At 42.3% G+C, this 1027477-nt stretch overlaps 19 protein-coding genes and 7 long non-coding RNA genes across 78 annotated transcripts in view; 13 read left to right on the forward strand and 13 right to left on the reverse strand.

The window, feature by feature from the left end:
• The window catches only part of AFF3 (ALF transcription elongation factor 3), a 246805-nt gene extending 42548 nt beyond the window's left edge, over positions 1–204257 (forward strand). For 3 of the 8 annotated variants that reach the window (XM_081199269.1, XM_081199267.1, XM_081199265.1), the window contains 20 exons: positions 8885–9005; positions 12259–13047; positions 83303–83347; positions 103490–103576; positions 117980–118019; positions 123148–123199; positions 145259–145310; positions 155503–155543; positions 176984–177152; positions 178751–179776; positions 182052–182176; positions 185572–185773; positions 186640–186767; positions 189758–189821; positions 191762–191898; positions 193249–193320; positions 199636–199729; positions 200142–200191; positions 201205–201419; positions 202669–204257. In XM_081199269.1, the coding sequence (XP_081055395.1) occupies positions 8907–9005; positions 12259–13047; positions 83303–83347; positions 103490–103576; positions 117980–118019; positions 123148–123199; positions 145259–145310; positions 155503–155543; positions 176984–177152; positions 178751–179776; positions 182052–182176; positions 185572–185773; positions 186640–186767; positions 189758–189821; positions 191762–191898; positions 193249–193320; positions 199636–199729; positions 200142–200191; positions 201205–201419; positions 202669–202790 (3609 nt within the window). In that variant the 5' untranslated portion in view covers positions 8885–8906 and the 3' untranslated portion in view covers positions 202791–204257. Of the gene's footprint in view, positions 1–6267; positions 6343–8884; positions 9006–11189; positions 11397–11443; positions 11791–12258; positions 13048–83302; positions 83348–103489; positions 103577–117979; positions 118020–123147; positions 123200–145258; positions 145311–155502; positions 155544–176983; positions 177153–178750; positions 179777–182051; positions 182177–185571; positions 185774–186639; positions 186768–189757; positions 189822–191761; positions 191899–193248; positions 193321–199635; positions 199730–200141; positions 200192–201204; positions 201420–202668 lie in introns of those variants that run through there. The other 5 variants (XM_081199270.1, XM_081199266.1, XM_081199272.1 and 2 more) reach the window with 5 other exon arrangements.
• Positions 12407–133069, reverse strand: LOC308589822. The gene is made up of 3 exons (XR_014009498.1): positions 132984–133069; positions 60185–60273; positions 12407–12531 (listed from the first exon to the last, which is right to left on the reverse strand). It is a non-coding gene; the product is annotated as an uncharacterized lncRNA (long non-coding RNA).
• On the reverse strand, positions 76617–98067 carry LOC308589824. Its single transcript, XR_014009500.1, has 3 exons — positions 97413–98067; positions 79278–79378; positions 76617–76815 (listed from the first exon to the last, which is right to left on the reverse strand). It is a non-coding gene; the product is annotated as an uncharacterized lncRNA (long non-coding RNA).
• LOC308589823 lies at positions 152840–154007 on the reverse strand. The gene is made up of 3 exons (XR_014009499.1): positions 153823–154007; positions 153278–153405; positions 152840–153009 (listed from the first exon to the last, which is right to left on the reverse strand). It is a non-coding gene; the product is annotated as an uncharacterized lncRNA (long non-coding RNA).
• Positions 204258–213822: 9565 nt separating the features above from the next.
• Positions 213823–267025, forward strand: REV1 (REV1 DNA directed polymerase). Of its 2 annotated transcripts, none has more exons than XM_081199262.1 (23): positions 213823–214053; positions 221711–221774; positions 222388–222520; positions 223165–223333; positions 225403–225552; positions 225841–226529; positions 234652–234759; positions 235708–235824; positions 249539–249662; positions 250714–250842; positions 251772–251926; positions 253063–253182; positions 253913–254133; positions 255042–255214; positions 256953–257055; positions 257639–257804; positions 258028–258218; positions 260187–260420; positions 260940–261051; positions 261169–261383; positions 261562–261712; positions 264385–264487; positions 266381–267025. In XM_081199262.1, exons 2-23 carry the CDS (start codon positions 221718–221720, stop codon positions 266490–266492), a joined length of 3732 nt encoding a protein of 1243 aa, XP_081055388.1. In that variant the 5' UTR covers positions 213823–214053; positions 221711–221717; the 3' UTR covers positions 266493–267025. The 2 variants fall into 2 exon arrangements, with proteins under 2 accessions (XP_081055388.1, XP_081055389.1); XM_081199263.1 differs by having other exon boundaries at positions 249542–249662.
• A 292-nt stretch (positions 267026–267317) lies between these two features.
• On the reverse strand, positions 267318–297683 carry EIF5B (eukaryotic translation initiation factor 5B). The gene is made up of 24 exons (XM_081199273.1): positions 297504–297683; positions 289622–289747; positions 288486–288570; positions 287356–288016; positions 286228–286454; positions 285908–286058; positions 284791–284886; positions 284186–284272; positions 282952–283038; positions 281863–282167; positions 280944–281051; positions 280604–280714; positions 279714–279781; positions 279341–279482; positions 278133–278264; positions 276935–277117; positions 276207–276368; positions 275472–275603; positions 274198–274329; positions 274009–274085; positions 273755–273919; positions 271428–271566; positions 269871–270032; positions 267318–268744 (listed from the first exon to the last, which is right to left on the reverse strand). Exons 1-24 carry the CDS (start codon positions 297536–297538, stop codon positions 268637–268639), a joined length of 3681 nt encoding a protein of 1226 aa, XP_081055399.1. The 5' UTR covers positions 297539–297683; the 3' UTR covers positions 267318–268636.
• Positions 297684–299003: 1320 nt separating this feature from the next.
• TXNDC9 (thioredoxin domain containing 9) lies at positions 299004–305265 on the forward strand. The gene is made up of 5 exons (XM_081199285.1): positions 299004–299396; positions 301116–301325; positions 302279–302397; positions 302836–303090; positions 303644–305265. Exons 2-5 carry the CDS (start codon positions 301149–301151, stop codon positions 303759–303761), a joined length of 669 nt encoding a protein of 222 aa, XP_081055411.1. The 5' UTR covers positions 299004–299396; positions 301116–301148; the 3' UTR covers positions 303762–305265.
• A 2642-nt stretch (positions 305266–307907) lies between these two features.
• Positions 307908–312645, reverse strand: MRPL30 (mitochondrial ribosomal protein L30). The gene is made up of 5 exons (XM_081198106.1): positions 312487–312645; positions 311547–311630; positions 309972–310118; positions 308186–308259; positions 307908–308087 (listed from the first exon to the last, which is right to left on the reverse strand). Exons 1-5 carry the CDS (start codon positions 312538–312540, stop codon positions 307952–307954), a joined length of 495 nt encoding a protein of 164 aa, XP_081054232.1. The 5' UTR covers positions 312541–312645; the 3' UTR covers positions 307908–307951.
• Positions 312646–312719: 74 nt separating this feature from the next.
• On the forward strand, positions 312720–319718 carry MITD1 (microtubule interacting and trafficking domain containing 1). Of its 2 annotated transcripts, XM_081198104.1 has the most exons (7): positions 312720–313041; positions 315002–315103; positions 315223–315359; positions 315440–315526; positions 316729–316844; positions 317716–317776; positions 317863–319718. In XM_081198104.1, the coding sequence occupies exons 1-7, from the start codon at positions 312921–312923 to the stop codon at positions 317956–317958; spliced, it is 720 nt and encodes a 239-aa protein (XP_081054230.1). In that variant the 5' UTR covers positions 312720–312920; the 3' UTR covers positions 317959–319718. The 2 variants fall into 2 exon arrangements, with proteins under 2 accessions (XP_081054230.1, XP_081054231.1); XM_081198105.1 differs by lacking the exon at positions 315440–315526.
• Positions 319664–322235, reverse strand: LIPT1 (lipoyltransferase 1). 2 transcript variants are annotated; one of them, XM_081198102.1, is made up of 2 exons: positions 321913–322235; positions 319664–321177 (listed from the first exon to the last, which is right to left on the reverse strand). In XM_081198102.1, the coding sequence occupies exon 2, from the start codon at positions 320938–320940 to the stop codon at positions 319825–319827; it is 1116 nt and encodes a 371-aa protein (XP_081054228.1). In that variant the 5' UTR covers positions 320941–321177; positions 321913–322235; the 3' UTR covers positions 319664–319824. The 2 variants fall into 2 exon arrangements, with proteins under 2 accessions (XP_081054228.1, XP_081054229.1); XM_081198103.1 differs by having other exon boundaries at positions 322113–322228.
• A 4826-nt stretch (positions 322236–327061) lies between these two features.
• Positions 327062–365390, forward strand: TSGA10 (testis specific 10). Of its 5 annotated transcripts, none has more exons than XM_081199283.1 (20): positions 327065–327537; positions 333365–333481; positions 335770–335985; positions 337551–337616; positions 338246–338413; positions 339585–339740; positions 341189–341362; positions 341512–341589; positions 343393–343544; positions 343947–344062; positions 345941–346095; positions 347077–347132; positions 347410–347578; positions 349678–349788; positions 351333–351518; positions 352783–352992; positions 357692–357894; positions 358611–358719; positions 360108–360238; positions 362419–365390. In XM_081199283.1, exons 1-20 carry the CDS (start codon positions 327478–327480, stop codon positions 362441–362443), a joined length of 2658 nt encoding a protein of 885 aa, XP_081055409.1. In that variant the 5' UTR covers positions 327065–327477; the 3' UTR covers positions 362444–365390. The 5 variants fall into 5 exon arrangements, 4 of the variants coding, with proteins under 4 accessions (XP_081055409.1, XP_081055407.1, XP_081055408.1 ...); XM_081199281.1 differs by lacking the exon at positions 362419–365390 and adding an exon at positions 360960–361109; XM_081199282.1 differs by lacking the exon at positions 362419–365390 and adding an exon at positions 360960–361109 and having other exon boundaries at positions 338273–338413.
• A 2689-nt stretch (positions 365391–368079) lies between these two features.
• Positions 368080–426015, forward strand: CRACDL (CRACD like). 5 transcript variants are annotated; one of them, XM_081199278.1, is made up of 11 exons: positions 368080–368488; positions 392412–392488; positions 393455–393623; positions 398022–398157; positions 398899–399060; positions 399746–399814; positions 403596–403823; positions 405745–407389; positions 414717–414916; positions 422568–422715; positions 425184–426015. In XM_081199278.1, exons 2-11 carry the CDS (start codon positions 392440–392442, stop codon positions 425324–425326), a joined length of 2949 nt encoding a protein of 982 aa, XP_081055404.1. In that variant the 5' UTR covers positions 368080–368488; positions 392412–392439; the 3' UTR covers positions 425327–426015. The 5 variants fall into 5 exon arrangements, with proteins under 5 accessions (XP_081055404.1, XP_081055403.1, XP_081055402.1 ...); XM_081199277.1 differs by having other exon boundaries at positions 368424–368488; positions 405745–407386; XM_081199276.1 differs by lacking the exon at positions 368080–368488 and adding an exon at positions 368505–368714.
• A 10516-nt stretch (positions 426016–436531) lies between these two features.
• MGAT4A (alpha-1,3-mannosyl-glycoprotein 4-beta-N-acetylglucosaminyltransferase A) lies at positions 436532–490056 on the forward strand. Of its 3 annotated transcripts, none has more exons than XM_081197580.1 (16): positions 436532–436837; positions 440149–440473; positions 460521–460688; positions 462289–462429; positions 464947–465080; positions 470432–470478; positions 471335–471448; positions 471983–472058; positions 474353–474467; positions 475985–476115; positions 477720–477827; positions 478620–478813; positions 482959–483037; positions 485176–485242; positions 486735–486847; positions 488090–490056. In XM_081197580.1, exons 2-16 carry the CDS (start codon positions 440380–440382, stop codon positions 488114–488116), a joined length of 1608 nt encoding a protein of 535 aa, XP_081053706.1. In that variant the 5' UTR covers positions 436532–436837; positions 440149–440379; the 3' UTR covers positions 488117–490056. The 3 variants fall into 3 exon arrangements, with proteins under 3 accessions (XP_081053706.1, XP_081053705.1, XP_081053704.1); XM_081197579.1 differs by lacking the exon at positions 488090–490056 and adding an exon at positions 439442–439533 and having other exon boundaries at positions 486735–487092; XM_081197578.1 differs by lacking the exon at positions 488090–490056 and having other exon boundaries at positions 486735–487092.
• Positions 490057–492379: 2323 nt separating this feature from the next.
• UNC50 (unc-50 inner nuclear membrane RNA binding protein) lies at positions 492380–500546 on the reverse strand. Of its 2 annotated transcripts, none has more exons than XM_081197593.1 (6): positions 500378–500546; positions 497565–497848; positions 496485–496605; positions 495303–495442; positions 494354–494455; positions 492380–492753 (listed from the first exon to the last, which is right to left on the reverse strand). In XM_081197593.1, the coding sequence occupies exons 2-6, from the start codon at positions 497842–497844 to the stop codon at positions 492617–492619; spliced, it is 780 nt and encodes a 259-aa protein (XP_081053719.1). In that variant the 5' UTR covers positions 497845–497848; positions 500378–500546; the 3' UTR covers positions 492380–492616. The 2 variants fall into 2 exon arrangements, with proteins under 2 accessions (XP_081053719.1, XP_081053718.1); XM_081197592.1 differs by lacking the exon at positions 500378–500546 and adding an exon at positions 500191–500371.
• A 102-nt stretch (positions 500547–500648) lies between these two features.
• On the forward strand, positions 500649–505501 carry COA5 (cytochrome c oxidase assembly factor 5). Its single transcript, XM_081197594.1, has 3 exons — positions 500649–500904; positions 501759–501842; positions 504452–505501. The coding sequence occupies exons 1-3, from the start codon at positions 500803–500805 to the stop codon at positions 504491–504493; spliced, it is 228 nt and encodes a 75-aa protein (XP_081053720.1). The 5' UTR covers positions 500649–500802; the 3' UTR covers positions 504494–505501.
• A 1597-nt stretch (positions 505502–507098) lies between these two features.
• Positions 507099–604137, forward strand: INPP4A (inositol polyphosphate-4-phosphatase type I A). Of its 15 annotated transcripts, none has more exons than XM_081197541.1 (28): positions 507100–507276; positions 548628–548798; positions 554464–554522; positions 556242–556452; positions 557626–557670; positions 557938–558056; positions 558168–558284; positions 559503–559582; positions 560865–560976; positions 561908–561998; positions 564456–564603; positions 568495–568625; positions 570061–570165; positions 572357–572465; positions 572566–572649; positions 577776–577959; positions 578174–578392; positions 579454–579703; positions 583964–583996; positions 585859–586031; positions 587258–587381; positions 588827–588953; positions 591032–591172; positions 592229–592326; positions 594261–594347; positions 595575–595687; positions 596680–596834; positions 599032–600375. In XM_081197541.1, exons 4-28 carry the CDS (start codon positions 556347–556349, stop codon positions 599210–599212), a joined length of 3132 nt encoding a protein of 1043 aa, XP_081053667.1. In that variant the 5' UTR covers positions 507100–507276; positions 548628–548798; positions 554464–554522; positions 556242–556346; the 3' UTR covers positions 599213–600375. The 15 variants fall into 15 exon arrangements, with proteins under 15 accessions (XP_081053678.1, XP_081053667.1, XP_081053675.1 ...); XM_081197549.1 differs by having other exon boundaries at positions 572566–572628; XM_081197548.1 differs by having other exon boundaries at positions 548628–548787.
• Positions 584849–615608, reverse strand: LOC308588901. Of its 5 annotated transcripts, none has more exons than XR_014008966.1 (4): positions 615473–615608; positions 614469–614556; positions 587428–587491; positions 584849–586029 (listed from the first exon to the last, which is right to left on the reverse strand). It is a non-coding gene; the product is annotated as an uncharacterized lncRNA (long non-coding RNA). The 5 variants fall into 5 exon arrangements; XR_014008967.1 differs by lacking the exon at positions 615473–615608 and adding an exon at positions 615384–615419; XR_014008968.1 differs by lacking the exon at positions 615473–615608 and adding an exon at positions 615076–615333.
• Positions 612458–623421, forward strand: LOC308588896 (inosine-uridine preferring nucleoside hydrolase-like). Of its 2 annotated transcripts, none has more exons than XM_081197590.1 (6): positions 612458–612553; positions 617061–617251; positions 619688–619867; positions 621459–621570; positions 622414–622550; positions 623050–623421. In XM_081197590.1, exons 2-6 carry the CDS (start codon positions 617072–617074, stop codon positions 623395–623397), a joined length of 957 nt encoding a protein of 318 aa, XP_081053716.1. In that variant the 5' UTR covers positions 612458–612553; positions 617061–617071; the 3' UTR covers positions 623398–623421. The 2 variants fall into 2 exon arrangements, with proteins under 2 accessions (XP_081053716.1, XP_081053715.1); XM_081197589.1 differs by lacking the exon at positions 612458–612553 and adding an exon at positions 615484–615590.
• On the reverse strand, positions 623417–626530 carry LOC308588907. The gene is made up of 2 exons (XR_014008979.1): positions 625496–626530; positions 623417–625459 (listed from the first exon to the last, which is right to left on the reverse strand). It is a non-coding gene; the product is annotated as an uncharacterized lncRNA (long non-coding RNA).
• Positions 626531–629481: 2951 nt separating this feature from the next.
• On the reverse strand, positions 629482–698659 carry TMEM131 (transmembrane protein 131). The gene is made up of 41 exons (XM_081196912.1): positions 698263–698659; positions 682326–682387; positions 679912–679952; positions 670008–670076; positions 667191–667314; positions 665202–665318; positions 663775–663897; positions 663261–663341; positions 661023–661173; positions 660877–660933; positions 659704–659765; positions 655851–655959; positions 654910–655018; positions 653771–653924; positions 653504–653674; positions 652421–652531; positions 652194–652328; positions 651491–651595; positions 650813–650899; positions 648289–648441; positions 648088–648163; positions 647885–648002; positions 647371–647509; positions 647147–647256; positions 646664–646730; positions 645710–645861; positions 644517–644659; positions 644125–644311; positions 642618–642803; positions 641501–641659; positions 640038–640630; positions 638082–638257; positions 636470–636594; positions 635874–635998; positions 635540–635698; positions 633983–634142; positions 632996–633117; positions 632810–632906; positions 632134–632231; positions 630547–630710; positions 629482–630412 (listed from the first exon to the last, which is right to left on the reverse strand). Exons 1-41 carry the CDS (start codon positions 698429–698431, stop codon positions 630116–630118), a joined length of 5643 nt encoding a protein of 1880 aa, XP_081053038.1. The 5' UTR covers positions 698432–698659; the 3' UTR covers positions 629482–630115.
• An 8869-nt stretch (positions 698660–707528) lies between these two features.
• LOC308588900 lies at positions 707529–721892 on the reverse strand. The gene is made up of 2 exons (XR_014008965.1): positions 721758–721892; positions 707529–707790 (listed from the first exon to the last, which is right to left on the reverse strand). It is a non-coding gene; the product is annotated as an uncharacterized lncRNA (long non-coding RNA).
• Positions 721893–722031: 139 nt separating this feature from the next.
• Positions 722032–795926, forward strand: VWA3B (von Willebrand factor A domain containing 3B). Of its 3 annotated transcripts, none has more exons than XM_081197538.1 (29): positions 722032–722158; positions 730142–730219; positions 730649–730876; positions 731983–732077; positions 733503–733753; positions 734744–734903; positions 735642–735811; positions 736823–736944; positions 745022–745138; positions 746183–746376; positions 754253–754407; positions 756693–756831; positions 758806–758937; positions 760313–760411; positions 761498–761680; positions 764447–764574; positions 765612–765796; positions 767577–767669; positions 768856–768898; positions 768996–769152; positions 772394–772512; positions 774588–774638; positions 778090–778309; positions 783835–783946; positions 786394–786518; positions 788547–788684; positions 789188–789285; positions 790878–791113; positions 795543–795926. In XM_081197538.1, exons 1-29 carry the CDS (start codon positions 722131–722133, stop codon positions 795809–795811), a joined length of 4125 nt encoding a protein of 1374 aa, XP_081053664.1. In that variant the 5' UTR covers positions 722032–722130; the 3' UTR covers positions 795812–795926. The 3 variants fall into 3 exon arrangements, with proteins under 3 accessions (XP_081053664.1, XP_081053665.1, XP_081053666.1); XM_081197539.1 differs by having other exon boundaries at positions 783850–783946; XM_081197540.1 differs by lacking the exon at positions 722032–722158 and adding an exon at positions 722174–722381.
• Positions 795927–812466: 16540 nt separating this feature from the next.
• CNGA3 (cyclic nucleotide gated channel subunit alpha 3) lies at positions 812467–849332 on the forward strand. 2 transcript variants are annotated; one of them, XM_081197574.1, is made up of 9 exons: positions 812467–813082; positions 833427–833561; positions 834475–834594; positions 836426–836596; positions 839169–839222; positions 841352–841486; positions 843791–843898; positions 844911–845017; positions 846335–849332. In XM_081197574.1, the coding sequence occupies exons 2-9, from the start codon at positions 833458–833460 to the stop codon at positions 847735–847737; spliced, it is 2202 nt and encodes a 733-aa protein (XP_081053700.1). In that variant the 5' UTR covers positions 812467–813082; positions 833427–833457; the 3' UTR covers positions 847738–849332. The 2 variants fall into 2 exon arrangements, with proteins under 2 accessions (XP_081053700.1, XP_081053701.1); XM_081197575.1 differs by lacking the exons at positions 839169–839222; positions 841352–841486.
• Positions 849333–861526: 12194 nt separating this feature from the next.
• UBE3A (ubiquitin protein ligase E3A) lies at positions 861527–898353 on the reverse strand. 5 transcript variants are annotated; one of them, XM_081197568.1, is made up of 15 exons: positions 897805–898353; positions 896246–896360; positions 889287–889354; positions 886162–886325; positions 884335–884449; positions 881259–881303; positions 876502–876812; positions 874486–875738; positions 866957–867101; positions 865677–865882; positions 864248–864412; positions 863602–863757; positions 863437–863510; positions 862142–862285; positions 861527–861683 (listed from the first exon to the last, which is right to left on the reverse strand). In XM_081197568.1, the coding sequence occupies exons 5-15, from the start codon at positions 884352–884354 to the stop codon at positions 861563–861565; spliced, it is 2640 nt and encodes an 879-aa protein (XP_081053694.1). In that variant the 5' UTR covers positions 884355–884449; positions 886162–886325; positions 889287–889354; positions 896246–896360; positions 897805–898353; the 3' UTR covers positions 861527–861562. The 5 variants fall into 5 exon arrangements, with proteins under 5 accessions (XP_081053694.1, XP_081053693.1, XP_081053696.1 ...); XM_081197567.1 differs by lacking the exon at positions 896246–896360; XM_081197570.1 differs by lacking the exon at positions 886162–886325.
• A 40336-nt stretch (positions 898354–938689) lies between these two features.
• On the forward strand, positions 938690–1013543 carry LOC308588902. Of its 4 annotated transcripts, XR_014008971.1 has the most exons (5): positions 938690–938954; positions 953021–953069; positions 954788–955059; positions 955594–955699; positions 956051–956361. It is a non-coding gene; the product is annotated as an uncharacterized lncRNA (long non-coding RNA). The 4 variants fall into 4 exon arrangements; XR_014008974.1 differs by lacking the exons at positions 938690–938954; positions 953021–953069 and adding an exon at positions 953233–953549; XR_014008972.1 differs by lacking the exons at positions 938690–938954; positions 953021–953069; positions 956051–956361 and adding an exon at positions 1012627–1013543 and having other exon boundaries at positions 953224–955059.
• The window catches only part of ATP10A (ATPase phospholipid transporting 10A (putative)), a 148088-nt gene continuing 105062 nt past the window's right edge, over positions 984452–1027477 (reverse strand). For all 3 annotated transcript variants that reach the window (XM_081197537.1, XM_081197536.1, XM_081197535.1), the window contains exons 8-22: positions 1026971–1027223; positions 1018579–1018796; positions 1014753–1014947; positions 1011822–1012383; positions 1009876–1009979; positions 1009481–1009607; positions 1008161–1008345; positions 1007097–1007421; positions 1001407–1001483; positions 998169–998294; positions 993900–994100; positions 992448–992528; positions 990839–990943; positions 987357–987544; positions 984452–985989 (exon numbers count right to left, since the gene is read on the reverse strand). In XM_081197537.1, the coding sequence (XP_081053663.1) occupies positions 985296–985989; positions 987357–987544; positions 990839–990943; positions 992448–992528; positions 993900–994100; positions 998169–998294; positions 1001407–1001483; positions 1007097–1007421; positions 1008161–1008345; positions 1009481–1009607; positions 1009876–1009979; positions 1011822–1012383; positions 1014753–1014947; positions 1018579–1018796; positions 1026971–1027223 (3441 nt within the window). In that variant the 3' untranslated portion in view covers positions 984452–985295. The remainder of the gene's footprint in view (positions 985990–987356; positions 987545–990838; positions 990944–992447; positions 992529–993899; positions 994101–998168; positions 998295–1001406; positions 1001484–1007096; positions 1007422–1008160; positions 1008346–1009480; positions 1009608–1009875; positions 1009980–1011821; positions 1012384–1014752; positions 1014948–1018578; positions 1018797–1026970; positions 1027224–1027477) is intronic.

The raw sequence follows: 1027477 nt of genomic DNA on the forward strand, positions 1-1027477 counted from the left end.
AAAGCACATCAAAGTGCAAGTAGATAAATAGGTACTGCTCCGGCGGGAAAGGTAAACGGCGTTTCTGTGCACTGCTCTGGTTCGCCAGAAGCGGCTTAGTCATTAGTTCGCCAGAAGCGGCTTAGCCACATGACCCGGAAGCTGTACGCTGGCTCCCTCGTCCAGTAAAGCGAGATGAGCGCCGCAACCCCAGAGTCGGTCACGACCGGACCTAATGGTCAGGGGTCCCTTTACCTTTACCTTTAAGGAAAAGCAGGACATTCCTGAATCAAATCAGAAACCAGAACGGCTTCTGTAAATCTGGGACTGTCGCTGGAAAATAGGGACACTCACAGTGGTTGTCAACCTGTGGGTCCCCAGATGTTGTTGGACTACAACTCGCATCATCCCTGAGCTCTGGCCTTGCTAGCTAGGGGTGATGGGAGTTGTAGTTTAACAACATCTGGAGACCTATAGGTTGAGAAAGGCTGAGAGGGTCTGCAATGTGACTCTGCCATGCATATCTAGAGCCAGTAAATGCCCACAGGTAATTAGATAAAAAAAATAAGAAATAAACATGAGTTGTGAAGAAGTTAGTAGTGGCCACAAACTTGGATGGCTTTACAAGAGGATTGGACAAATTCACGGAGGATAAAGGCAGTCAGTGTCTACTAGTCATGATGGCTTTGCTTTGCCTTCATGGTCAGAGGCAGTCATGTTTCTGAATACCAGTTGCTGGAAACCACAGGAGTGGGGAGTAGTCTTGTGTTCTGGTCCTGCTTACAGGTTCCCCACAGGCATCTGATTGGCAACTGTGAGAACAGGATGCTGGACTGGATAGGCCGCTGGCTGGATCCAGCAGCCGCCTCTTATATAGTCCTGTCCTACTGAAAGTCACAAAACAGTGCATACTGGAGCTAAATTTGTCGCTTACATGTAAATGCCATACAGTATACCATTGGTGTCTAAATGGTGTTTAGCGTGCTGTTGATTTTGAGTTTATAAGTGCTGTAGTCTGATCTCTTTCTTGTTGGTGTAAAATGTTTTACACCAATATTTTACAAACTATTGTTAAAAAGGTTAAAGTATCGCTTTGGGTGCAAGTAAATTTAAGCAAGAAGTGTGGAGGAGGCGGTATGGATTGTATCCAGTCAGCATACGCATTTATTAACGCCATGTGAGGAATTTTATGTAGCGAAGTGGCTCTGAAGTAACCCAGTGCCTTTTTTCGAAAGCAATGCACGTTTGATATTACATAAGATAAATGGGTTTTGCTAATTGAATCAAAGGATACACTTCCATACAAAAACAGATTATAAAACAAGGCTGGAAAATAAATATAATTTAAGTAAAGATGTCTTCTAATTAGTAATTGTTTTTGCTGTTAAACAAATTTTCAGTGGCAGAAAGTATCTTTTTCATTATAAACCTAATAATGGAGATTGTAATAATAGGTGTAAATTAATGTGGTGGGAAAACATTTACAGTGTAACATTCTAAATTAAATATGACATTAGCAAGTCTAATGTTTAAATGCTGTATAATTAACATTTGTTCAACTCCTGACAAATTAGAGCAATATAGACTTTAGATGACTTTATTTATGGCTCAGGATATTTTTCATGCCTGTTTCCTTTGATAAACACAGAGGCAAGTTTTATTTCTTTGAAGGATGCTGTAGCAAGACATGTGCTACACTGACAAAGGGGAAATCAAAATGCAGGAGAACTTAAATATTAACCAGAGGCATTTATTTTGCAAGTAGTATGTCATGATTGTTAAAAGATTTAGTAGCGTCATCGCTGTAGCTGTTCATTGCTGTATTAGAAATAAAATACTGAGAATGGTTTATGCATAGCAGGTACAGAGGTAATAATATCCACTGTGCAATAAAATATTTGAATCCCCCTGTGTGCCTCCTCAGTGCATACATTGCTCCACTAAGTGCTTTGCATTGATGTTTGCGTCTGCAAATAAATATTGCCAAAATGCTTTCTTTTTATAACAGCAGCTAATAGAAGATTGAAAGTCAGGCACAGAAGCAACGAAAAATTCCCAAACAAACAAAAAGCAGTTACAGATTTAATATGTGACAAAAGGATATCAAATTTTGCACATTAGAGTCCCATAAGGATCCATGCTAGACAGAAGGCTTAACAGAGATGGAATAAAATATGGTCATCTGTTTTATCTGGAGGCATTATTTTTAATCAGGATAATGCAGGTGTTAGCTTGAACCTCAGCTGACCTGATGGAGGGGTTCTTAGGGCCTAGCTTTAGGCTCTGATTTTCTCTGAATGGGCCTCTCAGTCTGCCTTCCATCTCCAGTACGCATCAAGAGATGTAATGGCAGCCCCAAATGACCTGCTGATTCTGAAGTGGGAATTTCAAGGGACTTAAGCATTGTGAACTACCTAGGACTGGGGATTGTACAGAGGCTTCAGAGAAGGAGGTGGTTTTTGTTAGTTCCCCCTCCCTCTCTGCTGCAGAGCCTAATGCCAACCCACCAAATATTCTCTAGAGCAGCGGTTCTCAACCTGTGGGTCCCCAGATGTTGTTGGACTACAACTCCCATCATCCCTGAGCTCTGGCCTTGCTAGCTAGGGGTGATGGAAGTTGTAGTTCAACAACATTTTGGGACCCACAGGTAGAGAAAGGCTGCTCTAGAGGGTTGGGGGACAATTAGGAACAACACAGGAGGTGGTACAGTGTGGGTTGCAAGCATGAGAAAGAATTGGGAGAAATTGCTTGGGTTTAGCCAACCCAACACTCATCATTCCAGCTCAGCCAGTTCAGCCAAAGCTGGCTGAGCCAAGGTCAAGGTAAGCCCCCCAAAAGTGGCATTCTGGGAGAGTGGCAGGGGTGGGACTGGGCAGGGGGAGATTCACCTCATTTCAAACTTCATTCACCTTGGTCATGCCACCTAGCAACCCAGCAGAAGTTACACAGGCAAAAAGGCTGGTGTCAGGGAACTGTCATCAGAGGCACGGGAGAAGGAGAGGGTCTCTGATTCTGCAGGGGAAGGTCCCAGCGCTAGAGGGAGACTCAGCTGGGAAGAAGGGGAAGAGAATGAGTGTAACACCAGGGATCCAGGAGAGCAACGGGACAGGGAGGTGCAGGGGCTCCAGGACTCTTCGTTGGAAGTTAGCGAGGAGAGCCCAAGCACCCCGCTGCCCACGCCCACCCTGCGCAGGAGACTCCCGCGCAGTGAGAGGCGGCGACGATTGGGCGTCAAACAACTCTTATGTTGGCAATGCTTTAAGAAACGCCCACAGACAGATTCTACGAGTGACTAAGGGCAGCCACGCTGAGATGGGCTGTGCAGTCCGGAGGGTTTAACCAGGCAATCTAATGCTCAAACGGAGCAGGATTACGCACGAGTAACTCCCAACCATTATAGCTGGTATAAGTTAAATTCCCATTTCCCCCTGCCAGGCTCAGGCCAGCTCAGCTGGCAGCAGCCATGTTGCTGAACAGAGTTTGAAAAAGGGGGAAATTACACTGGCATAATCTGCACCAGCATAAATTATTCTGGGTTCCTATTGTTTGAATTGCTCTGTCTATTCAGATCCTAACAGGCTAAGTCTCAAACCTTCTAATTACCAAACCATACAATCATCAATCACAACAGCAGCAGCAGCAAAGTTATTACCCCTCAAGATTAATATTGAAAAAAGAAATTCGGAAATAGGTTTTTCAATCTACATTCAAACCAAGGACTTGAAAGAAAAGATGTGGTAGGGGAAGAAAAGAAGTAAAAAAAGCAAATGGTTATAATTGGTTAGGTCTATGACTCTGTTCATGGTTTGTGTACGAGAGGGAGAGGCAGAGATTCATTAAGTAATAATAAAACATTTTAAAAGGAATGAAAATAAAATATTTTTTCTTCTTCAGGTCTTCATTTCTGTAGGCAAAGCCATCAATTAAAATATCAGTCTCTTAAGAACTCTGTGTACCTACACATTCACTAAGGATAGAACTCACGGTACAATTAAGTATCCCACTAAGGGCACATCAAACTTAAGAGCACTTAATTGTATACAGCATTGAGCCGTATGGGTATGTAACATTTCAAACCCACAATGTTTGCTTTGCTTTCAAAGCATTTGTATGCAGTCTATAATACAGTAAATCTGTCACACAGAGTCTGCCCCATACCAAGTGCTTTTTAAGTCAAGCGAAACACAACACAGCATAATATGGACATCATTTTCTTGATTAACTTTGATGAACCTCCAGTCATTATCCATTATAGTAACAGTAAATTGGAAATGCTGCTTTGTTAGTGGTACACGTATAGGCAGTTTTGATGAGTCATAGAATTTATGGCTACTGGCACTTGACATTGATAATGAAATGCCATATTTTGCCTTTCCTTGGAAATAAAATACGACATACAGCTGCAATTATGCATCCCTTGCTTTATGCAAGAGGATAGATAGTTCTGTGTCATCGTTGCCTTTATAATTTTTTTACTCCAGAAGTAAATGAACCAAGTCAAACCTTACAGGGCAGGACAAGCAGCCTCTATGCAAAAAAAGGGGGAAAGAAGAAAGACACCAGGAAAGGCAATATTCACAAGACAGTGGGGGTTATTTCAACTTCCCAGGACACATTACCAGCTTAAAACACAGAAGGTTGGGTGTTGTTGTTTTTTATCAGCTCAGATTGAAACTTGTTTGGAGAGAAAACACACCAAAATTCAGTATTTCCGAAAAACAACAACACAGGATAGATACAGGATAGATTACGGCTTACGTTGAATGTACACCACTTGCCAAACCAACATTGGGAGTCCATTGGATGAAGAGTAAATGTACACAGCTCTAGTGTGGCCATTCTAGAGCAAACCTCAAAGGGAGTCTGTAACATGAAACCACTGAATTACATCAAGAGGTTCAGCGCTATCACTTGTGGCCTGAACCAAGACTGGAGGATCATTAGCATGTGTTAATTGGCTTACTAGTGCCAGGGTGTCTGCATTACCAACTGTTTGTGAGTTGTCACTATTAATTAGGTACTTATCACCCTCTGTGCTATTCTGCATTCCCTCTGACCTCAGTATTTTACAACCTTCTCCCTCCCCACCCAAAACCCCCTCATGTATTTGTATACCCATAACTCGGGATGACACTTCATGCATTTTGATTTTAATTAGTTTTAAAATACCTGTTTTAGCTGAATTTATTAGATAGATAGATGATACATACATACATATATACCTAAATACACACAAAATCAAGTGGTATATAAATTTTGTTGCACAAAGAAAGAAAATGCACCTGATAGGCTGAACTGTAGTGCATGAAAGCTTATGACAAAATGAAGTGGTTAGTCTTTAAGGTACTGCAAAGTGTTTATTGCTTTTGAGCCAAACTGATAACCCTTGAGTGTGCACATATCTGTGATTATAGAACCAGTGTTGCAACCAGAGATGTGAAAGCTAGGAGCTAAATGGCACCTTAAATCTAGGTTGTGGGCACTGCAATGGAGTGTCTAGGTGCACTTTTTTATAACAAGAATGCAAGCTGAAAATGAATGAACTGCAGCTAAAATCTTATGTTCGTTTTTCACACGGTGTAGTCCTCATCTGAAGACATATTTCTCCTGCCCGTCCCCCTAATATTCTTATGAGGATACCTTCTCCAGTCTTCAGAGAGTGGCTGGAAGTGGGGAAGCAGAAAAGGTTTCTGCTTTCATTCCAGCAGTGGCAGTTTTAATCTGAAATCTTAGGTGCAGTACTGAACCCAGAGCTCAGAAACTGCTCGCATTAATGAAATTACCTGTCGCGCCTAGAACAATGGGAGTTTCCAAAGCTGTATAGAACTACTACCCCCACCCCACCCCGGGCAAATTAAAATTGTATGAAGCGAACAAAATTACAGTTTTGTCTCTCTCCTCACCAAATGGGGTTGTTCAAGACAGCCTGTGAATAGCCATTTTCTTTAAAGGAGAGCACACTAGAGACTCGAAATGCACCAATATACCTCTTTCTGTGCATATTGACAGGTTGAAAGGGAGTGACAGGGAGCAGGAGCAGGCATAAGCAACACAGGTCCCATGGTGGGCTCAGCACAAAATATACCCATTAATGAATCCTAGGAGACATTCCAGGGTAGCAGAATCTTTGACCTTCATGACTCTCAAAGAAGCTGCCGCAAGTTCATTAAAGGAGGGGGGGAGGTGAAGCTGAGAGGGATTGGGAGACTCACTAGGGTTCTTAGAAAATTGCAAAATGGCCTTATGACATGAATTTGAATTTATTTATTTTTTGTTTTGCATAGTTAAAACCTCTGAGGATTTATCCTCTTGTGATCTGTTGAGACAATTTAACCTCCTTCTTCTAATCGTGCCACTAAACAGGTTAGTTGTGTTGCTCAGAAACATTTCAAAAAAAGGTTGCATCTTGAAAGTGTAGCGTCTTCTTGAATTATAAAATATTTTTTTTTGGGGGGGGGGAATAAAGAAAATATATCTGCTTTCCCAAGATGAAGCTTGCAGGATTCATGCACCGAGTATTCAGATAGCTGGAACGTATTTATTACCATCCTAGAGTAATCGTGAACGCAATTAAAACCTTTCGTCCTCAATCTGGCTTCTGTCCGTGTGTAAGTGGCTGTTACCAGAAGACTCTGTGTGATTGTATTGATGTTTATATGGCCAGTTTTCATGGTTGGTACAAATCATAAAAGCTATGGAGGATGAAGCGTAAATGAATCCAGCTTCAGAATTGCTGGGAGCTAAAGTTTTAAAACTCATGCTGCAAAGTGAAAAATGAAATTTAACCAGGCATTTTGGTGAAGGAGAAGTAATTTATTGGATGTAAGATGAAAAGCTGTGAGAGTAAACATCAATCTCATCTTAGACACATGTCAGTGATTGATGTTTGCTCTGCACTGCAGCCTGGAGGTAAACTCTTTGAAACAGCATAGTAGGTACTTTATCTGTCTGAGGGAAAGAACACAGTTTGTTAAGTTGCTGCTTTTTTATTTTTTTTGAGACCCTGCTACATCTTCATGTTCAATCAAAGGCAAAACAGTAAATCAGAGTAATTGCTTTGCCCTGTGGCATTTCTGTTTGTAAATGGAGGAAAAAATACTGCAGAACCCTCAAATTAACTTCTGTTTAAACTAGGTGAAAAGTCCAAAAAGTCACTGGCAGCCCAAGTATAGCATTTTATTAATCATGTCACCAGTCCATCAAAAGCTAGTGCTTTGTTTTTCTTGCACGGCAGCTGATGCTTTTGTTTCAAAATGCTTTTTAGCACTGAGGAATGTAAAGTTGTCACTTCTGGGAAATCATAACAAGCCATTAGCAACACAGACTTTATAAATAGTCATCATTTATTTATTTTTGTTTAGCTGAAAATGACAATGGTATGAATAAACTGGCCAGAAAAGGTGTTGGATATGACTGATATAATGAGAAGCAAGCCTAATCTACAACTTACTAAGTGCTTGTGCTGTTCAATAATATAATTACCCAACATTATTGTATTGATTAAAATGATTATTCATATGAATATATGACGCTACCAAATACTGAAGATTATTGATCCACCGAGCCCAGTACTGTATTGTCTACTACTTTGTGAGGCAGTAGATCAAAGAGAGAGGTCTTTCTCAGCCTTGTTACCCGGGGCTAAACTAAATTCTACCACTAAAATAAAATAATTACTTCCCAAGCTGTTTCATTTGGCCAATATTGTGAAAGTATATTTCCGTTTCTGAGCACAATTCGAAGTGTTTAAACCTTTAAAGCTTTGCCCCTGCATACCTAAAGGAGCAGCTCCACCCCCATTGTTCAGCCTGGACACTGAGGTCCAGCTCTGAGGGCCTTCTGGCTGCTCCCTCACTGCAAGATGTGAGGTTACAGAGACTCATTTTCTGCACTGTGCAAAGCACTTCATAGGCCAGCTGTCAGAATAAGGCAGTTTCACACCTTCATCTTGGTCAATCCTTTTATGAAGGGGCTGAATTCAGTGTAGCAGAACAGCATTCATGCATTTGTATTCACAACTTGCAGCCATCACAGCACGTTCATGACTTACTGTACTATGAATGTAGCCACCGCCAGCTCTGTGATGTCTTAGTGCATAGCTACAAGTCATATCAGCCCATATGTGGGAGACTAACAACAAGAATGTCTTGGTTGGGATGGTTGTTTTCTTTCAATCCTCCAATTCTAGTTGGTTGGCAAAAAGGATAACAATTGTGGCTAGGCTAAAGTAGCTGATAGTTGCGTTTGTACTTTCATGACCACAGTTGATTAATGGAGATCAGAAGAAGGTGCATTACTGTGAAAATGTCTATGGTATATAGCTTTAACAGCCCTTTAGGGGCTCATTAATGAAAAGAGAACTATAGAATCCAACTGGAGTGATTTCATTTTTAAGCAGCATTCTTGTCTAACACCCTAAGGCACTGAAGCCCTTTAGATTTTGCTGGACAACTGCTCCCATCATCCTTGACTATGCAGATTGAGACTGATCGGAGTTGGAGTCCAACAGTAAAGGGGGAGGGAACACAAGAGTTCCAAGCCTGCTCTAAAGAGCTGTCATACAAGGAAATGTTTTCATCATTTCTATTTAACCATAGCTTTAATTATTGTGCACTTTAAAAAGGACCCTCCCTTTTTTTTCTTTGTCAGAGATGCTTTGACACTTACCCTGTTTCATTTCACCTGTTCGACATAGGTCCCCTAAATATCTCATCCCTCCAGAAACTGGGTGAGTGTGTGTGTTTGTGTGTATGTGGACTTTAATTTCCTTATTGGAATGGCACCCATCACATTCCTGTTCTTTTTTTCTTTGTCACCTGTTTGCTAATTCACCCTTCTGTATGTAGTTATGGCTACCCAGGGTTTGTTGCCTTAATTCTAGTTTTCTGCTTTTCTTTTGGTGCAGTGTCTATGACCCTGACAGAAATATGCTGCGCAGGAAAGAATGGGAAAGGAGAAATCAGGAGACCCAGCACGAAGATGGCATATTTAATAACAGCTACTCCCTCTTCAGTGAGCCATACAAGGTATATATATATTTCCCCAATTTTCCTCCCTGTTGTTTGATTGTTGCTCAAAGCAGGTAAGGCAGTTTAGGAGAACCCAATTCCCCAACTTAAAAGAGAATAATCTATATTTAAAGTGTCCCTTACAGATGCTTGTCTAACCTTTTTTTGAAAACTTCCAGAGAAAGCCAGATGACAGCTTATTCAATTGCTAACCCTGCCCTCAAAGTGGGATGCTTAGAAATTTTTAATTTTGTAGTCTCTTCCATCTTACCATCTATGGACTTGTAAAGGGGGCCACCTACTCCTTTATCCATGTCATTCATGACAATATTGAATGTCACCATATCCAACAACCAAAGACTGTTGTTTGTTCTTGGGCAGAGCTGCTGACTGTTAATGAACAAGCTAAGCCATGTTGTCTGGAAGTTGATGCCACTAGAACACAATGGCTGGTTGTGAGCCAAGTCAGAACCAGGAGATGTGGCTTGAGGTCCTTCATGCCAGAGTGAAAACAAGCCTGGTCCTGCTTGGACACCTCCCTTCACCTCACCTAACTGATGGGCCACCCGCCTGTGCTCCTCTCCCAGCTGAGCATGCAATACTGCCTTCTGGTCTAATAATGGACTGGGATAGCCAGTGTGGTGTGCCTTAATGCTCAGGCAGTGCTGGCTGAGGCTGATGGGAGTTGCATCTTGAGGGCACCGTGTTGGCTACTCACATACTAGACTCATTTCCTTTCTCCTCCCCGCACCAAATACATTAGCTGCTCTATAGCAGGTCGTTCTAATCCAATAGTGTGGAATCTCTGGCTGTGGGCCTAATTAGGCCCATCAGCTGCACACATACCCCAGCTTGACCCATGAGACTGTTTTGGCCAAGCCATTTCCACCACCTGCTCTCTAAACCTGATGTCATATATGTCAGGTGCAGGGCAGGTAAATGCATGGCCGGACCAAAGGGCGGGTGGCAGATACCACCAGCCAACTGCACCTGCAAAGACCTGTGTGCAGAACTTTGCATGTGTCAACAATCAGCTGATTGTCAAGGCAATCAGCACTATGTACAGCACTATGCAAAAATGGGTCACCTAATGTCATTGTGATGATGACAGGTGACTGACAAGAAACACCCGGCCCCCCAAATCTATCAAATCTATATCAATATCTTTCTTTTTAAGAAATCACATGAGGGATAGGTCATAAGTCTTGCTACAGTTCAAATTTATTAACAAGATTTCCCTTGCCCACTCAACAAGTTATTTTATCAAGAGAGAGTAGGTTCTTCTAGGGTTTTATGTGTGCCATAATAAAACTGTATTGTTTCCTAGTAACAACTGAGTTTTCTTCAAGTTGCTTGCCAATTAGTAATTTCAAATTACACAGCACTGTAATAATTTCGTTCAGTAAAAGCGACCACATAAATTATTTTGTATGTCCTACTTTAATTGGTCATTAGCTATAGGCTGCAGGATATACTTTTTTGTAGTCTGCCATAATGAACTGGTCTCACAAAGCATGCATTAATATTGATGTCTCATTGAGTTTTAGATGTTTATTTTTCAAAGTACGTGAAAGGTGGAGCAGCGTTACATTCAAATATGTTTCAAAAAAGTGTTTTAGACTTAGATCAGTACCTAGTTGTTGGCTCCCGTCTGTATCAAGAGACAACAGAGTGTGCTTCCTGGGATGAAGTGAAACCACTGTGTTAACAGCACCAAAGTAACATTACATGGTGCGCAAGCTTGGGCAGTGTGTATGGAGATCCTGGGCTGCCCAAACATCAAGACCCCTCTCTCAGCCTCGCTGCTGTCGTCCAAAGGAAACAGAGCAATACATTTGGCACCAGCTTGGCTACCAGAAGGAGGCGTACAAGGCACCATCCCAACCATCTTAGGGACTTCACTCCAGATTTGCATAGGGTTTGCTCCTTAGCTTTTTCTTCTCCCAAAGATGTCCTGCAAGGCGGCAGAGGTTTAGGATCAGAGTTTTCCTTTTCCTAGATGGGCTACATTCCCAGGTTGACAAGCCTCATTTGCCCCTCACTTCCCTCTGCAGCACATGCAGAAACCGCCTTCTTGACCGTTGGACTCACTATTGACCTTGCCCGCTCAAATCTGCTGGAGCTTGTCATAACCTTCAGCTCACCAGGGTTTTGAGACCCATCAGCTACCCTCACCTGGTTTAGCTGGCCAGTCAAAGGCGCTGCTGGGGTGTGGCTGCTGTCACATGCTGACAGCTTCTGGGAGCTTACAATGGTCAAACAGAAATATTCTAGCTCTAGTTACATTTCATGGAAATCACTCAGTATAGTTAACAATTGTCCATATGACATCACAATATTCTCAGAATTGTTGGAGAGGCTGTGGAAAAAGGAGTCACCCTTTTCCAATATTGGTGGGACTTCTCACAGGTATTTAGATTCTGGACAATGGTGGGCCTAATATTTGACAATACTCAAATATCCCATTCCAATTTCACTGCAGATTTGTTTACTAAATCTTTGGGATGATCAGCTGAAAGGGTTCAACTTTCAGGAACTCTTGACATCGATGCTGGTGGCTGCCAGAACTTCAGTTGTCCTAAAATGGAAAACCTTACAGGACTTGTGACTCACACTGTGATATAAAAATATGTGGAGTTTAGCGATAGCTGAAAAATAACTCATAAATTACATTTTTTCAAAGGCTCGTAGGATCCTGAAAAATATTATGCTGTTTGGTGGGATTTTGTCATATATATACCACAAATACAGACACACAGGACTTCCTCTCAATGGTATAACAAGAAATGTGGCTTTCCTAATGGTATTAAATACTCTACTTTTACCTGATTTATCTCTTCCAATTATACTTTGCTGCTGTTTGTTTGTTTTTTATTTGTACTTCTACTATTTTTATTGTATTGCTTTGACTTCAATTTAAAAAAATTTAAAAACTTTTTTCTGCTTCCAATATGATATGCTTGGAAAAAAATGTATTAAATACAAGTGATACATTTGTAATATGCATAATATATACTCTGAAGCTCATGTAGCTTTCCATGTTCAGAGTAAATTGGAAACCTTTTTGCGTCCTCACAAAACAAAACATTTTATGTGATTCTTCATTTAATGTGCTTCTGAACTGTTGCATATTCATGACGATTTCCTTTCTATTCTTTAAGGTGCCACAAGATTCTTTGTTATTCTTGATGCTACAGACCAACATGGTGGCTACTTTCGATTTTGTTACAGAATGATAATTTAAAATTATTCTCGCTTACTTGCTTTACAGACTAACAAAGGCGACGAGCTCTCCAGCCGTATCCAGAATACCCTGGGCAACTACGATGAGATGAAAGAACTGCTGACGGATCGATCCAATCAAAGCCACCTTGTTGGTGTTCCAAAGCCGTGTATCTCACAAACGTCTGTGACCAAAGCTGAGGAACACTTCATTGCTGACACAAAGCCCCACACTCACGCTTCTCCATCTTCCCTACCAGCGGCACTTTCTGGGCAGTTGGGCAAGAACCCTGCAATGGGTTGGCAGAAGTCTGGGCACACTCTGGAGAACCAGCAAAGGGGAAGCAAACATAGACATGGATTGCCGGATGCACACAATAACGACTTCAAAACGGTTAGCCAAAAGAACAGTTTAGAAAAGATTACACATTACGCATCCAATCCCTCATCACCATCTCCGTCAAGTGTTGCGCAAGGTCCTTTATCGTCTTCACTTGGGGACAACAGCAGAACACAACAGCAGCCGTCAAAGCTGAGTTTTGGTGGAGAAGGCGGAGCTCAGGCTCAGGAGAGGCCAGCTATGCATAGCAATGGACACTGTGTGCAGAACTTTCCTCCTTCACTTGCTTCGAAGCCCAGCATAGTTCAGCAGAAACCAACAGCATATGTAAGGCCAATGGATGGTCAAGATCAGGCTCCTGAGGAGTCTCCAAGATTGAAGGTGCCAGCTGAAACTAGCCTGCTCTGCACCTCATATAGAGGAATGCCTTCTGCCAAAGTTGACTCAGCTAGGACAAAGTCAAAATTGACAAAATTTAATATTCCCAAACAAGAAGAGGTAAGTGCAACAGAGCTTTCCATGTGCTGTTGATGTACTAGTTAATCACTTTCAAAACACTGACATCCTACATTGACTTTTTTTCTCTTAGAAAGTATACTTTGCACTGCATTTTCAGGGTATTCATTTTTACTCGGTGTGTAAGTGGCAAACTTACACAAGGACTTAGAGTGGGGTGGGGAGGGATTCCAGGCCATTCTTCAAATTTGCCATTGTCTCAACCGCTTACTTGGCTAGTAAGCTACAGTTTTGGTTCCCATTTGGCCCGCTCCCCTTTAGTGCTTAAATTTTATGATTTCCAGTGACTTGATTACTAATCCCAATTGAAAATGGATTTTAGTTGATTGACTATTTCTTCACACCTATGTAATGGTGGTCAGTGAATAGCATTTAAAGTCTGAAATGGGACAGGGGTTGGCTGGTAAGAAGTCAGTGCCCTGGTTCAAAGGATATAGATGTATTTCTTTCTAATAGCATCATTAGCATGTACAGATGAGAGCCAGAGACGAACAGGTTCTGTCAGCACTCAAACAGCAAATTGGCTCCAGCTACATGACTTAGAAATATTGGTACCGTCACAACAAATAGTGGGCTATTGTCCAAAGGTTGGAAGATTAATACTGTGATGTACAACGGGAGCTTCATTGGGTCTTGGAGAAAGAAAACAAAAATGTATATGTTTTTTTTTTGTGTGTGTGTGTGTGTGTGTGTGTGTGTACAGGTTTGATTGGATGGATTTAGGTGATGGTGTATGTATCACAATGTCATGGTGTGGTCCCTAAAGAAGCCACCCCTGGATCCATAGGTGTATGCCAGTCACCACCCAATGAACAATACACTTTATTTATTTCATAGACTCATAGAATTGTAGTGTTGTTGTAGTGTTGGAAGGGACCATGAGGGGCTCGGACCCACAACTCTGAGATTAAGCATCTCCTGCTCTCCCAACTGAGCTATCCCAGATTTTATTTTCTTCATCATCATCATTATTATTTTAATTATTATTTTGTATACTGCTCTTCATCTGAAGATCACAGGACAGTTCACAATATAAAAATACAAAACAAGAACATAAAATGCATAATAAAAACAAGAACGGGAACAAACCAATAACCTTCATCCCAATAGGATTATTGGAAATATATGTTGTTGTTTCCTCTTCCATTCCTCTTCAAGTTCCTCTTCCATTTTTCCTCTCAAGGTTTCCCTATCTACAGGCAATGAAATAGCACTTGAATGCAAATTATAGGCCATTATTTTTAAATATGCAGGAAAGGTTGATTTCCCATGCAGTTTAGTTCTTCATTTAATATTGTTAATCAGCTTTTGAAGGTTCTCAATATCAAGACATAAAGAGAATCTTAAAGTAATTTTTGCAGAAATTGTTTTAATGAGAATACCCTAGCTGTCCGTTATGTATAAAGGTATCAAGTGTTCGTTCAGGATTTAATTTTTAGGAGTCAGTTTCATCAGCATTAATCAGAATTCATATCCGACCTCCTTGGACCTTTCAGAAATCATCCTACTTCTCAGTGTAAATGATAGCCTCTCATCTCAAGTGCTGCTGTTTCACATTTAGAATTTTATTGTAAGCGGCTTATGAATTATATTACTAGAATGATGAAGGTCTGAAGTGCTGAACAGAAACATCTTGCAGTATAAAATAGGCCATAGAGAGACACTTGTTTCCAGTATAGCTCTTCTAAAATTATTTGCTAAAGATGCATCCATTCTCTTTTATCTTGAACTTATGATTCATGTTCTTGTTCTTGGTAGATTGAAAAAGCCAAGATCCAATGTCTGGACTCAAGACATGCACTAATTTCCCCCCTATGTCCTTGTATTTTTAGACATGTAAAGAATTGTACTAAACTTACCTACTAAGTAGCATTATGTTCAATGGGTCATGTTCCCTCATAAGTCTGTTTAGGACTGGAGAATTGAGGGGAAATTTATAAATGCACGTGTTAATTAGGTTGTACTCTTTATTTCGTTAGGTCAACTTCCAGTGTGACAAATGAGGCTTTCCTTAGTCAGAAAATCTATGTAATTGTTCTTTTTCCCAGTGAACTTCAGTCATTTTGTGGCAGTTGCTGGCTTGGGAAACATTTTACAACCTATTTTTATTGATGAATTCCTTTTATAGTCCACATCAATTCATAATATAGACATCAACTGTCCAGTCCTATATATTAAAACTGGGGTCATATTTATTGGATCTTTTAATTCTGTGTTAATGTCTTTAGAATTTTGACATTAAAATTAGAATATTACACATAGATAACTTAGTGATTAAATTGCATTAGTTTTTTTAAGAATGATTTTTTTCATTGGAGTTATTTTTGTCATGGTTTTCCTATATGCAGTTTACACAAGGGTTTATGAACAGTGCCAGTTTTAGGAACAGCAGCTATCACTTAAATGTATCCTATGCAACAAACTCAAAAGTTTGTATATCCAACCTTCCTATTTATTCTGTAGCCCTCTGTGCCCTCAGGTGACCATTCCTGAAGGTTAGGATATCCTTTGGAATGGCATGGGTAATGACACAGGAGCAAGGCTGTAACTGGAAAGTGGAATTGAAGTAAATGGGAAACACTTATCAAGTTCCAGCTGATCATGCTATCATCAAGTTTGATCCAAGCCCAAGAAAGCATATCCTGAGCCTGGATTAGATATATTACTGGTAGTTGTCAGGCTTGTTTGCTTTTCACAGAGGAAATATCCCAGAATATTCTATTACACTGGGGCAAGCCACATCTAGATACCTCATCTAGGTGAGTCTAAATAAGTCAGTAAGCAGGCAATAATTAAATCAGGCATGTCCAAAGTCCATTTTGGGGGCCTAATCCGGCCCTTTAAAAAGCTCAATAACTTTGGGGTAAAAATGTAAAAAAAGCTCAACAACTTTGGTCGGCCCTCACGCATGTTCACTTCATCAAATCCGGCCCTCTTTGAAAAAAGTTTGGGCAACCCTAAATTAAATCCCAGCCTAGTATGGTTGCTGTATTTTACCACTAACCATCAACAGTAGCCACAATAAGGGGATTTTCCCACAATATTTTTTTTATAGACAGAGCAAGGAACAAGACACAGAGACGAGCCAGTCAAAGGCACAGGCACCGGTTGGCAGAGGTGGCCCACCCCATTTAACTGCCTGAGGCAAATGGGAAAAGTGCCACCCCCCTCCCCTGAAGCCTTGCTTACCAGGGTTGCATGGCAACAGGTGGGCAGGGCACCAGCAGGAGCGCTGCCTTGTGGGATTCTGCCACCTGAGGTGGCTGCCTTAGTCCACTTCATGGGCGAGCTGGCCCTGCCAGTTGGTCGTATGAATATTTAATACCCACTGCCCTTTACAACCTTAGCAGGTCCTCCATTCCCTTGCCGACCTTTCGCTGTGAATGTGTACCTATGCTACGCTCCTGCCAACCAGTGTTGACAGTGCAATGAGCCAATGCTCTAACTTGGTATAATTTAGCTCCCTATGTTCCTATGTGCGCATGAACGTCATCAGTAGGAACAGCAGCAGCAGCAGAATCATGGGTCCATCCAGTGCTTTTTTTCTTTAGGGGTACTCTCATTTTCCTACTCATATTGAAATGCTGCCCCTCAATGAAGCCAAACTTAAATTCACAAAATGTTTAGGGGTATGCGTCTCTCCAGAAAAAAAGCACTGGGTCCATCTGGTTGAAGCACTCTACGCTTTTCCCTTCACCATTATGGGGTCATGTTCTTTTCCGTTGGAAATGGAAATGAATGGAAATATCCTGACAATTTCTGCTTAATCAATTTTTGGGGAGCATCCCTCAGATTTCTGGGGTGTAACATACGCCATTTACCAGTTGTAATGTTTCATCACTTGCCTGTGCCATCTCAAATCAGGTTCTAGGCTGCCAGAATATATAAGCTGGATAATATGACATCCTAAATATTATTCCGAGTGGACATTTGTGACTACTGTGATAATATCAGTCCATAAACTATTTGTCCTCCTTGCGCAAAGTTATCATTTGTAGTTTAGAGTGCACTTTAGAAAATGAACCTTTGCATTTAACTTCCAAAAGGAAACACAGACCAATTTCTAATACAGTTTTTAATTTTTGATAATTCCTTTTTTCACAAATGGTTCTTTGGAAAATACACTGTATATTTGCTCCTCTCTCCATGGTTTGCCACTCTATATTTTGAAGAACATAATTTGCAGTAGCAAAAATCGGAGAACATGCTGAGCCTAGACATTTATTTGAAATGCCATATTATGTGAACCTGTTAATGTCAAGACATATCTTAGGAGTATCACATAAAACTGCTGACCTTTCCTCAGCTCTTGATTACTTTTTGTCTTTCTCAATTAAGGAACTGTTCAGAACCCAGTTCACTGTGTGACCCTGAGTATATAAATCTACACTGATAATTTCATGGCACTTGTACATTAGAAATTATGGTGCATCTATGGACATAACTTACTGCTCTACCTCAGTACATTGGACAGACTGTAAAACAGATGGAGCAGGAATTTCTCAGATATACTGCAGGAAAAAACACCCAGCTATATAAAGGAGAGTATGGTGAAGCTGTGACTCTCTGAAATAAGGGGCAAGCTAGATGATATGACAGCACAACCCAGCTTGGATAACTCAGAATGGGAAATATTGATTTAAATATCAATTTATGGCAGTGGGAAGGGGTAGCTGCCAAAACTTCCCCTCAAAAGCTGGTCTTGGAGCCCAGTGAGAGCAATTCTGTCCCCCAATTCTGTGCTTTAAATGGTTCCTACCCTCTTGGTAGGGACGCGGGTGGCGCTGTGGGTTAAACCACAGAGCCTAGAGCTTGCCGATCAGAAGGTCAGCGGTTCAAATCCCCACGACAGGCTGAGCTCCCGTTGCTCAGTCCCTGCTCCTGCCAACCTAGCAGTTCAAAAGCATGTCAAAGTGCAAGTAGATAAACAGGTACTGCTCCAGTGGGAAGGTAAACGGTGTTTCCATGCGCTGCTCTGGTTCGCCAGAAGCGGCTTAGTCATGCTGGCCACATGACCCGGAAGTTGTACGCTGGCTCCCTCGGCCAATAAAGCGAGAGGAGCGGCACAACCCCAGGGTCGGCCACGACTGGACCTAATGGTCAGAGGTCCTTTTACCTTTACCTTTTACCCTCTTGGTGGTTATACAACATACTAATCTGCCACCATAATGTTTAGCATAGCTGTAGGCAGGGCCGGCCCAAGTCATTCTGCTTCCTGAGGATGAGGAGCGGTTGGTGCCTTGCCCCCATGCTAAGGTCACATCTGCACCATACGGTTAGAACACGTTTATAGCACTTTTATAATCCCCAAAGAATCCTGGGGCTTGTAGTTGCCCCACCATAGAGCTACAGTTCCTAGTACTCTTAATAAACTATGGTTCTCAGGATTCTTTGGGGGGGGGGGTTATGCTTTAAATGTATGGTGCGGCATGATCACTGTGCATATTATCCAAGGCTACCCGAATTATTTTGGCACTTGAGGCACAGGATCTCATAAGCACTTCTTTTCCTTCCTGGCAGTAAAAACACAACAATTTTTTGTAAGGTTCTTTACACCTAAAATGTGTTGCCTAAGGCAGCTGCCTCAGTCTACCTAATGTTAAGGCCAGCAGCTCTGGCCCCTAGACTGCTAGCTACAGATTTTGGAAAATTAATGAAGGAGAAAGTTCATCTACTCGCTTTCGATTTACAGGGGTTCTTTCCCCCCCTCAGTGCAAACTGAGTACTGGTGCAGGGGGACTTGGACCAGCTAACTTAGTTCATATAAACTTTCCTACTGGTTTCAAGATTTCTCAAGCCTAGGCAGTCCCACTGCCTTTAAAAAAAACCAAAAAACTGTGTCCCTCTCTCCTTACTATTATTTTTTTTTAAAAAACATATTTTTATTAAAGATTTCTTGGTTTACAAAAATATGTGTAATGTCTTTTTTTCCAAGTTACATTTTCTACAGATCAGTTTCATCTGTTGATAAAGGAAGAAAAGGGGGAAAGAGGTGGAGGAGGGGCATGGTGAGTGGGGGTGGGGTCAGATATCAAAGTTTCTATTCTACTTAATGTATGTGTGGGGTTTTGTGTCAGCATCGCTTGTGCGGGTTCTCTTTACTATTTGCTTGTGTTTCTTGCGACATTGGATATTGCGTCTGCACATGTCCACGGCGCCGGAAATCACTTCTGCGCATGCCCAGACGCTGAAAATTGTGCCTGCACAGAAGCGATTTTTGGCGTCTGGGCATGCACAGAAGCGATTTCTGGAGCCACGGAACAGAGTCCCCATGCTGCGCCGCGCCGGTTTAGCGGGCGGCTTGGTTCGGGGGCAACTCATGGGCCCCTTCTGGCCCATGGGCCTTAGGTTGCTGGCCTCTGACCTAGGGTGTGGTTGTTTGTGATTGTCTGTGGTGAACTTTGTTTTCATGTGTGAGTGGGGTGGGTGGGTGTTTTTGAATCAGGTTAGCCATATTGATTCATATGCTGCTGGTGGATTCTTGTTGTCTTGTTGGGCTGTGTATGTGAAAAAGGGGAGCCATACCGGGTTGAAGGCATCTTCTTCTATTTGTCACGGTGTCAGTTTCAGTTTGTTGGTTAGTTTTTCTAATAAGACTGTTTCCCATACTATTTGGTACCAGTGGTCCATGCTTACTCCTGACAGATCTCTCCAGTGTCTGGCTGTGATGTTTCTGGCTGCTGAGAGTAGGTGAGTTATGAGCTCTTTATGATGTGAGTGGGCATTATTATTTTGGAAGATGTTTAGTAGGGCCAGTTCTGGGGTGATTTCTAATACTTGCTTAGTTATTTTGCATATTTCTTGTAATGATAATAATAAAATATTATGAATATTCTAACAACAACAACAACAACAACAACAACAACAACAACAACAACAACAACAACAACAACAACATTTCTTGTATGATTGTTGTCCAGAATAGTTGAATTTTGGGGCATTCCCACCACATGTGGAGGTATGTGCCTGTGGAGGTGCATCCTCTCCAGCACTTTGGTGAGGTTCCTGGGCGTATTAGCGCTAGTTTCCTTGGTGTTAGGTACCATCTGTTAGTGAGCTCTCTCCTTCCTATTAGAGACACTATCTAGGACCTGTGGTAATCTGCCCAGAGCTGTGATTCCTAAACTTGGGTCTCCAGCTGTTGTTTGACTAAAACTCCCATCATCCCTAGCAAGCAGGACCAGTGGTAAGGGATGATGGGAATTGTTGTCCCAAAATAGCAGGAGACCCAAGTTTGGGAAACCCTCAAGAGTAGTAGCCTGTTGCACTATTCACGATCACCTCTGTATAGTCTGTCCAGCTACTGTAGCACTATGGTCTTGATAAATCAGCCATCAGAAAATTCTCACTGAGGGCTTAAGAAATGTTTGGTGACCTGTTTATGTCATTTTCCATTTGTTTGCCTTCCAGATTACGAACCACATTTACTATATCAATTGAGCTGCAGGTTTTTTCCTCTTGTCCTTGATCATTGTTAATCCTACATCAAATAAAAAAACATACGAATGCAGTTAGCGCAGCAGTTTTCTGCCACTTAATGCAAACAGTCTTAGGATTGTTGCTTAAACAAGAGTGATAGTTATTGGGATGCACATGTAATGAGTGGAGAATCACTTTGACTCCGTGGGCCAGATACTTATCAGACCAAATTTGACAGGCAGGGACAGTTGCCAGCCTGACAAGCACCTGATGTTACAGGTGGTTTGGTGCTTGGAAATCCCAAAGTCAGTACTTCATATATGCACTTCCTGACTTGGTTTGTTGTGGATGTTGCTTAGTTTGTGCTACCTTATTGGAAGTAGTCCATCCACACTGCATCTCTTAAATGCACCTCCAAATACACATTTCATTCTAAGTACAGTGGTGCCTCGCAAGACAAAAAGAATCTGTTCTGTGATTTTCTTCGTCTAGCGGTTTTTTCGTCTTGTGAAGCAAGCCCATTGATGGATTAGCGCTATTAGCGGCTTTTAGCGGCTTATCGGATCAGCTGATAAGCGGCTTAGCGGCTTAGAAAAAGGGGGGGAGGGGAAAAAACCAGCAGGAACTCGCAAGACATTTCCGTCTTGCGAAGCAAGCCCATAGGAGATTTGTTTTGCGAAGCACCTCCAAAACGGAAAACTCTTTCGTCTAGCGAGTTTTCCGTCTTGCGAGGCATTCGTCTTGCGGGGCACCACTGTAATGTGATGCATTATATTACTTTTAATAAATCACAAACTCAGGTGTATTGACTCAGAGAACATGAAAATAAATGTGTTTGTCCTCCAGTTCTCCTGCCACTCCCTGCCACAAGTCCTTTAAACTGCTAGAGTAGGATTGGGGAAACATTTTCAGCATGAGGGACAGATCCATGTCAGCGCCCTCCCCCATGGACCATTGTTGCAAAATTAAGGTAAATATTTAAACTATTTTCTTAAAAAAAGATATTTACACTAAGGAGGCTAAGCAATGTGGCAATCAAATTCCACCTCTCTTTTGTTATTCTGGTAACGAACTGTAAAAAGTCCACATTTAAATATTTTTAAAGGTCCATGATTTCTAAAGGCCCAGTTTCCCTTGCTATTGTAAGGTCATGATTGTGGTGTTGTTTGCACAACATGAACAAGTTAATTTGTAGTCAGAAACACAGTGCAATAAAAATTCGGGCAATAAATTTTAAAGCTCTTTCAAATGTCACTGTGCTTCTAGGTGACTCCTACTTTTAAATTTGAAGTCAACACGTAAGAACCTACTAAACCTTTTTCAATGAGTCAGTTGTGTGCATAGCTGAATGGTTAATATGGAATTGGGGGGAAATGACCATGTAAGATTATTTTAGTTTGTTCATCATTGTTGTTTGATAATTGTCCTAAAATTAATGGCAGCTACAGAGAATAAAAATTCGACTGAACCAAGTATAAATATAGTCAGCAATTTAGACTGTTCTGATTCAATATGAAAATGTATTTTGATAATAAGTGGATTCCTATCTAAATTCATGAGTTCCTTTCATGACACTTTGGGTTAAGCCTGAAATAGATTAATCTTTTTTTTCTGATAAACTTTTGTAAGCTGTGATTTCTCTGGTGACCACATTTAATTGGATATTAAATAAAGTGCTTATCTTTATACCAACACATTTTTACAGCTTTCGTTTTTCACCTGAGTCATATTTCTTCAGCCGAAGAACCAGAATATGTTTGATTCGAACCATTATCTGCTAAGACTAGAATTAAAACACGTTAAACATTGGTTTTAAGTATAGGTTTCAGGGTGTGTGTTTTTTTTTAAAAAAAAATGAAGACAAATAAATAAATTACTTACAATTTAGATAAGGTTTTTGAGCGTTCAGAGGGCTTCATTTACATGATATAAATGTAATAATAAAATAAAATATCAGGAAGGCTTAGAATAGCCATGTAAGGTAGAACAGCACTAACTAACCTCTTGTTGTGGGTGACTGCTCAGAAGAGAGACTTGCCTAAGATCATGTGGTGAGTTTGTAGCTGAGATTACCGGTATATTTTATGCTGTTTTATATGTGTTTAACCGGGACGCGTGTGGCGCTGTGGGTAAAAGCCTCAGTGCCTAGGGCTTGCCGATCGAAAGGTCGGCGGTTCGAATCCCCGCGGCGGGGTGCGCTCCTGTTGTTCGGTCCCAGCGCCTGCCAACCTAGCAGTTCGAAAGCACCCCCGAGTGCAAGTAGATAAATAGGGACCGCTTACTGGCGGGAAGGTAAACGGCGTTTCCGTGTGCTGCGCTGGCTCGCCAGATGCAGCTTTGTCACGCTGGCCACGTGACCCGGAAAGTGTCTCCGGATAGCGCTGGCCCCCGGCCTCTTAAGTGAGATGGGCGCACAGCCCTAGAGTCTGTCAAGACTGGCCCGTACGGGCAGGGGTACCTTTACCTTTTTTATATGTGTTTAAATGGTACTTTATTGCATCTTTGATATGTGGCTTATAATATGCTTTTGAGAGATTCCCCCCCCCCCTTGAAAAGCAGAATACAAATTTATTTTAAAAAATAAAACCAAGGCTTTACAACTCTTTTAGCACAGTTGCTATGCAATCCTACACCTACCTACTCAGAAGTAAGTCCTACAGGATCACATAAGGTTTATTCTCAGGTTAGGTGGGTGTAGGGTTGCAGCCTTATAGCCATTATACTTTTACCTCATACTAGATCTAGCTTCTCCGTGTTGAACAGAAAATGAAATTAACATTCTACTTTTCTAAATATGAGGGGTGTAAATTTGTTTCATGTGGGGTCTGAATAATGAGAGGAATTGGGATGATTTTGAGTTGCCCTCCCCTAGTCAAAGCATGGTGTCAGTAACCCCCTGCGTTGGATCGTGGCCCCCACAAAGACTTACTCTGTTCTGTTGCTCTAAATTTATTTACTGTATAGCTCTATGTTTTCCTATATGTCTTCTTTTCTTTATGGGCTTTGCAAAAATAAGCTTTCCTCCCTAAAAATCCTTTGGATCACTGAGGAGCTCTGGATTTAATCATTTATTTGCTAATGCACATCTGTGGGGGGTGGGAATCCTACAGTGCTCTGATTTAATAAAACCAAAACAAAACCGTTCAGAATTCTGTCAGTAGTGTTCTAGGAAATCTCACATTCTAAGGCCTAATGGAGGACACACAAAAGGCACCAGATAAGCTTGTGTAAACCTGCAAAGTTCAGTGGTGCCTCGCAAGATGAAATTAATTCGTTCCGCAAGTCTCTTCGTCTTGCGGTTTTTTCGTCTTGCGATGCACGGTTTCCCATAGGAATGCATTGAAAATCAATTAATGCGTTCCTAGGGAAACCGCCTTCAGACCAGGTCCGGGGACAGTCTGTCCCCGGACCTCTTCTGAAGGCTGGGGGGGGGGGGACAAGGGCTTTTCTTCCCACCCCCAGCATTTTAAAAAACCCTGGGACAGCGGAGGACTTCTCCGCTGTCCGGGGCGATCTTAAAATGCTGGCGGGCGGCATTTTAAAATCGCCCCGGACAGCGGAGGACTTCTCCGCTGTCCAGGGCGATTTAAAAGCCCCTGGGAAGGCAGGCAGGGGGGACAAAGACTTTCGCCCCCTGCCCGCCTTCAGAAGGTGTTCCCGCCCCCCGCCCCACTTCGGAACAGCTTTCCGAAGTGGGGCGGCTGGGGCAGGTGTCCCCGCCCCCCCGCCCCACTTCGGAACAGCTTTCCGAAGTGGGGCGGCTGGGCCAGGTGTCCCCGCCCCCCCTCCCCACTTCGGAACAGCTTTCCGAAGTGGGGCGGATGGGGCAGCTGTTCCCGCCCCCCCTCCCCCCTTCGGAACAGCGTTCCGAAGTGGGGCGGATGGGGCAGCTGTTCCCGCCCCCCCTCCCCCCTTCGGAACAGCGTTCCGAAGGGGGGCGGATGGGGCAGCTGTTCCCGCCCCCCCGCCCCCCCTTCGGAACAGCGTTCCGAAGTGGGGCGGATGGGGCAGCTGTTCCCGCCCCCCCGCCCCCCTTCGGAACAGCGTTCCGAAGTGGGGCGGATGGGGCAGCTGTTCCCGCCCCCCTCCCCCCTTCGGAACAGCGTTCCGAAGTGGGGCGGATGGGGCAGCTGTTCCCGCCCCCCTCCCCACTTCGGAACAGCGTTCCGAAGTGGGGCGGATGGGGCAGCTGTTCCCGCCCCCCCTCCCCACTTCGGAACAGCGTTCCGAAGTGGGGCGGATGGGGCAGCTGTTCCCGCCCCCCCTCCCCACTTCGGAACAGCGTTCCGAAGTGGGGCGGATGGGGCAGCTGTTCCCGCCCCCCTCCCCCCTTCGGAACAGCGTTCCGAAGTGGGGCGGATGGGGCAGCTGTTCCCGCCCCCCCTCCCCCCTTCGGAACAGCGTTCCGAAGTGGGGCGGCTGGGGCAGATGTTCCCGCCCCCCGCTTCGGAACAGCGTTTTAAAATGCTGGGGGTCGGCAGCGAACGCTCCCGACCCCCAGCATTTTAAGATCTCCCCGGGACACGGGGAGATTTTAAAATGCTGGGGGTCGGCAGCGCTTCGCTCCCGACCCCCAGCATTTTAAGATCTCCCCGGGACACGGGGAGATTTTAAAATGCTGGGGGTCGGCAGCGAACGCTTCGCTCCCGCCCGCCAGCATTTTAAGATCGCCGGGGCAGGCGGGGGGAAGGCAGGCGGGGGGGGGAGCAAAGACTTTTGCCCCCCGCCGGCCTTCAGAAGAGGTCCTCTTCTGAAGGCCGGCTGTGGGCGAAAGTCTTTGCTCCCGACCGCCAGCATTTCCCTATGGGCTTTCGTCTTGCGGTGCAAGCCCATAGGGAAATTCGTCTTGCGAAGCGCCTCCAAAACAGAAAACCCTTTCGTCTTGCGGGTTTTCCGTCTTGCGAGGCATTCGTCTTGCGGGGTACCACTGTTTTTTGTTTTTTGTTTTAAGTATAAGCATTGGCTACCTTTCTTTACAGCCGTGTGAGGCACATGTGAAAGCTATAGCAATCCCAGCCATTGCTCAAGGCCAAGTGAAAGCTGGGAAAGGGGAAAGGCGGAGAGTTTGGCATTGTATTCATGGGAGTGGTGATGGAGGTTCACTTTCATTCTCCTCTTACTAAAGAAAAGAAATGGTAAGATTGCTATGTAGTTGTAACCTTTAATTCCTTTCACCTTCTCTAACTGAAGACATTGTTTTCTGAAGCTGACAAAATTAAAGGTACCAGCGGCCATGCTCTGGCTAGCAGTGACTATATAGTTTTGTGATGTAAGTTGGTAGGAATCTTCCAGGCATGTAGCAGTGGACTTCAAAAACATTAGCTAAGTAAGTACATAAATCAAGGTTCGTTGTGGCATTATAAAAGCACCTGAAGACATCATCCGTAATTTGCTTGCCTAGTAGCAGGGTTTGTCATCTAAAGCTGTTCCAGTGTTTGCCTGGCCAGCAAGAGGACTTCTTAGAACATCTGATTTTTTCTGATTTGGGAACAAGGTGTAAAGGTTTTGTCCTATCAGTAGAGATGAATGGAATAGACTGCAGAGGCAATGTACAGTCTGAACATAGAGTTTATGCGATATATGTCTCTGAAAGGTCACAGTGCATCTAAAAAAGATGAAGATCAGCTCTACCAAAATAAGATGGAGCATCTTTCTAACAACAGCCTCTAAAACATACTTTCAACAACTTTTATTATGGATCTCCAAGTTTCCACACAAGCTTATCATTACTCATTTCTGTTCCACTATTCAGTGATGTGCACTTATCCTCTATAATACGCAAAATGTCTTACAATCTCACAAACCTACATTGTAAATGCCTTTCTCGGGTAACTCCAGGGACAGATGTATCCAACAATAATTGTATGCACAGACAGCGCAATTCTTTGCAAACTAGTTCTCATTAAAGTCTTGACATTAACCGTTTGCAGGTAATTATGCTTTACCACATTATTTAGTCTACAGGATGGCACTAATGATGCAGTAGCACTAATTACTTCCGTTGGTATTGTGCATGTACAGGGGTGAGATGGATAGCTATAGTGTCAGTTGGGGGCATGCGGATTTTCTCATGCAAACACCTGTCTGGGTTTTCTAATTGCCAGCACAGCTGCATAGACGATACAGTTTACACAAACACAGTTGTCTGTAGTGTGTATGTTGGACTTGATCATCTCTAAGTTTAGCCATCTCAGATCTACAGGCAACAAGATTATTATTTGACTATCGGGATCATATCCCTCTTTAGAGAAAGATGCTCTTTGATTATGTAATTGCATGTCATAATCTAGCATAGCTCGGGATTTCCCCAGGGGCGAAAGAAAAAGGAATATGGTTCTGCCTCATTGCATGACCACCTTGAGATGATAAATTTGAGTTGGGGATGAGGGCCCATGGGCAGCACTATACCAAGGTCTCCCTGAAAGTTGTGGGGGCCACATCTTGGCTTGGTGTTCTGAGCTGGGCAGGAAGTGGGCGTGGGGGATTTCTCTGTACATCCCTTTCACGGTCGCATCCCTTCCTGGTTAGGCTTAGGCTAATGTCTGGAACATTAAAGGTAAAGGGACCCCTGACCATTAGGTCCAGTCGTGATCGACTCTGGGGTTGCGGTGCTCATCTCGCTTTATTGGCCGAGGGAGCCGGCGTACAGCTTCTGGATCATGTGGCCAGCAGGACTAAGCCGCTTCTGGTGAACCAGAGCAGCGCACGGAAATGCTGTTTACCTTCCTACCGGAGCGGTATCTATTTATCTACTTGCACTTTGATGTGCTTTTGGACTGCTAGGTTGGCAGGAGAAGGGTCCAAGCAACGGGAGCTCACCCCGTCGCGGGGATTCGAACCGCCGACCTTCTGATCAGCAAGTCCTAGGCTCTGTGGTTTAACCCACAGCGCCACCCGCGTCCCATCTGGAACATTAGTGGATCTTTTATTCTAGTCCACCCTTGAAGGTGAATAGCACCTGAGAGATTCCTGAGAACCCCAGGACAGTTTCCTTTGGGCATGAATAACGCTAGATGAATAGATACAACGTCTTGCAGAAACCCTTTCCTGCTAAGAAGAACCTGATCCATTCCTTGGTTTACCCAGGGATTTTGGGTCGTATGAACTGAATACAAGCAATATAAATTGCCTAAGCCTTGGTATTACTGTTGGCAGCTGGCAGGGGTTTGTTGTTCCTCTATGTTGTTGTATGTATGCAAGGAGGTAAAGAAGGTGTAGTAAGCTGTCGTCCAGGAGGTATTTAAACCCCAGTTGCCAAGAAAAGAGGGTACCAGAAGGATAAAACAAATAAGAGGAGAGCAGTGGAAAAAACTGGACAGCAGAGATTATCTGATGGGGGTGGGGAAGAGATGGTTAAGGATATGGGGAAAGGAAAAAAAATGAATGGGAGGGAATGGCAGTACAGAACATAAGAAGAATCTCTCTCGTTATACTTTTAAAAAATTATTAAATTTCTATTAAATGTGAGTTAATGTGATGGTGAAGATATCTGGGCTAGATCACTGTACTGAATTTCTATTGGTATTGTCAGATGTGCTTTGAAATATGTAAGATTCCACAAATGTGTGAATTCAACTATGCTTGACGTACTTTAATATTTATTAAGCTGTTTAAGCACTTGCTTTTTTATTTTTTACAGTGTGATATTATATTTATGTTCTTGGTTTTAAAACAGTTATCCATCCTGAGCTTTTAGGAAAGGGCAAGAAATAAATAGGCTCTTCTTAACAACATCTGCATAATTAAAACAGCAATAAATTTTCCGAAGTTTGCAATTAAATTAAACGGCGATCAAATAAAATTGCATTCATGGGATGAAGAGTACATTCTGGTTAATGATTACCTTACGTAATTCAAGGTTCATTGCATATTATTGATTGTACTTTATATTTTATAATCTGATCTTAATGAGCAAAACTAGAGGAATCACATGCAAAGTGATAATGATGGTTTCACCCTTAAAGATCTTTAAGAGGAGAAAATGCAAATTTCTTATGGTTACGTGGTTCAAGTTTTTCTGTATGCAAATATAACACATCTGTGTATTTACTTTACTGCAGACATAACTAGCAAGTGTTTAGTGATGAAATCTGTTCTTAATTATGATAGCAGATGTCAGAGTAGGAGGTTTCCCCCTTTCTAATGCAAAGTCGCCTGATTTACTCATTTTCATATGCATTTGTTAGGGTTGCCAATGCAGAGAGAGAAGCCTTTATGAGAGACTTCAATTTGCTTTCTGTGTGAGAGCCTGTGCAAATGGACTAAATCTGCACAGCAGGGAAGTTTTATCTCCCTTCCTCATGCATTGCAAGCTGTTGTTTCTGCCCAGCCCAAGAAGAATATAAAGCTACTCAACAAACGAGTGAGCTGTTAAGTGCTCTAGTAAGTATTTTAGGCAGCGGTTCCTATAACATTGCTGTGCCTTACTAAAGAAGTACAAGCATGACGTCACCGTTCTGGGGTAAATGGCATTAGCAGGCTGGTCTTAAAAAGGTATTTGCAAATAGACATACTTTTTCTTGGATGCTTCATTTTTACTGGGTTTTTGCTAAAACTACCAACAGGATGGAAATGATTAGAGCCTTTTTATTGCTGTGAAGTAGTAAAGTTGCCTGACTCTTTCTTTGATTGGTTTGAATCATAAGGCTACTGAAGCTCTGCTTGTGTGCGCGCGCACATGCTTTCCTGTGTTCGTTTACAGAATCCTACATCCACTAACTGGAAATGAGCCCCATTGAGTTTAATGGGATGCAGCCCAGTAACTTTCCTTTCCTTGAAGACACTCACACAACAGTTACAAGATCTTCTTAGTTACAAGATCTTCATGGTCCATAAAGTAAAGGTAAAGGGACCCCTGACCATTAGGTCCAGTCGTGGCCGACTCCGGGGTTGCGGCGCTCATCTCGCTTTATGTGGCCAGCATGACTAAGCTGCTTCTGGCGAATCAGAGCAGTGCACGGAAACACCGTTTATCTTCCCGCCGGAGCGGTACCTATTTATCTACTTGCACTGTGCTTTTGAACTGCTAGGTTGGCAGGAGCAGGGACCGAGCAACAGGAGCTCACCCCGTCCATACATATATGCAAAAAAAGCATTGCAGCTTTGGAATCGTCAAGGCAGTATTTTCATTTAAAGTATGTTTATTTAATGGAGTTTACAGCAATATTTGCCTTTATTGTAAAAACAGTATTTTGTTACTTCAGTCCCTTGTGTACACTCACAACCAAAGTGAAAGTTTTAGTTGCAGGCATAAACTGTACAAACATAGAATCTCACTTTTATTTATTCATCAGAAGCTTAAATTCTCTGTGAGTGGAAGTACCCTGATCATGCATGCTGCCTTTTGTTTATTATTTTAGGCATTGTGACACCACTTAAATAATTACCATACATTTCAGCACATTTTTATATTTGTGAAATACACACTGTTCACATTGCTTTATATACAAAAGGTGTAGTAGCTGTTATCATCCTGTCCTCAGTGCCTAATGCCGTGCTTAATGTAATTAATCTGCAGAAGTGCTGCTCTGTTTTATTGTGTCACTAAATTTGCCGACAATATAAGGTGTAAATTGATTATGGTGAGTGATAGCTTGCTGCTTACAAAATGTGCTTCAACTATAGAGCAAGGTGAACATACATATATACTTCAGTAAAATGTATACAAAAAGCTCACCCTTCTCTGGTTGCTGTAATTTTGAGGCACATTGATTTATACATTGTTTGGAAGTTCAGCGCTTAAAGAAAAAGTACACAAGGACCAGGACATATTCAACTGATGACTTCCAAAATAGGTTCCAAAACACCCACCCATCTAGTTATTGAAAAGAAAAGTGTAGTTTGTTATTTGGGGTTGGACATTAGGCAGAACTAATTTTTGGTAGGCTTTACTCCTAGCATAGAGCTCTTAATCGTTCAATAATAAATTTAATTTAATATGTATTGGAAAGTGGTTTTTGTTTTGAAGTGCTTAATTAAAAAACTGTGCTGTGACTCCATGTGCATCTACATGCCCCCCCCCATGAACCTCAAGAAACTTAATGAATGTCCAAGTAAGCAAGAATACAGATGATCAAGCCGTTGAAGAATCAATCTTGTATCTAAGCAGTGGCGTAGCGTGGGGGGTGCCAAGGGTGCCGGCCGCACCGGGCGCAACATCTGGGGGGGCGCGAGTCCAGAGGGAAGGGACAAGTTCCTTCCTCCGCCGGGCTCCCCGCAGCCACCGCCAGCCTTGCGCCCTAGCGCGCGCGCGCCCCCCGCCGCCGCTGCGGCTGCGCTCCACTCACTGCTCGCAGGAGGAGCAGCCGCTGCAGCAGCGCCGACGCCGCCACCGACGCCTGGCCGGCACGGGCAGCCTCCGCACCCCGACGCGCCACCGGGCCTCGCCGCGCCCTGCGCTCCCCAAAAACCTCCGAGAGGAAGCCGGTGGGCGGGCGAGGCCCGGCTAAGCCTCTCGCCAGCGGGTTAAGAGGCTTTCGGTTTCGTCAGCAAGTTTGGCGGGCTTGCTCACGAGTAAATGAGTGGTGGATCATCCCCCTAAGGGTGTGTGTGTGTGTGCGCTAAAGAAAGGCTTCCGGTTTAAGTTCTTTGTTACGCTGAATGTTTATCTTTTAAAGATACATAGTAATAATAAAAATAAATGAGAAAAACGAAAGGCGTTGGATTTTGCTGTGCATGGTGCCCTTTGGGAACTGGCAAGGTGGGTTTTGAAGCTACTGCTGCAGAGTGGCGTAGCGTGGGGGGTGCAGGGGGGCCCGGCCGCACTGGCCGCAACATCTGGGGGTTAGGGTTAGGGGCGCAAATCCACTGGTTAGGGGGCGCAAATTACTTGCCTTGCCCCGGGTGCTGACAACCCACGCTACGCCACTGTATCTAAGTTATTGTGTCTTTAAGCGTACAGTGAATGTTTTGTTCATATTTCTGTGTTCACTTGTTTGTATTTGCAACCACACGTTGCCCGTATTTATTTTACTTAATGCTTTCTCTTTTCCCCATAGAATATTTTATTGGAAAAAATTGATTAATTAATAGCGAGTGTTCAAGAGTCATTCATCTTGTGAGTCTTTGGAATAGCAGCATTATGCTAAGAACAAAATTTATTTTGTAAACTTGTTACTCAGCTGTCTGCTGTGAACTATCCTGGTACGTTGCCGGGAATCTCATTTGCATTTGATGGATCGAGTCATAACTGAGCACTTTCCTTTAGCATAAGCTTATAACGGTTCTGGAATAAAGCTGGCGCATGTCCCATAAGTAGGCTGGGTCTTAAGTCACAGAGGGGACAGGATTGTCTGTACTGGTTCCTTTCCATACATTTATATGTAGATGTAGCTTTGTGGAGTGATGAAGGAGCTGGGAGACCAGGTTCAGACACTCCATGAAATTCAGTGGGTGACCTTGAGCCAGTCACCATCTCTCTGCCTAAACTGGTTGTTGTGTGGATAATACAGAGGGGGGAAAGCCATGCTTACCAACTGCATCTCTTTGGAAGAAGGGTAGGATATAAACTCAATAACAATCATATTCGTTAGGGATACAATCCTGTTGTTGCAGCCTGGTTGCACATAATGCTAAACAACATGGATAAGCATCCATGAACTCAAGCTGCTTGCTGTCTTTCAAACAATTACTCTGCTTCTGGGTTGTATTCAACTACATCCTACTCAGAGTAGACCAATTAAAATTTATGAACCTAAGTTAGTTGTGTCCATTAACATCAGTGGCTTTGTTGCAAGACATTCATTAAATACCATCTATGCAAAAGAGCATATATGCAATGTATTGTTTTTAAAATATTAATAGATTTTGGTTTTGTAAGGAAAATTTCACCAGTCCAAATGGCCAAGCAGGCCATGCGCGCACTGTGTGTGTGTGTGTGTGTGTGCGCGCGCACACACACACACACAGCATCACATGCTGGAGTGTGAGTTCCCATATAATCTTCATCTCCCTCAGGGCTAGCCATCCAGAGGCTGGGAAGAAACAGGGCAGAGGTTGGCTAGGTGGACTCATACTGTTAGCAGTTTTGCCACCAACTCAGCTTAATGTGGCCCATGTCTGGCGTAGCTCAGTTAGTAGAGCATAAAATTCTTAATCTCAGGGTTGGGAGCTCCACTTTGGGCAGGGGGGTTGGACTAAGATGACTCTTGTGGTCCCCTTCCAATGCAACAATTCTATGATTTCTATCTATTGTCTATGTATTTTGGTATGTTATACTTGTAGGAATAACGAGGACGACGGGAGGTTGAGTGCAGGTGAGCTGTGCAGAAGCAAGCTGGTAAGCATGCTCCAAACAAGCTGCTGACTGTCTCTGCAGAGGCTCCTTTTATTAGCAGAAGTCAATAATTGGAAACAGTAGCGAAACCACCCTGAACATGACGTATTTTCATCTAAGCACATTTCCAGCGTTAGCAAATACACGTGTCAGCAGGTGTTTCCCTAAAACTTTCCCCCCGATACTTGATTACGTCTGCGTCCCCGGTCATGCTGCAGCCAAGCATTATGTCTAGTAACCAAATCTGTGAGAGGACAAACGGTCAGGGGGGAAACCATGTTTGTTAGCCAAGAAGGCAAAAGGTCAGGGAGCGTGGGCGCAACTCTCCTTGGCACACTGTTGCATGCCTGGTGCGAGGTTTGCCTCAGCACAGGAGGAGAGTCACCTCCACAATACTTTTGAAAACAGCCTCTGTTATGAAGGGAGGACAGACAAGCTATGTTTGCCATATGGGATATATATCAGCAAAGAAATTCTAGGTTTGACAGGACTGTCCCTGGGCCTCCATGCCTGCATCCTTTTCCACTGTAGAGATTAACTTCCTTTGTCAAGAAAGGTTCATCTCACCTCCTTTTAATGTAGAAAACACACCAGCCAGGCTTCCCATATTTGAAGAGGATTTCCCCTGAAAATAATTTAGCATGTGGTTTTTATCTTCAACAAATCTTGGCAGAAAGACAGCATTTCCCATTGCTGCTATCATCTTGCTTTATTTGAAAGCTTCTGTAACCTAACATGATCCATTTGATCCTTTAAACCTTCAAAGCATCTCCGTAAGGAAAGGGTCTTGCTTTTGAACATTGCACTGTGAATGGCACTACAAATAATTTGTTCTCTGTATAAGCTCACCAAATTCCCTCCTAAAAACAATAGTGCGTTTTTCTAGCTACAGAACGGCATTCTGTTGTTCTTTATTTATAATTTATTTTCATATATATCTTTCATATACTGTATACCCAAGTTTTTCTTGTGGAGGCTATAAGGCATTTATAGCAATGGAGCAAAGAAAAATTCATTTAGTCTGAGATTCATCCATCAATGAGCAATTTATTAAACATAAGTAGAGTATTTCAGCTATGTCTTGATTGGCTAATTTTGTAGAGTCATGCAGTATGTACAGATGACAGGTAGTATGAGAATGTTTGTTTAACTTGATAATATACTGACAATTTACTTATGGCTAGATTGGTTTATATTTACAGTTCAAATGCATTGGTAATTGCTGGTCCTAGAGAATGGTGATTTTGAAAAAAAATATACAATTTTTTAATGTGAAGTCTGGTGGTTTTGGTTTTTCCTGTTATTCTTTGATCCAGCTTTTTGAAAAAGTATGCAGCTACATTGAAATATTAGAAGATTAAGAGAGCAGAGCTCATGGGAGGAGAAATGATGTAATTTGCTATTTAATTTGTAAGCAAGCAAAATGATGACATCATTGGCAACATAAGAAGAATACAGATAGCATCAAGGAAGGAATCATAATCATAGAAAATAACTGCGGTGGTTAGTGGTGCAGATAGCCAGCCTTGCCAGATGTTAGAAGAATTTACATTTGTGTAGCATTGCCCACTATCTCAGAATGGTTGCCTGCACCATTCTGCCAAGTGGGAAATAGAATTTTTCTGCATTAAGAAACAGAAGTGCTTGATTTTATGTAGCCACCCTCTCTATGGGCAAATGAACTTACCATGTTTGCATCTATATATCTCTCTCACTGGCCCCTGACAACTAGGTACAACTTCCACTATGCTGCTCTATTTAACTGATAAGATGGATTCCACACCATAGGATGGTTTCTTTGCACACTTGTTCACTTGTTTTTATTTTAAAGATGTATACACCTGCCTTTCGACCAAAGTTCCCTAGACATAATGTAATAGAAATATATGTAATATAGCCTAATGTCAGCTTCCATGTTTCAAGGTGCAATATTCTCACCTGCAGGGTAGCTTTAAAGTCCTGATGAGCAACCAGTTTTAGAAGGTGAGCCATTTTGAATGAGAGAGAAAAAGGAGCAGAAGTCCAAGCCTTTCCTCCTCTGGTAGCCTGGTAGTAAGCCTAGCCACCAGTTTGTTTTGCGAAACGGCTCAAAAAAGTGTCACCCCCCCCAATCCTCATCCCATTGGGCTAGTTTTGTACCTGTGTGGAGGTGGTTCACAAAGAAGTCCATCTTGGTTGGCCTACCACTCTCTTGGGATTCTATCATGTGCAAACACTTAGCCATGTCAGTCTCGCTCAGAGAATAGCTTCAGTGAGTTACCAGAAGCCCAAAACAAAAGTTTGCAGAACATTTGCAAACTATGGCCATTACACCAGTTTTACAAATAGATGACATTACTCTGTATGACCATATTGTAGTGGAAAGGGGACGTTCTGTAGTTCAGAGGTACTTTGTGTGCTTTGCATGCACAAGGTCTCATATTCAGTTCCTGATAAGTCCAGGATAGCTGCTGCAAGGAAGTGTAGAGAAGACTAACTGGCCCAATGGACTGACTCTACAGAAAGGCAACTGCTTGTTAAAATTAGCAAAGTGCTTTGAAGTCAACGTGTTTGTGCAGCTTTGCAGGTGGAGATCTAAGCCTGAATCCATTTCCAACCCCCAGAAGATGTATATATAAACAGGATGGCGTGTTCTGATTTGATCTACAGTGCTTTTAAATGCTCACATTTCTCTGTTACGTTCCTTTAATCTATCATTTGCAGTGTTTGTTTAGGGATATAATTGTGTATCCAATACTTCGTGATCATATCTATTTCATTCATACCTTTTTTTAAATAAAAGAAATCACATAAGCATTTTCAAATATTGTCAGTCAGTGTAATTGCTTCATATGTCTGCTTTACAGAATACTATACTTTACTGCCCTTAAGTTCATTTTTAATTGGGGTGCAGAGCTTTGAACAAGTCAATTATTATTTTTTATAGTAAACGGTAATTAATGTTTCATTTTATTTTATTAGGCTCATTTCATTCATCCTCACTGGAACTAATCCAGGCTTTTCTAAATATTGTACCTGTATTTGTATACATGTGTGAGAGAGAGGGAGAGAGAATATGAATGAATGGAGGCTTTGACTTAAAGCCAGAGAATTGTGTGACTATCTATGCGCACGTTCCATAGGTTTTTAGACTAAACCCAGCCAGGCTTATGTGTCTTTGCCTTTTTATGTTTTTACTTCTTGATTTTACATACACTGTATCACTGAGAAGAATTTCTAAAATTAACTAAACAGTATAAAGGTAAAGCGACCCCTGGCCATTAGGTCCAGTTGTGGCCAACTCTGGGGTTGCGGCGCTCATCTTGCTTTATTGGCCGAGGGAGCCGGCGTACAGCTTCCAGGTCATGTGGCCAGCATGACTAAGCCGCTTCCGGCTAACCAGAGCAGCACACGGAAACGCCATTTACCTTCCAATGTATTAATAATAATAATAATAATAATAATAATAATAATAATAGATGTAGAACCTCCTTGGTGATGATTTGAGAAACGCATGAAACCATATAAAACCTACTGGTGATATAATGGAGCCTGTAGTATTCTGGCCCACATGATGCAAGGTTGTGTCCAGTTTCTCAACTGAACTAAACACATGAACCAACTTTGTCTTTCAGCAGTGCATGAAGTAAAGGACATGTTTAGCTGAAATACTTAGAAAATACGAAGGTGACTTGATAGATACGGGGGCGGGGGGAGAGTAGAAGGCACAGATTCTTGACTGTGAGAGAAATGAAAGAAGACAACGTAAGATAAGCTTAAGTGAAGCAGAGACAGCAGGAAGGAGAAATAGAAAAGGAAAGAGAAGAGATTTGGTTGTGAGCAGGAAAAGCAAAGTCCTTCAGTATAAAGACTAGGGCTTTCCTTTCCTTTGCTGTTTTGTAGGAACATTTTGTACAAAGATTACCATAATAAAAGACAAAAGTGGAAAGGACCTAACAGAAGCAGAAGACATCAAGAAGAGGTGGCAAGAATACACAGAGGAATTATACCAGAAAGATATGGATGTCTCGTACACCCCAGATAGTGTGGTTGCTGACCTTGAGCCAGACATCCTGGAGAGTGAAGTCAAATGGGCCTTAGAAAGCACTGCTAATAACAAGGCCAGTGGAAGTGATGATATTCCAGCTTAGCTATTTAAAATTTTAAATGATGATGCTGTTAAGGTGCTACACTCAATATGCCAGCAAATTTGGAAAACTCAGCAGTGGCCAGAGGATTGGAGAAGATCAGTCTACATCCCAATCCCAAAGAAGGGCAGTGCCAAAGAATGCTCCAACTACCGCACAATTGCACTCATTTCACACGCTAGCAAGGTTATGCTTAAAATTCTACAAGGCAGGCTTAAGCAGTATGTGGACCGAGAACTCCCAGAAGTGCAAGCTGGATTTCGAAGGGGCAGAGGAACCAGAGACCAAATTGCAAACATGCGCTGGATTATGGAGAAAGCTAGAGAGTTCCAGAAAGACATCTACTTCTGCTTCATTGACTATGCAAAAGCCTTTGACTGTTTCAACCACAGCAAACTATGGCAAGTTCTTAAAGAAATGGGAGTGCCTGATCACCTCATCTGTATCCTGAGAAATCTCTATGTGGGACAAGAAGCTACAGTTAGAACTGGATATGGAACAACTGATTGGTTCAAAATTGGGAAAGAAGTACGGCAAGGCTGTATATTGTCTCCCGGCTTATTTAACTTATATGCAGAATTCATCATGCGAAAGGCTGGGCTGGATGAATCCCAAGCTGGAATTAAGATCGCCGGAAGAAATATCAACAACCTCAGATAGGCAGATGACACAACCTTGATGGCAGAAAGTGAGGAGGAATTAAAGAACCTTTTAATGAGGGTGAAAGAGGAGAGTGCAAAATATGGTCTGAAGCTCAACATCAAAAAAACGAAGATCATGGCCACTGGTCCCATCACCTCCTGGCAAATAGAAGGGGAAGAATTGGAGGCAGTGAGAGATTTTACTTTCTTGGGCTCCATGATCAATGCAGATAGTGACAGTCACGAAATTAAAAGACGCCTGCTCCTTGGGAGAAAGGCGTTGGCAAACCTAGGTAAAGGTAAAGGTACCTCTGCCCGTACGGGCCAGTCTTGACAGACTGTAGGGTTGTGCGCTCATCTCACTCTAGAGGCCGGGAGCCGGTGCCATCCGCAGACGCTTCCGGGTCACATGGCCAGTGTGACATTGCTGCTCTGGCGAGCCTGCACCAGCGCAGCACACGGAACGCCGTTTACCTTCCCGCTATAAAGCGGTACCTATTTATCTACTTGCACTTTGACATGCTTTCGAACTGCTAGGTGTGCAGGAGCTGGGACCGAACGACGGGAGCTCACCCCGCTGCGGGGATTCGAATCGCCGACCATACGATCGGCAAGTCCTAGGCACTGTGGTTTTACCCACAGCGCCACCCACGTCCCTTGGCAAACCTAGACAGCATATTAAAAAGCAGAGACGTCGCCTTGCCAACAAAAGTCCGTATAGTTAAAGCCATGGTTTTCCCAGTAGTAATGTATGGAAGTGAGAGCTGGACCATAAAGAAGGCTGATTGCCGAAGAATTGATGCTTTTGAATTATGGTGTTAGAGGAGACTCTTGAGAGTCCCATGGACTGCAAGAAGATCAAACCTCTCCATTCTTAAGGAAATTAGCCCTGGATGCTTGCTGGAAGGACAGATCGTGAAGCTGAGGCTCCAATACTTTGGCCACCTCATGAGAAGAGAAGACTCCCTGGAAAAGACCCTGATGTTGGGAAAGATGGAGGGCACAAGGAGAAGGGGACGACAGAGGACAAGATGGTTGGACAGTGTTCTTGAAGCGACAAACATGAGTCTGACCAAGCTGCGGGAGGCAGTGGAAGACAGGGGTGCCTGGCGTGCTCTGGTCCATGGGGTCATGAAGAGTCGGACACGACTAAACGACTAAATAACAACAACAACAGGATGGGGTAGGAGAAGGATGTGCTTTTTAAAAAAAATACTGCCCCATTTTCACGGGCATGCCTCTGATTATGTGCATCTACAGAGAATGACCGCTCCCCACATCAAATGGGGGGCGCCTTTTGTGTGGTTGCGCGCAGCCCCCCGGATCCCAGTGCGGCTCCTGGTAGTTCAGGTCATCTTCCCCAGGCTGGATACCTGGAGGTCTCTGCCTACCTCCGCCAATCGCCCAATCCTGCCTGGGGAGGCGTTGCCAGGGGATCGGCCAGGTAAGGGGAGGGACCGTCCTGCCCACACAACAGAAGGTGAATCCTACCTGCAAAGTGTCAGTTGGCTCCAGAGCTTCTCCCACCCTGTCCTCCCTCAGTTAAGTCTTCTTTTGCAGCTTAACCTCTTCTCCACAGGTACGCAGGCGCTGCTACGTCAGGGCCAGAAAGGAATTTTCCTGCACCGGCAGGTTTTGCCTTTTCTGTAGCAAAACGTCACAACTTTGGTGGTTTCAGGCCTTGGGCGGAATCCTTTAGTTTATCTTCCTAAATGGGGACGGGGTGAAGCGGTGACATCCCCCCCCCCTTGTGGTGGTGATCCCAGAGTTCCCCGTTAAAGGGGTATTGAGGGGAGGCATTGGCCATACGCCGAGAGGTTGTCATTGCTCTCACCTCTGGCAGCGAAATGGGGGGTGGGCTCTCTGCTTGAACATATGTTCTCCAGAGCCAGCCCAATCCACACACACTCTGGATAACCCTGATGTCTCCCAGATCCCCGGCTGAGGACTGGGAAGGATAAATGCCCAATGCCTGAGCCAAGGTCTCCATACATCTGAAATTTAATAAAATTGTGGCCAATTTTAATCCCATAGCATGCCCATAGCATGTTGTCTTGAGTCATTATTCCACTCGGGTGTCGCCTGGGGTTGGGGGGGGACTCTGCCTGTCCACGCAGCTAAATTTGGCAGTTGTATAGGAGGCACTTTTCACTAAAAACACGAGGTCTGGCTTAAAAAAAACCTAAAAAACTTTTGACTTTAAGAGTCTTCAGGGTACCAGACAATTATTATTTTTCTACTTTAAAATGTCTCAATTGCGTCCCATGATCGTTAAGACTTAATTTTTTGTATCTATAGCAAAAACTACTAATCATTCACTGATCTCCACTGAGCAGTAGTAGAAAAAGAAATGCTATTTTCGTATTCTGCACATCATGACTCTCATTAAAATCTCATAGAAATGATGCATTCTACTTGGGATACACCGATTATAAAATAAATATGTCTGAGTTTGTGTTTTTGGGCTTGTGCCCTGGCTCCCAGTGGTAAACTTAGTCTATTAATGTCTGATGCTTTAAAGAAACACAAAAGCCCTCAGGCTAGTTTTGTATTGCAATATCTCAGAATAGTGGCTGCATGTATTAATCAGAGCTTTCAAACGAAAGTAGTAAATTGTCCTTGATCTTCAGTAACTCGGGGCCAATGCATATAGCCACAAATGGGGCTTCTTATAAAAATCCATGCACACTTAAAAAACCCAATATGCCTGGATTAAATGTGCATGTAGAGGTAAAACCCGCTGTGTAAAGTGCGAGTATGGTATACTGTCTGTTTCACAATCATGTAATAACTAAGTGAAGTACCATTATGGAATACATCATTATAATGTTAATGCTCATGCCATAGTTGTGAGAACATCACAGTGAAAGACCTAAAAGAAAAAGAAATAGGACTGGTCTGCACAGCTTATTGTCTCACTGCCAGTGACAGACTGGGACTAAAAATCAGCCCCAGCATATGAAGCGCAGTGTGGCCCACATGGAAGAGGGAACGTGCTTGGTTTATTCTGCTCTGCAGGGTAGGACTTGAACCAGTGGCTTCAAGTTACAAGAAAGGAGATTCCGACTAAACACACGAAAAAACTTTCTGACAGTAAGAGCTGTTTGACAATGCGCTAGCTAGCATACCATCAGTTCTTTGAAAAGCTCATCTCTTCCCATTTAATCTAGTTCACCAGGGGGAATAAATATTTTACTGTTTGTAAAAAAAATTAGTCTGCTTTGCATCTTCTGTGTAAAATGATTTTTATTTATACACTGGGCATTTAAAAACAACAACAACCACCTGTAAGCTTGGATAAATATCTCTATTCTCTTTTGAAACTACTCATCTGTATCCTGATAAACATGTCATGTTGAAGCATGAACAGGATCTTGCTGGTACGATAGATCCTCGCCCGTCCCATCCCCACGGGCCATGTTAACAGGTGGGCGACTCTATGCACTTTGGTACTTTTCTTTCTTCTTTTGCAACCCAACTTGAAGGTAAGGCTTTAGGCAAGGGGTTGTCTGCACTATGGAGAACTCCTGTGGGAGGCCTTCCAGAGTTTAGGAACTCCCTAGTGAGGCTGAAGGGACGCGGGTGGCGCTATGGGTAAAACCTCAGTGCCTAGGACTTGCCGATCGTATGGTCGGCGGTTCGAATCCCCGCGGCGGGTTGAGCTCTCGTCTTTCGGTCCCAGCTCCTGCCCACCTAGCAGTTCGAAAGCACCCTTAAGTGCAAGTAGATAAATAGGTACCGCTTTATAGCGGGAAGGTAAATGGCGTTTCCGTGTGCTGTGCTGGTGCTGGCTCGCCAGAGCAGCTTCGTCACGCTGGCCACGTGACCCGGAAGTGTCTCCGGACAGCACTGGCTCCCGGCCTCTTAAGTGAGATGGGCGCACAACCCTAGAGTCGGACACGACTGGCCCGTACGGGCAGGGGTACCTTTACCTTTACCTTTTAGTGAGGCTGATCCTAGTGTAGGGTTGCCACCTGTCCCTTATAATAAGGGATTGCCCCTTATTTCAAGGAAAAATGCTGCAACCTTTAAGGGACGCAGTTTGTCCCTTATTTCTGCCTTGTTTTCTTCTCCTTCCCTCCTCTGCTGAGGTGAGTGCTGAGCTCAGCTTCTCCTTCCCTACATCTCTACCAGCGCTATTGCCTCCTTCCTGCCTGTCCGCATTCTCTGTCTCTGTCTGTCTGTCTGTCTCTCCTTTCCCTACCTTACCCCCCCCCCCATTATACTAAATCCAGTGAGTGACACAGTTGCGGCCCAATGGATGGCCGCAGAGGACGGTGAGCGTTTGGGGATGGGATGTAGGGGCAGGGCTGAGAAAGAATGGAGTGACTTTGGAGGAGTCAGGGGGAGGGATTGCTTTGAAGTCATTTCTGCACGTAAGTGTCCAACTGTATCAGACTAAAGTCCACTCTGGTCCAGTATGCTGAGTCCCACAGCAGCCAGCCACAGCCAAAATCTTCCAAGTACCCAGAAAATAGGATCTTGTTGCCAGGACACCATAGTCCCACCGTTTTAGATCTGCAGCTTGGCTCAAACTAGCCCTGCTCCAAATCCCACCCCCTAGTTTTCGTTTCCATGAAAGAGGTGTTGTTTCTGTCTCTTTAGTGGAGAGCAGAAGAACTTCGAAGAAATTTTGTGGATTGGGCTGTGTGTGTGGTTCTGCTGCTGAGGTGGCCAAGCTGTCTTTTTTAATGGAGGCACTTGTTTTTGTTTTAAATACTCTAAGGAGTATATTTAAATGCTCTAAGCCAGGGGTCGGCAAGGTTTACCTTGCCTGGGCCGGTTCACTCCAGCGGAGATCCTTCCGTGGGCCAGATTGCGCACCCGCCCGCGACTTCCGGTGTCTGTGCAGACACAATTTTCAGCGCCGCAGAAGCAAGTCCCTGCACTGTGCTGGTTTAGCACAGTGCGCGAGGACTCAAGCGGGTGGCTCGGTTTGGGGGCGGCTCGGAGGCCGGTTAAACAACCCCCATGGGCCCCTTGTGGCCCATGGGCTTTAGGTTGCCGACCCCTGCTCTAATGATTGTAAGCCTAAAAATACATGTCAATGCATAGAGTTGTGTGCGTGCCTCAGAATCTCTTACGTGCTGAGTTTGTAAATTGTGCCATCATTTCCTTTAAAAACTAGACACTCTGAAAATATCATTTCCTTTAAAAACTAGACACTCTGAAAATAATGCCCTGGGTTTAAAAAACCCCCAAAGTCTTCTGAAAATATATTTTTTTTGTATGCAACAAATGTGAGTGGAAGGCACTGTATGAGAGTGTATTAGGGCAATCCATAACAAATGTTAAATATAAAGGGAGAGGAATATAGCACTTGTGACAATTAATGTTAATACAGTTTTTCAGATTGCTTGAAAGGACATTATAGTGTTGCACATACTTATGCAGCACAGCTCTTTGAAACAAAGCCATTTTTCTGCTTTCTAATGAATGCTGTATTGTTGGTCTACCTGATCAACAGAAAACCACTGTAAATAGGATTCCTCAAAATTTTATCTGTTTTTACCCAGTGGAGAAAATCCTGTCTAATATAATTAGATACCTGCAGGCATGTCAGAAATAATTGAAACGTTTACGCTGAAGATCAATACATTCAAAATTTTGGCAGGAGAGTCTACCACCTATATGACCCGAACATATTTTATATTTAAGACATTCAATTATATTTAGAAAGGTGCTGGGTTTTTTTAATTGATTGTCATTTTTTAAAACAACAACAACACATCAGCATGTGTATCACCCCACTGTATGTTTTAAAAGGCTCGTGCAAGACACATAGATGTCTGACGAATAGTATTTAAATGGTGGAAGGGAAAATACGATTGAAAGTGTATGTGTCTTATTGTCTATCCAGGTAGGGCTGCTGACAGCATCTCAAATAGCTTTCCTGTCGCCATGTGGGAGGTGATGGTAGTAGAGGTGGTAATAATGATGATGATGTGAGAAAATGTGTGCGTAAACAGATTTAATGACAAGTGACAGGGCTGCTGCTTTCACTGAGACACAGATGTAAAAATGAACAGCACCTAACCATCAACACCCCCACCTTTCCACTGGTCAGAGATATCCTTTTGGGGAAAGATAGCCAGCGAGGTTAAAGCGATTTCATAGTGCCCTAAGTGTATTGAAAGCATCCATTATTTTGTCAATTGCAAAGTTAAAATTGGCCAGCTTAGTTACTTTACCTAACCTCACTCCAACATTGTAACCTCCTTTTTCCCCCCACATCGGAGTTCAAAAATATTTCAAGATGAAATGAAATCATTAATTTGCATTTAAACGGAAAAACTCAGGCAGAACTGGCTTCAACCAAGCAAAGAAAACAACAACATTGAGTTCCTTTCATATATATATATATATATATATATATATATATATATATATATATATATATATATGTTTTGGTGTCTTCGGGTGTCTTCCCGTGTAAGAGTTGGGGTGTCTAGGCGACGTTTCGACGAGGTCTCACTCGTCATCTTCAGGCTGGTGCTTTCGGCTTCTTGTTACTGGAACAGAGCAGGATCTCAGTGTTTGAGTTCCTATAAATACTGTTGAGGGGGTGTGGTGTATAGCCTCCAACGTTCTGGGCAGAGAGGAAGTTCCCAGGTTAGTGTGCCTTTTCTTCTTTTGTTCATTAATTACTTGAGGGATATCTTGAGTGATTTCTTGAGTGATATTCTGAGTACCACTTAGGAGGGTCATTAGGTAAACAATAAAGAAGCAAAACCTACATCCCGATGACCTACTTGTGAGCTTCGATGTTGTATCTCTCTTCACACAAGTGCCCATTAATGAAGCCTTGACAGCCATTCAAAACAAATACAATCCCCCCGAATACATCCTGGACCTGACCAACCACTGCCTAACCAACACGTACTTCATCCACAATGGACAAAGATACAAACAGATAGAAGGAGCACCTATGGGATCACCCCTCTCTCCGGTCATCGCAAATCTGTACATGGAACACTTTGAAACCAATGCTTTAGACAAGTCAGAACACAAACCCAAACTTTGGCTCAGATATGTTGACGACACCTTTGTAATTTGGCCACACGGGAAGGAAAAACTAGATAGCTTCCTCACACATCTCAACAGCCTACACCCCAAAATACAATTCACTATGGAAATAGAAGCCAACAACCAACTTCCCTTCCTTGACGTCCTAATCTACAAAAAACCTGATGGCTCCCTAGGACACACTATCTACCGGAAAAAAACACACACCAACCGCTACTTACATGCACAATCACACCACCACCCTGCACAAATAAACTCCGTAGCCAAGACTCTCATCTCCAGAACCAAACGCCTGGCTGACAAAGACCACTTGACAACTGAGTTACAGAATCTCTCAAATGTGCTAATCGCCAACGGATACCAGCAAAACAGGGTTACGAAGCTAATCCAAAAAGAAACACCCCCCAAAAACCAAGACACAGAAGAAAACAATGGCATGGCCCTCCTTCCTTATATCAAGGGTACTACAGATAAAATTAGCAAAATCCTCCATAAACACAATATCAAAACAGCCTTTTGCACCAACCAAAAAATAGCCAATATCCTCAGAAACCCCAAAGATAAAATCCAGTTAGAAAACCAAGGGGTCTATGAAATACCCTGCAAAGTCTGCCCAGCCACGTACATTGGACAAACAAACAGACGAATAAATGCACGTATCGCAGAACACAAGAATGCCGTCAAAAAAGAAGAAAAAACTTCCTCTCTTTACCAACACATGAAAGAAACAGGACACGAAATTAATTTTGCAGATTCCAAATTGCTCTTTAACATGGAACATCACCACAAGAGAATAATCATGGAAGCCATCGAGATAGAGAAACACCCTCACAACATGAACAAGCGTGACGACACGTCCCGCCTGCCAGACATCTGGAAATTAGCCCTCCCCACAAAAACCGACACCAGAACCAGAGGCACACAGAACGCCATCTCCAATCAACCACACCAGACTTCCGGGACGCCGCGGCCACGGGAAGGAGCGAGAGGTAACTCGTCTGAGGAGCCTCGAACAGCGAGGGGGTCTTAGAGGGGTCACGAAGGCTCCGTGAACCCCTAAACCACAGGTGGAATATCCTGTTGGTCAAAATACCCAGCAAGGCTGCGTGTGCTCGCCTGTGTTGCCGGCGTTTAACAAGGCTGGAGCCGCAGCGAGAAGGGGAAGCACCAGACACCATGCTGTGAAGCCTCAGGCTCCGAGTGAAAGCGGCGGACCTCCGACAACAGAGGAAAAGCTGGGAAATAGTTCTAAAGCTTTGAAGAAAGCCAAAGGAATTCTGAACGAAGTACTCAGCGGAGAAGTAATTAAAGACAAAAGAAGGAGGAATTCACTACTGGCGAAGTACCCAGCGGAGAAGTAATTAAAGACAAAAGAAGGAGGAATTCACTACTGGCGGTAAGATTGACAAAGGAGTAAAGCGAAAAGCTGACAGACGTGAATGAAAGAGCAAGAAGTAACTGCTAGCGAGGGGAAGGAATATCCTCGGTAACAAAGTACATTTTATAAAGTACAAAGTACAGAGAGTTGGAAGCAAGGTAATATTGAGGTTTTTCTTTGATAGAGAGACTCTTTACCGGGTTTGAGAGGAGGAAAGGAGGTTTCTGGGGCATTTGGTTGATGCTTTAACCGACAGGCTTTTTGAGGACGTTATCGTTAACATCAACCTTCTTGTTTGAAGTGGGTGGAAGAAAGCCTGGGTCCTCCCCAGACCTTAATGCTGGTTTTATGTTAGTGACTTCCCTATGGGTTTAAAAAAGGGAGAAGGAAGCCATTTCGGGACTTAACTTGGCTCTGTTATTCGCCATTTCAAGTTGTTCTTGATTTACTACGTCTCTGCAAGCATTTGAGATTTAAAGGGACATGCGCCAAAAGCCAAACAGGAAAATTTAAACCAGCATAAAGAACACTTCCCGAAGAACCTCCAAGTCTCCAGTAAAGGAAAATTTTTGGTGACGCCAGACTTCTATAATACCACCCTCTAAGAGGGTAAAGACTGTAAAAGGTAAAGACTGTAAAACTTTGTGTATAGTCTGACGCCTACTATCTGCTATTACACCCCAACGCCAGACCCGGTAACCTATTAACCCATTAGAGACTATCTGTGATCCTGTGCCTCATCCCTTTTTGAAAGACATTAGGACAGAGACCAGCTTCTGGGGGAGACTATTCCAGATCCAAGGACCTACCACAAAAAGGCCCTGCTACATGTCTCATGGTTATGAATCCTGGGAACTGTGAGCAAATTGCAGTTCAGCAACATTCGGAGGGCTGCAGGTTGACCATTCAGGACTATGTTTCTTCATAAACCTGTCTATAAATCTGCTGTATTTATATAACTCCCCAAAGACATTAGTGTGGTGGTCCCTAAGATCTTTCAAGCCTACAAAATGACAAACGGCGCAAAAAAGGGGGTGGCAACGCCAGCGGAAAGGAGGCCATCGAGACAAGAGGATGCTAAGGAAAGTAAAGAAATTAAAGACTATAGTAGTCTGATGGCAGAAATAAGGAAAGAATTCAAAAATAATGAACAATATATTGAGAGAAAATTACTTGAGGTACAAGACACTTTGGACAAGAAATTGGAGGGAGTGGTGGGGGAATTGACAGGAAAGGTTAAAGATTTATCAGTAAGAACCAAGGTTCTGGAAGATTCAATGAAAAAGGTGCAAAAAGATACGAAAACTAGTAAGAAGGAGGTGGATAGAATTAGAGTAGAAGTTAAAGAGATAGAAAGAGTGCAGGAAGAGTTGTTGGACAATATGGCTATGACGCAAATGAGGCAAAATCAAACCAACCTGAAACTGAGGGGTGTACCAGAGACCCCAAATGAGAATATTAGATCTAAAATGATAAAAGAGCTGGCAACTTGGTTAAATAAGAGTGAGGAGGAGGTAAACTGTCATTTAGTAAATATTTTTCGAATAAGACCAAAGTCAGACAGAGCCAGAAAGAAAAAGCTGCCAGGTGATGTAATTGTCATGTTCAACACTTTGGAAATAAGAAATGAAATACTGCAACAGAACCACATAAAAAGGTTATATATTGAAGGAAACCCAATTATTATCTTTAGAGAAATTCCTTCGAGATTTCTTCGAAGGAGAGAGACATATAAAAAATTAACAAACCAATTGAAGAAGAATGGGATATTGTATAGATGGGAGTTTCCTGAAGGCATTTCATTCTACTTTAAGGAAAAAAGGTTTAAATTAAGCACCAGTGTTGAACTCCAAAAATTTGTGAGGAGATACGAGAAGGACCTGGGAAAAGTTGAAGGGGAGGCGGAAAGGGAGGAACGACAGAGAGACGAGGAGGGTGAAGGGAGTGAAGAAGAAGAAAAAGAGGAGAGCTTAACAGGAGAAGGGGAAGAACAAGAGGAGGAAAGCAAGGAACAGTAGTTTCTATTTAATCTAGTTAAATTAGCTAGAATAGTTTAATAGATGGCTCTAAAAACAATAAGCTGGAATGTGAACGGTTTGAACAATAAAAATAAGAGGAATCAGATTGCGCATGTATTGCTGAAAAAGAATTGGGATCTAGTTTGTCTTCAAGAAACGCATGTAATAGGAAAACACAAGAGGGTATTAAGTAATAAGAGATTGGGATTGGACTTTGTGACCTCCGACAAGGTTAAGAAAAGAGGGGTAGTAATTTATATAAAGGAAAAATATGACCCGCAATTACTGTACAAAGATGAACATGGGAGAGTAGTGGTGGTGCAGATGGTGTTTCATGGAGAAAAAATAGTTGTGGTTGGAATATATGCCCCGAATGAGAAAAAATCAGCTTTCTTTTTGGAATTAGATAATATACTAACGGAATGGATGGATCAGAAAATGATATTGATGGGAGATTTTAATGGGGTGGTGACGCCGAATACGGATAGATTAACAAAAAGACAAGATGGGAAAGAAGGTAAACTACCACGATCTTTCTTTGACATGGTAAATAATTTGGGATTGACGGATGCTTGGAGATTTAAAAATCCTACTGCAAAACAATTCACTTTTTTTTCAAATCCGAATCAGAGCTGGGGGAGGATAGACAGTATTTGGGTCTCGAGGGAATTGGTACAGAACTTAATTAAGTCTGAAATTTGGCCTCGAACTTTATCTGATCATAGTGCGGTTTCCATGGAGTTAAAAGGTAGAGAGGTTAAAACAGCCAGATGGAGAATGAATGAATATTTATTTAATGATCAAAAGATAGTAAATAAGGCTATAGAAACAATTGAAGAATACTTTAGGTGGAACTTAAATGGAGAAACTTCCATAGAGACGGTGTGGGACGCAGGAAAAGCGGTCATGAGGGGTTTTTTGATTCAGAAAAATAGCCAATTAAGAAAAGAAAAGGAAAAAAAGAAAGAGCAGATTTTAACACAGATTATGGAAAATGAAAGAAAATTAACTGTTAACCCTAGTGAAGAGAGTTTAAAACAGAACTTAAAAATATTACAAGCTAAATTTGCTACAATAATTAACCAAGAGATAGAGTGGAAAATTAAGAGGATGAATCAAAAGAACTTTGAGTCCGCAAATAAGATAGGGAAATATCTAGCGTGGCAGTTGAGAGAAAGGAAGAAGTTGAGTACGATCAGTAAAATAAAAGAAGGAGATATGATTATGGAAGAACCAAAAGAAATAAAAAGAATATTCCAAAGATATTATAAGGATTTGTATAAAAGAGGAGAGGAAACAGAACAAGAAATAGATCAATTTTTGCAAAAACACCATCTGGAACAAATTGTAGAAGATGAAAGAGCAGCACTAGATGAGATAATAACACAGGAAGAGATAAAAAAGGCTATCAAAAAGATGAAAGTTGGGAAGGCGCCGGGACCGGACGGCCTTCCGGCCAAATATTACAAAATATTAATTAACCAAATATCACCAGTGCTGGGAGAGGTTATGAACAATATATTGAGAGAAGGAAAGATACCTAATACCTGGAAGGAAGCCTATGTTACATTGATTCCTAAAAAAGAGGTGGACACTATGGAAGTAAAGAACTATAGGCCAATCTCATTATTAAATAATGATTATAAGCTATTTGCAGACATAATGGCGGAAAGATTAAAGAAGGTCTTGATTAATAAAATTCATGGTGACCAAACAGGATTTCTCCCAGGGAGACAATTACGGGATAATGTAAGGAATTTGATTGACATTATTGAATACTTGGACATGAAAATAGACAGAAAAGCTGCACTGGTTTTCATAGACGCCGAAAAGGCATTTGACAATGTTTCCTGGAACTTCCTAAAGACGGTTTTGGAGAGGATGGGAATTGGCGAAAAATTTAGAAGAGGCATAGAAGCAATATACAAAGAACAGAAAGCAAAGCTGGTGATAAATAATAATACAACAGAATATTTTAACATTTATAAAGGGACCAGACAAGGTTGCCCCCTGTCCCCCTTATTATTTATTATAATTTTGGAAGTACTTAATAAGAGACTGAGGGAGGCAACAGAAGTGAAAGGAATTAGAGTAGGAAAGAAGGAATTCAAAATCAAAGCCTTCGCCGACGATATTGTTCTGACTTTGGAAGATCCACAAGATAGTGTAAAAGAAGCACTACAAAAAATTGAGGAATTTGGAGAGGTGGCAGGTTTTAAGGTAAATAAGAATAAAACTAAAATGCTGGTTAAAAATCTAACTAAGGAAGAAACGAAAGATCTAGAACAAAAAGTGGAAATCATGGTGGTGAAAAAAGTGAAATATTTGGGAGTGTGGATCACGGCAAAAAACATAAACCTATATAAAGATAATTATGAAGTTACATGGAAAAAAATAAAGAAAGATCTGGAAATATGGGGGAGGATGAAATTTTCCTTTTTAGGGAGGATAGCAGTGGTTAAAATGAATGTTTTGCCGAGGATGTTGTTTTTATTTCAAACTCTTCCAGTTATTAAAGGTTTAAAACAATGTAAAGAATGGCAGAGAACCCTGATGAAATTCATCTGGCAGGGGAAAAGACCAAGGATTAAAATGAAAATATTAACTGATAAAAAGGAAAGAGGAGGTTTTGCTCTCCCAGATTTGAGCCTATATTATGAAGCAGCGTGCCTACTTTGGCTAAAAGATTGGATAAAACTGGAGAACAGAGACCTATTGGATTTAGAAGGTTTCAATAATTGGTACGGGTGGCACGCATATCTCTGGTATGAGAAGGTGAAAGTCCACAGGGCTTTCTTAAATCATATTTTCAGGGGACCAATATATCAGGTCTGGGAAAGAAATAAGAACCTTCTTGAAAGAAAAACACCATGGTGGATCTCACCGGTAGAGGTCTTAACAATAAAAAAAACCAACATGGAAGGGAAGTTAGCCACTTACGAAGATTTGGTAAGAAAATCAGAACAAGGGCTTAAACTTAAACCGTATGAGGAAATAAAGGATCAATTCACCGGTTGGCTACAATATCATCAGGTGAATGATATGTTAAAGCAAGATAAAAGAAAAATGGGCTTTGAGGACAAGAAATCAAAATTCAATATAGAAATAATAGAAGGTAAAAACAAAACATTGTCTAAATTATATGACATATTACTGGAATGGCATACAAAAGACGAGGAAGTCAAAGAGGCAATGATTAAATGGGCAATTGACTTCGGCTATAACATCGAATTTGAAAAGTGGTTGAAATTGTGGAATAGAGATATTAAATTTACGGCCTGTACGAGTTTGAGAGAAAATGTTTGGAAAATGCTCTATAGATGGTATCTTACGCCGGCAAAATTGGCTAAAATCTATAGATCAGAAAATAAGACATGCTGGAAATGTGGTGAAGTGGAGGGAGACCTCTACCATATGTGGTGGCAATGCAACAAGGTGAAGGTTTTTTGGGAAGCAATTTATAATGAACTTAAAAAAGTTTTTAAATATACTTTCCCCAAAAGACCTGAGGCCTTTTTGCTGGGAATTATGGGTAAGGAAATAAAAAATGAAGATAAAAAAATATTTCTCTATGCCACCACAGCCGCAAGAATTATGTTGGCACAAAACTGGAAAACAGAAACTATACCTAACGTAAGTGACTGGCAGGTCAAAATGATTAACTATGCCGAGCTAGATAGATTAACAGGCAGAATACGAGACCAAGACGACCAGAAATTTCAAAAAAATTGGAGTAAATTTTGGAAATATATTGGAACGGATATATAGGAGGAACTGGCGGTATTAGAAAAACTTTATCAGCTAATAATTATAAACTTTAATAAACTAATTACGCAACCCGGGATTTATTTGATACTTACCAAAAGGGTGAAGGGAAGTCAAAGGCTAAGTAGAGCCTAATGTTTATATTATTTTTTTGTATGATTGTACACTTACTTTTTGTATAGCATGAAATTAGGATGAATAATTTATGTTAAAATGTTTATTTTTGTATTTGTTTGTCCTTTTTTCTTTTTTCTTTTACAAATTCTGAATAAAAATTTACTTCCAATCAACCACACCAGACCCAAACCCAGACCCTCTCCACAGATAAATTACAGACACCATCCAGTAGCCAAACCATAGTGGCACCTCCGGATGCTGCACCCCCCTGCAATCCCTACACAGATCTGGCTGGCACAGGGCACAAAACCACAGCTCGCCCCTATACACGAAGCCAAGCCAGAGCACAACTATTTGCAGTACAGCCATCTTCTCAGAAAAACTTTTCACAAGCTCAAGAGGTCAAGACACGAAAGCTTTAGCAACTAATCCACACCTAATGACCCTCCTAAGTGGTACTCAGAATATCACTCAAGAAATCACTCAAGATATCCCTCAAGTAATTAATGAACAAAAGAAGAAAAGGCACACTAACCTGGGAACTTCCTCTCTGCCCAGAACGTTGGAGGCTATACACCACACCCCCTCAACAGTATTTATAGGAACTCAAACACTGAGATCCTGCTCTGTTCCAGTAACAAGAAGCCGAAAGCACCAGCCTGAAGATGACGAGTGAGACCTCGTCGAAACGTCGCCTAGACACCCCAACTCTTACACGGGAAGACACCCGAAGACACCAAAACCTACATTCCTGTACCCGTGAAAATCTACGAAAGCAAATATATATATATATATATATATATATATATATATATATATATATATATATATATATATATATATATATGACAACTGAGTTACAGAATCTCTCAAATGTGTTAATCGCCAACGGATACCAGCAAAACAGGGTTACGAAGCTAATCCAAAAAGAAACACCCCCAAAAAACCAAGACACAGAAGAAAACAATGGCATGGCCCTCCTTCCTTATATCAAGGGCACTACAGATAAAATTAGCAAAATCCTCCATAAACACAATATCAAAACAGCCTTCTGCACCAACCAAAAAATAGCCAATATCCTCAGAAACCCAAAAGATAAAATCCAGTTAGAAAACCAAGGGGTCTATGAAATACCCTGCAAAGTCTGCCCAGCCACGTACATTGGACAAACAAACAGACGAATAAATGCACGTATCGCAGAACACAAGAATGCCGTCAAAAAAGAAGAAAAAACTTCCTCTCTTTACCAACACATGAAAGAAACAGGACACGAAATTAATTTTGCAGATTCCAAATTGCTCTTTAACATGGAACATCACCACAAGAGAATAATCATGGAAGCCATCGAGATAGAGAAACACCCTCACAACATGAACAAGCGTGACGACACGTCCCGCCTGCCAGACATCTGGAAATTAGCCCTCCCCACAAAAACCGACACCAGAACCAGAGGCACACAGAACGCCATCTCCAATCAACCACACCAGACCCAAACCCAGACCCTCTCCACAGATAAATTACAGACACCATCCAGTAGCCAAACCATAGTGGCACCTCCGGATGCTGCACCCCCCTGCAATCCCTACACAGATCTGGCTGGCACAGGGCACAAAACCACAGCTCGCCCCTATACACGAAGCCAAGCCAGAGCACAACTAAGTGCAGTACAGCCATCTTCTCAGAAAAAACTCTTCACAAGGTCAAGAGGTCAAGACACGAAAGCTTTAGCAACTAATCCACACCTAATGACCCTCCTAAGTGGTACTCAGAATATCACTCAAGTAATCACTCAAGATATCCCTCAAGTAATTAATGAACAAAAGAAGAAAAGGCACATTAACCTAGGAACTTCCTATCTGCCCAGAACGTTGGAGGCCATACACCACACCCCCTCAACAGTATTTATAGGAACTCAAACACTGAGATCCTGCTCTGTTCTAGTAACTAGAAGCCGAAAGCACCAGCCTGAAGATGACGAGTGAGACCTCGTCGAAACGTCGCCTAGACACCCCAACTCTTACACGGGAAGACACCCGAAGACACCAAAACCTACATATATATATATATATATATATATATGCGCCTTGCGTAAAGGCACCATTTTTGTTGAGAAATATGTGATATTGGAAACAAGTGGTGGGATTTCTCAGTTCATCATTAGTGTTTAAGTAGAAAGAGGCATGTGATTTTTCCACATAGGGGACACAATAGAAACAAAACAAAATCCATGCAATTAAATATAGTACACTGATCTCGATAGCCTAGCTTTCTCCAGAATACACCCATTGTTTATATGAGTCCTTCAGTATTTCCTAAATACATTGGGGGATTTTTCCATATGACTAATCAGATCTATTAATTCCAGTAGGTTTACTTGAGTACAACTTAGTTGAGCCAAACTTAGTACCTTGATTCTCAAACGCCTTGGTACTCAAACAACTTGGAACCCAAACACTGCAAACCTGGAAGTAAGTGTTCCGGTTTGCGAACTTTTTTCGGAAGCTGAATATTGTTATGTTTCCGATTTGAGTGCCACATTGAGGTCTGTCTATTTATTTTGTGCTTTTGTTTTCGCGGCTCTCTTTTTTTGTTTTTGTGACTGCGTGGAACCCAGTTCAGCTACTGATTGATTGTGTGACTGCAGCACATTGTTAATTGCTTTCGTTTTATGGATCAGTGGTCTCGTTAGATAGTAAAATTCATGTTAAATTGTTGTTTTAGGGGTTGTTTTTAAAAGTCTGGAACAAATTAATCCATTTTGCATTACTTTCTATGGGAAAGCGTGCCTTGGTTTTGGAACACTTTGGTTTCGGAATGGACTTCTGGAACGGATTAAGTTTGAGAACCAAGGTACCACTGTAAGTTCAGACAGTAGTGAGTTAAATGGACCCTTCACAGTATTTGCATTCCCTTCACAGTAAAGCAGGGGTTTGAACGTTTGAGACAGCCATTGCTCGTGCGCAGATGGCAGTGCATGCACAGATGACAGTACTATGAATTGGAGTTTGGGAGGGTTGAAAGGGCAGGTAAACCAAACAGATAATGGTGCATGGGGTGTTGGAAAGGGGTAGTACCTCTGGTAGGGGATGCATTGTGCGCCTTCTGGAGTGGTTTGTCTGCCATTGGTCCCCAGCCTGCACTCAGCGTTACCACCAAGTACGAGGAAACAGAAACATGGCAAATTTCAAAATCACTGTAGTTTCCGTGCTTCCAAAATCCGTACTTCCATCTCCGGGCATTTGTTGTTTTTTTGAAGTCAAGTAGGAAAGGGGTGTCATTTTGACTTTTTCCAGGTGTGAAAATGTTAGGCCATCTCTTGTCTTCAAATCCTTTGATTGAACAGATGGATCAGTCTTGAGCATTCTTTGAAAGTGTCCTCTTCATTGCAAGGCCTGAGGCAAAATTGCCTCTTTGTAGAGACTAAGGATGCAACTATGTGGTGACACTGTATATCAATATAAGATATTGTGGTGGATAACTTCTAGAAGAAGATGGTGCAAAGAAGTTATGAGAAATGGCTGAACAGCGTTCTTCCAAAGCATAGGGTTTTTCCAAAGCAAATATGCTTCCTTTTCTTCCGGCAAGAGGCAGTGTAGGATGTACAAGGGGGGAACAACAACAACTAGTGCTGTTTCTCCTTATTCCTCAGTGTCAGAGACATCCTCATATTAACATCTTCCCTTGTAAGTGGCTTGTAGCTAGATTCTTAGGAAGAGGATGGAATATTTCTGCAAGAGGCAATGATCAATAATTGACATTTATACTACTCAGAGCAAAACATAAGATGCACAAGGCACAAGCTAGAAGGTTAATACTGCCTAACTCATAAAAAATATTAACTTTATAGAGCCAAACATTCAGTAAGGAATATAGGACCTACCTAGATGAGACATGAGGCATCTGTGATCAGATCTCCCAGTGTTTCTGGGGTTTGTCTTTCTTTCTTAAAAGCAGCGATGTGCTCTCTGACATGGACCAGGAGTGTGGTGCTAGGAGAAAGTCCCTTTAACACTTTTCTCCAATACGTGTTCCTGTTGTAAATGTTGAGTCTGGCAGGGTTGATATGGCCCTGGGAACATAAGAGCTTCCAGGCTACTCTAAAGCTTTGATGGAGCAAATGCTCACAGTTCTCCTAGGTGCTGCCCTCTGGACTTCTATATCTTGCCACAGACAAAAATGAACTTTCTACATGCACTCATTCATGAATTTTTGCATATCCCCAGTCATGTGTCTTCTACACAATTCATGCAACAGAATGAGCATGTCTATCCACGTTTTGTCTCTGTATACATACAAACTTCAAGGGGCCCAATTTAACTAATGAATCACACTAATGGAAGCCAGTGCAAGGTCTTCCACTAATGCGTTGGGACCAGGGCCGTCTTTAGCATATGCGCCGCCAGGGTGCAAAGATCCGCCCAGCGCCCCAAAATTTAGTTTAGCCCCCAAATGAACTTTTATTATGCTCACGCCTGCGCGGCTCCAAAAGGAGTTTGTGTGTGTGTGTGTGTTTTGTTTAAAACCTGCTTTTCTGAAGAAGACAAAGAACACACTAGGAGTTGGTGTAAAGACTCCACACATGCGCTAGAGGAGCTGGGAGGGCCCTTGCGAGTGTGCATATATGAGTTCCTCTTGGGAAGGTTCCGGAGCCTGTGCGCAAGATCAGTTGTGTCAAAGGTGCTGCTGACCCCATTGCCACATAGCAGCTCAATACAATATGCTTAGGTGGCTTCAGCGGCGGGCGCCTGGCGCCCCCCCAGAATTCGGCACCCAGGTGTCCCGCACCCCTTGCACCCCTGGGTAAGACGGCCCTGGTTGGGACTTTTCATCCCCTCTCCTCCCCTCGTGGGCCCCTGCCCCCCAATTAGCTGTGTGGGGATTGGGGAACCCCCAAAACAGCATGGGCGAAGGAAAGGGGAGATCATTCTGTCTGACAAGCTGACATCCTTGCCCTGACAGAGCAATATCCTTAGCACTTCATCGAATTCCTCCCGCAATTCTCTGCACATTTTCTAAAAATGGGAATCTATGGCAGATCCTGAACTATCAGGCCCAGTGATATCACTGAATTGTACTGAGTTCCAACACTTTGAAGCAGTGTTCCACTCATTTGATGATGCGCTCTCCCAGTATGCCCACAAAATGTGCTCCAGATGGTCGCTCGGCCATTTGAAGCAGATTTTGAGGGTGCAGGGGAGGCTGCAGGGGAGAGGGGGAGAGGAGAAAAATTCCACGGTGTAAAGCAGAAGTATTTTGTGTGACTGGGATGGCAATGTTTGATGCACTGTATCTTCTCCCCCAGCTGTAATCAATTATACATCCCCAACATTTCTTTGCAAGGCAGATTTTCCAAATGCAAGTTGGTTGTATTATGCAACAAGGTGGAGCAAAGTCTGTAATGAAAAGCCAATGTAGAAACTGATCTGCAAATATGTAATTAGCAAGATATTTCATAAAATGAAGGCTGTATGTTGTTAGACCTCAAGGCCTGTCAGAGAAGACTGAGGGACATGAAGACTCACGCAATTGTCATTCCTCATGAAAGCCTTGAGTGAGTGAGTTTCAAGCTGGTACCAAATAAGATTTATGTCTGAAAAGTTGTAAAACACCACCTCACTTATGGCAAACAGGTCTCAGGGGGCCTGAAGAGCTTTAGTCTCACTTAAGTATTATATGATTGGAGCTTAATAGTGTCTAGGATCCAAAGAAGGAATGTGTTTGCACAGGAAAAAACTACATGCATGGCTGAAATATCACTTAAATGTTTTCTCCATAGTAATTCCCCCTGACAAAGAGGCAAGTTCCTGCAACAGTTTAAAAAGTGAGGGCTTGAGTATCTCTGAAAACCGTTGCAGAGAAAAATGGGGGGGGGGATTGCATTCATGATTTCCCCCCAGATTCTCTTATCCTTCCTTTGGATTCTTATTATTACATTAGAGTAATGTGCAATTCCATTGTGTTTAATAGAGTAGTGTAAATTAATTCCAGCATTTCTGGAATTTTAATAAGGAGACCACTGTCAGGTTTTATGCTACTTTAACATTCATTATTCAAAGTTTGAACCGTGGGTGGGATTTATCTGTTCTTTTGTTTTTAGTCTTCACTAGCTCAAAATGCTTTTTTTGTAAATATTTTCCTCCAAGCAAGCAAGCAAGCATTCTCGACTGCACACTCAGGGTGGTTATTTATTATGCTTAATGGCAGCTTATAGTAAGTCGTAAATTAAAGGAACAACTTATATGGTGTTTTTAGGTGTGCCAAGGGTATGCCATTTTGCTAATAATTTGTACTAATGTAAATTGTGAAGTGACATTTATGAACTGCGTTTGGCGTCATACATAAAACTCCGGCTAAATGTAGAAACATTGATCTGCTGTTTTATGAGCCAATACTTTTGTACAGGTCAGAGTAGTTTTTGCCCCGAGCCTTTACTAAGGCCAGAGTGTTAAGTTAATAAATGGAAGGTTTAAATTTTATAGACTAATCACTTGGAGTAATCAAAATTTGCTTTTCAGTAGCTGAGTGTGATGTTTACTATCTCCTCGCTTTGTAGAAAACGTTGCGTTACGGCCTTGTAGCAATTGTGCATTTTCTAAAGCCTTTGTGAATTTTTATCCCTACTTCAGCAAACGAAACACACAAGAGCCTAGGATAACCCTACTAGATCAAGCCAATAGCCCATCTAGTCCAAAATCCTGTTCTCACAGTGCTTATGGAAAGCCTACAAGTTGAGCAGGACAGCAACAGCACACATAAATTGGTGCTGTATCTCCCTGAAAAGTGAGAAAGTATGCATTATGCTATGCGTTTAATATGTTGGAGTTGCATGAAAGGCATATAAACTGCAGATACGTAATATAACTATGGGCAAATGTGAAAAGTATATGATATTTCTAAAGTTTCTCCTGGTTATAGAAGTGAAGTTGGAGAACAATTAGGTATCCCAAAAAGTTTTGAAAGCGGTGCTTTATTTTCTGGGGGTATGCAGGGGTACGCATACCACTAAAGATTTTGTGAATCTAAGTTTGGCCTCATTGAGAGGCAGTATTTCAATATGAGTAGGAAAATGAGAGTACCCCTAAACATTTTTAAAGGGGGGAAAAAGCACTGTTTGAAAGTATAAATCAGTTTTCTACATTTTCTCTCATATGTGTGTGTGTGTGATCACCTGACCTCATTTCTATTTAATGTACCTTAAACTTAAATAGGGTTGCCATATTTCAAAAAGTAAAAACCAGGACACCCTCCCGGCAGATGTCAAAGAGTTAATAAAACGGGGGTTTTTTCAGCCGGAACTCTCTGGAACTCAGTTCCAGCACCTCTCAGGTGGGCGCCATTGAGAACGAGGGAGGTGTTCATGGTAAGTTCTGGCACCTCTTTTTCTAGAAAAATAGAACTGTAAACAGCTATATAAATTTTTGTAGATAGCTGAAGCCTGTCCTGTTTTGGGAAGCTTTTAATGTGTGGTGGGTTTTTTTCTTCTTTCCCTCTGTATTTTTGTTGGAAACTGCCCAAAGTAGCTGGGGCAACCCAGTCGGATGAGCAGGGTATAATAAATTTGTTGTTGTGGTCAGGGATTTTTTTTCCAGTTCTAGCACCTGTCAGGTGGGCACCATTGCCATTGTAAGAGAACAAGAGAGGCGTTTATGGTTAGTTTGGCACCTCCTTTTCTAGCCAAATATCACTGAATTGATGATGATGATGCTGAAGAAGAATACATGTGGAGTTTGGCATGGCATTCCACCTCCGCTGTTCCATCTAGGCAGCAGATTAGTTGATCCCTGAGCAAAGTAGGATTCCTCCCCACTCCACAATCCATGTTGTTTGGGTGAAAGGAGACTTTACTTACTCTACACTGCAGTTTCTGTAGGGTTAACATTTGTGATTGGTTGTCCTAACAAGACCAGCCCTACCGCAACAGTGGTGGTGGTGGCGGCGGCGGGAGAGTCAGCACAGGCTAAATATCTGAAAAATAAATAAATATAAGGTCTTAACAATATATGGATGCATTGTAAGAGAAGGGGTTAATTGAGCCTCTCCAGGGAGGGAGTTTCAGAGTCTGGGTGCCACAACTAAAAAGGCCCAGTCTTTCTTGGTCCCTCCTTCAGTAGTGGTGGAACCCAGAGCAGCACTGATGGGAGGTTCATGTGAGAGCAAGAGGAGGCTCTTCATATATCCTGGTTCCAAACTGCTTAGGGCTTTGTGAAGAATACCCAGCCCTCATTAAATACAGATTGCACAAGCATGGAATAGTATGCTTGGTAAAACAGGCTCCTGAAATTGCTCTGGCTGCCACGTTTTGACTCAGCAAATCACGTTTTATATAAAGGTTTGTTAGCAGAGTCTACTCTTACCTGAAATGAAACATTTTCAAATTCCTGGTGGGGGGGGGGGTTTGTAGCTTTACATCTTTGGTTTTATTCCGATGCCAATTTGAACAATCCTGCAGAAGCCAAATATGTACAAGTGTTTATAAACATGCCGTTATAAAATATTAGTGTCTTTTGTCTGTGTAAAGATAGGGAAACAAACTGAACATTTATTGAGGGACCGACCGGTCTACAAATTATTCTTTGGCAATAGAAATATGTTTTGTGACAAACCTAAATCAACTTAAAAAAAAATCATAGAGGTAAAAATGGCAATGTATAGATGGAGCACATTCAGTATAAGGTGAAGCTTTTTTATGCTATGCATGAATGCCTTTGCTGAAAATGGGAAATCTAAACAGCTGCACTATTGTATTCAATTGCTGTCAAAAAATAATGATTTGCTGAGTCTAATAGATCACCATTTGGTCTTGGCAGCTGTTACTGGCAGGTTATACAGTACAGAATACATGCTGTGCATGCTATATTTCTGTCTTGCTGGGGTTTCTTACTATAAAGATAGTAAGATAGGCAGCCAAATCAAAAGTTAATAGCATCGGACCAGGAGTTCTTAACCTGTGGGCCAGGAATATGCATAAAGAGGGATCATACGGTCCTTGTTTTTCCTTCATTTCATAGCTTTTAATAAAACATAATATGTTTCCAGCTCTTACGCTAGATCGCGAAAATGACCTTGAAAATTGTGAGCTGAATATATCTATGTGTGTGTATTGCAGCCGTGCTTCGTGAGATCGGCAGATAGCTTGAAAAAAGCTTTAAGCGACACATGCTGCTCCATTAGTTCCAATCAAAGCACTCTGGGCTTTTTTATTCTCTAGCCAAAGATTTTCACATTTCTCCGAATGAGTTTGCAGACCTCTCATTGTGTGCCTCAAGAGGGGTGCAAACATGTGTCATTGTGCTTCTTCCAAATGGAAGAAAGAAGGCATTATTGAGGTTTTCTAATATTATTATTATTATTAATTTATAATGTTTGAAAACATGATGCGTTTTCAAGTATGGTAGGGGAGGGGACATCACACACAGTACAATATTTCTTTTGTTCCTTGACTGTAGTTTTCAAATGGCGCTTCAGGGAACTCTGTGATTCCTCGGAAGCTTATCAGGGATTCATTGGTGACAAGATCCAAAATGGAAGAAGAGCGTCCCTGAAAGACACTGCGTGATAGTGACAAGTGGTTCAGTCACTAGACGGCACTGGACTTAGTTGTATCTGGATGAATTCAGGAGTTTCCTGTTGCTGTTCTGTTTATGTTGAAGAGGTGCAGTGGGGTGTTCCTAACCTGGCCTTCCTAGTATGCAGGTTACTGCTGGTAGCCAAGTCAGGAGAGAGAGGGGGGAAGGGAGGCATAGCAGTAAGAACCTTGGATTGACTCAGCTGCTGCACCTGCACCCACCTCCTTCCTTGCCACCTTGCCTTTCTCCCTCTGTTACTGGTAGCAACCTCCACACTGGGAAGCTTGGTGAGCATGTTACCCCACCCCATGGCATCCTGCCAGCCATTACTGGTTCTGTTCTAGCTCCTTGACCAGGGTGCCCTCTTAAGCCCTCCACGATGCACAGCTTGCTTCTGTGCTAGGATGGGCAATAGCGTCTCTGCTAGGTGAAGCTGCAGAGGAGTACTGCTGGCTGGCTCCATTCTAGGCTGTTCTTCCCATCACACAGAAATCTGAGAGGCTTGGCTAGCACTTTGCAAGAGTATGCAATACAGTGGTACCTCAGGTTACATACGGTATGCTTCGGGTTACATATGCTTCAGGTTACAGACTCCGCTAACCCAGAAATAGTACCTCGGGTTAAGAACTTTGCTTCAGGATAAGAACAGAAATCATGCAGTGGCAGCAGCAGGAGGCCCCACTAGCTAAAGTGGTGCTTCAGGTTAAGAACAGTTTCAGGTTAAGAACAGACCTCCAGAACGAATTAAGTATGTAACCAGAGGTACCGCTGTAACTGACTTTCCCCAATAACCCTTTAAAAAAATAATTTAAAAAAATCACCGCGACATTCAGGGTTTGTGCCGGATATGAGAAATATTCCCCAGTGGCTCCCCATGGGGGGGGGAACCATTTGAAAACCACTCCTTTAAGGCACAAAAATTCATAATATTATTATGAATTTTTCAAGTCGAAATGTCCTTGTAAAAACCCCAGCCAAACTTCCTTCTCGGTTTGCCTTACTCTCAAAGCAGTATTGGATATTGCTGGCATCCGCCTGTCTCAAAAGATAACAGAGAGCACCTGGGGGGGTGAAGTCAAACCGCTGGAGAATCACAGCGCCCGCTGTAGCCGCAGAGAATGGGAACGCGTAACTGCTGCCTCCTGTGTTGTTTTTGCAGTGTTAGCAACACCAAAAGTGATCTCTCTGGGGGACAAACCTGGGCAGTGTGTATGGGGGATGCTGGGCTTGGCCTCAGTGATGTGCCCCAAAGGAAAGCAGAGCAATACGTTTGGCACCAGCTTGGCTGCAGGAGTTGCTAGTAGGAGGCATACAAGGCGCTATGCAACCGTCTTAGGGATTTGCGTATGTATTTGTGTATGTACATATGCTGTATGGAATCTTAATGTTTATATTATTTTTCTTTTATATTGTACACCCACCCACACACCAATGGAAGTTGATTGGAGATCTGTTTGGTGACAAGCAACTAGCAAGTTTAATTAGGAATAATAAGGCTAAAGCTATGGGATGCAAATCGACCCAGTTACTTACTTACTTAGCCCAGATCCTTCAGCACATGTATTGCTTTTTAAGGAGTGTGTAATTCTTTTTTTAAAAAAAACAAACACCCTCATCCTTTTGCATCATCGGTGAGGATATCCGCCCCACAATTGTTATTGTTAGTATTTTAATTTGGGAACTCATTGAAGAGTTGCTTATCTCCTGTCTTTCCAAACTTCAGAATTGTCCGTGTTCCTTTCATGGTAACATTCATCAAAAATTATGCTGCCTTCACCCCTTCTAAAATAACAGTGAAGATAAATGGATCGATTGACCCCAAGAGCAGTTTATTTATCCCTTTAGTCACACTTCAGTAGTAAAATCAATATTTCTCTGAAATATCTGATATTACAGTGGCTCCAGTAAATACTGACGCTCCTGAACTATGTGTGTGAGAGAACAGAAATTTATTATCAGGTTAGATATTTTAGTATCTATATTGATTTTTCTGCGAATGCTTGTGAAGTTTTTTATTTATCTGTATCTAAATGAGTGACATCTGCTGCTGTGTGGTGGTGGTGGGAGCCCCGCCCCCCCAGTAATCAAAGCCCTGTTGAAGGAAAAAGAAAACTCATATCTAACAATCTTAGTAAAATGTACCTTGTCAGGATTGTATGCTTATTTTGAAATTATGCACTGTCTAGTGGACTGTGTTTTCTCATAGTGCCCCTTTGTTGGACAAATGCGCAGTATGGTAGGGCCCCCCCTTTTTAATACAGATGTTGACACCACTTGATGTATAACTACTAAATTGTTTTGGAGTGCTGGGTGGCTAATGGATTGCTGTATGGATGGAGCAAAGGGAACAGAACTGATAGAGAAGGTGCTGGAAAAGGGGTCATGTTTGCCTCTATCTGTTTATGTACGTTTCTTAATTGAACATAATGACAACTGATAGAAAAACATTATCTCAAATCAAATCTTTCTACTGTAATCCACACATGCTTAAGCTTAAATGGAAATGGTGTGCATATATAGTGGGGGGAAATTGCAATGAAAGTTCTGCAACAGATTTGAGGTGGAATTGAGGCCCCTAGTGAACCACAGAGAAAAAAGATCTGGTGTAGTTGGTAGTGCTGGTGATGGTTCCTTCAGCTTGTTTACTTTCACTCCAGTGGTTGTCTCATGCATGTGGTTATGTGCAGTTGCCTTTGTAGCTTGAGACAACAATCCTCCAAACGTTTGCATCAGAATAGCTCTATTGAAGTGTTGGATACCAGGTAGGCAGCCCGGACTGTGCCTTGCTAGGATTGTAATCTGATAACAGTGTGGTTCATAGAACTACCCTCAAGGTTGTAGCTTGATGTTTGATTTTATCTAAAAGAATGGGAGCAGGTTACAAGTGATTTTAAAATACTCATACAGACAGACAGGCGGATAGATAGACCAGCTATTAAATATAGAATATATACAATGCTGGTGTGTCTCAAACCCTCGGTGAGTTAGGGACTTCCTCTGCATGCGAATACAAGGCTCCGGCAGATTGAGCGTACGAGACCAGTTTCAGCTCGGACTTTTCCAACCTACCTAACTGAATCAAATGCACACCCACAGCTGGAGAGGTCTGAATTGCAGCCTAGATGTCTGTTATTGGCAGTCTGTTGGTGGCAGTAATGACAAATTAGAGATGGTTTTGGCTCTTCCCTATTCTGCTGGAACTTGGTATCGCTTCATAGTGGCACAAGTGTTTCAAAATATTTTATTTTGTGCCCTCTTGCCACAGTTCCTTCCCCCTACAATTGAGCCCCAAGTGACCTTATCCTTGGTCATAAAAATCAGCCAAAATGTTATTTTTTAAAAAATATAGCTCTGGAAGAGGAAGCAGGGACCTGTTTGTGAAGAGCAGCCAGGTGGAAAGAGTAATCCTAACCTGTGCAGAGAGAAGGTCATGCTTCCTTGTTTTAGGATCTGCATAAGTGGCAGCAGTGCTATTGGAGCTGAGAGTTTCCTTTCAGCTGCAATGCTGTTAATTCCTTAGGAAGGAGAAAATCTGTGTAGAGAGGGCACTGCCGGCCGTTGCTGTTTCTTAAGAAACTCTTCCATCACCTATTCATACTGGTATCTCTTGTGTTCATTTCTTCCGCTGGAGATGGTGTATGGAAGCAGAGCATGACCAAACGATGGAGGTTAGGGAACTGACTTATTATACTACAAAATAACATACGCCAGGGGTGGCTAACCTTTGTCCCTCCAGATGTTGTTGGACTCCAACTTGGCAATAGAATTGAAATATTGCCCACATAATTGTGGAAATTGTTTGATCGTTTTTAAAGCCTGTAGCTTTTGTATTTTATCTCCAATCCAAATCTTCATTACTGTCATAGACCAGCATAAGGTAAAAGCACCTCCATACATAAATAAAACATGCTAGATAGGCAATAATGGAACTGCAGAAATAGAGGGTACACATAATCATTCTCTCAGTTACAGCAGACCAGCATAAGATAAAAACACATAAAACATGTAAATTAGACAGTCAGTTTTAGACCCACTGTGTGGCACATACCCTCCTCCGACGTATGTCAATCATAGCAGCACAACATCTGGCAACTGAATATGTTATATCAGGATTTATATCTTGGAGCAGTAAAGAGATATAGAATTGCCCTGTGTGTCCTGGAAATTTGTGTATTATTGGAAGGATAAACCTAGCACGTATGTTTGTGAAATACTAGCAGTGGAGAAAAAAAGTCCATTTTTTCCACTTTATCTTATTTTACATTGCTTGAATAAGTTTTGGCTCGTAAGTGGTTTATAGATTGGGTTGTTGTTGTTTTTTTTAAAAAAAATAGCAACAACACCAACAAGAACTCCCATCAGTCCTAACCAGCTTGGCCAGTGGGTGATGGGAATTGTAGTCCAATAGCATCTGGAAGGCCACCCTTACTATACGGCATGTGCTTCTTTTAGACAAAACAATCAGATGAGATATACTTTAACAATACATGATCATATTTGGCTCTGTTTGCTGAAAACGTATAAGCAATGAAGTGTGCTGCTGCTTCCCTCCTTTCTTCTTGAAAATTGTCGTTAACACAAGGAGTAATGTTTTTAAGAGGTCAAAAGACACAATGCAGTGCCATCATTTTTATGACCGTCAAATTAATTTATTTATCCATTGCCTGCACCTAATGGAGATTGACTCTCCTGGTTCCCTGCTGTAATGATGTTCACTGAGTTGAAAATGAAGATGTTGGAGGATAAAAGTAGTGCTCTGACTGCTATTGATTAACTGTCTTGTTTGCTTCATTGTTCAGGCTTCATTAGCCTCTTGGGCAGAGAGGCACCCCAGTATAGCATCCCTGACACCTTGCTGAAAAGACGCAGGCTTTTAAAATGACAGCTTTACTTAAAATACAGTTTGATGTACAATTGTTGATGGCATAGACAAAGACAACACCTGATAAGTTAGAACAGAAATACAAACAAACAAATAACAACTCACTGAACTATACTCATATCAGCCTCATATCAACAATAGTCTGGAAAAAATGTTATTAGGTTATAGATATATTAACTGCAATAGTATTTTACAAAACACACACACCCAAAACAGCAGAATAAATAGTAAAGGAAAATGTGGTATTTTAAGAGCTGGCCCAGTACAGTGGTACCTCGGGTTACAGACGCTTCAGGTTGCAGGCGCTTCAGGTTACAGACTCTGTTAACCCAGAAATAGTACCTCAGGTTAAGAACTTTGCTTCAGGATGAGAACAGAAATGCGGCGGCAGCGGGAGGCCCCATATCTAAAGTGGTGTTTCATGTTAAGAACAGTTTCAGGTTAAGAACGGACCTCCGGAACGAATTCAGTACGTAACCAGAGGTACCACTGTACTTTTGCTGTGCCTTCCCACCACGAGGGCCATCAGCTGAAAAAATATTGTGGCGCCATGCAGATACCAGTTCCTGCTCTCATCTATCCCATGCCCCCCCCCACATTTTGGGAGGGCAGTTCAGGGCACCCAACCTTCACCCTGCTGACCCCATCCCTCGCCCCGTCTCTGGCTCACCCACTTGCCCTCTCCTTTCTCCTCCCCCATCCCACCTACCTTTCTCCAGTTGTTCGCCTCTGCAGCACCCAGCCTGAGCCATGTCAGGAGAAGCAGTGTGTGCCAGGCCAACCTTCTGGCAGGCTATGCCTAGCCTGCGCAGCTTCCCATCTTTTGGTCCCTCACCCTGGCGTGACCAGCACGGGGCACCAACATCGGGACATTCGGGACTGGGGACAGAAGCCTGTCATAATTGTTTATGTTACAATGTTATGAAAGATGGAATCATCTTTTATCTTTAACTACCATGTCATCTGGCAGTTCCCCTCTATCACTGACAATTCACTGCAAACATCATGGTTTTGTGCTACACGTATTTGTAATCATGAGGTTCTCATGGTCTTCTTTTCATCATGGGCACAATTCAGAAGAAAGTAGGTATGCTTAAGAAACATTGAAATCAATATGAGGCCCAAGGAGTGTTCAGTGGTGTGTGTGTGTCCCATTGATTTTATTATGATGTGCCCAGTAGCCTTACCATCATCCAGATTATGTTTGAGAAAGGGCTTTGTACATGGAATGATACATGCACATAAAGATGGGGAGGGAGGTTCCTGCCCCAATCAGAGTTCACCCAAATGTGAAAAATATCTATGCACGTAAATTGCTTGTAGACACTATTCCACCATATTTGTTGGCAGATTTGGGGTGGGTAGCCTCCACAGCCACCTTCACACATTCCTTGAATGCATGGGTGGGTTCACTTCATCTCCCCAATGAGAGGTAAGCAGGCAAATAAAACATTAAGTCCCATGGATTTGAATGGAACTGAAAAACACAAAAACCTCCTTTAGATTATCATTTTTCTGTATTTTTTTCTTAAACATTTTGGAACAGCCATTGCATCTTTCTAACACATCCGATCAGAGGTGTACCAAAGCTCCCTTGTTCCATTTGCAAGGAACTGTATTGGTGCCCCGGGAGATGGGCGGGCGGGCAAGCAAGCTCCTAGTCACACCTAGCAAAAACAGAGAGGAGTGATTTTTGCAGTTCCTGGAACTTGGTGGGGGCCAATCTGGACAACCCCTAGGGTTCGCCCCCACATCAGATACGTGATAAATGCATTTAATTACCACCCACTCTTCCCAGTCTGCCTCCAGATAAGATATTGTACATGTGTTTGTGTATAAATTCATGCATGCACATTAATTAAAGTTAAAATATGGAACTTACTTCTGTCCTTGTGATTAGAATGTGTAAATTTCATGGCAGCAGATAGTAAGAAAGCTTGAACTGGATTAATTTTTAATCCTCTCCCTCCCCCTTTAATAGTGGTGTTTGTTTTGTGGATAATCTATGTAGCTAGGTAAAATGGAGAAGCCCGAAACATCTGCTAATCCTTTCACAATCAGAATGGTTTTGTTTTTTTGTTTTTACCAAAGCAATGCCAGTTAAATGCAAATATGTATTTCAGGTCAAGTACAAATTTCTGCGTATTATTATTTTCATTTTATAATTGCACCAAAAGCAACTGAGTAAGGCCTGGATTGTAAGCCTCCTTGGGAACAATATGTATGCTACCTTGAGTTCCATTATGAAAGAAAGGTGGGATATAAAAGTAAGCGCTATTGGCAAAACATTTGCATGGCCTGAACCGGGCCCATAAAATATACAAATGGTGAGGAGTTTGTTCAGCAGATGCAGAAATGGGGAAAAAATGCAGAAAAATGATTTAACACATACAAAGATGTTTTTGAATGAATCAGACTTTGCTATTTAATTTACATTTCGAGGGCTCATTAGGATGATGAATGACACTGGTGGAGAACAAAACATACTTCCGGAACAAAAGAAAATCTCTGTAGCCTAATAACATTTTATGCCAGCACTTACATTTGTCAGAAGTGGATGCTATTTATCCCTATGATTATTTAAAAATCATTTTTATTGTCCTTTGTTCTGTGTCCTCTTCTGGGAATTTTAATTCAGAGTTTTGACACCTGCTTATTAACTTGCCTGAAGTATGGAGTACAAAGGCTCGTGCTATATAAATAATTCTAACCAGCTATGTTTATATTACTGGCAGCTGTACACAAATTAGCTCAATTTGGATTTATTTCATCTCAAAATAAGAAAGCATTCCAGACAGTGTCACCTTTAACTCACTCATACACTACTGAGATGGCGACGCGCTAATAAATTGCTTAATACCTGGGCCACGGGCATGCCACTTTCTGGGGAGACCTGCAAGAGTGTCTGATTGTCTGATTCTGATTCTACTTCTCCCTCTCCCTCCCCCCCCCTCTCTCTCTCTCTCTCACCCACCCACCCCCCCACACACACCCTGCATACCCTCCAACATTCATCAGATGAAAATAGGGACATTTCTCACCCCCCACAACTGACCCTCTGCAAACCCCCCCCCCATTTTTTGTGACCGCAGACCTTTCCCCATCAGAAGAAGGGCGAGAAATAGGACACTGCGCACACACCCTCCACCATTCATTAGAAAACCCCTTAATCCTGATTTTAAAAAAAGCACGCACCAATATATTATTTTTTTTTTAGAAAGGGGCAAGTTTAGACGCGGATGCATAAAAGCATTTTTTAAAATAAAAAAGACTCCTTGCACTCCGCTTTACTCCGCTTGAAATATGGCAGCCCTAATTAAAACAAATACTGCTGCTCCCCATTGAGTGTGTTTGAGTGTGTAACATTATATACCACATGATTGTAAGAAAACCTCTCGGTTGTTTACAAAAATATAAAGTAACACATTAGCATTATTGATTAATTAAAAAAACAAACCCAAACCCCTGGTTTTTAAAAACGAAAAGCTAAAAAAGCTAAAAGCTAAAAAGACATTAAAACACTTCTACGTGCCTGGATAGGTTTGCCTAAACAAAAATGTCTTAAGCAGACAGCAAAAAGAATACAGCAAAAGGAACCTGCCTAAGGTCAATAGGCAAAGTTAGTGCTGCCACACTAAGAGATTGAATCCTTACACATGTGGTATGAGGATTATGTGGCAGCTGTAGCAGGGCCAGATCCGCAGATTGAAGCGGCTGAGTGGGTATGTATGGGGTAAGGTGATCCTGCAAATAAACTGGACCCAAACTGTTAGGGTTGTGATTACATCTTAGAAAGTCAAAGACACTGCAGAGAGAGTTGATAACCCTTAACCCGCTTAAAATTTATCCTACCTAATGTGAAAACTCTTCCCCATCTTGGCTATGTTGGAGAGAGAAGCTGGTTGTGATGAATTACTGGGGAAGAGAAAGACAATCTGGATAAGATTTGGAAACTTGAGTCCATTGTTGTGGATTTATTTTAGTAGTGTTATACCTTTTAAATTCCACATTCACCCAACGTTTACATATTCTGTCCAAAGAGGGTGTCAGGTATTTTACCATTCATGACCCACCATGTCCCCCCAAAAGCTTTGTGCACACTTAAACAAATACATATACACTTGTGCATTTGTTTATAAACGCAAAGAGCATTTCACAACGTCATGCGCATTCGAACTGCATCTGAAGATAAAATGTTAGTATGTTTGGGTGCATTACGCCTCATTATCTAATTGCTTCTTCAGTATTCTGCAAACGACCTGATGTTTCCATACAGTATAGCCACACAGTATAAATGTTGCATGTAGACACATTTGTTTCCTGAGTTTCCTGCTGCCCAAAAATAGTTCTGTAGTTCCATCAGTGCATGAGTCAGAGCTCTGGAGGATGAAAGAAATCAGAAATTGCATTTGCATGTGGTAAGGAAATACTTCAGTGTAAGCTTTCCATAGAAGTGTGGAACAGTAAGTGCCACACAGCTTTAGTTTATTCATTATGAAATGATGTGGAAGTGTTTGATCTTACACTTTTCCTTCCATAGTCAGTCCTGACTTTCTTTAACGAGTTTGGATGACAATACAAACAGCTACAGTGAAACAGCAAGACTGATTTTTCCCAAGAGCAATTGTACTGCTTATTCGTAATGCAAGTTTGTTTCAATCTCTTTCTGCAGTGGTTGCTCTGGCAGAGAGATCACTGGTTTAATTTTCTTTTTCAAATACATGAACAACCTCACACATGTCAGTGTATATTCCTATTCAATGTGTAAGATATCAATGAACAAATTCTGTGTTTTTCCAGACACACACACACACACACACACACACACACACACACACACATTATATCCCCTTTTCAACTTGGTGTAGCAATGTTTCTATGATTTATGCAGCTTGATGTGAAATATTTTCTATTAAGGTTAATCAATTAAGGGTCAAAGCCAGTGCATAAATGAATAAATGTTGCAGTTCTTTTCCAAAAAGGGTTCTGCTTTGCACACTTGTATGCACGTGGAACCAGATATCATTGCATAGGATATTAGCCTTCATGTCTGTTTTTGTGAATTTCTAAAGGCATTTACATTTTTTTTTATTTTAAAAAACAGCACTCCATATGAATATATTTGCTTTCATTTGTTGCTCATCTTCATCCCTTCTATTTTCCTTCTTTGCCCCCACGGCCATTTCATCTGGTTGTGGGCGAACCATGTGGATTTTATTCAAAGACATCAGGAGGCCACATTTGACATGGTGGCAACATAAACGCTCGTAAAGAAAAGCATACACAGCACCTCAGCCAATCAGATTAAAGAATGTGAGGGCAAAAAGTAAGGCTAGGGAAATGAGAGTGAAGGAGGAGGAAAATGGGGTCGAAATGAAGCTGCAGCTGAGGATGTTGAACACCATCAAAACGCATAAGATCATCAAGATTAGCTGAGGTTTCGTTCTTTGTTTTGTAGTAACTCTTGGGCTATGGAGACTGAGCCAATCTCAAAGTAGCTATTCAAATGTTTGGGGAAAGGGTCATAGCTCAGTGGTAGAAGATCTGCTTTGCAGGCAAAAGGTTCCAGGTTCGATCTTCCTGTTCTCCATGAAATCCTGGAGAGCTGCTGTCAGTCTTTGTAGATAGTACTGTGCTACATGGACCTATGGCAGGCATAGGCAAACTCCGGCCCTCCAGATGTTTGGGACTACAATTCCCATCATCCCTGACCACTGGTCCTGTTGGCTAGGGATGATGGGAATTGTAGTCCCAAACATCTGGAGGGCTGGAGTTTGCCTATGCCTGACCTATGGTCTTACTCTGTATAAGGCAGCAGCATCCTATGTCCCTAGCGTGAGAAAATATTAAGCAAATATTCACCCCTATAAGTTCTTCCAATTCTCTGAACATATTACAGTGGTGCCTCGCAAGACGAAATTAATTCGTTCCGCAAGTTTTTTCGTCTTGCGAATTTTTCGTCTTGCGAATCACGAATTCCCATAGGAATGCATTGAAAATCAATTAATGCATTCCTATGGTCAAAAAAAGTCCAAACAAAGCCAAATTTGGTACAACAAGAGTTTATTAAGTGCTCTTTAAAGTCACACATACTGTAAAGAGCATTTCAAAAATTGAAGGAACAATAATTTAAGTTTCTAAACATGACAGAAAAACATTTAAAAATCAACAAAGTGTACAGTACATTTTCTAAGACTCTGGGGGACAACTCGAAGAAGGTTCCTCTTCCACTCTTTGCTTCTTGCTGAAGAACCTGTCCATGGTCTGCTGCTTCATCCGCCTTTTCAGCACCTCCCTGAAAGGCGACATGACCCTCATATCAAAAGTGTTCACAAGGTCATGTGCCATGTGCTTGTCAGGGTGGTGCCCTGCACATCCTTCCACTTCAGGCAAATGTCCCTCAGTTCTTTGGAGGACAGCCGTTCCTCAGTTGCTTCCTCCTCTTCCAGCGAGGCCTACTCCTGCACAGCCTCTGCCTGCAGTTCGACCAGCTCCTGGGTGGTCAGCTCGTGGTCGTGCTCCTCCACCAACTCGCTGATGTCCTCCTCTGTGACTTCCAGGCCCATGGTCCTCCCCAAGGCAACAATGTCCTGCACCACTGTTGACTCTGATGCATCAGAGTCACTTGGTGCCACACAGTCCGGCCACAGGCTGCGCCAAGCGCAATTCAAATTTCTCTGGCTGATCCCGTTCCAGGCCGTGGTGATCATCTTCAAGCAGGTGACGATGTCGAAGTGGTCCTTCCAGAATTCCCGCAGGGTGATGGTGGTGCAATCAGCCACCTCGAAGCATCGCCTGAAAAGCTCCTTGGTGTAGAGTTTTTTGAAATTGGCGATGAGCTGCTGATCCATCGGCTGGAGCAGTGGCGTGGTGTTAGGCAGCAGGAACATGATGCTGATGAAGCTGAACTCCTCCAACAAGTCCTCCTCAAGGCCTTTAGGATGAGCAGGAGCATTGTCCATCAGAAGCAAAGCCTTCAGCGGCAGGTCGTTGTCCAGCAGGTACTGTTTGACAGCAGGGCCAAAAGCATGATTGACCCAGTCCACAAACAGGACACGTGTGACCCAAGCCTTACTGTTGGATCGCCACATGACACTCAGCTGCTCCTTGTCGACCTTGTGTTTCTTGAAGGCCCGTGGGTTCTCCGAGTGGTACACCAGCAGGGGCTTGATCTTCAGGTCGCCGCTTGCGCTGGCACAGAAGAGCAGGGTCAGACGGTCCTTCATGGGCTTGTGGCCAGGCAACTTGGCCTCCTCCTGTGTGATGAAAGTCCTTTTGGGCATCCTCTTCCAAAACAGCCCGGTTTCGTCACAGTTGAAGACCTGCTGAAGACCATCTTCACAACCTCCAGGAACTCCGCTGCAAAGTCTTCAGCCGCAGAAACATCAGAACTGGCAGCCTCTCCATGCCAGAAAAAAACACACAAGCTTCCAGATTCTTGCAAACCCCTCCCCAACTGTTCCCCCAGCCACCCAGCACACAGAAATTCAAATCCAGAATTTTTTTTAAAAAAACAGCAGAGTGGCCCAATGGTCACAGAAGATCATAAAAATGCAGAAAAAAACACACAAGCTTCCAGATTCTTGCAAACCCCTCCCCAACACCAAGTCCTTGAATTCCAAACACCCCAATCCAAAACCCCCCAAAAAAGTTTTAAAAGCTTAACTTACCAAATGGCTGCAAAAGAAGTTTTGGAAAAGCTTCAAAAAACACCAAAGTCTTTAAAAGCCTCAAAAAAGGCTACTATGTACACTGCCTTCTATGAGTTGCTCCTCGAAGTCAAGTCGCAACTGTATTAACAGTGTTAAGAAAAAGGAAACAAACTTGCAAGACGTTTTCGTCTTGCGAAGCAAGCCCATAGGGAAATTCGTCTTGCGAAGCAACTCAAAAACGGAAAACCCTTTCGTCTAGCGAGTTTTTTGTCTTGCGAGGCATTCGTCTTGCGGGGCACCACTGTACTTTTTTATTTATGCTTCTGCTTTGCTATTCCCCCACTGCACACAAAAGAAACTCAAAGCAGCTAACAACAATACAGTACGCGCAACAATTAAACCAAACAAAATGCATTAAATAGCCACACCAAGTTTTGATTCCATTCAACCTAGAATTTGTTTTTTTTTTCTTCATTCAGATCCAAGTAGGGTCAAGGCCATTAAGAGGATTTGTGGACTAGCAGACATCAAATTAACACTCCCCCTTGCCAGAATGTAGAGTGGACCAGATGGATGTATCCACTCCCATTTCCAAGTAATTGGGCACTCGCACTAAGCGTAATTAGTTTTCTTTCTTTAAGCCAAGGCGTTAAAAGTGAGTCACTACTTCCAGTGATGGCACATTAGTGGACACGCTATGGGCATTCTCTTGGCCTCCCAAAGTCACAAACTTCCCCATAAGCCCCCAATAAGACAGGCTCTGGCTAGGTGTCCAGATTCCTCTACTCAAAAGGGTGATTGACTACTTTAACCTGTTCCTGACCGGGCTCAGGAAAGACAACATTTGGTGCTCAGTTGAAGAGGTCTTCTAATTGATCAAACAACAAAATCCCCTACAGAGTAATGATAATTAGTACAGTGGTACCTCTGGTTGCGAACAGAATCCGTTCCGGAGGCCTGTTTTCAACATGAAAAGAGCGCAACCTGCAGCGGTGTGTCTGTGCACGCACGGGTTGCGATTCGCCGCTTCTGCACATTTGCATGACATCATTTTGCGCTTCTGCGCATATACGAGCGGTGAAACCCGGAAGTAACCCTTTCCGGTACTTCTGGGTTGCTGCGGGACATAAACTGAAAGAACGTAACATGAAGTGGACGTAACATGAGGTATGACTTATGGCCCTCTTTCTTTACCTTATGTCTGTACCATTCAGGCAGAACTGCAGGTCCCTGGATGCTTTGGTGAAAAGCTTTGGTCTCACTATTCACCATCCAGTGCTCAGCATGAGAGGGAAAGGCACTTCTAATTCCATTGTGCAGGCCAGCAGTGACAACTACAGAAACAGATCTTTGGGAGCAGGTATCAGAAGGCCTTATCTCCAGCCTCCTTTGTGCAATGCACTCAAGCACAGATCAGAGGGGTGTCTCTGTGAGAGTGCAAGAGAGAGAGAGAGAGAGAGAGAGAGAGAGTATTGACTTTTTGTTCAGGTGTAAAAGTATTTAAGTTCAGCACCCCAAATAAATCTTATGTAATAGTTTCTTTATTATGAATTTGTGGCCGTAGCCTAGGTCCATTCTTAATATTTCAAGATGGCTTTGGAAATATCTGTGGTCTTATCCGTGTTGCAGATTATGGATAATATTGATATGATTTCTCAAATGATTAGATTTTTCTTTATGTTCAGAGAACTCCATCTATTCAGTGATTTATGATTCATTTAATTAGAAAAGCTCTTAACGCTCAGGCAGAGTACAGGATTCTCCCCTCCCCCACCGCCATCCAAGCCCAAAGGTGCATTCATCGTAAAATAATAAAATTTCTTCTGTTCACTAAAACCTTTATAATTATTCAGTAATGATAGAACAAGAGCTGATTAATAGGTTATTAATTGTTATAACCTTTTAAACATATGAAGTGAACACTCTTAGGGGCTTTTTTTATAGCCACGGAGAAATGGGCTGAGGTCTTTTCCCCATCGTAGTAACTGATAAATGACTATGCTATAATTTCCAGATATCCTTAATAGTGCATGAGCCAGGGTGAAAATTACTCCGAAACAGGATAATACTACCTGTGGCTTTTGGGGTTCTCGTTAATGGCAAGTATTCCATCATCAGATAAATGTTCAGTGTTTTTCTAGCTTGGGGGAAAGGGCAACAACTTGTCTCCCCTTCCTGGCTTTTCCCGGATGCTCTCCTTCCATTATTCTATGTTCTTTCCCTCTCCTCGCATCCCAAGCCCATTCCTCAACCTCCATAGGGATGCCACCTCAACCTCCATAGGGATGCCTCCCCCACCCAGGCAGGTATGGTGGAAGCAGTTTCTATGGCCCATGGGAATTTCCCCATATTCAGACTGCAGTGATACCCACAGATTCTTGAAGTAGGTGATTATTCAGTCCTCCATCCTCCTTGCCAACTGAAGAGGAGACCTGCAGAGCTTTTCGGCCTTAGCCTTAACTCCCTTTTTTTCTGCTGCATTCGTTCGTATAATTTTCATCTCAGTAGGACTGAATACCAATGATCATTTATAAACAGTTTTTCTCATTATGTTCATAGTTATAGCATTATTTTTTATAGCTCGCTAATTACAAACACACGAAACAGCAATGTTTGGTGTTAAATAATGTAAACAGCAATGTAATTCATTTTCACATTACATAGCTTTTATTGATTTATTGCTAATTTACTTTTTAAAAAGGGGGGATGGGTTCCTGGAATAAACTATCTATTTCAATATGTTGCGCTGTGTAGTACTAGCTGGTGTTTAGATTCACATTACAGTGTTGCGGAAAGGTCAATTGTTCCATAATGTCCTCTTTTGTTGTAAGTGTCATTCTGTTACAGAAAAACAACAACTATGCAAATAGGTTCTTGGTCTTTTTCTGGAAGAAGAAAAAACAAGCTTGTTGAATATATGCAGTTGCTATCCTATTCAGGCTTACTTTGGAGTAAGTTTCATTAAACACTAAACATCAACCCCCCCCCAGTGCAGTTTTTGAGGGGGTGTGGGAGACTTCATATGGGAAGAGTGCAATATGAAGTCCTGTTGTACGAGTGGAAAGCTGTCCCACTTGTACACAGACACCCCTGGAGACAACCCTTTGGGACTTACTTCTGACTAAGCATTCATAGGACCGCTGTTTCAGTGGCTTAAGGCTGTTGGTTTACACCAGGGGTCAGCAACCTAAGACCCATGGGCCGGAAGTGGCCTACAGAGGTCATTGGACCGGCCCATGAGCCACCCTGAACTGAAGTGCCCGCTCATGCGCTGCACTAAACCAGCACAGCGTGGTGCAGGGACTTGCTTCCACGGTGCTGGAAATCGGGTCTGCGCATGCGCAGACGCTGGAAATTGCGCATGCGCACTCATGCACACACACAAATCCAGCCCACAGAGGGATCTACTCGGGACCAATCCGGCCCAGGCAAGATAAACCTTGCCAACCCTTGGTTTACACTCTGTCTTCCATTTGTATGGAATTTTTAGAAGGTTTTTATTGGTTGCGTTTGTTGTGATTGGTTTTAGTGTTTATATTGTCTTTGTAAATAGCTTTGGGAACCTTTTTATGAGGATAGCCACTAATCTGCATTTGCCCCACATTTGTAATAACACCATTGTTTAGTGTTGCAACCCCTACCTACACTTTGGAACTCCCTGCTTATTGAGATCAAGCAAGCCCATTCACTCTTGTTGGCGCCTTCTAAAATCATTCTCGTTTAGACAAGCCTATGTAGCTGCTTAGGAAATTGAGATCATTTTAATCTGTTTCAGTATTTTAAATTTCATATGGTTGCGATTTTTAAAATTGATGTTACTGTTTTATATTTTGAAAACCGCTTTGGCTTTTTTTTAACAATCAAGCAGTTTATAAATTTTATTAAATAAATAAGCAAGTCCCACGGAAATAACTAAGAATTGCACTGGAAATCTCATTGGCCCTTTACAATGAGATGTCTGCATCATACTCTGTTACACAAACATGTGCACAATGTGCTTCTGTTCTGAACAGCTGCATCTTTGCAGGTTTTCTAGGAAAAAGTAAAACTTACTGGAAATTGAATTTTCTTTTAAGGGAGCTGTTCTGGGTTAACAAGGTGCATATGGTTGTTCTTTTTTGACAGTTTGCATTCAGAGGCGAATCTATCAAATCCATGCTTTCTGAAACAACATGAGAACCAAAACACATTTATCATTCATAATTCACACTTACCTGAACTTTTAAGTGCAGTTTTTCAACCACTGTTTGCAAAAATGCATATATTTGGTAAAAGTGTGCATTAAAATGGATATATTTGAGAAAATACAAAAATGCACTGTATAACGAGAAATTGCCTGCAGAAATGTATACATTAGTCAACGCTGCATACAAGTATGTGTTGAGAAATGCGCACTAAAGTGCTGAAGAATTTTCATGAGGATTTTTTAAATTTCCGAGTAACCACAAGCACTGTATATGCTTAATGCTGACTTTTAAAATAAAGCATTAAAAACTGAAAGCTTCTGTTAAAAAGTGGGACATAAATATTTTAAATTAAATAAGAAAAAATAAAATTGGTGTGAAAATGCAAAGCACTAGTGGACCTTGGTTTTTATTAAGGCTGGGCACTAATATGCTGTGCAAATAGGTTTATCTGCTACAAGGAGAAAAAGATCCAATTTCCTCTATGGAAACTTTCCAGAAAAAATAGGTATCTATTTCAAACAATTATTCATGCATTAATGCACTAATAAACATGTTGCAGCAGATAATGTACTATGCAAAATACATTTTCAAAGAAGCCCAGCTGGCTCTTCTGGAAAGACAGTGTTTTTAGAGGCAAGTAACTAAGCCCTAGGTACTTTTGAGAATATCCTGTTTTTGCTGAGTGCAAGGAGTGCTGATAGGAATCCAACAGCATCTAGCAGGATGAGCTCTGCAATCTGCAGTAGCAGTTTTAATTATGACCATTTTCCAGCAGCGTGGCAAGAGAATATGTTCAGCTCAACATCCATTTTAATAAATAAGAAAAGCATTAATATACTGTGACAAAGTATTGATTTTCTGCAATCAATCTTTCACAATAACAATAAAAGCCTTATATTTTATTAATAGAACTATACAGTTCCAGTCCATTACATCTCCTCTTATTGTTTCTGGACTGCAGTGTGTGTTTTTTATACGAGCAAAATGTTAAAGAGTTATGAGGATGCCTGGCTAGAATGTCTAAAAAACATTTCACTGGAGGTGCCACAGCATCTTTTATAAAGTGAAATATTATCAGTGCAGCTGTTTATAATTGATTACTCCAATGTTGCTGGAAAACTAGAGAGGGTTGAAGAGGTTTCATTTCCCCCGCTCCTAACCTTAAGAGGTTTCAATCACAGTGTAAAAATCCCAGGCCTTAGTAACAAGAAACAGTCTGCGCTCCAGAATCATCTCAGCACTTGCATACTAACCCGTTTTCCTGTGGACATATTGAACACATGGACCATTGACAATTATTCTTCTACAATATCGTATTCAACTCTCTGAAGAGCTATTGTCTATATGTTAAATAAAACCTATGCACCTTTACCAGTGAGTAACAGTACAATCCTATGCAGTATAATGGATGTTGGGAGAAAAAATTCCCATACTTTCATATATTCTCTAATGGGGACTGAAGTGGCAGTGATTAACCAGGAATGAGACCTTGGGATCATAGTGGGTAGCTCAATGAAGATGTTCACACAATGCTCAGCAGCTGCAAAACAGGCAAATTTCATGTTAGGGATCATTAGAAAATGGACTGAGAATAACAACATCATGCCACTATACGAAACGATGCTGAGAGCACACTTGCAATAAATATTGTATACAGTTCTGGTCGCTGTTGTAGAGCTGGAAAGGTTTCACAAACGGGCAACCAAATGACCAACAGATTGGAGTCACTCCACCATGAATAAAGGTTACAACATTTAGAATTTTTAGTTTAATGAAACAGGCAAGTAGAGGATGACAAGATAGAGGTGTGCAAGATTATGCATGCAGTAGAACTTGAAACCATCCAATGAAACTGAATGTTGGAAGATTCAGGACAGACAGCAGAAAGTACTGCATCAAATAATTAAACTATAGAAGCGACACTCACAAGACATAGTGATGACCACCAACTTTGATGGCTTTAAAAGATGATTAGACAAGTTCATGGAATATAAGCCTCTGCATAGCTACTCGCCACAATGGCTATGTTCTCCTGCTGTTGCTGGTCACCAAACCATGGGTGAGGGCTATTGCATTCCATCTTGCTTGTGGGCACCCCATAAGCATCTGCTTGGCCATTGTGTAAACAGGAAGCTGGAAGATGGTTTTGGCTTCATTTAATAGGGCTCTTATGTTCTTAGATCTGCTCAGAAGTCTCTTTGGGTCTGGGTTGAAGTCCAATCCTATGCACACTTAGTTGTAAGTCCCATCAAACTAAGTAGGACTTACTTCTGACTAGACAGATGTCAGACCCACTGCTTTCAATATATCTTATTCTCTGGTAAATGCATAATTTCATTCTTAGTGGGATGTATCAGTGTGTAGTCACTGTGCATCTGTTATGTACTGAGTTGAATAGGATCCAAAATGCAGCAGTCTGATTGGTCCTAGAACAATAGGATCCAGAATGCAGCAGTCTGATTGGTCCAGAGGAGCCACCCAATCCAACTCTGGGTGGAAGTGAATCCACAACCTGATTGGCCTATAGGAGAATCCCAGAATTAGCCAATCACGTGGGGCCCATTGTGTAAATAATGTATATAAAGCAGACATTTCGGGGGAACTTCCATTCCTCACTACTCTGAGCTGAATAAAGAGCATGAAATCCACACTCAACTCCGAATATATTTCAGCATCCTTCAGCATTATATAACATTTTTAGTCATATTTGTGAACACACAAATATGGGGTGAATTTGTACCACCTGAAAGCACTTTCTTTCCACGCCAGCATGCTATAGCAGAAGCTTTTATTTTATTTTTCAAGAGGAAGAAATCACAGGAACGGAAAAAAATGTGCTTGCTGGCATTTTCCATCCACAAAGCAGTAAAAGCCATTTTCCTCTGAGATTTCAGACAGTTTAGTATCTCTGAACATTCTGAACCTAGCTGAGAGAGCAGAACCTCTGCACTGATAAGCTTTTGAATGAATCTTATCTTGAGGTTCAGAGCAAAACTGCTGGGCAATAAATGGTCAGGGCTTGTGGGACTTGAGAGCAGCCCCCTCCCCTCCAATAAAACCAGGAGCACTCTCCTGCAAGCTCTGTAAAAGGCTGGCCAGGTAAAGGTCAATTAGAGGGGAAGACAGGAGCTCTCAGAAAACTGGGTCATTTTAGAAGCCAGACTGTTTTGTGATGCAGGACTTTTTGAAGCAAGAAGCCTTTCTTTAAAAAGCGAATGTCTTCCCCAGATGAGGAGGGGGTGGGGAGAAGGAAGACTTACAGTACTGGTAGAACAAATGGAAGGCAAGTGAATTTTATTTTGAAGAAGGAAGATATTACTAGAAACATTAAGACAAACAACAACAATGTCTTTAAATACAGAAGAAGGAAGAAACCAGCCAAGAAGATGGTTGGACCATTAGCCAACAAATGTGTGAAAACATTACTGAAGACTGCAGAGTAACTGGATTTTTTTTGCAGCAGTCTTCGTTATGAAAGATATTTGACAGATATTCCTGCCTGAACTGCTTTTCCTGGATCTAATTGACAAATTAAAAATTAACAAGTTGCTGCTGGGTCTTGATGACATCCACCCCGGGGTTGTTTAAGAACTCAGATGTGAAGCTGTTGATCTAAAGTTATCAGCTGTTGTTGTTTCTCACATCTTTAGAGGAAAGTGTTCTGGGCACCCAAAGACTTTTGGCTTAGGGAATATCCCAATACAGCAGTTGGAAAGTCCATGTAAATATGCAGTACATCAGAAAAGTGACAATATACAGTTCAGCAGCAAAATTCAAATGACCTGGGGTCATTGTCCTTCTGACTCAGGCAACATCTGAAAAGCAGTGGCCCCAGCTCTAAAACACAATCCACCAAGATCCCGCCAGAGATGGATGAGCATTATGTTACGTATAGTAATTTAAATCACTGAAATTGTAAATGCTTGTATTCACTACTATGTGTTTAAATTTGATTGGCTGGTAACTGAATTCTAGAGTGTTCTCTGGTAGTTCTCATGTGATTGGCTAATGTTGGTCACATGAGAGCTATCTAGCGAAGGAGAGACTCCGTTTTATACGAAGCAAGATGACTGTGTTTTAGAATCCACTGTGAACACTGCTAAGTTGAATAGAGTGTTGGAGTGCTTCTTCTCTGCTCAAAAGAAAGTGAACAAAGCTGTAGGAGAAGGTAAAAGTGGAGATCTCATAGGAGCTGCATTGCACGGCCTAACTGAGATACAGAAGGCTGAGTGCTGAGCTTTGGAAAGAGAGGAAAATAGTTGTTTGGAAGTTAGAAGAAGAAACTGTAAGCCCATGCCTGGATAAGCACTTGACTATAAATATTATGTTATAATTCATCTATAGCTATAAGTTTCTGCAAGTAAAGTTTTTGAATGTTAAAGTCTGGACATTGGTTTAATTTCCAAAGAAGAGTGTCAGTCCTATATCTGATTTGAGCTTCTTAGCTGTGATTATGCTATCCTTACTTCAACAGAATACACCCTTAATACAGTGTAATTTCAAACTGTATCTTACTCAGCTGTGTTGTACAATGTGTTTCCTCTTGGTGCAAGGTGATGTTGATGAACATTTAGGAAGAGGAGTATAATAGGTAAAATTATGTTTACAATTTAACATTTTCTGTTTAGTAAAAGTTGTTCTGGCCTTTAATTCCACCTTCATTTTATTTTGTGATGAAAGGGACAATTTATTGAGAACTTCTGTGCAACTGAAGTAAAGCATACCAACAGTCACTTCATTTCAACAGGGCTTATACAGAAAAGGCTTCTGATGAATTGTCGCCTTAGAGCCAGTGTGGTGTAGTGGTTACGAGCAGTGGACTCGTAATCTGGTGAACCGGGTTTGATTCCCCGCTCCTCCACATGCAGCTGCTGGGTGACCTTGGGCCAGTCAAACTTCTCTGAAGTCTCTCAGCCTCACTCACCTCACAGAGTGGTTGTTAGGGGGAAGGAGATTGTTGGCCGCTTTGAGACTCCTTAGGGTAGTGATAAAGCGGGATATCAAATCCAAACTCTTAGAGTTAAACTGCAGTTTTGGTGTTTTTTAACTGCATCAAGTACATTAAGCAATGTTTCTAACTTACTGAAATGGGGACAAAATTAACATCTTTAAAAAAATTACTTAATTTACATTTTTGCAGACTCATCATTTCTCACCGTATATCTGTGTTACTCCTTGTTTACAGGACAATGGAGGAGGAGATGACAGCTGCATTGAAGAAATTTTACGGGTAGGACTCTATCCTTCTATTATTTATTAATGCTCGATCTGACTTGGTGCTTTCCAGGCATTCTATAACAAACACCAACAGTTTGAAATATAAAGACCAGAGAAAAGAGAAATCTACCGTATTTTTCGCACCATAGGGCGCACCGGACCATAGGGCGCACCCAGTTTTTAGGGGGGGAAATCAAGAAAAAAATCTTTTCCCCCCCCCCAGGCCCAGAGAGCAGCGGAGGGGTTGCTCGCAGCTATGGAGCAAGCCAAGTTTTGGCTTCCCCTTTAGCCCCATGCAGCCTCTCCTTGCCGGGAGACGCTGCGCAGGGCTAAAGAAGCCATAGCCCCGTGCAGCCTCTCCTTGCGGAGGGGTTGCGCGCAGCTATGGAAGAAGGCAAGGCAGCGAGCGGGATGGATCCCGCTCGCTGTTTTGCCTTCCCCTTTAGCCCCGCGCAGCATCTCCTTGCCGGGAGACGCTGCGCAGGGCTTTCCTGGCTATGGAAGAAGGCAAGGCAGCGAGCGGAGTGGATCCCGCTCGCTGTTTTGCCTTCCCCTTTAGCCCCGCGCAGCGTCTCCTTGCCGGGAGACGCTGCGCAGGGCTTTCCTGGCTAGGGAAGAAGGCAAGGCAGCGAGCGGGGTGGATCCCGCTCGCTGTTTTGCCTTCCCCTTTAGCCCCGCGCAGCATCTCCTTGCCGGGAGACGCTGCGCAGGGCTTTCCTGGCTATGGAAGAAGGCAAGGCAGCGAGCGGAGTGGATCCCGCTCGCTGTTTTGCCTTCCCCTTTAGCCCCGCGCAGCGTCTCCTTGCCGGGAGACGCTGCGCAGGGCTTTCCTGGCTAGGGAAGAAGGCAAGGCAGCGAGCGGGGTGGATCCCGCTCGCTGTTTTGCCTTCCCCTTTAGCCCCGCGCAGCGTCTCCTTGCCGGGAGACGCTGCGCAGGGCTTTCCTGGCTAGGGAAGAAGGCAAGGCAGCGAGCGGGGTGGATCCCGCTCGCTGTTTTGCCTTCCCCTTTAGCCCCGCGCAGCGTCTCCTTGCCGGGAGACGCTGCGCAGGGCTTTCCTGGCTAGGGAAGAAGGCAAGGCAGCGAGCGGGGTGGATCCCGCTCGCTGTTTTGCCTTCCCCTTTAGCCCCGCGCAGCGTCTCCTTGCCGGGAGACGCTGCGCAGGGCTTTCCTGGCTAGGGAAGAAGGCAAGGCAGCGAGCGGGGTGGATCCCGCTCGCTGTTTTGCCTTCCCCTTTAGCCCCGCGCAGCGTCTCCTTGCCGGGAGACGCTGCGCAGGGCTTTCCTGGCTTCTCTGGGAGGTGGGGGGATTCCCCCACCTCCCGCAAAACCAGCAGAAGCCGCGCGCACTTTAAAAGGGCTGCACGGCTTCTCCTGGCTTTCCTGGGAGGTGGGAGAAGGGACTGATGCGGCCAGTCAGTCCCTTCTCCCTCCTGTGGAAAAGCCCGCAAGAGCGCACGGAGCTTGTGTGCGGCTCTTGGGGGCTTTTCCCACCTGCCTCCCCCCCCCCTGCATTCGCTCCATAGGACGCACACACATTTTCCCTTGCTTTTTAGGAGGGAAAAAGTGCGTCCTATGGTGCGAAAAATACGGTATATGTTGCATGGGCAATATGATTAGTGTCATGATGTGGTTAGTCACTAGATGGCACTGGATTTAGTTGTATCTGCATGGTATCAGGAGTTTCCTGCTGCTGTTCTGTTGTCATTGGAGAGAGAATGATGTTCTCCTATAGCATCCTGGAGAGTCTTCCTTAACAATGATGTCACTGTAGGCTAGTCAAACGAAAGCAAGGCCCTAACATTGTTGTTTCATTTTCCTTTAAAGGAATGTGGGGAATGATTTATGTCTGTTGCTGCTCCAACCTCCTTCCACCAAATATCTTAAATCCAATTGTTACTGACAGGAATTGAAGACACACGAGGTTTCTATGAAAACCTTACACTTATAGGAGAATTATGGAAAGCTCACATTTTAATTATTATTTTCTTGTATAAGTTGCAAGCAAGATGCTTTCATTTCTCTCCAGTGCGTTATAATTGTTTGGCATTTATTGAATTCATATTGTTGTGGTACTCCCTTGCTTCCCCATCCCTCTTAGGTAATGAAGCAAAATATTAATAAATGGGAAAGTGAATACAGTGGTACCTTGGTTCCTAAACTTATTCCATTCTGGAAGTCTGTTCCAAAACCAAAGCGTTCTAAAACCAAGACGTGCTTTCCCATAGAAAGTAATGCAAAATGGATTAATCCATTCCAGACTTTTAAAAACAACCCCTAAAACAGCAATTTAACATGAATTTTACTACCTAACGAGACCATTGGTCCATAAAATGAAAGCAATAATCAATATACTGTAGTATAAAATAAATAAGACAGCATTGTAGATGATAATGTTTTTTTTTTTTAATTCCTTACGTGCACTGATGATAGTCATTGTTTGGAAGGGGGGCTTTTATCCATTTCTACAGTCACACAATCAATCAATCTATCAGTAGCTGAACTGGGTTCCACATATCACAAAAACAAGTCACAAAAACAAATTCACAAGCCACAGTCACAAGTCATAAAATGAAGAACAAGTCCCATAAAATGAAGAACAAGTCACAGTCAAAAACCCAAAAAAGCCACAAAACAAAAATGCAAAAAAATAGCAAAAACAAAAGCTCCAAATATCACCTCTGTGTTACATGGGTGCTTGGGATTCAACAGCCGACAGCTCAACAGGAAGCCTCTGATTAGCAGCTGGGGACTCAATTTACAAATGGAACATACTCAACAAGAAGCGGAACATGTTCAGCTTTCAAGTCAAAGCTCACAAACTGGAACACCTACTTCCGGGTTTGCAGGGTTCTATTTCCAAGTTGTTCATAAACTAAGCTGTTCTAAAACCAAGGTACCACTGTGAGAAGTTTGGGAGGATAAGTAAGGGAAGAACAAGTGAGTCCACGAAAATACAAGCATAAAGTCAAAATGCAAATAAGTAAGAAAATAAGCGAATTAGAATGAAAGACTTAATCAAGTACAAGGCACCATCATTTTGGGGCCAAATACAAAGTTGTAGTGTAGGCCCCCTGCCACAGCATTTGACAATCTTATGCCAGACATACAATTTCACTAGATTTGGGAAAAAGTTAATCTTAGTTCTGAAATTACATTGTGACATACACTGGAACTTTTCTACCATAGCCCATTGCGCCTCACCCATCTTGCTGTCTTTCTTGGAGAATAGTCCTACAAATCTTGCATATTACTTTCTAAGTTTTTGGTTGGTAAAGGCATTGGGTGCAGGGTTGGCCTGTCCATGAGGCAGATTGAGGCAGCTGCCTCAGGCAGCAGAATCCAAGGGGCACCTCTGCAGGGGGACACCACTGCCACCAATGGAGGAGAGGTGGTTTCTAGGTTCTGGTGAGATCTCACTTACTGGGGTCCTGGGAAGGTTGTGTGAGGCCTCCACACAATCCAGAACCCTGAAGCCACAGCTGTGTGACCCCAGTAAGTGATGCTTGGACAGGAGCAAAGCATGGGGAGTTACAAGGAAGGAGAGGAGGAATGGGAATTCTGCCATGTCCAGTGGCATGACATTATCATGATCCTGTTCATGTTTTGATTTTTTAAAAAATTCTAATTAACATAGCATTACCGCAAACATTTTATAAATGGAACCTTTTACGTTATTTTCCCTGACCTTTTCATTGCAAAATCATGAATTACGTCTTCAAATTCAAGTTCATACTCACCAGACTGAGGTAGATTAGCTATTCTTGCCCTATAGCCGAACTGGAGGACTGATTGATGCCCTTTAGCATTATTTAGTTCTCTTTGTTTAACCTCCTTATGTTTCTTGTCAGACGCAGTCATATGAGGGGTGTGTGTGTGTGTGTGTGTGTGTGTGTGTGAACTAAGACAGTATGTAAAAAGTCAGGACCATATTTTTTAAAACCCAGCATATTTTACCAACGTAATTACTGTATTGGCCTGAATATAAGCCTCACCTTTTCCCCAAATTCCGACCATGAAAAGCTAAAGTGCAGCTTATATTGGTGACCTTACGGCGCAGGGCAAACAGCACCGGGGCGCAGCAAAGCTGTGCCCACCCCACGCATAGTTCCCTGCCCTCTCCCTCAAGGCTGGGAACACAGTGGCCCCCCACCCCCAGTATGCAGCCATGAGCAGCGAGGGATGGAGTGGCTTATATTCAGGTATTTTTCCTTTTTTCTTCCCCTCCCCCTCAAATTTTAAAGGTGCGGAATATAGAAATAAAAAATAATATAGAAATAAAAAATAACAATAAGATAAAATCTCTTCTGAGCAGTATGGTGAAATATAATGCTGAAAGACATATGAATAAAGCCAGTAAATACAAATAAACAGAACTTTCAGCTTCTGAACAATAAGATTAAGCAACTTCTAGAAGCAATGGTAGAATACAATGTCTACTGAAAGACAGGAGAATCTGGCAAGTTGAGCAGTTTCTGACATCCAAATGACCTGTTTACAATATTAAGTCCCAATGTGGAAGCTCCTTTGGACACACATTCCATTTACACCTGCAATTCCTGGTCTAGCAAGTGATATGCACAAAGAATTTGGTTTCCACATGTGGATCTCCTTAGTTACATTAGGTTGCGTGTCTGGGAAAGCCTTGCAGCCAAATACAGCAATCCTACTTCATTATATTTTTGAATCAAAAATTAAAAGTGAGACAAGGTCAGACATCTGAGAGCAGATGTTGAGTTAGTCAAAAGAATTTACAAATATATTTCCTGAAACAGGAAGCAAGAGTGCAGTGTGGGCTAAACAAGATAGACTTCTAAAAATAGTTCTGAAATAATATAGCTAGAAGTTGCAAGAAAACACGATCTTTTCCATTTTTCTTCCTCTTTACAATACGGAAGATCTGTCAGGTCAGGATTCTTTCCATGTAGCTTGGTAAAAACTTGTTCTGCTTGAAAAGCACAAATATGTTATTCTGCCCCTCTGAGTTTGTTCTTCTTTATTCCCTTAAAATTCCATTAAAGAAGTATTAAAATCAAAAAAATGTGCTCCTTGGAGACTTCATTTTTATTCTAGAAAATTGGAATCCTACTGAGGTATAAATAAAGCCTGGGAGTGAATTCTGAGCATATTTTAAACTACCTAAGAGAAGATTAAGATGGCTGAAGTTCATTGACTCAGATTGTCAACAGTATGCTGCTAGCTGAAATGATTAATCGCTTTGATAGAAAACAGAAGTAAATTTATCAAAAGGGAAGAAAAATAAGCAGGAGGGACAGTGCTGACTATAGGGGCAAGTTGATTGGTTGTTTAATAATGCATAACAAAGTGTATGTCAGATTATAAGGAAATCACATGTAGCTGAAAGAAAATGAAATAGCATCATGGTAAGAAATATTTGTCTTATTTAAGCTAACCAGTGAAAACTTTGAATCTATTGAAATCAGTGAAATTTCCTGACAAGTAAGGCCTTTTAAAAAAAAGTCACATGGGGCATAAAATGTCCCAAGAAGAAATCTATCTATCTATCTAATCAGTAGGGGGCTTCTTTTCCTAGTATTGCAGTAAAATGTAGCCCCATGATAGTTGTTTTTGAATGAGACTCGCTTCCCTGGAGTTTTTAAGTGCTACACTTCTGACATCACACTCATGGGTTTGTTCTGGGACAGTTAACTATCACAACATGCAGTGGAATTTGGCTAGGGTAGTAAAATGTCCTACCACCACCACCACCAATGTTGGTTCAAGGCTTCCTTGTGTTGGATGAGAACTGAAGTGCCAGGAAGTTGAATATTGAAAATGCTGTCCATCAGTGTTAATTACCTAGATCAACTTCCCTAAGCTGGTTTTGAACAGCATATCCCTATATCCCAGGACAATCTTCTTTCAAAACTGAGTGATATGGTAGAGGGAAAAGGTCAAAAGACTCACAGGGCAAGGCTTTTTCCCAGCCCAAGCTCAGTTCCGGCACTTCTCAGGTGGGCGCCATTGCCATTATAAGAGAACAAGGGATGCGTTGATGCTCAGTTCTGCCACCTCTTTCCCCAGAAAAATAGCACTGCTCACTGGAAATACCAAAAGCAGGGTCTGAATCCCAACCAGGTATTTTGTTATGGAAGTTCCATAAGCAAAAATAGCAGTGGAATTCGGTAACTTTCTGCTGCAGTTCTAATGTTTTGTTGTTATGCCGTAAGGGCTGTTTTAAAATGTTAATTTATTGCTTTCTTAGTTAGCCACTTCCTTAAAATCAAAAGCTGAGTGCAAATGTTTGAAATATATAAACACATTACAAAGTATAGTACACACATGCTCTGTGGAATTATCCACTTTGTTCTATATTACAAGCCTTAGGTAGCGGTGTTTATGTACTACAGTTCTTTTTGACTTGAAAATGTGTATATTTTGGGAGGGGGAACTCATAGAATTCAGCACTTACTGTGTGTCAATTGGTCCTTTAATATTTTCTTAAATGATGTTTGACTTGCACTGTAATTTCCTAAGAAGATGGTATGTCTTGATGGAGTATTGAGCACTTAAGAAAACCTAGACCTTTTGTATCTGCCACTTATTTCCTGATTATCTTTCTGGAGGTCAGGCCCTTCATTTTGACACTTAATGAATAAAATGTCTACGTTGCAGGAAATGGGATAATGAATTGTGAAAAGACATAATCAGCAATGACTAAATAATTAAGGGAATTGAAATGTAGAGTCATCAGGGAATGCATTAATAATAACATGATTTTTCCATATGCTAAAAATGCTGCCTTTTTAAAAAAAAATCAGTCATCACACATGCTCTGTGGCAAGAAGAAAGAAATTTAATAGGAACTGTAATTAGATGTTCTGCTTTTAACTGACTGAATAAAAGATGAAATCATATAGAAAGTATATTTAGATACAAGCCAGAAAGTAAACTGATTATTATTCATAGTCCTGCTAATAGGAGCTCTAATTTATGCATCTAGTGGGAATCATGTTAAGCAATTAGGAAGCTGTGTCACACTTCACTTGCCTTTATGCATTTACATATTTATATATTTTTCAATAACATGGTAACATTTCCCATCATTTAGTCTGCAATCCTATAACCACTTACCTGGCAGCAAGCCCCATTGAACTCAATGGAACTTACGTCTGAGAATGGGCTTTTAGTTGCCTTTATTGCAAGTACCTGCCTAGAATATTACTCTGACATTCTGTCTAATAAATATAGCTGCTGCAGTTCCAAAGCTGTCTGATGTTCATGGGAAATAGCATCAAACATGCTTCTGGTTTGTTCTGTTTTTTCAAAGCCAACCTACCGCATTCCACTACACTTATGGAATGGGCACTGCACTCAACGCATGCTCAGCCTGGAACAGCAGGAGGGAAACACAACCAGAAAAGACACAAATGGTGGGCCCACCCTCAGTGCCCCTGGCAACACTTGTCAAAACCCACCAGTCAAGGACTGCTGGGAAACATGTCCACATGTCACCTTCATGTGGAGGGAGTCAGTGATCTTACAATGGGCAGAATGACTTAACATACACCCCAGCATTATGCAGCATGCAAAACAATGCCACACTGATCCCTGCCTACTAGCTCCAATAGCACAGCCAGCAATGATCCCACTACTGCCAGGCTGAAGCTATCCCTACGGGCAGGTCATACTCCTCACAGCCACCATTTTGAAGCACATAGAGCAAAGGGAAGAAAGGAGAGTCTATTCAACACATCACCCACATATCTCTCTGGGCAGAACCCCTGAAGAAGCCGCACATTAGCCTTCCTGGGACAACTGTTAAGGACTATTGACAAATAGCCAAAGGAAGGGACCAGAATGAGCAGTGAGAGCAGTCATAGACACAGATGGAGAGCAGCAACCTCCAGTGGCTCACCAAACAGGACATGAGGTTGGGGAGCAGCAGAAAGGAGTTCAAGCCTCACCAGAAGAAAAAAGGGGGCAGGATTTTTTATGCGCAGTGTTCCCTCTTTGTTTAGCATGAATTTTCTCCTTGTTTCTGACCCTTTAAGCTTTAAATATGAACGATATGAGGCCAAAGTGTTACAGCCCCATGCAGGGCATTCTTATAATTTGAGTTACGGTTTCCCAGTGTGGAGTTTATATACTGGTGTTTGTATGCTGAAAGTGGGTCCCGAATTCTATCATATGCTTATGCTCTGTCCTGGTGACGTGAGCAGAGTAGTCTCTAACCCATGATCAGCTTATATTTAATGTTTCCCCTTCCGCTGAAGACAATGGATGGGGAATTATTTGTGCCATGTCTGAGGTGTTGTGCTAGCAACACAGACATGATCATGGATTGAAGGAGTGTAAGATACGGTTAAGGGCCAAGTCCAAGTATTGAAGATCTCTCGGTATGGCATGTGTGTAACCTGCTTCTATTCCTGCAAAACAGAATAATTCCAGAAAGTTAAAAAGTTTACTTTAGGTCTTTCTCCTGCCTCGCAAGCCACAGAAATCAGGTTCATGATTTCTTGGCCCTCTCACTATCTCTTGGCTCCAGGCTTGACGTTTTGGCTGCAGAGCATCTTTTATAATTAGGCTGGCAAAAATTTCTATTACCTTTCTCTGCTCACTCCAAGGTCTAATTGACAGCTGTTCCAGTCCCGCTCCCAGATGGCCAAGCCAACACCTTGAAGTTGAGCTGCCTCTGATATAATTTACTTCCACCTGTCACGTTAGGGAGCTTTCAGGCTAAAACAGAATTTATTCCCAGGAGCAGCACTTCTGACTTCCTTATATTAGTTACTCTGTAGACCCACTTATTTTCCTCCCTCTCTCTATTCATGTTGTCCTATAACATGTTGACCATTATGTTAAGTTGTCTTTGCATATATATTTTTAACAACCGGATTTTGAGGGCAAATGTGAGAGAGAAATTATTGTTTCGAACTTTTACTTATCAAGTCTGGACACCTGATACTCATTACAGAATTTATTTTAGAAATGCTGGTGCTTCATTTATGGCTGTCTCTGTTGTCTCTGCACAACCCTTGTCTAGTCATTAAATAAAACCGGTGTATTACTATATTAGCAAAACAACAACACAACCCACATGATTGTTTAATAGGATATGTTGCAGAAAATGGAGTGTTAAATGGTCTCACTAGATTTTTATTTTGTAAGAGTGCATAAGGAAGCTGCTTTGGTAGGGTGCTGCTTTCATATGTGGAAGAAATCACTTGTACTGTACATCATTTTTATATCTTGTTGCTAAGCAACATATCATGGTGCGAGTATTGCAAAGGTGTCTGCTTTCTCATTAAAAATGTTCATGTTGCTCTTTAATCTTGCTAAATTAGTACTGTTATTTGTATTATGTTGCCTCCTTTTGTGTCTATTGATTGAGGTTTCCAGCCAATGGATTTTGAAGAAACCTATCAGGGTTTTATTAAGTTGCATTTGCATTTGTAACTTAGACCATATGTGTCCATGATACTCCCTTGTTTCTCAGTTCATCAGCACTTGTTTTCAGACAGGGAATTGAACATTTGTGCTCACAGTCATAAAGGTAATTGGAATCATGGTCTAGGCTGTCATCTGGATCTCATTACATGTCATGGCAAGACTCCTACTGGCTTGGATCCAAAACAACAACAACAATAGCCATGCAAAACCCTGAGTGGAAATAATATAGCCACTAGCTCTGGTCTGCAAAGCACTAACAGAAGAGTTTAACCAGTGTCACAGTGAGTCAAGAGTTACACAGCAGTGTGCAAAATATGGATGGCAAGCAAATATAGATGGGAAAAATGGAAACAGAGAAGTGTGGCTCAGCTGAAAAAAATAAAGGGCTTGAAAAAGATCCTTGGGTGACCCTCTGTGGAGTGGGGGGGGGAATAGGGTCTAGAGTTTATATGGTTTATATGGACCTGTGCAGAGACATTTAAGAACAGCCTGGTTGCATCATGAACATTCCAATAGGGATGCCACTTATATGTGTTTTTGTTAATGCTCCTGTTTCCCAAGAGCCAACCAAGTCTTTGCGCAATATGGTTTTAGTATAAATCGGCACCTTGTGACATTTTGCGAGAGCTTGTGCAGTAAACTGTGCAATGCCTTGCGGTAGTATGTATCTTGAGACATTGTGCTAACAGGAGCTTCTTGTGGTTGGCACCTGGCTGTCTTGAGACACAATGGAGTGTGCCGCTGGGGGTGAAGTCAAACCGCTGTGTTAGCAGCACCGACTGACCTCCCCAGGGTGCAAAAGCCTGGGCAGTGTGTATGGATGTCCTGGGCTGCCCAGACAACAAGATCCCACTCGTGGCCTCACTGATGTGGTCCAAAGGAAAGCAGAGCAATACATTTGGCACCAGCTTGGTTGCAGGAGTTGCTGGAAGGAGGTGTACAAGGTGACATCCATCCATCTTAGCAGGAGCACACAGCCAGATTTCAGCTCTTTTCCCATGCAAGGTTATTGTGCAAATTTGCAGGCAACCTTTCCATTTGCAGAAGGGTCTTTTGATTGGTAGAGGGGCACAGTTGGATTCAACCCACAGGTTTTCCCTGAGACATCTTTAGGAAGTAGCATTCTACTCTCTCCTAATTTGATATTGCTACAGTTCCTATTATTTTGCAAAGCATCCTAATCCATAGGACCAATTTTACTATGGATTATTCTAAGCACATATATATTATATGTCGTTTCTGCGAATTAAGCAGTTGAATTTACTTTATATTTATGGTCTTCCATATGCACACTGCAGCAGTATAACATCTTATATTGTGTGCAAATGATTAAAAGGATAAAATCTTTACAAGATGCGTAACTGCTTGAATTACTACTCTCTTTTATATATTTTCACATGAAAATGTAAAGGCCAAAGGCATTTCCCCACATTTAGTACCATTAAATCCATCATTAAACCTCTTGGTAAACACAGAATAAATTTAATAGAGCACCTCAAGTACAGATGCTGATGCCATGGTGTTAATATTGTTGCAGATAAAAACGTAATAAATATTGCATTGCCAAGATAGCATTAGTCATACTATTGATTATATAGACAAAACGAACAATATTATTGAGATTAATGACCACCGTATATTTATGTTTATGTGTTGATCTAGTCACTAGGATTGATACAAGGATGCTAAAACATTGCAATATTTTCAAACAGCAGAATGTTTATTCATTCTTTAAATAAATACATCATAAGGTTTTCTTATTTATTTATCTGTAAAAAACAGCACAAGGACATCGCCTTTCACTGCTGGTTGTTCTGAAAAAGGTTACATCGTGTAGTATTGGGTATTGGTACAAGTTTTTAAAAACGTACTGAAATAAAAATACAACTTGATTATGAAACTACCTGTTTTAGTCCATTTGATTTCATTTCTTTTTTAACTGCAATAATTAAATTCCTGTTTTCTTACCACCACACCTTAATTTAGCCACATTTGTCTACATTGCAGCAACCATGAATACTGATTGGATGATCATTGTTCTTGTATGCTTTTTGATTTACAAACAGAATTTCGGTATGTTAGCCACTTAATTGCATTTTCATTGCATTTGTAGGTCCATGCCATTTTACCTTACACATTATTTGAAAAATGCCAGCAAGAATTTTCTCATCCTCTGAAATGGTCATTGCGTTTGTAGATACACTCACTGCCTTTTCTTTCTGCCTGAGGAGTATCCAAGTGGCTCCGGTTGACAAGGAGATGTACTTCGATTAATGCTGTTGTCATCTGAATAGTTTCAATATCTATTTTATAGTCGCCCTAGTGGCACTTTACATAGATTAAATGTGAATTTCTTCTAGTGTCTGCCTAAGATAATCATGCACAGTAAGCATTATGAACCCTTCTTCAATCAGTAGAATGTTGTGGTTGCTATGCCAACAACTTGAGATCCAGCATGTACAACAGAGTGTAGAAAAAGTGGACGTCTGCCTAAGCCATAGCTTCCAGATCTTCTAATGTGGCCCTCCAGATGTTGCTTAACTCCCATACCCCCCAGCTGTTTGGTGTAATGGTAAGGGTTGAATGGAGCTATAGCCCAGCAACCTGTGAAATGCCACAGGTTAGCCAACTCTAACGTTCTAATGTTCACCCTACTGGGGATGATGCCATCTGGGTCCACATTCTCCAGTGCTTCCTGAGATTGTCAGAGCCAGCACTCGGGAGATGGTTCAGAACACAAGAAGAGCCCATCTAGTCCAGCATTCTGTTTTCACTGTGGCAAAACCAGAAGCCTCCCAAAAGCATGCAAGCATACCTATGATTCCTAGCAACGGGTATTCAGAAGCATACTGGTGGTATAACATAGCTGTCGGGGCTAGTTGTCTCTTCCTCTCACCTGTCAGCACTTAAGAGGATTCCGCAGATCATTTAGGAGAGAGATTGTCAGCCTAGTCCAGACAGTCCCTGTCAGAATGATGAGCTAGGCACCATGGTGGGGAGATAACTCTCGGCCAGTTAAATCATGCTGGCTAGGCTGTGATGGAGAGGAACGCAGTGATGGGGTGAGGGTGCAATTTCCCTGCCCATCACAGTACTGAGCTAGGCTGTATTGCAAAGGGAACTAGCTGGAGGGGAGCTTATAACAAGGCACTGCAAGGGGACTTAGCATGGGGAAGATCATAGGAAGGGGTGATTTCTGTGTGTGCACACTGTATGTGTAGTGCTCTGAGATAGGGTGCATTTACATGCTCGTGTGTGTTGACCATGCTCACTTTTTGGCTGCACCCATTGTGCCATGCAACCTCCAGATTAGGGTTTGCTGGCCCAATCTTCTTCTTTTTTTTATAAAACATTTTATTAAGTTTTCAAACATAAAACAGAAAAACACATATTGAACACACAAAATCCCTTCACCAAAAGAAATAACAAACAAAGAAGTAAATACAAATACAAATAGACCAACAAAATATATAAAAGAGAAAAAATGAAAAAAAACCACAACTGTTTGTAACATTTTTTGTATAACTAATTGGACCTCCTCGCATCTCCCTTACCCTGCATTCTCTATAATAAAAATGTCAGCAAATTGTTACCTTGTTTCTTCTTAATACAAGAAAGGTTAAGAACCATTGAGTCACCAGCCAGCCATTCTCTATGTGGCCAATGCTGAGATCAAGACTGAAATCCCATTTGGGACTAAGCCCTGATGAACTCATTGGGACTCACTTTTCAATAACATGCAAATAAGTGTTTATGTAGGAATTGTCCAGATATTCTCAGCAAAGTATAGGAAGCAGGATTAAGAAAGAAATTAAGATGAGGCTTTATAAAAGCCAAGCCATTTCCCCCCAAAATAAAATTCCCTGCTTTCTGGTATTTTATTATTACCAGCACATGTCTTGAAATATTTCTTCTAAGCATCCACTGCATGCATGGGATGGGATTTCAAAGTGAGGTTAATTATAGAAAATAGAACTGATTGGAAAGAATCTGTACATTCTTTTAGGGTCAGCTGAAGGTTATAGCAGGCAGTTCCAGAACCCTGAAGTGGATGTTCTCCAATCCATGGTCAATGTGCAGTGGAACCTCTGTTCTTGAACGTAATCCGTTCCAGAAGTCTGTTTGACTTCCAAAATGTTCAAAAACCGAAAATCAAAGGGCTGTCAACAAAGTGAATGGTGAAAATGGAAAAACGCACTGCGGAAACTGTTCGACTTCCATGGTGTGTTCAAAAACAGAAGTGTCCACTTCTTGGTTTTCGGCGTTCAGCTTCTGAAATGTTTGGCAGCCGAGATGTTTGAAAACCGAGGTTCCACTGTATAAGGAGTCTGCAAGACAGCAAGCAAATGATTTTCTTGGTTTATTGGGCAAGGTGGTCCGGTTTATTTGTGCAGGTCCATATCCTACAACATTCCTCTGGTGAAAATGGGGATGTCCTATATATTATATTATATTAATTATATTATATTGTATTGTATTGTATTGTATTATATTATATTATATTATATTATATTATATTATATTATATTATATTATATTATATTATATTATATTATATTATATTATATTATATTATATTATATTATATTATATTTACTGTTGTGGAGGTGGGGGGATGATTAACAAAATCAATCCTCCTGGCAAACTTGGAATATCCCCTCACTCACCCAAGTTTAGGATATTCCACCATTCTTCAGCAGAGTTTCTTTTTCTTTGAGAAAAATAAGTGGCTCACATAAATGTAAACAAAGTTTTAATAATAAAGAAAACTGTAAGAAAATAACATAATGTCTGAGAGAAAGTGAAACAACATCATGAGGCAAGCCTGAGGCAAGAAACAAGAAGAGGCAGTTGGTCCCTCTTAACTGAAGTTCTTAACTGAACACACACGGAAGGGAGGGGCTGATTCCGGAGCAAGACACACAAGCCCCGCCCACCAGATACCACGCACTCTACTATTCAAATTAGGCCCCAGTGTTTTTCTTACATATACCCCGCCCATCTAACTGGGTCGCCCCCGCCACTCTAGGAGGCTTCCAACATATATAAAAGCATAATAAAACATTAAAAAGCTTCCCTATACAGGGTTGCCTTCAGGTGTCTTCTAAAAGTTGTATAGTTACATGCCTCCTTGGCTTGGGGGTCGCATAACTCCATATGCTCCGATGAAAATAAGGATGTCCTACCATACCCTTTCCCATTTCTCTGATGAAAATAGTGACGTTCTAAGGAAAAGTGGGACAATCTGGGATCAAATCAGGAACTGGGATGGCTTCTGTAAATCTAGGACTATCTCTGGAACACAGGGACACTTGAAGGATCTGCAGGTCTGGACAAACATGGGACATGGGCATAGCCAGGATTTTTGTTGGGGGTGGCAGGACTTTGTTAGGGAGGGGCAGGACTTTTGTTAGGGGGGGGCAGAACCGATGGATTGCTTAGTTACGTATTTCTATTGCTCAGTTAAGTATTTCTATTCTATTGTTTTACTTGATCGTGGGAGGGCAGCTGCTCAATGCACCTAGTTGTATGTATGCTTTGAATAGTGTATATATGTAATTTAACTGAAGAATATTTCAAACTTTATTTCAAGTTAAACCACTTTGCCCAGGAGAGGTGGTATAGTGCTTAGAAACCTCAATAGTATGTTGAGGCTTTATTCATGATTGTAGAATGCTTTGAGATTGACAGATAAAAGACAACTCATGCTGTTAGTGCTAAGTATTATTGCTTTAAAGGATGAAACAAAAGAGAGAGGGGGCAATTACAGGTTTAATACTCGACTATGAACACAAGCACTGTAGCATAACAATTGCATAACATTTTAAAAATAAATATTTATCTTCAAACATAAGCATAATTTAAAATAACCTGGTACTCTGTCTAAAAATGTTCAGTTTCCTGCAAACATATAGCAGCATAGAAAAGAAGAAGCCATGTGACGAAGCATAGGGAATGCTGTGTTGCTGTCACTCTGGAGAGCAATTTGCTGATGTGTAGCTATACTTGGAAACACATGGAGTTGCTCCATTTCTAGCTCAGAAAACAGTTTCATTCCAAAGGAAGTTGTTTGTTGTGAGAGTAAATGAAGAGCAAGCCTTTTGTGTCATTGTAACGTGCCATCTGCTCCCCTTCGAGTCCCAAGTGGAAGGACCCAGTTTAAGAAGTTAGCAGCAACTCTACTTTCACGTCTTATCCAAGTCAAGACTACCTAGCCAGCCTAAATGATCAGTCAAGTATTTAAAAGCGCCTAGTTTGCAAGGGTTACTAAACAATTTCTAATTACAGGATCAGATACATAAATTGAAGGCTAGTTGATTGCACTAGTACCGCTTATTCTGTAGGCAGAAAGACAACACAGGCTTAATTCACACTCTGTTACTGTGTGCAAAACCTTTATGTATCAGCGAAGAAGAATGTGTGAGAAGGAAAGTGTTTTTCCACACATTAATAGACCAAGATGAGTTTACCATCTGGCACAGTGGATGTCAAGTCGCCGAGAAGTCTTAAACACGAACACTCATAAAGATACTTTTATTTTCTGGTGTGTACTTTAAGTTCCATCAGTTTGATTCTGATCTTTTCCTTTTGTGCCCTTGCCATCTCTCTGTAACACCCCCCCCCCCTTCTCACACTGGCCAAATTGATTGTTTTATTGTTACAGCAGGATAAAAATAATTTTAAGGAAGGAGTTTTCATACAGTGTTTTGAATTCTCTACAGATAACTAAACTGAAAAGGTCCTGGCGATACCTTAGTAGCAAATATAATCTGCTTTGTTCTATTATTTTAATGTAGGTATGTTAAATGCCTTGATAAAAAATTGTATGAAGCTTGTACGTAGCTGTACCAAATGTTACAGCCAAGCCTGTAACACATAGCATCAAGCTAAGAACAAATGGTGTAATAGAGAAGGAAAAACTATGTTTCACTTCTGTACATGACTATTGTGATGAACATGACCACTGTTTACTCCAAACTTCTGTTGTGGTGTTTTTTTTTTCCATTTAACTAAGAAGTTGCTATTAAGACTGAAAAACTTGTAGCCCATGGTTACAATTTTGGCAGTTCCAACATTTTTGGGTAATGATACTATCACATAACAGAATAATGGAAGCTAAATTTCGTGTGGCTATCCTATTTGTTATAATTAATATGCATTCTTCAAAAGTCTTCATCTAAACCACACGTAAAACCTCATTCCAAATTGTAAGAGGTGATGAAATGGGCACATTTAGATGTGACAGCAAACCATGGTTTCCTGTCTTGTGCACAAGCAGCCATGAACATTGGTTGTGTGCAGCCTTTCATTTCCTCTTCCTCCTCCACATGTAAAGGGAAGAGACAACCATCCATCTGTCACTGTGTTCAAATGCAGCAAACTGTGCTTTGCCCTTCAAACCAGAATCTGAACCATAGTTTGATCTTGATTCATAAATGGCATCTTGTGCTTTAGTTGATGTGGCAAATGCTAATAACCTATTCTTTCACCTTTTGTTGTTGTTGTTAACCCAACTCCTTCATATTTCATCTGGTGGAGACTAAATGTTGCAATTTTATTTTAACGCTAATAACCATATATTGAACTCTCCTCTTTACTTGTTATTTCAGCACTAAATGCATGCATGTGGCCCAGATCTAGAATGAAATTAATCCCAATATGACCTTGTTCAAATATTTTAGCACCAAAAATGTAAAGGCTACTGCAGACACCTTATTTGCTGGTACACATGTAATGGTTCAACTTATTTAAAATTGTTTTTGCTTTATGGGCAACAGGTTGTGCTTTCATTTTATTGTACCTTTCAACCTAAAAAAACTATACCAAAAGACATCTCTGTTGCAGATATAAACTATGTCATATAAAATTTCTTCATTGTTACTAGATTTCCCCATTAATGTATGCTTTTAACTGTCTGCCAACCTGGAAACATTTTCTTGGCAACTCTGGCTGATTTGGAAACACTGAACATTTTTTCCATTCCTCTTCTGTCCGCATATATTCTGCCATCTGTCATGTTCTGGAAAACAGACAGTCTCATATCATGTTCTTTACGGTTTTTCACATTCTCTTTTATATTTGTTACTTGAAATTGGTCCAAGGTAATCTTCAGTCTATAGCAACTGCTTAGTTAGCAAAGTTTAAAAATAGCGTTCATGTTAGTATGCACTACATGTACTATTGTAGCTGCTGCCATTATTATTATTATTATTATTATTATTATTATTATTATTATTATTATTATTAGATATACAGAGACCTAGACCTGAATTATCTTAACTCTTTTCTGCATAGTCTATTTCCTCGTTCCCAAGAGTCGTCCATTTATCTTCATTAGCCACTTGTTCCAGTCTGCTGCTAGTTTTAACCAGGAAACAAGCTGTATTAGCTTTGCATAGCAATTCAGGAATTAGAATCCACAGTTCTTGGAGGAATAAGGCCAATGCACCAATAAAGATTGTACCTTGATTAATCAAATAATCTCAGTTTGCCTGAGCTGGACCACTGTTCAGACAATTGTCTCATCACATAGCCCACTGCTTTTGTTTAAGCACTTAGTTTCTAAATAGATACTGAGATGCAACAGAGGAACACGATCAATTCTTTCCCTTCTAATCTGTTTTAGGGGCAGGAGGAGATGGATTTATTATAAAAGTACCCTGCATTCTAAACCGCCCTGTGATCTTCGGATGAAGAGTGGTATATAAATTAAATAAAATAAATATGTAATTATTCTAGAAGGTGGTTTAACCCAGTTACTGAGCTCTTGGAAAACAGCTGTTTGCATCAGGGGTGGGAAGAAGACAGATTGGCATCTACTAGTAGACCTCTGGGTGATTTGCAACTAAAAGACTATTTTCTTCCTTGAAATTAGGCTAAATTCTAATTAAGAAAGCTTAGGGGAGAAAACCAGCAGGGGGATTTCTTTTGTAAAAAACCAGCTGCAAACACATTCCTGGTACTTAAAGCAATTCCTGCACTGGTTAGGCTTGTGCTCAGAGGGACTATGCTCCTTAATTCACTTCAGTGTGACTTTGCCCCAAAGCAGCTGTATGGTACCTGCTGGCGTAAGTTGGTGGATATTGGGGTTCTAATAAAAAGCAAAGCAGATTTTGGATGTGCTGTTCTTCATGAAAGTACTGCATGACTGACCCAGGAAGGTTAAGTCCTCTTGGAAATGAATGGGTCACATCCAGATTTTGTTGGATTACATCCCCCAGCCAGCATGGTCAGTAATCAAGAACTGATGGCACGTGGTCCAGCAACTTATGGAGGTTTGCAAGTTCCCCAGCCCTACTCTAGAAAGATTTCCAAGGGCCAGGGGGATGTTGAGCGTAGCATGTCCTGATTTACTTCTTATTACAATTAGAGGGACGTGGGTGGTGCTGTGGTCTAAACCACTGAGCCTTGGGCTTGCCGATCAAAAGGTTGGCGGTTCGAATCCCCGCGATGGGGGGATCTCCTGTTGCTCGGTTCCAGCTCCTGCCAACCCAGCAGTTCAAAAGCATGCCAAAAAGTGCAAGTAGATTAATAGGTTCTGCTCCGGCGGGAAGGTAAACGGCGTTTCCGTGCGCTGCTCTGGTGTCGGTGTTCCGTTGCGCCAGAAGCGGCTTAGTCATGCTGCCCACATGACCCAGAAAAACTGTCTGCAGAGCAAACAAACGCCAGCCCCCTTGGTCTGTAAAGCGAGAGGAGCGCCACAACCCCAGAGTTGTTCACGACTGGACTTAACTGTCTGTGGTCCCTTTACCTTTTTACAATTAGAGGATTGCCGGTAAATTAATAAATCTTAGGTCGAATCTGATCTCTCCCTGGGCAAAATCCTGGGGAAAAACAGAATCTGAACAAGGCCTGTGTTGAAAGCCTTTTACTGTGTGATTTTAGAAATACCTGAAGATTACTTGCATCTTATTCTTTATCAGATGAGAGTTATAAGAATTAGAAGATGAAGAATTTTACTAGAGATAAGTGAATGAGAAAACAGTTTAGATTGCAAGCTAAATGATTTTCTGATTTAAAGGAAACCCACAGAGGTGACATGTGGCTAATAAACTGTTTAACATTTGTAGCCCCCAATAAAATAAAAGGCTGCGTCTTTTATTAGAAAATAAACTTTTTCTCAAAGAGGGATTAAAGGTAACCATCATAACTCACAAACAATCTTTAAATAGTTTTTCCTGTTTATTATTTCAAGATTGTGTATCAGGCTAATCAACTGACAAAATGCTGTTACATATTTTACTGGAAATAATAATAATAATAGTAGTAGTAGTAGTAAAATTTATATTCCCCCTATACCCACAGGTCTCAGGGCAGTTATCAGGATAAAATTACAATATAAAACCACAAAATACATAACTGAAATAAAACCAGAAATAGCCGAATAACACCCCCCCCCGAAAAAACACATTTTAGAAGGGCATTGGATGGCAGTCACCCAAAGGCCTGGTTAAAGAGGAACATTTTTGCCTGGTGCCTAAAGATGTATAATGAAGGCGCCAAGTGAACCTCCCTGGGGAGAGCATTCCACAAGTGGGGAGCCACTGCAGAAAAGGCCTGTTCTCATGTTGCCAAGCCTCCTCAAACTCCACAGGAGTGTGAGATTCCAGGGGTCAAGGCGTTTACCCAGGGTTTGTGTTTCCTTTGGAAATGAGGCACAGTGGAGACTGTGGTGTCTTTATTATATATGGTTTATTAAATTATATTAAATATAATTTTGAAATCTCTTCTTCTTTTTTTTAAGGAAATGACCCATTCATGGCCTCCGCCACTTTCTGGTATTCACACACCTGGCAAAGTGGAACAAAACAAGTTTCCTTTCACCAACAAGGTAAATAGCTTTATATTTAACCTTTACCACCCTCCATTCTAATGAGGAACCTGAACTACATGGGCCATATCCTGTTGGGGGAACCATGAGAACAGATTTGGGGGACATGTGAGGGGAGGAAAGAACGGAAGTCTTATTGTGCCATTGGTATTACACATGCAGAGCATTGGACACAACCCTGTGTCGTAACTGTTTATATACCATCCGTGTTTCATCTCCTTTGGAGTTGAAGATTGAAAATATAACTAGAGAGTTGACCTGAATGTGTGTTATGTATACACAGAGGGACTTAAGCGAGCACCGTACGAAGTTCAATATTGTAAAAGCCTGCTTTTTGTAATCATATCTCCTGAGATTGAAAAGAAAAAAAAAAAGTCCTGCACTGGTGAAAACGCTCCTCCCCTCTTTGGATATAATCATGTGTTAATTATTCTTTAAACGAGGTTGCTGTGTCAAAATTGGCAGATACTGACGCCCTTGACTTTTTAACTGTTGCTAACTTGACTAAAGGATGAGCAGATGCTAAAAGTTCCCTTGCTGACCTAGATTGTGGGGTGCACAAGCCCAAACCCCTAACACCCGCCTCTCTTTCTCCTGATCCCTTTGTAGTCCTCTCCCACCCTGCCTTCTCCACCCCCCCACCCTTTCCTTTTTGATCTGTGCTCCAGTGAAAGCAAGAGTTGCTCTGCTGACCATTTCCTCGTCTTTCTGCCATGCTCCCTCTCTGCCCAGGAGACTCATCCCATCCAGTCTTAAACTTCATCGCAAAGCTGCACTATGGCCAAAGCCCACAGCAACTGCAGCCACGTGGCAGGATTTTCACCCGGTGTCATCCTCTTCCTCTTCCTCCCCTCCAGCCCCTCTCTTCCCACCTCCGCCCCTCTCCTTAAAAGCTTCTCAAAACGTTTACATCTGTCGGGACACAACTGTGCCGCAAGGCTTTTTGTGTTTTCAAGGCGAATGTAGTATTTTGCATAGCTTTGCAACTTCAGATCTGCAGATAAAGCCTTTGGAACATTTCAAACCTAGTTGTCGTGTGCGCATTTTCCTCCCCTCCTAACTTTAACTTGCATAAGACAATCTGCTTTTTATCAACATTCATTTAAAAATTACCCTTATGGCTGGTTACCAAACCTACGCCATCAACTGCTGCCTCTACTCCACTCTTTATAAATCTTCTGTCAGACCTCTGCCCTTTTCCTTTACTTCTGCTTTCTGTGTTATTGACTACTGCTACAGGCCAATGATTGTATCAGCTCTTGTGATTTGTAAAATATCAGCAGCACACTGTTGATTATAAATAAATGTGTGTTGTTGTTTTTTTAAAAAAAAAGTTGTGTTGTGAAGTTGTTGCCATTCCAAAGTCATGTATCTGAAGTACAGGAAGAGAGGCAATGCCAGAAAAAAACCCCAGCAGCCTCATACACTGGGATAGCCAACCACATTGGTTCATAAAGGGGAATAGCAAGGTAGAGAGAGAAGTAGGATAAGCAGTTGTAACAATTAATTAGAAAGGAGATAGGAGCATTAAAGTGTTTCCTATATTTGTATTGATGTGGTAAATTAACCACACATCTCGAGAAAGCGGTAGTTTTTGCTCATTTGTGTTTAAAAATATAATCTTGATTATGTTAGCCCTCAGGCATTTTGAACTACTTTTAACCTGTACTTCAGCTAATTGCTAGTCTGACAGCTTGAAATTTACACTGTATTAAATAGGCAATTAAAATTCCACAGGCTGTCATGGCTGCAGCCAAGCTTATTTGATATCAGTCTAGAAATCAAAGCTAAATAACTGTCTGTAAAAATTTCATTTTATTCCTATGGAATATGCTGTATAACAATAAAGGAAATTTAATGTCAAGTAGACTTATTGGCTTCAATTCAGCTGGGGACTCAGTGGTATGCCAGACATACGATTTGCACAGCTGCTTTTGTCTTCCAGTTCGTTCTTCAGCCACCCCTATGCTGAATTGCTTTTTTAAACTTAGGGGTTGGTGGCAAATATATTCCAACCCAGTGATTCGGTAAAAGAGAATACAGAAATAGGAAGCAGCAGAAACAGCAGTCCACAAAGCCTTGAAGATCAAGGCAACTGAATACAGGAGTTTGCATCCTCTAATCCCAGTGCGATTGGCAAACTGAACATTTCCAGTATTACTCAATTGGGGGCATAAAGTTTCAATTTGTGGTCATTGTTATAATACTGGAAAAGAGAGCTCTGTTCCATGTTGCTTTGCTTTCTATGTTCAAAACTATACCATGGTACCTCGGTTCTCAAACTTAATCCATTTTGGAAGTCTGTTTCAAAACCAAAGCGTTCCAAAACCAAGGCACGCTTTCCCGTAGAAAGTGGTGCAAAATAGATTAATCCATTCCAGACTTTTAAAAACAACCCCTAAAACAGCAATTTAACATGAATTTTACTATCTAATGAGATCATTGATCCATAAAATGAAACCAATAATCAATGTACAATGTACTGTACTATAAAATAAATAAGACAGTATTGTAGATGGTTTTTTTTTTCTTACATGCACTGATACCTGTATACAGGATGTTTCCTTACACACACATTTTTTGTGTACAGTGGTACCTCGGGTTACAGACGCTTCAGGTTACAGACTCCGCTAACCCAGAAATAGTACCTCGGGTTAAAAACTTTGCTTCAGGATGAGAACAGAAATCACACGGTGGTGGCGCGGCGGCGGGGGGAGGCCCCATTAGCTAAAATGGTGCTTCAGGTTAAGAACAGTTTCAGGTTAACAACGGACCTCCAGAACTAATTAAGTTCTTAACCTGAGGTACCACTGTATATGTTTTATTTTTAATGGCTTTCTGTAGCTATGTGGTATTATTTCATAATAAACATAATGAGCACAACTTTGCACCATAGTTACATTATTTCATTTATTTATTTAGACTTAGGCTCCATCTTTCCTTTGCTATGGAACCTAAGGCTGGATCTACACTGACCTTTTTAACATTATTAGAACGATATTAGCTATATCATTCTAAAATGTCACAGGGCATACCACTAAAAAAAAAATGTTCATTACCTTAACGTTGTTCCTCCATAACAGCAGTTTCCTTTACTGCCTGGTTCTTGGTTGCTCTGCAGCGCCCTCTGGTGCCACATTTTAATAATGCATTATTAACGTTCTTAGCAAAACGTAATATGACCCTTACATTTTGAAAATCATTCTTTAACTCTTTCTTAATGTTATAAACCATGAGTGTAGATCCTCTTCAAGGCTTCTAAAACTCCAAACAAACATGTTTTTGTGTATGTGTGTGTGAAATACGAAAAAGAAATACTAATAATACCACTATAAGATTACATAAGTGATTCAGCAAACAACAGGACAGCAGATCAGCAAAACAGAAGAGTAAAAAAACAACAACCACCCTCTTCAGCCAAATGCCTGGTGGGGAAAAAGTATCCTTGTTTCCTCTAACTATCTCTTTGAGAGTTGACTCTATTTACAAAGGGAGATTGCTTTTTTAGGGTGCCACAAATTTAAGGAAATGTCCTCTGCACATAAACTTTGCCCTTCTATTTGAGGGACTTATTTTTGTTACTGCTTCAGTTGCTATTGCACAGCAAACACCACAAGGGGCAACCCTGCCATGTCCCTCTACATGTTATCAGTCATTATTATATCCAACCCATTTGCCCGATAACTGCTATAGATTGTGTAAATTTGTGTATTTCAGCTCACTAGCCTTTTGCCATGTTCTGACTACAGTAATACAGTTGTACCAGACATCCGCACGCCAATCTATCCAAGGCTTTAGAAACGTCTCAGGAGAGTAAAGCTGCCAGTTTTGCTAATTTTCCTCCCACGGCTAATGATGTTTATTGCTGTCCACACTGACTCCACTAGGTGGGGACATGGGGACATTACTGTAACTATCTTGACATTGACTTCTACATTTTAGTTGTCTACCTCTACGTTTCTGTTCTCCTTCTCTGATGTTTTCGTCTGAGTCTCCCTTTGACATCTGAATTTGTACATGGCAAAAGCGGCAAGCTCCTGTCTAGTTAACTTGGGAACCCAAATGTGTGTGGTTGGTATGAGTGGTACTGTTCTCTGGAAAGAGAACTGAAGTCTAGAGTGGCAGCCATTTTTAGTTTCGTTGTAGTAAGAAGTTTATCTGTGTCATTGCTTTGCAAAGTTTGCAGCAAAGATTACATGGTGTTAGAAGAGAAATTGAAAGTAAAGCAGCAAATGATAAAAAAGAAAAAATACCCAGCTAAACACTCCTGCAAAATGTTTGAAGAAAAGGCAGCAGAGAACTGGATAAGGTGGAGACTAGAGTTTGAATTGCACTCTCTTGTAAGTGGAGCAGATAAGGAAGATAAGAGAGACTTCAGTGAGTGCTTGTTCTTCATGTGGCAGGTAAAGAAGCAACAGCAGTATTTGATCCCTTTCAGTTTGATGATGACAATGCAGATAAGAGAAGCATTCAGGTTTTGATTAATAAATGTGAAACATACTGCACACAAAGAAGGAGGATTGCATATGAAAGGCACATATTTTTCACAGGACTGAAAGTGAATTATAGAGTGAAATCCACAAGTCCACTTAAACAGCGTTAAATTAGTCCAACTCAAACCAGATTTACTGCTTGTTAGCTACAGAGCCAGTGTGGTGTAGTGGTTAAGGGCAGTGGACTTGTAATCTGGTGAAATGGGTTCGCATCTCTGCTCCTCCACATGAAGCTGCTGGGTGACCTTGGGCTAGTCACACTTCTCTGAAGTCTCTCAGCCTCACTTACCTCACAGAGTGTTTGTTGTGGGGGAGGAAGGGAAAGGAGATTGTTAGCCGCTTTGAGACTCCTTAGGGTAGTGATAAAGCGGGATATCAAATCCAAACTCCTCCTACCGGAAATCAGGATATTTACATTGATATAGGAAAATAGGGGTGGTTGGCTTTTGCTACTCAACTCCCCAAGGGACTGAGTCCCCTAAGTCCTTGATCGGTCAGAGATGAATGGATGGAGACAGGATGCAGTGAAAGCAAGGCAGATCTTTATTTTTCTGTTGCAACAGAGATCCCTCCACTTCTAGCAAAGAGGCAAGAGAGACCCAGAACCAAGAAGAAACATCTCTTTTAAGGGTTTGCATTTTGGCATGGAGAAGAAGGACATCGCCTCTACAGACAGTCAGAAATTACATCACACATAAGGTGGGGTTACTGTGGCTCAGGCAGGCCAAGGTGTGATATTCCTGAGGATTTAGCAAGTTTTACAAAGTTCCAGACACAGTTTACACACAAAAATAGCATTTGTAAGACAATCAGGATGCCAGTCAGACATCCCTCAATGCAGAGCATCTGACCAAACAATGGCAATTAATACAAAGGAGGTTCATAGATATAGGAGAGGAATCCCTTCAGGAACTTCCCCTGATTGCTATCTGCCTACATGTTCTCAGGCAAGGCGGATTAAGGAGGCAGAGGAAATAAGTCTTCAGGAGAGCCAAGAGGGTTTTTGGATTGCTCTCTTGTACTGTTTTAGACGTGGTTTATATATTTATGTATATGTGTTTACCTTGTGCAATTATCAACATTTATTCTATATTTGAGACCTTAGAATTCCTATAACAATATACTCAATATATTGTCAATAAAAAAATAAAATAGATACATACAAAATATGTTATACTATACATTAATATAATTAAAATTATGCTACTGCAGAAACTCTTTGACATATACCAATATATATTATCTAAAACTGTAAACAAGTTCCATAAAGGCAATTTAACAAATCTGGCAGCTTTTGTACATCACATAATATGAATAGCCAATATGAATCTTATTTTACTTAAAGGAGAGTTATTTCTAATCCCAACAATAAGGGGCTTGAAATATTGGATGTTCAGATCTAAATACAAAGGGCGTTCCAGTAAAAAAGAAAAGAAAAGTGTATCATGTCTTCTACCTTCGAACATCTGGCTGGGCAATGTCTGGCTACCCCATGCTGAACACGACAGCATCCCTCAACCTCTGTCAACTGTCAGGCATTCAGTCTGCATTGAGTCAAAAGCCATGCCAACTCACATGAGCAACTAAAAGGCAAATATGGAGGCAATTTCCCAGGAAGGACTGCAAATGTTTGATAAATGTAATTGAAATTATGAGGGCGCTCAGTTGGAATTTCAGTTAGTAGGTTTTGATGTCAGGCCATATTGAATCTAAGAGCCACGATTAATTTAAATTTGCTACAAGGAGTTGATGTAATAGAAATAGGATCAGTGGGATGCTCATACATATTACAAAGTTGTGTCTCCGGGAGTTTCTTGCTTATAAAGAAAATATTCCATAAAAGGAAAACCCTACAGGTATCGCCCATGCTTCATTCTTCCATCTTGGAATGTCCCAGTGGCTTTTAGTGACAAAGTTCAAAAGCAACTGGATTGCATGGAAAAATGTAAGGTGATAGTCAAGATGAAAAGGAGCCTTGTGTCAGCAAGCTGTATCCTCTGCCAGTTGCTGTGGTCCCAACGTCACACCAGGATCCACACGGACACCTGTGAATGTAATACCCAAACCTAAGGTCTTTGGAATGTCAAATGGGAAAAAGAGTCTCGACAGAGAGAATGGAGGGAGATGGAGAGGGAAAGGTCAATTGTAAAAATGTTTGGAGGAGAATTGTAGGAGGAACTGGGAGTGAAGAAGAGCAGCTGAGAAGAAAGACAAAGGAAAGCACTGGAATGGAAAAACCAAGTGTTAAAAAAGGAAGAGGAATGGACAGAAAGAACAGCCTTCAGCTGGTGAGGAATAGCAAAACGCAACAGCCCAAGGAACTGTGAAAGTGACTTTCACCATCCTGACGACACTGTGCTTGTAACCAGCCGTGGGTTAGGGCTTATTTGTCTTTTTCCTGTATATTTGCTAGTTAGTTAATGCTATGACTCAGTTAAAATGGTAAAAATTAGTATATATACACCCACTCGCACCATTGACTCTAAAGCGATTGCCAAACTACCCATCCTCATCACAGAACTCTGAGGCATTACGCCATCCTTCATTGCTGCCCCTTGGGTTCTGGTGGTCAAAGAGTGAATAACCCACCCGCTCCAACTACCAATTTCACAGGACCATTCCCTGTGAAGGTGGAGGAGGGTATTAGAGACTTTTGGTAGACCATTCAGATTGTCATAAATTTCAGGTTGGGTGTGCTTACCACAAATTATTCCTTCCTTCAGAAAGCTTCACCACCTCTTCGAGTGGTGGTTAGGCTGCCCTCAGCAGCCCAGCAGTATTCCCTTCTAATTGGGGACAAAATTTCCAGTGGGAATGATGTTGCATCTTGGGGATAAAAGCTGGCTACCCAATCCCAATAATGCCCCAAGGAATGAAGCTACATCATGGATATAGTGTTATTGTCATAGGATATGCTGTCTCAGATTAGAAGGGACTACTACTGAGCTCCCAAGGACAGCATGGCTACAGCTTGAAGTGGCTGCAACGTTTTTTTCCCTTGTAAAAGAAGAAGAAATGGAAAACCCTAGGCCATCTCAGCATTAATAGTAAGTTCACCGCCGACGCCCATTCCCTGCTGCATGTTTGAAAATTCACCTACCTCCCAATATTAACCTACTCTTCAGCAAATGTTTCCACTAATATAATTTCTGGAAATCGCTGGGCCAATACTTTGGACCAGCACTTAAAAGAAGCAGTTCTACTGTAAAATAAATCACCATAAAGTTGCCAGTTGCCAGAACTATTTCATCTATGCCAGTAGTGAATTTGGGAAAATCCTTCCGGATGACATGAATGATAGGCGCTGTACATTCAACACACCTTTGACAGGTTCAGACTTTTAAAAAATCAGTATCGCTTCAGAGCTATACCACAAGGTGACTCGGCAGACATTTTAGGGAGGATATTTTCCCATGACGAAAGGTCAGGCAATAACATAACATTTGACTAGAAACGTTCCTAGAAGGAGTTCCTAGACAGAGGGAGGAACCTGAAAATGAATAGTGAAAAATGTACACCTGACATTTCAGAAATAAAATACCAAAATATTTCTTACCCAAAGAAGGTCAAAACCAAATTGACGAGGAGCATTTTCTAGCTATTTCATCCACTTCAGAAATCAACTGTTTTGTTTCTGCTATTTTTCAGTAGTGAAATTCTGGTAAAATTATTTTGGGTGGAAGAGAATCAGAGGAGCCAATGTCGCCACCTCCCTTGGAAGCTATGGTCTAAGGTGCTTTTTGAATTTTGGGAAATTCAGAATTGTTGCCACTATAAAGGGGGGGCTGTTTCATTTACTCTGAGGGCCACCCTTATAGGGGATAGCACCTGAATAGCTACAGAAAAAACACTTTTACAGGATAAATGGATTGTTCTTCCTGTAGCAAATTTTATTTAGTAGACAACTGTTAAATACCCTTCTGAGTTACTGAAGCCAGCTTGTTAAAAATACACTTTCACAATGTATATGCCAACCTTTTGTTAAACCTGAAATGGTAGGAAAATCTTGGCGATATGGATGTCATAAAAAAGAATGGCTTATGAAAACTCAGAGAGGCTTTATTTGATAGCAGACCCAAAGGATTTAACAGGTACCACATGCCATATTTTTGAGAGAGAATCTCAGGGATTAACAGTGCAGTCTTCATCACATCTATTCAGAAGTAAGGCCCACTGAGTTCAATGCTAATTATTGTCCAGTAAGGGCATTAAGATCAATAAATGGAACTTTCTTAGTGTTGGTGGCACTGCTGTTGTGCAGTGCAGTTCCTGCTGAAATATGAAAGACTCCAACTGTATTGGCATTCTCCCAGCTTCTGAAAATGCACTTGTTTACACAAGTGTTCCCTTGATATCTCGACCTGAGTCTCCTGTTTTAATAACTGCGTTCTCTTAATGGGATTGTTTTATTTCATATTTTAATAATGGACTTTTAATCAGATTGCTTTATGGTTCAATCTGTTGATGCTGTATGTTTAATTATTCTGTATTTCAACAATATGCAAGCCGTTTGTATGATTTAGAAGCCATATTGTCATTAAGCAGTATATAAGTTAATTACAGTGGTACCTCTGCTTACAAACTTAATTCATTCCGGAGGTCCGTTCTTAACCTGAAACAGTTCTTAACCTGAGGTACCACTTTAGCTAATGAGGCCTCCCACTGCTGCCATGCCACCGGCGCGCGATTTCTGTTCTCATCCTGAGGTAAAGTTCTTAACCCGAGGTACTACTTACGGGTTAGTGGAATCTGTAACCCGAAGTGTTTGTAACCCGAGGTGTTTGTAACTCGAGGTACCACTGTATTATTATTTACTTCCAAGTAAGCGTGCTAATGAATCATTGAAATAATTTGATGAAAAAAAGCTGTTTTGGTTCATGAAACCATTTTTCCTTGAATTACTAGGTCAATTCCATGTATGTTTGGCTGAAACACTGCAGCTTTAGACGCAACTAAAATAGAGAGCACAGCTCAAAGTCCTAGAAGAAAGATTTGATTTGTCTGATGGATTTGATTTATTATATTTTTATGCCGCTTTTCATTCAAATGAATCCCAAAGTGGCTTGCAAACAACAAATAATAATAACCTAATAGAACATAATAGAATATCACCAATATAGCAGAAAGCATATGGAATAATTAGCAATTCATCAGTGAAACAATTACAATATATAAAACACTGTTAACAAAGCAGCAACAATTCAGTGAATGCCAAATATATAGGATTAAATTGTTATAGAAAGGCTAGCTTGCTGTACGTACCATCAAACTACTGACAGCTGTCCAACAAAACTATATTCAAATAGCAAATAGATTTCAAATGCCATATATCTAGACGTACAATATGATATTGGGCAAATCACCATATCTCATCCTTAATTTCATATCTGTGAAATGTGAACCACAGTAAACAGAGATTTGCTTTTGCAAATTTAGTGACAGGGTTTGCCATAATTCTAACAAAAATATATTATATATATTCTGCTCTGAAGAGGAGGCAGAATTTAATATATCTTGCTTATTCTGTGACTCAGCCAACCAACAATGACAAGTTTACTTGAAATAGCTCATAATTCAGAATGCATGTCATTTAGAAAGTCGTTAATCCTTATTCTCTGTTAAAACCACACATATTTATGCTAATTAGCTTTATTGTTGCAGTTTATTTTGTTTGAAATATTCCAGAAGAACAGTAAAACTGCCTTTGAAAGTGGTACTTGCCATTGTTTATACTTAACTGAAATGCCATTTTCAGGTGCTGAAGGAGTACTCTGAAGATTAGGAGACCATAAATAATATACAGCAGTGCATTCTCAGAATCAGCAAGACACTTGCAAATATAAAACATTACACACTTTTATCACATATCTACTCTTTAAAAGTCTCATAATTGCTTTGAATTATTCAAAAGAAATTTGAGCTGACATACTTGGAAGACTTAGCACAATGTTTTGCCAAAATGATGAAGACGTTTCATAAAAACATCAAAACAGTTTCAAGTGTGACATAATTACACATCACTTTTGCTAAGTACATGTATTTGCTGGTCTGCTGGAGACTAATATGAAGTTCAACTGCACCGTTTAAGGCTGTATTTGAACTTGCATAACTTTTGGTTGATGTTTATGTTATCCTATCCTAGCTGCAGCAGCAGGAGAGGTGGGGCAACAAAACCTACTTTGTCCATTGGTTGGGACAAACCACCACTTGGCTTCTCCTCTTCCTGAACTGCCCCCGCCCTGTAACAATGATCGCTCCACGCTTAAAACGGGGGGCGCCCTTTGCGTGGACGCGCGCAGCCCCTAGATCTGGAGCGGCTCCAACAGCATAGGCTTGGTTTGCCTTCCCTCAGGTGGGATACCTGGAGGTCTCCGTCTACCTCAGTCAGTTGCCCAATCCCACCTGGGGGAAGCGTTGCCAAGGAGACCAGGCCAGGTAGGGGAGGGATTACCTGCCCACACAATAGAGGGAGGATCTTACCTGGGAATCCTCACTTGGCTCCAGAGCTTCTCCCACCCTACCCACCCTCAGTTAATGTCTTATTTGCAGGTTAACTTTTCTTCACAGGTTTTGCAGGTTAACTTTTCTTCACAGGTATGCGGGCGCTGCTACATTAAGGTCGCTGTTAAAGGGCCGGAAAGGAATTTCCCTGCATTGGCAGGTTTCGCCTTTCCCGTAGCAAAACGTCACAACTTTGGCGGTATCAGGCCTTGGGCAGAATCCTTTAGTCCATCTTCCTCTTTGCGGCGGCGATACCAGGGTTCCCCGTTAAAGGGGTTTCTGAAGGGACGCTTTGACCGTACGCCGAAAGGTCGTCATTGCTCTCCCCTGCGGCGGCGGCGTAACGGGGGCGGCCATCTCTGCTTGAACATATGTTCTCCAGAGCCGGCCCATCCCCCACACACACACTGAATAACCCTGATGCTCCCTAGGTCCCCGGCTGGGGACTGGGGAGGGAGAACGCCCAATGCCTGAGCCAAGGTCTACCCACATTTGAAATTTAATAAAGTTGTGGCCAATTTAATCCCATAGCACGTTGTCATGAGTCGTTATTTCACATGACGGGGGGGGACCGCGCGGGATCTGGGGACTCCGCCTGTCCACGCAATTGCATCTAAGAAATAACCATTTATGTAACTACAAAAAGAATTAGTTCCTGAATTTGCTTCTTTTTTCATTCCCCCATCCCCTCTTCCTTTTGTTTGTCTATTAGAATGTAAGCCTGCAGACAAAGATGGTTCTGTGTTCCAATCTTGGAACAGCACCTAGAGAACTTTAAGCTGTTTGTAAATGATGACAATTATTATGGCTTTCCTAGGCAGTTGTGGGCAGTTCTATTCACTGTAGGTATGTTATTATTTGGTGTATTCTTATATTATCTTTCCCCCTCTTGTGAATAAAAACTAAATATGATATATCTGTCAGAGGAAAAACAGCAGATATAAATTTAGAATACATGCCCTACTTGATGGCATCTGCAAAGAGATGTAGGGAAGAGCTGAGTTGCGATCATTGATTCACAACATTTTATTCCATTGACCATGACATCTGTCTACATCACCTAACAGAAATGGGTGTGTGTTGGGTGGTAGTGCTCATTTTTAGGTGGGTTCATTTGATTCTGGAGAGTAAATCCCAGGTAGCGCTGAGAGAACATTACACAAGTCCTTGGTCTTTGGCTTATGAGTCCCTGTAGGATTCTGTATTATCCTCAACATTTTCAACATAATAGATTGCTGGAGATGATGTTAGTCTCTAAACTTAGGGAGGGAGTGGAAACACTTGACCTATTGCTTGTCAGCTAAACAAGGTTGAATGAGTGAAAAAAACAACAACCTAAAGCTAATCCAGATAAGGATTGATGGCCTGTTCTGAAACTTTGCATACCCTGTGTGCAGGATTACACTTCCCCTGAAGGATCAGGCTCCTTGACCCAGCACTTATTTTGGAGGATCAGGTAGCAGGGAAGACAAGGATTGCTGTTTACCAGGTTCTGCAGCTAGGCTCTTTCCTCACTTGCTTAGACTTTTGTCGTTTTCATTCTAATTATCTCCAGACTTCATTATAGTAAAGTGTTCTAATTCGGGATGCCCTTGGCGTTTGGAAAGTTCAGCTGGTACAGAACAGTGCTACCCAAACTGATCACTCTAATGTTAATCAATCTGTGTGTGCTTTGTTTCTGGATTCAAGTTTTAAATAGTTAGGGATCAGGAGATCAAGTAACTGCTTTATCCCACTCTGCCTCTTGGCCACCCTCCACTTCAGCCTCAGAGTCTGAACTGCCCTCTGCCACAGTCTCTTCCTGCTCAGTAAAGAGTTACCTCTTATGCTTCCGACCCCATCTCCTCCAAGTCTGCTCCTTCTTCTCCCTCAGACCACTCATCGTCATCCCATCACCACTTCCCTGGCTCCGAGTCTTCTTCCCCTTGGGGGTTCCCCAGCTGGTGCCTCCCACCGCTCTTCTGCATCCAACCATGTCTATGCCCCATGTTCAGAAAATACTATTCTTAATAGAGGTGCTGCTTTGTATGCAATAGGAAATGGTCTTTTAGTGTTGTGGTGCCAGTCCGCTGGAATCAGTTACCAACTGAAATTAAACAAGTGCTTAATGTTTTGATGAAATGATCTGCGTGGTGCTACACTGAATACAAGCTTGTGTCGATGTATTGCATTGTATAACTGCTCTAACTAGGTGAACAGATACATTATTCAGCAAGGGATAATTCATTGTTTTTAGTGAGCATTGTGGATTAACTTAATAAATTTATTGGTTTTGATTATTGGTTTTTTTTTCCTGAGGGGTTATGTTGGTGATTAAAGATATCATTAATTGGATAGCCATGGGTTATAAAAAGATTAATTGTTTACAATTAATTTATAGTGATTTCATATTTTAAATTGTTTAAGATTAGATTGGAGATTAATTGTGCTGAGGGAATTAATGAGGAAGTTAATGGAAGATTATAAATTAAGCTATTAAAATTATAAACTGTTGATATATTATTTGAATTGTTTATAAAGATTCTCTGGCGGCCACTAAAGTGCTGTGAAGAACCTGCAGACACTGAGCAATGCCTGGGCAGTGACAATGGCCTTACCAGGCATGGTATAAGGCTTCCACAGTGGCACAGAGGTTTCTAGGCTATCACTGTGTGAAAATGTGCAGCAGCAACAGCCAGTGAAATCTGTTGACAGCATTGCCCATGCCAAGTACCACTGCCGAGTCAATGGTGGAATGTCTGCACAATATTGACTGGCTAAGCATCTCTACCATGTGATGCCCACCAGTAATGGCATTGAGCACTCCCTCACTTGCCACTCAGCTGACTCGCCATTGCACACATCTTACTGCCTCCACTGCTGCAAATATTGTCTGTATAAGCATGTGCTATGTTGTGTAACCTGGCTCTTCCTTTCACTGTCTGGAGAAGGGGAAAGGTAACAGGCAGGGATCTGTGGCTGCGTTTGAACTGTATTGGATCTTGGATGCTTCCATTTTTACGTCAGCTGCTCTCCTTTTGCCACACCCATCTCTTAGCAGCCTGACTGAATAGTTCTGAACAGCGGGTCAGAGGGAGGAGATTTCCTCCTGGTTGCCTCCTAGCCCACTTGGAAGAGGGTGCGGGTGGTAAAGGGCTCCAGAAGTAGCCAGAGGTTTACAAAGATGTGCCTTTCCTTTCCCCATCTTCCTGCCAGAGTGGCTGAAGCAGTGTCACAAGTCATCCGAACAAGATAAGTGCTTCTTTCCCAATACGTATACAGGAACCTGGGGGCTTCCATAAGTTGAGCTAAGCATTGAGATTTACAACAAACTGCGTTTGCTATTGTTAATACAAAGCATGTTCATTGCACTGCTTTATGTTTTTAATTTATCGATTGGTATAACCGATTCATCTCTTTGCTCTTTCAGGACTCCCAGCAGCATGTCTCTACGGGGCACAGCAATCAAAGTAAGAATAACTTTCACGTTGCAGCTGCATTTGATGGAAATTTTGCTCTTAAAGGAACATAATAAAATAAATGAGGAGGAAGCAGTGAAAAAACCTATCCACTGCATATTTAGAATTGCCAAAATTGTGTATAGCCAAAATTACCATAAATCACCCCCTTTCCAGTCTGGCTGCAAGGTACTGCCACTTTTTCACAACTCCTCCCTCAGTTCCTGCACCTTCCTTGAGTAGGATCTGGATTGGTGGAGGAGGGAGAGGGGACCTTCCCGACTTCTGTGTGCTGGTTGCTGGCTGTGGGGAGGGGAGGGGAGCCTCCTGGGGAGGCCTTTTCCGTGTCTCTGCCACCTTCCCCCACTTCTCCATATGCGTGCCAGCAACTAGCAACTGTGGAAGGAAGAGACGGAAGGAGTCAGGAGGCAACAAGAAAGGAAGGCTGAGAGATACAGAAAAGCCAAAATGAGTCCTTTCAGATGTGGGTGAGATTGTGGTAGCCTATTCTGCCGGAGCTGCAGCCAAGTGCCTATAAGTGAATTTGTGCAAATTAAATGTGCATAGGATGTGATTCCACTCACAAAGCGGCAATTTAGAAAGCATCCTGTGATTAACATATAGGCTTGGATCCTAGGGTAAGCTAACTTCAATAAGTTTTGGAAGAGAAGTCTGCAGCTACCTTTGACCCCTCCAGACGTTCAGGAGGCCCTTTTGAACAAAGTCGGTGGGGGTCGCTAGAGGTCGGTGGCTAGTTGGAGGGGATGGAGAACTTCCCTTCTGTGAACTAAACTTACCTTAGGATCTAAGTCTGGTTTTCAGACCCAGATTCTTCCCTCCCCCGGCAGTCTCTTCGAAGCCCATCCCCATCCCACATTGGTTAGGAGGATACCCAACTTTCTAGAGAAGCTTTGATGAGATAGAAAAGGCAAACCAGAGGGATGAAAAGCCAAACCAGAAGTGTTGTTGCAAAAGCAGGTTTCTATTGCTGAAGTAGGCCGCCAAAATTGGATCTCACTTGTCTTGAGATTATGCATGCCTAAATCCCAAGGAAGGACAACAAACACATTGGGTTCTTTATTTCATTCCTGACAACCTAATTCTTAGGTAGAAATGCAGCCTAGAAGTAGTGATTTAGTTACATTTTAATGTTGTTTAAAAATGTGGCCTGTGTACTGTAAGGGAAGAGAAAACTGCTATGTGAGACACTCTATTAGCTCTTTCCTCTGATATCCCTGATGGGTATTAAGGTTGCCCTGAACAGTGTTGCACACCACCCCAATCTCTGCATAAGATTCCAGGGGTTGCAGGCACTCACCCGGGGTTGTGTTTTCATTGGGAAATCAAGGTACAGCGGAGGCTAGTGCATCTAAGAAATACAGTGTGTTGTACACATATTTACACCTGGGTTCAACTTTGGAGAGAGTATGCAGCATTCCATCTCAAGAGGCGCTTGTTCCCCACAACAGTGTAGCATTGAAGTCAAAGGCATTCTGCACGCCACCTCCATGGCTCTGTCCCATCCTGCCAAGGTGGATCAATCAATCAATCAATCAATCAATCAATCAATCAATCTTTATTGAGGTCAAAGACCAGCCAAGATGGTTATACCCTGTATGGCCTTTGCCTGGAGTTCTGGCTCCACTCTCCTGCTTCCCAAAGGCCCTGGCCAGAAAAACCTAAACCTCATGTGAAATGACACTCTCCCCCCACCCCCCGTGGGCACAGCCTGCCTCCCTGTTTACCTATGTCATGGAAGCTGAAATCCTAAACCTTTCTGCACCCACCATAACATGGAACTTCCTGCTCTGTCCACCAGCAGAGAAACTCTTGCCCTAATGATGGCTTTGTTTCTTAATGGCTGCACTCAGCCAGCCTTGCCAGGCTGGTTTGACACCTTAGCATAGGCGAAGTCCAGGAATTTCTATGTCGGCCATAGCTCAAATAAGTCTTCATTAATTCCAACTTTTGCTAATTCTACCAAAATCTATAATGATATTAAAGATGCATGGCTCTATCCTGTTCCCAACCTGAAAGCATCCCGTTCATAAGCTATATTGTGTTAGCTTCATGATCTGTTATGCAGCAGATAGCACTATTACAGAAGCTGTGTTTGAAGATGAAAAATGCTCTGTGCCAACAGATGAGCTTTGAGAAGAAGGGTCACCTACTGAGCAAGGAGAAATCTATCCAGAGGTGAAGATGTTAGAAGGCTTTTGGTGTAATATAGGGCAGCACTTTTCTAAGGGAAAGGTCGAGGATTAAAAGCAGTGTGGCAAAATGTAGTAGAGTGTGGTGCTTGTTAATTACCAGCCAGTGTTTGGCACTGTTGGGAAGAACTAGCATTGAGGAAATAATGAAATGGTAAGGAGAGTGTGTTTCAGTAGCCATATAAGCAGTGACAGCAGGAAGTACTAAAGAGAAAACTGGAGATTAAGATGAGCCAACTGCTCTGAATACAACTTAAGGAAAGCATAACTTGAATAATTTGCTATATGAATAACTTGTTTGAGATCAGAATGTTTGCATAGTGCTGACAACCATCTCCTGCATCAGATTGTGAAACATACTAATAATGGAGAAAATTGCCATGAAGAGGAGAGGGTTGTTTCTGCACATAGTAATGTTCCCCCTGGCTGCTTACTGAATAACAGCACATTATTTTCTAACTCACACACACATCCTGCCACAATATGTGGAGACTGAAAATGTTTGCTTCTGTTTTCAACTAACCACAGTTGGCTTTATGTCCAATCTGGAAACTGCAGTTAGTTTAACAATAATTTATCTGAACAAGCTAGGATTATGAACTATTTTCTGAAGTTGGCTTGGCCAGGCTAACCATCATTAATATGAACCAGCTTGTCCCAGTTCAGACGTAATGACAAATGGTGGTTAATTTGAAGCAGGAAGTAAATGTTCTTGACTTGCTCCTTGTGGCCACACTGGAAGAAGAGTGGGGAGCACTCAAACCCAAGAACCAGCCATGCCAGTCTTTTAGCACTAAACTATGGTTTAGCACTGCATCCAAATGAGGCCACTGCAAGCAACAGCTAGTGTTTGAAGATGATGAATTAGAAATTTGATGAAGTCAATATAGTTCCCTAAAGTCCCATTATTCCTAGCCAGTGATCAGGGATGATGCGAGTTGTAGCCCAAGAGCATATCATTCTGCCCCCATCATTCTGCCCGGACGCTGAGGTCCAGCGCCGAGGGCCTTCTGGCGGTTCCCTCATTGCGAGAAGCAAAGCTACAGGGAACCAGGCAGAGGGCCTTCTCGGTAGTGGCGCCTGCCCTGTGGAACGCCCTCCCATCAGATGTCAAAGCGATAAACAACTACCTGACATTCAGAAGACATCTTAAGGCAGCCCTGTTCAGGGAAGTTTTTAATGTGTGATATTTTAGTGTATTTTTGGTTTCTATGGAAGCCGCCCAGAGTGGCTGGGGAAACCCAGCCAGATGGGCGGGGTACAAATAATAAATTATTATTATTATTAGGAAGGCAACACATTAGCTACCCCTGATATTGACTATCAAAATTATTTTACAAATTTGGAGAGATTCCTTACTTGAGCATTCTAAGAAGGCAATAGTGTCTATGTTATAGACATAGATACATGGCTCTGATGAGTGTATCCCATTTAGATTATTCTTTTTTTCCAGCAGTTAATGTATAATTGCCTCTCTCCTGAAATTACTTTTTTATCTGCAGTGCTTTCTGTACATTCTGCAATTATTAATGCAATAGGGCTCCTAGCAATAAGCATTCCTCCTTTAGGAAAAATATAGATAGATATTCTAAACAACAAAAGTTATACACAAAGTTATACGCAAAGACAACAAAGGTGTTGCTTTGCTATTTTATGCTGTTGAAGTTCATCAGAATATTTGATTAAAAAAAAATTACAAATGAAACAGAGATATGTGCATCTTTTCCTTCTCCACCCCAAGAAGTGATTCTCAGCCTGAATTTAAACATTTGATAATTCATCCAAAACAATATGCAGGCCAAAATACAGCCATCCTTTGAAATTACACTTCTCCAAATTTCCATATATGAGGACAGCATATTCCCTAGATTAGTGATTTCTGACATATACATACCTTTCTGTGAACTATCCATAGAGGTAGTCATATTCGTTTGCCGCAGCAGCAAAAGCAAAGCAGAGTCTTGTGTCACCAACAATTTTATTTTGTTGTAAGACTTTGTGATGGTTTCCAGTCTATGAAAGGTTAAGGTAAAGGTAAAGGGACCCCTGACCATTAGGTCCAGTCGTGACCGACTCTGGGGTTGCGGCGCTCATCTCGCTTTATTGGCCGAGGGAGCCGGCGTACAGCTTCCAGGTCATGTAGCCAGCATGACTAAGCTGCTTCTGGCGAACCAAAGCAGCGCACAGAAACACCGTTTACCTTCCTGCCACAGCGGTACCTATTTATCTACTTGCACTTTGACGTGCTTTCAAACTGCTAGGTTGGCAGGAGAAGGGACCAAGCAACAGGAGCTCACCCCGTTGCGGGGATTCGAACCGCCAACCTTCAGATCGGCAAGCCCTAGGCTCTGTGGTTTAGACCACAGCGCCACCCGCGTCCCTCTATGAAAGGTTGTGCTATAACAAATTGGTTAGACTTCAAGGGAACACAGTATCCTTCGTTGTCTTTATGGGAAAACTTTACCCCAAAAAAGGATTATTCCAAGGACAGAATCTCCCTTCTTGACCAATCAGAGCATTGTGGGTGACTCAGGCTTTGTATCACATGTTGATTTAAGAGCAGTCAATGGGGACATTAGATTTGAAGCTTTACTTCTAAGTGATATGTTAATTCTTAAAGGCACATAGGGCAAGAAAAGAATATCTAGCTAGGTAGAGGTGCCTCCTAACTATTGCCACTTAATGTGGCATTGGACTTTGTCATGTCCAACCTAAGTCCCATTAATTTCTGAGCATGGTCTGGATCAAACTCAAGAGATTCTAAAAGGCAAAGCTATCACTAATTGCATTAATAAATTTCAACTATGTTCCCTATAGCCACATGTAGCCTTAAAAAATGTGATTATATGCATTCTGAAAAGCTGTTAACATAATGTACTGACCTCTGCAATTATGGATGATTAATATTCATTTCTTTTTCTTTTTCCAAGGAAAAGGTGATGTTGAATCAAAGAATCCAGAAAACAGTACATCACATACATCGTAAGTCAGTTTTATATTTGTGGCCAGAAATAATGGGTATAGTTTCATTTTCCTTGACAAAAGAATTGTATCCATTTGAGATTCTCTCTACTTTTTAAGGACTGCTGTAAAATATGCTTTCAGCGATGAATTTTTCACTAATTGTCTAGTAAGCTTTAATATCCCTTGATTTCTAAAGAGCATACATAACAAAGAGAATGTATACTTTTTGAGTAAGGATGGTATATTTTCATAAAAAATTGAAAGGTTTCCTGAATGAAATCAGGAGCTTGGCTCACTAGTTAAAACATATATATCATGTTGCATTTCGCCTTAGATGCACTGATGCAATTTTTAAATGCTGCATTCTGCAGCTTCACCTTTGAATTAAAGAAATCCATTTATACTTTCTTATCTGTGGTCTCCCTCGATTAGTTGATGGTTTCGAATTAGCAAAAGTAGTGAAAAGAAAAGAAAATGTATATGTAATACATCAACATTCACCATTCTAAGGTGAGAGCAGCTCCTTTTATTCATTTTGTTTCAATATTAAAAAATACTCAACTGTTTCTACCACTGTAAAACACCAAATCAACTAATGGACAGACTGAGGTTTCAGGGTTGGGGGAAAATCAAAGAAATCCTGGCTACATAAGTAAACTCAATTTAGGTCAAATGGTCAGAGTTAACTCTCAACCTTTTTACTTGTTTGAATGGGCAATTTTTCATGTAACAGTACAGACCTGTGAGTTTTAGAGTGCATCATGTCAGTTATTGATACCTTTTGGTGTTGTGTCATGTAAAGGCACAATGAGGGTGATTGGGTGCAGAATGCTCTTAATAACAGTAAAGCATGTAAGTACCTCCTCGAAACAAATCCAAAAAAACAATTTGACAGAGCCTGGTAGCAAAATCTTTGTTACAGAATACGAGGGGTGAGTAATTCTTCCCACACATTCTATGACTAGTTCAAGGCAGAAGACCATGCAGGCTCAGAATCCCACAAGCTGAAATCTTGCCCAGATGTTTCTAATGAACTGCAGCTCTCTCTGATTCAGTTATATGGCAAGTTCTCACCTGAATCACTGGGCCTCCATTCATGGCAACATAGCCTATTACAGCATCATCTCTATGCCCCTGGTTGATATGGAGCATAACAGCTCCTCCTGAATTGCAAAAGTTAAGAAAAAGGAGGAGGCCAAAAAAGGAAAGAGAGATGGAGGCAGCTGGGTGGGCACCTCTTACTCCATGGTGCACACTCACCTTCTTCTTCTTTTTAATTCATGGCCCTTTTAGGAAAGGAGCTGAGGTTAGTGATCTAAAACACACTTAGAAAAAATGGTTTGAAATTTCACTATTAAGTCAAATTTTCAAGTAGCTTGTTATCGGTTTACTAATGTCAAATAGGAGCCAGTGGCATTTCCCAAAGTGAGTGATCTGTTCACAGTTCCTTTGGTCCCAACAATAACAACAAAAACACGAAGGATTCTTATCTGCAAAAAAAGTCTATAAAGCATATGTATATAAAGTAATTGCTTAGTGACCTTATAAACTCAAAAGGAACAAGTTGATTTTGTTTCTGCAAATCTGAAACTCCATATACAAACTGAACATTCATAGGTACAATGGCAGTTAATTCATCCTTTCACTGGATTTATTGCTTCCATCGAACATTACTCTCACAGACAGGTTTATTACCCTCCTGAATCAGGCAGAGAGCCATTCATGAGTGGAACATTTACATTTAAGTCTTTCTGAAGGGAGGAAATCAACTCCCTCCTATCTGGATTACTCCATTACCAAAAACTAAAAAAAAAGAAAAAAAGAAAACTAAATGTCATCGCTTCTGGTATCTATTTATCTCACAAAGTTCCAGGTAAGATAATAATAATAGAGTCTTAGGAGTGCCTACTAGTCCTACAATGTACACTGAGACAATTGGCTCTTTCGGCCACAGTTTTTCCAGACTTCTGTGCTGAAAAAACACATCCAGAGGCACTTAGGGATGAAGCAGGAAAGGAAATCACTGCAGTTTGTGTGTTCATCTGTGATCAGGAAAGGAAATCAGTCAATAAATACCATTGTCTGCCTTGGCTCTCAGACTCAGTACTTGGACTCTAGGCTCAATAATTCATGAAGACTTTATTCCACAATTGAAACATAGTTCAAGATACAGGTAACAGAATCAATTGTTCAGAAGTAGGGCTCTGAGATACATGGCTAGGAACAAGCTAACACTTGACATGCCCCCTTTGCTCCCATTTTGAAGGGTGCGGCAGGCACAACCTTTCTGCAGTTCTCAGCCCATACAATGAAACTGGGCAAGCCAACAGGCACCACTGGAAGTAGGGTGGGTCTGCTTCTGTCAGTGCATGTAATAGTGCATCCTTGGAGGCTAGGCCTGAATTTGCTCAGCCAGCTCACTATGCAACCCAGGTTCCCACCAGGTTGTTTCAGTCTTAAGGTAGGGTAATGACTGACTTGCTCAGCTCATCCTTCTCCACTGGGACGAATGGCAATATCTGGGTGGGGATGTCTCCTAACAGACTATCCGCAACCCCATTGCCAAGAGACTCAGTAATTTGCTTCCATTCTTCCTCTCCTTCTGACAAATCCTGCCAGGACTACCCCTCCTTGTCTGTCACTGTGGGGCTCATGACATTGTCATTAAAATAATAATAATTAAAAAATCTGCAAACAGTACATAATTCATGACTTTTGGCAATAGTTCAGTGTTTCCTTTACAATGAAATGAATGTAGGCTACATAATTAATGGTATATAACGGAAAATCTGGCAGAAACTGAACTGCAGCAGAACGGAAACATTGCAAATTTTGACAAAGTCAGAATGGGAACCACTGCCTTCTTACATCCCTAATAACACCAGTGGCAGACTTTGGGCTCTCAAATTTCAATGGCACCCTGTGCAATGGCAGAATTCAGCAGCACCCCTCTGCCCACCTCTCACACTCTTTTCTACAGCATTGTTGTGGTGCCCCCTCCAGTGCAGCCAAATCGGTTGCGCTACCCTAAAACCACCTCTGGTAGCACTGTAACTTTATGCCAGGTTTTGCTGCATTTCTTAAAGATGCTAAATAGATGTAAATTTTCAATCTACCTGGTGTATATAATGAAGTAGACTCTGTCCTATGAAAACTCATGCCTCAACAAGCCATTCCCTTGTTTTGAACTGCATCACCATCTTTTTTTAAAACTCAGGAGGGTGCCAGAAACAGTGTGGCACAGGTGTGTTGCGGTTTCAAGGAGAGAGAGACACCACACAATTTGAAAACTGAATATAAGGGAAACAGCTATTATTCTGAAGGTGCCACTATTGCACTAGATACAAGATGTTATGGCTGTCTTCAGGCATTGCAAACAGATGACAGCAGCAGACACAGGAATTGCTCTTGTTCTGCTTTCATATAATGACTGGAACAGGAATTAATGTATCTTCTGAGCCGTAACGTTTGAGAGTAACAGATGTAGGTGGATCAAATATATATCTCCGCAGGGTAGATGCATGGGTCCCTCCTTTGAGCATCACACAGGATGTGAAGGTCACTAGCGTGCCCTCTTATCAAGTAAACACTTTTTTCTCTCTTCTTTACATATAAAATTAGCTCTGTGATTGTATAGTGAACCTGCAAATGGATGTGTTTGATTTCTGCCTTGTTCACCTTAATTGTTGTGAGGAGCAGAGCCTATTTTATATGTATAATTAAAGAAAAACCCCAATGGCATACAACAAAGGAAATATATTTGTATGATTTTTTTCTTTAAAAAAATATTATAACCTCTGGGGCTTCTTTTTCTTAGCATTTTTATACTGCATCAGTGATTCCTTGTAATATCTGCCTGTGGGAATTTCTCCCCACCCCCACCTAGACAGCCTACCAAAAATGTACCAGTTTTATAATGAATGAAGTTAGTGTTTCTTAGAGTGATGGAGGTCTTGAAAATTGTGCTGGAAAAAGTCTGATATTTATTCTTAAACCAAATATCTGGCACAAAATGTACTAGCTTCATTGTACTGTTTCCACCTGTTTACTTTGAGCATGACTTGAGGAAAGCTAACCAACTACTGTCAAATATTATTGTGCTCACTTCAATGGCTAGAATTTTAAAGACAATGTCATGCATTTATTAATGCCCTTTTGGAAATCCACTCAAACATACACACATGCACAGCACATTAAACTACCTTTTACTTGGAAAATAAACACCTTTGGTAGCTTCTTCTACAGAGCATGCACACATCCTTAGATAAGTCTATTTTTTTAGATCTAAATAGTTAAATCTAACTATGTATAGCATATTGATGTTAGATATACTGTACATTCAAACGATAAAAAAATCACACAAAATAGGGCTGCCATACGTCCAGATTTTCATGAACATATATGGGATTTGCCTGTCGAAAATAGTGTCTGGGTGGAATTTCCTAAAATCACGAAATTGTCTGGGGAAACCCATGTTGGAAATTTCCTTTAAAATAGCTGGAAAACTTCATTTCTTTTGGAAACAACTTTGGCCAAAACCTCAACCCCCCGAAAAAACCTCAGCAACTTTGCCCAAAAACCTTTCCAGTTTTTCACTTTTAGAAATATGGCAACCCTACACAAATACTACCTGAGATATTTATCAGGGTGAATCAAAATATACTGTTTCCCACATCCCTATCTAGTACAGAATAGCTCCTAGGTGTATTTTCTCACAGACTTTTTCATGTTTGTGATATGACCAAAAAAATCAAAAAAAAAATCAATCGATGCTAAAAGTAGAAACTTTAAAAAAAAAAGTATTGGCGATTAACCCATTTGGAATATGTTTTGCTTAGGTCAGCTCTGCAGTATAGTAGTTTATTACAGTAAATGGTTTGTTGATTTGTACTTGGATGATACAGACACAGGAAGGCAATGTGAAATACTATAAATTAAATATTTAGAATGAGACAGGAAGATAAGATGATGTAAGTGTTGTGCAGAATTTTTAGAAGGCTAGAGAAAGATAAGGCAGTATAGTTTACTGTCTTTGCTTCTTTCTTTTGATGACTGTTTCTTTTCCAGAGGATGCAATCTTAATCAAAACCTTACTTAAAATATGTAAAGAAACAATAACCTATCTCTGAGATGAAAAAAAAAAGTCACAGGAAATAAATGGGTTTCTTTCTGAGGTTATAAATTGGTGCTGTGTACGTTGGAGTGCAAGGTGAAGGCAGAATCCATTTGGTTTTCTGGAACCAGCTCTTTTATCTCTGAACTGATATTGGGAACAGAGAAAATGTAAATTCTGTACTGAAATTTCAACAAAAGGCAGTGGATGTTTCATAGGCAGAGGGTATTTGGGTTCTTTTAATTTCCACTCCTTTCCTGTACCTTATCAATCATTTGTAATACGCTTTGATGCCCTTCTCTGTCTACTGAATGATAATCATAATAATGTTTAGTATTTCCAGAATGTTTCTCCCCTCCACCCCATAGAACGCAAAGGTGTTCTGCATACCTTATATCAATGGTCCCTTTGAAGGATGTTGATACTCTTTGTTATCGCTGTTGCTACATCCAAGTTACACATGGAAAAAGCTAAGGCTGAGAGGTGGCAACTTGTCAGATAAGACAATCCTAGTAGTTCTGGCAAGCTGACAGCTAGTTCATGCCGGTGGAATGTTAGCGCAGTTTAGTCAGGATCCTATTTGCTCTTTGCAGCAAAGTCAAGAGGAAAACAGTAGCAGCTCCCACCATCACCCCTCCAGCAACCATGGCAAAATAGTTGGCTTCCGCTGATCATAGAGTGGTATGGTGGCAATGCACATATGGAAGACACAAACCCACACATAGTAATGGGAACATACCTGCATGTCAAAACCAAGCCCTACACATAACACAACCTGGCAGATACAAGGACACCATGACGCCCTCACCAGTATCAAGCACAGTGGCACTTGCTGCAAGTGCCTAGCAATCCATAGATTCCAGAGATTCCTGGACGCAGGGTCTGGATCTCCCCTACTAGAAACCATCCTTTCGAGTGCAGAGTATGAAAGGAAAGACACTCCAGCAATTAGGCTCAGCTTCGTGTTTTGGGTGTGGACGTTCTGGCCTTGACTTCTGCTGGCATTTGCTCCCTACCAGTTGCCAACTGGCAGACTGCCTGCTCATCCATGGTGGTGGCTCCAAGCAGAACTCTTGGAGAGCCTACACAATGAACTGTCCTCATGAGTGCTTAGTGTATACACTGGGAGCAACATCATTATTGGTGGGAATAGGCCTGCCAGGCTGCTCCTCAGTAGCATGCCATGAGAGACACGGAGACAGCAATGAACATTTGTCAGCAACTGCGGCAAACTGCCTGAACCGAGTTGTTCAGTAGGGATTGGTGATAACATGACTGAGAGCGGGGTGGCTTGTTCTCATGGCTTTGACTGCAAAGTAGGGGGTGGGAGTTAAACAGTAAAATGAGAGCACATAGGGAACAAAACTTGCCATATCCTTAACCCACCCACCCACCTCTCTGTAATATGCTGTACTAAGTTGCTTTTCCCAGCCTGATTCTGATACTGATAGTGAACTGTGGAAGGCACAACATTCTTAAAGCTGATTTTGGTTTTAATATTCTAGGCACCAAGCATTTGAGGTGCAAATCAATGTAGAAGTACTCCCATTTTCGTACTACTGCGAATCTGTTTATGGGAAGACATACTTTAGTCTTACCACAATATTTTTGGGCTATTTAACACATGATTCCAATAAAACAGAAAATTGCTGAAAAGTTGCAGGTGTGATTTGTAATCCAAATTTACAAATTAAAATTGCTCCTTCCTTCTCGCATCTCCAAATATATTTAAAGTTACGTTACTTTAAACAATTTGTCTGTAACTGTAAACTTTTCAAAATCCTTTTTGGCTTACCTCTCCATTCTCAGCTAATGTTGGTTAAGAAATTCTATAATTTGAGTCAATAGAGAATTAATAGTTTTAAGAAGGATAGAAATGTGTTGGACAGAAGGCAAAATAACAAGAGAATGAATTCTGGCATTTGTCCAATTCAAATATCTAGCACTTTGCAGGGGCGGGCAAACTTAGGACTGAGGTCATAATATGGAAAAAGTCTGTTTCACAGACTTTTTACATTGAATATGATCCAGGGTTTTTGGTTGTGTGTGTGTTTAATGAAGATCCTATTAACATTTGAACACTGAAGCTCGTCCAGGCATGAGAGATTTTATAACATTATCATTTGCTTTTTTTGCTTTTTAATTGCAAGGTTTTTCAGTGAAAAGCTTCTCCAACTTTACTTTTAAGTTGGTTTTTGAGAGTCAGTCCATGGGATCTAAATAAACTTTATTGTACAGAATGTGTATTTTATATGCTCATCAATTTTTATATTAGTCTATTTCTTTAAATTTACAAAAGCAAGGAAATAGAAATTTTAACCACTATATAATCATGTTATTCCGTTATGATCAGCTAATAATTTTGAATTTTAAGTATTTTTCTCTTAAGTTAATACATTTTAACAAACTAATTTTTATATCGAACAAGGCAAACTACTACATTACATTGCATCAAGATCTGGACTTGGATTTGACTGAAGCTATTTATTTTTAATTGTGGTAAATATAACTACTTGCATCGGTTAGGATGTTGTTGCAAGCAAATATAGTAGCCTTTGATTTTATAAGCCACAACTGGAGTCTCCGTTCTTCAGGGTAAGAGTGTTTCCAAATTATCATTACAAATTGTAGATCCTGTATTAAACATGAGCCTTGGCTCTAAGTATTTATTTTGGTTTGGTATATTATGCATGCATGCAGTTCAGTTTATGATTTCTAAACTCTTGTTCAATTCTCCCATTGAAACTAGTGGGGCTTAATAGGAGTTAACTCTAGCCAGACCATGCCCACATTTTGAATGTGTTTCTTTTTCTGCAGAGTTTTGAAACTCAATTAGTGTCTCAAAGTGAACAAATTAATCAGACTAGAAATTGATTGAAGATTTCTTTTCTGCATATGTTTTTTTAAAGGTGTGTTACAAACTAAACACAAACTGCATAATATATTCCAGAGGTAAGAGCAAATATTTTCGTAAACGAATGGTGGATTCCCTTGGTATCCTTTTTAAAACGGTACTTAATAATTTTACTGTTTTAAAAAAGGATACCACTAGACTTTTCCAGATGTTATTATTGTTGTTCTTTTTTTATGCAGTTTCCAGACAGGAATTCTTTTCTTTATGATTCAGGTGCTATGAGTTATATTCAGTCGACGATAGCAAAGCAAGTGGGAAGCAAAATATTATAGGACTGAATCCAACTGCTGAGCAATCTCTTGCCAAGTGATTGATGAAACTTTTGTCATTGATTCTTTTTGTCAAGATTCATTGCATCATAAATTAAATTGTATATCCACTAAATATGGGTTCTGAGATAAATTAAGGGCTCAGAATAGCTTGGTGTTTTTTTCAGTTATGCAGGATCTGTATAATATGCAACTATGAACAAAATACCTTTGTTCTCTTTCTAGTCATATAAGCTTCATTGAAAAGAACGTCAGCTTTAGACACAGGAAACCTAGTTCTAAACATGGGCACACCTCAGTAAATAAATGTTGTTATTAATTAAATATTTCAACAAATAAAATTTAGGTTTAGTTTTAGTATTACTCCACCAGGTCATTTCTTAGGATAGAGAGGTGGTGCTCATCATAAGACACTACTACTACTACTACTACTACTACTACTACTACTTATTATTATTATTATTATTATTATTATTACTACTACTACTACTACTACTATTTTATTTATATGCTGTCCATCTGACTGGGTTGTGTCACTCTCAATAAAATATTAAAAACACAATAAAACATCTACCATTAAAAACTTCCCTGTACAGGGCTGCCTTTAGATGTCTTCTAAAAGTCAGATCGTTATTTATTTCCTTGACATCTGATGGGAGGGTGTTCCACAGGGAGGGCACCACTACCAAGAAGGCCCTCTGCCTGGTTCCCTGTAACTTCACTTCTTGCAGTGAGGGAACCGCCAGAAGGCCCTCGGACCTGGACCTCAGTGTCCAGTCTGGACAATGGAGGTGGAGATGCTCCTTCAGGTATACAGGGCCTAGGCCATTCAGGGCTTTAAAAGTTAGCACCAACACTTTAAACTGTGTTCATAATTGTGCTGGGAGCCAATGCAGATCCTTTAGGACCGGTGTTATATGGTCCTGGCTGCTGCTCACAGTCACCAGTCTAGCTGCCGCATTCTGGATTAGTTGTAGTTTCCAAGTCACCTTCAAAGGTAGCTTCACATAGAGTGCATTGCAATAGTTCAAGCAGAAGATAACCAGAGCATGTACCACTCTGGTGAAACAGAGCCATACACTCCACTCCCATGCAGAATGGAGCTTTCAGCTATGCATTACCCACATATATTAAACCTAGAAGTGATACTTGAGGAAATATACAGTTAAAAATCTTTGTGTATGCTCTAACTAGAGGAAGAGATGTTCATTCTTTCCCTCATTCTTCCAGCACATGCTTAATACCAGAATACCAAGGAGTTACCCCATTCACTGAAACGGCAGAGATACTTTCTCAAGCACATTGAGTATTGCATATCCAATTGCAAAGCAAAGTATCACATTTATCTCTGCTATAAAGTAGCTGGAGAAATGGTTGCTGTGGGAAAATATAACAATGAGAATCCACCTGGAGTCACTTCAGGCCAGGGCTAAGCCATATGTTTTCACAGTACAATTAAAAGCAGCAGTTTTAGGATGCTGATTCCATCCAGTCTTTTAATCTTACCTGTTCTGGAGCTGTTTGCCAGTCTTTTACAGTCACTGTTTCCTTCCTTATCCATTTACTTCCCCTTCCTTCCTCACAGATCTCAGCCTATCAGGCATCATATATAGAATGCTCTAATGTTATGAAACTGATCAGCTTTTGTGATGTCAGTAAAGGCAGGGAAACCCATTTTGAGTGAAGGACGTGCTTCCTATTTGGTCACATGGACAATTCTAGCCAATCAGGAATTGTTATACAAGCCTAAGTCTTTTGCAGCAAACCCATAAAATGCCCCAAAGGGGTTTCTTATGATGATGTTGATGGCTTTAACAAATCAGGGGCTCTCTTTCTACTTCAGACATTACATTTTCCAATTTGGATACCAGTCAGGTATACCTTATATTTCATAAAGTGAGAACTGAGTAGTATAGTAATTAGAAGTATGAGTACCAATGGACCCAATGGAATTTGTTTGCATGTAAACATGCATAGGATTTGTGCTATTAAATTCCTCTAGGAAGAATTTTAAAAACTAAAGTTATTGATTCAAGATGTGGGAAAGCGTGTTCTCCTTCATGGAGAGCACGTGTTGCGGTGGGGGCCGCCAGGACACTCCAAAGTTGGGGGCGGGCTAACTGATCGTTGGCCACTGATGCGATTGGGGCTTCCCTTGTTGTTGGGAAGAAATTAATGTTGCCATTTATTGATTGACAGCCAGAAATGCTAAAACTCCTTGCAAGAGGCTAGGGCTTCCTCTTTATTTCTGGTCAAGGCATTGCTTTTAGTTTCAGAAATGGTGTTTTGCAGAATACGTTACTACATGTGAAGTCTGTTGTATAGGACATGATGTTTGGTAAATTGTTTTTTCAACTATTCCAAGCTATTGGTGCATAACACCAAGGTTGCAGGTTTTGTCCCCATATGAAACAGGGTTCCTTTCAACTCTACATTTCTATGATGAAGTTGTGGGATGCCTTCTTTTTTAAAAGGTGCTTCAATGAATAATAAGCTATGAGTCTAGTAATATTTGATTTCCAACATTTTGCTATTGCTCTGTATGGCATGTCTACTGCTAATTGCTTAAAGCCTCACCTTCCATTCCATATTTTTTTATTATATGCTGCTTCTACATTGAATGCCCAGTGGTCTTTTCTATTTTTCTGTTTCATTTAAACAATGTATTTTATTTGAACACTTTATACCGTGGTTTGTAAGTGGTGTACAATGAGGTTGCAAATCGGGGGGGGGGGATGACTTAAAATGCATGCTGAAATTTTTTAAATGCTTCATCAGGTGCTGGAACTTTAACAGGGAGTGGCCTTGGCCTTGTCTACTCTCAGCCAGGAGAATTGAGTCCTCAATACCGAACACATGGCTCCTGCTGGAGATGAGCTGAGCCATGAGGGACTGCCAATAGTGATGCTCAGAAAGACCTTAGTGATCAGGCAGGGGTATAAGGAATCAGGAAGTTCTTGAGGTTTCCTGGACCAGATTTTGGACCGGGTTTAAGATAAGCACCACATAGAACACAATGCAATAAGTCTTGAGATTAGTAGTGCATGAATCACTGTGGTTAGGTTAGCCCTTTCCAAGAATGGCCATAGTTGATAATATACCAGCCAAAAGACACTCCAGCCACTAAGTCTACCTGAGCCTCCAGCGATAAAGATGAGTAGAGGAGCACCCCTGAGCTATGAACTTGCTCTTTCAGAGAGAGTTCAATGCCATCCAGAACAGGCAGCTTGGCTAGTCTTCCAGACACAGGAACTCCCAGCCTCCTCCACCTTCCCATTGTTCAAACTCTACTTATTAATCCTCATTTGACACACAGCTTTACATATTTTATTTTTGAAAGGGTGAGTTGCCTTCCAACCATCATTCAGTGTGTTGAACATTTGCTCACATTATTCTAGAAAAAAGGGAAGAAAAAGAATGAGTCAATTATTCAATTGCCCCAGTCTAGAAAATGAGCTTCCTCTGGATGCGTTGAGGGATAAGAGCTTACATTTGAACACATATCCACATTCTGATTTTGTTCTGTGAACCGCCCTGAGACTTGCAGGTGATATATAAATTCAATCAATCAATCAATCAATCAATCCAGGGCTGACAGACTGTGTGTAAATACTGCTGGGTCAAGATGTAAATAGAAGTAGTACACAGCTTACATAAATATCATTTCAAAAGAAGGAGGTGACAGACACTCAGAAGGCAAAGGTTTGACCAACAGACCACATACTCAATTCTCTGAAGTGCAAAGATACACGTACAGGTTTTATTTTACAGCACTGTGGCCAAGTAGAATTATAGAAAAGTGAATGACCTGGTAGGTGATCAGAACACATGACATCACTCAAAGCTGTGTCCCACATGAATGCAATGGAAACATTACAAGCAAGGAGAAAGAATTAATGTGCCAAATTGGAGCAGAATTCTAAGGAGGTGGATTCCTGAGGTAGAGAGCAGAATATCCATAATTCGCATGGTAGGCATTACAAAAAAGTGGTATTTTTAACATCTAAGGTCAATACATTTTACTGGAAAACTTTTAAGTTTGTGTCAGGAACTTAATTGTTTTGCTGTGTGTTGGGTGATGACGTCTATAGGTTTCTTTCTTCGCACTTACCTGAATTTTGTGGTGCAGTTATCCAACCAGTGTTCACAAAAACGTATGTACTGTATTAGGGGAAAGTGTGCATAAAAATAACAATAAAACAAGGTAGAAAAATGCATTGCATTAAGGGAAATTGCTTGCAAAAAAAATTTGTACACAAGTCAGTTGCATATAAATGTGTATAATTAGGAGAAAATCACACCAAAATGCTGAAGAATTTTCATAAGGATTATAAATAAGAAACAAAAGATTGCTGCAGAAATGTGGAAAACTGGCTTTAAGATTGGAAGCTGAGAGAACCACAACTGGCAGATTCTTCCACCCTTGTGGGTGACCAAGCCCAAAACACTTTCTCTGCTTCTTGAGTTTGTAGCCAAGTCCAGAGCCATGAGTAAAGACTCAGGTATGCGCTTGTGCAAACAGGTGGTCAGTTTCCAAAAGGTGGCAGTCCAGGACAGGCGAGGCAAAGCACAAGAGTCCCTTCACTTGAGTGATGAGTTGCTCAGGGGAAAGAACCAAGAGTTGTAGAAGGGCAAGGCAAGCCTCTGTTGGCTTCCCTAGACAGCAGGTTTCTCTGATCTGAAGTTAAAGATCCTGACATCATTACATGTGTTATTAACTATAAATCAGGTTCAAGACCATGGCACATAGGGAGGTAGGATGACCTTTTAATATGAACCTCAGTTCCAGGGGAAATCTCACTGACAGGCTGCTATTTGATGTATGAAATCACATAGTAAGAAATTGGTTTTCTTGTAACAAAGTTTTCTCTGTTTCGTCAACTAATAATGTAGAATAAAAGCATCATATGGATATTTTTCAGCTGTTAACTTTTACTGATTGCATAATGTATAATCACTCATGTTTTTCAAAGAACCACTTATTTACAGCAGAAAAAATAGCACATATAAAACTCAAAACTAGTGATTTTTTTACTTTCTTTTATAACTAATTAGGCTGAAGTACAGCACACAACCAATTAAACATAAGAATTTCACAGAATCAATATCTTGTTTTAAATGTCAGCTAATTAGCTTGTTTATTGCAGTCTCTTGATACAGCAACTATAACATTACCTCTGAAATGTATCCTACAGAATTAATTGGTTGTTTAGAAAACTCTCTAAATGAATTTGCTTGAATCAAGAATCTTTAACAGGATGTTCACAATGACCTCAGTGCTTAAACCCTTTCATAGGGGAGGGGTTCAATTAAGATCTGATTAAAGAGCCACAGTTTTAAATCTGACGAATTAATGAATCGATCCTACAAATTAATTAGTCTTTTTGGCCCTAACACAAACTGAATAAAACTTGAGCTTTAGGTCTTAATCTGAAATACTACTTTTAATGTACATAATATCCATAGTGTTTTCCAGAGAAAAAGCAAATCCCTTTCTTAAAGGTACCACAGAACCTGCTCTTTTTCATCATTCCAACAGCAAAGCCCCTGGTTTATGCTCAGATCATCTCCTGCCCAGACTTCTACATCTCTCTCTCTCATCCCCCATCCTCTTTTGTCTGATCTCTCTTCAAACACAGCTGCTAAAACCATTATATTTTGATTGCATCATGCTTCTTTAAAGATTATTCCACAGACTCTCCCCATCCCTTTCATTCAGCACAAACACCTTGTTCCTGGTCTCAAGAATCTCAACAGATATGCCTCACACTATTTTTCAGATGTTATCTTTTTCAATTCATCTTTGCCTGGGACCTTTGTTCTTCTGATTTGTTTGACAAGATTTATATACTGCTTAATTGACAAAAAGCCTCTGAGCAGTTTTCCTACGTTATAATCTCTAAGGATGTCCCACATTATTCAGCCAGCCACATCTAATATCAAAAGCTGTCCCCCTAAGCTGTGCCAAATTTCTCAAAGGCCTACAAAATTTCTCTTGACTTCTCTTTTGCCCTATTCATAAACTCTACAACTTATTCCAGCAAACATATTGTGCCTTTCCCCTCTCATTTCCTGTTTTAACTCCCTCCCCCAATAATTCTATACCAGCGTTCTCCAACCGGATGCCCACCAGATGTTTTCTATTACAGCTACCAGCATCCACAACCATTTGCCATTCTGGCAGAGGCTAATGGGAGCTGCAATGGAATAAAATATGAGCATCAGGTTGGGGAAAGTTGCCCTGCGCTATAGATGTTTTGGAATAGGGATGGTTCTGTCTCTTATTTTGCTATGAGATGCACCATGGGGTTGGCTCCAGACTAACTAAGTTGTTTTCAGTTCCCATTGAAATAAATCAGGTGTAAATCACCATTCTGACCTAACCTGTTGAATTCAGCGGGACCAAATTTCAACAGGAACTTAGTATGGATACAGCCCCATGGATATTCTACAAATGATATGTAGTACTCTATATAACTGTTCAGATCTCTTAATTTTGCTTTGCCATATCCAAGGTAAAAGTGTAAACCCGTGAAAATAGCTGAGGAAGCAAATTATTTTGAGGAAAGAAAGATAAAGGCTTTGCAATTAACTTGACAGGAAGGGAGATACTGCACTTTCAGCAAGCTGGTAGGCAGTTTGTAGAGTGTTAACACCACAGAAATAATATAATGTATCACCACATATTACACAAAACACGGTGTAGGTTATGGGTTCCCACTGCCCTTCATGTTTAAAAATTAAGTAATATTTTCAAAAGGCAGCAGCAGGCTGTTACCAGAAATTGAAGGAGTATAAACTTACCAAAATAGCTGTTAATCACTAGCAAACAGAATGGACTCAATGGAATCGTAGGAAGCAAGATGTGACTAGGTAAACTGAGTAGCTCCCTTGGACACTTTATTGCTTAAACCTGTTTCTTCCTGCTGTGGTAAGTGATTAGTCCTGAAACTTTGGCAGGCTCCTTGACTGATGGGAATGTTTAGGCCAGTGCAGAGAAATAATCTTCTGGTAAGTGACCATCGTTCTTTCATTTTCATACATGCTCTCATTTTTATGTGGCCTCTTTGATCCTAAAGTGGGATTATGTTGTAGATCTCTTTCAAGCTTTGAACTGTAAACCTGTCATATTTAAGAAATTATTTTGCACTATCTACCGCCAAGGATGTAGACAAGTGTTGTGGAACTGTATTATAATTATTTTGTCCTTTTTAGCAATGTTTTGAGAAAGATTGGGTTCTATTTTGTTTCTTTTTAGAAAGTTTCTGCACTGAGGCCTCACCTGGTTTTGGTTTAAGATCGCATGCTATGTGAGAGCGGTGCATAACCCCAGCACAGAAATGGAAGTGTTAATTTGCCAGGACATCTGAAGATCCAGAGTCCCTGGCAAGCTATTACTTCAAGGAATCTTTATGCAGGGAATTTCCTGGTGGTAAGGCTTTGGGGCCTAAGGAGAACACTGGACAACTGACAACAACTGTTGTTGTTGATGCAACAAAAAGTGGCTGCAGAGCAAACCATGGGCCCCCTCTATATGCTGGGCGAGCAGGTGGGATCCATTTCCCAGGCAGAAAGCCTAGGAAACCATCCCCCTGGCTTCCCCATCAGACCTTGGCAGGCAAGGTGAACACAGTCCCACAATAAGGCCCACCAGAGAAGGTGAACAGATTTTTGGAGCAGCTCAGAATGCAAGGGTTTCCCCCTCAAAACACACACACACACACACACACACACACACACACACAAAATTGGCAGTGTCCAGAAAGCCAGCCCGTTCACCGGCCATTTATCCTTCCCCTTCTCCCACCTCCTTACCTAAACTTACCGCGTTGTGAGGACAGAAGAAAGCAAAGACAAAGGGACGAGCTGGTGAAAACCAAGTGCTGTTGCTAAGCTGCTCCTCATTTTTCAGTGAAGATCTCAGAATCAACTTAGAGCCTGTGTTATTCCGGCCGAGAAGTCTGGGAAGTGTAGCTGGTAGGTGAGTTGGGATAAATTAAAAACTACACTTTCTAGAATCAGGAATGGGATCCTAAAAGTTGAGGAAGAGGAGAAATCCCCCCCCCCCAGTTTTGAAAACTCGGCATTTTGAGACAAGCCAATATTCAGAGAGGAGGAAGTCTAGCTCAACCCATTTCTGAAATCCCAGCTCCATTGCTAATTTCGTATTCTGATAATGTGTCTACTCTGTCAGAGTTTGACTACACATTCTACTCACCACATGAAAAGCAGTTCTATGCAGCCAACCTCTGCCTGTAAATAATTCTGAAGGCTCCTGGGGTTGGGGAGGGATAGGTAAATGCACATTAAGTGGAAACCACTGTTGGCCTCTTTTCCTGCTCCCCCCCCCCACCTCTGCTTCCGCTTAATGGTGGGTCATATTCCCAGTTTCTTTCCAACTCCCAGGGGACAATTAGTTCCAACAGCTTCTTCTTCCTGTGTGCTTGAGTGTGTGTGATTTCTGTCACCTCCAGCTTTCTCTGCCTGTTAGTGGAGTAGTCTCAGAATTCCCAACATGCACAAGCTCTCACACAGTAGGACTTTTCTGACACAGAGTGTAACATGTAGGCAGGCTCTTATTCAGTGTTGCATTTCAAAATGCAGTCAATACATTGGATATAATCAACATGACAGGAATGTAACAGTTCATTTACCAACCCTTAATGGCTTGGAAAGGAAAAGCAGAACTGTGAAGATGGATTCTACCCAGGTGGAAAATTGCAGCTATTTATTTCTCTTTACTGAGATTGCTAATTTTGTTACAGTGGATTGCAGCTTAGTTTTTCAACAATTTTGCTTTTATGTTTGGTAATTAAATCTTGCATTGCTATATTTACTTTACAGCAATGTCAATGTGGTGGGCTATACCATGTCTGTACTATTTTAATTAGCATTTGCAGTATTCATTTGTGGTTTTTAGTATTGGAATTTAGGAATACAAATATGTGTTTTAACTTACTATTCTGTACTATTTTATGTGCCATCATTTTATATACTAATAAGAAACTCAGTTCTCCAGTCCTTTTATAACCAAAGTGGAACCATCCAGAAACTCAAGTTGAGAGATATAAATAAGGGAGCAATCCTGAGCACAGGAAACTGTTGTAAAGCTAGCCAGGGTAAATTAAACCATCATAAAGTTACACCAGATTCACATTCCATTCAGCAGCAGGGCTACTGCTGCTTCTCTGCAGAGGGAAAACAAGCCTTTAAAATAATGTTCTATGCCAGGTAACACAAGACAGTTAAACTGGTTTAGGATCCATTCCAGCCTAAGTCCCACTGCATCCTAAGATGCTCATCCCACGGGATCTTGCCATAGAATTGCCCCCTAAGTCTTCCAAGGGTAAACAAACAAACTAGAGGTGTGGAATGGAGCCACTAACTGGATTCCTGAACACACGCCCTCACACTGCAACACTTTGTTGCAGGTCACCCATTAATGACAAACTCTTTCTTCGTGTGCCTTTCTTACGTATCCAAAACAGCAAGAGGAGAGGCATCAGCATACTTGAGGGACCCTCAGTGAAAGAGCAAAACAAGCAACCAACTCAGCTGCAATCCACACTGAAACCCTTTTCATTTGTGGCCCACCACTGTACTAGTATTATTTGCAAATGCTGTTGCCACTCATGAGGCATAATGTGGAATACAGAATTGTATCTCCCTTTTTAAATAATGCCATTCTATGGGAAACACTGGCCTGCAAGTGCTTCAATTGGAAAACAGCCTTTACTAAAGGTGCCGCGGACTGTGAAGAAGCACAAACTCAGGACAGAAAGGAGAAACGAGCTAAGAGGAAGGCACGTTTGGCACTCACCACTCACCATGATCAACTCCTGCCCGGATACTTATGTCCCCACTGTAGAAGGACGTGTGGATTCAGAATTGGCCTCCACAGTCACATACGGACTCACTGTTAAGACCGTGTTCATGGAAGACAATCTTACTTGGTTACGAGTGATCTCCAAAGAAAGAAGAAAGAAGAAAATTGCTTATAATGCCATGCCGCTGCAGAGTGTTATAAAAAAAAAGTGGGAGGGTCTTAATTCACATGGGAAGTAGGGGGATTTTAAAAAATACAGTGCTAACTTGGGTTAAGAACTTAATTCGTTCTGGAGGTCCATTCTTAACCTGAAACTGTTCTTAACCTGAGGTACCACTTTAGCTAATGGGGCCTCCTGCTGCTGCCGCCCCGCCGCACGATTTCTGTTCTCATCCTGAAGCAAAGATCTTAACCCGAGGTACTATTTCTGGGTTAGCGAAGTCTGTAACCTGAAGCGTCGGTAACCCGAAGTACCACTGTATAACAAAAAGTCATGAGCACCTGTATACAGTCAGTGAACCCAGGATGATGAGCTACTGATGCAGTTTGGTGGAATGGAATGGAGTATCCTGTAGGAAGGCATGGCTGGAACAACTGAATAGGAATACTCCATGTCAGCATTTGCTTCAGGCCCAACTTGTTCTCTAAAGCACAATAGAAGGTTTCTAGAGACATCCTAGTGGGCTCCACTGAAATATTTGCAAATTGCGTTTTTGTTTTTTTAATCGTTCACCTTCCTATGCAGGGGCGGAGGAAGGGGGTGGGTGGGTGTCATCACTGAGGGGGTGACATTTGGTGCACCACCCGCCCATGACTCCGAAGCTGTCGGGGGAAAGGGTGGAGCTGCACCAACTTTCCAGCGGCCTTCCCCCTTCATTTTGACAGCTCAGGGGAGGCTTGGGAGTCGCGGGTGGGCGGTGTGCCGTTGCCCCCGCTCCTGGGCTGCTTCCGGGGGGGGGGGACTCCTCCAAGCTGTCAAAAGGAAGAGGGAAGGGAGGAAGGCTGCTGGCAAATCAGCGCAGCTCCCCCCCCCACCCGCTTGCCCAGGAAACAGCCCGCCATGGGGGCTCGCTCCACCTCCCATGGGCAGCTCACTTTGCCCCCTGGGATGCTCACTGCGGGTGGCACCACCCCCCCGGACACTCGCCCTGCCCCCTGGGATGCTCGCCCCACCCCTGGGTGCACAGCATGGGTGCCAGAGCAGCTAGCCCCGCCTCTGTTCCTATGTTAGCAACAATCTTCTGGGTTTTTTCTGTTTCCTTCTAAACAAATAAGCGTTGTGTTTTTCAAAAACACAGCAGCAAAATTGTACATTAGATTTTTAGCATGTGGAATTGTTTCAGTGATAGAGTTGCCACAACAGCTTGTTTAAAATGGCAGCTTCGTTGATACTGTGTTAGCAGATTGTCCTAAATGAAATTCATGCTTTGGATGTAGATATGCATTAGGCAAGGTTAACCATCTGTTATGTGATGGGAAGAGGATAAGAGCAGTAAATTTCACTTCGTTAACACTGATTGAAACATGTGTCCACCCATTATTCATGAAGTATTTATGTTTTGATAGTTAGATATCTTTTATCTGTGTGTTTCAATAGATTAATCTTAGCACATATTTTTCAGAGGTATGCCTTTTCTTGGAGTTTGCAGTAGATGGTTCATTTTGCACAAATAAAAAAACCAGACTCTGCATGTTTTCCAGTCAATATTTATTGATGTTAGCTGATTTGACTGACAGTCAGAATGCATGCAAATTCTCTCAAAGAATAATGACATCCCAACTAATGAGATATACCTTTGAACTGATTTATTATTATTATTATTATTATTATTATTATTATTATTATTATTATTATTATTAAAGAAACACATGACCCAGTTTGCCACCTGTTTGTGATTCTAGGAGAATTACAAAATTATCACTTACCCTCTGTTTTCTATTTTCAATTCATGCCGAGCAGCTTCATAGGAATTCTGGTACTTGTCTGCTGCTTCAAGTTTAATAGATTTTATTTCACATTTCAAATAAAAATATACCAGATCAGGGTCAACTGTTCTCAAGAAGCCTGGGATAACAAAAAGGTCTTTGTCTGGCACTGAGAATATGACAGTGCAGATGCCAGGTACGCTTTCCTGAGGAGAACATTCCAGAAACATGATTCTGTCACTCAGAAGGCTCTCTACCCAGTCATCAAGCCAATACCTCAAGCAGTTAACTTTGGTTAAGCACCAAGAGGAGATACACTTCAAAATACTTGGGAGCACAGGAAGCACATGACTACTGTGTAGTTAGACACTTTGAGGACCCCTGATGCTGTGTGAAGTGTTAATTGCCTCCAAGTTGGATTGTGACAGAGTCACACTTCTGGACTTAAGAGATAAATGATAGCAGTGACCAAAAAAATTGACTGCATGCAGAGTTGTCAAGCATTGTACTTTTTTCTTGTCTGTTATGTGAATTTCTACTAAGTAGAAATTATATTTCCTAGCCACCACTTTGCATACCATTTGGGGTAAATCTGCAGTGTTGAAGTCTGATTGCTGTTCAAGTGTAACAGCATTTCCCTTCTCCTCAGTGGAAGCAAGTGTCATTGATTAATCTTTAGCACGCACCGAACTTTTTCTGGTTGCTTCTGGTGTCCACAGGATGGCACTCTGTCGTGATCCTAGAGGGGTTAGGGCCTGTGTAGAAAGCAGAGTGACACAGGCCTGGAAAGAAGGGAATAATATGTCCACCACAGTGTTAGAAACTGAAAACTTAGGAGCTAAATGGCACCTTAAACCTAGGTTATGGGCACCACAACGGAATGCCTAGGCGCGCTTTTTTTATAACAAGAATACAAAGCTGAAAATGAATGAACTGCAGCTAAAATCTTATGTTTGTTTTAATCTGAAATCTTAAGTGCAGTACTGCTCCCAGAGCTTCGAAAAATGTTCGCATTAATGAAATTACCTGTCGCAAAATGCACCTAGAACAATGGGACTTTCAAACGCTGGTCCATCAGCCTCAGAGGTGGGATCGCAGCTCTCCCAAATGACAACATAGTTTGTTGCCTTTCAATGATGCTCTGGGGGAGAAGTTTCACTTTTCATCCAGACAGTACAGCTGCTGAAATGGGAATGAGAGGAACTTCACACACAACCCTTTACACACCTGCCTCCAGTCTCAAAACAGGGATTGTAGGAGGAGCCACTAGAGCAGTTTGTGTGGGTTGAGTGGGATCTCTGCATATTGTGGAGGAGCGCTTAAGGTTTCTGTTTTGTTTTTGTTTCTATACTGGCTTTTGATGATGTTTCAGTAAGTCGCTTTGAGTCACTTTCGGGGGGGGGGGGGAGAGACCCTATGGATGATGGTTTATACATTAGAAAAGGTGAAAAACCCTTCCCTCACAGATTCCTGAGCCAGTCAGGAGAAGCACTGCATAAACCGATAGCCTGGCTCCTGCATGAGACAACCAGCTATTTCCTTGGGCAACTCATGCGATCAGTTCCCCCCACACCCCATGCTATTTTGCCTGATATGCTAGTCCTGCCAGGTAGCATCCTCACAGGCCTCATATTCCCGCCTCTTCCTCTGCTTCCCTCCATTATTGATCCTTCCCTCTAATATACTTGGCGGTGGAACCCAAGGCGTTTCTGTTCCCTGAAAGGCCTGCCTCCCTTTGTACAGGAAAGCTGAATGAACAGACAGTTGTTTGTTTGTTTGTTTGTTTGTTTGTTTGTTTGTTTGTTTGTTATTGACCAGGCCTTGGCCTGGTGAAACCAGGATCTGGGTGCCCTTCACCACCCACGCAGCATCATCCTTGAAGCCAGATCCATGTGTGCATTTGGTCCGATTCACCAACGTTCTTCTTACATCATAGTGCCACATAATTAAGAGGCTTTTATTATCTAAACTATATCTGAAACGTTTTATTGGACTTAAATGTAGGTCATTTGTTGTTTTCTCTTTCCAGGATGTTAGAAGATGACCTCAAGTTGAGCAGTGATGAAGAGGAGAACGACCAGGTAACAAAACTAAAGGTTTTTTAAATATAAAAAGTGCATGATCTAATGATAGAGGTATGCTGACGATGTCATAACTCATTTAAATATTTCATAAGAAGCATTTCATACAAAGCTGAGGATCCAGTTAATAATGTGTATAGAGTTATAGCTCTTGGGTGGTATCCAATGGTGGCGCAACTAGAACCCTTCTCCCCGCTCATAAGACTTTCTCCTGGGAGTCAGGGCAGTCCTCTGAGCAGTGATGGCTGTGTCATATAGGGCTGCAGGAAATGAGGGAATTGTCCTCAATCTAGTGAAGAGGTTTTGCTCCAGCCATGGCTGTACTGGCTGCAGTGGATGGGAGTTGTCATCCAAAACAAGTGGAGGGCAACAAGTTGTTAAAGTGCTAAAGAGGAAATGATATTTCCTCATAGCCTCTGCCTCTCTTTCTTCCTAGAAATTAAAGCACTGTAGGATGTCCCATGGGAACAAGCCCAGACAATAACATGGGATTTTCCAATGAAAGTGTATGGCTACAAGAGCAGAGAATGTGTGGTAGCATGAAAATGCTCTCAATGTGTTACGTTAAATAAATAAGCTTAAGAGTTAGAGAAGAAGCTATGAAGGAGGAGGAAGAGGAGAACAAAGTTGAGCTGATCATGTGTCAATAAGCTTGCTGTAATTAATTAGCCACACACATTAGATAGATCCTTAATTTTAATTACCTAAATGTATTTTCCTCCTTTGCTCCTCATCATTTATCCAGTTAAAATCATAGTTAAAATTTTATAGGCAGTGATCAGAAGAGCTAATGTGGGGATAGAATTTTTTCCTGCTTGCGTATTTAATTCCACCGATTTTGGAGAAGAACTTACCTTTTTGATCCCCAATAAATATCTGAAGAGCTCACACAATCAGCAGACCGCTTGGTAGTTAACATAAATCTGCAAGTTAAAATGACCCAGTTCCCTTTGATTTATAATACATAGAGCAATAATGCTGCCATCATCCTTTCAGAAAATGTCTGAAGCTTTGTGTCATGGAGATGTTAAAATCATACTTAAGATTGTTCAGTTGTCATGATTATTGCCTCTTGGTTCCCCTGAAGTGTGGAATGACACATGAAATATCCATATTTCGATTCTCTGTTCTTCAGTATAGTGGTCACTGGGCCGTTTAAATCAGCCTTGGGTGTATTATATTAAACAGTGATTGCTAACTATTATGCAAATATCCCTCCTTCCTTTCCTTTCTCCTTTCTACTTTGCTTCCTATTATTTTAGGATAGAACATTTTATAGAAGAAAGTAGAACTCTATAGGGAAGAAGTAAGCCACTGAAGCCAGTTGTGGAATTCATGTCAATCAGTGTTAAATGAATTTGACTGACTAGTTTACATATGTGGAAAAATAATCTAACTTATTTTTACAACCTCAGGCTTGTAGGCAGTTTCCCCACCCTTCTGCAGGATCAGGTTGGTTGCCACTGAGGTTTTGTGGCTGTGAAAATTTATTGCCCACAGAGCCAATCAATCTGCATTCAGCAGCTTAGTCTGAATAAATAGAGCCATTGTGCTTGTCTGGAATATGTAACCAAAGTTCATCCAGTCTGTTTGCCTCTCACATCTCCCGAGGTTCATAAACGGCAACACCCTGGTATGTACTTTGGCCTCTGCCAAAGAAATTGTGAAATTGTATAAATAGAAGCTACAGAAGCAACCAAAATCCATCTTTAGAGACATGGCTTCAAAATGGAACTCTGGCTTTGAGTGAAAGAAAAAGAACTTTGTTGTAGTACTTTTCAAGTAATAGCACTCTCTCTCTCTCTCACTCACACACACACACACACACACACACACACACACACACACACACTTAGTAAGTATGTGCTAAAATATTATGACGAATTCAGATTACTTGAACAATCATACCAGGTAGGACTATACCTAGCATTTTCACTCCAAGACTAAATAGCAGCTTCAGTGGGGCAGTGTTTTGTGGGAGCTGGGACTACAGTTACCGTATTTTGCGCCCCATAGGACGCTCTGGCCCATAGGACGCACCTAGTTTTTTGGGGGGGAAATAAAGGGGAAAAAATTATTTCCCCCCCCAGGTGCGGGGCTGGAAGAACCAGGTCGGGGAACAACGGGAAGGCGTGCTCTGCCTCCCCGCTGTCCCCCGAGCTTGTGGGGCTGGCTATGGGGAGAAGTGCGCTGATCCCGGGACTGTAGGCAGCTCTGCGCGGCCATCCTGAGCGGGGTGGGACTTCGCGCCCCGCTCCCGATGGCCGAGCAGAGCTGCGCTGATCCCGGGACTGCAGGCAGCTCTGCGCGGCCATCGGGAACGGGGCGGGACTTCGCGCCCGGCTCCCGGTGGCCCCGCAGAGCTGCGCTGATCCCGGGACTGCAGGCAGCTCTGTACGGCCATTGGGAACGGGGCGGGACTTCGCGCCCGGCTCCCGGTGGCCCCGCAGAGCTGTGCTGATCCCGGGACTGCAGGCAGCTCTATGCGGCCATCGGGAGGGGGGGCGGGACTCCGCGCCCCGCTCCTGGTGGCCACGCAGAGCTGCGCTGATCCTGGGACTGCAGGCAGCTTTGTGCGGCCATCGGGAGCGGGGCGGGACTTCGCGCCCGGCTCCCGGTGGCCGCGCAGAGCTGCGCTGAGCCGGGGACTGCAGGCAGCTCTGCGCAACCCTCGGAGCCGGTCTCCCGAGGGTTGCGCAGAGCTTCCTGAAGCCTGGAGAGCGAGAGGGGTCGGTGAGCACCGACCCCTCTCGCTCTCCAGGCTTCAGCGAAAGTCTGCATTCGCCCCATAGGATGCACACACATTTCCCCTTCATTTTTGGAGGGGGAAAAGTGCGTCCTATAGGGGGAACAATACGGTAACCCCTACTTCCCCATATGTCAGCCCCTCTTCCAATCCTGTTCATGCACACACATGACTGCTACTTAAAAGTTTTTAAACTTGTGTATCATCAAATGGCATGTTTAACATAAGCAATACCATTAACTTGTTTTAATAAAATATAGTCGAAACCTTTCAGGGGACGTTAAAGTTACTCTGCCACCTAAACCTTAGCCTTCCCTAAGGGCACGCTGATATAACTCCCAAGCTAAAATATTTTAAATCTCAGCATTCCAAACCCAGATTAGCTATGACAGTTTTCATTAATAGTGTCTTAGTAGTAATGCATCTAAAATTGGCTAACAAGATTTTAATAGAAGATGGTTTAATGATTACGTTTAATGATTTCAGCAGCCACTGCCCTTTACAGCAGATGCTCATTATTTTTAAAAAGCCGCCTTCTATGTATTGCTGTATGTCTGTGCCTGAAAGAAATGGTGCAGAGACCAGCTCTGTAGTACTGTGTGTACAACACAAAGAGACTTGATTTGAACGTGCTTAATAGAGATAAGGTCAAGTGTATATTCCACAGCGATGCACTGAAAGTTCTATGCTTGTCATAAATTATGCAAAGTAAGCAGTTGGATGGCGTTAGAAAGGGAAGGGAATGTGGGCAGGAGCAGAGAGGGTTCGCCAGGAAGGGCTGCTGTTGCACAAGCTCATTCATCTCTGTGAACTCAGTGAATTTAGCATTGCTTGTGCAATTACACTGTTTGGTAGGTGACACCCAGAGGCAAGGTGGAAGCACAGAAATGGTTATGCAGAACATAAGGTGACCTGCTTCCCTGATGATTCTATAGTCTGCACTGAACCACCTCCTTTCAGCATGTCCTCCTCTCCATTAGCAGGTACCACCTGAGGACACGGGTGGCGCTGTGGGTTAAACCACAGAGCCTAGGACTTGCCGATTAAACGGCATTTCTGTGCGCTGCTCTGGTTTGCCAGAAGCAGCTTGGTCATGCTGGCCACATGACCTGGAAGCTATCTGCGGACAAACGCCGGCTCCCTCGGCCAGTAAAGCGAGATGAGCGCCGCAACCCCAGAGTCGGTCACGACTGGACCTAATGGTCTGGGGTCCCTTTATCTATGTCTGTCTGTCTATCTATCTGTTTGTCTATCATCTACCTATTTTTTTCCTCTTGCTATCCACTGCCTTGCAAAACCCTATATAAATATGGTGTGCAGTCCCTAAGGTGGTTGGATGGCGTCTTGTACACCTCCTTCTGGCAACTCCTGCAGCCAAGCTGGTGCCAAATGTATTGTTTCACTTTCCTTTGGACCACATCAGTGAGGCTGAGCAGGGGGCCTTGTTGTCTTGGCAGCCCAGGACATCCATACACTCTGCCCAGGCTTGTGCCCCGGGGAGGTCACTTTGGTGCTGCTAACACAGCAAAAACAATGCAGGAGGCAGCAGTTACAAATTACTGGTGTCTGCAGCCACAGCAGGCCCTGTGATTCCCCAGTGGTTTGACTTCACATCCCCCCGAGGTGCACTCCATTTTCTCTCGAGACACACCACCACCACAACAACAAACATCATCAACAACAACAACATATATTATTGAAGAATAAAATATATGCAATAATAAAAAGGAATAGCATCATTTTTATAATGAACTAAGTTGATCATACATACACTTCAAACACCAATGACACCTTCTCCTCCCATTTGTCATTTTTCCATTCAGGGCCATCTTTTCTTAAACTTACTCTCCCCCCCTTTTTTTAATGCCTAGCTTTTGAAACACTTGTCTTCCACATTCGCTGACTAAGCAGAGGCTGTTTCATTCTGCCCTTGCTTTTATTGTGTGTCAATCGTTTATATCATAAGCCAGATTCTGTAATATAGAACGTACTGGAGAGATGCTCATTGTGTCCATTACCATAGTTGTGGCCAAGTTACAGCAGTAGTCTAGCCTGTTCACTACCCAGCAAGTACAAGAAATAAGTTGCATTGATTGTTCTTCCCGACTATGAATTATCCCAGCCTATAATTAGGGTCCAGTCCATTTTCTCCTCTACATCAATAACTGGTGGACACCTCTCCCATCATATAGTTCTTCTTTATTGTTAAAAAGGAGTTAGTAAAGTTGTTAAATTGTAACATAGGTTTAAATGCCTGCAGATTCAAAGCTTAATGCAGCATATAGTATCTGGCCTCAGTATTAGCATTTTTCAAATTTCTCTGAGCATTGTAAGGCACAGGTCATCTCTTCCTCAGCTTCCTTTCATCTTGTTCCATGCATTGCTGTACTCTAATTACATTGAAGTTGCTCACTTTTCACTCCCAATTACAATGGAGGCATTCAGTTTCCCCTTTGATTTCCTTTCACCAACAGATTGCAACTCATGGCAGTTTGGGGGTAGTTTATTTTACTGACACGGAAACCTAAATATTTGCTGATTATTTCCCCAACCTCTGACTTGTTGCAATAAAAGCTGGAGATAGAAGATGCAATCTGAAGAGAATGAGAACCACAAAATTATTACTGCTGTTAGAATACTTGTGTTGTCTCATGGACTTGAAGTACAGCTGGAACTTTTCCAGAGTGATTAATAGGCTGAGGGAAAATCAATCGACCTAGTGCTGAATGAATCTATATCCACTAATGGAGGGCTGGGGGAAGAGATGGACAAAATCCTGTATCTTACAATTTATGGCAACTGAGGTATCGAAGCTGAGCAATTCACCTGAAATACTTTGCTCTGTATTCCGGACCATCAATGGTCCCCCCCTTGCTTCTATCACAGCAGTATTGTTAAAATCCACTTGAGCAGAATCTCAACCCTTCTTTGTGTACAGTAGCAAGTTTCCTGAAATAACTGTATTGATTTCAAATAAAGATAAGGAGCTATAAACACAGCTTCAGGGAAACAGTTTTAGGTCAAATACCTGGGCTCAACATTCCTTATTTGCAACACACACACACACACACACACACACACACACACACGGTGTTCCCTGAATTTCTGGTTCTCATCTGTGAGCATTGTTGCTTATGTAGCTAAAAAAGCATCACCTGCCCACAACAGGGGAGACAGGAGAAGACCCCAAGGTTTGCAAGAGTGCAAAAAGCCCGGGGGCGGGTGGATAGGAACTAAGCCAGAATGATAAACCAATGGGGACTTAATCTGCTTAGTGGCCCTGGAATGCTGTGCTGACTGACTCTGCGGGTGGTGGAAACAGAAAATCAGGTGCAAAGGGAAATGGAATGGAATATAATGAAGGAGCAAATGGCAGACTAAATGAAACAGTCAAACAGGAGTACACCATGTTGTTGCAGATCCCGCTTGCTAGAATATACAGTGGTACCTTGGGTTAAGTACTTAATTCGTTCCGGAGGTCTGTTCTTAACCTGAAACTGTTCTTAACCTGAAGCACCACTTTACCTAATGGGGCCGCCGTGCCACCAAAGCATGATTTCTGTTCTCATCCTGAAGCAAAGTTCTTAACCCAAGGTACTATTTCTGGGTTAGCGGAGTCTGTAACCTGAAGCGTATGTAACCCAAGGTACCACTGTGATGTGTGCAAGGGTGCCATTGCCGTTCTGGTTTTTGGACAACGCAGTGTTGCCCTTTGTTTTTAAAAGCCACGAAGGAGATATAGATTGTGCTGTGGTAGCTACAGCAGCAACCAATACTTAGCAAATTGGAACTTGGGAAGTGACCTTATACATCCAGCTCAGTAGTGTCTGTATGCTGACTAGCGGCAGCTTTCTGGGGTTCCAGCCCTACCTGGAAATGCTGGTACCTTCTCCATGCAAACCTGGTGCTCTACCACTGAGCTATGGCCCTTCCACAAACCCAGTCTGACTCTGTCTCCAGAGAGATAGGAGAGCATCCCCACCCTCCTGTTTTTTAATAGAAATGCCACCATGGTATTTTGTAGCCTATAGAAAAAATATATTTCCCAGCTTGTTTTCACATACTTTTCCTGCAGATATTGGGGAACCTAAAGATTGGGGGTCAAATGCAGCCCACCTGGTACCTCTATCTGTCCCTGAAGAACACTGAGCAGACCATTTTTTCTCTGCAAGCCACACTCCTCATTAAGCCTTCTCTGTGGACCCCTCTAGTGGTTTTATCTGTCTGGAGTGTATCATTGAAGTGGATGGAGGATGGAGAGTGGTGTGTGTCTCATCACACCCACCAGAAGTATTCAGGTCCTGGAAGGATGTTCATGAGGGAATGTGGCTTTCAGGCTGAAAAATGTTTGCTGTAGGTCTTTGATTTTTTTTAAAAAAATTGTTGTCCACAGACAAATTGTCAAAACAGAAATAGTCAATATGAAATTTCTAGAAGTGGCATTAACACCGTTTAAATAAATAAAACATCAGCACACAGCAAGAAGTTGACAAATAAACTAATATTGTCTGACAAGGGTGATTATGGTAAAACAGATGTTTATGTAACATTTAGAGGGGCCAAAATATTTTCAAAAGCTGCTAATTACCTGGCACAGAGGAGGGAAGTGCATCAGTTATACTTTAATAAGCAATCAGCTTGTAACTTAAAAATGAATCTACACTGAGCATAATTTTCAGGGATTAGGTGACTCACTTGTCACATCTGAGCCCCACAGCCGACAGAGCAGCTCAGGCAACGAAGGGGGAAGAGTTGTGCACCACAACACACTTTCTGCAGGGATGTTTTCTTACACTTCTGTTTTTCGGTTTAAAATGTATTTTCAGTGCATGCAGCAATTACATATTACAAATGATAGGAACTCATAGTACACACACTACCAAAGTGAAAAACTCAAGTCGACTTGAGTTCTGGAGTGTATGTTTTTCAGTGTTGCATCTTTGTACCAAAAACCTGTGCAAGTTAAAAAGAATTAGTATAGCAACATGGAAGAAAATGAGTTGGCAGGAGATTACTTTTCTACGCAGCCTAATTTTTATTTGATAATTGTCTTTGATAATTTTCTGTCAAATTAGTTGCGCTGCCATAGGCTGTGTGCATGGGATCTTTAAAATAGTCTTACTCAGTGACACTGGACTTTGTTGTATTTGGGCGGAGTCAGGAGTTATCTGTGGCTGTTCTGCTCTTGTTTGGGAGAGGTAATATATTATTGTCTACCTACCTTCCTGAATGGTATGTCATCTGAGCTTTCCATGATCATGACATAGTCTGAAGCAGTTTTTCCAAGTTCTTCACTTCTGGCATCTTGCCCATGTGAGAGATTCATCTGCTTTCTTCCTTGCGTGAGCTCTGGTTTTTTAAAAGGAGCACACAAGGCAGAGTTAAGGGCACGCTATTTTTACACCTTTCAACATATAGTTATATCACCTGTTGGTTATCATCATACATACGTATGTGATAATCTTCCAGTTAATTTCAAAGATTACTCCAGGATAATGGAATTTGAACCAGAACAAAAAACTTGTAGCTGACACAAGCTTTCAGAGATTCAAACAGACATTCTGAGAGTACATAATTTCTTAATTTCACTATCAGATCTCGGGGGGGGGGCATCTTTACTAGGGTCATAGAGTTAATTGTTACTTATGAGCAAATAAATACAAAGAAGAAGAGGAGATGTGGCAGGTCTGCTTATCAAATTTGGGAAACCTGTTCTATTTGGACCCATTTCAGGTCTCATAGTTAAATGGTTCTGAAAAGACCTACCAATATCAGCTTGTTGTTGATGCTGATGCTGATGAAAGAGGCAAATGCACCTCTCCAGGAAGGGCATTCCACAATCTGGGAACCACCACTGAGAAGACCCTGTTATGTCCCAACAGCTGGCAGTGGCATCAGTTTGAAAAATCCTGAAATAAAGTGTTAGAATTAATGAAATAATTGCAGGGTGGGTCATGCAGCACGTCACTCGTGGCAAGCAGGAAAGATGAAGAAGTCCCACTGAAAAACAAAGAACCATTACTTTCGATTGTAACCAGGATTTCTCTCTACAAAAATAAGGTTTCTGACTTGCTAAAGTCCTCTCACATGGAGATAGTGGGACATGCAAGGTACAATTATGAATTAACAATATGCAGAACCATCGTTTCGTGCTGTGAATGAAATTGTACCTAAGTAGACCATCAACAAAGTCTTGCACCAGAGAGACCCATATTCAAACTTCTTCTCAGCCTTAAAACTCAGCTTGGTCAGGATAAAATGGGAGGGGGATAACCATATGTGCCACCTCGTGCTTCTTGAATGTAATAAAATATAGTCCAGTAAGCACACAAGTTATGTGGGGGCTACATTCCATGGATCGCACCTAAAACAAAAAACGTGTATAGTCAAAACACTTTGGGTGCAATGGCAGGTGGGATTGCCAAAGTCTTTTTTTCCTGGATGCCCGCCCCCTTGCCATTCCCCCCACCCACAAATAAAAAACTAAATTGCCAAGCATGTAAAACTGAATGCACACAAGCTTACTGTACATAAATATAGCAAGGGGATACTCTATTTATAAAGATGTTACACAACTTTGGGTGTAAAGTAATAACCATTGATTTAATGGTACTGTTGTTTGTACGAACTCTTTATTCCAAAGAGTGTTGGCAGAAATCCAGAATGTATGAGATTAAAGCCAAGGCCAAGATTGTAGCCAAGACGATCGTAATATTAGGTATATTCAGTTAGTCACTGAAAACGAAGCCATCCATGTCAGTACTTTCCATGAGACTTATGTCAGCAAATGGACAATAACGGAATTGGAAGCTAGTTTGCTGATAAAAACGGAGCGTCCTGTTAAATTCGTAAGGCTGTGATTTTTTTCCTCCGCAATTTAACGTACTAGCAAGATCTGGATTTCACCACCACCACCTTCAACAGGCAATGACTGAGAGGTAAATCATCAATGGAACATTCATCTGCTTTTGCAGCACAGTCAGAACTTGCCAACAGTGTATCACAATGATGTCTTAGAAAGCCTGAAACAGTTCTTGCATAGTTTGCTAAACGTACAATTCTGTAACTAACAACAGATGATTCCAGAGACCCAAATATGTGCTGTCTGTTTTGCAGAAGAATGGAAGGGGACTAATGGTAAATGAGATGGTGGGAAAGGATGGAATTATTTCCTGCAAGGTTTTTGGTTTTTTTAAAGTCATTTGAATAGAATCGTATGGATGGAAAGATCTGTGCTTTAACCATTTTGGGGGCTTTATAGCGTACTTAACAAAGTGTTATTACATCTTGTAGATCAGAAATATCCATATTACAGCTACTTGTTAATACTTTAAAATTTGGACACGTGATAGGAATGTGTGTGACGTGTGTTTTTTTTGAAGTGTTGATTGAGCTCCTGTTTTAAAAGTCAGAATATAAAATAAACATCTCTGCCCTTCCTTCCAGCAGGCAGCACAGAGATCTGCTCTCCGGGTTCTATCCGACAGGTACATTTTGTCATTTTTATGAACTATAAATTGCTTTATGAAACGCTGAGCCCTATTTATTGTGGCATATAACTCATAATCGGATTTTGTCCCCAAAGTATCTCTGAACTGGGATGCTAAACATTTTTGCATGCTTGGATTTGTCATGCATGCGTGGAGCTTATTGCTGCTGGGGGGAAAAATCATAGTCTTACTGTATTTCATATGGAGTATGCAGAATCCCTTGTTATGGCATGAAATGAGAGATATGAAACTGCATGAATGATGCAGTAAATTCTGAGCTTTAACATTTTTTAAGACGTATCTAGGCTCATTTCTCAGCGATAAGTACACCATTTATTTCAAGATGTTCTCCTTTTCCCTTTTCCTTTTTCCCCCTTTTCCTGGGGATTTTTTTCTAGATTTGATGCCCTTATAAAACAATGTCTATTATTCACATTGGTCTGAGGTTTTTCTTCTCTCTCTCTCTCTTTAATTTATTGGCAGTTCTTCACACTTGCTTAGCCAATAATACTTACGTTAACTAATTACTCAGACTTTACTTGTGCAAAACATCTACTGAAATATATGAAATGTTCTGTCATTTTCCTGAGAAAGGAAGGTATATAGGAATGAGGTTATAAGCCACGCAGTGTAGCTTTACCTTAAAGAACTTTTAATGAAAATAGATTGCTTAGAAGTGCAAAGGCTGCCTTTTAACACAGTCTTGGTTTTATGTAAGTTTTAGGGAAGAAGGAATGTTGTTTTTGGAAGGTACATTTTACAGCACCTCTTTTTAAAAACAAAACAAAAACAGCCTACTAGATTTATATTTACCCACAAATGAGATACTGTGTCATGCAGGCTGACACAAAGCAAATTCTTCCATGCCTTCTTGGCAGGCATCTCAGCCCTTCTGGCCTAGACTCCCCCGCCTCCCTGAGAATAAGCAGTAATTGACTTTGTAAGGCAGCTCAGTCAACTGCTTCTCCAGAGCAGAACCTGCCACTTAGGATGAATTATACGTTGTGCATGGGTGAATAACATTTCTTTGTGGTCTGAGGCTGAGACCATCAAAACTATCCCACCTCCACTGACAAGCCCTGTTCTGTTTAAAGTGTGTGTGTGTGTATATGTGTGTGTGTGTGTGTGTGTGTGTGTGTGAGAGAGAGAGAGAGAGAGAGAGAGAGAGAGAGAGAGAGAGAGTTGAAACAGCAGGAAAAATAACTTGTCTTTGCAAACTTATCAAAAGATTGAATGCTTCAAGCTGTGTTAGCCAATCTTGCAAAGGGAAAAGGGTGCTGGGAGACAAAGGAACACAAACATTTGTGATAAATATATGTGATGTAGAACAGGAAGAAAAGACACCATCATACCTCAGACCTGAATGTATGGAAGGCAAGTTCCATTTGCTCTCCGGTTCTGTATATTCTCCAATAGAATCAGAAGCACAAAATTATCTAAAAGTTCTTCATTCATCACCATCTAGAAAAACCAAACATCTGCTGCTGGGTGGGGACACCAGAAGGATCTGTAGTATGGTGCCACCAGTAAACACAATCCAGATAAGAGGTTTTTCATGGGAGTAGCCCAATTAATCTAGGAGCAAGTGGGCTGCCTGTTCTTAACACACTCTAAAGCAGAGTTGAGGGACCTCAGATCTGGAGGCTAAAGGCAGCCCTCTTGGTATCTCTGCCTGAGCCTTGACACTTTCTCCAGGCCATGCCCTGTCCTTAGCCACATCCTTTCTTCCCAAGCCACACCCCTCAAACACCCTTATTTTGCATCTCTTTGAGTAGCTCCTCCTGGAATGCGTCCTTAGATTCAGATTATGCCGCTTGCTGGATGGATGGTTGTGTGAACATAGAAACCAGGAAACATTTACATTGGTTCCACCACCCATGTTTGCCTCTGGTCACACCCAACAGTGGGTCAGTGCCCAGAAGGAAACGAGGCCCCTGGGTTGAAAATTTTCCCCACTACTGCTCCATGAAGTTGCCAAGACTAAAGGTCCCTACCTCGTATGTCTATGTCTCCTCCTCTCCAGGGCTTTCCCCAAGCAATTGGAGACTGCGCCTGCATGCAGCCAATCTCTCCTCTGCCCTCTTCATGCCTTTCCTGGTTCTGGGAGACAAGGGGGAGGGGATCTTGCAGCAACAGGGGAGGAGACACCTGTTATTCTTTACTAGCCTCTTGACCTCCCTCCTCCCACTCAGCAGCTTCAGCTTCTCGATTTCTCTCTGCCACAGACTGTCCCGGCTCACTAAGCCCTTTTGCCCCTTCAGCTTCTGGCAGCTCCTCATCCACACATTAGGCATAGCATGGAAAGCCTGCATGTCTAGATCCCCAGGGCCTGGAACCCTGTACAATCTGCATGTGTTGGCTTTCTCCCTGAATAGTTCCTTGTGTGGATGGTGGGGCTGGGGGAAGCTGTGTTTTGTCAGTGGTGGGGCTAGCAGCACGGCCCTGCTGCCCCTTCAATTGTGTGGACCCCCTTTGCATGTTTCATGTATGAAGAAGGCTTGCATTTCTAAAGATTCAACAGGAGCTCAGAACACCAGTACTTTGAATTGTTTACTACTGTGGGCTCTTACAAGTTTGCTGTCATATGAAGATTTAATTATTATGCACTCTCATCTTCTGCCTGTTTATTTCCCTTGGATCAGGGAAACCCATGTAGGCAGTCCAGAACTCATATATGTGAACCAGAGGAGGCTGTTGGCATCCAGGAATGACCTCTCAGTATTTTAGTGAGATGACAGACATAGCATCTCCTGGTGTGTAAAATATGCAAAGTACCATGAGGAGGAAGAGGGTAGATGTGTGTGGAATATGAATTGCCTCAGCATATGATTAACCTCACTGGCTATGTAGTAAATAGAAGATAACTGTGATCAAAAATGAATTTGTGCAATTTATCAAGCTGAGGAACTGTGCATTTTGCAGTGAGGCAGGAAGTCAATTCCAAAATCTAGGGCAAATAGAGCAATAGGAAATTGCAGGGACTAAGAAGTTAATCATACCTTTTGACTGCTTTCATCGTTTTTGAAAGACAGAGTCAGTAGAGTCTTCACAGGAATGCTTCGCAGCAACTGATCAGAAAATAATTCTTTCAGCGAGTCCTTAAATACCATTTGTGATCACTCAGAACTCAATAGACTTTCTCACTTTAATGCCCTTTGATAAGTATGCTTTTTTAAAAAAATGTGTATGAATTATAAATGAGTACACCTCAAAAATATTTACAAGAAAACCAAACATTTGGTGTGTAGAATCTAGAAGCCCTAAATTATTATTTGATGAAATAAATTGTATATAGAACAATATTAGAAACCACTGTGTGCCTTTGACCCTTTGAAATTTGTTGAAGTTACTCATACTCTATAAATAACAAAAGGATATAAAAAGTAATACCCTGATACTATACATTTAAGCTAATGTGCATTCATGTTAGGTCAGAGCAGTAACATGTTCTGTAGTGGTTGTTGTTGGTACCTTAAGTGTAAAGCTTTAACCTAGCACAGCAAGTATTGGAAACAAGCTATAAACGCATTGTCAAACAGTTGCTGTGAATGCCTGACTCATGTGCAGGGGAAACCATCTGCTTTGTTAATGAAGAAAAATATTTCTGTTTTATTGTTTGTTTTTGACACTTGAATATTGCATTGCCTTTGGGGGTGAGAAAGCAATAAGACACAAATTATTTTCAACTTTTGTAATGGCTCCAAGTAGCTGTAACTCCATCTGTTGATGAGGGCAGCTCTTCCATTAGATTGGAGGAACCATCACCACAAGGAACAAAGAACAAAGATGGAAGAGGAGGGATGTATTACAAATTGTGCATCGCATGCTGTTGCCGTTCAGATCTGAACCAGCTTGTGTCCTGCAGAAAGTGGCGTCATATGCAGATGTCTCTGATGTTGCCAATGTCATGTGAATTCTGACAGCCTTTGATAGAGTTCTTCATCAAGTGATTGCATTAGTTCCTCACACATTCATGTCTCCAGCATCATGTCAGCTGGATCTGAGTCCCTGGATAAGCTCCATTTCACTTCAGAACTGAGAAAATTTGAAACTATTCCAGTGTTAAAATTAACATGTGGAAAGTGGGTCCTACAGATTTGTAGCCCTGCATCTTTTTGGAATGGCACCACTAAAATTAGAACTTCGTGAATGAGGCATACAAATAATTGCTTGTGATGGGGTAACTAATATGATTTTAAAAATAAAATAAAATAAGGAAGTGCCTTTAAGGCTGCAAGAAGCAGATTCCTTTCAGTATAAAGGAACCAGGGTTTTTTTAAAGCCAGAACTCTTCAGAACTCAGGTGGGCGCCATTACCATTATAAGACAACGAAGGAGGTGATCATGGTGAATTCCGGCACCTCTTTTTCTAGAAAAATAGCACTGAGAGGGGCTGTACTTTGAGATGGATAACTATATTTTCAGTTGGTGTCTGTTTTGTGTATAATTATTTGAAAGTCTGTCCCATCTTTTTTGTCATTAGTCTGCACGTTTTAAAAAAACATAAACACAAATCTTCATATTATTTTTTTAAACTTGCATTTTACCCAAAAATACAAATTTCATACACATTTTGATACTTCTTTTGAGCCAATAACTGTATTACAAAATCATGTACATTTTGTCCCAAAATGCACAGGTTACGGTACATGAATTTTAATATTTGCACATTGTTTTTGAGCCAAGAAATTGTGAAACCTGGGGGATAACAATTCCCGTCTGTCTGGGAAGTGTGAATGAGGCTGGTTTGCTTCAAAATGTGGACTGACTGAATCCTTGAACATCCTTAACTACAATCGGATATTAAACTAGGTTTCAGTTGGGGACAGAGCTAGTCCTGCCATGCAGCAAGTCATCATTTATTTACTGCTCTTAGAGCCCACCCTTCCTCCAACTGAATCCCAGAGCTGATAGCAACGGTCTTAAAACACGATACAAATATCATAAAGCAGTAATTGAGATTATCATCAAAACAGGAACAGCCTTTAAAACTCCAATGCAGTGAACAAAAGCCTGGCAAAATAAGTTCCTTTTAAGTTTATGCCTGAGCATCAGCAGTGTGTGAGACAACCAGATTCAGAAAGGAGTTCCATGGCTGGAGAGCCACCACCATAAAGTCTCTGCCTTATGCTGCCACTCTATGGGTTCACCCATTGATGGCACCACAAGCAGGGCACCTCCTTGCAAGTCTTAAATCATGGGCCAGATGATATCGGGGAGGTGTTCCTTCAAGTGCTCATGTCCCAGGCCATATAGGACCTTGTACATCAGTTCCAACACCTTTGAAGTAGGCAGTACTATACAATCCCAACTTGCTGCCCCGTGTAACCAGTCAGCAGTGCTCTGCACCAGGGCTGTCCCTTGTAGAAAGGCAATCCATCTTAATGGGACTACACCCTTTCAGGAGAAGTTAGATGCAGCACATCCAAACTTCACAGGGAGTGATCCATCCATGTTAATGGGGTAATAATACCCACCACCACCAGTTCACAACCCATCCACTTTGTTCTAACTTCAGAAGAAAGCATTTGCTCATGTTTGTGTCGGTAGACATTTTAAAAGTATTATTTTGAAATGTCCTGCAGCGGCATGCAATAAATGTTTATCTTATTGAATTGTGCCCAGAAAACAATAGGAAGTCATGTGCTGGAGCATTGTTGCAATGTGCCCCCCCCCAATAACTTATTCTGCCTCTTCAACTCAGCTATACCAATTGCTATATTATTTTATATGAAGGAAAAATCTCTATAGGCTCTAGAGCCTTCAGATATTGGGATTTTTCTTGTTGAGAAGCATTTCCCCTGTTCCATTGGGAAGTCCTTTTAGGGACATCTTGGCAGGGGGTTGGACTCGATGGCCCTTGTGGTCTCTTCCAACTCTATGATTCTATGATTCTATATGTTGGTTTAAGTACGGGTCTGTCAATAGCCTTTACTAGATCACAATTCCTGAAAGTTACAGCTAACCCGTTTGTTTTAAATGTGGCAATGCAAAATTACTCACATCAGATAGGATGTTTTGTAGTTGTATTTCTGGTGTTATTTAAACATTACCCATGCATTATTCAGCATGGTTTTCATTTTTCATGCTTTTGTGGAAAGAAACAATTGAACTTTGAAGAGGTTGGGTTTTACTGTGCGAATTACTTTGTTTCCTACACCAGAATGCTTTTCATCTCTGTGGAAGTATTTAATTTTCCTATTCATGCAAACATATGTGCACCAACGTGGGATTCATAAATTATACTTCCTCCTCGTTGACTGGTACAATAAGCCTTAATTTTTTTTTAAATAAATGAACAGATAGTCTGTCAAAATATTTATTGTAAACAATCCTGGAGGATTGTTATCAGGAGATGCATCAAGAGATGCAAATTGAATCAGACACTTCCTGGTTGTCATTAACAAATATTTCCTTTTGCCAGGACAGGGGGTGATATGCAGTTGGGGGAGGAAGAATTAGTTCCCCCTCAAGAAGTGGGATGGCTCTTCTATATAGCTGCATAAAGGGTTATTTCTTGAATTGCCATGTAATCCTGCCCTTTATTTATTCTGCTGCCTACTCTTTTAAACGCACAATAGGGGGAGTAGGAGGAACTGTGATGTTTATTACAGCTGCCTTAATGGTGCTGCCTTTTACAATCCCCATGGTGAATCTTATTTCCAAGGCTTCCTTTTCCACTTTCCTTCATTTCCAAATGTTTTGCTCCTTTGGCTGTTTTTCAGATTTTCTTAAGGTAAGTGCTTTCCTCTTCTTCTTCCACCACCACCTCCTCCTCCTCCACTCCTACCCTGATTTTCTCTCCAACATAATGCACTCGTAATCTGTTCCGCAGAATGCTTCTCATGCAACCTTGAAACCCCACGAACTCTTAGGTCTTACAGACACAAAAAGTCCAGCTTTAAACAAATAAACTAGCCTATTTCATGCTGTTTAGCTCTCTGGAACAAGTCAGCCTTCTATTGAAAGGTTAATGTGCCCTGCATGGCTAGCGCACTCTGACCTATTCTTCCCCACACATATCTTTATAAGTGGCTCTGTGAATACAGAGCACAATGTAGCCAAAGATGAGCACTATTTATTTTCATTTATTTCATTAAGCACATCAAGGGCAGACTTTGGTCATTCAAATTGCAGTGGCACCCTGTGGGAAGCCAAAATTCGGCACCCCACCTCTCACCTTCTGTTCTGCTCAATTCACTACGTCATAGTTGCAATGCCCTGTTGCACCCCCTAGGCTCAGCGCCCAGTGTGGCAAAACCAGTCACGTTGCCCTAAATCTGCCTCTGAGAACAGGTTTAATGGTGCAATCCTATGCATGTATAAAGTAAGTCTCATTAGCATTGCAGACTAAATCAATGGAACTTAATACAGTCGCACCTTGGTTTTCAAACAGCTTAGTTCCCAAACGTTTTGGCTCCCGAACGTCACAAACCTGGAAGTGACTGTTCAGGTTTGTGAACTGTTTTTGGAAGCCGGACATCCGATGGGGCTTCCGCAGCTTCTGATTGGCTGCAGGAGCTTCCTGCAGCCAAACAGAAGCCACAGTTTGGTTTTCAAATGTTTTGGAAGTCGAACGGACTTCTGGAACGGATTCTGTTCGATTTCCAAGGTACGACTGTAGTGCTCAGTTTTCCTTGAATCATGCCTTGGTATATATCTTACTACTTGCTTGAGCCAGCCATAGCATTATCTGGTTTTCCTCTACAGAGCTGAAAATTTATTCTGTTTCTTGATCTGCAAAATATTCTCCACCGGGTGGTTAATGTATGTCCAGATTCTAAAATAGCTATACTGCTCAGTTTGCAGTGCAGTGTCTGTGTAGTCTAGATAAGAGTAGGCAATTAGCCTTGCGAATCATTTCAGATTACGGTATTATTACAGATTTTCAGAGGCAGCTTCATATTCAAAGTAAAAATGTGCCACCATCACCTATAGATTGAAGAGACCTTTACTTGTAATGAGGAATAGGCAGATCAGTCTATTTCTGGCCATTATCAGTTTTGTATGTGTTCACTTCTATCTTGTGTCCACATTAATCTGTTTAAAAAACAAACAAACAAAAACTCCCTACAAAAAAAATTGTATTTAGGTGCATTTTAATTTATATTTATATGCACATTTTAGCTCAATATGCATATGCCTAAATGCATTTTGTTCTAAAATACGTATTTTGTCATGGATTCTGGTATGTTTTTTGAGCCAAGAACTATACCACAAATCCGAGGGATAATTACATTCTAATCCGTACTTTAGTTTGGAAGGCTTGGATCAAGTCAGTTCACATTGGAATTCACAGGAGCCAAATTTCTCAAGCATCCCTACTTGTAACCAGTCATCATGCATATACAGTGGTACCTCGGGTTAAGTACTTAATTTGTTCCGGAGGTCCGTTCTTAACCTGAAACCGTTCTTAACCTGAAGCACCACTTTAGCTAATGGGGCCTCCAGCTGCCGCCGCACCTCCAGAGCACGATTTCTGTTCTCATCCTGAAGCAAAGTTCTTAACCCGAGGTACTATTTCTGGGTTAGCGGAGTCTGTAACCTGAAGCGTCTGTAACCTGAAGCATCTGTATCCTGAAGCGTCTGTAACCCAAGGTACCACTGTAATTCATATAGCTAATCAGAAAGCCATCTAAGCCATAAAATTTAATGCACGTTGAAAGCCATAGTATCCAGCCATACTATCAACCCCAACTCCTTCTACTTCATTAAATAAGGGGTGGAAGTGTCTGTGAATTTCAATGCCCCGTTTCTCATTTTTCCAATCTTAGTTCCCCACGTTTGGCAGCAATTATTAGGAGAAATTCTCCTAATAAGCACTTTTTTAATATGCAGTGTTTACTAATGCACTCAAATAAAGTTTGCTCTGTTTAGATAAATTGGGCTGCAGATCTGTTGAACTTGGCTTTCTGACTCACCTGCTTCAACATCCAAGCAGCCCAACTGATTTGTGGGCCATCCAAGCGGGCACTCGCCTATTTCTTTTTCTGACACCACCCCAATGGTTCCCAATCGGCTGTCAGACACCACTGTGGCAAGCCCCATTTCCTCCTGGCTCATCTACATGGCAAAGATAACAAGCTGCAGCATATCCATAGCTGTCTAGCGTCCCTTATTTGGTGGGACAGTCCCTTATTCCAGCACCATGTCCCGCTGCTGTCCCTTATTGATGATGTCCCTTAAATAAGCTACTGAAGGTAATGGGGCCCTTTCTATGTCCAGCTGTGCTTTGTCAACAACAAATTGTTGCTGTTTTTTGTGTTGAATATATGCTATATGGTAATTTATGGACCTAACAGGTATCTAAAGCCATTTGCATGCAACAAAATATGAATTTATCAAAGTAATTGCTGATCCCTTATTTTGGCTGCTGATCCCTTATTTTCGAGGCTGCTGGTCCCTTATTTTCAAATCTGTAAGTTGACAGCTATGAGCATATCATTCCTGAACATGGGAATGTGCAGGCCTTGCCCAAATACCAGATTCTCTCTCTCTTTCTTTCTTTCTTTCTTTCTTTCTTTCTTTCTTTCTTTCATTGGCAAGCCTAGCAACAAAATGCTATGACTCTTAGGAGGAAAAAGAAGTAAATCTCCTTAGGAAAACGTAGCAGTCCTATCCAGAACTTTCTGTGTTATGAACTGACACGTTGTGATTTATGCCCTTGGAGGTTTCATGCTAAGGAAACGATATATTTCAATAATGTGAAACCTTCTCTTACCTGCTAGTGATGAGAATTCCTGCTCTGCTTCCTGTGCCTCATTTGACAAGGCCAAAGAGAGCTTTAAAAAAAAGGGGGGGGACTTTTATAGCTGCCAGTGATCAATGGCATGGCAACATCCAGCATTAACAAATGCCAGTTGAAATTCTGCTCATCTCTAAATCATGGATTTACCGGTTCAATAAATATGCCATTTAAAGTCCCCCTTTTATAGTAATGATATTTCATTGTATTAATAATTCACAACAATTAATAGGATGGGTTGTGTAGTGACTTTTATGATGCAATTGCAATTAGAGGAATGCCCACCATAGTTCAGAATTATTTTAATTATTATGGATAATTAGTCAGCTTTAATTTTTGCATTTGTGGGCCTCTTATGGCTTCTCAAATTGCTCCTTTGCTATCACCTCTTGGTAATTGTTCCTAACAGAGGGAGAATTAGACTAAGCAGGAGTAAGTAATGCATGTTCCTGTGTGAGAACGGCTCATCTTTAATTATCTGCAGTTGGAAGGCTTAGGTTCTAATTCATGAGCAGCATTGCTAAGAAAGGCTGCACGGGGTCATTAGTTTGTTATGAAATTTCATACCTGATTTCAGGGGGGTAAATTTTTGGTTCAATGTAGAAGTGAAGGTGGCGGATCTTGGGGTCTCAAAATTCAGCTGCACCCTCTGTGACGCCAAAATTTGGCCTCCCCTCCATTCTAAATACAGTGGTACCTCAGTTTTCAAATGTACAGTGGTACCTCAGGTTAAGTACTTAATTTGTTCCGGAGGTCCATACTTAACCTGACACTGTTCTTAACCTGAAGCACCACTTTCGCTAATGGGGCCTCCTCCTGCCGCCGCGCTGCCGGAACACAATTTCTGTTCTCATCCTGAAGCAAAGTTCTTAACCCGAGGTAATATTTCTGGGTTAGTGGAGTCTGTAACCTGAAGCGTATGTAACCTGAAGCGTATGTAACCTGAGGTACGACTGTACACACACACACACATAGAGTGGTACCTCGGGTTACATACGCGTCCCCCTGCGCCCCCCCGAAAAAAGCACTGTCTGTGTGTGTTTGTGTGTACGTGTAAAACCATTCCCACATAAAAATACATTGAAGGATGGGGATAAATTCACACTTGAGAGTACAGAGGGAAGTTAAAATGTGTTGGTGGTTAGCCTAGCTCCATTAAATTATCCTGAGTGTGTGCCCTGAGTTTTTATGCAGTACGCATATAATGATCTTCCCAAAATAGCAATTGTAACTCTCATATTACATCTGGAGATGCAGATATAATTTATGGGAATGCACCTGTGTCTTTAAAGCGGAAAGTGAGAAGTAGCCTTAGGCATGCTGTCTTCAGCGGCTTCTGAGTAATTAGAAGATAATTATTGGATATGACATCTTTTACTTTGTTATTTTTGTCCAGGTTTTCTTTTAAAAGAAATTGGCACATTTATATTTTAAGTAGCTTCGAACCAATGCTGTCACAACATCAAACCATATTAGAACATGTGAATTGTCAAAGCAATCTTTTCAGAACTTCATCAGCAAACACCATGGTTTATTAGCATGCTTTCCCTGCATGTCCCCCCCCCCCCCGTATTACTAGCTATGCAAGATGCAAATGAAGTATCACACATGGCTTATTCTGAACATCACACTGTAATTAAGTTTGCAGATGGCCGAAAAATAAACAGTGCTTATTCATATAAGACCAATATTGGAAGAGACTTCAAGAGACTGCAAATAATTTCAAATGGATTGGAAGTTTATCCAGAGTTTCTCTAGTGCTAGTATTACTTAACATATGGGCCCTAGATTTCCCTCACAAGGAACCTCCCAAGAGCCCATGTTGCCAGGATTGATACAGGTAGTTATGTCAGCTTCTTACAAGTTAATCACCCATACACAGCCCCTACCTAGGGCTTCATTTGTCCCCCATATCAAATGTGTCCTGGTTTTCGTGTGCCAGTTCATTAGTCACAAATGGGAAATGTGATGGATGCAGTGTTTGTTTGTTTGTTTGCTTGCTTGCTTGCTTCCTTGCTTTTTAAAAGGTGCTGAGTCTCAAGCGTGTCTGAAAATCATATTGCCTTCTTTCAAAGGCTATACCGTAATAACAAGAGGTGTGTGGAGTAATGCAAAACAGGACTAAGAGCTCCTTTATCTTAAACATTTGTGAAGAAGAGAGAACTTCAACAAGTCGCGTTTTCCCCCGCCCCCAGCCCTAGCATGGCAAACTTTGTCTGTCAAAATTCTCTTTTCTATACAACTCCTAAAGGTACATGAGCTATATTCTCATTTGCATCTGGCTAGGCTAGTGAGGAAGGGGCAGGTAGTGGCTGGTGACAGTAGTGACTGGAGAGCAGAGTGGTGCTGCTTTACCTGCCTTTCCAATGCTAACATCACTGCCGATAACCCAAGACGGCGAGGGGCAATGTTATGTACTGAAGTTCTCACCCTGGGCCAGCAGGGGGATACTGTAGATAGTTTTCACTCAGGTCCACACATGCAAATAAGGGATTGAAAGTGACGTTCGGTGATTGGATAGTTACAGAAAATGGTTACTGTTGCGTTCTAGTGGAGCTCTATATAAGCAGGCTGGCTGAACCCTTCAGTTCAGTTCTGTTCTGGCCTGTGAATAAACAAGAGCTGTTTGAAGAATCGCTGTGTCGTCTGATATGTTCACCCACAACTTAACAGGCAAGGCAGCAGAAAGGTCAGTGCGATGTGTCTGCAGTGGCAGGAGTGTCAGATTAACTCCACTGCTGCACATGCACCATAGCCACGTTCCCCACTACCTTGCTCTTCCCCCCTTTCAGTTACCAACAGCAAGCTCCACATTGGTAAGCCAAGTAAGTAATACCACCCCAGCCCATTCTGCCCTGCTGACCACTACTGGCTAGGAATCTATGATTATTTCAAATCTTCCTGAGGTGAGCATGATGCAGTTTTTGCCCCAAGAAACTACTGATTGTGGTGTTTTTTAAAGAGCACTATTATATTGCTGTTTGCCATTTGTCATACTGAACCTAGGATGAGAACAACAAATGTGTCAACATAATGTGTCAGCGTAAGTGCATTTAAAGCATGCTTTCCCCCCAAAAATCCTGAGAATTGTAGTTGACTCCCCACAGAGCTACAGTTGCTAGCATGCTCAGCAAACTACAGTTCCCAGGACTCATTGGGAGGGGAGTCATGTGGTTCAAATGTGCTTTATATGCATAGTGTGTACACAACCTTACAACACTGAACACAGTTTGACTTATTTGAGGAATATGCTGTGGGCTGGGCTGTTAAATTTGCAAGGCCTTCAGTCTTGCACACACACACACCCCTTGGAAGAAATGTCCAGTTCACCACTATTAAGATGTTTCTTTTCCTATTTGAAATCCACTTCCTGTGGAGGCTAGGAAAGAAATTTACTTTTCCAGGCCGATCCAATAAAGAGTTAACTTGCACAGAGCGGGCAGTCTAGCTGCTCAAACTCAGCTGATGCAAGGTCAACGGCAAACACAACCAAGAAAGTCAGAGTTGCTTTATTTTTCTTGTGAGCAGGTCAAATAAAACACTGCTGATGTTCCATTTATCTGGTGTGACAAGCAAACACTTGGCAGCCATTGCAAGCGCACACTGGAATCTGGCACCAGTCTCCTGGCCCAGCTGTCAGCCTGCTGACTAATCACTTCATCCTGAAGTTAATGCAGCTCTAGGTTTTTAACACTCTTTCATCTCACATACCCAGGCGCTCAGTCCTTGGAGAGAGCTATTTACTCTGGTAATGCAGTTATTAATTATAATTCCCCCCCCCCTTCGTTTTTGGCAGTAGGCTACTTGCATTAATTCTTTTCTTCAGCGTTTCTCTAATGTTTACAATCGTCGTTGCAGGTGGGGAGTTATTTTGACACTGCTTCTTCAACTTATCAGCAAGCTGTAATGGAAAGCTCCAAAAAAATATTAGATTGGATTTCCTTGGCTTTGTGTGTGTGTGTGTGTGTGTGAGAGAGAGAGAGAGAGAGAGAGAGAGAGAGAGAGAGAGAGAGAGAGAGAGAGCTTGTTAAGGTTTTATTTTTAGCATTCTGCTCAGGGATTTAATTAATTAATTAATTATTTTAGCTAGCATAATATTGTAGCAATTAGACTCTTAAGCACCGTGCAGCATGCACCTGGTTTTTGTTTAGAGGGCTAATTTGCCTTAGGTTTGCATTATCGGGTGGTTCTTGCAGTTCTGTCAGCATAAATAGCATCTCTTTCCCAAGGACAGAGTTTAAGATGTAGGTGTAGCCTGCAAACTCTCTTCTTTTTTTGGCAGCAGTCGCTTCAATTGTTGTGCTCGTAAAGGTGGCACTGTAAATATACTATTATTGGGGGAAATGTTATAGCAGAACGATGCCATGTAGCCCAGTCTTAAATATTTTCTGGTGTCAGACCCTTTTCCCACCCACCACCCACTTCTACTGAGATCGACCGCGTAGGAATTGGAGAATAAACATTTTCTGTTGGGACATCCCAGTTGTGAAATGTCCTCTCTCTGCCTCTGTATACCCAATGCCTACAATCCTTGTTTTTATTATTAATTCAATTTTTACCCTGCCCTTCCTCCCAAAGGAGCCCAGGGTGGTCATACTACCTACAGAAGTAACACAGCATAATTTAAACATTTACAAAAAATTAAAGCAACTAAAAGTACATTGTTGGTATATATAGAGCAGTTTCCAAGCTCATGGCTTTCTGGTGCCAAACATTCCAGTTTCTTGTATTTTTATCCATCCCATGCTTTTGGCGATGTATGGCTGCTGTTTATGGACACTTCTGCTAGTATTTTATCCAGATTCTTTGCTTTCCATGGCTCTGGTTTGAAATGTGGTTTATTTGATTATGTATTTTACATTTTTATTTAAAAAGATTGCAAGGCACCACGGACATTTTATGGAGAGGCAGGGTATAAATGAAATTTCCAGAGCTCTCACTCATCAGGGCTCCCATTTTTAGTATAATTGCCAATTCCAGTAAGGTTGAAAAATATTCTTGTTTCCTCAAGACTTCAGAAGGTGCCCAAGAAAATTGGCAGGAAACAAAAGTAATATTTAATTACCTGGTTCACTCTAGGACATTCGTTTTCGGGATAGTACCTCTAAATTCCACAAGAACCAGGGCTCTTTCACCCCTTTAATAGGAATTTTGACACATGGTGCTTCTCACAGTGCTGTGTGAGAGAAAAGTTTGCATGCTGAAATCCTGTTTTCTTCTTTTGCTCACCCCTGACTATTAAAGTTCAAGTGCATTTGTTCAAAGGAGCCTGGCAGGCCATAGAATGCATAATGTTTCAAAATCTAAATGACACTTTTAGTCGTCTGACTTTCAGTGAAAGCAATTGGGAAGTAAAGTAAGAGTTTTAAAATCTGATCATCACCACCGCCATAAGATTCAGGTTTATCTGCCACACGGGCACAATCCTTTCTTGTCTTGGCACTAGGGATGGAGGAGAAATTTTAATTTTGTTCATGTTTCAGTGAAAAAACTCCCTAATTCATGCAGTTCAGTCCAATGTGCAAAATGAAACATGATCACCGTTCAAATCTTGCACTCGTCCAACTTTTGTGAAGCAGTTCTCTGACTGAACATTGTGAACCAAACCTGTATTATGTTAGGGGAAATTCCATGGAAGAATATTTATATTAGTCAAAACTGCATACAAACATGTGCATATTGGGAGAAATTCACACTAAAAACGCTGGTGTGTTTTTGTTAAGGATTTATTTATTTATTTAAAACTCCCAAAATTGCTGCATAAATGTGGAGTGCTGGATTTAGGACTGGAACAATGAGAAACTGAGGGAAACCAAAATCATCCCTCCTTTGAACTTATGATCAAGCGAGGGCCAGAAAATGGAACTGCAAAGAATTGTGAGGATGCATGGAGAGAAATTAAAACCATGCTGTTGGGTCCTTTGGGGCAGTTATTCCTCCCATCGGATACATTATGCCATAAGTAAACTATAAGGTCAGTGAAGCACTCCTTTCTGATTTGGGTAATGACTTTGTTTTTGTCCAGTCTGCAGAGGGATGTTATTTAAGTTCTTAGTTCTGAGTGGGGTGAAAGGGACTTGTCACCTTCTGTGACAGGTATGGGAGATAATGTGGGAATTATGGTTTGGTGAACAGGGGTCAGCAAACGTTTTCAGCAGGGGGCCGGTCCACTGTTCCTCAGACCTTGTGGGGGGCCGGACTATATGGCCGGACTATATTTTGAAAAAGAAGAAGAATGAATTCCTATGCCCCACAAATAACCCAGAGATGCATTTTATATAAAAGCACACATTCTACTCATGTAAAAACACCAGGCAGGCCCCACAAATAACACAAAGATGCATTTTAAATAAAAGGACACATTCTACTCATGTAAAAACATGCTGATTCCCGGACCATTCGTGGGCCGGATTTAGAAGGCGATCCGGCCCCCGGGCCTTAGTTTGCCTACCCATGAACATGCATGTCTTCAGGGCTGTGGGACTCAGTGGCACAGTTCAGGAGCATCTTTGGGGCCTACATCTGACTGGAGTTGTTGAGCTCCAGAAAGGGATGGAGCATGAATGCCTCCCCAGTCACCTGAGAGGGTGGGGCATCATCATCATATTTTATTATTTATACCCCGCCATCTGGCTGGGTTTCCCCAGCCACTCTGGGAAGCTCCCAACAGAATATTAATAAAAATAATAAAGCGCTAAAACATCAAACATTAAAAACGCCCCTAAACAGGGCTGCGTTCAGATGTCTTCTAAAAGTCAGATAGTTGTTTATTTCCTTGACATCTGATGGGAGGGCGTTCCACAGGGCAGGTTCCACTACTGAGAAGGTCCTCTGCCTGGTTGCCTGTAACCTCACTTCATGCAGTGAGGGAACCAGCAGAAGACCCTCGGGCAGAACGGTAGCGGGTAGAGGATGGGCTACTCCTGGTCAATGGCAGCGTTAGCTCACCCACAGTTTTTGTTATTAATTAGATCTCACACCTTGTTCCCCTATACAGATTGGAATGTTTAAATAAATGTGGCCCAGTTCACCCAACCTTCTGCATCTTCCCATATTTCCCTGTGTGGCAAGGGCACTGGTTTCCAGGGCTTAAGACACTATGTTTTCCCCCACCCCACCCCACCCCAGCCGGTCTTTTTTTTTTGGAAGGGGCCAGTCCCCCTCCATGTTCAGAGCCCCCCTCCTCAGCAACATCAGGACATCATGCAGCTATGCGCCAGGCCCCTCAATGCTCTGGAGAAAGTGGCGCCTCCTCTGTGTGGTCACAAGGTGCAAATGAACTAGAAAATAAGCAACAACAAAAAAAGTGTAACACAGTTTGTGATGGAAAATAAAGCTCCTTTATCCACTGGGAAATTAGATGAAATGCATGAATAGTCTGTGTTAGTTTTCTTAAATTGGATGTAGGGATGCTAAAAGATGGATCTCATTGGGCAAGAGGAATTTGGCTGTCAAAAGGTCAGTGCCGTTTTGTGTAACTGACACTGAGGCAGAATATGACAGCATCGCTTAATAAGCCCTCTGTATCTGATTCCAGTTTTGAGGGGGTCCTCCTATCAGAAAAATATGAGCCAATTGTATGTTTAGAAAAGGGCAATAAATATTAACCACAGCCAAAAGATATTGACTTTGGAGAAAAGACATGAAGATCTGGACATGTATAGTTAGGCTTGAGCGATAACAAGAAAGGCAACGATCGAAAGTACATTTTCTCCCAAGCTCTTTGAAATAAATGAGACAGGTAAATGTGTTTAGGATTGGTGTGTTAAGAGTCATAGCACTTTTCAGATTTGAAAGGTTTCAGTGCTAGCCAGGCAAAGATTTAGGATTGTGGGATAACTGTGTATGGAAATAGACTAAAGATAATAAATTATGTGAAGGTACTGGTGCTAAGCATGAGGGGCATCGCCTGCCAATGATATGTTTTAAACTATTGAGCATTTTCCCCTGGATAAGGTAGGGAGAATGTATTTTTGTCTGAGTAATTTGAAAGCAGTACAGATTATGTGCTAGACTGTGTAAAAGACTCTTCAGCTGCGCAGGAAATCAATCGAAAAACTTAAGTGGTCACTTCCTTTCAGACACTCAGGACGATAGCAGTGCACTGAAATATTAAGTCATTGATCATATACACTTTCAAAACATAAAGTTCAAGTAATTTGACTGAGGAAGAATTAATCATGAACTGTAATTAAATGTACAGTATACAGTATCCAAGCACTTACAGAGCTATAATGTTGTCATTGGCGGATTATAACTAAATACTTGTGACTAATGAAATCACATTGATTTAATGAATTTGAAAGGGAGGGAATCTAAATCTGCAATCCTAGATGCTTGGAAGGTGAGCGACTTTTCATTCTGTTTGTGAAAGAGCTCTGCTATGCAGCTTGGGGCAATACCCTCAGGGCCACCCCCACTGTGCCCTGCCCCCACCTGCTTTTCCTTACTACCACCAGGTGCTTGCTGCCTCCTCCTGCTTTCCCACCACTGCAACCTCGCATCCCTCCACAGCCATGCTTCCCCGCTGCTGCGGCCCACCCACAGCCTCATTGCCATGCCAATACCACAGCCAACCTGCTGTTGCTCCACATCTGAATCCTGAGAAGTTGGAGTTGCTGTGGGTTGGTGGTTCCTTGGTCCTGGAATTAGCTGAGTGACCTGTTCTGGAGAGGGTTGCACTTCCCCGAAGGAGCATAGCCTGGGTGCTCTCATTGATTCCACCTTATTGGAGGCATGAGTGGCTGCAGTGTGGCATTCCTCTTCTGCCAGGCGTTCTGAATCTTCCTCTTCTGCCAGGCGTTCTGAATCTTCAGTACAGTGGTACCTCAGGTTACAGACGGATCAGGTTACAGACGCTTCAGGTTAGAAGAAGAAGAAGAGTTTGGATTTGATATCCCGCTTTATCACTACCCTAAGGAGTCTCAAAGCGGCTAACATTGTCCTTTCCCTTCCTCCCCCACAACAAACACTCTGTGAGGTGAGTGGGGCTGAGAGACTTCAAAGAAGTGTGACTAGCCCAAAGTCACCCAGCAGCTGCATGTGGAGGAGCGGGGAAGCGAACCCGGTTCACCAGATTACAAGAATACCGCTCTTAAACACTATACCACACTGACAGACTCCGCTAACCCAGAAATAGTACCTCAGGTTAAGAACTTTGCTTCAGAATGAGAACAGAAATAGCACCGCCACGGCGCAGCGGAAGCGGGAGACCCCATTAGCTAAAGTGGTACCTCAGGTTAAGAACAGTTTCAGGTTAAGAACGGACCTCCAGAACGAATTAAGTTTGTAACCCGAGGTACCACTGTTCTGGCTTATTTACTGAGAGGGACCAAAGGAGGGATGTTGTATACAGAATTGAACCGTGAATTTCAGGTGCTTTGTTTTTGTGTCGTTTTGTATGTTGCGACCTGCCCTGTGATCATTTTGTGATGAAGTTCAGAAACCTTAGCTGGCGCAGTATTCAACAGCCAGGTAGCTTTGAGCATCTAACACCAATCTTGGTCCAACTGCCTTAGCTGCCAGTTAGTTTCTGGGCCCAATTCAAAGTGCTGGTTTTGACCTATAAAGCCTTAAATGGCTCAGGACTGCAATTCCTCAGAGACTACCTATCCTCATATGAACCAGCCTGGACCCGGTGATCTTCATCTGAGGCCCTTATTCATGTGTAACCTCCAGAGGGTGGCAACATGAGAAGTGGCCTTTTCTGCAGTGGCTCCCTGTTTGTGGAATGTTCTCCCCCGGGAAGTTCTCCTGGCCCCCTGTTGCATATCTGTAGGTTCCAGGCAAAAACATTCCTCTTCTCCCAGGTCTTTGACTAATTAAACAATCTATGGCCTTTTAAACACTTTGTGTGCATGGTGTGTGTGTTATTGTTTTGTTTGTTACTATGTCACATATTTTTGTCTTTTTATGCTGCAAACGGCTCTGTGATCCTTGGTTGTAGAGCGGTATAAAAATTTAATAAATAGATGTCTGTGCTTGCTGGGCAGCTGCATAAGCATTTTCTAATTCATGGTGGAGCATGTATTTTGCAGGTTCAATCCCTGGTATCTCTGGTTAGGGCTGTGAAAGACTCCAGCCTCAAACTCTGGGAAACTGCCACCAATAGGTGTCAACAATACTAGATGGACCCTTTGACTTGACTCGCTTGTTGTGTCACGAATTGCAGTCTTACCTGGCAGGTGGCAGGTAGCTGCCACCATTGAGCATAGTAGAAATGGGGCATTGCTGAGGTGGGTAGCTGGTTGTGGACTGGGAAGCCATGAACTTGCCCACCAGCAACAGACTGGGTTAAAATGCAACTGTTGGCAAGGAAGGACAACTCCTCATCAAAGTGGGAAAGAGGTTAAAGTAATCAAGCGTGCCCCAGCAGCAGCAGCTGGACTCACCAGACTAGTCTGATGAACACCAGTAGCACAGGTGCAGAAGCAGGTTGTTGTCTCATTATCAATACGAACAGAGCAAGTGATTTGAGGGTGATTGTGCCCAATAGAGCTGGGCAATATATAGATATATCACCCAAAACCGATTTGAAGTCCTTATCATGATAGCGGTTTCATAATTTTTGACCTGACAATATATTGCGAATCATAGTGTGTGTGTGTGTGTGTGTGTGTGTGTACGTGCGCGATGCAAAAATGACAATGTAGGAAAAACCATGAAGCCAGCCAATGCCTCTACATAGCTCCATCTTTATTTCAGACATTGTGATATATCAGTACATCACGATGTTTAGCTGGTGGTATATTGTGAAGTTAAAAACCAGATATCACCCAGCAGTGGCGTAGCGTGGGTTGTCAGCACCCGGGGCAAGGCAAGTAATTTGCGCCCCCTAACCCGTGGATGTTAGCACTTGAGTGCGAGCGCGCCCCCCCCAGATGTTGCGCCCGGTGCGGCCGGCCCCCCCCTGCACCCCCCACGCTACGCCACTGTCACCCAGCCCTGCTCACCTCTACATAAAAAGGTAAAGGGACCCATTAGGTCCAGTTGTGACCGACTCTGGGGTTGTGGCACTCATCTCACTTTATTGGCCGAGGGAGCCGGCGTACAGCTTCCGGGTCATGTGGCCAGTATGACTAAGCCACTTCTGGCGAATCAGAGCAGCGCACGGAAACGCCGTTTACCTTCCCGCCGGAGCGGTACCTATTTATCTACTTGCACTTTGATGTGCTTTCAAACTGCTAGGTTGACAGGAGCAGGGACCGAGCAACGGGAGCTCACCCTTCACCTCTACATAGTTCCGTCCTTATTTCAGACGTCATGATATATCAGTATATTGCGATGTTTAGCTGGTGATATATCACGATGTTGAAAACCAGATATCGCCCTGCCCTTGTGCCCAACATCGGAGTATTCAGAGCCTTGTTATTTGTGGAAGTTGTCAGTATCGCTAATGAACACACACATTGTTTCCCTCCTTTCCCTCTTTTTTGCAAGCCCTACGTTTTCCTCTGTCCTGCTGACATGATGTGGAAAGTTGCATGGTAGATGCTGCACCTTAATTTAAATGCGACCACCATTGCTAAACTCTGTTTGCCAACATCTGCATTAGTGTGAATCCTGCAAAAACAGAAGTTCTTTTTATAGGGTATAATAGACATGTGCCTTGATTTACGTTCTCTCTCTCCCTCCCTCTCTCTCTCTCTCTCTCTCTCCCCATTCCCTCCCACCCTTGATTTGGGTCTGGCAGCACCACTGTGCAGCAGTCCAGCTGCAGGATCGCGGGGATCACCAGCAAGTGCTCCAGCAGCAGCAGCAGCTCCAGTGAATCTGAGAGCAGTTCAGAATCCGACTCAGAGAGTGAAAGCAGTTCTACCGAGAGCGACAGCAAGAAGCCCTCTCATTACTCCAGCCCAGAGGTAAGGAGTTCTGCATCTTTCACTCCCGTTGAAACATAATGAGCAAGAAGTTAAGTTTCCGAATCAGTGGAACCTTTGTCCCAAGTAATGTGTTTAGTTAGGATCAAGGAGGTTTTATGCAGTCCTTTTTTAAAAAAAAAAAAAAAAAAGGTGCCAGATCTCACCATGAAGTTGTTACTGTAAGTGCCACACCTTTAACACACTTTTTACATGGGGGAGTGGCAGTGGGGAAGGTGCCAGTACTGCAGAAAAAAGCACTGGTTTTATGTGGCATCTTGGTGGGTGACTTCCCCATGCCTTAAGTGTGGCATTTTGTGCAGTTGAGAAATTGTGAAAAAAACACTATTAAAAAATCCTTTTCAGCCCTGTTGCCTGTTGGAAACACAAGGCAGCCTTGAGCCACTAAGCCTATGAGACTAAAATAAAAGAGTGCATACGCTTTTATTCAAATTTCAGGGCATGGCTGAGCACTGTGCATGTTTAGCAGTATGTCCTATATGAAGTATGAATGCAATATATCCTATATTGCAAGCATGCCCACAAGCTTACTACATTGGCAAACATCACTCCTGTAGCGTTTCACTCCTGTGACAAAAAGACCACTCCCCCATGTTCCTGCTCCACTACACCACTATTCCTAGTATACTTGCAGCTTCTAAACCTCAGTTTTATTCATTCATCTAAAACATTTATATACTGCCTTGTATGAATGACCTTAAGGCCATTTAGAGGAAAAAATGAGAAGCAAGTATCAATACCAGCAAAGCAAACATCAGATAATAGCTGGGATAAAATAATATATGGTGCACTCCAGACACCACTGAACTATATCTCCCAACATCCCTGTTTCAGTTTTTGTCCAGAAAACCTGGACAACGCACCTTGCTCTGAACACTTTCCGGGGAAGCAAGTCCCGTTGAACTCAGTGGGGGCCATTTCTGAATAGGCACTGTGGGATTGTGCTGTTAAAAGAGATAAAAAATAGTTATTAAATATTCACAGTAAACACAGGAATACTTCCTTTGGATGGGGCTTTGTGTTCTTGTTTCTGAATAAGATTGAAGAGTAACATCTGTTCAACCTTGCAACTCCGCCTGAATTCAGTGGTTCATGCTTGTTTCTAAGGTCATTTGTTTCTGTTGGTAGCGGGGAAACACCATTAATCAATGCCTACGCTATACTAATAAAAGTCATTAACTGTACATGTTGTCTTTCATATGGTTTCCTCCCTTTTCTATTCTGAGAGGAGCCCGAGTGAGTCTGGACAAACTTATGAAGGGTAGTTCTCTTTATGGAATCTCCATGTACAAAGGGGGTGCACTTGTGAATATTAGATGCTGGTATTCAAGCCAGGAGACCATCCCCATCATGTTTTGCTTGTGAGTGATTGAGAAATCTGGCTGCCACTGTGGGAAATGAAGTGATGGATAGTCTATTATGATAATAGAATAGCCGTACTTTTTAGTTAAATAACATTTTTATTTGCTGGCCATGAGAAGATTAACCAGTTCCTTAAGAGTATAAAAGCACTGTAAAGTCTCTACTGTATAAGCTGGAGTGTTATGAAATGTTTGGAGTTTCAAACTTTATTTTCCTAGCCTGAACAGCCATCGTCAAACAAGTGGCAGCTGGATAAATGGTTAAATAAGGTTACTTCACACAAAGCACCTATTCTGAACCAAAACGGACTGGAGCTCTTTCAGTGTTACAGCAAAGGGAAAGATGAAGGGCAAGACTGTGAACATTTACCTCCCATTTGCCAAACTGGTCTCAGAGATAAAGAGGTTAAGAATCCCAGCAAGGAGGACCTGAGGCCTAGGACAGCTAACAAAGCCCCGGGGCATAAAGGAGGGAAGCAGAAATCGCCTCCTTCAGCTGCTGCCATTTCTGGAGATAGTGGTCCTCTGAGGAGGACAGCCTGCAAAAAACAGCCAAGAAGGACAGAGAGGACCTCTGGTGGTGATATCTTAAATGGCCATGCAGCTGATGATTTTGACTTGAACCAAGTACATTTGGAAAATAATAGCACATGTGAACAACCTAAAACCAGGCCTTGCAACAACAAAGTAGAGCACAGGAAGGAAACACGTGCTGCCTGCGAAAAGAGGCGTACAAGGGGGTCAGGTAAAACAGCACCCAAATCCAAGGAATTTATTGAGACAGATTCTTCGTCTTCAACGTCCTCAGATACAGATTCTCAGTCGGAACAAGAGGATTACCCTTTACATAAGCCTCAGACTGTGACCTCAGCATCAGCTGGAAGTGACCAGAAGCTGAAGGACCCTGGGAGTACTAATACCAACAAAGCAAACAGCAGTTGCAGTGCCTTTGGTTCAGTTAACACCAGGACTAGTAACGATATAGCAAAGGAACTGGAAGAGCAGTTTTACACCCTGGTTCCATTCGGTCGGAACGAGCTTCTATCTCCCCTGAAAGACACAGACGAAGTGAAAGCACTTTGGGTCAAAATTGATTTGACTCTCTTGACCAGAATTCCACAGCACTTACCTGAGGAGCCACGGCAAATTAATGCTGGAGTTAAAGAAGCAATCAGTATGCAGCACAACATTGTTACTGATCTGCCGGCAGAAAAGGTCATCCCCAAATCTAGAAGGAAACGAAAGGTAGGCTCCTTATATTTGTTTTTAATTTTTAAAGGGCTAAAAGGAAGTGCTTGGTTGCATCTAAAGTGTATGCCTGTACAGTGGTACCTCAGGTTAAGTACTTAATTCGTTCCGGAGGTCCGTACTTAACCTGAAACTGTTCTTAACCTGAAGCACCACTTTAGCTAATGGGGCCTCCTGCTGCTGCCGCACTGCCAGAGCACAATTTCTGTTCTCATCCTGAAGCAAAGTTCTTAACCTATTTCTGGGTTAGTGGAGTCTGTAACCTGAAGCGTATGTAACCTGAGGTACCACTGTATAAGTTTCCTAGGTTATATCCAGTGCTATGTGAGCAGAGTTCTACCTGCACAACAGGACATTCATTTCCTCCTCTTCCCCTCACCCCCTCATTCTCACAGTTGGCTCCAGAGGGTCCCCCAACCCCCTGGAGCTGATTTTGATGGTGTGAGGGGGATAGAGGGGACAAGAGAGGACATTCCATTGCATTCATGGAAGTCTGTTGTGCCAACACAGCTGTAGCACTGGGTCTACAGCCCTTATCCTTCAGTCACTATAGTGGCTCACAGCATATCCAGGGGTGGTGGAGGTGAAATTTTGTCAGTCCACATTTTGCAAACCTACCATATTTCAAAACCAAAATGTGAACTGAAGCACAGCTGTCCTTTGAAATTTGTCCTCCTCCAAATTCTGCAATGCAGTTCTTAAGCAAAAAAAAAAAGTTTTTTTTAAAAGTACATATCATGAGTAACTGTGCACAGAAAAGAAAATTGAAAAAAATAGTGAAAAAATTGTACAAAAATTGCTTGCAAAAAAAGTACACATTAGAAGAAAAATGCCTCAAAATGTGTAGAACCTTTGTGGGACCTTTTTTTTTAAAAAAAAGCAGCAAACTGAAGCAGGCATGGGGTAAACTGAAGTTAAGGTTGGAAAAACGAGAAAGTAAGAGAAACCAAAATTGACACATTCATCCATTCCTGTCTCTCTCTGCAAATGCAAATAAGATTCCATGTACCGTATTTTTCGCTCTATAACACACACCCGACCATAACACGCCCGTAGTTTTTAGAGGAGGAAAATCCGTAGGCATGCCACCCGTAGGCATTCCCTCCATAACACGCACAGACATTTCCCCTTACTTTTTAGGAGGAAAAAAGTGAGTGTTATAGTGCAAAAAATACGGTATTTTAGGAGAAACTCCTAAATGATCCCCTAAGAACTTTGAAAGTTATAAAGAGATTAGAATTATTATTTTTTTAAAAAAAAAGTAATGCAGATGAGGCCTACATTTCTGTTTAAAGGTAAAGGTAAAGGGACCCCTGACCATTAGATCCAGTCGTGGCCAACTCTGGGGTTGCGGCGCTCATCTCGCTTTATTGGCCGAGGGAGCCGGCGTACAGCTTCTGGGTCATGTGGCCAGCATGACTAAGCCGCTTCTGGCAAACCAGAGCAGCGCACTGAAATGCCATTTACCTTCCCGCCATTTACCTATTTATCTACTTGCACTTTGACGTGCTTTCGAACTGCTAGGTTGGCAGGAGCAGGGACCGAGCAACGGGAGCTCACCCCGTCACGGGGATTCGAACTGCTGACCTTCTGATCGGCAAGCCCTAGGCTCTGGTTTAACCCACAGCGCCACCCGAGTCCCTTACACATTTCTGTTTAGCATACAGTTTCTAACTTGACCCTAAAGTTAGAGTACCCATCTGATCAGGATCATCCAGCTTATCGGGGTAGCGCCATGTACCCACCTTCTCTAGGACAGTGTTGCTCCTGCTTGCTAAGATGGTAAGGGGAGGCTGGCAGCAGTGTTGTGCTTTGTCAGGTCCCCCTGCCAACAGGACCCCAACATTTATCACATACATACCTGATTTTCCCCAAAAGTCCTATATTCACTGGTGATTTGTTATGTGTTGGGGAGCAGTGATGCCACACTTATTGGGGCAGGGATGAGGCAGAGTGAAATGGCACTAAGGGCAGAGAAGCTCCAGGTTGGCAGGAGTCAATGTCAAGGAGCACTATAGAAAGTAAACAATGTGCCCTTTAACTAATATAAATAAACAAATGTTGACGCAGAAGGAGTTGTTATGTTCCTAATTGTGAATAACTGACATGGCTTAATACTTAATATATGTACTCACACACACAAACATGCATGCATGCATCCTTCCAAAATATAAAATTTATAAGCACTACAGTGTTCAATAAATAGTAATATTCAATGTCTATACTATTACCTGCACAATTCGATATATGATGGACCCTTTTCTTCCCTTAGTATGAAAATGAGGAAGAAAACAGGGAGAGCAAGAAGATTCACACTGAGCAAGAGTGCTCTTCACATTTACTTGCTTCAGCCCAAGTTGCTTCTGCACCAAATAATTGCAGTATGATTAAAAACAGGTATGTGTTTCTTGTGTTAGATGAGATTTGGTCTTTTAAAATTCAGTGTAAATGATACTTGGTATCTAAAGGGAAATGATTTTGCATATTGCTGCAATTTACTGTCAAAATGTGTTAACTTCTACTTACAATTACTGGATTTCGTTCAAAATATTTATTTGTTGTTATGGCGTATGAAAAAATCTTAGCATTGTAAATATCTGCAGCAAAAAAGGGGGCATGTTAAACTGATTATTAAAAACTGCCACTTGGCTTGAACCTTCAGGGTAGGACAGGATGCAATAATTTAAAACATTTTCTAGAGGTGTGGCATGCTGATACCTTCATCTTGATTGTCAGTGGCTGCGGTATAGTGATGCCAGCCTAGCCCGCACAACCAAGCAGAGCATGACCACACTGAACCGCCTGCCTACCTGTTCAGGGGGAGCTCAACCAGCTGTCTCTTGGCAGGCAAAGAGGAGCACAAGGTTGGGCTCCTCTGAGGTTGCCTGTGTGGGGGTGCCTGGTTTGTGCCCTCTCAGAAATTGTGTACCCAGGGCCACAACCCCCCTGGCACTCCCACACACATACTACGCCTCTGTCAGTGGCACTCATCACCTGAGACTGCTATTCGAATGTAGCTGGATTCCTGTAGATGTCAATTTAAATGATCTATTGTGAACCTTTTTTAGTATGGTTGAAGTTGCAGTTCATACTGGTGCTACAAGAGAACCAGAATTATTCAGTGGCAAATTTATGTGGGAAGTGGCCATCGCTCAACAGTCGAGCACATTATATGCATGCAGATAGTCCCAACTTCTCCAGCTAAAAATAGCAGGTGATGGGAAACATTTCTGCCTGACACCTTGGACAGTCACTTTGAAACAGGTAGTACTGGACTGAGTGATCCAGTGGCCTGACTCTGTTTAAGGCAGATTCATATGTTGATATACTTCTATTAGGGATTGGGCTTCGTGGGGTTTATTTATGGGAATTCATTGCAGGGCCTGTTGGTTCCTCTGTGGCTTGTTCCTCCCTAAGGCAGACAGGCATTTGCAGAGGCTGCTTGTGTTGATGTCATCAGCATATGCCAGTGTCTTGGTGCCTCTGTCCATATTGTGTGTAAATTAAGAGAAGGTGACAAAATGATGCTGGCATGGCGCTAGAGAATTGTGTTTGCTGTCACAAGTGGTGTTATGGCCATTAGGGAACAGTTAACTCAGCTGCGATACTGCATGACTTGTACAATTAGGACTGCGCTTATCTCAAATGATGTGCAAGGAAGGGGGAAGATTTGCATTTCTCAATGAAAAATATTTCTTCTGTGATGGGGAAAGGGATTTTTCCCATAACAGAGATAGTTCCTTGAGGGATTTGGGGGGAAAACACTACTTAATAGACATTTTGCTTGTACAGATGATGTAATTTGAAGTTCACTATCTCGAAAATTAAAGCCTTTTTTTAAAAAAAAAAATTAATCCAGAATGTTACAGAAATGGAAAACCATATTATAAACTCAGAGCTAGCAGACTGTTCAGTCCACAGTCTTACCCTGCCATGTTGTCTTCCAGCTAGACTATTATGTTTTATGGGTATTTCTTACCTCTTTATAGATGCAATAGAGCACAATATGTGCTTAATCTAGTCAGGAAAAAATATGGGGCAAAATATACTTCGTTTTATAGCACTGTTTTAGTGTTCTAAGTTAATTTAGCAGGTCCTCTCTCTGTTCATTAATTTATCTTATTAGTCTTTAAAATCTGGAAGCACCATGCTTCATAATTTAGAAGCCTTTTTTATAGGTTATCACCCAGCATTTAGCCTACTCCAACGTGGACATGTGTAAAAGGTAAAACCGTGTTTCCGAAACAGTGCTCTGCTGCTAGTTTTTAAAATGCAAACATTTTAATATGCGTTTTCCTTCCTCTTGTAAATGTGCACTTTTTGTGAGGAGTGCAAAGAGTTTCACAGCATGGCTGCCTCACCTGCAGCAGTGCTATCATCCCATTGAGTTACTGAAGGATGAGCCTTCCAAGTCTACAGTTCTATGATTCTATGAAATGCTCCTCACTCTCAACTTTTTAAAAACCAGTACTTAATTTATGCCCTTTTATGTTACACCTTCTTCACTGAGCTCAGGGTGGTCACCTAGTCCCTCCTGACCCTCATTTTATCCTCACGATTACCCTGTGGGATAGGTTAGGCTGAAAGAGAGCAACTGGCCTAAGGCCATCACGACTTAGCAGGGATTCTATCCCAGTCCTAGTCTAACACTCTAATTCAGGTGTAGCTCACATGGTGCCCTCCACTATTGTCCATGCAGACTGGGACTGATAGGAGCTGTAGTTCAACAAGGTTTGTAGGACACGGCATCACTACTCCTGCCTTAACCATTATACAGCAGTAGCTCTTACAGCGCAATGAATCTTCACTTCAAAGTAGGTCTCACCGAGTTCAGTGGGGGTTACTCCTAGGTAAATGGGTCCAGGATTTCAGTCTTAACCATTTTCTTATAAATAAAATGATAGAATGCCCTCAGCTTTTAAAAATACATATTTAAATAAGCATTTATGTGTGAAATGTTGTGCCAATTTTTTATTTTTAATGGCACAGACAGGAAATAAACTAATTTCTCTATTCCTAACCCAATATTAATGTCGAACACTTGTGTTCTGGTCTTTTGGTTCTGCCACTAAATAATGTTACTCCAGGTCAGAATGTCTAGGCTGTGAAACAGAAACAAATTATAAAAATTATTGTCTGTTGAACTTTGCTCTAGGAGCAATAAGTAACAGCATACTGCAGAATGCCGGAATGGTTTGATTTTGTGGAGAAAGCTGCACTTAGAGCATTGTAGTGCATATTTATCAATTTCCTTCTTTGTGCTCTTTTGGCTTTTTGCTCTTTACCAGCTCCATGAGCCTATATTTCGCTCTCCTCAAACCCTGAATCAAATTAAGTTAACAGCACTATCAGAACCTGGTCAGCAAGTTCAGAGAAATTCCAGCCACTTAGAAGCACATTTCTCCGTTTCAGCCAAGATGAGGTTTATCAGCCTGACTTATGAAGTGTCACCTGTGATTGCAAAATTGTACTCCATAACCTAAACCTACTCTTAAAAGCTTCATCTTATTTTCCAACCATCTTTTAGAACAATATCTAGCAACTCTTCATTTCTGTTATAAGTACTTGGATAGATACTAACCACTGAATTGTAGTTTGCTTCTAGAATAAAAGAGAACAACTATCTAGAGCTTTGTCTCCTCATGCTGCAAAAGTTGTTTCCAAATGAAACATTGGTCAGCAGAGTTCATCCTTCCAGTAAACTGAAACTGATAGTGTTCATAATATATAAAATGTTTATTTCCTCCCAAGTGGCATTTGTGACCATCCATTACTGTAATTTCCATTTCCAGCTTGGCAACACCAATAAATAAAAATGAGAAAATGCTTCGATCGCCTGTTTCACCCATCTCTGATGCATCAAAGCACAAATTCTCTGGTGATGATCTAACTTCTTCTAGCAAGCCTCAGGGTGGCAACCTATTATCTTCCATATCCTCAATAAAAAAACACAAGAATGAGATTCGATCCCACCTGCACCAAGGAGATTTCAATGTAAGTTTTGATAACAACGTATTTAGCATAATAAGAGCATCTGTTGCTTTAGAAACCTGCCCATCTACTTTTGGTCCGCGAGTCTCATTTCTGTCTGAGGTATAGGTCATATTTGGGACGGTGTGAGAGAGCCTTCTCAGTGGCAGTGCAGAGTGTGCATGCAAAATGCAGCTGGCCACCCTCCAAGTCTTCTGATGCCGTGCAGCCTAAAAACTTGTTGCAGCAGCAAGCCTTTGGTCTTATGATTTGCTTAACTTAGTGCTTCCGTCACATTCATTTTTGTTAATTTCTATCCACTAGTTATCTGTGTATTTTATAGTTGTTCTTTAGAATGTGATTCTGCGTAATCCTTCTTGTTGTTTAGCCATTTGGGGTGTTTTGACTTGAAATGAAAAGACGATGTATAAATCTGTAAAATAAGCACACATTTGAATAGCAAGATTAGCAGCAATGTTGTGTGCATAATTATGCATGTGCAGCCCAAACCTATGCACAAGAGGATGCAGGCATACAAGTTTGCTCTCCATTTTCCAGTTCAGCAGCTTCCCCTTGAATCATCCAAGCCACTTCTTAATCAAGGAGCAGTTAAAAATCGCTCTTCTTCATTCAGTGAAACAAACATTCCTATGTGTTTTCATATTAGACTGCAGTGTTTAGTTTATTAACCTATGGGGGAAAACTTGCTATCTATTAAAAAGTTGCCCCAACTAATCAGGCAGCAGATTTTGTTTAAGGTTTCATAAAAATAATTAACCTTAAACAAATCTGCTGCATGCTTAATTTATAGTTAAGAATACTTTAAAGGGGGGGGGGAAATGAGTGAATTTATAACTGATTTCTGATTGCTTCCTTTACTATTTCTTCAGAAAGCAATGTACATCAATTCAGAAAATTCTGTACTCTGTAGCAAGGCACAGTGCCAAAAGGAGCCCTGGTCACCTGTATCTATTATGCACAAAGACTGTAGAAGAACAAAGCTTATCTTTAATGATGGGTGAGTAGGGGGGTTTCCTCTAGAGATTCATGTTTCATTCCCTCTATTTCTGATGTTCAGGCTGTGAGTGTTGCTGCTTTTGTGAAGGGAAGGTGGTAATTACATACTTTCTCTATAATAAGAAAACTCAGTTCTCCTCCAGTTGTTCGTCTACAGCAGTTCCACTGCCACCATTCTGAACCCTAAGCTCACCAGTAACCCAGTAACACTGGGGTACTGGCGTGGTTCACAGCACAGCCATATACAGATACTCTGCTTAATATAAGTATCTACATTTATCTATTACAAGTTTGCTTTTGCCTGTCATTCCTTGCTCTCTAATTTCGTATTTTTTTTTTTGTTCATTTAATAAATGTATTGCCAATTTGATGGTTTGTAACTGAATATGTGAACTAGCGCCATTGAAAAGCATTGTTTTTGATTCAACATTGGATAATACAACAGTCCTGCCTATGGTGATGAGACACCATACTTTCTTTCGTCAGCAGGTGGTAAACACATCTGTGTGAACTCATCCTAAGACTTCCATACTCAGGGCATGACCTGAATCAGCTGAAAACCAGTTTTATTGTGTTTTAATATATGCACTATAGAATGCTGTGATGGGGGTTTGTTTTAATGAGTCTCTCTAAATAACGTCAGGATGTGCATTTCTCCATATTTATTGAAAATAAGTTTGTTTATGCTGTTTATTGAGATTTTATTAGTGTTTTTAATGAACCCTTGTAAAATTCTATTCTGCAGTGAAATATAAGATATGGCCCGTGTAAATTGACAAGAAAACACAACAGCTTTGTGAAATTAAATATGTCGGGAGAAAAGCGAGTATTTGAATGAAGCTAACAATTAAATTTTTATATTAGAATTTAAGCTGCAGTGCGCTCAGTAAATACATAGCATTGACTTCAGGATATATTTGTTTCTCTGCATACTTGTATTTTTATTTAAATAAATACTTTTGTATATCCCAAAAAAACCTCCCTGCTGCATGAATTTAATTCCCCTACCCATATATCTGCATAATTTATAACAAATTGCATTTGGTACACAAGACAGTCTAAAACCAGTTATTTTAGAATAATTCAAAGCGAATACTGCTGCCATACCAACGTATATGTGTCTGACTGTCTGTAGAAGATAGCAAGTAGTAGAAATGCTTTATTCCTTGCTGTCTTGGAGCAATGTTTTAGAGGAATTGGTAGCAATACAGCTAAAAGTACTTCTTTATGGATAGGCAGTAAATTGTTTGATAATTTCAGCCTCGATTAACCTCGGATATTGTGTGGAGATTGCCCTTGTTAAAGTGAGTACAAAGTTTTAGAGCTTTTTGTGGAGAGATCATTCAACATGTGTAGTCTGACCTGTCATTGTCCATAATACCAATTATAAATACTAATTAGAAACATTTTGAGCCAATACATTTTTGTCCCCGGGAAGTTTTTAATTATACTACACCAGAATGAAGGGCCTCTTCTGTTTGTTTGATTTAAAACGTATTTTGCAAAGTTATGATTATTGCTGTGATTAGCTCTTTTAAGGGTTCACACTAGAAATTATTCTTAAAGCAAATAACCTATTAACAGTTATTCCTTAAAGAGGCAATGTCTGCAGTCGTTTCTGGGGACTCAAAACCTCATTCTGAGGCCTGCTGATCTCGTATAATAGTTCACAGAATTTGGCTTGATTTGCATATTAATAGCTACTATCTTCCTACTAAGGGATATTGCAAGAAATCAAATGGGGTGCTTGCTTCCTGTTCAGTTTCTTATGAGTAAGTCCAAATCAAACAGGACTCTACTCAGAGGGTTCTGTGAGCAGACCCTCCTTGAAATAAACCACAAAGCACCCTTCACCACCATCTCCCTCTTTCATAATTCCAGGGACCCAGTTACTTCCCTTGAAACCCTTGGGGCAGAAAAAGGAGACAGCTGGTGGTGAAGGCACTCTGCAGCTGGTAGCCAGGTCCCTGGTGGAGTATTTTCCACCAGAGATGGTATTGGGACTACAGATTCCAGCAGTCCTGGTGGAAAAGGATAACACTGCTGTCAATTTCTGCCAGCCAGAAGACCATCTGAGCCTTTTCTTAGACCAACGTCTTGGATTTCTGGCTCTGTAGATAGGACAAGCAGCCAACTTTTCTTCACTTGCATCCACCATAATTTCCAGCAGCCATTTCCAACACTCAAATGGACTGTAAGATAGTGGCTGGGAGAGATGGGGAAGCCGTGCTTGCTTGACCTCCTGGCAGGTGAGTCATTGGGAGAGCAGGAGGGGAAGGCGGCGGGGAGGTTGGCTCTGTGCAGACACACTGGTGGAGCTGTTACAATGTTCCTGCCAGTGCATTTGCACAGTGCTGACCTCCCTGCACCTTGCCCCTCCCACTCTCCCTCCCAGTAAGCAGAACTGACCCATCTGCGGGGAGGTCAGGTAAGCACCTCTACCTCAACCCACCATCCTCTGCTGGTAAGATTGCTTGCCAGTTGGCGGTCTAGAGATCTGCACTGTTCCTTTCTCCTTACCATAAACAACATAACAGTGGCTTCCTCTCCTGGTTTTTCCTGTTGTCCCCCCCTAACATTCATCTTCTTTGTGCCATATTTTGAAGCCCAGGTTGTTACAGCGGGGGAGGGGGGTACTCCCCTTGTACTGTATATTTAACTATGGATCTCTTAGTTACAATCTAGAAATTCTATGGTGTCAGGAAACCACGGGTACATTTTTTACATCTTACATTGAGGAATAAGAATTGAATACTTTTTAAAAAAACACCTTAGATTTACTTACAGGTTGTTTTTAGGGCTTATTCCATAGTGTCGTGTTTGAAACTCCAATCGAAATTTGAGAATGCATGAAATGCATTTTTTATCAGCATGTATTTGTTTCTTTTGAAATAAACCATTAAGGACTTTTCTTTTAAACAGATATAGCTGAAAAAAAGAATATTCAACGAATCTAGTAACTCAAATCACTTATGCTGTGTTGCATTCTAGGCCACACAATGTGGAACACTTTATGCAAGAAGCTAAAAGGAAGAAGCATAAAGCGGATGCGATGGTAAGAACAAGTCAGTTTTTGACACGTTATTTCAGAATATCTGTGTAATGCAACTTCTTCATCAAGGAAAGTTAAGTAGTGGTGATTTAAAGAAAAAGAAAAAGATGATAACTAGCTTTATTAGTAAGGAATGTTATGTGTGTAGTTCAGCATGCCTTGAAGAAATCTGAGATTAATTAGTTGATACATTCTTGGATAAATTAATATTTGAGTTTTCAATTTTCGTTTAGAAAGTGTTTTATTGGCGTATCCCTGCATTTTCAAAAAACTTTTTAAAATTATTTTTTATAATTTTTGCAAAGTAGGCAAGCCTGTCTAGACATGTAGAATGTTGGCATGTGTTTAATCTGGTTTTTAATGCATGGTTAGTTTTTTTAAGTCGTCGTTTTCAACCATTGTGATAACCTTATTGTTCTTTTTGTAAACCAGTTTGGGGCTCCATTACAATCAAGTGGTGTGTGTGTGTGTGTGTGTGTGTGTGTGTGTGTGTATTGTGCAAAATAAAATAATGAATAGTTAGTTTTTAGTATTATATTTATAGGATTATAGGCATTACTGTCCTTCCATTCACAAAAAGCTCTTTGATCCAGTGGAGGCTTCTGTGAACAGACGGAAGAGGGCCTTGGTTAGTTGGTTTGCATCCAAATTTCATTTTCTCTACAGCCCTCTCCAATCTGTTCTTGAAGACTGGGGAACCCTCTGCAGCAGCATAGGAGGTAGCATGGGGTGGGAGGGTCTGTGGTCGAAAGGGAGAATTTATGAAAATCACATCCCTTCCTATTCACAGAAGCCTCTGATGGATCAAATAACCTCCTGTGATTGGAAGGACAGCACTGGATACAACCCATTGAATATATGCACCTGTATTATGCTTCATCCTCATCTGTTGATCTCAGTGGACCTTGGTTCCAACAATGGTCAGCAAGAGTAGGCAGGGCAGACTCGTGCTCCTGGCTTCATGACATCAAGTTTCACTGCTGCTTGCCAGGAGCGGAAGGGAGCTTGCTGATAATGGCTTCAGAACCCAAACACACAGCATTGCCTTTTGTTAGACGGTTTCCACAAAAATTATAGGTTTTAATTTAACTAGTCTGATGTTTTTATATAACGTTAAATGAAACCATTTTGTTCATAATTATCCATTAGAATAAACCAGAGGCTTCAATTTGGTTTTTTTATTTGTTTTTATTTGTGGGTTTTGTTTTGTTTTGCTATATACTGCCAATTTTACAAACACATAAATGCACACAAGTGAGATATATGTGTGTGTGTGCGCTTGTGCATATATTAGCCCTGCTTAAATTCTGTCCATTAAATTTCCTTTTTCTTCTCAGTCTTTTGCTTAGTTCTGTTTCTGTTTTAACTTTTATTTATTTACCTTGAAATTACGCTGCTATCTGTAACATTTTCATAGTGAAGTACATGCTTGAAAACAACAAAAGAAAACTAATTAACTAACAGCTAAACATATGGCAGTAAAAGAGCAGCAATATCTAAAAACGGCAAGAGTAGACAGCACCATGATTAGGAGCAAACAGTTCACAGAAGTTCTCTGAAAGAGGAAGGCCTTAAGCCACTCCAAGAAGGAGTGGAGCCATGTGAAGTCCTTTTGGAAGAAAATTCCAGAGCATCAGGGTGGCAACTGAAAATGTCCTCCTCTTTGTGGAAGCTAATCTAGCTGAAATCTGGAATCTGGTGCAGGACCTTCTTAAAAGGTGTTAAGGCAGAGGGGAGAATCACTTCGGAAGAGACATTCCTTGAGATAATCATGAGCCAACCGATTCAGGACAATTGCTCTCCCACACTTAATATTTTATTTTAAAAGCAGAACTAACCCTGGTTTTGATTTCATGTGCAATTAAACCCTCAACTTGTATCAGCTCTAGGATGTGTATATAATGCTCTCCATTTGTTGTGATTGCTGGCATTCTTGTCTTCAGGTGGAGAAATTTGGCAAGGCATTAAATTATGCTGAAGCTGCACTATCCTTTATTGAATGTGGGAATGCTATGGAACAAGGACCCATGGAATCCAAATCCCCCTACACAATGTATTCAGAAACAGTTGAACTTATTAGGTAAGATTGAGTAGGATATTCTGACCGTTGATTAGATCCTTTGTCATGGATATATCTGAATACTTCTAAATATGGGCAGCAATTGTAAGTAGTGAAATAGTAATAAGGTGGCAATTCATTATAAGATCACTCAAGATTTCAATCCTGTGCACACTTACCTAGCAGTAAACCCCACTGAATTCAATGGGGCTTCCTCTAAGTAGATACGTATAGGATAGCACTGTCAGAAAGCTTTTTAATTACTAGCTCTAATCCTGCCTAAGTTACATTGTCACTGGAAAGTATCACTGTACATAGCAGTTATGAAGTTTGTTCAGACACCTTTTGATTTTTAGAGAGATTTCTTCACTCAATGTGATTTTGTACCCTGCCAGAAAGAAGTTGCACCAAAGATGCATTAAACTGGTGCTGTAAATTTAGACTTTACTAATAGGAGACATGATGTCCTTACACTCGTGTTTTTCTGCCTACTTGGTGAGGGAGACAATTCAGAGAGAATTTTGCAAAGGGGGGGGGAGTGCAAAGCCACCCTTAGTCTCTTCAGAAATTGCACAGGTGCCCAAATTTAACTGCAATATTGTGTGTGCACACCCCAGTTTGTGGAATTCATCATTTTGTTGAGATTCTTCCAGTACAGGTGCAATGATCAGTTTAAAGGAGGGGCTGATAATGTGCATTCCACACACTCAAAAGCTTGTGACTTGGTGCTAAGAGTTTTTAGAAGACCCATATATATCTTACAGATCTAGACTTCTCAGAGTTTTCTGGGAAGAGGGATTAATCATTAATCTAGTCTGAGAATTCCAGCTCTGGGAGAGGAATAGTGGTCTTCTAACACCTCTCAGAACCCTTAACAAACTTGGTTTCCCAGGATTCTTTGCAAGAAGCCACGGCTGTTTAAAGTGGTATGATACTGATTTAAATGCAGAGTGCAGATGAATAGCTATTTAAAGGCATTATTGTGCTGGACTAAAACTAGGCAGGCACACGGCCCCAGTGGCACTGAAAGGAATTGCTACTTAAAAGAGGAGGGTAGAACATATTGATGGTGGAAGAAGAAGCAGAAGCAGAAGAAGAAAAAGAAGAAGAAGGAGAAGAAGAAAATGTGACATGCTGAGGCTGTAATCTGGTATAGAGGTAGCCAGCAGTAAGTCCCATTGAATTTAATGGGCCTTGCTTCTGAGAAGAATTCATAGAATTTCCTGCAATATGATACACAGAATTGTGCTGTAAATCATCAAGTGCCATAAATCAGCCCAGCTCCATTATTATTGGACACTTATTATAAACATGCTTTGCCATTAATGCATGTTGACCTTATTTACTGTCCTTGTTTTTGCTCTTTTGAAGGTACGCTGTGAGGCTAAAACCCCACTCGGGCCCTAATGCTATTCCAGAAGAAAAACAGTTAACGACATTATGGTTAGTAAATTGCTATTTATTTGCAAGACTTGCTTTATCCTGTGACTCAGTTCCTGCTTCTTCCGTTTACAATCTCATAAGTTATATTCAATGGTCAGGGAATTAAAAAACAAAACAAAAAACTTTCCCTCGCTTTGAAGGCTTGACTGTGCCGTCTCTCGATTTAGCAATGTTAAGTGTAGTGTCATACCATCCAACTTCAACACCCCATTTTCCCCACTCCCCATATTCATGTATTGAAATTCTAAGCTTGAACAAATTAGCTCCTGTGTATGTCTACCCAAAAGTAAGTCCCACTGAATTCAGTGAGACTTGCTCCCAGGTACGTGTGTACAGAATTGCAGCCTAAATTTTCTTTTGACTGCAATATTATATTCTGATAGTCCTAACACTTCTTAAACTAGCATGTGAACTGAAGGGAAAGCTAGACTAAAATAAGATACAGCCTACAGGGACACAGGTGGCGCTGTGGTCTAAACCACTGAGTGTCTCGGGCTTGCCGATCAGAAGGTTGGCGGTTCAAATCCCCATGATGGGGTGACCTCCAGTTGCTCTGCCCCAGCTCCTGCCAACCTAGCAGTTCGAAAGCATGGTAGTGCAAGTAGATAATTAGGTACCACTGTGACAGGAAGGTAAACGGTGTTTCTGTGCACTCTGTTTTCTGTCATGGTGTTGCGTTGCGCCAGAAGTGGTTTAGTCATGTTGACCACATGACCCAGAAAGCTGTCTGTGGACAAATGCTGGCTCCCTCAGCCTGAAAGCAAGATGAGTGCCACAACCCCATAGTTGCCTTTTACTGGACTTAACCATCAGGGGTCCTTTACCTTTTACCTTACAGCTAATACTATGCATAAAAATAAATAAAAACCAAGCCCAAACCAATGCATACCTAGTTGGTAGAGGGGGGGAAAATCAAAACCTTAAGAATTTCTCATGAGCATACCCAAGTCCTGCTCCACATACCAGCCTCTCCCATGAAGAAGTTGTTTACTGGGAAGCAAGGTTCCCTTCCCCCCAAGCCTACCTAGGCCTCTAAGGAAAGGGGCAGATGGACCCTGACACCCTCACCACAAGTGGCCATTCACCAGTGGGAAGGATGCATACAAGAGTTTCTCCAGAGGATGGATAGAAGAGTCCCACTACATGGCAGTCCCAACGGAAGCCTCTCAGTATGAAAACAGTCCCAACTGTATGTGATCTTTCTGATCCACTAAATAGAGAGGTGTGTCGGGTTGCACATTTGTTTCTGAATAGCAGTGCTTGTTGTTGTTTAATCGTTTAGTCGTGTCCGACTTTTTGTGACCCCATGGACCAGAGCACATCAGGCACTCCTGTCTTCCACTGCCTCCCGCAGTTTGGTCAAACTCATGTTAATAGCTTCAAGAACACTGTCCAACCATCTCATTCTCTGTCGTCCCCTTCTCCTTGTGCCCTCCATCTTTCCCAACATCAGGGTCTTTTCCAGGGAGTCTTCTCTTCTCATGAGGTGGCCAAAGTATTGGAGCCTCAGCTTCAGGATCTGTCCTTCCAGCGAGCACTCAGGGCTGATTTCCTTAAGAATGGAGAGGTTTGATCTTCTTGCAGTCCAGGGGACTCTCAAGAGTCTCCTCCAGCACCATAATTCAAAAGCATCAATTCTTCAGCAATCAGCCTTCTTTATGGTCCAGCTCTCACTTCCATACATCACTACTGGGGAAACCATAGCTTATACAGTGCTTATACAACCCTTACTGCATTTTCTGGATGCTTCCGTTTATATGGGTAGGAATGTGCAGCTCCATCCAAGGCTGCTAGTTCTTACATGTGCAGGTACCAGAGCTGGATCAGGGCCTATCCAACAACAGAGACCTGCATGTGTAAGCAGTTTTGCACCCTTTGCCCAGTATGGAAGCGCCTTTCGATGCACACCTGCAGCATAATGTTCCATCTGAGCCCTGTTGAACTGGATAGGACTTCATTTTTCATCTTAATAGGAATGCTCACCCACTGCTGATATACATGACGGATTGCTCTGAACTGCAGTTGGCACAGGGAGACTGTTCTTAAAGTTCTGGTGGCTTCTCAGCCTGTGATTTTACTATAATTTCAAAATGCATTTTATCATGGTTTAGTTCATAGTTGATGTAAATTCTATTTAACATTTATACTGAAAATCAAGATCCGGACAGACATTCCGCCCTTCTGCTCTGCAGGAGGTTGTTTTGTTTTGTTTTGTTTTTTTGCTTCCCTTAGTTTATTTTAAAATAAACTTCCAGATAAAATTACGTTGAGTAATGTAGCTTTAAAGATAATATAATTTTCCTTTGCTAGCAAGCACCTTTGGTGGAGAAAATTAATTGGTAGGAATTTTGTTTTAGTGACCTTGTGGGGGTTTTTTGCGGGGGGGGGGGGGAGAGAGAGAGAGAGACTGGAGATTGTAAACAGTTCCATAGAGCTAGCAGCAGCACACCAGCAAGTGGGACTTAATCCAAATGCAAAAAAGGTACTGCATCTCATTAAAAAGAAAGGTCAAACAGAGGGAAAGTGGAGGGAGGGTTCGTTCTCAGCAGCACTGAATAACAACTCCTAACTCACGGCTTGCCACATAGTGGATGAGTTGCTTTCATTTGCATATTCACTGTACCTGGGAAGGTTACAGGGTGAGAGTAATGACTTCAGGACTATAATTTTATTGTGCTGCCTGGATTCATACAAAGCAAGCTGGGCAGAATGCCATGGAACTACAGTTATACACATAACCAGGGCTACCTATTTCATCTCCTAAGCAGAGGCTACCCTCTAGTGGAGATGAAAGTCACACAGCAGTTCTTACAAGAAAAATAAAATGTGAAATGCATCTCCAGTATTTCATTGGGTGGGGGAGTTGTTCAAAAGCCTACCTGAACGTTAGATTTAGTGCAGCTAAAATAGATGAGAGGGTTCTGCAAAGTCTTTTTTTTAAAAAAGACACCGATTTTCAGGGTTTAGAAGATGGCTGGGAAATGCCTTGGAAAGTGGGAGTTGAGAATCAATACCCAATAAGGACCAGATATAATCCACCCCACACGTAATCTTTGTGCAAAGCGTATCTGTGGTATTGGACTCCTCATCAGAGGAGGACCAAGCCCTGAATCAGGCTCCCTCTGGGTGCAGGGATCCCAGATCCAGTGAGGAGGCTGAGGAAGGCCTTCTACACCCAGGGTGAGTCCAGCCGCTGACATCAAGACCAGTCAGGTCTCCAGCCTGAGGAAAAGGCAGTGTCTTAAACACCAGATGCAAACCTGGCTCACCTGGAGAAGTGGTTGGCTATAGGTAAAGGTTTTTCAGGAGGGAGTTAGGCCCTCCTCTTAAGGAGATGCATGGAGAGAAATGTGTTGGCTGGCATCAGCTGAGGTTGGGGTGTGGTTCCACTAAGGTAAAGGTAAAGGGACCCCTGATCATTAGGTCCAGTCGTGACCGACTCTGGGGTTGCGGCGCGTACAGCTTCCTGGTCATGTGGCCAGCATGACTAAGCCGCTTCTAGCGAACCAGAGCAGCGCACGGAAACGCCGTTTACCTTCCCCTTCGGAGCGGTACCTATTTCTCTACTTGCACTTTGACGTGCTTTCAAACTGCTAGGTGGGCAGGAGCAGGGACCGAGCAACGGGAGCTCACCCCGTCGCGGGGATTTGAACCGCCGACCTTCTGATCAGTCCTAGGCTTTGTGGTTTAACCCACAGCGCCACCCGCGTCCCACTAGCTCCAGCTTAAATACCCTAGGAGAAGCCACAGCTAGTGCATCAGTGTAAGCTGATGTTAGGTGTTCCATGGCACTGAAACCAGTTAGGCCTGTTGAGATAGATCTAATAAATATTCCAGTCTCTGAATCTGATCCTTGAGGAGGAGTGTGAACAGGCCAAAACAGTCCAATACCAGCAAATGGTAAAATTTGCTAGAGCCGATCAGAAGGATTGTCTAAATAGAGCAAGTACTGAGCAAATAACTTAAATGAATCATGAGCTACTGGCTTTTAGAGTTAATGTGAGCAGAATTTACAGACCTAGACTTCTAGATCTAGACCTCTCCACCACAAGCAAAGGTTCCAAAGCTTCACTGCAAGTTGTCTTTAAACGCATTACAAAAATGTTGTAAATGTAAATCAACACACCGCTCTTCAGCAACTAGCAATGCAGTCCAGTTTTCTTACTTCTCAGTATATTATTGACCGCGTGGTTGTCACATTTTTAATGCACATTGTTCTGTCCAAAAATGCGGGGTGCAATGACTATGCGGTGAATTACGGGGCTGCCCATCTGCCTCCCCGCACAGTGGACGTCAATCTTCGCACCTTGGCAGACACTCCGCTCCAAGCAGCGCCGGCCTTGCACAGCCAGGTGCTGCCTGAGTCGATTGTAGCAAGAAGTGAGAGTGGGGGCGAGAGTGAGCTAACGGAGATCAGGTGCCCAGCGATGCCATGCCTGTGGCACCAGCAAGAGGGGCGGAGGGTGGAGCAGGGGGCAGTTGATGGTGAATAAAAATAAAAATAATATATTATTATTTATACCCTGCCCATCTGGCTGAGTTTCCCCAGCCACTCTAGGCGGCTTCCAATCGAGTGTTAAAAACAATACAGTATTAAATATTAAAAACTTCCCTAAACAGGGCTGCCTTCAGATGTCTTTTAAAGATAAGATAGATGCTTATTTCCTTCACATCTGAAGGATGTTCCACAGGGTGGGCGGCACCACTGAGAAGGCCCTCTGTCTGGTTCCCTGTAACCTTACTTCTCGCAATGAGGGAACCACCAGAAGGCCCTCAGCGCTGGACCTCAGTGTCCGGGCAGAACGATGGGGGTGGAGACGCTCCTTCAGGTATACAGGACCGAGGCCGTTTAGGGCTTTAAAGGTCAGCACCAACACTTTGAATTGTGCTTGGAAAGGAAGGCCCCACTAAGCATTTAGCACCTTGGCTGCTTAGCAGGCAAGTTTCCTGGCCAGGTTTTGAAGGAGGCGTTTACTGTATTTCTCCTGCGAGGATTATGCGTTGAAAGCTTTGGGACCGATTTTAGGGCTGGAAGAAAGGGATGCAGTGGCGATCATTATGCGGTGAATTACAGTAGCTCAGTCTCTGGGACCAGAGGGAGATTCAGATAGTCAAGTTTCTCCTTCAGTATGCTGGCAGCTTCCAGAGAGAGCCCAAGACACCCAAGGATGACTCATCAACTACTAACATAAACACCAAAAGAAATACTCCATCCCCCTTGTTGCAGCTTTGGCTGCAAACGCACCTTTTTGCACTTGTTGCATTTCTCTGCAAAACAGGCATTCTACAAATACAAACCTCCACATCACATTTTATATGCAATGCGCACAAACATAGCATTTCATGCACATTAAGCACATCTTTTACACTTATTCCAACTCCCTCCTAGAGAGACAGACAGTGCTTGTTCAGGGTATTCTAAGATTAATAACCTGAGAGACATATGCTACCATCTCTTGATATCCTCATTCATGTCCAGTAGCTCCTTGGTTCCTCCAAGATGTGGCAGCTGACTGGCAGCAGGAGGGAGGGACAAGTGCCAAAATAACCTGGGACGTTAAGATCCCACAGATGGCAAGAGCCAGTGCCGCTAATAGGATTTACAAGCCTCAGGAACATATGTGAGTAAATCAGTTAGGACTCTGGTTTACACAGTCATGGTGTGGCACATAAGACCAGGAATGACATCTAAGGGACATTTACATAAACATACTTGCAGTATTGCCTTATCTGGCTATAAACACGAATCACGCACCCAGAAACATAAGGCATTTGAACAAAGGCAACTGAAAGAAGCTAAACCGGGTCTCCATTTTTTTGTAAAACAGGCAACGCCTTCCATGGTGGTAGAGGGAGTAATAGGAGCTTGTGCCAGGCTCAGAGAAGCTGTGCTTGAACACAGCCCGGCCTGTAGTGTTTGTAGAGAATGGTTCTGAAGAGAGCTGAAGGAATTTAATGAATAGATGAAATGTGTTAGGAGGTGATAGTTTTAGCAGAGACCTGAAGATGATAGGATGGTGCAATCACTGCTTGTGAAGTGCACCCTTATTTTTTTTTCTGTCCAAACGTGTTTTGCAGACTTGTTTCCTATAGGGCTTCAACAACTTTCAGCTCCTGATTGCCCAGAGAGCAGAACAAAAGAAATAAGCACACACAGCACAAGCATTGATGGCTCTGTTGTGTTATCTCCATCTCCTTTCCGAACTATTGTTGTCAGCGTTAATAAGTAATCCTTATCCTAGAATGTTTTCTAGCTTGGTGATTAAAACTGAAGTGATATCTTTGAAACGTTCTCTCTCTCTCCTTTCCTTATAGTTACCGCTGCCTGGCAATTCTATATTGGAGAATGTTTCGACTCAAAAGAGACCATGCCGTAAAATATTCAAAAGCACTTATTGAGTATTTCAAGGTACCTTCTTGTCTTGGGAAAACCTGAATATATTTGGGGGGAGGGTGGCATTATTGCTCCTGAATACCGGAAACAATACTGGCCACTTTTCTGAACACTTCAATTTGTAAATAAAATTTGAGGTGCATATCATACGGAGATGTGTGGTTGCCATTGACATGGCAGCTGCCCCCCCCAATTAAGTAAATCAATAAAAATACTTAGCTAACTGAGGTTCTGCCCCTTCCCAACATGAAGTGTCGTCCGTCCCCCCCGCAATTCTACGATTCTATATGATTCTGTGATTGGACTTAGTTCTGAGTAACGTATAGGATTGTGCTGTAAAATGTTCTCGCTTTTCTTCTGCGCTGTGTCCTGTTGGCACTCATTACAAACCTTTTAGTTACTTGTAACATATTTTCCCTCTCTGCAGAATTCATCTAAAGTTGCTCAAGTACCGTCTCCCTGGGGTGCCAGTGGAAAGTAAGTTCACTGCTCCACTATCCTATGCTAAGATTTCATTCAGCCATCCACGCACAGCTAAAAGTTTTGAATACTAGCAACTTAGGGGTGCTGTTTATAAAGAAACTGTAGCAATTGCAGTGGGCTTTGATCAGATGAGCAGGCTTTATTTAAAATAAAATAAAAAGTAACCTGAAAGCGCTTTGAGACTGCTTCGCTCATTGCATGGCAACAAGCCTGAATTTGCTACAAAGGGTACGTACATTCCTATTTTGATTCTCCCAAAGGGTGTACCTGGGATGCATGCGTTTTTGAAAACCTGTTTGTCACATTCGTGCTTTATATTTGTTTGCATGCAGTTTTAAGAATCTTTAACTGTGCACCCAAATAGCAATTGCGTGAAATAGCCTTGCTTTGCTTCTGCATCACTGAACCCTCCAGCCAGCATCTTTATTGCTTTCTTTCTGGGCCCTCTATAAATTGTAGGGGAAGAGCTGCAAGAGCTGTTTTCTCTGCCTTGCTGGGGGTTTGCTGTATTCTGAAACAACATACCCACAAATACCAGGAAAAACTTGCAACCCTTAAAAAAAGTATTGGGAAAGAATCATGAAGCTTGTTGTAAATAAAGGACAGGATGTGGAAGTCGATAGGTCAGGGGAACACTAGCCTGGGTGAACTTGAAACCATTTATGTTTACTGGTATCCTGTGGTGGCTGGTGTCCATTGGAACTGGTAGGGCAAGAAGACAGGGAGTCCAAACAGTAGTCTTACCAACAACAGGCAAAGCTTGTTTGTTTTAACTCCATCCTCTTGCCTGTTGAGTTCTGCAAGTACAACATGGAGACCAAGGAGAAGGAGGAGGATGTCAGCCATTGCCACCCGTTTTCAAGTCAGAATAAGGCAGGCTGGTGGGGGCTGGCTGAGGGCACACTGAGACTGGTGGGGCCATACCATAATGGACCAGCTTCCGCCGCTGGTATCTTGAGTATATGTACACAGTTTTTAATATCCTTCCATAAACTTTGGCTTTGCAGGTATACGGGAACACCCTCTCCAGTTTCACCCAGCCCATCTCCTGTGAGTTCTGTAGGGTCCCAGGGAAGCACCAGAGACCCCTCCCCCTCCTCCATCATCAGCATCCCACAACGGATTCACCAGATGGCAGCCAATCACGTCAGCATCACCAACAGCATCTTGCACAGTTATGACTACTGGGAGATGGCTGACAATCTTGCCAAGGAAAACCAAGGTAGGTGTTTGAAAATCACTAAAATTGGCCAGGATTGTTGACAAGCCGTTTTGACCCACGCTTGAGTCTAGGTGTTTTGGGTCTCGGATCTAGACCCATGAACCTGCTGGTGAAGCAGGATTGGGCACCAGCTCATTCTGCCACTTATCCTGATGCTCCTTCCCATCTCTCTGACTTGCCACTGGCATCACAGAATGAGGAAGAAAGCGCCTGTTTTTCTTTCAACAAACAGTGACCAGAGTCCCAAACTCCAAGAACGACTTGGAGTTGACTGGTCACCACTCTCTCAATCACCTTTGTCTAGAAAGGCTATGTTAACCACTGATCTACAGCGGATAACATTACAGTGGTACCTCTGATTACGTACTTAATTCGTTCCAGAGGTCCGTTCTTAACCTGAAACTGTTCTTAACCTGAAGCACCACTTTAGCTAATGGGGCCTCCCGCTGCTGCCATGCCGCTGCTGCGTGATTTCTGTTCTCATCCTGAAGCAAAGTTCTTAACCCGAGGTATTATTTCTGGGTTAGCGGAGTCTGTAACCTGAAGCGTATGTAACCGGAGGTACCACTGTATATGGGTCCAAGCTTGGTTTCTTCAGGAGCGGCTGAATTATAACTTCTTTTTCAAAAGCTGGAACTGCTCATTCAAGAGGCATTTACAACCTTATGGACCCAGAGAAGACATCCCCTTCTTGCTAGAGCAAGGGTGGAGCATTCAGGTGTCCAGACTCTACCAGTCATCTTGCCCACACCCTTTGGCTCCGATAACTGAAAATCATTCAGCAAAATTAGACCATTAGTGGACACCTGCACTAATGACACTATGCTAACTGGAGCCCACGTGATGATGGATGTGGGTGAATTGTATCTCAGAATGGTATGCTACAGCCTGTTACGAACTCCTGTTTCAGCACTTTTAATGGGGCTTAGTCACTCACAACTAACTTTAGCTGAATCAGGGCTGTTTTGTAAACCAGGAAACAAGTAACCATTCTTCTTTCGCACAAAAATCAATGAACCGTTAAGAAAGAAAAGGCTGGGGAACCAACCTTATTGTTTCTATATAAAATCGTTCAGTGATGGAAAGCTTGCAGTAAAGGCATTAGAAGCCTCAAACAAACCCTTTAACCATGAATTAAATTGTGCCTACGTTACCAATATATTATGTGCATTAATTAGAAATTTTAAAAAATGCCTATCATGCAACCAGGAGTAATCAGTATTGGTTTTTCTAATGTTTTATTCCCTAGATTTCTTTAATGATTTGGATGCACTGATGGGACCTGTCACCTTGCACAGCAGTATGGAACACCTGGTACAATACACCCAACAAGGACTCCACTGGATAAAGAGCAGTACTCAGTTGTCATAATAACTGTGGCATTCATCTGGACACTAGACTCTCCCACAGACAATTCAGTTATTCTAGACACTGTGCTACAGAAATACGCAACCACAGCATTGCTTCAAACAAATGTGAACCTTTCTTTAACATGGAACAATTTTTTTTCCAGAGTACAGAAATAGGTGTGTATGTATATTATGCAATGTTTGTCTCTTCTGATGCATTATACTTTAATAGTCTCCAAATATCACTTCTTTACAGAAGAAAACTAAACATAGGTGTGTTAGAACAAACCCTCTCACATATATACAAACACACACGTACACACACACACACACACATAAACACTCCTCCAATAGAAAACTATGGGTTGATTATCCAGGTATAATAAACATTACATCTTATTCAGAAAAGTCTTTTCTATGTTATATTAAGTGTGTTCATAAATCTCTGCTTAGCTTTTCTGAAAAGATGTGGTTTCGTAAACTAGGCCAAGTGCAGTTTCATAGGCAGATTTGCTCTGTCATAAACTATGTTTGTTCTGTGATTTACATTTTAACAGAGATGACCAGTTTCTGTTCCTTGGGAGCACTTCTGTTTGTCAGACAATAGTCTAGATACCAGTTTGCATGGAAACGGACATTCATCCCTCCCCGCCAGGGCCAGCCCCTTATGAGGCAGGGTCCACCTGGCGCAGCAGATCCTGATGTTGATCTTTCTTCTCCTCCCCCACCTTTGTTCCTCATGTAGATCTACCCTGACCCCCTTCTTCCCTTGTGTGGGGGGCACTGGGAACACCATTTGGGGATCTGCCTCAAGTGCCAAAATGTCTTGGACCTGCCCTGCTCCCATGAGCCTTATGAATGGTTAGGTTCCATATGCGTTAGCATTTAGCAGTAAGGGTTTCCTAGTTACAGAACATCTGCACTCAGACACAACAGCATATACGGTAAACATACGTAATCACAATAATGCCATATTAAAGTGTGAAACATGTTTATTACTTAGCAATCTGAAAATGGCTTCCTTCTTTTTTGAATGAAACGGAAGATAAACTTTTTATCATACCTTGATTCGAATATTGTGGGGTCATTGTTGGCCAGATCATGTCCACAAGCTTCTAATTGACTACCCTTGTGATTTACATAGAACAATATTCAATTCATAAGGCCTGCTATGTTTTGTGGCTAAACAAACAAACAAACAAAAAAACTAGATTACATGTAGAATGTAATATTTGATTTTTAAATTATATTTTTTTCAGAAAGCCATTTACATATATGCATATACTATACTAGGGAACAGTCTTTAAAACCGGTTATAGGGGGGTGAAATAATGACATAGAATGTAAAGGTACTGGGGAAAGTATTATTTCTTTACCAACGGCGACATTTCAAAACAAATTGTAGCTGATTCCCCCATAATGCTGCAGAACCAGTGCATAAACGTACACACACATATTCTGATAAACATTCTAGCAATGTAGCATATTAGCAATTTTTTTCTAGTTCAAATTTAATTACATTCAATTCTGTTTATGTGCAAAGCTTGGTTTGCTGCCTTCTGTACTAAAAATAATCCATTATTTTCTTCTATACCTGTGCTTTTTATTGTTCCATATTTATAAATTCTCTTCAGTGCCTGCTGACCAAGAAAACAAATCTAGCAATAATCAGATTCGATTTCAGTCAGAGAAAGCCGCATCAACTGTCTTGTCCTTTTGATAGATTATTCTTTTTTAAAAAATGAAAACAAGAAAGTGTCTTGTGGAGCCTTTAAATATTAACAAATGTATTGTGGCACAAACTTTCATGGGCCAGAGTCCATTTTGTCAGATGCATGGAATACTCACCTGAATACAGTAGACAAAATATACACACATAAAATATATACACATACACACAATGGGTACAGAAAAAGGAAGAATTCCCTCTCACCCACCCAATGACCAGGAAGTGATACAGTATAAGAATCTCACTATGATTCTGAGGACCAATGAATACAGAACCTTATTTAATAATTTCATTTTTGTTTTTGATCAATCTTAATTGTTCAGCATTTATATCCTGGAATGTTCAATACTTATTTTGCATCCCATTCTGAATCACATAATACGTTTAGTCATTCCATTAACATTAGTTAGATTTCTCAGTACTGACTTCAGAAAAATGAATTTATAATTCAGTTGATACTGAATGTGATACTTGAGCAGGGCCTCAGTTTTTTAAAAAAATAACATACATACAACATACATACAAATGAAGCCAGAGCTTTGTTTACTGATTTTGGCATTGCAGTTTTCAGTACTAAAGATGCAAGACAATTTTCAAACTAAACAACTCATCTCTTCAGAAGTGAACATTGCCAACAAATTAAGGGTGCAATCCTAAACACACTTTCTAGGGAGTAAGCACAATTGAACACTGTGTAGTTTGTTTCCAGGTAAACACGCACATGACTGCTCTGTAAGTTCCTGTAACATTCACGAGTATCGCCTGTGTGTGCATACCATAGTTTTTCAGACTGATAAAATTACTGTTTTCAGAACCATTTAAGGGAGTGTTGACCCTGAAGATGCCGCAAATAAATATTTTGGCATTATACTATATATGAAGATAGGAAATACAACAGAGGTAATGCTAACTGTTGAATACTGGGGCAGGCAGATGGGTGGTGGAAATAAAAGAAATGGAACGAATAGGTTACAAACACAGTTAATGTCCCTATAATCTGTGTGAGGCAGCTATCACAGAATAAGTTCCTGAGTTTCTACCTGTAGCCCCAAAACACTGATAAGAAGGGTTTAAAACGATGGGTGCTTACAGCAAGTCAATTATTGCATATTTATTTTTGTTTGCATGTTCTTTGCTTATGAAATACATGGGAGTGCTATGAACATATACCCATGCATCAAAAATTCCTACTCAGGATGCCGGCATTTTCCCTCCCTCAAGCATCCTAGAGTCCATCTGTACATAAGTACAGAACATAAGAACATAAGTACAATATGTTCCTAGAAATTCTACAGGATTTTTAGGGAGTTTTATTTGCTCATTAGCATGCAGCTGTGTGCAACTACTGTATAGGAACTTACTAAGGCACCACATCTGCCTTGCATGGGATCAAAGTAAGAACACAAATAGGTGTAGATAATTTATAAAAGTGATCAGTTTAAAGTAGAAGAATTGCCTTACATACTAAGAGACCAGTATTCTAGGTTCATATAATTTCTGAGCAGAGTCTTTGATTACTTATACTGGCGCAATCCCAGTAATGCCCATGGACTTCTTCATTATATGGATTTATGAGCAATGAGATGACACCAATTTAAATTAGCAATGAATTTCTAGTGGGTAAAGCTTGAAATAGTTTGCCTTTGGAACTATACATTAGCATTCAGATGTAAATTTCCACCAATTATACAGGATTTTTATATAGCCAGATTTTTATTTTTTTTAATGAGGGCAAATATTCAGCCCTTAAAGGTAAAGGGATCCCTGACCATTAGGTGCAGTCGTGACCGACTCTGGGGTTGTGGCGCTCATCTCGCTTTATTGGCCGAGGGAGCCAGCGTACAGCTTCTGGGTCATGTGGCCAGCATGACTAAGCCGCTTCTGGCGAACCAGAGCAGCGCACTGAAATGCCATTTACCTTCCCGCCGGAGCGGTACCTATTTATCTACTTGTACTTTGATGTGCTTTCGAACTGCTAGGTTGGCAGGAGCTGGGACCAAGCAACGGGAGCTCACCCCGTCACGGGGATTCAAACCGCCGACCTTCTGATCGGCAAGCCCTAGGCTCTGGTTTAACCCACAGCACCACTCGCCTTAGTTTGTACTTAATGCATCTATCCACGACTGCAATTGACCATTTCCCTCCACTTTTTGGCTGCAATTTTTAAACAAAACCAGGGTTCACAAACCTACTTGGATTAAACATGTCTCTCTCTGCTAATGGAAAGGAACTTTGTGATCACTAGAACGCCAGTTCAGCCAGGAGAACTGAGCAACACCTCTGCTCAGTCCAACCTGTTCTGTGTGTTTAGGATTGTGGTCTAAATGATCAATAGTAGCAAACAATCACAACTGGATTTCACAAAATCATTTTCTCTTCTTTTTGCGCAACCAAAAATCATTTTAACAAAATCTTGTTAAATAATAATTCTATTTCAACCCACAATTTCCTGAGAAGCCATTGCTCTAGTCCATATCATAATCTAAGACAAGGTGACTTTTTATTTCTGCACATCTTTTTAACATAGAAGATAAAACTATTGGAAAAAGATTATCTTTACAAGTGGAACACCCCCAGACTATTTTGTGTGGTGAGGTAACCATTTGCTCTATGGTCAATCTCAGTGTTGCCATGTGAGATCATGGCCACCTGTTGCATCATGTGATGAGGAAAAATGAGGGCAAGATAGATGCCTAGCCATTTGGTTTCCCATAAGCCAAATCCTGTGTGGTGATAGGTTTCTATGAACAGTACATCTTGGGCAGCCTGCTGGTAGGTGTTGTTGTTGTTTTTTATTGCCTTTTTTATTTCTGCATTCCCATATTTACTTATTTTGTGCCTTTGCAAATCACTTTTATATTAACTTGAACAAGTAACATTACTACATGCAAGCTTTCCAAGTTGTATTTCAAGTATCCATCACATGACTAGCAGTTGTATGAAGCGGCCACAAATATAGGTGCATATCTGATGCAGGTTCACTCAAGATGCTCATGTAGGCCCACCAATCCTTTGGCAAGTGCTTGCCATGGGTAAATATCACTTGAACCTGGTGGTCACAGATATGGCTGGCCAGAATTCACATTTTTCCAGAGGCCACAATTGCAGGCATTGTGGCCAATTATGTATCGGACAGCCCACCTGGTATTATGTTAGCATTAGCCATCAGTTGCAAATGTGCCCCAGATTATACTCATTCATTTTTGTGTATGTCAGTAATTCTGCTGTATGCCAGTGCAGGGGGGGCAGTTTCCACTATACAGTGGTACCTCGGGTTAAGTACTTAATTCGTTCCGAAGGTCTGTTCTCAACCTGAAACTGTTATTAACCTGAAGCACCACTTTAGCTAATGGGGCCTCCCGCTGCCGCCGTGCCGCCAGAGCACAATTTCTGTTCTTATCCTGAAGCAAAGTTCTTAACCTGAAGCACTATTTCTGGGTTAGCAGAGTGTGTAACCTGAAGCGTATGTAACCTGAGGTACCACTGTACAGTATCAGCAACCTTTAGGAAATTCCTGCTAGGACTTAATGTTGTCATGTTATAATGATCTGTTTCCATTCCTCTCACACTCCTTAACTTAGAACTCAATTAGTCCATAGTTACAGGGTTTTTTTCCTCTTGGTGCCAGCATTGTTTTGAAAAAACAGGAAAGGCGATAGAGTGCTATCTATAAGTCTGGCAACTTTCTGCTAGCATTTACATGGTCTCAGTACAGTTCTTCTGTGTATGTCATTACAATGGCATGTTTTTATTGTTTACACTCACTGAGCAACTTAAGAAAGGGAAGTATTCTGTACAGTAATTTATGCTCTAAAGTGTGTGTGTGTATGTATATATGTATGTATATGTATATGTATATATATTGAAAGGTTTGAAGTTATTAATTTATTGAATCAGTTGGCATTTCCTCCCCAGTCTCCAAGGGTGCGCCAGAAAGGAACAGCAATATCAAGGAGCCCAGGGAACTGCCTTTTGGTCTGTCTAGCTCACTCTTATTTTCACAGGCCGCAGCTCTCAAAGGTTTTAGACAAAGGGGGTCTCTCCTAGTCCTACTTGGAAATATCAGGAACTGAAATTTGGACCTACTGCATCCTGAGTTATGACTCTCTCCCCAGCTCTACGTCATGGGCAACTTTCTTCGACCTAATTTTCCAAAACACCCTTGTAGTTGCAGATAACTTTCTTCTTAGACAATACTAATCTGAGGCTATGGCTGCTGCGTTTTGATCACTTTGCGGTGAATTATTTATGCCAAACCTATTATCCATTTAATTAGAAGTAGCAATGTCAGAGTGTCGATCCAAGCAATACGTAGTGAATTAGGAAGGGAAGGGAGTCATATTCTTTTTAACAGCATAACTACAAAACATACATGATACATGACAAGAACGAACTGCAAAGTGCTTTTCCATTTTGCCTCTTTGAGACCAAAAACAGGAAGCCAATCAAAATACTAAGCCGATCTGCAGCAAGTCTGTCTCAATTCCTTCCTCAAGCAGTATAGCTGGAGCTGAAATGATGCATCCATTGGTGTGTCCATTTGTTGATGATAATGAATACAGGTGTGTTCTTAATCTTGAGGGGTTAATTCACATGCTGTTTGTACCAGTGTATATTCACGTCATTAGAACTGCATCAATGTGAGTGGTTTGTCATTTCCTGAGAGTTTCGTCTCAGCCAAGCATGTGACTGATGGAGTGAATAGCGTGCTTATGTACTATTTGAACTTGATGGTCTCCCAAATTTTGTAATAGGAATCGCAGGATGTGCAAGCAACGTCTGTATTATTCTGCCTCCTAGAGTATCAAACTACTTGACGTAGCTCAGCAGATAACATTTATTCAATGCCATGTTTGCAAATAAAATATTAAATCCGTTGGCCCCACTTCATGATAAAGAAAATAATGTGAGAGGTTTGTTTGTTTGTTTATAGCTCTTTTACATAGTTAAAGTTCATGTGTATAAAGTGATGAAATATTATTGACAAATTGTTTTGCTGTTTGGAGATTTTGCTGTTTCTACCATTCATACAAAACTCATGTAGCACAGTTCCTGGAATGGTGAAAAACCCTACTGTAATGTTACAGAATGAGCCTTAAGGGTTTGTTTTTGGTTTGTTTTTTAAAAAAGCACTTTTATATTATAAATATTAATTCATCGATAAGATTACTTTTTTAATGTGAAAATAAACCATGAACTCGACACCTTTAACATCTCAATTTTGTCTCATCTGAGTCATTTTGGGAAACGTATAAAGCTGCCATTATTGTAGCACTACATGTTTCTAAACCATAGGGCCAATCCTCACTCCAGATGAGGATGAAGTGATCTCAAATTATTTTGCATGAAAGAGAAACTGTCCTGTTCTGGGGGAGCTCAGAGCTCACAGGAGAAGCCCTTGCAATGTCCCATCAAGGAAGGAATTCCAGGCAAGGGTGGAGATCAAGGCAAGAGTTTAAGGCAACCAGCATACCTGAAGGACCTTGACCAGCTCTGCAGAGGCAGATATGCAAGCTGTTGCCTCTGCATGCACTTAGATCAAGGAAAAGGAAAAGGAAATTGCATCTCTGTACTACCCAAGGGCTGGTGCAATATGAGAGAATGCAGAGACACGTCCATGTAGCTATACTTCAAAAACAAAATAAAATTGCTGCACCAGTGTGAAACTGTTCCTAAAAATAAGATTTAAAAACATACAGGAAGTGATCTGTTCCTGCCCTTGCATTTTAATAGCAGATATTTTCCCTTGATGTCATGATTACATTCTGCCATATGGACAGGCAGACAATATTTTAACAGGGCAAATAATGCTATTTTAATCGTTGTGTGGAGCCACAATTTTAATCTGACCTCCAGCTGATTGTAGTACAGTTCATGCCACAGCAGAGTTAAATAGTTTTAGAATGCAAGCAGCTGTCTTATATTATTACACTTAAGTTTCATCCTTCTGAAGGGACAGTGGCAGCGGTAGGCACCAGCCATAACGTGGCAAGGAAGCTGTTTGTTGTAGGGATGTTGTGGTCAAGGGATGATGGCAATGTGGAGCTTTAAAGCTGTGCTCAAGTATAAGGGTCATCAAGAACTGAGCAAAGTGTCCTTCAGCGGGGCAACTTCTGTGAGTGGACCCTGGCAAGCATCCTGGTTGTAGTGTCAATACTATGAGCTACATTTAAAGAGGTATTTATTCCATAAAGTATATATATATATTGATCGTAGAAAACCTCGAGGTGGTTTTACAAAGAGGATAAAACAATAAAATCAGTAAGAACAAACTTGGGGGTGGGGGGAAATCTAAATTTGCCCTAGATTTTTTTTTTACTTATGCAAAACTCGGTGGCATCTGTAAATAATCTTGACACTTTCTCTAGTAAATCACTGTACTGGGGCACATGCTCGCCTGTTTTCATATTACACAATGAAAGAGATTAGGGATAACTTTATTTGATTATTTAATTTCTATTTAATATATTAAAAACATCACTATAAGCCCTCTACAAAAAACTGAAGCAGCAACAGATAAAATATTACAAATATAGAAAGTTACATACAAAAATGTTACTTTAATACAAAGTTACATATCTCTCTCTCTCCATTCATTTCCTTTCTGACACACCCTCCCTTTCAACCTCTGGGTTCTCGTGGTTTTGAAACCATTTCATACTTTAAAAATCAGAGTGTTGGTTTTGTTTTGCTTTTGCTTCCTGGTTTTCTATGTACTTGCTCCCTGCAGCTCCTCCTTTTGCCCACTAGATGTCAGTCAAAGGCAGCTGCATTTCAGAGGAGGCCTCTTCATCCTTTATTTTCCACCCCTGACAGCAACAGCGTGTTAAACATAGATTATCCTTGCACTTTAATCCCCAAATGTATCCCCGTCTCGGCTAAGCCTCTGTAGCAGACAGCAGCTAGGAATGTCCTGTAATGAATGATACTGATAAAAGCAGGTACAGTGCGGCAGTGCGGGAGACGTCTGGCGTTGCATGCAAACTCTGCGGGCTGTGCCTGCAATGCAGCCCTGTCTTGTATGAGAGATGCGATCAGGCTGATTTCAACATTATACACACAGCCAGAGTTAATGTGATCTTGTCTATAACGTTCGGCTGCCTATGCAAAACCATTTGGTTACAAGGTAATCGATCTTCCACTTACATGCAGAGCAGTCTCCTCGGTGCAAGCTCTCTTGAGGCTATTGTTACAATGGGGGAGGCGGGGAGAGGAATCCAGATATTTACATAGACATAGTCGCTAAATGTGCGTTGGCTTATTTTACTAAGATTTTGTTGTTCTGTCTCTGTGTGTGCTAGCATTTGTAGAAAGCAGTATTTTGTGTGTGCTGACACACAAGATCCTGAGCAGATGTCGTTTTCTGTGTACACACACAAATATGTAGAAACAGCTGTGCATTGCTTCACACACGTTTTCATCCATCTGTTGCAATCGCCCTGGAGCAATGAGTTATGTAGTTTTTTGTGGGCTTTGTGTGGTCCAATAATAAACCAAAGACATTAAAATGAAATTGGCAAAGCTGGAATTTGATTCTATGGAGGCACTCAAATAAAAGCAATTAAGTTACCCATGAGTCAAGGGCAGAAGAAAAACTCTTAAAGGGCTACACTGAATATCAGAAAAATAAATGCACATAGAAAATAAACCGTTTTAAAATAATAGTGTTATATCCCCCCCCCCCCATTTCCACAAGTGGTGCAAGATTTCAGCGGTTGCAGGTGCTTTGTCCAGGGTGTGAGTTTCCTTTAGGACAATGAGACACAGTGGAGACTGTGGTGTCTTTATGATACATGGTTTATTTACACATACTGTATATACAGCCTGAATCCAACAGAGGAATGTCCAGCAATACAGTCCAATAGGTTCTGGCCTCTCCCATAGACACAACATTGGATTCAAAAGAAATAGCATCCTGCTTTTCTTGGCTCTCTCTCTCCAACTTACTTAGTAACTGCTCCTTAACTCCGGGAACAGGGCAGTATATCAATTCAATAAACAACTCCACTTTAGGTTCCATGATGGAGGACAGCCAAGGTGGGATATAAATACAGTACAAATTACTGAACAAAAGAAAAGATGCTAGTGTGGATGCAGACATTTACTTTGCTGGATGAGCAATCAACAAGTTGCCAGTTGCACAGTTTGCATTTATTTATTTGTGCAAGGGGTTTATGGATTGTTTTCTGGTGGACACCAATAATAATAATAATAATAATAATAATAATAATAATAATAATAATAATGTATTATTTATACAAATAAATACTAAGTGTTTTTACCACAGATTATGACAAGCTTTGGCGGGGGGTATTTGTTTTTAAAAAGTTAAGATAAAACAAGGGCAACAGTTTTCTTAGAAGAGATCTCCAGAAGCCCCTGTGGTGCAGGTCAGGGGCGCGCGGGTGGGGGGCGGCAGGTCTCTTTTATTTTCTGATCCAGGCGGTCCTTCAGAAGCTTAATGTCGGATATATAGCGATACATAAAAAAAGGAAAACCCGGTGTCTGTGTGCATCTGCATGTACGCTTGGAAAACGCCATGCAAGTCAGCCCCGTGCGTGCCTGTCTTTGCGTGCAAAGTGGCTTCGCTGCACTTTAGGAGCGCTTATAGACGAGTTGCAAGACTTGCCGCCGAATACGTGCTTAAGCACGAAAAAAACTGCCTAATTTAAAACACGCCGCGCCGGGGACTTTTGCGCGCGCCTTTAAGAAGTGTCGGCACAACGCCTGCATCGGCGGCGACGCCACATGCCGAGCTTCTGTTCGCAGCAGCAGCAGCAGCAGCTCCAGGTCTGGCTGCGCGCGTGGATCTATATCTATCTTTATATATAGCTTTACTCCGCGCGGCGTCAGGGCTGTCCTGTCAGCTCATTCCCGCCGCCGCCTCCTTGTTTGTTGTGTATGAACGAGGAGCCGCGCTTCTCTCCTCTCGCCGCCTCTCCTGTAGGGGGCGCTAGAGCCTCGTCTGCTTCCCCTTCCCTCAGAGGACACTCAGGCAGCCCACAGCGCCAGGCGTAAGGTAAAAAGAGCGAGTAAGAAGCCGAGGGAAAGAGAGGGGGGGTGGCGCGCGCGCTCTCACTCTCTTCCCCAGACGTCACGTGATAATGGAAAGCCTTCTCCCCCTCCCCTCCCTTTTCCATTTATTTATTTCTCTCTCTCTCTCTCCCCGTTGGCCACGCGACTGCTTAAGGCCACCAGGGGGCGCCGCCTCAGGGCAGGACTGTCTGATTGGTTGGCTGCGGCGAACGAGCGCTGTTGATCAAGCAAGGAGGGAGGGAGGGGGGCGAAAGAGAGAGAGAGAGAGGGAAAAGGCCCAACGGCTGCGGCGGTTGGCGGCGCGAGACTCTTGAGCGCGCCGTGCGTGACGCGGCGTTCTGAGAGGGAAGGTCGGAGGAGGAGGAGCGACGGCGAGGTGAAGGCGCAGGCGAGGCGAAGTGTGTGAGGAGCTGCTGCTGCTCTCGCTGCGGCGGCGGCGGGCGGCGTGAGCCGGGGACGCGATGTGAGGTTTCCACACGGCCCGGCAGGGCAGGCGGCGACGCCCGGCGGGCGGGCAAAGGTGAGAGAAGCTGTGGACGAGGTTGGCCCGCCGCCTTCGCGCACAACTGCCTGCCTATCCCGGTGCGGAAGCGGCGCTTGTTGTGTCTGAAGCGGCAGCGGGGGAGGCCCCCATGTGGCGCGTACACACGGCGCAGGCAGACACGAGGGTTGCCTGACCCTGCAAGTCTCACGGAGGAGGCGGGCGAGGGACCAAAGCTTTGGCAGGCCCGGAGCCGCTGCGGGAGAACGGGCGGGCCTCCCTCCTGGCTGGCAAGCGGGGCTTGGGTTGCTCGCTTCTCCTGAGGCGAGAGAGCGGTCGGCTGTTTTAAGGCAGCGAAGCCTCGGCCTCCTCGAAGGCGCCAACCCGGTTGACGCAGCCGCCACTGCCCTTAGTTCCGGATCAGCGTCGTTGGCAAGCCGAGCACGTCCTGGGAACCATGGCGGTGCCTGGCAGCTTTTTCCCATCCCTGCAGCTGCCTTGCTGGCGGCTGCACAGCTCGCACTCGGCGTGAGGAAGTGGGGATGCCCGGGGTTTATCTACTGACACGGAAGGAGATGCTGTTTATTCCGTGCTCCTTCCTCTGCGTCTTCAGGCGCCCGTGCCCGTTGCAAAACTAAGACGCCGGCTACTTAGGCTCGGGGTTTAAAAGAAAAAGGGGAAAGCAGGGAGAAAGGAAAGAGCGGTGCCGCATGAAGGCTGGCGCGAGTTAGATGCAACAGGATTTCACAGCTGGGTTACGATAAGAAACATGTTGTGGGAGGGGGGACGAATACAGTTGCTCAGATGGGATCATTTCTGATTTCTTTGAGGGTATATATTGTTCAAGCACCCGTCATTCATCGTTATGTGTATTCGACAGCTACCCAGTTTGCACGTTTCAGTCCCATAATTATTGCAAGGGGGGATGGAATTGCTTGCCCTAATAATACTGCCCTAGAGGTTCAGAACAAAAGGTCAAATAGAAGTCTTCGTACGTATCTTTATATGCTTAATCACTAGTGAACACTAGAGGCTGTAGTTAGATAAGATCCGTTAAACTAAAGATAATTAAACACACCTAGTCTCTGAAGACCTTTCATTTGCTATCTTGTCTCTTGTGTGACATTAACTTTTTTCCTGACATTGGCCTTTTATTCTGTGTCTGTAAGGCTAGTTTTACCCGCTGATTGATTGAACATTGCAGATCATTACCAGTGGGGGTAGCATTAGAAAGACCACATAATAAAAAGATCTTTTTACTTATAAAACCAAAAAATTAAAACTCTTTTTTTCTTAATGGCTGTTCTGAAGCTTCTCGTTCACAGGGCAAAACCATTCTGCCTTTTGGTAGTATGTATGCTTTGGATTTAAAGGGACGTGGGTGGTGCTGTGGGTAAAACCTCAGTGCCTAGGACTTGCTGATTGTAAGGTCGGCGGTTCGAATCCCTGCGGCGGGGTGAGCTCCCGTCGTTCGGTCCCAGCTCCTGCCCACCTAGCAGTTCGAAAGCACCCTTAAGTGCAAGTAGATAAATAGGTACCGCTTTATAGCGGGAAGGTAAACGGCGTTTCTGTGTGTGGCGCTGGTGCTGGCTCGCCAGCTGCAGCTTCGTCACGCTGGCCACGTGACCCGGAAGTGTCTTCGGACAGCCCTGGCTCCCGGCCTCTTAAGCGAGATGAGCGCACAACCCTAGAGTCGGACACGACTGGCCTGTAAGGGCAGGGGTACCTTTATGCTTTGGATTATGTGTTGAGTCAGAAGAAAGACACTAACTCCCACTGAATAAAGTGGGCCTGAGATCTGAGCCTTGGTCATAACTTGACCTTCCGCTAACCCAGTGAAACCTGGAAAGAATTGCCCCAGCATTGGGTATTGGTATACCTAGCTGAAAATCTACCTGAAGTACATCTTTAGGCCTATATGTTATAATTAAATCATGTGGTTAGCTTTTTATGGAAAATTGAGGCAACTTGATGATCAAGTTTGGCTGGACCCATACCCTTAACATTCAAATTTCCTTCCAAGACACGTGTTATTTATTTATTTTTGTTTATGGTTTTTTTTACATGCATCTCAAGGTGATGCACAGACATACAGTAAAAACAGCTAAAATATTTTTAAAAACAGAGATTTCTCCAGGGTCACAATTGGGCCCATGCCAGTCCCAAAACCTATCCCCGCCCCTGTGAGTCCACTCTCACAGGCTGACTTGACTTGCAAGTATCTGTTTTATGCTTATTGAAATATCTGCTAGTCATGATGGCTGTGTGCCAGCTCAAAAATTGGAATAGTAGTTCCCAGGAAGCACAAGTGGGGACAGTACTGTTGTATTCAAGTCTTGTTTGCAGGTTTTCTGTAGGCATCTTATTTGACCACTGTGAAAACAGGATGCTGGACCAGGTCAGTCTTGGTCTGATTTAACAGGGTTCTTAGATTCTAATGCTCTGTATGTTTATTATTACTTTCTTTCTAGAAAGCTTGTTGGTGTCGCTTGTATCTTTCTCTTACATCAAGTATGTCAGCTTATATTATGGATGGATATTTTGTATTATTATTATTACAGTTGTATCTTGGTTCTCGAACAGAATGCATTCCGGGAGTCCGTTCGACTTCTGAAACCATTTGAAAACAAAAGCACAGCTTCCGATTGGCTGCAGGAGTGTCCTACAGCCAATTGGAAGCTGCGCCGGATGTTCGGCTTCTGAAAATCGTTCAAAAACCGGAACACACCCTCCTGGTTTTCGATCGTTCGGGAGCCGAAATGTACAAGTTCCAAGGTGTTCAGCAGCCAAGGTACAACTGTATTGTACTATTAGTACAAGTCTGTCATGCCCTTTGGCTAGAATAAGAAACTTAAGAACTGCACTGAACTTTATTTCTAACTAGGGAACTTTGATAGTCTGGATTGGGCTGATCATTGGAGGCAGAGGTTACAATTTTATATGTACAGTATTGCTTAGTAGCAGAGAACATCTAAGCATGTATTGTTCATAATTTACTGTGGGTGGGAGTATACCCCACTTCAATACAAGCCATCGTGACTTACTAGAACAAAATAAAATCATAAGCACATCAAAAAAATTGCACAATCAAGAACAGCACCATAATTTTTTTTTTAAGTGAATAAAGCATTCTCAATGCAACTGCTATAGCAGACAAATTGTGTTTTGGACAGCTTTGCCTTTGACCTTCAGGGCTTCACTGATGGAAGTGGATTGAAGGGTTGAACTGACTTGAAGCAATTCCACATTTTTGTAGTCACCAGCTACCACTGGATCTTCACCATGCATAAGATGAACTTAAAGTAAACAGTCATAGTTGGTGCTAAGTCATAATTAAGCATTATGTCTACATAATGCTTCGTTGGTTTTAAAGCAAGCCAACTTCACACCATGAATTATGAAGCTAATTTGTTAAACTAATCAGAGTTCATTGTAAACCATGATCTCTGATCTTGAGACACAACAAGCTGAGCTTTAGGGAAAGCAAGACTTAACATAGTTGTTGCAGCTAAGAGAGGGATAGTGGAATGTGTGAGACTGAGGTTCAGTTGGATTCATTCCAGGTTGTACATACCAAACCATGTTTAAACCATGGTGTGAAATCAGTCACAGTATTTTAAAGATGTTAACTGAACACTTTGTTAGCTTTCTGTCTAGAAGAACTCAACACAGATCTGAGTTCTCCTTGTTAATTAATAAGCTGTCAGTATACATAATTATTCACTAAAGTTGACACATCCATATACTGTAGTATAGAATGTTTGTAAAAGTTTCACTTGGAATCTCTGCAAGTTGACATAATTAGTCCTTTAATTTTTAGGGAAGGAAAATTGTTTATAATGGACACTTCTGTTAACAAATGCTCATGTCTCTGGAAATCATGTTTTCACATTTTGCTTCCATATCCAAAAGCAAACTCTGACTCAGCAACTTTTCAAGCACAGAATCTGTGCTGTATCTTGGGTGTCATCCCAGCCCTTATGTGGATACCCTATGTGTGATTGCTATGCCTTGTTTTCATGGCCAGATCATCTGTGCTTTGCATGGTTACTTGTCTCAGGCTTTTCACACCATGCATTTCTAGTGCAGTTTTGTATTTAACAACTTGTGGGTTGCCATGGGTGACAAGGAATTCTGTACAGGTGAATGAGTGGGCTGGAGGAGAAGTAATAGTTCACTCCATCCATTCTGGCTGTAGAGGAAAGGAAGCCAACACCAAGGCATAGCAGGCTTGTGGAAGAAAGACCTGGGTTGGATTGCATTCTGTTAAATATATTTAGTCAGTGTTTGAAACTCCCATTGTTCTAGGTGCATTTTGCGACAGGGAGACTGGAGAAGATACTTTCTTAAGAATATTAGGGGAGTTGGCAGGGGAAAGACTAGACCCTGTGAAAAATAAACATAATATTTTCACTGCAGTTCATTCATTTTCAGCTTTGTATTCTTGTTATAAAAAAGCACGCTTAGACATTCTGTTGTTGTGCCCATAACCTAGGCCTAAGGTGCAATTTAGCTCTTAGCTTTCATATCCCGGTTTCTAACACTGCATTTAGTTCCTATAGAAATAAAGAGGACCTACATTGGCAAAGACTTACATTGATTTCATTGATTAGTACAGCTAAGTTAGCCTGGGTATAATCCAATATATGGTATGAAATTAAAGCACAGAATTTGAATTTGCTTTTTATAAATAGCCCCACACTACAGTTTAAATTTCTGTTTAAGAAACAGTGCAGAAGAGTTAATGGTGGCAGTTTCCACCTGTTCTTTTAAAGAGTGCAAACACTCAATGGATACTGTTTCTACTCCTCCTTTTAAAGAGCATTAATTTAACCTATGTGACTTCAAAGATTGAAATAACATTATACTGATACACATGGGGATTTTTTTAACCCCTTGATTATCTTTGTGGTAGTCCCAAACAACATATGTCTTGTGTATCTGTTAGGTTAATCTTCACAGAATTGTGTGGGAGTGGCTACACAAGTGGAACTAATTGACATAAGATTCTCCCTAATAGGAGGTCCTAGAGAAGGTGCTCTCCATTTCCACACAAAGCAGATGGTTGCAGAATGCATTGCAAAATGTAGGATAGCTTATAACCATTCTACTGAATGGCACTTTCAAAACACCAAAAGAATGCTATACCAATAATATGAAGATGAAAACACTAACCCAAAAATGCATCTGCAGAAGACTGTGACTATTACCTTATAGTTTGTGTGTACACACTCTGAATATGGGGTAGCAGTGCCAAAATAGATTTTGAAGATAAATGTGTGGCTTCCTACTTGAGAAAATGGGATAGGAATATGACCAATCAATGTAGAAAGTAAAATAAGTTTGTATTTGTGCTGCTTGTACTTGGGTAGTAAAATATCAAAAATAAGGCAGCAGATTCAGAGGTGTTTCCCAATGTGTAATTGTTCAGAGCCCATCTGCTTCTGCAACTGCTTTCTAAAAATGAACTGTCTGTAAGAATAGAGACACAAAAGCATGCCTGTTTGGCTGAAGAACTGTTGACACTTCCAAATCTCAACATTGAAGATGAGTATTCTGTGCTTTGTATTTTGTTTTAAGATTTTAGAAGCTCTTTTCCCCCAAGAGAGCTAGGAAGGGACAAAGGTAGTTAGGCTAGGATGAAGGAGATCTAGTTTCAAATCCCTTTGGTCTCACCTGCACCTCAGGCAGGTTTATTCAAAGGAGTTGAATAAATAAGAATTGTGCATACTTTGAATTGTGCTTCAAATTATTGATGGCATCCAGCAGTAAAGAATTCAACCTAAGAATAACAAAACACTATACTTGTTATCTAGAATGCAGAATAGCAAAATGATGGTCCTGGGATGGAACAGGGGTCTCCAATGCATCCTGTATTGTGGTAGTAAAGTAACAAAGAATGCCATTGTGTTCTTAATTTATGTCTGTGCTACTCAAATTACCTTTCAGGGTTGGGGGTGTAATATCAGGCAGGTTGTGGCAGGACTAATGCAGTTACTTCCTTGTTTGGATCCCCTGGAGGAAATAATAATTGACCATTTTCCAACTTGTTATCAGAAGGCAGGATGTTTGATTTACAGTGAAGTGTTCAGGAGATGAGGTACCGTAACTTTCACCCACTAGAGTACTGCTGGGTAATGTATCTGGAATCCTGAGGCAGGGTAATTACCAGACGTACTTACCCCCGCCGCCCCCCCAAAAAAAGTTTAACTTGCCTTAGTGAGTATTCTACTGCCCTCTGGCAATGCAGTGGCCCCTGGGCATGCTTCAACCTTGGAGCTTGAGGAGGGGAGCAGATATTGTCTCTACACCTGAGCTGAGCTTCAGATGTGCTCAATGCAACTCTAGGCACAATCCCCTTCCTAAACCCATGTTGGAAAGAAACGTGAGATCCATTTTGGTTCAGTCTTTCTGAAGTGGTTGGAGCACTTCAGAAGTGCAAAGCCAATGCAAACACAAGCCTCCCTGACTGGCTTCAAGTTGGAGAGGGTGCCTGAGGCTTGTTTCCACACAGTGCAGTTTGAAGAACAATGTGTCAACCCACCCCTTTCTTTCCAAACTTAGTGTTGTGGGGAGGAGCAATGGGTTGTTTTTGAATTTCCAAGATGCAGTGTGTGAGGTCAGGAGGGCGGGAGCAGCAGTGTCCTGGCAACCATACATTCTGAGTTGGCTGCCCAAAATGTATAGATTCCTACCTTTTGTTGTGCTTTCTGACTGTTGGGGTGTGTGCTAATGCTCTTCTCTCGAAAGTTCTCCATCACTGAGTTCCCACTTTTGTGCTCTGTGTTCTAAAGATATGGAGCTAAAGCTGGCACGGCTAACTTCTTTTGGCCCAAGATCCACATTGACGGTCATCCTTCTGAAGGCAACATGCCAGTGGTGGTGTGGCCAATATGCACACACAATGCAACAAGTGCATACACTCACTAGACATGCAGTCGTGCAGCACTCTCCCTCTCTTGTGTCACACACCACACACACATGCAGTCAAACACTATACATAAGCTGTTACAGATGCCAAAGCAGACATACAAATAACACACATGCATGCCCCCAGACTTCCATTCAACATTTGCAGCTCTCTGGAAATGCTGCTTTTTTTCTTTGACACTCAGCATTCTGTGCAAAGTAAATGGCAGCGTTTTAACCTACTTCAGTGCTAGACTGAAGGAAAACCCGCCTTTTACTCTGAAACAGCAGACAGAGAGCTTATCTCTGATATCCGCACTGTGGTTCTTAGCACTACAATGAGGCTACATCATTTTAGCCCAGTAATAGGCCCTGATTCAGCAAGCCAAGCCACAGGAAGTTGTCTGCCCAGCATCCAAGCACCATCTCCTAATCTCAAAAGGGGAAAAAATCCCTCTGACATTGCATCTAGTTTGTCCTAAATGTCACAATGTCAACTGCTATTTTGGTTTGTACAGCTAGGTGAGAGGTTTTTTGAAAGATTGGGCCAGAATATAGGCAAATAACACCTAGGGTTCAAGATAGACTTAAGTTGTGCAATATTAGGTTAAAGATTTCTAAAGTGTTTGCATACATGTGAATTTATATTTTGTGGTAAGAGAATGGATACATCAGGTGTGCTGTTTAAAGTCTTCCCAATGTAAATATTTGTAGCTCCTACACCTCAATTTGAAATTATATAATAGTAATTCTGACAATATTTGTATGTTTTTTTCTCCTTAAATAGCTACACTATGAAGGAAGGTGGATGGAGAAAAAGAGCCAGTGACAGAGATGGCTGGGGAGGATGGGTATGTTCAAATCTAAAATTATAAACATAACTATTTTATTTCTATAATAATAGCCATACCGTTTTCATCTCTGACTTATGCAAAGAGTAATGGACGTTTAGATAATACTATGCAGTTCGTATGGGACATTGGCTAGAAAAATTGCCTATGATATATATTTTTTTCTTGTGCTTATGCAGAACATTCAGGTTTTTGTAGGTGCTTAGTAGTGAGTTGGCTGTGATTTGAACCCTGCTAAGGATTAAATTAGCTGTATTATATTTGTATTATTATGTAATACAATATATTATAATACATAGTATATTATTATAGTATATTGTAATACATATATTGTAATATATCCATTACATACATGTATTAAATAGTATATTTAATTTAACACTCCCTTGAGATCCAGTGTTGAAAAGTGGTGTTAAAATATTCTAATGATAAAATAAATAAATGTTTATGTGGTTATTCCATTAAAAAGTTTTCCACAACTGTATATTCAAGCCAAAACCAAACCGATATTAAATAGTTTTAAAGGCTAGCAAACCTTTTGACCCATTTCCATAGTTAGACACAAAAAAGTTGAATGTATCTCTATCTAAAGTCTGTTTTATTTATATTCCAGGGAGGATATATGCCTGCCAAAGTCCAGAAACTGGAGGATCAGTTCCGTTCAGAGGCAGCTATGCAACACCAAAAAGATGGAACTTCATCTGGTATCTTTAATGGAGTTGCCATCTATGTCAATGGCTTTACAGGTAATAGCTTTCATTCTTTCAAAATATTCATTCAAATGCCTTTTAAGAAAAATTAGGATGAAGCAAAGTTGATGAAGGAGCTATACTGTGTGGAAGTCACAAAGCAATTTATGTATCATTCTCCTTCTGGCCATTACTTCCTGTAGTCTTGTTTTTGAGGGGAGCCGTCTAGACTGCTTTTGGCCTGGTGAAGCTCCCCTAGCAAACTAAAAATGCTTCAAAATACACAAGGTACACAAAATTCACAAGAAGCATTTCTACTGCAAGATTTAAATGAGTAATTGAAGTGTATAATTTTCCTAAAATTAGTTTTACACAGCCACTCCCCCCCCCCCCCAGTATTCTGTATGTAGGCTGCTTTGTCTTCCACTAGGGCTGGAAACCTTAGGCTGCAATCCTATTCTAACTTTCCTGGGAGTAAGAAGTGGAACTTACTTCCGAGTAGATGTGTGATTAGGATTGCTGCTGTTGTTGGCTGTACTGGTTTTAGATCTTAATTTTACGTTACCGTGTTAAGATGCTAAAGAACATTGTGATCCTCTCTGAGACTGTTTTTGCAATGAAGGGCAGAATATAAATTCTGAAATTATTTAATTTATTTAACATTAAGTACTTACCCATGTATTTTCATAAATCTGTTACAGATCCATCAGCTGATGAACTGAGGCGGCTAATGATGTTGCATGGAGGACAGTATCATGTATACTATTCTAGATCCAAAACAACACACATTATTGCAACAAATCTTCCAAATGCCAAAATAAAAGAACTCAAAAGGGAAAAAGTAGTTCGACCAGAATGGATAATAGATAGGTAAATATTATTGGAGAATTATATCCAGGCTTGATAACATTGTTTAAGTTAAGGATAGGAAACTAGGAGCCCTACAGGTGCCATTGGAGTCCAGCTTAAATCAGCCCTGACCGTTGGCTTTGCTGGCTGAGGTTTATGAGAGTTGGAATCTACCAACATATGGAGGACTACAGGTTTAAGTGTTCCAAATGTGAACAAATTTGAAAAGACAAAACAAAACTGCATTCTGAAATATTATTTAATGTGTGTTAAATGTTTTTAAAAATATGTGATTATCCTATAAATCTATGATGGATGGATCAAATTTTGTGGGAATTGAGTGCAAAATATTGAAGAGGCAGACTGTTGAGTGCTTAGCAAATAAATCTCTGACTAAAATAAGCCTACAGTAATGGTTTTGATTAATAAAATTACGATCAACAGGATTGTTGATTAAAATGAATGTTATAAATTTAAAGAAAAATTTCTTTCTGATAAGCACTCAGTGTGCAACTAACTATTTTCTGATTTAACGATGTATTGTTAATTCAGGGCTGGAGATAAAAAGCAAAATCAAACACTTTTATCTTACTGAGCATATAGTTATGTATTTCTATACAAAAGGTTTAAAAGAATGGACATATAAATAATAGCTTTAATGAAAACTTAGAATCTCTCATAATACAGTCATACCTCGGGTTACAGAAGCTTCAGGTTGCGCGTTTTCGGGTTGCGCACCATGCCGAACCTGGAAGTACTGGAACGGGTTACTTCCAGGTTTTGGCGCATGCACAGAAGTGCCCAATTGCGACCCGCGCATGCGCAAACATGGCACTGCACGTTCACAACCCGAGCGTCCACTGTATTAGGATTTATAAATAATGAAGTAAAATATTCCTTATTTATACCTTGTTATACCTTACATGTGTTCAACTTTATTGCATTATTTTGTATTCTTTAGATAGTAGCAATTATTTTACTGACATGTCATTTGAACTTTACTGAACATATTGGGAAAACAAATGATCTGCACTTGAGACTATCCCCATTGTAACAGCTAAGATTACGCTACTCCCTTAGAAACCTGGTCACATAAGTGCTAACAAGTTATGTTCTTTTAATTGGGTAATGTGATCTTACTGTAGTTTTCTTAATTGCAGCATATATTGGCTTTTGAACCATTGCCAAACTTCTTGTTAGTGTACAGATTGAAGCTGGGTGGGAAATACACCATCAAGAATTAAGTTTCAGTATTGCTATGATTTGACAGTGCATTTCCCTAGACCATGCATGATTATATTCCTTTTCTGCATAACAGGGACTTGGCTGCATTTATCACATCATAAACCCTCAGAGAATACTCTAGCATTGCAGGTGGGAATTGTGGAAGAAGCTGCATTCAACTCCACAACCCCAAATATAAGTGTTGATCAAACAGTAATATTTCACTTAAATAATTATATACAATTATAAGAACTGAAGTAACTGACAGAGTAGCAGAGGTGCATGCCAATGGTGGCAGAGTGAGAGGGGGAAATCACATGGGACTAGATTGAAGTGCATGAAGCAACAGATGTGAGCTTTAACTTTGTACAATAGGCTATATTTCAATTGTGCAGTGGCTGCAGGCTTATGTCCTGCTTCCAAGCGATCAAAGAGGCGTTATAACAGCTCAGGGACCTATTCCAGCCAGGCAAAAAGTATTTGAGGGCACAAAGCAGAGCCAGTGAAGAACAAGACCTGAAAAAATCTTGCGGGCTGGATATGGAGACTAGAAGGCCACATTTGGCTCCCAGGCTTGAGGGTTCCCAACATTACCTTAAATTTGTAAAACCTTTCCAGTTTAATAAGTTTTGTTTTCTGTATAAAATAATGGGACAATGAAGTGTCTAGAAATAAGACAATCAAGCTAGTAAAGTAGAAATATATAAGTGCAATCAACAGCTCTCCCCAACATTAAATACATTAATGAAAGTAAGTGCTGTTCAACTGGGGGTATACCCCCCTACTTTAAGAACAAGATAAAAACTACATAGAGTCAGAATTTGTTATGACTTCTCTGATTAATTAAACTCTCATCTTCTTTACAGCATAAAGGCTGGACGGCTCCTTTCATACATTCCATATCAGCTTTATACAAAACAGTCAAATTTTCAAAAAGGCCTCTGTTTTAATACCATATGCAAACCTGAAGAACCTATTGCAGGTCCTAGCAATATCTCTGTGGAGTTCAACAGGGTGTAAGTAATTATCTTGAATTACAAATTCAGATTATGTTAGATGATCATCTCAGATCATTCATGTTAATGCTGTTTATGCAGCTCTTAGAAGATCTCTAGGCATATTTCAAACTACTCTTTAAAACTTAGTGGACTAAGTTTATGAAACAATTCTGTCAACTTGTTATTAAAACCAGTGTGTGTATCGGGGGGGGGGAGTTCAAAGTACAATAGAGGGGGAGAGTTTAGTGGTAAATGTTTTTAATTGATATTTTTTCCTAATTTCTGTATTATACCATCTTTTTTTAGAAATTGTCTAGTAAAGAAGTATGACGTAGAGAATGAAATCAAAGCCAATGGAACGTGTAAATTGAACATGGAAGATGAGACTGACGATGCCGGAGTCTTGGATTTGGATCAAGCCTTTTCTGCTAGCAAGCAGAACGGAATTCATCATAGAGACAGCATTTCCATTTTCAATGGACACACTCATAGTTCCAACAGTGCCTTAAAGACACAGGATAGCTTGGTTCACTCTGGCAACAATGTTGCAAGCAGACTGTCTCCAGCTCCTGTGCAGGAGGAGGAAAGGAGAGACTTTAGAGACTGCTCTATGCAGCATTTTCAACAAAGCAACAAAAATACTGAACTTTTACGAATTTCGCATAGGACTATGAGTAATTCACCTTGTTCATCTTTGCACAGTAATATTAAAAGAAACGGTGCTCATCACTCTACAGTTCAGGGGCCTTCAAGCACAAAAAGCACCACAGTACCTTCTCCTAGTAAGGTAGATTCACCTCTGTCCAAACCTCCTAACTGCAGTTTCATTTCCGACTTTTACTCTCGTTCAAGATTGCATCATATAGCTACTTGGAAGAGTGAATTTACAGATTTTGTCAATACACTGCAGAAACAGAACCATGCTATCTTCCCAGGAAGAGAAAAGTTAAAAAAACTGAAAGCAGGGCAATCTATAATTAACAAAACTGACTCGGGTAGGTACTTTTTAAGGTTATGCTAAAAAAAGCCACTCACTCTTGTTATAAACTTAAACAGGTTATATTTTGACATTGAAATTTCTATGTAAGCTAGTAATGGGCAGTATGGACCTCCAAGATAATTTGATGAGACTATAAAGTGCAGCATTCCAATCATGCTACAGTTAAGGTTGGTTGCTTATGAGCAGTCTCAGGATTGTGTGAACTGGAGTGCATGCCATGCCAAAAGGTATTAGCTTCTCTTTTTCCGACTTAGTCACTAATTATTTGAGCAAATTTTGTTGCCTGCATTTCACTGTTAATGCACAGTGTTATGTATCAAATTCACTTGTCAGGGGGGAAATGGCTAAGGTCTCATCTAGACTTCCTTTGTGTTGTGCTTTCAAGGCAGAGGTCCACACTTTAAAAGTCTTATGTCTGAGTAGTTTTGTTTGTTTTGATCCCATTGCTTTCACCTGGAAAGCCTGTGTTTTATATCTGAATCAGAGCAAGCGGCAATTCACGTCATTTCCTCCGATTCAGTGGTAAAATGCAGATTTTACTGGGGGAAATGCCAGGACAAAAAATCCAAAAACACTTGGATGTGGAGCTTTAAAGCCCGGAGCTGTAGCTAGAAACACAGGACAAAAGGAAATCTGAATGAGCCCTTAGTAGCTTCATTATAAATCTGTTGTTTGGAATGTTAGGCTTTGTAGGGAATACCATGTTATACTGTCGTGTTGGAGGAGAAAATATATATCATTAGGATTATACAGTGGTACCTCGGGTTAAGAACTTAATTTGTTCTGGAGGTCTGTTCTTAACCTGAAACTGTGCTTAACCTGAAGCACCACTTTAGCTAATGGGGCCTCCCGCTGCCACTGCACCGCTGCTGCATGATTTCTGTTATCCTGAAGCAAAGTTCTTAACCCAAGGTACTATTTCTGGGTTAGCAGAGTCTGTAACCTGAAGCGTCTGTAACCTGAAGCCTCTGTAACCCGAGGTACCACTGTAATTTGAAAATGACATCTCACTGTATTCACACTTCTGTTGCAATACAAATGATTAAGGATGTGTATAAACTGTCTACTATTATTGCTACTGTCAGGGGTTTAGGTGCAGAGGCACGGGCAAGGGAGGAAACAGAGAGCGAAGGGGAGGAGACAGAGGAAAGGATGAGTGATGACGACGACCCGAGATCTCCCAGTCTTTCCAGTGAATCAGAGGATTCACAGAAAGGAGCACCAGTGGCCAGGGCAAGGGGGGAGTCTAGGGAGGCACCCCAGGAAGATAGAGCCAGAGGAGACTCAGGGGGGAGCAGCTGGAGATCGGGACCAGCGTCACCGCAAGGAAGCAGGGAAGAGGAAAGGAGCCAGGAGGGAAGCGCTGGCAGCTCACCACAGGAGGGAGGGCAGGAGTCAGGAGTGGCCACACCTCCATCGGGGAGCGAGGAAACGGTTAAGAGGAAAGTGGAAGGTTGGGCGCGCGCGCCAAGTTCAAATGCAGAGGAAGGCGGCGCAGTGAGCAGCCCCGAAAGGGAACCGGGTCCTAAAGCCCGGCGCAAGGAGGCAGAAGGGTCCGGGTCAGCGTCAGAAGAATCCCGGAAGGAAGAAGCCCCGGGGGGTAGAGGGACCCAGAGGAGGACAGTCAGGAGGAAAAGGTGGAGCAAGGCTAGGATATTAAGTTGGTGCGCACGGGGCGGAGACTCAGACGGAGCCTCGCCGATCTAGCTAGTAGACGTAGAGTTGCAGACAGCAGCGTGAGAATGGAAACTGTAATTCAATAAAGACTTTTACTTAATGACCGCTGGCTAGCGTGATCCTCTGTGAGCTAGGATCTTGAAGCAGCTCTGACAGTAGGCTCCGTCTCGACATTGTGGGCATCTGCAGCCTCGAGGAGAGGAGAGAAACAGGCGCCCACTAGCGAGCTCACGAACGGCAGGAGACATGACGGCTGAGCAGCAGATAGAGGACCTCAGAAAAGCAGTGGCACAACTGAACGCCGAGGTTCTCGCATCCAGGAAGAGAGAGGACGAGGCAGCTGCCGCCTGCAGGGATCTCCAGGTCAGGTTAGACGTACTGGCAAAGCAACCACCCCGGCAGGAGGGAATTGGGTTGGCGAGACGGACAGGCGGGCTGCTCTCTCACTTCGATGGGAACCTGCAACAGTATCCCAACTTTAGAGCCGACGTACTGTGCGCACTGCAACTGTTGCATAAAGACTTTAGAGATGAACAGGAGAGAGTGGGGTTCATCATGTCCCATCTGCATGGGGAGGCGAAAGCATGGTTGCGCAATTTATGGAGAGATAACGATCCGGCGCTCCAGAATGCGGATGCCTTTATTAAAGCGATGGATGGGTGTTTCTTATCAAGTATTGACATTGATCTTGCACGGAAGGAGGTGCATGGGCTGAGACAAGGGAGGGCCAGCGTCAGACAGTATCATGCACGCTTTTTCGCCTTGGTCAGCGCCCTGGAATGGGACAGGGATTCGGCTCCTGTAAGAGACCTCTTTTGGGAGGGACTGCACAACTCGATTAAAGATGAGATAGCGAGGGGGGAGAGACCCCGAACCACCCAGGAGGTCGTTCAGAGGGCACTGGCCGTGGGGGTGAGGCTGGAAGGACGTCCGTGGAGCAAGGACGAAGGACGTGGAGGGCGCGAACCAGCCGGGGGCCCCTCCTTCTTTCCCAGAGAAGCAGCGCGAACGCAATCCACGCCTCCGCCAGGAGGAGGAGCCGAACCTATGGAGGTGGGAGGTGCAAGGGCTCAGTCAGCAACCAGAGCCCTAGCACCGGCAGCAGTGAAGGCGAAGCCTCCTAGAGGGACCAGGAAGTGTTACGTCTGTGAGCAGCCAGGGCATATGGCGAAAGAGTGTCCCCAGAGGCCCTACAAGCTTACTGCAGCCTCAGCAATGGTGACTGCAGCAACGCAGCAGGGAGGACCACAGCAGGGAAACGACAATGTCTGGCTGGAGGAAGAGGCACTGGGGCCCAGCCAGACGTGTTAGTGACGCAGTCCCCAGAACTTTTACAGCCAGTGAACCCCCTCCCGCCCAAACCAGTAGTGAGGCTCACAGCATCTCTCCAGCTGCCCAATGGAATCACCATGGACGTGCCAATCACCATCGACTCCGGCAGCAACGCGGACTTTATAGGGCAGGAATTTGTCGACAGGCACGCTGTGCAGTTACTACCGGCCACACTGCCCCTGCAGGTCGTCACGGTGGATGGCAGGGAGCTGCTAGGGGGGCAAGTGGTGAAGCAGACGCCACCAATGGTGATGCGACTTGGGAATCACAGGGAAGTCATCAGCTTCAACGTCACTCAACTGTCTGACACGCCCATTGTATTGGGTATGAGTTGGCTGGACAAGCACAGCCCAACGATGGCTTGGTTCCAGAGGCAGCTGGTCTTCGGCTCTTCCTTTTGTGCTGAACACTGCATCGTACCCAGGCAGGAAGGAGAGGAAGAGGAGTCACAGCTGCTGCTAGGCACACTGCAAGCGATTCCCCACAAGTACGCAGAATTTCTGGAAGTTTTCTGCGAGAAGGAGGCGGACAGGCTACCCCCTCACAGACCATATGACTGCAAAATTGACCTGCTGCCGGGGGCGGCGCTGCCTAAAGGGAAGCTGTATTCCATGTCTGAGGACGAACTGCAGGAACTCAAAGACTTCATCGATCATAATTTGGAGCGCGGTTTCATCCGGGAGTCTAAGGCAGTGGGGGGCAGTCCTGTATTCTTTGTTAAGAAGCGAGACACGCCCCAAAAAAGACTCGTAGTGGATTACAGGAGTTTGAACAGTGTGACCAAGCCGTCGGACTTCCCCATGCCCCGCATCGACGACCTCCTGGCGAAGGTACGGAAGGGAAAGGTGTTCACCAAGTTGGACCTGCGGGGGGCGTACAACCTCATTCGCATGCGGGAAGGTGATGAGTGGAAGACAGCCATGTTCACGCCACTGGGTACCTACGAATACAGAGTTATGCCTTTTGGACTGCAAAATGGCGCTCACGTTTTTCAAGCATTTATGCATCACGTGTTGGCGGGACTTCTCTACAAGACGTGCGTCTGTTTCTTGGATGACATCCTGATCTTTTCGGAGTCGCAGCAAGAACATGACAAGCACGTCAAGGAAGTGCTGGGCAGGCTAAAGCAACACAGGCTCTACGCCAAGCTGGAGAAGTGCCAATTTGACGTGCCGGAGGTGGATTTTCTGGGCTACAAGCTGTCTGCCAAGGGGCTCGCCATGGACAGCGCCAAGGTTCGAGCGGTGTTGGATTGGAAGAGCCCACGCAACCGGAAGGAGGTCCAACGGTTTGTCGGCTTTGCGAACTTCTATCGCAAGTTTATCAAGGGCTTCGCGATGCAGACGGCGGCCATCACTGACACCCTTAGCTCCAAGAAGAAGAAGTTCATCTGGACAGAGCAGGCGGAGCAGTCCTTTCAGGCCCTCAAGCGTCTCTTCGCGTCGGAAGAGCAGCTGCTTCATGTCAACCCCAGCATGCCGATGAGGGTGGAGACAGACGCTTCGGACAGAGCAGTGGGGGCGGTCCTGCTGCAGAAGGACCCGCAGGGCGTGTGGCGGCCGGGAGCGTTTTACTCCAGGAAGCTCAGCAAGTCCGAGCAGAACTACACCATATGGGACAGGGAGTTGCTGGCCATTCACGCAGCGTTCAAGGCGTGGAGGCACTTTCTGATCGGCGCCAAGCACACGGTGCAGGTTTGCACGGACCACAAGAATCTGGAACACTGGCGCACGGCACAGTTCCTGAACCAGAGGCAGATACGTTGGGCTGAGTTCTTTGCGGACTTCGACTTCCGAATAGAGTATGTCCCGGGGGACACCAACATCATGGCAGACGCTCTCTCCCGCAAGCCACAGTATCTGGAGGACGCAACACCAGCGGCCGCCATGCACATCTTTGCACCGACAGTGTGGGCGTGCGCCGCGGCGACCGTGGACCTAGAGGCGGTGCGGCGAGCGTTGCAGGGGGACTCCTTCGCACGAACGAAGATGGCAGAGGTGCGAGGGGGCAAGGCAGCGGCCGACGGTTTCCAGCTACGAGATGGCTTGCTCATCCGTAAAGGGGCCATCTACGTGCCGGGTGACGAACTTCGAGCCAAGGTGCTACAGCAGCTGCACGACGCACCCACGGCCGGGCACTTTGGCAAGGAGAAGACGGTGGAATTAGTAGCCAGGGATTTCTGGTGGCCTGGAATGAGAGGGGAGGTCGCAGACTACGTAGCGAGGTGTGACACCTGCCAGAGGGCAAAGCCGGTGCACAAACCGCCGGCTGGACTGTTGGAGCCGCTGCAAACTCCGGTCGAACCTTGGGAGAGAGTGGCCCTGGACTTTGTCACCGATCTGCCCAGCTCAAGGGGCAAGACGGCAGTGTTGGTGGTGGTGGACCTGTTCTCCAAGATGGCGCATTTCATTCCGTGTGCTAAGGTGGCCACGGCGGAGCAAACCGCCAAACTGTTCATAGACCACGTGTTCAAGGTTCACGGTCTGCCACGGTCTATTCTGTCCGACCGCGGGCGGCAGTTCATCTCGAACTTCTGGCAGAAACTGATGGGCTTCCTAAACGTCAAGATCAATCTGGCGTCGGCGAGACACCCGCAGACCAACGGGCAAGCGGAGCGAGCCAATGCCATCATGCAGCAGTACCTGAGATGTTATGCAAATCAACAGCCTGCGACGTGGGTGGATTACCTGCCGCTTGCAGAGTTTGCCTACAACAACACGAAGCACGTATCCACGGGCGTCACGCCGTTCTTCGCCAACAACGGGCGGCACCCTAGAACCTTTCCGGGACTGGAATGCAGGGGAGAAGGGGAGCCGCAGTCAGCAGATGCGTTCGCGTCGGAGCTGCAGGAAGTCCACGATCAGCTGCGGCGCCACCTGGAGCTGGCTAAACACGCATACAAGGTACAAGCGGACAAACACAGAAGGGTTGGCGAAGAGATCCACGTGGGAGACTGGGTCTGGTTAGCAGCCCACGCAGTGCCGGCCAGGTCGTTGGCCAAGAAGAAACTAGGGCATAAACAACTGGGGCCCTACCAAGTCGAAGAGCAGGTCAACCCGGTGGCTTTCAGGCTGGTGCTTCCGGAGGGTTCCAGAATGCATCCGGTGTTCCACAGATCGGTGCTCACTCCCTACAAGGCACCGCACAGGTTCCAGGAACCCGGAACGGCGCCGAGTCCGCTCAGAGAAGGAACGGGGCACGCGGGAGTGGCACAGGAGGAGCGCATCAACGAAGTCACGGAGATTTTGGACTCCAGATGGGGGGAAGAGGGAGTAGAATACTTTCTCGCCAGGGAGGGCACCCCGGCCAGTGCGAACAGCTGGGTGCCGGGCTACGCTTTAGACGAACCTCTGCTCAAAGACGAGTTTCATGCCCTCTTCCCACATAGACCTATGCCAGCAGACTTTTTCGACGACTGGCTTTTCACGCCCACGCTTTCGGACAGCACGTTCAGGGGGTTCGACTCGGACGAGGAACCAACACGAGACGTCCGTTTCCCGGAGGGGTCACCCTCGGGATCGGTCTCAGAACCCTCGTATTGGTGGGACGATAGGCCGGAGGAGCAGTTCCGCAGGAAGTGGCTGGACTGTTCCGGCAGAGCAACGCCGCCTGGAGGAAGTGCGGGAGAGACGGACATGGACATTTTCGGGGACGACCCTGGTTTCGAGCATGGCGGCACAGAGATGGAAGAGGAGGTGACTGTCGTCAACGAGAGCAGAGAGGAAGACCTGGAAGAGTTCCGCTGGAGGCCTGCCACGGGAAGCGACCGATATCCGACGTTCGTCCCTTTGCAACAGCAGCCCCCAGCTCCAGCACCGGAAGGAGGGGAGGGGGGACTGGGGGGCTTCGAGGGGGGGATGGATGTCAGGGGTTTAGGTGCAGAGGCACGGGCAAGGGAGGAAACAGAGAGCGAAGGGGAGGAGACAGAGGAAAGGATGAGTGATGACGACGACCCGAGATCTCCCAGTCTTTCCAGTGAATCAGAGGATTCACAGAAAGGAGCACCAGTGGCCAGGGCAAGGGGGGAGTCTAGGGAGGCACCCCAGGAAGATAGAGCCAGAGGAGACTCAGGGGGGAGCAGCTGGAGATCGGGACCAGCGTCACCGCAAGGAAGCAGGGAAGAGGAAAGGAGCCAGGAGGGAAGCGCTGGCAGCTCACCACAGGAGGGAGGGCAGGAGTCAGGAGTGGCCACACCTCCATCGGGGAGCGAGGAAACGGTTAAGAGGAAAGTGGAAGGTTGGGCGCGCGCGCCAAGTTCAAATGCAGAGGAAGGCGGCGCAGTGAGCAGCCCCGAAAGGGAACCGGGTCCTAAAGCCCGGCGCAAGGAGGCAGAAGGGTCCGGGTCAGCGTCAGAAGAATCCCGGAAGGAAGAAGCCCCGGGGGGTAGAGGGACCCAGAGGAGGACAGTCAGGAGGAAAAGGTGGAGCAAGGCTAGGATATTAAGTTGGTGCGCACGGGGCGGAGACTCAGACGGAGCCTCGCCGATCTAGCTAGTAGACGTAGAGTTGCAGACAGCAGCGTGAGAATGGAAACTGTAATTCAATAAAGACTTTTACTTAATGACCGCTGGCTAGCGTGATCCTCTGTGAGCTAGGATCTTGAAGCAGCTCTGACAGCTACTGTTTTGGCCAGTATTGGAAACGTGCACTGTCCTTGGTAAGAGTTAGGGAAATGGAGAAGTAGGCAGGTGCTGGTAGCTTTTAGCCCACGGTTGCTGGCTTGAGCTGTGGTGGCATATTCAATTACATTGAGAAAGAAGAGCCATAATGTTAATTAGCTCTTCCAGATTTGGTCTGAAAATGTCAAGAGCTAGGAAAAGCCGGTAGTATAGAGCAGTAGTTACAAAGTTATTGTGGCCAAGTATCTGAGTAGATGTGTACAACAAACTCTTAAAACTCTATTGATTGCAGTGAAGAACAATATATGCAACAATGAAATGGTACCTTTGGAAACTTTTTAATCTGGGGGACTACATAGCATTCTACATGTTTTAAGGACATTTTAAATGGTTGCAAACAAAGAGCCGGGTGGTAAATTCTAGGAGCATAATAGGAATAAAAAATTGTTCAGTATGGTTTAAACTTTCCATTTGCCTACCATTATAATAGATTATACAGCCACCTTGAGCTCAGCCAAACATCAAAGCTGTATAATGCATGTGGATATGGACTGCTTCTTTGTATCAGTGGGTATTCGAGATAGACCTGATCTAAAAGGTTAGTATTCATTCCTCTTTGCACTTTGCAGCTTTTTATATACCAGGTGGAAATGTACTATTAAATGCACACCTGTTGGCATGAGTAAACTTTTAAACAGAAAACCTACATGTTGGTGGTACTGTACTTGCAAATATCTCTAGATTTGCCATTCATTTATCTGCATCCGTGGAACACAGTGAAGAGTTCTCTTTTCCTCCTAGCAGTTAAAGAAGAGATCACATGTCTGTAGTGCTGGGGTTGCCAATGCAGTGCCTGTGGTAGCAGTGGTTGCCCTGATTCCAGCAAAACCTTTAAGCCTCCCATCCCCTCTTCTGTCTCCATCATGAGGCAGTGAGAGTGTGTGCCTTTGTGTCCCTATAAAAGTACATAGAACTGGAGGAGGAAGTTGTAAGAGTGATATTCTTTCCCACTTCATCTTTCAGCTATGTATGCTTTTCAGGATTGGTACCTGAGCAGTTGAATAAAAAGTTGAGTGACTGAAAAGATAAGGAGGAAAAGCTATCAGAGAGTTTGAGGGAAAGAAAAAGGAGCAGCCAGGAGGAGACAGGGAGGGAGAAAGTGGTGTGCTGCTTTTGAGAGAGAATGGAAAGGAAATTAAGGAAGAGAAGGCACATACATTTAAGTGCATGCATGCACACACACACATGCAAAATTGGATCCAGTAAAAAGCATCCTCCTGAAATTGAATAATAATTTCACAGGTTTCCCTCCCCCAACTACTGTCAAATCAGATTACATCTGTCTTTATTGACTGAACCAAAAAGTTGTGGATTCAGCTCTGTTCAGCACTGCCATAGCACAAAAATGTGTGTCCTAACTTTTATACTCTCAAAATCACTATCCTGCGTGTAGAACTTGTTTTACTAAGTAATTTGCAGTAGTGCTCATAGATCTTTTACAAAAAGTGCAGTGCAATTTGACTTACAACTGTATTATGTTTCACAGGCAAACCGGTTGCTGTTACGAGTAACAGAGGATCAGGAAAATCATTGCTTCGTCCTGGTGCAAATCCCCAGCTGGAATGGCAATACTATCAGAATAAATTATTGAATGGCAAAGCAGGTACAAAACTGCAATTTGTTGAAATTGCAAAATAAATAAATATCATAGGATCGTCACTTGTAACAATTCAAAGTTAGTTCTGTAGTGCTGTGGTGGTATCTTGCTAGTTAAAATAACTTTATATAAATTTAGCTGAAAATACCTGGCATTGCCTGGAAATTCCGAGAAACCAAAAACAGAGGTGTATAAATGGATAGTGTAATTTGTTGATTTTAGGGCTCTACACAGCCCCAACCTAACCCAGGGCACAACTGACCCTGATCTGGTCCTGATACTTAATTAGGGCTTTAATAAACCCTATACAATCAAGAGAGGGATGAGGGAAAGAGACTCTGACTGCGCTGCAGAGAGCAGGAGGGTTCAGGCCTACTGGGTGCTGCTTCACCAATGCGTTCCCTGAGTGAAATGTGCTAATGAAGCAGACCCCTGCAACCAGTAGGACTGCTTCTTTGGTATTCCTGCAGTGTGGCTGCATGTGCAAGGCCTGTTTTGCCTCCCCATTCTGCCATTCCCCCCTCCACACATTCTGGCCCACTGTCAGTGTTGGCTCTGTGTGGCTTGGGTCCTAGCTCATCCCCCCTGCTGCCGCCACCACCTACAATGTCACCGCCTCCTAGTGACCTGCCAGTGGTTGCTGCAGTGTGGGAAGCAGCTTCCTAAGCTTGACTCACCTTGCCCAGATTTATTCTTGCACCAGCCGTTGCCATCTCCATTGGGGCCATAACCAGTGATGAGAGACTGGCTGACCCCCACCACTGGCCCAACATTCAGGGAGGTAGCCACTTATTCTGTCCTCCTGCTCCCAGTTCCTGGAGCTGTCTCTTCTTCCTGCCTTCCAAACCTTTGTAGCCTCAGCCACTCCCTTTTCAATCCTGTTGGGGTTTGCTTCCCCAGCATGCTCCCTGCACGTAACATGCTGGCAAAGCAGACCACTGTAGCTAGCAAGTTTGTACCCCCCATCATCTTGTTTCAAATAATGTCCAGCATCCAAACATAGACCAAAAATAGCTCCTCCACTTTGGGAACCGTCATGCCAAATTTGGGTGGCAATATTTCAAGAGGCATCTGAATGCATAGAGAACAGACAGGTAGACAAACCACTTTCCAAAATATATAACAGATGGGGCAAAAATTTTTGGAATACTATGTACAGTTTGGATTGCCCCATCTAAACAAAGAATGTATTACAACTGGTGAAGGAGCAGCAAAGATGAACAAAGGAATGTGACCAATGCAAATGGAACTTTTTAGTTTTAAGACTGCAGTGGGGAAATGGGAAGAAAAACTGTAATGGTGTGAAGGGATAGAAATGTTTTTCTCCCTCGTTATATTAGGACTCAGGTCACTCAGTGAAGTAGACTGGCAGTAGATCTAGCACAGGCAAGTACTTAACTTTATAAATTTATTTATGGACATTGTTGGCCAAAGATATTGTGGTAGTTAACAGAGGATTAGATGAATTCCTGCATGATGGGTTTGTCATTGGCTTTGAACTAGGACAGATAAATGTTTCTAGGCAGAATACCAGGTTTTAGGGGCAAATAGTTGGGGATAGTTGCAGTCTTCCGTGCCCTGCTTTGTGGGCTTCCTGGAAGAATGGGGCTGACTGTTGAAAACAGGATGCTGGATTAGATGGAACCTTGATCTGATCTAGCATGGCTGCTATTATTTTTCCAAGCCACGTTGTCCGAATACTGTTTTTCCTCCTCTTCTTTTGTTGGATCATACATCTGTGATCCCAAGGAAGCCACAATTTTTCCTAAACTTTTAGAAAGGCTTGAGCAGTTTGCTTTTTTAACTTGGGGCCCCCTTGCCCCTCCTGACTGAATTTTTAAAAAGAGCTGTAGCAGGGCTGAGTAGGAAGCAAAATATGGAGTTGCAGGTGCTGCTTCCTTGTCTCTTTCCCTCTCTTTTCAGATTGGTCTCCTTATGAACCTAGAGACATTGTGCATAGAGAAAGGAGGAGGGTGGGGTAGCTGTAGCCCTGGGGCTTTGCTTACCTCTGAAACTCCTTAGAAAATATAAATAAGAAGGACTTGACTGCTGCCTAGTAAGGTCAAGGAACAAAAAAGTTACATTGAGTTTTGTTTTTAATGGGTGTTTGTGCATATGCGTTAGGCATTTTCGTTTGGAGAGTGTTTTGCCTACTTCTTGATGTCTGCTTCTTGTTTTAGTGTGTATATGTGATTACTATTCTTTTTCTTTGTTTGGAAGGGATATACGTAGCTGGGGTGTACGTTGTGCCTGTGGATATTTGTTTGTGTTATGCAGTGTTGCTCTGAACACCACTAGCTTTCCTGCTGTGAAGTTGATATTTTTCTTCTTTTTTTGTAAATAAATTTTATTGGTTTTACAATTTCAACTTCAACAATTATTTTCCATCAAGTAAAATTAAAGATACAAAATATCCAACATAAAAAAGTGAAATAAAAGTAAAGAGAAGCAAAGAAAGAGAAAGAAGAGAAGAAAAAAAGAAAAGATCTTTTTGGAGGTTCTCTTTAACCTCCTGACTTCCCTCCCTTTCCTTTCCTGGTACATTGAATATATACCTTTTCTGCATAATTTACGTAAACCTCTTTTTCTTATCCTTAAATTGTTTTATCCTAAATGCATGCCATCAAATTTTGCTATTTCAATTCAAATATCCTTCCATAAATTTTATCTCAACTTAACGACTTGCAAATGTTTAGTCAAAGCCTGCTAGTGTTTCTACTTGCTCACAATATTTTTATACATATACAATAAATGCTTCCCATTCTTTTTTAAATTTCTCATTGTCATTGTCTCTGAGCTTTTCCGTAAGTTTTGCCATTTCTGCATAGTCCATCATTTTCATTTGCCATTCTTCTATTGTTGGCATCTTGTCTTCCTTCCGCCCTTGAGCTAGTAGGTTCTGGGTTGCTGCTGTTGCATACATAAACAGTTTCTGAAGTTGATATTTTTTCTGGTGATCATGCCAGTTTCTCAGATTTCCAAATTTAGCCCCAGCAGAAAATGGTTGGGGTGCCTGATTTAAGTGGACTGTAATCCTTTAGTCAAGAATAGATATTGTTAGATATGGTTTCCTGAATTTTGTTTTGCGATGTTGCTTTATTCCTAGATTGTCTTGTCCAGTGCAAGACATCTAAGATCTTCCAGTTCTTTAATACATTGAAAGGTACTTTAAAAAAGCCCTGATTCTAAAGTATTATGTAGCATAGCTGTTTTTCTTTCTTTTGATTTTATTGCATTAGCCAAGCGGCCATAGCATAATATACATAGAAATAACAACATAAAATGGGGATGGGGAGATAAAAGTGTATGCCGTTCTGGGCGAATACTTTGAGAAAATGGGGATGACAAAGGTAACGGGAGATTTAAAACATTGAGTGACAGAGAATACAAAAAACAGGTTCGATTGTGCGGCGTATCGACTACATCTGTGGTATTGAGGAAGGAGTTGGTGCCGCTTTCCTCTTCATCACACTAAGCAGGAAATTAGCTGTCATCTCGGTAATCCAATGGTCAGAATCCTGCAGAAGAAGGGACACTATCCAAGGCTGGATTGGGAGATGAAGCTTGTTCACGAGAGGAGTTAGGAACCGAGATCTTTCATCTGTCCAGTTGGGACAGAAGAGCATTACATGTTCCATAGTCTCCAGAACCGTGTCATTGCAGGAGCATGTTCTATTTGCGCTGGGAACTCTGGAGTAACGACCCGACAGAACTGCTGTAGGAAAACAGTTGAGACGGGCACAGGTAAAGGCCCTTCGTTTAGCCTCCGAAGGAATTGTAAAGCAGTATAGAGGGATCCCTTCAGGGGGTGGAATAGCTAGGGCTAAGCCTGAACACGGCCCTCTTGCATGGGAAGCTGTGTTAGAGAAGTCAAGTTGCTGCAGCTTCTTTTTGATTAGAGGTAGGGCTGCCGGGCTTATACACTCTAAATTAAAAACAGTTTTGCGGTTCAAATTGAGAAGAGAGCGGAATTTGAGATTAATTGTAGTTTTCCAAGGAGAATTATGAGTATCTCTTAGGATCAGATTGGAGAAACCACCTCTAATTCGAGCATCCGATGGTAGTAGGTGGGAGCTGTAGGAAATGGCTCGACTCCATGCTCGTTTTACAATTGAGGGCTGGGCGAACTCAAGACGTAAGGCTGCACCTGAGACACATCTTGGGACGCCGGAAAGAGATCTCAGAAACATGTGAAGTGGGCGATCCAAGTTACCTGATATTGCTGTAGTCCATACTTCGCAGCCATATAATAGTTTAGGGACAACTTTGGCATTAAACATTTGAATTGCTGCTGGAAGGTGTTTGCCGCCCTTCTGGTGATAAAATCGGACAATGGCATTAGAGGTTGTAGTTGCAGCAAGAGAGGCAGATTGTAGATGGGTGGTCCAGGAGAGATTATAAGTAAATATTAAGCCTAGATATTTAAAGGCTTTTACCTTTTCTAAGTAGCCACCTGTGATCTTAAGCGGCTCCAGCTTGAGTTTGCGGGAACGAGTGAAGTGGAGAACTTTCGATTTTTTATAATTAATATTAAGAGCTTCCACCTTACAATAGGCGATAAATGCATTAACTGCATTTGCTAGGTCCGCAGCTGTTCTGGATAAGATGACGGCATCATCCGCATAGAAGAGGGAAGCAACGGGGTGGCCTGCTAAGTGAGGAGGGTACTTAGTTGCTAGCTTCAAAGGGGAAAGGGCGTCATGAAGATAAAGATTAAACAGTAAAGGGGCCAAGAGACAACCTTGTCGGACGCCCCTGGCCGTTGGGAATGGGGTGGTAAGGTAGCCGTTGGGACCAATTCGAACGCGAGCTGTGGTGTTTGAATAAAGGGAAATAATTAGGGAAAGGAGGTGTGGATCAATTCCCAAATGGGCAAGTTTGGACCATAATCTCTGTCTAGGAATGGAATCAAAGGCGGCCTCCAGGTCCATGAAAGCGGCAAACAGGTGGCCTTGCCTTGGTGCAGTGTATTTACTGGCAAGGTGATAAAGAGTTAGACAGTGGTCCATGGTTGATGCTGACTTCCGGAAGCCAATCTGTTCTGGCGGTAGAATGTTTCTCTCATGGACCCATGAAAGAAGTTCTTCCAGTAAGACAGCGGCAAATATTTTCCCCGGAATAGATAGTAAGCTGATGGGGCGATAGTTCCTAGGGATGTTTGGCTGGCCGCCTTTGAAAATCGGGACTATTGTAGCTTCTCTCCAGGAGTCGGGGATGTCTAAGGCGGAGGAGATAGCGGTGAATACAGAAGTCAGCTGTTCACTCCACCAAAGAGGATCAGTCAGGAAAAGGTCCAACGGGACCATGTCTGGGCCGGGGGCCTTATTCCTACGCATGGACATTATGATGTTGAAGATGCGGGTTGAGGTAAAATTTACTGAGGAGGTGGAGCTAGGAGAACGGGAACAGAGGTCCGACGGGGATTGAAGGTGATCTGTAAGATTATTTGGAGAAGCGAAACTGGCCGAATAATAAGCGATCCATTCGTCAGCGGAAATCAGGATAGCTGAATTGGGTGGTGCCGAAGGCCGAACTAAGCGCCAAAAGGAGCGGGAGTCATGCCTCTCTACAGCTGAACGAAGAGTGGACCAAGCCTCAAGGATGTGTTGCTGTTTCTTGCAATGAATCATGTTTCTGTATGTCCTTTTAGTAACTAGAAGCTCTGCACGGGTTTGGGGGTCGTTGGAAAATTTGATGATTCTGACCATTTTCCTAATTCGCCTTCTTAGGACTTTACATTCCTTGTCAAACCAGGGTGATTCGGAGAAGAAGCGTTGGTGGGTAGGCGAGGTAATGGTTATGTAAGTTGTTGAAAAAGCATCAATTAATTTCCGGTATTGGTCAGCGGGCGGAATTGAGTCAGAAAGAACTGTAGGCATATCAAGTGATTTTTGTATGTCCAGGGCAAGAGAGGAGCTGAGGCTTGTCCATTTCTTTGTTTTATATACAGGGTAGCTTTGTACGGTGGAACTATAGTTCGAGGGGACTGAGAATGGCTCTATTAGGCTTAACATTAAAGTCAATGGAAGGTGGTCACCACCAAAATATTCAGCCACTTCCATTTTTGTAGAAATTGAGAATAGCTCCGGCGTCAATAGAATGTAGTCGACAACACTGGTCCCCCGGGAAGAGATGCACGTTAACTGCTGCGAGGACAAGGGAGTGACGTTGCCATTTGCGATGCAAAGATCGTTTTCGATGGCCAATTGGGCCATCAGCCTCCCCGACGCATTTGTTATGGGATCAAGAGAGCATCTATATCCCCAGGGGTGCTGCAGGGGATTGTCCAGAAGTGCTGCGGAAGATAATATAGCATCGTCGTTGGGACCTATTCTTGCATTAAAGTCACCTAAGAGGATTTGAGGAAGTCCTGGGTTAGTTGTTTGAAGGTCATGAAGCCAAGACGAAAGTTCAGACCACCTTTCATTACGGTCGGAATCATTAATTGCTGGAGGCAGATATACTGTAGTTATCAACCATGGGCTTTTGGTCTTTGGAAGGTGGATCTTTATAGTGAGAAAGTAAGGGGAAGATTTAAGTTCCTCGCAGATAGTGAGGGATAAGCTGGTTGAGATAAGACAGGCGAGGCCAGCTTGAGGGCGACCCCTGTTAGCTAGTTTGCGAGCACAGGAGCTAAAGGAACAATAATATGGGAGAGTGATACTTTGTTGGGACCAGGTCTCTTGGAGGCACACAATGTCAAAAGAAGAGATAAAGTTTATTGCCTCAGGATCCATTTGCTTTGTCGCCCAGCCGTTAACATTCCAGGAGACAATTTTAAGGCTCTGGGGTGGGTTGGATGCGCCTTTCAGGGAAAGAACTGCTTTTGCTTGGTTTGTAGGTAAGGATTGAGCCTGTTTGTTTCTAATGGTGTCGAATTTCCGCGGAGATAGGGAGCCGGCTGGTGTTTGCCTCTGGTCTGATCTTTGTCAATTATTTCCCAAGGAACTTTTAGGGATTACTCTTTTATGAGCCGGCCCATTGCTTTCCGGGCATGGCAAACTGGCCAAATGTTCTATAGCTTCGGCTGGTAAGTGTTGAATACTGACATTAGTGGTCACCGGGCCTTTGAAGTATGTTATCTCTTTCTGTAGGTGTTTTCCCGGTACCTGATTGTGGCCTAACTCTGCCTCATCTAGGTACCTCAGTTTGTCCCAAGAGCCTGGTGAGTTCACCTTGGGGATGGTTCTCCCTATTGGAGGTGATGTAGTGTACTCTTCGGTGTACTGGGCCTCCTTGGTTGGGAGTAGATTAATCTCAGCCATTGTCTGAAGGTAACGTGGCCGACAGGCCGCCGGGTTTTGTTCTTGTATAGAGTTCAAATTAAAGAGAGTCTGGTCCTTTTTGTGGGCGGCCACATTGATTTCCTTATTTATATCTCTCCCAGCCAGCTTAATTCTTAGCAAGTCTAATCTTTCTAATATTTCAGTTTGTATTGAAGATGGAAATTGGCAAAATTGCCTGATTAAGGTATTTTCTTCCACAGAGAAGGGGTCCTCATCTTCGTTCGCTTGGAATTGCGGGTCTTGCAGGTGAACGTCTTTCCTTTTTAGGTTTAGAGGCACTTGTTTCTGGGGACCAGGCTGGGTTTTGGGAGGTTGTTTCTCCTTACTAAGGTTTGCGTGCTTAGCTTCCAGAAGGGGATTCGGTGGTGCCTTATTTTCAAAAAATCTGAGAATTTGTATCTGGGCCTTTGAGAATATATATCTTGATCTGTAAATAAACTTGGCCAGGTTCAGGTCTCTAAATGTGATCATTGCTCTCACAGAACAGCCATCATGATGCAAATAATCTACAGAAGTAATATCATTTGGCCTTACTGCGCCTGGCAGTATATCATTCAGAATGTTCAAGGAGCTCATTCTTCGATCTTTCCCTGTAAGAAAGCCCTTTGGTTTTGGGAAGTTTGTAAATACCAATTTTTGGGGATTTAAGATCAGCTTCCAGCATCTTGTCTGAGTAAAGGCTTGCTCATCTTGTATAGTGTTGTCATCGCGATTGAGCGTTGCATTGTCCCCATTTCTCAGTTTGCTAGGTGGTTTGCTGCCTTCATTGTTAGGTACCGCTTCACCCCCAATGTCAAGTTCACTGAGTGACCTATTATCAGGGCTCTGGGGCGTTGCTTCCATCCTCCCATTTAGTTCTAAACTCCGGTTCGGAGATACCTCCTTAGCCATTAGCTGTGGCGATGACTTCTTTTTCCCCTTCTTGCCTTTCTCTTTTTTATCTCGTACAGCAGATTTGTTTGGGTCCGATGGAAGTAGTTTGAATAATTTCTGCCATTGTTTATGTCGACTTGTCTTTATTTTCCTTGTGGTTTTAATGTTCTTAGTTTTCTTTTCCCTGGCTTTTGGTCTATTTTTTTGTAATTTCTTGGTTGTTACTGCTTGTCTCATCTTCGCAGGTCCTACTGGTTTATGCATTTGGGGTGCATCAGTTGCTATTGTCTCTTTTGGTTGAGGGATAAGGTTTTCCACAAGGGTCAACAATAACCCATTTGTTATTGTCAAATAATTTTTTATGTTGGAAAGGTCTGTATTTATGTCTTGGAGGTGGGCCTGAAAGAGGCCATCACTCAGTTCAGTTTGAGTATACTTAAAAGTGGGCGTCTGGTCTTGATGGAATGTTGTTAATTCTGCCGGAGGCCGCTGATTATTGATGACAGAAACATTTTCCTCAGGCATAGCTGTTTTAATAGTGCATTGGTAGTGCATTCCACAGTTAAATGTTAGCACAGGATACTGGCAATAAAATGTACGTTCATTTATCCTATTTATTTCCTGCTTTACAGCTAAGATTGGTTTCTCACGTAGAATGATAAAAATCCATCCCAAACATAGTGTAAGTTATTAATGCTAAATTGATATATATGTATTTCTTTCAGCCTCTGATAGCATGCCTCGGGTTTCAGACCTGGTTTTGCCCCCAAAGGGAGGAGGCAAAATGAGATTGAGGTGGCCCTGAAGCCTGGCTGATCTAACAGATGGGACAACTCACAAATGCAGCCTTTCTGTTCCTCTGCTGATGGGCCGCAGGAGATACAATGTGTCACTACATATGTCACATTTGTACCAGTATTGTGTCCTTTAGATACTCAAATAGACATTCCTAAGTATTTTTCAATGTAAATACTTTAATTACAACCAGCATCAGTAGCACTGTGTCAAGTCAGAATTACTTCTAGATTTAGCTTCTGCTATTGGAGATCAGATAAATAACCATATTGAGATTTGTCATAAATACTACAGATTGTGGAGTGGAAAGTAGATTGGAAATTAAAGTAATGGGAAGAACTACAGTTATAGAAATTGTTCTGCTTTCATGTTTTTCACATATTTTCAGAATATTCAGAGATAATATTTTCCATTCATAGCCTTAGTACTAGCTGCCTTGACAGTCCACTTAGGGCTGATAAATGGGATAAAACACCTCAATAAAAACAAGGGCATTCATATAGCTATAGTTTGTCAATGCATAATATATTGACAGCACAAGATGCAATCTTTTAACACTTGTTGTAAATAACACTAAAAGAGTGTGCTTACTTTGAACATTTCAGGCATATGTGAAAATGTAGTAGAATTTACACTCAAGTTTTTAAGTTACTTTGTTCTTCTGTATCCTTAACATGCACAATAAATAGCATGAGAGAGGCTTCTGGTGTTTATATGAAAAACGATTATTAAAGTTTGATTTGTACCTCTGTGGGAACTTTAGAGACTTGTGTGGACCTTCAAGCTACTCTTGCTCTCTAAGATTGGATAGTTTCTCCACCCTCTGGTGGCATTATAGTACTTTTATAGAGTCTGCTGCTGTTGTTGTCGTCATCATAGTTTACTGTGATGTATGTAAGAGCAATTATTATACTCTGGTTTCTGGTGCAATATAGTGTAGCTGCTACTGTGCCATAACAAATCCTAGTCTGCTATGCATCCCCATTCTTCCTTTCCTTTACCCATCTTGCTGACAAGAATGAGTTTAGTCACGTGAGCCACAGAACATGCTTTGTCTTAATAATGCAGGAACACTGCAGCAGTGTACATCTTGCTATAGCAGTGTTCATTGTGATGAGGATTTAAGGTGCCATTCTTACCATTATGCCTATAACTTCTTGGACCTTGCGTAATATAGTGTTGTCTTGCAATGCATGCTGATTTAAGTTTTACAAATTCATACAAGGCTTTGCTTTCCAAGAATGCTGGAGAATAGAACTAGGCTTCTCAAATCACTCCCATTATTCCTCACCTTGGCAAAAGTATGCTTCTTGACATAACCCACATGGTTTTTTAAAACTTAGTTGGTAGGTAATTAGATTTTTATATTTATGCATATTTTGAATTTTTGTATTTCTCTGTGATTTTTCTACTTTCATTTTTCAGCAGTATGTTGACCTGTGGGTTATTTGAGAAACAAATGCAATGAGCAGCATGCTGACTCTTCAAGAGCTATTTCCTATATAAATAATTTTAATCTAATGTTTTATTTAAAAGTGGCACATAGGTTTTTAAAAATACAGAAAAAATACATGTACTTTCCTGTAGGAATGATCATGGAAATGTCTGCTATATAAAAAATATCCCATATGATAGGTATTGAAACAAAATAAAAGCTTTGGATGTGTGTGTATAAATTATTTTTTAACCTACTGGTAAATTCTGTTCTTGTAATCCATGTACAAACTCTAAATAACACCCATCTATGATTTGGAACAAGTTCTAATCTCAGTTTATTACATGTGACTAACCATGTCATTTGTTCATACCTCCCATTCTCCATGCTGTGTTCTGCTCTTGGCTAATCTATGATCCCTGAGACAGTTACTTTAAGGATCTGTGAACGTTAGTTTGACAAGAAATAGGTGCTTTTTCAACATCAGCCCCATCTTTTACAAAGTTCCTGTTTGTTGATAGTTCCTGCTTTTATTGTCACTCTTACTGGACAAACGTTTCCAAAGAGTTGAATCTTGGGCCTCTTAAAAACCAGTCTTTAATTTTATCCATCCACAATTGTGTTGCTTTGATTTGCTATCATTCTTGTTCTGTATCTCCTTGAGAGCAGGTAATGATTGTTCTATTGATAGAACTTATCTGACCCAAAGAGATAGGGAAATCAGCACACAGATCCAATAGGTTAGGTTCCTTTCCTCATCTGCCAGCATTCTCAAGATATGAATATTTTTAGCCTTCCTTTCCCTCAATCCCAGTTTCTTCAATTTTCATTCTAAAGAGCAACAATTTTTTTATCATCACGTGAGATACAGATTTATTCTCAGCGATTTCTTTTTCACAGACTTGGGTCCTGGCCTCTGATTTCTCCATCCGTTGCTCCACATTCACCATGCGCCTGTCTAGTTTTCCACCTTTTGATGAGAGGTTCTCTACCTTGCATTCCAGTGAGGACAATGTGTCTCGCATTGCCCTGAATTTACATGAAGTGACCATCAGCTTAAGGGGGGATCTACTGTGCTGCACTGTGGAGAAGCCCATCGAACTCATGAAGATAGACAAGATGATGACCTCTCATGCCAGGGCGGAAGAGCAAATGGACTAAAGACATTGTTCTTGTTTGGGGCATAATTTGCTCTAATTTGCAGTTGCAGATATGTTGGGTAACTTGAATGAGCCCATCAATACAACAATGCTAAACTGTCAAGATAGTAGCCTATTCATGTTCTGTCTCTCACATCTTTCATCCTCTACATTCTTTGCCCTGTAAAGATTACATCATAATTCATTTCAAACTCAGATTGTGGCACAATTCAGCAGTAATGAAGAATGCACCAGTTTGGAGAAATAACTCTTAATGTTCAATGCAGAAATGAAAGCCAAATCCAAGTTACTTACCTCTTCTTTCAAAGTAAGCATTAGCATATTAGGGTAGGTCTCTAGCTGCACTTTGTGATCTCTGTGTACAACTTAGCATGTTCTTGTACACTGTAACTCATTCCCGTATGTTTTGCTCATAGTTGGTACCTGGTTAGTTTGTTAGGGGCAGTTCTTTAACATAAATCTGCCTGACTCGGACTTAAAAGCTTGTCTCTTTTTTGGTAATCTCAAATGGCCATATATTTTGGACAAATAATGAGCAAAAGAAATTCAAGATGTAGAGGGAGGTTGTTGACCATCAAATGAGAGAAGCTTGTAGGGTTTTTTCTGCTTAAATAGTGTACATGAATGAGCTACATATTGCATATGTTATTCCCATTTTCTTTTTATTTGTACTGCTTTAATAACAGGTAACTATTTTCAGACAAGGAATGGTTATTGCATTGAATTTAAGTATCTCTGTAAATAGGCTTAAAGGATTAGGCAAGATGGGTAGGAGGAAATCTCTCATTCTATAGCAAAGTTAAAAGGAGATTTCATAGATGAAGTGTAACTTGGGTCATAGAATGTTCCATACTACTGTGATTATTTGCTATGTTTAAATCCAAACTGTAACAACTTCACATAGCTGCTTTTCCCTTTGTAACTGTGGTAGCACTTTTCCAATTCCCCACAGAAGAAATTTGTGGGAAATGAGTTCTTTGAAAAGTGCAGTAAGTGTACATGTGTACATGGCTCTCTTTCTACCTTGAAAAAAAGTTGCCACTCTGCGGGGGTGGTTGAGGAGTCAAGCATAAGTTGTATGCTTTCACAAGGGCCTTTCTATTTGGATTTCACCAAGATCAGCATGCAAAGGAGAAGCATTTAGATAGAGCCCTCATAAGTAATAACAGCAAGGCGTTACTGAGGGACATTTTTGCTTTAGAAAATCTTCTCATAAGATTTTCACAATTGTAGCTCATGAAACCAATTTGTAGACTAAAACCAAAGACTACCATTTTGGGCTCTACGTTCCAATCTTCTTTCTGTTTGGGCCGTTAGCTTACACCTTTGTGTGGGATTTTTTTTTTTGGGGGGGGGGAGAACGCTACTGTGAATTTATTTATGAGAAGTGAAACTTGAATTGTTACTATTTTTAGTTAGCACTCTGGAATGCAGACATAAAATCTTTAGATTACTAGATAATAAAAATTGGAAATCTAAACTATCAAATCCATATTAGGGCAATACTTTTATTTGCCTGACAAAAGTCTCACAAAACAGCATGAAAGCTTTTGAGTACTTCAGAACTCTTTATTAGGCTGGATGATAAACTCCACAATTTGGGTTTGGGGTGGGGGAAGCAAGAGACGAAAAAACAAATGAGTTGATGTTGAAGGCATGTTGCCTGCGTACGATCAGTCTCAAGATGAAATTGGGAAGAAGACAGCAGACATTCAAATAAGACTGTTTGTGTGCTATGCAGGTATCAGGTTTCTCAAAGGCCTCCTGAGAACAATAAGGATTAATAATGGCTAGTCCCCCATCTGGAACCACCACAACTGGTGGTTATCCAGGTTTGTTTCCATCCATAGGCACCTTACGTGGTAGACAACAGAAATGGAGAGAAACTAGGCAGTCTGTATGTTGGCAACACAGTTGCACCCTTCCCACCTTAGTGCTTAGTCTACCATATAGTCTGTTGAAGAGTTATGGAAAACTCAAAAGCTTACACACTATTTTGTGGTATTTTGGTAAGAAAGGTAATTCCTTAATATGCATTGTGGTTATTAATTTTTGTAGGCCAACACTGCTACCCTTACTTTAATAAAATAACTTTAAATATTATATTAACTTCCTATGAAAGTAATTTATTTTTAACCATTAACTACAATATAGCTAAATTATTTCTCAAGCAGGAGCAAGAGAACTGGACTCACCAGATGAAGATAATCCAGAGTCTACACTAGTGAATGGAATTGACTTGGAAATCTCTGTGCCATCAATGGCTGAAATTGCATCTTGCAGTTATGAAGCCAGGTAAGAGAAAACTATTTCCTGCTAGTCAGTTGTGAACTGCAGCTTTTCCTCTCATTATCCTATGTAGATGTCCACCTCACACGTTCAGGACAAGAGAAGAAAGAGGATGAGAGAACAGCTCTCATGCTACAGCTCTTCAAAGAGAGCATATGTATCCTCATTTCCCTGCAGCTCTGTATTGCTAAAATGCCCTTCCAAAAGGCAAACAATTATTTTCCTGGGTTTTCATTTTCAAGTTGCTCCCTAAAACATAATTGTTCACTGTGATTTATCTCTATGGAACCCACCCTGCTTTTCAGTAACTCTGAAGTTATACATATGGGGTTAGGCTCCAGCTAGTGCACCAAGTTAGTTGAATAGCAGGGGTTTGTGCCTGTGCCTCACTTCTGTGTTGTTCCTGGATGATAGTTCGTCAAATGGAATGCCATCTCCACCTAGCATCCAAAGGTGGGGAATGCACACAAAGTCTAGGAAGTAAGCATTCCCTTGAAGACCTTAACTCCAATTTATTTCCTGTCTTCAGCCAAGGCAATTTTCCTCAGTCTTAGATTCTGTTTTTGTCCCTGATCTCCAAAAATACATCTTAATTGCCTGGCTGGAGAATAGCGAGAGGAGTGTGTGTGTGTGTGTATGTGTAAAGAAGCCTACTGTAAAAGAGGCAAAATTTCCATTTGTTGCACCACAATCTTCTGCTTCTAAATTGTATGGTGTATTGTGCTGACCAGACCACTGTGAGATTTGATTCCAGGCTAGTTGCCAGAAGCATTGTACATTCCTTATATAAAGTCAATGTGGGGAAAAAAGTCAAGTTCTAACTCGTGTCAGTAAATGGTCTGATATATTGTTGTTAGGATTTCACCACCATTATCAGCAATTTCTTGGGCATCTGGTCTCACATTTACATACATTGACTTTTGTAATGTATCAGTAATCTGCTTCTTTGAGGGCACTTTATTATCTCCAGGTGCAAGAACAGTGAAAAAATCCAAATCCGTAGTTGTTTTAACTTTATAGACTGTTGATATTAAACCAATATTATGGTTGTTTTCAGGCAGGTTGGTATAAAGAATGGGATGTTCTTTGGACAAGCAAGACGGTTGTGTCCAAATCTTCACGCTGTGCCCTATGACTTTCAGGCATACAAAGAAGTTGCACAAAGCATGTACGAAACCCTGGCAAGGTAAAACAAGTATTGGGAAATTAATTATTTTTCTTTTTGTTGTGGTTTCAGATGCTCCTGCAGACATTTCATTAACATGTCTTTCTGTTTTAATTTAAGAGAAATCTGTGAGTTTGCCTTTAGACTGTTATTTGTAATGCTGTATGCTTTGGAAACAAAACCTTCAATGGGGGAGATGCTTTAGAGGTTGCACACCAGAGTATTTTTAAAATAGGATTTTCAAGATCAGTTTGATTCAGCATTAGCTGACCAGGTAAAGAATTCCCAGTGGATTTGGAGAACCTGGTTCATATTTGAATGTTATATTAAAAAATAGTGTTTACCTGGAATTCTAAGATCTAAACTTAGACCTGGCTTGATGCCTCATTTCTTATTCAGTTGTTTGGCCCATTCACCTTAAAAATGTAGTGTTTGGAGCTACTTCACACACTAAAAACTGAGTGTGGGTGAGGTGAGGTGAACTTTCTCCCCTTCTCTTGAGGTGGAGAGACGTTCATAACATGGCAGGGTACCGGGAAGTTAAGGGTGGATGGTTCAGTTCCCCACATTTGCTTCCAGCTTTTGGGTAAAAAGAAGAGCTCCTTTTCCCACTTGCTTATCTGAGCAGAGGCGTCATGTTTCCATCTCATCTAGACTGGTCCAAATGCATCAAATTTTCTGTTGATGTACCCTTTAGATATTACTTTGAGTTAATGAAATGATTGTATCAAATGCTTGGAATAAGACTAGTAAAACTTCTCAAGCTCACACTTTACTAACATGAATTTAGTCCTAAGAAGGAAAGTAGTATTGCCTATGAATTTTCTAGTGCACAGTTATATATTTAGGTTCCATAGAATTAGAAGACAAGACAGTTGGGGAGATTTTATTTGTCCCGTGTTTGGTGAGCTGTTGCTGCTGTTTCACTTCCTTTTACTTTGTGTTGATAGCTATACTCATAACATTGAAGCAGTCAGTTGTGATGAAGCACTAGTTGACATCACTGAAATCATTGCAGAAACCAGATTGACAGCAGAAGAATTAGCAAGTGTTATCCGTTCTGAAATAAAAGCCAAGACCAAGTGTCCTGCTTCCATTGGAATAGGTTAGTTCATGATTTATACTAAAAAAAATATCTAAACAATGTTAAGATGGGTTTAAATGTCAACTTAATACAAATGTGCACTTATTACAAATGTTTGCCTGGGCTTTACATGAGGGTTAATCCAGCTATATTAAGATAATCTGCTGATTTGTAATGTATTTTGTACTTACTTTATGAATGTAATTTTATTGCTGGTTTTATCTTGCTCATCACCATAATATTTTTTCTTAATGTTGACATTATAGAAACTTATGCAGGTAAAATAATGACATGGTCATTAATGCACACCTTAATATACACACATCCTTATCACTTTTCACATCCTATGTTGAATGCATGGATGGATACAGCAGAATCATTTCCCTGCTTCAGGCCTTCCATGCTCTCAGCTTGACATGCTTGTGGATCCTGTACACTGGATTCAGAACACTGGAAAACCAGACGGACACTTGGATGTCACTAGCGAAGTTGGGGTACAGAATTCCATTCATCCCTCCCCATGCAACCACCTCCACATTTTAGTGCAGTATGCATAAATTCTTCATATTCTCCTGTAGCTGCTACTGACATTCATAAGAACATAAGAATCATCTTGGATTAGACCAAATGCACTTGTAGTCCAGCATCCTGCTCTCACAGTGGCCAATCAGATGCTTATGTGAAGTCCGCATATGGGACCTGAGTGCCACAGCAATCTCCCTACATGTGAATCCCATCAACTGGTATTCATAGGCATGCTGCCTCTGGCACTGGGGGTAGTAATAGCTGTCATGGCTAGTATCCATTTATAGTATTATCCTCCATGAATTTGTCTAAACCTCTTTTAAAGCCGCCCAAGTACCACTACATTATGTGGTAGCAAATTCTATAGGCAAGTCATGTGCAGTGTGAAGAAAGGCTCTCATTTACCAAAGGAAATTGCATAGCTCGTGTTTATAGCAAAAAAAACAACACCATCACATGTGACCTGGCTGGTGCTGTAACTGCCTTCCTGTGTTCATAAGTCTGAGGGCATAAATCGTGAGATCCACCTTCCTCCTCTTCTTTTCCGGGATGGTGATATACCAAAGTGTGAATTAATATTTTTAATAACAATTTGGATTTATTCAGCTACATTCTATTTGTCATTTTTTTAGGTTCAAACATTTTGCTGGCTAGAATGGCAACGCGCCGAGCAAAGCCAGATGGACAATATCACTTAAAGCCAGAAGAAGTGGATGATTTTATCAGAAGCCAGCTTACTAGCTATCTTCCAGGTAAATTTATGCTAGTATAATCACTCCCAGTTTTGTATAGAGAATCAGTCATAGTTCTCTCAGCTCCCCTCCCAAGACTCTGCCCTGTGGAACACAACTCTGAAAGTGATTATCCCTTACTATATTGCTATAAGCATTTGATTTATGATCATGCTGGGTGAGAAATGCATACAACACTCTCCAAAGCTTGAGAGTGGCTGTGGCTTAAAACGCTTTCATTTTGAGCTATTTATCTCTTATAAAATGTACAAGCAAGGCAAAAGAACACATTTGTACCCTTTGAATATGTCAACATACGGTCACAGACCAGTTCCGGCTCACTTACAATATCAGGAAAATCATAAAACACAACAGGAATACATTGAATTGCAATTGGGTATAACAGAGACAATTCAGATATAGTGACAGTTAAATATATATATTAAATCTTGATCACTAAAATATAACCTAAAATTGTCATTTAAAACCTTAATCGTTTTGGTACAACATTCATGTGTTTTACAGTCTCTAGGGGTCTTTTTACTTAGAGCTCAGAATTATTTTAGATCCTGTAATATGTGGTGTTTCTAGTTGCTTCCTGAAATGTGAATGCCAGAATTTGGCATCACTGTTGCTTGTTGTACTGATAGTTTCTCAGCAGTCATAAATATTAATACACGTTGGTTTTCTTAAGTGAATTACATTTCCCAGTTGTAGACTTCAAAAGCAAAAATGTATTTATTTTTTTCAGGAGTTGGTAGGACAATGGAATCCAAGTTGTCATCTTTGGGTATAAAAACTTGTGGAGATCTGCAGTGTGTCACAATGTCAAAGCTTCAGAAAGAATTTGGCCCCAAAACAGGACAAATGCTCTACAGATTCTGCCGTGGTTTGGATGATAGGCCGGTTCAAAGAGAGAAAGAGAGAAAATCTGTTTCAGCTGAGATAAACTATGGTATAAGATTTACCCAGGTAAAAATAATCATAACTTTTGTGCAGTAATAAGTCAGTATCTTTAAATAACTTGTCTGTATTGCAGCTATTTAGCTGCATTTTTTCTATGTTTAATTCTTGTCCGTAGCTCAGTGGTAGAGCATCTCCTTCGCATGCAGAAGGTCCCAGGTTCAAACCCTTCTTCTTCAGCTATAGTTAGAAGAGGTCCCTTTCTGAAATCCTGCCGCCCCACTGCCAATCATTGTTGATAATACTGAACTAAATGGACCAGTGGTCTGATAACCTCCCTGTGTTCCTAATGCTGAAATGTATGACCTTTAGGCAGATAGCATATTCTTTCACCTGACCATAAGTAGTGTATACCAGTGGTTTTCAAATAATGTTTGGGATTTCTTGCATAACCATTAGAAGGTTCTTGTCAACAATAGCTGAGTACACTCGCTGTAATGCATACTAAGGTGCACTCTTTGCTTATGCAGGGCACTGGGCACATCTGCCAGATTTCACCCTCGCCCTATGTAAGGGTGTGTGTTTAAGTTAATGCAGAAGGTAGGAAGTTTAAAAGTGTGTACAGTTGACCAAGTGAGCCAACTAATGAATATGTTTTATAAAAAATAAATGCAAGGGGTGGAATTCAGAGTCAGTGCTCTTCCATTCTGTATATGCAAGCATTTCAGCCCACCAGATGAAAATATCTCCCCTCTTCTGGGTACTTTTCTGGGAATTCTAGCAACGCCTGCCCCAAGCCAGTTTTGGGGCATGGGCGGAAAGCCCCATTGCACAGTGGAAGTCTGTTGGCGCAGCTTGTTTTGTTTTGTGAATCCTGCGTATGGTTTATAAATATTGTGGATTAATTCTGTCAGTACAACTTTCAGTATTAGAATGTTCCCCCTTACTTTTTTACAACCCATTTTATCTATTTCTAGCCAAAAGAAGCAGAAGGTTTCCTTTTGAGTCTTTCAGAAGAGATCCAACGTAGATTGGAAGCTGCTGGTATGAAAGGCAAACGATTAACTCTCAAAATTATGGCCAGAAAAGCGGGGGCCCCAATAGAACCTGCAAAATTTGGAGGCCATGGAATCTGTGATAGTATTGCCAGGTAAACAATTTTTCAAATAATTGTAGACCTAGTTCTGTAAAGTAATGTGAACTTGAACATAATCTTTCTTGGTGCTATGTCCTAGACTTCTTAAGCAGGTACTTTTTCTTTCTTATTTATATAGTGCATGAGAATCTAATACATTTTACTGATCTGTTTCTGATTTGCTTCAGTGAATGACATAACAGATGAACATTTTGTGGGATATACAAGATGCCTTGTAAAAATTAAATTGCTAGTTAATTGTGGACAATAAACTGACTAAAACAACCTACTCTGCTGATCTTCTCTTTTGTCATGTTCTACAGCCTTTGCATGACAGGAGCCTATAAAACATTGTCATCATAGTATAAGCATTTAGGGGAAGACTGTAGTTCCCTATGCTGGTTACAAATCTAAGCTTTATGCAGTTTTCTTACTTCTAAAAATGGTTCAATGACTTACATACTGGTTTCCCTTCAGCCAGCAAGTATGGTACATAGGCTTTAGGCTCTTCGGACTAAGGAACACATTCTGAATTTTCAGAGAATGCTGAGCGCTCCAGTCAAAAAAGGCTGCCATGGAGGCATGACATGACAAAAATGTCTGCTGTGGAAGGGGGCATAACATAAAATTGGAGTACAATCATTGCTAATTTTCTGCCCATAATCTCGTGCTTAACATGAGGACTTAACTGTGTCCTGCTGCTCCCAATTGTGAAGATAGTTTTTTAAAGGCACAATAGCCCTCTTTTCCCCAATGCCAATCCTAAACCAAAGCATAGGTTGCCATCCTTTACCTACTTCTTGGGAGCAAGCCCATTAAACATAAAGAGTCTTACTTCTGAAGTAGACATGTATATTAGTACTACTGTATGCTGTAAGTTAACTATACAGTGAATTCTTAATAAATTCCTGGACATCAGCAGAAGGCATATCTAAGTCTCTTTGCAAACATTTAACAATATAAAAACGTAAAAGAAAACAATAACATCATACAAAATTAAAAACAAGTTCAAAAAGAAATTAAAAACAAATGAAACACTGTTTGGAGAAGTATTTACTCTTGCCTATGTTGAATCTCCTGCCATTGGATGCTTTAGAGTTCTTTTTCTCTTCCCCTCATAATAGTAGAACTCTATACCATATTTTTTTACTCTATAAGACGCACTTTTCCCCCTCCAAAAATGAAGGGGAAATGTGTGTGCGTCCTATGGAGCAAATGCAGGCTTTCGCTGAAGCCTGATGTCCAGGCTTCAGGAAGCTATCCGCAAGCCTTTGTCCCGCCACGCTCCGAAGGCTTGCGGATAGCAGCCTGCTTCCTGAAGCCCGGGGAGCACTTCGCAGCGCACCCCGGGCTTCCGGCAGATATCCGCAATCCTTGGGAGCCCGGCGGGAACTCCCGCCGGGCTCCCAAGGCTTGCGGATAGGAGCCTGTTCTGGGGGCTGGGGTCGGGGGAAGCTAGGGCTTCCCCAGCCCCGCGTCTGGGGGGGGGGAATAATTTTTTTCCTTTATTCCCCCCCCAAAAAAAAACCCTAGGTGCGCCCTATAGAGCGAAAATACGGTAATTGCACAGTCCACACCATGCATAAGTTTATAAAACCTCTATCATATCCCCCTTACCTTTGTTTCCCATGGTTGATAGATCATTAGCAACTATTATTGGCAGGCATTCTGATTCTGAAGTAGTGTATAGCTATTGCAAGTAGTAGCCATTGATCAATAACTTAATACATTTTAAAATGTGTGTTCTTTGTAGGACTGTGACTCTCGATCATGCAACAAATAGTGCCAAAGTGATTGGTAAAGAAATGTTGAACATGTTCCACACGATGAAGTTGAATATTTCTGATATGAGAGGGGTAAGTGTTAAATCACTGAAATTGCCAAGCACACTCTCTCTCTCTCTCTCTCTCTCTCTCTCTCTCTCTCTCTCTCACACACACACACACACACACACACACACACACACACACAAACAAACACACACTCTTCTGCAAAAGTATTTACTATTATTTAAGCTCAATTTTTCTATTAAGGTTACAGTATAAGCAGGGTGGTAAAATTACAAATCAATGTCATTGAAAACAGATCAGGTTAGTACTTGGATTTGAATTAAAATGTGACTTTAAGTGTTTGAGAGACTGGACAGTGACAGTCCAGATATTTTTATTTAAATGGAGATATCCACTCTTGAGTAAAATCACAAAGACTTACAGAAAATAACCTGTTTTGAAAGGCCAATATCTCCATTTTTAGATTTCATTGAGCTTATTATACTTATGTTTGGTTCTTCTTGGTCAGAAAGCTATCGTGTATACTGCTTACTTATTATATTATAAGAATTTAAATACTCTCCTATAAATAATGTTTAAAATATTAACTACATTATTTGTTGAAAATGGTTTCTGTTTATAAACAATGTGCCTTTTTGTTTCTTTTTAGGTTGGAATTCAAGTACATCAGTTAGTTCCAGCCAATAAAACAACTTCAGCTGTTTCCTCTCACTCATCAGTACATTCTGGATTTTTACCTGGTGGAGCTAATTCCATCATTGATCTTCTGCAAGTCCCAAAAGGAATAAAGAACTCAGAACAGCAGCACAAGGAAGGTCAGTAAATGGAAATTGTGCTTCCTTTCTCCTGGCTTCTTATTGACTGTGTTACACTTTTTTGTTTGTAAACATTTGTTCTTATTGATAACTTCTTTGTATTTCATTAATAACTTTTAATTTTGCAATAATAGAAAGTAAAACAGAGTAGTCAGGCTCCTTTAATTGTATGTGCTAGGTATTTCTGAACAGTTAAACTTTTGTCTTTTTTCTGCATTCATAGTATTTGTGGCTGCTGTGGATGTTGAAATATCTTCCACATCAAAAGCATGTACAATGCCAGCGTCTCTGACATCTAATGCCAATCGTGTTGCCAACAAATCTGAGCCTGTAGTCAGTCTGAATGGTTTGCACACGCCTATCAGTATAAAATCAAGACTTAATTTAAGTATTGAGGTACCATCACCTTCCCAGGTAAAATTTTCTTTCTGGTAAGAATAATGTAAAGAAAGGTCTGAAGTTTTTCTTGCTCTTTCTTAATACAAAGCAAATAATGGATATGATCCATATTTTTATTCTGTTCCCACCCAGTGTGTGATACTTTCCATGAGTCTTTGGAATGCCTCAAGCAATAAATGTGAACACATTACTACATTTAAAGTGCAGTCCCATACATGTCTACTTGGAAGTAAACATTTTTAAAGGTTAATGGGATTTACTGCCATGCGAAAGAATATAGAATTGTACCCGTTAGCATTTCTGTTGGGCAGAATGGTTTTGAACTAGAGTTAATATTCCATTTTTAAGGGGGAATCTAGTGGCTGAGTTTTGCTTCATACTTGATGGTAATCTGATCAAAACACGGCTCTGTTTGGGGAAAACTATGGGATCATAGGAGCTTTGATGCATACTGGGTGGCACTGACAGAGCTCAACCTTTTGGAGAGAATGATCAGACATGACCTATATTGAGAGAACCTTAGAATTTTATTTTGGGCTGTTTTTCACAGATTATTAGAAAGAAAGGTTGTACAGTACCTCCTTCATACTGCAAAATGTGTATTGCTAAGGTATGGGAACAGTTAGTTTTCCCCAGTGTAGTTTCCCCAATGTAGTTGAAATCTGTAGGGAAGCTTATGAGATATTAAACTTGTGGAGAAGCTATATTTTTCTTCAAACAATACTGTAATAATTTCGTAATCATTATCCTTTGGATTAAATTTGGCCCAGTTTGGACAATCATAGCTTAATAAGCTGGGATATAAAAGATCCGCTTGTGCACACATGCAGCGCCTTTGTTTCTCCCTTTGCAGCTTTCCTGAATGCAGTTAGTCACTAATTAGCCACGGGTTCCTGTTTTGTCTGAACCAGGCTATCATGGCTATTGGCTTTGAAAAAGTCAGGATTCTAAAACATGGTTTAAGTTGGTTTAGGATCCTGATTTGGGAAACTATGGTCAACACTTTCTGGCTTAATTGCAGCTTGTGCAAACGGAGGAATGAAGGGGCTATGTCTAACTGGTTAATTTAACTTTTTGTTAGATATATTGTATGGAAAATATATTGTAACAATGATAAAACATTAATTTAAAAGTACAGTATATAAAATCCTGCAAGAGAACATATGCAAAACACATGTTCTTGGATAGATAAGTTGTTTGCAGTTGTTAATGGCTTCTGTATGGGTTTTTGCTGTGCAGATAGCTTTTTGGTCACTAGCATATGAGAGAGCTGTCCCTTTAAGCTGTCCCTGAGTCTTGGCTGTATCAGCACAACAGTGCATAGAATGTGGTATAGCTACACCTAGGCATTGATTGTATGAACAATATGCTAGTGTAGAATGCTCCATGGGAAGTGATCCATAAATGAAATATGCATCCCATGTTGGAAAACAAGCCCCCTCGGGAGAGGCTGGCCCCCCTCGCAGGTTCCCAGAGCTTGTTTACCGGTGATCTGCCCTGGCTGCAATCCCCCGCAGTCCAGGAGATCTAGATAGGCGACATTTCCCAGCATGGAAAATGCACACCCCGTTGCTCTCATATCGTAACATCCCATACAAACTCTTTCATTTATTTTGATTAGAACACAAATAACTAGTACAGGGGAAGAAACAGCTTCTTCAGTTATGCCTTTTGTATCTGTGCAATTAAGCAAGCACAAAATAATACAGTGGTACCTCTACTTGCGTTCACCTCTGGTTACGTATCCTTCGGGATACGTACATAGCAAACCTGGAAGTATTTTTCCGGGTTTCGCCCCACGTGCATGCGCAGAAGCAGCCCCTCCAGTTGAGAATTCCTCGGGATGCGACCGGAGCTCTGAAACGGATCCCGTTCACAACCAGAGGTACCACTGTACATAATCTCCCTCTCCTCCTTGCAGATGTGTGTGGTTAAAAGTCATTTCTTCTGAAACTGAAAGATGAATGTTGTTTTTGTTCATAGCTGGATCAGTCTGTTTTGGAAGCACTCCCACCTGATCTTCGAGATCAAATAGAGCAAATGTACTCTCTTCAGCAAGCAGAGACGTGCGATAGTAGCAAGAAGGAGCCTGTGAATGGATACAATACTAGTTTTCCTCCACAGCCTGTTGGGGCAGTTCTCTTACAAATACCAGATGTCAAAGAACCAAGCAATGATACCGGAATAAATGTAATAGCACTGCCAGCATTTTCACAGGTGAATGACAGTATGTGTTTGATAACACACTAGTAGACCTTTGCATTTAGTAATAAAGTATTTGCTCAAGGGTTATAGATTTCTAGTTTCCCTGCTCTGAAGAAATTTGTACTGTCTAAAGTTACAAACAGCACAGTGCTTTTTATAATTTAGACTGATGTTTTATTATAAACATTGAGTATTACAGTGGTACCTCGTGTTACGTAGCGTCCCCCTTACGAATGCTGCGGGTTACACGCTCCACTAACCCGGAAGTAGATGCCCTTTGTTGCGACCTTTGCCCCAGGATGCAAGCGGAAGCCGCGCTCTGGTGGCACTGCAGCAGCGGGAGGTGCCGTTAGTGAAAGTGCGCCTCATGTTACGAGAGGTTTCCTGTTACGTGCGGACCTCCAGAACAGATTAAGTACGTAACAAGAGGTACCACAGTAATCCATTTCATAAATGAGACAAAAGTCAGAAATGTAAACATCAATGTTATACACCATTGGTATGACCACAGATGGATGTTTCCTTGCTTAGGTGGACCCTGAAGTTTTTGCTGCACTACCATCAGAGTTGCAGGAAGAGCTGAGACAGGCATATGATCAAAGACAGAAACCTATAGGGGCAGTTTTCCAGCAAAGTACCATTGGTAAGTCTGTAGTAGAACTTTGTCAAATAATGTTCACTGTAATGGAAATAACTGAGTGAGGATCATCTCTTTAGTCATTATGTGCTCAATAACTCTCACTCCTTTTATTCCCATTAGCAAAGAACCCTTTGCCAAACTTGAAGCCTGTTACGAAAAACAAGAAAAGAAGTAGGAAAAAAAACCAGGTCAGCCCAGTAAAAAAGAACCACAGTCCTTTAAAAAACAAGCTCTTTGGGAGTCCTGCAAAAAGTATGGCAATTTCTGTTGGGAGCCCACAAAAATTAATAGATGACTTCTTGAAGCAGGAAGGAGGAACCACTGACAACTCTCAGGTAACTTTATCACAAATAAATACAGCATTCAAATATCTTTAAGCTAATGTTTTATTGTTTGCTTGTCTTGTCATGAGGTTTTTAGTGCTTGACCTGCTTTTTTAAGGTTTGGAGTTGGGAATACAGAAGAAAAAAATCCACATGTGCAGTACTACTTGTGTATTTTGTTCATAAACAGGTGGAATTGGCACAAACCACAGCAAATACTTCCACCCCATCCGTTTCACAGCCACTATTGAATGGCGCTACTAAGGCCCCTAATCTAGCTGGAGCTGTTGAATTCAATGATGTAAAAGCCTTACTCAAAGAATGGATTACAACCATAGCAGGTAAGCTTGTAGTTATTTCATTGAATTGTGTTTTTATGGAAATATTTCCAATGAAAGAAATAGAATTATCATTTGAAAGTCTGAACTGGAAGGCTTTGTCTCTCTACTGGATACCACTAATTGCCATTTGACAGACATCACTGCATATTAGGGACCCCTATTTCTTTCCTTTCAAATACAGTGATACTTCGGTTTTTGAATGTCTCCATTGACAAACATTTCAGTTTTTGAACACTGTAAACCTGGAAGTAAATGCTTCGGTTTTTGAACACGCACGCCTTGGAAGTCGAACATGCCACGCGGCTTCCTTATTGTTTTCTGTATTGAATTTTCGGTTTTCGAACATTTCAGAACTCAAACGGTCTTCTGGAACGGATTATGTTCGAAAACCAAGGTACCACTGTATAATTTTATTTCCATCATCTTACTGGGGAAAAGTAAGTAATACTTTAGCAGTAATAAGCATGTGCAGCCTTATTCTCTTTGTTGCTTGGCAAAAGATGGGCTCTCACGTAACTCTTCTGTAGTGTTCCAAGGGCATTCACATTTCTGAAAGCATCCTTTGGGCCATAGTATCTCCTAAAACATTGGTTTCAAATTGCATAATGATCAGATATTACAGACTTGAGGTGGTTACTATTTGTAGGAAGCAGTGGCTCCGCAAGTGTCTGATAAATCCTACAGTCATCAACAGCTCAAGATTAATAATAGGTAAAAATTTCCATATTGATCTGTGGATAAAGATAGTTTGTCAGGAGTACAGGTGCAGTCTTAATGCCGTGTTCATGCCAAAAGTCAGACAGATTGCCTAATAGACTTTTATAAAAATAACAAACCCTTGTCAACACAAGAAATACAAGACAAACTAGAAGACACCCAAATGCCCTGGTTAACACAACATCAACTACATGCCCTCTTAAACAACCCAACAGTAAAATGAGCAGCAACTAGGCCTCTGACAACCTTCGAAAACCTCCTCCTAACAACAAAGGGAAACGGTAAAGGGACGGTATCCGCAATATACAAAATACTACTCCAGAATCCTGCAAATCCCCTAGATGCAATCAAAAAACAATGGGAGAATGACATAGGCAATGAGATTAACCCCACTCAATGGACCAGAATGTGGTCTAAACCCCCCTTTAAATCCATATCAACAAAAAGAAAAGAACTCACACTGAAACTCACCTACAGGTGGTACCTAACACCAAGGAAACTAGCGCCAATACACCCAGGAACATCACCAAAATGCTGGAGAGTGTGCACCTCCACAGGCACATACCTCCACATGTGGTGGGAGTGTCCCAAAATCCAACTATTCTGGACAACAGCCATACAAGAAATATGTAAAATAACTAAGCAAGTAATAGACATCACCCCAGAATTGGCCCTACTAAACATCTTCCAAGACAACAATGCCCATTTACATCACAAAGAACTCATAACCCACCTACTTTCAGCAGCCAGAAACACCATAACCAGACACTGGAGAGACCTGTCAGGAGTAAGCATAGACCAATGGTACCAATAGTATGGGAAACAGCCCTGCTAGAAAAATTAACTAATAAACTGAAACTGACACAGGGACAAACAGAAGAAGACGCCTTCACCCCGGTATGGCTCCCCTTTATCACATACACAGCCCAACAGGACAATGACAATAATCCACCAACAGCATACAAATCAATATGGCTAACCTGATCCAAAACACCCACCCACCTCACTCACACACGAAAACAAAGATCACCACAGCCAATCACAAGCAAACAATCACACCCATGGCCAACCCCAACCTCTCTCACCACCAAAGGAACACAAGTGAACAACACAAGCAACGCTGACACCAAACTCTACATACATTAAACATAATAGAAACACCGCCACCCGACCCCACCCCCATCCATCTTCCCTCTCTCCACCCCCCCTTTCTTTTTTCTTTTTTTTCTTCTCCCCCTAATGCCTCAACAAATGAAACGGATTTGTAAAAATGTTACATGGAAAAAAATATATACGAGGCATTACACTTACTTCTGTAAAACAAGAAAATCCTTAATAATTTTTTTTTTTTAAAAAAAAGATGAGTTTGCCTGAGGATTGAAGGAGGTTTCACTGAACAACCTTCTCCAAGAAGGGAAAGGTAGAGACAGAACTTTACTTGGCTAGGGAATCTTCATACAAGGAGGGCTTTAGTTGCCGCAGCAGCAGCCTCCAAATAATAGCAGATTATAAATGTGTGCGTCACACTACCCTTCCTGACTGAAAGCACATTTATTCCTGACCACATCTACTCAAAGGCAAGTCCTGTTGAATTAATCGGTGCTTACTCCTGGGTATGTGGGGTTAGGATTGTATTTAATAGCCCTATGTGAACACACTAGACCCCATGCATTGACTAAAGGAAAAGGAACTACCAGTTGTTATTCAGATGAGCTCCAGGGAGGCAAAGATCATCCTGGCCTGAACTGGATGGCATCCCTCAAATAGCTCACTTTGTCCTAGCTGGAAAATTGACCTCCCTTTTCTTACTTTTTACCTCCACTTCCCTTACTTTGTGGGTCTTTTGTAGTACGTAAGGCTAGTGGCAGGACCTGTGTGTCTCTCTTATTATTGTGAGCCACAGTACCACAAGCAGGATAAAAATGCATTAAATTTTTGTCCATTTCATTTCACAGATCCCATGGAGGAAGACATCCTACAAGTTGTGAAGTACTGTACTGATTTGATAGAAGAAAAGGATTTAGAAAAGTTGGATCTGGTCATCAAATATATGAAAAGGTAGCTTAATTTTGGGTCTTACCAATTCACATTTTGTTATAGAACTTTCCTTATCCATCTAAAAAGGCAATTATGAAAGCTTGATGGGGGGGAGTGTTAATTCTCATTCTACTCATTCTGTTCATTTTCCCAACTAAAGGTCTTTCCATGTGCTTATTGGGTTTTTTGTTGCAAGGAATTTGGGCATTTGTTCTCATTGTAGCATTTGTTTGTGGCTATTGAGTTTTCCAGTGTCACGCTGCCATGGTAGGTATGTTCATCAGAACATCAGCAATGCCATGTCCTTTGTGAACTTTTTGCCTTACGTTTGAGTTGTAAACAGACAAATACTTCTGACACTCACTAAAAATGCCATTGAAACTAGTTCTCCCCTCCTCCCCAGCATTTTGAAAGCAGCCGTGGACACCCAAGCACCTCCCTCTTCTGTAGCAAAGGGAGGTTCAGAGGGTTCCCAGTTGGCAGCAGCTGAGTTGGGGCACTGCTGCACTGCAGTGGCAAAGGAAGAGCACTCATACGTTCTTGTATAGGCTTGCCATTTAGTGCTTCTTTCTGCAGCAAGAGAGATTTCCATCTGCCAACCCATCATGGCTGATTCCCAGTGGGACTGGGAAGGTAGGGACCCCAACAGTAGGTGGATCTAGAATCATTGACAGGCAGAACTATAGCCAATGACAGGTGGAGCCAGGTAATGTTTGTCCCCATAGCTCTTGCCCTGCATGGGCAACACAGAGACTGAGGAGGAAGCCAATAGGCAGTGCTGCCCTATGGACTAGTAAGAAAGAAGGCAAGCAGGTGGGGGTGGCTGAGGGCAGACTGAGGTTGGCTGGGCCATTCCCCAGTAGCCCTAATGAACCACCCTCCACTGTTGCCAACCATTCAAAACAAACAAACAAACATAGTCAGTGAAAGAAGTTGAACCCCTCATGCAAAGCCCTACCAAATAAGAAGTGGGTGCCTTTGTGTTCCTTCTTTTTGTTTTTTAAAATTTATACTATTCCCCTCCCTTTGGGGACAATAGGACAGAAACGAACTCCAAGGCTAGTACAGTTCACTCTCTGGGAGGCTTTTTGGGGTGCCTGTGTTGGGACTAGGAAGACATTGGGTCCTTCGGATTCAAGCTTTCTCCTGGCACATCCCTTTCCACTGTAGTGAGGTGGCAATCTGGCATTGGCTCATCCTCTGAAGGCAGAGCACTTTGTCTTGATTCTCTGGGAAGGGAGAGCAAGCGCTTGCTTTGCCCATGAATCATCCTCCAAGAGACCATAGGATTTCTGGATTGTATTTATGGTTGTTTCAGTGGTATTCAGTTCTGTATGTGCATGTGCATTTTTCATTTGAGGGGAATTTCAGCGTGCACTGGTGGGGAGGAACAGAATGCTCTATCTAATCTTGGCAGACAATAGACTGAAGTTGGTGCTACAGTTAGGAAGGAAAACTGGGTAATGTCACCCTACCTCATGGCTGTGAACCAACCAAGCACAGCCAAGCTCCCCACTAGAGGTGAGGGAACAGACCAGGAGACAGGCAGAAAGACTTCAACTTCTGATACTTGCCATCAGCCAACCAGAGCTTGAGCAGCTCAGCCCTGGGGAAATCTATCTGGGGGGTGGGATCTGCAGCTGCTCCTTCCCCGAGCAGCTCCTTAGTGCAAAATAGCATTGTAAACTGGGTTTGAAGCCACATCATGCTATTCTTGCTTCAGTTACTCATTTCTCTTCTGTGAAATGGCTGCATTTATTGCCCAGGGGAGTCTTATACGTTTCCAAATAGATACTGGGCCCCAAAAGGTTGGTGGCTCTTGGCTATTGCACCTTCTCCCCTCTTTGCAAAGCTATGAAAATGTGTGGTGATAATGATCAGTCTCTAAGAGTAGACATGTTTCCCCCCCTACAGGCTAATGCAGCAGTCCGTGGAATCTGTTTGGAACATGGCGTTTGACTTCATTCTTGACAACGTTCAAGTGGTTTTGCAACAAACGTATGGAAGCACATTGAAAGTTATCTGAACTGATTTTATAGGAAGGATGTGGTGAGAGCCTGGAGCCCTCTGGTAGCTGTGCCATAAGTGCTTGTGAGGTATTTGCAAAGTGCATGATAGTAAAGCTAAGTTTTTATAAGTTGACTTTTTTTTAAAGAAGAAAGTGTTTTGTACATTTCCTTTCAAGAAAGTGCCAAAATTTGTCAGTATTGCATGTAAATAACTGTGTTCAAATTCTTTTATTGTAGTATAGAATCTATTTACAAAATGTTGGTTTATAAAAGTTTTATGGATTTTTACAGTGAAGTGTTTACAGTTGTTTAATAAAGAACTGTATGTAATTTGTACAGATTCTATTGTCTTAGTGCTCCAGTTCTATTAGAAGTAACTCTCTGAGAAGTTATTGAAGCAACTGTTAACTCAATAATGCGATAAAATAGCATTAATGTTTAAACATTTATATATTCCACTTCTATCCATTCAAGCTTACAGACACCATACAGTGGCAAACATACCTGTTTAAAGTGGTGGTATGACAGAAATACAGTTCTTTTAAAAAGACTCTTTCATCCTCATAACCTTTTTCCAAAGTATGCTTGTTTGCATAGTGACTTTAGGAGCAGACAAGGAGTTTCTAGGTGTTGCTTCTACTGTGTTGACTAAAGGCAGTGCTCGCTTCCAGTTTCATGTAAGTATAGGATAAATTCCAGCAAATTTCAACATCCTAATGATCACAGCTTATTTCCTTTTATTTTGTGATTCTGCTATTAAAAGCCCAGTGAAATATTTGAAGGCTGCATGTGAAAGAGGCTAAAGATATGCAGTGAGATATGGCACAGTATACTTACAATGAAACATAGCTCAGTTGTATCCACTGTGGTGCCCTCCCATTATCCCAGACTTACTGGCTCTGTTGTTGTGGAAAGGATGCTGTTGGCTTACCTGTACCTTGCTTCATTGTCCTATCTGACTAGTAGATATTGGGGGCCAGTGAGGAACTGGGAAGTAGGGACCGAAGTGGAAAGTTCTACCTTCCCTTCCACTCACCCATGAGTGGCTGCATCCCTGCAGTTACAAGGGTGAGGGGACACACATGGTTGAATGTTTGCAACTAGATAACCAAGAAGGGTTAGGGGTTTGTGGGTATGTTTAGTTCCTTAGTTGCATGTAGGATCCCATCAAGATCTGCCTTCCATGTCGTATGTAACTTCAGCAGTGCTGCTCACATGACATGGGATCCTCTCTAGCTTGCACCATCCTAAAGGTGATTTAGACTGTGGTTATGTACACACTTACCCAATAATAAGTCTCCCTGAATTCAGTGGCTATAAATACTGGATTGCAGTGTTAATCTACTAGTCCCCTTACCAGATACTGCAAACAGCTCTACAAGAACTGTTCAGTTAAGACAAGACTGCAGTAGTCATATCTAGTACACCAATTAAGTTGCAGCTGAATGAATTATTAGGATCAGCCACTGGTAACAATTTAACTTGACAGTTATACATGTTGCATGCTGTGCTGCCTTTATTAGAAGGTAATTTAACAGGATAATGTCCATTTTCCTTTATTTTGCAGGTCAACATTATTACAGTTTGACAAACTGTGCAAGCAAAGGCAGCCAACTATGCTTTACATCATTTGTTTCACACAAAGCGAACACAGATACCCAATTACCTAATTTTTCTACCTTAAAAATTCCTATAGGCACAAAGCAGAAAGAATGTTGAAAAATCAAGGGGCAAAAAGAGGTATGCATAAATAAACAATTCTTACATCAAAAAAATTCCAAGAATCACAACCTCTGCAGGAATTTGGTCAATCAAATACTGCAGCACTGATCTTACCAAGTATAAAAGTGAAAGTTGAGTTCTGTCATAAAAAATTATTATTTTTTTATTTCAGATGAGAGATCTGGGAAGGGCAAACTTTAAAACAGTAGCCAGTATAAAGGGGAGGACAGTGGGGGCACAGGCACATTGGAGCCACAGGGACATGTAAATTGACCACTGTCAAACCAGTGAAAGTTACTTGGTTTCTCATGGAAAACATTTTATCCACCTATTTCCCCCCAGATGTTAATCAACAGCACATTCATTATAATCTGCTGTTGGTGATTTTTGTAATAGGAATTGTGGGTTTATGCTAGCTTGCCCATTGCTTAAAAGAACTTCATATGATTTCAAATACTTTCTTTAGCTCCACAATAAGCTGCCAGTCAGACTTTTGCATTTCATCTCTGAACCAGTTTTTCAGGGCATCAATGGACTGACGACTAATCTGCAGATAGAACACAAAATACACCTTGTGATAACACAAATGAATAAGCAAGTGCAAATTAACCTTGCTAACTAGGCAGATTTGAGCAAATTACTTTTAGTACTCGGACATGCCTGATCATATGTGAGTTACTTAAGGTCAGATAAGTCCTGGTAGCACATAAATGAGATGTTTTGTGCAACTACAGCCTTCTGGACAGAACAGACAAGCAAGAATCAACTATGCTGCATATTTACAGTAGCATATATGCTAAATCAGTGGCGTAGCGTGGGGGGTGCAGGGGGGGCCGGCCGCACCAGGCGCAACATCTGGGGGTTAGGGTTAGGGGGCGCAAATTACTATGCCACTGTGCTAAATACAATCAATTGTTTACCATCAATATTTAATAAATACATATCTCATCACGAAAAGATGTGTTTATCCTAAAACGGGGGATAACAAGACAGCTAACAATTTGAAACTCACAATATTCAGAATTACATAACTGGAGGCTGAGAAGCAGCAAACTCAAAACACCAAAGACACTTTGATATGCAGTGCCTCATTCTGTATCCTCTGCTGTTTTTGAATCTGTCCCAGGACAGCTTTGCCACAGCCAAAGAAGAGGGTATCCTAAGATCACCACAACTCTTCTGATGGAAGGATGTAAAGGTTATGGAAGCTCTAGCCCTCTAGCTAATGCTGCACTGCAACTCACGTTACCTACCTCTAAACTTCTATAACAATTTCATCAGTGTAAAACTGCAGGTGGATTGAATGTTGGCTTGATTCTCTAATCTGTTTAGCCATACTGAGAATGCCATAAATAAGCACTTTGGGGTGCATGTCACTGGTACAAACTTGTGTGCTCATTCCGCATGTCCATAAAACTAAGCTTATGCAACTAAACACGCTTACAAGGACAACACTCTACTTCAAAAGAAAAAGCCAATTGTTAAGAGCACAAGAAGAGTGCACTGAAGCATGATTTACCATGGCTAGCTCATTCCTTTTCAGGAAAGGGAGCAGCTGGTGCACCACCAGAAGCTGCTAAACGCACACACAGGGTTGCTCCTTGATGTCCACAACATGTGACTGAGTCTTTCGAAGAATGCGAGCCCATCCCACCCACAACGTAAGCACCTACCTTGCTGACAAGTATATCTGTTGCTTCAAAGTGGCGCCCAAACATTTTAGGTGCTTCACCGGGAATAGGTTCTATTTTCACACAGACTTCTTGACCTTTTTTTGCAACATCCACTTGTTTGTGATTTATTTCAATACTTGTAACTATTCCAATATCAATGAACTGCAACAGAAACACATGACATTTTAGAGCTCTTAAGTTTTATTAGCAACCCAACTAATTTATAGAAACACACAGCTAGGAGGATTAGAGTAGACACAGTAAATAAACTTGGCTGCTGCTAGAAATCTATATACAATCATAACAAATCAATATGCCAATCTTCTATTGGCTCATCTACTAGCATAATATGAATGAAATTCTACAATAGAAGATTACAATATGGATTCTCACATTACCCTCCAGAACTAAGGGAGCCATAGCAATATTACCAAGACCATAATGGAGACTCCTGTACAAAGGTTCCTACTCACACCAGTATTAATCACTTTCCTGAGGATTGCTGCTGGCAAGGGGGTCTCCTCCCAGGCTTGAGTCACCTTGTGGCCTGCTACACCTACCAGGCCTTGTTTCTAGGAGTACATGGATGGAATTCAACATGGCATATGATGAATGTTCTATATGTGCAAGCATTTTCGCTTGCCAGTTGGAACATACCTTTCTGCTTTGAGCCAATTTTGGAGGGCGCAGGGGGAGGAGAGGGGGAGAAAGCCCCTTTTCCAGAAGTAGAATTCCATGTTTGGGGCTTTTGCTGACTGAGCTTGTCAAGTGAAAACTACCCTATAATCTCTACATTTATACCACAATGCAAGTTCAAGAACACAGCTCCTAAGTTGTTTAAGGCTACTACAGCTATGACTGTATTTAAGAGATACAATTCTAAACTGCCACATACAAGTTTTCTCTCTATTGCGCATAAAAAACGCTGTTTTATAATGTAATACTGATTATGATTTAAAACAGAGTTGGGTAATCTGTAGGCCTCAGACATAGCGAAACACCCACCACCACTGGCAAAACGGTCTGGGCTGAAAACATTTTAGTCAATAGGTGGTCAGTTTTAGATTAGGCAAGTTGTTAAGTCGGTATTTGAATTGGCTCCATTACTCGTGCATTTAATTATTTCAGAAAATATTTAGGTCTTGTCAAATTTAAGATTCACAACTGCAGGGCTAAGTTAGATCTAGGGGCATGTAAGCATGAAGGAAACATTTGTTACGCAGCCCAAACTTACACTTTAGTCTAGCCTACATTCACTGCACTACTTGCTGTTCGTTTTCTCTACTGCTAACGCTGGAAGGTTACTATGCACAACACTTGCTCCTGGCAGAAATGGGAAATATGCTGATCATGCTGGCTGGGGCTGATGGGCGTTGTTAGTGTAATAACATTTGGAGGGACACAGATCACCCATTCCTGCTTTATAGTTATTCCATATGGTAAGTTAAGACTATACTAATATTAAGAAAGGCAGAGTAAAGAGAGCAAATATCCTGACACTGGCCAGTACACAGCCTCCATCTGTTAAGACTCAGTTTAAGAAAACAGAATACTCACATTTTTGCTAGGTACACACATGGGCGTTCCTTGTTTTACCTGACCCGCTTCCACAATGACTCCCATCACTATAGGATCTCGAGAATTAAAAATAAACTGAGGAAGTATTTTCATCTTACAAGGAAATACTGCTATATGCCTATAGGGGGAAAAACAACAGGTTTTGGTAAAGACAAGTAAAACATGGATACAGATAACTTTTTAAAGTAGTAGCCATGATGTACATGTAAAAACGTGGTAAGCTGCTATTATTAGCCCATAAGGCATCCATTCTACACATTATATCTGCACCTGGTATATGCAAGAATCCTCCTTAACACTTGGCAGGGTACTAAACAACCAGGCATCTTACGTTGTTCAACTGTATGGGTTACCTGTAATCTTTTACAAAGTGCTAAGGAGGAGAATTTTACCACCTTCTGTGTGCCAAATGATTGCAGACAGCCACCCACTATGGTTAGTCATTCTACAAATCAGCCCTTGCTTCAAAGTTTATTTTGATTATGAAAAAGCTCCATACATAAATCAGACTCATGGAGTTAGAAGAGTTCCTGAGGGTCATCTAGTCCAGCCCCCTGCAATGCAGGAATATGCAGCCGTCCCACAAGGGGATCAAACCTGCAACCTTGGAGTTATCAGCACCATGCTCTGACCAACTGAGCTATCCAGCAGGAGTCTATGTGTATACTTTTTGCTGGACTGGGAAGTGGATCCAATTGCACAACCAATGCACATCTCAGTAATGCGTACAGTGGTACCTTGGGTTACAAAAACCTCAGGTTACAAACACTTTGGGTTACAGACTCCACTAACCCCGAAGTAGTACCTCAGCTTAAGAACTTTACCTCAGGATGAGAACAGAAATCGCGCACCGGTGGCATCGAGAGGCCCCATTAGCTAGAGTGGTACCTCCGGTTAAGAACGTACCTCTAGAATGAACTAAGTTCGTAACCAGAGGAACCACTGTCTTGGTACTCTATTGTTTTCAGTGGGATGTGCATCTTTGTCATAGTATAGCTAGTCATGAGCAGGTATCTTTTTTAATGATCAACAAGACCTGGATTGCAGTAGGTGAGTGAACAATAATAGTTTTAGGAGTATGTGGGCACCTGGTGCTGGAGTTAGTAGCCTAAGTTACAACACACAGCAACTAGCTGCAACAAGATCACTTGTTCCTCAGACAGCAGAGTGAGCCAGCAAAAAAATTCTGACACAACTCCTGCGAATAAGAAGCCCCTATTTTGGGGAACTCAAATTTAAGAAAATGGGGGGAGATGGCCCAGAGTTGTTGAGCTTTTCTCGGGGGGGGGGGGGAATGCTGAAAACCACTAACCCAAAATACAAAAGCTGACAATCACTTGCGTTGCCGAACTCATGCCTCTGCACCATCACAAACAGCAGATGGGAAACACACGCTCAATCGCCGAAGCAGCAGCAAATCCAGAGCAACACTTGCCGCAGCAACCAATCACCCACCAAATTTCCGCAGCACCAGCCAATCCAAAGCAGCACTTTACGCAACCACCAATCACCCACAAAATCACAGCTGACAAGCTCCTGATCATGGCTGCTACCAATCACCCGTCCCCCCCGCACACACTATCCGTGTATAAGACGCCCCCCATTTTTGAACATTATTTTACAGTAAAAAAAAGCTCGCCTTATACACGGAAAAGTTCGGTATTTATTTACTCAAATTGTATACCAAAACACCCAGGGTAAAATGCTATTTCTTTCTTACGGTTCAGAATTTTAATTTTTCTTGCATTAGAGACCTTAATAACTTAATGTACAGTGGTGCCCCGCAAGACGAATGCCTTGCAAGACAAAAGGGTTTTCCGTTTTTGCGTTGCTTCGCTAGACGAATTTCCCTATGGGTTTGCTTTGCAAGACGAAAACGTCTTGCGCTTTTTTTTAAAGCCGCTTGAAGAGGCGCAGTTGCGACGGACCGTGCTTCGCAAGACGAAAAACATCGCAAGATGAAAAGACTCGCGGAACGAATTCTTTTCGTCTTGCGAGGCACCACTGTATATGTTCAAGTACTTATATCATTGACAGACCTCCCTGGTGGTTTTCTGCACTTTTTTGCCAGCTGCAGTTCCTTACAGCATGCCAAACTGCTCCTTTCTAAGCACTAGTAGGCATACAGAAACTCCATGCATAGTTCTTTGAATCCTGTCCTATATACAGTTGGTCCCTAGCCATAAAAAAGTAGCTCAGAAAATGACTTTGAAAATTCTTCAGTTTCAGCTACTAACAAGCCCTTCTCATAATCTTCACGTACATCTTGCAACATAGCAAAAAATAAACACAAGAATGCTACTTACTTGAATTCTTCCTGCTTCTGTTTTTTATAGTCTTGTCTATACTTTGTGAAAGCATCAAATAAGTGATAAATAATTTCTGCACTAAAGATTCTAACTCCCAAACTATCAGCCATTTCCTGAGCATCTCGTTCAATCCTCACATCAAATGCCAAGATTACTGCATACCTAGGAGACAAAATATAAGGTTGATGAGGAAGACAGGAATTTGATTATACAAATAGTAACAGTAATGTATATTTTAAAAAGCTACATACTGAGGATCATGTTCCAACATAACCGATGCCTTCATAACATCCTTTCTATGGACAGGGCCTATATTAATTCCAGCATACTGTCAGGAAATGGGAGGAAAAGTCCGATTAATCTCTGTTTTCAATTCCGTAATATGCTCCAATTCAGAGCACAGCAATTTAAGACTGTAAAGTAGAAAATTGGATACTTACTGGCACTTCTGATGTTTTCAGAAATTCAAGTAAGGCTTCCAAAGAACCCAGAGTAGATGCCTGCACATAAACACCTTTCTCTTCTAACTTTATGGCATTCAGCGTTTGTTTCAATTCGTGTATTAATTCATCCTTTTAATGTAAAAAATAGCACATCTTAAGCAATCTCACTTATCTTAGCTTGTCAAGTTTCACAGATCATCTGAACAGTACAAGTAGAATCCCAATATCTTCATCAGCCCTATGTGGCACAATGTATAATATAACTATGTATAGCTTATATCTCAAACATGATTTATAGCTTCAGATCTGTGGATCACAGCACTGGAAGTTAAAGCTTTCTTCATGCCTTGAAGTGTCAGTATATGAAGCAAACCCTTAACAGCTAAGCCTACCACATCACTGCAAAAAAGGTTTAGACAGAAATGCCACAAATCAAACTCCAAGTCATCCCTCTCAATCCCTGGAGCAGACAGTTCACTGCCCACGCTTAGTAGTTATCACTGTGTCCCAGGAAAGAACAGATGGTCAGAAGCAAGTGGGGAAACTCCAGAAGTACAATAAATGAATTCAAGTAGCTTTGGTGAGTTTGAAAGCAGATAATTTTAAACACGCATGTTCACGGCCTGCAAGAGTGTGGTGGAGTCTCCTTCTTTGGAGGTCTTTAAGCAGAGGCTTGACAACCATATGTCAGGAGTGCTCTGATGGTGTTTCCTGCTTGGCAGGGGGTTGGACTCGATGGCCCTTGTGGTCTCTTCCAACTCTATGATTCTATGATTCTAAGAGCATGCTGCAATACCTAAAAGTTCAGCACGGATTCCAGTTTAATTCTTGCACTCCTAAAGGATGCAGAATCGCATCTGAGGTATACAAGTTTTTTAATTCTACGTAGAACCTGAATAGTTAATAGCTTACCCAAGAAGATGAAGCAGCATGTACCTTATAGCAATCTACTTTTCAAAACACAGGTATTTCGTCTATTAAGAACAATCATTACTTCTCATAAGGCATGACCCTGCCTGCATGTTCATAAACTAAAGCTGGCTCAACAACGTTTCTGTCCGGATTTTCCCTATTACTGGCTTATTTTACTTTTACTCTTTGAATCAAAGAGGTATGCTTTCTTCTACCTGGAAATAAAAGTCTGACTTCTCCCCTTGAAAAAGTTGTTATTCTGATGATGAAGCTCCAAGCAGCATAGTCCTCATGCAGCCTAATCTCACACTGAGATTTCCTAGCTATTTCCATTCTGAGAGAGATCATGTATGCCTAACCTTAAGAACCGGAATTTCATCTTCTTTGTAAGCTACAAGCAGAGGTAAACCAGCCAATGTTTTCTCCAAATCCTTTCCAAGAATCTTCACTCCTTGAGCAGCAGCAACTTCTTTGTGTTTTTCATACTGATTCTAAGGAGAGATAAAGATGTACAATGTAACTCTGTATAGCTTATATCTCAGATATTATTTCCAGCTTCAGATTTGTGGATCATAGCTTCGAAAGCTCAAGGCCCGAAAAAAGCTTTAAGTTGTGGCCTTGTGGCAGAAAAAATATTACAATGCTGCACTTAGATATGACCATTAAAACAAAAATATATGGAGTGTATTGCTATGAGAATGGTTTTGCATTAAATTACATATTTTATATTCATATAAATATCATACCACAAACTCAAAAGGCCTACAACATTACAACAGTTGTGTATATACTCTCAATTTGCATGCCTTATTCTGCCCTCAGAATTTAAGGGTGTTATTTTTGCTAACAGCAGTACACTGGCAAACCACATGACTAAAAATGGATAAAACAACAGGAGGCCATTGAACACAAAAGCTCCACCTCCCTTCAATGGTCCTGATCCTGCAAAGGGCAATTTCTGTGAAGAAATAATAGTGTTATTTTGTATTATTTTCCAGAAAGGTGAGGGAGAGCGTGAACTGCCAAGCATTTCTGAATAGCGTTAGGCATCAGTAGTTAATTTGAGAATGGGTTTCCACACGCTGCTTGCCTACCTTCACTCGAAGTTCTTTCATAGGTGGAGGTAACAGAAGGCCTCTTATCTGCGTTACGATGGGACCTTCTACTCCAGGAACTATAATGGTATCTCCTTCTCTCAAGCGACCATTAATCAAAATGACATCTATTGTGGTACCCATACCAGGAAGTGCTTTGACCTAAGAGACAGAAGACAGTCAAATCATTTCTCTCCAAAGGCCACAAGCAGAAAGCCTTGCACAGGCACAAACATAATGTTCCAAAAAAATGTCTTTCAAATTTTCCTCCTTTGTTGATTTTCTCAGTAATCTGCCTTTCATCTCCTCACTTTAGATGACAGTGAGTCAAACAACTTTTCTCCTAGGAAGAAAAAAAATATCCGTCAACTCCCCACCCTGCTGCCCCAGATCTCAGACTCCCAACTTACATCAACTCTGTCTGCTTTGCTTCTCCAACCCCACAGAAGCGCTCTTCTCTCCCTGCTATCTGTTTCCTTCCCCCTCCTGGCAGGAAAGGCTTCTGCAAGGTGTACACTCCTACACTCATAAAGCTCTCTTCTTTGCCTGCTCAGGCAGGGAGGAGACCAAATGTAAATTTGGTGGCAGGGTTGCAACATGGGCACCTGTGCCAGATGCATGAAAGGGCTCTGAGGGTTTCATCTATTGCCCATGGGCTGCAGGTTATCCAAATGCAACAAAAAGAATGTTTCCTTTCAATCCAGATCAAAAGATGCATATCAAATTACCTCCATAACTTGGGCTCTCAGCTCTTCACAGTGTGCCAGTCTCTTGTTTAACATGTTTTGCGTCAATTCAACAAGAAGAGCTATTAGACTTCCCATGCCATCCCCAGTGTGAGCAGAGGTAGGAACCAGAGAGACAAATGTGCGGGGATCTTTATTTTCATAGTACAAGGCAGCATTCAGGCCCTAAAACCACAAGCACAGCATTAGGGGAAGGAGCAAGAGGCAAAGAAGTTAGTATGGAAAGGTGTGATAGGAATCTGGTACAAATAAAAGGGCAGGAAAACACTGAATACTATTAGACCAAATATCAAACTTCTATTAGAAATTTTTTAATAAATACTATACTGTATGAGAAAGAGTATAAACACCAGGTCGCATCTATATAAAAATACCCTGAACCCGCTTCCAGAACACATATGACATGATGCAGCTACCTCTCTTTCTTCAAATCCCCTCTCAAAATTCATCTTCTCCCTGAAACACTTCCTTACTGACCAATATTTTTCTCCAACCACATATAATCAGGGCGAAACAGCCTCACTCCCCCCCCCCACTAGACGCTGCCAATTTGAGAGAGGAAAGCCAGTCCTTGACAAGTGAGAGGAATCCAATCTTTCTTCCAAACTCAGGAGCGATATGGGATGTGTGATTTGCCCTACTCCCTCCCTAGCTCCAGAGTCTAAGATTTGTTTGGGCTCTGTGCTTGCCACGCTTAAACGGAGAGCCATAACAATCCTTTATCTCTGGGCAGGAGTGGGGAGATGGAAGCATATCAGCTTGCCTCCGCTCTGGTCAGTTCCTCCAAGTGCCCCCTCCGGTGCAGAAGTAGAGAAGGCAAAAGACCACCTTATCCTCCTGGAGACAGAGGGTAAGAAATGTGGACTTGCCTCTGCACCCAATAGGTACCCTCCAGCAGGTGCCAATGTAAAAGCACATGCTTCAGTCTCTCATCTCCAGAAAGAAGCTTGGAGGAGAATCCTTCTCTCCAGCTCCAAGCATAGAGCTGGAAAAAAGAGAAGAAGGTATTCTGCTAACCTCATGCCACATTTGTGAGGCACAACAGATGGTCTTGGGAGAGTCAATACATTTTTGGTTGGCTAATAAGACAGCAGCAAAAATTTGGGAGCCTTTGCATGACTCCCCACTACCAAAGTACATTTTAAATACTAACAGAAGCAATGATAGTAATTCAGCTGACCTGCTGTGCAAACTCCACTATGATAGCTTTTGCACGTTCCTCAAATTCGTCCTTTGTGTTTTTTTTCTGCTTCTTCAAAGTGGCAGCTACATCTGTGTCGGGACTCTTTTTCCAGTCATATAACCTATCAATCTTGAAAATCAGATCAGAATCAGAACCAGAAACGTCTCTGTGATTGATTGATTGATTGATTGATTGACTGAATGAATGCTATGCTACTCAGTAGGAGCCATGCAAGTCAACAGCAACTGTAGGGAATCTACAAGCAAATGTCATTATTATTTATACCTCGCCTTTTTCCCTGCCAGGGACTCAAGGTGACTTACAGATAAAAATAAGAGACAAAATAAACATTTATGAAGTATCTAGAGGAGTCATATCACCCCAGAGAGCCTCTGCCCCTAAATGCACAGCTTCCTTGCACATACAGGGTTCCCCCCTTTTTTAAATGTAGAAAGCTGCTCTTTCCAAGCAAAGAAATGTCAATGTGAATCAGATCCATCCATTGGAAGTCATGGAAATGCTATTCAAGATGGGTAATTTCAATGAAACTCTCATGCCTGGAAACAATTACATAATAATTTTATTATTCATATCCTGCCCATCTGACTAGGTTACCCCAGCCACTGAGTGACTTCTGACATACATAAAAACACAATAAAACATTACACAATAACCTCTAGGTTCCTATGCATCCTAGCTGCAAGATTTGAAGGGTGGGAGACCTCTGCCCCTAAAAAAACATTATTTTCAATACAGTATTTTCAAGTGGCAAGCTTCACAACAGGAGTGAAGTGAGGATGAAAGCTCTTCCCTTTCTAAAATTCAAGGATAAACTTGCAAAGCAAGCAGACTTAACAGGATTTGCTCCAGAAGGAGAGTCCCTTGATAGAACAAACATTTAGCACTCAATTGGCATAAATATTTTTAAATAGTAAAAGACACACACATTTAAAAAAAAACCCCAAAAGGCATTTGGAAATGGCCATTAGGCCCGATGCCTGAACATTAGCCTGAGCAACAGTTGCTGGGGAACAGCAGAAGGAGTGGTATATTGCATTCATGTCCTGCCTGGGGACTTCCCAGAGGCATCTAGTTTGCCACTGTTGAAAGTAAGAGGTTGGACTAGCTAGGCCTTTGGACAGATCTAGCAGGGCTCTTCTTACGATCTTATGGCAGAATCAGTAAGACTGTAAAAGTCATCTTACCTTGTTGAGTGCCACAATAAATGGGCATTTTTTAGACTTCAGCAGGTTTATGGATTCAATGGTCTGGGGCTCCAAACCATGCATGATATCAACTACAAGAATTGCAATATCACATAGTGAGCTTCCTCGATTTCGGAGATTGCTGCAACATTGAGGAGGAAAGGTACACTCAATAAGTAAGGGCAAAAGATAGAGAGAATTGCCAGGAACAGGTAGCTGTTCTAAAGCAAATTCTATCCTGTAGAAGTGTTTGGCAAAACTATTAGAAATGAAAACAAAAGGCACACAGAACATTATCTAACTAATTTCTACTTGTATAGATGTATTCAAACATCATATGGTAAACTCCCAGATATAAATATTGCAAACTTACCTGAAAGACTCATGTCCTGGAGTATCAATGATCAGCATTCCTGGAATCTTGACCGTCTCTCTGTCAAACTAACATTACGAAATATTGGCTACCTTGAAACTTATGCAAACCAAAACTTTGATAGTGTATGTATCCTAAGCAATAATTTTGAACTTTAGCCATGGTTTCTTACATAATCTATGTAAGAAATCCATCCACAATCTACATAATCATAGTATTTTTTTTAAAAAAAACTTGCATCATAAAGTTTTCATTAACTTGATGCAGCTCCTCTTCTAGAGCAGAGGCTAACAGCTTTCAGTGCAAGGTGCTGCAATGGAAATAGCATAAGACAGGCATGGCCAAACTTGGCTCTCCAGATGTTTTGGGACTACAATTCCCATCATCCCTGACCACTGGTCCTGTTAGCTAAGGATGATGGAAGTTGTAGTCCCAAAACATCTGGAAGGCCAAGTTTGACCATGCCTGGGCATAGGAGGACAAGGCCTTGCCCCCATTTGAGCTTTCTAGCTAGACTTGTGGCGCAACAGTATGTGAGCACAGGAGGCAAGATAATATCTGAAACCTACTGCCTTTCTAAATAGCTATGGATCTGAGAAGCCCCCACTAACATAGGAGGCAACTCCAGCTCACAAGAATGATGGGCAACAAAGTAGCCAACCATGAACCTCAACTTTAAGGCACTGATGTTGCAAATGTAGATGTTTTCAGCCAATAAAGGTTTTTTTCAAAATAGGTCCATTCTAAATAAAGGACAAACAAACGTAAACTCAAACTGCGCCAGCTTCCAACAAGAGATGTGGAGAAAAGGAGAGGTCGCTAGAAATAATATAATTCAATGGTTCCTTCTCAAAGCACATCAACGGAGTTCTGAGAAAGATCTTACTTACAGTCTTCACCATCTTTGCTTGTTCATTAATGGCCTCAAGGGGGACATTAGTTGCACCAATCTGCTGAGTGATGCCTCCCGCTTCGCTGTCTTGTACATGGGTATGGCGGAGCTGCATGAAACAAAAAAAAAACAGAATAATGGGGGGGGGAGCAAGAATGACGACTTGGATGAGCTGATTAATATATGCTTTGAAAGGGCACGGGTGACAGTTTTGAATCAAGCAATTTTAAGTGGTCACAAGTTACTACAAAATTTCAGGCTTAAGTAGAAGCAGGCAGTTAAATTGTTAGCTAACTAGCAGAAAGCTTGCAATTTTGTGAAACCCACCTGCGCCTTACCTTATCTAGAATTTTAGTCTTCCCTGTATCTACATGTCCAAGTACACAAATAACAGGTGCTCGTAGTATCTCAGTATTCACATTTTTACTGTTTTCAATACGACGTTTCTAGAATTAAGAACAAACAATGTCAACTAAAGTCAAAAGGAAAAAGAAATGAAGACAGTTAAACAGGAAAGCAACTCAATTTTGAGTGTTCAAGAGTCCTTACCCCTAACTCAAACATATAATTGTAAACAGAAAAAAGCATTAAACACTGTTTCCAGCTAAATACTTGTTCCTAGTTAGCACATTAAGCAGACATTTACAGTTTACCTGATTGCAGGACATCTACACCAAAAGGCAGTAGTCCTAGGCTGAAACTTAGAATCCTCAAGGTCACGGTGAAAAAAAACATGGAAATCTGCTTTTGCCAGTTCCCAACAGAAGCTCTTAACAGCAGCCTTGGTTTACTGGGACACCTGGTTTTATTTCCATATGGCCATATACACAACTGGGTAATTTGACCCTGTCTAATGTTATAGAAGCAAAGTAGCTACATGTAGCCTGTCCCATGGTCTCTGGCCAATGTGGCCACAGACTTGAGGAAGATTACATCTTGGACAACTTAATGAAGCCTATTCTAAAAAAATACATGATAAACTAGTGAGTGCAATTTATCTGGGCAAAGGTGTACCCTGAAAACTCAACAGAAGCTACAAAGTTCCACAATTTTGACATTTGCTTTCAGCAGTAAAGGCTTCCTTCTCCTTAACAATTTGTGCAAGATTGCGTATCCTCACCAAAGAAGCAAAGGTATGGAAAAGGTTTCAAAGGAACACTGAAGTAAGCAAGAGAGAGAGCGAGAGAGCAATAAAGGGAGCATCTTTTGTTCAGAATGAATCGTATTAACTACATGAGAAAGATTGTGACCAAATACCTCAATTCGCCGTTTAGCTTTATCATAGGAACGTTCTTCTTTAGTGCGATCATCATCCGAATCATCTTCTGAATCAGAGCTTAGTTCTTTACTTAGCTTTTTCTCTGCAGATTGTTTTCCAGCAGCTTGAGGCTCAAATTCCCTTTCATCTGAAGTCTTCTCATCTTCTTCACCTTCACTTCCTTCACTTTCTCCGTCTTCATACTCTTCACTCTCATCTTCTTCGTCATCGCCATCGCCGTCTCCATCTCCATCGTCGTCCACATCATTTTGCTCCTTGACTTCAATGCGGACAGTTTTTCTCTCTGATGACAGGAGACGTGAATTTTAAAAGGCTACTTCTACCTGGGTTCTGTTCTGATACAGCTACCTGTGTACAGAACTGCATTTCCACATATTACAATGCAAACACAGACAGAGCTGCACTGAATTGCAGTCCTATTTCCCTTGACCGGCAAAATCAATAAGGGAGGTATAGGTGTTTCAAAAAGTGAAACTGTGGCTTACCCCATTATTGACTTTATATATATATATATTCATTCATTCATTCTGAAGAATTTATTGTTCAAAACATAAACATGGTAAGCTTTTGACCCAACTTTTCCCCAAGTCCTCCTTGTCCACAGTCATACTGCTAAGTGAATTCATTTAAACCAGCCTGTCTCAACCTGTGGGTCCCCAGATGTTGTTGAACTACAACTCCCATCACCCCTAGCTAAGCAAGGCCAGAGCTCAGGGATGATGGGAGTTGTAGTCCAACAACATCTGGGGACCCACAGGTTGAGAACCGCTGATTAAACGAACAAGGAAGGTTGGTTTCAAACTTATTTTTATTGGCTGACTGATAGGACCACGCACTTCATGTTTTTAGCGCGTGGGGCACTACAGAGATAGTGGCTGAAAACCCTGTAAACCCAATAACCAAGCGGATCACGCAACAGTTTAAAGGACTTAGTGGAGCCGAAGTATGTACATATAGTGCTTGTTCACTCATTTCAACTCTGTGAGAGAAGTGCTATGCTTTGAACAAAAAGAAGCAGAGGTCTCAGGCCTAGGTGGTGGTCCATTGCTTTTCCAAAAGACGCTTACCCTTCTCTCTCTCTTCGTCGCTGACCATGGCTTCCCAGTCGTCTAATCCTGTATCTTCAGGCTCCTCTTCCTCCCTTTCTTCTGAAACTAAAAAGCAACTGGTTTCATAATAGGTTTTATTATTATTTTAGGATAATGTATCAATATGTTTACAGAGGAGGTATGGGGCTGGACAGCTACTTGAATTAGCCAGATGTTCTATCATTGGCTTAATATAAACACTGAGTACCCTCAACAGACATGCCAGCTTGCCCCTCATGATTTAGGGGGCCAGCACACATGCCACACAACGTGCTGATGTGTCACACGCATGCAACTTGCACGTGTGACGTGAGCATGTCACTGTGGAATCTTGAGGGTGTGGCCCAGATGGTGCCCCTGACCCCCAAAGCTGGTTTAACTGGCCTGACATTAGGTTTAAGAAAAAGAATTATTATTATTATTATTATTATTATTATTATTATTTTTAGAAGTCTGGTTCTATGCTTTAGGATCAAGGATTCTCAAACTGCGGTCTGGGTACCACCAAAGGCCAACAAGCTTCATTCAGGTGGTATGTGGTTACACAGCCTGTCCGTGGATTTGTGGTTGAAGAGAAGAGATGGCACATATGCCACATGAAATATAAATATTGATATCTAATTGTATATTCATTGTTGGTGTTTTAAATTAAATAATGTTTTATTATATTGTGGTTTTAATTCTATGGGCCTACTGTCACCTGGTAGCATCATTTCATCATGTAGCCTCAGTGGGAGATGGGACACAGGGCTCGTCCAATCAGCCAAAACACCAGTTCCATCAGGCAACTCTCTGCCTCTGAACTATTTCTATGGCTGCTGGTCATTGTAAGAGCTACTATTTAAGAACTGGTGAATGAGCTTGCTTTTTTCCTCTCCCCTACCTGTCCCATTTCTCTTGCCTGCTGTGCTTTTTCGACTGTAAGCCTGAAGGCAGGGCCTCTTGTTTTAATTAGTAGTATGTAAGCCACCCAGAGAGCCATTTTGGCTGAAATGTGGGGTTCAAATGCTCTAAATAAATAAATAAAATTTAAATTTAAATCATGTGGCCTCTAGCTCAGTGCTTTACAATTTCTACAACATGGGGGCGGGGGGAATCATTAAGTGGCTTGCTACAACTCTCAGCAATTTTCAACTGGTCCATGAGCAAGGGGAAAGTTTGGGAATTACTGCTTTAGATAAAAGCAACATGGAATACCTGATTTAATACTGACCTGGATTTGCTGGAAGAATGATCTCTTCTTTTACTGGTGTAACTGGTTCTACAGCTTCTTCAGTTGGGGAAGTCAACTCTATAATTTCTAAAATTACGAGAGAAAATTACTACAGCTTTGCTGTAGTAAGAAGGCCAACCACAAAGATGCGTTGTATTTGCCCAGAACAAAACTACTGCAACTGTAAGTACATTACTGGTCCTGCAAAATTCATCTCTCAAAATAAATACACTGTAATTAAAGGCCTCTTGACTCTTACTAGCATACAATTCCTCCCAGTCTTCAGTGTATACAATACTGAGAAAAGAACCAATCACTGCCAGTCTAACATGAAGTTTTGGGGAATTCGGTCTATAAAGTCTTGTTAACAAAGTCTGATTAGAGAAAATTCTAATTTTCTTGATACAAATTCTTTTTTAAAAAGTCAGTCAAGAATTCCACTGGCTTTTAAATATGCAGCCCCAAAGATACACAGGAATACCAGTTTTCTCTGTGGTACCATAAAGGGGAGGGTGCTTCAAAACATAGTAGACAGGAAGGGATGACATTATGTTTGCCTTTTTTAATCTTTATTTTTAAAAGTACTGCAGAAACAATATTCTTACCTTCTTTGTTTTCCTGCTGCTGTTGCTTCTTTTTCTTTTTGTCTTCGTATATTGGCCTTTTCTTTGGCACAGAATCTTTTGATGGCACCTCAACACCTGCCAAACATTTATTTTTATTATTACTAAAATTTAATGTAACACTGAAATGCAATCCATTTGGTGACCTGCAGCTGGATTTGTGAATGAACACAGGATAATGCAGGGGAATAATAGAATCATAGAGTTGGAAGGGACCCCCTAGGGTCATCTAGTCCAACCCCCTGCAATGCAGTAATCTCAAGTAGAGCAGTTAACATTGTGCCCTCCAGAAGTTGTTGAACTAGAATCATCCCTGGCTGTTGACCAGGGACATTGATTACACACTGGGTAAATGTTTGAACATCTTGACCCAAACAAGCCTTGGCACTGATTGAGTTAAGGGAAGTAAATGAGGGCTCCCAAGCCTTCAAGCTGTTTGCAGGGGATAAGAAATTTGTCACAGGATAATGAGCAAGGTGTTTCCCACACTATGTCCATGCCACAACAGAAGAAAGAGCCTCAGAAAACATTTATAAATAATTATGGTTTCAAACCCTAATTGGCTTTCATAGGTCAGCTCTTCTGCAAAGACACTCAAGACAAGTCAACTAACATCACCATTTTTTTCTGCAGTCCACCTCCACTGAAGGACTCTGGAGACTTTTTATGCAAATAACTTAATTTGCTAGTTTTAAAGTAATAATACTAAGGTGGGTGCTTTTAAAATATTTCAGTTGTTATGACTTACAGATGTGCAGCTTAAGTCAAAGCATGTTTATTCAGAAGTCAGTCCTACTTAGTTCAATAAAAGTTAGCTCCAAGGGTGCATAGGATTGCAGTGTCAGGAAGCTAGTATCTTATAAAAAAGGACAGGTTCATAGGACCACCTGAAATTGGGTGGTTTGGAGTTTGCATTTACTTCTAAATAAAGACTCCTGCTCATGTTTAACTCTCTTCTCCAGATGCCAGAAACAAAATTGCAGATAAGAGCCCATTGTTTAATTCCTCCTCAGCTTCCAAAAACTGGCAAAGACTCTACAGCATTTTTGTCTACATACAGGAAAGTAGTTAGAAGGTTAGTGTGCATCGCAATCCTTACCCTGAGCTTGCAGTAGTTTAAGAGTAGCCTCTGCTCTGGCTCTAGCTTCTTTCTGAGATTTAGTTAAAAGCTTCCCCTCCTTCTTCAATCGCTCTCTTCTCTCCTTTTCTTTTTGTTTCTTCCTTTCCTTTCTTTCTTGCTCCAAGCGTTCCTATAAAGAAGCAAATATTCATACACAATGCTTTCCAGAACGCATAGAATAGCCATTCCTTGGCAGCAGGCTCCCCTTTAACAGGGCTGCAATCTCCTTTCAAAGTCAAAAGCATACAGGTGTGGGCCTCCATTATCCTTTCCCCTTCCTATATGAATACAAGCAGTACCTCTTCTTGACGCTTGGCTTCCCGCTCTTCCAGTTGTTTTATCCGTTCCTCTTCCTCCCTCTTTGCCCTTTCCTCTTCCTCTTTCAGCTTAGCCAAGGCTTCCTGCATTGCTTTAACTGTGGCCTTACTTGGACCTTTTTTCTTCTCTTTTTCTTTTTCTTCTTTCTCCCCCTTCTTTTTCTTTTTATCTTTCTCTTTCTTCTTTTTCTCTCCTTCATTGTCATCGCCTAAACAAGAAAGTCAGTTATCCTTTTGCAGAATTTAAAAACAAAGAAAACTAAAGAGAAAATCGACAAAATGTAGGGGTGCCACTAACCCTTTAGGAGCATGAAAAGCCCTCTGCATGCATTCTAGGCTCTCAGGGCCCCTCCAGACTGTCACAATTTTGTGAAGGGATTCAAGCACATACTGGAAATTTAGGTTTGTGTAAAGTGCATTAAAGTGCTCTGAAGTGCACAGTAAATCCACTTTAAAAAAGAAACAGACTTTTTGCCATTTGGAAAGTGATGGGAAGGACAAGATGTGTGGGACAAACTAATGATTAATGGGAAGACATGTTAGCACCCCACAAGCAAATCAAGATGAATGCTCATTTATAACCAAACCAGAACGAATGACCTCAATAAGCCCAAACACAGGCTAACCACCACATACGTTTTGTGCAAGCAAATCTAGATGAATGCAAAGAACAGACTGTCTGGAGGAGCTCTCAATGTTTGGTCTTCCCCAAACAGCCTGTCTTTGGCAGTTTCTGAAAGTCCTAAGTAGTAGCGATGATATAGTTTTCAACACAGGGGACGTATGAAAAGGGCCCCCACTCAGAAGCCTTGCTCACCACATGCATTAAGAACTGCATAAATTATATTCAGCAAAATGCTTTAGAATCACATTAGTCAAGAAAAAGGGCTGCAAATCAGCTAGTGTTTTCAGGGCATCAATACGACTTCTAGAGTCTCCAAATAAAATCAGGCAATGAATTTTCCTACTACAAAGCCAGCTTAAAGCGAAACAAAAAAGATCACCAATTAGTGAACAAGGAAACTGATTCAAGTGTTCTGGCATTCATCTTGAAATTCCTATAAACTCCCACACAAACTTGTTCCTCACATTCTCACAAATATGACCTACCTTCTGCTACTACTGAAGCTTCTCCTTTTTCCACAGTGGCAGATTCTGATACCAGATCTGAAGTGGCTCCTTTTTCAGCCTTCTTTGAAGCCTCCTTCTGCTTTGCCTGTTCTTTATTGGCTTCCAGATCTTCTTTCTCCTTCTGTTTCCTCAATTTGGCTTTTTCCTCTTCACGCTTTTTTTTCTCGCGCTCTTTCTTCTCTGCCTTCTTCTGAGCCACTGTTTTTATTTTGAATGAAGAGTCCACCTCTTCATCACCACTTTCAGCCTCAGTGGCTGGTTTAGCCTTCTGGCTTTTCTTCTGCCCTTTTTTCGATTCCGAGCCCTCGTCCAATTCATCACCGCTCTCGCCAGATGACACAGCTTGTGTACGCTCTTTGCTTTTCCTGATAATGATAACTTCATCATCTTCGGAAAGCTCCTGTTTCCTATTTGATTTTTGAGGTTTTCCTTTCTTTTTCTTAAGCAATGCATCAAAGTCATCATTGTCATCATCACTGCCAGAGGGAGCTTCCTTTGGGGGCCTGGGGGCCTTCTTTGACTTTTTATCCTTATCCTCCATTTCTTCACTGTCATCATCATCTAAGTTGGAACTTTTGTTCTTTCCTTTCTTTTTTTTATCTTGCTTTGAATAGCTAAGTTCTTCGCTGTCATTCTCTGTCTAGCAAATAAATAAATAAATAAATCATTTTAGAGTTAAAACATTATCAACGGAAAACAGAAGAATTGTACAGTACTTGAGCATAATACATTTGCAGCAACCAGATTCTCTGGATGCAGATTAAACTACAATCACCAGGTTTTAGGGAACAAAAATATATGTGCATCAAGTGCCTTTTGGAAAGCCAGCTACACAACCTTGTGATTTATTTATTTTTAAATAGATAGATGACTCCTCAATGCAGCCCTTATAGAATCTGCTCCTTAGTGGAATGTTTGTATGAAGTTAATGTATTTTTTTGAAAGGAGACCTGCACAATGACAGGCAGTTTTCCAAATGCAAAAGTTCTTCTCTGGACAGTACCAAATGCTTCTTTCTCTTCACCCTCAAAAAAAAATTCACAATTTGCTTTGGCTGGGGCTTTCAGCTGTAGTGCAACACTTTGAATGCACCCCCCCCAAGACATTACCTTTATTGCAACTGGTTCTCTTTCGGCTTTCCCTCCTTGTATCTCCAGAGACAGCTCTTCCAACTCCTTCGAAATATCATCTTCGCTACAATAAGAACAATTATACATGTTTCAAGTATTGCTTACTTACAAATAATCTAGGTTCAATAACTGGATGAGCCCAGTAACTACAGTACTGCTGCCTTGCTTTCTGGATTTCCACACCTTTCTGTCTTTTATATTCTAGTAGAGGCTCGTGCGTATTTGAGCCGCGTGTTATTTCTCTTGCATACTTCTTACTACTTACTCCAAGGCGTTTCACATAAAGCAAATGTCAGGAGATGCGTGGGCCAACTTGCCAGAAGGCTGTTGGTGGGTAAGGCAGTTTTGTCCTCATGTTACCAAACAGACAAATCCATGCTGTGGCTCAATTGTGTGATACATACATTTATCAGTAGCCTGATACCATACATGTGTTTCCCTCAGTAGAGGCAGGGCATCAACACTGAAAGTGTCAATAATCAGCATGGCGATGGGAGGGGGAGAACAGTGTTTCTCCCCACCTACTCACTCAAACTATTACAACATGGGCTTGGCTCCTGGAGGGAACTTTTCAGAAATATATATCTGCAAAGCATATTTGTCTACATTAGTGGTTCCCAATTGGGGATCCGCTTAACCCACCCAAGGGGTTCTCGGCACATACCTGTCAACTGTCTAAGACATCCTGTTTGGGGGGAGGGCGTGCTCTCAAGTGATAACATGGTGCCCCAAAATGCACAAGGTTGCAGCCAGAAACGCATCTCACGCAAGATTACAGCACTCCAAAACACACATTTTTGTGCGCTGTGCCTTTGCACAGGTCACATGACTTGCACGGGATTGCAGCCCAAAGACGTGCATCCCACTTTTGCGCCAGCACACATTGGAAGGTATGGCGGCACTATTCACATAACAAAAACTACCACAGAGTTTTCAAAAGTAGGGAGTCCATGGCTTTTGAAAAACAGGGGTCTGCAGTACTTAGCCAATTGGGGGCCACTGGTCTAAACAGTTCCTCATTCAGATAAGGATAAGCATACAGTAAGAAGCCTCCTTTTGTACTCCTGCAATCTTTGTTGGATTAGAGCTACCAGTCAATGATTTTGCAAACTTACTCAAAATCTGGTTTCTTCTTTTCCTTTTTCTTCTTGGCCTTAGACTTCTGAGGCTCTTGTTCTTTGGCAGCACCTGCACCCTCTATTTCGGCTGCAAGTGCATCAAGGTCAATGTCATCCTTGGCACTAGAATTAAAAAACAACAACTTTTACTAAAAAGTGAAACAAATTAATACTTAACATTAAGAGAACGTTAAGTATTTTAATATCAAAAACTTGCATTGTAAAAAAGATATTCAACTAGATTTAGGTAGTAATGTGTACTGTTTGTTGAGATTACAGCAGAGTGAGTAACTACTATCAAACAGCTATTAATATAGAATGAGCAAGGAAAAGGGGTGTTTAAGCAAAATACAATTTAACTGAAACTACCACACTCTAAAATGAAACTATTTGTTCAGTAAGAATTTCAACGCCTTCAAAACATAATACCACATCTAAATAAGTTTACATTAATATATTAGAAGATTAGCACCACACTGCATCATGAGAATTATTTCAAGCAAAGCAAGGAAATAGATACAACACCTTCCTCTATCCAGCCAGAATGTGAAGAGTTGCTAGCTCTCGTACTTATAAGGATATTATGCTGTTGTAAGCTATTGAGTCAGAAAATTGGGAATGCCCTTTCAGAGGAATTTAGCCTGAAGAAGTGTCTTCCACCAGCACAGCAGGCAGGGGACAGAACAAGTCAGAAAGCCTCAACTTTAGGCAAACTAGACATTGAATCATTGTTTTTACAAACAGAAGGATGTACAGCACACTAGAGCATACATCTAGTGGTAGTGGTAGTGGTAGTGGTAGTAGTTCACAAGTTTATTGTTCTAGCCACCATGACAAACTTGTAGCAATAAAATAACACATAACATAGACAGTATCCATAATATAAACCAGTATCCATGATGCAAGAGGGATAAATTGCCAGAGACAACAACTCAAATCCAGCTTGATTTCAGATCAAGCCTCAATGACCAAAGCATATATAGCGATTTTATCTAACTCCTTTTTCCCTTTTTTGTGGCCAGCACACAGAGGGCCACTCTGTGTGTTACAAAGCTATTATTGTCACTCAAAAGAAACTGAACCATTTCTGCTGGGTTGTTATCTGCTTGCTTGCGTGAACAAAGGCTTCAGAAAGCGATATCCTGGGTCTGTATTTAAGGGGCAGGCTAACAGATAATGAGTGATGTCTTCAATCAGACGTTGACCACTAATACACAGTCTATCTGTATGCAGGACCTTGGAGCGACCATCCAAGACTGCAGTGAGCATCACTTGGAAATGCACCTCAATAAAGGCACATGTACCAGCAATGTGTAAGGATTTATTTAACCTATCTGAATGGCAAACAATCTTCTGTAATGAGATAAAGGCCCTTATTTCCTTCCAGAAATCAAATAAAGCTCCAGGAGAAAATATGCTTCCACATGAGCCCTATAGTTATCAAATAAGGCCTGAGTCCTGTGACAATGTGCTGGAAGACATCAAGGTATGGAGATTTTCTCATAAAAAGTTGGTGCAAGCTTATCAGATGATTACTATATAGTGTCTTTTGAATATCGCTGTTCAGTCTGTGAAATCATTTCAGTCTTTTTACACCCTGCATTTCTCCACAAACTCTTGAAGATGCGGTTGTTTGTATGCATTCGAGAAATAAATAAATAAATTTCTTTATTATACCTCATCCATCTGGCTGGGAATAGGGTCACTGATACTGGAAAGTGGTCACTTTCTGTTCATTCTAACACTTCAGAAGTGAATAATGAAGGAGATACTATAATGTGGTTGATAGCACTTCCATCATGTTTGTTCAAATAAGTATATTGACCCTTATCTGCCTACAGGACTCCCATGAAGAATATAAAAATTATGTTGGAATAACAATTCCAACAATTTCGGACCCTGTGTGTTATATTTCTTGTCCATGGAACAATGTGAGGTTAGGAAAATAGCTTCCAAAGTAGAAAGAGTTGTTCCAAGTTGGGCATACAACTATTTTTACTGTTCTATCTTTTGTAAGAGTCAGAGAAAGTGGGAAGAGTCATATTTATGGGTAAATTCCTGTTCTGATGCAACATCATGTAATAACTAACACTTTGTGTTGGTTTATTACACAGCAGCCAATGGCAGAGTTATACTTTAACTCAATTGTGTTCGGCAAATAAAAGACCCTGTTTAAATTGGATGCCAGGTATGTGTTGTTTTTAAAAGAAAAATCCAAACAGAATTCCACAAACATAGTATTACATTCCCAACATGGGAATAAGCAGGGATCAAACCCACAACCTAGGCGTTATCAGCACCATGCTCTTAACCAACTGAACTAGGACATTTCAGAGAAGGCCTATGCAATGGACAAGTTTTGTCTACCCCACCCCCTTTTCTAAGGTCTAGAATGGAAGAAAAAATAGGAAAACGTTGTACTTGGTGCTGGAGTAATTTCAAAAGCTGCACAGTAACTCAAAGCTCCAAGAATCCATCAAGCTGACTGGGTAAGCACAAAGGCCTTAGTAACTTGTTGCAACACAATCTCTAACTCACTGCCTACTCAGCATCCTCCATTTTCTATATCACGTAAAAGAAAATAGTCCATGACTGGAAATACATGTAAGAAGATTGCTAACAGATAAAAGAATGAAAAGCTTTTCGATTTGTATCTTCAGTTTCCTAGAATCTACACAGACCTGACTGTTGCTCTTGATGGATGCCAGAAAACTGGCTATGTGAACAAATTATAAACCGTAGATTAGGACTTAAATTATGTTAATAATTTAAAGGGGGTATGTACTGTTTACATGACAGTACCATATACTGGTTCAGGCTTACTGGTTTTGTCTGCAGTTACTACACCACTGATTTATTTGAAACGTGTGTATCGCCTATATCTATATCTATATAACTATATAAAACACAAAGCAGCTCAGGGCTCAACAAAGCAACAAGAACAAAATTAAAAATAGTACAACAGCAAACACAAAATAAGGTGAAATCAAAACCAGTTATTGTTGTGTCAAAGGCTCTACTATCATGACCTGTCTCCTTAAACTTAAGAGAAACCAGGCAAGTCTCTCTAGGAAGCAAGTTCCTAGAGGAAGTGAAGGTTAGGCTCCACTGAGTCAAAGAAGGCTCTGTCTCTTGTAGTCACCCATCAGACCAATGCAGTTGTTGCAATACCAAAGTATTATGCAGCATATACCGAACTATTGTTGCCACAACATTCTGGCACATTCATATACTTAGCACTGCAGTAGACTTATCAGGAAGTCATTAGAGAAGAATTAGGCAACCTTTTTTCTCTCGTGGGCTAGATTCCTTGGAGGATAATCTGCTGAGAGCTGAATATTGACAATGGGCAAAGCCAGAGCAGATGATGGGCACAGTCAGGAGAAAAAGAGTTATGGGTTAACTAGAACAAAAACTACCATGCTTTAAATGGAGCACCTTGGCTGCACTAGAAACTGACTGGCAGACAGTTAAATCAGTTGGGTTTGTTTTTCTAGGAATGGCCACACTGGCATCTCCTTCGAAGCGGCAAGGCCCACTCCATATCAAAATGAGACATTCAACACCTGCACAACTTCTATTGTGTCAGTTGTTTCTTCCCAGCATCGTTAATGTGACCCCATCTTTATCCACATATTGCAAAAACTGAAAACTGTCTCAGCAAATGCAACAGAAAGAGATTGTGGGAACAACCAGAACACTATTTGCCACTAAATCAACATGTTTTGTCGTGTTTTTAATATTCTGTTGGGAGCCACCCAGAGTGGCTGGGAAAACCCAGCCAGATGGGCGGGGTATAAAAAATAAATTATTATTATTATTATTATTATTATTATTATTATTATTATTATTATATCCAAACAGTGGCTAACACATTATTATTATTTATTATTCTTTGTATACTGCCTTTCATCCAAAGATCACAGGGTGGTTCACAACATAAAAATACAAAATGAAAACACATAATACATAATAAAACAAAAACAAAGCAATATCCTGCCAAAAATATTTAAAAGGCCATAAAATGTTAATCAACCAAAGGCCTGGTTATAGAGAATCACTTTTGCTTGGCACCTAATGATAGGTAATGAAAGTGCCAAGTGAGCCTCCTTGGAGAGAGGAGCATTCCACAAACAGTGAGCCACTGCAGAAAAGGCCCCAGATGATGATTGCAGGGTCTGTATTGGTTCATATGGGGAAAGGCAGTCCTCAGGGTGGATAAAAATCAATCTTTTTTACAGAAATTGGATTTTTTTTTATTTAGATCAGATTTTTTTTTTAAATTGGATTTTTTTTAAAAAAAAATGCTTTTGGAGGAAATATCTTTCTAAAAATAGTTTTCTATTTAAGTTACATTATAGTCCAAAGGCTATTCATCAGTAAATAAGCATTTTTTTTTTAATTATGTAGCACGAGGATTTATATGCAATGTTTAAATTTTTTGGTAAATGAATTCCATTAATCCATTCACAATGTCATGCTCTTCCAGAGGTTTCTGTAAGATTATTTGGGGCAGTTTTTCTAACAAGAAGATATTATCACAGATGCTTGTTTTTGCAGTTCTCAAAAGTGTGAATTTGTGTCTGCAGGTAACATGCATTTTCTTCACAGGAAATTTTTTATAAAATAAACATACAGAGTTGAGGAAAAGAACTTAATTCCATTGTTTCTTTGCAAATTTATATACACAGAATCAACCCCTTGCCTCTTAAATGCTAAATTTCAGGAGGTTAAATGAATAGATTGTTTGGAGTTGAATAGATCTGCACAAGTAGCTAAGTGTGAAGAAGTGAAAATGGAAGTGCGACCTTGTGAGCAGAATATTCCACAAGTCTTGGGATCTTTGTGTAATAATTGTGCATGTCATTTGCATGTCCATGCAACTCAGACTTGAGGCAAGTGCTGAAGGCATTTCAGGGCTGGCAACCTCTTCCCAATCCCACTGCGTTCCAACAACTGCACTAAGACTTAACTGTACAGAATAGGCACCTGAATATAGAAGAAGAAGAAGAAGAAGAAGAAGAAGAAGAAGAAGAAGAAGAAGAAGAAGTAGAAGAGTAGTAGTAGTAGTAGTAGTAGTAGTTTGGATTTGATATCCCGCTTTATCACTACCCAAAGGAGTCTCAAAGCGGCTAACATTCTCCTTTCCCTTCCTCCCCCACAACAAACACTCTATGAGGTGAGTGGGGCTGAGAGACTTCAGAGAAGTGTGACTAGCCCAAGGTCACCCAGCAGCTGCATGTGGAGGAGAGGAGACGCGAACCCGGTTCACCAGATTACGAGTCCACCGCTCTTAACCACTACACCACCCAAAGAGGTGGGGGTGGAAATAGTAACTGGAATGTGTAAGTCCTTTGCGAGACCTTGAAGTACTTGCCAGTCAACTAATAAGAGTTCACTGGTTCCAGGACCTTCTTCCCAGTTGTAAATATTAAATTATACCAGCAAGAATGAGTCTTTCTGTAAAAAAAATATGATTTAAATCAAGTCTTACTGACAAGTGATTTTAATTGATTTGATTTAAATCAAATCCACCCTGGCAGTCCTTGAGTTTTTGCGGTCCTGAACCATTTAAGGCTTTATAGGTCAAAAACAGCACTTTGAATTGGGCCTGGAAATGAACTGGCAGCCAGTGCAGTTGGGTCAAGATCCGTGTAATATGCTCAAACCATCTTGCCCTTGTTGGCAGCCTGGCCACCAATTCTGCTGCAGCTGGAGTTTCCAAACCATCTTCACAAGTAGCCCTATGTATAACACATTGCAGTAATCTAACCTAGAGGTTACCAGAGCATAGATGACAGAAGTTAGGTTATCCTTGTCCAGATAGGGGCACAGCTGAAGCTGATGGAAGATACTCTGCACTACTGAAGCCACCTGAGCCTCAAGTGACAGCAATGGATCCAGATGTACCCACAAAAACACTATACAAAGTATTTTTTAAAAAAATAATAATTAGCAAGTTTATCTACTTTTTATTCTAATGGCTTCTGATGATCTGATCTGCATTGCAATATAGAAGGATGTTTCAATGTGAATTCTTATCGATAGTGTAGCATAAACAAAGATGTTCAGATCAAATGTGTTTTCTTATTTCTGATCCTCTTGTTTTATTTATTTATATTTATTTATATTTATCATGGAGGGAGTATAAGAGTATATGGCCTTAAATAAAGAAAATTAACTGAGTGCTCGACTACACCCCTCTTTTGTCTTCCATACCCTTTTGGATCTTACAGCCTACAGCTCAAGGCATAAAACCATAGTGGATAAAAACAGAATGACTAATGGAGAAGGGAAGGTACCTCAAAGAAATTATGGCCTGATAAAATTCAATTCAGAAGCACTGGTGATTCCCTCCCACCCCCTGCTCTCCCCAGTTCCTCCACCTATGGAAAGTCCACAAGCAGCCCATAAGCACACTAGCCATCTTCCACTCATGCTCCCCAACTGATGGTATTCAGATCATACTACCTCCAATATTGGAGGCAATGTAGCCATCATCCTGTATTCTCCATCAATTTGGTATATTTGTGGTTACTGTTTACATAAAAACTAGGCATTTGAACTTTATTTCAAAAACATACTGAACAGCAAAGTTTCATATGCTAAATTATACATATAATTGTTTCATGTTCTTCAAGCACTGAGCAAAGGCTTAGGTACAACAAAAAAGCAAAAACTGCACACATTTCATTTTCTTCCTAATGTCATTTCCATCCAATTTCCTTCTATACTTCAGAATCTATAGTGTGATTGATTGATTGATTGATAATTGTATACACTGCTCAGGATGAAGCATCAAATTGGCTGAGCAGAAACCAGTTACCCCTAAGTTATTTTTAAAAGCTGTTCCATTACAGTCTGTTTTTGCACATTAAGCACTTCATATCTTCCTACCTTCAAATTTTAGCTGCCCCGCCCATTCTCTCAACTTCTCCCATCACACTCCCATACACACCATGCAAACCTGTCCCAATTTTTTCTTTCACAATGCAATATATTGACTGGACATTTGCCTTGGTCACCCGTCTGAAAAACCTAGCAGGTTCAAAACTAAAGCCACAAATTTGTAACCAAGGGAATAAAAGCTTTATCTGACCAACGGGCTTCCTCAATTAGGGTACTTTAAACTTGCAAGAAGATCCTGTCCCCTAACACTGGCGTATCGCAAAGCTCCTCCATTCGGGAATGGCGTTTTTGGACAAGAGCCTTCCTCAACAAAACTATTAACACCTGGGTCACTGCAAAAAAAAAAAAAAAGAACACTGTCGAGGTTCCTCTGCCACGATTACCTCCGACACCAACACAACGCGGACACACCAGAAGAAATTGCGGGAGCTGCGAGCCCAACACACTCACTGCGCCAGATTTTCCGGATGGCTGCGCAGCTGAGTCAAGCCTCCATTTGCAAACCTTGGGCCTCTCCGCCGGCTTTGCAGCAGAGGTGGGTCGAGTAGCGTTTAATTAAGCAACTTGCCCGAGAAAAGGGAATTTTTACGGCAGGGGAAAAACAGGAGACGGGAGCGCACCTCGAAATAACTGCGGGAAATAGCGACTGCTCATAAGCCTCGAGTTAGCGACTGACAGCGCAGGTAGGGGCTGGAGTCCCCAAAGGGGGCCCGCCGGAGAGGAGGTTCCCCCGCCCGAGAGCGCTGGGCGACACCGGCCCTCTCAAGCCACCACGGCCCTCCAAGGAAAGGGAAAGGGGCGAGTGGCGGAGGCCCTGGAAGAACCACGAGCTCCCCTGGACCCCGCCGAGGAATGAGGGGAAACGTCCCCTCAGGGAAGCGTGACTCCCTCAGCCGCCGGGAATAAGAGCGAGGAACCCCGCGACCTCCCCATGTCCCTCCTCCCTCGGCCATGAACCCCGCCGGCCTACCTCTCCTCGCTCTTGCTTTTCTGCTTCTTCCCCATGGCTGCGCTCGCAACTGCCTCTCAGGCGCCTTTTCCTTGCGCAGGGCCCAGCCAGCCACATCCACACGCGCCCGGGCACATATGGTGAGAGGGAGGCCAATACGACACCACGGAGCAGGCAGCCGCTGACGCGCGCAGGCGCCGTTCGTCCTCCGTCCCGGCGCGCCGCGGAAGCGTAAAAGAACGTGTGCCAGGAAGTGAGGGAGGGGGCCCCCGGTTGCAGGCGCCTCCTCTGGTCGGAGGGGGGACTGCAGCGGGGAAAGCGTCTTTTATTTAAGTGAAATAAATAATACGCATCTCAGTGCGTGGACGCAGCTATGCCGCTTTGGGTCATAGAGCTGTAGAGATGGAAGGAACCGGGAGGGTTATCTAGTCCCATCCCCTGCAATGAAGGAATCTTTTGCCCGACGTGGGGTTCGAATCCACGATGTAGTCTCGTGCTCTACTGAGCCCCGGGGTGCGTGGGTGAGAGACACCTTGGAACTCTGTAGACGCTGCCTGAAGTCCCAGAAAGAAAGCGAGAGGCGAGCTACACGTAAAGAATACGAATTTTGAACAGCAGGCAATGTGAAATTGTGGAACTAACAGGAACGTGTTCGAATACATCGGTAGGAGTCAGACCATGGTTTCTTCCATCTGGGACCCTCTGATCCTTAAAACCAGCTGAGAACTGTGTCTTTCCGTACCGAAGAAGCAGGAATTGAAATCCGAATTTGTTTTTTCCGCAGACGTATAGAAAGCCGCTTCCATGTGAATATAGCAAAGCTTAGTCCTCAGATGCATAGTCCATGAAGTGATGAGAGGAGGAAAGATGCGTGTAAAAGGGATGGGGGTGACATTCAGCTCCTATCACTGGACACGTTCGAAATAGTATTTTAAAACGAATTAAGTTCCGCAGCCTTTGTGCCTTTCTATATTGTTTGCATGGTCTCATTTTTAATTCATTTCTCATGCTGCAGCTAACTTTAAAATAAAAAACCCGAACAGGAAACAGCAGACACTCACAGAAATCGCTATATATTTATTATATAATGTTATCATGTATGCAGGTTGGTTTTTTTAATGACTGCCCGAGGCTATATTAACTCGGAAGCAAGTGCCTCTGAGCTGAGTGAAACGGGGGTTTATAACCAGATAAACTGGGCTGCAGCTTATAACTTCTGATAGGTTTAAACAATGGACCAATAAAGCGACCGCAGCATAGCCTGCCTCGGCATCAGCAGCCCCTTCCAACTCAGTTAAGGCTTATTTTATTTACTAGATTTCTGAATAGACCTGCGCGGGGATTGCACTGGTAACAACCCACTCGCTACCGCGTTTACTCAGAAATCAGACCCACGGATGATTCATCAGCTTTCTTGCCATTCCATTCCGTTCTGCACTTAAGAAAGCCACGCCTTTCCAGAGCCCAGCCGGAAGCGCAAGGCATTCTGGGCCTTGTAGTTTGTGGCGCTCACGGCACTGCTGCGACTATACCGGCAGCAGTTTCCGCGGCGCCTTGAAATTCTGGCCCAAGTAGTTCCCCCTCAGTCCAGAAACCGTTGCTTCGTGGGGCAGTAACAGCCGGTGTGGCCTCCCCTCGACAAAAACAACTGTCTCCGAGCGTTACCATAGCGACTGATCCCAATTTTAAAAACAATCTGAAAAGCCACTGAGTGAACGTGCTTCAAGTGGTGACGTGCTGCGCATGCGTAACAACGGCCGCGGACTCTGACGATTAATGCTTGCGTCAACAATAGAGTTTCCGGGTGCCTCACACTCCCTTAAGACGCAGGCGTACGCGGCCGGCCGGTAGCGGAGTCCGTGGAGAGGCCTGGGAGGGTGTTTTTCGGGCGCTAATTTGCCTCAGGCTTCCGCAGTGAGTATAAGAGCGGGACAGTAAAGACCCGTTTGTGTTTACACGCGCAGTACGTGTGGGTGCGGCGGTTGCGTTCCTTCCAAGTCCCGCACTGGTAGTGAGATCTGTGCAGCCCCCCCTGAGCAGGCCTCTGCTATTCTGGGTGGGCCTATCTTTCTGAGTTGCTGGGGCCTCCCCACGCCTTCGAAGGATTTCTCATGACAAAAGGATTCAGCTGGCCCTGCCCGTCCCGTGGCTGCCTTTCTGTGTTAGGGAAAGCAGCAGGGGGTCATAGAATCTTGGAAGGGACCCCAAGGGCCATCTAGTCCAATCCCCTTGCAACGCAGGAATTTCAGCTAAAGGATCCATGACAGATGGCCACCCACCCACCGCCTTAAAAAACCTCCCAAGGAAGGCGAGTCTGCTGCCACCTCTCGTGGGAGTCTGTTCCACTGCTGAACAGCTCTTACCTTAGAAAGTCGTCGTCCCCCCCCCCCCGATCTTTAGTCGGAATCTCCTTTCTTGCAACTTGAAGCCATTGGTTCAAGTCCTACCCTCCAGAGCAGGAGAAAACTACCATGCTGTCTCCTCCATGTGACAGCTCTTAAGATATTTGAAGATGGCTATCATATCTCCTCTCAGTCTCTTTTCCAGGCTAAACATACCCAGCTCCTTCAAGCGCTCCTCATAAGGCTTAGTTTCCAGACCTTTGATCATCTTGGTTGCCCTCCTCTGCACATGTTCCAGCTTGTCAACATCCTTCTTGGCCTTTGCCCTGGCTGCAGTGCACTCTCTGTAAACTGGTTTTGAGCCAGGGGGTGCCAACTTGGATGAAATATTGGGGAGGGGAGAGAGTAAGCCCCACCCCACATAGTTGATCACATGGCATGGCACACACACCATTTGAATGGCAATGCCCATAAACTTGGGGGGGTTGTCCCCACAAATATTGGGGGGCTGAACGGGCCTCTGACCCTAGGAGTTGGCTCCTATGTATTAAGCAGACTTCATTGTTGATCTTATGTAAGTAGCTCTGGATCCCTGATTAGCTGAGGAGTGGGGTAAAAATTTTTCAAAGCAGTAAAATAAAACTAGCTGCTGCAAAATGGGCAGGTGCCTAGAGACAATGCATTTCTGTAATGGCTAATAAAGTCGAGGTTTCTACAGTGAAATGTAGCAAGTCTTATTAGTCAGCAATATATTATGCCCATTTCAAAGCAAAGTAGCATCAAAGTTCAATTGGTTTGCTTTCAACTTTGCATATTACTAATACGGACATAGTTTTATGGAGCACATAAGGATACAAACATTTTGTGAGCCCATCTGTCACTTTCAACGGAAGAACTACAAATGGGGAAAACAACCCAGAAATGGGTTAAAAGGAGGAAAGCAGAATAGGCTGTACAGTACTGTCCTGTATCTTCATCCCTCTTCTGCAGAGTGGGTCAAGACAAAACTGCCAAAGATGCTAGAAGAGACTGTATACAAGTGTTTAAATGCTAATTCCTGGAGTCTCCAAGCTGAGATAGGTGAACTGAAATACTTGGTCTCAAAGGATGGTGCTGATATTGTGGACATAACATAAACCTTGTGGAATGAAGAGAATCAGGGATGTGGTTATCTCTGGATATAAAAGGACAATCTGGAGGTGGTGTTGCTCTAGGGCATAAATGCATGAAAAGTGGAGCTTTGATATCATATTGCATCGGAGTCTGATTTAAAATCTACTCTGTTTTACAGGTTTAATGCGTGTGCCACTTATTTAGGAGGAAAATGTCGTCTGAAATGTTTTCAAAAGCTCTGGAAGCTCAATTGCTTCAGACAACAAAGATTGTAGAAGAACAACTTGATGCTGAGATTAAAAAACTAGACAATGTGGATGATGATGAATTAGAAATCCTAAAGCAAAGAAGGCTTGAAGGCTTGAAGAAAGCCCAGCAACAGAAACAGGTAAGTTTCTTGTAGGGGTGTTAACTGTTTAATATTAGTTGTTGTTTTAATATCTGTATCAAATTCACTATCTTGGCAACAGCCCTATAAGATACACCACTATTTCCCTGCTGCAGATGAGAATGAAGATGATAGAATACTAGCTTGCCTAAAGCTGCAAAGTGAGATTTGAAGTAGCTCACACTCATGCAGTCCAATCCCACTCATACTCCACTCCAGAAGAATTAAATGTTATAAATATTGTGTTCTTTATTTTTGTTTTTTATATGGGAAACTGTCCTGAGAGCCTCGGATAAATGGAAATTTAATTAATTAATTAATAATCCTGCTGAAATCAGTGGGATTCATTCTGCAGTAGATGTTCATTGGATTGTAGCCTTACCACTCTTTGCATATTTAATCTATCTGAAGTCTTTAACGTGAGTTCAGTGGAATAACTAAATATGAATAGGATTGCCTTAGTTGTAATCCTATGTATATACTTATTTTGGAAGAAGCTCCATTGAACTCCCTAGAAATTGCATCTAAGTAAATATTCACTGGATGGATATGTGTGTTTGTCACTATGTTACACAGCTTGTTGAAACTTGCATCACATCCATTGGTGTGACACTGGATATGCTGCTGGACAATTATAAATGTTAACGTCACCACCTGATATATTTAAAAATATATAAGGTTAGGAATTGACAAAGAAGCTGATGTTTAAAGTTTTCTAATATTTGCACCCATTTACCTTGCATGAGCAGGTACTATATGTCAGTAGGGCTAGAAACTGTCTTTGGCCATAAAACTGAATTTTTCAGATTTGTTGGCATTTGTAATTACAGAATAACTGGTGGAATTATGAATATTCCTGATGCTACATAACATTTCAGGGGATGCTTTACCTCTTATGACAACACAAAAATACTTAACTTCAAATGTCTAACATGTTATATTCTTATAAACAGGAATGGCTTTCAAATGGGCATGGGGAATATGTGGAAATCCCCAGTGAGAGAGATTTTTTTGAACAAGTGAAAAGGAGCAATAAAGTCGTCTGCCATTTTTACAAAGATACAAGTTTCAGGTATACTAAACTCCTTAGTACACAAATACTTACCAAAATAGGTTGACTGTCAAACAAATAGCAGAAGATTTGTTTAGAAAATTCCATGATTATTTGTTGTATCTTGAGTATAGTTGGCTGTGCAGATTAATACTTGAAATATTGATTATAGCCTCGATATGGCTGCTAAAGTCTTTAGAGACAGCATTGTCCTTCAGATCCACTGCTTTATATTTTTACATCCACTCCCTAGTATCAAGGGCAAAGGGAATGGGAAACTTGGTAAATCTACCTTTTGAGTTAAACATTTAATAACTTATATGCTAACATTATGACCATTGTAATAACAAACTTACTGACAGGTCAAATACGTATGTTGTTATAATAAATTGCCGTACTCATTTGCGATTTCTACATTTCATCACTGTAAAGCACTTTGTTTTATTTTCTGTTCCACAGATGCCTGATATTCGATAAGCATCTAACAGTACTTGCAAAAAAGCACATTGAGACCAGGTTTATCAAATTAAATGCTGAAAAAGCTCCGTTCCTGTGTGAGAGACTTCGCATCAAAGTAATTCCCACACTAGCACTTGTAAAAGATGGCAAAACACAGGATTACGTGGTTGGTTTTACTGATCTTGGTAATACAGATGACTTCACCACAGAGACCTTAGAGTGGCGATTAGGTTGTGCAGATATAATCAACTACAGGTAAATGAAATTATCTCCTTTTTTGTTTCTTAATGTAGCTGGTGCAATATTAAAGGTACTTAAAGCATGGAAAATCAAGAAGGGAATCTTTCTGGCAAGGCAACAAAATAATTCTAAACACTGAGTATTGATCGTTATATTGTTGGGGAAAGGTTTTTTCTCTGTACACTGATAATTTTTAAGGGATTGTTTAAAATAATGAACTGGTGTTGCTGCCTTCCTTTAACTGTGAAGCAGCAAGAAATTGTGGAAGGTATTTCTGAACATGTAATACACTTGGTAGGTTACACCTTTAATTCACAAAGAATGAGCTAAGTCCCGGCTCTTTTTTGTAATTATGTACTAGTGAAAGATTCAGGAAGCAGAATATGTGTCCCCTCTGCTGTAACAGTGAGAGAACTACTCTGCTTCAAGCAGTTGTACTCGCAAGATAACAGAATCTGGCATTGCGTTTTGCAAGACTTATACTATAAAATGCAGGTGTTGCCTTGGTGGTGTTTTTTAAAAATATCGATTCACATACAGTATTGAAATAACTTTTTCCCCCTTTTAGTGGCAACTTGATGGACCCCCCTTTCCAGAGCCAAAAGAAGTTTGGGACCACTTTCACAAAGTTGGATAAGAAAACAATCAGAGGAAAGAAATATGATTCAGATTCTGATGATGATTAGATATCATGATTCAGATGTTTATAAATCATCTTTTCTTTGAAGCTTGATACATTTCTAGGAATGTTTTATAAAGCTGTTTGTTTTCAGTACATTTGCATATAATGCTCATTTTCTAAAACTGTTTTATACAACTCATGAAAAGAAACTGAATATTTTTTTTCCCTCGGGGTGACATTTCTAGGTGAAAAATCTGAGCTCTTTTGAACTGCGTCACATGAGACATGACTTTAAAGCATTTTGTTAATTATAAAAATAGTCCCTTTAAACTACATTTTTAGTACTTCATTTGCCATTGGAAATATTAATGAAGGACTTCTGTCAAGAATTGTTATAAAACCATTCCATAAGTAGTGCATTAATAAAACTGTTGCTTGTCTGATAATGCCATGCGTATGGCATAGTATTCCCTAACTTAACATTGCACTGCATATTATGAAACCATCTTAGCCTCTTTAAAAGAATTAAGTCTACCAGTTGTGTACACTGCATGTTAAAGCTGAATCAGCAGGTAATAGCACATGGCAAAACTATATTGAACTGGAGTACAGGCTAGATTTTTTTATTTAAAAAAATCAGAGTGAAAATTGGTGTTTGCTTTTCCTCTTGATGTGAATGCAGTTTAATACAATTTCTTGCACTGTTGTTCTTCAGTAATAGGCATATTTTCCAAGAGAATCTCTTTCGTCTGGGAATACTAAAATTCCCTTGGGAATCTGTGACAGTCTAGCTCCTAGGTAGGTGAATGAGCTTTTCCTTTGTACTTGTAAATCCCCATAGTTGCCAAAAAGTTTAAGTATATCTACATTTTGGGGGTGTTGAGATAAAGCCCAGTCGGTTTAGGAAATAAGAGAACCTTGCCTGTGAATCTCTACTTGTGGCAAATAAAAGAGTCAACTCATTTGAAAGAAAATGGCTGTCTCTTCTGTCAGAGGGAAGTGAGCAATGTTGCAGCATGCTACTGAATCAGCATGAAGTCACCAGTGTTGTTAGTTGTGTGCACAGGTCTTGGTTCAGTAGTGGCTTTCTCTGTTTTTCCTTTTGAGGGAGGTGAGGAAACTGCCTCAGTGAGGGGTGAGTGGGCATATTGAATATCCACCATTAACAGGCACACCTTATATCAGTGGAATGCACAGCTGTGCCCCAACATTACTTGCTTCTCTCTGCTGATAGAAGTAATGGACAAGCTATTTCTAGAAGTTATAAAAGAAGCATTTATTACGAAGATCCAAAAGGATGGGGTAATGAGAAGGATATATCTAAGATGGGTTGAAGGCAGGTAAAAGGGGGGGAAAGGGTTTCAGTGTAGTGTTTTGAGTCTACTGGATAGGCATAGTTGGTAGGCAGAGTCTCTGTGTCCCAGCAAATTCTGGGTATTGTCTGCCACAAGAGGTGTAAAACCGATCTGGCTCTTTTGCACAGTAGGTCAGCAATATTGTTCTCTTAACTAAGTCAGTTGGTTTTTTTTAACATTTATGTAAATGAAAATAAAATTATTTGAATTCTATGTGCTAAGTGCCTGTGTATGTTTTTGCTCAGCCTGCTTTATTCCTTGGAGTGTTGCTAAGCTTTTTCCACTGAGGCACACTAGTGCGCTACAGAAAGCGCGGGGGGGAGGAGGGTGTGTTTGAATTTTCCAAGCCGCTATGCTCAATATGTTCACAGAAATAGGGCTGCAGCAATACTGAATGGGGTCTTCCTGATCCAAATGGCATAAGGAAAGCACCAGCCCTATTTCTGATATATGGACAGTGATGACACTCAGGACCGGGTAAGGACAGATGATTTCTTGATGAAGCCTACACTACAACTGACAGGTACCGGACACTGCCACATCCAAAATATCACAGCCCCATCCTCAAGCCCTGACTGGCCCCTTCCAAAGTTGCAAGGATGTCTGACTCCTGCATGTTTCTGTGGAGGAAGCATTCGGAAATGATAACTGCACACCAACTGCAATCCGAAGTGGTTACCGGTTCTGCTGCGTGTGAAGTGTAGAATGGTTTTGGAGTGAATGCAGAAATGATAAGAAATTACATTTTTAAGCTGCCTGTCATTTCCTCAATGCAAGTTCCTCTGAACCCTGTAGATGTTCTAAGGCAGAGGGGGGTAAAACTAATGACCCAAACTACTAGCAATCACCAGCCTGGCTTGGCTTGTTAACATGATCTTAACCCAGGGGTTGTGTTTGGCAGTTTAATTCCCCCCACCTTAATGAATTCTAACACTTACTGGACCCAGGAATTTGGGGTGTCTTGCACTTCATGAACTCGTAACAGTATTCACTATTTGCTGAGGTCACATCTTGCTTGAAGATTGCAAAAGCAATTCACTTTTTCAGATGAGTTACCCAGTGGTGTAGCGTGGGGGTGCAGGGGGTGCCGGGCACAACATCTGGGGGTTCGGGTTAGGGGGCGCAAATCCACGGGTTAGGGGGCGCAAATTACTTGCCTTGCCCCGGGTGCTGACAACCCACGCTACGCCACTGGAGTTACCATATTGATAGATTACACATGGAAAACACTCAAGCAGGTCATCACAAAGATAACCAAATGCTCAAGTCTCTACTCACTGCTTTTATTTTTAGCCATCATGGCTATTGCAGTCATCTCCAACTGGTACCCTCCAGATGTTTTGCACTACAACTCCCATCAGCCCCAGCCAACAGACATTGGAGAAGTTTGAGCCAACGTGTCACTCTCTTTTATATATTTATTTTAAATATCTTTGTCAGGGGCTAACAAATGACAATGAACTTTTTTACAAGTTTTAGAAAGTTTCTTTTCGTCTACTCTGAAGTTAATGCTAATCACTTTACTGATCTCGAGATGTAACACTGAAAAACTCATTAATTACACACCACCTAATTTCATCTCTTGCCTTGTCTCCATACAGCCATTTGTGTACACCAAAAAGCACCAGCTGGTTTGAAGGCAGATGTGCCAACATCTGTTAATTATTTAAGTTGCTATTTTGCCTGGTGATATTTCCAGGGAAAGGGATAGTCTATTGATTAATACCAAACTTGGCTTTTTTTTACTCTAGCACTGAGCACACTTCAGCAAGGTTCTATTCTACAATGGATGATGGAGTCATCGTCTCTCCCAAGCTGTTTCAGCCCATTTAGACTGTTTTTGTGTATAAAACATTAGCGCAAAAGAATCTTTTCAGCCGTAACGTGTGCACATTATATTGCTCAGAAGTTTCCAGTCGTTCTCCTCACGCTCCTGTTGCTGCCACCATGAGGGAGGAAAGAAACCTGAGGCAGGCCTTTGTGTTGCATGCAAACCAACACTCATGATTTGTTTTCCCCAAACGACAATGGCCAAGCCAAGAACCAACCTTGGCTTCCATTCTTGGCTTATGAAACAGAAAGCCAGCCTCTGGTTTGTTTCCTTCCCGGTACAGCAACAGCAACAAGGACTTATATGAACCTTAGCATGCACGGAAGTCAGTCATTTTATTTCTGCCTAAATCAGGAATAATGAATACATTCCATATTTCAAACAGTGTATTAGACAAACTGTTATAGGGAACCAAGTTTCTTCAGGAGTTTATAAAGAATTCCTAATTGAAAATAAAAATGAAGAGAGTTTGTCCATGCATTGAGTTTCTCCTACAGTATACTGCTGGATAGTACTGGGTTGGTTTAGTGTACACTTTCTATTAAACATAGAATAATGAGGTGGTCATGCTTTAGGCTACAATCCAAGTCCCCTTTATGTTCAGAGCTTGGTAGTGGGACAACCATCATGCTCTGCTGCTGCTTGCATGGGGTTCAGTTTGGCCGGCGTCCCAGTGAGGTGCATCTGAAATGAGAATCCCAAAAAGAAACAAAGCAGAAGCAAAAAAGGGGGGGAGGCAAGAGAGGCTTTTAACCACCCTACAAATTTCAGACTCCATTGGTGGTTCTTCAGGGAGTTCCTTAGACAAGTCATTGTGGAAAAGTGATCGCTGGCGGTAGAAATGTTTGAGACCTACTATGGTGCTTCCAATAGGCAAACAGTGGAAAAAGGAATTACATACACATACAGTCATGCTTGATGAAATGCTTGTATAATCAGCATTAGTACTAGCCACGTTTGATTAATCAGTCAAATAAAGCCTTGACACAGTACAAGGGATGGGTAGATGAGCTCCCCAATCAAATTTCAGTTTAAAATTACATTTATTGTACAGAATGCCACTACACATTACAAAGCATCAATCTTTTTCTGTTCCGGTTCTTTTAGACGACGGCGAATTATTAGTTCACCTTCACAGTTAATAAAGGTGTCAGACATTTCTTCTTCAGATGGAATTCCATGGGGTAGCTTTAATGGTTTTATGCTATAGGAGCGGAGGAGGAAGCAGGAGGAGAGAAAATACATTAGTGCTGTTCTACAAAAGCCATTTTAAAATGCTTTTGTCAAGAAGAGTTAACTAACCTTATTAGATGTTTAATCACTTTCAGTTTTTCATTCACAGAAGGGATGTTTTTATGCACTCTTAGCTCATACCTCTGTAGATAAGCAGATTTTATAGAATTCAGTTCACAGAAAAGTTCAGTTTCAAACACATGATTGCATACACACACACAGAGCTTGCAGTAGTAGTTGCAGCGAGTGTGCTATTCTTAAAATATAACTATGACAATCCTGCATTACTTCAGGGGTAGCCAATGTGATACTCTGCAGATCATCTAGTTGGACTCCAGTTTCCATCAGCTCCAGCAAGACTAGCCAGAGGTCATGGATAACAGGTGTTATCCTTGATAACAACATCTAGTTAGCATTACATTGGCTGTTATTGCATTACTTGGTGATTTATATTATTCACATATATTGTCCTTCATTCTGTGAGAGCCTAAAGAGGTGAATTCATCCATGAAGATTTAATAAAAATACAGAAGGTGGTATCCAGTGTTAGCAATACTCAGAGTAGGAGCACTGAAAGAAATACACAAGTCCATTAATTTCAAAGGGTCTACCCTGAGTATCACTAATACTGGATAGCACCCTATGCCAATGAAAGGTATAGTTTAAGAACCAAAGATTAATACAGGGGGAAATACCAATATTATACTTCATCTCTTCTTGTCATCTTCTAATAAAAAAAATAATGGTTCAGGGGAAAATACATATAGTATAATTCATTCCTTTTTAGCTCACACATATTTTAGTACAGGATCATTTCTGCTAAAGTTCATGGAACACTGTATATGTGCTACCATATTTAGAATGTCAAAATTGTGATAAATAGCAAACACTTAGATAAAGGAGTGAACTAAGATGAATTAGCTGACTGCTAAAAATTCTGATTAGATCTCTACACACCTCAGCAAGAGAGAACAACACTCAAAACCAGGCTTTCATGTGTAGATTCCTTTACTAACCAGGGACAAGCTTCCAACTGCAGCTGCTTATATGCACTGCGGTAAGACATCCAGATGCAAAGCATCTACTTGTCTTGCATGGCAGAATATGAATGTATGTTCCCACATGCTCTCAGGCAACTGGTTGCACAACAAAATATACCTAGTATGGCTTTGAAACTGCTTTTTCATGGATATCTAACAAGTGATTTACAAGCTGAGAACAGGATAATGGTGCATAATGATACACAGACATGGAATGCCTCAGCTGGGTTTTTGGAAAGTTGCTAGGCAACCTCCACCCCACTCTCCCAGGTAGTTCCAGCTGCCCACCCCCGACCCAAAGATAAACAGAAGCTACTATGAGTGCACTTCTGGGCTCCCCTCTCCTCCCAATGTAGCAGATTACACTGCTGTAGCATGTCAGAGCAGGCATTAGGGAGCCATTGGTGAGAGTTCCTATCTCATTCTGCTCTGCTCAGGAAAGTTTGGCTGGCACCTTTGTTATATACTGAATATAAACTGAATATAAAGGCAAACAGATATCAAACCCATTTTTAACGATTTACCATTAACTAATGTGGATCTTCTACAAGAAACTGCAAAGGGACTCAGCAGATCATTGAATTTAATACCTTGCCCTTGCCCTGAGCTGAAGTTGTTCTACTCTTATCTCTGAAAGACTGCAAACCTGTGCACATTTACCAAGGAGCAAGTCTAATTAATATAGTGGGACTTATATCTGAATAAACATGTGTAGGATTAGGCTGTATGTTTTAATGCCAGAGAGAGATAATTATTTACTGGGCTTTCCCCCTATGCAACAGAGCGTCCCCACAAAATGCTAATGTATTTTATACTTTTTCCAATCCAAGAGATTTGATTATCTCTTTTTCCCAATAAGGACGCCTTCTTCCACTTCTGACTCTGGTCACAAGGTGCAGTTTATGGGGCTGCTGTGGATCACCCCCATATTTTTCATGATCACCAGGCCGCGGCTGAAATACCTAAAATAAATTCAACAAAAGCAGGTTTCAGTAATACAGTTATAAGTAGCTGAATAGTATACTATATCAGTAGTTGTAAAAAGGTAATTTGTAGCAAAGTAGTTGAAGATAGCAGAGGAATAAGTCTGTATCAATACTTTTGTTTAGCAAAATGATACTGTACTAAAATATGTGTGTACTAAAAAGGAATGAATTATACTATTTATATTTTTCCCTGAACCATTTATTTTTTATTAGAGGATGACAAGAAGAGATGAAGCATAATATTGGTATTTCCCCCTCTATTGATTTTTGGTTCTTAAACTGGATAGCTCAGCTGGATAGTGCATGGTGCTGTTAACACCAAGGCTGCAGGTTCAGTCCCTGAATGGGACAGCTGCATATCCCTGCATTGCCGGGGGTTGGACTAGATGATCCTCAGGGTGCCCTTCCAACTCTATGATTCTATGAACTATCCCTTTCATTGGTATATGGTGCTATCCAATATTTGTGATACTCAGAGTAGACCCTTTGAAATCAATGGACTTGAGTATTTCTTTCAGTGCTCCTATTCTGAGTATCACTAACATTGGACACTCCTTCATTGCAGGTTTCTAAAGAGAGGCTGGGTGGCCATCTGCCAGCGATTCTTCAGCTCTGATTCCTGCACTGCACAGAGTTGAACTTGATGACCTTTGGGATCTCTTCCAACTCTACAATTCTGTGATTCTATGTGTAGCACATTTACATTTAAATTCTATGTACTGTACACTTACCTGGGGGTTAAGCCCCACTGAATATAATGAAACTTACTTCTGAGTAACATGCATATAAATGAATTGTAAACAGTAGAACATGGACCTGAAGATTTTTTTTACAAGAGAGTTTGATATGTGAATATATGTGGTAAGGCAGACATACTGGTCAATGATTCTTGGAATATCTCATATAATAGTTGTAGGACATTTTACAATTTAGCTTTGAGATGCTTCCTCCCAAAAGGTATGAGATGCTAACTATCTGTAGCTCCACTGTACAGTGGTACCTCGGTTTACCATTCATCTGTTCTGGAAGTCCGTTCTTAAACCAAAACCATTCTTAAACCAAGGCGCGCTTTCCCTAATGAGGCCTCCCACCGCCAGTGCCCTTCCACCATTTGGATTCCGATCTTAGACGGAGGTAAAGTTCGCAAACCGGGACACTACCTCCAGTTTTGCGGAGTTCGTAAACCAAATTGTTCGTAAACAGGACTATTCTTAAACCGAGGTACCACTGTAGTGTTTACTTTTCTCTCTTCTTATCCTTTCGCTTATTCTATTCGTCCTTTTTTGACGTCTGTAACTGCTTTCTCTACTTATGTAACAAAATGAAAAAAGACGTATTTTATGAAAATAAATAAATGAAAGAAAATGAGATACTAATTCCGCACCCCCACAACACAAAGCTTACCGATTCGGGAATTCTTGACCTTGTAAATTTCTGCCTGATCCACACCCTCCAGGTGATTGGTTCCACTTTGTATTTTGCAAGACTCTGGAGCAGGAAGGAAAGACAATTCTTTATTGCATAGGCTAACTACAAGTTATAATCTACTAATTCCTTTATTTATTTATTTTTGTTCTTCAAGTGCACTTCCAATACTAACCCTAATAGCAAGCAAATCGACAATTACTGACATTATTATTAGACGCTAGTATGACATTTTTTGTTTGTTTGCTTTTTTTTAAAAAAGTCAGGTTATCAAACTTTTTTTTCTTACAATGCAATATGATGAAGCAGCCCAGGAAAAAAAACAGTTAATGAAATGAGAGGTCATATGGGGTCAAAAGTCGTGTCCCATATACATATATATTTGGATAGAGTTCTCCCTGGAGAGAGCAGGAAGAGAAATGACACCTTGTAGATGTTCAGAAGCACAGCCGTGCTAATTACTACCAACATTTTCCAAAATCAAAACCTGACATTGGCACCATCAAAAGGGGGGGGGGGGCTAAATGGCGGCCGCCAACACCAAGGAATACGGAAAACCTGAAGCATTCATAGAATCATAGAACTGGAAGGGATCTCGGAGTTCCATCTAGCCCAGGGGTCAGCAACCTTTTTCAGCCATGGGCGGACCTGTCCCTCAGACCTTGCGGTGAGCCGGACTATATTTTTTTGGGGGGTGGGGGTGGGGGGGAATGAACGAAATCCTATACACCACAAATCACCCAGAGATGCATTTTAAATAAAAGGACACATTCTACTTTTAGGTTGCCTACCCATGTTCTAGCCCAACCGCCTGCAATGCAGGAATCTTCACTAAATAACAAACCACGGGGCCAAAGTGCGGTTATCGACGCGCAGGACAGCACAATAGGTCCCCCCCCCCTTTCCCCGCGTCCCTCACCTGCCAGGCAGCAAAAGGGTTCCCGCCCGCAACTCTGCCCAGCAACGCCGCCATGTTGAAACCCCGCCACCGGCCTCACTCCCCCAGCGTTCTAAGCGAGGCAAGGACGTCGCTCGGCTCGACCAATCAACGTCAGCGCCGCGTCCTCCTCCTCCTCCTCCTCCTCTCTAGGAAGCGGATGCGTCCGAAGGGAAAGGAAAGTCTAGGAAGATCGCATCTCTATGGGCGCGCTCTTCCGCCGCTGAGCGCGCTACCTTTCGGTTTCCAGTTCTCAGGAATCACGTGACAGGCGGCGGGCGTGGAATCCTGCTAGTTGCAGGTTTGCTTGGGTCGCCTTAGGGACTGGTGTCTCCCGGAGGCTTGCCCCTCTCCCCCGTACGGCGGCGAATCGCCCTCCTAAGCGAGGACCCCGACGCCGTGCTTTCCCAGCGGACATGGAAGACCCGGCGGTGCTGGTGCTGAAGCGGGCGGTGGAGCTGGACTCGGCTTCTCGCTTCCAGGAGTCCCTTGTTTGCTATCAGGAAGGGATTGACCTCCTGATTCGGGTCCTCAAAGGTGAGGCTTTTTCTTCCTCCCCGTCGCTCCCTGCAGGTGGATTTCCCTGTTAGGTGCGGTCTGTAGGCAGAGGAGCGCGGCAAAGTCCTGGGTGCGCTTAGAGTAAGTCCCTTGGGAACCTGTGTGACTTCCGAGGAGATGCGTATAGGATCGTGGAGCTCATTATCTCTTTAATGTCATCCTGCGCTGTTTGTAAATGTGTATCTGAAGAAGTGTGCATGCACACGAAAGTAACTAACTTAGTTGGTCTACTGGAAGGTATTTTTTATTTTATTTATTTTATTTTGTTTAGGAACACCCTGCTTACGAAATAATATGTAGATTTTTAATTTTTACAAATACTTATTATCAAGTTTATATACCGCCCTATACCCGCAGGTCTTATTTCTCATTTTATTTTTCATTTATACTTTTCAAATTTATACATTTCACTAATTTTACAATCATTTTACCATTTCAAAACTTGACTTCCTTCCCCTTCTTTCTGGGTTCCTTAATTTGTTTTTAATATCTTCTGCGTAGCCAAATTAACTTAATTTACTCATTCATCTTCTTTACATATATACTCTTATAAAACTTGAGGTTGTTACAATAATCGTTCCAATGTTTTTATCTGTTTATAATTTATAAATATTCAATAAACCGTTTCCATTCTTTTACAAAAGATTAGTTCTCTTGATTCCTTATTCTTCTGGTAAGTTTCACCATTTCTGCATATTCCATAAGTTTTTGTATTCATTCTTCTATACCTGCAGGTTTAGGGAGGTTACAGGGAAGCTTTTAATGTTTAATGAGTTATTGTATTTTAATATTCTGTTGGAAGCCGCCCAGAGTGGCTGGGGAAACCCAGCCAGATGGGCGGGGTATAAATAATATAAAAATATTATTGTTGTTATTAAAATCACAATATAAAAACACAAAATACATAATCAAAATAAAAACAACCCAATAACCCCCATCCACTCCAACACATTTTAAAATGGCATTGGATGCGAATCAGCCAAAGGCCTGGTTGAAGAGGGACAAGAAGCCACTGCCGAAAAGGCCCATTCTCGTGTTGCCACCCTCCAGACCTCTTTTGGAGGAGGCACACAAAATAGGGTCACAGATGATCTCAGAGTCTGGGTAGGTTCATCTGGAAAGAGGTGGTCCTTGAGGTATTGCGGTCCTGAGCCATTTAAGGCTTTATTGGTCAAAACCGGCACTTTGAATTGGGCCCGGTAGATTATGCTGCCTTAAACGCAAAGGGACCCCTGACCATTAGGTCCAGTCGTGACCAACTCTGGGGTTGCGGCACTCATCTCACTTTATTGGCTGAGGGAGTTGGCGTACATGTGGCCAGCATGACTAAGCCGCTTCTGGTGAACCAGAGCTGCACACAGAAACGCTGTTTACCTTCCCACCAGAGCACATGTGCTTTCGAACTGCTAGGTAGGCAGGAGAGCAGGGACCGAGCAACGGGAGCTCACCCCGTCGCGGGGATTCGAACCGCCGGCCTTCTGATCGGCAAGTCCTAGGCTCTGTGGTTTAACCCACAGCACACCCCCCCCCGCGTCCCTATGCTACCTTAGATGCTACAATAAGCCTATCTGCCCAGTAAGTTATTATGGCAGACATATCCTCCACAAAATTAGATCATTCTTAAGGGAATTCAAAGGTATCCATAACCCTTTAGTCCATGGTCCTTTAGAAGGGTGAAGAAGATGATCAGGGGCCTGGAAACCAAGCCTTATGAAGAACGGTTGAGGGAAATGGATATGTTTCATCTGGGAAAGAGAAGATAATGATATCCATCTTCAAATATCTAAAGGGCTTGTCATGACACTTGGGTACTGGTCAGTTCCCCTGTTGTGTGCATGCAGGTCTAAAATTTAAAGTGAAAGGAAGGGAATTGATGAACTATTTTTTTCATTGTTTTTCGGCATCTTGTATTCTGTAATTTCTGTATTCTGTATTTCAGCAACAAAAGATCAGAAGAAAAAGGCTCATTACAGAGACAAAATAACAAGTTACATGGAGAGGGCAGAAGAGATTAAGAAATATATTGAGAAAGAGAAAGAAGGTATGAAGCTGTAATGTAAGTTTCATTATTATGGCTGTGGAATTATATATTGTATTCTTTGTTTCATTCGAAAATGCCATACTGCACTTTTTCAAACTGAAAAGTTTTCTTCTTTTTAGATGGAAAATACCACAAACAAATTAAAATAGAAGAAAATTCAAAAGGTTTCAGCTATGAAAAGCTGTTCCAAGAATATCTTAATGAAACTGTTACAGAGGTTTGGGTTGAGGACCCTTATATTAGGCAAGTCCATCAGGTAAGACATGGTTAATTTATACACTCAAAATGATTTCTTCTTTTCCATCTAAAAAATTAATCTTATTTACTTATTTACAGTTGTACAACTTCTTAAGATTCTGTGAAATGCTTGTTAAAGGACCATGCAAAGTGAAAACTATACATCTTCTTACATCTCATGATGAAGTAAGTATTTTACCCTGACTGCAATCCACTTACTTGGATTGTGTCCCAAGGAATTCAGTGATACTTGCTTCTGAGTAGATGATGATGATAATGATAATAACAGCAACAGCTAGACCACCAGCTCCCCAAACACACTTAAATATGATATGCATAGGGTTGCAGTGTTGTCCATATAAAGTTGTACTTACTGAAGTTAAGCAGTGACTGTAATTGCCATGGCAAAAGTAAAAAAAGGATTTGCTTTTGTCAATGAATTTTTCAGTTGACATTTTGCTAGCAGTAATATATTCTGGATTCAGAATGGGTCTGAAATTAATATGCTACCTTTTTTCTTTCTGAGGATACCGGTCTATTTCTGACAGATATCTTCAACAACTCAGTAGTGAGGGAAACAAGATGGAAAAGATTGCTATATTTTGCACCTAAAAGTAGACACATTTTGTACTGGGGAGGTTTTAGGGTAATAGGAGGCTTATGAATAGCCACTCATCAAATTATCTGTGTTTACTAACAATAGGGAAATAAGAGGTTTTTATTAATTAGAAGAGAATGTTAATTAGAAGAAAATTATGTTGTGAACTGCCCTGAAATCTGTGGATGAAGAGCGGTATACAAATTTAAATAATAGTAATTAAATTTAGGTAATTTATACTGAATTAGACGATTGCTTGATATTTATTGATTAGCCAGACTCTCAAATGTTTCAAGTGGTTTCTCAGCCTTCCTGGAGATGTGAAAAATTGAACCTGGGATGATATTCATGCAAAACATGTTTTTTACAACAAGGTGGTTCTCCTTTCAAGCCATCAGTGTGCTACAGATGACATAATTTAACTGTGTTTGGAGAGCTGGTAGTCGAGTTTTTAAAAAACGTGTGAATATGGACTTCATCGCAAGTCTTAGTTTGAATCCATAGTTAGAAGTGTGTGTAGGTGGGGCTTGGTTTGGTGTGTGGTGTTTTCCTCTTTTGTCCTATGACATCTAGCCTCTTAACTTTTACTTATTCCATCTACCAAACACACACATTCCATTTCGTAAGACACCTTGCAGGAATTATGTTTAACATTAAATTTGAGTATCTGCATTGGTAAAAGTGAAAATATTGAAGGGGCTTATTCATTCTGAGAAATACGACCAATATGAATTTACAGTATGTCGGCCATTATCTTTATTTGATTTGTAAAGCAAACAAATCTTTACAGGGCAATGAAAAGCGTCAACAAATGACTATCCTAGAAGAGATACAACAATCCCTGAAAGATTTTGGCGTTACTCTGGATGTATCATATTCTCCGTCAATACACGATCGAGAAATTAGGTTGGTGACATGTGCATAAAATGTTCCACATTGATTGTCTAAGATACAGGTGGTGATAATCAACTAAATCATAATGATAGCATATCCGTTGAAATCAATTGATAACATTTATTCCAGCAGCTCAACCCTGAGAATGACTAACGGTGGCTATCACCCATATAATTGATTACTAAGACTGTTATCCTAATTCTACTTACCTGGAAGTAAGCCCTGCTGAATCCAGTGGGGTTTACATTTGAGTAAACATGGTTGGAATTGCAGCCTAAGTTTATCTTCAAACCTTAAAGTTGTCAGTTCAGGTTCTGGAAACTTGTTAACTTTTAAAAGTATTTAGCAGTGGTGTCTCCTGCCAGCTGTTCAAATTACCACTTGTCCCCCTGCCTGCCTGCTGCTGAACAAAAATGACTACAGCAAGGCAAATGATGGGAACAGCAGTCAGAATATTTACATGGACACCCATGGTTAATATATATTTAACAGGTAACTGTCTGTTTCAACTTTGTATGCCATGGAGAGGCAAAGATGGCCTACTTCATATGTTCTCCACACACACACACCCTTAGGCTTCTATTGGTCTGCTTCATGTGAAATGTTATTTGTATGGGAAAGGGCTGGCACTTGCATCACTCCTCCATGTTGCAAATTAAGAGCATTCCCTGCTATGAACATTGTTGTTAACTCAATTGGAACAACTTGAAAGTTGCAAAGATTGAAATTGCCAACTATCATCTGTTCTTTGCTCATTGTGCTTCCTGAGCTTTTTACATATTAAGAGTGCTGTAAAATTATTTTCTTTCTCTTGTTAACCTTACATATGTCTAGTTTCTATATTTTTGAGGGAGCACTTCTCTTTTTTGCATTTAACACACAGATTCAACAATGGATGGATGATTAAAATTGGAAGAGGCCTTGATTATTTTAAGAAACCACAGGTGGGAACTGAATAGAAAAATATAAATTTTAAAATAAATTTGAACTGCTGAATGGCTTAATTGGTAGAATAATTTGTTTTCCACAGGGTCGTTTTTGCCTTGGATACTGCGATTTTGATTTGAGACCATGTCATGAAACTACAGTGGACATCTTTCACACGAAACATACAAAGAAAACATGACCCTAAGTTCCCAAACCAACCAGTCTCACTGGTGTGTTTGTTTTTTTGAGCAAGAGCTACTTTATTCCACCACATCCACTATGCATTTTTGTAAAGTAAACTGATTGTATTTTTTTTAATTTTAAAAAATCTGCACATCAGCCTGATAGCTTATCTAAACAAAATGACATGTTTACCCCAGAGTAATGAACTGTCAGTGAAGACCACGATTCTGATTTGCTTCCTTGTGCTGGGCTATCAGATTTGCTTCCCATACCATGTGGAAGGATCCTCTAAAAAGCCTCTGAAGCAAAACATTTGACTACTGCATTTGTCTCTTAACAGCTACAATTCAGAAAAACCTGATTGGTGCACAGGAAAGAATTGTGCATATAGCTGGAAGATTTATAGAAGTTTTCCCTACAGCCATTTGCACTGCATATAGATTTAAATTTTAAAGTGAGAAGTTGGTTGCTTCTTCACCATGTGGTAGAAGTGTCAAAGAAACCCTCTGACAGCATTTTCCTCTTATTTTCACTGGGATGGATTCAGACTAAATTAAGTTTTCCTTTAGTCCCATACATAGCCATAGGACAAGTTAATCATGACTAACTTAAACTTGGCTAATTTCAGTTAAACTAAAGATGTAACTAGCTTAGTCTGGATACACCCCATATTAACCTCAGGGACCACTCACAAGTTAAACAGGGATGCTGATGGTTCCCAAGCTGTATTTCAAGAATCACTGAACTAAGCAAGTAGCAAAAATATTCCAAACTCAGATATTATAGGCATCTTAATTGTGTGAAAAAGCAGCTAACTTCCTTAGGGATCAAAACTGGTAATGTATAATAATAATGTAATGTAAAACTAGCTATGTATAATAAAGCTGTCCACTTAATATGCTCAAGGAATTTGGAACCGTACAGGGAGCTTTTGCCTTATATGCCAATTTACTGAAGAAACAGAATTCTGGGGGGGAGTTATGCAGCTTCTGTCACAATAACAGGCTGGTGTCACCACGCAACAATGGAGTTTCCCGCATTAGGGGAACCCCACACTGGCACAATACGGACACGTACGTTTTTATCTTTCACTATGGATTACTTTTGAGGAGAGGCAGAACTCTTGTAAAGGAAAGCAGCCCAGACAGACACAGGCTTCGACATTCTAGAATCAGCACAGCAAGATTGAGCACTATGCCAACCTGTCAATAATGGGAGAAGGCAAGAACATTCCTGTGAACCTCCATTAAATGGTGGCCTCTTGGTTAATCCCTATGTTCTAGGTCTCTCTTTTAAAGCCACCTCCTAATAAACGGCTAGGAAGTATTTGGTCACCAAAGTCTTAAATACATTTACATTGGCAATTGACTTAAGTAGAAGTTGCTTTCAAGTAAATGGGCTTAGGCTCTCAAGCTAACAATGCCTAGCATGACTCCGCTATTTCACGCATGCCATGTCTTACTAGAACTGGGAATTCAGAAGGCATAAATTGACCTTAAAATTCTTGTCTTGAATGTCTAGATACATGTTTTTAATGCTATACTATGCTATGTTTCTTTCTACCAGTATTTTTATTTTGTTTTATACTGTTTGCAAGCCGTTGTGTGATCCATTTGGGCAAGTCTGTAGGATGCTAACTTTAAGAAATAAATATGTAAATTTTAAAAGAGAAGACTTCTAAGGACTGGTGATAACCATTTTAAAAAACAAAACTGACTTGATTAACAAGTTTGTATTTTTTTATTTATGTTTTAATAAAAAGTGAATTTGTTTACATTCAGCAGTCTATTACTTCACTATTAAATCTCACGTTCAGCCAAGTCCTTAAAACCCTCTGCTAGAATAAGACTGTATTGATAAAGGATTGATTATCAGGAATCAACTACATTAGAGATACTATATTCTCACACAAGAGATTCCACTTGCCGTGTATCTTATAATCTGTGCATGTTCTCATCAAAGCAGCTGCTACTGCAGTGGTTTCCTTTGGACAGAATTTGCTGCCAATAAGATGGTTTTTCAGTTCATCACACATGATTGGTGGCAACCAGAAAGGAGGCACATCAATGTTGCAAGTTTCAATCTTTCCATTTTTTACATCCACATTTATCTTCATTTCAAGGCAAGATTGTTCATCAACTATATTAAAGGATGTGCTAATACTGAACTTTGGTGTTTTGCCATATAGCCAATCCCAGGATTGCAGTTCTTTTGCTTTGTTATTAATTCCAGGGAATTCTGTTTCATCAGCTGGATTTATTTCAACAATATGGTTATCAATTTGGTGGTAGGCAGCATATTCGTCTGCAATGGCATCAATGAGCATCTCACAAGTTAAAATAGGCTCTTCTTCAAAGAGATTTTTCACTAAGGCAGGTACACTTGGCGTGGCATTGCTTTTTATCCCATTGTAAGGACTTTTGAGCACAGTTGATAAAATAAATTTATCAGCACTGCAGAGCAAGGTGCAGTGGTGATAAGCAGCAGTCCTTCCTAATTTTGCAGCCGTTCCTGAGATTTTAAAAATTCCATTTAACAAGAGGTCGTATCTCTCTGTAGCCTCCACATCTAATTGGGGCCGCAGGGCTTTCAATGCTCCAACCACTAGTTTTAAATTTTCCATTCTTTTGTACATCTTCCTATTTGTAAAGAAAGTGAGATTGATGTTGCCAGGATCATGGTAAACTGTTCCTCCCCCACTTTTTCTTCTAGCTAGTTTTATACCATTCTGTCTCATGAATCTGAGGTTACATTCCTGCCAAGGATTCTGATGTCTACCAATCACTACAGTAGAAGAATTTTTCCAAAGGAAAAGAATGTGTCTGTTTTCAAAATTCATATTATCATGGATCCAATCTTCTAAAGCTAAATTCTGATAAACATCCTGGGAAACAGACTGCAGGATCAGTCCTCTCGTTGCACATTTGAAGCCAGCAGCTGGAACTTTGAGGACACAGTGTAACTGGAAGCATTTCCTCAGAGATGACCGGATTATCATGTTTTAGTCTAACAAAACAATCAAAACAGCATAGGGTGATACACGTTTTGCATAGTCCATTTCAAAACCCTTTCAAAATATCATGTCTGTGTTTCATTGGAAAATCTTTTAAAACAATTCTGTTGAATCAGATTTTTTAAAAGACTTATTTCTCCTTTCTGACAAGTAGATAATAGAGTATTATATGACTGAATAATATGCAGAAATTGCCTATTCCAGTTGTGTTTTATCGACCACCTAAGGAAAAAACACAGAATTCGTTGTTTACCCTCAAATAGCTCGTATGAGAGGCTATAAAAGATTTGCTCAGGTAATTTGTGGCTTTACGTTAATCATTTTAATCCTTTGAAATACCAAAAAGGGATTATTAGTTATTAGGCCTTAAGCTACAAAGGAAACAATACATTTCCTCCCTCTCATTAATTTCACAACCCAGCAATATATGCCAAACGTGAAGGTCTCAGGGCTGGCGGAAAGTGGATTTTCAGCACTCAACTTTTGATATACCACAGGTTTCCACTCCCTGTATTGGGATAGCACCAAGAATAAAGCGTGAGTGGCAAACGTTTTCAATTTTGCGCTGCACCACAACCACCCTGGGCAAATTGCAGCAGTTGCTTCTGTGCTCAGAGACTATATTTTTGCAGGTTCTGATGGAGACCAAGGCCAAGCAGTGCACCCGAATAAGCTTTGTTCCATGCTGGCAGGCCTGGCAATGGAGATAGAAAAGGCACATTCCGCGACCCACCCGCCCGAATTAAACTGAATGCAACCTTGCTAGGACAAAAAAGCAAACCCCCGTCGGTCTACATGGGGCTCTGCGTATGGGACTGCCGCCCAAAGGCACCGGATCCTCTCAAGGACACCTTGCCCAGCTCCCGCGGGGCGCCACCGCGAAGATGAGAAGAGCATGGCAAGAGAAGCCCCTTCCAGCTTCTCCTAGCGCACCCCGATACCCGTCGCCCTACTTACTGGGAATCAGCTCCCTTTGCCCACGCGGGAAGCGCGTTAAGTAGCCAGGCGGTGGCCATAGATCTAGAAATCAGGAGCAACGCGCGCAGATCTACATAGATCCAAGAAACAGTGAAGAGTCGCACACTGTCTGGATTGGGTTGCTCCCCTTCAAAAAATGCGCGTCTGTTTTCTAAAGGAACTTTCGCCACAGCTGGTACCTTTGGGCGGACACTCTGCTGCGCAACAGTTACTCCGAAGTCCTTGATTTCGCCATTTGTTTTCCATTGAGCAACACACATCCTTGTCAGAAGGTCCCGGAAGTTGCCTATACAGTACAGGATTAGAGAGACTATGGTTTTTTGTCCAAATATAGTCGCACAAAATTCCTTCCGGGTGCGCACAATAGAACCCGCCCGTGAGTTCCTATCAGGAGTGCTCACTTCTTACCGGCAAAAAAGTGGCATATTTCAAACAGTGAAAATCCGGACAGAAAAGTTGCTTTTGGCACAGTGGTTGAGCTTTTTAATTTTTTGTCCAATGTTGCAAATCGCAACAAAGCTGTTTTGGAGCTATTTTTATGGAGGGACTGCCGACACGGGCTGCCACACGTCCGTACTTTCCCGGACATTTAGATGCATTCCGACCGGACACTGCTACAGAATGCAGTACTGTACTGTATTGCTTTCCGACCACTGTTGTTCGCTCCCTTGCAGCTGTTTCCATGGCAGTTAACGGCATTTTTCGTATTAGCGGGCAGAGGGGCGGGAGTAGATGCTGTGGAAGAGCATGGAAGATCACGGATATTTGCAGAGAAAGGCTGTCATTTGCATCGGCACTGTAATGGTTTTGCCATTCTCTGTTGCCCTGAAGCGGGCAAACCAGCCCGACAACATGAGAATCCGTATCCAAAGATTTGGCTCTTAAGCTCTGTTTTTGTTTATTTTTTTTCTGAATATAAAATAGCAAAGTCTTATACTGTACCATAAATATAAATTGGCAAAAGCATTTTAACAAATGTCATTGAACATCCGTTATTTCCAAACCATCATTTTCTTTAACAAACTTTTGAGAACCGACGACATTATTAGAGCTAGCTTCTGAGGGAGTGCCTACATTATTTTGTATCCCTTCTGGTATATTTTTTCCCGTGTTTTGGAAAAAGCCAGTCATAGGTCCTAAACTGATTTCCTCAGTGTTTTGAAATAAATGGTCATTTGCGCTTGGAGTTCCAATATTTGTGTCATTCTGTATTATAGATACTGGTGTCTTCGTTTTACCACAACAGTTCCCCATGGTGTAGTTACTATGCAGATATCAGAAACAATGCAAAGTCGGTGATGGTGGTCTTCAGGGAGACTGCTGCATAAACCCTATGCAATAAACCCCAACAAAATACTATTAGAATAACTGAAGAAATTCCATTAACTAACGTGTGATTCTACAACTATGCATTTTGCTTCTGGAAGTAATATTAAGATGCAGGAAATTTAACATTCATTCTATTTAAATGAACAAACACAAAGAATATGGCCCCTAATACACACACAAAAACCCCACTGAAAGTGCAGGACAAATGAACAATATAAGTAACAGTGGTTGTTATTAATGGAAATAGCAATACAATATGTATTAACAGCAGGGTTTTCATTCAACTGGAACTCACCAGAACTTAGTACTGTACCTCTCAGGTAGGTGCCATTGCCATTATAAGAGAACAAGGGAGACGTTCATGGTGTGTTCCAGCACCTCTTTTTCTATAAAAATAACACTGGTTAACAGTACTATAATTCAAAAAGTCCATTTGGGAACTTCTGTGCTTTGGTGTGGTTTAGGAGTTTGAGTATGGGTGCGCAGCCCAAGCTTGTGCAGAATTTAGGCAGTATGAACAAAGAGAACCAGCCATTATTCGTTAAACATATCAATAACACAGCCCGTTGTGTAAGTTGATAAGCAAGGTTATAAACATACTATAGTTGACAATGGGATGTAGACTCAGTTGCCTGTGAGAATAGAGTACATCACACTAAATGTACTTCTTGTCTTCCATACAATTTTGGATGAGGCTCTAGGGTATGAATGGAACCTCATTATATTTTACCTGAAGCATCACATATCCAAGGCAAAGTTACCTTTGGTATCTCTCTGTAACTTCAGCTCTGGGCTTCTCACATTGTATAGTAATCCTGGGATGGTGAACCACAATCCTGGAGGCAGAGGCATCTTGCCCATAGAGGCAAGTGGCATGAGGCGCCAGGATGCCAAGTTCTGGAGGGCACCAGGAAAGAGCAGAGGCTGGACACGGCACCTCCCGGCATCAGTTGACTGCCATCGCTCGCTTTCACCATGCTGTGCTGAAGCAGCACTGTGCCGGGAGCCTCCACCTGCCATGGCCACCATCAAGGAGTTTGGCTGTATTGCCTTTAAGGCATGGCAGCCATACAATTTCATAATTTTATACTATTCTGATCTCCTTGTATCATCTGAATATTTAGTAAGTAAAATACTATTCTATGCCTAAGTTGGTCTTGGTATTTTCAGAAACAAGCCACTCTGGGCGGCTTCCAACCAAATATTAAAATACAGTAATACATCAAACACTAAAAGCTTCCCTAAACAGGGCTGCCTTCAGATGTCTTCTAAAAGTCTGGTAGTTGTTGTTCTCTTTGACATCTGGTGGGAGGGTGTTCCACAGGGCGGGTGCCACTACTGAAAAGGCCCTCTGCCTGGTTCCCTGTAACCTCGCTTCTTGCAGTGAGGGAACCGCCAGAAGGCCCTTGGTGCTGGACCTCAGTGTCCGGGTAGAACAATGGAGGTGGAGACGCTCCTTCAGATATACTGGACGGAGGAAACGTACTGGGAGCCAATGTAGGTCTTTCAAGACCGGTGTTATGTGGTCTTGGCGGCCGCTCCCAGTCACCATCTAGATGCCGCATATATATAAATAAATAATACTATTCATATACTATAATATCCAGCAACTCAGTTAATTGTGTTCACTGAAAGGCATCAGTTTATCGCTTTGTTAGTATCATTTTAATTATTTGCTTAGATGACCACTTTGTTTCCACATTCTATAGCACAACTATAGACTATCCTTATTTCTGTCATGAAAGGAGCCAGTTATCACGTTCTTGTTAACCCCCCCCCCCCGGTTATATCATTCTTTGTGAAGCGCTTCTTTAAGGAGGATAATTTTATTCTGCTGCATTTCCCCTCAATTCAGCTGATACCTTTTATCTACAAAGCATGTTGCTATTCTCCTATATGTTTCTAGAATCTGTTAGCTGCTCTACAGATGAAAACCAACTTTTGATTATCTGAATCCATGTATAAAACATGTTGTTTAGTATATATTTGATATCAGTTCACCTATCAGCCTGTAAGATACTATGTCTATAAAATGTTACTTAATTTATAAAAATATTTAAAAGTACAAAACTATGTCCATAGTATTGCTGTTTAATGTGCCTTGAAATTACACATTACTGTGCAATGTGACATGAAATCCAGCCTCTATTTGTGAGGTAAATGCCACAAGCACCTCATTTTTTTATTGTATCTGAGAGCAGTAAGAGCAAACTGTAATTGCTACTAACCTGTCAGAGATAAGCATCAAGAATGCAAGATAACTTGGTGGCGTTATGGAAACAGAGCTAATCTATTTTCTCCATTATTTCATGAGCAGATTGCTGGTACTTGAAGCCAATCCCCAATGAGCATGTTCTCTCTAAACTGAGTTATATGTTTATATGAGATACTTTGTGTTGACAAGGAGAGTCTCCTGGATACAAATTCCCTCTGCTAAAACCTACAGGATGTGGAAAGGCATGAAGCATATTTCTCATCTTCCTTCAGCCAACTGTTTTGCAGAACCCAAGAAGGAACTTTAATGATTTTAAAGTGCTTATTATTTACCAGTAAGTGGGATCCACAACAAAATGTTGCAGGATGGAATTCTCCTCTACAGCTGTCCATCTAATTGGGTGTGCCTTCTGCCGGAACTCTGCTGCCCCTTCCCCTCAGTTTTCTGTTTCCATCCACCTGCCAATATGCTGAGCGTGATAGTAAGTCCTCATTAGGCTCAGGGGAGGGGTTGCCACCCTTAAGCTTTTTATTTTCTTAAAAGTTGTTCTTTTTATGTGTATTTGCAAACCTGTTGGTTACCTAAAGCGTGCTAATACCTCCCTCTTGTTTGTGAGTGGTGCTGTTTTGGCTGCATCAAGAGAGTGGCACTTGGATAAATGAGTCTACTGTTAAGAAAATCACCTGAACCAGTGGCATAGCGTGGGTTGTCAGCACCCGGGGCAAGGCAAGTAATTTGCGCCCCCTAACCCGTGGATTTTAGCACTCGAGCAGAGAGATCTGAGTGCGAGCGCGCGCCCCCCCAGATGTTGCGCCCGGCCCTCCTGCACCCCCCACGCTACGCCACTGACCTGAACGAAATGTTGCAGTACTGTATTGGCTGAAAAAACAAAAGTTATAATCATAGAGAAGACTCCCTATTCCAACCCGAGTCTTAATTCACATGCATTAAAAAAAAAGTGCACCCAAGTTTGCTTTTACAGTACCTTCCTCTTTGTGCACAGGTGCTGCCTTTTGGTTACATTATGACAGGCACACAGGCAGCCCTAAAGTTCAGAGATAACATATAAACTGATAGTGGCATCTTTGGAAACCACCCTAAATCTTGCGCTGTCTCTGCGTGTCCTTAATTTCCCTGAAATAATAATAAAAAAAAGAAATACTAAGGGCTAAAGAAAAAATAATAGCAGACATAGGGCACTAGGGCTCGTGCGACATCCCTGCGAGCCCTAGTGGCAGTGCCCAAGAACCTGTCCCCCCCCCACCCCACCCCTCCTACGCCCCCGCGATAGAACTGTAGGCGCCTCACGCCCTTCCTTCCAACAAGGCGGTCCTCCCCCCCTCCTCCCGGCGCCCGCGCGAACGCCGCGCGGCGTTTGGGGCGCGAGCAGCGGTTGACGCGGCCGTACGGAGTGCGCCGCGCGCGGGGGCGCCAGATGAAGGGGGCGGGGTCAACAAGAGGAGCGCGCCCCTTGCTCGGTTTTGTCTAACAGGTAGCGAGAGAGCCGGAGGGGAGGGGGGAGCGTCGCGGCGCCGTTGCCAAGGAGACGCCGCGAGGGGCCAGGGAGGGACGTTCATTGTGCCAAGCGGGTGGGGGAGTTAACAAGCGCTCAGGGCGTCCTGAGGAGAATAATCAGAGGGGGTCTTGAGAGAGACGCGGACATTAACTCCCCACCCCCCACCCCGGCAATTATTAGTTATTTTTTTGCTGTGGGGGCGGGCATGACAGCTGCCTGGCTGTCACCCCCCCTTCCTCACTAGGTGAACCCGCCCGTCACGCGCCCCACGCCGCGCGGCCGTTGAGGTGAAGCAGGAGGCGGGGGATTGTTGCCTCCGAGGCGTCGTCGCTTACGCTGGCCGCTCATTGGTCCGCCGGGATTGAGAGGGAAAAGGAGGCGAAGGAGCGGGCGAGGCTGAGGAAGCTGAGTGGAGGAGCGACCGAGTGTGTGAGAGAGAGAGTGGGGGGAAAGGCAGGAATATTAGCTTAGTTTAGCTGCCGTCATGAGCTCTAGGAAATACCCCGGGCCCGGGCGCAGGAGGAGAAGAGAAATTCTTTCCAAGGTACAGAGAGCGTACATGGTACATGGGCGTAGCCGGGGGGGGGGGGAGAGAAAGGCAGCTGCTTCCCCCCCATAACATTTTTTTTAAAAAAGTAGAAATTGTAGAAAGATTTTGATAGATTTTTCTCAGCGCTTTGGGGCGTGGGGTCAAAAGAAAGTAATTTAAAAACCGAGCTCCGTCGGTTAGAGAGCATGGCGCTGATCATGCCAAAGTTTCATGGGTTCGATCCCTGTATGGGACTGGGCAGCCGCCTATTCCTGAATTGCAGGTGGATGGACCCTCAGAGGGACCCTTCCAACTCTGCAACTCCCATAATCATACCATACATTTCCTTATGGAATCTGCTAGGCAGAGCCGAACGGATGATGAGGGCAGGTGGGTTGTCCTGCCCCAATGCCAACATAAATCATGGCTACGCCCATGGCCACCAAGGAAATAGGAAGACACCCCAGTTGCATGCCAGGCAGGCTGCAGAGAAATGAGGTTTTATGTAGGTGCGCTCACGGCGGCTAAGTCTGAGCGGTTGTGTTTGCTCAAAGGAGGTGGTGGTGTGTTTTACTTGTAAGCATGGGTAGCTGCAATCCTGAAAAACCCACACTGTGGAATAGATGGGTTTTCAGCTGTCCACTGCACACCCGCAAAAAAGATTGCAGAGTAGAATGAAAGAAAATCCACAAGCCCAGTATGTCCCTAGTATTATCTATGGGAAATACACCAGCCATTTCCTCTCCTTCCCTTAAGGTTATTTCTAAAGTTATATTTTAAATATATAAAATAAAAGTTTAAGAAGTTTCTGGTGTAGCAGCTACCCCTGAGTGTGCCTAGCCGTTAAGTCCTCAACCAAAACAAACTCTACTGTCATGGCGACTGATAGCCTTACATGGTGTCAAGTAGGCATGGCTTGACACCTCCAGGTGCCTTTTTGCTTTTGCACAGAATTAATCCAGAGTCAGTTTCATTCAGCAAACCTACTAAGCACGTAACTGTGATCGCAAATACAAGAGGGAGAATTCCAGTTTATTTTAGAAAGCAGATGCTTCCTTCTCTTAACACTAAATCATCTAGCTCAGTAAACATATAATCATGGAGAGCATATATAAGTGATAGATGTTTATCTGGTATTTTTAAAATATTCCTTTAAACACAAAATTTACTGAAATTCTAGCATTGCTTTTTCAAAGTCATTATCAGACTTTTATGTTTTACTAGAAAAATCAGTGTGAATAAGCTTTGAGTTCTGTGATTTTGTTTTAAAGGTGTGTGTTAATATAAAAAGGGGAGTGTATGAGATTGGGATTCAGCACTATTTGCTGAGGCTTTCCGGAGTATGATTGCCTGCGTTTGTGTGTCATAATATCCTCCACGTGACAGCCCTTTAGATTTGATAATCTTCAAATATCTAAAGGGCTATCAGAGGATGGATCAAGCTTGTTTTCTCCTGCTCTGGAGGCTAGGACCTGAACCAATGAATTCAGGTTACAAGAAGAGATTCCAACTAAACATCAGGAAGAATTTCCAGGCAGTAAGAGCTCTTCAACAGTGGAATGGACTCCCTTAGGAGGTTGTGAACTCTCCTTCATTGGAGGTTTTTAAGGAGAGGTTGGATGACCATCAGTCCTGTATGATCTAGTTGAGATTCCAGCATTGCAGGGGGTTAGACTAGATGGGGACCCTTTCAGCTCTACCTATGATTCTATATAGGATTCTATATAAGGCTTCCCTGCTACTGAAAATGTTGGTGCTTGCTATTATTGTAGTACAAATAGATTAAAAATAAAAACCTTGTGAACATTGGCATGCTGCCTCCCAATCAAGTAAATAAATAAAATTACTTAACTAAAAATAAAATTGTAGAAGGATTTTGACAGATTTTCTGTGCATTTGTGGTCAAAAGAAAGTAATTTAAATCAACAGCTGTTGAGACATTTTTTTCTGAATCTGTTAGACAGAGTCATATGGAGAATAATGACAGGTGGGTGTCCTGCCTCTATTAACATAAATCTGAGCTACACCCATGCTTGTGAACTGTTATATAAGTAGGACTAAGCTCAACATTTAAGATGACCCTAGTTGTTAATTCCCAATGTACACATTGGGGAGATTAATTCAGTGGTACTTACTTCCCAGTAAACATAGGATTTGGTTGCCTAGGCATTACCCTAACAAGGGATGTGGGTGGTGTTGTGGTATAAACCACTGAGCCTCTGGGGCTTGCTGATCAGAAGGTCGGCGGTTTGAATCCCCGCAACGGGGTGAGCTCCCATTGCTCCACTAGTGCAAGCAGAAGCAGTATAGTCATGCTGACCATGTGACCGGAAAGCTGTCTGTGGACAAACGCCAGCTCCCTCGGCCTTTGAGTGAGATGAGCACCACAACCCCATTGTCGCCTTTGACTGTACTTAACCATCCAGGGGTCCTTTACAGTTACCTTTTACCTAACAAGTCTTTTTAAAAAATGTAATCTGCTATTAATAAATAATAAGTCACTTACCAGACAATTTACAATATTTTTATCCACGTTTATCCAAGCTTTTCAAAAGCTATAGAATACTTTTTCTGTTGTATAATGCAGTCATAAACACATGTACTAGGGACTTATGCCCCATCAAGGAAGAGATCAGTAATCTCAGATCTTAACATGATATATTGTGGTAATTCATCTAATTAATGTCTAATTAATGTTACTTATCATTTATCATAAAGCATATCTTTATAGATTGAAGTATTTTATGTATTATGAATAGTGTCATCTTTAGGAACAGAGGAAATAAATGCAGATATAATGGCAAAACTACTATGGACACTTACATGGGAGTATCACAGATTCATAGGGCTGGAGGAGGCTTTATAGGCTATCTAGTCTATCCCCCTGCTTGATGCAGGAAATCCAGAGCTGCTTCATCCTGGAAATATGGTTGTCCAGCCTCTGCTTGAAGACCTCCAGAAAGAAGCAGCCAACCACCCCTGTAGGTAATTGGTTGCATTGTTTAACTGCTATTACCATCACAAATTTTCTCCTAGAAATATTGTCTCAAGTCTCATATACGGTAAGCAACATGCATATGCCTAATTAATGTAGAAAGGGGTTAACACCATAGCACACGCACCCACAAACTCGGTCCTTCAGCTGTTTTGGGACTACAGTTCCCATCATCCCTGACCACTGGTCCTGTTAGCTAGGGATGGTGTATGGAAAATTCTGGCTGATGTATGGAAAAGCACATGTACCTAACCTCTGAAGAGTTTGTAAGTAAACCAGTTTTTAACTTACCAAATGTGTGGTGTTTTCCTTTGCTGGGAGAAGAGGGAAATATTGAAATTCACTTGGAAGGACATATTTTAAGGGTATGACAGCCTACATAGTTCCATGCTTCACTTTGCTTCATATTTTGTGGCTTTAAATCTCCTTGCATTGTCTCACAAAGAGTAGTTGCTCCAGACTTGGATCTTGGCATCCAGGATTTGCACCAACAAATTTAACTTAAGCCTTTTAGATCTAGTCCTAATCTCTGGGACAAAAGAAAACAGGGTGCTCCAGACTTGGGTGATTTATTAGCACCCAATTATTGCTATACTGCTGTAGCTTGTAAATGGAATAGCAACTCAGTTTCCAGACTTCAGGAATCAAAATAACATTCTGTAGCCAGGTGGCCAGTCCCCTTTCACCCAGTCCCAGATGTTAGGGGTGGGGATATTATATTGGACCATATGAGTGGAAAGTTTTAAATAATTCCTCTCCCTCGTTTTGCTCCTAATTATTATTGCCTTGCCCCAATTTGGGGTGAGGGGGGAAGGATAAGATATAGTAAATGCAACACTATGTGGAAAGGAAGGGTTAAAGTAGACTCTCATGGAGGACAGATGGACCATAGAGAAGGAAATGCCTAGAGCAATCTATCTAGGTTATAACAGCCTGCAAACCATTGTACAATAGTCCATCTAAACCTGAGGAAATTATACAGCTGTCCCTTTGTGTTTTTTAAAAAAGTTGGATTTTCTGAGCTTTGAAGAAAATGAGAGCTGATCAGGGAGCAGAATGCTTTGTTCACAACATTATACAGATGCCCTGTAAAAAGTGAGTGAATGAAGTGTGGTTATTCCACAATAAATATCCAGAGTGGAAGCAGCCCTGTCCTTTTCCTTATTTTTTCTTTTAGTAACATAGTTTTTATTCATTTTCATCTTTAAACTTTAATATGGTTGCATTGAGATATATGTTTATTTACATAAGAGCATATTATATACATCAATTACATAAAAAAACTCAGATAAAAGTTTCTGAATGTATTAAAGTTGTGTCAAGGTGTATATACCAAAATTATTACAAATATTACATATATGAACTAATGTAAAGTATAAGTAAAAGGTATTTTGTATCAGTAACAATTAGGATTTGTAGTAATCTATAGGAAGGAGGGACGCGGGTGGCGCTGTGGGTTAAACCACAGAGCCTAGGGCTTGCCGACCAGAAGGTCGGCAGTTCGAATCCCCGAGACGACGGAGTGAGCTCCTGTTGCTTGGTCCCTGCTCCTGCCCACCTAGCAGTTCGAAAGCACATAAAAGTGCAAGTAGATAAATAGGTACCGCTCCGGCGGGAAGGTAAACGGTGTTTCCTTGCGCTGCTCTGGTTTGCCAGAAGCGGCTTAGTCATGCTGGCCACATGACCCATAAGCTGTACGCCGGCTCCCTCGGCCTATAGAGCGAGATGAGCGTCGCAACCCCAGAGTCGTCCGCGACTGGACCTAATGGTCAGGGGTCCCTTCACCTTTATAGGAAGGAGGGGAAGAAAATAAAATAAAATATGTATTTCATGCACACCACACTGTGCTCTAAACTATGGATACTGCTCTACCATATGCTTCATTATTTGTATAAACATCACACCAGACTGCATAAAATTGTCTTGTTTCTTTGGCTTCTTTGTACTTTTAATTTTTGTATCAGTTTTTCCAGGAACGCTATTTGCCAAATTGCATTATACCATTGGTCCATAGTTAATAATTGCAATGATTTCCATATCCTGGCAATAGCTGTTCTTGCAGCAATTAATAGTTGTGTTGTGAGTTCTTTGTTTGCAATTTGCAATATATTGTGACAAGTTAATTTTGGTATCCTGGAGACTGTCTGCCTTGCAATCAGAGATATTTCTGTAAATGCATTCTTTCTATAACTTCTATTTTTGGACACTCCCACCACATGTGCTGATATGTCCCTATAGTGGGACATCCTCTCCAACACATGGGAGAACCATTCGGTTTTATATAGGCTAGGCATCAAGGTATTAAGTACCAGTTGTACACCATTTTAAGGGCTGTTTCTCTGGATGTTGCCGATATGCATTTTTATGGCACTTTTGTCCACAATCTGTACCTTGCATCTTCTTCAATTTCTAAACCCAAATTTAGTTCCCACCACCTCAAATTTTGCTGAGGAAAAAGTTGAACCTCTATAATAGATAGATTTTGACAAAGATATGAACCATTTTGTGAATATATTTTCTTTCACTGTTATTTTTCCATATTTCGTCACCTGTCTCATGACTTCGTCTTTAACCTATAAATTTGTTGATGAACCATAAATGAGCACACTTTGACTGTGGTTTCCCAGCCAGCCCTGATCCCATCCAATTATATTGCCATCTAAGCCTGTTGAACGTAGTAGACTTTACTTTCAGTTAAATATATACTGGTTTGGGCTTCAGCTATATTTACAATATAATATCTTATGACAATAACATTCAAAACTTGCATTTTTTCAGCCGAATGCAGGAATAGACTATCACAAAACAGGACTGTTCTTTAAACAATTTTTGCTTCTTTCCCCACAGAGGTTGACAACAAGAGAAGAGCTTGTGTTAGGTTGTCCATTTTCTGAAAGTGAGAGAGCTTCAAAATCAGAAGACAGCATTAGGAAAGACAAAATCATCCAACAACTGCAATCAGAGGTTCTGTCATATTTTTCTGAAATTTTGGCTATTTGTAACAACTAAACTAGACCATAAACATAACATTTTGCTGTGAAAAATGGATTTGTCCTCTCATTAGAAATGTTGGGACAAAATAATGGCATGGGATCAATAGTTACATTATAATGACTATATAATAGTAGTTAATCAACCTGTTGTGGCATTTTACCATGACAATATCCATGTGTACTAATGGGCCTTCCCAATGCAAAACCCTATAGGTTTAGCTCATTTGTTTACTGGAGGTATATGGAGAGTAATTACAGTACTTAGCTGCATCAGAACTACTTGGCTTTTATCAGTCTTGATTCAGACCTGACAAAACTAGGTTGATGGATTCTTTAGAAATGGATGAATATTGTGTTTGCCAGATTTTATATCATTTCATTGATCAAAAGAGCATATGCTGATCACAAGACTGCTCGTTAGCTGCAAAGGGCAAACGCAATCCATATTGCTTTTATATAACATATGACAAATATTTATTGAATACATAAATTGTCCGGACTGTGGCAGGAATCCACCCAGCACTCATGGGAAAATGTGGCATGATCTCTTAGAGTTATCAAATGAAACTTTAACACATGGCATGATAAAAGTCTGTAATTTTATCAGGACAAGTTACTTGTAGTTTACTGTTGTAGCAATTGTTTTCTCAAAATTTATCTTCTGTACTATGAAAATAAATAAAAACAGTATTTAAAAAAAGACTGCTCATTTGCTTAAAGGCTACAATATTAGCAGCGGCAGTAGGCAGAAGATTATTGAATTAAAGTGTATTTTATAGGGCTGGTTTGCATGACATGCTAAGCCAAACTTGATTTTAGTGAGACATGTGAGCATGCTGGTTTTGGGGTGGGGGCTTGCAGCTGCTTTGTTCCCCCCTGATCTTTTTTGCTGCCATGCTGCACTTAAGTAAGCCATAATTTGACTTACCATGTCCAAACCAGGGCTCGTAGTTAAGCTTTCTCTTCACTAGCCATGAACTGTAACCAAAGTTTATTCTTGTTTACAGCTTGTTGTTAGCAAGGAGAGTGTTTAACCATGAGCCCTGGTTCAGACAAAAGCAAACCTTGGTTAAACTTGATACAACAATGAAAAGATCAGGGAAGAGCAAAACAGCTGTGAGCTCCTCTCTAGGAGCTTGCATACTAGCACAGTCTCACGAGGATTAGTATGTCATGCAAGACAGTATTATAACCTTGATAGTATTACTGGACAGGTTTTATTCTAGTATGCCCCCACCATGTGAAAGCCATAGATCCTGGATTTTATTTCATGCTTCAGGCTCTATTGTATGTTTTACATGGAACATTGTTATCATTCAAGATCCTTAGAAACAAAGTTGCTGCATAATTAGGCACGTTCCATGAGCTGCATTATGTGTTCTAGCTTTCTAACCTTAGAATTAAGACACTGAATTTGACATACATTCATCATAGGCAGATTTTAAAAGCTTCATTGTCATTCAGGTTCCAGGTGAAAACCAACAATTTCCATACAGCTGGAGGCCCTACTGGGCATGATGAGGGCAGGTTGCAACATGAGTTCCCCTTGCCCCCATGAGCTTGCCTGTAGTCTTGGAGCCCTTCTGGAAGATGAGGCAAAGTGATTTGGTGGGAATAACATGGGAGCTGGGTTTGACTTTCACTTCTAGACTAATTATTTTGCAATTTAAATAACACATCATTCCTCTGCTTTATATTAAATCAGTGGTGTGACCCAGCTTTTATAGGCTGGTCACTTTGGCCTTAAAAGTTCTCATTATCAGATTTTCTAAACAATTCAGCGTATCACTTTTGAAGCACGCCTGAAGTGTTGGTGCTTGCATGGTTTTTCTGTCTCTCTTAGTCTAGCTTACCACTGGGCTGCTTCACACATGACAGTTTTCTTTTACTGATGTAAAAAAACGCTTCTTTATATACTGTTCCTATTGAAACTTGGTTCATTGAGGCACCATCCAAAGGATTTTGACAGCTGATGAGTTTATAAGGAGTCACAGAGTTAGAGATAATCTAAGATGTTTGGGGCCTGATCTCTCCAGGACTAAAGCTGGAGTGCCACTTAGTATGTGTGAAATGTATTCCTTTAGTCATGCGTAAGTTCAGCCAGCCATTTCCATGTAGGAACAAGCAGTTTCAATGTACCTTAACCATGGTCAGCTGCTCAGGAGCCCTTTACACTTAGTATGTGATATGAACTAATGTTTTGCTGCCAAGACAAGATGTAGGAGAAGTGAAACCATTTTGTTCTTTTTGACTTACAAGGTTGAAGAACTGCGAACAAAAAATACTGAGTTGGAGAAGTATGTTACAAAAATACTTGATAGTAAGAAAGAAGTAACAACTCAAGTGGGTGACTTGGCAAGTAAGAATGAATATCTCTGTAAAGAACTCGCTCATGTAGACAAGTTAGCAGAACAGCTGGAAAAAGAAAAAGAATTTGTATTGGATAGTGCAGACCAGGAAATTGCAGAAGCCAAGGTACTTGAATTAATAATAAAATTTTTATACATGCAATGCTTTTATAGTTTGTTCTTTTTGAGAATTAGTTTCACAATTACAGGAGAAATTTCCATTTCTGGATGCTCATGTAGTTTTAAGAGTTTGCATATGTGAAATACTGGAATTGTAACCAATTGGAAGAGCTGTAGCTCAGTGAATGAGCATCTGGTTTGGATGCAGAAATTCCCAGATTCAGTCCCCAGCATCTCCAAGTAGAACTGGCAAAGACTTCTGTCTGAAATCATGTAGAGCTGCTATCAGTCAGTGCAACAATACTGAATTGGATGGATCAAAGGTCTATCTCAGAATAAGACAGTTTCCTATGTTCCTCTCAGTGTTCCAATAATTTTACAACACACACACGCAAACACACACACACACACACACACACACACACACACACAATGTTGACCAAGTAAAGAGATACAGGTGTAGGTCAAAAAATACTGTGGACATTTAGCCTTGTAATGGTGTAGAGCAGAGGAGGGTAAACTTGCAGGCGCCGCTATTGAAAACTCTGATATCCATCAGCCGGAGTCTGATATAAAGGGCATACACTTAGACTTAAAGAATTCTGAGCACATGAATTTGTTTTGAGTAATACTTTTATAGTATCAGAACTCAACTCACAGTCCTTCAACATAAAAATCCACTCCTGGTTACCCTAAGCTTTCTTCATTCCAACTGGATAATTTAGGAGAGATTCATTGTGTTGCTGTTATTGTTAAACAATCAGGAGTAAAAAATCCTTACCAATCTATAGCGTGTTCGAAAAGTAACTATACACCTATTGGATAATGTAACTCAGTAGGTGTCTGGTTACTTTTTGAACACCCTGTGCTTCAAATCACCCGGAGATTTATCAGTAGATCCTGATTTACCTTGTGCCCAACTCTGAGCTGCCCTCTCTGCCCCAAAGAGAGGTGCCTCCTCACACTGCCCCAAAGGAGCCTGGGAAGAGGATGTCCCCAGCCTTAGTGGCCCAGTGGAGACTGGCCAAAGGTGAACATGAGGCCAGCACCTTATCTTGGGTGGCAGCCGCAGGTGCTGGTGGGGCTGCATGGTAGAAAAGCTCTTCTTCACCTTTATTCAGGCACTCAGCTCCCAGGCAGGCCTTGCACACAGCAAGCACAAGAAAGGCCAGCACAGCACCTGCCTGCCTGGCCTCCCTCACCTGGCTCCTGTCAACCAGCACTCCCTGGCCAGCCCCAGAGGCACCATTTGCTTGCAGAGTTTGTAGCCAGGGCTGCTACAACAAACAGCTGAGTAAGCCTTTGGGAGGCAGGACACAAGAGGACATCAGAGGAGGGAGGGAAGGAACGAGGGACAGAGGCCAGCGTTGCCTGCAGCACCCCTGAGTGCCACAGCACACTGGTTGAAAACCACTCTGCTAACTGACTGGCACCTCAGCTCTACTGAGTTTGTCATTTTCAGCTCATCTTAAATGAGTTATCCAAATGCATTATTAGTCAGTGAAAAATATTAGCCAAATGCTCTATTTTCAGTTGTCTAACTAATCATATTTTTCTTTCTTTTCATTTTAGTCTCAGATTAAATGCCAACAAAATACTATACGGAAATTGGAACATAAAATCAGCGCCCTTAGCTCTGTAAGTTACATATCTTTATTTTTGCTGATGAAACCTCGTATCATATGTACATTGCAAAAAACATTTGCGCAGATTAGTACAACTGATACTCCTTTTATAAGATATTTAAATGCATAATTGTAGTGTTAAGAATACATCTACCTGTCAGAATGGTTTGGGTGTGCCGTTTCACTCTTACCTTCTTTTCACTTGCAGAGTGTACTATGTGCACCTGTACCCAAGCTAGGAAGCTCTGTGTATTTTTTTTCTGTCTAGCAGAAAGATTGGCAAAAGATCCCTATTTTTCATCCATACCCTGCTTTATAAAGGACAAAGAAGGAAAGAGGAGGCAGGTGGTGAAACCAGTCTTCTTCTCTCACTTAAGTTGTCAGCTATGACATTTGTTCAGTGGTGCACGTAGGCATTCATAGCCACATGCATGTTAGGTTCTCCCACTCTTCCCACCCTTTATTGTGAGATCTGCTTCATACAACCAACTCTCTTTGTTTTGACAGAAACAGCTTTAATGATTTTATAATACGGTAAATTCAGAAAATCTGAAACATAATAAATCTTGCTTCTGTAGAAATATGTCTTAGTTGGAAAAGTATGTTTATAATAATAATTGTTTTCACTTTGGCACTTAAAAGCCTTCCTCAAACATTGAACTATCACAGGAGAAGCGTCCCTCAAGGCTTGACAATTCTATCAAGTCAGCAGAAGAAGAAAGATATCAGCTGAAGAAAATGCTTCGAAATACATCAAGTCCTAGGCGCAGCTCCTCTCATTCTGTTTCAAAGGAGCTTTCCCCCATCCGGGTATATTTTTCAACTTTCATAAAGTATAGATTTGTGCATTTTTTCAGCTGATTTTGATTACTTGGCACTATTAATATGCTAGCGAGGGACTGAAGTAAATTAATCAGACTACCTAAATCCTGTTGAAGTCAGTAAGATTTAAGCAGCTTTACAATGCAGTTCTGTGCATTTCTACTCAGAAGCAGGCCCAATGAGTTCAATGGAACTTGCCTCCTGATAAGTTAGAATTTCAGCCTAATACATACAAAATACAGGTTGCATTTTCTGGTATGCATGCTATCTGGTTGCTGCATACTGCTGTTTGGATTGCAAGGACTCATTGATGATGGATTGGTAGATGGATGGTTCTGTCATTGGGAAGATGTTGTACTACATTATTTTTTGTCGTTTCTAACTTTGTGATATGTACCTAAGTTTATACTATTTTTCAAGGTATCTGTCAACTTAAATCTTTATTTAGACTCATTACAATAGAATTAATCACATTCTACATAAGGTAAAGGTAAAGGTACCCCTGCCCGTATGGGCCAGTCGTGTCCGACTCTAGGGTTGTGCGCCCATCTCGCTTAAGAGGCCGGGGGCCAGCGCTGTCCGAAGACACTTCTGGGTCACGTGGCCAGCGTGACAAGCTGCATCTGGTGAGCCAGCGCAGCACACGGAAACGCCATTTACGTTCCCGCCGGAGTGGTCCCTATTTATCTACTTGCACCCGGGGGTGCTTTCGAACTGCTAGGTTGGCAAGCGCTGGGACCGAGCAACGGGAGCGCACCCCACCGCGGGGATTCAAACCGCCGACCTGACGATCGGCAAGTCCTAGGCGCTGAGGTTTTACCCACAGCGCCACCTGCGTCCCTTACACATTCTACATAGTATCTAACAAAAAGCATTTCAGAATAGTTAATTGTGCACAGATTAATATGAACTGAACAGGCAGAATGATATCCAATGGTTAGTCATAGAGTAGATTAATTGAATTCAATAGACTTAAAGTCATTGATTAAGACTTAGTTGGATATCACCCACCATCTTCCTGAATAATTTAAAACTGGATAATCCAGTCAAATTCTAAAATTTGTGATTTATGGATGTTATTGATTGATGGATTGATTGATTGATTGATAAATCAAAAGCAGTAGAAAAGGAAATCAACTTCTCTTCATTAACTGTTTAGGGATGTAAATCTGATCCAGAATTTCAGCAAATGTTGAGAGACCGTGATGAATATAAGACAATGCTGGAAAGATATGAACGTCACATGGCAGAAGTTCAAGGCAACATCAAGGTTCTCACAGCAGAAAGAGACAAAGTTATTCAACTTTATGATCAGGTAATCTTTACAGGCATATGGAATATTCTGGTAAGAACAATTTCTGACAAAATATAAATTCTTAAAGTGTTTGGGAGCTGTTTACCTTAAGATTGTCTTAGGAGGCATTGTTGAAGGTTTGTCGTCCTCAGAATTTATGATGTAAAGGGACCCCTGACCATTAGGTCCAGTCGTGGCTGACTCTGGGGTTACGGCACTCATCTCACTTTATTGGCCAAGGGAGCCGGCGTATAGCTTCCAGGTCATGTGGCCAGCATGACTAAGCTGCTCCCGGCAAACCAGAGCAGCGCACGGAAACGCCGTTTACCTTCCTGCCGGAGCGGTACCTATTTATCTACTTGCACTTTGACGTGCTTTCGAACTGCTAGGTTGGCAGGAGCAGAGACCGAGCAACGGGAGCTCACCCCGTTGTGGGGATTCTAACCGGCGACCTTCTGATCAGCAAGTCCTAGGCTCAGTGGTTTAACCCACAGCGCCACCCATGACCCGATTTATGATGTGCAAGTACTTAAAATGTGGGCTCCTACTTTTGGCACATAAACTCTGGAATTTCTCTTTCTGGAGGGATATAGGACTGCCTTATTGTAGACTTAAACAGTTTGTTAAAATATTTTTGTTTTTCTAGGCTTCCTGCACTTAGGTTTCAATTTATTTTCTGTTTTGTTTGTATAGCCTGATTTTATATGCAGAGAGATTTATGATTTGGATTTTTAAAATATTTCCCTCTTTTCTTTTTTGTACTATTATAATTTATTATTGTATCCTGCTTGTACATTTACATTGGGAAGAAAAGTTTTGAAATTTTGAAGAGAATAAATGAATGAATGAATAGATGTTATCTCTTCTTTTGGGATCCATCATGGAAAGTAATGTGAGCAGCAGCTAGTGGGAAGGGGTGGTGCCACATACCTGACCTAGTAGCACTGCTGCTGCCATGTAGCAGGATGAGGTGGAGGAGGGTGGTAGTGACGACAGGGTGGTTCAAATATAGTGTCAGGTATGCTGGTTTGGCGCTGCTGGTATGCCTAAACCACCATAACTGAATTGCTACTTTGCCTTACCTCTTCACCATCCTGATACACAGCAGTAATCCTGCTGCCAGGATAGTTCCACGGTGACACCTTTCCCTGCCGGCTGCTCCTATACAAACTATTAAGAACATAGAAAGAACACTGATGAATTAGATCAAGGATTGATTTATTCCAGGATCACGGGTCCACAGTGCCAGCCTGATGCCTCTGGATAGCTCCCAACCTAAGCAGGTTTTAATAACAACAGGCCGTCTCTGTTGCTTGGGCTATTTGTGGATGTGACATTATGGGTTGTATTCACTTTGTATATATCTGCTGAAGTAAGTTGGTTCCAGTTTTGTCTTTGGTAGGCTAGTTACAATTTAAGTTGTCTTGAATTGGACAAATCTGCATCTGAGTTTTAATTTTGAATGATAGGCCCAGGAAGAAATAAGTCAACTGCGAAAAGAAGCTATGAAAGTCCCGAAAGCATCCAAAACTGCGATGACTGCACAGGCTGTTTTGAGGCGTGTGGAAACAGAAAGGGATGCAGCTATTTCTGATTTCCGAAGGATGTCCACTGAACGAGATAGCTTGAGAGAGAGGTTAAAGGTTTGACTTTTTATCCAAATTCGTTTGTGCCACATCTGTTCAACATAAGAAATTGCCAAGACCGTTGTGTAGTATCTAATCTAATCTAATCTAATAGATTAAATGTTATTATACTAAGTGTATTTGATTTATGTTTTTGTTTGATATAGATTGCTCAAGAGACTGCATTTAATGAAAAAGCTCACCTGGAACAGAGAGTTGAGGAACTGGAGTTAAATGTTCAGAGTGTAAGGGAAAATGTTTCCTTATTTTAAAGATATGGTAGATATAAAATTAAACAAGTGGTTAGAAGCCTGTAAGGACAGAGACATTGAAAAGATACATTGAATGATTTTTTTGTATAAATATACAACACTTACTACATTATTCAAGAAACATGCAATTATTTGTATGCATTAATTCTTACTTTTCTATTTAGTAATCTATACAGAGCTTTATTTGTTTGTTTATTTATTTATATCTTGCCTTTCTCCCAGTGCAGGAGTCGGATCCAAGGTGGCTCACAACATGCATTAAATACAGATACAGCTAAAAAGCACACCAAACAGTTATAAATATAAATAAATAAATAAGTTACCATATTAAAAACGCCATTGAATTGAAACAGCTTAACCATTTAAAAACCCAACAACAAGAGGAGGAGAAAATATGCATTTCATACCATTAAATGACCCTACCACAATAGTTGCCAAAGGCCTATCTAAACAAAAAAAGCCTGCCTGCCAGCGAAAGGAGAGAGAGGGCAAAGCTAAGCTCCCATGGACTAGAGTTGCACAATATGAGAGCAGCCACCAAAAAGGCCCTCTCCCATGTCCCCACCAAATGTGCCTGTGAGGGTGGCAAACAGAGAGAAAGGTGTCGCCTGAAGATTTCAAAACCTGGTCAGGCTTATCTAGGGAAATAGCCTGGACCCAAGGTGTATAGGGCTTTATAGCTCATGACCAACATTTCAGTTGTGCCCAGAAACAGGCCAATAGCCAGTGGGCTTATTGTAACAAAGAGTTTCGATTCTCACTGTAACCTGTAACCTTTATTAAAGGGAAATATATTCTTAAGGAATTAGTCCTAGAAACTGTAGTATATAAGATACAGTCTTACTGGAAAAGAAAATAGGAGACTGATTTGCTCTCCATTCAGGGTTATCTCCAGGGTTTTGTGTGCTTTGGCAACAGAGCATCAATACTCCCAATTTGTCCATTAAAGAACTGCCTAATTTTCAGCTAATCAGGTCCTTGCTCTGCTATGCATCGTGTTACATTTGGCTGTCTTGATTAAGATAATGCAATCAGTTGAGGTGCTGGTGGCAATGCATCTGACCACATGCGCCTTGAGCCCTGTTCCTCCTGGCTTATTAAATCTAGCAGAGGGAGACTGACTGGTTGGGTCCCTAGTGTGGTTAATGCTTCGCTGCATTGGAGGGGGGCTCTGCTGCATCATCCAAGTCTTCTGTCTGGCTTGGCAGTCTATATCAGATCCCCACAGTAAAGTCACTGTTGTTTATTTCTCTTACAATCTTTACCCATATACTCTCAGTCTGCTTTCCATGCTCCAAGTCATGGATTTCTTCACAGGTATACACATCCTTTACATATAATGCTACTCTTCCTCCCTTCCTGCTTGGTCTATTCCTTTAAAACAGGTTATACCCCTCAGTTTCTACATTCCAAGTCATGGGTCTCATCCCACCAGGTTTCAATAATGCCTACCAGGTCATACTTGCAATCCTGAATTAAAAGCTCCAATTCATCTTGCTTGTCTCCCATACTCTGTGCATTTGTGTGAAGACAACTTCTTTGGAGGCTTTTAAGCAGAGGTTGGATGGTCATCGGTCATGGATGCTTTAGCTGAGATTCCTGCATTGCAAAGGGATTGGACTCGATGACCCTTGGGTTCCTTCCAACTCTACAATTCTATAATTCTATAAAAAGTCTGAAAAGGCAACATAAATAATTCCTAGGTAAAAGCATATGTTAATTGAAGTAGTTGGATGTTATATAAAGTAATAATTCCTTGTCACTTTAATGTCTCAGCTTGACAATGAGCGATTAGATCAAACATCAAAGATGGCTTTAATGAAGGAGACAATCGAGTCTCTAGAAATGGAGATGAAAATATTGGCAAAAAGAGCAGTAGATTTTGAAAGTGAGCTAAGCAGGCAAAAAGCAACTAATGCTTCACTGAGGTAACTGAAATATGTGTTGAATCAAATATTTTATGTTTCAAAGTTTGTGTCTGTTGACTGGCTATAATTTTAACTTTTTGAGATACGAAGTAGGCTTATTAATGGGATATAAATAATAATGTAGTTTAAAAGGATGGTGATATACTGTATGTTCTACTTTGGCAATAGCTTCTCTTTAGTTAAGTCTGAATTACCTGATACCTGATTTGCACTGACTTCTGTTTGAAGAGTTCTGTAGCTTGTGCTTAGCTTTTATTGACTGTTAATTACGCGTTCACAAAATTCCCTTGCTCTATAGTCACTAGCTATTAATTAGTTGCCATTTATCATGAGATCCCTTTTAGTGTTAGTCCAATGTTTGTGTGAAAAGATAAATTTAAATTTCCCTTTGTTAATTTTTAGCATTATGAATGAAAAAATGGAGCATAACATTGCAGAGGCCCAACGACAACTCTCAAAGAAAAAATATGAATTACAGCTCATTCAAGATAAAATTACGTGTCTAGATGAAAAAAATGGTAAGTTTCGAATGCCAACCTTTGAGTCATTTTTAAAATATATTTTATACAGGATTATTTATTGGACCATTGCAGTGTGATTTTATGTGGGTCTACCCTTGAGGCTGGTGCAGAATTATGCAGCCTGGTTATCAGGTGCTGTCTATTGACAAAATATAACACCTATATTGTGATAGTTGCATTTGGCTAGCAGTATGCTACCAAACTATCTTCAAGGTCTTACTATTAAGTATATTAAGCCTAAACACCTGCGGCTTAAAATCTTACCTTACTCCTTATACCCCTGCCTGACTTTTGCAACCTGCCTCTGAGAAATGTCTGATGGTGCCTGATAGTGTCAGACTATCCTTAAGAAGAATTGTGCATTTGGCACTGGGGTTATGAAACTCTACCTAGTAAAATCAAGTTGGCATTGTTTGTAATTAGCTGAAAGTGCCAAATTAAGACTTGGTTATTTCACCAAGCCTATTTATGAAAACAATTTCTTGTTTTTATAACCTTGTTGAGTGACTCATATTTGTAATCCGGCATTTCTGTTTCTTGAATGTATTCTGCTTGATTTCATTTGTTATGTCATTTTAGTTTTAATTGTGATTCTGCAGACCACATTTTTATGAGTTTTGGGCATAGAAATGAATTATTAATAACAATGACTGGGGCCAGAGACTGGCAAGTCTACAAGTGTCACCCACTAATCCATATGGATGATATTTTACATCTATTTTGTGCCAAGTTTCTGCCTAAGTTCTGTGATTATTTAGTCAGGAATATTTGTTTCTATGACTTTAGTACCAGTGAATATGTACTTTTTATATAGGAAGTATCTGAATAATAAATAATATTTAATATTTAAATCAGTGATTTAAATTTGCTGCTTTGCTCACCGAGGTCATGATTGAAATCTCCTTGATCCAAGCACTTTATATTACTGTAAAAACAGTAACAAAACTGCATCCCACAAGCCTTAGGCACAGAGAGGTGTACTTTGCATAGAAAAGGGGTAGCCAATGAGGTGCCCTCCATATCATTTTGGACTATGATTTCCCATAAGCCATGGTCACCATGGCAGTGGTCAGGAATGATGGAAATTTTAGTCTTACAAAAACTGGAACATACCTCATTGGCTACCCACAGCCTGTGTCATTACAAAAATGTGACGCAAAGTATAGAGCCCCAAAATGCTGCTACAGAAAAGTTCAATTTTCTTGGCTACTTGGGCCAAGTTTGACAATTAAGGACACATCCATGTGATGGTGTTTGTGCTGTATTTATATAAAGTTATTTAGAAGCATTTGAAAATTATTGGAAAACATGGCAATAATAGTGGTACAGATGTATAGTGGATTTATATTCTGTGGCAAGTGGTGAGTAGCTAGACCAGTTTCCCCCATTGTTCACTTCCTCCCCAGGCCTGGGCATGAGAGATGAGGGAGGTTCGCACTATATGTATTAAGTAACTTAGCAATGTCAGGTTGTCTTGTGATTAACTCTTCTTTTTGTGAATGGTCACTTTTACTAAGGAAATTGTGACTGTCCATTGTATTTCATTTTCTTCTGACCTCATTGTTTCCAGTTTCTCCCCGCCCCCAACCATGTACATACACCAACAACTCAGGATAAAATGAAGTGGACTGTACTCCACAAAATCTTATGCTGCAATAAATTGTTGGCCTTTAAGATGTCACAAGACTGTTCATTGTTTTTTTTCTGCAAGACTGTCTTAGCTAAAAGTTTGCAGTTTGGCCAGAATGTAGGGGGAGTGGAACTTGTACATGCATAATAAATATTTGTATGCTCATCAGAGTTGTTGCTTGATCACAGCCTATTTACCAAAGGTTATTTTTAACTGATAAAATAATTTTATTATAATATTTCTAGAAAAGCTTTCAAAACAAAATCTTGTTCAACAAGAAGATATTTGTACACTCAATGACACAATAACTGAACTTGATACAGAAAAGGATTCTTTACATGAGCTTCTGGAAGAGAAAGCAGATAAAGTTGCTTCCCTTGAAGAAAGCTTGGCCCTTAAAGTAAGTTTGATATGTAAATGTTTAGGTATTTAAGATTCATCACATTTAGAATTTTTTTGTGCTTGTGCAGGAAGGAGACTTCATATTTGGCATGTAGCTTTTGAAAGTACACATTACAGGCATATTGGACAAAGTAAATGGTACAAGCATGAGTTGTGCTAGTGATGGAAAATTGACATTTCTGTGGATTATTTTTGAGTAATTCTGTTTTAATATGCAAATACGTGGATTAGTAGGGTTAAAACATTCTGCTTATTCAAATTGGTGCTTTTTAGATTTAGTTCAAACATACACCTTTCAATACTACTAATAATTTGATTATGACTTTTAAGTATACAGTTTCAAATATAGAATGAGGAACTTTACTACCATTTAGAAAACTGTTAAAATGCTGTAATTTTTTTGCAAATAACTTTCTACCCTGTACATGCTGTTTGTAGGTCTTGCAGTCAGAGACTCTGTAACCACTATGTTGTATATGTTGAGATTCTAATAGCAACTTTAGGGGGCATTTTGATTGAGGAAACCATGTCACGTGAAAGGGTTAATCCCACCCCCTTCCAGCACCACAGTTCAGAGATTTCTGAGACTTTTGCTGCAAAGTTTGCATGTGCCGTGATATTAAATCTCTACCATATTTATTTTGCTGTTCTGGCAGCCTAACATTGCAATCAAATGCATGTCTACTTAGAACTAAGCCCCACTGAGCTCAATGAGACTTATTCCCAAGCAAGTGTGTATAGGATTGCAGTCAAAATATTAAAAACCTGTGGAGTGCAAGTTTATGTACAATTACTCAGAAGTAAATCCTGCTCTGTTCATTGGAGTTTACTCTCATATAAGGATGATTAGAATTGCAGCCTTAATCTTATAAAGTATTACTGAACAAAAGAAACTGACATGAAAAAAACAAACTATTTCCTGTTTTGTTCATCTCTTTTTTACTAACTGAGGAAAAATACATTTTTATTTATTTTCAAGGAAAAGACCATTTCAGATTTGAAGTGCCTACTTTCTGATATGGAGAAATCAACAAAGTAAGACATAAACTCTGGATTTTGTTCTTTCTTTTAAAGTTATTTTTACTTAACTTGAACTATTCTGTTAGAATTAACATATATAAATTAATCTATTCTGTATTTATAACTTGTAATATTAGACATATTCAATATTTTAAAAATGTTTTATTAAATAAACATAATTATTGGTATACTTCTATCTAAAAACATTTGATGAAGGGACATTTTCATGCCCTTGTTTTGCAATAACATTTTTATGTAAAATGTATTTTGCATTTTATAATTTACTGCCCAGGCATTCTACTGAAGCACTCTGTAGGTGTGAACAGGATATTACCAAACTACATCAGCTTTTGGATGAATCTAATAATGAACTTGCTCAGACTAGCGAAGAGAAAGAAGGATTAATTCGGGAGAATGATAATCTACAAAAACAGCTTTATAGCTTTAAGGAGGAGAATCAGGTATATGTTGGCAGATTTGAATACAACTCATATTTACCTTCCCACTATTAACCAGGAACTGTTTTGTAACTAACTAGGGAGGACAGGAGTGCCTGGTGTGCTCTGGTCCATGGGGGTCACGAAGCGACTAAACGACTAACCAACAACAGGGAGGATATTGTTCCACACTACCCTCAATCTCTGAGCAGTGCAAGATTCTAGGGCAGGGGTGTCAAACTCAAATTCATCGGGGGCTGCATCAGCAGTTTGGTCACCCTCAAAGGGCCGATTGTATCTGTAGGACTATGTGTCCACTCTTTATTATCATAAATTATTGTAACTGCATTCAATTATTACTGTTTTTTGTAATAATGTAAGTAATAACTTACAGTAGAGGAGAGAAGGGTTCAGGCAGCCGTTGGATCTGTCACATCACAGGATGGCATGCGCTCAATATAAAAACGAGTGGAGGTTTCCTGAATGCATGTAAAGTGGAGGTTTCCTGTGTAGAACGGCCGGCGCCGCTAGAGGGCAGACATTCTCTGGGTTGTAGGCTGCCGCGCATGCGCTGAAGAGGCGGCTTTCTTTTGTCAAAAAAAAAAAGCGAGAATAAAAGGTGAAGGCTGGCGGCTGCCGGCGGCTACACGGGCCACATGACGAGGTCTGGCGGGCCAGATTCGGCCCGCGGGCCTTGTGTTTGACACCCGTGTTCTAGGGAGTTCCAGGGTTTGTGTTTCTTTTAAGAAAATTAGGCACAGGTGTCTTTATGATATATGGTTTGTTTACAGATATATACAACCTGAGCCTATGATGGAGGGGTTCCCAGCATCACTCTGGGTCTTGCTTCCTCCATAGGCACAGCCCTGGATTCAAACGAGCATCATCCATGGTGGTCTCTGCCTCTGTCTCCAGCTCGCTGCTTTACTACCACATTACAGCCCTAACTCCACACTTCTTCTTGCTTTAGCTTTTGAGCAGGGGTTACAACCATTTGTCATTCCACACAGAGTCCCTTTGATCCTCTATAGTCTTTGAATCCCCACGACGGGGTGAGCTCCCATTGCTTGATCCCAGCTCCTGCCAACCTAGCAGTTCGAAAGCACATCAAAGTGCAAGTAGATATATAGGTACCTCTCTGGCGGGAAGGTAAACGGCGTTTCTGTGTGCTGCTCTGGTTTCTCCAGAAGTGGCTTAGTCATGCTGGCCACATGACCTGGAAAAACTGTCTGCAGACAAATGTAGGCTCCCTTGGCCAGTAAAGTGAGATGACTGGACTTAATGGTCAGGGGTCCTTTACCTTTCTTTTAGTCTTCTTAATAGCCTATCACCCCAGGTGATTTCCTCACAAGGAAGTTAGCCTAGCTTAATTAGCCCTTAGCATTTTACTTAATTTAAGGATTAGCAGAGACTAGCAGGCAGTTTAATTTACAGGGTCTGGCTTAATACACTGTGGCTTAATACACACAGGTCTTGCACTCAGTTTTAACACTCCAAAACACTGATTAAATTCTAACACCTGGACCCTGGAATTTAGGGTTTCTAGTATCCACAAACTCATAACACTATGTTCTCTGGAGGTGGTTAACATGTCATCATACAGGTTATGCTGCTCTCTTGCTGCTGAAGACAGGAAACACAGACTGGTCTTTATCTGTTGGTCACACCCCCATCATCTCAGTCAGTTTCTTGTCTTCTCCATGGACATGTGGGGGAGGGCAGCCCACCCATGAGCAAGGTGCTCAGGTGGTAGGTGCCTGCCTCATAGAGCAGTAGATCCCAGTGTAGAGTTTTATTCCCCCCTTGTTGCTGACATGGACCTTCACTCACCTCTTCTTCCCTGCCAGGGAGGAGGGCATCATTTTGTGGTTCCTCTCAGATGCCAAAATATATTGGGCCAGCCCTGTTGTGCACACATGTGTGTTGCTTCAGGCTTGTTCTGCTAACTAAATTTTATTTAGAATTTTGTTTCATCTTGAAGGTTCGTATTTCTCCTTTTATATATAGGAATGCATCTTTAATTGTAACACTTTACGACACCTAATCCTACTTCTAAAATGTAGTCAAACCTGAAAAGAGTATGAAATGCTTGCCTAAAACAATGTTTCACATTTCTTTGACAGATTCTGCATCACAAACTCAGTGAATGTCAGAATGAACTTGATAATCTGAAGGCGAAAACTGAAGATTGGCATACAGATATTTCCAGACTGAAGAGCATGCTGAAATCTAAAGTAAATGTATACTTTGAAAAGCTGCAAGTTTTCTAAACCATGCAATGTCTAATGGGGTGCTTCCTGTCAAGGAGCATATTCCTATGTCTACATTCTAATGATTTGAAAGGTTTTACTGAGCCTTCAGAGAGTGCTGTGCAAAATGCTGCAGGAGAGCTGACAGTTTTGTTGGGTCATTCACAGTGACCCTTGTAAAGCATTCTGCAAGATATCAAGACCCTTGCAAAGCCCTATGCAAAATACTATGTTGCTGAGCAGTTTGCAAGGGTCTTACTATGTTGCTGAGCAATTTGCAAGGGCCCTGCAAAGCACTCCTGAGGCAAAAAAGGGTTGTTTGATGTCATTGTGACATCAGGGTATTGTTAGGTAGGCTACCCCAACCAGATGTCAAATTTTGCCCGCAAGGGGTGGGGGAGATAACAAATTCGCCCATTGGACCATTCACCACCCCTGCTCTAAAAAATGATTCCACTCAGCCAGTACTGGGAAACTACATTACTTTTATAGTCTATGTTCCATGGATTGCAAAAGCTTTGCAGCCATACTAGCTTTTGATTAAGATCTCAAATAGGTCAAAAGTTTGTAGAAGGAAGGAGAAGCTTTCCATCAGCATTAATCTGTACTGACACATGTGCAAAAGGCAAAAAGAATTTGATAATCCCAGTAGAAGAAGGCATGCAAGGTCAATGCACATCTGAGCTGCCTTAGTGTTATTTAAGGCCTCAATTCAAAATGCATTGCATGCTGAAAAATTCTTGCATGCAGTTACAAAATTCATGAGACTATTTTTTGTATTTTTACTAAACACAAAAGTTTACTGAGGCATTTCCTCATCTGCTTTGATTTTCTTGCAGCAGATCTTACAGAGGAAGGAGCTGCAGTGGTATACTTGGAACAACATCAGAGCCCTTCCCCTTCCCCACTATACAGCTGGTGCTTGCCCATCTGTCTTGTTCCCTTCCCCTTCCCAAATTGGTCATGGGCATGTTGTACAAGTTGAGCAGTACCTGTATGGCAGGTCCATCTTTCTACAGTGAAGTTCAGATGTCCACTAGTCCTGCAAACCCACCACACAACTGGACTGAAGTGAATATAGTTTACTAAGGGCCAGTTCACTTTTTTCCATCCATTTATATTGTAAAGTGTAGCAGTACAGAGCCATGTGCTCTCTTTCCAATTGTCTAACAATATGGGGTGTACGCAACCAGTTCCCATGACCTTTCACTCAAAAAAGTTGTGGAAGGATTGCAGCATTCAGGTGATTATATATACAAATGATAGAATATATGCACTGTAACACAGGTTGTGTTTTCTATGTTCTAGGACAGGGGTAGCCAGTGTGGTGCCCTCCAGATGTTTTTGACTAGAACTCCCATGATCACTGGGTGTTACCTATGCTGCTGGGAGTTGTAATCGAAAACATCTGTTGGACACCACTATGGCTCCTGCTCTGTGGTTATGCAAGCTAATTTTTTGTCCCACTATGCATGGCATATGTAAACTGGCCTCAAATTTCAAAAATGAAACCAAATTTTGAATTTCAGGAAAAGGAGAATCAAGATATTTTGGATAACTACCATAGGGCCAATGAGCAAGCAGAAAAGTGGGAATCCAAGTTCCAACAAATGGAAGCAAATTGTAGCTCTGTCCAACTGGAGCTCCTCAGTGCAGAATCTGAGAGCCGCAGACTAAAAGAACGAACAGAGGCTCTTGAAACAGAGATTGGGCACGTAAGTTGGAAAAGCCTCAGCAATCCATTTTTACAATTTCATTTTCATTTAATAGCTGGGCAGTAGAGCTTTTTCATTTCCATTCAGCACTTTCGCCCTTCTTCTTCATCTCCATTGGGAGTGTTAAGGGATAAAGTTTATTGTGAGACATATGTCTCAGTTATGTGGGCTACAACAGGTACTTTCAGAAAGCACATTTGCTGTAAAGGGAAGAGGTCTTCCACTCACCATCATTCACTGACCCTATTTGCACACCATGCTAAACCAAATCATGGCTTAGTGTGGCCAAGCAAATGTGGGTTCCCAGAGAGATCACAGCCACTTTGCTTCTCCTCCAGTTCTGCTTCCACCATATTGCTTTAAGCTAAACCACAGATCACCAGTTGATGACAATAGCTACCATTGACCTTACTTAGATTGTTGCACATTCTGACCTTTTTGAGACTGTTTGGGATAAGTATGTGGTGTGAGCCCTTGTTTTTCTGTAAATGTATGAATTCTACACTTTTACCAAGCTGAGACTTCAGTATTCTAAGTACCAATATTCTAGGTACCATTATGTATCTTAAGATGGTTCCTGTACACAATGTGGTTGGTAAGAAATAATATGTATGTTTTTGTTTTCTAAAGTTAATAATTCTATCTTCTCCCCACCCCCAGCTCTGAAATCTGATTTTGCAGCCAAAAATCAAAATTTTGAAGATTAGACACTTTTATTTTAATCCAGTTATTTTAATCCAGTTATTTTAATAATTGATATAAATGAAATGTAGCTGCATCTAGTGTTTCCTGGTTTGTTCACAAGATATTTATTTTACATTCTGCTTACACTTAACAATTTTATTTTAAATTCACTTTAGAAACTCTTAGAAGTTACGTATTCGAAAAAGATAAGGTATCATTATTTACCGTATTTTTTGCTCTATAAGACTCACTTTTTCCCTCCTAAAAAGTAAGGGGAAATGTGTGTGCATCTTATGGAGCGAATGCAGGCTGCGCAGCTATCCCAGAAGCCAGAACAGCAAGAGGGATTGCTGCTTTCACTGCACAGCGATCCCTCTTGCTGTTCTGGCTTCTGAGATTCAGAATATTTTTTTCTTGTTTTCCTCCTCCAAAAACTAGGTGTGTCTTGTGGTCTGGTGCGTCTTATAGAGCGAAAAATACTAACTAAAACTGTAATTGACCTTCCCTAAAGTTATTAGGCATTGTTCTGGTACATTTCTATCAAAAAGTTAATTGTCTTCATCAACACATGTTTTCACAGCAATTAGCCGCAGAAAAAGCCCACAAGTCACAGATTTCTACATTAGGTAAGTCTCTTTTGAAAATGGAGGAGGAACTCCATGACGTGCAACTGGAGAAAGTTTCTGTACTGTCAGAGTTGGCATCTACTCGGGAACTCTGCATAAAATTGGACACTAGCAAAGAGTTATTAGCCCGGCAACTAAGCAACACAACACAGGAAGTAGAACGGGTAAGTATACATTGTTTAGAGCAAACAGGAAAGGCAGAAAACCTAAGTTGGAATGTATTTTAATATCATCTTGAATGAAATTCTCACAATACAGCAACCTTTATGTTATGTACGCTTGCTTAAATACAAACATAAGAAGAGGCCTGCTGGATTACACCAAGGGTCCTTCTGATACAGCATCCTCTTCTCCCAATGGCCAAACTGGAAGCCTATGAAAAGCCCCTAAGCAGGACCTGAATGCAACAGCTCTTTCCCCACTTAAGAATCCCAGCAACTGGCATTCAGAGGCATATTGCCTCCAATAGACTATAGGAGCCATTGATTGTCTTATCTGCCATGAATTTGTCTAATCCTCTTTTAAAGTGATCCAGATTTGTGGCCATCATAGTTTAACTGTGAAGTAAGTTGAATAATAACAATAATTAATTGTTTTTTTTATATCCCTGCCCATCTGGCTGGGTTTCTCCAGCCACACTGGGCGGCTTCCAGCACATACTGTATAAAAACATAAAACGTCAAACATTAAAAACTTCCTGATACAAGGCTCCCTTCAGATATCTTCTAAAAGTTGTGTAGTTCTTTATCTCCTTGACATCTGATGTGAGGATATTCCACAGGGAGATCACCGCTGCTGAGAAAGCCCTCCACCTTGTGGGGTCCCCAGTTCCAGGGGTTCCTGGTTTTATATGTTTTTATGTATACATGTACAGTGGTACCTTGGGTTAAGCACTTAATTTGTTCTGGAGGTCCGTTCTTAACCTGAAACTGTTCTTAACCTGAAGCACCATTTTAGCTAATGGGGCCTCCCGCTGCCGTGGCGCCGCAAGAGCATGATTTCTGTTCTCATCCTGAAGCAAAGTTCTTAACCCGAGATACTATTTCTCGGTTAGCGGAGTCTGTAACCTGAAGCATCTGTAACCTGAAGTGTATGTAACCCAAGGTACCACTGTACTGTAGACTGCTGTAACTGAACCTTAGCATAAGATGCAAGTTACCTGTATATCAACATGCAACTCATTACCAAACTTAAAACCATGGAGAGACCTGGTTTGAACAAAGACATTGGATTCTTATCCCATTATACATGACTAAGCCGTTTCTCACCTTCTCACCCCTTGACTTTTCCTGTAAGACCTATTACAGTCGTTAAGAGTCGTCAACAGGCTCATCTCAGCTATCTGCCAATCTCCCATTCCCACCACCCTTCTGAGTAATACCCCTCCCCACCTTCTCACTATATAGAAGGATCTGGCAACTTCTGTTTCAGTGTATCTGAAGAAGTGTGCATGCACACGAAAGCTCATACCAAGAACTAACTTAGTTGGTCTTTAAGGTGCTACTGGAAGGAATTTTTTTATTTTGACTATGGCAGACCAACACGGCTACCTATCTGTAACATCAACAGTGTTCTCCTTTGTCTATTTTTGGTACCAGACTTCAATATCTGAGTAAAAAAGGGGTTGGGGTGAGCTGTGAGTGGGTGGGTCAGGTGTAAAGGGAGAAGGCATTGGATAAGTTGAGGGGGGGGGGTTGGCGCATGGAGCGAGCAGCGCCATCTATAATATCACCATTCATTTTTCCTAGGGATTCACGCAGGAGGCATCCAGAAAACAGTGACTTTATTTTCCCCGCCAACTTCCCTAAGAAGGCAGAGTTACATGGTACCAAAATGACTGCATAAGCCAGCTCCTTAGATTACACCTCCAGTTCCTTCCCTCCCTAGTACTTCAAAGCTCCTGCTTCTTATTTTCTTACATTTACCTTGGCTCCTTGTTCCTTTTTTTACTTTCTCTTTATGAATTTGGTCAGTTTTCTTTCTCCTCTCTCTTATTCTCCCCCCAGGGTTTTTCCTATGGGGGGAAGGGGAAGTGAGCTCTTAGAAGAGACAACCCATGTCCTGGCTAACAAAAGAAAAAAGGCCAGCTATCACTCCCTCAGATCTACTTGCCACCAAGCCACCTGCAGTAGAAGAAGCTAGTACCTTTCTCTGGAGCACTTACAGCCACAATTCTGATTTCTAACCTGGCTTTTCCAGTGCTGTCTAGGCTAAGGTGCCTATTGATGAGGGAGAGTGCTGGGGAGCAATGGAGTTTGGCTGGGATTTTAGCCAGCCCGTTAAGTCTTTTGATGCTTTCCCTCTAGGCTGGGATAAGTTTCAGTGTTTCTTCTATCAGCTAAAGCTTTGCCAGGGTAGCAGTTTTTGGCAGGAAAATGGCAGCCACTTAAAATTAGGTTTTATGCATGAAACCTTCACTCCATCATCTTGGACAGAGAATTTGATAGCCCTCCTTTCATCTGGCCAGTAGAGGGCAGAATCCCTCCCCCTTCAACCTAGACCTTCTGGACTTGGTGTGCTTTTACAAACTGGCCACTTGGCTCCTACTCATTTGACAACCTCCCTCATCCAGGCAATGGTGCTGCTTCATTCCCTCCTACAGACCTGACTAGCTCTTCTCAGCTCAGCAGCTTCTTACTCAGTAATGTGGCCCTTTACCATCACTACTTAGGCCTGGCTAGCACGTCTGGGTTCAGCAGCCGTCCACCCAACACAGCCTTTTTCTTCTTCTAGTCTGGCTGTTAGGATCAAAGGCTTATTAAGGGTCCATCTCCAGATATGCTTCACTCTCCCCTTGTACAACTGCTCAGAGATATTATTGAGGCTTACATCAATCAGCATTTTGCTGTAGCCCTACATCCATGTTGCTCTGGGAAAAGGGACAAATTTTAAGTCACCATACCTCAAATTTGTTTGCTTCCCTTTCCAAGGATTTAAGCCATTCTGAAAAGACTTTAAAAGTCTAAAAATACTTTTTTGCATGGCTACAATCGTAAGAAATGGAACAAATATCTGCATTGCATTTTTGGTGTTCCTCAGAGGAATCATTGGAGGTCTTGTCTGACCTGCAAACTCTTCAGGACAGATGGTGGCTAAACATGCTAGGAGGGGTCCTGGGTCCTGTATTTCCCCTGGGTTAGTGTCACTTCTTCATCATAGGACCTCTCCCCAAGGCAACCAGCCCTCTGATCTCTCCCTGATTTGGCTTAGTTTAGGTAAGTAATACTGTTTTCTGGGTGCCTCCTGGATGCATCGCTGGGAACAGAATGTTGGTCACTTTCCAGTTCTTTCATGGGGTGTGCAGGAGGCATCCAGACACACCCTTTGTCAGGTGACTGAGTATGCGCCTGGGCTCCAGCATCTAATTTGTGCCATGTCTATTTGGAGGGGTTACTTTTTACTTTTCTTTTCTAGGCTCTCTTTATTTTGCTCACAAGTGCTTCTCTGATGGCTCTTTCTCCAACTCGAATATGGTTGAAACTGGAGATGGAGTCTTAGGAGTTGAATGATGCAATCGTTTTGGTATCATGTGACCCCACCTGTCCTAGGGCAGCGGGTAGTATTAATCCACTGTTTACTGGATTCCCCCTGCATGCCCCCAGAAAGAATGTTCATGGTAAGTGACCAACATTCCATTCTATGCATCATGTAGATTACTTGGCATAGATGCATGCCAAGTTTCTACGGTGATAAATGCACACCAGAACTTTCTGAAATGGCACTTTTAACCCTTTGTCAACAAGTGGAAATCAAATGTACCCTGATAAAACTGGGGGGAAATGTAATTTTTTTTGGTCAGTTTTCCACAATTCCATGTTCAAGTCAGTTCTCAACTATGTCAATGTGCGAATTGCCATGTGGTGTTTCAGGTCTCCTCTCCTTAATTTAATTAAAAATAAATGTTTTTACTCTCAGTGCCAAGTCTACTCCTGTTAGAATGACAGGTGTTTTTTTTAAGCACTTAAGATGCTTGGAAGTGACCACAAAATGGAAAAACAGTATTATTTTTCCATAATCAACTAATCAGTCACTTCTGTTAACATCACCACAAAAAGTATCAGGGGTCAGAAGTGCTCCTCATTTTTTGCAAAAATTATTTATTACCCTGATTTTTAAAAATATTTTTCCAGTTAGAACTTTGTTCTAACTTTGTTCTTGGTGCCCACCCCACATCGTAGTTATCATTTTTGTGCAAAACTTACAGATCTGGCTTTGGGGGCTACTGCAACCCCAATGGCATCTGCAAATCTTTGTAAGAAACCAGTGCACTCACCTCAATTGGTGGTAAGACTTAATGGCAACTCTCAGTCAAAGACCTGTGTCTGGAATATGAATGAACTCTGAATATGCATATCCTGCCCTATCTGAATGCCCTATGTGCAGAATAATATTTCTCACTGAAGACCATCTCATTATCTAGCATGTAAGAAAACATTCAGGCAGACTCTGCTCTCATGGAGCTTTGTATGTAAATTGGGGCTCTGCAGAGCTTCAGATTATGCCCTCTAAAGTTTAACGGGGGCATACAGTTATATAATTCTCTATTCAGGAGTGGGAAAGAGAAGAAAATCAATACAACCTAGCCAGAGTTAAACATATTTAAGCCACACTGATTTAAGTGTATGAAAATAAAATGGGAGTTAAAAGTACTTAAAAATGTGTTCATTTTTGTACCATATTTTTGAACTGACAGACAGGGAATTGCAGTTACTGACTATTAGGTGCATATTTTACATCTAGGAAGATGATATGGGGAAGAAGAGTGCTAATGGAATTTAGTTTACAATTTGAAATGTAATTCATCAGTTTCTAATATATTGCATATTAGGGAAAATGAAGAAATTTAACCTTTTTGGCTTTCAGCTGCAAAATGAATGGGAATCGTCTCACTCTGAAACCGAACTCCTCAAAAAACAACTCACTAATGAAAGAATTTCAATTAAAAACCTAGAAACATTGTTAGCATCCAACCGTGAAAAGGAATATCAATCTCAGATGATAAGCCAAGAAAAAGATTCTGAAATTCAGCTTCTTAAAGAGCAGCTTTCGCTGGCTGAAAACAAGATGTAAGTTAGTAACTGGTAGAAACAACACAGTTCTTCTAGATTTGAAACCACTATATTAATTTTTGTTAGTATGCCCATCTTTCTACTAAGTGGGAAAGATTCTTTGGTGATAAAGAAAGAGAGCACTGATAGGGAGTAGTAGCCACCTGCACAAGGAATTCTTGGGAAAGAAGGCAGCCTGAAAAATGGAAGAAAATTATTTTTGTGATTGGAGCAGGTTGCAAGTTATAAAATTTCCCCTCCCTCCCAAATCCTGGACTAATCATGATTCTACCCCCATTGCCCTGTGAAAGTAACTGCTGTTTGTGTGATTAGGAAATCGGCACAGAAAGTGTTACAAACATTTGTGCATGCTTTTTGTTTATATGTCTAGGTGTGGATATATTTCTGTTCAGTGTTGTTTGAAATTTTAAGCACTGAATATATTCAATTCCTTTTGAGAGCCGAAATATCCCATAATTGGTTTTTTGTTTTTGTTTTTACCCTTCTCCAACTTGTTTTTTATACTGAATACACTGAACTCTATTCTTGAAAAGCTACTTGTATTAGGGTTTATGGTCAAACATGAGAGCGAATCCATTGAAATCAGACTTCGTTATGATTACTCTGTGGGTCTACTTTATACTTGTTTAAGTCTGAATTCAACCCATTGTTTATTTTACAGTATTTGAATAATTGCATCCATTCAGTTCAAATGATACTTTTGTCTGTTATAGTGCTACCCAGAGTCGAGATTTTTCACAGCTCAAAAATACAATAACTCAATTGGAGTCTGAGTTAGATATCACCAAAAGGCAGCTGGGTACAGAACGCTTTGAAAGGCAAGTGTATGATCACATATTTAGTCTTCTGTTATTTTTCCAAATAAGATCACATGCAATCATGCTAATTTAAAAAAGAGCCATGTACATATTTTCTAAAAGCATCATAGCAGTAATCTTATATTCACTGGAATTAAAGCTGTAATTGAAAGCATATTTATTAGGGAGCCTAGGGCTTGCCATTCGGAAGGTCGCGGGGTGAGCTCCCGTTGCTCGGCCCCAGCTCCTGCCAACCTAGCAGTTTGAAAGCACGTCAAAGTGCAAGTAGATAAATAGGTACTGCTCCGGCGGGAAGGTAAACAGCATTTCCGTGCACTGCTTTGGTTTCACCAGAAGCCGCTTTGCCATGCCAGCCACATGACCCAGAAAAACTGTCTGCGGACATACGTCGGCTCCGTCGGCCAGTAAAGCGAGATGAGACCACAACCCCAGAGTCGTTCACTACTGGACTTACCTGCCAGGGGTCCTTTAACCTTACCTTTACCACTGCTGTGGTACCTACGGTCCCTTTAATGGCCTACTGCACTGTGTTTCAAAATAAGCTTGCAGCAAACATATGTATCATTTAGCATTTTAAAATGTCCACTGACTTAAATCACCTTGCATGCAGGAAATGTGATAGCTGCAACAAGGCAATGCAAAGTGGACAAAAAAAATCCTAAAGTCTGGCCAGCTAACATTTCCTCCCTAATTCTGCAGCAGATGAAGCTCTCTACATCATCAGATTGAGGAGTGATAGGATGGCAGCTTGTCTGCACTGCCAGCCAGTGCTAAATCCTTCCCATCCATGTCTTGAGTGAACATGCCTAGACCTGCATGTAGGCCCACTTGAACAGAGCTTCAGTTTGCCAGTGTGGTGAATGGTTACCCAAATGGAAAATTAGAGAAGATGAGGTGATATTTGAGGACAGACCACAACTCAGCGGTAGAGCATGTGTTTGAATGTAGAAGGTCCTAGACAATGCAGAGAGCCACTGCCAGAGTAGACAGTACTAAGCTAGATGGAAAAAATAATTTTACCTGATATAAAGTAGTTTTCTATTTTTTACACAGGTGGCAACCATTTTAGGTGTGTCCAATTGATGTGCAATTGCCAAAGCATGGGTCCTTTTGGACCCGGAAGAGGGCATAACAGGGGCAGGGGCACTTAGGCGCGCTCCGTCGATGCACACAGAGGCTGGGAACGGAACCCCGGTACAAAATGGTCGCCATCTGTACTTTTACACCCAAAGCCTGTGCTGGCCTTCCTCCTGGCTTTGTGGAACGATCTGTCTCATTCCGCATCTTTCAGCGTTATAGTCTGTCTGAAGAACAATCTTGGTGAGATTCTTTACCTTTTAGCTTGTTGTATTTACCCCATCTTCAGATAAATTACCCTTTTGTTTTAGAGAGCGTGCTGTCCAAGAGCTTCGCCGCCAGAGTCTGGGAGCTCCATACCAATTAACTTCTACAATAAGGACATCATCACCTGAACGTTCTCGGCACCGGTCTTCTGACAAGTCTCTGGACAGATCTTCGGAATGGTGAGAACATTACCTTACTTAGTAGTGATATGAGATCTTAGCTCTGAAATAATGTGCTTTTTATTCTGTTATATGTCCTGCACAGTTGTAGAGTTCAGGAACAAATTTGTTTGGGCATCAATATAAAGTCTTTTCTTCTCACTCATAAGATAATGGTTGTATTTACATGAAGAAAGGCCACCCCCCCCCCCAGAAACCATGCTCTTGTTCATTATAGATGTTTAAAAAAAGTGTTTAGAAGTAAAATGGGAATGAGTGATACTTCCAGATCACCCGAGGGTGGAGATGCTAACTTTTCCTGTGGGGAGATAAGTATTCTGTTTTTCCCAAGTTCTGTACTGCCATCACTGATGTTTTCAGACAGTAACTGTTACTGATTTGTAGATCACCCTTGCTATGTCTACATTCATTCTTGAAACTTTGCTTCCAGGATGATTGAGCATGACTACCGTTGCCCCTTTCCTTAGTGTACGATGTGTTGGTTGTTAAGCATGCAATAGGCCTGAGATGAGGAGTAGTGTAATGGTTGTTGATATCATAAAGGCACTGATGCCTCGTTACACCTGGGAAAGGTCATTTTCTTTCCCTGTGCAGTTCATAACGGGTAAAAGCATTTGCAGTGTTCTCTATTATGTGAAACATTGGAGGTTCCCCCCAAAGTCTTCTCCCTTCCCCTCCTTCTCAGTTTTTTGACAGTATCTTTCCCATTCATATCAACTAGTCAGCTCAAGAGAGGAAGGCAGACGGATGAACTCGCAGATGTGTGTGACGTTAGTACGGAAGATACCCTAGAAGATAAAATCTGTTTGAAATGTCTTTCTTTGGGGATACAGCATTATACATATGAATAAAAGTGTTTATACAATCTAAAGTGCACATGGTTTCAATCCTTCATTTTTCACTAACAAGTCTCCCCACCGGTGTAATTTCGGTGGACATGAATCCAAGCCACCTCTACTTTAATCACATTGTCTTACACAGCTTATTTAATTTTACTCTGTAAAATTAATCACCTCTACTGTTCTTTTGGGGGTCATATGATGGCTACAAGGAAAAACAAATCCATGTAAACTGCACAGCCTGTGTAAACTTCATCCTCAAGTTAGTAGGGATCAGTGTATAATAGCCAGTTGCCATGGTAGCCTTTTGAGCAGTTGAGATTGGCTGTCTGTGCCAAAGCTTCCTTATCACATTTGTGCACAAAATTCCTGTTAATGTATTTTCACATTAGATGTGTATGTTTAAATAAAAGCAGCACTGTGCTCTTATAGAATATTTAACAAGATGCCTCACTGTTCCTACTCTGTACCTAACTTTTAGCAGAAAAATTGTCTGTGCACATACTATAGGCCAGGGTAAGGGGTTATCTTACCAGCTGAGTAGAGTTGGTTCTCTTTAACACACCATACTAAAGTTAAAAGCACGGTGTTGCAACGTCCTTAGTATGGAAAAGAGGCAGGAGTTATGAAGAACTGCAGGGGGGAAAAGGCCATTTTAGAATTTGTATAAAACCAGAAATATATACAGTAGCATTAACTCCATTCATATTATATATAAAGCAGGAGATGGGGGTCTTAACACACCAGTAAATTTCTTGGGAGTGAGGAACTCAACATTCCTCCATAGGGTTCCTCACACTTCACTAACTATCCCAGACACTTTTCTGTTGGTCCTGATACTGAAAGTGAGTCAGGAACACAGAAAAGTGGCTGGAGTAACAGTTTACTTGAAGGATTATCTTACCCTATATGTGCCCACTCGAATGTTTCATATTTTCTATTGAATATTTTGAATCATTTTATGTAAACTGTTTAAAGGTTGGTAAATTAAACAGTATATAAATATTGTTAAATATACATTTGGGTTTGTGGGGATTGTTTTGTCAGAGCTTATTTTGATGATAAGTGAAGGACCAGGCTGAGAACTACAATAGACGAAAAGTTCTTGTGAGATAATTTAAACAAATGAAGAAGTGAGCAGTGAAAGAGGCTAGGTTTTTTTAGGGGAATTGAGTTATAAATGCATGGTGATTTTTAGCATGATTGTTTTTTAAAAATAGTTTATTAAGGGCCTTATAATTGAAACCAAGGAAAATGACTTACACAAATTACTTGATTTGAGGGGCAACTGCCATTACGTACTGGATAATGTTAAACACCACAATTTTCCATCTTTTATAGGGATTCTATTTTGAAGAACTTCTAACTGAAGAAGATAATGGAAAAAAAGTCTGATATCTATTATAGAAATGCAAATTCCAAATTGAACTCAGGGTTTGCTAAAACGATTGTTTTAATCCAATTGATGGTGGATAAGGTTCAAAATACTTCTTAAAAGAAGGAGTGTGCACGCACAAATATTTTATTTTAGCCACTGGAATATAAGTTTTAATATGCTGTTTTATGCAACCAATATCCACTCTTAGTACATGAAACTGAAAAGAAATGTGAAGATGACTTCAGCTGCGTGCTGTCAAGAAACATTATTAACGAACCTATCAATGTAAAGATGAAAACAGAAAACAGTTTATCCTTTCTTTTATCTGTTGTAGCTTGATTGTATGCCGGCTAAGTTATGAAACATTTTTACTTCAGGAGGAAAGACATTTTAAAGATGAATTATATTTAATATATGTGGTTTAATTTTGAATACAAATCTGATGTTAAATTAATTAGTGGCTTGGATCCTAACTTCCATTCTGTGAACAGCATTCACATTCACTGAACAGAGCTCTACAACCTCCTTACAGAAAATCTGGTTCTGGAGATTGCGGGACCCTTAGGAAATGGGTCAGATATAGTATGGCAGGGCTGCAGATGGAGGGGGAGTTTATGGAAATCACACTCATCCCTTGTGTGAAGAGAAAAGTAACTTAGGATTCAGTCCAAAGTATCAAGAAGCAATTTGTTTTTAAAGTTAAACAAACAACAGTCTACTTATAGAAATAATAGTGTCAGCTCCTATTTCATATACTGTATATCCATTAACAGTGATGTGCTGGCTCTGCAGCTATATAACCCATTCTAAGCATTAAGTATTTTGAGGAGACAGCAGGTCTTCATCAGGCTGTAACTGGGTAACGTGTTTAAATTCTGAATAATGCCACAGTGTCTAAGAAAGTGTATTTGTAATGGCCATTAAATATATCATTTGTAAATAATAAAAACCCCATTAACACTTGTTTTAATTTGCAGTTGACAAAAATGCATACTGACAATAACACATATTCAGCTATGAAAATTACATTATTTAAAGTACAGACATTGTAAATGTTATTTAACACTATAAAACATTCATTTAATAAGAATTGTTCCAATTTTTCCTTATTAGAAGCCACTTGTTTTATTATAATGAAACACAATTCCTTATTAAGTGCATCTGAAAAAGAGTTTTCAGTAGTCCTTTCTTTTGTGTATTAAGCCAATTTCTAATTATGTTTCATCTAAGTGCTTGTTTGTTTTTAGAGATGATGGACATAAAATGATTAAGCCCTTTACAGTATTGTTTCCATCTCCAAAAGCTTTACAGAACTTTAAATCCTAAAAATGTATTGAAACCTCCCTCACCCCATCATTTTAAAGCTACATATGCAAGTATGTGTAACAAGATGGATTTATAAACTTTATATAGAAATATATTAATTCTGAAAAACTTCCCCAGCAGCTTTATTATTCAACACATTTCATTCCTTCCTACCAGTTACGACTCAGGGGAAAGTCAAATTTTAATTTTAATTGTAAAATGTTCCTTGCAAGCACATAACAAAGAAAAATTAAAGCTGATGTTTATAGAATTGTAAGGGCATGCCCAAAGATTCCAGTTTGACCCCTCAATTCAAAAACCTATCTTTGTAGTACCACTTAAGCAACAAAATTGCTTTATCATAGTGCTTTTGAGATTCCTTCTGACTTTACTAAAATATTACCTTTCTAGACCCTATAGGTTTCCTGCTTCTGTGCAACTGATCTTACTTTGTAATATATGAAACTGAATCCTTGTTCTAAAATTGTCATCACTTTAAAGGGGGAAGGAAAAGGAAGAGCCAAAAGATATCAAATAACTCCTTTCTAGAGAGATAACAATTCTCACTCTTCTTATAATCCTTTGGGTGAAGAACCAGTGAACTGAGAATTCATCATTCCTTGCTAATCTTAGTGATGAGGTTTTCATTTATCAGTCTTCTCGCAATCCAAAAAGGAAACAGATGTGTCGTTGTATTCAAATCAGTGCTGAACCAATGGTTTCCTCCACTTCTGTTATTCTGAGCATTATATTACTTGCATTTGCTTAATTCTCTGAATGTTATAAGAATGACATTTATTCTATAAGATAAATTCATAAAATTTGGACACGGTTTGTAACAGACTTCATTGTATATACCTGTGCAAATGAATGCGTGAATCAAACCTAAGGTAAGATTCTTTGTTATCAAAACTTCTCTCACCACTTTTTTATCAGCATAAAGGTGCCAGGTTTGACACTAAATATGGGGGAAAAAACTTTTTCTAAGAGTCAATATTTACAAGGCAGAATATACAAAGGTCAATATGAGCAACTTGCAAGTATATGTATGACCAAGGTGTTAATTGCTATAATCCCCTCCCCACAAACTAACTTCTCCCAATACTTCTTTGGCACAGAAAGAAGTGAATCAGATAGCATGTGTGTGCATACAAGAAAACTTGATTTCTGTATAACTCTGTTTTTATTTAGTGTAATTACATTGGCATTTAAGTGTAACTAGTTCCCCCCCTCAAACAGATAGAAAAGTTTGCTGATCAGTATGGCATGATGACAACTACATTGTCTTTGGAGTCTTCCTATGAAATAATAAATTCAATGTAATACTGGCCTGGTTCACACATAACAGGAAACCATGGTTTCTTACCATATGAACAAGCTGCAGTAAGCCTTGGACTTAAGTGCTACTCCTCTCTCAATATATTTTCAGATTCTGATTTGTTCTCACTGACAAGTTTAAACAAACCACTTACCCAACTTTGGACAAAACGAGGCTAGAGAGGCTGCACAATTCTATGGGATAACTCATGGTTAATTCAGTATTATGTGTAAATCAGACTATGGGTCTTTTTCTGCAGGTTTACAATTCCCTGGTTTCTTTTAAAACAAATAAATAAATTGTACAACTCCCCAGTGTTGTTGTTTTAATTGGTGGGGGAAAGCTTTCTTGTTGAGTTCACAGAGTGCAATTTCTACAGTTGTATTATATGCAGTCTTACGGACGAACGTAATTATTGTACTAGTCTGAAACAATTAGTACACCCACTGAATCAACTGAGCCTTACAGATGCTACTATTAGACCACATCACTTGATAACTAAAAGCTTTTCAAAACTGATTACTTAGTTGGGAATATAAAGGTGAAACAAAGGTAAACAAACTATTGTCTTCTTTATGTAATTGTGTGGGTGTGGTTAACATGGTACAGGAAAGTTTGTTCTTTCCCACATGGTGCAGCTAAGAAAACAGTGAGTGTATCAGTCATTGCACATTGTTCTCTAACCCCCACCCCCTCCAAATTCAGAAACAAACCTGAGCTGTGCAGAATTGTATTAGAAATCTGGCCAACATTCTGCATCCTCCTCAGTGCCTTGGACCTAGTGTTTTTCGGGAGAATTGGGGGTCTGGAAAGGAATGGAGGCAACAAGCAACAACACAGTGCAGAATATTCAGAAGGGAAATCGCCAAAACTGTCCTTTTCTTTTTCAGACCGCAAATAGGGGAATCATATTTTAAATTAGTCCACTCACTATAAAACAGTGGTTCCCAACCTTTTTTGGGCCATGCCCCACCTAAGCATCTTTAAAATCCTGATGCCACCCCCGTGACATATAATTCTTATTCAAAAAGTGAACTCCACGTGCTAAAGGCTATTCACTGTTAATAACTCATTCTCTAATTGACCCCCTTAAAAATCAAATTGCCCCCCCGTGGGGTGTGTTGCCCACGTTGGGAACCATGGCTATAAAACAAACACATTTGTTTTATTTGAGATGTGTTTTCAGAATCCACGCTATTCCGGTGACCGTAATTGGTTTGTTTTTAATAATTTCTAAATGTTATCTTGTTCATAACCTACCCTGGGACCTGGTGAAGGGCAAGTGGTGTTGGTATTGATGATGATTTTAACAACAAACACCACCACTACCCCCTTAAGAGGAATATCTCTTCTGAGAGGTAAGATGTAGGGCACACAGATAATTAAAATCTCCCCTCCCAGTCTGAATGTGACCACCTCAGTATATACTTTATTCTGCAAGACTTGCTCAAATAAAATATTTTTTCCATTTTTTATTTCCGTAGATGATGTGTCAATGCAAATTACAGTGGTACCTCGGGTTAATTACTTAATTCATTCCGGAGGTCCATACTTAACCTGAAACTGTTCTTAATCTGAAGCACCACTTTAGCTAATGGCGCCTCCTGCTGCTGCCGCGTCGCCGGAGCACGATTTCTGTTCTCATCCTGAAGCAAAGTTCTTAACCTGAAGCACTATTTCTGTGTTAGCAGAGTCTGTAACCTGAAGCGTATGTAACCTAAAGCGTATGTAACCCGAGGTACCACTGTAAATGTTTATTTTCATAAACTGGTTTGATGAACCTATAAAGCGCCACTTTTGTTGCCAAATGTCTTCACTAGACATAGCTATATTGTTAGAAGAATAATTCTATATAGTCAGTAGAATAATATATGAGAGAAATATGATGGTATTTTAACAACTACAATTTGGGGTGATAACCAAATATGTTTTCTAATTCACTGTATATCCCAAACCTGACAGTAATAGTCGAAATTAAATATATTCAGTCACTCATATCCTCACATTAGGCAAACCCACTACAGTAGTTAAGATAAAATGTGAGGGCATCCACCTGCCATCTGCATACTCTGAGTAGACCTGCTGAAATTAGTAAAGAAATTTATTACAATTGATATACCCTGAGTATGATTAACACTGAATATCAAAGAAATTTCATTTGAGGATCTTTGGCAAGACTTCTCTTAACACTCTTCTAAGACTTTTGTTTGTGTGGAACTTTCAACTTGTTTTCCTTTGCCTGAAACAGAATTCCCACATCCGGCTGCTTTGATCAGCGTCGTCACCAGGTAAATAAAGCTCTTACTGCACACGGAAATGGAATTTTCCTTCTTTCAGAACTGTTCTACGATTCCACACTCAACTTTAATCTTCCTTGGAAACTGCTCTCTGCAGCTCAGCGGCAGAGCCCATACTTTGCGTGCATAAAGTCCCAGCTCAAAATCCTGGCTGGCTGAGTTAGAAATTACTCGGGAGAAGGACGGACCTCTGCCGTTTTATAAGTATTTTCTTCTTCCAAAAGACAGTAACCGTCGCTTGCTCTCGCAGCGAAAAGCGTGACTGCAAAGTAGCAAGTTGATGGGCAAGAACAATTTCTTATGCCAGGACAAACATGGTAGCTTCTGAGGTGGCAAGTCGTTGTCTTCCCATTTATTTTCAAATCGATCGATTTTATTCATGTTTAGGTCAGCAGAACTATACAACCAAGAACCTCGCAACATATTGGTGGTCATCACAACCTCCTACAAGAATAAAAGTTATGCAACTCTGGTTAATGGAAGATAAACCTCCCATGTCTTACTTTTGACCTGAAAACTACCCACACGAAGCTCAGGTAAAACACCTGTTCCTGGCTGGGTTCATATTCCAAAAACCACTGTATTCGGTGGCGAAGGTGGGAATTCCTTTGAATTGAATTCGAAGAACCTGACAAACGGAGGTTGCCACCCGAGGACATGGGAGCAAACTTAACGGGACTTGCTTCCGAGTAGACCGTGGAGCCAAGTGACCGACTACACTCTCCCGCCAAACGAGAGGCGCGGCGGGCAGCTGGAGCCCAGTCCCAGCTTTCCCCGCGCTTTATCCGCTTTCTTGAGGCTTTTCCTGCCATGGGCGGCAACGCAGGGAGGAGGAGCGGCGAGGCCAGGTTGCGTTGCCTTGCAGGGTCGGTCCCAGGGCAGGCGGGGCTGCTTAAAGCGAGCCTCGGGCACGCTCGCTCCCTTCCCGGCTCTAGCCAGAGCCAATGAGCCGCTCCTCGAGCGCCTGGCTCGCCTCGCTGGCAGCGCCGCCCGGGGCAACACACTCCGCCTCCTCAAGGTGCCTGGGAGGCTCCCTTCCCGCCTCCAGTTGCAGCCGGTTCGCCCGCTGACTGGAGAGACCCCGCGTTGCTGGCGTGCGTGTGAAGCAGCAAGGTGGGTGGCTGGAGGGCCGGGTAGCGTTGCAGTTCAGGGAGTTAGTTGCTAAGGGCGAGTTTCCGCGGAGTTGCAAGCAGCGCACCTGCCTTGCCTGGCGCGCGGTTCACCTTTCAGCGCCGCCATAGGCGAGCAGGCCAGGAGTTTTTAAACCTCCTCGGCTTCCTCTTCCGCGCGGCCCAGTCCTCTCCGCGTTTAGTTCAGTCAGTAAGGACTTAACTTTCAGGTAAGTGCTGGGACCTGCTTTCCTGCAGCCTGCGCTATTCTTAGCTGTGAATGGCCTCTGGGATAACAGCCCTGTGAGAGCACCATAGGATGCTTCCTGATCCTCTTGCCAGAAATTGAAACGGGTTTTTCGTTTGTATGCTTGAGATCCCTTAGCCTGGGTTAGTTATCCTGGAACTACCTTCTTGTGTTCACTATCTCAGTGGTTAAATAATAATAATAATAATAATAATAATAATAATAATAATAAATTTTATTATACGTACCTTGCCCATCTGAATGGGTTGCCCCAGCCACTCTCGGTAGCTTCCAACATATATAAAAACATAATAATATGCTATATTACACATTTAAAGGTTTCCCTAGACAGTGGTACCTCAGGTTACATATGCTTCAGGTTACATACGCTTCAGGTTACAGACTCCGCTAACCCAGAAATAGTGCTTCAGGTTAAGAACTTTGCTTCAGGATGAGAACAGAAATCGGGCTCCGGCGGCACGGCAGCAGCAGGAGGCCCCATTAGCTAAAGTGGTACCTCAGGTTAAGAACAGTTTCAGGTTAAGTATGGACCTCCGGAACGAATTAAGTACTTAACCCGAGGTACCACTGTACAGTTGGAAGGGGCGATTCTCCTTTTCATTTCCAGCAAAAGATAAGCAGGTCAGAGTTTCCTTTTTCCCTTTTTCATTGTGTAGATGGAACCAAACACCAGTCATGGAAGATCGTATCTCTTTGGGCTAGTTAAATGGTTTTTATTTTCATATAATAATAACCAGGGATTATTAGAACTTTAGTAGAAGGCTGTGAAGAAACATGCATGGAAGGGTGTTTTAACACCACGTTTTACTACTTCTGATCCATGTTGATTGTCAGTTAATCAGTCGTAACTAATCTGCATAAAAGTTACAATCCTATTCCTGTCTGCTCAGAGTAAGTCCCGCTGAATTCAGTAGGGATTACTTTGAGGTAAATGTGTATAGGATTATTGCAGCCTAAATGATAGTAAATACACATTCTGACTGTAACTGTTATTACGGATTAATCCCAAATAGAAGAGGAGGTGCCACCCTCATTCTTATTGATGGAGCTGATCCACTTTTGCATGTAGTACGAGAAAGATGAAAAACCCTTAACATCTTTACCCTAAGCAAGTCTCGCTATATGTATGGTATCATGAAAAACTCCATGTATTTATAAGAATAACGTTTTTAACTAGAAGTCATTTGCTGTTTGGTCAAAAGCTATGACTTCATTGACCATTTTTAACTGTTAGACCTGCTTGGAATTATTATGACACAGGACTAGTAATCCAGTTCTGTACCCATTTTGGAAGTAAGGTTCATTGAGGTACGAATTACAGATATACATCTTCGCAAAGTGTTAGAAGGTCATGCAACAATCTTTATTAAACTACATTTTATTTATACAGCTATGACAGTACTTATAAGAATATATATATTAAGTATGTATGCAGGAGAATCTTCATTATTTCAATCTTAGTGTCCAAATTAAATTTGTATACCACAGATTCATGATCAGCATCATTGCAGAGTAGCTATTTAGTAACAGCTTTATTAAATCAATGGGATTTAAGGCTGCAATCCTAGCCCCACTTAATCTGGGAGTAGGCCTCACTGAACTCAGTAGGGCCTACTTCTGGGGACCGTGTTGTTTATGTGTTTTAAAGTTTGCAACTCTAATAGCAGTTCCATTTATGTAAATCTCTCACTGAGTATTTTGGAAGCTGCCTCCTTTTCCCTGTCGATGTGTGAGGTTTCGGTGTAGGTGGATGCTCACGTTCTTTAAACAAGTCAACATTCTGTTATCATTTCGGTTTACATTTTTCATCACAGTATTTCATTCCTTGAACTCTTGTTCCCTAAACTCTTGTACCAGAACAAAACATCAAAACATTTTAAGCTGGTAGTATAGAGCACCCAAGATACCGACAAAGCTTAAGATTTCAGTTGCTCTATTTTCCATGCAGGTTAACCCATCTGAATGGGCAGAGGCAGCGCATCTGTATGTGCAAAGAAATGCTTATGTAGATCTGATTCCTCCGCAGAATAAAATTGGGTCATTTCATTTGTTTATTGCACTGTGTTATTTACATAACATATGTGTAGCTAAATGTATTTGCCATGGGATACGCAGTGAATACGGTCAACTCCCGATTTGTGCAGGAGTTGAGTTTTGAGTCATCGTCCATCCCCTTTTCCGGCCATGTCTGGGTTGCCACGATGTGCGTGGTCACACGTCAGTTGGAGGCGTGTAAATCAGTCATTGCCCGTGCATGCCAAATTCATATAAGAAGTGGACCTTAGAGTTCATTTGATACATTTAATATGTAACTGGACAGCTTTATTTGGTATGTTATGCATGGGCATAGCCAGGATTTTTTTTAAAGAGGGGGCATGCTTTATGTTAGGAGGGGGCAGAACTGAGTTATCTGTGACACAATTGGTCAGTTAAGTATTTTCATTTACTTACTTGATTGGTGGTAGGCAGCTGCCCCCCTAGCTATGCCCATGATGTTATGGATTATCAAATTTGCACTGTATTCAAGCATTCATTAAATCAGGAGTGGGGAATCTGTGACCTCCAGCTGTTGTTGGACTCCAACTCCCATCAGTGCCAGCCAACCTAGTCAGTAGGTGGGAAGGATGGGAGCTATAGTCCAGCAATAACTCGAGGTTCACAGGTTCCCCATCCCCACATTATGCTTAAGCAAGATGTGCATAAGACTAAGTTGTACAAAAGTGTTAAAATGTTTTGGATTTGATTTATTTTAACTTCTTGAGGCCTGAATGTAATATACATTCGAAAGCTAAATCTCCATATACAGAATTCTCCTCCTAAGGTTCAGCACTTCTTAGCAAGTAGTGTCTTTGCTTATGAGTTGCATTGCAAAGTTATGTGTTATATGTTTTCTGTTGCATAGATTGTGAACAAAGTAATCCACAGATGTTCTGAGGAAATATAATGATGCAATTCAATTGCCCTATCCAAATATTTATCTCACAACTCATTGGGTTGCAGATTGTTTCCACTTATAACCACCTGAAATCTCCAACTTGTTTTGCATTTATGCAAATTCTCGAGTAGAACTCTCAATCAGCAGTTTTCACAGGGCAAAGATTAGGAGAAAAAACAGGACATTCTTATATTTGTTTGCCTTCTAGCTGTGTAATCATTGAAGAAAAGACGGCATGGTAGGCTTATCATGGGAGGGGGAAAAGTACTTTTATCCTGATCTGGCACAGAAACAGGAATGTTGCTTCCTTGTTTTGCTGGCAGATTAGTTTTTTACAGTGTCTTGTTTTAAACACAAACTATCAGCACAATTCAAAGTGCTGGTGCTGACCTTTAAAGCCCTAAATGGCCTCAGTCCAGTATACCTGAAGGAGTGTCTCCACCCCCATCGTTCTGCCCGGACACTGAGGTCCAGTGCCGAGGGCCTTCTGGCGGTTCCCTCGCTGCAAGAAGCCAAGTTACAGGGAACCAGGCAGAGGGCCTTCTCAGTAGTGGCACCCGCCCTATGGAACGCCCTCCGACCAGATGTCAAAGCGAAAAGCAACTACAAGGCTTTTAGAAGAGATCTGAAGGCAGCCCTGTTTAGTGAAGCTTTTAATAGACTATTGTATTTTAATATTCTGTTAAAAGCCGCCCAGAGTGGCTGGGGAATAATAATAATAATAATAATAATAATAATAATAATAATTATTATTATTATTATTATTATTATTATTATTATCAGTTGTTGTTTTCTTTGTAAAGAGAAATATTTTTCAAATGAATTGATCTTTCTCAGAGGCTCTTCAGGTCAAGTAGCTTATCTCCTTACTGTAATTTCTAATTTTTCCCTTTTGGTTTATACTGATTGTTATACCTGGGCTTCTTTGTATGTTTATATATATTTGTTAGTTTCTTGATAACAATATTCAATGAGCGAATATAATAGCTTAACAACATTTTTCAATACAAACACACACCGAGGTAACACAATTGCAGCTCTGAACATATCCACTGACATAAAGGCATAAGTAATTTCATAAGGCTAAAACATACATCCAGCTGACAGAGATTAAATCCTTTTAGTACTAAATTAATTGCAACATTAAAACGATATAATCCTAAAATACTGGGTGAATAGTAGAGGCTTTCCTTAGTTCTGGGGGTTGGACTAGATGACCCTTGGGGTCCCTTCCAACTCTACTGTTCTATGATTCTATTAAAAAAAAATACTATCTGTAGGTGCTAGGCAGACTTCTTGGGGTAAAGGGGGAGACATTCTGTACCTGAATTGATGCTGCAAGATAATTCAGAGGCGGATTCACTTAGCACTTTGGAATACAGGACTGATCAAGAGAATAATGAACCTCCAATTATTAGATATTTCTTGAATAGCATAATTAGGGAATGCAAACTCATGCTGAGGTGATTCTTTGAATCGGGGAGGGAATGACTGGGAATTGACCACTCTGTTTTTTCTTCTGGCATGTTTTGTGCTCATCTGATAAATGCACTATCCTGAACTTTTAGAAATGGGACATTATGTTAGAAGTCCCCAACATGGCATTTTTGCACTCCCGTGCATACAACCAGCTTAAAGGCCAAACCACACATTACTTTTCTAAAACTAAATAACCAAAATAACCCTTTTAGATAGCATAATAGAAATGCGTTCTTAATTGCTGGGCATGTCCCAGCGGCTAGGTTTTCTCTTTAGCAGTTGTGGAAACAGCTGTTGGAAAGGGATCACGCCTCCACTTTTGCGTTTACTGCAGGGAAACCCATCTATTTAAATGTTTATATGCCATTAATAACAAGCACTGTACATTTATTTTGCCATTTATATTTAAGTACTTTTTGTACAGTACAGTACTTGACTTTAAAATGATATAAATGGCTCTTAGGTATTTAGTACCGAACAATTAACCAAAGGCACTTAATTACAAGGCACCTGTATAATTGTTCATCATCTCAGTGAAACCACTGGTAGTAAACTGTCATGCTGGTACCCTCGGCCTTATTTTAAAAATAACAGTATTCCGGAATACATACTGGGGAGTGGAGGTTAATTTAGAACTGGACATGCCTGTTTAAGGCCACAAAATGAAAATGCCTTAAGCAATCATTGGTGCTTTACAGCTTCCTAATTTCAGAAAGGATGCCAGTCCTTTGGGCATGCTGAGGATGTATCAGGGACACGATAGCTAGCTTTCTTTAGAAAATGGCTTATGTACTGAGTATTATTTTCCTTTTAGTAAGGGCCAGGGTATGAGAGTAAGTAAACCCAGCTGATTCAGTCCCTAGTGTTTGATCTATTATTATCCTAGCTTGAAAATTGCACAACTGAACACTTCAAATAATTCATGTTTCAGAGCAGTAATGTTAGGCTGGATGACCTAATGTCAGTTGATTTTTCAAGCTATCAGGTAGTTATTATTATTATTTTATTATTTATACCCCACCCATCTGGCTGGGTTGCCCCAGCCACTCTGGGCGGCTTCCAACACATAGAAACATAATAAAACATCAGACATTAATTTTTTTCCGATACAGGGCTACCTTCAGGTGTCTTCTAAAAGTTGTGTAGTTCTTTATCTCCTTGACATCTGATGGGAGGGCGTTCCACAGGTAGGGCACCACTACTGAGAAGGCCCTCTGCCTGGTTCCCTGTAACTTCACTTTTCACAGCAAGGGAACCACTAGAAGGCCATTTGAGCTGGACCTCAGTGTCTGGACTGAACGATGGGGATGGAGATGCTCCTTCAGGTACTCCTAAGGCCAGTGCAGCAGGGGTGAAGTGGGGGGTGGGGGGTGGAATGGCAATTTGAATAGTAGTTAAGTGACACTGCAAATACGAAACATTCATTGATAACTTACTGTACTTTCAGCAGTTTTTATCTTTTTTTAAAATCTAGATCTGCTCCCGTTCACACATTAGCAATAATAAAATAAAACAGCTCAGATGTGCTCCAGTTCTCCTAAAATGTCTCCTCGCAGCAAACTTCTCTAAAGGGAAAGTGACTGTCCAGACAAGTTGAGACTTTGCCCAGCTGCCTCTTGCCATACTAGAGTTCAAAATTAACGAAGGAGAGGCTGCTTCACGGTGGGGCAGGGGAACTTAGCGTGCTGTGACATAGGGAACATTTGCTATTATTTGTTATACACATTAAAGCACCTAATGTTTTCCGTGTTCTGTACAGATACTAAAAGATAAGGCTATCTGTAACCTGCAATAGGAAAAGAATGGTGGAGGGGGCAGGTTCACCTTCAGTGGCTGGTGGAAGGAGCCAGGCTGGGCCCCCATTTGCCATGATGCTTTTCCTGGTATGTAGTGATTAAGTGCAGGCTCCCAGTGGCTCTTGGTCTCTCTGCAAGTGACAGAGGCCCCAGTGTGCCTCCCTTCAGCAAGGTAACTGGCAGTTGGTGCAGAGTGCATGTTGCCTACCTTTGACTAAGACAGGTTATCTGGCCAACTTTTCATATAATTGTAGAGTTGGAAGGGACCCAAGGGTCATCTAGTCCAACCCCCTGCAATGCAGGGATCTCAGCTGAAACATCCATCACAGATGGCCATCCAGCTCTGCTTAAAAACCTCCAATGAATGAGAGTCCACAACCTTTCTATAGAGATGACTGATCATACAAATCTGTAGTTTTTGGCTTACAGGTTCAGTATCGAAGCAAGATTGATATCTCAGTTACGTCTCACAGAATTGCCCATTGAATACTATAGAACTAGGTTCGCTCAAGGGACTCATTTACTTAAGGGGCAAAGTCATTCCATGCATGTCCTTTGTTTAAAGCTTATGTGTTACCCTTAACTGGAGACATTTCAGAACGACCTAAAAAAATTAAAAATCACATAACCTTCTTTTCTCCTTGTGTGGAGGAACAAGACGTACATAAGTTAATAGCTTACTTACCACTTACTTGCCTTTGGATTGCAAACACTTCCAATGAGATTTCCTTCTGTTTCACTGTAAGTAGGAGATAAAAAGGTTCAAATAATCACCCTGATAGCTCTATGCTTTTTTGCCACTTCAAATAAACTAATATAACAATGCACTGTAAACCTACATGATCAGCTTACTAAGCTTGAAAATTTGTGAAGCTGTTTTAACTGTTTATAAATGAATTGTCCTCCTTTTTCAGGGGAGAGTAAGTTTGAATAAATAAATATTCTTTATTTATTTAAAGTGTTTTAAGCTGTTTCTAATGCTGTGCCCTTACAAAGTGATATGCAGAGGAGTGAGAGACAAGGTACAATTAGTCACAGCAGAACAGATGTGCAGATTAATGTGAGAAATTGCTGTGATGACACAAACTATTTATGGCATGACAGAGATGTTGCTTGTGTTGTGACCACAATCCAGATAAACTGGAATTCTTTCATAATAAATCAACTTAGATGCCTCAACATCACGGGGAAATAGGTAACATGCTTGTGTTCAGGGGTAGCCTATTGAAGTATCTTGTCCTTGGAGCTGAGTAGCCAATCTATACATTATGCAGAATAAGGTGACAGGATTCTGGGCAATGCCAAGGAAGACTGCAGGTGGAGGACTCAGTAAAACCCTACATCTGTTGCTCCTCCACTTAAAATATGGCATCTGTACATACTAAGTTACTGAATCACTGAGAAATGTTCAGCTTCTTTCTAATGTACCAGATTTCATGCAAGGACAGTCAGAAGTATGTTTCTCACCCTTTTACAGTCCAGAATGCTACCATCTCATCCTGCATAATGCATAGAGAAGCTGTTGGACCCCTGTTGCCACTATTGTTTATCCTAGTATTAGAAATGTTAACTAGAGAAATACAAAAAATAATAACGATGAAACAACAGGAATTAAGGTTGGGCAGAGAGAGTACAAAGTGGAAACCTTTGCGGACAACGTTGACGTTGGAAAATCCAATGGAAAGCGTCCCAAGGACCAGGGCCATCTTTAGCAGATGTGGCACCGGGGTGCAAATATCCACCCAGTGCCCCCAAATTACCACGGATGGGGGGGGGGAAGCTGTGCACTGCCAGCCATGGAGAGGGGCGCAACTCTCCCCCATGCCGCTGCAGGAGAGCAGTCCCTGCAGAGGCTTGGGAGGGAAGCTGCGCGCCCACCAGCCATATGGTTGATGGGGCACAGCTGGCGGGTGTGCAGGGAAAGGGGAAGCCACCGGCAAAGCCTCACAGCTCCCCCACTCGCTGGGGCACCCCTGAGAGGCCGTTGCCCTGGCGCAACACACCACTAAGCCCAATGGTAAAGACGGCTCTGCCAAGGACAATGCAAACTATAACAAAAATTGGCAACTTAGCAGCATTCTATATAAATAAGAAAAAAAACAAAAATGATAGCTAAAAATCTAGACTCGCAGGCAAAAGAAAGACTTGAGAATATTACGGGAATTAAAATGGAAAACAATTAAATATTTGGGGATATGGATGTCAGCTAAGAACTTAAACATTTTCTGGGATAACTATGTTAAAATCTGGAACGAAATAAAAAAAGATGTAGGAAAATGGACTAGAATGAACCTTTCTTTGTTAGGAAGAAAACCTTTCTTTTGTTAGGCAGTCAAAATGAATGTTTTGCCCAATATGATCTTTTTATTTCAAACACTGCCAGTGATAAATAGCCCAAACAGTGGAAGAAAAACTTGACAAACTTGATTTGGCGGGGTGGGGGGAGAATTCCAAATGAAGTTTAAAATCTGACAGATGTAAGAGGGGGCTTTGTGCTTCTGAAGACTTTCAGGCTCAGGAGTGAAAGAAGTGAGCTTATTCACAGGAATGCATACTGACCAGGTGAGCAGCTGTATCCCTCAATAAATTATATACTAAGTGCCCCCCCCTTAATCTTTCCCCTGAAGTGCCTTCAGAATTATCATAGAAGCACAAGGCTTCAGGTCATATGCATAGCCCTTTAAGCCGTGAATGCTATCTGCTTATTGGTGAAGTGTGGGCCAGTTTTCACATGCAAAATTGTTTCTCTTGTATAGCTCACGATTGGAGAAAGTTTGTCTGCTACACTTCAGCATGCAAGGATCTAGTCTAATTGAGCCCTATATCTGAACAGAGATTTTGGGTGCAAATATATGAGACCTGAAGAAATCATGTAAAAAAACAGCCACACGGATGAGAATTAGACCAGGGCTCGTTTGTTTTTATCTTTTTGTCTCAGTGCATTACAGTATTATGTAATTTTGTTTATGAACTATTGGTATAGAATTCAGAGGATAGTTTAGACATTTTTCAGGGCCATGTCATAGAAGAGTGGGTGTAGTAGTGGAAAAACATTGGAAAAATAATTTGTCGCTGCAGATTTATTTGCATCATGAGACTGATTTGAACTCTATACTAGGATTTCTTCCAATGCCATATTATTTTTGAACTCTGCTTTCATTATGGATTTTTGTGTATGATTATTTTATATTGTGTCTTTTTTTTAATTCTTGTAAGTCACTTTAGTTCCTTTTAGATTAAAAACCTGGGATATAAATCATAACAAACTGTCCCAAGGTGCGGCTTCTAAATTTATGTTTTTGTGGAAAGTATGTGAGAAAGGATGGGTATAATTATTTTCTCCATAACACTTAGTAATTGAGTTATCAAGAAACCCTATTTCTGTCTCACTATCTCCATGAATAATTCAATACGTTGCACAATTTGCATTGGATAAATTACAGTTACTCTGTCTGTAAAAACACACACATGATTATCTGCTTTTATGAGGAACCCTTTTCTCATTTTAGTGAGAAGAAGTACGGTATATTCTATTAAATTTCAGTTTAAGATCTTCCCTATTATAGCACTAGAATGATGGAATCTTTTAATCAGGCAGCTTGTCTTTGGCAGCTTTTCAGTGCTATTCTTGTGGCAATTGAGAGGCTATTCTTTATTTCCAAGTCTGAATAACAATGGGCTAGAGTGAAAATGGCGGTGTTGCTTGGTTACATTTCATCGCTTGGGAATCAATGCTCCACATGGCTGGATCCAAACTCCAAGGAGATTTCTCAATAATTTATTAGTGATATGTGAGTGAGTAATGTCATATCTTAATTACTGTAGAAGTATCTTTCCAATTCACTGTGCCAATAAAAGGGTAGCGGAGTCTGTAACCTGAAGCGTATGTAACCCGAGGTAATACTGTCTAATGTTGTGTCAAGACATTATTCTCATGTGCAAGCAGAAACATCAGAATTGATGAAAAGAAGAAGTCGTTTTAGCAGTGTGTGCGTGTGTGTGTGTGTGAAGCACTGTAATGATGGACTGTATAGTCTCTATATCATTTCAAGGGATTTCTTGTGTTTTTTCTTCACTTGAATCCCACAGATTCCAGGAGATATACTTCTGTTTCTAAGCAAGTGAGTTTGACGGTCTAGTCGCAATGCTCTTATTTTTAAATCTGTTCAATTAAAAGTTAATTCAGCAAGTTCAAAGTTAATAAGTGCACTCTGATACTACAGGGATAGTGGTTTGTTTTGCTCCAAACACACCAAAATGATAACCTAAGGTTCTTGACTTTCTGATCATGATTTATTTCCCTTAAAGTAGGTGGCTGGTGTGATTGGCAAATTTCAGACATTACAGTAAACTGTAGTTAATGGTTTGCTATACATGAGCCAATGTGTTTAGGATGGGGGTCAGCAGGTACAAATCCCTGTGTCAAATCTGCCCCCTGCCCTTGCCAATACAGAAGCAAGAGAAGGGCAGAGAGGGAGAGACATTTCTGAAATTATTTGGGTACCAACAGGGGTGAAGGAAGGCGTCGTGACACCTGGGGCGGGCATCATGATGTAGGGTGCATGTGCGGTGCATGCGGCGTACGTAGCGACATTGCACATGTGCTGTATAGCAGTTTGCTGCCAGCGCCGTACGGATGGTGCCGGGATCCCTCCGGCGCCGCTACAGCTGCGAACTGAGGATCCTTAATTCATGGCTGCAGCCATGAGCAGAGGATCCTGGTGCCGGCAGCAAACTGCTATACAGTGCATGGGCGGCGGCGCTACGTACAGCGCATACGTGCGACGCCACACATGTGCTGTACTTAGCGGTTTGCCGCCAGCACCAGGATCCTCTGCTCGCGGCTATAGCCACTAACAGAGGATCTTCCAAAGGCGGCTGCGGCGGCTCGATGGCTGCTCGCGCCACCATGAGCCCCCGCGCGGTGACTTCTTGTCACCCCCGCAGGCATGGAACCCGGGGCGTACCGCCCCCCCCATGCTCCCTGTTGCGATGCCATTGGGTACTAACAAGTAACTTCGGGTAGTGGGAGTTGTGGCCTTTTTCACAGATTCGCCTTCCATCAAAAGCAGTTGCTGATGACAGATTTAGGGAAAAGGCACACAAAAACAATAAAACTGTTAAAAAAGTAAGTGCAGACATTTAATCCTAGTGGAATTTTCCCCTAATTTAGTTCTTTTTCAAATTGACAGAACAAATCCCTGCGTGATACCTGTTGTTTTTTCTTTGCACAAAGCCTGTTATTAAGTCTGTAATTTCGTTTTGAGGCTCCTACGTTATTTTTCAGGATATGTGCAAGGGTTTATATATCCTTTATTTCCAAGGAACTGGGAAGACTGTATAAGCTTCCTGGGCAACATCCTCTACTCTAAGAATTCAGGTCAGGAACTCCCTCCCTGTTTCCTAGCAACTCATAGTGGTGCTTTCTCCTTTGACTGTGAAATCATTCAGAGGCAGAAACCGGGATCATTTGCAGGGCCCAAGGCAATATTGTGCATACACTTGAGACAGCACAGTAGCATAGCATGACGTCTGACTTTCTGAAAAGGCTGTGCCTCTTAGCTGTGCCTCTTAACTTGAATGGACTCAACATTACAGTACTTTGGAACCCTTTCCTGTGAACTTGAAAGTACTAGCCTTTTGCTTTTATTCTTCCTCAGTTGATTGGCAAGGTGAGGGATTTGTCTCTAAATGTTTGTAGCCCTTCATGTTTTACTGAATCTGACAAAACAAAATACTTATGCAGGTAAGCAGTTGGAGAGAAAGTGTTGCTATTGATTTAACTGTAGGATAACTTTGTAATGTGTTAATGGATTTCTTGTTTACGCAGGCAAATAACACTGAGCGGTGCAAACATTGTTCGGTTGTATTTAGTTTCATCAGGTGGTCCGTCACTTTTGTTTGTTGCGCCCATATTGCAGAAAACAACCTTCATTCTGGTTATAGGATATGTTTAGTGAAAAATAGCTAGCGTTCAGTGCTAAGCAGTTTTCATTCCCTCCACAGGAAGTGTTACATTGGGGGTTACAACAGTGTATTTGGTGTTTCGCAATTCTGTAATTATTTGCTCCAGTGATCGACATGAATTTCTGTTCTTTTAAGAATACTTTGAATTAACTGCTTTTCAGCTTCATCTAGCTTATTTACTTTATGATTAATGGAATACAAACTGTTCTTATGTTTGCTCTTTTTTTAAGTTTACAAGTATTTAATAATTGCCAAAAATGTATTAAATACAGCCTTAAAACTTTTGTTGTTGATATCCAAAATGAATGCTCATCTAGATGATTAGTCCTGTAACACCCTCAAACTACTTTAGCCTTTGCAGGGTGGTTTCATAAGGGATAGTAGTGTGGTAGATAGCCCGCTGGTAGTAGAATGGCATTTCTGCAAGGTTTTAGCTTTGCCAAGTGAGGAGAAGAGCGTTCCTCACTACGGGGAAAATTGCAAGCTTGTGCACTTATCTGCTAGAGAGAATGAGTATGTTGTGAGCACAGAATATGAGAAAGAAAATAGAAAAGTTTTCTTTAAACTGCTGTATGATCATACGTATACTTTTTGGTGCTAAGTTGGAAAGGGGTCAACCTCTGAAAGGGTACACACCAGAGTGGATTAGGTTGGCTTTTGTACCGCATGTCAAGGTCAAGCCTGTTTGTTTAACTCCTCATTAATATGTCTTGACCTAGTCCTTTCATCTATGCATATTTTTATTGTTAAATTGTTTAAAGAAATTTCATAAGAAGCGAGTCATAGTGAGAATGAAATAAATGATTTAAACTCTGCTCTTCAGCCAAAAAGACTTGCAGAACACTTATGTGTGTGTGTGTGTGTGTGTGTGTGTGTGTGTGTGTGTGTGTGTGCTCAAGTCCATGGGCCGAATTCGGCTTGCCAAGCCGTTTTGGACAAACCATGGCCACTTCCCCCCATGTGCTGTGAATAAAAGGGAGATTAACAGCGAGCACTCGCTGCACAGCAATGGGAAAAGGTGCAGCATTTTAAAAGCACATTCTTCTGATGCAAATAATAATGGGGGGAACAGATTCTTTCTTTGAGTTGCAAGTTTGAATTCAAGCTGGAGATGCAAAAGATCTCACTCTGCAGGGGCTTGCTTGCAAGCACTGCTCGGTGGTTTTAGCAAGCCCTGCTGAGATACCTTGTACCATGGAGTTCCTTAGTGCAAGTGATCCTTGCTCAAACCAAAGCAAGACTTCTGCAAGCCAAGTGATTGATGGGCAGTATCATGCTGCTACTGCTGTAGTAGTAGTTCTCTTTGGAAGAGGACCTGGAGTCCAGGCTCTCTGACAGTGGGGATCCCCTGCCCTCTCCTCAGCAAGACCAGAACTGTGAGGCAGAGATGAGAGTACCTAAAGAGCGCCAGCTCATGAAGTTGTATGACGGGGCAATGACTAAACACAGCAGTAAGGGATGAGATGGTGCTGTGGTCTAAACCACTGAGCCTCTTGGGCTTGCCAATCACAAGGTCAGCAGTTCGAATCTGCATGACGGGGTGAGCTCCCGTTGCTTTGTCCCAGCTCCTGCCAACCTAGCAGTTCGAAAGCATACCAGTGTGAGTATATAAATAGATACTGCTGTGGCAGGAAGGTAAATGGCGTTTCTGTGTGCTCTGGCTTCCGTCATGGTGTCCCATTGCTCCAGAAGCGGTTTAGTTATGGTGGCCACATGACCCAGAAAGCCGTCTGTAGACAAACGCCAGCTCCCTCGGCCTGAAAGCGAGATGAGTGCCACAATCCCATAGTCGCCTTTGACTGGACTTAACCATCCAGGGGTCCTTTACCGTTTTACCTTTAAATACCACAATGCCTGTCTGAGAGCCAGGCTCTCCTCAGTAGCTTGTGAGGCGGGCTGCTTTTCATGAGTAGACCTGTGCCTTGTTAACCCAGATGACTGGCAGCTGTGCAGATGGTGGGGCTCAGAAGATCTTGTATAAAAGTTACCAGTCTCTGCTGAAGAGTTGCTGGATCAATACCTGTTCATCAGCTTTGGCACCCACCTTGATCTTCATACTGAATTTCCCTGACCCTGAATCAGGGGTGCCGACTTATAAAAAATATTGGGGGAGCCCGCAAAAGCTCATGAATAATAAATAAGCTCATGAATATGCAGATAAAGTGGCGCCGCCTCCTCGTGAGCGAATAGGGGAGAGTGTGCTGTGCCTATTAATCAGCTCCAAAGGAAATTGGGTGGAGCTTTTGCTCGGGAGGGAGGGCAGGAGGCATGCAGCCCGACCCTGTGCATTTTGGGCTGGGGGAGGTGCAGCGGTGGCGCTCTGCTGGAGGGGCGCCTGAGATTATTGGGGGGCGGAGCCCCCCCAAACGAATTTTTGAGGGGGCTCGGGCCCCCTCAGGCCCCATGGAGTCGGCGCCTATGCCCTGAATTGTGTCTTGACCTGACTTACCTCTTGCTGCTCTGGGTCCTGACCTTGGACCCGGGGTATCACTTTCTGCTTTGAACCTTGGCTGTGGATTGTGACCTAACCTTTTACACCTAGATACACCCTGTGGAAAACACCCACAACCTGGTGCCACTGGGGGTTCTGGAAAGAGGGCAGGTGGGGTGGCCCTGCCCGCTTGTTGAAGTGGTGCACAGGGGCTGGGGAATGGCAAAAGCCACCCTGGTAAGCAGATCCTGTTCCCTACCCCTGATTTACAGCAATCAGTGAGGTAGTCCCTGTCCTCAAGATTAGCATTTTCGCCATCAGGGTTACAGCCTAACAGAAATGGCACAAAAGGAAAAAAGGATTAGGAGGGAGGATGAAAGAAAGAAAAAGCAAACTCAGGGATTTCTTCTTAATTAAACCGTTCTTATAAGTGTTCTTTTTAGAAGGGAGTGGCAAAGCAAGCTCCCTGCAGCTTCTCCTCCTTTGGCTGATAGATGGGCCAGGCTGCTCTCTCCTTTGCCATAATGTTCTTTCTCAGAGTTGTTATTTTATGTGCAGCAACTTTTGCTCAGGTACGTTGAGGAGAAGGAATGACTGGTCAACTAGCTTAAGACCATTTTATAGCTATGCACCCTGTCTACTGTGCAATCTCAGGATTTAGATCCCCCCCCCCATTTATTATTGTTGGTTTGTGGACTTCCCCAAGTGTGCTGTTAACATTATCCTGTTGCGTCAAAGGCTCCTGTGATTCCAAATTACCGCCACAGGATGAAATTGTGTTGCATCTCTGTATGATCTTCAGATCTGGCAGTGCATCATTCCAATCGGCCTCTATGTCAAGTGCCACTGGTTTGATCAATCACTTTGAGGAGAGATGCAGCAGGATAGCCTCTGTTCAGCGGAGACCACGTCCAGGGTTTCTGCATGAGCCACTGTTGTGGGTTTGCTGCTTTCCAAGAATCTAAGAAGCTGTATTATACCATTGGTTGATCTAGCTCAGTTTATTTGCATTGACAGGCAGTAAGTCTCTAGGGTTTCAGATTGGTTTCTTTCTCAGCCCTATCCTGGAGGTACCTGGAACCTTCTGTATGCAAGCAGGCACCCCATCACTGAGCTTTACAGCTTTCTCCCACGAATCAGCATGTACCCCCTGATCAGTGACTCATCTGGAAACTGCAGATTGGTTTCACTCAAGGTGGGTAATTCTGACTTCTACACCCTCTGGAATTACCCAGCTGTGTAAGAATGAAGCATACTTCCAATTTTTAATTCAGAAAAAAATCATATACGCTGTCAAACATTTGTACAGTACTTCAGTAAAACAGGGAACATTGTGTTTAAATAGTGCGTGAGAGTCTCTGGCAATGTGATCTGTTTTAGGTCTGATGCTCTGCTTATGCCTCTGGCAGTCTGCTACACACATAAGATGACTATTGTGTCAACTCCTGCTATAGCCAGTGATATATGCTCACCATAAACACCTCCCTTGTTCTCTTTTAACGGCAATGGTGTCCACCTGAGAGATGTCAGAACTGAGCTCCTGCTGAAAAAAAATCCCTGGCTATATATGTGTATATTCTTCAGAAGTGGAAATGGCGACATAATGTTCAAAGAAGTTTAAAAACGCATAATGATGGACCATCGAAGAAGTTAAAAGTGGGTAGTAATGCATGCCAATAACAAAAAAGAGTTTAAAAAATACTGTGTAGGACCATGCAGTACTGCCATTTTTAAAACTGCCTTTAGATTTGGCTTGACTGCTAACGACTGATGCTAATTCATCGGCAGGGAAGACCAGTTCAGAATTCAGGTCACACCTACCTGCCAGGGTGGAGGCTGAGACCCATATTCTATCTGAGAGATTGAGAGCATCTTGTGTGTCAAGAGAAAGAAGAAAAAAAACCCTGGTAGTTTTGAATTTCAGAAGAGGAGAAAGGAGCCTTTGAACTTGCTGGAAAAGGTTGTTGAGACTTTCTGGCTGCCCCCATTTTGCTTATAGGAGGATAACTGTGATGCTAGACTGATCTTGCATGAATAGCAACAGCAGTTTTTCCACTCAGCACACCTGTCTCACAATGGTACAACCTGTACTCTTGGAAATAAAAAAAGGTTTGTTACAAAGAACACCATAAACGCACCTAACTCTTTTCACAAGAGGACTGAACTTTAAAATGCATCCTTTGTTGTTACCTGCCATTCTGCTTCCTGCTGATCTCTCCTTCGGCTGCCTGTATATTTAGAATTTCACTGTTGGATTGTTTATTTTTCCCCTTGATGCTTGTTTTCCTACACTTATGGTTAGCTAACTTTCATGAATATGAGAAAATGCTATTGGGTGTAGTCCTGTAAATCTTACGAGGTATGCCTAAATCCCATTCATATCCATATGTGTTTAAGTCCCGGTGGTTTCAATAGGACTTAGGTGTGTCTTAAGTTTTCTATGAATTGCACCACTCTTTGTTCTCTTTAAATATAGGGTGAATAGGGAAAGGAAATGGCCTCAAACAATATACAGGTGCAATGAAGGAAATACCGCACTTCCACGAAAAATGGGGTATGGTGCCCTTTTAAAAAGCGTTCATAAAACCTGTTAGTTTTTAGGATAATTACATAGAACTCCTTCTAAACTGAAATATTTATACCAACAATAATTGAGCTAGATTTAAAAATATCAGAGAGCTTTTTGTCTCTAAAATACATTCTTTTTTCATGTTCAATTCCTGAGTTTAAAAAATATGTATACAGTAAGCCTGCAACTTACATGGGGGTTACATTCCAGGGATTGTGCCTAAAGCCAAAGTCACATATAGTCAAAATACATTGGGTTCAGTGGTGGGTGGGATTGCCAAAATCTTTTTTCCTGGATGCCCATCCTCTTTCTGCCCCCTCTTTTTTGTTTTCAATTATTTTGCCAAGCACATACATCTGAATGCACACAAGTTAAATGTGCGTAAGTTGCAGACTTACTGTATAGACTGAATTAGAGTGAATATGTTAGTTTAAAACAGTCACTGATAATGTTATTATCACAGTCTCTGTACTTTCTGCATTTCATTTTTCTCTGGCCTTATTTCATAACACTCCATGCATCTGATGAAGTGGACTCTAGTCTGTAGAGGCATATGCAGAAATAAATTTGTTGGTCTTTAAGGTGCCACAAGGCTAGTTTAATTTTCAAACTTGCTATCACTTGTTTACCTTGAATATAAGTGGTTTTGGTTTCTGTTGAAGGATGGGGAAAGGTTTAGGGTTTTTGTGTGTGTGTGTCCTAGAATATGGTCCACAAGCTGTATTCAGGGGCTAAAGCAGTCAAGAGTTTTTTCTGAGAGGGAATGAAGCAGGTGGAAGAAGTGATGCAACACAAAAACGTTTGATGCATCTTTTCGCAGAGAGTTACAGGTTAATAAGCTCTGGGTTGTTCTGCTTTGCATTAGATCCTCGGGGAGATGGTGAGATGAGGGAATGTGTTTACCACATAGTGGTTATTGTTAAAGTTAGTGGACTGTGCTGCCTGGGGAGATTTCAGTGGGCTCGGATCTTACTACCTGTGTTTCCACTTCCTAGACCGTGAGTGTCTGTGTGTCTATAGTATTGGGGCACAGACGCTTGTTAGGCTTTAGCAAAAAACCCACACACGCTGGGGACAGTGCTCTCTCTCTCTCTAAGTTCCATTTCAGACTGTTGCTCTGTGCTGTTGCACACTTGATTTCTTACTCCTTTCACGTTGCAACCTATTGCTAGGATGACTAAGGAGGAGGTTCATCACTAGAGCTGCATACATTTCTTCCTTCTGCCAGAGCATTCCATGTGACTGTGGGGTCAAACTTTCTACAGAGGGGGAAAGCAAAGTTGTGGCAATCAAGATGCTGAGGTGAGGTGAAAAATGGATTCATGGCAGAATATTGATGAACTGCAACGCTTCAGATATTCGCATGTCTTTACACCAAGCCCCAAATACCCTGCAAGTAGAACATAGTAATTTGCTACTTTTCCTGTAAAATTGTGGAAGTAGTTGTTCGGTGTTTGTGAGGCAGAAATCTCAGAGTAATAGTGCATTCTCTGCTCTTTCTTCCTTGATTTTCTTATTTTAAGATCTAATTAACGTAACCTTTAAAATCTCTTTAAAAATGAAAAAATGTTCAAGGTCATGATATGTAATACCTACCTTGCCATGCAAGGGAGGCTTCAGTGCCTTCTGGTGTAGAGTTATCCCAAGCCTGTAACTTTGTAGTGTACGGAAACATGGGAAAAGAAAATAATTTGAAATATTGACGTAAGTGCTCTCTAAATACAATGACTTAGATCCAGACCAGCTGTTATGCAAACAGAAAGGTTCGTTCCTTTCTCGGAAGCAATTTGGATGTAGTGAAGACTCCTGCAATTGGCAGTAGGCGGTGGGGAGGATAATTTACACTGATTTTCCCTTCCTTCTACAGCCTTCACTGGTGCCAATTCCGGGGGGCTGTGGTTGCTTCGGCTCCCACAATAATATATTTGTGGGGGCCACTGCCCCAAGTCAATGGACAAAAGGGAATCTATTCCCCACTGTCCCCATTTCTTCATGTGAGGGAGGAGGAGCCGCCATATCTACCTCTGCCGGCTCCTCCTCTTCCTCCTCCTCCTGGTCCTTACATTGTGGGCACCCACAATCGTTGGCATGAGATGGCATCTATGACAGCCTCCGTTGCCACCTCCTGCAGTTTTCCAGAGTTCTCCGCTATCTCTGGAGTCAGTTTCTAAGGTCTGCAAGGGAAGAATAGGTGAAAACACAAGTGTCCAGTTTGTGGAGTTCTGCTCCATGCAACTCTGTGTCCAACCCATTCTTTGTGGGAAATCCCTACCGAGGGGAGGTTTTGTAGAAGGTAGGGGACTTATTTTAGAGTAAACATTGTGTAGGATTGCATTATGAAAGTGTGGGGTAGAGGGGACCAAGAGATGGTTGGAGGAAACCAGATACCATAGCATTGTTGCGGCCAAACGGGATGGAATTTGTCAGCAATCTGAGCTTTAAAGAACAACTTGGGCAAGTGAGCTGAGAAGGTCCTGGTTGGATCTTACCTCTATTCCTCCCCTGCTCCTTAGTAAAACCTGCCCTGCCTGTGTAAATTAAATCAATTTAGTCACTGTCAAGATGTTGAGCTAGGTGGAACATTTTTCTGACTCTCATTGCAATTATTCGTTCTAAGAGATGTTTACCAAATCATAAGACATCCATTCTGTATCTTTGGTTCTCCTTTGTTTCCGTTATTTATAACAGTGTCCTTTATAAGCCCCTGTGGAGCTGCTAGTATGACAGACATAGGTTTCTGATATGCAGGAACTGCTGTGTCAGGCTTGACTGTGCCCCTCTAGGAAGCAAAGCTCTCTTGCAGAGCCAGACTGACTTAAGATGTGCACATGTAGCCTTTGAAATGCACAGGGCTCGTTTCTTCACAGTGCACTTCTGTATATAGCCAATAGCAGTTGTACACACCTTCACGCAATGACATCATCTAAAGCAGCAGCTGCTATCTGTGTTGTCTGTGTGGGAATGTTGAGCCAGAAGAATGGGAGATGGCAAAAGAGGACCAAAGAGGAAGATGGCTGCATAGCTAGCCCTTTTATAGGGTCTGCTAGGGTCACACCCATCTACCTGCTCACACATGGGGAGGAGGCTCCAGAGCAGATACGATAGGAAGTCCCCCCTGTCTGGAGCAACATTCCCCTGTGTGTCCACTCTAGGCAACAGGAAATGTTGTATTTGACTGCTTCAGTGATGATACATCCTACAGTCTGCACACACAGGTGGGCATGCTTTCGAACTAGTACGCAGCTGTGCTCTTTATTCGCCTCCCCTCAATTGGTGTTTCCACAGTCTTTCAAAAGAGTGTGGTTGTAAACTTGTATGTCGACATACTGTAAACAGAGGACCTATATTTCGGTATACAGAAGCAGCTAAGTTACCGCACTGCTTCCTCTTTTGCCTATTTCATTCATAGGCAAGTTAAGCCTGGTTAGGGGGAGTGGAACACACCTACAACATGAGTTGGTCTGCCCCAATAGGTGGCAGTGACCTGACAGTGTGTTGTTATCTGTGTGCACATGTGCTTGAGAAGCACATTCTTGGCATACAACAGATTAGAACCGTTCCAGCAGAATGCCCTTTCGACTGACAAATAGCGTGTGACAGTGATGGGAGTGGCATTGTGTGCACAGCAACCCGAAAATGTGCCTGCATCCCGCACTTGAATGCATATGATCATGCAGTGTGTACACACCCATAGATTGTAAGCCTGTGGGCAGGGACTGTTTAAAAAAACCCAACTTCGTAAGCTGCTCCGGGAGCCTTTTTTGACTATGGAAACAGAAACAAAGGTGGAAGACTAATTGGTGCTCTCCCCTTGACCCTCAGAAAACTTTTCTAAGTTGGTGGGATCTTTCCAGGTATGTTTAGGAGATACTTCTGATATGGTAATGCACATCTTCTTGAGCATTTGTAAGAATTAATTTTGAGGACCAACCTAATGGTTAATGCGAACTAGGGTTTCCATCTTAACCCATCTTTCAAATAAGAATTTGAACTGGGTTTGCAAACCAAGGCTATGAGGAAACCTAACTACCAATTGCCTTGGTTAATAGTGATAGAGATGTAAACCTTCATTGGAATTTAGGGCTATGGATGAAGGGAGGAGTGGCAATTAATGCACAAGGGGGAAGGGGCTGGGGGAAGGTGAACTTGAAGATCCAGAGCCAACTCTTGATAAACTTAACCCTGGTTAAGAGAATGAGGAGTTAGTATTAACTCTGCACTGTTCTTTGTTGCAGGCCTTGAAAGCCAGGTCAATTGCACAATTGCTGTTACTCACCTTGAGTCTTTTATAACAGAGAATAAATCTAAGCAAACAATTCATTTCTGCAGAAGTAATACAGAAGGGAGTATTCTGTTTGTGATCTTTACTCATCAAGGAGGGGTGGACATATCTAAATGCATAGGATCTAATTTGTTTTCATAACTTAGCAAGTGCTGACCTTTCACCGTATTTATTTATATCAAGCCTGTTTGTGCTCTAGCCTGGGGAACATATTGACCATTTGCTGAATCAGAAAGCTAAATATGAAATGTACCTTTTTAAAAATGGGTTCAAGCAGAACCAAAATAAGTATTCTTCCAAAGTCTTGTTTTAAACATACCCTTTTAAGATTATCAAATACATAATCCATTAAAACTTGAAGGGGGAATAGTATGAGAACCTTTCACACAGAGAATAATTTTTTACTATATTAAAGTGTCAACAGTCAATTTAATCATGCTTCCTAAAAGTTACCCTAAGTGAGCAGGTCTTGCAGTGTTTCAGGGTGACTTAAGTGGGGCAAATTGCAGTAGTTTAACCTCATGGTGAAGAACTATAGAAAATACCGTCATCTCATATGTAAAGAGAGGAAGCCTTTTCACCAGGTGGAGCTCGTGGGAAGTGTCACTGACCATTGCATCTCAGCTTCCTGCTTCTACACCAGTTTGCATTATTAGGTTGCATGAACATCGCTGCAGACTCGCAATCAAGGAGAAGAAACCATAGAAACAGCAGTAGAGTTATCTGCAGGCAGAAGGTCCCAGATTTAATCCCTTACCTGGAATAGACACATCCAGGTAAGGCTGGGAATGTACCCTGTCTAAAATTCTGAAGAGCCACTGTGAGTTGGAGTGGAAAATACTGAATTAGATGAGCTCATGGTCTGAAAGGAGCTTTCAAAAGTGATACTGCTTACTTGTAGAGCAGCAGGAAGCTGAATCCTGTTTCTGATTAAAGTTGTAGTCTTGGAAGGCGTTTATTTTAACCTTGTTAAAGTTCATCTCCGCTTGCTTGCTTGCTTGCTTGCTTCTAACATTTTACCATCAAATATACACAGTGATTGCAAGACCTTGTTTGTTCTAAAATCCTGTTGGGTAGGAAGGCAAACAGGATGGACTGTCAGGTGAAGCCAACTTGAAGGTCCCAGGAAGGTGATGAGCTGTCATGCTCCAGGTGGTGTCCTCAGGGACCAGGGTCTCAGTCCTAGAAGATAAAAAGCATTCTGGCAAAACATTTACCCAAGAGAACAGGGCTTAAGATGCTGTATAGTCTCAACAAGCCAAGGCCAAACACATGGAATCTGTCTCTGTCCAAAACATGACCCAGAGGTTAAGTCAGGTGATGGTCCAAATTCAGTAGCACAGGCAAAGTACAACACAGCAAGGAGGAGGAGCAGAGACCTGTGTTGCCTCTGGCAACTGAAAGGCTGGCTCAAGTGGAGCCTCCTAGACAACACCCAAATTCCACCTGCAGGTAGCAGAGGAATTCCAGGGAGTGCTTACTCATGAGTGGACACCTTACTCACAAGCTGCAAAATGTAGATGCATGCTGTTATTGTTCTTCAGCCTGGACCCAGGCCTTTTGACACCTATGTTCTCAAGGACTGAAGGGTGGCTGCACTACATCATCTGATGGCTTGAAGGGGTCTTCAGGAGGGCTCCCACCAAGGTGATCCTAAGCCTTGGTTCCATGAGAACCTGCTTAGTCCTCAAGGTCATTGATCAACAGAGCATCTGGTTCATACACCAAGGACTCAGCATCTGACACTTGGTCAGAGCTAGGCATGGCACAAACAGATGTCCGACATTACCCAGTGTGGTCTGCTTGTCAGGGACAAGCAGAACCATTCAAGCATGGTTCTGCAAACTACTACAAGATCTTGTGCTCAATCACCATTGATTTCATGGTCAACAATATCAAAGGATTAATAATTAAATCTTGAAAAGGGCCTTGCATCAAGCAGGTGAAGCTGCCTATGTGGGTCTATCTTCTAGGTTAAAATCTTCAAGGTGTGACGCTGTCAGTGCCACCCAAACTAACTATCATTTTCACAGTATGATCGTTTGTAATTGTTTCCCTGACCGTCAGGATAGGAATGATGGAATCTTCAACTCAACAACAACTGGAGGACCAAAACTTTCGCACCCCACCTTAGATCCAATATCAAACAAGTCTAGATAATACTCTGATGATAATATATATATTTCCCTTTTTCATTTAGTGACTGTTTTACCAGTTCCACAAGGGTCATGGATATCAAGTTCCCAGAGGCTGAAGGATCTGGCGAGGAAGGTTCAGGTAAAAGGCCTATTTTCATGTTACGTTTGAGAGAACCTTTTTTATTACAGAAAAAAATTAAGTTTTTCTCTTTGGCTTTTGTTCTCTAGAGCTGTCATCTAGTTTAATTGGCGAATATTTGTTGAAAGTTTGCATGATTAATCAATTCATTGGTCAAATCAATTTATTGGTCAAATAAAACAAACATTTTAAATCAGCAGTGAGGAACCTCTGGCCTGCATGTGAAATTAGGTCTGGCAGGGGTCCTAAATGGAAATAGTAAAATAGCCCTCTTTGGGAGCTCCTGCAAAAGCTTTTAGAATTTGCTTCATATGGCGAAAGACCCATTTGTATCCGAAGGTGGGTGGCCTGAAAACATTTTCTTGATTAAGCTTCCTTTCTGCGGCATTTAGCTTAGCATTACACTTCAGTATTATTGCTTGATGCTTGTTTTAACATGGAAAGTGCCACTTGGTAACATAATTACCATTCAGAATATCAGCATGCGGGTTTTCCACCTCAGCAAGCTATTTCTGTGTTTTTAAATTACTCACGTCATTTGGTAACAAGGCCGCCCTGCTCTTCAGTGATTAGTGAAGAGAGACAATGAGTTTCCGGACTGTAATTTAATTCTGTTCCCTGCATCTACCATTTAACACTGAGTTTATACTTCACAGTCTTATTACATTAAATGTTAATAGGATATTGGCAGCGACTAGAGAGTAGTCTTTCTTGCAAGTCTCCCCCCCCCCCTTTAATGTACCTTATATCCTCACAATTCGTTTACACCAGTACAGTAATAGTATTACGTTGGGATCAGTGTGGATACAAATATCTGTACATTCAATTGGCGGAAAAAGACAACTGAAGCTGAGGTGGTGGGGGGGCGGGAGGAGATTGCCTTCTTGATGACATGTGCGGATGAATAAATAATAACAGCACTGCCTAAAAATAATTACGACTCCCTTAATATTTATTCCCTCCCAGGAAAGAAGAAGTCTAAGTTTAAATCTATCAAAAAGTTCTTCGGGAAAAGAAAACGGAAAGAGACGTTATCACCTACAGGAAGTGGTAGTCTGAAACAATACCAGTCTGCAAGTGACGTCACAGCTTCACAGTCTATGCATATAGATTACGATTCTGAAGATGAGCTTGAGTAAGTCTCTATAAACTTATCTTTAGCTTGTTCACAAAACAACGAATTTCCTTTTAGAAAACCCAGGTAACATTTCATAGATTAACCCCTGCAAGAGACCCTTTGTTGCATACTTCCTTTGAGAATACTGGGGATGCTGCAAATAAATTTCAGAAGGGGGGAAGGCTGCAATCGCATGCCACAGGAAGTCTTTTCTGCTTATTGCATGCTTAGCTCCTCCCTGCTTCAGGTAAACCAGGATGCTAAGCCAATGTTTGCTTTTGGCTTATGAATAATATTTTATTTCTAACCCCATCTTCCAGGTGAGTAGGGGAGAGCGAAGTGGGTATAATTGGCTCATACTTGATGATTTATGGCTTACTGTAAAATAAGAGTGTCACAGTGACATAGCTGAACTGGAGAGCTCTCTTAATGGCTATGGACAAATTACTATATCTCTGTCTAACATATCTTATGGTGCCATTGGAAAGAAAAAATGATGTATATTTTTGATGCCATTACTTAGAGATTGTATCAAAATCTTTACTAATAGTTATATTATTTAAATAAGTCTCTCCCCCCCCCCTCGCCAAAGAAAGCTTTCATTTTCTACCTGTAAAAATGTTAGGCTGGAACTTTTCTCCTTGGCATTTAGATTGCTCTGTGAAAGGAGTTTTTATTATGCATTCAGTCACATGGTCCTCTATGTGAGATGCCAAGTAGAGCCACCCAGACACAGGTTTTATCTCCTCTGTAAGATCTAAACCTCAGAGTTCCAGTGTACAAGAGGAAGGAAGAGGGAGCTATCAGGAGTAGGTTATAAACTACTCTCTGACTAACCAGGGAAGGAATCTTGGGACTGTGCTATCTAGCAGTCTTAAAATGTGTTTAATGGTTCTTAAAACATATTGAAAACATTATTTTTAACAATTGTATTGCGTTACCACTTTGGTGTTTGGTGCCCTGGGCTGCTTTGATAGGAAGGGCAGGATTGAAAATCAGTCAAATAAATTGATAAAATTTCAGTGAAGAGAGTGACTCAGTATTTGGCAGCTATGAAAAAAAGTCAAATTTCTTGTTGGGGATCTTGTTATTATCATAATTCCCTGATATATAGCTGTAATGTGGTTGCGCCCAGAATACAGTGTACAATTCTGGTCACTGCATCTTAAAAAGGATATTGTGAAGCTGGAAAAGTTGCAGAAAGTGGTGACCAAAAGATTCAAGCGGCTAGAGCGTCTATCCTATGAGAAAAGGTTATGGTGTCTGAGGGCAGGGCTTAGCTTAGAAAAGGGTGGGCTAAAGTTGGGGACGTGATATGAGGTATGTAAGATTATGCATTATTTGGAGAAAGTGCGTAGGGATAACCTCTTTAATAATAATACTAGGAGGTTGGGACGTAGGTTCAGGTGACAGATTCAGGACAGACAAAAAGAAGTACTGCTTTGCGCTGGCCATAGCTGAACTTCCACATGATGTAGCAATGGCCACCAACCTGGGTGGTTTTAAAAGAGGAATTGATTATTGTTGGCTTCTAGTCACGATGATTGAATTATGTTTGCATCAAAGGTTGAATGCCTCCGAATACTAGTTGCTGGGGAATTATGAACAGGAAGAGTGCTTTTAATGACTGTATGCTGCTTGTGAGTTCCCTATAGGCGTCTGGTTGGGCAGTTTGGGAACAGAAGGCCGGGCTAGGTAGGCATTGGTCTTGATCCAGCAGGGCTTTCCTTATTTGCCTATGGGAGGGCTACAGAAATGTCTGTTTTCAAGTAAGATCGAAGGCCCAAATCATATGACCTAATAATAATAAAGAGAACAGGAGTGCAGATGAGCGGAATCTTTTGCCTGCTCCACTGAGCTGCCAGAGCACTTGCATATGAAAGTATTATCATAGTATATCATAGTATTAAGGTTGGAGGGTATGATTCGCATGCATGTTGAGCCCCTAGCACTGCTGTTTAGGAATTGTGCACTGTGAATAAATACCTGCAGTGCTTTCCGGTGCTAATGAAGATTGCGTTACACAAGGCTCCCACTAGGGGTTGCCAAACCACAACATCAAAAAGCCCTTGGTACTCTGAATGAATGGCTTTGTTTACTGTTGGCTTGTAGGAAACCTGTGATATCCCAAAGCAGCAGCATTGAAAATGCTTTCTTGTTAAATGTATAGAAAAGGCCACCATAATTGTAATCATTCACAAAAATCAGTACTGCATCTCCAGTTTTTAAAACCTCCGAGCACTACAAAGAAGCTGTAATTAGAGTTATTAAAGTTAATTTGAAGTTCTGCCCTTGGGTAGAGGAATTTTCAGGGAAGCTGAGACTAGCAAAACGTCTTAGAGAGCCCCATCATTCCTAGGACATTGCCGCATTTTGTGAAAAGTGAAATTCAAAGCCAGCGTGGAAGTTTCATCTCAGGTGAGGCCAAAGGAGTTTTGCCAAGCCAAGCAAAACATTCCAGGGTGGTTCTGCATGTCCTGGAGAATTTTCTGTGCAAATTCTTTGCATTTCGGAGAAGGCATTCTTTCTTTGATTAAGCTGCTCTCCAATGATCTCAAATACACTGAACTTGCACAGGATTTTTTTTCTTCCTTATATAGCAGATCTTCCTTTCCCACCTATTGTTTCACTGAACATATTTTTAGCCATCATTGAGAGAAAAGTGACTGTTCCCATGCCCATTTATATTTTGTGTCCATCCATTTCAATAGCATCTTCATTTAATGTAGGAGCATTTAATCTAGTTCTTAATTTTGAGGAACCTTAACACAAACTATGTCCTCAGCAAAAGCATAGAGATAAGTGCTTAGTTGTCTTGGGCATTATCCTGAGCAGCACTGCATAGCCAAATTGCTGCCCAGTTCTTTTATATTCTACCTGTGTGGAACATAAAAAAGGTAAAGGTAAAGGGACCCCTGACCATTAGATCCAGTCGTGGCAGACTCTGGGGTTGTGGCACTCATCTCGCTTTATTGGCCGAGGGAGCCGGCGTACAGCTTCCGGGTCATGTGGTCAGCATGACTAAGCCGCTTCTGGCGAACCAGAGCAATGCACGGAAATGCCATTTACCTTCCCGCCGGAGCGGTACCTATTTATCTACTTGCACTTTGATGTGCTTTCAAACTGCTAGGTTGGCAGGAACAGGGACTGAGCAACGGGAGCTCACCCCGTTCCGGGGATTCGAACCACCGACCTTCTGATCGGCAAGCCCTAGGCTCTGTGGTTTAACCCACAGCACCACCTGCGTCCTTGTGTGGAAAATACATACTTATTAAAGAGCAAGACCTTGCTTCTGGTGTTCTAAGTGTCCTTGCATAAGACTTCTAAGGAAAGTTACACTTGTGCTATGCTTTTCTGATTGTTCCATCAGTACAAGCATTTCAGCTTGCTGGAGGGACTGATCCTCACTCTCCTCCCCTGACATGCTGTTCTCCTAACCTCCACAAACCTATTTCAGGAACATGCGGGGGGATGGGGAAACCTCAATGTACAAGTGGAAGTCCTTGTGTAGGGCTTCCACAGATAGGAGTCATTAGCTAAATCCCACCCCCAATTTCCCTGCAACAGATGTGATTGCTAAGTGGGAAGACATTTATGTCATGTAAAAAATTATCACTTGCAAAGCAGAGGCTATGAGGAATGAAAATCAGCAGCATAATCTCAGATGCTACAAAACTTCTGAATGGGCTTGGCTGTAGGAAGGAAGGAAGTGATGGTGGAGAAGGGCCATAGCTCATTGCTAGAGAGCACCTGCTTTGAGTGCAAAAGGTCCCAGGTGGTGCTGGGAGAGACATCTTCCTGGAATGCTATAGAGAGCTGCTGCCGGTCAGTGTTGACTATACTGAACTAGATGGACCAATGGCCTGACTTGGTATAAGGTGGTTTCCTGTGTACCTAACTTCTAAGGAAGGATGGCAATGTGTGCCCTGTGTCTCAAGCACAAGAAGGCTTGACAATATGGTACCTATACAATGAACTCTAGTAGGGAAATTGCTTTCTGAAATAGCTGCAAGCCATAATTGGAGATTTGCACCCAGAATCCCTTTCAGTGCCGCAAGATAGACTGGATTTCAAATCTGGGTTCTCCTGTTGTTTTACAGGCATTCGCAGTGAATGAATGCAGAGTTATTCTCCAGTACTTTTGCTCCTCAAGGTCCTAGGTCACACCTCTTGGGTTTGTCCCACTGCATTTGCATCCCTTTCCAGCTGGTTTTCGAAAGGAATTGGCTGTCCCTATATGATTGTGGGATATACTTGCAGCTGGGCAGTTTTTCTTTGGCTGCTCCTCTTAGGCTGTTTGTTAACACTGCTACTCAATTTAACATATGGAATATGCTTCATTTTTTAAAAAGCTGTTTTATGAAGGCCAAACATTGACACACATGCATTTTTCGTTTGTGTTCTGTATTCTCCTAGGATGCACGAAGGTATTATGGGAAGCAGAGCCTTGTCGCATGAGAGCATTTTCATTCCTGAGACTGCACAAGAACCAACTAGACCAATCCGAGTATTTTCTCAGGAAAATGTTTCCGATCGGATTAGGGCTTTGCAGGTAATGTGAAATGTATACAATAATGTTGACTCTCTTCTCTCTCTCTCTCTCTCTCTCTCTCTCCCTCCCCCCCCCCGCCTCCCACCATTAGTTGTAACTGTAACTCAGGATTTGCTTCCGTATGATAGTAACATACTGTACATTTAAATTAAATATTCTCAATAGAAATCAAGGATGGGAAACCTTTTCCCCCTCAAGGACAACATTCCTTTGGGAGTGGTTGGGGCCATCCTCTTTTCTCTCTCCCCTGCCCCATATTTCCCCGTAATAATATCCTGCACAGAGTTCACATCATAAAATGGGAGTAGAACAACTTAACCTACATTCAAAAATCCGCATTACTGCAATACCATTATCAGACAAACCTAATTATTTGGTTGACTTAATAAAGGTATTTCCCTACTGTAGGTTTTTGAATATTTCTTATTCACAACTACCTTTTGCCACTTCTTGATTTTTATTCGAACAAACAAACAAAACATCAAGCTAAAAGTAATAATAAAAAAACAGTCACAAGAGTTTATGACCTTTTGCTTTTTTAAAAAAACAACACACCCCTATGTTAGTGATTTGCTATGTCTAGGGGAAAGCAGGGCACTGCGATTATGAGAACTTCTGGCTGGCTCATTTCTTCCATACAAGCAGATGCCTGTTCATGTGGACAAAAATAAGTATTGCCTGATCCAGCCATTCAGTAAAGGAGAAAATACATTGAAACATGCTTGAAATTTGTCCTTGTAGTTGAAACTCCAACAGAATTGGAAATTAAGGGCCTCGTCACCATTTGGAACATCTTCAAAAAGAGTAGATGATACTGGGATGAGTTCAGAAGATGATGGATTACCTAGAAGTCCACCAGAAACGTCTTTACTACAGGAAATGTTAAATTCCAGTACAGCAAAGGTAGGATAAGTCAAGCATGCCATTTTCAGAATATTATTTTGAACGCGGTCATTTGTTTCATTTTGCCTTTCTGGTTGAAATTACCTTGCAATAACCTGCACACTGCCGTCATCCTGATAGAAGAAGTATTTGTAACAAAGATAGATAACCAAGATAACAAAGACAGATAACCAAGTGTTTGGAAACATTACAAAGCACCTGGTATTGTCAAGGGCAAGTTATTTTGAAGAGGGGGGAAAAAGTGCATGCATAGACTTGAATGGAAGCACCAGAAGGTTTAAACAATATAATGAGTATTTTGGGGATATCTTTATTTATTGCAACATATTCTTCTAGAAATGTTTTGGTCTTTTTTTTTTTTTACTGCAACAGTGGCAGAGGAATTGCAAAAATTATCAAGAAAGAAAGATTTTGACTGATCTCAGCCTGTCTCTTCCCCTCCCCACCCTCGTAGAAGCATACTAATGCCATCACCTTTCCCTAAAAATGAAAACACAAAACACCTCCCACCATCTTTATATTTTTCAGGATTCCTACTAATTCTTAACATAGATTCTCTTCTTGCAACTTATATTTTCTCTAGTCCGTTTTGTGGTTTGTAAAGCATGTAACCTGTGTGTGTCTCTCAGTGTCTCATCTCCTTTTGTCATCTATCACTGAATCTTTTCCTCATTCCACCCCACAGTTCTCTGACTCGCACAAGCATCTTAGCTCTTTGAGTTTAGCTGGAACAGGCAGTGAAGAAGAAGAACAGGTAACAATAATGATTGGCGTTTAATTGTGCATGTGTGTTTTTATGTATCCAAAGCAACTGTTGGGTTCCTGAATCTCTGTAGCAAGGTTGCTATCCTTTAAGGGCTAATGGGCACACTGAAATGTTCAGAAAGTGCCCAGGGCACCCGCCACAAAATGGCTGCCTTGGTGGCGTGGCATAATACAAAATGGCTACCACACCTTTAAGAACAGAAAAACAGGTGATTCTGCAGAATGATGTGAACATGCTCCCCCATCAGTGAGTGGAAAATGTACATATACCAGCCACTTCTGGACTCACTCACTGTTAAAAGTTATTTGCTTGTCTCCTCAGTTCAGAATGGAAAGGAGGATGGTTGTCAAATCCTGGCATCTGGTGAAATGAGAGCGTGTTTAAGGAGTTGTGTTCAGTCACACATTGTAGATTCTTTAGATACCTTTTGTGGGTGCCATTGAAAATACCGGCAGGCACATGGAGTAGGGGGTTGAATCATTCTTCTCTAAAAGGTATTAATGAAGGATATTCATTTACCTTATGCATAGCAGTTTCAGCAACTGCATTATAGATACTGGAAAGTTAATTTACGTTTCATTGATTTTCATACTTTTGGTTTTCAAGCACCATTGAATTCAGCCTCCAGGAAGAGATGGAATCGGGCAGGAAGTTGATCAGATACTACTTTTCGGTACAAAAGCAAGTCAATGCAGGGGAGTCTTAGGCTCTCGGACACCCTCCTGCTGACTTGTCTTCAAATTTTACATTTGAACAGATCTAAACAGCAGTTAAGCAGCGTGCACAAGGTCATGTGTTTGGTTGTGCAGAACAAGAGTCCCCTTATTCCTTTCTTAACTGTTCAGGTGCTGTTCTTAGATACATCCACACATTTCAAGCACATTTAACACACAACTAAACACATGGCTTCTTCCCCCAAATAATCCTGGGAACTGTACTTTGTCAAGGGTGCTGGGAATGGTAGTTCTGTGAGGGGTGAACTACAGTTCCTATAATTCTTTGGGAAAAGCCATGTGTTCTAAATGTATGGTGTGGTTGTAACCCTAGTTTGGGATAATAATAATAATAATAATAATAATAATAATAATAATAATAATAATTAATAATTTATTATTTTTTATACCCCATCTGGTTGAGTCTCCCCAGCCACTCAAGTATTAAAAACAATACAGCGTTAAATATTAAAAACTTCCCTGAAGAGGGCTGCCTTCAGATGTCTTTTAAAGATAGGATAGCTACTTATTTCCTTCACATCTGAAGGGAGGGTGTTCCACAGGGTGGGCGCCACTACTGATCCAAACTGATCCATTGCTGATTATGACTGTTGGTTTTTGTGCCTGGGAGACTTGAATTTTCATCAGTCCCTCATCCAGCCCAACATGAGCAGGGATAATTGGAGCCAATGTTCCCACCCACAAACCTGCGATCTTTGAGTAGGAGTTGATAGGTGCCCTTCAATCAGCAAAGCACATAGGCAGCAGATTGAAGAGCATTTTAGCAGTCCCTTGAAGAGTTCCATTTACTCACTGAGCTGAGGAAGAGCCAGAGACATCAAGGCACAGGAGAGCTGGAGGGGAAGAGTGCAAAGTAGTGAGAGGTGTGTTTTTTCCCTGGAGACGAGGAAAAAAGGAAATTAAAACACATCAAGAAAAGGTCGTTTAGAAATTAAGTTATTTTAAAGTGGCTTCCGAGGATAACACTTAGTAGCATTCTCCCTCGCTGCTCCATATTCATCCTGAAGAGCATTGGTCCAGGATGCTACGTTTGCGAATCTGAACTTCAAACCTGCTTTAACCGTAGGGCAGTAAACAAGCCATTTGTGCTAGTTTGCAAATAGAGGCATTGCAAAAGAGAATGAGCTTCACAGAGACATAACTGTGGATATTTTCACCCATGCAAGAGAAGTGCATATCGAACGTACATCACTCTGCAGGCCAAGTTTCTGTAACCCCTCCAATGTAGCTATTTTCAGTAGGGGTTGTTTACCCAATAATCAGTGAGAATTTGCCATGATATGAAATACTGAGTGTTGCATATGCTTATATGAGTCAACCCACCGGCAGAAGATAAGACTAGAGCAGTTGAAATGATAAGTAGGTGCTGATTGGAAAGTGGCCCAGAAATGCATTAGTTCCTCCTGCTTTTGAGGCCTGGTGGCTCGTCTTGACTGCTTCCTTCTCCCTAATTTTCACAGTACCTCAGTGCTTTAGAATCTCTTGCAGAGCATGTTGTATGTGTATGAAATGTGCTTATATATAATAGAACATGCATCTCTCTTCGTCTGGGCATGATTATGCACAATAAGACAACCTTGAGATGTTTCTAAAGGTTCCAAAGGGAATACAAAACGTAAAAGACGGAAATGTTTGACAGCTTATAGGTGCTGAGTTGTAAGCTGAAAGTGTGCTCTAACGATTCCAGTTCTAGACTCTTCTGTACTGCTGGAAGAGACCTGAAAGTCCTGAGTGGAAAAAAGAATAAAACTAACATGCAGCCGACATTGTATCCCTCTGTTATGCTGCAAGGAGAAAGGAGAGAATAAAGTTTACGAAACCAGAGATGCGCATGAGTAAAGAAAGGCCATCCTGTATTTTATCTTTTGCAAACAGAAAATAATTTGAAATTAGTCCATAAGGGAGGGAGGAATACTGTGCCTCTCATCTCTGATGCTGCTTTTCCTAAAAGGAGACATTGGTTTTAATAATAAAAATAATTTATTATTTGTACCCCTCCCATCTGACTGGCTTGCCCCAGCCACTCTGTGTGGCTTCCAGCATATATAAAAACATAGTAAAACATTAAACCTTAAGCTTGAGGGGGTCGCATAACTACATCATGTAATTTAAAACATTTCTCATCTTCAAAGAATCCTAGGAACTTTCGTTAACATCTCATAGAGCTACAATTCCCAGCACCCTTTACAATTCCTAGGATTCTCGGGGGCAGAGGAATGTGCTTTAAGGGGATGTTGTGTACAGAGCCTTAGCTTTATAGAGGCATTTTTTTCTGTATAATAGACTTCAGTGTAGGAAAAGTGGAACCAAATACAGAATAATACATTGTGGAATGCTCCAATTCCGTTCCAACTCCAGTTTTCTTTCATTTTTTTCGCCGTCTTCACCTGAAAATCACTTTGCATTTTGTGCCCACTGAGCACAATCAAATCTTGTCCTCCTTGGGATTCCTCCCCTGAGTGATTTTGCACTTGATAAATCTCCTCCTTGTTTGGATGGTGCCACTCAAGCCGCAACTTGGCTTTTTAGCATATAGGATCGCATGGTCTGAAGGGACTTGATGACAACTTTGCTGAAGCTAAGCAAGTCTGGGTCTCTTTAGTCCCAAGATCGAAGACTTTGGGAGCCCTATGTGTGCTTCCATGGAAGAAAGGCTGGATATTAATTCAATAGGCAGCAATTCAGAAGCACTGGGGATGGAACTTGGAGCAGAAGCTGGAGTCTCAGTATAAGCGCTCTTCATTTTTGTTGTTGACTGAAATGAAATGACGGTAGTATTGATACTGCCTCTATCTATCTCCATACTGCGTTATGGTCCCAGCAGTGTTTGCAGCCTTATGTATTCATTGCTGTTTACATCATTTTCCTATGTGCTACAGTATGCTAGAGAGTGATTCCAACACTGATTAAATGTGTATTTAAAAATTCCTTAGAAACTTTCAAGTTTTATTGTATGTTTAAATTGTCCTCTTTTAAAAAAATAAAATCTGACTCTTCCCCTCCCTCTCTTCTGTCATTTTGGGCTTCTCCTTTAGGTCACACCAAGTCCTTTGAGATCCTCTTCTGTGGAAAGCCAGCTATTCCCCAGGCAGCCAAGTGCTAAAATTATATCTCTGCAGACATCTGACTGCAATCTCTCTCCTCCTGCTGATTTCGATACTCCAGCCGAGTTTTCTTCTTGCTTGGATAATTCAGCTGCTAAGCACAAGCTTTTAGTGAAACCACGGAACCAAAGATCCAGTAGAACAAGACGACCTGCTTCGGTAATAAACCAAAAAAAGAGAGATACATTAAAAAACCATTTAAAAACATATGTTCTTTGTCCCCATTGCTATGCTTCCTTATCAGTTGTGCTGTGTGAGACCTGCATGTGTGCATATTTAATTCCCCAGAGAACAAGGGACAACAGGATAGTAGAACCAGTTTTAGCAGCAATAACAAAGGAAGTGGAGAGAATAATCAAAGGGATCCACTTTTAAAAGTTGCCTTTCCTCTTATTGACTCTTCGTGAGTCCAGAATTATTTATTGTAGCTGGAAATTACACCTATTGCGTCACTTTTTTAAAAAAGAGTGAATGCTGGCATTCATTCTAAATGTGGAACACACACATTTCCTGCCTTGGCAGCAGTTACTTCAAGAATGTAGTGAATGTGTGAAGCCACTTACACCACACTTACGATGTAACCAAGGTTCTACATTGAAGGGCAAGAGCCCTACACATATAGAGCAGGCTTCCTGCTACAAACATGCTCCTGGCCCTGCTGTTACCTGCACACAGGTGTAAATCACATGAAGAGGAGCTTCTGAATAGGGCTAGACATAACAAATTGAAAACTAGTTTAATTCCCCCCCCCCCCCTTATTATTTTCTACTGTGACATCTCTGATATCTCTTCATATGTCAAGATGTCCACCGGTATTTTTGGGTCCTTTTCTTTCACTATAATTTCTGGCATGGGAGCCGCTGTAGTGCGGATTCTTCTGATCCTACTTGGGTCACGATTAGAAGTTTCAGGATTGTGTGTGGGAGGAGCTCACTTCATAGCCCCTCCCCTTGCCAGCATTGGTCCAGTTTCTAGGAGATAGTGGCCAGACACCATGATGTACCCCAGCAGGTAGGACTCTGTGGTTAAATGTGTTCCTTTTACAGCTCAGCCCTATACCTATCAACTTGGAAGTATGGTACAATGCAAGGCTGCCTCCTCTGTAATTCTCCCCCCCCCCCGCCCCAGGGTGGAGTAAAGGTAAATTGTAAAAAATAAGTGTGTTTCTCTCTGCTCCATTAGGCTTTCAGTATAGTTGTTAGGTCTTTAAATATCAGATATTTTAGTTTGCTTGGGAGTCTTCTGCCATTTGCACTGAAATGCATCCATCTGCCCTCCTTTTTAAGTGTTACTTTGTATGTGCGTATTCCCACACCCATTTTCCCTTGAGGGTTTTTGGTGATTGCTTTTCATGGCCAGTTTGGTTTGAGAAAAATAGTAGCAGCCAGTGGCTAAAAAGCTATTGTACCTCTAGAATGCAAAGTCTTGCTTTTAAACCATCCACATCCAAACTGTCAGTTAGCACAGTTGGCTGTGGTTAAACAGATGGATAAATACTAGAACTACAGGAAGATGCGTAATCTGTGTATTTTGTCAACATCATCCTGTGAAGATTTATATCAAAAACTTCTCACATAAAAATAAATATCTTACGATCTTTCAGGAAGCTTTTTTTCCTATTTTGAAAGAGAAAATAAAGATCAAGTGTAAAAGGGGGAGAGAGAGATTGTCACAGCTTATAAAAAAAGCCAGCTGAAATTGCAGTTTCATTGATGTTTTTTTCTTATTTAACAGCAGCACAAATAAAACCATTCGAGGAAAAGGAAAATCATTATTAAGAACTATGAAATGATGAAACTTAAGTTCATGTATACATGTTTTCATTACTTTTGCTTGCCCCATGTATTTAGTTGTTATAGCTCACTATAGGCCCTTTTCCTCCTATCGCATAATGATTTTTAATGTATAGTAATAAAAGAAAATTGATGTATAGTACACTTAAAAACACTGCAGGGAGTTGTCCTCTTTTTGGGTGAGCACTTGAGGGAACATTAATGATTCTGCCATCTTGAGCAGGTAAATAAAATAAAGTTGTGATATGCTGAACATATGATAAAAATCTTCCATTTCTCACTTGTAGAGGAACCTGTCAGAATTTCAGAATGACTTGAGCTGCACACCTGAAGAAGACAAAAATGAAAGGAATGAGATGCTAGCTGAACTAACCTGTGAAGGTGATAATTCCAACCATAAGAAGCCAACAAAGAGCTCAGATTTAGCAAATTCAGTGTACTCCCAGCAACTTGAAATGTCAAAAGATCTTCAGCATAATTTGAGTCACCAAAATGAAAAAACCCGCACTCTGCACACCACTTCTGAATCACATATGCTTCTCTGTGAAAATAAGCCAGAGGGCTGCCAAAATGCACAAGAAATATCACACACCGTATTGTCATTGTTTCTTCAGAAGAAAGAAGATACAGCTACCCTAAATCTTATTGCAAACCAAGAATCACAAAGGGAAAGAGAGCACTCTGAAACACTAAAGATTTCCTCTTGCAGTTTATTAAATAGCACATCACTTAATATTTTAAATCAGGAAAATAAACAGACTTATGGTGTGCAATCTAAATATGGCATGCTGTCTGATAAGAATGTCTCAACCAAAGATGATGTGATCCCAACGCTAGGTGGAAGAGAAAAAAATACATTCAAAGATGCCAAGGCGCTTTTGGAAGACATTTCTAACAAGGGAACGATAAATGCATCTCCTTCACTGCCTAACACCATCAGTCCTTTATCAAAAAATTCACCCCACGTCACAGATTTACCATATTCTGAGAGCAATAGTATTTCCCAAACTTCTTGCACGGTCCCATCACCACAAACAGACCAACCTCCTCCTTCGAACCTAGAAAAAGTAAAACCAATTCAGGTGCTATCTGTATCCGATAAAGAAAACAGTCACCCAGCAATGCCTGCTATGTTGATTTTAGGAGGGAAAGAATCCAGTGATCAAAGCACTGCAAGAAAATTCTCTGTCTCGTCAGCTTGGGGAAGGTCAAGGACTAGTAGCTTGAACATGAAGGACACTTTAGCGTATGAAAATCTACCAGCCATGCAGATCTTGCAGGCTAAAATGAAAAACTCTTCAAGAAACGAGAAGGTAAAAGAGGATACAGAGGTTAACTCCTGCCAAGAGAGAAAAGGCTGCACTAGCAAGTGGGCCTCCTCATCAGAGTTGGAATCAGAAACCGCTGGGAGATCATCAGACAGAGTAGAAGCTAGTCCACAGCCCCAGGTCATGGCTTCAAAACCAGTGCTGAGTAACTTTTCCACTGCTCTTCCACAGCAATCAAGTACTGCAGAGTCAAGTTGTGAAGAAAAAAATCCCTTCCAAGTCAAGCTTAGATCCACATCTTTATCACTGAAATATAGAAACAGCTCTTTGCAGGAATCAAAGGAGGCTAAAAGATACAGTGCGGAGTTTAATGTGGAAAAAGAGGGACTACCTTTGACATCCCTAAAAAGCGAAAAAGCAGAGGCTAAAAAAACAAGTGATGTAAATGCCACTAGCTTTTTAACTGAAAGCCTCAAAGCTAAATCAAAGGCCTCTGAACAGGGTAGCACAAAACCTCCATTGCCAAGGAAACCTATTTTGCAACACTACTTTATTGCTGGCACTAGCACAAACATAGAAAAGCAGGAAAAGGTAACCAAATATCCTGAGTTGAAAAATGAAGGCAAAGATTTGGAGACGAAACCAAGCCCACCCGAAGTGTGTGGTAAGAATACTCTTTCTTGAGATTTTTGTGTGCCTAAAGAAGGGGGTGGGACTGGATCACTGTGTTTGCCCAAAATGGTCTCAGGCCAATTTCAGAGGCTTGCCAGGCCTGATTAGGACCCCAGGTCAGAAGTTTCACACCTCTGCCCTGAATATATTTAAACTGCAATATCTTTTTAAAAAATTACTGCAAAATCACTTTTACAGCAACAAAACAAACCGTAAAGTAACCATACATTTTTTTACAGCGTGCCAGAAAAGGATAAATCTCCTACAGCTCCATTAGCAGTCTGCAAAGCTCAGTAGCTTGTGTTTTATACTGTTATCATTAATACATGCATTAGTATGTACACTGTGTTGTTTGTTATGTTTCTGTGTTGTAAACTGCCCTATGGGCTTTTCACAAAGGGAGGTACATAAATTTCTTATCTACCTGTTTTGGTGGGGAGAGACCTGACCAGACTAAGCAAAGCCCCAATGCGCCTCCAGCTCACAAGGAGACTTCCCCCGGAGCCGAAAGGCGACATCCTGTACAGGCTCAAGAGAGGGTTTCCTTGTGTGTCGGATGTGCAGCAGGGCTTTGCTGACGCTCTTCAGCCTCCCAGCTAACAGCTGACGTGTTTTGTAAAGCTGTGCCTCAGCTGAGCAAGCCCCCAGAGCGGGCGCAGTTGGGCTCTGGGATGGGTCTTCTGAGGGAGGTGTATCCTGGCACCTTTTTCTCTAGGGAAAAAAAGCACTGATTTCACTTGTGAGAAAAATGGAGCAGCCGATGTCTGATATAGGTATGCCAGTACAGTGGTACCTCGGGTTAAGTACTTAATTCGTTCCGGAGGTCCGTACTTAACCTGAAACTGTTCTTAACCTGAAGCACCACTTTAGCTAATGGGGCCTCCTGCTGCCGCTGCGCTGCCGGAGCATGATTTCTGTTCTCATCCTGAAGCAAAGTTCTTAACCTGAAGCACTATTTCTGGGTTAGTGGAGTCTGTAACCTGAAGCGTATGTAACCTGAGGTACCACTGTACTCCAGTTTTTCTGTTTATTATTTTTATAACCTTGAGACTAACTAGCAGGTTTCTTGTTTATATAGCTCCATTAATTTGCATCATATTTTACAAGGTGGAGTTGGACAAATGGGAGAGAACAGATGGAGAACAGGCATGCAGGAGGGAGACACTTGGGTAGCCAGGGATTAACGTGGATTAATGTTGCCCCAGCAAGGAACAAGCTGAAACAGAGCCTTTGATTTGCAATTGTAAGCTGTCTTGTAAATGAACAAGTAATTATTATTTTTTATTTTTTACCTCAAGGTTAACTCCACAGGGTCTTATAACTGCAGTGTGTGCTGCATTGTGACCGTATATTTTGTAGTGCTTGGGCATTACCTGTAGGCCACGTTGGGCAAAAGATTCCTGCTTTGCAGCGGGTTGGATTAGATGACATTTGTGGTCCCTTCCAACTCTTCCAATTCTATAACGTTTAGCACATATATGCTGCTTTAGTGGTGCAAATGGGTCATAAATATGTCTTTAACTCCGGTGCCTCTTTACTTGAGTGACAGTGCTGGAAATGGATAGACTTCACATGCAATAGAACGGATTAATCCGTTTTGCATTCCTTTCTATGGGAAAGTGTGCCTTGGTTTTGGAACGCTTTGGTTTTGGAATGGAATTTCCAGAACAGATTAAGTTTGAGAACCAAGGTATTTATTCGTTTACTTGTTTGCTATCATTGCTCTCTCTCTCTTTCATTTCTGCTTCTAATACACACACACACACACACACACACCAGCCTAATCTGCAACACTCCGTGTCCACCTCTGTCTTAAACCAAATCCAACTTCATGCATGAAAACTGCAGGATATATAGACGTGTTTTCCAAACCAGACTTTCCGCAACCTTTGGAGAAGATACATTTCTCCCTGTTGTGTTGGTGGAGAGAATGGTACCTACATTGCCTGAGACAGCCCCAGTAGAGCCTGGCTTGACAGTGATGCCACTTGAATGGGAAGTTCTGGGGAATGGTTCAGGAGCAAATGTCAACCAGGTGCAAATTGGAGTGGCGACTGCACCTTATTTTTGTTATTATTCTTAAAATTTATATACCGCCCTATACCCACAGGTCTCAGGGATAAAATCACAATATAAAAACAAAAAATGCATCATCAAAATAAAAACAAGAACAACCCAATAACCCCACCCAAATTATCAGAGAGGGAAAACAGCATTTTAAATACACAGTATTTGTAATAAAAAAGATAAAAATAAGTACCCATCAAGTATCATCAAGGAGTAGATCAAAAGATCAATTTAACTGTATTTCAAACCAAAACATTGGTGTCCCCCCCCCCTAGTTGTAACCATTCATAGAAGCTCTTTGATCCAGTGGAGGCTTCCGTGAAGGGGCACCTGGCGATTAATAGGGACCCGATCCAGGAGAAGGACCAGTTCAAGTTCCACCTTTCCCCACCCACACAATCTTTGTGTGCAGCTCCCCAACCATCTTGTGTGTTTTGGACTGTTTTAAGGAACCAGGAATTTTTCCCAGACCTTTGACTTTTCGTTTCAGAAGATTTGGAATATTGGCTACCCCGTAGCGAAATGATTGTCTGGAATGAAGGTTTGCAGAGTAGCTCTGCCACAGCTGACCAGACACAGAGCCAAGAACAAGAACAAGAATGTGACTGGCTGTTGATGTTCACATCCGGGTAGCTAATGGCATTATGAGCAACGCCATTGGATTGGATTACTCAGCACAAAGCTAGTAAGGTCGGCTAGCTTGTGCTACTATCAGCAGTCAATACAGGCTGACAATAACATCACATTCTAGTGAGTGCCTGCATGGGAGAATACATAAACACCATTCTGATACTAGTCTCTTTATTTTTCACTCCTTCCTAATTTTTAACATTAGATTTGCCTTGTCGTCTGCTTGGATTGCAATGAGACTTCATTCGTCCTAGGACAGGGGTCTGCAACCCGCGGCTCTGGAGCCGCATGTGGCTCTTTTACATCTTTGCTGCGGCTCCGGGGCAGATACTAGCGAGGGGAGGAGGCGCATTGTGCACCCCGACACTCCTCACTGTGGTGGGCGCTGTACTGGCTGTGACGTCGCATGGGGGCGGTGCGTGCGTTAGTCACACACCGTCCCGATGTCACCTTCCCGCCCGCTCTCAGATCGTGGCTCCAGAGATATATTTGTTTTAAATGTCGCAATGGTTTTGCGACTCCCAGTTGTTGTTTTTTCTTTGGAAATGGGTCCAAGTGGCTCTTTTTGTCTTAAAGGTTGCAGACCCCTGTCCTAGGAAAATTGTTCTTGCACAGTCTGCTCTGAACTTTCTACCGCTCAGGAAGCGGGGGAAACTGTGACTGAAAATAACCCTATCCAAATTTATTTAGCAACATGACATTTAGTAGCTCATCTGTATAAGTGAAATGCAGATGATGTAAACAATGGCATCATTTTTACAGCTTCTCCCTCTCAAAGCATTTGCATCCATTCCAATAATTGGATGGTCCCCCCCCCCTTTCTTTTTTAAAAAATGTCCTTGGAATACTGCCACACGGCTTGTTTTAAAACTGAAGATTCATAGATGTGTAGAACAGAATATTTTTCAAAATCCAGGTATAATATTTAAAAAGGAACCTAATGAATACTAGCTGAAGAAATATATAATAAGAATGATAGCAGCCTCTCCAAATGTGTTTCTTTCTGTCAGTCTCTCTCTTTGGGAGGAAATGTACCAATGATGTAAAGCAGAAAATCCCCACATGATAAAAAATAATAATACCAAGCTAGATCAACACATTGCTGCTTGCTAATGATATCCCAAAATCTTCTGCTTGAGGTGAGCTGCTCTATCCTGCCTAATGGAAGGTGAATTCTGATTTATTGTGTGCAGATCTTTTGTTAGTAATCCCAGAACAAAACAGACCATTTATTCAGTTTACTGCTTCTCTTTGTAGCAGTAATGGACAGAAGCAGCAATCAGACTATGAAAAGAGTTGGCTTCAGGACTCTGGGTCCCACCCTGATTTATGACATCCTCAGTGTTTTGTGTTGCCAGAGTGAGTCATAAATGCTCTCTTGACTGCCACATGAATGGTTCTTATTTTTCAGCCATTCAAGGTGATCTAACATCAGGCCTACGAATAGATAACAAGCAGTTATTCTGAGTGCAGCCATTCCTGTCTGTGGTATGTGTGGCTCTCAGGCTTCTCAGAAGGCCAAACAATATTAGGTTCAAACTACCTGAGATGGTGGGACGCGGGTGGTGCTGTGGGTTAAACCACAGAGCCTAGGACTTGCCAATCAGAAGGTCGGCGGTTTGAATCGCCGTGACGGGGTGAGCTCCCGTTGCTCGGTACCTGCTCCTGCCAACCTAGCAGTTTGAAAGCACGTCAAAGTGCAAGTAGATAAATGGGTACCGCTCCAGCGGGAAGGTAAACGGCGTTTCCGTGCGCTGCTCTGGTTCGCCAGAAGCGACTTAGTCATGCTGGCCACATGACCCGGAAGCTGTACGCCGGCTCCCTCGGCCAATAAAGCGAGATGAGCGCCGCAACCCCAGAGTTGGCCACGACTGGACCTAATGGTCAGGGGTCCCTTTACCTTTTACCTGAGATGACAAGGTATGCTTGTGTGTTTAAACCAGGAGCTGCCTACATTGCATACAAATGTTTATTTCATTCTTCTGGTTGTTGTTGTTTTGCACTGGACATTCCAGCATTCTTCCTGTTGGTGGTCTTGTTTCTGCCTTGAATTCCTTCAATGTTAGGCTCATCCACACTTGTCCTTGTCCCATGCCTAGAAGGCACACAGGTCTGAGCAATTTCCCACTTGCCCTGTGCTTTCTAGGCATGGATCCAAGCAGTTTTGCCTTCATTGCGCTTCTTTCCCCAGGAAAACCTGCTCTTTAACGCTAAATCACAAGAAACTGCAATCGGCCAAAAACTCCATTGCTGTATGATCCTGCTGAGTGCTAAATATCGGGTTTCCCCTGGGGAACGCAGCAGGCCAAACACAGGTGTGGACAAGCTCTTCATCCCAAATGCTGCTGCTCATTTGCTGTTTTCTGTTTGTCATTCCAATGATAAATACTCCCTTCTCCTAACTGACTTTCCCTCTCTTCCCAACCTTCGCTTTAAGCTTCTTGTACTCACTTTCAAATGTCGCAGTGTTTTTGGTCCTTAATATTTGTTCTCTTTTCTTTCTCGGTATGTTCCTCCCTGGATCCTTCAGACTACAGGTGCCAATTCTAGCCTAAGATTAGCCCCTTTCTCAACCTCTCCTCTCCCCTCCCTTTCCCCACTCCTCTCCAACCCCATTTGCCTCTGTTTTTCCCTTTCTGCTCTTGGTCACTTGAGTACCACCTCCTTGATATTTGAGGCTGCAATGCTTGACAAACCTACCTAGGAGAAAGGACAGTTAAACTCAGTGGGACTGACTTCTGAGTAGACATGTACAGGGTTGCACTGTGAACTCTCTGGCTCTATTTGTACATCCTAGCCCCTGTTTAGATCGCATCAGTTTACCCCTTCTTCCTTTTTTAACTTTCCTTCCCATTCTTCTCTAAAGTGCCTCATCTTTGCATATTTCACATATTATATAATCTGCCCTGCACCTAGAGTTCCACAGAGAGGGCCCAACAAACATTTTAAAACCACAATATATAAAATCAAGTCGAAACAAATCGTTAATCATTGTGGCAGCAGCGGAGAAATAAAAATACAGCCAACAGATAAAATCATTAGAGTTCGCCTTGTCCTTCCCCAGTGACCTGCGCAGAGAGGTCCATCTTCACCTACCTTAGAAAAGACAGTTTATGTTGGAGACTGATGTACCTCAGAGCTGGGGTCATTCCATAAACGTGGAGCCAGGGCAATTGTAAGCCTGCATGCAAGGACTGCATTTTGTTTTGCTTTGTCTTTATATGCATAGTTTTAAGTTTGGACCGCACTCTATTTTTAATTATTGTACACAGTGCTATTTTTCTAGAAAAAGAGGTGCCGAAACTCACTGTGAACGCCTCCCTTGTTCTCTTATAATGGCAATGGTGCCCACCTGAGAGGGGCCAGAACTCAGTTCCAAAAAAAGGGGGGTAAAGAAGCTGCTGTGATTGTACAGCACCCAGCATATCTAACCACTTTGTTACTAATAAGTAATAGGTGTATGCACATCTACACTAACGGTAACTTCAGAAGTCGCCGAAGAGCAGTTGGTGGTCATAAACCAGGCTTCCTCAAACTCGGCCCTCCAAATGTTTTTGGCCTACAACTCCCATGATCCCTAGCTAGCAGGACCAGTGGTCAGGGATGATGGGATTTGTAATCTCAAAACATCTGGAGGGCCAAGTTTGAGGAAGCCTGGCATCAACAAATGAAGCAAATACTGTGTAAAGAAGAGGTGGCTGTTGTAAGCATTATTGTAGATGTATTGTGGGCAGGACAAGCATGGAAGGAAGCATCCATGGCTCTTGTGTTGATCTAAAAAGCCCCAGACAGCTTGGGTCTTGGATACCTTAAGGACTGCCTGAGGCTTTATAATCCCCATTCAGTCACTAAGATTGTCCAAAGGAGTGCTTGTTGTTCACTACCAGCATGTCACTGAACCTCCATAAAGTGATTTGTGGAGTAGTGTGCAGGATAACAGTTCTGCACTAGCTTGCACTCCTTCTGACTGTACAGTGGTGCCCCGCAAGACGAATGCCTCGCAAGACGAAAAACTCGCTAGACGAAAGGGTTTCGCGGTTTTTGAGCTGCTTCGCAAGACGAATTTCCCTATGGGCTTGCTTCGCAAGACGAAAACGTCTTGCGTTTTTTGCAAGTTTGTTTCCTTTTTCTTAACACCCTTAATACAGTTGAGACTTGACTTCGAGGAGCAACTCATAGAACGCGGTGTGGTAGCCTTTTTTGAGGTTTTTGGTGATGTTTGAAGCTTTTCCAAAACTTTTCCGACACCGTGCTCCGCAAGACAAAAAATTCACTAGACGAAAAAACTCGCGGAACGAATTAATTTCGTCTTGCGAGGCACCACTGTATATAACATGGGCTTCATGTAACCCAGGCATCTATAGTCACGCCATATCCATTCCTCTATCAGAGTCTGCAGGAGAGAAGCAGGACAAAGGTCAAGTTCAGAAATCCGAAGCTGACAATATTACAGTTTTAGAGCAGTTTTCTGGGGTGTGTATTTGTAGAGGTTTCTCCCTAGTGGCTGGCCATCTCTTCGGTTCACAAGCTTTGCTTTCTTTAACACTAAGACCGACTTTCCTTCTCCAGTAACAACAGACTGAGTTTTCCTCTCCAATACCTTTCTTCCCAAATTATCTCAGCAGAGAAAAGTGTGCCTTCTCCTGTGATTGCTGCAGCAGACACTGCAAGAGGAACTGAAAGCCAGACAGTGCCAGCCTGGATTACCATAGCAAAACAAAAGCAGAGGGTCATGGAGCAAGAGCTTAGCAAAGAAGAGAAACTGGTGGCTGCGGATAAGGCAGACGCAGAAAAACAAATACAAGAGAAGGAGCGAATGGAGGTAATACAGGTCATCCCTGCTTGTGACCTGCATTTGACATTGCATTGGGGCTCTTTGCTTTAACCTGCTTCTGCAAAGTATCTTGTAATCAGTTAAGGTTGGCAGGTGTTCACCAACTTTGCTTCATTCAGATGTGTTTTAAGACAAGAATTGCATGCAAACGTTCAGCAAGTGTAAAAGCGGGTAGATAACTTAAGTTCTGAGCTACACGGGGCTGTTTGTGTTGGAATTCACAAAGAATGAATTCCTCAAGCACCCTTAGACTTTGTTCTCCTTTCCCCACACCCACACACTTTTTTGTATTTTTAAGTAAGATATGTGTGTGGTGGAGTTTTAATTCTGTAAAGGGCAAGTGCTCACCTGATGCACCTTTTTTTCTTCTATAGCAAATATCCCAAAGACATTTGAGCCCTTTTTGTAATCAACCATATTCTTCCTTTTGCAAAGGTGGAGCTCACCTTTTGCAACAGTGGAGCTCCTATCTCCGATGGGAGCTTTTTTTTTTTTAGGAGGAGGAAAACCTTTCCCATGTTGCAGCGTTTCCTTCAGCCTTCCGTTTCTTTATACAATTAAAACAACCAGGAAGAGCTCAGCATCATGGGAGAAGTTGCTGTAATGACTGCAGCAAATGTCTGTATGCAACTGCCCTAAAGATACCTTTTTAATCTGCAGTGCATCACTACAGAATATAACTGTTGCAATACCAACAGCAGAAGGCAGCAGTTTTCAAATGAAGCATTCATTCTGACCAATTCATCTCCCTTTGTTCAATTTGCAACTGTGGGAAACCAGAACACTGTTCTCCATTTCAGTTCTGAGCATTTCTTGAAAGCTCAGCTGATGGAATACTTAGTTGCAGGAATGTGTGCTTTTCCTTCTAAAAAAATCTATGGGTTTTAATCTGCCAGTAGGGAGAATGGAAGTCATGTATAGCGTACATGTTTGAGGATATGCACTGAAAGTATATTTACAGGCTTAAAGACTCATGTAGAGATAAATGTTATGTCATCCTAAAAAACATGTTACATTTTCCCTGTAACCTATAAACCTTGGCAAGGACTTGAAGCAGAATGAGAAATTTGGCCTCCAGTACTCAAAATCAGTTATTTCTGGTATTGAGATTAACCAGTATATAGAAAAAACGAACTAAGACACAAAAGGCATCTCTGATGTTAATGTCAGCATTGGAACCAAAGTCTAGAACTGCAACAGTGATTCTGCTGTAGTTTTTCTTCTGTAGACGTTACTTGTCTCAATGTCTTCTGTGGTAAAATTATAGAACTAATATAGTTAATTGCATAAATCATTACATTAATTCAACTCAGTCATTTCAGTGCAAAGAAATGCAATGCAAATGGATGGTGGTGGAACATAACCAATTGCAGTTTTTTGCAGACTGAAATGACTGCAAATGCCAGTTGTATTCGCTGGATTCTGTTTTGATCATGGGACAAATAAATGAGCTTTGGCAATTTCTGCCTACACGAAGCATGATTTTTAACATAGACATGCACCCTATTCACCCTATGTAATATTCCTTACATTTAGCTTTCTTGATAAAACTAATGTTTTTGTGTTGTGATCCTGAATTAAGCAGCATTTTTAGATTGCGGAAGGGGAAAAAACCCCATTACTGTTGTGAATTCTATGGTTTTATTTCTTTGTGCTAAATGTTGGTTTTGGTTCAGATCCCAGGCCAAAGTAAACTTTGTTCAGATGAGTAATACTTGAAAGAAAGAAAGTCAGTTACGTTCCATTGTGTAGGACATTTCCAAAGGATAGTGTGCAGAAAAACTTCCATTTTTGGTTTGCAAAATTTCCTGTAGATTGTCCAATGTAGATTTGGTCTTACAGGAAGGTGAGTCAAAAAGCAATTGTTATTTCCACATTGCGTGCATACCTTTCTAACCACCCTAACAGTGTGTCTCTGACAGAGAAATTAGTATGTATTTGTTCAGTTTCTATTAATTGGTTCTCGTGGGAAACTTGCAGATTCTAGCTTCTCCAATTAACTCCAGCTGGTGTCAATTTACTCTTGGCAGAAAGCCCAGGTCTGCTTGACCTAGAAACTACTCACTCTGATTGGTTAACGAGCAGCACTCAACTCTGTTATCTAGGGATTGCTAGCTCAGTTTGATGTGAGGTGTGTTAGGAGTTAGAAGTGCTGTGTATGGTTATGAGAGAGAGAGAGAAAGAAAGAAAGATAGGATTTATTTTGCTTTTATTTGTATGCAGAAACTCTGCTGGTTTTATTTTTCCTTTTAATAAATCCTGTAAATAGTTCTTCCAAGTCTAGCTGACTAGTCATTACTGCCGCAACTAGCTTCCTCGCTGTGCAGGAAAACTCTGCTACGTTTGGGCTAAAGCCAATAGGGCTATGCCTGACACTTCAAAGTTCCATGAGGTTATGGGTATTGTGCTGCCAGCCTGAGTTGCGGTGGTGTCAGCATCAACGGCGTTGGTTCCAGTAGTTCCAGAAGTTGTTGTTGTTCTCTGGCTGGTTCCTGACCGTGGTGAGCTGGTGACGCAGCGGACACAAGGACAACAGCTGCAGCGTGTGAGTGCTGGGTGCTGTGGTTCCTGTTTTCTCTCTCGGTGGTCGTGAGTAGCTGGTTCCGGGTTCCAGGGACATCGCTCTCAAGATGGCCTCACAACCAGTTCAGATGGCTTTTGAGCGTCTGAATGACTCCAATTACTTGCTGTGGTCGGAACGCATGCAGGCAGTGCTGCAGAGGGATCGTCTCTGGCAAGTGGTGAGTAAGTTTCCTACGAAGCCTGATGATGAAGACCTCGATAAAGACCAAAGAGCAAGGGCCACAATTGTCTTGGGGCTGGAAGATTCCCAGTTGCCGTATGTGAGGGGAATCAAGACAGCTAGAGGTGTGTGGCAAGCACTTAAAGAACTCCATGTGCGTGAGACAGCGGTTTCCAAGCTGTTCATTCGCAAGGCATTGTACAAGGCAATGTTACAGCCTGGGGTTACAATGCAGGAACACCTACACAGTTTACAGTTAAAGTTTGCTGCGCTGCAGGAAAGAGACTGTGCATTAGACCAGCAGGAGAAGGTGGCTATTATTTTGAGTTCTCTCCCGGAAAGCTGGGATAATTTAGTTTTGTCTCTAGAAGGCATACAGGAGCGTGATTTATCAGTCAGTTACGTTACTGGGCGTTTGATTGAAGAATGGCAGAAGAGGCAAGAAAGGTCGGTGGCTGCAGAGGCTTCTACAGGTGGGCGGTTTGGAAGGAGTTCTCATGCCGTGCCAGAGGTGAAGCAAAAGCAGCGTACCGGTGAGAAGTCAGCGTTTGCTGTTAGGCGTTGTTTCCGATGTGGGTCTTCAGCGCATCTAAAACGACAATGTCCGGAGTTGGTCAAGTCTCAGTTGCCGGTGCAGGAGCAGAGACGAGATCAGCAGCAGCAGCAGCGTAAAAAGAACTTCTTCAAACGAAAACAGTCGGCTCAGCTGGTGACCGGCGAGGTCAAGATTGCTGATGAGAAACAAGCGGTCTGGGTGGTCGATTCGGGAGCATCTCGCCACATCGTGAATTCAGATGAATTGTTTGTTTCCAAGAACTCAGCACAGCGCAGCCAGGTGGCTCTAGCAGACGGAAGTACTTCCGAAGTGATTTCGGGGGGTGCAGTTTTTGTTCCTTGTCTTCGTGAATGCCTGCAAAATGTACTTTGTGTGCCGTCATTAAGGAGCAATCTGATGTCTGTAGATTGTTTGCTAAAAGCTGGGTTTAAAGTGTATTTTGAAGGAGACAGTTGCATTATTAAGAAGGCTGGTGAGATTTTAGGCACTGCTAAGTCAGAGGGAGGCTTGTTTTGGCTTAAAGCAGGATCTCAAGTTGCAGCAGTAGTCAGTAAATCTCAGCCTGCAGTGAATAACAAAGCTATACATGACAACTGTGTGCACTTATTGCATAGGAAAATGGGGCATGCTTGCTGGAAAAGTGTACTAAAAATGTCTGAATTGGCTGATGGGGGTAATTTAAAGAGTTGTAACAAGTACCTTGATTGTAATGTTTGTAAAAAGGTTAAAACCCACAGAGTCTCTTACCCCAGAAGTGACAGAGTTAGTGAGTCACCGCTACAGCTGGTTCACATGGACGTAATTGGTCCATTTGCTGTAAGCAGGGGTGGATCGCGCTTTTCACTAACAATTGTGGATGACGCCACGCGTTATTCTTGGGTTTTTCCCATGAAAAATAAGGGTGACGTGTTCACTAAGTTTAAAGGCTGGGTGGCATCTGTGGAAAGATTTCTGTCTGTTAAACTCAGAAGGATTCAGACGGACAGAGGTGGCGAATTTATGTCAAATGCCTTTAAAGATTGGTTACAAAAGCGTGGCATTGGGCATAGAAAAACGAACGTTTTTTCCCCTGAGGAGAATGGCGTTGCAGAGCGAAAAAACAGATCTTTACAAGATATGATGTTTGCCATGCTTGATGATGCTGATTTGCCCATGTCTTATTGGGGGGAGAGCATGCTCACCGCGTGTTATCTCCAAAACAGGCTCTTTCATCAAACAATAGGTACAACCCCGTACTTTAAATTGTTTCAGAAAAAACCTAAAATTGACCATTTGCATGTGTTTGGATCAAAAGCCTGGGTATTAATTCCGAAGCAAATGAGAAAGAAGGGAGATCCTAAGACCAAACAGCTAGTGTTTGTGGGTTACCAGGAGCTGGGAAAAGGTTTCCGCTTTGCTGAAGGGACAAATGGCATTGTGATCTCCAGGAATGCCAGTTTTTGTGAACATAGTGGCTGGGAGAGACTACATGCCAATACTGAGGTTTGGTTTGAACCTTCCCAGGAGCTCCATGACTCTGAAGGTAAACACAGAGAATCAGAGTCTGAGGGGGAGGAAAGTTCAGATAAGAGCTCTCAAGAAAGTGAAATTAGCCAGAGCCCAGTTGCTAAGCAACAAAAGAGAGGTCGTAGTTCTGAGGAGGAAAGTGGGTCAGAAGAAAAATTTTCTCCCAGAAGATCTAAAAGACAAAACAAAGGAGTGCCTCCAGTGCGTTTTTCTCCTGATACTGCAAATGTGTTTAGTGTAAGTGCAGAACCCAAGAGTTTTCAGGAGGTGTTAAAGTTACCAAAAGAGGAGGCAGAGCGCTGGAAACAGGCAATGGAGGAAGAGATGTCCTCGCTGAATGAGCATAAGGTTTTTACACCAGTGGCAGCGCCTGAGGGGGCAAAGATTGTAGGCTGCAGGTGGGTGTACAAAGGACTTAGGCCCGGTTAGGACATATCTAGGGTTGGAAGTGTGCTGGGCCCAAGATGGCAGCTGCCTAATTAGTCAGCAGAACAAAGTTAAACAACTACTGACTACATACAGGATGCAGGATTGCAAAGGAGCAGCGGTGCCTATGGATCCAGGTTTCATAAAAACACTTCATATAGATGAGAGTCCTGAATTTGAACATCCTGATGTATATCACTCTGTAATTGGAAGTTTATTGTATCTAGCACAGTGGTCCAGACCTGATATTAGCTATGCAGTAGGCATATTAAGTAGATTGGTCTCAAAACCCACACTAAATGCCTGGAAAGGGGTAAAACAAGTTCTGAGGTACCTCAAACAGTCAGCAGAACAAAGTTAAACAACTACTGACTACATACAGGATGCAGGATTGCAAAGGAGCAGCGGTGCCTATGGATCCAGGTTTCATAAAAACACTTCATATAGATGAGAGTCCTGAATTTGAACATCCTGATGTATATCACTCTGTAATTGGAAGTTTATTGTATCTAGCACAGTGGTCCAGACCTGATATTAGCTATGCAGTAGGCATATTAAGTAGATTGGTCTCAAAACCCACACTAAATGCCTGGAAAGGGGTAAAACAAGTTCTGAGGTACCTCAAACAGACAATTGACTATATGTTACAATTAAATTCTTCAGAGGATGAAATGTTGAGTTGCTACTGTGATAGTGACTGGGGAAATTTGCCAGATAGAAAATCTGTCACAGGACTAGTCATAATGGTCGGTGGAGCTTTAATCAGCTGGCGGTCACGCAAGCAAGACGTTGTAAGTGTGTCATCAACGGAATCAGAGTACGCCGCATTGAGTGAATTGTGCAACGAGGTGATTTATTTCAAGCATTTGTTGGCAGATTTGAATGTAGATTGTGGAGAACCAGTACGGGTTTACATTGATAATCAAGCTTGTATAACCTTAAGTAAAACAGAGGGTTTCAAATCGCGTTCCAAACATATCTCTGTAAAATACCAAAATGTACGTTGCTGTGTACAAGACAATGTAATCACCTGTACTTATGTATCAAGTGAAGAAAATGTAGCAGATGTGTTAACTAAACCATTGGCAAAGGTAAAGAACAAGCGAATGTGCAAGGGTTTAGGTTTGCTGGAAAAATGATCTCCTACATAGGTGTATTTGATGTTAATTGTTCAGCAGAATCTGTGAGGGGGTGTTCAGTTTCTATTAATTGGTTCTCGTGGGAAACTTGCAGATTCTAGCTTCTCCAATTAACTCCAGCTGGTGTCAATTTACTCTTGGCAGAAAGCCCAGGTCTGCTTGACCTAGAAACTACTCACTCTGATTGGTTAACGAGCAGCACTCAACTCTGTTATCTAGGGATTGCTAGCTCAGTTTGATGTGAGGTGTGTTAGGAGTTAGAAGTGCTGTGTATGGTTATGAGAGAGAGAGAGAAAGAAAGAAAGATAGGATTTATTTTGCTTTTATTTGTATGCAGAAACTCTGCTGGTTTTATTTTTCCTTTTAATAAATCCTGTAAATAGTTCTTCCAAGTCTAGCTGACTAGTCATTACTGCCGCAACTAGCTTCCTCGCTGTGCAGGAAAACTCTGCTACGTTTGGGCTAAAGCCAATAGGGCTATGCCTGACACTTCAAAGTTCCATGAGTATTATCAGCATACAGTAGTACCATCCTGCGAATAAAACTAGCTTTGACCAGGGTTCCCCAAACTTGAGTCTCCAGCTGTTTTTGGACTACAACTCCCATCATCTCTAGCTAGCAGGACCAGTGGTCAGGGATGATGGGAATTGTAGATCTGGAGAACGAAGTATTGGAAACCCTGGAGCCATTGAGGAAGACAGAGGCTTGACCAGAAAATGGCTGAAAGGGTTAAACAACCCCCTTCTCTTTTCTTCAGTTTCCTTACATTCTGACCTGTACCACCCTGAGACTGCTTTTGGCTTAAAACAGCATTGGAGCAAAATATAAATTCACTGGTGTGTCACATTTTAAAAGAGCAGGGGCCATTGCTGCACAGCCATAGCTCCCTATTGTCAATGGGAAGCGGTTTGCTGCCAGTTTTGGCTTGCCCTCATTATCAAAAGAGGCCTTGAATAATTTGCTGTGGCTGCAACAGCTCATCTCCAAGTGCTTCTAATTGCATAATTCAAAATCCCCCAAACAGTTTTCCAGTCTGCAGACTATGAAATGTTTATGGAGTGCTTACAGCTCAGATGGCATAAATAGGGCAAGTGTGTGTGACATAAGACCACATTATTCTATTGTTGAGCAGGGAGCCATGTCTGCTGCTGAGTTTCTTGTGTTCTGTCAAATCCCTACTGTGGTTCTCTTTCCCACTGAATTATTTAGAACAACACTATCCTATGGTGTGTGTGGTTTTCTCTCTCTCACCCCCCTTTTTTTATTTAGGAAGTTCTGAGGCAACAGACAGATTTCACACGAAACACATCCTTGCCTTTCCCACCCGCAGCTTCTTCTGAAGAACAGAGAAAAGAAACTAAGTCAGATATGCAGGAATCTTTGCCAGGAGGCAGCTTGCTGTCACACCATAACCCTGGTATGAAAACAAGACGCTAAAATTCTGACATAGACCCAGGCTGTAAAGTATTTTCCATCACACAAACAACGTTCCCAGTTTTTATTAAGGGATCACGAGATTGGGCATTTCTGCAACTTCTTCCTGATGGCATGCTGCTGGTTTTATTTATTTAAAGAATTTATAAACTGTACACCTTTCACAAATACCATGGTAGTGCCCAAAAAAAGAAATTAAAAATGAAATACAAGGTTAAAACAACAAGATTGCATCAAATCTGTCTGTAAAACCAGCATAAACCATGTCTGACAATGCTACCTGAAAAAGCATGGCTGAATTAAAAAAAGTCTCAAGGAGGCATTCAAAGGAATACAGGGTTGGTGCCAGTCTATTTTCCAGGGGGAATGCATTCCAAAGTGTGGGTGGTACCATGCTAATAACTCTGCCCAAGTATTCATTAAGCAAACTTCCAAGGTGTGTTGCAGCCTCAAGGTGTCTTCACTAGATGATGTAGGGGTTTAAGTAGGAGGAGGTGGGAAAAGTCAGTCTCTCGGTAAACAGCTCCTAGGCGGTTTAGGACTTTATATACTGTAGTAAAACCTTAAACCTGTAGTTCTGATTTCACATGCTATTAGTGGGACCGAGGGCTCCCTCTCCACATCATACATTTTTCAGCCACCCATCTAAAAGTAGGACATACAGATGTGATGAGCATTCCAGCAGGTGTATATCTGCTTACCCAAATTTGGGGTGGGCAGCAGTTGTGGCCCTGCCCATCTCCCCGGGCCGGAAAGAGTCTTTTCACCCTTGTGGCCGGCCATTGGGCTCTTCCTCGGCTGGCCACAGGAGGTTGGTGGGATTGCCCACCAAAACATGAATCTATGTGGCCAACGAGAGCGTCAGTGGAGGGCGGGACCTGGGCAGCAGACCAGAGTGAACAAGTCTTCACTCCATAGGCGCCAACTCCATGGGGCCTGAGGGGGCTCGAGCCCCCTCTAAAAATTTTTTTGGGGGGCTCAGCCCCCCCAATAATCTCGGGCGCCCTTCCAGCAGAGCGCCGCCGCCGTCCCCCGCCTCCTCCCCACCTGCTCCCTCGCCAGCCAGCCAGCCAGCCGCGTGCCCTAGTTGGAGAGCCCCGGCCGTCCCCCGCGAGATTAGGGAATCCCCGGGGGCGGGGGCACCTGCCTCGCTGCTTCGCAGCACCACCGCCACTGCCAAGGCACTGCCGGGGGGAATTTCCTTCCTCCTGGCGGTTTCAGCCCCCGCGAGAACAGGGGAATCCCGACTGGCCACACCTCCCAGCCAGCCAATCGGCTGGCTGGGGGGGCGTGGCTTGCCCTATTTAGGGCCGGAGCCACTTTATTTGCATATTCATGAGCTTATTTATTATTCATGAGCTTTCCCGGCCCCCCCCCCAATATTTTTTATAAGTCCGCGTCCCTGCTTCACTCTGATCTGTCTCTGGAGGATAAAAGCCAACTGTGGCAAGGGGTCAGCAGTTCAGTTGGTGGAAGAGCAACCCACCCTATATGCTGTTCTTTAGGCACCATGTTAAGAAGATCTTGCTGTGGATCAAAATGGTCACCGTATTCAGGGCTGGGAAGGAACTTGCCTGCAAAAAAAATGGGCCGGTTGGGTGCCTTCTTCATATCAGCCATCACAACTTTCAGTGGATAAGGCATTGGGTGGAATCCTTAGTCTGTTTCCCGGGTGTGGGGCATCACCTCAAATTAACCTGGTGTGATATTGCTGGGTACCCCGGTAAAGGGATCTGAGTGGAAGTTTCTGTCTTGAAGCCAAAGGAAGAGCAGGCAGGCCATAGAACTTCCAGTAGCAGCCTGAGGAGTTGAGTTGTGCCTTGAAGTGGTCCCATAACCCAGGCATGATCCTGTCCAAGCTTCAACCTGCAGCCGGGAGGCTGATACAATGTGCACACCCAATGCCTAAGCCAAAGCCTACTTAACATCTTTAATCAGTGAAATTGTGGCCAATTTTTAATCCCAGAAAGCTGTTGTGTCAAGTTTGTTCCACCTGTCCTCACCTCATGCTCCCGTCCACACTTTGTGCAAGTCTGCAAAGGCTGCCTTGTCGGAGATTGACTCTGATTCCAACATATATACTTCAGCAAGGGCAGGAAAAGTTCCGCGTTTGCTTCTGTGCCCTACATCAAACATGCTGACTGAACGCTTTCTGTAGCATGAACAATAAAATGATCCCTACAAATGATGCATATGATGAATTGGGCACTTTAAATTTAGTTCAGGTGTGTGCTACAGAATAACCTTTATCGCAGCAAATTTAAAAGTGTTATTAGTAGGTTATTCATCATGGGTTAGGATTCTTAAAAAGATTTTTCAGCATCGCCTAATGGCACTTCATACCATAATGGTTAATTAAGCTGATAGGGCAAAAAAAATCCTACTTGTTATTCTTGAGCATGACACTGCTATTAAGTAAGTAAGCAAGCGATATTTTTGTTTTCCACACAGTTCAGTCTTCAGTGCTGATTGAAAGAGAAGATATAAAGCCACTTAAGAAGGTCAGTCATTCTTCCCCAGAACAACCTTCATGGATGGAACTTGCCAAAAAGAAATCTCAAGCTTGGAGCGACATGCCTCAGAGGATAAAATAGAGTATGCATTTTTATGCATAGTTGTTCTAGATTTTTTTTTTATTGGGCTATGTTAATTGAACAGATAGTTAATCATGAAATCTATTATGTTGGCCCCACATTTGTATTCTTAGCCCACTGTGTAGCAGTGAAGATTCTGCTAGAAAGCTAATGCTGGGCTCTTTGTTTTTTGCTTGGAAAAATAATCTTTTGCAGATGATGTTGCTTATCTTACATCTTCTTTGTTTCTTCCACACCTGCAAAATGGTTTGTGATGTATAAGCTTTTGGAATATTTACTAACTATTGGTTTACCATTACTTTGTTACCTTGTAACTAATCTTCCTATCAAAGTTCTCCCCCCCCCCTTTTTTTTTGAGCTATGAAACTAATTTCTTCCCCAGAAACACACATGCAAAACAAATGATGTTAGGTTGATAGATTAACAGAAAATTAAAAACTGATAGCATTGTGGAGTAAACGTGGAAATAGGCTGGAATGCTGGTTTATTCTCTGGACTGATTAAGTCTCTACTACTATCTCCCCACTCCCCAAACCTCTGCACACTGTTGGGTCAGGATCAGAACCATGCATTAGACGTATGTGCTACTTGACAATACCTGAGAAAGTCATGACTCCACTAGAAGAACCCTCATTTATTTGAACTCCAAGTAGGTAGTATAGTTACAGGAAAAGGGAGAATCTGTATTCAAAAATGCTTTAACCTCCGTTTCATTACTGTATCATTTTCTAATCTAGAAGCTCAGTTGCTGCTCTTACACTTTGGAGAACCGACCTCATCCATGATACTGGATAGTCATAATGCCTGCTAGAGTTTCCACTTTATAAAGTTATGCACAGCTGTAAAAAAGAAAAGCCAATTTCACACATATGTATAATATCACAACAGAAAATTCGAGACAAAACTGGCTGATGCTACTTACTTTCTTATCTGCACAGTTGGGGTAATCAGCCCGTGAATAAATGCATAGCCGTTGGATTCAGGGTCAGAGGGGAAAAAAGACCAAACTTCAGTCCCTAGTAAGGGAAACAGTTGGCAAGCTTTGTTTATCTAACAAAGGAGAAAATATTACTTTGTCCTTCATTGTACACTGATAATCCAAAATTGCCTAGATGAGTGGCCTTCATTCTGTCCTCTTTTTGCATGCATGTTCAATATACATTTTCAGTTATGTTACAGGTGATCGCTAGGATTTTGTTAACATGTGATGTAATGCTGGATATATATTTTTTTCCTGCTGCTGTTACTTTAGGTACCTTTTGATGTGTAATAAAATGGATACCATGTAAAACATCTTTCCACGGCAACAAAAATAACCATTGGATTTTATACATAAGGTACAGCCTTAGCACCTCCAGTATTCTTGAAGGTGTGGTATCAGTTAAACTGAATTTATTGAGTATCTTGCAGTATTGCAGAAAGGCACTAGATAGGTGGCAGAGTTCATGCTTTGTTTGTGCAAGGCTCAATAGTCACTTGGGCAGCAATCCTGGTTCTCTCATGTGGCAGACAGAGGCTCAGGCCTTATCTATGTACGTACATCAAGCACCTTAGATAAGCCACCCACGTAATTCTGAAAACATGGTGTATGTCTGTGGTTTTTATTACCACCTTTCGCCTAACCTGCTTTAACTCCCAAGGTAGTGTGCCATGCATGGAGTGTTTACAAATGTTTTCAGTATGTCTCAAGTCCATGATTTTGGGGTTGAGCATCCTAAACAGGAAAGCCCACTCAAAGTGCATGCTTCTTGTGATCATCAGCAATATTCTTATTACATGCCACCGAAAGAGGGACCAGGGATACAAACGGTAAATTATCAGAAAGCAATAGGAGTACATAATTCTAAGAATGTGGCTGTGTGCATACTGCATTCCATAGAAAGCTTCCACTTTAAAATAACAAAACAAAACAAAACCTAACCCAAATTCCCTGTGATAATCTGAACCCTGGGGAACTGTGGCTTTGTGTAAACTACAGCTAGTGAGAACAGGCCAGAAATCATGGTTTGATCCAGGCTTGTTCTCACTAGCTGTGCTTTAAACAAAGCCAGAGTTTCCTAAGTTCAGACATGCTTTTGGTCTCCTCCTCCTCCTACCATGTGAAAGAGGATGGAGTGTGTGAGCCTGAGGTTTGCTCAGGTTCATTTGTGTAGTGGGAAACCATGGTTTACTATTATGTCCGAACCGAGCCCTAGACTTTTCAACATTTTAAATGCATATTTAAAGATGCCTTTGCTTTTGGAAATTGTTCAGATATTGACCTATAGTTGAGCTTTATTCCAAAGTGCTAGGACAATGTTGATACTATGTTACTTTTTGCATATCCTATGTCAGCCAAATGGTTAAATTTGGCAAACAGGACATACAGTACTAATATGTGTATTTGCAGTGAATAGAATGGCTTGCTTTCTATATCTACTACAAGGAAAAACCTTGCAAGGAATTTTAAACTGCATTTTAGTTTAGGAGCGCTGCAGTGGACTATCTACCATATTCTGTTGTTTAATGCACATGCATTTTCTATCACATCTTCTAAAGAAATGCAAGGCAGAGGTCAGTCATAAGCTATGTCTACAAAGAAAGTAACTGCTACTTAAATCGCAATAAAAATAATGACAGTCAAATGCTAGAGGTTCCCCGCCCCCCCCCCAGCAGAAATGATGTACTCTGTATTAACTACAGCATATGGAGTAAAATGCAAGGCTAATTTTAGACGGAGAACACTTCTGGTTTGAAATAGTTTTGTAATATGTAAACTTAACTGTGAGTTGTGTTTTTTTAAAAACATTGTAAATCTTGCTTCGATTTTTATGACTTGCACTATTTCTAATTTTTGCTTCTCCGTGTAATGTTAACTACCTTAACTTTACATCTCTGCAATGTGCTGCACATGCTGAGCATGTTTACATGGTAGTAAATCCTAGTAAGTCGCATGGGACTTACTCACTAGTAATCCATGTTTAGGATTGCAGCCTTAGTTTTTTTTAATGTCAACTAAATTATTTTTATTGTTTTGTATAGAGAACTGCAATAAACTCTTGAGTCCAGAGTATCTTGTTGGACATTACTGACTGTGTAATGTGTTAACACATGCTGGACACTATCCATGGGGATGTTAGAAGCTGCCTTACACAGAGTAAATGTCTGTGGGACAAGTGTATATGTGGAGGAGCCCTGAAACTAAGGAGAAGACAGCTAGCAGGCAGTGAAACTCCCTTGATCTGCTTTGCTTCCCCTCTCCATGATGCAATCATAGCCAGGGACCATTGCAAATAATGGATATAAAATGGCGCTGTGTTCTACCAGCTGCTGAACAAGCTCCAGTGGAGAAAATCCTGTGTCAGAAACATTGCAGAAAAGTATTTTGTACCTCCTCTTGCCTTGGCCTTGCAGAGTTTTGAAATCCATGGTGCTTTGTGTCTGGATAGCCATCCTGAGTATTGCTAAATTAGAATATTTGGTTTGCAAGGGTGACAGAGGACAAAAAAAGGTTAGGATGTGCACTAACTTTAGGCTGTCGGGGTTATTAACCAAACAGCCCATAGAGCACTGTGAGATTTCCTTCTGAGTAAACATGCATAAGGTTTCACTTTAAATGGAGCGTTCCCCATCAAATTGAAGTGAATGTAGCCACTGGGCAAAATCTTAACATGGCATCTATGAAGAATTCTAGACTTGCCAAATAAGACAGCCTGTCAAGAGTCTAGGCATGTCTACTCAGAAGTAATTCCATTGCACGTGCTTGGATACTCCCAATTATGTGTGCATAGGATTGCAGCTTTAGCAGTACAAAAACATTTTGCTTGAATGCTTGCACCCAGAGTTTCTTACAAATCGTTAGTGAGGGGCAAATTGTGAGATTCTACAACGTGAACGTTTTGTTGCTCTCTGATTTATAAATGTTCCTTGAATGTTTTGGGGTAAGCAAGGTTTCTGTTATTCTCTACTATATAAGTATATATTTTTTAAAAAGTGGTATGATTGCTGAGGTCCCTTACACAGCCACTTTTGTTATAGGATCTTTCAATGTCTACATTTTGCTTGGATTTTCCACTTCTCTGTGTATATTGGCTCGCTGCCCAGAACACCTATCTGTGAATTGCTCTCAAACAGCTTAAGTGGATGTCATCCAGGAAAATCTTACTGACTATTTCCTCTTTTCAGCAACAACGATCCAAAGAAGTAGTGTTTCAATAAGTTCTGTGGAAACTTTATTTGGGGCAATTCAAATAAGGAACCTAAATGTCTTCGTTTCGCTTTGCAATATCTGTCTTCCTTGCCACATTCTGCTCTTACTACTAGAGGAAAGAGTAATTAACTTTCCCTTTTTTTGTACATCCTTTTGTTTTGTTACAGATACTTTATCAATCTTATATTATGCACTGCACATTTAGCAACCTAAATGATTGACGTTCTCCGAGGCTCTTGAAACCATCCCTGTACTATAGCCTTTGACTATAAAAACAATAGGCATTATCAATTGAGAAACCAGCTACATCCTAGAAATTCATCATCACTGCTATTATCTATGCCCATTTCAAAATGAGTGTCCTTTAAGAGATTATTTAATGAAGGCCAATGCAAGTGAGAGAAAACACATGAGCTATTAACTTGAGAATAATCTCGGACCACTTAGTGCAGTAAACAGTGGGCTACTTTTCTTGGGATTGTACAAAGTGCTGAAAAGAGAACTAAAATAGACACTGCTCAAACGCTTATTATCTATGCATCAACATAGCATTAAAAGGAGGAGTATGCAGTTCAAAAAAGCCGTCCATTTATTTAGAAGCCATGTTTGGATTTGCAAGAACACAGTGCAGTGAAATCACTGGCATGTCCTTGGAGCACTCATGATATTCCCATTGTTGGTGGCATAATTCTTGCTCTAATGTCCATGTTTTTACAACAACAACAACAACACTAGAGTTCTGTGGCATTTTACAGGCAAACAAATATATTAAACGATAAATATTCATAGTAGAAGACCCTACTTCCTCAGATGTTTGATGTTGGCTCTGATGAAATAGGCTCATTTTCTTCATTTTTAACATTTTCATTTGGGTGATTTATATGCCACTTTATGTTTGCTTGGTTTTTTTTAAATCCCTCATCCTGAAGTGGTTTAAAAGTTCCTGAAAATATAAGTCAAAAGACAACGATGCAATAAAACAAAAATATAGATTTTAGAGCAGTAGCAAGATAGCAATTAGGTAAAATATCCCATCAAATACACAATCATGTATTTGTAGGTAATAGCTGTACCCTCACTTCTGCTGCTATTTCCCCTGTCCAAATTCATACCAGAAGGTGGTAGAAAGTTGCACACTCATCCCTGGAGCTGTCACCAGGCCACACCTGCAATCATTTCTACCCCAGATTCAAAAAAATGGCATTAGGGAAAGGGTTAATCCCTCCTTTCTCCCAGTGCTACTGCTCTGATCACAACTGGACCATGTTGCTGTAAAAAAACAGGGGAGGCCAATAAGAAATGATATTGAGTCCCCGTGCAATGTGTGTGGTTTAGCCCTGCAGCAGCAGAATAAAAACATGTCTATGGAATCATTTCCATTCTACCATTTTTATTTTTGCCACATGTGGTGGTGGTGGTGGTGGGGAGCTGTCACAGGGAATCTTTTTTTTCCATTAGCAGAATTTGTGAGTTAAGTGCATTTCTGTATGACATCTCCTTAGCTCTGGAAGCTTCTTTGCCTTGGGCATGTGTTTTTTATTTGTTTTGCCAGTATAAGGCTGTTTCAAGTGAAAACATGAGGGAGTTTCCTTAAATTCAGGTTCTGCAACTGATCACATTCTGCCGGGGAACAGAGATACGGGGCACTTGACGCTTGAGGCAGATGGCTACATGACCTTTTTGATGTTGAGCGGTGCCTCGAGCTGATTCCAAAAGAGAGTCCTGGTTTAAAATGTTTTATTGTGATTCCACATTCCCCCCACACCTCTTTTTAGACACCCTGAATCTTTCTGAGGTATAGAATTTAACTTAGCCTGAAGTAACTGGTAGAAGATAAGGTTAGGCATAGTTTTGACTTGCTTAGTCAAAGGACAAAGGGAATTTCTCTAACTTGTTTGTTCTGAGCACATCCTGCTCCTCCCAAGGGTATTAATTTGTGCAGCTTTCGGAATTGAGTTTGATACAGGCAGGCAGGGAGGGAGAGAAAGGAAGAAAACTAAATGAAAAAGAGCTGTTATTGAGCAAAAGAGTGATTTTCTGCCACTTTTCACAGTAGTAGCTCCCAATGGTAGTTGGATTTGGTATTTTTATCCATTCTCTAGGTAAGGGACTTCTTATTTAATCCCAAGACTGCAAATAGAGAGCCGCTGAAATAATCATCTACTCATATTTACTCAGAGAAGTCAACATCCAGGACAGAGACAAGATGGATAAGATCTTCTGTTTGCCTTACTTTCCTGGCTGAACAATGTATTATCGTTTTCCCCATATCTAGCCCAAATTAATCCTTTCATTAAATCTTGGTATGGGTCAGATGAATTCAAGAAACACAAGACATTGAAAGGAATGCTACCAAACGCTAATAGCATGTTTGAGTGAACAAGGATGAACTCCCTCCATGACCAATGAACTGGTTCCCAGTAGGTCACAAAACCTGCCAACCATCATTAGCTTATTTTCAGCCAGATATTTCTTTTCTTCAAGCAGCTCTTTGCATGGATATAACTGTACTGCAGACTACAGAGGAGGCAGAGGATTATATCACTTCCATATGATGTCCTTTTCCAGATGTCATAAAGCTGTGGTGGGCTGGCAGCTACACACTAATTCAGAGCCCAGACCATTCACAACCACACATTCACAAAGAATGTTCTGTTTGCAGGCTTCACCACAGAGAACAGGTTGTTGGACAAAATGGGCCATTGGTTTGATCTAGCAGGCTCTTCTTACCTTCTTATGCCATCTTGACAATAATATGATTGAAAGGTGGGGTGTTTTATTGCCAAAATGTATAATTAATTAATCACACACACCCCAATAAGAAGCATCCATTAAAAATAAATAAATATGTATGGGGCCTGTCTTGCTATTTTCACTCCTAGCAGCCATGTCAAGGAAGTGTTCTTAAATGTCACTAGTATATTGGTAACAGCGTACTTTAAACTACAGCACTTTCGTCAACCGTTCTGAATGCAACCGCGACTGCAATAGGCCTTTCATTCCAGGGAACAGCCCCAGGGAAACAGCACAGCAGCCATTGAACGGAAACTCCTCCCACTCAAATCTTAACAACACAACGTGCCTCTTTAAAAATGTGTAATTTACGCATAAACTTCTGTCTGGCCGCAGAGTTTTTTAATGGTATGTTACCATATCTTCTCTACCCTGCCGGTATAAGAATACACCTTGAAGTGCTGAAAATAATGGAGCATGCCTGTGTCAAATTTTTTCTTATAATTTGCAGCTTTGTTCCTTTCAAGGCTATGAATCGCAGGAACAGAGGAATCATAATCATGACATAAATTATGCTGGCAGCGCAGCTTTGGTAGTTATCAAATTTGTCATCTCTGGCACTTCACCAACCTCAAGCCGTGGTTTATTAATTGCTTTGTAACTCTGCCTGCCAGTTACACTTAAATGTTTGATCTTGCCTGTCCCCAGCCCTACACATTTTAAATAGCTGTTTTGTTGGCAGGTGGGATGAATGTAGAGGCATCAGGGCTGGCAACAGCATCTGGCACGGTTGGGAAACTGCCAGGGCCCACTGCTGATGCCCCCTCTTAACAACAACAGCAAAACCACCCTAGTCCTTTGCCCTGTGCAATGTTGAGTGCCTGGGCATTGCTGCCATATTTGTTTCCCAGAATGCCCCTGGCATAATGGCTCTGCAAGGCCTTAAAGACAGGAGTAGTCAAGCTGGTGCCTACATTTATCAGGGTGGAGGAGTCTGGATTTGATATCCCGCTTTATCACTACCCTAAGGAGTCTCAAAGCGCCTAACATTCTCCTTTCCCTTCCTCCCCCACAACAAACACTCTGTGAGGTGAGTGAGGCTGAGAGACTTCAGAGAAGTGTGACTAGCCCAAGGTCACCCAGCAGCTGCATGTGGAGGAGCATATATTGTGCATATATCAGCATATATCGTGCTCTACCCACAAAAAGGTGCCAGAATGCACTTCCTCCAGAAAACCCATCCCAGAGCCCAAAGAGGATCTCTTCAGGCTCCGGGGAAATGGGAGGCAGTTTTCTTGCCAGCCAGAGGCTTGTTGAGGCTGCTCAGCTGAGGTGAGGGCAGCTTTCCACACCTCAGCCGAGCAGCTTAAGAAGCCCCTTCCCCTGAGCTGCTCTGGCTTGTGCTTGCTCACAGATGGGGACAATTCGCTGTCCAGCTTTAATTTGCTTTTGTGAATTTTTTTTGGAATCTGGGAAAGCCTGTGATAATTCCTTCTAGGGTGATGTGTGCCAAACTGTCCAAATGTTGTGGAGCTACTTGCGACTACATTTACAACTTTTGGAAACGGAAACGCTGTACTTTTATTGTGAAGGCAGGGGAGCGGGGTGGGGGGCTCAGTGCTAGAAAACAACACAAGTCCAGTTTGCTGGTCTGCTGGGGATCAAGGAGGACGGTGTGCACATTTCTGGCAGCGCTAACTGCAAAAAGCAGGTGAAGTGCAAATCAGCACCATTGTTTACAAAAGGCACGACATAGTTGAAACCACTGAGATTTGTTCTTGTAATCAAAGCCCAGAGCAGAAATCAAAAGAAGGAACATAGTTCATATCTATGCTTTTTAAAATTTTCTTTATTGTTATTAGAATGGATGCAATCAAAAGTACAGCTAACATTCCGTGGGAGTTTCATGAACAGGATATTGATTACAAAAATGCTAAGCATGTATGTCACAGGTGGGAGAAAATGGGATGGTGGTGGTGGCAGAAGCCAGAATGCGTCTTCTCAAATAAAGGATGTCCAGCTCAATTCTTATTGGCCAGATCTTGCTCCTTTTAATTAATTATTTGTTTCTTCTAGGATGGTTCTTCATTTCTCAAAAGTAGACTTCCATTCTTAGAAAAGTTCCCTTATTCTTTTCCTTCACTCTTAAATTACCTTCTACTTAGTAATTCTACTGTTTCTCTTACCCTTTATACTTGTGAGTAAAGGAAGAAACAAGACATTACTTTAGAAATAGTAAGAATAACAATATACATGAGTATATTCACAAAATCTTTAGATTCATTTTGCAAAATAATACGTAACTTGAACTAGTGTGAAACACAGCTGCACCATTTTTATTGCCTCTTTCCTGTGTGTGAAAAGAGAGCTGGGAGGGAAGTTATATGTACGCCCATCACACACACACACCACACACACTGTCTTACCTTGTTATTGCTGTATTTGCTCTTTGCCCACTGCTTTCTGATCATAGGTTCTTTAATGGCTTTGGTGTCATTAAAAATGCAGAGGTTTTGGCCTCAGCAGCTGGCATAGTGGGGTAAACGCTGGAGCCCACAAAGACTTGCTGCAGTTGACCCTGGCCTTCTTTTGAACATACATATTTCTATATATGCCTATATAATAAAAATGTAAGAATGTCGTCATGCAGTCCTCGTAGGAGTATTTGCAGTGGTGCATCACAATCCTTGATTTTCATGAAGTCAGGGTGGAGTAGGGGAGCAAAAGTGAAGCAGGATTGTACAGCAGCAGTGGCTATGACATGAGAAAGAAGGGAGGGATACTGAGAGGGGGAAATTGTTGGTTTAAAACAACAGCAGACATTTGAATAAAGCAGAGGTGGGTGAAAACAGAGGAAAATTGCAGTTTTTAACAAGGTTTGAATATTACTTTGAAATATCTGGGGGCACTGCATTCTTTCTCTCACATGAGACAGCTGAGGAATGGAAGAGGGAGAAGTTTGAGAACAGCAAGAAGGGAGCTACACTGAAAAGCAGAAAGCGGGTGTTTTAAACTGGCAGAAGTTTGAGTAAAGCAGTGATGGAAGAACAAGTGGCAGCTTTAAACAATGGCAGATATTTGAGTAGAGCAAGCAGGGGATGATAACACTGAGTGGGGGGAAGTGGTAGTTTAAAACAAGGATTGAGTACTGCAAGAAGGAAGCTGGGAAAGGTTCTGTAGCATTAGCTTCTTTGTTGTGTCCATCGCTGCTGCTACTTATTGACAAAACCAGATTATTTTTAAAAACAACGTATCAGTATCCCTCAAGTCATTTTTTAAAAGTTAACACAGAGATCTAATCTTTAGCTGCATCAAACATTCTGATAAAGGTACCTTCTGCAAGACCTCTCTATTAGTTGCTGTTTTTTAAAGTCCTGTTGTATGCACTGCAGTTTTTCTAGATGCTGAGCCCTTGAGAGATAGAAATCTCATTTCATTTGAGCTGGCAGGCAAGTTGTGCCCAGGTGAGGAACAAAGGGAAGTAAGTGTGGCTACAGAAAAATGTCACCTCACACAAGAAAAACTGCACTAATCTGCCACATCAGCAGTGACAATGGGCATATAACGGGTTCTATTTACTAAGCAGACTTTATATGGTAAAAATAAATTCAGATTAAATGTTTAAAATGTTAAATGTTAAAAAAGTAGTAGTATGGGCTGGCTTCTTGATTTGGAAGGTGAAAACTTGCAGCACTTAATTTCACAAAACCTTATTGTCTGGAGGAGGAAGCCAAGGAAACAATCCTGCTCAAGTGAGACATTGCATTCAGAGCATTAGGGGATAGGAAAAATCAAAGGGGATGCTAATGTTACACAAGAGGGTGGATCTGAACCAAAGATGCCAAAGATCCCTATCGTGACCTCACAAACCCAAGATCAGTAGATTTCAGGTTGCTGCTTCTCTCAACAGTATTGCCCAGCTGCTGGGACCTGGCAAGCCACTTCCAGCCGCAGAAAACAGCCACAGTCCTCTGAGCACTTAAGTCCCTATTGAACACAGTGGGACATTTGCAAGAACTGACCTTCTAAAGAGTTTGCTCGAATTTTTCAAGGTGCAAGGATCTGGAAATTACACAGCACAAACCACCAGCTCTCCCGCATTTAAGCTATCAATAGGAGGTGAAAGAAAACTCGCGAGATTTCTATTTTAAAAAAACCCTAGTCCGAGACTGACATCTGACTACACCATCCGCTGGAACGTGCCATCCAGTAAAGGACGACCATTGGCTTCTTGCGCTGGTTGGGTTGGCCAATGGAGGTTCGGGTGAGGTGAAAGGAGGCGGGCGCTCAGAAGCCTAACCGGTGTGGGCTTCTGCTCCTTGGGAGTCCTCCTCAGTTGCAGCTTGGGAGAAGCGTTTCCTCTGCTGCGGTGAAAGAGGACCGAGGAGGTGAAGTCCTTTTTGTGTGTGTGTGGTGCAGCAGGCGAGGGCAAGGCAGCTGTAACTGCAAGGGGACTCTTGGAACGCCTCCTGCGCGGGGAGGCACGCGCGCAAAGAACACGCGCGCGCGCCTGCCTGAAAGAGTGTGTGGAACCCTCGGCTTCTCTTTCTCTCGGTACAGGAGCAAAGGGCGGCTCCTGCGGGACCAAGGTGAGCGCACGCCAAAGCTCCGCGTCCACTCGGGGCTCCGCTCTGCCCATTCCCGGAGGGCGAACAGGGGCTTCCTGGGGTCTTCGGCGGCCCTGGTGGGATGAATTGACGCGAGTTTGGGGCTTTCGGCTTGCAGTGGGTTTGGTATTATTATTGCTACTGGTGCGTCTGCCTGCAAGACGGCGGTGGCGGTGTCTGTGAGGTGGGCAGACCCAAAAAAATAAAATAAAATTAAAATAATAATAAAAAGCCACCTTTTCTGTGTGACGAGGGGGATGCAGGCCGGCCGGCCGGCCACTCTCTCTCTTTGGTGCAGCCGCCTCCCCAAGTTCGTCCTGCCAAAGTCGGTCGGCGGGCGGGGAGGGGACTGTTTTGGAGTAAGTGGACTGTGCAATGCGACAGCGAGCTCGGTCTCTGGTTCTACACGCAGGCGGAGGGACTGAGAAAGAGAGAGAAAGAAGGAACGCAAGAGAGGAGAAGGAGAAGGGCAAGGAGGCGGGTGGAGAGCGGGTCCGCTGGAGACTGCGTCTGTGCGTGCGTGTGAATGCGTGTACGCGGGCAAACTCGCTCTCCGCCTGCATCAGAAGGATGGAGGGGGGGGGAGATGAGCATTGGCAGGCTAAGCATGCTTTGGACCTGACTTTGCTACGGGGGTACCGTTTTCCCTGTGGGGGTGAAAATACATTCATCTTGTAACACGCTATAATTTGACACACGTTTGTTGCTGGAACGAAGTGGAGGGGGGCGATTCGGAGGGCTGGATAAATCACCTGACAGTGTATCTAATCCGCACGGAAGCATGTGTGTTAGAAAGAGGGAGGGTTGTATGAAGCACGGGAGGTAGGAATAGACCGAGATTGGCGTGTTATGTATACAAGAGAGGAAGAAAGTAGGAGTACGAAGTTTAGGTGAGCAGAAGACAGATTTGCATGTGACACACAGGGAGAGAGAAATGGGAGCCGGTGTAAGCATCCTGGGTGTGCAAGGCACTTTGGGAGTGAGAAGGTGGGAATACTGTGCACAAAGATGTACAGTGGTGCCTCGCAAGACGAAATTAATTCGTTCCGCGAATTTTTTCGTCTAGCGAATTTTTCATCTTGCAAAGCACAGTTTCCCATAGGAATGCATTGAAAATCAATTAATGTGTTCCTATGGTCAAAAAAAGTCCAAACAAAGCCATATTTGGTACAACAAGAGTTTATTAAGTGCTCTTTAAAGTCACACATACTGTAAAGAGCATTTCAAAATTCAAACCCAGAATTTTTTTAAAAAAACAGCAGAGTGGCCCAATGGTCACAGAAAATCATAAAAATGCAGAAAAAAAACCCACAAGCTTCCAGATTCTTGCAAACCCCTTCCCAACACCAAGTCCTTGAATTCCAAACACCCCAACCCAAAATCCAAAACCCCCCAAAAAAGTTTTAAAAGCTTAACTTACCAAATCGCTGCAAAAGAAGTTTTGGAAAAGCTTCAAAAATCACCAAAGTCTTTAAAAACCTCAAAAAAGGCTACTATGTACACTGCGTTCTATGAGTTGCTCCTCGAAGTCAAGTCGCAACTGTATTAACGGTGTTAAGAAAAAGGAAACAAACTTGCAAGATGTTTTTGTCTTGCGAAGCAAGCCCATAGGGAAATTCGTCTTGCGAAGCAGCTCAAAAACGAAAAACCCTTTCGTCTAGCGGGTTTTCCGTCTTGCGAGGCATTCGTCTTGCGGGGCACCACTATATGTGCATATATATATATATGTCCAGGGTCAATTAATTCCAGATAACTTCTGCCCTAGTTTTTCCATCTAAAATACAACCAATATGTATTAATAATAATGTAATAAGTACAATATTCCTTGTACTTAAATGGTTTTAATTTAACTACAGTATATGCCTCTGCTGCTGTTACTGCACTGAGGTGCCACAGTTAGGTGTGCTGCATCTTTATATCTTGTTTCCCCATCTGTCTCCTTTCCATTGTAAGTGCTGGTTAGCTTCATGCTGCGTATGTGTGGGCTTGGGCATGTGCCCAGCAATGGGTGTTTGATTTGCTAATCCATGCTGCCACCAACTTTAACTTTGCCCATCACTTTTTTTTGGAGGGGGGGCTATGATTAATAATAATTTGGTGAAGTTACAGGAAGCAGCATAGTTCTCCTAGTTACAGTGGGCCATAACTACCTTAGGCCTGTGACCAGATTCTTGTGTACTGCTGTAAACTATGAGTGCCGTGCAGTTAAAGTTGACGGCACTGACCTACTGATTGGGGTAACGTGAACCTGTATGTCATTCTCTCTCTACCTTTTAGACAAGCTATTTTAGATAAAACTCTATTGAAAAGCTGTTCAAGGGCATGAATTAAGATTGAATCCTGCCTATATCTCCTAGGTACAAGCACACGATGCAGAACGTAACCCTTCCTTGGTGCATTTGGGAACTGATCTTGCAGGCTTGCCTTGCTTGATCAAAACGAATGTCAGCTACATGTAACCATGAATCTCAGAAGCATTTGTGAAACAGTAACAACTTCTGACGTTTCAAATGTTTTAACTTTCTCTCAGCTTTTCACGTGCTATAGTTACCACTTCAAGTGTACAATATGTTTCGAACACCTTAGGCTGCAAACTTACGCACACCTACTAGGACGAAAGCACCTGTTGATGGAATGAACGCAGTAGCAATTGACTACAGAAAAGTGATTTTGTTTAAGTGAGTGGTAGAGTGAGTTGGCTGAAAAGCAACTGTTGAAAGGAGAAAGGTGGCTGTGAGAGGAAGGGGGGATGAGATGAGAGAAATGTGTTAACAAGCTGCCATGTAAATGTGTCAGCAAGTTGGCTGGATCTTGTAGGAGTCTGAGCTGCTCAGTGATACCTGGAGGATCATAAGTACTCCACCCCCCCCCCATGTATAGGATTATACTACATGAATGTTCAAACAATTAATGTATGTTGCCAGTAATCCACAAAGACGGGGATTCCCCCCCCCCCGGAACTTAGTGGAACTCAGTTCCAGCGCCTCTCAGGTGGGTTCTGGCACCTTTCAGGTAGGCGCTGTTGACATTCTAAGAGAACTAAAAAAAAAAAAAAAAGAGCACTGCATAAAACAGTCTTGTAAATTGGAGATAATGTAAATCTACAAGAGAGTAAAGGGGTAGGTGTTAAGGCTGAGAAGATGTGGCTTGTGCCTCTTACAAAGATAATGGCAGATGGGAGGTTTGAGCCTCTGTTGTTCCCTCAGTCTCTTCTCTGTTGTGTGATGTGCTTCGATTTACTACAGACTTCTCTTCATTTTTAGACTGAAACTGAGTTTCCCCTTTATGCTTAGGGAGTAGAAGAACAAAGAATGAAGGGCAAACTCTTCAAAAGCTTCTGAGAGTTCGTCATTCTCCAGCAATACGTCTGTTCTGCAGGTTGCACAATGATTTGGAAATGACAACGCCACATACTCCCTTTTCTTCTGGCTATGCCGTGCTAGCGCTGGAATAAGTGGGCTTCAAGCCAACAGACGAAACTCAAATCCTGACTGTTGGCCAAATACAAACCATGTTGAAATGAGATGAGGCTCCGAAATGGGACTGTGGCCACTGCATTAATTTTCATCACATCTTTCCTCAGTTTGTCTTGGTACACAGCATGGCAGAATGGGAAAGGTAAGTGGAATTTTTTTTCCTGAAAAGAAATGCATAACTTTGTCTATGACTGGTGTTAATATAATTTAGGGTTGCGTGTGTGTTTTTAAGATTGTGTGGACATGTTGTGGGGTGGGGAATCCAGTTTTTGTGATAATACAACTCCCATCATCCAATTAGCCATGATGGGGCTGATGGGAGTTGGAGTCTAATATCTGGAGGGCCATAGATTCTCCATCCTTATTTTAGACCAATTTCAGAAATAGTGTGCTGACTGATTCTGTCTGCAAATTTGGTGCTGCATTTGAAGGCTTGAACCCCCCCCCCCCAATGCAGAGCAGACCACATCCAGATTTCTGATAAATCTAACCATAGGAGGAGAGAATGAAGAGTACAGTATTAGTTTGCAGTTTTTTCTCTCTGTGTGTGGGTCAGTGCACACCTGACATTTGTAGGTCTCCAGCTTTTTTTACTTTCTTTTTAAATAGAGTGCAATCATAGGAGCCAACTCCTAGGGGCCAAGTTCCCTTTAGGCCCCCTAGAAAATATTTGAGGGGTCTGCCCTCCAAGTTGATGGGCATTGCCACTCATATGGTGTGCATGCACCATGTCATTATATTTCATTCAAGTTGGCCCCCCTGAGTGGAATGAATTGCTGCTTTTTATTTGATTTATGCTCAGAAAGTTCTCTCAACCCTACAAGGAAATAATTTAAAGTTTATTTAAGTTTGCAACGACCAAGGTATGGTCATGCACTATTGATCTTGGTTCCACATGGTGGGGAGGGGGGAAGAATCCCAAAGTAACTACAATTCTGAGCTGCAGTAATTATTCAGAGAATCATGTCTTTGGCCTGTTTAGTGGTAGGGTACACAAGGCCGATAGACCAATCCACAGTATTCTTTTATGAAAGATACAGTATTCTAATTTTGGTGGTTAGTTGCTGGGAAACTGTTTTAAAATAAGGTTGGGATCCCCTACACTTAAAATGTTTTAAAAATTAAAAATACATAAGTAACATTTTAGAAGGGCCAAATAAATTACTTCCCACAGAAAATAGTGCTGGTAAACAAAAATTGTGTGTGTGGGGTGTGTGTGTGTGTGTGTGTGTGTGAGAGAGAGAGAGAGAGAGAGAGAGAGAGAGAGAGAGAGATTAGTGTTGATGAATTGATTGACACTCGTAACTGCTCAGTTTCCTCCCCCTTTGGTAGATGTTCCAGTGCTATTCCCTATGACAGTGCCAGAGGTTGCAGTCATGTTGACCTATTCTACTGTTGTTGATTTGACAGATTTCAAAGGAAATATAATAGGATTTTATTTTATTTGTGTGTGCATTGCAAGCCAGCCATTATTTGTGCTTGCAAAGTTCAGTATAGGGAAGTGGTAGGAAAGATCTCTCTCACACACCTGGGAGAAGCTGTGCCTGCCATAGAACACCATTCTGGGGCCAGTGGACCATTGGTACAAGGTGGCTTCATGGATGTATGTATTAGAACTGCTGCCTTTGAAACTAAAGGCTGATTTATATATCAGGGGATGTCTTTGGAGATGTGCTTCCTGCTTCTTGCTCTGCACATTTATCACTGTTATATCTGTGTAAGTATTCCTGGGGTCATGTCCCCTTGAGCAGAGCAAAGTTTGCATTGCAAGTAAACCTGTATAGAATTGGACTGAGAGCAGGAAAAGCTGCTTTTTGAAGGGGACATGAAAGACTGTGGAAAGCCAGGTGGAAAATGGCCTGCAAGGCAGGAACAAGTCTTTCAGGACTTACAGCCAATATGGTCTCTTTATAAATAGGGACCATTTGGGAATACATAACTGCTGCCTCTTGACTGATGTTTTTAGTATATTTGAAAATCTTAAATGTTTTCTAGCTTCCACGGTCCATTTCATTCAGTAGTGTTAATTTATTCATGTAGCTTTTAAGCCTTTTATTTGAGTGGCATGTCAGTCTGCCATCTGCACTTCAGGCCAGGTGATTCTGAATTTTTTTCTAGATGAAACTGAAAACATTTACTATAATCTGTGCAGGTTAAAATTTATTTCGCTTGGAGTTTATTTAGGCAAATCACAAAGTAAACATAGTTAATAAGAGAGGGCATGCTTCGCTGAAAACTCTTGCTCATTCTCTAGAGACTATTTAATATCGCATTCACACACTTCTGTTTTAGCAGGATTTGCCTGCTTCTGACTTTCATCTCTTTAGTCAAAGAGCTATTTTCCTCTCCTTATTATCAACCTTGCAACATTTGTATCTCTTAGCATTGCTTCTTCCAAGAGGCAACTACTTATATGTAGCTGGCATGCCTAAATGTGCAGTATGTATGAGTGTGATATTTGTATCCCATGCTGCATGCAAAACAGATGGCCTAAATAGCCTGTTACTTTAAGATCTGACAAAGTGCAGCAGGTTAATTCAGCTAATGAAAGTTGTGTTTCTTACACTTAACAATATCACCCACAGGGCAGAAAATGACCATAGGTTCACAAATGATTGATTATGACCATACGGTTATTTGCAACTCAGTTTTAAAGTTGGATGCCTTGTTAGTCTTTTTCCATAACTTAGGCTCGTGTCAATGCTTAATTGTTTTTAGGCCGGTAACTTATTGCGGAATACTGTCAGGTGTGTGTGCAGGAGCCAGGCCCTGTGACCAATAGGACTTTGCAGGACTGGGGCCTTCCTAAGTTTGTTCGGAAGAGGCAAGGCGTGGCCTCACAGGTGAGGCCGATTGGTAACTCACAGCACCTGGTGACAAGAGCTGGGAAGGGATATAAGGTCAGCATTGCCCTTCGGCTCTTCACCACAGCAACACGCTTCCTGCCTTGCTGTGTTTGGCTTCTTGCTTCCTGATCTTTGAACCTCAGCTTCTTGACTCCCTGCTTCTTGATCCTTGGACCCCTGGCTTTATGACTCCTTGCTTCTTGATCCTTGGACCCTTGACTTCATAACTCCTTGCTTCCTGACCCTTGGACCCTTGGCTTCTTGACTTCCGGCTCTCTGCCCCTTGGACTCTTGGCTTCCTGACTCCTGGCTTCTGGACCCCTGTTCCTGCTCCCACACCGCCATCTTGCCCCCAGTCCTGACGTCCCCTGCCGGGACTTCGATCACCCGTGAATCAGAACGTGACAAATACAGTGGTACCTCTGGTTACAGACGCTTCGGGTTACGCGTTTTCAGATTGCGGACTGCAGGAAACCCGGCAGTACCGGAAAGGGTTACTTCCGGGTTCCACTGCTTGCGCATGTGCAGAAGCACGTGTGTAGATGCGGCGCTGCAGGTTACAAATGCTGCAGGTTGCAGGCTTGTCTCCATCACGGATTACGTCCACAATCTGAGGTTCCACTGTAATTCTGTCAACAAGCAGGAGTACAATAGATGCGAAATTGCATTTAAAATGAAAGCCATCCTTTTGGTGTAGTACACCAGGCCACCCCACTCTACGAGCTTAGTTCTGGTTTCAGGTTTTAAAGGCCTTTTTTGGTGGTGTTTTTTTTAACTATGTAGAAATTGTGTTTACGAAGTTGTTTCCATAGCTGCATCTATACACATTATTCAGATGCTGAAAGCCCTGTTCCTGTTCTTTCTAGGGCAATATACATATCTTTTAAAATCTTTGGCACTTATCCACTACAGCAGTTATATGTGTCAAGCAGCAACACACCAGTGCTTATGTGGACCTTTTAAAACTGGAAATGGAACAGACCCCTGTGTTGGCCAAATAACACCAGTGGTAATTGGTTCCTTACACCAAATATTGTTAACTGCTATGCCTATGAGCACTCTATAGGGCCCATTATATATCCCAGCTTCTCTCTGTCTGCTTAAATTTTGGTCACCTGAGTTGTGCTCTTCCTGGAAATGGTAAATGATGCGAGCCCTCTTCAGTTGTTTGCTTCTCCCTATATGATTGCCATCACTTGAGGGGTAACAGCTTGTAGTCCCTGCCCTCCCCTCTACAACACCCTCGTCACCATCTTCATTGTCACCCAGTGCTGGGAAATGAACTATGGCAGTGGGGAGGATCTGCTATGCTACGCTAGGGGTCAGCAAACTTTTTCAGTAGGGGGCTGATCCACTGTCCCTCAGACTTTGTGGGGGGCCAGACTATATTTTGAAAAAGGAAAAAAAATGAATTCCTGTGCCCCACAAATAACCCAGAGATGCGTTTTAAATAAAAGCACACATTCGACTCATGTAAAAACATGCTGATTCCCAGACTGTCCGTGGGCCGGAATGAGAAGGCGATTGGGCCGGATCCAGCCCCTGGGCCTTAGTTTGCCTACCCATGTTCTATATCACACAGATAGCTTCCGTGAGTAGAGAAGACGTGTTGCAAAAGTTGCCTTTCCAACATTGGGGAAGATGATAAAGGCATGTGGCTAATGCGTGTGTCTCTTCAGAGGGCTCTTGTGTTCTGTCATATCCTGCCTCAAAGTACAGTTGGCTGCTTCCTCCTTAGCCCATTGTGTTCACCATTTTAAAAGGCGTTGCTGATGCAAGCAGTCATTGAGCAATGAATGCTGGAGGAAATGATCTGGGGGACTCCTTTGGTGAAAAGCCACACCTGGTTTCCAGTGTGTCATTTGATGCATACGGTTAGCACTATACACGCACGCACGCACACACCTTCTAAGATGATATACAATGCATATCTGTTGACCATTCGGATGCTACTTGCATTTGTAAGCTGACTTTGCAGGCTCTACACTTTGGCCTTAATTATTCATGTTCCTCCTGAGACAGTGTCCCAAACCCCTCATTCTTCTGGCATATACAGAGGACTCAAGGGAGAGGCGGTGGCCATGTTTCACCTGTTTCCAGGCTTTGGGGATGTCAGAAGTAGTTGTCGACTACCTCCCAGAACTCAATATGGTGCAAGACTGACACCCCACTCTATGAACTATTTGTGTGTGCAGGATAACTCAATGGGGGGGGGGCTGGGGCCCTTTTCGCTATGCATATGTGTCACTTCCTGAGCTTGAGGGCAAGAGGCTTCTGGAAGGAATTTTGATTTGCTTCTGGCAGCCACATTTATGGACCCTTTTGATCTGACTAACAAACAACAAATCAGCTTATTGGGCACCATGGTCTAAGGTACACACACACATACATGTGATGTGTATAGTCAGCTAAGAAATGGTTGAGTGTGCATATTCCACCTTTGGCTCATGGCTGTCAACCTTCCCTTTTTTTTGCGGGAAATTCCCTTATTCCAGCGCCATTTCCCGCTGCCATCCCGGATTGTTAGATATCCCGTAGACTGTCCTCGGGACAGGTGAGGCTGCTGATCCCTTATTTTCAAATCTGAAAGTTGACAGCTATGCTTTGGCTAAGATGCTTTGATACCTTGAAATGGTCACAGACATTATCTGAAGAGAATTTGTCACAATAAGAGATGAGGAGAAGGGTAGCTATGGTGACGGTAGCGGCAGCTCAAGTTGGCAGAAGGGGAGAAATTGCATCACAGTGGAGGGACAGGAGAGGCTAGGAGGCAAGAAGAGTGAAGCAGAAGAGAAGAAGCAGATATATTGGGATGTGGAGGCAGCCTGAGTTTGGCAAGAGGTCCCATGGCTGGATGGCTGTTTAGGGAAGCTTCTGCTGTTTGCTTTGGTACCAGAGATGATATATTGGGGAAACAATTTAGAGAAGGAAGAGACAAAGTGATGGAGAATCCTGCAGCATGGCAGCATGTGGTGTGCCTTCTTCTGTTCTTTCTCCTCTTGTGCCCAGGGTGTTTCACAGGCTTCTTTCATCTGGAGCATGTGATCCTGTCTTCAGTATTCTATAGTATTCTGGAGCAAATAACCACAGCAAGGTTTCCCAAACTTGGGTCTCCCATCTGTTGTTGGACCACAGCACCCATCATCCCTAGCTAGCAGGACCAGTGGTCAGGGATGATGGGAATTGTAGTCCAAAAAATAGCTGGAGACCAAAGTTTGAGAAACTGGTCCTAAGTATTGCAATTACTTTTTTTTTAATTAACAATTTCAACATAACAAAACATCTCATATTCATTGTTTCCCCCCTTCCCCCCACCGACCCACCAACCCCCCCCCCGAGACTTCCCTCAGCTCCTCTCTCTGATTTCTCAACTTATATTGTTCTCTGCATACTGTAAAATTGTATATATCCTTATATTATCTATCTACTATGTTAACAATCAATAAATTTGAGTATGTTTATTCAAAACCTGCCAAGGAGTCCGATTAATTTTGTGGTCTTTTCAAATAATTTGTAAAAAGTTCCCATTCTTCTAAGTATCACAATTACTAATGCAATAATCTGAATTCACCCTCTGTCATCCAGGAATACCCGCAGTTGCTCCGCCACTCCTGTCTTTCTGGAGAATCAGTTTTTACGCTGCAAATGTGCATTTGTTTCACATATCATTCTTCTGATGTATGCTTCCGATGTATGTTTTGTATCAAACCTTGGTTAGTGAGGAGAGAGCTTAACTGTGAATCCCGGTTCAGATGACACACCAAGCCAAAATTTTGCTAATGCAGTGCAGCAGTAAAAAGAAGCAAAGTGGTTGTGAGAGCTCCTTTCTATCTGTGAGAGCCCAGCCATTTGCATTGTCTCACAAAGCCATAGTTTGGCTTACCACACCATGCAAACATTTTCATGTGTGTGTAATTGAAATACTTTTAAAGGAATATTAGCTGGTTAAGATTTTGAAGCCGTTTGAAAATGCAATCCAAAGCTTGATAGCTTGATGTAAGTAAAACACATTCCATGTGCAAACCGATTGAGAGAATAGTGGTTACTAATTAGGTGAGAAATGTTACTGGTGACAGATGGCTCTGTGTAAATTAAATGAACTGTACTACCTGATTAGAGTTTCATCTGGAGGATAATTGCATTGTCGTCTTATCGTTCTTTTCTCCACAGTTTTTTCAGGTCAAAATGTCTCTTCAGTGCAGTGATACATTATATGTAGTGATGGTCCTGTAAATCCCAAATTAGGGCTTGAGATATCCTGATGCTAAATTATTTACCACTAAAGCCTGTGGCCCAAATCCCATTTTAACACTATGCAATGGCTTTCAAATAAAATAGGATAGATGTGGCAAACCCCTGCATGTGCATTGCAAGAACCAAAACTGAAAAACCGAGTTAGCTTCTACAAAGTACTTGCTTTAAAACATTAATTTTTGGAAAAGTTTATAACTAGTCAAAACTTTGTATTCAAGTCAGCTGTCTATCACAAACATTGTAAGAGCTGACATGGCTGTCTTTGCAATTTGATATCACATACCGTATTTTTCCGCTCTATAAGACGCACCAGACCACAAGACGTACCTAGTTTTTGGAGGAGGAAAACAAGAAAAAAATATTCTGACTCTCAGAAGCCAGAACAGCAAGAGGGATCGCTGCGCAGTGAAACCAGCAATCCCTCTTGCTGTTCTGGCTTCTGGGATTAGCTGCGCAGCCTGCATTCGCTCCATAAGACGCACACACATTTCCCCTTACTTTTCAGGAGGGAAAAAGTGAGTCTTATAGAGCAAAAAATACGGTAAATTGTATAACTCAGGGGGCTCAGTTGTTGGTCATTTAGCGGGCAGGGGACATATACTCAAAGTTGCAGCCATTCTGTAATAGCCCAAGTGTTTGGGTAATGATGATACAGGCAGGTCTAGTACTTCTGCAGTATGTGGTTATTAATGTCTTATTGTTTGATGACCACCTATATCTCAAGTCTCAGTGGATTGTATACTGTACTCCAACGTGCCATAATTTTATTACTTGTATATTGTGTATACAAGTTTATGATATATTTTAAAAAATAGTAATATGAGATGCAGTAGAATATGTGGGTGTAAGATCACCTATTTTTGACTACAGGATCCAGCTGCACCACTGCTGTGGAGGTGTGCAACTGTTCCAGGACCTTTCCTGGTATCAGCGTCAAGTAGACCATTCGGTAGTTGCCTCTGTCCTTCCCCCATCTTTTGAAGATGGGGACCTCACTTGTTCTCTTAAGAATTCTTCAAGACTGTAGACAGAGGCTCTGAGATTACATCTGCAAATTCCTTTAGTTCTCTTGGATGCAGCTCACCAGGCCCTGGAGATTTGAATTTGTCTAAAGTAGCAAAGTGTTCCCATACCACCTCCTTTCCTATCTTGGGCTGCGGCTCCCTCTCTGCATAACTTATTAAAATATTGGTAGGTTTGGCACTGTTCTCCTTTTTTGGGGGGGAAGACAGCTCAAGCTGTGTAATCTGCATGACTGCCTTCCTGTTTATTGCACAGTCACCTTCCTGGTGATAGAACAAGGTCCCATGTGTGGATGGGATGATTCTGGTTCCTTCCTTTGTTTCCCCCCAAATAAACTTCCCATGCTTAAAAGGCACATTGCAGCACAATTCCAGGAAGGTGACTCTACAATGACTGTAAGGCTACTGTCCAATAGAGCTACATTGCGTTCCAACTTAATTTTTCTGTTAGATTAGTGGTGGGGAACCGGTACACTCCAAATATTGTTGGACTCCAACTCCCATCAGCTCCAGTGAGCCCAGGAGTGCTTTTTTTTAAAGGGAGGTACTCAAGGGTACGCAGTACCAGCACCTCTTTTTCTAGGAAAAAAGCACTAGAGCCTAGCCAATGTTCAAGGTGGATGGACAACTCAAGGAGTCCAGCAACATTTGGAGGGCACAGAATCCTCAAACCTGATCTAGACTACCTTCATCACACCCACCTCCCTGCCCTTCTGAATGCTCATCCTTCTCAAATAGTGCTTTCACACTAGACCATAATCCCTTGCAGCTTTGTTTAGATTGAAGCCCTAGTGTGAAACTGACATGTTTAAATTTCTCACATTTTTTGAGGCATTCATGTAATATAATGATCCAGTAACTGTCTGGTATTGCTCCATCTTGTCAGAACTTAGAAGGTCCAACTTCTTGAGAAGAACAGTCTTACAGTATCCGTAGGAATCAATTCCCTTAGAAGTATTCTTCTTCTCCCTGGCCTAAGGGATCTCAGGCAGATGAAAAGGGCACTAGACTCACCTTTATCATTACGTTTCTGGTGGGTGTTATCTTATTACCCTATTTGTTTTAATTGCTTTTGTAGTTAATTGGCACTAAAACGCTTCTCTCTCTTAACCCCCCCAAACCATTTGCACAATAGTTATTAAATGAGAGAAAAATTGCACTAATGAAATATCTTATTTTTTGCTCTATAAGACGCACCAGACCAGAAGACGCACCTAGTTTTTGGAGGAGGAAAACAAGAAAAAAAATATTCTGAATCCCAGAAGCCAGAACAGCAAGAGGGATCACTGCACAGCAAAAGCAGCGATTGCTCTTGCTGTTCTGGCTTCTGGGATAGTTGCACAGCCTGCATTCTCTCCATAAGACGCACAAACATTTCCCCTTACTTTTTAGGGGGGGGGGGAGTGAGTCTTATAGAGCAAAAAATACGGTAAATATTTGGGGTTCTTTTCTTTTCTTTTCAAAAAAAACCCTGCTGTTTTTCTGGCCATTGCAATTTTAGCAACTCCTCCCCTAGTCAACATATCTTACCTAAACCAAAACATCAATTTTGCTTGATCACTGTTTAAAATATATCTTGAAAACTTGAGCAAAAAAAATTTCAAAATTTTTTAAAACATTTTTTAAACATCATCTCCCTCTTGCCCATGTCATGCCCATAGATATAAATGGAACATAGGACGGAAAAGTGACCCCCCCCCAAAAAAAATTTCAACCATGGAAAATCAAATGCAATTCTGCTGGAGGTTGCAATGGAATAACAATTAGTAGATAGGAGCCTTCTGTCTAGAAGCATTAAAGATGAGGCTGGGTGTAGGTAGATCACCCCCTTTTTTCCCTACTGCTGGAAAGAATGGGTTAATTACAACCATAAGAATGACTGTTCTAGTTGAAAAGGTGATCTAAAATTTTATACAAGATATGGATGATGTATGCACTCAGAATGTATTTGCCTAGTTACCATGCTGAATAGAGCCTATTCATTTTATTGACTTCAGTCTCCAATATTTTCCACTGCAGAAGCAGCAGCATATCTGGAAATTCATTGTGATTCCTGCTGAATGCAGGAATGCTGTTGATGATGATTTTATCTTCTTGTTGGGACCACTGGCAAAATCTCTTCGCATATACTATACATCCCCAGTGCCAAAATGCAAAACAAATAGCCAGGTTTTGATCAAAGAAGCAGAGCTGTAAATTAGCTTGCTGATCTCACCTGGAACTTTCAGTATATATCTTTAGGCACCAGGCGAAAATGTTCCTCTATAACCAGGGCTTTTGGCTGGTTAAACATACTGTGTTTGTGGGAGAGGGGGTCATTGGTTTGTTTTTGTTTTATTTATTATGTATTTTCTGTTCTCATTTTGGATTTTTATGTTGTGAACTGCCCTGTGATCTTTGGATGAAGGGAACTATACAAATTTAATAAATAATAACAGCAGCAACATATAAGAAACAAATCCTCAACACAAAACTGTAGTAAAGGACTTATCTTTCCATCCAGATCATGGACTTAATTATCCTTATTGTTTGAAACCAATGCACAGACAGAGAACCATATGCTTGCCTCATTTGACCTTCATTTGGGGCTGATCCCCCCTCCCCGTGTTAAAGTCTGAACCTCTAGCTCATAATTGATAAGAACAAGCTTTTTAGTGTTCAGCACTGTATTCAGGTACATCTGTACAGGAAGTGGATGTTGCTAACACCACGTTTTTAATTGTTCCGATCTTTGCTTTTTCTGGCAGCTTTCCTTTCCTTCCGCCAGCTTTTAAAATGAAGCAGTGGTTTATTTTGGTTATGGCCATGTGTTTGGGTTTCTGTGAATATCCAAGAACATCAATTGTGTCTAAAACAAGAATATCTTTGTGTTAGCAGAGTTCACCCAACTTTGAACTTGCCTCTGAAAATCTGCAGGCTTTCAAAATATGTGTTTCTGGTTGAAATGCATGTCTAATTGTCTCTGAAATGCATGTCTAATTAACTCTTCCAAGCTGTTATACTCCTTTATTTTTATATTCATCTCACAGCCATGTTTATACAGGGACTGTTGCATCACATTGGAGCAACTTGTTTCTCGTTAACAGTCTTGGTGCGGCAGGTTGACTTATTCCCTTCGCCATCTCATTATTCCTAGCTGCCTTTGTCTCTTCCAGTCACATCCTTGCAGGAAGATTATTCTGTAGCCAGATGTGTTAAATTAAAGCAACTGAATGCTGGCTTTTACTAGTCAGTAGAGATGTGACTTCGTCTGTTTTTCCACATTATACCCGACATTGATTCATAGGAATTATTCCCCAGGCTAACAGTTAATCAGAAGTCCTGTCTGTTCATTGGTCTCTGAGATAAAATGTCCTGTCTCAGAAAGTCCCTCTGGCATTCTGCTATGCCCCTTCTCTTAAAGACAAAAGCACATGGTTAAGCTCTTACACTGTGTTTTCATAGACATTTTATTGTTGGTGTGACTCCCAATGCACCTGTGTCTTTCAAGTGTAATATGAGAAACAATCCCTATTATTATTCCTTGGTGAATGGGGGAATAGATTGACTTGATGGATTATTTAATAGTTTAGAAGAAATTACCTAAGTGTGTAAAGTTTAGAGAGCTTTATTTAACAAATCTGGTTGATTGGTTTGAGGGTTTTTTTGGGGGGTTAATCTCCCCCCCCCCAAAAAAAAACATTAAAGGGCTTTGGGGAACTGAATGCTTCTAACAGATAATGCGTTCACAGTTTAATAAACCTGCAAAACGAAATCTAATTAAATTTGACTTTTGGCCATGTTTTTCACACTAGCCAAAGCTCTTAACCCGCTTGCAGAATGGACCTGCCCATGCAATGGGATTTCCTCTTTTCCCTACCCACCAGTTTACAGCATCCCAGACCCACTTTTGTGCATCGGGGGACCTCTTGGAGTACATTTTTGAGGCACAGACTAGAAGAAAGGGGAAGTCCTATTGTGTCCACTCATGAAGTGTTGGGTATTGCCCTAACATCTGTACAGAATTATCTAGATATATTCCTTTCTTTCTTTGCATTTTCAGTTTACAGTGCAGCCCTGTACTTCTTTATTCACAAGTATGTCCCATGAAATTTAGTGGGCCTTATTCTCGTGTAAGTGGGCAGTGTTAGAAATTAGCCCATCACCAGGTGTGTTTTGTGACTGGCACGGGTCCAATCGCAATCACATGGAAATCTCTGGATGCCAGGTTGATGACCGGGAAAAGCAAAATGTCACTTAGAGAAGGATCTGAAATATTTGTTTTATTCTGGGTTGTTCTGTTTGATGTTTTAATGTGTTGTAAACCACTTTGAGACTTGTTATAGCGGTATAGAAATGAAATCATCATCATCATCAACAGCAACAACAAATCCCATTGTGGGGGGATATGGGGTCTAGACATTCCATTGTGGCAACTGCAACCCAGGTTTATGGTCCCATTTGGCGATTAGCTTATATATCTGCTCATCTAACAATTAAAATGGGTATAGGATTCGAGCTGCACACTACTTTTCCAGTTTAAATAGCTTGTAGAACTTTTCTTTCCTCTCCCTGTTATCTCCCTGATTGATAGTATAGGAGTAGTTGTTCTGTGTTTGGTTGTTGTTGTTTTTTGCTTTGGTGGGACTGCTTACTCTACAGAAATTATTCACCCATGTCATGCACTCTGAATGTTGCAGGGGCAAGATAACATTAACTGTTGTGTTTTGACCTTCTCAAGTGCTGCTTTCGTTTGTGGCTTATATCTAAGGCCTTGCCTTCCTGCTATCCTTTTTCTTACAAAACCATTAGTGTAGAACCAGCATGGAAAATAGTTGCAGATGGTAAAGCGGCTCAGATTCAGAACTGATAAAAATAAAAAAAAGATAATTGCTTAGTGTTAAACTGATACCAAAGTAAATGAACCTCTCTCGGGAGGGCAGTCTGTAGCTGGAGTGCTTCTGTCCTATAGTCACTTTGCAGGAGTGTTTGGAGAAAACCCTTGAAGGGTCTTAAGGTCAGGTGGGTGTGTATGCAGTGAGATGGACTTCCATGTACCCAAGTTTCTGAACTATCATCTTGAATTGGGCCCATAAATGGAGTGGGAGCCAACGAATGGCTAATTACTGCCCTGATGTGATTATGCCACCTGTTGGGCAGACTTATAGCCATATTCTGGTAATTTCCAGACTAATTTTAAAGTCAGTAGTTCATTTGGGAGACTACTAGGGTGTAGATCAATGAAGCAAGACTCTTGCTATCCAGGTAGAATTGCAGCCAGGTCTCAGTGTCCTGGGAGTCACAGGCTACTTTCCCCCTCTAGTTATAAAGATGGACCAGTATCGATATTTGGGGTAGAGCAACTCCCATGCAAACAGGTTGAACACTAGTTGTCTGGACATATGGCCCACCTGTTGACTATATCTTATATGAGTTGAGTGTCTGCTCACTGACTCTCAGTCAGCCAGTTATACTCAGTACAGAAACATTGGCCGGGATTCAACTAACCCAGCATGCTAGCGAACGTCAGCGCAAGGGCTCCCATTAGTGCAATGGGGTTTGCACCCTCTCCTCCTGCACCTGCTCCCAATCATTTTTGGAACATTAGGAGAACCCCCAGAACAGTGCAATGTGGAGTGGAGGAGAGAGGGGGAATCATTCTGGCTAGCAAGCAGAAATGTTTACCCTGATGCATAGGAGCCAACTCCTAGGGGCTGAGGTCCCTTCGGAGTGCCCCATAAAATATTTGAGGGGGCTGAGCACCCCAAAGTTGATGGGCATTGCCATTCACATGGTGTGCATGTGCACTGTCTTCTTATTGATTATGCAGAGCAGGGCGTACCTGCTCCCCTCCCCCCATATTTTATTCAAGTTGGCATCTGATGGAGCAGTCAGAAGAGCATGGTGTTGAATTCCTCCCATAGAAGTGACTTTGATATAGCACCTCACATGTGAGGACCATGGGAGCATATGTCACCACTGCTAGGGTCACGTAGAGGCGGTCTCTTAATGATGACTGATCTCTGTACACACATCACTGTGATTCTCATGGTGGTGGGTACTGGCTGAAGAGTTCTATGTGGCCACCAGCAGCATACCATGCACCAGAGACGGTGTTAGATAAATAAGCTAGGCACCAAATGGCTCCTTAAACCAAGGTTACAGTTGCCAAAACAGAATGTCTAGTTGCCATTTTGGGGCCAGGTGGCTTGAAAGTCAAACAGTGGTACCTCAGGTAATGAACTTAATTCATTCCGGAGGTCCATTCTTAACCCGAGGTGCGCTTTCGCTAATGGGGCCTCTTGCTGCTGCCCCACTGCTGCTACCCAATTTCTGTTCACATCCTGGGGCAAAGTTCGCAACCCGGAGCAACTACTTCTGGCTTAGCGGAGCTTGTAACCTGAAGCGTTTGTAACTCGAGGTACCACTGTATTTTTCAATACGACTTTTTGGTTCCTAAGATTCATTCTGATTGTGAAGATAAAATACAATGGATAGAATACCACAGGATGTGTTGTTAGTGTGTGAAAATAGTCAAGATCCAATGATCCCCAGGCATGCACCTCTAGGTGGTAGAGATGTCAGGCGTCATCCTGGTGCCTGGGCCTCTTCACTTGATCGCAAATGGCCAATAGCCAGTTGCAAAATGCTCCTGGCACCTGGCTAATTTCGAATGCTATCCAGAAATAACTCTTCTGTATGCAGTAGTGGTTTTCTGAACTAGCCCATAGTATTGATGGTGGCAACTGGGCCAGCCCCTTTCAGAAACAGGAATCCTGCCAAGGACTATACATCTTCCTTTCTAGAGAGCGGCACTCTTGAATATTTGTTGGCATCAGGCAATAATAGTGCATTTGCTACTGTGGACTCTTTTAGCTTGAAACAGAGACCCTCTTTTCTGATGATGTTGTGGAATTACCTAGGCCCAGTGAGGGTTCCCCCCTCCCTGTATCTTATGTGGGAAGAAGGCAAGAATGGTTGTGGCTGGTGAAAATTTGTGTGGGTGTATTTAAATCTGTCTTGGAGAAAAGCTTTGAGGATGGGGAAAGGTTGTGTTATGAAATCCAATGAAGGTGTAGGCAGAGTTACTTTTCTCAGAATGTGAAATGTCAAGCCTCTTCAAATATTTACATTTAATTTCTGAAGTGGATTACACAATAATAACAGAGTTTTATATGCTCTTATGCAATGTCTTGAGACAAAAAAACCTTCTGTGCTGGCAGTTCCTGAATGCTATATTATGTCTGTTTTTCATGCCTCTGAAAGCTCTTGTGAAAACATTTCACTATACTGTATAAAAATGCTTTTTATATTTGGCCAGTGGGGATGGGGGGCAGAGAGCAGATCTAAAATAGAGTGAAAAACATTCTAGATTTTTAAAAACCGAAATCTTCTATGGTAACATTTGTTACCCAGGAGATGAGAGAAGATTATTAATACAGCACAAAATTAGTCTGGATTTTGCAGACATGTAAAGAAAGAAGATGAAACAAGGATTGAACGATTTAGCCCACTTTATGAAATTTCCATTACATGACTGTAAACAACGGTCTCTGAAACTTTTCTTTGTAGTGTATGTATTTCCTTGCCCTTTTCTTGTCTGGGGAGTAGTGTTTGGAATAGTATCATTAAAAATATTTTTAAAATATAAAATATTTAAGTGAAGACTGGATATATATCTATCAAGGATGCTGTAGTTGTATCCTGCATTGCAGATTTTGCATTGAGCAAGGAGTTAGACTAGATGACATCTGAGGTCCCTTCTGACACTGCAGTTCTAGGATCTGACTTACCACATGTTTAGACTGTCTCTGGGTTTGACTTGTGATAGTCTCTGACCACGGTCACACTTGTTTGGCTAGACTTGTATGCTGTACTGCACAGTGCAAATGTTAAATACCGTATTTTTTGCTCTTTAAGACTCACTTTTTCCCTCCTAAAAAGTAAGGGGAAATGTGTGCGCGTTTTATGGAGCGAATGCAGGCTGCGCAGCTATCCCAGAAGCCAGAACAGCAAGAGGGATCACTGCTTTCGCTGCACAGCGATCCCTCTTGTTGTTCTGGCTTCTGAGATTCAGAATATTTTTTTTCTTGTTTTCCTCCTCCAAAAACTAGGTGCGTCTTATGGTCTGCTGTGCCTTATAGAGTGAAAAATTCGGTAAATGTCTGTTGTAAGCTGTAACTGAACAATGAGTTTTTCCTCTGAGGCCAAATCAGGCAGTACAACCACCAGGGCATTCATATTTAAGGAAAGGAAGTTGTCAGTAGGAAGTATTAAACAAAATTGGAAAAAAGCTCTTTAAAAAAGCTATTTTATCACTGATAACCAGGCTTTAGGGATAAAAAAAAAAAGGTTAGTGTAATGCAAGAACTGAGGAAGTCATAGGATTTCTGGAATTCTCAACAGAAATAATCTCCTGTCCTCATCCTTGCCAAGGATAACACAATCTTATTTCTGAAGGCCAAAGGCTTATTTAGTCCTGTTGCAAAAGAATGAAAAAATGTGATTCCTTGGCTGCAGCTCTCCAGTCTAGTGAAGGAGACATAATAAAGCAATTCTAAGGCCAGCAACTGGTACTGTAATGGTAAACCTCAATCAACTGACATTGAGATTGAGCTTTCTAGGCAGGAGCTAGGTTGCAAAAACCCCCACACATCCCTCAAACTAATCTAAAATTGATCTGGTAGGGATTCTGCCCCTAGTTATATTATTTTGTGTTGTGATTAGTGAAGGAAGGAATAGGGGGGCTGTGTTTATTTATCCTATTTTCCCCCTGCTTTTCAGCCAGCATTGACTTCCCAAGTAGCTAACAATTAAAATCCATACACAGATACAATTACATTATGGGCATAGCATGGGCATAGCAGGTTCCCTGGCCCCAGGCAGTTGATGGCGTAGTTCAAGCACTTCCTTCCAGAGCATGGAAGTGAGATTCTGCAGATAAAATTGGTGGTTGGCTGGTGGTAAAGATGCCAACCCGCAAAAGAAGCACTACCAAGTAGGTGATTCTAGCATAACTAAAATTTCAGAGTCTGAAAGATAAACAGTTTTGCTTCTGAAAGTTGTGCTGCATGTATTTTTTTTAAAATGGAGTTTTTAATGGATTTTTGTTTCTTGATGGCATGCAAATCTGTTTTTCTTTAAAAATTAGCAGTTTATTTCATTTGATGCTGAAGCTAGAGGAATCGGAGGCAAATGAGAAGCAAGAGGAATTGGAGTCCTTGGTATTCAGTGGCCTTGCCACCATATTGTAGGAGCAATATGAAAGTGTGTTTTCAGTCTTGCCTGTTAGAAACTCAGATACATAAACTAAGCACCAAATGGCTCCTTAAACCAAGGTTACAGTCACTAGAACGGAATGTCTAGTTGCCATTTTGGGGCAAGATGGCTCTAAAGTCTTATTTTTCAAACGATGGACTGACTGATTGATTCTCAGTTCAACATCTGGCTAGTTCAGATTACAACCTTGAGCTAGGTTAAGAACTCTGAGAACTTAAAGAATAAAAGTCTCTTGATCCAGGGACAGTCTACATAAATATTGGGCTATGCCTACCTCTTTTTCTTAATGGTGACTGCTCCTGCTCAGGTTGCACAGAAAAAGCGTTTTGGTTCCTGCAATTTATTCCAATTGAGCAGATAAAATATAACAGATAGTATTCTACAGGTTGTGGTATTATTGTGTGAAAACAGACAAGAGCCAATGATCCCCAGGTGTGCACCTCTAGATGATGGAGTTGTTGGGCCCATCCTGGTGCCCAGGCATCTTCACTTGGTTTCAAGTGGTCTATAGCCAGGTGCAAAATGTGTCTGGCACCTGGCTGATTTCAAGCACTGCCTGTATCATCATCATCATCATCATCATCATCATCATTTTATTTGTTTGCTGCCTTTCCATAGTTGAAATTATGCTCAAGGTAGCTTTCAACATGACAAGATTTACATAGTTACAAATATAACAGAAGTCATAAACAATAAATAAAACATATCAAAAAGTACACAACAAAATAGCTTTTGTAGCTGGAGTCAGTCAGCAGTCCATTCTCCCAGGCCAGATGGGAAAGTGCCAGCAAGGCAGGGTGCAGGTCTTCCAGGGCTCACAGTCAAGATGGTCTCATTTAAAACAACACAGATAAAATTTTGACAACTGAGGTTCCACTGTACTTAATTTAGAAGTTGGTTAGGAATAATGGAAGTCATGAATGGTTCCATCAGGAGTTTATCCTACAATGTGCCCACCTGGCAACTGAGAAGCTAGGGTCATATTGGTAGTGTGTGTGTGGGGGGGGGAGATCACATGACTGCATGCTTCTCCATGGAGCTGGGAGAGAGAAACCTTTATTCTTGATACCTAGGTTTTCTGTGAGCAGGGGATTCCTTGTATGGGGGGAACCTTGGCATGTGAATCCTTATTCACAATCTGGAGTGTTGAAATGCATATGGAGGTTTACCACCTGTAAGAACTTGCCTCAAGCACCACCTGAGTGTACAGATTCTTAACCACAGGAATGCCCATTCTTTCTGCTCTTTGTAAAGACATCTAAGCCAAAAGAAGCAGAATATAGGAGGTTCATAAGGTGAAACTAGGGTTCGTGGAACTAATGGGTACCTTGCACCCTGTTGTTGCCTGTGTCACGAATCAAAACTGAGCTTCATCACTTGTCTTTTGTGTTCTTATACTGAGAGAACAGGTTGGATGTTTGCCCAGAACTTTTAGTGCTACAATGTTAGGTTGTTCAGCTCCAAATTGCATATAGTATCCCTAGGCTATGATGCTAAGATCAAAACGATATGGGGGCAGGGAGTGGGAAAGCCACTAAGCATTTCTATACGTAATGGGTAGCAGTTGAAATTGTCACTCTGTGGGTGGAAGGAGTATGTCTTTGAAGAGAAAGGGTCCTTCCGTTCAGAGATGCCACCCTTAACCTCTGGGTTTCATACAGTGACAAGAATACAACCATGCTGAAGTGCCACATTACATTGTGGGGCACTGCCTAGGTTTTTGCTCCAGACACCAAAGTACTTACACTCTCAGCTCAGTCTTTTAACTACATGGCACAGTCTTGATTGTAGATGTTCTCTAGACTGCAAAGCAGACTTGGAAAATTGCAAGATCCTTGCATCATCTTTCGGGCCCCCTTCCAAATGCCGCTAGGTCTTGGGATTGCAAGATTTCTTCTTGCTACATGAACCAAAGGTCCAGAGCTCTTTCCTTATCACTGTACTTTTAGGGTCTAGTCAAATGGGCACAGATGCTCTGGAATGTGCCGTTTCCTCTTCCCAAGGAATGATGTTGGCCTTTAATCTTATGTTTTGCTTAAAATGAAGTCCTGTTTGTTGTCATCAGTCACTAGAACTTGCTTTTCCTGACTCTGGCAATGTTGCAGAGCCACCTTTCCAAAGACTCGCTCACTCTCCTCCCATTCATACAAGTTAAAACTGATGACATAAAAACAGTAAAGGTAAAGGGACCCCTGACCATTAGGTCCAGTCATTACCGACTCTGGGGTTGCGCGCTCATCTCGCTCTATAGGCTGAGGAAGCCGGCGTTTGTCCGTAGACAGCTTCCGGGTCATGTGGCCAGCATGACTAAGCCTCTTCTGGTGAACCAGAGCAACACACGGAAACGCCGTTTACCTTCCCACCAGAGCGGTCCCTATTTATCTACTTGCACTTTGACATGCTTTCGAACTGTTAGGTTGGCAGGAGCAAGGACTGAGCAACGGGAGCTCACCCCATCATGGGGATTCGAACCGCCAACCTTCTGATCGGCAAGTCCTAGGCTCTGTGGTTTAACCCACAGCGCCACCAATAACAGTATACATGAGCATATTCACAAAGACTCAATTTGCAAAATAATATTGTTACGGTGTAATTTATTTCTTCTTGGTGCTCCTTCTTATAGTGCAGATAAGTCCTTCAGTCTATTTCCACCTGCTAAATTGTATCTGAAGAAATGTTATATTACTAGATTGGAGTCTCTGTGTTATTTCCTTGAACTGAAAACATTTTTTTTTACAGGAGAAGCAGTGTTCACATATGTCATGACAGACTTAAAACAGCGAATAACCTGCATTATTTCCACTTCTAGAAAAGCTGATTGCTTATCAAAGGGAATTTCATGCTTTGAAAGAACGTCTTCGCGTAGCTGAGCACCGAACCCTGCAGCGTTCTTCTGAATTAAATGCCATCTTGGAGCAGTTCAGACGGGCAGTCGCAGAAACAAATGGAAGTAAGGATGCACTGAGCAGTGTTTCAGGTACAGGCTAATTTTCTTGTTTATTATTTTTTCTTTAAAAATACAAATTAAAGATTGACATGTTTGCCACTTCACTTTTCTCAATCTTTTTCTCCTTGTGCATTTGTAAATATTCATTTGTTGACGAGTTTGTAAATAAAAACTAGCAAATATTTCCTTCCTTGCTCTTTCCTTTAGGATTAACTTTGTTCCACCTTTAGAGTGCGTGTGAGAAGCAAGTGCTCAGATTCAGATTTGCACAGGATCCAATTTCTTGCTTTGTACTGAATGTTTGGACGTGAAGGAAATACACTATACCTTGCATCTAGAGATTATTACCTAGTTTCTGTTGCTTTGGTGAAGCAACCTGATATCCAGGCTACGAATACCTAAATAAAATTTCATTTTCCCAGTACGGGAATAAATGTCATAGAATTGTAACATTGGAAGGGACCAATGGAAGGGGTAATCTAGTCCAACTTCCTGCAATGGAGGAGTCTCAGCTAAAGCATCCATGACAGATGTCAACTGCTTGTCTATATTTGCATTCTTTCTTATTTCCAGCGTCTTGAGATATGAATTGGTTCCATGGAGGATTCTGGATTTGATCTCTGTATAATGTGTGCAGAGAATTTATCCATTTGGGCCAATGGGGGGGTGGACACAGGTTCTCTTTGAAAGCCCCCTGGTGCCAAACTTCTTGCTTTGGTGACTTCATTATAGATTAATCATTTGTGGGGGGGAAATACATAAAACCAGATTGGACTCCCTTAGGTGCAAAAACTCATCTAGGCTTTGTTTTCGTAATGACAACTGTTTCTTAAACCCATGTAAGTTAATGTAGTAGTGCAATTGGTTAGATTGGAAAACAATTCTACTTTAGTATACTTAGCTTACACAGAACTGCAATTACCAGCATTCCCCAGGCATAGGGATTGGTTGTAAAACCATCCTTGGAATTGTAGCTCAGTGAACAGAACAGAAGTTTCCCTAGAACTTTCAGCACCCTTAACAAACTACAGTTCTCAGGATTCTTAGGGGCTGTTTAAAATGGTCATACAGTGCTCAGTGTGTTGTAGTGGTTAAGAGTGGTAGACTCGTAATCTGGTGAACCGGGTTCGCGTCCCCGCTCCTCCACATGCAGCTGCTGGGTGACCTTGGGGTAGTCACACTTCTTTGAAGTCTCTCAGTCCCACTCACCTCACAGAGTGTTTGTTGTGGGGGAGGAAGAGAAAGGAGAATGTTAGCTGCTTTGAGACTCCTTCGGGTAATGATAAAGCGGAATATCAAATCCAAACTCTTCTTCTTTCTTCTTCTAAATGTACAGGGCATTAGGTGAGGACCTAAGCTGCATTCGTTTGAAAAAGAGCAGCAAGCCCTCTTCATTTGTGTAGCCGACTTTCAAATGTTGCACAGAATGCTGCTTCCATTCCCAGGCAAACCACTATTTTGTGACATTCCATGACTATTGCTTTTATTTTGGAATCTTTTTAAAAAATATTCTGTTTCATATAAACCTGTGAAATGTGTACAGTTCCTTACACTTTGGGTTAGATACTTGGGTAGGGTCCATTTTGGCTGGATGAATGCATAGCTATATAATGTATATATTTGTTTTCAGACGAAACGTTAAAACTGCTAAAGGAGTTAACAAGCAGGAAAGCTCTTCAAGTGCCAAATATATATTACCACTTGCCTCATTTATTGAAAAATGAAGGAAGCCTTCGACCTTCAGTGCAGGTTGGCCTTGGAAGAACCGGAGGTAAAACTGACAATATTTCTATGATTGATGCACTTAAAGATGTATACAAACCCTTGTGGCTGTAGCACGACTCCTCACAGACAAAAGATATAGGAACCTTACTTCTTTTGTTAGCTGTCTCTTAGAATTCAGGTTGAATCCAAGGTGGAAGAAGCCTGTCTTTAACCTTCTCTTTTATTGTCTCATGCAGATCCAACACTTTTGATGTTAAGGTATAATTAAAAAAAAAACCCCACTAATTTGAAGCAGCATGCCTGTTCTTAAATTAAGTTTTTAAAAATAACAATGCATGGGTTTTTCCACATGCTCACAAATTAGTAGGCTGGGGTGGAATTCAGTGTTGTGCTATTACAAACGTTCCATCTGTGCAAGCAATTACAGCTTGCCAGATGGAACGACCCTCCTCCCATCCCTTCTCCCCGCATGCTCTTCTGGAGGCTCTCCTGACCCCCCAGAGCCAATTGGGGGGCATGGGGGAGGAGAGGTGGGGGAGCCTCTTTGCACAAGGGGAGATCCTTGCACAGGGTTCCACTGATGGGCACATTCAGTGACTCCTGCCCATTGTTTCCATGCTGTGTAGGGACTGTAGAATGTGGAGTATAGGGGTAGGTAACTGGGCCTCCTTTAGTTGCTTATTGCTTTTTTGGGGGGGGGCAAGTGTTTAAAGTACACAAAGTAGTTCCAATAAAATATAATCACCTTGGTCCAAGGAGACCAATGCAACTGCTGCTTATTAATTTTTTTGCATGCACAGTGGGGACTATCATTAATTTTTCTCCTTGCCAACTCCTCTGCAGCCCATCAAGAAATGGTCTCTGACACTCCCGAGTCAATAGGATGGTGTTGTACATAGTAAGGAAAACTAGCAGTGCACTTCAGACATTGGCCTGGTTCCCACATGACACTAAACCATGGTTTATAACTTGACCATCTGAACCTGGCCCAGTGTTATAACTATGGTTTGTTAATCACAAACAAACCACACTTGCAAGCCATGGTTCACTGATTGTTTATAAACCATGATTGTAAATGTGTGCTTCTTGTTCTGAAATTGCACCCAGCAAAATTTGGTGTGTGAAGTGACCTGTATAGTATTTCATAAGGCACAGAGGAGTTGTTGTTGAGAAAATGAAGGAAGACTCACTGCGTAAGTAGATCTTTGGCCCCAAGGTAAATGGGTTGTACATTCTCCTTCAGTTTTGATTCTTTCATGTTATGCTACTGAATGCCAGTCCTGCAAAACAGATTAGTAGGACTTAGTCATGAAGACATCTCCTGAGAAATGTTCTTCAAAACATTATTTTCACATCCGTTGCTCTGCATGGATTGTTAATTCTGCATTATCGAGTAGCCCAAAGTTTTCATAATCCAACTTCTGTTGGTTGGCTTTTTAATAATAATAATAATAATAATAATAATAATAATAATAATAATAATAATAATAATAGAGAGGCTTTGCATTTGTGGATTTTGTACTGTTTGGATTTAACGAGATGTGTGTGCTTTAATACATGTCAGGTATGAAAGGCACGTGATCAAGCATTATGGTTTATACGTAGGTATATGTATGCATGAAAACTCTTTTTAATGGAAAGGGTTTCATCAGGCAAGTGACTTGTATGACTTGTATCATGCACTTGTTGGCAAAAATCCAACTTAAAATCTGTAGAAAGAAAAGATGGCAGTTCTGGGACAGCTTCAGACAACCAGCGCAGCACCTTCCCTCCCTCCACCCCAAAAACTGTGATAGTTTTTCAGTTGTTCTGCAATGGTTTCTCACCACCCATTGACTGAGGAGGCTGCTTGTGTTAATAGAGTTGATGGGGGAAGGGGTTTCAATTACAGTGGTACCTCAGGTTAAGTACTTAATTCGTTCTGGATGCCCGTTCTTAACCTGAAACTGTTCTTAACCTGAAGCACCATTTTAGCTAATGGGGCCTCCCACTGCTGCCGCACCGCCGGAGCACGATTTCTGTTCTTATCCTGAAGCAAAGTTCTTAACCCGAGGTACTATTTCTGGGTTAGCAGAGTCTGTAACCTGAAGCGTATGTAACCCAAGGTACTACTGTACAGGAACTGAGGAAGAAAAAGTAGGTGATGCTGATTTTGGATTAGTCATAAGGGATAAGAGCTATGTAGTTAGGAAAAACTCAGAGTAAAGGGAGCTTTTTGGGTGAAAAGTTGTATCTTGCACAATCCAACATTTGAACAAAATTCAGTTTTCCTGACCAAATAGAGACTGAAACGATGGTCTGAGACTTTTATACAAACACACCATCCATAAGAGAAACTCCCCCTCCCCCTGCCCAAATGTATGCTTCCTGTTTTGATCATACCTGTAGTATTGAAATTGTTTTTGTTCCTTTACACCGAAATCCAAATTAAAAAAAAAACTCACCCCTTGATTATGCCCTGTTTCACTCTGTTATGTTTTAAAGTATTTTTACACCTTGCATGACAAACCACATTCTTTCCTGTTCAAACCACCCGAGTGAATTGCTCATTGTTGTTTTTCAGTTTCTATAGTAATGGGAATTCCGACAGTAAAGAGAAAAGTAAAATCTTACCTTACAGAAACTCTTCACTCACTGATTGACAAGCTGTCTCCAGAAGAGAAACTAGACTGTGTTATGGTTGTCTTCATAGGAGAGGTAAGCCCAAGGCAAGCTGTTACCATTGTAGCTCTGTTTCTGATTGCAAGAAGCACCAGTGTGTGGGATGTTACTGCTCCTTATGTTATTTGTAAGTTTTGTGTTTCATCTCTTCCTGCTGTATAGTCATATTGAAAATGTTTTGCCTTCTCTGAACATGAAGAGGCTCACTGCGTGTGGAATTATATCTTATTCCACTCTTCTACACTGAGTGGGCTTAAGTTCAGTAGGGAGAATTAAGCAAATCTTTAAAATAGTTCTCATTTAAATACAGTGGTGCCCCGCAAGACGAATGCCTCGCAGGACGGAAAACCCGCTAGACGAAAGGGTTTTCCGTGTTGGAGGTGCTTCGCAAAACGAATTTCCAATGGGCTTGCTTCGCAAGACGACAATGTCTTGCGAGTTCCTGCGGGGGTTTTTTCCTCCCCCCCCTCCCAAGCCACTAAGCTGCTTATCAGCTGATCCTAAGCCGCTAAGCTGCTTAACAGCTGATCCGCTAAGCCGCCTATCAGCTGATCCGCTAAGCCGCTTAACAGCTGATCCGCTAAGCCGCTTATCAGCTGATCCGATAAGCCGATAAGCCGCTTATCGGCTGATCCGATAAGCCCGCTAAGCCGCTAATAGCGCTAAGCTGCTAATGGGCTTGCTTCGCAAGATGAAAAAACCGCAAGACGAAGACACTCGCGGAACGGATTCTTTTCGTCTTGCGAGGCACCACTGTACTTTGCTTGCATTTGCATGTGCATTCGTATGGACAGTGAAATAAAACCTGCATTTCTGATGGAAAATGGCGATTTCTGGCTAGGAGCTTGAGCTACGTATGGGTGATATTTTTGTTATTCCTGTAATAAGATACAATTCTGATGCTATCAGATGCTAAAGGCACTTAACAGAGGAAACAGACTTATGCCGCAACTACAGTGATGTTCTGCAAACAAACAAACAAACAAACAAGACAGAGCTTGCCTGTGATTGTGATATGAGAAGAAAGGTCTTCCTCCAGTTTCTATCTGGTGCAAGCATGCAATGGAAGAAGGTAGCCTTCGAGGTGTTGTGGGCACTGCCACCCTGCCTCAGTTTTTTAAACCAGCACCAGATCAGCAGTGTGAACTCTTGCTACTCCACAGCCCAGGAGTATTGCTAGGTCCTGGATATGAAAGTTAAGTGGCTGTGCTTTAATTAGTGATAAGTGCCCCGAGCCCAAGCCCATGCTTTGTAACAATCCAGAACAATTGAGGATTAGACATTAAGATGAAGATTTTTATAATTATGCAATCCACTTGCATAATGCTTTTTTACTAAGACCGGCCAAATATATGCTTTTGACCTGAAGACCTTGCTGTCTAAATTTTGATAGAAGGGGAGAGAAAGGGAGAGAAAAATATATTAATAAGGAATGGACATGAGTATACAATTACATGTATAGTCTTGTTTATTAAATTTGTATACTGCCCTTCATCTGAAGGCACTGCTGATCTGGGTTCTGGTGTTACCCAGATTTCCTGATTTCATCTTAGGCAAAAAGCACCTGTTAAATCTGTGCTCATTGAACCTATAATGGGGCATTTTGCTTTCTCTTTCTTGTTTAACTGAAAGAGAATAAATACATTGTGTGCATTAATACATGACTGTTGAATTGCCTAATTAACTGGGTAGGTACTAACACAAAATGAGTTTGCGCGGCTGTAGCAAATTTAAGATCGATTGAGAAGGGTCAGGAAACTGACTTATTTCTGGAGGCTAATCCGTTAGAATACAAAATATCATCCAAACAGTTCTTCAGTACTCTGTCCCCACATATGTTTCAAAGAAATTAAGTGACTCTCCAGAGTCTAGACATTCGATTTTACAATTATCAAATCACATTTAGTCAATGTTATTTTTCTAGAAAAAGAGGTGCTGGAATTCCCCATGTGTTCTTTTATAATGGCAATGGGGCCCATCTGAAAAGTGCTGGAACTGGGTTCCGGCGAGTTCCGGCTGAAGAAAAAGCCCTTCAATTAGTTCAAATAAATCCCTAAAGGCGTAACTCTACTCTCAATCTTTCAACATTAATTTATTTTTTTAAGTTCTGCCTGAATATTAAATAAAAAACTGCTCTTTCTAATTGGAAGGATTTTCAAACACATCTCTAGGTATTGTGTATTTACCCTCCAACCCCTTGTCATCGGGTAGTTAGCTTTCCAATACATTTTACACTTGGATTGGAGGTTAAGCAATAAACAGTGAGATAGATAGTCATACAAACATGGCATACAGTAATTTAGAGAGAGTAAACAACTGCCCAAACCTAGGCTGTGATCTGCCACTTTTTGCAGTAACGTTTTTTTCAGTTGCCTGTTGCAGGTTAAAGTGAAAAGCGGGGTGGGGGGGAGAGCAGAGAGAAAAGGAGCAAACTGAGCTGTGAAAATGCCATACAAAACCAGGACTGTGTTTGGTTATCAACCAACATATGGACATAGAAAGCTTCCTTATACAGTGGTACCTCAGTTTACGACTTTTACGTTTCGGAAGTCCATTCTTAAACCAAAACCATTCTTAAAACGAGGCACATTTTCCCTAATGAGGCCTCCCACCGCCGGTGCCCTTCCACAAACCGGAACGCTACTTCCAGTTTTGTGGAGTTCTTAAACCGAATAGTTCATAAACAGGGCTGTACTTAAACCGAGGTACCACTGTACTGATTCAGACCTTTGATCCATCTGGCATGCTTTGTTTAAATCAGTGTTCCCCAAACTTGGGTCTCCAGCTGTTTTCAGACTACAATTCCCATCATCCTTGACCACTGGTCTTGCTGGTTAGGGATGATGGGAGTTGTAGTCCAAAACAGCTAGAAACACTGGTTTAAATTGACTACTAGGAGCTCTGCAGGGTTTCAGACAGGAGACCTTTCCAGCCCTACCTCAAGATCCCAGGGATAGAACCTGGAATCTTCCACATGTGCTTTACAACTGAAAATATACTCTTTATGCTGAAATACCTTTAACAGCAGCCAGAAGAGTTTTAGACAAACTGTAGAAGCCTGCCAGTTCTCTGTACATTTTTTAAATTATATAAATTTGTAACGGTGAGGCTTGAAAGAGATTGCTTAAGCTAACTTCATTAGAAATATGAATGTGCTCCTTTATAAGATAGTTTGAGCTGTACAAAATGAGCATTGTGGAGTATCTCCTGCCCCCGAAAATTTTTTGGGAACATATACTGTACCTTGTTTGCTAACCAAGGCAGCCAGCTCTGCAAATATATGGTTAAGACTGTTTACCATGTCTCTACATATTGCTTATTTAACTGCAGAAGCTACTATTGGCATTGAGCCTGGAGCAGAAACAGAGTCAGTCTGGAAGTTATGTAAACCTGTATTTGATGTAGTACACTTCTGTGTTGCATGTAAAGGAGGAATTATTGTACAAAGTTTTTTTTTAAATAAAAAAAGCAAAAACAGTCTTTATAAACGGTGCACCAATTTCTAAATTGGAGCATGTATTTCCCCCAAACTGTACTTCCATCATGGAGATATTGCAGGTTCTCAGTACTCAGACATCTACAGTACTTTTACCCAAGGAAAATGCCATTTAGCCCCCTAGATGCCTCTTCTTTGCTGTTACAACTGATGTAATACAATTGATTTCATAGATCTATGAACCAGGGCATCCAATGCAGGAACTGGGAAGACCACACAGCTTCCAAAGAGAGCTTGGTACACAAAACAGTGTAAAACCAGAGGGTAACTCATGGGCTCTGTGCATGGTAGAAAAACAAGTGTGAAATACAGGAGAGGCTTTGTGAGTCAGTTTCCCACTGCATTTCCTTTAGCACCACACTTCAGAGATGAGAGCACTTGCAAGGTAGATGTGTATTGTAGACAAGTGAGATATTTCTGATTATTCATTTTAGCACTTTGCTTGTGTCTGTAAAAATTCAGCTTTTAGTAGTTTATAGTTTTAGATATGATCAGTCAAGGGGAAAAACTCTTGGCTGGTATGTATTGAACCACATTTTGTTTTCCAATGCCTTGTTGGAACTTTCGTGCAGGATGGAAGGAAGTGCAGGTCAGTTTGTTGAAGTTAGCACAAGAAGAGCAGGGAACATTCTGCATTTGTTGCTTTTCTTAGGCTGCCCTCAGAGGTAGATTATTCCAGGGTGGTGGTTTGTTGGCACTGAGACACTCAGAGTAAGCAAAAGCGATGCCTTTTTATTTGAATGGTGTGTTAGACTGCAAGGTAAGGTAAAGGTCGCTTCACAGTGCAAATATGTTAATACATACTGCCTTTAAAGTTATAAAACAATCTAAATATACAACATGAAAAACCCTACAGATTGCATGTAGGGCAAATGTATCAAAAACAACCATGGTGGCTTAAGCAGTGTACGGTAGTTTAGCAACCATTTGAGCTACGTGCTTTTCTAATGGATTTGGAGAGATTTTTCTGTACCCTTGGGGTAAATTCAGATTTGAGATTTATATAGAACAGGATAAAAGCCTCTTCATCCCCCAGATCTGTTCAGAAACTAATTTTTGTGTGTCTGCCAAGACGTGATGACACAAATGTTTCTGTAAACATTTGTTTCTGTAAGTGGGAGAAGCAACCTGGGGAAGGTGGAAAAGGGGACAGGAGTGAGACTTAGGTTCCAAGGAGTTTCTGTGAGTCATTGGTTCGAGTCCTACCTTCCAGAGCAGGAGAAAACAAGCTTGCTCCATCTTCCATGTGACAGCCCTTGAGATATTTGAAGATGGCTATCATATCTCCTCTCAGTCTCTTCTTTTCCAGGCTAAACATACCCAGCTCCTTCAACCGTTCCTCATAGGACTTGGCTTCTAGACCCTTGATCATCCTAGTTTTAAATTACTGTTTTTCTCAACAACATACAAAGAAGCAGGGACTGGAACCTTTCCCTATCCCTTATGTTTTTTATTTAGCCATGGAGAGCATTGCTTTAAAGATACATGTGTCATTCACAGTTGATACATGGCCATTGTTATTATACCACCACATAGGTTCTGTTTTCACTAAAGACCGTAACACTAGGATTTGCTTAACTTGAAGTGAATGTAGTAAATTAATAAACACAATTTTCTGAATTGAATTAAAAATTGTGCTGGCCAGTGTGCGAGATTGAAATCAATCCTTTGCTATTCTGTGTTTGAATGGACACATTTTGTGACCTCTGTCATGCTAACTTTTTGATGAACATTAATCATTATTTTATGTATTTAAATAATTTATAACCTACTTCACTGCTACTTGAATTTTTGAAAATAAATGCTGTAGAAATTATACAGTCATTTAAAACTAATTTGTTATACTTGGTTCAAAAATGTTGCTTTAAAGTGCCTCTCTTTCTCCCCCCAGACAGATCTTGATTATGTAAATGGCGTTGTAGCAAGCCTAGAAAAGGAGTAAGTTTATTTCATTGTTTATCCATTGTTTATTTCAGTTTTTTTAGTAATAGTTTTCTTCATATGCATGGGTTGCATACTGTGGTAAATTGCATGGAGCAATTAGATGGTCTCAACTTGCAAAACAGCAAATGGGATTAAAAGGTTCAGTCTGTCATAAACGGATTATGTTGGAATGAAATAAATGGATTGCAAAGCACCTATGCTAAAGCTGCTATGCTAGCGCTGAAGTATAGAAGCAGCTACGTGCATACTTAAGAAGTTAATGCATATTGTGGTTTTAAATAATAGATTATGAGAATTAAGGCCAGACCTTAAAGCAATTTCTGCTTTTGTAGAAGACCTGGCTGCCAGTTCTTGCTAGTTGTAGCTGCTTGTGCGTTGTTGGATTCTATCCCAGTGGGATTTTCAAGCGACATAGGGAGGTTTTGTGGAAGGGAGAGATTACGCAGAAGTCACCTCACAGCCTTTGGACCCCAACCTGTACATATCACTTTATATATGAATCTACATTAGTGGTTAAGCCAGGCATAGGCAAACCCGGCCTTCCAGATGTTTTGGGACTACAACTCCCATCATCCCTAGCTAACAGGACCAGTGGTCAGGGATGATGGGAGTTGTAGTCCCAAAACTTCTGGAGGGCCAAGTTTGCCTATGCCTGGGTTCAGCTGATATTAACTTGGCCACAATATGATTAGGCTTGATACTAATTCGCCCAGTGCTACTGGGTGAGCACTGTGACTGTACAAAAATTTGAACCAACCCAGCTCCAACATTTGATCACCACATTGGGTTTCTGGAGTGTAGCGTTCCCTAGAATAGTATATAACGACAAATTTGAACTTTCTGAATACAGGTTTTCTAAAGAAATCAGTTCTGGCTTGGTGGAAGTAATAGCTCCACCTGCATCCTACTATCCTGACTTGACAAACCTAAAAGAGACGTTTGGAGACTCAAAAGAAAGAGTCAGGTAAGAATTTCTCAGGGTACTAGGGAATAATAACTTCATTCATTGTAGATTGTAGAGTGCATTGAAAATTCAGGATATGGAAATTTCATAAATGGAAACTGCCATGTTCCCCCACCCCCTAGTATTAATAGTAACTGGGGGTGAAATACTCAGATAGCTACCATAGGGGAGAAACTTAATCTCTCTGCACCATGCTATTCTCCTGGTTTTGAAATTCCCTCTCCATGATGTTCACCCTACAGGGCAAAACGTATAGGTACTTGAAATCTTGTTGCTTCTTTGTGGGACTGCTTGGTAAGATGGCTTGTAACAGGCCACAGCTGGACAGCAGTTGGCTTGGTGGGAGAATCCTGCAATGAAACAACTGAAGGGCAGACTACACTGCTTCTGGCAGGTCAGCTCCCCAAATGGTGCCTCCAGAGAGGACTTCAGGGTTCACCACCATTATAGGAATGCTACCTCCTAAAACCTTGTATATGCCTTCATTGCTTACTGAGATGCTTAGTTTAGAAAACTAACTGTATTTAATTTCAGATGGCGGACAAAGCAGAATCTGGATTATTGTTTCCTTATGATGTATGCACAGAAAAAGGGTGTTTACTACATTCAGGTAAATTGTTGCTGTTGTTTTACTTTGAATGGTGAAAACTAATATCCAAGACATGTCCTGTGCTCTTGTAGTCAGCATAAGAACAGTTATTTAGTTGAATTGCAGTGTTGGCATAGTATATGGGAATTGTTTATAAGTGTTTTATAGATAGACCAAACAAACAAACAAAAATCCAAGCCAACTAAGGGTGATGGGTACGTAAATCATAACTTTTTAGGAAAATAGAGCTAAAACAAGTAAGGTGATTTGTAGTTGTGTTTTCCCTTTAAATGTTTTAATTTAAAATATAAAATGCCTTAGTTAAATATTGTTGGGTTTTTTTATTGTTAAAAAATGATGCTAAGATTCTTTCAAGATTTAGCTGCTTGAGCAAGCCTGCGTTTATTACTTTAGAAACAGCTGTAATTGCCAAGGTGATGCTTTGCAAATATGGTTTAGTTCGTCACATATGGCTGCAATAGGACCAAGATTGATATGCACATGCTTAGTTTCACACACTGTCTAAGTAGCTGACTCTAATTCAGTGACTCTAATTTGCTCCTGTAAAATTGAGCAGCTGCGTCATTTCTTGCCTGAATAGGATTTACAGTAAGAGCAAAAGCCTGTAATAACTACAGAGCTGCACAAATGTTTTTTTCCAGTTCTGCCTTCGATCCTACATCATCAAAGTAAATTTGGAAATAACACATTTTATCCTTTAAGTGATTCTCCCGCAGTTCCTTGCCCCCCGCATAAAGCCAGCCATTCCATATCCTATCTGCACAAAAAAGATGGGATTGCAAAGAGAAATGGATAGAGTTGCTGTCTGACATGATAATTCCTGCACTATTTGGTTTTTTTCCTGGTATTCCCTTCTCACATGCACAAGCTTTTGGGAAGTTTATTAGATCCCAGATAACATCCTTATATAACTGTGTCCCTGTACAATGAACAGCTTTTAAAAATCCTATTGTGCAGGGTTGTTTTTGTTTTAAAATATGCTGTTTCTCATAAAAAACCCTCTCTGTTGATATTGTTCCACCAGTGTTATTCCATGTGATAAATCTAATTGTGTAGGTGGATTTTAAAGCCGTGTGGTCATGCAGTCTCTAGTTTGGCACCATGGAAAGAAATAATATTGGGGGTGTTGTGTTGTTTCCGATTGTGACCCTCTTGTTGACTGAATGCATTTTTAAGCTTTTGGAAGATTCCATTAGTGGAAACGTGGGAGGTGATTTTTGCTGTTTTCCCCTTCAGCTTCCTTTGCACCCCTTGAACTCTACTCCAGAAGTTTGGGGCACCCATGGAACAATATGTTCAGTGGCAGAGGGGGAGTCACAACTGGAGATTGGGGAAATTTGTGTCCATGGTTCTCATGGAAGCCTGCACTGAATCAAATGTTGGATTCAGACCCTTCTCAAATATTTCTGTTTAGATGATGACCAACTTAGGGTCTCTTCAACTCTAAAATTTTATCAGTAATGGGCTTCTCATAAGGCAAGAAGGTTAAACCTCAATGAGAAAAAATAAACTTGTTAGCAATGAGACATGTTCCTGTTGATGGGCAATGTAGTTTTGATCACCAAAAGCATGTTTTTGTTTTCCATTTAATATCTGAGTTAACAGGACAATCCTGCTCAGAAGTAAGTTAAATTATTATTATTATTATTATTATTATTATTATTATTATTATTATTATGTTGCAATTAATTAGTGAGATTCAGGGTACTTCCAGATAGAGACTGGAATAGTGCAAACAAGTCATTCAGATGTCACAACAGTAGGGTGTGTTTTCCCCCATACTGGATTTTGCTTGGAAAGGGTAGATTCAGATTAAATTTGAAACAAAATATACACTGGTATTTTGATGCCAATGATGTTCTGGGGATGCTGCCAATTTTTTTTTATTTAAAAAATGCATGCATGAAGGGCAGGCATCTTGCAATATACCCCTTACCGTGTATAGGATTGCATCCTCTCAAAAATGATTGCCCTTTTTATTTATAGTTTGCAGTCCCCTCCCAGTGATTGCAGTTGAGGCAAATAATGAGGTTGTATCTAACAAAGCCATTCTATTAACACCACGACTTCTGCTTCAACAATGTAACTTCTCCTCCTCTCTGTGTTCCCAAGAACATTTTTGGGGGGTGCGTGGGGGAAAGTGAGGGAAGAAAAGTTATGTTGATGGAATACATTTGTTGGATGCAGCCCAAGAAGTTCAAATGTACGTTTGAGTTTGAAATGTGGTTTGCCTAACACACTCTTTTTCACATTTCGTTTCTTCTTTTGCTGGTCTTGCTCTTCGGCTCCCTTAGCTTGAGGATGACATTGTTGTCAAGCAGAATTACTTCAGCACAATAAAAAATTTTGCGCTTCAGTTGTCATCCGAAGATTGGATGATTCTTGAATTTTCTCAGCTGGGATTCATTGGTAAGAGAAATTCCTCTTTAGCAGGTTTGAAAAGGGCAGAGGAAGGGGTGTACAGTGGGGGTGGTCTGCCCCGGGTATCCCCACTGAGGGGGGTGACAAAATGCCGGGCAGCACTCACTGCGGGGCCTGCAGCACGCCTGAGCCACGCGTCTCTCCTGGGGTGACGCGGTGGCTTGGGTGCCCGCAGGCTCTGTGCTGCTCCAAATGGTCTGCCGGCCGCCTCCCCCTCAGCTGTAGGGTGGCTGAGTGGGAGGAGACAGGCAGACTCCTCGGAGGCACCGCGGAATGTCCTGCCCCGGCATACGCACCACCCCAGGTGCCTGATTGGCTTGCTCCGCCGCTGGGCAGGTGCAGGGGAGGGTGGAGAGAAGAAGAGAAATCCAGAACTATGGCAGAGAATCCACAAAAATGTCCCAACTTTTAAAATATGGAAATACAGTGAGTTTTTATTTTTATTTTTTATTTTGTGACTTTCCCTGTATAATTCCACATATTCAGTTGCACGCTGATTGTTGTGACAGAATCCAGCTGCTGAAAGTTAGAATAATTCTATAGCAGTGGCTGCCATCTCAGAACATGGCAAATTTCTATATGGGCTCCAGTAATTTAAACCTATTTCCCATGGACTTGGTTCTGTTTTTTGATTTTTTAGTATTGTATTGATTTTCTATGGTATTTTTTGTTTTTGTTTTTTGTTATGTTCTATTTGTTAAATAAACAAACGATTTCCCGCGGAAGTTAGGCTCAATGCAGAGCTTCCCTTGTTTTAGAGGTTTCCCACTACAACTTTCCTGCCTTTATCAAAGCCAGTGACTTCAACCTTTCCTTTTCAATATAGTATTCACTTGACTGAAGTGAATCAGTCCTTTTCTTTTCAATATGGTATTCACTTGACTGAAGAGGGCAGATTCCTCTGCTCTCATTGCGATGCTCCTACCTTTGAAGTGAAGAGGGCAGCCCTTGTGGACAGGGAAGCTTAAACTGCAGTCTTATGGCTCCTGTATGTGCAGAATGTCTATTGATCAGATTGAATGGGGAACCAGAAACATTAGAGCTGTAGATCTACCACAAAAGGGTGGCATGTGATTTTCAGTGCAGATTATGGGAGACCAATTTTTCGGAATTGTAATTTTTTAAAAGAAGCATTGTTGAAGACATGAAATGGGTGGGGAGAAACATAGCACATGTTCAGTTTTTGTTAAATATCCTATAAACCAAGGAATATCTGGGTAACTTTCTTCCAAAATTCTCAGTCTCTGCAAACCTTCTGCCTCAAATTCTTTGAGTGCCATCTTTTCTTTTACTAGTTTGCGTTAAGATTCTTAAAAAAAAGCAACCCATCAAATCTTCAGAGGTGAGGGTTTTTTGAGCATCAGATATTTATATATAATAGCCTGCTTCTGGAATTTCTGTTACTTTTAGTCATAGTAGCTAAAGTGGCTCTTTGGGGGTGGCAGGCTGAATTTGCATTTACAAAGCTCTGGACAGCTGCTGATATAACTTCATTTTATTTACAGGTAAAATGTTTCAGTCTCCAGATATTACACTCATTGTAGAGTTCATATTTATGTTTTATAAAGAGAAACCTATTGACTGGCTCTTGGATCACATTCTTTGGGTGAAAGTTTGCAACCCCGAGAAAGATGCAGTAAGTTTTGAGTGTTAAGTATTTCTCATAAATACTGTCTTATGTGAATGGCCTGGTTTGCATGTAATGCAAAGCCAAACCACGACTTCGTGTGAATGAGCAAATGGAGAGAAGATTGTGGCTGCTTTGGTTCCACCACTGCACTGCTGAACAAAGCCATGGCTTGGCTTAGTGCAAGGGTGAGGAACCTGTGGCCCTCCAGATGTTGCTGGTCTACAACTCTAATCATCCCTGACCATTGACCATGCTGATGGGGGCTGATAGGTATTAAGAGTTCAGCAACATCTGGAAGGGCACAGGTTCTCCATCACTGGCTTAGCATGTCATCTGAATGTGGGCTGATGGTTTAGCTCTCTCCAGACGAACCACCAGTTCTAGACAATAGGAGAAACCTTGATTACAACTCATGCTTCAACTGGAAGGAGCTAAGCCATGACTCTGGGTTTGGATGACATGCCAACACAAACCATGACTTATTTCAGCACAGTGCAGCAGTGGATTGACCAGGGAGGAGCAGAACAGCCACGATTTCCTCTCCAGGAGCCTACAAGTGTGCTTGTTCACACTAAGCCATGCTTTAGCTTAGCATTACATGTGAACAAGAACAATGTAAGAAGTCACTTTATTGTGGATATCTCTGTGAAATAAAGGTGCTGCCATCTGGAAGCACCATAAGAGGAAAGGAAGTGGCGTCTCTTTTCTTCTTTCACACATTACAGTACTGCATAGGGAAACAGAAGCCTTTACTATTCTGTGAAATCTGTGGGAAGCTATGATTTGGCAACCATTATCATACAGGGGAAATGGTTTGTCTTAATGAAAAAATGAAATATAAACATAATGGGGCGCTACAAAAGTAGTGGCCAACAACCATTTTCTAATTTATTCAGACTGGTGAGGATGTAAAATGCTTATTTGAAAGGGCGCATGCAGAAGTTAAAGCCTTTTGTTTGTAGGGGAGCTAAAATCTCTAAAAGGTGCATTTTATTATGGCCTCCAAAGAAACCTGAGCACTTGAGTACATTAAAAACAAAGTTCCACATTTCAGACTGTGCCTGTGCAGATGGCACAACTGCTAAAATTAGCTGAAGAGTTGCACAGAATTACTCATCACCATGGTTCTTGTAATAGACTGTAATTATGGTGGCCTGCAGTCTGGGTGTTGTGATTCCTTTGGCATTGACACTGAGCTACAGATGTGAATCATTCTGGGTGCAGCCTTCTTGGTTTCTTCCACACCGTAAAACCCACTTTGGTCTACTGAGTGCTATTGATAAATTCCTGTTTTCTGTTGAAGTTGGGTTGCTATGAGAGGGGGATGATGGACTGCCTTCCTTGTTGGCTATTATTTCATCCCTTGGCAACAGGATCTTTGATCTTTATGGGGGCAGGTTGTGCTGTTCTTTTTGTGACAGTAAGGTTTTCTTTTCTCCTTGAATGAAAGGCAAGGCATCAAACAAAACAACGGGGCTATGGAAGGCCAACATCAAGAATGCTGCGCAATATTTTGGCTCACTTATTTTTAAGTCATCATGCGTAAGGATAGCGTTTAACTTGTTCTGCATTACTAAAGTCTTCCCCCACACCCCAACTTTTCTTTTCAGAAACATTGCGATAGACAGAAATCAAATCTCAGAATACGCTTCAGGCCTTCACTTTTCCAGCATGTGGGTCTGCACTCCTCCCTAGCAGGAAAGATACAGAAACTCACAGTGAGTACTTTTATGCTTCCTTTCCTTTTCTTGGAAGACCAGGTTTTGCAACTTGCATACTAATCAATCTTCTGGGTAATGTTGCAAATTACATCTGTCTCTGGCTACTGCAAGGCCCCACGGTTGACGATCAAATATGATAAAGCAAAAGTGCCACTGGTTGTGATGAATCTACTCCTTTTTCTCCTATTCTTGTAACCCCCATCTTCACCAGAGGTTCCCCCACCCTCCAGAGTAGATTTTGGGATACATGAAGGCTAAAGAGGGATGGAGGAGCAATAGTTTCATTGTGCAATATTGTCAGTGAGGGAGAGGATATTACCCCTTGTTTGCTACAGGGTAGAGGGAAAATCCTGTTCTTCTCATCTCTAATAAAAGTTGTCTTGTTCTTCTCATCTCTAATAAAAACAGTCTTGTTCACTCTCTCTCTCTCTTTAAGTAAACTTTCTTAAAATTGTATACTTGTTGGTTAATGTTAATTGACTTTGAATTTTCATTTAACTGCAAAATAAGCCAGTAGCAGGGAGAAAATATATTATGGCTGATGGCCAGCTTGACAACAGAGAGAGGATCAATAATCACTGCAGAAAAATCAGAAAAGGAAAACAGGAGACTGAACAATAGACTCCCAACGTTTGTTGAGGAAAATTTCCTGCCAAGGGAAATGTTTAATGCCTCTTGATAAAAGCTGCTTCAGGCAGGTTTTTTTGCTACAGCTCACTGAAGCAGAGTCTGTTTTGTATCTGACCTCTTCTTCGGTTCCTAGCTTAATGAATCTTAACGTCTTTTTAGGATAAAGACTTCCTGAAACCATTATTGCATAAAATTCATGTCAATCCACCTGCAGAGGTTTCTACAACTTTGAAGGTCTATCAGGGTCATGCTCTTGAAAAAGCCTACATGGGTGAAGATTTCTTTTGGGCTGTTACACCAGTTGCTGGAGATTATATCCTCTTTAAATTTGACAAGCCTGTCAATGTGGAAAGGTAAGTGCTTCCATGACAAAATGAAGCTTCTGCTGAACGGTGTCTTGAAATGAGGTTGGAATTACAACAAATCGACCAGCTTTATAAACAATTGTTCATGGCATCCAATAGAATGATTAGTTTGCTTGTTGGACTTTTTTTGTCAAATGTTTGGTATTCTAGACAAAACAAAGCCACACCGGTTGTTTAGAATTAAAATAGCCCAGTTGTTATTTGTGCCATTTTGGAATGCATATTGTAAATTTGGCTCCGTGTAATGTCACTTTTCTTCTTGCAAAGAAAAACTTGTGTAGGAAACCATTTTGTACTATTAGGTTAGGATAGAAGTGTACTGTTAACAGCTTTTAAGTTCTATTAAGTTCTAAGTGTATTTAGCACTCAGCTTTAATGTTTTCATGCACACATCTCTATGGGAATTCTTTCCAGTTTCCGTTGCTTAGACATGCTTATTAACCTGTCATCAGGTTGGAAATGAATTTTGCAGATGAGCTTCATGGTCATTTAAATTAAATGCTGGTGACTAAGCAGAAGGGTATATCTTGGAGGTTAAATGATCAGCTGGGTTATCAAAATTTCACATTGGAATAGGTCCTTAGGAATCTGACAGATGAAGAGTCATCCTTGTTTTAACATCACTGACAATGAACTTGTTCTCAAAATATTACAGCTGTGGGTTAAGAAGCAACTACTTGCTGATTTCTGATTCATCCACTAGAGATATTGCTGGCAGAGCTTACTTGAAAATGTTGAATTGTGGATGCCCCACCAAGGGGAGGTTTACAATTGCCAAATTTTGCATTTTGTATAAACATCACAAGATGTTTCTATGGACAATTTGTAACCCAATGATCTGTCGCACCTTGCACTCCACCTCCACCTCACTTTTTAAAACAGTAAAATTGCTTTATCTTTTGAAAGGTACTAATTATATCATGCTTCTTCATGATCATTTTGCAATTCCTTGGGCGCAGATTTGGGGTGTCTCCCGCACCACCTCAATTCAAATAACAACCCAGGGGCTGTAAGTGGTCTGCAAAATTAGTTTATAATGCTATAAACTAATTTGGGGTAGTTAAGTGCGCATGAGCAGCTGTTAATCTGGAAGGATGAGAAACAAGACAAAGTTAAGTTTTGCTGTCCGCATGGCAAAATAGATGTAAGTTGTAAGATCATCTAGCTTTACCAACACCCCTAAACTGAATGTTATCTTTTTGAAAATGGAAACTCGTAATGTCACACTGACATCCATATTAGATAATAGGCAAGGTTATTTTCAGTTTTATTTGTCTTTCTTTGATCTCTACTGCAGAGAGAACATAGCAAAATGGTGTTCAGAACACTAAATATTACATTTTCAAATCCTACATCAAGTGGCTTCAATTATTACTGATGTTAAAAATTAACAATGAGAGGCATAGCACAGATTCAATAATTTTCTCTCCTGGTTTCAACAAAAAGGGAACATTATTTCAAATAAAGGAAGATCAGTTTTATATTCTGTTTGAACAATTGGGTTAGAAACCACAGATTTCATGAATTAGTCATTTTTACACAACCATTAAAAACTCAGTTGTAAATGTCTGTCTCCAGGAGATTGTTACTGATTTGTTTCATGTTGACAATGAAACTATTAGCTGAAATACTGAAAAATAAGCTCATTTTTTTACAGCTGCCATCTTGAAATAGGAATATTTGTAACACAAGATGCTCCTTAAAATAGGAGATGTTATGTCCTATTGTATATTTTACAAATTTGTCTTGATAACGTTAATGTGTGCAGCAATCAGTTTTGCCGAGGCAAATGTCTTATTAGGACCAGGGAACCTTTTCATATGTACATGTGTATCATACGTTGTAAGGAATGTTACCTGAACTCTTAAAGGTTTTACTGACATTTCTGTGGAGGTTCAAATGGTTGAAAGGGGTGGCTAAGGACCTTCTTCACCTTTATGTTCCTCAAGCAACAGTAAAGTTTGTCATGGTGTCTTGTACAAAAATAGCATTTCCATTCAAGTTAAGTCTTCTGTTTCATTCAACTCACAGGGGCTTTTTCTACATTGAAGAGATCTTGCTGCATGGATTCAAAGATATGTACAATATAAAGATGGAGCTGCTTCCCTTAACTTAAAGTTCAATCCAGTTCTGAAGTAATATTTTGTGTGAAGATTGCTTACAGTATATTAAACAAGGCAGCAAGTGACAGATTTACAGCAACATGTTGTTGTGTATCCTGATGCCAATTAATCTGTGCTTGTGTTCTCATCGTCCGTGTGTAGGAATTGAGTCAGCTTTAATTCAACTCTTTTGGACAATTTATATATGTAATTGTATTCAGCCATTCAGGTTTCAGATGAATTTCTATCTACATCTATTTTTTGGCCATCTGCTTGGGAAATACTACTTTACTACTGCTTTGAATTTTAAGATAAGGGAAGCAGCTGCATATATGTAGATGGAAAGCACTGTAATTTGAAGCTGTGGAACAGAGTATTTCTTTGAAATAGAAGCTGCTTATGTAAAATGAATAAAATTAGAAGAATTAACTTTGTATGGAGATGTTTCCTGATAAGACACAAACGGAATAATCCTATGACTATTTACCTGGAAGTTAACATGTATAAATTGAGACTTTCTCTCAGATAAGTGTGCAATAAGATTGCAGGAACTTCATTTCACTATTGGTCAAATGAATGGTTACGGGGTGGGTGGGGGGAGCAAGGAACAGAATTGCTTACATACATTGGACTTTACTTTCTGCTATCATGCTGTAATGTGTAAGGATTTATAACTGTATAGGCAGTCCTCTTTTTTATAGCTTGCAAGTAACAGAAATAAGTGAAAGTGATTTATATTTAGGGGTTCTTTTGGTCAGCTTTTCTCATGATTTACTTGAAATCTGCCCAAACAATTGTGCCCTTTGGATCGCCTGCCCAGAGTCCTCCTGTAGCTGTAGCTTGTTGGGCTCTTCCCAAAGCATCACCCCCCCATGTTCCTGCCTAGGACCTCACACTTCCCTCTAGATAGGATGTCTAGTTTGCTTTTAAGTCAAGTAGCTCGTCCTTTCCCCTTTGAGGAAATATTCACAATTTTCATGTCACTGTCTGTGCATGCCAAAATAGCACTCCTGACAAAAGATCTAGATTTGTTTAAAGCAGGGGTAGCTCACCAGTGGCTTACAGGTGTTGTTGGACCAACTCCTATCCGTATCTATTCACCATGCTGGCTGGACTAATGGGAGTTGATAGTCTTAACAACAAATTCAGGGGGCAAGGTTACCCATTCATGGTTTGAAATTACTGAATTGATTTGGGGGTTGTAATATAAACATACTTCTTATTTAAACATACAGTGGTATGTCGGGTTAAGAACTTAATTAGTTCTGGAGATCCGTTCTTAACCTGAAACTGTTCTTAACCTGAGGTACCACTTTAACTAGTGGGGCCTCCTGCTGCCGCTGCGCGATTTCTGTTCTCATCCTGAAGCAAAGTTCTTAACCCAAGGTACTATTTCTGGGTTAGTGAAGTCTGTAACCTGAAGTGTCTGTAACCTGAAGCGCCTGTAATCCGAGGTACCACTGTAGTTGAATTCCTTCTAGGCATCCTTACACCGATAGTGGTTAAGAACATACAAATCTCATTTGACAATTTTAGTCCATTATGATTCCTTTGACAGCTGTGTACAATCACCAGGGGCAGTATTCAACTATCATATATCATCAGTGCAAGGATTTCTGCCTTGGTAATGAGACTTCCCCCCGTCCTTCTCCTGGATGCACTCCAGCTATCCCCAAATCTGCTTGAGAGTGTTGGAGGAACCCCTAGAACAGATTGAGGGAGCATGTAGGGGGAGGAGAGGTGGAAAACCTTCCATTGCACAAGCAGAAATACTTGCACCGATGGAGCATTGCTTGTGGAGCATTATAACACAATGTTACAAGCTTTCAACGTGTTTTCGTTAAATCTTTTGGGTGTCACTGGCAGCAGTCTTTTCCATACTTACCAGGGAGTAAACCCCTTTGAACACATTAACTTCTAAGTAAACAGGATTTTGCAGGGTTTCGGTCTTTTAGGTGGCCTTTATATGCTTCCATACTTCTCATTAGCCATGACTGATCATCTTGGGCTTCTTAATCTTCGCATTTATAGATTCCTGTTCCATAGCGGCAACCCAGAACATCCAGGAGATATATTCGTCAACACAACAGTGGAAGTGTTGCCTTTTAAGGTATGAAGACAGAGAAGTCTGCCCCCCCTCCTTTGTATTTATCTTAAGGGTAAAAATGAGTATCTTTCATATATGACACTTCTATTGATGTAGGAGAATGTGGGTTTTCTCCCTCCCCAATGATAGAACTATTAATCCCACCAAATCTTATCTCAAAAAACTGGAATAATAATAATAATAATAATAATGTTTTATTTATACCCCGCCCTTCCCGTTTCAGAAAACCGGGCTCAGGGAGGCTAACAACAAATTTAAAACACTTAATTGATGCAACAAAAAACAGCATAAAATACAGTAAAAACGTGAATAACAATAAATTCAGAATTCAAAATCAATTTAGGGGGAAATAAGGAATGTATATTTCCAGAAGGCTGAGATTCATGATCTAAGTATAACCTAGAAAAATTGCTGGTAAACAAGAGTTGCCACTACCCACTGAATGCAGAATTGTAGGACTTGGTTTAGCATTTATAGAACTTAGCTTGTGAAATTGACTCCAGTGGCCTTATCGGCCTCAGGATGCTTGGGAGGTGATAACAAAGGCCATACAACAGTTGTGGTACAATTAGGGCTAAGAAGAAAGGGCGACAATTCTATTAGTAGCGTCCTCTCCTTGTGTTCCCCCCTAAATCTGATTGAGGGGTTCTTCCAATTATCTGGAGCTAGGGTTGCCATAGCTTGCAGAGCAAAAAAGAGGACAGCCTGAGCCGCTGCCAGCCTGAGCTGGGGAAGAGGTGTGCACGCTTGGGCTGGCAGCAGCCATGGCATGCAGAGCAGCCTGCGCCACCCTCCAAATAAAAACAACTCCCCGCAAACCCAGACATTTGCTTTAATGTGTAAAAATCCCCCTGGATGGGCATGTTGGCCCCCAAAAGAGGACATGTCTGGGATTTCCTGGATGTATGGCAACCCTATTTGGAGCAGAGTTGGGGGCATGCAGTGAACAGAAAGAGAATGGAAGTTCCATTGTGCATCCAGACACTAACCAAAGGAAGGAACATAGTAAGTAGCATAGGTGCCTGGTATAAAAATATGAAGAGACTTAAATTACCTTCTGACTTGCTATTATGATACCGTCATTGAGGGGACAGGGCAGGAGATAAGGACCTGCTATTTGGGCTCAGCATGTCTCCTTCTGGCATAACTGGGTCTAGGAGCCACCTTGCGTGGGGTTGCCATTGACATTAAGTGCAAGGCAATATAAGGCAAGCAGGATAATGATGGGAGAGAACATTTGTGTGTAGCAACCTGTTCTACAGCTTTTGGGCTGTGCATTTCATAACGTGTTCTACAGTATGCTTAGCTATACCTCACAAAGTCAATTATAGTTCACTTGCAGAATGCTGCTCCCTTTGCATTTGCACAAAAAGTAAAAATTCATTTCTTTCTCTTTTTTAATGACTCTGTTTGGGGGGACTTCTAATCATGATTTGCGTACAGAACAAAGGGACCCATTTCCTGCTGTAATATAGAGTTATCGACTGATCAGCTTATTTCTGTGACATCTTTACATGTTCAGTCATATGTGCTTTTCTGCCCTTGTTCTCAATGAATTGTTTTTTTAAAAAATCATGAAAAATTGGCACTTAAATTGTATACATTTTGAGGCATATTTCCCATAAATGTGTGTTGTGTACGTTTAAGTCCTAAAACATGCTTCTGTATGCTTTTCTATGCATTCTCCCCTAGAATATTCAGAGTAGAATTCAACATCGTGTTATGAGATAACATTTCATCTGCGTAAGCATTGCAGCTTGCCAGACAGAATGCCCTCCTCTCCTTCCCCTACATGCTGTACTGAGGGTTCTCCTGACCCCCTCTCAAGCCAATTTCAGACTGTGGGGGAAACCCCATTGTGCAGGGCTGCTTCCACTGACCAGGCTTGTTAGGTGAATCCTGCCCTCATTTTCCCCATAAAATAAGCATTTTTACTTGCAGTTTTTAATCTGAATGTCATTGCAAAATCCAGAGAAGTGTGTTTGATCCTTAGACTGTTGTCCCATCGGTGAATGAGGCCAGAAACTGTGAAATTGGGTTGGTTCCTTTTTTAAAATGAAGACCAAAATTCTTCTCTATCACTTATGTATCACTACATTGGCATATAACTAATACTTCAATTTTTTTATCTCGCTTTTCAGAGTGAAGAGTTGGTATTAAGCAAAGAAACCAAAGAGAAACGATTGGATGATGGGTATTTCAGAATAGGTAAAACTGTGTAAAAGGAAGAAAAAAGAAATGTTTTACAAAAATAATCATCAACAAAACTGTTTTGTAACTGAGGTCCCATCTGCACCATACATTTAGAGCAGTTTCATACCACTTTAAACAGCCATGGCTTTCCCCAAAGAATTATAGAAACTGTTAGTTATTAGAAGACTTCTGTTCCCCTCACAGAACTACAATTTTCAGAGTTCCCTGGGAATAGGGATTGGTCATAACACCACTCCAGGAATTGTAGCTCAACACGTGTAACAAGCTACAATTCCCAGAATTCTTTGGGGGAAGCTATCACTGTAGATGGGGCCTAAGGCAACTTGTCTTATGGCCTGGTCCTATCTGCCAAAGCCCTACAGAAGTTTGGGTGATGGCAGCAGAAGCCAAACTCAGATCAGATAGTTGAGCAGCGATTCACTTTTTGGTGTTACCAAGTGTAGGAGAAGGTACCCTGTAGCATCCAACAACTGCAAGGGATGAAGGAAATTCTTGATTGTCCTCCTATATTGTTAAAATAAACTCTGGATCGCTAAAGTAAAATATCATAGCACCAGTTCTATATTTTTGCAGGCTGACTATGGTGCTGCTTTTAGTTGAAACAGAGATAATTTATGATATGAACAGAATGATGAGATCATAGAATCATAGAATCCTAGAGTTGGAAGAGACCACAAGGGCCATCGAGTCCAACCCCCTGCCAAGCAGGAAACACCATCAGAGCACTCCTGACATATGGTTGTCAAGCCTCTGCTTAAAGACCTCCAAAGAAGGAGACTCCAGCACACTCCTTGGCAGCAAATTCCACTGTCGAACAGCTCTTACTGTCATGAAGTTCTTCCTAATGTTTAGGTGGAATCTTCTTTCTTTTAGTTCGGATCCATTGCTCCGTGTCCGCTTCTCTGGAGCAGCAGAAAACAACCTTTCTCCCTATGTGACATCCTTTTATATATTTGAACATGGCTATCATATCACCCCTTAACCTCCTCTTCTCCAGGCTAAACATGCCCAGCTCCCTTAGCCGTTCCTCATAAGGCATCGTTTCCAGGCCTTTGACCATTTTGGTTGCCCTCCTCTGGACATGGTGGTAACCCTTTATCTAGAAGTTTCAATTGAGAGCTGTGATTTTAAAAATATGTAAGCGGGGATATTTATTTATTTTGCACGCAAATCTCAGTCCCAAATAAAGAATATATTTGGATGAATGTTGAAAGTGATATGTAGGGTTTGGGGTGTTGTTTTTTAATGTGATTTATGAACCATTGAAGCATTGTTCAAACTGAGGCACAAAAATCCTGTTTTTGTCAAAAAGTAGATCTCTGACTGCTTCCACAAACACTACCTTTTCCTGTGTTGCCTTGGGGACTGCCACAGTTGTGAACCCATTTCAAAACTAAATACAGTAGACTTACATATAACATGTTCTTATGTGATGGCTTGTATTGGTTGAACGTTTTCATTTAGAATGCCCTTTTGCTTTCTGAAGGTAAATTTGAAAATGGAATGGCAGAGGGAACAGTTGATCCCAGTCTAAATCCAATTGCAGCTGTCCGGCTTCTAGTAATACAGAACTCATCTGTCTGGGCAATTCTAAATGAGGTAAGATTTCAACAGAAATGCCTTGTATGACCAGAAAACCAACCTTCAAACCACTTCAGGTTTAAGTCTCTCTTTAAAATAAGTGTTTTGTGACATTCCGAGTCTGTGGGACTATTGTGATAAACCTCTCAATGCTGGCATTTTGCAGACAGATTTTAGTCAATTGATGTGGCTTCCAGATACAGGTGATACACACTGCAGTTGTGTGAAATGCTGATGCCACAAGCTGACGTGTGTGTGTGTGTGTGTGTGTGTGTGCATGCTGCTTTGAGAACACTTAGGCATTTGCCTTGCTGAAGCACCCTATGACAGGGGTCAGCAAACTTTTTCAGCAGGGGGCCGGTCCACTGTCACTCAGACCTTGTGGGGGGCAGGACTATATTTTTGGGGTGGGGGTGGGGGAATGAACGAATTCCTATGCCCCACAAATAACCCAGAGATGCATTTTAAATAAAAGCACACATTCTACTCATGTAAAAACATGCTGATTCCCAGACTGTCCACTGGCTGGATTTAGAAGGCGATTGGGCCACATCCGGCCCCCGGGCCTTAGTTTGCCTACCCGTGCCCTATGGCATCCTAATGCTAATAAGTATTTTTTGAATGTTGGGTTTGAACCAAAGGTGCTCTTCTCTTCATATCCAACCCAGAAGAGGTGTCTGCTAGCAGATGGCAGGGTTTGTGATCCCCCCTTCCCTGCACCACCTCCCATGCTGTTCCAGATAATTCCCAAATCCTAGGAAGTACTTTTGGAAGGGATTCAAAAAACAAACATTTTTCTGTTAGGTGCTGGAAGTTCTGCTCAGCTTCCCTATTATCACATTCAGTTTGAAAAGCGTTTTAGGAGTCTGCTTTGTCAGCTGTATCTCTCTGTGTGGAAAGCAACAGTTTAGATCAGCTGGGATGTTTCACGGTTGTGGAACAAGACTTTGTTATGACAAAGGGCAGCTTCACAATGAAAGATAGACCTCCAGGGTTTCCACAGCAAACCGACTGGTTTATATTTAACATTGAAAAGGCACTCTTGTGTCAAAACACATGCATGCAGTATATGCACACCCAGAAGTCATGTTTAGCCTCTGCTGTCAAGTAGCTTGTAGACAATGTGGTTGAGTCACACCGGGGGTGGGGGTGGGGGTGGGGGGTGGGATTACAGGGAACTGTCTTTTGCTGTAATGTGTGGTGGTCTTTTTCATAAACAGGTGTATATTTTACCAGCTGCTTTTCAACTCTGCATTGCAGATTCATATTAAAAAGCTTCCCAACTGATCAATCAAGAGGAACAAAAGAGATCTCCATCTTTTGAAGACTTTTCTACAAAATCCACCCCCCCAATTGCAGAGTGAAGTCACTGAGCATGCACCTTATTTCCAACTCTGACTTCTCAGTGAAACTACCTCTTCTGAAATCTACTGTAGTTGAGAAGATAAGACTCAGCAAGAAAGATTTATTACAATCTAGAAACTGACCGGTATTATTTATCTTGGATCCATGAGTTCCTTCATGACTCTGCTGCCTAAGGATCACAGTATCCCTGATCCAAGTGATAGGGATACGCTACATGGAAGTTGTACATATTGTTACATTCCTCGAAGATGAAAAAAATATAAATACATTTTATGAAGGGGGTACTTTTTGGAGGTCCATTTATTTTGCTAATTCAAGCCCTCTTTTATAGATGATCAGGGATATATATTCAAAAGCATTAGGGGGATTTAATTTATTAAAATGATTTGAAAAGTACATATTTTTATGCAGGTAATATAACTCGATGCAGTTTTTTTTTTTTTTTAAACGGATGATCTTACTTCTTGGGTTAACACTACATTTTGCTTTGGTGATGAAGTGACCATATTTTGTAATATACTGCCATGGTTAGGAGTGTTAAATGGGAGTTTAAAAATGAAGCACTTTTGTACCATACTAAGAACGCAACTTTAAAAAGTTATCCTGCACAAAAGTAAATGTGATTTTGCAGAGGACAACTTCCCCTATGGCTTATGCCCAAAATCTAGGAGATGTTGTTCAAAGGCATAACATGCAAGGACTTTGAATAGCATTACTTTCTAATGCTCACAGTCCACAATATGTAATCGTAGAAAGCATGTTGAGGAGTTTTGTACTTCAGTATGGTGTGCGAATCTGAAGTTTGATTCATCCTCTCCCATTAAAGGGAAATTTTGATAATGGATTATTCCTTTTTAAACCTTTGTACAATCTTCCGAAACACAGCCAATTTATTCATTTGGATAGAAAAGCACTCCGATGTTTCCGCATTTACATTTTTGTTTTTGCTTCACATTCTGTTTTGTATGATCTCTGCGCATTCTTATGGAATGACTTAAACTTACCGTTTTATTAGGGATAATAGTGGAAATAGATACACAGTAACCTCAGCTGAGCTTTTTTAAAAATGTGATTTGTCTGTCTTTACTTTCAAGTGTGAAAAGTGATTTCCCCCCCCCTTTAAGAGGGCCCAGCTCCCGCTAAAACCATTGCACTCCAGCTGACTGAAGCAAGGGACTTTGTGTGATTCTAGATGCTTGTTGTCTTTTGTACTTCAAGGAAAAGAAGAGGAGATCCTTGCTTGGTCAGTAGCCTTGAAGAGAGGCAATTCTAGCACTTTGTGCTCTGCAGCACAGTAAACACGCAATAGTATGTAATAATAGTTTGTAAAGAACTCTCTTAACCCTAGCCAAGATATGAGAAGCTAAGTTGTTTTGTTTTTTTACCTCAACTGCACACCTGTCACTCATGCAGGTAAACAGAAGTTTACTTAAGTGGTGGTAGTTTGTTTCATGAGCTGAATCTTAAGATAATTCTGCATCTTGGATGCCAGCTTTGCCAAAAAAGAACTGTCTGCCTTCTCTCAAGGGTGAAAACGATTTGTAAAATTTATGCGAATAGTGTCTGCAAATAGGTGTCTGCCCACCTCCCCCCCTTTTTTCTAAAAAGTGTCATAATAATATACATTTTTAAATCAAGTTTCAAATTGTTCAAGATGTTTCCACAATAGAGGAGGGTCCCCCCCCATTTTTTTTTTCTTGGTTGAATCTGTCCTATATTTATAGACTAGGTTTGCTGAGCCTCTTTCCTTCTCCATTTGGCTGGGAAGAGAAGTATGCGCTTACGATTTTATCTTGTTTTACTACTTTGTGTGTTGCCCAAAGAATGACTGTTATTGGGCATCTAATAAAAATAGTTTAAAATTTTTTAAAAAGAGGCTCTCAGCCACTATGCTACACAAGCTATCTTCAAACATCACCTTCCATGAGATCACTGGGTGGCCTTAGGCAAGCCACAATTTCTGTCTTAGCTCCCCATCTGAAATACAGGTATAATGAGACTGCAGGGTGGTTCTAAAGATTTATGAGGCCGTGCAAGGCACATAAAAACCCAAAGTGCTACATAAATGCTAAGTATTTACAATTGTCATTAGGAAAAGTTGACTGCTGTCTGTGGTGCCAAACTTGCATTGAAATTAGTGTTCGCACAACAGCTATAGGAGCAAGTATTTATGCATTTAGAACCAGTGCTTGATGATTTGGTAACGCCACTGGCCTACTCGAAGGTAGGGTGGGTGGGTGGGGGGGTACGAGAAATTCCAAATTTCAAAGCCAACTTTGTATGTGTTTTGCATGGGGGATAATATGCAGACCTGTATCTCTGATCTGATTTGCTCTGAACAAGCTTTGTGACAGCCCTGGTCTTCCACTTAGCATAGCAAGGCATGGGGGCTACAGCTCCTCATTAAAGTTTGGCAGTATTGCTCCCAAGCTTGTATGCCTAAAAGGTTTGTAAAAATGTGTCAAGTTGGTGGTATGAATTAAGGGGTTGTTTGATCTTTTGCTACATAGTATTACTAAATCCCAGAGTCCATCAATCAACACCCCCCCTTCTAAATTCATTCAGTTTGTGGCAACTACCCTTCTAATGCCCTGATTTTTGTCCGCCAAGTCATCAAATTATTGCCTGGAAACCAAAGTGTTGTTTTCCTGCTTTTACCTAGCAGTCCAACTGGGCTTACCACCCCCCCCCCCAGCAAATGCAACCTAATCTTCCACAGTATATTGAACATGTTGATTCTGGTGTGGGTGGGAGAGAGAACACAAATCAGCCAAAAGCAGGGGGCGTAATACAGAGATCGTGTGGCGAAGCAACCACCAAAAGTCTCCCCTTACTCATTGGAAATAAGAAAAAAAATCCTGTCCTGCAAACGTAAGTTAACTTAATCCAAAACTTCTTTATATCTCTGGCCATTCTACAAAGATGACAAGCCTTTCAAATTAAGTCACATTCCCTGAAGATCAGATTTGTGCGTCACTTGTATTATGGTGTAGCTATTTGCTAAGGTTTTAATATACTATTGTGAATGTTTATAAGCCTTAAAAATAGCTGAGTAGGATGACAGCCAGCAGGTTTGATTTCTTGCTTTTATTAGACTTTGCTAGGAATGATTACAATTTTGGTAAGTGAATGATGTCAGTAGTAATTAGTTCACCAAGGGAGAAATGATGCCCCAACTCCTTATTCCCAGTCCGCTGTGTGGTTGCCAATTTCTGTTTCTGTGCTCGTGGAACCTGCAACTTTGGCCCTACAGCCAGCCATGTTTCCATTAACCATTGACAGTACTTGCAGTACAATTTATTTTTTTGAGCTAGGTTTTGGTTTTGTTAATCTTGCTGCTATATTTGAAAACCTAACTGGGTCATGTTAACCGTGCCTTTCATCAATGTTCTATGTGCCACAGCTGCCCATGTAATATTTGAAATAAATATTTTGAAAAAGCGTTATTGAATTCTTAACCTAGTGAAAATATGGAACTCTGTACAGAACAGCTTTCGGATTGGAGTTTGTTTTTTTTAAAATTGATATACCACTTTACCATTTGGGTTCTCTCTAAACCCTCTTTTCCCAAGGCTACTTTAGAAAGGTGCATACCAGGGGTGGGGAACATGTAGCCTGAAGCCCAAATTCTGTCCAACTGCAGGTACAATGGTACCTTGGTACTCAAACAATTTGGCTCCTGAACAAATCGGCTCCCGAACACCACAAACCCGGAATTAAGTGTTCCAGTTTGTGAAAGTTTTTCGGAAGCCGAACGTCCGACATGGCTTCCACTTGAGTGCAGCCAATCGGAAGCCACGCTTTGGTTTCTGAACATTTTGGAAGTTAAATGGAATTCCGGAATGGATTCCGTTCAACTTCCAAGGTACAACTGTACTTTGAAAACTGTTTACTACTTTGCCATCTACACAGAAGTAAGCCTACTGAATCCAACTGGGTTTACTCCCAGGTAAAGGGATAGAACAGTAGCCAAAGAAAGTACTTCCACTAGCACAAGGAACTACCTCCCTCACTTTCCATGACTGCTTATATATGTTTTCAGGAGAGAGGGGAAGTTCAATTGTGCAAGCAGGAAATTGTTGAGCTAGCAGAAGTACTGTAGGAAACTGTGCTTTTTAATACTCATATTTGTTAACAAAGCTGTTTATAAATAGCAAAGTCAATGCCTTTTCAATGTTGCACACAGTTCTTAAAAAATATTTATTACAGTAATGTACAACTTTTCCATTAGGAAGGGACTGCAAGAGAATACAGAATCACTATAAGTCTGCAGTTGTAAATACATTTTTTAAAAACCAAAACTTTGTACACACTGATCTACAGTGAAGAATAAGTTATTTACAGTAATTTACAGGAGCATCTCACCTTTGCTGACAGTGGTACAAGAGGCAAGAACAAGCAATCCATTATAAAGGCTGCAGTTTATTTCACTCTGTACGTATAGAAAACACAAAGCATTTTTGTGAAATTCCATCCCATCGCTAATGAAACCACATAGAGCAGGATGAGAAGTGCAAACGGGTAGAGAAGGATGACTGTGTTCTTCAGGAACGGCAAAGCTGAAAGTAGGAGAGAGTTTCAAGAGTGAGAAAGCATGCAATTTTCTGAAGGTGCCAATGGCAAGGAACATCACAATCATCTTAATATTGACAGTCCTCAACAAAAAATTCATGCCTAAAATAACTACTGTTTCTAGTAAACGCATGCCCCTCCCATCCTTTACAGAAAAGAAAAACTTGAATCAGGTGGCTAAGATGTGGCCTTCCCTGATGTCACTGAATTATTAACTCCCAGCATCCCCAGGCAGCATAGGCAGAGGATGAAAAGAGCTGTAGTCCTGCAAGATATAATAGGGCTACCAGATGTCCCCGTTTCCCGGGGACAGTCCCTGGATTTGCAAATAAGTCCCTGGACAAATTCCATCTCCGGAATGTCCCCGGATTTCATCAATTGTCCCCAGGAAACACAGCAGCAGCAGTCTCAGCAGCCCGGAGCAGTTGGCTCTGGCTGGCTTCAGGAGCTGCTCGGAAGTCCCCCTATGATGGTGGTGCAGGGGCTCTAAGATGCAGCTTCCGGGCTGCCTCCACCTTCTCTGACCCCAGCAACTAAGCTGTGAAGGGAGGCTTCATGCTGCCTATCAGAGCAGCCTCCCAACTCCTATTTGCATGCAAGCAGGAGGGAGGTGGGGATCTCCCAGCTGTGAAGGGAGGCTTCAAGCTGCCTATCAGTGCTTGCGTGCAAGCAGGAATGGGGCTGCTCCGATGGGAAAGGAGGCATTGTGCTGCCCGAGCCTCATTACCACCCAGGCTCATGGAGAAAGGAGATAGAAGCTTCAGAGGAAGGGGAAACATGGTGGCTGAGGTCAAGGCGGTGGCCACCCCTCTGCCACTGCCACTGCCATTGCTGCAGCATCAGCGTCCCGAACGTGTAGCATTTATTTATTTTATTTAAAGTGTCCCCGGATTCATTGAAAAAAATCTGGTAAGGCACGGCCACATGTCCTCCCGCCATTCTTAAACTTCGTCTCTTTGGAATCTGGCATGTTCATAAATATATAACCCAAAGGATTGCACAACTGGCCCTGTGGCGCTTCGACCTTGTTTCTTGAGCAACATCAACTACCTCCCAACCATACTGCATCACAAACCCATGTTTAAAATTGAGTGAAAGTCCAGAATTTCACTGTCTGTTGCCCAACTGATACTGTCAACTCTATTCTAGGCAGCAATAGCAAACTCGCTCTCCCCATATGGGTTCTGCACCATGCACACGAAAAACAGGGTAGAGAAAGGCAGGTTTGTAGAATGCAAAAAATACTAAGGAAATCCCCTAAGGGGGAAACTCTACACACACACACACACACCCCCCCACAAATAAACACACAGAAGTCTGACTTCACACATTCTCACCCACAGGGACAAAAGCATGCATAGCTGTAAGCCAGTATAGCTTCTGTTGGCTCCACATTTGCAAGCGCAGTACTTTCACATTTCAAGTAACGATGCTGTGCAAAGCTTGTAGAGTTGCTGTCAGAGTGAGCCCTCCCCTGATGCTTATCATAAAGTTTACTCATACTGAAACAGGGATTTAGCAAAAAAGGACTGGGAAGAAGGCACTATTCTTGTTGCTTAACTAGGTTGCAAAGGCTTTGATACTTACCACTGTACCCTAGAAATGTCACGTAGATGTAATAACCAATTGCAGTCAGCCAGAAAGTATTCCCAACGAAATAGCCAATAAACGAATTCAATAAAATTACGTCTGCAAGAGAGAAAACCAAAGTTTCTTAACCCAGTGAACTTCTGCTCACTGAAGGTCCCAAAAAGGGCGCTGTGCACCATTGGGGTGTTGCCTCCAGTAGGATACAGAAACAGACTGGAGCTCACTGTGGAAAAGCCACTATGGAACACTTTAGAGAAGGTCCATGGAGCTCTTCAGCTGCTGGCTGATCCAAAGCGAGCTGCTGGCCATGTCCTTTGACAGGCTAACCTTGCGTGAAGCCCCCTCCAAACTCACATAAGCAGGGCCTAAGCACTTGTCTGCCTGCCCTCAGAGGAGGCAACTGTGAACACACCAAAAGGGTCAGGTCAAAGAGCAACTGCCTCAGCCAGAAACATCATGTCTCCCCATTTCTCCCAGACCAGCACTAAGCATGGTTGTGAGGGAACCCAATCCAGAAGACTCCTCAGGGGGGAAAAAGCCTGGTTGAGGTACTAAACCGTGGCATGAAGCAGTGCCAGGTTTGCAGACTCTTACTGTCAGAAAAGAATACCCCCCCCCCAACTAGCCTAGGAAATAGGGGAAGGAAAGGGAGGGAGAAACCAGAAACTGGGGGGTGGGGCGCAAAACTTCTTTGAAAAAGAAACAAGAGACAGTGACTAGTCAGAAACAGATCCCAGCCCATAGACAACCTCTTGGTCTGGAAGGTAGGGAGTTTCTCCTCCTCCTCCAGAAAAAAATTGCAGGATTTTGCCTCTCTGATCCTGCAGGAGCCACCATTGCTATAGGGCGTGGTGCCCCCCAGGATCCTCCAGCTGAATTACAGTGTCAGCACAAAGCAAGAGAAGGCAAAAAATGCTTCAAGTCAGGGAAGGGAAGGTTTACTTACAATGGATGAAGAACAGCTGTATGAAATGTAAGATGACGAGAAGTGGATAAAAAGCATTCAAATGAACATCAAAGGCATATCCCCACTCTACGTCACAGTCTCTGTTCGGGTGCTTTGTCAAGTACTTATTGGAGATGAACCTTGGGGAGGGGGAGAGAATTTGGAACAGACATGTTAAAAAATAGTATGCAAACTTTGACAATTTCAACTTTTTGGTGAAATTACAGCCTAGAAAAATCAATCCTTGCTATTTTCCATTTCTCATATTCTGAAGAACACAAATGCATTTATGGACTTACAGGGCTCTGGTAAGGATTACTGAAAAAACTACAACATAGGAAATATTTTTGATTCCCTAGAAGCCAGCTAAACAAATCTACATGTCAGTAAGAAGACTGCGGAAAGGTTATTCCCCTATCCTGTAACTGATGCAATATGGCCTTCTATATACTAACTCTGAATATACTGTCCTAGTAATTCTGTACAGTGGTGCCTCGCAAGACGAAATTAATCTGCTCCGCGAGTCTCTTCGTCTTGCGGTTTTTTCGTCTTGCGAAGCACGGCTATTAGCGGCTTAGCGGCTATTAACGGCTTAGCGGCTATTAATGGCTTAGCGGCTTTAAGAAAAATGAAACAAACTCGCAAGAACTCGCAAGACGTTTCATCTTGCGAAGCAAGCCCATAGGGAACTTCGTCTTGCGGAACAACTCAAAAAACGCAAAACCCTTTCGTCTAGTGAGTTTTTCGTCTTGCGAGGCATTCGTCTTGCGGGGCACCACTGTAGTCCTAGTCCCTTGCACATTTTCTCTCTCGCTGCAATGCACAAATATTCTAAAGATAAAACTGATTAACATGGCAGCCAATTTAACAGCTGAAGTGAGTAGTTTTCCATCTACATGGCTACCTTCAGAAACATACCCTTATATTTAAGTACATAACAGCCCAGAATTACTTATACATTAAATATTTTCTTTTTGCCAGATTTTGAACTGAAACCTTCTGCTGGAACAGCACTGTACATCTAGCCCAGAGATGAGAAATGTGTCTACTTAAACTCTTCTTCCTTACAAGTAGACAAACTTAGGACTGTAGCTGAAGGTTCCAGCAATCATATTCTATACAGCAAGATTCAAACTTCTCAAAAAACCACCCAACTCTACTCAGGTTGTTTTAAAGACTTACCACATGAAAGTTGCAATTAGAAGGCCAACTCCTACGCAGTCTATAAAGATGACCCAGAGCAGCAGCTTTATCATTTCAACAAAGCCCAAGCCCAACACAAAGCCAAATCCTATAGTGGATACTGAAGGAGGAAGACGAACAGCAGAGACAGAGGATTAACTCTTGACACGCAAGTAGGTTGAAACAATACCCATTTGCTCTCAGAATTTCTTTCACTTAATTTTACTGGAAAAGTACTTGTAGCATGTTTAGTGCTGTGCTGTTTAAGGCTTATAGCATAAAATTGTTGGGTATATGCATACAACTAGGATTTGCAAGAGTAAAATGTGTGGGCTGTACTACATGTACACAAATAAAGCAAGAAATGGGCAACTGTGTGATCTCTGGCACATGTTTGTGTAGGATGTGGGACATCAACACAAATAAAGTTAAACCTTTCTGTTCATAAAAAAGCCAATCACGCATTGTTGCACAGTGCAGAAATAAACAAATCCACAATGTAAGTTCTCAGATGGCAGAATTTCTGCCTGCCTCTTAATTTTGCCAGGGTAATTGGATTTTTATCACTTAGGGCAGACACAGGCAAACTCGGCCCTCCAGATGTTTTGGGACTACAACTCCTATCATCCCTAGCTAACAGGACCAGTGGTCAGAGATGATGCGAGTTGTAGTCCCAAAACATCTGGAGGGCCAAGTCTGCCTATGCCTGACTTGGGGCTTGTCATTCTTTGTCACATGCCAGGGATCACAGAACTGAGAATTTTAAAACCATGCAATGCACAGAACAGATTGGCTGTGGACTGCAGGATGAAGTAACTGAAGCCAAAATGTGAGGGAATCTTTATCAGTGTGGATGTGGCAGATATTGCAATCATAGTTTATTCACTGCTTATTGTTTTCATGGATGAGGCGCAAGAGGGAATGTGTAGGAACACATGTTCCCAACGGAATGAAATTATATAAGCATGGGTTTTACACAGAAAAAGCTACAGCAGTACAAATGATGCATTTTTCTGGAGCAAGCCCAGCTCTGGTCAACTATTCCCTGTATGGTATTCAATAAATTTCTCAGGCACTCACCACATAGCCAGATACTCAGCAACACAAGGAAAGCTGGGTCATCTCTTGCCCACTGGTCTTTTGTTTGTTTCCTGTAATGGAAGTTCCTGTACACTTTCTGTGGTGAAGTGAATAGATACAGCATCTGCCACAGAGCAAACTCAAAGTCCATATGCCGAAAGTGAAGGAGTCTCCTCAAGTATTTGTAGCGCTTGAACCCTGCAGTGTGCCTGGCTGCCTCCCTAGAGTTTAAAGAGCCGTTGTCATGATCTAGGGAATTAAGAGACGTGGTAGGCAACATCTTGCTGAAAAGGAAAGAAAACAGACCAATGGATTTTAAAAAACAAACAAAACAAAGGTGCAAGTTATCACATTTAGGTTACAATCCTTAAACACACATATCTCAGAGTGAACACCAAGGAACAAATTGGGGATTGCTGCCAAATAAACATAGAGAATTTTGCCAATGGAGGTCTTTTGAAGCTCAACTGCAGACATGCTCCCTTAGAATCTAGTGGATCTTACTGCCCTCTGAGCAGGCTTAGAATGACACGCCCTTGTCACATGACCTCACTTTGTTCTTTACCCTACCTGAAAACAATGCAATGTAACTGTGATGGCAATGTCTTAACAGTGGACACAGCTCATATCAAGTTCAAGATCTCTCAGTAACTGCACAAACTTGGGCACCTGCAATCTCCTTTGCTCTTTTAGAAGTGCAAGGACATGGATGCAATCATAACCATATTCCTTCCTTCCTTAGTCCCAGAGGGCTTCGCGAGCACATAATTCAACACTTGGCAACTGGATAAAGCTCAACCCTACTCTTTTCTACCCACAATAGACTAAAAGTCTGTTCAAAATAGAGGAGGAATCAATGTAGCTAGCTATGGTGGTATAGCAGTGGATGAAGAAAGTTGGCAGAAGCAAGCAGAAGGAAATGAAGCAGGTGAGCAGAGCTGGGATGAGCAACTGCCCTTCAATAATCTGTACAACTACTAAAGAGCTTGCTTTCAAGTAATGCTGCAATCACAGAACAACCATTGGCACCAACTGGACATCCAAGTAGATATACTTAATATCACAGACTGTTTTCTTAAATCCACTTTGTCCTGTTGCCATTGTTAACAGCTTATTGCAACCCTGACTCTGTGGCTGTTACATACATGCAAGCAGCAGGGCTGTCAGGGCAGGACTTCAGGGCAGATGTTCAGGACTTCATCCAGCAGAGTGAGCCAGAGAGCCTCCAAATGCATCAGGGCTGGCTTATCACATTTTGAAATATATGATACAGTACACACTATCATTTAAAGATAACCTTTTTCCTTTGTGGAAGTCCTGACTATTCTCCTTTTAGGCTTTCCCCTCCATTAAATGCTCTTCCATACAAATAAATTCCTTCCACACACAAAAACTGGGGGAGTCTAGTCTTTCTTCCCACCATCTAGGCCTAGCTCAGATGCAGCAAGAACCCCACAGCTCATTGTTGCAGCCACAAGCCTTAGTCTTGTACACTCCCACTTGACCTTTGCCTATGATTAGAGATGTATTTTTCTGGTACCAAACACATTTTCCATCTCACTGAAAATGAGGCCTAAGCAAGAACCAGATCCTGCACCATGACTTCATGAAGCACTCCTAAAAGCTTCGCGACCAAACTTTACAAGTTTGTTAACAAAGGGTTAAAAATCAGTCTCCGTCATATGCATTTCTCAAATGCCAAGCAACTCTGGTGCGTAAGAATTTAAAATGAACAAGGATGAAAGTTCCAGCATCACGCGGACAAGAAAAAAAGCAAACAAGCAACAAGCTAGCTACTATTCCGCCCCCCCCATGACTTACAATACAACAGGCATGTCCAACTCCCAAGAGACTGTGATCTACTCCCAGAATAAAAAAAACCTGGCAGTGATCAACCCATTGCCATTGGAGGGAGGAGGAGTGTGCATGCGTAGGGTGGGTGGATTGCCCAGAGTTGTTGAGCTTTTTAAGGGGATGATTACAAAGAGGTTTTTTTTAGCTCTCCCCCCCCCATAACCTTTTGTGCTTGATAAGGATCCCACAATCTACCAGGAACAGCCGGGGATCTACTGGTAGATCGTGATCTACTGGTTGGACATCCCTGCAATACAAGATTCCCAAATGGCCAGTTAGGGCTGGGAATGGAGAAAGCACAGTGGACATGGATGTGGAAGGAAAGCCAGTCAGTCAAGGAGACTGGACAGGTAATAAAAGGCAGAGAACGAACATTTGCAAAGGTGGTGGTGAAGGAGGAGGATGAGGATTATTTATTATTTACACCCCGCCCATCTGGCTGGATACAGAACAGAAATAGCTAAGAAAAGACATAACAGCCCGTATTTTGAGAATATGCCACCCAGCCAGCTGACTGGGTGCGGTTTGTTTAGAGTGGATAAAGTCAGGGAAAAGGCAGCTGGTCACTTTTAGCAAAAACCCAAGGAGTTTCAAGCACCCCGCCCCACCCCACCTGGTGTGTCAGTGGCTGAGTGGGTATGGATAATTTCACACGGGCTCGACACGGGTGTAGGGGGTGCGTGTGGATGCGGGGAGCAGGTGCTGCTGAGGGAGGGGCCAGAAGGAGGACGCGGAACCTGAGCGTTCCAGAACCGCGAGCGAGAGAACTCACGGAACGTTCCGCGGCCGCTTCCGCCCCGCGCAGAACTGCGGCTCCCGGCCCCGACGTCCTGCGTCCCTCAGGCGACGGCGCTTCGGGGGGGGGGAGCGGAAGGCAGAGGGGCGCGCGCCTCTCCTCCCCACCCTCCAACAGGAGCTCGCCTTCTGCCGCCTATCAGCCGCCGCCGCTGCCAACTCACAGCAGCTGATCTGCGTGTTTTCCTCAGTAACTTCCGGCAAAAGGGACCCTCCCCAAGGCGCAGGCGCGCCGAGGTGTATGACGGGTAGGCCCCGCCCAAAACGGATGGTGGAGAGGACGACGGTTAGACGTCGGTTGCGCACACAGAGCTTTAATACAAAAAGTGTAGACCATCCCCTCACTTTACATTCTATTAAATGTACTTGCTCTATGTTAAAAAAAATGGCTCCTCGGAGGGGAAACAGGAAGTGACGTATGGTTCCCTGCGACCTTTCAGTAACTCCCTGCGCAGGTGAGAAGGGTCGGCCAAGATGGCGGCCGCCATCGCTGGTGGGGCTGCGGTGGGCAGCGGCTGGGGCTGCTGAAGGCGCCGCCGGTCGTGAGACAACACCGAGAAGCGGCGCCAGGTGGAAACCGGCCGCCACGATGCCCAAGTACTACGAGGATAAAGAGAAGGATTTCCGCGCCTGCGCAGGGGTGCGCGAGGACCTGAGGGCTTGCCTGCTGGAGAGCGACTGTGTCATCCAGGTACATACCCTCCCACATTTCTCCGATGAAATTAGGGACACCTTGGTCCATAATATAAATAAATAAATAAATTTATTATTTATACCCCGCTTATCTAACTGGGTTGCCCCAGCCACTCTGTGCAGCTATATAAAAACACCACGACTTAAAATGTCTTCTAAAGGCTGTGTAATTATTTATCTCCTTGGCTTTTGGGTTGTATAACTGCAGGGCTTTTTTTCAGAGCGGGAACTCACCAGAATTGAGTTCTGGCACCTCTCAGATGGACACCGTTGACATTATAAGAGAACAAGGGAGGTATTCATTGTGAGTTCCGGCATTCCCTTTTCCCAAAAAGAAAGAAAGAAAGAAAGCACTGCATAGCTCCATACTCTCCAACATTTCTCTGATTGAAATAGGGCCATCCTAAGGAAAAGTGGGACGTTTTGGGATCGAATCAAAAACCAGGAATGCATTGTAAATCTAGGACTGTCCCTGCAAAATAGGGGCACTTGGAGGGTCTGTGGGTAGAGAATGGCTTCAGAGACTGGCATACCGTTAATTCAGATGAGATTGAGAAAATTGGGTGTAAAACTCTTGTCGCCAGGGGGAAATTCCCCATTTCTTGCTGGTTTTCAATGTGCTGTGAAGAAGACCTTTTCGTTCCACAAGATTTCATTTGGGTCTTGCTGAGCCCTACCTAGTTGCTTTTAAACACATTTTCCTGCTGTAGTCTCTTGTGTTCTTTTAAATTGTTTGTTACTATTGTTTTTATTCAGGTTGCAACTTGCCTTGGGAAGATTTTATTTTTGATACAACTTGTGTGCCTGCTGAATAAATATGCTGGCTGCTCACTTTAATATCTTTTATGACAGGAAGGGAAAGGGCCCAAACTGTGCTTGAAGGAAGGCCATTGCAAAGGATTACTAGTTTCATTTTTTGAATGCAAAAGATCATTGGTGAGTAGGTGAATTGTACTGCAGATTGTGTTCACGTTAAAAAATATGTACCATAGTATGTTGCATATAAGACACAACTGAAAGATTTTTAATTGTTACGGGTTTGTTGGGGGCCAAATTCCCCTAAATTCCTGGGTGTCAGATCCCCCCCATAATTTCTGGATGTAATAGAAGTTGGAATTAATCAGAGTTTGGTTAAACTTTGCCGAAAACAGAAGCCCTGTGGATTTAGTTATGCTAATAAGCCAAGCCAGCTCTGCAGAGCTAACTGGATGGGCCATGAGCAGGAGGCAAAGGCTGGTGTTGGCCCATCAAGAAAACCATCAGAGGCAAGACAGCCAGGCAAGGGTATTGGGACCCCTTCTCTGCTGGGTGCTAATGGGTAGAGGCAAAAGCCAGGTTTAGGGTTTCAATTTTGAATGACTAGGCTGTGGGGGAGGTCCTTGGAGTTTTGCTTCTCCATGTGAGCTGGGAATATGACAGGCTGTAAGAGACACAGAGGATGGCTTTTGCTCACCTTTGAATCCAGTGCTGCCCTTAAGGGGGAAGCCAGGCCCTCATAGGATGTGAGTGCTCTGCATTCATTTCATCTAGGTGCAAGTTGTATATATGTGCAAATAAAACCATATATTTTAAAAAAGCAGACTCTCTGTTATGCCTCATTGTCCCAAAAGGGAAAGCAGACCCAGGTAAGCGCACCTGCAGCCCCTGGAATATTGCACCACTTGTGGAGATTGGGGTGGTGCTGTAACAATATCAATGGTGTTACAAATTTGTTATTGCTTGCAAGTGTTGCTTTTGTTTTATTTACAGTAGCATTGCTGTTCCACCGATCATGAAAGGTAACAGTTAAAATAAAAGCCATGGGATATTTAGTGTGCCAGTTTAGGTAAATATTAGGTTAAAATATACAGAAATGTATTGAGAAAAGTTAACCATATTTTAAAATAAATAAAAGAAGCATGATGTCCTGGCCCTCATTGCCAAAAGAAGAATATGAACTCCCAGTTCGGTTTCTGCCAAAGATTTTAACACATGAATCAAAATGGTACATAGGTAAGGCACAGGTTTAGGTGCAACAGGTACATAAGAGGTATAGACACATGGTAACGCTCAAGTTAAGACATTGATCCAACAACCAACATGCCCCCTGTATCTTCTTTTTGAAGAGCAGGGCAGGGACAGCTCTTAGTGTAGCAGCCAGCCAGAGTCCAGAGATTGGGCAAGCATCCAGGCACTCTTTTGAATGGGTTGGGTGTGCAATATTTGTTTGCATAGGTGCTGGCATTTCCATGTCCTTGAAGACAGGGTTGGCGTTGGTGTCAGCTCAGCATCCAATTTACTCTCAGTCATCTGCCTAGGAGGTGGCAGCTCTACACTGACCACTTAGTAACTTTTTATACTATAAGCCAAAACATTCTTGTAGTAGCTTGAACTTCTTGCCTGGCTGCCTGGGCTCATAATCCAATGATGTAAATCATTTCATTGCACTGCATTTGGAATGTCTTAATTGGAGGCTAGTTCAACACCATAGGAATTGATCTGCACTGTCTGTCAAGTCTCTATGCTATAAAAAAATTACCCAGAGTTTTGAAGCTAGGTGTTGTCAGTATGTTGAAGACAATCAGCTGTTTATTTATTTCAGCGTCCATGAGTGGTAGTCTTGGCCCTAAATTCAGCAGTGTCTGGATACTATGGGATAGTGGGTGAGGTTAAACAAATGTAAGTTAAATCCAGACAAGGTGGGGGTGATGCTGGTGGGCAAACCCAATGCTTTTGGGAGACTTGGTATTTATATCTTCTTTGAGTACACACTGCACTGAAGCCTCTTCAGAGCCTTAGAGTTCTGGAAAAACAGGTAGTGTCAGTGACAAGGTGTGCCTTTTATCAAGTGCATCTGTTGTGCAGCTGACCCATTTTAGAGCAGGGAAACCTCACCATGCTAACTTGTGCTTTCATAAGTTTGAGGATTGACTGCTGTGAATGTTTTAATATGGCACTTCACTTGAAGATTGTTTGAAAACTGCAACTGATGCATATTGCCACAGCCTGTTGTTATCTGATGGATATGTGGGGACGGGTATGAACATATCCAGTACGCACTGCTGTTTTTGTAAGACTACCAGCATGAAACAACAGACGTTATATATACCTCCTCTCTCTATAATCCCCCTTTCCAGTTAAGCTCTTTTTATCAGCACCTGCTTTCTTCATCTTCATTAAATGTGGTAAAATTATCAACAGCTAGGGATCCTCATAGTGTAGTTACCTCAATTGCAGTGACTTTCTGAGGCTGGTGAGACTAGTTCCTACTTTCCTTATGGCCTGATGGCATGATGGTTGTCCAATGGAAATCCCTATTTATTATTTTTCTTTTTTACTGCTGAGCTTATTGTTTTCATTGTGTTCATTTTATTTGGCGTGTTTATTTAATCGCATTTTTATGTTAAATCTGGGAATGATGGGATATAACAATTTAAAATAAACTAAGGGTCATAACTTTTTAATGGTTCTGTCTCTTGTATCTTTTTATAAGGCACCATTAAAACTGGTAGTTGTAGTATTAGAGTGTTAAGGGTTGTAATATAAAACTTGTTTTTTCTTAAAAGCTGGATAACAGAGCAAGATTCAGAGGAAGAAAGGGATACTGAAGACTCTCCATTACGAAGCAGCAAGCAGGGGCAATCTTGGATGCACTGACACCTTGAGATTAAAGACTGGAATGAAGAAATTACCTTCTGCATTTCCCTAAACTCTGTTTCACTTCTATGGAAATTATTTGTGTTCTAAGTACTGAATGCCTGAAGCTGCTAAATGCTAGAACTACTACAGTGAAAATAAAATCTGGCCATTTGTGGTGATCACATTTTAAATGAAATGTATTGCATCTTCATAAGCACTTTAGAGTCCTTCACCTGAAATGCTTCATTTTGGTATTACTTCCTCTTGGGGTGCAATGGTTGGATAAGTTTTGTCTCCCAAGTTATAAAGTATTTTTTGTACTAGCCTTTCTTTTTGGTATTCTGCAGTGATACAGAGGTTGTCAGCTAGCTTCACATAAGGGATAGGTATTCTGATCTAGGAAGAGATATCTAGGTGTGGAACCAGTGTCATAACCATGCTGCAATGCTGCCTCTGAAAACAGTTTGGAAACTTCAACTGGTGCAGAATTCAGCAGCCAGTTTGCTCACTGGGGCAACACGGTTTGAGCATATAATACGAATCCTGGCACAACAAATTTATTTCCGGGCCCAATCCAAAGTGCTGGTTTTGACCTATAAAACCTTAAACAACTCAGGACCCCCAATTGTCTCAAGGACTGCCACTCCCTATATGAACCTACCAGACCCTGCAATCCTCATCTGAGGCCCTGCATGTCTCGCTTCCATGAGAGGTCTAAAGGGTAGCAAAACGAGAACAGGCCTTTTCTGCAGTGCCTCCCCATTTGTTGAATGCTTTCCCCAGGGTGGCGAAAATATTCCTCTTCACCAAGGCCTTTGACTGTTTAAACAGTCTATGGCCTTTTAAATGTGTTGGGGTGGTTATTGGGGTTTTAATTTTTGTTACTATGTTTTGTGTTTTTATACTGTAAATGGCCCTGTGATCTTTGGATGAAGGGTGGTGTATAAATTTAATAAATAATGATTATGCTCAACCAAGCCAAGTCCTGTGGAACTAGCTGTATCTCTGCAGATGGGGATGTGCATTTGCATGCAGACTCCTAGAAATAATACTACCAGAGAAACTGCCAAGATTTGGATGTGAACTGTTATGACTATGTAGTCCAATTTGATTTCTGCCTCAGAGTATAGAAGTAACTGCAAGCTTGCACATTCCAGATATCAACTGGTATTATTCTACTGGCAATAGTTTCAGAACTAGGACATTTTGATATTGCTTTTTAAATTTTCCCTTTCCGGCAAGCATGCTTCCATTATGTATTGGAATTGAAGATCACAATTCTTTTACTATCTGTCTTGAACACAGTTACTGTGTTCAGTAAAGAACTCCCAACATCATTCTTGGTACCTTGATGGCTAACAAGTTTGTGGTGACATGAGCTTTATTTTAAAAATGTGTGTCCAGGGTGACCTACGAAAACATTAAAATGATAAAAGGTGCATGAACATTGTGTTCAGCAAGCTTTCTAACAAAAATACTCTTGTAAAAATAAATAAAAATGCTGAGCAGAGCAATTCTAAATGGGATCAAGAACAACTTTCACTGACTTACATCTGCCATATGAAACCTTAAGATGTGGAAATGAATATGAGTTCCCCACTTACCACACATTGGGAAGCAAGCCTGGTTTTTTAAAGGTAGGTACAGGTGTGTGTATTTCATTTAATGCAATGGTCTCTTACATTTACATTAGAAAAAGGCAAAGGTGCATGCTCAGTTAATGTGCTTTTTTTGGAAGTACATTTGTTTATTAACACACACCCCATTTCACACATGCACACCCCAAAGTTTTCATTCTGCCTCTGCCCGGATGCTCAATATCTCTGAAGTGCAAAGTGCTAACTTGAATAAAGTACCTCATTATCTGCGAGGGGGGGTGCGTCTGAGAACTCTTGCATGGATGCCGTCTAGACCTGGCAATTTGTCCGATGGTAATTCGTCTCTTAAACCTAAATTTTTACCTGCCATCTCCACTTATCTGCCTTGTTAGAACCGTGACAGACGTGAGTCACTTTACGCATTCTATTTCCTCCCAGATTCACTGATCCAATTTTCTTTTCCTCCTCTCCCTATTACGGTGTCAGAGGGAGAACAAGGTAGCTGTACTATAGCCACTTCTAGGGACAATTGAGTAATCAGCGCTTTTGACCACGGATGGTAATGCATTTTAACAAACAGCATTGTCCTGCTTCATGACCTGAGTTCGGTACACGTACATATGTAAAAATACACGTGTAAAAATAAATTGGGCCTGCTGGACCCGTCTGGATGCGGAATTTCAAAAACGAGGACTCCCATGTATGACTCCAGTTACCGAGATGACTCGTGTCGTGAAGAATCGAAGGCGTGGCCTCTTGCAACCCGGCTCTCTGGGTGGTTCCTCAAAAGTCAACGGTGCAAAGAAGAAGTGAGCAAAGGCAGAGCTACCGTAGAGGGTTGCACGGAGCGCGCGAGGCGCCGGATTCGGCCTGCGGCCTGCGCTGGCCGCGTGTCTCCTGTAGGGGGCGGCGCAGCTGCTGAAGAGCCGCCGGAGGAGCCTGGCTGGTTTGTGGCGTCATAGCCGGCTGGGTGTACGCGCGTTTGGGTGGCGGGCTTGCTGCAGCGGCAGAGGCTGCCCTGGGGTGTGGGGAGCAGCAGCCGCAGCAGGAAGGAGGGGCTGCAGCGTCTCCCCGGACGGGGCGGGGGCTTGGAATCCCGTCCAGCATGTGGCGCGAGCCTCGCTGAAGAAGAGCAGCGGCTCACCTGGAGCGAGGTAAGCGGGTTTCCTTTGGCGAAGGGGCGCTTCTCTCCCCCAGCCCCGCTTTTGTGTGTGTGTGTGGAATCCCTGCGGCAGACAAAACGCAGCCAAAACAAGACGGGTGGTGGCCGGGGGGCGGTGAGGAGGCAGGAAAGGTGGCCGAGTCGTAGCGCATCCTATCGGGTTGCCTCTCCTGTTTTGCAAGGAGCAGTCTAGATGAGGAAGAGCGCGCGCGTGTGTGTGTGAGGGAGAGAGAGCTCGAAAAGATACGTGCCCTACCTCTTTGGGTAAGGATGCTTGCCATTTTTTTCTTGTTTAAAAAAATGCTTTGTTTTGACGTTTTTTGAGGGCGGGGGGAAGCTGGACGTGCTGCGCTTTGAAGGCGGATGCCGTCTTGGAGACATCTTTGAGGGCAACTGCCGTGCGGGTCCCACTCGGATGGAGGCTGCTGTTTTTTGTTCAGTTTGTGGCGTTGTCTGGGCACTGGATTTGTGTCATGCAGGAGCTTGAGTTGGCAGGAAAAAGAACCACCCCTCGAGTTGGTAAAGGATATGGCACATCTGTAGGTGTCTTGCTGGGGCATATGGGATTTGTTTTGAGGGAAAACAGGCGCATAGGCCGCCTTGACCAGACAGCGGGCTTTTCTTTTTCTCTGAGATCTCTTGTAAACCTAGACATCTTTTGAATAAAGTGTGAGCGTCTGCTATATTTTAAAACAAAACAAAAAACCTCCCTAGATTATATACCCAGTACTTGTTCCTTGGTCCTGGAGATTTAGATAGCATGTTGTTTATGGGGAACATTCATTTTGAAAAGGCCTTGAATACTTAACAAAGGCACATGAGCATCTTATGACAGCAGAATATATCTTATATAAAAAAGCTCCTTGAAGGTGCTTTTTCGTTTCCTCAAATGCTGTAAATTATGCATGCTTGAAACTGCACTAGCAACATTGTTCTTAAAGAGAACATTTATGGCTGGTCGGAAAATGCATGTAGATATCTTTCTAACTGATCAATCATAAATCTAGGCTTCTTTTAAAAATGAAGAAATCCTGGCAGTAGTTGAATTAACTGTCTTGATTGTTCATAATTTTGTTCATGAGGTATGTAAAGTACTCTTATTATTTTCACAATAGCTGTAGGCTGAGATCATCATGGCTAGCTGAGAATTTGATTCTCTCAACCTAATTCCAAGTATATTTACTTCAAAATAAATCCTGTCAAAACAGATTGTGTTTTCTGATGGCAGTCTTTGTCACCCAAGCCCAAACCTGATATCCTCACCCAACTCCCATGACATGAGCCTCATGGGTCAGGGTTGATGGGAGTTGTAGTTCAACAGCATCTGGGGGACCACGGGTTCCCCATACCTATTGTGGAGCTACTCAGTGCATTATCTTAGAATGCATTATCCCATGCAAATCATGTGTACTTCCCCCCATACGTGCACCGGAAAGCTTGGGATTCATGACTATTTGAGGGTCTGCATTATAAAAATAGAGAGCAATAGAACTCTTTCTTCTTAGGAATGCATAAAATAAAAAGTATCTGGTCTCTTTCGTTTTGCTGCTAAAGGGCTCCCTTAAGTGTTCCACAAAACTGATGCAATGCTTTCAGTTTCCTCCATCCATTTGAGAGTTAGAAAGTTTGAAATGTGGGATGCAAAGAAACTTTTCCCAACCCCACCTTAATGTGTACATCTTATGTTTGAATGTTTAGAGCACACATGTCCAACTCCCAAGAGACTGCGATCTACTCCTACTATAAAAAACTAGTAGTGATCTACCCATTGATTGACCAAAGCTTTTTGTGGGGAGGAAGACCCAAAGTTGTTGAGCAATCAGGGGCACCCACGATCATGATTGACCCATTTGACAGCCCTGGTTTAGAGCATTTAATATATATCGGGAATAATTGAAAATAATGGTTTTCAGATATTCTAGTTTTCAGTTTGTTTTTTAAAAAAAGACATTTTCATGTAAACTCTGGCATGTCTGCAATACAACAACTACTGCATTTTTCAGAGGATTCTTGAGAGTTTTCTAGGGTAACTCTCAGTTTTCACATAGCTCTGGCCAGGCCCCTACTTCTACTCATGTGTGAAATGAGTCTGTGCCCTAGAGCAAAATAAACGCTCTGCTGAGGCAACGTATTGCAATGGAAGATCAGCAGCGATGAGCAAGCTGTCTTTCACAGAAGCTCGCCTGTCATACATTTTCAATTATGGAACCCCTGGTGAGCTTTTGAGGAACCTGGTATTTGCACCTGACATCCTTGAGCAGTGGTCAAGACCTTCCCTTCGGCCCAGCACTCGTGAGCAGCGCCAGGTGGCTGAATCTAGCTACACTTTTAAATATCATTAAAAAAAAAAAAGTCTTAGCTGGCAAGTGGTGCTTGGAACTCTACCATCACATTCAGAGCCCATTGACAGAGAAAAGAGGGCCCACCTTCAGATGTTTTGCCCAGGACTGCCCCCAAACCTGCTGCAGGGTTTCTTAAACCTTAAGTTGCCCTGGAACCTATTTTGCAAGCCGCTTGCAGAAATATGAGCTTGCTAATGCTTCATCATGGTATGATTCAATATTTCCATAATAAGCAGATACCCATTAACAGTGCCTCGTTTTCTAATGTCCAAGAACAAGCTGTCGTAGATTGCTCTATGAGAAAGCCCATATGTGTGAATTTGCCATCACAGTGCTCCCGAGTAGTGCCAGAGAGGCTGACTTCTGTTTGCAGTATTGCCTAACTCTTTAATCAGCGTTGACTGTAAAATGATGGCAGAGATCCTAGTTTAGCAGTGAAGTTTCACTGAATCACTAGTGCCGATAGCTTGCAACTGGTTGGTGACAGAGAGGGACAGAGAAGAGTATATAATCTCTTGCAGGCAATGAGGGGAGTCTGTTAAATGGCTTCCTGATTATTTGTGTGTGTGGGATAATTCTGGTTGAGAAATGGGAAGGATGTGTTTTATAAATGCTTCTGACTGCAAGGCAGTTAAATTTTAATTACTTTGGTGATGGCCACTGTGGGTGGATGGCTGAAAGCAAGACGGCACATATGCAGGATATGACTGCCATCATGTTTTTCTGCAGTTTGGAGGCAGTGCCAATATTTTTTTCTCCCCCTCACTGGTATCATATCCATTAGCTAAGCCTCATTGCTTTTCCAGTAATCCCTGTGGCCGTTTGTAGACGCTTTATAAACAGCGGCCTGCAATTTTTAACTGGCATTGAAAGCTGAGTATAAAAAAAGCAATTTCCATGTTCATCCCCATCACCACCTCCACCTGCCATTCCAGCAGAGAGTTAAATGACTTGGACTTCACAAGGCATGCTGGGTGCCCTATCTTTGTACCCTGAAGTCACTCTGCAGCCCCCACCAAGGAAGAAGGAGTGATTGAAACTCTACATAGGGAGCAAATGGAGGGAGCATAGACCTACATCAGGAAAGGGCTGCTGGTGGTCGAATCAACCTTAGCTGATTGTTGAAGTGGGAACCAAAGGCTGCCTTGGGGTGGAGCAGGGGAACGGGACCTGTTCTGAATCGCAGCAGGCAGGTGCAGAGCTCAGGAGGCCCCAGAGGGCAGCCCCCACATATCCTCCCTAGGGGTGGGAGGAGGAGACCAGCAGCGCCTGCTATTTGCCAATAAGCCACTGTAGAGGCGGCACTGGGGGGCCTGCTGAGGAGGTGGCAGATCTAGATCTGCCCATGTGGATCCTGCTGCCCGAGGCGGTCACCTCACCTTGCCCCATGGGTGGGCCGGCCCCGCTTGCAAGTTTGGCCATTCCGAGGTAGAGTGGACTGGGCAACCTGCAACCAAGCGACCCCAAGCCCTGCTCACAACCTTGGAGCTTGACAAGGGGTGGGGGTCATTGGTGCACAAGTGTTTGGGATGAATCCACCCCAGCAGCTGTAACGTTGGGTGTAAGGGTTCTTTGCTTGTCGCACTCACCTGAGAGTGGTGATATAGTTGTTATGGCAAGAGCGAAATGTTGACTCCTGTTTAGCATGATGATGAAAAAAGGTAGGCCTTGTAGCTTACTCAGTACAGTGGTACCTCAGGTTACAAACGCTTCAGGTTACAGACTCCACTAACCCAGAAATAGTACCTCAGGTTAAGAACTTTACCTCAGGATGAGAACAGAAATCACACGGCAACAGGAGGCCCCATTAGCTAAAGTGGTACCTCAGGTTAAGAACGGTTTCAGGTTAAGAACGGACCTCCCGAACAAATTAAGTTCTTAACCAGAGGTACCACTGTACAGTGTTCACCACCATTTGCATGTCAGCAGGCCCCTTGGGACTTCTGTTTCCTTGTCTGGCATAGGGATGGTTACTATCAGTCCAGTATTATCCATGTTCTGATGCAGAGGAATAGAAGGCAAGCTATTATTTGTTTGAGGAACATATGTGGCAACCTGCCAACGATTTATTAAAGTGTCATGCTGACACTGTGTTGCAAATTTACTGTCACTGAGAGTTTTTGTCTGTTCAACCAAGCCATCAGCTTCAGCACTAGTGATATTCTGTGCAGAAATGAACCCATGCCTTATATGCCTTTTGTTTTCAAAGTGTGAGTTCAAGTGCTTGTGATAACTGCCACAGACGTAGTAAGTGACGTGTTTTCAAATACTGTAGTCTTGTCTGTTTTTGGATAAACAGAAACCGAAATATGACCATTTTAAAATGGAAGGTGTGACATGAAGCATGTTTTAAAAGAAAGTCATCCTTTGGTATTTTACTCAATCACTTTGGGATATATGTTCAGAAATTATATATATATTCAAAGAAGCTTCTCTGGTTCTCCCTATACTGGAACAGATGAGAAAAAAGGATACAGACTTTCTCTTGCCTTTCCTGATTTTCCTGGGTTCATTTTGTTTCCGAGTTTAACACCAGAAAGTAAAAATCTGACACAGAAGAGTGAAGCAAAATAGGGAAAAGTGCCAGGAGAAGAGCATCCAGATGATTTTTGTTAAAAATAAAAAAAATAGTCTAAACCTACATAATTGTCATAGTTATATTTTTTAATTCTCTCTCATGCCTGCGTTTGTTTTGATTTTTTAACAAAAGAAACAGTTTCCTTGCTGGATCCACCAAGTTCTTGCTAGTCCTGCATTCTGATTTTTAACAGACCACTGTTGCCTTTGCCTTTGGGAAGCTCAAAGCATAGTTGTGATGATGATTTTTTTTTTGCTTGGTATTTGAGCATCAGAATCTGGTACTTGAAGGCAAAAGTCCTCTTGGCCAGCCTTCCCTGACCTGATACCCTCCAGAGGCTGCTCAACTACAGACTGTGTCTGATAGGAGTTGGAATTGTATCTCTAGGGCTGCTGTATCCTGTTGTTGGTTTATATTAATAACACAACCACAACCATGATGCTGCAATTCAAGGCTTAAAAACAAAAGAGAGTCATCAGACCATATCTAGCTTCTGTTAAATCTCCTGAGCTGTTGTAGCCCAAACATTTGACGGGCACCATGCTGGCGAAGGCTGCACTTGGCTATCTATATTGTATTATACTTATGAAGCCCCTGATAGTGATTGGCTGAGCTTGTGGGATGGTACGGTATGTTCCTGAACATTCTAGTTACTCAGTAAGCAAAGCTGTCAGAATGTTTGCAGTCCATCTTCATGAGGAAATAATAATAAATTTTATTTATACCTCACCCTCCCCAGCCAAGGCCAGGCTCAGGGCGGCTAACAACCAATAATAAAAACAAGTTGAATGAATACAACTTAAAAATACAACTTAAAAACAAGATTAAAATACAACATTAAAACATTGAAATGCAGCCTCATCACAGGAGGAGAAAGGAAAAAAGAAAGAGGGGGAGGGAATCAAATTGACTCCAAGCCAAAGGCCAGGCGGAACAACTCTGTCTTACAGGCCCTGCGGAAAGAAATCGGATCCTGCAGGTCCCTGGTCTCATGAGACAGAGAGTTCCACCAGGCCGGAGCCAGTGTTGAAAAAGCCCTGGCTCTGGTTGAGGCTAATCTGACTTCCTTAGGACCCGGGACCTCTAGGGTGTTGCTATTTATGGACCTTAAAGTCCTCCTTAAGGAAAGGGAAAGTTGTCTGACTGGAATTAAAGTTTCAAATGGATTCTTGGAACAAGAGGAGCTTTATGAGGCAGCATGCGGATGTAGAACAATTTCCAGAAGACAGGAAAAGGAAGAGGAAGAAAGCCTGGAGATACGGCTGTTGAAAGAATTATCTTCAACAATACATACCGATGTAAAATCAGTGGCTAATTCTTTGACTGCAAGCTTCTAGTCAGGATCAATGGCTGCTGATAAACCTGTGCTCCATGAATTTATTAAATTCTTTTTGAAGTGCCGTATTTTTTGCCCTATAGGACGCACCTTTTCCCCTCCAAAAATGAAGGGGAAATGTGTGGGCGTCCTATGGGGCGAATGCAGGCTTTTGCTGAAGCCTGGAGAGCGAGAGGGGTCGGTGCGCACCGACCCCTCTCGCTCTCCAGGCTTCAGGAAGCTATCCGCAAGCCTTGGGAGCCCGCCCCAGCCCCGCGCCTGGGGGAGAAAATAATTTTTTTTCTTTATTTCCCCTCCAAAAAACTAGGTGCGCCCTATGGGCCGGTGCACCCCATGGGGCGAAAAATACGGTAATCTAAGCTAGTCCCTATCATTACATCTTATGGTAGTGAATACAAAATCAACTGGAGAAGTACTTCCGTTAGTTGCTGATGATCCGTTTCATTGAATGCCTTGGAATCAACACGGCTTCTGCAAAGGGAAATCCTGTTTCACAAAGCTTTTAAGTTATGTGTGTCAACACTTCCAAAAAGGTTTTGACAAAGGCCTTCTCTGGTGAATAAATTTAGCAGCTATGGAATAAGAATTTAAGTAATCTAATGGATTAAAAAATGAAACAACAGAAAGAGTAAATTGTCAGTTCTCCTAACAGAGAGAAGTGGGACCTGTAAGGATCTGCCTTAAGACCAGTGCTATTTTTGTAATACATAAATAATATAGAATACAAGAGTTGCTGAAAGAAAAACAGACATTATTTATGTATGCTACAACAGAGGCAAGAATTTTAATAGCACAAAACTGGAAGACTGGAGAAGTACCATCAAAAGAAGAATGGCAAGAAAAGTTGATGAACTATGTAGAGTTAGCAAAGTTAATGGACAAACTGCATGAAAAGGACAATAGTGATTTTGAAAAAGAATGGGAACACTTTACAATATATTTGCAGAAACAAAAAAACAAAAAAAAGGACGTTGGCAGTTTGTATCATATACAAACAGCTGAATGTATCATTTGATGTAATAAACCAGAAATGGAAGCTGAGGGAAGTCAACAGGGAGGGGGGAAATTGGAAAATGAATGTTTTGTAATGATATTGAATATTTGTTACAAGAAAAGGAAATCAATAAAAATTATAGAATAAGGGTTGAGCAGTAAGGTTTCACAATGCTTAAAATTAAACCCAAATGGACTGCAAGGAGCTCCAAAGTAACACATCCAAAATGGTTAATTGGGTGGCATTTAACATCATTGCAGCTTGTGTCTGGGAGCTGTTAAGTAAATATAAAATGACAAGATCCCGTACCATCTGATAAAAGCTTTTGGAGTTAAAACTGAGAGCGACTGATCAGATATTGGATCTTGGGGTTGTGGTGGACAGCTCACTGAAAACTTTGGTGCAATGTGAGGAGGTGTCTGGAAAAGGTAAATTCTCTGCTAGGGATGTTTGGTATGCAAATAGCTGAAGGAGCGTATCTCCATAGAAGTCTGCCCACTTCTTGAAATCTTTATAGGAGGTTTTCTCCATGCTACACAGGTAGGTAAAGCTCATTCTTTGATGACATGAAGTAAAGCCTTCTTTGTGGTAGCACCTTACTCTGTTGTTTTCAGTTGCCTTTTATTTATTTTGGATGGCGCATTCTTTGGTTTATTGCTTGTTGCATGATGAGGCTGGGTTATTTTATTTTTCTGTACCGTGCCCTAGTATTGGTTTAGAATGAAGGATGAGTCATTAATATTTTAAATTAATTAATAAGTATTAGAAAAGAAAATGACCAGGATCACAACGCCTTTTTGTAAATTTGTGGTGTGGCAACGTTGGTAGCCATATGTGCAGTTTTGGTTTCTACACCTCAAAAAAAAAAATATTGGTGTAAGTGAAACAAAAAATAAACTCAACTAAAAATAATAAATGGGAGCATATTTCTTTCCCATGTAGTGGACGTGTTACAGAATTCAGGTATTTTGGAAAATATTTGTCCAAGCATTGTTGTCCTATACTAATTTTTATGTGTCCATGGATCCTGTTGTTTGTTAACTTTGTTGTAACTTAGCCTTAGCCCCCAGAAAGAAACACAAGGTAATATTAAATGTGCTTAGCGGTTGCTAGACTGCCTTATATGCTCATCACTGGAAACACAAGGAGATAACTACAAAACAGGTATGACTGGTGTAATTGTGGGAGACTCAAACTGATGGCATTTGGAAAATCTTCAAATGCATTTGAATGTGATATTCTGCTTATTGTAAATGTTCTTTATATTACATAATGCTTTTATAGGTAGCTTTAGCTTTTGTGTGCTTTGGTTCTGCTAATCAAATGAAATGTAAAAACAGCAATGAATTAATTAAAAGAGAGCAAGGAGTTAGAACAGCCTCCCTACATGGAAAGGCCACAGCATTTTGGACTCCCCAGCAAAAATAAAAACAAATTGTTAAGGGAGAACATGAAATAAGGTCATATAAACTGAGTGGTGGAAATAAGGAGAATCCACCCACTCATCAGACTAGGGTGATCCCACTGAATTTGATTGACGGGAGAGGCAAAAGGAAAGTATGTATCCACAACATAGAATCAATCTATAGAATTGGCTGCCAGACGTTGTGGTGACAGGCACTAGCTTCAATGATTTTAAATAGGGGTTTAGAAACATTCATGGAAAAGAATAGATCTTAGCCACAGGGTGTGGGGAGCGAAATGCTGCGTGGACAGCTTGTTGCCTTTATTTTATCCAGAGCATTTACTCCCTGCTCCTCAACCAGAAAGGCTTTCAGAGCCACTTACAAACTAATGCAACAACACAGTCCCCGGCTCAGGCTTGTGATCTTAAAAAGATATGGCACAAAAGGAAAAGGGGATGGAGGGGAAAGATGAAAGCAAGCAAACTTAGGCACTAGGTATCGCTAAGTTCTTACTGTGCAAATCCTGGGTGGGTGTGCAGCTTGAGGTCTTTCTGCAAGCTTGCTTACCACAGCTGGTATTGTTGTTTATCATCCTGGCAACTTTCAGTTTGCAGGACAGAATAGCAGTTCAATAAATGGGAAGCTGGATGGGATGAGCTTCTGTTCTTCTTGTGTCCTTAACCCTGTGCAGAAGTGGCAGTAGGGAGAGAAATTGGTGTAGCAAGGAGCTGAGGGAGGAGGTTATGATAGGATGCCCCTCACTTATATCTTTTATGTTAACTTCAAAGCAGGCTTCTTAGTTGGCCGTTCCATGGTATGAGCCTCACACATGCTAAATGCACCCACTTAGCTGTCAAATTTATACATCTTTGTGACTCTTCTTCCCCCCACCTCCCCCTTCTAGGAAAATGAACTAATATAAATACTTGAAGAATGTGACCAATTACTGACTCATCTAGTGAAATGGGACTAAAAGCAAAACTTGTCTTAATCATTCACTTCTTGGAACTGTTCACTTCCATGCAATCAAAAGTGATGGCTTCTGCTGGGGAAAAAAATTCCAGAGGGTGGTTTACCTTTGCTTTTTAAAGAGTGCTTACTGACAGAGGCTTTTTGTATGTGAGTGACAGTGTACTACTTGATGATTCTCAATTCACATGGACACTGTCAATCTCCTGTGCGATCCCTACTCATTTAAATAGACTAAAATAATCCATAAAAGAAGCACAGCATCTGGCATCAAAGCAGCTTCCGTAATGTCAAACCTGGTTCACTTTATATCTCCTGGATGAGGTGCTTTTCTTTTTCACTGCTTAAGTAGGACCGGCTCTACCATTTGGCAATGTGTGGCAGCTGCCTCAGGTGACAGGTGCTTGGGGCAGGAGCAAGAAAAGGGGCTGATGTGCTTGAGGACAGAGCTGTGAGTTTCCTGTGTCCTGTCTTGCATGCCTACACTGTGGTGCTGAAGTCTAAACCACTGAGCCTCTTGGGCTTGCCGATCAGAAAGTTGGCAGTTCGAATCCACTCGACGGTGGTGAGCTCCCGTTGCTCTGTCCCAGCTTCTGACAACCTAGTAGTTTGAAAGCACACCAGTGCAAGTAGATAAATAGGTACCGCTCTGGTGGGAAGGTAAACAGCGTTTCTGTGCACTCTGGCAGTTGTCCCAGTATCCTGTTGCACCAGAAGCAGTTTAGTCATGCTGGCCACATGACCCGGAAAGCTGTCTGTGGACAAACGCCTTCTCCCTCGGCTTTAAAGCTAGATGAGCGCCGCACCCCATAGTCACCTTTGATTGGACTTAACCATCCAGGGGCCCTTTACTCTTTACTTTTTACCTTTACACTAGCCTGCTGCCACCGAGTCTGTCAGGTTGTGTTTTGTATTAATATGGGAACCTTTGAACCAAAAATCAGCATATAACTCAACCTTAGCTTATTGTTGTTGCTGTGCCTTGAGCTGGAGCAAAAGCCAAGATTATTCATATTTACCTGAACATATGACTGGAAGGTAGATTTCGCAGTGTGTGCATATACGTCACAGCCCCCACCCAGCTACTCATTTGCTTAGTTTCCTTCTTAGATTGTATTGTAGATTATTCCAGCCAAAGCTATTTGTAGCTTGTGGAAAATGCAAGCTGTTCTCATTAGTCTTCATGCACCTACTTCTGATGTGGTAAGTTGGAACTTGTTTTTGTCTGGATGCAGGTTATAAATAGAACAAAAAGCTCATTTTCAGAATCTTTACTGACATTAGGGCAGCCTAGAACTGCAAAATGCTTTGAAGATTGGCTGGCAGATTTCAGATCAAGAAATTTAGGAAGCATTTGGGATTGCAGGCCTTTTTTGGATTGAAGCTTTCTGACGGCAGGTTGTTTTTCTTTTTTTTAACGATCTGCTTTAAAGCCTCCGCATTGCATGTCATAACTACTACAGGTTTCCAAGATACAGAATAACGATAATTTTTAAAATGTGGGCTGCAGTGTAAATAAGTGAAGGAAAAAATCTGTTCTGTTTCAGCTGTATTATATAATGAAATTGACCTAGGTCAGCAGCTCTGCCTCCACAGGAGCTCTGCATCTTGACTTCCCCGGTTGCTGCCAATTGCATATGTCTCTATGACTGTTTTGCTAGAGGAAGCCCCCCCCCCCAACCTTCTGCTTCCCCCCAAACAGCTACTGGTTGCCAGAATCCTGTAAGTGACCCTCTGCCATTAGAATGTTTCTGAGAATTCTCTTGCTATAGGAACTCGACTGAAGCTAAAGTGGGGCTCATATGCCAGGTTTATTGCAGGAGGTTGATTCATGTATGCAGTGGAGCTGGGGGAAATACACTATGCCATGGTTCAGGACAGTTTGCAATTTTAGGACAATAAAACCAAATGCAAATTAACAAGAAAACAGAAGCCAAGGTGGATGCAGAGCATAAAAGAAGGGATTCACCTGCTTATTAAACCTGTCAAGTCAGAATCCTCATCATCATGTGTAGGTGTTGGAAGGCCAAGGGAGAGAGATCCTAATGGGCTTCCTTAAGTGCAAGGAGTGCTGCAATTTTAGCATTGCCACAGAGAAGACCCTCTGTGTCCCAGGTAGTTGCACTATTGCAGCTTGGAAAATAAGTTCTGCAGCAGATCTTGGGGAATAGGTAGGAACAGGTGGGCTGCTATAGGAACGCACACACAGAGGGAGAATCCCTTAGGTATAATAGACCCAAGCCATTTAAGACATTAAAAGTTGATCACCCGGATTTTGGAAATGAATCAGCAGCCACTGCTGCTTTTGTAGAATGGGTGTGCTATGCTCCCATAAAGGAGCACCTACTGCTACCAGTCTCCTTGCTGCGTTATGGACCAACTCACATTCCTAGAGACTCTTCAAAGTGAGTCGTATGTAGAGTGAATTGCTGTAATACAGGTGTGTGTGTGACTGAGGCATGTAAGACACCAGGGACAGGACAGAGGCCCCACCTTCAGGTGTGTGCGTGTGTGTTTTGCAACCAAGCACCACCAGGAAGGGCAAAGCACAAAGAGCAAATTGAGCAAGAAGGTGGTGGTTGTGGTATAATGCTGCTCTGTTGGTATTGACTTATGACAGGGCCTTCTTGCTGGCAGCTCCCTGTTTGTAATATGCCCTCCCTCACGAATGGCTTTAAGGATAATTCTGAAGACATTCCTGTTTCCTCAGGCATTTGGTAGCTGAGAGATACCGTGAGGGTATGTAATGTTTTAAAATGTTTTTAGATGTTCCCCCCCAAAATTCTGCATTCTTAAAATGGGGGGAAATATGCCTATTTTGGTAGTGGTTAAATGAGCAAAATGTGTGTCAGACCAAATGGACATGGATGGGAGGAGGCAAAAAATGGCACAAGGAAACACCTTTTTGTCCAATGTTCTGCAAATGTGATGCCATCCTGTTTATGTTTTGGACCCTGGCTAAGCTTGGCAAGGTAAAATTGCCTATCGTTTTTGTGTTGCAAATATTGTGGAAATGAGATTTCTAGAGTGATGGCATTTGCATTGGTTCCATATGTTTTCAGTATATGTTGCTTTAGTCTACAATGAATAAAAATAGAAAACCATTGAGGTTGGTATTAAGAATAATTATCAGATTGCTTTTTTTCATTTTAGCACATCTTTCACCCCTCTTTTTTCAGGCCCCTCTATTTCTGTGTATAATATTACACTGTTAATGGATAGTTGCTGTTAACACAGAGAGCAGAATGTGTAATTTGTCCTTCCTCTTACTGCAAGATTGTATTTCTCTGGCATAATAATAAATATGCATTTGCTGACTTTAGCATATTACAGTTCCTTATTTTATCCTTTTCGATTTGCGAGATCCATCATTTGGTTTGTTACAGAATTGATTTCAGGTAGCAAATCATCATTTTAATTTCTACACAGTTAATTTTCTGGAATATTGAATTTCTTGCCTCTACTTGTAGCAATTATTCTGTATTGTGCATTTTATGAATATATTTCCAGGTAGATAATTTTATTTACAGATGTTCAAGTGCAAGTGCTTCTTTTTTTTAAGCATCTGCAAGTGACAAGAGTTGGCGGGTATGGTTGTTTGAACCTATACAGCAGTATAAAAACACTGGTTGTGAAATTACTAATATGTTTTTCTCCCAGGTTCCATACAAGGATATAGTTTATGGCTCCGAGCTACCTTTGTTAGCCTCTTAACAACAGATTGTGGTCCTTGATGGATATAGGCATTGTTGTCATTTGAATATGTACAAAGTGGTCACACTGGATGCTGGTAAACATCTGTATGTATGTATTAAGTACAAGCAGATGTGTGTGTTCATGCAAGCAGAAATCTCTTGCTGGATCAGGGAGTTAATGTCTGAAAGTCTGACGATTTTGTATTGCCATCAGTTCCCCCAGCAAAGCTTCCCTTCAGTTTTTAACATCTATTCCAATCTTGAGATGAATTGGTCACATCTATGCCATATGTTTAAAACACATTTGTACCACTTTAAACAGTGGTGCTTCCCTCAAAGAATTCTGGGAACTGTAGTTTGTGCTGACCTTACAGAGAGCTACAGTTCCCGGCACCCTTAACAACCTACAGTTCCCAGGGTTCTCCATGGTTGTTTAAAAATGGTATAAGAGTGCTTTAAATGTGTGGTGTGGACCAGAGCCAGACTATATGAAAACTGAACAAAAATGACTATTAAGAGGGTTGCCTGTGTGTCTGAGGTCAACTTGGATTTCAGGGAGGAGGGTTGAGGCCTCTTCCCTGCAACTATTCCCATTTACAAGTGTCTGGAACAGACTTTGCTCCCAATCTGGTGAGACTATGAGAGTGAAACTTCAGTTTCTCCTGTATAAATGAGTGGCTGCCCTTCACTCCACTGGGAAATGGGAAAAGAGAGGTGATGTCTGACACTGGAGGATCCAGAAAGCAAACACACTTTTTTAAAATAAACATTTTGTCCTTGTCCTTGTCCCTCAATCTAGTCAGGTCTCAGGCCTCTACCTCCAGGCCGTTTTCTGATGAGGAATCCTCTGGCTGAGATATGGCAAGCAACATCACTAACATGGTTTGCCTGTCGACATCTAAAAACTATATTGGGCAAACGGTTCATAACTAAGCATTTGTTGGTGTTCAGGTGGCTTCCTGGAGTTGGCTTTCTGCCTTGCTTCCACTTGGTAGGCCAGGTTAAGAGAAGCCAAGAATAAACTATAAAAACTTTCCAGTGGTTACTTTCCCCAAAATAACTGATGCGGAATAAGTTAGTGACCATGTGGGTGTCAAGGGAAAAAAAGATAAACAAGTCAAATAATACGTCATTGACTCGTTCTGTCGCTAGCTAGTATTGCCACCTCTTTTTAATAGAAATTACATTTGCCAATGTCTTTTCTGTCATAATGCAAAGTAAAGTTAAAATTGCTGCTAATGTTGCCTTAAAACTGACCTGAAGTAAAAATTAAGTTTCCAGCCAGCCAAGGGCATTGATGGAATAGCCTGACCCTTGATGTTTAGCATCAGGTCCTGAATCTCCTATAGATTCCACCTTTTTTAAAACGCGAAGGCTCTTCTGTCTTCTGTTTTACTTGGCTTTTGGGGCAGTTGCATGCACTGCTAAGTGGAGTGGTGGTCACTCCCCAACCACCTGTATCTCCACAGTTAGGAGCAGCAGGACATAGCTGAGTTCCTATAGCTGAGTTCTCCAGCGCATGGTTGGAGAAGCAGCAACTCTAATTTTGTGCTTTGCCAACTCCTTGTAGCAGCCATGTTATGTTATGCCATGCCCCAGTGGCACACATGTTGTGACTTGCATCCCTTCACTCTCTCGGGTGGAATCTAGAAACATATAAAAATATATTGAATTTACCATAGCTCACCATCGCCATCTAGTGTCACATTTGCATGATGCACTGTACAACACACTTAAAACGTTTTATTTGCAGATGTATAGCTAAGTCCTGAGACTTCAATATGTGCCCACTGGTCAAAAATAGCTGGCAACTCCTTCTATACATATGTTTGTTTGGAAGTGAGCGTTTGGAGGGTTACAAACGTAGGCTTTTATCTTTCAGTTACCCATAAGTTGTCAGATAGTGCAAATAAATTTCCGTACTTTTCTGTGTACAAGACTAGGTTTTTTTACTCTAATGTTAAAAAATGGGGGTCGTCTTATACATGGATAGTGTGGGGGGGCAACATTATTATATATGAGTCCCCCCAAATAGGGGGCGTCTTATACACGAGGGCGTGTTATACACGGGAAAACGCAGTACTTCTGGTGGAGTATCCTATATGTATTCAGTAGGAAATAACTGTGTATCCCTTGCTACGTGTAACTGATGGAAAATGTTGCATTGCCAAGAAGGGATAATGTACTTCCCAGTCTGAAAACAACACAGCTCTTCTGCTTCTTTGGTTTCAGTGGCCAGTAGAATACTTCTTGGCAAAACTACCCTTTTCATTCATACTTAGGTCTTCAGCAAGGGAGATTGCGCTGCTGGATAGGGAGAAGATTCTGCACAAGCGGCATCCTAATGCTGTCCACACATTAATTGTTCAAGGTGTTGTCTTGCTTGACACTTTAAAAACAAAATGAAGCCAAGCATGGGGATTGTCATGATGGTCTGGTTTTGCTCCCTTGATCTGTCTACTTCTGAGCATTAGAGAGAGGTGCGTCGTGCAGCCTTTGAATTAAGAAATATATATTTTTAAAGAGTCAATCAGTGACAGGTATTTTTATGAGGTGGGGGGAAGCTTGGTGGTGTTTGTCATAACGCTTTCGCCGTGTGTGTGTGAGAGAGAGAGAGCAAGAGAGAGGGAGATTCTTGGATTGGAATGGCACACTGTGGGAGTACTCGGTCTTTAATGGAGAAATAAAATACAGTGGTGCCCCGCAAGACGAATGCCTCGCAAGACGGAAAACTCGCTAGATGAAAGAGTTTTCCATTTTGGAGGTGCTTCGCAAAACGAATCTCCTATGGGCTTGCTTCGCAAGACGAAAATGTCTTGTGAGTTCCTGTGGGTTTTTTCCCCTCCCCCCTTTTTCTAAGCCGCTAAGCCGCTTATCAGCTGATCCGATAAGCCGCTAAGCCGCTAAAAGCCGCTAATAGCGCTAATCCGCCAATGGGCTTGCTTCGCAAGACGAAAAAACCGCTAGACGAAGAGACTCTCAGAACAGATTCTTTTCGTCCTGCGAGGCACCACTGTAGTAATGGCTTATATCCAGAGAACCCTGTTCTACGTGCGCAACTGGAATTCCCCTTTCCCCACGGTTTCCACTACAGCTCCTCTTTCCTTCCCTCCAAAGCCACTCCTGACAGGTTACCCTTCAGGACAGTGTGGGCTTCTCCATGGCTGAAGTGATGTGCTAGGCTGGGCTGGAAGTGACCTCCCCCTTGGGTACAGCTCCTTCTGCTCGTGCAAGGGACATGGGGTCCAAGACAATATCCCTACCGTTTTATACAGCGCTTCAAAAAAAAAAAAAAGCAAGAGCTTAGAACACAGGAAGGTGCCTTAATACTGGGTCACACCATCAGTTTATCATCAGACTCAGTATTATCTACCCTGACTCCAAAGTTCCAGGTAGGGGACATTCCCAGCCCTACATAGAGATGTTGGGGGTGGAAAACAGAAGCTCACCGTTGAAAGAATAACTGAAGAAGAGGAGTATATTTCAGAGGGGACCATGGAGGAAAAGGTCGGGGGGGGGGAGAGCAAGGTCTTCAGTTGCTAATTATTATTATTATTATTATTATTATTATTATTATTATTAAAATAATTCAACATTAATACATACATGTTACGAATATACAAACATACATTTCATACAGTCCTTAAAAATATTCATACATACCCATACTCAATCCCACAAATACTTCATTTTCCCACCACCACCCCTCACCCCACCCTTGTGATGAACTTCCAATCTACTCAGTTGCAATTTCTTTCCACTTCTATTACTTTATTTCACACACTTTTAAACCAATTTTCTGCTTCTTTTTCTGTTACACAATGTGATGTGTAATGTGCTTCAGTTGCTAATTAAATCTATAAAGATGAGGATGCCCATATGCTGAGAGGCAGGCCAGGCCATAGGAATGGAGTGGAAAGTCTGAAAGGATGGAGCCAGAAGAGAGAGAGAATCTTCCTTTAATCACTTGCAGTCCATTTGCATTTTGCCCATAAAACGCCCTTCCTGTGAGTGTGGAGTAATGCTTTGGTATCTTTGCCGTGTGCATCACTCCAAATGCATGCACCATTTCCAGGCTATGTGGCGCTGGCAATGCCAAATATATTACATTAATATGTGACTCTCCTTTTGAAAGTGTAACCATTTTTTCTTGCTGTTCCCCATGCAGTTGGAGTTCTGTTTCTTACCCTCTTTTGTGTATCACTGTGAGGTTGCCTTTTCTAATTTCCTTCCTCTTTATAACTGTTACTCACTATCTTTTCCGCTAAATCTCCACCTCTTCTGTCCCCTGGTGACGATTACTTGTCAGCTCTTATTCCCGTATCATGCAACGTGGTGCTCCAAAGTGATCTGCAGAGCCGACCCAAGTCATTTTGCTGCCTGAGGCTAAGGGTACGATGGCAGCCTCCCTTGCCCCATTCTATATACAGTGGTACCTCGGGTTACATACGCTTCAGGTTACAGACTCCGCTAACCCAGAAGTAGCGCTTCAGGTTAAGAACTTTGCTTCAGGATGAGAACAGAACTTGTGCCACGGCGGCGCGGCAGCAGCAGGAGGCCCCATTAGCTAAAGTGGTGCTTCAGGTTAAGAACAGTTTCAGGTTAAGTATGGACCTCCGGAACGAATTAAGTACTTAACCCGAGGTACCACTGTACAGATATTGACTGGGCTGATGGTTATATCTTTCTTCAACACCGATGATAGGATATCATTCACCGGTGCACCTGAGAGACAGCAGGGTAGCTTAGGAGGCAAGCGCAAGGTAAGTTGTGTAGACCCACACAGCAATATCCTTCAGTTGATGATCATGGCTGGTCCTCAAGAGGAACGGCCACAGGACTGACATGACCCGCCCTTATCTACTGCCTGAGACAGTTGCCTCATTTTGCCCAATGGTTGCGTTGATCTTGGTGGTCTGTAGGGATTGTGAGGTAGTGTGGAAATGAAGTTTTGTAATAAAAAAGTATAAAATAAAAAAGGGACGTGGGTGGCGCTAGGACTTGCCAATCAGAAGGTCGGCGGTTCGAATCCCTGCGATGGGGTGAGCTCCCATTGTTCGGTCCCAGTTCCTGCCAACCTAGCAGTTCGAAAGCATGTCGAAGTGCAAGTAGATAAATAGGTACCGCTCCGGCGGGAAGGTAAACAGTGTTTCTGTGAGCTGCTCTGGTTCACCAGAAGCGGCTTAGTCATGCTGGCCACATCACCCGGAAGCCGGCTCCCTTGGCCAATAAAGCGAGATGAGCGTTGTAACCCCAGAGTTGGTCATGACTGGACCTAATGGTCAGGGGTCTTTTTACCTTTACCTTTAATAAAAAAGTAAGGGTGTGGTATTTAGGCCATTGCTTCTAGAAAGGTTGCTCCAGAATGCCCTAGAACCATGTGGTCATAAAGTTCAGGTGCGCCTTTATGAGCATGATGCTCTGTTGGTTTTAAACTGGGTTAGTGAGCAAGTAGTTCTGAATTTCCTTTTGGTTTCAAGAATGCATTGGTTTCCTTTTTAATCTTAACCACAACTGCTTCTTGGTGTAATTCCCCCCCCCCCCAGTGTGCCTTCTCCTTGGGGCACCTTCCTTCGAACTTCCTGAAAATCAAACTGGTTTCTAAAAACTGCCTTCTAAAAGAAGAATGTTTGTGTGGTTGGTAGTATAAAGGTGGCATTTAGATACACGTCTCCTATATTTTCCCCTATGTGGTTTCCAAACGGAATTATGTATAGTCTGTTATGGGTGGAAACTAGCAGGTTAGTTTCCTGATGGGCTGGGAACAAAAAATAGTGTTTTTGAGTCAGGTGGCTGGGGGGAAAAAACTTATATTGAAATGCTTGACCTTTCTGAATTACCCATTGCACACAGGGTGTGACGTGGGTGTGTTGAGGAGTTTTATGTTGCAAGGGCTGTTGTAGGCATAAAGAGCAGTTCTGCATGCTAACTGCACAGCCACTCAGTTGGTCTTTCTTTCCATGCAATCCCTGTCAGTGACGGCCGGAGCGCCAACATCAAGAAAGAATGCCGTAATATAAGTTTTTTCCCCCCAGCCACCTGACTCAAAAACACTATTTTTTGTTCCCAGCCTTAAAGGAAAACATTATGAAAATGGTTTACAGGTGGTACATGACCCCAGTCAAACTGGCAAAAATCTACCATTTGCCCGATAATAAATGTTGGAAGTGTAAAGAGACTGAAGGTACTTTCTATCACCTTTGGTGGACATGCCCGAAGATAAAGGCCTTCTGGGAAATGATCTATAATGAAATGAAAAAGGTACTTAAATGTACATTTTCTAAAAAACCAGAGGCCTTTCTCTTGGGCATTGTCGGCCAATTGGTGACAAAGAAAGATAGAAATTTCTTTATGTACGCCACAACAGCAGCAAGAATACTCATCGCAAAGTATTGGAAGACACAAGATTTACCTACTCTGGAAGAATGGCAGATGAAAGTGATGGACTACATGACATTGGCTGAGATGACAGGCAGAATCCGTGACCAACGCAAAGAGACGGTGGAAGAAGAATGGAAAAAATTTAAAAGCTATCTTAAGGACTACTATAAACTGAATGAATGTTAAAATGTTGTGGTTGCCAGAAGCAATAGGGTACAGGGATACAAGGTTAGACAATAAAAGAGAACTAAGATGACAGAGATTAGAAAGTAACAATTGGGAGTTGCTAGTTCAAATATGGACATTGGGATGCAGAGAGGGGGGGTATGGGGAAGTCCAAGAAAAGAGGTTTATGAAAATATCTTTGAAACTATTTTCTATGTTTGTCATTTTTTGTGTTTGTTTGTTTTTTCTTAAAAATGTTGTAAAACCAATAAAAATTTATTAAAAAAAAAAAAAACATCAAGAAAGAATGAAAAGAGCAGGTTTTGTCTCCCAAGTGCAGTGCTTTACTCTTCTCTGTCTTGGAGTGAATGACAGCCCTTCATTCACATAGGAGGAACCACAATGGCTGGCTAAGGAGTATCATTGAAACAGTTCCCTTTTTTTCAGAGTGATCCTGCTATTGATAACTGGGTGAATGCCTTCTTCCCTAGCCTTATAATAATAATAATAAATTTTATTTATACCCCGCCCTCCCTGGCCAGAGCCGGGCTCAGGGCGGCTAACACCAGTAAAATTACGGTAAAAACATAGCAGGAGTATTATGAGTATGGCAACGGAGAAGAGAATATGTATAGATCACATGGAGCAAAACTTTATGCCCCATGCAAAAAGTTTGCTACAGTTTTTTTTTTTTTTTTGCCAACTGTTCCATATCTTACCACCAGCTTTATCTTACCATCCATCAGGGTGCTGGCTCTGCCTGTCATTGGCTCTGGCTCCAGTGACTGCTCGTCTCCCTGTTTTCTGCCCCACCGGTTCCAACGGGTACCAGCCTCCACTGTGATTTTCTTTCGAAATTGTGTAAGGAGATGGGTGGATGGTATCACTCAGGGGGTCAGCTTGGTTAGGCACCTGCCAGGGTCTGATGTCAAGAGCTCCCTTGATCTACTCCTGCTCCTCTGCAGTGACACTTGCTTGCTTACCTTCCCTTTTACAGCAGTAGCCCCCCTCTGTTTTCTGGCCGGTTCTCCTTCTGGTAGGTGGACAAATGGTAGCAGCAGTGAGGAGCAGCTTTAGTTGACAACAGTGGCAATGAGGAGAAAGAGATCTCCCCTGGGGGACTAGACTTTACACTGTGTGTGTCTTGTTCAAGATTCTTCCCCCCATAAAGCACCACAAAGCATCCTGGAGCCAGTAGTGGTCTTGCTTTAGACTGCAGGTGGTTGTGTGTGTGTGTGATTCCTCTACTCTTCCCACATGAAGTTCCTGCAAGTAGACACTTCTAAAACTGGAGAGTGGTATTTTTCCCATAGCCTAATTCATCTATGGTGCTATGTGCTACTTGCAGGGAGTCTCTTGGTTTTTACATGGAAAGCATTCAAAATATGTGATCCCTGCCTGCAAACTGAAATGGGTGCAATCCATTCTGCCACTGGAGCACTTTCCAATCTCATTCTGTGGTGTGTCTAGATCCAGCCTAATGCACCTGTCCAATGATAATGGCAAGAAACTTGGGAGACGTTTGTTGACATACTTAAAGTGGTTTTCTGTGGAAGTAGTCCTGCTCTCAGCGAGGGTGCTTTTATTAAGGTTGGGTAACCCAGTAATTGCCCAGCCAATGTAACCTAGTTTTAAAGCTATTCCTACACAATTTGTTACAAGGCTTTTGAAGACACAAGTGAAATGGAGGGGCATCTAGAAATGATAAATGCTATACAAATATGTGGTTTGTGTGTTTCCTGAATGTTGTATGGAATCCTGTTCAGCCTTTAGAACCAGAGAAGGAAGAGTAAAGGACAGGTTATAATCGGGAGATTAATTCACCTTCATTTTTAAGAAAGTGGTAAGATTTTAGGGAAGGAGAAGAGGAGGTGTTTTTTTTAAAAAAATATATAGTGAATATAGTGCACTAAGGGAGGTATAACATACGGTACCTTTTGTTAAAGTGGTGCATTTTTTCCTTTTGAAACACTAGAATTTAGGGCATTTGGTGAAACTGGCTGGCCCAAGGGTTTGGGGTCAACAACAAAAATAAAGCAACCATGAAATGAATTGTTAACTTACGGAATTAATTACAACATGGTGCACTAGTGCAGTGATGCTTGCTTAGGTGGCTTACATAAGATTTAGTGAAGTCATGAAGAACAGACCTGCCCATCAGCTGCTAGCTATGAAAGCTAGAGAAAACAACCTCCATGTTTAATGTCAACAGCATGTCCTGGGTATTCTTGGAAACAGGAGCTATGGTGGTTTGTTTTGTCAAAACTTTCTATCCCTCTTTGCCACACTAAGCCAGTTGTCTCTGTCCTGCCCTGATTATGAGTTTCCCAAGGATATCTGAACTAGATGGAATTTGGGCATGGTCTCCTAAATGTAGTTTCTGTTACAGGAAGTTCCCACAGCTTTTTAAAAACTGGTTTTAAATAATTCAGCCAAGGGTTTTTTATATATTAAAAAATGCATTTTCCAGCATGACTATTCCTGCATTCAAAATAAAAAATTCCTTCCAGTAGCACCTTAAAGACCAGCTAACTTAGTTGGTCTTTAAGGTGCTACTGGAAGGAATTTTTTTATTTTGACTATGGCAGACCAACACGGCTACCTATCTATTCCTGCATTGATTTTGTGTTGGAAACTTGTTCTATGGTTTAATCTCAACGCTGCACAGTTTTGCCTGGTGGTAGCTCCTCTGTGTCAAAAGTCTGCTTCCTTATGCATAGTTGCATTTACTGAAGGCTGAATGAAACCATAGGATTTAAACCCATATGGTATCTGATAATGCCATTGCGTGGAACTGGGTTTCGCTTGCCAGCTTTTCTTCTTTTGACCTGGCCTAGTTTGTGTGGCGGTGTGGTTTTTGTGTGTGTATAATCTCCCAAATGATCTGAAGTCAATTTTGATTGTCAAACTTTATTAATATTCTTAATCGTGGTCTTTTTTTTTTTTTCCTTGCCTGACATCATTTTCCCTTTTAAGCAAGATATAAAGCACTCCTGGGTTCTTCAAAATGGGGACATGCACATAGTCCTGTTGAAGTAATTGGGACTGACATCCAGATAGATGTTTCTATGGCTGGAATTCTCAGCTGTAACTAGCTGTGTGTGTGTGTAGGGAAATTCTGACCCAAACATAATTACAGTGATACCTCAGGTTAAGTACTTAATTCGTTCCGGAGGTCCGTACTTAACCTGAAACTGTTCTTAACCTGAAGCACCACTTTAGCCTATGGGGCCTCCTGCTGCCGCCACGCCGCTGGAGCACGATTTCTGTTCTCATCCTGAAGCAAAGTTCTTAACCTGAAGCACTATTTCTGGGTTAGCGGAGTCTGTAACCTGAAGCGTATGTAACCCGAGGTACCACTGTACTTCATTATGATAATTTAAGTCATAACTTCCTGATTGTCTGCAAAAGAAAAACTAAAGAAAAACTCTTTTATTTGTAAACATGCTTGTATTATTTTCACCAGTTATGCCTTGGTAGTTTACACTGGTTATTTAATTTCTGTACTACTTTATATAAAAAATATCTCTAAGCAGTGTACAAAAAACTGAAGCAACAACAGACAACTTAAACAAAAAATTACCAAAAAAACCCCCACAGCTACATATAAAAATGTTACAGTAATACAAAGTTACACACACACACACACACACACACACACACACACACCTATATATGTTCATTTTCCTTCTGACACACCCTCACTCTCAGCCTCTGGGTTTCTCACCAGGCAGGGTCCAAACAAACTCTCAGCTCACTCACAAAAGTCTCACAACAAGAAGAGTTCCTGGAAACAGCAGACATTGCTCTTAGTCTCTAGACTTGCTTTTTATGGGCAGGCCCAAGGTGGGTAGTACTTCCTCAGGCTGCCCACAATGATGTCCCATTCGGCTGCTCTCTCCACACCCAGTTCCCAGTCCAGTAGGCTTGTTGGGTTTCCCAGGAGGTCCAGAGGATGGGAAGAGGGGCCCCCTCCACTCACAGCTCTTTTTTCACTCCCTGTCCTCTCCTCCATCTCCAGCTGTTTTCCATATCGCATGATATTTTTAAAATTTTGTACTGCACAGATTTGTTCATGCTTTGTCATGCAGACATACCTTCCAGCTGCCCTAGGTCACCTGAGATTGTCCCAAATGTCTATTGATAATCTGGTTTTTAAACTGCCCGTTTTCCCATGCAACTCCACTCCTTTTCTCAGAGGCCGCTTTGCCTTTTCTAATCGTAGCAGGGGGGTTGCATGGCGAGGAAAGACTGTGCAGGATTAATAGCAAGGTGAAGACTGGGGAGAAATAAATAATAAGGATCAAAAGACTTCTAAACATGTACCGAGTGCCTGTCCTTGAAGGCAAACAGAAAACAAAACACCTGGGTACTGCTTATGGAATTGCGATAATAGTTTAGGAAATTGCTTTCTGAGAAAACATGGTGTACAAAATTTGTTCCACAGTTGGGGCATAGGTGGTTGAGGTGAGGAAGATTAGGAAAGTGCTGGAGTTTTTTTCTTTCAGTGTGGTAGAGGACTTCACTTGCTCAGTTGGGCCATCTGGTCTGTCTTAGTGACTTGCTTGGTTTAGCAATCTTTGCAGAATGTATTTCATTCAGTCACGTTTTCAGCTTGTGACATGTTATCCTCTGGAATTGTGGGACCCATCCCTTACTTCTCCCCATGAATGTGACTGTTTTCATCTGTCAAATGCTGTAGGGCAAGTGAAAACACACAACGTAATGGACACATCCAGTTCTGGTGCCATTTTAAACACTAGTTGTTTCTCCCAAAGAATCCAGGGAACCGGGATTTAGTTGAGGGTGCTGAGAGTTGTTAGGAGACTCCTCACAGAACAATGATCCCTATCATTCTTTGATTATTCTCTATAATATTACACAGTGTTGTCAAAAGTCTTGGTGTGGCCCTACAACTCCCAATGACCCCAGCAAGTATGGCCAGTGGTGGTCAGGGATGATGAGACGAGAACTGTAGTCCCAACAATATTTGGAAGGCAACAGGTTCTCCACCCCGGTGTAGACAAAGGTTGATAGACCCTAGTTCTAGCAGTAGAACGCAAGAAGAAGAACCTTAGTGGATCTGGCCAGTTGCCCACCCGGTCTACCATCCTGTTCTCACAGTGACCAACCAAATGCCTCTGCAGTAGCCAAAGCAGGATATAAGAGCAACAGTACTTATCCCCACTTGTGGTCCTCGGTAACTGGAATACAGGGGTGTGCTATCTCCAACATCATGATTGGTATGATCTGCTACAAAAAAACCCACCTATTTGGGCATTTTGCTTAATGCGGGGGCAGGGATGTGCAGAGTAGATGCCCCCTGCCCAACCTTCATGGAAGGAGCATGGCAGTCTGTAATGAGAGAGACCCTGCACAGAGTCTTTACTGAAGCCTCTGTTACTACAGATGGTTTCGCTCTCTGTGTGTGAAGGCATATCCCTACTCATGTGTTCGTCAACACGGTGTGTAAGAAGGCCCAAACAAGGGCTAAAATGGACAGTCAGTACGTTTATCACAGCTTTGCAATAACGTTTCATTTGGTGAATGCAGGATAGCCTAGTTTAACAGAAAAGCATTTCAATATAGCATTGAATGGACAGAATTGAGGGCCTCAAACAGCTACAGCATTGTTCAACAGTATATAGGATTGTAATTGTTTAAGGTACGACAATAGCATGTCATTGACTTTGAATTAATTGGCTCCTAAGCTCGTCTTTCACTTTTGTGTAGGCTTACAATGGCCCAGTTCAAACATCGCAGCAAAACCAATTTTGCAATTGCATAAAAAATAAAAATTAATGAGCGATTGTTCTGGCTGCAGAGAGGGAACTAGTAATTAGAGCCTCCACCCCACCCCATTGCTGCCATCGCCCTAGGGAACAGGGTCAGTTCAAGGATTTGTGGTGAGTGAACAGGAAGAATCTAATTAGCAACTTTAAAGGAGCAAAGAGGAAGCTGCTGTCTAAGAGAAGGAAGAAGCGGGGCCTTTAGAGCAGACGTTAGAATTGGGTCTTGCCAATGTGAGGTGGACATTGATGGATATTTATGAGGAAAATAAGGCTATATTAAATACTGTGTGGAGCCACCAATTTAAATCTGTTTCTGGGTTATTGTGGAAAAGCAATGACTTAGCACAGCAGTTCCAAAACCTTTCTCCCTACCCAGGAATCTTGAAAATGGCTGAGGGTCTTGGTAGACCATTTAAGCCCCCCCCCCCCCGCATATTGTAGCAATTGTAATGCACTGTGCTATACAATCATACCTCATGTTATGTCCGCTTCATGTTACATTCTTTCAGGTTACGTCCCGTGGTGACCTGGAAGTACCGGAAAGGGTTACTTCTGGGTTTCGCCGCTCGCGCATGTGCAGAAGCGCAAAATGACATCACGCGCAGAAGCGGTGAATCGCAATCCCCGTGTGTGCAGACGCGCTGCTGCGGGTTGTGTTCTTTTCATGTTGCGAATGGGCCTCCGGAACAGATCCCGTTCGCAAGCAGCGGTACCACTGTATACTGTATGGTTTCTAACTGTACTTTTATTTTTTTGAGAGAGTTGGACTTGTTCTAAAAAAGTCAATGAACCACTGACAGAGGGCTCTGTCTTCCAGATAAATAGTGACCAGGTCTGCCCGGTTCATGCACCCGTTCACCTCTACGTAGTTCCATCCTTAATTCATACATTGTGATGTATCAACATATTGTGATGTTGGAAACCAGATATGGCCCAGCCCTAGCACTTGGAGGCAGGACTGCAGCAAATTTGCTCAAGTGTACCTGCGTATTACTTATATATGTTCTAAGGCAGGCTTCCTCAACCTCTGCCCTCCAGATGTTTTGAAACTACAATTCCCATCATCCCTGACTACTGGTCCTGCTAGCTAGGGATCATGGGAGTTGAAGGTCAAAAACATCTGGAGGGCCGAGGTTGAGGACGCCTGTTCTAAGGTGTCTAGTAGTTCATTAATGTGCTTCTCCTGAGTTGTTTGTAAAAACACAGAAATTCATATATAGTATCACTTTTTGTAGGGATTATTTTCAAGAGAATGAATCCTTCCTTTCCCTCCAAGGTAGCATTTCTTGCAAGGGAAATATGACTGGGATTTTGTAACACAGGAGTGGTAAAAATACTACATATATTTAGGTGTCAGCCTCAGATTTAAAAGTGCCATCTGTGCCATGCTGGAAAAAAAATATTTATGTGCCAGATATGAGGGGACCATGGCAACTAGGCCCCTGGGATCTCTCCAGTTTACTGCAGTGCAAATATATGTATTATTATATATTATTGCCTCTTGTTTAAAAAAGGGCAAGCAACCAGGGAAAAAGCATTCTGTCTTGAGAGTGATGTTTGGTAATAGAAATTTAGAATATGGAAAGTGAGAATTCCTTATCCAGTTTTAGCTTGAGCATAAATCTGATTCACACAACGTGGTGAACCCAAACTATGGCTTCCCAAGAGTGCACAGACTCCCAGACAGGAGCTCACAGCTGCTTTGACCCTCCCTGGTTTTTTTTACAGTTGTTCTGAGCCCAGCCAAGGTAGAGTTGACCTGACCTTGGAATAAGGCAGTTTCACATGAGCAGTTTACACTCAAGGGGGGTATCTCTCTGAACAGAAGCAGCTGCTGTGACCTTCCATGAGCAACACTTCTGACATTATGCTGCTTACCTATGTAGGCCGTTGGTGTGAGCATTTAGTTGCACTGACAAAGCCTGTAAGAAAATGTTCTCACTGGCTCTGACTAGGGTGTTCATTGTTCACAAGCTCTGCTTGTTCCAGTGCACCAACATATTTTTCAGTGTCAACCCTTGAGTATATGTCACTTCTGGGGAGCGGCATCCTTTGCCATAGATGATGCAGATCAGAGGCTTCCTTCATGAGGCTGCATTGTCTCTTTACTACTTTTCTAACCACAGCTTCATTTTTTTTTAAAAAATGAATTTCCACTCAAATACAGGTGCCTACTTTTTTCTGACTATGATGTATATGTTAGGGGCTGCCATCCTGGTTGCTTTGCTCACCCACCCTAACCCCCTTGTCCAAACCACCCACCCAAACCAAGCTAAGGGTTGCATCTCCCTTCCTTGAATCTGTGTTTTTTAACAGCTATGCAGAAATTCTAGGGGTGCAGCATTCACTAGCATTGGAACGTGCTTATTGGGAAAGCTCACCTGTAGAATTTCTTAACACCAACCTGTTTTTTTTTTAAGGCAGAGCCGCTGGATGGGGTGGGAGAGAGAGAGAGAGAGAGAGAGAGAGAGAGGAGGAGGAGGAGGAGGAGGAGGAGGAGGAGGAGGAGGAGGAGGAGGAGGAGGAGGAGGAAGGGAGGAACTGGGTGTGAGGTGTACAAGTTTGAGAGGAAAATGGCAACCTTAAAGTTAACGCCTTCTGACTGGAAACTCAGCATCATAGATACAGGCATGTGTGGCAGGGACATGATTACGATTGCTAGATGGTGAAGGAGAGGAAGAAAATACTGAATATACTGCTTAGTTCCAGATGTTCCAAATCTAAGCTTTGCACACTAGAAGCAGATTCTGGAATTCAGTCCTGATTGTGCCATTTAACTTTATTGCTGTTCATTTAATATATTGTGAGCCTCTTTGGACATAGTCTTTCAGAAAAGGGGAGCATACAAACAAACAGATAGTGACAGCGATGCTCTTTCTGAAAAGGGCAGATCCTGAGACTGGGATAGCTAGCTACTCATTCGTACATTTTGCAAGTAAAAGCACTTATTATGGATTCAATGAATTTTGCCTGTTAGGACACTTCATTTGGAGTACAATGCAAAATACATCCATTTTAAGTTTAAATAGCACAAGCATTGTGTGCTTTTTGCAGCTGGTTTTCCTGACAGAAACTGGCAGTTTGTAACAAAGTTATCTAAAAGGATTATGTTACAGGTTATGTTACAAAACACGCATCAGTGGTTGCTGAATGCAGGTGTCATCTTTGGATTTTGATAGAAACCAAATGCTTACAAACACACAAAATCTTCATAGTTGGTATGAAATGCATACTTGCAGATATTAGCAGTACTGTACTTTCAGCTGGGTGTGCAGAGTCCCAGGTAAACTAGTTTGGATTACACTGTTGTGTTCATCCCATCATTTGTAAAGTTTTGTGTTTGCTTTAAAATCTGTGGGAGTTTTTCTGTTGACTTTAGAAGGAAGTATGTTTTGTTCAACATGTTTGTGGAAATAATGAACATAGCAACCATAAATATATGTACTTATGGCAGGAAACTGTAGGGTGAACAAGGTAAGGGTGATTTTTTTTTTAGCTGGTTGAATGACCGAACCCGAAGGTGCCACAGGGTTCTGTCCTGATCCTGTTGTACCTTTTATTTATAAACGACTTGGATGATGGAATTGAGAGGATGCTCATCAAATCTGCAGGTGACACCAAACTGGGATGGTTAGCTAATGCTGCAGAAGACAGAATTAGGATTAAATATGAATTAAACAGATTGGAGAACCGGGCCCAAGCTAGCAGAATGAATTTCAATAGGAACAAATTAAGATTCTACACATAGGCAGGAATAGCCAGCTGCACAAATATTAGATGGGGAACACCTGGCTTGCCAATAGTACATGTGAAAAGGATCTGGGGTCTGAGTAGACCACAAGCTTAACATGAGTCAACAGTGTGATGCAGCAGCTAAAAAAGTTAATGCTATTCTAGGCTGCATCAACAGAAGTTTAGTGTCCTGATCAAGGGAAGTTGTAGTACCTAGCTCTGTTCTGCCTTAGTCAGACCACACTTGGAGTACTGTGTCTACTTCTGGTTGCCATAATTTAAGGATATTGTCAAGGTAGAACATGTGCAGAGGAGGGCAATCAAAATGATAAAGGGTCTGGAAACCTTTTAGTTGAGAAGGTAATGGTTCGAACCACAAATATGCTGGATAGATTTGAGAACCAATAGAGCTGTGGCAATAGATTGGATTTGATCATCTTTCCCCCACTTGCCTCTTTATTATCATTTTCAGAAATTCTGTTGGTGAGGGAAATTCATCACATATCAAACAGCCCCGAGTCTAGGAGTAGGTTCTCATATTAGTTGGATTTCAGATAGAACGGCTCAGGCAGCAGCAGGAAAAACGCACCAAATGGGTCTACTAGGATGTTTTTCGATTGTGAGTAGAGGCTGGAACTGCAGAGGTTCTGCTCAGCATGATCATCTTCTGACTGCTATTAGAAGTCTCGAGGTAAGAATGCCTGTTGGGTACAAATAAAAGAATAGGCTAGTAAAGAGCAGGATTTCATATTTCATTGCTTTTCATCAGATGATGTCAGTCTCTGTGCTGCTGGTGTTTTTGCTAAGCAGCCTCATGGCTGCCCAGAATGGCTTACAGAGTATTGCACAGCTAACGGCTTGTGCGAAGGGGAGGGAAGCAAAACAGGCATGTCCATTCACTAGTTTCCTGTATTATATAATCCTCCGTAGCCATGTTAGAGATAAGAGAGTGGCCAGCTGCTTGTTATTAAGACTGTAAATTTGTTATTGTGCCTGGTAGTAATTCAGCCCTTTGGGAGGCTCTGTATTTCTGAAGTCAAAGAGTCAAACCCATGAGAGTCTCTTTTTAGATCTTGCAGTTCTTTGGTAACACGTTGATTCCCATGACGTACAGTATTTCAGATTGTTGGTTTGTCCTTAGCAAGTTGCCTGTAACAATTATCTTATAAGTGATCAGTACATTATTGTTATTTCAGGGAAAGCTGGAGTACAGGGATTAATTTTTAAACACGTTGTCCTGCTCCCTCACACCAGAATATTTCTTCAGCTGTACAGATGTATTTATTCAATAAGAGCTAATGCTCAAACTAATAATAGACATAGGTAGATATATTTAATTTGACTTGAAGTGTCTGTGATTATAGAATTTGAAGCGCGGGGGGGGGATCTTTTAAAATGAGCTCATTTAGAAGTGGAAAGGTTTACTAGGAAGTGACAGCAGGAAATAGATGTTGCCTCCATGCCCTATTTGAAGAGTGGTTGTCACTGGGAAAGCAGTGTGTGTGTGTCCACTTGTGTGTATTTGGGGCTTTTAATTGTTTCGGCATCTTCTCTAGTCACAATTGCCCTTCAGTGGGAAAATGGGCTGTTTGGGGATATCTGGTGTCCCTTTCCAGAAATCTGTTGTTTGCTAAGTCACTGTAGTAATTTTATTAACTCCTCGTTCTCTGCGCCAGAAGTTCTCTGCACCTCTCTCTTCCATTTTGGGTCATAATAAGTGAGATTTAGGCCCCATCTGCCCTATGCATTTAAACCAGTATCATACCAGTTTAAACAGTCATGGCTCAGAATCCTGAGGAATGTAGTTAAGAGTGCTGGGAATTGTTAGGAGGCCCTTATTCTCCTCAGAAAGTTACAATTCCCAGAGTGGTTTAACAATCAATCCCTCTTTGCAGGGAACTGTGGGAATCTTAGCTCTCTCTGAATTCAGGATTACCTAGAATTACTAAGACCATTAAAAAGTAGGCTAGCATGTCATTTGATTGTAAGCTGTTGTTAGTGCACACACAAAAAGCTTTCTAAACTTCCTCTGTCAAGGAGTGTCGCTTTTAAGAACTCCAATCGTTTAAGTGCTGGTTTCCGTTTTTTTCAGAGAAAATCCAGTAATGGAACAATAATGATTTAGAGCCATTCATCTTAAGGCTCAAAGAAGAAACACATTTCTACTTATGTCTCCTAGTTTCACAACAGTTAAGAAAGTCCTTTTAGTTTCCTGATCTGGTGTAAATTTAGCTTGTATATTTATGCCTAGATGGGCAATGACACATGATTTCTTTCAAATAGAGAGCAAAAGCAATTTTTCATATTCTAGAGAGCATAGCTACAAGAGTGGCCAGAGCGGATGATCGCAGTATAGACTGAGGCAAAATATCTATTGTCTTGGCATTTTGACAAGCCAGGTAGCACTGTCAGAATTTCCATCCCAGGATTGGGTGCACGGTGACTGACAGGGTCTCGTTGGCTTGGTATGCTATTGGTATTCAGGCCTCTCTCTCTGGCATGGGATTCCTGACCACATGACAGCCTCTCTGAACTCTAGAGCTGCTTCCATAAGTTTACCTGTACTCCTGTGTCTGCAGCCCTAGTCATGTGTGGCATGCTAGTTCATGTGTTATGCTTAAGGAGGTGTTAGAGGAGTCTCCTATTTTTGAAATCTTACACAAGCCACTCTTGTTTTGTATTTATCAAGCACCTGGAAGCATTGGGGGTAAGTCTCCTAAGCTTGATTTGTTTAAACCAGCATTGGTGTCCCAAATGATTTTGCTGCTACTGGTGTAAGTTGATATTAATTTATTTCATGCGGGTCTTTGTTTTTGTTCACTGTGTTGTTTGGGTTAGATGTATTGAGGAAGGCCTGTAGTTCAGTGGGAGAGCATTAGCCCTGCATGCCTAAACTCACAGGTTCAATCCCTGGTGTCTACCAGCAGAGCTGGGAAATGCCTGCCTGAGACCCTGGAGAGCTTGCTTGAGTTTTCAAGAGCTGGGTGGACATGGTCTGATGTGATGTGATGTAACACAGCTATCGCAGGGCTTTCTTTCAGCCCGAACTTATCAGAACTCAGTTCCGGCACCTCTCAGGTGGGCACCATTGCCATTATAAGAGAACAAGGGAGGTGTTCATGGTGAGTTCCTCCACCTCTTTTTCTAGAAAAATAGCACTGGCTATTTGTAAGTCACCTTGACTTCGCAGTCCTTTTTTATATTTACTTTAAGGGCTATATATTAAATTTAGAAGTAAGCAATTATCTTCAATGACATATGCTTTATATACTTATATAGTGGGGTCTTTCCCCCTGGCTAGATGGTTCCCTTGTCTAATAATACTACTACTAATAATTTATTATTTATACCCCGCCCATCTGGCTGGGCTTCCCCAGCCACTTTGGGTGGCTTCCAACAAAATATTAAAATACAGCAATGCATCAAACATTAAAAGCTTCCCTAAACAGGGCTGCCTTCAGATGTCTTCTAAAAGTCTGGTAGTTGTTCTCTTTGACATCTGGTGGGAGGGCATTCCACAGGGTGGGTGCCACTACCAAGAAGGCCCTCTGCTTGGTTCCCTGTAGCTTTGCTTCTCTCAATGAGGGAACCGCCAGAAGGCCCTCGGCGCTGGACCTCAGTGTCCGGGTAGAACGATGGGGGTGGAGACGCTCCTTAAGATATACTGGACCGAAGCTGTCTCTCTCCTCTAGAGGAATTTGGCAGCAGCAATGGGGAAGAACAAAGGTTAGACCTCTCCCTTAGCCTCCCAGGTGCTCTGGCTGCTAATGCTGATCTTAATTTATTTTGCAGCAGTTCACCCTCCACATTTTATTTTAGCGCACAAAATAAACTCCCTTAAGATTATTTTCTTTTGCCATTATTTCTCCCTAGTGGAGCACGCCCCACATTTTTGTTCAAGAATCAAATGCTTCTACTCCTGTATGTAGTAATTAGTGAAAATTGCACATATGTAAAAGAAATCAAATCCTGATTCTTGAGATGTGCGGAGATCACCATTGGTAGTACTGAAGCATAACATTTTAAGCGATATTTATTATAGTAATATGCCAATCCATTAATGAGGCAGAAAACATGATTTGCTACTTTGCGTGCAGTCACTGCACAGAAGACGTAACTGTGTTGGTTTTGTTTCCTCAGCAATTCTTTGTCTCGCCTACTTCAGAGCACCTTTTAAAGCCAGGGGGATAATGCAAACAGTTGGCACTTGGGTCGGGGTTTGTCTGGTTTCCAGACATGATGAATGCTAATGGCCACTTTTGTTTGCATAGGCCAGGGGTGGGGAACCTGAGGCCTTCATTCCCTTGTGGGAACCTTTCAGGGGGAGCAGAGGCAAAAGTGAGCCAGATAATGGCAGTCACTTGCCTTTGTATAGTAGGCTGCATTATGCAACAGTCGGAAGTGCATGTATGTGTGCACCCCACTCCTCTCCATTCCTGTAGTCAAGAGACAAGATCAGGGTTCAAGGACCCGCTTCAGCCAGGCAAAAGCACTCAAGGAAGGTGTAGGCCCACACTGGTGTGAAGTGAAGGGATATAGGACAGGACAGGGATACCAGTTGCTATTGAACTGCAACCCCCATCAGCCAGCATGGCCAATGGGCAGGTGTGATGGGAATTGCAGTTGAATGACATCTGGAGGGCACCAGGTTGGCTACCCCTGGATTAGGGAGCGTGTCCCAAGGACAACATGGAGGAAATGAGGACCCAGGCCTGAGGTGTTGTCCCACCACATGCCTCTTAACAAAGAGGTGGTGCAGATTAATGTCTGTGTCCTAGTTCAAATCTCACCTCCAGTATAAACACACAAGGTGTTTATACACTATAAACTCACAAGACATATAAAGACACTGGCAGGCCACTATTTCTCATCTCTAGAAGGAAGGTATAAGAATAATGTGTGCAATTTGTGTTCGAACACTTGCAGTGCAAAATATAGAAACTCTGTGATGTTCTTTTTAAAATAGAGTACAGTGGTACCTCAGGTTACATACGCTTCAGGTTACATACGTTTCAGGTTACAGACTCCGCTAACCCAGAAATAGTGCTTCAGGTTAAGAACTTGGCTTCAGGATGAGAACAGAAATCGTACTCCGGCGGTGTGGCAGCAGCAGGAGGCCCCATTAGCTAAAATGGTGCTTCAGGTTAAGAACAGTTTCAGGTTAAGTACGGACCTCCAGAACGAATTAAGTACTTAACCAGAGGTACCACTGTATAACCATAAGAATATTCAGTGGGTTGTGTTAGGAATTTAACTGGAAAGCAAGCATCAGCGGAAATTCTGGAAGCTGGGAAAAGAATACAGAGCTTGGTCCTATGTCTTTCCCCTTAAACTTCCTACTTTTTGCAAGTCAGTGCCCACAAGTATTCTTGTGGCTTTAAGAACTTGCTCATGTAAGGGTCACTGCGCTTCTCTCAGGTCATTGCTGAGGCTGTGGCTCAGCCTTCAAAAAGAGTTGATTGGCTAGAGTGAGGAGCCAGGAATGAGAGATAGTTACCTAGGCAATCAGTATATCAGTCAGGTATCCTTATTCCTGCACGGACACTTCCTGCTACTTGTGGACTCTCCCTCAGCCATTTCCTACCCCCACACAGAGAAGCAGTCTGTGGCAGCACTGGGATCAGTGATGTGTGTTTTATGGGGGGAGGGGGAACAACCATGCAAATTAGGGTTATTTGCATTGGAAATTTTTCTGTTGCCCTGGAGAGTGATCTAGTCTAGCATGTTTATTTTGTATTTGCTAAACAAAGCAACAAAATAAAACTTTGCAAAGCTTGCTTAACATTGTTTCTTCAATCAGCACCTATTCATTGTTGCTAATGAAGAGATGAAATGGCAAAAAAAAATATGTCCAAGATAAAATAAGTCTCTAGAAAGTGCTCTGGCTCACATCATTGATTGGGGTCATGGCTGAGACTCATGATTTTCTAGAACTTTTATAGATTTGATCTTAGCAGCTCCAGAAATTTATGCCTGCCCCTATGGAATAAGAAAGACAACTTTGTGATAGGGATGCAAGCAAGGTTTAGCCCAGTGCTGTATTTGGGGACAGAAGTCTTTAACAAAGATCTCTTCGCAGTTGAGCTCTGATTATTGGATGGACCTCAGAATAGATGTTGCATCATTCTTTAAAGCATGGAATTTTGTTGGTTGGGAAGAAGTTTTATGGTTGAACATTCACTCATCTTTCATTCTGATTACTCTGAGGTAATATAGAACATAAATCCAAGTTAGCTCCATTTTTCTTTCAGTAGATCCAAAGATCCACTTCAGTATTTGGTTTTAAAAGCCCTGAAAGACAGGAGCTATATTGGATAATGCAGGGCAAAGTCACTGTCATGACCTCAGGGTCCCACTGTGGAACTGGAGGAAGAATCAGAAAGAACTGTGCTGGAAACTCCACCACAGAAGGCCATTCTGCCAAAACCTTCCAGGCCCAAGGAGGTCACATTGCCACCCCTCTGCCTTTGAGGACTCCGGTCTCAGAAGCTCCATCAAAAGTATCTTGCCCATGTCATAGGATTCAAAAACAGATAGGACAACGTTCACATACTCAACCTGGTGGCGGAAGATACATTGTTCATGAAGGAAGTTTTCCCAGGGTGAGGCTCATCCATTGCACTTTGGTGTGCTGGTCCCTGCAGTTTCCTCAAATGTGGGGAAACTTTATGGCAGTGGGGGATTGTGTTTTTGTTTCCCCCTGGTTTTTTTTAAGGACCCCTTTAACCAGAGGAGCAGCTCCCACTGGTGGCAACTACCACCAGAGCTAACTACCCAGCAGCCTCTATTAAAGGCTCAGTCTGGGATAACTTGTTTGCTGAAACAACAATCTAAATTTGCTTCAGCTTGAGCTGTGCATTGAATTGTCCATCTTGAACACCTCATCTTGGACCTGCTGTCTACCAGAGCCCTTACCTGTAATGGAACAGTCATTTGTTATTAATAATGAGCGAATGCTTTGAGCAGTGGTGGGGGAACCTGTGGCTTCCAGATGTTGTTGGACTCCTGTCAGCTTCAGCCAGCATGGTCAATGGTCAGGGTTGGTGGCAACTGTGTAATTCCTGAGGACCACAGGTTCCCAATCCTTGGTTTAGAGTCTGAATATCCAACGGTTCATTATATACTTTATGCAAAATGGCAGAAGCACTACAGAGCATCTACAACCTAGTTTAAATCAGAAAGTGCTTACTGTAGTATGGCCTAGGGCAGATGAAATGTTCCCAATCTTCCAACTGTACTTAAGGGAATAGGACTGTGCTGTGGACTTGCATGCGCTGTCCTCTCGCACAGAAATCCCCCTCCCTTCCATGGTTTGCTTTTGAACCATGACGTAGCCTTATGTCTTCTATAGCACTAACCAGAATATTCTATCAAGCATTGAGGAAATAGCAGGACTGGAACATTTTTATTAGGGAAAACTTCCCTGGTAAATGTCCTAGCATGTTTGTTCTGCATTAACCTTTCTACTCTAATAATCCCTAGCAAGAATGCGTTGGGAGGGAGGGCTACACTGTTGCATTACTAATGAAAACCACACTTGTGATATTGCTGAAATCCTGGCAGTGGGAGTGCTTTAATTTGGTATTCTATTTTTATTCTAAGTCTTGTGGTCTGGGTTGTGCAATACATTAAATTCAGGCAGAAAAGGGATCAGGGCTGCAAGGTGCCGGCGATTTGGAATTTGATTTAAAAAGAGATGTTGTGGGAAATGTATGTAAGCCTTAGGCTTCAGAAGAATGTGCCGTTACTAGGGAGTAAGCCCAACTACACACCCTATGATGTGCTTTTGCATAAATAGGATTGGGAAACGCACTGCCTGTCTTGACTCTGGAAATTTACATATGCTGTTCTGTATTGGCACAGTGTCAGCGCCGGAAGCTGTCATGGAGACATGATGTGTATTTTTGCTGTCACATTGTTTTATGCTACCAAGTGCATTCATTGCCTTAAGTTGTGCTTTTTGTTTTGTGACTTGCAGCTTTCACTCCTAGTAGCAGTATAATATACTGAAGCAGCACCTTGGCTGTGATTTGTAGGCTAATAGCCACAGAGTTCTATAGATATGGTTGCCCTGGCAAGTACGGTACATCTTTTAAGATCTCTTATGCTTCCCCAGAATGTTGAGTGGGTGGGGATTTCTCCAGACTTTGCCCTGAATCTTGCAGCTATCAAGCTGTTTCCCAAATGTCTCCAAAGCTAGGGCAACAGGGGTGTCCCCCTCCCACTGCAACTCAGAGCTGGGAAGGAGGATAGATCACCCCATTGGTTGTGCTGACCTTGAAAATTTTCAAGTACTTCCAAAAGCCTAGTCCACATTACATTAGTCGTGCATAGGCCACATTACATCACCTGCAAACTCCACCTATCTCTATATGCTTCGCCCCTGTAAATTCAGGTTTACTTGATCGGGAGATAATCCAACAAGTTGGGGAAAGTGGAACTCCAAACCTCTCAACTTGGGGTCAAAGACTATTTGTTTTGGTGTTTTGGGGGTCTGTATCAATTGTCACTTTCTGCTACTCCCCTTTCCGTGCCCATTACTTCCTTAGTGCTTTCATTTCATTTCCAACCATGCTGTAACTATTTAATATGTACTTCTTCTGATTCCTCAGATTTGTCCCCAAACCAGAAAACTGCACAAGCAAACCACACTAAATATTTCTGCCACAGATATTGTGCAGCAATCTGAAAAGTGTATTGAGAATGCACAACTGCATTCATTTCTTTTCCAGCCAACGCACTCCTGAACCAGAGATTGTAGCTTTATATGTATGGGTGTATATTATTTTGCTCCCTCAGGTTTGCACAGATCCAGAAAACTGCAAAAGTATGTGCTGAGAATTTGCAATTACCTTACTGTGTGCAGTTCAGCACTTCCTGACTGGGCATTTTTTTGCCCGGGGGGGGGGGTAATTGGTGTTGGGGGGGGAGCAACGTGCAAGTGCAGCTATCTGTGTGCATACCCTGTCAGTACTATCCACACGGTGTAATCAGCAATTTAGAAAGTGGTGACTAACACAAAAGGGAAGAAGTACTGGTATGAATTTGAATGGAAAAAGTAGATGAACAGGTAAATACTGTTCATATGTGTCTGGTTGGGGGGGGGATGCTTACGGTATTTCCAAAAGAGAAGGAAAGGCATTTTAAAAACAGAATGCACGCAACTTCCCCCAAAATGTGTGAAACCTTTTTCTCAGAGTTAGGTTATCTCCACTTTTCACAAGGTGCCGTATTTGGAATGTAAATAACCACAGCATTTACTTTTAAGGAAATCTGCACTGCAGCATTGCAGATATATTTGCAGCTTGTCTTTGGCAGGGTGAAGGCAGCATGTGGTATTTAATTTATTGATCAGGGCATTGATGTTTTACGAAGTGCATTTTGGCACTTTTCAACAGCATATTCAGGGAGAGCTGGAGATGATTTACCCTGTGAAACTTTAAGCTATACAAAGAATACACACATAAAAATCTTTGCAAAAAGGCAAGGAATGGTACTCAATGAGAGTTAATTGTAACTGGAGCCAACTCCCTCCTGCAATATAGGGATAATAATGCTGCCCTACTTTTAGAGAGAGCGATCACACTGAGATAATGTGTGTGGAGCACTTAGAATGCTTGAAGTGTGGTTTTAAATGCTAAGTAAGCATCAAGTAGTCTGCACTGGTGCTTATTGCTTCTGTTCATTATATTAAGGCACAATGGAAACTCATTTGAATAAATGGTGTTTGAAATCATATTCACATTGCTCTCCTGAAAATGGCCATTTCTCCTTGATATAACAGACTATAAGTCATCCGTTCAGCTTGCCAGGTTGACTGATCATGGAACATTGCCCCATGCCATATCAGGGAATTTTCCACACAGTTAGAATCATACCACATGGGGCACCTTATGTGGCATGCGCATATGAAGGTAGCCCAGCAGCCCACTTCCTGTTGCAGAGCACTTAATGTGATCAAGTAGTTTTGCAGGAGAAAAGTGTTGGGTGAGGGAGGTTTCTTAGCCCTTCGCAGGCCAGCTGCTTTTCCCTGAACACCCCAAATACTTGTACCACAGGTTTACTTTGCAGACATGAGTCTGGAATCATGCAGTGGTAAAAGCAAATTGGGAGGGTGACCAATATGGCAAGAGTTAAGTAACCCCCTTTCCCACAGTTCTTTGCTGCAGTGCTGGGCTTTTTGGGCTTCTGTTACACATGACTGTTGCCTACCTTGCTTGCAATTTTGCCCTAAGCCTGTTATGGGTTATAGCTTTAGGTTTGTTTCATTTATCATTGTGCAGTCAGGGTTTATGCAGTGTTTGTGGTGTATTTTAGCTTACAGGCCTCCTGCAATGTCGAGTCCCTTCAGAATGGATGGGGAATATATATAGAAGGAATGGACTTACTACAGAGTTGTTGGTGGATAACATTCACGCTGCTTTCTTCCAGCTAAATTTCAGGAGCAAGCGCCTGGATAATATATGCTCCAGTACACAAGTTAGAGAACACTGAACTTATCAAGAGCAAGGAACTGAAATTGATTAGTTCATGGGCAAAGTGTGCAGAATCCTTTTGTTGGTTTCACTCCCAAACAAAAGTCTAGCCAGAGTCCCAAGGCAAATTGCAAAACCTGGGTTCTGGGATGAAACTGAGAAGTGACTTCTTAATGCTTTAGTTTTGAAAACAAGTCAGATTCTCTGTGAATCTAACTTTTTGAAGACTGAGAACTCTGTTTGGGATTGAAACATGGGGCAGGGATGCCAGACACTTGTTCAATGATGGGTTCCGGGCCACTCCCTCAGCCATGTACCATAAGGCATTTAAAGCACACACTTATTTGCTTAGTAAAAAATTGTATTTTCTTTAAGTTGGGTATAGGAGTCCTAACATAATCACTGGATATGCTGGGTTTAAGGGCAAGAGAGGAAGCAAATTCATGACAACAAATGAATTGCTTTCTGTAATGTGATGCTTGGTTGTTCAGTAATCTGGACAGTTCCTTGAACTTTGCAATTTCCACATGTATTATATATACATATGTAAAGGTAAAGGTACCCCTGACCATTAGGTCCAGTCGTGACTGACTCTGGGGTTGTGCGCTCATCACATTCTATAGGCCAAGGGAGCCGGCGTTTGTCCGCAGACCAGAGCAGCGCACGGAAACGCCGTTTACCTTCCCGCCGGAGCGGTACCTATTTATCTACTTGCACTTTGACATGCTTTCGAACTGCTAGGTTGGCAGGTGCAGGGACTGCGCAACGGGAGCTCACCCCATTGTGGGGATTCAAACTGCTGACCTTCTGATTGGCAAGTCCTAGGCTCTGTGGTTTAACCCACAGCGCCACCCGCGTCCCTCACATATACATATGTACATACATATAAAATAAAGGTGCCCAGTTTCCTAAAGATCAGAAATATGTTTTGTAACTTTCACTGAAATGGGAGAGTAGACTTCGATATACTCATATTTTTTCCTTTCCCCTTTTTAAAATTGGTGCATGTCACCTGACCCTCATGTGCTCAAGAGATTTCACTTCCTTCTCAGAGCAACTCATCCGGAAATGTCTGTGGAAAGGATTTCCTACAATACTTTAGCTAGTGTTTAAGGCTGCCACAGGAAGCCTCTTGGTGTTTGCCGATACTGACTTCCAGAAGCAATACTTTAGGAGCTGGAAAGGGCTCTTGATTTAAAAGTAATCACATCATTGAATTCCCTGTCAAACTGAGGAATGGCTTGGCAGCTTCAAAAGTACTTTTTGTTTCTTCTTAAATTCATTAATTGGATCAAATGTTTATCAACCCAAGGGAGCACTTCCCAGTACCAACAAAGAAGTGTTGAAATTGCACCCTTTTGATCCTTTTGGCGTAGGCTAGCTTGTAAGTGGCATTCTAAAGAGCTGATATTTTTACAGTATTTTCATTAAGTTCAACAGATGAGCATTACCAGGAGATCCCTTTTCTTATTTTTCAGGTTCTGTGACCATTCAGCCTGGGAGGAACAGCGGTGTGTCACCCGTGGAAAACAAATTAAGGCAACATGGATATCTCGATTCTACAGTTATATTGAACAAGTACAGAATTTGGTACTAGTTATCCTAGGATTTTTAGCTTTTCATTGGAAACCTAGAAAGGTAAGCTTCTAGTTTTTAAGTCTGTGGCAAAACTGAAATAAAAAAACATAATGTTTGGGCAAGTTCTGGTGATATCTCAGAAGGTGTATGTGTATTGAGCAGAGATTTTCAGTCAGTGTGAGACTGCAGCGAAGTTCTGCAAATGTCTGCAGAGATGATGAGTGAGTCTTTCACCCTACCATATTTAGCAATCACAAAATAGTTGCATTTGTTGGATTCACATAATTTATATGGGTTGCACTTTTTAAAGCACAGAGTATACCCTTTGTTTTAGTAACAGCTATCATAATAGGATATTTTAGAGATTCAAAAACCATTGAAGATGAATTTAAGACAAGCAATTGTGATAGAAAATGAACTGTTTATATCCAAAACTAGGTCTGTGGGTTGGATGTTCCCTATCACTGTGGTACTGTTAACTACAGTTTTTGTTTTTTGTTTTAACTGAATCCTGGGGCACACTTCAAATACACATGGTGTGAAAGTATACTGGCAAGTATATTATGCGAAGTAAATGTGCACCCTAGAAAATGCCCCAGAATCCTCTGTGACGCTTGGCATTCCATGACTGTCAAGCAGGGGCCTGTGTGGAAAATGTTTTCTATAAATAGAAAGTTTGCAAACCAGTTGCTTGCTGTTTTAAAAGACCTGGGCCATTAAGCTTCCTACAGCTTTCCCTTTCCATTTTGTTTCTTTTGTGGTTTCAGTTAAGCAGATGCTAGAGATGGATGGTGCTTCGGAACACAAGGAAATGAAGTTATTGTGGTACGAAGTAAAACAAGTCCTCTTGACTATACATTGGCCCAGTTCAAATGATAATTCAGAGCTATGAAGCCTTGAATGAGTGTTAGGGCCAAGCATGCCTCATTTATCCAGAATGTAGGACAGGCAGCAAGATATTGTATTCTCTCCCCAGCCCTCAAGAAGTGAAACTGAGGCATTCTGGAATTCCTGGGTCATGCAGGAAAACTGTGAAGACAGCAAGCATGAGACAGCCCACCAAATGGTTTCTTGGTGACTGGAATAAGGATTTCTGCTTCAGCTAGCAAAGTACCAGGGGAAGTAGGAACTGAAGTAGAGTCTTTAAAATGACATTTGAACCACTGCAACCAGCTGGGACCTCTACTTCAGCAGGAAGGTGTCCAAAGAAATGGGAACCAGGGGTATTGAAGGAAAAGCAGGGAAGTCAGACCTCTGGAATCTGGCTGACACTATGAGTGATTCAGCAGAAGTGCCGTATTTTTCCGTCTATAAGATGCCCCCATGTATAAGACGCCCCCTATTTTGGGGGGACTCAGATTTAAGAAAATGGAGATGTATCCATGTATAAGACGCCCCCTAATTCCTGACATTTTTTAAGGGAAAAAACAATCTTATACAAGGGAAAATACGGTAATTTCAGGCAAAGTGGATCTGCGCAACTGGAACCATTTTTTTGTTGCAAGCCTAGAGGTTTTTAGACCCTTTTGGACAAAAGCTTCATAGCAGGTAGCAGAGCTGTCATTCCTCATTTCCTATCCTTGGTATGAGAACACTTTGTGTGGTCCACCCTGATAGGATTATTATTTTTTTTTGCTCCATAACTCTTCTTCTAGTTTGATTAGAGCAAGACTTGAATAGATTGTGGAAAGCTGTACCCAGTGCATTTGACTGGCAACATCATCTCAGGTGAGATGACCGACTTCTTTAGCTGCTTTTTCCATCAGGTCTCAAGCACCCTCCATGCAAAGTAAACCAAACTGGAGCCATTTTTAAAAAACCGTATCAATAGTATTGGTGTGGAACGTCTCCCAGGCTCATCACCTACTAGACAGGGTCTAGTCAGCCTGGTACACATCCCTATCTGGAGAAGTCAGAGATTGAACCTGGGACCCTATGCATTGCATGGTCTGTAGACAGTTGCTCTAGGCATTTCCTTTTTGTGGTCCACCTCTCAACTCTAGGAATCAACTCTTTATCATTTTAACCCTCCCTTTTCCCAATGGCATTTCTTTTTTATCCATCCACCCCCCCCCATTGCAGCAGGCGAAGGGAATATGTAACTCTTTCCCTCACACCACAATTCCAATGCAAGCCATCCCTTCTAACATTGGGAATGAAAGAATGACTGCTTGCTTGACTACACAATGCTATTTTGATTCCAGAAGTATGGAAGCAGAGTCGCTAGCTTGCTTGTAGAACAGCAATGACCAGTTGCTTACTAAATCATCCACACCTGGAAGTACCCTTTGACCCAAGTTTCCAGTTCATTCTCCTTTCTCTGTAACTTGTTTCAGTACTGTCACTTCTTTTATGGAGTAAACCTGGTGACGAGGGATGGGATTGCTGGATGTGCTGTGCCTCTGCACCCCAGTCACTGCTTACCGAAGGCTATTCTCAGCCTCCTCCACCCCTCTTGTTACCACAGCCTTGTATCATGAGTAAACAGGCTTGCTGGTGGGAGAAACTGAGTTAATAAGATAATAAACTGAGATAATAAACTGACGTCAGGTGAATGTAATAGGTTTGACAAGGAGGGCAGCTATAATGTTTAGTGTCACAGAAGGGAGAACAGCTCGTTGTGAGTGTTGTTTGCTTGTTTGAAAGCAGAGGTGTTTATAGGCTGGTGTGGTGCTGGATATGAGAGCAATCCTTAGCCTCTGAGTCACAGGAAAAATAATAATAATAATAATAATAATAATAATAATAATAATAATAATAATAATAATAATAAATTTATTATTTATACCCCGCCCATCTGGCTGGGCCTCCCCAGCCACTCTGGGCGGCTTCCATAAAAACCAAAAATACAATAAAATATCACACGTTAAAAACTTCCCTGAACAGGGCTGCCTTAAGATGTCTCCTGAATGTCAGGTAGTTGTTTATCGCTTTGACATCTGCTGGAAGGGCGTTCCACAGGGCGGGCGCCACTACCGAGAAGGCCCTCTGCCTGGTTCCCTGTAGCTTTGCTTCTCGCAATGAGGGAACCGCCAGAAGGCCCTCGGCGCTGGACCTCAGCGTCCGGGCAGAATGATGGGGGTGGAGACGCTCCTTCAGGTATACTGGACCGAGGCCGTTTAGGGCTTTAGAGGTCAGCACCAACACTTTGAATTGTGCTCGGAAACGTACTGGGAGCCAATGCAGGTCTTTCAAGACTGGTGTTATATGGTCTCGGCGGCCGCTCCCAGTCACCAGTCTAGCTGCCGCATTCTGGATTAGTTGTAGTTTCCGAGTCACCTTCAAAGGTAGCCCCACGTAGAGTGCATTGCAGTAGTCCAAGCGGGAGATAACCAGAGCATGCACCACTCTGGCGAGACAGTCCGCAGGCAGATAGGGTCTCAGCCTACGTACCAGATGGAGCTGGTAAACAGCTGCCCTGGACACAGGTTTGACCTGTGCCTCCATGGACAGCTGTGAGTCCAAAATGACTCCCAGGCTGCGCACCTGGTCCTTCAGGGGCACAGTTACCCCATTCAGGACCAGGGAATCCTCCACACCTGCCCGCCTCCTGTCCCCCCAAAACAGTACTTCTGTCTTGTCAGGATTCAACCTCAATCTGTTAGCCGCCATCCATCCTCCAACCGCCTCCAGACACTTACGCAGGACACTCACACAGGACCTTCACCGCCTTCACTGGTTCTGATTTAAAAGAGAGGTAGAGCTGGGTATCATCCGCATACTGATGAACACCCAGCCCAAACCTCCTGATGAGGGCATAGTGTGTTCTACTTAGATCATGGGATTTGAAATCTGAGTATCTTTTTACTAAGTAAAAACCCTGAATGTCTAAAAATATCATGATAGTTTGTTTTATAAGGCACGGCCAGGATAACATGTCCCAAGTCCTAGAAGGAATAAAGAAGAAAAGCATAGTCATGAAAAGTTGGACTGCTGCGGTTTTCTATATATAACTGGAATGAACTGGGTTTGAGGGGTAGTTTTATAAATATGGATGCAAAGACGCATTTCGCTTCTTGGCAATGTTAACCTCTCAAGTTGAGCAAGAGGCTCTTTATGCATATATATATATATATATATATATATATATATATATATATATAGCCTTTGTACAGGAGGCTAGCTCCTACACATACACATCACTTAGTACCCTCTATCCAGAGAAGCTGGAGGTGTCTGAGGACACATTCCAGCCAGGCAAAAACAGGTTGAGAAGCATAAACAGTGAAAGGTGTGACCTGGGAGAGTTCCAAGGGCCAGGTACAGAGAGGCCTGGGGGCCACATTTGGTCCCTGGTGCTGAGGTTCCCCATTCCCAGTCATGGATGCCATGACTTAAACCTTAATCTGAGCTACAGAAATGCAACACTTCCTTGAAGAATGAGACTGGTCTATTTTAAAATGACTTGGCTTCCCTTAAGATTTCTACAAAGTATTTCTTCATAGCTGGATTCTGTGAATTCCCCTGAAAGTTTGTGGCAGCAGAGGCTGAGTAAAGGTAAAGGTAAGGGGACCCCTGACCATTAGGTCCAGTCATGACCGACTCTGGGGTTGCGGTGCTCATCTCGCTTTATTGGCTGAGGGAGCCAGCGTACAGCTTCTGGGTCATGTGGCCAGCCTGACTAAGCTGCTTCTGTCGAACCAGAGCAGCGCATGGAAACGCCGTTTACCTTCCCGCTGGAGCGGTACCTATTTATCTACTTGCACTTTAACGTGCTTTCGAACTGCTAGGTTGGCAGGAGCAGGGACTGAGCAATGGGATCTCACCCTGTCACGGGTATTCAAACCGCCGACCTTCTGAACAGCAAGTCCTAGGCTCTGTGGTTTTACCCACAGCCCCACATAACTTTTAATTCTGGCAGTTTAAAACAAATGCATGGCTGGAAAGTTGCACAAAAGAATGAAGCACCTTAAATGTTCTTTAATTACCTTGTCTTTGTTCATGTTTAAAATATATTTCTGTTTTAAAAACTAGCTATTTCAATAGTTTCTTCTTCTTCTTCTTCCTCCTCCTCCTCCTCCACCTCCTCTTCCTCCTCCTCCTCCTCCTATTTATTTAAAATCTCCATCCATCTGGTGAGAATAACTCATATTCTGGATTTATGCTGGAGTGAAAGCATCTCATTTGCCAAGGAGGCAATTTGTTATGGTGGGAAATCGTTCTGTTGTGATAGTGGTGTAAGCAAAATATTTTATTCTGGGCAAATAGTTTATAATAGTATTAATTAGAACAGAAATACCCAAACTATGTGCCAGAGCACAACAGTGTGCCAGGAGAAAACTGCTATTGTGCAGAAGAGACTAAAAATCCATTACTGGATCCATTCCCGTCACTTGACACTCACGTGGCCTCTTTGACATGAAGTGCCTTCCATCAGCCAGGGAAATAGTTCAGAATGGTGGGAACTCATGGTATAATTCAGAAACCTCATCCTGAATGCAAGGGAATGCTATATTTTATGAACATTTATTATAGTTACTTCTTACACTTTGTGCCTTTAAAAAAAACAAAAACAAAAAACAGAATGGCTCTAAATTCGTCCTCTTCTAAATGCATATACCGTAATTGAATCTCTTTGAAAACCCCAATTTCACACCTGATGCTATAACGGCAGTTAAGCTCACAGCGATAAAGGCATGTGATATGATTGGAAGACTAAATAGACATGTGTATTTAAAAATCAATATCAATTTTGAATGCTCAGACTCAGTAATTCATTGTGTGGTTTTTTTCCAGATGGGACAATAAAGAAATGCAAAATACCATGCTCTCACCCAAGAAAACAACAGCCCGCTGTAAGTAAAAAGATGTTTGGTGCAAAATGTTTGGTGCAAAATGCAAAAAGTAAAAAGATGTTTGGTGAAATTTTAATCACATTTAAATCTTGTAAATCTTTGTTGAAATTGTGTTTTTTTTTGTGTGTGTGTGTGTGGGGAAAAAAACTTTTTAGAGATTATAACTTGCGCAACTTGGTGACCTCCAGATGGTGTTTTGACTATAACTTCCATCAGCTACAGCCAATATGACCAGCGTCAGAGACGGTGGGAGCTGTGATCCAAAACTTCTGAGGGACAACATATTGGCCAAGGCTGCTCCAGGGTGTGGCTCACCCAACACAATACTGATTTCTTCCATAGGGATGATCAAACACATGAATGGATACTGAGACAGACATTTAGATCCATAGGTCACCATTGGTCTTGCTTGGATGTGACACCATGGTTTAACATTAACAAATATGAGCCTAGGCCTGGCATGCTCCTTCCTCTATCTCTTCTGGTGCAGCCACAAAGAGGAGTTCGGAATATTTTACATAAGTTTTTGATTAACCCCAGCTTGGCATAACATCCAATCCCAAACAAATGTGTGGTTAATCTTTAAAGGTAAAAGTAAAGGGACCCCTGACCATTAGGTCCAGCTGTGGCCGATTCTGGGGTTGCGGCACTCATCTCGCTTTATTGGCCAAGGGAGCCAGCATACAGTTTCCGGGTCATGTGGCCAGCATGACTAAGCCGCTTCTGGCAAACCAGAGCAGCGCACGGAAACGCCGTTTACCTTCCCGCCGGAGCGGTACCTATTTATCTACTTGCACTTTGACATGCTTTCGAACTGCTAGGTTGGCAGGAGCTGGGACTGAGCAACGGGAACTCACCCCGTCGTGGGGATTCGAACTTCCAACCTTCTGATCAGCAAGCCCTAGGCTCAATGGTTTAACACACAGTGCCACCCGCGTCCCTGTTGGTTAATCTTTACTATTGTTTAAATAAGCCAGCTTGAAAACATAGTTTATACTTTTGGCTCGTTTCAACAAACGCTAAAGATAAACCACCATGTAAGGGTTGGACGGTACACTAAACTGTGGTTAATCTAAAACGGAGGTGGAAGCTTCTGATCTTCCTAAAGCTGTGGCAGAAAAATGGAGCATTTGAGTTTGAGGCTCATTGTTAGTATAAAACATGGTCTGAACATAGTCAATGTGTGTGACACCGCCTGCTTGTCTGGAGCAAAACCATGTAGTACTTTCTGCAAATTCTTTGACTGCAGCCGAGACTCAAGACTCTTACTAAGTGGGTGTTTTTCATTGACATAGGCAGCTTCAGGTTATGTAGATTAGACCATAGCCCTCTTCTGACATTTCAGCCTGGACACATAAGGGGAAAACACCTATGGAGGGATCCTAAGAGGGGAGAAGGTGAGTGGCACCAGACATGTCTACTCGACCCTCAACCTTCATGTTTTTAGGGTAAAGGTCTGAAGCAGGCTTGTGTGTTTTTCTGAATGTGCTTGCAGGCCTCCTCATAATTGTGAACCCTGAGAAACTATTATCATTTTGAAAGCATCTAAAATATATGGTGAGGTCTGCTGAAGCAAATGGTCTCCTGTTAAAATGGTAAATTAATTCTTCTTTAATGCTACCATTAAAATAATTTGAGCCTTTGCTGTTAAAATCAGCATTTAAACAAACCTAGTTTGGATCTTATTTCAGATTGTGTTTTGTTTTCATTCTGCCTTAGCCTGCTGTCATAAGGGCTGCAAGTGAAGACGACACTCTATTTTGGTCCTTCATCAAGGCTTTGCTGTGATCAAACAGTGAAAAGAGGCGTCTTCCCCATGACAACATGTCAGCAAAAGATAGCAGCCCCCGCCATGGTGCAAAATCCCGCACTGTGCAGCGGGCCTCAACTATTGATGTCACGACTGACATGTTAGATTTGTCTTTGGCAGGTTAGTATCTTTTCTTCCTACCTGTGTCCTCATGGTTGTATTGAATTCTTAATTTGTCTTGTTTTTCTGTTTGAAATTCAATTTTTTTAGACAGTCCCCTCCCCCCTGCACCCAGTGCTGGTAATGAAAAGATTAATTTGGGAACACACACACTGTTATATTTGTATCTTTCCCCCATGTTATAAGCAGCGGGCACGATACAAGGACAGTTGGGAGGATAGTAGATTTGGGAGCAGTATAAATAAGAGAAGTGAGTGGAAGTGAGAGCTGGGCCATAAAGAAGGCTGATCGCCGAAGAATTGATGCTTTTGAATTATGGTGCTGGAGGAGACTCTTGAGAGTCCCATGGACTGCAAGAAGATCAAATCTATCCATTCTGAAGGAAATCAGCCCTGAGTGCTCACTGGAAGGACAGATCCTGAAGCAGAGGCTCCAATACTTTGGCCACCTCATGAGAAGAGAAGACTCCCTGGAAAAGACCCTGATTTTGGGAAAGACTGAGGGCACAAGGAGAAGGGGATGAGTTTGCCCAAGCTGCGGGAGGCAGTGGAAGACAGAAGTGCCTGGCGTGCTCTGGTCCATGGGGTCATGAAGAGGCGGACATGACTAAACGACTAAACAACAACAACATAAATGAGAGACAGAAAAGTGTTCAAGATACAGAAAAAAGAGACCAGTCAACACTGAATTTATGTCGTTATGAACTTTTGTACCATTGTCAGTTCTTCCCATAGCATTGCCTTAAAATTTTTGAATGAACAGTTTTGCATCAGAAGCTGTAGATTGGTCCTTCATCCAGACCAAATTTCATGCATGACCAAATGCTTTTATATGCTTAATATGATCTTTGACCATTTTTCTTTGAACACTGTTAGGCCTTTTATTTTCTCATTCATTCTGGAAGTGCTTTGAAGTGTGTGTGTGTGTGTGTGAGAGAGAGAGAGAGAGAGAGAGAGAGAGAGAGAGAGAGAGTTTACCTACTATTTGAGATACATAAGATTGAAGTTCTAGGTGAACTATTTACATAGTTATTTGAATAAGTGTTTACTTTTTACTTTATTTACCCCTAAATTGTCCTTGCTTCCTTATGGGAGTGTAAGACAATTTTAAAAGGAGCAAATTGACTTAATCTGTATATCTTTATAAGCTTATGCTAGTCTTTGTACTTTGCAGGTAACAGCCAAGATCCGGATGAGCCAATCTTAGAATTCAGTTTAGGTGAGTAGTTCCGTTGTCCGGAGAGGTCACATGGAGAAGCCGTTTTCAAGGGAGCCCAGTGACCAAACCCACAGCTGTATTGAGGCAGCACTGGGTGTTGAAATTTTGCACCCTTAACCATTTTGTGTCTGGGGCAACTGCCCTGTGGCCCTTTCCCACACTGTGCCACTGAGGCAGACAAGTGAAAAATGGGCATTCCCTTCCCCTTTATACTTTGCATATATTTGCGTGACATGGTGTGTAAGCCGTATTGTTTCTTTCCTATAGCTTGCAGCGAGCTCCTTACCCCATCGCTAGATAGAAAGCCAAATAGTTTTGTAGCAGTGAGTGTAACTACACCACCTCAGGCATTCTGGACAAAGCATGCTCAGACAGAGATTATTGAGGTACGTAATACTACATTACCCGCTGCGCCAGCCACAGCACCACCAGTTAGTCTTAGCTGATACCAAGTTATCCAAACGTAACTTTTTCTCTCCTTTTTTTTTTAATTGCAGGGAACAAGCAACCCTATCTTTCTAAGCAGTATTGCCTTTTTTCAAGACTCTCTTATTAACCAGATGACACAAATAAAACTTTCTGTATATGATGTTAAAGATAGATCTCAGGGAACTGTAAGTCCGATTCACCAAATGTCTTCTCTGTCATTCATGTTCAGTGTAAACAAAATGTTGCATATGCCTTTGGTCTGAGGTACACTGCCTGTTCTCCCCCTTGGAGGCCAGCACTAACGGTCTAATCCTAACCTTATCTATTCAGAAGGAAGTCCTGTTGCATTCTGCAGGGCTTACTCCTGGCTAAATGGAGTTAGGATTGCTGTCTTAGTGCTAGGGTCAGGAACCTGAGGCCTGAGGGCCAAATCCAGCCCTCTCCATCGAGCCCTCAGGAGTGTCTGCAGGCCATGCCTCTCCTCCACATCACATCCGTCACTAGCCCTGCTTTTAGGCCTCCTTCATGTGCTTTTGCTTGGCTGGAATGTGTCCTTGAACTGTGACAAATCCTCTTGCTTGCCTGGATTGAGGATGGAGAGAGGGGTTTGTGTAGACATTTTTGTGAGGCTAAAACGTAGGCCACTGTACTAAGTAAGAGTCATATCTGTTGCCCCACCCACTATTTTGCCCCTGGCTCCGCCCACTACAGGTATGTGGTGCCTGGAAAGTTGCCTGGAAATTTGGCCCTTAGGTTGGAAAAGGTCTCTCCCCACCCCACAACGCCTTAGGAGATGGTATTGTTAACTGAGCATTCTAAACATGTGCTTGAAGATGCTCATTCTGGGCTGTATCCAATGATTCCCTTCCTCTGATGGAGAGTGGGAATCTGTGGATCCAACTGATTAAAAATAATCATGCTTGTAGTTTCTCTCTCACACACACACACTGCCAAATTGTAGTTTATAAAACTAGCCAAGGCTTGGTGTGATGTCTGAATTGATAAAATATGGTATGTATGTAATCGTCTAGCAAAGCATAATCCCAAAGCCCTGCTTTTTTGACATTTCAGCCATTGTTCTGTCTCTGAAGACTGTTGAATCCTAGAGACAGAAGTGAACTTATGAACCTGAATACTGCACTGATAGAAAATGAAGGCAGACAAGCCACTCTAAATTGTGATTCGAGTCTTGCAGGCTTTGGAAAGTCAAGCTATCATTCTAAAGTATTGCTAGTGCATTCTGTATTCTGGCACGATGTCAGTACTGAGCCAGAGAAAGTGAGAGGCTTTGGTTTCAGACATCACCTTGAAGCCATAGGAATGAGCTTTGTAAATAGAAATTAGAAACGTTATTAGTTTAGGATTAAAATGTCCTCTGCGTTGATGTTACTTGTCTTTTCCAGATGTATCTATTGGGTTCTGTGATGTTCACTGTAAAGCAGTTACTTAAGGAGAGGAACCATAGGTTGCATTTAACACTAAGGTTTGTGCTCCATTTTTGTTCATTTGAAAAGAATCAGGCTTCCACATCAGTGTGTACTATTGGAAAACTAGGCATTTAACTGCATGATTAATGCTGTTTAAACTGGGGTCCTTTATTGCACCCCAGTTCAGAAAGTGAAGTGTCCAGGCTTTTAGGGCTATGAATGCTCAACGAGGCCTTTTTAAAATTTTGTGTTGTAATGAAATAAATATTGGAACTTCAAAGTTTCCTCTCATCCCGAGTGACTGTAAGACAATTTAATGTTCAGCACAAATCTTGCACAGGGCAGAGACTTTCTGGTAATTCTTGTTAGTAGAACTTTGGTAAAGTAGAATATTTGTTTTGTGATCTTCCCCACCTAGCATAAAAACAGAGACTTGAACACCAACAAGTAACCTCAGGAGTCTTTTTCATGTGTTACTTGTGCGATGGGGAAACCATTGATATTTTAATCTTCTAAAACCTCATTCTTCACAGTTGTATGTGTTCCAAATCTGCACTTTAATAAGTTCTGTGGGTTTTTGTGTTTTGTTTACACTTAGAAATGAAAGCCAATTTCAGGGCATGTCAGAAAAGCTAATTTAAATGTGTATCAGTAAGCCAGCTCCCAGATTCTGAAGGAATATAAAGATGTAAATGCAAAACATTGGTAACGATTCTGTTTGGCAGAGCTTTCATAGATCACAATGACGAGGAAATTGCATCTGGCAAAGTCAATTACATACATGCATATAAGTTTTCAGAAGTGTCCTTCTGTACTTCAACCTCAACATCACATTTTTTTTTTAAATTTTGTCTTAGGCCTTTGGCTTAATGCCAAAGCAGATGCAACTGCATTTGCTAGTATCCCTTCTCCATTACATGTATTTCCTATTTCCCCCTTTGTTGCCTGCCCTGTATTTGAAATGCGTACTGTAAACACCTTGGGGCAGGGACCTGTGCATTTTGCTTCTGTAAGGCCTGTAAAGGACTACAAAACTAGTACTATAAGCTCCAAGGGCTGAGAGAATGATTTTACCCAAACTTGGATCGCAAGAGGTTACAAAATACCCAAGGCTACACATATCCATGCATTTAGCATCTTGCTTATATTTTAATATTTTTATATAGCAGTGTTGGATCCTGATCTTTTTGTTTGAGTCTCCATTTATGTAGCTAGAAAGAGTTAACGACAGAGGAAGCTGTAAGAATTGGGGTCTATAGCCAGTTGGCATCGTATGTGCAACAGCAACCAATCAGTAGTCCTAGCTGATGGATCGCAGCAATGATGTGTGTGTTGCAGATCTGCTGAAAGTGATCGTGTTGGTAACATTACAGTCATAGGATGGCAAGTGGAAGAAAAAACAGACCAAAGGCCTCCAGTTACCAGGTCTCCTGACACCATCAATGGAAGGGTGAGTGAATATCTTGCCCTCCTTCTCAAGACAATGCTGGAAATAAAAGATGTGATTGATTATCTCCTCACCACCTTCTTTTACAACTTTCCCCAACCATCCTCAAGGACAATTCACACCGTGTTGCTGTTCTTTTAACCCATGGAGCTGTTCAGACCTTACTTGGGTGCAAGCTTTCAGGGGGCAAGCATACTGTACATAACACAGCAACCTGTCCCATGATTGCAGTTGTTGTGCCACTATAATATCAGGAAGTATATCTGGGATTTTATTCCATGCTGATGGGTATCTCATTGCGGAACAATAATTTCAGAAGTGTGTATCTTGTTGTCAATTTTTATTTTTCTCACTGGTCAAGACTAGAGAGAGAGAGAGTCCATGAATTCCACTGGCGATTATCACACTGACAGGTGGCAGAATATACACAAATATCTCAGGGTTTCTTTATGCTGTAGCTGCATGTAAAACATCCCTGAATGCTACACATTTATCTGATAGCAGTTTATTGAAAATGTCTCAGAAGTAAACAGTCCTCCATAGCTCAGTACATTTTACAGTGGTGCCCCGCAAGACGAATGCCTCGCAAGACGAAAAACCCGCTAGACGAAAGGGTTTTCCGTTTTTCGATGCGCTTCGCAAGACGAATTTCCCTATGGGCTTGCTTCGCAAGACGAAAACGTCTTGCGAGTCTTGCGCTTTTTTTCGCTCCCCCCCTTTTCCTAAGCCGCTAAGCCGCTAAGCCTTTAATAGCCGCTAAACCACTAATAGCGCTAATCCGCTAATAGGGTTGCTTCGCAAGACGAAAAAACCGCTAGACGAAGAGATGCGCGGAACGGATTATTTCCGTCTTGCGAGGCACCACTGTATTTTTTAAAAAGTCAGTGATGAAGCATTGTGTTTTGTGTATTAATACTATTCTCGTTTTCTTCAGACTGTGCTGTCAGTTGATGAAAGTTTAACAGAATCTTTAGGAATCCGGTCGAAATATGCTTCATTACGGAAAGACGTGTTGTTAAAATCCGGTAAGTGGATCCCATATAGCTCAGTGTTCCAGCAAATGACTTCCTAATCTTCAAATGTATGCTGAGTCCCAATCTTGACTGCATTAAAGGAATTGGGTGTATCTGCATTTGTTTTAACTGATGTGTCATCTTGACGACATGCATATAAGTAGATGGGGACAGGGGTGCACTCCTGATCTGAGTTTAAGAGCCTAAGAACATAAGATGAGCGTTCTGGGTCAAACCAGTGGCCCTTCTGGTACAGTATCCTATTCTCACAGTGGGAAACCAGAGGCCAGTGGGAAACCTGCAAGCAGCACCCAGGCACTAGAGCCTTCTCCCCTCCTACGATTTCCAGCAACTGGTATTCAGAAGCATTAGAAACTTTGGTTGCAATTTCTGATCATTTGTATTGGACTAATATAGTGTTTAGTGCCATTGTTATTGGCCATCGTGTTGTGTTATTTTGTTCAGCTCCAGCTGAGCAGAGCAGAGCAATCATGGCTGGTAGCCATCAATAGCCCTCTCCGGCATGAATTGCTTAATCTTCTTTTAAAGCCATCTAGATAGGTAGCCATCACTGCCTTAATATCTTCCAACATTCAGCTGCATTGGATGTCTACGAATTCCAGTGTTACGAGAAAGAGAAAACATTTTCTCGATCCACTATGCCATGAATAATTTTATGAACTTCTGCCATGTCGCCTCATACAAGCCTTTTCCCTAAGCTAAATAGCCCAACGTCTCTCCTTATAAGGGAATTGCTCTGTCCTTTATCATTTTGGATGCCCTTTCCTGAACCTTTCCACACTCTACAATATCTTTTTTGAGATGAGGCAACCAGAACTGTCCTTTCTTCATGATCCCTTGCAGTGAATTCTTCACAGCTGCTGTACACTGGGTTGAAATTTTCATAAAATGATAGATGATAGATAGATAGATAGATAGATAGATAGATAGATAGATAGATGATAGAAGCAAGCAGTACTAGCAGAGTTGTAGCATAAAGTTTTTGATGCAAAATGTCTTGCAAGGTTTCCCCCAAAAAACATCACTGGAAGCAAAAGTTAGTTTTCAGTGGCAACAGTTGATATGCTGTGTGATCTAGAAAAAGCGTATTTGTCTGTCACTTAAGTGCTTCTCTGCATGCACAGGGAGACATGCCAGTTTTTTGCTCACAGTTGCAGTGCCATGTGCTGTATGAAACACGTCTCTGGAAGGGCTTCTGTTAGAAGCACATGGCAGCCCACATTCACAAAGAGCTGCAGGAGGAGGAAGGGAAGTCCTTAGAGCAGCCTTCCCTAAACTGGTTTTGGACTACAATGCCCTTTAGTCCCAGTTAGCAGGTCAGTAGTTGAGGATTATGGGAGTTGCAGCCCAAAGCATTTGGAGGGCACCAGACTAGGGAAGGCTGCCCTAGCAAATGCACATAAACCTTTGGATCTTGACCACCGTTGTATCACTGGCTGAAGACAGAGGCAGCTCACAACACTGGGAAGACACTTCCAGGTCTCTTCTAGAAAGATATATCCACAGCTGTTTCTGTTGTAACCAGCAGATGGAATGCTGATAAATCCTTTTGTGCCTCTCCCTGCTTGTTTTGTTTCCCAGCCATAGGAGGAGGCAAACTGCCCTGCAGCCCAGCTGCCTAAGATAGGTGGAGGGTTGTGCTGTGAGCTCCCTTTCCATATCACATCTGTCTTCAGTCATGTTTCATCAGCTGGGGATGTACTTGTAAGAATGATGCAACAAAATAATTGTGTGTGTGTCCGTATACATACTCCATTGAGACTCTTTTCTATATAACTTCGTCATGTGAACTCATTCTGAGTGGCTTGCTGCAGAGTGGCAAACTAAACAGAATTGCTTATGTTTCAGTGTTTGTTGGACACAGAGCATTACTCATCCAAACGCTTATCTAGCATCATCTATGCTGTTGCTAATAAAGGCATCCTTTCACCAATATCTATTATTATGGTAGCACTCTCCTTGGACATCAGTACTGGGAAGCTAAGACACTACTTGGAAACAAACAGCCACACAATTTATGTGATTGTGTGCAGGAGAAAAGTCCAGGCCACGTCACGTGGATGAAGCTTGGGTTGTGGGGTCAGGATTGCCTGCAAAAGTGTGGTCCCGAAAAGCTCATTATAAAGCTGTTGGGCATCTGCGTTGTAACCCAAATATACATGTCTATGACTATAACATTTTTAATGCACATTTTTAAAATAAAAAATGCAGTATATGGAAAAGTGATTCAAGAATTGATCAAACCTCAATTTCTGCTTTTGCTGTGGTTGTTTGAATATGTGCATTGGGTGGGGGCGGGGAGTTAACTAAGTGCAATGCTGTTACATTAATTTTTGTATGTTTTGGTGTAATAGGCCATTTGTGATCTCTGAGCCTCTTAACAACTTTGGTGTTAGAGGAACGGAGTTTGTATTATCTGGTAGCAAATTATGTCTTTTAACATTTTAGTGTTTGGAGGGGCCATTTGTCGGATGTATCGCTTCCCCACCACGGATGGGAACCACCTTCGGATCTTGGAACAAATGGCAGAGAGTGTGCTCTCCCTACACATTCCCAGGCAGTTTGTGAAACTGCTACTTGAGGAAGATGCTGCCAGGTAAATCCCACCAGCACCACAAGAGCAGTCCCTATAAAAATGTTTTTGAAGTTATTAAGAAAATAATATATTGTATGCAGCTTCTCCTGACCTGCCTTGCAAAATCTTTTGCAGGAGTATTGCTAGGAACGTCTAAGTCCCAGTGGCACAGACCCATTTTATGAACTTGCAAATTTAGGCTGATTTTCCAAAAATCAACAACAAATTCTGGTTTTGGCTGCCTGAACTGTCATGGATTGTTTTCAGCCTAGTTAACGGTTAGGATGTGATTCCCTTCTGTCTTCCTGTGACTGAAAGATGTTACCAGCTGAACTGAATCAGGGCTTTGTCAGTTTATACTATCAGATAACTTTTTGATAGATATAATGATAATCTGGCTAGCTCAAGTGGAGTCAGGACTCAGGATAAACCGAGTATGCCATGAGAAGTGCTGCTGTTGCTATTACATTATTCAGCCGCAGTTCTATAAAAAGCCAACCTCAAGCTTTGAGGTAAATCTTTAATGAGAACTGGTTCCCATGGCCTTTTACTGTTTTGAAGCTCCTGGCGTTACACAGCCTAGTTGAAAAGTTATTTTAAAGGTGATGAAATATTATTATATTTGAAACTCTGATTTCTGCATACATCATCTGCTGCTCATTTTGCTTGGCTATTACTATGGTTTGTTGGACCTCAATTCATTTAGAGGTCACTGGCTACTTGACTCCTTTTGTAGTAGCTTTGTATTGGGTTAGGAAACTAAGTTAGGGCAATGGCAAAAATTAGGAGGCATCTACACTAAAAACATATGTAAAGTTCAATGAAGGTATCACAGGGAACTCTCTTTGGACACATCAGTTTTCACTGATTTGAAGAGAAGCAAATATTGCTGATAAAAACATACTTGTGGGTTTGTGTCCAACTTAATCCTACAGTCAATCATGGTATCGGCCAAGAAACATTTCCCGGTGTTCTCCCATACCTCTCTGTATTTTTTCATTTTATATACCTCCCGAAGTTGATTGGTAATACTTTTTAGCTTGTTCACAGTTGTTATCTGAGCCTTCTTTGGATGTTCAGGTCCCTCACGTGATTAGAATTGTGTGAGGGAGAGGAGGGAATACACTGTCTGTCCCTGCCCCTGAATCATACCCCCTGGCTCTCCATGTGTCCCCCATTTGATAAACTAAAGTGATCCTAAATTGCATGTGGAACTTCAATAAGAACAGCAGGCTCCCTGCTGCAGATGTTCTCCTTCCAACCCAAGCAGGATGCTGGGTCAGGATGGACACAGGTGTCACTGGGAACATTGAGCATTGCTCTGCTCTCCTTCTTATTGTGTATGGAAGAGAAGTCCTGAATAGAGCACTTTTCCATGGGTTTTGGGCAAGTATCTTTGAAATACTTCTTTTTAAGAGTTGGGAAGGGCTGTGTTTCTGTGAACATGGCAGAGAAGCAAACCTCCTGGCAATGGGTTGGGAAAAGAGAAGAGTGGCGCAGTCTGGGAATAAGGTTTTTGGAGTGGCCCATGGCTCCTCAAGCCCCAAATCTGCTTATGTTTCAGCAGCAGTTTTAAAAGTAGATGACTGCTCCATGGTGGCGGCTTGTTGCTCCATCCATCCTGCTCTTCTTTCTAGTCAAATGTTATGCCTGTGTATGAAATCCAGCAGTATTTGGGCATATCTAGTGTGCAGGGTGGAAAGGTACAGACACATTTCCTAATTATGCATAGCGGAGTGGGTAGGAATTATGCATATTTCGGGGTGGGTAGGAAGTCGGGCTTAATCTGCTGGGCTTTGTAGAAAAAGGATGGCTTTGGATACTAGTAATGATCAATGGTCCTAATTCTTCAGTCATGAAGGGTTATGCGTTGACAATGTACTGACATTTGCACCTTTTGATTCCTAGTAACACAGATGTATTGAAAACATTTCTCAAACCTTACTCTGCATGTGACATTTCAAAAAGGCTTAAATGAGTTCATTGGCATCACAAGCCAAAGAGGAATGAGAAGAAACAGGCTTTGCAGAGGAGGGAAATGACTCAGGGAGGGTTGCTGAGTTTGATGGAACCACATGAGTGAGAAGTGATCTCTTCCAGTGCTTGACACAGAGCCAGTCACTCTCGTTTTCACCCCTCAAAGAATGTGTCACTTACAATAGCAAACTCTGAATTGATTTAGTTTCCACAGGCCGAGTGCCATCAGATGGCTAGGTTTTAGGCAGGCCTGTGAGGAACGTGTCTGAGGCCCAGTGTTAGAATCTTGTTAGAATAAAGTTATAAACTGAAACAAAAAAGCAGTCAGTCCCTGGCAGGGTCTAGCTCCCTTCCCCCAGCCCTCTGGCCAGCTTATTCCTCCAAGGCCTGGGGCAAGTGTATCTGGCTGGCTGCCCCCTTGCACAGGCCTGGTTTCAGGGTCCCTCAAAATCTCTCTCCTTTCCCCTTTAAAAAGGAAAAACCTCTCCTCCTGCCATTTTCAGAATAGCAAAATATGCTCACATGGCTTTCTATAGGTACCTCTGCAGGGCAAGTCAGGTTGTCTGTCTGGCCTGTGTTCCAGGTCACCTTTGATGGCATGCAAGTAATGTCTAATTCTACCCATTTCTGTCCTCAGTAATGATGCTGAGCTGTGGCTATGGTGCACTTGAAAATATTGTCCTGTTGCAATGCTTCAATTTTAGCGCATGTGCCACAGAAGTGAGGCCAGACCAAACCAAACGGAATGCTTTTTGATGATACAATAATCACACAAGCATCAACACTGCATGTTTCCTGTTTCTAGGATCAAACTTAGAGGCATTTGTAGAATCAGGGTCTTGTGCTTCTTCCCAAATGTGGGGACACCTGTGTGGTTAGCCTCCATGAAGTCACACAAGAGATGGCACAATGCACCAGAATGAACCTGTAGTTTTGTCTGGTTTAAGGCAAGTGTAAGGATTGGCTGTAGTCTTTTGTGCAGATAGTATATTGTTCTGTATGACTTTCAGGTGTAACAGTGCCACAACACCTTTTTTTAAAAAAACAACAACAAAGGTGCTTTGGGAGGGAGGGACTTTAGAAAACATAAGCAGATGATGGAGAGAAACCGTGCCAAGCCCTTTCCCTGCTCATTTCCGCACTCAGACAGACATACATGGTTTAGAACCTGTGTTTGCTTCCAATGGGACCCTTCCACAAATAAAAAGTGTACTTAGGTTTGTGGAAGAGTCTTTGGTCTAGTGGACACATAGCCTGATGGAAGAGGGGGGAGGCAATTAATGCTGATTGCCTGCAGCCCTCCACAGGATATCAAATACTGTTATGGGCCATGCACAAACCATAAATTTAAAGCACATTTAACATCCCACTTCAAATCCTGAGAGATGTAAATTACCCCTTACAGAGCTACAGTTCTCAGGATTCTTTTGTGTAGGGGGAAGTTGTGCTTTAAATTTATGGTGTGGACACAGCCTAGGGGGTCCCCTAACTTTCTAGAGAATATTTTTGGCTGGCTGAAGGGAGCAATCTCAAGAGTCACCTCCTCTCTGCTAACAGAAGAGGTGTTCATTGGATCAGAAGCACAGCTGAATTCATCCCTTTGTAGCACTGCATTCTGAGACATTTCCTTTGACCTTTTTTGGAGCTCAATGTGTACAAATGGAAACTCGCAAAATTTCACAGGTATGATGGGGAAATCCCCCTCTTCCTCAGTGCTTCAGAGAGCGCCTTTCATGAAGTTGAACTGCAAGTCAGTTAAGCTCATCTTTCAAACAGTGTAAAAACCAGCCCAAACTTGACTAATGTCTCAAAATGGCACTGATGTGCTTGAGGAAGGGGCTAGTAATAGATATAGTTGAAGGCAGATTTTGCTTTTTGTTGGTCATACAACCAAATTAATAGCATCTCCCTGTCTTTTGGGGTGTTTTTGTGTAGGGTTTGTGAACTTGAAGAACTGGGAGAGCTGTCCCCTTGTTGGGAAAGTCTTCGTCGGCAAATCGTTACTCAGTACCAAACAATTATTCTAACGTACCAGGAAAACCTCACAAACCTTCACCAGTACAAAGGTAACTGACATCTTTACCACCACCTCCACATAATACAGAATGCATGTTTGGAACTATGTTTGTATGATTATTTTTAAAACACCTGATGTAATGTATGATTCAGCTGTTCTCTAGAGAAAAACGGTTAAACTGTGGGCACATCCTATTTGCACCACAGATGTCGTGCCTGGGCGTGGAGCATTGGCACTAAAAAAGTTCTGTTTCACTCTCCCTTCCACCTCCATCTGTGCCCAGACACATGTGTGGGCAACTGGGTAGGACACAAGGAAGTGCACGCAGGACCAGCCCTAGCACTAGGCAGAGGGAGACAACCACCTCAGGTGACAGATGCTAGGCGGAAGAAGCAGTTCCTGGCTCTGCCTTCTGAGCATCCCCAATTCTTCCCCTTTGCTGCCACTCATCTCCTTCTTCCCTTATTTACTTTGCTTCAGAGCATACTATCCTGTCACCGGAGCTGCAGGGTTTAACTGCTAGTCCACTAAGCTTCTGTATGTGAAATGGGGAAAGGATGCTCTCTTATGCTTCCCTTCAGAAAGAAAAACATGTTGGGCATTTTCCCTGCAACCCCATCCAGCCCATCCTTCTCTCTTCAGTGCAAGTAACTGGAGGGAAGGCTAGCTTGAAGATCTAAGAGATTTTCCATTCCCTGAATGTGCATCTGTTTATACCTTGCCTTTTGATGCAAACGCCAAGGCAGCTCACAAGGAACAGTAAATTTCAAACAACTGGAAAGTGACACTAAAACCACAAGGGAAAACAATGAGAGCAGATGAAAGCAGCAGCAGAAAACCATTGAAAGGATCCTGATTACCATTAAAAGCACAGAAGAACAGCAAGGACTTTGCCCGGAGCCTAAAAGAAATATGAGGTGTGCCCATCTGTGTACGTAGATGGAGGAAGAAGAAAACAGGGCTTTGAAGATTCCTACTGGGATTCTCCACCTGTGGTGCAAGTGGATTGTGTACCTTTAACTTTTCTTACCTCTGTTGTTTATCTGGGTTTTTGACTTCAGCAGAATTCCATTCTTTAAACACAAAACTAAAAGCTTGCCACTTATTGTCCAACCACACCACCCTAAGTTTCCATGATTTTTGGCGCAAGCCAGGTGCCTTAGATATGCAGTTAAATGTAGTTTAAATGTATGGTGTGGATGTCGCCGTGTGGTGGGACTAGCATCATCTATTTAAACAAAGGATTTAAACATAGGGGGGAAAGATGGAGTTCACTTTTAACAGCAAAAGAGAGGGGTGCTGAACATTCCCAACATTTCTCCTTCATACCGTCCATCATTTTCAAAGAGACCCTTTAGGAAATCTCATTGCATGTACGAACTTCATGCTGCAGTTTTTGTACTGCAATTTGTCAACAATTTTTTCTTGGTTGATTACATTTTTATGGACTCAGCATGCAGAAATCATCTTCTTTATATCCTCAGGTCCATCGTTCAAAGCAAGTAGCCTGAAAGCTGACAAAAAGCTGGAATTTGTGCCCACAAATTTACACATACAGCGAATGAGAGTCCAAGATGATGCAGGTTCAGGTATTTTTTTCTTGCTCATATATCCTGTAGGTTCTACACTCTCTCTCTCTCACTCTCTCACTCTCTCTCTCTCTCTCTCTGTGTGTGTGTGTGTGTGTGTTGTTTCCCAATCCTTCACAGAGATGTTGGGGTTTGAGCTTGCAACTTTTTCATGCAACTTATGTGCTCTACTGTTGAGTTATAGCTTTCATTTTTTTGAAAAAAGAAAGTTTCTAGCCCTCCTACAGAAAAAGTTATGAAGTGAAATGTGCGGGTACTTCAAAGCATTACCGTGAAATGAGCCAGCCTGGTTGCTCCTGCTTGCCTGTGTTTTTAGCCAACCAGTGAAACCAGAGCTTTGATAAGTGAATGGTTTAGAGACCCGGCATTGGAACCCCTGGGTTCCTAAGGGGCTGCTCTTTCCCCCTCCACTTTAGTCTACTTCTCCTGCTTTTGCCTTATTTTCTAGTCCTCAGATTCTCCATAGTTTGCCCTTCCATTTTTTCCCTAGCAATCAGGATGCATCTTTCCTGTGTTGGGTTCGTCTGAGATCAGGTAGTCTCTAGAAGTTATTTTCTGCAAAGACTACTACATACTAAGCGTGAGTGGGTTTTAAAGACCCCTCTCTTCCATTAAAATGGCAACTGCAAAGTATGAAAATTTGCAGAGACTCTAAGGCAGTGTTTCCCAACCTTTTTTGGGCAAAGGCACACTTGTTTGATGAAAAAAATCTCGAGGCACACCACCATTACAGCCCCGTGACGTCAGCGCGCAGCGTCACGCCGGGAGGGACGCACGAAAGTGTAACTTTCAATTTTTTTCCCTCCCCCTTGCCGGGGAACCTCCAGGCTTTGGGGGTGGGGGGGAGGAGGCAGCAAAGTGAGGGACTGAGGGACTCCTCCAACGACAAGGGTTGGGGAAGAAGAGAAAGGGCTATTCCGCTCCAGTCACGGGAGGGGAATATGTACTGGCCCAACTGGTGTGCGGTCTTCGGAAAGCGGGGTGCGGGAAGGAAGCCTAGGCTCGGGGTCCACCGACCTCGGTGGAGAAAGGCAACAACCGGAGCCGATGACGAGCCGGCGCATGCGTGCAGCGGCTGGCCTCGAGCTCGGGAAGCTGCGCGCGGCGATGTTGACGCGGGGCGTGCGAGAGCTTGGGGGCGGGGCGGGAGAGAGAGAGAGAAAGAGTTGGCAGCACCAGGCGCTGTTACTTATTGCGCTGCGGACGCTGCCAGCAACTGCGGTGGTTGTGCGGCGGCCGCCGCCGCAGAACGTCCTCGTCAGTCAGCTGAGCTGCCTGGCAGTGTAGGGAGCCGAGGGGCGGGGCTTCCTTTCTGAAGGAGCTGAGGGTGGGGGTCCTCCGGCGCCTTCGGCGAAACGGCGCCGGCCCAGAGCACTTCTAGGAGGCTGCCTTTGTGCGCGACGTAAAGCCCTCTTTCCCTCCCTCCAGCCCCGTGTCACATGTGGAAAAGGGGGCTGGATCCAGTGACGCAACTCGGAAAACTGTTAGGGAAGCCAGAGCAGGAAAGTGAGTGGGAGGCGGCGGCACCGCTTTAACCCACATTTCCTTTTTGAAAGAGAAACCAGTGTTTCCCAACCTTTTTTGGACTCGCCCGCCTCCCTCCAGGCAACATCTCGCGGCACACCAGGCAACATCTCGCGGCACACTAGTGTGCCGCGGAACACCGGTTGGGAAACACTGCTCTAAGGAATGTCTACTGTTCTGCAGGAGTTAAAAGCTGAAGCCCAGGCACTCATTAAGAATGCACTTACAGAACAATTATATACTTGTTTATTCAGAAGTAAGTCTGTGTAAGTCTGGCTTACACCCAGGCAAGTGGTTTAGGGGTAGCACTGGGCAAAAGTAGGGGTTTTGTGCCTTTGGCAGCTGTATGGCAGGCAGAAACTCAACAAGGTTACTCCTTTCCTAGTACAGAAATATTATTACAGGAAAAGCTTCAACATGACAGCACTTTCTCTAATTTGTGTTATGCTGTGCCCCCCATGGCAGCCGTTTTGTTACTGGTACCCCACAGCACTCTCTCAGAAATCGAAATATGCCCACTGGTCAAAAAAGCTTGGCAACCCTCAGATATATTAGGTGCTTTGCAAATTACATTCTTGTAGTACAAATTCTCACAGGCTTGCAGTCCAAGTCTGGATGGTGGGTATTCTCCTTTAAACCTCTCCTCCTCACTTTTGGTTTTGTTTAGATCAGAACTATGATATTGTAACCATAGGAGCACCAGCAGCTCACTGTCAAGGCTTTAAGTCTGGAGGCCTGCGGAAGAAGCTGCACAAATTTGAAGATGCCAAGAAACAGTAAGTAGAATGCTTGGTGGCTGTCTGCCCTCTCCTGTCGCCCCCGTTTTGTAAAAAGCATCTAATACCTTGTGTCTTTTTTTATTGCTTCTACATATAGGAAGATTCAGTCCAAAACCACGAAGATTAGAGCCAGTTTATGGAAAGAGTTTGACAGAAGAAGGTTTTCCCAATTTTTCAGCCAGTAATTTTACTTCAGTTTTAAGTAGATAGAGAGATAGATAGCTTATGACAGCTTAATGAGCTATTGTATATTTAATATAAGCATTAGCCTTTCTGTATAGATGTGTAAAAGGTTTGACTGTACGTGTAGATTCCTGCAGTCCCTAAGTTTGACCTAGGCTGTTTTTACCCTTTGATCTGAGCAGCTGAAATCAAAGGATCAGAAGTCTGTGGGCAGCTCCTGGGTCCCTGTCTGCTCCTTATACTGCTACGGCACCACCATTTCCTGGCAACTTCATTTTTACTGTGTCTACTCCCTGTAGAGGGAGAGGGATGTTCAGGGAACATCCTGAAATAGTCTAGAAAATTGGTCTTTAACCTTTCTCCTAATTTTTCAATCTAAAGGTTTTTGAAGATTCTTAATGACTGTCTTTATTGAAGCTTCCCAATCTGCAGTCAGATGGGAACATGGCTAAACTAATTTTCCTAGCTTCTGTCTCTGTCATTTCCTAATAGGTGGCACAGACCTTTCTTGAGAACATGCTGAAAGAGCGAGACTCCCTATTCTTTCTTGGTCTTTTAGCAATCATCTTAGGTTCTGTGAAAAGGAAATTCAATCAGTGCTTGCTTTTTTTTTTTAAGAGTGAGATTGTAAACTCTGACCCTTTTTGGAGTGGGCATTCCTACTATATTTTCTCATCAGAGAGCAGAAACCTTTTGTATTCTATAACTGCTGGAATGGTTTTGAGGAAGCACACTCTCTGGTTTACTCTAGCAGCTGGTTCGTATGGAAGACAGAAGAGATAGGAGTGATTTACACTTCTACTTTCTGTGTTTTCGCTACAAAATTTTAAATACGGAATGTAAATCTTAATCCTTGGGTGAGATGCTCGATTCCCAGAGGGAATCGCTAGTAAACTGGCATACTGGAATTGCCACAGTTCTGACATTGCTCCCTGTCTACACCATAATACAAAAGGTTAAGTCTATACATGCCTGAAGGGGGGAAAGGTACTGGGAAAATGTCAAAACGCATATCCATAGAAGTTTCTTAAGCTGGCCGGAAGTGTCTCAGATGCAGCATGGAGATGCAGATTCCATCCTCCTCGTCTTGTGGTCCCCACAGTCAAAACCAGAGAGGAAGGAGGACAGCAGCCGGGTGGGCTGGCTTCTAGTTTTGCTTGTTTTTTTAAGCTGGACAATATTTGTGCCGTTTCCACCCTTTCAGGTTTAAATGCTTCAGTGGTAAACCAGTCACCCAGAAAGATAACATCTGCACATGAGGAATACATGCAGAAATTTCCTTTAGAGAGCCACTCTACTTGAAACCACTATGGAAGACATTTCATATAAGCGTGCACCTTACAACCATCTCCCCACCCCACCCTGATTGTGCTACAGTCAGACCCATGTTTTTATCATAGGTGGAACTCCTGGCAAAGGACTGGTTTTTGGGGAACATACCAGATGTCTGTACTAGCTGTTGTATCACTACTATTACTTGATGTTGTATTTTGCAAAAACATATTAGTATGGAGAAGAATATGTGGCAAAAGTCTACACTAAACTATAATTATTTGATCTCTGTTGGTTCTAAGTGACTTGTTGTCACTGCCACATCAGGTATCGTTTTTAACCAGCAGATGGTGGTCCGGTAAATAGAATTATTCTTCCTGCTGGTTCTGTTGGTACCTGGGAAGAACATGGGCACTGCAGTCCTCTAATTTTTTTGATGTTTAATATGTTGTGGAAACGTTGCACGAATAGAGGATGGGTGGAAGGAAGCAGTGCAACTCAATGAACTTGCTGCTTCTCCTTTATTTCTCCTCCTCTATAATATCTCCAGTCCTTCCTGTCTTCCTGCCTGCTAGAAGTCTCCTGGTCACAGCAAGGAGGGAGGTGGGGTGTTGTGGGGTCTGCATAAGGGTTATTAATAGTGATGAGGGGAATTGTTCAGTAATTTACACTTCCCAGAACAATAACAGAAACCAAAACACAGCTATCCTTTGGAATTTGATCTTCTAATATTACAGTGCAGTTCTCATAACAAAAATGTATCAAAGTGAACTGTGTATAAAAATGCATATATGAGTGAACATATACAAAACTGCATTACATTAGAGGAGACTGCTTGCAGAAATGTGTGTTGGGGGAAATGCATACATAAATCTGTATATAAGGATTTTTTACATACTAAAATACTGATAAATTTCCATGATGTGGAAATCTGAACTTATTATTGGAAAAATGAGAAACCAAAATGGACCTATATATCCACCCCAAGCTATTAACCAACCCACACTTGGGTCAGGATTGCAAGAACTAATCTTCAGGGCAGTTCTTTTTTTAACTCCTTCCACCTCTCTTGATAGCAGACACTTGTGCCATGTCAGAATCTGCTTCTAAAGGTTCCTTCATTGACAAACCAGTTTGGTATTTTGGGTGGGAGGCTGATGATTAATGAGAAACATGAACTGTAAACCCCCTCCCCAAATCTGTGCAAAGTAAATTGTGTAGTTCTTTGGATCCCAGCCCATAGATTTGTGTTATGCTGCCAGATTGCAGAGTTATTTGTGCATTTTGCAGTCGAGCTCCTTGTGTCGCATGTAGCACCCATTGTGCTGATGCAGCCAGAAATCTATGGAATGGGTTGCAAGTGATAAACCATTCTGCATTGACTATGATTTTGTTTTGCTTACAATTTTAATGACATAAGCAAACCTTATTGGGAAAAAATATTTAAAACAACTAACATTGTTTATCTAATGTTGCTTTGCTTTGTTTTTTGCTTTTGGTATCTGCTAACAAATAATGGCTAACTTTCATTTGGTTTTATTTTTTTTAGCTGTTATGAGGAATGTTGGTGAGTTTTCTGTTTCTCAGTTTGGAGACAGAACTTTCCTGTTCAATCTTTTTCTTTTTTTAACAAAAGTTAATGTGTTTATGTACAGAGATGCCTCCCCCTTTTAATACTTTGCATTTGCTTTTGCTAATTTTGCTTCGTTCAGTTAATGTGGTTGTTTACTGGGGTATGTTGCATGGTTTAATTTGATCTTGTCATCTGCATTATTTGCCTTCTTAATGAACAGCTAACACAGACCAAGTTTGGTTGCTAGAACATTGGGAGCCAATTTAATTGGAATGCTTCAACTTTAAGAGACCATTTTTGTTAGAAACTGAAAATACTCAGAATACGACATGAACCTTTTACGTTATATTGGTCACTCTTTTTATGCATCCACAAATGTATGAAAATCGGTTAGATGATTTGGGCTTTGAACTTCAAGTTGCCAGTGAAAGCTGATAGCTGTTCATTTGGGAGAATGACGGCAGATAGTAGTTTGTTGTCTGTGAACTTCATACCATCAAATAATTTATTTCCTCTTATTTGGCAATAGATTTGCTTCCCTTCTTTTAATATGAGACTCACCAGGCTGTATGGACTGTGCTGCCAATTATATCCTAATTCTCCTGCATGGTATCTCCCTTATTGTAAGAAAAACAGTTAATAACTCTGGATAGTTGGATGTGACTATTGAGATGGTGCAGAAATTTTTAAACAGCTGTCCCATATAGAAACAAGGAACCCTGGCAAAAATCCAATAAAAGAGGCCTGCCAAAGCTATTTTGAATCAGTAGGTTTAAACATGCCAAACAGAGTTTGATAAAGGCTGCTGTCCTTGAAATTGCTGGTCAAGAGCCATAAATGACCCAATTGCTATGATGATTGCTGACAGTTTCCAGTTAGTGGTTTTTAAGACCTTTGAACCTGCAAAGTTAGGAATTCTAGATCCATTTTGTCTAAACAAATGATGTGTACAACAACAGCCACACTCCCCAAAAGTAGTGTCCAATATTACCAGCCCTGTTCCATGTTGGCATCTCACTCTGAAAACCTGATCCAGTTTCAGAAGCAGTTTGCTGCCCGTGTGGAACAGCTGTTGTTTTGAAAAAGAAGAAGATGCGCCTTTAGGCTTACATACCCACATGATGGGATCTTATTTTCAACTCGGCATTGTGTCAGTATAGCACTCTCCCACACATTTTTGCTCTAGGACAGGAGAGAGGAACCTGTGACCTTCCTAGATGTTGTAGGACTATGACTTCCATCAGCCCCGGCTAGCATGGTCAAGGGACAGGGATTATGGGAGCTCTGTAGTTGCATCAGCAATATATGGTAGAGGGTTAAGGGTAAGAATAACATCCTGGTTTTGCAACATGTTTGGGACTGCAAAAAACAGTGAGGGTTGCAATCAGATGGCGGTCCATACAGCACTTGGCTGGTGGAGTCTTGTTTGTCTTGGCTGGCCACAGGCAGTGCAGGTTTGAGACTCATGCTTAAATGAATTTAAACTGGTGAGGAAGATTGAACATGGGGCCAAGCAAAGCTCCACTATCCTCTTGTGTGTGTAAAATGACACCAGGCATCGGCTGAGGTCTTTTGAGTTGGTAGAAGGCAGAAATTGAACAGCGTTTTCCTCCCTCAACCACTAGGGGGAGCTCAACTCTTGCCTGATGTCATCTTTGCATGCACAGAGAAGACCTTATCGTGGTAAGGACTGATGGTCAATTCTGAGTCAAAGGCTTATGAGCAGAAATAGTTTTGCTTTGTTTATTTATGAAGTAGTGATAGTTCTAGTAACTGTGAGCTGCCTAGAGGACTTTGAAGCCTACCAAATGGTAGGAAATAAATTATCTTTTAAAAAATTATTTGTTTGTTAAATGTGAATGAATAAATAAATGTATGTTTAGAGCAGGGGATTAGACTAATACTGCAATCCTAACCCCACTTATCTGGGAGCAAGCTCCACTGAATTCAGTTGGAATAGACACGGGTAGACACGGTTAGAAGTGTGCTATAGGTCACATTAAATCCTCATTCAGTGATTGCCATATCCTATCCCTGTGGAAGTTATGAGCAGTCAATTGGCTTCATTAAAGGCAGAGTTGGGCCTGGGTGGTAGTCTGAACATGAGTCCTTGTAGCACCTCTTGGTCTCTTCATGCTTGATAGTTAATTGGGAGAAACTGCTTGCCTGTGCTTTCTCCTTTTTCAGCATGAAAAAGGAATGGAATTGCAGTGCTGATCTGTTGAATTGATTTTTATTTTTATGTTTTTTTAAAAATTATTCATTTTTCCACCCCCCAGCACTTCGACCAATACCCAGTCAATAGTGTACATACCACAAGATATTATCCGAGCAAAGGAGATTATTGCACAGATCAATACCCTGAAAACTCAAGTTAGTTACTACGCAGAAAGACTCTCCAGAGCTGCCAAGGACAGATCCGCCAATGGGCTTGAAAGAACACTTGCCATTCTGGCAGATAAGGTACGGGATATGATCAAGAGTCCCTATGTCCCTTTGTAGTCTCTCTGAATGTACTGAGAAGGCAACCTTGGCTATTCTGTTTGAATATTAAGTTTTGACTGTAAGAGAACATGGCAAGGCAGTCCTAGTGGTTCCTCTGCAGTTCCTGAATTCACGATGGAACATGGAATGTAGAAAGAGTTGCAAAATATGTTGTTGTTTCAATACTTTCCAGACACGGCAGCTTGTCACCGTCTGCGACTGCAAACTGCTGGCAAATTCAATACATGCGCTGAATGCTGCAAGACCAGATTATATAGCTTCAAAGGCCTCTCCAACCTCTGTAGAGGAAGAGCAAGTGGTGCTGAGGAATGACCAAGATACCCTGGTGGCCAGATGGACAGGAAGAAATAGCCGATCTTCTCTACAAGTGGACTGGCATGAAGAAGAATGGGTAGGTTTGTTGACCTGGGATTCAGTTTCTATTAGCAATCTTGCTGCTGAAAGCTTGAGGGGTATAGTTATACTACACCTCTCCATTCTGTAGATTTGGGTTTTCAAACTGTGGTCCAGGGATCTCCAGGGATCCATGAGCTTCACTCAGGTGAAGACACTGTGTGTCTTTGTTTCAGTAATATATATATATAAGAAATAAAAGCAACAAAGTTACAATTATAAATCATACAACATCTAGCACAGTGCATTACAATTGCTGCAGAAAAGGCATGAATTGGTCTGCCAAGAATCTCAACAATTTTCAAGTCGTCAGTGGGGGAAATTTTTGGGGAAAGTGCTGTTATAGGCACATTTTCTATGGAAAGCAAAATCTGAAGACTAGCATCTACTATTGGAAGGCTCTTCAACTAGTCAGCCATCAGCTTTAAAACTGATAAATGATGTTAACTGATATTCTTGTTAGGAGCAATGAAAAATGGTGTCATGAAGGCCAGTCCCCAGTTAGTTTCCCCACCAAAATATGATCAGAATTTGTAGCCCTTGTTTATATTGGTATGAGACAGAAAATGATACGCATTATTTAATGGATTTCATCTCTCTTGAACTGCCTGTACAAATGGGAGCAACAATATCTAAACAAGTTTTCTAACTTCCCCGGATGCTATGCTTATTTTTTTTATAGGGGAACGCAAAGGATGCTGTAACATCTTGTAGGACTTGAATCAAACTGTGCAGTTTCATCCAACCAGAAACTGATGTTGACTGTTTTTTAATTACGTTGCAAAGTTTAAATGGCTAGAAAAGGGTTGTAAAGCACGTGTACTGAGCACCTTACAGGGAGTGCCTATAAAATACACCCTCATAAAAAATGGAAAACATTCTCCTGAAAGATAATCTTGTGGCTGAGCCCATTGTGTTGATAAGTTTCTTGTTCTACTTCGGGCTTCTTCAACTGCTATTTTGACCCAAGATCCTTCCTGCAGTGAGATCAGAATGATGTAACCATGTTAAAGTTACAGGAGTCTTTACTTAGTCCGTTTGTTTTTCATTCCTTCCCAGGAAAAAGTCTGGGTGAATGTTGACAAAAGTCTTGAATGCATTATCCAGAGGGTTGACAAACTCCTCCAGAAAGAGCGTTTGCATAGTGACAGCTGTGAAGACGTTTTTCAGTGTGACACCAGCTGTTCTAGCAAGAAAGGTAAACGGGATACCCGTGCATACTGGATAAAGCCACACACCTCATCATCTTCGTCATCCCCATCATCTTCATCCATACCATCCTCTGCATGCCATTGTCCCCAAGACACAAGTGCGTATGACAGCCATGGCTTCTTCCTGCTGCTCCTCCGCTTTGGCATTTTTCTTACCCTTTTCTCCATGTGGTGCTTATGATTAAGTGGCTGCATTTAGACAATCAAATCTCAGCTCAACAAGCTTCACGCACCTGCACTGTGCTCCTCCTTTGAAGCATGATTGAGGAAGCCAGCCAGGAAGCTGCAGCTAATGTTGGCATCAGAAGCAGGTTCTGTATCTATGCTGAGCAGCTTCCAAACAAGGCCTGAGAGGGAGCCATAGTTTAAAAATGGCATCTAGGTTCTCGCTTGTTTGGAAGCTGTTAACCATTGTTTCCAGTCTGGCAGGCATGTGTGGCTGGTTAACTGTGGTTTTCTGGCATGCTTGCTTGTGCAGTGAAAGGAAGGAAGCTGGAGCAAAGGAATTGTGTGCGGGTGCGTGAAACTTGTGCATATCTTGGTGTACGGAGCTGAGATCTGAACGTGGCCAAAATGTATGCTGCAGGAGAGATGTGGGAGCCATTTTTCCTTAGATTTATTTCAAGATGCTACTCTCATGTTTCTCCTGAAACATGTGGATTAAGGTCTCCTCTGCATAGGCCCTTACGCTGATAGGGTGTTTCTAAATAAGGCCAACAGGTCAAACAGGGAATGTCTGCACAAGAAAAGCCAAAGGAGTGAGTAGAGCTTGGGTGACTGTTTTGCTGAAGTGCACTAGGTGCTAACGTAGTGACAATGTGAGGAGGTGTGAGAAACTGCTGGATTCTGCTTTGGGGCTTTGGCAAAATCGCTTAACAGCATTTTCTGTTTAGTTCTATATCTTGCTAATTTGTATTTGCATTGAGGACTTCCGGTTCATAGTTCATGCTCTTTGCTTATAGTTCAGAAAATTATATACCGTGTACTATTTCTGTACATCAGGTCCCTGCAGTTGAAAGGTTCAGGCTGGTTTAGTCTGAATTAGATTCTTCTGTTTCACCCAGCTGATAGAGGGGCATTCTCGGTTGGCCTCATTCCTGTATATTTGTCAGAGTATGGTGACTCTTAGGACACTTCTCATGTGCCTCATTGTGACTACATAACTAGGCCCCATCAGGAGTGTGGGAATTTGCAAATTGAGCATATATTTAGGTGACATTGTTGAACTTCTAGGCCTGAGTTTCCCAAAGTTGGTCCCCAGCTGTTGTTGGATTACAACTCCCATCATCCCTAGCTAGCAGGACCAATGGTCAGGAATGATGGGATTTGTAGTCCAAAAACAGCTGGAAGCCCAAGTTTGGGAAATCGTGCTAGGCCATAATATTTCCCCCTTGTGCTTTGATTTGTTGGCTTGTAAATGGTTAGAGAAATTGTATTTCCAAGTGTACACAGATTATTTTTTTAAGTATACACGTGCAGGATGTCTATATGTTACACCTGTGTTTCTGTAACAAATGTGTAACTGATTCTTCCACCCCACCCCATGCCGATCACAGTGTGTAGAGCTGCCCTACCAAATTCTTTGTTGTGCTACATTGAAGGATATGTTAGAACTCAATAGGAGAACAGTCTGCTTTCTTGTATGACATTTCAAAACAATTCATACAACAATTCGTATGAGAAGGCAACTGAAAACTACCTTTCTCATACTGTATTTTCATTATGTGTCTTCACAACAAATTTGTATTTGTGATTTCACACAGTCATTTCATAATTAATATTTCTGAGTTACAATTTTTAACAGTAAAATGTTCTCATGAAATAATATATTTTTTCTTTTAACTTATTAGGTGCAGAACTAGTAGTGTATGATTTGTAAAGCTTCGTAACCGATAACTTTTTTGTGTTTCTAGTTATTCATGCCATATGTTGTTAAGAATTAGCAAGATGCAAGGATGAAGAACTGAGTGTATTGATCCCTATGAAATAACTTAGATAACATGAAAACCAATGCCTTTCAACTGTTTGCAGATTGAATTTAAATCTTAAACTTCTTTTTTTAATAAGCTGTGTGACAATATGTGTGGGAAAGATATATTGTCTGAATCAAGTAATTGCTAAAGAACTTTCACATCAGAGTGATTAAGAAATGGATTTCACTCAATGCAGTCAGTATCTATTATACAGCACAGGACTGTATAATTTTTGTATGTGGCAAACCTTCTCTCTCAATTCATCAAATGTTTTCTGATAATGTATTGGCTGAGAACCATTGAAATTATGGATCAACATGTTTCAATGCTTGCCGTTGTGCTCAGCTCAAGCTGTGCATCATTGCTTTTATGTTTACATGCACAGAGGTGCACTGTTTTCAATTCCAAGTAGTTTAATTTGCAGTCAAAGGCATATTGAGATGCTAGAACGGCTTCATGTGGAACGTGTTGAAAACAGGGTGTTTTTAACTTTATTATTTATAGCATGCCTGATGTGCTAGACGCTATACAAGTTAAAAACAAACCTAGTCCCTGGCAATGGCTTATAGTTTAAAGATGCAGCCTGAAGAATGAGCTAGGGAATGACAATGGAGCAGAGTAGAAAGAGAGAGAAAATAAATCACATGTAATGACTGAAAAGTGAGCCAGCGTGGTGTAGTGGTTAAGAGCGGTAGTCTCGTAATCTGGGGAACCGGGTTCGCGTCTCCGCTCCTCCACATGCAGCTGCTGGGTGACCTTGGGCCAGTCACACTTCTTTGAAGTCTCTCAGCCCCACTCACCTCACAGAGTGTTTGTTGTGGGGGAGGAAGGGAAAGGAGAATGTTAGCCGCTTTGAGACTCCTGAAGGGGAGTGAAAGGCGGGATATCAAATCCAAACTCTTCATCCAAAAATTATGAAGCGACTTATATTTGAAATGTGAAATGAGACAGGTAGTCTGCCAATTTAAAGATTAGTAAATGAGGGAAATTATTTTTCGCAATGATCGTAGCCTGTTCTGATTTGAGTTTTGGCCATGTGATTAGATGGAGAGAAGCATATTATAATTTGAAAGCAAGCCAGTGCAGATTGGAAAAAGCTGTTGTTTACAGCGAATCGCCCTCTGACTTGAATGGAAGTATGAGATCAATAATGCTTATAAAAAGAGATGCTTTTGTTTCAGAAAACTAGCTGTCATGTGAGTAAATTCTATACCCATGTTATAAATAGGTTTGGAGAAATACAAGGAGCCAAAGAGAGGAAATGGAAGAATAGTGCTCTCAGATTAGTGCTCTTAGAGAACACGTCCCAATTCACCCAGGGCCAGCTTGGTACAGTTCAAACACATACTGTTTGTGCAACTTCAACGCATGCAGTTTCTGGTAGCATCCCTTCATTCCTTAGTTTTCCTCTAATTGCTGTTTAAAAAGTTAGCTTGGTTCGAGAATGGCTGAAAGTGAATGCCCAAGAGGCAGCTTCCCTTTCTTCTTTTCCAAAGCCCCAAACTAATTTAAATGGGGAGGGATCTTAAAAGGCACCTTGTGGTTTTGGTGGGAGGAAATGGCAGAAAAAAACTCACATTTGTTCATACTGCCCTGTTGTGTGCTTGGCAAAATAATCAGTGAGACATGATCTTCCAGTTCTAGTTGATAGCATCTCTTCCATTCATTTCAGTGGGAATTGGATCCAGCCTTAATTTTGGGCACTCTGGCTCCTAAAAATATGACCTAGATATTTTGAAATTTGTGTAATAACCCTCACCTCTGTTTCATACATTGTATGGCACAAATTCAAACTTGTCACTGAATAGATGACTGATCCTGAAGGAGCTGTGCTTAGTCTGTGTTCCTTGGTGAGCTAGCCTACAAAAATATGTGCATTTGCAAACAAGTTTGTCATATTTACACTTTACAGTTTCAGGCACACATGTAAAGTATCTTAGGTGTACACCTAAAAATGCCACATGTGTGTATTAGGGTTACTTAATGCACCCAAAAACTCTTGCCAATGTTCTGCTATTCTATTTAGCTGCTTTTAATGCAAGTCATTAAGCTAGTGGTTCTCAAACTGTGTTGTCTGTGGCTCACATACAGCTGTTTCCAGCAGACTACAGAGACCTATATTTCTCCTGTTGTCATGCTCACTTCTCCTCCTAGTTTCCAGTGTTAGAAATAATTTATAACACCTTGTTGTACCAAGCACAAGCGGTTGTGGAGTATTTTATGCTGGCACAATCAGGAGGAGAGGCGATCAGTGGTAGTCTGTCTGTGGTGTGCCACTTTGCAGAAAAAAGCTTGAGAACTTCTATACTAAGCATTTCAGTTGCCTATGTTTAGAATGTGTTGCTTCCCCTTAATCATGCATGTTGCACCTCCATTTTTGTGCAGATTGCAGTCCCACTCCTGAAGAGACTGGCCCAGGTATGTGTGTTTTCTCCCCTCCAAACTGCAGAAGAAAAAGGTTGTCTGTGCATCTAACACAAATGACTTTTGCTGATGCTAATTTGGGTACTGCTACGTGAATAAAAGTATTTTTGCTTTTAGGTTAGTAGGTGCAAACTGGCCTTCCTTGCCAATAAATTTCAACACACAGTAATTATGTGACAGGAAGATATTTTTAAAATATACATATTTTAAAAATATGTAGCTGCTACGGTCTAGTTAAAACAGGTGTTGCCTCTTTTGTGTATGTCTGCAGATTGCTGGTAAAACTGGTTTTAACCCATTTGGTCAGAGGCTACATTGAACCACCTTCAATTTGGGTTTGTTTGTTTGTGTGTGTTAATATTCTGTGGTTCTTTACTGGGTGGGTACAAAATGCTGAGTAATGCTTGTTTGTTTTCCCCCTTTCCTTTAAAATAATGCTGGGAAGCAGATGAGGCTGGAAGCATGTGACTTGCCCTAGATTAAGCCAGAATTTGAACCTGGGTATCCAAACCCAACACATTATCCCTTGTGCCATGCTGGCTGATCTTGAGAGAAGAGACATGAGCCACCTGATAGGATATTACAGAACTTGTGGGGGGTAGGGGCCAGAATTCTCTTTTTTATATAAAAAGAATTAAAATGTGTTCAGGTTTGTGTGTAGATTGTTTTTTAAGTTTGCATTTGTTTCCAACAAATACCTACTATAATTATTTTGAGTTTTTGTCTATTTAGCTTGGCTATTTAGAAATGTTTTGTAATTTCTATACACTGAAAATGGCTGTGCCAGAGAAACTATCCATTGTTCCTTTTTAAAAAATTGTCTATAAAAAAGCACTTCAGAACAAATACATCAAGAGAACAACCTTTATTTTTCATTGCGTAGATAATCTTATTTAGAGTACCAGATTATTTTGGAAAAACTATCATAAAGAGCAGCTTGCCTACTGTTAAAAGAATCCAGCTGTGTTCTGAGGCATAGGGCCAAATAACTTTCCATGTGTGTCTGTCTGTCTATCTATCTATAGGATGGGACACAGGTTTAAGATACCACAGTACAGTGGTACCTCGGGTTACATACGCTCCAGGTTACATAAGCTTCAGGTTACAGACTCTGCTAACCCAGAAATAGTACCTCAGGTTATGAACTTTGCTTCAGGATGAGAACAGAAATCGTGTTCCAGCAGCAGCTCTGGAACGAATTAAGTACTTAACCTGAGGTACCACTGTACTTTATGGTATTCTAACTGCCCTTCATTTGAATGGCTGTCAAGGAACAGAGAGTACTTGCTTCGAGAAGAGCAGCTTGTACCAGAATGCTGCACATTCATAATAAACCATAGGTTATTTCAGACAATGGCCTACTGTTACATTCTAACAGGGCCAGTGGGTTCAATTTATGGCAATAAGACTCTTCTACTTTGTCCCAGTGTGGATGTAACTATTCTCTAAAACTAAGTTTAACTCTCTTCTTTGATGCAAATTCCCCCAACTGTCTCTTACCCATGGTGTAGCATTACATAGGCACATGACTTACCAAGGTTAGCTTTAAACAGGTTTTGCAAATCAGTTTCAAATCCTGATTTCAAAGTGGTTAAAAAACTAACCTTAGTTAGCATTGGCATAGATGTAATGTTGCACTACAGCCAGTTCAGACAATGGAGAGTAAAGGCATGCATGAGCCATGGGCCTACTTCCAATCACTCAACCATGGCTTAAGAGATATGCAGCCTTAAATCCATACCAGGCCTTTAAGCTGCGTTAGTATGTTTCTTAAAAGCTGTTTCTTTTTGAGTATTTTTATTTTAAAAATTATATATTGCCATTAATTGCCTCCTTCTTCCTTTTGAAAACTGCAGGTGAATGGAGTGAGGCCCTTTACCCATTGCTGACAACACTCACAGAATGCGTAGCCATGATGAGTGACAAGGCAAAGAAAGCGATGGTCTTTCTCTTGATGCAAGATAGTGCCCCAACAATAGCTCTTTGCTTGAGCCTTCAGTACCGACGGGATGTTGTCTTTTGCCAAACTGTAAGCAAGAAAGTAGAATTCATACATTAGACTTTGGATACCTTTTTTAAAAAATGGAAGAGTAACTTTGAAAGCAGTAAGAATTACTACACATTTCTGAACCAATCCCCCACCCCCCACCGACTTCAGCAGCTTTGGCTGCAATCTCTCCTGGGCCGAGATCCTTTTAAACTAGAGAATGTTTTAATACAGGGGGGCAGGTAGCTGGATCTGACCTTCATTAGGACATTTAATCTCATTATACTTTTACAAGGGACAAGGGTGGTGTAAACCACAGAGCCTAGGGCTTGCCGATCGGAAGGTCGGTGGTTCGAATCCCCACGACGGGGTGAGCTCCCGTTGCTCGGCCCCTGCTCCTGCCAACCTAGCAGTTTGAAAGCACATCAAAGTGCAAGTAGATAAATAGGTACCGCTCCGGCGGGAAGGTAAACAGCGTTTCCATGCGCTGCTCTGGTTCACCAGAAGTGGCTTAGTCATGCTGGCCACATGACCCGGAAGCTGTATGCCGGCTCCCTTGGCCAATAAAGCGAGATGAACGCCGCAACCCCAGAGTCGTCCAAGACTGGACCTTATGGTCAGGGGTCCCTTTATACTTTTACAAAAGCCAAACACAATATGCAGCAATTGCTATCTGGACTGGTCATTAGTGGGGGTGGGAAAGCAAGGAAGGGAAACTAGTGCATTGTTTCGCATGTGCAAAATACACCATTTTTTTTTTTAAACCCTTAAGTCTTCTTCACAAAAGTTAAAATAGGAACAGTGCTTCACCTGGGATGCATATTTTTTTAAAAAGGGGTGAGGTGCATTTAGGGCAGATGTGGCATGGCTGGTACATCCAGCATTAGTTCTCCCTGTCGCCAATGTGGTATAGCATTATTACATAGCTCTATTAGTACTCTGCTAAAAAGCTAGAAACACATCTATTTATTTCAGCATCCTATGGGCATTTTGACCTGGGCAGGGGAAGAATTTTCTTGTCAAGCAGAGCTTCTGTTTCTAAATAAATATAGGACTCCTGAGGTGTCTATATTCCATCCTCAAAATTTCTTTTTTTTTTTAACCATCTTCTCATTTAAAGCACATTAAAAGGAGCCAATGAAGTTAGGTATACAGATCATTCTTTAAAATTAGGGAGTGGGTCACTGGTGTCCTATCTCTGGCATGAGGGTTTTGGAAGGTCTCTTCATAAGTCTTCAGTTACTTCATTTCTCTATTCCCTTACACAGCTCACAGCCCTTATCTGTGGCTTCATTATCAAGCTGAGGAACTGCCTGCATGATAATGGATTTCTGAGGCAGCTCTACACCATTGGTCTGCTGGCACAGTTTGAAAGCCTTCTGAGCACTTATGGTAAAAACTGGCTGGGGCAAGCATGTCATATCCTTTTACGACTTACTGAACTTCATTCACTGCAGAGTGTTGGCAAGGTGCATGCAGAGGGTTAGAAATGTCTTGTTGATCTGCAACAAAAAGAAGTTTAGAACAAAACTATGTTGTAATGTGGTATCTGGTACATAAAATATTGTGTAACTGAAAATAGATGTGTGATGACCTTGGTCGAAAAACAGAATACCGAGCAACCAGCTTTTGGTTTTTATGAAGCAACTATATACAGTAGGTATCGATTATACCACATCAGAAATCAGTTTTGAAATGCTGGAAATTTTCAAAAAGGTTGCTTACTCTTCAAGTTTAAAAAGAAACACTGCTGGGCATTCTTATGATTGTGTCCTTCCTTAAAAGTACAACAAAGTTTTACTTGTTACCATCTTCCCTCTGCCCCCCCCCCTAAAAGGAGTTTAGACGTTAAGGTTGAAGAGTAAACCAGATTCACAAGGACACATTCAAAATAACTATTTGCAATACTTTGAACATAGAACTAAAGCAAACAAAACACACACACACACACAAAAACATTTGGGGGGGTGTTCTTGAGCAAATTGTCCAAACTATGTATATTTTTTGCAAAAATTCAAATGAGTATTCTCCCGAATTGCTTTTCTCTAGAATTCCCAAGTTAGAAAGGCTGTTGTTTATAGAGTTGTAAAATTTTATTTATGAAAAAAAATATAAGGGGTTCATAACAAAAAAATCACTAAAAATACAGTAAAATAATAAATTCATTGGCATCTACAAGTCCAGGTAAAACATGTTAAACTGTTATTGCAATAGTAGCCAGCAAAGGCTTCAGACAACTATTGAACTTATTTTAGATGCCTAAATGAGATTACTGTTGCATCATATGGGAAGTCATTCCACAAATGGGCCCTGTGACTGGTAAAAAATAAGGTACAAAGTATCAAGTTCAATTGAAACCAATTAAGATTACTAGATTGAATAAAAGTGGCTAGTTTGTTAAAAGACCTTTTCAAAATAAATTTCAAACTCAAAATTGTAAAGCTTAAATATCCCTGTTTTTTGTGTTTCTGCCAAAAATTCATGCTTAAAAACCATGTCTGCAAAATTATTATTTTGATGAGCCACAATTTTGTGAGCTGAACATTTAAGTATATGGGCACATCTGTAAATGCATTGATTTCTGTCTTCAGCGGCAAATTTTCAACCTGTAATTAAAGTGTATTAATTTTTGCAACCCAGCTGAGGTCGAGAGGATTCAGGAGTGTAACAAGAGTCATTTCACGTGGGGTTGTGTAAAATCAGGAAATCACATATGTTACAAAACACATTTTCTTTTTGATACTAGGGTGTCTGAATTCAAGTCAGTTGCCAATAGCTTTTTTATATATATTTAAAGTATGACTACTTATAATCCCATTCATCTTTTCTTTGTTTAGGTGAAGAGCTGGCAATGCTAGAGGATATGAGTGTTGGGATAATGGACTTGAGGAATGTAACGTTTAAAGTAACTCAGGCCACCTCAAATGCATCTGCTGACATGCTACCAGTCATTACAGGAAATCGGTAAAGAAAAAGGGCAGGGGAAAGGGGAAAGAGAAGTGAAAGCACGTTTTGCTGCAGCTAGGACACTTGAATGGCACAGAGAAAAGTAAAGACCTGGGCAAATGCATAGTGATCCAATATAGAAATACTTTTTGAGCTGGTTTTATGGAATGGCCCTAAACCTTTAACCTTGACCTGCTTAACAAAATTAGGCTATATTTCCATTATTTTTAAAAAAAATCTCAGAGATGATCTTTGGTGTGGTGTTTAACCCATATATTTGTTAACAAGATATACAAAGTGTGACACAAAACTCACCTGCTTAATATTATTTTGAGGAGAAAAGTCAAGTTCTTCAACATGGGCACAGAATGTTCATATTCATAAGAATATGAAGTGGCCATTTCATACTCCAGAATGCAATTATTTTGTTCTTGCCTTTGTGATTGGTCTTCTCTTTTCATTCAAAATACTGCAGATGTGGTCTAAAAAAAATCCTTTCTGTTCCATTCCCTGAAAGTGGAAGCTATTAGCCTTCTTTGGGTGACTAATCAATATAGAATAACTATGGGGAAAGGTGGGAGCAAGTCCCACTCTTGTTCTATGTATATACTTTTCTCTTTTTTAAAAGGTAAGCATAGAGGCCCTGTTGTATAGCTATACATAACTTACCTTACAGGGTGGTTGTTAGGATTACAGCTGGATAATGCAGGTAAAGCGCTTTGAACATTTGAAAGTGCTATACAAAAGTCAACTATTATTATTGCCCTCTAAATCAGAGCTTTCCAGACATTTTATGTTGGTGACACACTTTTTAGACATGCACAAATTGGCAACAAGGTAATTCAGTTTTAGTAGCAAACAGAGGTTAAACTAACTCGCACGGCATACCTACACACTGAAGACACACAATTTGGAAAGATCTGCTTTAAATACTATCAGAACCCCTGCTTTCAGGGTTCCTGATCACATGAAGAGAACCCAATGCACATACAGTTGTATGAGCAGGAACTCTATTCTGACCTTAAAATAAGAGCACACAGATCAGGAGAGCCTGTGTTTGTGATTCTGCTCCCTCATCCATCTATATTCAGGAAGTGTCCGGGTGGGGAATCTAGTTAGCTTTGCACCTAACTATTTGAATTCTGCCTTTAGTTCAGTACAGTTCACATCTACATAAAGATTTTCCTTCACTATTATGGCCTGATATGCAGACTTTACTCTTGGGCTTGTAATGAAAGTTCAGAACCTGTCTAAAGGATGGTGCTTGTAGAGATTTAATATCAGCTGTGGCTTAGGGGTAGGCCAGAGCTCAGTGGTTGGAGCATTTGCTTTACATGCAGAATGTCCCAGGTTCAATCCTCATCATCACCAGCTAGGGCTAGGAATGTTGCCTTAAGCCTTGGAGAGCTGCCACCAATCAGCATAGACAATGCTGAGCAATGGCCTGACGTCGTATAAGACAACTTCCTATGTTCCAACCAATCTTCCTTTAGGGGAGTCCATGGGGGAGTACAGGAATCACAGCATCCACAGAAGAAGTTGAAGTTTTTCTTCTTTGAGCTAAATCCACTTATTCTAGAAACAGGACTGACGGAAGATGGATTTCACTGATGGTATAACAAGAGAACATTATGAGGAGACCAGCTGAGCCCATTTGAGTTTTACTCCTCACCTACATGTTAAGAATCACCAGTCATAAATTCAGTTATCACACAAAGTTGTACCAAGTGAGGCACCCTGAAAACCCATTTACTTTCCCTGAGGTGCATTAATTCTTGAGTGCTGAAAGAAATAACAGCCTTTACAAAAAGCTGTTTGGCAGGGCAAGAAAAGACAATTTAAACATACAGTATATACAGAACTGCCCTGAGACCACCAGGTATAGGGCAATATATAAATTCAATTAATAATAATAATAATAATAATAATAATAATAATAATAATAATGATGATGATGATAAATTAATAATGATTTCTGAGTAGACTTGCAAGTTCTGGTGCAGCACTACATTCCTCAGCCTCAAAAGAATGTTATTTTTAAATGCTTTATGATTTGCATTGCTTGTTTAACTTCATTTTTTCTTGCCCTGATTTAGGGATGGGTTCAATGTGAGAATTCCGCTGCCAAGCACCTTGTTTGATGCACTGCCCCGTGAAATTCAGAGTGGCATGTTACTGAGAGTTCAGCCCGTTCTCTTCAATGTGGGGATAAATGAACAACAAACCTTAGCAGAGAAGTATATATATTCTATTTTTAAAACATAGCACACTTAGCCAAAGTTGGATTAAATCATTAGTCCTCCTGGGACTATATTAAGTTAATTTACTAGTAAAATCCAGTTCCCTACAACTTGGTTATCCAAATAAAGGCTCAGGAATAGGTTGGGCGACACTGAGTTTAAAACATTGGCAGATTTCAGTTGCTCAGGTGGTTGTTCACTTTCATAGTAACAACAACAACAATTTTATTATTTATACCCCGCTCATCTGGCTCAGTTTCCTCAGCCACCCTGGGCAGCTTCCAGCACATATATAAAAACACAATACATGTTGTATTATGTTTTTATATATCATCTGCTGTATAATGTGTAAGGTCTTTTACTACCTTTTGACTTAATCAGAATCCTGTTCTCATGGGTTACTTTGCTGCAATAGCATCCAATGCTTGTCATATTTAAATTGCCTTAACTATTGTGCCAATGCGGTTGCTTTGATGGCCCTTAGAATGTAAGCGTTTGGGATGGTTTAGTGTGATGTAAATGAGCCATAACAAGTCTCAAGTTTGCATGGCCCTTCCATCTTCACTTCTCCAGCGCAGCTGAAAGGAGTTTGAAAGCTTCCCTTAAGCACAGCATGCCAGAACTGGCACACTGTGGTTATTGTTAACTGTGGTTTGCCTTGGTCTTTGGCTCTGTCCAGGGGTGCCCAAACTTTTTTCAAAGAGGGCCAGATTTGATGATCTGAACATGCGTGAGGGCCAAATTAGACTGAATTAGGCCCCCGAAACGGACTTTGGACATGCTTGGTTTATGTGAAAGTAGCTGTAAGTTGTTAAGTTGATCAGCTGTACCCTTGATAATTTAGTCCTATCACCCCTCTTCATTAGTACCTAAATTTGAGTGATCATTTGTAGTTTACACACTGTCTGTCATACACTTAAGGAGAGTCTTCAATAACATTTTCAGCATTAAATCTTGAAGCTGTTCTCCTAGCTTTCTTTGTTTGGAAAGGATGTGTGTGAATGAGAGAGAGAAACCTTATTTGTGCTAAGGTGGCTTCTTTGATTTTTTAAGGTTTGGAGACACCTCTTTACAAGAAGTGATTAACATGGAAAGCTTAGTGCGGTTGAATTCCTACTTTGAGCAGTTCAAAGAAGTTTTGCCTGAAGACTGTAAGTGTGCCTAAGAAATATTCATATCTAATATGCTTAAATTTAAGTTAAACAACAGCCACAGTCACTCACTGTAGTAATCCATAAACCAATCAGATAAAATGAAGGGTTGGGGCAGGAGATGATTTTAAGAGCAAAAGGAACATGTTGACAAGGAGTGCAAACTCTCACACACCTGCCACCCGCTACTTGCCTCTCAACAGCCTCTCCCCAGTGACTCACTTATCTATGGGGAATGTAAAATCAGCCCTCCCCACTCCAATGAGACCAGTTGTCCTTTTTAGATTCTCAAAAGTATCTGACAAAGTGACACAGTTTGGAGGAAATTACATTGGAGATAAATTTGGCCATTAGATCATGACTTTCCTATAAAGATGCAAAAGCTAGCTAGCTAGCTAGCTAGCTAGCTAGCTAGCTAAATAAATAAATAAATAAATAAATAAATAAATAAGTAAGTAAGTAAGTAAGTAAGTAAGTAAGTAAGTAAGTAAATAAAAGGACATTTTTATATAGATATACTTCTGAAGAGAGACAGTTAGGCATGGGTGCCTTTTATCTTTAACACTTTTTGTCATCTTCATTTTTAGCCTAGCAGTAGTACAGTGGTACCTCGTGTTACGGACGGGATTCGTTCCGGAGGCCCGTTCATAACGTGAAATCCCCACAACTCGAACTGCTGTGTCTGCGCAAGTGCGTGGAGCAATTTAGTGCTTCTGCGCATGCGGCAAGACCCGGAAGTAACCCGTTCCGGTACTTCCGGGTTGCAGCAGGACATAACGCAAAAAGATGCAACATGAAGCGAGCGCAACGCAATCTGCACAGATAATATTATGCCTAGTATAACAGAACCAATTTGCTCAACAGAATGATCTCATATATATATAATAAAATAGAAGTACTGGAGTATAAAATTAGCATGATGAAAACTGAGTTATAAGATTCTGTTTAAAAAGTGAGTATACAGAAGCAATTTGGCAGTCATTGTCTGATAAACCCGTAAGAGAATTTAGTATTTTTCTGTCCCTGAACTTAAATTATATCATGGAGACCAATCACATACTGGTAATTAATAAGAAGCAATTGGACATTCAAATTTGAAAAGAAGGGGGGGATCAAAATTAAATGGGTGAATATTATATAATAGTCAAGATATGTGTGTGGCAAGCACAGTAAAGGAGGTTTGAGCCATCAGTACCAGGCCCTAGTTATCATGTTTCACAATGAGCAAGATAGTGGCTTGTGAATTTGTGGGGGGCAACACCTATTTCCCTACAAAAAAAACAACCCAATACAGAGGTTTTGTGCAAAATAGTTATTTAGCTGTACTGAAATTCTGATAGAGATCTTGTGGAAAACACCCATATTATTATTTTTAAAGAAGTCATGATGTACGTAGGTGTCTCCTAGGTGATCTGCTACACATATTGAGATGCTAGCTCTAACCAACTAGGTTGTTGAAATTCCTGCATGCCTTCAGCATGCAGTAATCAATGGAAACAGGCCTCCTGCCAGAACTGCCAGAACCAAAATAGGTACAGTTGAGGAGAAAATGGGAGTAGGGGTGTGGCAACAGGGAGTACCCACTGATGCACGTGACAAATCATCCACCCAAAGAAAGTACGAACAAACTTGCACCTGACCAATGATAGTGGATGCGTAATTGATTATTTTTATTTAAGGGTTCTTCCACAGTAAGAGGAAATTATGATTAACTGTATACAGTTAATTATGATTAACTGTATAAAAATATAACAGACTGGCATTTTGATTACGATGATGTAATATGGACGGTGTGAAGAACTTGTGTGCCCAAGTGGTATTGGTTCCACCATAAAGGCCCACCTGGGAGCACCTTCATAGAGAATAATATAGCTATGTCTTACAATGAAAGAGCAGATAAGAGTCAAATGAGATGGTTTTTCAATATATTCAAGTGAGGTCATGTCCCAAGAGCCAGTTAAGAGAAGAAGGGCCAGCTGAGACAACTGAGGTTGAATTGTTGTTAGCAGGACCAAGTACAGGTATGTTTCCTAGATTTCTACCGTTGAGTTAGTTATAGCAAAGGAATATAGTTGCTGTTTAAAATAGAACCGAAGGGGTGTGGATCTATTTTTTTTTTGGCCCAAAGGCCCCATTCTCTCTTGGCTGCTCCTCCATAAGAAGAGGCTGCTGGATCCGGCCAGTGGCCCAGCTAGTCCAGCATCTTGTTCTCATGGTGGCCAACCAGATGCCTGTGGGAAACCAAGGAGCCCTCTCCCCTCCTGTCATTTCTGGCAATTGGTATTCAGCAGTATACTGCCTCTGACTGCAGAGCACAACCATCATAGCTACTAGCCACTGATGGTCTCATATCCTCCATGAATTTGTCTATTCTTTTTAAAAGCCATCCATATGGTCGTCTTAAGTTTCAAGGAACCTGATTCATAGACCATTCCAAAGGGAGGAGGGCAGATGGACTGGGAAGTGTAAATTCCAGGAGGAGAAACTGCCAGATCCAAAGCCTTGCTGGTGTTTTTCTTCCTTGTCAGCTTGGTGTCTTTCCCCCCACCCCATCCCATTGAAACACAATGGAGAGACTTGCAAGGGCAGATGATCTTCTCTGCCTGTGACCCTCCCTCTTGACTCAAGGAGACAGATTTGCTCTATCCTGAGACTCTTCCAGGATCTATAGGATTGCTTTCTAAGGAAATGGTGATCACTTATCAAAGGAAGCTTAGTCTTTCAATATAAATTTGCATGCGGGTGAAACAATACTTCTGAACCAAGAGGCATACTTACAACATGCATTGTGGCAGGCAACTTATGAAAGGTGCTTGCTGTTTGCAGCTTTCCTAAGTACTTGCATTAAAAATCTATTTTTGAAAAAAAAAATCTGCTGACTGATTAATTAGGGGTACTTTTTAGTCAATCCAACAGATTTTTTAGCTGATCACATAATGTAGCCCTAACCGAAACAAATGACAATTTTTAATATGTGATATGTGGACAGTTACTTGATCTAGTTTCCCAGATTAGTACACAGATTCTAAATTTCTGGGGTACAAAATGCCGTGTGACCACACTGTTCAGTGACAAATTTAGCTCAGGGTGCTCATTTCTACAAATTTGCTAAGGTACTGCACAAAAATAGGAGAAAGGAATAAAATGTATAGTTCAGCCTGAAGAAATCTGCATGTGCTGATAAACCTTTCTCTCATGTCTGACCACAGAGAATGGGGAATGCTTACACTTTCTTTATTTCATTTAAGGTCTACCTCGAACTCGTAGTCAAACGTGCCTGCCTGAACTGTTACGGTTTCTTGGACAGAATGTACATGCAAGGAAAAATAAGAATGTTGATATTCTTTGGCAAGCTGCTGAGGTATTTATTATTCTTATTCTACAAACATTTGATGGATATGTGATGTTTGTGCAGGTCACCATGTTTACCTTTTTACTGCCCTGCCCTGCCGGAATGACACCACTGCCTCTGCCCACCCCTTATGAGCTTCTGCTGGCTTGGTGTGCAGCATGGAGTGAGGTGGGTGGCTTGTCCAGGAAGATGGGTCTGGTCTCCAAGGATGTTGAAGGGGAAAGGGAATTACTTGTTGCTCATTTGGAGGATGGGATGGTTTGTAACCTTACTAAGTCCATTGTCCTTGCAAAGGCTGATCGCTTTCCTTCCCAGGGTGCATGGCCATGAAAAACCATGCCTACTGGCAGAATCTCCTGTGTACCACCATGTTTGCTATGTGATATTTATTTGTCAGTGTGCCATTGAAGTAGGATAAGAGGACAGAAACATCCAGGCAAAATGAACAGAGGTGGACAACCACCTCCAAAAGTTCATTTACAGCACTGAGATACTAGTAAATGCCACTTTGTTTTCTCTTCACCTGCTGGTATATAGCCCACTTAATGCTGAAATGGGGTATCTGTGATTCTCTCGAAGTTGCTGGACTAGTGTTTCTTCATTATTATTATTATTATTAAAATTTGTCTCAGGGCAGTTGACAGGATAAAATCACAACATAAAAACATGAAATACACTATCAAAATAAAAACAATTTAATAATTCCACCAACACATTTTACAAGGGCATTGAATGTCAATCAGCCAAAGGCCTGATTAAAGAGGAACATTTTTGCCTGGCACCTAAAGGTGTGTAGTGAATTGGTCATCCTTGACCAATGCCCATGGTGGCTGGAGCCAATGGGAGTTTTAGCCCAATAATAACTGAAGGGCCACATGGTCCCCTTCCCCATCTTAAGGCAACCTTTCCCAGCCTTGGGTCCCCTTATTGCTCCCAAATGTGGGGATATTACATTACACTGAAACATTACAGTGAAGCTAATAGATAGTGTCGTTTTCTAGATTTGCCGCAGACTCAATGGTGTTCGGTTTACAAGCTGTAAAAGTGCCAAGGATAGGACTGCCATGTCAGTGACTCTAGAGCAGTGTCTAATATTGCAGCATGAACATGGAATGGCTCCACAGGTCTTCACACAAGCCCTGGAATGCATGAGAAGGTAAGGACCGTCTGCTCGCTGGCCTCTTGTTCCTAACCCTGGAGCCATGTAAACTGCAGATGGGTGGTTTTCAACTATCTTTGATGGGGATAGTTATATAACAAATATAACTATCAAGAAAGATAAATTGCACAGCCTACAGTTTCCTGAAGTACTTTGAACCTCACTCAGTATTTTTTGATATAAAGAGACCTGTCATATTTGTATGTGTATTTTTTAAAAAAATCTTCTAAAAGAGGAAAATATTTTGTATAGTTTTCAGCAGTTTATTGAATAATTGAGATGTAAAGAAAAGTATTGCACAGCATGCAAGTCTTTTCTGCTCTACCAATTTGAAAGCTTTGTAATTGTAGGATTGCCTCAGTTGTTGTCTTGCCATTTTTGCTTAGAGGTGATCTGTATGGTTTACCTGTTCTGTGAAGGATACACATCTGCAGGTTGCATTGTTTTGCTATGCTTATTCCTCAAGCAATACAGTTTGCTTCTTCAGCAAATTGTCATTTTGAATGTTTCATGATGCAGCAATCAGAACCCATCACAACCTGTCAGTGTTCTGTGGTCATATCAGTTTAACTCCTGTTTTCTGAAGCTGCAGACATACTTGAAAATTCTATTGTTTTTAAAATGTAAGCAATCTGTTTATTGTTCAATACATTGTTTCAAGCACTACCCGAAAGCTCCAATTTTACATACCAAAAAAGAAAGGATAAGAAATCCAGTTTTAGTCTTTATTGGTGTTTTCAGCACTACCGTGGAGTCCTGTTCTCAACATTCACTTTCGCTGAATGTACTGTACTGTGTGTCTTCTCACCAAATTCTCAAAAGTGTTCAATTCTCTTATCCTTTCTGTATGTTTTTGCTATTTGATCCTTTCTAAATCTTCAATGGTCTACTTTTTATGTTACCTTTTTACTTCAGCAATATTGCTTTCTGAATTTGCCATGGAGTCTTTTATTCCATAAAGGGGAATCACCTTAAACCTGGGCTATGATTAAACCAGCATCCTGGTTAAGAAAACATTAACATATATAAGAGAGAAAGAGGCAGAAATATATATGCTCAAATGCATTCCCAGCCTCATTCATAATATTTAATTGGTGTCCTTCTGATAATACTAACTACATTTTTAATAGATATGGACATTTTTAATAAAAGTGGGTACAAGATAGTCATTGTTCATTATTTTAAAGTCTCATTGAATGCACCTGATTGTTTACCCAATTCTGGTCTGGGAGAGAAAAGCCATGCCATTTATGTTAAGTACATTTAACATTTAGGAAAACAACATTAGGGCTGGACCCAGAGAAATGCTGGGAGAAGGGTAAAACGTGGAAGGTTATCACCCCACTCCCATCCTTCCTTCAAGAGCCCCATGAAGAACTTCACATAAGGGTTGGTATGCTGTGGTGTAGGGGACTGAGGTGGAAGGAGGAATCCTCAGAAATTGGACAGAGGCAGTGAGGGGCGTAGCGCGAAGGGGGGGGGGGCTTTCCAGGGTGATTGTCCGGGGTGCTGCTTATGCCACCTTCCCTGAACCAGCCTTGCCCCGGTGTTGCTCACTGAGTAGGAGGCCAATTTGCCTTGCTTATTATGGTGGATTTTTGTTTGTTTGATGACTTTTTAAAAATAATTTTTTTAACTAACCTACTTTGGAGCCAAGTAATTTTTAACACCAGTACCTTTAATAGCTAGGTTATTGAACTAATATGGTACAACTCACATTGAAGAATTTTTGAAAGGGTCAAATGCTATAATGGTTATTCATGTTCAGTTTTGCTTTTCAGAGCTCCCTTCCTTTGCAGCATGTGGAAGCATGGCAGAGCAGCATGGAAACATTGCTTGGCCAAATGAGAAAATGAACATGGAAAACCATTCTTGTTCAACCTACATGTATTTATTTTCAGTAGATTACAGTATTCTTTCTTATTTTCTCTTTTTATTCTCTTTCTCTCTCCTTTATTCTGTAATTGTGCCTTTTATTATTATTATTATGATTTAAAATTGGCACACCTCCCTATTCTTTAACCTAACACGTTCTATTTTCTGTTGTGGCTTCTTTGATGTTTCTTTTTCTCCTCTTCTTGATTTGATTCTGTTTTATTTTGCCACTTTTATTTCCTTTTGGTACGACCATTGCATGTCTGTGTGTGTTTCTTTCTTTACTTTCCTTTCTCCCTGAACTTCTTCCTTTTCACAGTATTGGAACACGGGAGGTAGTCACGCAGAAGAACTTGTGTGGCCTGGTGCCCATCCGGGATTTCAGGCTAGACCCCAATCTTCTCTACTCTATTCCTTTACTAGCTCTAAGCCCCAATTTACTGATTGTGTGGCTATTTCTGAGCATTGCCTACTTGGTGGCTAAATTACGTTGCAAGTGAAGATGAGTTTAAAAGCAAACAGAAGCAAAAATTTCAATGAAGTGCCAGAATATTTATTGCCACCTGGTACCTATTTGTCAAAGAATGTCTCATAGCATCGTCTGCCAAGAATAATAATTATTATTATTATGCCTTACAATTTTGTGTTTCTATTGTACTAAACTTGTAAATACACATCAGATTATTTTATGAAAAGGAATTGTATTGAACGTTTAAACTGTTAACGCTTTCAGTGCTTGTAACATAGTCTGACAGCAGCCCTGTTACCTCGGTATTTTACCCAACCTGAAGATTAGTTTCTCTTACCAAATATTTTTCAGGCATCCAAATCCGGAGTCTCTTTACTTTCTCTCTCTGTAGATACACAGTTTTGTTTCACATGTTCCATGTATTCCAGAGAAAGGAACTTGTATTCCAGAGAAAAGAATTTGTATCTTTTTTGTATATTCTTAAAGTGTGTCAATCTTGCGTTTCATATTTATGTGATATGCGAAGAAACAAAGTGATGGTTTGTAACAGGTTTAGCTAAACAAATATGCTCAGCACCTTATTACTTTGATTACTAGGCATAGCCTCTAAAGCAGCCTTTGCCAACTTAGTGCCCTCCAGATGTTTTAGACTACAGTTTCACCATCCCCTGCCAGCATGGTTGTGCTGGTTGGGGGCTGATGGAAGTTGTAGTCCAAAACATCTGGAGAGGGCATTAGCTTGGTGAAGGCTGCTCTAAATAATTATAGCGATCCATGCTTAGAATCATGTACTTGTGTCCCCCCCCACAAAGTTAAATCTGTTGCAGCAAATTATACCAACTTTAAAAAAAGAACTAACTTGAAGTGCAGTGTACTGCATGCAATATACCGTACTTTCAGTTTATTTCTATATCTACTTTTTTAATGTATCAAAAAGGGAAGAGTGGGTAGCAAAGAATAGCTTACAAATAATCTGTAATTCTATTTAAATCTTCGGGAAAATATTTTTATAGTGTATGTGAATGCGATCATATGTAAATTAATCCTGACATTAAATATTGCCATAAAAGATGCACTAATAAGATATTTCAGCTAATGGTTAACGTTTTAGTTAGAAGAGATGAAATAAACTTAAAATAGTTAAAAGATGCTAACATAATTGAGTAACTATTCCCAGAAAATTACTCTAATACTTCAGTGGACAACAGAGAATTATGCTTAATTGCTACAGTTATGACATTTAATTGTTCAAATATGCATATATCAGCATTTAGAAAGCTTGTATAGCTATAATATTAAAGTTATAATTTTGTGGATTAATTTAATTAAAAGGCAACAGCCAAAATTGCACAAACGGAATTCCCCTTCTCTTCCACTCCCCATTCCCTCTCCAATTCTGCTTCAGAAGGTTTATGAACCTCTAGAACAGATTTGGGGGGTGAATGGGAACGTGAGGAAGATGAAACCCCACTGCCCTAGTGGCAGTCCGTTCCACAGGCATGTGACTGCCATTGTAAATTTGAGATTTTAAAAGGAGTTAAGTAGGCTTAGAGACAAATTCTAACTGCCATGTTCCATTGTGCTATGTCCCACTGGTACAAAGATGTTGTTTCGATTTTGACAACTAGTATAAGAAGCAGATGTAGCCTTGATTATGGACTGTTTGTATGTTACCAGAGTAGCATGACAGCTTCTGCTCCTGTAGCTCAATCCTGTCCTGCTCCAATAACATTTGTAGGAAGCAGTCACGTGACTTGGGGTAAACAGGCATTATTTCACACTACATCAAAATCACTTCTTATGTACTCAGAGTAGACCTATTGAAATTAGTGGACCTAAAGTAGACATATCTACTAATTTCAGTGGATCTGGTCTGAGGAGGATGAAAATTGGATGCAACCCAGTGATGTTGGTGTGGGAAATACTCCTGACGCATGAAACTGCTTTATATATACATTACTGTAGAATGTTTCTACAGTTGCAGGTTTCATCTGCTCAGAAGCAGCAGCCACACTACTCAGGCAATATAACAACAGGTCTTGTGAGGAATGCATTGCAAGATAATTATCTGCCCCACCCCCCTGAAATGTAAGCATACCGCACGGCAGCATTAATGCCTTTCTTGTCAGAGGAATGCTTCATACATACATTGTAACTTGTCGTTGCATGCATTGAGTCTTTCCTCTCAAACAAGAATAAAAAAACACGCATAGGGTCAAAAATGTCTATCTTGGTCATATGCGTTTCCCAGAAGCCATAATTTCAAAACACACACACACACTTCTTGGTAAGTAGCCAGTTGTTAGGCTGACTACAACCAGGCAAGGAAGCAGTTTCACTTTTTTTTCTTGTAGGCTGTCAGTGTGCCACAAAGGATTAACATAGGCAGGGGTGGGCTAGTCAATATTTGTAAGGCTTAGCTATCCTGCCTTCTCCTTCTGCAGCACTGAAGATAATGGGGTAGCTCTTAAATATGCAGAGCTTTGTGAATCCACAAGAGCTCAGGATGGTACCAAATGAGTTTCAGATAGTAAACACATCCTCAATCAGTGTACACAGAGTAAGCTGGGTGCACAAAATAGATATACATACCCTTCCTCTGCAAGACTGCTAAATCAAAATGTGTGCAAATTGTTGCCACAAATTTAACACCCTAGAATACTTTTGTGCTTTTAAATGAATCCAAGTGACACTCAAGTGTAAATTAAAGTCACTACAGATAGTGTGACGCTGTGGGTTAAACCACAGAGCCTAGGGCTTGCTGATCGGAAGGTCGGCGGTTCAGATCCCCGTGACGGGGTGAGCTCCCGTTGCTCGGTCCCTGCTCCTGCCAACCTAGCAGTTCGAAAGCACACAGTGCAAGTAGATAAATAGGTTCCGCTCTGGCGGGAAGGTAAACGGCATTTCCGTGCGCTGCTCTGGTTTGCCAGAAGCAACTTAGTCATGCTGGCCACATGACCTGGAAGCTGTATGCCAGCTCCCTTGGCTAGTAAAGCGAGATGAGCGCCACAACCCCAGAGTCATCCGCAACTGGACCTAATGGTCAGGGGTACCTTTACCTTTACAGATAAAATAAGTACTTCAGAGTCCCAATGCATTGTTTTAGAGGAAGGACAATAAAATCATTTACTTGTGAAATTAAGCCATATAAAAATGTGTATTATACAATGACAATTAAGTTAATGAAATCAGTTAATCCCAGTTTCATATCAAGGTGTGCACAATCCATAGAGTAGATTTCAGTATGAACAGCTGTTAATATGCCCACTGAAATCAACAGAACTTCAAAAGAGCTTGTTTGTCTGGGTCTTGCCTTATGTTGACAGTGGAATAAATTATTATAATTCAAAATCTCACCACCTTGGAAACAATGCTGCTGTAGTTTAACAAGGGGCATATTAAATGTTGCTGTCCTTAATTGTTTAAAATATAATTATATATCAGTCCTATGTTTGTGTGCTTTAACACATGCTCTAGCATGAAACCATTTTCATTTTCCATTGTTATCTTCTATATTCAAAGGAACCAAAGAAAGTTCTCTTTTGATGGTCTAAGTTAATTCATGTGTACCAAAATGATGTGCTTCCTTACATAGCTGTTTTTCAGCACTTTCAGTTTCATGAAAAATAATGGCCTTTTAAATAGAGTTCAGAAATATTGTATTGAAATGCAATAGAGTTCAAAACCAGAGTGTAAATGTTAAGATAGCCTATTGTAGCAATGACTATCACACCAAAAGAGGACTGTTCCCCAACAGCCCAGTATAGATTTTATTCTGCCACTTTAAACCATAGCTAAGGAGCAGGTCAGCAGAATTATTGACCCCATCGTCTCCAACAATTTCACATGCAAATCTCCACTTCTCCCTTTTACCATGGTTTGTTGTTATGTGCTAACCAGACTCCCATTATAACTACAGTTTGAAGCTGGCTTCCAATCCTAGGTAAGAAGAAATTTGGTTAGCACAAGTGCATACATAACATTAAATCATGGTGAAATGGAAGGGAATGCACAAGCCCACAGCCTACTATAGATTTCTTAGGTTAACCTGCAATAGGTAATTTCCTAGGTTAAACCTGCAGTAGATAAATATGAGGGAAGGTTGCATTCCTAAATATTGATGGCTTTCTAGCATATGGTTGGTGGCTGTACATGAAATAGTATTTTTTCAGGCAATTAAACAGTACTAAACTTTTAAGGATTGTGATTGTACCAGTATTAGTTGGTTAAGTTCCTCTCCCCCAACCGCTCCTACTGTGCATAGCAAATTATCTAGTCATGGTAACCTTGAGCAAAGCGCTTGCTAAACTGATATGCAGGAAATAGTTGTTGTTGAAAAGCATTTATTACTGCACAGCATATGTGCCATGAAATACTTCGGAACATTGCAGAGATCAGTTGCATTGCAACTAGTTACACTATTGCTTATTAGAATTGCAAGTTTAGCAACTAGACACTGCATGTTTCTATTTCACGTGCCTCATAGCTGCACTGTTTAGTGATCCACTGCTTTTAAATTTGCAATGGCAAATTATTCAAGCACCTGTTCAAGTATTTCAATGCTATGAACTAACTAGTTCACCTCATTATTGTCTAAAATAATTGTTCATTTTGTTTTTGTTTTTACTGCTGTCATTTTTTGTGCTTGTCTCTCTTTCCCAGTGAGGGTTGTCGAAGAGAAAATACAATGAAGAATGTTGGATGTCGCAAGTATGCATTTAATTCCCTGCAGCTGAAGGCTTTCCCCAAGTATTACAGGCCTCCTGAAGGAACTTATGGAAAAGTTGAATCATAAGATTACTCTGTCCTGTAATTAGTTGTTCCGTTAAAAAGAAATGTGGATACACTCAATTTTAGTATATGAACTTTGACAACAATGTCAGAAACAATTTTTTGTACGTTTCACTAGTTAATACCAAGCATGTACTTTTATTAAATTGGATTCCATAGGAAAAATATTATTTACTGACCCCTTATAACATGAAAATGTGATGACCGTCTGCTCATGTAACTAGCCATCAGTGTATGTAAGATGCCTGTTCCATTGATTTCTTACTTATATGCCTAAATAAGAAAGGTAATTCCTGGACTGTTGATGATTTTATGAATGAAGTTTAGACAGCTGTTTCACACATCTTTTTATACTGATTTGATTTGAGATTAAGACTTTCATATAATACTTTTTTAAAAAACCTCAGACTCTGTAAATAGTAAATGAATTGGATGTGAGGCAGTTTGATAAGTTATAAGGAGCATTGTTATGCAGGAGAAGCTAAAACTCAGTTTTTAAGACAGTGCAGCACAGTAATATAAATGCCAGGACCTTAAAATGTTTTCCTTTATGTAGGACACTATCATATAAGTGGTGTGTACTGTACAGCATCAGGAATTGACACAAAGCCCAGATCAAAAACTGGACTGGACCCATGATTCTTTCAGTTGTCTTTAGAAATTTTACAGTTCTATACCTTTGAAAAGTAGGCTCAAGGAAGAGAGAGTTGCACATGGCAAAATAGTTAACGTGACTAGTAGTGCTCTGGGCAGAGGACTCAAAAGACAAGGTTCACATTCTTAACTGGCTGGCATTGTAAATTAGATACGAAAGTGCATTCTGGTTTGGCCTCTGAAGTGCCAAGGAGGCTGAATCCTCTGCATATCTGCATCATCAGAGGCATCCAACCTCTTTCAGTTTGCACATCTTTTTGTTTATATCCATCAGCTTACTGCACACAGCAATGCCATTCAGTGGAAGACAAATATTCAGAAGCGCTCTCTCTCTCCTTTTTCATGCACAAGACGATATTATACAACTTCACTTGTGGAAGCAGCTGTTCAATGTTTGCAAGCCTTTTGCCAAGTACGCTTGCTGGATTTACAGCCTGGTTCTAGGACTGAATTAGATGCACTTTAACCATTTGGAATTGGTGGTTCCTTACTTTCCTCTCTGTCTTCAGCGTTTCAAATATTTTTACTGTATTGTATTTAACTTTTACTAGGAGTAGAGCCATTGATATTAAAGGCCATGACTAACTTAGGCCCACTAATTTCAGTGAGTCTACTCCCCTTAATAGTTAAATACGGCCCATAGGTAATGAAAACTATGAAGTACATAAGGGATTCCTACTTTCAGATCATTGTTTTACATAAAAGCCAAATGTTTCTCATGAACCCATAATTCATTGATGATAAGGCTACGCATTGAACTGGTATGGGTGTAACACTAAACCATGGTTCAGTGTTATGTGAATGAGCTTTAGGCTCACACCTCCGTAATTACAACTTTGATGAGGAGTTGGGAACTTCTTCTTTTTAAACCAGATGCAGTTTATTGTTATCAGGGGTGCCAACTTGAATAAAATATTGGGGGCCCAGGCAAGTCCTGCCCCACATAATTGATCACGTGATATGGCACATGCACACCATTTGAATGGCAATGCCCATCAACTTTGGGAGGGCCCAGCCCCCTCAAATATTTTATTTGGGGGGGGGGGAGGGAACTAGGAGTCGGCTCCTATGATTGTTATGCCTCAAAGGAACAAACAGTTAGTTTAAACTATGGTTCACTGAAACAAGTCTGGCCAAATATGATACAGTGGTACCTCAGGTTAAGTACTTAATTCGTTCCGGAGGTCCGTTCTTAACCTGAAACTGATCTTAACCTGAAGCACCACTTTAGCTAACGGGGCCTCCTGCTGCTGCAGTGCCGCAGGAGCACGATTTCTGTTCTCATCCTGAAGCAAAGCTCTTAACCCGAGGTAATATTTCTGGGATAGCGGAGCCTGTAATATTTCTGGGATAGCGGAGCCGGAATCGTATGTAACCCGAGGTACCACTGTACTGGCTTGTCTCAACAAATCTTAGTTTAAGCTAACCATTTATCCCTTTCGGACAGAACAATAAACTGCTGATTGTTAAAGACAGGAAGTGGAAGTTTCCAAGCTACTCCTCAAACTTCTGTTTAAGGCAGGAAGTTGATGCATCTCTTCTCCTCCTTGGGCTACCCTGGAGGAGGAGCACATGAAAGAGGAGATAGGAGTGTATCAGTTTGAGAGACACTGCTGCTTGTTCACATAATGCTAAATTGTGGTTCAGAATTATGTCTGAACTGGACCATTGTCTTCCAATGGGAGATGTTCATATGAAAAGCCGCTATTAACAAAACTACCCTTTAGAAAGACACTTATGAATATTAATTGATTGCACCAGTACAAAAAGCAAATGTGTGAATAATGCTTAAGGTAGAATAATACAGTCTTCTGTTGATATGTGACCAGCAGCAAAACAAAAGTGAAATTAAGCACTGATTTTTTAAAATCATGTCATGCTTAATCTTCTGTAGAGTTGTTTAATCCAGTATATAATAGCCATTATAACATTTTCATACTAAGACTGTAACCCAGAACAAACATCTACACTTTTAAAGTCTACTGAAATTAGTGGTGTTTATGTATAATAACTATGTTTAGGATCATGGGCCCTGTAATGGAAATGGGAAATGTGGTTCAGTTATTCTCCACAAAATAAGAAACCGGTATACATGGGACATTTTCCAATTTTGTGTTACTTCTCCCAGCTATTTATATTTGCACTTTAATTTCACAAAGGTTTTCATTGTTTATTCTAGGCCTACAGACATTTGTTATACTATTTGCTTTTTGCAGTTTGATGTCTTAGCTGTGTTGTTACATGTGCTAGTCATGATTTTGCACTAATCATGATTTTGGTGAACTAGTCTTTTATCGCTGTTTCAGCCTTGTTTGCAGTTTCAGTGTTGTGAATGCTATGTAACATGTTTAACCTCGGAACTCTGCACCAAGTGTAAACGTTTTTGGTCCATGTTGAAACTGTACTATTGGGAAAACTCATCCTGATACAGCATAAATGTGCATTATTTTGTATTTATTTTATGTTCACCACTGAGTGTATTTTTTGTACATATTAATCATGTACTTAAACACTTAAGTTATTATTTTTCAGCTTTGGAGGAAGGGCTACTGAAAAGATTTCAGTAATTTAATGATTCTCTAAAACTTTGGCAAGCAATGTTTTTAGAAAACAACACACAGAATACTGTCAGCCATCTCTTGGAGCCATAGGGTGTATTTCCCCATTCTTTTAATGGGAAAGGGAAGCTGAAACTTTAGGCCAGATTGGCTAGTATAAATGTTCAGGATCAGATTTCTAGCTATTTTTAGCTATGCCCCCTCTAAATAACAGTGAGCCTTTATTTTACATGCCTACTTGAATTACACTACGGAAAATAGTTTGTTTTTACAATGCTTCATTCACTTTGGTGAGGCTCTGTGGATAGAAATGCATTATCTAGCATTGCAATACTTATATGAAGAATTTCCAAACTCCTCATATGTGTCCTTTGAACCCCTCACTTTTTTTAAGATACCAAGCTATAGTACTGCATTAATTATAGGAAAGGGATTCAATATTCTGATTATCCTTGGGTTGTTTGCAATATGTAGAACAACTTTGTCCATGTAATATTTTATAAAGACAATTTGACATATGCATAGATAGGATTCCATTGAGGACAAACTGAATAGAGCTTAATGAAAAATGGAAAACTCTGAAAACATAAATCCATATTAGGAAACTTCATTTAATTGTTTTATTTGAGTGGCAGATTGCACAGAAAAGGCATTCTTAAGGAGTACTATAACATGAAGTTCTAACTAATTTTTTTTAGTACATTTTAGAAATGAAACCTACTAAAGGGGTATAAAAGAAACTGCTGCTAAGTCTGTTTGTCTCTGTTCTATTAAAACACCCACAGCACAGTTGCCTTTTGGGTTTCATTTATGTATGTAGAGCTATTGTAAAATAGAGCACTGTTTTTGTCTCAACACAGTTGTATTTGCCAAGCTTGGTGCATTGCAAAGTTTATTTTATTTATTTGTTTGGGGGCAGTATTAATATACCATAAACATATGATTACTGTTTTATATAGTCAATTCTTCCAATCCATGTATGCTGTAAATGTGCTAGTCTTTAGGGATAAAATAATAATAAAGAACTGACAAGAATGCTGAGATTAGTATTTTTGTTTCATTAAAAAAAAAGATAAAATACATTGCAACGTTCAAGGCTTTAGGACCTCTATTATATTATACCTTCTAGGGTTTTCCTACTAGCAGGGGTGTCTGGATTTTCTGGGCCCAGTACACTGTATCTGGACTGGGACCTCTGACCACTTGCAAAAGAGGATGCAAACTTGCATACAACTTGCATGTGCAAATCTATGTTCTCTTTTTGCAGATGGAGGGTCCCAAAATATAACTTCTAGGGGGTACAACCACCCTGGAAAGATGCATCCTGGTTGCTAGGAAAAAGCAACACATATTCCAAGGGCAGCGGGCCTGGATAGATCCGTTGGTTACGGCAAACCAACCAGATGGCCAGGGTATATATAAAATAATTATTAATCCATGGAGGTCCTAAAAGACTGCAGTTTTCCCCATCCCTTTTCCTATTTCTGTCGCCTAGTATCCAAACAACTCACTCATCAATCGCAGCTCTGACTTTGCTCAAAGGCTAAATACATGGGTGGAAATTTCAGAGAAATTGCTTAGATGTGTACCTTTCTTTCATCCGTCCGTCCCCCCTTTTTTTCTTTTAATGAAAGTATGGTCACCTGCTAGTGTGGGTTCAGTACATCAGTATCCCTATACCTCTCTCTCAGTGTAACTGCCTACAAGCGGTTGCATTTTGTTTTAAATTTTTATTTAAAGATTTGTTTTTATTGTTGATAAAGGTGGTCCTACTATTGTGCCTTTATTTATTAATAAGGACAAATAGACATTTTATTTTTTATCAGTATATATAGGGCCAAATCTTTGTGTGGCTTACAATGAATATAAGCTAAAGATGCTGTTTGGTACAATATATTGCAGAGATGGTATAGAATGATTTATAATTTAAGGGATTTGAGATTTAGGATATAAGGCCATACATTTTATGTTTATCAAACAGCAGCCTCCCCCACCCCCCACCAAAAAAAGCAAACCACTTCTGAAATTAAGGGAACTCGGTGTTACATAGTATATGACAAGGGGTTGCTGATCTAATAATCTAAGGGGGAGTAAAAAAAGTCCACTGGTATACCAAGCCTTTGGTCCTGCATAAAGTATTATTTATATAGCACTAGCAAGATGTATGGCTATGGCAGTGCTCATGGTCTTACAATCAAAAATTTGACATGGAACTCACTTTAACGCAAACCAGGAAAGAATGTGATTTTGGGTACACATACTTAAGACTTGATTACAGGCTTAGTTGTAATGTGGCATGGTAACCAGGGGGCTAAACCAAAGGCTTCGTATAAGTGGATTTTGAGGATGCAGGCCAGCAAAGGGGAAGGGGGTGGAATCTTCTGAAGGAGCAGAAAACCTCTGGCTGAAGGGGTGACAATGGAGGACTGAAAGCCGCAAACATGGACATATAGGAGGGGCTGTGTCTCTGTCCACTGCTCACCAACCCACTGCCATTCTACCCATATTAACCCCCTTCCCATGCAACTATTAAGCTCACTTTTCACTTTCCCAAACCACTTTCTAAAGTCACTTTCCTGTTCCACAGCCCTGCTTTGTACCCATTTTCACGCACACATCCCTGGTAACTCCCTGCATCTTCCTCCTTCCACACATTGCAACTACTAAGCACCCTTTTCATTTTCTGCCCAGTTATGAAGCCATCATCCCCTTCTATTCTTCAGATGCTGTCATGATCACGGCTTTCATGTTCAGCCCCCATTCCTATCCCTTCTATTGCCCCCTTTTTTTGCAAGCCCCTTTGCACCCCCAATTTCCCCTTCACTTTTTCCCTTCACCCTCCTCCTTACTTTTCTCAACTCACCTCTGCACACAGACCACCCCCATTTCCATCCTGATCCCCCTTACTGCAGTCCCCTTTGCGCACATACCCCAAGCTGATATATGTTACTGTATCTTTAAGATGAATAGAAGAGCAAGTCTGCCAGTTAGCTTATTCAGCTACGGGCCCAGTTGTTAGATGTTGTACATATATGGATGTTTGCTTGTTAATTAAACATACCTTCTAAATTACACACTGAATCTGGAAATTCATGTTGAAAACAACAAATGATATCAGAAGTGGGGGGGGGGGAATACATTGCAGAAAGGTACTATGGTACATTTGAGGGCTTGACATTCTTTCTCACACATGAGGCAGCTGAGGAATGGAAGAGGGAGAAGTCTTAAGTACAATGAAGGGAGTGATGCTGAAAGAAAAACACTGCTTTAAACAATGGCAGACTTTGAATAAAGTGTTCCCATTCTTATTCAAAGTCACTATTGTCTTTTTCATGCAGTTTGTCCATTAACTTTGCTAACTCTGCAATGGGAATAGGAACTCTTTACAATATATTTGCAGAAACAACAGAAAGAAATGGTCTCGTTGGCAGGATTTAAATAAACATCTACAACTTTGTTTACAGAGAACAAGAAGTATAACAATGTGATAACATAATACTGTATATAAACAGCAGAATGTATCATTTGATGCAATAAACCAGAAATGGTAATTGAGAGAAATCAACAGGGAGGGGGGAAAATGGAAAATGTATGTTCAGCAATGATATTGAATACTTGTTTTGAGAAAAGAAAATCAATAAAAAAAATTTTTTAAAAAAAGCTTTGAATAAAGTGGGGGTAGGAAAATATTGAGAGGAAAATGGTACAGAACTTTGATGAGGCACTACAAATTCTCCAATGGGGACTGCACTATGAGGTTTTTACATTATTATTGCATAGATAAGAACGAAATGACCAAGCAACAAGAGATGTGAATGATCTTGGCAAGAGAGTGCTGGATGAGGAAACCAAGATGAGAGAATGGAAGGACAGCAATGAGAAAGTTACCGCAGTCTAGGCAACAGATGAACTGAGGGTTGGACTCCAAGTGTTAAACTCCCATTTGGGACCTAAAACATGTCAAAGCCTTTAAACAGCTCACAAAACAGCCGTCACTCAAAAGAAAGAAAAAGTCTCTACACGATAAACTGAAACACCAGATTATCTATGGGAACATACCTATATTCCATGGGAACAAATCTGAGAGAAAGCAGAGTTTATTTTTTAATGAACAAAATATAATCCTAATCCAAAAAAGAAAGTGATGGTAAGATAAATATACCAAGGCAAGGCATTCAAGAAAAAATGTCAAAGTAGCTCACTAAACAATGCTCTAATCAGGCAATGAGCTGCTCAACAGGAATGCTGGCTAGCTATTTGGAAAATCCATTTTATACACATTTCTGGACACAGAGAACTGTCTGACTTTGCTTGCATGTATGGCTTTTAATAAAAACATGAAAGATAAACATTATATTTCCAATGGCAGATATCCTGTGCAGGTGATACCAAAAGCCATAGGATTTTATGACAGCACACAGAGAAAGTGCATAAAGAAAGAACAGGTCCCTGAGGGATGCCAACTGAGACAGGGAAGGCAGAGGAAGTCTCCCTATGGTTATATTGAAGAATCAATTAGACAGGTAGCTCTTTTTTACCTAGCCAAGGTAAATACCAAGATTCCATGCGTTTTCTGTTGCAGAATATCTAATGCCTCTACATATTTTTCTTTGCCCTTCTGAGTAATAAAATATAACTTTCTAGAAGGGTGTGGACAGTTGCCTATCTATTTTGACAGGGTTAAGTGCTAAAATGGAGCGAGCCTCCTTCTCATACTACCAAGCTTGGGCAACTAATAAAGTTGTACGAATAGACTTTGCCCTATTGATTGACTTCATATCAGATCCATTAACTAGTCATACCCTTAGTTCTTCTAAGTGTTTTGCTTCTTGGGTGCTGTAAGGAGTCCATGAGATCATATATTCCTGATTTCCCCCCCTTTTTTTTTTGCTTTTAGACCCCATCTACACTATACATTTAAAGAAGTATTATGCCACTTTAAACAATCATGGTTTCCTGCAAATAACCCTGGGAACTGTAGTTTGTTACTAGGAGACCCCCTTCCCCTTAAAGATCTACAGTTTCCAGAGTCCCCTGGGAAGAAGGATTGCTTATTAAACAACTGGAAATACTACTCTCACACACACTGATTTATAGTGCAATGCTTTCAGTGCCAAATCAGGAAATCCAGTAATGAATATCCAATAGAGCATGTAGTTTGGCCCTAAGACTATTTATTAATTTTGAGTGATTTATATCATCACTTCTCTCCAATTGTTGAGGAGACCTTATATAACACTACTGTTTATTATGTGAGTGGTAAATATTAACTTACTAGCCCTTATAAAATGTGTTAGCTCAGGTCAAGTTCCACTGGGTTAGAAGGTAGCAATCAAACATCAGCCTGAAAAGAATTTCACCAATACCAGGTAAGAACACACATTTTAAGTTTAGCTTTCGGGAAGGAAAAAAAAGATAATGTGCTGAGCAGAGTGGGTGGGAAAGAAAAAAAAACACTTGACTGTTACACAGTACCATATGTCATTATGTGGATCTGATGTCTGGTTTGTATCACCAAGTATATAATTTTCAGTTTAAGTGTGTTTGATAGAGCTCTGAGGCAAAAAAAAATTTAAAAAAATAATTCATGAAGGTAATGCAACAATAATAGTAATAATTCAACCATAATAAACTGCGGAGTATATCGTTTATAAACTCCCAGATTAATATTACATCCTAAAATATAAAGGTATTGTAATACTACTGTCAGCTATTAATAGGTCATGTTCTCCCTAAACAAAGAACTGTAATATGGGAAAGTAGTGAATGAACCAAGATATAATTTTGTGTGTGCTGCAGAATCAGCTTTGAAGGTGGGTTATTTATATCTCTAGGAAATCTCATTACACATACATTTAACCCAAGAAAATGAGTAATACAGGAAACTTAGATGGCTTTAGAATACACTTTGTCAGCTATACCATCAAGACAAAAGCTCGGGCAGATTTCAGATGTGTTTATTTAAATATTTTATTAACTAGCTTTCATAAAAATATCCCAAGGCAATTCACAATAAAACAATAAAATAAATACAACAGCAACAAAGATAGGATAAACTCAATACGCAGGTATTAATAGCCAGCAAATCTAGAATAAAAAGTATTTAGCAAGTGCTAAACACCCAAAACATGAGGTATTTGCCTTATCTCTGAGAGGAGATCGTTCTATAGGCTGGGCACCACAACAAGAGGGACCTCTGCAGGTTGCAATGCAACCAGGAAGACCTCATTGGAAGATCTGAATGACCAGATATACTGTTATTTATATTGGGATCTTAAAGGCACTTGACAACAGTTTCTGACACCAGCCTATTTTAGCAGTTGCTTTTACCTTCAGGCCAAATTCCCTAAACCTCCACCCCAGCCAAATACACCCACAGCCCTGGAGAACCAATGGGTATAATCTGCCTCTGAAACCCTAAGCTCCTTTGGTTGTACTTCTGATTGCTTGGACAGTTTAGCCAATTTAAAAAAACCCACTTGTATCATGCTCTTCTGTTAAGATTTTTATATAGGGCAGCTTCTCAGACCAATTCATCCACCGGCTCCCTTCTCCTTATCTTCACCAGATGCATAGTAATAACAGAGTATTAATATTCAGGCCTTAGCTTTTCTCCTCACACTACCTTCCTCAACTCCTCTGTCAAAGTTCAACTGTCCTTAACCAACAGTTAATGTCCAACCATAAAACTGCTGGACAACTGGAGTCTGCTGCCACCCAGACCAATCAGAAAGAAGTTACGTGACCAAGGAGCTGCCCAATAAATTCTCCCAGAGATCATCTCTCCCCTCAGAACCTATCACCAAGCAGCTACTGTTTAATTTATTATTATTATTTATTATTATATTTGTATACAGTCTGTATACACACAGACCTGTAGATCTCAATGCGGTTCACAACATCAAAATACAAGATAAAAACACAATAAAAACAACAACACAAACCACAAACCAATAACACCCCTCCCCCCACAAACATTTAAAAGGGTACAGGATGTTAATCAGCCCAAGGCCTGGTTGAAGAGGAACATTTTTGCCTGGTGCCTAAAGGTGTATAATAGGCTTGCAACACACACGATAACAACACAAACATCAAACTTCAACAATCACAGAGGTCACATAATATTTTTTGCTTTCAGCGCAAGCATGTCATTTTGCAAAGGGGCAGGGTAGCCATGGAGCTAATAATGACTCGTAAGCTACTTTGCTGTATTTCAGCACAAAAAAGGGAGTGTGGCAAAAGGAGGGACACACTGACAAACAAAGGTGCCCAGGTATTACTCACCTGCAGGAGTCTGGTGGCTGCTTTTACTTCTAGTAGCATTCTGGGGTGCCAGTGGTGGGTCAAAGATGGAATATGTTCTCTACAGCATCTAATTTAAAAGAAAAGAATCATTTCAGGAGTCTAGAGTCTGTTCTATGAACATAGCCCTAGAATTCGGAAATATGCCACTTATCTTCCAGCAATTCAAAAAAAAGGCACACACCTTCAAGATAAGGCATGGCTGATACTTCCTTTCCATAGTGCATGCTTTCTGCGATCCCGTGTATGGGACAGCTGCATGTATTCCTGCATTGCAGGGGGCTAGACTAGATGACCCTCGGGTCCCTTCCAACTCTCTCTAATTCTAACTTCGGGTTGGCACGCCCTGAAGAGGAGTGTGCTGCAGCAGCAAATCTGGAAAGGTGATGTGGAGGACTCAACATGGGCTGTGGCGGGGACGGAATGATCACGAATTAAAAAATGGAGAAAGTTCCTCACATTTCACAGATATAGCTTCTGGCTGAACAAGCTGCTCATTATTACTCACGAAGCTACAGGTGCTGCTTCCATTATTACATTTGCAACCTACCGCCCCCCCCCCCCAGCGCAAGGGGACAAAGATAACCACCTGCACCTTATCGACATTCTGCTTCAGGCCACGACCGTCGTCCCAATTGAGACCCCCCACCCCATCCCGGTTGCCGCCAGCAACACACACAGGCATAATAATAATAATTTATTTGTACCCCGCCCATCTGGCTGGGTTTTCCCAGCCACTCTGGGCGGCTTCCACAAAGACCAAAAATACACTAAGATGTCACACATTAAAAACTTCCCTGAACAGGGAAGACCTCGACGGTCCCCCCCCCTCTCCTCCACCCCAGGCTATGCGTTTTCAGCCCCTATCCCTCCTCCCCACGGCGAAAAAGCCGTTACGCGTTGAGGCGAGCGCTTGCCTTCCGCAGTTTAGGCCGCGGCTGCCATAGCAACGGCGCCGACCACCCTCCCTCCCCTGTTCCTCTCACCTCGCGCGAACTCGTGGACGAAGCGGCTCCTGATTGGCCAGCTTGCCTCTCTGGGAGCAGCGAGAGGCCTTTCGGCGCGCGGCAACGAGAATGAACCGCGGCCGCTCTCTCACTGCAGGTAGGAGGCGAGGGCGGGGGGGGGGCGTAAAAGAGAGGAGCCGGCTATTCATTGGAGGGTCGGGGGAGAAAGAGCCCGCCCCCGACGTTGCTCCCTGCAGCCGGGTTGGAAGGAAGGTGGTCCTGGCCACGTGCTCGCTCGCTCACACCTGCAGGCTGTTGAATTTATTGGCATGCAGGCGGCCACGTTTTCCCCCTCTGGGACGTTTTGTCCAAATGTTTGTCCTGGCTTTTGCTTTTTAACCCACTCAGGTCTGCCCCCACCCCCAAAATAAAACCCCCATCATTTTACAGAAAAAGAGTATTTTTTTTCCTGTAAAGCAATATTTGTAACCGAGTTTGCTAAAGTAGATCTTGTCAGAAATGAACGACGGATTTTTAAAAACCAGCTAAACGCAAAATACCGTATCTTTAAAGACCATAACCAACTTGTCTCAATTATATATTGCTTTATACTGCATCGTGGTCAATTTCCACGTTATCTCTGTCGTTGTTGCATTTTGCCCTGATGCCGTGCAACAGTTGCATAAGAGGCAGAAAATCCATTAAGTACAGTTACTCCCTGTAATCTTCGTCCTCGTCATCATTGTTACTACGTGCTTTAAGCTGTTTGCTTCTTTCTCAAGGAGATGTGCTCAAAGCAGCTTAGCAACGCAACATTGCAACAACAGGAATGTGTATTAATGTGCGTCGTTATTACAATAACTGCAGAATATTGTTGCAGCTTAGATAATGAAACAAATTGTTCATGACGTACGTTTTGCAGACTAGAGACCACCCTTCAGTTGCATGGAAGGTTTTCTCAAGTTGGCAGGTGCACAAAGTTGGAGAGAGAATCTCAGTAAGCTCTGGATCTCATCTCCATTCTGTCTTGGGGTTATTTTTGTGTTCTTTCCTTTGTCTGTTGTATATATTGCTTCTCTCTTTATTGCATAACTGAAAATCTAATCTGAAAAACTAAAAAAAGATCCAGTAATAGTCACCTGTTCATTCATTCAGTTCACTTCAAAACAGAGCACAGTTATGATGGAGGAAAGCTGCACTCCTGGAATTCTACTGATTATGCATCCTCTAAAGCATAGAATCCTATTGGACAAAGTGTAAAACCTAAGCGCCTCTCGTGGTGACAGTGAATGAAGTCCAAGCATTTTTGCACTTGTGATAAGCTGACAACCACCATACATTTAAGGACAGCTGTCCAATATTTAGCTTTTTGCCAAGTGGACTAGTGTTGGTTGTGATCCTGTTGCTGCCCTGGTTTAAGTGTGGAGTGAAGATGAGAGAGGCATTTGGTGTCTCACTTGTTTTCCCCATGCCCTTGAGCGTAATACACCAGAGAGGAGGGGTAGTAGATCTTCCTAAGTATGTTTTGTGTGCATGAGCATCCCTTTGTTACCACAGTTCCACTGGTCTGGTGGTCAATATGATACAAAGCTTGTCTATTTAAATTATTTGTTTTACTTTTTCATAGGCATTTCTAAAATGAAGAAACTTCTGCTGGTTGATGTTGATTGTGGTGTTGATGATGCTCAAGCTATTATGATGGCCGTGGCATCTCCCAATGTCGAAGTCCTGGGGATTACTTGCTGTTATGGAAACAGCATCTTGGAAAATATATGTAAAAATGTACTTCGTGTGTTACATGTTTGTAACAAGCTTGAGGTAATCTGTTCCTGCTGAATAATCTTTCAAACAAATTTTGCATTATGATGTCATGATGTGGTATTCATAAATGAGACACAGATAAGTTGATCTTATGCATACTGTACTTGCTTCCAAGTAGTGTCTATTTTTACACATAATGGCAATCACTGAGAACATTTGGTTGAGCCAACTGGCTTCGACCAGAAGCCACACGTTGAATTTTCCTAGTCCCATGGTGTAGAATACTCTTCCACCAGAGATTCAGTAAACATCAACTGCTAATTTTCAGGTATCTCTTGAAAACCTTTTTATGCTGGCAGGCCTCTTCAGGCGATTAAACTTTTTCAAGATGAATCAGTCAATTTATGATTCTTCTGCATTGTTTTATTATAGTATCTTGTGGTGGTTGTTTTTTTGTTGCCATATAAATTGTTGCACACTGCCTTGATATTTTATATGAACGGGTGGTTTATCAGTATTATTATTCATAAATAAATAAATAAATGTGGTTGCATCTGTGATCTTAAAGATTGCAGCTGCTTCTCTTAATGGTTTACTGCCTTCTATTAATAGTGATCCATGTGGCTATTACAAAAACATGCATGACTACCTGGATGTGGGTAGGTCTGTATTTCATTGTTTGCAGTGGACGTTATTACCAAGTAAATGGGATCAGGGTTTCAATGTAAGGAGGCATCCTTAATGTACTTACTTTGTTCCATCCCATTAAAATTAATGGAGCTTGTTTGCAACAGAATTTTAAGATTTTAAATGTGATTAGGATTGTGGTACAGAAAGTAAACAGAAGTGGCCATCATGAGCAGGGGAGTTCTGTGCACCAGTTCCCTAAACGTAAGACAGGAGACATATGTTACTTTCCACAGATTACACTTGGATTCAAGATTAGCTCTTGTCATTCCTTCTGTTCTGATGTAAAGTGGGCTTCCAATATGAGAAGGATTAAAAAACAACAACAACCCCTTAGACACTTATTTCCCTAGTCTGATATAAAGATAGATCTCAGTTGCATAAAAAAACAAAACAAAAAGTGCTTGTCAAATGCATGTGGGTAAAGGCAAAGAATGAATGCTAATAATTGTGCATGACAGTAAGATCTAATTAAGCCTTGTCAAAGAAAATGCAAAAGGGTCTTATCATCATTTAGTTACTACTGATTTGTTTTAAAAAGCTATGGATGCTTGCATGAGATATCGTAGGAGATCAGACAGCCCCACAATATCCCAGAACTGGCATGCCAAGAGGGCCTTCCCACCCAGCAGCAAGGCAGAGAACTTAAAAGCTCTTTTTGCACATGGTCCACTTGGGTTACCGGTGTGAAAAGAGTTTTTTAAAGCTATTGCCTCGCTTGGGGGGCAAGGCCTGCTCAGCTTGTCAGCTCTGGAAGGCTAGGGATGCTCACACAGGAGCAGTTCCAAGATGACAGTTTGAGTACATGTGTTTTTGCTTATATGGAACCCCTCACATAATATGTGATCATATAGTGTGTGTGTGTGTGTGAGAGAGAGAGAGAGAGAGAGAGTGTAAAATTGACACCTGTAACTCTATAATTTGTAGTACAGCATTCACAGGCAGGACTGAAGCTGGTTTGGATAAGAACAGATAAAAGTTTAGTAATCCATAAGAAATGATGGGATAGATACAGGATAGATATGGATTGTGGCTGATGTCGTGTGTACACCACTTTCCAAACCCACAGTGGAGCATACTGGATGCAGAGTAAATGGGAGTGTGTACACAGCCTTAGTCACAGTTTGGCCTAACCCCAACCCCTGCAGATTAACTAGGTAAAGGTAAAGGGACCCCTGACCATTAGGTCCAGTCGCGGATGACTCTGGGGTTGCGGCACTCATCTCGCTTTATTGGCCAAGGGAGCCGCCGTTTGTCTGCACGGAAACACCATTTACCTTCCCGCCATTGCGGTACCTATTTATCTAATTGCACTTTGACGTACTTTCAAACTGCTAGGTTGGCAGGAGCTGGGACTAGCAGATTAACTAGTTGGCAATAAAAGCTACAGTGGTGCCTTGCAAGACAAAAAGAATCTGTTCTGTGATTCTCTTTGTCTAGCGGTTTTTTCGTCTTGCGAAGCAAGCCCATTGACGGATTAGCGGATTAGCGCTATTAGCGGATTTTAGCGGCTTATCAGCTGATCGGATCAGCTGATAAGCGGCTTAGCGGCTTAGAAAAGGGGGGGAGGAAAAAAACAACAACAGGAACTCGCAAGACATTGTCGTCTTGCGAAGCAAGCCCATAGGAAATTCACTTTGCGAAGCACCTCCAAAACGGAAAACTCTTTCGTCTAGCGAGTTTTCCGTCTTGCGAGGCATTCGTCTTGCGGGGCACCACTGTATTTGACATCTGTATTTCATTTTGGCAGCATCAATGGTTTTTGTCTTAAAATTAAAATCACATGGTTGTCATTATCTTGCATAGATTCCAGTTTATCCTGGTGCCTCATCTCCGATACTTGGTGGACCTGTGGAAGGGGCAGATTATCATGGAAAAGATGGACTGGGTGATGTTCCAGATCCCAACGCTCCAGGATTAGAGCTTCTGCAGGAAGAACATGCTGTGCTTGCAATGTTAAGAATAGTCAATGAACGACCGGGTCAGGTGAAATGATATAAAATTCATTCAGCTCCTCCCTAGTGTATTTTACTATTCAAAGTAGACATGGATCCAAAAGCATGTGGATTCATATAAAAAGTTAGCAGGATCCTTTCCAGAGGGCAGTTGGCAGTAGATCACTCTGTGTGAGAGGTGATCATCTATGTGTTAGTGTTATGTAGTGTTTTTGCATTGTATTGTATTGTCCTTTTTTGTAGTGTTTAAATTGTTGGAAAAGCAATAAATATTATTTAAAAGGAAAAAAAAGAGAGGTGATCATCTAGATAGAGCACACTCTGATATCTTTTAAATGTTTTTTCTCTCTCATATATCAGTGCTTTGGGGGTTTAGCTTCTCTAAAGTTCCTTGGTCTTCATAACCCTTTCAAAAATAAAAATGCCCCTTACAGACTGAGTGAACTGCACTGTTTCCCATCACATTTCATTTCTACACGACACACTGGTTTCCTTAAATTCAATTAACTATATTTTAAATACTGTACTCTTATCCACTTCCCTTCTTTCATAGTTCCCTTCATGCATAGCTAGCAGTTATGTATGCATAGTTACGTATGCATAGTTACTCCTTGCCCCTTCTGTGGCTGATATTTACATTTTTAGAATATATATACCGGAATGTGTGTGTGTGTGTGTGTGTGTGTGTGTGTTAGTGACAGATCTAGTTTGGTTCTAAGAATCATCCCTGTGGGTGAAGATGGGCCAAGAGGAAATGGATTTTATTTGGTAAGGAGAGGAAAGGAGTACATGGGTTCAGGTATTGGTGGTGTGGGTGGGTAAGAAATGGCTGGAGGAAAGAGACTATATGGCTCTGCAGGGAAAACCATACATAATAAATTTAGCACAGGGGCTGTATAGTGGTGGACATGTGGACTCACTAAAAGGAATTTCGATAGTATTTTGCTCCTTCTGTCACCAATGCTTCTGCAGCGATGACGATTGTTTGTATAATTTGTGTACAGCTTAGTATTTCCTTAGAAATACAACCCTAACCCCTCCCTTGGAGCCCCAGCTGTGTTGTTATTGCTAGTGAAAATAATGCTGCTAATAATACTTAACATACTGGGCTTTTCGAGCGTTCAGTGCATTTAGCAGACATGAACTCATCTCCGGCTTCTGGGGCTGAAGAGGGTGGTGGCACCATCCTCATGTTGTGGAAGAGCGAGATTTCCCGTCCACGCCATAGCAATGACACTTCATGGAAACTGTAGCTCCATACAGAGACCTGATCAAGCAGACTCCCTTCAAAACGGGCAAGAAGTATGCAAACAAGGTGCTCCGTGTCATCGGGCATTGACATAGTGTGCCTGATTCTCCTTAAAATTTAGCACTGGTCATAACAGCTTCCTATGTGCATATGAGATCATGGGTGTGCGATGTTTGAACTGGGATTTCTCAACTCATAGTTCCTTATTTGGTATTATTGTACGGTTGTCAGCTGCCCAGAAAAAGATATAGCCCTGACCAGGTCTTTTTCCTGGAGCTCAGTGGGGACTATTTAACTACAGAGGGGTTGTCAACACAAGACAGCACAACTATGAAATAAGTCACTTCAATGAATTGTTGTGTATGTTTTATAGGTTTCTCTAGTTGCTACTGGTCCCTTGACCAATTTAGCGCTGGCCGTGAAAATGGACCCAACATTTCCTAAGAAACTTAAAAATGTGTTCATCATGGGAGGAAATATCGAAGGTAAAGGACTTCAAGAAGGCTTGTTAGGCATGTTTGTATGTAATTGTTTTCTCGCTTAATATTTCACAAGTGAGCTGCTTTTTAAAGAATATTATTGCCTGCAGAACACCGTGTTTCAGTGTTTTGCAACAAGAAGTTATGTTGAGTCATCATTCAAGTACTTATTTTGTCTTAGTTGATTGTTACCTTGATGGTTCAGCAATTGAATTTGCAAGAAATCCTCCTGATTATTCTTGAAGACAGCATACTTTTCTTTTGTGTGAGAATTTTGTTGCCTACTTTGGAGACATTTGAAATAACTATGCATTAGTCCATACTTCCAGTTGTTCCATGCCTAGAAAGCATGGGTCCAAGCAGTTTCCCACTTGTCCCTTGTTTTCTCCACGTGGGGTCTCAGTGGTTTTGCATTTGCCTTGCAGCTTCCCCATGGAAAACATGCTCTTTTTTTTTTAATTGGGCATTAGAGACTCCTCCAAGTGTGATTGTGCTCCTTCCAGTATCTGAACGCAGGAAATGTAGCTCCAAAGGAAATCGCTGGGTCTCCCTGCCTTGGAGTGTCAGTTTGTTTCGTGCCTTTGCTTGAAGCAGACCATTCCATCACATGAATTCCACATTATTCCGGCCTCTTCTGTCTCTCTGACTGCGCCTTTTTAAGATTGGTGCAATTTATGTGTTTGTATGGGCTTTTTGTTCACATATGACAATGTACATGTTTGGCGGTGGGGGTGGAATTGTCCTGCACCTGTGGCAAATAACAAAGAGCTGCTGTGTAGGAAGCAGCTGTTAGAAACTGAATGAATTGTCCCACAGAAAGCTAAAGTAGCTCTTTTTTGTTTCTATTAGCCAGAGGAAATACTACAGTCTGTGGAGAATTCAATTTTGCAACAGACCCAGAAGCTGCTTACATTGTCTTAAATGAGTACACCTGCCCAACTTACATTGCATCATGGGAGTTCACATGTTCCTGCCCACTATCCTGGGTAAGGTATTAATGATCTGTTAATATCTAGGCAAGTGTTTCAGCTTGATCACGTGGCAGCAATCCTATATGTAGTTACCTGGAAGTAAGCCCCATTGAACTCAATGGTTCTCATTTCTGAGTAGACATGTATAGGATTGCATCTGGGTTGTATCCAGCATTAGTCCTGTTTAGAATAGACCCACTGAAATGAGTGACCATGAGTAACTTAGGTCCATCAATTTCAATGGGTCTGCCCTGAACGTGACTTAGTTGGTAACTGATTTTAAAAAAACTAAATTGAATATGACAAGTCTATTTTATATAAAGAAATCTATCATCCTCATGACTATATATCCATCGGGAGCTAAAATGATTAATTCTTGCCACTGTGAGTTCCCTGTGGAACATTACTAATGTCAAGGTCAATAATGTTTATTCTGGAGTTTTTACTTAACTTTTTATGCAGTTGAATAGTTCTCTTTTTTAAAAAAAAGCCCAAACTGTTATTTACTTTGCAGGAATTCTACCATGAATGGGTTAACCAGAAAACTGAGAAAGCTATGTTCATGAAGAAAATATTTTCTCATTCTTTTGAATTCTCAAAAATCTTGGGGGAAAATCCAGGTGAAAAAGAATGGCGGTCAGGGTTTGTTCCATGTGATTCCTACGCTATGGCAGCTGCCATCGAAGAGAATTTTGTAACAGAATACACAGCAATTGGTGTAACTGTTGAGCTCAAAGGTTCACTAACAAGAGGAATGATGGTAGTGGACTGGAGTAACAAACTGAACAAGAACAAAGCTTTCATAATGAAAAATTGTGATTTAGGGAAGTTCCAGTCACTTCTGCTAGCTGCTTTAAAATAATAATAATATTTTGTATTGTTATAAGGACTTACTGAAGTTCCTTCCTCAAGCATACATATAATGGGCATCCTGATCTCTGGTGTTGCTATCCAATCAGGTTTGTGTTGCAATACCTAAAATTACATTGCGGTTGTTGATTTATTATTTTTTTTAAAAACACACCAATCAAGTGGTATATTAATTATATGAAAACAAAAAACAAAAAAACCCCAGAAGCCACATCACAAAGGGGTTTTCAGCCTCCTTTACCAGCACAGAACATATAGCTGGAAGAGGGTGAAAGATACCCATCCTCTGGGAGTCCCAAGATTTGGCTCTAAAATAGCTCATTTCATGACACTGGCCTCCATTTGAAGAGTGAGCTGATGGCATAATGCAGGGAGCTAAGCCAGTTGCATAGCCAGAGCAATATTAGGTTGGTAGGCATCAACACTGCTGCCATTTGTATTGCCTCTATTGCTGAAAAAAATCTTGTGAAAGGTCCAAATTCAACTTGCACCACTGAGAGAGAATCCATAGGACTTAAGACATCTCGCGAGTTACCTCAGAACGTTAAAAACCCATGTTGTCTGGTAGACTGAAATAGATGCTTAGTTATTTAATATTGATTTATCTGCAAATAACAGGCAAAAATTCTATTAGGGATTAGTGAAATTAGTATACACACGTTGAGCACAATCTAGAGAAAAACAAGCATGGTTTTAGAATTACTTTCACGGAATAAATTTGCCATTAGATCCAATAATGTTTACGTTAACTTTCAGAAAGCACACACCAATTATTTTACACGAGATTTTTTTGTGTAATAGCCACATAGAATAAACTACGTGAAATGCTGGAAAGTTTTGTTAATTTAGAAGCACAAGGGGGAAATAAATTACATGAATATGCTACATCAGCATTGACAGAAGGAAAGTACAGTCATACCTTGGGTTACAGATGCTTCAGGTTGCGTTTTTTCGGTTTGCGGACCACCAAAACCCGGAAGTACCGGAATTGCTCTTTGCGCATGCACAGATGCGCCGCTGCAGGTTGCACACACTGCGGGTTGTAGGCGTGCATCCCGCACGGATCACGTTCGCCACCCGAGCGTCCACTGTAATGCTGTAATCATTATGTTCATGTGTACAGAATTCTTTGAATCAGTTAAATTAATAAACCACATCTACAGATCTGATTAAGAGTCAATTTATTGTAGAAAATATTGAACTAAGTCTGTATATGCGTGTGTGTTCATGCACATATACACACACACATTTTAAAACATTTAATAAAATACTATTTAAAAAATTGAAAAGTGCACTCCACTTTCTCTAGATTGTACCTGTGAATCATAATAACTCTGCTAGCTTTTGTGCCATTTGTTCGGGGCAAGACGCAAGAATGACGAGATAGAGGCGTGTGTACCAAGTATTTTGATAACTTGCTCTAGGTTCTTAGAAGTTTTGTTGGGTCAGACTGGAGAGGAAACAATGTGCACTAAGTTCTAGGAGGAATAGGATCCTGGAGCAGATGGTGTCTTTTCTAGTCATCCCTCAAAGGGAACTCTGCCTTTGGCCTAAACCCAATAGTTATCTACTGTACATGAGATTCATAGGAAAGTGATGGCACCCTTGCTGCCCCATCATCCCACTGATATGGCCAGAATCTTTAATATCAATTCATTTCTACACCCATGTAGTCTTATACATATTTCTTTTGAGTACTAAAGGATGCTGTTTGCCATTCTGCAAACTTTTAAAGATATAATTATATAAATTAACGTCATTACACTCCATTACTCCTTGTATGGCAAAGCAGCCAGTTTTAAAAACCACCACGGGGGAATTGGGGGACAGGAGTAATGCTTTGCAGAAAACCCTTCCCTTCCACCCTCCAAAATAGTCGCCTATTAGTACAGTGTAAGTGATTTTCTTACTAAATTTATATTTTCCCCAAAACCTTGTTTTAAATACTTGCTATTTCAAAGAAATTGGTTACAGACTACCTTGTATCTAACAATGAATACAATTTGGCCAGAAGGTGGTGCTGTCGATCTACAACTGCAGCTTTGGAAAATGAACTGTAGCTTAGCAGCAAAGCGTTCCACGTTCAATACCTGGTATCTCCAAGTAAATCTGGAAAAAGATTCTGGTCTGAAACAATGGAGAGTCACTGCCAGTCAGTGTAGAGAACACTCTGCTAGATTGACGGATGACCCGACTCTCAACAAGGCAGCTTCCTTAGTTCCCCAAAACCAGTCCCTTACGGCACAGAACATTGAGTCTTATTTCTAAATCAGGAAAAAGGAGGGAAGAATGTTACGTTGCAGCATTTAGTGTAAAACCTGCTGACCTTGCAATATTGTTTCCATTGCCAGCTCATTTTTTGTTGTTTTCCCTGCACAGAAAGGACACTGCAGGGGAGTTTATATGGTTCATTACGAAGTAGTTTCAAGACAGCACCAGCAGCAAAATATTGTCATTGTACGCTTTAGCCTCACTGTTTCGCCACATTTCCGTAGACAGTGAAAAGCTCCAGGGGCAGCACTATCCAGGGGCTGGCTTTACTTGGAGATCACTACGTTTTGTAATATTTGATGTATAAATAAAGGAAGCAGAGCATTCATACAAGCAGCAAATCCACTGTCCCATTTCAGACTTCCAGAGTGAGGCACCCCAAGATGCTTCAGCATTTGCCTTTTATCACCTGCATTTTTGTTTCTTCCTTTTTCTCTCACTTCCTCTTAGCCCTACCCATCAGAGCCACTCCCAGCAGGGAAAGGGAGAGGAAAAAACAATGTTACTTCCCTAGTCCCATTGGTTCCTCCCGTTCAGAGCTCTCAAGGAAGATCTTCAGCTACTTTCTAGCCATTAGCTGAGGAAGAAATCATTAACCACCCACCTCAAATCATTAGCCTTCCTTCAACTTGTCTCAGGACTGTTAGGACAAACCAAAATACGAAAGTAGTGGGCAAGCTTTCAAGTTTTCCTGAAAGCTGGATGGAGAGAGAGAAAAGAGAGGGAAAACAACAGGACCAACCAGGCTCTACTACTACTACTACTACTACTACTACTACTACTACTACTACTACTACTTCTTCTTCTTCTTCTTCTTCTTCTTCTTCTTCTTCTTCTTCTTCTTCTTCTATAGCTGGGATAGCTCAGTCAATAGAGCATGACACTCTTAATCTCAAGTCCCAAGTTGGACAAAAGATTCCTGTGTTGGACTAGATGATCCAGTGAGTTCTATGAGTCTATACCACCCTTCATCCAAAGATCATGGATATATATATGTACAGTGGTACCTTGGGTTACATACGCTTCAGGTTACAGACTCTACTAACCCAGAAATAGTACCTCGGGTTAAGAACTTTGCTTCAGGATGAGAACAGAAATTGTGCTCTGGCGGCACGGCGGCAGCAGGAGGCCCCATTAGCTAAAGTGGTGCTTCAGGTTAAGAACAGTTTCAGGTTAAGAACGGACCTCCGGAACGAATTAAGTACTTAACCCAAGGTACCACTGTATACCCAGAAAACATGTAACATTATAACAAATGAAAACAATATTCCCGCCCCCGTTAGAAGACTATAGATTGTTTAATTAGCCAAAGGCCTGGGAGAAGAGGAATGTTTTTGCCTGGCGCCTAAAGATATGTAACAAAGGTGCCAGGCAAGCCTCCTTGGGAATTACAGGTAACAAAAAGAGAGAAAGAAAACCAAAACAAATTGTCATGCTTTACCATCAGAACCACAACACGCCAGGTAATCTTTCTAACTGTGTAAACTTGACTTGCAGCAACCTGGACTAAGCAAGAAGCGTGACAAAATGCCTCCTTGGACCAAGCTGCTAAATGAAATAATTGAGATAAATTCAGAAACATATCGCACATTTATGTGTGCTTTACTTGCCATTCCCAGCTGCAGTCTTGTCTTGAGCCCCAAGTTGCTTTTCTCATACTTTTACCATCAGCTGCATACATGTCTCAAGAGCACAGCGTAACTGTAGGAACAACCTTAGAATTATTGTGCTTCCAAAGAGTTGATGCCAGCATGCCAAGTAATGGCCTTTCTGCAGCCTGACAAATTGCTTGCTTGTAACTAAGTGCCTCTGTCACTGGAATCCACTTTGGAGTCTGCATTTGGCTGCACCGCCTTCTTCCAGGCATAAAGGCACTGTCATCATACTTGCTAATGCACTAATACTAAACTTATTAACACCTGCTGTTTTACTGCTGGCTGTATTAACACACCACCAGTTCTAAAATGTCTAACTGAGATGACTAAGTGCAGACACATACAGAAAGCAGGAAGGAGCAGCCCCTGCTTCTAGTGAGACAAGATGCATTGCATGCATATGGAGTCATGTTTTGCTAATGCAATTCCACAAGCAGAACAGCAGAATGAAAAATTGGTGGTTGTGTTCATTACTTGATGTCTGCTATAAATGTACATGCTCTATACTGCAATGAACTAATGTTGCCATAGTGAGTACAGTTAATTCTCAGGCAGCAATTGGCTGAGTTCAAAGGGATGAGACAGGCAGGTGGAGAGGTAAAAGAGCAGACCAAGAAACACAGAAGATTCTAGGAAAAGGACATGACCCAGAAGAATGGCATGAAGAGAAAGTCAGGAGGAGAAGGTATAACAATGAGCAGAAATGAGATGTGCAGAAGCAAGGGAGACTTAGATCTGCACATTGATCTGCTATCAGCCAAAATGAAGGCCTCTGGTTTGCTTATAAAACTACACTTTGCTTAGTAAATATTATCCTTACATTCTTCAAGGCAGAAAAACTAGATAGCCCTAACCTTTAAAACCAGTGTTTAAAGGTTGGATCTCCATGTGTGTGCCATCAATGCAGGTACTTGCACCTGCCCCCTTCATCCTTCCTAAAGAGTAAGTTAATGAAAATTAGATACAATATGGATAATGAAATATTTTGTCCCATACAAGTCATTCTTAATTATCAGGTCTCATATACATTATTCTATATGCCAGATTCATTGTAAATAACTTAAGTTCAATTACAAGGGTTCAACCCTGGAGAATTCCACACGCTTGTATTTGTAGCAAAAAGGTGTTCCAGTTCAGTTTTCAGATTACCTTAAAATGCTTCCAGCTGGGCAAGGCTCCTCGGGAAAATATTAAATTTGTACAGTGGACTCTCCAGATACAAACTTAATTCGTTCCGGGGGTCCTTACGTACCCCGAAAAGTCTGCAACACGAGGCGCTGCTTCTGCGCATGCATGCATGGCGAAACCCAGAAGAATACACTTCCAGGTTTGCCGCAATCGCAACCCAAAAGTTATGTTACCCGAAGGTAATGTAACCCGAGGGTCCACTGTACTCCAAATGGCATAAAGAATGCTCCCAGAAACTTCATGTGTGAAAGTTTATTCTAGAAGATAAACTCTCTTCTCTTCTTCACTTAAATCAGTTCTTTATCCATCTATCGATATCTATACTGTCTTAGTTAGGACAGGATATCCAGAATTTTAACATAATTAAACCTGTGATCTTGCATGTGATTTTGATTGTGCTGTGATAGCTCAGTCAACAGAACATGGGACTCTCAATCTTCATGGTCATGGGTTCGAGCCCATTGGCCAAAAAAATTCCTGCACTGCAGAGGGTTAGACTAGATGACTCTTGTGGTTCCTTACAATTCTACAGTTCTATGATTCTACTCTGTGCAGAATGCATCACTTTGGAAGGACAAAGGATTGGACTGTGTGGTGTGTGTAAAAAGAGGATACATCTACAGTTTCTCTTTGGTGACTCAGCAGCAGACTAGATGTGCTGCAACAGCTGTCACCAAGCCTACTGCCAGCAAACACACTGTAGCTGCCATTTAGTTTGCATGGCATGGCTATTTTTATACAATGTTTTCCTGTGCTGCTGACGTTCACAGGGACTAGAGTTCACCATAGTCCAACTGTTTTTGTAACAAATGTGCTTAAGGTGGACTGTTGTTCCCATGAACAAAACTTCCAAAGCCTGTCCCGAGATGCCACTAATGATTAGCACGTATATTAAAACTTTTCCAGAAAGGCTGTCAAATCTTTGAAATTCAAACATTCCACAGAAGCACATACGGCAGAAATGAAAAAAAGCATTATTTTATTTTTCAAGTACAACTTGAAGTTGTATTGGTAAGAAAAGCACAAGGAATCTTTTTTTTTCATCCACAAGTATTGGCTATGCACATTTCAGTTCAACTTAAAAATGCATTCAGGTTTACAAATGTACAAACAGCACATAAAATGTATAGTTTGAACAGTATGCGCATACATTTGCTCCTAAGGTTTTTACATTCGTAGAGCCTTTAACAAAGCCTTATTTTTTAAAAAAATACTCTGCATTTTTAGCACAAGGTGCTCTTAAAAATTATGTTTGAGAGCATAATACTGGGGGGAAATTAAAAACCAAGCACGGTAGTTAAAAATCACTGCATTTTGGAAATTGCCAAGTGTTTAAAAAACAGAATGGGCAGTTGGTAAAAAAAAAGAAAAAAAGAATATCGTCTTATAGGATTTTTTAACCCACATCCAAACTTTTCCAAGCTGATCAGTAATTTTATACTACCATAATCTCAAGACAGACTTTAAAGTGATGAATGTATGACTAGATTGTAACCATGTTGGGGTCTGAGTAGGAATGGCAGCAAACTGCAAATTATGTTCCAGGCATATTACAGAATTTACCATGATCCAATCTGGACAACAGTCCCTTTGTTCTTAATTTCCGTTTTCAGGTGGGTAATGCACATTAGGCCAAGGATCTGAGCTTCTTCTCCCGATTGCAGGGCTCCAAATTAGCCAAGGGTTATATGCTTGTCCCAAGTCTTCAGGATTGCTAACTATTGGGGCAGCAGCAGCTGGTGGAGGGGTGTTTTCACTCCCAAGATCAATACCTGGCAATGTGTTAGCTGGAGTGTTGAAAGGAAGGCTACTGTTCAAATTACTTGACCAAATGGAACTGCTGAACGGAGTGGTGGTGGTAGACCACAGGCCACTTGGGTTCCCAAGGATAGACTATATTAATAAAAAACAAAATAAGGACAAGAGCTATGACACACAAGTATTCAATACTACCAGGAAAAAGAGAGCACCATATGGAGTAATAGACATACATACGTACATACATACACATATATTCATATACTTACTGAAGTGGTGTGAGTTGGGGATCCTGAACTTGTGGGCCAGGGAGGTATCAGATCTGTAGCTGAGGAGTCCCAGATGGATGAAGGAACATTACTAAGCTCAGTCCAGTTTCGTTGAACATCTGGACTATAAACAGACTGTGACAGCCCAAGCTTGCTGAAAACTTCTAAGTTGAGGGAATGGAGAATAAGACAAAACATCCATGTTACATTCTGTCTTGCAAAACCTATGCACAATATTATTTTTCATAGATGAAATCAACAGCTATACACACACAAACATGGAAGCAGAAGACTGCATATCCTGCCCTAGTCAAGGCTAAGCCAACGTCTGGCTTAGTATGTTCTCTGAATGCAGGCTTATGAGCTCTTCAGACTAAATGCAAGACTAATTGGGAGAGGGCTTAAGGATGATCCCAGCTTTGGAAAACATGCAAAGCCAAACTTTGTGTTGGCTCAGCACAGTGTGGCTGAAGTAAGGCAGCTGCAAATTCATATTGGGGTCCATATATTCGTGCATTCATGCTGAGCCAGCATTTGGCTTGGCCTGATTTGCAAGCCAGAACACAAGTGCTAAACAGCACAACTAAGTGCGAAAGAGCTGCCCATACAGCAATCCAGTTGAATGATCCAGTGTTTGCTCTGACCTTTTATGTGAAGGACTGTCATTACTAGATCATTGTGATGCTGTGCCTTCTCTATTTCTTGCTCTGAGCAACCATATCTGAGGAATAATTCTTCTAATAGGAGAGCTTCCTTTGAAGATTTTTAAACACTAGCTGCCCCAACAAAACTTACTGATTTTATGGTGTTTTGTTTTGTTTTTGCTGTTCTGTGGGACCAGACTCTATAAACTCAAATATACAATTCTTGGGACAAACACTGAACTTTGACAGCTGTTTCAAAAAAGTTATTGTCTCCCTAACCATTTCATAAATCTCCATGCTTTATTTGCTGAGAGGTTTTATTTCCTACAGCAATTTGGAGATTCTATACTGAGGCATAGTTTCCCATTGATCATGATCCCCCTATTTTATCATTGCCCCACCTTTGATCTCTTTGATCATCAGACCTCCGATGCGGGTGGTGAGTAAAACCCTGCTCTTTTCTCCCCTTGGGGAGAGGACACCTACATCTCCCTCCATCATGTTGAACTCTAAAGCAGTCTGATGCGCAGCTAACACACTGGGAAGTTCCTCACCTCACTCTCCACTGTTTGCATGGTAACTGACAGGTAGCTCAATCAATAAAACTGAAATAAATTGGCATGCCACTAGAATCTGGCTTTTATTTATTTATTTATTTATCTATCTATCTATCTCAAACATAAACACACCCACCCACCCCTGGTATATTGAAGTGTGTGATTATTTATGTAATTAAGGGGAAAAAGATCATTTTTCGTTAAAAGAAAAGGTATCTTTAATATTTTATGTCATTCTTTATTTTTCAAGACATAACACTGCCAAAAACATTTCTCAAAGTGAGTGAGCTTCATTACATTAGGAAAGATTGGCCAGTGTAGCCAATTGAGAAATATGGCATATCGTTCTGTTCCTTTTTTTTAAACTACTGTAACATACCACTCACCTCCAGTTAAGTTAAAGGAGTTTCCAAATGCTGAGAAGGAGTTGAGGGGTGTGAAATCTGGGCTGCTAGGATTGCTTATAGGACTCCACAAACCAGAACTAAGGGTAGCAGAGAAGAAGAGGTTTTCATTAATAAGGTCACTTCAGCGTGAAGACCACCAAAACACAGCCAAATATCATATGGACAACAAATAATGATTTTAACACACACTCAATTTTGACAAAAAATGCCAAGGGTGAATTCCCGACACTTATCATTTACAGGTATGTGCCAGTGAGTTTTGTAGCTGAAAGTAGGCCTACAGTCACATCCTTAATTAACTAAGTTAAGTAAAATGTCTTTTTTTTTAAATGCCCACACATCTGAGAAGTGCACACTTGGTCCCCATCTTTCAATATCTTATGAGAAGAGGAAATGTTGGACTTCAGTTTTGTTGTTTTATTGTCAAATTACAAACATGCTATGCTATGCTAAACAGCAAGCATCCAAATTTTAAAACAATTTTTTTAAAAATAAAAAATAACACGGAATGGAAGGGTTTTTTTTGGATAGGCAAATTATGAAGTGAGGATTTTTAATGGACATATTCTTCTAACTGGGGCGCAAGAGGGAAAGCAGCTTTTTACCATATCCACCACTGTTGAGCCTCTGTTTCCAAAGGATTAATTCAAGTTACCTGTCAGAGCCGTCACTGTCAACGGTTGTGTGTGAAACATTCATACAGCCAGATGCCTCGCTCTTCATTGGTGAAGGTTTTGCTAGGCCACTGCCACCTGTAACAATGGAGTTTAAATGAGCATATGAAGATAGCAGAACAATCACACCCTCAAATAGCCATAGCTTTTTAATTCCTGTGTTTTACCTGGGCTCTTGTCATAACCAGCAGCTACAGCAGCAAATGTAGGGTTTCCATTCCTGCCAGGTAGAGAAGCTGTCTTTGCCACCTTATGTTTGGCACCACTGAGCACCTTGCTTTTCGGTTCACTGAAAGAAAACAAGGAGGGGGAGGGATGTGGTGTTCTTTAGAGCTTACCTGAACTGGATTTTGCCATGAAGTTAATATGCATGGGTTTGGATATTTCAAGGCAGTGATCTAACATCACTTGTTGCCTTGTTTGAGATATTAATTAATTAATTATTATTTATTATTATTATTATTAGCTAAATTTGTATACCGCCCTATACCCACAGTCTCAGGGTGGTTACAACATAAAATCACATTATAAAAATACAAAATACATAATAAAATTAAAAACAAAAATAACCCAATAAAGCCTCCCTACCCAACACATTTTTAAAAGGCATTTGATGTCAATCAGCCAAAGGTTCAGTTAAAGAGGAACAAATCTGTGAATTATGGGCTTAGTACCAATCTGGTGATTTGGATACAGCCTAACTAAGGGCTGACACAGATATTGTGTCCTGAAACCTATTTTTCTTTTAGTTTTTGAATAGGAAAACATCCACATTTTTTATTCACCACTTCTGACACTAAGTTCTAGCCAAAACCATCCTGAGATGTGTATGCAGTGAGCTAGGATTGCTTCTACTGCCGAAGAGTGTATGTATCTCTCAGCATATCAAGAGAGTATAATTTCTTGTCTTTGCTCCTGACTGCTGTTCAGACCTAGGTTTGGATCTTGGCCCCCAACAGAAGTTATACAGAAAACTGGACCTTGGGTTCATCCCAATAGATTGTGTCATAAACTAGGAAGGAAAAAAGTTAACAACTCATTTTTGTTGAAAGTTGGAACTCAAAATGGTAATGCAGCTAAATAAATAAAAAAAAGACACAAGTTTCTTGCCTTCAGATGTTGAGCTTGGTTATGCAGTGAGCACCTGAACTTACCTGCAGTTGTTCACAATACTGCTATAAGTGCTTCGGGGCACAAAGGCCAATGATGCAGGGGGTGGAGATGGTGAGGCAGGAGTTGGTGAGGTCTGTCGTTGTTTCAAGAAAGCATCTGCACTAAGGGTTTGTAGGGACAGCTTATAAAGGTTGTCAGTAGCTGGGAACCAGAATAAGAGATATCTTATTTTTATTACTTCATCGTACAAAGTCAGTCTTGAAACAGTTACTTGTGGTTGTATCCAGTGCTGCGCCAGGAGTTCTGCTGGTACAATGGGACTTCCATTTCCTCCCCCTACAAAAACACACACCCTGCTTTGGAGGGGGTCCCCTCCTCTGCTGGAAATGATTTCGAGGGTGTGTGCAGCTGAAGGGGGCAGGAGAGGAGGATGGGGACGTTGCAGCACTGGATAAGCCTCATGAACTTTTAAAATAAATACATAAATAAATCAGTCACAAATTAAATCTCCCACCAGGAGAGCAGATTTTAATAGTGTTAACTTATTCCAACTCTGATAATGTTTCAGGCAACTACAAGTTTCAGTTTGGTGCCCAGTAAGTCAGATATTCTGCACCACCTAAAGTGGCAAAGTTGAGGTTGTCAAGTTCTGCACTTCTAACCTTAAAAAAGGAACTAACTCTAGGGCTGCCATACATGCAGAATTCCCCGGACATAGCTGGGATTCGTCCATCAAAAATGGTGTCTGGGCGGAATTTTCAAAAATTCAGAAGGTTAAAAACTTATCCTTTTTTTGGGGAAAAAAGATCAACAACTTTTGTGTCTGGATGTTCGCTTTTTGAAATATGGCAACCCTAACTCTCACTCATGCACGTTACTAAAAGAGTGCTGAAGTGGGGACAGGAGGAGAAAATGCCTTTGACATACGTACACATTTCCCCACTCCTTGCTTGTAAGAAGAGGTGAATACCCAAACTAGGAGGTTCTGTGATTTGGATACTCTTGGGACCTCCCATTACCCTGGTAAGAGTACAAGCCAAATCCCACTGCCAGTCTCTCTCTGGCCTAACATCTCCCTGAGTTGGGAAGGGAGTAGTAATGCCTAAACAGACTCTTACAGATCACTCAGTATAACTGATCTGCTGTAGATGCTGCAAAGGCAGAGTGGGTAAAAAGCCCCTGTACAGGGAAGGAGCACCCCACAAGGGGCATTTTCTCAGTGGAGAAGCCACCCAAGTAGTATAACATAAAGTACCTGGAAGCAATCCTTTCCCCAATCTCTCTCTTGAGGAGTTTTATTATTATTTAGTGTGTTTATATACCACTTAATAAATCCATTTTGTTACAAATCACAGAACAAAAAGTTTATTATCAGCAATGAGTTCAGGGGACAGCAGTTGGACAGCAGAGGCATCTTATCCAAACAAGCCCTCCGTTATCCCTTTGTGCCAAGAACTCTGTGACAATCATATGCTATTCTGATGTTAAGCACAAAGAACTGCGTTCAAATAGAAAAAGAAATCAAATCCTTTGTTACTGAACTGATTCACTGCCCATAAGCTTATTGCTAATGTTAAATTAATGCCCAGAGTACTTACAGCTGCCTGCCTTGTGAATTGGCACTGAGTCCCACTCTGGTGGTGGTGAATCTTTTTCTCCTTCGGAGCTGCTGGTATTGCCCAGCTCCTGAGCAGAACCACTGGAGAAAAACTTTGCTAGTGAAGATGGCCTATTATCCATCAGCTTCATATTGATACCTGCAAATAAACATTGTTATTGTTATTATTAATAGGAAGAAGAACAAACAAATAATAAACCTGTAGTTTGTAGGGCATATAGCACTTCAGCCTCACAAGTACAGCCAGTGAGGAACAGCTAAAACTAAAGTTTCAGAGGTTAATCTTGATTAATAGCTGAACAGCCAAAGAATACCTTTTGTTTTCTGGAGGTTTCTTGGTTTGAACCCATTTGCGAACATATGCTGAGAAGACAACTTGGATGAAAAGCTTTTGTGCTGCTTATTTTCGAGTGACGAAGGACATGACATCTCAAAGGAACTGTAATAAAAGTATGATCCAAAAAAAGTTAATATTTGTAACAGTTTGACCAACAAAGTAAGCTCTTACATTCATAAAAGTGCACAGAAGAAAAACAGTTTTCTCTAATCTTCTCCAAGCTGACTCCCTTTGTCTTAACTGTTAGGAAAAACAAATGGAGAAGTGTCTCTCCAAATCTATTTGTCTAACTTCTTGCTTACAAAAAAAGCAGGCTTCTTATTGTGCAGAGTTTCCCATAATTACAAGGTTTCCCCTTTCTGTTCAGTTTCTATTATCTATCATTCTTCTTGTGCCCAGGCACTACCGCTTCCTTTTCTTCAGCCACGTTAACAGAGAAGAAATGGTAATTATTGCAGCGTGTGACACATTTCTCTCAGCTGACTGATGCAAAGTTCTGCTGCCAGGAACTTTATTTCCTCATGCCTACTTAGGAAAGCAGTTTGGATGGCATTAACATAGTTCTATGCGTACCTGGATTTCACATCTGTCGGGAGTTCTTTCTTGATAAGCGATAGCTTTTTGCTTTTCTGTTTTACTTGGATTTCATTTTCTTGTTTTTCTGGTATTGGCTGTTTTCCCTTTTGCTTTTCTGGCTCCTACAAACAGCCAACCAAATCCCAATAAAAATATTAAGTAAACAATAATACTTTAAAAGGAGATTTTTTTAAAAAAAAAGGAAGACAACAATTCTAGGAACAATATGCATTACAGCTAAATCTCCCCATTTCTTTCAAAAAACAGCTTTAATAATTATATTTAAAAATGTAAGCAGAGAGCTTTTCCTTTAAGTTACTTAACTGAAGCTACCAGTTCATTTTGCTGTGCTACAAGAAACCTAGAGCACAGTAAATTCTACAAATTACTTAGGGATATCTAAAGGCCAGTTTAGACATGATGCTAAATGCATTATTACCAAGTAGATGTAGCAAGCAGAGTAAGAGGCAATATTCATCAGGACTGCGCCAAGGGAGGCAAGGGGTAAACCTCCCCACATGTTACTGTCCCAATGAATTTTGTGCCCCCCTCACCTACCATTATTATTATGTTTTTAAAAAACCACACATTTGGTATCTCGTCTACTTTTGCTCCCAAATGTTCAATTTTAAAAATCAAATGGTAGATGTGTAATTTCATGAAGTAATTCTACACCAGTCACAGTATCCTTCTAGACTATGTAGGAGGGATGGGCTGGGTACCACGTTGTGCTAGCTCTGGTTTTTTAATGCAGGGCAGGTCCTAGGAGGTTAGGTTGGAGGACAAATGTTCAACTTATTGGGTTGTGCTCCCCTCAAAAACTAGTTTCATGGTTGGAGAAAGCATTTCTGGCCTTGTTCCTAGATTGCCAGAAATGTTTTGACACATTTTCAAGTCTGTGTGCGCCTTTCCTGGAGAAGCAAATATGGCCATTGCCACACAGGCCCTGGTTAAATCCAGATTGAATTACTGAAGTATGCTCTACACAAGGGTGCATTTGAAAAGTGACCAGAAAACTTAGCTGGTACAAAATGCTGCTGTTCTAATTTTGTTTAGTCTCATTGGCTCCCAGTTTGTTTCCAAGCCCAGTCTTAAAGTTTAATTACCATCATTGCTAAATGGTTTGGAGCTAGGTGTTTTGAGGAAGGCCATCCTCTCCCACGTGATTCTGACCGCTCACTGAGGTTTTCTGGGAAGGTCCTGTTCTGTATCCTACTGCCTTCAGAGATGGTAGGGATGCATTACAGGACTTTTTCAACCCAACTGTGTACCTTCCTGCTCAAGGAGGTTTGCTTGGCCTTGAATCAATGCTCAATAAATGCAGCATTGTTTCATTGCGCTTTTGGTTTTACAAATTAGGTGGCTGTGTTTTCTAATATTCTGGAGTTTGATTAGGTACATTGTGGGGTTTTTTTCTGCTTCTGCTTTTGAGTTGTTTCCATTACCAAGTTGTTAACAATTCTTGTGAGCAGCCTTATGGGGGACACTTTGTGGGGAAGAAGTGGAGTTTAAATCTCTTAATGAATAAATATAGTGGCGAGTTTAAAGTATGAAACCTCCAGACCCATCATCTTCTCTCATATGACACCCCTTTCTAAAAAAAGTCTACCTCTTTCAGAAGTGCTTCTGTGTCGGGGTTGGAAGTTTCTGTGGTAGTTGAAGAACTGTCATCATCTGCAAGAGAATCCTTCAGTTCATCTTCTTGTTGCTTTCCCTTTCCTCTTCTCTCCTTTTCTTCCCGCTTCTTCTGGGGTTTAGATTTGCGTTGAAACGGTTTTCCTTTCCCTGGGGTATTAAAGGCAGCTTCCAATTAGCAACAGCTGTGATCTGTGACAGCTGTAGAGAACAACACCCTTTCATCACCGTGATGAACCTGGGACAAAGTCCACTAGGAACATCATACACTAGACCAGTACACTTCAGTGGAGGAAAATTCCTGGCACACCGCACTCCAGGTCAGCTGTACTACTTCATGCAGGATGCAATTCATTTCAGAGCCACTTTCTGATGCTGGTGGTATCAAATTTAAGGAGTCTAAGGGATTTCACACACCTTACTGTGTTTTACAGATACTGGCCACTGATAATATGCCGTTTCCCTTAGCTTTCTGGCTACAATGTGCTAACAAAGGAACTACTGCACAATTGGTATGTTACTGGTAATCCCTATAAAATATAACTATGAAGAAAGCAAAATGCAGAGTATGTACCCCCACCCCAAACTTATACCCCACATTTTCCCTGATGGGCCTGAAGGCAGCTTACAGATAAAAAGAAGAACTAAAAATATAGAAAAAGCAACCATTAAAATACAATTAAACATTGACAAAAATAGAATTAAAGCTATATACATATATAAAATATGTTTAAAACATAATAATTATTTCTGCTTAACACACACCGTCATACATTTTGCACAGGTTCTAGGTTTCAGCATCATATCTATTTCCTTCAGAAATCCTGTATTTTCTATTAGTGTTAGCAAGCAGGCTTTAGTCTTAAAGCATTCAGTACAGAACAGTGGTATTGGATGAGTTGGCTGCTACACAACAATTTCTTACAAGTTTCTACAGGCAGACTTCAACACTGTGTGAGCAACCATCCACTCTTGCAAGGCTGCACCTTCGTCTCCTCCCTTCTGCAGGTCCCCCCAACCCTCCGGAGCAGATTTTGAAGGTCTGGGAGGATGTTGCAGAGAGAGAAAGTGAAGCCTTGCTATGCAACTGGAAGCCTGCAAGGATGGACAGTTCTGGATGGACAGAGTTGGATACAACCCTACAAGTTTATCCATGTATTATTACTTTTTAAAAGTCATTCAAGCACAGGAATACTTCAAAATTCTACAGCATTAGTCTGATAAGTCAAGCACAACTCAGGGTGCTTCTTCAGGGTTTGTTTTTCAAACTTTTCTTCCCATTATCTCTGGGTTACATTACCTAAAAATGGATATTAAGAGTGTAATCCTCAGGAGTCAAAAGTACATGAAAAGCGACACAAAACCACTTACTAGCTTTCTTGAACATTTCTTCCTCCTGTATCACTTCCCACACCCCAGCTGTATGTAGTACAAACAGCACCATGATCCCCTCCACCATATGACCTTGTTCACTCTCTAAAGTCATTGGGTCTGGTCCTTGGAGCCAAAAACACTCCCCACCCCTGTATTAATCTTTTAACAAACAATAGGAGCATTAGCATGAGGAAAGCAAGTTCACCACCACTCTGCATATGAGCACAGCCTAGTAGAAATTCTCTGACACTTCTCGCTTCTTTAAGTTGCTGGAACTCCTATTCAAATAACCACCGCTATTGGGGAACAGGGAAAGTGTGTGGTCATTTCAAAAGCCTTTACTGAATCCTTTTTTAAAAAAGAGAATTATTTCACATAAGAAGTGCACAAAGGACAAGTTTCGATCAGAGAGGTGCATAAATGTCATAGAGGGGGAAACAGATGACAGAGACTCTTGTCTTGCCTCCCTTAGAGTTTTCTCTCACCCAGCACCTACAACTTTATATGTACACACTTTGTAAGATAGAGTTAATTGGGTGAAGCAGGAGTTTATTACCTTTGTTTTTTGCTACTGGAGATGGGGGCTGCTCTGTAAACACATCTGGGGAAGGGGATTCTGGATGATCAAAGTCTTTGTCCATGGTTTCTATAAGAGCAGCAATGTCGGAATCCTCTGAGCTGTGCCTCGTGTTGCTGGCACATTCTGAATGTGAAGGAGTAGGAAGCTGTGACTGCGGCAGGGAGTTTTCAGTCTGCTGCTCTTGTTGGTGAGGCACTGCTGGTGGCTGTGACAAATGTTGCTCTAGTAAGATTGGAGCGTGCTGCTGGTTTGAGTGCAGATTTTGTTTTCCACCCCTGGACTTCCTGCCTGCTGTGTGATTCTGAGTTGCAGAACTGGAGTCCAGGAAGAGGGAACCTGCTCTGTTTGTTGACTGTGCAGAACCTGCCTGCATAGAAGTCCTACTAGCAACATTTGAACTGTTTTTATACTTCATGTTTTCAACTTCGACTGAATTTCTATTGCTGTGCAGGTGTACGGATGAATTGCATTGCTTATTACTTCCTGCGTTGGATCGTGATGAGGAACTTCCTGGTCCATAGATTCCTCTGGAAGAGCTGTGGTTCGAATCTGATCCAAGTCCATTCAAGCTGGAAGCAGATCAAATTTGTTTTTAACTTCTCATAGATATTTAGTAAAATGTAGCTGCACAGTTCCCAACCTATTTAGCAAAGCATAATAGTAGCTCTTAATGTTTCTAGGTGTATAGTGCTAAACTGGGCCTCAAAACTTGATCAAGAGACAAGTAAGTTATTTCTAAAGCAGCATGTTAACATGCCCTGCTATCAAAGAATAGCTCCTTGATACAGAGACCAACAAAACTGATATATAATCCCTGTTTTTGCAAAACAGTAATTTACACATCATTCCACACAGGCATCTTCCTGACTCCCATTTTCTTCCTCCTTTATCACAAGTTCTTCACTCTTTTCTATTTATGTATTTTCTACGTAATTCTTACATTTAGGTAGTATTGCATTGCAGCTTCCATAGAAGTATGCAATTATCCAAGGACTGCTTTGATGCATTGCTTACTGTGTTATACTCAAGTGCACAATAGATGTGCACGATATCAACTGATGATATACTACTGCACAAATGATGGCTTTTGCAAGCAGAACCACATACTAGTGTTACATTAAGTAGTTAAGTTACCACTTAAACTGCTCCTGAATACAAAAACATAAGATGAAATCCCTATATAGTATCAAGATATATCTACCAGTTTCTGAGAATGTTTTAAGATAACAACTATTCACTATTCAAGTATCCATCATGTCTTCTCCAAGCTAATAAAGTCTGAAAGACCATTCTGCATCAGTTGTTTTAAATTCCATAGATATTTTTGCTGCACCTGTGATCTGCTCAAGTTGTGAGGCTAGGAGCCTCGTTTACAAGAGTGACATATACTGGTGAGAAATGCTACTTTGCAAACATCCAATTCATAAGTAAGAGCTTACTTTCCATCAGATGAAATTCCAACGATTCTCCTGAGATCAAATGGCCTTCCCATATCAAAGGGAGGATTGGATGCCTCAAAGGACAAGCGTCGTCTGAATGGCTCCCAAATTCCTTGAGCTTCTAAATAGGCTGTTCCAATTACCAAAAGGAAGAGCACACTGCAACATACAAGTAAGTAAAGCATCAGTGTTTCTGCCATCATAGCATGGAAAAACTGAAGACACAAGGCGAGCCCATCTCTTGTTGGCAAATTAAGAGACACAATATTTTACTCCCACCTACACAAATCGCAACCCCCCACCATGCTGGTACTGAAATGCCAAGCTCCAGTAACATTTACATACTATATAATTAAGACCTCCATAAGCACCTATTATTGGAACAAGCATAGACGCTGATCCTGAAAAAGCAAGACTAAATCTGGTAGGAAAAACAAAGGCAACTTGCGAATTATTAAGCTGAAAGTACTGGCAAGCTGCCCAAGAAGCTGAATTCCTAAGTGAGGGACTCCCAGCAGAGAAAGTGCTGTCGCTCAGCAAGTTATGCCCAAACTTAGGATCTGTTTCTCCCAGGAGTTTCCCAGCTTACTGTGTTTGCTGAAATGGGATATGCGGTAAGAAACTGACTCACACTCGTTTCAACTGCTTTTAGCTCATTTGTAAGAAGTTATTAAAATAATAAGACATCTGTCTGTTCAATCTATCTCTCTAAGATCAACTACTATGCGACTCCATGTTTTGCATATACCAACTCTCAACAGAACTGCTACTGGTATATCATGTGCTGTAACTGTCAACAAATTTCCATGTTCATGGGATTTGGAGAGGTTTTCCCACTAGTTTCCCACTAGTTATTACAATTAAATGCAGATGGTTATGCAACAGGAGCTAATGAGTTTATTCAGATAAAATGTGACTTTTGCTTTCTGCTGTCTGCATATTCTGGTTGTAAGCCCCACTGCAACACTGTTGACAACCAACATATATTGTTTAGGTAAGATTTCTTACATATGCATATTCAAAGCAAAATATTATGGCATTTTCTTAACATATTTGATTTATTAACATAGAAATACATGTATATTATAAAAAACTATTAAAAAAATATGTATAGTACCTCATTATTCCTGAGACTAATACGTACAGTGCCAGCTCCCAATTGGGCCTGGGCAGAGCTTCTGCACAAGTTGCTAACATATGATAGGGAAGGGATGCATTTAATATGAACATAAACTCAGAACCTCCTGTTGTGGTTAGTTTCAGTTCACGAATGACTCTGGAAGTTGTGAAATCTGGTGTAAACCTGTTGAGAGTAAAGGATTGTTAATGTTTATCTAGATTATATATATACACTTGATAGCAAATCCACACGTTCCAGTTACATTAGAGTCAATCTAGGATTCAACATCCCCATCTATAGCAGATCAAATAAGCATCTAATAATAGTTACTTTTTGAATTTAGATTAAAGTCATGATGCAAAGATCTTGAAAGGAGAAGTGGGGACTCACATTTTTGCACTTAAACATCCCCCATTCCTAACAAAAACGGTTTGATCTAGGCCCAGACCCACTGATTTCAATGGGGTTGTTTAATTATGACTAAATCTAGATTCAAACTCTCTGCAGATTTTAATGCTGCAATTTAATTCTTATAATTTAATAAGTTCTGCACATGCCAATATTAACTGTGCACACAGAGTGCATCTTTATGGGGGTAAGTAGAAATAAAAATCATTTATGGAGATAAATGAAAATAGAAATGTGGTGCTTAGGAATATGATAGAATTATCTCTTATTTGTTAGCACTTGGCTGACAGAGAAAATCAGAGAGCGCCGGGAGAAAATGACCTGAATCGTCAGGCAGGAGAGAAAAAAACTGAAGGGGACTGTGCTCGCCTCCCAGAGTTCTTTGCTCTCCTGTCTCCGTCACGCAATGAGAGTCCTAACCCCAACCCATTCGGCTCTTCAGTAACTGTATCAAATATGATGGTGCGGTTAGTATTTCATGACAAATAAAGAAAATGTAATGGCCATTAACATAAAGGAAAAGGCTATTATCTTTGAGACTGATGGGTAGGCTCATGCAACTTCTGCTATACACCACTTGACACATACTTCATCTGACTCTAATATAAACTTTTGTTCAAGCATAATTGTTGCTAGGAGAGGGCAGGGAGGGGCCAGAGGAAGTAGGCTCCATGGGTTGTCTCTGCCCCGTGGGCTGCTGGTTCCCTATCCCTCAGGCAGAGCCACTGTGTGCATTATTAAACCAAGATACACATGAGTGTATCTTATATCCACATGTAGCTCTTTTGCTCTTCCCTTCACACAAGTGGGGAGACAAGTAAGTGCATGAAATTCATTCGTATCTTAGCTTGTTGAGAGATATTTGTACATAGCACTGTTACAGCTTACATAAATTTATCTAAACTGAAGGGGTAAACGGCTTGACGGGTTTCATTTACGTAGAAGAAATCTGTGTAAAGAAGGTGTTCAGTGTGCTCCAGGAACCTCTGGCAAACTATATAAAAAGAGCATTTTCTATATACAATGCTAGGTACTCCAACCACCCGCTGCCCCATAAACTGAAAATGGTGCCAGTCTTCAACATAAGTTAACTTACAATACGACAATCTCTTTAGAGGCATTGGAACTTAGTGCAAATTCTTTACAGTTAACTACTTTAAATCCATATCCTTCACATGAATATCCACTGATTTCTATGGATTTTATATTAACTTGAAGCTGCCCCGTATTCTCCACCTTGAACGTTCTTTTCAATGTGAAGTTTGGTTCCTTTAATTTCGTTTCTGAAATAAAGAGGAAAATGCAGTTAAAATTAGACTACTATTTAACAAGAAAATGGTGTCAGCATATGGCTCAACTGGTTTCACAAAGCTACTTCAGTTACTTTCACTTCTTTCATTCTTGCTTTTAAAATACGAGATTGTCTAGTTTCTTTCTCACACACTCTTGCATGGGATTTGATGTTTGGCTTCACCACAGAAGACTTACTTTCAGTGCAGTCTTTTAATAATGCTTCCGTGATTTTAAAGCGTAAAGAACTGCCCGGCCCAGGTGGCTTGCCTGCAATCCTCATGCTCTCTGTTGTTCCTTGTCCTTTAACCATTATAGCTTCTATTACAGTCAAATTATTTCTGTAGGGGAGAAAAGCCAAAGAAAGCATTATGAAATTATTAAGAACTCTACTGTTTCTAGCTATATTGGGGTTATTTGATGAAAAGCCAGTAACGAGTTTTATAAAACCAATAAAACAAACTAATACATAGACATTGTCTTTCCCTACTCCACAAATTGATTCTAACTTACTGGTTTTGAAATAAAGCTACTGCTATGGATAAAAGCTATAATGCTAATTTTCTCAAGTTATTAATAAATAATATCATGCATTAACTAAGGAGATGGAGGCCAGGAGCCACTGCATGGCATTTCCCCCCATTAAGTTCCCTGAACAGTAGCAGCAGTGTAACACGTTCCTGGCAATTTATGTGTGTGATGCTGCTTTGGGGTCTGCTTTTCAAAGGAATCTGTCCTACTGGGTTCCACAAGTCATTGGGCACATCTGAAGTAGCACTTTGTGTGCTATCCTAAATGCTGCTGAACATCTTTTGCCATTTGAACCTTGCTAATTTTTGTGCAAGCCTCGTTTATTTCATGCAGTTGGTGGTTCCTACACAATTGCCTCAGTGCATGGTCAGCTTGCAGGATTGAGATAAAACATTAAATGAACTAATGAACTTCTAAAAGGAGTGGACACATTCATCCATTCCCATTTGTGTCATCACAGTGGCTTAAAAAGAAGCTGTGACCATGCAAGTTAGTGGGGCCATGTGGTCAGTCAAAATGTGGGTGTGCCTATCCATACACTCCTAGGTGTCCCAAGCTGTTATCCTGCTTCTGGCTCAACATGATCATGGGGATGATTTTGCAGCTGAGCAAGCATGAGCAAAGTCTATGGTGAAGCATCAGCATCTCATAGAGACAGCCAGGTTGTATGAGCTGACCCTTAAGACTTATGTATGTTAAATTACATTGCATTCAGTTGTATAGAACTTCTCACATATAACCAAACTGCCACTATAGTTCATCTTGAAAGCAATCAATGTGTCCCGCAGATGGCTGGAAAAATGTAGCTCTAAATTTGAACATCCCTGTTAGTTAAAGCAATTCCGAAGATCTACATATACCTGATAATGATTAGCGATGAAACTGTTTTATTAAGAACTGGAGTAAACTTCACTTTGACAGATTTTCTTTCCCCAGGCTTTAAAATTATGTTTAAAACCGACTGCCGAGACAAGCCCTCCGTAAATCCTGTGACGCTTTGCAACGCATGACCCTTGAAAGAGGAAGACAAATAAAATTAAAAGGTTAGAAAGTTTGCATACTTTTAATCAGTGCCTAGCTTGTAGCTCTGTAAAACGCTGCATATTTTTAAACTCTCATTTTAAATATATGAAAAGCAAATATATGAACCTAATTCTTATCTATATAGCACAACCTGTGTACCTGACAGCTTTATAGACTAACCAACAAAAGGCAGGTACCTATTACTAAAAGGAGCTTTCAAATCTAAATTTAAATAGGGAGGGAAGGGCTAAGGGAACAATCTAACAGAGAAATCGTAGCAGACTGAGAAGGCACTTAAGTGTCTGGATCACTTGATTGTGATAAGCAGAGAGAAAGGCAAGGGTAACAAGAGGATTTGCTACTGTAGCCAACTATAAAAGCAAAGGTCATTTCAGGAATATAAAGAGACTGAACCCCTAACCAACAGCTACAGGCTGCAATCCAATGCACAGGAACCACTGGGATAAAGTGTAAACCGAGGTTGTTCACATGCAGTCAGGTGTTCAGTAAAAGCACTAGCAAAGCTATGGCTTTGTTTCAACCTAACATCCAATTATGGTTTGGCACTACAAGAACTAAGCATTGAACCCATGCCCTTTTTCCTGCTGTGCATGCTCCAATTAAATTAATAGCATTTGAGTGCAAACCATAATTTAGTGGTTTGAATGTAATGGCAGCCTATGGCTTGTGACTATTTTGCAAACCATGCTTATGCTCGTAATAACTGTACTAACAGCAGCTCAGTATTAAGAACTGGGTAGAACAAAACTGGGTTTTAAAGGATTACTTACACAGTTTCGAGAGACTTGAAATTCTAGCGTCTTCAAATTGAAGTTTGCAGGCTTAGTCAAGTTAAACCTGAAAGAAAAGCACATAGTTAGGTGCGGCCGAGTACTCTGGAAAAATATTTAGATTCACTTTAAGAAGAAATAAGGTGCACAAATAATTTTTGTTTCTGTTCTGCGGCAATGGCTTGTTGGGATTATATCTGATGGGGGAGAAATGTTGGTTTATGTTATCATACAATAAAACTATTATGAATACTAGAAATAACATCTTATATGACATACAATACATAATATATCTGATAACTGAAGTTGTATGAATTTAATAGAGTAGACTGGTATTTAAATTGCAGGTCTGCCTCAATTCATGTAGAAAGTAGCATTCAAGGGGCTCTATTTTAAGAGCAAAGAAGATAGGCAAGCACATCTACCCTAAACCCAGCCCTCAACATTATCTCCTTGCAAGCACCACTTTTTACCACCACTTACCGGTCCAATAGCTTATCTACGAAGACTGATGGATTGGAATATAGTGCTATGGGAAGAAGCTGAACAAAAACAGGAACATCTGCTGGATTTTCTAGAAGAATTTCTTCCTCCTGGCGGAACAGGTTTAGATTCAGACTTATTGTCCCAAAGTAGCAAATATAGGAAATCATTTTCAATATTAACTTTTGTGTTCTTAGTACTACATTGACAATGCCAAGACTTACAGATGAACTGTTTGTGTTGGTAAGTGAAAAATCCAAATGGCGCAGTGAGCCAAGTAGAGATGGCCATGCCAATTCTGCTGTGATTTTGGAAGTCACAGCCTTCTGGAGATCTGTGTCCACTTCAAATACAGCACTTAATCTAGACCAGCAATGTAATTTAGCATGAAGAAAAATTAATATCAAGCTTCAAAACTAAAACCATAATATTTCATGGAATTCACATGCACATAGACATACTCAGTTTCATGATTCTACATAATAAGAATTTTTTAAAAAAACGATAACTGCAGTAAGCTAGGATAATTTCTTCAGTATTCTTGGAGTAGCCTTCAGTTCCATTACAAGTTTATTAGCTGCATTTGGAAGCTAATAAAGAATTGTTTACTGTTTCATTTATATTTCCAACCCATTTATTGACTACTGCAACACTTCTCAAACAATGTTGCCAAGCAATTAAGATTCCCTGAATTTCAGTAACCAACCAGAAAGCCATTCCTTATTTTAAAACACTCACTGATTGCCTGAGTGATCTCTTACTCCAATCCATTCTCTGAACAGATTATCATGCAAATCCCAATCTGAATCCCATGCATCTTCTTGCATAGATGTACTGTGTTGTAATTTTGATTCAGCTAGAAAAGAGAAACATAAATTTCACCTTAACATCTTCAATATCTAGAATGTTAAGGGTGTTTAAAAGATATTAAAATTACTTACCTTTACTCAGAAAAGGCAACCCCACATAACAGTGATTCCCACATTGTAAACCAGGGTCAAAGTAAACATTTGCAATCTGAAAAATATAAGCAGCAGCAACCAAGAATTTAAAAAGACCCCTCTTAGGAATGCAAAACTGTGAAATATCTCTATTTTTAAACATAGTTACGTAATTCTGAAGAATATTCATAGTGCTCGAACCTTGGATTTTTTCCCTGGCTCCAGATCTTCTTTGTTACTTCGTAATCTCTTGTAATAAAACCGAACATCTTCTGATAGTGAACGGATCTGTTGTATTTTTACCTTCTGTGAGAAAGAGCTCATGATGCTCAAACTCTGATGAACAGTCTTACCCTAAGAAAGAAAGTATGTACAATTGTGTGGTTTTTTTACACATCTTTGTGCCCATGATTGCAAAGTTTTTAGCACCCCTGGTAATATAGACTAAGGTTGCTCTGAGTTATTCCATCTACGTTATTTTCCTATAACCTCCTCATTCAAACCTTTTCAATTTAGAGATACGATACTGCACACATTAAGAAAAAATATCATGCAATGTTACTAGTCAACCAATTGGTTTAAAAAATAATAATTATTTTTTTTTTGCAGAAATGCCAAAGGAAGGAAACAGACTGAAATGAGGGGACATGTTCTACAGAGGAAGACCAGTCTGTGTTTCCTGTCCTGCATCACAAGTTGTCGATATAATATCATGAGCATTAGCCACTTCCATTATCTGCTCCCACTGTATTCAAAGTTCAAATAAAATCTTATTGCCAGGTTAATTTGTAGGTCCTTCATTAAACACCCAACAATTGCCAGAAATCACCCCCGTAAATTAGGAACAGAGGGAGGTAAATTCAGTTACTTAAAATTAGCGAGAGTGGCTGCATAAAGGAAAAGCTAACATAGTAATATTTTGCATCTAGAACCTTATACATTTCAGAGGAACTTACTTTAAACATCTCTATGAGGCTCAACTATTTCTCTCACACTTTCTATCCCAGTTCTTAATAGAAAATAAAGCAGGAAGAATTAAACAAAACTGCAGGCTTTAGTCTCAGGAAATAATAAAACGTTTTTCCAGCTCCATGAAGCTACCTTGGACTGAAAATAGTGGTGCATTTTATAGCTACATTATGTGCTCAATGTAGAAAAAATGTCCCTTCCTCCTCTCTTTTACAATCCAATGGAGTGGCGTATTAAAAAAGAGACTATGAAAAATTTTCTTACCAGAATACAATAAAAACAGCCACCTCCATAAGGCACTCTCAAACAAAGTTCTCTTTCCTCTTTTCTCATTTTTGTGTTTAAAAGGGAATTATAAAGATACCACAAATGCAACTGCAAGATTTAAAATGCCACCATACAAAAACCAGGAAAGGAAGGATAAATAAAAGAGAAAGGGAAAGGACCCTGGATGGTTACCGTATTTTTCGCCCTATTGGACGCTCCGGCCCATAGGACGCACCTAGATTTGGGGGGGGGGGGATAAAGCAAAAAAATATATATTTCCCCCCCGTACAGGCACGGGGCCGGGGAAGCCCGAGCTTCCCCCGACCCCAGCCCCCAGAACGGGAGCCAGAGCGATGCCGAAGCTGCGCTCAGCTTCGGCATCGCTCTGGCTGCGCGCCCGGGAGTGCAGGCAGCTCCGCGCAACCCTCCAGTGCCCGGCGCGGAGCTTCCTGAAGCCTGGAGAGCGAGAGGGGTCGGTGCGCACCGACCCCTCTCGCTCTCCAGGCTTCAGCGCACACACACATTTCCCCTTCATTTTTGGAGGGGGAAAAGTGTGTCCTATAGGGCGAAAAATACGGTAAGTCCAGTCAAAGGTGACTATGGAGTGCGGTGCTCATCTCACTTCAGGCCGAGGGAGCCGGTGTTCAGGCTGACAGCTTCCGGGTCATGTGGCCAGCATGGCTAAACCGCTTCTGACACATCGGAACACTGTGACAGAAGCCAGAGCACACAGAAACACTGTTTACCTTTCCGCCGCAGCAGTACCTATTTTTCTACTTGCACTGGTGTGCTTTTGAAGTGCTAGGTTGGCAGAAGCTGGGACAGAGGAACGGGAGCTCACCCCATCACACGGATCTGACCTTCTGATCAGCAAGCCCAAGAGCCTCAGTGGTTTAGACCACAGCACCACCCGCTCCCACAGAAGATAAGTATTCAGTTTTGGACTAGGCAGGGACTTGGAAATAGCACATTCTTTTCAAAAAGTGACTGCCCGTAATTGAATCCTGCCACACAGATTTCCAATCCTCTAATAAAGATCTGGCAAAAGATATACTCCAAGGTAACTGCTACATGGTCTCAATTATTCTGAGAGGTTGTGCAAGGAGCAACTAAGGGTTTGATTTCTATGCTTCTCTGTGTTTAGGACTGTAGTGTATCAAAACAGCAGCCAACTTCCTTTGGAAAAAAACCCGTCTCGTATTTCAGCAGCAGTTGTTCATGATTTCAGACATATGGATTGATGGAGTTAACATATGCTAGTTCTTACCACTGACTGATTCAATTACCCTATAGCAATGAGAAACAAAGGCTGGGGACACATCCCAGGCTCTATGAAAAACAAGAGAATCTGAGGTTAAAATGCCTTCCCAGTGATGGGGTGTGAGATAAACTCCGGTAGCATGGCTAAAATCAGTTTGTTTACTTTTTCATAATGATGGTTAAAAGCAAGAAGAAACTGTTAGAAATTCTTCAAAATATATTATCTTACTGGAAAAGAAGGTGGAAGAAGAATGTGTTTTGGGGAGCACATCAATGACCCTACAGCAATTACAGCCTTCACAGGAATGGTTAAAATCTGCAAAAAAAGAGAAAAAGAATAGTAGCTTAAACGCAACATTTACGTTAACTCTTATCAATATGTTTTAGACTATGGGTTTCATCCAAAAAGGTTTCCCTCCGCTGCATTAGCACAAAGCCATTTCTGCTAGCATACTTGTGCAAAAATCTAAAATCTGTTTTTATAAGATGAGCACATAAGCCCAACAAAAATCTCAACTGCTCTCTTCTGAAATTATCTGCAAGCTTATATGCTGAGAATCAGAAATAGGTTGACTGCCTTCTATACATCTTTATTAATCTTCAAGTAGTTCTGCATCCTTCTATAGATATGGTATAGGAAATACCAGATGATCATCATTTAGTTTTCAGAAAGCAAGCATGATGGGCATACCAAATGAAGAACAATTAAAACCATCTTCTGAAATTCCTGAAAGGTTACACACCTAAACTGTCACATACACTAGCCAGTGCCAAATATACTGCCAGAGAGGAAACTAACCAACTGCATTTGCCATCACAACAGCTAAAAGCCAGGACCCCCTCCCAATCCTTTTCTTTTCTATTTCCATGCACATTACTTTTAGGATCAATATAAACGTAAGAGTACCTCATAATCAGTTGTGATTTGTATAGCCCCATCATGAATCCCTTCAAGTTCTTTTGGTAATAATCTTACTCTGAATACAGTGTATGAACCAGGCATCAATGTTACCTGTAGAACAGAATTATATAGTTGCTTCATTGCTTTAATCTCACATTCTTCCAACAGACAACAAAAAAACCCGGTCACTGTAACAAAAATGCACACACACAGTTATCTGAAAGGGCTTCATGTTGAAATACAAAGAGTAATGTTTTGCTTACCGCTTAAGTAAAACACTCTCCACTATTTATTTTCAGCAGTTAATCTCTCACAGAGGCACCTCTCATTGTTCGCTTTTTTCCTCCAGATGTGGATATGTGTGGGGTGTTTGTCTACATATAAAAATAGCTAGCACCATGTCTATACATAGACATAAGGAGTGCTTTTTTTCTAAAAAAAAATGTTTAGGGGTACTCTCATTTAGACTCAAGAAAACCACCATTTTATAGTTCAGATCGGGAAAAATAAATACAGCAAATGGACAAAAGTACAAAGATTCACAAACTGTTTAGGGGTATGCGTCTCCCTGCAACACCGTCCTCTCAAAAAAGCACTGGACATAAGCAGATGTGGTGACCCCCCCGCTTCTTTTTACTTAGTGATAAGATTTGCATCTTTTGTCCATATGCCACACATAACTGTAATAAGTAAAATATGTGTTACTTACCGAAGTTTGATCCAATGCATTGGCCTTTTCCAAGTCTGGAAGACTTGCAATTATTGTGGTTCTGTTGCCTTTTTCAGCAGCAAGGAGTTCCATGGTCAAACCATCACCTATCACATGCCAGCTTTTTATAGCCAACTTTAAAAGGGCACAATAGTTTTAGTAATAAATTAAACAGATATGCCATTTAAGTAAAACAAACAAACAACAAATAAAAGAATGTCTCTTACCTGAATTGGATTGCTGTTCATGATTGCAAGCAGAATACTACTTGTTTCTGTGGCACTCAATATACCAAAATCTATTATCTGTTCTTCAGGTCTTGGGGGCAATACAAAATACTAGAAAAACGGAAGAGCATCAACTGCATTAGGGACAGGCAGCTCATATATCTGTTACTGCAAGGGCTCAGAAGTACTACCACCAGTTCTAACATGTTGGTTCCTCCCCCCCCCCCCTTATTTTGGACAAGTAGCCCATAAGATCTGGGACTGAAGAATCTGTATTTGGTTTTCAGGGATACAATCTGCCGATTACACAGAAAGTGCTACAATTGCTGGGAAACACATCTACCTTTTATTCATTCTATTGGGCAACCAGATGCTGACCTATCATGAGATAAGGCAAGGCACTATTAAAGGTGACTGAGTGAAAGACAAAACAGGTCTAACAAACTACTGAGTACAATTCACTGCTAATTCTCCTCTTCTGTAGAAATCCCGCTAAGATGGAAGAGTGATGCAAAAGGCACAACAGCATGGTTTTCTGAAGCTCCCTAGTCTTAAGGGGCCTATACAGGAGAGCATTTGAGTGGACTGTGCCCCATGTTAATTAGTGAAGGCAGCTGCCAATATGTTTTTGTTGGCAGTATACGTAACTGAGAGCTAGAGAGTCAACACATTAAAATATGAGTTCAGTTCCAAGTTCAGTCATTTTAAACAGGCCCCCCATACAGACATATTAATGTTTCTTTTATATATATTTTTAAAAAGTAATGTAATTCCTATAAATTCAATTTCAATCAAACAGCAAACCTACAAAAATAATATCTAACACATATTACATCCCGCAGAACTTCCACATGGCAAAAGAGGAGAATGGGTTCCATCCATAGGTCTATTCTAGCAGGCGTTAGACTGCTGAAATATAAACCAGCTACCAAATTTGTATTCAGTTTATGGTTCAAATTCAAGACTACAGTTTGAATTTGGCTTCACTGCTGAGCACATGTTATCCAGAAACACAAAGAAACCACATCCAATGCATTTCACTTTAAAAACAGAAAAGATTTTTTAAAAAACTGATATACTTACATCTAAAAATCCAGTGTATGCTCTTACAGGTAGATGAAATTTAGAAGCATTTGTAATGAGCAAAATATTGTTATCAATGTGAAGAGATGACAAGGAAGCCACAAAATAAAGTGTGAAAATATATCTGGATTCATTTGGTGGAATTAAAACTGGTTTGCTGAAGTTGTGTACCTAGTATAATGAATAAATATGATCCAGGTTAACAGTGAATCCAATTTATGTAACATTTAATAGCAACAAAATAGTTCAGCGCGTAATTGGGCTTACTTTAAATATTTCTTTGATTTCATCTGGTAGCATTATATCATGAATGAGGACTGCAAAATTGAATGTGTTTGTTAAGTAGATTGGTCTTTCCACAGAGTCTGCCGGACTGTCACGAATATGAAATAATGTGGCTGCATGATCAAATCCTAAGTACCTATTTCAAAATATAAAAAAGCCAAAAAGTAGAGATTTGTACAATCCTCTATAAGAAAAACTCACAATAACCACCAGAAAATTGGTTAGGCACGGAGATGAGGAACCTGATTCTCCAAATGTCGTTGGACTCAAATTCCATCAGCTCTAGCAAATATGACTAAAGCTGAAGAACGATCAAAGTTGTAGTCCAATATCATCTGGAGGGCCACAGGTTTTCCATCCAACAGCAGCAGTTTAAGATCTCTTTTTGGATTGTTACTCAACTTCAGAAACATCATATAATGCCTGAAGGACTGCCAATTGGCAGGCCACAGACCCATTCCTGCTTTTACTTATCAGCAAGTTTAAATTCACCCAAAGGACCCAGATTCATTCCCCATGCCCTATCGTCATATCCTGCCCAAGCCAGGTGTGTAATTCAAATACATAAAACTTAAAAATCAATACTGAGAAATATAATGGTCTGAAGAATTTATACAACTTGTTCCATTTAGCAGCAAAGAAGTCTGAAACCAAATACATTACCCAGCAAATAAAGAGTTATAACCAGCACTTAAAACGTGGAAGAATTAGAATATACTAGCTTATAAATGTAGAAGTTAGAAACAGTAAAAAAAGCAATTGCTCAAGCCTGTCCCTAACACTTGGAGCAATGGGCAAAATAAAGTTATCTGAGTGCAAGCCAGCACTATTCATGGCAATAGTCACATGCTTTGTTTAAACAGGGCTGTGTGATGGCCACTGCACACTGATCCTTTGGCTCCGATTCAGTTTGTAGCTCTTTATCCAGGACGGAATACACAAAAATTCAGTGCAGTGTCCACACAATAACACAGGCTTTAAACCCAGTGTCCCTATTATAAGAAAGACTCATTTGGAAGCATATTTATTTGCTACAGGAAGCCATGCAAGTGGTTAGTTACTTGTGTACAGGAACAAGGTGTGAGTTAAATGTAAGACAACGGTATCCCGTGCAATCTTACCCATCTAACACTTCTGCTTGATATGGAATTTCAAGTTTTGAGTAACTCTTCTCTTTTGCTTTTACTGTTATTTTTCCTGAAAACTGTGCAGGTCGTTTTGCTTTCGATGCTATATGGTACATACAAATAGATAAATAAAAGCAAACAGTGTTACTATTATCGACTCATACACAAAATTGACACATATTTATTTTTACTCTAATAGTAAAACTGTCACTGTTGGGGCTTTGATTTACTACAAAGTATCATAAACCATTTTGATCACATTTGTAACTAAGCTACTCCTGTAATATATTAGGGTGCAGTTACTGTTTAGCTCTAAAATGTGAGTATTATGCTACTTGCTGAATTCAAGTGGCTTCAAGGAGGGTGGGTGATACAGCAACATCCCTTCTTCAACTTTTAGCTGAGAGGTGGGGAAACCTATGAGCCTGCAAATTCTGTTAATTCTAACCAAATGCCATGCTGGCCTAGGCTACTGGGAGCTGTCACTCGTCAACATCAGAAAGGCCACAGATTCCCCTTTTTAGCAAAAAAGATGAAGACTTCAGTAGACAGTCATCATTAAATGCTCTCCCCTCTTGGTCTCTGTGTATATACACTGAACAGAATGATTAAACACATGGGATGGGATTCAGAGGAAAGCTCAAAGAAGGCAGCTGGAGGAAGCAGACCTTCCCAGCCCCTCCTCTGCCCAGCAGCATCCTGAAAAGTCTCTCCTGAGAGTTTGGGGGTGGGGGTTGCGGGAAAACCAGGAAGAAACTTCTACAACTGCAGCAACATCCCTAGCAGTATTATGTAACTCGTTCCAAGCAGTAACTGCGTTCAAAAGAAAAGCAAGTGTGGACCCCAAACTAAGAAATATGTTCAGATACGCTGACAAAAGGCTTCCCATCCAGTGAATGAGAAACATACAACTTCCAGAACAGACCTTTACTTACCGTCAAAGCTAATACTTGCAACTTTGGTATATTTACTTTCAGAAGCTCGAAGTGTAATTGGCTTGAAATGTACTGTGATAGCTTCATTCTGTGGTGTGGGTCTAACACTCTGGAAAAGCATAAAAGAAGTGCTATTGAAAAAGTCTGTATATATCTGTTATCTTCTCCTTCAAAAGTTGAGAATCTGCTGACACTTAATCTAAGTTATAAAAATGTGGATACATGTCATTAGAACAACACGAGTCAGGAATGTTTCCAAATATATATACATAATTTATAGCAGAAACAACTGTGAAACTCCAGCAGATTTACTAGGTTTGTTTCATTTTATTTCAACACATGCCTGTTTCACTAGAAAAGGAGGCAATTAACTAGGTTGGGGGTGTTTTTTGGCTAAAATGTCTGTAGCCATCTAAAGAGAACTAGCCTTTCAGCGCAAGGTGCACCAAAAGAATATCAGAGCCATCTATATGTGTTTTATTAATGAGAATGCACACATCAAAAATAGCACTACACTTCCATCTTAAATTTTACAAGAGTTATACTTGAGGTTGTTGCTGTGCTCGCATACCTAGCGCAATTGTTTAGAGACCCTCCACAAGGCAGAACACTACACTCACATTATTTTAACTGTGTCTTCACTTCCAGTATCTCCACTTTAGAAAGCTAAACAGCTGAAGACACATGCTGGCAGCATTGCAGAGCAGCAGGGAATGCCAAAAACAAACCAACAAATTATTTAAGTGTCTTAAAGACAGCCCTGTTTAGGGAACTTTTTAATGTTTGCTGTTTTATTATGTTTTTAATATTCTGTTGGGAACCGCCCAGAGTGGCTGGGGAAACCCAGCCAGATGGGTGGGGTATAAATATTGTTGTTGTTGTTTCAAATGTGGCCTAATTCTGCGAAAGACCAACTATTTTGAGAGAAATGCAAACTCCAGAGCTGCTAGAACATGAAGGCTAAAGATTAAGACTTTCAGGTCCAGAGGCTTTGAGGTGTGTAATCAATATCAAGCAGCACATCAAAAAGATCAGAGCGCAGATTTCCATTCCAGTTACTAGGCCTTCAAGGTAACACCATGTGACACGAATGAAAGAACTCAAATAAGGATAAGAAAGATGAGAGAACATCAAGATAAGAATGTGTCAGAATAAAGTTGACAGATGACAACAACAACAACGAAGGACGCCCCCCCTTCAGAATATAGAAAGATACCAAGAAGATACTTCATTCCAAGAAAGAGAGAGGATGAGCATGCAAAATTCATAATTATGGATGAATGTACAAGCCTTACAACCATAGAAGAGGGATTCTCATGTTTCAAGCAAGTTCAAACAAGTTTTGTAATTTACTGTTAATATGAAGTACGTCATATATATACTACACAGTGCAGGGTCAGGAAGGGAAAGGGCCTTTTGGAAGGAATACTGCCTGAATGCAATCAGCTATTAAGTATACAGTCTTTCACCACCATCTAAATGTATTTTGTTGTTGTTCTAGTTGTCGGTTCTCAATGAAAAACATTTAAAAGAAATGTTAGAACTAGTTAATATAGCAATACACACATTTTACTTAAACTTCCATATGAACTTTAATACAGAACTATCATATATTGTGTTACCAAACAAAAATTTCTAATGGAAGGATAATGGCTATAGTTATGCAACTCAGCTGAATATTAAGCGCTGCTGACAAAACAGTAAATACACAGTCTTCTGGCTCAGAACCAGCAATGCTATAAATACGTACATGATATTTTTACATTAATTTAGTATTATTTTTAATATTATAAATTGCCTTTCTTCTTTTAAAATTGTTCAGTTTCACAGACTTCAATATAAAGTGTCAGTAAAGGTAAAAACTTTTTATGACTATAGTAACTGGCAACAATACTCTCAAAGTGCCTCGAAGGAATTTAGTTCTATGAGTATCTAGCTTAAATTTCTGCTAAATATAGTCTTGGCCTTTTCCCATGACATTAGCATGAAGTTTGAAACCAGTTTCTTCCTCGCTTCCAAACTGTATCAGAACAAACTCCAAGAGACATATATCCCTGTCCTCCCCCCGCCCCATGTTTACATGGAAATATGAGCAAATAGTTTAGCCTTTAAGATATGCTTGATGGTATCTGACACTTCCCCAACCCACTTAACATCTAAGATGGTAGCAGAAATCTGAGCAGTGTCAAAACACTGGGACTGTATATTACGAGGTCATACAGTCAGTATTTCTTCAGTCAAGAATGAGGGCAAAATATCAGAGAATGAGGTGTTAAAATAATAAGATTCCGAAGCTTGGCTATATAATCCACTGCTCAGTAGTTTAACACTTATCACCTTTGCTATCAGACGCAAAAGAAAATTTAAGTAAAATTATGTACATTACTTCTGCTGCATCAATGATTCCTGTTTTTAACATCTGTGACTCCATATTTTTGCTCACTTACTGCAAGCAGCCTTTCTGTCACTAACCCTGTGGTGTAGTGTGCAATTTGAAAAATCTAAGCTGACCATTCTGTATTTTTCTCTGCACTCTGTAAGTCAGAGGGAGGGAAACAGGCCAGACCTATGAGTTCACAAAGGGTTCATTAAGGCCTGGAGCTCTTTGTAGAACATCCTTATGTGAGGATATACACACAGGCCTTTCACTTTTTATAAGCCATTGTAGATTATTACCAAATATGAAACTAATGATGCCCCACATTTTGTGAGATATGCTTCTGTGCCTCTGAGTTTGAGCCCAGGAAACCTATGGGCTAACTTTATAATGACAACAGCTTGTTAAACCCACTGGTGCTGCTAGCAAGTTAGAGAGGAAAAAGACTCCAGAGGAGTTAGTCTTATACAAACTAAAAAGAAAAGACATAGCCTCTGGTCTAAGAGATTATCCAGTAGTCATCATTTCTCCCCTTTATACAGGAAGAGGTAAAACAAAGCTATTGCTGCAAGAGATAAATATACATTTCAAAGACATGGAAACAAGCACAGTACTCTCTCATCTCCCATGCTGGACAAACTAGAACAGTGGTTGAGAAAAGGGATTTAGACAACAACCAGAGACATTGCTTGGTGACAAAAGCATTTCAGCACTGACAGAACACACCAGCTCAAGCACCTTAGCCCGAAAGAGAATATTTGTGACTAACCATATGTTTGAATCGTATTCTGGGTCTGGGACAGGCCTCTTTAGCTTTGAGTCTCAAAACTACCTCCTTTACAGTGGTTAAGACAAATCTCTATTGCAAGCCAATATTAACCACTTTTATATGCTGAAGTTTGTTGTGAAATACCAGCTACAAAAGAACCTTTAATTCTTGTTTGCATTTTTATTTTGTAATTGTCATACTGGTTATCTGCATGCTTTTCAAGGCATTTGCCCTGAATGATTTAGTCAGAAATAACTGGGAATTATTAAATGCATTTCCATGTACTTGCAGGAAATCCCATTGCTTTTTATTGTAATGTGACACCATAACAGCAATTATTTAAGATAGTTGTACAATTACAAGCTGTAAGTATTAATTTATGATGACACTGAAAAGTAAAGCCTGAATAACAAGCAACTAAACAAACCTTTAAATATGCCCCTGTAGTCTTAGTCTTTAGTAGAAAGTTGAAGGGAATGCAAAGTGGGGGAGCTTTAGTTCGGTTTAACTATACAGTCACAACATGTAGCATGGGAAGGATACACTGCTGAAAGCTGTTAAGTGCATCGAAAGTGGCATTTTGTTGAGTTCATTTGGAAAAAGGGACTAAACTAACAGAACTTGAGCTTTGATATCTAGTGGATTCATGTTATCTTTACGTCTAGAAAAATATATTGAGATAGTGAAATAAAAGAGGTAATACTTACTGTTATTGGTACATCCTTTGTTCCTGAATTTAACAAGTGTAGATTTAAGATTTTGGGCAGATCTGTTGAAAGCCAATAAAAAAGCACTAAGGCTCGTTTGCATAAAAGGGATTTTTTAAAAGTCAAGTCAGCTTTGTGACATTTATTCAAGTTATCCAGTGCTGAAATTTTACTTAATTCTTGCACTTCTCCATTCCCTTCTCCCCCAGACATAAGGAGCGGATGTTTGATGCTTCTGCTTCTAATCTGCAGTAAGCAATAGTCTGCCATTTTATCCAACTGTAGCAAACTGTGGTTAGTGTACAAATTAATTTGTTCTCCAGTCAGGATCCAGGCATGGTGGCAAACTATTGTCTAGGCAAACCATAATTTGTCACACTGGAGCAAATGGGCAAACTATGGTTTGTTGCAAGGGAAGGGACGGGGGGATCATGGTCACCATTACTAAATCCTGATCTTCCAAACCAGTCTGGGGCCTTCCACATGTTTTAGACTACAAGTCCCACCTGCCCTTTCCCAGTATGGTCAATGGTCAGAGATTATGCAATTTATGACCGAAACACCTGAAGGGCAACAGGTTGGGGAAGACTGTTTCAAACTATGATTTGGAGACTAGTCTGAATACAGATGCACCTGTGTACAGTCATTTGGCAGGTGTATAAATTAAGAGTGATGTTATAAAAAGTACTATTTATAATTGTGTTATTAAGTTATTTCATTTTACTTTATATAATATTTCTAAAGCTAGATATCCTAGGCATTTAAATACAAATGAGGTGGATTGAGAAAGTTTCCCTCATGCAGAGTTCTGCTAGAAGAAGAAATTATTTTCACCAATTCCTCCTTTCCCCTGTAGCCCCCAAAGATCTGCTCTGGAGGGTTTGGGGACTCCATGAAACACTATGAAAAGTAGCCGCAGAGATAATACCAAAAATCACCTTCATGCACCCCATCTCCAGAAGAACCCTGGATTTTTATTTTTATTTATTTATGTAAATGGGTGGATCCTTTCCATTAGCAGCAGGACCTGTCTGGATGCAACCCAATACATATGAAGGCCTACATGCAAAGGCTAAGGAACAAACACATGAAACTGATATTACGCAGCTCTTGCAAAATGAGGTGTGTCTACTCACAATCTGAAATGGAGGTGTATTTAAATATAGAACTCACCTTGGGTTCTTAAAGTACCAAAATCTAGCATTTCTGTCGATGAATAAATTCCTGGGGCTTTAAGATAGGACAAAACAAAGTGAGTATCTTTCACTACTGCAGTAGGAAAATACATGAAGTTGATGAAACATTACATTTCTACAAACCTGTTGTGACTTCTACTTCTACTGGCAGAATAATAAACTCTGTGCTGTCTGAGGCATTTGTTTTTATTCGAATGAAGGCTGTGTAATTATCTGCTTCCCTTGAAGAGAAACTGGCTCTCATAACTCCTTTAGTTTCATAGGGGGGAATTTCCTATTGAAACAGACAATTGTGCAGAATATAAAAGTCAGTATAATAAAAAGGTCCACAATGCCAGCTATAATACAAGTGGAATATGGAGTATACAGTTGGTGTTTTTAGGCAATTAACTAACTAAATAGTGAGATGGAAGTGTCAAACAGTTTCAAAAACAACCATCGCATAAAAGGTTCAGAATCATCATGTGTAGATTATTCATGCTGACAAGTAACAGTTTGTTAAACCTGCCTTTTCCTAAGTGCGTAAGACTAGTTCTGTTGTAAGAAACCAGTACAAGAAATATATTTGGTGATGCTACCAATCTTTTAGAGAAACACTTAAAAGCCTATTTTGCATCAGTAGCACAAAAACATGTAGATACTTCTGTCTATACCATCCAAGCCCACTCATTCCCCACTCCCACAACAAGCAAGCCATAATTTTCTTTCCTCCTGTGCATTCAGAATTTCTGGAAAGCCTACATTATAGCAAAGAGAACAGGACTTAATTTGTCTATACGCTTCAAAAGTGGGAGATTCTAATCACTGCTACTCAGAAAGTGTAAAAATAAATATTTAAGTTATACTCAGACTAGACCCACTGAAATAAATGAAAATGACCAACTTAGGTCCATTTTCAATGGGTTTCAATAGGATTTAAAAGGTAAAGGGACCCCTGACCATTAGGTCCAGTCATGACCGACTCTGGGGTTGCGGCGCTCATCTCACTTTATTGGCCAAGGGAGCCGGCATACAGCTTCCAGGTCATGTGGCCAGCATGACTAAGCCACTTCTAGTGAACCAGAGAAGCGCACGGAAATGCCGTTTGCCTTCCCGCCGGAGCGGTACCTATTTATCTACTTGCACTTTGACGTGCTTTCGAACTGCTAGGTTAGCAGGAGCAGGGACCGAGCAACGGGAGCTCACCCCATCGCAGGGATTTGAACCACCGACCTTCTGATCGGCAAGTCCTAGGCTCTGTGGTTTAACCCACAGCACCACCCGCGTCCCTTCAGTAGGACTTAGTTGGATACAAACCAAGCAGTCATCAGCAACCATCTCAAATTGCATGCAGGCACACTAGCAATTTTATACAAAAATATAATCTGTAATTTTATACAAAAATATAAACTGGAGGATTGTCCTGGAAAATCCTAGAAAAGTTCCCTAGTATTTATATGCTACATAAAAGGTAGTTTGTGTTATATCTTCAGTCAAAACCAGTGGCGTAGCGTGGGGGGTGCAGGGGGGGGGCCGGCCGCACTGGGCGCAACACCTGGGGGTTAGGGTCAGGGGGCGCAAATCCATGGGTTAGGGGGCGCAAATTACTTGCCTTGCCCCGGGTGCTGACAACCCACGCTACGCCACTGGTCAAAACTACAACTTTTGGAATATTCTGTGGCTAGAATATTAGATAAAAACCACACACGTGTCTAAAATCATTTGGTAAAAAGCTTATGTGCTATCAGACTTGCGATGAAATGAAACTGAAAGTGGCTAACTCACTATAGGACATAATTGTTAGGTATTTGTATACAATATTTATTTTTAAAAAAATTATTTGCTTTTGTAACAAAAACAAAACATGTAACATCATATACATATAAGTAACTTATAATTTATAGCTTTGGTTTTACTGTAGAGCATTTGTTCTTCTCTTCTTATGAATGGAATTCTCATTTTAAATTTATTTCTGCCTTTCACCTTTTGCGTCAGTCTCTCCCCCCCCCCCCGCAAAGCAATTGTCCACATTTGCTGGTGTATACAATATTAACATTACTTTGAAAATTCATTACAAGTTTGTTCCCATTCTGCTTTGAACTTTTATACTTGTCACTGGACCCTGTTGATATTTGATGCTGCACAGTTATGGTTTACTCCCTTATCTTGAATTGCTGGGCCTCCTGGCCTCATTTCAAAACAACATCCACCCTCTTATCTGTATATGTGTGCATGAGATTTCAGGATCAGAAGAGGAGAACACCATGCATCTGAGGAAGGGTGCTCTGGCCCACAACAAAAGTTTAAGCCACAACGAATATTAGTCTTTGCCAGAACTTATTAATACCTGAGTGTGAGTCAAGTAATATTTGTGCCACTCACCCATAATTTTCTTGTACCCCCTTGCTGACCAGTTGGAAGCTCTAGGTGGAGATCACCTCCACTTGAATACATTTCTACCACCTGTGAGGATAGCCAAAAATAATAATTGATAAAGTTAGAGCTCAAGTTCCAACCAGACACCCTCTCATGGTTGCCAGCTAAGGCGAAATTATTTATATTTTATTTTCTCTGTGGTAAAGACCACACATACAACATAGTCAATGAATTACTTCAAGTGTTCGAATATGTCATTTATCATTCCACCAAATAAAAAAAATAATCAAAGGATTTTATGCAAGTGAAGTTTCTGTATATGCCAAGTCAAACCTTACATGCAAACCTTTAGTTCCATGAACAAAGTTTCTCAAAACTACTACTAAGACAATTATCTTAACTTCATAACATTCCGAACTGAGGATAAAGGAACAGAATCAAAGTATACAAAGAGCACCTGAAATACATTAACATTATATTTTAACAGGTAATTGTAAATATGAACAGTGCTCCTACATACCTGCAAAGGCTCACTATGGGGGTTGTGTATATTTATAATAGGAGAAAAACTGCTGTTTACTGGAACTTTTGCTCCTATAAAAGGGCGAAGTCTGTAAGGGTTTGGTACTCCTACACCAAATACCTGTTTAAGAAAAAGAAAACAAGTATCCCAGTGTGAGTAATTGTCTGCTTTCCACCTTTAAAACTCACACAATCATTGACAGCAAAGAAACACTATCTCTTTCCCAACTTGGAAGTTTACAGTTACAGTATTTTAAAGTGGTCTCATACAGTATCTATTGTTTTAGGATACAAGAAAATATATCTTTTTCTTCCTTTCAGGATCCACACAAGTGACAACTACAGACCAGCTTTTCTCTAAATACTTGTTTTGCAACCAGTTTTTGAACTTTTTATATGAAATGCAGATTTTCTTTAAAAAACAACTGGGTTGTTTAACTTAAGATCACTGAGTAGGGATGAGTCAAATACAACCCTTTGGATTTTTTTCTAGCTCCAAACCACAGTAACTTAGAGCACTACAGGTAGTAAATCATGATTATGTTCATGAATACAAAAAATGACATTCCCCCATTTTTTGTCATTCCTTTCAGTTTTCTAAAATATGTGATCTTGTTCTGCAAAAGCTACTTTGCCATTTAAATGTCCTTCTCTTAATTTTTTAAAAAACGATGTGGTGTGCTTAAATCAATCAACTGTATTAGATCAAGCATATTATCACCTTTCAAGTCAATCACTATTACTGTATCTCATAAATCAACAGAAGCCTGTTTTGCATTTTAATAGACAACTTGGAAGCTTTGCGCCTTGCAAATAGCTTGTTCATTTCTAAGCTGTAGGAGGCGCATTAATATTGTAAGACTTTTTGTAATCTCAAGTGCACGGAATATGCATAGCAGAGTGGCACTTATTGCAGGTGTCTCACAGCATCAAATAATATGTATATATTGCAGACAAATGGCATCTTGCTCCATGAGTAATTCCCATTTGAAAGCAGGAATGTCAATCAGAAAACCATGATATGTGGCTGTTGGTTTCAATTGAAAGCCTTGACTTTAGAGACATATGCTAAACTATGAAGCAGTCACACATTGCAGTACAGTAGTACCTCGGTTTAAGAACATCCCTGTTTACGAACTATTCGGTATACGAACTTGGCAAATTCGGAAATAGTGTTCCGGTTAGCAAACTTTACCTCAGTCTATGAATGGAAGCCGAACAGTGGAAGGGCACCGGCGGCGGGAGGCCTCATTAGGGAAAGTGCGCCTCGGTTTAAGAATGGCTTTGGTCTAAGAACGGACTTCCGGAATGGATTAAGTTCGTAAACCGAGGTACCACTGTACATGCTGAGCACCAATCTTAATAATGTGCTTTCACTTCTGTTCTCAATCATTTAAGAAACAGTAACATGATGTTTTCTCTTACCTGGTAAGTAAATACCCCATGATTAGATGTATTAATAAATAAAGTATTTTCTACGTTCCCCACCATTCTTGCAAGAAAAACCACATCAAATGATGTGTTCCCTCCTGGAACGATTTTCTGAAATATAAAACACCAGATATAACATGACATGTTGTTCATCTTAGAAGTCTAGTGCTTCAAATATGAGATCAGGCATTCAAACACAATTGATATGTAGAAGCTGTGTGTGAACACCCATGAGATAAGCAAGCCACGTACTATAGCCCTTTCTTTGGAAAAATCAATTTAAATAAAACTAGCATGAAAAATTGGGTTTTAGCCAAAACTTTTAAGTACCTTATAAAAGTTACTTCCAATACACTCTTTTTAATTTGGTTGATACTGCATCGAAACAAACAACTGTAAAGTACAACATGAAGGAAAAAATTCTTTTTTGAACATTATAGCAATATTACTAATGTGAAAGAACCCTGAACTGCTTATTGTTTAGCTTACTAAGCACATTGCTCCAAGTGTCTCAGGTTCCACTCTAAATGCCAGATTGGAGTACATAATGTAGCTCCTACAAATTGGTGCTCTGACTCATACTTCTCAATTGGCTTTAAAACACAGAAAAATTATCTGTTGTGACTCCTCCCTGAGCAAAGTTATATAACACTTCAGGAATCTTCTATTTTCTTATAGACTGCCTTACAACACCCATAATTGCTTGAATCAATGAGCACAGAGTGACCAGAAGTTTAGGAGATACCCATAATGAAGACTTTACTATCTGAGGAAACCTTTTCAGTTTCAGAGCCACATTATAGCATTGGTAATTTTCCAGAGGTCACAAGCGAGGGTGGACATGGCTAAAAACAAAGGCAGGTAGGGTCAAAACCACATACATACCCTATCCACACAAATCTATCCATTCACACACTCCACACCTCACACACTGTCACCTCCATTATGGATAGATAGATTTGATAGATTTCATTAAATATGTTAATTGCTTTAGGGAAGATGTGTGATCAGTTAAATCTTGTATTAGGATTAAGAAGGGAGTATGAATTTACAAGCTTTCCATAATCCCTCCCCCATTCTCCCCCCTCAAATATTAAACACTTGGATTTAAGCTCAAAAGATTATTTCAAGTGGCAGTAAAGAAACACACACCCTTGCTAATTAAACATGCTTCTGAAATAACAGGACAAAGAGAAGGACCAATGATCATTTCAGCTTTCACTTAAAGCTGGTTGACACCCTGACAGTGGCAGAGAGACACGTTCTTAATTGAAATACATGTTGTTGGTTATTTGCTTTTGCAAGTGCCTTGTAAAATGCAGCCTTATTTGGAGCCTTTTTCATATATTTTAGGCACTTGGTTAGTAGGTTTTACAAAAAATATGGTGAAGAAACACAATAAAAAAAAATACTAGTTATCTTAGCAGCTCATAGAAGCATGCACAAAAATGACAGAATCACTTCCAAAGGGGTGGCAACCATTTACTGGCAACTACTTATGAGTGCATAAGCTCGAAGTAGCAACTCCTACTGAAAATTAATGCATGAGCGGTACTCTGCTCCAGGCTGTGTTATACCAAAAAAGAAGTTCTGGTGAACTTGAAAACTCACACGTTACTTGGGGGACTTCGGTTCGTAATAGTAAAACTACTATCCTGGTATGGATTCCCCCCTCTCCCCCATGGACTTCTGGTTAGAAACCATTTCTGAGCTATAGTTATCCATTTTCCATATTCTTGAGAACACCAAGGCTATGGGCCAGAGGTTCTCCACCACTGCCCTAGAATGATGAAGAAACCTCCTGACATTTACTTTTCATATAACCCCTCCACAGAGAATTGTATGTGGCATAATTTTGTTGAGCTTGAATTTAAAGAGAAGCTATTTTAGTTACTGTGATGCACTTTGAAGTAAAATCAGTTTTTGCTGAAGTGAAACCAGCTTGCAGAATAATACCAACTTTGAAAAACAGAGCTAACTTACCCTGTTTTGAAAAAACGATGCATGAAAATGTGAGGTTGTTGCAGATATTGATACTAATATAATAGTTTCTTCTGCACTTGGATTGTGCAAGTAAACCTTTTCCATTTTTGGCATCCCTACTGGCCTGTATTAAAAGAGAGTAGAAAAAGCATTTAAATTGTTTCCTTAATTGCCTACAACCACAAAATATTTATAGTTTTATGGTTGCAAGGAACAAACAGGTGCATTTTGTGAATGGCCACTGTCAATTATTATTATTAAAATTTATACACCGCCCTTCATCTGAGGATCACAGGGCAGTTTACAATATAAAAACACAATATAAACACCATAGTAACAAACAATAACCCCCCTCCCCACAGTTTAAAAGGCCATAGATTGTTTAATTAGCCAGGGGAAGGGGAATGGTTTTGCCTGGTGCATTAAAATATGCAACGAAGGTGCCATGCATGCCTCCCTGTGGAGAGCATTCCAAAAATAGGGAGCCACCACTGCAGAAAACGCCTGTTCTTGTGTTGTTACCCTTCAGACCTCTTGCAGAGGAGGCGTATGAAGAAGGACCTCAGATCATTATCACAGGGTCCTGGTCCTGTACTCTTTCTTTGCATTTCCTTTCCTCCTGACCTTACCATTTACAATCCTCCTCCTCTACCCCACCCAAACCTGTATGTATGAGACATCAGGCCAATGCAGAGGGGATGGGAGAAGCTGGGTAAACTAATCCCAAGCCTCAGAGGGCTAAGCTGGCCAGGAAGGCCTGCCAGGGACCAGCTTCTTTGTTGTTTGAGTTTATTATAACAAGACTCCTGCCCCAGGCCTCAGACAAGCTCTGCAAGACCTGTGATACATACACACACCCATTACTCAGGATAACACTTCATGCATTTAATGAATTAGACTGTAATCCATGAAACCTTATGGTGCAATGCACTTGTTAGCCTTTTAAGTTGCCACAACTTCTTGTTGTATTCCCTACAAGTGTTTGTGTCATTACTTTATTGCAAGCATATAATTATTCATGATGCAAAGTTATAATTGCTCCAATAAGCTGATAGGACTCATCAGGGCCTCAGGGATTGGTGGGTGTCAGGGTCTAGTCCTTCTCGGTAGGAGACGATGTTCAGCTGTAGGTATTTTGGCGGCGAAACCCTAGTTAGGGTCTCGGGTGCCGGTTTTAGGCCTTGGTCTATATTCTATATCTGTGAGTCAAGGCAGCATATTGATGCACCCCCATGCGGTGGCGTTTGCAGGGCCTGTTAAAGGGTTGATTGTGGGAGTCACTGGCCCTACAGCGGCAGCATATAGGTCAAACTCCTGGCTAGGTGAAGTGGGAGGGTATGCTGTATAAGTTTACGCTTTACAGTCCCCTCCCACAACACCTGATTGCCCTGTGCATCCTCAGCCCCTGTCGGGCATGAGCAGGATACCTTCCAAGGCCTAAGCCAAGGTTCCTACACCTGAAAATAAATGAAGTTGTGGCCTAATTTAAACCCATACATTCTTGTCATGTCTCATCTCTTGGGGGTGTGGTGGGCACCGGGGACAGGGTTTAACACGTGGGCTCGCAATTACTCATGATGCAAAGTTATAATTGCTCCAATAAGCTGATAGGACTTATTTTTATCCTGCCTTTCAACTGGCTAATAGAGTGGGCTAAGGCTGCAACTAAACAATTCTGTCTTCTGGCCTTAATCCAGAGATGTGCAGCATGCATATGCAGCAACTGTAGCACTGCTGCATTAATAACTCCAGGGAAATGCTGCACTATGACTACTGCCATTATGGCTGTATCTCCAGGCATTGAAAGACTAATGATGAGAAGAAAAGAGTGAGCGCTGTTCTGATGTTTAATTTATCAGCAGAGTAAATTAATATTCAAAAGCCAAAGTCATTCAACCTTGCACATTTTGACTATTTTATAGTCTACTTTTCATATATCCACTGTTGACAGACAACATTCCCCCACCCCAATATGGAGTTCGACTCAGCTAACCAAGCTATGTTCCTAGTAGGTCAGAAAAAAGCTTGGTTCTATCCAAGCCCCTTTCAGTTCCTGTCATACTACCAATGATGTAATCTGAAGAACAACATGGTCCAACTCCCTCCACACAGTGCTCCTTATCTGGCTGCTGCGGCATGAAATAAGTTCCCTGTTGGTGCACTTGAGTTGTATCTAGAGAAGGACTCACATGCCAGGGATCCTGAGAATTTAGTTTTTCCAGGGTCCCTGGAACCAGTAGATTCAAGTGGTAAATAGATGGCACCAAAACTCTGCATGTACAAACTGTAGTCTAACATGGCACAGTCCTCATATAACTACTGTATAAACTAGTGCTGCACGGAAAGCATACACAAGGATTAACAACTTCATCCTTTGGTATTACTGGAAAATCATATTAGATTTTTTCAGTCGAAGGGGCCTTTCCTCAATAAAGCAGACAGAAGCAGCAACAACAGATACTTCAATCATTCCTCCAATTTAGACTTCATTTATTCCTCCTCTTCCACCTGCTCCCCATATGTTTCTTTTCCCTCCAAATACAAAACCATGTGGTATAGCTGAAGTACAACAGGTGCAAATTTCTGCAAGTGTGAACCATCAATACTATGCATCCACTAAGGCCTGTTATATGACTTAGCCAACACACAGAGCCCCTTATACAGAAACTATGTGATTGATGCTGGGCAGATAAGGTTCTGGGCATCTAACATAAACATATTATCAGCTTTGCCTTTTTAATACATAGGTTTCTCAGACAGCTATTAACTTCCAGGTGCCTTCTATTTAGAATGCTAGGCAAAGTGTTCCCAACTTACTGCTCATGGAAATCCAGCATTGGTGGTTCAAACCGAATCGGTCTGCAATTCCCTCGATACATAGATATACTGTTGGGGAGAAATGAGAAGAGAACAAATTAAGATGACATTCAGTTTTTAATTCATGTTCACAATCTTCCAAATTAAGTTGCCAGTTAAGTTGAATGACAATCCAGGCTTGCATCCAGCAAAGTAGTCCCATTAGCCCAAGGACTGCCACTTGCACAACTGAACTTTCCTTCATGTTGCATCCCACTCCCACCAAAAATCTATTCTAGTTTTTCTCAGCCCTCTGGAGCAGTTCAGGGCAGTTCAAAAAAGGGTACCCAAACCCCTGTATATCACAATGCCTTTTTAGTATCAGCAATTGGAATGAGAATCTGCCTTAGATAGGCTAGAGAACTATTACAAATGTTCTTATTATACATGAATGACTAACTGTGCAATCCTAACCATATCTATTCAGTGGTTAGGTCCTATTAAATTCTTTAGGCTTTACTCCCAGATTAATTGGGAATAGGATTGTAAACCTTAGTTACATCTAAACTTGAGAGAAAGCCTATGCTGAAATATAAGATAAATTAAAGCCGTCAGGTGTAGTGTATCTTACGTGGGTCCCCAGGGTGATTACTTTTTAAAAAAGCAATGGGGAAAAATCACCCTCAATCCAGTGGATTTAAACTACAATCCAGTATCAATTATCTCATTCCTGGGCAAGGAGACAGAACAGGTGGTGGAATCTGAACTCCAGACAAACCTGAACAGTGATTATTTAGATCCATTTTAGTCTCGTTGCCAGCTTGGTGTTGGGGACAGAAACAGCCTTTGTTGCTCTGGTGGGTGAATGGTACTGGCAAGTAGATAAGGGAAGTGAAACTCTGTCAGTTCTTTCGGATCTCCCAAGCAACCACAGTATTACTCTGGGTCACCTTTCCAGAGATGCACTCTGTTATGTGCCTAGCATGTTTTCTGGAGGTCCCAAAATGTAGTGCTATGGGACTCCTGTTCCATCCATTGGACTTTTGCCTATGGGATGTTACAAGGTTCCATTTTGTGTCTCATGCTGTTTAACATTTTCTTGAAAACAGTGGGAAGGGTCATCTGGGAGTATGTGCTGAAGTGTCATCAATATGCTGGTGACATTCCCTTATATCTTTCATTTTAAGTGTCTAATTCTAGAAAGGCGGTCTAAAATATTTTAAATGACCAGTATTTCGAACACCACAATATTTTTTTGGTTTCTCAAAAATCCAGGGCAGCAGCAGGCACCCCTGCTAGTATAGAATATAACCAAGTCTCCATTAGTATATATTATTTATAAGCAGCAATGCTGAGATGGGAGATAAAACAGTAAGTTGAAATCTTTTTAAAAAATGAAATCCTTCCTTTCAAGCACTATCTGCAACGTAAATATGTTTACACAAACCAAAGGACATCAAGTTCTTTGAAATGTATTATTAGGTCACCAAATACCACTGAAACCACTGTGTATTAATGGAGTTGATAACCTCTAGACTCTAATCTAGCTAAATTTGAGATGTGTTTGGTAGAAGCTGCTATCTTCAATTTAAAAAGATTATGAATATAGACTTCAATGGCTTTGTTAGCATTATATTAAGGTATTTTAAACCAGGATGCTTTTAAGGGAATCCTAATATAACTGAAATGTTAACCTTTTAAACTAAAAATATCATACTATTTTCACATCAATTTTACAGTGTTGTAAAAAAATCCATTTAGGAAAGGTATATTTTCATAAAATTGATCTAGTGATGTAATGAATGGATATGATACCAGACAAATGTGTCCATTTTAAGGTTTTAATTAACTTTTGGAGTTAACTATACTTTGAAATTTCTATACCTCTAATAAATAAATATTATATATCTAAAAATAAATTTAGGCATACCACCCAATGCACAGATTCTTGGACATGCTAAAGTTTTCAGTGCTATTCCACTGACACTCCTAAATTTTAAACAATGTAAGGGAAACTTACAATGCTTGAACTGACTATTCATTGTAAAAAAATTATAAGTCCTCCAATAAAAAATATTTCCATGTACCTTTATTTTGTTTGAATATTACATTTAAATCACATCACATATGCTTCATGAATTCCTCCCCTTGCCTCACAAAAGTATTTAAGTTCTAACATTTTAAGTTATTCAAAAGGCTTTGGCAACATGCTAAATTAACATGGCATACTCTTCAAAGTTTGCTTACTAAATAAGTCAAACAAGCAAACAAAACCAAATCCTAATCAATTTAGGGAACTAGAAAATCTAACCAAAACCTGAAAACACTCATTTTTATCTAGCCTGCATTGTGCTTGAAAGTTTCATAACCAAGCAACAGATAGGGACCAACCCCAAAAGAGCTTTCAAGCAAAATATGTGAGACATGAGCAAGTTAAACTGTCTTCAGCTTTAAGTGTGAAAACTTGCTATTGCAAACTTGGAGCAATAAAGCGTACTAATAACTTTGAATAAAATAAAAACATACAGTATATTCCTCCCACTTTGGAAGTGGAAGATTAAGTCTTGATCAATGCTAACAGCATAACCACATTCCAACCATAATATACTTAAGAACCTACACAACAAAAAACACAACACAAGGTCACAAACAAGCTCAACAGAATTATGCAACCCCTGAATTGGTAGGCACAAGGACATCATGGTAGCTTTCAGATTTATTCAACTTAAGGTTAGAATTCTGAAGACAATTTCAGGCTCTGCTAGAAAACACTCAAAGTAGTTTATGCTGCAAACCCTTCTTGGAAATTTCTAGACCCTTTCCATTTCAAAACTATAACTTATCATAGGCAACTGGAAGCAGCAACGATGTAAAAATACAAAATATCTGAGAGTAATTCTTTTCATCAGAAGCAGCTGAGGTTAACTTTTTGTCCTTAAATGGCAAACTCCTGCTGGTGCCCAAGTAAATGATCACACCTTCACTGATAAAATATTCACTCTTTTCCTGTTTCTGCTCTGCACAGAGAAGGATGTAGAGGTGTGTGGGTGTGGGTGTGTATTCAAGTTTAGAAACTAAGATTACATTATTGACATTTAAGGTTTAAAATGAACACAGTCTTGCTTAGTTACCAAAGAACTTCTGTACTGCTTGTGTCTAGTCCTATCGGGCTGTTCATAATAATAATAATAATAAATATTTACCAATATCTGAATTGCCTTTTCCATCATGATCTAAGCTATGGGGAGTTTCAAAGAAGTCTAGTACAGAAACAACAATCTTATTACACCACAGGAGAGACTGCAGGCTGACTAGCAGATGCCCTAAGCTATACAAATATTTTACTTTATTGTTAAATTTATTCTAGTAATTGTACTATTGTTTGGAGCTTAGTGGCTAATATGCAACTGGAACAACAAGTGGACCCTTTGATATTTGTTAGAAAAAAAGAAATATGATGAGAGAATCTCACATAGCAGATAATAGTTTTCTGCCTTACTTTCCATTTTTCAAGGTTTATGTCTATGAGTGTCTGCAACTTAGGCAAAGGCACAGTGTGTCTAGATCACGTACTTTAACTACAAACTTAAAAATCCACTCTTAACGAGCAGACATAGCACAGGTACCGTAATAACATTTGGATCAAACAGAAAAGGCCTATAAGCAGAAGTTTATGCAAGGTGCCGTCTTGTCCCAGACCTACATATCATATCAGTAACATGCTGTAACTACTTGCAACACACACACACACAAATACTGCTTAATTACTGCATGTAGATTACTGGGAATTTTTACCCCCAAAATCAAATTATTACCACCTCCAGTCTTTAAGAAAATTATAGACTATTATAGGAGCAACTGTGTGTGTTAGGGGGGAGGAATTGCATTCCTTGTGCTGAACAAGTCTTTTAAAGCCATGTTAAGGCATCTGTTCAGTGCAAACTTACGGAAGTCCCCACCTAGCACTGACTCAGCATATGCCTGCAGCACTCAAAGGTGTATTCAAGCACCTTCAGTCATAACTTTTGTTTACCTGGCCTATTAACAACGAACAGATAGTTCCATGAATGAATGCTTCATTAAAGGTACAGTCAGCCTTCCCACCCTGAGCAAGATTATCCAAGATCTGAACCTGGGAACTCTTCTACCCGAAGAGAGGATCATACCCTAGTCTAGGAGTGGATAACTTTGTTTTCCCCCGAGGGCCAAATCCCCTTGGACACTACATGCCTGCACTGGACAGGTTGCTGTGGAAGGTACAGGTTACTCTTACCAGAGGTCTGAACTGATTGCTTACAGAGGGTTCCCCTCTCTCCTCTCACCATTCCATGCATCTGACGATGGCTGCAGGTTGTGCATCTCTTCTCTACACTATCCAGCCAATGTAGAAACCCAGGTAACTTTATACCAAATCAGATCATTGGCTCATTTAGCTCAGTATTGCCTACTATACTGACTGGAACACCTATCCGGGGTTATGTATGTATGTATGTATGTATGTATGTATGTAGGGGACGCGGGTGGCGCTGTGGGTTAAACCACAGAGCCTAGGACTTGCTGATCAGAAGGTCGGCGGTTCGAATCCCAGTGATGGGGTGAGCTCCTGTTGCTCGGTCCCTGCTGCTGGCAACCTAGCAGTTTGAAAGCACGTCAAAGTGCAAGTAGATAAATAGGTACCACTCCGTTGGGAAGGTAAACAGCGTTTCCGTGCGTTGCTCTGGTTCGCCAGAAGCGGCTTAGTCATGCTGGTCACATGACCCGGAAGCTGTATGCCGGCTCCCTCGGCTAATAAAGCGAGATGAGCGCCGCAACCGCAGAGTCGGTCACGATTGGACCTAATGGTCAGGGGTCCCTTTACCTTTACGTATGTATATATGAAAATATATATGGGGCAAGACAAGTAAACTGATCACAAGCTGTTAAGGACTTTGAATACTAATAATAATCTTGGAACTTGGCCCTGTAACAAACTGGCAGCCAATGCAGATCTTTGAGCAGAGGAATAATAGGAACTTGCTCCTGACAATAATCATACTGCAGCATTCTGTACTAACTGCAGTTTCAGGATCAAGTGCAAGGAAAGCCCCACACTGCAGTAATCCAGCCTTTAAATTACCAATTTCTGGACTACTGTGATCAAGCTATCAGGTCCAGTTGTTGTACTAGCTGAAATAATAAAAAGTGCTCCAGGAAGACTTGCAGACTGCATGCCTGTTCTTTAAGAGGGAGTGCAGCTCTGTCTAGGGCAAGCAGCTGGCCAATTTTTCAGATATGAGAACCACTCGCCCACAGAGCCTCTGTCTTGCCAGGATTCAAGCTCAGCTTAATTTCCTGCATCCAGGTAATGTTCCAGAGTCTGGATGATCTCTCTTGATTCAGATGTTATGGAGAAATAGCACTGAATCTTGTCAGCATACCAATGGCACCTTGCCCCAAATATCCTAATCATGGTTCCCAATGACTACATATGAATGTTAAAAACATTGGAAATAAAACACGGCCTGTGGTATTTCATAGCATAACTGTCAGGGGGTTGAAAACCACACTCCCATTGCTGCTTCTTGGGATCTGTTATTTACTGACTGACTATACACTACAGTATATCTCACTAAAACAGGGCCCAACATACGGGGATCAACATAGGTGAACACGCATCTCCCAAATTGATTGTAGCTTTGTGATGACCAATTATAATTAGCAAATAAATTGGACTGTCTAACACAGTAGTGGAGAATCTCTGGCAGCCAGGTTTTTCCATTTGGTCTGTGAGGCAGTTTTGGCCAACTGATGCCCACCTACATACACCTGATGTCAGATATGAGGCAGGTAAAGTCACAGCTGGGCCAAAAAGTACCGTATTTTTCGCTCTTTAAGACGCACTTTTTCCCTCCTAAAAAGTAAGGGGAAATGTGTGTGCGTCTTATGGAGCGAATGCAGGCTGCGCAGCTATCGCTGAAGCCAGAACAGCAAGAGGGAGAGCTGCGCAGCGCCTCTTGTTGTGATGCCTTAGCCTGATCCTCCCTCCTCCTTCCTCTTCAACAACATTTGATTCAGAATTTTTTTTCTTGTTTTCCTCCTCTAAAAACTAGGTGCGTCTTATGGTCAGGTGCGTCTTACAGAGCGAAAAATACAGTAGTTTGAAGTCTCTGAAAATCAGCTGGTTGTCTGTTCTTACAGGGAGCCCTGAGTGGCACTTCAAAGTACTATCTTTTTTTTAAAAAAAAGTTTTTATTTTTTGTAGTACACAAAGAAAAAGGAAAAAAACCCATTACATCTATACCATACAAAACCAAATAGACTAAATACAAACCGACTCAAAGACACAAATGACTTTCCATCTACTCCTTAATTCAGATACACAAACTTGTTGCTGATACAAACTATTATCATAATTTAACTGCATCTTAATTTATCTTAGGTCTCACATCATTCTTAAAGCTACTACTGAAGTTAATCAAATGCTGCAACAGAGTTTAAGCTACTGTAATTATTTTTCAAATATATTTTGAAGCCTTCCCATTTAGATACAAATACCTGTTTTGGTTTGTTCTTTATTTTTTCAGACAAACTGTTTAGTTCCGCATATTCAATCAATCTTTGAATCCATTTCAAAGTACTACCAGGTGATTGTTGGGGCTTCCAAATGCCAAAAATTGCAAGGGTCATAAATACCAATACCATTGTGATGTCAGATGACTGAGAGGAGATTGGCCATGCCCATCTGTCAGACTTGGCCACGCAGAGTAGGGGAGATAAAGTTCTGCCTCGCTGGTCACATCCATTTCCCCACCCTTGGCCTAATGAGTGACAGAAGGGATGAGGATTCCTCTCAATTAGACCTTTCATCATATCTGAGATAGTGGGTTCCTTACAACTCACAGTAGGCCTGGCCTTAGGGAAGCAGGAAGACAACAGCTGTGGTAATTGTTTATGATACTACTGATGACACAAATTTATCTCAACTCATCCACTATATATATTTTTAGGCACTGCAACTGTAAATTTATCATGCTATTTGTTCCTTGACCTGTAATTAACTTTTCTCTTGATGTTTCCAAAGACTCTTTCGGATGCCAAGGCAGTGGCATCCCAATTGTACAAACAGTAACTTCACAGGCAATTCTATATATGCCCACTCAAAACTATGCCTCATTAAGTGCAATTGGACTTATACCTAGGTGAGTATAGGTTTGTCATCTTAGGCTCTTAAAATATTGAATACCTTTAGATCAAGTACTCCATAGTGCCATTCCTTGCATTTTTAGTATCAATTACCAGTAGCTTCACAACAATTTGCATAGATTCAATGACCTGACAGTACTTCCTCTTTTATTGTTTAGCAAATATTCAACAGAAGTAACTGAAAATTTACTATTCTTAAAATAACATTTGATGCAAATGGAGAGGTTAAGATATCATGTTGAGTGACTGAATGCTTCTGGTTTCTGTTTGGTTTTTGGAAACTAGTGTTCATATGTCCTCTTGTAAAATTAAATCTGGCATTTCAAAAGTAGAGTAGAAAGTGAGTGTAGCAGCTAAGCTAACATTTATATATCTATGTAAAAACCAAATGAATGTTCAAATGCATTAGCTAGCTGTTTCCTCTGGTGCCTTTAAATGACCTGACAGTTTCATTATGCTACTTCAGCTTAGACAAAACAGCTAAAATGTTTTACAAATTTCCACTTTAATTTGAAGGATTCCAGCATGCTATGCATGCTCTCAGTGCCTAAAACAAAGATATCTATATACCCATAAATAAGGTAAAAAAACCAACTACAATCTTGCAACTGCAATCTTCCAACTACAATAGGAACATTTCTTTTTTAATTCCATGCTTTGTGTCTTTGACTCTTCAACTCCTTATTGTAGTTTTTTAGACTTTTTTATATATAGCAAATGGTCCCTAAGTTAACTAAATAAATAATAAGTACAGGAAGACTACTTGAAAGTAGCTTTACAACTACTGTAGATGCGCTAGTGATTAGCTAGCAAAAAATACATGTGAGATGCAGACAGGAATTTCCAGTGCTAAGGAGAGAAGCATATATGAATTTCACCCAAAGAGAAAAGCATATATGAATTTCATCTCTGTTACTCTGCACACCTCTCCTCCAACAGCCTTTCAGTCATGAATTATCACTCTCCTGGGCATTATGATGCCATAGCTAATTGTTACTATTGTCTGGAACACACCAAAACTAGTGTCCATATAGCTGGTTGTATCACTTGCAACACAGCAAAGCTGAAAACCACAGGCTTTTTCTAATATGAACTGATAGGAAGGAAAGTTTGGATATTGTGAATCATGTCATTTCATTGGACTAAATACTACTGAGGTCATTATCCTCCTAACGTACAATTTTAAGCCTTTACAAATGGCAAAATGGCAACACCATTGCTAAGCTAGTGTGTGATCCAGCTGCACCTACTGACAAGTGGCTCTTAATTGGGCACAGTGACATTTACATAACAAGCAGCTGTACTCAACACACATTACCCTTTTTAAAGAAAGATATGTAAATGTTTTTATTGTAATGTGGTGCTCTGTCTCTTTTTAGAACTGAACTGTCAGATAAGCAGCTTTCGTCTAACCCCTGTCTAGGTCCACTGAGGGGTGCCCCCTTTTCCTATTGGGTGTTTTAGCTTTTTAAAGAAAACTGGAGACTTAGGGGAGTTAAAGAAGAAAAAAAGATTTTACAGTATTTTACAACAAAATTGGTAAAACAGAAGATGTGTCAGGAGACAGTTACTGTTTCTTGAAAGAATTCTATCATCTATCTGTCTGTCTGTCTATAAACTTTGGTGGATGTTACAGGCTTCTCAGCAAGATGGTAAATGCACAGCGTATATTCAGTTCCTTAAGCTAAGCTAACCTCAGAGATGTTACAGTTTATGCTCCCGATTGAAGTGCAGAATGTTTGAGGACCGAACATTCGCAGGGAAACCAAAATGCTTGTTTACAAAGCTATTATCTTCCAAAGCAACTACTCTATTCCCAGCTTAAGAATGGAAAGCAAAATACCAACAAAAGAGGTTTAAAGAGTGATCTCCAGCCCAGCACTGTGCAAGCTACACCACTCTGGTAGAATTTCACCACACGGCACCAACAGACTCTGGTCTACCTGAGCTGTCCATTACACCCACATTTTACAGACATCCTGTCAAATAAAATGGCATCTACAAGGAGAAGCACAGTTCCAAATAACACTCCACCATCAGGTGAATATCACCTCTGTTTTCTTCAGAAAGGAGGAAAGGAGAAGTGATTTCTCTCTCTTCCCTACAGGACTTTTGCAGAAGACAGAAGCAGTTAACATATCTTCTACAAGAGCCCAACTCTAGCCCAATTGCAAACATCCCCCCTTTCCAAAGTTTTCGGCATGATTCTGGACTTGTAGAAGCGAGAAATCCATGATAACACGCCCCCCCCCATAACGGTTATCCAGAAATTGTGGCTAACTGGGCTGGAGAGATTTTAAATGATACAAACCTATGTAATTATTTGATATTCCCATGATTGTCTGGATACCTTCATGGCTTTCAAGATTACCAAGCCAGTTCATATGATCACATGAGGAGGTAGTTAAATGTCTTTAATATAAGACTTGACAACCTTGCCTTTACCAACAAGGCACCATGTTCAGGAGATGAGAAAAGTATCATCAATAGCTACTCTGTAAATGCCATTTCATACGAATGATCACGTATCAATGTATACATATACTGACAATTGTGATTATCCTCTGAGCACTGAATTAAAAGGTGGAATAGCAATCCTCTAAATAAATAAAATAATTTCCTTGGATTAAGCAAACAATGTTAATGGTTTGGTTCACCGAAACAGTCAAACATTTTCAAATTATAAGATAATTTTAAGCATTGTTTGGAATTAAAGGAAACAATGGGCTGTGGAAAAACTTACCTTTTCTGCTGATATGAACTGAGGCCAATCGTTGTCTCAGTCTGAAAAGAAAAGAATAGCAAATTTCAGCAACAAAGTATGTTCCTTGAAAATTTATTGATAAGCAATCAGAATACACAGTATCTTGCGTAAATCTCAAATCCAACTCTTTAAGAGTGCAATCCTAACTATGTTTCTCTTCAGAAATAAATCCTATTGAATTCAATGGGGCTTACTCTCAAGTAACTGGAGGTAGGATTGCAGCCCAAAATATCAGCTTCCAATTATTCAAAACCTCTTAGCTCTTGTCAAGGAGTCTTATAAAGAAGCACTACTGCCCAGTTTCTCATATGATAATTTACAGAACAGTTCTATGCATCTTTACACAGATGCAGTGCTTTTTTCTGGGGGGATGCAGTGATACGCATACCCCTAAACATTTTGTGATCTTTGTACTTTTTACTGTATTTATTTTCCCCGACTTGAACTATAAAATGGTGATTTTCTTGAGGCAAAATGAGAGTACCCCTAAACATTTTTTAGAAAAAGAAGCACTGCTCAGATGTACTATAGAAGTAAGGAAGTTCAATAAAACTTACTCCCAAGTGCATTACCACTAATGTCAGGCCATTGGCCCATTCAAATTTTCCACTTCAAATAACAAGTTGAAACACCTACTTGAGAATTATTTCCTAAGTAAGTATAGTAGCATAACTTTTAAGAGACAAGCTAATGTGTGTTTGATTAATTTAATCTTTTATCTCTCATTGTGTCTCAGCTGCCCTGCATAGATATGTACACACAGGTCCCACTTTCCAAACACAATGCACTTCCAGGAAATCATTTGTTAGGTGACAGACTTCCATTATTTGTATGGGAGCATTTCTAATCCGTTATTTGTCTGATTTCCTTCCCTGTTTTCTGCCTGAAACTGCTGCAGCCAACTAGCAACTTGATGGTCAGGGGTGCCGCAGGCAACACTAACCTCTGTCCCTCTTTCCTTCCTTCCCTTCTCTGATGCCCTCTCGCATCTCTGCCTCCCAAAAGCTTGTGTGGCTGTTTGTTGCAGCAGTCCTGGCTAAAAGCTCCCCAGGCGAATGGTACCTCTGGCGCTGGCCAGGGGGTGCTGGTTGCCAGGAGCTGAGGCGGCCTTGCAGCAGGCAAGCAAGTGGATGAGGGAGCCAAGCCAGACAGTCCACCAGCCTTTGCTGTCGGGAATGGACAGACAAAATGGGAGCCCAGGCAGGTACGTACCATGCTGGCCTTTTTGTGCTTGCTGTGTGCAATGCCTGCCTGGGAGCTGAGTGCCCAACACCAAAGAGGAGCCACTGCTGCCTCCTAAGGTGAATAAGGTGTTGGCCTCATATTCACCTTTGGCCAGTCTACTAAGGCTGGGGGCATCCTCTTCCCAGGCCCCTGCGGGGCAGCGTGAGGAGGCACTTCTCTTTGGGGCAGGGGGGGGGCAGCTCAGAAACCAGGGACAGTGGCAGTGGCTGCTCGGAGGGCTCCCAAGGTGAGGGGAGGTGAATGGGCTGAAGGAACACTCCACAAGGGAAGGTGGTTGAAAAGGGGTGATGGGTTGGCGGCTCTGCAGGCAAGGGGTAGCATAACTGAGCTTCTGATGCTTGAAGCCCATTTCCCCACAGGGGAGCCAGAGAAAGAGTGTAGCTGGTCAAGGAAGCTGTGGGCTCAAAAAGGTTGAAAACCTCTGCATTAAGTTATAGAAGGGTTTAAATTTAATCGCAGAACAGGGAACCATTTCTGTGAACAGTGCGCAAACTGTAAACTGTGCTATGGGTCACACCAATGTTTTTGCTCTTCTATCACATACACAAAGCCCCTCCCAACCTCTATAAAACCACCCTGAGACCTCTGGGTATAGGACGGTATATAAGTTCAACAAATAAATAAAAAAATAAGAAATATATAAACACCAGTTTATGCTGCTATCTGTAGGGCAACTCTAATGAGGTGCTAATGAGAATTTGAAGGTACTGGAATCATAAAGATGATGCTATATGCAATACTATTTCACCAGGATCATCCACTCAAGTTCATATAAAAGATACTGCATGTTTGTATGTATGTGTATGTATGTATGTATATCTATCTATCTATCTATCTATCTATCTATCTATCTATCTATCCTCCACCAAACTCATAGGATTGAATGTGCATAAGATTGCAGTCTCAGCTTTCAAGTAAATAATCTTGTTTAGCAACATTACACAATTGGATTCAGCCCAAAATAATTGAACACTGGAAATTTGCAAGGGGCCACATGGAAAAGATGAGTCAAGTTAGACTTGAAGTTCCAGCCATCAATTTTATTTCTTCATTAAGAGACTTCAAGAGAACACAGCAGACTAAAGAAATTTTACTACACACAACAGCAATACAGGACAGACCCATTTATTTTAATAAAAAATATTTACCTGTAATAGGCCTCCTTCATCAAAGCGTAGAACTTCTATTATGCTATCTGACTGGATGAAAGCTGTAAAGCAAGAGAAATACAAATTAAAACTTCATTGTGATCAAGTAATGCTGTCCATCTGGAGATAGCTGTGATGTGGTCCTCCAGTTACCCACCCCCTAAACATTTAAAATAAAAACAACTTAAAGTTTGTCAATAGTATAAAGGCCCTGCCAAGCCAAGGTTTCCATCTAGTCTTGTATCTTATTTCCAACAGTTGCTAGTCAGATGCTACCATAAAGCCTGCTAAGCAGGATTCTCGTTGCTGTGACTCCCTACATTTGCTATTTAGCTGGTCCCCAAAACATAGGTGCTTTATCTAGTTATCATGGCTAATATTGCTTTTCATATGCAGTTTCATGCGAGACTGCGCTAACATTTTTAAAAAGGCATCTATACAGTGACCATTCTTTGGGTTTGGTCAGTCAACCAGCTACAAGTCCACCTAACAGTTATCTCATCCAGTCCACATTCTACCACCTTATCCATAATAATACCATTGGGGAATTTTGTTGAAAGTCTTACTAAAATCAAGGTACATTACATCCACAATATTCCCCTGATCCACATCTGGCATGACTTGTTTTTGAGAAGCCCCTGCTAATCACAGTGTCCTATCCTAAGTGCTCACAGACCGACTGTTTAACTTAGCTGTTCTAGGAACTTTCCTAGCATCAACGTCAAGCTCACTTGTTGGTAGTTATCTGGGTGTTCTGCCTCCCCTGTTTTGAAGAGGGGACAACATGTGCACACCTGCAATCCGCAGGGACCTCACCTGTTCTCCAAGAATTATCAAGATATTTTAGACAGAATGTGATGGCCTGGGAATCCGATTCAGAGGCTGAACCGGAGGAATCCCAGCCTGCACAGGAGTCCCCGCCTCCAGGGCCGGCTGAACTGGGGCAGGGCCTTGATTCTGAAGTGCCTGCACCTGTGCCGGATCCTCAGGAGCAGGCACCAGGTGAATCCACTCTGGCTCCGGAGGTGGTTGAGGACTCAGTGCCTACAGGTGAGTCTCCCCCTGGGTCCAGTAACCTTTCAGCCTCTCCTGAACTGCAGAGGCTCAGGGCAGAGAGGCGAAGGGAACTGGTTTCCCCCAGGAGGAGTGCTCGCCTTAAGGCCAGGAGAGGCGGGTCTCCTGGGGGCTGGGACCGCCCCCGGCCTCAGAGAAGATAAAGGCCAGTCAGCCCGGTCCCAGGTTGTGGGAGCAACGTCGCTGATGAGCTGTTTCGGCCAGCATCCAGTCCTGTTCCCCCAGAGTTCCTGTCCTTGCCCGGCTTCTCACTGTGGACCCTGCTTTGCCCGAGGAGGACTGTCTGGCGACCCTCAACTCAGGTCCTGGACCTCGCCCCATGGTAACCTCCCCCCTGGACCAGCACACAGAAGCTCTGAGATTACACTTGCAAGTTCCTTTAGTATGCTAGTAAACCCTTCTCTGAGTATTTCTTACAATGGAAATTCACCCAGTAGTTCCTTAAGCTTTTTGAAATCAGCCTTCTTAAAGTCTAGATTGCATGTCCAACTACACTCAGCCTCCCCTTGCTTGTGTATAATGAAACCAAAGAGGACATTATCACTTCCTACCAAGGTTTCCTGTACTTTCACTTTGTCAATCAGTTCCTCCGTGTTGGTGAGGACCAAGTTGAGATGACCCCCTTGTTGCTTCCTCGGCCTTCTGGAAATGTGGGAAAGTGAGGCAATTGAGGAATTTGTTGAACCTTACATTCTTAGCAGAGTATGAGTTCCAAAAGATATTGGGGTAGTTGAAGTATTCCATGATTACCATTATCTCTCTTTTTGAATGTTTGGTGATCTGCTCTATGAAGGCATCATCCAAGTCCTCAGTCTGGCTTGGAGGTCTATAGCAGACACAGTAAGACCACTGTTGTTTCCCTCTCCTACAATTTTTACCCATATACTCTGAGTATAAATCCAAATCCTTTGGCTTCATTATACATCCAAACCTAACTTGGCTCACTAACTTTGGGGCCAACAAACCAGGATTTCAAAGCATGCCTGAAGTTGTTTTGTGAATCTTGGCTTGCATTAAATGTGGTTTGACATTATGTCCAAGCTCAGTATTCTACTTTAATTCTATTTCTGTATCACTCTACCTTGTCTTACTACAGTAATGAGAGGGAAGAGCAGCTAAAAAACAAAAATGCTTACATGGCTGAAGGACACTCACTACACTTTCACAGACCTTTTCCTCCTTCCTCATTCTGTTTAGCAATAGACTTCTTTCCCCAACCACTTCCTTGCTGGTAAGCTCTCCACCCCAAAATTTAAATTTCCACAGGGATCTATTATGAGAGCTGTATGTTAGACACAATGAGAACTATATGTTAGACACAAACCTTTGCTCTCAGCACATTACATCAAAGTTCAACCAACATAAATGCTGTTTGGCCTGAAAGCCTCTCCTGACCACCATCACACATTTAATTCCTACTATACTTTTTCTGCAACAATCCATCCACCCTTTTTATATCTAAAAATCAAAGTTACTATTAACACCATTACTTCTTCTTGCTCAGAAATAAAGATTTTGTATTAATAGAAAGTCTCTCTCTCGTGACTGCAGAAGAAATGATTTTTTTTGATAGGGTTACGAGTTCACAAAAAAAGGCTAACAACACTTCTCATGGAATGTGCCTAGAAATGGAGGAAGAAAGGGATACTTTAGAACTGTTTTTTGCTCATATGTCTTGGGAAGAGGAGAAGAATGTTTTGAAGCCAGACAAAAGTAGAAGAATTGACATTTCAGTGGTGTCTTGCTGGTCTTTGGGCAATGAAAAAGACTTTGGTATGTATACTAGCTGGGTGTTCAGAGGCACAACAAATCAACAAGGCAAAACAGATTACATGCTATACGAATATATGAGAGTTGAATCCTTGCTTATTAAAACAAACCATGGTTAAAAGAAGTATACAGTGCCTACTGGCCCATCCCTATATATGTATATGTGCCTTGACATTAAAAATGTCAACAAATCAGGACTTGCCTTTTAGATGTCATGTTGCTTGCTTATTCTTCTATAATTTTAACTTAAATAATACCTTCTACCAATTGAGACATAAACTAGGAGGAAAGGCCTGTGATTTTTTGGCTCCCCATCCCTCATATTATTTTTATTTTATTTTAATGATGTTACATTGCCTACCTTCTAATCTTCCAAGAAAGATGGACAATTTTAATGGCAGCAAACATTATTAAAGGCAGCAAATTCACATCTGAGTCAAAAATATTTAGGTAACTGACTGGTATGAGTTAATTCTAGGATGTTATACTCTCATATCTATTTGACTTGACTCTGCAGATGCATCAAAAAGTGGTTCAGAATGCAAATAATTTATGCAGCTTATCTGTGATTTCTTTATCAGTATTTCTCCCACAGCAATGTTGTCTTGCTGAGGTGTCGCCATGTAATGCTAAACTGTGGTTAGTTTTATATGCTAATGCTGCCAGTATCTGAATATACATTTACCAGACAGTTGCTATGTTTTGACTCAATGCTGACTATGAACCACAGTTAGTCGAATTAGGTGATGCATGTAGCTCAGCACTTCCTACTTCACTCCTTCCTCTCGTGAGTAGCAAAACACACCATGGGAGTGGTTGGCCTGGCACTATATCCAAACCAGCATTTGCAGTTTATTTAGCAACAAACTAACTATGATCCAATCACCTTATGGTTTCATTCCCCACATCTGACTAAAGGAGGGAACAAAGTGGGAGTGTTCCAGCTGTGTGAACTAGCACACAGCTCGTGTAATTTATCTAACTGTAGTTTGTGGCTGCATGTGACATGCAAACAAAACCAATGCAAGGATAAGTGATCACACCCATTACCATAACATCTCTTTTTGGCTACCCTCCACACTCCCCATCCTATCTCTATCTCAAGATTCAATCAAAGAAACGGTAAGGTGTCCCCAGTACTACTTTACTTTTTTAACCTTTTGTTTCTACCAGCAGTGATTGTGTGATTTGATTAGTTTCTCTTAATGTTCCTAATTTATTGCATTCAATGACCTATTTGACATAGAAAGCAATACCAGTGCAACCAATTTTCCAAGATTTATACCAAGGGATAATTGTATCCCATGGATTGCAGGTGAGGGTAGCCAATGGTCTCAAACCCTCTGTGAGTTAGGGACTTCCTCTGCCTGTGAAGGCAGGCTCTGGTGGAAGAAGGTGGTTTCTGCATGTGCTGTAGAGGGAGGTAAGGGGCAGGTAGGGTTCATTAACTGGGGAAGGTAGCCCATGTAGAAGGAAAACACTTATCCTAAACCTCTGTTGCCTTGCAGGATATCTCTGAGGAGAAGACAAGGCTAAGGAGTAAATCCTATACAAATCCAGAGTGGGGTCCCTAAGATGGCTGCATGGATGTCTTGTATGTCTCCTTCTGGTAACTCCTGCAGCCAAGCTGATGCCAAACGTGTTGTTCTGCTTTCCTTTGGACAGCTTCAGTGAGGCCGAGAGGGAGGTTTTGTTACTGAGGCAGCCCAGGAACTCCATGCACACTGCCTAGGATGGCACGCTCTGGGGAGGTTACCGGTGCTGCCAACACTGTGGTTTGACTTCACCCCTGGAGGCGCACTCCGTTGTCTCTTGAGACAGATGGATGCCAACAATCCACTTCTCATAGGTCAGAAGAGTTATGCTTGGGTCATGTTTTGTGACTTTTCAGGATTCTTAACCCCTCCTTGCATTATTTAGAGGCATGTATGGAGGCTATCCCTACAAAAACGTTAAACATAAATGACTATGAATAATTACAGCAAAGCAAACTTAATTTGATAGCCAGTGTGGTGTACTGGTTGGTGCGCCAAAGGGTTTAAATTCCCACATAGCCAGGGAATTCAGTACAGTAGTTTACTTTGGGCTAGCCACTCTCTTGCAGTGCAATCTACATCACAGGTTTGTTGTGAGGACTCCACTGTCTCTCAAGAACAATAGGTCTGACTCAGTATAAGGCTACTTCCTGTGTTTCCAGCTTCTGCATACAGTGTGTTACAGTAGTCTAAGCAAGATATTATCAGAGTGTGGAGGAGACACAGCTGCCACACCAGTCACAACTGGAGAAAAGTACTTGGTGTCAAAGAGGCTGCAAGAGCATAGGAGCAAAGCAAGGAACAATCTCTAGGAGGGAATCTGATGCTTTAGGGCAGGGTTGGCTGATCTGTTTTCTGCCTTACTTCTAGATAAAATGTGGCACTTCACCTAAGAACAGAATTTGGAGTCTGAAACAAGGTAGCACCATTTGCTTGGTTATTTCCGTGCTCAATACCGCAGTGATTCTAGCAATATCTGTTTTTGTTTTTATTGTCAATGGAAGAAGTAAATCCATACATACAAGTGAGTACTTGCTTAATTTCCTATATTACAACAAATAAAGAAATAATTTGCAGCTATGGAATTCCCATGACTAAACTGACTTAGCTGTGATTCCTACATTGCAGGGGGTTGGACTAGATGACCCAGGAGATGTTTTCCAACCCTACAATTGTTATGAAATACTTTTCAGCTCCTGCCATCTTTCCTCCACAAATGCTATGTGCTAGTGCTTAAAATAAAAAAGAGTCAATCAGGTTCTACTAGTATCAAATTAGAACCATCTCTTCTGTACAGATGAAGTTTCTACCAAATCATGACTGAATGTATATTGTAAATCTAAACCTTTCATCCAACACCCACCTCTCATCCATGCACTGAGTCTCTACAGTTCTGCCTGGCTAGCTGGCCCTGCATATAAACAGATAGCACATCTGAAAGTACTATCTTAGGAGGTCCTGAACTGCCAACATCTCACCTACTAATATAATTTTGTTTTTCCAAGACTTCATCAGCAGTTCCAGGTGGCTATATTGTTATGTGTACCATAGCCACTATTAGTCTGCTGAGGCAGCATGTGATGCCTGCAACCTTCACACTTGGTCAGCCAAGGGAACAAATGTTCAACAAGCACAGACAGACCCACAACTGTTACTCAAATTTCATATACCAATAGGGCACACAGTGCTCAGCAGTGGACAGTTCCCACACTTGAACAGACTTCTTCTATGGGTCTAAGCTCTACCTTTGTCTCCTCAACCAACGACAAAGTAGATCATTTTTCTTTCTGACCATCAGATCTGGATTCCAAGACGCCAGTTACTGACATTATCATTGTCAATAACATCAACAATGCTAATCAGAAAATGCAATACAGTACTGGTTTACTGAAAAAACACAACACACACACACACACACACACACACAAAGTCCATATTAGAGGAGGAGGAGGATTTCCTAAAGCATGTGTCTAAGGCATGAATCCCTCTGCAGCAGCAGCCTTGTGTGGGTGTTGGCAGCACGATTCTGCCACCCGTGTGAGACCAGCAACATGAGTCATGTCCTATGGACAGGGATGATGCAAGTTGTACAACATCTGGAAGGTTACATGTTTCTCACCCCTGCTTTAGACTTATCTTCTATTAGTAGGGTAAGGAAGCTGAAAATAATGCCAATATATTTCACATCAGGCAACCAATGCACTCCTTTGGTTTCAGATAGTACATGAGTAGGTGAGTCTAAAAAGCCCAGGACATGAAATTTCATGGCTAGTGTTCAAAATTAGCCAGGTACCAGGCACATTTTGGACCTGGTGCGGGTCCAATTGTGACCATGTGGAGATATCTGGATGCCAAGATGGCGACTGAGGAAAGCAAAAGGTGACTTAGAGAAGGATATGAAATATTTTCCTTGAAACTTGAATTAGTTTCATTCTGGATTGTTTTAGTTGATGTTTTAATGTGTTGTAAAATGCTTCTAGATTTGTTCTTTGAAATATAAAGCGGTATAGAAATAGAATGAAAAATAAAAGTCCCATGGAGGGGATGGAACAGTGCCTAGACATTCCTTTGTGGCAGCTGCAGCCTAGGTTTAAGGTGCCATTTGAAGATTGCATTATATATCTGAGTTTCTATCACTGTTCATGACCCTCTAGAGGCTATGGTGGCTCATTTACCAGAAGTAATGTATTTAGCATTAACTCTGCAAGTATATACTAGATTCTGGCCAAACGAAGCCGCCTAGAGCAAAATATAAATCAGGAAGCTTAGTTTGGTCAGAATTGATTATACACTTCCAGAGTTAATGCTAAATACATTACTTCTGGTAAATGAGCCATCATAGCTGCTAGAGGGCCATGAAAATTTGTTTCCGAGCCTTTTTAGACTCCTCTACCCATGTACTATCTGAAACCAAAGGAGCACATTGGTGGCCAGATATGAAATTGTTACTAGATCTCCTACCCCACGATATTCTTATTTACATATTGGAACATATTTGAGTCTTCTAGGTCCCATAAGAAAGATGATATCAGAAGCTCCCAGAGCATTTTTCTGTTTGGTTTTTCTTTTGGAGGCGGTGCCGGGGGGGGGGAGAGAACTAGCTCTCCTAGCTCTCATTATAACAGCCTTACCATGCCCGTACCAAAATAGCGCTACTCCTGCCCAGTCCGCCAAATTGTGTTACCTTGGTAACACTTGAATTACGGTGTAACGATTGCAGGACTTCCTTTACAGTGCAGTAAAAGATAGATTCTTTGTGGTCTGTTCATAAAGATAGGATTTCGTGGTGGCATCTGATTTTCTTGGCCTCTGGAAAGAAGTATATCTAACAATAGGCAGAGCAGTGCCCTCATAGCATTGTAGTTTCAAGTACTTCTTAAACACGTGGTTGTCTGAAGTTGTTCTCTTGATAAAAAAAACACCATGTTATTCACTGAGCCAACCATCAGATTCAATTAATTCCCCTGTGATCTTCACTTTCTTACACTTTTGAACCCTAAAAAAGATATTAAAAAATCACGTAAATTCATCTACCCAGATTCTGTACTTCACACTTTATTGTTTTCTCTAAGAAAGAGGTTGGTTCTGTGGCCTTTTGATGCTTGTCTCAGCTCTATGTAATTTAATTTAAGAGTTTCATTACAAGGAAATTGCTATGAATTTCACTTCAATTTAAAGGGAAAGAGGAAAAATGAAATACTGCACGTATGTTACGCTATAGGTCAAGTGGCCCAACGTATTTTCAAAGTAATATAAAACAACAGCTATTTTATTGATACAGAAAGCTGAATTGCAGGTGTATACAAAGATAGCACTGAAATTCAGAAGCTGCCTGAATTTCAAACTGTCTAAACTGACTGGCAGTGGTTTGCTGGGGCTTCAAACAAGACCCTTTCCCAGACGAACCTGGAAATCGAACCTTGGATCCTTAACATGCAAAGCATGTGTTCTATTCACTGAGCTACCCCCACCCCCCAAATAAAATGATGTAAAAATAAACAGACACAAATAAATAACTGGGAAAGGGCTCCTTAGTAGAACATGATTTGCATACAAACAGTCGCAAGTTCAATTTCTGGTGCCTCTAGGTAGAGCTGGTTCTATGCTATTGGTTTTTTTATAATAGTTTGCTGTTTTGTGGCCCCATTTTGGGTTGAAGTTTAGGAAAGAAATATTTCCCCCCAAAAAGCATTAGGAATCACTGTAGGCTCCAAATTCCATCTTCATATAGCTGTAAGCCTATGCTACAAACAGTCCTTAATAAAGAACATCTTAAAAAAACCAATTCTCACCCATTTTTAAAGATATGACTTAATTTAAGATTTAAGCCCAAATGAATATATTTAATATGCTCTTAGAAGTGCAGAACAATTAGATGAAAATCAGTCTTTTGGAGAGAAAAAAATAGGACAGCACACAGCACAGGATTTTCACCCACAAGTTTCTGTAGATCATGTACAGTGGTACCTCTGGTTGCGAACGGGAACCATTCAGGAGGCCCGTTCGCAACATGAAAAGAACACAACCCACAGCGGCGCGTCTGCGCATACACGGGTTGCAATTTGCCGCTTCTGTGAATGCCTGTGATGTCATTTTGCACGTCTGTGCATGCGGCGAAACCTGGAAGTAACCCTTTCCGGTACTTCCGGGTCACCACGGAACGTGGCCTGAAATAACATAATATGAAGCGGACGTAACATGAGGTATGTCTATATCTGCATTCACAGGAAAGTTCAGCATGTGTGAGCTTGTGCAGCACATTTAACAGAGAAACACTACAAGGCACACATACCAATGGGTGGGATTTCATGCTTCAGGGAGTGCTTGTATGTGTGAGAACTGCACATTTCTTAGCTGAGTCAAGACAACTTCCTGCCAGTATTCCTTGAGGGTCACATATGACTAATTGAAGTATAACTTTCAAAAATAATTTAATCCCAACATATAAGACTGCATAGATGGAAGATCCCATCTACAGTAGGAGCGCCTATTCCCTGTCCCAGATCACATGATAATTATTTGGATTAAGCTTCTCAGCTTATTCCCCTGCCCCACCCCCTGAATCCAATCCATCGCATATTGACTGAATAAGCACACTAAGACTTCACGGCGAAGGTCTGGTGGGTAAATGCAGGTGTCTCCAAACGCCAAATGATCCCACAGAAGGGCCACATCTGACAGTGCAGGGGAAAGACATCTAACAGTGTAGGCTGCCCAAGAAGTATATATTAGTGGTTATCATTTTAACTTACAGTACTAGAAAGAGCAGAATTTCTCAGCACTAAATCCAGAAGATCCCATAACTTATAGTTTCATAGAATACAGTTGTACCTCGAGTTACAAATGCCTCAGGTTACAAAAGCTTCAGGTTACAAACTCCGCTAACCTGGAAGAGTTACCTTGAGTTGAGAACTTGAGATGAGAATGGAAATTGTGTGCTGGCGGCGCAGCAGCAAGAAGAGGCCGCATTAGCGAAAGCACGCCTCTGGTGGGAGTTCTTTTTGTTCTATCCCAGTTCCTGCCAACCTAGCAGTTTGAAAGCATACCAGTGCAAGTAAATAAATAGGTGCTGCTGCGGTGTGAAGGTAAATGGGATTTCTGTGCGCTCTGGCACTCATCATAATGTCCCATTGAAATGGTTTAGTCATGCTGGCCACATGACCCAGAAAGATGTCTGTGGACAAACGCTGGCTCCTTCAGCCTGAAGCGAGAAAAGCACCGCACCCCATAGTCCCCCTGGAATGGACTTAACCATCACGGGGTCGTTTACCTTTACCTTAGTCTTACAAAAACACAGAAGTCAGTGTTGGACTAGGACCTGGTAGACCAGAGTAGTAATCCCCACTTGGCCATGAAGCTCACTGTGAAACCTTGGGACAGTCACAGTCTCTCAGCCTAGTCTTCCTCACATGGTTTCTCTGAGCATAAAATGGGGTAGGGAGAGAACCATGTACACCTTCTTGGAGGAAAGGAGATGATATAAATTTACTATATATGCTAATTAAACATGCATATTAGGTATACTCCAATTAGCAGATGTGTGGATATAAGAACGCAAGGCCAAGAAAAATTACCTTGAAAATGGGAGCGAGAACTACAACATGGGATCAAAGTGACTTATAAAAGGGGTGTAAGTAAAAAGGGCAGATGAAAACTTAAATGAGTTTTCAATGTATTACAAAAAGAAGACAAGACATGGGTGTCTTAATGCATTCAATGAAAACCTCAACGTGTCCTGGATTATAACACGATATGTAGATTTGTAAGAAGCTTGTAGAAACTCTTAACAGCACACAAAAATAAACTAGGAGTAGAAATGTATTTAATACTTTATTGGACTCTAAAAATGAAGTAAAGGAGGCTCACAGAAGGAAAAATTCTCATTCCCTTCCTCCTGCTTCAGCTGCCTGAGAGGTCTGAGGACCCTCCTGACCAATACAGAAAAGCAAAATCTTTCCTTCCATGAATTTCCTTATCTTAGAAAGTTGGATTTTAGATTACTCCCTTCCAGCAGCCCCCAATGGTTCATCCCCCATTCTTTTTGTCTGGAGGGGGGTGTCCCTGACCCTCTAGAGAGGTTCCCCCCCCCCCAAAGGCACAAGTGACCACAGTAGGGAGGAAGGCATGGGGATCTTTCCTTCCATAAACTGGCTTAAGTTAACTTGTCACAGAATTCAAGTCTAAGATTTCATTCTTGTGAAATGGTTCAGTATATTTCCGAACTATAACACACTCTGTTGTGAGGTTTCTATTGAAAACAATGAGTTAAAAATTATGAGTTCCTGCTATCAAAACTAAAACGATCAAGACTAACCCAAAGATGTTGCATCTGTATGTTAAGGTTGACTAGGTCCATGTTGTTTCAACAGACGTTCCAGAGATGTCTTATACTGTATAATGAGTTGTAAACTAGCACCCACTTTCTAAACATATAATACATTAACATATGAAGGGTCAAACAAGGCTTAAGCATCCACTCTTTTCATAACTGTGACTTGGCATGTTCATTACATTCTCCTGTCACCAGACAGTGGAGTGATCTTTTGGTAAACACTACATCTTCTCTCAGTAAACACTTCATCATCAATGTGAACCAAAGGAAAATTGGATTCATAGAACTGTAGAGTTGGAAGGGACTATTTAGTAGTACAACCCCTGCAATGAAGGAATATGCAGCTGTTCCATTTGTGGATCAAACCTGCAACCTTGGCATTATCAGCACCACACTCATTCTAAACAACTGAGCTATCCAGGATACCCGCTACCCCCCATTTCAGTCAGTTGCCTGACTCCTTTCTTCTCTCATATTGCACGTGCAGAAATGCAAGTTACTGTGCTATACATCCCTGGCCTTTCCAGTTTAACCTTTACTAGAAGTGCTACTTGTTCTTCCTCTCCCAGCTGCTAAACGCATCAGATTATGTTCTCACTCACACATTCTAGAAAAAGAGAAGAGAAAGTGGAGCCAGAGTACTCTGTCGCAATTCTCCAGCGTGGAAGGGGAAAACCAAGCAATGCTACAACAGCTACAAAGAGTGCCATGAGTAAATAGGCAGCAGAAAGAGGGTTAAACGGGCTTCTGTCCTTGCCACTTGCCTGGTTGCCTGAGGACAAATGCTATTCTATGCAGACAACCAGTCAAGTGGCAAGCTACCTGTCTGGAACAGGAATAGGTACAGTGGTGCCCCGCAAGACGGAAAACTCGCTAGACGAAAGAGTTTTCCGTTTTGGAGGTGCTTTGCAAAACGAATATCCTATGGGCTTGCTTCACAAGACGAAAATGTCTTGCGAGTTCCTGCGGGGTTTTTTTCCTCCCCCCCTTTTTCTAAGCCGCTAAGCCGCTTATCAGCTGATCCGATAAACCGATAAGCCGCTAAAAGCCGCTAAAAGCGCTAATCCGTCAATGGGCTTGCTTCGCAAGACGAAGAAACCACTAGACGAAGAGAATCACAGAACGGATTCTTTTCATCTTGCGAGGCACCACTGTATTTGCCTGCACACCCAACAAAAATGGTTAGTTGACAAGACACCACAGCCAGAATAGTGAGAACCTGCCTGTCAAAACCACAGCTACTGCTTTCATACAGTCTGCAAAAGTGAAAACTGATTTGTTTTTTTAAAAAGACAATTAAGAAAATGATGTGATTTAAAGTAATGCATGTTTTAAATGTTTCAAAATATCCAGCATTTGAAAAAGACATAGTTTTTGGGACCATGACCACAATTTAATACATGAAAGATACTGGCATAGCAGTAAATTTTTGTAGCTTTTCACAGTTGGTAAAGATATAAGGCAAGAAGGAAAAGTTCAAGTAAAAGCAGTGAGTAGAATATTTTTCTGCAAAGTTAAACCTTTTATTAATGTGCAACCTTCCTCTTGTGCTTATGAATGCAGCAGCAACATAATCAATGATGTTCACTCTTAAAATACTTCAAGACTAGAACAACTTTACTGTACTTATTTTAGGCTGCCTATCTGCATAATAAAAGAAATCTAGGTTTGTGGCATTGCCTCTAAATAGGAAATTTTGAAACCAGAATCGTACTAATTTCTTAAAAGTTCACATTTGCAAACATTTTAAAACCTAAGTCCTATTGTAGGTAGCTCCTAAGTAGTCACCAACAACAGCAGTCTGGAAGGGATAAATCACTCAGCTATACGAATAGAGGTATTGTGAGTAAAACAGGCTACTGGTAAGAAGTTAAGATAGCAAAACACGGACATCGGTTAAGGAAGTTAATTGACACTATACAGTCAGCAAACTCCCCCTGTGTTCAAATGAACACAATGGGAAAAACTAGTATAGCACACAGGTACAAGCTAGAAAACTCAACATCCCTGAAGCTCTGCGGCACAATGGGTCAGAACTAGAGGCGATACAAAGTAAGTGTATGTACACGGGCAGAAATTGCAAGATTCTTGTCAAAATAAAAAAATTCCTTCCAGTAGCACCTTAAAGACCAACTAAGTTAGTTCTTGGTATGAGCTTTCGTGTGCATGCACACTTCTTCAGATACACATGCACACGAAAGCTCATACCAAGAACTAACTTAGTTGGTCTTTAAGGTGCTACTGGAAGGATTTTTTTTATTTTGACTATGGCAGACCAACACGGCTACCTATCTGTAACAAGATTCTTGTCAGTTTGCCTAAGCGAAATAGTCCCTGGGGAGGCAGCACACAGATACTCAAATGTAGATAGAAATATTCACTCTCATTGTCATTCATGATAAACTGACAATACTATTCAGAACTGTTTCCCTTCTTTGAATATAGCAAAGTACCAAACAACCAAGCAGCAAGCCTGAGAACGACCACAGAATCAGAGCGATCTTCATGAATCATTAAAAAAGAAAATCTATGAATGACATTGCAAGACTAACTGCTGACACTGTAAGTCCTAGCTACAAATGAAGGCACATTTTTAAATAGAGTGAAGCAGCAAAATCTCAACACACACTGTACAACTCAACACGCACACATACACAAACCACTGAAAAGATAAGGGACATTTTCTTTGGGCTCCATATGATAAACAACCATATAAAAAGTTATGTACATTATGACATTTTAATGTTTAAGGTCACTGGTTAATATAATTTCAACTCAGCTTCATGAAGTTTGCATCAAACCAAAGTTAAGGATATGGATTTTCATAAAATCCACTTGGTTTCCAGTTTAAAGGTTCTAGTAACTTCACAAAGTTAGTAAGCATTGCTATAAGCGAGATACTTCTAAGGAAGATGACTCACATCTGTTTTGCAGATTTATTTGATGTGTTTCTTCTTCAAGAATGTATGTTATCTTTTCCTCCAGTGGCCAGACCCCCTGACTTAAAATCATTTGCTGCCCTTCACAGTGCTTCAAAGACCACTACCAGACATTTTATTAAGCCCTGAAGATGCTTCAGAATGGCAGGTGAAACTTCAAACTGGTACTGCATATATAAAATGAAATGCTTGACTTTTTTGATAAATGCTCTTCAGGGACTCTGTAAACGGACACCTATAAAACTATATTTTTTACTGGTTGACAACATGGGTAACCAACATGGTGCCCTTCATGCACTCTTGGGTTTCAACTCCCACCTGTCCACTAGCCACGTTGACAAAGGCTGCTGGGAATTGGAGTCCGACAACCTTTGCTGGGCACTAGTTGTCTATCCATGGTTTACAGCGTCCCTGAAAACTATTTATCAAAACATGCTGGGCAATTTGCATGCTATCAATACATCTTTATTTCCAAGTACCAAAATGAGGCTGGGGGTGGCGGCTGGAGTAGCATGTGCTGCCCTCCTTTCCTTTTTGCTGCATCAGTAACCAAATCCAAAACCACTTCATGTATTTTCTCAGTATGCAGGATTCTCGGGAATTTTGTTTTTAAAAATGCCACACAGTTCAACCCTGCTGACGTTACACTACCTCCACAGAACAAGCTTTAAAAGGAATCCCGAATTAATATTTTGGATTTTTCAAAAAATAAAATAAAAATGCAGTGATATCCAGAAATCTCAAAAGACCTTTCTTTGTTCCTTTGCTTGTTTTTGAAAGAAAGCACTTCTCTACCGGGTGCAAGGTGCAATCTGACAGCAGCTCAGGGTAGCCAAGGTAAATATTTTATGAGATGAGCTTCTTAAAAGAAGCCAGGTCCAACTTTGGGCTGCAGATGGTGGTGCCTGCAGCCAGCCAGCCTTGCCTTGCCTTGTGCCGGCGGGATCCTTCAGCTCAGCAGGGGCAGGACTAGCGCTCCGTCCCCATCTCCCAACACACACACACACACACACACACACAAAAGCGGGATTAAAAAAAAACCCCAGCAACTTTACCTCACTGACAAATGCATGCGCCGAGCTTCGGCATTTTACTACGGCCCGGGTCACAAAGCGAGGAGAGAGAGAGATGGATGCAGGGAGGGAGAGGGAGAGAAAGAGAGCCAGGCCCAGAGGCGGCAGGTCCCCACAGCCGGGTGGAGCAGCCAACAGGGCCGGCCAGTGAGTTGGCAGCCCGGCTGGGAGGGGACGAGCCAGAGCACCGGGAGAGGAAAAGGGGGAAGGAGGAGAAATACGCACCCGACGGGACCCCCAAAAGAGAGAGGGAATGAAGTAGGGTGGGCAGGGGAAGCGATACAGAAAGCCAAGTAACTCAGGGGATGCCAATTGTACTCAGAAACTTCAGCACTGATTTCCGACTGAGGCGCTTTGTGGGGCAGGAGGGGAACCGCTGACAACTTTGGGAAAGACCCACCGAAGGGTTAAGGGGTCGTCGTCCCCTCACCAAACACACACCGAGGGGAAAGACCCCTTACCCCTCGCCCCAGGGGGAGGAGCAAGAGGGCGGCCCCGACCCAGGTGTGGGCACGTGAGAACCAAGCGAGCGGAGGGGCATTTAATGAAACATCTGGGGAAGAGGTGGGCAGAGGCGGCCCCACGGGGAGGGTCGCGGTGGGAAAGGCGCCGCGATCTCTCGGGTCGCCGTGAGGGAGGAGGCAGCGTTTCTCCTCTCCCGCCGCCGCCTCCCCGCCCGCCAGCCCTTTCCTTCCTTCCTTCCCTTCCCCTCACCTTCTTTCTCGGCCCGGGCCGCGTTCAGGAGCAGCGCCACCAGCAGCCGCAGCGTGACTCCGAGCCAGGGGGCCGCCGCTACCGACCGGCTCTCGGCCGCAGGGACCGAGGGGGACCCGGAGGAGGAGCGAGGACGGGGAGCCGCTTCCCGCTTCAACGCCGCCGCCATCGCCGCCGTTGTTATTGTTTGCTTGTTTGTTGTTGTTGTTGTCGCCTCAGCTCGCCGGGGATTCCGTCGCCGTCTGAGGGGGCCCTGCTTGGCCCGCGAGGCAGTTCTCGCCGCGACTGTGTGTGTGTGTCTTTTTCCCCTCCCTCTCTCGTTAGGGCGCGTGCGGGAGCCAGCCGCTGCACTGGGCGGGTGCGAGCGCTCGGCGCGCGCACATCGCACGCGCCTCCTCCTCTCTCCTCCGTCTCTTTTCGCTCCTCCTTCCCCCCCCCCCCCGCCTCGCGCGTGAAGGGGCGTCGCTCCGCGACGCTCACACACCTCCTATAGGCAACCAATAATGATAATAATAATAAAATACTGAGATTCGGCCATCTTTAATAAGGGCACGGTCCTTCCGCTATGTGATTGTTGTTGTTTTTTTACAAGCTAGGTTAGGAGCCGCCATTTTTGGTCAAGGCACGGAGATCACAGTACGGTGAGCGACAGGGAGAGCATGAGCTGCGTGGCGGAAGGCTCCGCTTTAGGCCTCTCCGAGATAGGCTGACAGAGCTGAAACCTCCCCCGCCATCTTTGGTAAGGGCAGAGGCAGTTCCATTTTAATACGGGGAGCCCCTTTGAGATTGGCTGAAGCAGTGCTCGGTGGAAATCTCACCATTTGCAAAAGATTTACGAGTCTGAATCACGGCTAGATTAGAGGAGCGCTGTTGACACAGATTGCTCTCTCTCTCTCTCTCTCTCTCTCTCTCTCTCTCACACACACACACACACACAGGCGGTGACTGTCTAGGTCGTGCGTAATTTTACGGGCTCCCTCGAAAGGAAGCGGATTCTACTTCCTCGGAGGTTTTTAAGCAGAGGTCGGGTTGTCATCTGTCATGGATGCTTCAACTGAGATTCCTGCATTGTATGGGGTTGGACTAGATGGTCCTTGGGGTCCGCCCAACTCTAGGATCCTATGATTCTTAATGGTGCTTGCAGGTCTCTGGACGCGCAATATCGCCAGCATTGCGCAAACAGTCTATCTCCTTAAATGAGATAAGAGACTAATTGCCTGTAAAATTCCATAGAATATGTGCAAGGGTAGCCTTGTACCTATGTGCACACTTAATTCCCATGTGTAGAATAAGCCTGCTATTGCCAGCACAATAAAACCAAATTCCTGCATATTAAACACCAATAGTGCCTATTAAACACCAAAAGTGCAACCCTATTCATGTTTTTTTAAAGACGTAAATCCTATTGAATTGTTGCACTCCCATCAGTAACCAAAATAAATCAAACCATTTGTTCATATTGGATTGTTGCAGTGAGCCTATCATATTTCACTTGGGGTACAAATTGAGACATTATGACCCTATTGGGTATACAGTACATGTTTTAGTTTTCAATTGTTGTCTAGCATTAATTTGAATGCACACTCCTGCTTTTTAAGCTTCCTCTCATCTTTCATGTTCATTCTTGCTCTTTCTGTTACTTGGGTTTTGTTATTAAGCACATTTGCACAAGTCTCTTAGGTTCTCCTTTGAACTCCAAACTACTCCACATTGGATTGCATAATTGGCTGGCTCCCACAAGTTGATGTTGTAACTCATCATCCTCAGTTGGCCTTATTGCTCATACGCATTCTTTGCCCTGAGCATGTCCTGTCTGAAGGAAACCATCAAAGCTTTCCCAAGTACGCCTAGTAAGCATCTTTCTAAGGCCACCTACTTCTTTGAGATTCAAAACTTTCTCACATTTTTCTACAGCAGCTAACTCAATCAGCACAGGCTGACCTAAAAACCCCCACAGATGTGCAGAAGGTAGACTGCTATATTTTGATAGATCTTTGGGTGGCTGTCAATAGATCACAAAATATATCCATCTCCCAATTATTGAACAGCCTCACCAACGTGACTTTTCTCACTTAAATAAGCTTCTCAAATGGAAAAAGCTAATCAGGATTAGATTTTGGGGGCAAAACAGTTCTGGTCACTGTACTGGGTGCTGTTCTGGGTACTGAAAATGATTTCCTAGGCTCCAGATGTGTGGCGAGTTCTGTTCTTTAAGTCTCAACTGTATCACTTGAGTCTGGTTGGTAGGAGGGCAGAAGAGCATCTCCTTTGCATGCAGAAAACCCAGGTTCTGTTCTGGGCAATTCTAAGTAGTACTGGGAATGTCCCCAAATTATAACCACAGGGAGCTATGTGGACAGTACTGAGCTAGCTCAGCCAATGGTTTGACTTAGTGTAAAGCAGTTTCCTATATTCCTATGCTCTTAGATCTTGAAATTCTACTATAAAACAAGGTAGATCAACAAGCCTGATCACCCTAACCTAAAGCATGTAACTTTTAACTAGACAAAGCAAACAGTTGAATAGTCTCCTAGGCGGTTTCAAATAAAGGCAGAGGACTCTATGGAGTCTATACAATTTGTGCTCAGAATCTGTTGTCTATTCTTACCCCTTCCTTCAGTAGTCTGGACTACTTCGACCTTTCACACATCATTTCAGTCTCTCTATCAGTCATACAGCACTCAGGGACGCGGACTTAGAAAAAATATTGGGGGGGCCCGGGAAAGCTCATGAATAATAAATAAGCTCATGAATATGCAAATAAAGTGGCTCTGGCCCTAAATAGGGCAAGCCACGGCCCCCAGCCAGCCGATTGGCTGGCTGGGAGGTGTGGCCAGTCGGGATTCCCCTGTTCTCGCGGGATTTCCGGCAGTGCCTTGGCAGTGGCGGTGGTGCTGCGAAGCAGCGAGGCAGGAGCCCCCGCCCCCGGGGATTCCCTAATCTCGCGGGGGACGGCCGAGGCTCTCCGATTAGGGCGCGCGGCTGGCTGGCTGGCTGGCGAAGGAGCAGGTGGGGAGGAGGCGGGGGACGGCGGCGGCGCTCTGCTGGAAGGGCGCCTGCCCGAGATTATTGGGGGGGCTGAGCCCCCCCCAAATTTTTTTTGAGGGGGCTCGAGCCCCCTCAAGCCCCATGGAGTCGGCGCCTATGACAGCACTCCCTGTCTTTAGGACATTTACATATAAGCCAACCTGATATTTTATTTATTTCCAAGAAAACTGATGTGAACATTCTCTTGCCTGTGCCTTCCCTCCTTGATCTGTTAGAGCATTAATGGGCATTCTTTGATACCACATCACCACAAATCAATTGCTGTCACCGAGGCTTCATCACACTAATATTTTTGTTTACAAAGAAGAAAGGTTGTTGGCTCATGAGTAAGAAACCAATCCATAGGATAGCAATACCTTTATTAGAATTAATGTTACCAAGCCGGATGTCACCAAACAGTGAACAAGTTTTTGAGTTCCGGTTTGTAACTGGATGCTAAGCAATTTATGCATGTGTATGTGTGTGACCTGGATTGATATTAAAGCCATAAAGTTTGTATTGGTCTCGATCTTACAATGGAATGTGTGAAGACATAGCAGGTTGAATACATTGGGCTCTCGTAGGCGCTATACTGGTTTCCTGTACATTGTGATATAGGGATAAAGAAACATAATGGCTGATTCCCCATTTTTCAAAACATAAAATCTAGAACCGTCTCCCACCTGAAGCAAAATACAGATCCCCTTTGGCAAAGAGCAGCAATAAATGTAGAAATGGCATTTTTTAAATATTGGCAAACCTCCCTTTACCACAATATTATTTTTTAATGGACAGTTTCTTGTCACTTTCAGAACTGTCACTTTCAGGGGTTTAATTCTCACATAGCATAGGGGCCTATTGAATTCTTTGATCTCTGATAGTGAGTGGGGTGAGGGAAAAGCTATCTTTGAACTTATGTCCTGTGCTTAAACTTTTGCATGACTGGGCCTGGTAGTGGATGATCTGTACTATTTTCCAACCAGAGAAGTATTTTATTGCTTTGCAATTATACAAGTCTACATCAGATATATAGGATCAGCTGTCTGTAACCAAGACCAGCTCAGCAGCATTAGTTAGCTTCTAGCAATGTTTAAAAAATAAATCCAACCCAAACAGTTAAGTTGGGGAAAGGCAAAGATCAGGAATGCAGTGGTACCAGCGTTGGCGGATCAGAGCATTAAGAAGCTAGAAAGGTGCCATAATCAGTGTCAGTCCATTTGTCTGTCTGACTCTATGCCATCTAACTGACTCTTCAGGGTTTCAGACAGGAGACACTCCCAGCCCTAGATGCAGATGTCAGGGATTGACCTTCTGCATGCAAAACACATGTTCTGCTACTGAGCTATAACAATATTTGGAAGGAATGGTAGAAAGCAGCCCAAAGCCCAGTGATAGTATTAAAAAAAGGTGTCCTGCGTTATATTGCGGTACTTTCTAAAACATGCCTTTTCAAGTGACTCAGAATTAAGGTTTTTCTCTGACAAGGGACTCAAGGCATCTTACAGAAAAAAATAAGAACATTTGTTGTTTAGGACACAATGCCTTCTGGAAACATTTATTTACAAACGGGAGGGAGCCCTCTGACCACAGTGAACATTACTTCTGAGTAAGCATGCATAGGGTTGCTCCGCACATACAGTAAATGATCATCATGCCTAGAAAATAGGGTGGCCTGATGCGAAAGAGGACAGTGTTTCTGTACCTTAGACAGTTGTGCCAAAGAAGAAATCTCAGCAGGTGGGCTTAACCTTGATGAAATCCACTGTTTCATACAACTGTTGAAGGTGCAAGAGTTACAAGCTGCAAAAGGTCCTATTCCCCTCACCAGCTACGCATATGTATTCTTGTTTGGAGGAAGGAGGCCGTGACATGTTTTTTTGGATATGCCTTTGGGGTTGCATCCACATTTCTGTATGGTATGCATGTCTAAAATTCCCTGAAAATTATCTCCCAGATTGCATGTATGGTGTGGCACTCAAACTAGCAGTCTGCTACATGGTGGTTTCATGGCAAGGTTGTTGTTTTTATTTAAGGTCACTTAAACATGAAAAAACTGATAGCGATGGAGGATCCTTAGGTCACCCCTGAGTGAACTTGAGAAATCCCCACCTGTTAGCCACTCACTCACTCCCTGCAAAATTGACAGGGTGCTTAAAGCGGATTAGGGGTAATTTATAGTGAAGTGGCGTTGAACAAAAAACAATCTCTCAACCATGCAATGCTGTACATACCTACTCAGAAGCAACTCCCATGAAATTCAGCAGACACCCCCCCCCCCGTAAAATAGGTTTGTTAACCCTTATTCCTTCCTTATCATGCTCACAGTTCTAGTTGCAGATCACTTAAAGGGTAATCCTAGTTTTGAAAAATTCATCCTGAACTAGGGTTGCTCTTCTTTGGGTAGAGCTGGGTGGGTCAGGTAGATGGAAGTTTGGAGTACTGACACCTTTGGGGGTGATCAGCCTCCCTTCAATTTCAAAACCAAACAAACCAGAATTGTCCCTATTCTAAAAATAAGCCTGTCTTCGCATGCAGTGGAAGTCCCTGCGTCTGTGCAAGGGAAATCAGGACACTCAATTTGAAGAAGGCTGAGATATGAAATCATATTGCTTGTAATTACAACCAAATTATCTTTGCAGCTGCCAGCAGCTCTGCTGTATAAAGTATGTGAAAAGTGGGCCTGTAAACCAGATGTAAATCTCTTAGTAGGAACAAGTCCTATGAAGGGCCGAACCCATGTAGCTGTGGGCAAAAAAGATTTAATGGAAGAAGAATGCAGGGCGGGTGCAAGCTCTTGTTCAGAACGCTGATGTGGCACCAGTCAATTCATTCATTTGTTCTGCTCATGCTTGTGTAGGAGATGTGATTCACTGCAAACCTTTATGCCTCAGACAGCACAAGTTGTTTTTTTTTAATGACCACCACCTGTCTGTCATGCATACGTTTTCCTACTTCTCCTGTTTTCTCTACCATCTTTTTAGTCATTGGTCCTTGGAATAGCAATATAATGGTTACACACACACACAGCCCCATCATAGAGATTCCACTCCATTCAGTTTTTTCTTACCTCCAAGGTGACTTTGGTAATTAACACTTGCTTTTGCAAGCTTCCATTTCTAAACTTGGGAGGACTGTCTTTCTTGACTGCAGATATGAAACATTAACAAGAGTAGTGAATGGCTTTGGGAAAGGCATGCATTATCCAACAAAGGCTAAGCACCACCAGTGGTGCGGCAGAGCAGCAATGTGGGGGAGTGCAGCTACAGAACTCCCCCCCCCCGCAGTATTGGTGATGACATCATCTGAATCTGGCAGAGCAGTATTTGCAAGTATTTTAACCCTGGGGAGTTGTAAAGCTGGTCTGGCCTGACACATTGCTCCTTAGGTAGGCTGGGCTTAGTCAGTAACTGTCTCAAAGGCATACAGTGAACCTGATGGTTGAGCAGGGATGTGAACCCAGGTCTTCCTAGCCAAAGTTCAGGTATTCACCGCTCTTTGCCAGCTTCCTAGGGACTCAGCTACATTAGTAAAGAAAAAGTGTTTTATATGCGTTACAGTGGTAGCTCGGGTTACATACGCTTCAGGTTAAATACACTTCAGGTTACAGACTCTGCTAACCCAGAAATATTACCTCGGGTTAAGAACTTTGCTTCAGGATGAGAACAGAAATCGTGCAGCGGCGGCACAGCGGCAGCAGGAGGAGGCCTCATTAGCTAAAGTGGTGCTTCAGGTTAAGAACAGTTTCAGGTTAAGAACGGACCTCCGGAACAAATTAAGTACTTAAACTGAGGTAGCACTGTATAACACTGTGACATCAGATGGCGCTGTGGAGTTCTGTCTTTCACCAACATGATTTCCCAGTTTGAAGTTTACAACGCGTTTTCCTGAAACACATTTTTGATGTGTCTATATCCAGCCCTAGTCTATGACCGTCAGCTGAGCCTAATAAATTGGGTGCTCCTTGGGGTGGATCAACAGAGCTGGCAGGGATGTAAGTTTCCCTTGGGGCCTATGGCTGTGAGGGCTGGCAATTGAGCTCCTGATATAATTCATCTCAGTCTTTGGGGCAGTCTAATCCAAGAGGCCAGGACTTCATCTTCCTATAACGCTTCTTGTACTCTTTCGGTTTCTAACCCTTCCCATTAGTTCCCCATTTTGTTGGCTTCATAATGCTGACCAAGATTATTCAGCCAACTAAGACTTATTCGTAATGAAACAGGACTCACACAGATATTGCTGAGTAATCCAAGACACACCCTCTGCCCGGGAGAGAAGCAATTCAATAACGCTGCCAATCGTACTGTGGACCAGGAAGTGACGGACCAGAGGCCAGATTCCAAGTCTGGAGAAACCACATCTAAATCAGTATGTATACAATGGCCAAAAAAAGAAGCGCAAGAGCTTGATCTTTTCCAGGATCCCTTAGGCTGTAAGTGGAACACGGAAATTATTTTTTTGCAGTTATAGACAGTGACTGAAACAAGAAGCCATTGCCTGATCTGCAAGTGCTGTAGGTGGTAGCCATAGCACTGAAGTTGCTGTGGTAACAAAAATACTGTGGAGGCTTGCTAGGCATTGCCTTTACCCAGGATGGCTTCCAACTTACCTTTCCATGTAGAACTATGCTATTTTTAAATATGAGCCCATTGAAAGCACACGTGCGGCAGCAGCTGCTGCCACACACTATGTGTAGAATAGTGGGTAGACATGGCAGACGACACAGCGATTTCTCCAAAGCAGCTCTTTATTTTGTAAGCTGGAACAGAACTGACAGCAAACAGCTCAGCCGGCCTGCTTTTATAGGCAGCCGGCTGTCAACATTGTAGCAACAACAACCCAGGGTTTCCCGCCTAGAATAACTGACGTGGACCTGAGTGAAAACTATCTGCAGTTTCCCCCTGCTGGCCCAGGGTGAGAACTTCAGTACATAACACTATGGTGTCCTTCCTCCTCTGTCAGTCCGTCTGCCTGCCTTTCTTCCTCCCTCCACTTGCTTTCCCTTCTGCCTCCTTCCTCCCTTCCTTTTCGCTCCTCCTGCAACTCTCACCCACGCTCTCCATCTTTCTTCTCTCAGAGCCCTGCTGGGCACTTTGCTCATAGCACAGCCAGCTGATTGGGAAGATGCCCCCCAGGGCTGCTGTGAAAGCCCAGGCCAGCAACTGGATTCCTCCACGGAGGCACCCAGAGAAGCCTCACATGGCTGCCTAGAGCAGCGGAGGAGTGGCCCAGGGAGCACATGGATGGGCAGGCATGTTCCTAGCCACTCCCAGAGTGGAGAGGTGTGATTTCCATGCCCCCCTGGGCTTGCGCCCGTAGCAGGGGCCAACCTAGCCAACCCCTAGGTATGCCCCCGAAGGCAGCTTCCTATGTCTCTATGGTTCCTTAATCCCTACTGCTCTCCAAGCATGCACTGCTTTCATCCTCTTGCAGTATTTATCCCTCTGGCTGATGCAGGTTTAAAACTGCAAACCAGAACATTTGACTCTTTTGGGTAACTCTCGGATAATTGACAGGTGGATAGTTGGAAGTCCCTTCTACTTATTCCATTCTTCTTATCTTTCTTTACCTTTCTATTCTGTTATTGTTTCCTTTAATATTCTTACCTTTTTGTTCTTTCCTTTTCCTTTCCTTTTTTTTTTTTTTTTGCTTTGTTCCAGTCTTCTGTATTATTTATGGTCCCCTATTCAGGGTTAGAGGGACACGGGTGGCGCTGTGGGTTAAACCACAGAGCCTAGGACTTGACGATCAGAAGCTCGGCAGTTCAAATCCCCGCGACGGGGTGAGCTCCCGTTGCTCAGTCCCAGCTCCTGTCCACCTAGCAGTTCAAAAGCACGTCAAAGTGCAAGTAGATAAATGGCGGGAAGGTAAACGGTGCTTCCGTGCGCTGCTCTGGTTCGCCAGAAGCGGCTTAGTCATGCTGGCCACATGACCCGGAAGCTGTACGCCGGCTCCCTCGGCCAATAAAGCGAGATGAGCGCTGCAACCCCAGAGTCGGCCACGACTAGATCTAATGGTCAGGGATCCCTTTACCTTTATTCAGGGTTAAGGAAGGGCTAACATGCAGATGAAAGTGATGGACAGATGATGTAGGACCTTATGTGAGAAGAAAAGAAGGGAAGATCTCCCAGGGTGGGAGGTTAGGAGAAGAAAGGGAAGCTCCCAGGTGAGACCTAGGAGGTTTCACATTTCTCTGTGTTGGTCAAGTTAAGATTTACCTGTGAAAGAGAACTTTATATGCCTTTTTACTTTTCATTTTTAAATTGTAGTGTATTAATAAAATCTTACAAACTAAAAAACAACAACCAACCACCTGCAAACCAGAGTAACCCCTTCTATAATTGTTTGATGGCAGCTTGCATGGCTGGAGAAGTGGTGTGAGCCCTTGGTAATAGTGTGAGCATCATTCTTGCCTAACAAAGGTTTGGGCTCGTGTCTTGATGCACATCCTTCTTGTCCCTGTTGCATCAGAGCAGGAGCTGATGTAGACACATGTCCGTGGCCCTGTGTGAAGACAGAACAATCCCCTTCTCTGCACCAGGGACTGCAAGGGCGGGAAATTCATTAAAATGCATGATGCCTGGAAGCTCGTTTTCCATTGATACTTCCAAAATACACTCTGCTACCATCAGTGAGAGAATGAAACATGCAATGTCATTTCTGTACAGATGTGCACAGGCACATACAGCTGTAGGAAGAACTTGTAAGTTTCACTCTTTTTGCTTCCCTCTATGCAGGTTTAAAAAGGAAAAAAATACACGTGAGTACATAATAACAAGTCAAGATTATACAGTTTTGCCATGTATACATACTGTATATACAGAAAAATAGGAACTTGCATAATGTTCACTTATTTATTTAAGAATATGTACCATGACTCACATTCCCGTACATATACCATGTAGCACCCTGAGAGTGGTGGGTCTTTCTTGGCTAGGAAGTGGGGTATACATTTTATCCATCAAGTCAATCAATAAAGAAAGAAAATAGTGAGATTTTGTGAGAAGTTGACCTAAAGTGTAAATTTTATGATTTTAACAAGAGGTGATTATTTGCTTGCCTGCTCTTATACCGGGGAGCTTGTGAACTAATCTGCTTTAAGGCTGTATGCCAGAATTGCCTGAGTAGAATCAATCAGTGACTCACTTGACAGCCATCCACATTTCGGCATGCTCCGAGACACACGTTGCTGTTGAGAAAATTTGGTTACAGTCACCAGAGATATTATCACCGTATAATGTTCATTATACATAAGCATTACTGCTAAGAAGAAGGCTGAGGCCTGTGAGACCAAATTTCTTGCTATTGTTCCTTGGAATTCTGACAACTGTACTGTTATCTCAGTCATTTATCACTTGAGGAGGAGGAGGAGGCGGCTGCACTGGGGGGTGTTCAGGGGCATCTCCTGATGCCACACAGCCTGGAGCACCCCTAGGCCGTGCCGGGTGGTGCAGCACCTCCTGATGCAGAGGAGACCAGCAGACAAGGGTAGGAGTGGGCGAGGTCATGGCTCAGAGACAGAAGAGCAGCAAAGCTGAGAAATTATGGGAGGAGCGGGGGAAAGCAGAGCTGGAGCAGCTGACTGACACGTTATCACTAGAAAACATTCCAGACCCCCCTTCTCCCAGAACCCGGCAAGCAGTGAAAGCAGGAGAGCAAAGAGCTAAGAGGCAAATGGCCTTAAGCAGCCGCTGTAAGGGTGCTGCTGCTGTTGGCGACTGAGAAGGGAAGGGGATCGTGGAGATTACTTGGAGCAACACCATTGTTCCAAAACGCTACCTTTCTAAGTCTCTTTCTGTGAATATTGAATAAAAGTCTTTGGTTAGAGCTTTCCCTGTCTTTCTGTCCCTGGCAGCTGGCTGTGGTGGTGGGGATCTGTTTTCCTGATGACTGATACAATGTCCATATTAGAAATGTTGCGGGGTATAACTATGTGGGAGACACTTTGCATTTAAAGTACATTATATACCCAGTTGATCACAGCACTCTGCAGGAGAAGGCTTCTTGCAGATACCATCTTAACAGGAGGTCCATTCTATACGATTCTGGCCCTTGAGTACAGTGGCTCCCTCACACTGCATCTCAGACAGGCCTTGTCTCTATTATCTTTTTGGCACACGCGCAGAAGCGGCGAATCGCAATGCGCGCGTGCGCAGACGCGCCACTGCGGGTTGCGCTTTTCATGTTGTGAATGGGCTTCCGGAACGGATCTCATTCGCAACCAGAGGTACCACTGTAGATTAATCTTCAATTTGCTACACACACACCCCCGGCCACTTTATCTCCAGCCGCATTTCCTGTAAATCTATGCAATGCCTTGCGTTTCCATTGGAAAATGTCCCTGTCCTTGCCTGCAAGCTCTGTGGGAGGTTTAAAATGCCACAAATTCTGCTGAGGGGTGTGATTCATTGAGCAAACAGTGCCCTGGAGTTGACTACTCACAAAGGAAGGTGCTACACAATTGGAGTTTCAACATTCAACTCTAAGGCATTCGCTGGAGCACGTGTTTTGGCAAGAGCCTCTCCAGTTTGCTTTAGAAGGAATGATGTAACCCAGGGTTATACATGAGGTGACCAGCATGAAGTCACATTGTGTTTACAAATGATGCAACAGTGATATGCTGGAAACATACTGTATACTAATACTGATCTCCTGAGTCTTTAGGTGCTTAACCCAAGTACTTACTATCTATCTATCTATCTATCTATCTATCTATCTATCTATCTATCTATCATCTACCTACCTACTTACCATCTGAATAAAATCCAGAAGGGATCTGCAATTAATTAGGAACACCACATTTCCCCCTTGGTACCCACTCCTGAAAACAGTGCATTTTAGAGCTAGTTATTTGACCAAACTCTTGCCAGTTTCCGAAAGAAAATGCCTTTACTGAGCTGCATCTCCAAGTGATGCCCTCTGCTGTTTTGGTTGGCTGCTACAACAAGGTCCTGTACTTTGTATTTGTGGTCAACCTCAGGTGGAAGACATCACTTGTTACCTGTTAGCTTGCCCCTTATAGGTAAAGGGACCCCTGACCATTAGGTCCAGTCGTGACTGACTCTGGGGTTGCGGCGCTCATCTCGCTTTATTGGCCGAGGGAGCCGGCGTACAGCTTCTGGGTCATGTGGCCAGCATGACTAAGCCGCTTCTGGCGAACCACAGCAGCACACGCAAATGCCATTTACCTTCCCGCCGGAGCAGTACCTATTTATCTACTTGCACTTTGATGTGCTTTTGAATAGGTAGACCCAAAATATCTGTTTCTGAAACCATTGTTCACACAAGAAAGCAGGTACATTCCAGCAGAAATTTTATTTATTCAGTTTATTTATTTATTCAGTTTATTTTGTATGATAATAATAGCTTCATAACACAAAGTGGCCCTTTCATAACACAAAGTGGTTCTTTATGCACCAGTTGCAATAAATAAATGAAAACTGAGTTTGATAACATTGCTATATAATTCAGAGGTTTATTTTGAAATCAAGCTAGGTTTAAGCTTGTTGGTGTCTCTGGTATCTTCTATATCTTACAACTTGGGTATAGGCTCATATTACGGGTGTATGTTCTGTATAATTTATTATTATTATTATTATTATTATTATTATTATTATTATTATTATTATTATTATGAATGTCATGGCTTTTGGCTAGAACAATAAACTGATTGATAGATAGATATATAAATGAAGACTGAGATTGTTCAGAGCCCATGGGATACTGACTGACTGTTGAGAGTTGGAGTGAGGAATGAAAAACAAGAGGGAGAGGGGAATAGATGGCGTGGCTGGAAACCTGAACCGGAGAAGCACCCTACGCTGCAATAATTTGTTGCAGGGCCACACTTATGATGACAAATGACTGGAGTTACAGACAGTACCGTACAACCATTCCTTGGCATAGTAATTATTCTGCAGCTCATTTAACATGAACGAATGCAGGGCCCTAATGCATGAACCGTCGACTACAACATGATATAATTTCCCATCATTATAGAAGCTTAATTATTATAAAACAGCCACAGCAGGTTGTGATGAATGAGTTGCGAAGGTTGGAAAGAACAGGAGTCATTGCTAAGATAATTGGGCATATTTAATAGAATGATAATTATACAGGTCCCTTTTGTTCCCAAGGTATGGCATTTGAGGATTGCAATGTGTGATCAGGACGTGCTCTCAGGCTTTAAATAAAACCAAATACTTGCAGGGAAAGGGTAACTGTGGGAAATCATACAAAGTTGGAACACATACAGCATGGGCTCTGTTTACAGCCCCCCCCCCTTTTTGTTCCAGGGACCTCCATTATCAACATTGCTCAGAATATGCTTTCAGGGGCGTATCATAGAGCATAGCTGAAGGTACTCCATGCTTCTGAAATTGTATTATACACATGCAAAACTCAGAATTAGACACGAAATCCCTTGATACCCCAGCTTTGAAATTTAAAAGCTACAAGGTTTTGACCCTGATGGCTGTGAAAATGAAATCGAAAGCATAGGGGAAAATCTAGGGAATGAGTAGGCAATGAATTGGCCTGCACAGTAATCACTTGACATGCCCCTAACACACCAGAGAACTCACACGGGCTGAATGGGTATGAAGGACCAGGAGAAACAGAATGTCCGCAGAAAAGAGGAGGAATCAGCCAACAACCTCGTTTCAGCTTTAAGTGAGAATATAATAAGTCATCAAAGTGAAAAAGAGGAGGACCTGTTTGCTCTTGTGTTGAATAAAGGTCCCAAGAAGTAAAAATACAAGCCACTGGACATGACATAGAGGAAGTAGCTATCTTATAATATTTATCAATGCCTGATTAGTAACACTGATGATCTTTACTGTGATCATGTTGGAGAAAGGACTATAGAAGACAGGAACAATTATTTTTCTTTATTTCTTTTGGAAATTGTATTGAAATGTATTGCGTAGGGATATTAAAACATATATTTGGTTTATGAGGTATTCATATATGCAGTACAGTATTTATATTCAAGTATCAATTATAATGGATAGTGGCTCAGCTGGCATGGCACATTAAAGTTACTATAGTTAATGTAATTTATGGCTTAATGTGACTGTGTGACGTGCTCGTACATACTGTTTCAATCTTTTCAATTTAATCCTCTCTCCACTTGCTGCCACCTCACCAGAAAACAGGTCGTTATTCTAGTTTCTTGTGTTATCTGAACCTGGACTCAGAGTTTATTTCCCCCAAACAAACCTTGGTTTGTGCTTGTGGGGTTGTTGTTTTTTTTTGGAGAAAAACAAACTATGAGCTTCAATTCAAATGTGGTTGAGTTTGGATGGCTTGTTTCCTTTCTGGTGCAGCAGGAGTGGGAGATGAGCACATTACAAACTTTTGACCAGTGTGTACCAGTGTGCTGCTTGTTCACATTAGACCATAGTCTATTTTAGCTATGGTTTAATGTGGCATGTGAACCAGAGCTGTGTACATAACCTTGTCAATGAGGTGCTATACTATATATAAAGAATCACTACAAATGCATGTGAATTGCAGAGAAAAAGCTATGCAAGTATTAATATCCTGAACTACACTATTATAAAAATCTTGTTCTACAGTGCATTGATTAGGACACGTCTTTCTAAGGTCTGATGCTAAAACAGTCATGATCTGACAACTTAACAGCAGCAAGACTGTGTCAGCAAAACTGCCTACACAGGAATCATTGTGCCGCAGGGTGGGAAATGCTACAAAATATTTGCATCTGTGAATGCTCTAAAAGTAGATTTCTCAGTAATTGTATGGAGTTATTACAACTGTATAATGTATTATAACGTATAACGTATGTTATGTACAAGTGAGTACGTGCAGTGAAAGAACCCCAATAGGAATGTGCTAGACACAAAATCTTAAGTGTTTGTTTGTTTTAATGGCACTTTTCTTGGCTTGAGGCCTGGAACACTTGGCATGAATTATTACTGCATTAAAATGCAGTTCTACTTTGGAAGAGCATTGTAGACATCCATATTTATCCTGTCTCAAATAGTTCAGAGCCGAATTGACCCTGTTTTCGAAATATATTGAAAACTTTCAGTACCAGTCTAAAAAATCTAAAAATAAATAAAATTGATGGATAAAAGCTACTGTTGCCGTCTCTTTTATTTGCTTAGCTTTCACAGATAGTGTGAGTTCTGCAATCTTCAATTACCTGTTAAAGTTGGGTCTAAGTATTGCAGCCAGTGTAATATGCTAAAATGGTATACCTGCTGCTGTTGATCATGGCTTTCTGTTGATAACCAAGGGCTAAACTGCGGGAGGACAATTTTGCAGTGAGCCCTTGGTAAATTACAGTGAACGGTGAACATTCCTGCTACAGTCAATGGAATCGGTCAGTGCGGTCAAATCTCTCCCCAGCCCAAGGCATTTCAGGACTGGAACAGAGGTCAATGTTTGCTCACAATGAGGCTGAAGTGCTAGCTAACATTAAATAGGCTTGTCTTTTTTGTCACATTAACACTACATCCACACCATACGTTTACAGCAATTGTATACCACTTTAAAAGTTAGATGGACCAAGAGACCGACTCAATATAATGCAGTCCCCTACGGTTCCTGTTCTGATTACTTCATCATCACTTTCTCGCCTCAGCTCTGCTCACAGAATCATAAAATTGTATTTCCCTTGATCATGACACCACACCATACCTCCCAACTGCCCCGTTTTGACTGAGACATTTTGGATTTACAGAATGCTTACCCCAGGGAGGTTCGCCTGGTGCCTTCATTATACCGTATTTTTCGCTCTATAGGACGCACCCAACCATAGGATGCACCTTGTTTTAGAGGGGGAGAACAAGAAAAAACATTCTCCCCCTCTCTGCCCAGCGCCCCTTCAGCAAAGCAGCAGGAGAAACGGAGCCCCTTCCATTTCTCCTCCTGCTTAGCTGAAGGGGCGCTGCGCCTTAGCTGAAGGGGCACCTACCCTTTAGTGAAAGGAACCTGAAGCCTCCGGAGTGCAGCGGGAGCTCCTGCTGCGCTCCGGAGGCTTCAGGTGGCTATCTCTGAAACCTGGAGAGCGAGAGGCGTCGGTGCACACCAACACCTCTCACTCTCCAGATAGCCTCGGGTTCCTTTCGCTTGTGGGGCTGGCAGTGGGGAAAGCCAAGCTTCCCTCACCGCCAGCCCCGAGGAACAGCGGGAAGGCAGCGCGCAGCCTTTTCGCTGCTCCCCGCAGCTTGTGGGGCTGGCGGTGGGGAAAGCCCAGCTTCCCTCACCGCCAGCCCCGGGGAACAAGACTCTCCTGGCTTCAGCAAAAGGAACCTGAAGCCTCCGGAGCGCAGGGGGAACTCACGCTGTGCTCCGAAGGCTTCAGGCGGCTATCCCTGAAGCCTGGAGAGTGAGAGGGGTCGGTGCGCACCGACCCTTCTCGCTCTCGAGGCTTCGCGTTGCTATCGCTGAAGCCAAGGAGCCTGCATTCGCTCCACAGGATGCACACACATTTCCCCTTAATTTTTGGAGGGGAAAAAGTGCGTCCTATAGAGCAAAATATACAGTATATTTTTTGGCGCCAGGCTAAAATGTTCCTTTTCAACCAGGCCTTGGGTTGATTAATATTCTACATGTGTCTATGGGGAGGGGCTTATTGTTTTGCTGTTTTACTTATTTTCACGTTTTTATCCTGTATTTTACTCTGTGAACTGTCGTCAGATCTCATGATAAAGGGTGGTATATAAAATAATAATAATAATAAAATAATAAAATAAAGCCATTCCCAGCTTCTGATTGGGTCCAATAGCAACAAAGCCCAGATACTGAAGCCAGGTACTGTCTTGATAACAGCATTCAAAACTCCCATTTTTCTAGGCGCATTTTGCGACAGGGAATTAATTTCATTAGCGTGAGCAGTTTCTGAGCTCGGGGTGCAGGACTACGCCTAAGATTTCAGATTAAAACTGCAGAGTGGAAGGAAAGGAAGACCTTTTTCTGCCTCCCCACTTCCAGCTACTCCCTGAAGCCTGGAGAAGAGACGCCTTTAAGAATATTAGGGGTGTGGGACGGGGAAGGACTTGATCATGTGAAAAATGAACAAAATATTTTAGATGCAGTTCATTCATTTTCAGCTTTGTATTCTTGATACAAAAAAGCGCACCTAGACATTTCATTGTTGCGCCCATAATCTAGGTTTAAGGTGCTACTTAGCTCCTAGCTTTCATATTTCCGTTTCCAGCACTGCTTGATAATTCAGTTAGAGCTTAAAATGCATGCAAAAGGAACCCAATAAGCATTCACGCTTACAGTAACTGGTAAGAAAACAATCACATTAGCGTAGCTAAGTCCTCAGCATGAAAACGATGGAACTGCAACTAATAACAAAGTTTGATTTTATTTGTTTGGGCTTGAACGGAGGCTGTTATTTATTTATTTTTGGCCCCACTGGTTTGCTTAGCTGTGCTAAGATGACTCTGTTATATATTACACAGAGACAGACTCTGGTACAGACTGGGTTGGAGGGGGAGGGATCTAAAAATGCAACAGCTTTGGGTGTCCCATTACCAAGCAGAGTCACCTTCATAGCTCCAAATGGCTTGTAATCTGGGTCATTAAAAGGCCATCTGCTCTTGCACAAACCTGCCCAGCTATTAAGATCATCCTCAGAGGTCCATTCTCCTAGTATCAGCAGCGATAATTTGAGATAGGGCATTTTCTGTTCTTGTGGCATCTCATCTTTGAAACTCGGTGAAAAATTTGCACAGGCTAGCTGTGCTGGCAGCCGAATACAGACCATTGGTCCATCTAACTCTGTATGGTCAACACTGACTGCAGCGGTTCTCCAAGGCTTCAGATTGTGGGGAAATCAGCTTCATATAACCAACATTCTTAACTCTTGTTTAATGCATAAGGGGGTTAAGACCATAGAGTGAGCTGTTCTGCCAGGTTTAGCTAGGTCACGCCCCCATCAGCTTGGGAGGAAGTGTCATCAAACTTTGTTCTTCCTGTTCCACCATGTGAGCGCCAAGGAGTAAAGAGATCTGAGCTGGCTGCTACAAGCTCAGACTGTATGGCTTAAGCAAGCCACACAGTCAAACCTTGGTTCTCGAACGGTTCCATTTTTGAATGTTTTGACTCCCGAACGCCAAAAACCCAGAAGTAAATGCTCCGGTTATTGAAAGTTTTTCAGAACTCGGATGTCTGATGCAGCTTCCGCTTGAATGCAAGAAGCTCTTGCAACCAATCGGAAGCTGCGCCTCGGTTGTCAAACGTTTCGGAAGTCGAACAGTCTTCCGGAACGGATTACATTTGACAACTGAGGTCTGACTGTGTTTTGTTTCTATACAAATAATTTAGGAACGTTCACCACTTTGGAGCGTAAGTTTTACTGCTTTTGTATTCTGACCGATGTATGGAAAAGAACATGAATCTGACCTTTAAAAGTTTGTAAGTAAACCATTTTTAACTTACCCAAATGTGTGGTCTCTTTCTGTGCTAAGGGAAGAGGGGAACTTTGGAAGGAACTTAGAAAGGGTGTTTTAAAAGTCTAACACTTTACTTTGCTGTATATTTTGTGATTTTCTATCTCTGCTAGGGTTCTCTCACCAAAGAGTACTTGCTCCAAGCCTGGATCTTAGGCATCCAGGGAATTCTCTTTATATTTACCTATTTTTCTTTAAACCAAATAAAACCAACATAGATAAGAAGTCTTTCCTAGCCCTGACTATAGATGCCGGGCTTTGAAACTGGGACCATCTGCATGCAAAGTAGATGACCTATCGCTGAACTACGCCGTTCTCCCCAAGATTCCACTTACACTAGCCCTGGCCAGCATGGCAAATGGTCAGGGATGACAGGAATTGTAGTTGTGGAAGTCAAATATCTGCTTTGCCTTAGGGTAGGGACAACTAGCTCTGCCAAGGGCAGCAATGACACATTGCTGGGGATGTGTGCTTCATCATATCCCTGACACCTAGAGTCTACCTGTAGGTTTCCCAGCAAATTTTAAAAATAATTTTTTGACAGTAAATGACAAATACTTAGTAAAGCATTTTAATTCATATTCTCAGAGAACTTTAACTTGCTTATAGTTCATGGTAGTTAACTTCCAAGACTATAAAAATGTCTGAAACTAATTTCATTTTCTATTACAGGCTATGCTGCAGAGCTAATTTTACATCTACAGAACATTCAGTTCTTGCTTTTAAAAATGATATAATGGGAAAATATGTTATGGCTGAGAATTATATGCATTTTCTTCGCCTCTGGGGAACGTTTGTGTAATCAAGAAAGACTTTTCATGTCCAGGGTAATCTTTAAACACACTAGTCTGAAAAATATATGGGGAAAGAGAGTGATAAACATAGTTGCCAGCTAAAAACACCAAACATATTTGAACTATATAAGAAGATTTACTTTTGGCTATTTGATGAGCTGGCACTTCAACAGAAACCATGTGGCTGTTTCTCAGAAAAAGGTCCTATTCCCTTTGGATTTGTTATTCTCAATTAATTCAGTTAGTTTTGCCATGGTTTTGGAATCCATTATTTGGCCCTGCATTAAGCATTCTACATTTTTGTTAACTGTCAGGGACCATGCTGAGGAGGGCTGCACTGAGGAAGAATGGTGGGAGCCACGGCCTCCTCCTGATCCTGAATCTTCCCAGGAGCAGGAGGACAGTATAGATTTGGAACAGTGGTTTGCAGAGGGGCATAATTTGGAAGGCGGAAGTTGGGAAATACTAGATGGGGAACAGCTAGAAGAAGAGACACTAGAAGAGAGAGAGAGTTAACAGATTCACAGTCCCTGGATAGTATCCACTCCCCTTCCCCAAAGTCTCAGAGAACTCAGAAAGTGTCAAAACAGAAAGCACAGAGACCACAAACTCAGGAATAATAGGGACGGAGGGAGGAGTGACCTTAATTGGGAGCACTGCCATTCTTGTTAGATGCGTTCTTTTGTCCTTCACTATGCTGTGGGTTAAACTACAGAGCCTAGGGCTTGCTGATCGAAGGTCGTGGTTCGAATCCCCGTGACGGGGTGAGCTCCCGTTGCTCGGTCCCTGCTCCTGCCAACCTAGCAGTTCGAAAGCACGTCAAAGTGCAAGTAGATAAATAGGTACCGCTTCGGCGGGAACGTAAATGGAGTTTCTGTGCGCTGCTCTGGTTCGCCAGAAGCAGCTTAGTCATGCTAGCCACATGACCCAGAAGCTGTACACCGGCAACCCCAGAGTCGTCCGCAACTGGACCTAATGGTCCGGGGTTCCTTTACCTTTTTATGTTTATTAAAGAAACTAACTGGTAAGAATTCCCTTTCGTTTGATCTCTTTTACGGCTGGGGGGCGGAAGCCAATTCTCCGAAGCCTGACATTAACCGAGAATTAGATGTGATTCAAAATGTGCTTCTTAAAGTCGCTTTTAAGAAAACTCCCCCAGTGGTGGAAAGGACTAGGACCAGGACTGTGTATCATGAAGGATTGATACTGACAGTGGAAGCTTCCCTTCTGGGACTAACCGTTCATGGGACGTTTTAGTTCTCATGGAGCTCAAGCCTTTGAATATCTGTTGAGACATCCATGCTTTTGCATTCAATTGGCCACACTCCTAACTACATCTGCATAGGATTCCGGGCTTAGTTTAGTCTTGCATTGATTTATTAAAGGAGGGAAATGATGTGGAAATCTCAAGGGAGTGCAGCGAAAGGTCAGTATAAGTAATGTCCTAAAACAGGACTCGCCAGCCACACAGCTTTACTTTTCTGCTATGCATTACATCATCTAGACTGTACAGAAGTAGAATGAAAAAGGTCTTCATGTGAGATGTGCCTGGGGCTGAGCAAATGGTCTTTCATGCAAATAAGGCAAGCCAAATGGTACACAAGAAGGGGCAAAACTTCCTAGTCAATCAGGAGGAAATAACTCCCCTAATTAGAATGTCTAAAAATCTTTTTCTGACTGTCTTTTTTCCATTCTGAGATCCTGGATGAAGCTCATTCATCTTAAGTTTCCTGAAAGTTAAATGTGTTGTTTTTTTGCACTTGGCTGATTCCATTTACAATGGAATTGAGCTATATTTTGCTCTGCTGTTTTTACTGTACCATAATTAACTGGTGGGCTGACAAGATGCTATCTATCTGTGCAATTTGCAATTTGCATTTTTTTTTTTAAAAAAGCAGTTATTTAGAGTCTCCTTCTGTCCCCAGGGTTCTTTCTTATGGCACAGAGCAATGACATTGTTTATGAGTAGGTTACTTAAAACAAACTGCGCTGATTATATAAGGTGCCTCCTACAGAAAAAAAAGCCATTTTAGCAAGCTATTTATTAAGCGTGTGGATAGGACAAGTAATTTCACTGCTGATGGTATTTACTGAACTGTAAAAATTCAGTTGCAACAGAAAAAAATAAAGATCTGGCTTGCTTTCTCTGGATCTTGCCTCCATCCATTCTTCTCTGACAGATAATGGATGTAGGGGGACACAGAGTTCCTTGATGGGGAGTTGGGCAGTAAAAGCCAACCCTGGTTTTTTTCTACAACACTGGTCTATTCCCTTTCCCTGCAAGCTTGCCTGCCACCATTGCCTTAGCTCAGGGCCCTAAGTTGTCAAAAGCCAATTTCGTCCTCTAACACCTGCCATGAAGAATCAGAAAAAGGTTAGACTGTCAGGAGGAAGCCATTTTATTTTACAGCTATTTAAAAAATGCTGAGGTTACTGGAAAACCACTGTCAAAGTCCAAATTGTCAACCACCCCTACATTTTGTCACTGAACTGCTGTATATTATTTTCCACCTTTTCCCCCTCTCTTTGTCCATTTTAAATTTGTCCACCCTGAAGTGTTGAGTTTATCAATAATGCAAGAAAGACAAAAATACAGCTACAAAGGGATTACAGTAACTTATTATGTACTTTGTGTTGTTTAAATTGCCATTTTATGTTGTGAAGTGCCCTGAGATCTACAGGTATGGGGCAGCTATACAAATTTAATAAATCATCATTATTACCATCATCTTTTATATGACCTCTCAGCTGTAAGTACCATTGAGTTTATGCTGGTTTAGTCCCAGGTGGCGTTCGAAACTCCCATTGTTCTAGGCGTGTTTTGTGACAAGGAATTTCATTAGCGTGAGCAGTTTCTGAGCTCTGGGTGCAGTAAGGTAAAGGTAAGGGTAAAAGAACATTGGACGGTTAAGTCCAGTCAAAGGTGACTATGGGGTGCGATGCTCATCTCGCTTTACAGGCCGAGGGAGCCAGCGTTTGTCCACAGACAGATTTCCGGTTCATGTGGCCAGCATGACTAAACTGTTTCTGGTGCAACGGAACACCGTGACGGAAACCAGAGTGCACGGAAACGCTGTTTACCTTCCCAACGCAGCGGTACTGCACCCAAGATTTCAAATTAAAACTGCAGAGTGGAAGGAAAGGAGGACCTTTTTCTGCCTCCCCCCTTCCAGTCACTCTATGAAGACCGGAGAAGAGACTCTTAAAAATATTAGGGGGGCAGGCAGGGGAAGCATGGCTTTGGTTTGGGGTTTTTTTGCAGTATTCAGATGAGGACTAGACGGTGTGAAAAATGAATATTAGATTTTAGCTGCAGTTCATTCATTTCCAGCTTTGTATTATTGTTATTTTTAAAGTGTGCTTAGACATTCCATTGTTGCGCCCATAATCTAGGTTTAAGATGCCATTTAGCTCCTAGCTTTCATATCTCAGTCTCTAACACTGCTCCCGGGTCAATAGATACATGAATTAAGCCTCAGTCCGTCCCCCCCCCCCCATATTATATATACAGCAGGAGTGGGGAACCTTTGACACTCCTGCCATGTTGTTGAACTACAACTCCCATCCTCCCTGGTCACAGGCCATGCTTGCTGGGGCAGATGGGAGTTGTAGTTCAGCAACATCTGGCGGGCCAAAGGTTCCTCACACAGTAACTGCGCAGCTCAATGCAGAGTTCTGCACATCCACTTATTTTGAACTGAATGGCTTTTAATCACGCCTAATTTTGAGTAGGATCTAGCTGCATATTACTAGCAGAGCCACTCTGGGCACCTTTCAGCATCTACAAAAATATGCAGATATGAGACCCTCCATGTGCCCCTATTTTCTAGGGACAGTTCTGGATTTACAGAAGCCATCCCAATTTCTCATTTGATCTCAGAATGTCCCACTTTTCCTTAGGATGGCCCTATTTTCATCAGAGAAATGTTGGAGGGTATGGAGTTATCTGACCCCTGAGCCATCTGAAGACAGCCCTGTATAGGGCCCTAACGTGGTTTTTTTATGCTCAATGTTTTATTATGTTTTTCTTTATGTTGGAAGCAGCCCGGAGTGGCTGGGGCAACCCAGTCAGAAGGACGGGGTACGACTACTACTACTACTACTATTAGATAGGATGGCCCTATTTTCATTGGAGAAATGTTGGACGGTATGAGATTTTCGTTCATTGGGAAGCCGCAGCATATGACAAGCTTTAGTAAGGAGCACATGTAAATAAATAGGAACGAGCGCAAAGAAGGGCTCCCACCTGCTTGGAAAATCCCACACGCAGCTCCTTCTTTCAGGTGTAGATACGGAAATGCACTGTGCACGCGATCCGCGCCCACACGTTCACGCGGAGGGGGGATGAGGAGACTCTAGATTGAACTCACACGCCTCGAACCCAAAGTTGGCGCTTGTCCAGAGAAGCAAAGCGCACCGCCCTTTGAACTAGGCTCCATTTTTTCCGCCCCTGCTTTGCCCCGCTGGACTCGGGAAGCTCCTCCTGGAAGGGGCGGCTCCGCGAAACCCGGCAGCTCACGGGCCGGGGCTTAGCAACCGCGGCGTCTCCCGTGTCAACGAAAGAAAGAAGCGGGGCGGCGGCGCCACCGTGGAACTCCTCGCTGGCGCGTCACAATGGGATGGAAGCGACCGGGGGGCTCGAAGCAGGTGAGGCGGGGCGCCTGCAGGGGGCGCACGGGAGCAGCCCCCTCTCGGGTGGGGGCTTCTTCCCACGGTCGGTTGAAGGCTTCCAGCTCTGGCTGGTTCGCCCCACGGGGCCCCTATCCTCCTGTCCCCCCCCCCCCCATCGCCCTGAAGACAGATTTCCCTCTCTGCGCCTGTGCCAAGTTGGGGCGCTGGGCACTTGATTGATGCGAACGACACAAAATGAGTGAGGTCCTTATTCATTTTATAGAAACATAGAATTGTAAGGGATGCCCGAGGATCATCTAGTCCAACCCTTTGCAATACAAGAATCTTTTGCCCAGCTTAGGGATGAAGAGCCTCATGCTCTACTGGCTGAGCTGTCTTAAAGGCAACTGTTGTGATTCGTCACTGTTGTTGGTAAAGGTAATTGGACCCCTGACCATTAGGTCCAGTCGTGGCCGACTCTGGGGTTGCGGCGCTCATCTCGCTTTATTGGCCGACAGCTTCCAGGTCATGTGGCCAGCATGACTAAGCTGCTTCTGGCGAACCAGAGCAGCGCACGGAAATGCTGTTTACCTTCCCGCCAGAGGGGTACCTATTTATCTGCTTGCACTTTGACGTGCTTTCGAACTGCTAGGTTGGCAGGAGCAGGGACTGAGCAACGGGAGCTCACCCCATCATGGGGATTCGAACCGCTGACCTTCTGATCGGCAAGTCCTAGGCTCTGTGGTTTAACCCACAGCACCACCCACGTCCCTACTGTTGTTGGTAGTTTTACATTAATTCTCCTTGTGCTTTGGAGTGTGTGTGATAGCAGTCTACCTGGAATCATAGAATGGTAGAGCTGGAAGGGACCCCAAGTGTCATCCAGTCTAGCCCCCTGCAATGCAGGAATCTTTTGCCCAACGTGAGGCTCGAACCCACTACCCTGACATTAAGAGTCTCATGCTGTACCGACTGAGCCACGTGTATACACATATACACAAGGTTACTATAGAATCAAAGCTTTAGAGCTTGATGTTTTTATTATGTTTTTAGATATGCTGTAAGCTGCCCAGAGTGGCTGCACAAATCCAGCCAGATGGGCTGAGTATAAATAATAAAATTATTATTGTTATTATTAGTGATACTATTATTAGCTCAGGAATTATTATTATTATTTATTGTTTACCTGCCCTTTACTCTAAGGTCACAGGGTGTGTAACAACAAAATATTAGAAATGGTCCAAAGCAACTTCTAGTTGTGTCCTAGGGTGTCCTAAAAATATACAGCTCAAGCATCAAAAGGCTGGGTGAAGAGGTAGATATAGTTTTGACAGGCCCAAGCCCTGAAGGTGGGCCTTGTACCTTTAATATGGTTGCATAAATATGGGGGCATTTGTGAAGTGCAGGTTTTCCCTGCACAGTTCTGCAGCAGGAGGACAAACTATGCTCTTGGGAAACCTCCCTTTCACAGCTTTGACATCTTGAGTCTGCTCAGAAATAATTCTTGTTTGAATATAGGCTGCAGTCCTGACCATAGCTACTCAGAAGTCCAATTGAACTTAATGGGGTTTACTCCCAGGCATGCTTGGTTTGATGTGAAGATTGGGGGGGGGGGGAACTTAACATGGATAATTCTAAGCCAAAACCTGAAAGTGGGAGGTATAAAATTGCCAGAGCAGTTCAGGTAAAGAAACTTGAGCTTTTCACTCTTAATTCCTTAGAGGGAAAGAGCTGGAAGCCATATGGACCAAGCAAATAATGTGGATAAATGAGGAATCTTTTGTGAGCAGATTTCCAACCTTGTATATTTACATTTCAGGTAATAAATTGGGAAATCTAGTCACAGAACTCCCACACAAGATTTATTTCAGCCCTCAACCATGCTTTGCTGATAAGTGGGTAACGGTAGTAGCATGTAGTCAACTTTCTACTTCTAGGCCGCAATGTAGTTATTGAGATGTTTTCTCCCACAGAAATGGGCTTGGTGACAAATGTAAGCAGGAATTCAGTTCTATACATGTTCCCTCTTTGAATTTATGCCACACCCTCAATTCTACACCTCCAATTGGTATAACCTGAACATAGAATGTGAAATTGTTTAGAGTGGAATCATTTTCTCTGGGAAATGGAAATACAGTAGGTCTGTCTAAACCTGGAAAACTAAGCCAAACTGCTCTCCCTCCCCACTGCCAGGTTGGATTCAAAAAGCTCTATGTGGGCAACCTCCCAAGTTTCACTGAATTTTGTGTGGACTCTTGCCAGTTTATTACTTTGAATTTTTACAGCTCCCTAAGCTTCCTGAGAAGCCCATGCATTTATTATAAGGTGTATCGTTTTCCTAGCATAGATGGCTGCATCTGTAAAAATTTAAAAATCCATACTAAAGCTTGGATGCAAGAGATGTGCTTATATGTTCCCCCAAACTGAAGACACTGACTGAGTGGGTAAAAACTCTTTCCAAACTTTCCCACTGAAACTTGGTTTAAAATGTTGGTCTTACGATTATTAATATTTCTCTAATTAGCTGGGCCATCCCTCAATTTAAGTTGAGTTTTGATTTTTACAGATTCTTTTTCTATCAGAATCCCTGTATGTTCTTCTCCCATTTGCCACATAATTGCCTGAGCAGTTCAGGTGAAGAAACTTGAGCTAGCAAGGAATTAAATTCCAGAGTGAAAAAAGAGAGTGTGTTACATCCAAGCCTCTGAACAGCTATCAAAATAGCATGGCATCTGGATCTGGTAGCTGGGACTTTTGCACTGTATTGAATTACAGTGCTTATCACAGAATTTCATTTGCCATGGAGTCACCAGCTCGGGTTTCCATGTTATATTAGAAGGACTGGATTGCAGTGATTCCCAGTGGCGTAGCGTGGGTTGTCAGCACCCGGGGCAAGGCAAGTAATTTGCGCCCCCTAACCCGTGGATTTGCGCCCCCTAACCCTAACCCCCAGATGTTGCGCCCGGTGCGGCCGGCCCCCCCTGCACCCCCCACGCTATGCCACTGGTGATTCCTAGTAGATTCTCTTGTGAATGAATACTGTTAATCACAGCACCTTTTTGGTGCCAATGTGGTATAGTGCCTTGAGTGTTGGGCTAAGACCTGAGAGACTAGGGTTCAAACCTCCACTCAGCTCACTGGGTGACATCTGACCAGTCACTCACTCTCAACCTAACCTACCTCACAGGATTGTTGTGTTTATAAGATGAGGAGGAAAACTGTGTATGCCACCTTGAGCTCCTTGGAGAAAAAGATTAGAACAAGTGTAAAATAAATATATAACTATGCAAAGTGCTTTACAATCCTAATTCATTCTTTTTTACCACCTTGTAAGGCTGGTCCCTATTATTCTCATTTTACAAACTGGGCAATGGAGGATGATAGCTATTCCCCCCCCCCCAATTTTTTAAAATTAATTTTCCAAGTTTATAACAAATACAACACAACACAAAAAACAAAACATATAAAAAGAAAAACAAACAAACATATAAAATTTCTTCCAATCAGAATCCAAATTAATTTCCATTATTAAATGACTTCCTCGAATCCTTCCTAACTGATTTTCATTAAATCTCATTTTAGCAATTTTCCAATATTCACTTTCTGATATAATTAACTAGTTCAAATTACTAACTTCCTTTCTTTTCATCATAATCTCAATCCATAGTATTATACAATTCAACATACTTAAATCCTAAACCAATTTAATACTTGCATTTCCACTTATGTTATATTTAGCTAGATATTCCTTAAATTTCTTCCAATCTTCTTGATATTTCTCCTCTTTCTGATCGCGGATTCTATTGGCTTGTTCAATGTTACTCAGGGATCCTTTCCAGGGAAAAAAAGTGATTTCCATGTAAGATAATTTTGTGTTTTTTTTTTTTAAAAAATAATATTTATTAATAGTTTCAGAATTACAGAAAAAAAAACAAAAAACAACACTACATAGAAAAGAAGAAAAAAAGCAAAACATGGAAACTAATACAATACAGCAAAAAGATAAAAAAGAAGAAAAAAAGACACAAATCCCATATTACACTTCTCTAACTTCCATTTGCTTGTTTCATTGACCTCCTCACACCTCCCTTTTTGTATTCTAGTTTAATTAGTTATTTTAGCAAATTCTTTCCATCTTTCTCAATTTTTATTAAATAATTTATTTTAACAATTTAACCTATTAATTAACTCAACAAATCCTTTCCATCTTTTCCCCATATTCTGTTATTCAAATTACCTTAATTTATTTAACCTTATCTTACCATAAAATACCTTAGAGCTTGAAACTTAATACTCAATTATACATAACTCCTGATATCATTTCTACTAGAGCCATATAGTTTCATTCCAACATTTTCCCTAATATTCATTAATTTTAGGCTAATTCCCTAAATAAAAAATTTTCTTTATAAATTTTCTTCCAATCTTCATCCAGCGTCTCTTCTTCCTGGTCTCGGGTCATGTCAGTCCTTACTGTCTATACCATCTAGTCCATCAACCTGGTAGTCTTATGTCCGAGGCCCTTAAGTCTCTTCCATGTCCCTTCTGCAGATCTTCTTCTTCTTGTTTATACCTGCACTTTTCTTTGTCTTTTGTTGGTCTCTTTCTTAATTTCTTTCCTTTCTCATTGAGGAGTAGGTCTCTGGGAGGTTCCAACCCAAAATTATCTCCGTCTCCCTTCATCAAACCAGCCCATTCCCCACAGTCCCACTCCCCACAGTCATCAATGTAATCCAAAAAATATTTAAGAGCATATTTCAAAGTCTCTCCAAAGTTAAGAACCTCCTCAGCTCCAGACTCCCCCTTGCCCACTCCAACTTCAATCTTCAAAAACAGTGGCTTATGCTCCTGTAGGGCCTCGGGTCTCTCCATTTGTATTATTTGAGGTGCAACCGCAACCTCCTCCATTATCTTCTGCACTTGCCCAATCAATACAGGTTCCTGATTTGGTCCCTGAATGGTTTCTGTATCAATATTCCCTGTTTGTCCACAGTTATTGACCACAACAGTAATCAAATCCATTTTCTCATTCATCAAATCCACCTTCTCATGCATCTGTTCCAACAAAGCACTTGTCTTGCATAAAGCAAGCACCAAAACTTCCTCCCACCTCATATTTAGTCAAGGTCAAAAGGACTGGTCCCACGATCTTAATCTCACAGCTGTAGAGTCCTCAAGTAGACTGCAGCAACAATTTAGCAAGCTCCCTCTAGAGGAGGCAATTTCTATTTGTATCCATCTTTTTAAGGCAAGTCCAACAAAGGAAAATTACTTTCATTTTTCTGATATTATGTTTCTTTAGAATGCAAAAGGCAACATTGGAATCAGTTTATTTCTCTTCTTTAGCTATCTGTCAAAGTATTCCATTCACAGTCAATAGACCTCTCCAACATTTTCTGTCTCTGACACCCCGTTCCCAGGTTAGAGACGGTGGAAACTTATCTTTCTTCACTCCCTCTCCTGCAGGCGTTAAACAAAGTCCCCCCCCCTTTTCTCCTGCTTCCAAGGGGGTTTCAGTAGTTATAAATGAAGGAAATTTAGACTTTTTTAACGACTTTCCAGGCTTTAGCTTACAAGGTTTTTGCTTCAGTCGATATACAAAAAGCGGAAGGCGGACTTCCTGTTTTGAACCTTCCCGCTTCGGTGCCAAATTAAGATATTTCTTGATCCAATTTTCCGTTTCTACTCACGGGTACTTGTTTTAAATCCAATTGTCCACAGGAAAAAGTCAGCGCTCTCCGGCAATGGCTGTGCGGCTTCACTCTGTGAAAGTAGCAATCAGTTTGCAGCACTGCGCCGCTCACCCCACTTCACTCCGGAACCCCGAAATGGGGTTCCCCATGAGTAGGGGGCGCTCCTGGTGCCCTGCCGAACCCCACGTTCCCAGGCTTCCTCCGCCTGGGATTTCTAGCGGGTCCCCACGTTCGCCGCGGCGGGAAGACCCAGTTTCCACGGACCCAGTTCCTCCGGTTGGAGGAACTCCGCCATTCGCCGATGGCGCTAACCCGGAAGTCCCATGTAAGATAATTTTGATGTGGCAATTGAACATAGATAAATAACCGAGACTGACTGCAGACTCAATCAGCATACATGCTGCAGTTAATGTTCATGCATGTGGGATCACCACAGATTATGATCCACAGAATAAAGTATCAGTACTTAGTATTTAAAGCATTTCACACACATTATCTCATATGGGATACATGTGGAATTCATGCAAATTGTTCTATGGAAGTGACCTTTGCATAGGGATTTTGCAACATGAAATCACGGCATCAAAGTACTTGAATTCAGGCCCTAATCCATCACACGGGTAAATAAATTGCGGTGATTCATATGTTTTATAGCTGACACTTAGAGACAAGAGTTCTGTCTCCCTGGAGGCAAAATGCACAACTTACCACTTGGTACCGCAGCCAAAGGGTAAATGTTTGCACAAACCCTCCCCTGTGCACATATAGGGCATTTTGAAGGGCTTCCTAGTTACGGCATCACTAGCCCTGTTGTTCTGGTCTTCTTGTTTAAAGTTGCCCAAGTGACTACAGTGGTATGTGGATCTGGAATACATGGAATAACATTTTGCCAGGTAACTGAAGAAGCCAGAGTGAGTCACTTCTTTACTCTGGTCTTTGGCACCCAAAACATACATTTCTAGGGCCCACCCAATTATTGTGCCTGCAGTCTGTTTTAAACTATTTCCATCATTGCATTTTAAACCCCTGTAACTTTCCCAGGGCCTTTATGGGCGGATAATAAATCAAAATAGTAATTATAATTCAAATACACATTAGGATTTGGATCTTAAGACAACTTCAGGAATTTGACTGAAGGGAAGTTCCCTGTTTCCTCCCTACCAACCTCTCAGCCACCCAGTCAGCTTTAAAGTTGCTTCAGAGTGCCAAACAGGGATTCAGAGTGAGACACCATCAGCATGCTGATAACACTCAGCTTTGCTTTTCATTGGACGAGGGCCAGTTAACCGAAGCCCAATCTCAACAAGAGGCGAAAGCTGTGGGTAGATGGTTCTTATATTCTGGGAGTTTGCATTCTACTTGCTCTAGAATGGGTTGCACCCCACCCCAAAGGGTCAAGTTCGCTTCTTGGTTCCCTGTTCCCATTGGATCCAGTTTTCTTCTCTAGAGCCTTGGTCCACAGCACCTCCTCCTTCCTACGTCACCAACTGCAGCCTCTGCTGGACAGGAATGCTCTGGGTCACAGTTAGCCACACCGTGATCACCTCCTGATTAGGCTGCTATAATGGTATTTTAGGTGTGGCTTGAAAGATGACCAGGAAGCATCAGTTAGTGCAGAACACAGCTGCCGTGATTTGATAAGGATATCTGGATCCCATCTCCAACGCGGTTGGCAAAAGCTTCACTAGCAAAACATCTTGGGGGCCCAGGTAACTGAACGTGCTGCCTCTGTGCCTTCACCATTAGTTCACCAACCATAGATTTTCTCTCCAATTTCTCTTCTCCAAACAAGATGACAATAGAATGACCTCACTAGAGATCCTTGCCTTGCACCAATACTTCTTTCTTTCAGGCACCAGGTTGTACCAGGTGTACATAGAACATTCTGTATTTCCTCTGGTTTTAGGCATTTTTTATTGTTGCCCATGGTTCCACCTCCTAGTAAGTTCTTTTAATGTTTATTACTAATGCTGTGGTATTTTTAAAACATTCTTTTTATTTCATTTTCCATAAACGGGCGAGTTACCTTTTTGTAACCATTTTATCGCTGTGGTATGCTAGTGAGAAGTGGTGTAGAAATATTTGAAATAAATAAGTAGACAGCACAATCTTAACCATGTCTGCTCAGAAGTAAGTCCTGTTGAATTCAGTGGGGCTTCCTCCTGGGTAAGTGGGAGGACTAGGTTTCTGGCTAATAAAAGCTGTTGGAGCTGGTGCTAGCTTTAATTTAAATTTAAATTCAATTTATAGCATCGAGACCAGACCTGATTTACTGGTTGGATGGCATCAATAAAAAACAATCATGTGTTTTTATTCATGTTTTAAGGGGAACACAGAAGGAAGCAAAAAATCAGTGTGGTTGCAATGACTGGTGGCATAGGTAAACGGCTTGCATGGAGTGAACGTGAGTATTCTAAGGTTATGATATTTTATTAATAAAATTACACATGGAACTTCTGTTGGAGCTATGTTGTGTCTTTGACTGCATAAAGTGGTATTCACAGTGCTTTCAATGTATTGTGTGAATGTATCTAATGTCTCTGTGCAAACCTTGGTAACATAAAACCTCTTAAGTCTAATTCCAGACTCAGCTCTATGTATGGAATGTTTTTGTACATGTATCTTCTTGTACATAGAGAGAGAAAAAGAAGGGAGAGGCTTTTGTATTTCTTTAAATATTTCTCTTTTTGATAATGCTTTCTGTTTAAAAAAGGAGGAGTCATGAGAATACAGTAGAGTACCATGGAATTGAGGTGAGAGGGGGAGATGAGATAGTTGGCAGACGAAAGGATTGCAATAAGTAAACCTAGCTTGCACGTTTTCCCCTTTGCAGAAGTTACTTTTGGTGGGAAGCCTAAAAAAGGTCCTGAAAAACCTAAGACGCTGGTTGCCTTCGAGAAGAACTTGGAGCGAAAAGAAAGGAGAGATTATGGCGTTCAGTGGGACTTGGATGTGCAACTTCTCATCTCTTCCCCTAAATGGCTTCAGCTGCATGGGCTCAAAAGGAACAAGTTGACCTTTTCTCAGATTTTATCCAAGATTGGATTTCAGCACAAAGAAGGTATGATGTGCAGCAAGTCTTTTCCCTTTGAACAATGCACAGCCTCATCTTTTGTGCGCTTAGTTGGAGAAATAAGCCCTGTTGCATTCAACAGTAAGTACCGTATTTTTCGCCCCATAAGACGCACTTTTTCCCCTCCAAAAATGAAGGGGAAATCGGGGTGCGTCTTATGGGGCGAATGCCTGCAAGCCTCGCGCGCCCGGCAGGAGGTCCGACCGGGTGCGCGAGGCTTGGGGCGGCAGCCTGTCGCCCGAAGCACGGGGAGCCCTCTGGAGGGCTCCCCCTGCTTCGGGCGAGTGTCTGCAAGCCTCGCGCACCCGGCAGGAGGTCCCGCCGGGTGCGGGAGGCTTGGGGCGGCAGCGGACTGCTTGCGCGCACCGAGAAGCTTGGGGCGGGCTGAGCTCAGCTGGCCCCAAGCTTCTAGGTGCGCGCAAGCAGTCCGCTGCCGCCCCAAGCCTCCCGCACCCGGCAGGAGGTCCCGCTGGGTGCGCGAGGCTTGGGGCGGCAGCGGACTGCTTGCGCGCACCTAGAAGCTTGGGGCCAGCTGAGCTCAGCCCGCCCCAAGCTTCTCGGTGCGCGCAAGCAGTCCGCTGCCGCCCCAAGCCTCCCGCACCCGGCGGGACCTCCTGCCGGGTGCGGGAGGCTTGGGGCGGCAGCGGACTGCTTGCCGGCATGCAGAAGCTTGGGGCGTGCTGAGCTCAGCACGCCCCAAGCTTCTAGGTGCGCGCAAGCAGTCCGCTGCCGCCCCAAGCCTTGCGCACCCAGCGGGACCTCCTGCCGGGTGCGGGAGGCTTGGGGCGGCAGCGGACTGCTTGCCGGCACGCAGAAGCTTGGGGCGCGCTGACCTCAGCTTGCCCCAAGCTTCTGGATTAGCGCAGCGCACCTGGGGGGGGAAATAAATTTTTTTTCCTTTATTTCCCCCCCTAAAATCTAGGTGCGTCTTATGGGCCGGTGCGTCTTATGGGGCGAAAAATACGGTAACAACTTGTGTATGGGATATCCTTTGGGGCTCACTTCTAAATAAACGGGCAAGGAATTGGTGCAAAAAATAAATAAATGACCCTGCATGATGGAGACAGCACTTGTACAACTTCTTTTTATTCTAGACTATGTATCCATCCTGGGGAAACTTGTGGCTTCTCGATACGCAAATGGGTTGTATCGTCAATACATGACAGGAGAAGACGGCAAGCTGTATAACGTAAGTGGCGGATTCAGAGTGAGAATATATATTTTGGGTAAGATAATATTATATATTGGCAGGATGAGGTGGTGGCTGGGTGTAGTAACAACCTGCCCTCTGGCTATAAAAAGTTTGTGTTTGATGCGCTTTAAATCTGGACTCTGCTTCCAGAGTTCTTGCTGACCTGTTGAAGTTGGGCTTGGGGAGAACTACCTCCAGAACACAGAGTGGAAGTAATAACAATGAGCCTGGGGTCACTTAGCTTCAGAGAGGTGTTTGATAACCGATACTGGTTTGCTGATCCAGCACCTATATTATTCAACAACATTAAAACTACTGACATGGGTTATTTTCAGAATCAGGACTTCCTCTCTTGAATTTTTCCAAGGTCTAGTAGGATTTAATGAGCTAGAAGCTGGTATTGTTTGGACGTTCCATGAAACTGAATAATTTTTTTGGCCACTTTTCATCCATTGTGAAATGCTGATTGGGTGGTAGATGTGTGTGAATCACAGCTCCAGAGATCCACAGCGCTGTTGCAAACAGCTGCCCCACTCAGCACCCTCCTGCTGCTGAGTACTTCTGCAGTACTGCTGCTCATTGGGATCAGGCGAGGCGGTCATAAAGTTGGGGGAGCTCTTGGTTGCTGGTGGTGGCCCAACATGGCTTCTATGACCAAACTGGAGCTCCTCCCACCTCACCATCACTTTGCTCTCTTAAGCTAGCAGTGGCACAACTGCTGGGAGCATGCCCCTGTCTCTCTCTCCACTCAAGGACTGCTGCTGTGCTCACCATTTGGATGCTTGTTCAGTAGTTTGATGGTAAACACTTGCTGAAAAACAATGGCTCCCGTTTGACCCTGTTCTGGATTTTGCATCAGAAGGCAAGGATAGGAGAGACCCGTCAAGTAGAGAAAATGTAATTCTGTGCACTCTTATGGTAGCCAAGAGACTGATGTTGATGATCTGGAGGAATAAAGATATGGATCGACAATATGATGACACTCGCAGCTTACGAACATACTGCTTACAGACGTAGACTTTGTTTGGATAAATATGACAATATTTGGAACGAGTTTATAGAAAATGTAGTAGGTCATTCATCTTTACATATGTATTAGGATAATAATATCAAATTTATAAAAGAATGTATGGGTTAGGATGTTTTTCATATATATTCATATATATTTTTTCTATACATTTTTGTACCTTTTTTTCTTCTTTTCTCATTCTCTTTTTCTTTGCATCACTTTATTTCTTTATAATCGAACCCTTTTCAATAAAATATTAATACCAAAGTACAGATCCACCAAGGAGGTTTGCCAGCTCTTAAAAAGTGTGTTTGCATTTGTAATTGCCTTGATGCACATCCTCTTCATTTTCCATCCCTACTATTCCCTGTCTTGATTTTGACATCTTCACTCTTTTTAAAATTTAAATGCAGCTGACAGCCAAAAAAGACCTCCTCTTTCATTTTGTGGATTGTCTTACTGGAGCTATCGAACTGTATAAACAAAGGATGGAATGGCTAACCACAGAAAGCCGGCAAATATTTGGAGTGATTCAGGAACAGAGTATCACCATTGTTCTGGATTTCGGTGTTGCTTCTAGAGCTGAGTTTGATCTGTGTCGAGAGGCGCTTTCTATGGTCTTCAAACAGCAAGTGGCCCAAATCTCCCGATTTAACATCATTCAGTAAGTTTCCTACACTTTATTAAGGAGACTTGCTGGAATTCCTAATACTGCAACCATAATAATGAAGTTTGTTGGAAGCATATGGCTGATGAACATAACCAGACTTTGTCTGCAAAGCCTTTATGCCATTTTGAATATGAGGCCATGAGTAGAAATCCTTCTTAAGCTTTTTATTTATTTATTTTAAAATACTAGTTCTCTTTAAGTGGAAAAGATTCGTTTTCAAACACTGTATTTCCTCTCAGCATTGATCAACACACATTTTCCTGCAAAGGCCAGCTAGATTTTGTCTTAGAGACCAATTTTTTTAAAAAAACATAGTAAGTAGATACAATTGTGGTCAGATTTAGTACCTCCATAATATCCCCCCCAAACTTTATTCTCTATAGCTAATGCACCTATTGCTCCCTCAGACAAAGTATATGTTAACTTTTGAAAACATGTTTGTTTATGCTAAGGGTCAGCAACTACAGGCCTGGGGAGCCAAATCTGGGATTTGAGGAGTCCTGCCTAGCGCTTGATTTGCACGGGGCCAAAGAGGCATTTTGGATAAGAGACTGGTTTTGGGGGTGGGGTTAGGGCAATCTACTCTGACTCTATTCTCTGGGAAGTCTAGGTGGTGGCCCCACTGTGACCATTATTTCAGGATGAGATTTTTAGCTCAAAGAGCGGGGATCAGTGCTGAATGCTCAGACCCCTCTTCCCTTTCTCTTCGACCTCTGCCAGACTTGGAGAATGAGCGGGACTTTTTCACTGAATGTCGATCGAAGTAATTCATCTGGGAAACTCCACAGACATTTGGCACCCAGATCATATGTCTGTCTAGACACTGGATAAGGCCTTTCCCCTTCCACCCCCCCCCCCAATAATCTCCAAACAAAACCTTGACAGGGACAGATGCTCCTTGCTGCGCTTTTTAGTCTACCAGAGCTGTTATTGCAAGACAAGTTTAGCCATTTCTCTAGATATCTTAGCTATTCTCCTTTCCAGGGGGGCTCAAGATCTTGCAAGGTGGCAAGAGAAAACTGTTCCTGTGTCGGAGGCCTCTATAGAAGCGGCTGTCGAGTGGCTGTGGGCGATAGAGTACAGGCCAGCTGTTTGCCACTCGGGCCCCACAGAAGCGATCATGGAGGCCTTGTTTGATGACACGGTAATCTCTCTCACACATTTCTAGAAGTCTTCGGTTATGTCTAGGGATATATCCCCGTGAGAGTTTTGACTGCAAGTGCTACAGACATGAATTATGGACGGGGATAATACATGCTAATAAAAGAACATTGGGGGCTATTTAGAAGGAATTTCTTTCAAGTTGATCTGCAGGCTGGTTCTTACCAATATCATATATGCATGACAGCGTTGCATTCTGAGAGCAGAATTTCCCACGGAGCAGGCAGGAGAGAAATGTTTCAATGACACTAAAGGGGCTTTGAAGCATAGGCCTAGTTTCGATGAACCTATCTGAAAGTTAAGCGATGCAAATACCTCTTTGGCGCACTGCAACCTTTTTTAGGTGAGCCACAATTAAGCCAGGAAGTCTCCAATTAATCCCAGTTTCCCTAACACTTCCGGGCATGTGGGGCTCACTGTGCAGCCCTTTGGGCTGAATTGCTGCTATTATAAGAGATGCCAGTGTGGTGTAGTGGTTAAGTGTGTTGGACTAGGACCTGGGAGATCAGGGTTCAAATCCCCACTTGGCCACAAAGCCATGGACTTGGGCCAGTCACTGTCCCTTAGTCTAACCTAGCTCACAAGGATGTTGTGAGGAGGGGGGAAACCATGTATGCCACCTTAGCTCCTTGGATGAATGGGGGGTTAGAAATGAAAAGCAGGTGGGGGGGGGGGAATGTTACAAATATGCTTCATGGTTCAAATGACTTGTCCATCACAGACCGAGGCCGTGTACTATTTCACTGTGGGCGATATGCCAGAATGCATGAGACATTTGCTCCTGCAGAAGATATCGAGGTGCCCATGCCCAGTCCATACAGTGTCTTTTAATGCTCGAGAAGAAGAGACTATTGCTTTATTAAAGGAGCTGAGTCATCTGACCACTGGCAGGTATGAGGTAAATGATTTCAGCACTATCAATCTATTTTGCAAATGGAGATATGGATCTGTGCAGATCGCATGCTTTCTCTTTGTGTTTTTTGCCCAAATATGTCACTTTCCCCCTTCCTCTGTCTCTCTGAGAAGAAAATACAAGGTCTGGTGGAACAGGTTCAGCCCAAGATGTTTAGCTGCCCAATGCGGTGTACAGTGGTACCTCAGGTTACAAACGCTTCGGGTTACAAACACTTTGGGTTACAAACTCTGCTAACCCGGAAGTAGTACCTTGGGTTGAGAACTTTGCCCTAGGATGAGAACTGAAAACGCATGCCAGTGGCAGTGGGAGGCCACATTAGCAAAAGCACGCCTCAGGTTAAGAACTGTTTCGGGTTAAGAACGAATTAAGTTCGTAGCCTGAGGTACCACTGTAGTTAAACGCCCTTCTCCCCTATTCAAGGTGCATAGTACTCAAACTTGACCAAGTTACTCCCTGGGAGTAAAAAACACAACAATGACAAGCATTTAGTGCCTTTCATGACATCCAAAATCAGCAGCCCAAGGCAGCTCTGCTTAACAGTAGAGCAAGCCGAAAAGAGTGAGGCCTCAATTGTGAGTTGCTATTAAACTGATAAATGCAAGTTATGCTACGCGAACCCCCAGTTTGTTATGGCCACCTGTGAGTTTTATGAAACTCTGGTGATAAAAGAGTACAAAGAGAACATCCTGATGGTGCTTGAGCCTGACAACCAGTGGAAATTACTACGTTTATTTGTTGCAGTTATTTTCCCTTTAAGAAGTCAAAAGTGAAACGTGTTCTCTTCCTTCATATTTTTTAAAACAGCCATGTGAGGTAAGCTAGGCTGAGAGAGGATGACTGCCCCCAAATCACTCAGTAGACCGTAGCTGAGGTGTGACTTAAACTTCGGTCTGCCTGGTCTGACATTCTAGCCACTGCTCCATACCAGCTCCTTTGAAGCCTGTTTATAACCTTTGCATACAGATTGAAACACTTTATCCCTTCAGGTTCCATGCATTTGCTGAGAGAGAGGACTACATGGACATGATAGAAACCTCAATAAGCGACGAGGATGAGAAAGCCTTACTTACCCAGAATTCGAGGAAACTGAAAGGGAACCTGCCTCTAGGTAAAACAAAAGAATGTTGATTGTTATGCCCCAAATGCCTTCCTCCCTTCAGTCAAGAATCTCCATGGACCATAGCTCTCACCAGCCTCGCTCCTGGAGCAGTGCACATTTTTCTGCTCAGGCTGCCACTTCTTCTATTTTATTTTATTTTATTTTATTTATTTATTTTATATACGTCCAATATCTGCAAGCGTCAGGAAAGTTACAGCATAAAACCACAATATAAAACCACTAGTACTTCAATTGTTTTCATTGTGTACACACACACACACACACACACACACACAAACAACAACAACGTTTATTTGAAACATTTCTATACTATCTCTTTTCGTTCAGAAATTTCCAGGACAGTTTACAATTACTCAATAAGCACAGTAAAAGATCAATACAATGACTCACAATGGTAGAACAGTGCTAAAAACAACTATATTTTGTGTGTGTGTTAAAGAGAGATACACTGGAGTTTAAAAGTCTGGGGAAATCAAAAGGTCTCCTGTCTAGCACATAAGAGACTAGGCATGCCTCCATGGTGAGAGAATTCTGCAAATGAAGTGTTGCAGCCAAAAAGGCCTTTCCCCCCTGTATCCACCTGCCTCACTTCAGATGGTGGGGGTGCACATTCAAAACAGTGGCAAACAACGCGCGTACCAGTTCTGAAATTAATTCCACAAATTTCCTAAGCTAAACTGGAAGGCGCACAGAGTAGAAGACATCACTGGGACAGCCCATAGAACAATATGGTAATGGGGAACAGTTTTACAACGGCACATGACGTTGAGAAGTTCATTGTGCTGTGTGGGAGGGGGAAAGGCCATTTTCTTTCTGAAACCATTTTTAGCTAATGGAGCTGGACATCCCCTATTTCCTGTATTTTAGAGAAGAGTGTTTGATATTTAGAGAAAGTGAAGAGGAAGGGTGAAAAACATTCCCTTTCAGAAAGGTGGCAAGTTTACATGTTCCAGCAGGCCTGTTTTGAATAAATGCAAAAGCCCCCAAGGGGTTTGCTAGCTTCCAAATAATTGTGTATCAAATTACGTGTGTTAATAGGAAAGAAGAAATCGCTAACAGCCAGGAGAAAACAGAGAAACATTAGTCCCTGTTGTGACTGAGTACACACAATTTTCAAATGCTGATTGCCCAGGAACAAGGCAGACTATATGCATACATAAATCAATACAAGTTCTTTCCTCCCTTTTTGTCACTGAGCTTCAAATGTGTGGTGTGTGTGTGTGTGTGTGTGTGTGTGTGTGTGTGTGTGTGTGTATAACTAACAAGTCATCACATCTTGATTCAATTACTTTTCAGATATTTTCTAGAATGTGCAAGATTTTAAACAGGACACATGCTGAGATTCCACATTACAGTCGTACCTTGGAAGCGGAACAGAATCCATTCCGGGAGTCTGTTCGACTTCCAAAACGTTTGGAAACAAAGGTGCAGCTTCTGATTGGCTGCAGGAAGCTCCTGCAGCCAATCGGAAGCCGTGTAAGCCACGTTGGACATTCGGGTTCCAAAGAATGTTTGCAAACCGGAACACTCACTTCTGGGTTTGCGGCGTTTGGGAGCCACAACGCTTGACTCACAAGGCGTTCAGGATCCAAGGTACGACTGTATAAGTAAATGCACCAGGGTGGTGGGGAATTAGCCAGCATTTATTTGACTTTAATATGTTTTAAAAACAACCTGTATGGCAAAATGACCCCCAGGAACCACCTGCTCCTACATGAGCCTTTTCACCAGTTAAGATCGGTGTCAGAGACTCTGCTGTTAGTTCCACCTTTCTTTGAGGTTACATGGACAGGGGCTCTGAGACTGGAATACCCTCCATGTGTAGGTCTTCCAGGTCTCTTCCGCTTTCCAGACATCTTTTAAAGACTTAGTTTTTCAACATTCTTTTTATCTGCTACTTTGTTGTATCCTGCTATTAATTTTTCAGCTGTTTTAATTTGCCTGCCTTTACTGCAGTTTTTTTAGGATGGCTTTTCTTTTGCTTGTCTGTTCATTTATCTTGTACAAGGCTGGAGTAAACACTGACTTGGGATTACCGTATTTTTTGCACCATAACACTCACTTTTTTCCTCCTAGAAAGTAAGGGGAAATGTCTGTGTGTGTTATGGAGCGAATGCCTACGGGTGGCAGGTGGGATCTGCTGCAGTCATGAGCAGATGATCCATGGTTCCCCTTCCTTTCCTCCTCGGTGGTTACAAAGCATGGATCCACATGGATCCTCAGGATTTTTGCATTGGGCTACTCCAAACTCACTGCCAGATCACATGTCTGTGGCCACAGCATGAACCACAAAAATCATATATCCACTATTTCGTTTAGAATTTTTTTTCTCTTGTTTTCCTCCTCTAAAAACTACGTGCGTGTTATGGTCTGGTGCGTGTTATAGAGCGAAAAATACGGTAAGTCTCATTAGTAGAGCTTACTTTCTGGGTACACACATAGAGGGTTGGGCTGCGTGCTATATATGTGCATGTTGCAAAGGTGGAGGGCCTTTTTGGCTCCACAGGCCAGACCCTAATTAGGATCGGCCTTGTCAATAGCATGATGTCATTGTGATGCCACATGATTGGCAAGCAGATGGGGATGCCCGCCTGTCAAATCCGCCTGTCAAAAACCCGAGAAACCTTCAAAACGCATTCTTTCCCTCTTAAGAAATCTGGGCAGTGTTGTTTACCCCTTGCAAAGTTCCAATTCCCAGCAACCCTCGGCAAACAACAGTGTTCATAATTCTTTGAGGGAAAGAATATGCTTTTAAGGTATGTTGCGTACGTAGCCTAATTCTCCAAGCCATGTAGGGTTCAAGCCAGCACATGGCGTTGACACCCTTGCCCCCCAGGCTGCAAAACAAAGAGTAGATCCTGGAACATAAAGAATAGAATAAGTGTAATTGCGTTTAATGCGGCCAGAAAAAGAATGCCCTCTTTTCTTGGAAGCACTGCTTGTCCTTTTATTTAAAGGTCACTTGGGACTGTGATATTTCTAAGAGGGACGACTTTCTAATTCCTCTGTATTTTAATTTTAATTCAGCAGCTGTTTAATGATGGCTTGCAACTAACAGAGCCTCTCTGCTGGGTTCCATTGTGAGCAAGAAGCATTCCTGCTCCCTCTCGTTTATATTTCAATAGATGCGTTGAAAGCTGCTGCGGCTCTTAAAATTATGCCCCTGCACTTTCCCTTTTCTTAACGGCTAAATTGCAGAATGGTTTTAATCCGCCTGCAAGTGCAGTAATCTACTAGAAACGCTTTGTAAGCCTTGTATTTATTGCTTTTACAGAATAGAATTTACACGTTAAAAGGGAACACAATTAGTCTTGGGCATTTACCTAGTATTATAGCTGTGGTTATGACATCATGCCTAGCCAATTGGAAAACTCTGGGTACGTCCAAGACTCCCTCTGCCTCTCTGTCTCTCTCTGCCTTCTACAGCAGAAAAGACCCTGAAGTGATATATTTGTCTTGCATGTTTTGGGGTCTGTTTATAGAGCGCTTCCTAGAAAGGATGTCCTGAGAAACAATGAAGATATAATATGAAAATAAAGATTGCATTCTGACATGCTGGTGTGTGAAATGGTACTAAATGATACCCAAATCAGAGAGAGAGAGAGAAAGAGGAAACCTAGGAAGTTTAGTGCTTTCTTGTTAAAGGTTCAGAGATACTTTGAGTGGGCTCCCCAGACTACTTAAATTGTTAGGGGAACATGGCTGGTGTCCTCAGTCAGCTACCCAGCAGAGCCTTTCTCTAGTATTAAGCAGGCTACTTAACCATAGGACCCCGGTGTGAAGTTCAGGCAACTAGCCCATCAGTGTTTCATCTTTTCATGAATTAGTCCTACAGAACTTGTGACTCAGTAGCAGGTTGATATACCTTCTGTGCTGGTTGACTATTTGGTGGATAGAGTTTGGTGTCATTGAGTGCAGGCCCAAGACACTTTGCTGCCTGAGGCGAAGGACAAGATGGTGCCCTCCCCTCCTACAACCTACGGAAGCCCACTGGGCTGGCTGTTCAGTCTTACACCAATGCTGGTGATAGGACAAGGACCTCCAGTCTTGCCTGAAGGCAGCAAGTTAATGCAGGAGATGCAGGGCAGTCTGTGTAATGCAAACACAGCTCTGCGCCACCCAGCATCTCACTGGCATTTGCTGCCCCATAGCATATGCTGCTTGAGACAACTGCCTCACTGCCCAATGGTAGGGCCGAGTGCTCAAAGCCGTAGTGAGAAAGGGCTCTTAGATCAATAAGCATGAAGGAAGTACCAGGTGCAGTCCTTGGCATCTCCAGGTAGGACTGGTCTGAAACCCTGGAGAGCCACTGGCAGGCGGTGTAGCTGACAGTAACCTTCATGGACCAGTGAAGGCACCTTCCTAGGGCCATACATACATTTTAAGAAGCAAAGCTGCTGATGAGTGCTTGCTTTTATCTCAGTCTGCTACTGCCTCCATGTGTCGCTTCAGAAGGGCTCGCTAGTGTCTACCTTTCCTTTTCATGTCTCTGTGGCAGAGCAACCTGATCCTAACATACCAAGCATATGCAACAAAATGCAGGTCTGGAACTGCATGCAACTTGTTCCCGTGTTCTGTGGCGGTGCAGTTTATTGAGCAGGCGATAAACAGATTAAACATTCACGGTCAGTGGTGTGTGCAGAACAGAGCCATTGTTTTATTTGTTTATTGCCCAGTTGCAGATGCCCAGAGGAAATCAGTTAGCAGCTCTTTCTTTCTCTTCTGGGCTGATTTGTGACCCAGTTCAAATAAAACTTTTGAGCCTGTTTCTTTTCTTAAGCACCTGGGTTTTCAAGGTATGCTGAGTCATATGCAGGTTATATTTTGCTATTACTATTATTATTATTATTATTATTATTATTATTATTATTATTATTATTATTATTATGCAAAGGCTGTCAGGAGGTCTTAACCCATTGTGAATTGTGGTGGGATTCATGCAGCGGTAGAATAATAATAATAATAATAATAATAATAATAATAATAATAATATATATTATTTATACCCCGCCCATCTGGCTGGGTTTCCCCAGCCACTCTGGGCGGCTTCCAACAGAATATTAAAATACAATAGTCTATTAAACATTAAAAGAAACATGAGAGAATAAACAAATACTTTCAGAGTGGAAAACCATGAAGTGTAGTATTTTCAGAAGTTCATGTTGCTCGATATTATGATCATCATGGTGAACCTAAATAACTAAAAAATTTAAAGTGCCTATGCTTTCTTATAGTTCCAAGCAAGTATAAAAGGGGCTTGCACAAAATAAGCATTGGGAATAACTTTAAATGGCCAAATCATAGTGAATGTGGTTCATTTTAGACAGACTGTAATCTGATGGTCCTGGTTTGTACAGGTTTATGTGCTCCCCCCATCAAATGGTGGTGATGATAATAAGCCACTTCTTGTTTTTAAGCAATAAAATTTATTTCTGGCTAATAAATGAGAACAGCAAATCCTGTTGGATTCTTTTAAGAACTGTGTGCTACTAACCTTTCCTTCATTCTCCTAGGCTGATTTCCCCCTCTAATATGAAAGTAGAAATATAGGAGAGTCCCAGGAGATGGCAGTATACAATAGCACATTTAAAGCTGTGCAATGCTAGAAGAAAAAGGAGTGAGAGGAGCCTTGCTGTTTCTGTTAGAGCAGCACTTGTGCATATGCAAGAACATACATACTTTATTTCAGCTGAGCAATAATTGTAGATTTATTGGATCCTCAAATATTAGCTTCTTCAAAGTTTTATGATAGCTGAAGCATGTTGCTGTCAGATCTGCGGCTTATGGCCCCCTCTCAAGATTTTGCTGTGCCAGGAAATAAACTCCTTAAAAAGTAGTTCGCACCAACTGCGGTGCCACTGCAGCATCATAAACCATGACATTATCTTGGCACAGAAGAGGGTTAAGCTGATACTGCAGGCAAATAAAGCTGGTGCTGGTATTTAATGATGGGGAGTCAATCTGTGACTGCTTTGCAGGCGCAGTGAACTAGCACGTTTGCAGGTATATTTGATTTAAAATACAGCGCCAGAGAAGCTTTCTGGTATATAGGAAAAGAAGCACACATTTGTTCTTGTGATATTTTTGTGTCTCTGTGTTATTCCCTATCTTATCTGCATCCATGCTGAGATTTTTTTATAGCATTTAATCGCTGTGTGGCTCTACTAGCAAAATGCCCACCATTGTGATAAGTAGGGTTTGCGGTGAGGAGAAGATTTGTGGCACCTTAACGATTCCACATATTTATCAAGGCTTAAACATTTGTGGACTACATCAAATGCACATTTTATATTGCAAGCATCTGTAGAGAGTGCTGCATTTCTGCATGCTCTGTACGTGGAGATGCAGTACACTTCTCTGCAGGATTTTTTATTGGTAGGCTGGAACACACAGCTTTGACTCACTATAGCAATGGGTGCTTCCAGGTAGGGGCAAGATCTCACAAACGGGCCATTCACACATGATTTTTCTCTGTGGGTGATGGGCACACGAGGTTCAAATGCACACGGTTTAATGCTTTCCATAACTATGCTTTTTATTTCACATCCATACCAGTGGGCGATCCCTGATGTGATATTTCTGTGCTGTGTGCTTTGGTCCCTCCGCTCAGTAACTGTTCCTTTCCTCTTCACTACCTTTTTCCATTTGGGGCATGCATGCAAGTATTTCCTGAAGGAGTGTCTCCACCCCCATCGTCCAGCCTAGACACTGAGGTCCAGCTCCAAGGGCCTTCTGGCGGTTCCCTCACTATAAGAAGCAAAGTTACAGGGAACCAGGCAGAGAGGGCCTTCTCAGTAGTGGCCCCCGCCCTGTGGAATGCCCTCCCATCAGACGTCAAGGAAATTAACAACTATATGACTTTTAGAGGACACCTGAAGGCAGTCCTGTTTAGGGAAATTTTTAATGTTTGATATTTTATTGCATTTTAATTTTTTTTAATATTTTGTTTGAAGCCACCCAGAGTGGCTGGGGAAACCCAGCCAGATGGGCGGGGTATAAATAATAAATGATGATGGTGTACCTATGAGCTTGCACTTTTAAAATATATAATAAGTGTATAAGAGTTCAGAAGCAAAAATTACCAGTCCTTAGTGATCATGTTAAAACACGTATGTTCGCATAGCTGTTCACACAGGGGTGATCCAGCTGAGGTATTAACCTGATTTGTTATATTTGGCTTATTTTTGTTTATTCACTTTAAAATCATGATTAACACTGTCCATTGCCTTGATAGTTTTTTGGTTTGGCAGCACAGAGATATTTGCAGATGCATGAATAAATGTTTCATAATGGGTTCTTAAAAAAAAAAAAGAACAATGTGAGCTGTAGTTCTTTTAATCAATATAATTTTTTTTTTTTTGCAAAAAACCAAACCAAACCCGTGGGTCTAGATGCAGTCCAAAGAAAGCAATCCACAGGTCTTTAGGTTTACTGTCAGACACTATAAAACCAGCTCAGATTTGCTTCCCCCATCTGCATTAGTCATTCCCATGTACTCGGAATGCGTTTTTTCCTGGATATATTATTGAAAGGTGTGCAGTGATTGCCCATGACTCCTCTATGATTATCAAAAGTAAAGGCATTCAGAGGGCATGAAAGGCCAGAGAAACTCAGTAGGTAACTAAATTTGCTTCTATTTCTGTGCCTCTTGCATTACTCTTGCATTAGAATAATTGGGTGCACTCTTCCCACCTTAGATCAAATCTATGCTGCCAGGTGCCATAAGAAAGTGGCAGAGATAGCGCAGGATAGTACGCACCCCGGAAATTATCTCTTTCAGCTTCTGCCTTCTGGAAGAAGGTATAGGGTTATAAAGGCCAGGACTAGCCGCCTGAGAAACAGTTTCTACGCAAATGCAATTCTGGTTCTAAACGCAGCATAAGGGGTCTCTATAGTATAGTGTATTTTAAAATGGGGTTTCAGAGTTTTTAGGGGTTTTAGAATGTTTTGTGTAGTTTTTATGTAGTTTTATGTAGTTTTTATGTAGTTTTTCAATTTCATTATTCTGCATGGGACAATGACAATAAAGATATCGTATATCGTATACGTATACTCCAAAATTCAGGAACAGGGGTCAGAGAAGATGTGTACCTGATCTGGAAGGAGATGGAAGAAGCCAGGAATGCACTGATACAAGTTCAGAGAATTCTGATAGAGTTTGAGCAGTCTGAACTACCTTCAGGTATGTTATGAACACACACACATTTATTTTTTAAAAATATTCTGACTGCATTGCAGCATTGATGATTATGCTCTCGATTCCATTGCGGACAATTGTAAGTCAGTGTCACTCAAAAGGATAAGGTTGCTCTTACAGATCTGCAAGTTGCAGGAAGTTTGCCTAATAGAGTGGCTGCAATCTTTCTTGCAAGTGTGGATTGTGAGTGTGCCACTCTAGCATGCTTGAAGCCATGGCTCATTGGTAGAATACATGATATGCATGCAGACACTACCTGAAATCTTGGAAGACTGCTGCTAGTCAGTTTATTTAATGCTGAGCTAGATGGACCCAATGGTCTTATCTTGATATAAGGCCAATACCTATGTCTCTGGTGTCATGTGTGCTTTTGCCTCTAAACTGCTGTTTTCTAAACTGCAGAGTAAACAGCAGAGCAGCACTGGGGAGGCAAGGAATGGCCATGCCTACCAGCCCTCATGTCCTAAACTTCTCTTGCCTGTCGGTCTGTACTGTACATCATCCACCCAATTTTTTTTATATACCATCAGCTGCAAACTTCATCTTTCCTTGCTCAAATAGAGTACCGGTAGTTTACCCAGGAGATCTAGGTTCAAGTGCAAGCTTAGTCTTCGCCGGGAGTTTAAAATGGATGCATTATCTCAAAATCCTTTCAGACTCGAAGGACCATATCTTATCAATTTACAGGTTATCTTAAAGCTATATCTCTCACAGTGCACATTAAGGCACTTTGTAGTCTTGCAGGGCAAAAAGCTGATCAACAACTCGTTTTGATTTCAGAGGGCGATTATTACATTTCCAAATTCTGGATTTGGAAATCCCAATTTAGGCATTACGTTTTTAAAGCATTGTGCTTTGCTTTTTCATATGCAAAGTCTTCCTATCTTAGGTCATTTTAACAAAGCAATATTGCTTTGTAAAAGGGAGGAAAGCATGTATTTTTAAAAATGAGAGTGCTTGAGTTGATTATATTAGGTCAGTCTAGTGTCAGCAAATGCACATTCCATTCATACCTTTTTACGCCATCAGCCCAAACTGACGGTATAGTAAATGATTCAAGAGCAGAAGATTATGTGAATTCCAAGGAGTGGCTTCAGAAGAATGGCTTGAAAGCGCAGAAGCTGACCATAACAAAAGCATTTGGTGATCTCAGTTTTCGTCATGCAAAGGGGATTGTCAACATAAGAACCAAGCCACAGGATGAATCGGTGCAAACTGATGCTGTAGGTAATCCACTAGTTTTGGTACATTTTCTTGACTGCAGTTTTGTCACATAGGTTTACAGCTGTGCTAGTTTATGACAGGGATGAATCCACACTGTCAGTATCTCTCTGGAGGAATTAAAGAACATGCCAGAACTTTTGGGTTTGTGGTTCCAGCAAAGGAAGATTGGCAACTGAAACTGATGGAAAACGCAGAAATGGTGGAACTCACTGGATGAATAAGAAACCAGGAAGAGAGACTTTAAAAAAATAGAATGGGGAAAATTTATTGACTGTTTGAAGATACAATTAAAAACAAAACAAAACAAAACATTATCGGGACTGATATAAACACAGGCAGTAAGATATAATTAAGGGGAAGATAAGGGGAAATTAGTAAATATATTTGAATTGAATATGCAGTAATAAAAAAGATATAGAATAACTGCAGAAAGGGGAGGGAAGTTGAGTGGAAGGTAAATTAGACTGGTTTGGTCACACTGACCACAGAGCTTCTGGCATGCTGCAGCAGGCGCCACATCCTCTTTCATCTAAGCAGAAGAGAATGTTAAAGATGTATGCTGTCATGAGGGAGGCATGGAGGAAGAGGAAGTGAGTTCAAGTCAGCATCTTGTCAGGGTGGATCTACACTATACAGTTAAAGTACATTTGAAACACTTGACCTACCCCCCAAAGAATCCTGGGAACTGTAGTTTTCCACTCACAGAGCTACAGTTCCTTAGCAAACTGCAGTTCCTAGAATTATTTGGGGGACTTAAATCTGCTTTCCCCAGTTGTGACTCCCTCTGTCCTACCCAGTGGCAGTGCTTCATGCTCCAGCACTGGGGAGTGGAGAGCAGGCGGGAGCGGGGCTGGTGTGCATCCTGGGGGCGGGGGGTGCCACCTGCAGGGGCAGGGCACCCAGCGCGGTTGGGCGGGTGCAGCCGCGATAGCGCTCTACCGGGATCGTGCTGCCGGGGCGGTACGCTCCCCCTGCACTCCTCTTCCTCCGCCAGTGATCGTACCCCATGTTGCAATTAGGCTGGGAAAAAGTCTTCTATTAGCTACAATAGTTTCCCCCCACAAGCCCAAGCAGGGGATGGGGGGGGGGATGCTGTTTTGGGTTGGACAGGTGTAGCACCCTGCTTGTGGTTAACGCTTAGCTGGAATGAAATATTCAACGCAGCAATAGAGAAATTAAAATAATTATTTATTTGTCAGACAAATAAATGAGAGGCACAGTGGTATATGGTTACCAAGCTCTGGCCTGGCCTCCTGCCATTATGGCCAGCACTTATATTCCCTTAATCCAGCCCCCTTTGCTCCTCCTTGGGCTGCCTCTGTCCAATCAGCCTGGTTGGATTTCCTATTGGCTGATTGCTATATCCAATCCTAAAAGATACACCCACATCCTCCTGTCCTTATAAGGAACACAAACAGCTATATATTGTTACATCTATAAATGACAAATAAGTAGTAATATATCTTACATGTGTCTCAACAAGGAATCTTAATTACCAGCTCACCTCTTGCCCTCCCTGCCCTATTGCCTTTTAAAACAAATGGTTAATCTTAAATTTTTATCTTAAACATATGTCAAGGATCTTGAGTTTCACATCAACATTGAAAGATATCCTTCATTTGAAGGTTTCTCTGACAGCTAATATATCTGGACAGCATTTGATGGCGTCTTCTTGTCTGGCAAGAGGCTGAGCTCAATGGCCCCTGTAGTCTATTCCAACTCTAGGACTCTATGATTCTATGAAATAAGAATCTAACATCTAAATTTGTTACTTTCTAAATCCTTTGCATAGTTACATTTAAGCCAATATATTTAAGCTAATATATTTCATACATTATCATAGGTAACCTTTTAAAAGAATAAAGCTTCTCAAGGAAGGAACTCAGTAAAAAAACAGTTTTTAAAGAAACCTCTTCAGTTACATTCCCCCCCCTTCAGCCTCCTTTCCAGCCTCAAAATAAAATAGGAAGAAGCTTCTTTTTCCCCAGCCAAGCCAGTTGCCTTTTCTCTCAGTTTAAGAAAGAAACAGTTTTAAAAAGACTTCCCAGCTAGATGCTTTAAAAAGCCTCTGGCCTTAGAAAATACAGCTCAAGGTTTTAAGAGAGGCCCATGGTATCATTTTACTATTTGCCCATTCCTAATTATTTATCTCTGCCTTTGTTATCTTCTGTAACATGTAGGGTCAATGTCCTGCTTTTAGTCTGTAATTTCAGCTTTTACGACTTTGAGAATTGCTTTCTGCTATAAATCAAAAGGGGCCCCTTGTCTTAGGAGAATGGCCAAGGTTTTCTCTGCCTGGCATGAAACGTTTGAAAATTAAGCCCTCTTTAATATACAAGTCCTGATCAAACATTAATAAAATGCAGGCTTATGCCTGATGCCTCATTCCCCCCTTTCAAGCTCAAGGACCTTCATCCCAAGTGTCCTTGATAGCTTGACCTTCATCATGTTCCTGAGGTAAAGCTCTGTATAGGGCCATGATATGAGGTAGAGTTTCATTTGAAACCATCTTGCTAATTGTACTTCTAAAACATGAAATGATACATGGCATCATACATAAAACCATTACCACTACTGTCAAGAAAAACAAGCAAGACAATAGTATCCCTTTGAGTCCTGTGACATTAGGTAACCAATTGGTGAGCCATCCCATATCCCATCCTTCCCATGTTTGTACTGGGACATGTGCTATATTCTCCATCTTTGTGGCCAACACACGGATTGCCTCACCATTATCTGAAATGTTAAAGCAACAGGCATTCCCTGTCAAGTTCAAGACTCCACATAGGCCTCCCTGCTTGGCAAGTACATAATCCATTCCCATTTTCAGCTGCAAAATGGCGGCTCTACTTTCATCCAACTGTTGTGCAATAAGTCTCAAACTCTTGGCCGTTGCATTGGTTACAAGTTCCACTACTGCTTGCAATCGAATTATTCTGTTTAGATTATAAATAGGATCCCGTGCCCCTTGTATGAGCTCACCAGGATTCCAGGAGGCAGGATCATAATAGGCTATAATGCGCTCTGGTGGCCAATCATCAGTACCGCTCCAACTTTGGGTACTTCCTCCTGCTATATGAGAAATATCAGCGTTTCTTCGTGTACGCTTGGGCAAATTAGTGGGCATAATCCACATTGGTGGTAATACCCATCCCAGGAAACAAGTCCCACTCCATTTGGAGGGGAGTTTCTTGTATGCCCATTCTCCACATATCCACCACAACCATCGTGTCTGAGGTCTTTGGTACGTGGAGTACAGAAGGCGAAATAGCAAAAGAGGTAGAGAGTTCACAGTGCAGTATGTTAGATTGCCTTTTTCTGTCACAGTTATGTTCCATACCACTTTCCATGCATGAATAAAAGGAGGTGCACAGGGCAAGGCATCCCGAGTTCGATAGGTAGTATCGTGTGCCCAGGTATTCTTAATATTATCCCAAGTATAGTGACAATGAGAAGAACCTATCATGGTAGAATCAGCTGCATCTGATGATCTATGTACACAGAATTCCCCTTGTACAGGTATAACTCGTAATGGTTTAGTTGAGTTCCATCCGGGGAAATTCTGTACTTCTGTTTGGTGTGGTATTTCGCTTACCATACCAATGGCATCTAATGGTATCGGTAATAAGGGCATACCTCCCTCTGAATCATCTGGCCCGAGAGAGCAAACAAGGCAATTGGTCCTATTTGCAACATTGGCTACCATTTCAGCTAAACCTACCCACATATTGTGGTCATGGTGGAATCCATATTTAGTCAATTTGGCCAGATTTAAGGACCCTTCCCCTTCCCAAGGGATCAGGATTAATAATAGAATCATGTTGATGTCTAGCATATGCATTCCTTCCACAAAAGATTACCTTATAGTGATAGCAAATAAATATTAGTCCCAATATAATTCCCCCAGTGACAGAAATGGGGAACCACCAAGACCAAAACATATATCCCGAGGATCCCCAATGAGTAATATCTCTGATAATTGTTCCACAAGGAGGTGGGCAGTCAATTAATTGTGGGGCAGTCAATCAATTGTATAAGAGAATCTTTCCTTTCACAATCGCTGGTTCAGATGCTCCTCAAGCTTCAGGCGTGCGCAGGTCAGCCAGCTTCCAGGTTGTGGCTGCAGCAGGCCGGTCGTCAAATGTTGCCCGTGACCTAGCCCGTTCCCGGTAGGGCTAGATACAGGGGTTTTTGGAGAGAGTCAGTTTAAGAGGATTAGAGGGGTCACCTTTGCACGTCCAACTGCCTTCGGACTTCTTCAAACGGGAGTGATGAATCCAGGGGGTCACCTCAGCTACCTTCACCGCTGTTGGAGTAGAGAGCAAGACGGTGTAAGGTCCACGCCACTTAGGTGCAAGTGGATCACGTTTCCACTCTTTCACCCATACGCTATCGCCAGCCTGGAACTGATGAATCGGCTCGGCAATGCTGCACGGCGTGCGCTCGAGGGCCCACCTGTTAAGAGAAACAACAAACAAACAAACACGGGAGAGAGACAAAAACACGGGAGAGAGACTGCACTTGTCCCTGTGTCACATGGTCTCTTATTTGTTTGAGGTCAGTTGGACTATCCTGAACAAAGGAGGGCGGCCTCCCATACAGGAGCTCAAAAGGTGACAACTTAAGTCTTTTTGTGGGTGTGCACCGAACACGAAACAGTGTTATGGGTAACACGTCTACCCTCCTGAGGCTTTAGACATATTAGTGGGCTTCTGGCATGCCCTGCAGATACCTTGCACAAGCGTCTGGCGGTAGGTGGTAAGCCTGGCCAGGTGAATTGCATTGTTTGGATCCCAATTAGGATCTTCCAAGGGAAAGTTGTCTTGGAGATGACGGTCAATATTAAAAATATTTCCCACTCTGGCCTGCTCACGCAAATATATCTGTGCCTTTTCAATTATGTCTCTCCTTTCCTCAGTGGTGAACAGAGTATTCAGGAGCTGGCGGCAATCTGTCCAAGTAGGACTATGAGTATTTATTATTGAAGTCACCAAGTCCATCATAGCCTGAGGTTTTTCTGCAAAAGATGGGGTGTGTGTTTTCCAATTCATCAGATCCGTAGTTGTGAATGGAATGTACTGGAGGGTCGAAGTTCGAGGTGGCCTTGGTCCAGGTAGCCCGTTAACCAGCACAGGCTCCTCAAGTGCATCAAATACTCTTCTGAGAGGGGCTACTACGTGATCTTTCTCTTCGCCTTGCTCTAGGGGCCTCAAATCATAGGGGATGGTATTTGTCCCAAGGCGTTCTTTTAGCAGCTTTATACGCCTGGCTGTATTGCTTGCTGACCGATTAAGGTCTCCCTGTAACTTCTGTAATAATTCTCTAGGACTTGGATGTACAGGGGTTTGGGGTAGGCAATCAGTTGTTTCACTAAAGGAGACTGTAGATGGAGTTCTACTGGGACTCACAGGTGGAATAACCACTTCTGCTTGGGCTTCATTATAGAACTCCAATGCCTCCTGAAGATATTTATCATAATCTATCAAGGAATCAAGTTCTGTGACTCCACCCCCATTATTCATTCCACTTTCTTGCCTTGGGGTTACAACTGGTGGAGTGTTTGGATTTATTTGGCAAGATTCCTTTCCTAGCTTTGGCTTTTACAGCCAATAATTTGCATCGTTGGACTTTGCATTCCCTTATCCATGGAGGATTTTTATTTAATGTGCTCAGCCAAGAATCTATATGTGAAAATTGTTCTGGGCACCCTCCAGTCTCTTTGGCGATGTTAGACGAAAGTTTGCTTACTAAATTTATATCAAAGGTTCCTTGAGATGGCCATTTAGTATTTTGATTCGGCCACTCTAATTCACATAACGTTCTCAGGCGCTCTGGCGTCATTTTGACTCCATATGCCCCTGAGAAGGCTTTCTTAAAATTATTTAACATACATTCAAGAGGTGTATTTTCCCCTTTTGAACCCCCAACTCCCATTGTATGGCCCTGTGAAGTATCCACTCAGTCACTCACACACACGCTTCGTGGGTTTCCTTGCCCAGATGGAGTCGCCTCACTGGGAACCGAAGTACTGCCCACTCCACACTCAGGTCAGCTACAGATTGCTCTGTACTTTCTCACACATACAATGCGCTAGATACTTCACCACACACTACCTCCCATTCTTCCCTTTTCCCCCACCAGATCACCATCTGATGTATCCAACCACCTAGCGTACTCAGTTCCCACTTACTGAGACGCAGAAGTTTGATCAAGACTTCTCTTCCTCCCAGTTAATTGGAGGGCCAAAAATCCCTTTGTGCACTTACCCCTGGTTGGTTCCGTTTCCCCCCGGTCCGTCGCCGCCAGTGAGCAGGGTATCAGACAGACGAGACTTCTGCGTTCCCCCTGGAAAAATTTACCAGTGCGCGCTGGGTAGGCACAGTTGTCCTCTCTCTTGTACCCCGTCCAGTGAGGCGAAGGCGCTGCGTTCCAGCAGACCACTTATCCGAGTCGCAGGCACCATAAAATGTAGCACCCTGCTTGTGGTTAACGCTTAGCTGGAATGAAATATTCAACGCAGCAATAGAGAAATTAAAATAATTATTTATTTGTCAGACAAATAAATGAGAGGCACAGTGGTATATGGTTACCAAGCTCTGGCCTGGCCTCCTGCCATTATGGCCAGCACTTATATTCCCTTAATCCAGCCCCCTTTGCTCCTCCTTGGGCTGCCTCTGTCCAATCAGCCTGGTTGGATTTCCTATTGGCTGATTGCTATATCCAATCCTAAAAGATACACCCACATCCTCCTGTCCTTATAAGGAACACAAACAGCTATATATTGTTACATCTATAAATGACAAATAAGTAGTAATATATCTTACATGTGTCTCAACAAGGAATCTTAATTACCAGCTCACCTCTTGCCCTCCCTGCCCTATTGCCTTTTAAAACAAATGGTTAATCTTAAATTTTTATCTTAAACATATGTCAAGGATCTTGAGTTTCACATCAACATTGAAAGATATCCTTCATTTGAAGGTTTCTCTGACAGCTAATATATCTGGACAGCATTTGATGGCGTCTTCTTGTCTGGCAAGAGGCTGAGCTCAATGGCCCCTGTAGTCTATTCCAACTCTAGGACTCTATGATTCTATGAAATAAGAATCTAACATCTAAATTTGTTACTTTCTAAATCCTTTGCATAGTTACATTTAAGCCAATATATTTAAGCTAATATATTTCATACATTATCATAGGTAACCTTTTAAAAGAATAAAGCTTCTCAAGGAAGGAACTCAGTAAAAAAACAGTTTTTAAAGAAACCTCTTCAGTTACATTCCCCCCCCTTCAGCCTCCTTTCCAGCCTCAAAATAAAATAGGAAGAAGCTTCTTTTTCCCCAGCCAAGCCAGTTGCCTTTTCTCTCAGTTTAAGAAAGAAACAGTTTTAAAAAGACTTCCCAGCTAGATGCTTTAAAAAGCCTCTGGCCTTAGAAAATACAGCTCAAGGTTTTAAGAGAGGCCCATGGTATCATTTTACTATTTGCCCATTCCTAATTATTTATCTCTGCCTTTGTTATCTTCTGTAACATGTAGGGTCAATGTCCTGCTTTTAGTCTGTAATTTCAGCTTTTACGACTTTGAGAATTGCTTTCTGCTATAAATCAAAAGGGGCCCCTTGTCTTAGGAGAATGGCCAAGGTTTTCTCTGCCTGGCATGAAACGTTTGAAAATTAAGCCCTCTTTAATATACAAGTCCTGATCAAACATTAATAAAATGCAGGCTTATGCCTGATGCCTCACAGGGAGGCCTAAGAGAGCTTGAGAGTGTGTGTGTTTGCCATGTCTTCATTAAAATGCAGCATTAAAATGTTCTAACCAATGCTTTGTATAGATCATGTCTCCACTTTCTCCCCCGAACGTCTTGCTCATATAGGAGTCTAACAAGAAGTTAATCGATGCAAAATACTGCGACAAGTTTTTGCATACAGACTTGGAAGATGGGCCCACGCTGCATATGCATTTGACTGGGGAAAGGTGCAAACAGTATGAAGATAAAATGAAGACTGTTCTCGATCAAATGGAACTAAGGTTCAATTGCTTTCTAATGCAATATTTTCAAAAGCAGCGTCCCATAATGGGAAATCTATCCAATGCATAACTTTTTGTCTGCTTTTAAAATGATTGTGCGATATTTGGGCACTGTTATAAACTTTTGTCAGGTCTTAAAATTTTCACAAGGCCTTAAAAAAAAACTTTTGGATTAGCATATGGGAAAAAAGTCACACAAAGATTAGTTGATAAAGCATTTAGAGTGACCTTATTGAGAGAGATATTACAGAACATGTTTGTATCACCAATTCAATCTTCTTACATGGCTTCTCAAGTTATGGTGCAATTCACCTGTGGGTTTGAGATCATACCTGAACCTAAATGCAACATTTTCATGCCTAACCTGTAACGCTCTGTATTCTGCATGACAGGGATGGGCAACCTGTGATCCCCTTCTCAGAAGATGCACTATATCGTTTGTTAAGCTGGCCTCAGCATAGTTTGTGGGAACGTTGAGGACAGTAGGAGAGGATATATTGATTAATGTTATCCTTCCTCACTCACGCTAGTGAGCTTGTAGCGGAACATATTCCCATGTACAGTGGTACCTCGGGTTAAGTACTTAAATCGTTCCGGAGGTCCGTTCTTAACCTGAAACTGTTCTTAACCTGAAGCACCACTTTAGCTAATGGGGCCTCTTGCTGCCGGCGCGCTGCCGGAGCACAATTTCTGTTCTCATCCTGAAGCAAAGTTCTTAACCCGAGGTACTATTTCTGGGTTAGCGGAGTCTGTAACCTGAAGCGTATGTATCCTGAAGCGTATGTATCCTGAGGTACCACTGTACATAGCAGGAAGCTAGTTGATTGGATTTGTGAGAATCACTTGAGTTAAGCAATCCAGTCTGGCTTGTCCAGATTGGCTTTGTTCCTGGTTAATCCCCTTTTGTTCCCTCTTAAAACAATAATGACACAGTGAAATCTTCTTTTAAAGTAGTGATAAGGTTTACACACATTCAGTCCACAGTGTGATCCTGAAGGCAGGCTTTAGCTTGTAGTTACAGATGCATAGAAAAGTGTGGGTTCATGTGCTGCTGGCTGAGAGACAGCACACAGCAAAAGCATCAAGATAATACAAGAGGACGAGCATCAAGAGAAAAGGGGAAGATGGCTGCATGACCAGCTCTTTTATGGGGTCTCCCAGGGTCAAGCCCATCTACAGGGGGAGGATGCTCAAGACCAGGTGTGACAGGAAGTCCTCCTGGATGGAGCAACATTCCCCTATGTGTCCACTCTGGGCAAACAGGAAATGTTTTATTTGACTGCTTTTGTGATATTACATCCCACATAGTTCTCTGAATTATAGCCTTTCCTGGTTTGATGTTCTCCAGATGTTTTGGTCTACAACTCCCATCTTTGCTGACAATTGGCCGTGCTGCATGGAGCAGATGGGAGTTGGGAGTCCTACAATATCTGGATGGTTATCGGTTCCATACCCTTGCTCTATATTCGCCAGTAAAGTGGTTGGTTAAGTGTTGTTTTGAAACACGCAGCCCACACGTTGATGTAGGTGTATTAATGAGAGAGTACAGTTTAAAAAGCCATGGGTGGGAAAAGGTTAAGCTAAGGAACAGGAGGTAATGAACCTAACCTGGTAAACAGCCTTCTCTGACACTATGGCTTCTCTAGGTTGCCATGTCAACTATTCAGGTATTTATTTTTATGCAGTACATTTTGAGATGAAGGGGAAATGGTAATGAGTACATTATCAGGAATTTGTGAAGCAACAGAATAATTATATAGTAAACAATAATACATTTATACTGTAATTGAATAAATATTTTTTTTAAAAATTTGATGTTGACGATGTTACCATTAATAATATACTTCAGGGGCCTCAAAGCAGAATACATAGTCCCTCAACCTCATTTTATCCTTGCAATTTGAGATAGGTCAAGTGGAGAGGTGGTCATTGGCCTAATGTCCTCTGGTGAACTTCGTGGCCTACAAAGACCTTGTCTTCTCAGTCCTAGTCCAACACTCAAACTACCACACCATATTGATACCCCTTAAAATGCAGAGGAGTTCTAGACGCTAGATCCCATTCTTGTATGGTTTTAAGCTTTAATAGGTTTTCACGTTTAAAGGCTATTGTATATATAATGACTTTAGTTTTCTTTAAAAATAATATTTGACTGGGTTTTTCTATTTGATCTCTATTACTAGATAAGTTTTTAGAAGCATAGGATAGTTAAGGAAAGACAAAGGGAGCGTTTTACACAGTTTAGTCTGTGCCTCTCATTTCACATTGAACGTGTTTTCCTGTAGACTTCAGGAGCTGAAAAAAGGGAGCAGAGCACTCTTTGGAGACGTAACTGAAGATAACATCTATTTTCTCATTGATACATCCCACTCTATGAAAGACAAACTGCCCGTGGTGAAGCAGAAAATATTTCAGCTCATGCGGGTGAGTGACAACTATGTTCCCCAAGGCAAGCATTGTAAAACAAAATGCATGCAAAGACATATTCTATATTTCTCCAGTCATGCAGAGGGATATAGAAAGCTGTACCAAGTCAGATAATTGATTAGTCCACCTAACTGGTCTACTCCCAGTGCTTCAGACAGGATTCTTTCCAATCCTGCCTAGAGATGCAAGGACAAAACTTGGGACCTTATCGAGTGCAAACTATGTGCTCTGCCAATAGGAGAGTGGAAATGGGAGTGGAAATTGCTGATGTTTGTTTATACAGTGGTACCTTGGTTCTCAAACTTCTGATCTGGAATTCTGTTCCAAAACCAAAGCATTCCAAAACCAAAGCACGCTTTCCCATAGAAAATAATGCAAACGGATTAATCTGTTCCAGACTTTTAAAAACAACCCCTAAAACAGCAATTTAACATGAATTCTACTATCTAATGAGAACACTGATCCATAAAATGAAAGCAATAATGTACTGTACCATAAAATAAATAAGACATTATTGTGGATGATAAAAATTAAAATTACTTTTTTCCCTTACCTGCACTGATGATAGTCAATGTTTGAATGGGGGTCTTTTATCCATTTCCACAGTCACACAATCAGTCAATCAATCAGTAGCTGAACTGGGTTCCACACAGTCACAAAAACAAATTAACCCCAAAAGCCTCAAAAACAAAAATGCAAAATAAATAGCAAAAACAAAAGCGCCAAATCCAGTGGTACCATGGTTCTCGAACTTAATCTGTTCTGGAAGTCCATTTGACTTTTGAAACGTTCGAAAACCAAGGCGTGGCACTTCTGATTGGTGCAGGGACCCTGGAAACAATAGCCAATAGTTGCATCGGACGTTCGGCTTCTGAAAAACGTTTGAAAACCGGAACACTTACTTCTGGGATTTTTGGCGTTTGAGAACCAAGGTACCACTGTACATCCCTATGTCCAGAATGAAAATCAATTTGATCCACAATATGATCCACATTTGCTGCCATTGCTTTTGGTTCATGAATGATATTTCACTGATTATGTGTGCCCCCCCCCCCATTTTGTGTGTGTTTCCTTTGCATTGAAATGAATGGGGTTGGAATAACATAGTGACAATGGCATTTACATAATTCATTATGTAAGTTATGTAATTTCACCACATCAGATAGCGAGAATAATAAAGCTGTCTTTGGTAGAAGGCAAACAGCAGCGGAAATGGAAACAGTGCCGCATGCGATGATTACAGAGCGGAATGGGAAACGATGCCTAACATCCCTAACTACCACTCAGTGACAATTTCCCCCCTCTATCTAATGAAAACATAGATACTGTATTTTTCGCTCTATAAGACGCACTTCCCCCTCCTAAAAAGTAAGGGGAAATATGTGTGCGTCTTATGGAGCGAATGCAGGCTGCGCAGCTGCTCTCCTGGCTTCAGGGACAGCCGCCCAAAGCCTCCTGAGGGCAGTGGGAGCGCTCCCGCTGTGCGCAGGAGGCTTTGCATTGCTTTTGCTGAAGCCAGGAGAGCAAGAGGGATTGATCCCTCTGGCTCTCCTGGCTTCGCTTTGCTGGAGAGGTGCTGCGCAGCTTTCCCTCTCTGCGCAGTGCCCCTTCAGCGAAGCGGGAGAAGAAATGGCAGGGGCTCTGTTTCTCCTGCCGCTTTGCTGAAGGGGCGCTGCACAGAGAGGGAGAGAACATTTTTTTTTCTTGTTCTCCTCCTCTAAAACTAGGTGCGTCTTATGATTGGGTGCGTCTTATAGAGCGAAAGATACGGTACTTTCTCCAGTTTGAGGTGTGTGGGTAGATTCAGTACGTTCAAAACACTGTGAGGTAGAATTACAATCTCCAAAAATAAATAATCGTTAGCACTTCTAGAAGAATGAAATGTGCTCCTGTAGTCATTTGCTTTTCAAGTACAGCAAAAAGTGTGACATTTCTTCTATGAAGGAGAATTCAATGGAGCATTTCTTACAGGAACAACTGAGAGACAAAACCAAAGTTAACTTTGTTAGATTTGACACTGAGGCAGTGGCTTGGAAGGAGAAACTTGCTAGAGTTAATGAAGAAAGTTTGGAAGAAGCTCTGCTATGGGTAAACAATCTGGAGGTAAATATAGGAACAAAAAGCACTTTAAGAAAATGTGAGTAACCCAAGTTTTTGCTGTGCACCTCAATTAATTTTTGGTTACTATAAAGCTGGCTTGAAAGGCACAATTTTATTTGCAAGAGTAACACCTTCTCCCACTCCCCTTCTGCATTTAAGACATTCCTGGTTCAGCCAACACATTTCTGATCTAACAAGCTATGGGAATGTGCTGCATGTGTCTGTGTGCTCTTTTCTATGTTCCCTCGTGTACACAGCTTAAATATAAGAGTTCCTGCATTGTTCTTAAGCACATTTTAAACCCACAGTTTCTCCAAAGAAGTCATGATTGTATACCTCTTCCATTTTATGCTCTTAGCAGCTGGGGCAACCTCCAGTTTATTCACAGCAATACTGTAAAGTTGATTAGACTGAAATATAGTGATTGCACAAGGTCACCTTCATAGCTGAATGAGGATTTGAATCTAAGGCCTAAGCACCATTATAATTTATATGGGTAGCCATATGATTCTATTTTGCTTTTAATTTAATTTAAGCTGTATTTTAATCGATTGTTTGACTTAATGTTTTAGTGTATTATATATTTTGATGTTAGCTGCCCTGAGCCCTGCCTCACCGGAGAGGGCGGGATATAAATAAAATATTATTATTATTATTATTATTATTATTATTATTATTATTATTATTATTACTACTACTACTACTACTACTACTACTACTACTACTATTGCTCCCCTTTCCTCCTCATGTTCCTGACAATACAAGACTTCCTAGTTTGTCACGCCACAGTACACTGAACTTTGAGTGTTCCCTACAAACCAGAAATTGATTCTGGTTTGTAGGAGCACTCAACCCACAGTTTCTGGTTTGAACAGCACAGCAAACTGTAGTCTTGACAAACCAGGAAGTCTTGTATTAAGCCCAATCCAAAAGGGGAACAGAAAATGGGAGGAGCAAGAAGAGAGCACATAGGTGTACAGTACATTCCTGATTGAACAAAACCATGATTTGTTGGACCAGGGATGTGATGTTTGAAGTGGACCATTGGGTCTCAAAAGAGCATTTAGCATCAGTGTGAAAACACCTTTGGTTGTATCACTGTATTCGAAGCACAGAAATCTATCTTGGGAAGAGTTCCTGCAGAAAGATTTCATACATTCATCATAAAAGTATGCTACTGGAAGGAATCTATTTTGACTGTTGCCCACCAGGTGATTTAGACTACTTCCGGGACTGAATTAAGTCTTTCCTTTGGACAAATTGTGAGGTTCCTCTCACTAGCACACCTGACAAAGAGATGTGACAATCCATTTCACAAGTTTAGCGCTGTTAATGTTTCCATCTCCTCCTGATTTTTTCTCCTCTGTTGACTGCTTAGATTGGAAGTTCTACAAATACCCTGAAAGCACTTCAGATTGCCTATTCTGATAGTGACACTCAAGCCATTTATCTTCTCACTGATGGGAGACCTGACCAGGTATCTATGGTAGAAGTAAGACATGTCAGGGCAGTATGATGATGTAACACTGGCTATATGACAAAGCAGAGCATTGATGTAGAGCAGGGCTGGCCAAACTGAGACAAGTCTGAGTCAGTTCAAGGAAGATACATATCTTTGTGTCCTCACCATCTTTTGTTCCAGACAGACATTGGGACCATGAGAGTCTGGGAAGAGGACATGGTGAAGGACGCATGATAACAGAGGAAGCATGATCTTCCAGCGCCCAGAGTAGGAGGGTCCAAAAGCTGAGGTTTTTGGGTAGATGGGAGAGGAGGTTCTTGAGAAAACTGGGGCAGGCAGCTTGGGGGAGGGGGGTTGTAGGGAGAGAAAAACAGTTGTAGGTACTGGGTAGAGAAAGCAGCATTGATTATGGTCTTGGAAGACAGTTGGAATGGGAGAAACAATGACATATATGAGTGGAGGGTTGATAAGGAAGGAGAAATGGCTCAAGGACCTTAGGAAGGACCAGCTACCAGCTGGGGGAGTGGAGCCGCAGTGGTGGGGGGAAGGTATTGGTTATGGGAAAGCGTAGCTTTATCAAGCACAGCAAACATTAAGGAGACAGTGTGGTGGCAGGAACTGCAGTCTCAGGCTGGAGACTGAGTGTGGTGGCAGGAGCTGCAATCCATGTCCTGGAGATAGAGGGACACTTTTTTACCTGGGAAGATGTCATACCCAGTTTGGGAAACTAGCTGGGCATACTGCACAATCAATGCTGGTTCTGCCAGCCTTGTAGACCCCACAGAAGCAAGATCAACCTGAAGATTCCTTCAGTGTTTGGATTGTTGGATGAAGATGCTGAAATAGCAAATTAGAGCCTTCTGAATGAGAACTTTGATCCCCAGGATACCACACTCAGCCAGTGGAATTAAGCTTCCTTTTAGTTTTGATGATTGCCTGTAGTTCAATCACTGTCTGTTATGGTATAAATCACAGAAGGCGTTAATGCTTCTATCACTTCCTCAAGAAGATATAATCTGAAGCCAGTTGATTTGTTCTGCAGTGTGTATTGGTTAATATCTCTGTGTCAATACATTTAATTTCTCTCTCTCTCTCTTTTAGCCCCCCGATAGAATTCTAGACCAGCTCCAGCTTCACCGGAACATTCCAATTCACACTATTTCCTTTAACTGTGATGATACCGGAGCGAATAAATTTTTAAATGAATTGGCCAGTGAGACAGGTGGACGGTTTCATTACTATCATATTATTTTGAGAGACCCTGATGCTCCAAAACCTTCTGAGGCAAGTCTTTAGTAAAAGTTAAGATGAAGACTTTAAGGTGTTTCTTTTTCATACCAAGGAGGCTGTACAATAACTTTTGATGAAATTGGTTAGTGCACAAAGTTCTTAATCGGGTCTGCATAAAACGGAAGGTTCAAAAGCATTTTTGAGAAGCAAAATGAATATACCAGAACTCAGGCCTCATCAGGAGGATTAGCTGACAGCTTATCTCTGCCAAATCTTAGCCTTTGTGGGAGAGTCCCCCGAGCCCTAATTTTCAAGGGCACTTGTGAATACTGGTGTTTGGTGCCAGATGTTGAGGGACCCTATAGTAAGATATGTGAATGTCAGGGGGCTGTCAGGCGAGCCCAGGTCATCCACGGGGCAGGAAAGAACTTGAGTCACGAAATGCAATTAGCTATTTTTCACATAAAGTAACAACACAGCAGAGTTCCTTTGGATCCTCTCATTTAGCTGTAGATGTTGCTGAAACTGACCACTGGCCCCGCCTTTCCCCTCTAGCCTCTCACTCTGGATTCCTCCCAAGCAGATGGAGACTGAGGCATTGGGGTGGGCTCCTTCTCTGGGCCTGTCTGGTCCATTGCTCAGTAACATGCAGGACTCTCCGTGAGCGGGGTGCCGGGAGGGGGAGCAGGCAGGACTGGGACTGTCCTGCTGCTGGGTAGCGGGGGTAACCTCTGACTTCCCTCCGTCTAAGTCTGTGCTCACACTGAGATCCTCAGCCTCCTGTCCTGGAAGGGCCTCTTTCTCCTGTTCCCCCTTGATTGCTCATACCTCCTGCTTATAGCACCTCCCAGCTCGTTCCTTCCTCAGTCTGCTCCCCAGTGTCCCACCACCACCACCCTGGGTCTAAGCCTGCTTCTTATATGTCCTCCCTGGAGGGTTCTTCGGTGGGCGGTGCCCAGCGCTCTTCCTCATCCAGCCAGTCCCAGTCTCTTTGCCATGATCACCACTAGCGATCTCCTTTTGGGCCCAGTCTGCACACCCCTTACCCAGGAGGAGAGATCAAAGCAAGTGGAGGCCTCTGCTGCCTTTCTCATTGTTCTTGTCATTGCTTGAAGGAAGCAGATGAACAGGAAGCAACAGCAAGAAGGATGAGTGCCCAAGGGTTTTGGGGTTAAGACTTGGCAGATGTGTCTCTGTTGCTTACTGGGAGGCAGAGAGCTGAGGTGGCGGGAAGGTCAGTGCAGTGCAAATGCACTGGCAGAACCAATATGGTTTCTTACCCCTCTCCCCACTTGCTGGGTCTCCTACCTGATGAGCTGTTAGCAGTGATCTCTTTGCTGGGGTGTGGGCTTTGACAGGTGTCTGATGATGCTCATGCTTGCTGTTAACTCTGTGTAATATCCTGGGCAGATGTACTGAATAAAAGGAGAAGTAGCCTTGTCACTGGAAGGATAAATAGCCTGGCTGAAGGGCGTGTGCATGTGTTGATTTTAATAAGCTCTAGTACATCTACAAAGAACAAACTTGTATATATGCTAAAATTGGCTGCTGTCTAAGTCGGGTGTTTTCTTACATTCACTTTGGCAGTGAGCACAGCTTAAACTCTCAAGGCAAGTCTTTTTTTTTTTGCTGTAGGGGCTTTGAAACAGGGATGTGGATTTCCACCCTTTGTTTTATGGCTATTTCCATTTCATACCCCTCCACGCTGGTAAGAGGAGGAAGGTTGCTGGAATGACAGGTTTATGTTTTTACTTCACCTTTGGGAAGTGCATTAGTTATGAAATGGGAAAAAAATAAGAAATGGATGTGTTATCAGAGTGTGGGGGATTATATATCAGAAAGATGAATGACAAATAATTCAATAATAATTCTTAGGGTGCAGTAATGGGATTTTAGATTTGCAGCAGAATGTATCTCCATGATCATCAATCATAGTTACGTTATTACATCAGTAGCTCTAGTAAAGGATGAAGCTGAATTAACTTTCAAGCATGAGGTTTTTTTTCCTGCAGGGTATATATTTTTATGTGTAATCTTAACTGGATTAGAAAATTGGCTGGTTTTCCACCTCTACCCATAACCAGAGGAAGTAGCCTTTCCCTTAGTGTCTCATTCTCTGGTTGTATCCTGGCTAGATTACTGTAATGCCTTATGTGGGGGCTGCCTTTTAAAAATGGTTCAGAAACTCCAGTTAGTACAGAATGCAGAGGCAAGAATGGTTTATAGGAGACCAACAATCAAAGCGTATTACACCTGGTCTGCACGGCTTATAGAGGCTGCCTATTTGTTTCTGGCGTAGTTTATAAAGTGCTGGCTTTGTCCTTTAACCCCTCAGTAGTTTGGAACCATGTTACCTGAAGGACTGCCTTAGGAAGCTGTCTGAATTCTGCTCTCTTACCTGCCATTAAGAGAGACTAGGCTGAGTGATTCAGAGATGGGGCCTTTTCTGTACTGGCCCCGTATCAATTAAAGATTGCCCATGAAGTGCCTGTAACCCTCCTCCCCCATGACTGCTAAAAGGACCCTCAATATGTTTTTATTTTCATCTGTGTTTCATTATTCTTATCAATTAATGTGGCTTTCTGTGGTTTTAGTGCTAATTTTAAAGAGGTTTATTTGTAGGCTTAAATTGCTATTTTAAACAACTGTTTCATATGTTTTATCATGGGTTTTGCAAACCACCTTGTCCTGAAAGATGGGATATGGCTCTATTAATAAATAAAACTCCCCCCCCCCTTCTTGGTATTATTGTGTAGGTTTGGTATCTGGTTTAGAACTGGTTCGTAATTAATTTCAGTCACCGTTTTCTCATTTTGGCAGTGTGAGGATATATATCTACTAAAGAAAGAGATTGAAAGAGGAGAAAAAGAACTGAAGACAATACATACCTTTTACACTGACAGCGTATTGATGGATTTGTTTAATGGAGCAAAAGACCGTCAGGATAAGTATGTCTATATCGGGAGGGAAATATGAACAGGAAAATAAAGTGCTCATCTTCACAACACTGAGGTGGGGATGGGGAACCTGTGACCCTCCAAATATTCTTGGACTCTAGTTCCCATCAGTCCCAGCCTGCCTGGCCAACATTCAGGGACAGTGGGAATTGTTGTCTAACAATATCTGGAGGGCCACCATTTCCTCATCGTTACATTAAGAAATCCATTTCAGTAGGTAATATAATGTGTTCCCCTCTATATGTTGGTAAATTTCACTCCTCTCATCGCAAGGATGATTCTCTGCCAAAGCATTAACCCAAAAGCTGCTGCTCCTTTTGTGTCTGTGAGCCACCACAGCTGTGCTAAATGTGGCCTGATATTGTTGAACCAATCAGAGAGGTCCGTGTTGCCACAAGTAGAGAACCCAAGGCCAAAGAATAAAAGAGGCTTCTAGAAATGTGATGATTCCCTGCAGCATCCTTTACTTTGTCGTGGAGAAGTGTTTCATCCACATACAAAAGCTGGTTGTTGTTGTTTCGAACACCAGTAAGGTTGCATGCTGATTGCTCCAAGACTGAATACACACGGAGAAACAGATCTTGAAAAGAATGCTCTCAGGAGGTCATAGCAGAGTCAGATTCCTTGGATTCCAAATGGATGCAGAAACACGGCGTGGTATTCAATGTTAGTCCTACTCAGAGTAAGCCTTTTGAAGTTAAGAGACATGACTAACAGATTCATTGATTTCAACAGGTATACTCTGACTAGGACCTGGTTCAGAGTTCCCCAGAGTTGGGACTCCAGCTGTCTTTGGACTACAGTTCCCATCATCCCTGACCACTGGTCCTGCTAGCTGGGGATGATGGGAGTTGTAGTCCAAAAACAGCTGGAGACCCAAGTTTGGGGAAACCCCGGCATAGCTGAATACAATATGTGTGTTTATTTCAGGCTTCTCACTTCTCAAAGCGGTTTCTCCCAAATATGTGGGTGTGTGTATGTGTGTGCTTGCTTCGGCGCAGGTAGTGACTTGCCTGTTTCTTAAACAGACATCGCAGGCAGCCTTTTGCTGCATCCGCAGCAACCACACACGGTGAGGGACTGAATCCCCCATCTCCAGATAGGCCATATTGGGCCTCTGAAGAGCCTGCAACGGCTTCGCCAGAACCTGGTACAGATGGACGTCAGGGTCGCTCTGAAAGTCCAACCAGAAGGAAGAAAGCCTTATACGCAGGTAAAACAGATTGTGGAGATTCCTCAGTGAAACATGTCCTGTCTCTGACAACTTGAATATGAAACCTCCTCTTCCACATGGTTTAACACCAGATGTGTGCTAGGTGCTGCACAGACCATGGAAATGCAGTCCTCTCAAAACTACATTCGAAAGACGACTAGCATGGAGAAAGTTCCAACAGAAGTCTAAAATGGATCTCTCTCTTTCTCTCTGCATGTGTGTGCACGCGCAAGAACTCTCTCTTAATATTTGTTTTCCAGTCTGCCTCAGTATTGTGGTCCCTTCACCAAAAATAAAAATAATTGCGTTTTTAGGTAAAGGTAAAGGGACGCCTGCCCATTAGGTCCAGTCGTGGCCGACTCTGGGGTTGCGGCACTCCTCTCGCTTTATTGGCTGAGGGAGCTGGCGTACAGCTTCCGGGTCATGTGGCCAGCATGACTAAGCCGCTTCTGGCGAACCAAAGCAGCACATGGAAACGCTGTTTACCTTCCCGCCGGAGTGGTACCTATTTATCTACTTGCACTTTGACATGCTTTCGAACTGCTAGGTTGGCAGGAGAATTGTGTTTTTAAAATGAAACTAAAATATATATATTGAGGTGGTTCACTGTTTTCTGTATCAGATTGCAGTGGGAAATCTGCAGATTTGTGAACAGCTATGAGGATATAGCGGTGCCAGTGCTATTTTTCTGGAAAAAGAGGTGCCAGAACTCACCATGAACACCCCTCTCATTCTCTTAGAATAGCAATGGCGCCTACCTGAGAGGTGCTGAAACTGGGTTCTGTCGAGTTTCGGCTGGAAAAAAAAATCCTGAGCAGTGGGATCTGCCCCATTGATCCTCCCAATGGTTCTTTTGCCAACCCTCCCTTTATTAACCTGCTGTGGGGCAAAAAAAGAATCCTGCTTCTAGTTGCACGTCCTGTTGGTTTGAAGGGAAAAGGAATTCCCTTTGGCCCGCGAAGAGCTGACCTCAGTTCTCCAGCGTAGAAAGGGGTTCTGTGGATGTCCATGGGATGAGAGTCTGGAAAGTTTCCTGTAAGTTTATGGCACGGAGACATGAAAATCTGAAGGTACAATGCAATTTTATAATGCTCAACAGCACCCTGATCTGAAACATCTAAAAAAGGGTTTTGAATGAATTAGCAGTGCTATTCCTTCCGATTCGCAAGGAAACACAGTGTCTTTTCTTAAGTGGGAAATTCAGGTGATTTTTTGGGATAGCACCATGAATGGAGTCTTCCTGAACAGCACAATCCTATTCATGTATACTGTACTCAGTAGTGAGTTTCCTTAAGTATTGTGGGACTTACTCTCAGGTAAGTTAACGTACGATTGCACTCTATATCTGAACCTTTCGCATTTTGAACACATCATTAAAAAATAGAAACTCTGGGAGAAAAACTCCTTTGACCTGTTATCTTTTTGAAAATGGCTGTATGGCCCTGTTCCCTAAAAGCTAGATTTGCCTCCTTTTCTTGGCATGCAAAATCAAAATGTCAAAATTCCAGCATATAGATTTTAAAGTGCATATTCAAAGCTTATGAGTGTGGTCCCAACTCTGCCCAGAAGCAGCTATAGCTTCAACTGAGTCACATAGTGAATGGGAAAGTGTAGAGAATTAATTATGGAGGCTGTGCATTTTGTCTGTGGGGATGTTTCCAGGGCAGTTCTTGCCTAAAGGGCTGGAGGCGCTAAAAAGTTCTTTTGCTTTTCAGAATCTAAGCAGACTTCTGGTTTGTTATTAAGTTGCTTGTGTGTGTTTGTGAACATCTTTCTGCAGAACAAACAAGGAGCAGCATGCTTAGGACACAACGCTATGCAGGAAAGCCTTCTGAACAAAGTCCAAATGAAAGAGGATCTCCAGAAAGAAAAAGTAAGCTGTGGCCCTTTTTATTAATGCTTAGGCCGCCATTTGTTTCTGCACGCCTTAGCCCTGTCCGTGGAATATCCAGTTAACTGAATATTGAACTGCACTCTGTGCTCCTGAGAGAACGAAACCCTCTCCTCCATCCCCTAGTGGGTCCTGAGGCCGCTGGAGTTATGCAGGGGGGAAGCTGTACAGAAGCCATGTTTTATTCCTCTGAGCCAGCGGTGGGGAACGTTTATGGCCTGCTGGGCTAGATCTTTATCTCCCCTCCTGCCCCCTGTAGACCAACATGGACAGGTTGGCGGGATCGCCCCCTGTCAAATCATCCAATATCCCATGAAAACCACCCATCATGTGACACTTACACTTATGGGGGAAAGCTCCCATTGGTGCCCATGGGAGCTTTCTAAGAGCAGGTGGGTAAGACGTCATTTTAATTGCCTCTGGGGGAGGGAAGGATTAAAGTTTAAATACTGAACCTTCTCTCTCCCTGTGTACAGTGGTTTTTGTTAAAATAGGGTCCTCCTGTGCTCAGTATTAACTTCTGTTTTCTTTTAAAGCTATCAGTGTTTCTGCCTGCTGTGCATTTGATGTAACGTTAAATGCAGTGGCGGGCGTGCTTTCATGCTGTCAGGAAAAAAACCAAGGACTAGAATGTTGTTGGGCGTTTCTTTGGTGTTGTGCTCCTGATCTGCGTTTGGCTGCGCCTCCCTGGTGAGCCAGTCATGGCTGCAGAGAGAAGTCTGCAAGTGTCGTGCTATCCTCCCAAATTCCAGAATAGCCTAACCCATTCCATCAGCTCACTGGGCCCTGGGCCTGTCACCTGGGCAGAGCAGCCTGGTTTCCCATCTATTCTTTGGTCTGCCTGTGCCTCGCCCTTGCCCTTCTAACTTTGGTCTTGGTTCGTTTGGGACTTCGGCCCCTTTTGCACTGTACATTTAAGGCAGCATCATGCCACTTTAAATTGTAGCTCTGTGAGGGGAATAGGGGGTCTTCTAATGACTCTCAGCACCCTTGACCAACTACAGTTCCCAGGATCCTTTGGGGGAAGCCACGACTACTTAAAGTGGTATGATACTGCATTAAATGCATAGTGCAGACGGGACCTTATACTCTAGGCAACCCTGTGTTTCTGACTGTTTGTTCCCCAGTACTGGCACATGTGAAATGACACAATAATCTTGTTTTTAAGTGCCCGCTGCAGAGAAGACACAAGATAAAAAGATAGATAAAGAGTAAGTAGATTTGATGAACTTGATTTTGGAGGGGGGAGGGGTATTTTTGAATGGGTTTCAGTGTCTCATTTATTTTCTCCTTCTGTCTTTTAAAAAGCCCTTTAGATATCCCTTCTGCTAAGTGGCTGAAGACTCATGGTTTGGTTGCTAGGCGACTCACCATAATGGATGCTTTGGCCCCGACAGCTGTTCCTCGCACAACCAAATACATTCCGATTTTAGACAAACATGTTGTTTCAAGAGTATTTGATGATGTAAGTCTCTTAGTTGTTTCTGGGGAAACTCCACATTAACAGTGCGACTCTGAATCAAGCAAGGATTCAGGTTGTGTTGAGCATGTTCCCATTTTGATATCTGGGACTGTTGACGGGGATAAGAGAGCGTCCAGAAATATTTCACTGTAAACCCTTTGATTGCAAGGATATTCTCCTTTCCTTCGCAATCCTCTATTTCTTGCCTTACCTCTTTTGTGCTGTTCCTCCTTTCTGGACCAGGTCACATGTGTGATCCCAACCAATTGAGGATCATTTAGTTAATTGCATGATGTCAAGATGCTATGCAGCCAATCAGATGTGACTGCCTGGGGGCATATGAAGTCAGTTAGGAGAGAAGACGAACTTTTTAAGGCCTTTCTGATAGTCTTATTGGGTGCTTTAGCTGAGATTCCTACATTGCAGGGGTTGAGCTAGATGACGCTTGGGTTCCTTCCAACTATGATTCTATGATTTGTCTAATCCTCTTTTAAAGCCATCCTGATACAGTGTGAGTTTTCAGTGTATGTACCTGAAATAAACAACACTTTTAGGAAAGGGATTAGTCGCTGAGAAAAGTTAATTTCTGTTTAGGATTAATGCTGTTTCTGATGCAGTGCCAATCTCCCGCAAAGTTTCACGGCCCCATTTTGAGGGCAAGGGCATGGGAGTGAAATGAATCAATACTTCAGCTCGCATGTCTGACATCTCTGTGCCGATAGCCATCATTCTCTCCCCCCTTCCCGAAATTTCAAGGGGCATAAATACAGACAGTCATTTACCCTCGCTAGATTCAACGTGCTGCCATCTGCCTGATTGCAGCGCAGATTCGAGGGTAAACCATACGTGGAACGAGTCTGCCCCTGCGGCTTGATGGAGGTAGAAACTCTCTCATGCCTTGTTACGCTACCGTTTCTACAGGGATATACGCTCAGTATTTATTACCCCTGCTATGCAAAAATCTCCAAATGAATCCGAACTTCAATGTCTAAAATCCCTGGTAGAGGACAAGGATCCTGAGATCACGTTAAGGATAGCCAAATTCTGTGCGTTTGCCATAAAACCTAGGGAACAAGCTGTGCTATCCTAATGATTAAGGCCTTAAATGATAATTTTAGGTTATATGTTAGTGACTAAGTTTTAATTTATATATTTTTAAACCGTTGCTATATCTGTAGTGTCCCTGTTATACCTAATTGCAAATTCAAATGTATCCCTATCATGTTTTATGACTTCCTTGATATTGTATGTGGGGTGGAACTGGTCTGTGACCGAAATAATAAATTCAAGGGGCATTCTGGGGAGGGGGGAATGGTTGACCCCTGGCTACTAGTGATAAGCTGGGGGAGCGCTAGTGAGTTTTGCAGCTCCACCAGTGAAGTTCACCTCTGCCCTCACAATTCTACAGTTTCTCACACACTTATTTGTAGTTAACACCCCCCTTCCCTGTTGTTGTTGTTCTGCCCTTTTCCCAGTCCAGGATTCATTTCATGGCATTTCCTCCTTTTTTTACCAATAGGTGGCAGTGTACTAACACCTTGTGTTCAAACACTGACTCTGGGTCACAGATCACTTAGGTTGCATGCAAGCCACTGGCACGCCAACATTTTGCACTTGGTGAGCAAGCCTGGAAAAGAGACTGAGCTCTGTGGCATCCCTGAATTCTTGAGGCTTCAGTGTGGTTTCTAAAGTGCTTTAAAGAACAATCACCTTAACAGCGCTTAGCTTATTTCTTTAGTTGCTATTTAGCTAAAGTTGTTAATGTTGTTTTATTGATTATAAACGCCGTATTGATTTTGCTGTAATTGTGATGTTCAGCTTATTTTTTAGTTCCTGTTTTGTTATTAGTGTTTTATAGATTATAATAATTTTTACTGATTATTGGTTAATTGATTTGTGTGATTTATGCCACATTTGTGACATTCTATTAGGTTATTAGGGACGTGGGTGGCGCTGTGGGTAAAACCTCAGTGCCTAGGACTTGCCGATCGTAAGGTCGGCGGTTCGAATCCCTGTGGCGGGGTGAGCTCCCGTCGTTCGGTCCCAGCTCCTGTCAACCTAGCAGTTCGAAAGCACTTCTAAGTGCAAGTAGATAAATAGGGACCGCTTTATAGCGGGAAGGTAAACGGTGTTTCCGTGTGCAGCGCTGGTGCTGGCTCGCCAGATGCAGCTTCGTCACACTGGCCACGTGACCCGGAAGTGTCTTCGGACAGCGCCGGCTCCCGGCCTCTTGAGCGAGATGAGCATGCAACCCCAGAGTTGGACACGACTGGCCTGTACAGGCAGGGGTACCTTTTTTATTAGGTTATTGCTGTGCAAATGGTTAAACGGCAGGGATTTAAGCGCCTTCCATTTGGTTAGCTTTATTCTTTATTTGGGCACCACATTCATCTAGCAGCGTTCTGCCACTTACAGAAATCTAGTCGATATGGCACAAAGGGAATGTGGAGGGAAGAGGAAAAATAAGCACACAGAGACACCGGTTGAGACATAATAGTTACAATGAGCTTGTAGAGTGATCTCCTGCTTTAATTTTGCTGTGGTATGTTAATGTGGGGTGGTAATAAACCCAGCAGTACACAGAAGTTAGCCCTCTGTTATTGTATGAATCACAGAGACACCTGGCAGCATTTTGGTAGTATTTTAGATTTCCCATGAGGTCTTCAGTAGATGGCCTCCTCTGTATGCCCTCACCATCTGAATGTGAGGTGAGTCAAATGCTGTCCCCAGAGAGAATCATAGAGTTGTGGAGTTGGAAGGAACCCTGCGAATCACCTAGTCCAACCTTCTGCAGTGCAGGAATATGCAGCTGTCCTGTATGGGGATCGAACTTCCAGCCTTGGCGTTATCAGCACCACGCTCTAACCAGCTGCGCTATCCAGGCTGAGGTCTGCTTGGTGCCTACTTTGTTTTCATGTCAGCTCTTGCGAAAGGCTTCTTTACTGTTTAAAGCTGCTTGGATTTTACTGTTTTATTTCTTGTTGGCTTATGGTTATTTTTAGCTAAATTGTAATTTGTTAACTGCCTTTTTCTATTGTAATCCCCCGCCCTGCCCCCTGGAAGCGTACCTATAATTGCTAGGTAAACAATCACATGTGCTGGGGATTTGTGGGCTAGCCACATTCAAAGCTTTGTTTTTGTTCCCTGCTTAGCCTAGTTAGACTCAATACATTCTATGGCTGTGCATGCTTCAGAATTTGACAGTGACAAGTTTCAAAGGCCTGATCCTGTGCTTCTGCGGCAGGTTCTCCCCTTTGCCCATGTGAGCAACAATAAGAAATATGTCACGCTGATCAATCCTCAAGCAGTGGATCTTGATGCTTATAAGAAGAAGTTGCAAGAAGCAATCAAAGTGTATGAAAGGCAAGTCTACTCTTGCACACACAGAGTATTTTTATTAATTGACATTTTCAAGACCAGGACATAAATAAATGCAATATGCAAGATACATTTGGCTATTAATATTTATTAATACTCTATTAGTTATTCATAGAGTTGATTTTAGGCTTTTGGAAATGATGCCTTTATCTTCCTCAAAGTTTTTAACTTGCTTTTCAAGACAGAAATGTGTTTTCTGCTCCTCTCTGGGATTGGTTGGCGTTTTTGGGGAAGACAACTATACGATTTGAATTCCTTCAGCTGTAAAATAGCATTATATATTTGAAACAGTTACTGTTTTCCCTATGGGACTCCTCCAAGCTGGAATATCAAGAGGACAAATTTCAATATGGAGCTGTTTGCAAATGACCGAGCAATAACTCTAAATGTCTCTCACAGCAGCTGTTCAGGCTTGTCTATTACGCCATGAATGGTACATTATATTTCTGCAAATTGAATTTGCAGGGGTTGAAGCCTAAGTTTCTGAATTGCGATAGGTCAAACTTTTATTTGATGCCTGCCAAATTGCCCAATTTGTCTTTGCACAGAAAAGCTTTAATGAAGAAGGACGCATGACATTAACTCGTCCTCCTCGATAAATAACCCAGGCGCTATTAGCATGATATTTAGTTGAAGCAAAAAATGGCAGTAACAATAATGCCATACCTTCCAGAAAGAAGGAGAATATTTCCTGCTGGGCAGTGAATGACACCCCACCCCACCCCCGAAACAAAGAGATCTTAAAGCTACAGTGAATTATTGTTTGGAATAAGCACAGGCATAAGAAAAGGAGCAGGTGGCTAACAGAAAGCAACACGCGCCCTTCAGAAATAAATATCCTGGCGCTGTCAGATTTTATGCCTGTGAATAAATTAGGGAATCTGAGTATGTGACACAAAAATTATCCTGGAATGCTTCATTATACCCTGGAATGCACAAATGCCCTTGGCATGCTGTCGGAGCTCTGGCCCCTGACTGCCAAATGGACGCACCTGTGGTTCAGAGAGAGACGGGGTTAGTTCAGGATTGCTGCCAAATTCCTTCTGGGGAATTTGCTGCACCTGAGGGCTCTTCACCAAACCCATTTCATGGGAACAGACCTCCCAGAAGCTGCCATTCTGCAGGCTGCGGTCCTCTTGGTATCTTTTTTTTTTTACCACAGGGATGGAGAACATCTGCGGCCTTCCAGATGTTGTTGGACTCCACTCCCATCAGCCAACAGCCAGGAATTGTGGGAGTTGTAGTTCAGCAGCGTATGGAGGGGCCACAGGTTCCGCATCCTGTTGAATGATTTGATTTGTTGGTTTACCTACAAGGTGGCACTTAATTGTTTCAGCAGGCCTTCAGTAGAAAACCACCACATATCCTGTTAGTGGAGTAGTAGCTTGCTACCAGACTGATAAAATCGAAAGGAAAAGCCATGACTCAGTAGGAGAGCATATGCAAGTTCAGTTCCTGGTATGTCCAGTTAAATGGCCAAGTAGGAGATGATGGGAAAGACCACTGTCTGAGACCCTGGAAAGCCACCCACCCCAGCTCCAGCTCCTTGAGGGTCAATTGTCCCACTAGAACGATGTGCAATGCAGTTTCCAGCCCCCTCCACCCCCATGCATGAGTAGAAGCACCTTCAGATTACATAGGGCATCTGTAGACCAAGCCATTGTGTGTTATATGTGAAGCCGGCATCATTCCTGACTGACTAATGTTTTATCAGCTGTGTGGCTTGTTTATATTACTCTGTGCTGGACGGAACTCCCAATGGAACAGCATTGTGCAGGCTACAATGGGAATTCACCTGCATTCTTCCACGTTCCTGGTTGTGTCAGATTGTTATTGTGAAAAGCAATGTTTTCCTGATGCCTTTGTTTTCAGAGGATAATTTTGAATTTCATAGTTGGCCGATGAGGACAGTTTGACACTTCTTTTTTAAGGCCTCTCAGAGTACAAATTTGCCACAGGTCTCCCTCCCCTATTTTAAAAAGAATGGAGCGTTCCGTTTTATTCAATCTCGTTAAGTGCACTTACTGCGCTCTGAGAAACTGTTGCGTTTTCATTAACAGGCGACTTGATCAGCTTATTTGGAGAGCGTTACCCCAGGAGGAAAAAGACAAGTAAGATGCTGCTTTCTTGCTTTCCAGCTCAAGAATTCATTATTATTATTGTTTTTAAAAAAGTATAGATGGAATGGGAGCCACTGTGTCATGTCCACGTTGGAAGTGCACCTTGAGTTTTAGGCATTTTATTTCATGCTTTTTAAAAATCATCTCTATAGTGCAGGGGGGAGGCTTTTCTGTTGAGGGCCACAGTCCCTTAGGGAAAGTCTGTCAGGGGCCATATGCCAGTGATGGGTGGGGCGGGAGGTAAAAGTGGGTGGGGCACCCTCTTTTCTTTCTGTTTGACCTTTCTGTCTCTGTCTCTCTGTTTTCTGTCATCTCCTTTTGACTTATCTCCCCTCCTTGCTATCTTCATGAAACTTCACTGAGGGTCGCAGGTTGCCCCCCCCCCCACACCCGGACTCTAGTGGCTCCAAGATCCATAAGAGGTTGTCAGACCCTCCAAGTGCCCCTATTTTCAAGGGAATGTCCTAGATTTACAGAAGCCATCCCTCTTTCTGATTTGATCCTGGAAAGTCCTGCTTTTCCTTGGGACATCCCTCTTTTCATCAGAGAAATGATGGAGAAATGAAAGCAGCCCTGTATAGGGAAGGTTTTTTTTTTAAAAAAAGTTTAATGTTTTGTTATGTTTTTATGTATGTTGGAAGCCACCCGGTCAGATGGGTGGGGTGGTATTCTTATGGAATAAAGGTAAAGGGACCCCTGACCATTAGGCCCATTCATGGCCGACTCTGGGGTTGCGGCGCTCATCTCGCTTTATTGGCCGAGGGAGCCGGCGTACAGCTTCCGGTAACTAAGCTGCTTCTGACGAACCAGAGAGGTGCACGGAAACGCCGTTTTGGAATAGGATGTCCCTATTCTCACTGGAGAAATGTTGGAGGGTATTGGTTGTGGCTAATAGGAAATGATACGGAAGCCATGTCATATTTTTCATGTATGCAAAGCATCACTTGATGTTGCATCTCCTTGTGGGTCAGGATTCCTCTCTCATGACTGGGCACATAAGAAGTGTACCCAGCCTGTACCAATAGCCTAATATGTTTAATTTTGCAAAGTTCTAGCCTAATTTGCATGAATTAATTATCACAGGGAGGCCCAGGAGCTGTTTAGTCCGTGCTTACGTAATGAGTTCTGTCAGGAGCCCATTCATAGCTGATTTGTTGGAGCAAGTGGAACCCTATTGGGCTCTTCTGTCACCTGACCCTTGCTGAGTTGGTAGCTGTGGTACTTCCTTTTCTTGCAGTGTACTGAGAGCAGGTCTGCCACTCCTTCCTTCAGCAACTGCTGTGATAACCCTCTAGCTGCTATTTGAGAACCCTGGAGCCATTACAGGCAGGCTGATATACACTGGAGGTGTTTTGCTCCCCAGTGCAACCTAGCTACAGCCCCTGCACCAAGCTCAAGGGTACCCCACATAGACTGCATGACAGTAATCCAAAACTTGAGGATATCAATGCATGGACAACTGTACTCACACTATTCTGGTCCAGGAATGGCTGTAGCTGTCTTACCAGCCAAAGTTGGTAAAAGGAACTCCTAGCCACTGAGGACACCTTAGCCTCTGGTGACAGAGCTGAATCATGGAGCACTCCCAGACTACGCTCCTGTTCCTTCAAGGAGAGTTCGACCCCATCCAGGGCAGCCAGCTTACCTACTTCCCAGACCCACTCACCCACAGAGCCCTGTGTTGCCAGAAGTCAGTCTCAGTTTATTAGTCCTTGTCCAACCCACCGACGTATGGTTTTCTCATAGTACCACAGTATGATCAAAATGAAGATAAGTCCCACCTTAAGGTAAAGGTAAAGGGACCCCTGACCATTAGGTCCAGTCGTGGCTGACTCTGGGGTTGCAGCGCTCATCTCGCTTTATTGGCTGAGGGAGCCGGCGAACCGCTCTCAGGTCATGTGGCCAGCATGACTAAGCCGCTTCTGGCGAACCAGAGCAGCACACGGAAATGCTGTTTACCTTCCCACCAGAGTGGTACCTATTTATCTACTTGCACTTTGACGTGCTTTTGAACTGCTAGGTTGGCAGGAGCAGAGACCGAGGAATGGGAGCTCACCCTGTCACGGGGATTTGAACCACCGACCTTCTGATCAGCAAGTCCTAGGCTCTGTGGTTTAACCCACAGTAGCACCCGCGTCCCACCTTACTTGATTGGAAAAGAAGGTCTGCTTAGTCCAGCATTCTCCTTCATGAAGCAGTCACCCTTATTATTCTGGCAGTTTGCAAACAGGACATGAAGGGAAGTCCCTTTCTTTGTCCCCAGCAGCTGGAATGCAAATGTATACTGTGCTTGTGTAGGTACTGTTATTTTTGCTTACATCATGGAACCCAAGGCAGTTCTCAAGTGACCTCCCATCCAAGCACTGACCAGGCCCAGACCTGTTTAGCTTCAGCAGGGTAGTAGTCTTAAGTGCCTTCAGATTGTACCCTGGGAGGTTCCATTTACCTGTCATAGCTAAGAGCCCCTTGTTGACCTCTATGAATTTGCCATCATTTTTCGTCGCGGGGGCTCCATGCTTTTAACAACAGCATAAAACAGCCAAGTTCAATAGTTGCAACTTTCCCCATCACCATACTTCCCAAGCCAGGAAGCCTCCAGAAGTCAAAGCGAAGTTGTCTAGAGGAGGCTGCTGCTTGTTCTTCCTTAGTGGCATAGGAGAGCCAGGGGAAAAAATTGCACCTGGCAACCAATGTACCCCTTTGGTTTCAGATAGTACATGGGTAGACAAGTCTATAAACCCCGGGTCGCAAATTTTCACGCCCCTGTAGTGGCTACGGTGGCTCATTGACCAGAAGTAATGTATTTTGCATTAACTCAGGAAGTGTATACTTGATTCTGACCAAACTTAAGCCTTCTGATGTCTATTGTAAACTCTTCAACTGGTTGATCATGACACCCACAACATCCGTAGATGTCAGGGATTGGACTGAGGAGGAATGGTGGGGACCGCCCCCCCTCTCCCTGAACCTTCCTGAGAAGAGGAGGACAGTATAGATTTAGAACAGCGGTTTGCAGAAGGTCATAGTTCAGAGGCTGCAGAGGGGAGAAGCTGGGAAATGTTGGGAGAGGAACAGCAGGAAGAAGAAGCACCAGGGGAGAGACAGATGACAGACTCAGTGTCTTTAGAAAGCATTCATGACCCCTCCTCTCCCAGGACCAGGCGTGCCTTGAGAGTAGTAGAACAGAAAGCTCAGAGGCAGAAAGCACTGGTCAGCTGGCACAGGGACTAAGGGGGTGGGACTTTACTTGGAGCAATGCCATTATCTAAGAGAGACCACATTCTTTCATCTCTCTCTGTGAATACTGAATAAACCACTTGGTAAGAACTCTTCTTGTTTATCTGCTTCTTGGTTGACACAGTGAGACGAATAGGGTTCCCTTAAGCTTGACAGTATCTCTTGTTATGCAGCCTCAGAGTGCAAGTGCCATTTTTGCTTTTAGGTTCGAACAGAACAAGCCGGTCTCGTATATAGAACGTAAGGAATCTTTGCTCCAGGCCTTAGAAAATGCGAGTTGGCCCATCTCCTACGAAGAGGTGATGTTGTTGGAAGATGAGATTCTGACAGGATTAACATATGAACAGCAGGCCATTGAACTTAAAGAAGCTTCCAAAGAGGAACCCCAGAGAATTTGTCCCCTTCGGATCTGCCCTGCTAAACAGGTAGGTGGTATTTCATTATTTATTTATTTATTTATTTGAGGGGTGTTGTTTTCCCCCCACAATAAATGCACAAGGCAGCTTGCAAAAAAATAAATAAAAAATCAGTAAAATGCAAGAAACAAACGCAATCTTAGGGACGAACTGAAAAGCCAAAGTGAAGTGCATTTCCAAAGAGCAGTAGAGTACACACTTCATTAGCAATGCCACCAGCATAGTTTTCAAGCATAACCAACATATTGAAAATACTCAGGTTTTTAAGGTTTGCGGTAGCTTTGTTTGGCATGTTTTGCGTATGTATGGAAAGAAAAGATGGAAAGGAAATGATATAGCATGACTTTGTCATGAAGAGAAAAAAATAGATCTATTTTCTTGAAAAGAAACCCTTAAAATTTAATCAGCTTTGGGTTTCACTGAGTATTTGAACCCAGGTTTCCTCATGCGCAACATTACATCGAGCAGCAACAGCAGATGGGCACTGGGTTGCCACTTTGTGCCCTATCATAGAATCCTAGAGTTGGAAGGGACCTTGAAGGTCGTGTTGCTCAGTGCAGGATCTACAGTGCAGGATGCAGTTTGAACCACCCCTGACAGATGTCCATCCAGCCATTGTTTAAATGCCTTCTGGGAAGGAAAGTCCACCATTTCCTTCTATTTGAATTCGCTGGCTTAATAAGCCAGCGTCGTAACCCATGGTTATGAAACTAACCATGGTTGGCTTCTTATGAAGATGACCAGAGCTTGTTTTCAACCAAGGGATTCAGTAAACCTGAAGTAGGCAGAGGTTCTCCTCTCAGCCACGCGGGAGGAGGTGAGGAAATGCAAGCCCAGCACTTGGTTTGGGCTTGTTGCAGCTCATCCCTTTAGCGCCAAACCATGGTTTACTCTTGTGAGTGAACGCAGCATCTGTACGTTACTGTGATACTCCCTCTGAGAAAGACCAGACAAGAAATGTGAACTGTGAAACTTCCCGATGTATGCCAGTCACATGCAGCATTATTCCTTTTCTACACTTAAAAAAATGTTATCTAATTGAAATGTTGAGGACTGCAACCTCAGTTGCGAAGGTGGTTGCTTGCTTCCTTCCCCTGAAGTGAGGGAATTTTAGAGCCAACCCAAGTGCTGTGTTACATGTTGAGGAGTGAGATACTACTTTATAAAATATATAAATGGAAACATTTGTGTGTGGTGGTTCATCTCCTACGAGGGTGCATTGTATTGGGCTTAGACAAATATGCATGACTGTAACTACAATATACTCGGAGTCCTGTAGTGATTTCATGCTCTTTATTGCAGCTTGTAAAACAGTGATTAAATTGCCCCCCCAAACGTCAGGCTTTTATATACATTATTTACACAATGAGTCCCGTCTGATTGGCTGATTCTGCTTCCCTCCTAGAGCCTGATTGGCCCTTTCCTGCAGGCCAATCAGTTGTTGCATTCTACAATCCTACCAGCCTAATAGGCTGATTAACTTCCTCCTGGAGCCTGATTGGTCTTTTCCTGCAGTCCAATCAGTTGTTGCATTCTAGGATCCTACTTGCCTATTGTTCTAGGATCCAAGCTTAGTACATAACAGTAACCTTTTGATAAAATGAAAATGTTGTTTTTCTTTGTGTGCATAATGGGGATGGAGCAGCTTTCACTGGCACTTTCTAAACATACCAGGGATGTGAGTTTCCCTAAACCTCTTGTGCAGGGAACCGGCGGCACATTTAGCAGCCAGTTTGGCTTTAAATATCACTCATTTGTATGAAATAGGCACCTGCTACTTGGAGAGGAAATGATGCTCTACGCTTTGATTGACTGATGTAATCTGTAATTTGAAATGGACAGTTGATAAACGAAAACTTTCGCCCAGCAGGATTATGCTAAATCAACCATTCAGTCAGAGAAACAAAAAAATTACTGAGAAAAGTGTTATTAAAATGCTAATAAAGCTTCTTCCTTATTTCTTTTTAAAAGCTCTTTGGCAAGCATTACAGAGGGAGCTTATCTTTTGAGAAAAGGCCAGACCTCTGGCAGATTTCCAATTGTGTATTTCTTTCAATCTTAACAAAGTGAAAAGCTCTCATTTTGCTACCAGTTAAACAAGAGATGGCTTATGTTCAAATGAGGAGTGCTTTAGAAAAATGCCCTTATCTTACCTACAAATGCTTACTCAGAAGACCTCCAGTTCAGTGGAATTTGTTCTCCAGTAAGCATGCATAGGATTGCGGTTTTGATCACATAAACCAGAGCCTTCCAACTGTGTGTCGCGACACATTAGTGTGTCTGCTGCAGTGTGTAGGTGTGCCGTGCAAACGCTCCCCGCACTACTCCTGGGGCTGGAAAGGGGTTAGTTTAACCTCCAGTTTGCTAGCGAAATTGAATTACCGTGTCGCGAAATGATGCATGTCTAAAAAGTGTGTCACCAACATGAAAAGTTTAAAAAGCTGTGACCTAAACAATCAACGCTTCTACAGCATAGTGTGCCACATGAAGTAGAAATAAGATACAGTCGTACCTCAGAAGTCGAACGGAATCTGTTCCGGAAGTCCGTTCGGAAGCTGCGGAACGTGCATTGGACGTTTGGGTTCCAAAAGAACGTTCGCAAACTGGAACACTCACTTCTGGGTTTGTGGTGTTCGGGAGCCAAAACGTTTGTATCGCAAGGCATTCAACTTCCAAGGTACGACTGTACTGACTCTTAAGAGCTCAGAGAGGGCATTTTGGGGCACAGCCCTGTCCTTCAAGGAAAAATGGTATACAATTAATAAAGGAGAGGTGTCAGACTGAGGAAAGGACCTAGAGGGATACTAGGGAGCATCACAAACATCAAACAAGCTGTAGGGACCACCCAGAGTCAGCTCTGTAGTCAGTTACTTCCCTGTGGCTTCCTTTTTGGGTTTTGGTCCCTCGACACAGCCACCTGAATTTCACAAAGCATGACTGCAAGATGTCTGCTCCCTGTAAGGACACAGCAACACAGCAGCATCTTGCTCACCTCACAGCCCCTCTGTCCTTGATCCTCTCTGGCGTGCATCATGCCTTACCAGTCTTCTGACATGTGGGTCAGTTCCCCACAGGCACCCCCCTCCCTGTCAGCCTCTGCATAACAAATATCCACATGATGCCTTGGAATGAATGTGTGTGTCCTGCCCCACAGGCAGAGGAGATCCTTTCTAATTCTGCATCTCAACTCTGCCACTGAGAAGTTGTTTCATGCTAGTATGGCTCACCGTGAATGGCGCTTGTAAAAAGGGCTGGGGGGCGGGGCGGGGAGCTGGCTTAATAATAATGATTGAAGATAGTATCCGGTGCCCTTGAACCTCTAAAATCTTTGCTATATCCTAATAAAAATAGGAAGCGTCCATTAAGTGAGTACAGTGGCTGTTGACAATCTTCCTCTAACCCACCAGTTCATTCCTCCGCTCTGCAGGAGCAGAAACATTTCTGCACTTTACCGGTTCCTTCTGGTGTGTTTCCCTCCTGCTGTCCTGACATGCCAACATATGCTACTGACTGCGATGTGATTAACACCGTGCAATCACTTATCCTGAGACAACCTGCATTAGCAGCCTAATCAGAGCGCCATCTTCAGTAATTGCTAATCTGCAGCTGCAAAGCTTCAGGACTGAGTGGTTAGAAATGCAGGTGTCATTCATGGTGTTGAGCTCAGGATAGAAATGAAACGTTTCAAACAATGGCTAGCCCCCCCTGTTTTTTATTTGTCTTGCCTAAATGTATACCTAACTTATTTTGCACAAACACCCTAAACATGAGCTATACTCAACATGACTTGATGTTAGAAAAAGATGTTTGGCAAGGTACATTTCCCTTGTATATTAGTTAGTTAGTGAATGCCATGCTGTTTTCCTGGAATTTAAATCTTTGGACAAATCTGATTTTTAAAAAAGTACTGATGACATGGCCTTATTAATGCTGAAAGAGAAATAGTAACCTTATATGCCTGACCTTAGTTGACTATCTGTTCAGACCTACTGCTGAATTAATGTAAGCTATAAAAAAAAGTTGGTATTGTTCAGCTTGTGGATAGAGTTGCACCATTGCTGTTGTTTGTACAGATGGCTAAAAGATCTTTGTTGTTTAGTCGTTTAGTCGTGTCCGACTCTTCATGACCCCGTGTACAGAGCACACCAGGCCCTCCTGTCTTCCACTGCCTCCCGCAGTTTGGTCAAACTCACGTTGGTAGCTTCGATAACACTGTCCAACCATCTCGTCCTCTGTCGTCCCCTTCTCCTTGTGCCCTCCATCTTTCCCAACATCAGGGTCTTTCCCAGGGAGTCTTCTCTTCTCATGAGGTGGCCAAAGTATTGGAGCCTCAGCTTCACGATCTGTCCTTCTAGTGAGCACTCAGGGCTGATTTCCTTAAGAATGGATAGGTTTGATCTTCTTGTAGTCCATGGGACTCTCAAGAGTCTCCTCCAGCACCATAATTCAAAAGCATCAATTCTTCCGCTATTAGCCTTCTTTATGATCCAGCTCTCACTTCCATAGCTTTAACTATACGGACCTTTGTCAACAAGGTGATGTCTCTGCTTTTTAAGATGCTGTCTAAAAGATCTGCTGAGCCTCAAAACAGAGCTACGGAGGCACTGACGACTTCTTCTAGAAGGCAGGAATGTGCAGAGCAGATTTTTTTTTGTCTGAAACAGATTCCATAAAAGTCAGATCACATAAGTTTAGACTAGGTTGCCTTAGATCAGAAAATGAAGTGTTATTGTAATTGCAAAAGCATAAAGGAGGAAGAAGACTTAGCATTTCATAGAGCACCTTTCAAGTTTTAGCACATTTCGCACATCCATGGCACTGATGAATAGGGTTGTAGCCCTGTTACAGAAAATGAGTATTCAAAGCTAGTAGCTTTTAAGAGGGATTGGGAACATTTTCTGCTTCCCTTGAAAGATTAGATTCTTTGAGCTAGTTTCACTTGTTCCCTCAGCATGGATCCCAGTAATTTGGTTTGAGAGGATGCTCAGAGGTTGGGTGGGTTCTTCCACTAATAGAGGAATAAAGGTAAAGGTAAAGGGACCCCTGACCATTAAGTCCAGTCGTGGCCGACTCTGGGGTTGCGGTGCTCATCTCGCTTTATTGGCTGAGGGAGCCGGCGTACAGCTTCCGGGTCATGTGGCCAGCATGACTAAGCCGCTTCTGGCGAACCAGAGCAGCGCATGGAAACGCCATTTATCTTCCTGCTGGAGCGGTACCTATTTATCTACTTGCACTTTGACGTGCTTTCGAACTGCTAGGTTGGCAGGAGCAGGGACCGAGCAACGGGAGCTCACCCTGTTGCAGGGATTCGAACCGCCAACCTTCTGATCGGCAAGTCCTAGGCTCTGTGGTTTAACTCATAGCAATTGAAAAGTGCTAAGTGCTTACTACTAAAGCTGCAAAAGTTTTGTTTTATGCATATTGCCCCACTGTATGCACCTTTTCTGTTGTTGTTGTTGTTATCCAGTTATGATGTACATCTCAAGTACTGGGGGTGGACGAATCTCTCTCTTTCTCATTTATATGCAACACAGAAATTTTCATCAAAGCTACAGGAAAAGAAGCTGCAGAAAGGGAAAAGGGTTGATGCTCTCAAAGGCCACAAGGTCATTGCAAGATCAGAAAGCACGGGATTTTACTACCCAGGTAATTACATTGTAAATAGTAGTTTGTTTGGCTTGGAATTCTACCCTAAAACCGGTATCAAGACCTGGCGTGTGGATAGGAGTCCTTTGGAGTAGGAGGTGATAACTAATCAGCCAGGACAGTTACCAAATGTAATATTTAGCTCGCAATGCAGAGATATTACATAGTTGGCAATGCTGGTTCAAATGTTTAGGATCTATACATATTTTGAGGAATGGGCATTAGTGCCTATGTGGGGGTATATGCTTACGTGTGTGTGCAGAATTTTAAAATCTTGGCAGTGTGCAGTGGGGAAGAAAGGAAGGACGCACATGGGACTGTCAGAGGCACCTGGTACCATAGAACTGTCGGAAATTGCGTTCGACAGAGCTACTCCTCCAGTCGAGCCTTCAGAATTTCCTCCAATGATGATTAACAACCTGAGCCTTTGATAAGGCTGCAGGCATGTTCTCCATTCATCAGAGTATCAAACACAGCAGAAGAGATGAGAGGTTTGAGCTACATTGCTAGGTTTTATTTCTAACTACGCAGACAGAAAAGAAATATACATGCTCTCTCTGTGAAAGCAGAGAGCAACCGAAAAACAAAGGAACAGGAAACCAGTAACATCACATCCATCTCCTGTCTTCCGTGAGACTTCCAACAGCCTGGAATCTCTGGAATGCAAAATAGAGTCTTGTGACTCCAAGCACTGCACAGTGGCATAAACAGAAACTAACACCATCCCCCTTTCTGTGAACACCACTGGGCAGTGTGTCAGTACAATCTCAGTACAAACCCAGTTTCTGTACATAGGTACAGTGTTGATCCCTTGGAACAACCTTGGACAATAAATCAGCAGGAATTTCATTACCTGGCATATAGGACACCGTTACGAGTCCTTTCTCGACACATTCTCTAGCATGTTGCAGCTTCAATTGCAAGTGCTTTGTGCTTTGCTTACAACCTTCAAAAGTCAGCAAAGCCAAACATGCTTTGTTGTCCTGATAAACCTGGATTGGACACTTTACAGGAATTCTCATGTCTTTACACAATTGTAACAACCATTCACAATCCACAAGTGAATAAGATAGTGCATTCAGTTCAGCTTCACAAGAACTTAAGCTTACTGTTGTTTGCTTCTTGCACGACCAATGAAATAGACCCTGGTTGACATGGAATCTCTGGAATGCAAAACAGAGTCTTGTGACTCTAAGCACTGCACAGTGACATAAACAGAAACTAACAAGAACTGCAAGCAACCTCAAAAGTTACCCATAGTTCAACCCCCTCCCAATGCAGGCAATCTACTATTACAGACTTAACACAAATGCTGTATGTGAGACTTGGAAACTTCTATCAAATGCTGAAGTTCTTCCCTCTTATGTATCCACTGTTGGCTGTGCATTCAGTGGGTTTGAGAATGCGTGTGCATAAGAGCCATTGCAAAGGAGGAAGGATCCTTGCTTCGAGCAGCTCTGTGCACACACATTGGTACGTGTTCAAGTTCCCTTTCCGCACTTTCTAAACACACAACTGAGGGTGGATCTAAACACAGGGAAAAGAACACGCTATTAATAAATGAGAAATTAGATCGTTTTAACCAGTGCTTTTTTCTGGGGGGGACGCAGGGGTGTGCATACCCCTCAACATTTTGTGAATCTAAGTTTGGCCTAACTGAGGGACAGTATTTCAATATGAGTAGGGAAATGAGAGTACCCCTAAACATTTTTTAAAAGAAAAAAAGCACTGGTTTTAACAAAAGAAAAAAAATCTCTATGGAAAACCGCATTTTAAAAATTTCCTGCTTTCTGGCGCCATCTGGTGTTGCATGTTTATAGCACATTCAAATCGCTGTTTCTTTACTAATGTAGCCGAGTCCTGAATGTAAGAACATTCTAAAGGACCTGGATAATGTCCCATCTAGTCCAGCATTCTGTTCCCACAGTGGCCAACCAGATGCCAATGGAGGGCCTGAACCCAATTGTGATTTTCGGCAATTAGCATTTAGTAGTATACTGCCTTGACAGTGGAGGTAGAGCTTAGCCATTGTGGCTGGTTGCTGTTGAGAGGGCGGCACAGCTGCCCTCTGTGCCCCCCATGCTGCCTTTTAACATGTGAAAGCTGAACACCCCTCAGGTTGCAACCAGTGGTGGGGCTGGAATTAGGAACACATTTTGTTATCCATTGGTCCATGTCACCCAGGACTGTCTGCTTAAGCTAACGTCAGTTTTCCAATAGTTTCCACAACCCCAAGGAAAGGGATCTTTCCCAGTTCCATTAGTCATGATCTGTAAATGGATCTGCCAGCAGTTGAGCTGCCTCATCTGTAGTCAGTGCATATGCTCTGCACTGAGCTTTGAAAACCAGTTTTAAAAAAAAGCTGTTTCCATTTATTTCGCACGCTGCAAAGCACAGCATGTAATCTGAATCGTGGATTGCTTTCTCTCTCCTGGTCTTTGTTTTAGGGACAGTAATACGAACCATCACTCCTTTTTATGCACTTGTTGATTTCAATTGTGGGCACACGGAGATCGTCCCCTTGAAGTTCATTATACCTGTGGGGGGTGCAATGCCTTGTCCATCCTTGCAGGTAGGTGATTTACCATTTCTGAAGTTCATGCATGTTCTCCTCTACATAGTGCTTTCTTAAAGGAATGCGCCCCCTTCCTTTTAGCTCATCCAAGTTGCACGGTCTTTTTTACTGGGTGCAAATGGGACCAGAGCAGGCGAACTTACCTGTCTGAGGTTGATATTGGGCTTTGTTATTGAAAGATACTCGGAGTCGAGTGTGGATTTCATGTTCTTTATTCAGCTAATAGTGGTGAGGAGGAATGGAAGTTCCCCCAGAATATCTGCTTTATATACATTATATACACAATAGGCCCAATGTGATTGGCTAATTCCGGGATTCATCTGTAGGCCAATCAGGTTGCGGATTCACTTCCACCTGGAGCTGGATTAGGTGGCTCCTGTGGACCAATCAGACTGCTGCATTCTGGACCCTATTGTTCTAGCACCAGTCAGATTGCTGCCTTCTGAATCCTATTGTTCTACGACCAATCAGACTGCTGCATTCTGAATCCTATTGTTCTAGGACCAATCAGACTGCTGCCTTTTGAATCCTATTCAACTCAGTACATAACACTTATCTAAGGATGCACGTGAATGGTGATGAACCCATGTGGTGGCCAGCCGTAAGGTGCAACTCTGGTGAATACAATTTGTGAAACACTTACAGGAAAACTTAAAAGAAAAAGAGGTATAGGTGTCTGGGCATATGCAGGAATCCTGCCATCTCCCCACCAAAAGGAAGCATTTCCCCTTGATTCTCTGTATATAAAAGCAGGGTGTAGTTACTCAGTGGAGTCAGAGTTACTTATTACTTATTCTATAATACTCTTTCATAACTACAGTCATACCTTGGTTTTCGAACAACTTAGTTCTGAACGTTTTGGCTCCCAAGCCCTGCAAACCTGCAAGTGACTGTTCCAGTTTGCAAACTATTTTTGGAAGCCGAACGTCCGACGGGGCTTCCGTGGCCTCTGATTGGTTTCGGAAGCCGCGCTTTGGTTTCCGAACGTTTTGGAAGTCGAGCGGACTTCGGGGACGGATTCCATTTGACTCCCAAGGTATGACTGTATTTCTGTAAAGAAGGGACACAGTCATAGAGGGAAGGACATATTGCTAGGGCCGGCCCACCCGTTAGACATGGTGAGGCAGTCACCTCAGGTGGCAGGCAGACTGGGGACAGCTGCGAAGGGTGGCAGATCTAGGTCTCTGAACAGTTCGCCACCACCTGTACTTGTCGCCTGCGGCCACTGTGTAATAAACAGCAGAACTGCTGCTACTGGCAGCTGCCCCTCTCAGGCCTTTTTTCTTCCTCCCATTACCCTCAGTGTGCTGGTGCATCCCTGGACTGCCTCCAGTCGCCTCAGACGGCAGCAGTGAATGAGGCAGTGGTGGTGGTGGGAGACAGCAGTGGTGGAAGAGGTGGTGGCAGTGTGGGAGAGCGCCATTTTCTGTTTTGCCACTCAGGCAGCAAAAACGTCTTGGAGACCCAAAACAGTATGATACATGAGATTAGTGAGAGTACATTTCATTCAGCTGTTTGTTTTTAAATGTAAATGCCAGCTATGCGGTGGTATCATAACTTGTGGCACATGATGAACGCATGCTGACACATTTTTAAGGACATTTCTAAGTTGACAAGAATTCGCTTTGCCCTACTCCTTTGCTACACAAGGAATAGTATGGCCATAATATTTCACTTCCTGATTTGCAGGTGAGTAAAGTTTGGGTTTTTTAACGTCTCAGAAGTCGAACATTTTGGTTTTCAAATGCTGAAAACCCGGAAGTAAATGCTTCCATTTTCGAATGCGCCTTGGAAGTTGAACGGCTTCCTCTGAGTGTTTCTCAATTTCCTCAATTAAATTCCTTTGTGCCTCTGTTTTCAAACGTTTTGGAAATTGAATGGTCTTCCGGAATGCATTACGTTCGAAAACTGAGGTACCACTGTAATTGCATTCTTGTCTCTGTTAATGGTTAAGAAGATAGGACCTTTGGACCATTATAATTTAAAACTGATGTACTCAACCTAACTCCTCTTCTTGTTCTACAGGTTGGAGACTATGTATTTGTAAGAGTTAGGAAACAATTGGGAGACGAGTATTATGTACCTGGTACTGTCATAGCAACCCCACTAAAATCTGATTTAGATGATAAAGTCTACACCATTTTGAAATACAACAACAAAAAGGTAAGACTGCAGGCGGACAGACCTTGAAAACTGCAGTGCTTTTTATTCTTGACACTAATAGCATCTTTTCCTTTGGTGGAATCATAGAGCTTGGCTTGCACGCTTTCTTCCTGTCGACTCTAGCTGACAGGAAAAATGAGCAATTAACATAAGAAATATATCTGATTAATAAGGACTCTCTTCATTCAGTTCTGCTTTATTTTAATGTCGTTCTTACTGCTCTGAAACGTCATCCTTAAAACAACCTATTAATCAACTCTTCTCTTGGCACCAATAACTGTTTTTCCATATGTTCTGCTGTGTTTCAAATTATTCTAGTAAGTTATCCCTTTATCCATTGTGTCTAATTTATTTTCCCCTTTTTAAAAAAATAAATAAATAAACCATTGCATTTTGGAAACTTGACTCTTTTTACTTCCACGTACAAGTTTCTTCATCTGAATGGTTGGTTTGACAAGATAAAAGCCACTGAGTTTAAACATGTGGTGATTTTGTTGCTGCAGGCATTCTGTGTACGAAATGGGCTTATTAAAATCAGCCATAGAAGGTATTCCTGTTCCTGCTGCTACATAAATATGACCCGAATGATGGATTATCTTGTGTGAGTATACTTGAATCCCATTTTCCCCTCCATTTCATAAATATGTATAGATGTACACGTTTGTGTGAGATGAGGTAAATATCAAGCAATGCTACCGATACAAATCCTGGAATGATGACAGTAATAATGTTGATTCTGCAAAGCAAGAACAGCAGTCCCAGCCAAAATACCCCAGAGATATTAAATGACCTAGAGACAGATGGGCTGTGCGGTAGGAAGGGGTGTAGAAGATAATAGGGCAACACCATTGTAACAAGAACTGGTGTGTGTGTGTGTTGATGTATGAATGGAGATGTAAAAAAGTATAAGTGGTTTAGAATTATTTATTACATTTCTATGCCTCTCTTTGCCCAAGGATCACGGGGTGGTTTACAGTATAAAAACACAAAAATACATACCATAATAACAAACAAATAAAGTGGTACCTCGGGTTACATACGCTTCAGGTTACGTACGCTTCAAGTTACAGACTCCGCCAACCCAGAAATAGTACCTCAGGTTAAGAACTTTGCTTCAGGATGAGAACAGAAATTGTGCTCCGACGGTGCGGCGGCAGCGGGAGGCCCCATTGGCTAAAGTGGTGCTTCAGGTTAAGAACAGTTTCAGGTTAAGAACGGACCTCTGGAACGAATTAAGTACTTAACCCGAGGTACCACTGTACAGCTAAAAGGTCATAGATTGTGTAATTAGCTAAAGCCTGGGTGAAGAGGCAAGTTTTTGCCTGCCGCCTAAAGATAAGTAATGAAGGGGCCAGGTGAGCCTCCCTGGGGAGAGCATTCCACAAACGGAGCCACTGCAGAAAAGGCCCCTTCTCGTGTTGCCGCCCTCTGGACTTCTTGTGGAGGGAGCACACAAAGAAGGGACTCAGATGATGATTGTGGGGTTCGGGTTAGTTCACATGGGGAGAGGTATTCCTCGAGCTATTGCGGTCCTGTGCCATTTAAGGCTTCAAAGGTCAAAACCAGTGCTTTGAATTGGGCCTGGAAACTAACTGAAAGTCAGTGTAGTTGGGGCAGGGTTGGTGTTATATGCTCAAGCAGTCTTGCCCCAGTGAGCCACCTGGCCACTGAATTCGGCACCAGCTAAAGTTTCTGAAACATCTTCAGACGCAGCTGCACATATAGCGCATTGCAGTAATCTAACCTAGAGGTTACCAGATCATAGAGAGTCTGCACAAACCGAGTACAGTCATACCTCGGGATGAATACGCTTCAGCTTAAATATTTTCGGGTTCTCCGCGGCGACCTGGAAGTAACGGAGCCTGTTACTTCCGGGTTTCGCCGCTCACACATGCGCAGATGCTCAAAATGACGTCACGCGCATGCGCGGAAGCGCGAAACACGACAGGCAGATGCGTCTTATATTCGCTTCAGGATGCTAATGGGGCTGCGGAATGGATCCCATTCGCATCCAGAGGTAACCACTGTATGTGAAGAATGGGAAATGGGTACAGGGGTGGAATTGTGATCAGATAACGCCTGGGAACTTTCACAAGTTTCTGCTTGTCATCTCAGTTGGAGAAAAAACACACACCGGTTGCTGAAATCCTGTCTGCCTGCATTTAGCTAATCTGCTGCTTTGAATTAATCTAGACCAAACATAAAAGTTGTGAAGCATTTCCATAGAGCGGCTGAAGAGGCAGAGACTAAATGCATCTCTGCTGGAGGCGAATGGAAGAAGAAGGACAACAGAAAAGGAAGAGCAAAGAGCAGGAAGGATCTCTGCAAAGCATGGCCCTCTGATGAGCAGCTGGCTGCCCCCAGAAGGACAGTGAAAATAAGAGAAAGTAGTTTGTCGCCACCCTCTCATATCAAAGATGGATGTGCAGGTACAACAAGTGAACTAGAGCAGGAGTCCAGTGATGTTGTGAAGTCAGATATATCCAAAATGGAAAGCTTGCATTACAGTGGTGCCCCGCAAGACGAATGCCTCGCAAGACGGAAACCCCGCTAGACGAAAGGGTTTTCCGTTTTTGAGCTGCTTCGCAAGACAATTTTCCCTATGGGCTTGCTTTGCAAGATGAAAACGTCTTGCAAGTGTTCCGATTTTTTTCCGCTTTGCCCCCCTTTTTCTAAGCCGCTAAGCCGCTAAGCCTTTAATAGCCGCTAATAGCCTTTTAGCCGCTAATCCGCTAAGCCTTTAATAGCCGCTAAGCCTTTAATAGCCGCTAAACCACTAATAGCGCTAATCCGCTAAGCCGCTAATAGGGTTGCTTCGCAAGACGAAAAAACCGCTAGACGAAGAGGCTCGTGGAACGGATTAATTTCGTCTTGCGAGGCACCACTGTAGGTCTATTTACTCTATATTTACTATAACTTTGCCTAGTGATTAGGATTCTGTACTTTGGTTGTTTCACAGCCCAAGGGTTGTTTTTAATCCTTGCTTTCTGTATCATGTTCCTAATTGAGATCTTCTCAGTTAGCCTAACAAGAGAGAAAATACAGCCACTGTCCCTGATCTTCCAGCATATTTTAGGAATGATACTTTCTCCAGGGATACAGTGCTTTGGAGTTTGGTTTGTTTTTTTTGCCATTCCTTGGCAAATAACCAAGTGACTACTACCTCCGTTGATATGCCATATTGGTCTCCAGGAAAACTGCCACCATTTTGTTCTGTTGAGCCACATTAAGAACTTCCTTGTTCTCTCTTTAAAAAACTAACCAAAAACATTTTTATTGAAGGTTTTCAACATATTGTGCACAAAAATCCCAACACATTTGTAACAAGCTAATAAAAAGCAACATATCTAGTAATAGTAATAATAATAATACTAATAATAATAGTAATAATAATAATAATGGTGATGAAAAAGAAAATATAAAACTGAATACTCATTATCCTTAACAAACACAATTGTATAAAAAAGAGAAAGAAGAAAAAGAACGGAGAAGAAATAACTGAAAAAACCCATTATCACATTATAGATATAATATGTGAAAAAGGTTTTTCCCCCGTTATTTCTTCTCCATATGTGTGTGTGGGTGTGTGGGTGTGAGAGAGAGAGTGAGTGAGAGAGAAGAGAAGAGACTAAAAAGAGAAACTTCTGCTTTCCTGACAATTATTCACTCCAGAATTGCTTTTACCCCTCTGCAGGATGTAACTTTACCCAGATTTCCCTCCCAAGCCTAACCTTTAACTTTTAGTCACCCAGACAGTGCAGTATGACCCTTCTTATGTCTTTCTAGTAATCCAAATTAATATTTCTCCAGTTTGTATGTAAAATTTCTTATTAAGTCCTTTTAACCTGTTCTAGCAATTTGTTGTTCTCAATGAATTGCCTTTCAAACTTTTTCTTTTTTTACTCAGTAAAAAGCAATAGTAATGTTGCACAACTCCCCAAGTCCGGGAAGGTTCCTGCCTCAGAACACAGGATTTGCATCCCTCCTCCTTTGTGATTTTATTATGTTGCTGTAATGTGGTGTTACTATAGACTCACCCCCCTATGACTGATTCATACATGCACCTTAATGGCACAGTGGGTTGAATCTAGTGCTACTGCTTCTCAGAGGAGACCCATTCACATTGATAGACACAACTAACTTAAGTCCACTAATTTCAGTGGGTCTACTCTTGAGTAGAATTTCATGGGATGCAACCCAGTGTCCAGGGACGCGGACTTATAAAAAATATTGGGGGGGGGGGCCGGGAAAGCTCATGAATAATAAATAAGCTCATGAATATGCAAATAAAGTGGCACCGCCTCCTCGTGAGCAAATAGGGGAGAGCGTGCTGCGCCTATTAATCAGCTCCGAAGGAAATTGGGTGGAGCTTTTGCTCGGGAGGGAGGGCAGGAGGCATGCAGCCCGACCCTGTGCATTTTGGGCTGGGGGAGGGGCGGCGATGGCGCTCTGCTGGAGGGGCGCCGGAGATTATTGAGGGGGCGGAGCCCCCCCAAACGAATTTTTGAGGGGGCTCGGGCCCCCTCAGGCCCCATGGAGTCGGCGCCTATGCCAGTGTCCCATTGTGCAGCTTGCAACTGAGATGGGGAAAAGCCCAATAAATTATCTGATGTTTGAAAAGTCTGAAGCAATGATGCGATGAAGAATGAGAGTTTTGGCAGATGTTTGATCTTTGTCAGCTCTTTTACACATGCTAGTCATCAAGGGATGGACCTGGAATGTGTATTTCTGTCCCCTTTCTGAGAATGTGCTTCAGATATCAATGTGAATGTACTGACCCATATGCAAATTCGGTATATATATATTGTATGTTGAATATCTCTTGCAAATCATGGTTTACTGTCAATACAGTACAATTTACATATGAAGGCTCCAATCCCACACATGCTTACCTGGAAGTAAGTCACATGAAACTAGTGGGGCTTACTTTTGAGTAGACCTCTGTAGGCTTGCAGTGTAAATCCCTTATACGTTGTTTCCCAAACTTGTCTCCAGCTGTTTCTGGACTACAATTCCCATCATTCCTGATCCTGCTAGCTAGGGATGATGGGAGTTGTAGCCCCAAAAACAGCTGGAGACCCAAGTCTGGGAAACATTGCCTTATAATAGGTTCTCTGATAATGCATCCTATGGTAGCAGACCCTTTTCAACTCCCTCAATCCTTTGGAAACGAAACAAGAAAAAGAAAAGTTAACGCATGATGTCTCCTGGTTTTGTTTGATCAATGTGTTAAATAATCTGCATTGCTGGATGACAAAGCGACTATGCCTTCGTATTATCCGAGGCTGATCTCCCACATTCATGCAGTGGCTCAGGTTGCACATAATGCTCAGCCAAACTATGGCTTAGCACAAACATGCAGGATCATGGAGAGGAGAGCGTGGCTGATTTCCTTCTGCTGTGAGCGAAGTCGTGGTAGCATGTCGTCTGAATCCACAGGACAGCAACAGGACTGAATGAGAAGCAAAGTGGCCTCGGCCTCCTCTCTCAGAACACACACGCTAAGCCATAATTTGGTTTAGCATTATGTATGACGATCATCAAATAATTGATAGTGCCTGCACAGTCTTCATTTCTTTAGTAGCAAGCCAGAGTTTCCATGCTGAATGGTGATGGTGCCTTTCTTAAAGATAAGCACTGACTGCTAGTTTTGAATTTTCTGTGAAAGTGTTGAATGAAATAGAATTTTAAATCCTAAGTCCACAGACCAAATGGACTCTTATCTAAAGTAGACCTTGATTAAATGTGTGCAGCTTCCATTTATTTGAATAAGCACTCATCTCCTGTCTAGGAAATAATGTCTAGCACGGTTATTGTTAGAATTGTCTCCTTATATTGTATTGTCCACCTTGTTTCAGGGTAGTTTAGACCTCTTCCATACTTAAATCTTTGTAAGCATAAATCACTGTTACCTTCATTAGTGTATGGTGTATGTTGTAAATCTTAAAACGTGACTTTAATAAAACATGATTTCCTTGTGCATCCATTGGCATGGTTACTTTCTAACAGATTTTATGTGCAGCTGTTTTTATGGATTTCATTTTTTTCAGATTCCAGATACCTTTGCTTCCCTTTCCTCCAGTTTTCCTTTAAAAAGCACACATAAGATCCGTTTTTCAAAGTCTGGTTTGCCAAACTCATGTTGCCCTCTGACCACAGGGGAAAGATCCTGCCTTCTGCAGAAACATGGTTATTTCCATAAGGTGGTTGCAGAGGAAAATCTCTTGCGATGAAATGAAAATGGTTGAATTAAGGCAGCAAATGTCGTGACCTCCAAATGTTGATCCACTTCAATTCGGAGAAGCTGTATTTTGGGGGAAGCTGGCGGTTTTAAATGCCGCTCACATTTTCTTCACAAGCTTTTCCAACAGAAAAAGGATATTTTGACTAAAATCCAACTTTCCAAATTTATTTTATTAAAATAAACAAGCAGATACATTGGGGGGAAACACGAGAGCAACAGAACTCATCACCAGCAATAAAGCAAAACGTAAAAAGTAGCCCCTATTTAAACCAATGGTGTTTACGTGAGTCATTTTTAAAATTCACATTGCAACCATTCACATGACTACAAATGAGAATGAAGCTCCACACATGCGCACCTTTGCTTGCGTGACGAAGCTCCGTACTCCATCAGTCTCTTATGGCAGGTCAGGCAGCTTTGCAGCCATTAATGTTGTCTCCTTCCCTCATATCTATTCCTTCTGTACAGTCCAGGTGTTTATGTTTTCCTGTGCAGTTTGTAATGAGTTCTGTTGCTCTTACATCTCCTCTAACAGGCTGGGGGGGGGGGAGGAATTGATTTGTTTAATCTCACCAATCTTCGCCTTTTCTTCCACCCTTTCCCCCCCCTGCCAGCACCTACTTATCGTGGCTTACCACGTCCTCATTCTTCACGAGGTAGAAAGCCGTGGCTGCCTTCAAATGCTTCAGAGTTTAGGATAACTAAGGCCCTCCGGAGCTCTGGTTCTCCTTTGCGCCAGCAGAGCACCCCTCAACTTGTTAGGACGGCTGCCACCAGTAGCAGCAGCGAGACCAGCATTTCGAGCATCGAGAAGGTGGAAGAGCTGGCAAGACGGCTTCAGCAGTACCACATCACGCAAAGGAAAAACAGCCTTGCCATTTAGTTGTAAATAAAGACTGCAAGTTGCGAACAGGGGAGCAGGGAGGGGAAGGGTCTAGTTGCCAGTTATGAAACCGTATTATATCAACCCCAAATAAACCATTTAATTTGATATTAAACTTTTTAATATTAAAATTGTGCAGCACCACAAGATCTTTGTAAGGAGATCTTTGAAAATCTGGCTGTGCGGTTAAAAAACGACGAGGAGGCAGACGAAAGGAACCACCTTGGCACGTGCCTAAACTTGGTACGGAGAACAGGTGCCCTGTTGTCTGCCTGGATAGGACTGTTGGTTAGAGTATGGTGCTGATCATCCCAAGGTTGCAGGTTTGATCCCTGTTTGGGGCAGCTTTGCAGGGGTTGAACTAGATGACTCTCAGGGTCCCTTCCAACTCTATGATTCTATGAATATGATGTGCAGTTGTAGATAGGATGCACTTTATGGGTGATTCCAGGTGTATGTCAGTGTCGTGTCAGAGCCTGGATTCTGATGAACCATCCCATGGTGGTGTTTGTCTTGTGTATCCTCCTTCCCTGAAGGAATCTGAAGTCAGGGTGGTGGTGCAGGGAGAATGCATGAAGAAAGGAATAAGGAAGGATCAAAATTGCCTTTTCAGTGCCCTATTTGTGCAGTTATGCCGATGACTTCTGCTTGAGGTGGCCCCTGCTAACAGGGACCGTCATCGGGCTAGCACAGGTAGACATCCTTTAGGTTTCTAGATGTATGACAGAAGAGTTATGGTTGTTGTAAAGGACAGGTTCTTAATCTTAGAATAATGGAGTATTAATATTTCCCCCCAGGCTCTTCAGAATTATGAATCTGCTAGTTGCCCCATTCTTCTTAAAGGACTGGGAAGATATTGGAACATAGGTCATTACATCCTCTAAGAATGTGACACTTCCTCTGTTGCTTAAGTTTGAAATACCTGTTCGTTTATACTGACATTTATATTCCCCTTTTCCTCCAAAAACCTTAAGGTGGTGTGCGCAGTTCTTCACCCCTCTCATTTTTATTTAACTCTGTGAGGAAGGTTAGGTTGAGAGACTGTGACTGACTCCAGGTCACCCAGTGAGATTTATGGCTCAGTGGGAATTTGATCCCTGGTCTCCCAGGTTACCTACTCTAGCACTCTAACCACTTCACTGGTTCTGTTGCATATCTTGTCCATTCAGAATTACATTCAGCAATTACTTTGAAGTGAGAATCTGCCCCTTGTGGGTGATACTGATCTCCAGTCAGCACAACCTAACTACAGCAGGATCATGTGTATTTCCTAAAACACCAGCATGCCAGTTATATCAGGGCAGGATTGGAGAGAGTCCCAATGATATTTTCATAGATCATCTGGGGTAGGTAAAGGTAAAGGAGCCCCGGAAGGTTAAGTCCAGTCAAAGGTGACTATGGGGTTGCGGCGCTCATCTCGCTTTCAGGCCAAAGGTGCCAGCATTTGTTCACAGACTGCTTTCCAGGTCATGTGGCCAGCATGACTAAACCGCTTCTGGTGCAACGGGACACTGTGATGGAAACCAGAGTGCACAGAAACGCTGTTTACCTTCCCGCCACAGCAGTACCTATTTATCTACTTGCATTGGCATGCTTTTGAACTGCTAGGTTGGTAGGAGCTGGGACAGAGCAACAGGAGCTCACCCCATTGTGGGTATTGAACCACAAACTTTCCGATTGGCAAGCCCAAGAGGCTCAGTAGTTTAGACCACAGCTCCACCCGCGTCCCTGTCATCTGGGGTACCAGAATCTATTGATGAAATTAATAAATGGCAGCATTTAGATAATATTTGGGATATGATGAAAAAATACAAATGGCAGAACTGTGCCAGAGAAGAAGTTCCTAGGTTAGCTTATGCAAACCAGCCTTGCTGGGCTAGCCTGAGTGCAGAGCTGTTGAGAAACAATGGGGAACCAAGGTACTAGGACACTGAAGGCCATTAGCAATACAAAAAAGCTATCCTTCCTCCCCGTCCCCTCCAAGAAGTGGACAAAGAAAAGTGATATGGAAGGTTGCCAAGGCAATTGAGGGGGATGTGGTGTCGCAGGAAAATGTGTCTCTTTTGAAAGGTTAAAGGTGTTCTGGGAACAAGAAGGAGGAAGTAGGCAGAACCATCTTGACTCTAACTGGAGGAGGCTGCAGCAAGAGAGTGAGAGCCATGATTGCGGCTTTGAACCTGCTAAAGCTCTGCCAGGGACAGTGAGAGACACCGTTAGGGTATAATGTCCTGCACCATCTCCATTGAAGACTTTAGGTGTAAAGTAAAACCTATTTCTTAACGACACTAGCCTCGCCTGTTCCTCAATTTTCCCGACAGAAACACAACCCTTGGTGAGTTATTGGAACCCCCAGGAATCTTGCTAGTGCTCAGCAGAGAAAAAATATTATGCCCTTGACACAAAGTTATGTATTGTCATATGTCGGGAAGAACACAACACAGGGTTTTTGGTGACAGCCACTCCCTGTGTAATACTGTGCTCCACTCTGGGAAAACAATCAGATCCAGAGCAGCTTTGACCAGTTTGAAATGTAAAATTGTTAAGTACCTGAGACCTAACAAGTTTCATGTTTGTGTCCATCGTGAACTCAAGAGTGTTGTCCAAGCCAGGCATGGACAACTCAGTTTCATCATAATGTACAGGTAAGTACCAACGTTAATCTCGAAATGTTTTAGTGATGCTGCTGGTCTCCTTTCTGTGTGCCGTGAAGAAATACAGTAGGGATTAACTGATCTCCATGAGATAATCTGGGTCAAGTTTTGTGCTCTGATTTCCCTGTTCTCAATATCGCAGTTACTACTTCCAAGCTTTGCTATGCAGGTTTCAGATTTTTTGACTGTCAAAAGGCCTGTTTCCCATAGATGGTAATTGTCTGTGTAAAATACAGACAGCGCTAGAGACTGTGTAGTCTCTCTCTGTGTAGTCTTTAGTGGAAGCTGTACTGCCACCTCTCATTTGACATTCCAAAAGGCATCAGACAGATTAGTAGCAATCTCATGGCAGGCTGCTAATCTTAAAACAGGAGAGGGAGGGAGGGAGAGAGGGAGGGTGAGGCTTAAGCAGGGCATGCACTGCCTGAATCAAAGTGAGGAAAACAGGAATAAAATTGACGCCCAAAGTTGGAAGAGACAAAGGAAGTCTCCAAACTACCATTGCATTGTCTAAAATGTGGCAGTGCTAAAGAGAAGCACTGGACTTTGAATCTGTGCAGCTTTGGCCCAGCTAATTGGGTTGGCCTATTGGCTTCAATGGGGCTCCTCAGCTGTATTGCTATGTAGCATATGTATATATATGATGGGGTGGCCCTCTCTATATTTTTGGACTCCAACTCCCATCTTCCCTGATCATTGACCATGCTGACTAGGGCTGATGGGAACTGTAGTCCAACAGCATCTAGAGGACCATAGATTCGCCACCTCTGACCTAAATGGGGGTGCAACCCACCTTAAATGATTAGGACTGGGTTGCCACATCTGTTAGATCTTCTATAATTTTAGTTGTGACTGGGTTGTCAAAATTGGTTGGAATTTTGGAGAGATTCAGTTTAAAATGAAGAAAAGTCCTCCTGTATCGGACAAATGGCCTGCCTAGTTAAATTTCACAGGATGCCTGTGCTTGCATTCATGTAGGGTTCCAAAATCAATGTGTGATTTTGGTAGGTTTGCCTTTAAATGCAAACTGAATTTAACCCCCTCACTCTGCTCTACTCTGCCCTTAGTTTCTGGCCCCTTTGAGGTGGGGTCTACAACACCCCTTATCAGAAGTCTACAAATTTGCATGGTTTACCATTTTTATAATCTGAAAATAAGTTCTCTTGTTCATTTGCACACCTTGATTGAATAATGTCTGGTTACATTTTGCCTGGCACAGTGCAGGCAAAAAAATAATAATTGGCTGAAATTTCAGCTGCTCTTCCGCATGAGAGGCATATTGACTCTCTTCACTGCATCCTTAGGTGAACCACTCAAAGACACAGGTGAGAGGCTAATCCACATGCCATCACTCTGAAGCAAGTCCCATGGAGTTCACAGGGAGGGATGAGCCATTGAGATATTTCTCTCATTGTTGAAATGAATGGGAGAGTTGTGTTATTGTGCAACTGCTGCTATTCATGTCAATAGGCTTAATTTCTGGAGGACTGTGAATAGTTTTTTCTGTGTTATGGCATTTCCAAAGAAGTGATTCATTTAATTAGGAGTCATTTCCCTTTCTGTCCACACAAACCATGTTTGCTATTACATTTTGTTTTAATCTTTTCACGATACTTTCTGTTTGTCCCAGCCGGTCTTATCTGGAAGCCACCTGATGCCTAATTCTATAGTCCTTCACAAAGGGCTTGAGGAGTTCAGCAATTATAGCTTTTCATTTCTTCCCAGAGTGAGAACTAAGTGCAAAGTGTGCCTCTCAATTAACTTTCCTTAATGTCACGCAGAGCTCCTCATGGTGTGCTCCTTCCGTGGCAAATTGCAGTTCTTTGTCCTGCATGTTACTGCTGTGGCAAATGTCTTTGAGGAATTAATTGCATGCACTTGGCAAAGCAATCCTAAACACTGGCTATGCCAAGGGGAAGACAATTTGCTGAGTTATAAGAATAAACATCACTCACTTGGTCAAAGGGGTGTGTGTGTAAAAGTTATGATCCCCTCATGCCTCTGAGGCTCTCCTACTTTTCCCACTATATGTGCCTTTACCTTGTTGTTGTTTAGTCGTTTAGTCGTGTCCGACTCTTCGTGACCCCATGGACCAGAGCATGCCAGGCACTCCTGTCTTCCACTGCCTCCCGCAGTTTGTTCAAACTCATGCTGGTAGCTTTGAGAACACTGTCCAACCATCTCATCCTCTGTCGTCCCCTTCTCCTTGTGCCCTCCATCTTCCCAAACATCAGGGTCTTTTCCAGGGAGTCTTCTCTTCTCATGAGGTGGCCAAAGTATTGGAGCCTCCGTTTCAGGATCTGTCCTTCCAGTGAGCACTCAGGGCTGATTTCCTTAAGAATGGAGAGGTTTGATCTTCTTGCAGTCCATGGGACTCTCAAGAGTCTCCTCCGGCACCATAATTCAAAAGCATCAATTCTTCGGCGATCAGCCTTCTTGATGGTCCAGCTCTCACTTCCATACATCACAACTGGGAAAACCAGTAGCCTTTACCTTATAATTATACATACGGTAAATGACTTCTGTATATCTACGTATGTATCCCTAATATACAATCCATGCCTCTCATAAAATGTATGTAAAATGTATCCTTCTGTATCTCTATATCCTCAATGTTTCCTTAAGTCATATATCTTTAAAGCAAGTTTGGCTTCATGCTGCAATGCTGTTTCCCTTCAAATATTTACATAAACTCATCTGTCTCAGACAAAAGGGTTTTATTAGGATAAATAAAGGCTCACGAGTCAAGTCACTGATATACATGCAAACGCAGTCCCCCCTCCAAATCCTGTCAAATATATTCCTTGAGGAAATCCTGTCAGATGACTTCTTCACTTAGCCCTCTGGGGCAGTTCCGTGGTGCCTGTAGATAAAGGAAAAACACCATCATTAGCGGAACAATCAAGAACAGGAACCAGCCCCAAACCCTTTATGTACACTTAAGCACAACAATGACATACGTTATCACAACCTTCCCCCTCCCTTCCGATACCCTGCTTATCTGCTGTAATCTCTCCGCAAACGTATGGCAATGTCTGTTCTATTGGCCTGTATTGTAACCGAAATGTATAAATGTCCAGAGATTCTTTTGTTCGGGGTTCTCTCTCTGTTGCCTGCTATGCGAGTGGGAATCCTGTTGCCAACAGTCCTGTAAAGATCAGGCTTATAGCCGATTTGCTTTCGTGCATCCTGGTCTGGTCTCTGTTTATTTCCCAACCGGTTTGAGCCTTTCTGAATGTCCAGCCTTCCCTAAGAAGCTGAACCCCTTGAAGGGACTCCATTTTTATTCTTATTTCATCTGCTATATCAGCAGAACAGCTGCTATATCCTATAGAAAGATGCACAGCCTGGGAGGCAGTGGAGGCTGGTCCATTAGAGCAAATGCCCAAGCAGCCTCATCTGCCTGCCATATTGCATACAAAGGGCAAGAAGGTGCCTTTTCCTATCAATGGCTTTGGCTACACCTATTGCTAGTCTCCCTGCCTTCTCTCCTACAGTTCCCAATGGGCACCAGCCACTGCTGCTGGGAGAGGGCACGGAACACAGAACCTCCAAAATACAGACCCAGTGTAAAAATGGCAGCCACATCTTCGCTTCCTTGGAACTCTGCCCACCAACTGGGATGGATTTCTGCTTGCTGTAAACTGCTTTGAAGCCTATTTTGGCATTAATAATAATGCTGATAATTAATAATTAAAGTTGCACATCATCAGAATGTGGAACCAAGATGCATCTGAAGTAGCCAGTAGCAGGCACTCTTCTCAGTGCAACATGTTCTAGTATGGCATTAGGAGACACGGCTGTTGGGGCAGCAGCTGTCTCTTGGACGCGTAGGTAATGCCAACTTCTTGACAGCCCTGCAGTCATTAACGATCCCATGACACTCATGATGTGGTGGGATTAACCTCAGTGCCCTGGCTGAAAGCCAGTTCAGGTATTAAGGTCCTGCTGTTTCAATTAGATCCACCGTTCTATCCAATTTTCTCTACCAAATTGTTACACTGTTGTGATTCTTTTCCAATGCTTAGTAGCTCCATTCAATCTATAGGAGACCACCTTTTGTTCCATCTCTGTTGCATCTTTTATAATTGCTCCAGTTGCACAAGGCTCTTCTGCAGCATTGCTCTGCCAATGGTGTCTAATTAATGTTTGCTGAGCATGGTTACATCACTTGCCTTCTGCAACTGGAGCAATGATAAAAGATGCAATGGAGATAGAAGCCATTTATTGGGGTCTCCTGTTAAGAACTTTTCGGAGAGAGGACCTTTGGTCAGTGGCAGAGCATATGCCCAAGGTCTTCAGGATCAGGAAGCAATTGATGTGAAAGTTCTCTGCCTGAGACCCTGGAGAGCCCGAAGTAGAGAATATTGGGCTAGAAAGAGAAAAATAGTTAGACCAGGCATTTTCCTAGGATGCTGTGGGACCTTCCAGGTAGTATCTTCCAAGTGGTCTAGTATTTATGGAATTTCTACCCCCTGCAAACTTGCCCCAGTCTTGCTCCACCCCCCTTAATGAACAAGGCAGGCCTAAAGATCAGCAAGGAAGCATTTGCTGGAATGTGAAAGCTAATCCAAGTGCAGGTGAGCAGCTCTGTGTTTTTGTTTGTGAGAGACAGGTTTGAGCCTTGAGTCAAGAGTCTTAAGTCTGCAGCCAAGGAGTTTGGTGAGGTGTCTGCACGATGGTAAATGCTAAAATAAAGGCAAAAAATAGGGAGCATATACAGTGGTACCTCGGGTTAAGTACTTAATTCATTCTGGAGGTCAGTTCTTAACCTGAAACTGTTCTTAACCTGAAGCACCACTTTAGCTAATGAGGCCTCCTGCTGCTGCTGCGCCACCAGAGCATGATTTCTGTTCTCATCCTGAAGCAAAGTTCTTAACCCGAGGTAATATTTCTGGGTTAGTGGAGTCTGTAACCTGAAGCGTATTTAACCTGAAGCATATGTAACCCCAGGTACCACTGTAGAAACTTAGCAGAGTGCAGAAATCAGCTATGATTAAATGGGCACAAGATGTTGGACATAACATAATGATGGCTGACTGGGAACAGTTATGGACCACAGGTATGAAATTCACGGCATGTAATGCCCTAAGAGAAAACTTAATGAAAATGATTTGTAGGTGGTACATGACACCAGTCAAGCTTGCAAAAATCTACCATTTGCCCGATAATAAATGTTGGAAATGTAATGAGACTGAAGGTACATTCTTTCACCTTTGGTGGACATGCCCAAGGATTAAGACATTCTGGGAGATGATTTATAATGAAATGAAAAAGGTATTCAAATATACCTTCCTGAAGAAACCAGAGGCCTTTCTCCTGGGCATGGTTGGCCAATTGGTGCCAAAGAAGGATAGAACTTTTTTTATGTATGCAACAACAGCAGCAAGAATACTCATCGCGAAGTATTGGAAGACACAAGATTTACCCACCCAGGAAGAATGGCAGATGAAGTTGATGGACTATATGGAACTGGCGGAAATGACTGGCAGAATCCGAGACCAGGGAGAAGAGTCGGTGGAAGAAGACTGGGAAAAGTTTAAAGACTATTTACAGAAATACTGCAAAATTAATGAATGTTAGAAGAATGTTGGAATGAAGTTATATGGCTTTAGTAGAAATGTTATAAGGAATTAAGTATAAATAGATTAATTGAATATTAAAGGGAAAAAATAAGGTTAGAATGTTAAGATAATTTTAGGATAGAAAACAGAGGAAGATGGAAAGGAATTGCTGAAATAATTAACAGAAGTGGAATACAAAAAGGGAGGTGTGAGGAGGTCGTTGAAATAAGTGAATGAAAGATAAGATATTGAAATTATTTGATGTGTTTTAAATTGCTTTAGTTTTGTTTTGTTAGTTTAATGTGTTAGTGTTTTGTGTTAGTGTTAGTGTTATGTAGTGTTTTTGCATTGTATTGTATTGTCTATTCTTTTTTTTGGTAGTGTTTAAATTGTTGGAAAAGCAATAAATATTATTTTTTTTAAAAAAAGAAACTTAGCAGAGTGCAGTTGCAAAATGTCTTTTTTTCTTTCTGCTAAGCAGTTTCCAGCGACTGCTGTTGCTATAACTAAAATTTCAAAGAATAACATTTGGAATTAAAAGATAGGAGAGACACCTCATAGCAGAGAATACCTCACCAAAATGAGGATGAACCATTCTGTGCTCCCCAAGAAATTAGAATTGCAGCAGCAGCAGAAAGATCCACCAAAAACTGACCAGTAGTGCTATACTGGGGAAGTAGCCAATGAAAAGTCACTCATCTTCATCCAGGGACTATTACGATGGGCTGATCCAGGGACTGCATACAATGTGCAGCTTTGATTCCTCCCTGCTCATTCAAAGACTGTGTGTGTGGAACACACACACACACACACACACACACACACACACACACACACACACCACCTGCCAGGAGCATCGCTGCAGCTTACCTGGAAGGGCCTGAGAATTACATGGAATTCTGGGTTGCAAATAAAGGTTCTCAAACCAATATGTGAATACATTATTGAGTAAGAAATATAAGAAAGGAACCATGAATCACTGGAGAGTGCTTTTTGTTATTAATAACAAAGTCAAATATTTCTCTGCCCATAGAGCATTTCTCCCAGAATTTCATGGGTGGCGTACTTCCCTTGAAAGGTAATCGATACAACAGAATACTAGCATATTTATTCTGCGACAAAGAGCACTTGCCATTATTCCTCCAGCCCCTACAAGTTATAACAATCTGTTTTATAATCACTTGGGGCTGTGCTGTGTAATTATATGCTTAAACTGAATCCAACTACATCAGCTCAGATGTATTGGATCTGATGATCTATTCAAGTAATTTATTTGTGTTAATCTTCTTAGCTGCATTCATCAGCCTACAAGCTACTTTCTTTTTATCTTTAACTATGCACCCATTTATCAAGTAGGTGCCCTGTCCTCCTACATTATGGAGGAAGGATTGCTCTAAGTTAGATAGTTAACTCAAGCCATTGCAATCAACATATTTTTATGCCTATTTCCTCTGCTGCCGCCTTGCATTTATATCAATGGCCCACGCTTTATTATAAGCATGGAACAAAATTTACCTTCAGTGTAAGTCTATTCATTAAACATTAACAGCTTTGTAGAGCAACGGTGCATAGCCGCTTAGAGGTCCTTCCACAAACTGTATATGAAATGGTTTGCACCTTTTGCGGTTGCAGTTGTTCATTCAGTAGACAGGAGCGGGAGTCAGGAGAAAGTTGGCAATAAATCACATGCAGTCAGTGAAGCTAACTCTTTATTCCAGGAAATGCAGCAAACTCTAGTGAGCACAGCAACATGTCCTGGTAGATCTTGCCGGCTGCAATTTAGTGCACGGTACAAGGAGACATCCAGTCATGTGAGAAAGAGCTGGTGTCATGGACTGTCTGGATGCAGAGGAGTAGGTCAGAGGCACTAGCTGGGAAGCCCCCAAGGGAAGAAGGCTCAGAGTTAGGGGGTTGGTGGTGGGACGGTGATGAGTGGTCAGAGGGAGAAGAGGGAGCAGACTGGGAGGAGAAGGTGTTGGAAGCTGAAGTGGTAACAGGGCTTAGTGAGCAGGAAGAGGCTGTGGTGGAGAGCAGTCCAGACTCAGAGGCAGAAGTGGAGGCTGGAGAGAAGGGGCACAAAGAGGTAGAGAGGCTGAAGAAGCCAGTGAGTCTCCCCCTCCTGGGGTGCCAGTTCCACTCCCCTGTGGTCTCCCTGAAGACAAAGAGGTATAAAGAGGGAAGAGCAAAGACAGACCAGATTGCTTGGGAAGGACCTGGAGGAGGAGGAGAAGAAGAAGAGGAGGAGGAGGAGGAGGAGTTTGGATTTGATATCCCACTTTATCTCTACCCAAAGGAGTCTCAAAGCGGCTAATATTCTCCTTTCCCTTCCTCCCCCACAACAAAAAATCTGTGAGGTGAGTGGGGCTGAGAGACTTCAAAGAAGTGTAACTAGCCCAAGGTCACCCAGCAGCTGCATGTGGAGGAGCAGAGACACGAACCCAGTTCACCAGATTACAAGTCTACTGCTCTTAACCACTACACCACACTGGCTCTCTAAGGAGGTGGCTTAGGAAACAGGGAAGGTGGGGACCTTCAGTCTTCACAACTGCCTCATTGGGGCAAGATCTACTGGGAGGAGCAGCTGGGCTCACTAGGTCTCCTTAGCTGTTTGTTTCTTTGAATAAAGAGTTGACTTTGCTGAGGCCATGTGAGTTGTTACTGACCTGCTCCTGACACCTTTCTCTAGCATAAGTTCGCCTTTAAAATTGAACTGAATTTAATTTATCCACCATCCCTAGGTGGACAAGGATTAACCAAGACTGTGTGGGTTGTGTTTATGTATGTCATCAAGAAGACCCTTACTTTGGATACTCATGGTATCCAGGGCATTCTTACTGTAATAGCAGCTTGATACAAAAGCTATTCAAAAAAATCCAGGGAGAGAAGGAATAATTTATTCAGCTTGTGATCATTTGCCCTTTTCTCGTCTCTAGCTATGACCAACCTCCTTGATCTATGCAGTCAAGAAAGTGCCTTATAGCTCCTCCTAATAGTAAATTGAATTTCTCACTTAATACAGTTAAAACTGTTACGGTCTATTTTGACTTGGACAGGGATGCCCTTCACGGCTTCAGAAGGAATCGAATCATTGAGTTTTATTGATTGTTACATGGATATTATCTTTCAAGGTTCTAGTAGTATTGACAAACAGAGGGCAGATTTACGTAGTCCCAAGTGTAACTTGGTAAATCCAATCAAATTTAATTTAGATGGTCAAAGTACACAGTTTGCTGTGCAATCCAATATATGTTTACTGAAAATCAAGTCCCATTCTTTTCTGTGGGGCTTCCTGCCTAGTAAAAGCATTCAGGATTGACGGCTATGTGTTAAAAATTTCAGTCAGCCAACCAGAAAATCTACCCAAGCCGTGTTGAGAAGTTTTGTTTTGTTTTGCCTTTCTACAACCAAGAGGTATATACATTTTATGTAATTAAAAAGCAAAACAATTTAGGGGATAAGGAATTATCACCAATTATGGCTTTGATTTACCTAAGAAAACAGATTCAATATCAGTTCTGTATCATTAATCTAGTGGACTGGGCTGGGGAAAGGATTGGAAGGGCATTTTCTAAAACTAACAGACTTAGAGAAACTGAGTCTTGGAGTTATTGAGTTGAGAACCAGGAGTGCAACAAAGAAATGATAGCTAATTTAAAAACATTTCAAATATTCTCTGCATTAGTGGAGAAGATAGTATTGCAATCAGGAGAGTCCCTTTCTCTAGACACTTCAGTAGGAAAAGTGGCCTGCTTTTGCATTTTTTAAATAAAAGAAATACTGTTTAATTCAATTTTTCAGAAATTGTTTTAAAAACCTGGTAGTGGTGGTTTGTCAGATGCCAGAATGCCGCATCACTTTATAATATGGGGCAAATATTAAATTGGCTATCAAACTATATAATATCATTTTTCAGACACTCATATGCTATGGTAATTTTATTCAGTCTTGAGCATTAATTAGAATGAGTTTGAATATAAAGGCATGAATCATCTATTGGAAACAGAAATAGCCCTTCCAGATTTGATTTTCAAGTGGTGACCATCACAGATTGGAGCGGGGTCAACGAATCAGGCACAGAGTGTCTGGCTAAGGTCTAGCTAAACATCGCTGAGCCTTAGGGCTACTTTCCCCTTGATTTCTACTTCCTCAGTAACACTGCAATTTCTTCACAATATAATGTCCAAAGTACTGGTGGATCTCATACATATTTTCATCTGCAACCTATACACAAAGTACGGAGCAGACAACTCTGAGGAATGCTTTGCACCTGGCAGTAGAAGGGAAAGATTTGAAGTATTTATTTATTTATTTAAACCTGGGCACAATTCTACTCTATGATATGTGAGGTGGTTGTATATAGTGTCTGGAAACCAAGCCTTATGAGGAGCGGTTGAAGGAAGTGGGTATGTTCAGCTTGGAAAAGAGAAGACTGAGAGGAGATATGATAGCCATCTTCAAATATCTCAAGGGCTGCCACATGGAAGAGAGGGACAAGCTTGTTTTCTCCTGCTCTGGAGGGTAGGACACGAACCAATGGCTTCAAGTTACAGGAAAGGAGATCCCGACTAAACATCAAGAAGAACTTTCTGACAGTAAGAGCTGTTTGACAGTGGAATGGACTCCTTCGGAAGGTTGTGGACTCCCCTTCCTTGGAGGTTTTTAAGCAGAGGTTGGATGGCCACCTGTCTTGGATGCTTTAGTTGAGATCCCTGCATTGCATTGCAGGGGGTTGGACTAGATTACACTCCCTTCCAATTCTACAGTTCTATGATTTTACACGGGAGGTATTTTTGCACAAAGTACACAGCAGAAACATACTGCAGGAAGCCACAACCATACATGATCCCCAAAAGTCCATTTCCTAAGTTTGTGATTGATTACAGGCTAAGAAACAGCTGTGGGCTAAATACTGAACTGTATACATGTTGAATTGAAGCAACTCTAACTGAAGGTGAGGGCAATGACAGAATCAGTCTTTCTGTTATGCTGTTGAGGGTTCATGTCTTAGATACATCTGAGACAAGGATGGATTATCTCTGATCAGCAGATTTTGGAGGACTACAACTCCCATATTCACTGCCCATTGGCCATGCTGGCCGGGACTGATGGGAATTGGAACCCACCAACATCTAAGCAGGTGAGTGTTACCATAAATGTTAATGTTTGCCCAATGCGTCAACAGTGAAGCCAGAAGAATCGGTACTTGGATCTTCCAGAACATGTGAGAGGGATAGCTCAACTGGGAGAGTGTGAGGCTTTTAATATGAGGGTCAGGGGTTGAAGCCTCACATTGGACAAAAGGTTCCTGTATTGCTGTATTGCTGGGGTTGGACTAGATGACCCTGGTGGTCCCTTCCAGTTCTATGATTCAAACCCATTACTTTAGCTGCTAGATTGTGCTGACTTTGCCAGTCAATTTGTATGGCAAGACTGGCTTTCTAGCGGTCCTGGGAACTATAATGCAGAACCGAAATATCCTTGATTCTTCGCACTTGTTTTTATTGGTCAGGAAAGGAAGTTAAGATGGCTGGATCTCATGGCATTTTCTTGGTTTTGTGTTGGAAGCTGACTCGAGGCTAAAGTGCTAAGTTGGGATATGGGTAGCTGTTTAGAAAAGCAAACTGAAAGCCGCACAAAACCGAGATGGATATGGCTTAATTCACAGAAAGATGGACACCTCTTGATGGCTTAAGCGTGGAGCACAGGAAAGATCTGGAAATACTCGTATTCCATCGTGCCTTTAAAAACAATGGTGTAAGAGGAAGAGATGGCTGGTAAATTCTGCATCCGATTGCTGAACTCCAGGAACATCTCTGGTTTGTCACGCGCATTGCTACTGCAGATTGCATCCTCCATGGCAGCACAATATTATACCCTTTTAAAAGGTAAAGGGACCCCTGACCATTAGGTCCAGTTGTGGACGACTCTGGGGTTGTGACACTCATCTAGCTTTATTGGCCGAGGAAGCCGGCGTACAGCTTCTGGGTCATGTGGCCAGCATGACTAAGCTGCTTCTGGCGAACCAGAGCAGCGCACGGAAACACCGTTTACCTTTCCGCTGGAGAGGTACCTATTTATCTACTTGCACTTTGACGTGCTTTCAAACTGCTAGGTTGGCAGGAGCAGGGACTGAGCAACAGGAGCTCACCCCGTTGCGGGGATTCGAACTGCCAACCTTCTGATCAGCAAGCCCTAGGCTCTGTGGTTTAACCCACAGCGCCACCCACACCCCATATTATACCCTTTGCAGGTATATCTTTACAGCTATGATACCCTTTTAAATACCTGTAAATATTCAGCAGCAGTTCTGTGCCCCAGCTGCAGGAGAATGAACACTAAAGGCATGACACAGATCATGCTGGGATTTAGAACAACAACTGCTGTCCTCCTGGCCAGAAATATCTTACCAGTACGGTGTCTTTATCTCTAATGCCTTTCTAGCTCTCCCTCCTTTTTAATTTGAAGAGGGAGGAACTGATGTCACTAATGGGTTATTGCCTAGCCTGCAATCACTAGAGTTTGTGTACCTGTGGAGAGAAGTAAAGGTACCCTCGAATAGTAAGTAAACCCCCTGAAAGGTGAGGCTGCAATTCCAGCGTAGCTGAGTGTTGGAAGATTCAGACCAGGAAAAAAATAAAAAATAAAGTACTTATTCACACAGCACAAGGAAAACCAAGAAATTTGCTCGCACAAGATATAGTTACATCCGCCAACTTGGATGGTTTTAAAAGAGGATTAGACAAATTCGTGGAGGATAAGGCTACCATCTCTGATGGCTACATTTCATCTCCACTGTGGGAGGCAGTGAGGTTTAAAGACTGTCTCAAGGCAAATTTTAAAAAATGTAGTATAAACACCAAGAATTGCGTGGACAGGCAGAGTCCCCAGATCCTGAGCGGTCCCCCCCCCCCCCGTTGCCTGCGAGTGCTCCAGTTGGAGAATAGCCTTTACCAAAGGTGTCATGGGCTTTGAAGACACTTAAACTCAGGACAAAAGGGAGAAACATGCTAAGAGGAAGGCACGCTTGGCAAATCCACACCGTGATCAACTTCCACCCGGAAACCAATGTCCCCACTGTGGAAGGACGTGTGGATCCAGAATTGGCCTCCACAGCCACTTACGGACTCACTGTTAAAACCGTGTTTATCTTACTCTGCTACAAATGATAACCAAAGAAGTATCTGAATGCCTGTTGCTGGGAAGTATAAGTGAGCAGAGCACTCTTGTGATCAGGTTTTGCTGCTGGGCTTCCTGTTAGCATCTGGTTGAACTACTGTGAGGACAGGATGCTAAACTGGATGGACTTTTGCCTTCCCATAAATATAACAATGTTAGTGGCAATATTAAAACCATATCTGGTAGAGAATTTTCCTTCTTCTCTTCTTTCACTCTGAAAAAGAAGTCGCCTACTTCAGTTGCCACATGGTAGTTACAGGGTGATGCATGGGCCAGAGGAAAGTTCTTAAGTACCCTCACCATGATAATCCTTCCCCAATGAAAGACCAGCATGAGTATACTAGAATCATAGAATCGTAGAATTGGAAGAGACCCCAAGGGTCATCTAGTCCAACCCCCTGCGATGCAGGAATCTTGGCTAAAACATCCATGACAGAGAATCTTTAAAGGCCTAGTAGGAGTCTTTACAGGCCTAACTTGGTACAAGAAGTAAAACAATTGTTCCTGGGAGCACTGAAAAGAATGGCATAAATACAAAAATCTTGAACACATGTCCCTCCCTTTTTGAAACTGGCCTTTTTTTTATTGTGTTCCAAGAAATGGTGGCTACAATGTCTCTCACTCCTAGAACCCCTTCAGATAAGTTGAAACCATACAGGCACCAGAGTAAGGTCATTTCACACATCACTTTCCTCAGGTGCGCACTAAAGGTAAAGGTGCGCACTAAGATGTTCTAAAGATCCCTTTCCTAACCTCATGCCCTCTGAATATTTTGGAACACAACTCCCATCATTTTGGGCATTGGCCTTGTGGGCTGGGTCTGGTGGGAATTGGAATGTGAAACAGCTGGAGGTCACCAGGTCAGGAGCAGCAGTTTTAAAGTGTATCCCTAAAAATGCATGAACACTGTGCAAGCAAAAAGCCCCGAACAAAACAAGTTTGCAAAGCTAGCATCATGATAGGGAACCAGGACTCCTTGCAACTCCCTGTTGAGAGTATTTTCAGTGGCAAAAGTTTTGCTCCTCCATACTGTATTATTCAAAGCGGCCAGCAGTAAACTGGTGGTGGGAACAGACTAGGTAGATTTTTTTTTTGCAGGGGCAAAATTTCAGAAGCTGGTTTAATGAAGCCATTGGTTAAAAACAGACGCTGCGAATTCCCCCCTTACCCAAATATCACGGAAAGCTTCATCTACGCCCTCCAAAAGCTTGGGGAGAGATGGAGTTTTGCTGTCTGAAGGAGGAAGGCGTCCTCGGACTCAATGAGCGCTGAAGGTCTGGGCGGGCTCGTTGGCCGGCGTGCTGCCCTGCTGGGGCAGATTAAGGCGCAAAGGGAGAGAGGGAGGAAGGCGCGCTTGGTGGCAGGAAGGAGAGCGCAGACTGACGAGACTGTTGCGCCCGCTGCCGCCGCCGCTGCCACAATAAAGCAAAACGCACGCGCAACGCGTCGGTTCGCTGCCTCCCGCTTGGAGCTGTCCAACGCTGCTGGTGCTGAAACAGCGCGCGGACCCAACCCCTGCGCCCAGTGACCAGAGATAAAGAGGGAAGCCGGTCAGAATCGCCACTGTTCCGGGCAACGGGCGCCAGCAAGGCTGTGAGGTTCCAGAGAAGCGAAGTGAAGCGTTCCTGTTTAAAAAAGACTCCCGTCGCAGAAAAGGACTCGGAGCTGCCTTCATAGGACCAGCGTGGGAAAGCGCCCCTCGGGATGGATCTGACCGGACGCGCTCCCTTAGGGAGAGCTTGAAAGCTGCCCTTGGATATTTTTAATAATATTATTATTATTAATCTCGCGGTTTCCACACTTTGGTTTTGTTTCTCCTCTTCCTTCCTCGTTTCGAAGAGGCCATGTCCCCGCAGTCTGCGCACACCAAGAAAGAGCAGGTAGGAAACTTGGTAACTTTTCTGCAAAGTAGCCGCGAGGGTACATGAGCGTAAGGGAAACGGGACTTCCCTGCTTGCTGGTGGAAGGCGTTAAATTGAGGGGCTCCGCTGTATTGCAAAAAGCGGTGTGTGTGTGTGTGTGTCGGAAATCCCAAGAGCGACAGGGTAGTAGACTGGGGGCATCAAAGACGCTCCTGTGCTTTTATTGATCTCAAAGAGAGGAGCACCATCTAGTTCACAGCATAACTATTATTACACAAACAGAGAAGGATATAGAACGCCCCTGAATCTTTATTTATTTTCAGTGCTAGAGGTCAGATTTGAGACATCTGGAAGAAAACGGTGCCGTTGAACACGTGCAAAAGGCTGGCATAGCGTAGAAGGGCTTCTGTGACTCCGTGGTGCTTTTTTAAAATTTTAGAAAGTAAACATTGGGGGCAAGTCTCTCCAACTATACCGAGTCCTTGTCCAGGCAAGGAGAGCATCTAAGCCCATACCTTGAAGGTGGCCAGAAATGTGCGCGGAACAAGCCAATTGCCTGACATTTTGATCCCTGTAAAGACCTTAACAGGATAGCAAAAGCCTAGAGCTGCTTTTCCTTTTAGCCGGTCTTACTCTTAGTCTCTCGCTGTAATCTTAATGCGCCAGGCACTGGGCTTGTCATGCAGAGCCCCGCTCTTCCTCGGCCTCCTATGTTGCTCTGGGAAGCGGGTCGCTCCATCGCCACCCCTCCCTTCTCTCAGAGCTTAGCCTGGAATGGGGCTTGCTTCTAGCCTCCCATTTGCTTTGGAGAACATTCCAGGCTAAACAGATTCTCTTGCTAATTGTGCATGTGCCGCTGAAACGGATTTTTTTTCCTGAGGACGCCTCTCTCCTGTTACTTTTTGGTTGACACTGGTTCCCTTTTGCATAAAGATTCACTGTAAAGTTTTGCTGAGAACAGAATTCAGGCAGAGGCAGTTCTGATGGGAAGGTGGGAAGTTGCAGTGAATGGAGTTGGAAGGGTTAACCCTTCCTGCTTTAGCTGGGACTCTACTCCGCAACCAAAATCCTCCCAATGCATGACTATTAGGCTTTTAAAATGCCCGATTGACTCTAACTGAAACTTAACCACAAAAAGCCTCCCCCAAACCCCCCAAATTATTTCCTGGGAAGGGGAAGACAAGATGAGAAGACTATCTGGGTCAACTGGGGAACTATTGAGGACTGCTGGTCAGATTGCCCTACCAGCATTAAGGCAGGTAAAATGAATGGCAGGATGGCAGGAGAATTTAGTCTTCTTAAGAAACATGTGTGGCACAAAGAACATTGTGGAGTTTGCAAAACTGCATGGAGTGTGTGTGTGTTTTCTCCTGTAGCAGTCCATGTTGACTTTCCCCAAAATGCATGTCTTCCTGCAACATTTTCGCCCACTGCCCTTCTACCTTACAGATAGCTATTTTAGAAGTGCATGGGAAAAGTAAAATGATGGTTTTTCAGGAATGGGGATTTCATTTCCCCTCTGGATGCAGAATGTAATGCATAGATGGGGAACTTGTGGTCTTCCAGATGTTGCTGGACTTATGTCGGTCCCAGCCAGCATGGCCAATGCCCATGTCTATGAGTTCTGTTTTGTTACATTCTGTCATTGTACAGTGGTACCTTGGGTTACATACGCTTCAGGTTACTTACGCTTCAGGTTCCAGACTCCGCTAACCCAGAAATAGTACCTCTGTTCAGGATGAGAACAGAAATTGTGCTCCGGCGGTGCGGTGGCAACGGGAGGCCCCATTAGCTAAAGTGGTCCTTCAGGTTAAGAACAGTTTCAGGTTAAGAACGGAGCTCTGGAATGAATTAAGTACTTAACCCGAGGTACCACTGTATAAGAAATTAAAGCCAAGGCAGTGCTATTCCAATGAAGGAGCAGAACATCGCAAAATAAGGGCTAATCCCATTTTGTAACATTGTAAAAACCTTAATAAATATTTATTTTTTAAAAAAAGGGCTAATCCCATTCACCATGGTTTCTATTGAGTTCCGTGGAGCAAAAAAGCAACAGGGACATAATGGAAGAGAAGCAAAGCATCGTCCCAGGCAGTCTTGCCAGCAATATACTGGCCCTTTCTACAGCTGTCCCACCTGTCGAAAGGCCAAACCTTTCAATATGTATATATCTAAAGGTCCATTTTTTTGAACTAGGAGTGAGGCTGTGGAAAGTGTATGTTTTGAGAGGGCATTACTCTCACCCATCTTTGATGCCCACGTCTTAGGAAGATGGCGGTGGCTTGGGTGAGGGTTGTGAGATGAGGAGACAGAGAAATGGCTCTGGACTCCATCCTAGGTATCACAATTGTCATATTGACCATGTTTGGTTGAGGAAAGACTCTTTTCACCTGTCTTTCTGACATGGAACTGGGGATGGCAAGATAGCGGCAATAGCAGTTCCACCAATTCACTTTGTTGCTGTTCACTGAAGATACTGCCCACATCAGCAGTTGTGGTACCCATCCTGTTTTTTGGGGAACAGAGTTGGTTGCTGCCAGCAGAGCTCTAAGGTGGGAACTGAAAGGCAGCCTGCTTTGAACTGAGTAGGAGGTGGGCAGATTTACCTTCTTGCTTCCTCCCTCTCCCCATCCCCTTGGGCTTGACCTGGAGTGAAGGTGGGTTGTCATGACCAGCCTGACTCCACAGTAAGCAGAATGCCAGAGAAGACTGAGAATGAATGTCTGTGGCTGATGTCTCTTTGTCTCCCTTTGGGAATTCTCACATTACACACTTAAGGTTTAGGAAATACAACTAAAGATTTAGGGGGAGGGCATGCCTTTATTCCAAAAGCAGATGATGTGACTCTAAATAGCCTTCCCTCTTCCTGACTAGACAGTGGGAGGCTACAAAAATGCACAAGTGTGCTTAGAACAGGCTTCCAAAAGTGCCCAATAATAGCTTTTGTACGTGTAATAAAAAAGCTACTGTTTTGCAATGCTCTCTCTTTGACTAGAGAGAGGATAGCTGCATAAAAGAAATGAGAGAGCACGCCAGAGTTGGGGAACTTGTGGTCTTCCAGATATTTTTAGAGCCTCAGCTCCCATCAGCATAGCCAGGGGTCAGGAATGATGGGAGTTGTAGTCAAGCGACACTTGGGGGACCAAAGCAGGGGCAGACTTTGGCCTCTCAAATTCCAGCAGTGCCCTGTGTGAGGCCAGAATTGGGCACCCCCACCTCTCACATTCCGTTCTGCTCAATTCACTATGTCATGGTTCCGATGCCCTGCAGTGCCCCTAGGCTCAGCGCCCAGTGTGGCAGAACCAGTCGCGCTGCCCTAAATCTGCCTCTGGCCAAAGCTTCCCCACTCTGCTTCCCCACGCAATGGCCAACCATAGTCCCAGGTAATCTTCACTTCTTTCATATACTATGATCTATCTCCAGCTGAAGTTGCTAATTTGAGCCACTTTGTTAATATGTGAAAAAAGACCACCCTCTTAATTTTTGTCTGATGTTGAGATGCTTTATGGTGTCATTTCCTTAGTGTTACTGATGCTTGGAGATTCAGGGACAGTTCCCATGGTCTTTGTGCACATTCTTTTTCAGCGTAGGCTCTCAGCCACAGCTTGGGAGTAGTTGGCAACAAATACAGGCTTGGGTTCGAGATTGCCATCACGTTGCTGATGGGAAATAGTGGTCTCTACTGATGGAAAACGAGTCACATCACTGGTTCACATTCCACACTTTGTATCCAGGCAGGGGAAAAAATGGTTCTTCCATGCATGCAAGAAGCATATGAACTTAGAAAGCTCACAGATCTTTCCCAGCCTTTCCAATATCTAATTTCTGTAATGAGAGCTTCCCAGACTCATAACACTAGCCTAAAAGTCATAGGGTTGTAAGTGACTAAATCTTTTCAGAGCAGAAATGTTGAAACCAGTGGACTTGAATTTGTTGTGATGAACATTAAGTCCATTGATTTTGGTGGATACCTGAGTATAATTTAGTGGACATAACCCATGCCATCTGAACTCAATGCCCTTACTTCAGATTCTGATGGCTAGTTGTGGATATTCAGTGTGAAGAAAAGACAGCCCAAGTGTGCTTGAAATCACTCTCTTCTTTATTATTGCTCCATAGGAATTAGCATACACCCTGGAATTAAAACTAGGTTAAATCAAAGTCACATACATATTGTATCATTCTCAACAGTGTTGGAAACTGTGGAACTGAATTTGTACTAGTGCCAGTGAGAAATGAATATCACTTAGGTCCTTGTGGTCTGCCATTTAAAGCAAAATATGTGGCACTGTGGGTTAAACCATAGAGCCTAGGACTTGCCGATCAGAAGGTCAGCTGTTCAAATCCCCGCGACGGGGTGAGCTCCCGTTGCTCGGTCCCTGCTCCTGCCAACATAGCAGTTCGAAAGCACGTCAAAGTGCAAGTAGATAAATAGGTACCACTCTGGTGGGAAGGTAAACGGCGTTTCTGTGCGCTGCTCTGGTTCACCAGAAGCGGCTTAGTCATGCTGGCCACATGACCCGGAAGCTGTATGCCGGGTCCCTCGGCCAATAAAGCGAGATGAGCGCTGCAACCCCAGAGTAAGCCATGACTGGACCTAATATGGTCAGGGGTCCCTTTACCTTTGCCTATGTTCCCATGATAGACAAAACTGCCAAGGGAGTTTTCATATTTAAGGCTGCAATCCTGTATCTACTCTTCTGGGAATAAACACCGCTGAACTCCATGGAACTTACTTCTGAATAGAAATGTATAGGAGTTTCCTCACATCAGTATGGCAGCATTCTACTGATCCATAACACCTTGCCGATAGTGTGCCGGATAATATTTCACACCTGTGCAAATGGCACACTCCTCTTTCTGTAGTGTGGAAGAGGCTACACTCTTAAGGGAAAAGAACCATACATTTTGCTTCACTATAGTAAAACTAAAAGATGATCAGCAGGCTATCTTTAAGCTTTTGATAAGATTCCAAGGAACCCTAACTTTCTCTGGGAAATGGCTGATGCAGGTTAGCACAAACACATGCTAACTTGCTGACTTTTAAGTTCTGCTGCACAGAAAAAGCTTCTCATGATTTCCCTATTCGTCTTCACAAGCCAGTGGGAAAAATGCTTTTTTCTCTGTGTGATCCTTGGATTCTTGGTGTGATCCATGAGACATGGGAACTATGACAACCTTGTAGTAAACAGACTGCAAAAAGGGAGCTCATTATTTCTAGAAATTGCTCACGGCCAGGCACATCTGCTGTGACTGAAAACCCACAATCTATCATTTCTTATGGTAGAAGTGTTTGCCCTGTCCTATCCTGTCCTAGTTTTTCCAGAGAGATTGTGAGTCCAATCCACCTGAGGAAGATCATCCTTTCCTATATATGAGGATCGCAATATTTAGACTGCAGCCCCATAGCACCTTATCGACAGCAAGTCCCTTTGAAAACAGTGGGGCTTATTTTTGAGCAGGCACAATTGGTTTGCACTTTTCCAGTGGGTTATTTTTTAAAAAATAAAAAACCTTTTCAATTAAATAAAAGGGTGCTTCCAATTAATTGGACAGCACCACACACACACACACACACACACACACATGCTTACCGTAGTTTTTCCTCATTTCCTCATCTCTCTCTCTTTTCCTGTGGTTTCCCATGTGCTAAAGTTTAGTTTGCATGCTCTGCAGGGCTGGGACCCAGTTTCTTGCACTCTGTAAAGTACTGTGCACACTGATGGTGCAATAGCAAAACCAGTGAATAACAAGGACCACCTTAAAAAGTGGCATTTTTCTTTCTTTCTCTCACATACAGGAGAAATGCCTCTTCTAAGGTGCTGCCTGATATGATGTGTTTGCACCATCCAAAACTGAAGAAAGTATTGCTTCAGAAATATTGGTTTCCCTGATATGCAAATATAATTTATAGGTAATTCAACTAGATGTCATGTGATGAATTGATTGGTCGTTCTTTAATCAGATTGCATTAAGGTCTGTGTGCCAAGGCTTGTTCCATATTCCCTCTTTTTCTATTGCTGTTTTAGCCATGCCTTGATGCAATAGCGCTTCCTTGGTCTCGGGTCTTGAATTTATGCAGCACCCTGACTACACCACTGCCTGGCTACTCCTTTGTCTTCGTTTTGTCATTAGCTGAGGACATTTTTGTTCTCCGTGGCATTGTCTGGCTATTTGTTCCTCTACTGTTGTTCACTTCCACACCATACATTGAATGCAATCTTATTCCATTTTAACAGGCATGGCTTCCCCCCAAAGAATCCTGGGAATTACACACAGCTAAAGTTCCCTGCAGGTGGCGCTGTGGTCTAAACCACAGAGCCTAGGGCTTGCCAATCAGAAGGTCGGCGGTTTGAATCCCTGCGACGGGGGTGAGCTCCCTTTGCTCGATCCCTGTTCCTGCCAACTTAGCAGTTCGAAAGCACGTCAAAGTGCAAGTAGATAAATAGGTACCGCTCCAGTGGGAAGGTAAACGCCATTTCCATGCGCTGCTCTGGTTTCCCAGAAGCGGCTTAGTCATGCTGGCCACATGACCCGGAAGCTGTCTGTGGACAAACGCCGGCTCCCTTGGCCGATAGAGTGAGATGACCGCCGCAACCCCAGAGTCGTCCGTGACTGGACCTAATATGGTCAGGGGTACTTTTACCTTTTTACCTAAAGTTCCCTGCACCCTTAACAAACTAAGATTCCCAGGATTCTCTGGGGGAAACATTGTCTGTTAAGTGGGATAGAAGTGCTTTCAGTGTGTGGTGTGACCATTCCATGCATAGTTTCCTCAGGCTACTGCTTTTTGTTGTTGTTTCATTGATTTTAGCCAGCTTGCCTCTTCATCCCAACTTTGTAGCTCTCTCCTCTTGCTCTCTCCACGCAGCACACAATACATCCTGACTCCATTTTCCGCCCATTTCCTCATGCTTCATATTCACCTACCCTTCTTGCAGGTTCATCTTCCTCAGTACACTGTTCTGCACTCTTCCTTCAGTCTTCTTTCCCCTGGGCTCTTTATTCCTCAGCTTCCCAACCTCCTAGTATTTCTTTCCATTTCCACAGCCTGTGCGAGATATTGGTTCCAGTCACACTGACATTTTCCCCTCCCCTCACAGAATTTGGACTGCAAACGGTTTTGCTTTCCCGTGTAACTGAATGTTCCATGCCAGTCAGTGTCAGAAGCTTCTCTGATACAATCACTACACAACGTAGGTTTTTTTTAACGTTTTGTCTCCTCTCTATTTCCCCCCAGTCTCTTTGAATAGAAAACACAATACACAAAACTGCAACCACAGAATGTGAGGGAGGGAGGGAGAGACTACTTATCTCATATAAAAATGTGTATCTCGACCTCTGAAGCTGATAAGACACGATAATATTGGAAGAGAAAGTTATTCTGAAATGAAAGGGATTGAGATTTTAGTCGAATAGGCATGGGCTGGAGAAGGATATTGACATAATGGGGTCAAGGCACCCCACATGGGTTCTCCGCAGTAGCATGTATGGATGAGATGTTCTTCCTCTGATTCTCAAACCTTTCCATTTTATCCTGTGAGGGGGAATTTCAACGGAATTGTGACACTTGCCTTTTTCTGGCTTGTGTGCAATAATCGTTCTATTGAAGCAGGTTTTGCAAGCATTCAGAGCATGCTGGCATCAACACCTGGCATCTGTGGACAGCTGTTGGAGCTGCATCACTCTGACAGGGTTCACTACGATCCTTTCACTGCCTTTATTCATTTTTTGGTCCAGTGCTCTAAGACAGGGGCGAGGAACCTGTAGCCCTTGGAATGCTGTTAAGACTCCAGCTCCCATCAGCCCCAACCAGCCTTGCTAATGGTCAGAGAAGATGGGAGTTGTGGTCCAAGAGTGTCTAGAGGAAGGCCAGAAGTTCTGCACTTCTGCTCTAAGGCATCATGTGAGATTAAAGCGGTGACCCTCAGGCACATGCCACAGCTGCAGTGTAAGCCTGTGAGGGCTCACCATCAGAGCTGAGGGAAGGTCCACCAGAATGCGCTTTGGCCAGAGCATCTTCAACCAGGAGCTGCCCTTGGGATATATAGATCAAGGATGGGCTGGATAAAGCAGGCACATTTTCACCCAGATGTGTTCCCAGCCTAACTCACCTAGCTGGACCTCAAGGTCTCCCTCCCTCTTTCAAGCCTTCAGTACCACATATAACTTAACCAATTAACAGTGTGTACCTATTGGAGTTCACTTCGTTTAGTGGTCTGCCTGCAAATACACTAGCTTGAGCAATGTGAACCAATTGCACTAAAGATCCCTGTGTTGGGCCCAAAGGGAAACCTTCACAATGGGGGGAGGGAAGGCATCTCTAAATAAGTTCCTTTATCCTAAAAAGCCCTTTATTTGCCATCTTCATGAAGGATAAAATTATCAATGCTTCCTAGCCATGATAGCTATGTTCTGTCTCCATGGTCAGAGGCAGTAATGCTTCTGAGCAGCAGCTGCTGGAAACCACAGGAGGGGCAGAGGGGCAGAAGGAGGGTGGGGTGCTCTAGGGCTCAGGTCCTGCTTGCGGATTCTCAGACTGCCCTTTCCTCCAGGCCCGTACAACACAGAGCTGCTCACTCTGCTGTGTTTCCCTTTATCCATGAGTCCATGAAGGATCCACTGCCATTTGATGAACCAGTGGTCAGAGGTGAAGATGGGGAGGCTCTGAAAGAAACACAGGAATTTGGGCAAAACCATCATTTATCTCAGTGAAGACCTTACTTGGAAAATAACTACAACCCAGGTGGTTAAGAAAGCCCAACAGAGACTCCATCTCCTCAGAGTATTGCGGAAGAACGATGTCCATCAACATTTGATGATCTCCTTCTACCGGTCAACAATAAAAAGTGTCCTTTCATACTGCATCACGGCGTGGTACGCCGGTTTGACATCATCTGATAGGAAGTGCCTACAGAGGGTGGTGAATACAGCACAAGATATTATGGGCTGTCCCGTGAATCTGATGGATGAAATAGCAGAAGAACGTTGCCTCAGGAGAGTGAGGAAAATTCTCAGGGATGATTCACATCTTGGCCGGCACTTTCTTGATCTCCTGCCCTCAGGCAGAAGATATAGAAGCATGATTAGTCGCACCAACAGGGTAAAGAACAGCTTCTATCCATGGGCTGTTAGGCTGCTGAATGAAAAGATAACAAAAGGGCAACTGACTTTTGGGTTTGTTGTGTGTGTGTCAGTAAACGAGGGGAATTAAGACTAAGAGAGCTGAGTGGGGGGGTGCTCATGTAATCTAACTGTATACAAGCTGCACAAGTGACAATAAAATATTTCAATTCAATTTCAATTTCGATTTCAACAGCTCTGATGAGATGCAGCCAATTTAAATGCAAACAGGCCAAAGTTACATCGTCCTTCATGATGATCACTCCCAGGAACTGATCCCCCCACCTGTGGCAGGACAAGAATTCAGTGTTGGAAAGCAACCAGTTCTGCCCTCCAGCAGGGAGATTCAGTGTGGCACGAAAACTAATGTCGAGAAGTTTGCTTCGAACCCTGCCATAATGTGGAACTGCTTCAGAGGAGCTACGGCCTCCCTTAGTTCGCTCAGCATCAGCAGACGTCAAATCAGATGGTTTAATATCTTTGCTTTGGAACCTAAAGGATTCTTGGCAACTTAGAGGTACTGAAAATTGGGGAGGGGTTGGATTTTGCCAGGTGGAAACCTTGAGAGATTTCTAAAAATGCCCTTGAGGAGGAAAAGAAGGGTGACAACCAGTGCCACACACTGGACTGGTTGTAAGTAGGAAAGGGGGCAGCTGGGGGCTGACGGAGAGCAGAATGAGATAGGTGGGGCAGCACCCCATTTGCCCCAATGGACCAACCTTTGCTGTCTCAGGGTAATTCATACTGAGCACCAAAGGACTTATTTCTCAGCAGAAATGTATAGGATTTGACTGCGTGAATGAAGATATGAAATAGAAGTTATAGTGGCTCTTCTAAAACATTAATTATCGTTACCAGATTTTTTCAATGAATCTGGGGACACTTTTTTTTTTAAGCTGAATAGCAACAGGGAGTCAGTAGTGGGGATGGTGAGGCAAAAGACCCTGGGCCCAAGCACACATGCATATTGTATAAAGGTGCAAAGCCCTTCTTTGGCACCCTGTGAAAAATAAATGTGCAGAGTTTTTAAAAAACAGCAACGGCGCGCCGCCCACCCATGACTCCCGAGCTTCCCCCAATCTCCTTCCCCCTTCCCTCTTTGTTTTGACTGATTGGGGGAGGCTTGGGAGTCGTGGGCGGCCGGCCACTGCCCAGTTTTTTAAAAACTCTGTGCATTTATGTTTCACAGGGTACGAAAGAATGGCTTTGCACCTTGCCTGGCAGAGAAACTGCGTGCCTTGCGCCCCTCCTGGGCAATGGCCACCCACTTGCAACTCTCGAGCCTCCCCTGATCTGTCAAAACAGAGGGGGAAGGGGGCAGGAGATCTGTACAGCCGGACGTCCCTGTTTCCCCTTCAGCAGTGACGGTGGCAGCAAGCAGCAAGCAGCTCCTGAAGCCAGCCAGAGCCAACTGCGCTACCAGGCTGGCTCCAGGCTGCTGAAACTCCTGCTGCCATGTTTCCCGGGGACAGATTTGCAAAACCGGGGACTGTCCCGGGAACTGGGGACTGTCCCGGGAACTGGGGACTGTCCCGGGAACTGGGGACGTCTGGTATTTCTGGTAAATTAAGTTGCAATCTTTATCCAAAGTGGGGTCCCTTTGATTTAAAATTTGGTGCCCCCGTGTCTCGTCTTCTGCTAAATTCATTACGTCATAGTTACAATGTCCCGTGGCGCCTTCTAGGGTCAGCATCCAGTGGGGCAGAACCAGTCTAAAGACATCTTTGTTTATCCTACAATACAAATAAGGAGAATTCACATGGAAGCATCACTTCCATATAGCAATTCACATTAGATCATCAGAAGACAATAGTATTTAAAAAAGGTAGATTAAATTACTATTTACTTTTTTAAAAAAAAGAGCTTTTCTGGCCCTTTTTTAAGTGAAATTTTTCAAATCACAGCATGAAAATTAATTGTCATCCTGCAGCCTTGCCTTCTTGCACCAAACTCCATCACATTTACAGGAGAGTTTTATTACTATATTTAGGTTGTTTGGTGCCACCAATTCGGCTTCATTCCACATGTGTTTCCTGATGTTTTGAAGTTTTGTCAGCTCTGTGAGGAGAGCTTCTGCAGTGGCTACTTCAACATCCAGTGTTGCCTTTTCTAGCCTGGATGGCCTTGTTGCAAATATCTATGCCAGCTAATATTTTGTACCACACAGATGACATCAACACACTGGCAAAAGATGTCAAGCATAATGAAAACTCTGTGGACTTCGTTTCTTGTTTTGGCCGTCAAATTTAGCTCTAGGAGATTTTCCAGTACTAATTCAATGCCAGGCAAGTGAGCTGCAAAAAGACTTGCACGTTCATTTAGTAGTAGAAGAAGTGGTAAAGACTAGTAGTAATATTTCCATACTTTAGTAATCAAAAGTGTACCAAGTGTGGTACTTTAGTACCAAATGTGGCAACTCTGTGTTAGATTCTATCATACACAATAGTGCAGAAGTGGTTGCCATGGTGACATAGAAAAATGGACCAGTGGTGGGGTAAATATGACCCCACTTATCCATTTAAAGGTTATGATGCAGTGATGCTATGATGAAAGAAAATAATACTATTCATTATACCTCCGCATTTCCCAATATTATGGATCGTAATTTCTGTGAATTACAATACATAAAACCACATAGGCTCACACAAAATGAGCACACTAGTATTTAAGACTTGCAGTCAAAATCAACACCTTTTGACAGAAAGAGTCCAAATTAAAATAAATGGAGATTATCCAATCTTCTATTCAAGGTATTAATAAAGCAGAGCACTGTTAAATATCGTAGGTGGTGGTGGGGAGTTGGTTGAGTGGGTTATTTTGCTTTTGCTTTTATTACACCTTTGGAAATACAATTTGAACCAATGCAAATATTAACCTCCTGATTCTTAGGAGGGTTGTTTGGAAAAGGTAATTTTACCAGGTGTAGACAGTTCTTCATCCATTCATGATGATAATGGTAGCAATGAGCTACTTCGCCCGGCACTGTTAGCGCCAACACTCACTGCCCTTCCTGCACTCCTCTTCCTCCGCCACTGCGCACACCTAAGCCAAACAGTGTCCCCACCTGTTGTATTCTTGCAATCACATATAATATCAGTTGTGGGGACTGGTGCGCATGGAAAACAGCTTAAAGAGCCAAATGGAGTTAGGTGGGCCAAATGTGGCCCACAGGCCAGAAGTTCTCTGCCCCTGTGGTTGAGCATTACAGTGGTACCTTGGGTTAAGAACTTAATTCATTCCGGAGGTCCGTTCTTAACCTGAAACTGTTCTTAACCTGAAGCACCACTTTAGCTAATGGGGCCTATTGCTGCCGCTGCGCCGCCACCGCGCGATTTCTGTTCTCATTCTGAAGCAAAGTTCTTAACCTGAGGTACTATTTCTGGGTTAGCGGAGTCTGTAACCTGAAGCATCTGTAACATGAAGCGTCTGTAACCCGAGGTACCACTGTATCTGCAAACCAGGCCATTGTCTCCACAGTCTGGCAACTGCTCTTTCTTGGTCTTTTTCTCATTCCTTCCCCTTGGTCCTGCTCTCGCTCCACTTTTATTGTGCTGAGAGGATCCTTTGGTTCCCGTTCACAAGCAATGTGTGACCCAAAGGAAGTAGGAAGAAGTGGCAGGCAGTCCCTTCAGCTCTGGATTCCTTTCTTACATTTCCGCTCCACTTATGATCTTTGACGTGCTTTTCCAGAATTTGACTTCCTGTCTGTCTGGGACTTGCATTGTCAGTGGCTTCTTCTGGTTAACTATTCTATACTGCTCTATTCATTTGGACCTGATACTTGGCTTGTCAGACCTGAACCCCAGCCTAAGGCACTTCCACACAACCTATTTATTGAGCTTTCATCCTATTTTGTTTGTAGGCAGGTTAGATGATGCTGGCTACTTAATGAGCATTCATTCTGATTTGTTTACAGGGAAGTGCCACCCAGCACATTTCTCCATCATGCTTCTACTTGCACCACCTCCCCATTTTGGGGGACTGGGTGAGTTTGTGGTGCAAGACCTCCCAATCAGCTATTATTGTGCAACCTGAATTGGCGATTGAATCCCACCCAAAATAGCGACAGTCTGAAATGGCTCCTATTCTCTGTGTAATCCAGACACTCCAGTGACATATTGCCTTTGGTGAGACTGAGAAAAGCCCTGATACATACTGATTAATAAGTGCTTCACAGAGTAGAAACAACAAACCCTCCATGTGTCCCTATTTTCCAGGGACAGTCCCGGATTTACAGAAGCCATCCCAGTTTCTGATTTGATCTCGGAATGTCCCGCTTTTCCTTAGGATGTCGCTATTTTCATTGGAGAAACGTTGGAGGGTATGGTGGGCCCAGGGCTTTTTTCAGCTGGAACTTGCCGGAACTCAGTTCCAGCACCTCTTGGGTGGGTGCCATTGCCATTATAAGAGAACAAGGGAGGCATTCATGGTGATTTCTGGCACTTCTTTATAGAAAAACAGCACTGGGTAGGACGTCCCTATTTTCATCGGAGAAATGTTGGAGGGTAAGGATAAAAGTTAATGACTGTAAAGCACTTTGTTGACTAAAAACTACTGTGGCAAGAGTGGGGAACCTCAGGTCTTGGACGCAGGTGCAACCTCTATATCTGCCCTTTGGGGCTCTCCTCAGCCACACCCCCTTTTCTGATGCCACACCCCTTATCAGCCCTATTTCATACCCTCCTTGAGTATAAAAGGTAAAGGGACCCCTGACCATTAGGTCTAGTCGTGGCCAACTCTGGGGTTGCGGTGCTCCTCTCGCTTTATTGGCCGAGGGAGCCGGCGTACAGCTTCCGGGTCATGTGGCCAGCATGACTAAGCCGCTTCTGGAGAACCAGAACAGTGCACGGAAACGCCGTTTACCTTCCCACCAGAGCGGTACCTATTTATCTACTTGCACTGGCATGCTTTCAAACTGCTAGGTTGGCAGGAGCAGGGACCGAGCAACGGGAGCTCACCCCGTCGCGGGGATTTGAACCACTGACCTTCTGATCAGCAAGTCCTAGGCTCTGCGGTTTAACCCACAGCGCCACCTGGGTCCCTCCTTGAGTATGTCCTGTCCCTAAAACCCTGGAGAGCTGCTGTCAGTGGGTATAGATAATAGTGCGCCAGATGTAAAAACCACCCCACATTCCTAAGTGATCAGCATGCAAATCAGGATCTCAGCTGCAAGGGGCATCTGTTTATTTATTCTGCGGTGAAATAAATGACTGCGACCTCGGGTGCCAAAAAAAGCACTCTACTCCTTTCAGTAAGTATCTTCCCTAGGGCTGTGGATAAACAAGGCCAGGATAAATTGGTGAGTAGCTTGTGAGCTGTAAGACAGCTTCCTCTGGCTTACACAGGACTCTCAGTTGAATGCAAAGCTAGGAAGCATTCAACTCAGCTTCCTCACTCAAGAAACAATATCAATGGTCAGCAATGAAAGGCATGGGTTGCCTCAGGCCCATGGCCAATGTGTGGCTGTTAACTTGCAGGACGGGTTATGTTTTGGCTTGGGGGTGGAAATGACTAGAAAGCTTCAATGAGACATGCAGTGGTACCTCGGGTTAAGAACTTAATTCGTTCTGGAGGTCCGTTCTTAACCTGAAACTGTTCTTAACCTGAGGCACCACTTTAGCTAATGGGGCCTTCTGCTGCTGCCGCGCCGCCGGAGCACAATTTCTGTTCTCATCCTGAAGCAAAGTTCTTAACCCGGGGTACTATTTCTGGGTTAGCGGAGTCTGTATCCTGAAGTGTCTGTAACCCGAGGTACCACTGTACTCCTGTGTGATGGAGTATGTCCTACCCTCCAACATTTCTCCGATGAAAATAGGGAAGTCCTAAATAATAGTAATAATAATAATAATAATGATAATAATAATAATAATAATAACAATAATAATAACAATATACCCCAGCCATTCTGTGTGGTTTCCAACATATATGACATAATAAAACATTAAACATTTAGAAATGTGCTTATACAAGGCTGCCTTCAGATGTCTTCTAAAGGTTGCATAGTTACTTATCTCCTTGGGTTGGAGGGTCACATAATTCCATACCTTCCAACATTTCTCTGATGAAAATGGGGACATCCTAAGGAAAAGCGGGACATTCCGGTATCAAATCAGAAACCTGGGTGGTTTCTGTAAATCCGGGACTGTCTCTGGAAAACAAGGACAGTTGAATGCTCTGTTTCTCAGGTATGTGGTCTGAGTTGCAGTCCAAGGTATCTTTGGTCGAAAAGCTAGGAAACCTTTCACTGCCTCTTGAAGCCATTCTTATGTTGACATTCTATAAATTACATGGGATTTGTATTATGAGACACAGCACGTTGTTTTCTGAAAGTTGAGCAGCAGGTTTTACAAAGCAAGTCATTTTCATTTTCAGCAAGGCCAGTGATGCTGCCTAATTTCCTTACAGGTACTTGGGCTTGCGCTTAGCCTTTCTCCCAATTCAATGGATGTTACAGAAAATAGAAGTGCTTTATGCAATTGATTTGCAGAGATTGGGGGGGGGGGTGATGTGCTGATTTGCCTTGATATGCTGAGTCACTGTCTGTTGATGCCATCATGGAGTCTTTGAATAGTTTCCTTTTTCTTTAGCCTACATGACTAACTGCAGTTAAAGATGGGAGAGGATTTCATTCAATCAGCATTTTTAAACGCTCTGATTTAATTCACACCTCTTGGTCTAAGACACAGATTGGAAAGTAATTATCCTTCAGAGTACGCACTTCTGCAGAACTTTACATTACAGTTCTCTGCTCAGGAAGAGAATGTGCAATTTTATTTTATTCATTGCATATTTTAGGATAAAATACATTTAGAAAGGCATACGTTGCGATAAAATATGTATTGAAATGGTATTTTGAAATAAAACATTTAAATGTTCATATGGATTTTTAAATTATTATCATTGCAGTTAAATGTGGAGACACCGGATGGGACTGATTTATGACTGAATATGTGAGAAACAGATCCAGACTGGAAACTGATCGATCCATCTGTATTTAATTGTTTAGTCGTTTAGTCGTGTCTGACTCTTCGTGACCCCATGGACCAGAGCACACCAGGCACTCCTGTCTTCCACTGCCTCCTGCAGTTTGGTCAGACTCATGTTTGTAGCTTCGAGAACACTGTCCAACCATCTCGTCCTCTGTTGTCCCCTTCTCCTTGTGCTCCTTGTGATCTTTCCCAACATCAGGGTCTTTTCCAGGGAGTCTTCTCTTCTCATGAGGTGGCCAAAGTTTTGGAGCCTCAGCTTCAGGATCTGTCCTTCCAGTGAGCACTCAGGGTTAATTTCCTTAAGAATGGATACATTTGATCTTCTTGCAGTCCATGGGACTCTCAAGAGTCTCCTCCAGCACCATAATTCAAAAGCATCAATTCTTCGGCGTTCAGCCTTCTTTATGGTCCAGCTCTCACTTCCATACATCACTACTGGGAAAACCATAGCTTTAACTATATGGACCTTTGTTGGCAAGGTGATGTCTCTGCTTTTTAAGATGCTGTCTAGGTTTGCCATCGCCTTTCTCCCAAGGAGCAGGCGTCTTTTAATTTCGTGGCTGCTGTCACCATCTGCAGTGATCATGGAGCCCAAGAAAGTAAAATCTCTCACTGCCTCCATTTCTTCCCCTCACTGCCTCCATTTCTTCTGTATTTAGAGGCAGTCCTAAATGTGTGTCTTTATAATAATGGCATACCTTCCATTGTAAACTGTGCACAGTACTTCAGTGGAGCAAAATTTAGTGATCCAGCTTCTGCAAGCTGAATAATTTAAGGCAATGGAAGACTAATGCAGATGTTCTTGAATGGAAAGTTTGCACAAGAATTGATATTTGTGCTGGCTGCTTTAAATGTATACATTGCTTCCTGGTCAGGAGGCCCTAAGCCAGACTTCCTCAACCTCAGCCCTCCAGATGTTTTGAGACTACAATTCCCATCATCCCTGACCACTGGTCCTGCTAGCTAGGGATCATGGGAGGTGTCAGCCAAAAACATCTGGAGGGCCGAGGTTGAGGAAGCCTGCCCTAAGCTACTGAAGGTAATGGGGCGCTTTATATGTCCAGCTGTCCTTTGTCAACAACAAATTGTCAGTGCTTTTTGTGTTGAATATATGCTATATGGCAATTTATGGACCTAATAGGTATCTAAAGCCATTTGCACATAACAAAATATGTATTACTTACAATCATCATAGGAGCCTACACAACACAAAACACTGTTGCTGTATGTAGTCTTTATTTTATTTGTTATTTTATTTTATCTTATATTTTGGAAATGTACACCCAGTTCCCCCCCCTTTAAATTTTTTGCAGCTCCCAAGAGAGTGGGGCCCTAAGCTATAGCTTGTTTAGCTTATACGTAAATCCGGCACTGTTCCTGGTCAGCTGGTCATGTGGAGGCAATACCATGCATAGGCTTCTGCTTCAGCGTGTCATATAAAGCTCAGTTGTTTATGTTATGCAGCAGGAGAACCTATGATCCTCCATCAGCCTCAGCCAGTGCTGTAAATACAAGGGATGATGGGAGTTGTAGTTCAATAACATATGGAGGGTCATGGGTTTCCCGCCCTTATTCTATAGACCATGGGATTGCTGATTCAGCACTGGATTCCATGATGACGATAAAATAATTGTATTAAAGATTTTATTGGCTTATGAAAGTATGTGCATTGTCTCTTTTTCAGGTTGCAAAGTCTTTTCTACAGATCTGTTACATTTGATAGGCGACCTTAGGGTTGTACCCCTTTTTATAGAAAACATGCAGATATGAAAACAGAGACAACAAACGAAGCTTAGCTAGAGGCAGCAATGCTTCTGAAGATCAGTTGCTGGAAGCAGCAGGAGGGGAGAACATTTTTTGTGTGCTTGGGTTGTTCTTGCAGATTTCCCACTGAGGCATGTGGTTGGCCAGCGTGAGAATGGGATGCTGGATGCAATGAGCTCCTCTTATCTTCTTATGTCTGGCTTTATACGGTGGCCTTATTTTAAGGGTATCAGTGCAGCAAAGATCACCAAACATACATATCACAACATCACAAAATAAGTCAAGTTTGGAGCTGGGTGTTTGGAAGGTAGTACATCATCAACCGGACGCAGGTGGCGCTGTGGGTTAAACCACAGAGCCTAGGACTTGCTGATCAGAAGGTTGGCAGTTTGAATCCCTGTGACAGGGTGAGCTCCCGTTGCTTGGTCCCTGCTCCTGCCAACCTAGCAGTTCGAAAGCACATCAAAGTGCAAGTAGATAAATGGGTACCACTCCGGGGGGAAGGTAAATGGCATTTCTGTGCGCTGCTCTGGTTTGCCAGAAGCGGCTTAGTCATGCTGGCCACATGTATGCTGTATGCCGGCTCCCTCAGCCAGTAAAGTGAGATGAGCACCGCAACCCCAGTCGGCCACGACTGGACCTAATGGTCAGGGGTCCCTTTACCTTTACCTTTTAGTGCAACAAAGATCACCAAACATACGTATCACAATATCACAAAATAGCCCAAGTCAAGTTTGGAGCTGGGTGCTGGAAGGTAGTACATCTTCAGCCCGTTTTGTTCCAGCCATAATGACTTTAAATATGCTTCTGGCTGTAATGTAAACTGAAGTAGAAATCTGGATCCAGCTAGATGGGACCCTCAAGTCCCCCAGACCACTTTGACAGGTAGCTAGGACTTCCCAAACTGCCAATCACCCAGCATCACCATGATATCTGATTATAGAATGTCAAGGGAAGGAATTGGCAGCTCGCTCTAAATGTGCTCCCAATTCTTTATATGCACAGCCCTTTTCTGTTGCTCTGCATTGCTTAATTTTGAAAAATGTTGGCCTTTGGCTGCAAATGAAATACCAGGGTATGCTCCTGATTTTTCTTGCTTTTGGTGGTGGACCAATCTGCAAGGTGCAGTGGGACCAGTTAGGCCCAAAGGCTGGAGGTTTTCCCACCACTGGTCTAAGTCAAGATATTTTTTTAAATGCTTTGAAGCCATGCATGGCTTGGGACCTTCATACCTTCCTGACTGCCTCTCTACTTCTGAGCCCACTCAGCAGTTGAGATCACTGTTGCCATCTTTGTGATGTGTTTGGATAATGATGGCCATAAAACGAGGGTTTTCTCGATATTGACCCATGTTTGTGGAATTTTCTTTCTGCAGAGGTGTGAGAAGATACTCTTCTGATGGTTTCTGGGAGGAGCATAAGCCTCTTCCAACAGGGTTTTGGTTGACAAAATTGCTCTTTCCTTCATTTCTTGTGGCTGTTTCTCTGTTGTTACTGAGTAACGTTGATATTACATTGCTGGTTTAGAATTGTATTTTGTGTTCTTCTAAATCATTATTTATTTTCTTCAGAGATGTGGAACATAACATTTTAAATAAATAAAACACATTAATTTGCGCAGGTAGAAGGCTCTTGCTTCGGTCCCGTAGAAATAAATGGGACAAATTCTTCATATGACACAAGTCTCATTGGTTTGAATTGGACCAAAGAGTGATGGGTTTATAGGGTAAAATCTGCACCGTACATTTGAGACATTCACTCCTGGTTCTCTGCCTGTTTTCTTAATCTCAGTCTTCTTGCTTAGGAGCCAAGTGCAAAAGTGGCCAGGGCTCTTGCATCTTTAACAACGGATGAAATTCCCTCTTCTATACAACTATTAAAAGTCTAGGAGCCTTACCTTCTTTCGCACCTGGCCACCCAAATTTTGTTGTTGCTACTATTAAATGGTTGGAAGTAATAAGCCTTGCGAATCACTCAGAGATCTACCTTCTGTCCTCCTTGATGCCACCTTTATTCACTTGTGTTGAACATTCTAGGGGTAGCCAGTGTGTTGACCCCCAGATGTGTATTACAGATGTGGATTATAGCTCCCATCATACCTGATTGTTGGCTGGGCCGTGGTCCAGCAACACCAGGAGATGCAGTCCAACAACATCTGGAGGACCCCAGGTCGTTTGCCTGTGTTCTGTGTGATAGGCCTATTGAACAGCCAGTAACTAGGTGAATGATAAAAAGAAACATGCATGGATATGTAATGGTATGATTAATGCCACTTCTAGTTTGCTGAGACGGCTGTCCTAAATGTTAGGGAGCAAAGTCCCTTTGAACTTTGGGAATGACTTCTGAGCAAAACAATGCCACGATTTCTCTGCATAAGTTCCCCATCTCCTTTTGGTCTTTTTATTCTGTTGATTTTTTTTAAAAAAAGAACCTTAAAGTCTCTTCTCTGTAATGCAGGATTCACAATGCTTTCTTTGTGTATTTCAGGTACGGTTTGGAGGCTGATATGTAAAGCAAAATGGCTAAAGTTGATACCTATCACTCCTGTCCTGCGATCCATAGGCTGTCTCTGAAGACTATCAATGATGACCCTGATGATAAGCTTGAAAATGGATTTACCAGGTAAACTTGGTTCTGTAATTCAGCATAGCCTGACTCCCAAATAAAGCACAACCTGAAACCCAAATATTATGGGAATATAGTTCACAAGGGTTTCCAACATGGTGCCTATGGGCACAATAATGCCCTTGAGGCCATTGCCTGCTGCTCAGAAAAACTCTGAGTCCCCTTCCCCACTCACTGCCCACTTGGTCATGAGAAGATGTCTCCTGGTATTCATTTGCTCTCTGCACACCCCACCACAACTTCTCTGTGCCTGGGCCCAGAAATGCCAGCCCACTAATTTATCTCATCATGCACTCCTATGCAGGTTTACCCAGAAATAAGCCCCATTTAAATCCATAGGATGCATTCTACCCCATCTAAGTAAACTGTCGAACTGTAGCCTTAACCGTTCAATCCTAACCATGGCTGATCAGAAGTATTGGATTCAATGGGACTAACTCCCAGATAAGTGGGTTCAGGTTTGCATTCTGAGCCATATAATGGATTTCCTCCTCTCCCCCGTCTCAGAATGGATTTTAGTATCTGTTGATTTTTTTTAGCATGTGGGCTTTGATTCTGACAGGATTTCTACAGTCCCCCCACCCCTAGCTCACCTATTGTTTTCTGCCTTGACCATCTAGGATGGGTCTGGCAGATAATCTAATAGATGCGAAGACAATGCATCTGTCAGTAAGTTCCGTCTGGCAAAATTCTTGTGGACATCAAGCGATGCGGAACTGAGGCGGAAGATTATTAATGTGCTGCGTTTTTCATAACGTCACCCGTGACAGTAATAGCACTTGTGACTTCGGAAGGAATGCATGTTCCTCCACGGTTGTTGCCTAATTGGGAGAGCTGGAGGAATAGCAAGTGCACGTCAAATGGGGGCTGAATGTGTTGTTCTTTCGGGTTTTACTCTTTGATTCTCAAGGACCCGCTCGCTGTGTGAGGAGGACACGTCTCCCGAATTGCACAGAGTCATTTCCATGGAGACGGGCGGCCTGCCTGAATCTCGAAGAAGCTCGTTCTCAGGCAGCGGAGCGATGGCTAGGTAAGCTACGTTTGGGAGATGACATGGCAGAGACCTTGCAAGATGTTAATGGGATCTTGCACTGGAAGCAAAGGGGCAGGGCGGGGCTGGCCAGCAAAAATGCCTAAGAAACAAATTTTCATTCATATCAAACTATTAGAGAAGAAATGGACGATAAATTGATCACCATCTGAACTATTAGGATCATAGGAGCCAACTCCTAAGGGCCAATGGGTCATTGCCCCCCCATAAAATATTTGAGTGGTCCAGGCCACCCCAAAGCTGAAGGGCATTGCCATTCAAATGGTGTGTGTGCACTGCATCATATGATTGACTGTGCTTAGTTTCTCCTCCCAATATTTTATTCAAGTTGGCACCCCTGATTAGTATTGGGGGCGTGCTGCATTGAGCGATTAAGGTGGTATTCGAAGCATGTTCTTTTTAGTTCTTTGAGAGAATGTAAAATTGAGAGTGAAATCTTGGTGAAACCTTTTTCGGTTTTCTATCAGAAGTCACATTTTGTATTTGGCATAATTCCCACTTCAACAGTTTTCAGGGGAGGTGGTGGGGAACCACAATCTTCTGAAAGGTCTCAAAGCCACCATAGGGCTTGTCTCAGCACCAGCTAAAATGAGGCTGTGTGGAGCAGCACTAAGTCCTTGCAAAATGTTACCTTCTCTTCAATGTTTTGTTAGATTGTGCGTCTGATGTATGAGAAAGCATCCAGCTTTGCAAATATTGACACAAAAATGCTGGGCCTGTTCCCTTTTATTACCACGGGGGGGGGGGGAGGGTTCTTTCTCCAGAATATAATTTGGACGAAAGCAAAATGTTCACCGTGCAACTTTGACAAAGAATTGTTACTTATCATGTAAGCGGTTTTAGGTTATGTGAAGGAGAGTGTTTTGTTATTGTTGTTGAAGAAACTCATGTTAGCAAAAATAGTCTCTGCATTAGTAGTGGGGAGAACACAGAGTGTGGAAGCTTTTCATTGGCTTCCTTTGGACTTAATCCGTCCTATGAATACTTCAATAGTGCAAGTTTCCACCACACGTTTACATTATGGGACCACCCTACTTTTAGCCAGAGTGGGGAGGCCACCGTGGGCAGATGTTTTGGGGTGTCATGAAATGGTACCAAATGCTATTTATTATCTTTGTTGCATAGGAAAAGGAGAAATCATGTAGGATTTTCTGGCTGCAGTGCCATAATAACTTGAATAGCCCTGGTTAGATGTGACAAATTATGCATATATCCCCCTGTGTAATATTTACTTCAGATGTTGAAATGTAAAGATGTTTTATATTGAAGTGTAGACATCCACCTCATCAAATGGAAATACATCAAAATGGAAGGAGTGAGGTGTTGGTGCTGACCTTGAAAGCCCTAAACGGCCTTGGCCCAGTATACCTGAAAGAGTGTCTCCACTCCCATCTCTCAGCCTGGACACTGAGGTCCTCCTCTGAAGGTCTTCTGCTGGTTCCCTCACTGCAAGAAGAGAACTTACAGGGAACCAGGCAGAGGGCCTTCCCTGTTTTGGGAAGTTTTTAATGTTTGATGTTTTATTATGTTTTAATATACACTGCAAGCTTCCCAGAGTGGCTGGGGAAACTCAGCCAGATGGGAGGGGAATAATAATAATAATAATAATAATAATAATAATAATAATAATAATAATAATAATAAAATGGGTTCTGCACGCACCATGTGTTTAGTTTGTGAAAGTTTCAAACAGACCTTCAATCACACAATTACAAGGGAATGCTAAGCTTAGGAAACCTTCTGAAGTATACAGTTGTTCACTTTCTCTTGGTCAGTTCGTACTGCCTAGCTGTTCCCTCCATCCTTTCAGGTTATCATGGTTCATCTTATCACTGCGATCCTGGGCCAGGAGGAACTTGCATCATGAAGACCAAAGGCCAGATTCCTTTCTTGAGCGAATCCGAGGGCCAGAACTCAAAGACATTCCCAGTAGAGACAGCAACACCCAGCTGAACTATGATGAGGCAGATGGACTGAAAAAGTAAGAGGATACAGCTTCTGTGGGAAGATATTTGCTTGGAACGTTGTGTTTACAGAGGGATACTTAGTTCAAGTGCTTTTCTCCTTGGAAAAAGGGTGTCAGTACTCACCATGCAAGGAAGGATTCTCGGACTCTACCAGAGCATTGTGCCTTCTTTCCTAAGCTGGGAAGAAGCTTCCTGGACTTTGGGAAGGAGCTACGAGGCTCTGATTTTTTTAAAAAAAACATTGTTTAGTGCAGTACTGATAGGTACTGAATACTGCATGGGGAAACTTTGGTCCTCCAAACGTTTTTAGGTTCCAACTCTCATCATCCCTGACCACCGGCCATGCTGGCTGGGGCTGATGGGAGTTGGAGTTCAGCATCCTCTGGAGGACCAGAGCTTCCTTGGCCCTGCTGTAGACAATCCTAAAAATTAATTGGAAGTCTCGCCATTAGCTTTAATGCGATGTGACTTGCGTCTGTCATGTATAAGGGCTACAAGTCTATATCAATAGTTTTCGGTGAATGTACCCATTCAGTCATACTCCTGATCATGTAGATTTATGGCTGGATCCTTTCTATGACTTCCGCTCCAGGCTTCCAGGCTGAACTTGGTTGCCCATTTTGAAATATGGATGGTCTGCAATGCATGGCAAACAGAGCTGTTTACTCAATCTTCCATATTTTACACCAGGGCTGAGGAACCTGTGCAGATGCTGCTGGCTGCAACTCCCACAATCACTGCCCTTTGACCCTGCTGGCTGTGACTGATTGGACTTGCAGTTCACCAATATCTGAAGGACCACAGGTTCCCCAGTCCTTTTTGATGCCAAATGAAACCAAACTTCTGCAGTGAGAATAGCAATGCAGATGAAATAAATTTGCAGAGATGAATCAATTTTGCCTTTTCGGCAAAAATGACCATACGCCCAAGATTCATTTCTCCTCGCCACCCAAAAAAAGCTCACACTGTTGGGCAGGAAACAATGCGTGGAAAGTGAGAAAGGAAGGGCATAGAGGCTGGGATCTGACCATTGGTAGAATTGAGGGAGGAGAGAATGGAAACTGGTGGGGAGAAAATGAGGACAGGACACAGCACAGGAAACTGCATTGTCCCAAGTCAGACCATTGGTTCATCTTGTTGGTATTGTCTGCACTGACTGACAGCAGCTCTTCAGAGTTTCCCAACCCTACTAGGAGATGACAGCAATTGAACCTGAGATTTTCTGGGTGCATATAATGTGCACTACCAACCCATGCAACCATCCTTCTCCAGCAGCCTTGTCCATTGACATTGGAACCTTGCCTGGGCCTCTATGGTGTCTCAGCTTTCCCCCAATATTGCTTATTTAGGTTTTCAACTTTTTCTCGCCCCTTGGACTACCCAATCAGAAGCGAGTCCTTAGAATGCTGGATTGTGTGGCACAGGAATGCAGAGTCTGTGACCCTCCCCATGCTATTGGCTTCCATCTCCTGCCAGCCCCAGCTAGTATGGTCCATTGTGAGGAATGATGGGAGTTGTAGTCCAACAGCATCTGGAAGGTCACATTCCTGGTGCAGTAGATACCACAGAATGTGCTCGGGGTTGGCTGTTTGTCAGGTCCCTGGGCTTGTAGAATGTCTACACCTTATTCAGTCAAGGAGATATTTCTAAAGGTTTGCTCTGTGTTGACGATATTTAACCATTTTAAGTAGCAGCCCCTGGATGATTAAAAGAGGGCATAGAATCTTAGAACTGTAGAGTTGGAAGGGACCACGAGGGCCGTCCAGTCAAGCCCCCTGCAATGCAGGAATCTTTTGCCCAGCGTGGGGCTCAAACTCACAACCCTGAGATTAAGAGTCTCGTGCTCTACCAACCAAGGTGTGATATCCCAGTAATCTGTGTTCTGTATATCTAGCACTATCTGCTGTTGATTACAAGGTTTCAGAGACCAATCTGGGTGCTCCTTAACTGCAGGCTTCATATGTTCACTTCAGTATAGAATTGTGAGTCTCCATCTATCACAGGCAGGGAATCAAAAGCGTGCATCACTGATGCTACTGCGATGTCCCTCCCTCCCACAAATGATAAGCGTTGAACCTGGGCTCTCCAATAGATAGCATTCCCCTTCCTTCGAAGTTCCAGATTTGCAGCGTTCCAGCTATGTCTCTGCTCTGCCGCGGTGTTTGCAGCAGCAGTAAATATGCCTGTTTTCTGCCAAGCCTGTCTTGGCACTGCTACTGCGAGGATGACTGGAACGGCTTGAGGAACACAGCCAAATGGGTGCTATAAATAGCTGGATCCTCCACTGTTGAGCATTAGGACGCCTGAGACCAGGCTAAAGTGCTTCAGGCACCAGGCATGGCCACAAACGTGTGTGAGCTGCACGTGAACATGGGTGACCGGTGCCCTGGATAGTTACGCAAAGGAGCTTAGTGCTGCGGTCAAAGTTGACCTCCTTAATCTTGTCAGAATCTGGGAAGGCCTAACAGTGCAATGAATGATGGAGGTAATGATAGTTGCACACAGTGACCAATGTATTAAATGCTGCTTTCTGCGTTGCTCTTTTATTCACCCATGCATTTACTTGTTAATTTTAACTCACTGTAGTCAATGGGCTCTGGCCAGATTTAACATCAACTATTCCAACAACACCAATGAAGAGTAAGTACGTAGATGATCTGTGCCTTGCCTAGTCCCTCCCCACTGCTGCAAAACATGCTCCTCACAACTGTAGATCAATTGCCCCCCCTTTTTAAACCCTATGTCAGCTGCCATGCTTTTGTGGAAAATCTCTTCCTTGTAGATGATAATCTATCCCTTTCCTTCTGGTTAGTGATGCTGCTAGTTGGGAATTTACACACCGTAGTATTTAGTGGGGGGGGACCCTATGCCCTTGTATTTATAGCCTTACTTTGAATTGTAGCCTCCTGGCTGGTTTTGTCGAGCTTTTCCAATGTAAATTCATAGATAAAATCTATCAGTTCTTTTAAGTGGGCTGTGTTTTGACATAACTCTGGACTCACACCACGTTTAAGCAAACTGGCTGACTTGTGAGCTGTGTGGTGTCACACTCCTATTTCACTCATTTCTTAGTTGTGTGGGAAAACAAGCCACTTGGCTTGGTATTATATCCAAACCCGGGCTCGTAGTTTGTTTCTCTACAAACAAACCATGATCTGGAGCCAAGGTTTCACCCTTGGCTTCTTGATCATGGATTGTTTGGGAGAAGCAAACCATCAGTACTGGTTTGGATGTAATGGACGCCAAGTCAGCTGCTCTGTAGTTTGTTTCACCACACAACTTAGAGGAGGAACAAAGTGGGAGTGCATGAGCTGTGTGTATCAGTGTGCAACTCATGCTCAGGCTAACTTGCTTAACTACGGTTCAATCAGGAATGTGGCTCCTCTCTGCTGTATGGGTCTCTGAGCAGCTTCCCCCCTCTCACATAGCACCTGCATTGCTCAAACAAACCATAGTGCTGTTTGTCATGTCATCTGAACCCAGACTACAGTTTGTTTCAAACAAAAGCGCAAGAGACAAGCCAGAAAAACATCCAGGACAAACCATAGTTTATTTATGGCTTACCGCTCAAGCATTGTTTGAAACCAACAATAGCCTTGGTTTGGACAACATGACAAGCAATCCTGTGTCTTGGTTGAGCTGCGTGGGGCAGACAATGAACCCACCTGGCAGTGGGAAGGTACTTTCATGGGTAAGCCTGTTTTAAAACTGTGGCTTATTGTGATGTTTGTGCCAGGCCTAAGCCTCTCTCTCAACATCTCTCTCATGTTTAATATTGTGTCTTTTAGTTTGAGTAATCCAGGATGCTTTAAGGCAGACTGGATTTTCCTGGTATTTCTCCTCAATCACATACAAAATAGTCTTGTAAAATGTAAAAGTAACATTTACTCGCTCAGAATACATGTTGCAGAATAACAGATGGTATATCAGTTACGAAGTCTAGCTTAAAAGGGAGTCTGATCATGGAGCTCGGATTTAGCAGATATCACCGAAGAGAGGAAGAGAATGTGCCCAGGCAGGGAGGAGAATATATTACTACACCTTGCCCCTGTCAGGTGGGTCTCTCACAGAGTCCTCTCTAGCAAACTTACAGGAAGACTCTGTGAGCTTTTGCTCCTATCATGTGCCTATCTAGCGAAACATGAAATATTGGTTTGACTGCATGTTAAATATCCCACGTATGGCTTCATAATTGTCAGAGAAGTAGATTGGGCAGGGAACAATCTTCAGGCACTATTCATTTCATCTGGGCTGGCATTCTTGGTTTAATGATACGAGTCTTACAGCCTCTCTGAAGAAAGAAACAGCACCACGTACTATCTAGGTAATGGTGCAGAGGGACAACTTGACACAAACTCTCTATATAGATTTCTTATACTTCATCAGACTTTATTTCCCTACCCTACCCCAAACAAAGGTGTCAGAATGATTCCTTAGCACACCAAGCCAAATAGATAAATTCTGGGCTGTTGTGTGAAAGATTTATTGCTGGCAAATGTATAAAGTGTGTACTAAGCTCTTTCAAAATCAGCCACATATTGTGTGTGTGTGTGTGTGCGCGCGCGCGTGTGCGTGGTGTTGCGTTACTGATATTCACCAACTATTGTGATGTGCACAATATTTTGTATTAAACCACGCAAGTAGCCATTCGGGTAAACTTTAGACTGGCCTCCTCTAGTCTTCCTGAACCTGCTCCCTGCTTGCTAGCTCTCCAGCTGCTGATGAGCCAACCACGTTTTGCTAAGTCTGTTGCACACTGTGTTATGCAGAAAGAAGGAAGAAAAGAAAGATGTTAAGGAGGAGAAAAAGGAGGAAAAGAAAGAGGAGAAAAAGGAGGAAAAGAAAGAGGAGAAAAAGGATGACAAAAAAGATGATAAAAAGGATGATAAAAAGAAGGAAGAAGAGTAAGTATAAATTAGGAGGACTGCATCTTTACAACACACTTCCTGCTCTGTACAGAATTGAATGGTATAATCAACTAACTGCTCCTGAGTCGTTTAGCTCTTGAGTGATTGTCGTGTCGAAACCTACAATCAGCTTTGGCTCTGGAATATTCAAACGGCGCATTCTAGAATGCTGCAGCCACTCAGGGACCTTCCGCAACTTACTGAGAATTAGGGCCACCTCTCCCAGAACGTTGCGCAAACATGGGATAACTCTGGCACCTACGCAGAAACATTGCAGCCATCATTTGGTGACATTTGGTGCAGCCATCATTTACAGGTGACAGCAGCATGATGTGAGCTGGTCCCCTGTGCATTTTCCACACCATGTTGCCTTCCTGTATAAAGGCTTGCAGCTCTGAGTGTTAGGGCAAAACTCCTGTGACTGACCCCGTCCACATGGCCACAGACCTTTTTAAACAGAAAGTAACAGCACTGCTGTAAGATGAATTCACAAAAATAGGTAAACATATGTAAACATATAAAGGATATGCAAGTCAGGCTTGGCAAAGCCTGTGTTTTCTGGTTGTCCCCTTAGAGCAGTTTAAGAAAGTGTTGACCCCACTTTCCCTCCTCTCCCCACTTGCTGGTTCCTTGGCACATCGGCCAGTTAGGGCAGCAAAACAAGCTGTGTGGGTGAGAGAGGAATGAATTGCAGCAGTCTTTGGTAGGCTGCTGCACTCCAAATGAATTGGACTACAACTTCCATCCTCCCCTGCCGGGAGGGTACCAAGTTGGCAAAGGTTGTACTACAGGAAGGAAGCTCCTGCTAACCCCACCCTTTGAATTTCTTGCACACAACTGGCCACAGTGGCCGGAGGATTTGGCACATTCAGGTTTGATAGCTGAAGCTTCCAATACTAAGGTCATGTGTACTGCTAGCGTGAACAGATGGGGTGCCATTGATATAGCCGCTAAACCTATTTGCGCTTCTATGAAGCGCAAGGCTGTGCATGCATTCTTGGAGATAAATGGATCCCACTGACTTCAACAAGACTGCCTTGGAAGCAAGTGTGCCTAGCATGGCAGCCTTGCAGATCAATCCTACGCAGCTTTACTCAGACATGGCCATGGAATTTGCGCTTTGGGTCACTACCTAAGCTTGTGCCCACCGATGAGAATCAACTTCCTTGCAACACCATGTCGAGGAAGGTTGGAAAGAAATAGAACGCTCAAAAGGCAAAGTAGATAATTGATTCCATGAAGTGTGTTGCAAAGATTGCATCTCAACTAAGCTACTGATGTGAGAAAACGAAGCAACAATAGTGGTAGTTGTGTACTTTGCGTGCTGTAAACTTGTAGTAATAGTACCTGCTGCCTTACTGTGATAGTAGTGATTGTGCAGGTAGTGAACGCTGGTTAAAAACAAGATGTCTCGCTTCGGCCCTATTCAGCATTTACTGGCAAGGTTGTAAATGTATTGTGTTCAATTTGTTGGAAAACTAATAAATATTATTATTAAAAAAAAGGTTGTAAATGTAATGCTGTAAAGTCTTTCACATCTGTATGGGCCATCTGTTCGATACCCTGTCCAGTTCAAGCCTTAAGATGCTGTGAATGAAGCATCCTCAATTGAAGCATAGGATGAGACGACTTTAGCTGATGACAAGCACTGACTGATGGTCGGATCAGTTATACACCTGAGAATTGCCAGACATGTCCTCCTTTGGGGGTCCTACCCAGGGAGAAATTTTACATTTTAAAGCAAATGTCCTGGATTTGGGGTTAATTTTTTTAAAAAAATTGTGCATGGGCGGTTCTGGGTCTGGTTCTGGCTCTGGCAGGGGTGGTCCAGGATATGGCATGGGCGACTCAGGCTCAGCGGCGGTGCTATCAGGCAATTACCCTGAAAAAAACCTCAACAACTTTGTGTGTCCGGATTTTGTACCTCTTGAAATATGGCGACCCTAAGATAAACTTGCTGATTCTAATTTATGAATATATACGTGGGTGCCATGTTGGGCTATACCAGATGGGTCAATGCTGGCTATAATGTATTTCTTTACGAAATTGCAGTCTTCAGCATACTGGAAGCGGGATCTCTCTGGGACACGAGAAGCACCTGTGATCAATGGAATTTCATGTGCTCACACCTGCATATTCTTATTGCTATTATTTCATTTATTAAATTATATACCACCCCCTCATTGCAAGATCTCAGGGCGCTTCACAGATAAAATACAAGTTAGAACAACAACAACAAGTAAAGCATTAAAACGAAAACAACAAAACAATAACCCCCCCCCGCTTTCCCCTTCTTTTCAGGAAGAAGAAAGAGGTCTTTGTGATGGACCCTTCAAGCGATCTGTACTATAGGTGGTTGACCATCATTGCAACACCCGTATTCTATAACTGGTGTTTGATAGTGTGTAGGTGAGGATTCTTCGTTGGTGGGTACTTCGGCTGTCACTGCCTGTTTTGGTCCTTTGTCTTTACTCCTGCGCATGTTAGATCTTTTTAAAAAACACAGCAAATATTTGTATCCGAATGCAACGTTGGTTGATTTCCCTTTTCCTACTCTTGTCCCGGTGTTTGGTCCCCCCCCCCTTATCATTTTCATAGTGCTTATTTATTTATTTATTTATTTATTGGCGTTCTTTCTTCTGAGACAGTTGCGCAGATCAAAATGGTAGCAGTTTTCAAATCTGCTGACTATATTTGAAATCATATGCCTACTGTATCTAGCTTGCTTTGAATGTCACTGTAGCTCATTTCCGCCTTTTTCCCTCTCGATTTAACGCAAGATGCTACAACCTTGTTTTGCTTAATATAACCTTTCAGGCTAATTTTAAATATATTCATGTTTTATTAATATATCCCCTCTTTTTTTGCGTGCCATTCACTTTCAACTCGCTCTGAAATCTGGAATGCCGGCCTAGCGATCTCTTACTCATTAGATCCAGCTGTCTGCCTGTCTATCAGCAAGTCTATTAAAGTGGTTTATATTAGCCCTACAATTCTATACTTTCATCTATACGCAGCTCTTTCTGAAGCAGGAACTGCCGCCCTCCCCACACCACCCTCATCTCATTTGCAGCAATCTCTTGCCACTTGTAACAACCTGTCACCGCCATCTGGTGGGCTGAGTAGACCTGCAGTTCACAGATCATGAATTATATTTTGAATAGGCTGCGCCCTTGCACAGCTTTTCTTGGATTATTTGCTCAGTTCAGTTCCGCTAAATTGATTTCTGCTCTCCACTTTCCTTACCAGCATCAGGAAGATAAGCACAGGGAGAATTACAACCTTAGAGGATATATGGGAGATGAAAGCAGGCGATGTTTTAAAGTAAAGTTGAACATGTGGTTTGCTCCCCCCCAGTGCAACCTGCCTTGAATCAGGTGTTAGCTCTAAGCAAATCTTCCATTCCTTTCTGTTTGTTTAGAGCCTGTTTCGATGAGCTTCAACTGGAACACATTACACTTTGGCTGATCTTGGACTATTCCTCTGATGTCATCTATGTCGTGGACACATTTGTCAGGTACAGAACAGGTGAGTTGTTTGAGCAGTTTCCAACCACGGAATCACACCATGAATGGCAGCAGATTCTGTCTGTCTGCGTGAATCTGGACTCAGTTAAATTAGGGGGGTGGGATTCATGTTGGCTTCACTTCAGTTATGTTCCCAGATCTGCTTCTTGTTTATTTTTGTCATCTTGGACCAATCAAGAACCCTTGCTTTGCTTTTACTGCCAAAATGAAGCCTAGGTGTGAGCAGAAAGGACTTGAGCATCCTGCTGCAGCCCCCTGTGCACTCTCAAAACCTGCTCTGTACAGCTGAGGGACCCTTCAGATTTCGGGGGTGCAAAGGAAGGCAGGGGGTAGGAGAGAAAGGTGAAGTTCTGTTGGGTGAACAGAAATCTGCTCATGCAATGTGGGATTCTGCCCGCTGATGTTAAGATGAGCACTATATATGATGAGTGGGACGCGGGTGGCACTGTGGGTTAAACCACAGAGCCTAGGGCTTGCCGATCAGAAGGTCGGCGGTTCGAATCCCTGTGACAGGGTGAGCTCCCGTTGCTTGGTCCCTGCTCCTGCCAATCTAGCAGTTTGAAAGCACGTCAAAGTGCAAGTAGATAAATAGGTACCGCTCCGGCGGGAAGGTAAACGGCGTTTCCGTGCGCTGCTCTGGTTCTCCAGAAGCAGCTTAGTCATACTGGTCACATGACCCGGAAGCTGTACGCCGGCTCCCTCGGCCAATAAAGTGAGATGAGCACCGCAACCCCAGAGTTGGCCACGACTGGACCTAATGGTCAGGGGTCCCTTTACCTTACCTATATATGATGAGTAATGCCATGTCTTACCATTTTTGTGTTTACCACCCTGGGCTCTTTGGGGAAGGAGAGCAGGATAGAAATTTAATAAATGAAATGAATGTGGCAATGCCTGGTCGTACCTCAGAAGTTGAACAGAATCTGTTCCAGAAGTCTGTTAGACTTTTGAAACGTTTGACTTCCAAAGCGCGGCTTCTGATTGGCTGCACGAAGCTCCTGCAGCCAATCGGAAGCCACGGAAGCCCCGCCGGACGTTCTGCTTCCAAAAGAGCATTCAAAAACCAGAACATTCACTTCCGGTTTTCGATTGTTCGGGAGATGGAATGTTCGACTCCCAAGGCGTTCAGGAGCTGAGGTACAACTGTATTTTAGTTATTTCAATAAATATTGATGGCAAAACAATATTTTGCTATAGATGGTCACAAAACAGTTAAAATATTGACAATAAACATATTTGAAAACCCATGAGCAGCTTTCCGGGGTAGACAGTTCTGCTTAAGCAATTTCTTGCCTTCTCTGTCCTTTTGCTTTTTCAGGTTTCCTGGAACAAGGACTACTAGTTCGCGATGAAAAAAAGTTAAGACTGAATTATCAATCTACTACGCAGTTCAAGCTGGACTTGCTCTCTCTTATCCCAACAGACCTGGGCTATTTTAAATTTGGGATTAACTATCCTGAGCTGCGCTTTAATCGGCTGCTGAGAATTGCTAGGCTATTTGAGTTTTTTGACCGTACAGAAACGAGAACAAACTACCCAAACATGTTTCGAATTGGGAACCTTGTCTTGTACATTCTTATCATTATCCACTGGAACGCATGCATATTTTTTGCTATTTCCAAGCAGATTGGGTTTGGAACAGACACCTGGGTCTATCCCAATATATCCCATCCAGAACATGGACGTCTGTCCAGGAAATACATTTACAGTTTATATTGGTCAACATTGACATTGACAACCATTGGCGAGACTCCACCTCCTGTGAAAGATGTAGAGTATCTGTTTGTGGTCATGGACTTCCTGGTTGGTGTGCTCATCTTTGCTACCATTGTGGGTAACGTAGGCTCTATGATCTCTAACATGAATGCCTCTAGGGCAGAGTTCCAGGCGAAGGTTGATTCTATCAAACAGTACTTGCAGTTCCGAAAAGTCACCAAAGACTTGGAAAACAGGGTTATTAAATGGTTTGATTACCTGTGGACCAACAAGAAAACGGTGGAAGAGAAAGAAGTTCTGAAGTACCTCCCTGATAAACTGAAGGCTGAAATTGCCATCAATGTCCACTTAGACACACTTAGGAAGGTACGCATCTTCCAAGACTGTGAAGCTGGACTCCTTATTGAGCTGGTGTTGAAGCTAAGACCCACGGTCTTCAGTCCTGGAGATTATATCTGCAAGAAAGGGGATATCGGAAGGGACATGTATATTATTAAAGAAGGGAAGCTGGCTGTCGTGGCGGATGATGGTGTGACCCAGTTTGTGGTCCTAAGTGATGGCAGCTACTTTGGAGAAATCAGCATCTTAAATATCAAAGGCAGCAAATCTGGCAATAGGAGGACAGCCAACATCAGAAGTATAGGCTATTCTGACCTGTTCTGCTTATCTAAAGATGACCTGATGGAAGCTCTCACTGAGTACCCTGATGCCAAAAAGGCACTAGAAGAAAAAGGACGGCAGATTTTGATGAAAGACAATTTGATTGATGAGGAAGCAGCTAAAGCAGGAGCAGATCCCAAAGACCTGGAGGAGAAAATAGAAAAGCTGGAAGCTGCCCTAGACATTCTCCAGACCAGGTTTGCTAGACTCCACGGAGAGTACACTGCGTCTCAAGCCAAAGTCAAGCAGAGACTTGTAAAAGTGGAGACAAAAGTGAAGAAGTATGGAAGTGGTACACTGTCAGGTGACGAGGGTGAAAAACCACAGGAAGAGAAAAAGAATTAAGGGGGCACTTTGATCATCTTCATTCAGCTCAGAATATTGCATCAGAGAAGAGATATGCACATGAAAATATGTAAACAAGGCTATTTTTATATGGACCCAAATCAATGGCATTTGTAGCATTTTTAACTGAAGCAATTGTCATGTAAATAGGAAATTCTTATGTTTTATGATATTTTTAGAAACAGTTCTTCACTTCCTTTTTGTTGTTGTTCATTTTGTATTGGTTACGGGTTTCTTATGAGTCATGATCAGACCTCCTTGATGGCAGTGTGTGTGCATATCTGGCTGCATTTGTGATTGATACCTTTCACAATGTATTTGGCACCAAGGAGGTCTTCTGTAAACTAATAACTTAGTGGACTGATCAAACAGATGCATACATATAAAGAAGAAAGCTACTTGCACCATTTCTGCTTTGAAATCATAGCAGCCTCCCAGTGAATATAATTTATCCACTTTCACATAAATTTATTCTACTCATTTTGAAGACACTAGATACTATATAGAACCATCTATATAGTACTTGCTGAATGTGGCATGTGTGAATGAGCTACTTGTATACTTCTTTATCACAAATCTCCATATAGTTCTACTTATGATATTATTTGGTTGTTGGAAGGGCCTGAGGGAGGACTATCTCTCCCTCAGAGAATTACAGAGAGGCAAAATTGGAGCAGTAAGTAGGGTTGCTGTGGAAGTGCCCTCTGGACTTTTGTTCAGACGTATAATATTCATTCCAGAACTGAGCTGAAAAGAAAGCAGTTTCTCAGTTTTGCAGCAGAAACTGGTTGTGCACAGTGCTGATTGGCTGGTGCCTGTAACATCATGAATCCATAACCCCCCCTCCCCCTGTGGTTGTTTTTTGTTTGGTTTAAAAAGGCAGTGAATGAAATTTTAATTGCACAAAGTGACCCTTTGAATAATAAGGCAGATAGATAGCCTTGAAGCATGGGGAAAGGGGACAAGACTGCACCACCAACGACCACCACTTTCTGGGAATGTATAGTAATGAGAACAACCATGCTGCATTATTCTGATGCTCATCCCATATTCCTGGTACTCTTTCTCTGTTCATTGCCCCTAAATTTACTATTCACTTTGGTTTTTAACAAAATGCAGGTTTTTTTTAAGCTTTTCTGCACTGCTGATAGTCCTCTGTAGTTTCCTTGTCGTTTTTCTACTGTGCAGCAGAAGTCAGCAAGTCATACAATATTTGCAAGCCTTTACTGACAGACAGCACTATAAGACAACTCAGCCATGTGAAATAAGTTCCCCCACATTCTTCTTTTTCTCTCTCCTCCATATTGCTGCCATTCCTTACACCCCTTTCTATGCTAATACATAACAATGAAGCTGTTAAGCAGAGGAATGGTGATTTCCTCTCGTCTTGCCCTATTGCCTGTCAATTTCACAGCCATTGCATAAGAGTGTGTTCATTTTCTTCAGGCATGTCCTTTTATTGCTTCAAGGGGAAAGTTTTGCTTCCAGTAACCTGTAACAGGCTGTGAACTGTAAAAAAAGAAAAGAAAGATAGAATGTGATGTAATTTATAAATTCATTTCTCATAATTAAAAGTGCAGCATGCATATTTAGTCAGAAGTATGTTCCAGTGAGGGACGCGGGTGGCACTGTGGGTAAAACCTCAGTGCCTAGGACTTGCCGATCGTATGGTCGGCGGTTCGAATCCCCGCAGCGGGGCGAGCTCCTGCCGTTCGGTCCCAGCTCCTACTCCTTCGAAAGCACCCTTAAGTGCAAGTAGATAAATAGGTACCGCTTTATAACAGGAAGGTAAACGGCGTTTCCGTGTGCTGCGCTGGTGCCGGCTCGCCAGAGCAGCTTCGTCACGCTGGCCACGTGACCCGGAAGTGTCTTCGGACAGCGCTGGCTCCCGGCCTCTTAAGCGAGATGGGTGCACCACCCTAGAGTCGGACACGACTGGCCCATATGGGCAGGGGTACCTTTACCTATGTTCCAGTGGGTGGTATTCAACTAAGTTTTCATCAGAGTAGACCTATTGGAATTAATGGAATCTTATTTTCATTAATTTCAATGCCTCTTCTCTGAATAATATTTTTGCTTGATACTGCGCCCCCCCCCCCAAGTGTGAGTTGGATCCAATCTAAGTCACATGCAGTGCTATTTTTCTAGAAAAAGAGCTGCCGGAACTCATCAAGAATACCACCCTTGTTCTTTTATAATGGCAATGGCACCCACCTGAGAAGGGCCAGAACTGAGTTCCAGTGAGTCCTGGCTGGAAGAAAAAAGCCCTGGTTGCACATAGTTGAACTCAATGTGAAAACTTAAACATGACTAACTTAATTGCCATTGATTCAGTGCGACCCAGTTGCAGTGAATCCAGGGCTAGAACCCAACTCTCAGTGTCTAACATGATGTCCTCCTTAATACACTTGTTTAGAACTGCAGCCTGAATTTGTTTGATGGTCTGAGATGCAGCAAATGTAACTGTTAAAATTGTACCTCAAAGTTATGCATGGTACTGCCTCATGATGTGGAAAACATCAGAAGGAATGCTGGGTTGCTTTGATGCTGCTGCCTTGGCAGCCTCAATGCGCTACTGAGGTGAAAAATAACGCAATCACGAAGAGCTGAGGTGACTTAAGGCAAAGGAATCACTCGCTTTAGTTGCCCACCTATGACAGAGGCAAGGAATCTATGTCCTGTCAGGTGTTGTTGGACATCAGCCCCAGCCAGAATATGTAAACAATAATACAAAATATGAAGTTATTAAAATGCATAAAATGTATGACTCATCCAAGCAGCGAACAATTAAATTCAAACCATGATTCTTAAGATGCTATCCGACTAAGGCATACTCAGAAAGGATCTGCTGATTTCAGCTGGTCTACTCCGAGTAGGGCTTAATGCTGCCTGTCACCCTTGTCATTTAGTTTATGTATGCTTGCATTTGCTGACGGAGCTGCATAGATGTTGTAGAAATTTTGAATTCAAACATGTCTATGATCCATACTCAATACAGGGCAACCACCACATGGAGGGGGCTTGAAATAACACCTGTGTGATGACCACCACCACCCGTCCTGATTTTAAAAATGTATAACCACCTTTTTTATTTGCAATGCCTACTCTGGCAGATTCCCCACAGTGAAATTGAGACATGCAGTATAATCCTATATATGTGTCCACTGAGTTCTGTGGGATTTACTCCCAGGTGAGTGACAGTAGTATTGCAGTCACAGTATGTGAGGATTTAAGTGTGAAACCTCTCCATATGTTACAGCCACTGTGTGGAACACTTATTCATATGTGGGCAAAGTCCTTGGTAACACATACAGCTGGTCCAAAGAGGTCATCAGTGAAGAATGTTGTGGAAGGCCTCTGTCCCCTCATTGTATTACCAACTGTCCATCTTTAATCCTTCCTTTTCATGCTCCAAGCTCTTTAAACCATCTGCAGTTTGAAGAAAATTGGACACTCCCACCACCTCCTGGTTTTGGTGCATCAGATTGGCTTTTCTTCCAAAATCCCTTGACAGTTTTTTCTTAAATGTATGACATTAACAAATAAACCATCAGTTCAGAACCTAGCAGCTCTGGTTCCCTTATTTGGCTCTTTAGAACCAACATATAATGAGCAGAAAAAATCAGATTCTTAAAGCTTCCGAGAAAGAGAGCTAAGGCATAATCTGGAGAATATTCACTGTAGATCCTCATGAATCCCAATGGGACTCTCAATATTTCAGGACAACTCAGAATCCTGCGTCCATTTATGAACTCAGAAAGAATGGCTCAGGAACACGCATGCTAAGAAGTCTTTTGGACATTACACTGAATCCTGAAGCTAAGTGGCAACTCAAGAAAAAATGCTACATAGGGGAGAAAATGGGGGGGGGGCAGGATACGGCGGCCGCTCTCAAATCATTCAGATTTTCCCTTGCAAAACCAAGACTGAATCTGCCAGCTATGCTCGATTAGTTTGCCTTGCCTCTTGGCAATTCTCTTTGTGGTCCATTAGGCTGGAATATAGGATTCTACTTAGCAGGCTTTCAGCTGCTGAGACCACATCAGCCAGCTTTTCCGATCTTGTTAGGAATCCAAATCGACACAGTGCACCGCTGTGAACAGCCTCTCCTACTTGTACTAGCAAGTCTACATTGGCATAGTCCAAAGCAGTGCAGCAATTTGCTTTTTCTTCCTAGCCTATCAGATGTTTTTGACACTGACAATGAGAGGCAGATGGCAAGGCTTCTGAATTAAAACTCGCCCCCTTTAATATCCCTCTGCTGCTGAAACATTGGACGCATCATGGCAGAGTTCCCCAAACTTGGGGCTTCAGCTGTTTTTGGACTACAACTCCCATCATCCCTAGCTAGCAGGACCAGTGGTCAGGGATGATGGGAATTGTGGTCCAAAAACAGGGAAATTTTGGGAAACACTGGTGCAGATGGAATGTAGTGCATATGTGTCATTTGTCAGGGCACGAGGGTCATTGTTGAGTTTCCATCATCTGCACAGGGACTATGCTGCAGGAGTAATAGAATATATAAGCAGGTGACCCAGCACTCATGTGCATAGCTGTCAACTTTCAGATTTGAAAATAAGGGATCAGCAGCCTCACCTGTCCCGGGGACAGTCTATAGGATATCTAACAATCCGGGATAGCAGCGGGAAGCAGCGGGAAACGGCGCTGGAATAAGGAATTTTCCTCCAAAAAAGGGAAGGTTGACAGCTATGTTCATGTGGGGGTTACGTTCTGGGCCCCCGCACGCATAAGCGAGAAGTGCATAACTGGGGAGCACCCTCTAAAAAGCCTCTAAACCCCTCTCTGCTCTCTCGCCAATCCAGTTCAGAAATACTATAAAAACCCCACAACTAAAAGGGAAGCTCTGGGGCTGGTGGGAGCGCGGAGGATGTGCAGGGACGCAGCTGCTGTGCTACCCTGTGGCTGAGCAGGCTCAACAAGCCCTGCTGCACCTCCCGTCTCTTTCAACATCCTCTTTGGACTCTGGGGAGGGTCTCCTCCATGAGCCACGAGGACTCTGCAGCTCTCTCCTGTGATTTCCAGCTTGGAATGATTTATTTATTTCCCAGGGCTGTGCATATATGCAGTCACGCATAAGTGGGACACACACACACAAGATCAAATTGCAGCATTAAATTAAATTTTGGACATGTTCAATACTGAATAACAAAAACTGTGTGGGTTGTACCATGTCATGTAAAACAACCTCTCTCTCTCTCCCCCTTGCAACTGCTCCAGACTGGCTCCCAGGCACCCTGTTGGATGCAAACCAGCATCTTTGTATTGTGGTTCCTTATTATTGCCTAATTCTTTTATCATACATAACTTCTTATCTGCCCTGAGGAAGTGCAATAGAAACAACTACATGTCACTTACCTGTTTCCTCTGACACTCCTTCCTCCATGGTGAATATGAGACTGGAAGCTACTCAGGAAAAGGAACCTCTCTGGAAAATGCTTTGCATGCTGATGGTGCCATGTACAATTAATAAACTAACAGCATAATACAATAATAGCAATGATAATGTGGACGCCATTCTACAGTTGTTTAAATTATGCGTAATGACTCTTTGTATTTTAAAAATCATTTTATTATTCTGCCTTTAGCACTCTGTTGTTCTTTGATTTTGTTTTCATGTATCACTAGCTGCCTTGAGCTCAGTTGCCCTCGCAGAAGGATCACATGACTCGGACCATTTACACAACTGCCCCCCGAGGGCCCTCTCCCATTTTGTAGAGTCTGCTTGGCTCCCTGGTGTACCCTGGACCTCAGGGCAATGAATCAACGTGCTTGAATGCAAATGGAGAAAAACTTGAGAGGAAGTTGGTGCATGCTCATAATCAAGGCTACTGGGTGGCAGCGAAGGTGGAAAAGGAGCTATCATTTGCTGCTGTCATTGCATCCTCATTGGTATCTAAAGCACCACCATATGCAGCGTGGTGATAGTGGAAAAATTTAAGGGAAATACTGTAGGTGCTTCAAATTTATATCCATTATTTGACTTCACGGGTTGCCAGTGTGGTGCCATTGGGCCAGCAGAGGTCTTCACTGCCATCTACAGGGTCCTCTCCCTCTGCTGAAAGAAGTGATCTGTGATAGCCAATAGCAGGTATAGGAACCTTTTCGCTTGAGGGAGGCATTTCCTTCTAGGGCCAAACGCCAGCAGTTGGTGTGAGCGGAGGCAAAAGTGGGCGGAGCAATGCATGCAAATGTTACGTTTGTCCAGTAGGCTAGTTTCTACATGTATGCACACGTCCATGTCTAGCCTCCACCTGGATCAGTAAGAGGCATGATCAGAGTTCAAGGACACATCCCACAAGGGTGCAAATGAGAGTTGTGGTGTGGGGAGATAAAGTTAAAGAGGTTTTTAGGTCTGAGGTTCCCGGCCTCTGGCCAATAGATAGGTTTGCCATATTTCAAGCAGCGAAAATCTGGACACAAACAAATCGTTGACCTTTTTTCTTTTTGAAATTTGCTTTTCTGTTTAATCATATCATCGATGCATACTGTGTTACAGTCAAACACAAGGTAATAAGAAAAAGCAACAACTTAAATATAACACATAGGTATAAGAGCAATAATTGTAATATAACTTATTCCTCCACTCGTATACACCTTGACTTTAACTCCCCTTCCACTCTTTCCCTGGTTTCTTATCTGATATCTTTTCAAACTCTGTTTTCTTACTAAATTGTTTTCATTACCATACCCTGAGTTTTTTCAGTTTCTCACACTTATTTTCTTGTTATATTTTTTCCATATAATCTATATATAATGTCCAGTCTTCTTTTAGTTTCTTATCATCTTTATTTCTTAATCTGTTTGTCATGCTGGCGAGTTCTAGATAATCTAATATTTTAAGGTGCCATTCTTCTTGTGATGGTACTGCATCTGTTCTCTACTTTTGTGTTACCAGAGTTTGGGCCGCTGTAGTCACATACATCCATAATGTAGAGAGATTTTTTGAGATTTCTATTGTGGGTTTTTAAGCTTCTGGGCTTTTAGGAAATGTTCTTTTAAACATTTTCTTAAGTTCATTATAAACCATCTCCCAGAATTCTGTTATTATTCTGCAAGACCATCATGAATGATAAAATAAACATTTTGGAGTCAATGTTATTGTTGACCTTTTAAAAGAAAATTCCCAAAGTTGCAGAGCATTATTATTATTATTTTAGAAAAATGCCAAAGTTGTTGAGGAAACGAGTTTTCCAAACGTGTTTTTTGGTTATGTTGACAAAAATCCAGGCGAACTGTCGCTTTTCAGAAATTCCCCTCCAGGTGTCACTTCCACCATTGAAATCCAGGTAATGTCTGGGAAAATCATGATTTATAGCAACCCTACCATAGAGCAGCTTGTGTGTGATGCCCAGTTTCTCTGGTTTGCAAATGTGCCCATAGGTCTAAAAAGGTTGGCACTCTGTTTGACATGGTCTGACTGTTCTAACGTCAACAAAATGTTTTCTGTTCACAAGGCATTTGACTTCCCTCCTCTGAGTGAAAAGACTCTAGTGTTTATAGAAACTGTAGCATTGTCCTGCAATAAATATTTACTCAGCTTCAGGTGTCCATTCGTGGGAAGAACCAAACTAATAAGGCTACCATCTACGGTGATTCCCATCTTTGAAAAGAAAGCTTTCGTGTTTTGCTTCCTTAACAACGCAGATTAGGAACTCGATCTCATCAACAAACCCTTGATTGTTGGTGTCGCACTTCAATATGTCTTGAGATTTAAGAACACCCTTGGAGTAAATTCAAAGGCTTCTTCCACACTCCCGGCAACAGAAAACCGCAAAAGGCTAAATATGATCCGCTGTGGAAAGGAGAAAAAGCAGCCAGAAAAGAATTAAATCCAAGCACTTGTCTGGTTTCATATATAAAATTTCAACCTTCTCTTCCACAATGGTTGAAAGGCGTGAGTTCAAAGATGGAGAGAAATTGCAGCTGGCTTTGTTTTGCAATGCCAAGGAGGAGATTCTGTTAAACAGGAAGCTTAGGATCTTGGAGTCCATGAAGAAGCAGGCAGAAACCTCCTTCACTCTTGATCAAAGAATCTTGTACAACAGATTCAGCCTCAAGCTCAGGAGGTCAGAAGCGGCTCATGCCAAGCTGCACGGCAACAGAGACCTTGCCAAACAGCTTTCCCAGAGCCTCTTTCCAAATCTGCATACGGTTGTGACGGATGGTAGCAAAAAGGCGGTGAGAGTTATATTGCAAAATGAGGAAGCCTCCCGGACTGTTTCAGCTCCGTGCAGAATCCAGACTCATCTGGCTCCAGTCTCAGATGCCAAGAATCAGAGCTGCCAAGACTTGCAAGGTAAGGAAGCAGAGATTAAGGATCCACAGAGCTACCTTGGAGCTATTAAGGAAATGGATGCACAAAGAGGATATCGCAGGAAGGATGTATCAGCTGCTAAAAAGGTTTCCATTTGCAAAAGGCAAACTGACTTAAGTGAGCCTATTGGCGTTCTTGGATACAAAAGGCCCTTCACTGCCTATCATCAGAAACACGACAGGCTGTCTGATGTGAATTACAGATATGAAGGGATTTCGGAGAGAACTTATTCACAGCTACAGCATCCACAAGCTGAGGCTACAGATCCTAACATGTCTGTGTGCCCTGAAGGACTTGTAAATAAAGGACAGAAGGAAGGCTTTCTGGAGCAAAAAAAAAGTAGCAAGGGGGAAAGAAATAAAAAATGGAGACCTAACTCTAGGAATCTTTTCTTGGGGTTGGACAACACACCACAGAGAAGATACTCCAGCATGGGAAATCATGTGATGGTAAACAATCATGGAAGTTTTAATAACAAAGTCAAGCTTTTTGTCCAGAAGATCACAGCTTTAAAAAAGGAGGAAGACTCTACTTTACAAGATTATTATTCTGAGCGACTGGTAGAAAATTTAGGGAGTCAGGTAAAACAGGATTTTCTATGGGATACTCAACAGGAGCAGGCAAAATGGAATCCAGTAGGTCCGGAAACCAATCACCGAAGCATTACAATAAAGAATTTGGACAGGGATTTTATGAGAAAGGAAAGCCCTTTAGAAATTCTGATATGGGAATATTATAATGAGATTATTACTAAAGAGAACCTCATTGAAAGAAAGTGGTTGAACAATAATCCTTATCAACTGATTGTAAACTAAGGTTTGGAGTTTCCAATAATCTTTCACACACACCCCTACAGTATTTAGCCCGTATGATTTCAAGAGAAAATATGCGCTGGTAACTGTTGCTTAAAACCAGAAAGAGCCTTTCCTGAAGGGATAGGATTTACTTAATATTTCTAATTACATGCACTCCCAATACTTGCATTAAGTGCTCAGTGATCTACACTTACTCTGTTAGGCCCAATATATCTTTTGAGTTTGTCAAGGGGAGATAAATTTCAATCCCAGTGTAGGGATTGATAAAACGAGCAAACATATGCATATGAAGATCTGCTTAAGTAGGGTAATTTAATGTAATTGAAGAAAATACTTCAGTTGGGAGTGGAGACCTACAAGCAACTTACAAATAGACAAATATGTCATGTCCTGATAATAAAATTCTTCCTAATAATTATCAAGATGTTTACAGCCTGAGTGGTTTATTAAATGTATTAGGGTAAAGGCGATAGGTGGCATCAGATTTGCTTGTGCATCAGGATTTCCTTTCTCTCCTCCCCTTGATAGACCCCCAAGCTTCACTCAAGAGTTGGCAGACCATATAGAACAGGTATCTGCAAGGGACAGAGGGAGGGGAAGTCCTGTTGTACAAGTAGAACTCCACTCATCCAATACTGGATATGAGCCAGTTCTTCCACCAAAGGAGAGAGGAACTTTGGCACATAGGCCAGAATCCCTCTTCCAACATGCCACTTTACTAACCTTATACCGACGTGAAACTGTGCCTTCTTCCAGATTCCCTTCTGCCTCTTTTCCATAAAACCAAACTCAGTGTCTGTTGTTTTCTTTCCAAACTCAGCTAGATTATATTGTGGAGGGATGATGTGGCTCAACTTGTCACCTTTCAGAATCCACCTGGCAGAATCCAGGGCTCTTTTCCTGCTGCCACTGAGGCTGTTGCTATTTGTTGTATTAACGGTTGTGTCAGCTGCCATTAATGCAGCATTATCAGGGAGAATGATAAGTCTTCCTTCTGGCCTTTTTTACTTACACTGGTGGAAGAATCAAGGACTCCAATCCCAATTAATCCTTGTATTGGTTGTCTTCACCCCAGTTTATGCTAGAGCAACATGCTAAAATGTGTAACAGTCCTCTCCTGAGCCACCTGAGTGGAAATTGCTCCCTCTTAAAAGGACAGGTTCTTGGGTATGGGAGTTAAACAGACCAAAATCCTTGATATGTATAGGTACTAACTCTAAGAAAGAAAATCTAATAGAATTGGCTGCCCTAGATCCATCCTTTTATCAAGTCACAATACTGTCTAGAGAAATTGGATTTGCAACCTGGAATTCTACACAGAAAGCTCCCCACAGAAGGGAATCTCTCTGCCCCACTGTAAGTGTTCATGTGAAGTTGCCTTACAACCAGGGATGGAGAACCTGCACCCCATCAGCCAAAAGTGGCCTGCCAGGCGTTTTTGGGACATGCCATGGACTTCATTTGTGAACTCAAGCGAATGACAGGTGGGAAGCCTTGCCTAACTTGTCAAATCTAACCCTTGGAGCCAAAAGGGTTCTGCACCCCTGCCTTACATCAGATCAGGATACAGTACAATACACAGTATGAGTCACAGAATTGTAGAGTTGGGGCACCAAGAGTCATCTAGTCTAACCCCCCTTCCCCCCAGTTTCAACTATCTTATAATTGGCACAGTTAGCAAGGCCAGCGCTGGGTAATATCTGGCTGGTGCTGATTTGGAACAGAGTCTCCTCAGTACCAGCTCCATTCTTGCGGAATGCTCTCCCTGATGAGCTACTTTTATCTCCCTCATTAGTTACACCCGGACAGAACTTTACAAAATCCATGTCTTCCCAGGTGTCTGATGGCTAAAATGCATTGTTCAAGATTGCCAGGGACTTGTTTAGCTGTGAGAATACAGGATTGTTTTAAAATTGTTTTTTTAAAGTTCCTTTCTCTTTGCTACTTTGCTGCCCTGGACTCCTTTGGCGAAAGGCCAGGACAGAAATTTAACGAATAGAAAGTAACATTTATATATAGTATTACAAATGACCATTTACTGTACACAGTCCTAGATAAAAAGCACAGTCCGCTATCTCTCATCAGTGCTACTAATACACAGTATTGTATTCTTTAAAAAGGAGACACAGAAGTACAGTGGTACCTTGGTAGTTGAATGGCTTGTCTCCTGAACAATTCGGCTCCCAAACGCCACAAATGAGCGTTCCGGTTTGTGAATGTTTTTCAGAAGCCGAACGTCCGACGTGGCTTCCAATTGTGTGCAGGAAACTTCTGCAGCCAACTGGAAGCTGCGCCTTGGTTTTCGAACCATTTTGAGACTCAAACAGACTCCCGGAACGGATTAAGTTCGAGAACCAAGGTACCACTGTACAGGTAAACAGACTAGGTGCTCATGTTATAGAAACTATTGCTATACAAGAGACCCACGAAAAAATGTTGCAGTGTATCCTCCCTCCTAACAGGAGTGCTGCTCTCCAGAGCTTTGTGGTATTGGAAGGAGGCCTAGTGTAAGAACTTAAAAACCAATAAATGTAGGAGGTGACTTCAACTACAACCCTCAACACGCATAATTACAACACAGCATTAGTCATGCTGAACAAATGGGACTCGCTTCTGAGTTGGCCGGCATAACAGCACCGTTAAGAGGAAATAGATCAATACAACATCTAGTGCCTTCTTAGGAGCCCCCGGGAAAGCTCATCATTTATCTATTGACATAGGAAATTGTTTCAGCCATCAGAATTTCATCCCTTCAGGTGCCTATTTTAAAACTGCCCGTTAATTGAGGCATATACAAATAACCACAGAAATTATATGCTTAGCTCCTCCCACTCCCTGCTCCCATCTAGAAGATGAGTAAAAAGCCCCACTAATGTCAAGACACATTTGAGAGTGGTAAAGGCCATCAGTTTCAAGTGAATTGTTAAGGACAGCTTTATACCAAAGGGAGTCAATAAACATGGCAGTTTAAATTCAAGTCACTCCAACGATACCAGGGTTAACTTACAAAACTAAGAAAATCACTTTTCTTCTTTGTCACTGGACCATGGTGGAAAACATCACTGTTTTATTTAGCATTATTGGTACATAACAGTTGCCTGTATCTATTACTAAAAAAAATTAATAAAATAATCCTGAAAGACACATTTTTCTCTCTCCCTCAAATGAAATAATACCAATTCTGCACAAATCAAGCTGATTTGTTGTGTGTAGTAGTCAGGCATAGCAATCACCAAGGCACAAGCTCAGATCTGCACATCAGTTGTCACTTGCAGTTAAGACGAGGTATGCCAATTACGTTGTCTTGGTTAAAAATGCACAGTCCCTTTATTTTATATTGTTACAGCGGCGATCACCAGCGTGCAGGGACAATCTGTAGAAAGGTAAGGGATCCGTCCCTCTGATGTAGGATGCAGACTTAAAACACTCCAAACCTATGGCATGTTATGTAAGAGATGGAAGTGAGCTTAGGGTTTATTTCCGAGACATACAATGAATAATTGGGAGTATTACAATGCAAACTTGCCCTTAAGATGTTTAATTACTCCCCCACCATTGCTAAACTGGGGTGGGGGTGGGGAGGTGAAGAATCCCTTGGCTGCACCACTGATCATACGACTTGAAAAAGGAACAACAATTCATTAAAATAACTTGCAGGGAAGACTGGATTGTCTATTTAAAATGTCAACATAATAGGCAATTAAAATTTTGTTTTAAGTGCACTTCACATGCTTTTGATTATAGACCCAACGTTCCGATTTCTCCAACAACACATTTCATCCTACTCTAATGCTGTTTGGCTGAAAATGCACTTTTCCCAGTAAACAACTTTTTTTTTTTTAAAAAAAGAAAAGACAAAACCCAACCTAACTATGTTTACGCTTTCATACAGCTAGAAACCTTGCTAATTAAAAACACTGTATGCTACAAGACAAGACATGTGAAAGACAACATATATATTGAAATGAGATTTTTTTTTTTTAATCGTTGTGCTGTGTCTAAAGTAAAAGTTCTCAAAGGCTGCAGTTAAACATTCCAAAGTTCTCCCTTCCATTTTTATTGAGTCTAAAGATTTTTCCACACATTTCTTTGGGGGCTAGAACAGCAGTCATTGCATCACACCATTTCGCTTTCCAAGACTTCAAGTTTCAAAAGCAAAACTGTCCAAAAAAGTACAGTTCTTGATTTCTGATTTGATTAAACTGGGACGAAAAATGTAGCACATACTTAAAAAGGTTACACAATCTACAAATGATGGCAATATTTTTCCTCGGGAGAGTACAGTTTCGTTTTCTTGTAAATACTCAAAAAAGAAAAAGAAAGAAAGAAAAAGGCTCAACTTCAAGCAGTAATAAACACAAGCAAAAGTGATTTAACCCTTTAAAATAAATATTCAGGAAAACCTCTCTGTACATACAAGTGAAAGAGTATGTAACACTTTCACGCTAAAAGAAAAATAATTTGTTCAAAGAAGCAGCTGAAATCTGCTGTTCCAGCCCAATGTCCCCAAGTGTAGAAGGGGGCACAGACACGAGTGACTACTGTAGCTCTCTATATCTTATGGCCTTTTTGTGGGGGTGGGGTGGGGTGGGGGTTATTTTATTTATTTATTTTGGACAGGGACACCATCACCACAAAATCTTTTTAATCCCTTTTGTTATTTTATTTATTTTCGTTACAGCATGCCAAATCCTTTGGCATATGTGATGGCCTTCAACAATCTCTCTTTAAGTTTTTCTTTGCTGGAGTACTCTGGAAGCAGAAGGACATTAAAGCATGTGTGAGATGTCGGTAACCTACGGAGAAAGGGAAGAGGAAAAAACAATCAGGTCACGGGAGAGCGGAACACAAAACACACAAGCCATTACTGTCGCTTTTCTCAAATCCACAACTAGTACAGTCGTACCTCGGAAGTCGAACGGAATCCGTGCTGGAAGTCCGTTCGACTTCCAAAACATTCGGAAACCAAGGCGTGGAAACCAAGGCGTGGAAGCTCCTGCAGCCAATCGGAAGCAGCACCGGACATTTGGGTTCCAAAGAACCTTCACAAACCGGAACACTCACTTCCGGGTTTGCGGTATCTGAGAGCCAAAATGTTCGACTCGCAAGGCATTTGACTTCAAAGGTATGACTGTAGTAGGGACTGAGGGAGAACTCACTCAGAAAGAGGCTTAAAATGTATTTTTTTACACTTGCAGCATAATACACTTACATTTCTGAATTTTAAAGTAAGATTTATGTCAAACGAGTTTACCTTTCTGTGTCGGGGCCATTTTTGGCTATAATCATCTTTAGTTTTCCGAGTCCTCCTACTGGGGCTCTGTCTGTGCCTGTTGTAAACTGGAGGAATAGTCTTTTTTGCTCATCTGTAAATGAATGGACTATTTCCCAAAATTCTCTGTTGAAGAAAAATTAAAATAAATATTCTGGGCAGAGCAAAACGTCTTATGCTGCTTATATCTTGCCCTTAACCTTAGAAGTAGCAAATGCAAGCGTACTGTATCAATATACAGTGGTATCTCTGGTTACGTACTTAAATTCGTTCTGGAGGTCCGTTCTTAACCTGAAACTGTTTTTAACCTGAAGCACCACTTTAGCTAATGGGGCCTCCCGCTGCCGCCGCCACGCGATTTCTGTTCTCATCCTGAAGCAAAGTTCTTAACCCAAGGTACTATTTCTGGGTTAGCGGAGTCTGTAACCTGAAGTGTATGTAACCTGAAGCGTATGTAACCCAAGGTACCACTGTATTGTTTAAGGGTGTTTTCAAATGCAAAAATACTATATAAAGAGGCACACATATATCTCAATCCAGGTAGGGGAATATGGTGCTTCTGAATGTGTATTCACTGCATTCACATTTCCTCAAACACCTACAGACTTCTACCCAGCTGCAGTGGTCTGTTTTAGGGCTTTGGATGGGGATGAGGACAGTGGATGGCAGTCTATCTTCTCATTTCCCACACTGCCTAAGTTACCTAACGCTCCCCCTTTCTCATTACTATCCTTAGCTGTTGAGAGCGCTAGCATGCACATACTAGCACGTGATGCAAAAGTTGAGAATGGGTCCTCCACTGTTTTTGGCAAGTACAAAACTTTTCCAAATAGCCACGTTGATTACAAAACAGAAGTTGCTACTATATGAGCAGGCGAGGCTCTAGGAAAAGCTATGTGGGGGAGCCCAGAAAATTCAAAGACCATTATTAGGCGAACAAGGATCTAATCCATGCAACATAGCGCCTGAAAACTGGGAGGGGACAATAAATATTTGGGGCGGGAGCATCCCCTCCTCTTTGCTATTCTTGAAGTCATCCTTCTCCATGCGATTTTTTGACCTATGTCTAAGACATAAGATCTTCTGGTTTAACCACAGAATGGACAAGAAAAAAAGATCCAGTATATTTTAAAAACTGGAAGCCTTAAACACATCTCTTATTTGTTTTTTAAACTGTGCATTATCTGGTACATTTGTGTCGTAATTTAGCTATTCACACCACTTGCTAACAGGCAGAGTCTTCTCCATTCACCCACAGAAAAACTTAAACCTCCTACCTAATAATTAGAGAGTCTCTGGTATAGCCGCCATCATACTCCGTAGTTTCTTCTAGAGCTTGAAAGTCTAGATTCTATAAATACAAGACATTGTATCACCACCTCAGACTTTAGATATTCAGCAGAGAGCAAGTTATTGTCTTTTGCACGTTTCAAGTGCCTTACCCTACTTCCGCAAATGAGCAATTCAATCTCTTCGGGTCTAAATAAATATTTTAGGGGAGATTCGTTGGTTACCATGTGGAATCCTCTTCGAAAGGCCTTAAACTGCTTCTCTACTGATTTGTTGAGAATGTAGTCAGAATACAGATTCACAAATTCCTGTTTAATAAAAAGACAAATAATGCAAGGTTTCCTCAGTGGTCAAGTGCGAATCTTTGTTTCAACTAACAAGTGGCTACAGGTGAGAAATAGGAAGAACTGCTGCCGAAAATCGGAACAGACTTCCCTCTATTTAATAACTTATATTTAAATCATTCAGGCTGCTAATAATTTTGAGCTTAATAATAACAACAACCCCCTGCTTGGCAGGGGGTTGGACTCGATGGCCCTTGTGGTCTCTTCCAACTCTATGATTCTATAATAATAATAATTTATTATTTATTAAATAATAATTTATTATTTATACCCTGCCAATCTGGCTGAGCCTCCCCAGCCACTCTGGGCGGCTTCCAATCAAGTGTTAAAAACAATACAGCATTAAAATGAGCTTAATTTATATAAACACATACAAGGTGTGTTTCTATCTGTTCTCCTGGAATACTGATCAAGTAATCACTCCGCAATTGGTGGCACTGCCCATTCGAATTACCTTTCTGTTTTCATTTGTAATAGGGATTTTATCTCCATTTTCCTTTAAATCGTGCATCATCGGATTACCAAAGAGATCCGTATGAGATATCTGGAAGGTTATCATCATATCATCTTCCACGCTTCCCTCATATTGCAACAAGTCTCTTAAGCTTTGATAGAGAACCTAAAATAAAACAAGACATATTTCATAAGGCTTTAAAGCCCCAGCAACAGACCTGGTAATTGTGCAGTATGCATTAATGTTATGAGTCAAACTGTATGCTTTTACTTACACCTATGTCAGTTTCCAGATTTAAATGAAAAGCAGCTATAGGATACTGTGAATCAGATCACAGCAACTGTGGAGGAGGAGAGAGCTTTTTAATCCTTTATCCAAAGGCTGTTTTTCCTATCCAAATCACCTTCATGGGCTGTTTTTCCACAGGCAGGGAAGAGATCCCCACATCCCGGTAGGTGGAAAAGCAGCAAGGGGAGGACAATTTTGAATGGGAAAAGATCTTTACAACCCCTTGCCTACTGTTCTGATCAAGGTTGTGGCCTTCCAGAGCTGCCTTTCATTAAGAAAAAAAAATACATACAGTAAGGTACTGTTTCAGGCAAGTGTGTGTCATTTTTTTTGTGGTAACCAAAGCTTAACAATGGCTATAAGTGGAGTCTGATAAAGAGCGGGGGAGGTGGGCAGGCATTTGGAGAAGAAGTTGTCCTATTTTTACCATCTATAATTTCCAATAGATTTTCAGCTAAAGGAAACTTTGGAACAGATGCAAGTTTCTGTTTTGAAATGAAATAACACTGAGAACATCACTGGCATCATTTGCTTTCACAACTACATTGTGAAGTTTCAGAAAGCTAGTTTCGAAACTGTTGTGATTGTCCATATAACTCAGCTGCCAATATGGCTTGCCGCCACGCTATACATTTAAGATCTCAGCTGCTTAGATAAGACAAACAGGTTAAGTGACCTGGTCACCCTCCCTTCCACACACACGCTCCCCTCTTCTCCAGTACTGGCAAAGCATATTTGTGTTGACAGTACAGGTCTCTTGACACTGCACATTGCGTAGCCTCTTCCTTGAGCACCTGACATCATGTTCTGTATATTTAACAGGTGACTAGAAGTGTTGCTAAATGCTGACTTTTCTAAAATGCCCATTAAGCAAACTTCCGCAGGACTAAGAGCTGGTGTGGATATGTGTAGTGAAGCGGCAAACAGTGGGAGCTGTGAAGTCACCAGTTTAAACACTGCATCTGTCATGAACTACTAAGCAAGCAACACTCTCAACTTTGGTCCCTATTATGCAATTTTGAGACAATGGCCACTGATGTTTCATGCAAGAGAACACTTAGAGTGTGTCACACTGCCGCCAACAACAACAACAACAACTCAGAATATAAGTACAGATTTCCAAACGTAATTATCAACTTACAGGGTGAGAGTCTGCCAGGTCACGGAAAGTTCCTTTTTTGCCCATTAGTTTCCTGTAGACAACCATTGGGAAATGGACGTCCAGAATGCAGTTATTGTAAATGGCCAGACCCAGCACAATTCCAATCAGTGTAAACTGTCCCTCAGTTTCAAAAGACGATGGGTTAAACCAAAACAATTTTGTAGACTCATCGTAAGTGAACATTCCTATAAAAAAGCATGTCAAAATTAATACTGGTGAATTGAATAGCAAGACTTTTTTAAAAAAGAAAAAAACCGCAGGGCGGTTCACAACATAACAATATAAAAAACACAAAAAATGCATAATAAAAATAAGAGCACACCAATCAATAATTTCCCCTCCCAGAACACATTTAAAAGGGCATCGGATGTCAATAAGTGAAAGGCCTGGTAGAAGAAGAATATTTTCACCTGGCGCCTAAAGATGTACCATATTTTTTGCTCTATAAGACTCACTTTTCCCCTCCTAAAAAGTAAGGGGAAATGTGTGTGCATCTTATGGAGCGAATACAGGCTGTGCAGCTATCTCAGAAGCCAGAACAGCAAGAGGGATCGCTGCTTTCGCTGCGCAACGATCCCTCTTGCTGTTCTGGCTTCTGGGATTCAGAATATTTTTTTTTGTTTTCCTCCTCCAAAAACTAGGTGTGTCTTATGGTCTGGTGCGTCTTATAGAAAAAAAATATGGTATAAACCCGGAGGGAGAGCATTCCACAAATGGGGAGCCATTGTAGAAAAGGCCTGTATAAATGTTGTCACCTTCTGGGCCTCTTGTGGAGGAGACACATGAAGAAATCCACCTGTTATTTAGTCACAGCTTAGTTCACAGCATCATCCGGACTTCATTCAAAAGTCCCCATGTATAATAAAGCTACCATAATATTCCAAAATCCACTGAAACTCTGTGTGTGTTGTAAATGGATGCTTGAACATTCCATGACATACACACTATCTGCACAAGAAGAGCTAACATTTTAGGGAGAAGGCAGCTAGCTACAGCTGGCTTCCGGTGGGCAGGTGAGCACTCAAAACCAAGGCACACTTGCATGTGAAAATGGTGTACCATCCCCTAGAAGGGCTGTCACGTGATTTTGCTGACTTGTCCCCAGATGGTGTCTAAGGCTGGGGTACACAAGCTACAAGTAAAAACAAAAAACCTAGAAAGATGGGTTTTCATATGGCTCAGGAAAGAGTAGATAACTGTTAAGAAGACGAGACACAAGTCATTTTGCATATTAAATAAATACGAAGTTAATTACGTACCAATATCTGGGTTGAAGATTTCCTCTACAACTAGCTGGAAAAACTCTTTGGAAACTCCTCCTTCATCAACCCCTTGTTCTCCTTCAAATTCCACATACAATTGCTTTTTCAAATCTGCTGGATTTTCCATTGCAATCATTTCTAACTATTGAATAAAAAACAAAATGTTCCTTTAGTACACCCTATTTTATAGGTCACCATGCCGTGGATATACTAAACAGCCCCACCTCCCTCTGCTGCTTCACTACAACATGCACAAGCAAAAATGAAAGCTGTTGTTTCATCTTAGAAATACATTTTAACGGACGTAAGGAATAGCGAGACTCAGAAAACGAAGCAGTTTGTTACATGTGATTCAGGGTAACGGTCACAATAAATACTTGCCATAGAAAATATTTATAGTCTGTTATACAGAACAGCAGGGGACATAATGAGGTTCACAGTGAGGGGGGTGGACAATGTGACCCACTTTGGGCTCATCCCATTGTGGTGTCTAAGGGAAAAAAAAGGAGGGGATGAAGTTGACTGGGAAGGCCTGTGAGCACTGTGCACAATCCTGGAGAATGTTTTGGATGGCTCTGCTAGACCGTGATGGAGGAATATAATAATACCACCACCACCACTCTGGGTGACTTCCAACAAAAGATTAAAAATACATTTAAACATCAGTCATTAAATACTTCCCTAAACAGGGAAAGGTAAGAAAAAGAAGAAACAGGGTTCCCAAAGTGCTCTTGGAACTATCCCCAAGAGTAGGAGCCACACCGTCCTCCCTCTAGTTGCTGCTTCAGAATTTGACCTTTTGGCTCCGAGTTCGAGGGGATTACTGTCATCTCCAGCGACTAGTACCATTCCCGCAGCAATAGCTGAGGATGACTCCTATTGTCTCAAAGCCCTGCACAAATCCTACAGAGATCTCTCCTGCCCTCCCCAATTCTTTCCTTTAGGTTTTAACTTTTAGATTCAAACTTAAAAATAGCCCACAGGATCTTAGAGTACATCTTACAAGTTCATATTCTGCATAAGCCTTAAAAGGAGCCTTGAAGATAGGCAGGGCAGTATCCACGAAGGATCAGAAGCCACGATCTACACAGTGGCTTGAATCCTTAGACAAAGAACTTCACAGAATAGATGCTTCTCCTTCCCTCCACCCCAGCTGCTTATCGCAAAATCTTCTGGAGCCCTCCCCACACATCCCTCTAGAGAGGCATTTTGGGTTGCATAAGTGTCCATACGGGAAGAAAAATGTTTCTTCTGCAAGATTCCTTAATTTCTATCCTAGAATTGTAGAGTTGGAAGGGACCATGAGGGCTATCTAGTCCAACCCCCTACGATGCAGGAATCTTTTCCCAAGTGGGACTCAAACCCACAACCTGGAGATGAATAGTCTCATGTGCTACCGAAGGTGAGTTAACCAGTACCGTATTTTTCCGTGTATAAGACTACATTTCCCCCTTTAAAATGTCAAAAATTAGGGGGTGCCTTATACTCTGGGCCACCTCCCCCCATTTTCTTAAATCTGAGTCTTATACATGGGGGCGTCTTATAGACAGAAAAATACGGTAAATATTTAAAATCCAATCCAGCTGTAAAAGGAAGGAGTAGACCAGCTGCTGGTTTGTTAGACAGCTGCTGCTCCATGTGCCATTGATTAAGCTGAGCATTGTGTGCAGGTGAGAGTGAACAAACACAAACTGCTTCGGGTCTGAATTGGCATCTCTCTGTTGAGCACAGGAAGGCAACACACAAGGCTCAAGGTGGCTTCTTCATGTGGCACTAAACTATGGTTTAGCATGTGTGAGCAAAATTCTGTAGAGTTGGGGCACATTTAATACAACTCATGCCCATATTTTTGCATTTATCCCAGTTTCTTGAAATTTTTCTTCTGCACCACTAGATTGGATATCTATATGTAGCCTTCAAAGTAGAAGGCTTAAAATATCTATTTATACAATAGATACTGAATCCAAACTGACACCGTTAACACTTCAATATTATTAAGAAAACTGACAACTGGTTCAAACCCAAGTGAACCATGCTGCTGCTTGCTACAGATGATGGGAAAAACTCACCAGCTAATCTAGCCAGGAGCAAGTTTGATGCCAAAGCACCCCATCACCCACCGTACTGCAGACAGTAAAAAACCACTAAGATTATCAAGGGAAAGTTCTCTCTCTACTGCACAACACTTTGTACTGCCCAGTTTCTCACTGCTAAGTTTTCTGAAGCCTTACAGGGGAAAGAACTGTAGAGAATGATCTTCTGACCCTCACGGGACGCAATTAATGCCATTACAGGGTTAACACAAACTTTCTTGACTCCTCTAAGAAGGAAGCGTAACACATAAAATCTGTACCATCATTGAAATTGGGGCAATGTTTTACTTTTGTACTATGGAAAGGTATCTCACTTAATCTAGCCAGTTGGAACAAGGTCATTAGAATATGATTGGAGCAATTAAATATAAAAAGGCGATAAAGAACTTTGCTTTACGAGTAGACATTTTTACTGACACGAGAAGAGTTTTATGGAGTGAAGCTGTATGCAAATCAATCAGTTAGGCAAAATGTTTCAACCGACAATGGCCTTGTTCTCACATCCCAAGAAACCATAGTTAATGGTTTATGGCAGCGGTTTTCAACCTTTTTGAGTCCTCTGCTCCCTTGACCAACCACATTTTTTTTGCAGCACCCCTGTGGGGCTCAGGAGCCCAGTTATTGTCTGCAGAGCTGGCAGCCTCTCCCCATTTTTCGAACACCCTCCCATTTGGAGTGTTCCTTCAGCCTCCTCTTCTCTCCTCTGTAGTCCTCCGGGCAGTTGCTGCAGCCGTCCCTGGTCTCTGAGCTGCCCCCTCCCCGCCCCAAAAAGAGGTGCCTCCCAGAGACACCATTTGCCTGAGGAGCTACAACAAACAGCTATGCACATCTTTGGGAGGCAGGGACTCGAGAAGGCATCGGGGGAGGGAGGGAAGGAAAGAGGGACAGAGGCCAGGGTTGCCCATGGCACCCCTGACCATCATTTAAGGCACCCCAGGGTGCCAAGGCACAGTGGTAGAAAACCACTGGTTTATTGTGATCACACTTATCTTGGCCACATTGCTTCTCTGCAGCTTATGCTGGGAGGAAACAAAACTGAACTACCTTAGTGTTACATTTAAAGCAGGGATTGTAGTTTGTTTCACTCCCCAACCAGGATGTATAGCCAAGGTTTGTTTTTGTCTTGCTTGTTGGGAGCAAAACAGTCCGTGTCTCCTGGTTTTGACATAATGCGAAGTCACGAATCCTGGTTTATATCCCCTGTGTGCCAGCAGGTGAGAGTCATATTGTCCAGATAGGCACATTCATACCAAACTATTACCTAGTTTCCAAAGACATGTGAATTGGGCTAATATATTCTACGTCAGGAAGGAGGAACCTTCAGATCATGGGCAAAACAAGGCCCACAAGGCAATTTCCCCACCTGCCCCACACCTTACATCATATGACATCAGGTGAAGGGCAGGTAAAGTCACAGCTACACAAAAGCAACCGGGAATCTTAGAATGCACCCCCAATTCGTCTTCTGCAAATGGGGCTTGCATCCAGAGGCTTTTAAATTTGGTACCAAATGCAAGCACTTGCAAGCTCCCGATCAGAGCTCCTGAATGGAGCCAATCCCTGTTGAATGCAAGCCACACTTCCAGCAGGAGTCTTTGCAGCCTTGGCTTGAATTTAAGCCACAACTGCAAAGAAACAACTGAGAGAGCACTTAGAAGTGTCAAACTACTTGATACCAGGTGTTTAGTGGAGAACCTGGCAGTTCCCACTGCCTTGAGCTACAAGTTTTAAGTCCATCTTCACTAACCTGGTGCCATCCACCTGAAAGGCACCAGGTTGCCAAAGGCTGCTTTAATTGAACATCTGTTTTGAATCTATAGTTTAGAGAAAGGTTACTCTGTGATGGTTACAAGGCCTTGCAGAACAGAAGCAAACCAGTTATTTCTTAAATATATGTGAAACCGAATTTTCAAATAGATATTAGATCGAGTCTGACGATGAATGCAGAAGAATTAAAAGTTTATAAGGGCACTTTGTCAGCGTTCAGAGTAGGAAGGTAGTTGCCCGGTAATTAGGAAAGTTTATTGTTTCAGGATGCATCTTGGGTGTAGTAAGGTACATGATACATACTTGACAATTTAACAGTGGTACTCAGTCACAATGTAAACGTGTTGTACATAAAAAGGAAAGGCTAACAAAAGGCAGCCAATATCCAAGGCCGAGGAAAAATTTACTTGCAGAACAGGAATAGGATTTCTGATACTATAAATCCAACTGCACTGCTGAGCAAATGAAAAACGGAAAGGCATCCAGCTTAGAATAGAGCTGAGTCAAACTAGATAAACACACACATTAAATATAGCAGCCTTAAACTAGGTTTTATAGAACACAATGTTCCATTTTATTTGCAGGATCAATGTAAACAGGTTCTGGCTAGAATTCTGTCCTAAGAGTTTGGAAACTTACTAAGTGAATTATAGATTTGCAAGAGCTGAATGTGAGCTGTAATGCAGCTTTCTCCTGCACCCCCACCATTGTGGAACAGAATGCCGGAATCAAAACAAGTTGTGACCAAGGTTATCCCTTCTGCCACTGGCATTTAGATACTCAAAGCGCAATTGCAGGATTGTTGCCATGGCAAATACAAGTTTTGCTGCAATTCCAAATTCTATGACTGCCGGTAAAGAAACTTAGTTCTGGGATATGTGTATGGATGCAGTGTGCACTTTCAGACTAGTGCAAAGCTGCAGATTCGTGTTTTCCCCTCACATGCATGAAAAATTATCTGAGCTAAACAGCAGCTGGCTTCCTCAGCTTCACTCAGGATTCTCCTGACAACACCAAAGTCTTCAAACCAGCCCAAAGCTTTACACTATTTATGACTTGATCAAGTTAGCAGGTCTAAATAAGGAGACTTATCACCGCTGCATAAAATGTTAACGTGTTTGCTGAAAATGTTTTCTCCCAAGCCTTTTCAAATTAGTCTATTTCTGCAGTTTTGATTCGTGATGCTTTTATGATTTAATACTGTTTTATTATCTATATTATGTTTTATGTTCTATTACTATGCAGCAAAATAAATATAACCTAGTTTAAATAAAGTCAAGTCAAATGAATGTAATTAGAAGGCAGTGGGTTGCATCCAGTGTGAGTGGAAGACCACTTGCACAATGCAACTTCCTCTCTCCTGCATACCCTTCAAAATCTTCCCTATGGGGTCTACCAGTGGGGGGCTGCAGGAGAGAAGAGAGAAGGGGAAAGCTCTGTTTCACTAGTGGAACAGGACCACTTGATACCACTCAATGTTAATGGAACTGCACATTATTCTTACACGCTAGATGCTAGCACCAGCACCAGAATTGCAGTTAAACTCTTTAACCTAAGTGACACAGGTCTCGGGAGACTTGATTCACGGCTCATTCCCCTATCAGGGACTGCTCATCTTTCCTATCACAAACTGAAGAACCTGCATTCTAGGAAAAAAGCATGAACCATATTTTCTATTCCTCTAACCAAACTCAAGATGTCACTGCTGGAAAGCTACTGTGAAACTGATGCAAAGTTCAGTACAGTACTCTATAAAGCTTTTGTTCCCCAGATGTAAGGTGTTAACCCAAGACATGTGTTCAGACAATGACAAATTTGCTTACTAACACCTCTTGGTGCTATGTAGACCACTGGTTTGAAGACTAGCTTTATTAAGACTGCATGGGAGATTTTTTAATGGTTCCAGTTATGGCTTTGTGAGGGGAAGGTTGAGCTTCAAACAGTTATGATGAACCACAGAAAGGCTTGCAATGAAGGGGCTAGAGGTTTATACCACCAGTTCCATGGGGCAAATTGCCTCTTCTCTACAAGAAAGGGAATTCTGACTGAACATCAGGAAGAACTTTCTGGCAGTTAACAGCTCTTCGACAGTGGAACCGTCTCCCTTGGTTGTGGACTCTCCTTCACTGGTGGTTTTTAAGCAGAGGCTGGATGCCCATCTGTCATGGATGCTTTAGCTGAGATTCCTACATTGTAGGGGGTTGGATTGGATGGTCACTAGGGTCCCTTTCAACTCTACGATTCTATGATTCTACATGCGTCTGCATGTCGTGGGGGCGGGAGATGTCTTTGGGAAGGAACAACAACAATCAGTTCACACACAGGGACGGAAAGGCTTTAATCAGTTTTACAGAAGGTGGTGTTTTCATTTTTATCTTCTTTCTTTTTAAATTGTGGGGGACGGGGACGAGGGAGAGTTTCCAGCTGGCAGGCTGGATGCCTAGGTCCCCATAGCTCTGTGTGACATTCTGAAAGGCGGGATGGGTGAAGTGCTTTATTTGGCTTGTGTTGTTTGAAATCAAACTGCACAGGTCAAGGCACAGTGCTTTGTAGGTGTGGATGCCTCCACTGATCGCCAGTGCTTGTGAAGCCCTGTGCCTTACCTGCAACAGGGGTGTAGAAGGTAGGTGTGGCTTGGTCAAAATGGCTTCACAGGACAAAGAGGGAGGCCTACTGGGCTTATTAGGCTCACACGCTGGAGTACCTGACTGCTGCTTTATATCACAAACTGTTTCACGTGACGATTGCCCATGAATGTGGCCAGATTATGGGGAAACTGATAGTTAAACGGGTATTGCCAACTGATAGGTAAAGGTAAAGGTACCCCTGCCCGAACGGGCCAGTCTTGACAGACTCTGGGGTTTGTGCGCCCATCTCACTCTATAGGCCGTGGGCCAGCACTGTCCGCAGACACTTCCGGGTCACGTGGCCAGCGTGACAAAGCTGCATCTGGTGAGCCAGCGCAGCACACGGAACGCCGTTTACCTTCCCGCTGGTAAGCGGTACCTATTTATCTACTTGCACCCGGGGGTGCCTTCGAACTGCTAGGTTGGCAGGCGCTGGGACCGAGCAGCGGGAGCGCACCCCGCCGCGGGGATTCGAACCGCCGACCTTTCGATCGGCAAGCCCTAGGCGCTGAGGCTTTTACCCACAGCGCCACCCGCGTCCGTATTGCCAACTGATACACCCCATCAAATGCACACATGAAATAAAGCAGTGTAATCTCCCCCCCACCGCTGTCACAACATGCAATGTACCATTATCCATCAATGAACTTCCAAGAACTCAAGACTCTTTCTGAATGGTCATCTGTGGATAAAAGCCACAGTGTGCCAAATCAAAATATTCCAGGAACATTTGTGCAGAGATTAAAATTCTAACATGATGGCTTTTTGGTTTTAGCAAAAGAAAAGCCATACATGTTTTACATAGGTTCAAATGTTTTTCCAGGAGTAATTCTGGGAACGATACGAAACAAACCTGTGTACATGGCAGACCACTCCTCCACACATCAGTCCCCCAAAGCAGCAGTAACCTCAACTAGTGCTTATAATACTTCAGACACCAGGAAACCTGAGTCGATAACATAATAACAATCTGGCTTCTAGCTATTTTATTTTCAAACATGGACAGTCAAACACCTTTTTACACCAATACGCCACTTACCCGGACAAGAGCATCATCTATGATGTGATCCCGTCTCACTTTGAGTCGCAAATACGGATTTAACTGCTGTCCTTGAACTAAACTGTAGAGTACGGTGATGCGCCGTTCACTGTACATACGGATTCTGTTGTCATAATACAATCCCAGGTTTTTCGTAACAGCATTCAATATAAAGGGGCACGTCATAAAGGAGAATTTGTTTTCCGTTTCTACCTTGAAGAAGGTGTAATCTTTGTCCATTTCTAGAACGTCATTCAGTGGCTCATTGATAAACTCTTCAAAGGGGATAAGTGGTTTTCGGCAATCTATAGTTTTTACACCAAGTTCCGTTTCCAGTGGGTCTACTCGGGGTCCTTTTTTATTTCTTCTCTCCTCGCCCAGCAGTTCCTGAAGTGTTAGCTCGCTGGATTCTGGGATTGGCTCTTCGTCTTCCTCCTCGTTGTGATCCGTGTCCACATCCCCTCCCACTACATTTGCATAGTAAACCATTTTTAAGCACTTTGAAGCAGCGACAATGGCATCGTCATCATTCACTAAGTTGCGACTGTTGAACTCATTGCTTATGACCTTGTAGGTTATAAGTTGTTGAAACGTTTCCATCATCCGTCGGATCTGGTCTGCGCTATACTTTGACCACAATCTGACCAGCTTCGCTTGAGCTGCCAGGGGTAGCTTACTCATTGCTTTGCAAAACAATGGCAGCGCCATTTCCAGGTACTCAGGACTGTGAAGATTACCATTTTCCATAACGATAATAAACAAGTTGAGATAGTTAGGATCTCGAGAGTACACATTATGGTAAGTCAAGTCACATTCCACATTGGGCGACAAGTACACAAGTGCATTTAAAAAGGCAGATTCTATTTTTTCATTAGAAAGCAATCTATTGTAGACCCGTCTGACTGCATCAATGTCTACAGACACTTCTTCTGGGCCTAATTTTTGTAGGTTGTTATCCCCCTGCGCGGCATCACCTGTTCTGGATGATGAAGATGATGGTGCAACCGAATCTTCTTCCATGGCAGAAGAACAGGCAGCTTTTTCCTTTTCATCCTCATCCTTATCTTCATCCTTTCCTTGAAGAGATTTCAGTTCTTCCTTAGTATGCTGCTTGGCTTTTCGAAAGCTCTGTACCAAAGCTTCAGCGCTAGAAAATACTCTCCCGATGACACGGATTAAAGGTGAATAGTCCTCTTTTTCTCTACATAGCTCAAGGATTTCATAGACTTTGTCTTCTGTTAAGAATGTCACATCTACAATGTTAAATACAAAGCAGAAAACCTCTGTTGAATTTAGGTTAAAATCTATGTATTAAGCAGAAGGCATTAAGAGACCCACTATTTACCAACTTCAGCAGGCATACAACAACTTTGGCACTTTATTATGACAAAAGAAGATTGAATTAGAAACTAGGGCTGTGTTCAGCGTCACGATAAACCATTCCCCTGGTCTCACAACTCTCCACTGTGCTCTGGCACAGCTGTAAAGGGGGTGCTGCAAAGTTTTTACTTTTGATTTCAATTAACCAGGTTAACACCATGTCAGAATTCAAAATGGTGGTTAATCCTAACCATGGTTTGTTGAAACAAGCCACCTTATTGTATTTTATTTATTCAAATATTTATAGCCTGCCCTATACTGCTTGATCTCAAGGCGGTATAAGTAATTCATTTAAAACAAGGATTCTTCAAATAAAAACAAGGTACATAAAATAAACCAACAGCACTAATCTTAAAACACAAAATGGAACACAGTATAAAGCAACAGACATGCCCGACTGAATAATCGGTTCTTTATCAGACAACAAAGCAGGGTGCCTGTTTCTGAAGGGAGGGTTTTCCATCACTGGGCACCAGCAAAGAAATGCCTCACTGGCTACTCTTAATGCACGGACAGGTTAGTATAGAGAGATGCTCCTTCAAGTGCCTAGGTCTCCACTTGTTTAAGACTTACCGCTAACACCTTGAAACTGGACCTGAAGCAAATTGGCAGCCAGTGTTAAAGGTAATGCCTTACCTTTAAAGTCATCTCTTGGGCCTTGCATTTCTTTTTTGTTCATTTTTCTGTCAGTGCAGGAGTTGTTGTGGGCACCTTTGGAATTGTTTTCTAGGTAAGCTGAGCTTGTTCCTTTCTTGGAGGGATGAGGATCACAGAGTTTTGCATTAATCTTATAAAGCTCGAGGGCTTTAATGGCTGCTGCATTGTTATCCATACGGAGGAAAGTTGGACAGGAAGCACAAAATTCATTCGTGCAGGCTTCATTTCCACAGCCCTCAGTTAACTGATGGTAGTAGCGTTCTATTAGATGCTTTGCAGCTGCTCGCTTCCTGTACCAAACATCCAAACAGTAAGCACAAGGATTAGTATGGCTTTCATATACAAGCTCATTCAAATGGTCGGCAAAGCACTGATTAGTGAGGCTCTGCAGTAATCTCTCTCAATTTAAGAGATATTGCACATCAAGAGATCCTGAAATGCAACATGCACCTGCTAAATAATAATAATAATAATAATAATAATAATAATAATAATAAAAGGTCTGATGAACGGTATAGTTTGTGAATGTGTAAACTAGTCTGCTGTTTCTTTAAAAAATGTAATTATCAAAGTCTGGGGCAAAGACCCTCCCCAAACTCAGCATTTCAATGTGATTACTTTCAACTGGAAAGATTTAAGTAACAGAACTTTCAAAAGTACTTAATTAGGACAGGGTTATGGTCAATACTTGTCAGAGTTTGGTTCCAACAAATCATTCAGTTACAAGAATTACTTATCTTCTCATATATATATATATGCACTCCTCATTACAGTGGACGCTTGGGTTGTGCAACCCGCAGCATCCGCAACCTGCAGCGCCGCATCTGCGCACGGCCGGGTTGCGATTCGGTGCTTCTGCACATGCGCAAAGCGCAATTTAGCACTTCTGCGCATGCGCCGAAACCTGGAAGTAACCAGTTCCGGTACTTCCGGTTTTGGCGTGGTGCGCAACCCGAAATCGTGCAACCCAAAAAGTCTGTAGCCCAATATATGACTGTATATTGAAATTCACAATAATGTAGAAATTTAGTACAGTAAGTGTATGACTATAACTTGGCTTCTCCAAATGATATGGACTATGAGTCTCATCATCTCTCATTATTAGCGATGCTGCTGGGCTTCCATGCCTCATATGCAAATACATCTCTCTGCATTGTAATTCCATGCTGCCATACTATACTAAAACATTTCCCCCCCTAGTTGTCAGTTTTTAACAGGGATATTTAATTGTCAAGCCAAGTTCAAATCAAGGTTTAAGATCCTGGCTTGCTCTTAAACTGGTGACCATAGTTTCCTGCTTTAGATGAAACAGGGAACAATGGTTAATTAGAGACTCAATGATGAGAACTGATGATTAAAGAACTCAATGATGAGTTTCCAATAGCTGATCTCTTTAATGCTTCAGTTTTGCTGGGTAATTCACGGAGCAGAAATGCTCAATATTTCTGCTAGTCTGAGCAAAAACTTGAAGTTATGTCTCAAATAAAATTGTTAAAATATTATTGGGATCATTTCAATTCACCATCGAAGTCAAGACTACAGGAGTTGTAAATCTCTTACATAGAACACGTCTGAATAAATTATTTCAAGAAAACTTATGTCTCAAAATATAGTGCTAGGCTAAGAATGGGGTGCAGGTGGTGCTGTGATCTAAACCACAGAGCCTAGGACTTGCTGATCAGAAGGTCGGCAGTTCGAATCCCCGTTGCTCGGTCCCTGCTCCTGCCAACCTAGCAGTTCGAAAGCACATCAAAGTGCAAGTAGATAAATAGGTACTGCTCCGGCGGGAAGGTAAATGGCGTTTCTGTGCGCTGCTCTGGTTCGCCAGAAGCGGCTTAGTCATGCTGGCCACATGACCCGGAAGCTGTATGCCGGCTCCCTCAGCCAATAAAGCGAGATGAGCGCCGCAACCCCAGAGTCAGCCACGACTGGACCTAATGGTCAGGGGTCCCTTTACCTTTACTTAGGCTAAGAATATATAAGTGAACTCCAAAACACAAACTCTCCATTTTATTAGGAATTATTTTAATGCCAAATAAAATCTTCCAGAACTACTCCATGCAGAACTTTATGATATGGACCTAATAACAAGACTTTGCATGCAAAGGACATTCCAAGGAGAGAATATTATTTGATATTAGCCATGCTGTAAGTATTTGCAGTTTAAAACAAATAAAAAACAATATAAAAAACAACCTTTAAGTGTATGAATCCTCACAAAATTCATGAAGTATTTTTTTGCTAGAGGAATTGGGGGTTTGTGTTCTAAGAAATACTAGCCTAAGCCCTCTGTTTCAAATGATGGCTGCTATACAGATTTATTTTAACAATTTCATACAAACAAGGAAATAAACTAAGTGAAATAGAATGTGTAATTACGTACAGATATTATTGAGATGATTTATATCCCACATATCTATTGCAACTGGAATACTCAGGACAATTATCATTACTGCACAATTACCTTATGGCTGTTTGCTTCTGAGTAGTTTTCACTGGGACAGTTATGATCTTGAAAACCCTAAGGGGCCTGGGACTAATTATCTGAAAGACTGCCCAATCTTGTTTGAATCTAACTATATATTGAGCTATTCTACTGAGTGTTCCCATCATGAGAGCAGGTGGTTAATTGTGGATAGGGCCTCTTCCACTGTGGCCCACAACTTTTGGAATATCACTCCATGGTATACCAATGAGGCGCTGAGTTGTAACTTTTTAGGTGCCAAGCAAAGCAATAATTTTGTCTCCAGCTTTTGGTGGCACATGACGGAAACTTATTTTGTGGTTTTGTTTGTGGTTGCTGGGTCTGCTTCTTGTTTTTTTTAATATCTTGTTTTAATGTAAAAGGAACAGATGCTACTCTATATACTGGAAGAACCGTTTTCGGAAGACAGCAAAGGAAACAAATACGTTGTCAAATTTTATGGGAATGCACGCACTGGCAATTAAATACAATATACTATGGGCCTGACAATTCTTTTACTAACATTAGTATTCTTAAGTTTGGCAAGTATTTTATTATCATTCTTCAAATGCATAAATTGGGAATAACAGAAATCTAACTCATCAACCAGTGTTAGACAGAGTTAAGTGTCACAATCACCATGAGTTTAGTTACATATTAATACTAAACCATGGTTTAGTGCTGTGTCAACGAGCCCAAAGCAAAGCCTTGGACTCATATGTATCTCATGCAGTTAGGAGAATGACTTTGCCAGCACTTTCTTTCCATTTCCACAGTCCGACCTTGTTGTTATGTGAGAATCAGAGATTGTGGTTTAAATGAACTTTGGTCAGTTACAGAGCAAGCCAGCTTCAAATCATGGATTATGAAACTGGCTTGTATAACTGATTAGTTATAATCCTGGATCTCTGGTTCATACACAAGCCGGAATTCGAAGTAACAAAGTAAAGACTAGTGAAGTCCTTCTAGCTGTGAGAGAGGAGAGAGGATTCTGCAAACTTGTAGCCTCACTTGGGATCTTTCCTGCTTCTGTACATACATAACCATGGTTTAGTGTTACATGCAAACCAGCTTTGGTACTCCCTCTAGCTCTGAACGTCACAGTTAACAAAAAAGCAAAGTAAGGTTCTCAGAGGAAGCTGGTTAAAAATGCCTGATATTTTGACTCATTTCCCCCTTGGTCCTCTTTCTAACCAAGTTATACATCAACAATATTTGTCATCAGTTGTTTCCACCCTATCAACTCTGTTAGAGCAGGAAGAGCGTTAATTGCTTTCTTCTTTTAAGTATTATCTAGACTAATGAATGGATTTTGCCCACTTACAAACAGTTTAACTCCATATTAGCAGTTAGTTGAGCCGTTGGCAAATAAAAGAATCTGAGTTAAATTATTTTGATCTAATAAATAAGATGGAATTAAATTGCAGCTGTAGCTTCAAAAATTAGATTATTTCAAGTTATAATAATATGAAAAGCACAAGTATAATGAAGCAAATTATTTACAGTTATTAATACTAGTATGACAATGTATAGCCTGCCTTTCAACCCAAAGATTTCCAGTGTGGTCCATTACAAAACATAAAATATATAAATCACCACAAAAAAGCCACACAGAATATAAACCAGGTATCATAAACCAGAAACACTGAAATAACAAGAAGCAGAAATTACAAAGTCTGGTAGTTAGACCAGTACCTTTTCTACTCATGAGCCTGACCTAGTATTTTCTGTATCACTAAACAATTGGACACTGCTTAATTTTAGTTGTATATAATAAAAGTTGAAGAAGCCTCTGGTTGTGATCCAGAGCAGTCATTTATATTCCCATAGAGAATGAGCACATGGTGGGTGATGTGACATTTTTCACTGGCAGTTTACCTGCCAAGGCAGCGAGCTGTAATTCACCTTTGGGAGCAGCTTGCGTTATTGGCTCTAGGAACTGTCATAGCAAAAACATCAAAGAGATCTATGGATTGGATCCTTGCCAAGTTAGCTGCACTTGGATTTCACTGAAATAAGTAGCAAAAGTCAAGTCATGACTAACGTGATTTCCCATTGATTTCAACATACCTAATCTAGGCAAATGATCATGTTCTCAATGTACCTAATCTGGGCAAACCATCATGTTGAAGAAGTGAACAATGAATAATTTTTCTCAAGTACAACTTAAAGGTAGCTGTTGAAGAATGGAGGTAATGCAACTCTGATGTTGCATCTGGGTTTCACACAAAATATACCAAATGCACTCTTTTGATATGCTCATTATACTTACATTCGGCTAGCTTCAATATTTTCAGAGTGAGGTTCTCCTGGTGATCTGTAAAGGTTTAAATAAAAATGTGAGCATTTTGTATGCAGCTAAGAGGAAAAGTGATACAACTAGCATATTATGTGATTCATTAATACCAATAGCATACCGTCTTTTTCGCTCTATAACACGCACCTGACCATAACACGCATGTAGTTTTTAGAGAAGGAAAACAAGAAAAAAATATTCTAAACGAAACAGTGGATGTATGATTTTTGTGGTTCATGCTGTGGCCACAGATGTGATCTGACGGTGAGTTTGGGGTAGCCCAATACAAAAATCCTGAGGATCCATGTGGATCCATGCTTTGGAACCACGTTTTTGCGCCATTGCAGCCCCATGAAACAGTGGGCGCGTGTGTGGTTTTTGGTGCAGGCTGTAGCCATGGATATGCTATGTGATCTGATGGTGAACTTGGGGTGACCCAGTGCAAAAACCCTGAGGATCCATGTGGATCCGTGCTTTGTAACCACGTTTTAAGTGGGGAGGGAAGGAAAAGCATTCAAGGGACAAGGAGCACGCGTGGGGTGTGTGGAGAAGGATGCTGCTAATAATGCAGAAGAGGGGTTTAAGGGGAGAAGGAACACGCGTGGGGTGTGTAGAGAAGGATGCGGCTAATAATGCAGGCGAGGGGTTTAAGGGGAGAAGGAACACGCGTGGGGTGTGTGGAGAAGGATGCTGCTAATAATGCAGAAGAGGGGTTTAAGGGGAGAAGGAACACGCGTGGGGTGTGTGGAGAAGGATGCTGCTAATGATGCAGAAGAGGGGTTTAAGGGGAGAAGGAGCTCGCGTGGGGTGTGTGGAAAAGGAGCTTTTCGGTGAGCTGAGCAGGGAGGGGGGAGGGAAAGAACACTGTTGCTTTAAAGGAGCCAACCGGACAACAGCCACTTACAGCAGTGTAAGCAGCTCCTTTCCTCTCCCGCTTTGCTCCTTCTCTCCCTCTTTGCTGCTTTACACAGCTAATGGTGAATCCCCTGCAACCCAAGTCCTGCTCAGCGGATCAGCTGAGACGCTGGGAGAATCGTAATTTCCCCCTCTCCCTCATCCCGTGCCCTCCTGTCCCCAGCAGCCTTTTTAAAAACTTTTTTACTGGTTTTCACTGCGCTCGTGGCTCAGAGCCCTCCTGTGCCCTGCCGTCCCTCTGCAGCCTCATTGCTCCGTTTAGAGAGCGCACGGACCTTTGCTAGCTGAGGCTGCAGCAGCTGTTGCTGGCTACGCGGCGCTTTTTCCGGCTCGCTATGGCTCCCCTCTGTCCCTCCTCCCGTGTAAGCGGCTGCTGCCCGCTTTGCTGCCATGGCTCTCCTTCCCTCCCTCCTCCTCAGCTCCTCCCCCTCCTCCTGGCTGTAAAGCAAGCAAAGCTAAAGCCACGCAAAGCGGGACAGAAGCCCTGCAAGCGGCTCCCGCTTTGCTTGACTGACAGCAGCCATGGCTCCGGTCGAGTGCATTCGCTCCGTAACACGCACAGGCATTTTCCCTTACTTTCTAGGAGCAAAAAAGTGCGTGTTTTGGAGCGAAAATTACGGTATTCTCTTAGAAGTCAGTCCTACTGATTTCAAATCAAAGTTACGGTACCTATAGGTTAAGGCTGCTTACAACGATACAAGAACAGATATAAGCTGCTCATCATATACTCACAGTTGTCTACTTTTGCAATTATCAACTTTTACATATTGTACACCTCTTTTACATAGTACTTTCTATTCTCACATCAAATGCTTCATAAAAACCATTGTTTACAATACTTCCGCATTTTTAGCTGTCCCAATAATTTGTCACTATCTTATCATTATTTTGCCAGTACCAGCTCAGCTGAGCTATATTAATCCTTGTGCTATATTAAAAAGTGGCCTTGGTATGTTTCGAAATTCCAACAAGCCTATGTTTCTAAGATTTCCAGAAGCTCAGCTGACAGTGTTGTATTATTAGTAAGTATAAAGCAGCTTTTTAGGTTGTTCAGATATCCAAAGTTCTGTGCTTGTTAAAACTTTATTCTACAACAGTGCTGGTTTTCTACAAGGACACAGCCCTTTCTGTGATGATTTTGCATTTGTAGAATACCCTCCCCAGGAAAATATTTTTACCTCTTCTTTATTCTAGCCAGCATTTGAAAAAAATTATGGCACTGTTTTTTAAGAATTGTTTTATCTGCTATCTTTTAAATGTCATTTTATTGCTTTTTAAAAAATAATAATAATATTATGGAATTTCAGTGTATCAGTGTTGTTACATGATGCTGAAAAGTGCCTTGTAGAGGACAAATTCTCTGAAAGGTAGGTTAGCAGCCATTAAATAAATGCAGTGTAGAATGTATTTGTTTATTTGAACAAAAGCATTTTAAAATTAAACATAACACGCTTAAGAAGTTTAGAAAACATCAAAGTTATCATTATTTAGCTCACCCCTGCCAAAACCAAAAGGTTTGCTTTTGTTTAATAAATTTCGTTACAAGTGCTAAGTTTTCAGCCCCAAATAGCACTGCAGAAAGCATGATCGCAACACACCCACCCACTAATCTGAACACTGCAGCATGAGCTAGCAATTTTATATGGTGGCTCAATTCCAATGCCACTCAAAGGAACTGCTCCATTCTGCAAGAAGTTGCCTCCACTGTAACTCCTAGGATAGACAAAGCAAAGGCATGCAAGTCTGCTGCACTTGGCAATTTCACCAAGTTTCTGGAACAAAATCATTGTTTCAGCCAAATTGAGCACGCATTGTCAGCAAGATACCATGAAGATCTCTCCCCAAATCTGTGCATTCTTTCATTTTCTTCTAAGGTTGGACTGTGGTGGACTGCTTCTGGCAATTACTGAACCAGAGACAGTCTCCCCTATATAACAACTCAGGGGGACAACAACATTTTATAGAATATTAACACTGATATTCAGAGCAATATAAAGAAAGGATAGACACTTCAAAAGTATTTGCCTCAATGGTGTCCTCCTAAAGACTACTTGCTAATAATTAAGCTGTTATGGAAGCATAAAAAGCATTATTTGCATTTGAAACACCATTTTTAAAAAAAGTTCATGACAATTACCTTTTACAAGCTGTGGCCATTCGGTGACATTGGGGTGATCACAATTTTGTGTTGTTGATTAAAAACAGGTTGTCGCTGGTCCTCTTGTGCTGGGCCAAGCATAGGCTTAATAGTGCTAAATGAATAAAGCTATGCTTAGTTAAACATCCTCAAGTTCATGTTTCAAAATAGGCAATTAAACGAACAATTGTGATCATTAGCCAACACACACTCTGTGTTGCAAGAAATCTTAACACAAATATATATAATAATTCTGCTGCCAAAACTAAGTTCCAGCCTTTCCAAATCAACTTTTGAATTTGTCTAGATTCAATGCAAGACATTTCCCAGAGCCCAGTCATAGTTGGGCAGTTCATTAAAGCCAGGCTATTGAAACGAAATCCATGAAAGACAGAAATGATGATGGCCAGAAAACCTTGTGGAATGGAGAAGATATTTTTACTTCCACTACTGGTAGTCTTTAGCCATGCACTTTCACTCAGGCTTAAAGTCATGCCTGGAGCATTGCAACTGTGCCTAGAAGAGCTTTCTACCAATTTCACTACCCTGCATTACTTTAGAAAGAACCATCCTTAATGATGGCTCAAAATATTAAGCTGGTTTAAGGTTAATTCCGAAAACTGCTTTCTGATGTAGGTCATAAGAAAACATGTTACAATAAAGATCTAGAGATTGCATTTGTTCCCTATTGACCTCCAGGATCAATTCAAGGTGTGGTTCATGATAAAAAAAGATCTACAATAGGATATGCCCCAATATACCCAGAGGCCATCTCCAGCCTTGTGCATTACTATGAAATTTTAAGAGTGTCCTCTTTCATTATTCATGTGTCAACTTAGGAATGTAAGGAAGTGTACAGAGGTGGCTAACCTGTAATTACAGGTTACAGGTTTGCCCTTGAGACTCACTAAGACAAATCTATACATTTCCTAGAAGTGCATATTATCTTTTATATAGGTTGGCCTTTGATGGCCCAGGATAGAATGGCCGGAAGGTCTATTTTAATATTGGTAAAGGCTGTATTTCTGGCATCACCCACTTCAGCCTATGAGATGAGGCCACTATACAACACATTTCTTTGTAAAACTTAGTATAGACACCAGTCACAATTTTATTACAATTAGTTAGTAATTCCACCACAAGGTACTTCACCACTAGATTCAGCTTTAGTGGCCCACCAAAAATTCAAAGAAAAAAATACAGCCTATTACATCCATGGCTCTTTATATACAAGAACCTCTCATCCCTTCTCAGACCTGTTTTTGCAGACATCACGAGGCAGCTAGTGGGTAGAATGCTGACCCACTCCTTTCTAATTACAGCAAGAACAGCTGTATGGACCCTGTCCCCCCATGACATGGGGTGATTAATGAGTAACTGCCTATTTTTTAGAATGCACTTTTGAATCCCAGTAGCCCTCTCACAGGAAACACCTATCACACCAATGTCCTAGTCTCTCAGGACCACTTCAGACATCACATTTTTAAGTGTATACGTCAAGCATCTTAGATTTATGCCTAAAAAAATGTGAAGTGTGAGCGCAACAAACACGTGCTTGCAAATGTATGTATCAAAAGACCTGAGGCTGGCCGAACTTTCCTGCTGAGTGTTTACTTGGTGGAAACGTGGGGTTTAATTCCATGAGATTTGCAGTGGCCTTCGGACGGCTTCTGTTGACCTTGACAAGGTTTAACAGCTACTGTTCTAAAAATTTCCCACAATGCAAACTAATGAAAAACACAGGATGAAAATAATGCAGTTTACAATGGTTGGACTCTTCTTTTCAGCAACCCATTTGTAGTGGACATTTCCATTTCAAAATTTTACCTGTCAACTGTCTCCTGTGATCTGGCTTCTCTGGTATAAGATGTAAGGCTGATCTTCTACTCTGTCATGCCGCTGTCAGCCAGTGATTATTCAGCAACACTCGTACCCACAGCACCCCGAGGCCACCCACTGGCTTTTTGCTCTCCAGCTGAAGACTTCCATTGCTGAAACGGAACCAATTAATGTCTTACCTAATTCTATAATCTGATCTTATCTGTTCTTACGTACAAAATTTTAAACCCTTAACCTGAAGGGAAAAAAATCACTAAATTTTCTCAACTCACTCTTTCCATATCTGACTATAAAGCATTTGGCAAATAAGAATATTCTGAAGTATGAGTGATATCCAAATGTGGTGTCCCGCTTGCACAACAGACATCTTGTGTAAACTGGACTTAAGACTCCCTTTCTCTTCCCCTGCAGTCCCCCATTTGCTTTATAGGGATGGGGGGCAGGAATGGGGAGGAGAGGAATAGGAAGTTCTGTTGCATCTACTGGAGCAGCACTAGATCTCTCCCTATAAACATTTTTTGCAGAAATCTGAAACACTGTCTGCACCCAGGTTTAGGATAGCCATGCACATCAGAACCCCGTTTACAGAGCGGAGCAGATGGATAGAGAGCGGTGTTTCCCTAGGTAGCAAGACCAGTGGTCAAGGATGATGGGAACTGTAGTCTGAAAACAGCTGGAGACCCAAGTTTGGGAGACACTGTCTTAGAGGTAGTTTAAAGTGGAGGATAGACAAAACACTTAAAATTGCCATCCAATTCCCAGCTCGGGGGAAGCTGGCAATGTCCTGTGGCTGAAACCCTAGAAAGCTGCTGCCAGTCAGTGAAGACAGTACTAAGCTAGATGGGCCAAGGGTGTGACTCAATATAAGGCAGCTTCCTATGCTCCTAATTGATAAAGCAATACCGTCCCTGTTATGGAGGACAATTTGCCATAGGGTACTTTTGGTTGTAGTCCAAAAACAGCTGGAGACCCAAGTTTGGGAAACCCTGTACTAGTGTTTGGCTGAGCTGACCTAGTCCCGGAACATATTTATTCTTTGCCTATAGTATCCTAGAATAGAAACACTTTGTTTATTTCTTCATAGCTATTAGCAATTTGCAATCCCTGTAAGTGACTGCTCTCTATGTATAAAATGGGATGCCTTTGGGGCGCAATGAAATATACTAATGAAACTTAAAACTGCCAGAATCCCTTGGCCAAAGGCCAAATTTCATCATCTCTTATTTTATTCTACGGATGAACACATTTTCCAAGAGGTGAATTTATGCTTGAGAACATGGTGCTCACATGAGCCTTGTGCCCTATGTTCTATCTTCTAGATAGAGCTGGCCCTATTGTTATATGAATTTCCGATCTCAAATTACATAACACAAAAAGTCAACTAGGGACCTAAAATAAGAGGCATGCAACACGCACCTCCAAATCTCAAGCTGAGTGTTCAGAATGAAATTGTGCAAGGAATGAATGCATGGTCAATAGTGATCAACCTTGCCCATCTTATTAAAGTTGGGAGCAACTTTCTGGACAGCAAAGCAGGTGGGCTGACCCAGAGATGCTGTGAGTGCAAGTGCAGCTGAGCAGTCACTGGCTGCCACCCGAGGTTTCGATCTCAGAAATCATCCAAGAACTGACAGATTATGCATGTGAAAGCAGCATAACAGACAAAGAACAGTTTAAAAGCAAATTCAGCTAGAAGTCAGCTTTCATAATCAGTGTCATTCCAACATAATTTTCCTTTCACATAATAGCTGATATTGGGCGCAAAGTTCAATTTTCACAGTTAAGACCACCAGTAATTTACTGTCTGCAAACAGCATTCGCTTGCAAAGGCTGCCTATTCATTTTGGTTGGGAGTGGGCTGGAAGGGGCACCTACAAACAGGTTTTCAATATGGAAAATGCAACCCTGTAAAGGAGATATAACTGTCTTGCTCTCTATTTAGGTGTCTTTATTTATTTCTCTTGTTCAAAATCTAGTGCACAAAGGAAATAATTTGGTAAGACTTCATGATTCCTACTATACCAAATTAAAAGCTGCTGTTGTACTGGATATTTTAAAACCCCACCAACAGCAAGCAGCATGTCTGAATTTCAGCATGTATTTCATCATGCAACAATAAAATCAGAGTGCAGTTAAAACTAGCTTGCTTTGTGGTAACCAGACTAAAACTGGTTACTTAATATAAGATGTTAAAATAAAGTGAATTAGGACTGTTTCCAGGAACGTGGTAGCAACATGAGATTTTTGACATTTAGCCAATTGACAAAAAGGTGACACTGGAACAGAATACCAGATGAGCTGTCAAAAGTGTTCACACTTACAAAAGGTATGCCATTCATTATGCATACTAAAAGTTCATTCAGCACTTAAGGTAAGACAAAAGCTGATCCAATTTATATTCTGTCCACAAGCAACTAGCATGTAGTAGACAAGTTATTCTTGGTTTGTGGAGCAACATGCAGGCTACATCATTCATATGGTTAGCCTGCTAATTAATGGAAACTGCAAATTTTCAAAAGACCATAGCACATGATATGGCAATCAAGTACTCAAATATTCAGTGTATCTGAAGAAGTGTGCATGCACACGAAAGCTCATACCAAGAACTAACTTAGTTGGTCTTTAAGGTCTTTAAGTTGGTCTTTAAGGTGTTAGTTGGTCTTTAAGGTGCTACTGGAAGGAATTTTTTTATTTTGACTATGGCAGACCAACACGGCTACCTATCTGTAACTCAAATATTCAGCGCTTTATAATATCTTCATAAATATTGTTTTCTTTCATAAATTTGTTCTCCGTAAGGCTGTTTTATTAAGAGAAATTACCGTATTTTTCGCTCTATAAGACGCACCTAGTTTTTGGAGGAGGAAAGCAAGAAAAAAAATATTCTTAATCTCAGAAGCCAGAACAGCAAGAGGGATCGCTGCGCAGCGAAAACAGCAATCCCTCTTGCTGTTCTGGCTTCTGGGATAGCTGCGCAGCCTGCATTCGCTCCATAAGACGCACACACATTCCCCCTTACTTTTTAGGAGGGAAAAAGTGAGTCTTATAGAGCAAAAAATACGGTATTTCTGCTGAAAAGAACACAATATCTAAGATACAACTATTCTACATACCATGTTCTTCCAGTACTTCAGCAGGTTGCTCTTGCACGTTGCCAAATGGCCTTCAATTGGCTGCGGACCTAGAATACAATATCTTACTTCAGTTTTTTTAATCAGTTATATAAAGATTAAGATCATCTAATGCATAAAATCTGCATGATGCTCTTTTAGAAGTTCATTTGTGCTGTACTATTTACTGCACTCAGGATAAATAGAAATGATTGTAAAAAAAACCCACACATCTAAAAAAATGAATTGGATTTTTACTCTTGTAAATGGTTTTTAAGTACTGAAAGTTTCTTATTTTCTAAAAACAGCCTGCTTAAAATTAAATGTAGAACCAAGAATGTTACGCCGGTGTTTATAATTTCTTAAAACAAGAAAAATGGTCACTTGTCATGAACACTGGCCTGGTTCACATGTCACATTAAAACAGAGACAAAATGGCCTGGTTTCCTGTGAAGAACCGGCATGCTTGTGCTCATGGTTTGTTTGAACAGAAACAAACCATGAGCTTAGATTCGGATGATACAACAAGTCAGACCATGCTTTGTTTCCTGACAGTAGCAGGAGTGGGAGAGAATCAAACTGCCTGCGATTTCAGCAGCTTCTACCAGCATGCTGCTTGTTCACATTAAACCGTAGCTTAAAGCAGTGTTTCCCAACCGGTGTTCCGCGGCACACTAGTGTGCCGTGAGACGTCGGCTGGTGTGCCGTGGGAGGGAGGCGGGCGAGTCGGGCGGTGAGAGGCGGCGGCGGCGAGGATCCGCGTCGAGCCGGGGGCGGCTCCGCGGTGGTGGTGCCGAGCGGCGGGGCAGCGCGTGCAAAAGGGAGGAGCGCGAGATAGCGGAGGAGGAGGAGGCCGGCATGTCCGGGCAGCAGCAGCAACAACAGCAGCAGCAACTCCCGCCGCCGCCCCCTCCTCCGCCCGCTATCGCCGCCACCACCACAACAGCCGCCGCCGCCTCAGCTGCCGCCGTCCCTCAGTCCCTCGCTCTGCTGCCTCCTCCCCCCCACCCCCAAAGCTTGGAGGTTCCCCGGCAAGGGGGAGGAAAAAAAATTAAAAACTTTCACTTTCGTGCGTCCCTCCCGGTGTGACGCTGCGCGCTGACGTCACGGGGCTGTAATGGTGGTGTGCCGCGAGATTTTTTTCATTAAACAGGTGTGCCGTTGCCCAAAAAAGGTTGGGAAACACTGGCTTAAAGTAACTACAACAAAGGGTTATAGCTCAGTGGTTGCAGAGCACATGCTTTGCATTCAAAAGATTCCAGGTTCAATCCCAGTATCTCTGGGTATGGCTGCGAGAGACCCCTCCCTGAAACCTAGCAGAGCCACTGCCAGGAGACTATACTGAGTCAGATGGACCAATGATCTGACTCTAATTCATAGCAAAGTTCTTTGTACGAAATAAAGGTGAACAATGTTTTATAAAACTTGTCTGATTTTGAGGTTGAGTTTTCTTTTTGATTATATGTTTGTTATGCAAATGACAAATGAGCCCTTGTTAAAAGAGAAAATATTATCTTCTTCCTCACTAGATCATCATCAAGTACAGTGGTACCTCGGGTTATAGACGCTTCAGGTCACAGACTCCGCTTGGACTACATGGAACTGGCGGAAATGACTGGCAAAATCTGAGACCAGGGAAAAGAGTCGGTGGAAGAAGATTGGAATAAATTTAAAGACTATTTACATAAATATTGCAAAATTAATGAATGTTAGAATGATGTCAGAATGAAGTTAAGTGGTTTAAGCAGCAATGTTATAAAGGTGTGTGAAAAATGGATTATTAACAGGTAGAACTCAAAGTTATATTATATTAAGTTAAAGGATTAAGATAAAAACAAAGAGGCAAAGAAATTGCTGAATTAATAAATTGAATTGGAATACAAAAAAGGGAGGTGTGAGGAGGTCAGGGAAGTAAGGATATGAATATATGATATGGAAAGATTGATGTGTTTTCTTTTTAAATGTTTTTTAATCTTTTTTCTGTATTTTGTATTTTTCTTTTTTGTTATTTTTATTTTTGTCTTCTCTTCTATTCTTCTTATCTATGTATTTTTTTTCTTTGAAAACTTAATAAATATCATTAAAAAAAAATACAGACTCCGCTAACTCAGAAATAGTACCTCGGGTTAAGAACTTTGCTTCAGGATGAGAACAGAAATCGTGCGGCAGCGGTGCGAGACCCCATTAGCTAAAGTGGTACCTCAGGTTAAGAACAGTTTCAGGTTAAGAACAGACCTCCGAAACAAATTAAGATCTTAATCAGAGGTACCACTGTATACCTAACTGAGTGAACTTGCATTTTCCTATTTTTAAAGCTCTGTATCTGAGAACAGTGATTTCGCTCAGATCTCATTATGAACATTTATAAACAAGTACACAATACCGGCTAGGGCATCTCTGTGGCCTACTTGGGGGGGGGGGCAGGGAGGTTGGAGCTGTACAGATGCATGAGCAGGAATGCTGGATTGGCTCTGCTGGTGTATCTGCGCAGCCCCAGGCACACCAATGCCTTGCTCAGTCCAGCCTAGATGTTGGGTGAGGGGCTCCGCCACACCACACCGGTCACAGTACATTTCCCTTTAGAAAAATAAATTGCTTTGCCCTAACCAACCCCAGCTTCTAGGAAGTTTGGAGGGCTTAGCTTTTTAAACAAAGGCCACATTCTCATGTCACACTAAACTAAGGCTCGCCACAATATGCGTGAATCGGAATAACCCTGTGCATGTTTCAAATCATGTGGTTCTCCCACGCTCCCCTGTGTAACCAGAACAACAACTTCAGAGGCATTTACTTTCAGTTTCCATTAAGCTCAACTTGTCATTCTGGTTTAACCCAGGATTGTGGTTTAACACCAACTATGGTCTGTTTCAAAGTAAGCCAATTTCAAACCATCAGTTATTAAGTCAGCTTATACTGAAAAGGACCACAGTTAGTGATAAAATATGCTCCCAGTTTCAGACAAAATGACAAGCACAGCTTAGGGGGAAATGAAAGCAAAAGCTTCTCCTTCCAGTTGCATGAGAGGACAGGACACGAGCATCTAAGGATTGGTTGGGCTTGCTTTAGTTTTTGCATTTCGTGGTTTAGCCGGATGTGCAAATGTGGCCAAAGACATATGGGTAAAAATGTCCATATTTATTTAGAAAATGTATATCACAGGCTTCATCACAAGACCCCAGGAAAAATTACAATTCTAAAAAGAGTGAGCACAAGTTTGGGGTTGTTCGCTGCTTTATGTTTCTGGGGTTCACAAGGCAATAGAGTTAGGCAATATAGAGAAGGAGTGGAAGTAAAACAGAAAGAAGCAACCTGGATACAAAGTCTAACCTTCCATATAGTGCTCTATTCATTTACAGCAAATATGACTAAGAAACTACATTAGCCAATTAGTATACAGCACAGTTTAGGAAAAATATTGTCAATGAGGCATTAGATTTAACTCTTCAATTATCCCACTGCAACGCTGAAGTATTATACCTGAAAGCTACCTGGAAGAATAAGTTGCAGTTTTACAAACTTTAGAAATAAAGCGTAAGAGTAATGAAATTCACACAGGAGGAAACCCAGCAAGTTGATCACTCAGGAACAAAAAACCCTAAAATGCTCGGGCAAATAGGCATGTTTTGACTTGTTATTGGCACCAGTCACATGTCTAAGTGAAGGACATCCCACAAACAGGGTACTACCGTGTCACCACCTAGGAAATTTCTCCTGGTGGTAAGCAGAAGAGAAGGGGAGTAGTAGGCGAATTGTTCAATTTAGAATTAAATTGATTATAGACATCTGAGGACAGGCCAGAGAGATTTTGGATCTTGTCCGTTTTCACACACTAACAACACATCCTTGTAGAATTCTATCCATGACATTTTATCTGCACAATCAGAACGAATTTCAGGAACCAAAAAGTCGTATTGAAAAATACAACTTCTGAGTTGGCTGGTCCCCAAAATGGCAACTAGACATACCGTTTTGGCAAGTGTAACCCTGATTTAAGGAGCCATTTGGCTTATACAGTCATACCTCGGGTTACAGACGCTTCAGGTTGTGAATTTTCGAGTTACAGACGCACTGAAACCCAGAAGTACTGGAATGGGTTACTTCTGGGTTTTGGCGCTTGCGCAGAAATGCTAAATAGTGCTTTGCGCAGAAGCGCCAAATTGCAACCCGCGTGTGCACAGACACGGCGCTGTGGGTTGCGAACGTGCCTCCCGCACGGATTACGTTCGCATAGATTATGTTCCTATTAGCAGAACATTCATTCTAGTGGGTAACTGCCTAATGGCATTTCTCTAGAACACTCAAACATCAGCAAATGAAGCAGACAGCACATTTGTAGGCAAAACTGCACATAGATACACAAAACACCAGGAGGAGACTGAAGAACTTAATTTACAACAGAAATATTATTTGCATTATTCTGCATATTTACTCTAAACTGCTTTGCATCTAAGATAAAACCAGATAAACTTTTCTAAATAAAAATGGCATACTGGATACCTTACCCCTGAAAATAAAGTTAAAATCCAACTATGTTTTTTTTAAAAAAACCCAGCAGAGAAAACAATTAAACCCTATGTCACACAAACTTATTAAGGAAACACAGGAGTTCAGAAATTGTCTAACATTTTGTACCAATCTCAATTTTTCTATACATAAAACAAAACCAAGCCTTTATGTTTCTGCAGCTTCCAGTAACAGCCTAGTTCGCACATAATGGTACACCATTGTTTGTTTACTTTAACTGTGGTTTTGTTTTAATATGTGAAACCAGCCCAGCAAACTATGGCTTGTTTTAACTATGGTTTGTCATCCTCTCAAAGCCCAACAGAGTTGCTTAACCATTAATTGTTTGGCTGTCGTAACTAGCTGCTTGCCAAGCTACAAAGGCATGTGGCAAGAGCAGCTGGAAAACAAACCAAGTTATGGAGAAAGAAGCCATGGCTTGTTCGCTCATCTGCTAGAAAATTTGTGGCTTGTTTTAGTGTTATGTGCGATCACAGCCACAGTCAGGAGCCAGTGTGGTATAGTGGTTAAGAGCAGTAGTCTCCTAATCTGGGGAACCGGGTTCGCGTCTCCGCTCCCCCACATGCAGCTGCTGGGTGACCTTGGGCCAGTCACACTTCTGTGAAGTCTCTCAGCCCCACTCCCCTCACAGAGTGTTTGTTGTGGGGGAGGAAGGGAAAGGAGAATGTTAGCCGCTTTGAGACTCCTGAAGGGGAGTGAAAGGCGGGATATCAAATCCAAACTCTTCTTCAGGAACGTTTAACAGAATTTGACTGTGATAAGCCCTTTTCAGGTGTTTTGATTGCCTAATATGTAAATAACACACACAAGAAGGGGTTGTGTACATCGTTTGTAAACAGTTTGGGACCCTACATGTGTGACAGCATGATGATCTAAAGCAGCAGGTATCCTCTACTCACAGTGGCTTCCCACTTCAGATCACTGATCATCTCCTGCTCATGTATGGCTCTATCTTATATATCAAGAGTCGGGAACATTTAGCTCTCAAGTTGTTGCTTAACTTAAGCTCCCATCAGCTCCAGCAAGCCAGGGATGATGAGCCAACAATAAAAAGGAGGGGAGAGATATGATGGGAATGGAGAAAAGCCTTACAACAAAGGCATCTGAAAAGACGTTTAGGGCTCTTTCACAGCAAAGGAACTAATTGCACCAGATTTTTTTCCTAACATGTGGATATCAGACTATAGAACCATTTCCTTTATAGTTGCTGTGCTTAGAATAACACCCACAAATATATATTGCCTTAAGTATTTTGAAATGTGAAGATAATATTATATCCCCAATCCAGCTCTAGTTGCTTGTGTCGCATGTAGTAGCGACCCCTGAATCAGAATACATATCCCATGCATTTTATACCTTCAACAAGTACTTGCATCCACTTATGCACACATATCTCCTTTGCTGGAGAAAACTGCTCTCACTTTAGCAAGTGTTCTCTGCTTTAAGGTCCCACTTGGGTATTACTATTTTGAAGTCTGCCAGAATCAGGGCAATACATACAAGATGAAAACTGGTCACCAAATGGACTATGGACCAGGCTTATTTTTAACTCCCTCCTACTTCAGAACCCCTCCTGATCATACAGTTAATCCTTTTTGCTACAATGGAGGGGTCATCCAAGCTAAATTACAACATCCAATGATGGTAGTGGAGATTCTATCCTTAGTGAAGAATACAGTAGACGCTCAGGTTGCGAACGTGATCCATGCGGGATGCATGTTCGCAACCCGCAGCCCCACGTCTGCGCATGCGCGGGTTGCGATTTGGAGGAAGTAACCTGTTCCGGTACTTCCGGGTTTCGGCGGGTCCGTAACCCAAAAAAACGCAACCTGAGGCGTCTGTTACCTGAGGTATGACTGTACTAGGGATGGATGCAAGCCACATGTTCCCTCCCAGAGTTATTCAACAAAGAGTGCACATTCATCACCCTCAACCTCCCAAGAATATCTCAATAGTTGAGATTGGCGTGCCTACACCGAGACAGCTGAAGGAAAAGAAGTGGCTGTAAGAATTTCCGTCCCTTAATCAAAAACCCTGGACTAAGTTTAGGGGTTGCAGTCATCAGATTCAGCAAACACTGCCACTAAAATCCACACCTGTGACACATTCATGGTATAAAAACTGTGAGCAGAAAATTTATTTAGCTTTAAGTTAACTATAATATCTTACATGCATCATTAGCACCAGCTTGGTGTACTTTTTCTACTCCAGTCAAATAAATATCTAGTATGGGTTTATTTCACTGTCAGACTTGTTCCTCAACCTAACTTGTACAGTTTTACTAAGCGCATTTGGACTTTAAAAAAACTAGCACAGGGGCATGCAACTGGATCAGACAGCTGGATGCATACATATCCAGCAGTTCATGAACCACTTTGACAAGTGGGCGGGACTGCCCACCTGTCAGTCAGCTGTCATATGGTGTCAGGTGATTGTACCTTCAATCCACAGCAGCAAAGGACAAAATGGTGCACACTCTTGTGCTCCCAATTCTTTCTGCATCAGACTGAATTCAAGCTGCAGCTGCAAAGGAAGAAGTAGCTGTGGCAAGAACTGCAAAGAAAGAATCTATAAGTCAGACATGGGAAAGGTGGATGTGGCTCACCAAAAATAGCTTGGTGGGCCAACATTTTGAGGCCTATCAGATCCATGGACTGGAGGCTCCCAGCCACTCGTCTAGCACACAGCAGCAAAGTGGTGCTGGAGTTAACCTGAGGTTGATTTTGCGATGCTGGAACGTGCTCTAAAATTGTGTTCACATTCTCCACATGTTTAGAAGAGATGTATTTTAAAAGTCAGTCATCCTCTTACTTTTGATCTTCATTTTTACAGAACACGGAAAATAAGTCCCTTTACTGACCATATATACTGCCTTGCATAGTGGTTACCTGAGCTAAGGTCCTGCTTTCTAGCTGGGAAATTTTCAGAAGTAACAGAACTGCCACTGCAGAAACCCAAATCTGAATCCAATGCAACTTTAAATGTAAACATTTGTTATGGAGTATTTGTTTACATGAGGAACAGTTACAATTTCAGTTTAGGCACCTGCATCAAGCCTAGGATAGTAAGTAGTGACAAAGAGGCGAAACAGACAGCAACAATTATCCGATCAAACTAAGGGACGGAAATGTGGCTTCTAGTCACCCAATTTAAAAAAATGAAACAAAACCTTGTGGGGAAAGTGTGCAAATTTCTGATTTCTAATTCTACTCAGAAACCGTCAAGCTACACAACAGCCGCCACATAATTCAGTTCGATGGCAACTACACACAACCAGAAGAGCCAACAGACATGCTACCCACGTGGACCGGGAGTCCCGCTCCTAACTCTTAGGGACAAATGTTGCATGCAAACGTTTGACGGAAGCCTGCACGCAGGAGGATGAACAAAGGAAAAAGCAGGTTAGATCAGGCCAGCAGCAGCAGCAACGGAATAATACACACCCCACCTATATAATATCATATATTAATATATGTATGTAATATAAAATAATAGCAGAGTCCACTGCTGGGGGAACAAGGCGGCGGGCTTATCAGACCTTTGGCCCCACTCGAGGAGGCAACTTTCCCGTCTTAAGGCCTTGATAAGCGTGTTTTGTCTGGGGCGGGCGGGCGGGCGGCGGCGGCAGCACTTACGATGCGCAGCCAGGCCCGGCTCCCGATACGCGCGCCCGGGGGCTGCAGACACGGAGCAGCCGGTACTTTAGCGCTCCCCCCCCCCCAAGAAAAACCCCGCTGCCTCCCCTCACACTATTGCAGAAAAACACACCTGGGCAAAAAATAAAAACAGAGAGAACCAGCCCTTGGAGAAGCTGTGATCGGCGCTTCCCCGCCCGCCTCTCCTCCCTCGCTTCCCCGCACAAGGGCGAAAAGTGCGGCCGGGGAAGGGAAGGGGCGGCCTTCTCAATCCCACGACCCCCCCCCACCCGGGGGGCTGCGAAGAGGGACCAAGTGCCCGGGGCGGAGAGAGGCCGCCCTTCCTCCCCCCTGATACTCACCTGGCGCTGCCGCTTCCCGCCTTGGGCCCAGCAGGCGCCGCTTGCATGCAGGCCGGGCTGCCCCCTGACAGCGAGACGCCGCTGCCGCCCCTCCTCTTCCGCGTCGCCTTCTGGCCTCCGCCGCCTGGCCTAGGCCGCTGTGCCGGAGCGCGCAGGGTGGTGGTGGTAGCAGCCGCCGCCGCCGCTGAGGGCTGTGAAGGAGGGGGAAGGCGCTAGGCCCGGCCCGGCCCGGCTAGGCCTGCCTGAGAGCTGAGTGGGAAAAGGGGAAGGCCGCCTAGGCGCTCTAGGCGTGCGCGCGGCTGTCGAGATGGTCGGCGATGGCTGAGCAGGGGCCTCCGCGCTGCGCCTCCGCCCTCTCCCCCCGCTCGGGGTCACCCGGAGCCCAGCACCACCATGTTGGGAGAGAGGGAATTACGAGAGAGAGAGAAAGAGAGAGAGCGGCCGGGCGGGGGCAGGGAGGAGGAGTGGGGAGAGAAGAAGGGGGGGAAAGAAAAGACCAGAGGCACGGGTGTCAAGCGCGGCGCAGCTTCGGAGGACTGGCGGGGAGGGAGGGGTGGCCCAGCATGCACCGCGCGCGGGGCAGCGCTGCTAGGCGCTCTGTCTCTGTGTCTCTGTTTCTCTGGCGTGCTCGGCCGCTCTGCAAGGACCCCGGATCATAGAAAGAGGGAGGCAGGGGAGGGGAGGGGCCTTCCCCGCCAGCGGCCATGTCACGAGAGGCATCGGCTTCGCCACCGCGTGGCCTTGTCCTTGCCATGCCCAGGTTTCTCGTCTGGTTTTGAGCAGCAGGGCAGCTCCGTGCCGCGGGGCGGAGGCAGGCGAGGTGGGGTGAGGGGCCTGGCAGTGGAGAGCCAGCGAGGGGAAGAAATGAAATTCGCCGGATCAATAAAATCACCCCGGACGTTCAGAAATGTTGACATTCGGATTTGTAAAAATGTTACATGAAGGAAAAAAAAATACGAGGCACTACACTTCTGTAAAACAAGAAAATCCTTAATAAAATATATATTAAAAAAAAGAAATGTTGACATTCATACAAGAGAGTGATCACCGTTATTTGTACTCCCTCTCCTCATGCTCAAAGCGGCTCAAAACAACATGCAAAATGCAATAAGATAATCTCCACGAAGTGTGCACAACATGCAGAATGCAATAAGATAAGATAATCTCCAAGAAGTGTGCATATATTAATCTATCACTCTCCTTCCCAAGTTTTAGACATGCAGGTCAGTGAATGCTGACAATTATGTTCGAGGTCCTTGTGTCCCAGTGGTGCCTGGTGCTCTTGGGGGCTGGTAGATTCCAAGGCAGGGAGACCCAACGCTGTCAATGAAAGGCTGAGCTAGGGCAGGGCTAAGGCTGATGGCATAGTGCCCCATTTGCTCTATGGGTCAGCCTCCACCAGCTTTCAAAAATTGCCAGGCACATTTTGCACCTGGCTTGTGACAAAGTGAAGATGCACGGGCACTAAGATGGCGCCTGACATCTCCACCATCTAGAGGGGCATGCCTAGGGATCCTTGGATCTTGACTGTTTTCACACACTAGCAGTACAACCTGTAGAACTCTATCCGTTATATTTTTTCTGCATAATCAGAACGAATTTCAGGAACTGAAAAGTTGTATTGAAAAATATGACTTTCGAGCCATGTGGTCCCCAAATGGCAACTAGGCATTCAATTTTTGCCACAGTAATCCTGGTTCAGGGAGCCATTTGGTGTCTAGCTTATATATCTGAGTTTCTAGCTGTGTCAACACTGCTCAGGGCAGCTTTACCTTTTGGCCGTTCACAAAATTTACCTCAGACAACTAACTTGTCACATGAATGTGGACTTTCATTTAACACGTTTTGGGTTCTGACCAACACTTAATATAGCAATGTCTCTTACCCATTTATTCCTGGAAGAAATAAAGTGGCTCATGCTGTTTCAAGCTTTGGTGGAGCACTGCATTATAGTTTGAAATCGGCATCATATAGATTATTGTGGCAGAGGAGGACAGCACATCTGGAAGTTACAGGGCTTTTGCAGAAAGAAGGAAATACATTATTTCTAGGAAGACATTATGTGATGCTCTTCATATGGTGTCACCCTGAGATGCACGCAGAGGGGAGCTTAGCAAGGGGCTTTCTGGAAACCTTAGCTTATATATAAAACTTATCACAGAACGTGGGCAGCTTCCTGACACGCAGTAGATGGTGGCTAGCAGAATCTTATTATTATGGTTTGAATGCTAATAATAATATTATGCATGTTAAAAATATAAATGGAGAAAGATAGACCGATGTTGATATTTAAGCATTCATTTTTATCCCCCAAGTTTATTTACTACTGAGCTTGTAGTTTATCTCTTGCTGACAGTTCTGTCCTATTGTTACTTAGAAGCATATCCAGGGGCGCCGACTTATAAAAAATATTGGGGGGGCCCATACCGGGGTCCTGCTGGTTCGCTCGGGTAGCCGGGAGAACGCAGTTCGAGGTGGCGGTGTTGGGGAGAGACCCTCGCTCAGGGCGCCACGAGACTTGGCGGCCGGCGGCCTATCTGGGGGGTTTTGGAGCGTATTTCGGCGGAGCGATTGGGGAGGAGGGGGCTTGTTGCCGGATTCTTCAGCTGGGCCGGAGATCCGCTGCTGGGGGGTCCCTGGGCCGAGTTGTGAGCACGGCCTGCTGAAGGGAGATCCAGCCGATTGCGCGACGGGGACGGCCGGGGCTCTCCGGCTAGGGCGCGCGGCTGGCTGGCTGGCGAGGGAGCAGGTGGGGAGGAGGCGGGGGTCCTCACTCTCTTAGGAAACGCACCCGCGCGCCCGATTGCCACGAAGTCCGAAGGGTGCGTGTGTGGAATTAAAAAGCAAAAACGAGATACGGGCAGGGCAGGCAAAGAGTTTTCTGCAAGAGGATGGAGGGCAGGTTGAAGAGAAAATCACTCAGGATGAGACAGTCAAATCAGCCATGATAAAATGGGCTCAGGATATTGGGTATAACATCATGTTTGAGGACTGGGAAAGGTTATGGACCACCGGAATGAAATTCACGGCATGTAATGCCTTGAAGGAAAATATTATGAAAATGATTTATAGGTGGTACATGACCCCAGTCAAGCTTGCAAAAATATATCACCTGTCTGATAATAAATGTTGGAAATGTAAGGAGGCTGAAGGGACATTCTTTCACCTCTGGTGGACTTGTCCAAAAGTGAAGGCCTTCTGGGAAATGATCTATAATGAGTTTAAAAAGGTATTTAAGTATACCTTTCCCAAGAAACCAGAGGCCTTCCTCTTGGGCATTGTTGGCCAGAAAGTGTTAAAGAAGGATAGAACTTTCTTTATGTATGCAACTACAGCAGCAAGAATACTTATCGCAAAATATTGGAAGACACAAGATTTGCCCACACTGGAAGAGTGGCAGACGCAATTGATGGACTACATGGAACTGGCTGAAATGACTGGCAGAATCCGAGATTTGGGAGAAGAAACAACGGAAGAGGACTGGAAAAAATTTAAGGACTATTTACAAAAACAATATAAGTTGTATGAATGTTAAAAATTTACATGATTCGGAAACTATAGCTTCAGCAATTAGATTTGGGAAACAGGAAATTATATTTTAAGTAAGAAAAGGTCAAAATCTAAGGTAATACTATGTTTAATTTAAGATATAAGTAACTGATGAAAAGTATGTTAAATTTAGAGGTATAGTATTTGAAAAGTACAAAATAAGGTACGAAACAAGGTAATAATTTGCTGATATCTTTATTATAAAGAATGCAGGGTAAGGGAGATGCGAGGAAGTCCAGTTAGTTATATAAAAAATGTGTTGAATGGTTGGTTTTCTTTTCTTCTTTTTCTTTTTTTCTTTTTCTTTTTCTTTTACTTTTTTCTTCAGTGTATGTTTCTAACTTTGTATTTGAAACCTTAATAAAATATTTATAAAAAAAGAAGAAGAGAAAATCCTTTCGCTTTTCTGGGGCTCAGGGAAGTCTCAGAGCCGGAGGTTGGGGAAGGGACCCCCTTTGCTCTGCCCTCTTCTCCCGTCTTAGCCGCGCAGCTGTCCTCCGCGGCTGTGGAGCGGCCCTGCGCCGGTGCCCAGCTCCTCTGGGCGCCCGCTGCGCTGCCAATGACAAGCGGGCGACGTCGCGGGCGGGGAAGGCGTCGCTTTCTTTCCCGATCCTGCATCCTCCCAGTCTTCCAGCCCTTTTTTGGGTTGGAAGCTCGTCTCGTTCGCCCTTCTCCTTTCTTCACCCTGCGCGCAATTTTCCTCCCTCGTCTCCCTCCCCATTTCTCCTTCCTGACTGACTGACTGACTGACTGACTGACGGGCTTGGGCTCGGGCTCAGGCTCGGGCTCCGGGTCGGGCTCGGGCTCGGGCTCGGGCTCGGGCTCCGGCTCGGGCTCAGGCTCAGGCTCGGGCTCGGGCAGCCACAGCGTCGGCGGTGTTGGCGATCGGCGGCGCGGGGGGATGGCCCTCCCGGGGGAGCCGGCGCTGCTCAATGGGGTTGCCAAGGAGACAGGCCGGCCGCCCTCCTCCCCCGGCCCGGCGCCCCCCGCCGCACCGGTGCCCGTTATCGAGCTGGTGCGCGCCGGGCGCCCTATAAAAGCCGCGGACGCGCCCACCGCCGCCCGAGATTATTGGGGGGGCTGAGCCCCCCCAAACGAATTTTTGAGGGGGCTCGGGCCCCCTCAAGCCCCATGGAGTCGGCGCCTATGAGCATATCCCATGGAGCTCCACAGGTCTTCCTCCCAAGTAGATGTGGGTAGAATTGCAGCTGTGGGTTAGCTGGCAATCATCATCTTGTCACATTCTGTCAGGTTAAATATGGGTTTTAGTGCCAGCAAGAATGTATAGTGAAAGGAATGGCCTGTGTAAGCTCACCTTTGAAAACAAGCCAGAGGAAAATCCATAGGCTTGTGTCCTCATATGACCTGGTGGATGACTTGCAGTACCTAAACTTTACAAGGCATTCAGAGAGCTGTTATTTATTGAAGCCGTTAAATGGAGAAAGGGAACTCCAGGATGGCATTTGTATTAGCTGGTTGTGAGTTGTTCCTGCTGTATTTAACAGGAATAGTCATTTAAAAGTTATCTTAGGTAAAAAAGGTAAAGGGCCCCTGGATGGTTAAGTCCAGTCAAAGGTGACTATGGGGTTTGGCCCTCATCTCGCTTTCAGGCCAAGAGAGCTGGTGTTTGTCCACAGACAGATTTCTGGATCGTGTGACCAGCATGACTTAACAGCTTCTGGCACAACAGGACACCATGATGGAAGCCAGAGTGCATGGAAAAGCCGTTTACCTTCCTGCCGTAGCGGTACCTATTTATTAACATGCACTGGCATGCTTTCAAACTGCTAGGTTGGCAGGAGCTGGGACAGAGCAACGGGAGCTCACCACCATCAAGTGGTTTTGAACTGCTGACCTTCCAATTGGCAAGCCCAAGAGGCTCAGTGGTTTAGGTCACAGCCCCACCCATGTCCCTAACATTACCTCTAGCGCTGATGACAGTTTTGCCCCAAATGTAAGCTGAAGGGATTCTAAAACAATAGGTGTTCTTTTGTGACTGGGGACTGCAATTATGGCTTGGGAGCTATACAACCCTTTCAGTTGCAGGGGGCCCACCCCCTTAGAGTCAGGGCTGGATTTAGATGAAGAGAGGCCCTAGGCTACTCCACTTGTGAGGCCCCCCATCTCCCCCCTCACAGTTAGAAGAAAATGGAAGAGTGTTATAAACAAAATTGAGTGAAGCCAAGGATGATGACGGGTATTTGAAATTCTGAAATTCACAATTTCTCCTCTAAAGGACATAAGAAATTATTGTTAAATACCTTGGTGATTTTAAAAAATGCATAAAATTAACACTGATTTTTTTTTTTTTTGGCAATAACTTTGAACTTTGTAAACCTGGGCAGGCTGGGTCTTCCTGTTATATACCTGCTGGGATTGACAAGGCATCTGACCCTCACCTGAATCTCATAGCTCTCCTGACGAGTACTTTTGGTCTGCAGCCACAGTGTGGAAATAAAGGATGAGATTGCCCACCAGATACCAGGCACTCTACCATTCAAATTAGGCCCCAGTGTTTTCATTACAATCGCCTTCTCAATTAAGTAATCAATTTTAATCTAGAATTTAAATTCTCAAACCTTTTTATTTGTTAATTCAAGCAAGTAAACTACTGCTCTCACTTCATTACAAACAGTATTTCTACCTGCAACACACTTGCAATTAACTAACTAGAAGGATTACTGTTAATAGCACCAGTATCCTATAACTTGATATTGCTGGATAGTTTTGATAATCTGCAAAAGCATTTTTAGTTTGCTTTTTGTTGCCCCCCTGGAGCTTTTCTTTATTAGTGCCACTTTGTTTTGTACAATTCCTTGTAATTAAGGAAAACAACTTTTCTGCTTGTATATATTGATAATATAATTTTGGTTACTGAGGACAAACAAGATTGTACAAAAACAAGACTGGGTGCAGGCCTGGCCAGGACTGTGACAAAGGTGACCTGTGTACTTGCTTGCTTGATTAACAGCTGTTGGAAATGTCAATGTCCCTGCTCTCCCTTCTTATGGTCTTTGTACTGGACCTGGAGACCCCAATAGAGAGCATTCCATGTCAAGAAGGAGGGCAAGTGGGCACCCTATCTAATGACAGGGCAGGAGCTACATGGAGCAGGGCCTTTTCACTGGTGGTGCCCATTGTATGCACCACTCTTTCCAGACCTGCTCTCCTTTGGCCTGTATTTTGGAGCTTTATAATTTAGGAAGACTTTGGAAGAACTGGTTGACAAGTCTTATCAGTCGCCGACATATGAGCGGATTTTATTTGCTGCTATTCTGGGCTTCTGGTGCACCAGGGTTTACACTAGTGTAATAGAGTTGGCCAGGATGCCAGAAGGGATACAGTTTATGAGCTTTCTCCATTATCTGCACAGCAGTCAACAGTGCAAAGGCTGAGCTGAAGCATTCCATGCTGGTCACCTGCTTTCAGCAATAGGGGTCCCTGTTTGGTAGTACCCAATTGGTTAGCTGTCAGATTCTAGAGCTCCCTATTGGTGGCTCTTAGGTAATTCACAAAATACAGAGTCCATTCATAAAACACAGTGTTCATTCATAAAACAGTCACATAAATCTCCATTGCTACATATTGGGTGTATATTTCAGTGCTTGAATGTACAGATTTATGGCCATGCTGTAGTGTAGTGCTTATGCGACTGTGTATAAAAGGTGGCTGGGCTCATTTTTCTCAGGGTTTTTTTTTGGGGGGGGGGGACAGGTGACAAAACTGATTTCAATAAGTGCTCCCCCCTTCATTTCCATAACAAGTCCTTGAGTCTGTACTCTGAATAGTGACGCCAGGGACCTAGAAGGTGCAGGCCTTGTCAGTCCAACCCCTGCACAGTCTCATCAGGGCTGACCTTAAGGCAATTGGAGCAATTTGGCCAAATTGGGCCCCGCGTGCCACTCCTAAGGGGGCCCCCACACCAGGGCAATCTATGTAGGTATTTTGATTAGTCCGTGACGTGCTAATTGATTTACTACCGGCAATTAGCTCTTTATGGCAGCTTCGGCAGGTCCGGCACGCTTCCTCTGCCCGATCTGCTCCTTCTTCTCCGTCACGCCCAGCAGAGTAAAACACAGCAGCAACCTGTCACTTAGTTTCCCACAAACACACAGAGCACAGTAATGTCCATTTACAGCTCTTTATTGCATCATTTTCTCAGATATTTCCAGGACTCCTCGCAGCCATTATGAACTGCGTCTCTCTCTCTCAACGACTAGAGAGGAACAGACAGGAAAGCTCCTCCCAGCTTCCAAATTCTGACGTCAGAATGCTGAGGCATCATGGGAACAACTTAACCTCTTAAGTTCCAACTCCCATACCCCCTCTGCCACACATTCTGACAATACCTGTGGAACATCCACGTAACTCTCAGGTTCACACTGTGCGAAACTTACCAACGCACCTGTGGCTTGGTATCTTTCCGGTGGAACACCCTTCGTTGTGCGACTGGATCGCCTGGGCACAAACTCAGATGTTACCTCTGATTCACTGCCACCAGGAACTGTGTCCTCAGCATCACGGGATTCCCCCTCTGACTTAAAGCGTTTTCGAATCCTCTCCATTACACTTACAGGAGAACTATGTTCACTCTTAACCTCTCTTTTTACAACTTGTGGAGATGCCCCACCCTGCTCCAGACTTTGGTCAGTGACCTGATCGTCATCAGCAGACTCAACCTCTCCTTCCTCCCCCTCAGAATCTTCCTGTTCTGAATCAGAGAGACACTCTGAGAGAACATCACGCTTGACAGCAGGTTGTGACTTTTTATCCTGCTCATAGAACTCAGCGTGCTTGCTGATCAGTAACTTACTCTGATCACCTGATGGAAATGCGAACCTCCATGCATTCGCTGTTGGCTCATACCCACAGAAGATCATTTTCCGGAACTTGGATCCATCTGGCCCTTGCAACGCAGCAGATACTGGCACAGACGCATGTGACCCGAACTTGCGCAGAAAATGAATCTGGGGTTTCCTGCCATGCAACAAGCTAAACGGTGTGTCACCTACCGCTGAATTGTAGGTGCGATTCCAGGTGAAGCTTACATACTTGATTGCCTCCAGCCAAAACTTTGGTGGCAACCCAGAATCCTTCAGCAACACCTTTGCAGTCCGCACCAGAGCCTCACATCGTAGCTCTGCCTCCCCCCTCTGATTGGGTGAAGTCACTGTGTGACGTATCCCTTTCTTGCGAAAGTACTTCTTCAAAGCAGAACCTGTAAACTCAGCTCCCCTGTCACTTGTGACAGCCTGCACTTTGGTGGAAAACTTTTGTTCCACCCCCTCAATCCAACGTTTGATCAGCTGTGCTGCATCATCCTTGGATTTGAGACCGTGAGTCCAGGAATTCTGTGTAAAATTGTCCTGCATCGAGAGCAGAAACCTTGACCCTCCCAGACTTGGTTCCTTTACCGGACCCAACAAATCTATGTGAATTTGTTCAAAAGGTTTTTCGGTTACCCTATCCACTTTTGGGTAACTGCACCCTTTTACCTTTGCATGTCTGCATGCTTCACAATCCATTGCACATCCACATTCTACAATGTGGCAACCGTTAGCGACCTCGGGTAGCGTCTGTAGTTCTTCTACAGAGCCATGAGCTGTCCTAGCATGCCAAGCGTGTACACATGAATCATGATTGGGAATTGTAGCACGCAGTGCTTGTGCTTTCTCAACCTTCCCCTCACCCTCCAGAGACGTTTTAAGAATGAAAAGATCATTCTGCCCCTTTTTAACCTTGGCAAGCATCCTCCCTCCCTTGGAGATTGTGCAGACGTCATCCTCAAAAGAAACCTTGAATCCCTTTTTTAGCAAATAAGGCACAGATAAAAGACAGTGGTGTATCCCAGGAACAGTACAACACTCCAACGTTTCCTGAAAAACAGACATAAAGAGATTTGTCACGTTAGTCACACATTTTTTCTGTCCATTTGCAAACAGTACAGTTTTCCCGGCCGGAATTGCCTTGCAATTCCACCCCTCGACAGCAGGTGTCTCTGGAATCAAGTTGCGATTAGCTGCAGAGTCAATAACGAAACGAAACTCTGAGCCTTGCTCCCGGCTGTTTTCAAACAACGCCAAACTAGCCGTAATCTGATAAGTCTGTTCCTGGCACCTGGCACGTTTACCAGCCTCAGTCTCACGCCTGGTTGTTTTTCCAGACTGGCTGCCATGGAAACCCGACTGATTCCCATGGGAATTGTCCTTGAAAACATCCTGCCTTGCCTCTCTGCTCCGGTGGGGGCAATTTCGACGCAGATGTTCAGCTGACTTGCAAACGTGGCAACGACGAACTTTAGTGGAAAAATACTGCCCGGGGCTCCTCCCAGCTGGCCTGGCCCTCCTTCTTCCGGAAAAGCACTTTTTGCCAGATCCGCCCCCTCTGAACTCCACTCCAGCAGGCACAGTGGAAAACTTTTCAAACTTGCCTTTGGAACTTTCCGCCCCCCCGACTTGCTCACTAGCACTCCTTGAGGCTAAATCATCAGGAACAGGGGCTCCAGCCATCTTTAGGCTTGCAGCTTCCATCTGCCCTCGGCCTCCTGCTGAGCCTTCACACAGACGTTTCAGCACTCTCCAGGCCTCACACGCAGATTCAATGCTTCCCAGGTGCTGTTGCAACTTAGCATGCACACCTGCTCTCAACATGCAGATCTCAGCTCTTTCAGCTTTCTCTCTCTGCATCTTCTCCTCCAGAGAAACAGATTGCAGGGTCTCTGCATCTCTGTCCACCAGCCCTGCACTTTCAGCAGCAGCCTCTTCGCTTGTGGACGGCTCTTTCTTGCTTACGTCCCACAAGCCTGTTGCCCAAAACCAGGCTCTCACCCTTCTGACCCAGATTTCCCACGACTGGGTGGTGAGCTCTTCAAGCTGTTCAAACGGAGCTTGAAACACCTCCTGGCCATCTGCCATATCCTTCCGTTCTCCCAAGGGGCCCCAAGCTGTACTTACATAAGCACCAGCTCCTCTGGCATTCCTCCCTGGAGAAACGATACCTCAGCTCTGCGCAGTTCTCAGCAACACAGGCACTCTCTGCGTCTCGCAGCTTGCTTGTTTGCTTCTGCCTCCGCTTCCTGCCGTTTCTGCTCGACACCGCAGATCAAAGCCTTTTCAGCATGTCTCCCGTGACAGGTTTACAAGCGGTAATTTAGGGTCCATAACCTGTAGGTATTTTGATTAGTCCGTGACGTGCTAATTGGTTTACTACCGGCAATTAGCTCTTTATGGCAGCTTCGGCAGGTCCGGCACGCTTCCTCTGCCCGATCTGCTCCTTCTTCTCCGTCACGCCCAGCAGAGTAAAACACAGCAGCAACCTGTCACTTAGTTTCCCACAAACACACAGAGCACAGTAATGTCCATTTACAGCTCTTTATTGCATCATTTTCTCAGATATTTCCAGGACTCCTCGCAGCCATTATGAACTGCGTCTCTCTCTCTCAACGACTAGAGAGGAACAGACAGGAAAGCTCCTCCCAGCTTCCAAATTCTGACGTCAGAATGCTGAGGCATCATGGGAACAACTTAACCTCTTAAGTTCCAACTCCCATAATCTAGATGGATTTTATTTATATCTCTTAAGATTTTGCAGACTTTGGCTGTGAACTGGGGCCCTACAAAAAAATTTCAAGTTGCGCCCCACTGCTTCAAATTGTGCCCCACTGGATAGCCCTGAGGCTCATAGTTGCTGGGCCTGAGTTGCCCTGCCCTTGCATGAAGTCTTGGGTTCACAATTTTGGGAGAGGGGAGACTGCACGCTGGGGAGGGGGCAGGCTGGCGAGGCCCCCTATATTTAGAGGACCTAGGCTTCAGCCTATTTAGCCTATACATAAATCTGGCACTGCTTAGAGTAGAGGTAGGCAATGGGCTACATGGGGACCTCATCTAAGGTTGGTCCTAGTGTCTTCTGAACTTGCCCCATTCTTCCATCCCATCTCATGTAGAACATTTCCGTCTCTGGCTCTGCCCCATCATCGACTCTGTCCCCACTCACCACTGGCATGTAGCCCTTCACAAATTAATCCTGAGAAATGCAGCGTTCAGCAGAAACCTCTGCCTTTGTACCACCACACAATCGAATCCCATGCAGAAAGTGGAAAATGAAACTTCAGGGGTTCCTTTGCCAACATTTCCCTTCCTTAGATTCTCACACAGGTGGAGAACATTCCTTTGTTATGCCAAAATGGATGCTTCTTGAAAACACTGATGTGTTGGATTTGGAAGGTTTCAACAATGTATTTGGTTGGCATGCATATCTGTGGTATGATAAGGTTAAAGCACACAAAGCGTTTAAAAACCATATTGTCAGAAAAGCACTGTTTAATGTCTGGATAAGATATAAGGACCTGCTAGAAAATAAAACCCCAAGATGGCTGTCACCAATGGAAGCAAAGGCTCAGAAAAAAACTCAATATGGAGGCCAAATGGCCGAAGTATTGGGAAATTCTGGAACAAGAGGGAGATAGATTAAAACTGCAGAGTTTTGAAAAATTAAAAAACAGAGTGCGAGACTGGCTCCATTACTATCAAATAATGGAGGCATATAATTTGGACAAAAAACTAGGCTTCCAGGTGGAAAAATCAAAATTGGAAACAGAATTGTTAGACCCCAAAGTTAAGAATCTGTCAAGAATGTATAACTTGCTGTTGAAATGGAATACTCAGGATGAAACGGTGAAATCTGCTATGATTAAATGGGCACAAGATGTTGGACATAACATTATGATGGCTGACTGGGAACAGTTATGGACCACAGGTATGAAGTTTACGGCATGTATTGCCTTAAAAGAGAATCTAATGAAAATGATTTATAGGTGGTACATAACACCAGTCAAGCTTGCAAAAATCTACCATTTGCCCGATAATAAATGCTGGAAATGTAATGAGACTGAAGGTACATTCTTTCACCTTTGGTGGACATGCCCAAGGATTAAGAATTTCTGGGAGATGATTTATAATGAAATGAAAAAGGTATTTAAATATACCTTTCTGAAGAAACCAGAGGCCTTTCTCCTGGGCATGGTCGGCCAATTGGTGCCAAAGAAGGATAGAACTTTCTTTATGTATGCTACAGCAGCAGCAAGAATACTTATCGCAAAGCATTGGAAGACACAAGATCTACCCACTCGGGAAGAATGGCAGATGAAGCTGATGGACTACATGGAATTGGCGGAAATGACTGGCAGAATCCGAGACCAGGGAGAAGAGTCGGTGGAAGAAGATTGGAAAAAATTCAAAGTATATTTACAGAAATACTGCAAAATTAATGAATGTTAGAAGGATGCTGGAATGAAGCTATATGGCTTTAGCAGAAACGTTATAAAGAATTAAGTAAAAATAGATTGTTAATGGGTCAAAATGGAAAATTTAAGGTTAGATTGTGTTAAGATAAATTATAGAACAAAAATTGAGAAAGATGGAAAGGATTTGCTGAATTAGCTAATTGAACCAGAATACAAAAAAGGGAGGTGTGAGGAGGTCGATGAAACAAGCAAATGAAAGGTAAAGATACGGAAATATTAGATGTGGTTTTAAATGTTTTTTGTTTTCTCGTTGTTTTGCTGTATAGTTTTTTGTTTTCTTTTTTATTTTTGATGTATTGTAAGGTATTGTTTTGTTTTGCTTAACTTTTTATTGTTTCTTTTTTCTTTCTTCTTTTTTCCTGTAACTATTAAACCTCTAATAAATATCTTAAAAAAAATACACATTCCTTTGTTATGCCAACTCAGTTAGAATAACTTTCCAGGATTCCTTCCTCTGTTGGTGGATGGTCTGTTCCTCAAAATCATCTTTAACTGTGCAACCTGAATTTGCCAACATGTGTCTGAATCCTACCCCAAAATAAAAACAGTCTGGAAATGCCCTTATAGATTAAACAAGCATTTCCAGAGGAAAACTTAACAGTTATCTGGGCGATTCTTCGCCAGCCAGTGCTGTTTCCTGGATACAACAACTTTTTCTGTTGGTTAGTGCCTTGGTAACCACTCACTCAGAAAGCTCCCACTATTATAATTATATCTTTAGAAACAAACCGGCTATTAGACCAATCTTCTTGAACTGGAAGTAATTTTCTCCTCCAGTAATTCTTTGTAATGCACTCTCCCCAGCTCTTCATCACCATCTGTCAAGCAGGAGCTAAATTTCAGCTGGGTTGCAACCCTGCTTCAAGCAGACAACTCTCACCCAAGGCTTTCCAGGCTGTGCTTAGAAATGCAGCACAAAAGGATGAGAACAATATCAGGGTGCTTCTATGCTCTCAATACTGTTGGCAACTGCAAAAGTTTTGGGGCAGATACAATACTGCATTTCCAATCAGTGCATGCCATATAACTCCTGCTGAAATCCTTGTACCATAAACCTTCCAGTTTACTTTTTGCCAGTTTTTCATTGCACTATAGTATAAGATTGTCCCTCCAGATGCATATTAATAACTCAAAAATATTGGGGAAGCATCGCAGAACAGCAAATAAAGCAGAATGCTGTGTGCAATATGTAAAGGTAAAGGGACCCCTGACTATTAGGTCCAGTCGTGGCTGACTCTGGGGTTGCGGTGCTCATCTCGCTTAATTGGCTGAGGGAGCCGGCGTACAGCTTCCGGGTCATGTGGCCATCATGGCGAACCAGAGCAACACACGGAAACGCCATTTACCTTCCCGCCGGAGCGGTACCTATTTATCTACTTGCACTTTGACGTGCTTTCAAACTGCTAGGTGGGCAGGAGCAGGGACCAAGCAACAGGAGCTCACCCCGTCGCGGGGATTCGAACTGCCGACCTTCTGATCGGCAAGTCCTAGGCTCTGTGGTTTAACCCACAGCGCCACCCGCATCCCTTTTGTGTGCAATATAAATTCACCACTAATACATTATTATTGCATCAGTGGCATGCTGCAGAATACCCATGCAGAAAACAACAACAACAACCCATGAGTCTGGAGGGGCCCACAGAGTGGGAGAAGTGTTATAAATACTTCTTCCCCACCCACCACTCCTTTACAAATCACACCATCTTTCTGTTGCTTTTCAGATGTTTGGGAATCAGGAGAGACTGGAGTCTTCCGCCAAACGTAGTTTGTTAACAAGATTCCAGCTGGTGCCAGATGCAGGTGAAAATTCCGTCTCACTGCTGTGCATCTGCTGCCTTTATAATAGTGGCCGCAGGCTGGCCTTGAATGATACAGCTGACCTCGTGAAAGCCGTTTTGGATGTGGTTAAGAGAATAAACATGGCAACGATGCAAATTGTGGCCCCAGGTCAGTTTTTTTTGCTCAGTGAACAGTTGTACAGTTGCCTGAGAGCCTTGCAATTATAGACAGAATCGCTGAGCTTGCAATAATATGAGTCAGGGTAAAAGTGAAGCTGTGCCACTGGGATTATATTATACCGTAACTCAGAAAGGTTGCGCTGACATTGTTTCTGCAAAGGGAGTCAGCAAGCCAACCACTTGCGACTCCGTACGAAACGGCTGAGGGTTTAGCAAATGATTCTGATCTTAAAGCTCCCTTTCTTTTTAGCAAAAGGACAAGGTGCCTTTTTATGTACAAATCACTCCGTATGAGTTACAGCTGTGATGAAAAGGTTATAACCCAGAAATATACTTCTTAAGGTAACATTTTTTAAAAAAATATTTGTTAATAATATACTTTTTCTGAATTTTAAAAATTGGACGTCAGCAAAGAAACGTTCAGGAAATAATCTCATTGTATACAAAAGATTCTGCAATTGTATTTAAGAGAGGAGGTAGTGCAGTGATTGAGCTTCTTGCTAAGGATAAGGAGGACATAAATTTTAAAAATCAATTCATTCATACTATTTCTCAAAAGGATGGCTGTCAAAGGTTGTGTTATCTCTGTGTGCTCCATCCTCTATTCACTTTCTGTTGCTCTTGAATCAGCTTTAGAGAAATGGCTTAGAGAAAACAGTCATTTATGGGCTGCCCCATTGGCATTGATCTGTGACAGGGCCTTTTCAATGGTGGTTCCCTGGTTGTGGAAGGTCCCTAGTGAGGTACACCCCTGTCTCTGCCGTTATTCACTTTCAGAGGCAATTTGAAAACCTTGTTTATCCGGGCATTTGGTGGCTGAATAACACTGTTCCTAGCGGTTGCAAGATCACTGGATGGAAGAATGTTTTTAAAACTATAACTCAGACATCCCCAACCTGTGGCCCTCCAGATGTTTTGGCCTACAACTCCCATGATCCCTGCTAACAGGACCAGTGGTCAGGGGTGATGGGAACTGTAGTCCAAAACATATGGAGGGCTGAAGGTTGGGGATGCCTGCTATAACTGCTTTTAGATATATTAAACTGTAATTGCTGTTGGAATGTTTTAGCTGTTTTAGATGTTTCTGTTTTGTTTTTAAATTGTGGATCAGTTCGCTCCCCCGGGCTTCCTTGAAAAGGTGGGGTATTCAACAAATAAACAATAAACAACAGCAAATAAATAAATAGCATTTAATAGTATCAATAAGTTGCAATTTTGCATTCATAAAAAATGTATCAAAATGCAAAAATATGATGCTGTCCAGTGGTTCACACAAACCATTGAATGGGATTGCTGGGTGTGCTTTGACAGGACAGTTCCCCCTGCCCAGTAACTTTTGTGCAACAGATTGCATCTAATTGGTGTCACTTTGCTGATGGAAAGTGATCATCATTGGCAGCTCATCACTCATCCTGCAGCTCCCACCCTGCCACTCTGCTCCAGAGGGTTGCCCAAACCTTCAGGCACCAATTTGAATTCCAGTTGTTGAATGGGTACCAGTTGGCCGGTACACTTTCCAGCTGGGGTTTGTGGCGGGTGTTGGGTGAATGGAGCTGACGAATGCTAGCGAGAGTCAAAGGAGATGATGCAGACATTTACTGATGTGACATCTGTACAACACTTTAAAATATCATTTGAACAGAATGTAATTCAGAATGGCTTTGGGTGACCATCTCTTGTGCTTTCCTACGGACCCTGCGCCATAAAGCATTGCCACGGGCAACAAGAACTCCTTTTTCTGCCCCTCCTTTTTGGGTTTGCACTGCCACCAAGAACCCACCTCCCTAAGACAGAGCATAAGGAAGGAAAAGTATAACTCATTCCTACCTCCACCCCTCTCTCCTCCCCCAAATGCTGAAGCATCTCTACATGTAGCTCACTGCACCACCCTCCCAGCCCTAGATCTATGGTCCCCAATGTGGGCAGCACCCTCAGACATCGCCTGCACACCAGCCTTGACTCCCTGCCTCTACCATTTTAAAATTATTATTTTTAAAGTGAGGCCTTTTTGGGGGAGGGTTGTTTGGTTGATGGGGTTGGCTACTTTTTTCATCTGTGATTTATTTTTTCTGCAATGCATGTAAAAGTTTTGCATGGGCTTTTTTTTCCAAAGGAGGAGCTCTGAGCACCACCAGTTTTTCATCTGTGAAATGGGCACCCATCATTCTGGTGACTTATTTGTTCGGTGGCTATGGCAATAGGATAAAGAGATGCATATGAAAAGCACCCTCACAGCAGTAGCCATTAACAATAATTTCACTAACATGACTCGTGCGTGTTCCTTTCCAGTAATCATACATGTCGGTGTGTTGTTATTAGACACAAGGCAAAAGGCCAGTTGCTTTTGGGTAGGTTAGTGGGCTCTGTTGAACAAGCCCAGCCATGTCCTTGTCGGAGCGATATAGCAATCAAAACAGAACTGTTTAAAAGGCTTAAGATCTCCAAGGGAGTCATTTATAGGAGCAGATGAAACCAAGAGGTTCCTACTTTTGGTGTCATGCTTTATATTTGTTATGGAACATAACTGAGAAGGCAAAGCGAGGTCTTTGGTTTAACCGGACAGTTTTGAAACTCTCTGTTGGCACTCTCTGTGCATGTTTGCAGGATTTGCATTTGCAGAGCTCTCCGTGGCGCAAGCCTGGGCAGAGTGTATGGAGGTCCTGGGCTGCCCAGATGACAGGACCCCCGTCTTGGCCTTTCTGATGTGGTCCAAAGGAAAGGACAACAATACATTTGGCACCAGCTTGGCTGCAGGAGTTGCCGGAAGGGGGCATACAAGATACCATCCAACGACCTTAGGGACTCCACTAGGGATTTGTGTAGGGTTTCAGGTTTGAGTCCAGTTCATCTCTTGTACCTTTTTTCCAGGCAGCTAGGAATGATTGAAGCTCATTGGAATGCAAGAGCTGCCTTGAGCCTTAAAAATCTCCGAGGGAAATTGGTTTGTAAAGTTTGTGAACTCCAGCTTGAACTCCCCAGCTGTTTTCAATCTGGCTCTTTGTTGTGAAGCGGGGCCTCTCAAACATTGCACTTTATTAGTTTAACAGGGGAGCATAATTCCATACTAAAAGCAATTCCAGCCTATAAACCTGGCCATGCTGATCTGCCCTTGCACAGCCCAGCAAGAGGCATCGTACATAAGGAAAGAAAACAAACTCTCGGCGGGAGACGAATGCAGAGCCTTCCATGGTAGAGGACACACATTTGCTCAGGCAAATTCTCACTTAGAGTTGAGCACCTGATTTGGGTAAGGGCTGATCTCCGAGACCTCAGTTTCGCACTGTAAGCTGCTAGGTCGAGTTAATTCATTGCTCTCATCGCTCGCAAAGTGCTTCCTAGACGGATGGCTGAAGCTTCATAGCACGTACCGTACATGGCTTGCACAGGTCAACTGGGTCAACTGGGATTTCTGGGTGGTGGGGCGGGTGTAGTGCTGGTATGGAAGAGTGCCAAGTACATTGGCAGGCGGGAATGTCAATTCCAATGCCTTGTAAACAAGTTGTCTGCAGTTCAACCGTGAACAATGCAATTATGCTGATTATGTGCATGTTCCTCCCTGTGAGCACAAGTGGCAGGTCAGGTTACTCAGAAACTTCTGCGCTGCGAAGTACAGAGTATTCAGCCGATTAGGCTAGGCTCGGACTTAGATCAGGATCTGGCTCCAGCCAATGACATGCCCGGCAACATTTCTCCGGTGAAAATAGGGATATCCCATTCCATAATGATAATTTTACTATTTATACCCCACACACCTTACTGGGTTGCCCCAGCCACTCTCGGCAGCTTCCAAACATATAGAAAAACATAATAAAACATTAAACATTTTTTTAAAAAAATTCTCATACAGGATTGCCTTCCGACAGCTTGGGGGTCAGATAAGTGCAAGTAGATAAATAGGTACCACTCTGGCGGGAAGGTAAACGGTGTTTCTGTGCGCTGCTCTGGTTCGCCAGAAGCGGCTTAGTCATGCTGGCCACATGACCTGGAGCTGTACGCCGGCTCCCTCGGCCAATAAAGCGAGATGAGCGCCGCAACCCCAGAGTCGGTCACGACTGGACCTAATGGTCAGGGGTCCCTTTACCTTCAAGGAAAATTGGGACATTCCGGGATCAGATCAGAAACTGGAATGGCTTCTCTAAATCAGGGACGTCCCTGGAAAAGAGGGACATTTGGAGGGTCTCCAGTGAGGTGCCTTAAATATAAGCCTTTTCAGTTCTATTCTTCATGCCAGTGTTGACTCACAGGGCATACAGGGAGAACGCTTTCTTCTCCACAGGTTAGTTTCACAGAGCCCTTTTATTCTTCAGTAGGCCACTCACACATTTAGTTCCTCACCTTCATGCTGAGGAGATCCTTCAGTACAGTGGTACCTCGGGTTAAGAACTTAATTCGTTCTGGAGGTCCGTTCTTAACCTGAAACTGTTCTTAACCTGAGGTACTACTTTAGCTAACGGGGACTCCCAATGCAGCCATGCTGCTGCCACGCAATTTGTGTTCTCATCCTGAAGCAAAGTTCTTAACCTGAGGTACTATTTCTGGGTTAGTGGAGTATGTAACCTGAAACAACTGTAACCTGAAGCATCTGTAACCTCAGGTACCACTGTAACAGGTATTTCAATGTGCTGATCATGTATTCCCGAAAGAGGGGCATTTCCACACGAGGCTCAAAGCAGCTCTTGCACAAATCATTTGGAGATACGCAGATATAAAGCGCACATCACGTGCATTGCAAGTTCATCTCCTTTGTGTTAACCTTGGGTTTAGATGTTCGCAATAAGCAGAGCCAAAGAAACACAAGGGCAGATTTAAGCCTCATTTGTTGGCATGGTTTCAGGCTGCAAGCCTATGTGCAGTTACCTGGGAGTAGGCCTCACTGAAATGAATTAGGCTGACTTCCAAGTAGACGTGCATAGACTGAAAGCAGGGCCTTGATAACGCCATCTGTCAAGTTGTTTATTCGGAGCCCTTTCCCTTTTCTGCCCCACCTCCACAGTCCTTCCTTTCTCATGCGATGTTGGCAAACATAGTGTGCAGAGAGCCTTGCTTGTCATTCGCTGAACCAAAGCGAAGCAGGACCAATTCATATTTTTTTCTCCCACACTCCAGCCGTTCTCTTGGAAGAGAGGTTTTAGTTTGTCAACAGCACTGGCAAGGGGAACAGAGGTTTAGTTTTCACCACAAGGGCACGAGGCACCACTGAGCTCAAAAGACAAGCAAACTGCTTGCATTCAGCAGACCACTAATGTCGTGAGCTAAATATATCGGACTTGGCTTGTTTCATGCGAGTGTTGCCTCTGAACCACCCCCTCCTAGATTTGAAGGGGGAACACGACTCAGGTAGGCTCAGGGCAGAGGAAACTTGGATCCTTTCCAGGCACGTTTATACTACAGCATGACTCAACCCAGCACCTGGGATATGATATCTTAGCCCCAGGGTTAAGGATGAGGAGAGCAGGAGGTGAAGGGAAATCATGCTGCAGGCAACTTATAGATCTGTGCCTGCAGAGACACCGTACATTTAAAGCACACCCACACTAGAATTCTGGGAAATGTAGTTTACGCTTCACAGAGATACAGTTCCTAGCACCCTTGACAAGTTACAGTTCCCAGGATTGCTTGGGGAGAAAATGCGCTTTAAATGTGTGGTGTGCACATAGCTATCGGTCAGGTGCCAACTGGGTCAAACTGGGAGCTATGTGGATGTAGTGCTAGCTTCTTATGCCACCAGGGCTACTGGGAGTCAGAGAAGGGAAAACTACAGGTAGTTTTAAGCATACCCTCCAACATTTCTCCAATGCAAATAGGGACGTCCTTAACAATAATGATAACAATGATAATGATAATGATAATGATAATGATAATGATAATGATAATGATAATGATAATGATAATAATACCCTGCCCATCTGACTAGGTTGCCCCAGCCACTCTGTGCAGCTTCCAACATATATAAAACCATAATCAAACATTAAACATTTTAAAACTTCCCTGTACAGGGCTGTCTTCAGATGTCTTCTAAAGGCTGTATAGTTACTTATCTCCTTGGCTTGGGAGGGTTGCATAACTCCATACCCTCCTACATGTCTCTGATGAAAACAGGGACATCCAAAGGAAAAGCTGGACATTCTGGGATCAAATCAGAAACCAGGACAGCTTCTATAAATTAGGGACTGTCCCTGCAAAAAAGGAACACTTGAAGGGTCTGCAAATTGCACCCATGGATCTGAACTGCTCATGTGCAGGCCATTTGTTGAATGACTGCTGTACTGATATTGCAAATTTCCTTACAATTGGGCAAGGGTAGATAGCCAATGACAGGTGCATCCTCTGAGCCCAGCGCCCCCAAACCCAGTATGTCAGGCAGTTGCTTGGGTTGCCTGTCCCTAAATCCAGCCTTGGGTAATTTCAGATGAGATGATGAGCAAAACTACAAACCACTCCTGCTTCCTCTTACTACACCTCTGGGTCTTGTCCAAATCTGTGAGATACACACATCTCTGAGCTGCAGATGGGAGTTTGGGAGCATGAGTCATTCATGCTTCCCCTCCCCATCCAAAATCACCCACTGTAATCCATTTACAGTAAATACTCTAAGATTGAGCCTGTGTGGTGATAACTGTACAAGCAATTGTAATCATTTCACAGGGTCTTAAGGCTATACCTCCTCAGACAAATGTAACACAATAGTCAAGTTAATCCAATTACTGCTATGTGGCGCTTCTTACTGTGCAACTACACTTTCTCACTACAGATCACATAGTGTCAAGTTTAATATAGCATGACTTTTCGTGAGCCAAAAAGTTAATGAAATACATGGGGAAAGAACTTGGCTCCGTGCCCCAATTATGCTTTTCACGTCCAAAGCCATTTAAAAATATATATTAAAAAATCCGAAAGGCGTAAGAGGCAGCAGACCTGTGACACAAAAAGCATTTGCACTTCATTTCTGATTTACAGCACAGTGCAAAATTGCAAAGCAGCTGGTTGCTCCATCGTCCCTAGCAATCTCTGGATGCTCAGGAAGCAGCATGCCAACTGTAAATTGTTTTTCACTCTTATTGTTTCCAGTTGGGAATATGTCCTTAACAAAAGGGGGTAACATCATTTACATCCTTGGCCACATTAGGCTTTGATGAAGGAGAGCAGGCAATGATGTTTCCTACAGATCAGGATCCGTAGTTGCACTTTGGCTATGAAGCAGGGGGGGGGGGGATATCACTACTTAGATTTAGCCATGGTTTATGGATGAGAGGCTCCAAGCAACACAGGAATAAAGGGATCCTGTAGTCTATAAATTGCCTAGCTTATGGTTCTGGCTTAAATGCTTTCACAGAGCCAGGCATCATACAGCTTTGTAACACATGCAGTCTCCGAGAAAGGGGGAGAGGAGATTGGCACAGTGCAAACACTCCAACAGGATTGGCTCTGCCCGTGTGTTTGCACCATCCAGACCTCCCACCATCTCACCCCTCTTCCTGCCTGTAAGTGACAACCTAGCTGCTGGGAAACTGGCAGAGCAGTTCCACCCCACTCTGTGAGACACTTCAGGTCCCACATGAGGGAAGTATAAAACACAGCTTCTTGGGAAATAAAACATGGCACCAATCAGATATAGTACAAGGCCAAGGCTAACACCTTTGCCACCAGCAATGCCAAACGGGTGGCAGGAGAGGCCCAGGCAAACATCAAACCCAATGGGCCCTGAGTGTGTATACCAGTTTCTGACCCCACACCTGCTTGTGTGCCTGACCCAGCTGAATTCCAGGCCCTCTAAGTGTCCCTGTTTTCCCGGATTTACAGAAGCCGTCTTGGTTTCTGATTTGATCCCGGAATGTCCCGATTTCCTTAGGACGTCCCTATTTTCATCGGAGAAATTTTGGAGGGTATTGAGTTATGCGATCTCCTGAGCCAAGGAGATAAATAACCACACGACCTTTAGAGGACATCTGAAGGCAGCCCTGTAGAGGGAAGGTTTTTTCTGTTTAATGTTTTATTACGTTTATATACGTTGGAAGCTGCACAGAGTGGCTGGGGCAACCTAGTCAGATGGGCAAGGTAATAAAAACAACAACAACAACAACAATAATAATAACAACAACAATGTCCCTATTTTCATCAGAGAAATGCTGGAGGGTATGTGGTTGGGACACACACACACACACACACACACACACACACGGAGAGCAGGAGTGAGAGCGGGAGCGAGAGAGACAGGATCAGCAGCCTCTGTGCTCTGCTGGCTGAACTTTTGGCTCTGACAGGTGAGCAAAGCTGAAGCCTGGCCTGTACATGTTTGGGCTGGGCATCCTTGGCAGGCCCATAGCCTGCCCACACCCCAGAATGAAGCAAGGTTTTTTTAGGCTGGATAGGAATGAGATAAGGAAAAAGGAATGTGACCTTGCAGCTTCCACCCTGTCCTTGTGAAGTACCTAAGCACTGGCTAACCTTGCCATACAAAATAATCTGTTGCCATGTCTACTGCAAACCCACCTACGCATGTGTTTCAAATTAATCCTTTACCTGGCAGCAGAGCTTCAGTCAGAAGCAGGAAAGCCAGCCCCAACTTCCCAGTTGAAGGACTTGTCCCTGGAAGGAGAAGGGTGGGGGGAATGCAACTGAGCCGGCATCTGAGCATGTGCAGAATTTCTTCTTTGTATCAAATAACTGGAGCCAGCTCTCCGGAATTAGGGGCAGAATTGGTAACTCCTGAAAACAAGCTTTATTTATCCTTTGCTTTGAGTAAGGGGATGGGACGCGGGTGGCGCTATGGGTTAAACCACAGAGCCTAGGACTTGCCGATCAGAGGGTCGGCGGTTCGAATCCCCGCGACGGGGTGAGCTCCTGTTGCTCGGTCCCTGCTCCTGCCAACCCAGCAGTTCAAAAGCATGTCAAAGTGCAAGTAGATAAATAGGTACCGTTCCGGCGGGAAAGTAAACAGTGTTTCCGTGCGCTGCTCTGGTTCGCCAGAAGCGGCTTAGTCATGCTGGCCACATGACCCGGAAGCTGTACGCCGGCTCCCTTGGCCAATAAAGCGAGATGAGCGCTGCAACCCCAGAGTTGGTCACAACTGGACCTAATGGTCAAGGGTCCCTTTACCTTTTACCTTGAGTAAGGGGCATGCACCAGCTATAAGATTCAACTTGTATCTGTGCTCTGATGTTGCTGGGCTGCAGCCAATAGTCAGGGATGATGAGAGATGTAGTCCTACAACATCTGGAGGGCCACATGTTCCCCATCCCTGATCTAATTCAAGACTGCAGTGCAGGTACGACTAATGTGCACCAGGCATAGGACAGGTACTCTCCCTACAAAAAAGAAGACGGCGTGTTACTTTGGGAATGACGGAGCTCCACTTTCTAGCTTTGCGAAAATTTGGTGTCAGCTGAGCCCTAATGCAATTAATAAGAGCTTCCTTCCTTCTCAAGAGCCAACCTCCTGAGTGCTCATTAGCCGTGCCGCAACTTTGAAACCACAACTTAAAAGGCACTGTTATGATCACAGCAGATACATTTTCATTAACAGTGCTCTCAGCAGCCAAGCGGGCAAAAAGAAGAATAGAAAGTAGAACGCTGATGGGAAAATAGGAAAGAAAGCAAAATAAGAAACATACTTATCATTGAATTCTACCAATAACTTGTGTGTGTGTGTGTGTATCTTTCCTGATAAACGCATAGCAGTAAGTGGGAACATTCATTCTAAGCTCAGAGTCAAGTTGTGATGGAGAGAAGAGACTCATTTGATATTTCTATATGTCAGGTGGGGGCATAGCTGTCAACCGCCCCTTATTTGGCGGGAAACTCCCTTATCCCAGCGCCGTGTCCCACTGCTGTCTCTTATTGATGATGTCCCTTAAATTTCCCAGGTTTCATGCTCGCCCGGCTCAGGAGGGAAGCAGCGGCTCGGGGTCCTCCTCCGCGTGAGAGCGCTCGCGCACGAGCTGCTGCGTCTCCGTCTCTCCCTTTCCCCCCTCAGGGGCGCATTGGGAGGAGCTGGGTAAGCAAAATCCCTTATTTGGGCTGCTGTTCCCTTATTTTTGAGGCTGCTGGTTCCTTATTTTCAAATCTGTAAGTTGACAGCTATGGGTGGGGGCTTGGTTTATGGTAGGACATTCTGATGGTTGAACAAGTGGAAGCTTCAGGAGGAGAGCAGAGTAGCCTCTTCTCTGTGACCTTCAGATCTCCTTTTCACCTTCTCCTTGGGTGCCAGAACAGGATGCACCACGTTCCCTTTCCCTTCTTCAAGACTGCTGGAGGTATCAGATTATATATAACACCCCCACTCCCACCCATCCTCTCCATGTTTTCCCAAAGCTTCTCATCTGGACAGGCATCTCAACTCATGGACCTTCAAGGACCCTTGGCATTCCCAACACCAGTGGTCTGGACATCAGTGCACCTCAACTACCTAGTTATCATGATGGAGCCCCTATCATATAGATAACACACAAAGCGGGGCATGCTATGGATAATTTCCTCACTTCTCCTGATTTATTGCCAGAGAAATAACTTCAGCTGCGCATTCCAATTTCTTTAAAAATGCCTCTCCCTCTCTGGCTGAAGAGAGAAACAAGTTAATTACTTGATCATCATTATGGCGGCTGATTATTAAGGACTCCACTTCTCTGTGGATGATGCAGTAATTGCTCTCTCGGGCATGGAAGGAACTTTTCATTTCATCTGAAGAAACAGACGCTTCTAAAATGTGTAGCCTTTGATTTGGACCACTAACTACACTGTAAGGATTAAAATATTGATATACATTGATACACCAAAAAATGAAGGGAGTTTGCCTTCATTACACCCATGCTGGCATCTTGTACTTCATTATCCTATGTGTATTGATTAAATAAGAATAAGGGAGGGAGCTAAGCTGTGGTGGAATAGGATTCAGGGGTGAAAAAACAGCAAAATCGTTGGTGTGGAGATTTCATGAGTGCGGACAGAAGTCATATGGGTTTGAGCTAAACCCGGAACCACTTTGCCTAATGATTACAAACTAGGTCAGCTTTGGTTTCAGTCAAAGACCCCTCCAGACTGGTGTTTTACTGTGGGTGTATTCTGCAACATGTTCCTTACGAAGTAATTGTACCTCAGTGGCGGATTTAGTCTGCTTCAGTTTGTTCTGCAGTGCTTCCTCACTACTACCACACACACACGTTTCAGATGTCAATCACATTTTTTCTCTTGTACAGTCGTACCTTGGAAATCAAACAGCTTAGTTCCCAAATGTTTTGGCTCCCGAACGTCGCAAAGTGACTGTTCCTGTTTGCAAAGTATTTTTGGAAGCCGAATGTCCAGCGGGGTTTCCTGCAGCCAATCAGAAGCCGTGCTTAGGTTTTCGAACATATTGGAAGTCAAATGGACTCCTGGAACGGATTCCGTTTGATTTCCAAGGTATGACTGTATTTTCCACTCACTGCTGCATTTTCTTGAACTAAATAACACAAAGTAGTCCACTGCAACACCTGCAGTATCCACTTCTCTTTTTACACAAGCGGTAAATTCATAGAATCCTAGAATCGTAGAGTTGAAAGAGACCCCAAGGGTCATCAAGTCCAACCCCCCGCTTTTCAGGAATCTCAGCTAAAGCACCCCTGACATATGGCCACCCAGCCTCTGCTTTCAAACATCCAAGGAAGGAGAGTCCACAACCTCCCGAACAGCTCTTTCGGCCAGAACGTTCTTCCTGATGTTTAGTCGAAATCTCCTTTCTTGTAACTTTGCAAATTGACCCAATTTATTTAATATTATTTATTTAAAAACAAAAGAAGAAGAAGAGAAGAAGAGTTTGGATTTGGTATCCCGCTTTATCACTACCCCAAGGAGTCTCAAAGCAGCTAACAATCTCCTTTCTCTTCCTCCCCCACAACAAACACTCTGTGAGGTGAGTGAGGCTGAGAGACTTCAGAGAAGCGTGACTAGCCCAAGGTCACCCAGCAGCTGTATGTGGAGGAGCAGGGAATCAAACCCGGTTCACCAGATTATGAGTCTATCGCTCCTAACCACTACACCACACTGGGTGGGACAATAAATTAACCAGAACATTCATGGTGTAAAAAGTTACGGTATTTCAGCAGGAAGTTACAGGATATGCACTGATTGGAAATGAAGCAATGTAACTGCCCCAATATCATCACGAGCACAAATCCTGAATGTGCAATAAAGAGGATGTCTAGGGAGGCCCTAAATCACTCAACATATATTGATCCTTGCCAGATGTAAAAAGGGAAGAATTATGTTCCAGCACAAATATTTCATTCCCCAAAGTAACATGGCCCAGGGCATGGTCTGAAGGCATGGAATTAAATTGCAGTGGGTCTGATCAGTAACTGTCTAGGATTCCCACATACACTGCCTTGAAATCTTTGGAGGAATGGACATTTTCAGCCTCAGTGATGTTTCCAGTGAGCCAGCATATTATTGGTTCAATCAGTATAGCTGGCAAGTAAGCTTTCCTGTTAGGTTCAAAATTAGACCGCATCTAATAATACAAGTCCGATATCAAGTTAATGTACTTTGCATGGTATACTAGAGGCTCCCCCCTTTAACATAGGAATAAGCAAATCATCCTCCTATGTTATGTGCTTTGGACTATTTCTAGCTATATCAGGGAGAATTTGTGGCTAGAACTTTAAGCAGCCCTGATCACAACCATGTTCACTCAGAAGGAAGCCTGTGAAAATCTTGTCTTCCGTGAGAATGGGGTAACCTTTTCCTTGGTTTATTTCTGTTAAATACCTTTGCTTGCAGTGCAACCTAGCCAGTGCTTAGGATGACAGAAGAGAGCTGGATCTCTGGCCTCTTGTGACGGACCCCTTAGCCCTGCTCCCTTTTAGAAGGCTGAGGGATGGGGGACACAATTTGACTATAATCTGTCCATCACCAGCACCAGGTGTGGCTGGAGCCTGACTCAAAAAGTAATCAGAGCAGGATGATTGATGAGCAATATAATAAGAATAAGAATAAGAATTTATTATTTATATCCTGCCCATCTGGCTGGGTTTCCCCGCAACTCTTGGCGGCTTCCCGCAAAATATTAAAATACAATAATTCATCAAATATTAAAAGCTTGCCTAAACAGGGCTGCCTTCAGATGTCTTCTAAAAGTCAGATACAGTCACACCTTGAGTTGAATGTGCTTCGGATTGAGCACGTTCAAGTTGCGCTCTGCGGCAACCCAGAAGTAATGGAGCGTGTTACTTTTGGGTTTTACTGCTCACGCATGCGCAGTTGCTCAAAATGACATCACGGGCATGCACGGAAGCGACGAAACGTGACCCGCGCACGCGCAGACATGCTGTCGCATCTTATGTTCCGTTCGGGATGCGGACTGGGCTCTGGAACGGATCCTGTTCGCATCCCGAGGTACCACTGTCGTTTTTTCCGTTGACATTTGGTGCGAGGGCCTTCCACAGGGCGGGTGCCACTACCAAGAAGGCCCTCTGCCTGGTTCCCTGTAACCTCACTTCTCTCAGGGAGAGAACTGCCAGAAGGCCCTCAGAGCTGGACCTCAATGTCTGGGCAGAACGATGGGGGTGGAGACACTCCTTCAGGTATACTGGGGCCGAAGCCGCTTAGGGCTTTAAAGGTCAACACCAATACTTTGAATTGTGCCTGGAAACATACTGGGAGCCAATGCAGGTCTTTCAGGACTGGTGTTATGTGGTCTTGGGAACTGCCAAACCAGCAAAGACGCAGGGGAGACAGAGGGACCTAGATCGTCACTGATTCCACTGGTAACTCTGCTGGTTCAGACAGAGACAGGCAAGTGGACAAGGAGGCAGCACGATCAGAAGCACAGGGTAACAGTGATGGTGGTGGTAAATTTGTGGGAGACAAGCCTCTGTTCTCCCTTTCCCTTCCAGTTTAAATAGCCCAAGCAAAATCTACCCAGGGGCCTTTCCCCCCAACAGCATTTTCTCCAAGGCTTTTCACTGTCAGTTCTATACTGCTTAAGAATATAGTTTGTGTAGCCAAGCCTAATCTTTTTTTTTAAAAAAAAACAACAACATTGTTCCACTTCTAGATATCTTACAAACTCCCAACACTCTTCGGGTGGAAGTGATGTTTGCCATGGTTCCCATGATGGCTGAAAAGTAAGTTAATTATTCAATGGAATCTCACAATGCTGGCAAAACAAAAGCAATTTTCTTTTACGGGTGAAAGATGAAGTATTACTGAGTCATTTCTAAACTTTTACCAGCAGATGTCACTGTCTGCATAATAAATAAAAACCTGACATCGGTTTCCAAGGAAATTAGATCCACTTGAAATTATTCTTCACAACCATATGCTCTGAATTCTGTGAGAGCTTTTGTTGCCAGTGATGGGCATCCGTCTCAATTATGTTGAAGTATATATAAAGTGAAGTGGACATGGAAGATTGCTAGACGCATGGACTTCCCTTCTAAACCTTTATAGTTGGACCTGCCCTATACTAGCAGATCAGAACCCTGGGTTACGGTCAGGCTGACCTCATGTAACAAGTGAGCAGGAGGGAAAAGGCAAGCTGCAGGCAGCACAATGGGTCAGTGTGTCTGGCTCTTCACCAGAAAGTTGGTGACTTGAGTCCACCCAGAGCAGGATTCCTGCATTGCAGGGGGCTGGACTAGATGGCCTTCGGGGTACCTTCCAACTCTACAGTTCTATGATTCTACTCTGTAAGGATGGTCCTCTCAATGAGCAGGAGATGCTCAGGAAGGGAGAAGCCAAAGATCTGAATCAGAGGTCGGGACATGGGCTGCAGTACCAAGGACAGCTCCCAAGTAGCAGACTACAGTGGTACCTCGGGTTACATACACTTCAGGTTACAGACTCCGCTAACCCAGAAATAGTGCTTCAAGTTAAGATCTTTGCTTCAGGGTGAGAACAGAAATCGTGCTCCGGTGGCGCAGTGGCAGCAGGAGGCACCATTAGCTAAAGTGGTGCTTCAGGTTAAGAACAGTTTCAGGTTAAGAACAGACCTCTGGAACGAATTAAGTACTTAACCCGAGGTACCACTATACTGGCACCAACAAGTATGACTGAGCCCTTGTATCTCCATGTCCTCTTTGAGGAGTGGGGATCTTGAAGAGGTAGAGGGCAAGCCTAACTGAAGTCTGCACTTGATTGTGATTTAGTAGTTTCCTTATACATCTTTGGCAAAACGGGGTGGAATATCAAGAAGATTATGCATTTGGCGTGGCAGTTACTCAGGGAGCGGTGCTTCAGTACTGGGTCCTCCCCCTCCTATCCCTATAGCAGTGGCATGTTCCAAAGATAGTTTGCTGCTATTAGATTCAAACAAGAAGCATTTTTAATCCTTGATCACTACTGTGCTTCCATGCCTTTGTGGCTTGAAACCAACAGGCTTGCATGGGCTATCGGGTCTTGCAACAACTGACAGTCCTTTAAAGGGAAACTTAGGTAAATATTGCCCAAATGTGCTAGGGATGAAAGCTGTCGTGGGAACTGCTATAACAATATGCAGTTGGGGTTTCAGACGACTTGTGGCAATAGCTGCAAGCGCCTTATTTAAACATGTTTATGTGGATGCCCCTGGAAGTGTTTGTCAATGGAAGTCAACAGATATGGGAAAAGCTGGTCTGGCTGTCAGGTAATCTGGCAATGTGAATCTAAGTACTATTCATCACTTTATCTAAGGGCTGCTTAGCATGTCCATGTATATAACATGATACCTTTAAGTTGATGATTGTACATTTAGTGGGCTGAATCCAGACTAATTTAGCTGAACTGAAGTTCCTTTGAAATCAATGAGTTCCCATTGGTCAGTGGGCCTTAAGCTCAATGAATGCAGTTTGATCCAATCCAATGGCTGGCAGCTGAATTTGTGAATCAACTCCATTGAAAAAAAACCACACTGTGTTTGGGGAGATAAGAGCATTCTCTGTGTTGTATCTGTGGTGGCCCATTCAGATATGAGAGTCATTAGTCAATGACCTACATGCGTGTCTGATCTGATCCTTGGATATAGCATGGATACATCTCTAGCTGGAAGATTCTTGTGGAGTATGGTGGTTGGCCTTGCCAATCTTCTAATTTCACACTGCAGAAATGTAATTATCACAGTGCTGTGTTAAATTCATTTAGATCAGGAATGGGGAATCTGTGGCCTCTAGATGTTGTTGGACTTCATCTCCCATCACCCCTGATCATTGGTTGTACCAGCTGCAGCTGATAGAATCTGGAGTCCAATAACACCTGGAGAGTCATAGAGTCCCTACCCCTGATTGAGATCCCACTGAGAATGTGATCGTTATAATTAACAAAGGAGATCAGGAGCAGTTCTCTTAATCCTGCATGTGTGGTGTGATGTTTTCTGGCAATGAGCTTTTGATCCACAGCAAAGGTTCTATGAACACTGCACCGGGCATTCAGAAAGCTGGCTGGCTTTGTGATGAGCTGAGTGTTTTCACTTTGGAGGATACAGGGTTGTTTCCACACACACACACACACCCCATATGTGCTGTAATGCATTTTCTTTCTGAATTAACACAGTTTTGTGTTTGATATTAACAAGTTAATATACAGCTAATGCATTGCACCATTTCCATTGCTTCAAAGATTCGCTCACAAAATAATGAATGTGGCTTCCGTGTCCCTTGAGGAAGGCTCCCTACTTGATATATGTTCACCACTCTCAGCTTCTCTGAAGGTCATTAGAAATTGCCTTCCACTCTTTGCAAAATGCATGTCTGATGCACTCAAAGGCACATTTCTGCTCTAAGGATTGAACTGTAATTAGAATATACCACAGTGAATAAATTAAACTCAAGGGAGACTGTAGCGTGAGATATGAATTTGTCTGTGTTTAGGAGGGTAAATTAGGCCAGATTCAGACCTGGAAAAAGACAGAAATATTACATCTAATCTATTTAGGCTGCAATCCCATGCATACTTACTGAAAAGAAATTCTGATTGACTGAAGACAGTGGGAATTACTGTGGAGCGAACATACAAGATATGAGACAGCATGGATGAATGAAAATAACAAATACTTAGTCGAGGCAAAACTAGATTGATATTAAATTCACCTTTGCATTTATCACCACATTTTTTAAAAAATGGTAAGGATCAGTTATTTTTTTGGGGGGGGGGGAATTATCGGAATTGTAGCAGGTGGAGAGGGACAATTTAACTCTTTCATCCTTTGCTGTGGTCCTGACAAAAATATCCAAAGCTGCTGTTTGCATTGGAAGGAAATTCCTCATTGGCACCAATGGAGGATTTCCTCTGACTGAAAATAGCAGCTTCAGAGGAGAGATTTTCATCAGGACAGCAGCAGCAGAGAAAAATGCTAAGCTATAGGTGGCTAAGTTCTGGTCCTCTTGATGTTGCTGGACTACAAATCCCATCATTCCATGCTGCCTGGGGTCGACGCCAGTTAGAGTCCAGATATAGAGTCCTCCAGATATTGTTGGACCACAGCTTAGCTACCCCTGGGTTAAAAATCTTTCTCCTTGATAATTATTAGCCCTCCCACTGAGACAACTGCTTTCATTTTTTTAAAAAAATAAGCTCTCTGAATACAAAAACCAAATTAACTTCACATCAATTTGGCCCTCAGTTTACAAGCTCATAGTAAACTCTGCATTCTGATCACTACAGGTAGCTTGATTCCTCAATAATTTAGGAACTTTTCATGTCACCTAAAGGGATTTGTCTCCTGGCCATTAACTTCCATACCAGCCAATGCAGCAGTTAAAAAAAGTATTCTCTTACATTTGATTAGCATATCCAAATGCCCATTGACTCTCTCTTTTTCTTTGGGGAGTGGTGTCAACAGAATTGTTAAGCCCTCCAGCTTCCCATTTTCCACACCACACAGTGATTGCAAAAAACCAACCAACTAAACGAACAAACAAAAACCCGATGCTAATAATGTTGCCAGGACCAATAATTACAGAGCTGAAGCAATAATGAATCTTTATCAGATACAATGGTGTTCCAGATCAGCTAGGACCAGGGCTGATCTTCAAGGAGTGTGTATGTTTGTGTGCAGTCCAGTTAGGACTTCTAACTGGACTGCACACACACATACACACACATCAATGCATAGGAGTGCCCTAGACACCGAAACAAAGCTGAGAAGGTCCGTATTCCACCTGCCTCAATACACAGATAGCTCAGATGCACTATTTACAGGGGCTTCCATACAGCCTTTTCTCCTCCTTGCTTGGATGAAATCATTTACTGTCATCCCAGTTTATAGAAACGAATGCAGAGTATGAAGCTTGTATCTGAAGAAGTGTGCATGCACACGAAAGCTCATACCAATAACAAACATAGTTGGTCTCTAAGGTGCTACTGGAAGGAATTTTGTAATTTTGTTTAAAGTATGAAGAGGCAGGGATGGGAAGGCTAATGCAGCCCATTACATCAAGAGGGGCACAGGTGTTCATAAGCAGGTAGATACAATAGATCAATGTACAGAGTAGAAATCTTTTTAAAAAGAGGATCCAGTGATTTGGTTTCGAGAGTTGGGTTGTGATTTCGCACCCAGCCATGTGGGCTACAGCTGATTGGCCTTAGTAGAACTAAGCATGTCTGCCTTCCTGGGCACAAGATTGAATCCTGAGTTCCTAAATTATTAATGTTAGCATCACTATTTTATTTTATTTAAAAAAAACCCGTTGGTGTGAAAGCGTTATCCAGGATTTTGCACCTGCAGCTAGAAGCAGCTGCTTCCCAGCAGCAGAATGGTAATTATGTAAACAAAATTCTAATGGAGCAGATGTATTTAAAACTCTCATCCACCCCCAGATTGAGTTTTGGAAGGAAAAATGCATTTGTATTTATTTGAAAATTAGCAAACATTGGCACCATCTTTCAAGTGGGAACTGTTTCAGGTACGGCTCCACTGCCCCTTTTGAACAATGGCCATCACTCATGGCAAAAACAAAACAAAACAAAACCTTACTCAACAACTCAGGAAAACATACAGAATAGATATACAATATAGAAGTCAACGAAACTACTCTTGAATGATTAAGCAAGTCTAGCCACTAACCAAATTAATAGTGCAATCCTACCTTCAATTTTCCTGCCCACCTAGCAGTTCGAAAGCACATCAAAGTGCAAGTAGATAAATAGGTACCGCTCCGGTGGGAAGGTAAACGTCGTTTCCATGTGCTGCTCTGATTCGCCAGAAGCGGCTTAGTCATTCTGGCCACATGACTCGGAAGCTGTATGCCGGCTCCCTCGGCCAATAATGCGAGATGAGCGCAGCAACCCCAGAGTCGGCCACGACTGGACCTAATGGTCAGGGGTCCCTTTACCTCTACCTTCAATTTACATTGGCTGGGTGAGAACATGATACCAGCTAAGGCTGGAATCCTAACTTCACTTACCTGGGAATAAGTAACATTGAATTCAGTGGAATTGACTTCTGAGTAGGCATAGTTAGGATTGCAGCTAAAGTCCCCTTGTACCGGCAGAACCTGTGGGATCTGCACAAGAAACATAGAGAATCATAGTGACATTATTCAAAATCTGCCACAGATGTTTAATCTGCCCAAAGCTTTTTTGGATCACACCGATAAAGAAGAACTAAGGGACAGGAGACATGAAAAGCAAGCTGGAAGACAAAGGTTGCCACAAGAATATAAATCTTCCCATTGACACCTGCTCTCTCAAAAGGACCATCAAAGATCTAGATATTTAGAAGAACTGACTATATCCTTCCACATGGGGCTTTTTAAGAATTATGCCTACATTTTCCCATGTAGATATGGATTCTTGTCTCCCAAGAGATTTGCACCTGTAATTAGAAATAGGTGGAGAATGTAATCTATTATACAGTGGTACCTCAGGTTAAGAATTTAATTCGTTCTGGAGGTCCGTTCTTAACCTAAAACTGTTCTTAACCTGAGATACCACTTTAGCTAATGGGGCCTCCCGCTGCTGTTGCACTGCCGCCACACAATTTGTGTTCTCATCCTGAAGCAAAGTTCTTAACCCGAGGTACTATTTCTGGGTTAGCGGAGTCTGTAACCTGAAGCGTCTGTAACCTGAAGTGTCTGTAACCTGAGATACCAGTGTATATTGAAACTTCTTTTATATGATGTTCCAAGGGAAACATTCTTCAGAATTGTTCTTACCTAGTTTAACAACTTGCTCTGATCAAGAAATGTTCTCTTGCAAGACATTTATCCATTTGTGATGTATAGAATAGCATTATATGCTATACAGTAGCTGCACAGTTATTATTGGAGACACATGAAGGTTTTAGTTCAAACTATTTTTTTCCCCATTGGGTAAAAGGTTTTAGTATAATTATACTCTATATTAGCATTACTTTAATTCTCAGTTTATCTATTGGAAACCATAAATTGGAGCCTTTATTTAGAAAAATATTTATAGGCTGTCCCCTCATAAAATGTCAAGGCAGCATACAAGGAAACATCCATTTCAAGAAAACATAAAATGCCATGAAAACAAAATACAACAACAGCAAAAAGAGTTGTCAAGGTCAATGGCTAGCAAATACATGTGATCATACCACTTTAAACAGTTTCTACAAAGAATTCTGGAAACTGAAGATTGCTAAGAGTGCTGAGAATTGTTAGGAGACCCCTATTCCCTTCACAGGACTACAATTTTCAGAGTTTCCTGGGAAGAGGGAACCACCCTTGGAACTGGAGGTCTTTTATAATCATCTTCTAGATGAACCACAAGGCACAGTGTTTTGGGTGACATGACGGTTCCATCTATCCTGATTGCTTTGTGGTGTGTGTGTAACCACTTGGTGCAGCAGTCATGAAGTGGCTGAATATTGCAAGTGTGAACATGCAAGGAGTGTCTTAATGGGAGGAAGGTTTTCACCAGCCATTGCTCAGCAGCGCAAGATATGAGCGGCCACGCACTCCATTCGCCTCAGCCTTCAGCTAATCCACCCGGCACCCAAACATAATTTTGCCACGTCTTCCATTGTAAGCAATTACCCTGCTCATTAACAGAACAGCGCTAATAAAAGGAGCGAAGCATAAACAACGTTTCCAAAATATGACTACATAAAGTCGTGCTTTGTCCTGGCGTATTTGGGATTTGTCAGCTATTATCAGGCAGCGAACAAGCATTTAATCAGCTTAAAAAAAATACCCCAGATAAATGATTAAGGAGTCTAATTATCAGCTGCCACTCTGTGAATGGCAGGCAGCTTATAAGGCGTTTGTTTAGCATGGCGCTTTTGCAGCTGCTGGCTGTTCTGTCTGTCCATCTAAATGTTTACTTTCTTTACAGCTTACTGAGACTACAGAGCTCATCAGTCCCCTTCTATCAGTGATGCAAAGTAGCTGAAACTGGTGAACTCTGGGTGCCCATTTGCAAATACTGGGCGGAAGTAACCCAGAAACTGGGTGCAAAGAGGAACAGTGAAAAAGAGGGAGTAGGGTGCATAGTGAGAGCTACACTCAGTCAGTTTATATTGTTGCAACGCCATTGTGAAGATTCGACACCAGATGGCGCTGTAGAGCACAAAATTTGTCTATGTGATTTTACATAGGGTTTCCCCCCTTTTGCTATAACGATCAGAGTAGTTTTTAATGGTTGATGTTTTATTGTGTTTTTAATATTTTGTTGGGAGCTGCCCAGAGCAGCTGGGGTCAGATGGGTGGCATATAAATAAATTGAATAGGGTGTGTGATTGTCTTCTTGCTACCTCTTGCTCCCTGCACCATTGGGGACTATCAGCTGGAAGAAAGAACAGCATGGAGTTAGATCTGATTATGCTGTTACCACAGTCCAGAAGCTTCCTGGTCCTGGAATTCAGGAGACAGAATAAAGCAAATCCCTTGCTGCTTTGGTTCATTTTGATCTGCACTGTTTACCTGGAGTGACAGTGGCTGTCCAGGGTTTCAGACAGGGAGCATTCCCAGCCCTAACTGGGATGGAATGAGAGGACTTCTGCATGGAATTCAGATGGTTTCCCACTTTTCCCAATCGCTTTTCCTCAAGCCTGATGTAAAACTCCCATACCTTTTACCTTGTAAGGTAAAAAAAGCTTTCTGGGAGATGATATACAATGAAATGAAAAAAAATGCTTAAAATATCCTTTGTTAAGAAACCAGAAGCTTTTCTATTAGGAACTACAGGTACTGACATACCAAAAGAACAGAAAATACTTTTTATGTATGGAACAACAGCCGCCCGGATGCTACTAGCCCAGAGATGGAAAGAAGACAAAGTCCCTACCAGAGAGGAGTGGTAAACTAAGCTGATGGACTATGCTGAAATGGCAAAACTGACTGGAAAACTCAGAAACCAAGAGGATAAAAGCTTTATAAAAGAATGGGAAAAAATTATGAGTTACTTAGGAGACTACTGTAAATAGATGGAAACATTAGCAGGATTTTGATTCACTTGTAGTGTAACAATTACCATGGATAATATGGTTTGATATAAAAACTGGAGTATGGAAGAATATGTAGTAATAAATGTTTAAAATGGGACCCCATGGAGGGGGTGGGGGGAAGTCTGGGGATTAGGAGGAATCTTGTTATATGGATACTTTTTCCGTTCGTTGTTTATAATTTTGTATTTGTAAAACCAAATGTAAAAAAAACAAACAAATTTCAAATTTGTAAATTTGTAAAATCTAATTTCAAATCAACCCCCCCAAAAAAATCCCAGATCTGGCACATCCCACCAGCCTGGCCAAGTTGTTGCTGGGCAGAAGCACCAGGAATTCCTCTGCGTGGCCAAACAATCTGCCCGTCACCTGGAAGTGAACAGCAAAATTATTGTTATTTGGATAACAAGCTCTCTATTGATAATGTGAAACATGGGGGAAATGGTCTGTCCCCAATAAAGGTTATGGATGGTGGTGAATTAAGTGGCTGAGCTGAACGCAAGCTGCCCACTTGACATCACTGAGAGAATGGAGAGACTGAGTAGAAGTGCCAGCTGAGGATAGCTGAGGACTGTTGGGAAGTGAGTGGTCTGAAAAACAAATACAGCTGAAAATACCCTGCTCGAATTTACGAGAGAACACAGAGGTGCATGCTGAACCGCAGAACAATTTCTGAGACTGATGGCGAAGATATGACAAAGGCCTAGGAGACAGGTAATAGTTCTTACATAACAACGAAAAATCATAAAACGATGGAGCAATGTATCTCAAGGGATGAAAGCTAAAGCATTATAAATATAAGGAAAGCAGAAAGCAATGCCATTAGAAAACTATACACACGGTGCTCGGGTTTAGAGCGCGTTCCTATCTAATGTTGGGGGGGGGGGAAGCTGTGGAAAATGTTATGGGGGGAAATGAATATGAAGGCAGAAAATAGAAATTTGATGAGGGAGAAGGATGTTGACAGCAGCGCCTACGTTGAAGAAAAGAAATAGCTAACAATTTGGAAAGTTAGTAGAACAAACTTGGTAAGAACTGCACAAAAAGCACTGAGTGGTGTTGGGTATCCCTTGGGGGTATGGGGGTATTTTCACACATATGGGGAAAATAATGTTCATTTTAAGTTTGTATACAGTGCACAATAAAGTCTCATATAAACATGTCAGTTGGGGAGATCTATGGGATAAAAACTCATGAATGTTCCTAAAATAAAAGGCTCCCCCATGCTTTGTATGGGGTGTGTGTGTGTCTGGGGTATCCTGCAACATGTCAATAGCGCGTTAGTGGTGGATTTAAATTGCACTGTCCACACATGATTCCACTTTATTTGTCGCTCTGCGATGATTCCTCAGTGTTATTGCGCTATTGCCACCTGCAAGGAAAACTCTCGCACTACAGCGCAATAGAAGCAGGGCAAACAATCTGTGCTATCTGTGGCTTAGAAAAGTGACAGGATTTCAAGCAGGGGATTACAGGACATGCGCTGATTGAAAGCAAAACATTATCTCCGTCCCAAAATGTTTGCAAGTGCAAACGGTATTGAGAGTTGGACCACCCCCAACGCCATCATGAGCAAAAATTGTCCCGAATGCACACTGGAAAGCAATGCCTGGAGGGGCCCAAAGATATATTTTTAAAACTTTATTCTCAAAGAAAGAGAGGGGGGAAAACAACAAAAGATCAACAACGAAGGGCAGCCAAAGTAGTCTCTTCCAGATGATATTGACTACAGCCCCTTTCAGAATATGACTTTCCTGATTATATATATTATGTGCGTGTAAGCACTAGAATCAAGAGACTTGGCAGGCGTTTGCATGGAGTATAGACCTTGGCAAAGATAGCACAAAGTAGGTTTTCCAAGGTAAAAAAAAGAAATAAAAGTGCATGGTTTTAATCATCCTGGGAAACACGAGTCAGTCCCAGTTTATGTCACTTTCTATTTTTAAAACTGCTTCATTAGTGCATGCTGCATTATGCCTAATTACGTTTAGTTGCATATTCAGATTCTGGTTGCATAAGGCAAAGTGGGATTGTCCAAACAGAAAGGGAAACAATGGCTGTCTTGAGACCAATGCACGTCATTCTGCTGTGGAACATCTGAATGTGTATACACATTTTGGTAGGGTATTTTCCTTAAGGGATTGTACGCAGATGTTCCCTCCAAACATGTAATTTTCATTGCTGAACTAAAGAATGTGGACGCCAAAAACGGGGAGGGGAATGACATTAAATATAGAGATTTGGGTCCCCCCCCAATATTTTATTCCTATAATTCACAAGGACGCATTGCTGCAAGCCTATGATTAAACTACAAAACATGTTCCAGTTATTTCATTACTACTTCATATTATATATGGGCCTGATACCGCCGACTTAAACACTGAAGTCCAGTTGATTTGGATGAGAGAATTAGATTCCAGTAAAGTTCTTTAAAATGCCTGACTTTGTCTTGATCATGCTCTTTATTCCCAAACCACTTTTCTAGTGTTTATTTTTCTCTCCCCCCTTTTCTGTATGCATATCTCACATTGAGGCCGAAGCCTCAAGATAGTTAACAACAGTAAATATAAATCAGAAGCCAAATGCTCCTTTAAAAGTCACTAAACAGAGCAGATAAAAGCAACAAATCATGTGCCCACTCAGGAGGAAGCCCCAGTGAATTCAGTGGAACTTACTTGCTTCCACAGGTGCATAATAGCTGTGGCAGGTGGAGGGAGGGCCACAATAGTGACACAGGAGACTGGTGTTGGGTTGAACTAGGCCACAACTTTACTGAATACAGGAAAGAGTGGGTCTGGCTAAGAAATTGGGCATGTATCCAGCATCAGACAGCCTGCCTGCTACCTGATAAGATCCTGGTGGGGTCAAACTTGTGCTAGGGAGTCGCCCCCAACATGGATTAGATGCCACAACCCTCTACATTGGGAGAGATGCATTGGCCCACTGGTCCCCAGTCACACCCCCCCGGACCCCTCTAACGGGGTACCCCTGTGACTAAGGATCCAGCCCAATGCCTTATCCGCCAAAGTTGTGACGGTTGCTATGAGGTAGGCAAAAACTTGGCCAATTTGCTTGCAGGAAAAAATTCCTCTCTGGTTCTGAATACGACGACCAAATAAACCATAGCAAGGTCCATAGGCAACATTCCTGGCCCTCCCACCCCACCCTGGGTGGGCCCCTAAAGGCTGGGTGGGTTGGTGGAAAAATCCCATTACAATCGGCCAAGAAGGCAGCTGACACAGCCTCCCCCTTAAATGGGCTAGGGGCAGGCTGGTCACAGCCCTCAAGCCCCTTCCTCAGATTGGCTGCCTGCCCTTACCTGAGGGTCCGATGCAGCTGGAGGTGGGTGTAATGATCTCAGGCAGGCAAGCAAGCCTCAATAAGAATTAATGACTCTCTGGCAGTTTTATGGTACGTTTATTTATAAATTACACCCAGAGCGTGGCTCCCAGCCTGCCACTCTTGAAATGAGCTGATCAGTCTGAGTCTCTGCCCTCGTCACAGCAGGAAGGACACCAAAGTCCAGCCTTTCCCCTTTTGCACTGCCGTTGCATTCTGACCTTTTCAGCTCTCTGGGAATGGAGAGGAGGGTGGAATCCCCCCCCCCACTCTCAAAAGATGAACGCTCTGTCCACTGTCTCTCTGCTGGTTGCCTAGCAACCCTCCCACTACTGTCTATCTCTTCCCCTCCCCCTTATTGTGAGCTGTCTGTGTCTGCTCTAGCTGAGTCAGGGAACTATTGATGAAGTGGGGTTGAGCCCCCTTCCTCCTGCTCTGTCTGCGATCTTTCATCTCTAGAGTTGGACTCTGTCTCACTTTGTACTAGCAATCACTCATCTCCTGAGTCTGACTCTTCCCCGTCGTTCAATTCAGCCATGTCCCTGACAGTGGGCAGCACCTGGTATCGCATCGCCCAGCCATGCCGGAAGATGGCAGCCTCCCTGGACCCACCACAGCTATGCCATGAAGCAATGGCCACCCACCGGGAGTCCCAGGTGAGCAGATGTTGTGATAGACATAGTGGGACTCACTTCTATTAGGGATGGGCAAGTCTGTCAGTTTGAGTTTCTCTCAGTTTCTCATTCTCTCTCATTCATACATGCATAGGCAGGTCATCTGAGTCAAGGGCTTGCTGGGGACAGCAGGTAATTGGATCTGCACCCTTTCCCATCTGGTACCAGTTGGCAGACCTCAAGTAAAATTCAAAGTAGTTCCTGCAAATCTGAAGTTTGGCCCCACCTGCTTTAGAGGAGATGGCTGCTTCCTTTGTAGGAAGCAGCTCTTTAGGGCAGTTGCTTGCATTGTAAGGAAGCAACTGTAGGTTCATATAATTCAGTAGACATTTGTAAGGAATTATGGAACAAACATAGCTGAGAAGAACTCTTTGGCAATGCGACCGAGGAGAACTCTTTGATACTCCGTGCAGGAAGCAACCCTGCTGTGAACCCAACCAATGCTTCTCCCCCATTATTTCTCACTACATAGATACAAAAACAAGAATGAAATGTTGTTAGGCTAGGGTGCTCTGGGGCATGCTGAGAATCTTAGCTTTTCATCAGAACGAAATAATGCCATTTCTTTAAACTCGGGGCTGATCTCAAGGTTAGCATTGATTCATATCTCTGCCAGATGTTTACTGAGCATCTCCAAAACAGCCATGCATCGCTACGCGTGTTATAGCCTTGCTTCCTTCACATCTGATTGAGTCTGGGATTGATTGCTCAAGCTCCCATAGTGTCCTAGAAAGGCATGAATGGTTGTGTCCTATATTTCCTCTGTGAACAAGATGCCTGCCTCAGCATTAAGGCTCACTTTTTCCAGGTGATGTCATGCCCTTTTGTCATGCCGTTTATGGAACAACAGTGGGAAGGCTGAATGTGAAGAAAGCTTTTCTCCCAATTGTGATTCACAACTTATCTTCCTGCTAGGGGCTAGGAGCAATTTTGATTCCTTTGTCCTATACAAATATAAACACAGGTAGAGATAGGCAGATAGAGTCAGGATTGGGCTAGGAGCTGGAAGTCAGGAACCAAGCCAGCAGTGAGGATCAAAGAGCAAATAAGGATCAAAGGACAAGCCATGAGGCAGAATCATGGAGCAAGCCAGAAGACAGGACCAAAGACAAAGGAACATGCCAAAGCTAAGGAAAGCCGATTAGTTGAACATCTCTTCTGGGAAAACTGGCAGAAAGCATTGCTCAAGAAACAATTATCAAGCACATAGAAGAACAAGCCTTGTTGAAGCAAAACCATAGGGCTAGAAAGACAGCCATCCAGTTCCATGGGAGCTTCAGGTTTTCAGGGGAACCAGGCAGTGTCCAGAGAAAGGGCTCATGCAGACTCCTGCTTGTCCAGCCACTTTCCCCTGGGAAAACCCAGTCTTTAACATTGACTCAGAGCTCAGATTCTGTGCTAAAGAACTGGTATCTCCAGGGAAAGTGGTGGTGTGAACAGAAAACCACTCAGACCCATGGCAAGGGACAAGCAGAATTGTGGGCAAGCCCTAAGACAAGAAATGGACAACTACAGGACCTTGGACAGCTCTGAGGAGCTCTTGCTGGCCAAAGCATTTTCTTTCAAAGGCAATGTATTGTCTTTGCAAGTGTGCGGTAAGGTCCACCTCCTAATGCTGCCGTTTTTTGACTTTTGGGAGGCTGCGGAGACAGGAGTACTGCAGGGAACTCATCCTTCAAGTAGCAGAGCTGTCTCCTCCAGCTGAGAGGGCCCCAAATAAAATGTTGACAGTTCTCACCCCAAGGAAGCATCCCAAATCTTTCTTCACCAGAGTCTTCTGCCTCACACTGCAACATCCCTGGGTTGTCTGGTACAGGCATGTATCTACTTGTCTCGAACAAAAGAGTCATTATTAGATCTGAGCCAAAATCTCTCCAAAAATCTCTCCACAGTCATGATAAGCACAATGTTCTTCTTAGCCTTTCCATCCACACATAGGGCAGGGTTTTTTTGGGGGTGGGGTGGGGGTTTGAGTACAAATATGGATCCAGCCCAGGATATTTTAATATTGTTAATTGTGCTCAGTCCATAGTCCAACATTTAAGTGAGCCAGCTTTCTCAGCAGAGAATTTTTGAGAAATCCTCTAAGATTGTTCTTTCTTTCTGGCTCCTACCCAACTGTCGAAGAATTTCAACTCCTTCAAAAAATGATTCTGTGAAATCCCCCCACCCTGTCCAGCATTTCACCACCTCCTAAATAGCATGGAGAATTTTAGGAGATCCATTTTTGCTCATCTGTTCATTGTCCAAGGCCCCTAATGAACTTGAAGGATGTGTTTGCTGCTACCAATAGACACATTAACCCTCCAGGGCTCCTTGTCACTTCTGATATTATTCTTATACTTATTCTTCTTACATTTATATACCACTTAACATCATAGTGTTTAAGCAGTGTACACTGAGGTTACAAGAGAAATTAAGCAGAGACAGAATTAGTTAAAATCAACCATAAAATCAGAAAAGCTTCGTTGACTTCTTGATGAAACCATTGTTTTTGAAAGTCTTCACTGAGGGTCTGAAATTTGGCAAGGAAGGGGAACTATTTGATCTCAGTTGAGAGGCAGTTTCACAGAATGGGGCCCACAATATTGAACCTATGGTGGATGCACCTGAACCATGGGTGACCACTAAGACTGATACCCACAGAGGGATTAGTGACTGAGCAGGGACTGGGACGGGAACAGGTCAGGGTCCATGCCAATAGTGTATGGTTTATAGTCAGGTGTGGATTTAAAATATTTAAGAGTAACTGCTTAGCTATTCTGAGTGCCACAATTAATTTCTTATAATTTTTTTAGTCCATCAAAATAAAAATACTGTTGCATAAGCCTACCACAGCCAGATATCCCACCAATCCTTTTAAAAGAGGCTGTTCTCCAATGCCAATTAATTTCCTTGCAATTTAGCCAGCAGAAAATTACATGTCTTCTGAAAATTACCCGTCTTCTGGCATGGATTTATGGAAATTGAAAAAGAACCTTTAAGAGGAGACAGGGCAATGTCTCTTCCTGGCTCAGGCAGTGCCTTCAGAAATGAGGCCTATTGTTAGGCCTGCCATCTTCTCATACATTGACAATTATGAGCTGCTGATACATTTACTTTATGAGGATTGCCCAGATGAAGTAATGAAACCAGAAAGCATTAAATGCCACAAATAATCAAATGATCAAACACTTGACCCATCAATGCATATGGCTTCAGAATGAATGCTATAGCAGTCCAGTGTGCCATCCAACGAGGGACTGGGCTCCTGTATGCCAAGGTGAGAGGAATCGGTTGATTTCAGTAAGGGTTTTGACGAAGTCCTCCATGATATTCTTGCAGATAAGCTGGTAAAATGTGGGCTGCGTGAGGTAACTGTTGGTGGATTTGTAGCTTGTAGAATGACCAAACCCAAAGAGTGCTTACTAGAAGAAGAAGAAGAAGAAGAAGAAGAAGAAGAAGAAGAAGAAGAAGAGTTTGGATTTGATATCCCGCTTTATCACTACCCGGAGGAGTCTCAAAGCGGCCAACAATCTCCTTCCCCCTAACAACCACTCTGTGAGGTGAGTGAGGCTGAGAGACTTCAGAGAAGTGTGACTAGCCCAAGGTCACCCAGCAGCTGCATGTGGAGGAGCAAGGAATTGAACCTGGTTCACCAGATTACGAGACTACCACTCTTAACCACTATACCACACTGGTTCCTCACTATCCTGGAAGAAAATGACCACAGGGTTCTGTCCCGGGCCCGTTGTTGTTCAACGTCTTGGATGATGGAATTGAGGGGATGCTCATCAAATTTGCCGGTGAAATCAAACTGGGATGGGGAGCTCATGCTGCAGAATATGGAATCGGGATTCAAAATGACCGTAACAGTTTGGAGAACTAGGCCAAAACTAACAAAACACCTTTCAATAGGGACAAATGTAAGGTTCTGCACCTAGGCAGGAAGGAAGAATCAGCCTGGGGACACTTGCCTTGCCAGTAAATAAATAAATAATACATAATTTATTATTTATACCGCGCCCATCTGGCTGGGCTTCCCCAGCCACTCTGGGTAGCTTCCAAAAAAATATTAAAATACAGTAATGCATCAAACTTTAAAAACTTCCCTAAACAGGGCTGCCTTCAGATGTCTTCTAAAAGTCTGGTAGTTGTTGTTCTCTTTGACATCTGGTCGGAGGGCGTTCCACAGGGCAGGTGCCACTACCGAGAGGGCCCTCTGCCTGGTTCCCTGTAACCTCACTTCTTGCAGTGAGGGAACCGCCAGAAGGCCCTCGGCGCTGGACCTCAGTGTCCGGGTAGAACGATGGGGGTGAAGACACTCCTTCAGTAGTACATGTGAAAAGGATCTAGGGGTCTTAGTAGACCACAAACTTAACTTGAATCAATAGTTTGATGCAACAGCCCCCCAAAAAGCAAATGCTAATCTAGGCTGCATCAACAGAAGTATAATCTTCCAATAAAGGGAAGACATGTCCTGCTTTGTTCTGCCTTGATCAAACCCCACCTGGAGTACTGTGTCTAGTTCTGGGTTGAAAGGCTGCTTCTATTTTTAAAAATCCAGTTGTGCCTTGTATATTGGTCTTTGAAATCCCTCGCTATCAATAATATTTCCCTGTAACATGTAGCATGAAGATGGTAGGGAACCTGTGATCCCCCAGATATTGCTGAATCACAACTTACAGCATCCTCGATGACTGGCAGGCTGATTGGGGCTAAGGGGAGCTGGAGTTAAACAATGTGTCCTTCGTGTGCCTACTCCTCGAGAGGTCTGGAGGGTGGCAACATGAGACGAGCCCCCCCTTTTTTGCAGTGGCTCCCCATCTGTAGAATGTTCTCCCTAGGGAAGTTCGTCTGGTGCCATCATTATACACCTTTAGGTGCCAGGCAAAAATATTCCTTTATAATCAGGCCTTTGGTTGACCTGATTGACATTCTATCAATCCTGTTTATACATATTGTGATCTGTTCTGTGAACCGCCCTGAAATCTCTGGGTATAGGGCAGTACAGTGGTACCTCGGGTTAAGTACTTAATTTGTTCCGGAGGTCCGTTCTTAACCTGAAGCTGTTCTTAACCTGAGGTACCACTTTAGCTAATGGGGCCTCCCGCTGCTGCTGCACCGCCACGTGATTTCTGTTCTTATCCTGAAGCAAAGTTCTTAACCCGAGGTACTATTTCTGGGTTAGCGGAGTCTGTAACCTGAAGCGTCTGTAACCTGAAGCATCAGTAACCTGAGGTACAACTGTATATAAATTCAATAAATAATAATAATAAAAAATAATGTATGCAGGGCCACAGGTTCCCCACCTCAGATGTGACCCAATATTCTCTACTCTGACTGGCAGAAAGTCACCAAAATCTCAGCGGTGTTTAGAAAACAAGATATATAAGAGCAGAAAATGGATAGGTTGAAATTAGTGAAAATGAAATTGAATGAGGTACAGTAACTAAATGGCATCCAGTGGAATGACATTTTACATGTGACACAGGATGCTTCTGAAAAAATGGGACAAAAACATTTGACTTTGCTTTGTTGAACCTGTAAGAAGTGCAGCAGCAAGAATCATTTAGTTTATAATTTAAGGTTCACTTCAATGATCAGTAAGTTAGCTAACCAAGTTAGGGGAGGGAGGAGGAGGAAGAGAAGGAGGTGTGGCTTAGCAACCAGGCCAATGTTTGTTGATGTAGCATGCATCCTGATTGGCTGTGCAGTTGTGAGGGAGTTATTCTTCTGTATATTTGGTTGACTGTCTCCCTGCTATGTATAAGGCCTGAAGTCAGAAAAACAAACCTCTGTTTCTTTATCCTAAAATTATACCTTATTTATGTTCAGCTTCTTCAGGAAACTGTTGTCAGGATTTCTTTTATCTCTGGACTCCATCTGCGTTATCTGCCTTCGCTAACACAAGTATTGTCATGCCTCCCTCTTTACCTCAGTAGCACAAACTGACAGTGGGATTAGAGAATGAGCTACTCATCCTTCCAAATCCTTTGTGAAGCTATTCTCTTCACAGAGGTATTATTAACCTGATGCTTATTTTACCAAATGCTATTATGTAACCTTCTTATTCGGGTTATTAATGACCGTTTCATTTTTATATTGCAATCACTTCCATAGCAACCAATTATACTGCCTCTCATGGGGAGAAGATTATGAACTCCAATGGGAAATAAGCAGGAAGAGCGGTGCTTTTTTAAAAAAAACCCAAACAAACAGATCCCATCTTCATTAAAATGACTACAGCAATAAAATAAAAAAGAGAGATGTATGTGTGCAATGAAATAGAGTATTTCCATTGAGACCGTTTCCCATAGATTGCCTTAGAAACAGTAAGATCACATGTTTAACTTAATTGATTGCCCAAACATGATAGGCTCATTGCCTCCTCATAGCTTTGTTTCCACAGTTGCATAATTGCTTGTGTACTCTGTGGTAAGTTTCACACTCTCCTTATCAAGTGATAGCTGCAATCATCATGTGTATAATGTGTAATGTCGTCCATCTGAACTCCCACAAATGTTTCTTTTTAATGCACAGATGCCAGCTAATAAACATGACATGCATGTCAGTTTCACAGAGACTTTGCGTATCAGGCCATTATCCTGGAAGATGGGCTTTGTATGCAGAAGGTCTCAGATTCAATCCCTGGAATCTCCTTAAAAAGAAAGAAAGATCTCATTTATCAGGACTAGGAAAGACTTTAGCTTGAAAACCTGGAAAACTGCAGTCAGTCAGTGAGTGCTGACAGCAGTAGAATCAGACGGGCCAAGAACCTGACTGATATTCATTAAGATATCTCACTCTTTCCTCTGTGCCTAGTTCCAAAGGAAATGCAATACTGTACTCATTAAAGATATTGCGTTATCGGTCTTCCCCTGCATTACAAAAACCAGGCCGACATTTTAACACAGCAATCTTACATATATTTTGAGTTCAGATGGGCTTATTCCCAGGTAAGTGAGTTACAGCATTGCAGTCGAAGTCTGCCTGTATCAGGTCAGCGATGTTCTTTTAGATCTACCAGAAGACACTGTGACAGAGGGAAGAACAAACACTGAGCCTTTGAAAGTCTTCTGTTATTGTCGCGGCATTTTAGTTTGCCCATATTTTCAAACCTAATGTTTTAGTGGTGAAGGCACAATGAGATGAACTGCGCTCATCTCTCCTAATATTTACTTTTCCTGGTGTTACTTTTTAATAGCCCACCGGAGTCCTTTCAGAAAGGAAAATAATATTAGACTGTTCCTCCAAGGGACCAGGGTCAACTAGAACTTGCTGTCATTTCTGACATGGTGTGTGTTTTTGTGTTGATATTAGTGTGCACACTTAAGCACACTTAAGTCTTCCTGACCTCCTAAAACAATTAACTTTCATTTGGGACTTGTCGACTAGCTGCTTATTGGTAAGTTGCTCTCTCTCTGACCAAAGGCACCTGGGTGATGTGTAAGTGTTAAAAGTCAACAGCAAGAGCAACAATAAAATAATATTCGCCCACTCATTTTTGTTCATTATGTTTCTAAATTTGACCTTGATCCCAGGGTGGTGAACTGCAAGCAAATAAATGCAGTATCACAGACCAATCCTATAATTAAGAAATCAGGACAAATACAAGGAATTCAGCTCACCCAGCCCTCCCCAAATGCCTGACGGAGATACCTTTTCCTGGTGACATCCAGCTACCAACACTTCAATCAAATGTTTACCCGCCACTGGCAGAATGACATCAAGGATGGAGCCAGATGGATCTGCTTTGGGAGGGCATTCTGCAGTAGAGTAGCAGCAGTAGGAAAAGCTGTGGTTCTTGTCCCCACTGATCTCATGTTTTTATCCACTGTACAGTGTGCATAACTGTGGGAACTTCAACACAATTTGATACAGTGAGGAACACAGGAAGCTGCCTTGTAGTGAATCACACCATTGGTCCATCTAGTTCATTATTTTCTACACCAAGAATCCAAACCATGCCATATTCCCAATCTAAAACAACTCCATCTGTCTATTTGCCCCATTTCAAAGAACATACATGTATGTTTTTATAATCATATTTATTAAAATTTCCAATAAAAACAGAATAGAAAAAATAGAGAAGATAAAGAAAAGAAAGAAAAAGAAAGACCAATTTTAAACCCTTATTTTCATAACCTTCTTTCTGGGACTCCCTCCTTCCCCTCCCGACTGTATTCCCCTTTCCCTAAGTTGATTCCACAAGTTCTCATTCCCAATTTAAACCTAATATGTTGTACCTATTAGCCAATTTAAATTACAATCTTAACAACACTCCTCATCTTTAACAAAATAGAACAAAGATTTTCCCCCCAAGATCAGCCCCGTTTCCTTCCACGAATTCCCCCCTTTTTTTCCAAAACATGTTAAATCAAAATACCAAAGTTATATAGAAAGATAAAAGATAGAAGATAGAAGAAGATTCCAAAAGTTGGTTACATAGCCTTTGGATTCTAGAATTCCCCCTCCCTTCCCCGGTTTGGATTCCCCATGTCCATCAGTCTGTATGTTGTCGGCCTGGAGGTCTCAAGTCCACAGCCAAATTTTCCTCAATCCATCTTGCCGGTATTCTTTGAATTTGCTTGTTTTGATAATGTTTAATTTCAAAAATCCAGTCTAATAGAGGCCTTTAATTTCCCTTGGTCATTGTTGTTCCTCCCATTGTTCTTTCCGTGGCGTAGTTGGTCCTTTGCTCTTTTGTTTCTTACTTTCTCAGGTTTCTGTCTTGTTCAGCTGCAAAACCATTCTTATTCTGAAATCTAGTATCTCTACAGAGGTTTGTTATTCAGGAACAAAAACTTACGTCCAGTTCCTACCTTACTTCAATAGAAAGATTCTATTGTGTTGTCACCTCTGTAGACAAAACAATATTTCAGTTTTGCTACTTTCCCAGGAGCTAAGACCAGTACACATCCCAGAGTAGTTTTCCACATACGCCACTTGTAATGTCTCAAAGCCCCTCTAGGGGGGTTGCAGTAACTTTATGTCCTCTAATCCAAAAGTCAAGTTGTTGTTTCTTTCCCCCCCCGACATTTTGTATCCATATTTATATCCAATTGTATCAAAATTAACCAGCAAAATGCTTGTAACAAAGTCCTCTTTGTATTCTCAAAATTTGACAGCTACTTTGACAGCTGTCAAACTCTCCATCTCTCGCCGCCAGGTTCTCCGAATCGCCCCGGTTCCCGGGGGGGGGGTTGCCTTTTCCCTCTCACCCTCGACTTTTCTCCTCCAGCACAATTCTTGTAGTATCCCATCGTGGAATTGATATTTTTTGTCAGCAATAAACTTCTGAATCGATCTTGGTTTCTCAGTCCTTGTTTTAGCATGTTTACAATCAGGGAGGGGACTGACTTCCTTTTTAGATCCCCCCCCCGCTCGTGCCGAATCCGAAAAAAATTCCTTTTTTTCTCCTTTTGTACCCGGTTACCCAATTACTCACGGGTTGTTGTTAAATGTCCAAATTTCCAATGGAAGAAGCCAGCGCTCTCCGACGAATGGCATGCGGCTGCGCTCGGCAGGGGAAGCGATAGACTCACAGTACCACGCCGCTCCCCGGCACCCGATCCGTAGCCTTTAAAAAGGCTCCTTCACGAGTCGGGAGGGCGCTGATGGTACCAGCTGAGTCCCCATGTCCACGGGCTCCGTGCCCGTGGTTTTTGAGGGTCCCCGCGTCGCCGGCGCGGTAGGACCCAGCCCCTGCCGAGCAGACTCCCTCTGGAGCTCGGAGGGAGTCCGCCATTCGGCGATGGCGCCAACCCGGAAGTCCCAAAGAACATACATGTATGGTTGCTCTGTTTCCCTTTGGGGAGAGACTGTGGTTCAAATAATGTTGGGAATTAAATATACCTTTTGTCTTACAATTGGTACGTTTGCCGTTTCCCCCACAATTCATCCACAGAGTGAACTGGGCAGGCCTCTCAGAGAAATGTAACCTTTCTAGCCAAGACATATTATCTGCAGAGGTTGGCAAGAACCCAGGTGGACATATGACCATCATCTATCGAGCCATCTCAACACCACATCCATAGGCTGTTCCTATCTACACAGCAATGCCTCTTGTTTTGCTCTCCCCACTCTCCATACCCCTTGCCCATGATTTATTAGTGTCACAACATCCCATATATTTATAATAATACTAGTGCATCGCTGCAGCTGCACGGCTATTTCACACTAATAGTTGACACCTCACCATCAGAGAAGCCTTCCTTGCTGAATACCAACCGCTTTGGCCTTTTGCTGCAAAACACATTTCTGCCATCGGGCCAAATTTCCTCTGGGATTCCCTTCCAACTGATCCAGTACTAAATCCTGGTTTAAAATCCTAGGAGTATACCTGTGCATGTTTGGGATCAGTAGCGGCAGGAACTGGAAAGGAAACTGCAACAAATTCTGGACACACATTGCTTTGGGATCATCACGATAACGCCCACCACCTCTGTATAACTGAAAGAAGTGATAAACACTTGTCTGTGTCTGTGTGGGTGAGCTGGAGCCTTTGAGATCAGATAAGTAGCCTGGTGGCTTCATTCCAGCCTGAAAGCTTTCTGTGCTGCAGTTTCAGGTTGATTCTGGAAGCAATTAGAGTTAATCCTATTAGACATGCTACATGGAAGATTTGGGAGTGAACAAGGAGATTGCTTGGTGCTCGCTCTAAATTATCTATTCCCTCTTGCAGCTTAGAATATCACTTATCTGCTTTTAAACCTTAATGACATTTTCACTCGTCTATTGAGGCATTAAAAAAGAGAGAGAGAAAGCAATGCAGGTTTTATTGACACCAATATCTTCATTTCCCCCTCCCTCAGTATTTCAATATTGCTCAGAAATATTGAAATGAAAACAGCAGTCACATTGCTAAGACCCAGACACAGGATGTGTAGCAAATCTAGCTTCATTTTTTTAAAAAGGCTGTATTTTTAACTCCCGCCTTCCTTTGAGCAATTTCCTCCACTCTTTAATGCATTGATCATAGAGTGACCCAGTGCGAGAGAAGGCAGAGCTCCTATTCCTGCAGATTTTCAGCAGGGACTTCCTGCTACCCCCGCAAGCCCATCACAAGACAAATTGCGTGGCTGCACATTCCGCCATTGAAGCTGATCATTATTTCATTGCTGCTAACTATTTGAACTTTAGCACTTCTCTTGCCTTAGTAAAGTTTTAATGTTTAAACGAATAAACACACCAATTTCCTCTTACTGTATTTTCACAGTCGAGGTTAGGTTTGGGGAAATTTGGGTGGGGGGAAGGTAGCAGTTGAAAAGACTCAGATAAACTACAGTATAGGCATATCTGGATTTATTTGTATAGAATATCATAATTCCTTCCTTTTACTATATTAAACCTGCTCCAATTCATACTTAACAAGAACCAGTGTGGTGTAGTGGTTAGAGTGATGGACTAGGACCTGGGGGACCAGGGTTCAAATCTCCACTTGGCCATGAAACTCATTGGGTGACCTTGGGCCAGTCACTACCTCTCAGTCTAAGCTACCTCACAGGGTTGTTGTGGAGATTTGCATGATGAGGGGGAGAACCATTTATGCAGCCTTGAACTCCTGGGAGAGCAACGTGGGATTATAAATGAAACAAACATCACTGAGATGAGAGCCTCCAACCCATTACTTCTTTCACAACTCCAATATTGCATTTATGCTGGCAGGGCCAGTGAAAGGCTTCTTTCCCCCATGGACATCCTTCATGCACATAATACTGGAATGATGGGCAAGGAAGCCCCTGAGAAGCAGTTCCAACACCACAGCCAGTAAATATACCACTTGCTCCCCTATCCTTCTGTTGCTTTGTTGACATTGCACATAATGACGTTGGCTCCAAGTGTTTGTAGGTTGGGGCATGACACATGGATTCAAGTAACTGCAGGGCGATGAAGAGAGGTTGCATATTAAGTGGGGAGGACATTGTTTGAACACACACTTGCTGCTTTCTCAAGTGCTTTGTGGTAAGACAGAGAATACAGTGGTACCTCAGGTTACAGACACTTCAGGTTACAGACGCTTCAGGTTACAGACTCCGCTAACCCAGAAATAGTACATCGGGTTAAGAACTTTGCTTCAGGATGAGAACAGAAATTGTGCGATGGCGGCATGACGGCAGTGGGAAGCCCCATTAGCTAAAGTGGGACCTCAGGTTAAGAACAGTTTCAGGTTAAGAATGGACCTCCAGAACGAATTAAGTTCTTAACCTGAGGTATCACTATAGTCTGCTTCAGGCAATTCTCCTCACATGCAATTACCCTCACAACTGCAGGGAGAAGAGAGGGAGAACTTCCTGGATCTACCACAACCGTGGCCTATAGAAAATTACTGGGAACAACGGCCCCTTTTACCATAGTAATATAGGATCCAAAAATGAGATGTAATGTCTGGAGTGAATGGTATCATTTCTGAGCTTTAGATAGATTTCGAAAAACTCTCAAAGCAAACGCGCTCCTTCACAAAACAAACATCAAGGAAATCTGTAGCTCGACAGATCGTTTTGATAGGAAAGCCTCCTGCTTTCAATCACAGCTTCATATATTGTTGTGAAAAGGCTATTGTATGGCTGCAGCATTCAGCAAACAGGGCAACAATCTGTTTCTCCCTTCATCGTTTTGCTGAGTGCTGTGAAAAGAGGCTATTCCTTAAGAGAGGTTAGAAAAATGCTGCTGTTTTGAACATGCAGGTCAAACGATGGCTACCTTACAGATCTTTTTATTTGTACAAGCAGCCAAGGTGCAAAGAAGACTGGAAGTGGTGCACATGAAACAACACTGAGGCAAACAATTAGCCAAAATCCCAGCACCTGTTGTGCTGTCCATTCTTCCTTCATGGAAATATCTTGAAGATAATAATAAATTCCATCTATACTAGGTGACTAATAGCCCACACTTTAAAAAAAAAATAATGTTGCATTTATATTGGACCTTTCCTCCAAGGAGCTCAAATGTTCTGGCTTCCTCATTTTATCCTCAGAGCAACCCTGTGAAGTAGGTTAGGCTAAGAGACTGTGACTGGCTTGGGGTCACTTCCTAGTTGAGTGGGGATTTGAGTCTCCCAGGTCCAGCACTCTAACCACGAGAATACATTGCCTCCAATCTTTAATTGGCAACCACCACATGTAAATAAGATCATAATGGAGTAGACTTGTGAATGGGGAGGTCTCCTTCTGGATAGCTCAGCTTGCTGGAGCATAGTGCTGATAAGGCCAAGGTTGCAGGTTCCATCCCCGTATGGGACAACTGCATATTCTTGCATTTGCAGGGGTTGATGACCCTCAGGGTCCCTTCCAACTCTACAGTTCTATGATTCTATGCTTCCTGTGTGCTGCTTGAAATGGACCAGCTAGTTATTGTTTGGGGAGAGCTCCATTTGCAGCTCACAGGCTTTTCAGGCGTGAACGGGATACATGGAAAAAGTAGGTACAGAATGTTCTAGAAGGAGGAAGGGTTCCTCCTGCTGGAAAAGAACTGCCTGGTTTGCAGAAGCTTTTTTATTAGGAAGTGTAGGTACCGAGATCCCAAAGGAGCAGAAAAGACTTTTTATGTATGCAACAACAGCTGCACGGATGTTACTAGCCCAGAGATGGAAAGAAGACAAAGTCCCTACCAGAGAAGAATGGCAAACTAAGCTGTTGAACTATGCCGAAATGGCAAAACTGACTGGAAAGCTCAGGAACTAAGAAGACCGAAAGTTCAATAAAGGAAGGGGGGGGGAATTATAATTTACTTGAGAGACCACTGTAAGCAGATGAACACATCAGCAGGATTACAATAACACTTGTAATGTAGAAGATATTATGGACAAAATGGAGAGACATAAAATTTGGATGATGAAATAATATGCCATTGAAAAGGTTTATGATAGGGCCCATGTGGGGGAGGGAGGTGGGAAGTCTAGAGATTCAGAGAAATTTCTAAATGTGGATATGCATTTTGTATTGTTGTAACTCTACACTTGTAAAATCAAATAACATTATTATTATTATTATTATTATTATTATTATTATTATTATTATTATTATTATTATTTTAAAAAACTGCCTGGTTTGACCTCACTTTTTCAGCACAATCCTAGAGGCATGCCCTATTGACTACATTGCGACTTACTCTCAGGTAAGTGGAGTTAGGAATTCAGCCTCAATGCAGGACTACATTGGGGTGTTCCCAGATGAGTATGATGTAGCAGCACCCAGTCAGGGGCGTTTGAAGGTGGGGGCGGTCTGCCCCGGATGCCATCTTGAAGGGGGGGTGACATTTGTTGTGCCCCCCCTCGCAACTTGAGTCCCAAGCCTATAGTGAGCGGCAAAGCGGCGGCGTAGCTGCTCGCTGTAGGCTTGGGACTCAAGTCGTGGGTGGGGTGGGGGCACTGAATGTCACCCCCCCTTCAGAATGACACTCGGGGCACATAGAAATGCAACAACAAAATGAAACGATGCCATGTGTCCTGGTGGCAGTGAAGCCTCCGGCCGTCCTAGCACTTGCCCTTCTCAATCATGGCCGCCTGGGAGAGGAAGTGCTGAGAGGCCTGAAAGGCAGCCGGGGGGGGGGGGTAGAGAGTTATGTGAGGGGAGACAAGATGGCTGCCTTCCCCTGGTATGCTAAGGACAGAGGACGGGATCCCTGCAAAGGGAGCTTCCCACTTTAATTCCCTTTTTTCTTGCAAGGCTTTGCTGACATGTTTGGGGCGGGATGGGTTCTTTTTGTGAGGCTTCTGGTATTTATTATTATCTTTAATGGGAGGGCAGGTGGATATGGCACACCAGGCTCTAACAGGCTATGTGATGCTTAGCTGGTTAAGTTTTATTCTATCTCTTAAAGTTATTACCGATGGCACATTTGCAGCTCACTGCCTTTCAGCAACCGCCTTGCTGTGACCCCTGTGAATCTCATTGGGTAACCTTAGGCCATTCATTGTCTTTCAGCCTATCTCACAGGGTTCTTGTGAAGTTAAAATGGGGAGTGGGCAGAACCCATGCATGTCGCGTTGAGCTCCTTGAAGGAAATGTGAGATGTAAATGTAGTAAAAAATAAAATATCAGGTGCCATTCTGGAACTCCTTAGCCATGGTGAGACAGGCAGAAATCCAACGGGTGTGTCTCTTGGGAATTGTAGGTGTGACGAGTCATGTGTTTGATGAAATACTGTAAGCAGTGTTTAAAGCACAAAGAGGCTTTAACAACAAAGTGGCTCTTGGTATAGTAAAGCAAATCAACATTTATTGCAGTATATATTTCATTGGTCTATAGCCCACTTCATTGGCTGCCTGTTGCACTGGTTACCGTAGTTAGTGTATTGGACTAAGGCTGAGGAAAACCCAGTTTCGAATCCTCAGCCTAATCCATTACTTGTGAGGATAAAATGTCCTGATAAAAATTCCATTAAAAACAGAGAAAATCCAAAATAGGACCCAGTGGTAATGAAATACAAAAACGTACAGTCTTGGCCTCTTCATTCAGTGGTGGGGTCTGCATGCTGAAGATCCCAAGTTTGGGCCCTGGTATCTCCAGTTTACAAGGATCTGGTGTTAGATGATGGAAAAGATTTCTGCCTGAAATTCGGTCAAAATACTGGACTAGATCAGGGTTGGGGAACCTGTAGCCCTCCAGAAGATGTTTGTGTCCTGTTCCCATCAACTTCAGCCAGCATAGACAGGGAGTGGTCAGTTATGATGGGATTTGTAGTTCAATAAAATCTGGTAAGCCACAGGCTCCCCATCCCTGGGTTAGATGGTCAGTTCCCACTAGTTATATAAGAGTTTTCCCATTCAAAAATGTATTTTTCATGTAGATAGGGTTGAAATAAATAAAATTCCGCTTTCTCTGAATATACAGTCTGTCTTGGTAAAGGAGAAAATGGAGTTCCCTGAAAGTTCCAGTTGCCAGATGTTCCGAACGACCAGTACCCTGGAGTTATGATTTGTGTTGTTCTGAGCGTTCAACGCAAGCTGCATTCTAACTGCCTCAGAACTCCAAGGGGCAGTTGCTTCAGTGACCAGCTCAGACCAGCTTCCGTCTTCTCAGGTCTTCTCTGAGGTCAGACACACGTAAGAAAGACCTGGAAAAAGTCCTTGCGTACCAGAGAGTGGTTGAAGAACCAATATCATGTAGGTACATATATTCAATGGTCCACCAACATAGCAGTGTTTCATTAGATAAGAACGAGTTGACTTTAATTTCCTTTTGTCCTGTCTGAATAATGGAGAGGGAAGGGAAAATAAGATGCAGAGGAGGAGAGGATTAGACAAAACCCCCCTTATTTGCATGAAGGGGGTCCATGCAACAAAAGAGGTTGTGAAGTCGTGCTGTTTTTTTCTGCCTCAGGTGTCTGAGCAAAGTGTCTACATCTGCGGGGAGAAAGGCTAGGCGCATAAACCTCTAGGCAGAAAGGGCTTTGGCTCCCGAACTAGTCCATGTGCATAAGCTTCACTGAAAAACTGAGGGAGTGTGATTCCTGGCACCTGTGATTGCAGATGCAGCAGACTTTCCCATTCCTACGTCTCAAAGTGGGAAATGTAGAATTTGCCCTAGAATCATGGCATTTTGGCTGCGCATCATTATTTGCTCAGACTTTAGGGGATGTCCACAAGACATTGTACCTGAGTATCTAACTGTTGTCTTTTGTCTTTGTTTTTCTCCAGCATGCCTTCAGTTGCCTGCCTTGCCTGTACTCAAGCGAAAGCACCGTCCCAGGCAGATTATGGCTCCCTTCCTGTACGGTGGCTGTGCAGGGCGTCTTACTTCCAAGTAGGTGCCTTTGTCTTGGCTCTTTTTGGCTGTGTTATGTGCATCTGCTCCACACCCGGTGTCCAATGGAGAATGTTGACAGCATCATGGGAGGCAGCAACTCTGGCTTTGCAGGGATTGGGCTCTGGGTTGCCTGTTCTGCTCATAGAATTTCTATTAAGAAGATAAATGTTTTGTGCACAGCAATAGCTGATGATGAGTCCCTTCCCTCTGAAATAGTTATTGCTCAGGACTTCATGCCATTAGCCTCCATTGTGAATGCGGTGATCATGTTTTGTATGGCCTTTCCATTATATAACGTTTCCAAGCCTGGAAAACATGGAGATTTTATCTTTACTTTTTTTTTCACAGGAGTCATTCTGGACATAGCTGCAGGAACATTTGTGCTCATTTTCGTTTCCTGGAATATGTATTCCATCCTAGCAAAGGAAGGAATGACGCTCCCTGACGTTTTGGGATTGCCTCTCATTCCAAAAGAGCAATGTGTTGGAGCTGCTATTTATGTGGGGGTCATTGCTGCAGGTTCATAGCTCTTAAGTGGAATACTTGTTCTTGGTGAAAAATATTTCTGGAGAATCAGGGAAAGAGTCACTTCCAAGGAAGAAATTGTTACTGATCCTAAAATTGTGGAAAGTGAGAGCCCAGCTCTGAGGCTAAAGTGTAAGGAGGATGTGTGAAGATCAACCCACTACTTTGGGGAGATATAGATGCCATATGCCAAGCTCATCAGGGATGTGGCTAAGGAAAGGCTCTAATCCTGGAACTAGCTTTTTTTAAATGTTGGCATGTGGCATTGTATAGATTTTTTATCAAATTTGTTGGTTTTATCTGTTCTTGTGCATATTCTGTTTGAATTTTTGTTTTACACTGAATGCTGTTGTATTCCCACCCTGGGATGATTGCAACATAGGATGAACTATAAATAGGGGAAATAAATGAAAAGTACCAAATTGCTATATCTGGATATTGATTTTCATTCCAAGTTAGATTCTGAGACCCTTCTTCTTCTCCTTTGGCAATCACTTGTAGCCGAGTAAGATTGTCTTCCATGAACACAGTTTTAATAGTGAGTCCATAAGTGACTGTGGAGGCCAATTCTGGATCCACACATCCTTCCACAGTGGGGACATAGGCAGCAGTTGATCACGGCGAGGGTTTCCCAAGCGTATCTTCCTCTTAGCACATTTCTCCCTTTTGTCCTGAGTTCGAGTGTCTTCAAAGCCCATGACACCTTTGGTAAAGGCTATTCTCCTCGCAGGCCTGTGTTTCCCAGTTGTCGGTGTTTATACTACTTTATTTTTACATTTTAACACATCATTAGCAGTTCATTGTTGCTTCCCAGGACCAAAAACAGAGGGGTGTGTGTGTGTGTGTGTGTGTGTGTGTGAGAGAGAGAGAGAGAGAGAGAGAGAGAGAGAGAGAGAGAGAGAGCGTGCGCACGCACACACACTAAGCCCTAGCTCAGAATAGGATTGCCACAAAATGAACTCTCAAGCTTCCTTCCCAATGCCGCTGCCTCGGCCTCTATCTGCTGGCCAGGGAAAATCAGGGCACCCCAGGATCAAGAAGAACCCAGGATGCCTTTATGGAAATCATGGCTGCCCTGGACAAAACGGGCTGTTGCAGGTTATGAGTTGGGGGGGGGGATGGCTTGACTGTCTCACTTCAATGTCAGCTGGATGGAATGTTTTTGTTGTTATGAGATTGTGGGAGTCAGTTTGGCATTTCCCTTTTAAATCATGTTTGAGAAAGAATAGTGACTTTTCTTCATTTTGCTTCTCTCCTGCCACACCTTATCACGTAACCTATCTGGAATCTAAGCCTTGTTGGACCTGCACAGCTTTGATAAATGTCCCCCCCCCCCCATCTTCTCTACCGTGTCTCATAAGTCTCTTTGGACTGATGTCAGTCTTATCCCACATCAAGAAAAAGAAGCTGTTGTTGTTTCTAACCAAAAGTGTGATAAGCTACTGCAGAGTCCTCAAACTGAGAGAGGAACTGGCAACCACACCCGGCATTGTAGTCTATGCACTGACATGATGGCTTGTAGAAACTTCTGCCTTGCTTTCTGTTTGTTTAGGTGTTGCCTTCCTGGGCGAGAGTCATGAACTGCACCTCACAGGATTACTAAATCAGCCCTTCCAAGTGTCCTTATTTTTCAGGGACAGTCCCAGATTTACAGAAGCCATTCTGGTATCTGACTTGCTTTTCCTTAGGATATCCTATTTTTATCAGAGAAATATTGGAAGGTATGGAATAGGATGTTCATATTTGCATCAGAGAAATGATGGAGGGTATGAATGGGTAGCCCCATTTGGCCTGTACTCTGAATTCTGCATATGAAGATGGGTTGAAGAGACTTCTGTAACCCTTTGCTTGGTCTCACCCTTGTCTTGGACTAAACAAATTTATAAGCAAACACCCCAATATGTATCCTCCAACATTTCTCAGATGAAAACAGGGACGTCCTATTCCTCCTTCTTCTTCCTCCTCCTCCTCCTCCTCCTCCTCCTCCTCCTCCTCCTCCTCCTCTTCTTCTTCTTCTTCTTCTTCTTCTTCTTCTTCTTCTTCTTCTTCTTCTTCTTCTTCTTCTTCTTCTCTCACTCATCTGACTGGGTTGCCCCATCCACTCTGGGTGGCTTCCAACATATATAAAAAGATAATAAACATTAAAAAAACTTCCCTATACAGGGCTGCCTTCAGATGTCTTCTAATGGCTGTATAGTTATCTCTTTGGCTGGCCGGGGTGGGGTGGGGGGTCACATAACTCCATAACTTCAGACCCTCCAACATTTCTCTGATGAAAACTGAAGCATCCTAAGAAAAGGTGGGACATTCTGGGATCAAATCAAAAACCAAGACGGCTTCTGGTAAAGCCGGGACCGTCCCTGGAAATTAGGGACTCTTGGAGGGTCTCCCATGATGCATCATTACCCTCCTTTGGGGCAAGGTGGAACAATTCAGGCACATGTCAATAAGACATAAACGTTCAGGCCTTTTGGTCTTTCAGTTCACCACCAGATGGCAGAAACTTCCTCTAGTTTAGCTAGATCTCACACCACATTTCATTATCATTAAAGCAACAGCCAAGCGTTTTTCACAGTTGTCACTCTGATATGATCTGTGCATGATAGAAGTGGCAGGATCTAACAGAAAGTTCAGATGAACCAGAGCAGGAGATATTGATTGAAACCAAGTCTGTTAGCCTGATGGGGAAGACTGCTGCATCAGCACATACAGGCCTGGAGTGGGTTGGATTGGCAAGCGCGCTAGTTTGATATCATGAAAGAAGGATGGATGATTTGTGACCTTCTGCCAGACCTGACTCACAAAGCAACTTTAGCCATCTCTCCCTGCACCCTCCACCCTGCCCCCAGCAGCGCTACCACATCAACAGTGCTGTCCACTTGAAAGGAAGGGGAAATTCTTTTCGAATTATTATCTACAATACAGCACAATCATCTATTTAGAGCTTCCTTGTTTATGGCAAAATATTTACTTCTGGCTCTCGGAACACAGATTGTGTTCACACCATGCATTTAAAACATATTTCAGGTTGAATATTTCTGCTTGGCTATCTAAAAGATGCTATTCTTGATAGGTAAAGGGACCCCTGACCCTTAGATCCAGTTGTGGCCGACTCGGGCTGCGGCGCTCATCTCGCTTTATTGGCCGAGGGAGCCGGCGTACAGCTTCCGGGTCATGTGGCCAGCATGACTAAGCCGCTTCTGGCAAACCAGAGCAGTGCATGGAAACGCCATTTACCTTCCCGCCGCAGTGGTACCTATTTATCTACTCGCACTATGACGTGCTTTTGAACAGCTAGGTTGGCAGGAGCAGGGACCAAACAATGGGAGCTCACCCTGTCGTGGGGATTCGAACCACCGACCTTCGGCAAGTCCTAGGTGTTCAGCCTTATAACTGCTGCTAAGGTTATAATAGCTAAAAAGGAGTGGGGGTGGGGAAGCATCTCTCCTCCTATAGCTGAATGGATCAAGAAAATTTGGACCATAGTAATTATGATCAATCTAACATACAAGAATACATATAAACCAGCCTAACAGGTTTATGGTGGGAAGTGGGTATTTTTTGAAATGTTTTGGAAAAGGTTCAATGACAACGTCTGTCCTTATGCTTCTTTCAGCCTGCTGCAACAGTATTTCTTTATGCTTTTTATCTTCGGTTTACTTTATTAATAAAATAAAATTTATTTCAAAATGGGAAGGGTAGCCTGCTCACACACAGAACAGGAGAAGCTTGTTAGCTACATAGGCCAGAAATTTATCTGGATCTGCCTTGACAGACCTGGCAATCGCTGGACAGCTGCTGAAAGAAGGGGCGGGGGGGGGGGAACTGGACCAAAAAAATGAGGGAGAGCAAAGAATTCTGGAAACTGTGGTTTGTTTCTCACAAAGGTACTGTTCAAAGCACTCTTGACAAGGAATGGTTCCTGGGATTCTTTGGGGGAAGTTATGTGCTTTCAATTTGCCTTAACTGTATGGTACGTAGTATGGACCCTGCCCCAAAGCAAAACAGGATTTGGACTAAATGTCCCTTTGGTCCTTTCCAACACTATGACTCACCATGAATGCCTCCCTTGTTCTCTTAGAATGGCAATGGCGCTCACCCAAAGGTGCTGGAACCCACCTGAGAGGTGCTGGAACTGAGTTCTGGTGAGTTCTGGCCCCCCTAGATGGCACTCCTGCATTTGGAACTGAGACACGTTCCTTAAATGGGATGAACTTGATCTTGTCCAAGTCTGGATAATGCTACCCAAGAGTCGGTATCAGTGTGCAAATACAGAGATCTGGCCAAGATAGATATCTCTATGTCCATGATAGCATGTCCCTGGAGACAAGTTTCATGGTGTGCTTCAGCCACAGTCCTAGAACTGTACCAGATAGTACCACGACCCTAAGTTCTTCAATATTCTTGAGGTCATAGTTGAAAACTGCACCACTCAGCTATTCAGGTTTCTGCTTTTGAAGCTTTCGGGTTTTTTTTGCTGTTATCAGCTGCATGAATATGTTTGGAAGACAAACTTTCCCCTCCTCACCATTGTTATTCTGCTTACTCGGACAGTTTTGCGGAGACACTTACGAAATTGTCCCAGAAAAATTCCAGTAACCTTGCTTTTTTAATGCAGTTAAAGGATTACAAATATGCACTGATACGAACAAGCTGCAGAATTCATTTTTCAAGATGAACCCGTCAGAGTGTGCAGTTCACTGCTTTTAGCTTGAGCTCATCCCTACTTTTCAACAAATAGAGCTGGCTCAAAACATTGCAGCGATCTGGGCAGAAGCTTCTTTTCTTCTTTCCTTCTTTCCTTCTGCTCCCTTCTGAGTCCTCGACTCAGCTCCACCCAGACTCAAACCTACCATCTCCATTTATACCACTTGACATTGACCTCCAGACAATTGAGGAGAGCACCTTGCGGTTCTAGGCTAGGGAAATTGCTAAGCGTCTGATATAAGGGTTAAACCTAAGCTTGATTTGAAGCACCTGGTGGCTATTTCTTCAGAACCTTCTGCAGATTCACTGCTAGGGATAAATGTCCAATTTAAACAATGAAGGGGCAGGATCTGTAAAATGTATACCTATTTCACGAGTTTTTTGAGGTCATGAGCCCAACAGTTCCTACAGTGGGGTAGCCCCACGCACATAAGAATATTAGGTGTTGTTATATGGAGTTAGACCATTGATCTGACTGGTCCACTGGCTCTGCCCAGTCTTCTGATATGAGATTCTTTAGCAGAAGATGCCACATACCACATGCCAACTTGAATAAAATATTTGGGGAGTCCTGCCCCACACAATCACATGATGTGGTGCACACACACCACTTGAATGGCAGTGCCCATCAACTTTGGGGGCCCTGGCCCCCTCAAATATTTTATTGGGGGGCCAAAGACCCCTCAGCCCCCATGAGTTGGCTTCTATGCCACATCCTGAACATCAGACCCATACTCTCTGACATTTCTCCAATGAAAATAGGCTTGTCCTATTTAATCATCATCATCATCATCATTCTGGGCAGCTTCCAACACACATAAAAACATTTAACATTAAAAAAACTTCCCTATATAGGACTGCCTTCAAATGGCTAGGGGGTGGGTTAACTCCATACCCTCCAGCATTTCTCTGATGAAAATAGGGATGTCCTACAGAAAAGGGAAACATTGCGGGATCAAATAAAAAACCAGGATGGCTTCTGTAAATCGGAGACTGTCCCTGGAAAATGGGGACACTTGGAGGGTCTGCAGAACTTTTTTGTGCAAAACATGTGTTCTGCTACCACACGATTGCCTTTGATTTTATGTTGTCCAGTGGGGGCAACCTGAGGTTTGCACACACTAAATATGGGTTATTGTAATCCACAGATACATCTGAGCCCGCTAAGCAACTTTCAAAAGTCTTGGTTGAAACACTGAAAAATGAAGTCCATGCAATTAGTAGCATCCTCAGAGAGGGTGTTCTAGTCACACATCCCAGCTAGCTTTGGAGTGCCTTCTTGAATATCTGGTGGGGTAAAAGGCAGCTGCTGATCTCCAGCAAACATCAGACAGCCCTGGATTAAAATGACTGGTGAGAAAGTCAATTACCAATTAGAAGATGAGATGATTGCGATAGCAGGAGTGAGTTTTCCCCTGGGCAATTTACAGTTGCTGAAGAGGCCTTTACTTGGTGTGAATAACATTCCTTGAGGGATTTGTATTGTATTTGCAGAAGAGCAATTGAAAATGGTTCTTTAGAAGTGTTCCTGGGGAGGTGAGGGGCAGCATTTCAATGCAGCAGCTTCTTTGTCACAGCAACATGGAGCCTCAGGTGACTCTCTGGTCACAAGTTGACCATTTGCTCTGTCTCTGTCTACAGTCTGTCTGCTGTTGTCTTCTGCAACTGCAGTGGACACCAGCCATCACTGCCAAGAACTTGTGCCCACCCTGCAGGAGATCACCCAGGGACGGGGAAGTGAAAACATTGGAGAGTCTGAGGACAAGGACACACTATACCTTTAAATCACATCCAAAGCACATTCTTTGCCCTCAGAAAATTCTGGGCACTGTAGTTTATTAAGGGTTTCTGAGAATTGGAACTCTGTGAGGCGTAAACCATGGTGGCCAGAATTCTCTGAGGGGGGTAAATGTGCTTCGGAAGCGCTTTAAATGTAGAGTATGTACACAGCCTGAATCTGAAGTCTCCTGAGACTTTTTATCATGTGAATGTGTGGGTGATATGACACTGGCAAGGCTATCTGTGGGGATAGCTAATGGGGAAGGAGAGGTATCTGAAAGTCCTCTTGGTGTGGCTGAAAGCTCCTAAGGAGCAGTCAAGTGACCTTTGTCCTCTCTCCTTCTCCCCTCTGAAGCAATGTTCTGGCTTTCTTTGGGGGAGCTGCTAAGACAGTGTGTGGCTTGATATCATCACAAAACAGAAATTGAAAGTTTGGGGAAGGGCCATAGCTCAGTGGCAAGGCATCAGTGTTGCATGTAAGAAGCTCCTGGGTTCAATCCTCAGCATCTCCTGGTAGGGCTGGAGAGAACGCCATCTCTCTAACCCCTGAGAACCAGTGTGGTGTAGTGGTTAGAGTGATGGACTAGGACCTGGGAGACCAGGGTTCAAATCCCCATTCAACTATGAAGCTCACTGGGTGATTTTGCGGCCAGACACTGCCTCTCAGCCCATCTTACCTCGTAGGGTTGTTGTGAGATTTAAATGCGGAAGGGGAGAACCATGTAGGCCACTTTGAGCGCCGTGTAAAAAACAAGTGCAATAGAAATGCAATCCTTTTTAAACAGGCCTTTGGTTGATCTGATTGACATCCTATGCCTTTTTAAAAATATGTTTCTTTTTGGGGTGTGTGTGTTATTGGGTTGTTTTTTTTTATTTTGATTCTAGTGGCACCTTGGTTCTCAAACTTAATCCTGTCCGGGAGCCCGTTCGACTCCCGAAACCATTTGAAAACCAAGGTGTGGCTGATGATTGGCTGCAGAAGCTTCCTGCACTCAATCTGAAGCTGCGGAAGCTGCGTCAGACATCCAGCTTCCGAAAAACGTGCACAAACCGGAACACTCACTTCTGGGTTGCGGCTTTCGGGAGCCTATTTGTTCGACAGCTAAGCTGTTTGGGAACCAAGGTATCACTGTATATATTGTGGTTTTTATGTTGATCTTTTCTGTGAATCGCCCTGAGACCTCCGGGTGTAGGGTGGTATATAAATTCAATAAATGAATAATAATCAATCAATCAATCAATCAATCAATCCTGGAGAGCCACTGCCATTCCATGTAAACACTACTGAGCTAAATGGACCAATGATCTAACTCAGTACAAGGCCGCCTCCTATGTCGCTTTGTTTTTTTAAAAATGAGATGATGCTCTCCAACCTACTTTCCTCTTGCTTCTCTTAGCTGCCACCCCCCCCCCCCAGCCTTCACTGTAAAAACCTTCCATTCCCCACCCTTCTCACTGCAACATTAAACAGTGTGAGGCATTCATCTGCCCTGGGCCCTGGCCAAGAAAATCCGTGACGACAGACAGAACCGACAGCCTCTTGAGGATGCAATGAATTCTGGAGGCCGCTTGCCTGCCTGCCAACCACATCAAGAGCTGCCACCGAGATCACATTCCCTCTTTAATTATGAGCAGCCGTGTGAAAACTCTTTGGGGACTTCTTCCAAATCTGATTACATCTTGAAATGAACCTGGCATCGCGGGGATGTTGGGGGGTGGGGGATATCTCAGCCACTGGCTTCTTCTCAGCTCCCTCCGTTTCATCCTAGATAGCCATTATTGGGGGGAAAAATGATAAACTAATATTGGGTAAAATAATTTCCCCAAAGTTTAAGTGGGTAGCTAAATGCCCCCCAGGCAGCGGCAGAGTTAGATAACAGTAATAGAGCCAGCAGTCAAGAAATCTCAGAGAGTATAGCAAAGTGATCCTTATTTAAAAAATCCCAGCAGTGAACTAAGCAAATACCTCAAGGTGGGAAGGCCTTCTGTTGTTGTGATAATACTAGAGGATTCTGCAAAGTAGATTGTTTGTCCAGAAGTATGTATTCCTGTGCTGGTTTTCTTTTTTCTTTTCTAGTCAATAAATTCACCTCCCAAGAGGGTAAACGGTGACGTCAAACATTACATGTCCTGCTTTTCCATTGCAACTGGACTGAATTATGTGCTGAATTATAATAAACACTGCCATGAAGAACTTTAAATATTAGGAACGCTTGCCACTGAATCTAGCTGAGAGGCTAATACTCCTTTACTAATTGGCAAGTTCTTAGAAAAGTCTGCGCAGGGGACATGAGAAACTTCTGGCTCATTCTGAAGACTTGGTGTGGCAGGGTCCAAGGATGTTATCATGTGACACCAGTCCTCCACAGACATTGCCGTGGTGTCATGGGAGGGACATGTGACCGCCAATGTACGAAAGAATCTACAGGAAGTTTGAGGGGGGAAATAGACTCAAGCCAACTGACCCAATATTTTTGTTTTGTTTTGTTTACTATGGTACTGAGTACTAGAAACTGTTCTTTGGAACTTAAGGTAAATTCCAACCTTTGGAAAGTCAACCTTTGGAAAGTCAGTCAGCAGGAGCCTAACCCTGGGAAAACAGGTCATCCATTTTACAGAAGGAAAACTGGGACTCACAGAAAATTGAGTTCCTTTTATGTCATAACTCCTCAGGTCACTAACAAGTAATTTGATTGTATAGCACCTTTTAGATACAGATTTCCTTGTGTTTTCAGTTCGAAAACACATACTCTGTTTTTTCAGATTTGGTTTTAAAATATTTAATGCCATAATTCAGCGCATAATTATTACGAGTATTATTACTGAGTCAAAATTATTACCTAATGGTCCTTGCCCCAATCCCAGAGGCATTGGAATATGCACATTCCTTATTGTCAGATACATTGTTCAGGTGCTATGAAGAAACTGGAGTGATTCCAACTGTTGGAGCAACTGAAAGTATTTTCAGAGTCATCTCTGAAACTCTCCTGCTTACTTGCATAGGAATATTCTTGACTATAGCTGAGCATTTGCTTTCATGATCCAAAAGAAGTGATTCCAAAAAGTTTACAAAGATGAATGATGATAAGAATCCTGTGCTTGAAAATAGACTCCTGAGGCTAAGGATGCCAGATGTTCGCATTTTAAAAATATTGTTCCTGGCTTTAAAGGATCATCTTGTATTTGCAAAACTCCAGTGGCTATGTTTTGCAAAGCCCACCATTCCTCCTCCTCGCCTCCTTTGGAGAGATTTTGATATGGCAGCCATAAATAGGAAACCCTCTGTGTTTTGCTGCAGAGATGTGCGAGCTGCACTCCCCTTTGTCTTCTTCTCACACTGCTGCAGTGATGTTTAGTCCAATTTAAGGGGCTGGCAGAAAACATTTATCTGCCTAAGATAGTGCTCTCCTGCCCACTCCATGTACAGGTGCCAACCAGATGGACAACTGAATCTTCAGCCTCGAGGCTGGTGATGAGACAACCTCTACCACCACACCTGAGGGCTGCAGGTGAGCTTAGGAAGTGTACGGCAGGCACACACCGCTCTGCCCTCCAACACCTTGGTGCAACTTGCTCCCTGCTGCACCTGGTGCCTGCTCGCTTCCCGCTTACACAAATGCTTCAGGGCCAATGCGTGGCACATGAGCAGAGGAATGCATGTGCATGTGCGAGGCTTGCTGGAGTGCTGTCTTTTGCCCAGTCGCTTGGTGAAAGGGCCTTTCCCACTGCAATTGCCTGTGATGCATTGGAAGAAGGCCATGGGTCAAGGCAGCCAACCAGCCAGGCAAGATCAGCATCACTGTGGCTGGGACATCTCTGTGGCTGCAATATGTGTGTGTGCACCGAAGCAAGCAAAACGAACTGCTTCCTCATCCTGTGCTGAACTGTATAATAAGGGAGACAAATGGAGTGTCAAGGACAGTTCCAACAAATGAGAGAGTTCTTTTCTTTGGTGTGTATTGGGGCAACACACTCCGGGTTCAGCAGAGGCGCCACGGCTCTTATAGTCAGGGCCGGTCCTACCATGAGGCAAAGTGAGGCAGCTGCATCAGGTATCAGATGATGGGCACTGGGGAGCTGCCACAAGGTGTTGGAAGACAGAGCTGTGACCCCTAAGCTAGCCTCGCCCTCAGGTACAGTGGAACACAACACCATTTCCAAGATCAAAGTAAGATTTAGCTGTCAGTGTCATTGCTTCTGTATGTGGAACTGGGACGCCATCTTGTTCTTTGCTTCAGGCATCACAGTGGGGTCCTAGGTGGTTAAAACTGCGCTCCATTCGTGTGGGAAAAAGTGCTACAGGGTTTGTGCTTGAGATACTTGTGTGCAGCACAACCAGCACCAAAATCCACTCAATAGAATTGAAAGAGGCCAAGTAAAAAATATTTCCAGGGCTATTTTCACTCCCGCCCTTTCTTTTACAAATCTAATACTAAAACTGAAGAGACATTGTGAGGGCGTCCTCTGCTTGGCCCAAACCCTGCCTTTCTGCTCTATTTTTGGGTCCAGCTTTAATTATTTTCACTCAGCAAGAGAACATGTTTAACTGTGTAGCGGTTTCTTTTTATTTTGATAAAAGCTCCCGAATTATTCTTACAAACCGAACAAGTCACAAAAGACACTCCTGCTGGGGTTTTAAATGAAAGCTTTCTTCTCGTTGCTGGAGGCAGCCATCTCCCCCCCCCCCACTTTGCGAGGCTTGTGTAACCTCAGAGCTCTGACTCATTCGTCGCTTGTCCTCAAAGGAGTTGATTACGAAGCGCCGCTTGTTACAGCTCGCCAAGGAAGAAGTCTCAATCTCCTGAAGAAAGTTCAGGCCACAGCTGGTGGGCCTGATGCCTTTTCTATCTGCATTCATCCTCCTCCCGTCTCTTTGCTGACATATGTATGCCTTGTACTCATGCCACTAAATGAGCTCATGTTCATTGCACCACATGTCAAATCGAGTGTCTTCCCAGCAATATTAAAAGTTAGGCATGACACCAATGCCCCTTCTATCAGGGAGGAAAAGAGGGAGGTTTCGCCCTTCAAATTGTAGTGTTTTCTCTCTTTTCCACTTCCCTGGCTAGTGAGATGTGAGAGTGGCAATCCTACCAGCTTCAGATCCCTTGGAATGAGTGACGACCGCAATCGCTTTCTGGCATTGGGTTTTGTTGACAAATATATAAGCATGGGTGGCGCTGTGGGTTAAACCACAGAGCCTAGGACTTGCTGATCAGAAGGTCGGTGGTTCGAATCCCTGCGACGGGGTGAACTCCCGTTGCTCAGTCCCTGCTCCTGCTAACCTAGCAGTTCGAAAGCATTTCAAAGTGCAAGTAGATCAATAGGTACCGCTCTGGCGGGAAGGTAAATGGCGTTTCTGTGCACTGCTCCGGTTCACCAGAAGCAGCTTAGTCATGCTGGCCTCATGACCTGGAAGCTGTACACCGGCTTCCCCGGCCAATAAAGCGAGATGAGCGCCACAACCCTAGAGTAGGCCACGACTGGACCTAATGGTCAGGAGTCCCTTTACCTTTACCTTTATATAAGCAAAACAGTGCTTCTGGAAGACCTCTAAAAAGACACAGCTGAATTGCAGAGGGCCCATTTGTGCAGTCTGTCCCAAGCCACCTTCCTGGCTTCAGTTAGCTCCAGAAAGAAACGCTGTCTTCTCTCCCCACCCCATTTGGTTCAGATGAACCTACACCCATCCAGTGAATATGAGCAAAGCAGGGCGGGTCACAGTGGTACGTCCCGCCCATCGTGCCAAGGGGATAAGTAGCGAGTCAGGAGAGGAGTCTGGGAGTGGATGAGATGGGCATGTGAGCAGGCTCAGTCTCTGTGAACCGCCCTGAGATATAAATTTAACTAATGAATAAAATCTCACCTATTGGTTCGAAACCACCGGCCAGACATGGAGCTGCAGGGCTATTAGTCAGAGTCAGTTAGGCCAAATAGGTTGGTAGTGTTGACTATCAATCCTTAGCAAGTTTTCTTACCCAGAATCTGCCGCTTTCTCTTTACTGGCAATTTCAGATGCTTGTGCCATCTAATTAACTGTTTTCTGGGGAGTGGGGTGGGGGAGAGGAAAGGATTAGTAGTAGCAACGAAGCTGATGTCTTGCTCTCTTCACGGGAGACAAAGCTGAAATGAGCAACCCTTGGGATTTAATACTGCTAGCCCTTTCCTGCCCTGAAATTGCGAGGGGTGGCGGGGGCAAGGAGAGAAAGGTGGAGGCACGGACGCGGACTTATAAAAAATATTGGGGGGGGGGCCGGGAAAGCTCATGAATAATAAATAAGCTCATGAATATGCAAATAAAGTGGTGCCGCCTCCTCGTGAGCGAATAGCGCCTATTAATCAGCTCCGGAGCGGAAATTGGGGGGAGCTTTTGCTCGGGAGGGAGGGCAGGAGGCATGCAGCCCGATCCTGTGCATTTTGGGCTGGGGGAGGGGCGGCGATGGCTCGGGCCCCCTCAAGCCCCATGGAGTCGGCGCCTATGGGTGGAGGTTGCATCCATGTGGCAGGGGAAAAGGGATGCAATTTCCCTCTGGTACTGCTGCCGCTGCTAACTTTACCCCCAATCTGATGTGAGCCACTGCTTCAGCACAGCACATCGTAGGATGGGCTTCTTGGCTTGTCACATTGAGGAGCCACAATTAGAAAAGGGAGGGATAGCGTTAAAATGATTATTATAAGGTCACTGTTTATGTGGGAGTGGGGGAGGGGGGTGGGGTGGAAGAAGGAAGAAGCACTCGTGAAACTGGCTAGTAATTTCGTTGCCTTTTACACCAGATGTCTTTCAATGCATTTGACGGCTGGGACATATAAGGCTGCTTTTCAAAAGGGTGGCTTTCATTTGAGGGAATGAGGCCATATAGAATTCTGACAGGAGCTTATTTCTGCTCCTGTTTAAAAGCACAGTGTTCCGGGTAGAAATAAATTCTTTAAAGTAAACTTCCTTTAGTAAAAATAAAAATAGCTTTTGTACTTTCCAGGAAGAATTACACCGTAATCCTACACATGTCTGCTTAGAAGTAAGTGCCGTTAAATGGGGCTTAGTCTCACATACAGTAAATGGTTATAGAACTGTAGCCTTCATTATTTTCTGGGAATATTTCTTGCTTTAAATGTTATCCTTTAGCTACCAAATTTCTGACCAGCTCTTTCCCTTAGAATGAGGTTAATTCCATTAACACAACGGAGAAATTGTAAGAAAAATATTGGGGTCTAATTTGATCTGTAGAATGTTTGGTATCTGGTGGGCGGGGCTTGTGTCTTATGCTCCAGAATCAGCCCCTCCCTTCTGGGTTTTCCGTTAAATTTCAGTTAAGAGGGACCAACTGCCTCTTCTTGTTTCTTGCTTCAGACTTGACTCATGTTGCTGTATTTAGTTTCTCTCATTATGTGATTTTGTCACAGTTTTCTTTATTATTAAAGCTTAGTTTACATTTACTTGAGCCACTTATTTTTCTCAAAGAAGGAACTGCTGAGGAAAGGTGTGGAATATCCTAAACTGTGCCTGTGTGGGGATATTCCCACTTTGCCAGGAGGGCTGATTTTGTTAATCATCCTCCCACCTCCACAACAGAGATAACAACCTGTAATGATGCAAAATATAAAGGAGAGAATCCTTCATTACAGTGACTACTGGTAAATGTTTATATTCAAGAAGCACAGCTAAGGATCAGAGATAAAATTCCCATTTGCCTTGCTATTGTTCTTCAGGATTTTATATAATGGATACAAAGGGTTACAGCTACAATGCAAACAGAGTCCAATTTGTTGAAGACATGAGTACTTGGAACTGGGCACATTCCTCCATATGTGGTGGGGATGCAAAATAGTACAAGGCTTTTCAGAGCAGAGGGATCTTGCTGGAATGTAATAAAATCACAAGCCACCCTATAGAACCTTCCCTGACACCTGCATTGTTAACTGCTTTTGATGTTGCTAAAAAGTTGCTGTCTTAGCTGTAGCTGGACAGGTTACAGCAATAAATGGGAAAACTGAAGGTGGAGAAACATTTCAAGAATGGAAAAATGAAATCTGGCAATATGCTTTAATGGAAAAATTGACAAAGAAAGCATATGCAATGTGACAAATGAATGTGACAGAATGTGGCAGAAAATTTCATAGGACAGTGGTAAGGAATCACCCCATGGTTCAGAACTAATGAAGCTGTGGCTTCACAAGGACTTTCATGGATTCATGGAGAGACTGAGTTGGGAAGTTATATTGAATTCCCTTTTCCTTTGTATGTAGCATGAAAATGAGAATAATGGCATTTCCGCAGTACTGTATGCCAAAGAAACCAAACTAAACATTTTCTATGGACAGTTAGATAGATAGATAATTTATTACTGTCAAAGACCAACTCGCATAACACAATAAAAACAGCGTTCATAAAGATAAAATATACAATTAGAGCAGATTGTAGCAATAGATCATGAGTAAAAATTGACAGTTCCTTTTTTGTGGTTATGAAGGAAGGAGAGTTCAAAGTAAACAGCAGGAACAACTCTATAGGAACTATAATTTTGTGAGGTCACTGATAATGAAACTTAGGTTGTGACACAAAGTTCCTTTTAGCGAAATTATTAGAAAAATACAGACAACCATTTACCATTAGGGATGGAGGAGGAAATTGATTCACCATGCATTTACATATGAATCTATTAAATTCACACTTTTTGCATTTCTTTGAATTTTGCAATGTAATTCTCCAACCTACCAATGTTTACAGATATGAATATATCAGGGGAGAGTGTGCATGCAAATGAAAGTATTAGTGAAAATAATATGTCCTGTGGGAGGCATGCCCCCGCCCCCACTTTGCTTCTTCTCCAGATAAAGGGTCTAGCTAGCTTCAAGGACTATACTGATTTCAGTGGACATAAGGACACCCTTAAGATCTGTTCCATTGAAAGAAATGAGATTCTGCTTATTCCTGACCTTTGGGTGGCTCTAACCCAAAAGCTTTAATGCAGAGAGCAATGAGCTGGAGCCTGAAGTGAATCGGAAGAGTGAAGTCGCACAATTTTGCTGCCTCTGCTGCTTCCGCCCTTTGTGCAGGTGGGCAGCAATTTCGTAGGACCGGTGTCAAGAGGAAAAGCGAAGGCAGTAAGAAAGGCAGCTGAGCATGCAGCAATTGTTTGGCAAACCAACAGTTCAGCAAGAGTCTGGCAGAACCAGATCACTGAGCTGGACATTTGTCTGATCATACCTTCCTCTGCAACAGTCGGACATTTTCGGATGGGACATCCACGCACATCCGTGTGCAAGAGAAGCGTAAAGAACAGGTGGTATTCTCTGCCTCCCCATCATCCCAGAGACATGATTGCCACTTCTGAAAATCCTTTTTTTAAAAAAGCCAAACGTGGGGAAATTCTTGTATAACTCAGCATGAATAAGTGGCAGATGGGGAAAAAAATCTATCGGATCTGACAGCTCTTGCTGTGCTCGTTTTGGGATGCCGACAATGACCCTGAGACATCCTGGCTGAAATATTTCTTTTGAAGTGAATGAAGCTAGAAAGCGATATGATTGCCCTCCCCTCCTTATTTTCTTTTCCTCGTACTGATTAAAAAGAAGAAAAACACACACACTGGAAAGTATAGGGGATTGTGTGAGCCTCTGTGAAGAGTATCATTAGCATGTGTTAGGCAGCCTGCCCTTTCTAAGCACTATCAATTAATTGCTATCCTAATCTGCAATATCTGGTCCCCACTATTCAAAGCGCTGGCCGTTTCTGAAATAAAGTGCTAATTGGTCTGGACCACAGGCAGGGAGCTGCAGCAACATGCTCTGTAGCTGGAGGAGGAAGGCAGAGAAAAGGAAGGAGCTGGAGACTGAGGCTTTATCCCCTACATGGAATACAAGCAGATTTCTTGGCCCCATTGTGGTCTCGACTCAAACATGGTTTTGAGGTTTTTCAGGCCATCGAACAAGAGTGTACACTCAAGCAATGCTGAACAGAAAAACCAAGAATCACAACTAGAGGGATGCCAGAGAGCAAAACAAAAAGGGAGCCCTTCACATATCCACTTGGATCCAGCTTTCTACAAAAGCTAACAAAAGTGTGGATCCTCTAACAAGATACACCTGCTATAATATAATAATAATAATAATAATAATAATAATAATAATAATAATAATAATAATAATTTATTTATACCCCACCCTTCCTGGTTCAAAAACCGGGCTCAGGGCGGCTAACAACAAATTTAAAACACTTTAAAACACTTAATTATAAAAGCAGCATAAAATACAGTATAAAAACATGAATAACAATGAATAACAATGCTATGAACTACAAGCCAACCAATTTTACTTTTTAAAACCCAAGAGGCATTGCATTTATGTACTATGAGTAGTAATGACAAGCCACCTATTCAGGAGAAGCCAGGTATATGTAGGGAAGGCATTCTGGCTTGAAGTCACACACTGTTCCACATACTGTTGGATATGTCCTAGTCAGGAAACTTGTCATGAAGTTCCTGCTCCTCTGTCTGTCTTGGGTGGGCTAGGGAGCTGCAGGGTTTCCATGGTAGATCCTTACAAGTCAAAACCACTATGACATAGTTCCAGATGGTGGCAGTCTGTGCATGGCAGCCTACAGATCCTCCAAGTGTCCCTATTTTCCAGGGAAAGACCCAGATTTACAATAGCCATTCTGGTTTCTGATTTGATCCAGGAAGGTCCCGCTTTTCCTTAGAATGTCCCTATTTCATCAGAGAAATGTTGGAGGGTATGGAAGAGGACATCCCTATTAAGTTGGAGGGGACGCATCTACCTTGAACCTGATGGTTGCTCTATTCTGGAAGCACCACCCCACCTTCTCTAAGAGCTTCAGTCTTCTGTTCCCACCCCCTATTAGCTTGGGTGTGAGGTCCCCGGCAGCCTTGCCCATTGCTTGTTTCTCTGCCCCCTTCCTTCTTGGCCTCTGGCTTCATTCAGTTCGGGATATTGCTGTTTGGAGTCTCATTGCCTCTCCTATGGACCCTGCTTCTTATTTTGAGGCCAGAGTGGCTTTCTGGAGATGCATTATACAAAGTGCACCATAAACTTTCTCCCAAAATGGGTATGATTAAAATGGACACTTTTTTAAGCTTACAGGAACGCAAGCGAAGGCAGTTTGTGCGGCAGATGAGCCATCTGCGTCCCCAATATGTGATGAAAGAAGAACGAGCACGTTTTGTTAAAAGAGCTTCGTTCCATATCTGGGAGGAAAGGGCTGTCGTACTGACTGTTATGGTTTTTAAATAGCTCAGCCGCACTGAGGTGAGCTCAGAAATGTTTCTGTGCCATGAGTCCCATTGATTCCAGTAGGACTTCCTCTCACCCAGCAAGTTTGTGTAGGGTTGCAGCTGCATATTGTTTCTCAGGAAGAAGCACTAGCCACATTGCTCTTCATCGCTGCCAAGTTTTGCTGGCTCGTGCCAATGAAGTCCGGGTTGTTGCTGCTATTGCAAGCACAGTGAACTTCATGGTCATCCATGCCCCCGAGCAAGAAGTTAACTTGATGCTGGATAGGCCAGTTCAAAACCTTGTTTAATATCTGCATGACTTGCTCTTTTCTGGGGAATCTCGGAGATGTCAAAAGAGCAAATAATGAAGAAGATCCACATCTGTATCCGCTTAATTAATGTAGCATCTCAAGCGAATGGAGAAATAACAACAAATGAGTGAGACTGATTGATTTTAAATGCTTATTCCCTCTCTTTCCACCAAAAGGGGCTGAAGGCAGCCAGCAACATTAATTCTGTCATCAAAGCACAGCCTCTCTCTCTCTCTAATTTTCTTCAATATTAAACAAACAAATACATAAACAAAGAACAAGCACATAGGTCATGAACTTAAAGAAAAGTCCTAACCCTTTAAAAACTTTAAAAACGAGGCTGTGGACTGGATGCAATTAGTTGGGGCTGCCATACATGCAGAATTTCCCAGACATATACAGGATTTGTTGAAAATAGCGTCCTGAAGGAATTTTCAAAAAATCGGTAACAATGTTGTTGGGGGAGGGGGGAGATTTTGCAAAAAGAAAAGTTCAACAAAAAAGAAAAAAACTCAGCATCTTTGCCTCCCCCCAAAGCTGAACAACTTTACCCCCCCCTCCCTCCGCCAGATTAATGTCTGGATTTTCACTTTTTAAAATACGGCAACCCTAAGTTAATCATCCTTAGGTCCACTGAAATCAAGCTGAAAAGTTAGGCGTGACTTACTTAAGACCCACTGATTTCAATGGGAACTAACAGAGCAACCCAAACTATAAGAATCCAGCATAGTCCACCTGAGGGTAAATTATCCTGGTGTAATTTACCACAATTCCAAACTCCCTTCAGGAGTGGAGCTACTGAGAAGGCCTCAGCCTGACAGAGTGAAAAGAATCCTTTACAACTGAGTTTGACTCACAGCACCCTTTTTTCCAACTGAGCCTTCTGCTGACTGAACTGAACAGTTTGGAGAGGGGTATGTCTGCCCTCACGAATATTGTTTGATTTGATATAAGTTGTTTACTTTAAAGTTATATTTTTATTATGACTTTTTGTATTGGATCAGATTGCAATTAGGTGTGTGATTGTGGTTGTCTATTCCGTTGTTTCTTCAGCTTGTAAACCTGCCTTGCGTATAGTAATAGAGAGAGGGGGGCATACAAAATAAAAGTGAAATGAAAATGAAAGGAGCCATGGTTAGCAAAAGCCTCTGCTGTCCTCCTGCATCCAAATGCTAGCCGTAGTCTCTGAGCACTTCTCAAAAGTACTGCACATCCCTAAACAAAACATTTCCCCAAGGTTGGGTCAAACAGCTCCTGCGCTTTCTCGCTGACTAGCGCAGGCTTTGCTGGTCAGTCACAGGGAAAGAATTACAGCACATGAAATTCCCCGCCAAGAGATTTGGGAACATCTCTTAAACACGCAGCAGGGGGAGCCTGCAGACTGCTCTGAATGACTGTTTCCGTAAGTGAAGAGCGCAGGGACTGTGTCTTATTTCTTTTGCTGCTTGTGAGTCACACTTTTTGGTGCAAGCGCAGCATGAACATCTCGCCCCTTTTCCAGTTTGTGGCGGACTGCCTTGAGGATTCGTCACTCAGACCGAAACGTGGCGTTGACGCCCATGTGCCGAGAGTTCAGAGAGACTAGTTTTGTCCATCTCTCCCAGCCTTTTTATTGGGATTTCTCCCCATGGCATAACTCCTCTTCACAATCCACAACCCATCTCTGGACTCCCTTCCCGTCTTCCTTGAGGGTTTTTGCCTGGCTGAAATGTGTCCTGGAACTCTGCTGAGGTCTCTTGCTTGCCTGGCTAGAGGGCAGAAAAGGGTGTCAGTGTGATTAGAAACTAGCTTACAATATAAAGGCCACATTTCTATTCATTGCTCCATTTGCTTTTCTGCCCCTGGTCCCACTCACTGCTGGCATGTGGCCTCCAGAAGGTTGCCACATGGCCCTCAGGAGGAGAAGGACCATTCGTCTTAGGGTAGCAGCGTATTAGTTAGCTTCTAGTCTGGCTTTTTTTTGTTTTGTTTGCATAATCAAACATTTAACCAGTTCAGAGCAAACTTTCCCCAGACCATCTCTTTGGAAACCAAAGCTTGTGCCAAATCATGGATGCTTTTGTTGAGATTCCTGCATCGCAGGGGGTTGGACTAGATGACCCTTGGATCCCTTCTAACACTACAATTCTGAGATTCTAAATGACTCACTGAGTCACTCCCTCACGAGGCTATCAGGGCGGCTGGAGTACATTTCCGCAAGCTGGAAATTAAGACATTGTTGTCCAAAACACTCATATCAGTAGCAGCAGCAGTAATAATAATAATAATAATAATAATAATAATAATAATAATAATAATAATAATAATAATAATATCAGCCAGTATATGCAGACATGATAACTTCATTCTCCAGTTCCTTATTATTTTGCACTTGACTTTGCAGGGGGCTTCTGACTTAGGCCTTTCCCTCTGAAATGTCCCACTTTTCCTTAGGGTGTCCCTATTTTCTTCAGAGACATGTTGGGACGTCCCTATTTTCATCAGAGAAATGTTGGAGGGTACACAATGGTCAATTCAGCAGATTGTGTCACATTATTGTGATGCAGAGGTCCATGTGAGATATTCGAAAGGCTCCTGGGATGCAGCCCCGAGGGAACCAACCATGCAACACAAAGCAGCAAGAAACCCCAAACCAACAAGAGCCTGCCCCAAAGGCAGTGCGGCGCTCCTCTCTCTTCTACCTCAAGAGCTGGCAATTTTTCATTTACGTGCTAAATTAGTAATGAGCTTCAGTCTCCACAGTCTTGTTCCTGGTGTTCACCAATGTAATGTAGGCCTCAAGACTCGCCAAGTGAGAATAATGCAATTTGTCAACCATTTTGCAGAGGTGTAAACAAGTGTATCCGATGGAGGCCGGGAGGGAAATCTCTCCGATACCCATGGAGGGGAGTGAAAACATCTACAACAAACATCCACGTTCTCAAGTTTATGTCAATATTTTAAATGCTTACCGTCAAGAGCTTTCATTCTGGGAATAAATGCACCAAATATTTATGTCCATATACATTGAGAAGTAACATTTGTATGCCCCCCACCTCAGCCTTAACCCCCCCTCCCTTTTTGTGGTATGTTTTTGAACCAAAGTAAGGACAAGAAGATATGTAGGGCATTGAAATACTGCCCCTGACCAGTGGAAATCCTGTTTCAGTAGACATTTCTCCCTAATAATAACAGCTAGAAGCTTGCTGTCTTTTTACAAATGGAGGCTCACTAGGCCTGATACTCCGTTAGTTAGAGCAGGGTGCTGATAATACCAAGGTTGCAGGTTTGATCCCCATATGGGACAACTGCATATCCCTGCATTGCGGGGGGTTGGACTAGATGACCCTCAGGGTCCCTTCCACCTCTGCAATTCTATGATTCTATGAAGCCGAGACTCTCAGAAAGCTTTATTCTGCATTCAGAATCTCATACGGTGGTGTTTACATGGCACTAACCCACATGGCGATCTCTTTGTCTCCATAGTGTGCCATCCACTACCTCCCACCCATTGTCAACACATGGATTTTTTTTAAGATTAATTACCTGCCAGCTTTTGTAATTGCTGTGTAGATTTTCTTGCTAATGGCATAGCCATAAACCTAACGAAATGAAAACTCAGCATCGGGCTGAAGTCAGTGGGGGGTTTGCCACGGATTTCTACTAAGCCAGGATTTCGCATGTAAGTAGTTAATCACACTGTCTACGGGATGCATATCCCAAGGAAGAGCATAACTCGTGAATTCTCAAGCCGTTCCAGAGAGGGGAAAAGAAAAAAAAGCTTGTCGCAGTCATAAAAGGGCCAATAGTAATCCAATCCTAAGTGTTTCACTTGCTATTAATGTCTGTCTGATCTACATAACCTAAACGACACATGTGAAGTTCATCTATCCGCACAAATTAAAAGACCCTTAGTAGCCAACCTGGTGCCCTCTAGACCTTGTAGACTACAAATACTTTGTTGTTGTTTAGTCGTTTAGTTGTGTCCGACTCTTCGTGACCCCATGGACCAGAGCACGCCAGGCACTCCTGTCTTCCACTGCCTCTCGCAGTTTGGTCAAACTCATGCTGGTAGCTTCGAGAACACTGTGCAACCATCTTGTCCTCTGTCGTCCCCTTCTCCTTGTGCCCTCCATCTTTCCCAACATCAGGGTCTTTTCCAGGGAGTCTTCTCTTCTCATGAGGTGGCCAAAGTATTGGAGTCTCAGCTTCAGGATCTGTCCTTCCAGTGAGCACTCAGGGCTGATTTCCTTAAGAATGGATGCATTATATATTATTATATATATATAAGGATGTCACATAGAGGAGGGAGAAAGGTTGTTTTCTGCTGCTCCAGAGAAGCGGACACGGAGCAATGGATCCAAACTACAAGAAAGAAGATTCCACCTAAACATTAGGAAGAACTTCCTGACAGTAAGAGCTGTTCGGCAGTGGAATTTGCTGCCAAGGAGTGTGGTGGAGTCTCCTACTTTGGAGGTCTTTAAGCAGAGGCTTGACAACCATATGTCAGGAGTGCTCTGATGGTGTTTCCTGCTTGGCAAGGGGTTGGACTCGATGGCCCTTGTAGTCTCTTCCAACTCTATGATTCTATGATCTTCTTGCAGTCCATGGGACTCTCAAGAGTCTCCTCCAGCACCATAATTCAAAAGCATCCATTCTTCGGTGATCAGCCTTCTTTATGGTCCAGCTCTCACTTCCATAGCTTTAACTATACGGACCTTTGTTGGCAATGTGATGTCTCTAACATCCCTAATTGTTGGCTGTTCTGGCTAGGCTTGATGGGTTTTGTAGTACTCAAGCTCTGGAAGGTACTGCCTGGGCTACTATTTGATCAAGTCTTCTTTTGCAGCAATGTATATATCCTGCTGACCTCTGAGCTCAGGAGTACAGGCCTCAAAGAAGAAAACAATTATTTGGCAAAGATTCGATTCTTCCATTTTCGCTCTGGAAAATTTATTCTGTTTTCTCATTTTTATTTTGACCGGAAATTGCATTTGCCTCAGTAGTTTTAATCTACTGAAAGCAGTTTAATGGGTCATCCTACTCCGGCATTGTTATATTGGAGATAATATAATATATTTTGCACATCACTTGGGAAGACAGACGAACTAATGCCAGTGTATTGGAAGAAGTAAAGATCACCAGTGTCGAAGCAATGATTCTTTGACATCAACTTTGTTGGATTTGTCATGTTTTTGGATGCCTGATTATCGTCTTCCAAAGCAACTACTCTATTCCAAACTTAAAAATGGAAAGCGTAATGCTAGTGGTCAACAAAAGAGGTTTAAAGACTCCCTCAAGGCAAATCTAAAAAAACACGAACAATTGGGAAACACTGGCCTGCGGGCGCTCTGATTGGAGAACAGTCTTTACCAAAGGTGCCTTGGGCTTTGTAGATGCTCAAACTGAGGACGAAAGGGAGAAACGTGCTGAGAGGAAGGCATGCTTGGCAAACCCTCACCGTGATCAACTCCCGCCTGGAAACCTATGTCCCCACTGTGGAAGGACGTGTGGGTCCAGAATTGGCCTCCACAGTCACTTACGGACTCACTGTTAAAACCATGTTTATAGAAGACAATCTTATTCGGCTACGAGTGATTGCCAAAGAAGGTTGGAGATAAGCAACACAGACTCCTTCCTGGAGCAAGAGGGGAGAGTCCCAATTTGTGCAATGTCTTTCTAGCAGTTCACTGGGGTTTGGCAGCATATGTCCCTGTTTTGGTATTTCAGAACCAGCAATGTGAAAGGGACTGAAACCCCCTGTTTTGGGGTGTATGCACCTGTGAACATCAATCTTGATATGAGATATCAACAATGCTTGGGTGCTATTACTTGACTACAGGATGTAAAGCTATACTAGTTCATACAGACTCAGGCCCAAATAGCACTAGACATTTAAAGCAGCACCTCACCCCTTCAAACAATGCCGTCTTCCTCCAAAGAACCCTGGCAACTGTTTGTTAAGGGTGCTGAGATCCCATTCCCCTCACAGAACTATAGTTCCCAGACTGGTTTAACAATCAGCCTCTCTTCCCAGGAGACTCTGGGAGCTGAGGGAAATAGGGGTCTCCTAGCAAATCCACTACATAGGCTTGGGGGGGGGGATAATCTAGAATGGATTTAGGGGTGTTGGGGTCTGCAGGGGGAAAGGGAGGGATAATATTTTATTTGCTGCCATGACATCAAATTGCATTGTACCTTGGAGTTTTCAGTTGCTTCCTACTCTGTGTCGTTGCTATGGCAGGTGTGTAGCTGAAGAATGTGATACCCAGATAGTATTGGGGTTCTGAAAAAAATAAAATAGTTTAAGCCATAAGTGCACCTTGCACCTCAGGCTTAGCAGGAAAAGTTATCCATTAGGCCTGTGAGGCAACAGTCCACTACCTACTTGCAGCTCTGAAGGTTGTAACAGGCAGACAACAATAGTTTACTGAGGTTTTGTAGGGTTTTTTGGAACATCTCATTTTGGGTAATGGATAGGACTGCTGGGCAAGAGGTTAGGAAATACTTGGCCAACCCCCCCCCCCCCAGCAAATACTATGAGACTTTTAAAATCTGCCATGCGCTAAGAATAGGACTCATATTGATGACCACCAAGAGCCACAAAAAAACCCTTAATCAGTCTTGTGTAAAAGTGCTGGTGACTGTTGGAATCATTTTTAATTAAGCTAAAATCCCCACTGCCTATTGCACATCAGCGCTACATTTCCAATAGTGACTTGAAGAGCAGACAATTCAGTTACCTAATAGATTTTCAACCAGGGGGACTGCGGTTGGGGACGTGTGGGAGGAAAATTAGAGCGATAAACCATGATTAAGCCAGAGGATTTAAAAGCCTAGAAACAGGCAAGAATATGAGCAAGGTGGGTGGATGGGAGGGAGGGAGGGAGAGAGGGAGGGAAGCAGCTTTTGCTGACTTTACCCGTTTCATCCGTTCACACTCAAACAGCAACGCAGGATTTCACTGTTGGGAATTAACTTATAAATCTCATGATAAAGATCATGATAGAAACTACGAACACAGGAATTGGTGTGTTTGTGCTGTGTTTGTGGAGGCAAACTCATTCCCTCCAACATCTCTCTGATGAAAATAGGGACATCCTATTCAATTATTATTATTATTATTATTATTATTATTATTATTATTATTATTATTATTATTATTAGTAATTATTATTATTATTATTTGGGCAGCTTCCAACATATATAAAAACATAATAAAACATCAATCATTAAAAAACTTCCCTATTCAGAGCTGCCTTCAGATATCTTCTAAAGGTTGTATAGTTACTTATCTCCTTGGCTCATGGGTTGCATACCTCCATACCCTCCAACATTTCTCTGATGAAAATAGGAACGTCCTAAGGAAAAGCGGGACATTCTGGGGTCAAATCAGAAACCGGGATGGCTTCTGTAAATCTGGGACTGTCCCTGGAAAATAGGGAGACTTGGAGGGTCTGCAAGCTCAGCTTTCTGGCAACTTTTTCTTCTGTAGTGACACATTTACTCAGATTGAAATCCAGATCCAGCATGGAATTCTGCCTCTATTCAGGCTGGCTCTGGGCATTACGTATATTCAGGCACCTAGCTTGTTTATTAGTTATAAAAATTGTCACCAGATACTTAGAAAAAAAATATCAATCAATTATGTTAATTTGAAAAACTTGAGGGTAGGCTAGGGAGAGGGAATAGCTTTATTATTGCCATGGGTGGGGGGTTAGCCAATTAGCACTCTTGCACAGCCAGTTTCCACTGGAAACAGTAGGCACTGCTTGGACCTGAGCTCAGTTCTTTTAAGAAGAGTTTACATATGTCAAAAAAGAGAGAAAGCACAGTTCCATAGAAAGCCCAGTCCTCAGGCTACGAATATCTGTATAAAGCCTATTAGGGAGAGCAGGGATGGGGAGGGAACCTGTGGCTTGTCATATGTTGCTGCATTGCAGCAACCACCAGTCCTGCCTTAGGCATCATTTAACCTATACTGGAAATGGATGGAAGAGGTTGCATTATTCCAATGAATATGTTGCAAGATGACAAGGGTCAAAAATGGGTTTGGACTAGATAATAATGATTTTATTTGTACCCCACACATCTGACTGGGTTGTCCCAGCCCTTTGAGGTCCCTCACAACACTACAATTCTATGATTTGAAAAAGAAAATGGGCTCTTTTTTATGATTCTGGCAGTTTATCTTCATGGCTGCATGTTGTTTAACCCAGGAACAATATTAATTCTAGAGCCCAGCTTGATAGCTAACTCTAGTGGAAGAGTTGCAGAATACTCTGGCGCTGAACCAAGCCCTTGAGGCTGCAGAGTCCACATGGCTTGTCAGAGCACATCCTGCTACCGCATGTCGACATGCGCAATCCTAAACGACATGAGCAATCCTTAAAGACATCTGTGGGAATTTTGCCACGACTTTTCATGGCGCTAAGATCTGACCCAGTGGGAGCTGGTAGAAGTTACAGCCCAACAACAACAAATGTTCCGGATGAAACCAAAACCTGACAACAAATGTCCTCAACAGGCTTGATCTCCTTTGAAGTGTTTATTTCCAAATCGCCAAGTTCTTCTTCTGAGTTCATCCAAAGCTGCAACATGACCTCTTTCAATTCTGGGAAAATTCCGAACTGTCTCCAGTTCCTCACAGATACTATGGAGAATCTACACCTTAGCACTTCTGAATCACCAGTGATGTAGTCCTATGCATGCTTACTTAGGAGTAAGCCCCACTGAATATAGCGGCACTTACTTGTGAGTAAGCACACATAGGATCGCACTGTTAATGTCTCTCTGCCAAATCAGACAAATAATATTATATGTCAGTCTTTTATGCTAAATCACTTACTTATTTTCATTCAGTGGTCTATTTTACTGCATTTCCCTCCTTAAAATGCCTTTACCCACTCTAACAGGATTAAAAACAAAATAATAACCATGCATCCAAGATAAGACAGGACCTGAATTCATTTTCATCACTGAAACTTGATCTCAAGCTGCTGAGTGAGGTCATCTCAGGAGCTGGAGCGAGGAGGTGCCATCAGTATGCTGATGACATCCAAATCTGCTTCTCATTTACATCTCTATTAGGTGAGACACTGGAAGTGCTGAACTGGTGTCAGGGAGCAGTAATTGACTGGATAAGTGCCAATAACTGAAAGCTCAGTCCTAGCAAGATGGAGAGGCAGTTGGTGGGTGGGACATCCACCCAGATAGATGTTTAGGCTGCTCAGTATGGGCTTCCACTCCCCTTTAAGTCAGGTGGTGCTGTGGTCTAAACCACTGAGCCTCTTGAGCTTGTCGGTCGGAAGGTCGGCGGTTCGAATCCCCGCAACGGGGAAAGCTCCCGTTGCTCTGTCCCAGCTCCTGCCAACCTAGCAGTTCAAAAGCACGTCATAGTGCAAGTAGATAAATAGGTACTGCTCCGGCGGGAAGATAAACGGTTTCTCCGTGCGCTCTGGCTTCAGTCACGGTGTTCCATAGTGCCGTAAGCGGTTTAGTCATGCTGGCCACATGACCTGGAAAGCTGTCTGTGGACAAACGCTGGCTCCCTCAGCCTGAAAGCAAGAAGAGCGCCACAACCCCATAGTCGCCTTTGACTGGACTTAACCCTCCAGGAATCCTTTACCTTTTTACCTTAGTCAGGGCTGGGGAACCTTTTAGGTTTGGGGGAGGGCAGATATTTATCCCCCCCCACCTGTGGGCCAACTTTGACACACTCCCTGCAGGATTGTACCCTGAACCTCCACCCTTCAGCTGACAGTTGGGTGTGGTTTGGGGGTGGCTGCTGCTGCTAATGATACCATTTTTTGTATATTTTAGAACTTTATTGGTATCTTTATTTTAAATTTAATGCAGTTCAATTTGGTTGTGTACTTTTTATTGTTTATTACTATTTTTGTTATATTATGTAATTTTTTCCCTGTTGTAAGCCGCCTTGAGCTGGTATCTAACTATGGAATGTATGTGTTTATATACCTCTAAGCACAAGCCCCACAATTTCCCTAGCATATTATATCTTCTTTCAAGGGTCATAGTTGGTAGAGCACGAGACTCTGAAACTCAGGGTTGTGGGTTCAGGTCACATGTTCAGCAAATGATTCCTGCATTGCAGAGGGTTGGACTAGATGACCCTTGTGGTCCCTTCCAACTCTCACTGCAAACGGCCCAGACTTTAAACAAAGAACTGTACCTTCACCGATGGAAGAGAGGATAACATCTTTGCAACATAGATCTTCATTTATTTCTTATTTTGTCACAATACATAAACTGCTATGGTTGAAATATTTAAAAAATGGAGGAAGGAGGGCCACACCTGTAAATTTTCAGTATTGCTATGTCCTTGGCAGTGTAACATCGTACATACGGGGTTTTTGTTTCTGATGGATTTCCTAGCTCTTTGGTTCCATGCAGACATCCCTTGCTCCCTCCCCCAAAGAAACTCGATGGGGGATGCCCAATTTTTATTAAATCAGTGTAGGATTTTCCCTGCCCCGGATGGTTGAACCAATGGTGACCACATTCACTTGTTGGTAGAAATCCAACAGATGCCACCTGGTACATAACAGGAGCCCATAACAGAAGAGAAGCAAATAAAAAAAACAAAAACATATTGCATTTGTATAAAATGAGATGAAAAATAAATACATATATGGATTTTCTTCTTTGTATATAAAGCTTTTCTTTTCAACATGTTGTGCTTAAACATCCTTTCAAAATAAAACTATGTACCTTGACTTTCTGTTCCAGCGTTGGAAACAGAGCAATACTATACTCTTGTGCAAATAGAAAATACAGTCGTAACTTGGATCCCAAACGCCTTGGTACTCAGACGTTTTGGCTCCTGAACGCTACAAACCTAGAAGTGAGTGTTCTGGTTTGTGAACGCTCTTTGGAACCCGAACGTCCTATGGAGCTTCTGTGGCTTCCGATTGGCCACAGGAGCTTCTTGCAGCCAATCAGAAGTCGCACTTTGGTTTCCAAACTTTTTGGAAGTTGAACGGACTTCCGGAACGCATTCCATTCAACTTCCAAGGTACGACTGTATGCGCTACAACGCCTATGTCATAAACAAGTGGACTCAAGAGGTTCTGTATGGAAGAAGCTACCGGACGCTTTCCCCCCTTCTTCCTGGAAACAGGTTGAGGCCTGCTCCGCCGAGCCTTTGAGGTCCTGAGAACCGCAGCCGTCGGGAGCTGCATTGTTCCACCTTCCATTTTGTAAACTGCTCGATAACCACGGCAGTTCTCTCTCAATGCCGTTGAACAATGAAGTCGATGTGATCCAGTTCAACAAGCTGAAGTCCACCTGGTCTGCTGTCGAGTTCCTTTGGAATGTCTCATCTAGTAAGTTCGGCTCCAGCTCCGAAGTGCCTTTGTGAAAACCCAAAGGTGTTTCCTCTTGACCGCGAATTGACAGAAAACACCCGTCCCCCTCATATAGCTGAGCACCAAGAGGGGGAGCAGGGGGGTTTAACCCTGTAGTGGGTATGGTCTTTGGTTGTTTAGCTTGTTCTTTCCCTTGCTGAGATAACCTGGAGGGACTGTTTTCGCAACAAGCTTTTAAAGAGTTGCCGATGAGGGAATGCGGGGTTTCGGGAGAGTAATGAGCGCAGGTGTATTTGTGGGGACTGGCCTCCTTCTTGGTGTGCCATCTGTTTAAAAGCTGGTCGCGAGCATCTGGGGGCATCTTGGACAACTGGCGGCCGAGCTGAAGCTGGGTGGGGAACACCGTCCCTTGAAGGGTTCTGTACAGGAACCTGCCAGGGATATGAAAAGGGCCACACAGGACTAAATAAGTCAATGAACCGAGAAAAGAGAATGTACCAAAAGAACACTGTCCCAAGTACACTTTGTCTGAACGGTGCTGGTAGGATGCTCGGCTAGAATGCCATTTGAGGAAAGGTTTCCCCTTTGAGAGAATGGAGAAGGTGAGTCCCTTCCTCCATCAACTACTTTCTGGTGTTCCCGTCTCTGTCATCATAATACTAGGGAGAAATGGCTGGGCACTTTTCAATGCACTTCTGGTTCTGAATGGGGTAACTGTGCGCAGCCGGGGGGGTCATTTTGGACTCACAGCTGTCCATGGAGGCACAGGTTAATTCTGTGTCCAGGGCAGCTGTCCTACCCGTGGACTGTCTCACCAGAGTGGTGCATGCTCTAGTTATCTCCTGCTTGGACTACTGCAATGCGTTCTACATGGGGCTACCTTTGAAGGTGACCCGGAAACTACATCTAATCCAGAATGCGGCAGCCAGACTGGGAATGGCCACCGAGACCATATTACACCGGTCCTGAAAGACCTACATTGGCTCTCAGTATGTTTCCAAGCACAATTCAAAGTGTTGGTGCTGACCTTTAAAGTCCTAAACGGCCTCAGCCCAGTATACCTGAAGGAGCATCTCCACCCCCATCGTTCAGCCCGGACACTAAGGTCCAGTGCCGAGGGCCTTCTGGCGGTTCCCTCATTGTTAGGTTACAGGGAACCAGGCAGAGGGCCTTCTTGGTAGTGGAGGCAGTGGGCATGACCCAATCTCTCCCCATAGTTCATTTCTATTATACAGTGGTACCTTGGTTCTCGAACGACTTATGTGTCAAACGAATCAGCTTCTGAACGCCACAAACCCAGAAGTAAGTGTTCCGGTTTATGAACCTTTTTCGGAAGCCGAATGTCCAATGCTGCTTCTGCTTGAGTGCAGGAAGCTCCTGCAGCCAATTGGAAGCCACGCCTTGGTTTTCAAACTGTTTCAGGAGTCGAATGGACTCCTGGAACAGAATAAGTTCGAGAACCAAGGTACCACTGTACATAAGAATCTGCACACATCTCTTAAAACATATTAACGCATAGTGTCTTTTGTTATGTGAATTTAGGTAGGGTTTTTATTTATCTGTTCACAAATCTGCTTTGTTGTGATCTATTTGATATTCATTTCATATATTTGTTATGGCCAACGGCTAAAAACAAAACAAAACTATTGATTCATTTGGGCTTGACAGCTCTAGGACACATTTTGATTATTTCTGCATATGCACATGCCTGCAGCTTAGCAATATCTTCACAAAAGAATGAAAATGAGGTCTGTCCACTAACAAATATACAGAAGAAGAAGGGAAAAAAATACTTTACCTCGGAAGCAGAGCAACAGCAGGTGTTATGAAGCAAGTCAGATAAAACATAGGATCTCCCATCAGCTTTTCCATGGTCCAGTAGGGATTGGATGGAGGGTAACATATTGGGCAAGACGCGTTGTAAAGGAGAGCAACAATGAAGAACAAAACAACGCTGAAGACACAAGATGACAAATGCAGCCAAGTCTAAAAAGAGAAACATCCTCAAAATTAATGTGCAATTCCGGAATGCTGAACAACATGGCAAAGGATTTTCACAATGGCTACGCTCACATGTCATGATAAACCATGGTTTGCTGTACACAGGGAAATTGTGTCTGGTCCTTTCCTCCTACCTTGCACTTAGAGCAGGCAATAGGCAAACTCGGCCCTCCAGATGTTTTGGGACTGCAACTCCCATCATTCCTAGCTAACAGGACCAGTGGTCAGGGATGATGGGAGTTGTAGTCCCAAAACATCTGGAGGGCCGAATTTGCCTATGCCTGACTTAGAGGAAACACACCCTGTCTTAGCAATTATATCTGATCATGGTTTGCTGGAATGAAACAAACCATAATTCCTGCTCTGAATGCAACACTAAGCCGTGGATTGCGATTAGTTTCCTTCATATACAGGGTGAAAAGGAGTTGGGAGGTTATAAATTTGATGCGATGGAAATTAGAACATGAGAAGCTGCTTTTTTATCTATCTCTGGGCTTTTGTTACCATTGACCATGGTATCCTCATGAAACAGTTCCAGGGAACAGAACTTGGGGATACAGTGGTGCCTCAGTTCTCAAACGTAATCCATTCCAGAAGCCTCTCTAGCTTCTGAAATGTTTGAAAACTGAGGCATGGCTTCTCATTGGTTGCAAGAGCTTCTTGCACTTAGCAGAAGCTGCATCACACGTTCGTGTTCCAAAAAACGTTCGAAAACGGAAGCATTTACTTCCAGGTTTTCAGTGTTCGGGAGCCGAAACGTACGACTCAGTTCAGGAATCAAGGTTTGACTGTACTGTGTATCACTACAGGTTGTAAACGATATACAATAGCTCCGCAAGACTTGATGGGAATTTGTTTTCCCAATTCCTAATTCCAACCCAGCAATATGTTACCTGGCAATGTAGCTGCCGCAGTGGCACTGAAATAGCTTCAGGATGTTTTAACGGGAAGCGATTCATAAATGGAATAAATAGCACCAACACACAAAACTGTGGTCCTAGAAACCAATGGCTTGCAGCAAGAGAGTTTCATGACTGCTCCATTTGGAAGGTTCTTATCCCTCAAAAATGAACAGGCAGTTAGTCCCAGAAGAGGGAAAATAAGAACTGAAGGAAGGAACAGGTAAGACTGGAACAAACCATAGAAGAAGACCCAAGAGGGTTTGTTTGTGTGAGGGGAGGAATACTGGTGACAAGTTTATACTACAACCTAGACAGCTGCTCCAGGCTTGGCCAGGCAAATACTAGCAAGCAACAAAGATTTTTCCTCACTGAACAGCAGAGGTTCCCTGTCTGTCTACCCTCCCATTCCACACCACAACCAGGCGATAATGAAACAGCACATTGCTTCCCACATTTGGGATGATTCTGTTTCGTTTATACGCACATAAATATGCACAACCGGAGCAGATTGGGTGTTGCTCAATAAACTCAAATGTTTGAGATCTACCTTTAAAGGGGTAAAAGGAGAGCTCTAACAACCAATTTGGCCTGTGTAAAGCAAATGAAGAAGTGGTGACATTGGTCATTAGGAGGTATGCTGATATCATCACTATTTCTCCTTAACATCTGAACAGGAATTCAAGCACTGGTTACTAGAAGATTACCCTATTTTTCGCTCTATAACACGCACCCGACCATAACACGCATGTAGTTTTTAGAGGAGGAAAATCCGTAGGCATGCCACCCGTAGGCATTCCCTCCATAACACGCACAGACATTTCCCCTTACTTTTTAGGAGGAAAAAAGTGAGTGTTATGGTGCAAAAAATACAGTAAATTACTGCAGCGTGCTCTGTGGGGCTTCCCTTGATCTGGAAGCTGAAGCGACTGCAGAATGCTGTGGCACAATTGCCGGCAGGACCTGGTCGGGATATAACACCTCTTCTCAGAGACCCGGACTGATTTGCTGCTTATTTGCTACCAAATTCAAGGTGTTACTATTAGTATATACGTAAAGCCAGTTCAGTTAGGACCGGTTCACTTGCAAGATTGCCATACTGGATCCCCACTTGATTGCTTTGAATGCCTTTTACAGGCACCACTTAGTACTCAGTCTGCATTTGAAAGAAATGGATCTTTTAGTGTGGCGGCTCCCATACTCTGGAACTCCCTGCCTGCTGACATCATTGCAGGGGATCAGACTAGATGGCCCCTGGGTTCCCTTCTAATTCTATGATTCTCTGACCAGGCAGGTGCCGAGCCTCTTGGGCTTGCTGATCAGAAGGTTGGCGGTTTGAATCCCCGTGACGAAGTGAGCTCCCATTGCTCTGTTCCAGCTCCTGCCAACCTAGCAGTTCGAAAGCATGTCAAAGTGCAAGTAGATAAATAGGTACCGCTGTGGCGGGAAGGTAAATGGCGTTTCTGTGCACTCTGGTATCCGTCACTGTGTTCTGTTGCATCGGAAGCGGTTTAATTATGCTGGCCACATGACCCGGAAAGCTGTCTGTGGACAAACACCGGCTCCCTCGGCCTGAAAGCAAGATGAGCACTGCAACCCCAAGTCACCTTTGACTGGACTTATCTGTCCAGGGGTCCTTTACCTTTACCTTTAGGGCACCTGCTAAAAACATTCTTATTTAGGCAAGTCCACCCAGACATGCAGAGTGCTGACCTGTGTTTTAATCTAGCTTTGAGTTTATTGTTGTTTCTAATTATTTCTTTTAATGTTCCAAACGGTTTTTCCACTGATTATATTTTTTAATTTATTGTTTTATCCTTTTTGTAAACCGCTTTGAGGTTTCCTTACAAACAAGCAATGTATAAATCTTGCAAAAACAAACAAACAAACAAACAAACAAACAAACAAACAAACAAAAAACATTACATTGAGTCAGACCCCCTCCCCCTGTTGGATAGTGGTTCTCTCCAGGGTTCTGGCAGAAGTCATTCCCGGCCGTACCTGAAGATGCTTTCTGCCTGCAAAACTGAATGCTTCAAAAGGATGGCAGTTGGATAAGCCAGCTGTTTGAACTGGGCCTGTTCTGTGTGAGATGCAGAAATATTTGCTCAAGGTCAAGAAGAAAGTCCCCAAGAAAGAACTTGGCAGCTGACCTGCTTTCCTCTTGTGAATGTACAGAAAGCATTCTAGTCAGGGGAAAATTCAATGCAGCGTTATTTAAATGGAACATATAAAACTGCTACACTACAGTCCAAGCCGCTCTCTTTTGGAACTGCTAATAAAACCAGTGAAATAGAGAGACCCTGGAAGATGTGTAGCAAGAGTGACAGGTAAGGCAAAGAGAGCAGACCGCTATGCTGTGCTTGGGTAGGCAACTCACCCAGGTTCTGGTTTCAATAGCCAAATGCAGTATTATGGTGAAGAGAGCGATGGTGGTGACTGGAGTTCCCCAGGAGAATATGTCCACATCTGAATCATAATACGTCTGAAAACATAAAATGGGGATTAGACAAATTTGGTTATTTAAAAAACATCCAACAAGTAAACACGCTCAATGTACAGTGGTACCTCGGGTTACATACGCTTCAGGTTACAGACTCCACTAACCAAGAAATAGTACCTTGGGTTAAGAACTTTGCTTCAGGATGAGAACAGAAATCGTGCTCTGGCAGTGCGGCAGCACCTGCGGGAGGCCCCATTAGCTAAAGTGGTGCTTCAGGTTAAGAACAGTTTCAGGTTAAGAACAGACCTCCGGAATGAATTAAGTTCTTAACTCGAGGTACCACTGTATTTGAAAAACTCACTCTATGTCAATTTTATTAAATCTCCAAAAATATTTCCAATTGTTTATTGTCATATACCATTTTTTAAAAAAACCCACAAAGTTTCTTCTTCCCCCTCTTTTCCTGATGGGTTTTATTATAATTATTAACTGTTTTACCACACTTATGTTTTTATTATCTAAACTACACTTTCTGTCAGGACGCTGGCAGTGGCTCCTGGCTGGTTGCCCAGGAAAGTATAAAGACAAAGAAAAGTTTCTTACAGTCCTTTTTTATTTCAAACTTTACAGAGAGAGGCTATAGAACCCAGCCTCTTGGATAATGGCACTGTCCTGAGTGAATCTCCACGCCCCCTTCTCTTCCACTTTCTCATTTGTCATCCTCATCATCTCCTCTATGGGTGCCACTAAGTGGCCTCTGTCTTCAACCACTTTGCTCTCCTATTTTTAAGGCTCGCCAGGTTCTTGGAGATGGAGGGTCTGGAATGCTTTCTAATGACAACATGTCAGCCAGGTGCTGCTCTGGCTCTCCCATGATTTCCCAACTTCCTCCCTCATCTGCCTCTGAGCTGTGACCTCCCTCAAACCCCTGTTGTAAATCTATACTGTCTTCCTCTTCCTCCTCCCTGGAAGGGTCAGGATGGGGAGGCGGTCTCCACCACTCTACTGTCCAGTCCCTGACACTATCGTTAGTTCTTTCAGTAACCCACTGCTTAAATTTCAAATACTGCCTGCAACTTAATGTATGGTAATGCTTTGATAGACAGTCCATCCATGGTCTCCATTCTTCCTTGAACGCTTTGTTATTATGTCACCTTAATTTGGCAAACTAAGAGGACAACACATTTGAAATTGAGATTGCCACCAAAGATGTGCTCCATAAGGAGCCCGACCGAAGTTATGACTCCCAACATGTTATTTGCCACATTCACACATACATTCTGTCTCTGGGCATACACTTAAAGAACCCCCTTGCTGAAGCCCTTTTCAGTGGATATTCTTGCTGGCAACAAGAGTTTTAAACTCCACAAATCGAGCAGACTTCCTGCTGCAGAAGTTCATCTTCTGAGCACATGGGAATGCAGTGAAGCCAGGGATGTGGGCAGAATGTGCTCTCCCAGCACGTGATGGTGAATGCAGCTAGCAGGAAGGGGACAAGAGAAGACACACACAGAGAGCTTCAGCATGTCTGCAACTGGTAACTTACGAAGTATGGGATGAAAAAGCAAACCAGGCTTTGGTAGAGAGCATCGATCATATTCATCCAAAACATATGTGGCTGGTACTCCTGCAATGGAAAAAAAAGGGAGAAGCGAAAGCTTTGAATCTGATAAGACACAATTTGTATGTTTTTCTGTTTTTAAAAAATCAACTGCAAAAAGGCACAGAGCAGCTCAAGTTGTGGATTTCTGTCCCAGTCAAGTCCATCTAGAGACACCTGCGAAAGTCTCTGAGATCATGTCCACATACAAGCTCTGAGGGCTTCAGTTAAAAAGTGATCATTACAAGATCTCCAATTCTTCTCTGCCTCAGATTAAATTCTGAGCTTATCCCCCCAAGTGAGCCTTAAATCCACCTTCCCTCTTACCTAGCTCATCAGCCCCCATCCCTAAAAGCCCCTTTTCCTTCCTACAACTTATCCCTACTCAGCCTCCAGCCTGCCCAACATTCCCCTCAAAGAGCTACTGTACTCCTTGGGAGGGAAAAGGCCTTGAGTCTTCATGACAATCATGTGGCTGCACCACACAAGGAGTCATGCTGTCTCTTCTGCCCCCTGGCTGGGGTTGAAAGGGAAGTGTGTGTGTGTGTGTGTGTGTGTGTGTGTGTGTGTGTGTGTGTGTAGGATTAGGGGAGGCTGGGTGACTGATGAAAGTCTGATTGGCTCAGACGTAATTCCTCCCACCAATCTTATTGGAAGTGATTCACCTTATTTTCCAAGCCAGCCTGTCATGGGGTGAGCTTGAACATATTCACTTCCATCCATAGCCCTCCAGATATTCCCACAATGCACAACCTTTGAAGCTACACTTTTTACCTCTTGCGTCCTGATCTGGCCTGACCATCAGGTTCCTGAACGTGACTCTACTTTGTTCAAGGCTGTAGTTACTGACAACAATATCAACTCGCCAAAGGAAGTGTCGGATCCAGACTAAGTGAACTGGCAGACAAGCCATGAGCCCCATGGATTTAATATGGGAACCAGATTTCAGTGGGAACAAGGTTCAGCTGACTTATTCTGGATCCAGATCATTATCTTTAAAGATGAAGTTTCATAGGTACTGGGGCTGGGGAATGGGGTGTTCATGACTCTTCACCTACCTTTACATTGTGCTTTCCTGCTATTGAATTCTACAAACGACGTCCTTGTCCTTATCTCAACCTAATCTGGCTCCTTAGCATTCCTCTTCAGAGGAACCACAAGATATTTCACTCTTGCCTGTATTCTCCAAACAGCTTTTCTTGGGAAAATGTCACACAGTGTTTTATACAGAGAACTCTCTGACAGGCTGTGCTCTTTACACAGCTCAAGCAATTTTTCAAACTTCCTTAGCAACGCTTATTATGACTTAAATGTTTAGTGAATGTTGACCGGCCAATCTCCCACTGCGAGATCTTAGGGACATAGAGGAAAGACAAGGTCCCCCAGCCCACCCCTTACCTCCATGTTCTGACCACTTTTGTAGAGTTGAGGCACAGCAATTAAGATATCTGCTGGTATGTCTTTATCAAGCACTCCAACTATCAGTTGGGGAAGGGATGAGAATAACAAGTTGAAGAAGATCAGGTACCACTGATCTATCATCGAAGACCCGGAAAACCCGCAGTAGAACTGGAACCAGAAGAGAAGAGCTACAAACATCTTTGACGGAAAAAAAATAAAGGGGGGGGGGGAGGAGAACACACACATTAACCATATGCAACTTTTGGGACTTGCAAGCATAACATCACTCTATAACCTTTTGGATATATCAACTCTCTTTTTGGGCTGCCAGAAAAGAGGCCCCATCCCTGTGCCTGGACTTTATTTGAACAAATGGTTTAACCTACTCAGGGAGGGAGAGAAACTGTATGCATGTAGGTAGCAAAAATAATTTCTCATCCCCCCCTGTAAAGTGGTAACTCTGCAGGCAGATGTCGCAGGAACCAAAATGGAAAAGGATTTAGATTACGAAAGAGTACACAGAGTTCTGCTACATTTGCAATAAGAAAATACAAATAAAATAGACAGTGGCACTTTAAAACCTTCCATCCCAGCTTCTCCAAACCAGCACGTGTGGGTTGTGTAGAAGTTTAGAGACCGACAATGGGGCTGTGCAAAGCTCACGTCCCATGCAAATCCCGCAAAGGCTGTCCAGTTCTCACCCAACCCTGACCTGATTTTAGATATCCTTTGTGGTTGCTTTGGGTAGTTGAGTTCAAAGACAACACAAGTTATTAGAATCAGTTCTCCCTCCAGCAATGGTCATGTGGGAAGCTTCCTCCGAGACTTGTGTCTACTCTCCACTTCACCCCACTGAACCAACTGGGCAGGAAAACCGGGAACCAGATAAAAGTCTTATCTGAACCCAAATCCTTCTACATCAGGGGTGAGAAACCTGGTGCCCTCCAAGTATTGCAGGACTACAACTCCAGTTGTCCCTGCCCATTGGCCATACTAGCTGGGGCTGATGGGAGATGGAATCCAATGACACCCAGGGGGCCACAGGCCCCCCAACTCCTGCTCTATAACACTTGAATTGTTGCCAGGCATTTCTATTCTTCAGGTCCCGGCAACAGGCTTTTGATCTTTCACGAGGCTGGTGGCTTGTGATTTCAGAGTGAGCAGCTAAACACGACTGCTCCTAACGGCTGCAAACTCAGAACCCAAGCCCCCATTCTGCTGCACACATTTAAAGTGGGATCAGGACCATTGCAGCCACCCCTGTCCCTCTAGCAAGCTTGGGGTCAGCGTACTGAATATCATATGGCTTATCACATGCATAAACGCCGACATGCTGACATTCTATGGATTATTTATTGTTGTTTTATTTACTGAATTTATATACCACTCTATACCTGGAGGTCTTGACTAGATGGAACCTGGATGCCCAATGTTTGGATGCTTGGCACACTAAGGGGGGTCCTCTGACCAGTGCAACTCCCACCCGACCCCAGTCCTATGCAGGAAACCAGCTGCACAATTTCTACAGAACTCCACATGCAGCTGCTGGGTGACCTTGGGCCAGTCACACTTCTCTGAAGTCTCTCAGCCTCACTCACCTCACAGAGTGTTTGTTGTGGGGGACGAAGGGAAAGGAGAATGTTAGCCGCTCTGAGACTCCTTAAAGGGAGTGAAAGGCGGGATATCAAATCCAAACTCTTCTTCTTCTTCTTCTTCTACAGAAAACTGCTGATGCTACAAGTGCTTCTGCTCTTGTATTATTCCGAGATGCTTATTACAAATAATTTATAATTACAGTGGTGCCTCACAAGACGAAAAGAATCCGTTCTGTGATTCTCTTCGTCTAGCGTTTTTTTCGTCTTGCGAAGCAAGCCCATTGACGGATTAGAGGATTAGCGCTATTAGCGGCTTTTAGCGGCTTATCTGCTGATCGGATCAGCTGATAAGCGGCTTAGCGGCTTAGAAAAAAAGGGGGGGGGGAGGGAAAAAAAACCAGCAGGGACTCGCAAGACATTGTCGTCTTGCGAAGCAAGCCCATAGGAGATTCGTTTTGTGAAGCACCTCCAAAACAGAAAACCCTTTCGTCTAGCGGGTTTTCCGTCTTGCGAGGCATTCGTCTTGCGGGGCACCACTATACAGGGCATCTCAAATGTGCATTTCTGTGAGTGCATCTGCCGTGTTTCCATTTTTACAATGCGGGCTACACAAGCAAGAAATATAAAGGCTGCCCTGGTCAGATACTACTAGTGCAGTCGTCTTAACAATTTTCTCTGGAGTAGTTCTGTTGGCTTCAGAGATGCTACTCCAACACAAACTTGTTTCAGCCTTTCTGCCTTAGGAATTCTCATTAAAAACAACAACAAGAAGAACTATTGAAACTTGAATTGCTCTCTGAGGGATCTTCAGGACAAGACGATTCTGAAAGCTTTATGTTTAATTTATAGGCAGCCTCTGAGCAAACCGTATCAGGAACTCATACAATAAATGCAAAACTGAACTGCATGATTGTTTGCCCCCTCTCTTCCTCAAATCCAAATGTGTGCAAATTTCGGAGGCACCTGCTCTCTGGGCTGTAGGACTTCATACAGGTGATGAACAGGCTGAGACAGAGCCTGCAAAATCATTTTGTCAGCCCCATCTGCTGGAGGCTCAGTGCTTTTGGTGACCCCAGTATTCCAGGAATTATGTTAAGAGCAGTTCTTTTAAAGGTCAACCTCAGAGGCCAGGGATTTCATCATATTGTAATTCTTTATTGTAATTGACAACTGTAAACTGATTAATTATTATTTACTAATACTATTATATTCTGATAGATTATTGAATATTGCCCTAACTTGCAACGCTGTGAATGATTCTGGCTGGTGGACCTTGAGGAGGAGATTTAGGCAAGCCTCAAGCCTGCCAACCCTGCTCCGTATCTTATCCCTAAGTAGCAAGTCTTATTCTTGTTATCAAATTTACACAGACTGATTCTTCGGCACGTGATTCCTGTCACACAGCAGGGTCTGCTATTCCTGTAAATGCCAGCCATCTGCATTTTAACAAGTGCTGCCAGATGAAAACTCCTAAAATAAAGGGATAATGTGGAACTATGGCATCTGCTCTCTCTACAGAAGGCTACGGAGTTGGGCTTCTGAAAGGAAGAACACCTACTACCCTGAAAGGCCTGCAGATGATAAATAACTACAGTATGTACACAACATCCCCTTGCCCACCAAGAGGCGTCGGGAGAATACGTTGTCTCCCATGCTGTATGTCACTTTTTCTCTCCACCTGCCACATGACTAATTCGCAATTCGACTGCTTCCCATTTCCCATCACAAGATCCTAATCCCCAAACCCTGATCTTTCTCTCCTCCATCTCTCCTTCCTCTTTTTTGATAGACATGCTGAGTCACTGTTCCTCTGTATGACTGCCTGATGCACAGATTGTTCTCCTCAAGGTTTCACCATCACAAGCAACACGGCACCTCCTTCTCCTGTTAACAATATGGCAAACCATGGCTTAGTACAAAACAAGGAAATATGCAGGCTCCTGTGGAGGATACTGTGGCTGCTTTGCTAAACAATGGTCTGGGTCCAGTCCAAACCTTGGCTCATGTTTCACCTCTCTCAAGGCATCCTGCAAGCTGCAAGCCATAGGACAAAATCTCCTTTCCGGGAGCCTGCATGTTTGCTGATTTGTGCAAAGTTTGGCTTAACACAAGCATCTGGGCTGCTTATATGGAGTGCGACTGAACACATCTCTCATATACTTGGGTCCAAGCCATTTCGGCGACTATAGTTCAGAACCAGCAAAGTGAATTGCTCCTAGAAAGCTCTAGGATAGAATGGAGGAACCTGTGGTCCTGCAATATTAGATGGACTACAATCCCCATCATTCCTGACCATCAGCCATTCTGGCTGTGGCTGATGGGACTTGGAGTGCAACAATATCTGGAGGGCCATAGATTCCCCATCCCCACTATGTGAAGTCAACATAGATTCTGGAGCACCAGAGTAACATCCTCCTGTCCTCCCCTATTTTGGCAGGATGTTGTGCTTTGCACCCCCCCTGTTCAGGGTGCTGTGTTCTGCTCCATATTCTGCCTCAAAAGAAGTTTCTGTATGTTGTGCATGCAAGGTTCTGCAAGCACGAGTCACGATTAACAGGTCAAAGCAAAAATCAAAAGCGTCACCATCTTCTCAGCAGACGGCGTAAGTGAAAAGGCACTCCTAAGTACAATCCGGAAACATGTTCAGGCTACAAAGCTAACACACACTTACTGCATTTTTGTAGAAGAAATACAGCACCATGTTGGCGAGCCGTGAGTAACACCAATGGCCATGCACAAGCAAGAGTTTTTCCAAGTGCCGGAACTTTGGGATTGCGAAGTCACTTGCCATCACAGCCTTCAAGGCAAGAAGAGTTGACATTATCCTTCTGCAGATGTTACTTGAACAATATTTTTTTTTAAAAAAACAATTTTAGGTGGAAACAAGCAGAAATCCACAGATGCCCCTGAAATAACGCTGGGAACACAGATATTCCCAAAAGGGAGGAAATGCCCTCTGATCAGCTTACTAAAGTGCTCCAAAGCTGATTTGTCAATCTTTCAATATCTTATCACTCAAAGACTTATTCTTATGCAAGTGACTCCCCTGAGAACTGCTACGGTGGATGTCGCTGGAACATTCATTGCTTGATATATTCTGCAGCGCTTCCCATTTCATTGGGATTTCTGGGCTCACAGGAAGTAAGGATACATGTGTTTATGTAAATGTAAGTGCAGTAGAACCCCAGAGCACATAGGTACACCATGGAATCCGCCCCTCACAAGTGGCAGTGATGTCCACCAATAAGAGGTTTAGTTAAATTCACGGAGGACAAGGCCACCAATGAATACTAGGCACAATGTCCATGTTCCGCCTCCACTGTCAGGAGAGCGTGCTTCTGAATGTCAGTCACTGAGAATCACAAATACGGAGGGCCCTGTTCTGCTCAGCTCCTGCCTTTGGGCTTACCATAGGCATCTGGCTTGCTAGTGGGAGAACAGATGTTGGACTAGAGGGGCCACTGGCTAGACTCAGCAGACAGCTGCTAAGTTCTTATGTTCACTGCCCCACACCAGATCCCCAGGGGGAGTTAACTGCGCTCCAAGATGCTTCCAGATCCTCCATCCCTTCCATTTCTCTCTCTCTCCCAGTCATATTCCACTCACAGACTCTGATCACCCCCCACCCCTACTGGAGGGGGAGATGGGGAAGATGACTGATCAGTTTCCCAAAGCTGGCATTCACATTGGAGCAATGGTCCTTCTCTGACCCTTGGCACCTATTGGCATCAGCCAGCCAGCCACCCCAAGCAATGCGCCAGGAATCTGCCCGATAAATCGAAAGGGTGGCCAAGAATGGCTGGCCATGAACAATGCATTTAACTGGCTGTTTATAAATATTAGAAGACTGTCCGTTAGTTTTCCCATTTCTCTGTTCTTCAATCTTTCTACATAATGGAATGAAAATGCAAACGTGTTTACTTTAGTCTTTCCACAAAATTGCCTGACTGCATCCCCCCCCCCCCTTTAGGTCTATTTCTGATCAGGGAGAGAGAGGAGAGGAGAAAGCTATTTGAACGCACTGACAGACTCAATTTCCTTCCACATTTCATAGGAACAACGGCATGTGGCACAAACCACTATTTAATAATTCCCATTCATAAAACCAACACTTATGGAAGCCAATGTGATACTTGGTGATAAAATAAATATTTAGTGAGATGATGGGAAAAGCTGCTCTTTTCTCAAGATTTCTCTGCATTTATGGCATCCGAGGCCTCTCTTGTGAGGTAAGCCTCCAAGAAAAGGTATAAACAAGCTCTTAGTTTTAGGTTCGTGGATGAGAAAACATGGCCCTTTACAGAACAAAATTGCATCTCTGTGGTTAAAGGAAATAAAACCTGATGCCTATGATATAAAGACTAAGTTCTTTTTTTGCAGGCATTTTAATATCCCTTTTAGAACTTCACAACAGCCAAGTGAGGTAGATTAGGCTGGGAGTTACTGGTTGGCCCAAGGCAGAGCAGAGAATAAACAAAAAACCCAATGGTGGATAAAGTATGTTTTTAAGGCAGAAAACTGCACATGCTCAGAGAATTTTTGTTGCTGCTTATCAAGGCTTGAGGTGTGTGTTTATTTCCAGCGTCTCCTCACTTCTTCTTGCCAGTGAATGTTATACCTTATATGGTCACAGGTGTCCATTTTCAGTATTTCTCATTTCAGAATACAGTGGTACCTCGGGTTACATACGCTTCAGGTTACATACGCTTCAGGTTACAGACTCCACTAACCCAGAAATAGTACCTGGGGTTAAGAACTTTGCTTCAGGATGAGAACAGAAATCGTGCTCCGGCGACGCGGCAGCAGTGGGAGGCCCCATTAGCTGAAGTGGTGCTTCAGGTTAAGAACAGTTTCAGGTTAAGAACGGACCTCCAGAACGAATTAAGTACGTAACCCAAGGTACCACTGTATATTAACACATCATTTCCTAATTTTTGCTGCTGCTATTTACTCACTGAATTCTTTGCATGGCTTAGGGTTAGCAATGGAGAAGAGCGGGCCTCTTCTGCCTTTAACAGTTGCGTGGCAGGCAGAAACGAAACAGGGCAAGCCCTTTCCATGGTATAAATACAACCATGGGAAAAGCTTCTCATTCTGTCTGTCAGACAGCTTCTTACATTGGGTGGCCCCTGTTTGCTTTTGCGGGGGGGGGGGGACACCTGCAAGTGTCTGAAGCGCCTCTCTACTTGAGGGCTCAGGCGTCATAAAGCAGTGCTACCAATCCCCAAAAGTACCGCCATCTGATTGATGGCGCTCTTAGTTGTACAAAATTAAGACAACTGTACTGAATGATGACTCTAGGAGGTAGGAACAGACGTCAAGAGCAAAAGGCAGTAATTAAGGAAAAACAGAACATTCAAGGTACAGACATACCTCAGGTTAAAGTCGCTTCAGGGTGAGCGTTTTCAGGTTACACTCTGTGGTGACCCGGAAGTAATGGAACGCGTTACTTCCGGGTTTCGCCTCTCGCGCATGCTCAGATGCTCAGAATGACATCACGTGCATGCGCAGAAGCGGCGAATCGCGACCCGCGCAGGTTGCATTCTGCTCTGGATGCGAACGGGGCTCCGGAACAGTTCCCGTTCGCATCCAGAGGTACCACTGTACATGGCAATTGAGGGGAAAAATTAAGAGAACTATTTAAAAAGTATTTCAGATGTTTTACCGTTTTATAAAGGAAACTTAGCCGAAAGGTGAAGCTGTGCAAACGTAAGCTCTGCCAAAGTAACTTTTGCAAAGCCCAGCTGGCCCACCTTGGGGCAGGCAGCTCACGAGACCTCGGAAATCTGTGGCGGCTGTCGCAAAGAGTCTTGCTGCAGCACAACGGGGGAACGAGATGCAAGTGGACATATGGAAAACATATGGACCCGACGCTTTCCCGAGGTGGCTTCTCGGTCTGCATACGGTACCTGCATGCCTTCTGGCCCCGAGATCCCCACACCAACATCAGCTACTTGGATCATACTGACGTCGTTTGCTCCGTCACCTGGTAACAATTGGGGTTGCGGGGGAGGAGGGAGGGAGGGAGGGAGAAAGAGATGTCGTTTGTTTTTAATTGAAGCAGACATGACCAGTGGCAAAAGAAGCAATGGAAAATCAAGGGGAAAGGAAAAAGGAACAGGGCCATATTTAGCAGTGAAATGGCTACGCTGCTGCGGAATTAATTGCAAAGCCCAATCTAAATTGCTTGTGCAGACTGAACTTCACTAATTACATGCATAACCATCAAATGAAGTAGTATAAAGCAGAGCAGCACACCTGTTCTCCTTAGCAAATATGCCAGACAAACGAGAATGGGAACCCAGTTCTTGGAAACAACAGTACTTTATGGTTTTCTGCTGGGCTGGAGTGTAAAAGAAGACTGAACTCCTACGTTTTAATAGTGGTGCATGAAAAACTGCACACGGTGAAACCCCCTTTTGCACATATGTTAAAATGTGTAGGAACCCTGTCCTTTTTTCACTTGGCCACCCGTACCTGTAAAGTACCTGTCTAATTGGAAGTACACATAGAAGTAGTATCAGGAAGGTGTGTGTTCTGCAAACTGATGTGCACCATGCAGTAATGGATGCAGAATTGCACCTAGAATGCTGATATTTTATTTTAAAGAGAGAACAAGTTTCTAGTCCCCTTGAGTTAGTTCTGTGAGAGTGCAATGTTTGGCTCTGATAATCTGATGCATCTGCATAGAAACAAATAGGATCAACCCGCTGAAGATCTGTGCTTTTTTTGGGTGGGGGGTATAGTTTATTATTATATCTAGAACAATATATTCAGTTCCACCCTATGGTTAAATGGGGGGAAATTGGTGCCATCCAAAATGCGCCATCTCTCAGTCATCGGTGAGTTTATTCAAATCTTTGGTGTAAAGGGAGAGATGGAAAGCAGGATCGCTCCATAGGCCCTGCTGAGAAACTGATTACTTTGGCTTCTCTTCTCCTTGAACTGTTTCCCCTCCAAGTGGGTTTGCTTGTTTTCCTCTTCCTTAATAATAATAATAATAATAATAATAATAATAATAATAAATTTTATTTATATCCCGCCCTCCCCAGCTGAGCCGGGCTCAGGGCGGCTAACAACAATCAAATAAACAATCAAATAATGACACATTCTAAAAAAATTTCATTATAAAAATTAGTTAAAATCACATTGGTGGCAACCGATTAAACAAAATTCTGTGCAGGTTGCCAGAGGAGGGGGTCAGGCTGCGCCCTGACTAAAGGCCTGGCGGAACAACTCTGTCTTGCAGGCCCTGCGGAAAGATGTCAAGTCCCGCAGGGCCCTGGTCTCTTGTGTCAGAGCATTCCACCAGGTTGGAGCTGCAGCCGAGAAGGCCCTGGCTCTAGTTGAGGCCAGCCTAACCTCTCTGAGGCCTGGGACCTTGAGGGTGTTATTATTTGTAGACCGTAGGTTTCTCTGTGGGGGATACCAGGAGAGGCGGTCCCGTAGGTACGAGGGTCCTAGGCCGTATAGGGCTTTAAAGGTTAAAACCAGCACCTTAAACCTGATCCTGTACTCCACCGGGAGCCAGTGCAGCTGGTATAGCACCGGATGAATGTGATCCCGCAGCGAAGACCCCGTAAGGAGTCTCGCTGCGGCATTCTGCACCCGCTGGAGTTTCTGGGTCAGTCTCAAGGGCAGCCCCACGTAGAGCGAGTTACAATAATCCAGTCTGGAGGTGACCGTCGCATGGATCACAGTGGCTAGGTCAGGGCGAGAGAGATAAGGGGCCAACTGCTTAGCTTGGCGGAGATGGAAAAATGCCGCCTTTGTTATAGCTGTAATCTGCGCCTCCATAGAGAGGGAGGTATCGAAGATTACACCCAAACTCTTAACAGACGGTGCTGGCACTAATTGCACCCCCGCAAGAGATGGGAGTTGCCCCCTCGATCCCATATCGTCCCGCCCCAGCCAGAGGACCTCTGTCTTCGAAGGATTTAACTTCAACCGGCTCCCACGTAACCATCCAGCCACAGCTTCCAGACATCTGGTCAGTGTGTCTGGGGCCGAGTTAGGATGGCCATCCATCAAGAGATAGAGTTGGGTGTCATCAGCATACTGATGGCAACCCAGCCCAAAACTCCGGACAAGCTGGGCGAGGGGGCGCATAAAGATGTTAAAAAGCATCGGGGAGAGAATCGCACCCTGAGGCACTCCACACACCAAGGAGTGACGCGATGACAATTCCCCCCCAAGCGCCACCCTCTGTCCCCGATCAGAGAGAAACGAGCGCAGCCATTGAAGGACTGTGCCCTGGATCCCCACGTCGGCAAGGCGGTGGTCCAGGAGTTCGTGATCGACCATGTCAAAGGCTGCTGACAGATCTAGAAGAATCAGCAGCCCCGACCCGCCTCGATCCAGCTGCCTGCGGAGATCATCTGTTAGGGCGACCTTACAGATTCCCTTTTCCTTTTGTGTCATGTCTTTTAGATTGTAAGCCCAAGAAAAGGGGCTGACTTCTTTTGCTGCCTGCTGTTGCTCCCAGGCTGCCTGCTTTTACTCCCGAACAGCTGTGGGAGACTTTTTAGCTGGTGCGTGTGCGTGGAATGCTAGCAATAAATACATACGTTAATTAATCGCCGGTCAGCAAAGACGATTCTAATTGTGGAGACAGAAGAAAGCCAGAAATAATAGGCAAGCACAGGCTCTATTGAGCTTTATCTTTTAATAAGACTGTCAAAGCAGATGGACTTGTCCTTTTTCTCATTGTTCTGAAGCACTGCTGCTGACCTTATAGCATTATCTTTCTCAAAAATAATGCAAAACATGCTTCAGACCTTTGCTCCTCTATCTCCCCGCAATAATCATATACCTAAAAGGGTATTTCTTTTCGGGGGCAGAAGCGCTGAAGGGAAATGCATGCAAAAACCATCTCCATTGTCTGTTTCCTCTCTAAAGCTAAAGCAATTAGATTTGCGAGGATAGTGCTCCTTCTCTCACAACCCAGGTTTCTCATTGCATTAGTCTGTGTAATTTTCAGATCTCTGCTCGTGAAACCAAAGTGCAATTTATGCTAGTGGGTGTTTCCAGAGAAGCCTGGCCCTTGAACATAAGCTATGGGGATCGGAGGGATGGCTGGTCGGAAAGAAAGCCTAGGCGCCCTCCCCACTTCAGTCACAGTGCTGCAAACAGGTGCCAGTCGGATATACGGAGCTCGAAAACTCTGCCCTGTTCTGTAAAGAAAACCCACTCAGGCCCAGCCCTGCCATTAGGCAGAGTGAGCCTCAGGCAGCAGATGCTGGGGGGGGGGGGCAGATTCTAGGTGTTGGGAAGATGGATGAGTGCCCTATACAGTGGTGCCTCGCAAGACGAAAAGAATCCGTTCTGTGATTCTCTTCGTCTAGCGGTTTTTTCGTCTTGCGAAGCAAGCCCATTGACGGATTAGCGGATTAGCGCTATTAGTGGCTTATCGGATCAGCTGATAAGCGGCTTAGAAAAGGGGGGGGGGAAGGAAAACCCCCCCGCAGGAACTCGCAAGACATTTTCGTCTTGCGAAGCAAGCCCATTGATGGATTAGCGGATTAGCGCTATTAGCGGCTTTTAGTGGCTTATCGGATCAGCTGATAAGCGGCTTAGCGGCTTAGAAAAAGGGGGGGGGAGGAAAAAAACCCCGCAGGAACACGCAAGACATTTTCGTCTTGTGAAGCAAGCCCATAGGAGATTCGTTTTGCGAAGCACCTCCAAAACGGAAAACTCTTTTGTCTAGCGAGTTTTCCGTCTTGCGAGGCATTCGTCTTGCGGGGCACCACTGTATCCTGCACCGCCAAGTTAGGCCGCTGTTCTTAAGTATGGTGGACAGCACTGCCCGGTCACCAGCTTCAAAGTAAGGTTCATCTGCCAGTCTGGTTGGCTTTTGTATGTGGAATGGGAAGGAGGGCGCCATCTTGTCCTTTGCCTCAGGCAGAAAACGCTCTGGGGATGCCTCGTCTATGCACAAGAAATACCTTGCAGTTTTCACCCTTCGAAAGGAATAACCGTTCCCACAAGATTGGAGGGAAAATGCCTTCTTCCAGAACCCTCAGGATCATGCCAAGAATAGCGATCTAACGCACTTGGCGAGTAATACATGGCGGTGAAGTAGTGGAAAAACAAAAGAGTTTTCCTCAGTTCCAGAGGCTGAAAGGCAGGCTGAGATTGATGAGGGAGCACCAAATGTTCCCAAGGAAATCATACTTTTTTGTGGTTTCTCCCTGATGAATTACAGAGACATGTCAACAGCACCCTGGTGTGAAATGAGGACTGGGAGAGGGAGAGGGAATCTTGAATAACTTTCCAAAATGTCTAATGAAACACAGTTTGGGACCCCACACTAAGGGGTGGGAGTTAAAGACTCCAATTCCTCTTGGCAAAGGAGGGAGAAGGGTTGTTAGGCCTACGTGGCCCCCATCCTGCTCTGCCTTCTGCAAGATAGGAGATAATATAATAATAATAATAATAATAATAATAATAATAATAATAATAATAATAATAATAATAATAATAACAATAATAATAATAATTTATTATTTATACCCCGCCCATCTGTCTGGGTCTCCCCAGCCACTCTGGGCGGCTTCCATAAAAACCAAAAATACAATAAAATATCACACGTTAAAAACTTCCCTGAACAGGGCTGCCTTAAAATGTCTCCTGAATGTCAGGTAGTTGTTTATCGCTTTGACATCTGCTGGAAGGGCGTTCCACAGGGCGGGCGCCACTACCGAGAAGGCCCTCTGCCTGGTTCCCTGTAGCTTTGCTTCTCGCAATGAGGGAACCGCCAGAAGGCCCTCGGCGCTGGACCTCAGCGTCCGGGCAGAATGATGGGGGTGGAGACGCTCCTTCAGGTATACTGGACCGAGGCCATTTAGGGCTTTAAAGGTCAGCACCAACACTTTGAATTGTGCTCGGAAACGTACTGGGAGCCAATGCAGGTCTTTCAAGACCGGTGTTATATGGTCTCACCCAACCCCCTCCTTCATCCTTCCCTGCACAGGAAGTTGTGAGACGGTAAGGGCAGGACTTTGGGTCAGGCGCCCAGTGTCCTGCCAAGCAGTGTGGGCAGCAGGATTCCCCAATACAACAGGGCTAGCTTCTTGCCATGTTCTGAACTTAGCAAAGGAAAATGCACTACCACCTCAAGTGGGGAGGGTGCCTGAGACCAGTAAGTCCAAAATGGCTCAGGAAGGTCTAAAATCCATGCAATCGATTTCAATTTTGTATGACCCACCCTCCCGCCGACCCCCAAATTGGCAAATATCATTTCCCCACAAAAGCTGCCTTCTCTGTTTTAATCTGTCTACCATCTCCTTCATATCTTGTTGTCCTTCGCAAGTGCCCTAAAAGCTTGCGGCAGCTTATGCATTGCTCTGAACAAAGAAGTGATCTCTGCTGTAAAAATTACATTCATTTCTCCACTGGTTTTTGCTTCTGGCTCCACCAAAGCCATGTGGCTCCTGGAAGTTTGCCCACAAGAAATGCAAGGAAGGGAAGGAAACATTTCGCGCTAGAAAATGTTCCCCACTTCCACTTAAAATGAAAGAGCGATAGCTCTGGCTGAAAGAAAGAAAATGTCTTGCCTTTGTGTTTGTTTGCTAATCAGACTGAAAGCCAAGGTACTTGCCTATTGCCAAAGTCATTGTTTTGAGTTTGTCTCTGACCAGTTTCACAACCATCCCCTTCTGAATTGGGGTCGAGCGGCAACACAGCAGAGAGCGGCACCTCCTGGCTAGCGAAAGGAATTTGTCCTGCAGGCCTTTGTCGAGGGCATAAGCCAAGGTCCTTCCGTCAACCACCAAGCCCAAGTTGGGATGCGCCAAGGCTGATGGCGGCACATAGAGAGGGGTGAACTTCACTTGCGAGTTCCCGGTAGGTTTTTCAGCCACTTCGTTCGAACATTTAGACTCGATGCGTTTCAAGTGTTGCTCCAGCAATGTAGCACACATTTCCTAGAATAAAAGACAACAAAAAATTGAGTGTGTGGAGTTAGAGCGAGAAGAAAAAAGAGGCAAGCTCTGGGTTTTGCTCCATGATCTCGATTTGCTTTACTTGAGAAATTCCTAATTTCTTTAAATCAGTGTTATCCAAAGCAACATATAAATGAAAACCATCAGAATAAGAACAGCCACTCAGAAGGATGGGAGGAGGGGGTGAGGGAGAGAATGGAAGATTAAAAAAGAAAACAGAATTAGAACTTTGCAGAAGAGCTTCCATATGCAATGGTCATCTTTGTTGGGAGGTTTTTAAGCAGAGGTTGGATGGCCACCTCTCCTGGATACTTTAGCTGAGATTCCTGCAATGCAGGGCGGGTTAGACTAGATGACCGCCAGGTCCCTTTCAACTCTATAATTCTGTGATTCATAATCAAGCACATCCCTTTGGGACATTTTACCTCCAGGCCAGGTTTGCACAACTTGCAAGCTGAACACAGCCAATCACACATTTAATGTGGCCTAACATATGGAGGACAATCACTGCAGCAAAAAATGAGGTTTATCAAGCCTTCCCAGGGCGGGGTGGCATCCATGCATGGCTGGAAGGCTGTGCTTGGCTTGGTAGCTCACATATTATGCAGGAATGTCTAGGTATACATGTTCAGGAAGCCTCCAGCCTGGGCAGACATGCTATGAAAGGCTGAGAGCCCACTAGATTTACAAGGCCCAGTACTGCACGGCAGTGTCACCATACCGGCGAATCGGCATTCAAGGTGATGATTTCTTCGTCGTGGTCCAATAGCTTGCAAGCATAAGCAATATTAACAGCTGTTTCTTGTTTGTCTCCAGTTAGAACCCAGATCTGCAGCCCGGCTTTACGCAGGTTTGCAATGGTTTCTGGGACTCCGTCCTGTAAACGATCCTCAATGCCCGTCGCACCTACGACACAAAGCAAACGGAAGCAAAAATAAAACCAGGACTTTAAATAGATTACCACACACACTTAACCTTGTGCGTTCGGGGGCTGGGAGAGCGGCGGTGCCACCCCTACACCACCATAGGGACTGCCGCTGCAGTGGATTCTTCCGGTAAGGAAAGAGGAAGGGATGAATCATCACCAAAGAAGACTAGATAAGTAAGATAATATACTATGCAGAACTGGGAAATTTAAGAGAATCTAATGATGAGTGTTTTATGGAAGAATGGATGCCTTTTTCGGACCACGTGAAGAAATATTATAGTGTGATGAACTTGCGAGGTAGGATTTGAGCTATGAACAACAGAAGTAATTATATAATATTGTGGTTATGATTTAATAGATAGAAGACAGGGCAGAAGGGGAGAAACAACAACTCCATGGAAAAGGGGGCGGGAAGTCGACAAAAATAAAAGACAAAATTGTGTTTTGATTGTATATGTCAAAAATGTTGAAATTTAACAAAGTATAATTAAAAGAAAAAGAAAGAGGAGGGGATTTTTGCAGTTCCTCTCTCCCCGTGAAGCTCTCATTGACCCTTAAAAAGCATGTTGATGGATCCTACGGAACAAGGTGAAAGGTGGTTGTCAACGGAGTTAACAGAGGCACTGACTGGCTCAAAAGCTGTTCTGTGACTGTGAGGGCTCTATTTGAATTCCCCCTTTACAGTCATACCTTGGGTTGCGAACGCCGTGGGTTGTGCGTTTTCGGGTTACGGACTGTGCTGAACCCGGAAGTACCAGAACGGGTTACTTCCGGATTTCGGCGCTCGCACAGAAGTGCTAAATTGTGATTTGCGCATAAGCGCCAAAGCGCGTCAGGTGTGTGTGCAGACGCGGCACTGTGGGTTGCGAATGCTGCGGGTTGCGAACGTGCCTCCCACACGGATCATGTTTGCAACCCGAGGTATGACTGTATTATGTGGGACTAGGTGGACTAGGAAAATCGAAAGCGCAATCAGGTGTTCCAGAATATGCTGCATCCATGTCAGCTGATATACCACCTGACTGCAAGTAATTCCAGAGATTAATGGCAACCACTGAGAGAATGCTTCTCAAGTTCACCCTCTCAATGCCTTTCTTTTCTGCTTGCTGTTACCTAGAAGATGCAAATCAGTCTCTATCCGAACGGCCGACTGGAACAGCAGCTCTTCCCGGTTGTCGATGGAAGATTCGGCTTCAATGTGACTTTTCAACCAGCAGGAATAGTCTTCCTTGCTCAGGACCTGTTGAGGAAGGAAATAGGGAGGGAGGGAGGCAAGGAGGAGGAACATTCACATCAAAGGAACATAAAAGGCCACGGACCAGCACAGAGACACCGGATGAATAACCCCATGGTTTCAGTAGGTTTGAAAATACCTCATGCTGTGTGTGTGTGTGTGTGTGTGTGTGTATGTATGTATATATATGTATATATATATAAAATAACAACCCCCTCCCCATATATGTGAGATACACCCCCCCAAATGAATTTAGGACATTTCAGGCACTTACTTTCTTTGCAATGCACAAAGTTCTCAGCCCATCAGCAGCATAAAGATTAAGAAAATTCTGAGTTTTGCTTCGGATTTTCTTTTGATGTCTGTCTCTAGGGTCATCTGGAAATGATTTTTTTTTAAAAAAGCAAAACACTTAAAAATTATTAAATACCAGTAATTTGGTAGTCTAAAAATGAACAATCCTTTTCTCTCTCTCATGGCTGGAAAGAAAAGCCATATATATAATAGCAACACTAGTATTCCCCCGGGAAACCCCAAATCTTCCTGCTCAAAGACCATTATTTTGTGTATGCCACATAGTTTTTCTCTTATTTAAAAATGTGCCAGAGAGTCTTGTATTATTATTTTTTAATGTTTACTTTCTGTTCAGTTGCTTGCATTGATATAGCTACAGGTGTATCATTTATTCCATGAGAAGGACATGTCTGTCCTACTTTATTGGTTGCAATCCTATTTCTACAAGATGAGCTGTGCTGGGTTGCACTAATGTAGCTCACTATAGGGGGGAATCAAAGAGATGGAACTAGGGTGGTACATAGACAATGGGCTTCAGATGCCACCAAGACCATGTACCTATGGAATGTTTTGATTTTCTGGACAATACTGGAGTTTTATGAACTTTGCTTCTAAGCTTTGAGGTTGGTTTGGGTTTTTTTTGTTAAGGAAAAGTAGGTAGAAGAGATGATAACAAGGGGAGGAACAGAAAGAAATGCAGTGATATGGATTTGGAGTTTTGAGCCTTCATCGCATAGCATCAACTTTAGCCTGGTTGCTTTGCTGAATTTGTTAATACTTATGCTGGGTGGCATTTTGTTATTTTTAGATGTATTACTTAAATTATCTCTGGTGAGCCATCAGAGGTCTTCACAAAATGGAGTAGAAACCATCTCTCTCTCTCTCTCTCTCTCTCTATATATATATAGATAGATAGATAGATAGATAGATAGACAGAAAAAGGAGGGCTAAAACTTGTTTCTGTGGCAAATAATCCTCCATTTCCCAGGATTCTCTAACCTAAGCCAATTACAATATTCAGTTCCGTGTTGTTACTGAATAAATGAGCATTATAAATTGTTCATATTTTAAATTGTAATAATAAGACGTGATTGCATTTGTCACCACATATTTCTTGAACTAGAGCTCTCTTTCAGCTAGCAAGAAACAGACATTCCGAAGCAAGTTTTTTTAGGCTGCAAGATCTAAGTAGCATATCCGAATAGGGAAGGTTACTTTTGGTGCTAGAATGACAAACAGTTCTTAATTCTGTGGTCCTAGTCTAACTTATGTATGTGAAGGACAAAAAGTCCAAGCTTGCATGTTTGTTTATTTTATTAAACAAATAATGCAGAATGAAAACGATTTCACGGCAATTTGCTCTAGTGTTTTCCAGTAAGATTAAGTTAATTATGGTAAGAAATTTATGCTGAAACCAACATTTGCTGTCAGACTAAAGGACTGAAGTTCACGGATCCACAAGTTGCAAATGTGTCAAAGAAAACAATCCAATTTGACTAGCAAATCCGAAGTACAGAGTTCATTTCAGCCTCATATTTTATTGGCGACATCAAAGCATTGACTACAGAACATCGCCACTTTTTATTGATTTCAGATCCCCCCTGCTTAAGTGCAGAACACAAATCTTTGCAAATGGACAGGAAAAACTGCTCCAAATATGAAAATTCTGGAAAAAAATAACCCAGCACAATACATTGAATACTAGAGCAAGTGAAAGCTGATCCATTTTTAGATTTGTTCAGCCAAAGGGCTGATACCTCACTGTCAGGTTGCTGCTTCTAAAGAGATCATAAAGACGGAAGATGCTACGAACATAGTTCCTCAAAAAAAATTACAGCAGGGCACAAATCTATCTGTGTCGTGGCAGAGAAAGTCAGCCCTAAGCTGTTATGCTTTTTTCCATAACCTGAGAGGGGAAGTTTGTACCTGAAGAGCAGGGCAGAAGGAGATCCATGATAGCCGAATCCGCTCCTTTAGTGTAAACATTGATCTCATCGGTGAGAGGATGCCTGACCACCACAGACATCCGTTTCCGGATGGAGTCGAAGCCCAGAATGTGCAAGAGCTCAAAGGTCAGTTTCCCCAGGTGAGGCAGCTCTATAGAGACCTGGTCAGGAAGCCTACCAACCAAAGCGCAGTCGTAGGCTCTTGCCGCATAGACAAGGGCGGCTTCGTCTGGGCTCTCTGCCTCGTAGCGTAGTTCACCCTCTCTCGGCCCATTGCCCAGTGTCCATTTGGGCTGCTGGGAACTGTAGCTATTGTTATTCACCTGGGCAGAGTTAGCTAGCTTTTCTTCTTCGTTGAGTAAAGTGCTTTCCGTGGATGCGGATGAAATCATGCTGGAACCAGCTCGCTGTGTCGATTTGCTGGTGGCCAGGCTGGATGAGCTGCTGTTGTTGGAGCCGGACGTCAGGCGGCTGGGCGTGAGTTTCCGAATGAAGTCCTCAATGGTCTTGACAGGAGACTTCAGCTCAAATCTGATCCGAACCTTAAGAAACAAGGACCAAAAATGATGTACAGATGGTATTTAACTCCTGGTAAATTAGCAAAAATGTATAAAACATGCTCAAATGTATGCTGGAAATGTAAGGAAAAAGAAGGCACCTTTTATCATATGTGGTGGAATTGTAAGGTAGTAAAAGGATTTTGGGAAATGCTATATAACGAGTTGAAAAAATGTTTTAAATAACCTTTGTTAAAAAGCCTGAAGCCTTCCTTTTAGGAATTCTAGGTGCTGAAATCCCAAAGGAGCAGAAAAGACTATTTATGTATGCAACCACGGCTGCACAGATGTTACTCACCCAGAAATGGAAAGAAGATAAAGTTTCTACCAGAGAAGAATGGCTGATGAAGTTAATGGACTATGCTGAAATGGCTAAAATGACCGGAAGTGTCAGAAATAAATTTCAATAAGGAATGAGGAAAATTTATAACTTATCTTAAAGACCATTGTAAACAGTTAAAATTGTTAGTAGGATTGGAATATCACTTGTAGTTTAAGGTTGATTCGGGATATAAAGGAAGAGGTAAAGGGTTTGGATTTTTATAAAAGATGCGGAATTGATTAATAATAGGACCCACTAAAGGGGAGGGTGGAAGCCCAGGAGATTCCTCGGAATCTTGTTTTTATGATTTATGTTTGATATATTTCTGTAAAATTTTAAGTTGAAAAACCAAATAAATAAATTTAGAAAAAGAAACAAGGACCAACCACCAAGAAGGGAGACTCGGGTGAGAAATCAGCCTATGTAAATCTGACAGTGCAAATTAATAGAAGCAGAGCACAGCGGATGTTTTGCACACATTTCTGGAGCTAATAAAAGGCTTCCAAAAGCAAAAAATAAAAACAGCGCACAAACAGCAGGCGCAGGAACCTGTGGCCCTCCAGATGTTAGAACTGTAGAGTTGGAAGGGTACCTAAGGACCATCTAGTCCAACCCCCTGCAATGCGGGAATATGCAGCTGTCTCATATGGGGATCGAACCTACAACCTTGGAATTATCAGCACCATGCTCTAACCAACGGCATAAACCGTCACCATTGGCCATGATGGCTGGTGCTGATGGGAGTTGGAGCCCAACAACACTACTGTGATTATATTTAAAAAACCTCAATAGTTGCCCAAGCATCTGCCCCTTTTCATCCTTTCTTGCCCTATCTGACTTTCAAAATAAAAAAATTCCTTCCAGTAGCACCTTAAAGACCAACTAAGTTAGTTCTTGGTATGAGCTTTCGTGTGCATGCACACTTCTTCAGATACACATCTACTATCTGACTTTGACAGTGGAGCCATCAGGAGCAGGCACAAGCCCTAGGCACGAATAACTGTTGTCAGCCACGCGAATCCTTAAATGAGATGTACACAAATATATCGCCTTTCTCCCAATGTAGTATTCTTTGTTTATTTAACAAAATTTGTATGCTGCTAAATAGTTAGAAACAAAACCTCCAAGTGGTTTAAAATCATCCTTGTATTGCCTGAAAAGAAGAAGAATCAGACATTGGTCCCCCCCCCCCATACAGCTCCAGTATAGGGTTCTTTGCAATTAAATTTAATGAGATCAACGCTGTCCTTGACAAAGTCCATGGAAACGGCAGTAAATATGCCTGGGAGGACATGCTCAGGATCAAACTATACTTTTTCAGGAGTCAGAGCCATTATCTCTGCAGGGATTCTTTCAGAGGGAACACGCAGACACACCAAAGTCTGCAGAAGCAGAGTCGCACCTGCCCAAAAACATCTGGTTGGCCACTGTGAGCACAGGATGAGGGCTAGAAGTAGAACAGGATGAGGCCATCAGACTGATCCAGCAGCCTCTTCTTAGGTTTTCACGTCATGGCTTTCAAAAATCTATCCTAAAGCAGGCTTAAGCTGCTTTGCACGGTTTCTCCCCTGTCAGGGAACTGCCATCAGCTCAGAGGCAAGAGGTGGAAGGGCAGCTGTGTTACAGGGAGCCTCCAATCGTGTGAAGCAGCTCTTCCTCCGGTGAGGAGGGAAGTCCCGCCTCCATTGGGGAAGGAAGGCAGGGATCAGAAGATGCTAGAGAGAGCCACAACACCGAGCCTGACTGAGCAAGGCGGAGGGGAGGAAAATCCCCCTTTGCCAGCGCCCTCCCTGCGCAGTCGGTTCGCACGCAGAGAGGGGAGGAGAAGGATGGGGGTCAAATGACTGTTATGCTGGGGAAGGTTTAAGGACCGCCCACTCCCAGATTCTGCTAGCGATTGAGCAGACATGGACTTGAGACGCTCTGCACTGTAAATGTCTTGTACAGATAATAAAGCCTGGAAAAGACTGGTGGGAGTCTTGCCTGTTCACTTTCAAGCAACCATGCCGGCACCTAACATCCCCTAACCTACCTTCTGCCGTGGCTGGTTCGGAGACGTGACAACCACCGTATTGCAAATGGTCAGTGCTATGAAAAAGTCAAAGATGTCAGAGAGTTCGGGGGACAGCTGCGATAACGGTCGGTCGTGGCTCCTCGTGATCTCCAGGTAGCTCGCACACTCGTCGACTTTCTGCAGCAAATGAGGATCTGGCGTGATATCTTTTTCCTGGAATCGAAAGACAGGCAAAGTGAATCCCTTGCAGGCTGGCGCATTTTGAGGGCACCCTTTTCCCAAGTCTCCAGGCTGAGCTTGTTCTGCAGATGTGCTCTGTCAAGCATATCTCTGATCTGTGTCTCTGGAGACAACCCACTTTCTCTCGCCCCACGGAATATCACAACCCAAGCCCTGTGCTTTACAAATACCGTTTTCCAGTATGCAAGGGGGGTGGGATAATCTTCTGAAGCAAAGTAATGACCATTCCTTGTTTACATCGGGGTAGATAACCCTAAGAGTAGCCTGAAAGCAACAATGTTTGACTGTGCACCTGCCAATCATCTTTAGAGAAGTTTTCAGCTAAGATAAGACCGTTGGCAGTATGTGTATTGATTCAAACGCCAATATCTTTTCGCTTCTCCAAAATAAACTGTAATACCCACTAATTCTGAAGCTTGTGTTAGTGCAGTTGTATTGCAGAAAGGGTGAGCAGAAGGTAGGCTGGGGTCAGGCTTCAGGGACTCGATTTCCTCCCCCCCTTTGGTAGGAGATAAACAGAACAAAGCGAAAGGAGTCTATTACTAGTTAGATATTTTAATGAACGCAGGAAGAGAACAAAGAATCCATTCCTAAGGATGAAGGTGCTCCTAATTAAGGGTCCCCCCCTAGTCACCCCCCTCACTTCTGTGTCTTGCAACCTGATCTCACAACCACTGTGCTTTCTGTGCTGTCATCTTATCTGCTCCCCTTGAACTTGGGCTGAGCGGATGAATGCTTTCCAGACAAATTGAGTCTGTTAACTCTCTCTCTCTCCCCCAGTTCTTCTCCTAGCTGTTCACCACCCAGTTCTTCCAACTTCTGTCTTCTGAACTATGTCCCCCTGCAAACCACTGCTCCAAATCTATACTGTCCCACTGCTTCTGGAAAGATTCAGGATCCGGATTGGAAGCAGGGAGAGCCTCCCACCATTCGTCCTCAGTGCAGACCTCCTCAGCACGATCCCTGACAGCTGGGATTTACTGGTAGATTGGTGGGTAAGCAGCAGTAGATCAGCAAGGGCTACCAGCGGCCAGTAATGTCACAACAGCAATGGCCCTAAAGGTAAAGGGACCCCTGACCATTAGGTCCAGTGGTGGCCGACTCTGGTGTTCCGGTGCTCATCTCGCTTTACTGGCCGAGGGAGCCGGTGTACAGCTTCCGGGTCATGTGGCCAGCATGACTAAGCCTCTTCTGCTGAACCAGAGCAGCACACGGAAACACCGTTTACCTTCCCGCCGGAGCGGTACCTATTTATCTACTTGCACTTTGACATGCTTTTGAACTGCTAGGTTGGCAGGAGCAAGCAATGGCCCTAGTGAGGAGTAAACTACAGTTCCCGGACCCTTGGGTGTGGGGGTGTGTGTACTTTATAGGTTTGGTGTGTATGCAGTCAGTAACCATCATAAAAAATCAGGAGAGGCCTGCTCCTTTGTCAAATTACAGTGGTACCTCGGGTTAAGTACTTAATTCGTTCCAGAGGTCCGTTCTTAACCTGAAACTGTTCTTAACCTGAAGCACCACTTTAGCTAATGGGGCCTCCTGCTGCTGTCGCACCGCCGGAGCCCGATTTCTGTTCTCATCCTGAAGCAAAGTTCTTTCCCTGAAGCACTATTTCTGGGTTAGCGGAGTCTGTAACCTGAAGCGTATGTAACCCGAGGTACTACTGTAGTGTCTCAGGACCCTTTCAGGAATCAGTCTCCATGCCAAACACCACTGTTGCTGGCATTTTCTCTTTTATCAGATGCTCTAACCAGGCCTTCCTCCTTCAGACTTTTCTACCTTATGAAAGGACAAAACTTTGTGCATGCTTTTGCAAAGTACAATCCGAAAATTACTCTGCATGTGCCTACCACCAATTGATGCTTCTGTTCCAACTTTTCTGCCTCCTCCCTGTGTCTATCTGGAATCTACTGAGGAATTTGAGGCATTTTAATTCTGCTCCCTCAGCAAAAACCAAACATCAAAGGAGGATACATCAGTGGCTGCGCACAAATTGCATGTGATTTTCTTGCAAAAGTTAGGGATAGCCGCATGATGTCTCTTGCAGCAAAAACAGCTGTAAAATCTGGTGGCACTTTAAAAGACTGGATTGCGACATAAGCTTTCGTGGACTCGGGCATCTGGCAAGGCAGGTTTTCAAATCCACGAGAGCTTATGCCGTAATAAACAGTGTTTAAGGAGCCACAATGCTCTTTGATTATAAAAATGACTGGCCTCCAAAAATTTTTGGGGGCAAGGTGGGGAGGTAACTTGCATAAAACCTGCAGAGTGCATAGCAGGAAACAACGCGTTAGAAAACCGAAACATGAAAGATTCCAACAGAGGTATGAGCAGAGGCCTGCGCAGCTTGTTACTCACAAAGCTGAACACAGGTGTCAGGTGTCACTTTGCTTTTGCGGTTCCCCAAAGGGAACAAAACCAAGAAACGTATTGAGCCTGTGGTGGGATGCAGTGTAGATGACTCATGGTCTGCATTTGCATTGGTAAACCACAAGTTGTACAACCCTATTCTAAGTACAGTGGTACCTCAGGTTACATACGCTTCAGGTTACAGACTCCGCTAACCCAGAAATAGTGCTTCAGGGAAAGAACTTTGCTTCAGGATGAGAACAGAAATCGGGCTCCGGCGGTGCGGCAGCAGCAGGAGGCCCCATTAGCTAAAGTGGTGCTTCAGGTTAAGAACAGTTTCAGGTTAAGTACGGACCTCCGGAACGAAATAAGTACTTAATCTGAGATACCACTGTACAACTAAGGTTCCATCAAAAGTATACATTTAAAGCAGTATCATAGTACTTTAGATTGGTCATGTATTCTCCCAAAGAATCCTGGGAAATATAGTCTGGTTAGGGCAGAGGCTTTCAACCTTTTTGAGGCCACGGCTCGCTTGACCATCTACATTCCTTCTGCAGCACGCCTGTGGGGCTCAGGAGCCCAGTTATGTCACTCAGTCTTTTTCAAACAGCCTCCCTCGTGGAGCGTTCCCTTCGCCTCCTCTCCTCTCTCTTTGAGAGTCCTCTGAGCAGCCACAGCTGCCACCTCTGGTCTCTGAGCTGCCACCCCCTACCCCAAAGAAAGATGCCTCCTCACACTGCCTCACAGAGGCCTGGGAAGCACCTCCTGGCCAGCCCCAGAGGCAACATTTGCCTGGGTACCTTGTAGCAGGGCTGCTGCAACAAACAGCTGTGCAAGCCTTTGGGAGGCAGAGATGCAAGAGGGCATCAGAGGAGGGAGGGAAGGAAAGAGGGACAGAGGCGCCAGTGTTGCCTGTGGCACCCCTGACCATCATTCAAGGCACCCCGGGGGGCCACGGCACACTGGTTAAAAACCACTGGCTTAGGGTGTTGAGTGTTGCTAGGAGACGCCCACTCCTCTCACAGAGCTACGATTCCCAGAGTAGTTTAACAGGAACTCTGGGAACTGCAGCTCAGGGAGGGGAATAGAGGTCTCTCAGCAACCTTTAGACTTCCCAGGATTCTTTGGGGCAAGCCACGGCTGTCTAAAGTGCTATGATACTGCTTTAAATGTATAGTGCAGATGGGGCCTGGATATGGGAAGATTAAAACAATGGTTAGCGGGGAGACCCCAGCATAAAGGGAATACTTACCATGGGGCTACTGAAAGCCGTGTGCTTTGAGAGGATGCTCGCTCTTTTGGCTTCCACTCTGCTCCCCGTGCGCCGATGAGATTTTGTACTCTGGTTCCTGTGGACAACCTTAATGCTCTGGTGACTGCTAATACTATCCCGCTGGGACAATGGCGCCGGTTTAGGGGCAGCTTCTTCATCCTCGGAATCAGCTTCCTGGTACATGGCAATACGTTTTGCTATTGACAAGAAATAACAACAAAATTGGCTTGTGGAAGAAATGCAAAAATGAAATAGGAGTACAGAACAGATAAAAAATGTGTTGGGTAACACTGCCAACACAACCAGTGAGTAACCCCAAAGGCAACGTAACACACAGCCTGGTTTCTCAGAGGATGTGATTTGGAGACAATAGATTGACTTAGAAGCCTGGAAGCCCTACTCCTGAAATGTCTTTTGTCCTGAGGATGCTAAGTCCTCAGTATGGTGCATTCAGTTGTTTAACTCTTTTGGGAATTAGGGACTTGGGCACAATCCCCTCTCATTTGCAGGTATAGGCAGCAGAACAGGCACAGGATTAGACACGCCTGGAAATTGTTCGGTTTGGGATGCCTGGCCGTAGCTGTAGATTTCTTATTCAACAAGTACTGGCTGCAAAGCATGCAGATCAAATTATTTGATAATGGCATTTTAATGCCTTTCAGTAGCTTAAAATTACAAGGATGCCACTAACAGACTATATACAAGTCCTACTTCTGCTCTGGATTTGGCTCTCTAGAACCAACCTGAAATGGAAGAAGACCCCCCCAAAAGAAACATACAATGTGGATAAGTGTATAGCTCGGCTGCAGAGTGTACGTCTTACATATTTAAGGTCCTTGGTTTAATCGCTAGCTTCTCCCGAGAAGGGCTGCAGCTCATTAGGAGCGCATTTGCATTGGAAGCAGAAGGTCGCTGGTTCAATTCCAGGTAGGCCAGGGCCAGAGACTCTCTCCTAGCACCCTGGAGATATGCTGCCAGTTGGTGTAGACAGTATGATGCTAGAGGGACCAATGGTATGAAGTAGCATAAGGCAACTTCTTCTGTTGCAGCTGAAAACATATGGAAAACAGTTGCCAGCCAGTATCTTGGGCAACAGGGACCAATGGCCTGGCGCTGAGTTGATAAAAATACTCATGAAATCAGTTTCTTGTATATGGTGCAGAAGCACTCTACATTCATGTACTTCCAGATAGCCCGGCCGATGCTGATCTAGATGTTGCCGCTAAGCTGCCATGAAAACACTTAGGAGACAATGAAAGCTTTCCCCAAGAGGCCAGAATCCTTCCTGCTGGGGATACGATACAGCAAAATCCCAAAGGAAGCCTTGACGGTCTTTATGTATGCGACTGCAGCAGCAAGGATTCTCTAAGCTCAGAAATGGAAGGAGGGAAGAAGAACACCTTCAAAGGAAGAAGGACTGACGGAAATCTTGGAATATGCAGAGATGGCAAAAACGGACGGTGCTGACGAAAGATACAAATTTAGAATCTCTCAAAGAAAAATGGAAACCATATCTAGTCTATATAAAAAGTCACTTCCTGCATGCGAAGACCACAGCGGGGCTCGAAGTGCAAGAAAACAGCAGAATACATTAAGAAACATGTTACCGATGAGACGGAACCTGAAAGGCGCAATTGCATGTAATCTGGGTTATCAATATTGGTGTTGGGCGAGTGGGAAGTCATTAATTTTGTTGAATAGGAATACAGTTGTTGAGTAATGAATGTAACATTCTATATGGGGAAAAGAATAAAATATTATGAGAGAGAGACTGACTATGATAGCTTCAGTTCAGGATATAACTGGCTTGTGGGAAAATGAGCCCACCAGTATCTAACCTCACAGCTGATGACACATGACCAGGTGGAGATCAGGCTTCAGCTTATGTACCACCATCTCTGACCAAAGGAGGGAAGTGGAGGGGAGGCTACTTGCATCAGGTAGGGAAGTCTGCTTGCACCAGTAGCTGTAATACAGGATGTGGTCCTCCAGATGTTGCTGATTCCAACTCCCATCAGCCACAGCCAGCATGGCCAATCATCAGGGCTAGTGAGAAACATCTGGAGGGCCACAGGTTCTCCATTCCTTCTGTACCAGTTTAGATTATCATCCCTGCTTCCTCAAAAGATTTCTTGTCTGTCTGAGGAACAAAGAGGCTGCTCATTCTTGCCTTCATTCCATCCTCAACAGTGCAGGAAGGAACCAGGACTCTCTGACAAGCTTCCCTCAAAAGTCCCATGCAAACACACCCTACTATGCACTCTGACACCCACGTTTCGTATTATATGGCACTTGCTGGAGAATGAACCATTTTGGTATTACAACGCAACACAGATGAGTCTTAATTGAACATCAACTTTTAATGACTGATATAGACAAAATAATTAGTTATTTAATGCAGTACATGGCTTCCCTCATTTTCTGGCTCAATGTGACAAGGCTATTACATTCTGAAATAGCTCATAAAATCCACCGGAGCCCATTAGAAAACTCCCTTTGCGGTACAGCTTTCCCTAAAGCCACCTACATTATCTGCAGCTCTGCCGGCAAAAGACCAAAAATAAGAATAATAAAATAAAATAAACCAGAAAGAGGCCACCTAGATGATTAAAAGCAAACAAACAAAGACAACTCATCAGGGAAGATTGGGAACTTTGCCGAGAATTTTGTTCACAGGATATTAATTTAAAATCCGTGGCGAAAGAGGAAATGGGAGGTCAGAGTGTAATAAATGCAACACTGCAAATAGCTGTGAATAATGATTTTCAAAAACCTCACTCCACAAAGGCACTTCAAAAAAACTCGTTAAGGACTAAAATAGCTTTAAGTCTGGCAGTTATCTATTTGCGGACTACAATGCCAAGTGGTCAAGCGGATTAAAAGAACTTCCTTAGTGATACATTTGAAATGTCATTTCTTTAAAGGCGATGGCATAACTGCAATGCATTCCAGATAACATTTATGGACCCACATTAATCTGGATCTGCAGCAAAGGCTTTATATTGGAAATCAAATATTAGGGAGACGATGGCAGCGAATTCGCATTGTTTGTATTAAATGGAACAACAATGGCATAGTACTTCTAGGAACAAGATGGATGCTAAGCCTCAACTGGCAGACTAGCTGTGCTGCCGCGAATGAATCCTCAACAGCACAGCTACAATAATAATAATAATAATAATAATAATAATAATAATAATAATAATAATAATAATAATAATTTATTTATACCCCGCCCATCTGGCTGAGTTTCCCCAGCCACTCTGGGCGGCTCCCAATCAAGTATTAAAAACAATACAGCATTAAATATTAAAAACTTCCCTGAACAGGGCTGCCTTCAGATGTCTTTTAAAGATAGGATAGCTATTTATTTCCTTCACATCTGAAGGGAGGGTGTTCCACAGGGCGGGTGCCACTACCAAGAAGGCCCTCTGCCTGGTTCCCTATAACCTCACTTCTCGCAGTGAGGGAACCGTCAGAAGGCTCTCGGAGCTGGACCTCAGTGTCCGGGCAGAACAATGGGGGTGGAGACGCTCCTTCACGTATACAGGACCGAGGCCGTTTAGGGCTTTAAAGGTCAGCACCAACACTTTGAATTGTGCTCGGAAACGTACTGGGAGCCAATGCATTAACAGAGTTGCCAGAGAATATGCCATAGGGAAGGATCAAGTGCATGGTTTGTTGCTGATCCTGGCTCATTCCTTTGCAGCTGTGGTGCACTTGTAAGCCAAGACAACCTTTCCTCAAGCCCTTCTCAAAGAATCTCAATTTTCCCAAATTCATTGATGAAGAATCAGAGATTTCTGAACTGGGTGGTGTGCAATTGTAACAGGTGCTCTGTTCTTTTTACTGGCCTTTGAGTTCTGTTCTGGCCTTGCCAAGTTATTTTTTTACCTGAACAAGGCTCTATTTCTATGTTTAGTGAAGTATGGTTGCCGATGGGTCTCCAGAAGATTGAGTGGATGAGAACAAAAGTATGCCCAGCAGTCAAGAAGGAGGTTTCTACATGTTCTGTAGAGGGAAGTGAGGAGCAGATGGGGCTCGTCAACTTGGGAAGGTAGCCTAGGAGACGAAAACTCTGGTCCTAAACCTCTGCTGCCTTGTGGGATATCTTTGGGAGAAGAAAAACCTAGAGAGTACACCCTATACAAATCTCAAGTGGAGTCCCTAAGATGGTTGGATGCCACCTTGTACACCTCCTTCTGGCAACACCTGCAGCCAAGCTGGTGCTGCACGTATTGCTCTGTTTTCCTTTGGATGATATCAGCAAGGCCAAGAGGGGCAGCCCAGAAACTTAATATACCCTGCCCAGGCTTGAGCCCGGGGGAGGTCACTTGCTGATGCTAATGCAGTGGTTTGAATTCAGTGGGGGACTCTCTGGTCTTGAATGAGGTAACTGTGCCCCTGAAGGACCAGGTGCGCAGCCTGGGAGTCATTTTGGACTCACAGCTGTCCATGGAGGTCAGTCAATTCTGTGTCCTGGGCAGCTGTCTACCAGTTCCACCTGGTACGCTGGCTGAGACCCAACCTGCCCGCAGACTGTCTTGCCAGAGTGGTACATGCTCTGATTATCTCCCGCTTGGAATACTGCAAAGAGCTCTACGTGGGGCTACCTTTGAAGGTGAACAGGAAACTACAACTAATCTAGAATGCGGCAGCTAGACTGGTGACTGGGAGTGGCTGCCAAGACCATACAATACAGGTCCTGAAAGACCTACATTGGCTCCCAGCACATTTCCGAGCACAATCCAAAGTGTTGGTGCTGACCTTTAAAGCCCTAATTGGCCTGCCCAGTATACCTGAAGGAATGTCTCCACCCCTATTGTTCAGTCTGGACACTGAGGTCCAGCTCTGAGGGCCTTCTGGTGGTTCCCTCATTGTGAGAAGTGAGGCTACAGGGAACCAGGCAGAGGGCCTTCTTCGTAGTGGCACCCGCCCTGTGGAACACTCTTCCATCAAATGTCAAGGAAATAAACAATCTGACTTTTAGACGATATCTCAAGGCAGCCCTGTTTAGGGAAGTTTATAATGTTTGATCGTGTTTTTAATATTCTGTTGGGAGCCTCCCAGAATGGCTAGGGCAACCTAGCCAAAAAGGGGGGGTATACAAATAATAAAATTATTATTATTATTCTTACTCATCCCCAGCTGCACACTCCATTGTCTCTCAAGATAGATGGATGCCAACCAGGTTGCCACCTCCTCACTCATGATTCATGTCTACATCTTCCACCCACAACTGTGTGGATTGTAGTGTAATCCTGATGACATATATTCCATCGTGTGTGTCTTCATCAGCCCAGAAAGGTGCAGCTGCTATCTGCAGCAGGGTGGGAGCAACTACTATCATGCCACTCTAGGCATTCTGGACTGAAGAGTGCCCACTGTTTATCCTGCCCGCATCTGGTCCCGTACTAGGAATGGCTTGGCTGCCTTCTGGTTCCTAAGACTGAATCCGCATCCAAGTATAATTTTGCTTTCCTGTTTTCCCCTCCTGGAATGTGCATGCTTGCCGTTAACTATTAAATGCTGAATTTGCACAATCTTACCCACACACCTATATATCATACAATAGATTTTATGCACAGTGCTGAAAGAAAGAAAGAAAATAAGGAAAGAGAAGAAGAGGCTGGGCGATTCAAAGGGACTGCGATTTAATTGACTTCTAGGATAGCAGAGTTAACCAAGTCCCTCTGGGTTTCTATTGTGACCAAAATAAGCAATGTGCAAAGTTTAAAATGCACGGGTGCAAATTTAGAAAGAATAACTGGGGGGGGGGAGGCACTCATAATTAAAAAGGAAGGATAGATTGGGCACTGCCTAAGAAGGAAAAGGGGTACTAATTGTGTAAAATGCCCTCATTTCATTAATGATTTCTGTCATTGGAGAATAAATAGTGACTCTACAAAATGTGTTCAGGATTCCCCCCCCCCCATTTCTTCATTTCATCAGTAGCAATGAATGGATGCCAACTGCAAACAAGTCTTAGGCAAGCTCAGCCAGTTCAAAGTTTGCCGCTTTGTTTATGAAATATAAAGAAACATGTTACACAGAATTACTCCTGCCCTGGACACAAAGTGGTGCTTCAGGTTAAGAACAGTTTCAGGTTAAGAACAGACCTCCGGAACAAATTAAGTACTTAACCCGAGGTACCACTGTATCTATATCTGAAGCCATCACATAAACCCTTTAGTGTAGTTTTGCCTCTTAAGTACTGAGCTGGTGATCACTGTGGAGGCAAGCAGGAATGTATGGCCCAACTGTGCTACAGCCAGACCCTGTTCAGTTTAGACATGCCACAAAAATACTGTGACCTGTTGTACATGCAACACTTTGTGGCTGGTCACTGATATGATTAGATGTCAGAAACAGATGCCGAGTTTCCACAAGAAGACCAAAGAAAGCTGGGTCATTTGGTATGACAACTTTTTCTGCTGTTTTAAGATGCAAAGGGTGTGTTTTTAAGATGCAAATGCTCCTCACATGTATTGCTAAGCTTTTGACACCATGAAAGGCCATTCAATCTGCACTATGACCAACACCACTCAGAACATTAAATTCTCTCTCTGTACTCCGCCCAACTCAAAAGAAGCAATTTCTATGAACCTTACAGTCCATAAGATGCTACGGTGGGACAACTGCCAGTGTCAATATTTTTATTCCTTGACTTCTGGTGTTCTTGGATTAGCCCCAAACAGAAGGCACGTTATTAAGAGCAAAGAGGTATGCGCTGTTCAGAAACACACACACGCAGCAACTTGCGAATAAAGCTCATTTCAATCATTCAACGTTTGTTTGTGTGTCTTCATGGATGTTTCGAGGTGGGGCAGGATGGGTGAGCTCAGCAGGTCAGAGCCTAAGATAGGTTAACCAGCTCAGTGAGACGGCATCTGTTTCTCACGCAGAAAGGTCCCGCCTGAAGCCCTGGAGAAACTGTCGCTAGCCAGTGTAGACAATACTGAAGGAGATGTACCAATGGCCTGACTCGCTTTAAGACAGCTTGCTATGTTCCTAAGGAAGTTGCCCGTCTCTCCTAACCCCAAGCCCTGCAGCCGCCAGCACATGCCAAAAGCCTCTGAGTGGTCTGGTGAGCCATGATGTGAGGGGCTGCTGAAAGACCTGCCTCAAATTAGATGAGGATCTTAAGATAACTTAAGGATGATCATGGGAGGGAAAGGTTCCTCTTTCTCTCTCCCCCCGTGCTCCATCACACATGGTTTGGGGGGACTTCAAACCCCCTGTAGATGCTTTGCGAGGAGCCGAGGTGAGGGCCTGAAACTTTCCTTCCATGAACTCCCTTCATTGAATTATGGCTTTATTGCCACCTGGCCTGGCCTAAGCAGCAGCGCCATGCAAGGCAGATGCTGAAGCCTACTGCTGCGAAGAAAGTTCTGCAAAGTTGTCTTCTTGTTTCAGAGAGAGAAAGAGAGAGAGAGTGAAGAAGAATCTCAGAAACTTTCTCAGAAAAATAAATCATTTAAGAACTACTGGTTCAGCTCTGGCTTACACACCTCAAATCAAGAATCTGGCTTTTAAATAGGGATGGGTAAATCTGTCGATTTTAACTGCCCCCCCCTAATAGATTCTTCTCAATTATTTTTACATTTCTCATGGCGATTCATCAGCATTTCAGTGAAAAGTTCCCTTTGCACATTTTTAAATGCAGTTTTGCCTAATATGCACATTTCCCCAAAGCAATGAATTTTTTTATGTTATTGCTACCAATATGTGCCTCTCTCCATATGAACCTACCTGGACCCAGAGATCATCATCTGAGACCCTTCTTCATAAGAGTTCTGGAGGGTGGCAACATGAGAAAGGGCCTTTTCTGCAGTGGCTCCCCATTTGTGGAATGTTCTCCCCGGGATGTTTGGCTGGCGCCTTCATTATATACCTTTAGGCCCCAGGCAAAAATGTTCTTCTTTAACATCTTATATTCCATTTTAATGTGTTTGTGAGATGGGGGCGGGGAAGAGAGGGCTATTGGTTTGCATTTGTTTTTATCATGTATTTTAAGCTTTTTATTGTACTGAACTGCCCTGAGATCTACAGATGAAGGGCAGAATAATAATAATAATAATAATAATAATAATAATAATAATAATAATAATAATAATAATAATAATGTGTACATGCCTTTAGCTCAGAATATGCATTTCTCTACTCGTTACTTGGCTGCAGAACTGCACTGTAAAATTCAAGTGAGTGTGAATTTCACAACTGAAACCTCTGCGTTTCAGTCTGCTTATTGTTTAGGAAAGTGCAAATTAAATGTTAAATGCAAACTGCACTGAACCTTTCTACCACCCCACCCCATTGATGAGAGCCAATTTTATGTACATTAAATGAAATGAAAATATATCATACTTGCCATTGGCATCGTGGGAGTACTCTACGCCAGAAACAGTGCACCTTCGGAAAACCATTTTATTCTCGGTAAGAGTTCCAGTCTTGTCTGAAAATATATACTGAATCTGACCTAAATCTTCAGTGATATTCAGAGCACGACACTGTAGCTGAAGATCTGTCTCTTCATCAAATAAATCCTTGTCTTGATGAATAAAAAACACCTGACATATTTTAACGATTTCAATGGAGACGTACAAAGAAATGGGAATAAGAACCTGGAATGCATAAAAATAGAGGGTTTTATATATATATATATATAAAATCAAAGCTGGCTGAAAAGATGTGTAATTGAATCAACTTGTGATGAAAATTGCCATCTTGTACTGTACCTTTTTTGTTTTTTGTTTCTAAAAAAGCATTTATATTGTCTGACTTAAAAGCCAACACTGTAAAATTATTAGAGCATCTGCAAAGGTTTACTGTGACAGATTAGGAAAGCGTATGGAGCCGTTGTAGACTTGACATCCAT

Source organism: Podarcis bocagei (assembly GCF_964188305.1).
Source record: "Podarcis bocagei genome assembly, chromosome: 6".
In the NCBI taxonomy this organism is placed as follows: domain Eukaryota; kingdom Metazoa; phylum Chordata; class Lepidosauria; order Squamata; family Lacertidae; genus Podarcis; species Podarcis bocagei.

Bases quoted from the DNA above. Each gene is read 5' to 3' on its own strand.
- REV1 (XM_081199262.1), top strand. From the start codon at position 221,718: ATGAAGGAAGGTGGATGGAGAAAAAGAGCCAGTGACAGAGATGGCTGG. The intron at 253,183-253,912 runs GTAAATTTATGC...TATTTTTTTCAG, and splicing joins GCTTACTAGCTATCTTCCAG to GAGTTGGTAGGACAATGGAA. The intron at 260,421-260,939 runs GTGAATGACAGT...TTCCTTGCTTAG, and splicing joins CACTGCCAGCATTTTCACAG to GTGGACCCTGAAGTTTTTGC.
- EIF5B (XM_081199273.1), bottom strand. From the start codon at position 297,538: ATGGGGAAGAAGCAGAAAAGCAAGAGCGAGGAGAG. The intron at 284,887-285,907 runs GTAAGGATTGCG...AATGTTTGGCAG, and splicing joins TAAACTACTGCAAGCTCAGG to GTGTTGAGGTGCCATCAAAA. The intron at 270,033-271,427 runs GTGAGTATTCTG...TTTCTGTTGCAG, and splicing joins TGTGTGTACCTAGCAAAAAT to TTCATTGATATTGGAATAGT.
- TXNDC9 (XM_081199285.1), top strand. From the start codon at position 301,149: ATGTCGTCTGAAATGTTTTCAAAAGCTCTGGAAGCTCAATTGCTTCAG. The intron at 302,398-302,835 runs GTATACTAAACT...TCTGTTCCACAG, and splicing joins TACAAAGATACAAGTTTCAG to ATGCCTGATATTCGATAAGC. The intron at 303,091-303,643 runs GTAAATGAAATT...TCCCCCTTTTAG, and splicing joins GCAGATATAATCAACTACAG to TGGCAACTTGATGGACCCCC.
- MRPL30 (XM_081198106.1), bottom strand. From the start codon at position 312,540: ATGGCGGCGTTGCTGGGCAGAGTTGCGGGCGGGAACCCTTTTGCTGCC. The intron at 310,119-311,546 runs GTAAGCTTTGTG...AATTTATTTTAG, and splicing joins GGTCAAGAATTCCCGAATCG to GTATTTCAGCCGCGGCCTGG. The intron at 308,260-309,971 runs GTATAAAATACA...GCTTATCTACAG, and splicing joins AATCTCTTGGATTGGAAAAA to AGGTATGAGCTAAGAGTGCA.
- MITD1 (XM_081198104.1), top strand. From the start codon at position 312,921: ATGGAAGACCCGGCGGTGCTGGTGCTGAAGCGGGCGGTGGAGCTGGAC. The intron at 315,527-316,728 runs GTAAGTATTTTA...AAATCTTTACAG, and splicing joins TTCTTACATCTCATGATGAA to GGCAATGAAAAGCGTCAACA. The intron at 317,777-317,862 runs GTGGGAACTGAA...TGTTTTCCACAG, and splicing joins ATTATTTTAAGAAACCACAG to GGTCGTTTTTGCCTTGGATA.
- LIPT1 (XM_081198102.1), bottom strand. From the start codon at position 320,940: ATGATAATCCGGTCATCTCTGAGGAAATGCTTCCAGTTACACTGTGTC.
- TSGA10 (XM_081199281.1), top strand. From the start codon at position 327,478: ATGAGCTCTAGGAAATACCCCGGGCCCGGGCGCAGGAGGAGAAGAGAA. The intron at 327,538-333,364 runs GTACAGAGAGCG...CTTTCCCCACAG, and splicing joins GAAGAGAAATTCTTTCCAAG to AGGTTGACAACAAGAGAAGA. The intron at 357,895-358,610 runs GTAAGTTAGTAA...TGTCTGTTATAG, and splicing joins TCGCTGGCTGAAAACAAGAT to TGCTACCCAGAGTCGAGATT.
- CRACDL (XM_081199278.1), top strand. From the start codon at position 392,440: ATGGATATCAAGTTCCCAGAGGCTGAAGGATCTGGCGAGGAAGGTTCA. The intron at 403,824-405,744 runs GTAATAAACCAA...TCTCACTTGTAG, and splicing joins GAACAAGACGACCTGCTTCG to AGGAACCTGTCAGAATTTCA. The intron at 407,390-414,716 runs GTAAGAATACTC...AAATTATCTCAG, and splicing joins AAGCCCACCCGAAGTGTGTG to CAGAGAAAAGTGTGCCTTCT.
- MGAT4A (XM_081197579.1), top strand. From the start codon at position 440,380: ATGAGGCTCCGAAATGGGACTGTGGCCACTGCATTAATTTTCATCACA. The intron at 460,689-462,288 runs GTACAGGCTAAT...ATTTGTTTTCAG, and splicing joins TGCACTGAGCAGTGTTTCAG to ACGAAACGTTAAAACTGCTA. The intron at 472,059-474,352 runs GTAAATTGTTGC...CGGCTCCCTTAG, and splicing joins AGGGTGTTTACTACATTCAG to CTTGAGGATGACATTGTTGT.
- UNC50 (XM_081197593.1), bottom strand. From the start codon at position 497,844: ATGTTGCCTACCACGTCTCTTAATTCCCTAGATCATGACAACGGCTCT. The intron at 496,606-497,564 runs GTGAGTGCCTGA...TTCCTCCTTCAG, and splicing joins GCTGAGTATCTGGCTATGTG to TATCCACTATAGGATTTGGC. The intron at 492,754-494,353 runs GTAAGTATCAAA...TCCTACTTTCAG, and splicing joins GACATTTCTAGGGTACAGTG to CTTTGCCGTTCCTGAAGAAC.
- COA5 (XM_081197594.1), top strand. From the start codon at position 500,803: ATGCCCAAGTACTACGAGGATAAAGAGAAGGATTTCCGCGCCTGCGCA. The intron at 500,905-501,758 runs GTACATACCCTC...CTTTTATGACAG, and splicing joins AGAGCGACTGTGTCATCCAG to GAAGGGAAAGGGCCCAAACT. The intron at 501,843-504,451 runs GTGAGTAGGTGA...TTTTCTTAAAAG, and splicing joins TTGAATGCAAAAGATCATTG to CTGGATAACAGAGCAAGATT.
- INPP4A (XM_081197541.1), top strand. From the start codon at position 556,347: ATGTCAGCAAAAGATAGCAGCCCCCGCCATGGTGCAAAATCCCGCACT. The intron at 560,977-561,907 runs GTGAGTGAATAT...CGTTTTCTTCAG, and splicing joins CTGACACCATCAATGGAAGG to ACTGTGCTGTCAGTTGATGA. The intron at 591,173-592,228 runs GTATATATATTC...TGATTTTTTAAG, and splicing joins CAACAAACCTTAGCAGAGAA to GTTTGGAGACACCTCTTTAC.
- LOC308588896 (XM_081197589.1), top strand. From the start codon at position 615,563: ATGAACCGCGGCCGCTCTCTCACTGCAG. The intron at 615,591-617,060 runs GTAGGAGGCGAG...ACTTTTTCATAG, and splicing joins CGGCCGCTCTCTCACTGCAG to GCATTTCTAAAATGAAGAAA. The intron at 617,252-619,687 runs GTAATCTGTTCC...TATCTTGCATAG, and splicing joins ATGTTTGTAACAAGCTTGAG to ATTCCAGTTTATCCTGGTGC.
- TMEM131 (XM_081196912.1), bottom strand. From the start codon at position 698,431: ATGGCGGCGGCGTTGAAGCGGGAAGCGGCTCCCCGTCCTCGCTCCTCC. The intron at 655,960-659,703 runs GTAAGTATTACC...ATGCTTTTCCAG, and splicing joins CAAAGGATGTACCAATAACA to AGTGTTAGACCCACACCACA. The intron at 648,003-648,087 runs GTAAGTAATTTT...TCTCTTTTCTAG, and splicing joins GTTGCCTTTTCTGAGTAAAG to CTGAATCAAAATTACAACAC.
- VWA3B (XM_081197538.1), top strand. From the start codon at position 722,131: ATGGAAGCGACCGGGGGGCTCGAAGCAG. The intron at 758,938-760,312 runs GTAAATATAGGA...TTGACTGCTTAG, and splicing joins TATGGGTAAACAATCTGGAG to ATTGGAAGTTCTACAAATAC. The intron at 765,797-767,576 runs GTAAAACAGATT...ATCTTTCTGCAG, and splicing joins GAAGAAAGCCTTATACGCAG to AACAAACAAGGAGCAGCATG.
- CNGA3 (XM_081197574.1), top strand. From the start codon at position 833,458: ATGGCTAAAGTTGATACCTATCACTCCTGTCCTGCGATCCATAGGCTG. The intron at 833,562-834,474 runs GTAAACTTGGTT...TTGATTCTCAAG, and splicing joins CTTGAAAATGGATTTACCAG to GACCCGCTCGCTGTGTGAGG. The intron at 845,018-846,334 runs GTGAGTTGTTTG...TTGCTTTTTCAG, and splicing joins ATTTGTCAGGTACAGAACAG to GTTTCCTGGAACAAGGACTA.
- UBE3A (XM_081197569.1), bottom strand. From the start codon at position 884,354: ATGGCCACAGCTTGTAAAAG. The intron at 862,286-863,436 runs GTAGGAGGTTTA...TTTCTTCAACAG, and splicing joins AGAGACTCTCTAATTATTAG to AGAATTTTGGGAAATAGTCC. The intron at 861,684-862,141 runs GTAAACTCGTTT...CTTTCTCCGTAG, and splicing joins AATGGCCCCGACACAGAAAG to GTTACCGACATCTCACACAT.